The sequence below is a fragment of the Diorhabda carinulata genome, chromosome 3 (genome assembly GCF_026250575.1).
Source record: "Diorhabda carinulata isolate Delta chromosome 3, icDioCari1.1, whole genome shotgun sequence".
NCBI lineage: Eukaryota > Metazoa > Arthropoda > Insecta > Coleoptera > Chrysomelidae > Diorhabda > Diorhabda carinulata.
The window spans coordinates 6,201,269-7,296,549 of record NC_079462.1 but is presented as its reverse complement, the minus strand read 5'-3'; the positions used below and the strand labels follow the sequence as shown (position 1 = coordinate 7,296,549).

Here is a 1,095,281-nt window from a genome sequence, read left to right as displayed (position 1 = left end):
AAGAAACAAGAAACCTTTGAAAAAACTCACAATCCAGGCTTTAAAGTTTGTAAAAACACAGCTAGGAGCATAGACACAATAACCGTCAAAATAGAGAAAGAGTTAATTAGTCTAAAGAGGGTTGAGTTAGGAAAAGTTTCCGCTACCTAATGAATAATTTTTATTTTTCCTCACAGTGTCCCCTTTCATATACTTTTTTCAGCAATCCCATAACTTTTTGATCCCTTCCAAATAAAAGATGCCGACTTTCTGCTCAAAATAGCCATAACGTCCTGCAAATGAAACTTAGGAAACGGCATATTCAATGATTACGGTTTGTGGTTAACCAATTCGAAGTGCAATTCGTGAATGTTAATGATAAGGATTACCGAAACGTGAAAAGGTATGTTGACCTGATGGGAAACACAATCCTTTGATCTGTCGACATCTATTTTTCGGCCAATGAAACCGTCTTTGCATTTTTTGGAACAGGTTTGTCTTTTGCAATCCACTGTTTTCAACATTTTCATTTCAGATGTTTGGTGATGGAATAAAGCTTTGTCTACAATTAGTGATCGAAAAAAAAAAGATCTGAGAAATGTTCTTTTGGTCCAAAGTAATCAAAATAATGGCACCCAATAAGAGAATAGCTTACACATCCATGATACTTCAGTCGGTATATAAAAATATAGAAAAAACATTCTTTTGATAGGTCATTAGTCTTTTCATCTCTTTAACTTTAATCCAACGTTCGACCAGTACAGATTGTTGAGCTAATTCGATGAGTCGATCTCCTTGATACATGGCCGTCCCGAATACTCGTCGTTACTTTTTAATTCAGTTTGAAAATTTCAAATTTTGAAAATTTTAGGTCGTGAATGATGGTGCGGAGTATCCGTACAAAGTGTCTTCTCTTTCATTCACCAAGGCGTTTTGCTTTTAAAACCTAAAAAAATCTTCATAACGCTTCAAGATTGTTAAACAGAAATTAATCATCCAAATTGTTTGTAATGTTAGTGAGAGTCTCAACACCGCAAATATGTATCAACATCAGATTGAGGTAGGAAACTATTCAGAAAACCGTATGTTAGGTTCGTAGGCAGTCATGCAATTGATTTTAGTCTATCAATCATAGTATTTTGTACGCCAATTGTGAGTTCCATTCTTTTTCTTCGTGCTCCTTGCACTACTTTGTAAGGAAACAAATCTCAACTATTTCAAAACAGATGAATTAAAACAACATCAACACAATCAACTTCTGCAAACAATGATACAGCACAGACAAATATATGAGATGATTTATAATCCCTGTCTACAGTTCAACTGGAATACCGCACGAAAACAATTAAATTTTTAATTGTGTTTAATGAAGAGAAATGCCTTAATAAAACTTCCGTCATGCGAACCAGTTTTCTATTTAAACGAAACTATTTAGTTGAAAATTTATAGTGAGGTATTCTTTGGAATGATTATTCCATTATTTTCTAATTTTGGATGGTAGAGAAAAAGGCAGAGCCGAAACTATTTATCTTTTTTTTATACCAGTATCGGATCAATGATTTTGACGTTTAAATTTTGATGTACATTTGGTTTACTCAAGTTTGAACAGAAATAGAATTGCTATCAGAACAGAATATTTTGCTATTGCAACGGAACAAATTTTATTTTAGACATGTTATGTCCAACAGTAGTTATGGATTAGATTAAACTCCATTGCGCATTGGCATAAAGAGACTTTTTGTAACAATAATAATTTACTAAAAATATTTAATAAAAATATGTAATTTGACTTTGTAACGAGAAGGATTAGGATAAAGAGACTCTCCCAAAAAAATCAAAAAACTATGTAATGACTATGTTTCTGAAAATATGATGGGAATATATAGACAAAACGTTAAATACATTTTGGTAAAAAAAGTGATGGCAAGAAAACGGCAAGAGTATTGTAACATGCTTTGAAATAAAAATTGTGGAATAGAAAGAGAGTGGCGAAAAGTAAAACAATTTTGATATCAAAATAAGAAAATGAATTTTTTCTTATCGAACCAAAGATTAGTGAGGTTACTACGCAAATGATTTCCCACTTTTTGCGTACAATTATTCCGTTTCTCACAAAGGATTGAAGCTGGGATTCCTACTCATTTTCCAGTTACTGGATTGCTACAGTATGGGAAAAAAACTTTATTACATTTGACAAGCATCAACGTACATTGTTTTTGTCAAGACCTGCAGTTTATTCTCCGATGACAGTCTTTTGAAAATGCTTTATTGGAACTGGTGTTTTATCAGTTACAAATGAGGAAGAGTAGATATCCGAAGTAGAAGGCCAAAATAATTGGATCTATCTTGCGTCCCATTGATCTTCCGAGGTCACCTTTGGATAGAAGAGAAAAATAGATTCGTGAACTTTCGGAAAATGTCTTTGAAATTTTGTAGCGTCCGGTATAAAGAATATTAAATAGCGCAACACAAACTAATTTTTGAATATGCTAAAGTATTTTGGCATCTCGGAGCTTAGACACAAAGCTTGAAATTGAGACATTTACCATCTATGGAAAAGTATATAGAATATTATTCTCAACTTTAACTGCGGAACTTCTAGAAGTGGTTAGATGTAAGAAAATAATGAGTCGTTAAACTTATTTTTTCCCCGATAAGTGCTTCGCTAAATGTGTTAAATCCCATAAAATGACATAATTGTCATTATATGTTGCCAATATAATAAGAAATCAGTTCTAAGGTGGCGAGTGAAAAAACCTCATTGTAAAATGAACTGGAGGTCTACAGAAGCACAATGTACCTTAAAGATTATATCTACGATGTTTTACAACAATGTTGAGCAATTTTGTTTTCTTGCAGTTACTTGGAAAGTAATGAGACAATCTCACATGGCTTTCAGTTGGGTTTCCCTTGTTTCCGTGGAAGCTCTGATGTAGAAATCAAAATAAAAAGATTTTTTATATTATTCATCATTTTTATATTAAGTTAGGTTGAAAAATCATCTTTCAAACTACAGTTATATATCAGAAAATGATTATATTTATACTCGAAGTAATCACCACCTACATCAATGTACCATTGTAACTGAAGCTTCTAGAAATGAGAAGCTTGAAGCCTTTTTAAAATACACTTGAAAAATTGATGAATTGCTTCAACTATCTTAATTTCTATCACGTGAATATTTGTTTGAGTTGAGAAACAACTAGAAATGAAACATGGCAAAATCAAGCTAATAGTATGGATTTTAAATGACTGTTACATTATTTTCCCAGCAGGTAAACATTAGTGTTTTACCGGCTTGCTGTAACTCTACGCTGATCGATTGCTTTCGATGATACTACGAAAACACACTACTTAAAAAACTTCTTTGAATTTTCGTGAACCGACGTACCGCTCTACTAACGGGTAGGAATATCTTAAAATCTTATATATACATCATAACATTTCACTGTTTGAAAAAATGCGATGTCTACCATTATTCAACATTTCTAACGTGATTATCATTCACTATGTAATTTTTCAAATCGTTAATCGTGTGTAGCACCCAATGAGTAACCACTTTTTTCACGTTGATCATATAAATTTGAACATATTATTGCGGATCCGATATAAAAGCTTGCCTATATCTCACTTAGTTTCATGGCATCTCAACATGTATAGAGTGGATCTCGTAGTCTGAGGTAAATGTTATAGATTTCATAACCTCTCCGTACAAACTGGCAACAGCGCTTCACCCACAAATAATTTTAAAGTCGAGGCATATAGAAGAAGAGAAATAGTTTATAATTAAGAAAGACGAACTAATAGAACAAAGCAAAACTTTTGAATATCTTGAAACAGTAATCATAGAGAACGGCAGTATAGAAGCGGAGGTAACAAGCCGAATAAAAAATGCAATAAATATATACTATACTTCAAAAAGAGATTCACTTACTGGTGTTGTGTAGTGCTTCTATTGTTTTTTAAATTTAATAAATTAAAAGGTATATGAACGACAGAAGATATTCTCCTGGTACACTAAAAATTATATCTCAAGCTTTTAATTGAGGATAATCAGACGATCTGGACTGTAAATTAAACTTTAGTAGCCCCTCTCCTATCGTCACTATTTATTTATAAAATCATACATCATCGCCCTAGAGAGGGAGCCTTAGTGCGATCGCTAGAAATATACATCAATAAACAAAACATAAACTGAATACAGTCCTCATCATTTTAACAAATCGGTCCTTCGAATACAAGCAACAATGTTTGATTGTTACTCAGGACAAAAACCACCAGTAAAGTAGTTGGTCTATTTAGCAGACTTTTAGATGAAAACTTACACAACAGATTTTTTACTCGTTGTTTACGCTATTTTGTAACTTAGCTGGTCTTTTTGACGTACATTATGGCTACCAGGACTATTAGAATTTTGGGAAAAATTCTGGAAAAACGGAAGCGAGTAAATGTTTAAATAAATAGTTCAATTGAATGAATATAGAAGAAAACAATGATTAAATCTCTTCATATATATAAATATATATATATATATATATATATATATATATATATATATATATATATATATGTAAGCCGTTCTACCATCAAATCAAATCTCTTACGAAAACAAAACTTGATCTTGATTATTAGTGACTATTTAAGTTCAATCAATAGTCTACGATCGGTATATTTAGATAATCCTCTCAGTACAATTTTAAAAGAGAAAATACACAGACTAAGAGAGGAGAATCGATTACTGAAACTATTGTGGGTACCTTCACATATCGGAATACCAGGTAATGAGAGCACAGACAAGATAGCTCGAGAGGCACTCAGTGACCAAAATTTAGAAGACGAAAGTTCAACGACACATGGAGACTTGAAAGCTCACGTAAAGAAAGCAGTCCATCAAAAATTGGAAAAATATTTGGCGACGGAGCAGATCCAAATTAGCAGACGTTAAGATGTCAGTCACTCCTTGGAAGAACAACCCTAAGCAACGGAGAGACCAGGTGATCCTGTCACGTTGGCGAATAGGACATACCAAGTATACCTATGAACACTTTTTGACAGGACAGGAAAACAAAGTATGTGATATGTGCCGAGTTGAAGAATCAGTGAAACATGTGCTAGTGGAAACTCCTAAGTTCGGAGAAAAAAGACGGGAAAATGGTCTATGTTAGTCTTTGGAGCGAATGATGGGGAACAAATATAATATTAAAAGTATTATTTTCTATATAACAGAGATTGATATTATCAGCAGAATATAGCAAGAAATGAAATGTAAGTTACATAATTGTACAATCACACCGTTACCTTGCTAATAACCCTGCGTGGTTGATGCAACTATTATCTGAAATAAAAAAAAAGAAAGTGGTAACTTGAAGTAGAAACTTTCAGCAGTTTCACTCCTCACTCATTTTTATACGCTCTTAGTGTTGATTTGATGTAACCGTTATTCTCAGGCGTCTCTTTTTTGAATGGATTTAACAGGTTTACACTCTATGATTAACACACTGTAATACAGGTTAATGAACATAGAGATTTCCATCCCATTCCCTCTGGCGATTTACAAGCAGGCGTTTCGATGTAAAGCATTTAGTACATGCTGACGATAGTGCTGCTTTAGTATCTTATACCGTCTCGAAACTACATTCAAACATCCTACAAATTAATCTGAATAAGTTACAGTGGTGATTGAAAGTAAGACAATGATATGTTTTACTTAGTTCTTTTCTTACTATATAGATTTAGTGTGATTTACTTTAATCCAAATGTGTTCATGAATAGGAGGAAAATAGTTTTTTTCTCTCAAAATATAAATTATATCCATTTCTGTTATTCGTCATCCATTGCATTTGAAATTCTCCAAAGGAAACTGTAAAAAAAATAGTTTACAGAAATAAAATACTCATTTGATAACACTTACGTTTAATGAACAACTTGGTGTGAAATAATTGGTAAAAGGTACAAAAGTGATATGTAATAGTTATTTTGAGTGGAAAGTACCTGAGTCCAATACTGCTAACGATGTGAGTTCTTCACAGAAACGTAATCCCTTTACCACATGCATGAGGTTCACAATTTATGAAATTATATAGCATGGTCGTGTCAGATTGTATTGTTAAACTTTTTTACCTGAGTATATAATAATCAATTATTTTTTGGTTTGAGGGAAAGTGATAGGTTTTTTTGTTCCCAAAATAAATCACTGAGAGTGTTTTTGGTTTATTCAACATGAATTATTAGAATAATTTCTCTATTTCTAATTAAAAATAAAACCAAAGAATTTACCAATCTCAGTACAATATATCTACCTAAAAGGATAACTGAAGACGCTATGTATGTATGTAGATCTTGGTGTCATTTACACTGCGACTTTAAGGATCTATTTTGTCCCTCTTTCTTGCTGCGATACAGTGGAACCCAGTGTTTACAGTTAATCTGTTAATTCCACTCCTTTTAAAAAAAGTCTTTGTCTTTTCATACGCTCCCAGGTGTAGTGCCTTGGAGTTCCGTAGTTTTCCACACTTCGAGAGAATGTGGATAGAGGTTTCGTTCTTTATGCAACCAAAATTGCACGCCGCATTATCTGCTAAGTCTAACGTCTTCAGGTGATTCTTGAGTCTACAGTGTCCCTATAGGACTCCTGTTATTATTCGTAGATTGTTTTCACTTATATTTCATTCAGCAGATCTTCACTAGTAGTTTCCCAAGAGAGTATCAGCCAGCCTGTCTCAGCCCCTGTAGGTTGTCCAAATAATTTGTTTGCTTCTATCTAGCTTTTTTCCAGTACTTTTTCCATTGTTCTTCAGCTGATATTACAGAAGGGTTCATGTCTCATTGAGGGTTTGTCTGTCCCCGCTTCTTGCCTTGCTTCTTAAATTTTTCTAGGCAATACTCAACGAGTTTGAACTTTATGATATTGGAGCTTAAACCTCTAATAGCTGCTTGGCCATCGAACAGGATGATGATCTCCTTGTTGCGATAGTTTCTCTCTAGATTGAACTGGACACATTTTTCAATAGCATATATTTCTGCTTGGAGAATGCTTGTTGTATTACACAGACTATTAGAGTGTTTGGCTCTGGTCCCGTATTCTCCACCTGAAGACGTCAAAATCGGCAGATGATATAACGTGCAGATTATGCTAAGTAGAGGACAAAACCTCTATCCACATTTCCTTTATAGGTAGAACCATTAACATTATTAACATTGAGCATCCCCATTGTCACAATTATAGGAGGAGACAAAGTACGTCGAGTAATAATTAAAGCAGTTCGTGCAGAAAATTTTCTACTACTTCATTGTCAGATTGTAGCAAGATGATTTTTACTCTCTTGAAGAAGTCCCTGCAGTGAGCCCTGGTGTTTAGACCAAGTAAATATCTGAAAGATCTCTTTTGTAGTTTGAAGATTCGCTCAAATTGAGTCGCACCCCACGTACCCCAGAAGGGAAGAGCATGTCGGAGATGCGACTCAATAAAAGCATAATGGACTGTTAAAGTGGTGGATAAGCTCAGTTCTTTGGAAACTGATCTCAGCGCAATACAGGAGGAACTTTTTGGATAAGGTGGCAATATGTAACTCCCATTTCAAGGAATTGTCCACAACAAGCCCTAGAAATTTTACAGATGAAACTTTGGTCTAAGAAACGCAAGACAAAACTAGTGTCGTCTGATGTCTAGATAGGCGATGTCTAGATAGAAGAATAAACATAGGACCTAGTATTGAGCCTTGGAGCACTCCACATTCTATTGGCTTGCAAATTGACACGGTTGTATCAACCCTTACAAGCTGACTTCTATTGATAAGGTATGACATAAATCATGCGAGAGATGTTTCCATGAAACCGTGGTACTGCAATTTGTTGATTAAAATATTATGACTAACACAATCAAGAGCCTCAGAAAAATCACAAAAAGTTGTTGTAGTGGAGTGATGGCTGTTTAAGCTGAAGTGCATATCAAGTTTTTAATTTCAAAACTGAAATACACTATACAAAATCCTATTAAAAATTGATAACGACAAGGATTTGCATCACACTAATCAATCACTCTGTATATGAATCCGCTTCTAATGGATGCTTGGGGCAGTTTCCTAACAAAACTCCAAATATATATTCCTGATAGAATTTTGATCTAATTATATGAGGATCCGAAAAAATCCTCACTCAAAAGTTTGTGAATATTAAATATTGAGTTTCACTAATAAAAATCCAGGCGACTGGCGCTTTAGGAGATAAAGTATGAAACATGATTTGTAACATCAAAAGAAAACTTTCCCAACTTTTAGTCATGTAAAATAAAGTTCACATTGTTTGCAGTGATCCGGAGTCTAATTAATCACGATATAATGAAGCAACTATAACACCATTTATTTAATTAAATAACAGTACAACAATGAAGAGAGTTGGGATTCATACGTGTAAATTTCAACAGCACAGAAAATGTTCTATTTTATAAATTTAATTAAGATGAAACAGTTTCCGGTCCAGTCTGCTTGTCATATATGTTTTGTATTCCATATTAAAACGAGTATTTAATTTTAGGCGGTCTATTTTCCTAATGGGCATGTTACTTTGTCCACGATATGACAATATTATAACTTTTCACTCGGTGAGATATTTTAATTAGCTCAAACACTCCCTTTACATGTGTATAATAAAATATTGAAATAAAACCTTTTTACGTTTGAGCTCTTCCTTATCATCTCGGTTTTGAATGAATAATATACAATGCGTCTTCAAAGTTACGCACCAATTAATTTTTCCCATAATTCCGGACTGTTGATTTTAAAATTCGAATCACTGAAATTAAATGCAAAAATTGATCATGTAGAGGATCTCTTTCTAAGTATTTATCTATTATAAATAGAGAGGAAAGACATTGAGGAAAGTAACTCATGATTTTAAAAACATATGATAATTCTCCAAGAATTGAATTTTCTCTTTTCGTTTCATTTTAAATTAATATATACAGAAACTGATATGAAGCGTGGAAGGTGTTATAGTTCAATAGCTTTATTCCCAATTGATTCTACAGTATCACATGATTCGGTTCTCATTTGTTGCAATTTCTCCTTTTAGTTTTTGATTAAATTTTCATAACCATTTCACGCTATGCATCATCTGATAACATTTCCGATCAAGTTCTAACAATCAATGAATAGTAAAACAAGAAAAGTTGAGACTTGTGGGTGACGAAAAAGATTTTAAAACTATTAGAAACTTGATTTGACTATATTAACTTGCATTTTTTTATCATTGTAGCATAATAGTTTAGTTGAAGACACCAATGGACCACGCCCAAAAATAATCATTTCACGCTATGAAACCGAAAATCTAAATTATCTGATAAGTACCTAGCCTCATACAAACAATTCCTCTATTGAGGCAGGAATAATAATTTTTATACTCTACAAACCTGTACAAATAAGTTTTCAATATAAAATCGATGAGTCTTTTTTCGTGATATATACTTCGATAACTATTTCATGACAGAATGAGATCTCTTGAATCATTTTTTCCTCAATAGATAACATTACTATAGCAGTTAATACATTGTGATGCCTAATTTTCCTAGCTTTCTCTTTTAAAGGTAGGTTAATATTCACTTTTGCATTTAGTTATATTCGTGACTAATACACTAGGTTTTAAACGCCCAATACTTTCAATTTTTATGTTTTAGTATTAAAGGAAGAAATTGAATGTTTTTTCTTTTCAAATATTGTACGCTAAATTACGCCTTCTACCAAATTTTCCACTTCGGCTACTATCATAACTTTCGTGAGCTACAAGTACACTAATTTCATGTAAACGCGGACCAGTATGAATTTCTAGCGTCGTCCTTGAATACAGCTTTGAAGAGGGCCAAGGAGTGACAAATCATATACCATTGTAATATTTTTCTTATTTTCTAGTTTATTTTTTTTGTTCCTCAGTGGTTGGATAAATTTATATACACACTGTCTTTCACTTAATTAATGTATTCAGACAATAGACTTAATTAACTTAGCACACTATGATACTTTCCTTATTTATTTAAATTCACCGGTTACTTTCCTATTTGGTTCCGTTCACTATGAATTTTCATCATAATCTATCTCAAGCTGATAAACAAACTCGTATTTATATCCAAAAAGAATTTCTCAAGAATTCTAGAAAACCTAATTTTTGACGTCCATAATAACTGAAGAGGACTGGCTTCACGGTCCATGTTGAATACGAGTTCGTAGCACCATGTTTTGATGTTTAATTTTATATATATATATATATATATATATATATATATATAAAATCGGCCTCTTGAGATTTTGTAAGATTAATGGTTTATTAAATAATTATTGAATCAAGTCCCTTGAATTGATATTAGTAATAATGAAAACATAGAACATCATATATTTCCACTTATTCTTGAAAGTCGGGTATTTTTTGTTTTTACTATTTTGATTTATAGTATTTATTATATACGAGTCCAGTCCTCAAAAACAGCCCATTCAACTGAGTTTTCAAATCTCCATACGAAGTGAAGGACATCAAGGACTCCAAAAGAGCTTTGATAACTCAAAGTGTGTCCAAATCGAAAACGATCATATTTGTTTTGTTCCATCACGACAATCCGCTTTCACATTTTCATATTTACCTAATCATAGCTTTTCCGATTATATTCTGTTTCCGTACTCAGAAAAATAGCTTGATGGAAAGGGATTTTAGACAAATGAACAAGTGGTAGCAGAGACGTACGAATATTTAAAGGAATTTTCTGAGGATTTCATTTTGGTTTTTTTCTATAAAAATATTGTTTTCATTAAAAAGTCAAACTGCACTAGTGTCTATCAATATATTCATGTATTGTTATTGTGAATTGTTGTAAATTATATATTAATATGCAAACTATCATGAACAATCGAGATTCTGGACGAATTTATAATTGAATTTATGCAGAAAAATGATATGTTTATTATTATTATCAAATATTATGAAAAAACTTCGGCACAAATATGATAAGCCACCCCACAACTATCATCATGAAACTTTATACATAGACTATTGATATCACAAGAAATCGATTTAACATATCCATTTTATGCGGAAACACTCATTTTCGGAGATACCGGAAGTGGCCATTGTCTCAGGAAGGCTAACGGATATCGAACCATGGATAACTTTGTTAGATAGATTCCATCAAGATCTATCTGTGTGTGAAAAGTATTGAAGATGCGCATGTACAGGAGAGTTTCTGTGGAAAAAATATGCGAATGCATTATTTTCACAAAAAATCAATAGATAAAATGAAAATTTAGTAATTTTTGGTTAGGTTAGGTTAGGCTAGGTTAGGTTGGGACAGGTTAAGTTGTGTAAGAGGCTGAAATAAAGGTAAACAAAAATAGCAGTTCACTGCTGCCATCTACTGATTGGATTTAATTGATTTTTGATGAAAATGATGCATTGGCATACTTTTTTCACATAAAATATTCTACGCATGCGTCAATCATCATGACTTTTCACACACAGATAGATCTTGATGAGACCTATCGAACAAAGTTATCCATGGCTCGATATCTGTTAGCCTTCCTGAGATAATGGCCACTTCCGGTATCCCCGTAAGTAAATGTTTCCGCTGAAAATAGATATGTTTAATCGATTTCTCGTGATATCAATAGTTTATGTATAGAGTTTTATTATGATCGTTGTGGGGTGGCTATTTCTCACCAAAAATTCTAATTTTAGTCGAAAGCATTCATTTTGTAGACCTCATCCCGAAATCAATGATATTCAATTATGTAGGAAACTTCGACTTTATTTATAGTTTTGTTTGTCATATCTATTGTGCCTCCTCCTCTTGCTGTGACACTTATAGCTGATCTGTTAATGCCACTTTTCGGAAGTTCATTATGTGGAATCATTCTAGCTGCCAAACACCTTCATACCCGTACATCTCCAATTGAAGAGCTTTGGAGTAGTCTGAAACATTTTTAGAGAATGTATGATTGTATGATGGTATGCTTTCAGCGTCTTTAGGTTTAAATTGAGGTGACCATGTACCGACACAAGACTCAAAGATTCATGTTAATATTCGTAAGTTGCTTTCATTTAAGTTGACAAATTTCATAGATTTTCGTTGGTTACAGATTAGCAAAAGTATCTTATTATCTGCCCCTTCTCTAGTGTTCTCTCTATTGTCCTGTAGCCGATTCCACAGGTAAATTCAAGTACTACAAGGTGCTCATTCTACCTTATTTCAGCAGATCTGTCTGCTTCTTCATTTCCCTTCAGTCTGGTATATCAGGACGCCTATATTTTTTATGTCTAGCTCATTTTACTTATCGAGGCAATATATACGACATAGTTTTCTCTTTCGAATATTTCTTCTTAGAAAATACTTGGTGTATTGCCTAAAATTTTTCAGTTCTAGACGTGTACACTTTCATATGGCTACTGTTTTTAAGCCATTCGTATTATGATCCCATTGCCAATAACAATTCTCATAAGTTTTTCTACGTTAAGAATGGCTACTTTTTAAATCAGATTATTACAACGAGCAAATTTTCCAATTTCAAATCATTCGGGAGAAAATTCAAACTAAATGTACACAAAATGTATTTGAAGAGAGATGGCAGTGACAATTTTATTTGTATACCAAATGTAGTAGTAGCACTACTGGACATTTCCACTTTAATTAAATCTTGTGTAGCAAGTGTATTATTAAAGTGTAATTTATTTACATGATAACTTGTTAAACGTGTTAAAGTTAGCTTGAGCTCTACAGAATATATTACGAACGTATGTATTTTGCATATGCATATCTTTTGAGCGAATATTGGTTAAATTACTCAGCTTTACAAAACTGAGATATTATTCGCGAAATGTGCATTATAATCAATGTTAATTCATTCAAATTTTCTTTGAATAAAATGAGCAAAAATATTCGTAAAATGGTATCCTTTCTATTAATTTACTTTCTCGGTTTTTCTTGCTCTATGGACGGCTTATCTTTGATCAATATCGTGGCTAAATATAATGAATGAAATCATAGTAAAAAGAACGAAACAAGACATGTTATATTTTTCGTTGGACATGATTTAGGAGAAACTTTTGATATTCCTCTTGGAGTGTCTACTAATGAACGCACTTCTTCGTCTTTTGCACGTTGGATCCAGTTATCTTTAAATATCCTAATATCATCTGATCATTTTGTTCGTGCATCCTGTTGGTAGACCCATTTTAGCCTAATTACCAAATTTATATCATCTGTTACATATTTACTTACGCCGACATAAAAGAATATCATTCTCTTTAATTGAGAATGACGGAATATTGTATATCTAAATGATTGGAAAACAAAGAGTAGATTTGAAATCAACCGATTTTGACGGTTGGAACGGTTATACCCAGCAGAAATTCTATTTTTGTGGCATAATGGAAAATATATGGACGAAAAAATTGAAGAACTTTTTGAAAGTACAATTACTAATCAAGGTTTCAATTTTTATACGGAATAAATTACAGGGGCAGTGATCGTGATCTTAATTGATGATGGTTTTGCGGTTTTGTTATTGAAAGTCTTGGTTCCATATAGACAGATCTTGATATTGCAAAAGCCTCACAATTTTTATATTTGTTGATAAATTTTGATAATATGTCACAATAAATCAGCTGTTCTTCTGTGATCGGTAATATATCACAACATTTTGAAACAACGACAATTTTTTTGATTGAATATTATCTTAAAATATTCCAGAACAAACTTTGAGTTAGTAAAAACGTACCGTTAACGACAGCAGATATAGATTGGGAGTTGTGACAGTAGGCGGATAAGGGATTATATTATAATGCAAAAAGTATATTGGGTATATATTTTTTATGTAAAAAAAACCAGGAAACATCTATTCTTGGTTTATTTTGAAGCTGGTACATCTTGATGTATTTTAGATACTGATTCGTGATCATTTTTTAAGTTGACAATTAAGAAAATAAGAGTTTAGGCCACCGGCGGCGCGATGGGGGATAGGGGGAGCCTCCCCCACTAGCAGTGGGCAGTTCAGTGGGCAGTTGGGAAAGTTGGAAATTTTTAGGCGAGTTGGGAAATTTAGGATAAGTAAAAAAAAATTATTCGTGTAATCGTGTAACGATACACATCCACTATGTCCTAGGTTCACTATTTTTTTCAATACTAATAAAAGATGCTAAAAGAAAATCACATTGTGTCATGTCTAGTTTTTGGATAAATTCAATTTTAACTTCCTACTGATTTTTTGTAAATACGGTGTAAGAAATCCATAAGAAGTAAACCATGCCCTTTATATAAATAAGTAAAATCTGCCTATTATATTTTATAAGGTTATTGTGAGATTGCTTTAGGTAGGTACTATCTAAAATACCTTCTCTGAATTGCTTGATGAACGGATGAACCCATTGTCCATTGTGAAACTTACAGGCCAGATTTATGTTTTTATACATATTTTTCGCTCTCTAATGTCTAATGCTAAAGCTAAAGCTAAAAACACCTTATTTGATAATGTGGTATACGGTATCTTTATTCCCCTATTTCAGATAAGCCAGATGATCAATACAATCGTCAATTTTATGTTTACACTCTTTTACAGTTTACTGTACAGCGTACGCCTGCAAATATTACAAATAAAAATGCCAGGCACTGGACCAGGCGAAATGTCGAGTACTAAAGTAAACCAACGGCGGCGGCCTAAAAACCCGAGAATCCAATTTTAATTTTTTATTTTATATATATAAATATATATATTTTAATATTTCAAAAATTAAATTTTATCAGACTCTTTTAATTAAACGTTATGTGAATTAGCCGTTTTGTTTCAATAACTTATATTCATACAAGAATTTAATCATCTTTATGAAAGTAACATGCTAGTTGGGAATTTTTTGAGTACCAGTTGAGAAAATTCACTTCTTCTCCCCCCCCCTCATTAAAATGCCTTCGCAACGCCGGTGGTTTGGGCGTTACATCATCTGGTTTTGGTCTTGATCTTTCACACACGGTTGTTCTCTTTCAGGTCTTTTCTTGATCTTAACCTAATAATTCGTTTTGAGATTTGAATATTACATCAAGAATGTAGTTGATTTGCTAGGAAGCCTTATAAAATTAAAACAACAATCTCAATTATTATGACAACACCTTGGTAATGAATAGAAAATACCCTTGACGCTAGAATCTAGAAAGATTCACAGATTATATGTATTAATTCATTGTTTCAGTTTACTTTACTCAGAATAGGATCAATAGAATGATATGCTCAATTAATTAGATACTGAAAATTGGAGAAAATCTAGAGCATAAAACATATGAAAACACGGACCTATATTATGTATTAAAAATAGCAATAAACCTGTTACATAGACACTGATTATTGGGGAAAGGTAAGATATAGGTAATCGGATATTTGATGTTAAACTTCAAGAGAAATATCATATCACCTGGAAGTAACATAAAACTGAAAATATATAGGAATACCGTTTTCCTCGTTTCAAGTCCACCAATGGATGTAAAATGTTCGGTTTTTATAACCCTTGCAGACTACTGCTGTTTCAGCATATGTGAAAAGTTACTTTTAAGGAAGTAGGGGTTAGTTGAAACTAGTAAATTAACGTACTGAAAAATAATTTTACGTGAAAATAGTTTATCACTTTCCAGATCCGTTGTGAGGTATTTTCGATCTTGTTTAAATTTCACGTTCACATATTTGGCTTCTTTTTGTTGTGGTCGTTCGGGTTATCTCCAGGTTCACACTAGACTTCACAATAAACTGTCCACTGCACCTTGCAAGCTGCAACTGAACTAAATTGTTAGAGGCCGATTGACATGATGCAAAAAAATGTGCAATAAATTACATGCAATTTATTGCAATGTCAATATATTGCATTTTATTTAATATTTGTGTGCGGTTTAAAAATGAAAGTAACGAAACTGGGTAATGTAATCGTAAACCAGAAAACGGTGGTCAGTGTATAACTGGTAATCAAAAAATATATTATATCGGCTGTTATCTTGCTTTTTTCGCAGTCTGATCGACATAAAAGAGCACCAAGGCGATGGTGAGCCAGGCCCTGGATAGATAAATTAAGGGGAAATATCAGTTTAGTTATAGAATTATACAAGAAAACATACGAAAATTAATAGAAAATGGATGAAGAAACATTTGAAAAACACATTTCTCTTCAGAATCGCAACCTACACGCAATAAAAATGGCATCAAACCGATAATGTTGCAAGTACGAGAAAGAATTATTAGGTGCACTTCAACTGCGCATGCTTTTGATCAAGGAATATTGCGTCTTGTATTGGATTGCAAGTTACATGCCTTTTTTACCGGGATTTTAAGCCTTAAGGCCGTTCGACATGATGTAATACAATGAGCAATGAAATGTAAGACGCAATCTTTCTTGATCAAAAGCATGCGCAGATGAAGTTCAGCTTATTGTTCTTTTTCGTACTTGCAACATTATCGGTTTGATGCCATTTTTATTGCGTGTAGGTTGCAATTCTAGGTAGAAGTCTGGTTACTTCTCGCGTAATAAGCAATCTCTCCAACATTCCCCAAAAGCAAAGCAGCATCAAATATCATTATTACCATTTATTCACTGACCACATTTTTCTTGTTCATTTCACTTAGCTTTGTTATTTTCATTTTTAAACCAGTCACTAAATATTGAATTGAATTTGACGTGTGAATTTTTTTAAATTTACTTTGTTTGACGTGCAATATTAATTTATGAAATATTTTGAATTTGAGGAAATTGTCAAGCTGCTTTTAAGAAGATGGAACTTGTTGGAGAGAAATCCTATCCTTGCAATTAGAATAAACCTAAATTTCGAACTCTTATTAGCAAACAGGTAACTATTTATTATTAACTCGAAATTACAACCAACACTTCTCAACATTCATCGCTGACAGACGTACGACCATGACATGACAGTTGTTAATAGTATTTCTAATCTTTGTTGTTGAGCTAAGCACCTTTTTAATTTTCAAATTACAATTTTTTCAACGTAAGCCTTCACGGGTTATTTCTATTTTTAAACAAACTTGTTCATTTTCATCGTTCATTAACAACAAATTACTCAGTTACTGACTTTGCAATCAGAAACGTTAATGTTCATAAATACACTGGCACCAGAACTCATTAACGACATCTATTATTCCATAAAAACTTAAAAGGCAACTCTCCTAAGAAAATATAATAATTAACCAACTACTAGCACCTAGTAAGAAATAATGATGAGTATAAAAAATAAATTTCCAGGCTGCATAACATTCATTAACAGTAAGTAATTTCTGGAGAACAAAGCTACAAATTCCTTTTGGTACAATTAAAGCGTTTAACGTTGAAAATGAGTAGTACATTTGCGACATTATATTCCAATATTGTTTCATTGTTATATTTCCGTCCTCGCAGTTGTTTAATTATAATAAATATGAGTGGAGCTCTGCTTCATCTTCCCATGTCATGTTTTTGTGTCAAATACGACTTTCGTATAGAAATTCTTACAAATTAGATAATCTCTTGAGTGAAATAATTACTAATTAAACTTAATTTTATGTACTTAAACCATTTGTATTCATTAGTATTCAATTCATTGTATTCAATATTCTTATACTGATGTATACATCTGTCATTTTTCATTTATCTTATATATTTATCATATATCTTGTATATCATCTAGGACGGACCTGATCGTGATTTTATGACGTTATAACACTTATTTACCCCTCACATCAAATAACTTTACAATTCAAAGAATTTACTACCGATAATTCTCACTATTCGGTGAAGATAGTGAACTAACAGAATGATGTGTTATAAAAATACTTCTCCATGCTAAATTTCCACAATATTATTTTATGCGTGGTTATTGTGACGCCATCTATTCAGAAATATAAGAAAGCTAGAAGCATTTTTAGAAAAAGTATTTTTAATGCTAAAACCTACAGTCATGCACTTCTGTAATAGAAGCTTCGACAATTTAAAAGCTAAAGTTTAGTCATATTTTCAATTGCATGGAAAAAGATGGATTGCTTGATCTATTCAATCATCCATCGTTGTGGTTGAAGAATGACCAAACATCACACTTAGTGAAATAGTATGGATGTTGAATAACTGCTACATTGATTCAAAAACTCTCTACTATTCATTGAGTGATGATGCACTATTGTGATTCAACATTAATCCGCTGATATTGACTGATTCAAGAACTGCAGGTGAAGATTTTGTGGTGTACCAGTACTTTAACGTTGATTTCTCAATTTCCCTCTCTAATTCTGTAATGCGTAAGTAACTTTTTAAACAGACTTTTGCTCTTTCGCCATTGCTATCATGTACGAGGCATATTTTTTTAAGTAAGTACCGTTTTGTGATTCCGCCGCCGCAACCCCAAGGTCGGCGTTCCGCACATGTACGCTGGTTACATACATCTCTTGTCTACGCACTGACGCCATCACGAGTGTTTAAGATGCCTCCGACAATCGTGAGTCCCGCCGATTGTGAAGGACGTGCTGTTTTACGATTTCTTAGTGCTAAAGGCATAAAACCGATCGATATTCATCGTGAGATCTATGAAGGTTACGGACAAAACATCATGAGTAATGGAATGGTAAGGAAATGGATGAGAGTTGGGCGTCCTTCGGTCGTTAAAGAAGATTTCGTGTAGAAAGTGGACGAAAAGGTGAGAGAAAACAGACGCTTCACAATTTCATCATTCATTCATTCATCAATATTCTCGTAGTGTTTTGTATTGCATTGTGACCGAGAACTTGAAATACCGGAAATTGTGTCTACGTTGGTTCCAAAAATGTTGACAGATTTGCACAAAACTCAACGTTTAAGCAGTGCATTGACTTTCCTTGAGCAGTGCCACAATGAAAGTGAAGATTTTTTAGACCAAAAGACGTGGCAAGTTGAGTAAGGGTATCATTTTGCTGCATGACAATTCTCGTCCACATGTGGCTAATCGGACCAAAGATCGCATCAAATCTTTTCAATGGGAAACTCTAGATCATCCTTCCTACAGCCCTGATCTGGCGCCCAGCCATTACCATTTGTTCCTGCACTTGAAGAAACACCTGGGTCAGCGTCTTCAAGACGATACCGAAGTCAAAACAGTTGTGATAAAGTGGTTAACAAGCTAGGCGGCAGAATTTTATGAGGAGGGTATTCAAATACTGGTGCCACGTTATTACAAGTGCCTCAATAGTCACGGAAATTATGTATAAAAGTAGATTAAGGTACAGGCTTTCATGTAAAAATAAAATTATTGTGATATCTTTGCACTTATTTTTTTAATTCCAAAACGGTACTTACTTAAAAAATATGCCAGTTAGTAATTAACATAATATTTTTTACGTTTCCCGTGCGATTTATTTGGGAAAAGCTCAACGAATGTGACACCTAACCACTAACAAAACCTAGAATTTCCTTCAACTCATAATAGATGCACATTGGATCTTATTCATCACACATCTCACTCTCGTTATGTTTCTAGCAGTAACTTAAGAACAGCGTCGACCAGGACACCACCAAGCGAAATCAAATTCGTTTAGCGAAACACAGTTGTTCGTGGAGGACCTCACATTGCAATCTTTCATTTTGTTGTTTCTTAACCGACTTTGAATTCGTAGATAGAGAAAGAAAGAAAGAGAAAATTGATAGGATATTTTTACTTGCATGCAATAGAAACAATTCGGTGGCGAATATATATTTCTCCTTTCATTCAATGAGATTATAGTGTTCTTTTTCTGATTTGATATCAACTCACTGCATTTGAGTCCGTCCACTAAGATAGTTCAACGAACCAAACAGCTTTCGGGTAGAGGAAGGGGTTGGTGGTTGTAGGGCGGCTAAAGCTGCGGTTGTATTATTCCCTATCGACAATGTGAGGAATATAATTGGGCATCACTTGATGGCGCAGGGGGATTAGTTTAGTAAGTAAAAGTAATTTTCGGAGAGAATTTTCATATGCTTCGATAACAGCTGCAAAGAGATAAGAAGCTTTTTTTTAGGTTTCGAGGAAAAAACTGTCTAGTAGTCATCCAAGTCATCGGGCCTTAGGTTCATTTAGAGGGGTAGAAGATGGGGTTATGTCAATATTGACATTTCGACGGTATTTCTGTAGATGAATCACACTCAAATCGGAAGTACCTGGGAATGGACTGCTCTCAGGACAAGAGACTTTCGAGGAAATGGTTAGGTAGAGAATGATAGGCGTTTGGTTTATATTCGATATAACAGTGTACTTAATTCCAGTCGCAGCTCACTATGTAAGGATTAAAAAATATATTATTCTCATTGAATTATTATTATTAATTATTCAATGAATAATATCCCATATATCTCTTATGTAGCCTTCACTCTATGGCTGATTATTTTTACATTTTTCTTCCTTTATTAGGAGAAAACGGATTTAAATTCTACATTTAAATGCAGCTGTAGGTTTTAGTGATGGAACTCATAGAAGCTTGATTGGGGTAGAGTATTATTAAAAAATAATGTCAAATATATTTTCAGTGAAAAGTGGATTAAAAAATCAGCTTGCTAACATAGTTTTCACAAAGCTATGAATTTGTATTTGGATTGAATGTTCTCACTAAAAATGGAATTGAGTTACTTCAAAGGAGTATTCATTGCAAAAACAAAAAAGTGCTTGAATGAGAAATGGAATTAAAGTAATAACCATTTTTAAACGTTCGTCTCTCAAAGCTACCGAATTCCATCGTGCACTTTGAGCGTTTGTAACTTGAACTGGAACTTAACTAAAGAGCCCTTCAGAGATAGCTCTAAGAATTTCTCAACTTTAAAAATCCTTGATGTGTAATTCGATTTCCGTACAGAAATTGGTGATAAGATCGTCTGAAACGACATGAAATTGCAATCCCTTCAAGACATACATCGTGGAAATGCGATATTTCTCACACATTTAAATACATTTCAAGGCATTGCAATAGCAAATGTACTTACTTAAGTTAAGTTATTTATTAGGTATGTCTAAAGTTAGTTTTCAGTAATTTGAACAAATAATAATTTAGATACGAATCTTCTGATGGACATATATTGTTTCATGAAGGTTTCAAATCAAACTTCAATGGATTAATGTGATGTAACGTTTTTCGTATCAATTCACACTCTTTCTATTCGTGGTGTGAATTGATAAACACTGACTCTAGCCTTCTTAATTCATTTACACACTATACACTATTTATGATAATTCACTTATAAATATCACTTTACCAAGTCGTTCTATTCTCTACGACAATTTATTTAAAAACTAACTACACTTACACAACTCCTTATATATGCTGAATGGAATTCTACAAAACACAACAAATAAATAAATAAACTCACCTAAAATTATTCAAAAGAAATTATAGTACATTATATATACATGCTATAAAAAATTCTAAAAGGAATTGTCAAAGGCGCGTCCACTATTTATAAAAAGTAGATGAAAGGCGCCACACAAATTCTCCGAATTTTTAAAGTACATTGTAGGGCTGGCCTAAGGTCGTATGCTACGAACTTGTTCGTAACAGTAATAATTTTAACAAGGTTTTAACTGAACGAATCGATAAAGTATTATTTTTTTTCTGATGTGTCGGATCATATTATCTTTGTGAGAACAAAGTATTAATAAAAATTCATCCTATGAAAACAATGTGTGTTTAACATTGTATTAATTGATATGTAGGTTAGAGCGGGATTTGTTGAGCCGAGAGTCCCACCAAAGCCTTTCTAAATCTCTTATGTTTTCCTACGTAACATACACAAAATTTAATTTCTAAAAACTGGATTCTTGAATCAAGAAGAAATTGTAAACGAACCACAGTAGCTAAATTTCCAAAACATATAATGAACAACTAAAATTCAAATTTGAAATAATTCCAATGAGGATTTTACTATAATCTTGATGATTGCTGCACAGATATTAATGTTCTAATTTGGTTAGCTTCAGTCTTAAGTCTCTATGTTCTGAAAAATCCAGACGTTTTCTTTTTTTTGTCATAAAATAATTTGCACATCAATATTCAGCTAAATATGAAGATGGAAACGATAAAATTTTTTCAACATTTGGTTATATTTCGGTATTTGATATCTGTTTCCTCACAAAGTCATGCCAACTGACTCATTATTTTGCATTTGTGGGAGTTATTATTGATACTGTATACTTGATACATCAGACAATATAACTATTATTGGCAATAACATCCTTGCGAGTTTACGCTAGCCATCATCGTACTACAGATTCTTTAAGAGTTCTTCGTTTCAGATGCGAAAAACTGCGTTGTTTAGAGAGATTTTCAAGTTTCCAGGTATTCACTCGGAACTTGCCGTCTGCCGCAGGAAAGTTATCTTGACGACGCAAAAAATCCATTTGATATTTTGGCCTCGTCAAACGAGTTCCTAATATTTATTGACCGCAATTATTCGAGAATTAGGGTTACACAAAGTAAGCCTCCAAAAAATACCTGGTGTATCCACCTAACATAATGGTCCAGGACCAGTTCAAACGGTCTAAATCATTGGACTAGTTGAGTTCCTATCAGTATTTTCATTTTAATGGTCCTAAAACGTCTATAATAATTGAGTGCCTACCCTCACAGCAGATGTATGATAAGTATTGTCATCTTCTCATGTTGTCAATGCAAGATATCTCATTCTACATTAAATAATTAAAAATTGGTTATTGGGTAAATTAAAGACAATTTCAGTAGTATTAGTCAACTGATGGTCAAATCATGTTAGTATAAGTGCAAGACTTGACATTTTAGTGAAGAATGTTATACAAAAATGTGATAATAACGCAGAGAGTGAATGAATAATATATAAAAACTGAAAAATACACAATGTGTGTGTTATCTAGTAGACAGTATATAACACTGCTTTCTCCAAAGTTAATTTCTTATTTCAATAATTGTGGAGGATACGAAAATTGTTGGTATATGTTGAACCATTTAAATGGAACAATTATTTTTTTGCGTTACGAGGAACATCGGCCTCACAAACGTAATTTAGGTTTTTCTTCGCGAAATTACTCGATATTTCACGCATTTATTTAACTAATCTCACTTTTTTTGTTAATTAGTACAAAAAACAGTTCATAGGTAATTAATAGATTGATAACAGAAAGTTCTTCTCCTTCTTTTCTGTAAATCATCCACCCGGCCAAGTTAAAATAACAGAAGGTTATTATTCACAGAATTATTTATTCTTTAAATAAAATTTGAAACAGAATTGCTCACTATCAATCAAAGTCAAAAATTATAATACAATGAAATAATGCCAAATATCACTAAGAAACAATTAATGGAAGGAAATATTGAAACAAATATTTAACATATGTAATTATGTAATCACAATGATTTGAATATGAACACAATATTATAATAAATCCAACAAATATGTAAGTCTAAAAAGCAATAAAAAAAGAAAAGTATGGAGTAGATTGATAATCACATTTCGTAACACCTACATTTAGTTCCAAAATTCGGTTCAATTATACGTCAGTTAAAATTTTATGTGAAAAATAAACAATAAGGCGGTTTTGAAATAGAAAATAACAAAAAAAAGTAAGCTGTCAATATCTAATAGCACAATATATTAAAAATAAGTCACAAAATTGAATAAATAGAATTACATATACAAGTTACAGATAAAAAATAAAACAACCGGCAGTAAAAAAACTAGAGATGGGGACAAGTACGTTGGTAGAAACACCCGTCCGATAGAAGGATACAAAATCTGTAGAGAGAATATCCATCTAAGAGACGAGGTACTAGTACGAAATCTGTAAAATATATCCGCCTCACAGACAGATGTCCCTTTTTAAAGATAAGTATGGGCATATCTTTTGCGTCGCTGTGGGAATTTCTATAGATCATCCTCTCGACTTTTTTCATACGCAGGCGTAAAGTTTGAACAGAATTTAACTGCATTAAATACTTGTACACATAATGGTTCAAATATTCAAAACATAGGTTAACAGATAATATTTTTAGTCGTGTTATTCAAATCACAAGGGAATATTTATGCAATAAATAAATAAATGTTCTTTTTATTCATTTAAACAGTTTTGATCATGAGGTGAATTTATGCATTTACATCATTCATTTATACAAGCACTAAATATCCTAAACTATTCACTATTCACTAAACTATTTACTTGCCTTTATTATTTACTAAGCTATGCAATAACTGATTACTAAACACTTATCTAATTCTCAATACACTAATTCATTTATATACATCGTTTAGTTTTTACTATTCCATTACATCGGATTATTTACTACCTGTGGCTGCTAAAATAGTGCCTATTTATATACAACAGATTTCTAGTTAATTTCGGGGTTGCGTCAAACACCCTTAGATACAGGGAGGATTCTGTTTAAGTGAAATAGTTGTAGCGAAGAAAATATGTAATCACTGTTTTTTTATAATTAGAACTCTACTTTTGATAAACAGAATATAAACTAAATACAGTCCTCATTATTTGTCCTTCGAATGGATACTACAAGCAAAAGTAGTAACAACACGATGTAAATATCCTATAAAATACAAACAATACTAAGGATGACGCTTTATAACCCATGCATTCTAAGAATTTTACCAGACGTATCCACCAAACTTAGATTTTATTGACAAGACCGGTTTCATGGTCTATGTAAGTGGACAAGTTTGTAATAGTGTAAAACTTTTGAAAAAAACAGTACGCTAGCTATACGGACCATCTTATTTAAACTGTTGAAGCACTCTGAAGAACATTGTCTTACACATATAATGAATCCGCATAAATATTTTTCCCCTAAAACATTCTGCATGTTTAAGCGAACTCAGCATTCTTATCTAAAACAAAAATTCAATAAATTTCTTTCGCGTCTTAATCAAATCCATGAGGGATAAGAAACGAACACTGAATATTCCGTAAAGAGAAGTATTTCCCTTTTGTTGATATAAAGTTATTAGGTCTTACAACACCGTTGGGGTTTCCCACAAAATTTATCGTAGAGAATAAGTATTCAGCTCGCGTCGTCACTTCGTAGGCCCGTTCAACTAGCGCTTGGTGATGGGGTTATCGTGAATAATTAGGAAACGTGTCTTACGCGAAAAAAACGATGTTATATCAGAATAATTATGAGTGGAAAATTGTGAATTTATAATTATAAATAAAGAAGTAATTTCGCTTCATTTTGTCGTTCAAGACAACTTATTATATTCTTATGACTGGCTAGAATAAATGATTGAACATTAAAGTTTTGTGCAGCAAGATTATGTTTGATTTGTGTCATCAGCTCTAAAAGGTCACAAAAAAGTTCGAGATTAATTATCAGCTAGTGTAAGTTCGTGGATAGTTCCAGAAGCACCTGGCATGTCTCAGACATGGTGGAAATTTCTTGAAAAGATACCACTATATTAGAAAGTACACAATCTATACAGCATATGTTTCAATTTTGAGGACGGCACGTTGTTTAGTATTTGTTTGGCACCCCTAATTGGTGAACGTTTTCAATGAATTTGTAAACATGGAAAGATTTGGTTGTCTTATGTGATACAAAACTTTTAATTGAAAGGCATTATTTCAACAAATGTAAAAGTTGAACTAGATTCTACTATTCTGGGTGAGATTGCTCCTTCGTTATCAACAGTAAAATATTGGTTAGCAGAGTTTATACGAGGCCGCACGACCTGCGAAGACCAGCATTGCGGTAATCGACCAAATGAGATGACGACTACAGAATTGTTGATGACAATCCACAAAGCGGTACTGGATGATTGTCGTCTGAAGTGCGCGAGCTAGTAGACATAGTAAGAATTTCAAAATGTACGATACATCGCATATAAACTGAAAATTTGGAAATAAGGAAGCTGTGTGCAAGATGGGTGCCGCGTTTGCACACATTGTAATAAAACTACCAGCGTGAAGATGTTTCCATCGAGTAATTGACAATGTTTCACAGAAATAATTCAGAGTTTTTGCACCGTTTCATAACCATGGATGTAACGTGAGTCCATCACTTCACACGCTAAACAAAAGAACAGTCAAAACAATGGACTAAAAAGGGAAAACGGTTCTAAGGAACGCAAAGAATATTCCATCTGCAGACAAGGTATGGCGTCGGTTTTTTGAGATGTGCATGTGATAATTTCTATTTACTATCTAAAGAAGGAGAAACTATCAGTATTATTTGATCTTATTGTACCGTTTTATCGAAGGAATCAAGCATAAACGTCCGCATTTAACTAAGAATATAGTGTTGTTCCATCAAAACAATGCACCAGCTCCCACATCCGTTATTGCAAAATTTTGAATTGCAACCTAATGCGCCCTATTTGCCAGATTTAGCACCGTTAGATTATTTTGGATTCCCAGACTTGAAAAATGGTTTGCAGTTGCAGTTTTTCCAACAATGAAGAAGTTTATGGTTATTTTGAGAAGCTTGACGATTTTTATTTTTATTGAAAAAAATTGTTGTATTTTGTTTGCTGAGCCAGGTACTTCTGGAACCATTCTCGTAATTACAAAGAGCTAATAATAGTATATTATTCAACGAACAGTAGCTCCTTACTCACTTCGATGAAGGTCTCAATTGTAATTTAATTTTATCTAGTGAGTTATGATTATTATCGCAATTGAATGATAAATTTCATTGTTTCTATTTGTGTTTGTTGATGTTTTAACTGGTTGTTAAGTATACTCATCAGCTATTGTCGAATAAACGTACTACGAACATATTTGGTACGAAATATTTGAAAAAATGCCCTCTATGGATGGGCTAAGTTGTACAAATTACTGAAAGATTAGATTACTAAAAGAATATACAGGTCATTGTTTTCGAAGGACTTCTGCTTCTTTTCTTGAGCAGTAATAACTAAATAAGAATAGAGGATGGAAATCTTCAACAATGAATATAAATTAGTAAGTGGTTGATTTAAAATATGGATTTGATGTGTGTACTTATAGTTGTATAAAACTTAATTGTAAGAAAATATAGCATTCAAATTCTACACGATTTTTGTTTTTGTTTTGAGAATGAAATGGTTTCAAGGTTATTCTGAATGTTTGACATAAGCAGAAGATACATTTGAGTTGAATATTCCTGATTTTATTAATGGATTTCCATAAATTTTATAAATAGGTATGTCTTAAAATATAGTAATCTGAAAACCCAATTTCATTAAAATTTGATTTTCTTCTTAGAATAACCACTGATGTAAACAAACCTTATGACTATAAAATATATCTTTGTTATTTTCTGATATTGTTTTCCTACCACCATTAGACTCTCGAAAGTAAAACGCCTCTTGCTTTTTCACCAACAATTCGTGAGGGAGGCAAGCAAAATTATTATATGATGTCACATTCAGGCATCCATGTTTTAATTCAAATTTATTTATGTCTTATTACACCTGATAATACAAAAAATTGAAATACATTAGAGATAAATATTAATAAGAATTCAGTAGTCATGAGAGAATTTCACTTTTTCTAAATAAAAAATATTAGAAATGAGCATTGTGAAATGAAAAGGATACGAGGGTTACCACTTAAGTTTTGAGATAGACATAGAAATGAAACAAATGTTGATAATTGAATTTTGCTTAATTTTTTTGAGAAAATTTTTCATTGAGATCAATACACTTTTGCATGCGTTTGAACCAATTGTTGAAGCATTTTATCCATTCCAAAACATGTGATTTAAACTTATCAACCGCTTTTTGGGGTAGAAAATGTCTGATCTCGCAATTTATTTTTGATCTAAGGAAATATCGAGGAATCATTGATTGCCAAACAAGTACTGTAGATACAATGACCCATCAATTCGATGCTTTGAGTGTTCGAAAACGTTTTCGTTTGTATTGTTGTGATATAGTTGGCTTGTCGTGGTAGAAAATGATTTGTCTTCTGCAGTTGGTCTTCCTCCTTTTTTTCAAACAAATTTGGTAAACAAATGCTGGTAGACCATTCAAAATTGACTATTCTACATGGCTCTAATAGAACGATAACGACACATGCAGTTAGTCCGAAAACAGGCGACCCTTTGCTACGTGCACGAAAAACTTCAGGTTCATATGCATAGATCCATGATTCGTCACCTGTGATGATCTATAGACGTCTTTTGAAGCACTGCGATTGACTTTTTTCAGCACTAATCGACACGAGCTTTAACTTCGTCTCGCCAGCAACGCAAAGTCGGGAAATTGTATTTAGAAAATGCCAAAACTAGATGCTTTTTAGGTGTTAATTAGGTACCAAATTCAAAAATTGGGTTCTCTAATTTTCACAGTAACGGAATACTCAAAGTTACGGTGCTAGAAAAACGTGATGCTAGCAACGCAATGAAAATAATTACAATACATTGTTGAGGTGATAAAATAAGGTGCTTATTAGGTTCTGAAGACTCAATATCGTGAATGTGTCCAAATAATTAATAAACGAGTTAAATCTTTTTATTTTTAATATATGTAACATATTCCATATATGTTACACTTCTGACGGCTTCTACTTTCATAACAACTCTTTTCAATCCAATACCTCAATAAATGATGTATATAAATCTTTTCGACAGTCAAATGTTCATGTAATATTGAATCAATGCGAGTAAAACTAATGTCCAAGTATGCTTCAATCTTACGTTATATCACATGATTATTTTGCTATAACAGTTTTCGCACAGCATCGATGTTTTTTGGAACAACAGCGAAGTGCGATCATAATAGAGTTAAAAAATCTACTAAACACAATGATACGAGATGATGTTTCATAACAAAAAGTCGAAGCGAGTTGATCAGCACAGTGATGTTGGTTTAATTCACGTCAAAAGTTACAGAAAATCATCGCATGAGAATTCTATTTAATTCCATTTTTTGACCAAGATGAATGTTTCGAATATCTGTAAGCATCTCAAATATCACTCGTATGGCAGTATAATGGTACTTGTAGTATTCTCCACTGAATGTATCAGAACAAAGATGAGAATATCCATGTGTTTTCTAAAAAAGTATCTATAATAATGTATTTGTTACAAATTTTATGTACCATTTTTTTTAATAATAAGATTTTACACAGCAATCTCTGAAATTTCAAACCATATATATACTCAAATAACATAAAAACCTAGTTACAATAAAATTTCGTGTAGCAAATTTTTGTGTCCAAATTTTTATAAATTATTTGTTTCATCCCATTCGACTTTGATGTGGTCTATGACTTCAAAGTTGGATAGTATACCGCTATAAACTGATTCTCGGAAACATTTGCACAGTTAGTAATAAATAATATTGATTCTAACCAACACGAGAAATAAAAAATGTTTTATGTCCACCCTACGAAACTTATATTATTATATATAGTATGTGCTAGAATATAAGGTTTAAAAGCTGGTACACACGAAAGAGAAAACAGAGGATGGATGAATAAAAACACAGGAAGGCTCAATTTAGAATTTCATACTCAAGCTTGTGAAGAAATAATCGATCAAAGCATTGTGTATTGCATTGTGAAATTTCCCGGTTAGGTGATGGCTACCTTAATAATACAGGCAATAATATAATGTAATAAACACTTAATACACACGTTTATAAGAAAAAATAGTTGAAGATATTGAACATTTCTATCATACCTTAGTTAGAGAAGCAAGCTTCACTCAGGAAATTAATATAAGTTAGTGTGGTACTTTGAATGAAGGGATAAACCTGTTTGTCGTATTTTCGTAAGTGTGTCGGAGGATCAACTTAAAAGCCTTTACAAATTTGCTAATGCCCTCTAGGATGACAGTGCTGCGTATACGTATAATTTACACATAAATGATATTTAACATTGACAGTCCTGCTGTTGTGATGAATATAATACTCACACGAATATCAAAATCCCATATAATTTGAGTTTCATTTATAGATACATCGAAATTTATTAAGTAAGTAAGTATTTTAAATTTCGCTCAAATGTTTAGTGCCAAATTTGTTCATTCCTAACTTTTTCTCATTTAAAATTACTTTTTAAAATTGACGTTTGGACCTATATCGGTTTTCACCATGAATGATTTGACAACATCTACAACATGAATAGCAACATAACATATGTTTCAACCACAATAAATAATTTTTTTTTCATACTGTATTTTAAAGTCGATTTTATCCTTGTGCTTTACAGTACTCTTAAATTCCCTCAATCCCAATATTTCAATATATCTGCCTTTGTTTACAGCCTTAGTCACTTCTGTTAATTTTTATTTTTTTAAATAATGAGAGAGATTTCATATTTTAATATAATTTTGGTTTTATTTAAAACCGAAAACAGTATGAAAAATAGTATATTTCGTAACCAGAGTTGTAAGTAATCCATTACGCAACAAGTGCGTAATGGCTTTACAACTCGTGTAACACACTATACGTGTCCTATTTTTGAAGAAATTGCATAATGTGCTGCCTACACTTAGGGGGATCACTCTTCAATCCTTAATATGAGGCACATTTTTTAAATAAGTACCGTTTTGGAATTAAGAAAAGAAGTGCAAAGATATCGCAATAATTTTATTTTTAGATGAAAGCTTGTACCTTAATCTACTTTTCTACATAATTTCCGTGTATATTGAGGCACTTGTCATAACGTGGCACCAGTTTTTGAATACCCTCCTCATAAAATTCTGCCGCCTAACCACTGTATCACAACTGTTTTGACTTCGTCTTGAAGACGCTGACCGCCCAGGTGTTTCTTCAAGTGCAGGAACAAATGATAGTCGTTGGCGCCAGATCAGGGCTGGGGGAAGGATGATCTAGAGTTTTCTTCTCAAAACGCACGTGTATGTTGTGAGATCTCATTACGTGCATGTTACTGTTAAATATACGTCCGTGAAGTTATTATTATGGTACTCGATTAGATATTCTTGACTCGGCTCCTTCGTCACCTCGTTCATAAACATCTATCTCGTACCGTACTAAATCACTTCCTGGACTTATAACGTAAATAACTATTCCTTAAGGAAACCTTACACTATCAAGCGGCTTGATAAAATGCTTGAGGCTCCAATTAATGGAGGCTTTAATCGTATTTCAATCAACACTTCAATCTTTTAAGCAAACTCTCAGTCGAAGCTGAGAAGTTGAGGAGTGTGGAGCGTATAATGGTGTCAAATGTAGATATGGGCTTCCTGGCCTTAACATTGGTTGCTGTGAAGGGAAGAAACCACAAAAGAAAAAAAGACGGTGGTTTTTATCAATCACCGTCAATGCTTGCTTCAAACTTCAAACGGGTTTCTCAACTATCAATTACGCTTGATACAATCAATTTTCTCAAGCATTTGATAGTCTAAAGCTGTAGGTGATTCGTTCATCAATATAATTATGCAAGTTGTCAATGTCAAGTCATAATTTGATGAAGGCCGAAATAGGTCGAAACTCCAATTTCTTACCGGTTTCAAAAACAAATTTTCAATCAGGAAAGACTTGAAATGAAAACAATGTAGCAACAGAGACATATTTATCTAAAAATCTGAGAATTCAGAATCTAAAGAAACACCTGATGTCTTTCTATCATGATAGGTTTTTTCTCTGTATTTCATTCTGTTTCAATAATTTCTCCATTAATATATTTGAATTATAATTTACTATTTCATGATTTGTTGATGTTATTTCATTAATTTCATCCTATTGATGATTTTTTCATATAAGAACAAATGAGCATAGAAATTAACGGGTCCTACCTAGATTATCTGAGCGTTGCAGATAATATAGTCTTAGGTGTGAAAAAACAAAGATGATGAGTGATACAACAACAGATGTAATTCTACACAACATCTCAGTATTCAAAATGTCAAACTCTACGTTTATCTGGTTAAAACAAACTAGACCGCCGAAATGAATATAAGAATTGGTTTCATTTAGACAACATTTGATATCTTCGTCACATTCTAAAGTACAGAACCATTCCCAGTAACCTAAAGAGAAAAGTGTTTGAATGACGTATACTTTCTAGAGCGATATACGGCCTGGATGTAATGAAAATCACAAACAAAAACGGAAGTCGATTGATAACAGTCCGGAGATTATTAACAGAGTTATCTTAGAAATTTCGCTGAATAGAATCTATCCTGAAGAAATAATAAGATTTACAGGAATTTCGGACTTCATAAAGCGTATCGCTAGGTTGTAATCGCAGAGGGTAGGTTATGTTGGAAAATAAGATAAAGAAAGATGGTCCATAGAGATCACAACATGGCGATCAATAGAAACCAGAAGTAAATAGACCCCAGGAACGCTGGATGGAAATTCTATGTCAAAGAGTGGATGCATAGCAGCTTATGAAGAAGATGACTTTCTCATCAATTAACCCTATGTAAGATGAATCAGAATTATTATGAACAATATATTATTATGTCTTTAATGACTCACTATTATTTCACGTTGTAAAATAATTTCTTACTGTTGAGAAAGTACATAAATTAAGTTTAGATCTTTCACATGTTGACCATCATTTTCGTATATTAATTGATTGTAATATCGGTTTACTATGCATATTCAGCATAATTATTTTTATTTATTTAAGTATATTGATTTTCTATAGTGTAATATTCTGGAAATTAGTCGTGTGAATTAGTTTCTAGTAAGAATTCTACGTGATTGTTCCACAAGTTTTATAAATTCGTCTTAAAACGCTTTATAATTCTTTTCTTTCGCTATGAAATGATTATTTCCACTCAATGAAACTTGAAAAGGAATATGAAAATATAAAACTCGCTTGAACTGAAATTTCATTGAACCAGCAACTGTGGTCAGTGTGTGTAGATTTAAAAACGATGAATTTTTTAGAGGGTCAACAAAATAGATATACTGAAAGAAATAAAACCTTATTCAAGATCCTCAAATAGGTCGAGTAGAAATAATTTTTGCACATCGAAAGGTCTTGATACAAATAACGATAATTTCAAATTTATTTCCAAATTTTTTTCTTTCTCAGAATTAAAAAGTACGAAACAGTTATTAGAACATGGACAATAAATTTGTAGTTGTAAATAACTGAGACTTAAAAAAATTAAAACAGCATATGAATCATTCGTGGTTTCAAGTCTCAGTTGTTAAAATAAGGATTATGTGGATATAAAGAGTAATATGCTTTAAAATTTCCATATATTCATTATTTGTACAACTATTTAGATAAATTATTATTATAAAATAGATAAATAAAATATAATGAGCGTTTCATGAGAAAATATTTCAACATTTTTTTCAAAAAATGTCTCAAAACTTTTTGATTAATTTTGAGACCTTTAAAATTTGAAAATCATTCTATAACCGACTTTTAGACGTTGTTGTTAATTGAGAGGCATATTCTAAAGTTATTGAAACTTATGTGGTGGATTCTCCTCTTTCCAACAGGTTTTATAATAGCTTCACCTCTATGTTCATCGTGGAATTTTATAACACTCCATATAAATATTTCCAATCGGCTAAAGCTCACAAAAACTAATTTTTGTCCAAATCAAGCATAGAAAAGCTAATTTTCGACCATAAAACTTCAAATAGCAAATTTATAATCAAACTAAATCAGAAAGATTTAATTTTTGTCAAAATAAGACCTAAAAAGGGAATGTTGATATAATTTTAACATTAAAATTTCATTTTTTAAGAGAATAAACTTATAAGTTGAATTTTCGATTAAATTCATGATTGAAACGTAGAAATTGGAATTAATTGATTTCAGAAACCTAAGATTTGACCAAATTGAGTCTAAGAAAAGAGTTTCCTCACTGAACTTGATGATTTAGAAAATCAAATTCGGAAGAGTAAGTTTTCTTCTCAGATTAAAATTGAGAAATTCCTGAATATAATGACACAGAATAGCCAGTTTTCTGATAAATTAAAAATACAAAAGCGAGTTTTATACATAACTGATATTAACAAATATAATAAACAAATTTTCCAGCGAATTAATTCAGAAATAACCAGTTTTTGACTAAATAAATTCATAAAAGCAAATATTCCACGCAATTGAGCTACGAAAATGAGGTTCTGAAATTTAGCATTGAAAACCGATTTTTTAGTGAAAATTACTGGGAAAAACGTATTTTAGAACACATCCAACTTAAAAATAGTTATTTATGCAACAAGTGATTGAACTGATCCCTTTTTTCACGAGATGGATGGTTTGACAAAACCTACGAGTGCAAAAAAGTTACTCCACTCACGAGTTTCATTCAAAATATTTTTTTTACGTCTACGACTCTACAAAAAAACTCGATAATACGTTTATCAATTTTTATTTTGTGATAGTAATATTAAAAGTACAACTGTGAACTTTTAATTTGTAGTGAAGAAGTTACATTACTATTGGTACTTGAATTGGCAACATTTAACGAGTTCAAAGAAATAGCATCCTCTATAGTTGTATTATTATTTATTGGATTATTGGTAGGGTCGTGAACATTTACAATGTAGCTTGAAGTCGAACTAGTTATTTTCGTTAAAATTTTCACTGCCGAATCCATTTTGTTTTTGATTGAGTCGTTCACGTGATCATCCGCAACTGTGTTGGATTTCCACCCACCGTGCTTCTTTAGTTGAATTATATCACCACTGGAATCCACTAATAGAGACACCGAAGTCGTCGAAATGTATGCCCAGTGTAGTTTCTGGATAGGTAAATTCAAATAAGTTGCGATGAGCGAGGGAATTTTTGAAAAGGTATTGATACCTACAGCTTGGGTTTTGCATTTTCCATTTCTATACTGCAAAGAGAAATGATCTGTTTCGACATTTGTGGGTCGTTGGTTTGTATATTTCTTATAAATGTTTACCAAGTTTAATTTATTGTCAGATATTTCACCAATAACAATAAATCGACGTTTAACATGAGTTTTTGTATCAGGTACTGTGATAATTGAAACATTTCCGGTATTATTAATATCGTTACACTTTATTTTATATAATTTCTCCCTCCGTAGAGGCCCTGAGATTCCGAATATCAAAGCAACCTGAAATATGTTACAAATAATATATAAGCTTGCAACAAAAACTTTCTTCACTATTATTCTCCATCGCTAATAATAATACTACACTCCTTTTAATTAGACACAAAACAAATAAAAGTGTGACAGTTTATCGTAGAAACGATTCGACATGATAAAGAAAGCGGTAACATCCCACTATTTTGATAAAACAATTTGATAATTGTGTTAAGAAATGACACGTTACGGCACATTTTCTAACACAAAATCGTTAAAAAATGAACCGCAACGGTACTTTTTCCATGCGTTTTGACCGATTCAGAAATTGTATTCTTAATTCATACAAATGAATGAGAAAAGACGTGAATATTATGACGGACGTAGATAAAACTATTTTTAGAGTTCAAAAAAAGCAATTTTCAATATACAAGTTCGACAGCCTTATCATGGATCACAGTTAGGATATCAAATACAACTATTTCCAATAACAAAATACACCAGTTTGTAAATTTGTAAATTTTGGTTATTATATGGACAACAATCCCAGACATAACTGTTCCTTATTTTCGATATTCTTTCAGTAGTTTCAGTTATATTTATATTACAATATATGTAATGGACTCTTATAGCTCGATTCCCTCTATTTCGAAATTTTGGATTAATTACATTACAAATCAACTAGCACACTAAATCAAATATATTTATATCGCATACCATATACGATATGGTGTTATGGATCTTTAAGTAAGATAGATTTGGTGAGTGTACAAAAATATGTTTAAAATCATGTTTTGAGTGATAAAATACCAAAAAGCTCTGAATGTATTAAGAAAGACCGGTTACAAATAGAGCTTCATTTACCTCCGGTCCAAAACATCTTCATAATTTCCTTCTGTGACTTAAAACCGTAACACACCGGCGAAATTCACCACCTGCATGTTTAAATTAGGTTAAGAAACCTACAACTGATTTCTGTATAAAAATACTCCTTGTCGTTCAACAGCCAAAGATAAAGAAAACTCTCGATTGTGCGCGAATATAAAAAAAATGATTGGGGATTTGTTATTCTCAGGAAAATAACTAAATTTTATATATTTAAAGTATATCCCATATAGCTACATTTTAAGCGGAAGCCTATCACTGCGATCGCCTTATATCACATCAAACTAATTCCAAATTATCAAAATGATAAATGTACCAAATAACGAGTTGGCGGCTAGAAGCAAGTATGCTTCTAATACTGAGAGATCCCGAAATTTACACGATGAATTAATATATGACATATCATTTCTACGTACAATAACAACGATGATAACGGTTGTTTAATAAAAACTATGTACATATTCAATTTGTTCATTACGAAACATTGGAGATATCCAAATTTTTTGTACTTATTACATTTTTTTCTAGTAGATGCAGTTTGTTACAAAGAGAGAAAATATTCCTGTTATTAAAATATCACAAATAACCTTGTTAATTCCAAATAGCAGTTATAACTGTACATCACTGTACCAATAATGAATTCATGATCGATAATCAGTTCAATAACAATTTTTCCAGTTATCGCTGTGATATTTACAACATAAATATGCATAACATGTTCATTGCTGAGCACACCTCAATAAATTATTATTCCTCACACTATGTTGGTAGCTAAACTGGAAGTTATACAAAAAAAAAACAAGAGATTATCATTAATTCAATTTAAAAAATGATCTTGTATCAATAACATCGAGAATTTTAATAACAAATTTTTGTTTATTTATGATATTCATAATACTATTAAAGCAGTTCAAAGGAATTGATTCTATCAAATTAGATTATGATTGGTAGGTATCCTAAGCAAACACGATTTTCTGACAGGTAGGCGTGTGGATATTTACTGATTTATTCCGTAATAATACGGTGTAGGGAGATAGCTTCTTTCAGCAAACAATCCATAATAGTAATTTACTAAAATTGATGTTCTTAATTTCGCTCTCCATTCATTTACAATCAAATCGATCATGAGATATTTCATAATTTTGATTAATTTTTAATTCATGTCGCAGACAACATTTGGATATAATATGAAGGAAATTATTATATCTGTAACCTTATAGAATTTAACTGAACTGAGAATTGAAGGAGGTTGATCAGTATAATGACATATTTTGGAATGTTACATAAATTTTACAAATATTACGTGCCAGGTGGCACAAAAATAAAAGAATAATTACTTTTTACCGGGTTTTTTGTGTCCACATATTCCGTATAACTCGAAGAATCATCTATTATGTGCCTTTCTATATTTGTTTATGGTTATAGTTCAGCTACTTCTCTAAACTATCATGCCTCCGGTTTTTCTCGACTATACCAATGGTAAACTATAATTACAGAATAATTTGAGATAATTGGATAAATTTTCGTCATGTATAAATCTACGAAACGCAACAATAATTTATCTTCGCCTCATTTTGTAACTTCTTAGTTAGACTCACGGAAAAACTTGCAAGCACGCATAGAATAAAAGCCTAAATTGAAGAGATTCGCATATCAGAATCAAAACAAAAGTATGGTAAATAAATAATTGTGTTTAGGCTAACGCAAATTCACAAAATCGATGAGATGTCAAAGAGATCAGTGTTATGCAAAGATCGACCATAACCTTTTAAGATTAAAACTGAAAATATCATTTGGAGACAGACGGAAACCACATTAAACAAACTCAAAATAAAAGATAAAACAGTTTCATATGGGTTAAAGGAGAAGGAAGTAGCTGAAAAAATCGAAGAATAAACCGAAAAGTAAATGGAGCTTAGACAAGATAAAATACAAAGAGAATTTCACTATTTATTTATTGAGGCAGAGCGATGAAAGTATGTGACAGAAAAATGAAAAATAGATGAACAACCAAAAATAAGAAACAAAAATTGAGAGGAGATAAACGAGATAAGACGACAAGGACTATAATTATCATAAAAAACACATGACAAAAATTTATGATAAGGTAATCGCAGAGAAAAAAGGAGCAAAGCTAGAATTTGGAAAAAAAAAATGGAAGTCAGTAAAGGAAATCAGAAGCACTTTTTGAAAGCTCTAAAATCACTGGGAAAGGGGAATATAAATGAAATAAATATGATGTTTAACAATCAGTACAGAAGGTTAAAAGAGGTGAAGCAGTGAAGTTACATTAGAAATTTGGGAGAAAGGGGTCAGCAAAAGACGAGAAAGTTGTAGCAGCGAGTAAGTATAGATTATTTCATTAGTTATTTCAAAAATTAACGAAAAGACTGCTATGATTATAATTGCTTATCATAGTAGTGAAAGTTCACTAGAGTGTCTGAGGATAGGAAACATACTGGGGAAAATAGTTAACAACTAATTAGACAAATCACCAAGCGGCCTTAGAAATGAAATAAGTGCACAAGAACATGTATTAACAACAATGGATTATGAGTCAAATCGAGAAACAATGTCAAGTGTATATATGGGGCAACGAGGAACTGGGCGAAGAAAAATTGTAACCAATCCGAGAATTTGACGTGAAAAGTAGGATTAAGACAGGGAGAATACTGATTTAGGTGATTTCTATGATTATAACAGATGATTTATTGGAGCAATTGGAGGAAGTAAAAACAAAAGTGAAACAGATACAAATAAGATACGATAATACTACTTGGCCGTTTTGAGGCGTGAAGCAATTCGCATGGATATTAACCACAATAATGTGCCAATACTAGGGTATTTCATTTTTAATGGTAAAAAATAAAATATAAAATTCTTGCTGACTTTGCTTTTGCCCTGAGTCTAGGTGATGTATAAGCTATCTGTGTGAAATTTGAAGATGATTGGATTATATTTGGAGGTTGCACACTTTGAACATTTTTGGGTAAGTATTTACAAAATACAAATTTTCAACTTAAATTGATTTTATTGCTGAAATTATAAATCACAAGCTTAAGATAATGATGGATATAAACAATAAGATAGTCCTTTAGTAAAAAAATCACATATTGTATCAATTATTCAACTATGTACGATGCAATAGCCTTTTTAGTTCGTTTAGTGACGGCTTTTCTGTGATGTTCGACGATCCTCAATAAGAATTGTTTTTGTTGTTTGTCTCTTGCTGATTCATTGAACTGTTTTATTAATGCAATACCTCTCTCTGCAGTATCATTAACAACCTTACGGGCATCAACATGACTTCGTAGAGGTTCCATACAGGATTCTGTGATATCGGTAATTCCAAACATTTCAAAGAAAAGTTTTTTTTTTTTAGTAACAAAGTCACTGATGTCCTTTCCTTCAAAAACAAAGGTTTTGCTTTCTAATCTTTTTGTTTCTTTTTTCTTTGCAGGTTTTTGGTCTAAATTCAAGAACATTTTTTCCTTTACAGTTTTTAATTTAGGAATCGCTCGTTGTTTTTTTTGTTACCGGAGCCAAAAACTCACTGTCTTTTCCATCTTCGGATGATGACGCAGATGAGAATTCCACTGCTACTGTCTTATTAATCTCAGCTATAGATTGGAAGTGTTGCTTTTGTATAACTCTTGTTTTTCTTTTTTTTAAGTTTTCGTTTTAGCTTTAGCGGCAAAAACCTTATCAACACCACTCATTGATGAACTCATGCGATCTTCTCTTTGAGACATGAGAAAGTCTTTATCTTCTTGTGATACTTCAGTCATATGCATTACATTTTGGCGGCAAATGTCAAATAATTCGACCAGATCACCTTTCCACATCTCGCGTTTTAACTTGGCCTTATCCGTGTTTCTTCATTTTTCTTTGCCGAGATTTTGATATTCTTTGTACAGTTTCTGCATGCTAATACGAATGTTTTCTTCAGTTTTAACAGGTATATTTGCTTTCTTCCAAACTACTTGAAGTTTAGTACTGGTGGATTTAGCTGCTTCAGAAAGTGTTTCGTTCAGTTCCTTATGATGGTGAATGAATACTAAGAGTACTTGTTCCTTTGAAGGAAGCCGAGCTCCTAAAAACTCACTATTAGGCACTTTTTCTAACAGCCAAATTCCTCTTTTAGTTGCCATTTTATATATTAATTACCTGAAACACAAGAAAACAAAGGCCATTAGAACTTAGTGTTTCCCATATAACTCAAAATTAGAAATACGCAAACCAGGTTAAAAACTGTTCATGTTCAAAATGTGCAACCTCTAAATGTTATCCGATCGTCCTGAAACTCGAGACAGTTAACGTTTGCATCACTTGGACGCAGGGCAAGAGCAAAGTCATTTGAAATTCAAACTTTTGGAAATTTGAAACACCCTAGCCAATACAGTCCTATATGATTTTGACTTGCTTCACTTAATGCTAGTATTGTATTCCATAGGAGAATATTTTGAAGGAATCAATAGATATTTGTATAAAAATACGTGAACATTTTATTTTTCCTGTCAAATTTTATCACATGTTATAGAGTGAAATATATGTAAAGTTTGAACCTCAAAAGTCTGATGACGTATATCGACAGACTTCGGTTTGCACGTTAATGAAAGAGCTCCAGCCTTCTTCAAATTATTCACGTTATTACGTAATAAATTTGAATTCAGAATTCTGCTAACACCACTATATGTACTTCATATTTGATGAATTCTACGATGAAATTATCAACATTATCGATTTACTTAATGTTAATACATTATTAGCGGTTAAATAAAGTTTTGGTTAGCTCAAGTTCAATTATATCAACTTTGGTTACGAAGATGTGGACTAAAGGTATTATGTTATCATCAGAGAAGCTGCATGATTATTTTGGTTTTTACACCATACAAGGATTCCTAGTTAAGTTAAGAGATATGGCAACATTGATGTAAAAATGTCAAATCTGTCATTGCTATCATTTTTAATGGTAAACGTACTCAGAACGTGTAGTCATACGAGTGCTAAGAGTTGTTTACAGATACTTGAAAAAAATAATAATCTAGGTTAAAAAATGGAATTAATTCGCGAACATATTAGTGCAATGATTTTCTATGATTTTGGACGTGGATTAAACCAACTACAGTGTGCCGATCAACTCGCTTCGACTTTGGGCGATGAAGCATCATTCGAGCCATCGTATTTCGCTGGTTTTCCGAATTCAATCGTGGTTACACTTTGCTACAAGATGAATTTCGTGAAGCAATTTTCTTAGCTCAGTTATGTTTCAGCGAGAGTGCATTTTTAGTTATTTTTTAACCCAACTTCAATTCTTAGTTTGACCTTTAGTTTAGTTTCCATTTTGGAATTCTAATGAAGGTTGGCAATCATACTTTGAAATTCCTCACGATCTTCAGTCATGCGTATTAGATTTACGTGTTGGCTTACATGGAACCAATCGTGAAGGTTTTTCAACCATGAAAATTTTTTTCTACCCAGGTCGCGCTTGCCTTCTATCTTACCTTCCATGATCAGCTGTAATAAGGCATATTTTTTATTTCTAAAAATGTGACCAAAGTAGGAATCTTTCCTTCTCTTTACAATGGTTAATAGTTCTCGTTCTCTGTTCATTCGTCTTAGCTCCTCGTCGTTGGTCACACGATTCGTCCATGGTATTTCAACTATCCGTCTAAAGAGCCACATTTCAAAAGCTTCCACCTTACGCATGCTGTAGACCTTCAAAGTTCAGTATTCAACACCATAAAGTAGGGTATTCAAAACACAGCATTGTGTTATTCTCCAGCGTTTTCTCAGGTTAAGGTCATCACTTGTCAGCGACTTTAATTTAAAAAACGTGCTCCTGGCTATCTCTATCCTTGTCTTAATTTCTTCATCTGGATCCCACTCGTCATTCAGCCAGCTTCCCAAATACTTAAAATGGTGTACTCTATGGGTTGGTTATTACTTGACAACGACACATTATTATTCGATATTACCATGAATTTACTCTGTTTAATAGCTGTTGAATATCTTGAATAGTGCGGGCTAGTATTACAGTGTCATCTGCATACCTAATATTGTTTTAGATTTTCCCATTAATTTTAATTCCAATTTCAATGTCTTCCAGAGCCTCCTGGAGACACTATAAGAGTACAATTCAACTTAATATGTTATTTATTTCATTTGTGGAATAATTTTTAGAATAGATAGAATACATTATACGGTATTTCTATTGTTGATCCTCGTACATCGCTGATATTAATAAAACATTGAAGACATTGATTTGTAAACTACCATAGATCAAGAGTTACTGACTATTCACCCTTCGCCAACGTACTAACACTCAGTTTTGTTTGTGTATCTTTTATAATTAACAGAATGAGGTATACCTAGTTGGATAAAATGGATTCTATTGATCCAGCCAATTTAAGTGGCAGTGTAAATCAATTGGTTTTCAATACATTGGCACGCTGCATTATCGGAAAATCTAGAACACCTCTGTGGACGCAATTACGCGAGTTTGCTTAAATGTCTTCGACTACACCGCACAAATTGGACATATTTATGGTATCTTACAAAATTTATGGTGTTTTTGTACCTTCGAGCTAATTTCGATTTGTTAGCTACTTTATCCTTTGATGGAATCATATCATGGGTAGCTTGAAGTGTTACTAAAAACGGAACAAATTGAAAATTGGTATTAACCAGTGAATTATACAATATTTATGGTTCAGAGGATAGACGATAAAATCGATTGACCATACTTTTGAATGATTAATCATGGTATTCACAAGTTGAATAATAATTGGTAATTTCGGAGAAACGTGATTTCGGATTAATATTATTAATAATTGGATGAAATAAATTTATTCGATTTAATAAATTACGTCCAGATTAAATCATAATTGTTTATTTTGACGCAAATAAGCAGTACAAGGATGCTTTAGCGATGAAATTTATTTTTACGAAAGTGAATGTGCATGACGATGTTATTCCAAACTCCGTCTCCAATTCTATTTTGCGGCGTCTCTAAAACATCTCAAGATCTGGGGGTTGCTCTATTGGTCCTCATCTATTAATCCATCTCATAGGAAAACACTAGTTGAAGATCCCGCGAACATCAACCATCTTATTGTAACCATATTGTATTATCTGGTTAGTAAGAATAATTGTTGGCAATGACTGGTGAAGAAATTGCATATTAACTGCTCCTTTAAGACTTTCTTCAATAAAGCAATTACGAGTTTTATAGAGAAGTTTATCCTTACTCTAATATTTGCAATTTGGGGATTGACAAGAGAATATGATAAGAAAAAACGAAAAAATAATTTACGGATGATCTGAGGTTGGAAAGAGGAAGGGGTGAGTTTTCAAGGGAAAAACTTTTATCTCGATTTTCTGCAAAACTACAAGTTTTATGATAAAAAGTCTAATAGCAAAGTTGTTGGTAACAAAACGATCTACAGCTTTTGTAATTTTACTTTTTTCACGTAACCTTCAAATTTATGTGTAAAATTCAAAAAACCAAGTTTTTGTATTTTTATTTCAATCTTTCACAAAACACATTTTTTACACGAAATTTTGTGAAAAGTTACCTTCTCATGTCCAATGTACACTGTAACTTATTCGATTTTAAATATTTATATTTTCACGTTATTTTGACATAATATAGAAAAAGTACCCTAATTTTCATTCGCAAATTCTCCCGTCGAAATATTAATTTTTCTCAAAAATCATTGAGAATATTGTTCGTTTGAATCTCTACTTCCTGGTGGTGTGAAAAAATATTACAATAGTCATGGTAAACTTTCTCAAAAAACGTAAAAAACGAGAATTTTTAGATGTTTTAAGACTTCAATTACTCATGTTGAGCAATGTACCATGGAATCTTACGTTTTTCGTGAAATTAGAAAGGAACATTTCGATAAATAACTAAGAATTGTACATAATGATTAAAAAAACTTTTTTTGCCTTTTCTGAGAAAATTTACCACAGTGAAGCTAATATTTTTTTAAACCGTCAGAAAGTAGAGATTTCAATGAATGGAATTATTTCAGACTTTTTGAGAAAAGCTAATATTTTGATAGGAGAATTTTCATTTGAAAATTAAGGTACTCGATATTATGTCAAAATAACGTGGAAACATAAATATTTCAAATCAAATAAAGTACAGTGAATATGGGACATAAAAAGGTGACTTATTGTAAAATTTCACGGAAAAAATTTTGTATTGTAAGAGATAGGAATAAAAAATCAAAAACTTGGTATTTTGAGTTTTTCACAAAAATTTTGAGGTTTTGTGAAAAAAATTAGAATACAAGAGTTGTAGATATTTTTGTTACCTATAACTTTGCTGTTGCTGTCCGACTTTTTACCGTAGACTTGTAGCTTTGCCATAAATCGAGAGAAACTTGTTATCACCTTAAAAACTCACCTACTTCCCCGTCTCGTTCTTAGATAGCCCGTAAATCATTTTTCCTTTCATTTTTATCATATTCTTCTTCTCAAATGGGTGTCGTCCTTCTATCTATTATTTTTTTATCTAACTACGGAACAATTTGTTTAATAAGACGCGGATTGCAGCTCTGCATTTTATAAAACACAGAAATCTATCTGGCGATCTAGGATAACCATTGTTAAGTTCTTGATGTGATTGCATTTTGTACGTATGTACGTTTTCTAATACGTATGGAGACCAGCAATATTTTCAAAATGGCCATTTTTTGTTAATTTTTTACTGTTTTCCAGCTGATAGATCTGTCTTGGTACTTTGCATTAAAAAATCGCATACTTGTTGCTATGTTCTCGTTTTGTATTCCAATTAAAAATTTCTATGGGTTGAGTTTCACCTTAGCTATAATCTGTAGCTTCCTTTTCAAACGTCGTCTGATTGTTTAATAAGTACCAGACAAGTTATCGATTACTAGTTACTTGATTTTTACGTTTCCTGCTGTTGTTATTTTGTGTATTCCTTCAGCTTTCTGTTTTTTCACTATAAGATGGAGTTGTACAACAAGTGACTCAACGAACAATATTGGAGTACCACTTAATAATTTTAAAATGTAGCAGATTGAGATGATAACAATTAAATGAAATCTGCATGGATCAAGTAATGATTTGAAAAAGTTATTTTCGTATACCTTGGGTTACATAATTATAATTTTTCAGATATAAATGGGATATCCATTAATCGATAATTCGGCTTCACATTGTTGGAACATTTCTTAAAATCGGTCAAGTATTCGTGATATTTTTTTCACAATTTACATACTATGCTTGCCAATAAAAAAATATTTCTAATGAATTTTTTCAATGGAAAGCTTGTTTTTAACAATGAATAATACATGTTCGATAAGCGTATCCCTTTTTTTTGACGTTGAATCAGTGTATTTCTGCATGCAGCCGGTTCACTTTTTTCTTTATTCCTGAGTCGTAAAAGTAAAGTAAAAGATAGCTTCTAACCTCTTAGATCGTTTTAGGTTGTGGAATGCGTCCTTCCCAAGTATTTCTTTGATTCAGGAAAAATATGGCTTCCATACGTTGTTATTTGTTGTCATCCGTCAGCATTTTCTGGACGAACCTTGTACCTCCTTTGGCATATTCTGAGCGGTCTCTCAAAATATTGTGAATGCAGCACTTACTGGCATTAAGGATTATGTCTTTGAGGTCCCATGCCGTCACCTTTTGATATTTCGCTATTGCTTCTCCCACTGTGGCATTCACTTCGTCCGAAAACGATGGACAGCCAAAACGTTGTTTCCATGGATGTCTGTACGTTCATTTCTAAATTCTCCATACTATTTGCACTCATACACTTTCCCCCATACACCTCACACAGTTGAGAATGATAGTACACCAGAGAAACGTTTTTTGAATTGAAAAAATTAATCACAGAACGGGAAACTACCACGATAAAAATGAAAGTTGTAGACCTCTTACCGGGATAGAAACTGATAGAAAGGGAGACAAAGTACACGCCAGTCACGCGCTAAAACCCGCCTAACAGCATTCCTAGCGTCGTCAACTTCTTGGGAACGTTATTTTATGGGCAACCCCCGTAAAAACAGAGAATTGAATACTTCCCTCTATAATATTTGTATAGAATCGTTATGTTTCCCCAACCATTTGTAACCATATTAATATGTTATTATGATTGAGGATTGTATGAAATACTATTAAAACTTTTCTTTACATCTTTTGAGTTTCATATTAAACTGTCGAGACATTAAATATGTTTGGAAATACATTTGAAGTAAAATCTTATGATTACCAAAGCATGGATCATTATACTCAGGACTTTTCAATAAACAAAATAGAGAAAATCATCAACCATTCTTGTGAAATAAACTGTATGAACTCTATATTTCACTATATAATTTACTACTCAATATTATATTTATTAATCGAAAGTTGATGATTTTCTTATGAAAATCGACTGATTTATGCATTTTATATAGGTAAAAGTTTGTAATTATGGATTTATAAAGTTCTAAAACTATTATGCTTCCATTAACTTTGTTGAAAGATTAATAAGAAGTAAAGTAGTTGCTTAATCTGCTGATATAATAAAAAGTTATTGATAGTATAACATTATTTCTAGCAGTTATTTTTATTTGAATATTGAGGTACATCTAATGTAAGGGTTTATTGGTAGTAGAGCAATAGAGCAAATAAGATGGTGCAACAAATTTATCTACATTCATATTTTTAGAGATATTGCCTTCTCTCTGTCAAATATAAGCTTTATTGAGCATGAGAAGTAACATACATTTCTGAAAATTATTAAGATATTTGTGAGTTTTCAAGAAAATATTTAAGACGGAAAATGCAGGGAAAAAGATTTCTTGAATGCTAAAATGCTTTTAATGAGATGGCTAGCTAGCGAGAGAATGTTCAACCTGCTCTGGCTTCCTGGACAGAGTAAATTGCCGACGGCCTAGTTCAGTTTGGAGCTTTTTAGTCGTTTATAGTACCCGAACTTTCAATAATAATCTCTTACTCGCGGACATTTGAAATATAGTACAGGGAAAAAAAAACAAAGAGGCATGGCTGTAATTATATGACTGCATCAAGCCCAAACCTTTATATGTGAAACTAATTCATCAAGCGGAACTGTCAAACTCTTATTCGATTCGATTCTTTTTCCCCATTTTTCATCATAGTAGTTGAAGTGAGGTTTTGATCTGCTATTATTTACAATAGTTTTGTGTGGTTATAACGATATATGGCTTGTTAAAATGCATCGCTAGGAACGAGAATTTGTAAGATTGAATTCAATTTCAAAAATAATTAATGATTTGCTGTGGTGCCGTTACTCTTTGAGATAGGAATTATAGCGAAATTGATATACTAATTATTCGATCATGCAGTTGTATTGATAAGAAAATGGGTGAAGTGACGAAGTGCTTCGGCTGATATAGCGATAAGAAGGTGTAGCGATTATGATGAATTTGTATGAGAATAACTTCATATAATGCATATGGAATATCTCTAGCTGCCCGCTCACTGGTGTACAATCTATATAAATATATAAATTCTATAAATTTTGCTTAAACATTAACTCTACTTACTTACTTACACGTGACTTAAATGATGAAAATACACAATATTTTTCCTGGATGTGATTTGTCACATTACTAATCTTAGTTAAAAGATTACTTCAGTCTATGCAGACAAATAAAAAAAGTCTCAACAAGCATTGAAAGATATGGTTAGTGTTCAATTAAAAAAAAACTCTCATAATTTATGGAAAAATTATGTAAGCAAAATAATGTACCTAGTCTAACTCTGTTCAATTCCGGTTAAATTTTATGCTTTCAGAAAAGTTTTATTGCTTCAAGAGAAATATTTTTATTGAATTTTGTAGCTTAGATTCAAAGAAGAAAGAAACAAAAACATGAAGAATCGCATAAAAAAGTGAATAAGTTTAAATTGTTTATACTAATGGTGAAACTACACGTATATGAACACGTATATGAACTCTATGAACATAACGTGTAGAAAACCCCAAAGTTTCGATCTTAAAGTTTCAAAGTTATACTATAGTCCAAATGAAAATATTCACTTGCTTCATAACATTCAAGTGACCAGCCTTTATTCGGATCGATGTATACCTTGGTGTTAAGATTTATAAGGCAAGGAGCATTTTTAAGAGACCTTCTGTCCCTAATATAAATAGTTACTTACAATATACGCGAAAAATTAATGATCAAATAGAAAAAAATTTAAACAAAAAGCACAGTGAAATTTGGTTCTTCTAATAAAGGCAGTGATAAGGTTTTAAAGAGATATTCGACCGTTTTTGCAAGACACTTTTTGTATTGAAAATATATTTAGATCTGTAGAAAAGTACTGAATAGAAGAGAAAGCGAGTACCGGAGATTACTGCTATAAAATTTCTAATGCCACATTTTTATAGTTAGATTTATATTTATTTGTATGTTTGTGCTTTAGAGGAGATGGCGAACAATGAAAGTCACACTATCAGCGTACAACTTATTAATAGCAAATTTTCTTTGGATTTGAATTCGTTCTAATGTTTCCCACAATTCTTATTATCGATGTCTATAACGTTTTATTATTATTTTGTGTTGATTTGATTTTGTAATATCCTTCTATCAATGCTTGAATAGTTTATATTTTGAGAATTATGATCTAGTGACAAATTCCATTAAATTTATGTGAAGTCAAATATTTTTATTACAAAATAATGATTCTTATATTCATATCGTTCATCAAAATACCGATTTTTATTCTGAAATTCATGATTTTTATGGAAATTACTGGCTGAATACTGAAATTTCAACAATCAATTGTATTTTTACAATAATAGTTAATAAATTCCTGGTCTTTGTGCCGGCACCATCCGTCATTTCAGAGAAAATGGAAAAAAGCGCCGGCCTATAAAAGAAACGATCTATGAGTTGATATGCCAACTGTCAAAAGTGGCGTCAGCATTCGAAGTCCATTCCACCCTTGAACCGCAAAATCAATTTGTTATATTTGGTGTGACTTACTATCTCATTTCAGGCCCATCTTGCAATGCCAGCGGCCATCTTTTTATATATATTCTCGATAGACTGTCTTTCAGGAAGTGGCCGATTATTCAGCAGAAAACATACAGAGGAAACGAAACTCGACAAAAACACGTAATGTTTATTTCTAAGGAAAAAGTATATATCTGATAAAAAATAAAGAATCCATCCTATGCATTGTAGTCGAATATACTATTTTGCTATTTGATTTTCATTATTAATAAACATTTGTTATTAAGAAAATTTAACACATTCAATCATTCTCATTTCAGATGAAACTCTATTTAGAAATTCAATTCAATTATAAATATTTCAACTACTCTTCTTGAAACTGCTGTTAGAACGATTTCTTGAGCTTATTATTGTAAAATTAGGAATTTACATGGAAAATTTTTATAATTTAAAAAAAAAGTCAAAATAGAACTCAAACTTATTGTGTTTTTTTATCAAAAATAAAATTCCAAATTAATTTCACATCATTTATTCATTTTCTGTATTTTATTTCGTTAAATGCTTATAGACATAATTTACAATAAGCACATTTGTCTATCTCTTTATGTGCCATACTTATTCTAAGCTTGTTGGCTGCCAGCGTGTTTATCTCCAATCTAAACATCATAATAATAGAATAATAGTTTTTCGAAACTGTTGAATGTCTAATGTAACACAATCAAAATATTTCCTTACTAGCCCTTGTTAATGTGTTAATGAATCCTTACTCTTTATATAGGAATTTGGACAGACGTTCGTTAGAAAGATGTGTTGTCTATGAAAGCTCTGACGTTGGTAGACCTACAAGTTGAAATGCTTGTAATCTGTTCATATACTTAACTTCGAGTGTATAGGTTACGCATACATAAAGTAGTATGGGAAAAAATACGGTTATGTATCTTCAGGGCTTTGTGATCTTCCTGATATGTCTGACTCAAAACCTATCTCAGTCTCTGTTTATCTCGCAATTAGGCACTACTTCTCTGGAGGAAGATCTAACCTTACCTTCCGTTAATTGCTTTCTACCTCTCGATTTTGTTCTCTTTAGAGCGAAGTTTTTTCGACACTTTAGCGGTGAAAGTGCTTATTATTGTCAATGTAGTTGACAGCATAGCCTTCAACATATTTTCAGCTATTACTCCTACTCCAATCACATCTACCCAGGTGTTACGAAGCATACTCAAACGTGTTTTCTTAGGGTAATCCTTATACTTGAACCTCCGTGTCTAGCGGCTGAACCATTTGTCAATGACTCATCTTCTTCCTCCACTCATCCCTTTTCAACTCCTGTACGCTCAGTGCGGTAGATCTCCGTCGGTGAAGGGACCTACTTTCCTCTGCCAACAATCGAATAAGCAACATTCCAGCAATTATACGTACTACGTCGTCGGAAACGAAAAGTTCAAATAGTTTCCAGTTTCCATTGTAATGATTTATCATACAATTTTATATAACCCCTGAATATTCATAAATTTGATTAATTATAATTTAATTATTACTACGGCTAACTCCATTTTATTTAATTCGGTGGTATGAGATTTTGTTACTGTTTGAGTTCCGGCTTTAATATTGGTTATAAACATAAATTAACTATATTTGATAAGATTCTGGACCCATCATACAAAGTAGAAAACAACGAAAATAAAAAGAACCACATGTACACGTATATGAACTCTTTAGATAAAATATCTGATTTGGAAATATAATGTGTATAAAACCTCATAGTTTCGAACTTAGAGTTTGAAAATTACTATAGTCTAAATGAAAACATGCATCTGCTTAAAAATATTGAATTGACCAGCCTTTATTCGGATTGATGTGTTCCTTGGTGTAGAGAATTTTATCAGTTAAAGATCATACTTAAGAGACCTTCTGTCCATAGTATAAATAATAAAGTTCCAGTTTGTAGTATACGCAAAAAATTATTGATCAAATAGAAGCAAATTGAAAAAAAAACTTTTAAGCAACATACTACGTTGTCGGAAACAAAAAGTTCAAATAGTTTCCAGTTTCCATTGTAATGATTTATCGCACAATTTTATATAAGCCCTGAATATTCATTAATTTTATTAATTATTATGATTTAATTATTACTACGGCTAACTCAATTTTATTTTATTCGGTGGTATGAGATTTTGTTGCACTTTGAGTTCCGGCGTTTATAATGGTTATAAATATAAATTAACTATAATTGCTAGATAAATTTGCATTTTATTTATTGAGAAAATAGTTGAGTAATTTTGATAAATGTTGTTTGATTGTTACTAATTATTAGTTATTTACATGTAAATAGTCACATAACATTCCTACTTTTTGTGGTACAACTAAATAATTCACTAACCTTCTTTCTATAATTAAATCCACGAATATTATATCAGGAATCAACCGATAATCTCTTTACTCATCAACACTTCTCGTGTCAGGAGACAAAAAAAAGAGAGGTGGCAAAGAAGGCGACAAAAGAGATGAAAAAATAGAGCTTCCCTCACTTTTCTCTCTATCTTATATGTTCGTGTCTTTTTCCCAGTTGTAACTATATTTTATTGAAACTAAATTTTCCAATTTTTTTAAGGAATACACGTTATTTTGATTCACTGCCTCTCTATAGTTCACATATACAATATATACAATTTAATAATTTTTCCATATTCTATTGTTACATAATTTACAATTTTGATTGATACATAGTTTATAATTCTAGTAAATATTACAATTAAACTTAACTTTCACAACCTAAATTCTAAATTTAACATATGTTACCCTTTTCTATTAATATCCGTTTACATTGACCATTACTTCCTCTTAATAAACTATTCACTTCTTCTGAATAAACTCTTCAAATTATTTTCCTTGAAATTATATACTGATGCCTCATTTTATAAATAAATCTGATTAAAAATAGGAAAAGACCAATACCTGTTAATTTTGATATGGACTTAAAAATATATATTTTATCAATGTTTTTTTTATAATACTCAAAAAGTTCCAAGAGCTTTCTTATAATCATTTTTTGTTGATAATATCATATATTTGGTTCATAACAGTTCATAACAGCAAACTAATAAACTCCCTCGAATTATGTAGAAAATTCAAATTGACAGTCAAGGTTATTTTATCATCACATTATTTGACCTTGATCAAAATCCCCTTTTTTTCTTCCATGAACTTGACCTTCGATAACTCAAATACAAGGTTTCCTCAATGAATCCAATGGACATTAAAAAACTTTTCCTAAATACAAACAAACTCAGTGTATACTAATAGCTTTGTTTTTCTTTATGAGTTAATATAGAAAAATATTGTGAATTCCATGTATAAGGCTGAAGAAAATTTGAATCACTTTCTGTACTAAAAATAATGATTTCAAATTAAACAATTCAGATGAAATGAATGACTGTACCTACAGAGCAGAAAGTCATTTATGTCAAGCTACTTTCAACCAAATTATTCACAGATAAGTGACAGCACAATAACATGTTTTAGTTTATATGAATCTTTCTTGGACGTAGAAGCTAGTTTGCATAGTGAAGCAGTTACGCCAATTAGGTTCGTTTGCAATTGGTCTTTGATATAAAAGCTTTTAAATTTTCAAACTACAACAAGAATTAGCCTCTTTTTACGGGACGGTTGATTATTCAGTTCCTTATTCGTTAAGAAATATTGAAAAAGAGTATATTCATGATGTTATGTCTTGAATGTGTACTACCAATTGAATATATGACATTGGTTGAAATTCTCTATACAGGTTGTTTCTAAATTCGTGCGACAAAATTAAGCAGGTGATTGCTTGTATAAGAACAAGATGAGTTTTTCCATAACAAAATTTGCTTAGACCATCGCTTTCCGATATATCACCCTTAAAAGGCGACGAAAATTGAGGTAGTTATTATTTCCGGCATTATGTCACTCAGAATGTTTAGAGAAGGAATTAACATAAATTTTAGCGAGTTAAGCAAAGAGTACCTTTTTGCATACGGCATCATCCATCAAAAATTCACAAAGTTAAAATATATCATTTAGAAGATAGACTCTAATATAGTAGTATGAGAATTTTTATTCAATATCACAGCATTATTTTACGTCATCTAGTCACTCCCGTATTATTTCCATCAACTCCTGGAACATCCTGTATAAAGGAAACGAATATCGTAAATGAGTAAAGTTAATAATAAGTGATCTTGACCATTCCAAATATGAAAAATCTTAGTGTTCAGATTATTGCGGTCAAAATGAGTTTATTAGAAGAAATTACAAAAGGGTAACTGTGAGTGTTCAATTTGATGTCCATCTTAATCAATGCATTTACAGCAACGTTTCTCAACGGAGAGGCATGTCCAAAACATCCTATGCCGACCTCTGTAAAATAAATAATGTAGAAATAAAATTATACTTATGAGAAAAATGCGAAGTGGATTTGAAGAAATGGAGTGGTAATCTACCGGTACTCTATTTATTTTCTCATTTTTTGGATGTAATGAGTAGATTAAAATATGGAAGCGAATTGTTTTAATTCTGTTTCCTCTATAACGACGGTAGTTATGCCGAAAAAAGACATTTAAATTAAAGTGATTTTACTGTGGAAAGAATCTTTTCGTATCTTTATGGTCAAAGCGAGCTAGAGCGAAAAAATAATTTTAAGTTTTCTGAAAGTATTTGTTTTATCCGATGTTTTGTCTAAATCAATGAATAACAATGAAGTGATAAGGAAAGATGAAAAAGAAAACATCAGCGATGAGGAGTTACTCGAATTTACGGCACCTGATCTCACCGAAGAAAGCAAAAAGAGTACGAGCTCTTTATGAAGTGGTGTCATCAGAAAATGGCGAAACGCCCAACGAAAACCGTAGTGCTCGCTTATTTTTCAGAAAAATCTAAAATCTGGAAAAGTTCTACTTTATGGTCTACATTCTTATGCGTCGTCTGAAAAATGTTGTGTACGCGCGGCTGGAAAAGTACTCGTCTGTTGCTCGCCTCGCTTCGGTCGACCTGCAATATTCAGACTCGTCCAACAAAGTAGTACTTTCAAACCATGGCATACAAATAACTATTTTGATAATCTACATAGAATTTCAATATAAACATTATATATTATAATACACCTCAGTTATTTTAACGATGGGACGCCCGTTGAAAGCAGCATAATCCTCGACAACTTTTTCCTTTTTACCATATGATTGCTATTATAATCAAAAATAGAAGTACAACACTCCATCAATTGTAATTTGCAGGTCTCAATGATTATTGCCTGTTTCCTTTAAACTCTTTTTTCCATATAATTTGATATTTCCTATCAGAAAATTCCTTACTACATACATAGTATTGTACAGTTTATGTTTTGTTATTTTTCTTTGCACATGCTGCAATGGACCTGCGACATAAACGTAGATGTTGTGACAAATTGGTGCAAAGGAAAACGTGCGGAAATACTTTTTCTAGTATAAATAACATGTTATGGATATAGAATTATCTTGTATGCAAATAACGTAATCTCTTCTATAATCGATCAATTACATACAATTATAGATTCAAATTTCCGTAGCGTTCAACTTTATAATTTCAAAACCAAATGATTAGTTAGTTAGCTGCAGAACTTTGTTAACCACCGTCTATTTATTTCAGTTAACAAGGCGCAATGCAGTTTGAAGACACAAATTAATTTAAAAGTAAATGTAACATGTGTTGCCCAACTTTATACCAAGTTTCAAATGTAATTAACCTTATAGTCTATGGTCCGCTGAATATGTACCAGACTAGTTGAGAGGTATTTCAGGCAATTTAGGAAACACTTTCAAGCGTTATTAATTTTGTAGTATAGTCCGTTGACGGTTAAAAAACTTTTCGCAAGTTCAAAGCAAGAATGTACTTTAGTTCTAGTTACGGAACTTTCGGAGAAATAGACTGCAGGCATATTTTTTTATGGTTGAATTCTTTTTCCATACAAACCATACACAAAAGCAATGAAATAAAATTTACTCTGAACTATTTTTAAATATTTACTTATTCAGAGAATTACTATAATTCCAAATATTCTATCCTTGCGTAGATATATCAAAAAAATCTCCCATGATATTGTATCTTGGCAAAGTATGGCAAAGTAACTTAGTGTTTTTTCACAAATTTCTTCGGTTCATGTTTAAATCGGAGTGTTTTGGAATATTTTATAATTTTCTTTTTCTTTTATTCTTTACACAAAAAAAAAAAACTTTAATTAATACGGATAATACGTTGACTGCACAAGTAATCGCGCCGGATAGAATTTTTTCATAACTAGTTTTAAATAGTTAATATATTGTTTAAACTTGGCATTCGAAAAAAAATCAGTGTGGTTGAGTTCAGGTATAGAAATAATGCTTTACAATACATAGATTGTCTCATAAATAATGTCGGTTCCCAATGTTCATAAAAACACGATATAAAAAGATAATCTTAATAATCAAAGTACATTCCAACGTACTCTATGATTTCAACCCAACGTTCCGCAAGCTGTTTGAGACTTTGGCAAAATCATTTTTGAGCTTGGATGTGAAAAATTATAGCTTTGTATATTGAACATATCTTTTGGATTCACAATTTTTCCAAAAAAATTTCGTCATGGATCTGAATAAATGGTAATTTGAAGGTGCAAGGTTATGAAAAAGTTCTGAATGTGGTAGGAGCTCAATACTACCAAACTCTTCGATGCCATTCTTCAGTATGTGGTTGAGCATTGTCTTGCTAATTTGAAATAATTTTTTTTCAAATTAATACATTTTTTTGCAAGTAATAAGGCGTCAAATAGAAGTTCATTTTTTTGACAATGAAATTCATACCTTTGCGTTTCATACTATTTATTATAAAAACGTCATTCAACAATATGATGATGATTAAAAAAATTGATGCAATTGTACTCTTGATAGAATTAGTGATCACTTGTTTGAGTTGAAATAACTACAGTTATCATTCTGTGAGAGAAAGCCGTAATCGAGTTTATCAACTTGAAAAAAAGTGAGAAATAACGATGAAACTAGACATATTACCCAGTTGTTTTTAGGAATCTATTATTTGGTGGACAGTGACAAACAGATACCTGTGAATAATAAGAGCTTGGACGCACATTAAACAGTGAACGGGGGACTGCAAGCAGGCGATACTTAATTAGAAGTTAACGGGATTGTCTGGAGTAGGTTTTTGAGGAAAACATCTCAAAATTAACATATGTTTCTCGCTTGGGGAACACGTTATTGTCTTCCCAGACAAAGTATCACTTAAGTGCAATGGGATACTTAGTGGACGCCATAGAAATGCAACACATTCCAATCTGCTTTGACTCCAGGGGTGCAACAAACGTGGTGTACTATAGATGTGTGCTTGGTTGGAAAATATTGGAACTCTTAATAAATATTTTGTATTTGCCTTTGTTGAAGTTCTAATAATTTTAGAAACATTTCATAAAGTTGATCTTGCGGTGTGATGTTTCTCCAGAGGTGCGATGTAATGTAGATGTCAAAGCTATTCAGTGTGATCAAGGAGTGTTTTTGCTGATTTTTGAAGCTGCTTAATTCTATAACTCATCTTGGTCCATATATTTTATGCTTAGTAGTAATTAAGGTATTGATTATCGATTATTTTTCTGATCAACATTCAATTAAGAAGTCTTTTCTTTTTCGAAGATTTCTCTAAATGTAACAACCAAAAACATAATTTGGTTATATTAATATTTCCTCCCAACCTATCCTTCAGGTTTCTTAAACATCGACAAATAGATGTTAACACACTAAACATCAACTAGACAACGTAACGTATGAATATTATCTCAAAAAGTTTTTTTTGTAGGTAATTAGAATCACATACTTCACAACTACTTCAATCAAGCTGTTGGAATTTAATCATTGCTTTACAATCATAACGACATCAATTTACGTTCTTAATCACAATGAATATTCATATATCAGTACATTCACCATAATTTCGCTTTCGTGTTTAATGGTGACTCCATTTATTACTAATAATATTATACAACTCATTGGAAGGGTTTTCGTTTGGAAGGGAATTGAGTTCAACTTTATTAAATTGAACATTTTGTGAAATTATTATAATTAATTATACGAATTGCAAAAGGGAGTCCTCATGATAGTAGTAGTTGTGTGTAATATTTGTAGATTTGACATATATTTAGTAATGTTTAACAGTGAAATCATGTTGGAATGAATTACCATATAAACTATATTATATACAAATTATATATAGGTAAGATTGTGTTGTTATGGATATCCTCAGCCTATATTGGTCGTAGTGCATAGCTTATTTCACGTTTTCTCAATCCAGAATTAAATTTTCTACTTTTTCTATTTAAATTTCTGCTATTTTATTAATACAATCTATTGTATCGTCTTCCAGCATATGACGTCATTTTTTATCATTCCCATTTCTGGCATCTCTTGCGAACAGTTCAATGTCCAGTTTTATATTCTCCTTATTAGTCCTTGGCGAAATGGCTCGGGATATCGTACTTCTATTTTCTACAAATGTAACTGCTTTTTTCAAATTTTTTACATTATTATACACAAAGTCTCTGTACTTAACCGTTAACCTTGAAATCAAACCCTTTTTGCTTTTGCAATCCACTGTCTTTATTGTTTTTCCATCTACAGATATGAGTCGACCCAAAAAATGCAACACCTTCTCTTATACCGTATTAATAAGGATCTGCAAATGTTGACTCGAATACGAAAAGAGCAAAAACGGCATCCAACGCGGCTGATAACTTGATCATGCATTAAGGCATACGAAAACTGCGTTTTTTTTAAATGTCCATATCCTCTTTCATAAATCTAACTTAGAGTCGACGTTCGTCCAATGCCATTAGATGAACTCGATCGTCGTCAATAAAAATTATTCGCGAAATTTGTTATTTTTTATCTTTAACACTCCCAGAGAGGAATGATCTCGGATCAGAGAGAGATCAATGAGCAATTTAATTCTAAGATAAATTACTAAGATTGGAAAAGTTGAAACTAGAGTCTTAGTCACTAGTAGATCTTAGAGTCTAATATTTTAATAACACTAAAATCAGCGTGTTACACTTATCCGCATTATGCTCTGCTTCCTCACTACATAATGATTGCACTAACTCAAAGGCTCTAATCTTAATAAGTATTCTGGTCGTGTTTGAGTTGTCTAGGAGCTGGATCGCCTCGAAGTTCACACGATGAAGAAGCCCATGTTCGTTGCTACAGGCAAATTTGGTCATGCTTTGGATAATTGTCTCCATCTGAACATCCTGATGAATGTTATTGCTTCAGCAGTACTAAGGTACATATGTGATGCATGTGATTGTTGTACGTAGATAACTTGAAAATTTTTCCAAGTTGCTAATACATCTTTTTATATTCAATATCAAGCTCCCCTCGTCTCTTTTTGATATAGTCGTCCAGCAAAGTCTCGCATTGAGAGTCATATCTAGATATTATGCTGTATTGGCATAAGAAATATCAACATTGTACATTCTGATAGGAAAGTACCTATCTTTTGTATTCCTAAAGTTTATTTAGTTCCATTCAACTTAAAACGCCATCTATCGATCGAGTTGTGTGCGCAAATATATGTTCTATTGACATCTTCATGTTGTGGTCGGAAAAGGATCATAATATTGGCGTAGAAGTTTTCCACTTTATTCTCGAAATATTGACTCGTTCTTGTTTCTTACACTTCTAATGTCACATTATGAGTTATTCAAATTCACTTACCATTCTCTTCTCTATTATTAGTGTCATTATTTGCTGTGTCCCTTTTATTCACAATTGGTCTTGAGTCTTGAAGAAAATTTTTCTACTAAACCAACATTAACACGTTAATTTTAGCTTCTTTCATTTACTAACAATAATTCTACAAGCGGAAAAGGTCCAAGAAATGACTCTTGAGATTATATGAATTTCAAATTCAGTTATAAAATCATGAATCTATTAATTGAATTCATTGGATATAGAGAAAAAAAATCGTATAAACCTCTATTGAGCCTTTCTTTCTTGAGAACATAAAGAGAACACCCTCGACATTTAAAGTGCTGTTGAAAATTAATACGGTATTATATATAATTATAAGCGAATACCAGGGATGTTAATATGAAGTTCTAGGTCATAACTTTAACCATAAAATCATCACTAAGCTCTCAGAAGATAGGTAGAGTAATTATTATATCCCTTCAACTCAAATTTCCTCCTCTCTATATTTGTCTGAACTAATCATACAGAAGTATTTTATCCACATTCTGTTCTATTTGTTTGTTGAGTAGAATGAATAACGTATATTGTATATTTACAAAGCGTATATAATTTACAATACGCTTCTCCGTTTTCACATAGAAAGAGGTTAATAAATATTTCCTTTCTCGACTTCCGGAACTTCAAAAACCCTTTTCCATAATTTCGTCCAACACTTTCCACTTAATATTTTTCGTAGATCAAAGCGAACTCTTTGAAGGAATCCTCTAATTGAGTTCAGCATTTCCATTGTCAACAAGAGATTGAGTTACAAGCAGGCAATTTAAGGAGTGCCGAGAGTTTATTATAGAGATGGTTGGCACTACCAGATAAAATTCACTTATGTTGACTGATCACGTTTTCCGCTTGAAGTTGAGTCCTTACGAGGCAGTGCAGCGACTGAAAAATTCCAACGGGTTACTTAGGTAAATATCACCTGAACTTATATAGACATTATAGACACTTTTATATCAAGAAATATTTGAGACCAGTTGACAACTGGATATTCACTTGAAACATTTAATTTTCAAATAAAGTCAAACGCAGTGCTTTCACAATTGCTTTCATTGGATAAACGAAATCTATTTAGTAATAAAGTTTTTCGATACTTCACCTATTGATTTGAACGTGATTATCCTTGTAATATTTCTATGTTGTATCAATCATATGCTAGCAGTATCGGTATCGCTTCGTGCCGAAGCGTGTTGGCAAAGGTCTGAAATAAAAGTTCTTATTGCTTTTTACGTCGTCATGATTTTCCAATCGGTGATAAAGTTCTCAAAATAATTAAAGGCATTGCGCAGAGCACTGCAGAATTTACACAATCCATTCAAAACTTCAGTACAGTCTTAGCTGCAGGTCATCCATGACAATGCTCGTCCATATGCGGCACGATGGACAGCAGTTGTTTTGATAGAATTCAGCTTGATTATCCACAGCCCTGATATTGTTTTAAGCGATTTTCACGTTTAAGTGTATATGTGGCCTCTTCAATGCAACTCGTTTCAAAAGCATAAAATAAGAATATGAAAAATGCTGAAGATATCAAAATGTTGATAAGCTCTTAACGAGTGTTTGGTAGGCTTGGGAGTTTTTCATCATGATCTTTATCATCTAGCTAATATCTTTCTCACTATCGATTAGCTAAGCCTTATATGCGCGTAGTTCAAATCAAATTATATTGTGACTTGTTTTACATTGGAAATGACGGTGCTCCTTGTCAAGTAAGGAGCTTTTGTGATTTAATCGCAATTAGTGCAGCTTCCCATTGCGAAAATTGAGCAGTTTTTGCAAGGACAACGATATTAATATACTTCTTCTTAATGGAAAAACTTTAGTAGAAATACTAAATAAATGATAGAGTTTTCCTCTAAATCAAAATTCGAATTTCAGTATTTCTCAATTTTATGAAAAAATTGGAATAATAAGACAAATTACGTCATTGGTCCAAGGACGCAGGTTGCGAGTGAATGTGTAATCATTTTGATACGCAGTGACCAAATAGTGCATGAAGACACACGTCACTGACAGAGATTAGGAGACGGTTAAGACTTAGCCTGCATTACTTAATAATAGAGCCACGTGGTACACAGTTCACCAGGATGAAAGGTTTGATGGAAGCAGGCTTCCGCGGAGGGTACTCTAGAATAAGGGGAATTTCCTAGCTTAAAGAACATAGTACCGTCTACCGTATTTGCGATCTGTTCATGCAGCAGAGATGCGATAGACACCAAAACGGTGTGCTCTATTAAGTGGCCAGTTACTCAGGCAACAAGGCTAATGACAAAGCTAATTTAATCATCAGATTTGGTTCCGCAAATTCATCATTATTCTGCGCGCAAAACAAACTCTGTGGAAATGGATTGATACACTTGTTACGAGTCATATTGAAGAAACACATAGATAAGATTTTTGTCTTTTTTTTTCAAATAACTGCTATAATTTAACAGTTGCCAAACTTAACTGGGAATAGTGCTGCTGGTGCATTTAGAAAAAAGAAATTGCATATCACGTTGTTGGTAAGTGCCCAGGCTCCACACTTGCGAGGTTAAACAGTTGGTAAAGTTTACCTACTATGAAATGTTGTGCTTGATTAGCTTTTAAACGGATATTGGCTTTTGATTAGGTTAGGTTAGGTTTTTTTAAGGCTTATATGGGAATGATTCCTGACCGCCCACTACTCAACTATAAGCATTGGTATAAATATTCTCATTCGCAATGATATTTGTCTTCTGCTTCTTCCTACTCCACTTTAGGCAGATTGCCTGTTCATTCTTCGCAGCATGCCTATTGCCTCAATTGATGGTAAGATTATCACTCCATCTTTTTCGTGGCCTTCCCATAGTTCTTCTCCCCAGTGGTGAGTTGTCTCGTGCTATCCTTACTATTCTTTCCTCGCTCATTCTACTTATGTGTTCGTCCCATTCGCGCTTTCTGCTCAGTACCCATTCGTTAATTTTCGATATTTGTATCATTTCAAATATAAGAATATACTTCTGAAACTTAGTGTTGTGGTAGTATGAACAGTATGTTCAATATGAACTCACCAACGGTTCCAGAATTTTGAACGGATATCGAAACATGACGATTTGAAGTTTATAGTGTCCAAATACTGAAAAATTATTCTCTTTGGTTCAGTGATAGTAACGCTACTGTCCCCTGGAAAGGTTAAAGTGTGTTGACAGATAGGATAAACTGAAAGTCGTCTTTTCCGGTGAGAAACGTGCCGAGACCGGAAGCTGATGTACTTACAACTTTATATTGCCTTCATAACATTTGTAACTACCAACTCAACACATCATATCTTTTACTTGAACGCTCCATCGGTCTTTCGAAACTCATGGGACGAAATAGATATTTTGTTTCGATACACAGCTGTTTGTCTTACATTTACATAAAATTTGATCAAAAATATCAGTGGATTGATATGAGGAAATATATCACTGACACATCGAAATGAGTCAATCTGTCGATAGAGACTCAAGTATTTTGAATCGAATTGGTGACAGCTTGAATTTAGTTATTGGAGAATTTCTGGAATCATTGGTGATACTCAAACCGAACACACTCTTCACACTCCAACTGCACCAACAATTACAATTACACTGTCTGACGCGCGTTTCGATAACCAATTTATCGTCATCAGAGACTGAAGGTAAATTGTAAACAGTAAACAAAAACGCGCGTCTAACAGTGTAATTGTGAGTGTTGGTGTAGTGGTAGTATGATCATTTTTCAAATCTCACCATTTGTGTTGGAAGTGAAGATGGCGCCAGCTAGCGTTCGCTTGAGAATGTTTAACTTCATGAGCTAAATAGCGACGCTATTTGACGTTCTCTTCAGTTCAATCATATCCATCGATTATACCACTCTGATTAAACGTGATAACGTCGAAACTAGTCAGTGGGGATGTTAATATACAGTCCCTGGCCAACGTAAACAAGTATAAACCTGTATTGAAACCGCGTCAGATACGGACGTGTTTCTGTGGCTTTATGGACTGTGATTCTTTGTTTGGTAGTGTTATACTGCCCAGTTATTAATTTATTTTGTACTACTTGGACTATGGGTAGAATAGGCGATTATCTAGCTATCTATCTATAAAAAAGCTGAAGTAAAGGTTCTTGTGAATGCGAAAATATTTACAAGCTAAGATTAAAAAATTATTAAACTATTGTACGTCGCATGAAGAGAAAATTGAGTCTGAGGAAGAAATAAGCCCGAAAACAAAGAAAAGATGCGGTAGAAAACCAATTTCCACTCCAATTTGTCTAGAAAATAGATTCGCTACCACAAAGGTGATAAAATCACAACTCTAAGAAGCTACCATAAATTCTTATGAGCACACTTTTCGAAGACTGGAAGCCCAAGGTTACAGATGCAATGAAAACAAAGCGCCTAAAGTGGGCCATACAATGGCACAACAAAGATTTGCAGTGAAGATCGGTAAGATTTTGTAATTTAATGAAAAATTGATATATCATTATCATTTTCAGCAAGATATTTAATGATACTGCATTGGGTATAAGGATATATTTCAATAAATAACTGATCTCAACTCTTAATACAAATTTTCAAAAATCAATTTAATCTCCTCGCTCATCCCAATCGAGAATCATTTGTTACTTGACAAACATATATATCAGGTGACGTCAAAAAAGTTCGAAATATCTATATTTATAAATATACTGGATAACATTCAGCAGTTCATGAGAAGATTATGTCGTGTATCTGAAAAGGACGAGCCGTATACTGAGATAGTATCTTTTTGAGTACGAATATCTATCATGTTAGGAATTCACTTTATACCTCGAATCCTGTCAATTATTCCCTGTCGAAGTAGAACGTTCTCCTACAGACAGATAAATGGAAGATATCTGATGGAATTGGAAAAAGAAACGGAACAGGATGTCTTATAGAAAAGACATTCTTTTACTTTCGCTGATATACGTATAAATAAACGTGACACAGGTCGGCCGGGATGAATGAGAATTTATTATAAAAATTGTTACAACGAAAGATTGAAATTTATTATATATTTTAATTAATGAGCAAACTTTCTCATTTCATACACGATGAGAAAGATGTCTTCGTAGGTATTGATGAAAGCAGCTCTAAGATTACCCACCCAACTGAACAAAAGATGAATCAGATCCCATTCTTCATTTTCTTCATCTCAAGAGTGAAATACAACAATTCTTGTAGCTGCGGAATATAGTTCCAAGAATTCATTCTGAAAAGTCCAATACCATTCCTATTTTCACCAAATTTATATTATTTTAAGTGTGTGTCGATCATGAAATAGATTTATCATTTTACAATCAATTAACTTCTCAACAAAAATCTATGTAGTTTGGAGAGTAGAGGGGGGTGGAGGAGTATCTCAAATGAGAAAAATGTGAAAAAGTGTCTAGGTATATATAACAAATAACAGTTGGGAAAGCTTCCAGAATGGTATTGGTGTAGCCAAAAGGTATGGTCATTTAAATCAGTATTTAAACTCAGTTTCAGGTCAAATTATAACAATATCCAATAAGAAAACAATTTTTAGAAACAATCATACAATCCGTGGGAACAAAATCAGTTAAGTTGTAGTTGAGAAAGAACCCCATCATCACATTAACATATATCGTATATCTTAGGAAGAAGTAATAGAAAGTAAATAATGTTTCTACACTGTCTATAGTTTGTGATGGGCTCGAATTTCTCAGTGGAAGACAAGGTATTACATTTGGTAATGTTGAGAGGAAGTACTTTTTATCACCCCATTCAAAAATTATAGTTATATCAGATTCCAGTCAGTGACGATCACCAATGTTAACTATAAATCAAGACAAGGTCATTTATAGATATCAGAAATATTAACATCCCAAGAACTGAATTTTTTGGGTACTTCAAAAGCTGCGTTAAATTCTATGCAGTTGAAATCATTCTTTCGTAAGGTATAACGTAAAAAATTGAAGTATGAATTAGATAAGACAGTGTTGGACAGATTAATTACAAGAATACCATGATCCAAGCCATTGAAAGCTTTAGAAAAATCTGTATAGATCACATCAACCTAAATAACAATAAATTTGATATTGTTAATCTATGAATGAATGAATGAGAACCATGCTGTACATTAGACATGGATGGTTTCACCATGTTAACCATTACGATTGGATGAAAAGTTTGATTCTAATTTTGAGAGGCTAGCTCAAACTTCAGATTCATTTAAAGATTTAGTAACACATTGAGAGCAATTTGTATCCTAATCAATATTCTATGATAATATGGGTGATTCCGTTCTAACTGTGATTTTTTGTATTCAAAATTTCAAGATTTTAAAATTTAACTTTTCTAACTTTTTTATGCATATTATTCATCTATTTTACTGTAAAAATAAAACTCTAAGAGGAATTTACTACAACTTCAAAGTATCACGAGCAAGACACAAATATCGGATTTTGAGTTCCACGGTACTGACTCATTTATCCACGGTACTGACATGGTAACTTAAGATATTAAACAACAAGTGCATCAATTTTCCTCAGTTTGATCATAAACATTAGAATTTATAAGGTAATTAGTTTAAATCATTTGTTACGACAAAAAAAATTAATAATTTATCGGTAAATTCTAGGAATGGACATGACACGGTACTGACATGGTAACTTAAGATATTAAACAACAAGTGCATCAATTTTCCTCAGTTTGATCATAAACATTAGAATTTATAAGGTAATTAGTTTAAATCATTTGTTACGACAAAAAAAATTAATAATTTATCGGTAAATTCTAGGAATGGACATGACACGGTACTGACATTCAAGTGATGTAGTATAAGTTTTCTTTAAGTGGCAAGTTATATTGTATAAAAATAATGTTTAAATATCTTAAGAATTATTCAATTAACACAAAATTTTTATTAATTGATTATTAATTAATGACTAGTACAAAAAAACAATACAGGACATTGAATATCACAGTTAGAACGGAATCACCCATATATCTGAATAAAAATAAAAGCACTGTGATACCGTTTGGTCAAGAAGTTCAGTCTTACAGAAGATATTGCGGTATGCTATTTTTTTATCAGTATTTTGATAAGAACAAATCCCTCTAGGATCAATTACTTAATGTTGTGATAATTTAGACATTTTCTTTCTTTCTTTCATTTAGAAATTTTTGAAACAGATGATTGTTAAATTATAAAGGGTATTTTTTCATGGATCTAGCAATTGTTTTGGTGACATTAGCAGAGATCGCATCTTGAATTTTAATATAAGAATATTCACATGCCTTGTCAACATTGTTTTTAGTTTATATGCAGCAAATCACTGTATAATTGTACGAATCAAACTTTTAGAAAGTTATACATAGGATTTACTGGTTCTGAAAATGATTTATTGGCACCATATCTAGTGACCTAATCACCCTTAAATCATGATGCGATTCTTATTTTATATGTCTCAACGTTTCTAAAACTATAGTTTTATCATATAAAAATACATTACAGCCTTTTTTATTGAATAACACGTCTTTAAATCTGTAAAATGTTTAGGGCTTGTTGTGGACATTTCCTTGAAATGGGAGTTGAATATTACCGCCTTATCCTCCTCTTTTGCGCTGACATCAGTTGTTTCCAATGAACTAAACTGATACTCCTCCTTATATTATGCCTTTATTGAGTAGCGTCTCCGATATGGCTTTCCTTTCTGGGGTACGTGTGGTACGAGTCAAATTGAGCGAATATTCAAACTACAAAAGAGAGTTGTTAGATATTTACTCTGACTAAACGGCAGGACTCACCGCCGGAACTTTTTTAAAAGATAAAAAATTCTGACTTCTCCGTTCTTATCTTTGAAGTTTGCCTAATTCGTAAGAATGCTTCTCCAATTTCAGAAAGATCGTTGCATGGCTCCACTTAGGAACGCGGAGCATGACCTGTACTTACCTACTTCACGTTCAGAATTAGTTAAGGGCTCAATATTTTATAATGTAAAAAAATTGCACAATCACTTGTCCATTGAAATCAAATCGATATCATCTTTCCTCGAATTTCGCTTTCACTTGAGGGCATATTTACTTGAGAGTACCTTCTATTCTAATACTATTCAATTCCGGGCATGCTGCATACTGGATTAATTTTGCTATTGACTTATATACTAATTGTTACCTATTACCTTTAATTTCGTTATCCATTGTTTCCTTCTGTATATTGAAATTTTATTTGGTTTGTATATTTATTTAGTTATTTTTATGTTTGTTTCTTAGTTTTACAAGTTTTGTCTACTAATTGTAACAATTTTTTTGACAATAAAGCATTTCTCTGTCTCTTTTATTATCACTAGAAAGTTAGCTATGATCAAACTATTACTATAATAACCAATACTGATTCAATAATCGACCTCAATTGTGGTTTTCGTATGTAACAAACTAACATTTTCGTATCACTTACTTTTTATCCACCGTAAATAACTTGGATCGTTTTAATCTAAGCCCCAGCGTGAAAATATAAGCCATAACAGGCTTATAAAACTGTTTGGTTGTTAAATTTGTTTTAATGGCCCACTGACTCGATAAGATTAAATAAGCTCCAGAGAAAGGAATATAAACGGCTGTTGAAGCAATTGATAGCGACAACAAACACACTTTATGTTCATGTTCGGCAATTTTTCTTATTTATGAGAACAATTTTAACATTTTTAACTACTCAACACGAAAGTTTTATTCTCTTATTATTGACATTATTATGTTTCTCAAAACCAAATTAATAAAACCATAACCTTGTCATTTTGTAACATTTAAAAATAGAAAATGGAATAAAATATGAATATTTCTATTTAACACAAGACTAGAAATCAAAAGTTATATAATTTCCTATATTTTGGAGCAATTCCTGAAATGGGATTGATACGAACAATAAATACGCTGGTACAACATCAATTTATCCCAAGGATAATATTTTTATCAATTAAATCTGCTGGACAACGTGTAAATCACCAGTAGTAACACCAATATTAGCGGTAGACTGAATGTGAAGAAGTAGCAAAATTTTTATTTATTCAGTTGTTCTATAATAGTAAGAAGATCCTCACAGCTCAGATGAAGGACATTATAAGCTTCAATGAATCATTATTAGGAATTAGAGTTTACTATTGCCGTCCGTATATTTAGCAAAGATACATCAAATATGGAAATTACACCATTTCGTTTATTTCATTGAAGAAATTTTGATTTTTTATGATTTGCAAAAAATATAGATTGCTCCGAAAGAACCTATCCATTGCAAATTACAGCTAATTTCGATTTCTTCAGAATAAAAAAAAGCAGAAGTACACTATAAATGACCTGAGCAAGGACCTGACTAAGGAACGCTCAGGATCAAAATGGACGAATAAAAAGAAAAAGAGGGATAATTGGACAAACCTTCCAGCTCTTCGATTCATGATCTTAAGCAACGCTTTCAGTTTCTACTTAAATTCAATAAATTCGCATTTCATCCTCCTATAAAGAATAATTTTTTCATCGCCAAAATTAGACTTTGTTTTCAAAAGAGCTTGTTGTTAAAAACCGTCACAAATTAAATTCATGACTGTATGCTTTTTTTTTATTTCACTTTATTTTTCATATAAATCATATATCTCTAATTATATCTTATTCCCTTATTTTTGCATTTATATTATCTTCTTAATTGCATGAATATCCGAAGTCTTCCATTTACTTCAATCATCACAAACGAACCGGATTAAATATTTCACTTTCTCGCAAATATCCTGTTCATTTTTATCGTTTACATTCTCAGTTCTCGAAATTGAGCCGATAAAAATATCTACCTTAGCAGCAAATAAAAAACACCAACGTGCCCGCTGTCACTTCCCTTATCGGAATAGGCCGCTCTGGAATGCTATCTATATGTGTAGCACCTTCTCCGAAAAAAAACCAAGCTAATTCTCCCGAGTCCCGTTTATTCTAGATGAGATCTGTTTATGAGAAATATTTGTCTTATCTATTTTGGTCACGTGTAGTACAATTCAGGATTATAAAATAGAAATGTTAACTCTACTAAGGACTATGAATATTTAGAAGTCGTCTTGGACAGAAAACTCTTTCTGTAAAGTAGACGTACGCGGCGGTCACTATAATCTCTAAGTCATCTTCAAAGATATAACGATTCATTGAGACCGATGAATTGTGCTCCTTTCTTTGTTTAATTATAGGCTACTGACACAGAAACTGGGAGTTCATCTATTCCTGTTCTAATATACATATCAGAACAACCGCCGGCTTCAGTTTGCTTCATCCCGTGTGTTCCGAGGTATCTAGGGCTGAGATTCATTAGTGCCGTGCATTCAGAGAATATGCGAATGAATGTTGTGTCTTCCAACAGAATTACAGGATCTGTAATCATCTCTTTACCAGTTTCAGTTTCTAGATATAGAGAAAAACTCTTGGAGAAACATGGTCTAGCGAATAAATTTTTTCACTACCACACCTCGATGATTTTCATTCATTTATTTTTGCAATAGGTTCATCAGTTCTCTCCATTTTCAATTAATACTCATTCTTCACCCATTTTCATCTTCACTTAACAATTTTTATATTTTATATGTACATAGAAGAGTTTCTTCTATTTTTTTCTACAAGTATAACTCAAAATCACAGTGTAAGATCACGATTTCATCTTTCTACTTTTTCTGTAATATGTAGTGATCTATAATTTATTAAGAAAGAAAGAATATAAATTTTGAAACCGTCATACTTTTTGATCTAGTGTTTTATACCGCATACCTATATCATATAACAAAATATATTTATTTCCTCCTTTCCACTTATTCAAATTGTCCTTCTATCGTCGCACAGTTTCCTCTATATAACCGAAAAATTTATCGCAATAGCCATTTTAATCAGAGATAATAGAACGGAGTTGGAAATATTCTATCTCGAAAATGTCCTACTCTGAATATATTTACCATATTCAATGTTATGTAAGTTTAAGGAAAAATAATAAGATGATTTAAATATATGTAAATTTGCATATTTTTCATAGTTATGTTGACTGTATACATAAGAATACCGAAAGCAGAATTATTCAAATAATATTGTTTTGTCCATTCCCTTCTTCTCGAGTTATACATGGGCAAACTTACAGGGTTAGTGAGGTGATAAAAATAATATACAGTGAAATTATCAAGAAGTATTGAAACGTGGATCAAAACTCTCGCAATATCTGAAATTTTGTCCTCCGCGGTAACTTTCGTAATATTATGAGGTTATACATGCACTTTAGACTGTCGTAACCACTAATGTATAGGTTGTAATCAAAAAGGTGCTTAAAAATTCAATAAAACATATAACCTATAAAGTCAACCCACAAAAAAATTACATCAGACTCTATTTTTACACCAAACCGATAATTAGAGATGCAAAAAATGAAGAATCAGAGCACAATTCTATGCTCAAACCTTGCTGTACTGCACAGAAGTTGCTTATTACTACTGAAACTGGAATTAAATAATAAAAAACTAGAATTTCTGTACACACGGACGGACAGACAGAAATATTATGATAGGAGCTGGTAAACAGTATTTGTTCAACTAATAACTGATCGGGAATTACTAAGACTGGAAAAAATCGAAATAGTACCTAAGTCGAATTAATCTGAACCAAAATTTGAGGTTATTGCCATTATAGTGACCCTCGTAGGAAGGTACCCATACCAAAAAAAGACAGTTCCAAACAAGTACCGTCCAATTGCTTCAGTAAATATAGATCAAGCAGGGATCTTTTGACCTATGTCTCCAACATATTAACAGAAGCTATAGAGAAGTATGGGAATCCAGAGTAACCGCACTGGACATGTCGGATGCTGTTGACAGAATTTGGCATGCCAAACTTCTAAATAAATTAAGATCGTATGGTTTATCGTCCTCATTTATCTACTGTCTTAGTAGCTTCCTCAAACAACGATCCACCCGGTAGCTATCAAAAGACCCACCTCAGAAACGTGTGAGGTCAACGTTGGTGTTCCCCAGGCATGCATTTTGTCACCTACTCTCTTTTTCCTGAACATCAACGATTTACTCAACGAAACGGCAAACCCGATCTATAGCTTCGACGACGATAGCACACTGGTGTCGTCGCACAAAATAATCGCCCAAATAAACTCGGCTAACACCCAAATATGTAGGTAGCAACAAATTATCTCTATCAATACCGATTTGAAAATATTCTGGACTTCGGTGAGAACAATCTGATTGAGTTTGATGCAGCAAAGACTCAGGCTGCTGTTTTATAAAGAAAGCTGGCACTTTAGCCCAGTATTTGGTCCTGCCTGGACATAAAATATCACCAACACTGCAACTTCGCTTGTTGAGTATTGATGTGAGAAGCACGATATCTTGGCATAGTTTCGTGATTGATTTGGCCAAGGCAGCTTCACAAAAACTTGGAGCATTCTTTAAGACCAAAAGCTATATACTTCGGAATAGCTTCTAATGTACATCTTTGGAATATTTGGAGCTCGGCTGCCAAACATATTCTGAAGATGCTCGAAGTTGACCAAGTGAAAGCTTATGGATAAGCTGCCGGGGCACCTCTTCCCTGAACGCTACAACCCACTGGAATTCAAGATCAATACTTACAGGTATCTCTACCCTCTTGTGCTTGCTTTTTTACATAAAAAAATATATTGGAAATCTCCATATATTCAGCAAAATTTGTATAGCGATGTAATTCCGTTACAATACCACTACTATAATTAGTATACTATCAATCAGCAAGAAAGTTTAAATCACTATGTATAAATTTTGAGAAAAGAATATTCAGTCCAAGATAGTTTTAGTGATAAGTTAAAGGCACTATGAGGAAGCTATCATCGGTTAATTAACATTAGAGATTAAACTATATGAAGCAGTCTCTTTAGTTGATTGTGATTTTCTTATGAGTATTGATGGAAAGAGCACAATATAAACGTGATTAAAGTATGTTCAATAATCGCTAGAGCATATTTTTATGGAAGTTTTGATTTAATATATAATTCTACTGTAGCTACGATAATCAGAAACTGCTGTTCATCATATTTTGCAGTAACATATCACACTTGTACAGTAAAAGAGCAATCAAGAATTTTTTTCAATCGCCTGTCACTTCTAGATACATGGATTTTGAGCAACATAGGATGAAATTTTATAATAGCGCTTGCCTAAATAAAGATAAATAGTTTAATTGAACACGTGAGCAATGTTATGAGATAAAATTATTCACTAAACTATTCATTGAAACAGCTGGAAACAACTTTGTATTCATTACTGAACTTAACTCAATTTTGAGAAAACTATTAGCATGCCGGCATTTACAAGCTGCCTGAAAAAGTTGAAGGAGAAATGAAATAACCTAAATAATCACCGCGGATACATTTGCTCAACCTAAATTATTACGTAAAATAAACTTAGTCTCTATTTTTTCTATTAGTCAATTACAAGTTTCCTTTTTTTTCCTATATTTTTATTATATTATGGTACTACTGCCAAATTTCTGAGTTAACGAAAAGTACCCTATAGACGTTCACTCCTTTGAGGGTGACAAAATAATTTTTTGAAGCATGCAAGCATCACAGCTCATAGCTCTTGGAAACGTTATTAAAAGGTTTTAATTCCAAGGAGTTCTATAGATGACGTGTTAAAATACACTTGTAATGTTATGAGTTTGAAGATAACTATTATTAAATTTCTTCAGACGATATTCTTAAGATGACGAATTCACTACATTTCTCCAAATAAATAATACATTTTGTAACTAGAGAAGGAACAGTAATATACGTAATTTTCAGTAGTAAGAGCCCAAACACATTGATAATTGTTCGAAAAAAAAATCATAACAAATTTCGAAAGCTTGTTGCTTGGAAACAGATCGACGCCGTAGGCCTATAAGCAACAAGCTTGATAAAGTTGTTATAAAATTGTTAATTATTCATAAATTTTCAAGAGTTAAAAATAAAATAAAGTGCAAAAAAATTTATTCAAAGAATTTTTTGGTATGTTTGATTCTATACTTCCATCTACATCAGCATTTTGAAAAATTAAATATTTGAGACGTCAAAATCAAAATAAATCAATAAGTTTTCATCCATGTGATGAAGTGAAAACAGCCCGTGGGATCTGTTTTCAGTATAATATTATACTGATTGGTTGTCTTAAGTAAGTTGACTTCAAATTAATTTATTCCATTGAATTTCTACTGAAGCAAAAAATTTCCGTCATTCCATATTTCAAAAATACTTTAACAACGATCACATTCAAGTGAATACATTTGTGATTAATCTAGAGGCACTGTTCAATTGAAAACGGATTATTTTTTCACTTATTCTGTGCTTTTGGGAATCTGTAGATTCTCCTGAAATTCCGTTAGATCTCCATTGAGTCCGTTCATTTTGCAGAAAATATTTGGAAATTAGTACGAAAACAAGATTATGCTTTGTATTCGGGTCAATACCAGGATTCATTCCAATTTCTATTCATTTCATTATAATTCCAAATTACTTCTCCAAATTTTGGCCAATTAAACATTCCCAGGGCATTAATTTCATGATATTTATTCCCAGATGCTCTAATTTTCTTAGTTTTTACTTCAATTGAGTTAAAGTATTTCAAAAATTTGTTTATCTGATGATGAATTCATTCAGAATGAATAGATATGAGTAAATAATTTGGATTGAAATAAAGAGATCAATAGAATTTTCTGTACAATATTCACAGTTCTTCATTAGTATTTCCAAATAATATACATACAATAATATTGCATACAGAATGTCTTAATTCAAATATATAACATCAACGTCGATTTTGTTGTATCGCTATTTAAGCACTATTTTTATGTGGTGTGCTGTACATAATTGCCATTCGTTACCACTCAATCAAGTTGGAAAATGTCATTTCTTAATGCTTGGACTAATTATATTTATTACAATTGAAAAATGAGAAACCAGCAATCTATACATTAAGCAAGATATTGTTTTTGCCGTCGTTTTGTAAGTCAACGAATATTTTTCATCATTAAAATCAATTATAATTGTATATAATTCTCTGTATATAGGCGAAATATTAATGCAAGAAAGTATGGATATTTGAAACACTTTTTCATGTGTTTGAACCAATTGTCCATTACGATTGAGTTTTGGGCTCTTGTGCATAGATCCATGTTCGCGATTCAATTCCATTTTTTGACTGAATGCTTCAAGTATTTGCAAGTAACTCAAAAAGTATACGTATGACAACACGTTCTGAGTACGTTCACCATTAAAAATGTCATACTTGATGATGATAATTTCAGATTTGACATATTCATATCAGTATTGTCATGTCTCAATACTTAAGTAGCAGCCTCCGTCTTCAACTTCAAAGTTTGAGGCCAATCAGTTTTTAGAATACTTTAAATGAATCAATTGTGTCATCTATCTTATCCTCCGTCGTAAAGCCTCGACCAAATGCAAGTTTCATCAGATAAAAGGATAACCAGAAATCACACATATCCAAATCAAGCGAATATGATGGATATTCAATAACCGTTACATTATTTTTGCGTAAAAATTCAACTGTTGCTGAGCAATTTGTGACGATGCACTATCGTGATACATACTAACCCGTGAATATTGACTGGCTCGAGAGTTACGGGTAAATATTCTACGGTGTAATAGTTTTTTAATCTTAAAGCTCAATTACTTGTATCAATTCTGTACTTTGAAAGAAAACTGCGTAAATAATTGACACACACGGACGACTCCACTGGCAAGATGGAATATAATAAAATGGTATGCACGTTTAATCACCTGTTGGTATTATAGAAAGAATACTCGCTCTGCTTTTTGGAAAACTTCAAGAACATGTGGCATCTAACAAGTATTTCACATGAAGATGATTTGTAAAATTGAATTTATTTATCAGTCTTACTCTATCAATGTTTATAACAGTAAATGAACAGAGTCTAAAAGCAAGTGCTCCATCACCAAGAGATATACGTTTCTGCACGTTGCAATGGTACAAAACTTTGTTGTTCAAATAAATGAACGTTTAATACATACCAGATCATAGCATGAATATTTTCTCTTGAATCATGTGTCGTATCTAAAAATATACAGAGTGGCGCTAGTATATAGTGAAAAAATTTTATATTTTACAAAATGAAATTTATAAAGGGTACCATTAGCATTAGAGCCATTTTAATTTAACGAATATTGAGAATATTTTAATATAATTCTCACTTATCTTCAAATTGGCTTTTAGATGAAGTAAAAATAAACCAGAAAGGGAGAATTTACTGGAAATTGATGTTGAAAAAACGTCAGAAAAAAGGAATCATTCCTTAACGCGTGAAGTATGTGTTATAATAGAATATCAGTTCTCATACTGGTATCGATAGAATCGTCTTACTGTTGCTTGTACTAGGACACAAACATTCTGTTGTCTCATGATCATATGTGCGATTAAAGTAAATAGATCATCTACACAAATAAACCGTTTTAGTTGCTAATAGTATAAAATTTGATTCACAATTAGATAACTAAGAATCTTACTAACACACATTTGAGTTATAGGAAACCAATATTTAAAAAAAAACGGGAGAAAATTTCATGGGTACAATTGATTTTATACAATTGAGTGCATTTAGTGCTGCTGGCTGTCTGTCTTCCTGATAAATGTGGCGTCTATGATTAGAATTAACTCAGAAGCTATCTATTGTTTTAACTACTTTTAATACTAGCAGTAGTAGTTAGCTATCCGTTTATCTATTAGCTTCTGCTGTAAAAGTTCCTGCTATGTGATTAACTTTCTATAGGTCCTTATATGATTATGTATTGACCTGTGCATCACACACTCAATATTCTTTTCGTTCCGATTTGCTACTAGATAGAAGACGCTAAGCTGAGAAAGAAACCTACATTAAATTTCTCAAACTTGACACAGGTTATTCATTGATGTTAATTATTATTGGGGTACATTTCCTATTCTTTATAAAATATTCGTCCAGTCACAATTAACTGTTCTGTTTCAGATGATTTCATTGAAATGTATTATTTCTTAGAGCTAGATTCTTTTTTATTGATAGTTGCCAGTCTAGTATACCCGTGAGAAGTATTATGATTTTCTCTAACTCTAACTACCACTCCACTTCTGTAAATCGTGTCAAAAAAGAGAAGCATTAAAATTTTCGGGGTTTCAGGCTCAAACTATGTATTCATTACTTGACAAATTCGTAGTATGATTTCGCTATTCCCTCTGTGAATATGATTTGATCATGAGAAACAGTTATGTGAGAAAATGTGTTTGATACAACAATTATGAAGTATCTCATTGACAGTTCTTATGAGGATAAGAATGAGATTCTGTATTGTGATATTTTTAATAGTGTAGAACTGAAAAATGCTAACAACGCTTTCTTCACATTCCGGTGAACAAAGGATTTGAAAGCAGAAAGGGAAATGCGCCATATTACAACCTTCGTGAAAATATATTAGGAAAGTGAAATGCAAGTTTTCAAGGAGCTGAACAAAACATTTTCATTCCGGAAATGTCATTTGAGAATCATGTTACCAAAGAAATATATTACATAACTAGAAACTATCAAGAAATATATCGGTGTATTTAACAATTTCAACAACATGATTTATCAAATATTTTTTGCGTATTTAAACATTAGATAATTGAAAAACGGTGTTATCAATATTAAGGTTTTTTCATTGCTTTGAATTATAGAATATTACAATTCACAGGCAAAAGTTGACGATCTGTAATGGGAAAAAATTATTCTGATATAGAATCGAATACTCAATATTCACATGAAAATCACTAAATAAGACATTAGAATGAAGGGTGAATGAACAAATAAACAGTTTGAGATAGAATTAATCATTTGCTGAATTTCATTTCAATTGAAATTTATCGGTAGTATTCACACTAATGTGAATCTTGGTCAAAAATGGAATTGAATCACTAAAATTTTCGAGCGATCATTTTTTATGATTTTCGATGTAGATTAATCCAACAGTAAAGTGCCAATCAACACGCTTCGATAATTGGTGATAAACCACCATTTCAAGCTACCATTTTTCACTAGTTTTCGACTTCAGTTTATCGCAAAATCGGCTGTTGTGCCCGAAAATATCAATACGGGTGCGTAAACTGATATTGCAAGATAGCCATGTGACATACCGTGAGTTGAGGCATACCTGAATATTAGTTCAACTTGCATACATTCAATATTGCATTTGGCTGTTAAAAATATTTGTTAGCGTTAGATACCGCTTTAGCTCTTGATAATATTAATAATAGGGATGCCACGTAGAACTCAGTTACCTGGGCAATCTTTAAAGCTCGTTACAGACGAATAATCGTGGATTGAATATTGAGGCGTCGCTAGCTTTCAAGTAAGTTTTTACTTCCACTTCACTTAGCTACATTATTTCTGTAGCTCAGTCAAAGCGGTTTGTCTTATCAGCGGTTTCCTTCTAGCTAAATTACTGGAGCCATGCCATGCTTTTTTCCCTTTCTAAAAGTTAGCGAGTGAGAAATTGCTACTATAGTGATCTTTTCAGCGGCTGATTCGCTGTAACCGTGGCCAGGTCTTGTCAATGTCTATGTCCAGATATCCACCTTTCGTGGGAATCCAAGAAAATATTACTTCCCGTGAAGTCATTTTGAACAAATAAATTTATGTACTCAGTAAAATTCACATCAAGTACTTCATAATTAACAGTATAAAAAATAACGGCATGAATATTAACCAAGTATCGTATCACAAAATAAAAAAAAATATTTTATCTGATTTAAATCTTTTTCAATTCGGAGGTAGTATGCTAATAGAAATGCATTGATAAAATGATAAATCATACCTTAATCTCACCTGGAGATAATGAGATACCATCTCGAATACAAAAATAATAATTTGATTACCGACTTTCCGAGAAGGGAATGTATGTTTCAATAATGAAACAATTGATTTATAACCTAGAAGGCCTGAGATGATATAATGAGATCGGTCTACTCCGAGTGGTTTTAACGGCTTCAATTTACATAGTTTATTATTTATTTAGAGTAGTAAATATTTTCACAAGCTATCAGTAGGAAGAAGTTTGTTAAAAATAAAATTCTCTTGAATTTCTTGAATAGTCAGTTGGAAATTCACCGAGTTATTTAATATTGAACTGTCAAGTTTTTTTCAAAATTTTTCTCATTTGGAAATGGTCGTCAAGGATGTTCATACTAAAGTGGAATTAATTCAAACTTTCCACATTGTAACAAATCCACATTTCAACAATCCAATTAAGATCCAATTGAACTCGGTAATCTGAGAAATTAACTTGGATTAGTTTTAAAGTTGGTCTTAGTTCGAAATTCTAATGATATCTGAATATGTTAAATTTTATTACTAGTAATATTGATCAAGTCTGCGAATTTTTCATTTATGAGGAAACATATGGTTGCTCTTACTAAATATAACACATTTCTATAGTCTTTCCATTCAATTTAAGATTAAGATGGAATTTACTAGGATAGCGGTCTTCTCAATGAGTTACTAGTTAACCGTAAAATAAAGATGTAGCAGATTATTTACCCAACTTCATTTATTTATGTCATTGCGACGTGTATTGAACAATGAATGTAGGCGAGATCTCTTCTTCATATAGCTTAATATCATCTGTCGTTGATATTACCTTTGTCTTAGGCTATTTTCATGAGATCCAATTCACAATTTAGTTCAATCTCAGACATATTCGGTTCTCCACTAAGATTCTGGTTCAAATTTGTATAACAAGCTCTCGTCATTTGACCTTGATAAGACATTTTTATTTATCTAACAGTGCTTAATATTCCCCCATTCTAGCTGATCCTTTCCAGTATGTATTTGTTCGATTGTTGTGAATTGAATGTATTCTAAGTATTCGTCTATGTACCCATCATATATTGTTATCAATTTCTGGTTTGCTTTCACACCATACAACATAACTGGCATAGAGTACCACCCAAAGGTAATATGTCCCAGCTCTAGCTTGAAGTCACGATAGAATAAACATTTCCTTTCGTGATAGGGCGTTAAACTTTTAAGCTGAAATGTTCAAGTTTTGATATATTAACAGCTTCCTCTCGATTATTATGATAGTATAATCACTTCTATCTACCTGGAACGCAGCTTTGAGATACTTATTATCTGCCAATAGAAGATATAAAAAAGAATTGTTGTTTCGTACTTTGGTCAATTCTTTATCCCACGGTTAAAAATAGTTTCCTACCACGCTAATTTCATAATATACTCTTTCTGGAGCATTACATTGAATTTCAATATATCTAGATCAAATCTAGTTTTAAATAATTTCCTCTTAAGTGAATCGATTACAACAGTCTACTGGAATGTCTGGCTGAAGAATGATAAACTGCTCTATCTTTGAATGCACAATTCCTCAAACTTTTCCACCTCTTTCTATCATTCTGTGATTGAATTTATGTTGACCGGAACGCTTTCTGTTCTCAAAGAAATTATATTCCCATTCTTATAGATTTGAATTTACTTTATAGTAATTTTAACCAACGCCATTTTAATTACTTACATGATTGAATATAGCTAATTGATATTTTTTTCAGTTATTTTTATTACTATTATCTACCTTAATAACATTGGAATTTTTCACATCGTTCAACTATCAGTTATGATGAAGTACCAAAATGAAGTTTTTAACAAGTCGACTTTATTTGACTTAAAATTGTTTTCTGAATGAAAGCAGATAGTAGAAAATGTAGCAACGCATTGATTTACATCTTATATGCGATTTTTTACCTTTATCACAGCAAAGCGGAACTCATTGCGAGCAGGCCTGGTTTCAGTTAACCAAAGAATAGTTTCATATCTTTGATATTTTGTGAAAATGTGAAATGTGAAAAACTGGATTATCATGGCAATTCTAACAACATTCTATGGGTCCACTTCAACTAAGTAAGACTTTGAAGATAAAACTTTGGTGATAAAAATACGAATCAATCTATCTAAACTCACCAAAGGTTTTCTTATGTCTTCTGTCTCCATACTCAATTGTGTCAGCTATAATCTGAATTTAACACGAACTATATTTCGAACTAGTATCATAAATATACCACACAAAGACAAAAGTTTCACCTTAAACAACAAAGATTGCATCACTAATACATAAGTTGATGGGAATAAAAACTAAATTAGATAATTTGATAGGAATTATATCAGTAGCATTTCAAACAATCGTATATATAAGTACTAATAAGCTGTTTATGATCTCATGAAATATTGAATATCAGATTTAAGCATTCAGTTCAGGGGTGAACTAGGTTCATGTTTTTGTCAAATTTTTCATAACACACTGAATTCTATAACCTAACTTAACTGACTGAGTACTGTAATGGAACTACTTTAAATGCATCTTGTTACTATTGCTTTTACTACTCTAGATTATACTACTTTCATTTCTATTACTTTGAAATTGCTCGTATAAAATGTAATAACTACTTAATATGTTAACTTCCAATAATTGTTTGATTGATGATAACAAATCTCCAAATCAGCATTATTCAGTTTCAAAATTTCTTATTATTATTAATGACCAATTAATGATAACTCAGTAATAACACCACACCATTAGAATAGAAATTCGTAAGTAAGTCAATAAACAAGGGATCACGAATTACGTTGGATTTCTCCTGAATATATTACTTAATGGCCAATTCGGTAACTGAGAGAAGTGAATGGTATAAAGTTCCAGCTGTTGAAGGCTCTCAAGAGTTAATAGAACAACTTTAAGATAGAGAGATTCCCGAATCTCCTCCTGATAAATCAAACAAAATTGAACTTAATGTTCCACCCAAATAAAATTCCTGAACCTGGGTTGTAATTGAGGTAACTAGATTAACATGCACTGAAAATCAACTTTGTTCAAATATTAATTGTAGCAAAGACCACATAATCCACAGGAATACGATTCTCGAGTGTCGCTCTCTCATCATATTTATTATCTAAACATTTTCACACATAGCCACTATAAATCCTCTAATTATAAAGGACAACACAATTTATATGCAAACGCTTTATGAGCGACCATTTATAAAATAAAAATATGCAAATCTCATAAGTAAATAAATTCGGCTTTTCGCCATGGTCGTGGTCCCATTTTATTACAGTAGGTGGAAATTTAAAAATAAAGTGTCGCCCGTACCAGGACATTTGAAATAATAATAACCCAATTTACTGCCAATAAATTGCTTATCTCTCTCTTATTTATGTTAAAAAATTTATTGGAACTTTTTTTATTACACAAACGGTAACTGTGACCTCGAACGGTCTAATCAATATATCGTTCTTAGTAAAAACACTGTCACTTCATCGAATACAAATAAAACTCGCTCATTTTGTGGTACTCTGCATGTGTATAGCATGTATACACAGATATAGCAACAAGTGAGCAAAATCTATTATTTCAATAATTAGAAGTGCACGTATGAATCTCTTTGTTTTTAGATATGTTTTTATGTGACGAATAAGTTTTGCTCTAGGTAGGCTTCAAAAGTGTTTCTAGGAACTGCCATACTAGTAGATGAATGGTTATTAATTCATTTCTATCTCTGACTGACGGTCAACAACATTAGTAATATTTTGTTGGATTTATACCAACAAATTAGATCTAGTTTATCGTCTATAGTTAGCTCTCTCGCAGAAACTGATATCAATCAAGAAAATTTCTCAACGATTTCCTTTTTTCTATTATCAAATAAAGACTTCTACACATGTTTCAGAAGTGTATTTGATCTAGTAATTCAGAAGACTTCTTCTTCTTCTCCTATTTTTTCCTCTTGCCCTCTCTAGGACGCTCGGAAATGTATTTATTATCCATTTAACTATTACATCCATCTTTACCTGTCATATGTAAGTATCATCATCTGATTTGTAATCTATTGCAATTGTTATCCTATATCTGCTATTTGTTCCTTGAATGTTTTTCTTGTCCTGCCCCTTCTTCTTCTTCTTCCTAAAGCTCTTGTTTTCCATATTCGTTTTGTTGATCTTTTAAACTTTTTCCATCCTTCCATCCTTGTTAAATGACCAAAGCAGTTGATGATTCTCTTGTCCATTTTTTCTTTAATTGTTTATTGTTTTTTCTTATAATTCCATTTCTTATTCCATCCAACAGTTTAATAACGGAGCAGCCATTAGAGATTAAGCTCCAATATAATAAAATACATGTTTGAAATTTCTAAGAAAAATTAAATGAGCTAGGCAAGACAAATAAAGATACCCCACAATCGAGTCCGGGATAAATCGGAAGGAAGGGATGACAAGCTTGCTAAATCGGGAGCAGACAAGCGCTTCATGGAACCTGAACCCTTCTGTGGTATCAGCTATAGAACAATTGAAAAAGCATTGGAAAGAAGGTAGATAGGAGAAAATATTGGGACAACCCACAGAGTCAGAGATAGGCAAAAACTTATCTGGGAAAATATAACCTGAGAATATTTGCTGAATGTATAAACCTAAGTAAAAATATACGAATACTAACAGGAACCATACAGGGAAGTGGAATTAAATAAAAGACTGGGTTTCCCAGTATCACAGCATATAGGGGACAGAATAGATCCTTTGGTTTTTCCAGAAAAAATATAAAGGGCCTATAGTTTGCTGACTCTTAAGCATGTAACGTACATTTGCCTATGCGAAAAAATGGCAATTAAAGGTTTATTACACACTTATCTAACGATTGGCTTCGGGAATGATTAATTGTCATTGCGAATGTAAAGCTCACGTTTGAATTCAAAAGGAAAGTCAGTTCGCAGTAGTGGTATTCTAGGAATAATCACATCTTCGCCTTTGAACTTCCTTATGATTATATCTTGAACTGCAAATTATGTGATGGTAATCCTGGCAAATCCATTGAATTTGAAAATTCTGTTGGATAATTTATTTGTATCGATAAACTTTCGTTTCCATCAATTTTATTCTGAATGTTTATATTGAAATCATCACGACCCAAGTTCTGCACTTACGTTGATACCCCAATATCTACATACATATATACATATATTCTAGTTTGTCTTTCTATTTCTCGTTCTTCATCTTGATTGAGATCTCTTTACTGTCTAATTTATTGTTGGTTTCACTTCCATATCTCAGAGTTGGAACTGCTTTTGTATTGGATACTGTCAGTTTTACTTTCTTTGATATTTTCTTTCAATCGAACACTGCTTCTTTCAATGCATAGTATATATTTGTTTGATTGCTGTATGTTTTTCATCTAGTTTTTTGTCATTTTCTACTCTTAGTTTTTCTTTTATTATCCTAGCTTATATTTTGTTGTTAAACTAGAGTTAGTTATATCGGCCTGTAGTTTTCGCAATTTGTTTGTTCTCCTTATTTTAGATTAGAACTAGCAAATTCTCCTCCAATTCTTGTGGTATTGTTTCTAACAACCATGCATCCTTCATAATTTCCAATATACATGTATTGCTCTCTTCTCCCAGATACCATTTCTGGATCTATATTCTCTGCTCGGCTCGCTTTGTTGATTTTGATTCTCCGTATTGCCTTTTCGACTTTTTTATATCTGATTGATACCAAATCTGGATTTCCTCTTCTGCCATAATATATAAAACGACAAAAAAAATAAATAAAACTATCTTCATCGTGTGAACAAACATAAGAACACCCGGAGAAAAAATTATATCAACGGAAGAGAGATATGCATACTAACTATAGCTCTGGAACCTGACATTTAGAGAAAAAGTACTAAAAAATAAAAAAGGAATAGAAAAAGAGAATATGAACATCAAGGCGAAGCCGTAACAACCGAAAACTATCTGAAAAATTACAAGAAATATCCAGTAAAACCGAGAATTTTGGGAAGATTTGAAAAGTATAGGGATAGATAATTATAAAACTAAATGTTAGAATAGAGTAGTAAGCCGAGGACAACCGGAAAAGATTGATCTCAAAGCCAATCGGCGAGTAAGATTCACATCAATGAATAGTTCATAAGCGTTTGCTATAATCTGTAATGATCGCATTACTTCATGATGATTATTAAATCGCCTACTGTTGAATGACTTTCACACTCTTTGATCACCCTTTAATTACATTAGTTGCTGAATTGTTATTGCAATAATTCATCTACATCTGTTAGTCTAGGATTAACTCTGTGGCTTTAGGCATCAAAAGATCACCAGATGCATTCTTCTATTAATTTTATTTTCAATTATGGACTAAATGCTTAACTTTATAGAGATGATTTGAAAAATTACTTGGAAATATATATTCTTTTCTTCTGGATGGTTCACTGGAGAAACTATAGCCCGGGCTTAAGTAGATCAGCTGATTTTAGATCATAGCTCAGAAAAGGATTTAGATCCAACTTTCCAGACGTCATGTTATTTTTGGTGGAAAGATCACATTTAAAATGTAATCTAAAAGAACTTTTGATTCATATCACTTCTTTGTGTGTTGGTTCCTCAATGATATTTATTTATCTATATAATAATATATTCTAGTTGTTGGATAATTGTCATTGAGCAGCTATCAAGAATTAGCCCTCTCACAGAGTTTAATACCAATAAGCTATTGCAATAAGTTAGGATAGCAAAAAAAGAAACTGCAAACCTCACTAAGATTCACTAATGAACAACCCAAATAGGGGGATAAATGATTTTCAATATTCTAGAAACCGTAGAAAAATGAAATCCATCAGTTGATCGCATTCACCCACAGGTCTATGAACGTGATCTGGGTTAGTTTCCGAATATTTGAGTTAATCAGAAACGTTCTACAAACAGTATATCTATCTTGGAAGTCATGGGAATTCACTTGGAATGTTATATCTTCTAAACTGGTGTTCTACCAACATGTAGTTTTCCCATTTTTTAGATTGCCTGTACATTGCAATTATTGCCAGATATGCTCCGATTTTTTGTTCATGTAGCACTGACTTTATCTCAAATAGCTCGTTTCTTCTATAAAATGAAGAATAGGTATTGAGAATCATATTTTGAAAGATAGTAAACTAACTATGTGACCATGAATTGTTAGTGTTTTTGTGGAAATAGAAATAACTCAATTTATGAACATATTTCTATAGTTACTACATTCCATGTATTGATAAATGCGGTTCTGCTACTTCTTAACCAGAACTTTTATTTGGATTCGATCTTAAATATAGAGAAAAAAGGTCGTTTGATGTAGGGAACAGAAATATTGATGTCGATATTTCAAATGAAAAATCTTCATGAGAAAATACAACTGACATCTTGAATTTACCCTCGTTCTGTTGGACTGGGCATCATAAAATTTCTTGAAGCTATATGTGACACGGCAGATCTGAAAGTTTTTTCCATTATTTGCAACTACTGCTCGAATAACGCCGTTCCTAACCTTAAATGACGTATACTCAAGACGTGATACTATTTTCTCTGAGACTTTGACAAATGAGTGGACATATTTTTAAGTTCTCATGCAAAAATATTCTGTTCATTTATCGCCGGAGCCGAAATGTCGAGAAGAAATTTCACGTCTCTTTACAAAGTTTTCCTATATTTTCCAATTTTATCGAATCCTGTCAAACAACATATTCAACTGTAGAATTATCTTCAACCGACGATGGATCATGCCAGGCACGTTTCACGGCACTGAAATATAGGATAATTTTATTCAATAAATCTAGGACACTGAGAAAGAATCGTATATTTAAATGTTTGATATCGTTGAAAAATTTATGGAAATTTTATGAAGTCGCGAGATGCAGAAATTTTATCACTGGTATATGAAGCAATTGTATTTTTAACTGCTGTGCTTTCGTTAAGTTCCATCCGTAGATATTCCTTGAAATGGGACAGAAACTCGATCCAATAATATAATATGCCAGGAAAACTATTCAGTTAAACAGATAAAAATATTACAAACGTCTGATAAATAAAATATAAATAATATGAGAGATAACGAACAGTTCTTATTGCCATCAGTTTCCCATTATTTTTCTCGTCCATTTTACTCCCTTCTCTCATAGCTTTACCAATTTCGTTACTCCTTGGTTCATTCCATTATTGTTTCTTGTTTTGTTACCTTCTCTAAAGTTCTCGTTTGCTGCTCTGCGCCCATATTCTTTGCAGGTTAAGCTAACAGCTTCTCCAATTTCAGAAAGAACGGCTATCCACATAGGAACGTGGAGCACGACCTTTACCTACCTACTGCACGTTCAGAATTAGTTAAGGCTCAATATTTTACAATGCAAAAAATGCACAATCACTTGCCGATTGAAATCACGTTAATATCATCTTTTCCGGAATAATTTGAGGGCATATTTACTGGAAAGTGCTTTCTACTCAGTAAACGACTTGTATTCTAATAATAATAATATTTAATTCCGGACATGCTCTATACTGGTTCGATTTTTGCTATGGGCTTATATACGACTTATATACTAATTACAACCTATTAATATTACCTATAAATTTGTTACTTATTGTGGTTTTCTTCTATGTATTGAAATTATATTTTATTTGTTTCATCTTCATTCAGTTATTTTTTTGTGTGTTTCGCAGTTTTTACAAGCTTTTGTTTACAAATTGTAACAATTTTTTGTTCACCACTCTCGTAGTGTTTGATAATTAATAGTTCGTGATATTTCTTGAACAGATTTCAGATCTTCTGGTTTGTCCAATAATGATTATAAATCACTGCTCGCAAAATTTTATTTGCAATTTCCATTTATTTCGATAATGATTCATTTGTATCACATTCTGCCACTGTAGTCGACTTCCAACTTCCATGTTTACTTGCATCCCGTATATACAGTGCCCCGTATATAACCCCGGATTTTGTGAATGCAGGTAACTAGCAGTGACTTTCCGTACATTACCACCTATTGATTGTCTCGTACATTCTTCTCTTGGTTAATTAAGAAAAAATCGGAGTTCATATACGGCTTAAGATCACTTTATTGATGAAAATTTTTATTACAGAAAATTAAACTATTTCTTTTGCAAATAACATTATCCTATAATTATCTTCTTCCAAGGGACAAGCTCTTCCTTTAATTCCAAAAGTAAATAATGGTACGCCACTTCACAATAATAAACAGGATCCCCAGGTATAAATTAATATAATTTAATTTAGTTTGAGGCAAATCAGAATCTTCTTAAAACGAACGGTCTAGTGTTGAAATGTATAATTTGTAGGTATCGGCTGTTAAATTTGTAATTCTGCAAACATCAGGTCCGTGCTGATAATAATATAAGGTATATTTTTTTGTCATAAATCATGATACATTGAGTCGTGAGTAATGGTACTTGAGTAACTGTTCACAAAACTTAATTAAATTGATAATACACCATTGAATAGAGAAAATAATAATGATTGGGCCTCAATGAGAGAATGTAATCAATCAATCATTCAAGCCTTAAAATATCTAGCATTATATCATTCCTTAGGGGTAAAAATATTACTCACCCAAGCTCCTGTAATTTTGATATCTATAAAGACAGTTTTTTGTTCAGTAATATTATGTCAACAAGTAACTGTTGTGATTATAATGATACAAATTCTGATCTATTACATTACAATAATATGGGTCTAGTGGTATTCTGCTGTCATTAGCAAAACACACGTTCTTGAGAGAATAAACCAAAAAATAATATACCGCTTTTGGCTAATAAAATATTCTTTCATGCTACCTCGTATTCTACTCAAAAACACTGAAAATGATAATTTTTTTCTGGTTTACACCTTCCAGGTATTATTCGTAGCGTCTACAATAATGTCCTTCTATTCATCACATTTTTTTCTAAATTATAACTTTGGAATAAAAAAAAACAAAAAATCGCATTCTGAGCTATGTGGTTTTATATGTAATTTCAATGAACTTAACTCTAAACTATATAAACCAAAATAATATCACATTGTGACAATCAATATGAATAATTATACAACATTTATTTATTAAAAAGACGCCCTAAAAGTAATAAACGTATGATATAAAACTAAAATATGAAGACTTTACATCCCGAGGAACTTATGAACATTATAAATATGGAAAAAGGTCAATCAATATTATTTTTAAAATGAAACCATAATCGGATTGAGATTGAGAACAAAAGAATATACAACTATCTAACCAAATAAGAAAAAGTATGTTAAAACTGAAGAATTCGAATTATTTCTGTTTATAATTCTTTCTAATAAATAATTTCTTCTCCTTCTTTCTACAAGATTATCTTTCTCAATCTCCAATCTTTTCTCATAATATTTTTTCGCACTTCTTTGAGAATATTAAATTTCAGTATTTTATACTTTATGAGTGTTGCTGTTTCCCATGCTCCACATGGAAGCAATTGGATTGTGAAGGGGGGCAAATCAATAATGACAACGACACGAGTTTAACCATTTTGTTCTTAGTCATTTGAATGCAATGCTAGATGTCGGTGCCAAAATTAAAAGATACAACCACATCCTCAAATAGTTGTGGTCAATCAATATTATTCATATAATTCATTGGACGAAACTAGAATATCAACTGGGTTTTTGGTGTGGTCAAGTTAACTTTCCTGAAACCAAAGTTAGGCTCCTAGCGTACCCTCGGATGCTTTGAAATTTCACTAAACAACGTAGTTGATTGCATCTGAACCAAAGAATTCCAATTAATGAATAAAGTAAGCTGAGTAAACTCGTAGTGGCTGTGGTTCGATAATCCTAGCAAAGAAGCTCACATGACCGATTTGAGGGGGAGGGGGTGAACCAAGTTGGAAATTCCTAAATTCGTGGCTCACACTTCATAGCCTGTATCAAGAGAAGGAGTTCGGTTAGTTATTCTTTCTTCAATATGAAGTGATCAGATTCCGTGGTCTCAATCTGTCTACTTCTCGCACCGAATCATTCCTTTTTGGTTGAATCAAATGCATTAATCTGCTTACTCTTTGGAATTTCACAGAAAATTGATATGATTAGGATTAGGAATAGGAATAAAAGAAAATGTGCTTACCATCACTTTTGTGTCATGTTCTCGTTAAATCTGCATTTCTTCCATGTTCTTATTCTTTTATTCCATCTTGTATCCTTCAGATTCAGAGAATAGATCTTCAACTTTTTTATGTATGTTTAACGTTTTTAGTGGGGTGAATTAATAAGCACTGTCTCTTACGTTCTTAATTTATTCACACAGTATACAATACACTTTCACTAATTCTATCTTTTCAGTACGACTTTCCATTTAAACTAACTATCTCCGCTTCATAAACTTATTTATATCAAAAATATAATTCTACCAAGTTCTAGAAAAAAATAAACCAAAGAAATGAATAAATAGACTTTCCTAGAATTTATTTAGAAGAAATACTGTGAAGAACCCGCCCGCTACAATAAAATGTTCGAATAGGATCAAATGCGCTTCCGCCATTTATAAAAAATTCTAAACACGCCGCGCGAATTCGCCGAATTTTAAAATTCCATTGTAGCTGGACGGGGAGGGCCTAAAGACTCATTCCGCGAGCTTGTTCTTAGCAATATGTTTTTTACTAATATTGACTTATGTCATCATATATTGGTTTTGTTGAGGAAGAGTTATTCAGTGATATTTTATCTGTGTACGGTATGTTTTTTTATCAATCACACCTCTTATGTCCTATCAATTATTTTGCGATCACTAAACTGCATTTCAGACTTTTGAATAATAAAATACGGACCTGTTAGCAACGTAGCAAAGCTAGCTACTACTAACAGCTTTAGTTTTGTATGGCAATGGTCTGCAGTCGAGACAGCAGCAGCCGTTTGTGGCGTAAAAGTGATAATTACACGGGAATTTCAGAGGCCCCGAGCATAGTCCCTGTATTTGGAACCCATGATTACGGACTCTGATACCGCCTCACTTTTGAGATGTAAATTTTTCCCTGGTAGAATTGTTAGCAAGAGGTGATTGATAAGATTTAACCGGTATAACATTACAGTCCGTTTTGTGTCAAACGGAATGATGATTGTTTTGAATAAGCAGACGAATTATCTTGTCTTCGTAAAATAGTGGTTTCATTGTTTTTCGTGTTTCTTGGAAGTTTAAGTATTGAAATAAACTATATCTCAATATGAACTAGAAAATACTAACAATTTTTGATACCGTGACTGATAAAATATTTATTATATATTATCTCAAATTAGAAAAATATCCTTCATATATTTTCCAGGATAATGCACAGAACTATTTTTCTCAAGGTACCGAAAACGATTTTCTAAATTATTATATTCGTATTTTTTGGAATTGGAATATAGATGATAATATAATCAAACAAAACTTCGCAAAAGGGCAATTTTCACGAAAACTCCAAATTCGATCATTCTACACTAACATATGAAATTAAAATAAGTTTATACTAATTTTCTACGGATTCTGTATAAGTTTTATTACTCTATATCAATTATGTAGTGTGTTTGGCAATTAAGTAACATTTTCTCACATGAGTCGGAACCCCTGGACACCACAAGAGTATTACAACGAGACAGCTTTATTCTGAAGACACTTAATTTATATAGCTTTTACCCGCGGCTACGCTCGCATCGAATCAATTAAATAAGTATCAGAAACAATCATAATAGAAAAGAACGAACTCTGTAGCTATATTAGAACCTAAGATATAGATCTTTGAATGTATAAAAATTGCCAAAAACCTACAAAAATCCATAACTCCACATTGAATGTCCGCGCCTAGCTCGTCTCCAAATCAACCGATTTAAGTGTTCATAAACTCAAAAGAAAGAAGGTGTTTCAGCGAGTGTTCTTAAACCAAAACGAAGTCTCTATCTTGATTACAACCTGAGATATTGAGGATAGAACGTGTGTATGTGAAAAACTCCCAAAGTAATGTACAGGGGGGATTCGCATTTGAGTATAACTTGAGAATGGTGAAAATTATATGAATTCCGATGGTTGATGGCTGATCTGTGCATCAATACCTTTCATTGAATAAAACAATTGAGCAAATCGTTTGGGTAGAACGCCTGAACGGACTTGGAATGGAAATCATAATTTTTTTTAATATATATAAGATTATATGGAACTCAATCACAAGCAACACAACTACATAAGAAAAATTTGCTCAACTATCGAAAAAACTTCGCATTTTGAGCTACTTGACAATAGAATGGAAGCCTTTTGGAGAAAGCTGAGCGAAATAATGAGTTATTCAAATCTAAATTCACCGGAAAAATTGGATCTTTGTCGGTCTCAAAGTTAATGAAACCCCCTTGAATAACAGTCGTTCAATTCTTCTGTATAATATCATTCCAAGCTAATATCTTTGATTATCATTGGCCAACTCCATACATTTTACTCATGCGCCGTTTTCAGCAGCTGATAGTATTTTCCACGAAGCTCGAAGAAATATGAGATGCTTCAAACCGTATCGCTAAAAGGGAAAAATGAATATTAGTCTTGGACTACAAGCGCCAAGAAGGAGTAGACTTATTTACACAACATTAGACCATTAGATGTAAAGAATGAGATGAACACACACAATTCATAAAATTCACCTTCATTATCATCATTATCAAGCCTTTCAATCCCATGTGGAGTATGGCTATCGCTTTTGGCGCTTTAAATCTTTTTTTTGGGGTGGATTACTTCCCGTTTTCTTATTTTAAATTTTTTTTCTCTCTATATCGTTTCTCCAAGTTTTTCTTAGCCTGCCTCTTTTCCTTGGTCACAATGGCATCCATTACGTTATTCTTTCGATCATTTCAATTGGTTTTCTTCTCATTTGAGCCCAGTTAAGCCTTTGTGCTTTTATGTATCTCACTATATTCTCCTTCTCAGTTCTCTTCTCCATTTCTTCGTTTTTCTTTGCTCTTCTTTCTGCTTCCTGTGTTATGTTTGAGTCTCTCTTTATTTCTTTCTTTCGGTTCTTTCAAGTTCTTCATCTCTTTTGTTTATTACTATTGATTCCATCGCATATGTTTTTGATCTTATTGTTGTACATTTTCATATTGTTTTATTTAGTTATGTTTTTGTTTTTTAGTAGGTTTTTGTATCTTCCATAGACTTGATAGACCTTTTGTATCCTATCTTTTATACTCTCTCTGGTTGTTTTTTCCAACGTTATTCCTAGATATTTAAAGGTCGATACTGTTTCAAAATTGTATTTGCTAGTTTTCAGTTGGTTTGCTCTTTGTTCTGGTTTTCCTCCTATTTTCATATATTTTGTTTTCTCTGCATTTATTTCTAGTCCGTAATTTCCTGCTTCTTCTCTCATTTGTTAATCGATTTTGTCAATTCCCTCTGTCTATTTGCTACGATCGTTACATCATCTGCGTATGCTACTATCTGCATTGCATCTGTTATAATGTTCTTGTTTTGTAGTTCTGGGTTTCTCACAATACCTTCCAAAAATATATTGAATAGCGTTGGTGCCCTAGCATCTTAGATTTTCTACAATAGATCAACTCACAAAAGTGATATTCAGCATTTTGAATAACACTCCTTGATATTAGTTGAGTATATGAAAAATTTTGGTTTCAGAGCAAGCAATAGATATTCAAAAACAAATATCCACCTCCTTATTTCTCGCTATTAAAAATCCTATCTAACCAAATCGGAATTTTTAGAACCGTTGTTGATATTCATACTGTTTACATTGCCACTACACCAACACTTCCAATTATAAAGTCTGATGTGCGTTTTCAATGTAATTGCGAGTGTTAGTATAGTAATAGTCTGAACAATGTGTTCAGTACCTATCTAACCGATGGAACCTTCCAATCAAAAGTAAACGGAAGGAAGTCTAATTACTTCATAATAACATCCACAGGGTACTACAGCAAGCGTAATTGATGAATTATTTTGTATATTGTACACAAGAGATAAACTAGGAACACAATACATAATATAAGGGACATTTACTGATAACGCAATCATTCCTTCTACTTAGCAAAGCTAATATCAAACAATATGCAAATACTACAAAAATCTATATCATATAACTAGGAATCTACTTGAATTAAAGACTCAACTGGAAACAACATATAATCCAAAAGAGAAAACGATCTCTTTATAATACCAAGTCAAATAATGAACGTATTTGGACCTATGGAGTCGATATATGGGTGATTCCGTTCTAACTGTGATTTTTTGTATTCAAAATTTCAAGATTTTAAAATTTAACTTTTCTAACTTTTTTATGCATATTATTCATGTATTTTACTGTAAAAATAAAACTCTAAGAGGAATTTACTACAACTTCAAAGTATCACGAGCAAGACACAAATGTCGGATTTTGAGTTCCACGGTACTGACTCATTTATCCACGGTACTGACATGGTAACTTAAGATATTAAACAACAAGTGCATCAATTTTCCTCAGTTTGATCATAAACATTAGAATTTATAAGGTAATTAGTTTAAATCATTTGTTACGACAAAAAAATTAATAATTTATCGGTAAATTCTAGGAATGGACATGACACGGTACTGACATTCAAGTGATGTAGTATAAGTTTTCTTTAAGTGGCAAGTTATATTGTATAAAAATAATGTTTAAATATCTTAAGAATTATTCAATTAACACAAAATTTTTATTAATTGATTATTAATTAATGACTAGTACAAAAAAACAATACAGGACATTGAATATCACAGTTATAATGGAATCACCCATATGTGACTATACCTTCAAAATCGAATGTAGAAATCACTGAGAGATATTTATCCATAAAACTCCGACAAATAATAGAAGTACGCGTATCACAGCATACAAATAGATTAACTTATAAAACTAAAACAAGTTAATTGAGTAAGTATAAAAAGCATCCAAACCCGCTAGAAGAACTGTTAATATAAAGGCACCTCAACCATCTAATAAAAGTGTGGCCGATATACCTAATTTCAGATGTTAAAGAGTACATCGCTAGATATATAAGTAGATTCCTATTTGTAATTGAAATATACAGAAAAAAATTATTGAAAAAAAGTTAAGGAAAATATCTAATTATTATCAGAATTTTTACAAAAAAATCGATTTTGTCACATCTCAAGAGTCTGATTCTGACGCTTATGCTACCTAAACGTCAGATATGCTTTGTTTAGAATTCCGAGAAGTTAGAAATTGGAATTTCATTTATATCCCGTCAGGAATGTTGTTCTACAACTTAATTATTTTCCTAAATATGTCTTATACTTGTAATTAAGGTTTGAGCTATAACGAGGAAAAGCAAAACAATCGAAGAGAACAAATTAAGTAGGGATATCGATTTAATAGCAGTTTTCAATTAAACCAATATACTAGTCAAAGCAACCAACGGAAATTATTAATTTACTTTGAAAATGTCGTAGTTGCAATCCTGTCAGCACGTTATTACTTTTAGATAATAGATGGACCAGCTAACTAATTAGAAACATAGTTTTGATAATATTTGGGAAATGTAGTTTCTCACGATGGCATTCTGTAAAGTTATACAAAGTAATATCATCGAAGCTCCCATATTTTAAGACAAACAATTGACTAAATTTTCTCTTCCGAAGTTCTTATAGCCAACTGTTATTGTAAACATATTTATGGTAATAATAAGCTCTCCTAGTAGATTGTAGTCACATTTTTAAACCAAGTGAAGAAATCACATTATTCTAAAATACATATTTGTATGTCTCAAAGCTCTTGTTATAAGTTAAAAACTTGGCCAAAGCGCAGAAATTCTCTTAACAGAATTACCAAAAAAAAAACTTTTGATGTTTACAATGAGTTGGGCGCAATTGGATAAAATTGATAATGCCTCAGTTTCTATTTGTATTACTAGGATAATTTCCTATTCTATTTTCGAAGTAGCCGTGACCGTATCCGCCTATACCCAAGGAAGAGGAAAAATCTGTATCCGTTAATTTTCTTACAGATATTTTATTTATCATTTACATTATTCATTTTTAATTGCCGGGTTGAAATGCTTCACACAAGGTGATCGCATCTCTAGTGTAGATAAAAAACTGAAAAATATTTGGGGTTTGCCATCCGATTTCAAGAGAAAGGGCGTTGAAAAAAATTATTCACATTTTTATAATGTTGTCTCAACTACTAGCAACATAAAATTGAAGTTTTATAAGAATATATTTTGGAAGCTGATACTTCCAATGAATTTGTTTTTATGTCTGACTCTTACAGTGGGCGTTAGTTACACGGTTCGCACCAATTAGTATTGAACGTAACTTTCTCAATATAAGATTCATTAGACAAAATTTCGAGTAAACCAAAACATCATTTAATTTTACATCATAAGGGCACTCTTGATAAAACCCCATCGGTAAAACGGATACATTTAAAACAAATGGGACTGATGGCTTTCGTTTCTTGTAAAGAATCACAACAATCCTGTCCAATCAGTATAATATCTTATTTTTCAAAGTTAAATGAGTTATGGGAGGCCTCAGTATGAAACAAACAACAATTTGATGATCATGTATTGCGGTTTCAAAGACTCAAACTGTTGTTTGTTTCATACCAAGGCCCCCAATAGCTAGATACCCTAAAGTTGAATTTCACACGGCAATAGCTTAACTCCCATTATGCACACTGATGGTGTGATGAGAATCCCCATGTCAAAAGGTTATCACATTACCAACACTCACTTGAAATTGATGTTTGGGCAGTAACTTAGATACCAAATTAATAGGTTATCACATTCTACCTGGAAATTTAAATGGTGATATCTTCCTGGACTTCTTCTCAAGCAATCACTTATTAGAGATACTGGAAGATTTCTATTTTTTATGCACGGTAGAGTTCTACTGTACTTTGTTGTAATTGCGTGAGTAATCATTTTCCAAATCGATATATTAGTATTGACATTAGTATTGCCATCTTTGGTGAAATCTTAAAACTTCTTGGTTACTTGCAGCGCCATTCATTAGGGAAATTTTAAAGCTTGATAAGAAAAGTTGTGAAATTTTGTGATATTTCATCATTTTTTCTATTTATTCCTGTATGTCATCAAGTGTGAGACAATATACAAAAGTCAATAAAATGATTGAAACTCAACAATTTTAGAAATGTTTATAATGAGGGGTTTGTAACCTGTGTTTATAAACTGTAGAAAATAGTATAAATTAATCAGAATAGAAACGATTGGAATGAGCAGTTTCTATGGAAAAATATGAATTTTCATATATTATTTTATAGCAGCTCAATTCTTTGGCATCCATTGGCAAGCTTGCTCTATATTACACTTTAAAAAAGGAGGATGACAACGAGATAGAGTTTTTTGTTTCTTGAAAAATGACTATAAATGATTATAAAGAGCTATTTTAGCGTCAAATATAAAAAAATTTCAATAGGGCATTTTTTTCTCTCTAACGAGCTTTATGTTGTGAAGTCTTCGATTAAAATAGCTGCAAAACTTTGATATACATGAAATTGATCTAAATAAAGTTCTATGTAGAAATAATTGGAATTGGGTTGAATATTTTCTGTTTGAGTTATAGACAAACTTATTTATCACAAATGCTATATCGGTATTTGAAAAATAATATTTGCCAACTTCATTACGGAAACACGTGCTTTTTCTGTTGTGTTGTATCGACAATTTTTGAAGCTGATACCTTTGTAATTAATACTTTTGTTATGTTACATTCATAAAAAACTATGGAAAACATCTGTGTTCTGTTAGAATATAGTTAGAAGGGATCAAAGTAAATGTGCAATAAACGGAATGTTCTCAACGTTTATTTCACTTGGTATATACGTAACTCAATATTTAAAGTTGATTTTCAAGTGTATGTCGAAATATTCGAAATTTAATTATTAATTATATATTGTCATGAATACGTACACAACATGGACCGTGAAGCCTGTCCTGTTTTATTATTTCAATAGGACCAAAATTTGTGGGACGCGCCGGATACAAATTTCGTGGAAATAAAGACTTTTTTTATAACTCGTCCACAGCTGCTTTTTGTCTGTATTGTTTTCATAGCATCAATTCATAGAAAGGCCTTTTTATTAGTCAGTAAATAATTGAATATCCTAGAGAACGGATCGAAATAGTAGAAAGTAGTCGGTTAATTCAAATAAATTATAAAGTGAATAGTAATAAGTCTTAGTGAACAGTTTAGTGAATAGTGAATAGTTTATTATACTTAGTATAGACGTTAGTGAGAGAGTAATAAATAATGTGTATGAATTAACAAAATTTTTGAAACTCGATAATTTAATTCAGTTAACCCAAAGTTACATAGATATCAAAGAAAGCCGACAGAGTAATAATTACACGAATATAATGTAGTGAAATGATACTTGATACAAAACTAAACTAAACACGCTCGTATAGCAAACCAAATTAAAATTAGAAAATAATTTTTTCAACATATCAAATAGGGTCGATGATATTGGTGAAAGATATCATTTTAATGCGAAAGTCCGTAGATGTAAATATTATGTTGGTAGGTACTGCTATAGATAAAATCATTATTTGATATAAGGAGGCACTCACGTTAAATTTTTGTCGATTGTAAACATATCATATCATCTATCACTCTACACTTGTTTAAAGTGACAAATTAATCACTAATTATTAGTTTGGTTTGCTATAGAAGCGTTTTTTTGTTAGTTTTTGAATCATCATCTCAATATTTCATTCTAAAAAGTGTGATTATTGTATCCTAATTTGTTGTTGAATTCTCTTAATTTCAGATTTCCTCTGAATGAAAATTGGAAACACAAAAATATCAATAGGTCTAACAAATAAGAGGGTAAAGACTTAATGCCTCGGAACTATCTCTCTAATATATTCCTATTCTTCTTGTGTCTTCTTCAATGACCCTTTCTGTAAATACATTTTCTAGTCTCGTTCTAGTATATCTAAGTTATGTTACTCTTTGAACTTTCTTTCGAAAGATTTTCTTCTTCATTTTTAATACTTCCAAAAATTTTTCTCAACATTTTTTATTCTCACATACTAGTTTTATTTCTTCTGCATTTGTTCGTCGTACTATCTTTCGATGAGTCTCAATTTATTATTATTATGTTATGTATTTGAAATTCTCGATTTTTATTTTGGTTTCAATAGCTTTTTCTATCTCATAATTTTTGTCCTCTTCCGCTTCCGCTGTATGTATTCCTTTTTAGTAACCACATTTTCTTAAGGCCCCATATACTTTGTTTTCTATTCATCATTCATAATTTTATTTTTATTATAGAAGCTAGTGAAAAGTTCTGAGAGTTCCTATGGCCATACCTATTGCACAGATATGCTCCGGAGCTATCTAGACAAGTTAAAAAACTTTTATTGCAAAGATGATGAGCCTCTTTACTAATTTATGTGAGAATTGTCAGACTAACCTGCTAAATACAGATTTCACAGTTATTAAAAGATGAAACTTATTTTTGATACATAAGAATCCACTCATGCTTTCTTACAACTCCTCTTCAATATAGATCTTCAGTGGACAACAATCTAAAATTTATCTTCAATACGTCAATAGAACATTTTACCAATAAGAGTGAAGCTGTAGATTGTTTATTTAACCTACTTCGAAGAGTATTTTATCTAAAAGCTCATTTATTTTCCTGCGAAACTTTAGACTATGAATAAATGGAATATGCAACAAATTCTTTGCTTCGATCAAAGCAATAGAGAGCATCTATGGCATTGATGCTATATATCATTCTACTCTGTTGGAGCAAATGCATATTGACATTTCTGGCATATTGTGTTGGATAAAAGAAAGATTAAATAGATTAGCAATGATAATTAAGTAATTTGATATGAGAAAAATCCTTCAACTTTAATTAGAAGGAGTTTATATTCACAGACTACGAATCAGTCACCTAATGAGATCAGACCACTCTATATTACGCATTCAGGGTAACAGTCCCTTATCTGTCAAACACCTGCTCAGCAGCACTTATCTAAGAGACAATAGACGTTTCATATCCTTGAATTTTCTAGATATGGCATTTTAGGAAAGAAAAAATAAGTAGGATTTCGTTTATGCGTTTATAAAAAAGAACATATTGTGTCAAATTAAGGAATGAATACTCAATGTGTTAGAATGTTCCGTAAAGCTAAAATTTTAGTTTTAAATGTCGCGAATAGTAGCTATACTTCCATGTTTTCCCATATTTTTCATGATTCTCATACACGGGCCGATTTTATATATTTTCATTATCGTATCAACAAAAATTATTCATTTCTCTTACTTGAAATTTTACATATATTCTTAACCATCCCAGCATAAATTCTCAACTCTTTGCACCAAATAGATAGTTCTTAGATATTCCCAAGATATTTTCTATCGCTATAAAATATATTTTTTTCCATTATCCTTTCAATTAACATTTCTTAATTATATGTAATTTGTAATGTGATTAGTTAGTTGAATTATATAATATTTCAACTGTGTTATGTCATTTGGTATACCCAGACTTATTGATTCCAATAAAAAAATTCATACAGCTTGTTGGACGACATTTTCTGTAGCAAAAAAGTCGAAACACATTTAGCCTTTATGTCTTTCGAAAACAAATTAACAATGTGAACTGACCGATCATGGTCGCATGTATAACAGGCTCTTGTACTAAAAATCGAGATCAAAATAGAGCTAATAAAATAAATTAGATACAATAGGGAGTAATATTGAGAATTTGTGCGGTTTGCACACAAATAAAATAATATGAGACATATTGATTAGCACTGGAATAGTATCCAACTCACGAATGAATCACAGTTTATTGTGATTTTATTATCTACTTTGATTATTCAATATTTTCTTTCGAAATTGCTATCAACTTCAGTTCACAAACAATATCCAATAATGTGAGAAATATTTGTTTTCTTCTTGCTTCTGATACCAAATACAATTCTGAGGATAATAGATAAAAATTAAAAACACAAGAAATTCATTTCTAAATAATCAACCGAACTGTCAAATAAAAAAGGGTTTCCATGATTTCCAATGAATATTATTTCAACAATTCCAATACCTACATTCGATATACTGAGAAGTTTCTTAAAACTGGTCCTGTTCGGTTATGATGGAAAAATCTAAACTTTGCCGAATGCGCCGGTTCGCAGAGACCATTTGATATTGTTTTTCTACATATTCTTATATATATATACAGCGGCATTTTGTTTATATTTCTCTTGAACATATTTTTAAGAGGGCTTTTTGATTTGTTTAATTTCTAGATTTATTCGATGGATTCTTTTTGGTATAAATACGTGCTTGTTTAGCAGCGAGAAGTCAGAAAATAATACAATGTCATTTCTAACGCATCGGGATAAACAAAAGTTGTATTTAAATGAAGTGATGTGAATAAGATTTAGTGTATAGGATAGTGAATAGTGAATAGTTTAGATGTGTGAGCGTACAAATAAATTAAGTGAATAAATGATAAACGTATGATAAATGCACTCTACAATTAGAAATTGCTCAAATAAATTAGAAGAAGAGAAATACATTACTCAAAACATGATTGAAATATGGCCTACACATAGAAACTTGTAATATCTTGTACGAAAATAACTATTATACATGTTTATCTCATAAGAGGTCAAATTTCCTTGGTACCTAGAAGAAATTACTAAATTTACTTATAGAAATCACATATCCATGTGCCAAATTCTGGTCCATCGTAGTCATTGTGCCTATAAATTACACTTAAAAATCTGACCCACAGATCGTTTTCGAAAAAAGTTCCTGACAAAACAATATACGATGCATCGACAGTGTCAGGAGCTTCTCTTCCCATGGAACACTATCTGAATTAAACTGAATATCTTCTTCATTTCCTCCAGTCTGATCTTATTATTCCTTATATTGTTTTATTTTGCTCGCATTTTTTTTCTTTTTATATTCTATTTCACAATTTTTTTCTTTTTTTTGTCAATAATCGGTAAGGTCATTTTTAAACGGTGAAGAAGTTATAACCAAGGCCACAGCAGTTTTACACCTCTATTAGAAATCTTTGTAACTTTTTTGGGCACGGGACTTATGGTATGAGGAAAAATTAGAGCTAGACTGATGCGATCAATTCTGGAAGACAAAGGTTTGCTGTCATATGTTGGTTCATGTCTAGTTCCGGAAGTAAATTCTTCTGTTTGAGTATGAGGTCTCAATGGAGGCGCATTTTTTGCCTCAGATCTAGCCCATGTGTATATATAGTTATAGGTCATATTCTACACCAAAATCAACTTAATCATGTGATTCATAGCAAACTATAAATCACTCGGCAATCATAAAATTAAACTTATTTTTAGCAACAAAACACATAGTTACAGAAAGTCACATATATGATTTTAATCAGTTAAATCGTTACAGAGAGAGTGCGATGTTAAAAGTAATAAAAACGATAAACGTCGTATGTAGCAAATTTCAATTGTAGGATTTCAAAAATTGTTCTAGCCCTTATTAAAGCGCTAGCCTACATTCAGTTACTCTCCTTTATCATTATTAGTAATTCACGTCGACTGCAAGTTGAACCAAAAGTTTATTTTGATAAGAAATTTTTAATATTAATTATATTAATTATATTGATAAAATAATATCAGTATTAATAATAATAATAATATTAATATTGATAAAAAAATATGAATAAATTCAAATGATTCATATTTTAAAAAATATTCTTTATGTCAGAATAGGTTGGAAAATTGATTAGAAGTGATATAAATAATCATCTCATTTGTCAAGTTATCATCCGCATTTCTTTAATTGCCTCAATTAAGATGAATTCACTAAACTTTGCTTTAGCTGTTGTTTATACCAATCCATTTAATCGACAATCATCGATATGGAAGATCGTCCAAAGTTAGTTCTAATGTTCCTGGACTGCTTTTAACAATACATCAATATTAGAGTAATGACAGATAGGAAAACTTTCCCAAGAACGGTTAGAAACTCAATATAACCTCATAAGATTGCACTCAGAAGCTATTATAAGTTCACAACTCACTTAACCGCGACCCTCAACTATCATTTTCGATTTGATCGGTAGTTGGAAATTTGCATCAGTCTCTCAATTAAAAAGTCAACAAGAAGATTCACATCGAGTTTTACGTCTTTTGATGTATTTTCCAAACAACTTTATACTATGCTTGTATGTTATATATAAGTTACAACCGAGTAAGGAGTTTTATAATATAATTTTAACTTTCAAGTCACAGTTAAAACATGTATGAAGATTCTATAAATATAATTTGAGGATATTGTGAATTCTTGGAACAGAATTAATTTAAATTTTCTGTTATCCTCTTACTAATATTATGAAGCAACATACTAATTGATGGATAAGCCAGATGATAACAAATAAAACTTTTTTAAAACAATCCAAACTCTTATGTATATAAGGTGTGGAACGTGAAGGATCAGAAATAACTTGGAAAGAATATCTAGAAGAACTGACATACAAGATTCATGTCGATTATCTATAGGATGAGACGAAAAAGACAAAAGGATGACCGATAGGACTCATCAGAAGACGCAATAACTGGAATTGTGAATTGTGCTCCACCTCTTCAGGGCCACCCTAATACTTCTCATGCTGTATTTACAAGGTTTGTTTTTTTTCTCTACATAATCACCTTGACGATTAAGGCATTTTTCATATTGTGAACAAATTTTGCAATACCCTGAGTGTTAGAAAATGACTCATTGAAATTGCTCAAGGAGTCATTGGGTTACACGAGCGCTATGGAGACAGGCATTGTCATGGATCAGAACAATACTAGAAATCAGCTTGTCACTTTGTTTGTTTTGAAATGATCTTCGTAAGCGCCACAAAGTTTCATATAATGAATCTGCACTAATTGTTGTACCAGGCTGTATAAACTCCATAAGCAACACACGTTTTGGTTCCACAAAACAGTTATCATAATCTTTCGGCTCTTGAAGGTTCATTTTAGTTTTGTGGGTTTCGTTAAAGAAATTGTGTATATCTATTGATATGATTGTCGTCTTGTTACGTTATCAATGTATTTCAAAAAGCCTTTTTCATTAGTATTGTAAAAGTCAACAACCTCCAAAGGTACACCCATTCGGCGAGTTATGTGAATGTGTCAATACCATTGGGACCCAGTGAGCGTAAACTTTTATCTAGCGCAACTATTCAGAACAGGACAGATCTTGAGACTTTTGGAAATTGCATCGATAAATCACATATGGCGAATCTTCGAGTTTTCCTTACCGTTTGGTCAACTCGTTGAAATGTCGCTGTAGCGACAAACTTCATCATGAACATCAGTTCGGCCATCTGCAAATTGCCTCTGCACTATTCCCTTCTGCATGAAAGGAAGGATTAACAGATCACTTGGCGGTAGAATTGATAGCGACAGACATGTTTATGTGACTACAACTCAACGAAAAATGACTAATGGAACCGCCAGTGCTAGACCGCTCGAGAATATAAATCGCGCAGTTGCCTACTACGCATTCTCATCCCCTCCTGCATTCCTGTCTTGCATACTGTACGACTGGAAGTTAATAAAAAAAACAGTCCTCGTATCTATAGCGTGGGAATGCAATACCATATAATGATGCTACAAAATATAAGCATGGTGTAAGCGGTGACGGACGGAGGGTAGATGCATCGTGCTTTCAAGGATGATTGGTCAAGTCACTGAACAATGTCCTTACAACGAAAGATTTCATCATGCACATCAATTCAGTCATCTACCAATTTTCGACCCTCATTCAAGAACTTTACCTGTTGCATTTCTGCCCAGCATACTGTTCGACCGTAGTTTGAAAAGAAAACAACTTTCGTATCTGCAAGTTTTGCAAAATATGAACATGTAGTAACCAGTGACGGACGAGATGGGAGGGTGGATGTCTCGTCATTTGAAGGGTGCGATTAGAAATGGACATGTTTGTACTAGGTGTGTATGTAGCTGGCAAATTTCAAACTCAACCTTCCCCAAATGCTGTTGAAACATTTGTAATTTATACGGATGGAATATAGCTAACCGTATGCTTTTCTTACTGTTCGACGAAACATTTCTACAGGTACGGCCGATTGATAAGTGATATAGGGCATCCTGCAGTAAATGTTGCTGCTAATAAAAATAATTATTATTTACTTTGCTACTTTCCTCATAATATACATCCACTACGTCTCATAGAGAACGTGTTTTTTGTGCCGTTTCTCTGGAATATTTCAAATTACTTAACTCATTTTTATTCCACGCAATAATTGAAAAATAACCAGATCCAATCAAAATTGATACGATTCTCACATTGCACATGTCAAATAGTATTTCTAGTTTCTCATTATTACTGAATTAAAACACTTCTAGTAAATAATTACGGGATAGGCAAATAATTAATTCTTACTTTATTGATTGAAAACAGAAGTCTCTTAACATCTTCGAACAGCAATATTTTGAAAAAACAAATTTCAACAGCAACGTTTACCACTTACATTTATTGTTCATATCAGCTTGTACGTCGTATTTCAGCTCTATATATTATTTTCGACTTCCTCGATATCGATAAAAATAACATGGAATATAAATTTTTTATTATCTCAAATATGAACTAGCAAAAACTACGTATTTTTTAGATGGTTCTAAGATAGAGCGCACTGTCTTAAAAAATATAACTGGAAGGAAATAAAGATCGTCTAAGAGCTATTGTATCCAACTATTCGGCTTATGATAAATTATCATCACATCCAAAGTTGTTTTGTTGTTGTTTTTTTTTTGTTTATTGAGGTTTCTATCGTACACTTTTATTCGTGGATTTATGTATCCCTGAGCTTCATTAGCTTTATTGAACACAGCAATAAATTCTAAGACTTTCCACTACACAATATCGCTTAGGTGGCCAATGACGTTGAATAAAATGCATTAGAGGAAACTGGTAATGGAAAAGTTTAATTCTTTCAATTTGTCTTGTTTGGATGTTCTACTCTAAGAAGTGTTTAAACTAACCTAATTAATTCTTGTCTGTTATCTCAGAAACGTAGTAAAACTATGTTATGGGATTTATTGAGACTTATTCACACAACCGCAGTGAGTTTTGAATCTTTGAATTGAAAAAAGATATCTAAATAGTATAAGTCATTGAATTAGATAGAATTTACTTCGTTGATTCAAATGTAACACTAACCAATGAAAAATTATAGAAGAAAGAGATACATGACTTATCGGAAAGAATCATACAAGTTTATAGGTTGAAATTTCCAAAACTGATTATCATATGCACATGAGGTTACTCTTATATCAAAAGATAACTGATAACTTTATATACACTGCATATGTCTCTCCGATATTCAATTCCATTCCATACTTCAGCTAGTATATAATAATGTTGTTGAAAGGGAGGAATACAAAACCTACAAAAAAATTGAAAACAATAACAATCAAATCTGTGGCTAATTGAAGAACGAGACAGTTTTTACAGATATTATCACTGAATTGCTTATAACATCTTCTTATGCTCTGGGCTATAGAAGGATGAACTTCATATGTGGTACGAAATTAAAGAATAGTATCTAGCAAAGCATATATCACACCTATTGAGTACAACTTCAGAGGTTCATCTTCCTAACAGTATATTATTGGTCACATGGGATTTATCAATAAATATCTAAACTTCTCTAAATCGGATTATTGTTTTTGAAACATCACGTATTTCATAATATGATAGAAAGATTACACCATACTAGTAAATTTGATTTTTACTACTCTATTGGATACTTTATAGTGTTTTTCCTGTGCTGGTATTATTGCGAAAACTCCACATAATTTCCATTTGATAAAATGATATTTTAACATGTCGCCACTAAAACGCATTATGAGATTTTTTTTAACATCTATGCACGCGCCAGTGACAATTCTTATCAAGCTTCACGGAAAGTTTTAATTTGCTACTTCGATCCATTTCAGCATGAACGATTACTCAGTCAAATTGTTTTGAAAAAGGATCAATATCAACAAAATTCAAAAACAGAATGGAGGCTGTTCACATTGACTTGTGTCCACCTTTTTCAATATTCGAAAATTGGTCTTAGTTGTTTAGATAAGGACCAGAATTATAAGAAAATGACCCACGTAGGTCCTGTTATGATGAATACTGAAGAAAACGAGAGATTAGGGGAAGAAACTGTTGCAGGTAATTGAGGCCTAAGAAGAAAAAAATTCAGCACAGACAGGCATTTCTAAAACAAGTGTTTTAAGGATCGTATATAGTAATTAAATTCTCAGCGCAATACCAAAGTAGCATCGAGTAGAATGTTGTGAACGATTTTTAGTGATTTGCTACTATAGTTTTTACTATGATCCTGCATGCCAAAGAGATTCCATGGAGTGGCATAGGAAAGGAGAGCCCGTGCCAAAAAAAGCAAAGGTCTTGAAGAGCACAAAAAAGTGATGTCTACAATATTTTGGAACTACAAAGGTATCCTTTGAATTGATCAAATACAACGACTTACTAAAACAGTTGTCTAAAAAAATTATCTACAAAATGCGTGGCAAAATCAGCCGAGGTGTGCGCTTTTTAAGACTACTACACACGAATGTGGCATCACAGATATTGAATCGGGCCCCGGCCGACTATGTTTTGTTCACAACGCTGAAGAGGTGAAAGAATGAACATCCACTATGAAATTAAACAGGCAGTGTAAACATTTTGACTCTAATGATGCATTACATTTTTATAGTGGTGAAGATTCTTCAGTCTGACATTTCGAAAAGTTTGTGGAAATATTGGAAAAAAATCACAGTTCAATTATTTCTGACCTTTCTTTCTATATTAGGCTAAGAACTTATGGAGCGCACTACATAAAAGTATTAATGATTGATTGAGAAGATATGAGGTGATTGATGATTCTCTCACAAAAAACTAAGCAAAGTGAAGAAGAGAATATAAAAATAGCAATTGGCTATGGAAGTTTCTCTTATTATGTTAGTTAAGCAAAACGTTTGCCGATCGATTTCTAAACCAGGTTTTATGAGGAATGTCCAAGTTACAATATGCCACTTATCAAATTTGAAAGTATTTCTATCTCATCTTTTCAGACTTGTGATCCAAAAATTTATTATGTTAGAGAATCAATTGGCAAATTACTGATTAGGATTAGTATGTCTGTATAATATGATACCTTTCAAATGATTATTGAATTCAGATCCTCAAGTTTCTTAATTCAACAACGTTCTAGAAAAGTTGCAGTTGACAACAGTGACAATGTTGACACAATAATGGAAACTTATTTCTATCAGTCGAGCAAATCACATTATCAATTCCGAACATATGATCATGATTTCATCCTTATATGAAAGAATTCTGAAAGTTCATACAATTTTGTATTATTGAAAGATGTTTTAAAAGAATTCTTATTAATGTTTATATGTGCTCAAACCCTTTGGGAAAGTGGAAAATTCATTATAAGTTAAAACAAGTTGTGCTATCATCCTTGTATGGCTCAAATTTATTAAAGACAATTAACACTGACACTTACTTACACAAGATATATCACTGACTCAGAACGAGCACATTATTTCATAACCCTAATACACTTTTCCGTAACATTTGCGTCAAAACTCGACAAAATGAACAACGAAACTTTTTCACTTTAATTAAAAATGAAGGAATTATTCATGTACAACATTTCTGAGTACGACTTATATTTCTTGAACCTTTTTCTTTCCCCGTTCCCCTATCTACACTCATTTTAATTAATATGATATATAATTTTGGTAGAGTAATAGAACCTTGTTAATTACTACCATTTTGGAAAGGATTTTTCTACATATGGTTGTTTCAACAAGTATTAGTAAACATTGAATCCATATGAAGCATATGATAAGATTTTCATTTCACTTGCAAGATTTCTGGCGGAGATTTCTAAAATTATTTCAATGTGGGGTTGCCATATCCAATTCGAACCGTAGTTGGTCCTCTGGAAGGTCCAATGTCAGTTATCAATATTTCTCCTCGCCATTCAATATAAAGATACACTAGGCATCAAACATTTAGATTCTTATATTGATCGCCTACAAAATCGGAGCTGACGATAAGAATCATCTTCGTTCAATGGAAGCACTAATCTTATTTCATAAGTGTGAAATCATGGATATCACAATTTCTTCAAAACTAAATGCTGAAATCGCAGATCAACGAGATAATTGTTGATATACTGTCGGTTGTTCATTTGAGAATGACTTAATATTTGCACTCTAGTCCATGAAAACAATTAGCTAGTAGATTGTACCATTGTATGGGCATCAGCGAAAGTCGTTAGTTAGTTAGTGAGATTCTATGTTTTTCAATATTTTAATCAACAAATGAATTTGTTTAATCCAAAATATCTCTAAATTTTTCATTAGTAGAAAAAATTGCAATGTTGTGTAGAGATATAAAGAGCTAATAGAATTCGATATGCTTGAAGTTCAATTCTAGTATTTGATATTTTTACCGTGATCACTGGGAATTGAAAAAATTCAATTCAATGCAGGAAAAGCTGTTTTTTCGTACAGTTCTGAGATTCCAAAGGTGTAATTTTCATTGAGTAGTTGGAAAAAGGTGGAAAATGAATAGCTTCAATGTGATTGTGAGTTGTTGACAGGCTTCGATCTCGAGCTTAAGAAATAACGATCGCATTTGTTGAACACACAGTTTTGATACATTACGACCATACGTCTGTCCATTCACCTACTAAAAATTGGCCGAATTGCTCTAAGATTTATTGCCATATTCATTACATTCGCTAGCTTTTTCATTATCTCTGTTTCAAATTTGAAAAAAAGGTTTGGTGTTTAGCAATTTCGTATAAATGAAGAGGTTATGGCACAGACAAACGAGAATTATTTTTTGGACGGTTGGAAAACTTTGGTAACCCTCCAGACTGAGTACGCGGACTAAGAAAGAAATTATGTATTGTAATGTGACTATTTCATTAAAAAGGTCCTCTTCTGTCCATCTTTCCTCGCAATTCTTTCCAGCTTCACGAAAATATCTATCAAAAGTTTTTGCAATAATTTAAAGGGTATATATATATAATTTAAAGGGTATAAATTCATCAATGTCTGGAACGACATCTGTGATTTCTCAACTACTTTGGATAAGTTTTCATTTTCCTTATTCTTTATCTGTTTACCTTCCAATATCCATATTTGGTATGCGTTCATATTGTTTATGTAACCTATTTTCTTTCCAGTTAGTGCTACATCGAATAGTTTCTAATATTATTGGATTGAATTCAAGTCTTTCTCAATGTTTTAATAAACATGGATCAATTTAGTTATATTTAGATTTATTTCGAATCTACTCATATTTGATATGAGTATAATCAAATTTATTCCATCTCGTCACCAATAGTTGTCTAGGAGTATATTCATATCCAAGAGTACTTAAAAGCTATAAATTGCACATATTTCCAAATCAGCAGCTCATTCGAACTTGTTCTAAGCCCATATTTCTTCTCTTTAATGTAATTTATACATAATAAAAAGTTTTTTTCGTTGCGTTTAGCTACGCTTTTCAGCTTTAATTTAACTCAAAGTTTGAACTCTTTCTGAAACAAATTGAAATATTCACTAGACCGTTAATTTACTTGGGAAAGGGGTAGTAGCAGCAAATTAGATAGATAAAACTAATTGTAGGAATCGTCGTGGGATGAAAATGCGATTAACCAAATTCAAAAAGGAAAACGATAATTTCAGCACTAGTTATAAGTGGGGGGCAACTGTTTATATGAATACCTTCAATTTCTCATAAATAAAGTGACATAATGGAATTGTTCATTATACTCTATTTGTATTTCTCCATTCCATGAGTGCCGTATATTTTTGATTGCAATGTTTTCTTCATTTTTCACGAAATAACTTAATAGATGTTTCTTTTGCAATTTCCACAATTAAATTTTACTGCTCTCTAAATTTATTTTGAAAAGAAACTTTACAAGCCTAATATGCTAGATACATGAATTAATATGTGACTTTCTAAATTTTGAACGTCAGCGGTAGCTAAGCGATGTGTGACGTTCTGTTATGAGTTAATCTGATTCTGACGGCAAGACGTGGATTGCGAAAATAAGAAATATGTAGTGGGACGGTAGGCCGTGGATAAGGAAGTGTAATCCACGGGGTGTACAATTCATATCATCCTTCAATTCAACATCTAATAGGAATTATTACGTAGTCGAGTCGTGGAGAAAGATATTTTTTACAAATCTCGTTAAATTCGCCATACACAGTAAAATATCTAGAGGTCCATTTTTTGGTATATTGATTACGTACAAGAGCTTTGTTGTATAATCTACATCATACGATCTTAAGAGCTATTTAACATGTCATTATTTTCTCCATAGATTATATGATAGATGTATATAGAATATACTATTCTGATTTTAACAAATATAACAAGATTTTTATTCAAGCAATAAACATCTGGATAACCATCTGTGAAATTCTGCTTAAAAAGTGAAATACGTGACATATGAAGCTATATTACACGCGAGTCTAGGTACGTAAGCACTTCTCTTTTTCGTTGTATTATTAAACTGAGTCCTGCTATTCCTCTTCTTCTCTTTGGTATATATATTTAAAGAGCTCGATGAAGTTCAAAGAAATTTTTTAACATCGAACAATCCATTACAAAGTTATTGACACCTTTCTCAAACATACCTAAGCAGAATTCATATGTCCACCGCTGTTTTAAGAAAAATATTCATTCATTTATGTTACTTTTCAGTCTTTGTAAACAATTTTTTGTCATAATAGAAGAAATAGAATTAAGACAATATTATCCAAAAACAAGGACATCATTTTTCAACAAAAAAACTCTGTTGCATGAAGAAGCTACGAGTATAAATAATCTAAAAATAAGTTTGTGATGTGATAACTTCATTATTCCGCACCCACTAATAATTGAATCAGTGAAAATATGAAGCGCTACCAGCATATCAATTCCATCCGTCAACAAATTCTTACTGTTAGTTTCGTATTAGCTGATGGTTGATAAAAAAGCGAGGTCTGAACTTCATTTAAAGTTTTAACGTTGAAATGAATATTACTTCTGCAAGTTAAATAAAGAACCAGATGGAATTTTAGTGTTATCTGTCTCCAGCACATTTTCCCCACTGATTTGTCGCCATTGAACTAAAGACATACGCTTTGGAGCAGAATCAATCCGTAAAAGTTTTTAAAAGGGAGTTTCAATTTCTGCTATTTCTAATTCCAATTCTGTAGAAATTCCGATACTAAATTTCGGATGAGGTTAATTAGTTCCACCCTTTTCTTGATGCTTTCGTTGGAGAGATAAAGGATTATCCCAACAGAAAGGGAAATAACGATCAAACATTTGAATTATATTCTAATAAGGAGATAATAAGAAAATTCAATTGGTAGAAAAAATTGATTTTGTTTCCTTTAGAGTTTTTACTTCGTTGCGTTACGGACGAAACTTGGTTCTCATTATCTTTCTGACCACTCATTATTAGTTTATTCCAATAAGTGAGTTGTTGTTTATTTTATTGATTATGTATATTTTCCCCTTGTTATGTAGGTGATTATATCGCTTTGAATGTCGTTAACTAGTTTTTGAGAACCGTTTCAACTTTAAATGAAAGCGTTTTCAAATTCTCTGCTGTCCAAACGTTTCCACAATGGACTATTTATCCTGCTTTGATAAGTCAAATTACAATCCTCTCAAAAACTTCTCTTCATTTCAACTTCGCTATATGTTACTTTCATAACACGAACTTCTCTTTGTTTCACTATATTTATCACATTTGAAACCTCTACCCGCAGTTGGATTTAACTATTCATAATTTCTCATCTACTTCCTGATATTCTGAAAGACAAATCCAAATTGAGTTAACACTTTGACTGACAAATTTTTTTGTTTCTTGGACTTTGTTTTGTTTTGTCCTTTTCGCTAAAACGTGATTCGACCTCTTTAAATCTAATTCATGGAGAATAAGTAACTAAACCGTCAGTTGGAGAATTTAAAGCTGTTTCTTTCTATCATTGTTTCTCTGTTGAATACCAAAAATACCAACAGTGCTATAGAAAAAGTGAAGCTGATATTTGTGCTACCTCAGTGTTTGATTTTTCGTTATTTTTATTGCTTCAATCACTTTTGTTTGGTTTTCCTACGCCTTTTTAATATTCTATATTGAAACGCGATTCCTTCTTCATCCAAGATTTGATCTTTGCACAGCTTCATCCGTAATTTTATAGAAACTATTACTTAATTCCATAATTTTATCATAAACCAATTAAGAAATTAACGATAAACATAGATGATTTGGATAATAAATTGTGACCATTGCTACAAGCCGATAGGTGACGCAGATGAAGCTGTTTTTTCCAATATTCCTCTTACAAATATCGACACTATTGTAGCAAACATTTTTCTTAAACATTAATTCATTTTTTAAGATTTTCACAAATAAATATCGCAAATTATCAAAGTAGTCCGGTCAAATTAGACAAAAAATAAGATTGGAGCTATATAAATTATCAGCTGAAAATCAGTGGATTTGTTTAAAATGTTATGAAAAATGATATTCAAATTTCCCCATCATTTCCGTGTATGTAAAAAAATTTATTCAAGGTTAAACGTCAACAAATGGGTTTTACTTGTGACAAAAAGTGTAGATCATAAAATTATCTACAACAATTGTATCAATACTTTTTTTTCTACGAGTTTCTAAGATATAACGATTGAAAAAATTGTAGAAGCTGGAATCGTCATAATATGCATGAGTAGACCACGTGTATATACATCTCTAGACTAAATTTGAATTTCTGGAACCGATGGTGATATTCATACTGAATACACTGTTCACACCACCACTACACCAACACTGACAAGTACACTGTTTGACGCGCGTTTCGATAACCAAGTTATCATCTTCAGAGACAGAAGGATCATTGTAACTTACACTTGAAGTATAGAATATTAATAAGTTTTAGTTAATAAGCATATCTGATGAAATTAAACCCAATCCCTTGGTTTATACGCTATCTATCTTCGATTAAATTGTCTGCGTGGCTAGGGTCTTATACCTGCTGTAATAAATGAAATACTCTAGTCTTGAGCACCAATGGATATATGAATATTACCAAGTTCAAGTGGTTTTGTTTTCAGCTAGACTCTACAGAGTGGGGCTGGAAGTTGGTCAACAATTCATTAGAACCTTTTCAAGCAACACAATTTTTTGCAACTGCAAAATGCAATGCAGTGCTAAATGAGGTTGCAAAAAAGTCGGACTATTTTGTTTTCTGGCATTTACACCTTGTCAAAACCGGTGGTGATCTAATGTGATCTAATATTGAATCACTAACAGTTGAGAATCCGTTTGATTCCAACGAGTCGATATGCGATACATCGCTGTTGACGCAATTTACATGCACTCAGATTGAGGATGAAGAACAAGAAGAAGAATTTGTAAGTTACGACTCGGACGATAAAATTTCAAAACTTTTTTTAAATTTAAATCGCTTTTATCCTTTCAATCTCCGCTAATTTCCATTATTTCGCAATTGTTTGAAATTTAACATGATCACAATAGACCCGTGTAATAGGCTTACTGGGGAAACCACGTTAAAAAAAACGCTTTGAGTACACTACCTCATAGGTGGCGTGGAAACGTGTACATATTATGATTATGACCTTTGACCTTGAATAAACTCTTATCCATACACGGGAATGATAGAGAACTTGCAAATTTCAGTTTTAATTATGTTTTAAACAATTTAACTGATTTTTAGCTTTGTGGGAGCTTATGTAGCTTGGAAAGTCTTAATTCACCGGACTACTTTATTTATTTTATTTTCACCCTTTCAATTAATTATGGTTTTAAAATAAAAAATTTGTCAGCTCTACTATAAAAACCTCTGTATATGTAGATTATACATAATCATTTGCCGTAACCACTATATTTCATTTATCACATTATCGAATTTAGAATAAAATATTATAGTCCGGGGGCCAGGTGAAAAATTGTTCAATTATTTCCTTTCGAAAGATAATTGGTGATATGCATCAGAGAGTTATGTAATAAAGCCTAGTGAACGTCAGCTGCGGCTAGGTGGGTGGGATAAGGGGCAGTAGCCTCCCACGTACAACAAAAAAAAAAGAAATTCAATAATTTCTTCCCAGCTGACAATTTGTAAGCTGATTGTTAATATACTGCTTTGATATGTTATAAAAATCAGTTAGCAGTGAGTAGAGGAAAACCTGGTCAGCTGATACAATAGATGTTTTTGCTTAACTCCTTCAAAATAACTTCCAAAGTATAAACTGACGGTTTTTCCATCGAAATATAGGCAGCTAACTTTTGTATTTATTCACATCTACATATAAGCTATCATCAATAGAATTTTTATTTGACTGGAAATCACTGAAAAGATGATTTTTTTTTCATGTTTGAGGCACCAACTGACGTATACTACACTAGAGTATAGTCAATTGATTATTTTGTTTCCTCTAGATATTGGGATAGTTACTTTTCCACAAATTTTTAGTTGGGAGGAAATGACCAAATTTAATTTTTCTTTTCTCACCTCATCCCACCCATCGAGTGGCAGCTGACATTCGCTAGGCATTATTATACAACTTTCTGATGCATTATACTAATTATCTCTTAACAGGAACTTGGTCGTGTATTTCTGCTGCTGGCTCTCGGTCTATTACTTTCCCTGTGTGACTATATAACTACCGATCCAAATACATATATACAAACTAATCTGAAAGTTCTATAATCTTAATATTTAACTTCTCACTGGCCTACATCTTGAAACATTTCCAATTTCTTCGATTCAAAATTATTATGGTTGCACAAAGTAAACTTATGGAAATGCATTAGAGAATTTCAAAGTAAACAGATCCGTATGCCGGTATTTCAAATTTAGTTGAAAGCCAGCGGTTTTGTTCGTTTTACTATAACCATCCACATTTCCTTTCTCAATTTATCCGTTATGTGGAGCTTATTAAGGGTGAGCCAATTTTTATAATGGCGAGTCTTTCCAGCAAATAAAGATATAGATCCTCCGTAAATATAGAGTGGTTCAAATTTCAATAAAATACGAATAAATTATGAATAATAGGAATAATTCCACAAAGAGAGTGAATTTCAAATACGGAATTATGATGAAGAATTTATAATAAAGCCGATATCTTGGTGTTATTCAATTTATTGTCAGATGTATATTATTTCAATAGATTTTACTGATTTTGTTTTTGAATTGCTGGACGAGTTTCTAGATAATTACCATATCTTTTGTTTCCATTTTTCATCCGATTCTAATTAAACGGCGTACATGTATTTTGTAATAACAATTCTTATAGTTGACTACAGTTTCTGAATAATGCTATTTATTCGGATAGTGTATATGAAAGAATTTATTTATTCACACCACCAGCAAGAGTTGATTGTCAATTGACAAAAAAAATCTGTATGATATAACAATAAGAATACCGTAAAATAAAGCACAAATAGACGCTAACATGTTTAAAGAGTCAAATAGTAACAAATAATCTCATGGTGAATGAATGAAACCACTACACGAATTAAATGGTATTCCTCTCGGTTATATATCAAAAATCACATATCTGGAATTATCTTCAACTCGCAATTAAATTGACGACCACATTAAGGACCTTGTCGTCAGATGTCAGAATAAACTAAAGCTATTAAAAGTTCTCTCAGACATAGAGTGGGGATCTGACCAAGAGACTTTACTCTCAATCTACGGATCTAGGATCGATTATGGGTCCATCGCCAGTGCCTCCGCTAAAAAACAGATATTAAATGTTCAGCCAATTAAGCATTATACTTATAACTGGAGCTTGCAGAACATTTACCATCGGAAGTTTACAAGTAGAACTAGGAGAATCGTCACTAACAGTGTCATATGTCAGTACTATAATGAGCAACCATGAACATCCAAGGTATAATAGCACAGCTGCAAACAGATATAAAAGCATATTCGGATTCTGGAAAAGAGTCAACTATTCCTTTTATTAGAGAGTTTATAAATATAGTATACCTCCTCCATGGCTGATTAAAACCCCGAGATTTGGCACAAGTTAGAATATCTTTAACAAGGCAGAAACGCAAGCCAAACTCTCCATGTATTCTAGCTTCCATAAAAAATGAACAATGAAGTTACATACAATTATAAATATTTGTTTTCATTTGTGTGTCTCAAAAGTTAATTAGCAGCTCTTGTATTTTTTGGAAATTTATAAGAGCATATGATAGTTACATTACTTTTCTTATTAAGAAACTGCTGTGAATTTCTTACTTTTTTATGTTCCTATTTTCCAGCATTTGACAACAAACGATAACGAACTAAACTGTCTATTTTTATTCAAAAAAAATTGAATAAACTGATATTGTCAATAAAAAAATCCTTCGACAGATACAATGGAAAAGACTAGAGAATCAACGCTTTTTAGGATAGGCTTAATGACCATAAGAAATAGGTTTCTTAACATGATTAAGTTAGTAAGTACTAAGATTCTGTGTTGAATCTGATTGAGATGTTAGTGAAATTTTCGAAAATCGAAACATCGCGAAAACAACGAAAGTAAATCCAAAAACATTGCAGAATACCTTTACCATGAGCCACCACTGCATAACTCCATTGAATTAATTAAGATTATAAAAGATCTTGTTATATTCTGAAAGTTGTAGGAAGTTAAATTCATTTTGTTATTGGTTGTTCTATAGAAGCAACCACAAAGGTCAATCCAGTTAAATCCATATTATTCTCACTAGAACTGATCCTAATTCCTCTGAATGCGTCCAAACTATTTTTACATGCAACAGAATTTCGTGATATCTAGTTAACGGATTATTCTATTACCCAACTTGAACAATAAGCGTATCACACTCATTTTAAGTTAATTTGTTTACCGGAAACTCCTTATAAGAAAACAAATGTATGTTGTGGGAAAATGTAAAACTAACTCGGCAAAAAGTTTCTTAAAATTGGATTACTGTAAATCGTTGGTAAAAACTATGAGGCGGCCATAGAAACTCTTGGAACTGTTTTGCGGTGAAATGAATAATTAGATTGAAGTTCGCATTCTCTACAAACTCTGAGAATTCCTAACCACTAAATAGCTGCCGACTAATTGCGTACCCAACGTAACAAACAAGAAATCACTAGTTCCTCTTGTTTGCCTTTGTTTAAACTCATAGAACAGGTGAAGAACATATAGAATGTTACTTTTAGGAAAACTAAGATAACACAGGGAAGCCCTCCTTATTTTCCAAATGAAGAATTTAAGATTAAATATTAACAATTAGGCAAACAAAACTTGTGATGGATTATCAATTAGAAGTGAACTTCCATTCTAAAATTGGTGCAGTGGCACTCAAATTGGTTGATACCTCTTAGTCGAAATGGATTTCTCAGCAATCGAAGAGATCTAAAAAAATCAATTAACACAAGTGCTTAGTTGAAATATCTCAGATACTTTTGTCAGGAGTACTAACTAACAGACATGTTAGAACTTGCTCTGTATTTGAAGTATATACGAGATTTGACATAAAAGAAATCAGCAAGTTCAACTCTCAGGATGATTCTGATAATTTAATAGCTGTTTGATTTATTATCCTTTCTTAATAGACCACAAACAAATTAATTTATCAAATTGACTTCAATAAAACTCAAATATTAATCTGGGCAGCATATCTTCTCTTCCGAATAATCTCTTTTTAAAATTTGAATAAAATAGCGTGGTGAAACAAAAATAATGAGAAGTGAAAATAGGTCTATTTGTTGAGTCAAATAAAATCCAATTCAATTAAAGATAATCTTGAATCTCTGAGCTGATTCGGTGCAATGATTGTATTTAATTGGAAAATTTGGGCCTTCTCCTAAATTTTGTTGACTTCGACTTCAAATCCTCGGCCAATTGATCGTACTATCTCTTGATTCAATACACTTGAGAGATATTCAGTAACTGCCCACGCAGAGTAACTTTTATATTAATCCTGCTCTAAAATATATCCCCAACATTGGAGAAAAATCACTGGATTGTACAAACTATTCGAAATAATCTGCTAAACTTTCCGTTTACAAATTTTCCACTCCAGGGGACGCATAAATTCAGTTGATTAAAACCAAGTTGGTTTGAGAATGCGATTTTATTATACGACATAATTAAACATTGTTCACACATTGTAATATATATATAATATAATAATATAAAAAGAAATAGCAAATGGTTGTATGAAAATACCTAAAACAAACAGGTAATTTGAAAATTTGTGCCGAGTTCAGAGAACTGCAGCATAGAACATTCGGATTGATATTATTTGCGTGGTGTTATATCGAGCAACTTATCAGGTATTGAGTCTATAAGATGATTAGTACAATGTACGATGAGATTGAGATTTTTTTTTTTCATTCACGACTCATTAAAAAAGGAGTTTGCTGTGATTTTGTACCTAAAGTAGAAAAATGAAGGTTCAAACCCTAAAAGACATCAAAATACTTCTTTGGACTACAAAATTTCATTAATACACCAAATTATGATGCGACTTTTCGAATTGAAACATTCCATTTGTTGCCTTAGAATACATGTTGGAATATTTTATCGAGATAACATGCTGGTTTTTCTGGTTGGTATTATTTGAAAATAACTTATCTCATTTTTCGTTTCATCCATGGAAGTCTTCTTCATCATCGAATATTCAGTCCAAAGGAAGCCCGAGGAAACATTTTTGAATAGATCATTGAAGTAGCACAATTTCGTAAATGTTTTCTTCATATTGTATGAGATTTTACGCAACTTTTTAATTCCTTTTTGTTTCATTCAAAATGATGAAGTATTGTATTATACCACCCGAGCCTTGGCGGCCTTCTTAATCGATACGAATATATCAATACCTATCAAATACGAGTTGTATAAACAATTTTTTCTACGTCCCATCATAATAATGGAAAAAATCAACAAATTTTTGAAATTCATTAAACTTGATGATGAAATTGAAAGTTATAATAGAAGAATTATTATTTATGTCAACTAAGCAAGTTATGAAATAAAAATTTTAGAAAAATTTGAGCATGCCCACTTCATTTGAAAGATATTGTAGATTCTAAAATTGAATAATTGAATTGACTTTTTAAGAATTAAAGTTTTTAGATGATTCATCAAAGTTATCAATTACTATGTTTTCTGAAATTCTGCTTGTCCTTTCAGTTGAATTTATAGTAGTAGTTTTTCGTATACTTTTGTTGATTTTACTGGCTATAAATTATACGCGACTCTTATAACCTGACCTATAATATTAGTAGAGATAAATTCATGATATCATTTTCACTATCGGGCATTTGTACAGATTCTTTTTTCGGAAGCACAAATTGATTTTGAGTTGGTGAACTTTTTCGAGATTGATAAATTTCAGACACGTCAGGTAATAGCAGTATTGTGAACACACGTTTTTCGTATGTAACCATAGGTTTGAGAGAGGAGGTAGAGAAATCTGTCGGCAGCATAAACACTAATAATGTCGTCCAGGTGATGCTGCACAAAGTAGAATGATGGCAACTGAATCCCATCTACATAGAGAAAATTCTGAGGTAGAACATTGTAGATTACTGTTTGTACGACGATATCATAGAAATATACCAAACGGAACAACATACACGTTTCATGCATAAGTTTTCTCTGGAAACCGAACGCCGCGTAGTTGACCTTAGAACTTGTGTTGACCTCCACCGGACTAACGCTGAATGCTTTCCTGGTTGTGCGAGCTCTTATAAAAGCTTTTTACAGAGAATGAAAAGAAAAAACTTATGTAAAAACGTGTTAATGCTGCATGACATCATTTTCAGTTGTGTGAGGAATAGTAAAGTTCGTTAATGTAGTCAACTACTGCATATAAAAACATTGATTTAAAAATCAGATATATAAAAAAGGCGTACCCATCATTCTTCTTCGAAATATAAGTCCACTACTACTTTGTAACGGAACCAGACTCTCAGTCAAGGAAATTATGAACAATGTTAAGGAGGTTCCAATTTTGACATGAAGACGTACTGTTGTCATAACTCATCAGCATGAACTGGCATAGCAATGAAATTCATTGGAATGATTGAGGCGCCACTTTAAAATAAATTTCATTTATTTTCAAACTAATTTCGGTTTATTTCCAAATGATTTTGTTAATCACCCGTAATTTCCCATTTATTATTATAACCTAAATTGTGCGTGCAGATCGTCGAATGAGAATCCGGATATTTTCCGAGGCTGTGAACGCCGATAAAGAAACGGTTGAAAAAATGTTACACAAGGAATTACAAATGAAAAAGTCTGTGCGAAGTTAGTGCCAAAAAATCTTACTTCTGACCAAAAGCTCTTGCGTCAACAAATCTTCTTTGAAAAGGACCCGATTTGAGTCGATGGAAGTGGTAAAGCAAAAAACGGCAGAGCTCCTAAAGGCACCTCACTAAAGAAGATTTCCAGCACAGCTTTGATCCATGAAAAAAGACGTATGGGAAGGTGTATTGCGAGGGGAGGGGGGTATATTGAAGGGGAACATTCGAATGTAGAATAATTTTTATAATAAAAACCTTTTTCGTAGCCATTCTCGTTATTTATTAGCCAGAATGCATATATAAAACACAAAAGAAATAGAATAAAATAAAAAATCAATTATCATGAGATTTACAGAGACAGAAGAAGTAAATCTATAAGTCTTTTATAGTATTGTAAGCTAGTAAAAAGAATGATAAATATGTCAATTTTTGAGAGCCACGGTCAATAGCCGGTTCAATTGGATTGAAAACATTGTGATTCGGATTGCTGATTGGGATCTAATAAATTTAAACGCATTTTTCACATCGTTTCAGTACTATTTTGCCTCCAAAGTTGTTGAACTGTTTAACGGATTTGAATAAAAAACTTAATAAATAATCTAATATTAAATTGAACGGGTACATTTCGCGGGCGAAGCCCCGACGGGAAACGATAGTTCAAAATAAATAGTTTAAACAAGATAATGTTACGAATTATTTCACGACATGGGCCGTGAAGCCAGCCGTGCCAGTTACAATGAAAGTCTATAATTTGGAGAATGTTAAGGTATCTTTGATATTGCATTTATCACATATTTTTGTCACACCGGCGAGTTGTTCATATTATTTTTTAAGAACTAATTTCCAGGAAGGTCGTTTTATTTATTTGTTTATTTTCCAGGGTATTTGAGAAATTCCTTTTGGATATATAAACTAATTTATTTAGCATATAAAAGTACTGAATCGATAATTATATGTTATATAAGTTAGTGTGTGTTTAAATAAATTAAGTAGGTAGAAGACAGTGTGTATAAATTTACCTAACTCCTCAAAAACAGTTTGAATAAATTAGGAAATAAGAAAAATATTACATTATTGATTTTTTCAATTTTGTCCCATATTTTACTGGAATGATGTTTTGAAAGAACGGGATTCAATAAAATTGATGAATAAATTACAAATAATATAATAATAATTCATTTTATATTGCACATGAAGTTTTATTCCAGTATTTTTTAATGTTCATAAAATAGGAAAATGATTGAAATATACATATTAGTAGATACGAATAAATCATCGAATCGTCTTCAAAAATAGTAGAGATTGAGTCATTGATAATAATTATATCTTATTTTAAATTTTTGTTATAGTTTATGATGGGTATATAATTAAGCAAGATCATCATGTATTCATATTCACCTGAAGTAACAAGACGAAAGCCTGCATCTATCCGAGAGGAGCTTCTCAATAATTGGTGATTTTAATATAATTTTCTGTAATATCGCACCCTATTCCAATAGTGCCGTAAATACTCAAAAATGCTAACTTTACAGGAAGGGCAAACCAAACACGATTCTAAATTCAATGTTTGCTAGATCATTCATTCGGTACTTGGGCGTACCAAATTCGGTGCACATACAATACACATACACTTACAAGATATCTTTACCGTTGATGTTCATTTTATTTAGACTTGAGCTACGAAAAGATAAGAGAGAAAATAATAGAAAAATCAGATACTGTGATAATTTACAGAATTCCACAAAAACACACACTCCTGGAAACTTTTGATCATAGAAGATATATTGAATATATGCAAAAATAAACGAAAACTAAAACGAGTCGCTTCTGTGATAATTGAAAAGTACTCAAAAATTTACAACTTATTTCTTAGTATTATTCATTCCGTTTTTATCAATGTGCTTTAGAACTGAGCTTACCATTCAGCTGTTGATGAATATTGTATGAAGTTCTTAAAAGGATTGGTACAGCATTATCTGAAACGGATATGAATGTATTCTCTTATTATATCATTGCTCCGATATATGATCATATGATTCATAGATATCCATGTTTCATTAATTATATTGGATAGAGACATTATATTTTGTATATAGGTAGAATGGTTAGTCTGTGAGCAGAACGAAATATTAGATAAAAAATATGAATAAATAATCTAAACAGTATGAAAATATGAGATAACCCACCCCGTACCAGTTTAGATACCGTAACCCATGCGTCCTTTCTAACACTCGATCTGATTGGCTGTAATTAACTGGACTTGGAGGTATACCTTGTTAATTTTCTACCTCTGTACTTTGCAAACCCTAAGTAATTAAACAAACAAAGGCCAATGCTAATCAAGCTCCCTTATATTTGCGGCCTGGGCATGGAATTACATTTCGTATTAGATGGAGTAGATACACGATACGGCTCTATTTTTTTTTATTATAGAAAATATTCATGAGTTCTACCGCAAATAGAATGAATTTGAGCAAATGTACAGATTGATATGGTTACAATAGTTATGCCGCTGCAATGTTTCTTTCAAGATTGACATTTGTAACGAGTTCATGGGGTTAATTATACAAAAACAAACTTAACCTAGTGGATAAATTCTTTGAATGTAATTTCCTCGTCAATAATGGGATTCACTGCGTAATTGCTTGTTAAATAAATACTTTAGAATGAAAAATAGCTCAATTCATTAGAAGAGTTTTAAATTGAAACAATGATCATTATAATTACATTAGCTTGTTTTTAAGAACCATAGGAAATTACATCGATAGTAGATAAGAAAGTTTGTTATATAGGATCGAAAATATTTCAAAAAGTGTCTTTTGAATCTCGAAGTAAATGTTAAAATGGAAATGCGAAAATGTAATGTGATTACACACTATCATATATTACGAGTATATCACAAGTTTTTTACTTGTAGGCTTGTGAGAACAATGAGATGAAAAAGAAAGACCCAGGAAATGGTGATAGAAATGAGGAATTAAAATGATGGGTCAATGGAGGCAATTAATCAGTAAGGAGCAAAGAGAAAGCCAACAACAACTCATTAAAATTTAAAAAGAGAACAAAGAATAAATTATTTATCAGGGAGACAATAGAAAGAAAAAATTGAGAGGATCGGGTACGCCTTAATAGGACAAATTAAAATTTTTATGTTGAAGGAGCTGAAGAATTGATATAAAATTAAACGAAGTATGAAACGGCCACGTGACTATTAAAGAACATATTGGTTCCAACCTTAGAAACCAGCAAGCGAATTAGCGGTGATGATGATATTTTATCTCCAAATCCTGAGCTTCTGTGACAGACTTCTTTGTAAAAGTAGCAGCCTAGGTCTTTGCTGCATTCAATTCAACCAAATTGCTTTCACACCATTACAGAATGTTTTTAAGATCGATAACGATAACGATAACGACAACAGCGTGCTATCGTTGGAGAAAGAGAGTAGGGGAAGCACCAGAGTTGATCCCAAGCCTTTATGAGGTGTGTCATCTTCATCATGATAACGCGACGTACCACAATGCGCGTTTGCTTTGCGAGTTTTTACTTGCTGAAAGTTTCCCTACCTATTAACCTTCATTTGAATCCACCAACAAGTTCCCTGCTTTATCGAAGATTTAAGAATAAGCTGAAAGGGATATTGAAAAGGCCACAAAAGAGCAGAGAACAATCATTCCCACAGAAGATTTTCAGGCACGGACTCAGTTTCGTGATAAGTAGCTGACTAACCAAGAGCAGAACTTTTTAGCACTTTAGTTCAAATTTATTGCAACTCCTTCCCTTTATTCTCAAAAAATTATTCAAAATATTCGTTTGTTATTATCAAATATGAAAAGTGTTAATGCAATTCATTTATGGGTGTATATTAATACACAAGGTTATATATTTATGAATTTAGTCTTGTCATAAGAGACTGGACTGGAAAATAAAACAAGCTCACTGATTTATATATTTTAATTTTCCTAATACGCAGGACTATAATCCTGAAACCCCTCTAAAACATTCAATAACTATAATTGCTTGTCAGAAACATTTTTACTCATGAAATAAACTCGTAATATTTTAGAATAGAAAATAATAACCGGGAAAGAGAATAATGATCTAACGATGGCTCATAATAAAGTTAGTTGTTTATCCTCGAGGCTCCGTGATATATGTTACCAACACAAATAACAAGTCAGACAATAAATAATAATACGGGAATGGTCTCCATCATATTTTTTGAGTTTTTTCAAGTCTATGAAATATTAAATTTCAGTTTGGAAGACGAGTAATTACAGGAAGCTAGACGGAAGTCAATTACGATCCACTTGAGAGATTCAGATGTAACTTGTTTTTACAACTTACCATCAACTTAGCTCAATAAATTTTTCACCTATCATTCAATTAATCAGAACGACATGAATCAATTTTAAATGTATCTATGAATAATAAGAGAATTCTTTGAATCAGAAACAATTTATTTGCAAGCAATATACTTGACAATAAATTAGGTTTTAGAAAAGGGTGTCACAGACTGTTAACTAAACGCAATTTGTCATTTCCATATGTAATGAAAATTAGTATCAATTAAAGTTGAAAGGGTTTTGTTACATTATAATACCTAGAACAGCTCATTCCAAATATACGGCACTATATTTTATTGCGACATAATGAAAACAGGCAGGTAACGCTAATTTGTAAACTGTTCTCTAAAACAAAGTACGAAATTGTCAATAATGGTTATTCATTATACGTGATATTCTAATAAAAATTATCCTCCTCAAATAAATTAAAAAATACTAAAATTATAGCAGAACAGACTATATAAAAAATTGACTAAATACGATGATGATAAAACAGAACAAACATATATACAGGTAAATAACACCATAAAAGGGGACACATTCGAATATTTGGAAAAAAAAAGAATCGACCAACAAAAACAAAATAAAATTTAATGACATAATCATCGCAACTACAAGGGAGTAGAAGGAACTATATGAGAAGTGGCTGAATACAGAAACACAGGAAAATCAACAAAAGTAAAATGAAAAAAATGACCAGTGGTTAGGTTAGTGCTCAATACATTGAAAACAAAGGGAAGAGGAAAATCTCATTTACCTGATATTAAGGAACCACCATGGAAAACATAAATACTACTAGGAGTCTGTAAAACAGTAAACTACATTAAAACTGGTAAACGGCCAAACACACCAGAAGAATAACAACAAGGATATATGACATCGTTTCTCAAAAAAAGAGATTGCGAACTAGGTAAGAACTCTCATAAGATATCTGTTAAGGATTTAATGGGAAGAATACAGTGAGGAATACCTGGAAATAGGATTAGAGAACAAATATGGAGAGAGCAGACATGATTCACAACAGGAAACAAATTTAATGGCTATAGAAAAAAATAAGGCCAAAAACAAACATGTACATCTAGCAGTTATTGACCTTTTGTGATATAGTATCTAGGAGGAGAAATATGGAGAGTTATGAAAAAAATGGAATCTGACAGAATATAGAACAAGCAGCTAGAAATATACATAACGGAAACTCAATCAGTATAGAAACTGGACACAACACCACAAACAGTTTTGTAACAACTAAAAGATTTCTACAAGGATGTTCTACATCATCTACTCTGCTCATGATTTTCATAGAATACACCCCTAAACATTGGAAAAAGGAATGCGAGGAAATGTGAATTTCAGTTAGAAATGAACATCTATACTCATCAAATTTTGCGGACGATCAAATAGAAACATCACATGATGAGCAAAATCTGTGTTATGAAGGAGGAGTAGAGCTGGACATTGAATTTGATAATACATGAAAGGGTTAATAACCTAAAGTTGAAATTTAAATTGTAAAGAAATTTAAATAACTAGAGTTTATCATCACGAATAATCACAAAATTCTCAAAGTAGGACTAAAAAAACGAACAAAAAAACATCAAGTCACTTACTAGTCAATTACAGAAGCGCGTACGTGACAAGAAATAAACTAGAAGACAGTAAAGAAACGATCCAATTCTCAAATCAATTCAAACAGTAACTATCCTCAACCAATGAGCGCTAGCATAGGGACGATGTAATGTACGGTTAGGTTCAAGTATGTTGGAACAAAGCTAAAGCTGAAGGAGCCTGATTTATAGACAAATCCAAAGGTCTCTAAATAAAACAATCCAATAAAAAGTTCTGTCTGTAGAATTAACAAGGCAACAAGAAAGTGTTTATTGAATGGATGAATCTTTGTTGATATTAAAACAATGGAAAAGATTAAAATCAATCGAAAGTATCTTATGTGTATTCCATATATTCCACAAAATTAGTATTATTATATTCTGCTGATAATCTCATTCCGTATTTTCGAAGTATAATATACATAACTTTAACATAATTATTTGAGAAGACTATTCCGAGATTGATTTTGTAACCACACTATTTATCGTGCCCGTAGCTAGATCACCGCTAAATCCTAGCTTTATTACACTTGATAGAGGGCAGAGAAAAAGGAGAAAAACGAACTTTTAATTAAGATCTCCGGTCTATGCTCGGATTTCTAAGAAACTGGAATCTTTATTTTCCAATCTTTGAATTTAATGAGAAAAGTGAAACATTAGAACACTCCAAATGTGTTTGAAAGATGAAGTATTCTTTATACGAATAAAATCATAATGAAATTTCATTAGAGCACTGTGATAATGTGAATCGGGAAGTACCTGTTATACTGACATAGTATACCATGTTTAGAATGTCTTTTTCTTAAGAGTGTCAAATTGGAAAACATAATATATTAAACTTAATAATGTAATTCATTTGTTTTAAATATCGAAGGAATTCTAAATTTTTCTGTTTCAGTCCCTTGAACTCCATTATAATAAAATATTTCGAACCATTGCAGTAAAATTGAGACTTATAGAATTGTAGATTTGAGAGAGATTAATTGATTATAATGAATTTCAGTCAACTTAGGAAACTTGTTAATGAGTGATGACTTGTTTTCATATTATTTAAGTATGAATTATGATTAGCCGCAAAACATCCATAATCCTAATGTATTCTGATAGCAAAAAAGTATTGTGGTCAGCATCAGAATACAACGACTCGGATTAAGCCAAAAGCCAGTTTCTCATCACCTAAATTTGAACCGAGATAATCTGGGATACAAAACTAATAGCAGCTATTAATTTTTATTCTGGAAAATAGAAGCTGCAATAACAATAAATGAGGGTCTTTTGTTGAAAACAACAACGCAAAAAGTACGAGTAAAAAATGTTGACTATTAAATAGAAAAAGAATGGGACGCAACGAAGTAGTGGCTCTTTATTGAAAGCTATTTTCTTCTCTTGGTGAAAGGATATAACCTGTATCAGTCACTTTCTTGTTATTTTGACCATCCGATAATAATTAATCAAGATAGGGAAACAAGAGTGATCGTTTTTCGTGAAATTGTACTCAATAAGTGTCTAAAGTTACTTGTAATTCACTCCGTGGTTTTTCCAAACATTGGAAGTGGTTGTAGAAATCGAACAATTTCGAAACTTAATACAGCAGTAATACTTCAGCAGGTTGTTGTTGAATATCAGATATAATAATGAGATTGGATTCTTCTTAATTATAGAGTAGGAGCATAGTTTTTATTTTTACAATGTTGACGTCAATCATGATATGTTTTTAACTGCGTTATACTTTTTCTGACATGTGGTGAATTGAAAATGTTATCATTACATAATGACTTGGTATTTCTTAGAACAGGAAAAAAGGAATTGAATACAACCTTTTCTCGCAATAGAGCAAATTTGTAATACTTTCTTCATGTTTTACATAAATGTCTTAAAAAGAGAGAACATTACATTTAACCGGCTAATACCTTTTTAATAATATGATGATACATTTTTTGATAATATGGATTTTTCATTGTTTGTTGTTTGTACCTTAGGCTTATTTAATGTTGATATCGAATATACTGAGGCCTCTTTTAACCTAACCACTTCATTTTCAAATACAGAGTTTATCATCAACTCCTAGCCATATGAACAATAAATCATATCTAAAATGTGAAATGGAAAATATTGCAATACATATTTTAATTTCGTGATAATTCTTAAGTATTTGAGTCAAAAGATTATCATCCAAAAATATTAGTATGTTAGTATTTGTTGTATTAGTGATGATCTACTACATTTTTTGTAAGTTTTAATTAGTTGTACATACATAACAAAATTTCGTAATTTGATAATAATGCCATCCTTATATTATATCAGTTATAATGTTAATTTCTGCTTATATTTTGATTTGATTCAGATGCGTATAGTTGATGAGGTATCAGTCACGTAACAGGAAATATTCAACGTTTGAAATTTAAAAACTACTACCCATAAACCTCAATGTTGGTAAATTGAATCAATTTGATGATGTTTATAATACACCTAGTAAAAGTTCCTATGGATTTATACATGCCTAATCTATGAAAAAAACTAGTTTCTGTAGTTTGTGTTTTCTACACTCTGTGTATTCTCCTTTTATAAACTGTGGAGCTTCAGCACATTCCCATTAATTTGATTTATAACTAATTTTTATATGAAAATCTTGGTTGATATCTAGTAATAGAAAAAGCAAAAACATGTTTATCACATTGGATTAACTGTTTCTATCAGTGGTAGAAGAAAACTTAATTGAATACTATTGATATTGTTTTTGTGGATGAGATTCGAATTGCATGAATTGATTTTCGGAAAAAACTTTATCCATGACTGATTACAGATCTGTTTAAGGTTGAGCGGGAAATATGTTTCATTCCATATGTTATTGAAATCACAATATGAAGTAATTTTTTTAAGTAAGCTTATTGAAATTTACGTTTCTAAAATGAATCAAATAGGTAAGAATCCAGTCATCATATAATAATTTCATTTTTTCAGAAATGCTGCAGTATTGAACTGATGTTAAAAATGTTGGCTGCATGTCAGTGGGACAAGCATTTTTTTAATGGATTGCTGTATCAAAATGATTACAATGAAGCTGTAGACAAAATTAATATATTTATCTGTACTATCTATATTTTTTCGATCATTTACTCTTGAAATATATATGAAAATTGAAGCAAAGTTATTTGAATTTAACAAAATCGGGTAATTGGGAACAATATACAATATTCACGAGAAAGATAATGAATAATTTTGGATCTATCCTGATTAATCAACAATATTACCATGGCTATCCAATGTATTTATTGAAATATTGAAATGGATTGATTGATGTTAATGGAAACAGACACAATACTATCGACAGAGTATGATATTAAATGGAATTTTACTCACTAATTGAATTTCGAATTATTGATCAAGTAAAATGAGTGAATCTTTGAAAAGCGCAACTAAATCTAGGACCTTCTAGATCTGATGTCGGTAACGTAAGGCACTACTGCCAGTTCACAATAGCATGTATTACTCGTACGTTGTAAGGTTTGGTGTTCAAAACACGGTAAAAGGAGATGTACTTTTAGAATTCGTTAAACGTTTTGAGAAACCGGAGCTTACTTACTAATTGATGCTAGATGTGAGCAGTGGCCTTCTCGGCAATTCGCCTCCAAACTGATCTTCTTCACCAAAGCTCACATCCTCTCACATTCATTGTTTGTTGTTTGTTTCTACTATTGTAGTATTCATGATTCTTTTAGGCAATCGTTTCGGTAAGAGTATGATAAGCCACCCCACGACGATCATCACGAAACTCTATACATAGACTATTGATGATACAAGAAAACGATTTATCAAATCTATTTTATGCAGAAACATTTACTTCCGGAGATACCGTAACAGATATCGAACCATGGATAACTTTGTTCGATAGATCTGATCGAGATCTACCTGTGTGTGAAAATTCATGAAGAGTTTTTGTGAAAAATGTATGCAAATGCATCATCTTTAGTCATGAGTAGGTCAAATCACAGATAAATATTTGTTACTGAGAGCGGGGCTCATACTCAAAGAATTGAGGCCACCTGGACATCTCTGAGAGCATTCCTCAACGATAGGCAAGTACCTTCTGAAGATTGAGGGTACAGAATCATAGAATATAGATGGCTACGAGAATGTAGTTAATCTGAACCAAAAATGGACCTATCCATTTCGTTAATAAAAGAAATCAAAAAATAGTTGGAAATATAAAAGTTGGTGATTCAAGTCCAATTAACATATTTGATTGAAGAAAATTATTTTTGTTCACTTCTATTCAGTCTCTAGCATAACCTAACCTAGCCTAACCTAACCTTACCTATCCTAACCTAACCTAACTATTCAAAAATTTTCATTTTATCTATTGATTTTTCGTGAAAATAATGCGTTTGCATACATTGTCCACAGAAACTCTCCTGCGCATGCGTCAATCATCATGAAACACAGAGAGATCTTCCGCATTAAATAGATATGATGAATCGATTTCTTGTTATATCAATAGTCTATGTATAGAGTTTCATGATGATCGTTGTGGGGTGGCTTATTAAACTTTCATCGTTTCACTCAATTTGATTGTGGCTAAATCATCTTAGCCTCTGTGATTTATTGATTCGGACGATGTTTCTATAGTCCATTTTTTCAAAGATTTTTCTATCATTTTGAATTATTTTTCTCCGGAATATTCTAAACCTTCTTGGTCTTGGTAGTGCTTCGTTTCGCTTTGTTGGTTATATTTTCTCCAAGATATTTAAATCTTCCACTCTCCTACAATCTTCTGATGCCGATCTCTTCATAAATACAGTTTTATAGTAATTGATAACTAGACTGAGCTTCACATTTTCTTTCTACATTACGTGATTCTATAAACCTACATCGATAGTCACCGATTTTTTCTTCTGGATTTTTTAATTCTTTCATCGATTACAGTGTTCAGGATTTTGTAGGTGGTTATTCTTCTATAGTTAGTCCAGTCGGCTCCATCTCTTTTCTATTGCATCTTCTCCTGGAGCCCAGTTATTTTAGATCTTTTGACTCGCTTTCAGAATTTCATGTTTTGATGGTATAACGTCATCTCTATCATTCTTCGTCTATATGATGTTTGTTTAGCAGACCGTTGAAATATGGTATTCAATTTGGCAAAAAAAAGGAAATAATCAATATTGCGAAAAAAAAAGAGAGGGCTAGAAAATTAACTTCCCTATTTTAAAAGTTCGAAATGCTCTATGTGACATTTTTTCCTGAAAATTAATCATTTTCCATTTTTACAACTTTATCAACAAAACAATAATTATTTTGAGATATGTCTCATTTCGTTTCATCATTGAAACGAAAGAACATTATTCTTCGAAAAGTATGTATAATATTAAACAACATGTCTTTAGGTATTTTAGACATCTTTTTATTCAAAACATAAAATAAATTTTGGTCAATTTATTTTCTACAGAGCATATACAGAAACTAAGCATTCACAATGGCTAGGAAATGTTATTGTTTTTCCCACGAATTGTCTAGAACTTGCATTATAAGCTAACACATTCATCTGACTGTTCCTTTGAACACATCTAGTTACATAATCATCCGGGAGATCAGAGATATTACATTCACTATGTGGCCTAAAACAAATATCAAATAATTAATTATTGTGTTCAAGGATGTTAGCAAAGAATATCAAACTTCTCCACGCATTTGTTTTCCATAAAATAGGTATTTAGAATAATTTATTCGGTTTTAGGTACATGAGGTGTGAAATTTGGTTCCATTTTTGTACTAAACACGATAACGCCGGAACCATACGACCGATTGACTTGAAATTTGGTAGCAATATTTCTCTAGTCGACTGGATGTCAACTAAAAACGGATCTTACTCATTCCATGCGCAAGGGGAGTTGACTTTATCGCTCTTAGAGATTCAAGACTTGGTTGAGATATTTTTTTGGCATAAAAGAATTCCCCAGAAACGAATTTTACGAAATGACACCCACGTAGAGCAGAACGAGGGCGTTAAGAATGAAATAATTTTTTTCCTTCAAATCTGTTGCTCCTATAAAATTCAAATTTGATACAAATATTATTTTTATGATCCTAAGATTTACTAAAAACGAATTTCATCAATTTCTGCCTACTAGGCAAATTGCGGGGAAGTTAAATTAAAAAAAAAACACGTTATTCGTTCTATCGCTCCAAGAGGTCCGAGACTTGGTGAGGATATTCTTTTTGGTATAATAAAATTTACCAAAAATGAATTTTACAAACTCATACCCACACAGAGCAGCGCGGGGGCGTTAGGAATTGACGAAATTTCCAACTTTAAATTCCATGCTTCTATATTTTATATATTTGGGTTTATAATGACTTATTACTCCTTTATATTCAATTGCTTCCAGAAACCACAGTCTTTGGTAAACCTGATATCAAATACATGTGTCAATAGAGAAAAAACTCCATTTTCTCTAAAAAATACATATTCATACGTTGCTGAACATTTGAAATTCGCAATATCTGAGATGATACGGAGATGATATAATTATAAAATGATATTATTGTAAGTACTGACAGGACTATGGAATTTTGAAAATTCGGGAATTCGCTCGACGCTTTTCGGGCGGCATCCTTCATATTTTTTTATAAATGGCGGAACAGTTCAATAGAGAAAAAAAAACAGTCTCTGTTCAAATAATCAACTGTTAAGAATCATTAAGTTTAAAATGAAATCTTCCTAAAAAAGTGAATAATTACTTTTGAAATTTAACTCGTGTAAAGTTGGAATGACTGTTCATTCTTTTATGGATATAATAAGAGCTTTTATTATAAGTTTCATGTTCTTTGTAAGATTTGTCATTTTGGTAGTAGAATCTCAAAACAAACGCTTTCGGCGCTATTATACGGAAATACGGAACTTATTTTTTAAATAATGCCGTGGTTATGTCATATCGTTGAAATAAATTGAAAAAAACCCTTTGAAATCTGTGTCTAAACTCTTGACATTGGATCACTTTCCCAAAATTTTCGCCAAAATGTCTGCATCCTTAACGAATTTGAATACTTAATAATAATAAGATACAAACACCGCAATTACACAATTAAATATCAAACCAAACTAAGTTACGAAAAACAAATTAAAATTTATTGTTACGATTCATCTACGACCTGGACCGTGAAACCAGTCCTGTTCGATTATGATAAAAGAATCTAGAAGTTTGGAAGATACTAATATTCTAAGAAAGGCTATTTAAATATTTTTAAATACAGCGGCGTGAAATCATCTTTTTGTATAAATAGACGCTTGTTTATCAGAAACGAGTCAGTATATAATCTAATGTCGTGCCGAACATGTCGGTCACGGTGAATTTAAATAAATTATATAAGTTAGAAAATGGTTAAGTTTTAGTGGATAAATCTTGTAAATAGCAAGTAGTTTAGTTTTCACTACATAGTTAAGTGTATCTAGAGTAAATGGGTGATTCCGTTCTAACTGTGATTTTTTGTATTCAAAATTTCAAGATTTTAAAATTTAACTTTTCTAACTTTTTTATGCATATTATTCATCTATTTTACTGTAAAAATAAAACTCTAAGAGGAATTTACTACAACTTCAAAGTATCACGAGCAAGACACAAATGTCGGATTTTGAGTTCCACGGTACTGACTCATTTATCCACGGTACTGACATGGTAACTTAAGATATTAAACAACAAGTGCATCAATTTTCCTCAGTTTGATCATAAACATTAGAATTTATAAGGTAATTAGTTTAAATCATTTGTTACGACAAAAAAAATTAATAATTTATCGGTAAATTCTAGGAATGGACATGACACGGTACTGACATTCAAGTGATGTAGTATAAGTTTTCTTTAAGTGGCAAGTTATATTGTATAAAAATAATGTTTAAATATCTTAAAAATTATTCAATTAACACAAAATTTTTATTAATTGATTATTAATTAATGACTAGTACAAAAAAACAATACAGGACATTGAATATCACAGTTAGAACGGAATCACCCAAATGCATAATGTATCGATAAATTGAGTAAGTGAGAAACACCGTGTGTATAAATTCAGTGCAACCAAAGAAGATATTTCATTTAAAGCATATAATGGGGTAGGTTTTTGGAATAATTGGAGTTTTTTATCTGGACACACGTGTTCTTTGAGGACACATCGATTTCATATGGGGGTTATCCAGAATATTGTTAAAGTCGTTATGATATAACAAATATACCGTCGTAATACTTTCTATAGTCCTTCAAGTGACAATAGATAAATTATAATACCTTACCTGCATATGTGAATTTCAATTTGTGGTCTTGGATATTTTTCTGTACTTATGATATACAACTTCTGATTTCCATCTTCAATTATACTTAGAGGTTGTATCTTCATACTACGGATAGTAGGACATAGTTCACAGGTTTTTGTAGTGGATTTTATCATAGATCCAGACCCTGATTTGGGGTTACCAAAAGCACTAGTCAATGCAGTCTGGCCAAAGTGCCAATATTGTTCTATTTCTTTGAGCGGATAAGAAGGGTCAGAGTAACAAATTTTATCGATACATTTCTCACCTCCGCCACAGTCTACCTATAATTTGATAAAATGAAATATTAAAATCTGTGAAAATTTTCGAAGCAATTGAATGAAATCAAAATAATGTTGATACTTGAAATAATCATCATACGATCTTTAGTAAAAGTATCCGAATTTTCAAAATAAAAACTCATACTTACACATAATTAGAGTACAATGTGAAGGCATGAAATTTGAGTTTTCCAATTTCTATATGCCGTGTGACGATTGAAATAAATCAACGTCACTATAGTCAAAGACATGAAATTAATGAGAGTAACCAGTTTAAATATCAAATTTCTCCTTAAAATTGCCCAAAAAAATAACCCTTGGAATTGTTCCGAAAATACAAAAAAGATGTAACGTTTATTTTAGATAAAAACCACATTTGTTACATGAATAAATAGTACAAACACAAAAAATCTGAAGCTGCATTACCACTAATGGTGACCTATCTGGGAAAAATTAAGAAATGGGAAAAAATTACGCTCAAGCAAAAAAACTAGAAACTAGAATATCAATCAATTATTGTGGGATATAAAAAGAGGTGGAGAAGATATACTCACAAAAATATAATGATAATAATATAATAGAAATATTAAACCGAGAGACGTGGAGACTGAAATTAAAATGGAAAGGCTTGGTTTATATGGAGTTCAGAAGTAAGAGAAACTTAAGCACAGGTAGGTTTAAAGAACGATAGTATAAAAAACTAAATTGTATGGAAACATTTAGATTAACAGGAAAAAGTAACAGCGAACTGATCTTCCATGATATATGAATCAATAAGACATTCTCTTAAGATGTGACTCACAAGAATGCTCAGTCATGGACACAATAAGAATATTTGGTTTCTGCTGATGAATTAAAATATAACCTGAAATCCCCTCAAACACCATATTTAAATCAAAATGTAATATGCTTGAATAATACAAATATTTTCTCCCCTTAAGTGTCTTGCTTATAATTGTAATATGCGAGAAAGAAATATTTTTGAATTATAATTGTATTGAAATTCATGAGACAAGAATCATGAATTTTGCTTAAATTTTATGGGCTCCTTCCAAAATTTTTAAAATTCTTATTTTCAAGTGTATAAACTATTTCTAAAAATTCTTCTTTTCTCCATTTTTGATTCGGTTTCAATACCCTTCAAATTTTTATAATTATGATTCGTATGGTTGTTAGTGGAATTTTATTTTATCGTATGGATAACTTTGTCAACTGCTTTCTCATTGTCAATGTATTTCTCCTATATGAACTGCAACTTTATTATAACCCGAGTCTATCGACTATCGAATCATTCATACTCGTATCACACATGACTACTTACTAACAGGAAAACATAGAAAAACAAAGACAAACTATTTGGCAAACTGCAAATTAACCAATAAAATGTAGAGACATATTTGCCATTTCAACTTAACTTAACCTCAACCACTCGCTAACTATCCTGCATGAATGTTGCGAAAAAAATTGTACTTGAGATGTTTAAGCACCTCAAGATTGCTTGAGGTGCTTAAGGTGCTTGAGGTGCTTGAGGATCAATTCGCAAATTAATAACGGAGCCAAGTGAAGGAAAGAATGTTATAATTATTTTTATTTCCATATTTCACTAAGTACGCCAATGGACTTTGGTAATAACTGCTTTAATAACGATCGTATAAATTTAAAAAATAGTTTTAGTATGAATTATTTATTTCTGCGCATCGAATATGATTTCATAATAACTAAAACGCTTACCGTTAGAGTATTTACAACAACACAAAAAATGATTACAGCTATTTTATGCATCTTGGAAATATTGCCACTACTATGTGTGAGAACGATGTAGTTTTTGATAGAAATCAAGAAATAATGTCACTTATACTACTCATGTAAGAGAACTTATCCACGAAAGTTTATATTTTTTAACGTGACGCAAAATGGTTAACAGATAAGGGAAAAACCACGATACTTCCTCAGAATGAATCTCAGTTTATTCATATACATACACAAAAGTTGTCGTTGAAAATCCAGATGTTACAATATTTATATTCTAATACAGAGTGTGTGAATTTATCATTCGGTGAAGCTTTATTAAACTAATATTATTATTAATATATGTGATATTCATAACATTGAAACGGAAAGTTTCTATATTTTTTGCAAAGGTGCGATTATAATATTATGATAGGTTTTTATTGATGAATCGTCTTGATTTCAGATCTCCATTTTGCTCTTTATCAAAATATGTTGATAGCACGAAACGTCAAAATGTGTAACTTTCACAATAACTAATTTTCAATCAGGTCAAGATAATATACCATTGTCGACACTATATCTATACAAAAAGACTCAAAATATCACTTTAAAAGCGAATCCGGATTCAATAGCAAATCCCAAGTAAGGTGGCAGCCAAACTTGAATACTGCTGATATTTTCTTGAACAGCATATAACACTTAACCGAATAACTTCGTACGCATCTCAATAAAAGATTAGACCGTTGTAAGAAGAGTAAGAAATGGCCACTCAATCCTCACCTACGGTTACCTAAAGTCTTTCACCTTCAGACTAATTGGTACTAACTACAACATAAGCAATGAAGCAATTGTATCCTAGAGATGAAGTTCTTCTAACACGTCTCCCATAGGTATTTATTCTATGCTAAACTTTAACCTAAATGTGATAACTGTAATTGAAAATTCACTCTGAATACATAATCGCAGAGTGTACAACTTTTCAAATCTACCACTCAGAACAATGTCTGAAATTTTAGGACCCAATAATGATTAAACGTCAAAATGTTCATCATTTTCAATAACAAATTTTCATTCCGATCAAGACAATTTGTCAACAAAATTTGTCTGAAATATTCCTCAAGAACATCAGTAGCATCATTATTTCATGTCTCCTGTTCATTTCAGTATTTGGACAGAGCAATTTTTCGATGCTGCGTCTGTTTCAAAACACTGAATCACATAAAGACTAGTCTCTAGTTCTATGAACAGTACAATTGCTTTCTTCTCTACTAATCATCTACTAATCTTTGTTTAGTGACGACGCAGTACATCCACACTGTCCACTTTGTACCTCGGCATCTAAAGCTTGACCATCTGGAATGATTTCAAAGTACGCTAAACTTTCATAATTCCACCAGACACACAAGACTTTCCTCTTTTTGCGACAGGTTCGGTTGATTGTCTTTTGTCTAATCACTGATTTTCCATGTTTGGTTTGTTAAGATAAAGTAACATTGCGTCTAATAAAACGATCATATTTCGGCAGGGCATGGAGCTGGTAACACACCGTCGCCCTGTGTTTCGCTTGAACCATGGCCGACGATAAGAAACAATGCATCAGCTGTTGAAATTGAACCACCCAACTACCCACTAACCGAAATAAATAAATAAAAAAATAGGTCCAGGTTTACCATCGAATAAGTAGCTATGGGGACTAGAACCTAGACGGAGACGCGTTAGAAAAACCTCTTCTTTATGATACAATTCTTTTATTGCTTATGGTGTAGCTTCTTTATCTTGAAGAATTGAAGTAGGAAGGAAATTTGTTTAGAATGTTTTCGAAATTCGGCTTAAACTGAAATTATTGTCTTTTGGCGATATATTTCTTTGGCGGAATCCGTGCTTGGTCGTTAGATTGGAGCTACAGCTGATACCAGTCTATTTGAAGGTAGAAGACTTTAGGTAACCTTAGATGAGGCTTGAGTGGCCAATTTCTACTCTTCTTACAACGGTCTAATCTCGTATTGAGATGCCTACGAAGTTATTTGATTAAGGATGTTATATGCTTTTTAAGAAAATATCAGCGGTATTCAAGTTTGGCTGCCACCTTACTTTGGATTTGCTATTGAATCCGGATTTGCTTTTAAAGTAAGTTATCGAATCTTCATGAGTATAGTGTCGGCAATGGTATAATATGCTGAAGTACTCGTTGGCTGTTGATCTGCTAGTTTGTTACCTACGATTCCAATATGGAAAGGTAACCAAAAGATAATAACAGATATTTTTTTGGTATTTAAGAAGTCGATATGAATCAAGTAAGAAATATACTTTGGATAGATGAAATTAAATCAAGTTAGTGACGTCAAGGATGATTTTATTGGAAATTGTGATACTAAAAGTTTTGAATATTTGTCATACATCGTAAGGAATGTATTAAATTTAGGAAGATTTATAGTCCATAGTGTAGTAGAGGGAATGGGAGAAGGGCTTCTTCGTGGCAAGTCCAAGTTGTCAAAAATATGTGATAAAATGAACGGGATGTATTTTATTACTAAAATGGTTATTGGATGGTACAAAGTGTTGAACGTAGATATAAATAGAGGAGTTGAAAGACTTTCTATGCGGCAAGATGAAAGAGAATATAGACAGAGACGTAGACCACCTAATGATTTGGAATTAGAGATATATACGTGACTACTGTAATCTATTTTTTAACAAATAAGGGCTCTGTATATTTTCAAAAAATAGTTTTCTTCTTTGTCATTCAAAATGGCACAGATGCCACTGTAAATACAGAAACTCCAATGGACAATGCTTTGGAATATCTTTCATTAAAGTCTGCGTTCTATATTTCATGGTAAAAAAAGTCCAAATTGCACAACGAAATACCAATATGACTTGGGTTCTATGGTTAACGATAGTTCAATCACAGAGAGACCTATTTTATATTCAAATTCTGAAAGCGAGTTATTTGTAGTCCAAATTTCAAAATTTGTTTGTTGAGAATTGTTTCCATTATATTCTGCAGTTGAAAATATAATTGTTGGAATAGTTGCATTTGTGAAAACCCATGTAGTTATGGATAATTTTGTAAATTACTTAACTCACTCCGTGACAAATTTACTTGTAAATTTCGCTTCTTATTTATACTAATGAGTTTTGCTTATCGCTCCTATAACTGGAATTTATTATCATACTTGCATTACTGGATAATTACAGCAGAACTCAAATATATTTATACTATTCGAAATGCAAATAGACGCAGTTAAAACTCCAGAACAATAGCTATAATTCAATTTTTGCGTACAATATTCTACAGAGTGGGTCACAAAAACTGATATTGAGCAGTATTGATTATATTTCAAGAGGCTGAAACACATCGATTTTTGTCCTAAGGGGGACACATTTTTACGAGTTTTGCTACTTAAGTTTTGAGATACTCTGATGTGATTATGTCAAATCAGATATTGCCATTAAAAACTGTGACATTGTTAATGGCGAAAGAAGTTAGAACGTGTTATTATACGAGTGCTATTTGAGTTGCTTCCAAACACGTGAAACCAACTGCAGTGTACCGATCAACTCGCTTCGACCTTTGGTGATGGAGCACCATCTCAAACCAGCGTGTTTGGCTGTTGCTCCGAAATCAATCGTGGTGTTTCTTTTCATTTTTTTTGTTGGTACTGTAAATCAACTCAATTTCTACAGGTTGACAACAATCCTTGAATATTACACAAAACATCTTAGATATATACTTTGATATATTGATCTATTGTGTACCCTTCTGATTTCAATAATAGCTGATGTAAGTAACGTTGCCTTTGTTAATGATTAGACTCACTCAGAAGGAGCTCGGATGTTTACTTGGCTTCCTTGCTGAAGTAAGAAGAGATGCCGATATTGTTCAGGTAGTAATTCATTGAATAGCACCCAGTGATTATGCTATTTAGCTCCTCAACTTGTTATTGCTTGAACAAAGAACTTTTTGAGCCCTGTTGTGAAAGTAAGAAAGTGAAAAACCTCAGACTTACACCCCTTGAAGTAACCGCGCAAACAGGAAACTTATTGTTCGTCATTTTTTTCTACAACAAAATTTAAACGGTGAAACGAATCTCTACCTATACAGCATACTATTAATTTCGGTCTCAACAATAATCCAAGATATTTTGTTTGCAACAAGATGTCCTAGGTTCATATTACAGTAGAGGAAATACCTCAATGAATAATTTTCTAGGTGGTGAATTCGAATTTGAGGTTTTATAGTGGGGTCTGCAATTGCTCTTAATTGAAAGCCTCTGAATGGCACCTTATCAGTGCCTTTAGCTTCCCATGAAAACGCTCGACCATCCCGTTCGCTTGTTGATGTTATACTGTTGATTCCAGTAGGAAAGATTTCTTTAGTAATACTCAGTTTGAACTTATTTCGTAATCATAAATCTTACGTGAAACAAGGTCACGCGAAAGTATGTTGAAGTACGACTGCATTAACAAAATTATGGGAAAGGTTACTCACAGTGATTAATGTTTGTGTTGGTATTCCTGTAAATGCTATTGAATCTGTTCCCTTGAATGAACCTTGTTCAGCAATTTTAAGATGCTCTAAGCTATTATTATCTATACGAATCAGAAAAACTGATCTTCATTATTAGTTTCTTGCACTCTGATAGTGGTTGAAGAGATACCTCGATCGGTGGATGGGTAACAGTTTAATGGCCTCATAATCCTACGAACTCAATTATAAAAATCTTGAATCTGTTGATTACGGGAACTATCTATCTATAATTTGTAACGAGTTACACAATAAATTGCTGAAGTTTTGCGAAATAATTGAGAGAGTGTTGAAAATTCATATTATTATAATTTGGAGAGGAAAAAAACAATATTTGGGCTTCAATATATCTAACTTTCAAAATTTTTTCTTGCAAACTATCATTTTTTTGCTCTTTGTTAATTAGTTTGTTGAATGAATATCAAATAATAAACGTAGAATTGTAGATATAATCCTAGGGAAATAATTTGCCATGTAACTTCCTTTCGCTTTAATATTCAATTACTTTAATAGTAATTTTTAGAATAAATATAAAAATATAATGACCTATTGTTCAATTATCAATATTATCCTAAAAATTTTATTCAAGGTCAAGTATTTCCATATCCTTTCTATTTTATTCAGTTCAGAAGCAGTTTTTCCAGTCGATCTCTAACAATGCTGAAAATCTGCTATTTCTAAATTATTTCAATTTTTTTTAAGTGTAAATTGCAAGGAATGATTCTGAAATGAAATCATTCAATTAACCATTATAGTAAACATCACGTATTTATACCATTGTGGGTGAATTACATAATAGTAATACCGTAGCACATTAATCAAAAATTCTTAGTTTGAATTCTTCATACTCAGCTCACTCACAAGGAAATAACGCGAGAAATATATTTCTGAGCTGTCATGAGGATGATACAGTGCAGTTGTAAATCAACTTAGTAGGCCCTGGATCTTTCTCAGCGCCTTTACTTGTTTCCTTGGAACAAGAACAAGCGCAGGAACTGAATTACTTTAATGCCTACTCCGATTAATTTTAAGACCTTTTAAAGCCCTATACAACACATGTTCGTAAATAGATGGCTCGTGTTCTTGTTTCCACTAATAAAAATCAGAGCTGGACTTGTCGCAATAGAAGCATTCAGGTCAATATTTAGTAAGTTAGGAAATGTGAATTGTCAATAAATATTCAGTCTAGTGACCAATGATAAAAATAGGGTATTATTTAGATATAAATTTCTTGGACAACATCGTTATATTAAAATTTAAAGTTTAGCTAGTATTAGGGAATTTATCCAAAAGTTATAATTGCTCGATGGGCAGCACTTCCTGCTCTTTAAGAGTAAAAACTACCCATTTTCATAGAAACAAATAAATAAATATGTATATGGATATGTTTATTGTTTCTTGATAAGTGAGAAGCAAATAAATTCTGAGTATTAATCACGTTTTTGATATTAGTTATTAGTTCCTTCATATATAAATATTTATATGTTTGGTATGTGTTCTTGTCCATATCTGTCTTCATTTTATTTGATTGGAGAGTGATGTACGTGGATGATGAACCGTGTTTGTTCGCTGGGTTGTAAACGACCCCTTAGTCATCTGACAAACTATTTACAGCGCTGATATTTTTGGGAAGAAACTACTTTCAGTTGTTCATTTGCTAAAGAAAGCCGAAAATTTGAACATTTATTGATCTTTAATTCTTTCAGAAGGCATATACATAGTTTCCCACTCAATATGATGGAGAAAATACAAACTGTGAATGATTGAAATGAGGACGAGCAAATCTAGAAAGAATCATAGAAAGTCAAATTCTTGGGCAATGTGTTGTGCTAGAATTTGACGATATACTTCACAAAGGATGATCCTAACTTTATTACCTTGGTAAAATTGATATATAATTGATATGTGAAATGAAATGAAAATTCGGAGCAACGGAAACAAAAAAGTATAACAGAACTATGAAATGTGAATTAATTGGTTTTGAAGTAATGAAAGATAACTTTGTGGTAACCGTATTGTGTTGAACTCATGCAAACATGTGAAATTTTTCTGCATACAATCTCTATTTTGAGCGAGGGATTTCACATTATTAATATGGTGGTGATTCAATCAAAAATTCCTAAAAGGGCTTCTCTGTACTGTACCACGAAAAGATCCTACTTGATAATCTGCAAACAGACAAGAAGAATATGCTCTCTGTGTAAGAATGACAACAATAAAGCTTGCAGGACTTGTCTTGATCTAATACACACTAAATTTTTTTTTAACAAATTTCATAAATTACGTTAACATTTAAATTGTTTTGATAACAAATTTGTTACAATATATAAAAATAATTAATGATAAAGACTCAGGCTAAAAATCATTAACTACAATTTAAATATTTTTTAGATCATATTCATCATTTTTCAACATAAAACATTCACATTTTATCGCGTGCAGTTGAACGAACTCATTAACGACTCTATTCATGAGATGGGCAAATGATTGGGAGTCATTCAAGAAGTATCTTACTTTGAGGAGAGCATCCCTCAATGATCAAGTTTGATTGAGTGTGTATGTAAGAGTCTGAGGGTGCGTTGGTGATTTTTCAAGTCTACTGTAGATATTCATTACATGTGCAATGTTTTCATTAGTGACCTTATTTGTAAACAAATATTCTCAACATCAATTTTATTGCAAGAATTGATAATATTTTGGTTTCATATGCAAAGGAATATATCCTAAAATAGATAATACCACTGTTTGTTTTTCTATTTAAATATCTGCAAACAACTAAACCGACATCTGTATGTTGAATCCCAAAACATCTATGCTGTGAATTTACGATAATAATCAAGGGAACTGTTGAATTCTAAGAAAGGATACTGTAATATAATAATGAAGAAATCAGCTGTCGTAATATCGATTATAAAGAGTTGTTTGTAGTATAGCGCCTAGATGGCCTTGCGATAGAAATTATTCAACGCCTTATTCAATTTGATTCAACATAATGAATAAGCTCTTGTTGACTCAATAATACCTTGTAGAAATGCAAATTTTTGGTAGATAAGGTAATAAAGCTAAATAATTGACCGTTTTGATGATATACAGAAATAAAAGGTCCAAATTTCTTTGGATATGGATGGTTGCAGAATAAAGAAAGTGAACTGTACGCTTTGTGATAAGAGAATCATTTAGAACTAGTTTTTTACCGTAGAAGTATTAAATTGTGCACCTATGTGCGAGAAGGGTCTAAATAATAAATTAAAAGATATTTTTTTTGCATTTAAGCTATAAAAATATTGTGTCGAAAATACAATTTTATTTTAATTTAAAAGCTTTCCTTATCGAGTAAAATCTGGTAAATACATTGTCAACCTTGTAAAAGGTAATATTTCCTAGAAGTAAAATGAGAGCACTCGACTCAACCGAGCCTGTAAAGGTCTATACTAGTTTCATCTGGGTTGACCATTTTCTTATCTACAGGCTAAGGTGTCAAAAATAAGATGATAAAGGACAATCATAGTAATATAGTTCTGAGCAGTTGGTTCTCTCTAGTCATTGATAGTTATCAGATACAATCAAATTCAAATAAGAAACTTCTTTGACTATTAGACGATACACCGTTGGCTAATCTATAAAGGATTTAATAAAAAAAATGTTTTGGAAGCTTATGTTCATTCAAAATAGTGCTTTTTTTGAAAATGAATTCAAAACCCAAATATAGTATTCACAAATGAATTATTACTATAGTTCTATTCAATTTATTGAGCACTTTCTACACAAAAATCATGGTCTTGGCGCTTATGTATGAGCTTAGCACATCAATTGGAACAAACTTCGGGTCAAGTGTCATATTTTGAAACATACTACAAATTATTTGTTTGTATACTGCATCCAATAGTGTAAGATACCATTGTTTAGAGAAGTGTGGTAGTGATTCTATTTCAAAAACAAACAAATGTAAATCTAAATAAATTCCCACATAACCTCAAATTTATATTTTGAAGCTCATGAAGCACAATAATTGTTTTGGTGCTTGATGGACAAGGCGAAAACGCAACTGTGTTTGACGCACAGATCACACAAACGGCAATTTGGAACATGCGTGTGCTAGATAGAGTACTCAAACTGTTTAATTGGAAAGGAATGAATATAGATTGATAATTGTTCTTACGTAATTTGGTATTGAGATACCGACAACATTTTTAACTTATTAAAAAAAGTAAGCATACTATCATGAAATATATCAATGTCACCATAGTTACCAACTTAGATGAGAGATTTACCATACCTAGAGGAATATAGGCACAGCAAATATTAAGTTTGAAAAATTGAGAAATGACAGTGGCACAGAGATCTTCAACATCAGACATCCACTAAATATACACCACACAATGGAAATGATGTTTGATATCAATCAGGATTCCTACTACTTCTTTATCAGGATGATCAGAATCTTCCTGATCACGGTCAGAAATTACGTGAGAATTATTTAATGCTTCAGAGGAAACGATGTTAAGCATAATCACAATTTAAAGAGTTTCAGAAAAAAGGAATGAAAAATCATGAACTTATTGGTAATAAACCCAAACAGTCATTGGAAAAATCAGTGAGTTTAAATGCATATGTGAAAGGAATGGGAGAGTTGATTCTGTTTGCATGATTATCTGCATGTATTCAAAATTTCATAGAAAAAATATAAGGATTAGCGACTTAGGAGCATTGCTGTGGATTTTTGTGTGTTAGGAATTATTTACACACCCTAAAGGTTGAATCTTCACCTCATATCATGGGTTATTTGCCATAACCCAGCCCATTTTGAATGTCTTCCACCATCTTTCAGAGGATGTTTCTATTATATCTAGAAGTTTATATTTCCATTATCTGATGTTATGTTATGTGTTTTATGTTCATTACAATGTGATTACTTTTATATCGAATAAGCTTAACAAATTAACGAAAATATAATTTTTCAGATATTATTGGAGACATCCTGTATTGGATGTACACATATCTCAAAATAAATTCATAGTAAATAAAAATAAGACCAAGAATGTTCAATAATTTCTAATTAAGTTCGGCTATCCGTGAAAAGATGGCGAGAGATCTCATTGCAGTAATTTTTCTAAAATAACTGAAGTTGACAAAACCTCTTACTATCGAGCATAGATGTCGCCAAAAATCTCTATCTCGAATTTTATATATATCTTATGGGAGGTAGTGGTAAGGAGGAGTATTTCTTATGGAAGAAGAAAATAAGTTGAAGATTATAACCTATTAATATATTGTTGTAAATGTATTGACTCCAGTTTTGTTAATTTAGATATAAAAATTTATGATCAATTGGAAAATTGTGCTCAGTGGAAAGTTGTCCAGTTGGACAAAAATTAAAAAGTGAAAGATTTGATATGTCTCAACTTTTGTCTTTTTTTCAACAAACAGTATGTATAACAACAATATTTATGACTTTCCAATACCAGTTTGTTTCACTATCCTATTTGGGAATTCCCAGGCTGCTTTTATAATATTTCTACTTGCTACTAAAGCGCCATCTCAATTTGGTCCTTTTCAACAGACACTTTTTGTTACACTGAGATGGTTCTTCTTACCTCTACTCACCATAGTACATCCTAGTACATCGCTTATGATTTAATCAGAAAGTGGAAATATTTTCAATTTTCAAAATTGACATTGAATCATTTATATATGTATCGTTATTGAGTTTAATTCGGACATTTAAAGATTATTTCTGTCCACAAATCGAGAAAAATATAGATACTAGTGGCTTGTATTTGTAATATTGCCATGAATAACTTTGCCTTTAATTGTCTCTACATATTTCAAGAAATGAAAATTTTCATAGAGTTTGAAAATTTTGGTCTAATAAAAATCGTCAGTAGAGATATTCAGTTACTTATTTACGTATATGTCTTAGGTTATAGCTAGAATAATTTAATTATTCAATATATTTAATTTGAAATACTACCTACACCTACGGCCTGAAAATTATAACAAGGTATATCAAATACTGGAAATAAATTTTCCATTTAAATCTATAGAAAAACGACAAAATTTGGTCAAATACTTTGGACTGAAGATTCAATAGATCAAATATTCCATATTATTGGTTTCATTTAATGATAAAAAAATTTGAGGGTTCTCTGTCTTCAATTGTAACGAAGTATGTAGTAGATAAAGAATTGTGATGTTTTTCCTATTTATTTACGCGACTTCAATTAATGAAGTGAATTAATAAACACTGTCTCTTAGATAAAACAAATCAATAACTAGACTTTCCTAGACATTATCTGAAAGAAACAATGTAAATAAACCTTAAATAATAATAGAAACTCATATAAGACAAAAATGATAATATAAATAATTTTAGAATTCCACTACATCTAGACAGGACCGGCTCTAGTGCGGAGACGCGTTCGTAGCAGTATAGTGAAATAAAAATTGCGGTTTTCTATACATATTTTCAAACACAGAAAGTGGTTAACTCGAGGAAGATGATATGACGGAATAAAAATAATATCTTTGTCAATTTTGTATCGAGTGGTCAGGGACAGAGCAAAAGCAATAGCACTCGTATGTAATAAATAAAACAAACGTTATCAACGTGATACACTATAGAAAAAACCTAGTAGAAACAAATTACGGATATTATAGATTACAGCATATATAAATTGTTCAAATTTCAATTAGTCTACAAAATAATTTTTAGTATATATATATATATATATATATATATATATATATATATATATATATATATATATATATATATATATTATTTTAAAATTATGTTTTTTGGTAGTTTTGTACTTTTAAAAAGAAAGATGAATTTTGACATTTCTACTTTTCTTTGAGTCTTTATCAAAATATGATATTGACAACTGACAATTTGCTAATTTATACTGATCTATAGATCAACTTTATTATGAATATCGAAATAAGGATAAAATCAACTTTGTTCCAATAAGAAAAATTAACTTTTCCTTGGTTTCCACATCTCAAATTCAGATGCTTAACTATTTAAAAAACAAAAACTGCATTGAAAGAATATAATTATCCCGAAAAAGTGAAAAATAACATATTCAAAAAAAGGATAAACAGATACTATAATCAATTTAAAAGCAAAACAGTAACGAAACATCAAAACATAAAACATTTTTCCTTATCATATACACAAGGACTTTTCTAGTCATAGAGGATATAATACATTATCCAAATATTTCACTGAATTAAAGTCTAAAGCACCAAAAAACAAAAGAAGTAATATTATATATCAAGTGGATTGTACTATTAGTATTACTCTCAGTATTTAGAAAATAGAAAGAGGTCATCAATAACATTAACGAACCATGAGATATCAAAAAAACATAAATTCAATTATGAAGATTCAAAAATGCTTGAAACCGAATCTGATACACAAAAAAGGGAATTTCTAGAAATAGTTCACATTCATAAGAACGAAAAAGCTATAAATGATCAGAGAGATCTAAATAATTTAAGTAAAATATATAACTCTATTTTGTAAATTATAATAAATTCAATTGATTACTGCTGTATATTTGAGATGTGGAAACCAAGGAAAAATTAATTTTTCTCATTGGAACAAAGTTCCAAGTTGATTTTATCCTTATTTTGATATTGATGATAAAGGTGATCTGTAGATCAATATAAATAAGCAAATTGTCAGTGTCAATATCATATTTTGATAAAGACTTAAAGGAAAGTCGAAACGTCAAAATTTGTCTTCCTTTTAAAAACTAATCTTGAAACAGAAGGGACCTAAAAGCGCATCAACAAAAAAAAAACGAGAATTTCAATTGGAAAACAGAAAAATTTAACTCAAAATACAATTTCTCAAGAACTAATATTCAAACATAATTTGTTGCTTGATAATTCAAATTCTTCTTTGTACCTCGTATAATATCGTATTAATAAAAGGTCTACTCATTTTCATTGGCGCTTTCATCACCATCATAAATTCAGGCATCTAAATTTGGAAGGCGATTGCACCCTAAAATTTTAGCAAAAATTAACAAAACTCTCGACAACCCTCTATTTCAGAAGGTATCACCTTTAGAAGGTTGTTAGTTAGTTTTTCATAAATTTAGATAGATGTCGAAACTTTTTCTATATTCCTTACAATCGCGTTAGGCCTGAAAATCGGTATTTTTTCCTAACTCCTTTTATATTCATACTTACATCAGAGTGAAAACACTAGACATATAACCCTATATACAAACGATTCTCACAAATATAATTGATGATTCAAAATCGAATACGTATGTATGGAAAACAACAAAATAAGAGTCTCTCCAAACAATAAAGTTCTTTTGAAGTTATTTTTGGTTTTTATCATAATTAAAATCCACTGTTCCATTATTTGTGCGTTCTCCCGTGGGAAATGAAGATCGTTCAAAGAAGATATACATTTTTTCACATTCTGTCCCTACCAAATGATATGGAACACGTTGATAAACTGCAAACAGGCAATAATAATCAATATTTCGGCTATAATAGAAATCAACTTACAGGGTCTTTTTTATGTATTTTCCATTGCGCTATAATTTTGGACCGTTTGAATGATATTTGAAGTAGAAAAAAGATAATTCTATTTCTCTCATACTATCTCACATGATTTCTTTTGTCTATTCAGTCAAATACTGAATCTTTAAATAGGTATGAAATGTGGATCTTTTTTTTTATTTTACTTTCTTTTCAGCTCCTCAAATGTTCTATCATTTATTTTCCTTTTCCATATGCACATTCTTCTTCCTCCATTTTCACATTATCTTTGTATATTTTCATATATTTCCTATACCTATACCCTTGATCAATAATTTCTTGGTCTAATTATTGACTACATTCAAAACGTGGGCTTCTGAACGTCTTTTTCAGCTTATTGCCTTAAATAATTCGATTTTTTGACAATATCTCAATTTTTTTAACTAAGTAGCTACGTGTGTTGTATAAATATTGGTGTCTAACTACAAAATAATAACGTTGAAGCTATAATTTCGTTCGAAAAGTATTATGCTGACTCCCTGGATGAAAAATCTACAATCAATGATTGATATAAAATACTTAAACATGGCGCTATAACTACAGAATATATTTGACAATCATGACTTCCAAAAGAAGCGTCTCTACAAATCTGATGCAAGTTACTTCACAATGTAAAATACCCAACAACGAATTATGATTCTCGGCGCTATTCGGAGCTGATTCAGTAGAATTAGAATAATTTTTTGATGCAATATGTGAACATGTACGAATCCAAGATTCAACACTACACACATATCTAAATAGTTGTAATATGACTGAACTGATATTTATTATTTGGAGAATAGAAAAAGAAATAATAGTAACTATTACTGCATATTATTGTACTAAGTGAGCTAATTAAAGAAACCCTGCCTTCAAAATAAAACTTATGAACTTTACTAACAGTGAGACTAGACAATTTCTATAAAATGGCATAGAAATGAGACGAGTATTACAATAAATACATCACTCTGGTTTTAATTCATCATTTTCATCTAGGTTTACGTCTGTTCCGTTTTTTCAGTGCTAACCATGCAAACATTAAATATTGCAATTTTTTTTTGCCTTAATCTGCTTATTTCAGTCTTGAACTACAAATCATATGAAGTTTAGATTGATTTTAAAACCAATCAATTTCTTTTCACGTTATAATGTTATCGGAGTAAAGTCAATGAAGTTTTGTTTTCCTAAACTCTCTTTACGCTCCAAATGGAATTTTCTAAAATTTTTTCAATGTGAAACTTTTTACGTTCAATATATGAATTTTTCATTTCCTAGCGTAAAAGTTTTTATACATAAAAAGTAGAGGTTTTCAGCACTTTTCAAAGTTTCTACTGCGCTCCTAAAGTTTTAAAATCCATCAAAAATCGATGGATTTTATATTGCTGTTAACTTAACTCAATTTTCTTATAGAACAGTTATTGAAAGAAAAAAATGTGATGTAAAATGTGTGTAAAATGGAAAAGAATGACTATTTAGGGAAAAGAAAACCAAAGGGCAAATGTACGGCCCCGTTAATTCAGCAGTCTTTTATTTAGTTAAACCTGCACCAATTTGGAAATAAAAATACTAATTTTAGTTAGAGTAAATGAAATACGTTTATACAGTTCTGTGAATCATATTAATGGTTTTGAAAAAGCGCTTGGCAAATTTCAGGTTCAGTTAGGAGGAATCGTTTGTGACGCAGGGCTTGGGGTTACTCGCCAAGCGTTCGCTATTTCGTGTTAGTTTAGTTTCTGCCTCTATTATTGTCGTGTGAGTAACTCGCTTTAAATAGGATGGTTCCAGAAATAGCTGGCCTCAAAAAACACACAAAAATACAAAAATTCTGGAAAAAAAAATTTTATTCAGCCATCAACTGCCGAGATCACTTCTTAATTATTAGAAAATCTTTGATGACCGATCCAAGTCTGGGAGCAAAAAATAATCCAAAGGGAGTCAAACTTTTGAATAGGTTGCAGGAAGTACCAATTCAAACTTCAGTTCATTGATTTTGGTAATTGCTATAACGGATGTGTGAGCTGATGCATTGTTTGGATGAAACAATACTTTCTTCTTAGCCTAATGAGCAGGTTCAGCTTAATTTCTTCACTCAAACGTTGCTATAAGTTCACATAATACTCGCCATTGATAGTTTTTTCTCTTTAAGATAGTCAATCAAAATTATTCCACGTGCTTCTCAAAAAACCCACGCCATGACCTTGCCTGCAGATGGAATAGTCTTTGCTCTCTTTGGATCCGGTTCTCCCTCTGTAGTCCATTGTTTTCATTATTCTTTTGTTTCAAGTATGAAGTGATGAATTCACGTTTTTGTGAGACATTGTCAAAAATTCGATGGAAACATCTTCACGACACTGATTTTGTTCCATTGTGAGTAAACGCGGCACCCATCTTGCGCACAACTTTCTCATGTCCAAATTTTCAGTTAATATACGATGTATTGCAAACATCAAAACTCATAAATCTGTTATCAGATAAACACCCTATGATCTACATTCGATGAAAATTGGATTTTCCGGCATTTTCGTATCACGCTCAGAAATTAGGAACTACCAATAATTCGGCACACTTCAATACCCAATCAATGCAACATTTGCTAAAACGTAGTAATTAAGCAAAATAAAAAAACATTTGTTTGGGAATTGAGCTATTTCTATATAACAATTGGATTGAAAGATTGAATATTCCAATCATCCAGAATGACGATCACTATTCAATCAAGTAATTTGACAATGACCATATTATGGAGTTGGTTTCTCATTTATTGGTCAAACTTGCTCTATATGAATTTCCTATATCTTATACTATTTGGAAATTACCAAGTTGTGATTGTCCAGAAATTTTCAGATAATATTATCCTGAAGTACTATCAGTAGCATTACAAATTCAACTGATTTATTCTTGAGCAGAATTGTTCACTGAAACTCGTAAATCAATAAACAGACATAAGCCACTGTTTTTGACCTAGTGACGTGTATTCAAACATTTTACTCGAACAAAGTTTTGGTTAAAAATACGTCATCGAAGAACTTATTTTTTCAATTAAAATTTATAAAGCGTACACAACAAAAAACTCCACAAAAATATGTGGAAATGGAAGTACGAGTAGTTTTTATATTATTTGGAAGAAAAAAACATCGCATTACAATATAGAAATATACAGTGTGGATTGAATTAATGGATTACTTTGATTATATGAATTATAGAATATTTCTTATTTTGATATTAAATTGATACTATGTAGAAAACAGATGAATAAAAATATATATACTTAAGTGTATACCTATTTCTGACCTAATAATAAAAAAAAACTGATGAACAATAAGCTATTACCAAAAATATTTTGATTTAATTAAAAAATATCTCTATCGGTATTTATACACTTTTGAACAACTTTCTTATCATTTTTTCTACTTCGATTATAAATTTCAATGAAAAAGTGACATTGTGCTGTCGAAGACTCTACCGTTTGTGATTGACTGTCGATATCTGCCCTGGTATTTATTGCTCGATACAAGCTCTCGCCAGACGCCTTCTAGAAGTTCTTGACAGTTATTCTATAATTAATTCTCTTATTCTCAGATCCTACGCGTAATTCATTTTTATCCTCACTTCCTTAGAATCGAGCCCGAAAACTGATACAGAGTAGAGCAGCAGAGAGACGAGGTGATTGTTGAATACAATATTCCAATTGCAGGATTTTTATTTTTTCACGTAACCACAACAATCTCTTCGCTCAATGGTTTTTCTCTACCAACTTACAAATATTGAGAAGCTTCAAATTATGTGGTATAGAATTACTCAATAAACTTATTTCCAGTTATCAATCGATTTAGTTATAACATAAATGACGTTACAGAGTTGTTGAACGGTATGTTCCATCAACGAATGGTAGCATGCGATTTTTGTGAGGTTCCTTACTTTGAGGAATCAACATTATATAATAAAAAATATTGTGTGTTACAACGTAGATAATTAGGTATTTGAAAAAAGGCATGTAGATTGATATTGACAGGGAAGGCTAAAAGAAATTCATCAGAACTAATTGATTTTATAGCTACCTCCATTCTCTATTAAGTAACGATTCATAAGGTAGCGTTATGATTTGAAATGTTAAGTTCATTCTATTTACTTGCGAAATGAATCGTCGATTTCTTTAAAATGTCTACATTGTAATTGAATATACTCATAGCGAAAATCATTTAGCAGATCCGGCCCTGGATATTGAGATGTCTAAAGCCTCTCAGGCAATACACAAACTACAAAGAAAAGGAGGGGCAAGGTCGCGGCTTGTCCCCCGGTTCTAGTTTCAATAAGGTCCCATTTTGAATCAACACGTTTGGGGGTTGGAGATCGGATCTCAGAATTCTATATACAACAGAATCAGATTATTGGAGAATGCTACTCTTGACGATTGAATTCACCCCAAGAGAAGTCATCGGTTCGATAAGCATACTAGAGAAACGAGAATTTTCGGTTTTGAAGTCTTTATTATAGGAAGGATTGGGTTATTACAAAAAAAACAGAAACATTTCAATTTGTTGATTGAAGTTATTGTAAATTTCTTATTTCTTAAGAACTAGATAGTTCTTTGGTATCTATATCTTTTCAACTTTAGTGATTAAACTGTTCTGACTTATATTGTACTGCCCTGTATTATATTCCAATAACTTGATTCCGGCTTTCTATATCACACGGAACTGAACACTAATTAAACACCCTAATTCAAATTAATAAGCCAACGACTTCACGAACTCCGTACCAACTAACTTGCATATTTGCGCATACAATTATTGTGGTGTTAAGAGCCGTGTTTAACTCGGTTAACGAAAAATTTGCATTTCAATTCAAGATTTACGCAGAACTGAGAATCAAGCAGATGCTCCTTGATTATTTTCTCGACTTTAGCAAACTGTTCGAGGGGACTGTTAGAAAAGGTCGGAGAGTGATTGTTTGAACTAATGCCAATAACTATACAGTGAATTCATTTCATTAGAACCGTGAGGCAGTAATTGTTTTTAATCACTTTATCGAAAAACTTGCGCAACGCATATAAAATTAAAATATTTTGGAAACATTTGATTATTACATCATATTATCCCCCTACAAAACTGAAAATTTCATGTTAAAACTCCAGTCATGCTTTGTTGAATCAATAAATAAAGAACGAAGAGATACTAACCAAGAAAGAGATCAAATGGTCAATTCGTTTTACACTACCAGTCATAAGTTTTTGCCAACCTCATAATCCATTCATTGAATTTCAAAACAATAAACTTGTAACCTACAAGGTCACATTTTGGGCTCCGTCTTAGCTCATCATGTTAATGTGTGTTGTCGGGGTTCGTTGCAAGATTTTCATGTGTTTAAAGGGTATACAAATTTTGTATGCTTTCAATTTCCAAATTTTTTAACCTAAATTGAGGAAGGTATAAAAATAGGTTGAGGTATCTTTAGGAATAAAGCTACTTGTTGAAAATAGAATAAAATGATTTATATTTGAAATTCAAAATTATATAAAAAAAAATCGGATTAAAATTTACCCGCAAAACTCAAGAATTTTTGGTTTACAGAAAATAATGAAGTAAATTTTACAACAAAAAACTAATGTGAGTGGATCTGACCTTTAACAACACATGAGACTCCCTACTTGTCAGGAGTATACAAACAGGACCGTGGAATGCGGTCAGGATCCGTTAGTTCCAAATTAAGGTCGTCTAGTTAGACAGGTAACTAGATGTTGCTCGAACCTTCTAAGGGGAAGCAACTTTGACCTTACAAGTATCATAATTCTGCAACCAGTTATACCACGTTTGTCAAATTTCGAATAATGCTTGCGTCCAGGAACCTAGTATGTCGCCAACAAGTACATACAAAACTACAAAAGAGGTATGAAAAATAATATGTAAATTTTTCTTCTCAAAGATAATATGATAAAATATCTTATAAAGAGAATTATTTACGAAAAAAAGTCAGTAGGTTTATATCGTATAATGTTTATAACAACAAAAGTAACGCAAGCTGTGAGCAGTGAAAACGTTACAAACTTTCAAACAAATTTCTCTTTGATTTTGAACGAAGATTGAAACGATGCCCACAAACTTGTCCGTTATTAGTTCACTTTATACGAGCGCAAATTTATATTTTGTTGGTGAGTGCGACAAGTTAAAACTCACAAGAATGGCTGATTTGTTAATGTGTTTATGATTGTAGATTAGTCCCAGTTAGCATTGTGAGACGCAATAACGTGCTATACTTTTTCGACCAAGACATCTTTTTGTAAAGTTCGTATAAGAATTGTTTTCAGACTTGTAAGTTTTAAAATGGGTACCACAAGTTTATGAGATAGTGAACGTTCAGGGAAGCCTCTAAAAACCACAACAGTTGAAGAAAAATGTATCGTATTGATCAGTAAATATGATGACAACTCATATGCCCAGAGATAGCAGCTCCGATCAATCAATCTGGGGATCTGTCTTTGAATACTTTTACAGTGAAAAGAAGATTAATGGAACCTGGACTTTTTGGAACGATGAGTGTGAAGAAGTCTCTTTCAAAGACGTCAAAATAAATTTAAGACGTTGCAGTGGGCTAAAGCAGTACTGAAATTGTTAAACAAATTTGAGTAGAATAATTGCCCAGTTTTTGAGATATGATGATAACAGTTTGGAAAAGTTTGTTGTAGAAAAGAACGCGTTATTGTACATGTATCATAACAAAAAATAGTCTCATCATCAATCGGATGTGCTCACAATACACCTTACTCTTCTTTAAAGAAGTCATTCAAGGTCGTTAGTTTCAATTTATATATAAATTGTCACGCTGATGGACGAAGGCTTGGGAGTTTGAACGTTTACTATTATGACTTCTATTACTTTGATAATAGACGCAAAGTCTCAGATGAAAGTTAATATAACTAGTTAATCTCCTTTTCTTTTCTCTCAAACATCGCAGTCTTTAGAGTTAGTTACGACGGCTTCTCCATAACACATAAAAGGAGCTTCTTGTGATCACCCAAACAAATTGGCCTCAAATCTATGACTTTTTCTTAAACAATATTTATCGAATCAACTAGTAACCAGTGGTGAAGTCTCCACGAGGCTTTTAACTTCAAATATTTACATTACGGTTCATGAAGAATTCTTTAGATTTCTTTTTCTTCTTGTCGTCATTCTATTTTTTCCACATTATATTATGGATGCATAGTAGTTCCGCTCAGAAAAGTAAACGCTAACAATGCGTTATTGATCGATAGTCCAATAATTTGGAACTGAAAATATTTTCCTCATTCTCACTTCTACTACGTTTATTGAGATTTTTCGTCAAATAAAAGTAAAGTGGCTGTAAGAATTGACAGTTTTCAAGCTACTCGGAGGAATTTTATTCAGATCAGCATTTGATTAAATTCTATCGTTTCTATCGGCACGTTATTTATTCTCAAACGAGGACGTGATGATTGCGACTTGTGTTCCGATTTAAGACTCATGCAGGCGTGGGGTGTTAAACGGCTCAACTTGAAAAAGCAAATATATCTTTATATCGGGTTTTTTTCATATAAAACGTTTTAAGTATGAAAATTAATCATTCCATGTCTTGATTATTGGAGATTTTTGTGATTCTTCCAACGAATTATAAAGTAAGTCATATACAGAATTCATCATTTCTCTCAAGCAATGATTATCATACATATAATATAAAAAATAAAACGACAGATTTAAAAAATAATAATTCAGACAATAGCAATGGCTTTAAGTTTGCTTCTTAGTCAGATAAAGGATCTTTTAATTGTTGAGGATGAAATTGAATTTTGTTCATAAAACAAATATAAAATAGTTACAGTGAATAACAGATTGGAGTTAACCTGTCGCCGCATAACCTATTTCCAACCAAAAACTCACTTATTCAATCTCAATTGTATCCTCGAGGATTGTAACGTGACCAGTATTTACAATTATGCCGATTTACGTTTTCATTAATACAAAAAGTGGCCTCATCGCAAAACATAACCTTACTTGAAAAAATTGGATCGTTTTGATTGTAACATTTTTCCATTAGGTCTGTAAACTCTTCACGTCTATCAAGATTGTCATCAAGGGATTTTCACAATATGTTACTAGAGATTGTTGGAATCAATTGAAAGTGTGTTGTTGGAAAAATGTATCGAATTTCTTCTCTGCTCGTCACACTATTCATTTCATTTAAATGCTTCTACGTAAGTGAAATTTTCGTTATACATCTGTTACCATTTCTAAATAAATATATTCTCATTCAAGTGAAATTTATTTTTTAAGTATGACAAATACGAAGTTTTGTTGCTTTTAAGATATCATTTAGTATAATATCATTCCAATTTTAATTAAACTGTCCAATTTTCACCTCTCAGCTAAACTGAAAAGTTGAAAAATAACACTGTTATACACTATACTTATGAAGTTGAGCGTTGAGAAATGTCAGAAACATTTCGAAAAGTACCTCTTATTAAATAAGCATGTTAGTATTTGATATGAAATGTATATTTTGAGCGTAAAATCATAGTATCTCGTTTCATAAGTTGCGATAAAATCAAATACAATGAAAAGGAGTTCACTGAAACTGAAACAGAAAAAAAAATATTTGCATGACTAATCAGTGGCAGTTTGAGAAAATAAACTCGCCGGAATCAAGTAATCAGCTGTTACGATATCTTTTATTGTTATACATTTGAGAAATAGTTTTTTTTATGTAAGAAGCAAGCACAAGATAATAAAATCTATTACACTCGAGTAGCTCGAGTGGTGCCTGCTGTGTGGAGGTGCCTCTGGATATTTATATTAAACTTCTGTAAGTTGTAGTGTTCCGGAAAGACGGCCTTGATAGTGGATTCCACAGGCTTGCACTTCAGATAAATTGACATACTGGGCGTCTGCAGGCGAACTAAAAGTTCATGAGTTACATCGGCCTGTCGAGTAGGTCTTGCAAATATTGCTCTAGGTGAGATTATGCTGGACAGCTCAGCAGAGAATCTGTCGTGGTAGCATCGGTAAAACAGAGGCGGCGACCTTTCTCCTATGCTCTAAGCTGTCCAAGTTTCTAATCACCTATAAGTCCAACTGCTCTCTTTTGAAATGAAATGGGGCGAGCATCCTCAGGGTATACTCACTAGCTGATCTCCAAACATGGACAAATCTGATCTTTACATAGGCAAAGCTGTTACGGCAGACATATTTCTCCCAGCCTCAATACTCAAAAAGCGAATTTGCGGTGTTGTTGATATTTTAATTTGAATATGCACAGGGTTCTTTTCGACAATACATCTGGGTACATTGAAAGAGGATTATTTTGAAGTGGATTTCTTTGATACAAGTACATTTTTGTGGTCTTCTCGATACAAGGGTATTGCCATTATCGAATATCAATTTATTTTTCTACTAAAAAGTATATATGATGTTTGAAAAACAAGATTTAATGAAAATATAAAGTTTCTAATTTTGAGTAACAGTTTTTAATCAAGTGAAATTATTTGACAAATCTATGAGGTGAAACTTCAATGAGTGATATGATGCTGATCTACAATTCAAAAAAGGGTATAAGCAGGGGTATGACCATCATTTGTATGACTCCAATCACGTTCCTATGGACTTCCATTTGTGTCAACATCTGAAATCTTTTCTTGAAGATAGTAAGTTACTTCCTGATTCCAATAATCTATTTACAAATCTTGCAAAAAGGAGACATAAAAGGAAGAAGAAGTTTTGTTTAGTTTAAAATGATGGTACGAGGTAAACCTGTTTTCAGCCCAGATGCCAGATTAGAAAAATGTTGCTCCAAACGATGTGAGGAAAACGTACCTTCTAAAACTAATATCACGTTCATTTCCTTGGAGAGATAATTTGAAATAAACAAAAGCTCTCGTAGATCATGTGTAAAAACAGCAACTTGGATCTCTTTCCTCCACTTCAGAATGTTTTCAAGTTCGCTCTATTGATGGTAGAGATCTGTTGTTACCTTCTGGTTTGTTTGTTAGTCGCGTTTATTGGGGCAATTGAATTGAACGACGACTCCAAGTGTGCTATCGACGGCGAAACTATTCATCGGTTTTGCAGATTTGTTTTTGTAAGTTTGTAGATAACAGAGTGTATTTTATTCTCAAGAAATTTTGATAAATACCTAGCTCAAACCATCGAAAGAATATACAAAGTGCTCTATAGTCTGCAGATAAACTTCCAAATCGTGAACAAATATCTGACAAACACACTTATTATTATTTAACTCATATTACAAAAGAACATTGAAAGAGATTATACAGATTTAGGAAATTTAGTCGGAATATCCATTATAATGTAATGAAATTTGATTTTTGTGTCTATTTTATCAAATTTTTATATATAGTATAGACTGATAAATGGTGGCCGAGGTCAGAGTTGGATATAAAGTGTCACCAGCAATACTTGGATATGTTTCAGGCAAAAGTATTATTTGAGAATTTATTTATATTGATTTATCAGTCGGATCAATTTATACATGCATACCAAAACTTGCATAAAGCTACAAAATTGATCTTTGGAACTTTGGAATCTAAAATAAGATAATGTTGATTCCGTACCTGGAAAAAAAATGTGAAAGGACTGGGCTTTTCGCAATTTGCAGCGCAATAGTAAATTTTATTAGAAAATTAGGTTGGACAAAAATTCTAGAACTGATAAGTATCTATAGAATAAATTTTGGTATTTCTTTCCTAGGATCCATGGTTTCTAAAAATAACGCTTCTAAAAATAGATAATAATCGTGGAATAATGGTTTGGAACACTATAATAGAAGAATACTGGAGAGTCTTCATCGATATCGACAAGTTTTATTCATGTTTAAATGTTTCAAAAATGGACAAAAAATCTTCTAATATCAATCTTACTTAGAACTTGAGATAAATAATAACTTTTTGGGATGCTGAAGAAGTGGTTTTGAATAAAAAGGATGAAATATGAAACATTAGCAATCAGTTCTATGTATAGAAATCGTACTAGGAGTTTTCAGATCGAAAGTTGCGTAGATAAATATTAAAGTCTTCATTAATAAGGAATTACCCGATACCTTGTTTCCAGAATTTCTGTGGATGGTTACAAAATGAATACTTACACTGTGTATTTCAGTTTATCACCCAAGCTAAAAAATTTCTTTGGAGAAAACTGCTTCCTCTTGACCAGTACACGTTGTCTAACCCTGAAGACGTGTGGATTTCCCATTGTTAAAGGTTTTTTCGTATCAATGAATACAATTGAAAAGACGGCAATGGACAATTGGACGAAACTTACATCTGTCTTTCTTGCGGTAGGTGCAAGCGCCTAAGTATACTTACAACTAGACCGGACAAGAAATTTTAACCGGTTTCGTTGATTTGAATCTTCCACACACCGATACCCTGTAGTATACAGATCTTTTGTGCACGTAACTTTGTCATGGCAATTAAATAAATGGTTGTAAATAACTCTTCTCTTAATCAGATTTGTAGTCGAAACTTTTATTAAGTAGAAGTGATATCGTTAAAAGGTATCTATCTCGACAGGAATGAACTTCCATTAGCAAATGTGCTTATATAAAACTTTTATTCCGGATACAATTCACACTATCTTTTACTCCAGATCTGACAAGAGCATTGCATGTCTACTTTGAGTTTTCCGCTTCTAGATGCTCTTCTTCATTTAAATATACATGCAATGTTGTTGACTAAATTGCATTTATTCGTAGACTGTGGACTAGCGTTTCATTCATAGAAATATTGTTAGTGACTTACAGGACGTAAGTAATTTTATATGCTTTCTTGGTAGAACACAATTGAATTTCATCGGTGTGAAGCTTGACAAGAATTTGTTTTCAGATATATTCAACGTATCGATTCTGACATATTCAAAAATATATGAATATACTTCGTTGAATTTGAAATGAACATGGAATTGATGTTAACATGTTAAAAAACATTCAGAGTAGAGCAGTTATATTTTTATATGAAATATTTTTTTTCTTTGCCTGGTCTTATACGCGTATCAAAAAACTGTGTCACTTGTTGGTGGCTGGTAGTAGTCAGGCTAGTTCCCTACCTGCGGTAAAACACTCAAATAATAGAACAAGTACAACAACGGTAAGCAAACGGTCTAAGATTGGTAGCAAAATAAACTCAGAATTTCTACAAGGAACATTATGTCCTGGAACTCAGAAGATAAGGAAATTGTGGAGGAACTAAACAACAAAGAAAAAAGGGAAGTGACAATGTGAAGTAGATATATGAATCTTGATATGTGGAGTGTCCTGACATCAAAGATACAAAACTACAAGTAACTATATGTATTAAGAGCGTAATAATTGATTTTATATGCGTCTGTGCTCCAGATATAAGTAAGAGAGAGAAGGAAAGAGATTTTATGGAGATTCTATAAGCTGTAGTGAATAAAATAATATCAACGGATAAAATTGTTATCATGAGGGATCTAAAAGTGTGGATACGTAACGAACCACTAAAAGGCGTAACGCAGCTATTCAACGAAGAAGCTACAAAAAAAATGTAGAATTACTGAAAATATTCTGAACAATAACATGAGATAACTACACATACTTCGATCATGACATGAATTATAAATACACTTGACAAAATACAAGATGGCAACAATCAGTATTAGACTACTTCAAACTGAGAATAGAGATACCTAAGGCATTAAAACTAAAACCGCAAGCAATTAGTGAGTCCAAGGTCTAATCACTAGAAGCAGCATGATAATTCCTATATTAGAAGAGGAAAGAAAACGCATCAAAAACGTAATGGAGAAATATCACTGTTTGACGGCCCTCTTGAAGCATGAAACAAAATCTATACTGGAACAAATCACAGAACAACAAGGCTTCCGAAAAAACAGATCCACCACCGACGCAATATTCTTTATCGAATAAATATCCGAAAAATCTCCAGAATACAATGATCTTGTTTATATGTGCTCTGTCGATGTGACCGTGACTTTTAACAGAATGAGATCAAATTCTGTCTTAGAAATATAAAGAGAAAAGGAACGAGATCATAGACTAATTAATCTAATTCAAGATATTAATACCCAGTGCGAAACAAAAATCACAGTGGGTCATACAAAAACAGAAGATATAAATTCAAACCCAGAATTCAGACAAGGAAACTCACTTAGTTCTTTAATATTTAATAAAATAATAGAAAGCATCGTCTGCTATGCTGACAATGTTGCTATTATTGCCGATACGGAAGATAATATAGAAGGCTATTACATTTCTTTAGCACTAAAGCAAAACAACTGAACACGCTCATCAACACCGAGAAGACCAAATGCCTAGTGACGTCCAAAGAATTCGATGTGAGTTGGAAATCGACTAAAAAATTAGTGAATAACACTTGAAATACCTGAGAGCGCAAATGAAGAATCACGGAAACCTTTTTAACGAAGTAAGAAAATATTTCTGAAATATGTATGTTACATCCAACCGTTATTTACCCTTTTCATAACGATATCGGTCATTATCCGGTGATTGTTATCATAGACCACGACGACTTGGTTAATGTTCATTATGATCCAAATTATGATGCCTGCCTCATTTATATAAAGAAATAATGATGGGTGGAAACAGAAGTTCTGAACCAGTATATGACTAATGAAGTCACAAATTGTTACAATAAATAAAATCATAAATAGATGCAATTTTTTTATTAATCGAAATCATTGAAACAACGTACCTGTAGTAGGTATAGGTAGGTAAGTTAGGTTAGGTTAGGTTAGGTTAGTTTAGGATTAGGTTAGGTTAGGTTGGGTTAGGTTAGGTTAGGTTAGGTTAGGTTAGGTTAGGTTAGGTTAGGTTAAGCAAACATAACCTCTTCGTTATTAACCTGAGTTAAAACAAAATAGCGCAGCGACGCATTTTCTACTATGGTCAGTGAGTGTAGCGGCGGTATATTAAATAGAGAAGGTTCTCGCTTTTCGAACAACACTCGCGTTTGTTAACATTCACACAAATTGTGAATCGCCGATTCTAAGGTTCACAGTATTTCCTTCGTGTATGTTAACATTCACCGGTGTATGTCCGATTCAACTATAAATTGAGGACAGTTTTGGAGTTACACTATCGAAATTGGTGATTGTCAACATCCACTGGTGCATCTTAACATTCTCTAATATTGGATATTCCCAGAACATATACCTACCCATACCTATATGGGTGATTCCGTTCTAACTGTGATTTTTTGTATTCAAAATTTCAAGATTTTAAAATTTAACTTTTCTAACTTTTTTATGCATATTATTCATCTATTTTACTGTAAAAATAAAACTCTAAGAGGAATTTACTACAACTTCAAAGTATCACGAGCAAGACACAAATGTCGGATTTTGAGTTCCACGGTACTGACTCATTTATCCACGGTACTGACATGGTAACTTAAGATATTAAACAACAAGTGCATCAATTTTCCTCAGTTTGATCATAAACATTAGAATTTATAAGGTAATTAGTTTAAATCATTTGTTACGACAAAAAAAATTAATAATTTATCGGTAAATTCTAGGAATGGACATGACACGGTACTGACATTCAAGTGATGTAGTATAAGTTTTCTTTAAGTGGCAAGTTATATTGTATAAAAATAATGTTTAAATATCTTAATACTTATTCAATTAACACAAAATTTTTATTAATTGATTATTAATTAATGACTAGTACAAAAAAACAATACAGGACAATGAATATCACAGTTAGAACGGAATCACCCATATACCTAGAGTAAAATCAAGATATATAAAACGATTGTGAGACATATCATTACATATGCAACAGAAACAAGACCAATTACGAGCAGGACACTACAAACAATCAGAAAAGTCGAAATGAGAATACTCAGAAGTATACAAGGCTCAAATCTACATGACAGAATACAGGATACGGAATGGAAATATTAAGAAGTAAAGTGGAATAAAGGATATAGACAAATGGGTGAGACACAGACGAAAATTGTGGAACAAAAATATGAGAAAAATGGAAGACGGTAGACTTTCTAAGAATGCAAGGGAAGAAGAACACAGGGAAGATCACCTAATCTATGGCGAGAGTGCTGGCCTTCGTATTCAGGGAAAGACTTGCTAGCAATCAACAGGCAGTACCCAATTAATATGGCTATCCATGCTAGAAATAACAAGACGTGTTATAAAATCTAGAATATAGTAATATGTGTATAGATTATATTTTATCACAAGTAACCTATTTAGAGGGATGAGCTGCCCCCTTCTCACATTATCTGTACACCATGTGATTTGAGTGAGCGCTTTCACCTAACTATTTTGCCTTTTACCAAATTTGAAGACTCCAATAAAAATTCTTCGCGTGTATTCGCGAAACTCAATATTTACAACTGTTATATATTACATAATGTATATTCCATCACGGAATAAATCAAACTAAGATGATATCGATTTTTGTTAAATAACTAACACACACATACACCGGTGTACTAATGTTATTTCAATTAATGGATACGGATCAGTTTGTTGACATTATCAATGTTGATATTCAATATTTCTTTTTTGGAAACTCGCGTTACATTGTTTCACTTTTTCTCATTCGATTCAGGTTTTGCTTATTTGATTTCGTCTCAAAATCGCTGGGAAATATTTGGTAGTTGGAAGAATCCACATATTCTTTTCGTCTTCAGTTTTCCTATTTCCTCAATTAATTATGTTGGCGTAGTGGCCTAGAATAAGGTTGTTAGGTAACTAAACTCAACTCATCAATTATTCTCTTTCTTCCACTGCCTTTTAGAAGTGATAATAATAAAAAGTCTCGAAATAATTTTGGAAAATGTTTATTCATACCCCTGGGTAAGTTTTCTCTTTCTCTTTGATTCTATTAAACTATAAAATATTCAGGATCAACTGACTGACTTATGTGTGAATTCTGTGACTCAGCATCCACCAATAGTTGTATACTTTGTGGCTGCTGATTATCTTCAGTTTTAAGTGCTTCATTAATGATAGCCTCAGAGTAGAGGTTGAATAGAAGTGGACATAAGATGCATACTTGTTTGACTCCTCTGCTAATTGCTATACCAACTGTTGTTAATTTATGTGTTGTAGCGTGAGTAGTTTGGTACCAGTACAAATGTTGAATACATCTTATATTCCTTTCATCCCCATCCCCATTCTTGATACTTGTGATGTTGAAGCTTTTCAAAGGCCTCCATAATCAACCAAGCAGAGAAAACATCATTCTGTACGTCTCAGCAGTTCTTTACCAGCACACGGAGAGTGTCTGATATTATCTTCGTATATTTCTTATATTCGATATATACAGGGTATTTCTAAATTGTGTCAAAATTCAGGTGATTTCTCATATGAAATTACGATAGGTCTTTCCTTTAATAAATTTTTCTCAGCTACCCCTTTCCGACATATCACCCTTGAAAGGTGGAATTTACTTTTCTGTTCTAAAATTTCAACAATATATATTAATCTGGACAATCGTGTTCGAGGATAGTTAATTTCACTCGAGTAACATTAATTATTTAAAAGGTGGTTTCAGTTTTTCCACCTTTTCCTTAATTTTTAACGATAAAAAGCTTTGTTGTCAACTTAATATTAATTGTTCACGCTATCTGATTATCAGCTGTATATAGACCGAATACCACGACCCATTTGGGGAATTTCAGCTTATGATTAGAACGAATCAGTATTATCAAGAAAAAACTAAAGGTTCTTGAGTGAGACTTTGTTTATTTTCAAAAAAAAATTGAAGGATAAATCAATGAATTTTCCTAATGATATTATAATAAAACGTTTAAGACTATTTAAAACGCTTCATTATTTCAGGGGAACCCAAGAGAGTTGTTATCAGTGAATTAGTAATATTACTGTATCTGAAATAAATCTGTTTTCATGCTTAGCTGAAAGCTACCATTTAAATGAATTAAGAAGATCTTGAGCGCGTTTTTCCCTGTGAGATCCAACAATTTTCTGCAAAAACAACAACTGCACACTCGGATCATGCAAAATTGATTGATTTTTGGAAGAATTCACTGGTATTTTGATTAATTACGTTATTTTTTACACATTTAACGAAAATAAAATGTGGAAATATTCCGTTTTAGTTGCTGGATGCTCAGAGTCCGCTCATGCAAGAAATAAAGTATATTTGATCAGCGCACATCAAGTGGCGTCATACTGAAACATGTCTTTATACGCAATATATGATAAATAATAATAAACTGTCATAAATAATAGCAAATAATGAGATTTTGTACCCAACATAAGTGAATATTTCGTGGATTCTCAAGTTATAGCCCCATTCTCATTTAATTCAGGATAACTATGGATTGAGGTAAGAAAAAAACAAAATTTCGTAGCATAAACACTTTATTGAGTTGTTTACAATAATTACTTATAGAGACATAATGTAGATTTTACACATTAAAGATGTCCATAATGAATGATAATATTTCTTAAGGATTTTTCAAAAAACCTCTTTATCCGCAGGAATAGTCACATTTATCAAATAAATATATATTCGCAAAAAATGTGTATATACACTCTTTACATAATTGTGCTAACTTTTGTTAAACATACAATATTTTATCAATTTATCTCATTCATTTCCTAGCAAATGTTTTCTTTGTCATTTAGTCTATAAAAATCATCTTATTAAATAACTATTAACAATTATCCTATACAATTAATTATAAAATTTGGTAAACACCTTCGACTAGAAAATAATGTGTATGATTAACGTGATGTACACAGTTTCCAGGAGATATTGATTGGAAGCTTCTGAATCGTTGGAGATATGTTAAGATTTACAATAATTCTGCCACGTTTCTCAAAATATCTCTTGTTTTATTTATAGGATGAACTAAATACTATAAATAACCATTAAATAACGGAATATTATGAAATACTTGTGTTCTAATTACTGTTCATCATTTGTTGGATGGAATCCTTCTCTCCAACAAAGAGTCAAAAACAATCATTTGATAAATTTGTATTGGTCTACTATTAGTTAACAAATAGGACCAATTCTAGAGAATTATTGGTGAAAATATTATTTTAATCCGATATTCATGTATGATACATTTCTTCCAATGAAACACAACTGAACAGTGCTTCACACAAAAGGAAAATTCGCATTCCAATGTTTGTTTTTGACGTCATTTAGTATCCTAAATGTATTACTCACTTGAAGACCGGTTTATCAATTGCATTTTTTATCCTATAGATAGGTATCTGTAGGACAATTAAATTTCATTTGGATTTCCTTGATATATTTTATCCACTAGTTCATCAACTGACAGGTGAGAAATGTTAATAATTATGAATAAATAGAGCTTGACAAGCTTCAGTTCTCTAAAAGACTTGGACCATAATGTTATTTGTCTCCTTTTTTCTTAGCATAATCTTTTTTGGAGGATTGAAATTGTAGTGCCACAATTTTGTTTGTACTTTTTCGGTTTCAGACTTCCAGTTTTTAACCGGGACAGTGATTCCAACATGATGAACGGTTCCATGTTTCCTCAGAACTTCTCATACCCTTCTGGCTTAAGAATAGTGTCCTTTTTTTTTCAAATGAACAAACAGTTGTACTGAATTTTGCATGGAAAATCAATAAGAAACAATATCAAACTCAACTTTGAAAAAATATGGCTTGGCGGTTTTTGATTCAAGGCCTCTCAACTGATCAATAACAACTCTTTATCGCGAATGCTTTTCTTATGGGTAATGTGAGCATGTTTTTTTTCGAATTGAACCCTAAATACACTACCTTGCTGTCATAATCATCAGAATCATTAGAAATAGACTGCGACTTACAGTATCTGACAAAGTAATTTTCAGGCTCACTTAATGTCAAATCAAAGAGAAAAACTTTAATTGATTTCATGTATAGATTAAAATAACAAAAAAATGAAAGTTTGTGTTCAATTTTGTATATTGTTTGATAAATCTGTGTATAGGGCTAAAATCAACTTTTTCTAAAAAGTTCCTGATTCCATTGCTCTAAAGCCAAGTACAATACAGAACATTGGGCCTATTTGTTAGTAGTATGTACAAAGTATAAATTCCACTAGAGTATTTACACAATGTTTGAACAAATCTCCATGGAATAACTAAAATATTGAAATATATTCATCTTAATTCTGACATACTGATTATGTTACCTACAAAGTTCGAAATTTTGTATTCTACAGAATGCTTGGTAATTATATTTAACGTCCAGACCAATTCCTTGAATTATTCATATTCTACGAGTTTCCTAGGTATTCCATAGATTGTCAAACGAGTAACTTACAGAGTATGAAATAAATCCAAGATTCGTTTCGAAGATCACGTGGAGGTATACGTGACTTTCAATACGCGTGTCATTAGGATTTGTAAATTGAACTTTCAGTCTAGTTTGGGAGTATGAAAAAACGCAATTTCACTTGAGTTACTGATGCGATACAAACTTTCAAACATATACAAGGACATCATGATATTTGAATTTATAGATATTCTCTGTATATTTTGACACTTTCCTATATTTATTTATTTTGGACGCTCAAAAAAATTTTTGACAAAAGTTGGAGTGCCAACTACCAACCAGAATTGTAGTAATTGAAATAATTCAATACACACGGATTGAGTGTCCAAGAAAAAACATTTTTAAAATATTCAATGTTCATTTATCAGGTTTCAGTAGTAAGTAGTTTATTTATGATACCTGTGTGAATCCATTTTAAAACAAAGTTCCATATTTCCATAGTGGAAAAACTTAGTACTTATATACAGGTAGTTAGACAAGATTTGATCAAGACTAATAATTTCTTGTAGGGTGTGTCTATAGCTTAAAATTGAGGTTGGCTGAACTTCTTGGATGAATAATCCAGAGGCATATCCCAGGTTTGGTCTTTGTTTAAGAACTATTTCTCTTCTCTTTGGTGGTTCCGTCTCTGAATATTCAAAATGATTTTTTATCTACCACGCTTTCTAGTGCTATTTGGAGAGGTGAGAGATTTAGAATCATTCCTAGTGTAGTTGCACATATGCAAGCCAGTCTTTGTACTTTCGAAAGATCGGTCCTTGTGGTAATCAGACTAGTTCTACCATCTCAAACTACTGCTCCATATGATTGCATCACAATTGCTGTGTACATCTACAGTAGGATCTTTGGGTTACAACCACAATTCCTCTCTGCAATGTTTCTGTATACCATCAGAGCTTTTGGGGCATTAATGATTATCCACTTTTAGTGTTTGTTCCAGAGAAGTTCATTATCTTTTATGAGTTAAAGATATTTCCTTTATTTTTTTCCGTTCAATTATTCACCAGCTTTATGGGCTTGTGGTTGAGTTTACCGTCTACCCTCGCCGATCGGCATCACTTTTTTGTAAAGTTGAGTGCTCTTTGAAATATGTCACAGAGTGTATACTCCGCTTACTAATTTCTTCTATCAATAGAAATCAAACATAACAACATAAGATCAACTAAGTTGTACTTTCTGGAACAGTTAGTGATATTAATTTTCTGTTAACACTACCCCTACACCAACACTCACAATTATAATGTCTGACGCGCGTTTCGATAATCAGGTTATCGTCTTCAGGGACTGAAGGTGATTGGGAGTGTTGGTGTAGTAGTAGTGTAAACCGTGTCTTAACTATAACAAAAGATCAATTGTCTTCTTCACAAGACCAACTACACGATCCTACATAATAGTTGCTTTAAATTGACAGTTGTAATCATAAAAAGGGACAATGATATAATTGACGTAATCTGAATAACTGACCGTACTAAAAGTTGAGTTTAACGTGAGCTTTTATTGCTTTGTTTTTGGTGAATTTTCATATTGAACGGGTACTCATTATCGAAATCAGTTCTTTTAAAACAAATTTGACTTGTTACTCAATTTTTTCGGTGAGTATAAATATATATTACATTATCATCCTGTAATATTTTGATATTTTATAGTACCAAAAATGCCGTGAGACGAGAAACGATCTATCCATTATTGCACTTGTGTACAATTGCTCAGCACGACTCAAAGTTATGAAGAGGTGCGGCAAGCCACCAATGATGCATGTAACGCATTTGATGTTTTCTGATGTGTACTAATATTCACCTCAATTACGAGTAACCTCTATTTCCAAGTAGACCCTACGAAAACGATTTGATCCATTGCTTAATTTGAAATTAAATTACTCTGTATATTGGAAATTTGCGTTATCAATTTGGATGAAGATCGATTGAATAACCATTGGATATTATTGATGAATATTACATGACGCCAGAATCAAGAGAATTTTTGGAAACGTGACTACTGTCACACAAGAAAATACTCATAAACTCGTGAAAATCCAAGTTATTCTTCAAAGTAATGCAAATTTGGATAGTGCTAATGGTTTTTTAAAAACTTCATTATACATTCCATGTTGAAACATGCAAACATATCACGAATGTTAATGAAAGTTTTGAGCTGTTCTCACGAAACTTTCATTATAACAGTTCTGGGAAACCCAACAGAATATACATATTCCGAACATTGATGTTTTTTTTGCTAGGAACTCAAATTTTATCAGCATTTTGTATTATACAGCGTATTGCTGAATTATGCAATGAAATAATTATTTTCGATGCCGAAGGATTTGTTCTAAAATACCCAAGTTCTGATTAAGATTTGCTCAATCAACTGACACTTCATTTGAAAGAAATTCCAATTGTACTTTCTGTTAAAATAATTTCTCAATTAATATTGTGATTGATAATTATAATTCATTCCAAAATCAAACCTAACCAAATCAAAGATCAGCATCAATCGACTTCTTGACTACAGGCAAATATACTGACACCATTTAATGTCTGATTCTACTCTGTTTTGTAGTCTATTCAAATATATCTTTGATTTTATACAACCCAACAGGAAAAAGTCTAGAAATGAGCAGCACAGATTCATTATAGAACATTCTTCAAAACTTCACCATCCAATCCATCTACCGGACATGTTTGCAAGTACTAATAGGTTTATTTATCAAAAATTCAACTTTTTTGTGTTAGATTTCTTTGAAGGAAAAAGGATTCTAACATTGATTGTCTCCGCCTATGTATTTAATTTCTGAGGACTTTGCGTTTATCCGTCTATAGTTAACTCTCTCGAGTTTAATACCTGAAATTCTGACGATTCACTGTGCCGTGTGATCTAATTAATGAATAATCGTGGTTATACAGATCTTTCAATTACTAGCAAAATTACCAGATATTTTTCAATTTTGTATAATATGATGGTATTTATTACTGATTCCAAAATACATTATACCTATGGAAAAAGACTTGTGCCTCACCCAAGTAGGGCCTTTCTTTTGTCTGGATCTTTATTCCTCACAAATGGACATTCAATCTACTTCGGTTTGCGTTTAAACAGCGACAAAAACTGCTCTGAAAATGTTTTATGTTTGCCTTGGTGAGAGGGCACCAATGAAAATCTCATATTCAAGAGGTTTTGTAGTAGATTTACTTGATTCTTAATGTGTACTTGCCAATAATCGTTTGAAACGATATTTTCCAAGGAGTTAAGCACATTTAAGGAGTCTGTTATTATTACAGTATTCTGTAGGTTTGTGGATTGTAAGCTTTAAGATAGCATATATTTCTTCTGTATACTATGTCGTGCCTGGTATGTCATAGGTAGTATATAGGAAATAATAATACAGCTTCAACTCCACTCGAGAATTTGAAAGCATCATTAAAAATTTAGATATATGGAGGGTTTTGAGGGAAAGTTAATATATATTAAGTAATTAATTAATTATATTAATTAATGTCTCGTTAAAAATTTGTTTCGATGCCTTAGAGATGGGTTATCAACCTTTGATTCTAGAATGTGAAGAATCTACTTGGAACTTATATGATTTACTCATCTGGTCAAAGGAACAGTATATCTTTTCCCATACCTTTGCAACTGTTTTATAATAACTTGAAATTGCTTGGTTGCTTCTTTTATTGGTACCTAGTGATGTCACCTCTAGTTCTACATGTAGTCTTCCTATGAAAGATGTTCTGTAAGCTATCAAAATAATGCGCAATGCTTTATTGGCTATAAGAATAACTAAATATTTCCATAAGTGCTTTTTAGTAGAGAAGTAGGACATACATCTATAATCAGTCATCGATTCAATGAATACTGAATAAATAATTTTTGATATATAGCTGAGAAGACTACCTTTAAGTTAGCTTATGTCTCCGCTACAAATAAGCGAGAGCTTGGAACATTTCCAAGTATATCCATGTATTATGTATGTAGAATTGATTCCACTGTTGATAGATGTCCATTTTTTTCAAGCGTTGTCAAATAAAGTAATGCACCAAGCCATAACTACCGAATGCAACTTAGAACATGGGTATTATTGAACAATATTGAAACTGTTCCGTGAAGTGAAGTTCCGTAAAATGATTCCGTTCACAAAATAATCATTTTATACCATAATTTGACTCTTCACTGTATAATGTATTCGTGAAATGTAAATTGACATGTGTTATCAGACTTCCGTGCATTCTGTATGTTATTGATTCAGAAGATCATTATATTTGTATAATACGTTGTAAAACAGATTTATATAAATAAGTAAAATAATCAACTTCATATAACAATTATATCTTAAGTATTCATAAATAATTCATCTAAATTCTCACAAATAATCAGTAGTCATAGATATTTAATCGGAATTGTGGACTATAGAATTATACGATATAAAAAAATATAGTTAATAACTGAAAAGGTTTGCTAAATAAACCATAGATTTTCCCAGAAACTGATAAATTAGTATTTACAATTTTTTAATCAGATTCTCGCAAAATATCGGTTACTGAAATACAAATATTGATATTTCCTTGATATATAAACGCTGTTGATGAATGTTTTCCGCTAATATGATAATTGTAGATTATGAATAAAGATATTGAATCATTGGAAACACAAAACTAATTGCATGTACGAGGACTATAAAAGGACATCTATATGAAGTCAACAACTTCTCATAATTTATCAATAATGACTACACTTTATTCTAATGGTTAACCAACTCATATTGTTAAGAACGCGTCTCCGCCCTGGAGCCGTTCCTGTCTAGATGTAGTGGAATTCTAAAATTCGACGAAGGCGTGCGGCACCTCTGAAATACTTATTATTAACCGCGGAATCCGTTTGATGCTTGTTTGACATAAGTTTTCATTATAGCAGGCTGTTTAGTTATATTGTTCCTTTTGAATAATTTCTTGTTGTAGTGTATAGTGTTTAAATAAATTGAGAATATAAGAGACAGTGTATTAATTCACCTCGTACTGGACACCATTCTAATGTTTTTATGTTTTAATGTTTTTACACTCTTTTTATCAGTGGGTTGATTTAATAAACACTGTCTCTTATGTTCATAATTTAAGCATTATCAACTACACTTACATATAATAATTCACTTATCACCAAGACTCAACAAACTTGAATAATTTATTTGAATTCTTTGAATACTTTCTATTTCGGTCTGTTAACTACGACTATTTCCGTGATTTATTAAAAAATATGTCAAAGTTAAGTTTGATCAGAATTTTAGAATTCCACTAAATATTGGCAGGACCGGCTTCAGGGTGGAGGTGCCTTCTTAACAATATATTGCTGGTGCTTGGATTTTGAGAAGAAAATCGTGTAAGTATTCCGTGTCATAGAAAACTTACGAGAGTTAAGTAACGTCGTTTTGAAAATGAAAGACTCTAGCCATTCAATGTAACTTGTTGACACAATTCGCAATCTATATATAAAAGATAATTTCATAGGAAAACATCTCGTAAAAAGTACTCGTTGATTGTCTCATATATAGAGTCCACAGGATGACTGATGAGCTCTAGAATATCGACATCTGAAACGATTATATGTTGTTGGGAATATTATTACTTGTCTCACCTTGGGAGGTGGATATAGCATGAAATATCAAGTAACATATAATTGAGTATCGGATATACAGAGTTAGACATTGATCGAATTGGTGAACATAATATGGAAATTTGATGCAAGGGAAAGTAGGAGAATACTACTACCGAAGGCTTCAAATTATATTTTTGTTTACTTAAAGAATGCCAAGAGAAATCCACACTTGCCATAAAACGACTTGTTATGAAAATAATAGTATTTTTGAACATTAATAATATTATTCTCACGAACTTGTCCACAACATGGATCGTGAAGCCGGTTCTGTCCGGTTATGACTGAAGGGTCTAAAATTTGGTGAACGCGTTGGATGCAAATGTTTTCGAAAGTCGGAAAATATTTGTGTTTATATATACAACGGCGAGTTATGTATATTGTTTTTAGAATCAATTTTTAGGAATGTCTTTCATTTAAGAGTTCGTTTCTTCACTTTCAAGAATTATTCGAGAGCTATTTTTGGGTATAAATACGTGCTTGTTAAACAGTGAGAAATCAGTATATGATTGAAATTGAAATAAACTATATAAGTAGGGAACAATTATTATTATAAATAGAGAGTAGTTATTCTAAATTGTGTCTGGTGTGAGTGTGTAAATAAATAAAGTAAATAAGAGACAGCGTATGTCAAAATGCCGTGGCAGTTTGTCTGTTTAAACAAATACATTATAGTATCCTTAATTTCAGTTTTATTTGTATACGACCTTCCAAAATGAACATTTTTAAGAACCATACTTGTATTCGTTATATTAAGCGTCAGCCAAGTAAATACGGATGAAATACGTAACAATTAGTTTTATTTTGAAATCAATTTATTAAAGAGAACCTAAATTTAACCGTTGGCTGTGACAAATACCTAAATACTCTCATTTTCTTTGAAGTTCAAGCAATGGAAAATATATTTGATGACAATATAAATACAGTGTAATGGAAAGTTTTTTGTGAATACTTGAATCTTTTTGTTGAACAATCAATACACAAAATAAAGAAACGAAGTTATCAGAGAAATGATTCATGGTAATAAAAGTTTGATATTGAATTTGGAAATGAAAAAATTTTTTCATCAATTTAATATGAAGTTTGAAGTTTACTGGTTCTTATCATATGAGTTTGCTAAACTATATCCAATCTATTCTATTGTTAATTGGCAGCTCATAGAATGAGACGTATGCTGTAATTTCAGTAGCAGATATTTTGCAATCCAGATTTGATCATTCTAATAAAGGATATGTTGATAAAAACGTATAGATATATTGTCATTCGTTAGAGGTTGGGTTATTTATGCAATAGTTATGATATGTACAAGTATTTTACATAATGTATCACATCCAAATGAGTACAAAGTGTATTTATTTGATAACTATAACATTTTAGTGCTTCATATTATATACAAGTATATTTGTTCAGCGTAAAGACAAAGAACCAATAAACAATGTTCTATAAAATATATGAATAGATTCTGATTTTCACAATTTCAATTATTCATCTGAAAATACCTCCTTTTTTGAATCTTTTTTAAAAATAATTTAGTATAAAGAAAAGGAGGATTCATTCAAATAGCAACTTCCACGTGGGTTATCAATTCGTTACTCTTCTCTGGTTTTCATTTGAAATATGATGTTAACAAACGGCCCGAGAAATTCCCAGGTAGTGAAATTTCCTTTTCCATTGGTGTTTTAATCGTTATATGAGGATAGTAGTAACCGCAAACATACAAAATTTGAAACAAAGATGGTATCATTTTCCGTAATGTGGAATGTGGAAAGAGCATTAAACAACCAGAGATAATCCACCCTTATATCATGTGACACTTGAGTGACGATTAGAGGAGACCATATTTTTATTAATATTGAGCAACAAGAGAATATATTAGATAATATAACAAATTGTATTATATTCAACAAATAGCTTAAATATGTTCTTCATACCAGGGTGATATACTACTAATGAAGGTTTCAAATTATATTTTTGTTTATTTAAGGAATGCCAAAGAAAATCGACATCTGCCACAAAAAGGCTTGTTATAAAAATAATATTTTTGAATATGATCATTGGATCTTATTGACGTGTAGTCCTATACAGATGGAGACAAGTTTTCATGATGGATCTATCTAGAAAACTAAAAGTAACAATAGAGAAGAAATTATAGAAACTGTTTATAGAAAAATCTACAATAATATATCTTACACAATCGAACAAAAATATTAGCAGAATGTGGTTGAATTTCGTGCCAAAAATATTCTGTTAATATAAAAGCATAAAGAAACTTGGAAAAGCAAAATAGATGAAATCTCATATAATTTGATAATTTGTTCATGATTGATCTCAGATACAGTTGAAGTAAAAATACCAGACGTTGTTCAAGGGTGAAGCAATTTTATAAATATTTCTATTGAGGAGTGACTAACAAGACTGAAATTATTAATTACAATTTTTACCAGAAAAAAAACTTTATCCGTGTAGTGAATTTGGAAAATTAATTATCAGTACAGAAAAGTTCATAACTTGCAAATAAATACTTCCTTATAGGAAGTCAGTATTATGCTTACGAACTTGTCTACGATATGGACCGTGAAATCAGTTAGGTTCAAAAATAATTGAAGAGACTAAAATTTGGTGAACGCGCCGGTCGCCAAACTTCGGAAAGCATTTGATATAGTTTTTCTACATGTGTTTATATATACAGCGGGGATTTATTTATAATGTCTTCAGAATAAATGCATAGGCAGACCTCTCTATTTGTTTGTTTGTTTACTTATTAGAATTATTCGAGAACTATTTTTGAGTATAAATGCGTGCTTGTCTGGCAGCGAGGAGTCAGTATATAATTGAAATTCGAATAAGTAGTTATATGTAAATAAAATAAGTAAGTAAGAGACAGTGTAAGTCAAAATACATTATAGTATCCTTCATTTCATTGGGGCACAGTTTTATTTGTATCGACGCGACGTTCCAAAATGAAGTACTTATTGTTTCCATTATATTCATCGTTAGCCAAATAACTATGGATGAAATACGGAACAATTAATTCTGTTATATTTTGGTTATATGAGGATAGTAGTAACTGCAAACAAAAGAAATATGAAACAAAGATAATATCACTTTCCTTAATATGGAATGTAGATAGAGCATTAAACAGCGAGAGGTAATATACCCTTATATAATGTGACGCTTTAGTGACAATTAGAGATCATATTTTCATAAATATTTAACAAGAGATTATATTAGATAATATAATTATATCAAACAAATAGTTGTTGTTCTCCATACCAGGGTGATATAATAAGTAGTCAGTTGTTGAGATATAAAGAATATAAAGTGAACCAGAAAAATTATGATGCCAGAATACAATGTATCTGTGAACAGTTTTATCATTTACATTTGTTAGAGAATTAACTAGCTCACTGCCTTCTTACCGGTGTATATGTAAAGATACAGAAGAAATCGAAATGTGTATAAGACTAATTGAAGCAAACGTCAATGTGGACTCAATTGCCCTGTGAAACTTAACCGAAATGGTTATTAGAGTAGCATCTGTGTACCGACTGGACTATTAAATGTTGTTTACTTTTGTCATATATGAATAGAGCAACAAATGCGTAAAAAAGGAATATTCTTACATTTGATAAAGTAATTTTGCTATTTTCCATTTATAGAGTTATCAATGTATAACTATGAATCTAATTAACTTTGACACATGGTAGCAGACTTATTTCACAATCAATTTAAGAAGTAGCTCCCACCCGATATTCCACCATACATTGTAATCGTATCACTGACGGACACTCAGTAATATACCAACTATAAGCGGTAGAGAAGCTGTAATAATTGCATTTATGTGATATCTCTTCATGCAACCAATTATGGAAACCACGGTTCTATCATTGCTAGGAATAGAAATCCTATTATATTGATCAACGATAAAAAGAAATAGACTATATATTGCATTTTTAACTCTTTAGGTTGTGGAATATATAGAAAAGTTATGATAGAAGACCAAGCAATGGAAATATTGAGTAAGAAGTGTATTGAGGAGAAAAATATGAATATGGTTTTACCCTCTCTTTCAGCGTCGGATTTAGGGAGGGTCCAGCGTAGGATGAAGCCTCAGTCCCCGAGCACGTAGGGGCCATGCAAAATTACTAATCTGATCATTTATTTTAGGAGCAATATTGGATATAGAGCAAAATTTGCACTCTAACCTAAAATTGTTTGTAAATTTAAATGAAATGAAAGTGTTATTTAATCTACACAATAATTTTTTACTGTATATAATCATTTTATACTCCAAATGATAATAAATTTTATATATATATATATATATATATATATATATATATATATATATTTCAAAATGTGAATGATGAATTAGAAGTGCATGTAAAATCTCGAGTAGAAATATATTCGAATGATCTACAACTTGAATTATTTTGTGTGTTACAGCGATTCATTCCTCTTATCAAACTTCAACCCGAATTTATTAATAATACAAATAATTCATTACAGCATGGAAAATACTTAATTGGATCGTTGAATCAGATATGATGGAAACTATCAATCGATACTTATAGCGAATTGTGGAGCAGAAAGGTCGTTCTAAGGTTTAAAGAGAATGGAAAATATCATCATTAAAAAGGCTGTGCATCGAAAATTAGTTGTTACAGAATATGAATTTTGATGAGATAATTGAAAATTTTGTCACAATTGAATCGAGAAGAAATAAAAATTTTATATAATTTATGAAATAAGATTTGAAATAATTTTTACTAATACTTTATATTTAATTCCAAGCTAATATATTAGATTTGAAAAAGTACGAGTTGATATTGATTTACTTAAGTGGGCCCCGGGTCGATTTTAGACCTAGGCCCCACTACTTATTACTCCTACACGTTGCTCTCTTCAGGCCCCTAATGAACAAATGATGATTCTAGTTCGAACAAGTTTGGCTGATTGTCATCATGATTGCTCGAAAATAAGCTTGAACCATTGTTTTAATTTTTTTTTAATGATTGTATTTACTTAGATATTTTTATTTTGAAATTTAAACGGGATACAGCATGGGCTCAATTAACTTCCTAGTTTGAATAGAATCTCCTAAATGGAGATAAGTTTTTCTCATTCACTATTCACTTGTATTAAGTAATGAAAAAAATTATATAGTCTCATTATAGATCAATCGGTATCTCATCTACTTATGCATAACGTCGTACAATTACCTAAATGGTCAATAAAAACATATTTTACCGCCTATGGCATATTTATCTGTTTCCAAACTATAGATTATAATAATCATTATCTATCCTATTCACTCGATGCCGGATTTATACTCCTTTATTTGTAAATGAAATAACTGTATACAACCGAATGCAAATACACTTTCTTTGCCACGATGAACTCCTCAATTTTTATTCATGTTTTGGAACACAAATAGGTGAACCTGCCTTCAAACTGACAACAGTTGGATGAAAAGGACAAATACTTTACTTAGGAAAATACGGCACTAGAGCTGTTCTGGATCTCATAACATAGAGAAATTAAAGGGAATATAATCACCGATGGTCTGGACAAGTTTGGAACCACGAAATCTTCGAAGAGCTCAAACTTCCAGTGAGAACTCTTATTTCACGGATTGAGAAATACGTTAAGCTACGGAAAAGAAAGAAATCAAAGAAGCATGAAGCTATATGGTTGTACACAAACCAAAACCTCAATAGATAAAGTGAAATCATTAGATTAGACTGGTGAATACTGCAGATAAATAGGAGAATACTGGCAGGATTGATAACACGGCATGTGGAAGTCGGTAATAACAGGTGATATTCAGATTGGGAAAACGGACACATTTTGATCACATCCTCTGCAGCTATTAAGCTTTTTTTATACACGCCAGAATAAAGTCCTGGCTTTCAAGCTAGTGAAGCCTGCAATATTCTCAAATTTTTCTTTAGCGGGAGCGGGGATGACTAAGCGGACTGAAAAGGTATTTCTCAGGCAACTAGAACCGACATGGCTTCATTAGATGTGATTTTAATAGTAGTATATCCTTGTTTTTTCATGGTAAATTAATGTCCATCACTGTTCTTGTCGTTGTTTATTTCTTAAGACCCTATTAGAATTAGTGTATCGTCATTTTAGTACAAAAGTGTTAGTTGCAATCAGATGAATAATATGAGAAATTGGTGTGGCATATTGAATTTTACAAGATTTAATCAAACCACAGATAATTTTATCAATAATTCGTGTATACTGGTTCTTAATTCGTGTATACTGCTGTTCTCACATAGTGAACTACACTCGATTTCTAGTCATTGTATTTCAACAACTTAATATTTTAATGAGTTTTCAAGAATAAATTTCAAAATTGTAGGAAATATTCAACACGTCTAAGCAATAGAAAATACACTTGAATTATTGAGAAACTTTCTACTTAATTGATTGTTTGATATTTATTCAAGTTGACAGTTTGTACTGCATAATAAATTAGTTCTTTTGTCTAGTTTTCCATATTTTACTTTTTACTATGAGGATTAATTCAAATTTCAACAAAAAAAACAAAATGTTTATTTCATCATTTTTTCCCTTATTTCGATTTGAATATGTATACAACTATGTTATCATTCTTTTGGTACACAACGAGAAAGATTAATTATTGGGTACTATTAATACTTTATCAATACGAAATAAATCCGAGTCATTTTCAATAATTCTAGAAAGGAAGGTTTTTAGTGTCAAGTATTTCCATGATGTTGCAATTATGCTTTAAAATGAAACTTGAAAGGGGGTACTTTAAGATGAACCCGTGTTTTCAGGACCATCGTTTATGGAAATGCCAAATAATAAAGCAAAAACAGTTCTCTCAGGTTTTTTAAAATATTATAACACAGTTTTTCGCAGAAGACTTATTTTTTCCGGAAATTATCAATGTGAGTGAGATTCTCTTATACGTCCAAAGTACGTATGGAGATCCGCGTATTTGCGCGGTAAAAATTATTTATTATTACTATTCAATTTTCCGAAAAAGCCGAAACAAAACCGATACGCAATTTAAAGCTGGATACTTGAGCATGGTATCGATTTTCAAAAATTTTTGAATGGGGTCTTTTAAAGCTGCTCTTCTTATTATTGTGGTTGAAATTTTCTTATGCATTACTCACCTAAAAATAAACAGGATTTTCAGGCACGATTTCACACTTTGGTTTCTAGTTTCAACGTAATAGCGCCCCTCTCACATACATAGTGCGCCTGCATAAACTAGAAATTTATTACAATATTGTTATGAACTCGTCTTCGCCCTAGAGCCGGTCCTGCATAGATGTATTGAAATTCTAGCTTACTTTTTATAAACCACGGAACCCGTTTAATGTTTGTTTCTTATATCCGTTTTTATAGCAAGCAGTTTATTCACATTATTTCTTTAGGATGGTCTATTTAATTATATATTTTGTTTCTTTATGTTCTAGAAAGTTGTAGAATTCTATTTGTGGTATATAAATAAGTTTATGTAGCGCAGTTTATAATAGTCGTAGAGAACAGAACGAATTAGCGAAGTAATTTAAAAATTTAAATAAATAATTTGAGTTCGTTAAGTGATCTTGATAAGTGAATTATTATGAGTTAGTTAAGTGTAGTGAATAGTATTTAAATAAATTAAGAACGTAAGGAACGTAAGAGACAGTATTTATTAATTAAACCCACGAATAGAATTCGTACAAATGAACAAGAGAAAAATTACCATATACAATAGTTTAGCAACCATCTGTCTACGTATGACCTCTATATTTTACATGTTCATAAGAAAAAATTGGAATCTAATAATTTAATCAATTAAAGTTATATTTTTAATTTTTATAGAGAAAATTATTGAAATATTAATATAAACCGACAGGTTGGACATAAAAAATTTGTGGCCATTAAATTAAGCGTTTACAAGTACGTTATGAAAGATAATTTTCAAAAATTTGCAAATTTTTAATGAAGGATGAATTTTTTTTGTTCAACTGTGCTCGACTCTAAAGCATATAACTAAGCGCTAACTTCTTTTTCATTTTCCGTAGAAAATATTTCTCCTACGAAGAAATTAGTTATAACATTTTTTTTTTCGTAACGTTTTCTCAGCCTCATTTTTCTACGAGTAATTTTCTTATATTTTGCACCGTTCACAAGATGTTTTTTCGCTCTAATTATTTGGCTTATCCGTGAACGATGAGGAAGAAAACATTGGCTCATCTTTAAGTACATCTTTCTAAGTTTCATTTTCAACAATAACTGGAATATTGAGTAAGCTCTTAGTCAATATAGATGTGACCTATTCAAGGATATCAGTGAATCAATTTCCATATCAGAGAAAGGAGAAGTAGATCAATCTGTGAGAACTAATTCCCAATTGTATGAGGTAATATCGAAATTCTATCATTATACGTTTAACTGGAGTATTTAACTCCATTACAACTCAAGAAAAAAATGGAAGAAATACCACTTAATATTCTAGCTCGACCAATAAATCAGTTGCAATAAAGATAATTTAACCACAGTAACAAGTGTGTCAATAAATAAATATAATTATAACCTTTAATAGTAATAATTGAGTTTTAGCTCTCAAATAACTCTAATAAATAACACCAGTTTTTTTATACAAGTGGTCCATTCCGTAACTCTTAAAATGGTGTATTACCTTGCAATTTTTGAGCAAAGTCGATTTGTATGAAAATTATGGAATTAAGCTTGTCTCACCTACTTTTCAAATATTTTATATGCACGATGTGGTGATTCTTAGTCATAAAAACAACAACGAATATTGGAATTTGAGTTATTTTCATAATTTTTATTGGCATCATAATCTTAAGAATTAATAATTACAAAGTCTCGTGTATTTATAATCCTTTTATTTGGAAATTACATAGCTGGACATTTACTTTGTATCCCAAATAAATAAATTCGACCGAATACTTTGCTGTTTGATTATTATTGTTATCAAGTTATTAAAAATTGCAGATTTAGTAATACAGATCATAGTTTCCGCAAATTAATTAACGTATTTTACAGTGGACTCTACTTATGTCATGTTAAAGTAATTTGTGGAGGATTTTAGAGAATAAGCCTGCTGTTGATGATTTATGAAAAGTACTTGTATTGTTGTTGAGTTGTTTTCAAAATGAACGATAGCTTCTATAGAGAAAATTCTTACTTGATCGATCAATAACTTCAGACAACGCTTTATTTTTTAAAAAATACAGAGAGAAGATGAAAGATATATATTTCTGGTTCAACAATTTTTTCAAAAGCCAATTATTGATAAAAGCTAGAATTCGAAGTTACTAATGCATAAACTTAGTTCAGGATTGTTAACATCAAACAGACTGGAATACTTCGTCACAAAATCGCGCTGATCCAATTTGACTAAGATATTCTGATTTTAAAAAATGAAGAGAATCATCAATTGAGCAGAACTTCATGAAGATTTAGGAATAATGAAGTTTACAAGAAAAATATAACTTCATACGATTCAGTGTTGGGGTCGAATTCGCAACCGGAAACTTTTATTATTGTTTCAAACTTCTCCTTTGAGTAGTCTTTTATATAATAATCATGAATGTGGAATAGGCGATTTCAAAATATAGTTTTAGTTGTGAAAGTATAATTCTAATAACCTAAAACTATTTTATTCCTGTATATCTCACTGAATCATCAATGGGAATGTTTTCAATGACTTTAAGGGCAACTGATTATTTTCTGTGATCAAATTATCTTTAAAAAGTGTCGATTTTAGTATCTTATATCAAAAAATGGTTGTAAGCTACTAACAGTAGTCCCAAAAATAATTAAGGACATCAAATTTGAAATACCAAACAGATTTTCATCCATAAAAGTTTCGAATAACCCTTACACACTGAATATATGTCCAGAATCACTGTTTTCTCACTACTCTGTACCGAGATAGCACACTAGAGACGTGTGCCACATTTGTCCCTGCGTATTTACAACATTAGTCCCGAACTAACTTTACACACAACTTTCTTGCTGGCATCCCATCAACGGCGTTCTGACGGTAACTACCTCTCTGTGGTAAATTCCCTGCTTATGTGGAAATATGGCAGAGACAGGTGATACGATTACGGGTGTTTTTGAAGGAGGTGGTCGTCGGCTGTGGTCGATTTGAGCATAAATTGTGGTATCGTTTCTATTTGGAAGAGTACCATATTGGTTTCCACCATTTTTAATTGGTTCCAAGGAATTTGGTCGTACATGGTTCAACTCTGCATAAGTTAGTTCTGGATCGATCTGAAAAAATACCATATACAACAATAAAATTGGGAACATACAAATAACATTCATATTACATGGTTAGTATTTATCTTAAGATGATTTTCATGCAATTTTCACCGCCTTCGATAATATATGGAAAAATTTCTAATTTAATCAACTATTCTTAGAAATGAACGATGGAATTTATGAATTTGCTAAGACCTAGGCTAGAAATAATTGATGCAAGTGATATATGGATCACCTTAATGTAATTGTTGACGTGTTACTACAAGTATAAGAAGAAATTTGGATCTGAAGAACGTACCCACCCGAATATATAGAGAAAGAGTAAATGTAATTGTTACTACTTTATATCATGTCATAATATCATAATTTTCCTCTTTAAAATATGGATTTCAATTAATTTGGAATACATATTACTACACTAAATATAACATGTGTCCAAATCGTCTTGATTTTAGGTTTCTTCTGTTCTAAAATTAGTTTTTTCATAAAACATATATGAAAGGTGTAGGAAATACGAAATTAAACAAATTTAAATATAATATAGATATATGAGACCTTTCAATCCTTCTGTTCTATGGTAAACATTGAACGCCCCATTAAGAATCATATTTGAAGTTCGAGTTCATTGTAAATGTGCTCATGAGAAAGAGAACATTCAACACTTTATTAACAAAACTTCATTAAACATTCACAAAAAGGTTTTTGTTTTGAATAACATAATAATTTCTATATTACAGCCAGCTAATATACCCCTTGCAATTAGTACATCCGTGTTGTTGTATGCCCGGCCCATTACTCCACTGATGTTGAAGAATTTTCATTTCTTTATGGATGGATAATACGTTAGGTCATGTTTAACGGATAAATTTGTTTAAATTCTTGAGTTTCAGTTTCTTGACTAATTTCACAGTAAATTTGAAGCCTATTTACAATTTTTCACATCAATGCACGATTGCTAAAATCCTCTAATAAATAATTACTGATTTAAATTTTTTGTATATTTGTTATTAAGTAATCAAAATGATAAACAATTTAGTGTATTACCAACTAATTCATATTGAAATGTACGTGGTGGCATTAAAAAAAACAAGTGTTAACCATATAGTCCTTGGGCTTTGCGACATTTTTTTTAGTTATAACAACACCGTTGAAACTTTTTGTATCTGTTATTAGGGTGGAGTCCAACAAACTTCGGATTTGGCGCATCGTAGTAGTGTAATGTAATTCAATATTCGTCGAGGCATTAGTCAGGAAAGTTGTTGTTTTCTTCGTTTTCTTAATAATTTCAGATGTAAATAGTAGAAATCATTTATTTCGTATTTGTAATGAGATATTCAAAAATATGTCTAATATCACATTTTGTATATAATAATTCCAGTTTTTTCAGACATTATTTGCGAATAGAAAAATTCCAATTTTGTTCGACATTATTTGGTTACTTCTTGTTTTAGTTCGGTTGAAATTAATAGTGTGTATCTACATTGAGATGTAATTAGTGTTTGAAGCGTACATAAAAAAATATCCAATGTGCAAATTCAATGTGCTATTGCAGTGACTATTTTACATGATTTTCTATTACATATACACGTGCGCTGATCAACAACTATCCCAACCAACAAATCTATTTGTGAAGCTAATTAATTTTATGATATATAGGGTAGGGCAGGTCTAATGGAGCATAGGGGCAAGTTGTCGATCGAAATATCTCGGAAGCTATTCACATAGCGCAAATAAGGGATCACGGGATGAGAACTCATCGAAAGATTGTTTTGTAACAAAAAACATAAAATAATTATAAACCGAAACTTTTCGTATGTGTAGTTAAATGTACGACTAATCCGATTTAGATCAGGTATTTGTTAAACCTCTCTAAATTTAAAGTACTTTAATATTTTGGTTATAATTCTAACCGGTTTGTCATAACCTCACTTTTATTTCGGACTAGAATTAGTTGAGCTATAATTAACTTAACTTAACTTACCTCACGACATAGACCTAAAGTAATATTCGCTTTCTATTATGCTGCGAAGCGGTGAATGATGAAGGAAAAAGCGTGAATGTTGCCGAAAAAGAATTCGGTATCAAACGGATGAAACATGTTATGATGTCCAGCACCAAACTCAATTACACTCCCTCTACCTCAATCAGCCGAACTGAACCTGTAGCTAGCCCAAGCAACAAAAAAAACTAGCTGGTTGATCTAACGCAAGTATTTTTTACACAAATTGTTGGATCATACTTAAAGGTAGGCCCTAGAAAAGCAACCAATACTAATAGAAGAAAAAGAGAAGCTGCCCCGAGAAGAACGCATTAGAAGGAAAACAAAATAAAACTACTGGAGACTGGAATACCAAGGAAGAAAATTGATAAGAAAGCAAAGACGAAAGTTCCTAAAAGAGTACATTTGTCAAGTGAGGAAAGCAGCGTTGATCAATATTTCTGTCTGATTTTTTACGAAGCTTATTCTGAAAGTTCATTAGGAGGTACAACGATCCAGTATCAAGTTTGCAATAAATGGACCAATAAAAATGTGCGCTAGATGCTAGTCTTAATTCGATTGTGTCAATTGTAACAGTGACAACGACGATTAATATTTCATTCTTATTTTCTTTTATATATTTATATTCTCTTGTTGAGAAAAGGAAAAGGGAAAATAAAAAGTTGATTATCGAACATTTCATTTCTTTAGATCGATCATTTGGATAAACTTTCCAAAAGCTCATTTTTCTCCATACCTCTGCTCAATTGACCTCACTTGAGGGGTACTTTCTGTATTAAATCAGTTGTAGCTCTCACATTCTAGATGTAAGGAATAAATTACTATTTGCCATTTTGCAAACGAATAAATTCAGAATTCATCAGAACTCGTGATGCAATATAAAAAATCTCATAAATATAGTGATTAACGATATAATTACCTGAAATGAGTGTTTCATACTTCGAATGAGCAAAACATTTTTTTTGGCTTCGGTATTTATTTTACACAAATTACGTTTGTCACAACAGTTGTAATCGTGTTATACACACGATAGAATTGAAAAATGGCCTATACTCCACAAGTGAAACATGTTACCCAGGATTTATAGTTAGATTTTTAATCTAGTTGAAATGTAACAAATAATAGTACTACCAGATTACTATCGGAGTGTTTTTGGAAAGACCGCAAATACCACAACGGGTTGTTCAATTACAACACGAAAATAACGGATTAAAAAAATATTGTAATAAATCCCTGATGTAAATGAGTCTCAACAGAATTTATCAAATAGAGTTAACATTTTTAACGTGCTAGAATACTATGGTCACTTGCACACATGCAATTAATAGTATATTAAAGTATAATAGTCCCATGAACAACAGTAAAAATATGGTATCACCTTAGAATTTCATCGCGGGAAATTTTAGAATTCTGTTCTATTCAACTTTCATGTCAATATGCCAATAGGTACAAATTAGTTTTATATATTCAATTTTTGAGCTGAATGGAGGATTTATGAACACCACTTTATAGAAAAATTCATAATCTATTAAGCTGAAAAAATTTGGAATATATTGGAACCTTTATTTTTGAAACGGAAATATTTAAATGGTTCCAAAAAGTTATCAAATATACGCTACTATGAATTTTGAAAGGTTATATCTCGGTTAATTCTGTTCGGAAAGGAATAAAAAAAAACTTCCTATCGCAAATAAACCTGACTTTTCTGGTAGTTTTAATGTATCTTTCATATTTTTTGAATTAGACAATTTTTTCACAAAAGTGAAAAATGCTTTTTTCATTGCAACGATATTTTTTTTAAGCTGTCTAAACCATTTAAACTTTTTGATCCTATTATTTGTATTCAATCAAAGTGACTTGCAAATTTATAACATTTCATTCCAATTAGGATTGCAATATCAAAAGTAGAAATTACGTTTTTTTCCATGAAATGAAGTGATAATATCTTACTTCAATCATAACTCCTCCATTTTTTTTTACATAGTCCTATAAAATATCATACAGATGGTTTTTCAAAGTTTTTCGAAGAAGACATTTTTTTCGTGAAATTGACCGTTTTCCATTCAATTTTCAATTTCAAATTTTAGGTTCACTTAATAAATTCCACCTTCAATAAATCAGAACTCGGTTTGTCTCTGGTATCCAAATAAAAATATTTTCTTATTCTTTTAGGAGCTACATTTATCCTCCGATTAAAGTTTTTGGGTTATTTGTGAGAATACGATTGTGAATATGCTTTTTTGTGACAAAAATTCAAAATTAGAACCACGAATTAGTCAGAAAGTACTGATTTTTCGAAAAAACTCTATTGAATAATTTGTACTAAGAATGCTTTTTTATATCTATTTCTACGGTTAGCTTCAACAATTGTTACCATATTTTTTTCAAGCTCTCTACACCATTTAAACTTTTTGATCCTATTATTTGTATTCAATTAAAGTGACTTGCAAATTCATAACTTTTCATTCCAATTAGGACGGCAATAACAAGAGTAGCATTTACGTTTTTTTCATGAAATGAAGTGATACTATCTCACTTTCGTCATAACTCCCTTATTTTTTTATTATAAAGTTTTGCAAAGTCTCATTTAAATGTTTGTTCGAAAATTATTGAATACATTTTTTAGTGGAATAGGACGTTTCCCATTCAATTTTCTATTTTTCAAAATATTCGGTTCACTTGATAAATTCCACCTTCAATAAATCAGAACTCGGTTTGTATTTGGTCTTCAACCAAATAAAAATATTTTCTCATTTTTTTAGAAGCTATATTCAACCTCCGTTTTTGAGTTATTCGTGAAGATTAGATTGAGAATATGCTCTTTCAGTAACAAAATCATAACCAAGAATAAGTCAGTCAGTATTGATTTTCCGATTTTTATATCGATTTCTACAGTTAGTCTCAACAAAAAATTATCACTCCTTTTTTAGGGTGGTATTAACTCTATTGATGAAATTTTGAATCATATAAATACTGATTTAAAAATAACATAAAATGCAGAAACCAACTAATAATAGGATGGTTGAGATCGTGACATTATAAATCTGAACCTCCCGTTGTCAAGGCAATGAGAAAAATAATTTGCAATCTGTCACATTAGATAAGTTTTTGTGTGGTTTGTGAACTTATTTGATCAATTTTAGACCATTCCATTATCAGTTTTCTTGCGAATCAGCTTATTAAAAAGCTGCTGCTAAAAGAAGTGCGAAATTTTCACAGGTAAAGTTTTGTTTCCACTATGCAGTATTGTGCTCAGTGTGAGCAAACTTTTGGAATGAGTAGGAAACTAATTAAAGCTCTTTCCATTTCATTAAGAAGGGTTAACTCCACCTAAAGATTAAGTTTGTTGTAATATCTTCTGGGTATCAATTTGATAAACTTGACGCAACAGTGGAAATTAATGTCAAAAAACCGTAATTTAACACAAGTACTGCTTCGCTGACTTCAGAAAATATTAATAATAATTTAAACAGCATATCCGCTAATACGTTCGAAAAATTTAGATCAGATTGTTGAATAATTGAAAAACCTTTAATATTTCACATGATATTCCAAGGTACTTTCGATAGATCAAAAATTAAAAGTTGACGTTAAGATTCCACGTCGTTTGTGATGATAGTAACTTTAAAACACGCATGTTTTAAAGTCAAATGCAGAGACGTAAATTTATTATTATATCCACTAATACAACAGACGAATTTTCGCGCCGTTTGATAACTGTTGGTCCATCACAAACAATCAGACAATGGAGAACCGGCTTCAAAGAAGACCATGACGTGTGAGTATTTTTCTCATTGTAGCCTCCAAGTTAATGAAATAACATATAGAATTGTAAATTATGCTTGTTATTGAATAACCATTTAAAAAATATGACCAAATCGAAATATTAGCTAGTTGTCTTACCTTATAAACACACTGTATAACACAATGTGATAGAGATAATTTATCAATATACATCACTAGTATCAATTTAAGAAAACATATATATGAGTTTTTTTTTCAGATCATTTTAAACCTACTGATAAAAATTTTAAAATTAATATTTTTCATTTTTGATTCATGGAAATCAGAAAGGGCTCTCCCAGTTCGCCGTTGATAATTTGAAATTCAATTTCTTGCAATAAAGACAACTGCGATGAAGAATTAAAGAGGGAAAATTAGTATGCAAAAGCTGGAGAAGACTGATAGAGTGCAATTTTATGTGCTGAAAACAGTGTTCGTAAAATATTTACAAACTTACTAATTAATATACATTCGGAAATGGTGTATAACGTTCCTAAAATAAACAAAAATCAAATTAAAATTGGATTATAAATTATAACAAAAATTTGAAAGGTGAGGAAAATAATAAATCGACATAATTAAGCATATAAAACTGTGCAAAATTTGAATTTGTGGGAGATTTAGAGGAGTTAATAATTGCGTATTTATACGTCGCCTTGAGAAATAGTTGTTGATAGTATGATGACATATAGATGAGAAAATATACACAATTCATATTTTTTGTAAAATTACCCCAGCAAGTCAGGTGAAAATTTAATGCATTATTGAGGCGCAAGTGGTTGGTGTGAGACTATATGTACCTATTATATAGATTTAGGGTCTCGTATACTTTGCGACCCAAACAATCTATTGTGACTCCCTTTCTTGATGCGATACTGGAGAACCCAGTGTTTACAGCTGATCCATCAACCCCACCCCTTTTAAGAAGTCTAGAAAGTGGGATGGCTTTAATTTCAATTCAAGCGCTCCCAGGTGTTGGTGCGAAACTAATATAACGGTGACATTTGTTTTCAAAATTATGAATTGTGCAGTTTGTGTACGACTACTACTATTATGATAAAGTCCTAGCATGTTGGAGATATACGCAAGTCCAACGGAAAATTTGGTTCCTACAAAATGAAAGAAGAAATACAATTTCGCATACAAGAATTTCATGGATTGGAGTATGAACTATCTACCTGAAAAAGTATATGAAACTGTAAGCATCCCTAAAACATTTAGTTCCAAAGATATCGACCGAAAAAATATTTTCATAGCATAAATTTATCGGTTATTAGCCACTATTCACTTATACCTAGATTATATTCTGTAGACTCTACATCACATTGTTTTGCTTCCAAAATACGTAGACTCCTCCTAAAGAACGCTATTTTCCTGTGGTCTTTGTGCCCCACTTGCTAGCATGAGAAAGTCATACCTTTTTAAATGAACAGAGCATAAATTCAGTTCTAGTAGTGTTCATAGTGAACATGAACAATACCTTTACTCGAAAGAACAATAGAGCTCTGGTTAATTTTTGGTTACGTCAAGGTCTCTGAAATCGTCTTGAAATATTCAATCTGCCAATTATACTCATTATCATCAGAGAGACTTGCCTTGATCGTGTAATCAGTTGTATTAGATAATAGAACCGTAGGGTTTATCAAGGAAAGACTGCTTCTGATGTATAAACCTCAAAAGAATTGGTAAAACTAAGTAATCATTGTTCAAATTTTCAACTTGATCAATAAGTCTAATTTCATTATCGAAATAAGACTTGGATATGTGATTTCCATAATAAATGAAACTAATGAAATGCCAATTGGTAATCTCAATCCGGATAGTGGAAATACATATACATATCAATACATTTTGTTTATTTGCTCCTCTTTACCCCATTCCTCTTTTTGCTCTCCTTTTTTTGTGAATATATAGTCGTATAAATGTATTGATACTAATATATATCGTTAAAATTTTTGTTCAATCTCGGCAAGGAAACATGAAAACTGTGGAATTTTGTTAATTAACGTCGATTTTTATGAAAATTTGGATCTAAGCTCTAATTACCCCCTTATTCAAAATCTACCCTGTACCGGAGGGTGCTTTTGATTGTTTAGGCGGTTGTTTAAATGAATTATTCGTAGATCTGTTGATATTCTCAAACAAGTTTATCATCAATCGGACTCATGCAACCCCTTCAAAGATCATCCTTGGAGGGTAGTAATATTAAAAGCTTTTTATAATCTCAATTTCCATGAAAATTTGGAATCAAGCTTTAGTTACTCTCTTCTACGAAATCTTTCCTGTGCCGAACCGGGGTTTTCATATTTTGGGGGTGTAAACTACTCTTATTGCAAAAAATTTAGAATCTCAGATTTTATGCATGTTTCAGGAAAATGAAGTTTAAATGTTTCATTCGTGAATCTGTTGACATTCTCAAATACGTTGATGATCAATCATATTCATGCAACTCCTCCAAATCATCCCCTAAAAATATAATCTCAACAAGTTTTTCATATTTAAAAATTATTCGAATTTTTCAAGAACTAGTACTTTTTTAATATTTCAACTTTATCAAACCCACCTTAATGGACCAAGAATTTCAAAATTGCAGTTGATATTTTTTTACAGAAATAATGAAAACATAAAAATAAAAATATTTTAGAAAACAATGGAATTTTTCATTTAGAAAATAATATAAAGAAAAAAAATTGAATAATTAGATTTCATTTCATCATCACTAAATTCTTCTTCATCTTTTCCTCCTCCAAAATTTGATCTCCGAAATTTTGAAAAAAAAAGCAGTTGATTTTTACAATAACTCGCTCAATTATCTAGGTAGAAAATTTTTCATGAAGTATTTTGTAGAGGATTTCATGTACTTCAATGTTGTATCCATTGAAGAGAAGCTTCTTTAAACTCCCTTTTTCGAAATAGCTGCAGCTTAAAGGGGTTGCATAAGACAAGTTTGGTAAGCGAATGCAAACTTTGAACTAACGTATCTCCAATTTTTACGATACGTAGATTTGAAGAAGCTCAAAATTATTAGCAACAAAAACCCTACGATTAGTATTTGAAACATTTTCTCATAACATGATAGTTTTTATTTAAAAAAAAAACTCATTTTTTTTCAAGATTGCCGAAATGCAGTTATTCAATTATATTTTTCCAAAATAACAATGAAAACTGGTCTAATTACATGGATCATATCAATAATATAATAATATAATTATTAATTTTTTTCAAAAAATAAGAAACTTTATTTTTGTTTTGAATCGGTCTACTTTTATGCAGAAGACTTTTGACAGTACTCACTTTAAAGGTTTTTTCGTGTGCTTTGAAAAAGATCTGTTGAGTTTTTTCCAAAATAAATTCTCGTCTCCAGTGCAAAAGCACCGTTCGGCACAAGGTAGATTTTGAATAACGTTATAAATACTGCCTTCATACCAATTTTCAAGAAAATCGACCTCAATTATCAGAATGCCACAGGAAATCGGCTTGCGCCAGGACTAATAATCATATTTAGAACAACAATAACGATGTAAGCTAATCCAAATAAATTGTATTTTTCAAATCCGCAAATATGAACAAAGGATTTTTATTAGCCTGTTGTTATCAATGTAAATAGAAAGAATCCTTTGATTATTTCAAGCGACACATGGATATAAAATTCATTTAATTATCCTTTTCATGTATACAAAAACAGATAATGTATTAGTTTGAAGAGCTTTCTACGCAAAATAACAGGAATAAACGTCATAATTTTGATTAATCGTGGTATAATTAAGGCTTATACCATAAACTTGTTATCGTAAGAACAAAAGCGTCGTGAACCTAGTTGTTTCTCAACTACAAGCATAACCTCAATTCACCTGTCTGCTTCAATTTGAAATAAGAGATGAAGTTTTTGATAATTGTAATTAATTCACCTTGTTTCGCATAATAAGACATGGAAGACACAGTTTTAAATTCAGAATTTGAACCAATTCATTATTTCTATTCAATTTAGAAAGAAGTTTGTGATTCATAAATACGATAAAGATTATAAGACAATGAGTGTTTGGTTTGTGAATCATAAATTGAGGGAAATTTTTATTCTAGTGGTATAATTACATGTTAGTGAAGTGGTATCAGCAATTTGTAGGTACTTGATAGATAATCAAATAAATTCCAATGATCAATAATCTTCAAAATACTCAAATAATTGTTTCTCTGATTATATAGGATTTTTATGCCAGCAATACAAATTACTTCAATTATGTAATATATACATCAGCGTGAACTAAATATTTCTGTTTGTGTTTAGTGGAAAGTAATGTAAAATGGAGTCCCTTTATAGTGTAGAAACTTACAAGTTGTGGTGGATAATTTCTGTCCCGAGCCAAGTAGGCCTCCTGTAGCGGTCCCAGCGGTTGTTGTTGGGAGGCAGCGGTCGCATTTACCGTTCCTACGACTGCCCCTGTCGCCCCATTTCCAGCTGTCGTCTCGTATTCGGTGGGAGCCGTTTCTGAATTATTCAAACCCGGAGTTTGCAAGGCCGAACCCAACTGGTAGTCGGAATCTGAAAAAAAATTATTAATTCCTACATTATTAATTCTAAATTTTCAGAGTTTTCTGATACAGCTTTAAGAAAAAAGAGAAAGACTCGAGAATGTGTTATCTTGAAAGAGAATTCGATATTTACGTTTGATTAATTAATGAATAATTATCTTTTATAATTTCACTTTGAAAGTTATTAAAGAATGAAATATTCACATTGAATTCTGACAACAGATCTTAAATGAAACAGATAGAAACTGATTTTTTTTGAAATATCTACGAACCTTATAAAACAGTTATCCATGTGATTATTTCTATAATAATATAATGGTGGATATAGAATAAATGCTACTGTAATTTTCTCTGACTTTCTTCTCTTTTCGGAATTTTGAGAACTCTGAATGTTGTGAAGCTCAATTAATAGAATGACAGTCGGTTTATTACTTCAGTGTAACAAATTGAAAACGAAATTATTCAGTTTCATAGTCAGTACATGGAAACATTCGAAATCAAATGTCAGTTGCGGAGAGATTCATTTATCGTTTTCTAATATCATTATAATTCAAAATATTGGTATCTCATAGAAGGAATACGAGTCCGGCGGCTATAACAATAAGCATCACAAAAAAACAAATCAAACTTCTGGTCAACCAATAGACCCAAGCAGATGGTTGAAATTACATGGTGACAGAACTACGCTCTTACAACTGCTGTAAAAATGTTGATACAAAGTTGAAATGTCAATTCATACTGGTTTTGTCATATTTGTGTATAGTATGAGCTCGAAAATTATCAAACACTAGCTTTCGATGCTAAAATTGTTTGTAATGCATGCAGTAAAAAATGGTTACTTGGTCACAATATAGACTTTATGTTTTATTGAACAGGATGTTTCATTGTAGTCTCTTTACGTTAATATTGAGCTTGTTATGAAGTTCATTATCGAGAACAAAATCGAAATCATCGGATCTAACAAGTAAAGTTTACAAATGCTTAACATATCATAGAACAGAAATATGAGCATTGATCCAAATGTTGTTCACAACTATTATGATAACCACAGATGAGTGTGTATCTTGAGATACACACAGAAATTATGTTTGTTTCACATCATGAGTATCAAGATAATGTAGTTCCAAAAATATATACCAGTACCAATAAGAAGTATTGAGATATTACATGAGAAAAATCAGGAGATACTAGATCAGCTTTTTGCTGCAGATATTCACAAAGATATTGTGAAGAGAGTTTGTTTGAGAAATTATTTTGTCGCATCAAATATAATCTACGAATTCAATTTTCACTGATAATCGGCAATTGATTAGTAGTACTTATCTATTTCCCAATAACAAATTAATAATAAAAATATTGATTTGTCTTCTACTACTGATTTTTTGTATTATTTCCTGCTTATAAGAATTTCTTTTCTACGGATATTACTCTGTAACTTAAATACCCCGGTCAAACGACAATAAGTAATTATACGAAAGTCAGTAACTCTGCATTTAAATAGAAATTTAAAGTTAAATTGTTCATTACATTTCACCTCGGAATATTTAAAAAGAACTACGCTGCGGTAGCAGTGAAATGAGTGGTTCAAAGACGAAACTTTTGTCTGGAAAACAATTTTATAATCGGAGCTTTACTCTATCCATTTAGTCTGAGTACGGTTGATGGAATATGATGAAATAAATGGAGGTCTTAAAGAGTACGACATAGCCGTCGTTGAAAGGGATACTATTTTTATAGTAACATGTATTTTAGGTGGCTATATATTTTCTCTGTTTCCCTCAATGATCTTTTCTCATTTCTTAGCCTTTACTCTGATACTTCTAATTTGGATACCATCACATTTCAAAGCTATTTATTAAGACCGCAGCATATAATTCATAAATATAGTTCTTTTTCCTTGTAATTCCTTGTCCATTTTTGTCTCACACAAATAGATGTTTGCTGATGTTATAGCCCCGTCCTGTTTTTAACAATCTCCCTTTCATAGCTTTCTGTTTTGTCCTTTCGAATGCCCACGTGTACTGGAAAAAGACTGTGAATTGAGTAATATCCCATATGCTAACCGATTTGAATTCTTCGATTAGGTCTCCTCGGAAGTGTCTATTTTTGAGTGGTGAACTGTAGGGAATCAAGCATTTACGAGAAAGATGAAGATAAATTATAGTGATGTTCTTCTTATTTATATAAATAGTTTTCAATCACAAAACGGTGTGATCGGTGTATAAACAGCTTACTCATCTTACTCACTCACTTTATCTTTACACTACCTATTTACACTTATACAGTAAACTATTCACTAACACTCAACATTTAATTCATTTGATGACACTGTCTAGTTTACTTATCACTATCCCGATATGATCACTATGACATCAAATTGTTGTTTTGCTGTGGAACACTCATAAAAATAATGTTAATAGACAACAAAACCTCATAATGTAAATAAAAATAGCCCGTCAAACTTACTTCGAAAACATATTAGAACAGGACCCGCTTCACGATCTATATCAGTGAAGCAGTTTGTAAAATATTGAAAGAAGCTCAAAAAAAGTCAGGAGAAAGATCACTCACAAGAAGGATGAATCGTGGGAAAGAAAATGCACAAGGATTCAAACAATAGGCACAGAAATTGGAAATTACTGAGGTCAAGTCGTCAAGATAGAGAGACAGATATAATAATTCCTATTTCATTATATACCAACCAACTGGGACAAATATATAACATAGTAATTCCAGCATCAGCTATTAGAATATCCATAAAAGGATGTTAATCACTCAAAAAGAGAGCCCCGCGCATGTCAAGTTCAGAACGGACAACTAATAATCGCATCTCGGAAATTATGCATGTAAATCATACAACAGTAGAAAGAATAAAGCAACTAAAATGGTACAGTTAACTCCAATAAATGATAAACCTGAGAATACTGAAACAAATTGTTTATTGGAATCCAGCACGAAAAAGAAAAATGGGAAGATCACAAAAAAGATGGCAAGACATGATAAGGCATATATTTCCAGACCATTTTATCACACTTCAGAGAGTATACGATAATATAATAAATGGCATCAATCGATTTCTCCGACACGACCATGGAAAATGTGGAAAGAAACTTCAATACGGAAAATTATATCTACTTTTTGAAAGCTTATGCGGTCTGCAAGTACTACATATGAGACAAAAAACAGAAAACACAATAGAAAAACTCCTAAAAGAAGTATCAGACTTTCATCTGTATTTCGAACTTCTTATTGAAAGCATTAGAAGAAACTGTTACTAACTTATTTAGCGATCAGTTGGTATCAAATAAGAATCAAGAGCCGATGACAAATGTTTGAATGTTAATTCTGGCTATGACGAAATATCAGGAAATATTCTTATTTGAGATTATACTGCAATATATGTTCACGAGAATACTAGCTTACTGCAATATTGGCGTAAAAACATCTAGAGGTTACGTAACTGAAGACATTATTTGAATGACTATCCAAATCCCTACTGATGGCTTTGAATCACAACTTCTAAAAGGTGGTAAGACTTCTGGACAAGACCTATTTGGAAAACATATTACTCCAAAAAGAAGCTGAAGTTCAATGAATTCAAAATATGTAGTATATTCCATGACTCATCCAAATGATAATTCCACTATACTACTTATTGTGAATAAGATTCAGTTTTACTAAACATCCAGATGTATTATGACAGTTGTGAAACATGGATAAGAAATAATTTGTATTACCTTTATTATTGGGAATCACATCTGGATTTTTGTCGTCTTTTTCAAACAAATCTTCAGATTCTGATCGAAGTGGCAACGTTACTTTTTCTTTTGCATTGAAAAAAGCAGGTCGAAGCGCTCTCGATCCCTCTCTTCTAGCTGATCTTATTCTTACTGCTCCCAAAACTACAACCGTCACTAAAAGTAATGCTGTCACTACTCCGACAAGGATTCCCAGTATTGGAGCAAATTCAATGTTATCTCTTGTACCCAAAGACAGAACTGTAAGAAAAAATTTATTATTATAGAAAGTTTTATTGAAATTGTGGACTTGTGAGCCTCAAAAGAGTTTTAATATTGTAAGAAACGCTATGAAGCCTAATTATATTATTATTCCACTTTAGCTTTTCAAATTCTTTATATTCATGGCAAAATACTGGAAATAATAGTCAAAAACACTGATGGCATAATAGGGTCAAATTTTTTTTCGACACATACAAATAATCGTGTTATCATTTAATGAAATACCTCGGTACCTGACTCTAATGGAAACATTTTTTTAAAATCTAATCCAGTGAGCGCCGAATGCAACTTTGTCAAAAATCAAACAAAAAACACGGAAACACAATCAATTTTCAAATTTTGGCGATTATAACTCTAATGGACTAGTTTCTGAAATCCGGTATTCCTAAGTCTTCGCAGACTGGTTTTTGATGTTTATTAATAATCCATGTTTGTTAGCGCTAATGCCGAACGTAACTAAAATGGAAAAAACCGCGAAAAAATTTAGTCAGGTTACCTCATACACGAGACTAGATTTTACTCCTTGCGGACATGCAATCAGGTGAAAATTTGTGTTTACATCAATTACACATCATTTATCATTTTTTATTTTCATGTACAATCTTCTTATAGGACAGGCGTAGTTGGAAGTCAGACTGATTCCTCTCTTCTTGGGGAGGATAGCCACGACACAAAGCATGTAATTATGACTAGAGATGCAGTCCTACAATTCCTCTTGCAGATGATTTCTAGCGGCTGTACGACGGGTTGTGGGAACGTGTGCAGGTACAGGAAGACAGGAATAAAATTCTCACCATTCTGCAGGCACCACAGCGGAGCGTTTCATTACAAAAATAAGAATTAATGAATTTCTTAAGAATTAATGAAATTCTTAAGAATTAATAAATTTTTTAAGAATTAATGAATTTCTTAAGAATTAATGAATTTCTTAAGAATTAATGAATTTCTTAAGAATTAATGAATTTTTCACATTTTCCTCTTTTCACTTTGAGCTGTTCATGTCACTCTCTACCTAGTACGTTCTTCACCCATAAACATCATCGTTCACATCCCATCATAAACATACAGGGCCTCGTTAGCAAAACCTATGTAAAAATTCAATCGGGAAAACAGAATTTCGCCGCTTCTGTCTAGATGTATTGAAATTCTAAAATCAGCTTAGACACGTGCAGCGCATTTGACTTACATTTATAAATCTCGGAATTCGTTTGATATTTTTTTTATATTCGTTTCTATATTTAAATTGTTTAATTAGAAAATCAGGGTCAAAATTCAATCAGACAAGCAGAATTTCAAAAATCTGGAAGTTCGAAAAAAAATGATAAACGTTGACAGGCCTTATCTCGCAATTTATTTGGTCTACAAAGACAGTTCTAGTATCTAGCTTCATATTGTTACGAACGTGTCTCAACCCTAGAGCCGTTCCTGCCTATATGTTCTGAAATTCTAAATTAGGTAACGGTATGCGAGGCTTACTTTCATATCCGTTTTTATAGCAAGCGGCTTATTTACATTGTTTCTTTTGGATAATTATTAGAAAGATCTATTTATCGATTTGTTTTGTTTCTTTATTTTCCTAGAATTCTTAAGAACTTTCTTTGGATATATGAGCGGGTTTGCTTAATGCAGTTTAGTTCAATTTATAATAAATAGTCGAGATAGCGAACGAACGAATTAGCAAAGTAATCGAGGAATTTGAATAAGTTAATTAACTTGTTAAGTGATAGTGATAAGTGAATTATCATAAGTTAGTGTAATGTATAGTGTTTAAATAAATTAGGAGACAATGTCTATAAATTCAGCCTACAAATAGAAAGAGTGTGAATAAATACAAAAACCATTACAATATTCTAGCAAATTTAGTCTACTTTAATAACGAACTGAATTTTTTTTTTCAAAAACTAGTCTTTGAGGTGTAAATAGCCAAAATTTGGAAAATTGTTGTGAGTGACATTTACACACACATTTTGAAGGAGTAAGACAGAAAAGTCCCAAATTGTTTGTTCAGGCAGACGTATATGGCTACCGCATTTTCTCGCTGTTTTCATTGATAATTTGATTACCCAAATGTACTTTCTAGTAGACCTTATTTATAATTTAATAAACGAATCTAGATACTAGATAGGCCAGCTCGGTAGCCCAATTTATTTTTTTTTTCTTTAATAATCTCAGCAGTTTTATATATAAAATATGTTTATAACTACTATGAAAATTAAGTCCCTTTAAGGTCAATATTGAACTGCTCTGGAATTTTCTGCTTTTAAGTATAAACATAATTCGATTTATGCGAAGTAAAAATTTACATTTCCTCGTATACTGACGGTTTAAGAATATTTTTTCTCGATATTGGTGGCATTCTAAATATATCTTGCACCCCCATGTTTCTCATAAATATAAGTTACAATTTCTATTCTTATTAATTCTTCTAAATTATCATGGTATCCGTTATTCGGTTATGAAGAAAATTCTAAATGATGGAACGTCTACTTAATTCACATAAAAGTTTCGTTACGTTTTATTGAAGTCATAACGGTAACTGAAATTCCTCTGGGATTCAAAACCTGTAAATTCCTAGGGTATATTTGAATCATCTTTTCTTAGAAATTATATACAATATCTGCTTCAAAGCATATTCTCTTTGTTTGTATACCAATAAATGATTCAGTTTCTGATATCCATTGTTGTGAAATTCCTACCTGATTTTGATAATATATTCAACAGAACATTACGTAACAAAGAGCTGTTGTGAGTAGCCTATTTAAAACAAAGTGGAAAAAGTCACGAATACATAAAGAGCTCACAAACAGTATTGCGCTAAACAACTTAATTGTCTTCTAAAGTTACATTTTGTAGTTTGAAACTGAGCTTTCTGACAAACAAAATACTGAGCAGCTTTTGTGTCACATTTATATTAAAATGACCCATATAAAAATATATTTCCAATCATTTTTTTTCCAATTCAATGCGTCACATGAATTGAATAAACCCTTCATACAGTTCGAAGATTTGTTGGAAATGATTATCCATATATTTGATTTTTCCACAATATACTTGCCAGATGCAGAACCAATTAGCGATGTGGCATCTGATCAACTCAATTTAGCAAAACACCTAAATTTTAATTGGTTCTGCTTGAGTGCAGTTTGTTAATTGGTGTTTGTATCTTTGATCATAAAAATAGTTTTTTATGCTCTACAACTTCTCAACATTGATGGATATATTACTGGAGGTACAAAACGCAAGATATTTCGTAAATACTGATTACCTTTCAAACGTGATCTTATTAGATGTAAGTCTATAGAAACTTTGTGTTCTATGCCCAGGTTGATTTATTTATCAGTTTAAGTAACTGCATCATACTAAACTCTTATAAATAAAACACCAGGAGCATTTAAGATCGCTAAGAACGGGTATAAAACCCTATTTAGATTTTATGTAATCTATATTGAAATATGATGGAGAGGAATTCTATATTCAGTTGGGTTTAATGTCTGATTTGTTGTTTTAATAATGACAAATTTGATCAAGGTGTCAATTTATATATAACTAGCTACTACCCGCGGAATAAGTATCATAGATCATTATAATAGAAATGAATGAATATGATTAAAAGCAAGAGTCATACTTTCTTGTTTTGCTTGAAATTGCTTTGACTCATCTGTAACGCTTAACAATAAAGTTTCCGAAGACTTTTCTGGTTCACAAATTAACGGAAGTGAAACTCTGCCACACCATTAAATACCGACCAATCCTTACGCATGAAATTTCGACGGCGCGTGGTCTGCCTTTCTACATTATGAATTCTTCTCGCCTGCGATTGTTCTTGCGTTTCTATCGCTCTTTTAGCTGCCTGCAGCGTAGCTTGTTTTTCTGAAGGAACTCGTGGCTGAAGAGGAGTTTCAGCTGCTCTCCAAGCACTTTGCTGCACGGGGCTTTTGCTTTCGAGGCATTTTCAGAGAAAAACAGTATAAGAATTGAAATCAAAGAGTAAGATCTAAAATAATGAATGAAACCTCAAATAGTTCTATACTGCATAGATAGTGACAGAAAAAATATCAGAAATAAAGTTTTCAGGGCTGGAACTTTATTACTGAAATGCTAGATGGCGTTGACGGAGCTATATTTTGGAATTTTGCACAAAAAATTGTTTTATATCTCATAAAAAAGTATCCTATGTTTTATGATGATCGTTTGAGTAGTTTTCGCGTGAAAGCGTAACAAACAAACTTACATTCACATTTATAATATTGGTGAGGATTAGCGAAGTAATGCTCACTAATATTATATGAACTGTACTTAAAAGCAAGCAGGATATACACTGCCGACCAATAGCTCAAGCCCTCATACAGGACAACATAATTATCTATGAATTGTAATGGAACCTGATAAGATTAATACACCTTCATATTCTATTGTTAATATCGAATATCTTGAGAACTCATCCTTCCATTTACTTCCAAGTTATTGAAGAATAAACATATAAACACCGACAAATACTGTGTTACATCTAAGGGGTAGAGTCGTAATAATATTTTTATGATGTGCTAATAACTAATTGCTTTGTTTTAAGAATTACTTAGCTTCTAAAACCGCGTGCCTCCGACCTATTATTACCTTTGGATCGCAAACAATCTCAATTAGTCTAAACTTTTTACATTGAAGAGGTCTTAACCAATCAGCTACTGATGAGAGGTCACCATGTCCCCAGAAAAAATATGTACCAAATGACACTCATCGTATACTTTATACCCTTTAATTCTCAATAGCTTTGAGTTAGTAGATGTTGAACCAGTAACTGCAATATAGTGTCTAAACATTTATTGGTTATAACGTAAATCACAGCTAAACTTTCGAGATGGTCACGTGGACGTCACGTGGGTAAATGTGTGAAGTATTTTGTTATTTATGATAGATTTGCGTCCTTGGCCCCTTTCATCAAGCAAGTCATTACGGCCATCTTTAAACTTTCGACACTATTCACGCACAACGCCATCACTCATGAAGCTTTCTCCATACACATGACTCATTCTCCGATGGATTTCTACAGCAATTTGACTGTAGAAAAAGAATCTCACCTCACAATTCACACTTGGCGAGTGCATCAATAACGGCAGACATATTTACATGGCTGTATCACAACGCCGATTGATGCCTGAATGTCAACAATGGCGGAGTGTGTAGTGCGAGAGCTTCGCAGTCGCCTACATCACTTTCTTCTGCCCACGTAACGTCTGCACGGAGCGATCGGAGGTTGAAAAAGAAACGGCCTTCATAATATCACAGTTGAATTGTATTATATCTATAAACTTTTTTTCTAATTTTAACGCATATATTTTTAACGCAAAATATGTTGGTGGTCATCTGATCTCAGTATTTAAATTCCAAATAAGCTGCAACCGTAATTAAGGATTTAAATGGGAAATTAGCAGTGAAATGCGTCCTGTTATCAGTGTTTCAAATAATGAAGTCGAATTCGGACGTGAGATTACTTTACAATTGAAGTTATCGACGAATAAGTTGATACAGGGATACAGACAGTTTTCAAGTTAGTCCACGCTTGGGAAGGCCGAGAGCTACCACGTCAAGTGAAGATAATTTCATTATTGTTAACGTCATGTGAAATAGATGCTTCACAGTTTCAAACATCCACGTCGAAGTAAACAAAAACTGAGTTAAACCTTTATAATTGACTACAGTAAAACGGCGACTGAGGGATGCTAAGTTGTATGGTCATGTTGCCGTTCGAAAACTTTTGCTAACTCCACAAAAAAAGGAAAAACGGACACAGGGCACTTGGACTATTGAAGATACTGAAAAAGTTATTTGGGCCGATGAATTAAAGTCTTAGCTATTTGTTTGAAAACAAATGCCAGACTGTGTTTCTCCAGCAATGGAGCATGGTTGCGACTCAATTAGGATCTGGGGTTGCTTTTATAGCCATGAAAATGGCGATTTGATCAAAATTGACAGAGTTATGTAACAGAAACAGTATAAAAAAATTTATAACAAAATGAAGAGGATATTTGAGAGGAAAGAGGCACAAGGGGTCCCATTGAACTTTTGTGGGAAGAGCTTGATAGTCTATACTGGCGAAACGAAATGTGGAATGCTTTTTGTTAAGTTAGAATAATATATCACAAGACACTATGAATAAATTGATGTATGCCGAGACTTGTGAAAAAATATATAGAGAGAGGACATGTTAGGGAGGATTTTTTGATAAAAAATCAGGTAAACATTTTCAAATATATTGATTGTCAAAAAGTGTGTTATTGGATGATCTCACAAATTTAATTGAACGGCACAGATTACATTTTTTTCTTCTTCTTGCTTGGATAAAGGTTGTCCTAAAGTTTTAGTTTCATCCCTCATAATGCAGTGTATTGATATTCATGTTTGGAAATTCCAAATGAGTGAGATTTTCAGCGGATTAGCGTTAATGGGTTACTTTCGAGATTCCTCGTCAAATTATTTTCGACAATACTCATTTAGGTATGAAATTTTTCTGTCCGAAAGTTCAAATAACTGCGGCTTTATCAGATTTAAACTCATAACTTCGCTCTAATCCGTTGTATGGCTGCAAATGTGTCTTTGGCTACCTGATACTAAAATAAACATTACGGATACAGCATTGTAATTTTTAATCAAAAATTGTTTGTTGAACAGGAATAAAAATCAGAATGGTCTGGAATTGGCAATATCGCTAAAGTTATTACGATTCTGTTAAACATTAAACAGTACAGTAATACATTTAGCGATAAAGTTTACTAAAGTCGAGCAGAATGGTTTGAAATCCAGCGTATTCTGCTGTATAGGACAATAACAATAAAATTTCAGATTTCGACGTATACTAAAATACATCTACATGCATTTTTTTTACAAACCCATTCGGATAAGTATCGATTGAAATTGAAAAGAAAGAAAAATTGATGAAAACAATTTGTATCATAGCTGTTTAAGCAATTATGGAGTGATCAGTGGCTGTTTAATATGTATGCTATTAATTATTCAAGTCATTAATCATTAGGAGGGAACACATAAACACATTTGGTTCAAAATAATAATAAGAAAGTTCAACAGTGTTATATAAAAATGAAGGGGATATTCTAACAAAAGAACGGAATGTAAAGTCTCTTAGCATCTCTATTTTGATACATCATCATCCACAATTCTAGTACACAAATGGCTATAGTTCTATGATAGTTAATTCATTTTAGATCGAGATATCAAATGTTAAATGGAGTGTTTTGTGTAGAAATTGATCAGCGAGGCTTTATAGTAAGGATGCGGGCAAAGCAATGTAATGATAAATGTTATTGAGACTCCTCGGGATCCGTATGATAATAGGCGGAACAAATAATAAAATCCACAAAATAGTTTTTAATTATAGTGAGTTACTGGAAGCTATCGGTGAAGCTGGGAATATCAGAAGGTGAATGTAAAAAAGTTGTTGTTGAGAATGTTTTGCTTCGAAAGGGTGCTAGCTAGCTTACCTCTAAAATGCGATGCACAGTGGTGCCAGAGCAGTTAGTGGTAGAATACTACATACTGTTACGAAAAAGTTCGCGAAACAGGACCTTAGGCCAGCTCTGTCCAGCTACTATGGAATTTTAAAAATTCAGCGAATTTTTCAGAAATTGCGGAAATATTTTGATGTTTATTTGTTTTTTTAGTAGCGGACGGTTTATTCACAGTATTTCTTCTAAATAATTTCTGGGGAAGTCTATTTATTTATTTCTTTTTATTTAGGTATATAAATGATTTGTGTAAAAGCAGTTAGTTTAATCAAATAAATAGTGGTAGTAGAAAGAAAGAATTAGTGAAAGAATTCACAGAAATTATATAAGGCGTTTATAAATTCATCCCACGAATAGAAATAGTGTAAGTAAATACGAAATACGTTACAATAATTTGTTTGATGATAAAAGCTGGATGCCTAGTATATGTGTCTTTATTAGGGTTTGTATCCTTTTCACTGTCAACTATACGAAGTATATCTATATTTTACAGAATGCATTATTTCGTTCCAATAATGGGAGTACAAAATGGAAACAATATAGAAACATTAAAGCCTTACTTCTTTTTCATAAAAATGGCATCCTTTGTGAAACGTTTCAAAATAATGATTTTAATCATGAGCTTCGTTTCAAGGAATTATAATTAAAAGTTTTGATACTCAATTAATTCAATTCGTCACTTGATAGGTTTAGAGGATGATTATTCCACGAGATGACCTCCAAACATTCTATCCTCTATTGAGTTTCCTTGGCATCACAAAAAATGCACTACGAAGCACACATAATTTCAAAGTAAAAAGTTGAAATTCCGGAAATTTGGAATAATTTCCAGACAGTCATTGTGAAATATTAGTAGAAACTATGCCAATGAGTATTATTGCCGTTTTAAAACTCACAGATGACCTCAAATATTCCAAATATTTGGTCTAATGAACTTTTTTCACTAATTACTTCTCTTATTCTTCATTATATGATTATAGTCAATTAAATTAGTGAACATAAGTATTATATATAGTTAATTAACTACTTAAATCCATTTAGAACTCTACATATTGAAGAAAATTAATATATATATTATATATGATTTGATGAGTTTCAGAGTTTTTTACAGGGTGTTTCGGAACTTTATGCAAAAAATTCGGGAGTGAGTTGACTACGTGAAAATAATGCTGTGGCTAACTGTTCGAATGTATAAATTAGAAAAATATGCTTAAATATAAGTTCTGATCTCGCAGCTTTGAAAGATTATAAATCAGAAACGATTTGTCGTATGAGAAAATTTTTATAACAGCATTATTTTCAAATCATATATTCACTCCCGAATTTTTGCATCACGTCCCGGAACACTCTGTATAATAATTGTAGATTGAATATAAAAAAGATCTATTTCTAGTTTACTGACACTGTATGATTTGTAATGTTTATAATTTGTAAATTATGTTATTAAAATAATATGAAGATAATGTTTCATATAAAAATGTTTTTGTTTTTGTGCAAGACTGTTCCTAACAGTAGACATAAACGTGAATCTTTCTACAAGACAGATTCTAACTCATTTATAGTTATCAAGTCACAATTTTAATTGATTATTCTATGGTTAAATTTTTTTTGATAGTTAGTGGTAGCTGCGCCGTTTGCAATTTAAGCTTGTTGCTAGAACTCTTATTTTCAAATATTTCGATATGAGGTGTGGTAGATTTGTTTCTTCCTTTGATATTTAGAATGAATTATCAATCATAACACACATTCTTTTCGAACTTAAAGTAAGATAGCTTGTCAAAGAAAGATAGTTTGTTGTTGATATTACTGCTCATCTATCTATGAGCATGAGGATAGAAAAAACATAACTCTAATATTAAAATTAGCAAATAATTGCGATATTTTCCACCCTTCCGTAGGACATACATATTTTCATCATTCACAATAAAATGCCCACAACGGTTTTCTAAAAAAGAAACACAAAAGTAAAAGCAAAGTTTTATTGGAGCTACAAACTATACATTGGTTTATATAGATAGAAAATTATTGTGGAGTCTCTCACAAAGTGTCAATGATAATGTGATGACTCTTCCACTTAAACATTAAAAAATAATTATATCTAAATTTCTTTCTAAATTGTTATTTCCGACTCCTTAAATCGTCAACCAGTTTATACCTGAAAAATTAGTTAAAAAACAGTGTAGTTAAAGATTTTCTTAAATTCTCATTTTTCCAGTGATGCATGAGGTTTTTTCATGAATTCCCAATGCGTATGCGATGATTCTTGTTGTTATCATAATGAACCATAGTCATTACAAATTTCTGCCTCGTCCTCGATTAAAAAAACGTTGCATATTATAAACATATAAATAACTGTATTCTTTGAAGAGAAGGTGATATTTTTGAGACAATCACTTGCTTCAATACAATGCAATCACCTAAACAGTAGCTTGATGAGTGACTTAACGAACTGAATTCTAGTTACTTATCTGTGAAATAATTTATGAATAATCTGTATTAATGAGGGTTATATGAAAATCATAATGAGAAAATGGAAAACCCTGGTATTTTTGAATGCACCATGTCAACCTCATAGAAATTATGAAAAAGAATAAAGTTCCAACGATATGAATAAATCAAATCGTCAAATTTTTAGTAATTCTGTTACTATCAATGTAATATGTGAATCAATAATAATAAGTTGCGGTGCTGTATAGGCACCATCCACGGAAATTTCCGTGGCTCTTACAGACGGAAAAATTTCACGGATGGAAATTTCCGTGGCTCTTAGAGAGCTTCTTTTTAGAAACGGATCAGAATGAAGCTTTTTCCGTTTCTCTAAGTCTTACCGCGTGATCAGAAATCGCCACCTTTCACGGAAAAATCCGTGGCTATCATTTTAACATTATAGACCCAGAAATTTTTATAGGACCGCATCAGAATTAAAATTTTTTCCGTGTCTCTAAATCTTACCGTATGATCCAAAATCACCACCCTCCATATAAAAAAAAACGTGGTATAATTCTAATCTTAGAAACACAGAATTTTTAAAACTTTTTTCGTGGAGGGTGCCAACAGACACTTGTGGTAATATTGAGACTTCAGTAATATATGAATCTCGGTGTTTTACGTAGAAATCAGGAAATCCCAATGTGGTCTTGTCATAATTCCCCCAGTTGTATATATTTAAGAATAGACAGAATACTGAAAATCTTCTTCAGGATTTTCTCCGTGAGCTGCTTTCTTTTTCATATCTCTCACTGTTGTTCCTTCTACTATAGATCTAAATTTGTGAGATATAAGGAAATCATATAGCCTAAAATTTGGTTTAACAGACGAATGGACTAATATAGGAATACTCAAATTGGCTAGGACATGACTGATATGTACGGATTCACTACCAATTCCTTCAGTTTCAGAAATCTCTATAACTATCAATTGACAGTCATATTGAATCAAACTATCAATTTTATAAATGTTTTCAGTCATATATAAAGACATCGAGCCACTCGAAGTAGTGATGAATGATTTTCCATGCAAATTTCTTGATATTTTCTCATTTAAATACTTGTACAAGTGATAACATGGAAAAATGGAAAAGCAAATTTAAAATTAGGAACACGTGGTAATTGACTTCTTTCATAAGTGTGTGTTCAGTTAAATATTGACTGATAAAGTAAACATTGAAGATTTTTTAATTTTGTTACATAAATTGTCCAGCCAATCAAGCTCTTAAGAACCATGAATTCATTTTATGACTTCCCATTGTGGAATGATTGTGAATTGTTGGCCATATTGATGTATGACAATGATCATTACTTCCTCTTGATCTTGAATATCGTTAAACTGCATGGATACGTTAATATTATAAAAATGAATCCCAGATGCAGATGAAGTTTTCAATGAATTTTGTTCCCGAAACATATTTCTTTACCTACCTCCTTAGATGTTATAGTTATCGATATTCTCAACAAAGGTTTGATAAGCATTGAATTTCTCTAGTTTTGTAGTAGCATTTTTCATAGCTGCTGATAGATCCTTCACTGCCCTAGTCATTTCCTGAATATTCACCAAAGAGTTAAGCTCTTCAAATATTTTCTTAAGATTTTGGAAATCGGTAATTTGTTGGCTTAGTTGTCCTGTTTGTTCGCTTTGAATGTTGTCATGAATTATTGTTGTTGTTGAAGAATATATATTTTCATCTGTAGTTTAGAGTAAATATTAAAAAATCATATTATTTTCAAATAAATTTTCCACAATTGAACCAGTATCAGTGAGAAATTTTAATCAACATTGAACAATAGGCTTTAAACTATTATACACGTATCAAAAAAATTTTCTAATGAAGTTTTCTCTGTTAGACCATTAGCTTCTCAGAAAATATTGGTTGTTTTAACCAAAACAAAATTATAAGTAGTCGGATGAAGAAATTATGTCCGTCCCTCTTGGGTTGGGAACTGTTATGAAGAGAGTGTAGCGACCAAAAATTGAAAGGTATTTCGAAGCTTACACGGCAATATTGTCTTTTCAATTTACCTTTGGTTGTGTACACTAAAAGTTTGCAGCTGCTTCTAAATTAGCTCTGCACATTTTCCTGTTGTTGATTGGGTGATGTGCAGAGCGCTACAGATAGGATACTAAGTCTTAATAATACAAGGTAACTATTTTTAAGACCTAAATATTAAAATCAACTGAAAACTATTCCAATGTTTCTTAGATTTCTTTATCGAACTCTGTTAACTTCCAGACATCTAGGGCTTTAGATTTTTCTAATAAAGTGGTACAAAGTTATTTTTCTATCCAGCAAAATATTTGGTCCGTTTGGGCTTCGCTATACTTCCAAGAGTCAACACCTGTGCGTATAGTACAGTGAGTTGAGAAGTCTCTATGAAAAACTCAATGTCCATGTAGAAATTCAGAATGGAGACAAAGAGGTAACCAAGCTTTAATTAATTTGGCATATACTGATCTTCTCATCAATAAACATCCCAATGTATCTATCCTAATAAGACAATAGTCACAATTGGTTAAAAACGGAAACCAAATATATACAAGAAGCTCCAGAAATTGCTTATGCATGGGCACAACATCTAAGCTCGCAAAGACGTTCTCGTAGTTCTGGAGATTAAAAAGTCAGGTAAGAAACAACGAATACTGTTAGACTGAATTATGAGAAGCGATAACATTAGGATCTTCTCGTATTCACTTCATTACTGGCATGTACAGGATTGATGGACATATTAGATAGAACTTTGGCCCGTTTCTCTTATTTCATCATCTCAGACCGTTATGCGGAGATAGAAAATACATAAGAAAGTACTCAATCACTTATTATTTCGTAATAGGAATTGGGAATTTCAAAGTGAAGACGAAGAATAAACGTAACGTCACATTAATCAAAAACAAGAAAGTTCATATGATTATAATATTGTCCAACGAAGAGCCTTGAAGTGTTATATTTTTAATTAGATGAAAACTTTGAACTAGTCCTTTTATTTTGAACAATTATTGTCAAAATTCATGAGTGAAATTGTAGGAGACAGCTAATGATTAAGGAAGGTAACAAATGAAGAAAATTTTGAGATCGTCCCTAGCATCCAAATATTATAATCAGAAAATGTTAAAATCAAATATGAGAATAAATGTTGAGAATGTGCGTTTTGTGACAGTATCTTATGTTCACTTAATTTTCAATCAATGGAAGTCTTGGAGAGCTTTGCAAGTGGAAAACCATTGGACTCCATATTACTTGACCATGTTGCCTATGGTATAAAGGTTCATATTGATCTACAACTAAACTTAGCTGACTTAAAGTGACTTTAAGCTCTATTTTTTCTACATATTAGTTTTTTCAGCTTCCATCATTCAAATTGTAATATTGTATATACAAAAATTCTAATAACGAAAAACGTTATCTAAAAGCTGACTCACCTGTTTGTTTTTCGGCTACGTTCAAAGTAAATCCTTCAAGTGGAACTTGTTCACTTTTTCCTTTACTGTTTGCAGCGTATACTATCATTTTCAGAGACTTGCCGGGGTCCAGACCACTCACGATAAAGACGGGAAATTTTGAAGAAACGTTTGCTAATATAAATCCAGTCGATGAATCGTAAACTTCTAGAAGAAAATGTTGCGGTTGTCCGCCTACAACAAAAGAGATTAATGAATAGCGCGAAAGCAGAGAGGATTCAACAGAAAATATTCAGTGACGACTTATTGGTGTGAATCGATTTGTATTTCTATACTTTCGTTTTGTCTTTACTTTATCTTTTATATATCTGATAACGTCATGTATCGAAATATACATCATTTTATATCAAATTATTTGTAAGTTGAGACATTTTTTTTTCGGTATTATTTGGAAGAAGTGACGGAAAGTACATTAGTTTTAGCCCATTCTACTATAGTCTCTAACTAGAAAAATAATGTCTAATTAGAACATATAATATGGTAATATAAATTCTTCAGAGCTTCAGTTGAAATTTCTAATATATCGATCTATAATTGTTCCAATATATCTCAAAAGCTTCTTAATTAACTAGTTCAAGCAATCGATGTGATCTCAAAACATTTCTCTCGTTTTTTTGCGAAAAACAATTATTTATAATGCGAGGGAGAGAGAGAACAGCTAACTGACACATTCCTACAAGAGATTCGAGAAGCATTTCTGCAAACATCCACCCACCAAATAAAAATGCTACGAACAAAAAGTAAATAATTAGAAAATAAAAAACAAGTTGGAAAACTACCGGGTAGTTACTTGATGCCGGAGTGTTGTACGATTCGGAACGAATTGGAAAGCGCCTTGGGAGAGTTTATGAGACAGAACAGAGAGAAAGGTGTTAGATCTTTTCAGGAAACTTTATTATGATTGTGTTCGTTAGAGAGAGTGATAAAGATTGTGATATTTTTGAGTATATACAAAACTTAATCATAAACATCTATGTATTCCAGACATGTCAGCATATCGTCGATGTGTTTATGAAATATGAAATTTTCTCAATTTTCTATGAGGAACATAATTTGTTTGATAGACTAATCCAAATGGATGATAACGAAATCTTGAATATCATTGATTATATCCACTTTAGGGTTTCCCCAAAAAATTCTTCGTTATTCTTCTAAGACTTTTTTCTGAACCTATTCAATGCTCTATGACATTGATTCTCCATAACTAGAAAATAGTGTGTTGGATGTAATGAATCAACTGATTACATACGAAATGTTGGAAGCCATTTGTTTTTTGAATCCCAAACGCCATTTTTCAGATTTTCTCCATTAATACTCCATTTTTTTGTAGTCGTTATACTTAACCTCTTCAATGCTCCATGACTTGGATTTTGTGTAATTCTGTACTGTCATCTTCTCTAGAAGAGCTTAAGAAATATAATTATCTGCATACAAATAGTCAGGAAATTTCTCTTTTACATATATCGTTTGTGTCATTACAGTAAACAATTCCAGACCTATACAATTCAACTCTTTGTTGTAGATGTGACTTACATATGCATCTCTCATCATTATCATCACCTTTTAGTTCTGACAGCTCAAATTCTCATCTTTTAGATCATTTCCTGCCCATCGATTAGAAGTTTTGTGGACTTCTTTGAAATTTGATTTTTAGTTGTGATTTCTACTGTATCCTAAATGATTTAAATTCTTCGTTCCTTTAGCATATTATTCACAAGAGTTTTGCATTACGTTAGCATGGTGACCTACATCCATTTTATGGCGTATATAATCGTCCTCTAGAGGTACTTATTCGATAACAGAGAATATTCAATCCGTTAGAAACCTAATAGTGCCCACAGAAAAAACTGCAACGCTGTATAAGTTGTCGTCGTTTTCAGCAACTAGGGTTATGTACCTCCTGTGTACCTGTGGAAAATTTCACCAAGGTATCTTGTGTTACAAGTTTTTGAAATTCAACTTGTGAGCAAATTAAAGCCCAACAACCATTATCCGCACTGCTAATTCGGCATATAAGTTGATGCACAAATTAATATCGATATTAAATTTCCATCCAACATTTCGTTCTCCAATGAAGCCCATTTTTTAAAGAATATGCAAAATCATTGCATTTGGAGTGGGAATAATCACAATCTCGTGCGATTTATGAATAGACAGATTCATGGGTCTCTATTTCTTTATGAGCTATGATGGTCAAAATATTATTGTTGATGTTATTCTCTTGTATTTCAATAAGCTGACATCAATCTTGCTAACATGTGGTTCTAACATGACGGAGACACGCTGTGATCAGTACAATTGATATTCTTAAAAATACACAAACATTTGATGAAAGAACGATTCCACACAATGATAAACACATCACAACAATACAGAAATACCATAAGCAGATAGTACTAAATACTTAGGAATCCACCTAGATAAAAAACTTTACTGGAAACAATACATAACGAAAAAAAGAAAACAACTCGATATAAAAGCAAGAGAAATACATTGGTTGATAGAGACAAAATCCAAAGACTCACTGAAGTCCTTATCTACAAATCTGTCATCAAGCCTGTATGGATATATGGAATAGAGCTGTGTACAAATATTATTCAGAAATCCCAATCTAAAATGCTCCATGGTGTATAATAAATCACACCATTCACGTGGACCAGGGAGTGTCCATTGTACAAGAAGTTATCCAAGAGAGGATCATCAGATACCACAAAACTATAGAAACCCACCCAAATCTACTACTCGAGCAATTGTTAACGCCACGAAACGCGAAGAGACTGAAAAAAGTTGGCCAATACACCTAATATGAGGTATAAGAGGTTGCATCACTGGATGTAAGCCTCACCAAGACATTATAGATGTTACATTATCAACACACGCAAGCAAATTAACCCATAGAATGTAAAAAATAGTCTGATTGCTAATATAAACTTGTTGTAATAAAGAAAACATAATGATTCAATTAATTATACATCAAGAGTTGAGTTGGTTTTGTACGTCGATAAAAGGGAGGCAATTGAACACGTGTAAATCAATTTCCGAAGACATATGCTGTAAATGTTTTTTAAGGAACTTGGTGTTCCAGTTTGTACTCTATATTCGCCAACTATCTCAATCACATTATCGAATTTAAACATTGATGTCACAAAATTCTGTTTGACAGAGTTTATTCCATTAATATCTGAGATTTATTCCCACAATATTTAACAATTAATTTTTAGAATAAGTGTTAGAATAATTATCTTTGTTCACTTTCAGGTTCATATTTATTAGGCTATATATTTTTTCTTACCGTCAAATCCTTCGGTACATTCTACCTCCAGTGATTCGTTCGTCATATTAACTATAGTACAATTATAGGGCGGATCTGGTTTTCCGGCAGGAATGATATGAAATATACAAGGCTCCTGCTGTCTCCCAGCCAAATTATTCGCCCAACACATCACAGTGCCGTAGTCCATTTCGGTCATCGGTGTGTACGTTAGAGTTGAGCTAAATCTGTGGACTCCGGTTTTGTATCGTGTGATAGGAACTTCGGATGACTCTGCTGAGTTGTTGAACAACCATTTGAATGTGTCTGGTGGAGGATAAGATTCAACTTCGCAAAGTACTTTGACTTTTTCAGCTTTCGCTACGCCGTATATATGTTTTTGCACTGATCGGCATACTGGTTTATCTGAAACATAAAAAAAAATGGTGGTATGACTCCTAATTCTTGGATAAAGAATACAAGATATGTAGAAATCAACAAAGAGCAGCATGACACAAAATTCTATCTTAATATCTAACCTGAACGATAAAGATAATTTCTTAGAGTCTGTACATTTTTTTCATAAACTGCAATTCTAATTCTGGAATTGTTAAGTATAAATTTCATTCAATTTGGTGGTTTTATACTATTATGCCATCTTTTAAAGAAGATTTTGTTCTCTTTTTGTAGAGCAGGAAATTATTTTATCACTAGAGTCGTTGATATTTCCTTAAAAATCTCTAAAACCATTCTTCCATTACAGCACGTTAAAAAGGTAGGCAAAACACAGAAAAATAGAGAAGAAGAGAATGCTGGAAACAACAGTATAAAAAGGAGAGAGTATGAAATGAAAAAACAATCATATAAAAAACAAAAAGATCATGTGAAATGCGAAGAACCAAGAAAACAATACAGAGGTGAAATAACGGGAGATAAAAGTGATAGATAGATTAGAAGATTAAATAAAAAAGAAGGTAATAAACAAAAAAGAAATAATTTCATGATGGGATAAAACTGCGAGGAAATAAAAGTATCAAGCAGATACATAGTAAAGTATAAAAATTAGAACATAACAGGGAATTGAAAACTAGTTGCAGAAGCATAGATCAAAAATTTTAAAACAATATTAACAGAATAAGAAGTAGAGGAAGAAATGTAAGAAAAAGAATACGAACAAGAATGGAAAACACAAGGAAGAGAACCTAAGAATGGAAAAGAAGCAGATATTATGTTAGTTACTGGAAAAAGAAATTTGCAGAGAAGAAAAGATGCCCGTAAACAGCAGGAAAATAAATTTAAATGCAGCATAAAAACTACCAATATAAATAATTAACAACAGACAGTTTGGAGAAAACTTAATGCTTTCCAAAATAGTTGTATGCCCAGCAAAATAATTATTGACGCAATATATACGCTAAAGCAGGCGATAGCAGCAATAAAATTTAGAGAAATTTATTTCATGAACTTCCTTTGAAGGCCTTTGATAAATTTAAGAGGAAATTGCTGAATAAAACTCTGAAGTACATGAGAAACTCATCCAATTGTATAAGACTCATAGAAATGACTCAAGTAATGGTGTGAAAGCGCAAAATGATGTTATTGAATAACGGGAAATATCAATGAAAACAAAAAGGTCCGAACAAAATCAGACGATATAGCTATAGTAACAAATATTATCTTATCTATATTTCTGCGAAGACGAAGTATATGAAAGGTAGCAAGAAGAGAGAATGAAGAATAGACAAGATGAGAAATGCTGAAGAAATTCAAGTGAAAACTATTTAAGAACGTGGAAAAAGTATTTCAATCAGCATTAAGTCCCTGCAAAATGGATTTGGAAACGAGTGTTGATCTGGAAACAAATGGCTATGGAAAGGCAGAAGTGAAAGAAACTGTTGTGAAACAAGTTGAAAGTGTGAAAGGATGGACACCTGAGCCTTCCTTGATAAGTTCTATACCGTAGAGAGATGAGTTCACTTAAATCGGATAATTGTGGAAAAGGTAGTCTTTGTTGTAAATTTCGTCTCAAATATTGTTCTCAATCTCAATTTTGCTTCTCTGGAGCTGCACTTAAAATATTTCCAGTTTCAAGATTCGTTTATCTTGGACCGCTCTATACATTTCAATCGAGTTTCATACACTAGTCGCTAGTCACAATTTCCAGGAAAAAGGTTGTCTTATATCCTGTTGTTTATTTGCGAATTATTTGCGGTTATGTTTCAAATAACAATTTATCTTTGTCCATACTTTGAAACTATTTCATATTTATGAATTTTTAGGTACAGGTTTCAGCGACGTATCCCCTTCCACCAATGGTTTCCATGCCTTACTATCTTTGGTGGGCTCTCGAATTTTTCTCTTATACAATCTGATTATCTCTATATTCACTTTCTTGGAATGTTTTTTGCTTGTTTTGTTGGTCCACTTCTTTTTGTTTATACTTATTGCCTTGTTGACTCATTTTAATTATATATTTATACTAACCTGTACCTTATTGATTATATCAATAAAAGTGATTTTTTCCTCATAATCAATTATACAGAAATATATATATCAATATATAAAAAAATATCAATTGTCTACTAACTACCAATTTAACTAACTAACCAATATAAATATTAAGAAGGTTACACAAATGAAAGCGATCTATGTAATAACCGTAATCATGTAGTTTGATACTATTCAATCTAAACAATGAAAATAACTCTCCCAAATACCCTGTTATTATTTTTATATACTTCGGTACTATATTTTGTGAAAATCTTACAATCAACCAAAACATACACCATAAAACTATCAATCAGTATTTAATTAACTCTGTCCCTATTTTTGCCGCTCCTTCGTTTCACGAAAAACTCGTTATAAACCGTTAGTAAATTGAGACACTGGCGATAAATCTTCCCCACGCCGACCAAAAAATTAATAAATCCCAAAGACGACCTCCTTAATGTCAGATTAAAACCACCTCCTCGGACTTACACATAATTTTGAGATCGACCGTGTTGCTGTCACCATCTCCTTCGACATTTGACGCCACACATGAGTAATTTCCCGCTTGACTGCGAGTCACACCTTGCAGGGCTAACGCCAACGTGCTCATGATCACACCGCCCTTCTGGTTGGCCTGCATCACTTCACCCTGCAAAAAAATAACATTTATCAAATAAATTGTTTTATTCGACCGGACACGGGAATTATAGCGACATCTGAGGCATAATAGCACGGCGCGGTCAGTGGGATTGTCTTGTGTACTGATCTTTATTAATGGCAAAGTGGACAGTTGATATAGAGGATTCTCGGCCGCTAGAATTTTCGGTGTGTGGAAATATTTTATGTTTTTCTCGCTGATTGTTCGAGATTGCGTTTTCCGGTTTCTTTCTTAATTGAAAATGTTGGAATACGATGTAACAACACGTTAGATACTTTATCAAAATATATTCTTGAGTGATTATCTGAAAATCATTTTTTCAAATAACTATTATTCTATTTTTCTTGCTTCATATTTATATGATGTTTTCACTGTAACGAGTTGGTTTGAATGCTTATTTTCAAGAACTGAAATATGGTTTGCTCGAAATCGTATGAAAACACAATGAAAAATTGAACGGTTTTGATTTATGGAAACCCTCAAACTTCAGCAATCAACGACTTTTGTAATAATGGAAAGGGTGTCATAATTCTACACATAATCAAGGGATTTGTTTTCCTAATAGTGATAAATTATTTGAAGGCATTTCAACACCAGTGGGACTTACTCTTCACAATATACACCTCTAGGGTTACTAAAAATTTATCTACTAATTATAAAAATAATTCAAAAACTAAACTTCATTTAGAATGCACTAAAAAATATAAAAAAAAAACATTTTGAGTTCCGAAAAAACCATCCAGCGGGTCCATTGAACTCTAAATGAAATTTCAAAGAAGAAACGAAATATTCCATCGGTGTATTCTTAGATATTCTCGCGTTCGATAAAATCTAGCATCGAGGAATGCTCCATAAACGATTGCCTCGTTTGCTGACGACGCCCACGTAGTGCTACTAGCTGTAAATGAAAATCCTATAGAAGATATGCAACACCATCTTGATATACTTAATAAATGACACGATAACGAACAATCAACTCGAATAACATTCGTCAATCGACACAACTTATGCCCACCGGTAACAGACACAAGATATCTTGGTCCACATTTTGACCAATATCTTACCTGAAAGAAGCATGTCTAGACTAATAGATGACAGCATGACTTGAAATACCAGTGAATATACTTGCTCTTATGATGAAAATTGAAGTTGTATATTCAAAATAGAACCAAGCTAAACCAATATAGAATAAGGAGGAACATCGCCTAAGATTTGTAATAAATTTACTTAATACTCTATAAAGTAGGTTCTGAATAAAATAATACGCCTCAAAAAATTCTGGTTTTTGCTTCTTGAACAGACATTTTATCAATGTACCAGTTTATGTTATTTCATTTAATCGATGCTAGTTATTTTTAATTCTTAATCACAAAAAGTGAAACTTCAAGAATTTTAATTTGCTTCGAAGCGGTAAGTCCATTTAAAAGTCATCGAAAAGTGACAAGTAACTTAATACCAAATCGTCTGACGAAAATTTAATTGAAAATAGTTCCGTGAACTACATTGCATATTTCCACGGAGTTGGATGAGTTATGGAAAATTAAAAATTAAGATACAAAAGTATCTAATAAATATATTGCCAAAAATGCAAATTTGGAAGTATGTAATCTCAATTTTAGATAGATAGAACAAATCTGATTCCGCTATCAAATTTGACACTTTAAGTCACTTCTTGACATTGGAAAACGTCCCATATAACCTAACCTAACTTTCATACATCAGTTACGAAAAGTAGTTATTTGAGGTAAGTCCATTTTCTTGGTGAACATTCTCGTGAACTTCTTGTCTAATGTTAATTTTATTGGAAGCTGTGATATCTTCATGTATGCCAGGGACTTGGCCCAGAATGTTTTCTGAAACTCTTCTCTTGTTTTCTCATGAACTCTCAACATAGCTTTCGGCTCCACTGTTGGATTTCCATCCTTCGTATTGGTTTATGTTCAGAATATCCGCTCAGTCAGTAGAAACGCTGACATGCGTCTGAAACAATGTCCAGGTACTGAGCAAACAACAAGATTGACACTAGCAATATTTCTAGCAGTGATCACAAATTCGCTTGTTGATCAATATCGCTCTTTTCATAAATAGTTACGTGAATAACTATTGAAGTAAAAACACTGCAACTGCAATTTTTTCTATTTTCTAACGACAGCAATTAAAATGCAAAAAAATTTCTATTGAAGAAAATAATTATTGCTAAGAACCACGTTCCTGGTTATTCCAACAATGCATCAGCACAATTAGAAATGTAGTTATTGTAGTCACCTGATAGAAATTGGATTATTCAAAGTGATATAAATGAGTATCACGAGAGAGGTGGAAAATAATATAACTGGCTTATATATAACAAAACCCGATAAATAAATTAATCAAAAACCTTTCTTAGTTTTAAAGTCCTAGGATCTTAATATTCGGAGAGAAAATGGAAAATCTTGTTTAGTTGGCTAAGAACATATTTGATATCAACGATTTGAATAGTCTGGGAGTCAGCTGCATACTTTGGATAGTCATTCCGTTCCACCCAATTCTGCTTGTCCTGATAGAACTCACCTTAGGAGTGCACGTAATGACCTTCAGCTGGCAAGGTAGCGCCTAGTCCGTTTGATCCGGGTCTAATCAACTCCGTAAATTCAACTCATTCCGGGATAGCTTAATCTGAATAATATGGTATATTGTATATTTAGCAAAAAAAAACTTCAGCTGCATGAAGGGTGACGGAGAGTCCAGCTGATACACTGAAGGTCCCCATGAGAGCGCGCGCGTAGATGATATCAAGTTGAATGAAGATGTCAATGAATGTGATGGTAATATTCACATTCTTATAATTTGGATAGAGAACTGATGTACAAAGTTCATTTTTCAACTTATAACTTTTTCATATTGCAGAGGTACATGACTCGGGAAGTGAAGACGATGAAGAGTCTTCGGATGAAATTTACGGCAATGGCCTTGCTAGAGATGAGTTAATAGAAAGCAATAGGTATTAGCTCTGGTAGTTGGTGAGTTCTGTCAGAACGAGCAGAATTAGGTGGAACGGAATGACTAGTTGAAAATACAGCTGGCTCCCGGACTAGAATGATCGAATTCGAAGAGCTTGTGATACTTACGTATTGGATTATTGATGAGATGCACACTACGGTTATGTATTTTGACTACGGATAATAATTTTCAGAATTTATCATGAATCGCATTTTTTTCTTATATTTTTGTCTGAGCTTCACTTTTTAAAAGTAGATGGTTTATTATTTGATACAGTCTAAAACTCATCATATTATAATTATTTTCTGTTCTATCGGTGTCGGTGAACAAATTCAAAATTAAGGGTACTTAAGAAAAAACAAATTCAAGGTTAAGGGAGGTTTAATAAAAAGTGCATTTTCAATAATATTCTCATATTATAACACTAAATCTCAGGAAGGAACAGAAGATATCACAATCAACAACTTTAAGAGTGTTACTCATCATAATGTAACACAATTGTTGAAGTAATACTGGCTATGTACTTGTCTTTTCACGGAATTCACAAAATTTTAAATTTCCATGTTCACTAACTTTTTTCAAGAATTGATATTTTCTTCAAAATGTTTGTTGTTGAGGTCCTTTGAGAGCAACTATTTCAACTCGTTATATTTTAGTGAAGATATATCTTAAGAGGATTAGGAAATGGATTAAGAAGAATTTATCCTAATTTTGGACGAGCCATCATCTGAATTTTCAAGCTTGAAGCTGGAAGAAGAAATCTGTATATACAATTGGAGGTCATGGTTTATTGAAATAATCATCCACTGTGGTTTATGTTTCATTGGGATGTTCCAGTTTGCTTGAGGGAGCATTTGACCTCAAAATTTGACTAAGTCATTAATGTGGCAACATAAAAATTATAACAGTGAAATACATATCTATATATATCATTTAACAAACTAATTTTTCATTCTTATGAATTACAAAAATCCTTTCTCACATTTCAGCTATTATTAATTGATGATTGGTGAAATAGTTGAAACACTTATCTCTCCTATTTTTGTATCCAAAGACAAATTTCAGTTGAGCCACATATATTTCAAGAAAACTGTTTCATATGTTGTATTTGGGTGAGAATAATAATATAATATTCTAAAATTGTGCTTGAATTTCAACATGGAGACAAACCAACGAAAAACCCAACATATCAATTCACTAGTGTTGTAATTGAAACTTCAAATCAAAAACAAAACGTAAAAATGAAACGACTGAATGAAACCTAACTTTGCAAATCCTCATTTGCTTTTTTAGGAAAGCATATTCACACACTGATAAGATATTCTCTGTCTGAGCTTCATTAGAATGCGAAAATATTTACACTCATTGAAATAAACTCGATTGAAAAAGATATGGTATTTTAGATTTTTCTCCTGTACATGGAATGCCCATATTACAAAATCATTGCTGTTCTGTTGATACAAATGACGCACCCTAAACTGGGTTAATATATCAAAATTGAAACAATCAATTTATCTTTATAATGGAAAATCGTTATGGTCCCTCCACCAGATTATCCCCTAAAAATCCCAGGTGTTAGTGATGACGAAGACGCACATAAATACATTCATACATTCATACAAATAATTTAAAATCGTTGTTAGAATTATTGGGAGTACTTGAAGTACTTGTGAGCCAAATAGAAGGTATACATTATGTCTGATAGACTAGTACAATATTTCTTCAGTCTATAACCACTTGTCGTATCCACCTTCCATCTCGAGTCTCAATAGAAAATAGAGAGCAGAAAATGATTAGAACTTTGTTGGCCGTTTATACTCAACATTTTGATTGAATTTGGAAAGATATTTTGGATATTGAGTGAGAACTGACGAATATTGAACTCAAGTACGTTAGTAGGAAAAAATGAAAAATTTATTCCGCTGTATCCAACCTTGTTACTAGGGTTCTAAATCATCTGCTCAAGTTTACTGAGATTTGTTGACTTCAGAAAAAGTATTCGGACTCTAATTCTAAATGCATTTATACAGGACAGTTCTATTTTCCGAAAAATACTTCATTTCACCCAAATTCACTAAAATTCCAGTGAGTTTTCATAATGTTTTCATAAAAACTCTACTATTTATATACAATTTTATTGGACTCAAAATTCAGATACAAGCTGTTGTTTCTAAACCTTCAAAATTAACATTCACTTCGTAATCTAGTTATACAATCATATAAGCAACAATGGAAGGGCCAACGCTGTGGAAATTGATTATTGAAGTAATCTCGAATTGTCATACTGAAATATGGTGAAGCTTCTCGTGCATAAGCCGCCACCACATGTTTTATCACAGGAGTAATGATAAATCATCCAACTTGTGCACGATTCCATTTTGTAGATTAAGCACAGTTTAAAATTACAAAGTGAATATTAACTATCAGTTTTCAAAATAATATTTTTATATAAGTAATGAATTTCAATACATAAGAGATTTTCGGAAACTATGGTTGGATTAACCCTATCACGAACTGAATGGTCGGAAAGTAATCCGGATCACGTTAACTATTGTTCGGAAACTGATCGAAATAATCGCGGCCTTAACTATTTGATCCTTTGTACCTTAGTATACAAAGTAGGTAAATGCGATAAGCTAACGAGCTAATCGTTTCGTTTGTTATTTCCTTTTTTTATTTTTAAAAATTATTTATTCCTTATATACAGCTACCTTTGATTAATTTATATAAGCAGCTAAAGGGGCAGTATACTGAGGCTTCTAAAACTTCAGAGAATTTGTTAAAAATCTCATTCTTAAAATCCTTATTCAGCTGATCTGTCTGATCTTTCTGATCTTTCTGATCTTTCTGATCTTTCTGATCTTTCTGATCTTTCTGATCTTTCTGATCTTTCTGATCTTTCTGATCTTTCTGATCTTTCTGATCTTTCTGATCTTTCTGATCTTTCTGATCTTTCTGATCTTTCTGATCTTTCTGATCTTTCTGATCTTTCTGATCTTTCTGATCTTTCTGATCTTTCTGATCTTTCTGATCTTTCTGATCTTTCTGATCTTTCTGATCTTTCTGATCTTTCTGATCTTTCTGATCTTTCTGATCTTTCTGATCTTTCTGATCTTTCTGATCTTTCTGATCTTTCTGATCTTTCTGATCTTTCTGATCTTTCTGATCTTTCTGATAAAAGTTTTCTCTATAGTAAATCACAAAAAATTAATACAAATCGAAATATACCCAATTTCAGTGATATAGTATCTTTCTAATTAAATAAAGTGTCTATCAAATTTAAATTATTTCTCACATGAATTGGTCATATTGTGTAGAGCTGGGTAAAACTGATTTACAGATTTCACTGCAGTGTTAGACGAGTCATTTCATGTCTAATTCCTTCCATTCAGTCTTCTAAATTATCTGGTCAGTTAACGTAGATTCGACTTCAAATGTTCCCATAGAAAAAAATCAAAGAGGGTAAGATCAGGTGATCTAGGTGGCCACTCCATTGATCCACTACTTCTAGTGTACCTTCTTTCAAACTAGTTTTTCAAAAAGCTCCGAACATAAAGACGATACTGTAGTAGTGCACTATTTTCTTGTAACCAAGTACTGGGATCCAAGTTATTTTTTTCAATTGGATTCGGAAATACTACAACTAAATTCAGAAGCACTACCATATCAATATGTTTCAAATATAGCTTTACTATTAAATTCCCTGAAAGGAAATGAGGAATGTCTTTTTCTGAATCCAAAACGTCTAGACTGAAAATAATTGGTATTTTCATCACAATGCCTCATGAAAACATCATGAAAGTTTGTGAATTGTGAATTGAAATTTCTATGGGTGCACTTTCCCTTCATTACAAAAGACATTTTGTTGTCAGGCAGGTTTAGTTACATTAGAGTTTCGTTTTATTGACAGCAAAATATTTAATTTGTGTTTGCTTACTCTGCTTCTAACAATTGGCGGTATTCCAAAATTTATTTCGCTAAAGTACATACTTATTTGACTTCATGACTATCGCCGTAACCTACAATAAATATAATTTCTGTTTTCCTTTTTTTTTTCGGTTGAAGCAGCACTAATAACAAAAATTGGCCTGACGTTAGTTGTAACATTGATTCTCACATACAGTTGTTTTGTTAAAACAATTTAAAAAAAAAGGCAAAATCAGATGCTCTAACTAGGTAACTTTGATTAACTTTTTTTCGTAGATTCGAGTATTTTGTTTTTGATTAATTCACAAAGTTTTTCTGGAGAGCGGTAGTCAGTGAAATGTTCTTATGCATTAATGCCGTTTCGATCTACTTCAGACAGGAACAAGTTTATTCTGACGCGTCTATCTTTCATTGAAGCAGCGCAATTCTATAGTCAGTAACTGATTAAACAAATGTTGAATCTAGTAAGGCTAGCGACAAATGAAATTATGTAGTTAAGAGATTATACAAAATTTTCTGTACACAATAAGATTATTGTGTAGAAACTTGTGTAGGGCGACTCAAAATAGTTATTTTTATATTGAGTGCATAAAATTAATGTTTTTTAAACGGTACATAAGAGTGTTAATTTCGAAGCTAGAAATTCTCTTGAATCCATGATAACACGAATTTTACACACTAAATACAAACAATTCTCGTAGAACTGTAAATGCACTCTGTCTGGTGTCTGTATTTATTAACAATTGATATTAGATTAAGATATGGTAATATCATTTTGTTAAATCTATTGTTTACACAAAAAAAGGACTTACGAGGAATTGTTCTCTTCCTGAGAAACTTGCGATGTATTGCAGCCAACTGTTGTGGTTTGATCTTTTTTACTTCAGTTATTTTAGGGAATAATAAAACCATTCTTTGAAAGAACGAAATTTTAATGATCTACAACCGTGATATCTAACAGATTATATTATACATATTATAAAACAGTAGGTATGTAAAAATTAATTTGAATTTATGAATTCGCTTGAGGTTCGTTGAGCATTAGGGTTGATTTTATTTCGGGTTTTTTCATGATTTGCGTTTTTATGAAAGGAGTTCAGTAATGGCCATAAGATGTTCATACTTCTCTAAAGATATGGTAGGTTGTCCTGTATATAGGTCACTGTAGGGAATCTCTGACCTAAGAAATTCAAAATTTTTGTTCTTTCGGGCAGGCAGGGGTAGATATTCTAAATCGAAGTCAGTTTTGTAATTTATTGTTCTTTCAGGAGTGTATTTTAATGTTTTTATGTCGTTTACTCTCGATGATCCAGGTCTAATAGTGGAATACCATTGGTATTTAAGGTGGGCGTAGTTTTTATTTAAGAAATCGGGATGGAGATATTTGGCATCTTATGGAAAAAGATGTCGTTTTGCCTATTTGGTGATGCTAATAAATTCACCGGGTAGATATAATTCTCTCTTGTGCAATTTTCGTTCAATCTGGCTGTAAACTGTGTCACATACCATCTGTATATGTCCTTTTGTTAAATATTTTTGTTCAATTATTTCACCTTCTTTCACAGCATACCTTAGTACTGCATTGGAAAGCGTTAAATTTCTATTCTGGATAAGCTTGATCATGTGAGACAATATTCGGCTCGCTATAGGTGTGCCGTCCAAATAAAAGATATTATTTTCAAAATATTCTCTAGGTTCTATTACTAGTAACTGTTTTACGTCAAATATAGAGCTACTTTGCATCAAGAAATTTTATGAAAGGTATTGTTCGCTGTTTGAAATATTTCTATTGGTCAGGCATATATGATTATTTTTCAGAAGATACTGAACTGAACTCTTTGATTTAGTAGCAATAACTCATTTGTGTAAGAGAAGCAGATACGAGGTATTACTTCTAGGCCATCGCGACTGTTGTATTGAATAAAAAGCTCCAAAAAACGTCATGGTGGTTGGAAATCTGCATTATTCGTATCAGAAACCTATATAGGAAGAGAGTATGAATAACAAAATTGAGAATTCCAACACAATATCGAATTGTTCATCTTGTTCCAAACAAATTGAAATATCTGGTGAAATTGTGGAATCAACTTTTCGAAAAATATCTAACGTTCGCGATCCGCAGCAACATCTTGCATAATGAGAGTTATCCAAACAGCCGTGCAGCTCTATAATTAGCAATGAAATATTTCGTTTTTCCAGTTTCTGGTTCCTATTATTTTATCTTTGTTTTATAACTTTCATGTGATGTTTTCGTTTATTCTTATTCACACCTCAACTATTTTACTGCACTATTGTTGGCAACACATTCTACTAATCATTGTTCTCATGTTTATAATTTTCTTTACTACAACTCAGAATTTATAACTTAAAGATTGATAGCATTGCAAATTCATTTATAATATCATAGTAGTTGACCAATTGACCAAATAATACAACCATTGTGAATTTTTTATTATAAAGATACTTGTCAGGAGTTCTTTCAATATTCATTATTCATCGACGATTCGAACCGGTATGAAACGAGATTAGAAAACGCTTTTGTAGGCATAAAGCACTCAAAATTATAGAAATTAAAGACGCCTTAGTTTACAGATAAGAATTATTCGCTAAATAAAAGCTGTTATTACTCTAGGGAAAGAAAATACCCGTTATTGATGTTTTGAAATTTCTTTTCTGTCATAAAACCGTAATAAAGCGAGATTGTTCAGTTTTTATACTGTCGGTAAACTTTGATCTACCAAAATTGTTTACTCTTACAGTTAAAACAAGTGAAGCTACATAATTAAGTACCTTTAAATGAACTAAATTACTACATTTATATTTGGTAATGAATTATTTGAATGATGGAAATATTATTAGAGTTAAATTATGAAAAAACACAATGCAGCAGTTTCAACTTGTGTTTTTATATTGAATTTTGAAATGTTAATTAATATTAAAAGGTCTTGTAAAACGTGTCATCTCTATCCAGAGTTCCCAAGTATAATTAACGTTTGTTAGAAGCAACCAAATTGCAGCCATTGTTTATAGCTCAAACAAAACACTGAACGTAAACGTTTCAATTGGAGAAAGCTCTACGAAGAACGTCGACAATATTTGGACAATATTTTAATGTTAAACATGTTTCATGCACAAACAATTTTGATACACACGAATTCAATTATGAGTATATCGATTGAGATACGACGAAAAATGAGAATTTTCTTTCGGTTATTCGTCTTCTTTGAAACTGAACCATTTTCCTCAAATGTTTCTCTTAATGTCGAATGTAAACTTCTTTTGGAAATATGTCAAGTGTTTTGAATCAATGTGAATTGAAAAGGATTATCGTAAGTTATGCACAAAACTTATAACATGTACTTTTTGAAAATTAGGGAAAAATGCAAATAAGGAAAAAAGATTAGACAATTTATATGAACGAAATAAGCTTGATATTGATTTTGTCATAATAAACTACATAATTTAAATAATTGAAACTTGAAGTTACCTGATCAAAACACTTGTTTTATTAATTAAAAAAATTGAAAGAGAAAGAATACAAATGGTGATGCTTTATTTAACGGAACATATTTTGAAACCGCTAGAAGCATACCATTAGAATTGTTCAATAATTCGATGAAACGGAAAGTGTGAGGGATGTGGTATAATTTGTAGGACAAGAAATAACCAACAATGCAACGTTGGATATTTTGCTGTCATTTGAAGAGAGCCTTCATGCAGCTATAACCGAAATTGCCGTACAACAAAACCTTGATCAGTCGTTTGCAGAAAAGTTTCAAATTAAAGGAAAACCGCATTTATACAACGTTCAATTTCATCACGAGTTTTCTGGAGATGTTCTGGATCTTCATAAGACATTGCGATGTTCCATCAATAGCCTTAATTTTCGAAGATTTGTAGAATACCAATTTGAAGGAACTTAGATTGAAAGACGTGATTCAATGTAAAAGCCACCTAGGTCACTTGAAACAAACTCTATCAAAAAATCCAGCTTCCTGTTAAAGAAATATTGATGATATCAAAACATTCACAAATTGGACTACTTTTCATTTATGTCAAAAGACGCGGAATAAAATGAATTGTTCGACGTGTTTCAATATTGTTCCAAAATGAATATTGTACGTTTTATAAATTTACTTTATGATAACCGTATAAGTGATGATGAATGAAAATTTATTGTAAATATTCGAAGTTAAGGTGAGTTTTCAATTATACACTCAATTTATGAATTCGATTTTCGTTACGGATGCATTTTCTTGTTCACATTCTTTTTGCTTATATTGAAAACTTGTTTTTATGAGGTTCTGATATTTTCTCAGGTACATTTTCATGAGGAAGTTACGTGAGTATTGACAAAAAAGAAAGTAACTACGTATTATTCGTCATTGTCTATCTATATAATGAAGTACAAAATTACATTCTAATCGACAAACTCTTTTTTTTCCTACCGTACTGTAAAGTCGACTAATTTGAGTCAGGAAAAAAGCACTATATGGTATCCTTGTAGTTTACAGTACTCTTAAATCCTCCCAATCCCGTTTGAAATAATTAGAAATAAAAAATACTGTTACCAGAAACATTTATTGTAGGAATTACTGGACGTTTTTCTTTATTTTCAATAATGCTGGAAGATGTGTGGTTTTGGTTTGACACTTGTACGAAAGTTTCACCTCCTTGTATTATTCTTGCTATTTTCTTTTTGTTCTCGACGGATTCTTCCACATACTTCCCAGCCACAGATGAAGTCTTCCATCCACCATTCCGTTTTAGTTCTTCTGAAGCAATATCCGGGGTACTTCTCTAGATGCTCAAGATTGAGGAATTTGGCATTTTTTTAGGTGCCATGCATTTTTCTTGTCTGTAGCCTACCAAAATTGCTTTTAGTGAAAGATGTTTCAGCAAATTTTTATATTTTCTGAACACATTCAAATATTGCACCGGATTGCTGTTGATCACAGTAAAAACCCGTCAAATATCTGTTTTTCTGTAATTAGTACGAACCACTAATTGAGAACCAATATCCTCTACATCGTCTACTTCTAAATTATAAATGTCTTCCCTTCAACAACCTCCGACAATGCCAATTAATGTGATAACTTTCACCAGTAAATAATCTTCGTCGTCCCTCATAAATGTTACAACTTCTTTTGTTAGTACCTTCGACTGGTGTGGATGGTGGTCTACACTTCGTTTTTCAAAAAAAGCTGTTAATTTAGAATTACGGGAAATGTTGACATTCTCATTAACCATAATCATTGATTTGACCATCGAGTATATAGACCATAAAGATGAACTATTTGATGTTTCTGACTGAAAATTTGAGAAGAATGCTTCTAAATAACAACTGTTTCCACCACATGATAAAAATAAGCCAACATCACATTTTCATGAGTACTTTCCACCTCGTATTTCTTACACCAGTCGAAAAAACATCGCATATTCTTTTTCGTACCTTTTCGAAGACTTAATTGGAATAATTTGTTCTACTGCATCCGCTTTCGCACTTTTCTCAGCAATTTTATCTAAATTATCACCCATTCTTTCGGATAATATTTGTATTTCCAAGAATTCAATATGTATAAACTTTAGTTTACAATGTTACCTTAGTAACTTCAGTTAATTTTCATTTTTTTAAATAATAAGAGAAAAATCAAAAGAGCTATTTTTATACAATTTTGCTTTTCATTTAAAACCGAAAACAGTATGAAAAAAAAAACATATTACGATATACGTCCGTGAATTTATTATTACTCGATTAGATATTATTGACTCGGTTCCTCGTCGCCTCGTCCATAAACATCTATCTCGTACCGTAATAAATCAATTGTGTAATTTTACAATACTGCAAAGTCGAGTTATCTGGCAGTGGATAAGTGATTCTTTAACTAGTGCAGTTTAATTTGAGTTCTATAAGGGATCACTTTGTTGATCATATAAAGGTTGGAGAAGGTTGCAAAAAATTGTAAGACTCAGGCTACTATCAAAATGAAAATCATTCTAAAATTAACATTTCCATATCGCACATTGCCATTTTTCGGATGAAATGGAAATAGGAAAGAAACAGAGGAAGAGAGAAAGCGGGGTCAATAAGGAAGCTTGCGCGATGTTTATGAAAAAAATTATTGAGTGGAAGGATTGTGGAAGAAAACGGCTCATGGATATTTTATCTAACTATATTTTATAATGTTTGAAAGACTTGGATAAAAACACAGTGAATTTTGAGGTTAGCTCCTTTCCACTGTTTTAAAAATAGTTCAAATGAGAAAACTCTCAAAACACTTAACACAATTTTAGATACATGTCAGTAAAGCATAAATTGATTTACATTCTTCATGCTGTTTCCATATTAATTGACATGGAATGATTATAGTTCATTGAGATCAAAGTGTGAATGTTAATTATTTTTTCATCTTATGATAAAGAACAGCCAAAACTAGAGTATTTTCCTCATATTAAAAACTCTTTATGAACAGGGTCTTCATAATAAAGGACAAATACTATGCTGAGATATAACAGCTTCGGATTTTTACCTTTTTAATGGAACGTCTGCTGTTTGGAGCAGAGATTTTTTCTTCTTGTTTACACTTATTATGTTTATATATTTATATTAACAATTAAAGATTGATGAAAATTATTAGTAGTTTAGAAATACAGATTTTAACAAAAATATGAAGACGATTCGAAAAACATTCAATACATTAAAAATTGAAAAACTTTTGATTTCTTCATAAATAAGAACTGGGCAAATCCTTTATAAAATAAGTTGTACTAAGTGCAGTTTTCTGAAAACATTTTGACGTTTCTACTTTCCTTTAAGTCTTTATCAAAATATCAAAATATCTGACATGATAACGTGCTATCTAAAAAGGAGGAAAAAACGCTTCAAGATGTAGTAAGGTATTTCCGGCTAGAAGACGTTTTAAAGGTACAAAAACATTGCCATATCAGTTTCTAGAAACGTGTAATAGCAATATCAGTCATTATTCATGGAAAGAAAATGAATAATAATTATACTAAATTCTATTTAAAACACTTTTGCAAAAACTTGCAGCTGCAAGCACAGTTTAGGGCATTTAAAAATAAGTCTTTCACGTTGATATACCTTCCAATTTTTAAATTTATTCATCCATGCGGCAACTATAGAAAAAATAGTAAACTGATATGGATATTATATAGACATATATAGGAGAAAGTGGTATTTTCGTATTTTAAAAATTCCTACTGCCCGCTGTTCAAAGTGAATATATATGCTTCATAAAACGTTATTCAATCCACGAATATCAACAGGGATATGCAGTTTGCTGCAATCAATAGGGTTGAAATTTGATGGACAGTATAAACGAAATTTTCATAATTTCATCCACATATTTTCAACGCTTTTTTTGTGTTTTCCGTGATCAATTGTTGGAAAATGAAATTCCACTACACTTTTCAAATTACAAAAAATCACAGATTTCAATAATCAAATAGTAATACGACCATTACTAGCTCAGATAACGAAAGTCAGAGTTCGCTAGAACACCAAAATAAATTTTGAATGCGTGAATGGTTCGTGGGACTGTTGGATTCAATCTGTTGCGTTAAATCCCCCAATATAACTCTCCTTTTCTACATACCCAGTGGTGCAACGAAAGTTGAACCATTAATTAGATCTGTAGATTGAATTCAACAGCCTCACGAATCAATCACGAACCAGAATTAGCAATACCTAGCGGACGTTGCCTTTCGTTACCTCGGCTTCAATTAGGCGAATTACAAAGTTGTTTTTTTCTTCAAGTGTAATTTTTTCAATTTGAAATGGAAAGTCTTGGAAAATGTGAGGCTATGGTTAAATTCTCTATTTTTATGTCAATATTGTTTATAATTTTCTTCATCCGTCAAATGCCGTAATGCGCGACTCTATATTCAACACATCCAGGGAATGAAAGGTAATTGGGAGAATATATGAATTTCCATTTGCGAGGAAATATTTCCTCTGCATACTATATATTCTATATAATATCAATATCATTTTCTAGTTTTTACGGCATTTCGGTATAAATAAAATAATTATAAAACTTTTTATATATCAAATGGGTCAAACAATTAAGGTTTGGAAGATATTTTTTGTAAATTCAATTTTTTCATGATATAGAACAATATATACAATTTTTATGCCTACAATTCTTTTTATAGCATAACAAAGGAAGAGATATCAGGAAGATTCCAATTTCGAAAGGCATGAGCTGTGCTTGCAACCAATGTCGCGAACTTCAGTTCTTGAACCTTGGAGGTCCATATATTTTCAATAGAAGACATAATATTCTGTCTACTAAAACTTGATTGTACATCTTCCGATATTTTTCCGCATTTATTACTGTTGTTTGTTTGGTTATGTAATATATAACAAAAAAGAGTGTGTACTGCTTTTTGGGTAGATGTCACTTCTTCCGGTGGAAGCTACTCAATCTTGTGATTGTTGTATATGATTTTGATGAAAGGGACCAAAGAAGAGCCAAGACATATCTTACTGCGCTCTATCCAGCATTACATAAAAATTCGGAGTTACAAAGTTAATTACGTCTAAAATAAGTTACAGTGACTGATTATTATCACTCAATGTATTCAAATGTGAATCAACGTTTATGTTAGACTATTTGAAATGTGGAGAGAAATCTTGATTTTTAGTTAACTCGCTTGGAATGTTTTCCAATCTTATTTGAAAGAAAGAATTTAATATTTGACCATTTTTGCACTTATGAACTGAAGAGATAATACGTTTGGAAAATGATATTGAGGAAACTCTTCAATTCATGTTAAAATTGAACTCTGAAAATAAGGATTTTCCCGGGCGCGTGTGACAAATTCTCACAGGAAGTCATGCAAAAATCCATTTCTGGACGTGTAATAAACGATCTTTTTTATTGTACTCATCTAAAAAAGAACGCAAAAAAGGATGAGAATAGAATTTAGAACATTTTATTTTCAAAGTGATTATAATACATTGTAATAGTACCAGTTTATTTTCTGTGAGTTCAATGGATGTTTTAAAACCTGTACTCGAAAGAAAATCCTAATATATTCTTAAAAACATATTGTAGCTAGCGGCATAACCCAGTGCTGATTTGTTACCAGCAAATCTAGGTCGAGGTAACACTATTACTTCTCATGGAATGACGAGATCTCAAGAAAGTTAAAACTGTAAGTGATGATATTCTACTAGTTTATTTTGTCAAAAAAGCCAGTATGAAATCTTCCACGTTATGGAGGCGGTTCTCAATCCTTAAGATTCTTTTAGCTATAAAACCAAATATTCACAAACTATTTTCCTGTCTGTGGGCTAAAATACCAAAAAAGGTCTTCTTTAGATGATTTAATAGGTTTGAATTAAGATGATGTGGAAGATAATGGGCGTTTGATTGTTATGTTACCAGGGAGGGATGTAAATTCCAGCTCCAAGCACTTTACCGTAAAAATGCAGATCTACAGCGTAAAAATATGAACAGCAACAAATTATTTGTAGTAGACCGAAATCGTAGGCTTTACGCCCAATATGTTGGATGCTATATTATCAGCGCTGACCCGATACTTGTTGCAAAATATCTGAAGCTGGAAAATCCCAAAGAATATACCGGATAGCGGCTAAGGCGTTCTTCGGCAACCATGTTGGTGGAAAGCGGTGATGATTTGCTCACTCTGAAAAGACACGGAAGAAAGTAGATGTATTACAAAATTTGTTTAGCTTCTTTGCAAAATGCCAGCTTTGCGAAATTTAATCAGGAGAATCGAAACATCTGCGAACCGTTAGATGCAATATCTTCAGAATTAAAAAATGCAACACCAAAGGTCCTGAACTTCTGTAATATTACAAATTGTACAAGAATGTTACTATTGAAACTAACGATTCCTGAAGATACTAATTATGTTGTTGTTTTCAGAGAAAAAACGGAGATCGGAAAAATTTTTCGGGCGCTATTCTGAAAATGTCACTTTTTACTTATTTGTAAAAGTAAATGGAAACATAATAGATAAGAATTTTTTCTCCCATAAATAGTTGGAGTAGTTGTATACGATATAACAGCTAAAGAATTGATTCTGATTCTTTATCCATAGAATGTATAAAAATTACGGGGGCAAATTATTCCCATTAAAATTCTATATTATGTTAAACATAAATAATTTCCTTTATTTTGAACGTTATTCATCGTATAAGTGTTTTAGACACTATTCTATTCACGCAAGAATGCTTAATTTAATTTAATTAGTTTTCTTAAGTGAATAAAATGTATCCAAAACACGCATGCAATATAATATAAAATTCATAATTCAAATCAAAATCGACGGAAAACAGATACTTCTTGACAGTAGCTAACATTTATTTATATGATATATTAAGTGGAAAAGGTCCATTGGAAGAAATATCTACGGTAAATTTTTTGTTACTAAATAATTGTCCATTGAATGTAGATATTTATCAAAAAATTTGACAGGTACTATGTGTTCTAAGACTGATGATAACTACAAGTTTGTTATCAATAAGATTCAATATTACACTATTGGTATAAGTAAGTTCATTATTTCACTAGTGGATATTTCATACGATTCATAAATGTGAACTCAAGAGTATGGATAAAAAATGTTTGTTTGACACTTTGTAAACCCATGAAGTAAGTTTGGAAGTAAATTAATGTGGTTGGCTCATTAATCGAGTTTGGTTATTTACTCAAATCCTGTTACCGTCAACATCGTCTTATCATTAAGGTTTAATGGAAATTACTAAGCAAGTAATTTGGATTGAGTAATACAATATGTAATATCCAATCCACAGCAGTTAATTAGTGGAAAGCTGTTTGTCACTCTGAATTATGAATCGGATCTCTGCTACTGTGGTAAAATAACTGTTTGAATAGAATTTATTACGATAATATATTTAAAAAGTATATATCGCGGCTAAATTATAGAACCAATTCATTATCCCTCGAACATTTTAATCCAGATAAAAATACTAGACTGGATCTATTTTCAATTTTAGATGCCGGTTTTTTTTAATAGTGTGCGATACCGGTTTCAGATAATAACAAATCGACTAACACCTTCTTCTCGAATACTTTTTAGATTAATTTCATCTGCGTCTACAATTCGGTCTTAAAATTCCTGTATATTTTGCGGTACATCAGCATACTTAACCCTAAGTATGTGAGGATGTGAAGCGTATGTGAAGTAGCTACGATATAGTATCACATCTCTAAAGTATCCAATATTTTTTTATCCATTACTTTCAATGTTATCCTAATCCATTCTTTTCATACTATCTCATTTTCCTCATTACACGTTTCTCTCGGTCTTTCTTTTTGTTCTTTTTTGTTGTAATTGCTTTGTTCACTCCTGTAGCTATTTTGTCTTCTCTTATTCTTGTAACATGTCGAAACCATCTTCTATTATTTTATTATCTATAGTTTCCATATATCTTCGCTAGATATCTTGTTTTCATGGTTTTTATCTTATTTTCTCCGTATTGTGTCATATATATGCCCTAAACTTAAGTATAGTAGTGACTGTCTCGTTACTGTCCTTTCTCATTTTCCCTCTTCTTCATTTCGTTGTCGTTTTTTTCATCTTTCGTTATTTTGGAACCAATGTATTGAAATTTATTCCCATTTTCTAGATGATTAATTTTTATTTAGGTTTATTTTATATGATTTTTAGTCGTTACTCAAAATAATTCACTTTGTTTACTTAAAATCATCATGCCGATATTGTCAAAGCCTGATTTTCATATTATTAGGCTTTGGTTGACAGTTCTCTTGTCTTCAACGATAGGTACGAAGTCATCTCCATATTTCAGATACTTTGACCTCTTCCATAATCCAACTTCCCATCTTGTAGTGTATTGCTTGTTTTTTCGCTTCTTCCATCCTTTCTCAAATTCAACTGGGGAAAACAGTAGGCTTAGTATGCATCTTTGTCGCGATCCTCGCATTGTTATGAATAGTTAAAACATTTGTTATCATGTTTTAATTTGATTTAATGCATATATAGGCTTTTTATTCTGTTTAAGATTGTTTCAACCGTTTCATTCAACAGAATCTTGATATATCTATCTTATCAAATTATCAAATGCCTTCTAGGGATCTATGACTTTTCAACCCCCTTCCTGTCAACTATCCTCAGCCTTTGCTCCATCACCCCAGCGTACTGTTGACGGCTTTCGTCCGTTTCACCATCATTTCATATTTTTTCCTAGTCTTTCTTTGCAATTTGTAACAGAATCTCTCACATTGACTGCTTCCGACTGCCAATAGCGGGTTTTCCCATAACACCCATGATGCTTCCTATTAGGTGGTGCTCCTTTACATGATCCTGGATCGTCATGCGAGTGAGCTTGAGAAACGTCGTTTTGCTTTCACGTGTTCTACTACCTGCAGGTGTGGGTTTTTGTCTATTTATAAGTATTATACGATAGCTAAGAGTCGGAGTGATATTTCGTCCAAGTCGAAGGAGACGCAGAAAAATCAACACTCTCTATATTACTAAGGAATATTTTTTTATTGTTAATATTGACGTCCACTTATCGGTGGTCAATGTGAAAAAGTGTCGTTATTTCCCTGGTATAGCTGCCGTATTCACAAATATTCATTAACTCGCGTGAAATTTTTCGCAATATAGTGAAAATATGTGTTGTTTTGTTTGATATAGCAACGCAGTTTCAACAGACACTTGAAATAAAAGTTTACAATCACTGTTTGATCCAATTCGCTTTTACACAATTACAATAAAATTGGATTTTTTTCGTGCCAATATAAATATTTCAAGAGAAATATTCAATTAATTAGTCTAAAAACTTGATGTTTGTATTTATAAAACGGAGAACACTCCATGTTATAAACAATGAACTGGAGTACATTTCTATGTGAAGCTCATTTGATGATTTTAGAAAAGAATCATTGAAATGATGATACTCCATACAACGAAAAAAACAAACTATAATATTTACCTACAATGCAATGATTATTGTTGATGTTATGAAACTTAGAAATAATGTCCCATAGAGGCAATAGTTTTGTTTCGAATATTTAAAATTCACTTCTAGAAATGTGGAATTGTTAATAGGACGGTTGCTATTCAAGTTCTCAGATAAACAAATATAAATAATTGGATATGACTAAAGCAATTTTTGAAATATTCTCTTTAAGATCAATACACTTTTGTATGTGTTTGAACCAATTACATAAGCATTTTCCACATTCCGATTGAGGTACCTACAAAACATGTGATTTGAACGCATTAACCACATCTTCAAGTGTAGAAAAATGGTTACCTCGTAATTTACTTCTGATCTACGGGAATAAGAAGAAATCATTGGATGCGAAACAAGGATTGTACGATGAATGAATCATCAATTCGATGTTTCGACTGTTCAAAAACGTTTTTGTGGTGTAAAAGCTCGCATTGACGAGATGGAGAATGATTTGTTTTTTGCCAATGGTATTCCTAATTTTTTGGAACATATCTGGTAAACAAATGCTGGTGTATCATCCAGAACCGACCGTTCCACCTTGCTCTGATGGAACGGTGGCGACATGTTTAGTTTTTCCGAAAACAAAGGCGATCATTTGCTTCATTTGACTTGAAAGACCCACATAGCCGATTGTTGTTCCGGGTTCATATGCATAAATCCTTGATTCGTCGTGTGTCACAATCTTATAGACGTTTTTTGAAATACCAACATTATAGTTTTTCAAAATTTGTTTGCACCAATCTACACAAGCTTTTTTTGAGCTATGGTTGAATTATTAGGTATCCAACGCGAACAAATCTTTCCCCCCGCCAAATGTTCATGCAATATTGAATGTATTTAAGTGGAACTAATGCCCAATTATACCTCTATCTCATAGTATGTCACATGAGGATCTTGCAATAAAATTAAATTTATTGTTTGAATAAAAAAAAAATATTTTTTTCCTACTGCTCACATTTCTTGTAGACCAGCTCCTCTTACTTATGTTTCAGAGAGTGGATAAACATAAGAATTGCGATGACTTTCATGAGTATGAAGTCACATAATAACTAGGATTGAACTTCCAGAACCGTTGGTGATAATGATATTTAACACACTATTTATTACTACCACTACACCAATACTCACTCACAATTCCAAGTCTATGACACGTGGTAGGTATACAATATAACTTCTTCTTTGTGGTAATAAAAACTCGCCAATTTTTTTTTATATAGAGTGGACGATGAAATTCCTGTCATATTATCACGGGAATTTAGTGCTTCGGACTAATTTTTTAATAAATATACGAGAATGGTTCCAGAAGTACCTGGCCTGACCAAGAGATGTGAGTAGTTGCTTGGAAAATATCACTGTATTGAAAGTACACAATCTATATAGCATATGTTTAGTATTTGTTTTGCAGCTATCAATAGTGAACGTTTCCAGTGAATTTGTGAGCATGAAAAAAATTTCTTATCAGAAATCTGACAGTAGTAAAAATTGCTTGAACAAAATTCTCGTGTAGCTTACTTTGAATTTCTCCATCCTTTTTTGATATATTTCAAATGAAGAAAGCCGTGCTCTTGTTCACAAGCGATAAACCTAAAGCGATAAACTCCAAGTAAAAGTGTTGGAATCAACAGCAGAAAATCAAGGAGATGTCCGCTGTTTATTGTATACGAGCAAGAGGAAACATACAACAGCATTTCGTAATTACAACCGAATGTCTGGACGTGTCTCGAGTTACTGGAATTCCAGGGATATAGGGAGAGAAAGTAAAGGACCGTGGAATAGAAGAAGTGAGGGGTATGAACTAACTCGTGCATACCAACTTGTATACAGAACACTTGACATAGAGAAATGGATACATTCATCCAGAGATATTAAGGTTTTACTATGAGACATCAGGAATTCCTCAGAATTGTTTCTTAACTGAGCCTACATCAGGAGCGCCGATTATAACGATACCAATAAATCACATAACAAGATGGGAATTTTTCAAAAATATGACAATGAAAAGTTGAAGTTTTTTCTCTATTGTCAATTCAATGGTATTTAATAATTACAGTAAAAATTAAATAGAACAAATAAAATTTCAATTTAGGATGTTTTACTTCATTTCTGTAGAAATTCTTTGGGAATTCTCATAAATGTTAATATCTCATCGTTTTCGAAGGTGCTTTGGAACTTTCGTTTAGTATTCGGGAATGATCAGATGTTCTATACATAAGAATGACTGGATTCGGAGGAATGATTCATACAAACTGATGTTTGAACCATTTTTTTAAATAATGCCGTTATAATTTTGTTATGGCAATAAGCATTATATTGGGAAAAATTCGTACTGGATACAAGTAACGCTTCTGGTACTAAACCATGTTTATTGCCAACAAAAAGATATATTACTCGTTTTTTCAGTACGCAAGAGCCCAGTTAGCCCAAGACCAGTAGTGTTCTCGATAGTAAGCATTGAAATTCCAAGAACTAAGCAGATTGAGGCCTTGGAATCAACCAGGAAAAGGGTTTATTAGTTGTGTGGAGTAGGCACATTAAGATTAGGCAGATTAAGACCACAAAATCGGATCATTTCTTACCAATGAACGATTAACCAACCTATTCCCACCATTCCCTAATGTCTCCAAAGAGGGATCAGAAAATTCCAACGCAGTTCAACACGTTTACCCTATATTCTGTAATGAACAGTTTTTCATGTTTGATAGGAACTTAAAATGTATAATCAGGGTATGTCGAAGTGCTAAAAGTGCGAACAACTTTTGTTTGATTTTTTCTAAGAATTCCTTGGCGCCAATAATCACGAGTTCCTGTTGAGTGATGTTCAAATTTTGCGGTATCCAACGCGAACAAATACATTTGACAGCCAAATGTTAATGCGATATTGGATGTATGCGAGTGGAACTGATGCCCAAATATTCCTAAATCTTATGGTTTGTATGGAACAAGGTGGCTCAAGATGGTGCTTCATCAGCAAAAGTCGAAGCACACTGCTGTTGGTTTAGTCCAACTCATAGAGAATTATCGCACGAAAATGTTCGCGATTTAATTCCATGTTTGTACCAAGATGAATGTTTCAAGAATTTGTAAACCACTCAAATAGTACTCGTATGATAACACGTTCTGATTACGTTCGATATTAAACATGACAAACTCCATGATGGAAATGTCAGAATCGACATTTTTACATCGATGTTGCCATGTTTCAAAACGTGAGTAGCAACCCTCGTAACATGCAATGAATACATCGCTGCGATTCTGTATTGCCAACAGTGTAAACCGAACGGGATATTTTTATTAATGCAAATACTGGGACAACTACATTGCGATTACATAGCGATAGAATACATGAATAAAAGCTCATTGATCATTTGGAAGAGAATGAAACAAATACAATGAACCAAGTTGATCTGGTGGTGGGACAAATCACCTTCTTGAATAAATTACGAATCGTTATTCTTATGTTGTCGACAAAGAAAACTGCGCTTTCCATAATTGATATTTAGCCTACATGTTCTTTTAATTTGAAGGTAAAGTCCGGAATGTTTCACATTAGCACATAAATTCTTCTGTAGCGGCAGACTTCAAATGCGAACATAGGTAAACGTACAAACTGTATCTAATGCTCGGCTTCGGATTCTTAACATTGTAGGTCGTTGGCCAGGTTCCGTTCACAACCAGGCACTATTCAATAACAGTGCTCCGAGAAGACAGTTTAAGAAAGGACATTTTGTATTACATCTTTTAAGGGGTGACAGCGGATATCGCATTCACAGATACCTCATGACAAAGCTGGGAAACGTGAATTCAAACGTCGAAAATTTATACATTAAATCTATTATGAGAACAAGGAACGTCGTAGAAATAAAAGTACAACTTAAAAATCGATTTTGGTGATTTGAAAACACACCTTCACTTACAGGAGCCTTCAATGATTTCAATAACATAATATAGAACAAACAACATATTTATGTTCAACATTCGTTCCGTATCATAATAAAGTAGACATTGTGATCACGGCTTACTTGAGCCACCGATTTCTCTTCCAGCTAGGTGATCCTTTTATTTCCATTCAATGGTTGTCTCTATGTCTCTACTACTTGATACTTATGGTATTATAGGTCAATTTATAAGTTATATCTACGGCGGCATAATCAACAGTTTTAAACAGCAGCACGTGGTGATCTCATTATCTTTCGTTTGAAAGTAATAGCAGGTTTCCGTCATGCATGTCCAGGTTTTCGAATCCATCTGTGGAAATAAGGTTTATTTGTGTTTTGTAATGTTCAAAATTGCAAAAAAGTCATAATCTCTCATTATAAGGAATCTTCCACATCAATACAATCCACATTACCAGATTTCATATGACTTTCAACTATCTCTTTGAAATTGGTTTCAAGGAAATATTAGAATACTTGTAACGAGAAAGATGATTAATTGGTGAAAAACTTAGTATCAAGTTGATATTTTGGTCCTTGTAAAAATAAATTGTGATAGTTCAGCAATTGTATTATTATATATTAATGGTTAACTAACACATTTTCTATCAGATCAATGAATGTGCGCCGCTGTTATTCAATTTTAGTGACAGCATTGTATCTTGAATGGAAGAGCGCGTGTTTTATTGAACTGAGGACATCCTTTCTAGAGATCCTCAACGTTTCCCTATTTTTTCTATAGCATAGCAAATATACGACTGTTTATACAGAGCCACAGAAGAGCTATCGACTATCAGAGGCCATTTATTAAAACAATGTTACATTTAAGCGTCAATTTCTAATTTTATCGGAAATATAAGCGATAAGAACAACACTTTTGTTTTGTTTATTTTCACTAATGATGTTTGCTTTTGGGATTCTGTCTTATTAAATATAATTCAGTTCATATTTATGGAGTAATAATCGTAATAACAGTTATTATGATAGTACGAATGAATAAATTTCATGAAAGTTCAATATACTCACAGTTTGTTGTGGTTAAGTTGCTGATATAACCTAAGTTTTGTTAATAATAAATCCCATCAATCACCACAATTGATGTTCTTTATAATAAACAAACCGAAAACTTTTGATTTGATTATATCGTAATATGTAAAATTTATAAGAGAAGAACCCGCACAAATTTAACCATTTTTACCATTTAATAGCGTTCAAATTTATTTTATGTTTCACTAGAGTAGCAAATCAAATGGGAAAAGTTTTATAGAGGAAACATCAACTCAAGCCATAGAAGCATCAATGGTCAGTGAGTGAGGTTGAGACAAATAATATGTAGAGAAAATGTGATAGTACGCAAGGCAAGATGAGAATTCACAGAACATGCATTTTACAGAAACAAGAGCTAAAGCATCAACAGAAAAAATGAAAACGCTGAGAATAATCATCGTAGTGATCCTCAGAATAGAATGAAAAATCAGGAGAGTGAAGGGGAGCTAGCAATTCAAGATGTGGTGAAATGGTTTTGAGACGTGAACGAGGTTAAAAAGAATGTGTAGGGAGAATACCATAAAATAGATGAGTTGAATTTACCTAAAACCAGAAACTTAGCATAAATAGCCCACTAGAGAGAACACCAAAAAGATGGTATGAGAGATGGAGCTCAGCGTCTCGAAGAGAGCTCAAGAGAAGGCTGAATATCCAGAACGGGATAGATTTCTAATAACATAAAAAGAGAATAAAAAGACTTGAGTAAAACTAACGATGTTTCCGCTAAAGAAAAAATGTGGCAAATAAGTGCAAACATTGCTAGTTGACCTTGACAATCGTCTTGATTTCCATGATTTTTTTTAACACTCCTAGCATAAAAATGATGGTGTATCATTCCTAATTGAACATTCTGTGCTGCTCTGATGGAACGGTGCTCATAAAGACTTCTTTTGTCTTATCTGAAAACTTATTTAGCAACCCTCGTATTATGTCCTTCCCTAATCAATAATACGCGTTCTAGCATTTTTTAGATAATTGGGAGCAAATACCTTCACAATGGAATATGATATACATCAAAAATTTTTATTAATGGACATTTGAAGGCTCATTTGTTTCTCCCCAGTTGGGAAACTAATGACATAGTAGTTAGAGTGAAAATAACCTAAAAGCATTCAAACAAAACATTAACGAATGTAGCTTTTGGAATATTATTCCACAAAATCATCTTGAAAAATTTATAATTGGAAAAAATGTCTACTATCATTCAGTTGATTCTAATAGACATGTGGGAGTATCATACAGTAAACGTACCCTGTTAATGTATATATGTACTATATTTAACGGCTCTAACTCACTGATACAACAGGAAAACAATAAATAAACACTATACATTTTGATAAACCTCCTGTAAATCTATTTACCAAATCATCAGGTATAAAGCGTTTTATTTTGCGCACTTCACCTTTTGTATTGCCAAACAGTTCATTCGCGAGAATATTAGGATGTGCACTTAAACGATCATTATACCTGTTGTTGCAACGTTTGATATCTCCTTTACTGAAGGTACTTAGGGTCTTTCTCTATAGATGCTGATTCAACATATTGGAGCATTTACTGTAGCTCATAACACTTTATTTTGAAACCGCTGCAGTATTTAAAGGTTAGAATTGCAGTCCTCTGCTGGATGCCGTAAATCCAAATTGGTCTAAGTATAGCTTTGTACAATATCAGCTTGTTTTCCGAAGTTAGTTCAGATGTACCTCAAATTATCCAATATATTGTTTCCTTTTCACAAATATATGTTTTATACTAGTTTATACTTTTCTATCTATCCACATAATAATGTTCATATTTTCTCAATAGGCACACACTTGTTTTTTGGGCCAGCACTATCTACTACCATGTAACACAGACTCATTTTTGTAAGGACTAAATAAAATTTCAGTATTAGCTACGTGATTGTTCGGTTTTTCACATGACAGTTTACCTACCTACACCATGTTTAGAATTATTTGAGGGCTCAATATTTTACAATGCAAAAAATGGACAATCACTTGCCAATTGAAATTAAATTGACAGTATTTCTTTCCGCATTCCGCAATAATTTGAGAGCATATTTTTTGGAAAGTACCTTCTACTCTGTAAACGACTAACAATAATATTTGATTCTGGAAATGCTGCATACTGCTTCAATATTTGCTTTTGACTTATTTACTAATTTTTACCGATTACTATTACCTATAATTTTATTCCATTTCTTTTATCTTCAATTATTTTTTTTGTTTGTTCTTCAGATTTTATAAACTTTTGTCTACAAATTATAAGAATTTCTTGACAATAAAGCATTTTTCTCTCTCAGATATATTAGTAATGTGAATTATTGTCATATTAAGCAATATTATCAGTTGTTGGTGTAAATTATTCTTTGAACAGGACAACGCAGTGTATTCTGTTCGCTACAATTGAATGAATTAACTGAACTTTATGAATCAAATCAAATATCGGAAGACAAGTGGATAGACTACCAATAGGAGAAATGAATACTCAGAAAACCACCATACCGCACATAAGGAACAACATTCATGAAGTCGACAAAGTCCTGAAGATCTTGAAATCCATATGGAGTCCATATTGAACTACTCAAATACGGTATCCAATATTTCACACAAGAACTCACAAATTGTGCCCGGAAAATCCCTCTACATTCTAGAATACCAGATAGATGGCGAATCAGTACAATTATACTTATGTTTCAAAAAATTGATATAAACAAGATCAAGCTAACTGCAGGGGGATAAATTTATTAGATACAACATCAAATCTCGTTACAAAAATTATCACCCTTAAAATTAACTCGATCATAACACTAGACGATGAGCAGTAAAGATTCATATCAGGAAGATATGAAGAAACCACAATTATTATGCCTCATTGACATAAAAAAATATTCTTAAGAAATGATTTGATCTCAATCTATCGAAGCCTTGGTCTTATCGACAGATCACATTTATGCAAGTTCATCGTATTATAGATATTTTCCGGATATCTCTTTGATGATGAATATTATGTCGATGGTTGGTGTGTTCTTTCGGAAGCCTTGCTGCTCTTCCCGTATACTTATTTGTTTCAAGCTTTAAGAGTGCTCTCAAGCAGTCTTTCTTTTAGTCATTAGGTTTGATAGTTTATTTATAGCACCCTGTGAATATTAATCTGTTTTGTCAAAAAGTTTTTATAGCAAATAATTTGTTGAAGCTATTAATAGGGACACAAAATACTTACAGGTACTTACTATCTTAGTTTCTATATCCCTGAGAGTCAACATGAATATGGCCGAGAAATTCTACATTAATGTCTTTGTGTATGATTTGTGTGAGGCTGCGCCCGGACGTGTTGTGGATTACAACATTTTCTCGTAGCTCACTACACAACAAAATGACAAATGATTTGTGCTAACAAACACTGAAATTGCTTTGTAGGATAATATTAAATTGGGACGGTGCCAAATGAAATAACGAGATTGAATGACAAATTATAATTGTTATGATTCGGATGAAAATGTAAGATTATGAAAGGTATCGCTGGATAAGATTATACCTTTTGTTACATTTTCCAGGAAACAAAATATAAATAGAAATATTCCACTTTCAAATTTTCTGGGGGTGCAATTTAAACATGAATGGTATGTTTTTTATTGTTTGAACAATATCCATAATATTGAGGTAGAAAAACTTCAGTATCGTCTTTATTTATCAGTCAAGCATTGAAGATAAAATCTTGATTTTGTATGGAAAATCTTTAACAAAATTCCAGCGTTAAAAATAAATCATCATTACTGCTTTACGTTGTATAAAAAATACCTCATCTTATTGAACTAGATGTATAACAGAACTGTTTGATGAAATTTGTGTGGTGTCTTGTATTATGGTCATTAATATCTTCTTCTTCAGAAGATTCGCAAAATTATAACATGCTCTCTGAAGATATTGGTGAAACAGGAATTGTTGGAATTGTATCACCAATGACAAACTCAATTTATTCTGTATAATACCTTCATTGAAAAAAGTTTGTGAAAAATTATGAGTTTCTACTATCTAATTTCTCCTAGCGTTGATTACTGAACAGAAAAATTAGGTTATATATGTTGTTAAACTATTTTTACTTGGTTACTTGTAAATATGTCTTTTGCAAAGTTCAGATAATTGGTATGTCCTATATTTTTATTTCCAAATTTTTGTGATAATATTGACAGAAATATATTCATTCATTTTTCTTCCAAACATAATTTAGATAGAGAATTTTCTGTTTTTGATTGTACTGTACATCAGTAAATGAGAAAGAAGTCGGTTATTTAATTATCGTAATTACGGACATGGGGATATGGGGACAGAAACTTCGTTTTCACAGTTTCTTGGTACAGTAATGTGTTATTTTGACATTCTTTACACCTACTATATCTCTTATGTAAAAGGTTGTTAATACGATTTATAAGCGTGGGCGTGGTAAATATACATAGAAATATGGTTGAAGCAATGAACTCTGCCAAATAATAAAATAGACAGTCATTTTCACATATTCAAAGCTAACACTGACCTTATTAAGAATTTCATATTTGTAAAAGCTTGCTCGTTTCTTTTTCCAAATTCCTTTTTGAATTGTTAGGGCCGCTATATTTTTTTCAGAGTAAACGACAAGTGAACTATTTGATAGATATCCACAATACATTCTGATTCATTCAGATTTTCATCATTTAATTTTGGAACAATATTTGTAATTGGATGTGATAAAAAACACTGAAAGATTCTCCATTAATATATTTATGACATGTCATTTATTTTGATAATTTATAGCAAATTCTATACATAAAAATATGTTCAGCAAATATGAAGAGTTCAAGGTAACGAAAATAGAATTATGACTATAAAAAGTCGTGAATATATCCCTTCACAATCACAATAAACTTTATCTGGCAATAAAAATTTTCTTACCACATATATGAGTAATAAATATAGTTTAACATTAAAAAATAATTTAATGGCTATAGGAAACAAAAATTCCGTTAAAGTATTTTTTGTGGTGTCCTTATTTCTGAAATTTGTTTTCGGTATCTAACCCAGTTTTTCATTAAGTTTTCCCAGTTGATTCAGGATTACGATATTAGGTTCCCCGTTTTTCATTTTCACCAAGAGTAAAGTTTCATATAGATCGATCAATTCATATATGGGTGATTCCGTTCTAACTGTGATTTTTTGTATTCAAAATTTCAAGATTTTAAAATTTAACTTTTCTAACTTTTTCATGCATATTATTCATCTATTTTACTGTAAAAATAAAACTCTAAGAGGAATTTACTACAACTTCAAAGTATCACGAGCAAGACACAAATGTCGGATTTTGAGTTCCACGGTACTGACTCATTTATCCACGGTACTGACATGGTAACTTAAGATATTAAACAACAAGTGCATCAATTTTCCTCAGTTTGATCATAAACATTAGAATTTATAAGGTAATTAGTTTAAATCATTTGTTACGACAAAAAAAATTAATAATTTATCGGTAAATTCTAGGAATGGACATGACACGGTACTGACATGGTAACTTAAGATATTAAACAACAAGTGCATCAATTTTCCTCAGTTTGATCATAAACATTAGAATTTATAAGGTAATTAGTTTAAATCATTTGTTACGACAAAAAAAATTAATAATTTATCGGTAAATTCTAGGAATGGACATGACACGGTACTGACATTCAAGTGATGTAGTATAAGTTTTCTTTAAGTGGCAAGTTATATTGTATAAAAATAATGTTTAAATATCTTAAGAATTATTCAATTAACACAAAATTTTTATTAATTGATTATGAATTAATGACTAGTACAAAAAAACAATACAGGACATTGAATATCACAGTTATAATGGAATCACCCATATATTCCGTCGTTGTCTCAATTTTAGATGGTGAAACGCTAATTCGAAAGTGTTTATACCTGTTTTGAATATCACCGAGAAACAACTCCAAAAAGGAGTGCGCTACAACTCGTGACGATTTTTGAGATGAGGATGCGCCAACTAGAGACGGATAGATTTCAGGTAAATGAAAAGGTAGATCGAGTACATTGTGAAGAATGTGTCCGTTAGGGTAAAAAGGGGGACATGATCTAGCTATTCGCTAGAATAATGGAAGTTCAAAAATCTCTCACACGTATATTGATAACGTTACATGTCTGTACTGGACAACGATCATAGTTATAATAATAATAAGCCGTCGACCCGGATGGATCGAACCAACCAAAAATGCTTACATATTAACTTACATTTCCTATCAATATGCTGACATCTGAAGTAAGGTACCATGCACATTGAAACAGGAAATTATCTTGCAATTATAACAGGCAGTTCAATGTCCATTGCAACATAATACAACTCGTGTCGGATTCATTGATTACCTATAATTTAGTACCTAATCAATTTTGTAAACTTGGATAATAATGAGATAAAAATGAGAACCTAGAATTTATAGATCCTTCAAATTGTATTTTAATATTAGCTAAGTACTAAACAATATACAATAGAGAAATGAATTTTTAAAATCTGTGGAAAGCCTCAATTTGTGAAATTCTTTATCACATAATTATGCATAGTTGGTTGGGTTAGTTTCGGTTAGGTAAAGTTACTCAAATGAAATAAGAGAATATGAATTTATGAAACAGGTCTTTTTATTGTTTTTTCTTGTGTTTTGTTGTGTGTTTGGAATGTAAACTACTTTTTACTGCAATATATTGTGAAAATATATTTTATTTCTTTGTTACATATTATTATTGAAAACCCGAGCTGTGAATAGAAGAAGTTTAACAAATCTAACAAGTTTAACAAAAAATATTAACTAATTATCAAAAATCGAATTGTTGTGCAAGGATATACAAATCAATAGGGATCAAATCAAATTTGTTTTTCTGGAAACAACGGAGGAGAGGCAGCATATTTCATAGAATTCCTGTTTTGTGCATGAGGTTAGAAAGTGTGAAAAAAATTATAACATGAGTATTTATAGAATTTGTCTGTACATGGAAGGGTATTTCCCTTATGTCTTGACTCAGCTATCATAGTTTCAATTTTCTATCTGAACAATTTTATTCATACAAAAACATATTGATTGACCATATTGGAATATCATTTATTCCGTTAATGTTAGATGAATCATCACATAACTATAGTTAAAACGATGGATTGTCGAAGAATTTTTAATGTGAGCACCAGAATCATGCAAGAAAATATAAGCAAAACAATGCATATTTTGAGTTACATAAAATTGTCAGTAAGAATGCATTTTCATATCAAATAATATCTCAGAACTGGACAAAAAATACACCTAAAGGACAACAGTTGATTAATTCTGTCAAAAAGTACTTTCAACATTTGTAATCTTGAAAAATTATCTACCAAGACAAACTATAAATCAGTTATCAATTGATAAGTGGCATTGTTCGATTATTTTAATGGTTATAAAACATTATTATTCGAACATGATGGATTCATCATGAATGAATAATCTGTGAAAAACTGTGCTTTGACATTCAATAGTCAATTCGAATGGATAATGAAGATATAAAATCAGTGGTAACACATGGAATACCTGTTATTTTTAATCCATAGCTTCGAGAGAGTACCTGACCTTTTCAATATTGGAAGTGCTCATTCGGAGAAATTGCAATGGACATATCAACACGAAATTATCAACGATTCTAACAAACAACGAAATTATTATAATGAGATAATAAAAACAATAACAATAGTTACTATAGCAACGAAATAATCTAATGCATTAAAGATTGTGAACAAAAATAAGCATATATATAGCTTATAACTTATAATTGAATCATATCATAGAAATGGAATAATTGAGTTACTCATCCTGCAAAAATAAAAATGATGAAAGGTTGTGAATACATTAGCAAATTTCGTTCATTACAAAATTGGGCAATTTTCATATCATAAAACAAGTTTCCTCCTCTCATTATACTTCTCCAGTTGTTTGAAGAGAATTTCGGTCTCTCTTATTCACAGTATTTCAATTATTTTCTGTCCCCTGCCTATATTTAAATTTAAATTAGAAGTTTCCTTCTCCAACACCCTGGCTGTTATTTAGTGTATTTACTATAAGGGAATAAGACCTTCTCTTCATTTAGATTTTTCTATATAATCTCTTTCATCACAATTTGTATCATTTTCTTTTCCATATTTTTTTAGTAAGCTACGTTTATTTGAGTGTAATTAAAGAAATTAAAGAAAAGTCTTGATCCTGCAAAATTACGCTCGTGGCTCCTGTATTGTAAATAACGGCTTCAAGCCCAGGGATATTGTTCTATATATATATATATATATATATATATATATATATATATATATATATATATATATATATATATATATATATATATATTCATTAGGTGATTCCAGCCCTAGACGAAGAACTTCTAATGGACTACAATGTTTTAAAATACTACACAAATATATGTCAATCTCTAGATGTTCTCAAACATTAAACATTCCAAATTGTTCAAAAGCACGCCCTTTAGATACAAACGGAGTCATTTTTTATAAAAAACATTTCAGAATATTCTGGATTCTATCCATATGTTGAATATTTCGGATTCATATATCAATTTCTAGAGATCAGAACTTCCATTTCTGAATTTCAGAAGAACACATTTTGTACACTTTTCTCCAATCTATGTATATTGATGATGAGATTATGATGTAATGGCTTATCTATTGGGAAAATTATTCATATTTCCAGTTTAAGCATTACTTAAGCGAGAAGAAACTCATTGAAAGAATAGATAAATATAGGGAGAAGATGGAAGATGTGGATATACCTATTTCTCAAATTACGGCTTGTGCAAAATAATGTTGAAAACCTTTCTCTTATCAAAATAAATTGATATCTTAGAATATTCTCACAAATATTTCACAAGTTTGTCATTTGTGGAGTGAAACACGTATTCTTATCCTACCAATTCTTTTATTGTATTCAAAGATTGAGATTTCTAGGTTTGAAATAAGTAAGTAGTCACTCGGTACTAAATACAGAGAATATGGTGATTGCGAAAGTAATGATCAGTCTTATTAATTAATTTTCGCGATGGAAACTGTACATCTCATATAACATTCTTGTTTCATCTATTCAAGATAACATATGTAACCAAAAAAATGTGTAGCTATAGAAACACATTTTGTTTGATGTTAAGGCGCTCATGTAGTGGTCGCTGAATGTCTGAACTGAGCAAAACTCATCCGTATTGCAACAGAACATACACTTTGTGCTCCATTAAGAGCAAGCTTCACACCCAGAAAGGTTCTCAATATTCATTAAAAACTGAAACTATGCCTAGTTCTTGTAGACCCGCAACCAAATTCAGTATTTTAATGGTACCGACTTCCTAATAGCATTGTTCATGGGTACTAATGTTTTTTTAATTAGAATATGCAAGTCAGTTTTTATTTTCCTCTTCAAATTACGAGGTATCAATGGCAGTCATTTCTTTCGTGTAATATACTAGAAATTCAAGACTTATTCACCTGTCCACATAAAAAATTGAACAGAATTTATATTTTTTTAACCACATTCTATTTGTATCCTGTCCGTCATGGCACATTCTTGATTAATTTATTATTCAAAGTAGTAGATCGATAATACATTGCGTGGCTACACTGTTTATTAGTATATTCTCGAAAATATTTATTCCCTCCTATAATTTTGTTACGTAACAGATCCAATCAGTTATACCCTGATCTTCAATAAAAAATTAGTTGTTCATGGAAGTCTTATTAACCCCACGTAATTTGCTTTGAGCATACTTTTGTAGAAATGACAAACTCATAAAATTTCTTAATATAAAAGCAATTCTTTTATCTACTGAAAAGTAAACGTGGATTAATTATTTATATCTTGATTAAACGATCGAAAGTGCTCCTTCTAAATTATTTATACATAGGAGTAAACCACCACTTTACCATTAAAGTATATTATTTGGGTAAAAAGTTTCGGGTTGGTGATGTACATTTAATGAGCACTAGTATATTTATCCTTTGAGAAATTGCTTCTACTGTTTGCTGTAAGCCTATCTCTGAATATGTTGTCAGGATATTTATCTGTAAACTCAAGGTGTATTCACAATATTATGAAGGAAATTAGATAATTGATGATACAACGATATCGTATCATAAAAGAGTCCCTTTCGCCAATTTGGATACTTAAAATAGCAATTCGTCATAAAATTCGCTATTTATAATTGTTGTCTTGTGAATTCGTTATTTTAGAAGGATGATACAACTAGAAAGAGAGGAAAGCTGGAGTGCCATATCTAATCTTATTTTCTTTATATTCACTTGAATCAATTCACATTCTCAATGTAGAAGTTACTCCCTGAGGAGAAATGATAGGAAACTATGATAGAGAATGAACAATAATCAAACTACTTACTGCCTTTTTAACAATTTTAAATAACAAGTTCACTTTTCTCTCCCTTCTTCTCTTCTATATCTATATGTTTCCTCATTTAGTCTGTGAGTGAATTCGCAATCTCGCGATACAATTTTGATATATATTTGATTAATCAATTGGGATCAGAACTATTTTTGTAAATTCCTGATAACCTTCATATTTGACACATATTTTAGTGTGTCTAGCTCGATTAAAATATCCCACATGTTGTTTCTAAGGATTGGATCAAATGCTGCTGTCTATGAAGGTTGAGTACATTGTTTGTCCTTTTTCATATCGTATTTTAATTATATTTTTTAGTATGAAAATATCATCTATCTTCTTTGTCTGAACGATGATTGTTTTTCTTCCAAGTTCTTGTCTACTTCTTCTCTTCGTCTTCCTTCTATTATCCTAGTCGAAATCTTGTGGAAAACTGAAGTTACGCTTATTACTGTATAGTTTTCAAATTTGTTTTTTCTCCTCTCTTGTGGATTGAAACCAGTAGATTCACCTCCCATTCTTGTGGTATTGCTTCTGACCACGCTTCCTTTATAATCTCCCGTATACTTTTCTTGCCGCCTTCTCCCATAAATTTGACGATTTTAGGATCTATCTTATCTACTTTGCTCCCTTTGTTGATTCTGATTTTCCTTATTGCCTTTTAAACTTCTCCAAAGCTAATTTTTTCAAAATTTGTATTTTCTGTTTCTACCTCTTTGCTATGACATATTCATATGTTCAGCTTAGATTCTACTTATATAATTTGATTTAATTTTCCACTATATCCAACAACAAACAATTAATAATCGCACACGGTGAATCTTGCTCATGCTTGACTGTCAAAAATGATGTCAGTTTGCTATCAATTTAAATATTTTCAATTTAACGTCTACTAACCAACATTTGAAATATTTTTTCCTATTGAACTTGCATATACTAAACTGATATTGACCTGTACTTTGTCTAGATAGACTAATAATAAAGTAGAGCGATACTTTTCAAAATTAATGCGCAATTAAATGTTATTGCATTCTCATTGTCTGATATTCAAGTTTGAATAAAAAATAAGTCCTTTAACAGTAATTCAGCTTGTACTATGACCAGAATAATTCTGTTAATTACTACGGAATTATCAATGGATTTTCTATCAAAAAGAAAAGGGAATTCAATTCATTCAACTGACGTGCTGGAAAATAGAATTTTTCGTAATTCATTTCAACCTTCAGCTTTTTCAAAATATTCAGGAGCTGATGATGTTTCAATGGTAGTTTTAATATATTTATTTATCATCTCAAAGAAATATAAATACCGCTTAAGCATCAACTAAAATTTATAAAATGTAGGAACAACTGAAGGAAGCTTCTGTAACGGTTTATCAGCTGAATATTATGAATGCTTGATTACTTCACGTAGACGTAGTCAAATATGTATAGTTAAACATCATCGAGCACCGTTTTCTAGTTTTCTCCATTATGATAATTTTATTGCTATTGTAGTGGATTGGTGTGACACAATTCTAATCTGATTTATCACCAAAAATTATAAGCGAACGCTCATAAATTGTGGGAAATTATGAGCGTTTTTTATTGTAAGCTGGTCCGAACCATCATACTCCTTCTTACGAAAACATTACCTCATTGGATACAGACAAGAAACTACAATTAATAAACGAAGTTTTGGGTCGCAAGAAAGTTTTGCCAACTCTAATTTCGGCAGTCCCGCAATCTGAAACAGTAAGGCGAGAAACTTGTCACATTATTTTCTGTTGTCTGTTTGCAAGAAATACAAGTGTATAACTTGGCCAGGAACTCCACGAGATTACTTTGATTCTTTGAGATGGTCCACTTAGTATTAATCCGAAGTTGGAAATAATTGTTACGATTGGAAAAAGTTGCAAGCTTGTTAATTTGATTATATAATACAAAGTCTCCACTCTCTGACAATCTTTATTAAGATCAATTTTATTGTTTGTAGTACTACTTACTTATTAATAACAATACAACTCAAGTTTTAACTTCAACTATAACCTCCAATAAGGAAAATTTCCTTAGCTAGAAAAAACTATACGGATCTACTTAAACATCCGAAGAAATCACCACTAAATTCAAATGTAATTTCCTATTACTTAAAATTCAGAATCAAATAAAATATAACCAATTATCGGAGAATTCTAAAAAATTTAAACATCTATTATCATGAATGTTTCTCATCTCAAAGAAAACGGGTGTTCCTATTACTGCGAGTGCTCAATCTCAAACCCAATACACCTTTTCTTGAATATTTGTTTTGTAGATCGGCCCTTAACTGTAGCCTCATAATCTAAGTCGATCGGTCCGTTCTACGCTCAGTTTGAACCCAGGTCCGAAATATGGTCTGAGGAATCGACGTCAGCCGCTTTCGACCATCCTAGAAGCAAAGCTACTTCTAAATACCCTTCACAATTTGACCGCAGCTGCATCAATATTGATTCAGTTTCCATATCTCATATATTAGGAACAGTAGTTGAAACTGTTCGTCAGATTATCTAATTTTTTACAGACACAACAGTTCCATTATAGAACATAGACAAATCTACGGACTCACCTTTGACTCTCATTTTTAGGAGAGATTATACCAGTAAATTTAAACCAAATTTTGTTGCTATTTAAGATTTTTCTAACCTCTTCGCTAATCTATTGAACTTATTCAATAGACAAAGAAAACCGTCCAATGTGTCATTGCTCAATTCAACTTAAAATCCAAATTTTTAAAATCCGATTTATAAATTCAAATTCCAATTCTATCCCATTGATTTATAATGAACAAAATATCCTAACTAAACTCCCTAACACACAACATTTTTCCTCATTCAAACCGTTTAGACATTTCAGGATATTATATCTTCCCTTGAATAGGGGCTTGCGTAACAGCTTCAATAATACCTTCACTACCTACAAAGTTCATAACCGAGGAAGTTTAGATTTCATTATATTTGAATAATAATCATCTACTTCTGCAGTTTTCTCAATATTTAAAAACTGACGACCATTTATATGCAGATTTGAAGCAACGGGTTATTTATCAGCTACCCAAAGAAATATAATGTTTCACCTTGGTCCCCGATATTGCGCTCAGATCATTTGTTTTACGAGAGTATTGTGGTTATATTATGAACGGTAAATCTGGATTTCGAATCGAAATATTATAAACTGAACTGAAAAGACCCCTGCAATGGATAATTTGGCTACTACACGCAAATAAACATCCTTTGAGGCACCTATTTCAATATCTTGATGGAGAGACTACAGGGCCTAGGGGATTTTCTGGTACAATAGGCAAACAGCTTCAAAATTGTGAAAAACTTCGAATTCAAAATTATAGAGAAATTGTATTGATTTTGCCAAAAATTGATTGGGAAGACTCAAGTGCTGATCAGAAATACTTAATTGAAATGTGTTAGGCATTATCAACCTTGTTGTTCAAGTATTGTTCAAAGACTTGGCAAAGAGAAAATCAAGAAAAGCTGCTCATTCTCGTAGGTTAACGAGGTTAATAGAATATTACGTTAATATTAAGTTTTTACTGAATCTGTTACTAAAGTTGATTGTCAAATATGCATAATGCATAATAATAGGTACCTCAACAAACAGTACGGAGTCGTCGTTGATCCAGTTGTTCAAGGAATTGCGTCTTTTGCAAAATCAGCAAGTATTATTCTAGCAGTGGTAACTGATTCTAGAATACATATTAGGGAAATTTGGTTAATTTTGACGGCCAGATTAAATGAATTGGAATGTATAGAAATACACTCAATGTCTAATCTAGTCACGATTAACCGATCAAGGAATTGAGAAGATAGTTCAGACAATATATGCTCCAAATTTTCCACGATTTTCCTGTCAGTGGGGGAGATATGTCAAAATTGTCCCAGAAGCCGTAATATATGAGTATCAGGATATGAAGCTAGAGATGGTTGTATTTTGAGAAATATTATGCAAAAGTGTGAAACCAAGCCCGCAAAATTGACAGATATAACAAGTTTCTTAAAGAGTGGGAGGTGGGTGGAAATTGATACGTTGCCATCTCCTCATTGTGACTTCCTGGTAATATTTCGCTCATTAAGAGCAAATATGAGCAAAGAGCTGTTTTGCATTGCATATTTAATGTATTACTTTAAACAACTGAAATGAACATTTATTTCACTTTCAAAAGTTCGATACATCTATTTCTAAGATCGTCAAATTTTCTTCCTCACTTCTAGAGAACAACTAAAGTATTATTTTACCTAATCGAGATTCCAAAAAACTTGTGGTCGTTTATTTATACCCAATATCATATAAACAACTATTTGTTGAAACATAGCAAAACCTCCGAAATCGAACAAATACGTTCGTTTATTCCGCAAACTTCAATACTTATTCCTCCTTTTTGTACTTTGAACTCTACCACTAAAAATGAGTTTGCGTTAACCTCCACAACAAAGCTACGAACGAACAATGACGCGAGGGCATTTGCATCCTAGTTACATAATCGTGGTCTTCCACTTTCTCTATCCTGCTCTATCCTTAAAACAAAACTAATTCTTGCTAGCTCGATATAACTGGGATGATGTCCGATTAACTTATCTACCCACCGCAGACAGTTTGAATTATATTCAGTTGTCTACACACAACTTCAAAAAATTAGAGAGTTTAAGTAAATGCAGTTTGAATTATGCATAAGATATAAAATGATGACAAATATTCTAGAATATTCAATGAAAGGAAACAGATTTTATTCTTATTGAATTTATAATTGAAGTGTGTTAAACGTAAAGTGAATATTTGTTTTTGAAAAAATTTATACCAAAAATAACCGGAATTATTAAGACCTCTTTTATGTTGTGAAATCTATGTCTTTCCCCATGCGCGGAAATAAGAAAAAGTCACATGGGAATAGGTTTGGCAATTAAGCTGCATAATTATCCTAATTTCTAATTGTTGAACGTATATAGATGTCGATGCAGGAGCATTGCTTGGAGAAGAAAAGGTCTTCTGTCTGCCACAAATCGAGTATCAACATTTTTTGGTCAGAGTGAATCGACTATTATTTTTATTCTGTTTTATAACCAGAGCACCATCTGGATCAATTTTCAACTGTTGTTGTTATTACAACTCTTGTAAATTGTTAAAGTTAAATTGTTATTTCTTGACCTCTGTAAGGACAAGGTAAACTTGGTAAACTTTGTCAGCAACTGACCAATCTGTAAGAAATGTTAGAAATCTTGAATTGTGTGTGGTTATAAAAGTAGCAACAATCTTTTTCAATATGTTTGCTATATAATAATATATTAAAAATTAACTGTGAGAGAAATTAAAAATGTAATGTAATGCAATGCAAAATGGGTGAATTATACAAGGTTCGCCACCATGCCATGTTTGTACTTAAAGGGAGCCATGGGTTAAGAAAGTTTGGGAACTTCTGGCTTATGGAATGGATGATATTTGGAATGATGAAGAATTCATAGAAATTTATCTCAAATGAAACGATCCAGTATAAAATGTACTTGAAACGTACGTATGCATGTACAAATGTTTGCATCTTGTCAAATGATAAAACTTCACGTAATAAATAGCAAGTCCAATTTTAATGACCAATATTGTCGATGTACGAGTACGGTAAAAAATGGGACGAATGATTTTTGTAGCAGCAATTACTTGCGTTGTATTAATTCTAACTCTTATGTTTCTTATCCTCACGTTTTGAGACAAATTTCAGAGATTTCCTGCTTAACAAAATGCTACTACAGTCACTTCAGTGGGATTTGGTCTTCCTTTTTCTCAATATCTGTCTTACTCACTAGATCTAGTACCTTGTGTTTCCTGGCTTTCGTGGGAATAATTCTAAAGGAGGCGTTTGGATACCACCCTTCTAGAAATAATTCCAACCATGTATTCAACGTTAGTAAGAGAGCTTTGCTAGCCTAGACTAATACTTTGAAAAAGTATAATTCAAATTTTACGCTAACTTTTTCAGTTTTATTATTTTTATTAAAATAAATAGCTATATTCCATGATGATCGTTCGTAAATACCCCATTTAAATTGATTATTCTCACTATTATTTTGAAAATTTAATCATAATCAAATTGAATAAGTCGTTAACCGTTAGCAATTTGTTCTCAGGTTTGTAACTCAAATGATATGGACGTGAAAGCGGGTTGTATGTTTAAGAAATGCAGTTTGCAATTGAATACTAAATACTCATACGAATGATTCGACTGCTGAATCTGAATTACTTGTTTACTATGAAGTGCAACAGCAAATTTAAGTGAATGCAATGCAATTAACATTGGAATTAAGTCAAGTTTACATTAAACTACTTCATTCGACTTTCTGAAGTTTTGACGAATTTCAATTTAACTATTTTTGATTTCCACGTTTCATAGAAAGAAAAAATTAACAGAAAATTTTTTCATCGCGGTAACGGAATATCTAGTTCGGTAGATTCCAATAGAAATTCACATATAGTTGAGTAAGATTATTAGAAAATTTCGCTTACACGAAAAATACGTTCAAATTTTTCTGTCATTGAGTTGTCATGAATGCTCTCATTTGTGTAGAAGTTTTAGAATAGCTTCATGACTTTTTTCAATATTTCGAAATGTATTCACAAGATTCCTTCAATACGTTCCTATTCGATTATTACTTGTGAAAATTACTGGTAGTAGCTCTTTGTTGTTTCTCTTTTTTCTCAAGCAAAAATCACCACGTTTGTCCATTTCAGAATTTCTTACAATATGTAAGTTCAAATACACAAAATTATGTTCATTTATCAAATCTTCTTTAACATGAAAATGGATGGTACCCACGAAGAGAGAAGGTAGAAAGAAGTTACGACTAACATAACATTCATCAGAAGCTGAGGGAATTGAAAACTAAAAATCAAATGGCCTACGTTCAGGCTTGTTGACCGCCAATGGGAGATTCGGAAGCTCAGAGCCTTTGAAGATGTGGAAGATTTACTCAGAACAAGTTTTTGATGATGAACGTACAAGTAAATACACACACTACGATGATGTCTCTGGTCCTTCAATTCTAATCTCCGAGATACAAGTAGCTATAACGTCCTTAAAGCACGTTAAAAAACGCGTCTTTAAATTTTGACCACCATTTTTAATACCACTTAAGACAGAGTAAAGATTTCTGAAGACTGGCTGCAGTTAAACTTTAAAGCTTCCTCAAAAAACCAGATGCGAAGCACTATGAATAATACCGCCTAATGAGCTTGATAAACTACATAACACGGATTTTTAGCAAAATTATACAAAGTCGAATATACGCAAAATGGGAAACAAATTTCCCTAAAACGCAATATTATTTTCGTAGCGCACTTTGTACAAGGAGAGCCGTCTTTATCCTACAAGTTTTCATCCAGACATCGAGAGATATGAACAAAGACATACACCGTTGCTTTATCAATTTCTCCAGGGCTTTCGTAAACGTCAATTAAGAAAAACGTATTAATGTTCTTAGAAACACTGGCATTGACGGAAAAGATATCCGTATTACTATTATTCACTGGAGTCAAATTGCAAAAATAAAACTAGATAAATCGCTGAACGGAGAAATTGCTATCAAGAGGGGAGTCTACAAGAATTGCATACTATTATTCCTAAAAAACATTTAAAGAAGCACTGGAAAAACTATCAGATAGCTTAAAAATCAACGGAGAAGTAATCAACAAAATTAGATATACCGATGACACAATAATTATAACAAATAAAAATAAACAGCACAATTATACGCAGCAAGTGAAGAAATGGACTCTCCTTGAATATGTCAAAAACTGAACATATGATTATTAGCAAAATTCATCATCATTTCCAGTAAGTGTGACAATAAACGTTCAAGACATAGATCGGGTAGTATACATGTCTCGAAACCACAATAAACGATAAATGGGGCATTAGAAATAACATCAAGGATAGAAAGAGCTCAACTTGCGTTTAACAATATGAAACATGAAGAAACATCATACCAGCAAAGATATACTTCACAACAAAAATTTAGATCAAACGGGTGGTACATATTTTCTGTTTTGTTCTATGGTGAAAAGGCTTGGACCACCTCCAAGGTTACTTCATAAAAACTAGAATCTTTCGAAATGTGGATATATCTGCGTATTTTGAAAATATCCTAGACGGATCACAACACCAACATGGTAGTTATGCAGAGTCATTTTTACAGTAAAAAAACTGAAGCTGAAGTATTTTGGCTACATTTTATGACATGACAAATACCGTCTTTTGCAGTTGATTGTCTAAGACAAAGTAGATAGTAAGAGGGGATCAAGAAGTGATAACTAATTCCTAAGAATCTTCTCCGATTCAACATAGTGAGATATTACCACTGTTGCTTGCTTATAGATATCAATAATGTTCAAACGCAGCTAAATTTTGAATACGTAGATTAATAGAAGTAAACTAATATTAAAAGGTTTCGAAGGTCACAATCTATCGATCCAAAAAATACACGTCTTGTATGAGCTGATTACTAATATATTGGAACAAACATGTACATTCCTTAAATTAATGCTATATGAACATAACCTCTTCATATTTCAACAAAGGTATGATGAAGGCTCCGTAGGTTTTTGCTCATATCTTCACTTGCATAAGATCCGTGATATGAAACAACACAACATTTGATGCAATAAAGACCAGATATATCTTGATCAAAAGTATGCACAGATTCAACAAAAACGATCTAATTGATCGGATTGGTGACAGTTTTATGAAACTTAAGTGTCAATTCCAGGATGGAATCTGATAAAGTTTATTTAACAATCACATAAATGTCAGTCAGATTAGCTCCGTATCAAAAATTGCGACATTTTTGACTTCTTTCGAATATCTAACAATCTGGTTTATTCGAGATTTATTTTCTTGGTATCTATTAAGTGTTTTATTTGTCAGTTTCATTTAGTGGTAGGTATAGTCTCTGCCCGGATGCAGACGGCCCTAAACATAAGCAAAAACTGAGGTGATGAGGAGCACCTCTCGATTAACCCCAGTAAAACATCACAAGTTCCATTTACAAATATGAGCGCATCTATCCTTAATTAAACTAAATTAATACTTTCCAGTGAAGCAAAATATCTAGGAGGTATTCTGGATAAAACACTAAATTGGAACAATCACCTCTACAAGGTAATAGCAAAAGCCACTGCACTTGTCGCAAGACATAGGGACTAAAGCCTAAAATGGTATTCCGAATATATAAAACCGTCATCAAACCCATGATTCCATGAGCAGCGCTTGTTTGGTGGTCGAAAAATAAACAAAAAACAATTTAGAGAAAACTAAACAAGAGTCAGTCAGTCAAACTGATCTGTCTAGATATTACAGAGGCAATGTCAACCTGCGCTACTACAGCTTTAGAGGCACAACTGAATCTGCCTTCTCTTCACCCCATAATGAAGAAAGAGGAATTTAGCCACGTCAGATAATCCAGACAGTGAAACTAAAGCCAGGACATCTGATAGGTCTACTAATGATTCTAGAGCTAATACAGCTAGAAATCCGTGATAAACCAATGGACCTCATTCGAAGTATTAGCGACCGCCAATTATGGGTCAACAAAAATCATCCCTAAGCTCGAAACTTATCTCTCTGAAATAGGTTTGAGTAATTTATTGTAACTAGTAGCTAATCTAAAATTGAAGTAAATTATTCTTTTTTTTTTTCTTTTACATTATTGAACTCCTGATATAGTTCAAGAAGTTTTTAGGGGAATATAAGAAGTTGAAAGTTTTATGTTTGTTGTTCCATGAACTCTCAGAAGTTGGAAACTCTATCAGCTTGAATCGCTGCTGGCAAACATTCTTATCTAAAAAATTACTATTTTAATCATTTCTCCATCTGGGAATACAAGAGGAGTAGGTTGTTAATAGAAACTGTAAAAAGAGTTTATAACATATTCAGACAGTGGGGAGCTACTAACATTGATATAAATGGCATAGAGTTTCAATGGAATGAGGATATTGTTGTGACGAATATATGGAGATATATGGAATGAACTATGGTCTCGATTCGATATCCTTTTTGCAGGTTTATGATTCTTTTTGTGAAGCCAAATTAAGTAGAAACCGGCCACGAGACATAATCTTGGACAAAAAAATAAACGTTATGGTATTTTAGTATGATCTGACATGAGAAAGATCGGAGAGAAAAGCCCGTGTTGAAATAACAAATGTCACGAAACGTACGAATATTGATGGAAAAATATTTTTGGAATGAAGATTCAATTCAAGAAATAAAAACAACTATGAATGCGACATATTACTATAGCTTACTGAGGCAATTGCGTCAAAAGATTATCGGAAAAAGGCGCAGCAAAATCAGCCGAGGTGTGAGCTTGCTTCACGAGAATCCACATTGCTTCTATTTCCAAGGCTACTGGACAGGAATATGTTATATACAGATATTAAACATTCACCATATTTGGCCCTGTCTGATTATTTCTGTTCGTACCATGTACCAAGAAAAAACCGTTGATATCTACCTATTAATATTCAATGTAGAACATTTGTAAACAGCCATATTTTTGTTTATGTATAAATTTAGGTTTCATATTCAAGTTTTAGAGGAAAACCTTAAATTTCCTCGGAAACTAATATTGCAAAATATTCACCCCTAATTTTTGAAAGAGAGATAAAACTTTGACGTTTCATCTACTTTCAGTCTTCATCAAAATATCCAATAGGCGAAGAGTTTAAAACCAAAGATTATCGATTTTGTACCCATGCAACACAACATTCCCGAGTACAATACTTTGGAAAGAGTTTGGAAAGAGTTTGGAAAGAGAAAAAGTTTGTCACGTATTCAAAAGTGCTTCTGCTCTTGAGAAGTTAAAAAAATTGCAGATGATGCAAGAACTGAATTTTAACTTGAAGATGATCAAGTCAGTAATGAACCAATAAATGAAGTTAATAGAGAAGAAGCGAAGGAAAATCAATGTGAGGAATATGAAGCTGACTTAAATGTCAAATTGACTGACTGTTTCATAGATGAAAAACCGCAAAAGGAAAACTTGCCTTCAGCTCATAGTATGTATAAGTATAAGGAGAACAAAAACACATATTAAGCCGCCAAAAAAGAATTATAAGCTAAAATTATCACAAAATTTACTTCTAAAGATATTCCATAAAAGTGAGAGTATTGATATTTTAGTGACAGGAAAATCTACTACATCAACAGAATCCAAATCCGTTGTTAATAATGAAGATGAAAAACCGACAGAAGAGGAAATTAATCAAACAATTGTATAATTTGATGAAAATAGTGGCACGTCAAATTTTTATCTGCCTTTCAAAAATTGTAAAAAAAGAGACCTAAAATCTAGACGATTCTTACATAAATAATATTCACAACCCTTTATAACAATTTCTGCGACATTATTTTTTTTTCTTCGAAACTCTTCAATTGATTACGAATTTATGTCAATTTATTCTCACTCAAATGAAATTAGAACTGTTCTGTATATTATACAGGAAACTTCTATCTCATAATTCAATAAAATTTCAGGAAGTAAACTTTTGTATACAATTATACATAGTAGGCATGCTCTAATCACCAGCAATTCCCAACATTTGGCTCATCCACTGTTCGGTAATTTCGCAATTTGGCTGCAGATTCAAAGACAAACATTTTATCTAATTACTTTTAAGAAATCGAGAGATTCTCTCATAATATAGCCATTTAAGGCAGGCATATCCGAATTCGAGGAAAATGTTCTTCTTTAATTAAGTTAATTAAAAGTGTGAGACGGTGGTTGCAGAACAATAGACTGCCACAGTAACTAAATATGCTTTTTAAATAGTAAACAGGATCGGAGTCGAGACGAAATACTCTCCATTTCAATAAAATGTAGACGATAAATTACTATTAATAACAAAGATATTTTGTATATCAAATACTTTTTTAGTAATGTGATAACGACCTTTTGGACAAAATCAATATACAAATGATAATACATACCAACTTATTCTAATTCTTGTGGACTACCAGATTCCAAAAAGACATTCTCTAAAATTATTGGTTGGAATCAAATTGAGGCTCGACACATTCTGGTTTAGTGAGGACTTACTTGATAAAAAAAATAATTTCTGAACCAAGTTCATTTCATAATTTGTTCCATTGTCGGAATAATGATAAATGAGAAATTCTATCGCTTTTTCAAAGAAAGCTGTTATAGTACAAGATTTTACTTAAAAACATATTAACATCAAAAGATATTAACATTCTGCAAGTCTCCATAACTTAATCTCACGAATATTTGGAGACGTTTGAGCTCCTGGTGTATAGAACCACTTTCCCATAACTTCTCATCCTATCTGTGACGCATACAGAACATTTGTTTAAATTTATTCCACCCAAATGAAACAATGAATAAAATAAGAAAACGTTACAATAATAATAATAAGTAGTAATTGTTTAGTCTAAAAGTTTTTGATATCTTTATCGTTTTCATCTTCTAATGGGCATAGTTAGAAAAATATTAATATTTAAGTAAAAACTTACGTTGTGTTTCCATAGAACTTTGTATGCCCAAGGGTTGGCGTTTACCTTGCATTCAAAGTAAACATCGTCTCCCTCTTCAATATCGTCAGGATTGAGATTCGAACCCAGAGACAGGTGGAGAATGGGCACATCTGAAATCACAATAGTATTCAATTTCTATTCGAAAATAATTTCGAATTTTTCTGCAATCGGCCCGATTAAATCATTTTAATTTATACCAGTATAACGAGACTTTTCAATATGTTTTTCCTCATGATTTTTATGAAAAGATTTACAATAATTAAAGTATCGATTATCACTCTATGTACACTTTGAAGGTGATAGAATACGTACTGTAACTCATTTATTGGTTTGCTAAATAGAGTCACTGAATTATAAATGAATTGTTTTTCTGTTTACGTTCATTATTTTCATCAATATACTACCGAGCTATCAACTTCATGAAAATAGGAACATAGAAATGATAAAAAGTATGGTACACTTTAAAAATAGTATGATGAAGCACGACATTTTGTTATAATTTCTCTTTCTATATTTCTTCCAATTAATTGTTCTAAAAAAAAGTGAAACTGAGCGTATACAATAAAAAGCATTATCATCACTAACATATGGAAGTGGAGTATGTCTAACTAACAATAAAATAGAAACAATTTTGATGAAGTACATACGAGAAATAAAAGGAGGAACTGGGATAAATATATAGGAAATGAAATTATTAAAAACAACTCACATCAAGAAACAATCAAAGAAAATATATAAACTAGTTTGAACATTTAACAAAGATGGAACACTATAGATTAACAGAACGAATATGGAAAGCAAAAACCAAAGATAAAGGAGGAGGAACAAAAGAAAAAGGAGAATATAGATACGTCTAACAATCAAAGTAAAAAATATAATATATTGAATATAATTTGAAGTTACCATGTTATTTATTCTCAGGCGTTATATTGTTGGACGTTTTCAAAACAAAATTGTAATTTCAATTCAAAATTTCTATGCGTAGCTTAATTTATCTGATAATAACTAGTGAAAAATGTTATTTACCAAATAATTGAAATAGAACGACTTGACAACTATAGACAGCTGTAGACAGTTTTCTGATTTTTGCAATCGAAATATGAATTTATAAAAATTGGGCGTAATAATCTAATATCATCTAGTACCATTCAGTATCATTTGGAATTATCTATAATCATCTGGTATCATCCGCAATCATCTAGAATGATCTAATATCATCTGGTATCATCTAGTACCATTAAGTATCATTTGGAATTACCTATAATCATTTGGTATCATCCGCAATCATCTAGAATGATCTAATATCATCTGGTATCATCTAAAACCATGTTGAATCATCTAGTATCATCTAGAATCCTGTTGAATCATTAAGTATCATCTAGTATCATCTAGAATCATGTTAAATCATTTAGTATCATTTATTATCATCTAATATCATCTTTTAACATGTAATATATTCTAGTGTCATCTAGTATCATCTAGAATTATCTAATATCATCTGGTATCATCTAGAATCATCTAGTATCATCTAGAATCCTGTTGAATCATCAAGTATCATCTAGTATCATCTAGAACCATGTTGAATCATCTAGTATCATCTAGAATCATGTTGAATCATCTAGTATCATTTATTATCATCTAATATCATCTCTTATCATTTAATATCTTCTAGTGTCATCTAGTATTATCTAGTAACATCTTGTATCATCTAGTATCATTCAAGTGTTTACTAGTATCATCTAATATCATCTAATTATCTAGTATTATCTAGTATCATCTGCTAGGCTCTGTTCTTCAGTTACTGCTGGAAACATTGAGAAAGTGAGGCGTGAAATCTAAGAATATAGAAGCGATTGAGGCAACTCTTGGTGCTGGTATCGACACAGTTAATTAAATTTTACATGATCATCATATGGAACATAATAATCAGATAATAATGATAACAGATTAATTGAATAACAGAATTTTTTAGAAAAAAGATTAGTTATAAATAGTAAGATTCAACTACATAAGCTGTGTTTTCCTAAATTTATTCAAAACACATCCTTTAGATCGGACACATTTCTTTTATGCCGAAAGAAGATATTGTTGAGTGAAATTTCGTCGTACAATTTTTGGAACTCTACAATGTAAATCATGAATTAATTCCTAAATTATTGACTTTAAAACTTTTCAACTATTCTGTTAACCACTATGGGATTTTCGCTAAGCTGTGCCAAACTCGCCTACGTTATTAAATATATTAGGAGGAGTGTTGTAATAACGCCATTCCATTGTCTAACTTCTACCTTATTTCACTGGACAGACAATGGATATGTGAGGTATATGTTTTAACATGGAAGTTTTAATGTGCATGAAGCTATTTGAATCTCGAATTACGACGTATGCTGAAATGTACTGAAAGTAGTATTTCACGGAATTTGGTTAATTCAAAACTTTGTAGGAATGATTTGAAACTTTTTGAACGAATTTGTTGATCGGAAATAACCATTAAAATGTTATTTTCATATTTTTTCATGAATATAAAACATTCCAAACAGCATGTTTAGTGAACCAAGAATTTCAGCAAATTAATCTGATGTAATTCATTGAAGCCAACCTCGTCTAATAGGTAGGAATAAGATATTTTATTGTACCCAGTCGACACCAAAATAACGAGCAAATTTCCATTTACACCACAACAAACGTTTAACACGCAAGTAATATTTTCAACATTCACAATATCACGTAATGTCAATCAATTGTATTTCTGCCGACACTTAAGGAACGACAACATAAAGACGGATCAGTGGAAGTCTTTCATAACGTGATTCAATCAAAGATTTATCAAGCACTATCACTAGAAAGCAAACGTGATAACCTGAGATTGATTACCTTCTTGACAAGACTAACTACAAGATATACGTAATAGTTTTTTTTAAATTCACAGTTGTAATGGTAAAAAGTAACAACGATATAATTGACCTAACGTGAATTAACTGACCGTACTAAAAATTGAGTTTGACGTGAGCTTTGTTTACAATGTTGTTTTTAAGAAATTATTACATTTAACAGATATTTATCATTAAAGTCAGTTGTTGTAAGAGCTAATGTGACTATTTATTTAATTTTACATCGTACAAGTAGAAATATAAAACATCATCTACTTGTAAGCTTCGTGTTAGTCGTAAATAGTATTTAGAATTCTATAAAATTCATAAATCTCTGTAGAATTTTCAAAGAAGTGTCTGATTATACTTGCATCAGTATATTAATCAACAATTATTCTCAGACAATGGCTTGAAAGCAGATTAGATCACGACCACAGGAGTTTGTTACAAATTTTATTGAATATTATGAGATGGAAAAAATAACTATTGATTATACTAAAGTTAACATTTTTTTAAGGACTTGTCTATTAATATTATATATTTCTGAGAGTGGCAACTGCACTGAAAATCTTAAAAAATACGGTATGCACCGTTAAAAAAAAAGAAGAAAGAGAATAAAAATTTTCCAACGCCACTTAGTCAGACACCTCGATTGAAACTAAAAACAGAGGATGTATGAAGAAATTAAGTAGATAAACATAAAAATAATACAATACCGTCCAATAGTCTTGATCTTTAGATTAGAATTAATTTACACTTTAAATAAATTTAACGAGTACACCATCATAGTGCATACTAAGTATATAAATTAGGTAGATTCGAACTTTTTATTTTAAGAGTAAACATGTTACTCTGAACTCTAAAGCAAGATTTTCTACTATAGTTCTACAGTCTTAATCAAATATGGTATCAACGTTACACGTGTGAGAATCTACTAACGCTCCTGATATAAATCAGTTTATGAAGAGTGATTTTGGCTCAGTTAAGGGAATACCCAGTTATTTTTTAGAATATATAAGTACTTATATACAAGTATATAAGCACACAGAAATTTTGAAGACTTCTACCGATCCGAACTTATGTATAAGCAGCATCACTGATCCTTGTTACGTCGTAGCGTGACCGATGTATTGATATTTGATTGGCAAGTGAACGAAAGAAAAATATTTGTGTTTTTGTGATTGTTGTTAATGATCAATAAGTGTGTAAGGAAGAAATCGTCCAACCACTAGTAGTTGAGATATTATATACTGTGTGAAGAAGAAATTTCATGAAAGATTTTTTATTTTAATGTCGATCGACTTTTTTAGATTTCTGAAGAAATTCCAAAAAAGGAAAATCGTAGGTGTAGATTTAAATTTGCGATGGATAAACGGACACCACTTTTATGGATAGATCAAATTTTCAGTGTAGCTTCTTCGGTTAGCAAAACATTGTAAACCGAAAATTTAAATCACGGCGATTGACATAATTGGTGTTATGGGGGTTTGAATTTTTCATGTATACAAATGATCTGATCAAAATCGATCCGCAATGGTGCGGCAATCGAATCGATAACATGCTTTTACAATTGTTACAACTTTTTCTGATGTTCTTGTAAGTTTGAAAACCATATATAATTGATTGATGTTTGTAAGGTATTTATTCTTGAAATTCTGTATTTCCAATGAAATTACGACTATGTTGTTGAAGTATTTTGAAAGATCCTTTTCATGGAACGTAAATATTTTCATGGCACGAAGCATTCAGTGATCCTGATGTCATCGGAAAGTTTACTCGAGCGAGTCTTCCTCTGTTAAGAGGATAACCTCAAAAAAAATTTTCGTGTCGGCATTTGACAGATAGAGTAGGCCGTTTACATCTCTCTTGGATCTACCAACTACACAATTCTAGACTCGTATTCCAAGAGACCCGAAATTGTGCAGAAAAAACATAAAGTTAATCGAAAATAAATGTGGTCATCATCATTTTGTCCCATTACCAAACGTGTGATCCGCAATGTATTCATTTCAGAGGATCAATTAATCAAGGCTGTTACTTGCCCTTTTCGAGGTGTCTACGTGAAGCGATTCGTTGTAAAATATCCAAATAGATTGAGTGATTTTTTGGACAAACACGCAATAAGACTCTACTCAGCTACATTATTCGCCAGATTTGGTTTACTGTGACTGAAAGCTATCCCAGTCTAGGATAACAAGTGTTTGGAAAATTGGATTAAGGGTTGACATTCTCATATTGACTCGAAAAAAGCCTTTTGGAAGCGAAAATATATATTTGTACTCGAATACGTGTAAACGTTGTTTATTTGTACAATCGAAATCAAATTTGATCACGTGGTACATCTCACAGACCTATTTGCTGAACTAGAAGATATAATCACGGAGCTTTTAATGGAGCTCTTAAAGCTAGTGATGTTATCATCCACTCTAATAATGACAGTACAAATGATTATAGCAACAACAATTAGTTCCATTGATAAGATGCTTACAATAATTAATAAATGTGTTTGAGAAATGAAAAGATGAGACAGATACTAACTGAAAATTTAATATTGAAGATTTCGTGTATTGATAAAAACGTTCCAACAGAAAGCCAGGACAAGGAGATCAGTACTTCAGAAATATTCCAATTGATCTTTTAAGGATGTGATACATGTTTTGACCTAAATCTTCATATTTATTTTTAAAGTTACCTCTTGTCATATAATAAATTCATAATCTGACACCCTCTACCAAGTTATAGTAAAGTGCTAGTAGCACTATCTAGTTTGAAACCATTTCATATAAGATTGTAGGATAATCATATATATTTATTCAAAACGCCGACAATAGTGAACTTGCTTGGTGTTTATATACAACTTTTTTCATAATTTTTTTATTCATTGATCAATATTTATAGAGAAAAAAATTATTGAAAATTGAAAATTTTCTAGGAAGTTTTCAGTTAGGCCGTCATATTGCGTAACGTCATAGGTATAAAATGAACATTGAACAAATTATTATTATGATACAAAATTAAACCAACAGTTATTTTCTCGATTATTCCAATATGAGCGTTATTATAAGACTATAAGTTTTTTTATTATGCCAAGAAATTCGGATATACAACTAAAATTGTTTGAGAGTGTTGGCCGTTTTAACGATCCTGCAAGAAGTAATAATTTTTGTTGCCAGGATCATTTTAATGTAGGAAAGATTCAAATTCAACTTATTTTGATATTCCTTAGTAATTGAGTTTATTATGCTATTAATTTTTATCGTTATAGATTATGTAATAATGTAAGAACTTAACCCATAAAAGATTTATTCACTTTATCATAAGTAATAAATAAAAACTCTACTATAATAGCACACGCTACGTTGCCGGCAACGATAACCTCGTGATCATCAACTGCTCAATGTTTTTATAAAACCTCACAACTGAAAACTAATGAGAATCGTTTTCTTATGTAGTTAAAAATTTTAAATTGCGAATTAAATATTATATATTAAATATTCAGATATTATTTTTTCACTTTTAATTAAATATTTCACTTTGTGACATTGTTTCATAGAACATACAGAGAACTAAACAAAATTAATAATTTTTAAAAAATGCAGCACCCTATTGTATACAAAGTAGTTTCACATAAAAGGACCATTTTATTATGGCTACTGCATAGTTACCTCTATATACTCAAAATTTATGGTTTTAAATTGAATTAAAGATTAAAAATCATATATTTCTTATCTTTTTAGTATACAATTCACCTTGTATAATCACGCAAATATTCTTGTTGATCTGTTCTTTCCTTTATTTTCGTATTTACTTTGACTGATCGATATTCAATTTGTCTTAAGGTCCTATTTTATTTCACGCTATCTGACTGTTAAATGAAATCCGGTTTCTTGCCAGAAATAAGTTTTCAAAAAACAATTTCGAATAAGCCATATCAATAGCGATTAAGTATGTTTGTCCTGACTAATATGTGAACGTATTCAAAACATGAATACAATTCATTTCGCAACTCCACGCAGTCAATGGACAGTATGATATGAAGAAACAGTGATAACACTACAGGAGTATCAATATATTGAAGTAGATTAATATGCTTCAATTTGATTTATTCAAAATTTATGGTAGATGAGAAGTTGCATGAATTATACAAGATTTCGAAGAGTCGTTTTCACTTCTGCAAGATGGCGAGCACTCGTCAATATGCTTTTATCTATCATAATCCGTTTGTAAATCAATTTAAAACGCTACACCAAAATTTTTAGCTTGAAATTAGGTGAAAAATTATATGTAAGAAAATTTATTTCTATGTTTTATTTCATAACACATATCCATTATAATTTACATATATAGGTCTTGCCAATCTAAAGCCCTTTCATCATTAAAATAAGTTGTTAATGCTCCTCTTTTTTTTATTGCGTCTTTTGTATTGCTTCCAATTGTAGATATATCATTAAATTCATTGTATTGGCTGGACTCAGCTCTTCAAGAGCCTGGTGCAACCATTAAACCATATAGTATGTAATTTTCATTTCTGATACCTACCACCAATTATGCAAACACACTGATGCTTGAACAACGGAAATAATATTTTTAACAGACCTATTAATTAGTTTTCTGAGAATTGTCCACTTAGATACCATAATACCAACAGAATTCTCTACCATTTTTCTGGCTCTTCCTAATCTGAAATTAATCACCCGTTTCTGATACAAGAAAAAGCATACTGCATCAACAAATCCACTAGCTTTTCTCCGTCGGAAAATTGAGGCAATAGCATATTTCTTTGTTTAAAATGTGAATATGTATATGTAATTTTTTTGATCTACATAATTCATAATAATCATGAACAATTGTTTTAGCTAATAAACTTTTACGATAAATTTACTGATCATCCATTTTTCCTCACGAAATTAAAACCGCCACATCAAGAATCCCTATTTTCTAACCTGTCAACATGCTCGATGACAGCTGACATTAGCCAGTTATTCGCAGCGAATTATTCGCAGCATTTACGCGGTAGTTTGTAAATAAATGGAGCAGTTTTATTTTACGATTGTTACACTAGATGTCGCCCACAAACATGTGTCAGTTTAATGAAGATACACACCGAAGGTACGACGTTTTCAACAACAAGGTTCTTAGCTCATTTTCCTCGTCTTAAATAAATAGCAAATGAACATTCAAGCAATATAAAGACGTATATATATATATATATATATATATATATATATATATATATATATATATTGCTCTCGAGTCTTAAGATTTCAAAAGATGTGTTTTCAGAACTTCAGGCCACAACGTAATGAATAAATCAGCTGTTACATGACTGACTCTTTCAAAGTCGATTTTTCATTCCATTTCGAACAACTTTCGTTTATTAGTTATTTCAGTTAATAATTTCAGTCCATATTTAATGAAACTGACCTTTTTTTGTCGGATCAAAGAAACCAAACACAGATTCGACAAAAGTGAAAGCTTTTAAAGATGTAATGGCAAAAGGACAAGTACCTTCAGTACCAAGAGCCAAAATGTCACAAGCAAATCATTAGAAGAAAAATTTTCTACTTTCCAGAGCATCTAGTTTTCATATAACGAATGCTTATAATAAAAGTCGAAAAAACATCTGCTATTATAACTGATACTCCTAAAATGCGGGGAAAATGCTTATAAAGCGAAAAATTGAGAATAACCGCCGATACAGACTCGGATACATCAAATGATTTGTTAGATTATGTTAGAAAAGAAGAAATTGATTAAGGATAGGAAACAAATCAGATAAGAATAAAATAATGATTGCATAGAGTGTGAAGGGACATAGAGTAACAGCAATCAAAAATAAGAATATCAACGAAAGTTTGTAGCGGTTGGATACAAGAATTCTGTAGCATGGAATCTTCCATTCCATGCTACTTCCAATGGAAGTTGTATGATTCTTGCCGGAATGATTTTAACCTCTTCAAATTAATCATTGACAACGATACCTTTCTAGTAACTTTACAATGATTGATTAAATCAGAACTTCCAAACTTTCTTCCTTGTGAACCACAAAATTATTAACTTATTTCTAGTTCAAGTTGACACCATATTACGTACACTTCTGTTTTAGAGCTTCTCGAGGACCCCTAGGGGTGTACCTGGACCAATTTGTGAATCACTGTGCTGAATGTAATGATCTTGGAATCAACAATATTTCAAATTTCTTCAACTTTCCATTTCTTTAACTTTTTTACATGCTTTACTACATGAATCGTCTCAATTTCAAATCTCTTTTGATATAAAATTGTTTTCAAAAACTAGGTGAAAATTGACGTTTCGACCTATTCCAGTTTTTATCAAAATATGACTTTAACAAATTGACAATTTTCATAATTAAATTAATCGATAGACCATCTTTTTAGCAAAAAAAATTTTTCCTCACTTGTTGAATTCCAAAAATATGTAGCAGGCAATTAAATTATTCGTATTTGTTGATATAGAAATATAACTAAATTGAATTCTTTAGATCTTCTTCATCTTTAACAGTTGCTCGTTCTTATGTATGTGAGCCATTTCTGAAATTTGATTCAAGTTTTATAACTGAATAAATGTTTTTTTTATATTCCATGGTTTTTGACGCAGTTTTACATTTTTCATCCTATTGTTGACCTTTTAATCTATTTATAAATACGGAATTGTTTGTCCTATTTAAGCAGCTTCACAATTATTATAGGATATTTGATCTTTATTATCATTTATATCTTTTGATTTTCGATGTTTTATATTTTAGTTTAGTGAGATATATATTGAATCATTCGATAGTTGTTGTTCTTGTACACAAAGTGACGAGAAATGTTTTATATTCTGATGTTTTTGTTCAGAATGATCATTATCATTTGATGCAGTTTTTGCTTTTTGGATGGCTGAGCATCTAAATTTTCAGGATCCATTGATTAAATAGATCTATAAGCCAAACTCATAATCCCAAGTCACAAAAAATCAGTGATAATAATACTCCTATATTGATATTACACTTAAAACAAACACGAAGAAAGCTGAAAATCCTATCAAGTTATTGGAAATGTATATCTCTCTATTTGAAATATTTAGCAAATTAATTGGATCCTTTATTCGATAATTGGAACTACTCCTTCCAGTCCATGGAGAAAATATAGTCTCTTATTCGTTGAGAATGAAAAAAAATCATATTATCTCCATTTTATGTTTGATAATTTGAACTGATATTGATTTCTTTTATTCTAACCGTTTTATAGAATGAACTGGGAGAATTTTTTACACAGACACGTATCCTAATTCGCAAATTACATCTTGAAAGTTCCATTTTTACAGTCAATATATTCTTGTTTGATTTGTTTGTCTAGTGAGGCATTTCAAAAACTATCCTTCATAACTATTCCTTAAAGTGAAGTTATCTTGTTTTGATTTGGTTTTTATTTTTGTGTTTATTTTATTTCGCCATCTGTTTGGTGAAGTTTGCTCCATTATGTTAGAAAATGAAAAGATTTCATGAAAATAAGCCCTACCTGGTGAATTATTAATAAACAAATAGTGATTCTCTGTTTGAAACGAGCTTTATACGTATTTATTCACAACACAGTTGAGTGCTTAGTTCTGTAAAAATCTTATAATTTATTCAGCAGTTATTTCCTGAAACATCTTTCGCGATTTTCTGGAAATTTATATTAGTATTCTTGCAAGCCAAGCGGTAATAAAGATAAAGAAATTCGCTTGTTTTATTTTGACAAGGGATACGCATACAACAAAGGAACAGACTCCTTATAATTAACAGCGTAGTGCTTTTTATATTCATTGTACCAACTTACAGAATACATTCAATTTCACGGTGTGCTCTTCGACGCCATTTTGTACCAAATGATTGGATGCTCTACACGTTAGTGATCGGCCGTTGTCAAGTCTGGCAGGTACAAAAGATAGAATAGAAGTTGTTGAATTTCCATCTTCAGTGTCCTGTAAATATATAATAATTATAAATAATCGTCTAAAAGAAGGTGATTTACATAAATAATGAAAACTTTATTCATGAGGAGATTTTTAAAATATATATTACGCGACTAGTTTTGAGCAATAAATTTGATGGATATAAAAGGAATAATGACCACCAAGGTAGTATCAAGGGACATGTCATAACATTCTAAATGTTAATTTTAATAATACTCAATAATATTCGATCTTCTTCCACTTTTCTTCCTCTCATATATGATAAAGATACTGCTATTTTAGTAAAATATATTGAACCAGTTCATACTCCGATGAATAGCGGAACAGTTCTAACACTTGTATTTTTTATTATACTTTAGTCATCCATAACATGTTTCAGTTGTCAGTCAAGTATATAGTCACATCTTAATGGATAAAATTATGAGTTTTTAAGTCACTAATTTAACTTGGTATACATCAACTAAGTTACCCATAAGTTTCAGATGTTTCTTCCAATTTAATCAACGTTATTTTGCATATATTTTCTAATATCATACCGTTAGGTTTGTGAAAGGATCCACTGATTTATTCATGATTAATTGTTTACTTCATCACTTTAAGGACTTGTAAACTCATTTTTTGAAGATGTGTCCTATAAATATCCCTCAGAAACATTTTCACTTCAACATACTAATATTTGTTTCAGCCTCTGTTAAAATTATAGTCGATGTTTGACTTGTAATGTATCTTCGGGCTAACCAATAATGGTTGACCATATTCGTTCTATTAAAACATCAAAACTACTTTGAAATAAATTATTTATTAAATAATAAAATAAGTAGTTGAGCGTAGTTTCAATAATCCAAAGACCATACTCGAACGAACACCAGATTATTAAGACATCTATCTGTTTACAGACCGCTCTTGAATACTGAAAAATTATATTGTATGAAAGATTATAATTATCTATAAGTATGGTCGTTCGAGTCATATCGATACAAATAAAGTGGGTAATTTGATACCTAAATGTAACTGAAGTATCCAAGGGACAGCCGGAATCAATCATCTATGATCTAGGTCCCCATTAAGATCGTGTACCATGAAGCTTGATGACTACAATTAACCTTGAATTTAAGTATCTAAATTTATGATTCTTCACAGTAACATTAAAATAAGGAAGAAATTTGGTCATCGGAGAGATACGTTAATGCTAAAAATATGGAACGTTATTGTATTCTTCAACTGAAACAGATTCCAATATTTCGCACTTTGCGTGAGTTAAATTACACAAAAGAAATTGTATATTTCTCTGAGTTACATCTGTGCAATGTTTTTAAATATAAGAAATTTTAAATGGAAAATTTTTATGTCAAAACTCGACTTAAACCATGAAAAGTTTATTTTCCGGGATTGTTCAAACCCAAATATTGAGGAAGTATTGAAGTATGAGGAATCTGTCATTTTTGCTTTTTGATACCATTACAAAGAAGAATGTTTCTCCATCTTCTAACATATTTAGAAGTTCTTGACACCTATATATAAAATACGACCTTCTTCATTTGTTCTTAAAAATCTTTCTTTGGAATTCCACACTGGATTTTTCTGTTTGGTACTCTTTTGGCATTTGCTTGAAATATGGGTGATTCCATTATAACTGTGATATTCAATGTCCTGTATTGTTTTTTTGTACTAGTCATTAATTAATAATCAATTAATAAAAATTTTGTGTTAATTGAATAATTCTTAAGATATTTAAACATTATTTTTATACAATATAACTTGCCACTTAAAGAAAACTTATACTACATCACTTGAATGTCAGTACCGTGTCATGTCCATTCCTAGAATTTACCGATAAATTATTAATTTTTTTTGTCGTAACAAATGATTTAAACTAATTACCTTATAAATTCTAATGTTTATGATCAAACTGAGGAAAATTGATGCACTTGTTGTTTAATATCTTAAGTTACCATGTCAGTACCGTGGATAAATGAGTCAGTACCGTGGAACTCAAAATCCGACATTTGTGTCTTGCTCGTGATACTTTGAAGTTGTAGTAAATTCCTCTTAGAGTTTTATTTTTACAGTAAAATAGATGAATAATATGCATAAAAAAGTTAGAAAAGTTAAATTTTAAAATCTTGAAATTTTGAATACAAAAAATCACAGTTAGAACGGAATCACCCATATATAGTTTGAGAAAATAACAAATAATACCTGAATACCTGAACAGCAAAGTTTCGTTAGAATTTTCTGAGATCCACTTTAAAAATTGGTCATATTCTTTGTCATATAAGAGTATAAGATTTTATCGGTGACAGGTCTTGATTTTATTTTTCAACCTTTCCAATCTTTTTGACTTCGACATTGAAAATATACTTATTCACATAGCAACCAAAAAGCAGAGCATAATAATATCAAGGTAATGTCGAATGAAATAATAAAAATGAGTAAATGAATTTGATTTTAGAATTATTATTTGTAACAAAAAGGAGGTACTGAGTAGCTGAAAAATATATGAGATTTTTCCTTCTCCCCGTAAAACTTTTTCTTGGATTTTTATCGAATCGTTTCAATACTTTTTAAAATATAAACCGATTTCTATAGCATCATAAGTATTGTCATTTCATCAACAACGTCAACGACAAACTAAAGCCTATATCAAGCTTATGGTGAGAATATTTCACGTCAATGTCCACTCTTTTCGTACAAGAAAAAATAGTATCTTGAACTTAGAGAAAAGAATAAATCATTGTTGCCCATTTTTCACCTTACCCAATGAAACTGTTACAACTTAACGCTCCTTATTCTAATAGCCAACTCTCCCAGCATTAACATCTTGATGCGTTTTGATGTGGGCTTCTTTCATCTTTCATCGTTCAATATTTTCAAGAAAAGCTACTAACAATCAGGTACATTCTGTAAAATAATTGCCAGCAAGGACAGCCTTTTAATTCTATTTGTTGTGTTTTTATTCTATTGAATGTAAAATATTCTTAAACATTTTATTCTTAACAAATTTCCATTTTTGATTTAGAGGAATTGGAAGAGAAAACTTTTATTAATGCAACAGCTCCACGCTCTGTAATTCGCTCGCATCAATATTCCGCTATTTTATTTAGTAGATATAATAGTGAACAAATATCACAGATTTCATCTTCTCGAATTTTATTTTTGTTTAATTAAATCAAGTGAACTGAATTGGGTCACAGTATTTAAAAAACGCTGATTCGGCTTAGAAATAAAACAGCACTCACCGAACTGGTAGCATTATATTTAGGCGGAAGTAGCTCTTTTCCATCCATTATCCAAGAAATTTTAGCGGGTGGTCTTGAACCGAAAGTTTGACAGGGAATATCGTACTTTCTATCCGCAGAAAATGGATTATTGCTGATCAGAATTTCAACAGTAAGAGGTCGAACTGAAACAAGAACAAATACATTAATTCGATTGTAATTTATCACAACTATCACATTTTACATTATTATAGTTAAGTCAGTTGAATTGTAGCATTACTATTTAAGTATAAGCTACCCGTTCTTATCAAAAATTAATAATGTTTGATATTTCACTAAACCACTGTGTATCAAATTTACGCAGACGCTTCATTTGCGTTCGCATATTTGTATTATCATTTGTATTATCACGGTCACTGGCTATAGAATGAAGAAACAAAGGAAAATGAATGAAGTTATCCTCTACGACGAAAATATTTTTGCAATAATATATTTATTAAGAAAACTCGCAGTCACTGCTTATTCTAGAGAGGACAAGGGATAAGAAATAAGAACTGGAATTTTTCTGGACAAAGCCGGAGAAATTGCAGCCCTCAACATCGTTAAAAACGATATAGCTGTTTGTGTTTTAGTTTTATCCTTAGGTACTTCAACCTGGCAGCTGCAGTTATTGCTTCAGGTAAGTGCTGCAGATATATTGAACGTGTTATATTTCATCAATTTTTTCGACAAAAAATTAATTTCTTTAGAAACTTGGCAGTGGCTACAAAGCAGAAGTTACTATTGTCCCACAATAATTGATTAATGGAATAAGAAAAAGTAATGTAACAGATTGATTGGCATGTTACAATCGCAGTCGAAAAAGAGCTTCAAAAGTTAGTAGTCCTCGGGCCCTCGACCCATTTTTTTGATGATGACCAACAGCTGGAAATTGGAAAATCGCTTGTTAAGGTCAAGACCGACAACTTTTTCATTTGCAAAAAACCTCGATTTTGCGCCATTCGCCCCGTAGAGGGCGGTAAACATGTAATTTGTGCGAGTTACCGATAATTAAATACCAAATGGTTAATATTTATTTCAAACGGGAGATTATTCATTAGTATTACCTCAAAGAAATTTGTCCGACAAAAATATTGCGCCATTTTCCCTGTCCGACAGGTTAATTATGTGAGTTTACCATGCTTATATTAATGGATAACCTGCAAGCAGATTTTTTGAGAATTCGAAGGTTCATAAATGTTCATAAAAAGCATGTACTCATGTTGTCCGACGAATACCGCGCGCCATAAAGGGAGTCCGACACTTGGAACCTGCGTTTTTAACAATTTTTTTCCGATAAGTCAATACTAAAATACTCGTTCATTCAGCTTAATCACACACTTTTTAAATTTACCCAGCCAGTACAAAATATTTCTGAAAGCTTTGTGAAAGATTTCAAAAGGAATAGGTGAAAGATCCCAGAAATATTTCATGATCTTTTTCGGAAATTCTTGAGAGATCCATCAATAGTTTTTTATTGTCTAATTTTGGAATCTTTCAGAAATATTTTGTGTTTTCTGGGTAGTAATATGCATGAATAACAGAGAAGTATTGGTATTATTCTTCAATCCGTGTGCGTGAATACAGCTCGCCACGAATTCCATGCGCATGCTCATACTTGAAAGAGTGTATTTCGTGTATTTATATACTATTGAATTAGTGAGCAATTGAGCATGAATATTGTGGGACAACCAGCTTGCTCGTAGAGTTCAGTTGAGTAGTATGAAATTGCAAAATAAATAGATGCAAGCCCTCTACGGGACTAATGGCGCAAAATCGACGTTTTTCGGAAAGGAAAAAGTTGTCGGTCTTGACCGTAACAAGCGATTTACCAATTTCCAGCTTACTGGTCATCATCAAAAAAATGGGTCGATAACTGTAGTCGAAGCACGCGAAATGCTCAATATCTATATGTGAAATGAAGAACATAACCGTAATCTTCAGATCATTCAACACTGAGTTTATAACGTTTATAACTTCCTACATGCCACAAAATTACCAGATTGAATCTAATAAATTTAATTCCGTTTTATTTTCAGTGAATCAAATATTGGTTACATTATCTTGGAATATAAATAGTGCGGTTTTTGTAATGACAATTTCAATGATTATTGAGTATGTACTGAACAGATTCAACTTTTTTCAATGTTGTTCACTGCCCTCGGGAATAACGTTTATTTGATTACGAAATGAAATTTGGATAGAATATATTCATTAATTCGACTCAATTCAATGTTACAAACTATTAATTAATAATAATTTTCGTGTGATCACATTCACATAATCAATTTTTCATACAGATTTGATATGGAAAGAAACATTTTTCATATTCTGTGGAGAATAGAGAAATAAGTTCAAACATTGAAAACAATTTGTAATTTGAGCTCCTACATCGAAATTTAATGGAAAAAATATACGCAAAAGCAATTTTATATTGTTTGTTTTCAATACTTCTTCTCGGAAAATATATGAAAAAAGATATATTCACATCGATATTCAGTTTTTATAGGAATTTTCATTCTCTTACAAATTTTGTAAATGACAACATTACAAGTAAAATATTTGTGATAACAGACTTTTCTATTTTATAAAACTAAAGCTTCATCACCAAAAGTACAATTCCAATTTTCAGACAATTTTCATGCAACAATTAAATGCATAACATTTTAACGAATATATTTAATTGTATAATAAAATAGAACAAAGATAACAATTTATATGAAAACCCAAATTTGTCTATTGATCATTCCCAATATCTCACAATTTCATATACAGGGAAAAAATAATGACTCAAGCTGGATGTTTTTTATTGAAATAGTGAATACATAGGTCGGCACAAGTTAGGTAACGCTCTCGAAAAATCGGCTTAAGTCCTGCAACGGTAATAAGTCTATCAACGCTGACGAAACAGATTTTCGTACCTCATAATGTTTCTGGGCCTGCGTCATAATAACACGTGCTCATCTAATAGATGCGTTTTCAGAATAAATAGCCGTATGTGTGTACGAACATGAAATATGAAGTTATATTCACCAAAATTCAACAACAATTTCCAAACTCGCCGCTACCAAATCATTCAATAGTGTGGGAGATCAACCAGAAATTTATAAAAAGGGCTCTGTTGCGGACGGGCCGCGCTCTGGACGACCAGTGTCCGTAACAACTAACAAAAATATGGAAATAGTGGCACTGGCGTTAGTTGAGCAGTCGAACAAATCTGCAGTGCCAAACATTCGATGGATCATTTCGAAAAATGCAGTATCGAGTTTATCGTTCACGTTTCCTCTACGCATTTTACGATGATGATTTCTATTGCGTATTTGAATTAATAACTGCGTGTACTTAAACGACCAAAATCCCCGCATCTTCATTGAAGAAGAATATAACCAGATGGGGTGTATGTGAGGCAAGTTATCCATGCGGAGGCCTTGTGGATCCGTATTTTTTTGAGAGTCGAGTGACGGGCCAGAGTTATATGCAAATGCTCAAAGATTCACGTGAGCAAATGAACAACGATCCAACACTCGCGAGCATCCTTCATTTCATACAAAATGGGGCTTGACCGCAAAACGCGTTATTTGTGCGGGTGTACCTGAATGTTCATTCTGGAGAAGAGATAGGCAGTCGAGGATTCTTTGAGTAGCTCCCATTATCATGTAACCTGACACCGCGTGATTTTTACCTATGGGAAGTTCTCAAGCACCTTTTCCTACCTCCGATCTGCAATTGAAGAAGAATTTTTGGAGAGTTTGACATGCTTTGTCGGATCTGCCTCTCCATTGATAAATGTTGCCGTGAATGTATTGATCAAGATGGGCATCAATTTGAACACTTACAGTAGTCCTGCTCCGAATCCCTTTTGTTTTCTCCTTAAATGTATGTTATATGACTTATGCCGACCTCTCTATCGTGCATAAAAATTGTATAAACTCGAAATTTGATACGTGAGAACCATTCTTTTCTTTAATTTTTTTTTGTTCTTACGTTTAAACATCATCCGGAATGAATAACGTGTTTTTTTGGACGGGACTATAATAGGACATAGTTATATCAGCAAAAAATGATAAAATTGATGAAGTTGAAGAAACAAACTTTCAGCAAGTCTTGTTTCTAGTAGCCTCTGTCATTACTCTACGATAATCTCGCACGCTAAGAAGTGAAGTTTTTGAATTTCTATCCCAAATTTGGATTTGCAATGTGTGGACTGGTATTATCACTGATATTATTTCCAATGAATGGTATGAATGGCAACGTGTGCTCTTTCAACATATATATGATATGCGAAGCGAGTCACCTTTCTAGGCCCTTATATACTCTATTCAGCCTCAATCAATGAGCTACATCCTTATCTAATCTTCGTCATTCCCACTATATTCAAAAGCAAATTGCAAACTGTGACTTTCATGATCTCTAATCAATTATGGGCTAGTGGGTATTCTTCCAGTCTGCAAGTGATTCAAGGTGAGTATTCTTCTTATCATTCCACATATTTTAAAGGATTGAAATATTCGTTTTGTGAAAGACACTATTCACAAGCCTTCATCTAATAGTACGAAGAGTCAAAAATAGATTCATATTGAGTATCGTAATCTTTATTTTTGTAGTAATTCTAGAAATGGTTTGATGTGGTACATTAAACCTTTTAACAGTTTCAGCTTTCCGCGATTCTAAAATAATGAAATTATGGACATTCCCGATTTTCTTGCTGATAAAATTTTAAAGAGTATTCCTACCAAGCAAAACGTACTCATAATATAATTTGTTTGAGGGAAATAGTGAAACTAGTAGAAAATATAGAGAAAGGCGCTATTGTGCTCGGGTATCTAATACTCAAAATTATTGCAACTATTAAATTAATTATTGAAGTTTCTGTATCCACTACGAAGTTCGCGCGTCTGAAAAGATCGCGCTGGTAATCTGAACCCTGCCACAATGACAGTATTATTTTTTTATTTCTCATTATATATTTCCACAATTTTATCTACCACATATTATGAATATAAATAGAGGAGACCTATAATTTTATTTAAACAAGCTCAAAAAATAGTACTGTAGTTTGGATAATCAAGAACAATTCCAAATTTCACAGAGATAGTGGAGGGAAATTATTGAATGCCAGTTTTTCATGATGATGCACTTCCATTGAGTTTTTTCACAGGCACTGAATTTTCTATACAACACAAACGTTCAATCGCAATTACAACGGAGTGAGTTCAATTTTTCTTGAATGTTTGCCGTTCTTTCCTTACCATTTGACAAGTAGAGTTTCCAATTATATCCAGTTTATATATGATTTTTCTTCAATTCCTTATTTCTTAGAACTTTTATAAATGTTAATGCTTCTAAATCGTTTTGATTTTTTGCATGCGTTTGATAAAATTGTCGAAGCAGTTTTTCCATTCCGATTGAGGTACCTTCTAAACATGTGATTTGAACGCATCAATCGATTCTTCAGCTTCAGAAAAATATTGCATCGCAATTTATTTTTGAAATGTTTGATTAAGAAGAAAGAAATCATTGGGTGCCATACAAAGACTGTACGAAAATATTGACAACAAAGATGGAAAATATCAGTTAGCAAAGAATTGAAGGATGGCTACTTAAGTTTTGAGATAGACAATTAAAATGAGTTTGATTGAATCAATTATCGAAGTACTTTTTCCATTCGGATTGGGGTACTCCCAAAACATGTGATATGAACGCATCTACCGATTGTTATTTTTAATCTGCCAGAATAAGAATAAATCATTGGGTGTCAAATAAGGACTGTACGGCGGATGATCCATCAATTCGATGTTTTGACATACAAAACATTTTTATATGAATTAATGTGTGAGAGCTCGCATTGCTGTGGTGAAGAATTATTTGTCTCCTGTAATTGGTGTTCCTAATTTTGTCGAAAACTTCAGGCAAACTAATCGATGACCTAATACCAATGCTCCGTATCCGATAAATGTCACTTTTACAGTAGAGACGAAAACCTACATAAATTTGAAATTGACAAATTTCTGACAAAATTTGAAAGCTATTGTAGCAAGTGTAATCAAAACAATTGCTGTTTTATAACAAATAATTAGATTTTCCCAATTTTTGTATTTTTTCAGTAGAGACGGGGTATTGCTCCTCCTCCTTATTTTTATTATTGATATAAAAAAATTACAATCAATCATTTGGTATGTTGTCGTAATAATAATGACAATCAGTTGGTAAAAGTGATTTCAATTCCTGCGAGTAAAGAAACTTATCTGAATTAATATTAATTCTTCCATTGTGTAATTGTGGATAATTCACTATTTCCATTCCTTTTGGATTTATACGCGCAGATTATGGCCTGTATTCGTTATGTTTGAATTCATATAAAATTTTTTATTTAGTTTGGATCGTAACTCAATACCCTTATATCTATTACCGAAGGATTATTCATCATTTTTCTATTATACCAAATGCCATTGTTGCTTGATCATACGAGTAATTTTCAAAAACAGCATGTGTCACTAATCGGGCTTTATAGGGAAATGGTTTAAGTCTTGCTTATTCAGTCAATTGTTTGGCTAACTTTTTCAGTTTGGTTTCTATTAAATGATGGACACTGTCGCACTCAATTTGAGTGTTTGAATTGAATTGAATCAAGGGTAAAGTTTTGTCTACACAATTTTCTTCAATGTGACTAATGATTATATATGTAAAAGTTGAAGCCTTGTACCAATAGTTGACGGCATTATGATGCTCAAGTTATAAGTAGTAAAATTGTAGATAGACAAATTTTTCTGATATTAAATTGCACTGCGTTCAATGAAGGACAATTTTTTACTGCTTATTTTTATCATTAAATTTATATATCTCGAGCTTAATTTTTTTTCTCGATATGGTTCAAATAAGTTTGCTGATAGATGTTAGCGACCTCACTGTATCACAGAAATCGTTCTTTGGTCTGTATAATTTTAAATTCGAATCATTCTATACATAGAACTATGCCATCTCCTCACAGTTCTCACGAATTCTCCGTCGGAAGATTGAAACTAATGCTACAATTAAAATGAATTGAAATTTTACAATTGACTGCTTCAGAAAGTGGAAACACTGCAGAAAACCTATAATCAATTCAAGAATACTTTGAATTATGTCACTCATTCATAAAGAAAAACAACCTTGTGAAGATATTGAGTTAGGATAGATTCTTTTGGGAGTAACCTCGTATTCCAAGAATCTTCACTATTAAAACTCTATTGAAATCAGTAGCAGCTGTGTGGCCGGTATATTCTGGAATGAATCGAGTTGATCCTGATTCCTTGATTCAGAGATATAAGAGAAACGGAAGTCTGTTGGGTATTATTTTTCTGAGATTTATTAAAGAAACCATTAGTCCCGAGAAAGCTTACCTAAATTAAGTACGACTGTTCTACTTCATTATTTTAGATGAAATGCTCGAAATGCTAAGGATTTTAACAAAGTGTGAGGAAACAAAAATGATTACAGCTGAAAGTTTTTCACCAATATATCTTTAGTCTAAAGCTTAGCTTTATTAAAAATCTATTGGGATTTGAGGGGGACATTCTATTTTGAAGTATAAAGAATTTGATTCCATTTTACGAAATTTATATATCAGTAATTTTATACTTTTGATATTTAAAGAAGTTTGGGTGGATGTATTTGAAAAATAGTTATATTTGGTAAAAGTAAAAACATACAAAGAGAAATGAGTAATTTGAGCATTCAATTATTCATTTAGTGTTCTGTTCGTTCAAGTTAATTTGTACTGAAAATATGACCAACTACATCCAACCGCTCAATGTACAAACTTTTATATTGCATACTTTTCCTTGTCAGATAAATTCTGATTTTAGTTCGCAAACCTTGAGAAAAATTTTGATCCAAACTGATATAATTTGACACCCATCAATTTTTAGAAGTTCTTATGAACTTCTTCTTTCATATTAATATGATAATATAATATGAAATTATGATAAGGTCCACATTATGTGAAAACAATAAAAATAGTTTATTTTTCTACACAGGTAAGTTTTTCCACGTAATAGATTATTAATAAAACTAAGTTGAAGTTTTTCAAGTATAGATTGATATTGTTTAATATCGCACAATTAAATATTAAATCACATCAACAATCTATAAACATTCTCTCACAATAATATGAGGGCCGCTTTTTTTTTCAACCTCCGATTGCTCCGTGCAGACGCTAGGCGGGCAGAAGAAAGCGGTCATGCACTGTAGGCGACTGTGAAGCTCTCGCACTACACACTTCGCCATTGTTGACATTCCGGCATCATCCGGCGTTGTGATATAGCCACGTAAACATGTCCGCCATTATTGATGCTCCCGTCAAGTGTGAATTGCGAAGTGTGATTCGTTTTCTACGGCTGAAGGCCATAGTGCTGCAGAAATCCATCGAAAAATGAGTCGTGTGTATAGGGAAAACTCCATGTTTCAAGATCTGTTTTGTACTCTACTTAAATTTATTGGCGGCAAATCTTTTTTACTGAAAAGCTTGTCCACAGATATGACAAATATCTCAATATCTTCGGTGATTATGGCGAAAGGTAACCGTAAGTGTACCAATCTTTGGGTAATTATTGTTTTATATGAACTTGTCTTTTATTTATAGCCTATCAGAGGTTGAAAAAGAAAACGAACCTCGTATTATAATAACTCCCATTTTCATCGGTAATTTTGATGGTAATATTGCTTGGAAAAAAACAACCGGTACGAGTGCTTGAAGTTGTCTACAATTTCATTATTTCGTGCTAAAAATAGCAATACATTAAGTTTGAACCCTTGAGGGGTGTTGTTTTTTGTACAGCAGTCTGACAGCTGTTGATTCATCTTTTCCTTATCTTTTTAGGAAAATTGAAATGCCGAAAAGTTTCCATGTTTACTTCCACGTTCCACTTTAGCAATCACGTATAATTTCCAGATATTTTTGTGTGTCCCTATTCTGTGAAATAAAAACGATGTAATCTGTGAAGAATACTTTTATTCAACAATGGAACAAAAGTCAGATATATTCGTTTAGAGTTTATATATTATCAAATCATAGAATTTTTTATATTGTATTTTTTGTGAATTATAGTAAAGTCCAGAAAAAAAGGAGGTGTAGCTATAAAATAACAAAATCGAATTAACAAGTGTTACTGTGAATCATTCTGCAACGAATACACTGCCTCTAACTACTGTAAACAAATCAGTATTGCTGCAATCTTCATTATAATCGCAATTATTATTTTGTTTTGGCAAGAAAATATTGAGTATAGGCATAGATAACCAAGAAATCTCAAATGGAAATAACCATTTTTGTGTATGTATAATATATATATATATATATATATATATATATATATATATATATATATATATATATATATAATATATAAAAAAATATTCTACAGCTTTAGTATTCTCGCCTTGTACAGTCAACAAACAAAATATATAACAATATGAATTCTATTACTATATAGTTAAATTATATGGAGACGCTTTCCAATCATTTCATTGAATTGTTGAAATTGTTTTAATGTGAAAACCAGTTATACTGTCTCAACAAATCAATGAACAATGAAATAATAGAAAGGAAGATATCAACGGCATGATACATACATAATAATCTCATTGCGATTACGATTCCTTCTGATGTATATATACAGTACTGTTTGATATACTATGGTCTACTTTGTTCTATATGATTAAAATTAATTGGTTCAATCAATGGAGATATGGAGTACATTCAATTGAATATCTCTTGACATACAGTTTCACATAGTCCAATATCAATAGGAAATACTGGTACTGGAAAACCCTAAAGCAATCAGTAGATAGACATCTTGAGTGAAATAATTGCAGTAGCGTAACATGATCATACATACTTTCTCTAATTAGTGACTGAGAAATACGGGATATGTTTACTTAAGTAACTAAATTCAAGTCGAACAGATTGTTTGCTAACAGTTTCCAAAGATATTATCTACAGGATGTTTAGATATATGACCGACAACACTGAAATATGAAATAGCACTTAACAATTGATGAGAATCGAGATGGAAGCATAAACTCTCCACTTACTCACTTAGTATATTGGAAAAATCGATTGATGTTGTCTCTATACTTCTTGTGTTATTTCACATTTCGTAATCAATTTTTTTACGTAGCAAGTGAAGAATATAAACTTTCCTTGAATATAGCAGAAACAAAACATATGACTATTAGCAAAAGTACTGGAAAGCGTGGAAGAGAAAACATCACTTAAAGTGTTCAGAGACGGAATCATAAAAAAAATACGTTCGTGAATAATGACCAGCACCCTGGGGCATTCCTCATAACGTTTAGCTTTGAGAAAAACTTCACTTCAATAATAAACTGTGAAATCAAGTAGGATCACAACAACAAACAAAAAATGAGAAAGAAAAAACAGAAATGCCATCAAATGGTAAACGGTTGATCAAAAACAGCAGAAGCAACTGGAATAGAGAGTACGGGCCCCGAACCAAACACCAAACACTGGGCAGCGAGGAACAATTTCAATTAGGAGATCATCTTCCTTTCCAGTAGTTGATTAGAAGTCCAATATCATTAAATCCCGTTTGAGATTATATAGAAAAATTTAACGCTAGTCAAGAAAAATAAAACTACCCTACAATGGATTCCGGGACACACCAGAGCAAAGGGAAATGAAATGCTGATTAGCACGGTAAAACGGAGGCAGACAAGCCCTTCATGGTATACGACCCCTTCTGTGGTATCAGCTTCAGAACAATGGAAAAAGCACAGGAAAAGAACACAGATAGAAACAAAACCAATTATTGGGACAACCTACAGGGGTTAAGACAGTGAAAGACTCTGGGAAACTATGACCAGACTGCTGATTGTATCAATATAAGTAAGAACAGAATCTAAGAATACTAACAGGAGTTCTATCGGGGTACTGTCGCCTCAACAATCACCCGAAGACACTAGACCTAGCAGATAATATGGCAGATTTTGTTGTTGTTGAGGACGAAACCTCTATCCACATTCTCTTGAATTGTGAAACACTAAGGAATTCCAGAGCACTACACAAAGGTGCGTATGAAATATAAGACGAAGACATCCCATATTCTAGACGTATTAAAAAGAATGGGATTGATGGATCAGCTGTGAACACAGGGATCTCCAATATCTCAGCTGGAAAGGGGGTCACAATAGTTCCTACATACATACATACATACTTATGACAATAGTCAACATCCTCCACTGCATTCAACGACTTATCCGCTTACTTAGTGCAGTTTTTTGTGACAAAATATTTCAAAAAGCAAGTATTTTATTGGTTTTATGTTAAGCCTAACTCAAATATTGTTAGCAAAATTCAGTTAATAGGTTATGAACGTGATTGCATAATGGATTATCTGTAGTTTGATGGTTTGTTTTTACTATAACCTCAAAATCGTCAAAATTATTTTAGTTTTAACAGTGCTTTTGTATGTATGACCATCTTATCCTAAAAATATGGTTTACATAACCATACTTTCAAGGCTTATAAGGCCATAATATTTTTATTTGTTAACCAATTTATTGTTTGTTTTCAAATGCTTGAATACATACTAATATCGAACTGTGGTAATTTCACATAAAAGCAGCTATCAAATGCAGTAAATGCCATTAAAAACGAGAACATGTCAGTGTGTAGGGCTGCAATAACTTTTAACATTCCAAGAAAAACTTTTGAACGGCGTTTGAAGAGAAATTACCCTAGAAAAGGACATTTGAACCCAGCTACTGCATTCGGCTTTGAAAATGAAAGAAGACTCTCTCGTCATATACAGAAAATACAGTCTATGCGATATGGGAGTTAAATTGATAAAACAAACTCGTTACAGAGAAGCAATGAGCTGAACATGATGTTGTAATGAGTTTTAGAAAGAAGTCAAGATATTACAATTTTTAAATCAGGACGAATATCTATTGCTCGCTTGAAAGGTAGAATCATATTTCAACCTTTTGGAGACCATTTTGAAGGCTAATCAATTGTTTATTAAGCCTTCCAGCATCTTTGATATGGATGAAACTGGTCTCTAACTAAATCATTATCATGAGCAGTTCTAGCTAAAAAAGTAAGTAAAGTCGTATCCAAAATAAGGTCGACGGAAAAGGGAAAAACTTTAGTAGTGATATCCTTCTGCAGTGCCCAAGGAGTATTTTTGCCTCCCGCTTGCATCATGGAGTGCAAAAATGAAGAAGCAAAATATGGTTTAGCTTAAAGACCATTCTGTTCTTCGAAAATCGATAGGTAAGGTCCTACTGATAATTAATGGACATGCATCGCATTAAGCGGTTGAATTGCTTGATCTAACAAACTCATCATGACCATCCTCGAGGCAGAACTTTTTGCAAGTCAAAATATTATTTTGAGCAAAATAAAGGACCAATACAATCTAACGTTCTAATGGAAGTCAAATCGCAAAACCATTGGGTCATGAGTCGAAATCGCCCCAAACAGGAACATCAAAATCTGTTACAGACACTATCATAACTCCTTCTAAACTTCTTCGTGTATTAAGTCCTAGAAATTAACAAAACTGCAAGAAGAGTTGCAAGAAAGAAACAAAACATGGAGAAGAAGCACAATATTGAAAATATTAAGACTCGTTTGTGTGAAAACAATGCAGAATAAACAGAATATATTTGGATAGGGAAGATTCAGCCGGAGAAGACTGCAAATATGATTGTGTAAAATGGTGGAAACTACTATAAAACTGAAAACTCGAAGATTGGATTCACTGTATTTTCTTAAATAATGCATAAAAATTCTACTTCATTTGGAAATAATTGCGACACATGTGGAAAAAAGCAAGTGAAAATACTGAAGACAAGAAAATTCGAAGCAACGGGAAAGAAAAATGAAAGAAGAACGAAGAAATAATATGGTCATCTTCTAATACTTTCTATGGCTATCTGTCACGGATGGTTTGGATGAGATAGCCACTTAGTTTGTTTCAGAAAGAAGTTAATTACTATCATACCATCAATTTATCAATTGATAAATCATCATTAAAGAACCAAAGTTGACTAATGAAGGATTATTAATAATGAACTACAGATTCCTTTATTCCTTTCTGTAACAGTTACATAAAATTCTACCTTAAAAAAATTCGACCGTATCACTCTGAATTACCTTACTTTTATTCATTCTCTATTTTCTTCCTACACTGTATACTGATTTCTGCACATCGTTTCTTTCACAATAAATTAATTTGTGATTGAAATCGTATTGGAAGTTCATCATTCATGAGATCATCAATCGAAATTTTCAAGATTCTATCTTCTATTTAGTAGAGAAATGAAATTATCGCCAAACCAGTAGCAATTATTATATCCTACATGGAAATGGTAATCAGAATTAAATATCAGAAAATCTCCATTACTCATATAGCATGATAAACATCAATGATATCCTAGCACAACGAATCGCATTGGAAGTGGAGGAACAAAGTTGGTTCATGAATATGCAGATTCCAATCTAGGCGATCACTTCACAAAAGCTGTGCTGCTCGAGGGCTTAACTTGTAATTTCATTTTGCTAAAACAGAATTAACGCCAGAATTACAGCAAACCCATAGTTTTTCGCCACTTTATTTAAATATCTTTTTCAACTCAATCTGTCGTTATTGCCACTGTTTCTTTTTATTCATTTAATAGCTACGTCAGCTACGTAGCTATTCATACGTAATAGCTAGTAGTCAGCTACGTAATTTTTTGATTAAGTCAATCTACAAACAGATTTCACAATAGGAGATGCTATATTGCATATAATCAATTCCAAATTCTTAAGTCCGTTATAATAATATAGGAACATAAAGTTATCGAAGGGCATTATTTAAGATAATTAAAAATCGAAACTTTGAGTTTTGTTTTGAGAATTTAACGTTCCCAGATTACCATCGCATGTCCGATATATGTCTCTAATCTTTTGTTTGTCGTCTTCTTTGTCTTCTCCGTGGAGGCTTCCTTTACAGTTTTACGGTCGTTGCCACCTTGAAATTTTGTTAAAAATATACATTAGGGAAATTACACCGTCGGTTGGTAGCACTGATTCATATTAGACAGTTCACTTTGGAAATATTCTTGAATGTTAAAATTTGCATAAGTCATTAAAAAACATGATAGTTTGCGGAATGCTGGGTGAAAAACTTTAATTTACACAACCAGAATTCCAACACGTGACCTCTAATGCTATGAATAATTTACCTCTTTATATAGTGACATATAATAATGTCAATATATTAAACCATTCATTCATTTTGAAGTTTTGTCTATACAAGAAATTTCTTCGCTGAAGATTTGTATGTTTTCTCCATATTTCACGACTGCATTCACTTTGTTCATAAACGAATTATAATTTAATGTAAATAATATATGTCAATGGAACTGTTATCCAGGGGCACCAACTCACTACAGAAAATTACTAAAAATTGTTTAGGAATGGAGTCCATTCTTATATGAAAATGCGTCCAAGAATAACGTTGTTCTAATATCGAAACAGAGAAAATATTTTTTTCTACGACCATGTGTTCTAACCCACTTTCCTGCACGCATTTTAGTTTTGAAAGTAAAAATTATGCAAATTTTGTTTTTTAGTTCGGAGGTTATAACTATTGTTACTACAGGTAAATAAATATTTACGAAATAGTCCATCAAATAACATTTAAACCTTTTCTAACTTTTTGTAGCATTTTTAATTTTTTGAAAATATGAAATAATAAAGATATTTTTTATATAACCATGTACATTCTTCAAAGGAGTGTCACAAACCACCCGGGTTTGATATCAGTTGCTATGACAAACCAGGCGTGTAATTGTTACTAAAACGTCAAAGTTGTTCAAAACGTCTTGGAAGTGACCGAATAAGTACAATCTTCTTCTAAGTTAAACCACATTAAACCGAATCCGATACAATAATATTAATGGATTCATCCGACGAAGAACTTCCCGAAGCCATTTTGAAGGCTGCAAATGAAGCTAATTCCGAGCTGATACCTGCCAAATCCAGACTAAGGTATGAGAAGCAATACTACCATTTTGTTACATGGTGTAAGGAGAAAGGGGCCAAAACTTATAAGGAAGAGGTATTTTTCAGACCTAAGTAAGGTTCTGAAATCTAATACATTATGGTCCCGCTATTCGTTGGTAAAAAGTTTAGTAAAATAAAACAAAATTTGGATATAGGAAACTTCCATAAGCTAACGTCGTTTCTTAAACAAAAAAATATTGGTTTTCGCACACAGAAAGCGCAAGTTTTTACTAAAGAAGATATATCCTGGATTACGCTAGTTTCCGATGAGGTATACCTGATGATTAAAGTGAGTACCAATTTTACACTGGTTGGCGCTCTCCGCAGATCCGAGCTTAGAAATATCACTGTCGACGACATTCAAGATAAAGGCAACCTAATTGTTGTGAAAATTTCTGATTCCAAAAATCATTCAAGATCATTTGTTTTATCTGAAGAAATAAATGATTGATCCTATTTGACGCTGTATAAAAAGTACGCAGATTTACGACCACCTACCACTCCACATCGCCGATTTTTTATTCATTATAAGAATGGAAAATGCTCAGTTCAATGCGTTGGCATGAACACTTTTGGTAAGATACCAGCAGAGATTGCTGCATATTTACGCCTACCTAATCCGGAACGTTATACAGGACATAGTTTCTTCGGCAACGTTCCTAGCAGACTCCGGCGAAGAAATAACCAACCTGAATGGCTGGAATTCTACTATTGTCGCTAAGGGCTATTTGGAGGACTCCGAGAATCGGAAGAAAAAAATATCAAAGAAAATTCTCTTTACTACAAATAACTTAAAACCGTTGCCGTCACCGTCATCGTCATCTTTATGCGACCTGCAGCCGATGCCATCCTCATCGACGTAATCTACCTTCCAGTTGAAACCAAATAACTCCACTGGACCAGCAATTCTTACCAGTCTACAGAATACAACACATTTTGTTTTCAATATTAATATTTATAATAATTAGTAGTTTTTAGTTAAAGTTTTGTATATTATTATGTTTGTTGGAATAAAATCATTTTTGAAAAATGGGTTGGTATCCTTTTTTGTATATACGGTCGTAGAAAGAATAATGTTCCTAACTCGTGCGTAAAGTGTCGCGTCACTGCAGTCGCGTGCGGGAAAGTATCACTTTCCGCACTTGTTATGAAAATAACTATTTTGTTTCTCTTTCTCATAGTGTTGTTCCATAGCAGTTTATGGAAATTTTTATGACTTGTTTCTATCGTGTTATTTTTGTCTTTATGTCTCTTACTCCCGCACCATCTTAGTGTATTTTCGAACCTAAGTACTAGGAAGTAAAACAGTCATTAATGATTCCTTATCCAAAATCAATTTCACAGGTGTTTTATAATAGAGATTGAGTTTTATTCAATTTCAAGTCCTCATAATTCGTATTTCTTTCACAACTTTCTCATCTCATATTACAATACATGCTTTTTTCTTACATGAAATTAAATAAACAAATGTTGTTTTCCAGTCATATAGGTTCGTGACAATTATTATTGAAACAATTATTTGCCTAATGTGTTAAAATATAAATGCTGAAAGCTGAGAGACACATGGAAGAATAAGAAAAATTCATATCTAACTCACCACGATCGATAAATGTTTTTGTATTAACAGATTATTTTTCATTAAACACGAAGAGACATATCGATCGGCAATCGTTCCGTATGATTGCTTCTATTCTTACTGACAGACCAAAATTTATTTTAAAACCTTAATAAAAATGAAAACCCACTGTTTAGTTATCCTCGTCGGTTCTCCTATTAATCAATCTAAAATTAATCAGGAGATGTCAGCGTTACAACTTGGCTATACCACGAGACGACATATTCTGGCTACGTTATTGAAGGTTTTAGATTTTCGGCCAACGACCTAATATAATATATAATTTCAATCAATAATGGAATGATAAATAAAAATTACTCATATTGTCATATTGACAAATAATGATAGTTGTTACCAATAATTGAATTATATTTACAATTAGATTTAATAATATTCCTTTAGTATGGCATACAATACGAGAAATTTTTTCTAAGAAGTTTCTCTCATCTCCGTCTAACCAGGAATTACAATGATATTACTTCAAGTTCGGAGATCTGTCTCATCTCTTGTATTAAAATTATCTTTGTGTAGGTAACAGCCAGTTGCCACAATTCAATCTTGTTCTGATAACAGTCTTCTCCAGTTTCTCTTTTACAAATCCCTCCAGTGGTCACACAAGAAGAACGTGTTTTCAACATCATCAGACTTCTTTATCTTAAGATGCTGTCGAAAGTAACCGGTTTCCATCAAGAACTCGATAATGTAAAATTTCATCCTCGAACTTCCTTTAGCTCCACGGTACAAGGTCCTTTATTAGTCGTCGCGCTCATTCATTTGATTCTTCGTCTGCCCATCGTTGTTGCCATGTCTGTATTGTTCTAGCTTGTTTGATGGGTGTCGCATCCTGTCGTCCTATATCTGAGCTGCTTCTGTTCACCCTCTTATTCTCTAAAGCCAGGAGATTCACAAAAATGACACCCGAAATCATATGGACAGCCTCTACAGAGACAGTCCGGTTGGAGTACTTCTTTATCGTCATGTCCTCTGAGATCTCCGTACCATACAGAAGAATCTGCCATCAGCAGCCTACGTTTCCTTGGACGCGTTTTGTTAATATTTGCCATTAAGCAACTCAAGAATAATGTCCCATCAACCGTCTTATGAGTCCGAAACACATCTTCGTATCCTACGACACCGCCAGATACTTTGCTTCGCATCTGAACTTGATTTCGTCTGTTTCAATCCTCATGGACAGTCCTGTGACAAAAGTCAGTTAAGTTGTGTGTGTGTGGTGAGTCGTGATCTGTCATCCATTTCGCTACTTGTATCTCGTGCAGTAACCACCACAACTACTTCATCGGCGTTAGCAACGAAAACCACGCCGAAAGAAACTCCAGTCTAAACAAATTATCATAAAGACAATTGCATAGATACAGTTTCAGTATTAATCCTTGAGCGACCCGTACAGTGATTTGTCTTGTGGCTTGTTCTCCAGTCGATTATTAGGTTGTGAATGTAAATACTCATACGACTAGTGTTTTGGATGAAGTCGAAATGCATGGCAGGCTTCTCCTAATATTTGGATGCTAGCAGCACTACTGAAAATCTGTTCATTCCAAAAATCGAAAATTAAGTATAATGTTTGTACGTAGAATTTATACTGTTTTATTGACAATTATCCTTTCGCAAGGGTTGTGACAATAAAAATATTCGGAGCTGTTGCGACGTTTATTCCAGAACGGCAGCAAATTCAACATTGCATTAGGAGTAGTCTGGATTCTCTTGATAGTGTTGAAGTAGAAGCAACCATTTATGGTGTCGTTCAGTTCGGAGCACAGTCAAAGTAAGGATTTAGTCAAATATATGCTTTTATTTTTTTGTTTCTAAATGCTCTATTCAGTATAAATATAAAATTAGTTAGTTTTGCTGTTGTTGAAAGCTTTGTATGATATGGTTGGTAGGCTTTAACAATAATAATTTTATGGATAAGCAGATAACCATTAATTTTACCGCAAATTTGTATTTTGCTAGATTAGGCAAGTGAAAATCGCTTTCATAATGGGATTTGTACTCGATAGTAAAATTACAATGATTATTGACCATTACATTAATCTAAAAAGTATATGAAACTGCAAGTACTCATAAAACGTCATTTTCAAGGTGATCAGCCAAAAAAGCCAATAGTTCTATAGTTGAGGAGGTGAAGTTTCTTAAGGAAGCGTCAAAATTTCTAAATGACCTTAGCCCAAAATTATACAGGAGTCATGCATTTCGTCCTTCATCGGTAACATCACAGTTGTAAACAAACTAGGAGTGTGGAAATCAACCATAGTTACCGAAAGTAACATCGATGACAATATAAATAACAAAACACAAGTTGGAAGTAGGTAACAAGAATAACTGTACCATTTAAAGGGTTAACCATTATAATATTGAAGATAATATTAATCACAGTTATCATATTAACAAAAATTAAGAATATTTGTGTTTTCTTTGTGACTGTTGTAGACAAAATATAGTATTCTATTCACTAGTAATCCAATCAATAATAAATTACATAAATTGAAGTCACTGAGATTACAAGTTTGACTTAGTTTTATGTACATTCAAGCGTTCCACTAACGCTGTCGATATCAGCAAAACGCTATTTTGGATTGATAAACGAGTTTAGAAATGTAATGTCGCACTAATATCAAATAAAAATACTGAATACACTACCACTGCACCAACACTCCCAATTACAATGTCTGATGCGCGTTTCGATAACCAAGTTAAACCCTAAACACTCAGTCTCTGAAGACGATAACTTGGTTGTCGAAAAGCGCGTCAGTCAGTGTAAGTGTTGATTTAGTGGTAGTGGAAACAATGTATTCAGTATGGATATCGCCAACAGTTCCAGAAATTCCAACTTAGATATCACATAAAAATGTCGTTTGAGTAGCTAATAAAAATATACAAAATCAAAAAACCATTATTGTTTTCCAATAAATATTCCCGGTCGCAAGCACTGGAATATTTTAATTGAATATTAATTCGATCATTCCATACAAAATTATTGCAGAATCATCGAAAATCCATTATCTTTCCAGCAAATATGAAATTGCTCTATACTACTTTTAAAAACAATTTCAAATCCCGGTGTATAAAAGATAAACAGTTTGAAACGAATAAAGGGCATAGCATACGTGACACAGATTACGCAGAGCAATAAATATTATTATTAATGTATATAACATGGAGATTGCGGTTTTGGACAATGTAGTAGTACGTTCTGTTATTAAATTTCATTGTACAGGATTGCACAACTTTATTATATTTCGCTATATCGAATATAACAAAAGCAGCAGCACGAATGATGAAGTATCATTCATAATCAATGGAAAAAACATACTTCAAACTGTACACCTTCGAATCATTTAAACTTTTGTCTCATACAATGGAAAGTTTTCACTACATTATTGATCAAATTAATGTTTCAACCTAAAAAACTATATGTGATACATAGATGCATATAAAATATTGTTGTATTTTCAGTAAATCCAAGTAAGTGGAAACTCTCTCTTTGGCTCGTATAAAATATGAACATTGAAACAAATGGAATGATGCGGAACTTTCGTCTGATTCCAATCATACAATACCTAATGCAAATGTTGAATTCGTCTGAAAAATACCTAACGGTAGAGAGATCTGAATATATAAGAAGTGTTTGGAAGAAACCATCCGGCACCGTTCATTTTATCCAAAGTGCATGTGAATCTTTTTCGCAATTTCTAGCTTCAGGAATGAAAAATGAGGTTAGGAATGCAGTATGGATTTAGTTTACCTTCGATTCATCTACATCTTTTTAGAATCTCGTGCTGATTATTGGAGAAGTGTTCATGTAAAAAAAGTTAAGTTACTCAAATTACATTGGATATGCCGTATTTTCATATACACCTGTACTCCTGTACATAACGTGTCGTATAATGATTAATTGTGTTTGAGTAAATAGTGTCTTCACTACGTGATTAAATATTCTTTTACGATTCATTTTATATACAAGTTGAAATCTTGCAGAGATTCATATGCTTAGTTCCACTTGCATACATCCAATATTACTAGTAAATTTGACTGTCAAAAGGTTTTATCGCGTTGGATGCCGCATAATTTGACAATTGATGATAAAAAGATCGTATCGATTAGTGCAAAGAAATGCAAAAAACCCAATCGCAGTGGCTCAAAAGTCGTCTATAAGATCTATGCATAAGAACTCTGAACTGAACAACAATTGACTTTATGGATCTTTCAAGATGAGTCAAATCAAAAAAAGCTGTTCGTACACAAAGCACAAAGTAGAAGGGCCAATTCTGAATAATACACCTGCATGTGTGTGCAAAAAGTGTTGGAAAGATCAGGGATATCAATGGCTGAAGACGAATCATCCTCCACCACGAAAATGCGAGCTCTCACACATCAATTCAAACAAAACTTATTTGGCACCTAGTGATTTCTTCTTATTTCCTCAAACCATAAATAATTTGCGAGGTTACCTTTTTTCTACACCTAAAGAAGGGGTTTATGCGTTCAAATCACATGTTTTGAAGTTATCTCAATCAAACGCTTGCAAAAGTGTATTGTTGTTAATGAGAAATTGAAAATCAATAAAACCATATCCATTGTTCGAAGGCTTCAACCAAACATCATATTGCAAAGAAACTGGATGCTTTCTATGATTACATGTTACGCATAATACAAAGTATATTTTGAGATCTCGCCAAACTAAAGGAGCACGACTTTGCATTTTTAAATACCCTAATTCTCAATTATTAAGCTCTAACCGCAGTTAAATCATTCCAACAGTCCTGAGGCAGCAACGGACTTGGAAAAAAAGGATATCGGTTAGTGATGGGGCTCGTATCAAGCGATGCGGTAACTCTTACTTTTAAATCCGCAACAAAATATCTAATTTTTATACTTAAATAATGTATTTTGATTGTTTGTTGTGAATACACCACATTTATTAGTATATCGACGGAAACATAGGATCCGAAATCATGATGGAACCACCCTGTGGTCATTTCTGAGGCACTAAATCAAACAGTTAATTTTGTAACAAGTGTAGAATTTCATTAGTATGAATATAGTATGCTCTATGCTAAGTTTTCAGGTATTTTACAGGAGTACATTCGGTGAATACGTTATTTCATGTAAATGGAAATGAAAGTATGAAATTTCCATATAATGACCAAATTTAGCATGTATAACGAATTCGGTTTACCTATAAATTAGTTGAGATTACTGATAGAAATTGATAATTTGAAAAGTAGATTGTGAAAATTTTTTGAAATCATCCTGTCATCGACGATCTTAATACTAACGCGATTTTTCCATGTTCCAACTATCTCTGTCAATTTATTACGTCAATTTTCTCAAATTGACAGATATATACAAGAAAATGCGTAGTTTCAATGACAATTGCGCTATTCTGCATAAATTTATTTTGACACGAATGTATCATGTGAGAAGAATCTCTATCTGAAGACAATATAAGGTTCGTTCCCAACCATCAAAAAACCGTCCTAGGTACGGTGACGATGCTGCGCAATAAAGATTACATGTTCGAACCAGGCAGTTACCGTTGTACGAAAGATTCTGTTTTGTGTTCAAACCTACTCAGATATCGATTGTGAACCGTTTCCAGGACGGTCTTATCAATATTCAGTTGATACAAAGTATTGTTACAAGAACTATGCATAGCCGAATGTTGCGCAGAAAATATTTAAACCAGTGCTTCCCAACGTAGGGCTGATACCCCACTGAGGGGCAATTTTGTTGTTGAGGATAGCAAATGGGACTCGACTCAACTCGTTTTCGCTCTGGACCATTTGAATGCAAATTAAATTATCAGGTATTTGGCTTGACGAGATCAACTGGGTATTTGGCGTCGTGAAATAAATTTCTTTAAGGCAGACGGCAGGCGCCGAGGGGATCCTCGAACATTTTACAATCTCGCTAACAACCTGAATGGCCAATCGCAATTTCTGTGGTAAAAAGTGTTGATATAAATTACGAATCGAGCAGAAATTCAACAATCTACACCGATAACCAGGCAGCATTTGAAACAATAGCACCAGAAACAATAACAAAAATTGGCAATGAGATATTGCGAGGCAACCTCTTTGATTTGTGACGATGAAGTAAGCCTCTGATGAGTACCTGGACACTTTGAATTGAAAGAAAACCCTATTACGGATAGGCTTACAAAAGTGAGACGGTAGATAGATGGATAGATAGTTTATTAACCTCATTCATATAAATTGAGTACAGTTACATGATATATTATACTAGTTGACCAGGCAAACGTTGTTCTGCCATATAAATTATATCTGAGAAATATTTTTCTTGTTCAATACAAATAACTAACTTACTATAAGTGTGTAGGGATGTAATTGTAATCGAAAGCGTTGTAGATAGTATAATATATTGAAGTTTATATATTAATTCCTATTAAAGTAACAAATTCATTTTTAATTACAATTCTCGATCGTTATCTAAACATTATAAATAATTATTTATATTTTTACTATCAATTATCTCTCAGCGAAATAGAATGTACAATATTCTTGATTAGTCCGTCTTTAGCCAACACAAACAAACTGGATGGTTTTCCCACGCGAGTATATGCCACATGATTGTCCGTGGGAAAAGCATGGTGTTTCAGAATCTAAGCCACATATAGACAATGTCTGGCCTTGTGCCTTATTGATATTAATAGCGAATGCCAATCTAATTGGGAATTGAGTGCGTTTCAATTCAATTGGCACATCTGTAGGAATCATAGGAATTCGTGAAAGCAAAACATTTACTCCTTTCGTTATTCAAAATTAAAGCTTCAAAAACGTTTTTCATTGATGAGTAATCGCGTGCGTATAAAGCAGAATGATCGGAGATCTAACCTTCAATTATAAATGGTGTGGTGACATGCCGAGCAAATCTGATGAATTTAAATACTCAATTGAATAATTTACACTTTCGTTGTTATCGCAAACTGCATCGATAGTATTACATCAAGTCCCCGGTTAACAACTGTTGTATCTTCAAATTCAACCTATTGACGTCCAAATTTTTTGCTGCCTTAATCGCTCTTTCTGCCAGCCACTTATGATTTTCATATTGGGTGTGTACATCGGAAAATATGTTATCGATGAGACTATTTTGCGAGTCGATGATTGTGCAGATGTGTGTCTGTAATTTTATGCATTGAGTATTTTCATTCACAGCAACTTTCCCATCGCCAATATATAACAGTTGTTTAGAGAAACTTTCGGCGGATGGATGCGGAAGCTCACAACACGTGTTTATTCACATGAGATCACATAATTAACTGAGAGTTAAAACTGTCTAAAATTTTGAATAAATAATTATTGCACTGGAAAATTCTTTCAATGGCGACAGATGTCTATCATAAAGGACACGTTATTTATTTTAAGAGCCTGCCAAAGTTTTGACAACTGAAAAAAACTACAAAAAACATCTATTTTTAGAAACAACATGTATTGCCCAAAATCAACAATGCATCAATAAGAAAACTGATTTAAATAACCTTAGTGTAATTTAAGCATATCTTTTGATTTTGAAAAAACAAATTCTATAAAAATTCAACGCCACTAACAACCAACTAACCTCACCTAACCTATAAATTTCAACTTCACTCATAACGACCTAACCTATAAAATTTATTGTCATTTATATATCTGAACCAATAAATATTCACAGAAATTTACGATGAGAGTAAAATTAACATGAGAATTGCACAGAAAAATGAATACGTATAACAGTCACTACTGCAATCCATACACAAATAAAACGAAAAAAAATTTCCGAAAACTATAGTGAGTAAGACATGAGACCGGCTTTGTTCTCATCCTTACTCCGTGATGTTTTCTGGATGAGAAGTGATAACGGTAGACATCTGGCGGGGATAATTGATCGATTCATAGTTTATCAGTTATCGACCAGCTAAGGCGTAAGATCAAATTGAATTGAGAAAAACATCATAATTAAACGAAATAATTAAAAATGAAAACATCGCGATGGAAAAATAGGGGTTGATCGTAGAGGAGTGAAAAATGCAGAGTAATATAATATTTTTTATTTTAAGCCACGATAAAAAATTGACTTTATAATTAACAAATGAAAAATAGGGGTTGATGTAGTTTTATCTGAGAAATTTAAATATTATATATTGTTGTCCAATAACCACTTTGAAATGAGCCTAATATTCTACATCAGGCTCACACTGCAATGCTAGTCGAAGAAATAAATCTGATGTAAATGCTCGAAGAACTTGTTGGCATTGTTTGTCAATTCCTCTGTTTATTATGAATTTCGTTTATCTTGTGTCTTTTGCGACTGTGATTGACATAACTGCGACGGATTCACACGCATATCTGCATTGTTTTGTTCGCCTGATGTTCCTGTTCTTATATGCATGAGATTTGATTGTTCGATTAATCAAATTGGTCCCTTTAAGTTTTTCTGGCAACACTGAATTTACATATAACCCATAAATAAATAAAGTTGAAATATTTATTTGGGGGAAACAGTGACTTAATATTTATTAACTACGTACACTTTTTTGCTTTAATTTAAAACTATTTGCAAAAAATGTTAATTACAATATGTACAGGTACGGTAATGGCCGTTGTTAGCGGGAGCTCACAACACATGAGAGTGAAAACTACTGTCTTTTCAGTTATTAATAAATAATTATTGCACTGAAACTTAATGATAAATTTATGATGAGAATAAAATCAGCATGAGAGTTGTACAGAAAATTTGGAATGATACGTATAACAGTCACTGCTACGATCTATACAAAAAGTAAATTGAAATTATAAATAAGAATTCATCGTACTATAATTATAATATTCATTGCCGTCTTGCTAAAAATCGCGATGGAAAAGTAAGTTTTGATCGTAGAAGGGTGAAAAATTGAGAGTGATATATTATTTTTTATTCTAAGTCATGACAATATGAAAAAATATTTGATTTAAAAAATAAAAAAATAGGGGTGTACCAATTATTTTGAATGTCCTGATTATAATTTAAAAATTTAAATAGCTGCAAAAATATAACAAACATAATTGAGAAATTAACTTTTAAGCTGTAAAATAAAAAATAGAATGAAGATAATAATGTCGCATATTATTTAGAATGTATTTTTCATTGAACTCAACAATTAAATGTTAAAAATGACCACCATTCAATTTAACCAAGGGGATTTTGGAATTTGGAAATATTTTGTATAACCTCAGGGGTATTTCTTCCGTTATGTAAATTTTAAAATCAACAGTATTATCTTGTCGATTTAAATATACTTCAGATTTTGAATAATCCCATATGAAGTAATCGAGAGAAGTCCAATAGGGAGATATAGTCGGCCAATTTATCGTTCAACGTCTTCCAAACCCCCTTTTGGGAAAAACCTCGCTTAAATAAATTCTAGCTGTACGTGCAAAATGCGGTGGAGCTCCTTCTTGTTGGTTAACCTAAGGAAAAGTCTTTGTAACTAAGTTTATCAAAATATATAGACTAATCTCACCATTAATTGTGCCCTCAAAAAAATAAGGGCTAACAATTTCATTTCAGCCCAAACGTTCACGTTTTTAGGATATCTAGTATAAGCCTCACACATCCAGTGAGGATTTTTTCTGCTGTAATATTTACAGTTCTATTTGTTAACCGTTCCGTTTAATTGAAACGTCGCTTCATCAGAAAAAAATTTTGTTTATGAACTGAAAATCTGCATTCATTCTGTCCATCATGATATCACAGAATTATTGCCTTCTATCAGGATCATCTGCATTTAATTCCTGAATTAAATGAACTTTGCAAGGGTGGTATTTTTCTTTATGCAAAACTCTCAAAATGAATGATTCACTTTCATTATTGTCGGCGGCAAGTTCGTGAGTTGTCTTATGAGGATTTTTCTCCATCTCCAGAAGTACATCTAACTGTTTTTCGTCAGTAAATTGAACATTTCTACCTGGTTTTTGAATATTTCTTACATGTCCACTTTCACGAAACTTTTTTCCAATTTTGCTTACTGTATACTGAAACCTTCTTTTGGGTTCTTGTTCTATTATCACGACTAATCATATTTAAAATGTCTATTCTTATAGTCTCGAACGAAGGAGCCATAATTAAATTTTATACCCGCACAAACTGACGTATTTTAGTTATTTAGTTATTTTAGTTACTTTGAATAGATAAATGACATTCATATCAATTATTAATTGGGCTTTTTGACTAATATTTTAGAATTTTCAAGGATTTTTTCCTGATGTTGAGTAGAACATATACGAAAATTTCTGATTATTTCTAAGGTATATTCCAATAAATCAGACAATATTGTGATTTAAAAGGATAACGCAAGAAATAATCCCTGAGGACACACAATATGTTGTAGGAGAATTCCAAAACCGCCTCGGTTATTGTCAAGAAGTAAATGGTGTTTATTTTGAATAGATAATTTAATTGTGAATTAAATTAAAAAATACAGTTTGAATATTATGCGACATTATTATCTTCATTCTATGTAATTCTATATTTTTGTGATACTGACATAATCAAAGTTTCACATCTTGAAAATTAATTTCCTTAGTTATGATTGCACCAAATTCAAAAAACTTTATATAACTGAACAGAGGACTAAAATCCCTTTCTTATTTAAACCTTTCGCGGGGGTGCTAGAGGGTTATAATATTTTCATACTGTGAATTGTCAATGTAAGAATAAAAATCGACCAGTTCCAGGTTTTTTTCACATACCTATGGACCGCATTCTATAGATATTATATGGCATCTTATAACTAATAGAGAATGTTTACATATATCAAGATAAGCTTGTCAGTTCCCTTAAAACTTCATCTATTGTATGATTTTACATTTAAAATTCGTCATAGCCCACTCACGGTGAGATGCAGGACATATTTCACAAATATGACATTCAATTTGTTGTTTTGTGTCGTTTTCAATCTAGATTTCAACGGTTCAATGTTCTTATTATTTCTAGTGAAATAATCATGGATATCTTCATGTTTCTTATTACTGTTCTTTGTAATACAAATATTTTGTTTACTATTGAGTAGTTACCCCAATGTATAATACCATAAGTCGCTTTACTGTCAAAAAGTGAGTAATATACAGTTTTCAATAACTCAATTGGTATGCAATAACAATTACTGAATTACGAAGATTTGACTCGCTAATTTTGAGCAAAGGTGATCAATTCTACTACTGAAGAAATTGTTGAAAGATGCTGTTGAATCAGCCAAGAATCAGGATATACAGTCAAATATAAGTGATTGCACAAAATCCAGAGCTATTTGGCCAAGGATTAATGAAGAGCACCATTGATGTGATAACTGGACCTTGTACTGCACACGCTTTCAGATATTGGGGTTATAACAGATAATTATTGGAGAAGAAAAAGCGATCGGGTATATAATTAGCCGGTGCCCAGGAAAACAACGACAAGATTGCAATCTAGAATTTCAGGTGTAATTAAAGGTTAAATTATCTCTAAACCACCTGTAATTTCAAAATATGAAAAAAATCGGTATCTGTGGAATAAACTGACGTTTGAGGCTGTAAAATTGCGGATAACAAGAATATATTGCTAAATACACAAAAATTACATGTTCGATAATAAAATAAAATTTTTAAAAGCTTCAATAATTCAGATCCAATAAAGAAAAATTGACATTAGTAACTGATTTTAGATTCATTAGCTCGAAGCGATCTACAATTTTTTTTTTAAATTTTATCCAAGAAATATTGTGAAATGCTCCTAGCGAATCAAAACTTTCAAATATCTTTGAAACTTCAACAAACTCCTTGAGCAAATTTTTGTTCTGAAAATTACCATTTCTGATTTCGGTGCAACTAGTTTAAGCTTTTATAAAGTCAGTGGAAGTTTCAGGATCAATCTAAAAACACTAAAGGGTGAGTTGAAGGGGAACAATAAAATCTAAATTACCATCACTAATTATAAAGTTCAGTTTAAAACTATTATCCAGCGGCTTTGCATTCTGCAAAATGTTTATTAAATTTTGAATTGTTTGCGGTAGAACTCAGACCAGTTAAAACTGTATAATGCTTAGCATAATTAGTTTTTTGCTTATGGTAATGATAACTTGGAAACACACACTTTTTACGATGAATCTTTAACATCACTCAGGCAGTTTGACTCAGAGTGAGGGTTCTCGGCTTTTAACTTCTTTTTTAGTAACTAAATTTTTCCTTCAGGTATCCCTTGATTAATATTATCATCAAACATTGATATAATTAATTCAATTGCGCTAAATTTCTTTCACACACCTTGTCTCTGATAACTTTCCGGAACAAGGAAAATAAGTTTACACTTCGAAGTGGAACTAACGTAGCAAACATCAAATATTCCATTACACTTCCATGAATCCACCCAATAGGAATACAAATAATTATAGGAGTTGAAATTCCCACAAAACTAATTTGACACATTGTAATTCTAGATCAAAATAATGTAAACACTGGGAGGACGTGAAAATCCAACTATGTTCACTCCTTGGAGAGTTTCATCGGTAAACTTTCATTTGTTAACTGCTATAGGAGGAAACATTGATCTCAAAAAATATGGTCAAATATCATTGATATTATAGATTAGCATATTGACCGTTACTATTTTTAATTTTAGTACTTATATGATTTGAAAACCACAGTCATCTTTTTACTATTCCAATTCTGGGTTCGAATCTGGTTTAGAAAAATTCACTTTTCAAAATTTCTATGTGTATAGAACTGAATTAAAAATATTCAGTAGTTGATAATGATAAAATTGATCTTGCTGCTTGACCAGGAAGAGCCTATCCGTCAGATATGACTTTAGGAGGAGAGAAAAGGAATGAGGTAGTTGTTTTTTTATTTTGTAGAGTAGACCTTCGTGCCAAACCTTATCGAATGGTTGAACTAATGTCTAAGAAAGCTCCTGAAAGGAAGTATTTCTTTTCTAGCGCATTTGTGATTTCCTGAACAATTCTATGTACCTACTCTATTATTACACGTTTTGCTCTAAGGCGAAATCGATGATCTGGAATAAATTTTTTGTTCTCTTGAACTGGGGTTAGTCGCGTTAAAAGGAGCTTTTCGACTACCTTCGAAATTATAGTTAGTAAGCTTGATGGCATTTATGATATTAACTATTCTGTTTTTTTTTTCCACTTTTTGGTATCATCTGCGAGACTTTCCATTGAGCGGTATAGTGACCAGTCCTTGAAACTGCATTAAAGATCAGTTGTATCATTTTGAGACCTTTTCTTGTAATATTTCACCAGTCACAAAATCATACCCAGGTGCTTCCTATGGATTTGAGTTGTTCTTAATTGTATTTTTCATTTCCGTGAGACTAATTTGTGTCCAAAAAGTCATTAATCTTTTTATAATCCATAGTGGGGTCTTTTTCGTTTGGTTCAAATACTTTCACCAGGTAATTAGCAAAAGCTGTTGCCTTTTCTTTGTCATTCCTTGCCCATTTTCTGTTGCTCTCTCGTACTGGAAAGTGAAATTGTTGCGGCCTTTTTAGAAGTAGCTCTCCAGAGGGAATAATCTGTGGCTTCAGTGACAGTTAATGAAAATAAGTGGTCTTGGACTGATTTATTTTTGATTTCTAAAAGCAGCTTCTTCAGATTCTTTGTGAATTTGTTAAATTTGGATTTGTCGTTTTCACTTCTACGTCTTTTTTCGGCTATTTTCTGTCTAATTACAATACGAATATTACTTGTGTTTTCTGAGCGACTATTTTGTAGAGTTTTTGCGCATGAGCCTCTTTGTATGGCTCCAATTAATTGGTAAATTATTTGGTCTATTTCATCTGGCGTTTTTAACGAAATTTGTGTTGAAATCTGTGAGTGTACGGTTTTTATAAACTACCCGACTAATAACTTGGCTATTTTCCACTAATCTTTATCAAACTTATGCACTTATTATGTAAGAACTGTATGAAGTTTGTGGAATGGCGCCATGAGACGCCCACACTAAAAATTTATTGTAAAACAAAAAATAAACACAGGAGAGGCATCTATCTGAAAAATATCTTGTTGATCAATGACGCTCATTATGTTCAAAGTCACCCCGATTTACGGTATGCAAAGGAAACTTTTTATACCTTTACGTTCCTCAGAACTGTAAATAAAATATACCGCCATTCTGTCGCTGATTTGGTCTGTTTTATATATTGAAATAACACGTTTCCAAACCTTATTCCAGAGAAAACTATATTTATTGAAGTCAAATCGCTTTTCTTAACATGCAACGTACTCATTAGGGTTATTAGAAATTATAACTGTTAGATTGGTTGTTAATAAACAATGAAAATAATTAACTTTTTGACGTGTTTTGTGGAAAATTTACCATGAAATATGGAATTAAATAATAGGATGTTGACTTTCCTTTCTATCAGACGATCATGAAGAGTTATAAGAAATGCAAAATTTATTCAAATTTATCGTTTTGCATCTGAACTCAGACATTCTCTTTCAGAATCTTTTTCCATTGAAAACTTATTATTTGGTATAGTTCGGAAGAGGCTAGATCATAATATCGTTATTCTTGGAAGTGGATTGTTGTGGTTCTGGAAAGCACAGACATAAATATGTTAACAATGATTGTTTAATAACATATTGCTCAAGATTTACCGAATTGAATCCTAAGTACCAGAATTTTCATTCGTAAATCTTGTAAATCACGAAAGAAATTTATTTATATCTATTTTTACTTTGTCAATGTTGAATTTGGATGTTGCTGGTTGATAGGACAGGACCTATTTCCCACCACATCTTGAACTCTACTTGATGCAATCTATAATTAATACATCTCCATAGATAATCTGATAAATCCATTGAGTTGCTGTTGTTAATTTACAGTAACTAATTTCCAAATAGAATCAAGTTTTACGAACATAGTTTTCTTAATAAATATTTGTGCGACAGGAAAATAGAATAAATTATGTCCAGAATATTAGGATCCTTTCCGCTGCATCTCTTTAGGCAGAATGTTTGAATATATGGAGTTATTTTTAGAAGATAAAGGTATTATTATCTTCTCATGACTCAATATTGAGTTTCTATTACGTATTACCTAGAGTTCCTTGAAAATCAATTACACATAAATATATGAGTGCAGAAACATTGATAAAAATAGAGAAATGGTGCTTCTGAATAAACCAATGAGAATTTATATATACTTACAGTGTATTTCGATAGTGGTGGTTGCGGAAACTGGTTGGCTAATGTTGTTATTGGAAGCTTGGCATGTAAAAGCTGCATGTTGATCGGATCGTTGTAAACCGCGAACGATGAGCTGGTTAGCTCGAACTTTCTCAAAACCGGAACGAGTTTCGGTCGATTCGATGAGTTTACCTTCCCTCCACCATTTTATTATTGGTTCTGGCTTTCCTGAAACGGAAGAAAATAATGATAATTATGGTATTGGATTATTGTTTCAAGAGGTACTATCGATTACTAGGTCGTTGAAAATTCATTCATGTTGGTATTGAATATTAAAATGGACGTGTACAAAATAAGTACGTAACTGTTTGGAAGCTGTACAGGATTTGAAATTCTATTTTCAACGGTAACTGTTAGGAAAATAACGTTTTCCAAAGCACAAAATTTTGATTCATTTCTCTGTTTATAGATGTGTATTCCAAATTAATTCTAATAGCTTTTTGCTTATTTTCGCAAATTTTTATGCACTGAATACGATGCTTAAGTTATGAGTATTCATAAAAGCTTTTTAAGCCTGCGTATTCGCACTACCTTCAACATTTCGGGGATTGAACATAGCAGCATGCGTTCAAAGATTATCACTCGTATTCTGGACACTAAGTATCCGTTTGACAAGCCTGTAAGTGAGTTATGGTGTCACGATCGTGAAATTTTTGGCAACTGAATTCATACGTGGTCGTATCAGATTGACTGACGACAAACAGGCAGGACTACGCCATCCATCGAAAAAGTCCACCAAATTGTATTGTATGACCGTTGAATTAGGGTTAAAGACAGAAGAGGCTATTGGCAAATCAAGATAAGAAATTAATGTGCATATGTAAGATATCTTAGACCTTGGTGACGCTATTCACTAATGAGGATTTCTTAGATCTATTCAAAACTTGAGATGAAAAAACAGTCTGAACAGTGGGATAAAAGAGGCAATTTTCTCTCAGAAAAAAGGAAAACGGTTTCATCGAATGAAAAAGTTTTGTTGGAATGGTCATGGAATCACCTACATCCTACATCCTACATCCATTTTTTAAAAAGGCGAAAGAATATCAGGAGAGCATCACGCATTCCTACTTGATGAGGTAAGGAGAGCAATTGCAAACAAGCGACCACATTTTAAGGAAAAGAAAGTGCTTCTCAACAAATGGCAAACAGAGAAATTGCCGGGATGTAGATTTGCAAAAAGGGTCATTGAAGATTGAAGAAGGAGAGGAAGGTAATAGAAAGAGGGCAAAACTAAAGAAAAAATGGTTCGATGCAGTTTTCAACAATATTAGAGAGGTAGATACGAATTGGAGCGCAAATGTGTATTAAAAACTTATTTTTCAAATGATGTTAATTCCTTTTGGAACAAAACATCGATATCTACCAGCATCCAGTAAATTCTGCCACTCTGTTCTGTGGCCCACTCTTTATATGTAGAATGTTTAATTTTCAGCTGAAAAAATGTATTTTTCGGTCGAAGAACTACCACAAGGCATTATGAACAAATCCATTTTTTGCGGAAACTTCCAATTTCCTCTTTAATGAATTCAACGTATGACTTAGTGTTAAATCATTCATATATCATTAGTGATCAATGTAAGCCAATATGTGAAAAGTGACAGACGTTGCTATCAATTATTCATCATTACAACGAAATGTATTGAATCATCGTTTCCATCTCAATTTCTTGTTAATAAAATGGAACAATAGCTTATTAATTGGGTAAATCCTTTTAATGGCTGGAATTATTCCACCCCTAAACGCGTTCTTATTATAATCATGAGTAACTAGTCTTCACATAAGTTTATATATATATATATTTCTTCAATTTCTTAGACTAATGTTCTTGATTTTAGGTCGCTCCTGCTTTAAAACTAGTTAATAATTGTTAATAATAAATAAAAAATTGACGTTTCGACTCACCTTCAGTCTGTATCATAATCAAAATATATTTTGAAATTATTAAAAAAGAACTAGTTTTAAAGCAGAAGAGATCTAATCAAGAATATTTAGAACCTATGCAAGATCGTATACAGGGCGGTGACGTATTTGTTACAATACTACTCAACATTTATTACTTAGGTTATGAGGGTTATTATTGCAATTTAACTTTAACTTCTAAGATTTTTTGCATGAATGACACTCATGTACTTTATGTTGGTTGTTGATTACATAATCGGAAGCTTTACTGATGAAAAATTCAAAAGTAAATCAGAAGCAAAAGAAGAAAAATAATCAGATAAAAAAATAAAAACCTGACGCAAGTATTTGGATGCATTTTATAGGACATTGTAGGATTCTAAACATAATGCAACCAAAGGAAAAAACTGATGATATAATAGGATGGTTAGAAATAAAATAACTAGGGCAAATGTTAAATGTAGTAATCATTAGCATAAAAATAATGAGTTATTGCTTCCGATTAAAAATATAATATAACTCATAATAAAGTAAGCCAATAGTTCGAAAATACTAAGTGATCGAAGGGATTATACAAATGATGACGTGGTTGCATCACTTCGGTTTTATTTGGGGAATTTAATAATGTGTCCTACTAAAGTAACTACATTTTAAAGTTCTTCTTTTACTATAATTTCTGAAGTATCTTGTATGTTCCAGTACAATTTATACGGAGTTGAAATTTTCGTTTAGAATCAATTCTCATATAATTTAATTTGAATCATCGATATGGCATAAAAAAACTGTCATATAATCATATAATCACTAATTTTTTCATGTGATCAATCTCAACTCAACAAAAGTGTACTTGTAGCATTTTCAAAAGTATTCTAATTTATTTAACTTGAACTTATGTGAAGACTAGTTACTCATGATTATAATAAGAACGCGTGTATGGGTGGAAGAATTCTAAACATTAAAATGATTTACCTAATTAATAAGCTATTGCTCAATTTTATTTACAAGAAATTGAGATGGAAACGATGATTCAATACATTTCGTTGTAATGATGAATAATAACGTTTGCCACTTTTCACATATTGGCTTACATTGATCACTAATGATATATATTATATATTCCATACCATGTCTTAATTGTCTTTAAAATTATATAGAAATTACTACACAATATTTGGAGAACAGAATAAATGGTCAAAATACACCAAAAAGGCATCGACTGGAAAAAATGAACATCATGAATTTGATTAAAAAAAAAACAGAAATCTTAGTTTAAGACACGAACTACCAACATTATCAAAGAAATGATATACATAGAACAAGATAAATGTTCTGTAAATGATAGACAGGATATATAAAATCTCAGCCAAATCTACCCTAACCTTATCATTTAGTTGATTTCAATTTACCTGGTATAATATCGTTTTATTGGAATTTCAAGGTAAATACATTGATTCTAATAATATAAGAAGTTTGTATAACGTCGCAGTTAAATTTGTAATAAATAGTCGTAGTGAACAGACTGAAATAGAGTTTTCCATAAATTTAAATAAATTAGTTAAGTTAGTTAAGTGTTAGTGAAAAGTGTAGCGTATAATGTTTATATAGATTAAGAATTAAGTATTTATCACTTCACCCCACGAATAGAGATCGTATTAATAAATAAGAAAAACATACAGTATATTTGAAGTACAACCTGATCCATTAGATTATTTTCAGTTAGGAATTTTCCACCACCAATTGCATATAAATAAAATTAGCTCAACAAACTCTATTTGAAGGAATGTCCTTCTCCGGTCTCAATATTTTTTTAGTTCTTCTGCTTTCAATAGATATATCTTATTATTGTATTTGATAATAATTCAAAAATACGTTTCCATTTGAGAAAACTGATCACTATTATGTTTTCATGGTACCTATTTCTTTTGATATAAATTTTCATCTGATTTTCCCAAATTGCTATTCAAGATGACCAGAAGACTATTCTCCATCCTATCTCATTCTAACGATGTAAGGTTCAAGCTCTTTTCATATTTTTTTGTTTTCTCTATCTAAAACATATCTACTCACTATGAAATGTTTTTAGCTGCTAAGTACATGATGTATTTTTTGCTTTTGATAAAAGATATTGTGAGTTCCCTATTTAATGAATCGGTGGATCAAATTCATATAAATATGGAGATTTGATTTTGATTAAAGTATGTATTTAGCGGATGGAAACTTGAAGACATACTATGTCTCAAATCTATTGAAATACACGAATATGGAATTATCAAATGTGAAAATGATACAGAAGCTTTCACTATAAAAAGAGCAGAATTAACTGGTAATAATTATTTGTTTAATATAATAATCCATAAACTACTAACTTCTTGGGATAGAAAAATATGTAGAAATGAACCGACTTTGCTGAAAATTTACTTATGTATTTAAATAGTTTCCAATCATTCAATCAACTGAATATTAGACTAAGCTCATCAGTTTATTTTCTCGTGGGTTTACAAAATTGTCACTGCAAGAATTTTATTATTCCATTCAACATATTGAAGTGAGTTAGATACAGAATTTCATAGTGTGATGATGCCAATAACATTTCAAAAATGGACATACTAGTTGATAAAAACTAACGATAAAGAGGAATCCTGTATATCAACGGATATCGATAATGTTCATATTATGTAATGGAGTGGTTATGAATCAAATTTTCAGTCAATGGCAAGAGAATATTTCTATGTATCAAGCCAGCAAACAACCCTATTCTATAGGAATGCAATAATTTCTTATTTCGAAAAAACTGAAAATGTGGTAGGAATTCTTCCTAATAAAAACAAGCGTATGAGGTTGTTTTGAACTAGTCATTTGTTAACAATATCCTTGATATTTTAGGGGCATTGAGGATCATTAGTTAGTTTGATAATGATCGATTTATATGATTAATGTTTTTCTATGAACGACAAAATAACAATTTGTTACGTGTTATTACTTCTGTGACATGAATTGATAATATCAACTAAAGTTATTAATAAGCCACACCTCAAGTTCATACGATTCTTTGTTCCATGCAGATGGTTTTCCAATTGTAGATTCTACATTAGCTTCCTAATTTTTGTACTGTATAAGGTTATGTGAGTGAAAAGTTCAGTAACACGTGATTATTCCAAAATTATGTATAATGTGAGAAATTTTTTTCAGAACTTGTTAAAATAACATATATATATATATATATATATATATATATATATATATATATATATATATATATATATATATCAGAATTAAAAATCTTATCATTGATTCAAAATTCGTGGCGAACAAAACGTATATTTCTTAAACAACTCGACCTTTTCAACTATATTTTCTGAGTGTTCTAATTTGTTAAAAAATTCCAACAACTGTTATATTGAGACATTCGTTTTGAAAATAATTTGGAGTGAAAGTTTCCGAGAGCAATAAGTATTGATCAGAAAGCCAAAAGAGGGGATATTTCAGTGATTTGTAAATGTGATTGGGGTGAATTAATTCCTATAAGAACTAACGTGGTGTAAATGGAATTACTTTCTGTTCAGGATGCAGTTGTAACTTTCCTGGCAGGAGACTCTTCCTCGGACTTAGAGTTATAAATAACTGGTACTCAGATGGGGTGAATAAACAATAGAACGACGTCAACAATTATTAAAAAAGGCGGAAAAGCTGGAAACATGTTATGACAGATCAAAAATAGAAAATAAACAATATGAAACTATCCCTGGACACATATATCCAAATTAATATCTATCGCTATAAACAATAAAAAAAGTCTTAGCAACAAATAAATTTATTGAAAATATAGTAAATTCACATTGATTTCATATCCAAAAGAGCACAACAAATGAAAGCAGTTATAAATTGAAAAACCACTCAGATTTATTTTCATATATTTTCTCATATCCAAGCTGGGATTTATTTATGGATATACGGTTCTCAACTGGGTTCTCAGATGTTAGAGTTGAGGCTGAGTTGTTGGTTCAATTTGTAGTCCGGTGTTCGTGGTCCGGTGTTAGTGGTTGAAACTCCCACCTGGCAATTGTATAACAGCGAATATAATGAATAAAATCACCGCAAATTTACTGAAATTCACTTTCATTTAAAGTGTAAATAGGTAGAGGAAGAATTTGAATACATTCCGAGGTTTTATTGACTCTATCGAATGGAATGGAAGGTCGATAACAAATTAATTTCTGTGAAAACTTGAAAGTTAGAATGAATATATCCAAAGTGACTGAAAATTTTCGAAAAAAAAAAAAACGTAACATGTCAAATGGCATGTTATACACTTTGTCACTGATTATTGTTCCTAAGCAGGTTGTTGTGTTTTTTAAACCAGTAATGTGCACCAATAACCAATATTATATGAAAATTGGATTTTTCACTGCATACAAAGAGAATAACGACTTTTAAATCCAATTGAAATTTGAATGATGAAGTAAGTGTGTGGGTTGAAATCATTGGCATCAACTCAGGATGACCTTTATTATTAAAATAAACCATGAGACCGCTATTATACAATACGTGGCTGTAGCAAGATGGAGCTCCCCCTCAATTTGTCTGAGCTATTTATTCGAATAATTTGTCTCACTGCAGAGCCGTATGAAGACTTGACGCATATTAAGTCTGTCTGAGGTTCCGGTATTTCTAATATAACTTGTGGATTAAATAGACAAATAATAAAGAAACAGTAAGAGAAGTGCATCTAACAATCAAGAAATATTACAAAATGCAATCTGATGATGTTATTATAATTTATCCTATTATAGAATTTCATGTATTACTGATTTACATTTGATCTTTGTTTTGAAGTTATTATGATTTTTTTTATCTCAACAAGATTTCAGGCAAAAAGGAATATTAGTTTAAAACGTACGTCTTATAATAATAATGGAATTCTTCGAAAGCTTGTTAATTCTGGAGAATTTCCAAAGAATTTTCAGAAAATGTGTGAGATGAACTAGATTCTCGTTAAAGCAAATCTTCATTATTAACCAAAAACTTAACATTAATGTTCCAATTGATGATTTTAGAATTTGAATTGAGTTGTATGGATATTTTTTAAACAGTATTTTTGTCAAGAGCTATCTTATAATTCCAGACAATAACTGGATTTACTACTTACACTCAAGAGTAAAATTAATTCTATTCCGAAAATACTATGCGCTACTCCAGATGTTCTATTTAAAGTACTTAACAACAAATTTGAAACTCTCAAGAGCAATTTTCATTAGGATACTTGCAATATCGTGCAACTTCTAGCAGAGGCTCTAATTATTTCATTATAAATGTTTTAATGAGTAGAATCGTAACGTGAAACGGTAAACAACACAACAATCGTTAATTAAATTTGAAGAGCAACCTTTAACACCGTTAGAAATTACAATCCAACCAGATCAGAAAAATGGAATATAGTCTCAGTATAATGCGTTTGATGTACATGAGATTTAAGCGAATTCTCCATTTGTGATATACAGGATGTGAATTTGAGAAGGAACTACACTCTAATATCTTGACTTCTATAGAATATTCAACAATTAACATTTCCGGCACATGTTCTAAAAGGGGTTGTGGGTCGTTTTTTCATCACATTATCAAAGATTTTTTTATTCTCCAAATATAAATTGTCGCTTATAAAACTGCTTTCTTATATCAAGGAAAACTTTTAACAGCTGTCTACATTTCTACAAATCATCATTATTTTCAGGCAATTTCAAATGCGACTATAGGAATGAATATATATATGCTTATTCCAACTAGTTTCTTACTTATCTAAAAGCAATTCATATGCTATCAATTCTATCCAAAGTATATATGTAATAAGATGATATAATGAATCGTAATATTGTTTATAAGGCTCCATCATTTTTTTGATGAAATTGGGATCACGAGATTTTCTTGATTCAACTACCTTCGATGATGGTGTTATTTAATAAAGAAGGTATGTTTGAATGATAAAACTTTGGTTTTAGAAACGTTGAGACAGAGATTAGAATCGTGCCATGATTTAAGGATGCTTTGGTTACTAGATATGGTCCTATGAAATGCCGTGAGATCAGAGTTGCTCCAAGCTAGTGTTGTCTGCAAATGGACACATTTTACAACTGATCTCCAGATAGACAGAAAAATAGCAGCCTGTTAGTTTCTTTAGAATATTGATTCCAGACAATGCTGAACACAATTGGTTAAAACTGACCTATATGTTTAATTTGTTCAAAAATTGACATCCATACCTTCAATGTGATGAAAATTTGGCATCCTTAGATTTCATTTGATCCAGAATACACCCTTTCCTCTATCTAAGATATATCGGATAGATATTGAAGTTCATTTCAATCGAAATATTTGTATATTTTAGTCTAATTGAAAAAAAAAAGATTTTTCTGAGTTCAATTTTGTCAAAAAACGATTTGATCAATACTTTTATTGGAAAATTGTATACTATATCCTTCTGGTGGGATATCCGTCGACAAGCTGCCGAAGAATTCTCATTCAATACTGAAATGTCTTACCTTTTCGTGTTTTTGACATGTCACACCACTCAGTGGTGTCGAGAGTTTTGCAGAAATTTGAAAGTCATATTTTTATGGCACAATCACAATATTGCTACTAGTTTTAGTTATAGTTATTGGCTAGAGTAAATATTTATGATGTTAGTTACTAATAGAACAGCTTCCATCGAAAAATATTTTTTTCTTGCATCTGCGCCATTCACAATAAGTGAAAATATATTCAACTCTCAAAAACAACTACCAATGAGTAGTTTAGAAGACACAAATGATGACGAGATTTTTATATAAAAATTGGATCACTGAGCAGTTGTCTCCATTTAATATTATACTCAGTTAGATTTAGAAAATCCTTATTTGAAATAAATAAAACGTGTTTATGCCACTTATCAGAGCAGAAAAGTAGGTATTGGTTCGTGTTCTAATATACATCCTGTATAGGAATGTTTCAATATGTCATTTATAAATTCTGCAATGAAATTGTGTTTTTAAATTTTAAGTCGGCACAAACACAATTTCATTTTGATGTGAATATCGAAATGAACCTCCTACGATTTCAGCTGCGAAAATATATTTAAAAAGTTGTTATCCATAATGGTCGTTTTATTCTGAGATATTTTACTCGTATGTAACTTCCAAAACTTTTCAAAACAGTTTAGATAAATATTGACAACTTTATGACGCAGTAGAAACTCAATAATAATGATGGAAATGTTTCCTTATTTGTCTTAACAGCTTCAAAATAATTCATTTAATGAATAGTGGAAGTTTGTTTTGTTACAGCAGATCAAAAATTTCGCACAATTATTGTTATCAAAACGTAAATTGTGTAAACAAGCCTTCAAAAATAGGTATAAATCTTCATACATTTTTATACAGTATCATTCCATTAAATAACCATTATAATGTCATTCAATGCAATGGTAGGGGTTTTTTAATAGAAACCGGCCTTTTGTAATGAATGTATAGAAAAACTAGGCTAAAATTTCAAGAACCGTTGGTGATATTTATACTGAACACACTGTTGACATTACCATTTCACCAACACTCACAATCACACTGTCTGACGCGCGTTCCGTTATTTTATATGTACATTCTAATGGATCTTCATACATCAAATTTTATGTAATTTATCATATGGCATGCAGATTTACCGACAGGAACCGGTTCTTTAAAGATAAAAATTTTAATACTGCTCTTCATATTTTACTGAACACACTATTCACATTACCACTACACAAACACAATAACACTGTCTGCTGCACGTTTCGATAACCAAATTATCGTCTTTATAGCGTCAGACAGCATAATTTTGAGTGTTGGTGTAGTAGTAGTGTGAACAGTGTGTTCAGCAAAATATGAAGAGCAGTATCTGCATTTTTATCTTACCAGAACCGGTTTCTGCCTGTTGAATCTGACTGCTATATGACAGATTACATCAAAAATTTGATATAATCTTATCGATATGAAGTTCTATTACAATATACATTCAAAATTTGAAAACGCGGTCGAATACAACTTGATTAAGTCTTGTATTAGTTTCATATTGGCACTAAATAATTTGAAAATTATGTTACCCCATAACAACCTTATATTCAAGAGTATATGTTCTCCTAATAGGAATTGAACACAAACAAAATTCAGTAGTTGTTTTATTCTCCGAAACCGATGCTGACCATTTCAACAAAAAAATCCATTATCGCTCGTTTTTATTTGTTTTTCAATTCAGAGTTCTATAGAAAGCTCGTTATACAACGATTTTAGAAGCACTTATATCTTCTTTTTTCGCAAATCATGTCGTTTTCCTATAAAGAGGACGTCAATTCGTTGCAGCTGATTGGAAAATATGCCTAACTGAAAAACAATGGCATTTTAGAGAAAAGTTATTTCGCCTTTTCGTAGGATATTAAAGTCGTAAATTCTAGAGAAGGACCTTCCATCCCATTCTCAGTTCACCGTACTTTTTTCATACATTTTACGAACGATTACAGTTATTTGAACAATACTTTACAGAATGGCGAAATGGATAACATGTGGATTAGACTGTACTATCTAATTTTGAAGTTTTTAATTATTTTTTTTATATGAATGCAAATGGTCGAAATTGCGTAGATATTTTGTGAATTTTTTAACACACTTTCGTAGTTAAGTATGAATACTATTATTATTTTAGTCGTTAGTATTGATAAGAGCGCTGAAGGAAAATGAAAATTGCAAAAATGACTTACATTGTAAGAGGAGCCACGAACCATAATATATAATTACTAGTTCCATATACGATTCAGGTATCTGGCTTAATCTTTGGACTAGATGTGGAAATATTATTTTCACTAGTGACCGTATTGATAGGAAAATGTTATAAGTCTTCTGATTACATTCAATTCATTACAGTTTCCATGAAATCGAAGTGGAACTTAATGGAGTATTGATTCCAAACTCCTTTTTATCTCAAAATTCCCTCACTTCTGTCCTCTATTAAATTCTTATGTTCACATATTACAACATTCTGTATTTCTTAACTTTATTATTTGAAAATTTCAATAATGAAAATTATCCACAACTATAGGATCGAGACAAGTTGAGCATATTACTTTCCAAGTAAAAAGGAGTAATAAAGTAAATAAATAACACAAAAGCTCAAAACTTTAATCATCAACAGAAAACTTTCGAACGAACGTCGAATTTATGGAATGTTCAAACTTTTATAGACACTGAACAAACAGCTTAAAACAGGCAAACGAAGAATGGATGATTAAAAATGTTTTAATGAGTTATCTATCAGCTATGCAGGAGAGTACATTTTTGAATAGTTATCGAGAATTTTGTTTTTTAATTATAACAGGAGTTTTCGTTTTGTTTCACAAAAATGTGTATAAAAACTTTATCGAATAATATTGAGAAATGTACTGAAATTGTAATTATATTTTTTATACATTATCCGAAAACTTTACTAATAATTCAATTGATTCATAGAAATTCATTAAGATATAATCATTATCGGCATATCCATAATTTCTGCTCATTTAATTTCAAACTAACTCCTAACGTATTTTGCAATATTGCAAAGTTTATTGTAGCTATAGATATAGAATTTCACTGAGTTCCACGACTTCAAGGATCTTGAATTTCAAAAGTTTCATATCCGAAACATTCTTCAATTATGCTTACAATTACTAGGAACTAAATGTTTTTGCCATACTCCCTAGAAACTACACTCATTAATTAAGTTTGTTACGAACTCCTCTCAGCCCTGGAACCGGTCCTGCCTGAATATAGTAGAATTCTAAAATTTGGCGAAGGCGTTCCCTTTGATTAAATATCCGGAATTCGTTTGATCTTTGTTTTCATATCAGTTTTTATAGCAAGCCGTTATTTAAATTGTTTCTTTTGAATAGTTTCTAGGAAGGTTCATGAATATAATTGTTTTGTTCCTTTATTGCTCTAGACTTTTTGGAATTCTTGTGTTAGGTGATAGAGGACATAATACGTAATCAGAATATTTCACTAAATTGGAATCTAAAGCATCAAAAGACAGTAATGTTTTATATCAAGTGCCTTGTACTAATTGTGACTCTGTCTACATAGGGCAGACATCTCAGTATTTAGAAAACAGACTACGAGGTCATCAATACAATAGAAAAATAGAACTGCATAAGGAGCCATGAAATATCAAAAACACATAAATTCAATATATAAAGATTCAAAAATTCCTGGAACGGAATCTAATACACGAAACAGAGAGTTTTTAGATTTGGTTTGCATTCATAAGAACCAAAAAGCGATAAATGATAAAAAGATCCAAATAATTTGAGTGAAATTTATAGCTCTATTTTGTAAATTACAATCAAATTACAAATAATTTGATTTATTGAGTACTGCTACATATTTGAGACAAAGGAAAAATTAACTTTTCTTATTAGAGCATTTTCTTTTTGCTTTTATTCTTATTTTGATGTTCATGGTGTAGGTGATCTATTGATTCATATAAATACGCAAATTGTTAGTGCCAATATCATATTTTTACAAAGACTTAAAGAAAAGTCGAAATGTCAATTTTTATCTTTCTTCCAAAAATTATTGAGAAAACTAATTTTAAAACAGACCTAAAATCAACATTTAGATCCGTAATTGAAGAATTTAAATAAATTATTTAATTTAGTTAAGTGATAGGGATAAGTGATTTCTTCATGCTTAGGAATCCCAATAGAATATATTTTATTATTATCTAATTTGCTTATTTTTACCAGCACTCCATATCCAATTGATAATGAAGGAGGTCAAGTTCTTCATATTTACCAGACTATTGAAGATAGAGCGTATGAGCTAATGAGAATTTGGTGCTAAAAACACATCAATGCTAGCTTTCATGGTTGTTTTCTTTACTTATTGGTATTTTTTTAAGGGTTGTAGCCTGTAAATGTCTCCTTCCATCTTCCTTCTTATGAAGCATCGTATTTAAACTAATTTTCATGCTTGTATTCTAATATACATACAGTTATACACTCGCTGATGACATTATCGTGACTATCAGGTTTCATAATTCTCGATTCTCTCATTGCTTCTACTTTCCTTACATAAAACAGCCTCATTTTGGGGGTAATCTTTTAGGTTTATGATCAGTTATTTCAACATGCTCTTTCCATCAAAGCTCACTCTCTAACGTTAACCATTGATATTGAAAATCAGATCTCCAGTCTATGATATCTCAGTTTAAATATCCAAATTTATTTTCCCGTGTAAATTGATGAAGTATTGTTGGAACCAATGTTCACCCAATCTCTAAATAATTCTGATTCCCTTCTGATATACTCCACAAGATGTTCTCTAAAAATTGCCACCATTTTGTGATCTCCATGTAGTTCATACAATTCAAGTCAAAATTCGTCAGGAGATTAGAAAACTCATTTGGCCGCTTTTCGATTCAGTTATTTTTTCCAACTATCGTTTAGTATTTTCTTTGTAAGTAGTTGTATCTACTTTTTTATATCTGTTTTCCGTCATTGCCACTCTATTATTATCATTCATATTTTCTGATTTATGGATGAAATTTTCCACAAATTTTTTAGTTTGGTATCGATTCTAGTCATAACAAACTGAGGTTTCACCGTCTACTTCATGATAATGTAGGAGAAATCACGGCATAACGTGCCATTTTGTTAACGGCTGGAAACAAAAAATAAATATGGTCTATTTTTATTGAGGCATAAAAAGACATTCAAAATAGTGCTTTCAATGGGATTGTGCATTTCAAATTTTCATGATACAATTATTCGCTGAAAAACGGACTCTTGGATTTTTTCTTATTCGCTGCATTCGAAGCTACTTTCTGTACATTCTGAGGTATAAGAGAATATGGAATATTTCGCTCTAGAAAATTCGCTCAAAAGTGAAAGGAACAATTCAACGATTTTTTGTGAATAATCATATCAGGAGACAAGGACTAGAAAATTCAATTATTTTTGTATATCAAGCACAATTCTATTGTCAATATAACAAAAATAATATAACTATTTTTGAACTATAGGTCGGTGTAGATCCTCACAGTTTTTAATTTGAAATTATTGGCTCCAAAACGAAGAAGTTCATAAAATATTAATGATCTGAGAATAATGTGGATCTCTTGTCTCGGGAATCCTCAACAATGATAAATATTATAAAAACTAAGATGTTCATTATAAAAAGTTAACTCAAGTAAGAAATAAGTATTAATGTGAAATCCACATCATTTATTCAAAAATTTGCTTTTCCGAAATTTTCGTTTCAGCTAAAATAATTTCAGTTTTTTGAAAATGCTATGGTTTTTATAAAATTTTTTAGAAATTCATATAAGGTATCGTATGCCTAAAGTACACCATTTTTCAATTATTTCAAATTTTCGAAAATTTGGGACACATGCAACCCTCCAATGAAAAAATTAAAAATTTCAAAGTTTAATTGAGGGAAGTCTAATATTTTTGGGATTTGCACAAATAACACTGTGAAAACATTGACAAAAATTTATATAGAGTGTTTAGAAAATGGTGCCGAATTTCGCTATATAAAAACTTTGCCAAAAGGCAACCCCCAGTTTTCTCTTTACCATTGGATTCTACGCTTTAAATTAAGATAACTTCGTTATAAATTTATATATCTCAAATTAATGGTTTCTGTGGGAACTTGAGAAAACTAAAATCTTCATAGTTTTCCATTGTCGATTGACTAGAGTGACCAAAAAAAAAACAAAAGTTAACATATCAACAATCAAACAAACATTTAAAACAGTTTGACCTTTAGGCGCTGCAAATTCAATTTTTAATACTTTAACTTTTGTTATTTGTTGTACACTATCGGCAGGTGGAGGGTATAACCGGAAGTTTCAAAAAACTGAAATTGTTTCAGCTGAAACGAGCATTTTGGAAAACTCATGCAAGGAAAACTTCATATCACTAGTCCGAGAACTTTCCCATATGCGAATCGATTCATCTCGTTGTGAAGGACCCTGTACATTCCAACCCCTACTCTTTGAAATCTAATAAAAATATGGGTTTTGATAGAAATTCGTGAATGAATTGAGCATCCATTATATTTATGATACAATATATAATTTCTGAAGCATTTTTGAAAGAATCAAATTTAGCTCCTGTATTTTCATGACTTTCAAATTGATTGTTGAATCACATGTTCTATTGGAAAAGTTTTACATCACGACGGTAATATCATAACATTTTTTTTGTATGAAATTCATCATTCGATTATACTAACTTTCTCGAGATTCAAGCAAAGGAAATCTAATAGATTGTTTGCAAATAATCATATATCATAAGTACATACATACATCATAGAAATAATATTTTTGTTGTTTTTGGTTCTAGGACTCGATAGTACTATGAAAAAACAGTACAAAAATGTGCAACTGGATAATAAGTCTTGCATAAAACGTCGGTTGTCATCAATTTTCGAAGCTGCATGCACAAACTTGATGCTTTTATGTTTACGGGAAAAACTATTGTATAATGGGAAAATTAGGAGAAGCAAATTAAAATCGAAGCTTCCTTAAGGATCGTTTTGAAATTAATTTATCGTTGGATTTTGAAATTACATAAAATTAAGACATATTTATAGAAAAATGAGCAACAAATTCTTTATTTTTGAGGTCAAATTCATAATATACTCTTCTGCTCAACTAATTATAAAAAGTTTTGTATTTTGAACATGCAAGTCACGTACGTTTCAAGAACCCCAGAGAGATGGTCCATAGAATCTGTGGGATTCAAACAAGGAAAAGGAGAATAATTAGGCAATGGAGGATAATATAAATGCTTATCTCAGAGTGCCATCAATATAAAAACTTATTAACTTAACCAACTCAATAGCTTTAAGTCAGTTGATATTGCGAATTCGTTGTAAAGTACCTCTACAAAACACAAGTGGAGAATTGTCAGTAAATTCCGTTAGAATCAGATCATAGCAGCAAGAGCTATAATTCTGATAGATTGTGAGGGTAACATATTAAGTTACTCCAAAGACACAAGCAAATAAGATGATGATACTATCAGATATTTATATCAGAACGATAAGTGGATCAAGAACTGAGACAACACTACCTAGGTTCCTGAGAGTATTCATATTTCAGTTTATTTTCAATGTAGGATGAAAACCTTTTCAAAAGAATACCACGCTTGCTATAAAACTGAACAAAATCAGAAGTTTCTGTAAAAATTTAAGAAAACTGATGAGTTAATCAATTCTAATAATAATGAGCAAAATGTTTCTATCATTGTACATGTAAAAATTCTTATCCTCTGTTGTTTTTCTGCTAATATTAGATAAGTCAAATTGCTACAGATAACATAAATATAATATAAAAACATATCATATTTTCGTAGAGTCATGAGAATTGCTACAGTTGATTGTTGTCTTGAAAATACTGCATTAGGGAAAACGCATTAAAGCGAGATTTGAAGCATCAAATTTCCGTGGTGGTAATTGATCAACCACTCAACCATATATAATGAATTCTAATGAAATTTAATCGTCCCTTATTTGTTACCCGAAATATATATGTACCTAATATACCTTAACTCCAAAACCTGAACGCAGTTACATATGAGTTTGCCAAAAAAGTGTCCTGAAGGTTTCACGAAAGAAGATGAAATATCTGAAAACTATGGATATAGTGGAGTTTTGAATTGAGTGTTTGATTTGTACTACGAGTTTTGGTAAATCTAAGACTGGGACACTTCCAATTAAGTTTCGAGAAGAAACGATTCGATCAAGACCAGTGTTACCAGATTATGAAGAAACCGCAAAATGGACAAGATCATTGTTCTCAAGAGAGGATATCTTAATACACTGAAGGGCATTATATGAGCGAACGTAATAGCTTCTTCTCCAGTTCAGGTGTTCATTGTCCCCAATCTAATACCTGAAATAAATATGTACCTAATATACCTTAGCTCCAAAAGCTACAAGCAGATACAAATGAGTTTGCCAAAAAAGTGACCTGTAGGTTCCACGGAAGAAGATGAAATAAATGAAAAGTATAAATATATTGGACATAATCCCAACAATTACTACGTGGTAGCTTCTTTTCCAGTGTAGGTGTTTCTAAATATAAAATAAACATTAGATCAGTACCTGAATAGTTGAATAGTGCAAATTTTTGCGAGTTTACCTCATATTAGATGACCATTTTTGTTGATTTAGCAACAGGACCTTTTTATGTCTCACAAGAGAGAAACTTTCAGATTGTTTTTGATGCTCTCAATATATTTTTCAATCCAGGGGTAGATGATTGAATACCGTCTTATTTTGGAAAGAGGCTATCGTTCACGAAAGCATGTCAGTTGTTCAGGTCTCTGAAATATTAATTTGGATTCCCTTGCTGTGAAATTCAGTTAAAAAATTTTCTCTGCTCAGTTGACGCGAACAGAAAATTTTTTCACAATCAAAATTTCGTCTAATCATCTGAGAATAGAGCATATAAAGTATTTAAGAAGCACTCAGTAAAACATTTTACCACTCATGATAAGATGGCTTGAAGAGCTCCAGCGTATGTGTAAATGTGAAGAAGTAAGTTTCAACAGAACAGATTTCCATTCTTAGTAGAGCTTATCTCAAATACTTCTTTTAACAAATTATAAAATATACATTACAAAGACACTTCGCGTGTTGCTCTGATAGTTATTAATGTGAATATTCTTCCAACTTTTACATACTAACTTATAACAGAAATACACTCCTTTTTTCAAATGCCTTATAACCTAAAACGGCTCTGCTTCCAATATTTATATTCCATTCTGAATCGAAAATCCATCCAACATAATTTTTAACCGTTTTCTGAGTAAATCCTGTATTTGAAGCGTAGTGAATTCTGACAGTGGAACATTAATTCGTAGCCTTGTAATGGTCCGATTTTCTAGTAGAGTCAGTTCGCTGAAAGAGCCGGAGGTCGAGTCCTTGCTCGGTGAAATATGGTTTACGCCCCATTACGCCTCTCACCGCTGTTTTGCCTTTTAATCCGAAAAGCCTGAGCAGTTCGCTGAGACTTAGGAGACTGCCCTTCTTAGTCCACGATACGCCATTTGGTCAATGATACACAATTTTCGAAATATTCAGTTAATTCACATTAAAAATAATTGGAAAATAACATAGACCGTCATCTATTCTATATATATGTTATTTGCAGTTTTCTGGTTACGAATTTTCGAAATGTATGTTGTTATTATTTTGATATTAATAAACTCAAATATTTCAGTAACAGTCAGTTGAAAGCATACCGAATTTAGTGTTATGCACAAATAATTATTTGTTTCTGCTTCCTCTGATTCATTTTGTCATCTCAATATTTATGTATTGGAATTCTTTAAACTATCATTGTTTTTGTTTTGAGGTCGATTTACCCCCCAGGATACACCATAATTATAATTTTATCCAATCCACACTTTATGTTTGGAACTAAAATATATTCTCATCATTGCTGAAATAACATACCAAACGGCATTCCGTTTCCTTTTAAAAGAGCATCTTGCCTCGCATTTACAACATTTATCTGCAGAAACAAGAAATGGACATGAATAACTTATGTTATTTTAATAGCCCTCGCTACTTCCTTTTTCGGTCCTGACGGTGTATTTTAAGTGGTTAGCAGGTCAAAGGATATTTACGTAATGGAATTGATATTTTTAAAGTGGATTCCAGCATTTTTATGAGTCAGACATGATTCCAAATAAGGGAGCTTAAGCATTTTATTTTGAATGTTATATCAAAACGTTACTTAATTACAAAACTTTAATGGATATATTTCGCTAAATATGGAATAAATTGTATTACATAATCACTAAAAGTCCTTTATCGTAACACACCAATCATGTATTTTATATTTCAATTTATAAATATGCATACAATGCAGATTTGATACTTCTCTAAACAGAACGTTATAGGGACGCTTCTAATGTTGAACTTTTTTTGGTTAAGAGGGTTTCAGCTTCAGGATAACGAAAAATGAGTATTGAGTGCCTTTAACAGAACATATTGAGGCCCGTGCATCTGAGCCTGAGAATATTTTCTTCTAAAATGACACATGTACAGGTCAGATTAGAATTTCTTCCACTCCGTGCACATTCTAGTTCTTAACTATAAAACCAGATTCAAACTTATGATTACAAATGTAGGATTACTCTCATTTACCTAATCTTTTCAACTTTGATTCGATAGAATTTTATGATAAAATCTAACCAATACGTGTGCTAAATGACTGGTACATAGTCAAAACACAATGAAGAAGAAAAAGCATCTCCATGACAAAGATCAAAAGAATAAATTTCTAAACTACATAAAACCTTACTGATACTACTGCTTGCGGTGAAAAATGTAGAGGATCACAAAATTTTACCACCAAAGATCCATTGCATCCGATGCAAATCAAAAGAACCATTTAAAAAAGAAACTATAAATGCGGACATCCGCATATAAGAAATATGATGAGAAAATATTGAACAGAGTACATATACAATGAACCAGGACCTGTAACTGTACTAAAAAACAGGACATTCTACAACTACTGTCATTCCTATCACTAATAAATCATAAAATAATGTTTCTCATGGAACCGTTGAAGATATTGGATCAATATAAGCAGGGAACACCAACGGTAGAAGATATTGGATTAATACTCGTGTAAGCAGGAACACCAAGAGTTGTAACTCTTCACGTTGGTCGGTATTATCCTTTTTTTTCCCGAAAACTAACTATTGTACTTTCATCTTATTAAAAATATAGAAATAGGTGTTGTTATAAACATATACATTACTTTTATCTGAACATTCACGTAATAACCCTTGAAGTGAAATGTAGTGCATTCTTTAGACCCTTGAAAGTCCACATTTAAATATTTTCTTGATTACCGCTATTCAATAGTCACGATATTATTGATACTAAACTGCCACGCACCACTCTCCTTTTCACCGTCTTAATTATTAGTTGTAGCTTTTCTGTTTATGAAGTCCCTTTGTACCATTACTCATTTGGTTCCAATTTTTTCAATCTACTTACATTGTCTTGCTTAAAATATATATACATCAAGATATAGATACATCAACATTCAATTTGTTGTGAGATTTTTCTTCCACTATGACGTCCGTCGTTTCTATTTACTTTACTTCACTTTCTTGCTACAGCTTTTGAATAACGGTACATGGAATACATTTTTGGGATGAGCAATTGATACAGTTCCTCGATTATTCTTTGAAACATTTGAAAGTATTTGTAGAAGCTCTCAATACGAACATTAATATACTTCAAGTTCTCTTTCACGGTTTACTTCATCTACCCATTTTCTACATTTAAGCGTTATGAAGCATATAGAACTAATAGTTCTTCCACGTCCGATTCACTCGACATTCAGTTTCTTAGAGAAAACATCATATTTGTATGATATTTAGTATACAGAGTGAATTATAGTTAGATTTGCATTGTCTTCACCAAAATTGAAATGATACATTTAGGTGGTTACTACAATAACAAATTTGACGTTTCAATAAATTATTATAGTTGTGTATCGAAAGTCATAATAGATCGTTTATCTGAAAAAGAACGAATTGATATTTTAATGATATTAGGATATATGTGATAGTCAACAAGAAACGTGAAATATCTTTAATAATTTATATCCTAACCGAAATCCCATAAGATCTACTGTCAGTAAATTAGTAAAAAAGTTCAACGAAACTGTTTCAGTAAAAGATTTATGCAAATCAGGGCGCAGAGAAACTGCGTCAACTGGAAACAAATCTTTAGATATGTCCTGTTAGAAAACGATCCGCACTTGTGTACTAGACAAATTTTCAGGGAACGTTTGTACAAGAGTTGTCAGATGACGATTTTGATAGACGTGAAGAGTTTGCACACCTAATGATGGAGAAATGTTACAATCAAAACGCTCTAAATTTTTTGAGTAATGTTATGTTTTGCGATACGGCCACTTTTTGTATTAATGAAAACGTAAATCGGCATAATTGTAAACGCTGGTCACGTAACAATCCTCGTTGGATGCGTGAATCTCACACCAAATATCCCCAAAAACTAAATGTATGATCTGGTATAAGATGCGACAAAATAATTGGTTCCTTTTTCATTGAGGGTAAGTTAAATGGTCCGGCGTATATCAACTTATTGGAAAATAGTATTATACCTGAGTTCCCAGAAGATGGATTGGAAGGCATTGTTTTTGATAATTTGATGGAAAATATGTGGGATATTGTAAGAAATATTTTGTGTTATGAACTAATACATCATACTTTGGATAACAATCAGTTTGCTTCCCAAAAGTTCGAATTAAGCGATTGAAAATAAAGTGAATGAATAAGTTATAGAAACCTTCATTCCGATGAGAATAAATATTCCTGTCATAAATTGGAACTTTTTCTCCTAAACTTCTATGAGAAATATATACAAGATTTGTGAACAAATGTAACTAGAAAAAGTCAGAAAACAGAACATTTAATGTTATCTTGGAAAATATACACTTACAATCAAAGGTTGTGGATATTTCAAAATTTGATAACGTTATCAAACTTCAACATTTATGATATAAAAATATGGATATAAGATAGGAGTAAAGTGAAATAAATACAAACCTCCTGAAACGATACATGTTAGTTTTACGTCTCCTCCTTCTTCGTAAGGACCAGCATGTGATGGGACTTCTTTTCCTTTTTCGTCTATTATACTAGGTTTTTGTGGCGGGACTGAAACAAAAATACTGGACTTATAAAAAGCTCTGCTTACTTGTAATCAGAAGTAAATTGTGAAAAAATTAATGATGATGTTCAAATAATAAATTTCTAAATATTTGTAACAAGAAATTACATTCTCACATAATTTTCTACAAATATTCATATTGGATCATCTCTTATGACAATTTAAGATATTGAGGATTATCACGAGATATATTATGTATATACACTAAACATATAAAAATTTTAAAGGTGCAAAATATAATGTAATAATAATGTAATAACTTCCACAACTGAAACGAGTGAAAACCATGGAGAATGTTTTCTTCTACTATTTATTTTTAATATTATTGGTGCTTTCAAAGATCTCATTTTCTAATTGTCAGATCAACGCATTCTCTTTTCATCTCTCAAACTTAAAATCCTAGAAACAGTGATTTCATTCATATTTTCATGAATCTTTCCCTATTAACAGTTAGATCCCATACTAAGGAAATGATAATGTTTCTATCATCGAACAAGATCATGATTTAGTAAAATGAAAGCTGATTTTGTTCGTTGATGTTTAATCTACATAACAGTGTTGTATCGATATCTCCATATTTCGTGTTCTTTCCGAAACCTCTAAGTATGATTGTTAATCAGTGAAATGTTATTAGAACAAAATACAATTCTTCATTCCTTGTCCTGATCTATTAAACAATAGAAATATTTAGGTTCTGACGAATGTATAGAGCATTTCATAAAAATGACTTTATCCTATAGAATGAAGAGTCCAGTTTCTCGTGGTTGCTGAATTGCTTATTTAAGATATAAATTACCAGTTTAGTAGTGTGTACAGGTACAGTTATAAGTTATCAACAGAGAAAATTACAATTTTTTTGATACACTCATAGGACATTTTGTTTATTACCTAGATAATAGTAACCAATGAGCAAGCACTTCATTTCTACTTAACCTAATAATGGTCGAAACATTGGCATTATGTGATCTGATTGTTCCCATCTACTACGATTGGCTTGGGCATAAGAGGTTTCTGACTATTGATTACTTGTGATAGTCTAATTTTCATGTGGAGATGATAGAGGCATTTATTTTTCTCATTTCTTTTCTGTTTCACTTTTATCCACTCTGTCTCTCTAACTAATTCTTTTCTATCAGCATGATATTGTGTTTCACCTCTCAACATCTTTTTCAAATCTGTATACTTTGCTTGTAGAATGGTGAACTGGTTTAGAAGATCATTAGAATTGGCTACCACAACTTACTTACAAATTTAGTTTCTCTCCTTTCTACATACAGGGTAAGTTTATTTTGCAGACGTTGGTATTTCTCTTGAAACAAATCATAATGTCTTTGGATTTATACCGCCTCGCTAGGGGTTATAGTAAATAAGTAATTGAATTAATTCACAGTATGAAGTCGCTGTTTAGCCATATTGTTCTGTCTTATCGGTAATTTATAATAACAAAAACTCGTCTTCGCTTTGCCTTTGTCAAACTTATACTATTTATGTGGAGTAATATCTTAGACCACACCGTTGGATGTACTCCAACTTTGGCCGAGATAATAGCAAACCATATAAGAGGACTAACGTATATTTCATTGGCTGCTTTAAATGACTCCAAACCAATTGAGTAGTTTTTTTTTCATGCTTCTGTGGACCGAAAAAGGTTTTGTATTCAAGAGAATTTATAACAATTTCATTAGTTTAAAACGAATTGAAAATAGGCTTCAAATAAATCGAGATGGATTATTCATTATTGAAGAAAATCAAGAAGACATAAATTGGAATTGATTTTAGAAATCGCTATTTTTTTTTTCTACTACTTTCTCTACTTTTCCTTTGGTAGTGAGAATATTAAGAATAACAGTTGAGATAAATGTGCAGTCTAAGGATAATATAAAATAACCGTTAAAACGCTGACAGAAATAATAAAAAGCAATCGCTGGGACGCACTGTGACGTTTGTTAATAAGTTAAGTTTTCGACTCAAGTCAACTATCTGCGGGTGTACACGAAAAATGCAGCTCTACTCTCTCTATATAACCTTTGATTGATATAATTTAGTGAAATATTAGAGTTAAAATTTTATATTTTATCCCAAATTGTCGAGAATAAGATAGATATTACTAAAAAATATGATTTCTCCAACACCAAAAAAATCATATCAAAAAAGAAGTTTACGACTCCATCCAAAAACACTTGAATCAGCTTCACATGGTGCAAGATAACGAGCATTCAATTTTCTCCAAAGTCGAAATATTATTATTGACGTCTCTAGCCTCTTCACAATGGCTGGCAGTTCCTAATGAAATGAAAATGAATAAGCTGAGTGAAAAAGAACAAGAAAAAGTGTTGCGTGAAAAATTGACAATAATTGTATATGATGCTGCTTCGCTTCGGAGCCTGATTGACAGATTTGTTGCTATGCCAAAAGTAACTAGACTTCTCCCTAGAATTGCGGCTTGTAAGCAATAGAACTGGCACCAAATCAATGAAGAATGCTTCAAATGATGCAATACAAGGTGCAATGGAATGAAAGGTGCAATTTTTATTGATAAAAAGCATGCGCATAATAAGTTCAGCTCATTGTTTCATGCGAGATCTCGCACATCATCATTTTTATTGCATACAAGCTGAATTTTAGGGAGAAATCTATTTACTTTCGATTCACCAACCAACCAGTCCATCAGGCTTAACTTATAAGGAAGCAGCGGATCTAATTATTCACAGAGATTCACTGATCACTTTTTCACTTCGTTACTTCCTTAGACTTACGTTCACTTACATTTACTTACTTAGTTTTATCATTATTTTTAAACCGGTCACAAAATATTGAATCAAATTTTAGGTAAGGTATTTGTTGAATTCACATATGGAATTTTTGTTAGTGGCAGCCATGATGCAATGACAAGAGACTTGCATAATGTCAATACTCATCTATGCAATAAGTTGACCTTGCAAAAAATTGCATGCAATTTCTTGCATTATGTCAAGCGGCCTTTAGAAACTGTAAAAGTTGTTGCTTCAGTACCCATTGAAACTAATCATAAACTTAGAGTGAAAAATGTAGGGTAATTACAATATATTGGAATTGAAATTGATTGTTGTAGTTTTAGGTTCATGGAATAAAAAAGTGGGATATATTCCTTACACCAAATGGCTTCAATAAGTTTCTATCCAATCTTGATCAATAAATATATGAAAAATCATCAAACATTTTATGTCTATATTGTGAAAAAATTAACTAATTACACGTATTTAAATTTACTATGGTATAGATTTATATCCATTCCAGAAATCTGCTATAAGTAGGCCTGCATCACGTTCAGGGTCGCAACTTTCACTGTTGTCCAAGAACATTGTTGAAACATCACGTATCCGAAACATTGGGAAAGGAAAGTGAATTAGTAGAAAGAACGAAAAAAGCGTTACATTAGTGTCAATTGTGGGGTAATATAAACTAATAAGAACGTAAAAGTAACAAAGTGTCCTGAAATTGACAGAACTGAAAGTAGAATTGGGAAACACGAATTCCGAATGTCTTGAAAAAAGAGTAATTTAGTGAGAAAGTGCTATTACATTAGTGTCAAGTGTGAAATAATATACAATGCGTCTTCTAACAGGTTCAACGACTATTTTTTTTTCATGGCAAACAAGAAAAACAGTAATTATGATATTTTTTTATATTATAATGGTTTTCTCAATTATTTATACGGTGTCTATTCGTGAGGCTGATTGATGAACACTGTCTCTCACATTCTTAATTTAGTTAAATATTATACATTACACTAATTTATGATAACTCACTTATCACTATCAATTAACTAACTTAACTAATCCATTTAAATTCTTCAATTACTTTGATAATTCGTTCTGTTCACTACGACTATCCAATATAAACCGAACTAAACTGCGCTAAATCAACCCTCTTATATATCCAATAGAATTTCTTGAGAATTCTAAAAAAATAAAAAAAAAACAAATAAATGAATAGAACTTTTTATAACTTATCCAAAAGATACAATGTAAATAAACCGCTTGCCATTGAAACGAATATAAAATAATAAACATCAAACTGATTTCGTGGTTTATAAAAAGTAAGTCAAACACGCCATGCGGGCCTTTGCCGGATTTTAGAATTTCAATACATGTAGGCAGGACTGGATCTAGGGCGGAGACGTGTTCCGTAAAATATCCACATCAAACCGTTATACCAAATATTAAAATCAAATTTTCCGTATAATGTTCAATATTTATCTAGTTCCGAATATTTTACTATTGTTCTGAATGTGTGCTTGATTAATTATCTATTTCACCTTTTCTCATGAAAAAATCTGTTATTGGAAGGTTCTTCTAAGCCATTTTGTAACAAACTGATTATTGAGGTAATCAGTAATTTTGTCTGTTGAATAAAGAAACACTCATGCTAAAAGAAATGAGTTGGTTGAATATTTAAAGGAAGTTTGTCAATAAATGTTTAGAGAATAATTTGTAAGTTAGCAAGCTCATTAAACCTGGTTTTTCTGTCAAACAAAAATTGTCAATTTATCATAATTTGTTTCTCAGAATTAGCCTTTCTCGAGACAAACAAAACTGCAATCGCCTTGCTTGTTAATCTTTTTCTAGAAGGTAACAAATTCATACAGATAAATTCTATTTGCTTAACGAATTCTCTGTAAATGTGTTTTTCTTATGTTTATAATTATGCTTCGATTTCAGAGTGTTATTTGGGTATCTGAATCTATCTTTTCTTATAATTCTCTCTTCCTGTTAGCAGGTTTTCTTGATAAAACCCCATAGAGGTTCCCTAATACCAATTCCCTTACTTTTTCTTTTAATATTAATATTGTATTTACGAATATTATTTTTTGATTTGTGAAAATAGAATAAGAAAATTGTAGTTGACCGATGATTTTGATGTTTGTTATTCGAAACAACTCATCTCAATAAATTTTATATTTCCCACATGAGAAGCATTTTACTGTAGAGAAAAAGTATGTTACAAATTAGAATTTAGCCAAGAACGGCTGGACTACAGAAAATGGAAATTAAAATCGAGTGTTTTAATCTTCTACTTATCTGGGGACATGTACATAAATAAAGTATGTAACAATGGCTAAGTGTCCTGAAATTGGAAGGAGGATAGTCTCAACTTCGAAAGGTGTGGAAAGAGGAATGAATTTGTAGAGAGACTGAAAGTGGCACATGATTTCGCACAAATATTTATTTTTACTAATAATATCAAGTTTTTCATATCCTCATGGATTTCTTCTATGTAACTAGTAATATTTAGCATTTAAGTGATATTTAATTGTTACCAGAAGACCGTATTCAAAAGACTCCTATTACCCTAAAGTTTGAGAAGTTATATACATATTCAGCCTACTATTATCATGAAAAGCTTAAAAAATAATTGCCACCCGGAATATTACGTAGAATATATAATTCAACCTCTCTGGATACGATTATGCAAATTGTTATTGGGAGTGCAAATTTACATAACTTGTCGTAATATCAATTTGATAGTTTTGTTTGTGTTTCAGTGAAGTTTTTTGGTTTGTTTTTGCTGTAAGTTATGATTAAATTTCTGAAATTTCCATAAATTTAATTGAAATGTATGGAATAATATTTTTCACACATAGCTATACACAAAATTACTAAATAAGTTGAGCAAACTTTGAGGTTACAGAATCAATCATTTCTGGTGTTATTCTCATTATCTTATTTAATAAGAAAGTAATAGACTTTATTCGCGAATAGGATACTGTGCTCCATCTTTACCTATCAGGATAAAAACAAAAATTATGACATTGGCCCACAAGATTTTCATAACACCGGCGTGACCTTCATAAAAAATAACTGAATTGTAAAACTTCTCCTGACAAATTTTGCTATATTTGTGGAGAATTTATGGTGAATTCGCAAGCCAGGCCATTTTTTGAAAATGTGAAAAAAGCCTATTTCAAGTATTTTGGTACTATAATTGAAGACCGAAACAAACAGTGATCCCCCAACGCGTGCTGTGTTAGTTGTAGTATGTCATTGGTGCAGTGGATTATGGGAATAAAAAATTAACTACAACAAGTATAAGTGGTAGATACGAGTATGTAGGGACCCGAAGGTGATTGAAATTTTAATGGGACTTCAGGGAGGGTTTACGAAACATTGCTGTTTTTTTGTCTAGGGGACACAATAAACTTGGATTGATGAAAAACTTTGCAAAGTTGGATAAAGATGTTGATGGATTCAAACACCTCAGAGAAGTCTTTCCCCAGTTGGATGATACCAAATTAAAGGCAGGTATTTTTATTGGGCCACAAATAAGAAAATTGTTCTGCAGACAGGAACCTAGAGCATGAAAGGCATTTGTTAGTGTATTGAGCGGATTTTTTGGCAACAATATGAATTCAAACTACCAACAGTTAGTTGGTGAACTTCTAGTCGCCTTGGTGCTCGAATGTCATGGAAAATTCATTTGCTCCATTACCATCTGTCAATTTGTTTTTTGAGAATTTGGGGCTGTCAGTGATGATCAGGGTGAAAGATTCCGCCAAGATTTTTGAACAATAGAAATTCGATATCAAGGACGATGGGATTCGGTCATGATGGGTGATTACTCTTGAGAAAGGAAAGGAAAAAGTAGAGCTAAATAATATTTAAATTGATTTTTTAAATGTTTTTATCTTTAATAGCTGCGAGGCATGTTTATTAGATGTGAACTATCAATATTCTCAATATATACGATTTAAAAAATGTGAAATTATTTTTTCAATAAATATTAAATATTTTACCCAATGAATACGGTTCTATAAATGTAACTTTAGAACCTTGAGTGTTAACAATTAATTTTTTCATTTTCTCGTATTTGTATAGGTCAATTCTATCACAATATGCTATTTATTTTTGTGTTATGAAAAAAATTTTTTTTCGACCAGTGTTATATATAGGCAAAAAAATCATTGTTAAAAGTTACAGATATATTTTCTTTATCCGTCATATTAGTACTACTTATTGTGATAGTTGTACTTGTAATCTGTGTATACTGCCTTCATTCATGTCAATCATTCCAATAATTTTCTCCCACATTCTCAAATTGGCAAATAGCAAGTTTCCTAATATTTCTATATTTCTCACATCTTTAATGTTACCAGCTCTGCTCACATAAAATGATGCTGATACTCTACGGAATGACCAGTAAATTAATTTGATTAAAGTTAGGAATCAACTTATTCATGTCAAATTTTTGCATGTTGCATTGATCATTTTGGTAAATGAAGAGTTTGATGTGGCAGTGAAAGGTATTGCCTACAAATATAATGAAATACACGAGAAATCTTTGTTTGTGTGACAGATATATTAACCATAGAATATCCGTTATAATTTTCTACATGTACATGTTCAAGTAAATAAAAAAATAAAAATAAAAAAAATTAAATCCATGATTAATGCTGCTTGAGCAAAACATTAATCAAATATGGTTAAAGAAATGGGTGATCTGGTGCTTTGTTCAATTTATTCAGTTCCTCTAATGTGTTGTCTTTTATTGATTATATCAGAAACAAACCATATAATTTTCCAGATGGATACTATGGTGATTATTCAATTCAATTCAATTTGTTGGATACTACTGATTTTCAAATTTTCAGTTCTAAACTATGCATTAATATTGAAAACTATATCTAGAGGTTTAATATTGTTAATACAACGTTCAATGTACGTCATTAGAAAGATTTTGTAACAGCTATAACAAATCAATAACAAGTCTTTGAAACTATATTTGAGACCAAGAACCAATACTAGTCCATTTTTAAATGAGGAAAGTATTTACAATGAAATTTGGGTATTGCACTTCAAATTTTTTGAGTATTTCTTCGTCATCAAATATCTCCCACGTCCTTTTAGTAACATGATGTAAGTCGGGGTGAATCGTTTTATATATTTAACCACATGTTCTAATATCAGTTTCTAATCAGATTGAATGAAGAGTCTTAATTGAACATTACAAATTCCAAGATAATTTCAATTGATTTTTTTTCCTTTCTTTATATCACGAAAAACATCTTGCATATTTTCCTCGATGTTTTTCAACAGTTAAAATCAATTTCAATACTTTTGAGAGACTCAATCATTGAAATCTTCATTTGCTTACAATAAATGTCCCATTTCAAGATACTCCTAAATCTAATTTTATCAGAAATCAATTCATTTCCTTTACAAGGAACAATCGCCGATGTACAAGCGTTTTTCATTTCCTTTCGGACTCGAATAGTAGTGAAGCAATAGACATTATATAAGCTCGAATGAAGTTTGACTGGAATTGCTTTCATGTTTCTCTATATTTACGTTGGAAGCTTTACAGCATAGGGACTGATTTTCTATTCCCTTTCACTTCAGTACAAACTTCCTTTAGAATATTCTTGTAGCTACATCGCATATGAAAATAACAGTTTTACTAAGAAAAAATTTGATAGATAGAAAATATAATTCGAATTGCATTCATGATTTGTGTGTTTAGGGAAAGAAGTGAATTTTTTGCTGTGTTTGAAACAATAAAAAAATACATATGAGAAGATAGAAAAATTCGTTCTCCTGTAGTGTAGGATTTATAGATTAACATGGGAAAAATCGTGTGGCGTACTCAAAAATTACAGAGTTTGATTAAAATTTCATGCTTTTTCAGAAAAATACAAAATTAGAAACCCAACAGAATTGGTTTCTAGAGCTGTTAATATCCCATTTTCAATCACTTTTGACCGGTTATCGTGAGTATTTTGATCAGGTCGTTGGTATTACAAAACCAAGTGAAGAAAACAATGTCACGCTCTTCATTGAATGGATATATTAAAACCAGATATCATTCCACGGAAACCTCTAAATCTTTGTCTCAAAGTGATAGCCAGAAATTCCATGAGAACTGATACGAAATTTCTATTTTGTTCATAAATTGAGACCTCAGAACAAACTCAACTCTTACTAGTTCCCCTTATTATAATATTTGATAAGACATTTTGAGTTTGTAATTAAGTCTCTTTTTGTTCTGTTTATTATGATCCAAAATATCCACTTTTTACATATGTTAATGTGTTTTTGAAATCGGAACACGCCATGTTTGATCGTCAACATTAACTAAATCATTTCCACTCTTAAATCGCTCACAATAGTTTTAAACATCCTTCAAAGTTGCTTCATTATCACAGTACACAGATTTTTATATTTTGAGTGATACTTAACAAATGTTAAATAACTACTACCTAATTAAAATATATACAGTGTAAATTACAATCAAGATTTTCACAGTATTTTTTATCACACCTCGTCAGATGTTAACCACTCAAAGTCAAATATCCACACATACACCCGGTATTTTGCTTTCAATATACAACAGGAATGCCGAAAACAAAGTATAAGGGTAATTCAGATGACATTACATAAAAACTCGATTCAAATCCTCTGGATTCATTCTTTCTAAGAAACGTCAGTGATAATGATTAGGTATTGGAATTTAAGTCATTGGAAATATTACCATGAGATTAGAAATTTTTCTTTCTACTAAGAGCGTAAAGTACGTACTTAAAACACACTTTCGATTACGAAAAATTTCACTCCACGCACTACTTCTTAAAGAAACATACTTTAGGCAGTTGTATGTCAATTATTAAGGTCTTCGAAGTGTAGTGACTGGACTACGAGGCTCACATGCCGGATATTGTAGGTTCAAGTCGCGCTGATGCTATTTTTATTTTTTACTTTTGTTGTTATGATTCTTTTTATGTGGCATTCATATATGCCGAAGGCAAGAGTTCACAAATTCAATAAATCAAATGTTGATTTGTTATTTTTTTCTTATCTTTATAAAAATGTTCAATATATTATATATTTTGTAAGGATAATTACCATTAATAAACGTCTCTATTTTGAAAAAATAGTAATGAAATAGTAGAAGAAATAATGTATGCAATTTGTGTGTGAAGACTACTTTAAACTTTTGTTACATAAATAACTATTTTAGATATATTTGATTTTTATTTCGCTTCTATTTAGATTTTATTTCGAACTATTTCCATTATGTCATCAATATAAGTATGTCAATCACTCGATCTCCACTCTAAACATTTGCTTCTGATATCCCGAGTGAATTTGTTCCTTCTCTATATATGATTATTAGATAGGAAGTAATATATATGAACAAAATCACTTTCGTTCAACTTTTGACCATTGTTGTATCACTTGAAACAACTGCCAATATAACGATAATGGACAAAAGACGAAAACCCTCCCGATTGAAAAAGGAATCTGTCATGGGAGTAGTTCATCCTTTCCCACAATTTGTATGCCGATACATTCGTCGAAAACCCTAAGAGTAGATTACTGGGGTTCACGATTACCGTCCAAGCCAACATAACTTTCAGCACACATAAAAAAGAACATACGTGATTAACATATTTCCAATGAAAAAAAAAATGGACATCGATATATATTGTTGGACAATTGTTATTTTTGTAATTTGAAATCTGAACAGGTAATATTCCAAATAACTGGCTTACCTCTATATTTATTCCCCTTCCTAAGAAATCAAAAGTCAAGAAATGTGATGAATTCAAACTTAAGTGCTTAAGATCCTACTTAAAATTATACAATCTAAAAAGTACCGATCAAAGCGATACCCAATCGGGATTTCGCGAAGTTCTAAGAACAAGGAAAGTATTAGCCAGCTTGTTAATGTCGAGAGATGCCTGTTTCATAGACTACGAAAAAGCCTTGGATCGAGTTAATCATACCATCCTTCTCACATTACTACAGAAAAAAGGGTTAGCAAACAAGACATCGAGTTTATAAGAAATCTTTATTAGAATCGAGAAGCAACGGTTAGATATGGACATCAGAATCGGTGTTTATAGAAAAGGGGGTGCGGCAAGGTTGTGTTTTGTCGCCAATACTATTTAGTATCCACTCTGCGCACATATTTAACCAAAAAATAGGCGATGACGAAGATGGAATAACAATTAACGGCAGACGTTATGCAGACGACACGGTTATCATTGAAGATAATTCAGAAACCCTTCAACGCCTAATCAACAAAGTTGTAGAAGTTGGAGATCAGCTAGGCATGAAAATTAATGTAACAAAAACAGTATAGGCCATAACAAGACTTCCAAAACCACAACTGAACTTAAACATCTATAACACTGCAATAGAGAAAGTTCAGAAATTTAAATATCTTGGCAGCTGCATAACGACACATGAAGGCACTAACGTCGAAGTAAAACGTGGACCTGGTCTCAGAAAACATTCATGGTTAAAAAACATACGCGATTGGACTGGTATGAACACGTCATCTTTAATTTGCGCTACTCAGGACCGAAAGAAGTATGCCGAAATTGTCGCCAATCTTCAATAAATGGACATGGCACCTGAAGAAGAAGAAGCAGTTTATTCAGCATATGGGGCAGGTAGTCCTCATGTGAAGTGTATAAAAACTGACAATTTGTTTGACATATAGAAATATTGGTGAAGTTGTTCATTTCAATTCTCATCATTTACTTAAAAAATTGTGGGGGATGCTACAAACTGTAATAATAGTGACACAAATTATTACAAGTCAAATTGATAGAGTGAGTTATTCATGATGTCAATGCAACGCTGGATCCAATGTGGGTATGTATAAGTACCACAAAGGAATTATTTCTCCAAATAAAGAGGTATGTGTTATATACATTTCATTTCATCCTTCTCATTTGTTCGTCGTGCCAAATAATTGAGTTTCCTCATAGTCGGCTTCCTTTTTCATTCATTAAATAGTTAAAAAAAGCACACAGAGGAAAGATTATGAGCAGCAATATTAATTTTTTGGTATAATCAGGACAATGTGAAACTTTTAATTGGGTGTTTTAATAATGTAGTAGCATAACCGAACAATCTAAAATTAAGCAGTAAATCTGTCATGCGATGCGAGATTCTTGATATTAAGCGCATCGTTATAAAAAATGCGTTTTGCTGACATGTTGAGGTGGTTCGTTTATTATTCCGCCACATTATGAAAGAACCTACATTCTCATTATTAATCATGAGAAATAATAGAGCTCTCATTAGTTTCAGTTGTATCCTAAAAAAAGTTGTGGTTTATAATTTTTGACAATAAATGATTTGCTATACAATTTTTTTTATTTCGGCTCTCGTCTCTCAGTCTGTGATCCCCGTACACGGAAATATCGGGGAAATACACGGGCTGACGAATGAATGAATTTCAATTCATTTGTAGAAAAATGCAATATATTAATGGGGGGTCGGGATAGAATTACATCCTTAATATTTTGGTGGAGCATGTCTCCCAACGGACCAAGGCTCTAAAAATAATGAGTTAGAAACGTTAAATTATGACCTAGACGAACCGTCAAATCTAAAAGAATTACGGGAGTTTATAAAGAAGCTGGAAAATCACAAAGTTCCCAGAAATAATATAATCATAGCAGAACTGTTTATGGCTGGTGGACAGATGCTTGACCAAACCATCCTACAAGTCATGCAAGAAGTATGACGCGGAAAGAAAATGCCGGAGTTGAGTGTGGGCGTTGTATGTCCCTTGCACAAAAGGTAATCAGATAGAGTGTAGTAAATCCATAGCAAAGAAACTACTGAATAATTCATATGAAATTTTGGCATACAATTCAGATTCTCATACTACACAAGATTCTATAGAACATCTACGAGTACAACATCGACACTTTCCCAATTTTTATCGATTTAAGGGCGGTATATAATAGCTTTCTAAGACCGAAACCCTACTAGGGCACTAATGAACTACACATATCTAAAATTTCAATTGACTAAGTTGAATATCACGTGAAAATACAAAATGAAATTTCAGACCTATTTTCGACAACAGTAGGTGGGAGGTAGGGTGACGCGTTGGCGTGTCTCCTGTTCAGCATTAAACTCTAAAAAGTAGTTAGAGGTGCGGAACTCCGCACTAGAAGTACCATATTCAATAGAACATCACCGATACCATATACCTAACCTCTAGAACTCTAAGGAAAGTAAAGAAAACTATTGTAAATTTTGAGACCGATATAAAGAATATGGGAGTACAAATCAATGCGAATAAGATAAAGTTCAAGGATGCGATGTAAGACCGCAGGGCTAGAAATGCAACTCAAAATATTACAATTGGAGAGTATAACATCAAAGCCGTTGATGAGTTCAAGAAAATAATCTCAGTGGAGATTGATATAGCTTTGAGCTCCACAACATGTGAAGAGGATCAGAAAACACAGAAAAAATAACAACAATTAAGATTGGCAGGCTCAGATAAGCAGGACGTGGCCTCTGAAAATGCTACAAAGATTGGGATAGCAAATTAGATGGTCCTTGAAACAGACCGGAATGGATGGCTTTCGAGGCTTGAGAAAGTGAAAGCCCCCTGTAAGGCTGTGATGATGATGCTCGCTATAGATCTGGAACTATATATTCATAGTTAAAGCCAAACAACAATTTACAACAATCAAATTTCTAGTTAAAGTATAAATTTTAGGTTAATAAGAACATTGGATTATTTTGATGATATACACTAAGTATAGCTACACCTAATTTTTTTAATATATATAGTGTACGAGTTTCTGGCTGTGGCCTGAGGATGCTCGAACTTGCAGGCGATTTATCAACTCCACTCCTTTCGAAAAGAACAGAACGTGGAAAGGCTCTAGCTGCTAAAGGATCTCCATTTCATATTCTCACAAGTATGATGCTCTGGAGGTCCGTAGTTTTTTACACATGGATGTGGATGTAGATTTTGTCCTCTACGTAGTAAAATCTGCTCTGTCAAAATAAATTTGGTATACTAAGCAAGCTTTCAGAGCTTTTGGCATTTCGATCAATTCCTTATTATGCGTTTAGTCGTATAGCTTAGTTTTGAGGTGCATTTTCTGTCCAACATAAACATATCCTGTTATCTAGGACAAGCAGTAATCCATAGTAGATATCAGTTTTACTCAATTTTTATTTCTTTGTTAACATTGAAGACTAATCAGTTAATTCTTCGATTGTACATTTGGTTAACTTTAATGTACGTTTGAAGAAAAGCAAATTGTTATTCTTGAATACTTAGTGATACAGTTTATTCTCCCGAATTTTCATATATTCACCATAACTTCAATGATTTTCTGTTTTAATACACTTTTTTCCGATAACAAAAAACGTTCTAATTTGATTGAAATTATTCGCGTTAAAACTACCATGTAATACTTAGGAAAAAATATGTTCCATCTCTTTATCAGTTAAGTAACATTTTGTACACACAATTTACATACTCGTTCGAAAAACATCGAATAAAAAAATACTTAACTTTTTCAAGATGCTAAATGGTGAATTTAAACTAGAAAGTTTACGATTTGCAAAGTCGTTAACAAGCTGAACTGTAGTAGAAGTGCTATAGATTAACTTTGTAGCATCTACATACACACCAATTTAGAACCTTCATAAAATGTGGAAATGTCTCAATTAAAGAGTTTGTAAAATATTGAGATATTTTTATAATAAATACATTTATATAACCGTTCTGATTTGAGGATATGAAATATATATTTTACTATTTCCAGTAATTAGTGTATAGTTGTTTATGATTTTTTAGAATTTTAATCAGTATAAGCACCAAACGCCAATGAGAAAAAAAATCTAGGTATTTACGGGTAATAATAATGGATCTATCCAAAGTAAATAATGGAATTATGATTATTAACAAACAATGATGAGCAATTGAACTTCATGATAATATACTAAATGGTATTCAAATAATTGTTACATGAAAATTCAACATATCGCTCAATATTCAACGAAAGTGCCTTATTTCAGTGTTATATTAAATATTTAGGTTATGTTTCGTATACCCGACTCGGGCTATGTCTATCTGGGGTGATATTTGAGCTCTCCTTTGGGGATTTCCGGCCAAGCAGGTTATAGTATTATTCCAAGCAGCAATATTGACCCTCATATCGAAACGACCATATATTCTGGAACGCTTACAATACCAATTTAGCTAAAAATTGTTTTATTTGAATAGGATTGTGTTGTACAGTAACAGAAGTTTTCGTCACCATCCATAATTAATTGATTTGGTGTATTGGACAATGATCAGATAATTAATTGTCATTTGGAATACATTGTTATTACATTATACACAATTACCAATTTTATTAATTCTGTATAAAGTGTAGTAAAGAATATTCGTAATTATAGTAAAAAATAATTTCTTACTGCTATTATGATAACTTAAGTCAACCAAGAATTGTCACATGTATGTAAATTGATTAGGCACGTTTTCCAAGTTAACGACGATGAAGGCGCAAATCTACTACATACATAGGTATCAATACATGTGCAGGTGTTTCTATAACGAAACGACAAAAACATACACACAACCAAGGCCCGCGGCTAAAATAATGACGGGGCCCCCTTAAGGAACTCGGAAACCCGGAAAAATACACAAAATAATATCAATACGTTAGATTTGTGGTATCAACACATGAAAAAATACAGAGTTATTTCCAAACGAAGAGGCCCTCTTGGACCTGGGGCCCGGGGCTATAGCCCCCAAGCCCCTAGCTTAATCCGGCCCTGCACACAACTGTTCTTGCTGTTAATTTTCCAAAAGTGATAGTTTTATTATTGAGTTATGCTGAAATACTTCACAATGCAATTCAAGGTGAAGTATTTATTTGAAATTACTTTGTTAGTTTATTACCGAATACTGAAACCAGAGTTTCCATAAGTTGACATGTAGACATAAAATGTATCAATTTAACAAAAAATATACATAGTTTGGTATAGCGAAATTTCTACAATTACCGAATATGAAATTATATATAGGTCACTGTTCCACAAGGTAAAATGCGACTATTCTAATTATTGCAAGAGCAGATATTACAATTCCAAAACACAATGATACATTCTATACCAATAAATCTATGGCCAAAAAATGGAAATATCCAAAATTGTACTGTCACTAGAATCTGGATACAATACTGTTGCGAAAGCTCAGTATTATTCCCCCTCAACTTTGACTGAATATATATTCCAATTAGAGAGAATGTGTCGAAAGAATTAGTTTCTGATATTGTTTGAATAACTGTCGATTACAATTCCAAGTGAAATAATAAAGTATGTTAATGTAATACGTTTTATATATTTTTATTCTGAACATCGTTTTGAACATACAAAAATTCATCACTCAATAAGTCTTCTGACTAACGCTGTCATTTTTAAATCCAAATGACGTTCATGAAGTACCAGCTTTCAAAAGAATATGTTTCAAACTATATGATATTTTTATTGATCGGCAAAAAGTGGCAGCCATTTAAATGAAGCTATTTTTGTTATTTTCAAAACAATGTTTTCAAAATAACTTCGTGTGTTAATTTGCGTCATTGCTCTTTGATGAAAAAAAGAATACTGTACAAGCATGGCAATGGCTCCAAAAGTGTTATACGGATTGTTTATACTCATACGAGCACTCTGGTCGTCCAATTGGGATTGTTACTCCAGACAATATCAAAAAAGTCAATGCACCGATGCGCAAGTCGATGAGAACGATGGTTGAATTGAACGAATAGCTATGTTACCCACCGTTTAGTCGAATTTTGACCACCAGTGACTACTGGCTGTTCGCTGATATCAAAAAAATGCCCGTAAGCAGTTGCTGTATGCAAATTTTGTCCATTTGTTTTTTGGTAAATACTTTCTTAGCTTCTTTTCATGTTGTACCTCTTGTCATAAGTATAATACCAATTACTTCACTCTATGCCGCTTCAGGTCTTTCTCTCCTCAATATTTGCTTATATTTGCGTCCTTCCCTCTCAATGGGGCTGAATCTTCTATTCTTTGTTATCGACTTCACCAACTTAAATGTCTTAATCTGTGTCCATGGCCACACATAGGACATTATGAGTCCAGAAATTGCTTTCTAAACATTCGGTTGGGTCTTTTTTGAGACTACTACTTTTATTGATGCAGCAGTGGTTTATTCTATGATAAATATTTGAAGAATTTCTTATTCTCTAAGTAATCCCTTAGTCCTCATTCCCTGTATATTCAATATCTGTTCCAAGATACACGTCGTTTCAATCCTTCATTTTTTAGTTATTTTCAAATTCATTCTCAGACCAAAACACTTCAGTATCTTGCCTTGTCATAGTTTTTTTTTAGATCTCGTAAGTTTTCTGTAATAAGGGCTACATGATAAGCACCTGATCCCTTAGATATTCTAATATTTGCTGGTTCGTATATTCACCAAAATCGTTTTCTTTTTATTTCGTTGTGATTTCTTTAAGGCATATATAAATATGTTAGAAGCTTTGGACTTGGACTACCACTTTTTGTTTCTCACGTGGTTAGAAAAGACTTCTACTTCTACCAATTAGATAGTTAACATTCCGTTTATATAGACACATGATTACATTTCGTGATTTAATTTTGATATTTTGATAATAATTCTCGATATTGTCCAAAATAAAGTTATTTTACTGTGTACCAAAAAACACATACCAAAAACGTTTTGAACCATGCAGATCTTGTTAAAATGAATAACTTTTAAGGAAAGCTAAATAATAAATCGTCAACGAATTTTGACATACTGTATATAATCATGAATAGCACTCAACAATATCGGCGATTGTGTTGGGTATTGTATGTGCTAATGACAATGAAATATTTTCTAAAAAAAGTAAAGTCATCATCTCTGGACATAACGAATTGTTTTAAGATAACTCTCTCATTTAAATTATAGTTCATTACTCACCGATGACATTAAGAGCAACTCTAGCATTTCTGGTAGGCGACCGCAAAAAATCTATCCTGCATCTATATTCTCCTTCGTCCTTTTCAGCAACATTATCGATACTGAGAGTCGAAGGTTCGGTCATCGTCCTGAAAAATGCCCTGGACTCCAAATTGGTGTCCTGCCAATGTTTCGCCAGCGTTGCGTGACCACCTCGGGTGTCGTAACTGAAACAATAATGAAATTTACCAACTTTATCGTTCTAGAAGGCTTGGAAAAAGCGGTTAGAAAACTTTTAGGAATTCTATTTGTGTCTGACGGCTTTGTTCGGCTGTATCTTTTTTCATCCATTTTTATAGTTTTGAGGGTTAACTGAAAAGCACGTTACGTAAGAATGTATATATATATATATATATATATATATATATATATATATATATATATATATATATATATATATATATATATAACGAATGGAAATAGATATAATCTTCTATATCATAACATAACGCAAAATTTATATAAGAATAATTCTACTGCGTTATTTCTTCCTGTAAGCTATATATGTTGTATTATATGTTATACAGTGGAATAGAAACCAAATTATGTGTTGTTGGTATTACATGTCGATTTTTCTATGTGAAAATTCCTCAATCTGAACATGTCGCAACTTGTTAAGATTACTCTCTAATTCTATGAAGAGTACAAATGCTTTACTTTATTTTAATCATTCTCTCTTTGTTTATTGACGACGCATACGTTTTCCTAATGAATAGTATGGAGTGAATATCAAATTTGATATCCTGGAGTAGCTTCTCAAAAATATTTATTATTACAATTTGAAGACAATTAAAATAAAATATGTGTTGTTGGTGCGAAACTGAATTGTTATTTGGCTTCTTTTGGAAGCATCGGATGAGTTTCTAAAAACGATGGTTTAGGGTACTCAACTGTGGAATATGAGCGATCGGTATTTTCTTAATGGAATCTATGCTGGGTGACTACGTTATTGAAAACAAAACTTTATAGCGACCGCGGTAGCAAGGAAGATATACGAAATCGAACGGGAAGACACAATTAAGAGCAACGAAGATCGTTAGCGCATCAACCTGCGTTGGTTATTGAGGTTACAAGGGGAGCAGTGGCAGATAATCATAAGTATCAATCTTCCTTGGACTTTCTGAAGATACCAACATTGCCATTTAAAATCATTAGGTAAGATCTATGAAAGTTGACGAATCAATCGAGATTTGAACAAAACTTTTAATAGAGTTGTGTAAAGAGCTCCTTGCCTTGGCGAAAGAAGATCGTTTTATTAGATGCATCGTAACTTGTGATAAAAAATAGATCCATTCAAACAACCCAAACATGGAAAATCGGTGGTTATACAAAGACAATTACCATAACAAAATCTTGTTGTATATCTGATGAAACTGTTAAAGATTAGTGTTCTTCGAAATCATTCCAGATGGTGGAGCTCTCAATACCAAGGTATATCTTGGACAGCTGAGAATGTGTGAGGTTTTATTGGAGAAATATCCGGATGTATTCAACCGAAAGCGAGTTCTCTTGGAACGAGACGATGCTAAGCCACATACTGAGAAAGATGCGTAAAATAAGATCAAAGAGCTTGGTGGTACTGAGCTCCTACCATTCCCAGCATTTAGTATAGACCTTGCACCATGAGATTACTATTTATTCAAATCCATTTACGTGCGAAAAATGTACGATAATTTTTTGCATTTAAGACTTAACAATGGTTTTACCAATGTACAGAGCTTGGGTTAAGACCATATATACTTCGAATATTTGTTTGTATACTATTCGTCAATAAGAAAAAATTATCTATATGATTATCTTCGAGAATCTTTACACATTATTATCACATCTCAGAATTCCTTTTAAAAATAGTCAGTTCAGTATTAGAAGCGAAATAAAATCATATCAATTTGTTACTTCCAACTTAACAATAAAAATTTCATAAAATATGTAACCCAACGATAAAAATATGGAAGGCGAAGCTGAAATAATAATCAATATTACCATTGGCAAGATATTGTTGAATATCGTCCTAAAAACAATCAATTCTAAAGTTTAAATATCCAACAAACCTTAATCAAGACAATTTTGTGGCTTGATCCCCAAATATCCCAATTATAAGGGTGATAAAAAGTTTGATTGACTAATTAATGTGGAGTTTTGATGTTTCACTTGACCTGTACCGCTAATTGGAGCTTTTTTTTTGCCAGAAACTCTGAATATGACAGCGAAGAAGAAACTTAAAAACTAATAAATTAAGAGTTTCCGAATTTAAATTGAACTAGCCGTTTTTTGTAATGAAAATTATACAATCATTCCTCTTTATTTATTAGAAAAACTTCTCCCAGCATATATTTCTTATATGTACTTAAGGAATCATTTTTTTATTCATACAAAACAAAATGAAAGAGTCGCGGTAGCTAGCTGGTAATTGAAATTTATTTGAAAAATGACTAAATGGAAGGATTTTTAATTTTCACATAAGATGGACAAGAGAATCAATTCATTATCAACAATTTATTGTTCGTATTATCAACCAATTCATTAAAATAATTGGAGATTTTTCGAAAGTTTTAGGATATAAATTCAAATTTTAAAACATTTAAACAAAGTGAGTGCGGTTAATAGCTCCAAAATCTCGGTTCTTTCGCATCATACAGTTTACAGTTCATCTGATTAGCCAACAGTGGGATTCGAGCAAAAACCTCACGCCATCACGAACCAGAATATGTTTCAAATTAAGTGATTTCCCGGTTCAGTAACTGCTGCATCCGAGATTATTAATTTCATTATGTTTTATGGATATAATTTCTCGGCAGTATGCTTTCTCTTCGTTCGTTTACACATTTATTTAGATTGTAGGCCGGTTTTACTTCAGAAAATTGTGACAAGATCAGTAAAATATGAGTGTCATTTTGTGACCATGCAAAGCTACTGAAATGTGAGTTCCAGCTAAAATAGTAATTTTCTAAGATTGGAAACGAGCACCAGTGCAGTTTGTCAAAACACAAGCAACGATTACTCGATTATTTTCAGTTTTCTGTTCTGCACAAAATTACAATTCAAAACTTCTACAGTGAAGAACTATATTTCAAAATATGCTTTGCAAAGATGCATCTGCAAACATTCAGCACTTATTTGAATGGGTTATTTTGTTCGGTTTTGTTTATTATATAAATTGATATTTTTATGAAATTGTATGAGTAATGAAATTTTGGAATACGAGTAACACGCTAAATGTGAAGAATGTTTTGGATTTGAACACAATGCAAAAGTACAGTATTAAACTGCATGATTTTCGAATTGTCAAGCTTACTATAAAAGCTTAGACCCTGAAGATATCAGTGAAACTAAACTCGGAATTTTGCATGGGTAGTTGACAATGGATGCAATCCAGTGGACTCCATATGATGAATCAACTATGGGAAGACGCAAGGTTATGACATCAATATTTCTGGATGCGCATTATAATTCATCTATTCATATTAAAAAAAAAATGAAATCATGAACAGCGAATATTACGTGGCCTTATTGGAGGGTTTGAAAGAAAAAGTCGCAAAAAATAGGTTCAATTTAAAGAAGAAAGTGCTATTTCTTCAAGAGAATGCAATGTATAAAAACTCAATGACAACCAAATCAAAATTGTATAAAATAGGGCTCGAATTTATTCCGTAACCACCGTTTTCTCAATATATGGCCTCTAGCGACATGTATTTGTTATCAGACTTCAAGAAAAAGTTTGCAATGGAATATAATAAGAAATTTTGATTTCCATAATCAAAATGAGTTCTATAGATGGAAACTTTCTATCTTCGTGCTATGAATTTTGAAAAATCATGATCATGAAAGATTTCACGAGCTATTGTTTCATCAAAAAACATAAGCTAGTTTCCTCCTGAAGAGCTAAAAATCATCATTTGAAGGGATAATAATTAAATATCAATAAAAAATATGTCAAGTGGTTCTAGCTTGATTATAAAACATGAAAATAGATAGTTAATCTTGTTTGTTGTCAGTCTTGTTTTTCTATTAATATAACTAATCGAATACTTATCAATATACATTCAAACTGAATAATGAAGATGTCTCATATTCTTTTCAGAAAACTAGTGAATGAGAAAATTATGTAACAGTTTTTGTTTCAATATGAATTTGTGTTTATTAGAAATTGATCAATTCTACATAATCATTCAATTTATTCGCTCCTTTATCTTCGAAAGAAAACTTTTCCAATTAAATTTATAGTTTTATATGTGATATGATACGCTTATAATCTACAGTGATGAAGGGACAGAGAAAATATGGTAATGAATAACGTTCTATATAGGTCTCTTATATAAATCAAAATTGCTTCAAGGTATAATTCATCCTGAACATATGATATATATTGGATATCAAATGTGAAGTGTCGAAACGTATCTGGATGGAATTCTTCAATATCAAGATTGCGGATTCACTTATAAACCAATAAACAATGAGTCAAAGTGAAGAGAAGAAGGTAGTGAATAAATAAGACGAATCAAATACATTGAAAATCCAAATTGTAAATATATGAAAAAGATAATCTAGATGTAATTGAGATGGAAAAATACACGTGTGAAATCCTTATAATGAATCAAACTTAAAAATATGGTTATACGCCCTAAAAGTACTATGGTGGAATAGAATAGAAATGTGTTAGTGAATATGTTCTCTCCAAAATAAACAATCTGGTGAGTTCTCGAACTTGCTACTTCTGTGCGAGAAAATAATTTCATCATATCTCTGGCAGAAATTTATACATACAGATTTCAATCTAAAGTTCTTGAAATGTGCTCTTCGAGTATATAATTACATACTGAATATTCTCAGAAATAAACAAAGCAGAAATATTCCAAATTTTGTATTTTAGAAGCAGAATTTGCAAAGTGTTTTTTCGTAGAAACCAGTCTTCAGAAAGCTGAGATATATTCCCAAAAGTGCTGGTTTTATTCATTTATGTAAATAGCTACAAATTTATATCAAAGTTGCTTAGTTGTGATTTGATATTACATAAAGTTGATATTTCCAGTAGTTTTGACTCAATATTTCGAAAATTGGAAGACTAAGATCGAAGTGATCTAAAAAGGAAGAGAAGGGCCTGAGTAGAATGGGGATCAAGCGATGGAAAAGAATCACCAAGAAAATTGGGATTGATTCGCCCAACAAAAGGATTTGGATATGTATGTCGTCAGTTGAGTAGGTCTAGATCTGTATTCTATCCCTCACCTTCAAATAAATATGTTAGGATTGGTATGGTGAAAGTGTTTATTACTTTGAAGAATTAAATTGATATTTTAGTATTTATTTGATTTGGTACTTATACTCCAATTGAATTTTTCACACGTACTTGACTATTGTGTTCTGGTGGATTTTATTGTTTCATTTTTGTATTGGTTTTAGATTTCAAAATTAGAATATATTTCAAAATATTAACTTTAGCACTCAAACTTCTACCGGCCTATTTGTAGCGTCGCTTTCCGTGTTCAAATCCATTTGGCTTAATCACACTGCATCGGATGAATTAAATTTTAGGGATTGTAGAAATGATTTCAGAAAGCCGAAGATCGACGAACAGAAACCCCTTTTTGTTGTTGAAATTTTGATATTGTTGAAGAGTTACTGAACTATTACATTAAGGGGTGAGAACAATAACAAACAGTGTCAGTTTTTGTTAACGCCGCTTCTCAACAATCGATCGAATTTTTTCACATCTACTGTTGTATAGCTACCACAAAAAATTTGAATGGGAATAGTTGAGAATAGAAGATGACTATAAATTAAGTGAACAAAAAACAGGTTGGAAATAATATTTAAAGCTGGTTTCTTTACAATGATCGATCTATCTAGAAATAAGAATTTGTATCTGCATAAATGTTTTTTGCATTGAAACGAATTTTCCAAGTAGAAATTATTTGTAATATCTGAAATCTACTTTTCTATAACTTCGTTAGAACTAAATCGTTAGGATTTTAGGTGACGAGAGGAAAGTCTGAAATTTATCACGGATATGATATAAACTTTGTGCTAATGGAAAGAAATAACTGTGTGTATTGAAGAAAATTTATCTACATCAACAATGGTGTAATAGCAAAGGTCTGACAAGAGAGCTGTGTAGTCGAAGATTTGTCAATTAAATTTAAAAAGTAAAACACAGTTACAGCAAACTAGTACACTATAAAATGTAACTGAAACTTTTGAGTCAGTCAATATTCGTGACTTAATGTTGCATCAGGTTACTACATCGTCTCAAAAAGCACAGTAGACATTTTTAAGTGAAAATGAAGTAACACACAACAAACATCCACTCTATTCTTCTAATTCAGCTATGTGTGATTTTTGCTTATTGTTACTTTAAAATGAAGAAACATTGTGGTCGAAGTCTGTAGTTTTCTTGTATTTAAAAATATACAGCGTCGTCTAAGTACAAAGAAATGAAATTATTGGAAATGGTGTTTATTTAGGATATAAATGATTCAATAAATACAAGAAGGTCATTAATAATTCATAGAAATGTATATATTTTATGATCGATTCAAATTTATTGGAAATCGCTCCATCCTTAGTTTATTAAAAATTCATTCAATTATTTCAATTACAACATGAAGTTCCGCCCGCTAAACTTTCTTGTTGTAAGTTGATTCAATTAAGTGACTAATGAAATTGTAATGTTCTTCGTATTTAAAAATGTTTATTCACAAAACGACGATGTATACACGGTGTATGTACATACGTAACTCATTTATACACTAACAAACCAATTGTTCACTACTCTCAGGCTGTTAGCGACATGTTTCATATACTATATCACTTTCCAGAATCTTCGATTTCCTGGAAATCTCTGATTTGCCGTTAACTAGCTAAAAGACCTTCTTAGAAATTGTCTATAAAAACTGTTACAGTTTAATGTGAATAGTTCACTGAAAATAGAAAAAAGTAGCTGCCACATAAAAAATATAATGTAAACAGGCAGACTCCTTAGGGAATACCTGGAGCTTCCACCAAACTTAGTTTCGACAACACATTGAAATAGGACAGACTTCATGGTGAAGTCAAATGAGCAAAATAATACTGCCGAATGGTTGAAGAGTTTTTTTCATGGTTGAAATTCAGTGATAAAAATGAAGAATTCAAACCATAGACTACTTATATGCACATTTGACACAATTTGTTCAGTTGGTTTCATAAATTATAATCTCATCATTTTTTACCATTTTATTGATTTCATAACATATTATATTAATCCCCTTCCGACTAGCTACAATATACAATATATCATTTTTATTTTCCAATATAGTCTAAATTAAGTTTAATATATTTCTAGTATCGATCTTTTAGGATTTTTAATACTTTTTAATAATTGTTACGAGCAAGTTCGCGTTCCTGCTATCATGAAATTCTGCAGACGCCTCCCCCCCTTTATTATAGCAGGCGGTTTATTTACATTAATAATTTCTAGGAAGGTTTATTCACTCATTTGTTTTGTTTCTTTATTCTCTAGAAGTTTTCGGAATTCTTTTGAGATATATAAGGAGATGGGGTGGCGCAGTTTAGTTCAGATTATAATAAATAGTCATAGTGAACAGACTGAAATAGAAAGTGATCGACAATTCAAATAAATGATTTGAGTTTGTTAAGTGTTAGTGATAAGTGAATTATTATATCTAAGTGAAGTATAAGGTATTCAAATAAATTAAGAATATATTAAAACAGTGAGAAGGGACATTGTTTATCAATTGACCCCACGAATAGAAATCTTAGAAATAAATAGAAAAAACATATCAAAATAACGATTATTTAATCATCGCGAACCAATAATTACCAATGTTCTTTAAGTTTTTCGAAAAAGTCAGTTAGTTGCTAAATATGAAGATCATTTTGAATAGATACTAAACTGACCCGAAGCATGCCCATGATATTACTCTTTTATGAATGCGCACTTTCTGACTGGATGGGTTATATTGAGAATAATTTTCTGGAACTTCATTTTCATTCCTATGCTTAAAGTGTTTTGAATTAAAATTAATACTATAGGCAACTGTTATCGTGTCTTCTTTAGCAGATAGCCAAATAACGCTTTCGATATTCTAAAATACGATTAGCACCACTCTTCCGATGAAGGTTGCAACTGGAATTTCTCTAGCGTTGTCAACTTGCAAGACATTCTTTTACCTACGTATAATGAGTTTAAGGAGGCTTGTGCATATTTTTCGAATTTGTTTTTGTGCATCTATTGAAGTTTGTATACAATTATCTCACGTTCAATTCAGCAGTAACTATGTGACGGTACGAGAGACCAGTATCTTCAACTACTTGTCTTATAGTAAGATGTCTATCATGCAATATGAGATCAATAACTTTTTCATGTGTGGTGGCGCTTCTGGGTGCTCTACCTCTCTACCTACTTGTTCATCTGTTCACGACTGATAAATAAATATTCTCATTCATAAATTAGTTTAATATTTCTTTAAATTAGAATCTATATATTTATTGAAATAAGCTTGTTTTACCAATGATTCTATTCCACATTTTGCTCAATAATTTGGCCACAGTTTCCAAAAAAATTGTTATTTTCGTTGAGAACATTTTTATTGATTTTATTGATTCAATCTTATATCACTCATTCACATTTTTTTCTTTTGTACCCTCTTGTTTGATCTTTTGTGATTTTCTATGCTAGTGTCGACTCAATTTATTCTCTAAATACAGTTTATTTTCATAGTCTCTCCATATCCTTTTTCTGCCTATTCTGAAGACAAAAATATGATTTTTGATAGCCGTAAATTGTAAATAGTAAATGGTACAGTTAGAGGGGTAATAATGGAAAAAAATCTTCATTTATTAAAATATTTATTAACCTACATTCAGTAATAATTCCAATATAACTATCTTCTTTATTTAGTCACCAAAAATTCGTATAATTGCATTTAATTTTCGTATTGCACACAAGTAGTGTTTGCATTGGATATTTTCAGCTCCTACACTATCAGCTGATAACCCATGTATTCAATTGGGTTGAATATTATGGGGATAGTTACAGCACTTTATGTCATATAGTTTCAGATATTATATCACACACTCTCTATATTAACCGGTGGCATTTCTATAAGACTTGCTCTATTTGGTGTTATATTCACCTGTTAGCTGTTGAACGTATATTGTTGAAGACACAACGTTTTACAGAATCACTCAACAGTTTATCGGTGATATTCCAATGGTAATCCAAGCTAAAATGTTAATTTAATTTGTTAATATCAATAACGCTTTTGAAACCCAAACCTGTCTCTATCTAGCTTGAATTATTGTCATACCTTGTCCTCTATTTGATGGTGTTTCTACACGACACTCTTCGGGCGTATCACATCATTTCAGAAGATCCATTTTCATTCTCATACTTTTTCATGTTTTCAAAATAATTTTGACGCAAGGTAATACATGTATGAACCTTTAGAACCTGTATATGGTTAATACATACTTATTTTGATAACGAATATTGTTCAAAATTATATTTCAATTATCTAAATACTTTTTAGGGCGTCCTGAGTACTTGGTTCTATTTACTATTTATTTCAGATTACCAACTAGCTATTGATATATTATTAACGGTAGAACTGCGTCAGCTATTTTTGTATGATTTTTCCGATGTTAAATATTATTTAATATCCGGTTTGTCTTTTGAATAATAATATTGATGATTATTCTATTTTGATGAATAAATTGCTGCTATTACTGATACCTATTATCCTCTAATAAAAACGTTTAAATACGTGATCTGTTCGACAGAAATGTGGATTTTTCATAGGTTTGCCACGCGGTAATTTATTGTTGTTTTTCTCCATTTCAAGTATCAAAATTTTACATAGAAGTAACTACCATATAGATTAGTTCTGAACGGGAATAATGTGTGGGATCGCCAGGATCATCATTTATCGGTAAGGTGAGTACCGCGATTGCGGGATGAAGGAATTTTTCTTGGAGTCAAAATAATGGTTTTCATCCGAGGAACGTGCTTTAAGGAAAGCAAATCCCTTTTTCGACCATTAAAGTCAAGACAACAGTGTTTTTGAATTCCTACGTTATAATATTTATTCAATATGTAGATACCCTTAAGACAAATTATATTTGTTGAAGAAAATGGTTTTGTTATATAAAAAAATGTTCCTGTTCATATTTCCGTTACTGTTTTACTTATCCACCATAACCACCTGACTTGTGTCTCCCTGAATACTTCATGTTCCAGCTTTAAAAAAATTTTAATTAAAACAAACAGGTATCATCTGAAAGATTTATTGGAAAAGTCAGTTTTTAGTTAAACCATCCTCGTAATTCCACTCATTATTCAAATTATTCAACAAACCGTTTACGTGTTAATTGATTTAATAAATTAGTAAATGTCGAGATCATGACTAAAAAAACATTATTTTTCATTGATCTGCAACTAAAAGCGATTATTTTATAACACGCTAGATACTAAATCAAAAATACTAATTACTTTTTCATGAAACGTGAAATTAATAAATGAAGGTTTTGTTTTTATTCATGCAAAATTTAATGGTATTAAATCGACATCAGTGTGCATTATTCATTGAAAAACGTCATCCAAAAACTAGTTTTATTACAAATTTATATCCATGAATAAAGATGAAATCAAACATATGAGTATTCATTTGTACAAAATTTTTAACCACGTTTTCATTTTGTGGATAATTGCGGTAATTCTAAAAACAATGACTTTTGTTATCATCGAGTTTGGTTTATTATATTATAGTTTCCAAGAAAATTTTTTTCTCCGAATTCCTAGTTGTAATAAAAAGTGTACAACAAAGAAAATTCACACACAGTACAGTACATTTTTGAATTTGGTTTGAATGAATTTGAGATTTATGAATTTCTAATGTATTTATTTACTAATCTCGTGTTTTCAAGCTACTGCAGGTGAATTTTTTGGAAAATTAATAATATCGTATTTATATTCGGTGAAGATCTTGCCTCGATGTATTCTTTATTTATCATAAATTCTTTCATATATATTCAGGTTCACATCAAACAATTTAAATGCTGAATCAAAGTATATCCACGAATTTTTTTATTTAGAGTACTTCACAGTTTTATTATCATCATGTTAATGACAATAAACTAAATAATTTGAATTTAAATTATTCATTCACATAATTCAGTAAAATTTTTTGTATGTAAGAAGTAATGATGAGAAGGTGAACCCTATCACACTCGAGAAGTTCGAGAAGTGCCTGCCGTGTGGAGATGTCTGTGGATATTGATCTTGAACTTCTGTGGGTTACAGTGTTGGGTGAATACGTGCCCTGTTGGCTTATTCCACAGACTTACAATTCTCCAAAGAAATGAGTCCCGATAAATTGACGTTCTGGGCGTCTACAGAAGTTCCTGATCAACTGCCTGTAGAGTAGTTTTTGCACATACTGCTCTAGGTGGGATTATGTTGGACAGCTCAAAAGAAGAATAAAAATGATTATTGACGTGGCTTAAAGTTGGATGGTATGTTCAACCATTGGTCGTGGTATGCTCTAGTTGTGGGTACTTACATAGATTTTTCCATACATAAATCTCACAATAAAAAAACTCACATATAGGAGGAAAATATTTACGTGAATTGAACAGAAACTTCAATAGAACGAGACATAAGACTAGACCAAAGATCAAACGCAAAATGCTTATGAAAAAGCGATAAAATGATTGATTCAATAAAAAGGGTAGTCTGAAAATTTGAAGTTTCACAATTGAGGAATGGGATGAATGCATGTAAAGTCGAACATGTATCCTGAACAAAAAGAGGTTATTTTAGGTATAATACCAAAGACACTGGAATACAATGAGAAATCGGGTGAGGCACTTTCATAAAGAAATAGTTTTATGCTAGCATTACAATTTGAGCAGACTCCAATCAATAGTAACTATCGGGCTAATTATAAGTGAACATTGACACTATAACAAACGAAAAAAGATATTATCCATATAAACCGAATCACAATCGAATTAGACAATCTGACTCACGATTTAGTCTCGAACTGATAATACTCTGAGGTATTTGGCTCAAAATTAATAATAAAATAAACCTTAAAATATTTGATATATTGCAATGTTCGTGAATGTCGTTTCGCGGCCGAAGAAAGTCATTGAACTTTTTAATTGGAGAATCAACAAATGTATCTTTTGTTCTTGATAAAGAAGATAATATTAACAACGTATTGTCGTGACCAATTTCGATCTCGCTCAAACAAAATTTCTTCAAGACTGACTGTGACTGGAATATGATTCGACCGCGGATTTTACGAAACCAAGATCGGACCGCAAACTAATCGTAATCAACTTTATAATGTAAAATCAGCCCCATTTTTTTTGCTTTCACTATTACCGAAAATACAACAATTAATTTTTCTCTTATCTTTCAATTTAATCGTGATCCAATAAAATGCTCATATCCGTCACATATTAGTATCTCAGTTATTCTAGGCCAATAATCGATTTGTAAGACTGAACACACTGTTTCCACTAACAAGACAGTGTGTTCAGGATTAATATCACGAACGTTTCCAAAAATTTCACATTACGTACTATTAGAACTGTGAGGATATGTTGAATGTTTATTTTGTGACTTTTTTCCACAAATGTGTCCAGTTTACTTCAATATTTGTCTGTAATTTTATCACAAAAATAGAGCAAGGTATCAAGGCAGGAACAACGGATTAAATACTTGTAACATTGGAATAGTCAATTCATCATAAACCAATAAGAATAATGAATCGATAGATACGTATGAGACTCGCATGTGTATATTCCAAGATGATAACATTCATCGGAAACTCTGACACGTAATATGATTAATGCGAGAAGTTAAAGTTAAACGTATCACTATGGCCTGATTATGTAATTTAAACCGACACAGCCAGCATAGCAGTCAAGCGTCAGAGATTGGTATACGTATTAGATGTTTAACTAATGACATCGAGCACCCCAAGGGAGACTCGATTTATGCGTGATTTAGATCGCTGTTTCTGTTTTCTCTATACTGATTTGATTATAAAGTGATGAACATTCCTCTTTATTCGAGTCGAAAATCACCCCACACTTTTGACATTAATTCGGAAACTTGATAACAACTCATTGGCTCATAGTTTCATGTCATCAAAAACTACTTGCGTAGTAGACTAAATAAAACAAAATTAAAACCGGCGTTTTTATTACGATATAAAATACATAGAAATACATTCAAGACTTTCAAGGAGTCATAAAAACGTGGTTTTGTTCAAAAAATTATTCATTTTATAGTTTGCAGGAATAAGTTTTGTAAAATCAAATATGATACAATGTGATAGACAAAATCTATACATGAGTTACCGCATTTTCTGATGCTTACTTTCGATACTCCAAATTCATTTTAATTCAATTATAGTTATATACGAGGTGTAGTTATTAAGTAACGATAATAGCGATGCTACAGAGAAGTACGTACGCGCCTACTCTTTCGAATGCAATGTCTGCCGTGTCTGTAGACAAACCATTGTAGCTGTTGTCTTCGTTTGTATAGGGGCTGTTTTTTGTATTGCCGTAAAAATTATCAAAGTGAAAATAGAGCAAGGGATAGTAGTGAAACCTCACATGAAACTTGGAAAAGTTACAACAGAAACTTGTATTATTGTAACAAGTGTATGGTAATGAATGTTTTTCGCGTCCACGAGTGATTTAAGCATTTACAAGATGGATGAGAAGATGTTGATGATGATTCACGTTCGGATCACCCTTCCACGTCAAAAACGGATAGAAATATCGAAAAATTTTAGCATGCCAAAAAGGTATGCAAAACTGTATCCAAATTTTTCACATTCCAATAATAAGAAGCTCGCAGCAGTTGTATTCACACTTTGAATGCGATTGAAAATGAATCATAACGAATCCAATCAGCATTGAACAGACCAAGATTTGAGTCTATAGAAGCTATGACAGAAAATCGGCGTGCGTCCTGAGGGATGTGACAGAAAAATACTTTCTGCACTATTTCGAATAATGAAAAATACGGGTGGAGCAATGTAGGGAGAGAAGAGTGGTATATATTGAAGGTGATAATACATAAATATACATAATATTGAAATGGATTCTTTTATATCACAAGCCTCGTTATTTAATAGCCATACCTCGTATACTATCAGGGATGTAAGTAAGATTTACTAGTAGAAAACAAGTTGGCTCCCATGAGCTGGCAATAAAATTCGAGTCTAATAAATATTCTCACAGTAAGGTATATAAGCATATTTTTCAATTTTATTGGATACTTTCCGAATAAAATTATGGACACTTTTGATCGGTTTTAAGATGATAGTTTATTATTAGAAATTAGAATTATTGATTTTTATAACAACCAAATGAATATAGAACAATCGCAAATACCGATTGTTTGTCGCTATTGCCGGAAAAAATCTAGAAAGGAGTATAAGGCAACGTATCAATATTTCTACAGCAGTTTCGGGCACCGTGTACTTTCACTCTGTAGTTGCTAGAAAATAGAAAAAATGAAATTTTTTCCATTGTGTTCAGTCGAAATTTATCGAATATTATCTATCCTTTCAAGTGAATGAAGTATATTGCATAGATTACCACCGCGCAATTCATCGTCAAGGGCAATCGATTCCTGTTCCTTAATTGGGAGAAGAAAAAATACGAAACAAAAAAGTATGAGAAAACATTCAATACCAAATTACTAGGTAGCAGATGGATGTGTAAAAGATTTCATTTTAATTCAAGCAACGGAAGGGCTTCAAATTACAATTTAAAAAATTGAATCACACAAACAAATATAAACGAAAGTGAGCAGACGATTGATGATTTGATATATTGCTTGAGGCGTCTACAATAATTATTATTTATTTGATCTTCCTCTTGTACCAACTTTGTGACTGGACTTGGGTAATTTTCCACTTTTACCAACAATGTTCTGTATTAGAGATATTAGACAAACATATGAAAGTTCAATTGAACCAATTAACCATCCAAACCTAACAATTTGATAGCTGCGTTCCTGCTCATATATAACGTTTGAATCTACTTCGCTAACACTTTTTCCTTTTGATCTATATTTATATACCCGGATTTGTTGAGCAGTTAGGTAGCAGCAGCTATGCGGCTTACCTCTCCTGGCTTAAGGATCTTGAATATAAGTACCGTAGCCTTTGTCTACAGACAGCCTCGCAGTCACAGTCAGAGTTTTTCGGTGGTTTCCTTTGTTTTCTTCTAGAAACGATAAGTACTGTCGGGAGTTATTCGAATGTTCTTCAGATCGTATATCATCGGACAGAGAACAATCCAATTAATATTCTTAGCTCATGTTGAGTCAATGACAGTGTCCTTAAGACCAGTTGGTAGAATACGAGAGAAACCTCTTCGTTCCATACCTAAGAGTCTTAATTTTTCTAATTTATTCCCGTTTTTCAAATTTTTCACGGCCATAGATTGGTGGCTTTTCGAAAAACCTATCAATGCTTCAGGTTTTATGGAAGAAGTTTTCAATCTTTTTGTTCAAGTCATCAGATGGTTAATTGCTGTGCACTCCATTGTGGTTAAATGTATTTTTATAATGGATTCGACTTGATTTGGCCTATACTTCCATTGAGATCGCAGGCTTGGTTGCTGTGCCATATATTCCTAACTTCCTTGTTTATCACAATTCCTGCATTTGTTTAATGTTTTCGACGTGTTATAATAACCATAGATTTTGGTAAAGCATAGTTTGGGACTAACCTAACGTAGCCTAACCAGTGATCATAGCTATACAGGCAGCATTTTCGGTGCTTTGTTCATTTTTATTGTCCAATTTAATAGTCCACTTTCTACAAATGTCATCAAAGTATGAAATGACTTCTAGAACTACCTACATGTGACGCGCCATTTATTGCGAGGCAAGCCGTCATCTGCAGCTTATCTAAGAAATGAGGGATTGCGATTATTCAAATAGAAAATCTCCTATTTTCACCTACTCGATGAAAATTTTGAGTAACAATCATAGTAGAAATGACAATATGTGAATAGGTAAACATTTTATTTTATTGGAACTTGTGAAACTTGTTAATTGGTCTGAATCTTGAAAAAACAAATAGCGAAATGTCGTATCCGTCCTGTCAAAAACACTCGACATCTAAAATCAATTTGAAACAAGAAAGTGTTATTTTCAATCGTAACTCCATTGAATAAATAAAATTATATAACAAGTTTGAAATACATTGTGTGAGAAAGCTCAATTAAAAAATTAATAATGTATTTGGAAAACAATTATGTTATTAATTGAACGTTGGAAGAGATATGTCTGAATCTTTTTTTCTGAAAGTTCTGTTAATGACGTTCAATTAAAGAGAAATTTTTAAATTGTTTGCCGCTTCATGAGTTTCATGTTCAAAGTTCGACTTAGTAATGAGCTTCTTTTCGGTGAACGAGATATTGGAAGTTACCCCATATCATCTGATATTGCCCGTGGGTACGAAGGCGCGTATCCCCAATAGAACGAGGATAAATTCTATCCACAATAAATATTATTTCCATCACTTTTGATCGCACAAGATCTTTTTCTGTTTCTGTTCAAAGCTCGATTTAGTAATGAGCTTTTTCACAGTGAAAGATATTATATTGAACTTGGATAGTATGGTGCATGTATTCAAGTTGAAAAATCGGAGACAAAATTTATGTATAATGAATATTATGAATAATTTGACAAGTACATTAAATATAAAAAATAAAATAATTTATTTGGTAATATAGATTATAGTGAAACAACTTTTTTATGTAGTTCTTGAAATAATCAAACTACCCAAGCCCCATCGACCCGACTCTTTCAGAAATTTGGAACTTATTAATTATTTTCACAAAACTGAGGCATGATTCTCTGACTTTACCAGTGTACTAAAGTAAAAATGAAGCGAACCACTGTCACTCACTATGTTTCGTTCTAATTTAACATAATTAGAAAAGGATTGATAATGTTTGAAACCGAAAAACAAATCATAGCAGGATGAAACGTTTCGAAAAAGGAATGAAATATAACAAAAATGGAAGGAGAAATGAAGTACGGGCGATCTAAGGTCAAGAAGTAGAAAAACAAACTAAACCGTGGGCAAATATTGAGAAAAGAAAACAGACAGAGAGAGAGAGCTTTATTGTTATTAGGAAATTTCACAATTTCATATTAGTCAATATAAAATAGTCAATAAATAACAAATTATATCTTACTACATACTAAATTGATTATGCCAGTCTATTGATTGCTATATGGTAAATTGTAGAATTCTGCCACAAAATAAAAAAGTCTTCCAAGTAGGAATGCCTTTGGTAATATTGGAAATTTGCTATTTTTAATTCTGAAGGTAGCTAACCGAATAATTTTTTGGCACTGAAAATGATGGAATTATTTACCAGATCAGAATTGGGTATAGTTAAGTAAATGTTCTGCTAGTATAATACCTATCAATAATAATAATAATAATCAACATTAAAAATATTTGGAACTAATTAATGACGATAGCAATACATAGTACAAAAAAATGATAAAGCAGTTGGGCTAGAAATACTTGAACTTTTAGATGAAAGGGAGATAACACTTTATACTAGTGTTAAAGGTCATATATGAGAGAGGCCACTACCCCAAACAGTGTTTGCGTTCAAATTTTATCCCCCAAACTAAGAAAAAGAGAGTGAGACAAATGCTTTATTGTCAAAAAATTGTTAAAATTTGTATACAAAAGTTTGTAGTAGAAACCAAGAATACAAATTCAATAAAATATCAATATAATGAAGGAAAACAGAATGAGTAATAAAATTATAGGTAATAGTTGATAATAGTATAAAGTCCATAGCAAAATTAAACCAGTATGCAGAATGCCCGGACTAAAATATTATTATGAGATTAGAAGTCGTTTACAGAGTAGAAGGCACTTTCCAGTAAATATGCCCTCAAATTATTGCGAAATGCGGGAAAAGATGATATCAATTTGATTTCAATTGGAAAGTGATTGTGCATTTTTTTGCATTTTGAAAAATTGAGCCCTTAACTAATTCTGAGTAGGTAGGTTAAGGTCATGTTCTGCTTTTCCATTTGGATAGCCGTGCAACGACCTTTCTGGAATTGGAGAAGCATGTTTAACAATTAGGTAAACTTAATCAAAGTCAGCCTACTATTTAGTCCGAGTAAATATCTAACAACTCTCTTTTGTAGTTTGAAGATTCGGTTAAATTGAGTCGCACTACACGTACCCCAGAAGGGAAGGGCATTTCGAAGATGCGACTCTATAAGGACATAATAAACAGTTAAGAAGGTGGATAAGTTCAGATCTTTGAAAACTGATCTCAGCGTAAAACAGGAGAATCATTTTTTAGATAAGGCGGCAATACGTAACTATCATTTCAAGGAATTGTCCACAACCACAGACTTAGTAGCCTGATGAGTCATACCTTAAAGATATTCCTAAAATTAATCCGCCAAAAAGTTTACCAAAAATATGACTACGAGAAGACATTTGATAATGTACGACAGCATAAGAAGGACATCGACGCATTGAAAACATATATTGGAGCCAAACAGCAAAAATGAATAATGATATGTCCAATATAATAAAAATAAGAATGGAGCAGGACAAAGATTTGTGCTGTTTACTTTCCTATATAATTTATATTTGGCGATTTTTCAGGAGGCTCTGGAGGACCTGGAAATGGAATTTAAGGTTAATTGAGTGTGGATTAATACTTTCATATATGCTGATAACAAGGTCTCAATCGCTGATAATTTGTCGGACAAAAAACAATTGATTGATAAAGTAGGAGAACAAAGTAAAACAATGGGTTTAAATATGAACACAACAAAAACTAAATTTATGATCTAATCTAGAAAATACCAGCTATCTGAAGACAAAGAAATGAACTGTCTAATCAAAAAGACCCGACAGGCATTCCAAATGTTACGTGTAATTGGTGCTTCTCCATAATGTGGAACAATGGATATTCAAGGAGGATCGATAGAATTTCAAAATGTAGATATATCGTAGAGTCCTTGAAGTTCCATCGATTGATAGACTACCAAATGGAGAGATACTAAGACGTTGAAAAACAACGGGATCATATAATTCTAAATAGAACGAAGACTGGAGAGGGATTGGAGGAAGGAGAATTTTTTGATTGCAAAATATTAAACAATGTAGTCGTTAATACACGCCTCAAGGAATCGAATATTGGAATATGTTATCACAAATATCGATTAACAAATTGTTTTAGAAGAAGGAGAAACTAGAAATTACAAATTTATAGCACCATCAGAATAAAATCTCTCAATCAATGAAATTTAATTTTCTGATAAACAATAGATAAGAACTGTGCTCATCTAGTGACTCTTTTTATTACAACGCAGGCGGGACATTTAGAGTATAAAACCAATGACTGAAACAAAAAAGCTCCTCCCACATATCCCTTGAAATCCTCTTTTTTCTTGATGATTTATAAATAGCTCCTAAGGGATGCCAATTTAATTCCAGCATAATGTAACATTAATGGAAATCTTTATTTACATGAAAAGAAAACTTAATTTTATACTTCTAGCCGTGATGTCTAGATATTATGAATACGAAAACTTATGTATTCTCAAACACTCTGTATGGGAACAGTTATATATAATGGAAAACCATCTAAAACTAACTCATTAATCAATTATCTAGGTGGATGTGTTCCTGACAATAAAAACCCTCGGAACATGGAACAAAAAATTATAATTCCATCAATTCCAAATTGAAAACATTTCCATTGCGACATAAATTATTTCAACAAGAAATAACAAGTAATTTGTTCCGGTCCTCTGAACACATAATCAAAACAGAAAGAACAATGTCATCCGCAGAGCACAATTCATCTCGCTCCTGGTCCTTTCGAATTAGAATTTAACTTCCTTAAAATGCTTCTAAAATATGCAAATGTAGGTTTATTTTGCATAATGGCGATTGAGAAGAGCGATGCAGTTGGTACGACTGTTTGGGCTTGTTCTTACTCTGAATATGGCGCCTAAGAATAATTTAGCCGTTATCGTCACTATCTCAACTGGTCGTGACTCAACTTATGGAGGGATATTTATTTTTTCGACTACTGGTTAACTGGCAATGACTCGATTTAAATTTGAATAATGAAATAGGAGTATTTCAAATGATTTTGATGAATCAGCGAATAAGTTTTATATCAATTTTAATTATGTATTAAACTCAGCTCAATATTTCAAACAAATCTAATTGAAACATCGCAAAAACAATATAGATAATATGTGCAGAATCTAAATATTAATGTTTGCCAAACAAAGTAAATGAATAACTAATTACATTTAATCGAATTTTGTAAAGCTATATATCCAAATTGAATGGATATCTGTTTCATGAGATCGTTCAAATTAAATAAAATCTATTTCTATTAATTTCTATATCAATTATTCAACTGATTTTCAGCCATTAATGATATCTATAAACAAACATGAGTTATAATAACTCACTATGAAAAATGGTGGATGATTCAGGTATTATTTACCAATATTAGGGTGGCTCTGTGTTTTACTACAAGTTGATTGACTGCAAGCTAACACTTTATTATTATTATTGAACGGAGTCCTTCAAATAAAAAATTTTTCAATATTCGTAAAAATCAAGACTTCAGCTTAACTCTAAAAATAAATTGTGACATATTATTTCAAATTTATAAAGTAATTCACTACGTAAGAATGTTTTTCATTGAGGATGCTTTCAAGGTAAATACACGATTTATTTGGATCTACATACATAGTGTTCTTTACAGTGTTTTTTCTAGCAGAAGTTCCATAGGATGGTGGTCATATTTTGCAAATGGTTCCTCAGATACTGGAGCTGAGTTTTGTACAGACTATCCTAGCATAGTTCCAATGTAGTAACGAATCGACAGTGGCAGAGTTGATATATCTTTTATTTTGTTCATGGCTCCATAAGGAGCTCTTAAAGTGGAACATTTAATAATCTTTTAACTTCTTTGCTCTATGATAATTTAAATAACCAACGAGTTAATATACGCAGCATTTGATTTGCAATAAAATAACCATTTGGTCGAAGGTATATACTGCTCCACTTGCATGATAATTTCTGATTTCAGAATTTTAAAAAATACTTCACCCTCTTCCTTTTAGAGTCCCATTTTCTAGGTGATCTTGATATTCACTATTCTCGTTACAACTTTCGTTAGTATAATCAACATTATCGTCATCAATTAAGCTAAAACCAGCAACTAACTAGTATAATACGTAATATAATATGTCAACAAACAGTTAATAGTACAGAATCATCAATATGAGGAAAGGCGAGTTCCATTTGTTTAAGAAAAAAAATATATATTTAAGATTTCAGTGTGATATGGTATTAAATTTTTTATAGCAATAACTTTAATCAATTGAGCTTCGACACACCAACAAATTGATTTTAATTCCAGAGATGCCCACTTTACTACTAATTTCCAATGATATCCGCATAAGATAACTGCGATTGTTGCCATGGAGTTAAACCAATGTTGTTTGATCTGTTTATGTACAATAACACATAGTGGTTGAGTGACAGTAGTGGCTTCATCCGACTAATTAAACGGAAGTTAACGAATTGGACTCTAGTATAAATTTATTGATTGTTGTCTATTACCGACAATAAATGACTGTTGGAAGATATCAAGTTAAATTGGTTATCCGGAAATAACGTCATAAACCAATATTATCATGATTACGAATGTTTCCCGAATTGAAGAACGATTTTCGAAATCACAGGAATTATACTTTCTCTCACTGTGATTTTGATAGAAAATTCACATATTTTTGAAACTATTTACTACAAAATATACTTTTTGAAATTCCATTTGATTCCATTAATCGTACAGAAAGAATGATTTTGAAAAGTCGAGTTGATACAATTTCATCTAATGGATCAATTCGTTATGAAAAGTGACTACGATTGAATAACAAAATTTACAATTAGGAAGTTTCCAAAAATTTTAACCGATCCCATTTGTGCTAAAAAATATCTGTGGTTAAACTAAACAATTTTTCGTATTCTGGATTATTTATGGTAAACAACAAGGTTTATCAGCAGATCATAAAATCATATATAAAACTTATCCCTCTATATTTTTCTCTAAGAATCACCATTTCTGAGATGTCGCCATTAAATCCCAAATGACCTTCAATCTTGAGCGACATTTTTAGCACACGATGGGGATTTAGCTATCTTGATTTTGATATTCTGTTTTGATTAGTCAATTTTTATCAATCAAATATACTCGAAAATAATACGACAAAAAGCTCCAAAATGTATATTTTCAGCAAATGGAGAGTTCGAAAAAATCGTGATATAGGAAAATCATGTGGAAACACATAATATTGACAACACATAAAGAGATCCGTAGAAAGTACAGGACATATATTAGACAACATCAATCACAGTAGATACAGAATACGGTGGAATGAATAAATCTATCATCAGACCATAAGAAAATGTATCCCATTGACAGCTGAGATTCAAATTTTTAAAAATGATGGGAAATCAAGGATGAAATCATTTTATCAAAACTAAGATATGAAGAGAATAAAGGACACAAACCACTAAAAAATACATTGATTCAGAATCAGGAGGCAAAACAAAAAAAGAGACAACTGATACAATATCGCAAAAAACATAGTATCAGCCAGTGAATATGGATCATGAACCAAACGTTCAATGACAGAAGTTTTTCGATAAGTGATACTTTGATCATATTCAATCATAATATCGTGATAAAAATGTGTTCAGTAAAATATTAGCCTACATTTTTCTGTCGAATCAATCAACAAGATAATTTCTGGCTAAAAACTAGGCATTATCGAAAGAGCCCGGTTTTTACTAAAAATAATTTATGATATGTTTCGTGTAGGATCAATACCTATTACCCGCTCATTAAAAAATGGATAAATATCCATTTCCGTCCTAAAAATATCAGAATACTGGAAATCTAATCAGAAACTATGCTAAATAGTTTATAAAAGTCCAATAAAATCAAAAAAAATTGGAACAAACGCTAACGGCAACCACATCTCCGATGTTGTGATACGTATGCTAAATATTAGTAATCACTGAAAAGAGTAGAATGCCTTGAGGGTAACATAATGGAATATAACTTTCTATTTATTCCATTATATTATCGAATCTATGAAGTAATTTCTAGATTCTGAACATATACAAAGCTTCTTTCAGTTTTCGTTGCGCGTTTATCTCGATGTAACTTATCCCTGACCAGATTTGACAATAAAAGAGAAATGGACTCTAGCTTTTCGGCTCAAAGATTGAGGAAAATATAACTTTCACGGAACCGTTTAATACCTATAAAACTCTTTGTGGTTAACTTTTTCCAACTGAGTATTGCTGAGAGAACTGTAATACCCGCGGAGAAACATAATCTAATTTTTGCTAGAAGTTTTATCGCAAAGTTTTGAACTTCCCACGGAAAAGTGTCCGCTGTAACTGACTTAGAGTAGAACAGCATAGGCGTAGATGCTATAAAATATACATGGAAAATTGCGTTACCAAATTTAAAACGGATACATTCAATTCAATAAATTGAATTAACAGTAGTATCACGAGCTCGTCCATGACATGAACCGTTAAGCTGATCCTCTTCGGTTATGATGAAATAATCTATAGTTTGGCGGGTGCTGAGGTTCTCCGGTTGCTCACAGGTTTTCTTATATAAAACGGCGATTTGCTTATATTGTTGTTTTAGAATCGAAGGACTTACTTATTTGTTTTTTAACTCTCTGGAATTTGTTGTCGCTTGTTCATTAGCGAAAAAGGCCATAAACAATCTGATGTTATAGATAAGTTAACGGTTTATATATGAATTAATAATTTATGAATCAGATACGTGTAAGTATAAAGTCTTGGTGTATAGTTTAATCAACAGTGAATAGTTTAGTTTAATTAGAAAATCATTACAATATTCAATATAGGAATATGGAATTGTACTGTCGAGATAAACAATTGAAAGGAATTATCTTAGAGAAATGTGTGAACTAATTACAGAGAAAAAAATGATAGAAAGAAACGGCAATCCTCAAGAAACCCTAATGATGGAACAGTATCTAATAAACTTGTTTAACAGTTCAAAAAGGAGATAGCTTAAAAAAAATCAACAAATTAGTTCATACTTACAAGAGGAAAGCAGCTCTTACTTTTGGTAGGGAGACAGGGAAAGAGTTTACTCCCAAAGAAGAAGTGGAACAAACCTGAATTCAAACAAAGCACCTGGATACGATAAAATCATAGGGACAATATTGAAAAGTGTGAGAAATATCAAGATGAGGCATAACAAATTTAATCAATGCAATCCTCAGAGAGAAGCATGTTCCAAGAGCCTGGAGAATAAATGGAGTGATTAAGATGCAAAAAATAGGAAAATATGCAGGTAAACTCGAATCCGAGAGGCCTATTCTCTTACTAGCTATAATATTAAGGCTTGAAACCATCATATAAGGAAATAAACTCATTGAAGACCATCAAATTAGATTCACTAAAGTCATTAAACAATGGATCAGGCACACTGGATCACAGGTCTAATTGAGAAACTCTATGTTTTGTTTTGTTCTCAGACATCACAAAAATTTAATGAGATCTAGAATGAGAAACTCGTGAACAAAATAGAGCATCCATATGAGATGCTATTAGAATCTTATAAAATGGATCGATTTTGCAAAGTTAAAGAAGATATTGAATAATCTGAGCTAACACTCATAAAAGCAGGAGTGCTTCAAAACGTGAGTTGGCCTAGTTCTATATCTACTTATACATATAATATACCAATAAATATATAACATAAAAATCACCACATTTCCATATGAAACTGCTCTTATTTCCTCGGCAGCAGATGTGGTATTATCTAAATATAACTTATAATCAATTTAACGAATGGAGCAAAAAGTGGAATGTATTAAAATCGATATTCACAAATTTCACAAACAAGACTCACAATGGAATGGTACCAATTCCACTTAACGGATGGAGATACCATATGGAACATAATATATAAGGAACAAACATATGAACATACAGCTTACAGCTATTGGGCATAATCACATCAACCTTTTCAACAATTTCAACTTCATACTATAGCTGAAACGAAAATCTGCATAGGGACCTCAACGTAGCAACAGTCAAGAAACGAATCACTAGATATGTCCAAACACAATGATATTAGCATCGAGATGATCTAGCTACTAGATAAAAACCTGCATACCTTGTGTAAATACGTAGTGAAAGTGTAAAAGCAGAGCACGTATACTAAGTGAAAGTGAAAGTATCAGAGCTAGATAAGTTTTGTATCTATTATTTAGATTAATACAGAAATTATGGTCAAACAGTTCTGAGTAGGTGTTAATTTTCCAATATAATATACAATTAGCTCTTCCACTCATATTAAGAAGAAAAACGGTGGAGTATCTAAAATACTCATTTCATATAGTTGATTTGAGAAAATCATAGTTTTTCCCAGCAAAAACTAGGAACCAACAATTTGTGTCTATCTACTGATCAATTTGGAAGTTTTCATTTATTTAAGTAACGAGCGGCTTCAAGCGAAATAATAAAAACTCCAATTTCAATTGGCAATTATTCATTACAGTGTTTTTTAAACGCAGCACCCATAAAAAATTACTTGTGAAAAATGATGAATACGAGATAAAAAATATTTATGAGTCTGAATCGAGACCGTGGCAAATAAAAATTCATTGCGCTTTTGATTTTTTGCTGTACGAAACTTGAATAAATAATAAAATTCAACTACAAACGTTACATTCAGTAAATTATTAACTCAACTGAATTATTTTCCAATCTATTTCATGCTTACTTTAAATTTTACTTTTTGAAACAGTGTCAGATAACAATGTTACGGCCCTCTAACTGAAGTTTATTGACAGGTTAGTCAAATTTCTTCGTATCAGATCGTTTGATTTCTATAGGAAAGTCATATAACTTCTGACCTAAATCTACATTAAATGTGCATTACATCTGCGAAAGGTACAGGTGTTGAGGATATTAATCTGTTGGAAGAGCGGTTCAAACTATTTTGAATTAGTATAGTTTCTTATCTACTGACAATTCTTGTGCGATCATCAATATAATTTGTCATCAATTCCAACACAAAACAAAGTGATTTTTTTGTTGTCAATGGGTTCATACTACTATGATTCGGCATCAAAATAATTTGACATATAATATGTAATGTTTAGAAGTGATAAAGTTCCATTCTACATTAACAAACAATTACTTATTTTTTTGAAGCCAGTCTATGAGCATGACTAACTCTATTCATCTTTATAATGCTTCTCATGCAATTCCTCCAGTAATTTATCGATTTCTTTCAGCGTATTCATCACTTCTGAAACTCATGTTATCCAGAAAGGAACTTGAATTAAAGCGAAAGAAGTGAATTTCCATTGACATGACACATCCTAGTTTGAGATATACACCCAGCAGCCGAGAAATGTTTTGATGGAAATACGGATATTTGTAATTACGAAAAACACTTGATTATGATTGAAGACATCTTTCAATAGAATTGACGCTCGATAAAAAAGCATGATCTCTGACTATTTTTCTTGTGCCAGTACAGATGAAAATAACTTATGTTCCAAGAAACAAAAATCCAAATCTGTCTTCGGAAAGTGTTTCAAGGAAACCTTTTTCCAAACTCAGCTTGACCTCTAGCGGTAGTGAAATTATTCTTCAGATGGCACCAAGGCTTCGTTTATTACATTTTCCAGCCTGGTACAAAACCACCTTTTAAAGACCAGTAGTTTGATCAGATAAGGACGTTTCCTTTCATCCAACTCACATGAATAACAATAATACTTCGTATAGCCAGTTCACCACCCTAAAATTGAAGCCTCTACCTTCACATCTGTATATAATTGCTACTTGTGTTCTCAATAATTGATAATTTTCTAAATTTCAGGGAAAATATCATAAGATTTTTTTCAAGTGAGCGCCATATACGACAAATAAAGATGGAAGTATGTTATAGTTAATAGTATGTAGTAAAACTGATTCCAAACATCGTGTTGGTCCATCAATATACAATCTTCACACTTTTTATGACCTAATTTTGATATTAATATCGAGTCCATTATCTCTGGAAAAATCTGAATCTTTGACAAGTTTATTCAATTCTTATTGATCAACTAAATGTTGTTCTTAATGTTTTCCCATCTAAAAATTTGTCATATATTTTATATAAAGTTTATTAGAATTATTAGTCTAGGGTTTGCAAAGAAAAGTTACTTTTAATTATCATCAATAGCCCGAGTGGCGATTCTTATTAGGGATACTAATTAAACAAAAAATTTTTTTACTACTACAAGAGTCAGTTTCATCTTCTTCTCCCACAGAACAAGATTAATTTGTTACTTCAGTATACTTCACCAAAGGTTGGAAAAGCTTTCACAGTTGTGAACCGAAGAAACGGTCGTCGCCAAAAGGCATAAGTTTAATATCACCTTTGAACCCACCTAATTGATATTTGTAGCTTTTAAATAAATAACTTTCGGTCTCCAATATTTGTCTTATTCTTTAGTAGCAGTTTCAAACTAAGCTTTATAATACTAACAGAAACGACATTGGCATTTTTTCCAATTTCAGGTTTAAATTGACTACAAACTTGTCAATAGATCCCTTGTTGTTTTATTAGTATCCCTAATAACAATCACCACTCGGGTTATTAATGATAATTAACTTTTCTCTGCAAACCCTAGACTAAAAATTCTAATAATAATTTATCTAAAACAGATGACAAATTTTTAGATAAGACGAAATGTATGCTAGATATTATTGCTGAGTCCGGGTCTGTTTTTAGAAAAAGAACAAACTACCTCAGCATAGTTAGTGACATTGTCGCCCTGTAGGGTGGAATAATTTGAAAATGTGCGAGGTGAAGCAGATAATACGTTCTCGTCTTTTTTGCTTTTTATATGCAAATGAAGTCAGTATATACGCATTATTATTCCAACCACGGACCGCAAAAAATTATTTTAAATGATGACGGACAACATAAATTCGTCCCATTACGCAAATATTTACATCACGTCTGTTACCTGCTTTCTCTATCATTAGAGTTGCACCAAAATGCAACTGCCGAGTGCTTTGATTTCGGCTTTGGTTTGTTGAATGTTAGCGCGAAGATTTGGTAGAACAATTCCACATGGCTGGTCTATTTCAAACATTACTAATATTTGGCTAGCTTTGGATAGATTTTATATCTGTATCTCAATAATATTTTTTAAATAATTATTACTATCATTTGCCTATATGGTTGCTAACTTGAATGATATTGAAATGATAAAACTGAAATATTTAATGTGTTGATGACGTTCAAAGGACCCTAATGTATGCCTGATCCTACGAATAGACAAATATGGTATAACTTATTATCCAAAATTATATCCTACTAAGAAAATGCTCCACAGGATATTCGAATAATTCAGTCAAATTGGGTAAATGGATATTTCCATGTATCGTGAATAGAATTAACCTCCATAAATATCGATTACAGACAAACACTGCTTCACCAAAAATTGAAATTATTTAATGAAGATGAGGATTTCATAGTAGAAGTTGATAAAAAAGTGGACTGCGAGGGAAGTGAAGCTTCTATTAGAAGAAGGGTATTAGTTCAAGATAGATTTGTAAGGAAAGCCGGATAATAAGAAGAGAAGTTTAAAATCAAATTTGAGAAGATAAGAAATAAAAAGAAGAGTTTTTTGATGCTAACATCTTGTTAGTTCACATTTGCAAATATTCAAATTTGTACAAAAACTACGTTAATAATTCGAAATTTGATCACAAAATTTATTATTTTATTTTTTTATCAAAAATCATTCCAACGCTCCTTTAACTTCTCGACGCTGTGCTGGTAGGAGGATTTGTCTTTTGCCTCAAGATAGTATGGAGTTTCAGCAATTGCTCCTTTATTTGAGCTGAATTTTTTATCGGTGAACATTTTTTTGAGATCAGCGAATAGCCAATAATCACTGTTAACCAGATCTGGACTATACGTTGAATGAGGAAGCAATTCGAAGTGTAATTCGTTCAATTTTACCATCGTTGCACATCCACTTGTGTATCGGTGTATTGTCTTGGTGAAACAGTGGTTTTTTCTTCTACATAAGAGGCCTCGATTTTTGCGTTCAAACGATCTAACAAGTCTATGTAGTGTATTGATTTTCTCTCCCTTTTGGAGACAGTCGATGAACAATCGTAAAATACTGAAGCCATAACCTTTTCAGCTGACTGTTGTGCCTTTGGATGCTTCGAACGTGGTGCACCCGTTGCAGTCAACTTAGAAGATGATCGTTATGAAATCTTAATGCCCTAGATATAGTCGTCATTTTCAGGAGTTTTTCTGGAAAATCCGAGGAACGAACAGAAAATCGTATCTGGCAAGTTTTATCGACCCCCACCAGGAAACTAATGCGCTGAACCGTAAGAAACTCAAGTAAATGCCTTGTCTCATTAGAGAATGGGAGACTTGTATTTTTTCCTAACTTCTAATTGGGTTGTTTTCTCAATAAACTTTAAGGTACCTATTCAATTGGAAATAGATACTGAATATCGTTGTGGCTTTGACTAGGTCCCAGTGTTATTAAAGTTGCTCGAAGTTTCGTGTTCATTGTATTAAACATTTTGGAAAGCAAAAGCACATGTATGAATGCCTGGTATTTGTAATTGCCTACGATATACACAAAATATTTCTTGAATTTGGATTCGAAGCGCTACAAATTTTATGACACAATAAGCAACAAAAAACATATGACCTAATGAATATAAACCTTCGAACCGTACATTTTTCATCAAGTTTTTATTCAAATACTCTTGGAAATAAACTAAAATAAAGCCGCAGCAACACAATTAGTTGACAGAAAATACTGAACTTTTTATATTGTTTTCTTGTTAGAGAAATTAATAATGCATGGCATGGCCTAGATTGAAGAAGATTATGTCTACATGAACGTAAGCAAACTTGGAAAACTTCCATTTTAATATGCATGAGTATGGGTTTGAGAAAATTGGTTAGGAACTTCCGGAAAATATAAAAGAATATTGCTGCTGGTACTATCTGTACAATATGTTTAGGATAATGGGCCTTCGAGGATACCAGTAAATGGAACCAGTTTTTATTTAAAGTATATACACAATATGTAGTTGAAAAAGTTTAGTTTCCTGGTTCAACTCACAAAATATCACAAAATATTGATTCAGCCTAGATTTTATTCTCTACAATTTCTCTTATGAAATCATGGCAACAAATATGTGGAATGAAACTCAAAAATTATTTTAAGATCGATGTTAGACTTGTTTGTTTTTCCACTTATTTTCTTTGAAATCTTGAGGCAAAATCAATAAAAGCTTGGACAACCGCAAGATTAATCGAACAGTATTTTTATGAATAAAAGAATTGATTTTGAAGAACTGTTACGAAAGATAAAAGTTTATTTTGTGTTGTAATATATTAGGAAGGAATTAGTTTTCAAAGAGGGAAGAATTAGTATGTAATACAAGTAATATAATCTAAAAATACATACAAACTTTGGAAGAAGAGCAATTGCTTACATACAGTCAAATTTCCACTTTTCCAGTAAATCCAAAACTCCTCTTTTCTATAAGCTATTGTCTTTTTTTACAAATATTTCTTACGATTTGCGATGCAGTAGTGTTGATTTTTATTACAAAAAGTATTTGACTGCAAGAAACATTCCGTTCTTTCATATTTTAATCCCTTTTTTAAAACCATCATATTAATTTTATTCCTAATCTTCATTAGCTGAGTATAAAGGGTATAAACACTTGACAGAATTTGAAAAATGAATTTTGCTGTCATTCTTCTTGGTAAGTTTTCTGTACAATGGAAGTGAATGGGGTTTGGTATGTAATTTGAGTTAGAGGTGCAACCATCAATTGCGGAAATGAACAAATTGAGGCCACATGAATGGTATATATTTTGAAAAGAGATTGTTTGGAATACCTCAGAGAGTTTGAAACGACATCTAGAACGAACCTAACCTAACTTTACCTAAGTTAACCTAACTAAACCTAACCTAAAATTATATTTATTCACATTTTCACAATTTATACAAGTCTACAATTCCATCTAACAAGCTTGAAGCCTATAAATTCCATTTTTCGTGCACGTGTCATCGTTACTGAACTACATGTTCCTTTTCTAACATTACGCCTAAGGAAGTATGAACGAATTGGAATGGAGCTTCAACCCTATGAATGTTACCTCCTTGAGACACAAACTCTCGATTATGATACACTGTCATAAGTGGGATCAATATCTCTCTATCTCGGCAAAACTTCTCATTTGAAATCTTTTGAGCCATCCCCAATCATCTCTATCACTCAGAAGCACTCAATAACTCGGCCTTTATGGAACTTGCGCCTGCCATATTCATCATCTATCTACACCCCCTCTCACTTTGCTGATTCAAGTAACGCTCTGTTATGATTTCTCAGCTACTGATTTAGACCATGCTCTAATATACGGGTCCTCATTGGCGAAACTGTGTATATTTCTTAGGGTTAGTCTATGTCCCTTGAATCAGGAACCTCGGCTGCACCAAGCTCAACTCTTCTGAAAGGTGGACGATGCTTGTGGCAATTAAATATTTCAGTCGGTTCTCCATTTATGTCGAGCCCCATAAGCAGGCAATGATATGAGCATCGAATCTTCTTACGAAGTAACCTATAGAATGGAATTTTTTTGGTTAAAAACATCGTTTCTATCAGTCTGCGATTAATACAACTCATATTTTTCGACTAAGTATGAATTAAGTACTAATCAATGCCGACTGTGAACTGCAATGTGAATATTGACAGAAAAAGAAATATTTTCATCACTAAAAAACAATTTAGAAATCAATTATCCAAGACAGATCTTTCATAGGCATATGACGTATATTTAAATTGGAATGTATTCTGTTTTCTTATGTATCTTGTGTTTTTGACTGTTTCGTATTCATTGACTCATATCATGTCAACTCTCAAATCAGGAAAGTTTAAATTGTTTCTGTTGAAGTCGAATACTTTGCCCTACAAATAAAGTTGTGTCGACGTAAACAATCAAGAGAATATTTGACGAAAAAGATGTGAGTGACATGTAAGTAACTGTATGATATTTCGTCTTGGCAGTCCTAATTCAATTGAACCGAATGTTTTTCTTGAGTTTCACAGCAAATTACGAATTATGACATTATATACAACTAATAAAGTAGATTCCCTGGATAGAATCAACCAATACAACATGAATAATTTCTCTTTATAAGCTTCGGTTGATTTTTCCATTTAAGCAGTAATATGTTAACTTGGCTCTTCGCCTTTTTCAATTGCGACCAATAAATAATTTGCCATGTCACTTAAAGGAGATAATCGACTAGGTTCTTTCAAATAATTTTTTGAATTCATATTTTTGATACCAATGTTTCCATTTTCCATATTGTCTATGTGAATCAAAGATCAATCTTTCTATGTTATAATCTGGTGACTCTGCTTGATCCACCACAGACATTTCACCAGAATTTATATGAAACTCCCCAAAAATATACACTCCTAGCCTCTAATGTTATTTATTTCAAGCTGGATGGGGGCCTTCCACCTGTTGCTTCTCGGCTTATTCGGATTTTTCTATATTTACATCGAGTGTTACACATTTATTTAACAAAAATATCCTCCTCCATTCTCCACGGTCAATTGTGGTCAATTACCAGTGAATTCAATTTATTTGTCAGTAATGTTCATTTGTTTTAAAAGTAATTTTCGCCCAAAATTTGGTTAATGGTTTCACATATGAATACATAATCACCCTCCGTTTCATTCATTTTGTTCATTAGACAATTTTTCTTTTTCGTTTGTCTACAATTCGTTTATGTATATACATATATAATATAAAAAAGCCTATATTCTAATATACATAGTATATTATGTAACTTTATTTCAATTGAGATTCATCCATTTTTTAAAATAAACATGAATATTAAATAGATTGATGAAATATTTATAGAATGAAGAACGATAATCAGAAAATTAGGAATATTGTACTAATTTTCGTAATATAACTGAAGTTAGCTGCGATGTAATATTACGATTTTTACTATATTGATTTCAAATTCACAGCTGTTACGAATAGTTGTCCAGAATAACCCCAAAAGAATCACACATGACTACCTACTAGCGAGAAATCACAAACCAATGTTCGGGATGTGCAGTAGTCAGTTAACTGTGAAACACCTCTTGATTAACAATTTAAAAGATGACAAAAAAAAAGAAAAAAGACTCAACTACCACATTTACTAGAGAAGTTACTTCAAGAAGACTAAAAGAATCTTATGAACTATTTGAAAGACTGTACACTAACTAATAAAATCTAGATAGAGACCAAGAATGTATTAAGTCTCAATTACTCGCTTATAACCCTGCGTGGTTAAGGCAATTAGAGAAAATTTTTGAGCTAGGTAGTCGATTGAAAACCTTTTTGTAGAAAATTTTATTATTTATTAGGCTGAATAGGTTTGGAATCCATTGGACTCTTCATTTTTTAAAGATAAATGTTGAAAGGGCTCCAAAAGGGTACCAGTCTCACGTTACTGTAAACTTTGAGGTTATATTTCAGTTCATTTTGAAGTTAAGAAAAAACTAAAATAATATATAAAATAATTAAAAACTATTCCATTCCTTCTAACCGTAATTGTTTTCAGAATCAAGCTTCTTAAATCATTTAAACTTCTTGATCCTATTTTTTTCATGCAATTGAAGTGACTTGCAAATTTATAAAATTCAATTTCAATTAGGTTGGCAACAAGGGTAAAAATGACTTTTTTTTCTCCATGAAATGAAGGTATTATATGTTATTTTTGTTATAACTCCCTCATTTTATGTATTAGAAAACCTTATAAATATATTTTTTTCGTAAAATTGACAGTTTTCCACTCAATTTTCCATAATCTTCGGTGTACTAAATAAGTTTAAAGATTATTAAATCATAGCTCGGTTTGTATTCGGTCTATACTTGAAAAAAACATTCTCATTATTTTTTTTAAAAGCTGCATTCAACATTCTTACAGTTTTCTTGACAAAATCCAAAGTTTTTGAGTTATTTGTGAGAAATTGATCAAAAATATGCTTTTTTGTAACACAAAATCAAAGCTTCAATCACGAATAAGTCAAGTAGTATTGACTTTTCGTAAAAACTCCTTAGAATAATTTGTGCCTAAAATGTTGTTTTCTATTGATAGTTCCAACAAAAAAGTTGGGGTGGTACATACCGGCACAGGATATACTTTGCTATTCAAGGTATTTACTATCACTGGTAAAATTTCGAGCAGATCGATACATAATGATGTTAATCTGATGCAAAAACAGTTGTTCACTGGACTATCTGGTTATGCTTTTAGATCCACATCAAGAAATTCACTCACAACTAATAATATCGATTTTAATTCGGAAAGATCAATTTCATATTTAACTAAATGTGTACATAAGTTCTATCTTTGAAATCCAACTGTTCGAATGAAAACCAAAATTTGTTTTCAATTAAAGTATGAAATTTTTTGTGAATTGTGAATGTTGTGAATTATATAATGTCAAGTTTTATTCCAAGTCATTTCTGTATACTGATTCTACGAAGTTTATCCAATTTAATGAAGTGAGTCGGTTGTGATTGAACATATTAATCTCTTTTAATCATTCTGTTTTACCGCAAACAGAAACATTAATTTTTCCTGTAAGATTTCTGAACGGCTCCAGTTTCGACAGGATTATTCTACTTCATTTACTAATAAACTCAAGCTAATAGAATTACTCGAGTCGAACCAAAACAAAAACTTTTTTGGCGTTTTTCGACGAAAACGTAGGGAAAGTAAATAATTCATTAGAGGATAATGGATTGATGTAGCTTTGAGTCCTGTCTGTCTTGATAACAGAAAGGACTGAAAAACAAGCAAACCCCTGAGAAATCCCCACGGGAAAGGGCATTACACCGACGATCATGTCACCTCATCTTGCCCTATTACTCTGGAATTTGGCTCATAGAGAATTAACTCGATTAGAACTGATATTGGATAAAGTTAATAGCACCATTTACCATGTTATTATCTGCTTGTCCACGATATACACAATCTTGTGCCGATTAATTGAATAAATAGAACACCCGTTAATCTCATTATATCGAGATTCTGGGAGAAAATTCGCGATTGAATGCCCACACAACATTAACATGGAAACAATATGAAAAGTTTAATTTCGTAATGGAATGTGAAATAATCCAATTTTGTGCAAAATCAAAGTTTGTTCGGAAATGTTCAATTAGCCTGAAAATTATTAACAGTATTAACTAAAAGTGATTTTTTCTTTGTATCAACACTGTTGAAGTTGTTATTTCAATGGAAACTATCTAAAACATGTTTTACGAGTAGTATATAAATATATTAAGTGATATTTTCGAGAACCCCATTCAATATCTAAGAAAAAATGAAACTTCTGTCGTAATTTTTCATGTGATTGGTTTTCAACAATATTTCGAATGAATGCTGATGACAAAAAAGTTCATCACAAAGGAATCGCTTTCTAATAATTAGCCGGAAAACCCACTATTGAGTATAGTTGAAATTCATTGTCGTGGATAATAACGTACAATGTGATGAAGTTAAAATTATCATAACATGGTTGTTATATTGCCAAAATCATTGAAAATTAGATTAACATAGTTGTACGATGAAGTCTCATTGCGCTGAACTCAAATGCTCACACTTCATGATATTACTAATCTATTCACTCTTCAACTTTGTTTTATACAACAACCAATCTTCAATAATTCCAACTTCTCCAAATAAAGTCAATTTCAACATAATATCCACGAAAATGGATTTTAAACTTCACTAAATAGTAGATTTCTTAGCAAATAATTAAAAAGTATATACCTATATACCAACTTACTTTCACAGTTCTGTAGCTACATCGTTAAAGTATACTCCTTCTAACTTCGTCATAATCAGCAACTTTTATTGAATCAGTTCATTAGAATTTACACGAAATATTTTATTTTCAGTTTAGTGGGGCTTCAACTTTTCGAATCACGTCTCTAACGAAATTCGATCTATCAACCAAGTTAGTGTGAGCTGCGCTAACCATTGAGATATCGAAGCTCTTTTACATTTTGTATCACATGTAGATGAAGGATTATATGGAAGATTTATTATAAATTATTACGAAATTTGTAAAATCGAATCAATCTACTTGAAAATATTTTCATGTGATGACGAAAATGAAAAATTGTTCATTTCCTAGCTAGACTTAAAGTTATAATACTTAATGGACAATAATTGCATCCAAGTGATACAATGCTATTATTATAATTAATCCATTCATCGTTATCGTTATATTTTGGTTAAATCATAAATACTCTTCATTACTTGTATCGCCATATTCCAGTGAAATTAGAAAATTTGATACTAAAATTTTGTTTGAAAATAAAATAATTCATGCAGACGATATTACTGAAGAATTGACTCGATGTTTTATTTGTTATATAAAGTTAGTGAACAAACGATTAATATATTCTATGCAAACAAAAAAGTTATCAGAGTTGGTGAATTCAGTTGTGGTAGATATTAATTTGAAAATTTTTTTTGGTACATACTCAATAACTTTGCCAATATCACTAAATTTATTAGTTGAATGAATAACATAAAATAAATAATAATTGTTAAAGTTTCGCTTTGCACTGTTTTTGGAGAATCTGTTAAGCCAGTACCACACGATAGGTCCATTGCTCCCAACGCTGGATGCTAGATAGTACTATTGGATGCATTCGACGAATTCGACGAATGCTTTGTTCCAATTGGAACGTTAGCCATGGAAAATTGGTTATTTTAACCCGCATCAAAGGCGTACCCTATTGGAACAAAGTTAGAAACAACACTTGTGAAATAGCTACACACACTTTTGTCCCCTTGCGTGTGAATGCTACGTGTTTTGTATGGAAACCCACTTTTTTGCCATGTTTACATTTCTTAAGGTAAGTTTAATTATACAATTTCATTGGCGTCCAGCCTTCATCCAATGTTCAGCATTGAAGTGCTTGGGCAAACTCACTCATTGGATCTATATATACACCAACACTGAATACTCTGAACTTTTCATTAAACACTGAACTTTGCACTAAGTTATTCAGTACGACTCAACTTTACTAGTTTATAAAATGGATTCAAATTCGTATTTTAGAATGAAAACGCCATCTTACACCTTTTGATATGTTTATGCTTCTAAATGTTCTTCATTTTAGGTCTCTTTTGTTTCAAAATCAGTTTTTTTGATAGAGATTTGATTGAGACAAAACGTCAATATTTATCTGTCTTTCAAAAAGTATTAAGAACAACTAATTCTAAAATAGAAGAGGCCTAAAATCAAGAACATTTAGATGCTAAAACATATCAAAAGATTCAAGAAATAAGAAATTATGAAAATTCTGCCACGTAGAGGCCAAAAACTATATCCACATTCTCCAAACTATTAGCGACAAAGAAAAGCTCTACATCTGCGAAATTAAAGAGCGTTGGTAGCAACAGCCATCCTCTATCCTCAACTTTTTTCAAAGAAGTTGGACCATTAGATTATCTCTAAGAATTGATTATCTCCCAGGCCACAACAAAAATAGAGGAGACAATAGATACTATGAGTGTAGCGGTGTATGTGACATCATGAACTGTACTTACGAACATCTTCATTGACATTCCATTAGATAAAAGTAAAAAAGCTGTTCAAAAAGAAGCAGGTTTATATTTTTGATTATGGACAACGAATCCCTCAAACTCATGGAACCACGTTTTAAACGATTCTAAGATAAATAAATGTTAACCTGGTCCAGCGATCAGTACGTTAGATGATGAATTTGAAAAGGCTATCATGCAACTGTCGCTTTATGAGAGTGCGCCGACGATCAATAAAGTCACCAAATTTCCAGTATTATTGCTTACTTGTATCATTTCTTATTTCTTGTCGGAAAATTTGTTTTCGTTTATAAAAACTCGATTTATTGATCTCTCAACTAATGTCTCAGCTCCCTGACTATTTTTTCTCACTTCAAGATTCGCTTTATACTGAATTCCTTTGCATCACACACATGAAAACGTGTAATAATTTCCATCGATCCATTCGACTGCACTCCTAATCGAGGTATAATGTTACAGAGACTAAGTATTTCTCTATTGTTTCCACAGTAATCCCATCCTGATAACTATAGTAACACGGAAGCAAATAATGATGACACTAAGTCTCAGCTGGTCTGAAGTGAAACAGGTACAACAATGGGCCCGGACTACAACAGTTGTGGCGTAAATTGCTGAAGGGTAATAATCCAGCCAGATGATGATATCTTTCTAGAGAAGGTATATATTTATTTAGGAGTATGAATTATGCATACTGCCTCTCTCATTGTTAAGCATCCGCGTTTCCAGCGTTCCTTTCATATAGAGTGGGATCTAGTAAATGTCAACCGATAGAGAACTGGTTGAGTGAACTAGCAATATAAGGAGATTTAATCCCGTTCTCTCTCTTCGCATAGTTAATAAGAAACGAGTGACACTGAGAAATATTTTTATACACTTGTTATTATTATCTATTTGAGGGGAAAAGTTTGGTTGAGAGAGCTGTACGAAATGGATAATTTATATAATAATGTTAGAATTTTTTTTATTTTAGGTCTCCTTTCTAAGAAAATCACGTGCGAAAATTTCGGACAATTAAAAATATGATTTAACATCGACAATGTGCGTGATTATGTTATTCAATAGATCACCTACATCATGACTATCAAAATAAGATTAAAGTCAAAATATAAATCTGTTTTAATGAAATAATTGTTAATTTATTCTTAATTTCTGTATGTCAAAAATATTTAGCAGACATCAAATTATTCGCATCAAAAATAAAAGAATTATAGAATTCAGTCTTTCTGATTTTTATGTATTTGAACCATTTCTAAAAATTCCATTTTTCGTGTATTTAATTTTGTTTAAGAAATTTTTTAATCTTTATGATTGAATGTATGTTTTATTGTTATTTCGTGGCTCCTTAATGTAGTTCTAGTTTTTTTGTCGTATTGATAACCTCATAGTCTATTTTCTAAATTTTGAGATGTCTGCCCTACTTAGGTAGCGTCACAATCATTAGAATCTACTTGATATATAATATTACTTCCTTTGATTTTGGGTGATTTATATTATAGGTTAGTGAAATATTTGGAAATACTAATATCATATTTATTCACGTAATTCGATATTTTTTGGAAAAGTTCTTGTACATATGGCAAGGAAAATTTTCTATACTATGATGTTCAGTTTGTTTCGTTTCTCAAAATGAAATATTTATAACAATTCACGATCAATTGAGAAGTCTTCTGGATAATTTTCGAACTATTCAAGAATTGAATAGTAGTATCATATTGGACAAGGTCCAAGATCCATATTTTTGGTCTATTAGTAGTTGCAGAACATCAGCATTATCTGCTTTTGTGCTTTAAAGCAAACGTTTGTATATCTTCTCCAACTATTGGAATACTTACTTTTGTGAAAATCACATATGTACATCATCCACCATCTTGGTGCTTCCTCAATCGCTCAAATCATTTCCATTTCTACACTAGAGTTTAAAATGCTCAAATATTTTCCTATATTCTCCATTGATAGGAATTTGATGAGTTGTTTCCTCACAATTAATTTCATCACCTGGTATCATTATTTTCTCTATTATTAGTTGAAGATGAAGTGGGATAGGTAGTTATATAGGTTTCTCCATAATATTAATTTTATATTTCTTCTGGTCACCTTATTCCTATTCCTATTCTTCGTCTTTCTATTCAAATGTATTAGGTCGTACAAAATTTTTGTTTATATTTGACTTTCAAACTTCATTGCTTGCTCGATATTACAATGCACTTGTGTGTTTATTGCTTGAAGATATATGAAATATTCCAGTGGTTTCAAAAGTTAAAACTTTCTTGCGCATATCAAGGATAGTACTTATGGCCCATTCTGTTATCTCCCTTCACTGTACTTCTCTAAACTTCCGCTGTATAATCAAATTCAAATTTTTTAGAATTCTATAACATTTTATAACAAATCTATAACATTTTTAAAGTGGAAGTAACCTCTAGTAGAATGTCATAGGCTGTGTAATACATTGAATTTTTCTCACAATATTTAAGATATATCATTTAGTACTTTAGTACAGTCTCACTTGAAAGAGCAAAAAATACGACCAAACTAAAAAATAACAAAGCATTCGGCTATCTGTTCTGGTTAAGTAATAGACAATGTTATTGAATATTTTCAAAAAATATCTTACAAATTCGAAAAAGAATGTTTTCACTGCCCACAATTTTCTTTGGTCATAGTGAAATGATATTATTGAGATTTCTTATGGGATAACGTTTTGTTTGAATGATTTTTTCTTCGCCAAGAGACATTCTGAAAAAATTATCATGAATTGTGATTATTTGTTGGAAATACTTACAGGAGGTATCAAAACATAATCAAACATTTCTTGGAGAACTAATGAATAAATAATTAAAAATTTGTACTACACACTATTGAAGATCATAATACTGGCATAAAGAAAAACTTGAGAGATCAATGATCAAAATTTAAAAAATAATATTTTTCCTAATAGGTGGATTGGTCGGGTAGGTGTATTTGCATGGCCGCCACGTTCTCCTGTATTTAATAGACTAGATTTCTGTCAAAAAATCGATTGAGAAACTCATGTAGAAGTTAAGGATTATATCAACAATTAGGCTATCGATATCCTGACAGGACTTAACTATTTGATACCCTGTATAGTTCCTTGAAAACGAAAAGATAAGCATGATGATGGAAAAATATCATTGTCTTCAAAGTTTTCAATAAATTATGATTAGATAAAGATTTACCTCCCTATTTGTTTCATATCGATTTCTTTCTTGTAATGAAAAAACTACAATTATTCGCGTAATTTATAAACTGAATATAGATTTCATTCAGCCAATCGAAATATTTTATGAGTAAAATATTTGTGTGAATAATTGAATGAACTCCTTTCAGCTGAAATTAAATGAAAATTAGTGTTTAATTTTCTTTTTGACCATTCATATATTGCCTAACTGTCGTCTATATCAGCAAGCTTTAATAAGTACTTTATTTAATTTTGCTACAAAATTACGAGCTCGCCAAAAAAGTTTTACCTATAGTTAACGAAGCAACACAACTTCACTAACTAGATTATATGGCGGGCAATAGAAATAAGTGGCAGAGGAAACGAAATAAGCGAGTTATCTTAGAAGTATATTTATTAGTTGGCGTTTCATACAGTAACTGGGATATATAGCTTGAACCAATTACTTTTTATAGCATTCAGCTTAAACAAAGTACGAATTAACACTTGCTCTAGTATATCTGAACAATATTTATATATGACTATTAAATTAATAATTGATAAAATGCTTTCATCATTCAGACAAATATTTCGATTCTTCTATTTCATAACTGTCCACCAAACGTGGAGTGAATCTCTTCCCAAATCTGTCAACGCATGAAATTTCAAAACGATTTTCACGTCGACTTTATGCCCAATCGAGATCTTTGAAGGAACTTATTCAATCAATGTTCTAAAAAACGTTATTCTCAATAATGATAATGATAATTATTGTTATTATCAATATAATATACTGTTTAAAACCGGAGAGAGTCTCCATCTTATTCTAGATTATTGGCACTTCCTTCTTGTGTCTTACGTTAGATAAGACTAGCAGTTGAATATTTGGTCTAGAATCTCCTAATCTGACCTGATACCTCATTGATGATACTTATAATTACATTATGTGATGGAAATACAAGAAAAGTCGCCCCTAGTTCAAGCAAAACGTACAATTTCAGTAAACTGTTATTTTCATTTAAATCATGATAATTTTCCAATACCACACCTGAAGCAATCAATTCATATTAATGAGTGACACCGTGGCTTTATGTGCATGTCGTATTGTACATATAAAAGAACAAATTCTTATTACCAACTTATTGAAGTGCACCTTGAAAAAAAACTTTACGGAAATGTTTAGGAACATACCACCAACTGAACTCAATCTATCCATAATTGTAGTACAGTAGCTACAATAGATAATTCAACCTTAACATAAAAGCTAACATCAGTTTCCGAGACCGTTAGATGAAAATGCTAAAAACTTTTTTTAGCATCTTTTTGCTAGAAATCGCTTGTTTTGACTGTACAATTGTCTTGTAAATCACATATGAGTTAATGAATGCTATATTTAGAACGTCATAAACAATCATCATCGGCATACGTCGCGTAATTCGTGCGGAGTTTATCTACGGTGTCTACGCCACTTTTAATTGAGTTATAATCACTGATATTATCAGGTTTATCAGCTGCTCCATCTATGAGCTTTTCGCTGCATACAACTTTTCTCAATCTTTTTCAACTTCATCTCTTCTGGTATGCTTGGTTTATTTTTTCTCAGGGTACCTATGAGTGTTGAACTGGTACCCCACACTGGATCACACAACCTGGGAACTAAAGATATATTCGATGTGTCAAGACCTGCATGGACCTGCTGGTTGTCTTTCCACATGTATCTCCATTTTGACCGTATATTTATTGAGATTAGATGGTATATACACTCTGAAACCACAACGTCCTCGAAATGCTCACAACATTTCATCAACAGTTGCATATTGGGAAAAAGTGAAATACTTCGGTACTCCTTGTTTGTTTCATCAACCAATGAAAAATTTTGAATCAAGAATATGAATCTTCCTAATGAAATTTTCAGCCTGAATATTTCAAATCCCATGCCATCTGTTGGAAAGAGATCGAGAATGTTTTGATAATTGCTTTTCAATTTACTAGCAATATGAAGCAATCCAAGCAAACTTTTTATTCCATCTTCCACCGTCGGTCTTGTCTTTCTGTTCGTTTTTTAGTATTGCCTCCTTTCAATCTCCATATTTGTATGTGCTACCATCTTTTCTATCATGCCATCTGTGATAAATGAAGACTATATTTTACTGCTACTATCTTCTGTTTTAGATTCTTCTTTAACTACCGGTAGCTGAGTTATAATGTTGTCAGCATGTGTTCTGATGTTTGAATATTTTCCTAAATATTTCTTTCATTTGGTGCCATCATTTGATATGAAGCAAGGCTCACGATATCTTCTCAATTCAAATGCATCTATCTCCCTATTCGATACGTCTTGTTTTTGCATTTCGAAATTATCTTCTTCAAGGCTGCTATCATTGTCATAAGCTTCTACAATTCTATCTGATTCAGATTCATCCCAAAGATGCTGGTATCTTTTCTGTTCGTCATTATAACTTCCTGAAACGATTTTCTTCAAACAATTCTAAATAAATAATAAGATACGTAATTGGACTAGTAAATATATTTCGAAATCCATTTTTAACTTACTTTATTTTCAATATTATTCAACTAAACTGAAGCTAACGTCAGTTTGAAGGACTGAGCACGTGTTAAACGAAAGATAACATCTGTCGCTGAATTCGAATTCACTAAGAACCACTGAAACACACTGAACCCACAATTTTGTACTGAAAAGAGATATTTGGGATAGGAAGGTATTGGTAGCCGTCGGGCTATAGCGTGGCAAAATCGTGAATTTCTGCAAAAATTGTAAACTGTCGGTTTCCGAAACGGGATATTAGGTTCAGAGGGTTGATGAAATATCCGCAAAATTACAAAATCTCGTATCCAAAAAACAACATACGGTTGATATTGACACTAACATCACAAGTAGTCGATAATCTATCCTTGTAAATTTATCGCCTTTTAGCAAGTCATAAAGGAATTAACAGATTTTCTACGGGAAATTAGCGTGATCCATCGTGTAACGATCTAAAAACTAGAATGTTTCAGTAGCTATATGATTGCATAAAATGGCGTGGCTGCACTTTGAATCTATATTCACAAATTTTAGACATAAGCAACGTTGCCTTGATATAGACAAGAAAACAAAAACAATAATACAAATTGAAGTGAAATCAAATGAATAAAACAAATTTAAAGCTCAATTTTGTTTCTATGTTCCGATAATGTACCTGATTCATTTGATTCTTAGTTTATTAGACTATAGTATAATAGGAGCTTGTTCTAGAATTTCCTTCTTATACCTCTTATTTCACACCCATAGTAATAAAACAAGTTCATAAGACATCTTAATAACATTATATAGAAATCCTAAATGCTATTTGCCGGGCGTTTTGTTCGTGAGACTGGCGTCTGACTAATGGCAAATTGTTTATTTGCTAAGTTATATCTGGCGTGAGACATCTCCCAACTCACTCCCATTACTGGTTATAACGATCGTGACCGCGTGTGGATTATTGCTTTCTTTGGTTCCCGCAGTTCACTTTTATGTGTTGTATTAGAGAAGTCGTCTAAATGGAGCTTAGAACAGGCTGTACGAAGTGATGGTATCTAAACGGCCTCGAATTGATTACTATCATCGGGCATCTGTGATCGAGAACGGCGGTTTTGATGGAATTTTTCTAATGGCTCCTTGTATTATTACCGCCATATGGCGACGATAGGACTTTCACCTTCCAGAAACTTTTCGAGAGTCTAAGCGTTCAAAAAAACAACTGGCGTCGTTTTTAATAATTATTTGTCAGCTGTAAAACAATTTCTGATATTCAAATAGTACAATACAATTACATTGACAATTTACACTATGAAAATATCATCCCCCTCTAGCAACTCCTCGAAAATTTCGTGTGGCATCTTATTGAAAATGGATTTCAGTCCCCTGCTCAGCAAAATAATCTTTTTTTAAATGGTGCAATCTGAACTTCAGCAATATTATCAGATCTGTTGAGAAATACTCTAGATTTAAAATAACACCATAACAAGTAATCGAGAGGAGTCAAATCGGGTGATCTAGCCGGCCATTCGATCGTTCCAAGTCTTCCAATCCACATATTGGGAAAAATCTCGATTAAATAATGTCTAACGGTACGTACAAAATGCGGTGGAACTCCGTCTTGTTGGTAGTAAATAGATCGATCTCTCTCAATACCGACTTCGATATTATTAGTCGTAATTTGAATAATTCTGGAAAACAAATCACAGTACAATTTTTGTTATTGCGCTGGGATCTATATCGTCATTGAAAAGTTCTAAATTAAATCCATTTTATACAAAGTTTCAGAATTATATACTCGTACATCAAAGATATGATCTGAAAGGTTCGATATTAAATGGACTCGTATATTTGTATGATGAAATATATTGAGTATAGTCACAACTAACACGAATTCAATCATAACATGTCAACGTTATTCAACATCATATTTCGTCCTAATCACACTTTTAGTGACTAGTTGAATTTCAATACATTAATTGATTGTCCCTCAAAGTCACTCAAAGTCTAATCTTGTATAGCTCTGTATTTAGATAATATTCTATTTCAACAGGTTTCACATTAATCTGCTCTTCAAAGGTATCACAGGATAATTATCAGGACTAACTATATTTACCCTATTAATGAAGTACTTCTGCAACATTCACTGAGCGGAAATCTAATTAATGTATGTAATAGAAGTAGCAATCTGTTTACAGTTACACTAAAACGATGCATATCTTACTATATTATTATTTCAAAAGCAGATTATCAATTTATTATTTGTAGAATTATGTTGGAACACAATAAGATGCGAAAATTCATGAATCCTAGTAAAAGAATGTTCGTTAACAAGTTTCTAATTCGTAATTGTTTATATTAAGATATCTATTAAAGTTTTTTTGGAACATTATAACAGTTTCGTAGTCACCGAGGGAGCTTAATTATCAAACACTAATTGGGACTACTTACAAAAGAATCAAACTCATTGATAACACAAATCAAATTTCCTTGGGAAATTTGTAGTATCCCAATTACTATATATCATCATTCTCTAATTGCAATTACTGAAGCACAAAGTGAATTCACACAAATACATAAGTATCAGAAATATTGAATAATATTTAGAGTTATAAACTTCTATAACTTCAGCAGCAGTCAATTTATAGTTTTTACTTGCAATATGATACAAAACTATATTAAGATGTTCCAGAAACTACCTAAGAAGACTATGTGGTGTCTGGAAACTCAGGTATAGACGGTTTAGCGAGAAGTATTACAGATAAGAGTTGGCTACCAGTTTTCTTAATTTCCATAATCGGTAATCTCATCAAAACTCTATTGAAGACAAGAATGGAAGACAGCTTTTTGAACCAACGGCAGCGGGACACCAAAACTTTTTTCTTTCATCCAATATACTGGAATAGATTCTCGTTCAACTCAAATGATATCAATTTAGTCTAATCACCACAATGAATACTGTGCATAGGTATGAGGCTGAGTACCTATAGAAATAGGCATTACAGAATATGATGAAGATCCAGGAAGCAAAGGTGAGAAAGAAGCTCTGTTCTACGTTTTGCTTATCTTCCCTCTTCTTCAATGTATTCGAGAGGAAATCTTCTCGGCGTACACATCGAAATTAAGTAGACATATATGTAGGCTTCAAACCATGAATGGTCTTTCAGAGGGCAGAGACACAATAGCTGAACTACTGTGCGCCTGGCTGACCTGGAATCCGGAACGAGCATTCTTCATTTTATAGTTTCGGGATGTTCGAAAAGTTCTGTAAAATACTTCTTCTCCGGATATTTTTAAAATATTCACCAATTAAAATATGTGTATCCTTGTATGTTTTGTCATAGATAGTTATAAAATGAAATATATGTAATGAAAATGGATTCATACGATTTCTTTCATTTCTCAAATCATTAGGTAATAGCATCCATCTCATTTGCAGATTCACTAGAAGTTGCTGTTCTTTTCAGTTTACTTTGGTAATTTTTCCGTTGAAATTATTTCATCATTTCTAATAAAAGAGGGTATGATGAAAACGCTTTAAAAGTTCCATTCCATATAATTAATATGAAATATTCACGAGAAGTTTGTGATAATATTTTCCTCGTTTTATATGTGGTTAATTTTAGAATATCACTGTGGCTGTGTACTCAAGTACTGCGTGAAACGATTTTGTTTGGATTACCTGTGATAAGCAGTCAAAAAACTACTAATTTCTACAATGTCACAATAAAAGTTATAAACCGATACAAAAAAGTCAATGTCGTAAGTCAAAATTTCACCAATACTTTTTTATTCAACAATTTGTTTTCAATGATTCATAGGATTCACTATGGAAGAAATTTTTAAAGTTTCTCTTGACACTACTAGAAGAAACAGACCTTGAACGTAATCTAGTAGCTGACTTCATCATGAAATAACTTGCCATGAAAAGATAAGAGTGAGGATTTGAATGGTACGTAGGGCCTTAAGCAAATGGAAACCCACCCTTACTAATAGAAACCTTATAGTTTGAACCCGCTAAAAGACAATAGAATAGGATCTTTAGAGGTATGATGCTATCAAGACAAAAAAGGTTGGTTATTTTGTTCTTATAATACGAGGTACCACATCTCATCCTTCGGCGGATCATTCAGGTAAAAGTTAAGGGCAGAAGATCCCAAAAGGTATCTACGAAATATTAGAAATCGGACCGTATTGGGAGTAGAACAACTTTTCCGAGTTTTAGGTATAAATATTTGCAATAGGAGAAATATTATGCTCATCCAATGTTGAATTCCTGTATATATATATAGTTTATATTTCGAGTAATTTATTGTAAATTAAACTGCGTATCTACATTTATTAATAACGATCCGGTCTTCAAAGTTTAATATGCCTGTGAATTTTCGTGATGTAAAATAGAAGGAGGAAGTAGAAGTTTTATTATAACTGGATGAAATACGAGGCCAAGCGACAGTAATGCTATGATGTCCCGAATTTCGCGCAACAATTTTATGAAAAATTTCATAAGGGATATAATTTTATTATTGGCTTACTCCGAACTGTCGACAGAAAGTTGTTAAATTGAAGAATTCCTCCATTTTTTAATATCGCATTTTTTAACACTCTAGCTACGATTTATAAAGAATTTGAAACAAGGGAAATATATACATATATATATACACACAGTACGTAGTTTATGGTATAATGTTGTGTTATGATGAAAGTATTACAATTATATTACAATTAATGGAAAAGATACTAGTGTTCATGTGAGGTTTCAAAATTAACTATGTCTGCGTCGATCTCACAAGTTTGTAGCATATTCAATATGATACTAATATTCAAGAGGAATATGTTCTTAATATCAATTAAATGATATGAAATTGGATAGAAGATTACACGATCTGGATGGCCAATTAATTGTACTATCAAATAAACTTTTCTTTCACCAAAAGTTTCTTCGAGTTAATTAGTTGTAGTATGCCGTGTGTGGCATGTGGATCGATCCTATTAGAAACTAATGCTGGTATGATTTATAATAGCTAAATCAGGTACGAAAAGTATCATGTCCTATAATAGTTTCCTCATAATGTCCTATAATATTCACCATGGACATTCTGTCCATAATAGTTTTTGAATATATAATATCAATTACTCTGCCAACTCAAGAAGCTCACTAAACAGTAATTTTATGTAGATGCAATGATGTTTTGATTTATGGACTATTCTAAATCAAAAAGTGAAAAAGCTGCTTATTCATGTAGCAATTTTATTAATAGCAAAACAAAAATTTTAAACGGAATCCAGTACCAATCTCAATATTCGCTTCAACTCATTAGGGGCGCATTCTATGGCCGTTTCGCTTCAATTTATACACAAATTGAAGCTTTCGGCCCAAGACCCTTCCATAAAATTTCATATAATATAGAAGGATAGGTCCATAATTGTCGATAGCGGAGTCGATTGTTTTGTGTGCACTCGATGCTATTTATTATATCTATATAGCATGACCTGTGTCTTACAGGGCACAATATTTTTAATGCGCATTGACGGTGTTCAGTATGATTATTTACACGAGTCATTGATAAAATTTTCTTTATTCATCTATTCCTAGCAATATTCAATTAGATTTTGAAATGGCAGATCCACAGGATCTATTTATATTTTCCCAATTTCTTATTTAGTATTAAAGTTTTGATGACAACTTTTTGATCACAAGATAACCTGAAATAAAAAGTTTTCACCCATTGTATATTATTTTTACCGTCACCTGTTTGTTCGACAATCAAGGTTTTCAATTAAAACTATACCATACGGAAGGATATACATATGTGTTGAAATGGATCATAGTTCTGAACTCTGAACAACAATTACATTGAGGTTGATCCTGTAAACATATGAAAATTGTTTAGTTTTTATTGACTCATTCTACAATTATACGATTGTCACCGGAATGAATAATATTGTACTTACCTAAGTGTTATTTTTCCAATTACTATGTTCTTGTTTCTTCCAATAATATTTGTTATCAATTTCAAAATCTTTTATTTTCAAGAGTCTAAATAAACCTGACGAATGGTTTCTGGTCCCCTCCGAATCTGGTTCTTCCAATATATATTGTCGTACCATACTTGTCCCACTCTATTTTCGTGCAAATGACTCAAACTTTATTCAAATTTTTCGACTATTGAGAATACCGATTATCATTTCCCATCTCTGCTACCAAATCTGGTTAGAGAAAACAGTTCAGAGAGTAGTGTAGAAAATTATTCTGGAGAGAAATTAACTAGATTCGTGGAGGATCAGTTTTCTCATATCTTTGAGTTTGGGGATATGCCCCCATTTTAATGCTTTGAAATAAACGTCTTCGTCTCTTATTGCTTACCCTCTGGAGTAAAGAGAGTCCAGCTGGACGGTTTGTTTGAAACTTACCAGAAGGTATTGTTTCACATTTACTGGATTTCCCAGTCCACTTCTTGTTGAATAATCTGTTCCTCACCCTTATCCTTTGCTAAGATCCATAGATTAGTATGTTCTGATTCCCATTTGGATTCGGAGTTTAAGGTCAATCTGAGTATCTGTCCATTGTTGGATAAATACGTCCTAAACTTATTATAATGAATGAATTATTTAAGAAATTCAGATAAATGGATATTGTATATCTAGAACCATATATGAATTTTCTTAAACTGTATATTATCACATATCAATAGATCTTAGTACCTATAAGTGATATTTTATTTGATCAGATTTCGTTCACTTTTTTGCTAATATATCTGGATACTATTTCAGAAAATTACATTTTTCTTTGTCTTCCAATATCTACTGTATATAATTGTACATATTCACTATTATTGCTCACTTTTGAACAATAAACTATGATTGGGATTTTTGACTATTATTTTATAAGACACTGTCTCATAATTCAGATATTTTTGAATTCCACGCCATCAAAAATATAGTGACGCTCAAGATATTGAAGATGTGTAACCAGAAATATTTTTTTATTGAATTACGACCCCCTTGCCTCCAGACGAAGAAATGCCGTTGGCTGTTTTGCCACAATCATTGTTCGAATACGATGTTCGTACGATAAGTTTTAAGTGAATTCCAATAAATGAGTTAAAAATTACTATTAGCTGTTAGCTGTTTATTGGGTCGTCTAATTAAGCAGCTTTGAGATCTGAAAGCTGTGGAGTCTGAAAAACATCCATCACCATAGAAATTTCAGTTATAGCACTATATTTAGAATTATCAGCATTGTTCCATTGAATGATCGACCAAAATTAATTATTTCCAAAGTGTAGCTAATGAGGTTCTATATATTTAATCTCTCGTTAAGCTGAAAAGCTTTTAATATTCACATGAGATTCTGAATATAACTCTGACAATGATTTAATAATTTATGCATTCGATGATAATGTTCATGGAATATAAAAAATTAGAACATCCACCACATTGACAATTCACTACATTGCCATTATTTTCACAAAATTATATCATATCTCAACCGGCAGAAAACAGCCAAACACTTTTAACGGATCGGTGTCAGGTTTAGTAAAAAACGTACCGAGTCATCAACAAATTGTGAATAATGAGAAAGGAGCTCAAAAATTTGGTTGTTGAAAAATGCCGCTAATATTGAAAAAACCACACATTAGCAAGCCAGGATTGATCAAAGAAAATAGTGACAGGAAAATAAGATATTCAATGTGAAAAACCTTCGTGAGATAAACAGACAATGTAATATTTCAAAACAAAATGCCGTATAAGAAAAAGGTGGAAGTTATTATATCAATGAAGAGAAAAAAAGTTGAAAGTAACAGCGACATTGAATTGAAAATAATAAGTGACTGGCGTATTCATATAAAAAATATTGTTAATTTTCGGAATAGATGCATTTTACAAGCATTCTTTCTATGCTTCAGTTAAATGAATTAAATTCACATTTTAAGAAATCTATTCCCAATTATATGATATAAATTGAGTGTCCAATATAAAAGGCTCAATATCACGTCTCAGAAATATGTATTCGGGCATATCCATTTCCATATGAGAATTATATTTAGTGCTTATTCAATTAAATTATTATGAATAAATCAAAATCGAATGTGAGTATACATTCATTTTCAATGAGTGCTTCATTTCTGAAAAGGGTTTGAGGTATTTAAATATTTCAAATAGAGTCGCTGGTTTTCCGAATTCATGACATACCTTGAGAGGTATGGTGCAAAGAAATGCGTTGAATCATGTATCTATGCATATGAACCCTAAAATAAAGAACAGTCGACTGTATGGGTCTTTCAAATCCAACAAAAATTGCTCGAATCTGTTTCGCCGAAATAACCGGACATGTCGCCACCGTTTCATTATAATAACATAGAGCGGTCAAATCTGAATGGTACATAAGCATTTGTTTGCCAGTGTTCAAAAAAATCAGGGAAATCAATAGCAGAAGACGAATCATTCTCTATAATGCGAGTCTTCGAATGCGAAACATTGAACTGATGGGTCCTTTGCCATACAGCCATACATATCTTCTCATTCCCGCAGATCAAAAATAAATTGCGTAGTCAACGTTATTGTATATCTGAAGAAGAGGTTGATGCATTCAAATCATATATTTTGAAGGTGCCCCATTTGGAATTGAAAATCGACAATTGGTTCAAAGAGGCAGGTATCTATTTGCAGTACATATCTGCTGTTCAAGCAGCCAGCGGACGTTTAATCTACCATGTTATAGTCAACTGACTCTTTTTCCTTCAAAATATTATGAAGACTATAATCCCACCAATTTTCGAATAAAAGGGAATGACAAGTAAACTATTTGCAAAACTTGTGGGTGCTCGTTTTGGCAAATATTTCACTCTTTGAAAAAAATCGCACAGGTTATAACTAGTTAGGTGAGTAGCTCTGAATAATGAAAGTGAAAGTTCACTCAGATAGTTTCGTTGGGAGTTGATACTGCTCAAACAGCTGAAGAAGTGTAATTAACGTGGATGGACTGCAGATTGATCTCCCTCACCAACTGATTGATGAGAATGCGGTGAATTCTTCAGGTATATTCACACATATTATATGATAAATTTTTGCGATTTTCTAATCATAGTTGGCAGCGAATTATTTGAAATAAAAACATAGCATTATGGTCATAATTCATAAATAAAATTTGAGAAGGAAAAATTTCAGAGAAATTTTAAGATTGAGCAGAAAACATGATCTTAGTCAAAATGGGCAAGCCAGAATTTTAATTTAAACATCGAGGTTGATAATGGAATAACTACGGCTGAATGCAAAACGAATGTAATCAACTCCCGGTAAATTATATTGTTCCGAGTTGAAGATGCTTATTATGTGTTGAGCGCAGACGTTTGTAATCTGAGCGAAACACATAATGAAGCCATATACTCCTAGTAATATAAACTATTTTATCTAGAAGCTTGTACATAATATATACGTATATGTATTTTTTATATTCTATCACATATTAGAACGAAATAATTATTTGTGTGACTGTGAATGAATATTTTAGTACTGGATCTACCTATTTTTATAAATTCCATATACATAATGAGACATTTTAATTTTTAAGCGATTGATGAAAAATTGACGATTCGACTTTTCTCTAAGTCTTCATCAAAATATGATAATATCATCAAAGAAAAGTCGAATCGTCAATTTTTCATCAATCTCTTGATAATTATTTTAAAAAAGAAGAGACCTAAAATCAAGAACATTTAGAAGCATAAATATATCAAAAGGTCTAAGAAGTAAGAAATTAAAGAAATGAGACATTTTTCGAATGTAATGTTCGAATCGAAAGAGAATGATATGGTCAGTTTGTACCTATCGATTGCTGCCGTTTTTTTATTATTCTAATGGTGAGAAATATTATATTAATTATTATACGTTAGGAAGAAGCATCTTTTATCTTTATACAACACATATTTGTAGACGCATGACTTTTCATTTTTCTTCTTCTGCTAACTATCGACTATTATTGGAAATTGAATTTCTATAAGCTTGTCCGACGCTGCGTAAATCAGATCTCCAATATTTCTCAGGCCTGTCCCTCTTATGTTCCTCAACCAAGAAGTTTGATTTCTCCCAGCTCTCCGTTCAACATCCTACCCCAAGAAGTCGGTACTTTGGGCCTCTGGATATGACCCATATTCGCTGTTTTTCTCCCTTTCATATTCAGAAGAATTTCTTCGTCTTTTCCCATTCTTCTTACGATCATTTGTCATTTTGTTTCTGATTTCTTAAGCGTACATGTTTCCATACCATAAAGTTATACTAACCATAGGTAACATCCAGTGTACCCCATTCTTAGTTTCAAGCTAATATATTTATTGGTGAGGACAGTAGTAAATTTCATGCGGGCCAATTCAATCGTCAGATTTGGGCATGCTTTAATCAGTCGAATATGTGCTGTAAATCCTTAATAGTGTCTGCTATTAGAACTGATTCGTCTGCGTATCTATCATTGTTTACCCCGTTTTCAGTTCCATACCTCTATAATCATTTTCAAGTGTTTCATAGAAGATATTTTTTAGACGAGGTCATCTGAATTTTGTTCGTTCTGTATTCATTTGAATACCGAAAGTTGCGTTTTGAGTGTTCCATGTAGTGAAAGTTACAGTTCCGTACTGCAAAACACTTTCGGGACGCTCTAGAGTAGACAACTTCAACTTCCTTAAATGTGAATCTAGCCACTTCAATGTTGACAGTTGACAGTTTCACTTCGATGATTTTGCATAACCTTAAGTTTCTAATTTTCTGAAATTATTTGTTTTATCCAAAGTTTTTTCTAAATTAATGAATAACAAGGAATTATGATGAAAAAGAAAACATCCGCGATGAGGAGTTACTCGAATCCACGCCACCTGATCTCACCGAAGAAAGTAATGCGGCAGTTCTTAATTCGTTGCCGGATAAATCTCGTGTAAGGTACGAAAAACAGTACGAGCTCTCTATGAAGTGGTGACACCAGAAAAAATCATATATAATTCTCTATTATTTATTTATCCCGAACCGTGCTAAATTGCTCCCACTCATAACGTAAATATCTGTAATGTCATTCTTCAGGGTACATTTTTTTCGTACTGCTGACGTTTTCTCCATTTAATGACCTCTATAGCCACTTATGTTGACTCGAGCTGGAAACTGCTAGAAATTATAGAGATAGTGGTCATAGGTATACAGTATTACCTGTCCTAATTCAGGTAGATTGTTAATCTACCTGAGCTGATGGTTAGGATTTATTAAAGTTCATCCGTTTAATTTGTTTAGTAAGTGAATCCCCTCTTATTTTTTCTAAATAACAGGGTATCTCTCGATTGTTGGATATTAGTCTTAGTTAGTATTAAGTTACCTGGATGCGAATAGACTTTCTCCGATTACAATGAAAAATTTATCTGTAAGGAAATGATAAATTCTCTAGAATTATAGTTGGGGATATTTTATTTCTAATGAATAATGTAAATTGGATGGTTTACAAATTTCTTTTCACTTGTTCACTAGTTGAATGAATTAACTCACACTCCAGAACGTTCACAAATTTCCATAATATTTATCCGGGTCGGTTGGAGGCAAACAATTTGGAAATATTGCGACCAAATTTTATGTTTTCAGATCACGATGCGTCCGGCTGTTATCCCCAAACATAAATCTAGGATGCCATGTCAGACAGGCAGAAGTCGACGTTGACCAAGTGAGATAACAATCCTTGTTTCATATTTTTCTTGTTTACTTTCCAAATCCGTTCGTTTTGGAATCTCAGCGCCTTCCGGATTCCTAGTTGATCCACTTTGCAGGTTTTTGTTATATGTGTTTCTCGGATAGTAATAGCTCAGACATTTTCAAGGTTGTTCTCAAATAATGGTCTTAACGTTACAAAAAGTAAGAGATTTTATCTGTAGAAACAGTATAGAGTTTTTAATACCATATAGTTATAGTTATCAAGAAAACCATTAGACACATAATTGTACAATGAATTTGAATAGAAGTGATTCTAACAAATAATTATCTACTTATGTAAGTAAACGGAAAAAAGTTCGATTATGTGTATGATTATGGAGGGTATTCCAAAAAGTGACCTTGTTTCTAGGAAAGGATAATTATACTTCTATCCTGATAAATAATTATTATTTGCCTAATAAAGAATTTCTGCACAGCCATCGGTATCCAAAGGCGCCGAAGTAAGGTAAAAGACAAAATTTTATATTCATTTTTGATTATTTTACCGAAACAAGTGGCAACAGTGTAATAAAATTTCATAGGAATATGCTTTCAAAGCTTATACCTCATAAATTCATTTTCATATCTGATCATCAAAGATAACGCTAATTACATGATTCCTAAGTAATATTGAATATAGATTTTTAGAGTTTACATTTATATATTAAAATTTCATGTGAGCATAAAGATCAATTTTACATCAAAGAGGTATCGATAATTTGTACCGTTTATGAAATATATGGATCAGAAAATTATGGAGTGAAAACCAATGCTGGCATACAGTAAAGGTAAAGTTTTAGTTTTCAATTAAGAAAAAAATAGCACGAAGAAACAAAGAACATTGAACAAAATCTCATTAGAGTGAATTTTCATAAGAGCACAAGTCTATTCATTTTTCTGGAGATTATTTTGATCTTCTAAACGGTTGGGGGTCAGTTATGAGGTCAGTAGAGTAACGATGGATTCTATCTTGAAATTCTTGACATTAAATCACTTCTACAGCATGTAATTTTCTCATGAGATACAACCTGTACAAAGCCAATAATTCATATAGATGAATCGGAGCTTCTGATTCTTTACCAATCCATTGATTCGCAAAATGGTTATCAATTAGATCGCATCAAATTTTCCGATATCACGAATAAGTAATTGTTCATAAACCCAGGTACATATAACCATACTAATTTACATGTATAATTGATAACCAATTAACTTTTTACCTAAAACTTCTGCTCAAATATTAACTTCAAATGAGTGTTGGGTATGTGGTACCTTTTGATTTCTAGATACCCATAACACCGGTAGTTTGCTGTAAAGTTATATGAAGTTCACGATCTATTGACCTAAAACAACTTGAATTATGGAATATAACCTTGAGAAAGTTATGTTCAATATTACTTGGAATGAACTGTGTAACTAGCATCTCCTATTAGATTCAGATATAAAAACATATTAATGGGATGTATCAGCTCCCAAAGCATATTCGGATCGAATTTCATCACAACGTAACTAGTTGTTTCAACAATATCGTATAACATGTTTATGAATGTTTTCCTTCAATCGCCCTTTATCTCGAATACGGAAATGTTTACTAAGCAAACCCAAATGATTTTTCAGTTTTTAGCTATCCTTTCTTGAAACAACCAATATTTGAAACAGTATCCTTGATTCCATTGGTTCACTAAGGTCTACAAGTTATATTTCGTATTGAATTAAAGACAATCGAATAAATTTTCATGCACACATCGAAGTCATGAAAATATATATTGTTTTTTAATAATTTGTGGTAGGAATAATCATTATATTAAGCTAGTTATATAATTTTTTCGTATAAAGTGATAGAAATAAACGTTGATCATAATAACTTCTTGTATTTAGTTACATCCGAACCAAATTTAAATATATTTACAAATGTTTTTATTATTTCTACTATATTTAAAATTTAATTTCTTTATTAATTCATTTCATAAATTAATATTACGAAATGTATTTGTACTAATAGTGAAGTGGAGCATTTCAATCATCTTCTTAGTTCAATAAATGAGAAAGTAGAAACTACAGTTTTATAGTTTATCTTAAGAGAAAATTGATTCTTAAAACATGGGGTTATCATTAGTTTTTTTGATAAACACGTAGTGAGTTTTAAAATGAAATACTCACAAAATATATAAAACGAGGTGTGTTTTTAACTATGACTATCAGCTGTTTAGCCCGAAGCCTACTCTTTAGCCCAGTCATATTAGGTCACGGCTACATTGCTTTGTCTACAAAGACGGAATATATCGCGTAAAACCACGAATTTTGATCACATTTGACCTTTAATATCTTAAGACGCGGACACGATAGCAATGGTGACTTTTGAGACAATATTTAGAACGATAAAGCAACGGTTTATACCAATTTTCAGCTTATTATCTTTCATTCCGGAGTGAAACCCCTAATATGACTGGACTTTTCGTCTTTCTAGACAAACCAACGTAGCCGTGAGCTATTTTTTGTAGAAATAATCGACGTAAAAATAGAGATTGTTGTGAAATTTTACGTCTAACTTGCGAAAACTGCAACTGAAACTTTTGTTGGAACAAGTGTGTGGAAATGAATCCACGTAAAATAGTAAAAACGTGTGATTAATTAAATCTACGATGCAGGGATAGAGGAGGGGTATATATTAAATATGATAATAGATAAATATACATATTATCAAAATAAATTGTTTCATATCTATTCTTGTTATTCCTAATTCATACAATGAATTAGAATCAAATCATCTTAACAAATCATCATGAAACCCGTATTTGTACATCTATGTGGAGATACTCTTGATTAATCCGAAAATGACATTTTTCTCTACCAATATTCTCTGAAATCATAATATTTGACTACAGATCCACCAAAACTACGAGTACTGGAGTTACAATAAAACCGTAACTCACCGAGCAGACATATTTTCTCTTATTAATTATAGTTGAATATCAATTTTGAGATTGAGATTCTTTCTTTATCAATGCATCACCCTTTATGCATTATTATGCCTCTCAGATACTGACTTTCACTTATGTGTCAGATTATTGAGGGGAATACAGTGAGTTGAGAAAATATCAGTTCGTTTTTCTTGTATGAAAAAACTTGAAAACAAACTGTTTGCCATTCCCTGCACATATTCCTCGTAATCTCTGATCATAAGCGAGACGTAGACCTGCAAGCCCACTATCTTGTGACATACGGCACTGTAACGATTCAAATCTCCACACAGCGCGAGTTGAATGTCGAACGAAAAAATCTACTGTCGTAGAGTAAATGGTTGTTTGAATTGTGAAAACGATATTTTTATAAAAAGAAAATTTATCTTCACCTCCTCTTCTCCGAACAAGAAAGAAACTTGGTTTTCATGATAATCGCAAAATATACCGAGTACCTGTCGATAATACTCGTATATTAGAAATTATTTTTGATTGTTTATATTTCCAATTTTAGAATACCAAAAAAAATTTAGGTAATTGAGTTTTCAAAAGTATAGATTTTATAGATCGAAGTTTCTTGAAAGCAGCATACACGCTTACAAATAATTTAGAGGAAAAATTGAAGAAAAAACCCTATCAGAATGCATTGAATGTTTGGAATGGTTCTTAGTATTCTCGATACATTCGCTCTTTGAAAATGATTCAAGCCATAGCTGTTGATAAAGACAAAGTTGAAAAAGTATATTGTGAAAAAGAAAAGCTGGCCATAAGGAACTATTACCTTTCAATATTTACTTAAAAATCCGCTATTGCGTGAAGTAAATCCATTGTTATGGTTACTAATGCTGTTGTGATTTATGATCGAATAAATGGTTGTAATTGGTGGGAATTAAGCCAGGTGCATTTGCATTTGAAAATATATAATGCAAGTACAATTTGATTCACGGCATTTTTCTCTTTGACCGTTTTTAAGAGCAACTCTCTCAATAAAACAATAATCATTCGATCCCTGTCTGATTCCATGATATATTCTTTTTGGAATTCCAAGTTACCTTTATTTTATAATGTTTTCAATGTTCTAATATCATGAAATTAACTTAATCCTTTCTTATATACCTGGTTGCACGTTTTATAAAAAACCAACATATCAACATACTTCTACCTTTCACTTTGATTAATGACACCTCCTGTTAGTACACACACAGGAAAGACGTGGCATCGAAATGTAAGTAAGTAATAATATTCTTATACAGTGAGTATTTAGCAATTTCTATGGGAACTTTTTTAAAAGGTGAACGTCTAATTTGATTGATTTATATCCAATCAAGTTGAATACTCCGATATGATCATTATAATTGTCCGAAATGAATATAGAAATACTTCTTCTATTTTATCAAACAAATAACTGGAGCAGTCGAAAATATTGGAAATTGGCACCTCTGCTTTATTTCAAAATATACAACCTCTACAAGACTCCTTATATATCTCTTTGTCAGCCTGACTATTGATTACTAAATATCGGCAAGTTTTGTTTTATAAGTATTGTTTTTCAAGTATAAAGAATTTATATCCGGGGATCGCGTAGGCCAGTCTATAAAATCACGCTTCTCAATAAATCCTTATTTATGTTATAGTTTTTCGAAGTAACGTTTTTTTGAACTTTTCTGAAGACACGATTTTCCAATCAACGACACTTATTTCTATATAATTAATTCCCCATACCTGTCAGAACTGGATTTATGAAATTTTAGATTAAATTTATCAAATTGAACAACAACTATATTGAAATAGACTATTTAAAGAGAGCACGAAAATTTTAGCGCGAAGTTACTATCTTTGGGAAGCTGTGCTTGAGATATGAATTGGGAGAATGTATGAAACTTAGTTGCTTTTTAATTCATCAGATGAACAAGTTAAAATTTTTAGGTATTGAGAAAACATATTCAGACAAAAGAATGATTATTTATAACATAGATAGACGGAAATATGGTATATTTATAACAATGAAGAATCCCTACATTAATGAAAATAAGATAAAAACAGTTACATGCCTCTTACAGATAGATGTATAGAAACGAATTGAATTGAATATGATAAGAAAAGTTCAAACTGGTGCTATGTATTTTGGTTATGAACATATCAGTGAATAATTATAGAAAGACAGAAAGTAAAATTTAAAACCAGCTAAACTTAGTAGTTTGTTATTTGCAGATAACCTAGTAGTGGTTCGAAATATGAAAACTCAAATAAATTATATTTGAAAAAAGTAGTAGAAAAAATGGAATTGCACAAAATTGGAAACGAACATAAGGAGAATGATGAAGCTAATCAATTGCAAAAATTTATTGTCAAAAAATTTTTATGATTTGTCGACAAAAGCTTGTAAAAACTAGAGAAAATAATTAAATGAAGATACAAATGAAACAAAATTCCATAAATGGAACCAGTATACAGCATGTCCGGAATTGAATATTATTATTAGAATAGAAGTCCTTTCAAAGGCACTTTCCAGTAAATATGTCATCAAATTCTTGTGGAATGTGGAAAAAGATGATATCGATTTGGTTCCTATTGGCAAGGGATTGTGCATTTTTTTGCATTGTAAAATATTGAGCCCTTAACTAATTCTGAACGTGGAGTACGTAGGTGAAGGTTCTGCTCCGCATTCACGGAAAACAGTGCATCGATCTTTCTGAAATTTGAGAACCGTGCTTACGAATAAGGCAAATGGGTTCAAAGATGAATAAGGAAGGAAAAGTCAGAGTTTATAATCTTTAAAGAAAGTCCCTGCGGTAAGCCCTGCTTTTTGTCCGAGTAAATATCTAACAGCTCTCTTTTGTAGTTTGAAGATTCGCTCAAATTAAGTCGCACCACACATATCCCAGACGGGAAGGGCATATCTGAGATGCGACTCAATAAGTGCATAATAGACTGTTATGGAGGTGTATAAGTTCATTTCTTTGAAAACTGATCTCAGCGCTAAACAGGAACATTTTTTAAATAAGGTGGCAATATATAACTTCCATTTTACGAAATTGTCCACAACGAAGGCAATGGTGGTGTTGTTCAATAAAAAATGCTGCAATGTATTTTCATATGATGAGACTTTGGCTTAAGAAATGTTGAGACAGAGAAGAGTAGAATCGCATTATGATAAAGGCTGATTAGATCACTAGATATGGTCCTATGAAGTGCAGTGTGATAATGATTCAAGAGAAACTAGTGTCGTCTGCAAATAAACATATTCTACCACTAATGTCTAGATAGGCAATGTCGTTTATAAACAGAAGAAATAATCAAAATAGTGATAAAGTATGATTGGATTGACGAGAAAGAAGGAATTCAACAAATTGAAAAAAATCTGGAGGAAATGTAAAATATGGGTGGGAGAACACTCAGAGGAGCATACGGATAAGATACGGCTAAAAGAAAAAAGGTACAAAAGTCAGCAATGCACTGAAATAATAAATTTTGTATTAACTAAATAACAAATAATATTTGTAAAAGCAATAAACTAATAGGTGATCTTGAGTTATTTGATTTGCATTCTTAATAATCGGATATTAATTTAATAAGTGATATGGTTGGGTTCACCCTAGGAAAATGGCACTGATAAAACAATCTCCAGTTTTGAGATGCCTCAATTAACTTCGAAACGTGTTGATCGATTTTTGTAAATATTTTCAATATTGTACAAGTATTGTTGTCAGATCTCCAAGAATATAATGGATTTTAGAAATCAAAATCATGAAGAATGCCTAATATTCGTCATGTAACATAAAATACATAACAATCTCATTAAATGGAGTTATTATGGCTAAATATACAAATATTTTTCTAAGTTGAAATACTACAATAGTGAGGCTAGTTCAATTTGAAAAATTTTCAAGTTTATTTTATAATAAAGTCTACAGTAAGTGATAGTAGAAAAACTGCTGCAGTGAAAAATATTTTCAAAACGTACCAAAGACAAACTGAATTAGAATTCAAATTTCAAATAAATTTATTAATCCTTGTGATTTTAAAATTTTTTCAAAATGATTCGTAGCAACCCTGAGGGATTTTCTCATATCTCTTTGCTAATGATATTTTATAAACCTCCTTTAATGGTAAACTTTGATTTGAAATCAATACTTCGGTACTCAACCTCAAGGAAATGGTTTGAAACCAGGTATTTCGACAATGAATAAAACTACGTCTTCCAATGTATCTTCTGGGTTTTTCATTAGTTAGGTACTTCCTAACGTCACGGGCTTGTTGTATTGCAAATTTTGTTGCTCAAATATAGTTATTATATAAGAGTTACAAATAACGGAATTTTTAACTTGAAAGCCAATTCCTAATAATTTTTTTGTATCATAAAATGCCCATTAATAAAAATGGGTTTTTAGCGGCCTGTATACAATTGTTACAAAGTAGTATTCTATGAAATAGTAAGCAAGAATAGGTATTCCTACTAAATTGTGTTCAAAATAGAAGTGATTTCGAGATAAATTTGGATAGAGTTTGATTCTGAGACATTGTTCCTTGCAGTAAGTTGGATGATGATCTTTATGCATTATGCATTCAACGATACGATTACATGTTACATAGTTCACATTTTTCCATAATGCTGGTATATGGATTAGCATTAAACAATGAGGTTTTGGTTTTGCGAAGTTAAGTCGTGCATATATACCATTTGTTGTTTCACCTTTTCAGTATTTATTATTCCCTTTTTGTTTATACAAACATTTGTACTACATATTATGGAAGATCATCGGCAGAATTATATCCGACTCTAGAACTTTTGTTAGGGTTGATCGCTGTTTACGGCAAACATATAATCATTAAATTAGTTTCTATTATTTTTAATAAAATGATATTTTAGGAAGTGTCCTACCGAGAAACATTGGCTAGGTCAACGAACAACAACTTTAAAGTGAAATGTATTAGATACTGTTGATACTGATCCTACAACTAGCGTACGCAAAATGTTACTACAATTTAACGTATCGACGATTCTCTGGAAGCAAATTCTGTCCCCTTTTCACATCCAGAAAGTGCATGCCATGGAGGTAGAGGATTATCCAGCAACGAGTTGATAATACATTTGTTGGAAAAGTACTGTTTACTGATAAAGCTGGTTTCACACGAGATGGTTTTATCAATTCCCTTAATTTTCATTTATGGGTACATGAAAATCCTGATGGAACAATTCAAACAAAGAATTAAAATCGATTTTGTGTGGATGTGTGGGTAAGAATAGTGGGTGATAATTTATTTGCTCACTTTGAACATTAATTATAGCTTGTTTGTTCTTATTTGATAATTTTTTTAGAATGTTTCTTTATGGAAAACGGTTTCCTTGCCATGTATAACGATCTAAAAATATACATGTATCCTAAACTAATTTAACGAGTTCAACAAGGAGTACCTTTTAGTGAAATACTCGATTGAGAAATAGATTGCTATTATTACTAGCCATTGAGCGTGAGCCTCTACTAGCCTTCAGAGAGTAGTCTAGAGTTACTTATTCCGTCAAACACACTACGTGACCATACGTAATCATTCATTAAAAATTCATAATGTTCGATTGTATAGTTTGGAAAATATAATGAAATATAAGTTCTGATTTCGCAAATTGAAAGGCCTATAACGAGAGTTGATATGAGAAAGTTTTTCTTATGTCACAGCACTATTTTCAAGTCATCTACTCACTTCTGAATTTTTTGTATCAAGTACTAAAAACATTTTGTACAACACCAATGAAAAGCAAAAAACGAGAAACCTGACAACAATGTACAAACAAACATAATAGAAACGTTACAAACCAGAATATAGAAAAATCCTTCAAGCCTTTTCAGAAATAATCAAGGCAACGTATTTATACTGCATAGGAAATTATTTAAGAGCATAACTGTTACCATATTAAGTACTTGGAAATCTTCAAGTTTTAAATTACACTTTTCAATTTGTGAGGGTTGAAAAAATAATAGGTGAATATAATTATTAACAAGGGTGTGTCCGATACAAGTATCGGATGGTGAATAACCGTTAAATTTTAATATTAGTATGCTATATTTGCACCACATTTAACAGTGTGCGTTGTTTTTGAAATCATTAATTGCTAATAATAATTATTGAAAACGTTCAGAAGATAAGACCAATTCTTATCAATTATACAACGTCATAAAATGGAGTGGTTTCCTTTGATAATGTTCGTAAGCTTTAACTACTATATCTGAAAGGCGACGTTCCATTGATTTTTTACGTCTATTGTTGAGGGCTGACTCAAGTGATGTCATTATCCTGGATAAAGGAGAAAACATTTGGAAGACCCATAATTTCGATAAGATTTAGACGAATGTCGATTATTACTAGTGCGCTGCCTACAAAAGGAACTTTTGTTGGATTTGTCACAAGGAAGCCTTTGTTGTATACATATTTGTATATGCAGGATCGATATCAATTCAGCAATTTTAGTTTTCTTAGACAGTTTTTCACTCTTCCTTTTAGATTATTTATGAGTTTTATTCATTAATAACAATATAAAGTTTGACTTGATATTATATATTGTTACGAACTGGCCCACATTCTGATACATAATCGAAGCTGAAGTTTGGCGGGTGCACCAACTTATGTTTTTTGTCATTGTTTCTATGAAGATATTTACTAAGAACGCCTTTTTATTTTCACATTACAGCACCCTAGAGACCCCTAGAGTAGAAGGATCTAGAATGCGCTTTTGGGTATATAAAGCGAGTGTCCAACAGTTGTAAGTATTTAAATAAATTGGATGTTAAGTGTATGGTAACCGTATAAATAAATTTTATAAGTGTGTATAAATTAATCCCACCAGTATTGTGAATAAAAACTGTTTGAATGGATAAGAAGAACATAACAATATTTAAATTTCAGAACATTACATGGTTTATATTGGCTGAGTCGGAATTTACTTGAAATGAATAATCCTATTTCATTAATTGAACGTTTTTTCTTGGAAAATTATATTTTTGGTCATTGTAAAGCTTAAACAGTAATGAGATGCGAGCTTATTTAGTTTTTATTTATGACCTAATCCTCTCAGATCATTCTTTAGAAACTATCTAACTTTTAGAACATTTGTATTTAATCATCTTATCACTTTATCTTTATCGTATAGCAAATGTTTCAGGAGATCGTCACTCGAACCTGTTCTCTTCTCGTACTTCCAATTATTTTCTTCTTTTTCAAGTTCCAATCAAATCATGACAAAGTAATGTTCTAAAGACGTCGCCCATACTTACTATTCCTTCTTCTTTCGCCTATACCGCGACTAGTAGATACTGCCTACCGATTGGATAAATATTACCATTATAACTAAAACTCTGAATAAAATATCTTAATCTTAGTTTATTTCCATGAACATTTATTCTTTCTAATATTCAAATTATTTATACAAACATCTTGGAGATGAATGTCTAAATAACCTTGAAAATTCAGATAGTACCTGCAAACGTTGCGCGTTGTTAGATTTGTTGCGAAAAATATATTTAATTTTCAAAACAAGAATAAATTGAAGAGGGATATATTAAAGAGAAATATTTTGGAGAATGTTTTGCAGAAAATGTTTTTTGTTGAAAATTCAATAGCAATCAAAATGATAACAGTTCTATAAGCTAGTAGGTTGGCTCAGGGGACTGTGGGCTCCTGTTGGCGTGATAAGGATAGGAGGTAATAAGACCTCTTTATTGGTTATTTAGATCATTTGGCCAGTTCCTTTTGAATCTTCTATCAGCTAGGAGTTCTAAGAGGGGATGGAGTGAGGGATTACTGTCTCATTATAGCCTTTCATGGTGTTTTGTGTTGTATTCTGCAATTACGTCCTGTACGAACGGGATTCTTATGATTTCATGGAGAGTCTAGTTTGACACGTATCATGGAGATGAATTTCCGAAAGCAGTTTCGATTTTTAACCAATTAAATAGTGTAGATTTTTTATTCTTAGGTCACTTTGTTTTCGCTCCTTGAAATATGTTGCTTCAAGGTAAGTCTTGAATCAAGGAGTATTCCTAGTTATTTAGTACTAGTGGATTGTGGAGTTTGAAGGTTATCAATCGTAACTGGGAGACATTGGTCTTTTTTTGAGGTAAATGTTACTTAAACGAATTGCTTCAATTGTTTTGATTCTCAACTTGGCAGACGCTGTAACTGGATTGCAAGTTTAGCTGAATCATCTACAAATGTTGCAGTGATGGTTTCTTCATTAGTCGCTAGATCTGTTGTAAATAGCACATATAGTAGTTGTCCCAGAACACTTCCCTGTGGAACTACAGATGTTATTTGAAAATTGGGGATACTTTCATTCACCCTTGTTTCAAATTCTCTATCGCTCAGATAGGATCTTAACAGTTTTAGGTGATAGAGAGATATTTCTTGATATTGAATTGTAAACCTAAGTACTAAACCTTGTCAAAGGCTTTGCAAACATCTAAAAAGACAGTGAATCATATGTTGAAATAAAAATTTAAAATTTCTGGTTGTAGTAGTATGTCCACAAAGTTTGTAATTAGAATCATTGAAACTCAGTTTCTGTACTATCATTCCAAATATAATAAACTATTCAGTAGAAGTATAAATTCAAATAATGATAACACCAACCATTAAAATTTCAACTTTGTAAAAGTTCAAAAATATTGTTGAGAGGTATCTCGTAAATGTGGCATCATAAAAATGGAAATAACATTAGAAAGTTTTTTCTGTTTGCAGTTTTTGTTAACAACAAATATTTACTTCAACAACTTGTAATCTCACAGTAATTCAGGTCCTTTTTGTCAACTACTCTTTTTATGTGATTATTAACTATAAATCTACGAGGATATATTGAAAAATTCTTAGCCTACTATAGAACCAAACAAAATTTCAATGTCAAAATATTTTATTACTCAATATATTCTTCTCTTAATTGGATACATTTATTACCTGCGACCTTTAAAGAAAATGTTTCTTCTTGATCTTCAAACCAAACGTCCCCAGCTTTTAACCCTAACTCACGAATTTTTAGCATTGCAACACCTTTGGATAGTTTTCGCGTCTTTTCTCCCCAATTTTTTCCTGTAGAGTGGTCAGTAATGTCGTATAGTAATCTCCTATTATTGTTCTACCCTTATCCAAAAAATCAATTATGATTACTCCATAGAAATCCCAAAAATCTGAAGGAAGAACTTTTCCAGCAGATTTTTTGACACGAAACTTCTTAGGTCTTGGAGAACCAGAGTGTCGCGATTTCATCGATTTTTGCTTTGTTTCTGGATCTCGGAAATGTACTCAAGTCTCATCCATAGTTACAATTCGGTTTAAAAGTCTACACCGTTCTCAAATCAAGCACAAATCGAACGCGATGCTTCTACCCTTGCACGCTTTTGGTGAACATTCAAACATTTGGGGATCCATTTTGCAGCAATTGTTCTCATGTCCAAATTAACGTGAACTATATGATGAATGCGTTCGTATGAAATATTCAGTGCTTCAGATATTCGTTTTAGCCCAATTCGACGGTCTGATAAAATCATGTCATGAATTGCATCCATATTTTCGGGGACTGACACAGAAAGTGGCCTTCCCAATAGGTCATCATCTTCAATAATGGAAAGTTTACTTCTTTTGAAGCTTGCAGTCTAATTTCACAGTCGCATACGAAGGACATTGATGACCAAGGGTATTAAGCATATCTTCGTAAATCTGCTTACCTCTCAACCCTCTTAAATACAGGTAATTGATGTTGGCTCGATATTCCAATTTTTCGATTCTCACAATTTCAGTGGACATCTTTCTTCTTTTAATTTATTGCGTAACTCTGGTTTACTTTTTTGACGTCAAACTTTACATTGACACTTCTAACAAGTTCGTAGCTATGGTAACGCAATATTTTGTTTAAGCATGGAATTGGTCTAGAACATAATTTGATAATAATGCAACTACAAATTAAAAAAAAATGATTCTCCTAAACTGGTCAATACTCTTCCTGTTACAACCACCACAGCTTATTTCATATATACCATTTTTTCCCAACCTTGGTATTTTAACCTTATGATTGCTCAACAATTTTTCCAATGTATTGTTGGTCTATAAACCATCGATCACCGAAAGGTACAATAATTTAATAGTTAGTCCAAATCACCCTAAGAAACCTATAACGTTTCTCACACAGCAGTTAATGGGGTATTACTATGATTTCTAATGGTGTACAAAATAAACTTATGAATCTATAGTTTCTAGAAGGAATCTCTCAGAAGCACAGCTGATACCACGCAAATACTCCAATAGGATTCCATATTCAGACATTAAAAATTATTGGTTTATAAAAACTGTTATCACTGAATATTTAATAAATATATCGATATCTGTAAAAACTATGCGTCTTTATAGGATTCCTGAGAAGACTCAACTATAAAAACAAACACCTTGTGAGAATGAAGACACCGGTGATAGCACACTTCGCGTAGAAAACGGTGGAACATAGGACAACTAATTTCTGTATACGCTAAGACAGCAAGATAAAGATGTAGACCGACATCGAAAGCAGAGAAGTAATTTTCTCGAAACTGTATCGTACATGCCCAGTTTCAGGAAGGGAGACACAATAGATCTTTTTGGGTCGCAGTGCATATACAAATTCCTTAATTGTAATTTAATCTCAATTTAATCTAGTAGTTGGTGCTTACAAACCCTCCGTTAATTCAAAAGTTGATTAAATAAAACTGTAGTAGGGGTTACGAACTTTTAAAATAATCCTCTAAAATCTGATTGAATGGAACTCTGAAAGAAAAAATGGAGTTATTAATATAATAATTGTTCTTCTGCTTCGCTTTTAATATGAATCATTTCCTTTTTTCACCTTACCGATCGGAATAATCTTGATTTAAACAACAGCATTCACTGAATAATTACATAGTAACAGTATTTTCATAACTGGAATAATAGAAGTTTCGGTTGAAATAATTTAGAATCACTTTCAGTAACGCTGGCACATGAAATTGTATAGAAAATTCTGTTCATAATTGCTCGAAAAAAAAACGCTAATTCTAAGATAGCCTTAGAATTTAAATAATCCAGCAATGAATACTGGAATTCACTTCCATCATTTCCATGAATACATCTAAATAAACACCAAACTCACAATCGACTATTGATTTCTCTCTCAAACTTTTTCAAATCAATTTCTGAAAGTTCCAGAGAGTTTTACTTGGGAATAAGTGAGTTTCCTCTGCAGTTAATATAGTTAAAAGTTTATTGAGAGTGAAAGTTATCGTAATAGATATCGATGTGGCTTAACAAAACACTTATGATTAGTTCATCCTGTTCATTATTATTTGCTGGGCTTATAAAAAGTCTTTATTTTATTATTTCATTATTTTTTTCATATAAATACAACTAAAAATTTTGGATTTTACACTATTTGAAATAAGGATGTAAGAGGCTTCGTCACAATAAGCCGATCCAAAAATGATAAAACTCGTCTTAGCACGATTTTAACCTAACTTCTGTTAATCAACTGATATTTCTCTCTTCATTCCACTCGAATGTATTTGATTGAAGTTTATATGAGTCTGTGAAGTTATAGATGTTATATTATGTACTTAAATTAATATGCAGTCCATGTATTAGTAATAAGTCCTTGACTATTTTATGATCTGAATTGGATATGAACTTCTGAAGTTCAACAAAATATTGGATAAAACTGCTCATTCGTAATCAACGGTAAAATATTAGGTAGCTGAGTTTAAACAAGGCTGTACCAACATCATCGCCGTGGTCAACCAAATGAGGTAACGACGAAATGTTGAAGAAAATTCTCAAAGCGGCACTTGATTATCGTCGACATAGGCATTTTAAAAAGTAAGGTTTACACATATCAACTGAAAGTTTGTACATGAGAAAGCTGTGCGCAAGATGGCTGCCGCTTTTGTTTACAATGGAACACACACAGCGTCGTGAAGACGTTTCAATCGAGTGTAAGATTGTAAAATATAATATCGTCATTTATAGAATTTTTATATGTGTATTTATTCAGTTATTTTTATGTTTGTTTTGAAGTTATCTAGAAGCTTTTGTCCACAAATTAAAAATAATTTTTGACAGTAAAGCATACTCTCCCTCTCTCTCTCTTTTGGAAAAAAGGATTAAAATAAACCGATGATCCCCCAGCTCAACTATCCAGTACTGTATCAAAACTAATAATAGGAGATAGTGGACTGCAAACAATAGCTTAGATTTCTCATCATAAAGCACAGAAAAACCTAGAAAGGTTCAGCAGACAAATGGATGAGAAGAAAACAATATATGGAGATCTAGATACAGAAGATACAGATAAAAGCAGATATACCAAGTTAAAAAATATAATTTCCAAAAAGTTTATGAATTCTATTATCGGGGTCTTTCCAAAAAAATATATTCTAATTTGTAGCACAAGAAAGAACTTCCAAGGGTTTATACTCTAAGCAACTTGGATTGTGGCCTCTTGCAGATTAGCTAATCCAACGAGATTTCCCTGAGGGAGAATTTCTTTCATTCTATGCATCATTTTCGTCTTAAGAATTCCTTTTTTATATATATTAAACTTCCAGTGGCGTTTTGATTTCGAAGGGAAAGATATAAAATTAACTATATCGTACAACAAATTTTGTTCATGCATTGAATTTCAATATTTTGTTCAAAAATATCCATTCAACAATATCATTCTACTGTCTCAATATTCATTTAAATTTTTTTAATTGGCAATCTAAATATTATGTATCATATCATCATCAAAAGTTCAAGCAACATAATCATTTTACAATGCACATAATTTCATTTCATAAATATGTAATTTTCAAACAGTTTATGAATTCTATTATCTGGTAGTAACAAAAACATCTAGAAATCAAGAACAAAATTTGATGATGACATAAGATGATAATAAACTGAAATTATGACATAAGAACAATGATCTAATGATAACATACAACGAAAAAAAAAGCCTCAATAGTTAGAGCACAAATAGAAAAATTGTGAAGACATATTGCAAGAAACTCACAACAGATAATTGTGAGAATGGTACTGGAAGGGATATAGATAGGGTAGAAATAATCGAAGTGTGAATAATAGTGAGGGAAATTGAAATCAAGGGTATAGAAGACTTATAGAAGAATATGGAAAAGCTAGATTTTTGTTGAGTACAGAACACGAAGGTCAGAAAAATACAGAAACAATGGAGACGCGATGTTTACAGTATGTTTACAGTATGATAATGATAAGTTACTCAATATAGTAATGATGGAATAGACAAGTCAAAACTCTGATTCGAAAGCTAAATCCAATATTTCAATGATAGTTTCAAAATAAGTGAAATATACCTTTAATTTTTATATAACAGAATATTTTATAACGCAATTATAAAAACGGTATAATTGTATCTAAAATACAAGATCTCTTGTCAAACAATATATCATTGTATCAAATTGAAAGTTTGGAACTATCTTTGAATATATATATATATATATATATATATATATATATATATATATATATATATATATATATATATATATATATATATATATATCTATTATCCACAAGCAGACAATGTAATTTTGAGTGACGGTGTGTAGTGGCACGTAACAACTAAATATAAGCAATGTAATTGATTAGATGTGGGAAACTACTGAATTATTTTGAGTCAGATATTTCTCTCTTCGTTTATAAAAGTACTAAGTTTTTCTGATTAGAAAAATTTTTCCTATAAACAAAGTATATATTTTTGATTGACGTTCAAAAAGCGCATGTAACTTTAACGCATTATATTGATTTTCTCATTTATTTTGAGTGTTCTTTTAGTATGAATTGGAAATATAGACAATACTTAATATTTAGTGCTATGTTCCCTGAAATATGCCATGAGTAGAATTTATGTGACTCAACGTCCCACTGCTACAGTTGAGAGTTTTTAAGCCCACACTTTGAAAGTCTACATAATAATTATTCCAATATCAAAACTTATTTTTTTTTTCACAAAAAATTCACAATAATCCGCTATGACATAAATTTGAGAATTCCTTCAATTGACTAGTCGCCTCAATAAAAAGGATGGAAAGTTCCGCCAATGAAATCGGCTTGAATATTTATATGATCTCACTTTATATGTATTCTAATATATAAACGTTGTGAATGGCTTCCCATTACATATTCTTGATTCTTTCTCGTGGATTCATATGGCATTTTATATGACCGTTAACAAATATACTTGTAAATAAAACCCTATAACTTATAACTTTTTTCTTGAATTATACTCCTTCACATATTTCTCGATATACATTTCTCGTGTCATGCACCTTCATTGATATTTTACCTCATTTTATTATAACTAAGAATTGTTTTTTCGATGTTTGAAATCGTCTTTTCAAAAAAATATTCTAATTAAGAGGTATAGTTTTTGTAGCACAAGAAAGGATTTCCAAGGGTTTATACTCTATGCAACCTAGATTGTGGCCTCTTGCAGATTAGCTAATCCAACGAGATTTCCCTGAGGGAGAATTTTCTTCATTCTGTGCATCATTTTCGTTTTAAGAATTCCTTTTATATACATATTAAACTGTGGCGTTTTGATTTCGAAGGGAAAATAAAGACATAAACTATATCGAAGAACAAATTCTTAATATTCATTCTAATTTTTTTAATAAGCAATGCAAATATCATGTATTATATCATAATCAAAAGTTTGAGTCACATAATCATTTTACAATGTACATAATTTTATTTATTTTGTGTAACTAGTATTTACCAAATTGGCTATTATTACTTTGTACTCATGTATACTTATTGATGTTAATTGTCCCATTCTTCTCAACAATGATTATTGATTTGTTCGCTCATGTGTTATGTACTGTATTATTGAGTCCATCTAGTTTGATATGACGATCAATTAATTACTGACAACATTTTAGAAGCATCTCATCATCAAAGGTAATAATTCCATGCCAATACATTACAGACCTAATTTGAAACCACGGTTTGTTACCGATGGTCAAACATTAATCTTTCGGTGAATATATACTATATACGTACGTATGATATCTGTGACATATTCCATAACTTTTTGTATGGAACACACCTTTTTGATTTTGAATTCATTCTAATTTTCAACGTAGTTTTCTTCTTCTATATAAATTGTCAGTTATTTCTGGAAATTTTCAAACATTCAAAGAAATCTAATTGTTCGAGTTTTTGGAGAGATATTTTTTGTTTATCAGTAATATTTCTAAAGGTTTGCAAAAATACATTGTCATTTAGAGAGAAATGAACGAACATTTCCCAATTAGAATTACACCATAAAAAAGTCGAGTTACAAAAAATATCTAGAAATATGTTTTTGAGATTCGCAATGTCGAGAAGATATTGAAGACTGCTTTTTATTTTTTAGGATACCTTGATTGACGGAATTATAACGAAACCTTGATTTAAACCAATCGGTTTTCTGTTGTTTTGTTTCGACACCCAACATCTGTAATAAATGATATACCAATAAAGTTTTTGAGTCATTAAAATTTTCATTTTTTCTAAAATACTTGATAACCTTTGCAAATACTCGAGTACATTATTCAGAAAACCTAGACACATAAATGAAAATCAGAAAAGTCTGGCTTGAAAAAAAAGAATAATAACGAAGCAATATTTTTGATACTTTTTCATGAAATTATTCTACTGTTTTAGAAATTTTAATCACCCTATGTCAATGACAGAATTCAAGAGAGTGTAACCGTTTACAATTTTTTCCATTATTTGAAAAAGTGAAAAAAGTTGATGGAAATATTGAACATTTAGACTCAATTGAAAATCCTAATGACTTATAAAATGATAATATATATTAGAGTACTTTGAGCTAACGGATGATAAAAAATTCAATGGACATAACAACTTGAATAAGCTGTTAACCTCATTAGGGAAGAGACACAACAGAACGTCTTGTAAAAACGGAAAGCAGTAGATAATCATTCTGGGATCTTTTCCAATATTTTTTATTAGTCATCACATATTCATTTTATTGAAACAAATAGTTTTCTCGAATTATTTTCTTTTGTTTTATTATTCAACAACTATCAGGTGTTGGTGAATTCTATTATTGTATGTGCGACATAATTGTTACCAAAAACATAATTTTTGAAACACCGCATTATTCAGTCATTAAACGACAACTTATAGTTTTGTTTAACCACATATATATATTGAAGAAGATTATAAAAATCTAATGGCAGTCCGTCCAACCCTTCTACTCGCCCAATTTATTTCATTTTTTTGACTGTACGGTATTCATGCCTCGATTTATCATCAAGCTTATCAAAGTCACTCAACATTACTCTTTTCCCGTTACTTTTCTTATATGTCGAGTTCTAATTGGAGTGAGTGGTTCGTTTTAGTCGAAAGACATTCAATAATTCGAGCCCTTTCATTTGATATATAATGCCAGTGAATTGGTTAAGTTTGAGGACAGTTAAGCGCTGATATACAACTGCAATTTTGAATTTTTTTGAGATCACATTCTCAAATATACTGGGCTTGAACTCAGATTAGCTGGAGTCCTAACCCATATGATGATGCAGAATGAGGCACCTATGGCCAACAAACACTCTTTAATGTGTATTAATCGTCTATTTATATATATAATGGGTAACGGAGTACCATTCGGTGGGAAAACCATCATATTAGGATGGGATTTACGGGAAGTGTTTCCAGTACCTCATGCATCTGGAGCACCTACAGTGTAGAAATAATTATAAACTCTCTGGCTACTTTTCAGTTTTCAAACTCACCAAAAATATGAGGGCGAGCGTGAATGAATACAAGTTTGAAAACTTCCAGCATAAATTTTTAATACCTTATTAATGGACCAGAATTGGTAGACTTACATTCCCCCGGATTTCAGACTTGAATAATGTCAACAAATATATAGTCAACATTCATCATTGCCTGTTAAAAAATCATAATTTTCAAGATGTGCAATTCTGGCGCCTACGTATTAGCACTACGATGAAATCAAGGTGGAGCTTATGATGTCGTCTTAAGGCAGAGTATTATCAAAAACATTAGATCTGGATCTAGATTCTCTGTAATTCGCTTTCCCGTTTCAATGCACATACAGGTCGTTTCGTGAATGTGGGGACGTTATATTCCTATGTCAGGTCGTTTACCCAACGTTGGTACGGCATCCATTTATTATGTGGGTAGTATCCAAAATCATATGTTCCTGTCATAAAATTTGTATAATATATATGTTGATCCTTGCATTATCCTAGCACAAAACAACTCTTCACTTGGTCAAAATCGATCGAAGTTTTTCCAATATCCTCATCAATTCGAACCAGTTTGATATTGTGTGAAACTTTTTGAGTTAGTGATTGTGGATACAAAAACGATCTTCATGATTTTATCAGCTGATAAATCCAGCTTGATATTTTTTGACTCCGATTCACTACAGGAATTTATTTAGTTGGGATTATGGAATTAAACACTCTAGTAGTTGTTGAACGTTTTGTATATTTGAGTCGACTAAATCGTTGAAAAATATACTTCCCAGAACACTATTTAGGAAAAATATCCTGTACGTTACTCTACTCAAAATTTTAAGCATAAATTCATGAAATAATACCCTAGTATAAGAGAGTAAATGATGGGCAATAATTTCAAAATGAATCTTGAAAAGTGTGTCAATCTATTATATAACTTCATTTATCTTATTTATTTGTTTTATGTTCTATTGATATTCCAACAATTCTCTAATGTGTTGGAAGGATTCATCATTTGTCCACGATATCAAATAACAAAGAATCTCGTCCATATAACGATACAAGTAAGCAAAGTTGGAACCAGACATGCGATATGATAATAGTATGTACTCTACACGTAAACCTCTAAAATTTTCAGTGCTTGTGTGACCAAAAACGACCATTTTTCAGTACTTAAAGTCATGGAGCAAACTTCCTATAATATACAACAATCTCAGCCCTGCCTTTAAGATGATATTTTTCGCAAAAAAAAATGATAATTGATGAGCACAAGAAATTTTATTTTTGACGGAAGTGAAATAACAGATGAATGAAAGATGTGATTAGTACTGCTCTTTCAAAGGAAAGACGATATAATTGAATCATGAATTATTTAACGCCCTTTGTACCTTAAATAAACACCAAAACAAAAAATTGATTGTAAAAAAACCATACGATACATCAAACTGAATTATTCACTCTTTTGAATTATTTGCCTGTAGCAAATACTTTAATAAAACGACGAAGATATGTCAACAAATATACGAATACGCGACAGTTTCAATATGAATTTTATTGCCAACAAAATAAAATGTCTTGGAATATACTTCTCTTGAGAAAACTATAACTCTTGTTTCATAACAGTATTGTTCGATCTAGTTTATGAGAGTTCCCGATTCAAATCAATTTTATACCAAATTTATTCTTGAAGTTCGATGATAAAAAATTTAATAAAAACCAGTTGAACCGTTTGTTAGAGGATATCTTCATTATTTAAAATGAAATAAGTTTACAATCCATTTTTAAGGATTCATTCTCTTCCATATTCAATATAAAGGGACGTCCATTGTTAGTATAGTTTATTGAGAGTCTAGGATACATATAATACGAGCTATATTTGGCACAATGAACTAGAATATATCTAATTTTAGTTTTAGCCTATTTCTATTTCCACAAAAGGGTGGAATGGAATGAAACATGATTCTTCTGAATCACAGGCGGCTTACAAATTTACGTCTTTTGTACTTCTATAGTTACGTTCAAGTATTTAACTTTAAATAATCCAAGAAAAGCTATTCTATTCTCATTAATAACAACACACAACTCTGTTTTCTTGTTATTAAAAGACAATATTTCATTAACTGGAGTATATACAAAGTGAGTTTTATGTATGGAACGCCTCAATTATCTCGGAAACGGGTTATACTATTTTTATATTTTTTTTTGTACGCAAAGGACTTCTGATACGGCCGTTCTTGGAGGTGGTATCCATATTGTTACAATAAATATTGTACGTTTAGATTGAATAAACTCGTTTAATTTTAATTTTCTTCAATAATTCATGTGCTGCTACAAATCTCGTAACAAGGTCTCGTGTGAGTAAGTTAGTTAAGAGTTTAACGAAACTGATACAGTCAAATATTTATCCAAATCATGGCGCAGAAACTCTACAACAACTGGTGACAAATCTTTAAATTACGAATTTTAGAAAACATACAGCAGATACACAAAATGTTCTTCAATACAACAAGCCATACGATTATTAAAAGTTTGCAATACATTTTGCACATCCCTGACTGCTAAATTCTTGTAATCTCTGCGATAATCCTATCTTTTAATTCCTGAATATTGGTAGGTTTTGTTTTATAAACGATGTTTTCAAGTGACCTCACAGGAAATAGTCTAAAGGATTCATGTCGGGTGATCTCGGGGGCATTCGGTAAAACCACGCTTTACAATCCATGTTGTATGAAACACATTATTTAGGTATTACCTCACCACACACGTATAGTGAGGTACAATCTTGTAGACAAATATTGTCGTTCGAAATATTATTATTGTCTGGAAATTTTTTCTTAATTTGAATTGAAAATACTCAGATCTAACTCAGGTATAATACTACTTTCCAATAAATCTAAATTTAAGTTACCCTCAATGAAAAAGAAGCCAATTATTTTGTCACTTTTTATTCCAGATCATACATTCAGTTCTTTGAGATATTGGGTGTAGGATTCACCCATCTAACAAGGATTGTAACGTGACCAGTATCTACAATTATACCGATTTACGTTTCCATTGATACAAAAAGTGATATTCTCTAAAAAGTGGCCTATTCGCAAATCATAACATTACTTATAAAATTTCGATTGTTTTGATTGTGACATTTTTTCATAATTAGGTCTGCAAACTCTTCACGTCTATCAAACTCTTGAACCAAAGTTACTTTGTATGGATGGAATCTATTATCACGTAAAATTTTCATTACGGATATTTGCAAAATATGAAGTTCCCTGGATATTTGTCTAGTACTCAAGTGTGGATCGTCTTCTAACAGGACACAAACACCTAAAGATTTGTTTTGAGATGATGTAGTTTTTCTGCGCCCTGATTTGGATAAACTTCTTTACTAATTTACTAACAGTAGATCTTGTTATGGGATTTTGGTTAGGATATAAATTATTAAAGATACTACAAGTTTCTTGTTAACTTCTACGTCTATCTCTATATCCTTATATCAATAAAATATCAATTCGTTTTCTTATCGAAACGTCAGATTTGTTATTGTGTTAACCATAGCCACCTAAATGTGTGGCGGAGATAACGCAAATGTAGCTATAACTCCGAAATTTTGACATTAAGTTATAGGGAGCATAGGATGGAGCATAATAAGTATTTCGAAAAGCGAGAAATATACAGTCACCAAACAATAATCAATGGAAAAATATTAGCACATCAGATTTCTTTGTATCATCAAGACATATAGTTTTAAAAAATGTACAAAAACCTCTTTACTCAACATTAAGATTATACATATAATTTCTCAACAATTCTATCAAGCACTATCTAGACTTTAATATTTGTTCAATTCCTCCCAAGCTCTCAACTATTGCGGGTATTTGGATGTATATTTGGAATAGAATATTAACTTCGAATAGAGTGGCGCGTTAAGTCCCAAAGTTTTTTAAAATGCCAAAGTTTGATCTGGCCCAGAGCCTTCATAAACATCAAATCAAACATCGAAACGTTGGCATTTCAAAAAACTCTTAGATTGTTTCTATTTTTAGTCCTCAACTGGCAATACCATTCAAAATAATAGAATATTAACCTCATCCCTCCATTGTTTTCTTCTGTGGACAAAAGCGGTTTGCTCCCGTGAATATGTTAATTGAAATATCGTGAATTTTGCTTGTAGACATCAAATATTTTATTTTTCGAATTTAGATAATCGTTTCAATGAAAAGAAGTTCAAATTGGATGGTACTAGTGGTTGCATTGCCGCCATTTGAGGAAAGATCTCTAGTATTTCTAAAAGAGAAACTTTGGAGGTGACAAATTAATATAATGTCCTGCCTTTAAAAACTGAGCATTTTTTTCATTAGAGTCAGAACCAATGAATAGTGAAGAATGATGTTCAACAAAGATATTCCAACAGAATAATGTACGGATCTATGTCAGTTTAGAGTAATTGGTTTGGTTCGAAGAGAGAAAAAGTGAGAGAGAGATACGTTTTATTTTCATAAGAAAATTTTACAATTCTATTCACAAAGTGACACAATTTTGTATTGTATAATATAAAATAACAATTGGGCTTATTGATAAAAATTATAACATATAATATTCACACTTCATTCTAAATTGAATTATACCAGTCTATTAAGTCTGTGGTAAATTGTGGAACTCTGCCAAAGAATAATAAAATTTTGCAAGCAGAAATTCTTGTGTCAATTTCCGGAGCTCATCAAATGTATTTGCTATTTTTAATTCTGAAAATAGCTCAAAAAAGAATAAAATTTGAATGTTGAACTATTTTAATGATCTTCATATTCTCTGGAGATTAATCCTATGAAAAATCTATGCGAAATTATGGTTCATCTAATTTATACTGAGCAATATACCGAGATAAACATTTCTCAAAATTATAAACCTACTATTACGACCAATTTTGAACCAAATTCGTTAATTAATTTGGTTGACAACATGTTTTCAGAATTACACCAGATTCTTAGAAAAAAATCAACCAACTATTAATTTGATACTTTATGTATATGTGGAGCATAGTTATGCACTTTGTATAAATTATGTTAATCATTTTTAAGCATTTTACAGTAGGTGTAATTCTCTATTTTAGTTTCAATTCGACTGATCTCAAAAAATGAACATATTGGGGATACAGTTAGCTCTGAATTTAAACCTTTTATAAAAAGTCACCATCAAGCTTACTAGAATCTGTATGGCAATTTAAAAATCACGAAAATAGTCCAAACTTTGGATTTTTTCTATAAAATTTCTTTCATAGAATAGCTATAAATATAAACACGACTATTTGATTCATACGTAAATTACGAGTGAAAGGTCTTATTCTTGCAAAAATTCCGCCAATTTTCGATTACGGCGTCTTGATTAAGTGTGATTTTATGTAATCATGAGTTGAAAGTGGAGTTTGCAGTAATTAATAATCTTATATAAACGTTTCCTATTGGTTAATGTTTAGTTTATATCATAAGAAGTGGACATACTAGTCTTAACACTATCAGATAATCTTAATTAATATATTAGTATAGCTATTTCTTTTAAAATGAAAATACTTTGGCATAGTGAATAAAGAACAAGAATACAAAATTAACGTGTTTGTGTTACTTCAAAATAAAACACCTATAATATGAGTAGTATAATGAGGTTAATTGACGGATGGTGTCACTCACAAGAACATTTAATATAGATTTTGTGAATAGCTTTTAATAAATAGAATTAGAAAAACAGTAATTAACGCACCTCAATTTGTTTCTATGTCATCATAATATTCCAATCAATTTTATTATTCCAAGAAACTGAAATCTGACGCTTCAATATAGAGAACAAACAATTCTGATTCTCGAATTCAGTAATTTAATCAGAGTATAAATGGAATAGAACGCTGTTTATATGTATACTAATAATCGAATCATCACTACCTTGTTTGATTATTTCTCATTACAAAAGATTGTGGAGCAAAGTTACGATGGCATGTTTAATGAAAAAATCAAATATATTTCAAATGCTAAGAAAAATAATGCAATGCATCAAATATGCACTGAACTAAGATCCTACTTCTCAAAAATACATTATTACTGCATTCTGGGTTAAATTTTTAAAGCAGTCTGAAATACAAAGGAGCTTTCTAGTAATTTTCTACTTCCAGAGATTACGAAGTTGTCTAGACTCTGTAATAAAAGTGAAAAACACTAAGTACCTTTGACATAGTCGGTCTGGCCCATTAACAGCCTTATAGTAATTTCTATTTTTTTTTTCTTCTAGTCTTCAACTTTTATAATGTTAGCTTATTACACAAAATGCTAGGATCTGAGTACATTGTGCTGAAATGGGATAAAATCCAATTATATTTTTTTAACGAAGAATAAGCTAAAATAGACGCATTTAATAACATCTCGATGGAGTATAAAATTGAAATTTTTTGATCAAAAATTATAGATAGTGTTTATTATTCCTGCGTTTATGCAGTAACGTAACTAGCTAATAAAGTTTTATCCGTAATTCTTTTACAATAAAAATAAGTTGGGTTGTCTGAGGTTTATCTGTTAGTCGTTCTTCAACAACAGAACAACGTTTTAAAATATCGCTGTCACTTGATTTGAATATGTCGCTGAAAAATCCGAAGATATTATCATACTCATTTAATTGGTAAAATCGGTTATTTAAGGAGCTTGAATTTTGATCTTTAATTTTTAAGAAAAAACCAATTTTCAAATCTCGCAGCATCGGAATCATCAGAAACTAGATGATATACTAATAAAATTTCGTCTGTATTTATACCCAATTATATTCAATCTCTCAACTTTTATTTTGAAATTATTGTTGATTTTTTTGGCGCCTGTGTGCATTGCACACTTTGCACATCTAGTAGCGGGGGCCCTGAGTGCAGGGAAGTGACCGCCAAGCGACTGATTACGTGAAATAGAGCGTCTACTATACTGTCCACTTCACTGTCGTTAAAATTAAGAAGTTTGACAATATAGTTAAAATTTCAAAGACATTTAAAGAGAAATTATGATATTTATCCCTTAAAAATTTCCATCACAAAACACCTCATTAAATAATGTACAATATAATGAAAGTTGACTTAATCAGGAAGCAGTAAAATTAAAAGCTTCGACAATTCATGGCCAATTTCTCCCAGTGGAGTGCGTCAATAAACTATACGCTTACCTATAAATCGGGGTGTGCTCATCTTTGTACCAAACCACTAGAAGCACAGTATCGTTAGGAGCGGTCGGCGTCAAGTCGCATGGCAATAGGGCAGTTCCCTTGAGCAGGGCCTGGACGTGAGCTAGAACGCCACCTGGAACATAAATTAAACTCTTTTGAAAACGTTAAATTTGCAGCCGTTTTGCATTATTCAATATGCGCTTGATAGCCGAGCCGTTTAAGGGTAATTTATAATGGCGTATGTGTGGGAAAATAGGTATATTGGAAATTAATGGAAGGATTTTTGAATTGCACGAATGTATTTCCGTAATTAATAATTCTTATAAGAGAAAGAACGATCGTTCCGTTCCAATGCGGAACTTCAGTACGTGATTTATATCAATACAATTGACAATACAGTGTAGTACTTCATATCTTTTATATTATTATTTTGTTATGTAATTATGATTCAGTTTTGGTATAAATTGGGTGTGCTCTTCATCTTTAATAGAGAATTATCAACTACCAAGTTAATTTCCTATCACTATTCCTTTCTTTCTCAACATATAACATTATAGTGAGTATAGTGAAGCCAGTAGTTCTAAACAAATGTGGAATTCATTAATTAATTAAGACTAAATTCCAATTCAATCAAGTGCAATTGGATGAATATTTTACTGTTCCAGTGTCATTTCATGTAGGAGGAAATTAGCGAGTTCAAATTAAATTTTTTCATAGAACATATTCTTCATCTTAAAAATATTGAGATTCGTTTCATTTAAAAATTGGCTTTTGGAAATTGAGTTTTATTAGAAATAGGCTTTCCCAAAATCTGCTTCTAATTATCTCATAATGTTGAAAAACTCAGACTAGAGGTGTACTTTACATTTACAATTCGATCTCATCTTCAGTAGCCAAAGACGAATGCTGACTTCACCTTCGGTCTCTGAAGACAATACCTTGGTTATCGAAACACGCTTCAGAAGGTAATTGTTAGTGTTGATATTGTAATACAAGTAAATAGTATGAATATCCCCAACATTACCAGAAATTTGAACTTAGTTTGACCTGATCATGCGTTCCTAGATTTAAATAATTAATAGTTAAGTATAAAATACTATTTATAGCACCCACAATAGGAGTATGAAGACAAGTAGTGAAGACAAAGGAGAATTTGATTGTATATGAAATATGGGACGGTTGTAGAACTAACCTTTTCAATGCCAATTCAATGGATCCTTTAAAACGCAATTTGCTCATATATCGGTTGTTTTGATCCTAATTCATTCAAAAACGTTTTTTTTTGTTGCAATTTGATCAAAAATTGTCCGTTTCATTCAAAGTCAGTCAAATATTTGCCATTCCAAGTACAACTGGATCAAAATTAATTTTCTCAATTACAATTCATTCAAACACTCCAATTCAATGTAAATTTGGCTTTTCTTAAACGGATTAGTTGAAAGCACGAATAGGTAAAATTAAACACCGCTTAAAAACGGTCATAGGTTTTACGGCAGTTATGTTCAAAAAAATTATAATATTTTTATAAAAATGAGTCAAGTTTGAATAATAACATTCAACGTTCTCAGATCACTTGAAATTACAATCTTTAGGAGTACTATACTATTCATAGTGTTAAGAGCGTAGTTTCCGCCCTAAAGCCGGTCCTGCCTAAAATTCGGCGAAGGTATAGAAGCCGCGGAATCCATTTGATATTTGTTTTCTATATCCAGTCAGTTTATTTACTTTTTTTCTCTTGGATAATTTCTAAGAAGGTCTATTTATTCATTTGTTTTGTTTTTTATGTTCTAGAAGTTTCGAGAATTCTATTTGTGGTAAAGTTTCTGTAGCGCAGCTCAATTTTAATCACTGGCATATTTATTAATTCATAGAGTTTCCATTTTTTCTATGCATAAGAAAGTTTGAAACGTTTTTGATGGAAGGCGGTAGTCAACACCACTTAAGCATCTTATTTTCAAGCAAACATCAGTAACATATCGAATAGGAGGGGGGGAGACTTTTTTTGAATTAAAACAAATATTAATTTTAACACATAATGATCCTCAAACTCAAAGAATGTCATTTTGTTGGAATGGAATAGTTTGCTATATATGTGTATAGACAGTCTCTATTAATTAACCCCACGAAGCGAAATGGTATAAGTAAATTGAGAAAATATTTCAACAGTGTCATGAATTGGATCATGGGAAAATTCCAATTCAGTCACAGACTAGTCTTTCTAAAAGCAGTTTATTCAAATATCCGCTTCTTCGATTCAGCTCCAGTGGATTGATCTTGCTAAGAGCCATTAGATTAAAATTTGTCATTTTTATTTCTAATAAAGTAGAAAATGGTACTTTGTTGATCGAATTTTTTTAGTTACAGTTTTTTTCAAGTTTAAATTGGTAAGATTCAATAATTGTATTTTCTAATTGAATGTTTCCACAAACAGGTTCTTCCCAAAGTTGTCTAATCATATATTTGATTTCAATACAATTTAATGGAAAATTAGACTTAAGTTTCCATTTGATTTAGTCTATAATTGTTTCTAATTGTTTCTCAGAGATCTATTTGATCAAAAGTTATCTATTCCGAATTTATATATACTGAATAGAGATTTTTTAAAGTTAATTTCCTTAGCAATCCATATTCTAGGATCAATTTATGAAAAATGGATTTTATTATTAATTTGACCCAAAATTAGCATTTTACAGACTAACTTTTCCCAAAGATTTTCTCATATTAATGTTAACTATGGTCAAAAATTTGGTTCCTATAACTCCATCATGTTTAAATATACATTATTCAGATTCATCTTTTGAGATGTAAGTTGAATAATAAGAACTATATTAGAGCAAATTATAACTGTGTAGTCTCTCTCTTTTTCTCTGTAGTTTTCCATTAAATGCTAAAGTTATATGCGAGGAATATGAAGTGTGAATGGAATAATGGATTGATTTGATTGAAACAAGTTTCTTTCACTGATCATATTTGAGAGTGCTTGTCAGCTGCGGAAGCTGGTGGTTACTTATTCACAGCAATTTAATAAAGTTGAAAAATATAATATTAATGTACTCGATTGAAAACTAAGAGTTTGATAAGCATCAATAAATGGAACGTCATATAATATTTCATTGTACACTTCTTGTATACCAATGAACTTACTGTATAAGAGAATAAGATGTTAAAAAAAGCTTCCTCTCTTAATCCAATGTTTCAAAAATATTGTCTAATTCCATAATTGGATCGAGCATAATCAATATCTTTCTTTAAAACCCTACTACAAAGTTAGAATTGATGATTCAATTTTTTAGTTTACTCAAATCAAGCTACAATCTAATCTGGGAAATATATTTTCCAGCTACTTTACGATTCAACTTTCGATCCACGTTTGGAGCATAAAAAGAAATCTTATGTTGAATGTTGGTGGTTATGCAGATTTCTCAGACGAAACAAAATGAACACAAAACGTGGACAGTGGAAATGATGAAGAATATAAGGAGCGTATACTCACTATTGGAGGTTGTGACTGGATTTCAAATTGTATAAAATATATACCCTCCGTTGAAATAATCTTTGTAGGAAAAGTAATTTTATCTTATTTCCTTTGGTTGGCGGGGATTTAGCCGTGGAGTTTCAAGCGTAAATCTCGATTCCAATTAACTTTTTTGCCATTTGTCATTGAATGAAAAATCGGGATCAGGGTTGATGATATCGTATATATATATATATATATATATATATATATATATATATATATATATATATATTTCTTAATTCTTAGAACTTTCTGGAATATCCTTGTGAATAAATGATAGTGATTCAAGATCATAAAACATTAGTTATATCAATGAATACTATAATATCAAGTTGATTCTGTTTTTCTTTATTGGCATATAGGATGGAGTCAATACATAATTTTGTGAATTTCTATACTTGTAAAATCACCAAACTGCTATTGTGATATTGGACACCGTTTTCGTCGCTAGCAGCAATTTTATTAGAGAGCTGCAGTTGATATAATAATACTAAAACATCCTGGCGCTTGATTACAAAAAGTATAAAACGAATACTGAAAATTTACAGTTCTATAATACCTCAACAAGTTGATAAATTTCAGTTTAGAATGAATATCATCAACGGTTTCAAAAATTCCAACTTAGTTGGTTCATTATTATAATAATTATTTCCAGAGGTTTTATAATATTCAATAAAAATGTACTCCTCAATAAGATAATTATGAAAAGATATCAAAGAAACAGAATATACCCTTGAATTTAAGACACCTATGTCCCTAGTGACTGTTTTAATCAAATCAGAATAAAACATAATGGGTATATATCATCAAAAATCAATTATATATGAAATATCTTGTGATGATTTTGATGGTTCCACTTAGAACTAATTGGTTCCGAGTTTTTCTGTTGCTTAGAAAAATGCCTTTCGAATTACTTCAAAACTCCTACACCGCTAGATGTAAATAGTTCAAGTATGCTTGTCTATTACAAACATCACAAACATCACAAGGTTTGATTAAGATCAGATACCAGTGGGAGTGAAGTTAAAGTAACTATATTTGAACTTTCAACAACTGGAAGGAACGCAATTGCTCTATAATTCGCAATATAAATCAACGTTTACATGAGACAAACATCACAACTTTCGAAAAATAGAATAGAATAGCATTCAATAACTATTAAAAGCATTAAATTTTAAATTTTTGATAGAAATTGTTCCCTTCATTGAGAAAATGAGGATTTAAATTCGAATGCTACATTTTTAATCATATAAAAAATTCAAAAGTTTAATTATCAAATGACTCAATACTATTTTGATAATGTTTTAAATTGAACGGGAAAATATATATAAAAGCATAATATGTTATTAATTAGATAATACCAAGAATTATGATTTACCAAGATTGGATTTTTTGTATTATTTTCATTCTGACTTTAAAAGTATCTTTGAGATAGCCGTCTTTATATTTTAAGTCAACTTCTTTTCATTCTTCATAAATATTGATGGGATTAACTGTAACCAATTTAATTTAGATATAAGACAATTAGCGCTAATATGTGCTACAACTGAACAACTTGTTCAGTTTTGAAATCACTGCTTTATAAATTTGTTCATCAATTGTGGATACCAATCTCAAAGTGAGCGATTCCTTCATTCATATTTTTAAAAAAATACACAATTAAAGGTACTACAGACTGAAATTGAACGTTGATATTATTGTTAAGATGATACAGTTTATTTATTGATAAATTAGGAACTTCATATTTAATGAAAGCATTCAGCTGTAAACTAATATTCGTATTGTTGGTATCGTTAACCGTTTCATATGCATATAATACCTCATTTATATATAGACTTTTATTTCTAATACATGATATTGAAATTTTTGTTTCAACAGTTCAAATATTTCTCACAATTCTCTTTTGTAACTAAATAATATAAGAATCGATTTATCGATGTTAAATTCTTTGTTGAAATAAATACCCGATCATTAGTACATTCATCCGCAGTCATCCGTTGAAGATTTTGAAAATTCTGTTTATCTAAATGAGTCCAGATATTGATCAAAGTTTTTATTCAGTCAGATTTTGTAGCTTAGATTAATAATAATAGACAATGTAATGATTGAACCACTTATTAAGAGTATAGTGTAACATAGATCTTACAAATTCAAACCTACACGTCCCTCGTGAAGCATTTACACTAATTCTTCCATCCACTCACGTTTTTTTCATATCATTAATTTTAGCGATATCGCTTTACTGTCGCTCGACATATGAACGCGTCGGACGATGGCGAAAAACAATTGTAAAAAGGATTTGCCAATGTTCATTAATCTTGGCCAGAATGTAGTAAAGTGATTTGTCATTTTGTTTTTGTTCAACGTCAACTTTAATAAATCATGATATGGTTGATTATTCTTCCACAGAACATGACACATGAAATATTCTGCGAATCCCACTGCTAAAATTCAGAGGTAAGAATACTTAATTCAAAGGAAAATATGAAAAATTAGATATGTCTAGATGTAAAAATGATTCGAGATTTATATTTCTGCTAAATTTATAATAATTGTCATCACATATCCTACCAACTTTGAAATATATCATTTCACAATTATGTACCCAAAATCTCTTTTCATCCATTCAACTTTGTTGTTTCAATTCCTCACTGTGTAATAATTCTAAAGACATAGCCATGTGATGTAATTTTGAAATAAACACACTCGTAATATTTAATCTTTGTTTTGGGTTATCATTCATCGTATATTAGTCCAGTTAATTTAGCTGTTTTTTCAATGAAACCTCTCATTATTCCGACCACTAGTCAAGACCATGTGTTTCTTAGTATTTCGAGGTGCTTTTTTCAACGAAATAGAATCTGAGAGCAAAATTGAGCTCGCCAATCGAGGGAGGGGGAAATTTTGCAAAAAAAACGCATATGTTGCCATCAATGAACTTCAAAATTGAGCCATCCAAGTAATTTTCATTCTTCAAGTACACATAAGATTTCAATTATTTCATTATTTTTCTCAACAATAACATATGGTTTATTCTTTTCTCGTGACAAATATCTCTTTAATATTTTCAGAGATGATGAAGGTGTACAATCTTGAAAAAATTTGTTACAGTGTTATAATTCATTATATACATGCAACGTATACTACAGAGGTTACGTGTATGCTGCAGCACAACAAGCAACTGACTTTACCTTGAGGATTTTACCCTCTTAGACTAGTCACCCGTGAATAAAATTTTAGGGTAGTGTTAACAAAACTATTCGTATGTACATCTGTCTGATTGTAAATTCTGTCCATTTATTATTTCGCACGTTCATGTCTTACTCTAACAAATTCGAGAAGAATTGTAAAATGAAAGGTAATTCAAAATATAATATGAAATTTCATATCTGCTTTTTCCCATTATTATCTTGTAAATCCTGTTTTTACTTTATTTGACAATTTCCTAAGCGACGACTGATTTCAAAACGGCTTTCATGCTTCGTCTCACCCAAGGGGACTTCACTTTATATTGATAGGCCTTACTAAACACACAGCTCAATCTTTTCCTTATCATTTGTCGGCACTTTTCTTTGAGGAATAACGTAAAAAATGGCGTAATTTTTCATTTTATACCGGCGAAGAATTATGGATTTTTCCCCATCCACTCTTTTGTCTTAGTGTGGTTTTTATGAAGGTTTCAGAAATTTAGAGAGCAAAGAAAAGAGTCTGTTAACATTTTTTGTTATGTCTAGCGCAGAAATATATGCTCTTTTTTAGTCTTAACAGCGGTATTTTGTAAAGATATTGAATTTCCAAGACGACCTTCATCTAGTACAGTCATTAGAGAGATAATTTTCATTAAAATACAGGGAAAATCTTAGATTTTTGTGTGAACAGACCATTCATCAACATAATATGTTTAATCTCAATACTTGGTAGAGACTCTCGTATGTCCAGCATTTGTACATCCATTATTATGTGCCGCATTCCATGCGCGTGTTCCATGCAATACAATTTCCATTCTAAACTACATGTATATTTTACAGGAAAATGTGAAATACACAACAGTATTTCGTGTTGAAATACGACCCTTAAGACGTGATAAAAGAATGAAAATACGTTTCACCAGTGGCCATAATAATAACAATGATCATATTTTTACTCAGTTGCTTTTCCTGATCTTTACACAAGGTGTGGGAATTTCCTCGGAAACATTTTTATTCCGCCATTTACTCAAGCAATTTTCCTTGAAAGACTGTTTGAAAAGGGTAGTTTTCGATATACTTGATACAAAACATCGAAATAACTGAGAAATTAGTTGGGTGAGGTGAGTTCACTATAAAATGAATAATGTTTCCTACAATTTTAATTACCAGTTCTTTTTAACTATAAGCTGAATAGAACAATATAAAAATTGTATTGATCGAAAATCTGGAGATCGTAAGATCGTAAGCTATGTCGGAGAGTTAGAGAAGGAGATACGATTTCTTCAAAACTATTTAGTTTAGCATTAGATAGTGTTGAATCATAACATTTGATAGTATGGATATTAATACACAGTAATAGAACAGAAATTATGACGAATCAACAAGAATTACTAAAAATTACAGTGGAACAGGCAGTTTAAAAAAAAATTCAATAAAAGACAAATCATAAAACCGAATAGAGAAAACCGAACGTGAGAAATAAAAAATATAAAATTAACAGGAGGTTTCTATTGGAAAGCTATCATATAAATTAGGGAGAGAGAAATACCCCCAATACTTGAAATATTATGAATAATCCCTGTCCTTTGAAAAACAAACTGATCCGAGGAAGACAAATATTCAACAAAAAAATAACGGACAGGGAAATTAACAACTTTATCACTATCGAAACAAATTTAAGATGACATAATTTGAGTGGAAATTCACAGAACATATCTAGAGAAAAAAACGATCGATGGGATGAACGATTATGCATTGGAGATGGTGGAATTTAAATAGAAGAGGAAGACCTTGGTCAGGCGATTTGAAAAAGCTGGACCAAAATAGACAGCATTCTTCCGAGACAGAGAAACATGGAGAATTGAAGGAAAGGCCTACGTTTAAAAATGGGTATATGAGAATGATTATATAGATGTAGTTGAACATTTCAGTGAGCTATTTAAAATAACAAGCAATTGAAATACTTCATTTTACATATAAAAATATGGAGCATCAAGAAACTGACGGACGCAGAAAGTCACATTAAAAGAATTGTCAACTGCTACTAAGTACATAGTTTAAGAATCACTTTAAGTGGTACAAATTTTTAAGCTAGCTCCACACTTTGTTTTTATCAAGATAATCATTAAAGGAGAGTTGTCAGAGATATGAATCATATTTTTCTACGGATTTTGGATATTCACTTCGTTCCCTTACTTTCAAAATGGAAAATTTATTACGCAGTGAGAAATATCCGTCATTAATGTAACGAATAATATATTACTGTTATTTTTATGAACCACAAATTATTGGATGTCAAATTGATACGGTACATTTTTCATGTTGACGATGTAATGCAGATGATTACCACGCAATATTTGCCAGTGTTCTCGTAACATCACGATCAAAACACTACACAATTACTATTGCTGTCAACTTATCAAACGGAAATAGCTTTATTGTTTTCTCTACCTAAACAAATTAGATTTGTTATAGATGGAATATCGAAAAGCGAATACTGTTTGAGTTTGAGAATACACTACTAGATATTGTTTGGAAAGCATTAGATGTATGTAATAATAAAATATATGAATAGATACATATGGAATCACTTACAGTAACATCATAGACTGAAAAACAGAAGAGAAGTTCAATTCTTTTCATAAAAATACGTTCACTTCATTCTAAAGTAATATTAAAAAAAAATTACGCCATTAACACTAAGATCCCAGTGCTTGATACTGAAGATTAACATACTTTTTGAAAAATTGTTGATATATGTTGAATTATGCGCATTTTTTGAACTAAAATCGGAAAATTATAACCAAAAATAGTCTAAAACTTCAACTTCCTAGTAAATTTAACAATTTATAAAATACGTATGCAATAGAAAGGATCAGATGAAAATTGGTATATAATTGGTTTCAATTATAGGCTGCTTTGGCTAAAGGTTCTACAAAAGCATGCGCCATTTTACGAAAACTAAAAATTGTTTTTATTTAAATTATAATTTGTTCCTTCCAATGAAGTCACCAAATATTGAGAATAGTCATAGAATAATTCTACCAAATGTTCAGAGAAATATATAAAGTTTCGACCGAGCACGGAGACACTGTTTTTATATTACCAAAATGGCGAATGTGAATGAGTGAGTTTGGCACTAGGTCAAAATATATAGCAAAATTTTCAGAATAATCGGATCCACAATCATACACATACCACGGTATCTGAAAGTTACCTGCAACTATTTCACTTAATGCTGCAGGTGGTCTAAACTCTAAAATTTCATGGGGGCTGGAAATCCAGCAATGTGATTGGATCTACCTCCATGTGGGTAACAAAATGGAAATATCAAGACTTTTAACATATAGTTGCAGTTTCCAGCGCCACAAGATCATGAATAAAATTATTCTGTGGAGGTTCATTTAGTTTCACAATCAACTTTCGGTTATAGTCAAAAATTGATTAAAAATACATTTGAAACAATTTTAAATAAGATATAAGAATGGGTTGATGTATTGATTGAAAGTCGTTTTGAACAGATATCAATGACGCATCCGTAGAATAATAACGATACGCTTGAAAATGATTTGGATATAATACTATTTTGAACATTTGCAAAGAGCACACAAAACACACTGGACACATAATAACTACCAATATTACAACAAATGAAGATTGTTAGTTACCTTTCGTTATATTTGTATCCAGCAACTGAGAGTGAGGTAAAACAAATTGTTAAAAATGACCTGAAACTCAAAAAACCCCTGAGTATTATAAGATCATTGCTAAAACACTAAAAATTATAGTGGATTTTATAGGTAAAAACTAACAGTTCACTTGAAACAATAAAATTTCCAAGAGCACTCAACAACATTGTTGTAATAATAAATCTGGAGACAGGAACAGTGTTGCAAATTATCACCTAATTTCACTGATAAAAACCCCAGCTAAAGTATAAGAAAAGGTTCTGAAAGCTGGAGTGAACAATTTCTTGGAAAAACATACTTTACTTTCATAGTCTCAATTTGGATTTAGGAATCATAAGTCAACTCAAGATGCGATACATTCATTAACAAACACTATTCACGAATGCATAGATAGAGCTGAACCAGTAGTAGTGATATTTCCTGATTTGGCAAAGGGTTTTCGACACAGTCCATTATATTATTCTACTATAAACTTAAAAAAACGTAGGAATAAGAGATCCGGTATATACATTTTCTGAAAGTTATCTGAAAAACAAAGACAAAATGAGTATAACAAAAGAATGTGGAGTGCCTCAAAGAACTGTCTTGTGTGCTCTGTTATACACTATTTACATAAATAGTATTTTTCAATTGGATAGAATGGGTCAAACCATCATGTTAGCTGATGATACTGTGGTTGTATAAAGAACGCAAACTAGTACAATCTGAAATTGATAAATGAAAGCAATTTGGTAGCAATTAAAATTTGGTTAAGCTATAGTCTGTAGCCTCGAGAAAGCTCTATCAAGATTTGATATCACTATACAGAATTTTTTCGCGGTAAAACCAGCAAATTAAATTAGATATTGAGGAATAATGTTAGATCGTTCTTTCCGATGGAAAATTCATGTGGACTATTTAACAAAAGAATTAAGGAGCGTCCTATGAAGTCTTAAAAGTATTTAACTTACGGAATCATACGTTGGGAAGATCTTCACAAACACACTATAATGCAAAATAAATTTTTGAACGCAGGTATCATAGGTATCCCATCGAACACATGGCTATGAAAATAGGAATAAACAAAATTATGTTGATCCCATTATGAGTAAAAACATGGGATTTAGAAGTTATTTGTAATTAGGTATTATATTATGTAGCAACCTACTAGATGATATAATAGACCAATAAGTTTCCAGACTGAACTAAGAAGTTATATGAGGAATAGAGAAAGAAAAGATGAATTAATTGACACTTCTTGATTCAAAAAGACCTGAAAACGTATATTGATTTTGATTTGTGGGGCAATATTTACACAATAATGATTTTATGTTATATGAAATTACTTTTTCAATTTACTTTTTTGATTTATTTCTTGAATGTAACGTTTAATTTAGATAATGTTTGGAATAAGTACTTTATAGCCCATGATGCGAATGAGTATCGAAAACTATTGTTGCCATCTTGTTTAAACTGGAATTGTTTAAGCAACTACAAAGAATTGTTATTTTTCAACCGGACAAATTACGTCGCTTAACTTTAATCATTAGTTTATAATTGTGATCGCAAAAAATGTAAAAATACAGATGAAAACTGACAAAAAAGTAATTTTAATTATATGTTCCGATTCATACTCAAATAACTTTTGGGAAATTGATTCCAGAAAAAAATTTGTTGGAAACAAATTGTTGACAATTTTATTATTCCTAACATTGCTTTCCTTAACAGTTTTGATGAAGGTGATAGTTTTTAAGATAATGATAAATGATTTTTCGAACCTTTAAAAATTCATATCTCTAGAAATATTAACATTATTGTTGAAAGACCTTTTTTTATTTATAATATGGCACGGGGTTGCTCCATGATAAAATGCATTTATATCATCGGTGGGGCAATTTGAAAAGGATCGCATATGAAAAAATTGGGGTGGAATAGTTTTCGTTACTCCGAATTCTCCTAGACTATAATTGCTTTTATATATATTTTATAAATTGTCCCACCAAGTACAAATTATGGCACAAATGGTTTTTATGGTTATTTAAAATATATATAAAGGGTGGCGCAAAAAGAACGCATTAATTTAAGAAGAGTATCGTGAGTGGAAGGAGCAGGGCGGGGATGGTTGTGTTGTAGGTTAGGGCGTCCAGTTTTAGTAGCAAAATGCGCAGTGGACAGTGGCGCATCGCGTTTTCGCTGTTGATCATTTTTTCAAAAGTAATGAATCTGTTATTACTGTTCAACGGCTTTTCCGCACAGAGTTCAATGTTTCACGAAATGGTTCGATACACAATATTTCGTTGGACTGCCTCTTTTCGCACAACTGAATCAGTTACGGAACATAAGTTATCCAGTCGTCCTCGCACGGCGCGAACTCCACAAAATGTCGACAGAGCTAGAGCGTCGGTTCTCAAGTTCCTGGCCGCTCCAATAGGCGGCGCGCTCTAATTCTGAACTTGTCGAAAGTAATGGAAAACTTTTGATGTGTATCGAAGCGAAAGGACGCCATCTATCTGAAGTAATCTTCTTAAAGTGATCAGTCACTACAAACAGTGCATATCGATATTACAATGAACGAAGTCACAAATTGGATAATCTGAACATTCTATTCACATGAGTCCATTTTGTATGTAATCAAAATGAAGAAAATTATAGCGGATTGAAATTTATGCGATCTTTTTGTGCCAGCTTGTATAATAATATTATGATTCTATATTACCAATGACTTCGTAAACAGTCAGCTAAATGATACATATAATGTACAATTAACAATATAAAGATCTTTAGTTTTTATGTATATACCTATATTAAGTTTGATGAAATTTTTTCGAACATCAATACGAGTTGTGTTTTCCCATCTTTGCTGTCTTTTATAGTCTGCATTTCAGCTACTTATATCCAATTTTACGATATGTCATAAACTTTTGCGTTTATTAAACTTTCAATTAAATCCTTCATTTATGAACGAAGAAGATACATTTAACAATATGGCGTTAATGAACAGAGAACGTTTCTAACGAAATATGCGTCCTTAATTGTTGAGACAGGAGCTATTGAGATAACACCTAAACTAAGAGGATTAATACCGAATACTGAATACTTTGATTTGGAAAATAGAAATATCACGATAAATTTGATAATAGAAATATCCATAAATTCGTGAACGTAGATTGTAAAAAAATAATATGTATATATCGTTATATCTAGTTCAGTATCCATTCAAGATAAATTATATATACCTTGAGTCTGAACGTCTTCTTTTACTCGAATTTATTAAGGCTCAGATAACCCATCCTATTTCTTCAATTTAATGTACTCGAAAGGTAAAGTAAATGCAAGACGGAGTCATCATTCGAAAATAAGGTCTACATTTGAATAAAATCCTTTTAAACAGACCAACAAATGAAAATATTCATTTTTGTTATTTTCTTTGCTTAAAGGAACTTGATTGATTCTCCTCAGTGAATTGGAAAGCTTTCCTTGTTATATTTTCATGAGAAACGCCTCTTGACGGTTTATTGGGCATCTACTCTATGATTTCTACTCTGAGAGAAGTGTACAATGAAAAGAAAACTCTTTTATTACAAGAAACGGAAGTTTTCTATGGAAAATACTTTGTCGGAGTACATCCTGTAAATAGAAATAGGTAATATGGTTAGAATGTATTATGTGGATGCATTTTATTGATAACAACAATTTAACAGCATATTGAAGCAAAGTGCGTTGGAAGTCTAACAGAACTTTTCGAAGGAGCACAAATTTTTATACAGACAAAATTAAAAAGTTTTGACTAGAAAATATGTTTGAAAACTGGATGGATTTCTTTTTCAGATATATTGCTTTTTATTAATTTGATTACATACGACCCCTGAGTTATAGGCCTTTAAATTTTCGAAATCAGAACGTATATTTGAGTAGAAATCAAGCCCAATGGTTAACAATCCGTAACTTATATAGGGACAACCTGCACAATCTAAAGATAGCAGAAATGAAGTTTTCAATCGAGTTTTTAACAAAAAGATACTCTTTGTTTAACCCGATAATAGCATATTACGTAACAAGAGCTGTAAGTAACCCATTACGCACGAAGTGAAAAATTTTATGCATTCGCCACGCAGCGAGTGCATAAATTTCATGAGTCTGTAGTGGGCTTACAACTCATGTAACGTACTATACTTTTTCTACGCCCATCCATTTTTTTCCATTAAATAACTAATCATAATAGTTGTTAATAACAATTGAACAATTATTGTAAATCCATTGTATCTTATTATTTATTACTATTAGATATATTCGTAGATAAAGTTCAGAAAATTTTCGGATACAATCATATTTTGTTCAAGAAATTGACAATATAAATGACATGACATTTATTTTCATAGCATACTACTTAAGAAAACGTGTCCTATTCTTAAAGAAATTGCATAATGTGCTCATTACGTGCATATTATTGTTAAATGTCATTTACAAGAAATATTGACAGTCAGATTTTTGATGTTTACGGACATAGGCGTAGAAAAAATTTATACCTTAGGAGATATGTTGGTTTTAAATCGTTGTACATGTCAAGGAAACAGTTTGCAATAGAAAGACATTTTGAAGAAAAGTTTTTACATTGACCTGGAACAAGTATAGTTTGGGAAGGCAATGCGATCCAAAATATTTATTGTATCCCTCTTTCTTGCTGATGCTTAGAGTTTACATGTAATTCATGACTCTCACTTTCCACAAAGTTCAAGATGTGATGGCTGTAGCTGCCAAATATGTCATACGCTCCAGATATAGTGCTCTGGAGCTCCGTATTCTCTCACACTTTTTATTTGATTTGGGTAGAGGTTTCTTTCCCCACGTAATAGAATCGGCGCGTTATATCTTATACTAAACCTAACTGTTCTTAGATATCTGCTGGTGCGAAAGTGCTGCGAAAAGACTATTATTAATATTCGTAAATTATTGTTACAAGTAATCACACTTGAGATATACATAGATTCCGCTGTTTTTCAATTTTTTTCTTTGTAATTTTTCATGTTTACTCCCACAAGTTTCTAGGAAAAGATTGGCACACTTCTATAGAGCTAAGCATTTCGGTCGAGCTAAAATGAATTAGGATCCGGTTCCCCAAGAAAATCGTTCGATACCACAATCGATACATACATTTTAGTAAAATTCAAAATCCGTTCCTGTCTCAACAAACCCCGTGAAATGCTAAAATTTTGAAAAATGCGCGAAGAATTTTGAAATTATGAAAATAGGGGCTTCATTTTATGGATACTAAAAGAGTTAATAGATTAGTTTCAATAGTTCAATGGGTGCGAAAAAAGAGAAATCACGAGTAGTTAATATAAGTTAGTTGTTAACTGAAATATCCCCTCCACCTTTAATAAAAGCGATTATAAATATTTTTTTCAAATACTCTTCCTAATTAACCGCATACGGTATTTTTAATTCCCTGTTTTCATATCTTAGATTCTCTAATCTGAATTATTGTATAGATAATTGGTGATATTTCACATATAGAAGTAGAATTGTAACATTAGCATGACCTGCAACACTTCGAAATAAAAATTACGATGCAAAGATGGACGTTTCCTTTCCATTGTTCCATTTTTCTGTGTTGTTAGTGGAATATACTATGTAAATATATCAAGAGCCGAACTGACAAGAAAAATAGAACGAGAAAAAGTATACGGGAATATGGATTCTAGAGCGGTAGACTGACAGTATTTGAAGCATAGTCTCACTTCCCTGTTTCGTTGGAACACGATCCGATGAAATAAAATAACGTTTGAGATACACTCGTATTTTTCAAATATTCAACAGAAACGCTTAAATATGTGAATAGTTTTTAAACATAAATCGCTCACAAAATTATAAAATTTGCATTTTTCACTGAATTTTATCATATTGTGAGAGCAAGGAGGAGAACAGATGGAATGTAAATGAATATTTCACTTCTAAAATGTAGTTTACTGAGAATACAGAGGGTCATTTAAGAGTTCTTGTCCAGCCGAAACTAATATAGCTACATTCATGGAATTTTGACCGTAGATTACCTTTACCACGTACCCATACTTTTTAGAATACACCCTCATCGAGTTGCCACTTGGTCCGATTCTTTATTCCAGTTTCCAGTTGCTAGAACTAATTTTTCTTACAACTGCTCTGAAAAGTGACGTATTTATCATAGCTAACTAAATTTCAAAACCATATGTTGCTAACACTGTGAGAAATATTATTTCTCACGGCACTTTGCTTACACCACCTACATTTATAGGGAGAATCAACAAATATCGACGAAAACTTAATTGGCAATTGCAAATTTCAAATAGTTGACACAACTGTCAGATTTTCAAATTCTTAAGGTAGTTTTCATTTGTGGTTTGATGAAAATCGCAATTTCCATTCAATATTATTTTAGTAGGAGATAATTATACCAATTTATAATAAATAATATGGATACTGACACAGAAGTGACGATTTGGATAGTGCTGCTCCAGAGATATCGAAAAATGCAGCAAAAGTTTTCAGAAACTGTACTTTGAAGAGTTGTCGAAAACTTTAAAGGCGTCTACACTTTAGTCACAATATTCAATGTTGCGAAGTACTATCAGTATAAAAAATAACATTGACATATCCACGTATCAGAAATTACGTCCCTATAAAAACAAACATATTGACAGCTGACCCATTGCAGAGATTTTTAAGCGAAGCTCCAGACAAGGAATATCTACTAATAAAAGAAAATTTATTTAGAAGCAACTATTTTTAGGATTCAACTATTTTTTTCCTTGAATTAAGATTGATGTTTCTAATTAGTGGGCTTTTCAGTAGATAAAAAGAATGAAATAATCATTAAAAATTCCATTTCAAATTATGGTACATACAGGGTGCGGCAGCATAACTTCCTTTTTTCAAAAGTTAATAAAACTTATTGTATGAATCAGAAAATTTTTATTCGTTTTTTATAATACAGGCACATACATAAAGTTTTGTTTTACTGAGTTTTGAAGATCAAATCAGTTAGGTGACGTCCCCCATTCTCCATACACTGAGTAAACCGATTTCTGGCGTTTGTCATGACTCTTGCCAGCATAGCAGGCGTTATGTTGGCAATTTCTTCCTGGATGTTCGTCTTCAAATCTTGTAGGGTCCTTGGACGGTTCACATACACACGGGATTTCAAAAAACCCCATAGGAAATAATCACAAGGGGTCAAATCGGGAGAGCGGGCTGGCCACTCCAAATCGCCCCTAATTGAGATAAGGCGCTCTGGGAAGTGTTCCCTCAAAACAGCCATCGATGTTCTTGAAGTGTGTGCCGTTGCTCCGTCTTGTTGGAACCAAGTGTCCCCTAAGTCCAACTCATCTAGCCGTGGGAAAAAAAATTCCTGTAACATGTTTACATACCGGTGCGAATTCACTGTCACTGTGACTTCATTTTCCTCAAAGAACCAGGGACCAATAATTCCACGTGAGTAAATTGCACACCACACTGTGACTTTAGGTGAATGCAAAGGCCGTTGATGCAATTGTCGAGGATTGGTATCAGCCCAGTAGCGCATGTTTTGTTTGTTTACGGATCCACACAAATGAAAATGGGCTTCATCACTAAAAAAAACAATAGCGTCCTCAGGAACGACTTCCAGAAAAACCTCACACGCGTTCCTCCGAGAATTGAAGTCACGTTCAGAAAGTTCCTGCACAATTGCCATCTTGTATGGATGAAAATGAAGATCATCATGAAGTATTCTCCTCACAGAACGATCGGAAAGTCCAAGGGCAGACGCATGTTTGCGCGCAGAACGCCGTGGTGATCGCAACACTGAAGTTCTAACTAACTCAATGTTCTCCGGTGATCTAATGGGCCGAGGGACTCCAGTTCTTCGTCTTGTCACACTTGCAGTTTGTCTGAACGTAGTGACCCACGTAACAATTGATTTCCGGTCCGGGACAGGGGCCAAGGGGGCTAAATTAAAGCGATTCCGAAAGGCGCGCTGGGTTGCGATCACAGAACATCCGCTCGAAAAGTAAACCTCAACGGCAAACGCACGCTCCTCACTGTTCCAACGCATGATGGCGACTGAACTGTGCCGGGACAAAACTTTATAGTCCCCCCTCTCGAACGAGACCACTAGCACTCCGTTACGACATCTACCGACTAAATGGCGAACTTTTTAAAAAAGGAAGTTATGCTGCCGCACCCTGTAGATATTATGTACTTTTAACCAATACATTTGAATCAATGGCCAATGGTGCAGTGGAAAGCATGTGCGCTTGGAACTCAGTAGTCCCGAGTTCATTCTGGTTTTTTATTTCAGATGGCAGTAGCTATAAGCTTAGCAGAGGCATGTCGTAGAGAGGAGTTGTGAAAATTAAGTAATTTTATGAGATATATGAAAAATATACTGTTCTTCGACCGATTGCTTTGCCAGCAAAACGTTTCTTTTTAAATTACCAACACGGAAAATGTACTAAAAAGGTAGTTGGCATTAACAAATTCGGTAGTATGGCTAAGACAATTGCAATTTTTTTAAAATTAGAAAGCCCACATCTATACACTGGTCCTTGCTTCTAGCGTTCTTCGGCAATAATTTCACTAAATGCATGAGGGGACATAATAAACTCAAAGCGCCATAGAGGATGGCATTACAGTACCGTGGCAGAAGGATACATCGAAGAGTCTATTAAAAATAGAATTAACGTTGCTGACAAAATCGTCAACTCCATTGAGAAACCACTCGAACCCTCTACAGAAATGGAGACAAAAAATATACCGTATAACAAAAAATTTTATTAAAAGAAATGACGTTCCGGGTTTAGCTATACAAAATTGAAAAAATTTCACAATCAACTACAATTTTAAATAATATTTTTCAACAGTTAAGAGGATACTTAAGTATTATTTTGGTTTTACTAATCATAAAAATGAACATTAAGTTCTATTAATTTCAATCTTCCAAATTGTGCAGTTGTAGACAAAGTATAGTATGCAACACGTGGGAAAAGTACTTTTCTCATTCGTGTGTTTGCACACAACTTCCACACTCGTGAGAAAAGTTGAATTTTTCCCACTTGTTGTACAATATACTATTCTCCTTTACATCGAATGAATCAATATCACTGTCATATGCAGAATTTTTTGGATATTAACTTTTGTGCTTTGAGTAATTCCTTATTAATATTTTAAATTTGTTTGTTTGTTACGCTTTCAGGTGAAAACTACTTAACCTGTCATCATGAAACTTTCTACTCATATTCTTCGGGGTATTAGAAGTAACATAAGATACTTTTTATGAGAAAATTATTTGTGAAAAAATCTCAGAATCTAGCTTCTTCAACGCCATCTAGAAGTCCAGTAAAGAAGTTCCAACCCTGATTACTGTAATACCGCTCCACTTTATTACCAACGGTCACGTAAATATCCAATCCAGTTAAGTATAACTTCAGCTGTTTGGTATTTTTCTTTATTTATTGTTATTTTTTTCTTTCATTATATATGCAGTATAGAACTATTTGAGGTTAGGAGTCATTTTTGTGGTTACATGCTATTCATTATTTTAGATCTACTCTTTGGTTTAAATTCTTACACTATTCTATCTTCTAAAGATGCCTCGAAAGCAAAATGCCAGTGCAGCAAAAGTTGCCCGAAATAACGATTCTTCGGTCCACGCAGAAATGAGAAGACAACAGCAAGCAGAGCGACAAAGTGTTTTGAGAGCAGCCGAAACTCCTCTTCAGGCACGAGTTCGTTCAGAAAGACAAACTACGCTGCAAGCAGCTAGAAGAGCGATAGAATCGCTAGAACAATCGCTGGCGAGAAGAATTCATAATGTAGAAATGCAGACCATGCGCCGCGCCGCCGTCGTAATTTCATTCGTAGAGATCTGGTCTTTATTCAATGGTATTGGGTTTAAGCATTTCTATTGCTTTTCCACTGAACTTAGGATATTTCAGGTATCGAGAGTGCTTTTAAAAAATCCCCGATTCCCTCATGGTCAACTATATGTTTGTCTAATGTTCGGAATTTACACATTTTTGTGTATTGTGCATTTATATATTTTGAAAACTTAATATTATTTATTTTTCTTACAGAGAAATATGTTTGTTTTTTATTTAAATTAAATTTTTAAGTTTTTGAAACTTCATGGTATGTTATAATTTTTGAAAATTGATAATCCCATCGAAGCAATAAAATATAGTTATCATATTGATTGATTTATCTCTATTGTAATGATCTCTGATATTATAATGTCTTCAATGCGAGCGAAGCCGCGGGTAAAAGCCAGTAAATAAATAAATAAATACACTGGAAAAGGATTTTTGAATTTCCAATCCTCAACGTTCGGAGTTTAGATGGAAGTCCGTCAATTTCAAAGATAGGATCTTCTACTATTGTGCTACAGCTAAAAATAGAGAATTGATGAACACAAAAGATATATTTATCAATTTAAATTTCAAATCACACAGTTCTTACTAATACAATACTCACTTGTAATAGTTAAAATCGTATAACTTCTCCTTTAATGCCATAGAGAGGCATGGAATTAGCACAAACTGAATGACTTAAGTGTGTACGAAGAAAAGATTCGAAAAAATTAACACAAGGGTAGAAAATTGGAGTTTATAATTGGTAACAGTGAATTAAAACTCACAGTCTAGTCGAATTCATAACAATATACTTAATATACTAAATTCCCACCACTACATTTTGAAGGGGGTACAATGAAAAAATATATATTTGATTTAGTATTTAATTTTCAACAAAAAATCATTTTACTCTCTTAAGTTTCTTCCAAATAAAGGCGACAAACAATTTTCTATGCTATATTTATGTTTGCTAGTACGTTAAGGCCGTATTTGACATTGATTTATTGATCTCTAATGTACCCTGGACTGTTTATTGGAACTAGTGGGCTACCTGTCTGAAGACTATGTGGAGTATATTTTCTGCTTTGCTTGATATGCTTGATGGACAGAGGAGGTGCTTGACTGGTTCCTTTTCAGAAACGACAAGAATTGTCTGGAGTTTCTCCCATGTTATTTTGGAAGTTTTAATCCCTCGCATTGTGTCCATATTCAATGGGTATAGTAATAATTCTACTTAGCTCGTCTCGACAAGACAGACTTTTGATTACTCGAGTGTTTCAGAGTGGGAGCTCACGCCGTATATATGATTTTCTCGTATGTTCACACATCTATGGTTATGACATTTTGGGAAACCTATAAAACGTGGTCCTGTGGAACAGTCGTTTATACCTATTTTACAGGTATCTTTCGGGTTCTACGCTATCTTTTATTGCATAATAAATATTTTGGAAATACGATAATTGCGCTTTACAGAGAGGACTGCAAAATTCGTGACTTGATTAATCATTATTTGAGAAAAAATTGAGATGAAGATTTGACTTCAACAAACAATGGAAGATGTTTTAACACCTCTTACATAAAATGCTTAAAAGCGTTGAAATAATTTGATTAGATATATGACTCTCATTTTTCTTGACTAGTCAGGATTTATCACTTCATGTTTTACATTAGGTATTTATTATAATATGTCGTGTACCCATCAGGTGATGTTGCATTAATTCCTATTTCATTATCCAGGTAAAATTGTATTGTAGACATAGTACGGGAAGAGTGTCTATGAAAACTTATTCTTATCAACTTTTATTCCAAGGTTGATGTTCGTAACTATATTAAATTAAAAATAATACATTACAGACTACGTGAATATCTATATGCCCATACTTTTGTCGTTAATGTAAAAATTATGCGGTTCTGTTCTAATAACCGTATTGCGTGCACACACCCGCAAGTCGGATATTATGCTAGGGAAATTGTTTTTCGTTCACTCGCACGGAATTTCAGCTGAATTTCAAATATGCAGATTCCTTGAACAAATTTCCACATATATTTTTTCTAATCACAGAAAAATAATGCAGGGAATACGAGGTGAGAATGGAGAGTTAGGAAAATAATTCTGTTTTTCAAACATGACGAGTAAATGTAGTAAGCAATATGCTTGGCGTTTTTTGAAATTATCTGAATGTTTGTGGTCTATTTGCTAATATTGGTAAAATTGATAAAGAATAGACATTTAACCTAGAACCAAAAATAATGATAATAATAGAATAAGAATTCAATAAATGATATATTGAACAGAAATATATATATTGTTTAAAAATGACTCCATTTGAAGAACTGAATAAACATCTTTTTGATCAAAATAACACACATTCATCAAATAAAACATAGTATAAAACTTTGAAGACTTGCAATCAGCATTAAATAATATCATTAGTGAAAAGTAAATAAATAAAAATAGAGAAAATGAAAAACTTAAGTGAGATAAAATGGCAAGCGTCAGAATAATAATTGCAGATTAACATTGAGGATCAGATCCCAAATTTTTTTCCTATCATCATCAAAACCTAAGCCAACGCTGAAGTTTTAACAGCGAGTTGTAATAATACAACTCAAGTTGGTGAACGTCTGATCTGAATACAAAATTAAGGTTGATTTAAATACAACAACAGTAATAATATTGAGAAGAAATAGAGAAGAGGGAAAATTGTAGTAATAGAAAAGTATGCCAACGTATAAAGTGTATGATAACACGATATCTGGAAGGGAAATAAACGAATCATTAAATATTAGGATACAAAAATGAAGCATTTTAATATCACTTTAACAATAACAAGCAACATAAAATTAGTAGGAGAGAAAAATAAACGTGACAAGAATGAAACAAGTACAAAAGTGCCGAGCAAAAATAAATGGTACGGTATGGAGGACTATTACATTGAAAAAATAATGAATGAGAACAAAAATCGAAACAATTAAATAAAAAAATATTTGCTTGGTGTGAAGACAATAAAAAAAAGGCGCGGGAATGATTGTGATGCTTCAAATTAATGGCAATACAACCAAATTGTAATTGAAGTAAGGTAAAAAGATAGAAAACCTTTGAGTAGTTGACGATAACAGTGTACAGAAAACAGAAAGCAATACAACAAATAGGAGGGTTAGAATCTTCATCTTATATAATAAAACGTTGAAGGAAATTAGTTTAAGTAAAAGAGGAAAAATTTTTGTATTTAATTAACTCACTATAGTGGGTGCTACTACTACACTTTGTTGTAACTTATATAACTGACGTATTGGAAGATAATTATGTTGGAGAAATTCATCATATATGGTATTATTCAATAATCAATGTCAAAATGTTATATGAACCAAAAGTTCGTAAGGAGCTCTATATTTAGTAAGCCTGTTGTCAGGAATTCGGAAAGGGAAATTACTCTCAGAAAATCAGATGCAACTAATTTGAATCGGAACCAAACGGTCAATACTCGTTCATCTAGTTTAATTGAACTGTCACTAATGGTATTATTGATTAGTGAAAGTAACTGGATTTCTACAGAAGGGATGGTAATGAATGACTTCAAGGACTGGTACCGACAATATATAATCTTTCCATTCTTTCATATTAGTAGATTACAGAAATTGCTTAACTTCATAATATCATCCAATCGTAGGGTTGTGCGATGTTCTTATAGACATTTGTTTTTATGAACAATAATTCAGCTATTTGGTACACTTTGCGAATTTATATCATAAGTTGAATCATATCGGAGTTAGCCGCTAGCTCAACAGAAAATTTGCTATAGACAAAATCAAAGGGTGATTATAATGCTTCATACAGAACTTTATGAATTAGGACTCAACGCCAAAAATTACCGTTTTTTGTGAAAATTTGTGAATTTTATGTTTTGCTGAATTAAACAAAAAGTGCCCACAGATGTGAGCGTTTCTTCAACTGTATTCCACTCAAAAACCTAGACTTTTACATTGGAATGAACTGAATGAATGTCTTGCAGAAGCAACAAATCAGTAATTTTTTCTGACCAAGTCATCAAAATGGAATTTTCAAATATTTTTTCAATTTTCAACACAGGTCGAGCAAATCATGAGTTTAATGGGAGCCTACAACTCAAACGAGTTAAATTCCATGGAAATAATAACGAAGCTCTTCCTGTCAATATAACAACCACCAACATAAAATCATCTAAAGTTAACAAAATTAATGGAAAATATCTTCCACGGCAACCAATTTATGCCTTAAAAGTTTATTTTCAAATATCCAGAGTATTAAAATATCCATACAAGAAGTGAACATGAATAAGTTGGCTGCTATGGACGATTAGTATGTTTTCAGAATTGAAAGATTCTGAAATTTTGTGAGCAGGTATTTGAGATCATAGCTGTGGAAAAACTATTAGGTTGGAAACTTCCATTCCAAGGAACCAGCGAAGCGAAAGCATCCCTGAATAGTCGTCATTACTTTTTGATTGAAGACAAATGGTTGAGTACAGTTACATGAAGTAACCAGAGTTAAGAATCGTGACAATTGCTCCAGATTAATGATTCATTTTAATAAGACAATGAAAAATTTCAATTTCATGCAATAAACCTACAATTATTCTTATAGTTAATTCCTTCGATTAGTTCTAACTTCCTGCTTAGTTTCACAATAGAGTTATCTACAATGATATTTAAACACTATTTTAGGGATAAATTGCTCCCTAGATAAATTCAGCAGATTTGGGTCAGTAAATCCCCCGTGTCTTGTCAACGGCTAGACAAATGTGACCAGTATCTCATGAAATACGGATGCACTTCCATTATTTAACATTATTACAATTCGAATGGACTTCCCCGAAACTTAAAACGAACACTAGATGAATAGAAATTGCAGAATTATTTTATGCTTCTCATTCAGCTGCTGTTAGTCACGATACTATATATAGATGTCATTGCAACGGTATATAAAATTATAAGTGGATATTATATCTCTGAAATAGAGCAAATATTTTGAAAACTAGTTATTCACGAATGCCTTACTTTATTTTCTTATTATTACCTATACTTATATACGAGTATAAGACTTGTAGTTAAGCTTCTTTCGTCATCGAGTCTTTTTCACAAAATCCTCTCCAAGTCTTTTAGTTGCTTATTTGTGTTATTACTTCGTATAGTTTTTTCTCTCTGCTCTCCGCCGCTTCGTTACTGTCGTCAATCAAGGTTCCCTTGATATTTCTCTATTTCTCGCTCTTATTTTTCTAGCTTGTAATATTCGTCCTTTCCTCAATCATTCTTTTTACATATCTCAGTTGATGTTCTCCTTTGACTTGTTCTGCAGGTTGTGTATCAAATATTTGTATTTATGTTTCTTTCCTGATGTAGTCTAATAAGGTCTTCTTCTTAATTTTTCGCAAGAATTTTATTTCTGTTCTTATGTCCTTTTTTCATCTAATTTCCGATCTCCTGCTATTGAGCCTTGGTATTTGAAGTGTCCTATTTCTTCTATATGTTCATTTTATATTTTAATGTCGTGTGTTTCCGTTTCTGTGCTCATGATCATCATATTAGCTTCATCTAAAGCTGGTATTACATGATGCGTCCAACGTTTGCGCCATCATTCATCTTCCAACGTAGGCTGAACATTGGACGAATGCTGGAACCTTAACTAAAGAAATAAAAACCTGGCAAAAAAGTGATGAACAACATACAACAGATTTAAATTTCTAAAAAAACTCGTTCATACTGACAACTTTGATTTTTGATACAAAACATTCACAAGAAGTGTGTGTAGTTATTCCATAAGAGTTGTTTCCAACTTCATTCCAATGCTCGGTACTCCTTTGACGCTGGTCAAAAAAACCGACTTTCCATGGCCAATGTTCCAATGCCAACATTGAAAGCAAAACATTCGTTGAATAACAATTGACACAAAAACAAGTAATAAAAAAGTTTCCAAAAACTAGAAAATAAAGTACATTTTGTTCGTTGTTTCTTCGTCATCTATTTTAAAAATTCTGTTTTACTCTGCTGCGAATGAAATTAAATGTACTTAAATTACGAGATATTGAATTATATTGTCATGAAAAGTGAGAAAGTAAGCAAATTATCTTCTACTTAACAGGTTGATTAACAGTATGTGCAACTATGATTAGGAGATTCCATCCAAATAAATAAATCAACCAAATAAGTTGAAGTGTGAAATTTATCTTAATACTGCTTAATCAATACTACATAATTTATTTGGTGGTACCGTTGTTTGTTTGAGAAACTAATTTATTGACTTCAACGATAATAATTTGTTGCTTTAAGCTTATAGAAATCTTTATTGGTCAATATTTCAAGATTATTCGATTCCATAAGGCTATATCCAATATTTCAAAACATTTTTAACAGCACGTATCAGACTCTATAAAACAGTATCGTATTCAAAGTATCCAAATAATTTAATTCTTTGAAAGAACTGAGAGCATGAGAGCACTAGTTCTCAAAATTCAATTTTTGTGCTTATCATGTTTACTTGTATGCGTCAAAAATAGGAGTTTTTTGAACGGCTCAATTTACTTTTATTGTGATTTTTATTATTTCAGCGTATAAATTTTACTGTGTTGAGATCAATTAATATCTAAAGTTTTTGCGTGATAATTTAGTTGGAATTTCTGGAACTATTGGTGATATTCATACTGAACACACTGTTTACACTACACCAACACTCACAATTACACTGTTTGACACGCGTTTCGATAACCAAGTTACCGTTTTCAGAGGTTGATGGTAAGCAGTTCACCTACAGCCTCTGAAAACGATAACTTGGTTATCGAAACGCGCGTCTGACATTGAAATCGTGATTGTTGGTGTCGTGGTGGTGTAAACAGTATGTTCAGTATTTTAGCATGATGAGTAGTTTAAGGAGAGGTAGATAAAGCAATTCATATCTTTGTGGGGAGAGTATGTGTTTAAACATTGTTGAAACGTTTATGAGAGTTGGTGGAGAAAACCTATTTTAAGAGTTTTGGGATATTCGTAGATAAAAAAGTCTTATGTTTCAAATCGGTTTGTACATCATGTATGGGATATTCATGATAAAAGAAAGATAAAAAAACTCATTTTGTATTTAAAACACCCAATTTTTGGCAAGTACTGTTATATTATAGCGCAAGTATATGCAAGTACTAATTGTGTTCATAGTTCAGTGCAGTGCTCATTTGACTCTTAGTCTCAGTCCTTAAAAATATATCTGCATCCTTCTCCCAAAATGAGTTGGAAAATCATGTAAAAGATTTAAATCTGTCAAAGATCCTCTGCTACAATTAAAAAATATGGGGTGCAATTTGAGCGTAAAACTCTACTTCTTCCATAGTCACCAGTTTCCGGAAAATTTCAGAGACAAAATCAATTATTTTTTATTAGAGTTTCATACTTACATGGCTGGGACTCAGAAATATTGCATATATCATAATATATGTTCAACAACAACTAAAAGTTCTTCGGCACTTGACGTGAAGTAAACTAGTAATATTTTTGATACTGTTGTTACGTTCACAAAATAGATTTTTACAAAGTAAGCATTAGAATTATAACTTCAGTGGTATAACGTTGTGAGTAGGAAAGTCATAAGTTCACTACGACTTTTATCTCTATTCTTAGTATATACAAAATACCTATTTAATTTTTCTTCGTTAAAAATCTGTAAGAGATTCATTTATCAGGCATCTTTAAGAGAAAAATAAATAAAGATAGATATTTGTTAAAAGAGATATATAAATATACATCAGCTTAAAGCTATAATTTGAGAATTTGTACGACAGGAACAAAGGATCTTGTGAAATACCCCAAAAAGGACATTATTCTGTAAAAACATCAATATGTCTTTGAGTGCTTTCCACAGAAAATGTTTTGTCAAGAGCCTTTGTCGACTTATCTTGTTAATATAATACAGTTCGTGGAACGAATTACATGTTTTCCTATGTATATATCCCTTAAAATATTGTCAAAAAAGAGGATGAACAATATTGACCATAATAGAATGAGCACTTTCATTATTTCTTCTTTGAACTTACATATTATTTGTTCCCAAGATGGGATTGTAGTTTTCCACTGAGCAAATCCAAGACTTTTATTTTTTAAGTACACAAAAGACGCAATACTTTCGTTCGTAACTTCATATTGCTTTGACTACCGTCTTTAGAAAAATTTTTTAGGAGTAAGATCAATCTACTGAATCAGGTCGAAGCAGTAATAAAATAATGTCAGGATAATAACTCACTAATAAATAAATACGATATGATGCATTTAAAATGGAAACACACTTGTGCAATATGAAAATAAAAACTTTGAAGAAATTTTCCAAGTAATATTTTCTATAAAACTGAAATCAAGAACATTTAAAAGCATAAACATATCAAGATATCTAAGAAATAAGAAATTGGAGGTATTAATACAGTTAACTACGAATAAATGAAATTGACTATTATACAAAACACACTGTGAAAAAATATCTAAATATTACATTTTATTTTATTCGTGATTCTAGTTATCTCAATGAATCCATCAACTAGATCGATAAATTTGTCTCAGCTCTAAGACATGTTATCAGTTGATTTGAAACTCTTAACAATTGATATTTCTCCGAAACATCAATAAGTTTTGAAAAAAATATTTAAATTTATTCTTACTTGTCTTGAGCTCATTATTAGATTATAATTTTTACTTGGAATTAAACATATTGGGTAGGTAATGAAAAATCAACAAAACATTTTTATTCTATATGTTACCAACAACCATATAATCTTCCCAGTATAACTACGCATATACGACGATGGACCTAGGTGTACCTGTCCTGACCTAGAGATGGCAGTAGTTACTGTAAAAATACCACTGTAATAGAAAGTACTCAAAGTACAGCAAATATATTATCTAAGTTTGAATACGCCACGTTGTTTAGTATTCTTTTGACAGCCATCAATAGTGAACATTTCCAGTGAATTTATGAACATGGCAAAAATTGGTAATCGTTGTATGATACAATACTTTTGTTTGACAGGCCTCAGCCCAACCAATATGAAAGCTGCGCTAGATTTTAATCTGTTATTAACAGTAAAAAATTGGGTAGCAGAGTTTAAAAAATGCTATATGACATGCAAAGACCAGCAACGCAATGGTCGACCAAATGTACACTCCAGAAATGTTGGAGAAAATCCTCAAGCGGTACTGGATGATCGTCGTCTGAGAGTGCGCGAGCTAGCAGACATAGTAGGCATTACAAAAAGTGCGGTACATCATATATTAACTGAAAATTTGGACATGAGAAAGCTGTGAACAAGATGGGTGCCGTGTTTGATCACTATGGATGTTTCCATCGAGTGTTTGGTAATGTTTCACAGAAACAAAGCCAAATTTTTACGCCGTTTCGTAACCATGGATGAAACGTGGGTCTATCACTTTATACTCGAATCAAAATAACGAAAAAACAATGGACTGAAAAAGGAGAACCGGCTCCAAAGAAGCAAATACCGTTTCATCTGCAGACCAAAGGTCATGTCGTCAGTTTTTTAGGATTCGCGTGGGATAATTTTCATTGACTGTCTTGAAAAAGGAAAAATATCGACGGAGAGTATTACTCGAACTTATTGCAAAGTTTGAACGCTAAAATCAAGCAAAAAAGGAAGTGTTGTTCCATCAAGACAATGCATCAGCTCACACATCCGTTACTGCAATGGCCAAAATTAATCAATTGCTACCCTTTGCGCCATATTTGCCAGAGTTAGCTGCCTAGAATTATTTTCTTTTCCTAAAACAACATTGAATGACATTTGTGTTCAAAGTGATTTCAATTCGTTCGTGGATTTGTTCGATTTGCTCCACTCTTTTCATGAACTTATTCATTCACTACTTAGTCAAGATAAAAATATATATATGAAACGAAAATACGTCTGGAATTATTTTTGTTAGCGAATAGAGGACTATTGAACCATGAATTTCGAAATATATATTCATAACATCGTAATTCAATTTCACGAAATAATCAAGATTACTGACAATATAAAATTACTCTTTGTCTCTCAACTCACAACCACTCTAATTCCAATTTTCTTATTAGATAGTTTTCGATGAAGCTAGTTGATGATTCTATATGATTGGGTTTCCAGTTTGGCAAATAAGAATAAATATTTATAATTCAATAATCAATACACTTTTCTGTTTGAACCAAGTGTTGAAGTATTTTTCCATTCCGATTGAGATACCTCCAAAACATGTGATTGGAACGCATCAACTGCTTCTTTATGTGTAGAAAAACGTTGACCTCGCAATTGACCATCGATTCGACTATTCAAAAACGTTTTGGAGGGAACTGATCTGTGACCCCTCGCATAAACGTGGTGGAGAATGATTTGTCTTGGTTTTCCTGATTTTTTCGGACACTTTTAGCAAACAATTGTAGCATTCAGAATTGACAGGTCAACGTTTATTTGATGGAACGGTGGCGACAAAAAAACAGACTTTTGTTGCATTTGGCTTGTCTTAAAAGACCCATACAGTCGATTGTTGTTTGGTTTCGGGTTCATATGCATAGATTCATGATTCCCCGCTTGTCTCGATCTTATAGACGACGATAATGCTTTATCACAAAAAGTCGAACCGAGTTGGTCGGCACATTGTTGGTTTAATCCTGGTCGAAACATGAAGAGAAGTCAAATTTGGCATTCACACATCAGTGTTGCCATATCTCAAACCTTAAGTAGCAAACCTCATATTCATTATTTCCACCTATAACAGTTGTTGGCTTTTGCTGTTTCTAAAAACCAGCAATGAAATTATTCTTGCCACTATAATTCCAATTAAAAGAATTGCCTTAAAGAATGCATGTTTAAACAGAATTACTATATGTAGTTGGAACTCACCATTTTTAAATCCTAAAATATTATTGAACATAAACATAAAGTAGATTTAGAAAAATGGTCCACATCCATTGACATATCACTCTACTGCTCTTTTATTATATTATTGATCATTTTAATATCATTGAAACATTCAACCACATCAATCAAATCATTAAGTGGTGATGTGCAATTGGCCAAATTTTTGAGAACTTCTCCCTTTATTCAACAAAATATTTGATTCATGACTTCTATTATGTAGGTACAATATGAGTTCAGGTATTTCAATTATTTAGAGATAATCAGTGGTTAAAGCCAATTGAGTCATTGGAAGCCACTCAATAGTTAGTCTTTTTATGCTGATATTATAGTTCGGGATGCAGTGAGGTAAGAAAATGGATCAGTTTCGTGTATTCTCCAAATTGCGAATTCAATAAAAATTGGCGAGATATATTGTTGATAAAAACCACACAAAATTTTTTAATACTATTACGAAATCACCGACTGATATAGACCGTGAAGCCGGTCCTGTTATATTAGGATTAGCGTTGTTAAAATGCGCCAGTTATATTGCGAAAACTTCTTCGTATTTTTTAATTACCTGCTTACATTATGTATCGATAGTATTTATAGATACAATTTCTAAACGAGTCTCTAGCATCAGGAGTCAGTAAACAATTTGATGTAATAGTGAATATATCTGTCTAATAAAAATATAACAAACAGTGTAATAAAATAAATTGTTTGAACTTTATTTCCTTATAGTAATAATTGAAACTTGAAATATCTTTTTGACTGGATATTGTGTCAATGTAAAATTTCGTCAACTTCCATTTGTTCATATCTTAAAATTTATTTTCAATTCACCCAAATATTCCAAATTGAGATTTAATTATTTAAAAACTGTTTATTTCAACTAACGTAGTAAAAAGTCTTTAATGCTGCTTGTGGAAAAACGTAAATTAGCCTTCCTATTCAATACCGCTCAATAAGAAAGCTAAACGATTACCTCCACTCGAGGTCGAGAGTAATAATCTTCGAGGTGAAAATGTGCTTAACTCTGAGTCAACTACGTCGTAGACACCGTCTACATAGGGCTATGTTAGTATTCAGTGCCGTAGAGATATTTTAATCCATTAAACAGAATTACATGAATAATTTATCCATTCATTCGTGGTACGTCTGACAGTCTCTCTCCCATGAAGTTCCATGAGACAACATATTTTTCTAGATTCATTGCTCGTTTGAAAGATATAACATAAAAATGTATGAACAAGAAAAGTTCATGTGAGTCACGAAGTTTAACAACCTGGTTTATAAATAATAAATTTTGGTAATGTTGTGCTTCATTATAGTTGGGGTGGAAGTTTATACATAAATAATGATCTTATGTTTCCACTGACTCGTTCAAGAGAGGAACACATTTCGGAGAGAAATATACATCGAATTGAATACAATTGAAAAAATCATTTAGATAAGGTTTAACATTATTCAATACATCTAGAGATTTATTCTTGTAACAACTGGAATACAAAAATAAAAATAACTAAATAAAGATAAAACAAATAAAATAAAGAAGAAAACCACAATGAATAACAAAATTATACGTAATAGTAATAGGTTATAATTAGTATAGCTAAATTAAACTAGTATGCAGTCTGACCGAAATTGAATATTATTATTAGAATAGAAGTCGTTTATATAGTAGAAGGCACTTTCCAGTAAATATGCCCTCAAATTATTGCAGAATACGGGAAAGGTATCGATTTGATTTCAATTGGCAAGTGATTGTTCATTTTTTTGCATTGTGAAATACTGAGCCCTCAACTAATTCTGAATGTTGAATAGGTAGGTGAAGTTCGTGCTCCGGGTTCATCAGTAAATAGCCGTGCAATGATCTTTCTAATATTGGATAAGCGTGCGTACGAATTAGGCAAACGGATTCAAATGTGAATAGGGAAGAAAAAATCAGAATTTTTAATCTTTTAATGAAGTCACTGTAAGGAGCCCTGATGTTTAGTCTGAATAAATATATAAAAGTTCTCTTTTCTAGATTGAAGATTCGCTCAAATTTAGCCACACTAAATGTACTCCAAAAGGGAAGGGTATATCGCAGTTGCGACTCAATAAGGGCATAATAAACTGTTAAAGAGGTGGATAAGTTCATTTTTTTGAAAAGTGATCTCAGTGCAAAACAGGAGGAACTTAATTTTTCGGATAAGGCGGCAATATGTAATTCGCATTCCAAGGAATTGTCCACAATAAGACCTAAGAATTTTACAGATTTAAGAACGTCAATGATGGTGTTATATAATAAAGAAATGAACAATGTATTTTTATATGATGAAACTTTACTTTTGGAAACTATTAGACACAGGAGACTAGAATCGCACCATGATTTAAGGGTGATTAGGTCACTAGATATGGTCCTATGAAGTGCCATGAGAAACTAGTGCCGTCTGCGACTGGAGTAGACATACAATATTCTGTGGACAATATTTTTAATAGTTTCTACATGATTCATTTAATTATTTCCGTAACCAAAAATTGACATTTCCTGAGGACGTAAATAGATGAGATGTAAGATTACGTGAGCAGTTTAACAGAAACGTGAATACTCAATGGAATTTAATTCAAACTCTACTCTACATATTTATTTGTTCAAAATTTCCACAGGAGCTTTTTTTGTGAACAGGATGTCATCAAAAGGTGAATATAGTAAATAAGACAATGAATCGTATTATAGTTCTACTAATTTTTCAACATAATAGCCGTTATATTATAATTAGTCGTTTTTCCTGGAGCTCGTTATTATTATAATATTGGCAAGTTTAATTTTTCCTCCTTCTATCTATCTGTGAACATTTCAAAACATTTGATTTCTTTCTTGGAAGTACGTCTTTTGGATGAGGTGCATGATTGCGACGGTACTCGTATTATTGACTCATAACTTCTATCCAGATTTTTACAGTTCATGATGGTCTAGGATGTTTAACATCATCGTTTTCATATTTCTACTTCTATGAGCAATTATTATCAAACTATTCCATAGGAGTGAACATTTCCAGTAATGAGTGAACCAATTCTCTTGAGTCTTTTTACTGATAATAAACACACATAATTTGTATTAATCACACTATTTACTGAACAGCAACACAATTAAATTGTCTGATAACCAACCGCCTCTGAAGATAGTAACAGTGTTGCTGTACAGTAAACTATGAATGTTACCAACTGTTTCACAAATTATAACTTAAAAAGAATATATAATCAATCATTTCTAATTTATGTGAGCGAAATTGATCCAAATCCATTCTTATTTCTGCTTTTATATCCTTAATCGGTTTAGTGTTAGGAACTTCACTTCCTAAGTACCTTCAGATCGCAGTAATCTTTCAATTGGTTCACTATTGAATATATTCCAAATAACAATTGGTTTTGTAAACCTTAATTAGAGGATAAAGTGAAATTATTCAATTCTTTTCAAAAATATCCTCAATCAAAAAATCTTGTTCTATAGTTTCGAGGAGCAGATCTAAAACGAGTTTTCCAATACGTGCGTTTCTTTATAGTTGACGTCCTTTTATTTTAGGGGACTTATTGATCATGTCTCTGATAGAGATCCTTTGTGCTATATAATAAAATACTATTTGAATGGTTCATTCCAGCATCCAGTGAATAACATAATTAATTTTGTTGTTATCGCTTAATTCGAATTATATATTTACCAGTGAGATGATACGATCGCTATTTTCTACGCCCTATGATTGGCATATAGAAACTCAAAATGAACAATATAAGTTTCGGACATATAGCTTAGAGTCTCCTTTCTAACGCCATTCATCTTTTGAGTGCTGGTTGCTTCAGCCTCTCATCCAGTGAGGATTTTTCTTTCATCATTACATGAATTTTAAGGAAATTCAGAGCTTCTACATTTCTGCAGCTGCTTATCTAATTTACCAATCGACTCTGATATAGATGTGGTGAATTAAGAAATTTCCAATGAAATAGGCGAAATACTTTCGCTGATATTTGTGTTAGACTAACTTAATTAGAGAAATTATACAACTAACTGAAGTACAAACTAAAGTTTAACAACTTCTTGTGATATTGGCAGGAGTTATTTATTTTGAATGAGTCCTATAATTTTAATATGTACATTGAATGTATTATTGACATTCATTATCACATGAATTTTGTAGTCAGTTCGATAAATTCGTTCTGAATCAAAAATTGGGGAATATTGATGATTTAACAAAAAGAGCAGGAAGAAAATATCGAAATAGTAGCGCGTATTCGTTGATTGTCAGTCAATTAATATTCATAAACAACGATGATATATGTATAGGATGTATATTTAATACAAAAATTTTAGACTGTGAACAGAAACAAGGTTGCAGAGGAATGATATAGAAAGATCTTACATTAGCAAATAAGTTATTTTATATTCTGCAATAAGTTTGTACGAACTAAGGGGATATCAAGGTATGTGACAAATTGTGATTCGGCCAACAGCTGATTTTGAAAATCATAATTGGATACAAACCGATTTGAATATAATGAAAAATTGAAAACGAAAAATTGCTCAAAAAAGGAAAAGAACCCAAGGAAAGATAAACTTATCAAGAAATAAAAGAGTTTGTGGATCCATAATATGAGTAAATTATTTCTCATGAATGAAGTTTTTGTTGTGAGGGGTTCCATTATCACAATCATTTGTAAAATTGTTATTTCTGTCAAATCAATTTGCTAACCTATCATAATTATATTATTGTAATAGAGAAACAAGAATATGATAAACAATATATTCATAAATCCACGCAATTTGTAAATATTTTAACATGCTCCAATTTCTAGGGGTTTGTTCTGTTGAATAATATTGAAATAACTGAGGCTAGTAACAAAAGTAAACTGTAAGTTAACAGGGGCATCATTACCCTATATTTTCTTAAACAGTAACCTTTGTGTATGTTTCTCTAGAACTTTGTGTAAGTTTCTAGAAGTTTTATAGTAAAGCCTTTTGTACATATCTTCGAAAAAATATAATGTTGAGGTAGGATCTGACTTCAAAGCTATCATAAAGAATATGTTGTATAACGCTGATACAAGAATTATTCAAAAATGATACATTGTTCTCACAAAAATAATTTACAGAAATTATTAACTGGATGTTAAAACTGCCTTCTTCCTCCCCAAATTTTACAGTTTCTATTGAAAGTATATGATATGGAACTAACCTTTATTAGGATTTTATTTCTTAGATTATCTCGATTATCATGTAATATCAACATTTTCATATATCCCATGAAACAACGGGAATGTTATGAATCGGGAGATCTTATTGGCTTCTTTTCTTCAAGACCTGTCCTGAAAAATTCCTTAAAAATAACTCGACGAACTTCTTAATTAGAATGACACGTATTATTCTTGACACAGCTTAAGATCCAGTTCTCCATATTATGCTCCAACCATATTGCTCTTGTTTCTTTCATTCTCTTCACCATATTCTCTTTTTCCAGAATTTTTTTTTCTTTTGTATACGTAATTTTTTTATTTTTGGTTCCATAATAGTATGTACAACTTTTATTTCTATTCTCAGCATCATTCCATCCTGATGTTACTTTATATATTCTAGGTACTGCACCGAGTTTTCTATTTGCTGCTTGTTGCTTCTCCTTCACTTCTTCAGGTCTATTCTACAACTAACATTTTTTTATAACTATAAACTCCAAGTCCTCTTTTTCTTTCTTCTTTCTTTTTATTTCATATACTTCGATTTATTTCATCAATTCTTCTAAGATTAGTTTCTATTTCTTATTGTCTTTTTTTGAATGATATTTCTCTGTTCTGACTCTAGCACTTTTCCATGGCCATTTCTATATTTCTATCAATATTGTTACGAAAAAGTCCGCGATATGGGTCCTAACCGGTTGTAGTGAAATTCCAAAATTTAGCGATGGCGCGGCAAATTTGATAAACTGGAATTCGTTTGATGTTTGTTTCATATAAGTTTCTATCATAGCAAGCTATGCGTTTACATTGTTTCAATTGAACCAATTACTAGGAGGTTCTATTAATACATTTGTTTTGATTCTTTATTTTCTAGAATTTCCGAGAACTTAGTTTGAATATATTAACGAGTTCGTTTAGCACCGTTTAGTTTATTTCATAATAAATAGTCATGGTGGACAGAACGGAATAGAAAGAATTATAATAAATTATATAAATTAGTTACGTGTTAGTGATAAGTTGATCATTATAAGTTAGTTAAGTGTTGTATAGAGTGTTTGAATAAATTAAGTGAGTAAAAGACAGTGTTTATATACTCACCCCACCGATAGTAACAGTGTAAATAAATAAGAAAAATATTAAAATATTAATTTAGATGTTTTCTTCTTCTTAATTTTTTTTTCGAGAACCTGCTGCAATGAATCTTTTATATTAATACTATATTATTAGATATCTTCCTCTTCAGCATGTGTATGATGAAGCTTATTGTTCTTAATATTGATAGAGAAGAATTCCACACTGAAATCCAGTTAAAATGCAGCTCTTCAAATGAATCTCCGAGAAATGCATAATGTTCAAGGATATTTCATCATTAGTTACCGTCTTAGGCAGATCTTTAGTTGAACACAATCCTTCACTATCTTCGCAATACTCAGTGATTTAGGTGCAATTCAGATACGATTCATTGCAAGCCCCCGAATTATATATTTATTCTTATTTCTGAAAACTTAAGTAGCAGCCCTGGAATATATTATATGAAATACCTTCTAGAAATATATATTACAAATACATTATCAGTAATATTTACGTTATGAAGACGCTCTTATCTATAAGATTAAGTTGATTTGACAGCGTATGAAAAAGAGGAACGAAAATGAAAATTTCCTGAGGACTTTCACCGTTAGACCTAATCGTATTAAGCTAGCGAAAAGCCGAACGTATATTGGATTATATTTTTACACACATAAAAGTATATCTTCCTAATATTATATTCTCAGTATCGATTTTACCGTCTTACCTTAGCTTTTCGCACATTTTCCTTTACAATCACTGTAATCCCGAAGTAAACGTCGCCCATCATATTTTCCCGTCTGTGCACCGAGAAAAGCTTCCAACCGAGAAAATAAAGTCGTAGCGAATATCCCTGCAAGTGACCGTAAATTTCAACGTCCTGAATCTTGACAGCAGCATTCACTATATGCAGTCTGACCATTTCCAGCTGCGCTTTTATCCAGACCGCATTACCGAAAAGCGGAGGTGTGCACAAACAGTACGTAATGGTCTGCACGAGGGTCAGAAAAGGATGTGCCTTAACAGGGGACTAAATCTTAACAAAACATGAAGAAGGTTGCGCACTAATTTGACAATCTGGAGGGTTATGATAAAATAATTCACTAAATTTATAGAATCTACAATGCTCATTCTTTTAAATAAAAACATCTTTTGACATAGTTAACATTTTTTTAAATAGGCTTCCTTTGAAACTAACTCTGATACCAATGTAGCACAACTCTAATTTAACAAAATCTGATGAACACTTTTTCATATACAAATATTATTCTTCTTCCATAACAAGAAGCTGGATTATCCGATATTATTAAATAAAAAAAGGAAGAGGAAATTGATAAAAATCGAAATAAACTTAATTTTAGATTTTTTGAATTAACAGAACAGACGACGGTAGACCTGATTTACAGAGTTTTCGGTTATCTGCGGAGTTATAAGAATCATTTTTTGTCCAATTGGTTCCGTCACATCTTCTAAACTGTCTGTCTAACTATTTGTTAGAAAAAAATCGAGGGCACTAAGATTAGGTGACCTAGGAGGCCACTTCATTGATCCACCACTTCCAATCCACCTTCCTCCAAACTGGTCGCACAGAAATACTACGTGAATGGCAAAATGCAAGCACAGCCTTCTATGATACATTAGAAATAGTGGAATATTTGGAAAATGGAGAATTTCATTTGAAAAGTAATACATAGAAATTAATTTTAAAATGGAAAGTAATAGATAGTAATTTTTTATTGTAGTGGATCGCGGGATTTCTCTATTCTTTGGATAAGTAATGTTATATCACATAATTTCTATATGAAAAAAGTAAACGTAAAAAAAGTGAAAATGGAACATTAGAAAGGGAGAAAAATAACAAAATAGTTTCAATTAATGGACATAGGTGAATGTAAAGATCATTTCGAACAACTGCTGATAGAAAAGAGAGCACAATTTCAATAACAGTTTATTGATAACCAAGAAATAGAAGCGCTGACAGTAGATGAAATTCAGAAAGCTTTACAATTGTTGAAAAATTGGAAAGGCGGCAGGACCTTGAACCATTCCCATTGATTAAATATGGACTGGAAAAATTGCACAAATTTATAACGAATCTATTCAATAAGTATCATATCGAAACCGTTTTCGGTTACGAAGCGTTCGATTTAAGGAAGTAGTTTATCACCAACAAGTCATAGTGGAGCCCATTTTACCGCATGGATGTGAGCAATTGAACAGAGAAATCCATAACAGAGCATACACGAATTGGATGTTTGACGAAGAACAAACCGATTAAACACGACTTCATAGAGAATACAGACTAAACAACTACTCTGGTGCAGGTAGTCGAAGAAAACATTGATGTATCAACCCCAGATAGTCTGAAGTCTTTATTGAAATTCAATTCATTTTTTAGTAAACAACAATCAAAATATTCTGGATTTTTTTCCAACAACTTTCGGTTACTTTCAAACGCAAAAGTAAAAACTGATTTGTTATATACTCGTACATAAATTTAGTTTATAGTTGAATTAACAACAGAATTGGATAACAATAAAGATTACAGATAATCAAACGAAATTTGTACAATCTCGATGATACAAAATCATAAATTTTTCACAAATAAATTGAAACGAGAAATTTAATTCATGTAACATAGAAGGCGCTAGTCACATTCCGCGCTTTGATGAAAAATCAAAACGATTAAACGAATTAACTATCAATATTGTGAACAATAAAGTTATAGTTTCACATTGATTACTTCGTATACGTCAAATAGAATATTTGATGGTTGTATTTATGTTGCATACCATTTCTTTGAAGAAATTTTTTTTCCTGATATTACTGATAAAGAAGCTTTCCGTGTGCCTAGAATTGTATACAGAGTGAGTTTTATGTATAGGACCCCTCAATTATCTCGGAAACGGCTGATATTATGGTGGTATCTACATTGTTGTCAGATCTTTCCTTTTTCTGGAACAATGATGAACTTTGTTACTTCAAATAAATCACCCTATACATTTTTAGAAATATTTGAGAAATTGAGTTGGCTACGTTTAGGCTAGATGGCTACAAGTGAATAAAATCGTTCAATTTGAATATTGTTTAATAATTTATGTCTCGTAACAGGGTCTAGTGTCAATAAGTTAGTGAAAACCTACAAGAACTGAAGTCAAATCTTCAAATATGTGTGTTAGAAGTAGATCCACATTTGTGAATTAGAAAAATTACGAATTTTAGAAAACATACAGTAAAGGCGAATAAAGCAAAGGCTCAAAATGTCCATTTATTTCAATACATGAAGCCATGCGATTTTGAAAACTTTGCATTATATTTTGCAACATTCTCGACTGCTCGATTCTTCTTATCTCTGTGGAAATCATATCTATCAATTCCTGAATATCGGCAAGTTTTGTTTAATGAACGATGTTTTTTAAGTGACCCCGGGTGATCGCGGGAGCTATTCGATAAAACCACGCCTTCCAAACACTCTTCTGGGAAACACATTATTTAGGTATTGCCTCACCACACACGCACAGTGAAGTGTATTCAAATATTGTCGTTTGGAATATAGTTAGTGTCTGAAAATTTCTAAAAATGAAGTTTTGTAATTTTGTAAACTCTAAATACGCCGGACCATTTAAGTTACTCTCAATGAAACAGGGACCAATTATTTTGTCGCCTATTATTTCAGCCCATACATTCAGTTTTTCGGGATATTGGGTGTGGGATTCACGCATCCAACGAGGATTGTTACGTGACCAGTATCTACAATTATACCGATTTAAGTTTCCATTAATACGAAAGTGCCTCATCGCCAAACATAACATTAATTAAAATATTTGGATTATTTTAATAGTAACGTTTTCCCATCATTAGGTCTGCAAATCGTCATCTGAAGATTTTGTTTTAAGCTGATGAAATTTTTCTGTGCCCTCATTTGGATGAATATTTCACTGAACCAGTTTCGTTAAACCTTTTTAGTAATTTAGTGACAGTAGATCTTGTTATGGGATTTACGTTAGGATATGAATTATTAATGATATTACACGTGTCTTGTTAACGCTTATCACTAAATTCTAATATCATTAAAATATGAATTACTTCATTTCCAGATAAATAATCCATTGTAATTTATTCAAACGTCAAATTAGTTATTGTAGCAAACAGTCATCTGATGTATTATTTTAACTTCGACGGAGATAACGCAAATGTAGCTATAATTACAAAATTATGGCACTTAGATATAGGGAAAATTAGATGAAAAGTTATAAGTATACAGGGTGAGCCTTTTGAGATAAGAAAATTAATTATTTTGTCGGAAAAAGGAAAGATCTAACATCAATGTTAATACCACGATAATACCGACCTTATCATAAAACTTTTGTATACAAAAATTTATTGAAATCTTACAAACCCTTTTCAAGATAATTGAGGCGTTTCATACATAAAACTCACTGTGTATATTATATAAAAATGGGCATATCTTCTGATTATCAAATATTCGAGTGAGTTGTAGACGTATGAAGAATCATTTATAAACACAAAAATGGAAAATTCACATTCTTATATACGATTGTAAATATTTACAAATTTCATACTCAGAATATACAGAATTTCAATACTACTTCTCCTGCTCTACCTCAGCGCTAAAAGTTAACCACCGATTCAGATATTTCCCTACATTGTGTTCTATCTACTATACTGCTGACTAGAGCATACATGGGAGTTTATTTGTATAACTAGAAAAAGACAAATTTATTTCAAAATAGATCAACTGGATAGAATTGTACCGACAAGCGTAAGGTAAAAATATAAATTGTGTTCTATTTCTTCGGTATACTCATTTAATTTATTGTTAGTTCTGTTAATGATTCAGTGGATATATGAACATTGACATTTTTATACTAATGAAAAAGTAGATATATGATAATGTTTCATATACAACTGGGATTTTACTCTGACGTGCTCAATTTGCGTTACTTTGGCTTTTTAAACCACCAAAATATTTTTTCGTATCAAATTGTTGATACATTTCACATAATTTGGAATATATTATATTCGGTTGTTCAGATAGAAGGCAAGTTGCAGTTTGTAATTAATTGAAAAAATAAGCTCCAATACCTTTTAAAATATTCCACAGCGATATATTCCATGAGACAAGACAAGACTGTTAATTATAATTTGTAAAGTGCAAATAACCTGGAGAGCTAAGATATGATTGATATATTTAATTCAGTATGTTAGTATTACAAATATTTTATCCCTTAGACATTTTAATGTCATTGACATCCTCATCAAACGAAATATGTTTCTTCTCGCAGCTTGTCATTAATCAACTATAAGCTTTCGAATGTGAACATTCACTCTTATTCTTTTAAAGCATATACGAGGGTTGCTAATTGAGTTGTATTTCCTGATAATGATATTAAGAGCACGTTTTTGCTCATAAAATTTTGATTCACATCAAATAATTTTGTCTCATGGTACTCGTACCTAAAGTAAATAAATTTCATTATGGCAATTGGCAAATTGTATTGTTTGCTGTATTTCCAATTCACCAAAATAAGTTTGAGAAATTTCAGTGATTTGAGCTAAGTATTATTAATTATTAATTTGATAAATCAATTTTATACATTTGGAAAGAACAGAAGTACCCCGGCATTTCCAAAATCCTCGTAATTCTTCGATTAGTGTGACTATTGTACAACACGGCATCGTTATGAAGATATCACGTTATTGAGAGGTGTTTCCATATAATCTGGAATTGTAAATCAGCCAAATAGCTTACGGTAGATGCAGCTTCAGCTTCATTCACCCCTCTCTTCAAAAATTCCAATCCATTAACGAACATTATCATATACATTAAACGAAACCCAAACGATATTGAGATTATATATAACGAGTGACTTTTTTGCTCGTATCTGTTTGCCAACACTGTTTTTGACAGATCACGCGTGAATCGTGCTTTGCGTCATTGTCAAACTATGTTTGGTCTATAATTTAATCATGAATCGACTTACGAACCAACAACGCTTGCAAATTATTGAATTTTACTATAAAAATTCATGCTCGGTTAAGAGAGTGAATCACGCACTTCTTCCAATTTATGGGCAGTTTGGTCGTCCTAGTGAGGGAACTATTCGGAAGCTTGGGACTAAATTTCGAACCCAGTTCACACTATGGACATTAAACCACTAATACGCAAACGTAGAAAGTATGCGGCTGTATGCGCTTGTATGTCCGTGAAATGTCGATTCGCCGCCGTTCGCAGCAATTGGGCCTCTGTTACTCCACTTCGTGGAAAATTTAGCGGAAGGATTTGGGTATAAAACCTTATAAAATACGGCTGTTGTAAGAATTCCAGCCACACGACATTTGATGAATGGGGTGGCAAGCTGGAGGAAGCTCTACTTTTTTATCGTAAAATTGTGTTCAGCGACGAAGCTCATTTCTGATTGAATCGATACTTCAAGAAGCCAAATTTCAGCATCTGGAATGAAGACTAGCCACAAGCATTGCAAGAGCTAGCGATACATCCCGAAAAAGTCACTGTTTGGTGTGGATTATGGGCCGGTGGCATCATCGGGCATTACTTCTTTAAAAGCGGCAATGGCCGAAACGTTACTGTGAATTCCGAGCGACACCGTGTGATGATTGACGATTTTTTTTGCCCAAAATGGAAGAATTGGACATGCCTGATATGCGGTTTCAACAAGACGGTGCCACATACCACACGGCACGCGAAACAATGGCCAAATTGAGAGCCGTCTCTCACTTGTTTAATCATATATATTGAATGAATTCAGTAAAACTGCAATTTAAAACATTGTAAGACTTTGTGAAGACAGTAATTCAAGCGAAAATTCTCTCGAGTACGGCGGACCAAAATCATAATTAATGGTGAGAAATCCTTGAGGTTATGTAAAGTGTTGTGTTAAATCCTTCATCTAGAATCAATATCTATAATTAAATGCACTATGCACTCTCAGACTAATTGCAATATACCTAATAGGCAATAAGAATTTGATTGAATTATTCTAACGAGTGATATCTACCTTTCAAACCTCCGTCTTGTTTTTAAACTTTTTCTTTTTCCGTTTTTATATGTGTTGATTAATATCTTCATCGACAGCAAGCGTTTGAACCTTCGCACTTCATTATTGTTGCGTACAATTATCATTAGCACATTGGGATGGCCCTATCAATATATTTGGAACTAGAAAGATTTATGGCTTTTTGAACGAATTCCAGGGGGGTGTCATGGTAAATTACCCCATTGGGGACATAATAGGGAACCTCTCAAGGATAGAGGTATTATAGTTACTGATAGTTCCCTCTTGTTGTGTGCTTATGGACAGTTTGATTTTCGGCCAATGAACCAGTGCATTTGAATAAGTTTTTTGTTTAGTTCCTCGAGCTCGTTTCCTCCAGATTAGTATACAATCCATGTGCATGCCTAGGTACTTTCCGTCCTTTGCTTATGGAAGTACAGCACTCTTAATATTTACCGATGAAGATTTTTGTCTTCATAGGGTGAATGTATTGACACTTCATTGATTTTAATATTGAAGTTTGTTTGGGGTAGCATGTTGGATATTAGAGGTCTTTTTGAATCAGTATAATATGATAGCACGGCAGTGTCATCAGGTATAAGTTAAATCATAAATCATAAAGTCATAAGTTAAATCTGCTGTGTACATCGTGGAGCGAATTGGTCCTTAAATTGTTGACTATATAATGATTTAACAAGTAATATATTTCGAACATGTGATTTTCAAGTATCAGGTTATGGATATGATCAATAATACAGCAAAAAGCGACTAAAGTGAAAACATTTTTTTGTTGTAGGGCAGAAACAACAGATTCAAACAGAAAAAGACTATATTTTATTAAATAATAATAAGGGTTATGAAAACGTAACCCTCGAAACGAGACTAGACGAAACACTTCTGGAGAAAGCAAGAAAGTGCCTACTAAAATAATCTGAAAGACATTGATTAGAAGACATTGTAGAAGTTCCTCGCGTTTGAGTCAGAGGAGTATTTGACCACCAAAATATAAATTTTTGAATAATATGACCAAACATACCAGCAAAGAAGGGAAGGCAAACTTGCATTGATTGGACAATGAAAAGGATACTATAATGATTTTTGCTTTAACGATTTCTGAACTTCATAAATTTCATTAGAAATTCTATCAATCTTATGTTTTTAAGTGATTATTTATCAGAAATAGTGAAATATTGAAAATGTCTTTTTGGCAAATTTCAGGAATTATTTCAATAGTTTTCTGTAGCTCCATGTTGCTAGCAAGATTTGGATTTCTCAAATTCAGTCAATAATTGGGATCAAATTCTGATTTGACCTATTTTGAAGCACGTAAATTCCAACAATTCTTTATCCACTATACAACAAGAAACATTTAAATTTCAAATTTAAGTTTCGCTCATCTCCACATATATCTATCTACCACTCCGAAATGTGCCGTAAACTTTTCACTCTACTTCCAAAACCACTAGTGTTCTATAAAATAGAAGGAACGATTTACATTTTCCTAAGTAACGTCGTGTGTAAGTATCGGAAACAGTATCTTTCTTGGTTTATTTTCTTTTTAGGCCAGTTGCTGGAAAGCAAAAATAAATAAAACCATTTCCCGATTAGCTTAAAATTTTTCTAATATTGTTTTTGAATTAAACTGATAATGAAAAAGGGACATGATATATCCATTATCGGAAAAATGATCTTTGAAAGTATCCTGGATCAATTTTTGTCCTAACCTAACCTAACCTAACCTAACCTGACAACAAATATTTAAAATTGGATATAGCTTTATTGTTATTTGATATATTCTCCAGTGAGATCAATACACGTTTGAACCAATTGTCGAAGTATTTTACCCATTCCGATTCCAAAACATATTATTTGAACGCATTAACTGTTCCTTTGGATGTAGAAACGTTGACCTCGTAATTTATTTTCAGTCTGCGTGAGTACAGAAATATTAGTTGCTGCACAAGAGCTGTGCGGCGGATGATCCATCCATTCGATGTTTTGATGTTTTAACTTCTCAAAAACATTTTTGTTTGAACTGATGTGTCTTGGTGGATCTGATCTGATCTATTTCGAATACTTCTGACAAACCGTTTCTGGTCTACGGAGGCGATATTTCCAGTTATTCGAAAAAAAGATTTGCTTCAAAGTGCTTCGTGCGCCAACATTTTTTATTGGATTTGACTCGCCTTTAAAGACTCATACAGTCAATTTTCAGGTTCATATGCATAGATCTATTTCTCTGCATCAAGGGACACGAGTTTTTTTTGAGCGATTGTCAAATTATGCGGTATCCAACGTGAACAAATCTGTTCGACAGGCAAATGTCCATGCAATATTGAATGTAAGCTAGTGGAAATAATGCCCAAGTACGCCCAAATATCACATGACGATCTTGCAATACTAGTTAACTCACAGCATCGATATTTTCTGCACAACAGCCGATTTTGACCCGACCTCTACGAAATTCATTCAACAGCAAAGTGTGAACACGATTGAATTCGAAAAACCAGCAAACCACGGAGGCTCGAGATGGAGCTTTTTCTCCAATAGACGAAGCGAGTTTATCAGCACACTGCTGTTGGTTTGTGTAAACAAATCAAATAGCACTCGTATGAAAACACGTCCATACGTCCATCCGTACGTTCCATATTAAAATCATGATGGCAATGTCAGACATATTCACACCAGTGTTGCCATAATTCAAAACTTAACGTAACGATCCTCGTATAACTTGTATTTTTCTAAGAGGGATTTGATTTTAATACTTAATCAAAACTCATCATATAAGTTACCAAGAGAGACTATAGAATTCATGATTAACAAGATAATTGATGAAATTTCATCACACAGTCTCATTTATATACTGATAAACTCATTAGACGTTGACTTCCTCAACGTATCAGTTCCACGTTTGAAATCGCAAATTTTGTAGAATATGAAAACTTCAATTATAATATGTAATTTCTAATATCGTTCAGGTTTAGTCTAATTGAGATGATATGTTTGATTTGTATCAAATTGATTGGTTTTCTATGATACTAATAGGATTTACTTTCTCTGCACAGATTAGGCTGGAATGCTTTTAGCTGGGCTCTTTCGCGTGTAGTGTCCCGCAAGTATCGGTTCGTCATAAAGTGAAAGGTTAATGGATTGAAATGATTCAAGAGGGGGGTGAATGAAGCTGAAGCTGCATCTATCGTTAGCCATTTGGCTGATTTACAAGTGAAGCTTATATGAAAACTTCTGTTCCTTCCAAATGCATATTAATTAATAATTTGAATAAATCTTTACACATATGAAGCTCAAATCACTAACTTTTTTGGTGAATTGGATATCCATCAAACAATATCATGCGCCAATTGCCATAATGGAGTTTCATCACCTAAGGTAAGAGTACCATGAGACAAAATTATTTAATGTAAATCCATATTTTTGTGTTCTCAATATCATATGATCCGTAGATACAATCTAAATTAATAAATCAATTTTTAAATGAGTAGACTCTCTTGAGTAACCGGATTGAAGATAAGGAAGTTTATTCACCATGAATATAAGTGAGAATCGAAGTGATCATCTCTAAATGAACAATGAAATGACTCGAATGGAAGGATCAATTAAACTATATTAACTAGTAAATATGACATTTTATTCTCAAGAAATTTATTGGAACTTTTGTCAAAGCTTAAGAATTCAATGGATAGATTCTATAAGAATGAATTTCTTTGTGAATTTTTTTCTTAAATATTATGATTACTCATTTTCAGTACCTCTAGATGTCATATGCTGGGAAAAACTTACGGCGATTTTGTTTTTTTAATATGAAAATGAATATTCTTACAATTTTCAATAAACAATTGACGAGTAGACTTCCACGCTCATGTTAATCAGATTTTCTCTACCCGATATACCAAATTGTGGAGAATATTCAACCAATAATTTGAGAAAACGCTAGAAGACGTAAATGAATCTCACATTGGACAAATTTGTCTCCAATGAAATCCTTTCTTCAACGTTCAATTGCAACTCTACCTTATTTTTTCAAGATATAGGAAAAATCTGTATTCTAAGAATAAAAATTTTATTGATTCACCAATTTTAATCATAAAATATGATCAACCCTGAGGAGTGTATTTCAAATAGGCAAATAGTCGTTTCTGTGTACAATTGAATTGAAACATCTAGATTATATATAAAGCCAAACAATTTCTTTCATAAATTTGAAAAATATGATATACTGAAGGACTTAATATTTTGAGAAAGATCAAATATTGGGTATTACTTCGGCTCTGCATGAAATTTCACATATATCAACCTAACCCAATCTAACCTAACTGAAAAGAGTAGGAAAGAAACATATTGCGATATACGTCCATGAAGTTATTACGGTACTCGATTAAGTACTCTTTACTCGGCTCCTTCTTCGCCTCGTGCATAAACATCTATCTCGTACGGTACTAAATCACTTTCCCGACTTATAACTATTATGCACTATGATAGAAAATGCTTTTTATTGCATTGATAATATATACAAGGACCATTTAACACCATAAAGTTACTTTAATGTTAGAATTTGGTCCAAGAGACGTTCAGTTTCTGAATTCGCCATTATGAGGTAATGAATCAAATAGCACGACTGATAGTTCAAAGTATCTTGAATCCCTGAAATTAACTTTACTTGTTCAAGTGAAATGAATTGATTGAAATCAAACTTGATCGAGTTTTCCATGTAGCATTCATAAATGTGGTAAAATAAAGGGCGTTCCATTCAATAAATCATTTTATTTCTTCAACTAGTTTTGGTACAACCTGTAGGTGTGAAAATGTTGTTGTTCATGTCGTTACGAAAGAAAAATATTCTTAAAAATGTTATTCGAGACTGTAAAAATACAGGTGACTGTATATATTCAAATACAGTTTATTAACGTCATCATCCAAGAAAATTTATCTTGTTTGTGAATCCCATTCAATTTAACTTTTTCGAAAACTCCAATTACAACTTCACAATAAAAATCTCATTTTTACGTCTTGACAGCATCCAGTTAAAAAGTATCATTATTGTCTGGCCTATTTTCAGCTCAGCAGCCAGCACCTGGTAAAGGTGAGAATCCCCTCGGCTAGTGAGAGCGTATATTTGAAATCTTTTGTCATTTTGTAGGTTCTCGAGAGAGTTACTCCATTAACCTAAGCTGTGACTACATAATTCAAGTAATAGTATCTGACTAGTGATTGGAAAATTGAATTCACACTTTATTCACTATCAGTGCAGATCCTGTACTGGATAAAATTAACACTGTAAAGACAAGTTTTATTAGTAATATATGTTTGAAATTTTATTGCATATTAAATTCTTTAAACCACTGATTACGAGTAGTGTGAGAGAAATAAATACATTTACATATTATGAATATAAAACGTTGTTTATCATTATTTAATATTACATCGTTGAAAAGCTTACACTGTTGTCTATTTTTAATCACACTTCTAAAGTCTGTGGTCCAGCTTTTGCATTTTCGCCAATCCGTTGAAAAAGCGTGTGACCTCTGCTAACTAAGTGTTCTTCTAGCTTGAAGAACAACTGATAGTAGCTGGGAGTAAGTCCGGGCGGTATGGGGGATGGGGGCAAAAGCTTCTATGTTTGACGAGCGACTTGGAATTGAATGTTGTTGTGAAGAGTTTGGTGAATTTTCCACAATACCTTTCCTAGTTTCTTGTCATCCCATGCTGGATGACATTCTTCATAACCTTTCCTGCCTACTGTGTTTATTTGATTTCTTTCGTGGCCGTGAACAAGTTACTCCACTGAGGAGATTTTTGTTTTGTTTCAGGGGTGTAATTGAACACATGTGACTATAAAGTTCAATAATTTCTTTATGTTGCTTACCCTCTCAAATTATTGATTGAATTTGCGAGCAAAGTCGTTGCTTTGCTCCTGCATCCGAGATCCCTATAAGCTTTCATCTTGAGATAACCGAACGTTTTTGTTGAAATGCCTCAAATTCTGCGATTGTAAGCTTAGAAATGCGTTCAACATGTTCACGGACGGTGACCCTCCAATATTTGAGCAGCTCACTATTGATCTTCTGCCATCAGTCAGATGTCGATGAATCTCCACGAGCGGAACTTCCCTGTCTACAGAAACCGGATTATTCGAACCTCACACTTGTCGGCAGCGACGATCAACATTTATCTGCCAATTAAGCAGTAAGCAACGTAGCGAATCGCGGTCGGTAGGGCTCCAGATTAGTTTATTTAGGCACGTTCCCTTGAGAGTATAGCCCATTAGAAACATAACTTTTGGTACAACCTTCTTATGATATTTATTTTATCGCATTTAATACATTTTTTTATACGCAACAACCACACAGGATATTAGTGAATAATTGAATTGAATACAATCGGGATTACAATCTAGATTTGGTTAGTTATATTGCAGTCTTTCGAGTAGTTCATAAGTTTCTTTTGGTCTTCTTGAAGTAGCTTCTCAAGTGCATATGTTAGTTGTCGTCAATTGTCATATTTTAAACCGTCAATTAAGAGGTATTTCACAGTTAACTTATTATCACATTTTCCGCACATTGGTTTCTGATATACTTCCAGTCGTCTTGTGTGATACGATTATATCCAATTTTGAGACGGGACAGGATCATTTGTTTAGACCAGATTCTATTAATAATGTATTTATTTATCATACCATTCAATGTACTGGTTCGGTTCTGACCTAGTATTTTTTTTTCGACCGCAATTTGGTACCATTAATGTATTGATCAAGGTCTTAAAATTTGAGACGCTCAGTTTTGGTTATCCGCGCGTAAAAATTTTTAAATATTACCGATTGATTCATAGAAATACATCCTTTTCGATCATCATGTTTTCCCTTCTAAAGATGTCATGCTAAGCTTAATTTTTGGAACAAAGTCTAATATATCTTCTACTATACATCTATGTTTAGTATATTGAATTTTGTAGGATGTATACTGAAGAAATACATTGAATACTTGCTTACACCAATGATATAGGTTTTCAGTCTTAGTTCACTATAATTTTTCAAAATTTTTTGATAGATTTGGATATTAAATAAGTACTCACGAAATAACACAACATCAAATTACAAGCTGTTGGAATGGAGGATATGAATGATAAAAAGGGAGTTAAATGATAGAAATAAGGTAACCAAAAACAGAACTAATACAAAAAATATAATCAAATATGACAATGATAGTAAAGGCTATGGTAGTTTGAATACATAATTAGAATAAACAACTTTGGTCATGTTAAGAAGATCAAAACGTGATAATTCAATAGTAAAAAACATGGAAAAAAAAATGGGACATGTATGAAGGGAATCAAAAAACAAGATTAGATACATGCTGTCGTGTTAAATATTAAAACAATCAATTGAAGAAGGACGCTATATCAACGCAGTCTAAGAATATAAGTTATCCTTGATTTTGTTGGAGCGAAACCAATATTGAAATTGCTTTGGAGTTTCTCCATATGTCGCTTGAAATTCCTGAGCCCCGACGATCAAGATTCAATTAAAAATACGAGTAGATGTATATCGATTTACAGTCGAAAAGAGCTAACCTTACGACTATTAAAAATCATGTCGAGTCTCATTATTATCGTAATATAATCTCTAAGAAATGAATTTTCTAAAGGAGACGAAATACTCTACTCAAATTCTCCACAGATCGTCTATTGTTTCAAACTAAGCGAGAGACTTTTTTAAGTAACAGTATCCACCTTTGGAACGAAGCAGGTGAAATCGATTCTTCTTTCAGCTCCTCGGGGAGTAGGCGATTTTAAAAGAGAGAAGTCTGGATATCGGAGATTACAATTTCTTTTATAAGAAGGTATAAGTATTGGAGAAGCTGTTATTATAATAATCATTTTTCTGTTTAATAGAGAAAAGTAATTTTAGAAGGGATTTATTGAAGACCGATATTGGAAACGGGAAACGAGAAAACGCAAAAACAAATATTTGGTTTGAGAGTATCTAATGTGTATCTATTTAATACAAAGAATATTCATATACGAGTAATTATTCATGTATTACATCATTATTATCAATTTCCATTTAGGTGTCGAATTTCAAAAGTCAAATATGAGGTATGACTATTGAATCAAGAGATTGAGATGCTGCAGAAGAAGTGTGTTACAGCGAAACCTTCTGTTACTAATGTGGCTTCTTCGCTTTTGATAAAAAATCAATATAGCCGTATAGGAATCATTCTCATTAGAATTTTCTTGTTAAAAATGGATGACAACATGAATAAATCGATAATCTGAACCGATCTGACCGTTAGTTAGGTATTCGTACCATTGCTGTCACTATAGTAATTGTAGAAGAATACGTACCACAGGATAGTTGAGGTTTCTCCACCAAGATCAAGACATTATCAAGAGGTTTGTTACCAAATCCAGCATTTCAGTAATAAATTATTACCGTATTTGCCTAAGATGGAATTGAATAAAAAACCATGCATCTCAATGGGAGAAACTCTACATAAAGTTGAAAACCAAGCACAAGAGGGTAAACCCTTTTCCACTCGAGTGGTGCATACCGTGTGGAGATGCCTATAGATATTTATCTTCAACTGTAGGTTGTACTGTTCGGGAAAACTGACTCCACGGGCTTGCAATTGTCCAAAGAAATGAATCCCAATAAATTGAAGCTCTTTTCTAGGCAGGATTATGTTGGACAGCTCAGAAGAGCGTTGTAGTACCGGTAAAACAGTCGGGTTGGCGACCACTCTTCTATGCTCTAAGCAGGCCAAGTTTTTGGTAAACTCTGGATGGCCAATAAGTCGAACTGCTCTCTTCTGCATTGAGTCGAGCATTTTCAGGATATGCTTGGGAGCCGGGCTCCTAATGTGTCTTATAGAGAATTAGAAGCTGCTTCTTTTTGGTTTTAAAAAGGGCTCCGAGTTTTTGTGAAGCTGCCTTGACTAAATCCGTTACGTTACTATGCCAAGACATAGTGCTGCCAACCTCAATACCCAACAAGCAATTTGTGGTGATGGTGATATTTTATGTCCAGACAAGTACAAATCCTGAGCTGCAGTGCCCACCTTCCAGAGTAGAATAGAATACACGCTATAATGAAGGTATAAAACTGAAAAATGAGAGAAGCTCAAGAGACTTCCATTGAACATTTATGGAAATTTGAAACTTGAGAATGCTATTGATTCAGTTATATGTGTTTTTCGTTATTCAAGAAATTGAGAAGTGAGTTTTTTGAGACTACCATAAAGCTTAAAAAACGTGCTGTGGAGAAAGTCAGGAATCAAACAAAAATATCATGCTAGACAAATCCGCGCTGGATGCAATATTGAAAGAAATGATTTCGATTCCAAAGTGGTGGGTTATTAAAGAAGTTATTATCCATAACTTTTCAAGCAACAACTATCATGATAAGCAGTTGATGTAGTCGTAGAAACGAGGGGTCGTATGAGACATTTTTTATGTCAAAGCATTATTTTCACATAATCTACTCAATCCCAAATTTTTTACATCACGTCCCGGAACACTTTGTTTATTAGTATTGAGAAGAAAAATCAATACCTGGTCAGGGATTCCAACAAAACCATTAGTTTTTAACTAAATATATTCGGTTGGTTGAATTCATTTGAGATTCCAGATACTACTTATAAACCTTATGGAAATGGAATTATGGCGACTGTTGAAACAAATAGGAGATTTTTCCCTGTGAGTATTTGTCGGATTACCACGTGGTAACTTCATTCTCAGGATTTGACTCAATCAAAAATGCAAAGCTCTTGTATATTCTGTGTTTAGTACTTACTGCTATATTAATCCTATGAAGCAAATGTAAACAAAGTTGTGTATAATTACATTCACTACGTGATTCAGTATGTATCTGATTAATAACAACTACTGGAAAGTTTTATTATTATTATTGGATGTTGCCTGGTTGTTTACTAGATTTAAATAGTTTAATACTGAATGGAAATTCATTAAAATTTCAATGTAATTATCAACGTACTAAGACTTGTTATTCCAACACTTAGCTTCACTGCACCTGCAATATTTAATGGATATAAATGTTTTATATTACGTTGCATGAATAAATAATGGTGTTAGTTTTATTGTACCGCCATAACCTCTTTCTAGTACTCGTATCTATAAAATATCAATAAATAGGACTGAGTGACAGTAGTAGTGTATAATGTAAGGTATGGAATCAGTATTTCCAGAGAAGCTGATATTTCACTAATATTTATTTTGCTCCAACTGAAAATGTTTCTTGTAATTTGGCAGTTGTCAAAAGTATCAAGTATAAACATTTCGTCTCTGTTAGAAGTTTAGATTCAAGTAAGGAAAATCCAAAAGAAAACAATGTAAAAAAATGAACAAAATCAAGATCTGAAGAAATCGTTCACGGTTAATCAATTTGTAAGAATGAGATTAGTCAGAAAAGCAAAAAAATGCCAAAAGTTAAGCAACATTGTGAACTAACAGGCATCGGCACCCAAAGATTCTGAGAAGCAACATATGGAACAAAAATCTAAACTTAGAAGTCTCAGTCATCAAAGGTTTGGAAATTATTAACGACGACGTATCATATTTTACTTTTGATGACAATGGAACAAACTTTATTATCATTAAAAAGGTGAGGAAGTAAATTCAGACACGAGAAACAAAAACTCCAAAATGTTGGTATGGTTGGCTATATCGTCTTGAGGTTGTTCTTCAGCAAACTTTTGTTCTTCTGGGAATTCTGTAACCAGCATCCTGAAGGAAATTTTGTGTTTTAGCCAGATACGGCAACTGCTCATTATGTAAAGGATGCTGAAGTAGTTTTTGCAGAGTTGAATATTCCGTTTATTGAGAAGTCTAGGGATTCTCCTAATGTGCCTCAAATGTGGCCAATTGAACGGTTTTGGCAGAATTTGTAACGAAACGTGGGAAAAAAAATTATCTCGAACAAATTCAGACAAACTCCAGATTCAGTCCAGTTAAATGCAACATTTAACAACAAAAATTGGGATAGCGAGCCGACTAGGTGCTGATTCAGTTATATAAAATGTTTGTAATTATGGTGTAGTAACCATTGTTTCATACAGTCAAGTGCAAATAATTAAATTGAAACAGTTTGTTCGTATTTTTTGTCTTCACACCCATATTTACACTGGATGCGAGTAAATACATGCTGAATGTGGCATTGAATAGTCAGCTAAAGGATATGTGTACGCCTTTAGATCGAAATGTTTTGACTATAATTACGAAATTGTAAAAGAGATTGAAAATTTGTAAAAAACGTTGAAGATTTGATTTCTTTTACTTGAATGCTTTAATTTTAGCAACATGTGTTTGTTTTCTGTCCTACTACTACTACGAATGAATAAGTCATGTTCATACATCCCTATCCAATTTAATACGACTTAGAAGGGGATTCGTTGGAAGTTGACCAAAGCAAACTGATAAATCTTGTAAAGTTCAACTGACTCAATTGGAACTAATGGTAATAAATGCAGAAGTCGAATGAATATGTATTAATATCTATATTTCTTGTGCTACGCCTGATGTATATTTAGGTCGTTCAAATGCAATTCCATTTCCATATTCAGTGCTGTAAATTACTCCATTCTAATCCAATTTATGGAAGATATCACGAGTTTTCTCCTTTGATAGTAAGAATAATTTCAAATAAATTCTAGAGCATGTTAGTGTAAGTGCATTACAATTGTTTTAATTTGCTTATCTTAATGATAAAACACGGCACATAATAGTTCTTTCGGAAAAAAAGATAACACGCCACAAAACATCAACATGTAAAGATACAATCAGTTGGTACGGAGAACAAAACTAAAATATGATAAAATAGGTTTGATTATGATAACAATATGTTGATTGAGAGTGTAAGAGCGCTTGTAGACGTCCGTTTTCTTCACCGGACGACGGACCGGGTTTTTTGCTGGATTCGCGGCGGTGTATGATTTATAATAGATGTGTGTACATGCACCTGATATATTGTTCGCCGGACCGATGTCCGGTGCATGTATACACATCAATTATAAATCATACACCACTGCGAATCCAGTAAAAACACGTTCCGTTGTCCGGTGGAAAAACGGACGTCTACAAGCGCTCTTAGTGAGTCATTTGGCGATTAAGCCAAGTCGTTTCACATATAGTACTTTAGGTTATATGTTTGTAAAGTCTTTATGTTCGAAAATAAATGATGATTTTTCTTCAAGGAAAAGATTATAAACCATCACAGAAAAATAGAAAAATGTAATCTGTTCACTGCGACGATACTGCAGATAAAGAAGTGAAAATTTGTTCTAATAGTTGTAATGTGATATAGTGTCTGCAAAAACATCAACTACCCACCATATTGCAGGAACATCATGAAACGTTTAACTATGAAGGCTCGCGCATTATGATTCAGATAATCAAACGTCTGAATTTTCTCTCTTTATTGTATCTCTTCGACAAAATATTCTCAATTAATTTAAGGTTAAGTGTTTTTTGAAGTGTATGAAGCCTTTTTACATAGCTCATCATCTTACCACTTGTAAGTTAGAAGTCAGAAATTGCTTAGGAATTCAAGTCTCGGGCGCCCAAAACTGAAAACATAGGTGAGGTCTCTGTTAATTTAAGAGCTATTCCTACTTAACGGTAGGCAGCACTTTTTCTTCCTTTGATACACAGGATTTTACATGAATACATTATCTGGTTGTTTTCTTAGATCTATGTTTCTGGAAATGTTTTCTTCCATTTCTTTTCTACAGAAAGGTTGCACAAATTGATTCCTATTCAATTCCTCACGCCTTTATCGACAACATCCAAGTGGTTGAAACTACTGTACCTCGAAGTTAGCAGCACTTGAATTTTTTCACTCGTTTGGTAGAGTCTCCATTTAATCACTTGACAGAATCGCCATGTACGGATTCACTATATCTTTCTGAGTCTTGAAGAGGAAACTAAATACATCTTGATTAGTCTCTTTTTTCAAGCTATCTAGAAATTATAACGTTCATGATAAAATATACCGGACACCTTCTTCGAAGGAGATTTCACAGAAAAAGCCGATAAAATCAATGTTTCTTTGACGTATTGGAATTTCTTCACTCAAAATGAATTATGGGGTAAATTGTTAGATACTAATGGAACAATACAACAATTTTCTAAAGATACATAACTGGTGATCAAAAATATGAGAACGTTAAATGTGAACGATTATGGACATGGCATGGTACAGTTAAGTAGAAGAGCTCTGTAATGCTTACAATGATGGCCCAATAATTGATCAAATTAGAAAAAAATCTTGGAATATGGTGAATAAAACATGCTCTTCGATGATTTTTGAGACATTAACTGATTTTAAGTGAATTGTTAACGATTATGATATTTGCTACTGAGGTGAGTAGCATTTATTTGGAAATATTTTGAGGCTAGTTTATATTTTTGAGAAATCTTCAGCAGTACCTAGGTTTGACGTTGCTTTCTTCAAAAACTAAGACCATAAGGGTAAGATAAGTCTCTATCATGAAGATTTCTTTACGCTGGCAAGCTACTATATTGTTGATATTATCATATTAAAAGAATAATAACTCAAAAGTGTAGTCAAGTATCATGAATTCGTACTGTATTTTATATAATTTTTTTGACACTTGTATAAATTGAAATTCAATGTCAATCTATCTATCTTTGTGTAAAAAGTAGTTATATTTATGTAACATTAAAATAATTAGATTTTGAGGATTTTTCTTAGTCTCAAATAGGGAATTTATAATAACAAATATTTAACTGTTCATATTTGCTGATAGATGAAAAAATATTTTACTTGATGGAAAAATATTTTACTTGATGATAATAGTGTTGAAACGCAATTTTATCCTGCTCTAAATAACTTCCAATGTGAAAGAGCATCAAATGCGTTCCACGCAAAAATCAAATTTCACACCATTTACTGTGAGCTTTCAAAAAGTACAAGACAGAAATCGTGGTAATTTTGATAAAAAAATATTCAACTTTCATAAAACAACGCAACCCAATACTCTCCATTTGGATTGATACATCTGTAGATATAGCTGATAGTCCCTATCACTCTCTCAGCATGAGCACGTTTTATTTGAAAAACTCAACGTACACTATTGAGCAATTTTTTTAACCCTAGTAGGAGGTTTAATTGACGCTCTGAACGGAAGGAATAAACTATGCATGAACTACGTCCTTAGTATCAAAAAAATCAGTATCGATTCATTGTTAGATTGGACCACTTACTTGGCTGTTTCTTTGATTCTAGGTTATAACCATAGCATGATTCATCCTATAATGATCAACAGAAAATCTGAATCTGTTCATTAAAAGCACAACATGTTTCAACTCGATCTTATTTCTGATAGCACTAGGAAAAATTTTGCATCAGTTCTTGTCATGCTGGACTCTACTGTCAAAATCCAATACTTACAGAATGTTGGTCAATTGTCACTCGTCGATTCATAAAGTTTATGGACATCCGCATCAATCAACTTTTTAAAACTCTGCAAACCATTAATTTTCCATTTTTGTGAGCAATTCGCAACATTAAATCAGTTTAAGCCATATTTTCACAGAAGAAAATTTCCCAACGGTCCTTTTGAAAACCTATTGACCCTCATTTTTTTTATGGTACTATTTAGTACCATATATTAGATGTAATGTTATCTTTACAATTTTTGTATTTTCGCGCGATAATAAATAATAAATGGTTAGGTATAAATGGAGGTTTGAAGCAAATTTTCATCGAGAGTGAATATTTCGATAAACAAGTCCTTGTTACGATACCGGGAGCAAAAGAAAGTTCGTTCCGGGAGACAATAGGCCACTTTTGTCCCGCATACCAGAGAGGAATTGCGAACTTTTCATCCCGGTGAGAGAAGAAATAATTGATGAATCCACATTTGGTAGAATCCCTATATTAATTTCAACAAAACCTCTCTTTGTTTTCAGCATGTTCCAGCAATAAATTTATTCGACTAGTAAAAATGAGTCCGTATAACAAAGAAAACTCACGTATAATTAAGAGAGACCTTTTTTTATCAAAGTAAATGTAGTAATCATGCATTAGGCACACACCTAATAGAACTGTCATGAACATAATGCTAGTAGGTTGGATGTAACTTCGAAAAATGATGGGAAACACCTTCTAAACAAACATTAGCGTTAATTTCATAAAAATAACTTGCACGTAGGAAGCGAATTGTTTTCTCAGAATGTGAATTGATTAACACAGATTCAATTATTTATCTTACTTACACTTTTACGAAAAAAAAGTGTGACATGATAACAATATGCTTTCCAGAGTATCTTTCAATTGAATTCTTCCTGAAATGCGATAGTTGTTTGTGAATTCGGACCAATTTAATGGTTTTCCAATGTCGAATTATCGAAAACAAATTGGTCACCCAAATAACGAAGGTGTAGGAACGGAAAAGACGATTGTATTGCTTACCTATCCGGGTTTTTATCAGTTCCTTTAAGTGGACATATCAACTGATCATTTGTTTGAAAATTTGGGGTATAGTTTGATTTTGTAGATAGTTTTGGTCGCGAAACAACGCGACTCTCAGTGAGATTTTACCATAGAGTATCTTTGAATTGAATTCGTCCTGAAATGCTATAGTTGTTTGTGAATTCGGACCAATTTAATGGTTTTCCAATGTCGAATTATCGAAAACAAATTGGTCACCCAAATAACGAAGGTGTAGGAACGGAAAAGACGATTGTATTGCTTACCTATCCGGGTTTTTATCAGTTCCTTCAAGTGCACATATCAACTGATCATTTGTTTGAAAATTTGAGGTATAGTTTGATTTTGTAGATAGTTTTGGTCCCTTCAGAATTTGTAGAAAGCAATTCTTTATCACAGAAAAAAGAACGCGACTCTCAGTAAGATTTTACCATCTCAAATCATATTCATTAGGAATTAAATTTGAAAAAAACTGATTTATAATATTTAATAAGAATTTTTTCAGATATAAATTTCATATTTTTCATACGAAATATTATATTTAGCTCGATTATATTGATTCCGATACTTGTTTGAACTATTACATATAGTAGTTAGCGAACATATTTTCCAGCTTGTTTATGTAATATTCATGGTCTTGGGATTGCTGCTAATGGCAAAGTCACATAGGAAAGCTTATTAATCTAAGGAATTTGCATAATGTTTTCGGGAAAAACTGTATAATTTTGGTTACCAATGAAAATTTACATCTGAGGTTACTCTATATAGAAGTAGAAATTCTAATTTCTCACATAGACACTTATGGTGAGGTAGTATATACTACAATTTAGAAATGTATACAAGTATCTTCCCATATAATATTTGTGATAATGCATAAGCGGGAAAAATTTCCCAGACAGGGTGGAGGAAATACTGCAACTAAGTGAGGAGAAAAAATACATTTATAAGCTGAATAACAGGACTAGCGGATGTCAGTATTCATAGATACAACATAGACAGAGCGACCTCTGTACTATCAAGCTATTATCCACACATGGTCACATTCGATTGGTTTAGTGAAAAAACTTCGAAACTAGTGACGCTCGAAGGAATCTCCAATTCTATAGAGTCTCTATCGGCCGGAAAGGACAACCAAGGATACTTCAAAAGCAATAAGGAGCTTCTAGATTCTTAGTACTAAGACATAATTCATATACTTATATAGAGATGTCAGTCAATCGATTAATTTGTGATACGTCTACGTGATAAAAATGGAATGAAGTCTAGTTTACCTATCTCATATGCTTTGCAGAATCCTTTGAGCTTCAAATTGAGATAATGAATATTCAACTATCTATTCCAAAAACAAATTTTATTATTGGATAATTGGAAATATTCATCTATTTCCTTTATTATTAGTTCTTCCTAATTGGTTTTCACAACATAAGGCTCCAACAAGAGCCTTGTTGCAACTTCATACTAATGTTGCAAGTTCAGTGTAATCGACGAAGGCCCCGATTTAAGCAACAAAAAACTTGTGAATCCTAAAATATTCTTCAGTATTCTTCCCCAATTCTTCAGGCCCTCTACTACTCCTCTCCACTCGATTATGCCTACTTCACCTATATGATTGGTTCCTTGTAGCTATTCTTTCTTTTTTCAACTTCTCGTCTCTCCAGACCCATTCTCACAATTTTATGAAATGACAATATGTCCTAATTCTCTTGCTATTTCTGTATGAATTTTTTATGTTGTTTTCGACTTCTTATAAGTTCTTTATTTGTACGTTGTCTAAGGATACCTCCTGTCATTTTGACCTGGTCATATATTTTCCTGAGGATTTTTGTTTACCACCTTTCCAGTTTATACTAATCTTCCTTTATCATTGCGCTTGTGTCCGATGTATGTATACGTTCTGGTTTTAACTGCCCTTGGAAAGGGTTTTGCTCTATGTACTCTTGATAAGGACCTTACCGCTCTGTTACCTTTGACGATTCTCTTACCTATATTATTTTCCTTCAAATTTAAAGATGTTACGGAAACTCCTGGATGATCTAATTCATTTAGTAAAATTATAATTTTTTCCACTTGCTACCGATTTAGTAGTTTGCTTTCATCTCTTTCTTCACTGTGCATCTTCGCCCATTCTATTTTCTTTCTATTTATGTATTTCCCCAATTTTATGTTCGATACACAATATCACTAAAAACCTTTTGTATTTTTTCAATTTTGATAGTAACACTATGTGAAAATCCAATGCTTGAAATATAGATATATAGCCGTTGAAGTTCTAACACCACGTAAGTCACTTTTGGCTATTTTGATGCATTTGCTAGAGAAACAGAAGACGCTTTGTTTTAGCCAATCAAAAACATGTATCGGTCAATAGAAACTCGTGAAATTAAGAAAATGCATCTACTCGGGATACACCAAATCGGCATTATCATTTGGAAACAGCCCGTTAGTTCCATAGTGTGGAACGAACTGCCTGGTTGCTCCTAACAATTAATGAAAAAACGGTAAAAAAATATCATTATCTCATAAAAAGTTTCTATTTTTCGATTGATATTCCTATTCTTGGACTTTGAAATTTTTATATTAATATAAGCTTATTTTACTCAGTTAATACTATTTAGAGTTGGTGAAATGACCTAAGTGGTGTTGTCCCATCAGGAATTACGTGGTGTTCAAATGTAACGGTTTTTTGGTTTTTAAATATAATTTCCTATTGTAATCAGTGTAAGTAGGTTATCTACTTATTCGGTAATGAATAATTATTTCGGTTTAATTTTCCAAAATAATCTATGACGAGGATGAAATTATATTGGAGATTTGCAAGCAATTAGAAATAAAGATATCTCCGGAAATCATGAGACAAAATCAATTACCCTTAATTCTATATACCCAATTTCAAACATTGAAAATTTGATCTAAATAATTTCCCTATTCTAATATTATATAATCATGAAAATACATTTGTTTCTGATTTAGTTACATAAACTTCACCACAAATTTCAACAGACGATCATTTGAATATAATTACTGATAACGTAATTATTACATTAGGGGAAGTTGAATAGTCTTCGTTGATATTAACAGAAAAAGTTATAGAAACATCAATGATACAAGAATCAGCAGAATTGCGTGAAAACAAAACAAGACTATTATCGTCAGAATAAGTAAGCACCGAGAAAGTATCTGATTTAATGTCCCAAATTCTAACAAATGAACTAAGTGATGAAGAACAGTACTTTATTCATGATATTTATATAGTACAAGCTAATGAAAACGAAAAAACAATTAACAACGTAAGAAAAAATTAAAGGTCAGGTAAAGTCATATACCAAAAGAGAATGGACCGAAAATAAAAGCAGGAAACTAAGATTCTGTGCGAAGTCCAAGTCCCAAAGAGTTTTTAGGCTCTCTAAGTATTACAGACAATTTTCTGCGTTATTAGATTGATCATTCCGAAAAAAACATGTCAATTTGGATATTAAAGTGACAACACAACGTACGAGTATGTCTTCACGTTTGAAATACTAACTATTTTTTATAAATAGATATTGCATTGAATATGAATAAAATCAAGTGTAAATAAAAAGTAAATTTGTATTATTATCGTATCTATACAAAATTATGCAATTTTTTATCTCTCCTGAAATTTTTTTTTTGACATCCGTGGTATTAAAACTTTAACGACGATTCTACAGCTTCATTGTTCAATTGTTCATGGCGTCTCTCATTAAAATTATGAGATTTGTCTACTACATCCATCCAGTTTCTTGTTTTCCAGAATCTATTACATTTAAGAATAGTTGAAGAATCTGAATTACTTTCGTGATCAATGAAATTTCTCTTTTTCTTAATATTCGTACTGTATATTTGTAGAAGAGGCGCGTACCTGTTTTTATACCCATCTATTCAATAATGACGTTAAACTTGTATATTCGGAGATTCATGAACAATATTGGGAGTTGAATACATGATTACATGTTTATATAGAGACTCAGTCTGTTGATGATGACCAGTATCATTTCTATTTTCTCTATTTCTTTTGCTTATTTCGAAATCGATTGTTGTTTAAAACAATAGTTTAAGTTCAATATAAAGAGATTTTTTATCCTAGAAAAAAAATGATTATTATGTGAATACAATCAGTTGCAAAAACTTTAGTTAATTACATATTTCTCATTTTTCCTTCGAGTTTCACAATTTAGGACTGATTATATGATATTTATGATGATAAATAAATTTAAATAAATTAAACTGGGAGGAATCAATTATTTATCTTACTGATTCCAACAATTAGATAAATATCATTAGACTGATTTGAACAAAGGCTTTAGTGCAAGAAGATCGCAGCCAATTTCATGCGGTAGACTTGCTAGGCGTAAAACGCTATTCGAAGGTTGTTTGGTCGAATCGACATCCACGCCAAAGGGCCATAGAGGGTACCTCGCGTAAAATGAGTGGTAAATATCGATATTCGGTTGACTACTGCATGAAAATAAATTATCATCTAGAACACGAGCCCTATATCTACTGCTGTTTGTAGAACATCTCAGAATTCAATTTGACTTTGCAAGGAATCTCGAAAACTGGAATTGTGCAGCTTGAAATAACAATTTTTTCAAGTTAATCTAGTTAAAAGTCATAATATTACTGCGAAAGAAACAGAGGAAAACAAAAAGAAATGATTATCATCATCATATTAATAAAAGAATACACTGTCGCGGAAGCTCGTTGAGATGAATATAACATAGCTTGATATTAATTATCGTCAATTAATATTAGAAAAGGTCGATATTGTCCTTATGAATTAGTCAGCTTCCTCAATCCATTCGAACATTATATAAGGAACACTAGGAAATTGAGTTAAGTTGGGTTACCCCGTGCAGACAATTTCATTACGTTTAGTGATGCGCTTAACGTAAATTAGGAAGACCTGGAGAACCACAATTCCTTGATCATGGCTGTTTCAAGTGTCTGAGGAGGAAATACTGACTATGAGACTATGAGACTATGAGAATTAATATACCTATTTGAAAATATATCTAAAGATGACTCCGTCTTCTTAATAAAACAAGCGTTGATCCAATCTTCTCAATCTGATTATATTTTAAAACACTTTACCATGGTTGCAAACTGTGAATTATTGTTATACCTCTCGATCGCCAAATATTTTAATTACTTCGTCTAGTTTTACAAAATTGAGTAAGTACACAATATGCAAAATAGAACTCGTCTTTCGGTAGTTCCATGCCGTCCTACAACAGCAAAATTTTAATTGCAAATTTATATAAAACGAAATTCAAGTGAATTTAATAATACAAACATCAATTACCGTATTATAATTTGTGGAACATTAAATAACAACGAACAATGAATACAACAAGTCTCACGTAACCTGTATTGTTTGGTTTAACAAAGTGGAAACTTGGAAATTCTAAATACGTAGTATCTACACTCCTGTTAATCTCTTTATCTGGTCTTACAACTTCGGGATTCTCCCTTTTGTTTGATACAGTTCTGAAGTGTGCGTTTTAGTTTCTTAAGTTCATAATGATTAGGTAAATATAGTCTTCAACGATCTCAACTCAATTATTATATCTTTGAGTACATTCATTATTTGGATCTTATGTGGCGATTGGTAGTAGACGGATACTTATGCGGACATTACATCGGCATATCCTGTCAAAAATACGCCAGTGACATAGTTTTCCATGCAAGGTGGTTTTAAAAATAACTTTTGTGACTATTTCCAATAGGACTTGACTATATAAGATGGTGTCGACCGGTGAAACTGAATGTAAACCCCAAAAAGACTTACCTAGTTATCTTCACTTGTAAGATGAAGTTATTTTTCAAACTCATCAATTGAGACGGGGAGTCATTGAGTATAAATAATATTGAAATATCTGGGGCTCATTCTTTAGAAGTGAAATTCTCAAATAGCTGATAGAAGTCAACGGCGATTGTAGGACACGAAGGTTTCTGTGGAATCCGCTACAAGACAATAAAGAAAACACTGAAAAAGGAAATAGATAGGAAGAATCAACTATTGGAATAATCTACAAGGGTTGAGTTATCCCTGAGAACCTGAGAAAAAAAAAGCTGATTAAAAATAATTTATCAATATTCACTTCCTTTTAGGGACGATGGAAGGCTGAACATGTTAGTTTTAGCAAGGAATGTACCGTACAGATAAAGCTTGGTCAAGAAAGAAAACTCCATCCGCATTCTCTCGAAATGTCAGAGACTACAGACCACCAGAGTATCACATCTAGGTTTTTTGAATTGGAAAACAAAGATTTTTAGCAGCTAGAATTATCCCACATCCTAAATTTCCTGAAATGAGTGGAGTTAATGCATAACGAACAAAGATTGAACAACAACAGAAAGAAAAGAGGATCCTTTGGGTTCCATGGTATATGTCTTCCTAACTTATACATAAATACATACATACTAAATAATGCAAAGAGGTATAAATTTTAATAGTTCACTATTTTGTTCCAAAACGTGAAAATTGATTGATAATTCCGAAAATTTGCCCATCAGTTTCATTTATTTTCCAAATTTACATTAAACTGTCGCGTCATACAAGAAAATATGGAACAATGTAAGTTAATTTGAATGTTATAATCAAACTAACTTCCTTTTAGACTCATACCACGACTTCAGCGAATTTTCCAGGCGTTGTTGCAATTTTGTTTGAGTGGAAACTTCAACACCACCTTCTAAGCAAATGTTTGGATGTCATCAGTAGGTTGAGAATTTTTCTTTTTTATGAAGATTCTCATTCCTCGGGAGAGAAATTAGTCGCTACAAACTACGTCACACCCAACATGCAGTGGGAGGGTACATGATCGTGATCCAACACTCAATTTATTACGATGTCTTGGCGCACTCCTTTTTCAAAGATTATTGAATTCCTATTAACTACCCTACATATGTTCAAAAGATGAAGATGAAGACGCTTTGACGGTTCTCCTCCTGAATGAGTGTCCGAAAATTTATTAATTAGTTTCTTTAATTACCAGCTGACCAGGCAAACATTGTTTTACACTATACTACATTATATCTAGAAAATATTATTTGAGAAAATATTTAGGAAATATTTAAAAAAATAGCTAATATTGTTATTGTATGTGAATATAATTACAGTTGAAAGAAGAATTAACTGATAAGTAAGTAATGGGACAGGTTTTGTTTCCGTTGTATTCCTCCTGATGAGCAACACATCCCGACTGACCCTTTTTCAAAGTTGAGTGCATGATTCCTTGTCTAAAGTACTGATGACCACTTTGGAATAAGCATAATATTCAACATCAGACTCTTACTGGAATGTTGGTAGAAGGAATTTGGTACACATGCTTGAAGAACTCCATATCCATATCTGCATATCCATATCTCCATATCTCCATATTCCGTGATGTTCGCTGGATGAGAGGTGACACCTGGCGGGGATAACTGATCGACTGGTGGTTGATCAGTTATCGTTCTTCAATTATAATATTCGATTACCACCTTACAACCCTATTCCGGATAAAACTGACGATGTTAAAAAAGGGATGTACCGTAAAATGGTGGAAGTAGATGAGAGTAATATAATTTTTTTTATCCTTGGTCATGAAGAAAGTTCATAATCAACAAAGAAAAAATGAGGGTTGATTGTGGTAGGTAAATTCAGGGTTGTATGTATTTTCAATAAGTGTATCATAGAAAAATAAAAAAAATTAAAAAAACTGTTAGGAGTGGACTACTATTACCAATTAGGAGTATGACAAATAGAAAGTAGCCGATTTTGAGACCTACTGAATAATATGCATGTAAAATTTTCTAAATAGCGGTCAAGCCTTGTCGGGAGAGTAGCATTGTGATATGAGAATAATATATAATATATAATATATAATATATAATATAAGAGAGTTATATTTTTCCTCTTGTTTGAGTGGAAGACACACCAATTAACATAAAGTATATTTATCTATTACATAAAGTATATTTATCTAAATATATATATATATATATATATATATATATATATATATATATATGATGGTTAAAGCAGGGGAATAGATAAAAAGTCAACCCTACTGTTCATAAGGCGAGTTTCGAAAGTTCTTTCGCTCTACCGTCTTCACGATCAACGACGGTAAAAAACGCGTCGTTGCCTTGTTAATTTATAAAGGTTAATATTACAACAATACTAATTATCTAAGAACTTTTAATTTAAAATATGATTGCACCTTTTTCTTGATTTTTCAAATTATTTCTAGCCTGTCAACAATATATAATGGGTCTAACTATATAAGGGTGATTCCGTTCTAACTGTGATTTTTTGTATTCAAAATTTCAAGATTTTAAAATTTAACTTTTCTAACTTTTTTATGCATATTATTCATCTATTTTACTGTAAAAATAAAACTCTAAGAGGAATTTACTACAACTTCAAAGTATCACGAGCAAGACACAAATGTCGGATTTTTAGTTCCACGGTACTGACTCATTTATCCACGGTACTGACATGGTAACTTAAGATATTAAACAACAAGTGCATCAATTTTCCTCAGTTTGATCATAAACATTAGAATTTATAAGGTAATTAGTTTAAATCATTTGTTACGACAAAAAAAATTAATAATTTATCGGTAAATTCTAGGAATGGACATGACACGGTACAGACATTCAAGTGATGTAGTATAAGTTTTCTTTAAGTGGCAAGTTATATTGTATAAAAATAATGTTTAAATATCTTAAGAATTATTCAATTAACACAAAATTTTTATTAATTGATTATTAATTAATGACTAGTACAAAAAAACAATACAGGACATTGAATATCACAGTTATAATGGAATCACCCATAAAGCAATAAAGATGACATTGAAATATAAAGAGATATAAAAAAAGCAAATAAAATAACTTTCTCTTCATCTTTAAAAGGGTTTTTCCATCGAATGACATAATGACGTTTTATTGCGAAGAAATAAAATATTTTAGTAATAATCCATAGTAGGTATATCAAAGGGAAAAATAAAATGGGGTGTACAGGGTGAATGTCACTAAGAATTATAACACAAATTCCTTCGCTACTTCAATCTGTTGCTGATCAACACAACGGATTCTCTACTAATACCAGAGTATGCATGAGAAAATTTGAGTTCATCGTTTCCCAATTTAAATCCGTATCTCATTGTTAAAGTCTTTCTTCTGGTTGTTGAAATACCTGAGTTGTATTATAATATAGAATAATACACCATTATAACAGGGAAACTAATAGATCGAATGGGGATCCTTTTGAGGATTGTGTATTTATGGATAATCGATTGAGTTAGTATTGTTATACAGTAAAACTATGGAAGAGATCCTAATAATTCAGTTGTCATTATTTGAACAAAATAATAAGAACATAGATAACTATCAACTATCACTTTGTTTTTTAAATATTCATACAAGGAGTAAGCATTATTCGTATAATAAGTATATTCCATTGTATTCTATGTTGTCAATACAATGCACCAAGCTCTTTGAGACTTTGTTAAAACCATTTGAATTCAAATTGTTTTTCACATAATGATTTCGCTATAGATCTGAATAAACAGTAATCTGACAGCTGAAAGTCCGGACTAAACGTTGGAGAGTCTAATACTACCAAATTTTGGATCTTACTCAATATAAATTTGACAGTAAGTCTTGTTGTAAGAGAGTCCACTTTCGGTTCACTGAACTTGATTTTTTTCCGATGAATCCTCGTACATTCGCAACAGCTATGTTGGTTTTCACTGTTCGGTTTATTTAGATATATCCATTTTTAATCTAAAGGAACAATGCACCTAATAAAACAATCATCTTTCGGCAGGGTAAGGAGCTGTCTACACACCTTCACTCAACGTTTGGCAGTATTCGACAAGTGGATATTAATTATTTTGAATGACGTGGTTGGTCCCAGAAATACCTGGCACAACAAAGAAAACACAAAAATATTGGAAATAACTTTAATCTAGTACTCTGTATTTATGAAAAAATACTTCCTTTTTAGCCAAATGTAGCCGATTCTGCTTGATTTATCCGCTTAAATGTTGTTTGAATTTCGCATAATACTCGCCGTTGATAGTTTTCTTCTTTCAAAACAGTGGATGAAAATTATCCCACACGCATCCCTAAAAAGTGATGGACCCAGTTTATATCCAGGGTTATGAAACGGCTTAAAATTTCGGCTTTATTTCTGTGGAACAACAAACACTTGATGGAAACATTTTCACGACGCTGTTTTTGTTCGATTTTGAGCAAATACGGCACCCATCTTGTACACTGCTCTCTCATATTCAAATTTTCAGTTAATATGCGATGTACCTACCGCATTTTTTGAAATGCTTTCTATGTCTGCTTTGTGGATTTTCTTCAACATTTCTGGAGTCGTCACCTCATTTGGTCGACTACTACGATGCTGGTCTTCGCAGATCCTACGGCCTCCGTCAAACTCAATATTTTACTGTCGATAACGAAGGAGCATTCTCACCCAGAGTAGAATCTAGTTCAACTTTTATATTGGTTGGGCTAATGCCTCTCAAATAAAAGTATTTTTTGACATAATGATCAATGTTTTCCATGTTCATAAATTCACTGAAAACGTTCACTATTTGTGGCTGCCAAACTAAGCAACGTGCCGTCTTCAATATTGGAGCATATGCTGTGAATATTGAGTGCTGTCTAATACAGTATTTTTAAAGCAACTACTACCTTCTCTAGGTCAGACCAGCTACTTCTAGGACCATCTTCGTATCTTTAAAAGGTCCTATGATGTCCGACAATCGACGATTGCTGCAAATAATTTGGTTTTTTGATACTTTGCTTGTAATTTCAATATTCCAAGTAAATGATCGACCTGAGCGCAATTTTCAAACAACAAATATCCACTATTAAAACGATTATCCAAGTCTGTTGTGTCAATTTCACATTTATTTGCTGCCATAGCTGCTTTATACCTCTGTTTTTAATAATGTTAAAGCAATTTAAATTTATCGCACTTCATAATCAAGAGGCGCTAACGAAACTTTGAATAGAAATACAGGAAAGTAGTAGAATTTATGGACAGAGTTTATATTAAGAGAAGGCACTCGAAACAACATAGTGCAGCCAAAAAAAACAATTTTCGGAAAAAGGTGCTTGAACGCGTCAACATATTAACACCAAAGCAGGTATTATTAATATAGGACAAAATTTTTCCATAAAGATAATTGACTAAATAAATAACTCCTAAATTAATATTAAGCATGGAATAAAAGTGGAGCGAAAGTTTTATTATAAATCACTAGGAGCTCTATTACCATAAAACATCGTAAACCAAATATCGGTTATTGCCAAACCTTCTAAAATCTAATGAATACTGTCAATTAAATTAGAAGCCCTGTAAATCGACGCTTCGTATAGTAAATTAATTTTAGTTAACCTCAGTCCATCTCTGCGGAAAGACAGTAATGAGGAACCTCACGAATACCGATCAATTCGCTAATAAATCGAATCAAAACGAATTTACATATCGATGCTATAATTCTCGCGTTAAGAAGCTTCTATAAATTTTCTATTCGACATCAGCCAATTTGTATAATATAATATGGCTTGTGGTGAATACATTCCCTATTTAATAGTATCATCCGGAATCCAGTACAAAGCGGATTTTCTTGTCACGTTCCATTTATTTTCAATGCACGGAGGAATTGTACAGCGGTATTTTTGGTCATCATTCCCAATTTTTCACCAATTTCATTATTATACATGTGAATCAATTTCAATTTTCGTTGATGTGTGTTTATTTACAATTTTAATCCGAGAGTTTGGAGTGTTCATATTGGTTTTACGAGAAATTAACTTTGAATTATATTTGGAAATTATATAAGTGACAAATATTAGGGCGATTTGAAAGACTTATTTAAGACAACAATACTTTGTTACGCTAATTATCTAATTAGTTTTTGTCTTATTTTATGTTTCAAAATCTATATATGTACATATATCTTACAGATAGATTAATTTGATGGAGAAAATTGTTTTCATTGTTGAATAAATATGGAGAAAGCATAATTTGTGATGTTGAGAGAGTTACGTTTTCTTGTATTCTATGTTTTAAAAAGGAGCCATATGAGCACGGATGATGTTAAATTCCCAAACGTCCATACGAGGCCTGGCTATTAAATAACGAAACGCCTAGAGGACGTCCTAGACATGTGGGATGAAAAACGAGTAGTGCGTTGGGTATCTAGATATCTTTTCTATGCACGTTCCAAAACACGTTTCCGTCACTATTATAGTATTCATGCAGTAGCGGTTTGAAACAAACTTGGTTTTTTCTCGTGCCGAAAACCATGTGTGACGAAAAACAGGAGCAGCGTATCAATCCCAAATTTCTCGTTAAATTAAAAAAAGACTCCGTCTGAATGCTACAAATTGTTGCCTATGGGGACAATTCTCTATCTCTTGCGAGTCTTTTTGTGTGGTGTAAGTGCTTTAGTGAGTGCCGAGAGAGCGCTGAAGATGACCAGCGTCCAGGTCGCCCTGTGAGTGTTTCAACTCCAGAAACAGTGACCAAAATCAACCAAATTATTCGTGCAGATCGTCGAAGGAACATCCGGATAATTGACGAGGCTGTAAATGTCGATAAAGAAACGGTTAGAAAAATTCTACACTAGGGATTACACATGACAAAACTATGTGCGAAGTTGGTGCCAAAAAATCTGACTCCTGACCAAAAGCTCTTGAGTCTTCGGGTTTGCTCAGATTTCCTTGAAAGGTTAGAAAAAGATCTGCTTTGAAAGGGAGGGAAGTAGATTGAAAGATAGAATTTGAATGTAAAATAATTTTCATATTAAAACCCTTTTTCGTAATCAGTCTCGTTATTTAATAGCCAGATCTCGTATATTATAACTGCTCCAGAAATAGTTAATAAAATCAATTGCCTTGTACTGAGAGATCGTTAAATAAAAGTAGGTTCGTATCTAATGAAATAAATATCAGTCGAATTTTTGGATATCTTTGGAATGCAAGCCAAGTTTATTTTTCCGTTGATATGGACTGATTTATGAAATTTAGGTACACAGTTGTAACCCAGATCCGATAAACGTAATACCAGGAAAGCAACACTGTCTTTTCCCCAATAAGATCATGAGATTTTGAGATTCTGAAGGTGTGATCACCACCATACGCATGCCCATTTTTTCCACTATTGTTGCATTACAACTTATTTCCTCATTCATCATATTGACCTGAATTTATGCTTTATGGCTTGCTCGAAGAATCTTCAGTAGTTTTGCAAAGTCGTTACCCTTTTTGCTTGCTCGAATAATCTGTATTTAATAGGCTTCAGGGTCTTCAAGGCTCCTTGGATATAGGAGAAAGTATGAGAATACTTCCTAGCCCTATAATTTCTTGAATCTGTAGGTGACCTATCAAATCCTCCCATCTGGCGTCAATTTTTCTATCTGGATTAGCTAGTGGGCATAACTAAATGCCTATTTTCTCACTATAAAATGAAGATAAACCAGATTTATCAGCACATAGAAGGCTATGTTGACATTGCTCCTGTGATACTTAGCCTTAGAATTTTTTCAGTTTTTTCTGAGCTGTATTTTTTTAGTTCTCGATCACCAAACAAGCAATGCGTATGTGATCATAGGTTTGATGACTATTTGATATACTATCTTAGATTGAAGTCCCCGTGTCGCGCTTCTTATAGCTTCAGTGGCTTAGACTTCATTGGAAGGTATCAGTTGCGTTTCATCAAAGACCGCCTCTCGTCTCTTTGTAAATGGATGATTTTCACATTCCAACAAAGAATTGAAATGACTCTTATAAATATTCAACGAAAGATTTATCTAAATCATGAAATTATTTTCATGAAATTGGTTCAAATGTTAGAAAACAAGAAATAATTGTTGTAACTTAGGTGAAGTGCTACAAATAAAGTTAAATACAAAAAAGTACTACAGTTTAATAAATTGCAAATCTATGAGTTGTTAATAGGTTTTTGACAACGATTTAGACGGAAGATTCAAATTTTTCAAACAATGAGGAATTATAAAATTCATCCAAAATATTTGTTTCCATGACGAATATACATTTTCTCTCAATGGTCATGTAACAAGTGGAATAGTCGCTACTAGAGAAATGAAAATACCTGAATTTTTTGGGAATGTCACACATATTATCCATGGATATTATTTGGAATAGTATTGAAGCAATAGAATGGCCACAGTGATTGCATGAATTATAACCTATTATTTTTTTTCCACGGGGACGTTTAAAAGCTATTATTTATAAATTTGGAGGCACATTTTCCGAAATATAATAGAGAAATTTCAGAGTACACTTGTTTAGTGAATAAAAGAAAATGTTTCAAGACTTTGATCAGTTTTATTGGATCTCCTTTTTTTAATATAAAAGCTCACGATACACATACCTAAAATATCTTCGAAAGTTCATATAAAGTATTTGCTATTCTGAAAAGGTGATTAAACGACCTTTAAAATAAGTTATCAATCACCCCCATTTCTCTTTGAGGTTTTAGGAGTTGTGTCTCGCCAAAGGGTTGATCTAATTAAATTGAAAACCAGCCTACAAACTTTCTCATTTGAAAATAAGTGTCACAGGGCTTTGCATATTATAGAATTTTCGGTAGGGAAGGAAATATATAGGGTGGTATTCAAATTTAGCAAAATATACTTGTGATAGTGAGAATCAGACGAATTGAATGTACAAGAAACATTATACAGTATGGAAAAACTATGTGAATGGATCACCGAATGACCTGTTAGATATAATTACTGAAGAGAAACGATTAAATACTAAAAAATACTATGAATCCGAAGCATTACCTGTCTCTAAGTCTATCATTTATTTAATATATTTGTGATCATCAAGACAATATATTTTAGTTATGGATTCGTATGAACTGCATGAAACTAGGAATTTGATATGAAAACACAACATAAAACCATATAAAGTCTTTAGTATCATCGCTCACCTCAAATTTGGAATATTGGAATACTTTTATTCGAATATAGTTGCTATCAACCGATCAACATTTTATCCAAGTATCCGCATGTCTTTTCCATATATCTAAAATAGTTTTTGTTAGATCTGGAATCTTTTCGCCATCTCACGTTTTATAACATTGTCTCATCCTTTTGAGAATGTGAACATTGGCTTTACAGATAAATTTAGGATAATTCAGAATAGAAAATTCTAGATAATGTTACCATCTTTTCTTTGTACAAGTTATTCGAAATATATAAGACACAGTTCTTAAAATCCAGGTTACATTCTACGACTACCTCATTTTATTTTTCTCAATTCTACATCTTAGAGACAGCGGCTTTCACGTCTTTCCTCTCCAGTGGCCACGATCCACATAAGAATTCACGATGAACAACATGAATTTCAAATTCTTATTGCCTATTAACAAACTCACAATAGTTTTGGTCATTTTTCTGCTTTTACTTATCGGTTATTCCTCTGCTTGTAATTTCTAGCTTTTTATTGCACTCATCTCATAATGCTCAGAATTCAATTGGTCCTTTCGTTGACCGAACAATTCGCGTTCTCATATTACCGTGGCACGTGTTTAGAGCGTACATACAAACTTCGAGTTAAAATCTATAGAATCGAATATGTGGAACCCTTTAGATTTATCAATTTGCAGCTCTGTAGCTCTTAGAAATAAATAAATTTCATAATTCTCACTAGATAGCGTGCAGCTGTGTACCCGTCACACCATAGTTTGAACAAAGTTATGCTATAGCTGGCGCAGTCATATAGCGTGCGGCTGTCTACCTGCCGTGATTTATATAAATATAAAATGAGAAGTTTTTTGCAATAATGAAATAAGAAATTCCAATAACTATAGAAAGCATAAATGAAAATATATTGATGAGTTTACATTGTGATATTACAATTAGAGAGAATAAAAGTGACAAATAATTTGTATTTGTAATTTTCCACAGTTTGTGGCAGCTTGTGCTCCAGTACTCCATAGTATTTGTGAATAATATACAAACAACAGCAAAGTTAGCAATAAACTATCTCAACAAGAAATTCTGTTCTTTACTTTGCGCAATTGTGTTGTTTTCTCAATCTAATTTATTCAGATAACTTCGAGAGTGGATCAGGAGATTGAAAGAAGAAAAATTTCTTCTCAATGATACGGCTTCAGTTCTTATTTTTCTCCACCTGAAGTAAGATTACTACTTCATAGCAATGCTTGATAAGAAATTAATTGTGAAAACCAAAATTCATGAGAAACTTTCACCATATATGGAGGAAAATCTGAGAGAAATGAAAAATGGAACATACAGAACATCAAAAAACAAATGTGGGGAATAAAGAGCAATCGTACTGGACATATCGGAGACATTCGACAGAGTTTGACATACAAACTTTCTAAATGAATTAAAATCGTACGGTTTGTCGTCCTGTCACGGTAGCTCTCAAAGAGCGATCCATCCAGGTAACTATCCATTGACAAAACCCAAAAAGGTTTGAGGTCAACGCTGGTGTGCCCTTGTCACCTACTCTCCTTCTATCTCTCTTTCCTGTACATCCGATCTATAGTATCACCGACTATAGCACACTGGAGACAGCCGCCCTAGTAAACCCAACTAACACCCAAAGCCGTAAGCAACAACAGATCACCGCTAATAATAGCGACCTAGAAAACCTTCTAAAGTGGGGTGAATGCAATCTGATTGAGTTTAGTGCTGCAAATACCCAGGCTGCTTCTTTTACAAAAAAGGCTGGCAACTAAGCTCAGGATTTGATCTTGTCTCGACATAAAACATCACCCCAAATTCACTTGTCAGGTGCTGAGGTTGGGAGAAATATCCTGGCATAGGTAGGTGGCTTAATTAGCTAAGGTAGTTTTACAAAAAATTAACAGAAAGGAAGACTGACAAGAAGAATATGTTCAAGGTCATGAGAAGGAAGAGGATTGGAATATAACAATAATGATCAGTAGAAGATGAAACAAAGATTTTATCAGAAACTTTTGAAGATATGGAAGGGGGTAGAAGACATGAGATATTATCGAATATATGGAAAGAAGTCTACTCAAGTAATGTATTGAGAGACATGTTTTCAAAACATGGTATGAAATTATTTTTATAGAGATATATTCAATGGAATAAATATATTATTTTCAAAGGAGTTTATTTTGGTTGGGTTAGGTTTGATTGATGTAGATGAATTAAATATTACACTCGTGGTTTATTTCAATATTTTTGAACATCATGCATTCATTCATTTCAGTTTTCCAATTAAACAGATTTGGAGAAATGTATATTAGAAGACGTGATAATTAAAATGTGTACGTTTTTTGAACTTGAATTAAAATTTTTCGTGATTTTGATCTTATAATAAAGTAATAAACTTATTATTTTGTCATAAACATCATTAAGGAGTATTTTTCTTAAAACAAGTATACAGCAAATTTTAAGCTTCTGTTAATCTCCACCATATACAACAAGATAAAGCAGTATATAAATTTTCTCAATCAATGATGGTGAATAAATTTAGTTCTCCCTCTAACAGGACATTAAAACCGAGTATACTGGCACCGTTAATGTCTTAATTTTATCGATGCTTATTAGGATTGTTATTTGCAGTTACTAATGATTTATTCACAACAATTAAGTATATCAATCACAACATTTAATAGCTCACTTTAGATTTAGAAACTACACGCTCAATATTCTGGCATCAAGCTGATTTGATAGTTGATTGGATTTTAGTCAATCACATTATCATTTTGTAATGTTGTAATCAGATTGAATACACAGAAGTAAATGTGGTCAGCTAAAATAGCAAATAATAATAAATCCAGTATGCATTAAAAATACAGAGTGATCGATAGAGCGTAGTCTACTTCGATAAATGGCAGTTTGTATTAGATAATTAGATTCATGAAATTCCGGAACATTCTGATTTTCGACAGAACGACACAACGTATATTGTAAACGGTTCTGAAAGTCGTTTTGGGTTTCCAGCTGCACTGCGTCTACGCGTAATCTTCGTAAATATTACTCAAATTGTTCAATATTTTACTTGCCACTGACCCACTTCAACCAAATTTCTTCATGATTCAAATTTTTTCAACAATTGGTCTGGGAGAGAAGAAAGGGTTCAAAAATGACGAATGAGTGCATTGAAAATACGTGTTTAATTAAAATAAACGTCTAACTATTGAAGCATTCAACTTAACTTTGGACATGGATGTTTCAGAGCTTATTTGTATCGTTTCCACGTCATTGAGAGTCCTATATGTCTATACTGCAACAAGAACGACGTCGCTAAGCATACTCTCTTTTACTGCCACACAAAAAAAATGCTAGAGGGAAATAAACAACATCCTTTCTGATAAAAATGTTACATCGATCCATCTTGGTTCTGGCAAAAACTACTGTGGCCACGACGACAAATAAATAGTGCTGACTATCAATGAAAATATATACCTCAATAGTAGTATACTAAAGTAATATTTTAGAAAATCTGAACTTTTGAACTTATTGTAACGCGGTCCGAGAGATTTAGAAAGGTGGAAGCAGTGTCCTCAGGAACACATTGTTCGTAAAAAGTATTTCTGAACCTCTCAAAGAAAACTATTGAAGCATCCATGTAAATTCTTTCATTTAAAATTTTTCCCTTTTTTTAGGATGGGTAAATTACAAACATAATTTTGAATATTATTCATGTCTATACTGATCACATCAACATCAACTGAACTGAAAATCACAATAATCAATTATGCAATAGGTACCAACAAAAATTAGAATTCAACTTATTCTAGATAATTGAGAGTTAGAGGTGATTAACTTTTCAAAATAGAATATAAGTTATAACGAAAACTTCCGACATATATGGAATCCTTTTCTGAAGCTTGTGGTAGAGATTAAACGATAATTGCAATCCAATACTGACAGAATATCAAGTTTTTGTTCAATAACACCACAACAACGGTAGACTGTTTAGAGGCAAAATCAGAGTAATTAGTTACCGTGTTCCTTCTTATTCTGTGAATATTAAGAATTTTAAATAACTTTTTTCAATTTTGATCAAACGACAATCCAAGTCTTTGGATTCTTATGTTAGAATGGGAGACTAAAAAATGACAACATATGAGATTCAGCAATCTTTTAGGAATCTAATGGAGATCGTATTTTTGAATTGGTTATAGAATAGTTATATAAAAATACTCAGTTAGGTGCCCTGTAAAAAGTACCTGATCAGGTAATAATAATACTATTCTTCTTCATCTCTTGAACTCTTCGTGACCTTACGAGCGTCGGAATATTGAGGTTTCTGTTTCCACTTTTCTTCTATTAATCTTTTCACTTTTTCCGAGCCTTTGCTGTTTCATTAATTTGTCTCATTTTTCTACATGTGCTACTTGTTCTAGACACTTTTTTCTCGAGCTTTGTGGTGTTCTTGTGACCCTATCAGTTGAAACATCATTCAACTATTTTTTTTTGGTTCCTGTTTAAGCTATTGTAGAATTACCTCATATATTATACTGTCTATAGGTTAAACTTCCATATATGGAGAGATATACTATTTTATACTTTCATTTTTAGTTCATTGACTTCTTCTTCTTCTACATTGTCACCTTCACAAGCTTTTCATATTTAGAGTTTTTACATCCTCTTCCGTGATTTTCAATTTCATTTCCTATCGTCGTTCAACTCCTCCTTATCCTCAAATTCCTCTCCTATTGTGATGTTTTAACCTCTGTAACTCTTTTCTTGACCCCCAATATGTTTTTCATGTTTATTTTCATATTGTCTCCACCATTTCTTTTTCTTCTTATAATTCATAATATCCCGAACCGCGGGGTATTATGAGCAAAATTTATATATGATAATTAATAAATGTTTCAGAAGCATTTCAGATAACTGTCGTTGCAATTTAATATACTTTGTAAAATGGAATCTTCTTAGTTATGCGGAAGTATAATCTAGCCTGCAAATCGTATAATTTCCGCAAACAAAATACGAAGTTCCTAGTAAACAGGAAAATGAACAAAAAGTTCTCCATCTCGAAGTTAGTTTACAATTTACAACGATATAAAGCTACACTTGTTTGTTGCACGAAATACTGAAATTCCTAACTGAATTTGCTCGATTTGTGTCCGGCTCCTCGGTCCTTTATTAGAAGCAAATTAGTACTGAAGTTGCTTGTGCGTATTTCTATCTCAATAACGTAGCCTAGATTTGGATAAAAGGGATGAATCAATTTATAAGTTATGTGACCTGAATTCTCATATCACGAAAATCATAATTTTGTTAATCCATGAAAAGTAAAAAAGTGTAAAATGTAAACTATAGTGAATTATCCTCTATGATCAACGCTCCATACTTGGCATCAAATCAGTTTTAGGAGTAAATTGATAGTTTTTAGATCTATAAATAAATATGCTTATCTATAGCCTAGCCTGTACTGCTGCACATTATTTTTCTTTTGTATTTTCAATTCATTTTTTTTATGAAAACGTACAAAAACTTTAAGGCATTCGTTTCTCAGATGAAACAGCAAGACTACAAAGTCAATACAATTCATTAGTAAAGTACGAGAAAATCAGAAAATCAGAAATATTAGTGCCATCATTCATAACATCTTCATTTTTCTAAATCTAGGTAGAGAATCCACTGACCAAAAAATTGTTCCGTCAAATAGGATTGCGAAAAATATCTCGTTTTTCATCACATTTTTCTCGAATAGTATACTTCACAGTAAATTTTTAAACACACATACAGTCCCAGGACTGAAATTAAATGATAGCCGATTTTCTAAAGATGTATTAAAATATTGTTCAGTTCTTTCTTTCTATCACTACTACATCTCTTTTGGATTGAATAACTTCTGTTGTAAAAATCACTCACTTACCTGTTCGTTATTATTACATCTCTGATATTGTGTATGAATCTTTAAAAAAATGGATTAATCAGTATGAGAATAATCCTCCTAATATGAAAAATAGAGAATTACAACTCACGCACATATCATGTGAATGTGGAAATGCAGAACCGCCCCTACAAAAATTTTATAGCTACGTCTTTGGATTTTCCTGAACGCAAATGAAATTAATTGTCTCTCGTACTAATTTCTTTACAAATAATTAATGGGGCTGCTAATGAGACGCTTGATTTAGGAATGGAATTCAATGGTAAAAAATTTAAGAGGTATTTAGAGGAATGAACGAATGCAAAAAGAGGGATTTGAGATGTGAAAGAAATTCGAATCATTGTAGAAATAAATTAAGGTAATTTGGCAATAAATACATACATGAATATTGTGAAAAAAATCCCTCAGATTGACTCAAGATACCGATAATTTTAAATCAGTAATATTCTACAATTATGACCCTGTCGTTTTCGTAAGTGTAACTTTCGCTACCTCAGCTAAATTCATCTTTATATTCCGCAATTTTCTGGTTATTATATCATAAGAATCTTAATAGTTTTCCTCCTTTATTCCATCAGCTCTGTCGTGGAAATTGAGACATTGGAAATATAATATGATATAATGTGTCTTTTTCTGATGCGTTAGTCGGTTTTGAGGCTCTTCCATTATTCTATTCTGATTGTGGAAAATTCATTGGATATTATCCCAATCTCTCTTTTTTTACTATCACTAACCAGTAACAATTTATACATTCAGTGATTTGAATCAAACGGCCATTATATATGTCATCATCATACTATCAAAATTGATCTCACTAATTTTTTAGCAAATTATGGTTGCAGTCAAGAGATCTTGGAAAGTACATTTTCTTTCATTATAGCAATATGAATAATAGATAATATTTTTTAAAAGTATAAACGATATTCATACTTGCTCAGGAATTTATATTGAATAAATTTCTCACTTTTATAAACAATTTTATGAGATCTCTTTTTGTTTGACGAGATCCTCGAACTTTTAGCGGAGAAAAAATACTGTCAGATAGAAATTCATTATACAGGTCTGCAAAACAAAATATTTTTTTCATCTGCATGAGATATTTTTGTTGAGTTATATATTTTAGGGTAGGCTGATTTCAACAATAACTTTCATTACTCTCCATTACACATAGCTTTTTGCAAAAATGACAAAAATCAACTATATATTACAACAAACACACAGCATAATATTTATTTGAACCCATAAATCATTATATTTCTTATTTAAATATATACACTTCACTCTTTTTTCTTGTGGAACCGTTTCTTCTTTCCTATGATGCTTCTCCGAACTCGTTTTTAGTTTCCTTCTCTGGTTTTTTGCTTGAGCGTCTAGCATACTGACATCTCATCTTTCTTGGTAACGTTTGTCGATATCACCTCGAAATCTTTGTCTTCTGTTCTTCACTATAGGTACCCAAGTTTTCAGGAAAATACTTAAAATGGGATTGTAAGAAGTGAACATTTGAGCTCATTTTACACCCTTTGAATTTCGCACTCTTTCAGTAATGAACAATAGTTATATATTCGTGATCCTTGGTATTGCCCAAAAACTTCTGCTCTATATTTTTGAAAGAATCCCATGCTTCTTTTTCGATTTCTCCCATTAATTCAGGAAAGAAGAAATCATAGTAAAGTTTTCTTTGCTCCAGATAATTTCGGGAACTTGGAACAGATATATGTAAAACAACTCCAATCTTTTCGCAATTATTTCACAAACTGCTTAATTAGCCCCAATTTGATATGAAGAGGTAGCAATAACACCTTTTCTAGCTGAAGCTGAACCAAATGAAAAGGATAAGCGTCATTCTAATGAATCATATTATATTTCAAAGCATTTTGTAAGTCCACGAATATCATTAGGTACAAAAAACCAGATCTCTTACTTTAATGAAGTACTTTCTGTCGATATCTGTGCCAGGAAAATGAGGTACCAGATGATAAAAAGTTTTTCTTTCTTAGCTTTGACCTCGCAAATTAGGCTGCATCTTTTGAACCAAATCTCTGACTAGGTTATTGAGCTAAATCTGAGCAAAAAGTTGAGATTCTTTGAAAACTGAAACATCTAAGCCAGATTCGTTCTGGGAAGCAAACATTCCTAACCAAATAAGAAAAACGGTGTGGAATGTTTTGTTCGGATTTAGGAATAAAAAAAATGTTTAGAAAACCTATGCGATTTTTTACTTGCAGACCTGTCGTGATAAAGAGTTATATTTTGTTTATTGAAAGCTAGTATTACCAGATTGAATCAGTAATTTCGTTTTGAACACATTTGCTGCGACAAACAAAGTTCGCAATGGGTCAGGAACGATGTTATTTCTCGAACAGTTCATTGACTTTTTTTTTCGTGACATGGAAATCTGACTCTTTTTTAATGCTCACCGACAAATACTCGTCAAATTTATCTTTGTATTGATAATGGAATAGATAAAAATGATTGAAAGAACTAATGAGAATGTTTGCTCTCACTACATCGAGAATATAGGAATGCTAATGAAAACGACACAACTTGAACGTGAAGAAGAAAGTTTTGGAAACAATAAAAAATTGAAAATATGGGATTTCCAAGAATATTTGCGAATATAAAGAAACAACAATTGAAATTTATATTATGCAAATAATACTCATGTGTGAGCAATGTTAAAACATTCTTCAAGGCATATCTCATGTTGCAATTTATTACAGCTTGAGCGTATTCTATTTTTTCACCTCTTTCATTTACTATCCCCGTCTTCGCTCTCTGAACGACCTAGTAACTTTCATTTGAAGGAAACATTATCTTATTCAGCACTAACTTCCTTTACAATGTGTTTACAATGTTTTTACAGTTAAAATGTCTTTTATACATTAAAAAATTGGACTCCATTTTTCTCTCGTGTAAATTCTTTTTCATTTTCGTTTCAGATGCTCAAAACCCTCCCTTCAATCACATCCATGCCTTGAGAATAACTATCGTATGCGCTATTCTTTCCACTTTTTCGTGTTAACCTGGTTTGGATTGCTTTTAATTATAGCATTTAGCACCCCAGTGGCATGGGTTACCCATTTTGATGTGTCAAATCATATGAATCACAGATAGTAAGTGGAAAAAATATCCCATCAACATATATACTTGAATTCCATACTTGTGTCTGATACTTGGTACATATTGTTAGATCCCTGAACGTCCTCGCCACATTTTTAACTTGTAAAATACAATCTTTTTCACGGGTTGATAGAATGTATTCATCTCGTGATAAAAAACATGTTAGACAGACTGATTATACACACAAACAAAACTTTTGGTAAATTTCTTCCAAAAGTAAGCAAAGGACTGATCACGAATCATGAGTTGTGAGAAATCTTCCAAATCGTGAACATTACGTTCCAATCGCTTGAGAGTCGATTACGTCTTATTGTACCTATGTATGGAATAAAGGCTGTGGAAGTCAACATTGTATTAGTAATAACAGGTTTCCATTTATTCACCATAGATTTTCCTAAAACAATATTGCACGTGATTTGTTTCAATTTTAATAAGAGTTACGTCATAGAAATTACACGGAAATAATTAATAGGTTTATTATTTACAGGGATGGACTGCAATGGTAATGGAAAATATGTTAAGATTCATTATAATCATATTTGTGGTTCCTAATAGTTTAGGGACCCATCCTACTGTTAAGCAAATCAAACAATTTATAAGGAAAAACCTCAGAACATTTTTGTGTTTAAACACTTCTTAGTTCAGGTACCCTAGCAGTATATACTGTTGCTCCAAATGTAGTCTAACCCATGACATGGATCCGTGTTATACGTATACATGAACCGGTATGTTATTTACCAGTAAACAATAAATTGAGAAAAAGAATTTTCTAAAAATTCACACGTTCAAATCATTTCCATATCCGTTGTATTGTGATAAATAAACGATTGTAGTTAGTTAATGCAATGAATTGGATTTACATGTTAATAGTTGTGTCAGTAAATATGATACGGTACGGAAACCTATTGACTGGAATTGTTTTGTGATATATCATGCTATTAAGATATATACAAGAATCAAAATATCATATACAGAAGTTTTTGTGCAAAGGTTAAAATGCGGTAGAGGCTGATAATAAAATAGAACTTATGTTAGGACATGAAAAAGAGAACGTGTTGAGTCTTACGGTTACTCATATGATCCAGAAAGAAGACAATGATCGGCAGATTCGATGTTTCATTATGAAAAGACAGAACTTTTCAATCTTGAAGCATTGGACTAAGATGTAAGGGATTCTGTACAGGAGATTCCTGATTACGTTATATTTTAGTTCATTTGTAATGGCAAATAAAACACTAAACTTTCTTCTTATTCACCTTTATTACATCATTAAACTATAAACAAATAAGTAGTGGACTGTATTTACTATTTAACTAAATTGTACTTTGAAACTAAAACATTTATCCACTCTTGCTAATTGACATAAACCAAAATACATAATATATAAATATATTATAAGATAGTAGCGCGCTAATAATCACACGCACGCTACCAAGGCCAAAAAGCAAGTGTTACATTTCTTTTTCTATTTATCTTGCGGCCCAGCGTTAGCCGACGGGAGACAAGCAAAAAAAGGTCTAAAAATAGAAACCACAATACAGCTTGTTGCCACGATAACAAAATTCAGTATATGCGGCGAACAGATTAATAACAAGAAAGAAATATACATATATACGAGGTGCGTTCACAACAGATTCGTACATTGTATTGTGACCTAAGACAACTTTTCGTTAATCCCAGAGCGTTTATAAACGCTATTGCTTGAGCGGACGACTACAGTTTTCTATTCTCTTCATTTTTAATGGTAAGTTTTTCTTTCACGGAAAACATTACGATCCTAATCCGATGTCAGGAAGTCCCCTGTGTGCTGGCACCTATATTAGGAGAACACTGTTCTCTTCACTCAGATCATTTAGTGTATCTGGATAACCGATTATCTTGATAGAGGTTGAGTTGATCTCTGACTATTAGGAGAAGTTTGTATTGATTGAGAGGATTTGATTCTTGGGCTCTTATTCCTATTCTTTTTGCGATTCTAGAGGTATTTGTATTCGATCCTGAAGTATTAGGAAGCGATGATAATGAATGTAGAAAAAGTCGATGTATTTGCCTAGTCAATTACAATGAAATGAACAAAAACAAGCGGAGGATTGAAGATATGATACATATGAAGAGTTGATGTGAAATCCATAACACATTCTCAAATATGATTACTTCTTAATTCTTCCAAGTTATTAAAGTTATCAATGAGATACATTTTTTTAAGCATTCCATTACTAAATTGAAGCTATATAACAATCGCCTCGCATCTTTAGAAAACTTATTGGCTCACTTTTCCAATAACAAGTTCAAATTCATATTCCACGAATCTAAGTTATCTGAATAGTTTCTGAATGATGATTACGAGACTGTGTTCTTCTCGGTAAAACGTGTAAGTGTGTCGTTGAATTCTCTTTATTCCAACTTAAAATAAAGGACACTTAAAAACTGTCGGATTTCACAAAAAAAGACGTTTCACTGAAAACGAGAAAGATTTTTATTTCGCTTTGGAACACGCTAAGTCGTTTTCATCGCTACTGACGGATAACATCTAAAGGGTAATTTATAACTGTAGTGTTTTATTTCCAGCCAGGTAATAAAAATGTCACTCGCTTCTCTGAAAAACTCATTCGGAGAAAATTCATTTCACTTTTAACTTTTTACAACTTCAGATTTTGATCATATCGTTATCAGTTCGTTAGAAGATGTCAATATTTTTTCATTATCGTGACTTTCAATCTGATTTGTTTTCACAAATGATATTTTCACTCAAAGGTATACAAGAATATCAGAACGTATATCACCTATTTTATTGACTAAGTGAAATATGTCACACACGACATATGGTATTTAAAAGCATGACATATTCCATTTTATAATCTACAAAATGCATAAGTAACGGAACCTCCACCACTTATATCAAATTAGTATTTATTGGAAATATCGGTCTAAGTTGTCTCCGAATTAATTCAAATGTAAAAAGTTGCAATTCAAAATTCAACTAGTATCAGATTTGGATTCCACCATAAAGCATATGAAAGAATATTATGAAATAAAACAATAATAAAATTTTTTTGCCACAATTAGTCACGATCAGTTTGCCTTGAGTGCTGCATTTAGCGAGCTCCTCTAAAGTATTTTTCACTATTTTTCCGGAATAAAATTTTTTGTGTAGGAATTTCAAAATTATTCAATCGATTTTATGAATCATGTAAATGAATCTCATCAACTCTTTCATGCATTCAAGTTAAATATTTGGCACTCAGCTTTGAGATCATAAACTATGTCTTCCCATTTTTTTGTGCTATGCCTCATTTTGCCAGAACCTCATTTCCACTATTCTCAAATCTCTTTCGGCCTCCTCCAAATATTTTTTCCATGAAATTTCCCTTCATTCCATCTTATCCATCTCCTAGTTTCCGTTTTCTTTATGTATATCAGGTCATTTATATTTAGTTCTGAGCATTCTACTTCTCAATATTTCTAGTAACTAGGTAACCTACCGTCTTATTGTTGTTCACTCTAATCTCATTTCAGCAGTTTGTGATAGTTGAGTTTAACAGTTCTCAAACCGTTTCAACTATTTAACTGTCTCTATTTCTGTCCTTCGTCTCCTTTATTTGTGATAGTGACTCCGAAATATTCGATTTGTTCCATCTCTTCTGCTCTGTATTTCTGCTATTATTTATAAAGTATACGTTAACTCATTCTTTTTTATTATCATCATAATCATGTATTTTGTTTTTTCCCATTGATCGTTACAAGTACTGTCTATCAAAGTTACTTTGCTCTCAAATTTTCGAATCATCATCTCAACTAAGTCTCCTTAATTTATCTCGTTTTCGAGGATTACCACTTAAGTTTTGTGATATGGCAAAACTGATGTCAATATGTCAAATCTGATATCGCCAACATTTCTGATAAAAAACTGATAAAAAGTCGCAAACATTTTCGTGCGATGATTTTCTATGACTTTAGACGGGGATTGAATCAACTCGCTTCGACTTTTGATGATGAAGCATCATCTCGAGCCACCGTGTTACGCTGGTTCTCTGAATTCAATCGTAGTCGCTCTTCGCTACAGGATTAATCCCGTGAATGTCCTGTTGTACCAAAAAACATCGACGCTTTACGTAAACTGATATCGCAAGATCGCCATGTGACGTACCAAGAGATTGAGGCATACTTGAGAATAATTTCCACATTTATTATTGTATGAACATTTGGCTGACAAAAAGAGGTTTTAGCATTGGATACCGCATAATTTGACAATACCACCAAAAGAAGCTCGTATCCTACAAAACGAGTCTAATACAAAACAAGTTCTTCGCGTAGGAAGCATTTAACAGTAAATGGTTGCCTGGTTTTTCGGAATAACTGGAAATGTGGCCAACTATCCATTAGAGGAACGTAGCACAGTTAATTCTTAAGGAAAAACCAGCGTTTGTTTGCCAGAAGTGTTAGAAAACATCAAGAAAACTAATCACAGAAGACGAATAATTCTCATTAGGAAGCGGTTGATGCGTTTAAATCAGATGTTTAGGAAGTACCTTAATCGGAAAGCGAAAAATGCATGTACAATTGGTTCAAACGCGTGCAAATAAGTATTGATCCTAATGGAGATTATTTTGGAAAACAATATTGTCGGTTGTCGAATTTCTTTTTATAGTTTCAGTAGACCTCGTTGAATAGCATAGGTAAACTCAGATTTTTTGCTTAATCATTCTCTTGGAGTTGTTTCTTAATAAAAATTTGGTCTATCTGCTTTAGAACCTTCTTGATACTTCTACTATCTGTTTAATCTGTTTGAAAGTACTCATGCCAAACTTTGTATATTAAATCTAAAAGCGTTATCGCGGTAGTTACGACCTTTTCGTGCATTTTTATGTTTAATGTCATGTTATAATCATCTTTTCTTCTTGCGATGCTATTGTCAACAATAGCCATATTCCTTCAGTTAATTGTTTGCTTTCATATTTTGAAACTTTTATTTAAATGCTGAAGTACTGTCGATCATATGGTTATGGCTAGATCTACTCTCTCACGGATTTCTTCCTCCAATCCATTTTCGTTTGTAGTATTAGTGAAAGATTGAAAAATAATTAATTATCGGTATAAATACCGCTTCCAAAAGAAGAGTAAAAATTAAGGTATAATCAGGATAAATCCTGTTAAGAATTTACGTTAAGTCGATTATAGCGATTATTGTTATTACTGGGGTTAATCCCTAAATTGTTCAATTCATTATTTCTAATCCATATAAATATATCACTGTGGAAACAACACGATATAAATATACGATAAATATAGGCGTGTTTATTGAAGGTATTATGATTTATCAATTAAATAAATAAAAATGACAAATATTCCCTACCTCAGTGTCGAATAGCCGAATTTTTTTCTTTCAAAAAAAGTGTATCCATATAATTCATGCTTCAAATTTTATCCATTTTATCACAATTGCGTGATGATATTTGCGTGCCTAAAATGACTTTTAACTCTATCACAGAGGGTAGAATGTTCACAGTTCACCAGTGGCGCAGTTAATTTATGTACAACAATACGTCCATTATATTCAAGTTATATAGTAATTCTATATCAGTTTAGTGAACAACAGCTCCATATTAAATTGGGAAACGCTTATTTTCATTCCCTAATTATATCGTTTTATCGAATAATATAGACCCTTTGCAACAGTTGCAAAATGTTTGTGTAAAATTGGAATTGATTTCTGTCATAATAGGAGATTGATGTTATACAATATTTGAAAAAAATATATACGTAGTCATTCATCTATTATGCTGTTTCATTCGATAACACAAATGAGGAAATTATGAATTTTATTATGAAACTTCGTGATTATTATTATTATTCTAATTTTCTGTCAAATTTTCACCATTCACTCCTCAATATAAAGCTCTTCCATAGTTTTCAATTTTACTCCTACTATGGTGTATATTTTTAGTTTATTTCACGTATTAACAGTCGTTTTGTTATAAGTATATTATAATATTCATTGTAGAGATCTATCTCTTTGAGATCGGTCTTTCTCTGCGGCTAGCCTAGAAAACTTTTGAGAGCTCACGTGGTATCTCCTTTTGTAGCAATTTCACTTATTACGACCTTTTTAGCTATTGTTCCCATTCACAAACTTGTCCTTAATAGTATTATGATTTAGGATTGCCACTCAATTGGATGGGTACATGAACTTTTGTATTTTGATTACAATTTTTTTGAATATATATCTTAAGAAATGATTTTATTTATGACCATTACTGGAGATACTCTGGATAAAAATGGAAAAAGAATAATTAACGAGTGTAATTTTTTGTTTTCATTTTTCACAAAACCACATCTTATTCAAAATGCACTAAACAATAGGGAATAGAATGTTATTGATGACAATGTACAAAAAGTACGAGGGCCCTTTTTATTTCAACCTCCAATAGGCTATAAAAAAACAAGTTCATATGAAACAATAATTTTATTACCAAAAGATTGGTATCTTACGGTTACTTTTCGACATCACCGATGAGATTGAGACATTTTTCATATCTGTGGACAAGCTTTTCAATACCCTCTTCAAAGATAGTTGCAGCCAATGAATGGAAATAGATTACAAAACAGACCATGAAACTTCTGGAAATTCCGTAGACAAAGCAGTAATTCTGATCTGATCTAAAACGACAGATTTGCGTCCTTGGCCTCTTCCATCATACACATCATTACGACCATTTTTAAACTTTCCACACAATTCACGCACAACACTATGAAGTTTTCCCCATACACACGAATCATTCTCCGATGGATTTCTGAATTACTATAATCTTCAGCCTGTAAAAAACGAATCACGAAAAGCCAATCCTCATGTATATCTTAATGTGTGTTGATTGTAAACGATTCTAATTTCCTAATTTCATATCAGATACCCATTGTCATTACATCCGTTATTTATGTGTATAAAAATGTATATTTCTTCCGTGTATATTTACGTTACTTACTATTGTGTCAACTTTGGTAGAGCTTCTGTTTCGTTGTTCAAAATTACATTTTAATTTTTGTATCACAAAATTTGCCGACATAATTTTTGTTTACGGCTTCTGTGATGGTAAAGGTAGAGCTGCTATTATAAAATATCACAGGAAATCTGTACAAGTATATGTAGCGCACAAAAATTGCATAATCGACATTGTCACTATGAACCCTATAATAAGCAGTAAACAAGTATGTCGAGAACTTAATGTTAAGAAAAAAATCATTTGTACCCACATCATATTCGAATGGTTCAGCGACTACATTGTGTAGAAGAAATCTATGAGTTGAACTTAAGATAGATTAATAATCATCGATTAACGCAGAACACCATTTATAAAAGCGGGAAAAATAGGCAGGCGGGATAAATAATTCCTGTAATTCTCATGTGTGGGCCGAAGAAAATCCCCATGCTATTCGAGAGTGACGCAGTTAAGTTACGTGTGGATTCGTGACATAAGTGAACAATTAATAGGTCTTCACTTTTTTGATGGTCCTATCCGTAGAAAGTTCAATTCTATTTGGACTTTTAACGAAATCTTTTGCCAAATTCATTTACCAACGCGAACATTGTTATCCGAAGAAAATATTTCCAGCATATTGGTACATTCTCCACTTTTTACTGGGAGTGAGACTACATCTAAATAATATTTCAACAGGTGGATAGGACATGAAGGTCTTATTTCATGGCCTCCAGGATTCTCTGACTTCAATCCCGTTGATTACCCTGTTTGGGGATGATTGAAGTAACTAGTTTACACAGAGAATATTAATAAAACTGAGAACAATTATTTGATAAAGTTAAACTTTTTTGTGTTACTATTAGAAACGATCCCCAGAGTATCTGTAATTCAATAAGGCAATTAACAATTCGGCAACAAAAAAGTGTAGAGGCTGCTATGTTCCATTTCGAAAATTTAGTTGAAATTATTTTTATTTTGTGGCAATGATTGTATTTTCTTTGGTTATTATTTATGTCTCAAAAACTTTAACGAATTTTAAATTTTTATTGTTATTAGTTACTGTATTTCATTGTTTGGTGTTTGTTGTTTGTATTATAATTCGATCCGATAAAAGTATTTTAAGTTACTAATGACTCAACCTATATTCTCTATTACCAGGACGAAATAGAAAATGGAGATTCAAATAATTCATTTTCCAATTCGTTTTAGGAAATTGTGTCATACTCTAGGAGCGATATCTGACTTTATTGATCGCAAACTAAGAGGTAATACTACTACTATTCCAGTCATTCAAAAATTTAAATTGAAAATAACTTGACCTAGCTTCAAATAATTAATGCTTCTAAAAACATCTATTCACCTTATACACTTTACTTTCCAATTAAATCACGCACTGCAAGTTTTTTCCACTTTAAAGCCACTTAAACGCTTCATTTGTCTCACCCGACAATTAAAACGCTTGTCATGCATTTTCATTGGATGTTTCCGACTAAGGAAGACGGTGAATTGTATGAATATGGTCAATAGTTTGATTTATAGACGTTCATTACTTTGTTTCTCCATGCACGATTGTTGAGTTAACGCCGTACTTTTTAAATAGATCGAAGTTCCCTAGTTTGTATTGAATGTAGCATCACACCATTATACAGGGTGGCGCAATAGAACGTGCATACATCATCATCTTTTTTCGCTAGTTAAACGGTGCGTGGGCGGGGGGAGTCTAGCGTGGTTGGATAGTTGCATTCATGGAGCTTTCGTAGCCATGAGTTACTTCGGGAAGCGTCGCTCTTTTTGTGTTTAATATGGATTAAGACATTAATGAAGCTCTGAGTGCAAATTTAATTGAAATATGGGTTAAACGTTTTGAAATGACCGATTCCACACTTAAACCACCAGCAAAAAGTTGTCCAAGAACGTCTAGAACCACAGGAAATATTGATAGGGTGAAAGAGTCAGTACGAGAAAATTCATATATGTCTACTCGGAAGCGATCGGCAGCTATAAACTTGCCGCGACAAGTTTAATGCGAATGAAAGAGGTTGGCATTTGCTGAAAAAAATGCTTAGTCGATTTTCCACTTTTGACATCATCCTTTTTTAGAGGAGGCTTTTCATTTGAATGGATTCTTAAACCGAGAGAATTGTCGTTATTGGAACGAAATAAATCCAAAAATTAAACATCAAAAACCACTACATAGTCCGAAAGTAACAGTATGGGCAGCAATCTCAAGCAAAGGAATTATTGGCCCTTTCTTCATTGAAGATTCGCGAGCGCGAAACATCACCGTTAACACCGACTGCTATGTTGCAATGTTAGAGGGATATTTGACTTCAGAACTTGCGAGATCAAGAATAACGAATACGAGAACTTGGTTCCAATAAGACGGAGCGACCTGTCACACATCAAATGACTCTATGGCGGCTGTGAGACAGATGTTTCCTGCAAGACTCATTTCCAAAAGAGATAATATCCCTTGGTCCCCACGTAGTCCTGACTTGACGCCTCTTGATTTTTTTTGTGAAGATACCTGAAATATAAAGTCTTCATGATAATCCGAGGGACATCAGTCAGCTAAAGGAAAATATCCGCCAGGAAATGGCAGCAATCACCCCATATTTATTTATAAGAGCGTTCGCGTTTAGAGTGCCGTTTTCGAGAGGGCCATCATTTAGATGATGTTATTTCCAAAACATAAACTTCATTCAATTACCTAATCATCATATCTTTTATTTCAACAATACCTTATGTATTTATTTTTTAGCCTCTACTTAATAAATGCACGTTCTATTGCACAACCCTGTACTTCTTATTGCTGATGTATATCATTTCCAATATACATTTTTCAATTTCCGATTTGGTGTTGGAATGCAGCGTTTTAAGCGTTCCTGAGTAATATTTTTACTCTTACGATAACAAAATTTTATACCTAAACGTTATATTTCACGATAGAATACTTTGTAATGATTTTTAGTCAGAAGAGAAAAATTCTATTTGGAAAATTATGCGGTCATCAATGAATAATTCTATAAGAATTTCAAGTTATAACTGTTTCTCTTGTTTCATTTGATATCAAGAGAGATGGACAAATTGGAATTTTATGGTGAAGTTGGTTAAGTTTTTCATAAAAATAGGTTGTATAGTTGTCACCTTAATTTCCCTGGCTAGAGATTCTTCTGCATGAAGTGGTATTCGGCCTCAGTAAAAGTATATTTGAAACTAGAATAAAATGGAAAACTGATATTCAAATGGACACAATATCGTTGATTGTGCTAGTACTTGCGAGGGAATCTGTTTGGGGCAAATTGTCTAAAGAACCTCGAAAAAACTCTACTTCCCTTTTATTACGAATCACCTTTCTGTTATCAAAATAGCCACAAAGTCACTTTAGCTAGTAGCATTCTGTCAAACTGCTGTCTGCTCTCCTACATAATATTTGAAATGGAAATCTGGCGGTACCCAAGTTTTTAAACTTGCAAGTTTCTTGATACTAATTCTAACGACCAGAAATAAACACTATTATTCCTGTGAAATTGAGTTGTATTTATTTTAGTTAAAAAAGAATATACGTTTTCAAATTTTCCAAGCCCATTTAGGAAATTGAGCATTGTGCTTTTGATTAGGAACATAATATTCCTTATGGGGAAAAGTTGTGTTAGTTTGATTTTTTGACCCTACTTTCTCATACAAATTTTTCGCAAACCTAGCCGATTCAGCTAGAATTCGATAATTTTTCCTCCTTATTGGAGTGTTTTATTATTTTTTGCACATAGGCGATAATTTTGACACACTCGTTCCGATATAAATGCAGAATGTATTTTCTACCTATCTCAATTTATCGACGCCTCTTCGTCTTCAATCTTTCATGATCAGTTCAACAGAAACTCTTCATTTTTCAAAAGATTGTATGGAGATAAGTATTTAATACGTTCCACGTGTGAATGTATGATAAGCAGTAGCATGGATTACCAAAAGAATAACAATATTACCGTTGAGCTATGACTCATTCAAATAAAACATGATACAAACGTATAGCAATTAAATCCCCTTTCCCGAAGTAGTATGCTGAACCGTCAAATTACAAGTTCTCTGCAACGTTTGCGACTCGAAAGTAAAACAAGAAAGGGAATAGCGAGGTCTCTTCAGGTACAGGAAGCACTTTAATACCGATTACAAATGCAATTTGCACTAAGAACATGTTCATGTTAAATGTAATTCTATTTAAGTTGATAAAATGACACGTTACATATTTTTTTGTTTGTTTTCTAACGGAGAATGTGAGTAATTTCATTTTAGCTAGTAATAATACAACTACTTTCATTTATAATATAAATTGGCAAAAGAACGTTGATTTATAATTCGATTAAAATTTGAGTTGGTGAAACAAAATGCAATAAATATTTGATATGTAGAAAAATACCAAATGGTAATCGCCAAAACTTCAATTGCGAAAACATGAACAGATGTCAAATTATCATTAAATCGTGTACAAAACTTTTTATTTCTATTTCTAGATTTTCCTATCCTCCCTGCATGATACTTTTTTCCTCCTAAAATTACCGCAATTGTGTCTTTCCAAGATTTCCTTGGGCGCCCTGTTTTTGTCTTTCCTATTTCTCTAGTTTGCCAAATCCTTTTTGCCGGTCGTTTGCTCTCCATTCTACAAAGGTGTCTCCAACTAACTCAGCTGTTGTTTATCAATTCTTTTTATCACAGTTTATACATCAATTCTTCTCTCATCGTTTCGTTACTATTTCGATCTTTTCTAGTGACACTTCTGACTCTGTTTTATTTCAGCTGATTGAATTGTGCTTTTAAGTAAGTTTGTAAGTAGTCAGCTTCCGCTACAATGTATGAGAAGAGGCCGAAATGTTTATTCATTCACTTCCATTTTAGTGTTTTTTATTATTTCTTTTCTTTCCAGATAATTTCTGTTCAACGCATAATAAAGTTAGATTGCCTTGTTTCATTTATTTCTTCTTTTTGATTTCCATCACTTTGTAAGTCCACTTTTAAATATATGGAACTCTTTACTTGTTGTTAAACTGTATTTCATCCTATTTCGACTATTCTTGTTGCCCCACCAACATTATTTTTGTCTTCTCTGTACTGATACTCATGTGCCTCAATTTTAATGCTTGTTTCGATATTATTAAATGTATCTCTTTCCTTTTTGTTTTCACTTCTTTAAATAAATCATCCATTGTCATTAATCCTCATTCAGTCTTAAAATCCTCGGATACGTCTTTCATTGCCTTATCCGTTGCAAAAGTTGGCTATCAACAAGGCTATTCTCATCTTATCTCTCTTCTCCTTAGATTGTTTATTGTTTTTCCTCTCCTGGTTCCTTCTTTTTTCATAAATAATTTCAATATTTTTTCTCAATTTGACTTCAGTCCCTCTTTGTTTAGACGCTCTAAAATACTTATTATTTTCTTTAGCTGGTTCTCCAAGATTTTGGATTTCTAGTAACGCATTAAGCAATGTTATTGCCTTAAAATCAATTCAGTTTGTGGTGTCTCCTTCATTAACAAGTGCTAAAACTATACTTATTTCCCATTTTGTCGAAATTTTTACTTCCACACATATTTTTGTTACCCTTTGTATACCCTTTTTGTGGCATTTGTGATGTAATATAGCCCGCTGCTTTACCTCTTTTTAGCTTCTGTACAGCTTTTTCTCTTCTTTGTATCGGTTGTTCGTTTTCATCGTTTTCCAGATCTAGAATCCTATTATCTTGAATTTCTAGTAGTTTGGATTATAATACACACTTATATTTGTTGTTTTCTTTTTGCTGTTCCAGCTTACTAATTTCATATTTAGTTTCGTATTCGATTATCATTCCCTAGAGCTGGGAATATCTTATTAAACTCGTATTTATCACAAGAATATAACCGATTACAACCGGTTTTAAATGACCACCCATTTGCTATTTACGCCTCTGTTAATAAATAGAAATTACTAGTGGAATAGCCTAAGAATTCTTGAGGTTTATATCACGATAATATTCAATATTTTTTTACTGAAAATAAATTCTCGTGATGAAATACAAACTCGTTCGGTATCACATAATGATCATTACAGTCTAGCGAGTCACGTAATTTATTTTAGGGAGTTTTTGCAAGGTTCAAACAGTCTGAAATTGTTGGCAATTTCCTGCAAACTTTATACTTGAGGCCAATTATTTCGACCCGAATTAGATTGAGTTCGATAAAGTCAAAAAAGTATCAATTTTAAGCTGGATTTTGCAAGTTTTGGAACTTATATAGTAAACTTAATAAAGTACTTATTCGTTTACTGTTTATAGTGAAATTCTTAACATTGTAGAAGAAATTTTAATTGAATTAGTAGCTTTTTGCTCCAAAGCAGTTTTGTATCTTCGAAAAAACTTTTTGTCTGTCTATTTTCAATTTCCCATTAACCAATTTTCAAGAAAATTGGGAGAATCGAGTTGATAACTACAAATAAACTGAGGCGTAATCCATGATTATAAAAAGTGAGTTTTATGTATGGAAAGCATCAATTATCTCGGAAACGGCTTGTCCGATTTCTATAAATTTCTGTGTACAAGGATCTTGTGATATGGCCAGTATTGAGGTGGTGTTGACATTGTTGCCAGATTTTTCTTTTTCTGGATACATTTATATTATTTCCGCTGAAATTAAAATAATACAGTTTCAATAAATTGTTATTGTTGAAGTTTATTGAAAGTCACAATGGATCGTTCATCTGAGAAAGAACGAATTGATATTTCATTTATATTAGGATATGGTGATAGGCGTAAAAGTCAAAAAGAAACGTCTAATATCTATAATAATTTATATCCTAACCGAAATCCTATAAAAAGATTTACTGTCAGTAAATTTGTGAAACACGAAACTGGTTCAGTAAGAGATTTATCCAAATCAAGACGCAGAAAAACTGCATTAACTGAAAAAAAAAATCTTTAGATGTTTGTGTCCTGTTAGAAGACGATCCACATTTGAGCACTAGACAAATATGCAGAGATCCAATTTTTAAATGGTAGTTGAACCCTAATCTACCATATATTAATGGGTGGAACAATATTCCAAAGCATTTTTTTAGAAATGATACCTGATACTTCACATAGGAAGTTTTCTTGGACTCTTCAGAAGTCAGATTTAAATGAACGACTTTTCGGATATCAAATATTAATATACATTCTGACTACAATAAAATCTTCAAAAATTAGCTTCACAACCTTCACTTAATTAATCACGAATACTTGCTGAAACAGTGAGAAAAATTAAACAGAAGATAATAAAAAATAACTTCATGGTTAAGATGATAAATAGAAAAAATATAAGGCCAATCTGTATAAGCCACAAAACTAAATTAGTTAAAACTTGAAAAAATGCATTTTTAATATGAGTTCCACCTGCAGTTGAGTGGCTGATGACACAGAGCAAATAGTCATACATATGATTTGTCATCGAAATTTGTATAAATTTGATAGAAAAGTATGTGCGCGTTATGATGTACCATGATTTAGAAGATGGTTTATAAGAACATCAAAGATTTGAGAGTAGTTGCAACGTGCATATGGTTATAGAAGTCCTTCACGTGAAACAGTGTTTCACTGGTATAGCAATTTTGAAAGACAACGGTGAATGTGCTAGTTAATCCTGGTTCTCCATTTACAGTTGTAAATATTGGGAGTGTAAGACCTGTGATCGGAGAAAATCTACAATTCACTTCGAGCGATTGAGGTCGCGTTCGTGTTACATATTCTCAAGATTTTCCAAAACGCAAATGAGCGATTATACATATATAACATTATATTTTTAACCATCACTAGAATCGTGTGTGGATTCACTAACCCCAAATAGAGAGAAGTATCTCAAAAATATAGTGGAAAATTTTTTTTCGTTGTACATGGTCTGCGAGATCAATTGATGGTTGGAAATAACTGGTAAAACAAATAAAGTTAAGATTGTCAATGTTGCATCACGATAATGCATCGTCACACACTGCATAGGAAATAGTTGAATGTTTACCCAATTATAAAGGCGAGATTTTATAAATCGAAAATATAACTAGCATGGAAATTGGATTTGTGGAAGCTTCGGTTACAAAAGTGTAGACACAATCTTGTGAAATTATAAAAAGCAAACAGAAAAATAAGTGAAGATACAAATGGAATAAAATTTCAATATACAGAAGAAAACTACAATTAGTAACAAATTTATGGCTAGAAGAAATAGGTAATAATTAGTATGTGAGTCCTATATAAGTCCAAAGCAAAAACTATGCCAGTATGCAACATGTTCGGAATTAAATATTATTATTAGAATAGAAGTCGTTCTCAGAGTAGAAGGCACTTTCCAGTAAATATGGGAAAATGCGGATTTGATTTCAATTGGCAAGTGATTGTGCATTTTTTACATTGTGAAAAATTGAGCGCTCAACTAATTCAGTGCAATAGGTCGTGTTCCGCGTTCCTATGGGGATAGCCGTGCAACGATCTTCCTGAAATTAGAGAAGTGTGCTTACGAATTAGGCAAACGGATTCAAAGATTAATAAGGAAGGAAGAGTCAGAATTTTTCATCCTTTAAACAAGTCCCTCTAGTCCCTCTAGTGAGCCCTGCTATCTAGTCCGAGTAAATATTTAACAGCTCTCTTTTGTAATTTGAAAATTAGTATCGTCTGCAAAAAGTTATATTTTACCATTGATGTATAGATAGGCGTTGTCATTCATAGACAGACGAAACAAAATAGGACCTAGTACTGAGCCTCGGGGAACTCCACATTCTATTGGCTTGCAAAATGACATCATTTTATCAACCCTCACAATATGACTTCTGTTGGTAAGCTATGACTTAAGCCATGCGAGAGGTGTTCCCCTGAAACCATAGTACTGCAATTTGTTGATTAAAATATTATGATTAACACAAACGAAAATTGCTGCAGTGCTTATTGTACTGCGAAGCTCTGCTAAAACTACGAGTAGAAAGAAAAAACTGTGCAAGTTAGCGTTAGCATCAGGGAGAAAGCGGATCATGAGAAGAAGTTATAGAATTTGAAAAATTTTTGGCTAAATTCACAAAGTAATCATTGAGGTTATCAGGTGAAGTAGAGATTATGCTCGTGGGTGATGATTAATTTGAACATAAATAAAGCCATTTTCTTAAGAAAGCTTTTAGCTTCCGTGTATCTCGAGATTTTCACCGTCACACTCGTCTAATAGTATTTCAGTCTATGACCATTGCAATCCACACTTTTGAGCGTAGATACATAATTTAGCTTGGCTTGAGCTCTTGGGTATTGGATCTGAATGGATGCGCTTGAGTTCTTTCTCTTCCTTTTTAATCAATTACTATTATTGTGTGGGGAAATCGCAATAGGACAGACTAAATACAGAAAGATTGAAAAAGAAAAGTTTTTAATTATTGAATTTATACCGATTGACATTTTCATATTGCATAAGGAACTTCATCAGAAACAACAAGGATTACAATAAATAAGAATGACCGAATAGCATATCTTGAAGCCTGAACTTGTGATAATGAGAAATGAGAAGGAAAATTTTGATAAAACGAAATTCAAAAATCGCAGTTGACGTGAAACGTACAGAACTTTTTTGTTTCACTTGAAATTTTGAATTTCAATAACCATTTACAATTGTACAATTGTACAAAAGAACTTATTCATTTTGTACAATCTTAAAATATATGAGTATGGATACGGTATAGGCAAAACTCAACATACTCGTACATTATGATTGAAATGCTATAAATCATTTCAAAACTCCTCCTTCTCATTGTGTGACTCCAAGACAAAGTCGAAGGAATAAATTTCATATTTGATTTATGCTGACTGCACAATTGAACAGTCACATCAAGAATATTACATTGATATGTTTTTCAAATATATTCGATCCTTTGTTTGGACAATAAAATTTTACGGCATACACATTCACAACCGCTCTATATTCTTGGTTATGCTCAACTCGTAAACGTTTCGTTGTTTGTTTTATTTGAAAGTGGTTCTAGGATATTTTCTATAAATTCCATCAAATTATCTTCAGTCTGTATTATGCTGGATATCACAATTTGTACTATATAAACATTGTTCAATAAAATGTGAATACATCTATCTAATGACTAATTCGATCGTACCCTGTTTTGGATAAATACAAATAAATTAAATTCTGCATAATGGTTTTGAAACGTTGAACATCCAATAAGAAAGTTGAAGTTGGAAAATTTGATTCCATTATCTAATGAGTTTTTTGTTTCATAGATAACAAGTATATATACAAACATAAATATTTCAAAACAACGTTATCATGTCGTAAAATTAATTTTTTATCTATGAAAACAAATATGACTTCTAAAATATATTCTCTATTAGGGTTTAATTCGAAGAAGTCATGTTATAACGACCCATTATTCCAGAATTGTGGTTTATAATGACGGTGACTTTCAAATAACCGCAGAAAAATGGTTTAAATTGGATTCTGATTGAGCTAAGCGTACAGCAATTCATGTATTCTGCACAGGCTCTATGAGAGAGAGTTCATGGGTGAAGTACAGATAACGAAGACCTAATTAGTGTGTCTGGCCAAGAAGACTTTCGCGCTCGGTGTCACGTAGAGTGAAGTTTCTTCCTGACCTTTGCATGTTTGAAGTCGAGCATCATGCGTAATATCGTCTTGAGGTACTTCGTCATATACTAGTGTTCATTAATGAATCTAACCGTATCATGAATTGCCCCCTGAAAAGGGTTTCTATGTATCTCATTTCGATGTTTTTCAGCCACTTGGATCTCAAGCTCTTCTGACTATCATACTTCTGATTAAAATATTATTTGTGGGAATCGAGAAGAATGAAAACACTTCTTGCTAAAAAGGCTGCCTTTCCATTTCCCTGTACACCAGAATCTCCATAAACCCACATAACCTAGCTATTTATGGAGAGCTTCTCAAGTCGCCCAATATAGTTTGAATTACCTTGGAGGTGATAACCATCGCTACGAGTAGTTTAAGAGCTTGTCTGATGTAACAGCAGATGTTTTTGTTCCCTTGATTTGGGTTGAATTTATTTCTAGTACAAGCCAAACTTGCGTAAACCTCTGCTTGAAAAATTGGTGCTAGGTAGAAGAGTCAGAGAGTCTCCTTCTCTTTCAGTTCGTCGCTAAGGAAACCTGGCCCTTCTCCCAGTTATATTTTGCACCTATTTGTAAACCGAATGTGCCCTTCTTGGTTCAGATAATGGAGAAGGTCATCTTAGATTTCCCCCATATTGGGGGCAGCAGAATTACAGTTTGAATTTGGTGTCGTGGGAATATATTTGTACTAATTTTTGACACTTGTAATTAACAAACATTTAATTTTTAAGAATTTAATTCAATAATTGAAAATAAATAACTCATTCATCTCATAACTGGTGAAAGCGTCGATTCTTTGTATCCTGCAGTTTTTTCAATTTTTCAATTGAGATTTTCTCAAAAAAAGGTAAATAAGATGGATAGATAACATTATAGCGTCGAAATTACTTCAAGTTCACATGTGTAAATTACATTAGATTGATCAATATCAAAACACGTTCGTAGAGGTGTATTGAGTTTCACATGAGATGCTTTGAAATGAAATAGAAACCGTTGGTTTTAATTATCAATAGTTATGAAATATTTTTCGGAAACGGAGGAAATTATGGTGTATAATGGAAAAAAATCATTTGTTTCATTCTATCATATTGTTCGTGCTTTTTCCTGCAACATAAGATATAAATAAATAAAGATTTTAAAATCTCCTAGGACTTTTCTATTTTCAGTGAAATTTACGAAAAAATGAGTATTTCGAGCTTATACAAACGCGAATTATTCCTATCATTTACAATAAATACGAAGTTAGAAATTATTCGGCAAGTTATACGGATTGAACCATTTCTTTACATGTTCTGATCTACAGGCTTCTCAAATCAGATTTATCTTCAGTATTTTTTCTTCCAAATGGATTTTGATCTTTATTACAACTCTATTTCCTTTTCTTCACTTTTCAGCCTTACAGTCTTAAACGTAAAACATTGAGAGTGGGTGTATTATCTTTAAGTGAATAAGTCCACTTGGGCATACTAATTAATTGAAAGGAGCCCTGTAAATTCTATGTAAAAATGAATATTTTCGCGCAAATAAATATTTTTAGGCCTGATATTGAGTCTTTCAAATTCGATTTTTTATATGGCTTAACTGACGTATTTAGTGGATAAAAATTCAATTTCGTACAAGTGCCATTGAAAGTGACACTTTCAATGATAGCTAACAGTGTTGAAAGTGATTGTTTAAGTGTAAATTTTTTCACAGTCTTAAAAATATTTATGATATAGATAAAATTATAATAATAACTGTAGAAATTGCAGATTTCTATTATCAATAATTAGCAATCATGTACATTAAGACCATTAATATTGATGAAATTATTATTAAACTAGAGCAATGACATTAGGGAGCTCCGCAATATGTTACTAGAGACCCCAGTACCATCATAGCTAGTAGAAACTACAAGTACAATATTCAATGCCGATTTGTTATAAGTTGGGGGGAATTTTTCCTCAATGGCATTTCTATGAACAATAGAATGATGAATTTGTTAAGTTCCAAAGTTGCTCTTCTTGCAGAATCTTCAATATCCACAGAAATAACCAAATCAACACTTTCATCAAGCATTCCACTATCGACAAATATATTAAGCAGTTCCGAACCAGACACAAACATTGGATAAGAACGAAATTTAAATGACTTTCCAAATTCGCCTATATTATTATAAAAATAGGGCAGTTATACAAAAAAAATTGTATGGCATTTGTGTTAGAGGTAGATTCATTTTATTCGTGAAATTATTCAATTCGCTCTGTTTATTTCATAAACTTTTCCACTTAAGATAGAACACCACAATTAACAATGATATCAGAAATAACAATTTTATATATTATTACTTCAAATTATCATCAAAGATATTTTTTGTAATTCTGTTTTATTTATTTTCAAAAATTTCTTCTTTATAGATATCAGAATTTTTTTCAAGTTCAGTTAATTATTACAAGTAAGATATTTTAATTAAATCAATACTTCGATATCACAAGTCAACTTGAGTAACAAAAGGTGTGAATAATTCGATTTTCACTAATGCTACTTTATGAATTATTCTCATTCACATGATTCTGTGTTCAGCATATACCAATACAAACGTAGTTTCGTCCTGTGCTTTTTTATACTACTGACCTGGTGGCCTTAATGGACACCGAACTTCGCCCTTATATCGGAAGCATTGACGAATGTATTTGGCTTGAATATCCGGCCTCGAGCTATGTACCGATTTGCCTAATTTGATTTACCCCCGAAGCAGGAGATGAAGTTTCATTCGATCCCATCACTGCCGTTGGATTATAAATTATCATTCATAACGTGATGTCCGGTCAATCTTGAAGAAAGTATCGAAAAATCAGTCAAATGGAAAATTCTATCTAAAAAATACCTCTAACGTAATTTTATTCTATCTCAAAAATTCAACGTCAAATAAATTTATTGAGAAATATCCTATATGACACTGTAAATCTGAATGTCGTAGTAAATGATTTAGAGTGCAGTAATAATAATTGATAATAATTCCTCTTCTTCAGAGTTATGAGAATCATTACGAAAAACTCGGAATTATATAAATATATGCTTACAGGGGGGTTGAGACCGCTAAAGGAAGCAAAAGAATACTAATAATTGTAAGGAATAGATAAATAAAACAGAGGATGACATGTGAGAACAATATTTGGATATATAAAATTCAAAATTTGGAAATGGAAAAGAGAAGCTGCTTTCATTACTTACTATCACTTCTACCTACCAATTATTACTTTAATTCAAAGAAACTCTCGCGCGAAATGTGGCGAAGCAGATAGTAGAAAAATACACCTTTATAAAGTAGGTATTTCACAGTCACCATTTTGCAGCTGCGACAACGTATCGATAGGCGATACTAAGCATATTTTTCTGGAATAGAAGAAAAACGAAGTGGTTGTATCTAATCTATACATTTCTTTGATTGATCTTAACTTCCGTCTTCTAATAAATATTAGCTCTCTCCTACTCACAAACACAACAATTACAACAGCCAAAAGAAAAATATTGTACGTAATACGATTCAAAAGTGATTTTTCGTGACTCGCAATTCCCAAATTATCACATAAATTACCATTCCCTAAGTCACGATATACTCTAAGTCATCTTAATAATTATTTTTGCCAAACTTTTGATAAATTTAGCAATTGAACGTTCAGCCTTGTCTAATCGAGGTGCTAATTACTACGGCTGTCAGTAATAGCACTACACTATACGTTATAATTCATGAATTACACCTTGGACTCATAGGTAATGTCGTTACCAAAGAAATAATGGAATTTTCCAGGTTAGTCTGACACGCAATCACGAATATATATGTGGTACCGAAAGGGAATTATTGACCGTTTGCTTTAATACCTTGCTTAGTGTGTATTTTGATCGTTTGTATTGCGTGTTAGTAACCTACTTACATTCATTTTCATATTGACATGCTCTTGTCATATTATAAAATTAAATTATTTTAATTATACAACGTGCGGAACGAATAAAAAGTTTAATGTGCTATATACACGAAAAAAAATTTAATTCATTGAAAGAAGGCAGTTGAGCTGATTTACAGAGATTTCAAGACAAGTAAAAAAAGTTTAGTAAGCCGTAAAACAACAAAAAAAACAGGAGAAGACCAAAAAATTGTTTTTCTAATTGCGGTGATTAAACTCACGTAGAGTAGTAACTTTCGTCGATGCACATACTTTACTTTTAACGCACATATTTGATACAAATGAAACGGTTCAAATGAATAAAAAATTATTCAATAATTTGTAACAATATATTCCATTCTAAGGGTTGTAGACGGAACTGGAATAGGTGTACACTAGCTCAGAATCAAACACTCTGAAAGCGTGGGTAGCAGAAATTTATGCAATTGAGAAATGTTTTTAATTCAATCTAGAGAGGAACTCAATCAGCCATTTGAAATCCAAGATCCAATATCATGAAATCCAAACTCGTTTGGGATTGTCTGGAAAAATCAAATGAGCTAGGCAAGAAAAGTAAAATCACCCTACAATGGACTCCGGGACAGACCGGAGCGAATGGAAATGTAATAGCTGATAAGCTGACTAAAGTGGGATCAGAGAATCCCCTCATGGGACCCGAAACCTTCTGTGGTATCACTGGAGAAGAAGGTAAATAGGAGGCAAACCAATTATTGGGACAACCTATAGGGGCTGAGACGGACAAAGACTCTTCTGGTAAACTTTAACCAGAGTGGATCAGCTGAATGTATTAACCTAAGTAAGAACAATCTACGAATATCGGAGCACTGTTGCCTCAAGAAACACCTAAAGAAACATGACTTTCCGTGATTTTTTGTTTAAATTTAGCACCTTTATTTTAGCTTGATTATCTACCGCATCATCTTTTTTGACTTTGTACAGTAACCTTCAACAGTTTATTTTGCAAATTGGAACAGTGAAATTAGCCTCATCCAAATAAATGGTGTCGACCTCCGGTTAGGTCAGTTTCCAGTTGAATTACTATTATTTCATACTATACTTTAGTATAGTATATAGTATATAGTATATAGAATTTATTCATATGTTAACATCTGTTTTGAACAAAAAACTGAATCAATTCAATTGATATTGACCTAGAAAATTACGTTTTACTAGGTTTTCAGTAGGATACTTTGCCAATTCAACTGATGGTTTGAGAATTACTTATGATTTAGAATAAAAAAGTAATTACTTCAATTACTATAGTAAATTTCAAACAATAGAGTTTAATTGAAAAAATCAAATTTATTCTACTTTAATCCAAAATTTATTAAGTTTTAATATTTTGGTTTAAATTTGATTTGGCAATTTGTCTTCTCAGCCTCATTTAGAAGTTTCTTTTCTTTTCCAGAGCAAAAATTTTACTTCAAGAGCCGCCTATATTCTTTTATTAATTCCTAAGCCAAAGGCGGACTCTGGAGAAGAGGAAAAAAATGAAGAAAATTAGAAGAAAGAAGATTTATTACTTCACACAGCGAGCAAATTTTTTTATGTATACATTGAAGAACCTAACTTAACCTAACGTTTTGATGCAGAGGATGCATCGCAAGCTCCAGAAGTGTCAAAGGATGAGACAATGATGGATCGGTAGATTGCTGACGAACCGGTAACGGTAGATGTACTGTATATTTGTCTCCTAATTAGAGATCTTTGTCCATTTGTGAGCACAATCCAAGGCAAGAAGCCACATCAATCCAAGATACGCTTAGATATGATCAGGTGAGTCATATGCCACATTTTGATTCAAAAGGGAGATGTAGAAACTACCAAGGAGGGCAGATAACTGTCCATTGCCGAGAATGTAGAGTTAGGCTTTCAAGAATAAAAAAATTGATTTGAAGCTTTTCATATAACCAATTTGTAATTATTTGAGAAAAATTGATGTTTTAGATTTTAGTTTGTTTTGATTTTCAAGATTATTTTCTATATAACGCTTTAGTTTTTTACCAATATATATTTTATCATTATTAATTTCAATTAGCTTCAGGTTTTATGTTTAACTGTAATATTTATGTATGAATAAATGGTTTAATTAGCTTATTTAGACCTTGAAAAACAATTTTAACAAAACTAATCAATAAATTGAATCGTTCCCAAATTAAGAGCTGCAGATTTAGTAGTTTCAGAGCACTACACCTGGGAGTGTGTGGAATAGAAGACGAAGATATCTTGAATTGAAACCATCACATATTCTAGACTATTTAAAGGGAGTAGGATTAATTATATTTAAAATTCCAAATAAACATCGCTAAATTGAACTAAAGTGTAGCTTATAAGCTATTTGTAACATGGATAGCTGATCAATTTAGATCATTCATGTAACTCAACTGTCCGATACAATTGTGTAGATCGAGTTTAATATATAGTTCATTTTTCATCGCACTTTTTTCTCAAAAAAACTTTTACAGCATGCAAAATACGTGATAAATTAAAAACCTGAAAACACAATAATTTCAGATTTGGATAGGTCCTGTCCATAGAAAACGAAATACGGACATTTTTTTCGGTAACCGAGTTAATCAATCACAGGACTAATCAATGACGTATCAGAATAATTCCTCTTGTGTCGGGATTAATTATCCTTTGTAGATGAAGAGAAAATGTAATTTGTGTTGTCAGCTTAGTTGTTGAAAAGCTCCCACATTTATAACTTATAAGAAATAGTTTTTCATAGTTATTGTACTGTACTCACTTAAAATACCATTGGAAAAATGTATTGTTTGCAAGCTTACCTGGAACAAGATAAAAATGTAATTAGTGCGAAAGTTAGAGTTTTCAACTATATTAAAACTATAGCTCTTGTTTGGAGGACACTCTGAATTCATTACGTAAAAAGACACTTGTGATGTTATCAAACATATTATATGGACTACTTCAAATATGACATACAACATATTGATACATACGTTAAAATTATTAAGAAATTGAAACTAACATAAAACAACATAATATGTCATCTAAGTCAATACCAAGTGAAGACATTCACAAAGATCCCTCATCAACAAATATCAAAAGACTGGAATAATCTGTAGGAATAAAATGAAAAGTCAACTTCACGTAGAAAAACAGGCAATAGAAAAAAAAATGTGAATAGAGCTCTAACAAACTTTGAATTTTCTTATCAAACAGAATCAAAACGAGATATTCAGAACAATAACAATTATGCTTTCTTGTTCAAAGTTGAAGGTTTATTGGAGAGGTCTGCAAAATTATTTTCAAAAATACGCTTGATATTAACGATAGAACAATCAAAAATTTATAGAAAAACGATTGAGGGTTGGTTGAAGGAACATCAAAGAAAAAAACATGAGAAACATCATACTGTTGCGGAAATTATTGAAAATACTATGGAGCCTCTGAGAGTAAATAAAAAAAACACTATTGGATAAACTATTTTGTCAAGTCTAGGAACACAAAGAGATACGAGGGGGCTAAGTTTGGAGGTTCAATTCAAACTTAAATTTATTAGTTTGATCAATGTAATAACGGATGTGTGAGTTGGTTCATTATCTTCATGAAACAACATTTTCTTCTCAGCCGGCCGTTTTTGCTTGATTTATTCGATCAAATGTTGGGATGAGTTCACATAAAACTCACTGTTGGTATATTTTTTTTTCAAGATAGTCAAGGAAAATTATCTCACGCACGTCCCAAAAAACCTACGCCATGACCTCGCCTACAGAAGGAACGGTTTTTTTGGAGCCGGTTACCCTATTTCAGTTAATTATTTCGATTGTTTTTTGGTTTCGGGTTTGAAGTAATGGATCTACGTTTCATCAAGGATTTAAAAATGGCGCAATAAACAGCGGCGGTGAAACATAGCTAAACATTTAGATAGAAACATCTTCATGGCGCTGTTTTTGTTCTATTGTGAGCAAGTGTGGCACCCGTCTTGCACACAGCACAAATTTTCACACACCGTTGTCCAAATTTTCATTTAATATACGATGTACCGCAGTTCTTGAAACGCCTACTATATCTGCTAGCTCGCTCGCTTAATGGTTTTTCTTCAATATTTCTGGAGTCGTCACATCATTTGGTCGATCACTGCGATGCTGGTCTTCGCAGGTCGTATGGCCACGTTCAAACTTTCACTGTACTGTACTCAGAGTAGAATCTAGTTCAGCTTCACATAACGATGACCAATTATTTCCATGTTCACAAATTCACTGAAAACGTTCACTATTGATTGCTGCCAAACAAATACATTCTAAACAACGTGCCGTCTTTAAACTTGAAACATATGCTGTATAGATTGTGTACTTTCTAATGCATTGGTATTTTTCAAGCAGCTACTGCCATATTTAAGACAGGCCAGGTACTTCTGGGATCATCTCTCTCAAGTATAATGAAGAATATAATTTTCTTTAACTCATATAGAGGAGGAGAACATAGCGTAGGGACATTTTACCCACTGAATATTCGATAGACTTAGTATAGAGGAACTCATACTTCATTACAAAAAAATGACTTAATAATACATATTTGTAAATTTGATTCATATAATTTCGAGAAATAATTTATTAATGATGTCGTTTTTAAAATTAAGGAATTAAGAGTCTCTTCAGTGATAAAATCTCCAGATTGGCCTACAACGAACCGAAAACTAGGCGACTTGTAAATTACGTTGTAATTAAAGCCACCCTCTACTCTCGCCCCCTCTTCAAACTAAGCTGACTCCCTTAACGAACTGCGTTTCCATAATTACGTGCAAACGAGTTGGTGAGTCGGACGTACTGGGTTTCTATAAAGGTCATGTGACCGAAGCACTCGACTCCTATTCTCTCAACTGAAGTGCAGTTTATAACAGATTGATGTTGAAGTTGAAGTATACCATAAAAAGGAGAGCAGTGGCATTTTAAAGATGGGAAAAGTTCGTTTAATGTGGTAAATTTGAAGCATGTCTGATATAACTCATATTCGTTATAGATTAAAGAAATACTGTAATTGTTAATAATTCAAAAACCTCAATTACTAGACAGTTTGCAAACTTCTCATATAATGTCGAACTTGTTTCTATATGAGTGCCAGAAATATCCCTTGAATCTACTTAACAAAAAGCAATGTATCAAGATATTCAGATGCTGTTTGAACTCTGATTTTTTGATCACATCATCGTCACTCACCTTATGTGGTTTTCCGGTCACTACATCAACTATTATACTGGTTTTATACATTTTATTTAATGTACGACCTAGTTTGTGCTATAGCCAAATAGCATGCAACCAAATTTTCTACATTTTTCTATTTTCATAAAAGCAATCGATTCCAATAAATAAATTTGATGAAAAATGATGCTTCGAAAACAAAACTTTAGGTTAGTAATGATTTCTAGGTCCATGTCATCAAACACAGATTTGAATAAGGATACTTATCATAATCTCCAGTCGTTTGTATATACAGTGTATCTCGATTCACTTTTTAAAAATTTCAACATCACATCCTATCTATTTGACAGGAATGGCTGGAAATACATTAGATGCTGGACCCAGTTCTACACTTTCTTCATTGCAAACTGCTACTGGAAGATAGTTCAAAGCAAGCTGATTAAAAATCTCAGTGGGTAGGATAGGAAGCACTCAAAAATGGGAAGCGAGCAAATTCATTTGGTGAGATTATATCGGAAAACGGGAAATTTCCCTATTTAGAAGAAATACTGATAATAGAGGCCCTCTTTTTGTGAACTCAGATACTAGATTGTGTTATAGCTATAACATCTCTATAATGAATGAAATAAGAGCTCAAAATGATCTTCCAGCATTTCGTTTAAATAGATTACGGTAAACATCATATTACGATTGAGTACTTAATGCCGGGTCAATGCTTCTAAAACTACAAGAGCATGTGCTTAACATCTCAATGATTCAGGTCTTCAACTCAATCATCTGTATGACGGTTTCAGTTCCATTAATAAACCTCTTCGTTTTCAAGGAAATGAGCTGAGGCTATTTATTGAACTCACTTACCCCATTGACGATTATTATGCCAAGTTTCAGTAGAGCTGGCCAAAACCCCTTCCTCATATGGTAGTCTTAGATTCTTCAGTGGTAGTTTTGGAAGGTTTTGGGCTTTCGCGCACATTGAGACTCTTCATTATCCCACTTAAAACTATCGTTGTGCCTAGTTTCAGAAAAATAAATGCAATTCTCGTACGGATTCAGCAGAGTTGTTCTATTGGAGTTTCATCATCTAGCAAAGTACTTCAATCTGATTTGTACAGAGTGAGCAATTCTATTTTTATTCTGTAATGAGACCTCTATCGTCTAATATCATGTCATACCCTAAAAGTATGTAACGGACGTAAAGAAATTAGTAAATAGAAAAATAGGATCAGTTAGATTTGGTCTTGGTCGAGATGGCGTTATCAAAATGAGTACGAACCTCATGATTCAGAAGTTTAATAATTTAATTAATTATTGACCTTAAAAGGACACCAAGCAGTTAGGAGAGAGATGTGTGCAAGGATGGATACGGTAGTAGTTTATTGAGGTTTGTGGCTATATGTGAAAGACCCTGTTCCACTTTTAAGGAACAGCCCTTTCAATTAAACTAATGTAGTTGAGGATATTCTAGGACATAGAAAAAAAACTGCGGACTACTGAAACACTTTACGTAGAAACTACGTAGAATGTCTCAAATTAAATAGTACATAAACAGTGGTCGATTACTACTTATATTTGGAAAAATACGAATTGTTTTCTGTATCCACAAACACATTGAGAACTAGAGAGTAAAATCGTTAATACTCATATCGATATTTGATTATGATTTTTCAGATTATTTCGTGAAATCCATCTGTGAAAGATATATTAAGGTATGTTAGCATATAAATAATCGAATATTCTTTTTTCTTAAACTACCCGAAAATACTAACAGTTGCAATCCAAACCATTTGCGGAATTTATTCTAAATGCATCAGACGTTCCTAAATGCAAAGCATGGTTTCCTAAATTTATATCTGAAATTTTTTTCTCTCTTTAACTTCTATCGATGAGGAAAACCATGGATGGACAACGACATACAAAGGGCAACGACAATGGAGAAACTCTCAAAATCCTTGATCTACCTCAGTCCAGAATCTAAGAATATATGCAGTGGATTGGACAGGTGTTTTCGTCGAAATAGATCAAAGCTTCAACAGCACCGCATAGAACTGTTTTCTAATCGCTTGACTACAGAAGACAAAAATGATAGTATCTGGTGATTGTCAACTAAAAATTGTTGTTTTGTTAGTTCTGAAACCTGGACATGCTGTTGATGTGGATTTGTATTCAAATCACCTGGATTGTGTGAACCAATTTCTGGTGTATCTGGTATCTGGTGATTGTCAACAAAAAAGAAGTTGCCAATCAAAGACAAAATTAATTACTACTTGAGCCACAATATTGGCTTGATGTCGTACTCCAGGACTTCTATTTATTCTGATCACTACAATACTTCCTTACTGGCAAAAAGTTTTACTCGAAAACCAATGTATCAGCACTGGTAATGGCAAAATATTGATAATGGAATTGATTGCATTGTTGAATAAGCCATTAATTTCTGAGAAAATTTTCCATCCGAATTCAATTTAGTAGAGGGAATCACTTTCCGGTTTCTCCTTGTATAATGTATTCAAAATATTACTATATCAATGAAATACCAATAATTCTGTTAATAAAATTTGTAATTGGGGTTTTTGGTACGAAATACTTGATGAGTGTTCAGATTATATCGATCTCTTCTAAAGGGAGTATGAATAATTCAGTAGATATTAGTAATTTGCATCATTTACATGAAATGGTTACATACAAGTAGGCAAATACAGAATTTTCAACTAGTTATACCCATTCACAAATAGTCAAAGAACCGCATTTGTTATTACTGTAATCAATCACATACTACTGATTGACTAGTTCATTGATTACTCATTTACTGTGTTTAACACAAAAACTACAGACGGCTTCTTCAACAGATTTCAGGATGATAACATGTTTTATCATCTAGGTAGAATCACGGTTTAGATTTCCAGCCAGTACAATCTATGTACTCGTAGTTCGATACATATAAGCTTAACTCCTTTAAAAGTTACAAATTTCCTTACATGTGCCATTGGCTGACCTTGCAATTTGTGTTGCTAGTACATCAGAATTTATAAGGGAATCCACAAAAATTATATTTCCGTTGAGGGACATGTTATTTCATCTATATTAAAATATAAATTGATTTTTATAGCTCTCCTGGAGAGATATAAAATAAATCTGAATCGTGTTACGAAGAAGTTCGCGAAATGAGTCCTTAAGCCGGCCCAGTGCTGCTATTATAGAATTCAAACCTTTGACGTACGATTGAAATATCAGGAATTCTAGAATTAGACCAACGGCCTTTAATATTTGTTTTTTATATAACTTTTTATTATAGAAGGCGGTTTATTTAAATTGTTTCTTTTCTATAATTTCTAGTAAGGTCTATTGATTCACTTGTTTTGTTTCATTATTTTCTAGAACATTTAGAATTCTTTTGGAAAATAGGAAGTAATCGAAAAATTTAAGTTTATTAAGTGATAGTGATAAGTGAATTATAATATAAGTTAAGTGTAGTGTTTAAATGAATTGAGAACATAAGAGACGGTGTTTATTGATTCACCCCACGAATATAAATCGTATAAATAAATAAGAAAAAAATTAGAATAGTAAATTGAATCCCACATAATGACTAACTTATTTGGTATGTGAACGATTTGTGTTGGAACGCATAGGTTATACCTCAAACGATCACTGAATAAGTTTGGTACCTACTAGATAAGAGCTGCTTGGATGGTTGCGGCCAAAGGAAGTGATTACGTCAAGATATGTGGGACATGTACATACATTTTAATATGCAGCCAAATTGAATTAACGATAGCAGTGGGAAATATAAAGTGTCCACTGAAGTCAATTTTTGAAAAAAATCGAGTACAATGTATATTACTAAATGCCTAATAGTTCAAGCCTTGTTGAGAAACTAAAATTTCAATTGTCCTAGCTTACTTATTTGCAAGCTCAGAAGTTTCAGTGGAATTTATCAGAATTCAGTAAATTATTAGGGGTCAATGTACTCTCGACGACTGCCAATTCTTTCTAATTATGGATATGCCATCTCGTTTCTGAATAAGTTAATGTGGTTTTTATTTCTGGATTGGTTACTTAGATTCAAATAGTAGATTATTATGGATTTGCTAACGATTTAATAATTTTGTTAAAGAACGTTGTTTGTTGGATTGCTAAGTCGTACCTCAAATGCCGGCTGAAGATCAGTTCAAAGATTCTTGGAGTGACGTTGCCAAAATAATTGAATACCTCAAGATTCATCTATCAATTGTATTCAACAGGCGGAATTCAAATTATTGACAGTTTTGAAAATTAGAGGTATGACTACATCAACTGTCAACTGTGTGCAGTCTTCATTTTTGGTCAACCAAAAAAAAAAAAAACGTTACGGTCAATGTAGTTTGATGATCAAAGGGGTGAGGATGTGAGAACCATTTTGGAACTATCACAGCAACATTTTCAAATTATTAATCATATTTTATAACATAAAATTTTGATTTAGAAAATATTGATTTGGGTATTCAAGCTGCAGAAGTTTCAACACAATTTCCAAAAATAATTGATCAATATGTTTTTCAATATCTCGTATCAGGAAAAGTTATTATGACGCTCATTTATTGGGACCATATTTAGTGATAGATAAATAACATTTTTTTCAGAATAAACATATACAAACACATGACTGGAATCTCATTAAAATATGTTTATTCCATTTCCATATAAATTACGACTAACAGATGAATACATATTTTGTTTATAACTTGAATAGTATTTAGAATTAATGAAAAAATTTGAACAATGATCAATTATCGCCTCGTCTACTGAAAATATTTCACTTTCGTTATTTTCCGGTACATCGAAGCTAACACAATTTCCGCTTGTGATTTCACACGATATTCCCGGACTTTTCAGCAGGCCATTCATTTCCATGTAACGCGGTTACTTTACGGAAAAAAATTGTATTTGTTAATTCTTCCAACATTGTAGTTACATTGTAATGGTAATTACTAACTTTGTGAAACAAATCACCACCAAATAGTTTTTTGTCAATTTTTTATTTTCAAATCATATTTGATAAAGTCAAAAAGATACTGAGTTTAAAAATAAATTTCGAATGCATTATGATGGACACACATATTTTTAAAATAATAACTGGGACAAAAATAGAAAAAATCTCAAGGGAAGGATAAATTTGTGACTTGGAAATAATTTTAAATTTATTTTTACAAAAAAGTATCAACGTTCTCAATATTATTTTGAAACTACTCATGCCGATTAAAAAAATAGTTTGACTGCAAAAATTTTCAAATATTTGGTTGACCTAAGAATATTTGAAAACAATAGATTTGGCTTTGAAATTCTCCATTCTCCAAGTAAGCATATTAGTTCTAAAATATCTCCAAGTCGTGATCCTTCTTCTTTCCTTTTTCCTTTTAAAAAAATCACTGACAGTCTTCTTCTCACACCTGTTGATATTTAGATCAAAGCATTCTCAGAATTCAAAATAAGAATTCCTGCGGCAACGTTGGAGTATCAGCTAAGTTATTTTTAAGTATTCTAAGTTATTTCCGTAAGTGGTGACTAATGTTTTATGTTCTCTAATCAACGAATTCTTTGGAAAAGGGCTTTTCACTAGTAGTCTGGAAACAGCTATAATTGTTCCCCTGCACATGGGTTGTGAGAAAAATAACACAGTAACTATCTTTATTATTATCATCAATCCTATCGAAAATAATTGAACGACTAATGAAAAACCGTCTCTCACCCTTTGTTTTCAAACATAAAATCTTGATAGCTCAACTTTTTTTTCCTACCTAATAAATACACTGTTGATGCTATGTTTTTTGTTCTCAATGAAATATATATCTCGTAATAGAATTAAAGTATATAAAAGGTTTAAGAAATAAATAAATAAATAAATAAATAAATAAATAAATATATATATATATATATATATATATATATATATATATATATATATATATATATATATATATATATATATATATACCTCACTTAACAATAAATTCTGAATCTGGATGAAATTGAACCATCAGTGAATGCTTGGCTTGGAGAATATCCCGCTTACGACAAGGTCATAGCAATTAAACCCAAGAAAATCTTATCATACGGACTGAGTTATAAAGATGCAGAAACTGATAAGAATCTTAATGTGGAACATGAACTGTGAGTTACAAGGAGTACGATTTTTTAGTGAATGTAGCTGACACTCTAGGTGAAAACATGAATATATAAAATATAATTGATCATTTGAAAGCGACCAGTTTCATTGTGATTATTTATTTATTTGTAAAATATACTGTAATGTAATGTGTGTCTTCTGTCGCTATTAACCGTAGAAATTGAAGCAACTAGAAAGGAAAATTTTCACTGTAAGAACAAAATGAGAAATTGCAGCCTAAATATTTATTGCTTTGTTTTAGGTAATTATCGGAATTTGTGAAATAGTTTACTATTACGAGGATGATCCCACAAGTACTTGGCCTGACCTAGAGATGACGGTAGTGCTTGAAAAATACCACTGTTTACAATGTACACAATATATACAGCAATGTTGCAGGTTTGAAGGCGCCTCGTTTTTTAGTATTTTTGTGGTAACCATCAATGGCAGAACTTAAACGAGGCTGTATGATTTGCGAAGAGCAGCAACGCAGTGGTCGACTAAATGTAACGACTCCAGAAACGAGAAACGAGAATTCACAAAGTGGTACTAGATAATCGTCATTTTACGGTGCAGCACAACGCATATTATCTAAAAATTTGGACATATATTTGCTCACAATGAAACACAACAGAGTGGTGAAGATGTTTCCATCAAGTGTTCGTCAATATTTTGATTCCAAAGGATGCAAAGACCGTTCAATCTGGAGGTTGCGCGTGGGATAATTTTCACGGACTCTCTTGAAAAAAAGGAAAACTGTTAACTGTGAGTCTATGCGAACTTATTACAACGTTTGAACGAAAAAATCAAGAAAAAACGGCCGCATTTAGTTAAGAAGAGAGTGTTGCAGGATAATGACCCAGCTTACACATCCGCAATGGCCAAGGAATTAATTAATTAAAGTTTGAATTGCTACCTCTTGCACCCTATTTGCCAGATTTAGCTTCCACAGATTATTTTCTGTTTGCAAACTCAAAAAATGGCTCGGTGGTCAAAGATTTTCCAGAAATGAAGAGGTGATGTCGGCATTTGATGGGTATTTTGAGGAGCTTGACGATTTTTTTTATAAAAAGGGTATCGAACTTATTGAACATCGCTGGGAAAAGTGTACAGAGATTAAGTTAAAAAGTTAATATATTTTATTGCGAAATTATTGTTTTTTTTTAGATGGGTACTTCTGGAAACAAAAAAATGAATTCAAGGCAGTTCGTATTCTTGAAATAATACCAAATGTATTAATTGTATCGTCGATATTTTTAAAATTTCTATAAGATGGTAATAGTAAAATTCGCGTATAAGGGCTCAGATTATACATTCTCTTGATCATGTTTCTATTCAGTTACTTCACACAATACCTGAGAATGTCTACCTACACCACTGTTATTTCTTTTTCTCTGAGTGACATGTAAATGATGCTGTTACTCCCAAAGTAATGTGATATCTCTACATTGTGTTGTTAACTGTAACATAAAAAGTACATATACGTAAATTAAACGCACGTAAAAGCCTAAGTGAGTTCGCAATTTAATTCAACATACAAACAGGAAATACACAAACCTAGGGTGTATGTCTTGAAATTTCTAAGCACACATCAGATCCTTACTAATGGAATTAACTATCCCAAGCATACGCTCTCGGAGCGCAACTTCTCTCATTCCTACTGTGTGGGAGTAACCGTTAAGGGTTACTTTACCTGAACAAATATACAGCAAATTTGAATTATGTTTTCCATTGTGAGCGAAGCATTAAAGCTGCATTGTTCGGGTAGTAATAATATTGGATATTAGATAATGATATTGTTGCGAATAAGGTCTCAGTGGTCGACTTGATTACTTTAACTATCTGGATATTACACTAGATGTACAGTTTCGATTCTTTATGATTGTAGTGGTATCGTTGATATTAATATGTTTCTACCGATTCAACTATCAAATATTTTTGTCAATATTTCTGATTCTTTAAACTTGCTAATGCCTTATTCAGAATGATCTTGGTGAACATACAGAGTTCCATAATCTTTGAAAATATTGTTAACGTTTGTCAAAAAAAAAATGGAAAACTCACACTGGTTAACGCAAGTTTCGAAGCAATATTTTTATTATTAGAAATTACAAATTTATGGTAATTTTGTTTACCTAACAACAATTATTTGAACAGCATGGAGAAATGCATGTTGAGCAACATATAGGAGGACACATCGGTGGTATGCAAAAACCTCCCATCAATGGTCCGATTACCGGTTGTGGATAAGGTTGGAAAATAATCTCAGGCATAGGTGGACACGCGCATGCTTGTACAGGAACACAACAAGATGGAGGACAGCAGGACATTTCACTCCACTCTTTTTTGATACTTGGTAATTTTTAAAATTCTTAAATTTCCAGGAATTTCAAGTTTTGAAGTTTGATTTTTTGACAGATTAATTATGGCCTAGCATCTGTTTCTACGGAAACCGTAATTTTACGGTGACTTGCTTGGAATAATAGTTATTCATGATACAAGTGAAAGTAAGATTTTATTTTGTGAGTAGAAATGATTAAAAAACGCGTGTAGCTTTTCAACTCCACGACCAAAATAAAATTAGTTTCAACATTTATATCATACATAATTTTTTTCACAAAGAAAATTCTCTCTTATCAAAATCTACAAAGTTGAGAGGTTTATTAGTTAGGAGTCATTGATGTGCGATTTTAATCATAATTTACCAAAATTTATCGAATGAAAAATGAGGAATTTGAATCAAATATTGCTTCAGGTAGAAGAATTATCAAATAATGGAATTTCTAGATGTCAGTTTTATCTTTTTTTTTCAAATATTGTCCGAGAATCATGAGATATTATCATGATAGTATTTAAACATATAGTTAATTTGTTAGAGTCAAGATTGTAACTATATAAAAATAAGAGAATGTTAGTTATATTATTACGATTGAGTTAATAAAACAAGTAAATGTTGAATATGCAGAATTTATTGATGAATGTTTCACAAACCAACCTTGTTCATACATTGTGAATGATGATAATGATAATTAACTAAAATTTCATTTTTTTTCTACGCCTTTATGTTTAAAGTACTTTGTATTTCACCGGTTTGTAGAGCCTCAGGTGGTTGTTTATGTTTAGAGTGAAAAAAGTTATAAAAGTGACATTTTGTCTCAATTCAGTAGTTGCTTTCTATTATTATTATTGTCAAGTGAAGATTCCGAGTTTGAAATATGTACTCCTAAAGAAATTATAGAAAAGGCAAATTTATTGCCGGAATAATCCAGAGAAAGCTATCTTGGAGAATATAACACTTTTATTAAATGGCGGAATCAGAATAATATCACATATTTACAAAACGCGTACAATTAGGTTATTTTTGGTGAGGTCTGTAAAATTCAAGTATTTACAGTATGATCCAGCTATTCCAAACTAAACTCAACCTTAATTTTGAATTATAACTGAGATCAAAGTGATTATACCAAAGTAATAGCATTTCTAATACGAAAATCGGTTGGCTACAAACCTAGAGAGAAATTGAAAGTTTTTACTGAATGCTACAGACCACAAATATTTAATGTGTGTGGTGAAAGTTTTAAGGTTGTCGAAGACGAAAATTGATGGCATTCAAAATAAATGGAACCACCACGATTCCAAATTCAAAAACGTATAAAAGTCGGCGGCATTTTTCAGTTATTGGCTGATACATTTAAATAAAAAATATGCTAATATGAGACCTAAAAACGCAACTAGCAACCACTTCCTATCATATTGAAATGAAGGATGTACAAAACAAGTTGTTGGTATAAAAATAATCGTTGTTGCTTCCAACCAATTGATATCGTTATCGTCATATTATTTAGTAAACTAATTAAATTTTCCAAATATTTTATTTCATTTATTCAGAGGAAAAACAAATCACTTTTTACAATCCGGTGGCTTGGGTACCATTTGCCAAACAGCTGGAGTTACTACTGGGACATAAACACATGGTACAGGTGGACAGGATTGTGGACAACAGGGGGGTGTAACCTAATAAATAATTGTGGATTATTACAGGTAGTAGAAGGTAATTAGTATGCACAAGTTAATCATTTTCTCACACTTTCTCTTGAAAATGTTTGTACAATTTTTCCACCGATAATCTAATGAGCTGATTAAAATTTCAAACTGCCATAGTATTCACACAAATTTTACATCATAGATACAATACGTATTATGGTCTTGTTATATTGATCCTATTTAGAAGTTAAGCCTCTCCAAGCCTCTATTATTCATCTATATATGTATATAGTTTATATTGTCTGGGATAGTAATAGCATTTAGTGTATGATCAAATAGTTTGAATAGAAATATATTAGTGACAATTGAAAGCATCAATATAATTAATGCGTTCGATAAAATAGAAGCAACATTGTATGATTAGAACCATCTGCTTTTGTGAGTTTAATTCAAAACAAGCGCAGAAATTGATCAGAGAAAATCGAACTGAACAAAATTGATCTCATACAAATTTTAACATGAGAAGAATGAAATAAGAAAGGAGCAGGTATGTGACGGTGGCTTATCTCCAATTCAATTAATTAATTGAATTATATATCTGACTAACCCAAGAAGAGAAAAAACACTACTATAAGGAGAAAATTTGTATGAGATATAATGGTGATTAAAAGTAAGATCCAAATTATCAATTATACATAATAGAGGATGCGGTATTCATGAAATCCATTTCAAACTACTAAATATAAGATAATCAATAGACTTACCATACAAGGGGATGGTGGACAGTATCCACTCAAAATAGGACAACAAGGATCAGAACAAGAAGGGCCGCAACAAGACATTTTTGTATAAGAAAACTTCAAAATTTTATTTAGTTGAATTCACACTTCAAAGTTTAGAATGATTGATGTAAATTTGTTGTCATGGAGACTGTTTTAATTTTTTTCATCAAATCTTCATGTATATATATATATATATATATATATATATATATATATATATATATATATATATATATGAAAACGATGCAGTGTTATTGAGCGTGTTATTTACAAATTATGTGAAGATGCATGTTTATCGAAAATATATAATGTAATGTTTAGTATCTATATTAAGAGTATTAGTATAATTTTCTTGTTGGAATCTCAGCCTTTCTTATAAATTTTGACTCTTCAGTCCGTCGCCGTAGCTTGTCGTTTCCTAAAACTGAATATTTATTTGCCTTTCGGCTGTCTTTTGCAAAGGAATTATTCTTGAAATCATTTCTTGTTTTCAAGGAACCTTGTTACGGATGAAACAACGAGAAAAATCAATAGGTATTTATAATTATATTTTCGAACAAATTCACTAATTTGAAGTCCAGAAATATTTATTCTTTCAAATACATTCTGAAAATTTGCAAACGTCAAAAATCCTCTTGTACGGATAATACAACAAATGTTCCAACAGTATTATTTATAATCATTTGAAGTACCAAGAGTGTACTCTAAAGGATATGGGTCGTTATAAGAATTTCACATAAATGTTCAGAATTGAGCTAATTTTCATTTTGATTTATTTTTCTAATACACATCTATCTTAGGCAATGCAGTTACATAAACTATTACATTGACCGAGATAGTAGCAAAAATTTGTAAGGACTTGTATCAAAGCGATGTTATACATTTCCTAAGCTGTTTTAAATGACTAAAATAATCGATTTCGACGTTACGATGTTTTGAAAGTGGTTATCGAAAAATTTACATAAATCTATACCAATTATAATTTTCCAGAAGAATCAGAAATGAGATGGATCATTAGATTCTACATAAAAAAAATCAGAAAGTAATGGTTATGTTTTCTTCATAAAAATGAAATAAAGAAGAGAATTGGAATTATGAGAAATGTTTCTAAGAAAGCGAATCAATAATTTCCATTGGTTGAAGATAGACCTAGTAGATGCTTTGCCACTTTCCTTATTTTGTGGAGAATCGTAGTAGTGCTCCATGTAACTGTACGGTGTAATATATCAGAGCCTATCAATAATATTCTTCTAAAGTTACCGTTGATTTCATCATCATCTTAGCGTGACAGTAACCAGTATTTATAAATATAATATCATACTGGTGCATTATTTCTTGATACCCACATTGTAACAATGAGTAATTCTATTGGTTTGGTTATTCGTTGTCTACCATGTTATTGAGCATTTTGCTCCTTTGTCTCAGTGTATAATAAAGAAATTTCGTAGAATAAATTCTCCACTAATACCTTCAATTGTGTCGATTGGAAAATTAGTTAAAACGTTCGATTTATCACGCATATGGTATCAGTTGCTGATTTGTTGAGAAGAATAAAACATATTAGGCAAGAAATTTGGAAAAGTTATGAAGGAAATGGGAAGTGAGCTACTATAACGAGACGATTGGTATCGATAAAAAAGGAAAATGTCGACTATGTTGAAAAGAATTGAAGTAAAAATGTGTGACGTTGAGATTCATTCGACGGTCTTGTTAAATTTCATTGGTTAGGAGATTTCTCGCATTTGGGTAATTCACAGTAAAGCTCCCATAGAGTATGTCAACCAAAGGACAAAAAATACCACTATTTCATAAAGGGCTGTACCGTCGACGGTGTGAACAAAGATCTATGAATAGTACCAACTATGATTTTAATTTTTTTAGAGTTATCAGAAGGTTTAAGAAGTACAATAGAAAAAAAGGTTCTGGGAATAATAATGACAGGAGGTTTTCTTCGACACAAACCCTGCAACAACTTGACAAGATTAGTTAAGTTGTCTGGTTGGTTAGATTATTCTTCTCTCCCCTATATCTTGTTATTTATCTATGTTATTGGTTACACTGTTTTGAACTGTCAAATTGTATACAAATTGTGAGTAGTTTTGACAGATAGCATCCAGAGAAACCTCAAAATTTATTTACTGTGAATTTATTGAGGTAACCACTTCCACGAAAATATTTTATATTCACGAAACTGTAAGTTGTTCCAATTATATAGATATCAAAAGGACCGTTATAACTTTACCGATAATCGTAATTGATAATCAAAAATTTTCTATTTGTCAATTGTCATTAAAGTGGAGTCAATCCGGAGCAAATTATATATATTGAGTTTCATATGTGAAAGGCTCCATTCAAGCCTCAAAATAGTGAATAATCTAGTAAATTATTGATTGGATTGGAACTTTGAATCAAAGTTATATCACCAGATCGCAGATTAACTAAAAACAAATAAACAATGACACAAAGTGAAGAAAAGAATGTAAAAATTTATAACGATGAAAAAAACTACCCATGTAACTTTATCAAGATTAGTGGAAAAGAAATGTAAGATCTATGTTTAATCATTGATATTCATTGTGACGGGGGCTGGCAAAATGTTGGATATTCATCAGATACGGTACCTGAACAAAATGAATAACATTGGATATAGAAAGAAAGCTCAGATATTGGATTTTAATAATCATATAGAGTTGAATATGATCCGATTTCCATTTACCTTTTGGCGATATTTGTTACTAGATGCTACCAAATAATGAGAAGATTTTCTAATGGAATCCATAGCAACAGTGTTTCGACAGATCCTTATCAACCGTGAAGAAACATCAGTTTGACGCAAAGTAATTTTGAAAATTCCAGTTCTAATTAAAAATGCCTCTCTACATATTCGATTATTTGCCATTGCTCCAACCAGATGCACCTCTACTGAATTGTGTTCAAGTTATGAATCCACCTTGTGTAATTTGCCCTGGTCCTCCATGTCCACCATGTTGTCCCAGTAATCCGTGTCCCCCCTGTTAGTAATAAATAGCTACTGATATTCACTTTGGATTGCATTGTCAGGTTAGTATCATCCAAACACTTAGTTAATATAAGCGAGTTAATTGGAAATTTAAAGGTGGATGTCAACTAATCACACCTACAAAACCTGATGGTGGTCATTTATACTGTTTTTTTTGCAGCTGTCTTTTGATTATTTTGAGAGAAATAGTGAGGGTTTTGTTGTGGCTTGTTTTCGGTGAGAATGAGGAAACTTTCATGTGGGATATGGTTTATTTAAAGAGTTGTCAGGTTAATGGAAAGTTTTATTCCACAGAACTGGGATTGTGATGTTTTTTTATTTTATATTTGTTTCTTTAGGTGTATAGTTCGAACAGTGTAGGTGTGTTCATTTGAAAACTGGAACAAAATGACTTAATGAACCAAAGAAATTTTGAGATCTGGAATCAAATAGTATATGTAAGGGCTGGTACAGCTGTGGCTGTACCGTTGAAAATGCATAAAACATATAACTCAGACGAGTGGATAGATAGGACGTCGGAATTGCAATTATATAATGACGATAAGGAACTTGTAAGAAGGCTTAAAAATTTTCCGAGAGTTTTCCATACGCCGTCGCTATCACCAAAGGAGGGGCTAGGGAAGTTTTCTCTTGGGTTGCAAGAAAAGGTGTCGTTTATTAGAAATCCAGGTAGTGAGAAGCATGTATGTAGTGAATTTGATATTTTGGAATATTTATTGAATTGGAAATTTTATTTCCATCATATAATTTTAACTAATAATATCAATTCACTGTATTTTTTTGTTGTTTATTCTTGAAATATGATATAAATCAAATATTGAATCGTTTTTTGATCTTCGTGATTAAAATAGCTTGTCAATGTTTGAGGGGAATTATGTTGTTATACATATCTTTTGCTGATGTCATAATAATTGAATCAGTTGATTAATCATTACAATTACTCGAAATTCTATCATGGAAGTTTCAGCTGAGTGCTTTGTAAATTGAAATCGAACCTTCTAAATACCCAATCTTATTTAGGAATAAAAGTGACATGTGTTGTATTTGGAAAATCACCAATATGTGATCAAACTAAGGAATATGTATTCTTATAAAAAATTTTTCGGAAAATGTATTTGCCATGAATTTAAAACGAACAACATAGTTTAATTTTTACATTTTCCCAATATTTGTGCAACAGATCTGGCCAGTTATATCATAAGTTAAGAAGTCAGAAATATAAAACCCCAGCAGATACATTTCATTAAGAATCTATTCATATTATTTTTTAATCTAAAGTAAGAGTTATTTAGATATTGCCATTCAGAAAAGCACAAATACTCAAACGAACAGGAATAAAAGAGAAAACATCGTTTTCATCAAATTGACTATCATGGTAATTCTTAAATTAGATGCGATGCCGATACCTTCTCAGGTTATTGAAAAAACTTTATCCCCACACACATTTTTCGTTGCGTTTCACCATGTGGCATGTAGTATATTTTAAAGTTTGATAATTCCACATGTTCTTACCCTTGCCTAGGTTTTATCTTTATTTTTGGAACAATATCTAAACATTCTTTTTGTTTTTGGTGCAAAAACTTGCATCTGTATAGGAGATTGACTTCTTGAATAATGGTATAGTTCTTCCAATATCAGTTGCAGAGATTTTAAAAACCCTCGCCGACAATTTCTTTTGATCTAGCATAGACGTAGCTTTTTATGAATTCATTATTTTTATAAATATAAATTGGACGGCATTATACGCCGTTATTTAGACAGATGTACTTAATTGTAGTCCTATTTGTAACTACATTAATTCAAAATCATTATTATACCTCGTTAACTTGCTACAACTGAATATTTAATTATAAAATGTAAATAGACGATTAAAATGTACCTGCCTGTAAGGAAGTTTGGCTTAAACAGGTTACCAGACGGGAACTGAGTCCTTTTTGTACCCCATTCGTTTTTTTTTCTGGAAAACGAAATAAATTCTTTGCAAATGAAACAAAATAAAAAGAAACATTTCAATTCCAAAGTATCTTTATTAATGATCATAGTTGTCAGAATAGTCTGAGATAGTCATAATTTGATTGAATTATGAAGGGTAGTAAAGAGGATAAAACCACATACTCAACTTTTTTTAATAACATGTTCAACACAGTTTTTCAAAGCTCTTGGCGATCTGCTGCTAGAACTTTGTTTACGTCTACAACCTCATTACTCAGTTCTGGAGACTGATTACATTTTCGAATTTCTGATTTTACATTTGTCAACATGAGGGTTAAATATGCAACAGTAACGAGGTATTCTGAGAAGAGTATGACCCTGTTCTTTGCACAGCTTGTCTTTATAATAAATTTCCTCTAACTTTAGACCTTTAATAACAGTAAGCAATTCTTTGTTTGCTGGACCTTTTTTACGATTGCTTACAGGAATATTTTTTTCAGACATAAATGCTGAAATTTGAGCTTTGTTAGTACTACAATTTGGTATCTTGAGAAGTTGCCGTGAGTGATAGTATGGTAACGATTACTGATTGTGATGGAGTGTTGGTAAACGCTGTTCATTAAACCGATTTTAAAATAATTCTGCTGTCATATCTTCATGGCAATTAGCTCCACAGTTCTTAATTTTTTTAGCAGATATGTGTTTCCCTTCAAAACATGACGCATTCAAACAGCAATTTTTACTATTGTCAACCCAACCGAAATTTACTACATCGTGACTGTCAAACCAAGTTGCATCTAGATAAATATGTGTATTTTATTTGACAAAAATGATCTTGCCATATACCATGTAAAGAAACGTCAAAAAGTTATTTACATTGAACTTATTGAGCTAACCACTTCCACTCCACAAATAATAGTGAATAATCTAGTAAATTATTTTGACTGAATTGGAAATTTTATCCGGGGAGTAAACATTATTTTTCATTTCTCAATTTGGTGCTCTCACTCAAGAGTGCCATGCGTATATATGAAATATTTATTGTTCCTCGCATAACTGTCTTTTGCAATTGATATTGGAAGAATTGTAATTAATTATATAGAGTAGGACACTTATTATCTGTAGATATAGTTTTTGCTTTTGTATTCTGTATGTAATTACCCATCCCCAATAAGTAAGAGTATTCAGCGAATTTTAGTCTGTTTCGACTTCATTGAGAACTTATTTACTTGGATATACAAATAGAGCAATTGGTGGAAGAATTTGGTTTAACGAATAATATTTAATGAGGACATGAAGAGATTTGAAATTTCATGGAATATACCATAATAATTGATGATTTCAACAAGTTAAATTTGAGTATATTGTAGTTTGATTTTAATACTCTTTATTTATTTTCAGCAGACATTTGAAGTAATGTTAGCCTTTGTATTGTCGAAATAATATGAAAACATTGACGATGTGATACTTTCGCCAAATAAAATGTCAACAATAAATTGTAACTCTCAATTGTTTCCAAACCAATAAAAGCGACATTAAAAATAAATATTTTTATCTAATATTATCGAAACACATACTGAAGGATTCCATTTGAAGTCAAGATCAATAGAAAAATTTTACAAACGTTTAAAGAGAGAGAGTTTGGTATTAAATCGTTTTACTGTGAAATTCATGAAATGAAATCAATCTAAAAGTATTTGATAGAAGATGTGAGCAGAAAATTGAAGGCCAAGCGATCTGTTATGAAATATGAAATCTTTCATGGAGGCAAATGATTGAAAACCATTGAAAATAATAGAAAACTTGTTAGAAGTGATACACCTCTCATTTAATATCGATGTGAAAATATAAAATATCACCAACTTAATGTAATAAAGTAAATTCTCCTTATTTATCTGGAAAAGAATTGAAGCCATTTTAACTTTGATTATCTGATTAGAGTATAGTTTGAAATTAATTATTTCTGATATCATTGATTTTAACACCATGACAAGTTCCACATTAATGAATCACTAATTGTGGAGATAGCTCATTAAGGGATGTTTGTGCATAGGTATATAATGAGGAGCGACAACATCAAACAGCTAGATGTACGAGGTAAAACTATAAGTAAATACGATCGGGGCGGAGTACCTTCGCGGTGGATGGTCCTGCAACTATTCCGGTGATGTTTAATTCATTTTTGGACAAATAGAGAAATGAAAATTGCTTTTGAGGTGCTGCAACGTAAATGGACCAATACATGGAAATAAGATGAAAGTATGAAATAAATAGGTGCGAGAAGTCTTACAAGAAGGGATCACGGGAAGCAACATTACTTCTTCTGTGAAAGTTGGCATCTGAGGATACGATTGAATCCTAAAGTTCATTTATAATGATGCTATATTGCAAACAATCAACTATCACTGTATATGATTAGAAGGTACAATGAATCAAAAATTTGATTCATCACTACAACAGAGAACTTCTTTAATATCAAAGAAGACTTTGACTATGGAAATGATATTGAGACATTGTGGGAACGTTTGACTGAAAAATTTGTTTTTGTTTAAAAAAGCGGGAAAGCGATGTCTATTTGATTATAATCATTGATCATCAAGTGAAAGATAAATTTCCATTCAATGGAAACGATCACAAGCTGAAATAATAGCGATCTGCTGTCCTGGATGTAATGTTATATTATGGATAATTTTGCTATTCTAATGGCTTTAATAAGTATATGAAAATATTTTTCTTGTAGATCAATGCATTCAAATGGACATTTACAAACTTCTAGTGGAATTTTTACTGAAGTGGATTCAGCTCCCATCTGATGGATAGTCTTTATTTCCTTTTTCTCGAGTGATATGTCACTTCTCAACTTGTGAGTCAAAGTTTCGAAAACTGATATTCATGGTTGAGATTTTAGTAATTTGGAAGCGACTTATTTTAATTGGATGTAGCAGCCACAGAAAGTAGATTTATTCATGTTTAATCATATTTCCATAAACGCAGTTACCAAATAGAACGTTGTAAGTAATTTCTAATTATAACATGTTGGAAATCTCTACTTTTGTGAGCTATTTGATATAGTTTTTTATAGTAAACATTCGACACAAATATTTTGTGGAAATAGATAACTGAATCAATTAAAAGGAACTAACAATAAATTTGCACTTCTAATTAGAAAGTTCCTAGCATAGTCCAAGGAAATGGGGCCTCAAATTTGGGTTTGTGTGTTTCCAATATATGTTACTTTGAAGAGATCGAAATAAATTTCGCCACATTTTTTTATAATTATTGCCCAGGCAGGTATGATACAAAATTGAATAGAAAATTTCTGGAAAACGGCAAAACGATCTTGAGGGCTAGAAACTTTTACTGATATTCACAATGTGATAGTGGTTAGAGGTTGAGAACTAGAATATAGTGAATTTTTAAAAAAAAAAGCATTAAACAGGTCATGTCTATCAATTTGGAACTTTTATTTCAATTTATTTCATATCATAATAACAAATCATGTTTTTTTAAATTTTGTTCAATGAAAATGAGAAATTTTGAATAGTTTCATTGCAAAGTGGTTTAAAATGAAACTTTCTTATAACTAAGCAATTGACAATCAAATTTTCAGTAAGTGAAATTTACAAATATATGGATGTATCGAAATTTTTTATTGGAGAATCGCAAGTTTTCAGAGATTTGTGATGTTTATAGAAGCTGTAATTATCATTTGCCAAACTGTAGCCAGTTTAACTAATTATAACCGTTTTCGCAAATTCCAGATTATGCAAATTTAGTACTAGAATACATTTTATGACATTAGAAAATTTCAAGTGAATACAACTGTATTTGGAAAGTTTCTCAGCTCTTGTGAGTATTTATTCAAATTTATAATTTATTTCAGACCGTGTGTTCTAGTTTTCTGTTGTAATTTGATCATGACGAGTTTTGTATATTTTCACATAAACTGATACTCCGCCCATTTCTCAAAATGAGTATTACATATTCATGGAAGAAATTTAAATGGATTTTCTTTGTTATACATAGAGGTTACCAGGATATCCCATCAATACAATATTGAACTACTTATTGTTAAATGGAAAATGAAGGTTGATATTTAATATGGTTTCATTTTCAAAAAATTTCTTCCTCTTATAATATACCTTTTTTTATTACAAAATTCGCATCAACCGTATACTGGTTATTAGCGATTCAGTGGAAATTGAGTGATTTATCTACAGATATTTGTTAAATTAATTTTATGATCGAAATCTGTTTATGGTAATTTTTAAGGTAAGTAATATTGTATTTAGATCGTAAAATTTCACGAATTACTCCGAGTGGTAGATTTGTTGATGATCTTTCTGATTCAAAAAATTGTCATTCTGCGATTATGTGTTTTATAGTCAATTTCTAATTGCAGTTGCTACATTTTGGTTCAAGTAAGTAGCTATGGGTCAGATGGAGACACTTTAGAAGAACTTCATGCCTGTGATTTTTCGGTAGTATTGACCATGGGTCTACTGAGTCTTTCACTTCATGAAGTTTATGTGTGGACGTTAACCATTTGTTCTCATTCATTAAGCACTTCACGTTATAGAATTGATTTAATATACGCAGTAGTTAAGAAGTCCACGCACTCCGCACTATCACTATTTACAGCTTCCTTAGCTTCCAAGTCTGCCTATGGGTTTCCTTTTATTCCAGTGTGTGAGAGGATCCAAAAAATGCTATTTTTTTGTTGTTATCTTGTATATATTGCAGTTGATTCCGATTACTAAGAAATTTTTGGTGTGAATTTTTTGGAGACATTGGATTGAGCTCAGAGAATCTGTGAGTATAAGATATTTAGAGGTTGGGGTAATGATAGCGATACCCGTAGCGTCTTGAGATTTCGATGCGTATGTGTAAATGTGTACAAAGTTTTCTTTATATTGTCCATGGTGAAGTTTGAGAAGATTCGATATGAAGGCATTCAGGAATAAAGAAATTTAATTCGCTTAGATTTGATCTAATTCTAGCATATAAAGGTTTGGGGGTTTTGAAGAAGAAATTTTGGAGGGTGGATTGGAAGGATTGGATTTTACTTTGGCTGCATACGTAAGGCTCCAATATACTCTTCCGTTTTCTATGACTTTCAACTGGTGTTGTTTTGAATGCACCTGTTATCAAGCGTGAGGCTGAATTGTGAGAGCTGTCGAGTTTTGTCAGAAGCGATTCGTTAGCTGTTAAATATACAATTGATCCATAGTCTAGGTTTGATCTTTGTTTTTTAGCATTTTCAGTAAGTTTAAACGTTTATTACACGCTAGGAGAAGATTTCTAATATGACGGTTCTAGCTTAGTTCCAGTAGAATATAGCGTGTCTTTGTATCTGAGAAAGTAAAACCAGTTTTTTGTGACTACAGCTCTAAGTTATGGTAGAATCCTGACTGTTTGATAACGAATTTTCAATATTTTTTATAATATATTTGTTCAACACATTAACTAACTATCAATAACAATAATAAAATGGATATTTATCAATAGATGTGAAACTCTTAAAATTCACCAAAATCAATAATCTCACTCCGGAGTTGTCTGCTGCAACTATTACGTTGATTGGAAAAGGCTTTTTAAAAGCATCTCTTGATGGTTCTATACAACAATAAAAGAAGACTAGGTCAGGAAAGTTGTTACCGAATTCAAAAGCCTAATTGAGTTTATTTTGTTTCACTATAATTATCAGAGATATAACTAGACATAAGCAATAATACAATGGGGAAAATAACTTAGCGAGTTCGAATTTGAATCGAAAGTGCCTTCTATAGAACATTAACAACATCAAATTGAAGAGAACAGTACCATAATGTTTTTCTTATTTCCTATATCAACTGTTTTTCAGCGGCGGTGTAAATTTATACACTCTCTTTTACTCTCTCAATTCATTTGAACAATTAAACTTGATTTAACTTATAATAAGTATCCACTACTTAAATAATTAACTATTTAGTACTTTTAGAACTGCTTTTTAATTTATTTATAATCCCCAGTTACTTCTCTATTTCATTCCGCTGCTGAACAAAGTTGAGATTATATACCCAAAATGAATTTGTCAAAAATTCCAGTTAAAACCAATCCGTCAAAAAAATGAATAGAATTCTGAAAGGAATAATATGAACAACTCACCGCTGTGATAAAAGCATGTGATGAAGACCATATCAAAGACGCCGTCACAGTCAGCGTATTCTTCAAATTTTAGACTACAAATATAACAGAACAGAACCGGCTTTTTGGTCCATATCATGGACTAGTTCGTAAGAGTACAGTTCGCTAGAGTGCATTTGGATAGGAAATAGGACAAATTGTCAAAAATTTGGAGGTCGTCTCAATATATACATAGTTAACTATCAGAGCTATTAGTCGTAGAACAAAATTTTTCCTTGACGCAAGACAATACTTGGCTGCGAATCGTAATAATAGACATAAATTATGAATCTAGATCCGAGCGACGGAATGACTAGCTAACAGTCCTAACATCAATCCAACAAAATTCCTCATTTCAAAACAAAGTTATTTCCCCGACTAGGTTAGTTTGGTTTGGTACGGGCAGCCAGATTGGCAGTGGTTCACTTAAAATCTTTAAGCCCATTATTCTCTATAACTTGGAAATTTAGTTAATAACTTAACTATCCCCTCATATTCTTTTCTTTTATAGCTCATTTTCAAACATCTCAAACCAGAATGAAATTTTTCACATTTTCAATGTCGTTCTTAGTAATGAATATACATCAAAAAATTATCAAAAATCTGTTGAACATTTTGGCAACAAAGTGCTTTCATACAATACCCCATACAAGTTATACACCTCATACAAAATTTTATCTAGCCACAATGATAACATAAAAATAAGGAAATACGTGTAAGGGAGACTTGAATAATACCAACAGTGCTTTGGAGGAGATGCAATGTAGATAATATAACATGAAAATTGGAAAGTATTATGAACATGACGATATAAACAAGGAACATGGGGGTGACAATAGAAATATGAAAAGCGCAAGTATTTACCACAGAATTCATAATATTCTGTATAAATTAGTCAAAGTTCAAGAGAACCTACAAAAAGATTTGATCACCCATATAAATATTAGTGAGCAGACTTTTGCTTAACTCAATGATGGATCACCTATTCAAAATGGAAGACGTATAAATTTTTTTTCTATATTTGAGAAAAAAGCTATATACTTCTAGTTAAACAATTTTGATTCGCAATAGAACAAAGCAATATATTCCAAATATCAATATAACGGAATGTTTGAATATTATTGGACCATGTGCCCGCCACAGCTTGCGCCTACAAGGAGCAGTCTGGAACACCAATGTTCACAATCTTTCCGCAGCATATGCGGCCTTGTTTCGCCAATAACATTTCCATTTTTTTGGTTACTAATCATAATTTAACATAATCCAATAGAGTGAATGAAACGGTCATGTTGGACAATTGATTAAACAATAACATGAAATTTTCTTTTTATACAAAATTGTTTTGAGAGAACCAATTATAGCGAGTACTATAATGCATGTGATCTCATTCTGTTGGAAACTCATGATAGCAATATTAAAGCTGGATACTTAAGGTACGATCATAATCATGCACCTCTACTGCTCACTACTAACGATAGTGATCTTATTGAAACATCAACAAAAGCTCATTGTCACTCCGACTACGACAATTCTGCTTTTTGATGTACCCATTCAACAGAAAATGAACTTGATTGAAAAACAAAATGTTGAATTCAAATTTAAGGTCATATTGTGGCTGAACCTATCGCCGAAGTGGAGCCGCATTTGCACAAATTCAATTCTGGTATCTTCCAAGCTAAGATCTTTAAATGAAATATTTTATAAAAATGAGGTACATAACCTTATTTGCTGAAAATGACGAGGAATTGATTGATCTGGATATTTCCCAATGCTTACCTGTGTAAAGTCGATTTTCATGGAAGGCACGTTATCAATAAGGGTGACTTGGTCCGAAAAATATTCATTGTTAATTAAATAAGCCGCTATAAGAATAATTCTGTATAAAATAAAATGGACGAAGTTCATGATACGTTTGACAAGCCTAAACATTAATGAAAATTCCTAAAATTTACAATCTGTAATGAAATTAAATTGAACAAAACGCAGCTTCCCCTGATAATTGGATTTATTGCCTACTACAACTGTGAAAAGCATCGTATGTAAGAGAATTTGCTGTCAAATTTTATATCAAAATACTATACAAATTTATATTTCCTTGAGTTTGTCCGACAATACGTCAACTTAAGAAATTGTTTCGCAGTAACAAGGGACTGCAGATCTGAGTACATGGTTCTCAATTTAAATGGAAACCTTCACGTATTCCCGATATTGAGGGTCTTGGCAGACAAACGATCAAACGTATAACAGAATGATATATATATATATTTAAAGGTTTCATTTTTTTTATTTTGACGTATGAAACCTGAAGAATATAATAATAACATATTATTGATGCTCTAATTCCACCACCATATGGTGAATTTCAGTTGAAATTTATGGCAAGATTAAAAGATTGGATAGTATGAGTCAATTTTGCTGGAGAGTAGGTTTCACTCGAAATCAAAAAGAAATAAATACACGTAGATTGACAAAAAATTGGTGAATAAATCATTTGTCTTTAAAGTTTCATATAACAAGGCTTGTTGTTCCAACGATATTTATGATTTTGACATTTTAAGCTGAATTAAAAAGAATTGCCATTGCTCGACTACATAAAATATGTAATGTACCCATTCACGTTAAAAGTATATCAATGTTTGATTTAAAAAATATGTTTCTGCATAATATACGAATATTAGACATTATCATGAGTATAAATGTGATTAATACTTACGTGAAAATATGAATATATACTGTAAGAATATAAAGTAACTCATAAATTCGTTATTAGTTGCTAAATATACGTTCAGATCGAAAACATTCCGAAATCAATCAAGTTTTGCTCTAATTTTTTTTCCTCTATGATATATGGCAAACATTCTTTGAGTAGTGACGTGGAAGATCTTTGTTTTGAAATAAATATTTTAATCAAATTGGTACTAGAAGGACAAAAACCAATAAAAATTAATTCAATGGAGTAATTTGTAAAATGTATGTGTGATGTTGGCCTTTGGGCTGTGATAATTACGTAGATCGTCAATAATTCATAAAAATACTGAGATTAGACACTTTAACTTTCTTATATATGATGAATACTACAGCTATGGACGTATATTGTGGAATAATACTATTTAAGTAGACCTTGCACCTTGAGTAACGAATATATCTGATTTTTGTTACTTTTAGTGGAATTATTGTTTTCTCAATTTTTGAAAAATTGTAAATAGTGGACATAAATCTTGCAATCAAATTCAAGCTAGGAGAAAATTTCTATTGACAATACTCTTGACAATAAAAGAGATTTTTTTAATGCAACAGGTAACCAAGAGGATTATTTTACTGTTCTTTTTATATTGATCTATCGATTTGCGAAACTGGCTCACAACTTTTAAGATTAAGGACGTTCCGAAGAAGTTTCTAACTATAATTATAGGGTTGTGATTTACGAAGCGAATAGTATTAGATTGAAAAAATGTTATCGAACTAAAATATTTGGAACAATATAAAAAGATGAATGAAAAAAATTATGGGTAAACACACAAAAGTTTGTAATGAGAATAAAAATTTCGGTCGAAGTCCGAATGGTGATTGATTTTTTTCACAGAATATATTTGACCATTTTCTCTTGTGTTATTATCAATAATAAAATAACAAGTATTATTGTTTCCTTCAACGATTTCCAGTTGTTTTACTTGCACTCAATAATTTTAAGGTTTGAATTCATTTGAATTTAAAACTACTGAAAACTCCAAATGAAAAAAAACTGATGTCCGTCAGAATCAGGTCTACGTGTTAAATATCAAATTGTTATAATTGACTGCAAAAATTATTCATCCGAAAGACACTTTGAGATATATTTCAAATAAATGCTGAAAAATTAAAAGCATTATTATTTTCTTGGGAACGTTCTTAGTGCATGTAGATCTTGTTTCAGTGTATTCCTTACGTCTTCCAGTTCTCTTACTTCTTTTCCTATTTTATGTAGTAATAATTGAGGTAATCGTCAGGTTCATTCTTCTCCTAGTGTCAGACTTCACTCATTCGATCCTCTGCTAATACATTTAGTTAAAGTTATCCTCTTTTTTTCTTCTTTCTATGTTATTTGTTTCTGTCATATTTTCTTGGGTTCTCCTTCCCATATTTTCTCATGCCTTTTCGCTTCTGCTCTCCTCTTATCAAGCTCTGTGGTTCTTTTCTTTCCACCAATTTAAACATCTTCCAACTATTTTTTCCCAATAGTAACTGTTTGAGGTTTTCTTAATTTTTTTCTTCCTCTTTATTCTTGTAGTCTTAAAAATGTCTCTGAATTGTTTGATTTTTGCTGCTATCATTTTACTCTAAATATTTTTGTTTATTACCTACGTTTTACTTTCATATTATATTATAAGTAAGAAAATTCCAATTCTCTTATGATGGAAAGTTTTCGAAGGTTTGTTATTTAGGGTGTATTAGTTTTACATTCATGACGGTTTACAATGTTCAGATGCTCTATAAAAATTGATACTAATGTCAACACGTGAAGATTGTTCAACTTGTAGGATATTTTTCACCCTATACAATTTTATACAAAACAAAAAGTATCTTGTCTTCTGATTATCACTTTTATCTCATTATACCACAAAAGAAAGTAATAGACTCAATATTATTGATAAAAATCTATATTTGTCTTGAGTGAAACTATTGAAAGACATTTTTCATGTATTAGGTTCTGTTTTGGCGGCTTTTTCTCTAAAATATTTCTATATTTTTGTAGATTGTGCCAATCAGAAAATTCAAAAGAATGTATCCCATTTTATTGTAATCAATTTTCAACAAATGCTTAGTTGATATTATTCGTATTAGAAAATATTCAATTTTTTTTTTGACATGGCATTCTAATTAAATATTTTCATCCACAATATTAACACGTTGAGCCTCGGTGCAGTCCGCAACTGAACTTGCCCACAGCCCAGAGCGGTCCTGTGGACCTTGAAACCTTCTCAATGGCTCAAGGGACTATATTTAAATATGTGTAACAGTGTAGCTCGACCGTTCTGGTACTTGAAACATTACCCTACACTTGGTCTATTTGATTTTTTTTTGCTTGATCTTCAGCTCCATTGTAAAACAATTACTCTTCATATTATTTTTATCAACGTAATTCGAATAATATTTGACTAAAATTTTTCATTTGTGTCAGCTTCACGTTACCTTGATCTCATATAATTTTTTTCAAAATACGTCGCACATTAAAGAATAAATTATCGTTCAAAGGATGGAAAAGCAAACAAAATTTTATTTTTTCATACTGCAAGTAGGGTGGAACTTCAAAGAAATATGATGAAAAGATTTGTTTCGAGTAAAAAGTGAAAAATATGATATTTTTGTCCATATGATCGCTCTGGGCCCTGGGGAAAGTTTTAGTAGTAAACTTTCTATTTCCTCAATTTTTTTTCAGGTCTATATTCCATATAAAGTGTCCAAAAAAATTTTGGGTCCAGGGGCAAGTTTATCAAGTTTGGTTGGGGCTGAATGTGTTAGTTTGACATATATTTCGCACAGAAATGGTTGTTTATCACAGCATTCATTTATATATGTTCCTCATATAGCTATCCAAAGAAATTCGTTAATAGAAGATTTCTTATAAACTGTGTTTCAATGCACGACTCATGTAATTATCTACTATACGTATTTGCAATGATTTACATGAAACATTGTAGAAGAAAATTAACAATTCAGCTTCTAAATCAAAATGTAAGCTTCTAAGTGTCTCATCAAATGCGCAACTTCTTTAATGACTCACACTTCAGTTTTATATTATGAACTTTGGAACTGCATCCTTGGGTATGTCAGCTCATCGCGAATGAAATTAAATATGTTTTATTAAAGTTGCTGCTTTCAAAGTTACTCGACCTAGTTTTGCATCTAGCAGTTTTGTTTACTTTGTTTTAATAGGTTTGCAAACTTGAAAGAAATGAACGTTCATAGAACTTCATAATATAAAAATTACGAGAAAATGTAATAAATCTTTTTGAATAGATTCCAAGTTTTTAGTTGATTGACAAGTAATTATATTTTGATGAAGACTGAAAGTAGTCAAAACGCCAATATTATATACTTATGAACGAAATTTCAATGGATAGAGACCAAAATAATTTATCAACAAAACCATAAAAAAGATGTCTGAAAAACAATTTGAGGAATATAATTATCGTATTAACTATTATTATCTTATAGTAAATACAGGTAATTTATTGCCTTCAAGTGATGATTACATTGAACAAGCGACAAGCGATACACCGTTAAAATAATCGATTCGTTCCTAAATGACATTCGGGTTTGTCACCGACTTAATTCATAAATAAATCGAGCTAATGTTAGGCCTGTTTCATACGTATGCGTTTCCTTTCGGTTCGATCCTTTTTCGGTCGCAACCAACAAGGTGTACAATGCTTCGTCTCTGTTCGGTATCTAGTAGAATAGTCGATTGACACGAATAGCTTTCGATAGATTTTTATTAAGTATAAACTCGTATCTGAGGAAACCTATTGAAATATTTACACATGCAAGGTTTGTTTGGGTATTAATCCGATATCCAGTGGTTGTAAAATTTCTGTTTAAGGTATGTACCCATATTGTTATGTTCATAATTTCCATGAAAGCGCATTCGAAAGAACATTTCCCAGTCATTATTGACGACGTTTCGGCTAAATTAGTCGGCTTTCGGTGTTGATTCATAACTATAGAGGAAACCTAAAGACAACAATTTATTGTCTAAATAAACAAAAACAGTCAATACTGTGAATTGCAAACAATGAACCTTCTCCGAAAAAGGTGGAGACGGTTTTATCGGTGAAATTGTGTTTTTTGGAATTGTGATCGTAGGCTTGAAAATGGAGAGACAATAATGGAAGAGTTTCACACATTTTCATTTGATAGGATGATGGGCGAAACTTTGAAAATTTTCATTAGACAAAGGAGGTCTATTATTTAAGAAAGCTGAGAAACTTGGAGTATTACTGGGAAGACTTTATAGATTGAAAGTAGAATATGTTTAAAACTATAACTGATTATGGTAAAAAACTTCTTGTTCCTTTGTTAGGTCTGAAACTTTTTCGACAACCTCGTATTTGTTGCTTTATTAAGATCGAGTTTTGACAAAACTAGTATTTTCTTACACAGAAAGGGAAAACAATCAAAAATATATTGTACTTTAGAATAATATATGATTACAATGCTATTTTTTAGACGACGCCATCTGAAAGTTGCTCATTCTGTATTCATTTACATACCGAAAGTTACGTTTTGAGTGTACCATGTAGTGAAAGTGACAGTTCCGTACTGAAAAACACTTTTGGGACGCTCTAAAGTACACAACTTTAACTTCCTTAAATGTGACTGTAGCCACTTCAATTTTGACAGTTTCACTTGGATGATTTTGCATAACTTTCTTCCACCACAAATACGAATCAATCAATTTGTTCTATCGAAGACACAAACAAATCTAAAAATTGTATCGAAATCACAAACACATCTACAGATATTCCATCAACATCTAGTAGATATATATATATATATATATATATATATATATATATATATATATATATATATATATATATATTCCATCTGCATCCAATCGAATAAATATTAATAAATATTAATAATTTCTTGAGGTACAATCAACATTACTTTTTGCAAATAATTAATAAATTAATATTGACATTGCAAATATCATTATTTGCATTATATTGTTCGATAAATAAAATGTTTATAATTCTCTATTATTCACTTTTTTTCACAGTCGTCTAAAAAATGTTGTGAACGCCGCGGCTGAAATACTACTTTGTTGGACTCGTCTAGCACTTTCAGTCCTTGGCATACAAATAACTATTGTTATATGTATGTTCCACTCTATAATCCCTATTCTCCAAATGTTTTTTACTATAATTAGAATCTTGACAAGATAAAAAATCGATTTTCAAATCAACAATCCAATATCAGCTATTAATGATATAGAAACCAAAAAACAATGCTGTAGGTACTGAATTTGATGGAATTGGAAAACAGTGAAATTAGTAAAATTGAACTCGTCTATAGGATAAAAAAATTAAAAGCTGCGCAGTATATACTGGAAGAGTATAATTCATTCTCATAATACGGAATCACTTTCTGGTGATTTTCTCTACATGATACATGATGAATTACTAGTCAACCAATTATTTCGAATGTTCTGTTTCCAGAACAGACAGAAACCAATCAACTTTGTATTGACGTGTATGAGCTTATTTGTTGTTCCTATAACACTATCCCGCAAATGATTGTTTTCCATTACTGGAATCATACTATTTCAATCTACCATGAAGGGAAACATGAATTATGAGATAAATCCCAATCATATATATTGATCATCATTATTATAAAATTAATTGACAAATCCTCTTGATAGGATTTACTCAATAATTTTGAGTCTCACAAATAATTGAATCGTTATTATGTGAAACCACGATAAATGTCAAAATGAAATTACTTGTATTATCTCCTTGTTATATCTTCATTAACAACTGCTCATTTTAATATGTTCCATAATTTGTTTTAAACGTATTGCTGTGTTCATATGTTTGGTGAAATGACATTACTCCTTTTTAAACATACTGCAAATATTGCAGATGTGACTTTTTACTATAATTCACAATTACAACGCGGAATACTGCAAAAAAGATCGGACTCGAGAATATTGTAGATATCCAATATCAGCTAAATATATTATAGAAGATCTATTAAACAGAATAAACGCAAAGCGAAGAACCTAACCATTTTGTGGAATGCTAAAGTGGGTCCAGGATGGGAATCTCAGAGAGGTTTAGATTAAAGAAGAAGGGTTTTAGTGTGTATTCTCCTCCTCCTCACCTCCTCTTCTGAAAAATAGAACTAACAATATTCCTCAAGAGAAAATTTTAAATCTTACTTGAATCTTTAATGCTCAGAATTATACATTACGTTATGAGTATAATGGTTACATTGTGGAAATATTATTCCCCGTTCTCACTTGTTGGATTTTCTATTGGAAATAATTAAGTTTACATCATCACGGCAAGTAAGTGGCTTTGATATACTCATAAACTTGGCTTCTCTCGCACAAACATAGGAGGGTGAATATGTTTCATACAATGGATGTGCAACAATATTACTAGAAAACATTTTTACAGAATAGATTATTATTATATAATATCACATTCATTTTTATTCAATCGCTATCTGACCCTGCAGTTGTTGTTCTGCCATATAAATATTTTTCTAGTTCGATAAAAATAACTAACATACTATAAAGTTATAGGGATGTTCTTTTAATAGAAAGCGTTGTATAAGCAATAGAAGTATGCTTTATTCAAGTTATAGTAGTATTCTTTTTTAAAGTAACAAATATATTACAAATTAAAAGTCTTGATCTATCTGGACGTAAAAATAATTATTTATATTTTTACTATCAATCGGGCGAGAAAATGCCACACATAGTTGTCCATTAAACACTTTGAAATGAGCCTAAAATTCTACATCAGGCTTATACTGGAATGCTAGTCAAAGAAATAAATCTGATGTTATTGCTCGAGGAATTTGTTGGCATTGTTGGTCAATTCCTCTACGTCTGTTTACTATGAATCTGCGCGTTTCTCTTCGTTCTAATTGTCTATTTTGATTTCGTTCATCTTCCGTCTTTTGCGACTATGATTGACATAACTGCGACGGATTCACACGCACATCTGCATTGTTTTGTTCGCCTGATCTTCGTGCTCTTATATCTTACATGACTCTAGATTTGATTGTTGTTTGACGACTTAAATTTGTCTTTTTAGATCTTGCTGGCATAGCTGTTTGTAGTTGTAACATATAAATTGGAAAACCGTAATTTAATATTGTATTCGTTTAGTCATTATTTGACTTTCTCAATAATAAAACACGTATATTTTTTAAGCACATACACATTTCTGTTTTGATTTTAAACTATTTTCAAAAAATGTTAAATACAATATGTACAAGTACGATATTTGCACCAGCTCACAACATGTGTTTATTTACATGAGAGTAAAAACTAACTTTTCGGTTATTAATAAATAATTATTGCACATGAACATAATGATAAATATACGATGAGAGTTGCAAAGAAAAATTAAAATAATACGTATAACAGTCACTGCTACGATCGATACAAAAAGGCAATTGGAATTGTTAATAAGAATTTATCGTACTATAATGATTTTATACGATTGTCATCTTGCAATTCTATTGTGGATCTGCGGATAAAATGAAAAATAAATAAAAATCGCGATTGAAAAATAGGGTTTGATCGTAGAAGGGTGAAAAATTGAATGTAATATGAATTTTGTCATTCTAAGTCATGACAAAAAACAAATGAAAATCTTGTCAAAAAATTATTTTTAAAATTAACAAATAAAAAATAGGGGTTGATAGTAGAAGATTGAAAATTTAATCAGGAACGCAGATTATAATGTACATACAAAACCGTTAGTGAAAAAATTTTGGATTCGAGGAAGCGACAAAGTGAACCGAAAAATAACATTTGCAGTCTCCAATTTATGAATGATTATAAAATATCAACGATCAAATCACCAATGACTTGCTTAACAACATATTGAGTTATAAGTTTGAAGTAACTACTATGGTACTGCAACTGTCTCTTATTAATAGAAATTAAAATTCTCTGAAAATTTTTATAGGGGCATTGTGACAATGACAATTATTATAAAATTACTGAATTGAACAATTATTGTAACAAAAATGAAATTTTTACCATTCATTGTTCTCTATGAGAAATATAGTAGAAAACTATATAGAACATGACAAAAAAGGATTTGAAAAACTGTGAGAAACTGAAAATTAAATTAAATGAAGAAATGATGGATTAGATATTTATTCTGTAGAATACTATTCTTCTCTCTTCACAATGCTACTCACAAACCTTTTGAAAGAATGCTTGAAATCTTCTCGCAGTTCCTGTATGACTTTTTTTGTTTCACAGATTCCACGGATGGAACTATTTTTTCTTTCAATGCATACTCCACTTTAGGAAATTATCCAATATTGGAGAGCTGAGATTACCTGGAAACTGATAGGCAATGCGAAATGAGCCGGCATTTCGTCTTAATGGAGAATTCATGACTTACTTTTTTACGGTTCAAGACTGTTTTCCCTTACTCCACGACATCGAGAGCATTAAGGTAGTGATGTTGATTGATAGTTTGACCATCAAAAATCTAGTAAAGGTTGACAATATCATGACAATTTATTATTGTTTCGTTTCGCTGATTTTCGTTTTTTATCTGTTGGTGAAAATGAGAATTTGTAAGGATGTGCCCTTTATTTTATGATTATAAATAGAAATTCAAAATAGATGTTATTATACTTTTGGATCATTTACAATGACATTTGAAGAAACATTTCTACGAGTTTATTGTGAGAGTCTTAAGAACATTAAGGCAAATTTTTATAAATAATTTGCCATTCTTATTATTTTAGCGACTAAAAGTCATACTTTCTGATCATGTAGAACATCTTTTGAAGAAAACATATACTCGATGAATATTCTTAGATGAAAAACTTGGATGTATGAAATATTACATAGGAAAATCTAGTTTCCAATTGTAGATTCACAGAAATATCGCACATTAGACCACAAAATCGTCTCGAGCCATTTGACTTCCTGCCATCGACATCTGCAAGCTCTGCGAACGACAGGCATTTTCCCTCAATGGAAAACCGACCACTGATATTGCGGTTATAGTATGAGCGTTAATATTTCAGAAATATATCTTGTTTTATCTCGGGAATTTGATAATATTTTTGCAAATATATCTAAATTGAGGTTGTCAATATAGAAATATCACTAAACAACATTCTAATTTCAATATTTGTTTGAATAGAGAAACTGTGATTATGTTTCAAATTTTAATTCAGTTTTTTTTTTCAATTATCAAAAATGTACACTGTTAAATTCCTTTTCAGAAGCCTCAATCGTCTAGTTACGAACGTGCCATTCGCTTTTCTTTGTTAACTTGATCGTTCCCTTCCCATTTACTGTCTCTCAAGCGATTTCTCTATAATCACTTCGTCTACTATGAATGTTTCTCTTAACGCGAGTTTCTTCTAGTGGAATTTTGGGGTTTGAATCGTTTTTATCTGTAGCAAATGTCTAGATTTATCAATAAAATGAAAACGAGAAAATTATATCAATATTCAGTTTGTCTACTTCTCAGTCTACATGTTTCTCAAATATGAGAAAATGAATAAATGGGGTTATATTATACAGTGGGTATCCGAATTACACTAGCTTGCACGGTTTCCCTACACCTGCTGAAAGTTGTTATTCATTTAGGTAGAATTATCCAGGAAATAGTATTAAAAAAAATTTTGTCAAGTCTGATTTAAGAAATATTCATTATATATTACTGTTTTTGTCAAGTGGCTTGACAGATTTTTTCATGAGCTCCAATTTAATGGATGAAAGGTTTCAAACGAGAAATCGGAGGTCGAAGACCAGAAGACGGGAGTACCGCACGGAGGAGTACTACCTCCGAAGTTGTATAACATATATACACAGCGGACACCATAAGACCGGAGAACACCACGATAGAGTTGTATACCGGAATAGCAAAGGTGAAAAACATCACGAAAAGACTCCAAAACGCTACAAATGAAATATATGAACGGTGCAAAACATGGAAATTATATGTGAACTGCGAGAAAAGTCAAGCTGTTAAATACAAGAAAAGAAAGAGCCACCGACTCGACCGGAACATAGAAATAAACCTGTGAAATACACTGTCGACAAAGTAAGACAAGCGAGATAAAGACTATCGGTAGAAAAAGCAGGCTACAGACAGAAACAAAACTCAGATTTATCAGGAGTATAATAATACTGATTTTGACGTACCCTCGGTTGTATGAAGACACACATCCAAATTGAGCAAGAAAAAAATACAGGCCCAATAAAAAATAATGCTAAGATATGCATTGAATATGCTCTGAACGACAAGAAGCGAGGAACTATACGGAGAAACAGTATTGCACATCATGGATGACCGTACAGAGAAACTATTCGAGGAGTTATTAACGCATCCTAATGAGTAATTAAGGGACCTCATCAGGTACATCAGAGAGGATTACAGGAACGAGGCCAAGAAGACAAATGGACCGATAGGTTGAGTAGGTTAGATTAGGTTTGTTCAAAAAATATCAAAATTACAAAAAAAAACACAGAACCACCAATAAAAAAATAAAAAATATAAAAGAAAAACAAAAAATAATATTTCACACGATCCTAAGTTTTCCGAGTCAACCCATAAGAGGACACGGTAACTACACACTACACACATAAGCAAGTGCCGAGTTATGCATCGGGGACAGCTGTGAAGGAGGCAAAGGACTACTCGGATTGGATCTTTTCTTGTCGAATAAGGCGGTTTACCCGAGCAGCGAAAACAGACACACACACACATTAAAACTTCCAGGCTAACATTTAACAAAAATATTAGAATCTCCCATAAAACTCAGGGGAGAGGAAGGAATATACGCGCGAAACTGTGACGCGAACGAGGATGAGGACCTGCCGAAATGACAGAGGATGGTGGGATGCCCTTCTCTCGCACCATCTGCCGATTTATCCGGGATGGATGCTTAGATTATATGACATTAACTGTTCTAAAAAAAAATATATGGTATTTAGTGGCTTGCCGTATCATGACACACAGCTACAGGTTAACGGACAAGGGATTCAAAGAGTGTCCAGTTTGAAATATCTTGGTTGCTACATTACTGAACAACTGGATTCCGATAAGTGAATAAAATGTAGAATTGAGGTAGCCGATACAACATTCTTAATAATCAGATTACCCTTTTATAATGATAATTTAAAATTTCAACTCCGGAAACGGATGATCAAATGTTAAATGTGGACTTTCAACATATCGACCATTAATAGCTTGGAGGCTTTTTAAATGTGGTTATATAGACGCATGCTCAAGATACCGTGGACAGCTATGCAAACAAACGATGCAGTTTTCAACAGAGCGGTTCGTGAGATAATTATGAAGTTTAAGGTCATAGAGGAAGTGGAAGGAAAGAAGCCTCTTCGTTGAAGAATATTAGAGAATGGACTGGAATAAGTGAAGCAGGACAGTTATTTAGACTAGTTAAAAATAGAGAGAGTTTTGCCAACGTCAAGGGGACTTGATACGGCACGCTAAGAAGAAGAAGTCACGATGTACTTTTGCTACTTTTTATCGACATTTATATTAATATTGTGTGTCATCAATTCAATTATTCTCCTGGTGTTACTATATGAAGAGTATTGAGCTCGCATTAACAGTAAAAAGTTTGTACAATTAATGCGATTGTTTTAAAATGTTATGAGAAAATTACAAAAAGGGCAATAGAGTTTCTAAGACTGAAAATTTCTTCTCTTGCCCATATTGCATACAATTAAGTTTTGTGGGAAATTGAACTGACAAATTATTGGTGATCAGTTTTTCCTTTGTCACTCAATTAGTGTTGTTCACGTTGCATTAAATATATTCTATAGTCTATGATTTTCAACTCACATCTATTATAAAATAGTATTTGAAGTATTTTATTACACAAATTTAATAGTGAAATGATTTTGTACCAAACGCTTTTTATTAAAACGTTGAAATTTTTCTATTGACATTGACTATTGCTGATTTACGACTAGATGATTTCCAATAATATTTCATATCAATAAAATTTTCATTCATAATGTTTATTTCACTGATATTAGAAAAATTGAGCTCCAATTAGTAAAATAACGTATTTGATAAAGTTTAATATGGATATTTCATGAATCCGTCATATGTGTCAGCTGAAACCAATTGGCAATTTTGAAGACTATAATGCTGTCGAAAATAATGAATTTGTTAAAAACATTAATGATGATACTTTACAAGGCTGATTTAATGTTAACTAATCTTGAGTTAAGGTCAAATAATAAACCAATTATTTGCAAATTTACAAGTAAAGTTAAGAATGTAGATATAACTGAGTATTATGTTCAATGAGACTTGATCTTCGTAAGATATGAGATCCAGATTATTAATTCGAGCCGGAATTATAAATAAAAGAAAAGTGACCGAATTTAGAGGTCTGAACAGTTAATATCAGATTGGCCACGTGTTATATTTTTTTTCTAAATAGAGTTGTAGAAAACGAGCTACTATTCCAGATTGCGAAATATGGGTATATAGAAATACCAATTACGTAATCAATATGAAGAAAATGTTAATTTTGTGTTTAACCATTGTCAAAGAAATATAAGTACATAATATTCTGTATTAAACTTGAAACTTTAGCCTGGCATTGAAACGATTTCACTTGGGTATCGACTGTTTTTGGTGAGACACGTATATAGATAGAAAAGTAATTTGATGTCTGTCGAGGCGTATATGAAGCGAATTAGATGTTTCTCTTCCTTGAATTGCATTACAAATCTAATTTAGGAGAATACTCATTTTCAAATATTGAGAAACTATCTATAAACGTGACTGACATCAAATTATTGATAATTGGAATTTGAATTTAGTTTTGCAATGATGAATAATGTTTTTTTATGACGATGCACAGTGGGACAAAAGTTAAAATTCGTACCAAAAATTGAAAAAATAGATTTATTTGAAAATATGGATGAAATTGAAAAATTGTTCTTGCTTAATCGCTTTCATTTGAAATACTTGGCGTCTTATTTGCTTCATGTTTCAAATCAAACAAAGCACTGCAAATTACTTGATTACTCAATCAGTTTTTTTATGAATACAACAAATTGTATGTGATATAGAAATCAAATTCTCTGTTTAGGTTACAAAATGTGGCACCTGATTTTTTGACACCATTGAAACATATTTTACGGTATATTTCCCATTATCAATTCTTAACGATTTACAACACTGTATAAAACTTTCACTTATTTCATTGTGACGATTAAATGTAGATTTGGCACATGACCACATAATTGCTGATAAAAATTTTCATTAACTTCTAGAGAGCACTCATCTTCATGTAATCTGAACATTATCTCACAATAAAAAAATAATCAATGCAAGGAATACAAATTTTTAGAAATAAAAATTAAACAATATGGAAGACTGGATACAGCAATCGAAGAGAGAAATATAGGGACAGAAAAGTAATTTCTGTGATAAAAATATATCAAAAGCCAACAAACAATGAATATATAACATCATACTTGAAAGTATGGTAACAGATAGCAGCAAAAATGCTGATGACTACCGAAATGGACTTCGGGCGAAATGAGAGAATAAGGAAGATTGTGGGAGTGAGAAATTAATGGATGACATCAAAACCAAACAATTTTTCTGGTATGTACAAAGAATGTCAGCAAGTAGAATATCTAAATGGTGGTGGACACTACAAGGGAAAGGAGAAGAGGAAGACCACGAAGAAGCTGGAAAGAGGCATAGATAAGAAAATACAGGGAAAGAGAACTAACAAAAGATCTATGGCAGGATAGAGGCATATGGCGGTTGGAGATCGGAAGACGCCGGAAAACGTAGTAAGCCAAAATCTCAAAATTTTAATCACACCAAACAATTTTACAAAAAAAAAAAACTTTTAGCGCACTGCTTACACCTACCTATTTAATTAGAAAACTGTAATTCCATTCATGAACAAACGTGGCCTAGATCACCTAGATAGTTTATAAAACATGAAATAAATTGCAATGAAAATTTACGTCTAGATTTTTTCATGATTGTTGCACTGTGCGATGGAGTCATATTTCATTATTCATTCCGCATGAAAGCCATAAAATTGTAGTTGTACTCATCCAGTACTTCTTCATTTTTTATAAATATTATTAGTCTTGGTTAGGATGTTTGGATTTTTTTTTCAGTCATGCGCAGAAACTCTACGGGCTGTAAATGATATTATATTTCTCAATTAATACCTATTATTAGGTTTACTGTTGTTTAAAAGTTTACAATCCATTGTCTCCAAGTAATTTCACTGAAGTGTGCCAAAGCTCATCCTGCGGGAATCAAATTCTATTGAAATTATTAACAACTGCATTTATTACTGCAAGAACTACTTACAGAGGAGTAAAGAGTACATCATATAATTGTATATCTCTTATCAACCTCATAAAAGTTTATTTTGAGAATTTTATGGGTAAATTTATCACTTAAATCAACGCATTTTTAGAAAAAATCTGAAGGAGATTACACTATTCCTGCGAACCTCACCAATGTTGAAACAAGAAGAGAGACTGAAGCTTTGTGATATTGTTAACTTTGGCATGATTGTTGGAGTGTATCCAACATGCTGGGGGACCAGATGAAGGCAATTTTCCCTTTATTTTTTTTTTATTTGGAAACATTGTTTATCTAAGTCCAGTAATTTCTAGACCTTTTTTACATCATATATAGTATTCCAATAAGAACATTTATTTATATGAAAAAATGTTTTTCTCTCCTTTTTTTTTTAAATTGCGCTCTTTCAAGAAAATAATGAATTATAATTATTGCATATTTCTGTAATTAAAAATGATTATTTTATTTTCTTTTACTAATTTGAACTGTGGCATGTTTCACACCGAGGAGGTTTTACACGGTAAGTTTTTGTATTTTTCAAAATGAAAGAAAAGTTATAACTAATATTACCGAGGTGTGTATGTATTTACAGTTTGTACAATGGAATGTACGAGTAGAAGAATTCTCATACCTTTTTATACAAAAATTTCACAAGATCACTGTTTTATTCACTATTATCGCTGTTTCACATAAATTCACAGTACAGCAACTTTTGTAACCGATCGTCCCTGTTTGTGTTCTTAGCTCAACCACCCTTACTTTAGCATCTTTGCCAGGAATTACTTTTGTGATTTTGTCCCTTGGCCATTTGAGAGGGGTTGTATTATCTTCCTTTAGAATAACTAGCAGTGAATATTTTCTCAAATTAGGTTCACTCTTGCCCCATTTTGGGCGATTTGTAAGCAGCGTTAAATAGTCGTTTTGCCATATTTTACGAAATAACTGTGTGATTTTGATACATATTTGCCAGAATTTTAGTCTATTGTCGGAGTTTTCGGTATGATTTATTTCTGGATATGAGGCTATAGGTTCTCCTATCAAGAAATGACTTGGTTTGAGGTAACTCAAATCTGTTATGTCATTACTTATTTGTGAAATTGGGCGTGAATTAAATATTCCTTCGATTTCAATTATAACGCCATTAAATTGTTCATAGTTTGAGGTTGAGTTTCCAATTACTCTCTCAAGGTGATGTTTGGTACTTCTAACTGCCGATTCCCAGAAACCCCCAAATATCTGAAAATAGCTGAAAATGAATATCAATTCAATTCCCTCATTGGCTGAATAGTCAATGACAGAATCTTTGTGTTCCTCGTAGTTCATAGAGATTAGTTCTTTCATAATTGGCCCATTTGAATGTCGCAATATATTTTCAAAGGTTTTCCTCTCCTAAAAATGGAACGCTTTAATGCCACAAGAAATATTTTTGTCTTGAAAGAGACAGACACTACTATATATGATAATAGATTTTTTAAAGCGAGATTGCTTAATATTAAAAAAAAAACAGAATAGTCTATGCCTACATATGTAAAGACTCTACATGGGTTAAGTCTGTCTTCAGGAAGAGATCCCATTAATTGAGTAGAAAATTCTGCCTTTAACCTAGAGCAGACAGTACATCAATGGATATTATTTTGTATTTCACGATTGCTTCTTATTAAACAAAATTTCATGTTTAGGATGCTAAGTATTTGTTTTTGGCCAGCGTAATTCAACCTTAAATGTTCTCTTTTAATTATTAAGTTAATTACATGAGAGTTTTTTGGCAGTATTATGGGGTACCTTTGTTCATAAAATATTTCTGAAGAGTTATGAAGTCTACTAGCCACACGGAGAAGGCCTACCTTGTCAAGGAAAGGGTGCAAAAATTTTATATTGCATTGAATTTGAGAATTTGATTCCAATAGCTTTAATCCTTCAGAAAAGAATTTACTTTGTTCTGTTCTGATAATAGCTTTCAAAGCACTGTCTAGTTCTCAAAAGAATAAGTTGACTGATTTATTTTCTTTGTGTTTTATTTAGATTATTTATAAAAAGTTTCTGATTAACCATATCAATATTTTCCATCTCTTGTACTATTTTGCTATCAAAAATTGGAACATTCACTTGTTTTAAACATATTTTGTTGATGTAGATCAATACATAGTCATATAAGAAATTTAATAAGCTTTAGGTGTAGTAACTGAAAAGTCTTTGCGTTACTATTTTTTGCATACTTCCTGATAATTTTGATTAAATTCTCACATAAATCAAGAAACAATTTTCTTTCCTATTATCGTTCTCCTAATTCACTATTTACAAGCAATCTGGAAGAAAATCATAAAAATGTAAATTTAATTGAGATACAGTTCCACAAACCATTCCTCCAAAGGTTATTCACAATTTCCATATATATAATGGAAAATTAGGTTGAAAACCATACGAAATTGAAACTATTCATTCAATTACAAAATGAATTTTACTTAATCAAACTATGAAGTTGAACGACATGGTCACAAAACTTTGATGTTGTTATTCTTAATCTTCTTCTTAGTCTTAATCATATCTTCTCTTGAGCAATACGTTGCAAATAAAAACCACGTTAAGATTATTAGATGTTTGAAGTATGGTACACCATAATATATTTGTAGTCATAGATCACATTATCAATCAAAAACTTAAATCTCCGATGATAATGGTTTAGTAAATTATAACAGAGATAAGAGTGAACTCTATGATAGAGGTGTGCTTTGAAAACAAAAGGAAGGTTCTACAAACCAAACATCAAGTTTTGAAAATATAATATATAGATGCAAAAGTCTGCATATGATGTTGAGTAAGCTCCAAACTTCAAAATACACCACTTTGAATTTGATAGCATTACTACTATTAGTTTATGAGTTACAGCATTATGAGTGAAGCAATTTGTGTTAGTTAAAAAAATAAAATAATAAGAATTTCATTAGTTGATAAAGCATCGCTTCATAGAAAAAAGTAAATAGAATAGAAGTATTGACTTGAAAGACAATATACCGATTTCGCACCAGAAAAATCAAACGTTAAGAAGTAAAATCAGCATCAAGGACTCTAGAGATATCAAAGGAACGTGTGAATATCTCAGTATAAAATGGCTCTGTTCAAATTGGTGCCTATGCGAGCAACAACAGATTGCTGACTCTAAGCAGTAATTGGAGCTGTTCAGTAATAAACTTTAATTTTGGGATCGATATGTGACAATGGGTAGAATATTGTACATCGGAGTGCAATCGACAGTTAGATAAGTGGACTGTTTACAATAAACCGACTTCAAAACGTGAGAAGTTCTCTAGCAAGATATGGTATCATAATTTTGAGATGCAAATCGACTATCTTATAAGTCAAAACCTTAAACAGCTATTACTATGCTGCTTGATATGAGTTTTTGAAGGATACAATCGCAAATAATGAGCACCATTTGAAGAAGAAAGTGTTTTTTCATCAAGTCTATCCACCTTATCACAAATTAATGGAAACGATGGCAAAGTTTCATGAATAGAGCTTAGAATTGTTTCGGCATTTACCGTATTATCCAGATCTGGAACGCGGTGACTCTATCATGTTCCGAGACGTTAAAAAGACGCTCCATAGACAAAAGTTTTGCGCCGATGAATATCTAATCGCCGAAAATGGAGCCTTATTTTAATACTACATCGAATGGTATCGAAAAATTGCATGACCTCTATAATCTTTTTATCGTCCTCGAATGCTACTATACTGAATAATAAAATCTATGGATCTATGGATCTAGTGAGACGTGTTACTTATAAAATGAGAGTTTGCAATTATAGTTCCACAAAAATTCAGAATTAAACTTATTTTTCTTGATAATTTCACATACCTATTATCTAGCTTACACGGTTACCATTGTAGACTATCATAATCCTCTTTAAATGCGTTATTTAAACAATTTTTATACGGTAGTGTGGATTTATACGCACATTTCTTGGTTACTTACTCAATTTATTGATACACTTACACTATTCTACGCACTAAGAATTATCACTAAATACTTATCTAATTCTTAACATATCAATTTATTTAAGCACACCGTTCACTTCCCGGTGTGATGGGGATAATATCAGATTATTTACTGACTTATCACTGCTAAACAAACAGGCATGGAAACATGTAAAAAATATCCAATTTGCCAAATTTCTGTTAATTCAATAAAAACCGAACAGGACCCACTTCACTGTCAATATCGAGGACGAGTTCGTACCAATTAGTATGGTAGGCATACTTCTTCAGTTCGCATTGACTTCATCATTGGGTTGCTGTTGCTATATTTCGTATAACCCTACATTTTCTCACAATTCATTCTATCCTATTTACAGTTGATAATAATAGTGATGTCAGATTTCTTTATAATTCAAATATGCTTATTGTAAGAGTGATAGTAGTTAGTGTTACTCAAAGGATAAACGATCCTATACATTTTTTAACAATCAAACAGAGGAACAGATGAAAATAAAAAATATATCTCCGTATATACATCACTATTTCATCTGAAAAAATATTATATTCTTATTTCTTTAATCCAATGAAACTTTTCTTTCGACTAGTCTAAATTAAGTTACTGTTTATCATTAATAGGCTTGATCCTTAAAATTGGAGCTTCAAAGTCAAACAAGAATCTCCACAAAGTGGCTGACAGATATTTACTCAGGATTATGCAGTAATGGAGGAATGCCAGAAGTTCTTCAAGCTATTTATTTATTTAGATGTTCTCTCCAGAGGAATTATTTGAGTTTTCTTCATCTCGTTTCTTATATTAAATACCGACTTCAGTAATTGGAAGTGAAAGTTGAGTATAATTCGATTCAAAATAATATAATTATCTATAAAGTGATATATGGGGAGTATATAGTCTCTATTGAGATCAAATCTTAGAGGAACTGAATTCTTTTCCTGTTCAATTGCCAGCAATTTTTCAGATACAAATATGCTTCATATCTAGAAAGAATTAATCCGAGATATTTGAGGTCAAATCAGAATTTATTATCAATAATTATTGAAATTTGAAAATTTATCAAATTTATCGAAAAGTTAAGAGAGAGAGGGAGAGATTCGTTAGGAAGAATTTGGTAGGATAAGGAAAATTTTTATAGAAGGAGGGTTTCTTGGAATGGGCCCTGATTCAGGAATTGCTTCTCTGCAGGGCTCAAGGAGTTGATAAGGTTCCAAATATTTCAATTTTCATCTCATTCAAATGTAGTCAAGTATCACACCGCTATTAGCTGAAATATCTATTTTGTTGATATTTGTAATAATTATATAATGATCATTTATGAAATTCCATACTTTCTATAAATAGTAGCGATAGAGCTGCCGCAAAACTATTAAGCTCATTACACCATAATAAACTCGAATAAATAGAATTTTCTTTTGTTGTTATTATCAGTCAAGATGAAAATTGAATCCACACGTCAAACATGTTTCTAAATGAAAAGAAGTGAAATTCGTGGTATAGTTGATATCCTTAATCCAAATAATAATTTACTAAAAGGCTGAGGAAAATGTCGAGTGAAACTTGAGATGCTGATCGAAGTATGGAAAGAATAATATGTGGGGCGGATGGAATATTGAAAACCAAACAAAAATATTAATTGTGAGTACCTCGGCCGTTGATCTTCGTCTATATTTATTCAGTTCTGAGCTTGTTGGTTTATCACAATTAGTCTCCGAAATTATAAGTATATAACTGCTGCAAGGATCAGAATATGTTGCTAATCCATTTGCTATTGAATCTCACAATAGTCTATAAAGTGGATTGATTCATTCTAACCGGAATGATGTCTAGATCGTCGTGCATAAAAAATTTGTATCTTCGGAACTTAAACCCCATTATTTATAACTTTGATGTCACGCAGAATATAGTACAAATGCCCCTTCGGGCACCATACCTCAGAGAATTTATTTCATTTGGAATTTTTTATTCACGTCATTTTTTCAATATATTAGACGGTTGTTGATTTTTTTAAACTTTCTTAATCATTCTAAACTGAAGAAATTTTCAAGCTGAGTAACATTGAGTCATAAGTTCTAGAAATATGAAAACTTTATTCATTGAAATTTCTACAAAGGTGCGTAGAAAGTTGAAAAATAAAATAGCCACAATAAATGCCTTAAATTGATATAAAAACGATAATACAGAGGTGGGCATAAGTCAACAACAAATTCTCATTAAGAGAAACGTGTCTGTCATTGAAAGAAATTGCTGAAGGTATCCTAAAAAGGTAACAGTAAGTGTTCAAATTGATGCCTATCTTGATCAATGCTTTGACGGCAACGTTTCTCAACTTTGAGCCAGGTCTGGCGAAGTATGATATCTGTCCGTGAAGAGTTTCAAATAATTCTTCAATTGCAGTTCGGAAGTCGGAAAGGGTGCGTGGTCCTCTTGCAAAAACGCGGTGCTTGAGAAGGCCCCACACAAACATTTACGAATCCTCGTCTACCTAACCATTCTCCAAAATGAACTTTGAGGTACTACCACACACATAACGCGTAGTGCGGCGTAACTCCTGCATGAAATGACAGATGTTTGTGTGTTGGATCGTTTTCTGTTTGCCCACGTAAATCTTCGAGCATTTTCAGAAAACGGAGCCACGAGAACTCCCGCATGGATACCTGCCTTCATACACACTCTAGGCAGGTTTATTCCTTCTTCAAAGAAGACATGAGGATTCTGGTCGTTTCAGCACACGCATTTATGTCGATTGACCGCACTGTTCAGCTTTAAGTTTGCTTCATCCGACCATAAAATGAAATGCTGGAACTGCGGATCATCCTTACTGCATCTGAGGTATAATACGCAAAATTTCTATATTCGATCAAAATTATCTTCGTGAAGGTCACGGAGGAGACGTGCATGGTAAATCGATAGTGGAGGCGTTTCAGTATTCTCAGAATAGAACGATCGAATGTTTAAAGTTCGCCCGATATCCGCACTGTAAATTAGTTTGGGTGCTCGTCTAACTGTTTCTATATTTTCGTTAGTTGTTAAAGAAACCGGTCGTCCAGCGCATCGGCAACAGAGTTTCTGGTATGTCTTCCACACTATTGAACAATATGGTAGCGACGAATTCGGTAATTGTTGGAATTCGGTAAACATAGTTTCGAAATCCGCGATCGTACGATGATACGAAACAAAAAATAATTTTCTTGAAGCGAATGTATCATGACACAGACACACGGGTCTGAAGCACAAACATGCTTCGTTTTAATCTTTTTCGACAGCGTTGCCAGACTTATAAGTGTTGCCTGACTCATGACGACCTCTGTATAATGACAAAATAAGAGAATTCTTCATAACATTTCTGGATTTTTTCTTTTTGTGTTGTTAACTCATCAATTGTGGAATTATCAATACCTCTTTGTACAGTACTTTCAAAAATATCGTTTAGTCAGTTTACATCAATAATGGGATTGTGTATCTAGAGAAGTTATTCTCAAATGGGCATAAAGATATGATGATTGTGACAAGGTTTTTTTTTAATTTTGTTGAAGCTATTATTACTTTGTTACTTTAAATTCATGTGACAGATTATACATCGAGTTTGAACCCGAAATTTGTGGCTACCTTTGAATTATTATGAATCGTTTTTTTCTAAATCATGAGAAAATAAGTCATTGATGAGATTATTCAAATCGATAATCTTCTCTATGAAGTAGTTATCTAATTCCATTCAATTTTTATTCCGTATCATTAGTGTCGATTACCATCTTTGAGGGTATATCGTTGTTTTGGAATATTAACCGTATTTTTTATTTTGCTATTCCCCCTTCGACAGGCACAAAAAATCTCCATTTGCCACAAATTGAATTTTCTCCTTCGCCCTTGCGAACTTTTTTTGCGTTTTCAGTGGAATCAACCGAAAAATGTTTTCTATCAAAAAAGGGTACAGGAAAATTTGTCATTTGTCTTACTTGTTTGAAATAATCATGTAATTTTTGAAACGATCCTCTATAAATTACCGATAAATATTCGTATAGTATATGTTACAGTATACCCTCAACAAATATGTTCATATGAATCGTTTTACTGAAATGGTTGCTTTATGATGGAAATTTCAAGTTTATGCTGATATGTAATAAACAGTTTATGAATCCAATGATATATGGCACAAATTCCTTTTCATTCTTTTGAAATTTTACTGATTTCAAAAAGAATTGTAGTGGCATTTGTTGCGTTAATTTGAATTATAATGAGTCTTTCATTATAATATTATAATATTTGATTGGAAATATTGTTTGATACAAACGACGTTTGATTCTTATCTTTTCACTTAATATAAAGAGACAAACTTTTAAGGCTTCCTAAAGCCGGTAAAGCCTAAAATGAGTAAGCACTCTTTAGTTCCAAATGAATTCGTTTTGAAACTAAGCGACCCTGGACACCAAATTTCATTGAATAACCATGTTTAGAACTAATGGTAAAACCTAGCAAACGTTGGAATTCATGTTCCCAGAAAATAAAAATTGTTTATAAAAGGGGTTGATTCCTGAGCAATTTTTGATCAGTGTAATTAAAACCTGAAATAAGTTGTATTTTTTGTACATAGTTTTTGCTATAAGAAATAATTTAGCTCAGTTTTGAGCACTGTTAGAAAATAATACAGAATTCAATTAAGCTCCAAAATCTCATCAATTTTTGTGTTTCAATAAACACACCCACAACTTTCTGCGATATAATGACAAAGTTTTCCTATTAAAACATTATTGAAGTTCTCCGGATAAAAACTTCAAATAAAACGGAACGAGTTAAAAGTTTAATTATTTAACAAATTTTTGTCTACTCGCTGTTGGTGCTTGTACACGTTCTTATGAATTTCTACTATGAAAAAAGTTATATGGTGGCAGAGATTTCAAAATTAGTTTTTGAATGGTCCTTCAAAAATGAACTTTCTATTGTAACTCTAGAATCTAAAAAACTCCAGATTCTTGATTCTTATTATTTTCCAAAATATCCATTTTTATTCTTACTAAAATTGGCTAATCACTTCCCCAAAGATAGTATTGTCACATCTATGTAAGATACTGAACTGAGTTATTCACTATATTGCAATGAATGTCAAGATATATAACAACATATAGGAGTTTGATATTGTAGACATTTTTCGATTTTTTCTTCAATTCTGGAGATCATTTTATGGCTCATACATAATGAAATTATTATTCAATTCAATGGTTTCCAAATAGGTCTAAAAAAGGGTAGACTGTACATTATTCGTAACTTTACTCGCCCGGAATCATTTCCTCCTGTTTTTTGAGTCTTTGTTGTTAAATAAATTCTCTTTTCTCTTAATATAAAATGATATAATAGTTGTTATATTATTAAAATGGTAAATAGGTCAGTAGCTATTCACATATCATGATTGTTGGCTCGGAAAACAGCGATAATGTCGACGATATTGGTATATACATTTTGAGAAACAAAAATGATTCCAATTATGTTTGAAGTTCTGTAACTTTATAACTTAAGCCATCAATTTTTAGGAATGTTCTCAAAAAATTGATGATTTGCTTCTTCTATGCCATTCTCCGTCATCGAACGTCAACTACATGAATGTTTCTTCGAGTTGAAAAATAACCAGAAATAACACAAGGCTCAATAAAACAAATAGGACGTATGACTGTTACATTGTTTTCACAAAAAAACTGAACTGTCTACTGTGCAGTGCGTGACAATTCATTATAGTGATGCAGCATTAACTTGTGAATACTAATAAATTCAAGAATTGCAAGGAAACATTTTCTTATGTACCAGTTTGTTGTGATAAGGAAGTAGAAAATATATTTTTTCCAAGAGTTTGTTTACTTTAAGAGTCATAGTAACTTTATACAGATTTCAGGTTATAATATCGATAACAGCCAATAAAGCTCTGAAAAACCGTTTTATAGGTGTTGTATTGCACCAGATGACGAGAACTCTATTAGAAAGACACCCTATAGTGTTTTTTCTAGTACGAAAAAAATGCAATAAAGAAAAGTTATGAAAAGAGATGAAGTATCTTCGAAATCAAGTTTCTATTGCTGTTGCGGGAAATATAGCTTTTGTGTCTTAAAGAAGGCTCCAAGTTTTTGTGTAGCTGCATAATTTATGCCCAGGCAGGACCAAATCTTGATATGCAGTGCCAGCCTTCTTTGTAAAAATAGCAGCATCTTTTTTGCATTAAACTCAATCAGATTGATTTCACCCCATTTCAGAATACTTTCAAAATCGGTATTAATGGTGGTGTTAGTTGCTTGGTTGCTTTGGATAGTGGCCTAGTTCATTAGAATGGTTAATTAGAACGATTTGTCGAGTGGATCGTTGATGTACAGAAGAGAGTAGGTGACAAGTTGCATCTCTGGGGAGAACCAGCGTTGACTTCAAACTTTTCTGAGGTGTGTCCATCGATAGCGAACTGGATGGATCGGTCTTTGAGCTAATAGCTAATACGCCAGTCGATAAGTGAGAACAACAAACCATACGATCTTAATTTATTTAGAAGTTTGTAATGCTAAACCCTTCAATATATCAAGCAACATATATCGATAAATATTTTTGACATCAGTAAAATTGTTTGTATTACGATTGTATTGCTGTATAATTAAATGGGAAAACAGGTAATACTGTTCTCAATCTGTAGTTCGTCGAATGGGTTATTTATACTTGAACAAGTTTTCAAAATGAATTTTGTACATGATGTTATATAATCGAAAGTAGTTTTTTGTTTGTAAAATTTTAATATTATCGTTGAGTTCTTGTATTTTTGTGAGTTATTTAGGAACTAATTGGATAACTATATAGTAATTCAGACATCCTTAACCAGCAATATTCGATAAAATATTTATTGAGCTGGATATTTTGTTACTAGATATTTTTTGAATAAAAAATAATCAGTAATATCTAGGAACCTTTTGTTAGAGTGTCCAGCCATTAACTGCATGTCAATATATAAATCAATTTATAAATTGAAATCTATGTCAACACAATCCACGAATGAGTATTAAGGTAGTAATTTCAAAGAATCTTCCACAACTCTTCAAAAAAGCGACCAGCATCACAAGGTTATGCTGTATATAGTAGTGGAGTGTTTTTACTTCAAACGTTACTATTCCTTTATCAAAAACGGAACAGTTTCCCCTTTGACATATTCTCTACAAAAATAACTTTTCAATATAAAGTATTTCTTCGGCTTATTTCTGAAGTTTTGAGAAAACCTCACGCGACATTGAGAAACGTGTTTGATACCGATACACCAAACATTTCCTAATATTTGATACAATTGTGAAAAACTTCAGAGTATACTTCTCACATCCTTATCCGTTAGAAACTCTGCGATACAAAGAAAGTTCAGATTCCTGTCTTTTCACAGAAACTGGAAAATAAAAGATAGTTCGTGACAGTTTGCTAATACTCCGAATTTAGTCGGATGAAACTTAAAACATCTTGTTTTCTGTAAGCACTAACACAAAGTTTCCCAGATTGCTAACAATACTGGAGCGCAAACTTTAATCATTCGCTCAGAACAACGAAGTTGTATAATATTTGCTGAATACTGCACTATATACCAAAATTATATGATTAAAGTTTTAGTTTCGATGATTTATTGGGAACGAATAAGTTATTTGTAGTGAAGAAGAAAGAGATTCCCTGGTAAAACATTAATTATATGTTGGTGTGAATATATGTATTCTCATTTTATTAAATGAATGTAATCGTCAAAGTAACATAAATTTGTTATGAATTTGAAACGGGTTCGATAAGATACAAAACATAAGCGATTTAACAGATGAAAAATTGAATCATCGACTGTTAACTGTTGTTAAAAGCAAGAGGATGTCGAAACATACGATTGACATGAAACAAGAAGAAACCTATAAATGTTAGTAGTAGTTAGTCAATGGCTAAATTAGAATGCAGCTAGAGGGTTGTTGATCAACAAAAGAGTGAAATATTGAGCAAAATAGTGGACCTCAAGAAATTAACTACCGACTATACTGTCCTACGTATTTTAGAATTTAATAATATAGATAATAAAACATTATTTGCGGGTTTCCTTAATTATGTACAGGAAGAGGATTCATTAGTAATTAGCAGAGATAAACAATTTCGTGATATCAGGCATAAGCTTAATTGTGAAATCGCAAGTCACAGTAATATATCACACTCAAAGGCTTCGCACATCATACATTGGACGAGATTATTTGTTCATTCATCACATAAATCAAATCATTTACAGAGTGACGTAGGAAATATTAGGAGATGGCAGAATGATCATAGATTTATTATAAAAATGAAATTGATTCTCAAAACTCCAATCCCTATGAATTATTTATTTTATTGACTTTGATTTTAACATTTTATAGAACTAGTAATATCACATATTGTGTCATATGTTTAACCAGTTTCTTATTTGAGCAAACAACACATTTCTTGTAAAAACTTTTTGTAAATTCTCACATAAAGAAATCTTGAATTGCCAAATTTTGAAATCAAAACTACAAACGGCCTTAAGGGACTCCAAGACGTACTCTAGTAACTAGTTGTCACATTTTTAATTCATCCCCAACTTCTTTGCACTTCTGAAAATTGAAAATAAAAACGGGATTATTCCATCAAGTCACCTTACTTGAAAGGTTTTTCAATATAATAACTGTTTCTACTTTATAAGTTCCCCTACTGGACTATGTACTTGTATATCCCTCATTATGTCTCATTTTTTTCGTAATTATTATATTCACACGTACATAATACAAATTCAAAAAATTTGGTTGCTTGAACATTAATTTAATATCTACTGCATTTATTTTTGCATCTGTCGCACAGTCTTAAAAAGATTTCATGCGTTTTTGCTATTAATTTTTATGGTAATTCTATCGGTTCCAATATCTTCTTCTTCTCAATGATTTTGATAATTTTAAGAATTGTTTTTCTCAATCTACACTCTAATTTCCAACGTTTTTTTTTTTGAAACAGCTTCTAAATAACTAAGCATACAGTCCCATATAAGCTTTTAGTCCTTTTGAAACACATTCCTACTAATTTCTGAAGTTGTCAATTACCTGATATCTATTCCTATATTCTGTACTGATAACAAAAAACAATCAAAACATATATTTGAAGCACTCGCTTTTTGGATCTAAAGCTTTCAAAATCTATTCAAAATGTAGAGGTGAATAATTTCTTACGGATTTATCAGAGGCTGATAAAGAATCTTTTCTCCGAAAGTCATATTTGTTTCCGACGGCCGACTCTTTTCTGTTCCAGTTTTCGATTTTCGTCTTCATATAAATAAACCAGGAAATTTGATATAGCCATTTCGTTAAACGAAAAGAGAGTCTGTCTTTCTGAATCTATTCACACTGACCATCCATATTAGTTGAATGAAATTTTATCTGCAACGATTCTAATCTTTTTATATTATTCTTTACGTTGTGTTGAGTACCCAGTGACAATCGAAGCCAAATTTTTTTTCATTCGTCCGGTAATAATTGCTAATCTCTTAGATAATATGCAAAAAGATTTATAGTATTAGAAAGCGTTGTAACGTTATTTTGATATTATTTTTATATATGTTAGGGTAAATGTGACTAATCCATTGATTATATATAATAACTGGTAATCATGCATAATCGCCACTTTCTTTGGTAAATATCATAATTATTTTGAAATATACCAAATCAACTTAATATGTTAATTTACGAAAATTCGTTCTATTAGCACATCTACTCGGATTCCATTAACACTTGACAACCACGTAATTTCCAAATAATTTTCAAACCAAAAAATATTGAATAGTGGCTGGTATGCTTGAACGTTTTAATATCAAATTAATTGATAATATTTGGTCACTAGCAATTTTGGCCTGAAAACGTCTTCTTTCCCGAATAACTGTTTCTCAACCATTTTAAAACTGAAGAAGAGCTTCATGCATTAATTGAAAACACCAATCAGGAAACATTTTTTTAATACGGAAATTAACTTTAAACTCAGTAAGACAATAAAGTAGCTGTCGCTCTAGCCCAGACAGATATTGTATCCAGGCATGGGTAAGTGACATTTTCGTCCTTGAAAGTATTCTCGATGAAAACAATTTTTTCCTTTTTCACGGGTCGTGACAGTTATCAATCGTTAACTCCCATTGGCCATGGACGAACATTTTACTTACTTTGTCTTCCATTACGAACTGAAGTAGATCGTTTTGTTCATGCGCTGAAGAATCTTGGAGTTTGTTACTCTATCGACTCAATTTATCTTTAAACCAAATCTTAAACGCTTCCAAATACTAGAGCACTTTCCTCATATGTAGATCAAAGTTAAGATTTTATGGAACTTGCTCTTGCTTCTTATTCGTATTTCCTCGAAAAGTCTTCTTATTTGGCACACCATCGCATTTTCATGCTTTCAGGAGATATCAAATCATTCACAATTAACCAAAATGTACTTTCAGTGATGGTGGTTGAAGCTGAAGTATGGTTCAATGAAAAGTATTTTTAGTGGCCTCGCTCTACTAACTTGTATAAAAACTTAACTATCAATTTTGTCTCAGCGGGCAAATATTAATATACCCAATTAATTATGGCTCGAAATGAACTGACACAGGCAAAGATGCAGGAACCATAGATATAAATATAAGGGAAGAGTCAATTTTATTTCATATCATTTATTAACTGGAATCTTAGATTGTGAAGAATTCTATATGTTATTTCTTCTGCCAATATCCTTATTCGACCTTATCTTATTGTAATCCAAACTTCCTACATATTGGAAAAATGATTTGATTTCATTTATGACTTTCGGATTATGATACTCAAACGATGTCAGTGGTGAATAGCAGATGGCATGATTCTATCATTTTATACGAACCCTATCTGTTGAAAACATACGTCCCTACTCACCTGTATAGTTAACATAACATAAAAAAGAGGTGGAATCACAGAAAGACCCCAGTAACTCGAATAATATTTAAATATACTGTGCGTTCTAGCGACTGCAAATTATTTCTGATATGAAAAGTTCCAGAATTTCTGCAAATGATAAATATTATTCTTATATAAACTATTTATTGCTTGGAAAAAATAGCTCGTCTGCTCCTTTGATTCAAGTCCCTAAGGATACTAGAATCGATCAAGGAAAGTGAACAGAAAGTGATGTCTAGATTTATGAGATTTTTGCTTCTGGAAGTGGAAATGTGACATTGGAATTCGTGATCTGTTAATGGAATTAAGAGGCCCTTGGAAACACTTTTTCTCATTTGTTATTTTGGATATATTCTATTTTTATTCAAAACAACCGATTAAAATTTGTAGACTATCCTATTGATAGGGGTAAGGTTTCATTTAGAACTTAATTTTTAGTTAGTGTGGGCATATAACGTCTCCGATAAATCGCTCCATCCTACAACAAATTAGTAAGACTTTCATATTCTACAGTCTTTTCGTCCTTTGTCAATTTTGCTCCATTCATTATTTGGAAATAGTGAGAACGACGACGATTGAAACAATAATTCCTTGAAATTATTCCGGGGAAAATAACTTATGAATTTATTGAATATGAAAGCAAATCACAGTTACCAGAAAGATTTTATTATCAATAATACCATTATATGAAGAAGTTGCATTTTTATTGTCATTGCAATTGAAATAATGATTGTCTTCCAATCGTTTCCTCATACTTAATATTATTAAAGTCATTCGAAGTTTTATTAAATGAAAAATATTCACATAATTATGTTGATATTAAATTTCCCATCAACACATCAAAATTTCAGTGAATTCAACCCCTCTTGATACTAACATTGGAAAACATATGCTTATACAGCAAAAATTACTGCCAATCCAATTATTATGTATGTCCATAATGATGTTATTCGTTAATTTTGTATTGGTTTATATTCGCATGTTATATGTCATCAGTCGCCTTCTGTTATATACGCTCGTAAAAAATAATCACATAGAAAGTTCTGTTTCACGAACAACAATAAAACAATTAACGAAAAAGTTAACATGCATCAAAATTTAATGAGTCTGTTTACGTGTATAAGTGGGGGAGGGAGCTATGCCCTTTTCCTTAAAAATCAATAAGCTACATACATGAAAAACTATTGTTATATATTGTTGAATGTTTTATTCTGTTCATACTCGAGAAATTAACTCCTATATAAAACATGTCATTTAAATTCGACTGCTTTGTCATTTTGACAGCTATAAAAAAGGTGCGTCGTTTTTTATCACCTACCCCGTGAGTTATTTACGTATTGTTGATAATTGATACTGAAATAATACAATATGAATTCATTTAAATAATTTAATTGTATCAATATACATAATTATTCATTCATATATTCGGTCGTTAATTTAAACACTCGAGCATCTTCTAAGAATTTAACTAAAAATTTTTCTATCAGTAATTTTGCCTTTGTTCTCGTGATTTTGTCATGTCAGTTTTTCTCGTAAAATTACTGATTGGCAAAACTCTTTCGTTTCAAAAATAAATTTTGTTTGTGTTTTTACTGTTGATAAAATTGAATATTGTATTTATATTTGTGATTCTCTAAATTAGGTTTTTATATGTATTCATTAATAAGGATAATACTTATGAGTACAAAGATTACTGACCTTTTATGTAACAAACAAAATAAAATTTATATTTATATTTATTTAACATTCCTAATTAAGTACTAGTGACCAAAGAATCTGAATTATTTTGAAATTTCGGATAATTTGAAATAGTGATTGTATTATATGTTATACCTCACCGATTATTAAATTCGAGGTCATTATTTAAATTATTAAAAAAACTTCAGAACATCGATCTAGCTCACTTCAGTAATTATCGTTGCTAATATTATCGTTCCCAATGTGACTGACTAAATAAATGTTTTTGGAACATAGTTCGCAGCACTTTCCCATGCAAGTATAGTAAATTCATCTACTGCAATACACAGCTTCACATGTACAATATCAAATCTCACATCTATGTATATATTCCCCAATCTTGATGTCTTTGTTGAATTTGAGATTCTCTACTGTTTGAGCCGAAATGCGTTTCTTTACCATAAAGGAGTATTCGCCGTGTCCGAAATGATCTTCATTCACATCATTGTATCAGTCACCATTTTTTAGAGAGTGAGTTATTTAGAGAGTGAGTTACACGTACTAGAATATTACGGGAACAAGGACGTAAATCAATATTTAAAAGTTAATGTCATAATGATTCCTCTCTTTTTGGCAATGGAAAAGTCTATTCAGTGTTAAATTAATAGTTTTCAATTATAAAAATAATACATAGTTTTGAAGCTCGAATTCTTATTACAAATACATTTTGCTTCTACCACAATCGAAAAGCTTACAATACACACATAGCCTATTGAAATTATATAGTTTACTTTTCATGAAATAAGGTTTTCATTAATATTGTGTTCCATAGTTTTCAATTTTTGCACATTTTTAAGGTCAATTCTGATTCTAGATGAATTTTTCATGACTTGTATCGTTCTAATAAAACAAAAAAACTCATCAACCAAATTACAATTCAGAATAGAAATGGGATAGTTTGAGAGAAAATATATTCCAAATATTTTCAAATCTCTTGGGATGCATTCGTTCAAGATACACATCTAAGTACATTCTGTCCTATATATGTCAAAGCAATCTGTTCAATTATTTGAAGAGTTTTTAAGTATTGATATTGATGATTAATTCTCACAAGAATGTTTACCACATTTTCCACACACAGCAGAAAAGTTCATGACTACTTTTCTGTAGGTATTTTAAATGTAATAGATCAATTATATAAGCTGCATCCCCCATATCAAGCTAGTTCTGTTTTTAATGGAAGGTTATTGAATAAAACATAGGAGTCTTAATTGAGAGGTAACTCAACACGGTTTGTCTACGAAGTAGCCTTAGCAAAGAAGACTTTTTATTCAGCTATCGCCGCCGTTAATCGCGGTAAGTATTTGCTCTCCTGCACCGTCTCTTTAGTCAGGTTTGAAATGTCTTTTGGATTCTTTTGAATTACTGAGAGCAGCTCGCATTTACGTTGAACAAAAATTGGATGAAGGCTAGAAGAATCTAAGGTACTGGTAGCATGATAAAAAATGGAATGTTGGCTAGAAGAATTTGACGTAGATGAGTATATATTATTATGTTATCAGATGTTCCACCACTTCCATACTTCTGAAAGTAGATATTACGGTGTATTAAATCCGTGAAGCCATTGCGGATTCTCTATCCATCAATGCCCCCTTTAAAGTGGCAAAGTTACCTATGGGGAATGACATTATCAAAATATCTTTGCGCTACAGTGTCTGGAAAAATATTCTAAACTTCATCACGGATTCTTCACATCCCTTTTTGAGGTAGCCCCATAGAATAAAATTGATTAGGGTTATATTAGGATTTCTGGATGGCCAATTGATATCACATAATACAGAGAAGATCGCTCTTCTATCGAAAGGTTAGAAGGTTCTCATATTCTGGGGTTGAAAATTTATTCAACATGTCCCTTAATCGATCAGCAGTAATATCAAGTGAAGTCTTGTGAGTATTTTGAAAAACATGAGGTACGATTGATACAGATACATTTATCGTTGCCTATTCTTAAGAGTGCGGTGAACTTTTTTGTATATTTTAGTCTTTTGGAGGCGGATTTACTTAATTACGAAGCTGCTTGGATAATTTTTGTTGAAATATATAAATATCACCACTTCCTCACTGACGAAAGTGGACGTAACGGTGTAAGAAATCACAAAGTCTTTGGATATTCGTAGAAACCATTACGAGTTTAGGAGAGCCAAATGAAGATAATTATATAGCCTAGAATAATGTTTTTATATCAAATTATAAGTGATCATATTTCAAGAACCATTTTAGTAACAACAACAACAACAGAAATAGCCTAACAAAAAAAGTACAAAGGTAGAGTGTTGTTTGACGGTAATATGGAAGTTTTGCAACATTTAGTACCCCATCATATGTAAAATATAGTTATAACGAGAATGTTATTATACTAATAATATTAACTTCAATAAAAGCATAAACCATAAATTCGATTAACAAGGTTCAAGGTTTTCAATCAGTCAAATTGCCGACGATGATCCTCTAACTAACACATGAATATTATTTTATCTTCAATAAATATATGCATATACTATGATGATCCCGACAGAAATTTGACAGGAAGCCTATATTCCTTCTATGGATTTGCCGAGAACAATCCTTGGCTTGATAAAAACTGCATTAGAGCAGTCCACAAAAATGCTGCTTATCGCAAATGGTGCTCAAAACCTAGTGCCGTAAAACGTAACTTTGTTGTCTAGAGAAATACTTGCAATCAGACCATAGATGCTTGCAACGAACGATATAATGAGTGAGTGAAAAAAAATCAAAAGTCAAAAATTCCATTATCGACTGGAGAAGATGGGTCAATGGCAATGACCATAAAATACAAGACAGAAACTTCTTGGGTAAAGTGTTTGCTTCAAATTCAACTTTTGATTCGCGGGGAAAACTACCAACCAGTCTGCCTTGAGTTTGTACATACATGCCGAGACCGAGATGTGACAACACTTCTCAAAGGTTTGAACATCAAAAAAGCGATTGGTCCAAATGGGATACCACCAATCATATTAAAGAATTGCGCTGCTGAACTAGCAAGTCCGTTGTGCAAACTCTTTTCTCTATCATATAAAAGAGGTCTCTTCCGTACAAATTGTAAAATTGCTTGGGCTTGACCCAAATAAAAAAAAAATCCCAATAACTACCGTACGATTGCTTCAGTCCCAGCTATTACCAAAGTCATAGAGAACGCAGTTTTGATATTGAATCATAGGAAACTTATTGTACTTCAAGAACCAATTAAGTAATTATATGAAAGTTTGAATTGCAAAATGCAGAGTATCTTCAGTTTCAATAATAATGTTATTATACTAACGATAACTACACCAATAAAAAATGGAATGGTCATAGTTAATATTTCGTTTTTCATAGATTTTAACTAACATTTGAATATTATTTTCTTCTCAATGAATATAGGCAAAGACTGTAACGATCTCGATAGAAATCTTTCCTTCAAATCATCTTTTGCAATATTTTGGTTTACGTTGACAGCAAGGTTAAACTCTTTATTCTTATCCATGGGAAACTTCTCTCTCCACAATAATTCATAAAGTGTCGACGTGCAGGAATCTCACATAACGGAGTAGGTGTGAGTAGAGGAAGTGGATTTATCAGGTTCGTTATCGATTTGATAGGTATGCGAAGGATGATTTTCGTTATATATCATTTGCAGGTAGAATATTTAATGAATTTTTCATCTAGAATATGTAATAATACAATTGAAGGCTGGATGTTGTTTTGTGATGTTATTTGATCTCAATTTTAGTAACTTATATAACCAATTTTTTGTAGTTGTGCAGCTAACTGAAAAATAAACAAAAGCTGCGTGATATTCAGTGTCAAGTCGAGATGTTACAACCGGGCATGCTGCCTGTATTCATTGTGTACATAACTCATAAAGTAGTTCAATTTTGCCAAATGTATATACAATAATGAACAAATTCCCTATTCAACTATATCATAGTCAATTTCAACGTAAAATATTTTAGTTGACAGTTGAAATTGGAATGAATCGACATGTTTTGAATTGAAATGTGGTGATAACAGAAAGAATATCTACGTCTTTTGGAATTATGAGAGAAAATTATTCGATTTTGTTGCATTTTATCCTCATTATAGAAGTGCTTCCAATTGAAGAGAAAATAAAAGATGAATATAAAGAAGTTTTCCTTATTCATTAATTAGTTTGTTTGAAGTTATTTGTCTACTTTGAATTCGAATTGTAGCGAAAAAAATTGTATTATATCATAAAATAATTTCAGCATCTCTCGACGATTCTTTGAGAGAAATTTCTTCCATATGCTTGAAAATACTGCATATTTATTTGCTATCAATTTAATTGTATGTACGCAACGTAAACTGTAGGTTTAATCACTGGAAAGTATCTGCTACTGAACTAGTGAATTTAGTACAGACTACATAAGCTATTTCTACCTCAAGTTCTTGCGATCGCTGAAATTACTCGCATTTATTTCCATAATATCAGATACCAAGGTTTCACAATGAATTCCGATCTTGTTTTCCTTGCAGTTTGTCTAAGCATATTTATAAATGTATACCAACATAGGAGTTTTAATTATTTCTTGGTTGAAGATGAAAGAAAACTTTGCAAAAGGTTTTATTCATGATATTGAAACCACCTTATAGATTTAAGTATATCCATAATCTTCTAGATACTTCTATATTTTGATTTGGCTGCGTCTACTTTTCACTGCGACGCCCTACTATAGTCGCTTTCCCGGCTTTGCCCCATTTAGTAGGTCTAGACGAATGTTCTTTGCTTGCGGACCATCTCTAAAGTCGGCTACAAGATTTTCAACATCTTTTTTCAACAACGCATTCTAATGGATTTCATAAATTATTGATAAAGTAATACTAGCAGTGAAATGCTTAATGTAAAATGATGTCCTGAATCCAAATATAACTATCGTTTTATATCATCACTCACCATCATCAGGGGAGCCCGACTTCAATTCCTACTATTTTTCGATAATAATAATAAACTTATGGACATTGATTTAATTTTAAGAGGTAAACAGAACAGTTTTAGCTGTAGACAATTATAAATTATGAATAATTATTATTATTTGACGCTTGCTTACGTTTTATACCTTAAGGTACAAGTGTCTCATTCCAAAATGTAGGAGAAATACGCAAAAATGCTTGCATTCCACTTTCTTAAAAATCTCTTCCCCATCTTAGCGATTTTTCTATGGAACCGTTTCCCGTGTTCAACGGAGGCTGCTCTTAAAAGGAGATGTTCAGGTGCGAAAATTCATTGTTTGATTCCATATACATAATTTTACCAGGGCTTGGGCGAAACTGTAATTAGGCCAGGGCATTTACGAAATTACGTGACAAAATACTTATACTTATACTGCTACCAAATGCACATTTTCAATAAAAGATTATTGAAACTTTTATTGATAAAAATTTCAAGCTTCCTCTATAAAATGACGCAAAAAACATTCCTCAATATTGAATAACAAAGCCGCAGTAAATTTAAAAAAAAATGTCTAACTTCGCCCCAAATTAAACTGCCAACTTTCCGAATATGACATTGGTATTACGATATTTTTATAAAATGTTTAAAAAACAATAAATAGTTTATTATTTTTTTTTTCTCCTTTTTTGTACACTTTTTTGAGGTCAAAAAAATCCAAAAAACTGATGAGAGATTTTTAGTTTAACTCTTCTTCTTTCCAACGCGACTTTCCAAATTATGATAGGACCATCCGGTGAGTAAGAATGGCCCTTTGAAAAGAAAGGCCTCCTATTTATATATTTAATTGCCATTTTGCAAAAACTATTGGGGCCTCAGTGCCCATCTTCAGAGCATTGATGAAGTACATCGAGATCACGTTCAATATTTTCAGGAGTTCGAATCGTTCTGGCACCTCGCTCCAGTTTCCTCGAGGTTGTTTATCCACATTTGAATCGCTTGGTCTGACGGAACAGGTATATTAAAATGCCGTCTAAAATCCCTCGCCATTTTGATAATAAGCCTTGATTGCGTAACCTCAACTAAATGGCAAGCCACTCGGGTTCCGGTAGGCCTATGACTGTCTTCCCTACCATTTCACTGCGAGCTGCAAGCCCCATCCCGAATCTTCCCGTTTCATTGCCAAACCCTTTATATCAAATTTTTTATATAGAAAATTACCAAAAAACTGTATTTTGATCAGAATTAGGCCAGTAGAAAAAATATTGTATGCAATTCGGGTGTGAATGACTTTTGTCGGCAATTCACATTCGTCGAAAAAAGGCTACTTTACACACTTGTTATTTAAATAACTATTTTCTACGTCCGTTATAATATTCACGTTTTTTTCCATTCATTTGTATTCATGAATGATGTAATTTCCGTATCGGTCAAAAAGCGTGTAAAAAAGTACCGTAGCGGTTCACTTTTTCGCGCTTTCTGGTTAAAAAAAGTTTCTCAACGCAATTATAAAATTGTTTTACCAAAACAGTTGGCTGTAAACTGTCGTTTTGTTTTTAATTAAAAAGAGTGTAGTATTATTATTAGTGATGTAGAGTAATAGCGAATAAAGTTTAAACTGCACACCAAAAGATGTTGTTGAATCGGTAACTGCAGCGACTAAAAATCTTCTCCCTGAGATATCCAGGAAACGGTATTTGAAGGAACATAATTCTTTTATGGAGGGTGTACCAAAAAAGGCATAACCAGCTTCACAGAAAGATTCTTGCTAGCTTACTTTGAAATTAAATCCAGAATGTGGAAGTTTTCAACACTTTGGTCGACTTATTCAAAACTGAAAGGCACCCTAATGGTAAATAACGACGCAGACATCAATAAACACTCAAAACTCATTGCATATTTGAAAAATAAATCAGTTGGCTATAGACCCAAAACATCTAAATCACAATGAATTCCGCAGTAAAAATTTTAATGGAAACAACTAGTTCCACTTCAAGCAACATTGTAAGTGTTCACGATCCTACCGACAATCCAATAAGTACTAATACAACTGTAGACAATGTTAATTCTCTGAAGTCGTTAAATGTTGCCAATTCAAGTACCAATAGTAAGGTAACTTTGTCTCTACTTCGAATTAATAATGCTCATAGTTGTATATATGAAAATTGATAAAAGTTTTGTCGGATTTTTGAAAGTCTACGGACGTAGGAAAAATTTTGTACGAAACTCTTGAGTAAAGTAACTTTTTTTTTTCACGATTAGGACAGTTTAATCAAGAGCTGAAGGCGAGTGCGGCAATTTATACTTGTTACATAAATAACTATTATTGTTGCTTTACTACTCCATACATAGACGTTTGTCATGAAATTATTTAGTCGTGGATAATCAAATAAACTAAATCGATATATCAAACATAAGAATTCTTAATCATCTTGTGACTATAGTAAATTAAAGTATTAATTGAAACCAAATTGAAAACTAATAATTCTCCATTATCCATACGAACCAAGTTTTAATCAAGTTTATACAGGAATTCACTGTTGGAACTCAATCTAATATCGGTAAATGGGAGTAAATTCCGTTGTATACTAAGTGGACAATTTATAACGTTAGTGGATATATGCTTTCATGCTGTATTGTAAGCCTCAATGTTGACATACCAGCTTTTGCATAGGCCTAGTTAATAATGTATTAACCTCTGCCCCAGATACCATTCCAGACCTATCAACTATTGTGTAAAGTGGTCGAGAGAAATTCGTTCATTTAGATCGAGCTCAGATATGATAGAAACTTGCAAGGAAACATACACGAAGACGACACGAGTTTAATATAAACGATGACCATGGCGCTATAGCTTTTGTTGATAGAGTTTCTCCCAATATTCTACACAATGGAATAGGAAAAGTTGCTAGATACAAAATATATCACAATAAGAAGTATTTTGTTAACATTATTTTTAGTTGAAAATCCAATCTATTGAAATAAATGTTTGTATTAATTTTAATAATATGAAATATTTTTGTTATTTGAATCCTTGACATTATTCAGTATATTCAGATAACATCAATTTGCACTTAAAGTCATCATTATTATCTTTATATATTAAATATAATATTTTAATCAATTCTCAACTGTGAATTGAATACTTTAGCACGCCAATTTAATATTTTCTATATCGTTCCACAAGGTCTCTCATAAAAAGGGAAGTAGACAAAGCCTTGTTTGGTATATAAAGCAAAATCGTATTATTTGGGCAGTTTGTATTAGGGCAACTGTTACTGAAAATTTATTAAGAAATCAATATTTATATTCAGAAATTGTCAATAATTCATATTTTAGCAAAAAGGAATTCAGTATTCAAATCTTAACAATGAAAAGTTATTCTTTGTGCGGGGTTTAGGAACCATTCACAACATTAAATTAGTATGTCAATTTAACTGTTCTTTTGTCAAGTTTTTCATGTTTAAGTTTAGACACCATCAAAATATACTGAAATATCTTTTCTAGATTTACAATTATAATCAAAGTACGTACGCAATTTGTTCTGAATCATATCCAATGTTAGCACCACAAGGGCTGTATAAATTCGAAGACTATTCTAATCTCGACGTTAACATTCACTAGTTCTGGTTTAATATATCTAGTTTTAATGTAAGATCTGCAACATCCTCACTTGAACAACACGATGATTGTTTAGACCCTTTCAAAATAGTAATTTCTATTAATTTACACAAGCTTATGTTGGATAATCAAACATATTTAAAATAATTTTATGACAATGGACATATATTTGCACGTATAAATTTACTTTCTTACTTTAATGATTATTCGACACTGTATCGTCCACCTGAAAAGTGACTCCTTGAGCCTCCGGCATCCGTTCGACGTGACAAGCCATCTTATTCTCTTCTACCAAACTGGGCTCTCCTTACAGGGCGTAAAACTCAGCGCCATTTTCCTTGATCTTGTATAGGGTCCTAGAGGCGCCAAAGTACTTTCCTCTTCGACGAGTTAAGTCTCAATTTGTCTCTAGCAGTCATTACCCAGATTTCCAAAGCATACATGACAAGTACTGTACGGTAAATTCTCTCTTTGAGCATGAACATCGTTTTAGCTCCATTGGATTCCTCACTGAATGTCTAGAAGTTCTCTCCAAGTTCTGTTTTTCCTCTACTTAGCATGTCAACATCGTCTGTGTGAGCAACCTTCTGTCTAAATCGGATGAGTAGAGTTTGTCTGCAGCCTCCTAAATATTCAGATTGAACAGAAAACAAAAAGGAGATTCCCCTTGCTTCAGACCCTTTTCTGACCCTTAACGTGGAAATCACTACCATCAACAAATCTAAATAGTTATAATAATAAAAGCAAACAATGAATTGAATATAAGAATCGTAAACTAAATTAAGATCTGAAAAACAACCACGCTTGACATGAGCTAGTTAAATTCACTACTTTTGTCGTGCCAATGAGTTTTATAAGCGCTTCTTTAGAACTCGCCCCGGTATATCAGTTTGACAGTCAACACTCTTCCATAGTTCTTTAGGCAAAACTAGATAATATACACAGTCACAAGATTGACTAGGTATTGATTGACTATCCGACTCAAATTCTTTTTAATTGGATATATAAATCTTTTCTTACTAATTAAAAAAATACTCTCAATAAAAAAATCCATTCGGGTTTTATCTTCCGAAACAGAAATGCTTCACTATTAATTATAATTTTTTGATGAAAGAGTTTAATTAGAATCCTCCATCATTACCAAGTCCCTGTATTTAATTATTCTCATAGATCCGGACCAGCTAACAAGGTAGTATTTCCAAATAGAATTCTCAGTGAAATATATGAAACATTGAAGCAACATACCAAAAAGTATGAAACAGCCGGCAAAAATATTACCAAAATAAGGCACAGACTGGCGAATCGTATCTTCTCCAGGGGCGGAACTCATCACAGTTCTAATCCCAAAACATTAATATTCATACGGCTCGAATGAGAAGGGATAAACATCTAAATTACTTGGAGATATGTCGTCGTTGCCAGTTTCTCCTACCGCACATATATAATTATGAATTTGCTGAGCTTTGTATTGATCAAATTTAAATAAAAAAAATCCACGTTTTCAACTGAAATACCCTCATAATCGTGAATAAGTTCATAAATAAGTTATGTAATTATAAGCAGGTGATTGCATCTAAGACTAACGTAAAAACTCATTGGATAGAATAAGTTATTGTATTAATCCAGGTAATATGGACGCTAGAAATAAGGAATTTTTTTATCAAAGAAATGTGACGCTATAGATTTTGGATATACAAGAAAACTTCTAAGAAAAATGATTCGAGTATTCACCACCCACAAAAATGCCTTTTGTAACTAAAGCTGAAGCTTCCATAGCTTGAGAGCTTCAAGTCGGTCATCTATTGGAATAGTCTTAAAAATTTCAACTGAGTATGTGTGACGATGCATTATCATTATAAACTCGTGAATATTGGACTCAAGAATTTGATATCGATTTAGTAATGGAAAAATGTTGATCTTTTCTTCTTCCAATATCAACTGAAGATTAAAAAAACACTTGCACATTTTTTTTTTGATCTACAATAGGCAGAGATGCCTCAGGTAATGAAATCATTATACCTACCTCTAAGGGAGTTTGACTCAAACAGGGTATCAGACGTGAACTGATACAATTTTGTACCCTATTCCTTTTTTTTCTGGAAAACGAAATTAAAAAGCAAAAACCATAAAGGAAAATAAATTCTTTGCAAATAATACAAAAGAAAAAAAAAGTTGCATATACCACATACTCATCTTCTTTGATAATTTGTTCAACACAGTTTTTCCAAAGCTCTTGGCGGTCTGCAGCTAGAGCTTTCTTAACGAGTCCTACTCAGTTCTGGAGACTGATTAGGGAGATAGTCTGAGAAGAGTATGACTCTGACTTTGCATAGCTTGTCAATATAAAAAAGCTGAAATTTGTTCTTTGTTACTACTACTATTTGGTAGGAGTTGCAGCGAGTGGTAGGATGCGTTGTCCATAACGATTACTGACTGTGGTCGACTGTTCATTAAACCACTTTTCGAATAATTCTGCTGTCATATCTTCAAGATAATCAGCTGCACAGTTTTTAGCAGATATTAATAAAGCATTATAATGCGTTTCCCTTTAGAACATGGCCTTTTCAAACAGCAATTTTTATTATTGTCACTTCAACCGAACTTCATTACATCGTGACTATCAAACCATTTTTCATCTAGATAAAATATGTGTGTATTAGAACTTCGGTAGTCTTTTATCTGACGCAAATAATCTTGTCGCCATCCAACTCTCCTTAGCGATTCGGTTATTGCCATCTGTTTATTCAGTTTTTTATGTTTAAAACCACATGCTGACAAAACTTGATATAATGTTTGTGATTGTATTCTGGATAATTTGCTACTTTTTGCTGTATTACTTCTAATGTCACAATGTTCTCCTTATATAAACTATAAATTGTCCTACGTATAAAATCTTGAGTAGCTTTGTCAACTGATTTCATTTTTTCTTTACACGTTTTTCGGTTTCGGTGAATGATCCTCATCTTTCAATATTCCATAAAAAACTAAAGTGAATGAGAAAACAGACGTTTTATATCTTTGTCTCATTGATAAGAGTCAATTCAAATTGAATTTACGATATTATCTTCGAACAAATTAAGGTGAGTGGTTTTATACTGAGTTAAATGGAATATTATTCCTTTATCTTGTGAAAATGCTCTTTATTGTAACAACTTCCATTCTTCTCATGTTCTTAATATCAGAATTTCATATCAAAGAAATTCTATGAAAACTAAATTTCGTCTACAATGACAATTTCATTATCTATTTTTTCTGATGTTTTGATGAACATTTATTATTCATTATCTTTGTATTGAAATATACAATTCATAGAAACTACTCGCAACAATAAAAAAGTTATCTAAGCACATGAATACCACTGATAATATCTGTTTTAATCACCTACAAATCCTGCATATAGGCAAATAAATGTTAGTGAATTGTTTTATACGTTTAATAACGGCATTAGTGGATAATTTCGGAATATCTAACTATCCACGTTAATTCAAATTTCTATTTATACTGTTCCACTAAATCCTTGAATGAAACTGGAATTTTTCCCTTAATTTCCATTCTGAAAAAATTTTTCACCCTCGTTTTTCTACTGATATAAATATCACAGTTGGACATGAAAGACTGAAAGCAGATTAGGTCTTTTTATTTTTAAAATAATCCATTAACCTAACTCATTATATTATCTTCTTTTAGTCTTTTCGCTTGTTTCTTCTGACAAGGATTTATTGCAACTTCATCACCTTTTTTACTTAAAAATAATGAAACGTTGTTGTGTGTTACTTATTCATTCATAAATTCACCTCTGCAACATTTTGCGCCAATTTAATGAAAACTGAGACAAAGATGATGAAGATGAGAAAATCGATGACACTCGCCTGTATTCAATTCAATTTTCAGTAATAAGTAGCCAAAATATCTGACAATGATTAATTCAATGTGCTTGTTTATATTTCGAACGTGAATATATTAACAAATATGATTTTCACAATGGATAGGATTTCAGTTGGAACGAAATTGTATTTCTCAATTAAATTGATCCAAATATATACTCAAAGAGAGGAAGGATGATTATATAGGAAGGAGTTTGAAATAACATTGAGTTAGATGGTATGATAAGACGACGAAAAAATATGTAATACGTTGTAAATAAGTAGAAATGAAAGATTGACTTCTCACAAAATAGAAAGACAAAAGAGGTCAATCAAAATTCTAAATAAAATGTAAAACATCGTATATACTCTAAAAGATATTACAACTAAATGATAAGTCACTACTTATCAGAACTAAATGTTACGAAAACGTTTGAAATCATAAACAGGAGCTCTAGAAAGATAGTTCATCATATATGATTCCTGGAAACAATCAATGGCTCAAAGCATGGGTACAGTCTATAACTACTGATATTTATATATGTGGTCGTCTTCTGGGCCCGTGAGGGGAAATTGGGGCTATGTGGAATATATTGCTACAGAAAAATAGAGGTTAGGTTCCCTCACACCGATTTCTTACTAGTTCATCCAAATGCTAATTCAGAAGTATCAATAAATGATGCTGATGCTGTACACCTATAACAAGTTAAAAGCCATAAGTAACAATAAAAGGGAACGGCTTCTCCCAACAAGAATTTCAATAACATGAATAATATGTATACAGTCAAGAAGTTGTTTCAACATGTAACATACACAAGCAACAACACAACACTAACGTCTGTGGGGCAAATCCAGTTTGTTAATACCATGGAGGATTAGCCAGTAATCTGAGTACTTTGATTTTAAAAGAATGTATCTACATGATATTCGTGTTGCTTGGTGAATCCCAGTGTTGTATTCTGTATGACCATATAGGCTTTAATATGGATTCCACCTATACACAGACTTACAGTACGAGAAATAAATTGGTTGTCACAAATTCATAAGGTAAGAAAGTCATGTTTCAAAGAGCAATAAAAAATTGAACAATTCGTGAGAATAGGCAGTGCTATTTTATGTATGTGGATTCTGGATCACAAAAGCGGACACAAAATGAAAATAATTTGCCAGTATTTCAAAATATCTGAGGTATTGAAGTCTAGTTCAAAGAAAATGAGCAAAAATATATAGCAAATATAAGCAAAAAACCTCATGAGAATGGATGTAGACAGAAGAATTAGGAATTTGAAATAAATGAAAAAACTGTTATCAACTTTCAAGTTCATTTCTAATGAATATATTCCTTGGGCTTGTAAGCTGGATTTTTGTGTTTTTGAAATAAAATTTGAATCTTCTATTCTGTTCACGCTTGTTGACATTCACTCTATTTATTATATTGTCAATCGCATGTAATAGTATTCACAATTTGAGTTATCTGTAATCTTTCTCCTGTTTTTTTTTTTAATAAAAAAACTGAAAAAAAAGTATCTTATTCATTATAAAAATAAAAAGCTCGATTCTATCAAAATTTTTTGGTAGTTTTCCGGCTCGAGTAAATTATGGAAAATAAGTATGTTCTTGATCTAAGAATCCTCCATCTCAATTTTATTTCATTGTTAATCGTTTTTATAGTACAGTGGAATATCAATAATCCCGTATTTTTTTTACTATCACCACACGCAATAAAATTTTGTATTGATCCTGTGTAAGTTATCTTAAAACAAAAACTTTTATAGATTTCTTGTCAAATATGAATACTACACTACCTATTAGTTACTTTATTTTGACATTTATTACGAGAAAATCACATTAAATAATCTAACTGTGCGAATTCATTGTGCCAAGTTTCAGTGAAGTCGATTCAGGGCCTAACCGATCTATTTTATTCTTCAAATTTTAGCCATTTTTCAAGGTACTTGCGATGTTAATATTAAGTTGACAATTTGTTCAAGGAAGAAAAAATTAATTAACAGGTTTTCGTGAAACTTTATCAGGAAAATACAAACTGAGATGAAATTCTTAATTTCCGATCTCCTTTTGCAATTAAGTTATTAAATTTGTAATTGATATATATTCTACCGTTAGTTACAATTATTAAACGCTGGATATTTTGTTGCGAATTGCTAACGAATTACATTCTACGAGTGTCAGAAAATTTGCACATATTTAGGGAAGAGTTAACCGTCTTTGAGAACATACAAGTCCCAATACACTTCACAGACTATTTTATTATGTATGTCACGCTAGAGGGGGGCCAGTGTTCGAGATAATTTGCATAATGACTTGAAGGCTTTCTAAAATCCACGGAATTTGCAAAACGTTTATTCAAATGATCCGGTAGTCTCACCGGATTCTGCGTTACGGAAGTTTTAACCCAATGACGATCTCGATGAGTATGATCCGAATTCCCAATCCATTTTTATTCCGTTAAAAACATTGCCGCAACTTTTTTGGATCTAATAATGATATGAATTAGGAGAATAAGCAAAACGATTGGATCTAATATGTTTTATTATCTTAAGCTTTGAATTATTTCAAGCTGGTATAAACACTATATACAATACAATTTAATAAAATCAGATTCACTTTCGTTGAAGCCGTATATACAGCATTCCATTGCCAAGAATTGATAATATTGAAATAATTCTTGGTGTGAAGGTAGAAATAATTTTGAGGGACGAACGATGAATCGTACAATTTCAAGAAAATGACGAAAGAAAGGTCAGGGTTTGGTACACATTCCAACTGGATTATTCATAACTGTAATCAATGGAATTATGAATCCTGATAAATATTGGAAATGAATATTCTAATATCATATCATCCTAAAAAAAGCTTAGAGACAAAAAGACATTTACCCAAGCACTGTCAACTGATGGTTAACACAGAATCACGTAATTCATCACTGAAGATAATAATTTGCGCTATCCGCTAAAATAATTGGAGAGGGATAGTAACAAGGGAAATGAGGGTGTATTTCCGTACCGACTCTATTGAAATTGTGGTGAAATGGGATATTGAGACATGTTATGACGGTCTGTTCTCCCGTTTTGATGTGGACTGAAATTTAACTACTCAACCCAATCATGACCACAGGACCAGGGACGCGAAATATTAGTTGGCATATTATATTTCATGATCATACAAATATGCCGATATATTATAATTATATTTTCATTCGAGGAGAGTTTTCATGTAGATATAGACATAGATAAGTGGTGACATACATCACTCCACATGCCTCATAAAGGGTCTTTTACATTGACCTTTGTGCGGTTTTTTCACAGTAGATGGTATTAGGGAGACTATTCCAATTGAGCCAACTTGATGCACGTTGCATAGGTATCATTTGATCTTATATTTTCGTGAAGATAGTGTTTTTGGAAATTATAAAACGTTTGAAAATGAGAAAAACTTTTTCCGTTATAGAAAAGGCTGAAAAATATCACAAAGATGTCGATAAATTTGTGTTTTTCTTTGTGAGGAGAATGCAGCTGTGCGTAATTGCTTTGAAAGTTTCCGAGATAGGAATTTTTTTCTGAAAGAAATGTCTCATTCTTGGTAGCCTATATTTAAAAACCAAAAGGATGAAATTTCCTACTGATCGAGATACATCGGTATATAAGCTGCCAATATATCGCTCATGCACTGAGTATCAATCATTTAATAGTTTTAAATAATTTGAAAATGCTAAATAAACACAGAAAAAACTTATTTGACTTCATTAGTTGCAGTTGATGCTGATCCTACAACTAATGTACGCAAAATATCTCTACAATTCAATCAACGAAAACAAATCAAAATTATTTATAAAATTCTCCAGGGGCAATTTCTTTATCCCTTTGTCATCCAGAAAGTTCAAGCCATAGGAGTAGAGAATTCTCCAGCAAGATTGGCTTACGTTCGTTGGTTTCTAGATAAACGACGAGTTGATAATATATTTGTTGGAAAAATGCTGTTTACTGATGAAGCTGGTTTCACACAAATGGTTTTCTTAATTCGAATAATTTACATTTATGGGCAGATGAAAAACCTCACGGTACAATTCAAACAAAGAATTAATATCAGTTTTGTGTTAATAGGTGAGCAGGAATGGTGGGTGATAATTTAGTATAACCATAATTTTTTTTATGAAACTTTCGGATTTCTCTAAAATGATTCCCTACCTATTTTATGTGATATTTCTCTAAATATTCGCATACACACTTCCTAAATGATGTGAAAAATCGTCTTATTAATATTTTTCCAAGAGGTGAATAGGTCGAAGAGGTCCTTTTCTATGACCACCACGTTAACCTGAATTTAATACAATGGATTGATTTTTTTGGGGATATATTATAAACTTATAAACTTATAAACTATATTTATTATAGTTTTTCTTTTGTTTTCATACGATATGTGTAGGCTCACCAACAAATTTTTTCTACATTTCAATTTTTTTCATTATGTTCGACAGTATGCAGTTCTATTAGAAGTGTTGATTGTGTTTCAATATCTCCTGTAATAATTTTCAATAATTAATTACAATTTATGATGATTTTTTCACAATGTCGAATGCTAATGACTCCTAAACCATTCATTTTATCGAATAAAACATAAAGTACTTTTTTGTTGTAAAATCGATTGTTAACCATTGGGCATGAGCTACCCCTGGCTTTCAGAAAGTAGTGTAGAATTATTTATTCCATCAATCACACTATATATAATCATTTATCAAAAATCCATAATGTTCGAATGTTCAATTCAGAGAATATACCTAAATATAAGTTATGATTTCGAAATGCATATAATTCAGAAACGAGGAGTCGTATGAGAAAATTTTTCTCAACTAACAGCATTATTTTCACCTACTCACTTCCGAAATTTTTTGCATTATATCCTAGAACACTCTATTAATGAAGTATATCAACTAACCTAAAAGAAACAATTATTGGTTTCTCGATGAACATAAAGAAAATTCAATATTTTATAATATTTCGTACTAGCTTTTGCCAGCGGCTTCGCTCGCATCGAAGCCATTAAATGAATCAGAAATGATTATAATAGAAATATATGAATGTGATAACATTATTTTATTGCTTGGTTAGTATTATCATTTCTTAAAAATTACAATGAAGTTTCAAAACATGCTTCATTGAAATACAATAACAAATGTTAAAATATATTTTCCTGTAACAAAAATAAATAGTTTTGAATTCTAGCAAATAAAAAGATAAAATGCTGAGTATTGATCTAGAATATTTTTGTATAGAATATATGTAGATTCCGGGCATTAGATACACGTGAACACGGCACATATACTTGACCATAAGAGAAGCGTGGCTTTTTTAAATGCACTCCTGCTCCTGTAATGTCTGCCCTTGTGCTGGGTTTATAGTTTATATAGCAAAGTTAAGCTTGACCGGAAACTGAACTCTTTTATATTGAAAAGGAAGGTCAGTTGGAATAATTGGAATCCAAGGTATGATAACACTTTCTCCCCTGTTGACACCTGTTAAAATAGTAGCACCAAGTATATTCTGCCCCAATTTTGTTATACGAATCCTTGTTCCATTACATAGCCGAGGAGCATCTAGATTGCGCATCATCATTACTGGTACATTTAGTTTATGTGACAGTCCAAGGGAATTTGAAAAGTCGACAGGATATGAAGTACTTAGTTCCGTATCCATAATTGTATCCATCGATAAATATTTCTATATTTCTACTTGCACATCTTTGAAAACGTCGAAACGTCGGTGTTTATCTTATTAACTACTTCATTTTTTGGTGCTATGACCTGTGACGAATTTTTAGATTTACGCTTTCAGTGATATTCACTGAAGGTACCATTGTACCTAACCTCAAAAATTCCACACAACTGAAACTACAGTCAATTGAATTGGATGTATAAATTAAATAGATATTGACTTGACCGTCGGTAATATCGTACATAATATAGTATTTAGGGTTTGAACTTTATTACTGTATGTTAGATGGTGCTGAAGTAGCAAAATGTTGATATTTGTTAACAAAATGATATTTTTTTTTAATAAAAAGTGTACTATGTTACTTTTAGTACCTTCCAGAATTTGTGTACAAAGTTTCATGATGATTCGTCTAGTACTTTTTGCGGGAAAGCGTAACTAACATCCACGCTTTCACATTTATAATATTAGTAAGGATGTATAATAATAAATCATAATCCGACGAATCCTACCTCCTTCCTATTTTTTATATTCAAATAAAAGTATCTTAAAAACAACTACTCTATTTGAAATTTCTCCACATCGAAATAAATTATCTAGTTATATCTCTATCGTTCAGTACATCCAATATAAAATATCTTTTATTGTATCCATTGCTGAATGCTTCCAGGAAAAGTAAAACGAAACTAGTTATCTATGGAAAAGTCCCTGCAGGGGTTTTGTGAAATCCTCACAGATAACCAGAAAGGCACGACTCCATAACACCCAAGATTTTGCAACATCGGTATTTTTTAATATGATAGCGATACACTTTCTCAATCAAGATTTCATTATAGATAGCTAGAATTTTAATATCGGATTCAATTCCTTTTTGACGGATCTGGATGCTATGAAATGAGAATGCATAAATTTAGAATAATAATTGTTCTTCTTCTTTTTACTCTCCTTCGTTCCGACCAATATTTTAATGAACTTGTAAGAGATGTGAATATAAGTTCATATCAATGTAAGTTGTGTTGATGTGATAGCAAATATTGAGAGAACTGATGACAATTCAAGTTAATAGTTATAAGAAAATAAACTTCGATATAAAAAAATTTGAAAATTCTGCATTAAAAATTCGACTTCATGTGAATTGTAGCATTGGTGAAAAATATCATATTCAGCGAAATAGAAACGCGACTACTACTGTGTGATTACTATTTCATTGACAAAGATCAAATGTATGTTTGAGATAAGTATATGACTAAGGAGTATCAGCCTTTCTTAATAAGTCCTTCACATCCATATTTTCACAGTAGATTAATCTGTATTTCCTTTTAACTTGTATTTCTGTTAAAAAGTAGCATGGTTTTTTTGGTTTGTGTGCCATATTTCTTAGCTCTTCTCTCTCACACGATTTTCGTCTAATATCCGCTACCCAGTACTTCCTCTTGGTCTATATTCGACTGGTTTCCTATCTATAATTCTCTTTAACAAGGACCAGTCGTTTTTCCTTTGTTTATGTCCGATCCCTATTAGTCTCTGAGCTCTCACGTACTTTATTACAAGTTCACCATCCATGACTCCTTACTTCGTAGTTCATAAGTTTCCAATATTCCTTTTCTTGTAGCTTTTTTAGTGCTGGATTTTTCTTCCATTATTCTGAGTTTTTCTCCAAATTCCTTGCTACTTCAGCTACATGAGTTATTATTGTATTTACTTCTAGTTCATTGTTTAACACCTGCTTCAATTTTAATGATACGAAAGTAACAAAATACTTCCTCGATATCTACCTCGACATGAGATTTAATACTCTACTATAGGAAGTTTTGGGAAATTTTTTTGAAAGCAAGTTTAGTAACAATCGTTGAAAAAATATGGAATTGAAATCTCCAATGCTCTTGAACACGTTGAAAACACAGCGATGCACCTAAAAACAGTTCACGACATTTGGTAGTGAGCGAAAACTTGGAATGAACACATAGCGGCTCTTATTGAAAATTAAGCTTTCAATATGAGCTAGCTAATGGCACAGATTATGAAGAAGAATTTGAGTGAACAATTTAAAATATTTCCATGAAGCTTCTACAAAAAAACTAGTTTCAATAGGAAAATAGAACTATTTAAAGACACATATTGTAACGTTACCAGAAACGTAGACCTAAGAAATAGAGCTACAAGCGCTATCAGAGAAAATAAAATCCAGTTCTACATCTTTGACCTCTAAAGTGATCAGCATCACAAGTGAAGTTCTACCAAATATCTGCCATCGAGTTCGCGAACTGAGGCAACGTAGCAATCTTATGCAAGGTAGAATTTATCGAGAACGTTATCGACATTCATGGTGGATTATCAGGCCGTATTAAATACATCATAACCCTCCCGAAATCTGTACAAAGTTTAGAAAATCCTACTGTTGTTAACATCAACAAAGACTATAAAGACACGTGTCCAGTGCGTCTGCTACCAAGGATGTTGAGTCTAAAAAAACTGAATATCAAAATAGAAGAAAACAGGAATTGTGTTCAATAACTAAGTATTGAGCGTACAGAAATTCTCTGTTAGGACCTAGAAGATTGGAACGAGTAGGCTACAGAGTATTGAGCTTAATATTAAATAATGAAAATAACCAGTTATTCGAAGCGCATCTCTACTGTGAGCAATTCGACAAAAAGTTATTCAAATCACTGGTAATTTTTCACCTGAGATCTCAAACTAACGTTACCTAACCAAAGCCAGGCAATTACCATCGTTTAGGAATAAATTGAAAAGAAACGCTACTGAGCACTACCAATACAGCTAGATGTAGTTCATTAGAGCTACGTTCTTGTGATGATTCGTGGAATAATCGATTATTTTTGCTCTTGTAATATAACTGTCTATATCATATCATATACTGGTTAAGGTGCGCTTAAAATTTCGATCCACTCGCTGTAGACAAATTTGGATTTCTAAAATTAATATTGTGAATAAATGGAAATCATATTCAAAATATAGCGAGGAATATATTACAATATATTTTATAACAAACATTGAAAAAAATTATTAATTATAGGAAAACACCAATATACAAAACAATTTCCGTAGATGACTCATATCCATGTACGCTCTAATGCACTATACTAGAATATATTTATTCAATGGAAATATTCAAACATTTACACGCTTTTTCAATTAAAATGTAAATTTCATATACACGTTCCTTTTTACCGAATACTTTTTGAGGCGACAGGGTAGCGCTGTTTCATTATGCAGAGCAGCCTTACAAAAATTATTATATCGGAGTACAGCAACAGTTCCAATGCCAAAATATCTATAGATAGCCCACGGTTACTCAAAAAAAATTGATTCCAGTGCTTTTCATACATAATTCGAATATCTAATTCGAATAATAATTTGAAAATTTAAGCAAAATATTGGTATAATGATTTTCTTTACATGAATAATTCTTTACGAAAGAGATATCACAATACTGTTGTATTCTAATCAATTGATATACAACCTTCTTGATTGTTCGTTTGAGTTTTTAGTCTGCAGGTAAGGGTTGCTGTAATTTTTCGTTGACAAATTCGAGTCCTCTTAACTTGAGTAAGTGATTTTTTGGGTGAGCAATCTGTTAATATTGAATAGTTTTCTTCCTACTTGTTCATTATCCAGTGTTTTTATAAGGTTTGTTTTGATGCTTTGGCGCTTATACTCTGTTCTATCGTTGTGACTGTAGTTCTACTTCTATCGCATCGTCTTTGACTTCTTCACCTCTTTGTGTTAGGTTATTAAGTATATTATTCATTCTTCAAACCTCTCTATAACTCCTGGTGGTTTTCTGTAATTTATAACGAATTATTAATTGGAAGATTGGATTAGACGTGAGTAACGACGACGGATCTCAAATCAACTATTCATGGATGGTAATAATTCATTCCATATAAAACTTATTAGTATCTTATTGAATTAATGAACACCCTATACTCATCAAGTTTTAAATTCTTTATCTCATCAACGTCGTCATATCAACCATGATACATTATTCTTTCCAAAAATGCTCAGGATACTTGGAAACATATATGTTTCCCCTATGGAAACGATGGATATCAGCTTGGAAGATTCACACCATAAGATTGATTGAATACTTATTGCAGTAGATTCTTTGTGGAAGTACGCCAAAAACACGGTTGCTAAAACTGCAGGAGAATTTATTGTTTGGTATAATTTCTTGAAATATTTGCATTTGATAATAATCAATAAGCTTAAAATCTCTTGATTTTACATGAGAATGTGTCAACTTGACGTTGTTAATAAGATAACAAATTTTTCATGCCTCTCCATAAATTTATGAGAAAAATATTAGAAAGAGAAGAAATATATTTATGGCAAAGATTATTGTGTAGTAAATTTTGTTAGAATGATAGTTAGAACATATAATTTTATACAATATTTGGTGGAAAAGTGCCTGTCATAAAAAAGGGAATCGTTTGAATTGTTCTTCTGAAATCAAACAATTACAATTTACCTAAGTTTAAACAGCTACGAAAGACAAAAAAAAAGGATTCATTTGAACGAGTGCATATTCAGAGATTAGCGACGAGTGGTAATCACGTTGAATGTGGGTTTGTTAGTGTGGTCAAATTTGACTAAAAAATAATGGTCCAATAACAAAATAACCCATAGAGCTGAATTTTTGAGGAGACCTTGAATTTATTATTCGAAGTATGTTCCGAGAAGTTTACAATGATTCCATGTGTTATTAACACGTTAATCAGAACCACATTTCAAAATTCTGAGGTTAGTTATTATTACTTTATTGGCTATAAAGCACTTTTTTTTTTATTTTGAAAGATCGCGATTATATACGTAGAAAAGTCACAAATTTTGAAGCTGACTAGTTTCTTCTTATACATGGTTACTAATGTTTCACTGGAACCAAAAATCTATTGCTTCATTGGATGTGAAAATTTTCAACAGCCATATTCCGGATGTGTACACAGGATGCTAATATTTGTGGTTCTAAACGCTACTAGCATCGTAAATTCCACGTGAGTGAGTGAATTCCAATCCAAATTTAGAGATTCCGACGGATCTGAGCCTTAATGTTTTGGGTCAAAGGTATATATGTTGTTTTAACCCTTGTAGGTAACAAAAAATCTCTCCAGAACAGATTTATAGAGAATTAGTAGAATCACCTACAAAACACAGAAAACGAGAAAGTCTAAATTGTTCTGCATAAAAAAGTAGCTCCGTTGCAAGTGCTATGTTATTTCAGAGACATGAAATAATTATTTTACTAACTGATCGAATAATCAGTGTATAGTTACTGATAGAATTTTCTCGAAATTAGCTGTTACTGACAGTAACAGATTCTATTTAGAAACTTTTTTCGTATATTTTAGAATGAATATGGTAAAATAGTTCCACATTCTGTAACAATTCATTATTTTAAACATCAAGATTGTTACGTCCAGTTCAACCATAGATATAAGATGAAAGTAATCTTCGGACGGACCATTCCGTTGGACGTCATCGTCCATTGCATCTACCAAGATATTCATCATCGAAATACCATCTTATTGCTTCGTAATAAGTAAGAGCATAATTTTATTGAAACGTGAGTTACAATCGATAACGAAGTCATCAACAATTTTAAGTGGAATTGTTCGTTTATATGAATGGAATATGTAAACCAAAATTTTAACAAAAATTCACTAGAATCGACTGATTTTTCGATTTCATAGAGCCAATAAAATCGAGGTGACGGCACTAGTCAGGGTTTACAGCATGATATTTTCGATACGCAGGCCTATACTATACACCCTGCTATTATTCTGCTTGAACAACCTAGTAGTATTCAAATAAATGTGAATTAAAATTCAAACGAACTGGACAAATTTATATGAAATAATTTTACCAAGTCCTTCCACTCGTATTTGGAAGGTCCCACCTCTAATCTGCAATTATTCGTCATTTCGCTCTTCAAACCTAGATAGGTTATTAGTTTCTCGCTCTAACAAAATCAGTATATTTATGGTACTCATGTTTTTTAGTTGGTATATAAAAATGATTTGGTTTCTCTTGATAGTAGCCTAAACATTCTCATTTGTGGGTATACGATTTTCAAAAACCATGTGAGAATTCACGTTATATCCACAGTTGCATCACAGTAGAACATAATTCGTCACTAAAAGAAATAGTTCCAATAGTTCTTGGATGTTAGATAAATTTAGAATTTATAGAGAACTTCATTATTCAGTGTCTTGTAAAAATTGAATAATTTACATTGATCAGTTTACCAGTTTTCTCTAAAATTCAATGATTTTTCCACCATTTGATAGATTTCTCTAATGCAATGCCATAATAATTATGCTATTTCAAAACTATGAGGTCCTATAATGAAGTAACATTAGCGGACAGTAGAACTTGCATTCTGACAAGGTTCATTGTCACTTTATAGTGTTGACGACCTACAGGAATGGGCATATACAGCTTTATAATCAATATCGCTATATATAATGTGTTTAAAATCTGCCATTTCTTAACTATTCGTGTGAAGAGATACCTATCATCAGATATGGTAATGCATGCAGTCCCTGAATTCACTGGGAGAATATATACTCTAACCCTCACACATAATTTCCTCAAAAGGCATCAATCATAAAAAAAGGAATGACAAAAAGTAATCAGGAATTTGAAATTGGACACTAGATCTGAAATCAGCGAGAGCATTTCTCTTTTATTCAATTAATTCGATCTAAAGAGAGTTATTAATATGCTCAATGAACACTCTCTGGTAAATTACCACCTAAAGAAGATTGGGAAAACTTTAGATAACTCTTGTTTTTTCTGCAAGAAAACAAAGGAAACTATTCTCAAATCAATGGATCGAAGTATTAGGGAAATCGATCAATACCTTTATACCCTAAATCATTCAATCCAAATATCTTCATTCGTTTGGTAACATTTTATCAATACATAACTCACTTCGAGGATAGTTAAATTCCCCACAGAAGTTCATCAGAATTTGAGAAATATCTCGAAATATTTATCAATAGATATAATAATTACTATTGTTTTGTTTCAAAATTCCAAACTATCAAATTTCTCTTGTCTTCTATTGAAAACATGATGTAAAATTTCACAGACCACGGAAAGAAGGTGCACTGTCTAGAGGACGTTCATTCAAATATTTCATTATTATGCCAGAAAAAGAGAAAGAAGTTTGCAAAAACGCATTTCAATATGTTTGTTGCATTGCACAAAACAGAGTTAGGAGGCTATGTAGCCTACATTTTAAATCAATCACTCCTCATCACAAGCGCAGAAAGCTTATCAAACCCAACTCAAAACTTCCAAAAGTTCTCAAGAAAGCACACGATCATATTATTGTATTCCCAAGAAAACAGACGCATAAAGAATATCTGGATGCTCGGTTGAATGTGATTATGATGTTCATATTATATGAAGATCAATTTCCAGACCCTGAATTAAATAAATTTTATGTGAATTATTTGAAGAAAATTTTCTCTTTGCGATTTGGGAAAACTCAGGTGGATACATGTATAACTTGAGAGGGATTCTGTGTGAAAATCCAAGTCCAAGTTTGAATCAAAATATCACATTACCTGCACAAGCCGAATTAGCAATATATGAAAGACGATGAACATAAAAATTGCAAAACGTGATTATGTGGCATCTATAACTTTTCACTTCATGCAAAATTTGCCATTACTGTGTATACCCGTTCAGAAGATTTTCTATTTGCGTCAACTTTTGATTAATTAGTTCGGTTTAAAAAATCTGAAAAAAGGAAAATTGGTATTTTACACATATCATGAGAGTGTATGGCTAATAAAGGCGAAAATGAAATTTGTTCCATGATACTGCATTACATTGGAAACTGTCTAGACAATGTATAAAAGAACTTCTCATTTTTTCTGACAACTACCATGGTTAGAATAAAAATTAAACGGTAGTAAGATTTTTACTGTGTTTAACAGACACAAAACATTTTCACAAAATAACACACTTCTTTCCTATCAGAGGTTATTTTTTCCCTAATGATCAGAAATTCGTCGTACTAAAACGGCATATGGAAGAATTCGATCAAATATTTGTTCCAGAAGAATACTACTCTATTATTGCGGAAGCAGGCTTCAAATTTTTTGTATTCATGATGTAGATAACTCAGATATGGGAATTCAACAAGTAGTGACCGAAATATTACAAAAAAAAATGTGTAGCGGAAGAATTTTTCGGACGAAATTTGCCAAAAGAGCAAAAAGTATCCCTCGCCGTGTCTACGTACATTGATCTTAAATACGACACAAACATAAAAGGGATAACGTCCTTCGAATATCTCATTGAGGGTTCGTAAAATATACTTTCAGTTTTGCTAGGACATCAGGACTACCAACTAAAAAGGCTTACTATGTTTCTAATAATCCAGAGAAGATGTAGAACACAACCAATACATTGAGTCTTGAAGGATTTTAATCCAAAAGTAATGGTATATCTTTACTGAAACCACAAAAGTCACAAATTTATTTTATTTCTAAAAACACTGTATAAGAGTCAAGATTATACGATTAAGCTAAAATGTGTATAAAGGGATTGTATATTAGTAACTAGAAAGTTGTTTATCAAACTAACATTGTTTTTATTATTATTTATCTTTTTCTCCCTACTGAAAATTTAACTTTTTGACTTTTGTTGTTTTTGAAACGGCGGGGTCTGAATAATATATTCTGGAACACGATAAATTCACGATGAATTTAGTTATTCAGAAGTTTTCTTTGCATAATACGTGCACTTTTTATCATTAGAGATTGTTATTATCTCTTCTAATTTTTGCTATCGGTTTTAAAAACATTATAAAATTTTTAAAACAATTGATGATGCCTAAATATCACTTAATATTAATAAAGTGATGAAATTGTTGCTGGTTTCAATCTTAATATATTGATCGAGATGTTACTCGATAAAAAGCTCGTGGTAACCATAATAAAATATCTCGTGTTGCTAAAACAATAAACCTATCGACAGTTTGTGATTTATTAAACTAAAGTGAATCAATATCTCGTGTTAATATACCAGAGTTAGGGAGCTTATGTAAGAGAACGAGCTAAAGGCGATTAAGCAAACTACGGAGTAAGTGAGAATATTCCAGACAATTACTAAAAACTTTTGATATGCGCTTAGATAATTTTGAAGTTGAGTCTCGCAATATTGTTGAGCTCATTCTAATTCTTCGAGCCAATTAGACACAGATATAATGTGAGTATCCAAGGGAATTATTATTATCCAATTATTCGACTAATATTACAAGATGTCAGTTTAATTTATACGTATATTCATAAGTGAATGGAGGATTCACTACTTTTTGAAATAATTTAGTTTTAATTAGTTTAGTATTATTAATTATACGTGGATTATAAATAAATATTAATTATAACGAATGTTTAACTGTTGTTGTAGTGAATGTGCTTTTAGATGATATAAATAGAGAAGTGATTGATTTAATATTATTGAGTGCGAATATTACGTTTTTCTAATTCATATCAAATTTTAACTAAATGAACGTATCCTTTTCGATAACAGTTTATCTGAAAATTCTGATCTTGAGTTTTAATTCATTTAAATCTAGTCGGGTGGAAATGAAATTATGCTTGACTGTATCTATATTAAGATGTTAATATGGTCAATCAATAGATTTATTATTATTATTATTACAGATAATGCCGGCTACTTTTTATATAGTTAAAGCGTAGATTCTATATTTTACAGGGGATAATGTAATATTGTGTCCCCCTATTAGAATGACTTCAGTTGAAAACCATTTACTCTTTTATGACAAAACAAATATCGAATAACAATTTCCCACAAAACGTGGTAATAATTGACTCCATTGTAGATTTATTATATCGGTTTTGGGGCGTTGGAATATTTCATTGAACATTGTTTGGCTTCAATCTCCTTTAGCTTCGTGATTAAAACAATAAAATTTATTATATTACTATAATTTGTTAGTGAGAGAATATCAAACCATATAAAGGATCTTTGTATCAATAATATTGTTCCTTAACATTGATTTTGAGAAGTTTTCAGGAGACTTTCAATCAACTTAAGTTTGTGAAAGTACATCTTCTTCATAAGTTTAAACAAATCTAGTCGATGACCTTATTCCAAGTTCATATTCTCGGCTTCACAAATTTCTGATCCAGAACATTTTTGTGATGGTTTGTACTGGAAAGGATATAACTAGGACAGGTTTTAATCGTTGATATGAGAGTTTAGTAATTTGATTTTAGATTGATCACTAGAATGCATGACTATGTTACTTATTTCCACAAACATCTCAATAAGAAGTATTTCTGGAAGGCCTATCGGTAGTAAGCATGAGATGGCGGCACCTAATATTTTGACGCCAGCTTCCGTCGTTGCTGTTTTGAACTATCTGTATACTATTGGATCAAATTCGTAGCGGCAGCCTTTTTAAGCTTATTGTTGTTGATACTGATACTTTCACAAATGGTTTTTAATATTTCTTGATTTTGGGAGGGGTAATCAAACACTACTATATGTGAGTGAAACAGAATATTGATGATTATCATTTAGCTTGCTCCCGTTTCAGTAAATGGTGGGAACTGTTATTATGAAAAAATGGAGCTGACACAATATTACTACATAGATGAAAGTGAACATGAACACTCACTAACTATGTTAATAATTTGCACTACTATGAAAATCTTCTGTAAAAATCAAATTCATCAAGATCAAATTAATCTCTATTGTTCACTAGAGCATAAGACTCAGTTTTCATAAGATTTTCTTTAATTTCTTCCAGCCATTCACCTTGTATACAATTGCTGTTGAGGTCATAAAATGTAATAGTTTTTTCCACATATGTTATTGAAAGTGAAAATATGTTATTCAAGTATATTGTGAATACTACTTGTCCTTATACTTTGTGGTAATATTGAATCAAATTTTATTGATGAGTTTATTAACTACTTGTCCTTATACTTTGTGGTAATATTGAATCAAATTTTATTGATGAGTTTATTAACTAATTCGTCCACGCCATCTGTGGCCGTCAGGGAAGGAAGAAGACCGTGACGATCGAATCACATCCACATTCAGATGGAATTGTCGAGAGAATGAACAGGACTATTGACAGATATCTATCCTAAATACCTTCCAGCCACCAGATAGATGGGGATCAGTATCTATTCCTATTTACAATGGCTTATCGATCTGCTTCTATCAATGATCTGTTTGGACGTGAAATGAAGATTACTTGTGAGCTTAAATTTTGCTATTGGCCTGAAGAAGACCTAACGGGAGAAGATTATACGATCCACTTGAGAAGGAGAATGGACGACATACATGAATTGTTTCTCCCATATCTTCAAGTTTCCAGCGACAGAGTGGAAAAATGCTACGTGACGGAAGGCACAAACGGCGGACAAAGTATGCTTGCAAAACACGACGAGAAGGAAGGGATTTTCTCCATAATTATACAAAATTCTAGATCCCCAATGAAAAACCAAAAGAAGTCCACCAAAATTGACTAGCGGCGATTGAAGGAGGCTGTGACTTACAGAAACGGAAGAACCATTTGCGAGAAGAGCCTAGAACATGGTAAAGGTGATATTCTACGATACCATTGTTCAAATATTGATTTGCAGCTATCCACTCCGTCCTCAGTACCTAATGACCTAATGAATACGGTGCCCTGTTATTTTCGTATGAAAATAAAGTGCAGGAATGGGTTCAGATGCCGATTTAAATATTCAGTTTAGGCTATACATGAGTTCCAGGACGAACTTCCCTCTAAGGAGGGGATAATGCTACCAACTCGTCCATGTATACACCGTGAAGCCGATCCTGTTCGGTTACAATGGTCTAAAATTTGACGAGTCCGCCAATTCGTTTGATGTTTGTTTTCGCACATATATTTATAATAGCGGCGTTTTTGATATATTTTTTATGAACTGTGAAAACTTGCTTATTTGAATTAGAGCTTATGTTTAGAAAGGTTTTTGTATATTTTTATTCACTTTCCAGAATTCTAGAAATGTCTTTCTGTTATAAATTCGTGCTTGTTTAGCGGCTAGACTCAGTTTCTAATTAGAAGTCATAATGAATGGAACTAAATAGGAAATTGAACAGTAAATTAAATTAGAGAAGTAGTTATAAAAGTAATGAATAGTTGATTATTTAATTGATAAGTATTATTATGTGAGTAAGTCTAGGGTAAGTAAAAGAGTGTATAAATTCACCCTACCGTGTAGAAACATGTTGAATAAATTAGAAAATGAGAAAAAATGACAATATATTAATATTATATAATATTGAAACATTATTCCTTCTTATTTTGTAATATATTTCAGGAAGAATCTCTAATTCTCAAATCACTCATCCCAACAATGGCTCACCATATCAAATACCTTCTAGATTTTGAAAATGCTCATGTTTTCTATACCTTTTTTTGATTTTGTGTAGATTCCCCCTATTAATGAAGCAATAATATTTTCTGGACTCGAATCATTCTTCAATATGATAAGCATCTTGGATATCAAATTCAATGCAATCAAAAATTTAATTAAATGTACGTTTTAAATATTTTTCTTTTCATTATTTTGCCAATGAATATACTTAACAATTTCGTTGATTCATCCATTTTAATATTATGGTTAATATGTTTTTATGAATTAACATAATTTTTTGAACCATTTTTTCTGATGGAATAATAGACGATATATCTGATGAGAAATGATCAAGTTTGTTGGTGGTATTTCAAATGATTCTACTTACGGTTTGTTTGAGGATCATCAAACTGGTTACTGTAGTGATTGACATATTTTCCTAGAACAGAAACTACGTGTAAGGAAGATGTTGATACAATTCAATATGAGTTGAATACTAAGTATTATTTTGATAAACATTCGCAGTAAATATGAAAAATGTTCAAACATTTCAGCATCTTTGAAATGTTGATATGGCGACGACATATCAAATATCGTTCCAGAATGAGCGAAAAGATCAAACATTGACTTATGAGAAATGCACTCAATGATTGACAACTTATCCATTCTAATCTGACAAAAGGATTCTAATTACAGGTGAACAGGAAAGAAAACTGATTCAATGGTGATTCGTAGCTAAAATATTGACACAATTGAACATATTTTTCTCTGCCCTAATAGTAACAAAGTATGCATCTAATAATGGAAGGTACAATAGCAGAAGAGTCCATGACCAAACTAAAAAATATTATATTGATTTAGAATGTTGAGAGAATCCTTGACCAGTGAAGGAAGAAACTAATTCTTTCAAGATAAAATCGGGAGAAATAGAAAACCATAACTACAATGATTACATAAAATCACGTTGCCGAAAATTTACAATTTATAATAAGAGAGAAAAACCGGTCATTATGATGAAGACAAAAGTTTTGATTGGAGTTAAAGTCAGCATAAAAAAAGGCTGAGAAAAAGCAGTCTCGGCAAAAAGATCGAAGAAAAGGCTATCCTCAGACTTGTAAAACTGATGTAAAAGGCATCCAATTATTTGAGATGACAAAAGATCAAAAGGAATGAACAACCATCACTGGAATCGATACATATCACGTTGCTAGGAATCTACCACCGAATAAAAAGAGAAAGAAACCATTCATTTCTGGGTTTCAAAGGGTTCCGCCTACCTGTTTTAATACAGTTATTTGAACCTTACATTGTCAAAGGTCTTTTCAAAATCTATGGTATATGTGTAGATTTTTACATAAAATATGGTGCTCTTTGTATGAGTATTATCATCCAATATAACGACTTATATGATTGTCATTATCATTACACATACCTGACTTTAATACGAGTCAATGTATATGATAAGTGATGAAGTATTTTATAAATGTGATTATTCCCATTGCTAATTCAATAACCTCCGCATTCTTTAGCGTTACCATATCATACAATTTGAATTATGACGGCAAATTTCAATAAAAACACTACGAAATATGGTAATCAATTTACAAGAATTTAGACATAACTCGGAAACCGACATGAATGTGTAACTTCCTCCCATCTGCTTAGCGTGATAGGTTTCCTTCTGCCATTCCACCTCATGTCTGAAATAGATATTATTTTTGATGTTTATCACATATTTCCCTGAAAAAAACGGCTCTTATGTCGTATGAGTAATTCATATCACAAGGAACGTGAGAGGATTGATTTTTTAGGCAAATCAGACGAAAAATTCTTGGAAATCCTCCGCAAAATGCGGTTGATGTATTGTAAAAAAATTTTTTTAACAAGCAAATCGATTCAAAAAGAGCATGAAGCAGTAGAATACTATCCACGTGATGGATTCACGTTTGTACTGATACAAATGAAACTTTGCCATAGCTAATTATATCCAACCTGTGTCTGATAAGAAGCATTGTCTAATGAGTTCAATATCAGATCAAACACCGTCCGCAAAATGTTACAGGAAGATTTGCGTCAAGATTGTGCCAAAAGTTCTCACCTATGAATTAAAATAAAAGAGACTTGCAGTACTTGTTTTACTACAGTTTTGGAGCGTTAACAAAGGTTGGATGAGTCTAGTAATTACTGAGGAGGTAAAATATGGATATTTGATTACAACTCCGATATCCGCAAGAAAGCTAGCAGTGACCGTGCGTAAAAATAAAGTGAAATCTTCAACGTTTTACGATTTCGTTGTGAATACATACCTATCCAGTAACTTATCATGCAGGACGAACTAAGAAGCAACGAAACTTTTTTATTTTTCAAGAAGAATTCACACCACAACCGTGTTCGTAAACAGATTAACTTTAGACGATTACTTTGAATTGTGGGAGTACTGTGGAATCTCTATGTAGAGGGGAACTACTTATAAAAGTCGATGAAATATTTTTTTCTGAAATTAAACATGCTCGTTTTTTACTTCTAAATTTCTGAAACTCCTTGTATGTATCATCTAGTTTTATGAGGATCCCAGTAGATAGAATTTTAGCTTCTCTAACTCCTCTTAAGGAATTATATTCGCTTTTGTTTTGTTGGTGTTGAATTTCTTTACGATATTAAATATTCAACGTACATTTAAATTGAATTCAGCTTTCCTCATTGCAATAATTTCATTATGAAGTAACAATTTGGGTACAAATAATTCATTTAATTCATGATTCCACAAGTTGAAGGGAGCACCAAAGAAATTGTGTATCATTAAAGTCTTGATTACTTACCAACGTGAATGGCATGAAACTTTGTCAAAGATATTTGTGAGCAGAATATTTTATGAGACTCGTTCTATTTAAATAGATGGGGGTTTGTGAATACATTTTTGAAATTTTGTTCCCTAAATAACTGTTTAGAGAACATGAATATTATTTTCATTGATTGGTAATTTTACTTGTATATCTTATCACAATATTATCATGTTTGTCGGAGAAGAGTTACATATTTGTTTAGACAATGAATTTTGTTAAAAGAAGTCTACGTAGGATTAAATTCAGTAATTCACCAGAAATGATATTATAACGTTATAACGTTTAAGAATACGAAGAAACATACCAATCAGTCGAAACCAGATAAATATGTTTTTAAATCTAGTAGATAGTGATCATAGTAATAGAGTTAACACTGAAACATCGAAGAGTTTTCAGCAAAGGCCAGTATTCAATATCTCAACCATATATTTTACATGTTTTAACTCAGGTTAATTTAGATGGAGCCTTTAATTACTAAATAACCAAATATTCTATTCCTCATGAGAAAAGTTCCTTCAATATTCACCAAATAGCGCCAAAAACAACGATTTTGGGATTCAATTCTGTTGCTAATAACACACAACGCCTTCGCACCAAAAAGACAATACCTACTAGTAGGTTTGACTTCAAGCTAGTAGTTGGAATTATTGTGGCACAGTAATAGTTTTCCGTGAAATGATTCTTCATATTCATCTTATGAATGTTAAGAATTAAGGCCCCAAAATCAACCGACCGACGTACCGTTAATTAGGCAAATTGAGACCGTGGAAGATAAGTTTCAAAATATCCTTTGTTCATTTTCCGGGTCACAAAAATATATATGAAAAATTCTCTTCACCTCCTTTACTAAATAATTAAAATTTAAAAGGATCCGACGTTCACCTTCATCAACCCTCCTCAAATAGTTACAAGTACGTCTGCATAAAAACCTGAAAAAAAAAACGGAGAAACAAAAGAATCCGTTTTATTAGAATGTATTCTTCTGTATATAAAAACGACATTTGCCAATCTTAATCCGCACACAGTTTGTCAGTGAGAGAAGGGACATCTAGCGGTGTATCGCTCCTTCGCATTCCAATTATACTTTTTATCTTCCGCATGGATTGTAAGCTTTGTTCCCGTCATTCCATCAGTGACGACCTGCTACACTTACTATGATACGGCAAATATTCTCCCGGTTGTGGATATTGTACCGACAAACGGGAGTATTCTGACAATCTCTACAAAAGCTAGTCGGTTATTAAACGAGCTACAGAGCTGAAGAATGATTTTTACTTTGATCTATATTTATAAAAGAGAGCTGGGTTTTCAGTAAATTCTAGGTTATAAGTGAAAATCCTAAATATTTCAGTTTGATAGTACAATGTCGAAATATGAAACCGTAAAGAAATACAAAATATGAATTATGCATCCAAATCCATTGTCTATCTTTTAAATTGATGCTACTGCTATCAAAAAACAAATTCAAAAATTACTATGAATTATTGTTTATGCCTTTCATGATTTTGAAATAAGTACTTCTGAGTAGCCTTCTTCTAATTTTCGCAAAATTTTTCGTCTAAATTATATTTTTCGTTACCGTAGTAACCATTGAAAACCATCAACGTCACCTTCGACTAACATGAATTATGTAAAAACGAAATAATTCTCAAATACTCAATTTCAAGGATGTTTCAGCCTATTCCTAATGTTAATTGCTCTCTCAAGATTTTGTATAACCGATACAATAAATTTTTTTATCAAAGCAATACAAGAATTTGGACAAAAATGGATAAAATATTTCTTTAACTTCATGTATAAAACCAAGGTGATTGCTAATCATCAATAATAGGACTAACGAATACTAAAGTTAGGCACGGATTACATTGATTGTACTATTTTTCTATTATGTATTATAGAGGACGTGAACAACACAAAATGTTGTCTGAAATTATATGAATTTGATGTGATACTATGTAACTGTTGATTAAATAAAATGAGATATAATCAAGTTTGAACATACAAAAATATGTTACTTATTTAGGGCTATCCTTTAGACGGAATCCCGAACAAATATTCATATAACATATGGATGAAAATACTTTTGGTTCCGTTATTTCAAAATATATTTGAATAAGTCATTTCATCAAATTTCTGGATATTCGGCTTTAAGACATCCCTTCAAATTGCAAGGGCACCAGAGATAAGAAGAATCCAATCGTGACCCTTACACATAAAACTGTCTCTGAGGAAATGAAAAGTCTTGTTTTATTACATTTATTTTGTAATATCCGCAAGAATGGGTTATTTCCTAAAAAGGAAAAGAATAAAATAAAACTGTACTTTCAACCTAAAAATGGAAAAGTAATTACGTAGACTTGATTCATTATTATCATTTGAATTGAGTTTAAATTGCAGTTTGATCATAAATTGTTTTGAAACTACTTACCAAAAACATGGGAGGATGTATACAAGATATTTGTTATAGTAGAAGTACAAATTCTGCGAGTGTAATAATTGAAAAAGAACTACTTGGGTTACGCAAGATTTTGAAATCATTTATATAAGAAAGTTCGACAAAACGCAACGAAAATAAAATGTAGATAATGAAAAGTAATCAAGTTTCAGACGTGATAGATGTTACGTTTTTAGGAAGCTCTAGCCTATACATATTTACGTACGTTTCTGTTTTGAATTATGTACCAAATCACTGAATAAGTTGTGGCACACAAGCTTCAAAGGATTCTTGTCAATAATCGACATTTGACTCAGTCTTGATCCAGATATTGTAGTTAAAAAAAGGTACAATAACGGCTTCCGTTTACTATTTAATTTGCGAGAGCAAAAATTGGATTGCTGTTTGGAATAAAATGCTGTTAAAAAAAAATAAACAGGATAATAAGCGGTAATGGTTCAATAACTGCATTCCTAAATCAAATAGAAACACTTTGAATCAAATTTATCGACAGCTGATTGGACAATAGCCGGTAAAAGCCACACAAATCGACCAAAAACATTATATGGCAAGTAAATGACTCAGGGTAATCAGTTGGAGATTGTTGAAACATTAACAGTAAATTTCACATAACGTTATTGAATCGAAGGAGTATTGAAATGGCGGAGAAACTTCCTTAAATGCAGAAATAATCTTGCTGCTCCATCAAGATAGAGAACATTGTCCCAAATACATGAATTACGTGATAAAATTTGAAGATTTGTCGTCTCAATTGAGTGACAATCCAGCATGTGCTCGAGAGAACTAGCTATTGTTGCAACTAAAGAGGCTAGTGCAGGTGAGGCCATTTGTCTACAATGAACGAATGATACCGAGGTTGATTGTTTTTTTAAGCTTTCTAAAGAAAAGATGAATTAGAGGAGCGTATATATTTAACTCTTGAATGTTACTACGGTGATGTATAATTTTTTTCCAGTAGTGACGAAATGAAGTGGAGTTGTAGAAAGTGTAGAATTTTTACCGCTTATATCAAAGGATGAAAATTTTTTCTGCAAAATTAGATTTTGAAAATTTGAGAAAAAGGTGTATAGTTGATGTAGAAATATTAATCAGGAGTTCAATGTGTACAAATACATGGCAAATGAATTCAGGAAATCACGAAAAAAATATAGATATAGAGTATGGTGAAAAATAAACAAACTACCACTACCACCATTAACTTTCCTAGAGTCCTAGAGAAATATGAAGACAATAATTTGCTAATCAAAACGATGATTTTTTCAATTGTTAGTAATAGCCCAGGAGTGAATACTGTATTTAATATGAAAATATCAATGAATGCCAAAATTGTAGTTTGCTAAATGAGTTGATGGCCGCTAATTACACTTTCTTATAATGTAAATAGAAATCTGAAAAATTAACTTTGATTGTACCTCCAGCAATAAATGGAAATTACAAAATTTATTGCTTAAATTTGAGCAAAAAACTTGTGAATAAAAGTTAGACTCTCTACATTAGGTACAAGAGGTATTTCGAAAAAAATTTCCTTCAGAAAAGAGCAAATATCATCTTATATCCCTAATAAATTTGGTTAGATCACCTTTTATCACATAAGCTATTTCCAATGAGTTGAAGATTTTCAATCCATAAGATTTCACGATCATGGAGAGAAGATATGGCAAAACAGAAGGAATATTTTATAATATGTTTGAGACCAACAGTTTCCTTTCATATTTTGTAACAATCCATATTTTTGAAATTGACTCCGTATTTTATAGGCAACTTTTGTTTTTAATCACAATTCCAAGCGAAACGGTTGGGCTTTTATGTCACTCAAACAATGAATTTTAACGTTTTATCTTTCATCCATTTTGTTATTCAACCACAAATAACGTTAGTGTTTTCCAACCATTTTCACGCAACAACAAACACCTAGTAGGTGAATAAAATTGTATACCGTCAACGTTTAAATTAAGCCATAAATCCGATTTTGGTTACTACTGAAAAACAACCGTGAATTATGTAAAAAAAAGTTTGGTTTCATCCAATTTAGCGAAGTTTTTCCCTAATATTAACCTTTTAAAAAGCGATTTACCGGTAACGCGTTTTGCGTAAATTTTTCCATGTTATTCAGTTACACAGGCTGTGACATTTACAGCTTTCGCTTGCCCGAATGCATATGGCCTACAGCTATATATGTACATAATATAAGATTTTAACATATGCCTAATTTATATGCTCTTTCTTATAAAAATACTTCAAGATTCAACCTAGCTTTGATTTTGTGAATATGGCCTATATTCTAAGAGAATTAACGAGAAATGTAAAATTAATGAGGCAGAAAAATCTGTTTCCTTTCAGTTATAATAAAAAAAAAACCATTAATACTTGAAAATAGTTATTCATTCTAGGGAAATAAGTGGTAGATTTTAGCTTGAGTTTGTATAGTCTCCGCTGTGCAAAGTAGGGCAGAGTGGGGTCACTTCAAGGTACTTTTGAAGAAATCATTTTGAAAAGTTGACCTCAAATCAGTCGATTGTTTATTAGACAATTGTGATAAAAAACTCAAACAAATCCGTTGTTTACTATACTAAATTTACCTCATAAGAAAAACAGTCATGAGGCTTATGAGACTCCACAGACAGGATTTTTTAAGCTACCCACTAGAGCTACTGGGTTGTTTCACACACTCTCTCATTAAAACAAATGAAACATAGAAAAAAAAACATAACAACATATTTGAGATTCCTCATAGGAACAAAAACAAACATAAATGAATTTCGTATCGATAAAAAAACTTAAGATACACTGACACCAGAAGTGCACTCATAATGATCTCAATATTGGGAACAAGTTTTTAGTTTATGCATTTACAGCATATTACAAACTTGTCAAAAAATCAGATTTAACTATGGAAATTCAAGTACATTCCTGGAACTGTATCAGACTAGAAAAAAATTCTTTAGCTGCTATCATTTCACACTGTTTCATAACTGTTGGAACATAAGTTACGTCGATATTCTATATTCTAGAATCTAGGAATTGATACTTGTCCATAACTGTAACTTGTTATGAAACAAACCTGTTTATTTTATTATCTTTTGCAATTTTCCGAATGATCGAACCTTTAAGGACTTGTACAGCATTTTTTATAAATTCTCCAGTGATATTAGCATGTTCCAGCTTTTTTGTAAGTCCACATCTCAAAATTAAAACAATACTAATACAGGAACGATCAAGCGTAGCTTGACTAAATATTAATATTTATTTGAACGCAGTTCATTTGACCCTAAATGTTTGTCTCCAATAACCCCTTTCCCAAATTTCATAATATGTTGAATAATTTACAATTCTTTGAAAATAATCTACTTATGTAATTTAAATATAACCGTATGATGATATTCGTGGTTTTAAAACCAAATTTCAACTGCAAGAGGCGTGTCTCTAGATCACTAGACTCCGGGGCTCAACAGATCCCGCTCTGCTCTACATATTTGATTGGAATTTTACTTCACATTTTGTGTAATAAGAGTTGGCTGATGTGGTAAGCTGAATGTAATAAGACAGTCCTAAACTATTGAGTTTCCACAATCCACAAGTTTGTTTCTAAAAGTTTCCAAAATCATTTGTCATGGAATCAAATACCGATAAACACTATTATTTGCAATATTGTCTCATATTTTCATGGATTCACAATATCCTTTCGCTAGTTGCAGAACATTGAATATTCAACGTCATACTCGAAATACAAAATTTTACTGTAGCTTTGAAAGTTATCAATTTCCACATCGAATAGTTGGAGTAGTGAAAATTGAAATTATTATACATATACCGACTTGTCCGTGATGAAGTGATAACCACAACCACGGGCGCAGAATTTCAATTGACTTCATTCCGATAAGGCCATTATTTCATGTTAATTGCTTCTCCTGAAGTTCACTTAAACTGAGCTTCACAAGCTTTGATCTTTTGAAATATTTCAAACTGAATTTGAAACCGAAATATAACATTTTAAATCTATGATATACGTGCTTATTTATTTTCAAAGAAATTATAAGATTATAAACAGCTCAACACTTGGAGAATTTAAATAATGACATGTGGCAACGTTGTAACCGCAACAATTGACTGAACACAATTCGGTCAATAAAGTTCAAGCGGTTTCAAAGATAATTCCATTTTCCATATTGTACTGAATACAAAATGCACGACACATACACCCAGATTAATCAGACGTCAATTAATCAAACGAATATTTTTTGTGTTAATCTTTTCGTATTCCAACGATAACAAATTTAATCTCCCTCAATATTAACATTGACAGCGCAATCAATACGATTAAAATTCAATTTTTAGATGGTGACATTTATATCGATATTTTTTGTTTGTTTTGTTTACACGTTTGTGTACATTCTGGATTCGTTGAGCTTAGGGTTGTTTTGGACAACGATGACAGAAGCTCAGGTAGATATTGTTTTCCTCATATTCTTTATCAAACAATTCGTGTTCTTTTCGTTTGTTATTCTATTTATGTTTATGCACGTCTTTCGTTACGGAATTCAAAATGTAATTACCGCTTTATTTGCTTTTTATGCAGTAAATGTTTTATTTGAAGTCCTATTTCTTCATAAGACTTTTGGAAATTATGAATTTCAGTCCATTTATTTGAAATGAAATGGATAAGAAATAGTGGACCACATGGGAGAATGTAGGAATATTTGGGGAATGTGAACATTAAATGAAGAAAGTGATGATTGTGTTTTAAATTCACATATGTTAAGTTAATATAAATGTATAACCCTTCTCTATTCCTACAAATATTCATTCGAAGCTTCCATTGTTCACAACAATACAGTTTGATCCAAATCTCTGTCTTTCCAATGTACATTTCCCAAAATATTCATATTAATACATTAGAAATGCTCCATTAATTCACTTTTCCATATGCTCTCTAGTAGACAAGGAAGTTGTATAAATATCATTTTTAATAACTCCCCATCAAAAAACTGAGTTGGAATTTCCGGAACCGTTGGTCGAATTCTTGTACTACTACTATACCAACATTCAAAAAGGCAGTCTCTGGAGGTGATAACTTGGTTATAGAAACGTGAGTGTAATTGTGAGTGGTGGTGTAGTGGTAGTGTGAACTGTGTGATTACTATTCATAAAAAGAAATCAAGACGGAAGACCGAGCTGGCCATTGAGTTGAGCCCCCTCTTCAGATCCATTAATATTCGAATATCACACTTCTCGCTGGATATAAAACGGAATTTTCCTAATAAAATTGGCAGGTCTTATGAATGAATTCGGTTTTCAATGTTCACTTTATTTATCAAGCGACAAAAAAATCTTCAATATTCATATATATTCATATGATATAGTCTATCATTTTCTATGATTTTATCTCAGCGTTTAGCAAGCATTTTAAGACATCATAAAACCATTCTTTGAGATAAAGGCAAAAAGTTGTAGTAGTGCATTTTCAATCTGATTTGGATTCAAACTTTCCCACACACAAGAATATCGCCATGGATCTGAATAAATAATAATCTGACGGTGTGAGAACCAGACTGAATAGTGAAAGTGGGTAGGAGTTCAATATATACGCGGTATATTGTTCAGCATTGCCTTGTTTTAAGAAAGTACCGCTTTTACTTAACTAAACCTGGATAAGTCTCCAATGAAACCTCACACATTTGCATCAGTTGTTCATTTTATACCATCTGGAATGATTTAGTTACTGATTTCCATGTTCGAGTTGTTGATATGAATCGATTTGTCATTGAAGGTGACAATGCTTTTAACAAAATGATAATCTTTCGTGTAGTGCAAGGAACTCTTTACACACTTAGTGGACGTTTTGTTCAAATCTAGGTAAATTCGTGTGAAAATATTCGACAACTTTCATAGATTTAACCTAATGATTATAAGTGACGATGTATGGTATTTTTAGACGGTCCAAGGTAATCCAATAATCGGCGATTGTTGCTACAAGGTTGGTTTTCCACTGCTTTCCTTGTACCTCCAATATCTCCAATTATTTAAACATATAAAAATGTGCTGTTTTGATATATTTATCACACTTGTATGATATTCATCAATAATTTCATTTACCCCAGTTAAGACTGTTTTTACTTCGTTTTTTTTTCGTATATCACTTCACTAGTGCGATTGAAACATTCCATTAGTTTTTCAAATGCTCTTTTCTTGGAACTATTGTGGTATGGAAATCTTTAAAGACACACTTTAAACAAACAATTTCTGTTACAATCACATAAATCATGTACACCACTTCTTGAATTGAAAAATTCACACTTTTCATCTGAAATGTTTTTTACTTTATTGGAGAATATTGTAAAATCGGTTGACATTTATTACTAGTTTCACGAAAAATATAAATAACTGATGTTCATTCCAAATTTTGTCAATGCTCACTTAGAAAATGTTTTAGATTCATATTATTTATGTTTCACAATAAATATCACGAAATGAATCTGTCAATAAACTTCTGGTAAAGGGAATACTTAACCAAATTTGAAGTAGCATCAACTAAGATTTTATTCATGCTATCACTTGTGACTTGAAATACTGAAAGTTGTCGATTATTCTAATAATGTGCACAAATGGTAACATTACCTGTTTTGACAAGGTTAGGTAAGCCCTAATTTTGTTAAATTATGAGATTTGTTTATTCTATTTCGAAAGGTATGTATTTGATTCTAATTCGCTTTCGAACCTCCTGTAGATTTTTAAATTCATCTTCAAAAATCTGGAAGTTTGAGAACTGGACTTAAGAACTGAAAGTCTACCTATCCACCTCCCAGGAAAACATCCACACATGTTGCTTAATTCTTGTTTCATCTCCAGTTTGTGAAGAAATTTGAATTTCTAAACAAGTTCACTCAAAGAAACCAGACTTTATTTCCAAAATGAATCAACTCTTTATTGTGTTTGCTATTAAACATTGTTACGGTTCGTGGATTATTTGAAATCAAGAGTAAAAAATCCTTTCAACGACACATTTCTCAAATCCCTTCCGTTGTTTTATTCCAGAAAGTCACAAACGAGCCACTGCTACACATGAAATATTTTACATAAATAATACATTTTCATACAGCCGCTTTCAAATTTACGTACAACACGAATATCTGAAGAAAATCTAGTTTGTAACAAAATTTTCTAGAATTAATTGCGGAAAATGTCGGGTACAGAATATATGGTGAATTTTATTTCAAAACATCCTTTAGGCATATGTTTGGAAACTATATATGGAACGGATTTTAGTGGATTGATTTTTCTTTTATAAGTAATTTATTGTCTACTATTAAATTGGAGTGGTATCTTAGAATTAATGATAAAGTTATGAAATGTTAGTATACGTACAGAATAGAATAGAAATAATAGTGAAAGTAAAATAGGAAGGGAATATGTTTCCTCAATGGGATCGAGCGCCATTATTCTCAAATTTGTCAATAATATCATCCAGATGAGTTACTGAGGGAGATTAAAAAAAATATTGATATAACTTGCAATCTCGATATATGGGGGTTACCTGAAATATTTCCGAACTCAGCCTGAAGATGACAGATTTTTCTGGAAATGGAAAGCTGAATTCAAACACGGCCGTATTAACTTGACTGACGAAAAGCGTACAGGAGGACAAAAAATTGCGATATAATCGAAAAAGGTCACCAAATAGTATTGCACGATCTTCAGATTAAAGTTCAAAAAATAAAAAAGACTATCGTTGTATTAGAAAAATGCATTTGCAATATACTGACCGCAGACAGATGCATGAGAAAGCAATCCGCGCCAAAAGCGCATTCGAATGAACATCCGAGCCCTTATTGACGAATTTTAAGCAGATTTTTGCATTGATTGGTGGATCTACAGTTAGATCCACCTCTTCACATCTCAAATGAAAAAAAAGTCAATACAGTGGATATCAAAAGACGGACTTATTCCAAAAAAGATGATGACGGTTTCATTGGCCGGAAAAGTGATGACGACCGTTTTGGAGATTTTGTTTATCAACTATATTCAAGTAGAATGGCAACATGAGATTTGTGTGCAGGGGCGTTGTCCTACAAAAAACTGAAGCAAGAAATTTTCCAGCAGATTTTTAGACACAAAACTTCTAAGGTCTTGGAGAACCAGAGTGTCGCCATTCCATCGATTGTTGCTTTGTTTCTGGATCGTAAAATTGTACCCAAGCCCCATTCATAGTAACAATTTGGTTAAAGATGTCTACATAGTTTTGAAATGCTTCTACCCTTGCACGCCTTTGATAAAGTTCAATCTTCAATAGAAAATTTACCTCTTTTGAAGCTTGCAGTCCAATTTTTCACGGTCACATACGAAGGACATTGCTCACCAAGGGTATCAAGCATATCTTCGTAAATCTGCTCATCTCTTAACCCTCTTAAATACAGGTACTTGATCTTGGTTCGATACCCTAATTTTTCGATTTTCACAATTTTGGTGGACATCTTTTTTCTTTTAATTTATTGCGTAACTCTGGTTTACTTTTTTGACGTCAAACTTTACACTTACACTTCTAATAAGTTATTGTTAGTTGCTATGGTAACACAATAATTTGTTTATGCATGGAACTGGTCTAGGCTAACTAGATATCAATACATTTTCATACAATATATCCGCAATATAACAAAATTTAAGTTTTCACTTGATTGAAATAGAAACCTGCTTACAAGAAATCTTGAAACAGTGTACAAAATTTATTCATGCGCTCATGGAATTTCTTTGCTTTAGGTAAGTATCGGCTTGATCGAGTCCGAACCGGAATGATGAACTTATTTTAGAAGTACTATGAAGCGTCTAACATTTCAGAGTATTCGTAGTATCGTATGGCGATGGCTTTAGAAGTTTCAACATGTTCAAAATACCGCTATATTAGGGATTACCTTCACACTTGTTGATAGAGTGATCAATTAGTGCCAACCATGCTAACCTAGAAGGTGTGAAATTTCAAGATAATAAAATAAAGTTAATACATTAAAAATGAACCAATGATATCGATGAAATTGAGTAATATAATATTTATCATTATAATTTCCTTAATTCTGAGAATATATTAATCAATTCACGTTTACAAATAAAAAATATGGGAAAATTGTCTTCTAAATTAATGGAATGGACTGATATTTCTCACAAATTAATGTAGATGGTCAGATCAACTTATTTTATAGAACAGAACAATGTTTTGGAGTTTTCATTTTTTGCTTCCTGTAATAACATTATTATTTGTTTTTTTTTTCATACATTTAAAAGTTCTTTAGCGTAGAATATATTCTTTTTGCTGCATTTTGTAAGAAATTGGACAATTAGTTTTCGACTTTTATTATTAAAATCATGGAGGCGGATTTTTTATTACTAATATTCAGTTAAATAGATCGTGAACAATTAGTAACCGTCCTAACCTACAATTAGTTAAAAAGCTTTGACAGTTTCATATGATTATCGAAGTCCTTCTTTGTTTCTAGGTACCTGCAAAGTTTTTTTATAGATTATCTCATCACTAATCTATTCCATTATTATATTTGATATAACATTGTGTTGTCACAATTTTTTTGTGTATTCAAGAAATTCAAGAAGATACAATAAAAAAACTAGCATATGTCTTGACGAGCCTTTTCTAATGCGAAGATCTCCTACACAACTCATCTTAAGTCTATTGGCAGTTTCTCTACAGTCTTCTGTCGTCTCTTTGTTGCGTCACGAGACTCCAGCCATTACTTCCAGGTAATGCATTTCGCTTCTCTAATCTATCGTGTTTTGTACTGTTGCAATTGAAATGGCTTCGTATATTATCTGGTTAGAAACATACCAAGAAGCATCGACAATTGCTTACAGAATCTTAGATTATGCTCTTTGTGTGCTCTAACAGCTGGCAATTTACTGGCACAGCCCCACAGCTTTATGCCGTAAGTTCAAATTGAAATGATGACTGTATTGTACAATAAGATTTCATTTCTAACGATATTTTTTATTTTCTGCATAGAAATCAATTCGATTATCTCATTTCAAATATTAGATTATTGTGTTAATTATGGTGTTAATATTTATTGAGGGACATTTTTGGAGTTTACCCATTGTGTTCCGCTAAAGTGAACTGAAAGTATTTTCAAATAACTATAGCAGAAAGAGGTGTAGATGATATTGCCGGAACATCTAACAAACACGTGCTTGCAAGGTACGTTATAATTCATGTATTATATGTATGAGCATGTGCTATTTGTATTCAATAAATATTTTAATAATTATCGATGTAGTTCATATAAATATATATTTGAAAACAACACATAAAATTAGATAATCGACCCAATATGAATTATCGAGCGCATCTACATAAAATAGAAAATTTCTAACCTAACAAAAATTTATTTTTTTGTCGATGTCTATAAATTCTTCCACGTTATTTTATAAATAATTTTTAAATATTAACAACTGTAGTTAATAATTCGATAATATTATCAGAAAAATCGACAATATTTTTTAATTATAATAATGTTTTTATATAATTTTCTTTCGAAAAGTTATTTTTTACCTTATTTAAATAATTTTCATGTACTATTTATTATTGTATGTAAAATATTTAGTGACATAATTATCTTTTTATAACCATTTTTGTTAATTATTAAGATAATATTATATTTTAAATAAAAAATTACTTATAATAATTTAAAAAAAATGTTTATAAAAACCTTTTTTTATTAATTTTCTTAAAGTCGGTTAAAATTTTTATAATTATGCATTTATAAATTTTCTATTTTTTTTTATATTTTTTGACTAGGAAAAAATCCAAACCTCCAAAAACTCCAGCCGAGAGACAGCGAGCTTACAGATTAAAAAACAATTAATGAAGGTAGCCCAAAATATTCTGGCAATCAACCAATCTTTTTTAAGTTAAATAAACTCTTTTTGCGTCTGGTTAGACGATCGAACTTAAGGAGTAAACTCCAGTCGTGCGTCGGAGCTGACACACACAATTTTTTCCTTTTCTTAGTGGAAAACTTATGTGTTGCGATTTGCTCTCGTTAATATTTACTCTCCACTTTTTGAGCCATCTTTTTAGTTCGAATAAAAGTTTTTGTAGATTTACGGATGGTACTATAGGATCTTCGTGGGTCGAGGAAATAACAGTCTCGTTATGATGTAGTTACACACTGGGAGCTCGGCGGTGAATTATAGATTTAATGGGTTTGAATTGTGACATTTTATCTGTTCGAAAAAGTCTGTTTCGTAAATATGTTTCAGTAAGTTGTAGAAGGGACTCCTTTTGATTTTAAATAGCAAGCCGTCGTGCCAAACCTCATCAAATACTTTACTTATATCTAAATAACTCCTGAGCAACCTTTTTTCTAGGGCTTCATTCATTTATCTCATGCTCAATGATAAAAACTAAATTGGTGTTGTTGAATTATATCGACGTTGGGATTAATTCGTTGCAATAACAATTTTTCAAAACGTTTAGATATATTGGGTAACAAGCTCATTGGTTTATACATAGATAAGTATTGTTTGAGATATAATGAATATTTTTGGCCAGTAGTGCAGTATTAAGCTCGTTTTAAGTGTACAGGTTAGTATCACGATCCCTTTTTTGTGCAGTTCTCTCAACATTTTCGCCATTATCATAATATTCTTGGAGATTTCTTGATATTTAGAAGAGAAATTATTGGTTACTCTCATTTTATTTGGACGCATCAGCCTTACGTTTGTCGTTTATCTATATTTATTTATTCAGTCCATTTTCTTTAGTCTAATCATCGATTTTGACCCTGATTGCTGTATGTGTATTTATCCCCTCACAAATTTTTTGGATATTTATTTCATTACTACTTTGGTATTAGTTTTATTATGACATTCAATATTTTTGTATTGATTCGTGATGTTCAATCTTTTTCCAGAAAATTATCAAATTCATTCCTTGTTTAAATATACACTAATATCGTAAACACATGAATATCCATAAACAATCCCTGTTATAATGCTGGGTATGCGGAACTGAAATTTCATATTCATATGTACATAGTCCGAAATGAACTTGTGATCCCACTTTATCTCCCAAACTACGACCTCTTGGAGTTCTGTTCTGTAAAAACATTGCCTGTTTTAACCAAGTAACATATCATATATTCAAAAACGTAAATAAAGCATAAAAGCCTCTCATTTTCCATAAAAATATATGCCCGTCATGACCTCATGCTCTTTTAGTATGTATACTCAGTCCCAAAATCTGAATAAGAATGATGCTTTTCTGTTTGTTAAATTATGTTTTCTTTATACAAAGCTGGAGATTTGGTTTTCATAGGAATAAATGGAACGTCACTAGATTGAAAACTTAAGTACAGCTTTTATATTGTTGAACGTGACTCCACTTTAAACTATATAAAATTCTGGTCATTTCTCTATCCCTATTTGCTGCATTCCTTCCCTGTATCGGAGAACATATTTCAAAATCTAAATGGGAAAAAATGAGTATAGCCATAACTAAAAAATGTCAGTCGAACCATTTTCATGACTATTCATATTCATAGAGGTAATTCCACGTTTGTAGAACAACTGGAATTTTAAAGTGTAGTGAATAAGAGAGGGAATATAAATACAGAATATGTCATTCCTCGGAAACAAAATAGTTCTTTGAAAGTATATAACAGTAAAATTCATTAGAATATCAACTATAAAATCATATTAAAAATTTCACAGACCAATCTTGAGCATCTTGAGTGAATTGGATAATTACACGAACAAAATCCAATCACTTTTAACACAAATGTCATACAATGTTTTTTGTATAACTCCCATTTTTGATACTGAAATAATTTGGAATGGCATTGAACTAAACTAAACGCATTTTGATATTCATATGATCACAAGATTGTTGTAAATGGCAAACGTTCCAAGCTCTGTGGTAGTTAACAAATGCTTTATTCCAATGAATTTAAATTGCGTTCTTGTCTAAAGTTTGATTTGCTGTTCCTGTGGATATTGCAGAGTCTGTAAGAAGAGCAACTTTGGAACTCATACCTAAAAATCAGCTAATCAGTACGATATTGCATTTACGAATTTCCTGGCCCAGTGTAAATAGAGAAATTTTGAATGATCAACAAGCGCCCTTGTGAGAAATGGTGCACAATATTTCAAGATAAAGGCATATTTAAACGGAAAATCGGAGGATATCGTCTCAAAAAATAAAAAATTATTACACATTAACAAGTTGCAAAGTTTATAAACGAGACACCAGATAAGAAATACTTCATGGTTGAGGTTGCAGCTATTTCCGAATTATTTGGATTCATTAGGTGCGAAGAATTACGTAAATATACACAATACTGATAATACTCTATTCTATTCATTCTAAATATTTCCCAACTTTAAACCGTATTTCAAAGTTTCCCAGCTTTAACTATTATTCCTTCCCTCTGGGTTGTACTTCGATAATGTCTTCTGTAGTCTGCAATTATGCTTGCCGTGTATCTGTTTGAGATGTTTAAGATATACGTTGATCTCCTCCTACCTAATCTCTTCATGCTGCTTAACATTGCAAAAGAACTGTCAACTATAATAAATTCATAAAATACAATATTAAAGTCCAAAGAGGAAATTTCAGGTATATATTTACTCTCTGAAGAATATTACTCTGTACTTGAATTCAAAAGAGGTCCCAGAAGTACCTAGCCTGACCTGGAGATGGCGGTGATTGTTTGAAAAATACCACTGTTTTAGAAAGTACACAATCTATACAGCATATGTTCGAAGACGTCACGTTAGGCCGCTATCAATATTGAACGCTTCCAGTGAATTTATATCCATGCAAACAATTCATCATTATGTGATACAATACTTCAATTTAGAAGACATTAGACCAACCAATATAAAAACTGAACTAGATTCTACTCTAAGTGAGACTGCTTCTTCGTTATCAACAGTAAAATATTGGTTAGCAGAGTTTAAACGAGGCTGTTCGACCTACGAAGACCAGCATCGCAGTGGTCGACCAAATGAGGTGACGACTCTGGAAATGTTGAAGAATTCTCACAAAGCGGTATTGGATGATCGTCAAATTTTCAGATCGCGAGCTAGCAGATATTGTAGCCATTTAAAAAAGGGCAGTACATCACATATTAACTAAAAATTTGGACTTGAAGAAGGCTTTGTGCAAGGTGGTGCCACGTTTGCTCACAAAAGAACAAAAACAGCGTCGTCAAGATGTTTTCATCAAGTGTTTAGCAACGTTTCATAACCACAGATGAAATGTGGGTCCAAAACAAAAGAACAATAAAAACCATGGACTGAAAGGAGAAAACCGGCTCCAAAGAAGGCAAAGACCGTTTCATTTGCAGGCAAAGTCATGGCGTTGGTTTTTAGAGATAAGTGTGGGATGATTTTCATTGACTATCTCGAAAAAGGGAGAACTATTTATGGCGAGTATAATGCGAACTTATTGCAACGTTTGACTGAATAAATGAAGCAAAAATAGCATTTGGCTAGAGAAAATGTTGTTTCTTCAAGATAATGCACCAGCTCACACATCCGTTATTGCAATGGCCAAATTGAATGAATTAAAGTTTTAATTGCCACCAAATTCACCATATTCGCCAAATTCGGCCCCTTCAAATTATTTTCCGATCCTAGACTAAAAATAATGGCTATGCGATCAAGGATTTTCCAACAATGAAAATGTGCTGTCGGCAATTGATGATCATTTTGAGGAGCTTCACGATATTTTTCTCAAAGATTTTCTCGTTTCCCTTGTTGGGCAAGGTACTTCTGAGAGCATCCTCGTACCACACAATTTGAGGTCCTTGTAAAGAGGATTGCATACAGCTATATACGTGGAACTTCTTTCGAATAATGTTTATGCCTCACATCCACATTACGTATAAGTTCACGGAAAACAAGTATTTTCTTTAAATAAATAGTTATCCAGTGTTTGGATAATTAGCAACTTTCATCATTTTTTATCAACTCAAATCCTTTTGGCCGAATGATGATTATACTTTCTTAGCTTACTAATATAAAGTCCACTTCTAAAATTAGTCCTAATTTCTTAGCATATTGTTAGAATTCCAACGTGTCACTGCTCAATTCCAATTTTTTATTTTGTTGCAATCAGAGACCCTACGTTCTTCGAAATTTAGTTTAGAACTTTTATCGTTTAATAAGTAGTGATGAAAATTTATTACTTCCAATAGAATACAATTCTTATCTAAACTTGCTGACTAAGATTATTCCAATGACAAACTCAAAGTAATTATTTACTAATATGCTTAATTCAAACGTGGTTGTATGGACATTGATTAAATGCCACGCGCTGATCGACAAAAAAGGTTATCATATCGGGAAACATTCTGAAAATCCATAGAATCGTGTCCACGAGCACTAGCGACAGAAATTTCATCCAGAATTACACGTCAAATTACAATTAGCTGTCGGTTAAATCAACAGCAGTCGATGAACTTCACTCAAAATAGATTAAAACGTAATATAGAGTTGACAACGTGAAGACATCCGTATTTTTAGTTGCGAAAGTCATTTTAGTAATCGGTCACCTTAACAAACGACAATGTTTATAATTAAATTAATTATGTGAATGGATACAAATATTCGGAAATTAAAATATTGAATTGAGAGATATTGAAAAATTATCACTTTTCTTGACCCAACATACATCACATCACACAACTTTCTAATTTACTTTTTCTTTTTATTCATTAGTAAGTTATCAAAACATTATACAGTATGAAAAATTTAGACTATTTCTTTTTTTTGTGCCATTATAAAAGCAATGATTATGTCTCTCGAGAATGTTGTGATTAAGCAAAGGCAGACAGCTGTAGATAACTGTTTCTACGGGAATAAAGAAGTCGCGAACCTGACAGTTACTAACAGTACTTAAAAATAAAGAGAAAACTTTGCTTTGTTTAAAAAAATCTTTCAAATTTAATGTATAGTTATTTTTATGTTGATACTAAAAAAGAATATTGAGAAGGAAAATAATATACGATTTGAATTTGATGCCGTTTTTTATTTATTTCCCCTTCATTCATTGGGGATATTATGTTTTATAGTTAGTATACGGAACTTTCATTACTATGAGATGAACTACTCGAATAAAGTTTTCTTCTTGGTACAAGGATAAATTTCAGAAACTTACAATAATATTGCTATTTTGTGAAGACCAGAAACTTTCTTTCATAGGAGCTAACATTTTGAATTCAATATAAAAAGTTCACTTCCCAAAAGTTCATTAACAGCTTCACAACATATGATATTGTATGAAATAAAAGATCAACTGGAATATCTGAATCAGAAAAGAATAAATTGTGTCGACATATTCAAGAGATAATTTTTAGTGAACGTTAGCAGCTTTATCAACGAGTTCAAAGAGACTCCAGTTTCCAGCAAAATACTAAAGCATAATATGCAGCCAGCATATGCTTCCTAACCTAACCTCTTTCTGTTACTACTAAGGCAAATGCTCCACCGACTTAACAACATAATCCCACCTATATCAGGTTTTGCAACATCCACTCGATGCTCACAACGTCAATTTATCGAATTCCTTACTTTGGAAAAGTGCAAATCTGTGGAATCGAGTACCAAGCTACGTAATTCTCAAACATTACAACTTATAAAATCAATATATACAGATATCTTCACACGAGAGGCACTACACGAATCACTCAAATGTAGAAGGGTTCACCATCTTTTGGTTGCTTCTTACTCAAGAATGCGACAATTTATGATGTTTAGATGAAGTATTCTTTCCTCCTCTTCATTATCCTTACCACTGTCTTCTCCGTTTCTTCCATGATATGTGCGTTCTTCATACTGTTTAAATCAGTAGAACGGCTAATTTTTACACCAATACATTTTTAAATTATCTAAAAGTGAATTTTTGTGTTATCAGTGACACTATAAATTATTTTTGTATATATTTTCAACTATGTTCCTGACATACTTCAAAGCTATTTGTATGTCTCTACTCTTTCTTTTTTTGTAATGATTCATATTCCGTTTCTCATTATATTGATCATTCTGATCAAGTTCATCATCAATTATTTCTTATTAAACATGTATATCTCCATTTTCTTTTTCAAAATAGAAACATTCCAGAAAATTTTACTTCCCACCTAATAAATTTAATGCTGTTGAAAAAAAAACAACAAAAGAGTATTTCCAGTGTTCAAAATTATTTGCGTCCATATAAAACGGTTTTCGGTAGGTACACCGAGGTTAGTTTAGGTTTGAATCCTAGCTGGTATAAAGCTTCGACATATTTCGCGAATACAAGATCCTCTGAATCCAGAGATTGTTACTAATAAAGAAAGCTTCAAGCAAAAAAACTATCCAAATGTTTCTCAATAATAAGTCGAGCACTGTTTTCTTGTTCATTGATAGTGTCTTTCTAAAATAATCTGATCATGGTAAAACCCAAACCACATATTTATACCTCAAACTATCAATAAACAAGTTGAGCTAGGCTAGTTTACATTGTGGTTCGATCAATAATGATGGGCATTGTGAATATTACATCATTGTTGGAAGCAGCTTTCATCTGTCAGAAATATTTGATTTGAAAACGACTGATTACTGGCAATCATAACAATAATTTGATTAATGGAACATCAATTTCTGTGATAAAAAAGATATCCTTTGTTTTTTGAAATAAATATGAATGAATATAAGGTGATATTTGTATATTTGTACGTCTTTATCATTCTCTGTACGATTCCTTCAGCTATCTTGGTTTTCGATTGGAAAAAAAACTGCTACGAAATTTCCGTTCTAATTTAGAAATTTGTGCTTTTTGACGATATTGAGAGGAAGGAGCTTGCTATAAAGAGGACACTAGAACATTTTTTGACGCCCACAATAAACCTGCAGCATTTCTATTCTTCTATACTGAATGTAAACAGAATTTTTGTTACTCACATAAATCATGATTTGAATTAGGGTAGGTGGTGTGGAAAATCTCGATCTAGCTTGGTCGTGATCCATTGGTAGTTTAAGACTCATTATATTATCCTTAATTTCTACAATTTTGAAATGAACTTAACTATCTGAGCCCCCTTCCATATTCGACTCTTTTGTATCTTATTTCTAAGCATTTCTCACCCAGAATGATATTTCCATTTCAAGATAATATACTCTATTGTCTCTGAGCATTTGACATCGTTTTTACGTCAACTTTGGGCACCGGCAGTACAAATACTGTTGTTCGTTTCCACTCTTCACCTATCATTGGATGAATCGCTCTGGATATAATGCAAACACTTCTGTTTGACAATATATTCGCTACCATCATCCCAATTTTTGCAAGCCTGTGTATTTTTTTTCCAGTTCATAGTGTTCAGATAACAAGCGAAGGCTAACTTAAGTCACAAGAATCCATAAGAATGCCTAGTAACAGCTCAGTACTACTGTTAATTTTGCTGTTTCTAATGGCATAATTTTAAAGGATGACTGATTATAGATCTGTTTTTTTCTGCATGATTGATAATATTCCTCTCATCAGTTAGCCACTTCTGTAAATTTTTTCTTGAAAGATTTCATATCCAGTTTTCACTCTATATGATTTCTTTACAGGTATCATTATATATATTCGATCGAATATAATGGAACCAATTCTACATTTTTCTTGGCATCACCAACTCAGAATACATGATAATGGAAACGAAAGATTTGCGGCAAACATAATGTCAATAATTGTGAGAAAATTCTATGAAAATTTCTGGGTCTATAAGATTAAAATGATGGCCACGGTTTTTTCGGTGGAGGGTGGTGATTTTGGATCATATGGTAACACGGACAAAAGTTTCATTCTGATCCGTTTCTATGAAAATTTCTGGGACTATCAGGTTGAAATGATGGCCATGGATTTTTCCGTGGAAGGGGACGATTTCCGCATCCTCTAAGTGCCACGGAAATTTCCGTGGAGGGTGCCAATAGCAGATTGGTATAATACACATCTTGAGATGTGTATTATTAAACAACTTTGAGGATTAATTAATGTAAACTCAATGTACATTAGTGGCATTCCATTGACACGGATTTTCCCATATTCAGTTACAAAACGAAGAGCTGGAATTACAGAAACATATTGTTTATGGTACCTCTACACCAACACTCACAATCACACTGCCTGACGTGTGTTTCGACAACCAAATTACCGCCTTCAGATACTGAAGTTAGACAGTTCACTTCTAGCTGTAGTGATAGCGTTAACAGTGTTTTCAGCATGAGAAACTGTGATATAAATATATTTGATTTCTTCAAGTTAATTTATATGAAACCGTCTTAATCGATTGATTAATTTATTCCCTATTGCAACTCGAACCATATGTTCTTTGTGTTCGTTAAATGTTAATGTCGAAAAATTCTTTTTTATGTTGTATATTTTCATGATTCCCAGAGGATATATATGTATATAACTCATTTTAGAGCTTTGTTACACGAAAAGGTTTTTCTTTGAATCTGTCACACTCAGTTATACCCTATCAAAAACACTATAATACTACCACGTATCCCTTCATTTTATGACACATCTTTTTGCACCATTACTGTATAATCAAATTACGTAGTAACAACTGAGTTGACTTTTTTGAAAGTCCATTATTACAGCACCAGTGAAATACCAAAAATTGCATATAATGGGCCACAATTAGACCATAATTCACAGCCCAACGTCATCACCACCCTCCCTATAATAGATCCCCGGACAGCTATTAAGGACTGGGGCTTAGAAATAATAAATCATTGAAGGGAACTCTAATGGTTGTCAAAAAAGTAAACAAGATTTTTTGATAGCGAGGATGACAATTTTGAAGCAAAATTATAGGGTGTATACTTTCAATATTTAAAATGTTTTGGATAATATTTAACTCAGTATGTAACTAAACAATATTTAATATTAAATAATGAGGGATTACAAGGGATTACAATTGGGATATATTGTATGTAACAGTTTTTAATAGATTAATAATATTTATACTCATGTTAGCGATTTTCAATTTTAACGGCGTATTTGATTTCAGAATTGAACACATGGCTAGTTACATTTTTAGTGCATTTTTTTACAGTATCCATTGTCCTAACTAAATTATATACCCTTCAATATTTCAAGTTTTGTTCATATTATAGAAAAATGTCCGATAGATTTCATGCAATCTAGACGGTCTTAAGTTATATGTCTTCATCTTTTGTTTCTTGAACATCTAGAACAATACCTTTGAAACCAAAATAATATATCATTTTTTGGCTACTTTTATTATTTAATATGCTATATTCGTCAAAGAAAATTGGAGAAAGGTACTGTTCACCAGATAATTAACAAATCGTCAAAAAATCTTAAACAACTCGACAATAATGATTGGTAAGGAGACTTCAAAGGGTTAGGATGAGTCTATTTTTCAAAAAAAATTTGTTAGATGTAATTTAGTGTGAAATTCTTATGTTCAGTAAGAGGTTCTTCTTCATAATTGAAATCGCAATTATTGGGATAATATATCTGCTGTTCCCGCTGCTGGGCTTTTTCACCAGAACCATGTAATACGTCAGTATGTTCAACATTTGAGAAAATTGTGTCTATTCCAATTAAAAACAGTGTTATTAGCAACCTTGCAGATCTGTAGCAGAAGATGATAGCTCCAGTATTGAACGAACATCTATAATTTTGCGTGTATTCATATTCACTTTGAATGCTGGAAACAAAAGATATGATCATCATTATGGGAGTGAAACCATTTCGTACATTCTCAGGTCTCAAAAACGTCTCATAATTTTAAGGAGCAGGAATTCTGGCGACCATATTAACGGACTTTTTTCAATGTATTGGAATTTGTATAGTGGACTTCCTATAATATTCATTTTGTTCATCATTTGATACTGAAAGATGATATAAATCCAAATGGGAACAACTTATTCACATCATAAAACCTCTTTAAAAACGTATTCGAAACTTCGAGACAAGGACGAGGCCTAGCGACCATTCAACTAGGTCTCCTCGATTAACTTCTCTGAGTTTTCTGTAGAATTAATCAAAGTTCAATGGTTGTGCTATAAAACCTAAATGTTTCCAAGACCTCCAACAAATAATTTCAAAAAAATGTCTTTTTAAACAGGCTGTATCATTGCATGTTAGTCGGATACTTCTTTTACATTACTATATGCCAAATTTGAGATGACTTATTGAAAAGTAATTTGTATATAGAATTTTTTGATAAGTTGTTCTAGCATACCATACATAGTACACTCATTTTGTTTGGCCCTCTGTGTGCCTTTGTTAATTTGTTATTTATAAATTCTATTCATTGCATTGGATATCAAAAATGTATCGCTCACTTTATTATATCCAGTATAGTTCAATTGACCTACATGATTTTAGGATAATAGCTTGTTGTTACTCATAATAAACCGATTTAATATACTTTAATTTGTTATACCATTTGACTAGTTCCTTATATAAGATGATATCGTTATGCTTTTGCTTGTGAATCATTTTGTCTTTGGACGTTTTTCAACATTTTTCATAATGAATACCAGTGTATTACAACTATTATACAAAAACAAAAAAAATTGAAAAAGTATCACCTACGCTGCTGATTCCACCTTTAGTGTAATTCAGAGCTGATCATTAATGCAGAGAAGGAAGTTTGTCATACATGCCGAGCGGGGTTATATAATAGGTATTGTTGCCAGGTTTGAATATAGCTATCACCCGTGTTGATTTTGTTAACGGTAGCATATTAATATTCATATCGTCGAAGACTACTCATACCAGTAAGACTAACAAAATTTGAAGTAAAATTCAGAAGCACTTGGTGTTAATCCAATATAATGGAATAAAAAGCATTCTGCTCATATTGTGCCCATTTTTTATGGCTTTTGAAAATATTGATGTGCTCGTAGCTTATACGGTGATTCCATTCAATTATTGGGAAAAAGTACTTCTCTGTTTCTTAAATAAGAAAATTGAGGTGAAGTTATAATCAGTTTTTTCAGTTAAACTGATGAGTTTTACCTAGAAAAGCACACCATTTAGTAACGCGGATGATAGTAGATATACAGAGTGTTCTGGGACTAGTTGCAAAAAATTCTAGAGTGAGTAGATAACCTGAAAATAATATGACATACAAAACATTTTCTCATACGACCCCTCGTTTCTGAGTTATAGGCCTTTAATGCTGCGAAATCAGAACTTATATTTGAGTATATTTTCTAAATTATACATTCGAACATTATGAATTTCCCATGGACGATTATGTATGTCGATGTAGTGTGAATGACGAAATAAATTCTATACTATGCTCTGAAGGCAAGGAGCGGCCTATGACCAATAGTTAACAATCCGTAATTTTCACAGGGACAAGCTGTACAATGATGACAAAAATTGATTTTTCATTAGATTTTTCAATAAAAAGACTCGATGAAATTTTTGGTTTAGAAGATATGTAGATATTAAGATCGTTGTATATGCAAAGGACACCGTACAAAGTAGAAGTTGTGCAGAAAATTGTCATAAATTATGATTATTTTCGCTAAAACCAGTTTTTTTAATCGTAATAAAATATTATTTCAAGTATTTTGAATTTAAAAACAATTTCAAGAGTTTAAATACCTCAAAATTATAATCCAAATTGAGTCGCGATATCCATCGGTTAAATGGAATGCAAAAAAGGGAAAAATTATATACAAAGTTTACAAAAAATGGTGAAACCCATTTAAATCCTATAGTTTAAGATGCAACCGTAAAATGAGGCATATTCAAGGAAATGGGAAGCAATACATTTTTGATAATTTCTAAATTTGAAATTCTCTTTAAAATTCAGAATTTTACATAAAATTCCAATCAACTTTCTACAGTTATATCAATAAAACCGCAAAGATAACAAAACCTGAACCAACCCAACCTAATCTAATTTCTCCTAACTTAACTCAATCTGGTCTATTTTGAATTCGTTCTAAACACCTTTGTATTGTTAAATTGTAATAAAAATGTTTGGTAGAGAATTGACCTATCGATAAAAGGGGATAGAAAGTTTTATATCCTTTTATACCTACTGGGATTAAATCTAGCAATACCCCAAAAACTTGCCAGAGCCTTTAATTTTCTGAAATGGATAAAATGAATGGAGATCACGCATGCAATACATTGTTTTATACACAATTTACTCTGACGTGAATGATGATTCGGCATTTCACATTAACGGAGAGAAAGATTCATTGAATTATGTTTGAGAGGGATCAGGACATTTTTGTGTGAGATATAGTTGATGTAAGAAATGGTTCTGATATAGCAAAACTTTTCCTATGCAGGGCTCTGGTTGTGATAGTTGTTAAGAGAGGTTTCTTTTTGTGTGGTATCATCTAATCGTATGTGTATGCGCCTACAGCCGCTGAGGGATAAAAAATAATATGAGCTAAAAATGTACAGCTTTTGGAGTTATTGAGTAAGCTGATTAGATATGCCTTCCTATGTAGAGAAGGGAGTATAGCTGCGGTCATGGGAGTGAATTTTTGACATAAGCAGTAACTGATTTTGACACTCATGGAACGGTCAGTGAGATATAGAATATATTAGAAGCTTCCTAACATATCCGGCTTACCAGATCTGATCGAAGGCTTTCCGAATATCTTTGAAACTGGCGGTAACCCATTGTCTTCGTTTAATTATTGGATTGTCGGATTTGTTGACAGATTTCTATCATCGCCAGCCAGGCGTTGAAGAAGATACAGATCAAATTAACTAGAATTTTGGACTGTTATGTTGATTAATAAAAACTTAGTTTTGAATGATAGAGAAGGCACTTTTGAGAGCAAAATTTTTCTAAGGAACTCAAGAAGGAGCCTTATTAGGGTGGCAATTTATGTTAGTATTTAAATTGAACACTTTTTTAGTCAAAATTTGTTGATTAATGTCTTTATAATAATTTTTTATGAAATTTATTGAGAAATTTAGAGAAATAAACTACAAATCATCGGATTTATCAAATAATGTGGGTAAAAAGCGCTATGAATTTAATAGATAATATTCTATATTCTAGAATCAATTTTCTAGAATCAACATTGTAATTTCCTCATGATGAACACATATCGCTAGAGAATAAAGGGAATTTCCTTAGAAATCTAATAACGAAGACACATAACAATAATAACGCAGAGACAGACGTCAATGACAGTAGCGTAAACTATAAGTTATTCAGACATCATCTTTCGCTTACCAACAATTGAATAAAGATGTTGCCACCAAGTTGTTTCGTAATTATTTACTTTAGGCGTAATGTTTGACTAATAAAATGTTATTATGTAGGTACAACGTATTTTCAGGCATCTGTTACTTTCCTTAGTCACACCACAATAACCTTGATCTGATAAATAAAGGGGGAAAAGCTTTGTCGGCAGTAAACGGGAGCTGCTTAATCCTTTGGGACAATTTATATATTCAGTGTAACAACTGAATACTTAGCAATACATAAATAAACAGCAATGAATGGGGGTTGTTCGGAAAAAAGTTATTATCGTTGTATGTTTTAGAATTTGGTCTTAAATATTTATCATTTTAAATGGAAATGACTTACGAGATAGAATGGAGGAAAATGAGAAATTCCATTACAATAAGAAAGAGGATTAATGAATCCGCAGAACCAATAAGTTTATTTCGATAGATTTTCATTAAGAGCCTATTCATATATAATAATTTTGCGGAAAGTATTATATTATAATAATAATCATTATATATGAAAAAATAGGAGATACTTTTATTTCATTGAAAAAAATTGAATGAAGATACATCACAAAAATATCCGGAAAAAATTTAGGAAAACAATAGAATGGACAATAAATGAAAATTACAGTTATAATGATAATAATTGGAAGATAGCAGTAAAATATTGATTACTGAAAACTTAAGTTAAGCGTATACCCACATGTGTAAGTTAGAAGATAAAAATATACTTCTTCAAGTTTTACTACAGTCAGGGGCACCTTGTGCATAAGCGCTGCATTAGTTAAGAACTGAAGCTATAAAAATTTAGTCCGTACTTTGCAGTGGCTTTATAGTATCTTAATAAAAAACTGTAAACGAAATACTAGCATTCAGTAGAGTCCTCTAGCTGAATAAACCACCCGACTTCCGATTCACGCTGTTTTTTCCAAGGTCTTTTAAGGACATACTTTATAATATTTATGATCTTAAAAAGTATGACGTGATCAAATTGTACAAAATCACTGTACAACGCGGGTTAGTTCTGAGTTATTTTTTGCTACTTTCTAGAACGATTTAAACTGATCATTATACTATAATACAGTTTGTATGCATTTTGTTCGATTATATGCAGTATGAAAATTGTTTATATCTCAATAAATACCAAGAAATTATCAAAATATGTATATGAAGATAAAATACGATTGAGAATAAAAGATATAGCATCACTGAATATTATTGTATGAAAAACTATATTAAGGAAAACGCTAACAGTAACCTGTGGAGGAAAAACGATTTATCTAATAGAGGCTGATGAAGAGAAACTGAACACCTCGAAAGAAAAATGATGAGAAAAATATATGGGCTAACAATAAAATTAGATAAATCTTGAATGAGAAGACTATCACCAGGTTTGTAAAGTCACAGCGAATACGGTGGTTAGTAGCGGAAAACGCCAAATATACAAAGTACTTTAGTTTAAAGAAGAAAAATGATTGTAACGTGGATTGAATCACCCCCATTGTATTGTTTTCAATGCTTTCTTTTATGTGGCGATAAAGCCAATTTTATAGTAGAGTAAAATATGTGGTATAAGGATCAATTGATAATATGGCTCAAGTGAGCTCCTGAGTATACTTTAGTTTATTGAACAATCCCTTAGCATGGCCAAACTTTGAATGAGACATCTTTGAAAATTGTAAGATTCCGAATTTTCTTCGAAGACAATGAGAATTAAGTAGTAAAATATAGTAGAGACCTCTGTAAAGATGTAAATTAGTTCTTGGTTATTTGAGATTTTCTTGGGTGGCAACCGTTCTAACAATCCTTAATTTCACAATCGAATTCAATATAATAAAGAAAAAGTTGACAAAGAGATGAAGCTTTTGAAAAGTAAGTTTGCGGCACAGCTGAAGGACTAAACTAGTGTTTTTTTCATAATATGGAGATTGTTCAATTCGAATGATTTCCAATTCTTCATATCCTGACAGAAATTTCATGATGAAAAGAAAACTGATGTGATAAAGTTTTTTCACTGACTCCATTTTTAATACACCAACTAAGTAAAATTGCGAGAACCATACAACGCCAGGTTATAATACAAAATCCTCATCTACTCCTGAGATTCTTATTAATCATAAGAATTCCCTTCGAAATTAATGACGAATTCATTTCTATGGATCAGTTGAACTCTTCCAGTTCTCTCCCTATCTCAAAGTTTTCCCACAAATATTAATGTATTTGTGTAGTTACATTTTGAAATGTTGATTCATCTGAAGTTATTCGTGAATTGCTGTTCACTTTGATTCTGTCAATAGTATACACTTTTTTTTCTTTAAGAAAAACCTTCCTAGAATATACTATTCATGTATAGTGAAGAATTATGTAATGTCTACTTTCGTGGCATTCAAATATTGGTATATATTTAATTATGTAATGCAATAACAGCATCATTCTTTTGAAAAGAAGAAGTAGGTACCAAAAACTTATAATGAGAATTGTGAAAAATAGGGAGCCTAACATGTATAAATGCAATGAAAACAATTAAATAAGATGAAACCAACTAGATATAACAACAAAAAAGATTGCTTGGATACATGTGTCGGATTTCGGACCACATAATGCCAGGAAGGAATTTTTGTTGATCCAAAATAGTAGGTGAAAATCATAGAGAAAGACCAAGAAAAACACGAATTGAAAATGTGGAAGAAGCAGTTGAGCCAGAGGGGACATATTGAGAAGAATTTAGAGCTAGAATAATATGAAGATAAAAGTATTTGTCATAACCCATACATCTAACGATAAATGATAGAAACAAATACCAGTTACCTTATCTATTGACACAAAAAAGAATCAGTTAATAGTTATAATAAAACAGACGTTAAACGCGATGGATTATTCCAATTTTGAATGTGAATTGAATGCTACAATTTTTCATTCATTATACTAACCGTGTTAGCGTCAAACATGGACATGCACGCGACAAGCAGATTTCATGGTTTTCACTAATATGTTCAGAGAATTAATGAAATTTTCCTACTTTAAATTTTCTCTGTTATTTCTCATATTTTTCTTAGATCAATATCTAATAACAGCAAAATGACCATACCAATTGTGTAGTTGATCCAAGTTGTTATCGATTCCACAAAACGTACTTTTGATATATCAATTCATTCATACATTGATTAAATTGATCAAGAAAAGACTATTATCAACTATTTCTGTGATACGAGGGTTGGTATTGAAGTTTTGAGATATGGCAACACTGATGTGAATATGTCAAATCTGACATTGCCATTACTTACCATTACCATTACCACTCGCATAACTTTAATATTGAATTTGGTTTTCAAAAATTTTGTTAGGTTTGGATACCGCATAACTTGAAAATAGCTCAAAGAAAAGCTCGCGTCGAATGGTGTGAAGAATTGTTGAAAACATTTGCTCACCAAGCACTTCGAAGCAAATGGTCGCATGTTTTCTTGGATCATGGATTCATGCGTATGAACCCGAAGCTAAACCAAAATCTATATGTCTCTTTCAAGACGAGTCAAATGCAAGAAAATTTGTTTGCTCACGATTTATTCTGAATGGAGATCAATATTTGTTTGCCAGAAATGTTCGAAAAAATCAGGGAAATCAATCGCATAATGATTCGTCATTCTCCACCACGAAGTTTTCGAACAGTCAAAACATCGAATTGATGGGTGATCTGCTGAACAATCTTGGTTTGGCACTCAATTCGTTCTTATCACCGTAGATAAATAATAAATTGCGAGGTGAATGTTTTCTTCACCTGAAGAAGCGGTCGATGCTTTAAAATCAGATGTTTTGCATGCATGCAAAAGATTCTTGATCTCAATAGAGAATATTTTGAAAAACTATGATTATAATCGCGAACGATACTCTCAAATAATTGTTAGTTGTTATTTGATTATTTTGAAAATATTGTGAGTATTATCATTTAATATTCATAACCTAGCTTCCATATTTTCACAGTTAATAGCTTCGGTATGGAATTTCACTACATAATATTTTCCGGTATTTTCCGGTAGTTGTTTATTCACAAAAGATCTTCCGAAAATATACCTTGATCTTCCCATATATCATTTTTTCAAAGGAAAATTCACTGAGGAATTTTTTTAAGAATCTCATTTGTCAATACATCACTCATCTAGCTAAAGAATAGTATCGTTTCACCGCAACAATCTGTATTGTATATGTGGGAAACCCGTCAGAAACTCCGCTTTTTAAATGCATTTGTTCGATATATGTACTAACCTTTTCGCAAAAATATAAAAGCGTGAACAAACAGTAAAAAACACAATAAAAGGGAAAAGGATGATTTTATGTTTGTCGATTTTCGATATCGTTAATTATTGGAAAAAATATAAAATTGTTTTTCACGAATCGAAAAACATGTATCAAAAATTCAACAATCCTACCCGATTTTAGAGCAGAATTTAAACAAATATCCTCACACAAATAAATTCGTCCTAATGGTATTGACGTGTAAATAACACAATGGCAACAGAAAGTTGAATAAATAAGATGAAATGTATTTTTTTGTACATTATTATCTCGAAATTTTCAATACTTTCATCATTCTCAATATGAGAAAGTCACAAAACGATACATTCAATAAAAAGTTGTCTTAATTTGAAAATAGGATCTAGAAAAATACAGAAAGTCAGGAGAGACTTCTCTTACTCCTCTATTTTATTAATTTACAGAATGATTTGTAAAATTGATTATGAATTTTAATCAGCTCATTTGAGTTTTTTAAATTTTTTCATGATGCAATAAATACACTACCATCAAGCGTAGGACTGGTATTAGCTAAATCTAGAAATCACAGAACCGGCTTTGGAAAAATAAATTTGGTAATTCGTATTAAATTTGGCACCCTGTATATGCAATGCAATAAGCGATTTTTAAATTACATAAATAACAAATGAAAACGACATATGCAATCTTTTCACTTATTATATTGAACTGATGTTCTATCAAAAGACGCCTAAGATTCAGATAAATCATCACGAAAAACACATAAAAAAACCTCTGTTGCCTTATGTTTGCTTAATTTACATATTATATTATAATGTTTTGCTACAAAAAAGCGGTTTTCAAAATTTTATCATTTATACCACTAAATATTTCCAAATCAGTTCTGTACACATGAAAAAATGAAAAAGTCAGTGAATTTATTTTCCTATACCAGATTCGAACCCGGGACGCGCAGCTGGAAGGCGTGGAGCATCTACATCAAGCCATCAGCAGCTTGAAGTATGCGATTCGTATATCCGTTTCGTAGTAGACCATGATTTGAAAAAATTTAATAATAGAAGTACTTTTTGAAACAAAATAAATTTGACTCAAAACTGTCAACATGTATGTTTAGATATCACAGTGTTTTGATAATGTGTTAAAATGTGTTGAAAAACAATTTAAAAATAAAATTCGAATCACTGTAAGATGTCCAGGGTGTTTAAAAAAAGGTGATCCTGTCTCCAGGATAGATAGAAAACTGAAAGATATTTGGTAAAAGTAAAAACTTCGAAACGCCTTCCGTATTCAAGATTAAGGGCGTTGAAAAAAAATAAAACACAATTCTTACGATTTTGCCGCATCTACTGGCAACATGTATAATTTTACGAATATGTTTTGGAGTCTAATGTATCCAACAAATTTGTTGTTATATCTGACACTCATAGAGGGCGCTAGTTATGAACATAACTCTATCAATATTAGATTAATTCAGCAAAATTTCTATTGAACCTAAACATCATATAATCTTACACCAAAAAGGTATTCTTGATAAAACTCGATACCGTCTACCGTTTACGGAATATTTAGATTTGAAAATCATGAAGTAATAACTGATGCTGGTATAGAGTATTGTTAAAAAAATATTTTCCAGTTTTCTATCTATCCTAAAGACTGGAGCACCGATTTCTGAAACACGCCGCAGCTTTATATTAGAGAAACAATTTTTTGATATAAACATAATTGTTGCTGAGAACTAGGACGAATTAACAACATAAAATTTGAGGGTCGTTGTATTATTCGAGTCTAAAGAACTACTAGTCGTTGGTCGTTGAACTATCATATCATAATGTCAAGAAAACGTACTAAGATATTAATACAATAATAAATAAAAAAAACTGTAAGCTATCGCTTGTATATTCATAATCAAAATAACATAATATGCATTAACATGTGAACAATGTGTTATTTAAAGGAATGTAATTCCCAAAATTTCATATATCATCATAAATAGAATAGGAATTGAATATATACAGAAGATATTAATTTGCCTAATACAAAAAATCAACGAGTGATTGTAATTCTGTAGATCAAGTTTGAGAACTATTAGATCATTGATGTTTGAAGTTTCAATTTTTCTGTTGTTAATACTTCTTAGTTCTCAGCAATAATTATTTTCATACCAAAAAAACATTTCCATTCTTATGAAGCTATATCTTAGAGTTATGGAGAAAATTGTGTCGAATGAACTATAATGACCAATTTAGAGAACTTGTTGTACAAATTTATTTGGAATAAAATATCGTCGAAATTTACAAAATTGCGATAATATAATCATATTCTCTCCCTTGCTCCCATTCTCATAAACATTTACAAGTTTTGTACATCTATGGAATGAAGATAAATATTTAATAAACACGTTCAAGTTTCTCTACCAACAAATTTTCATTTTTATTATAAAAGTTCGAAACATCTTTTCTAAAAGCGCAATTCGTTTTGAAATACAACTTTCTGGATTTTGGACTTTATTTTCACAGTTGTGTGTAATGTAAATTTGAGAGCATACATCAAACAGTATTATGAAAGGTGTTTTTGTATGAAATAAAACTTTCCAAATTGTACATCAACGAATAAATAATGAAAATAAAAGTCTATATAACCAGGCTAATTATACCAAATACGTTCGTTCAAACATATTTACTTAAAAAATACAAAAGACTTCTATCGACTGAAAATTAGTAAATTGAACAACAGATTTGAGTTTAGGAAAGATATAACTAACCCGTTGTTATAGTTGCTGGTTCTAATTCTGTTATTGTGCTCTGATTCAAGCATTATTTCAAAATAATTGCTTAGCTTGATAATAGATTTTATAAAATGATGCGGTATTATAATTCTATGGATGCGGTCTTCCAAATGGCTCATGATCGTAGCTGATGTTTACTATACTTCAGCTAGGCTTCTGGAAGAATTTGGAGCATAAAACAACAAGTTAGTGGTGTATAACTAACCTTAGTGTCCTTCTGTATCCGTTTAGTACCAATATCAGAGGAGAAATAATTGAGTGTAATCTTTTTTTACTGTATAAGAATATGAGAAAGAAAACATTGAACTTATAATCTAATATAAACGTAAATAAATACAAAACTATGTCAATTTACCAACAGAATTGTGATGGAAGGTTTCATTAAATTTATTAACGTACTCAAAATTCCATTTAATGCTTGTGATGTGATGTGATGTTTTTAGTAGAAGCGAATAAAAGATTTTTGTTTTCATCCTTTCCAAAATTAACAAATTTTAGTTGCCTAGAATATCATAAGTTATAAGTCATTATATATCATTTAAAATCGTAGTTACGATATAGTCAAGTCAATAAGGATAAGAAAAGCCTTTCTCACAATGTTGTGCTATGGGAGAAGATTAGAGAAGGAAATATAGCACCAAAATATTCAAGGAAAGTAAATGGTTCAAAACTACTCCCACTGTGGTCTTTAGACAAACTTCCAGACTGCTCCTTCCAGGCGAATATACTTGCCATAGGAGAACCTATTAAAGCAATAAGTTGCCACGTCATCGATTGAAGTGCTGTTCTGAGAGTTCCTTGGGTAAGAATGATATAATTTTTCATTAGGGTCTTCAGCTCAATCCAAATGCCAATGATTTTATATAAACGGAGCGAGAATGCTTTATACTGGATCGAAATTTTCGTCTCCTATAGAAAATTGAACCTACAGAAAATAGTTTTAGGAATAGGAAAAATTTGGATAGGAATTATTGCTACAACTGTTTTCAGGATCAGACCACTCCAAAATGTCCTTCCAGAATTTTAATATTTAAAGTTCAATATGCTACACGTTTTCACTAGCTTCAGAGGACTTTGCCTCGTCAAACTTGACGTGAAGACTATGACTAAGAAAAAATTGATGAGTGCAGATTCTGTGGGGAAAAGAAATTTCTAAAATTTCTAAAATTTCTAAAAAATGAACTAAAAGAGGTGTAAAAAGTAATAGCACGAATTACCGTTTTTACAAAGAGTTTTAATAATTAAAAATGAAGAAATAAGATAGTGAAAGTTGGAAATTTATTCAGATAAAAATATTCGGTTTTCATTATTACAAATTACCTACTTTAATAGATTCGATTTAAACCATGATTATTCTATTATTACTATAACATTATTGTTGTACGCTGACGCGCTTCCAGAAAAAAATATCATAGTTAATAGAAAACTAAAGAATAAAATTCAATATTAATCATTTTCTTGAATTGGGCTTCTCAAAATGCACTGGATGTATTCAAATAAATAAACACTTTTATGTCGTCTCATATCATAAATTAAAAGTAGTCGAGTCGGCTGAGTTTTGCAATTTTTAAAGATCCGTTTCAAGTGCATATCAACTTTCATATACATACATGAGATACGGTTGCATTTATTGGAAAATAACGAAATGTCTTTCCGTCTACATTAAACAATATTTATGAGTATAGAACGGCAAACGTTTCAGTGTTGTTTTTATTTTTATAATAAAACTGAAATTTATAACTTCATTTGCCGTGTCGATGCAGCTAAAAGTGAGGGAGTTTATGTCAATATATGAGAGACAATAACTGCCGTTATTTCATATCAGAGTCATTATTTTTGATAAAAAAAAACTGGTATTTTTAACGTACATCATTTCATTTGATAATTGATTTATAGATTCCCCATTCATTTACAAGGTTATTCGTTATTCACAGAAATTTTATAAGAATCAATACCATATTTATTTTGATTATTCCAAAGAAAGCACAATTTATATGATTTTTCAACCCACACACTACAATATATACTTTAAGGCAATAAAGGATGGATCATGGCTCTTCAGTGTATTATTCGCTCTGAATAATCTACCAAGAGATATTTTCCAGAAATATTAAGTATATAAGTTGATTCAGAATCAATGTAAGAAATCTCTTCTCCTCCAAATAGTAATGTGGTTATTATCATGATCAATTTGGAAAATCAATTCTACCTGATTTTTCGATTGATTGATTGTTGATTCTTAGGAAAGAGAGCTAAAATCATAAAGGATACATTATAAACTGTCGAAATATTCTACTTAACTTAAATCTATTACACCAAAAAATAAGTGCCTTGTATTAATTGTGACGGTCTCTACATAGGGCAAACACCTCGTGATTTGGAAAATAGAAGAAAAGATCATGAAAGGAATAAAAAAAACTTCATTAACGAACTACGAAATATAAATTCAATTATAAAGATTTAAAAATTCTTAGAACGAAATCCAATACATGAAAAAGATAATTTTTAGGAATGGTTCACATTCATAAGAGCCAAAAAGCTTCAAATGATGAGAAGTAAATTAATTTGTAGTCTGTCTAATGATGAAAATAACAATTCCTGGAAGTTTGGATGTATAGTAAAATAAAGAGTTCTCATTTTTGAAATTTGCTTTAAACCCCAAGTTTTTTGTTCTTACTAGTCGGCAAAGACTACCCGTCTTGGTATACATCTATCAAAATATAGGATTCCTACTTTTCACTTCTGAAACTGATTTTGAAATTCAATCTCTCTAAAATATAGTCGTTCTTTAAGGAAGGAAAAAACTACTCCTGGATAAAGCCTCGACGAATACTGAATTGAATCTCCTCTGAAAAAAGTGATGTTCGTCGACCTTTCTGTCGATATTAACATCCCCAATGGCTTGCAATTGCATGGAGAACTGCTGCACATATATTCTTTATTTCTTTTATTTCCCTAACACGTGCTCCATCGCGATTCTTTATAGTAGTTTCATAAATTTCCAACAGTGCGAAATATCTGAATCAATCGATGAGCTGTTGACTGGTCTGTTTTGATAAATAAACTCCAAACGATCACTTTTTTATGTTTTCGAATTTGTCTACTGAGTTAACGTAACAGGTTTGATTATCGACCAGTTGTTATCGAATGCCAGAAAAATTACCTCATTTTGTAGATATCGAAATGAGAGATTGTGTTGAACATATTCATAATTTTGTATTTGTCCACCAGTTTAGAAGTTCAAATACAATGATTGAATTCGCTAGGCTACGTATCTAAGGACAGAAAACTAACCGTTGCGTTGGTTGACCGATTCGTTTTGTTATCTTTATAGATGATATTTAACAATTTTCAAAGAACCTAATCACCACTTTTCAAATTTTTATTTCTAATATACGATTCATTAAGCTTTTATCACGCTTCAAATTTATAATTGACCATACTAAACTAAATTTTAGCGACGATCTAAATATAGTGATTTCCTAATTTGATAATAGATTATATCCAATTTACAGAGCTAGGTATTTGAATGCACAGTTAGTTAATATCCAATAATATTCAATCGACTAATAATTTTTGTTTGAAATCTCTGACTATTTCGCATATTCCATTTCGTCTTTAGCTGGATTGCAATACATTCTCTATAGTATTTTTTTGATAATTTTATGAGTACAGAAAATAATAACCATAGTTCTATATAAAATACAAACGAAAAATTCAATACGAATACAGGATAAATTGAAACTATTTCTTAATTCGAAAAAGTAACTTAAAATGTGTCGTTTATTCGGAAGATTTTCGAAAACTTTTTTGAGCAAATTTGATAGAGAGTTTTGTTAAAATACATGACCATCAGAGCCACTACCAGTATTTGCCAAGGGAAATACGACAATTTGCGGCTAAACTTTGTGGTAAAAGATAGTTGAGAGTCCGGAAAATCTTGAAACTGTCGAAATAAGATGAACTATGTAAATACTAGAAAACAAGATATACGATACGTAAGAAATATATTTATATCTTAATATTTGTAGTGTATGCATTGCCGCATATCAAGATTTCAAGATGTGTCATAAAGTGAAAAATTGTACTTATTATTTTTCATTGCCACGCGAGAGCTAGATTTTTTTCATCCATTATATTGTTGAGTTTTTGGTGTGAACAATATTTGAAGAGATCTTATCAGATCCATCCTGCCATTTTCTATAGAATTCCGGTTAACTAGAACGCAAATTCCAAAGAAAGATGAGAAATATTCCATCAAGATAAATGAATTAGGATACAATTTGTTAGATTGTGCGAAGAAGAAAAACTATCTAAAGTTGAAAGAAGATTTAATAATTGTTTCATATTAATGTCTCCTTTCGTATTAAACGTCAATATCAGAATTTTTTCAAGGTTTAATATTTTATTGCCAATTGAAACCATAGAAATTACACATATTTGTTCACCAAAGGTTAGATTAGTACGGACAACCTCGACCTAAATTTGTTGTGGTTTACTCGGAGGCCTGAAGTTCATTATCTCACCTCTATTTCCACAATTTAGAAACGTATATAACTATCTAACCGCCATTTTAATAGCATTTCCAACCCAGAATCTAGTTTTTTTGTATCTAATTCTGCTACTTATTTTATAATCTACAGTGTCATCCCCCAGCATTTGACGTCGTTTTTCGGTCAAGGTAAAGCAACGGAAGAACAGGTACGCGAACGTTTTTTCCTCTTCTTTTACATTGTTTGCAATCGTTGTCCGTTATCACTACCCAAAGAGTCTTGCAGCAACGATATAATATCTAATGATCACTGAAATGGTCATCTCAATTAATTGTTACTTAGACGTTTATAATGTTTTATGTATTCTCTTTATTGATCCTTAAAATGGTATGGATTTTGTGCAATCACTTCTGCTTGACCATATCTTGATGATTTGCTCTAAAGCGTTGTAATTTTTGCAAGCCTATCTACTTTAGACATCCCTTTCACTTCTAAGCGTTCAGACCCTCAGCATATTTTAGTTTCAGGAATCTACCTGAGTAAATGGTAGTGTTTATATTTGATTCACCACTTGAATACAATATTTTGGCAGCCATTTTTGTTGCGTGGATTTATTCTTGAAGATCGTAACATCAAATTTTTAGTTTGTACGACTTCTGGATGTTTCTTTGAACAAACGTAGGCTTCTGTTTTATTCATTATTACTAATATAAGTATGATCAAGATTTTGTAGTACCCATTCCTTATCAAACATCTTTCCACATGTGTAGAAAGCATTGAACTTGCTTTCTCATTATTTTCCCCACATATTTTTAATATTGTGGTCTAGTTTGTTTCCCAAGTACTTAGCTTCTTTGATAGGCGAATATCCTACCCCTCAAATTCTCCCTTCAGTGATATCATTTGTGGTGTCTCTCCACTAGTTCCTTCCTTAATCTCAAGTTCTCTTTATTCCAAACTGATTATTCTGTTTTGGAGCATTCTCATAACGGAGTCTATCACTGTAGTTACATTGTTCATTTCAATATTATGTATTTTTTCAACCTTTTTCAGAGGCTTTATCGGTCTAAAAGATTTTGACTTGATTACCGACATTAGGTATACAGGCTTTGTAAGGAAATCACCTCGATATCACATTTTACACTATTCAGGGACGTGAAGCATCAAGCAGGTGATACTCCATTTGATTCAGCTGATTTATATAGTTGAGATGCGTCCATTGCCCAAACGACCCTATTTCCTTTTTCTTTTCCAGCGATACTCACCAGGTAACCTGGAGTTTCTTGCATTTTTCGCTCCTATAGGGTCGTTATATGTATCATGTATCATATAACCATCAGTTCTATCAAACGCAGTTTTCAGGAACTGGCAGTCACGTCACTTTTTAACACCACGACTTAATTTAGGAATTATCACCTTACGTTTTCTATTTCCGATTTCATGTTAGTTCAAGGTAATTCTATAATTAGCTTAATTTATTTCAGGTCTTCCTGATATATTTTTTCTCTGGAAAGCTTTCTCCGTGAAGCTTTCCCCGTCGGTTCTTCTTGGATTCCTTAAGGATTTGAATACCTATCCAAGTAGAAAATTTTTTAATACACATTTCAATTTTATAAAATATATAACCATAGCGTATCCACTTAAAAATTCACTCATTCATACATTTTTTGAACTTTGTTTATTTATCTCACAAATATTGACCATTTCCAAATAAGTTGAAATCTCTCATTATGATTGTAGCAATAAGAGAATGAAATCCCTCTTATATTCCAAGAAATAACACAATAATAACATAGAAAGTTGCAAGTTTCTACACCTGGAATATATCCATAACAAGTTGAAACAATATCAAATTAAATTATCCGAATCATTCCATTTAATTTGTAATTAAAATTTTCATCACTTGGAAGACTAGGATATTCATAATCTTATTCCATTGAACTGTCTGATTAAAATGTTGGAATACTATAAAAAGTTCAATTTTCCACAAAATGAACATAATTGAGTATAACAATGTAACTTTTATCATTTGTAGCAAAAGTTAAGTACTCACATCAAACATCCTTTCGACATTTGTAGTGCCTCCTCGTTTCCTCTTACATTATTCAATAACTTTGTCGCGACTGTCCAAATTAAATTCCATCCAACATTCAATTTCCTTGTCAATAACATTATTTGAGATTGGGTCTCCAACTCTTGTTTGGTTTGTAGCCTTCCTTTTGAATACGTTCGAGTAGAGGAACAGGTAAAATAGCAATCAATGTGATATAATAATACAAGTCACTATTTCAGATCATCAAGTCATGGTTTTATGGATAATATTATTTATTGCTAATAATAAATAGGTAGCTATCAATATTTACAAGTATTTCTATATTATAATATAAAAAGGTCATTGATTCATCTCTAATAACCTAGTTTTTTCGTGTTTTGATTTCACAATTTATTATTTCATCTATACTCTATCTTGCTGAAACTACATTATATTCGCAGGAACTTGAAGGTTTGCTGGATCAGTATACAAGTTTATGAAAGTTGGTACGAAATTGTTTTGGAGCAGTTCTAAATATTCATTTTCATTTAAATGGAATTGCCATCATTAAAAAAGGGAACTACAATATGTTTCCCAGCAACTCCTGTCCAAATATTTCCATTTCTTCAAATAACTGGTTGATATATATATATATATAGGCGTGTCGATGCTCAAATTCTCTATTCTTCATTTTCACATCTTTTGATAGGTTTTATTGATTTTTTACATTTCAATTTGAATGAATGGGTCTCATTGCGAAATTTTGTGTTTATTTTAATTTATTTTCTCCATTTCCACAGTTGTACTAATGACCAAAAAATATAAAATTCAGGGTTAGTGATACATAGGAAACATGCGGTAGAAGGGGTTGGGTCTGTCTCATACTTACATTATTACTTGTCATTTATCACAATTGTGTTCAAGTGTACATATATGTAGATCATAGTTTCACAAACTCGTCTGTCGATATAGACCGTGCAGCTGGTCGTGTTCCATTATGTTAATAGAATCTAAAGTTTGACAGATGTACAGGTACATTTTCCAGAATTTTTTTATACAGAGGCAATTTCTTTGTATTGTTTTTATAACCTGTTCACACTATATTCTAGTATTATTTATGAAAAAAATTTCTAAGAATACATCGTTTATTTGCTGAAGGAGAATTCGAATATTCTTGAAAGTGTGATAGTGTATATAAGCGAGTCTCTAACAACCGTAGTTGTCAATAAATAATTCTACAAGTGAAATTTGAATAAATTTTATAAATGTTTAGTAATACGTTAGTGTAGAGTTTAGTGAATAGTAAAGTGTAGGTGCATAGTAAATTCTGTAAGTGAGATACACTGTGTGTTTGAATTCACCGTTTCAAAAACTGCTTAAACAAGTAAGAGAATAACAATAAGTTGAAAAATTCGACACAACTAGCACGAACATCAATTATGAGCCAACGGAATATCATGGGAAGTCAATATTTAAATTAATTTGTAATCTGTAATCTTTTATTTATGAAGAAGAATTGAAGTGTGATTGCTTACAAGAAAAATAATTCTTTTGGAAGTTTTTTAATGTATTTTGACAGAAAAAATGATAATTAGTGATATATTTGGAAAATTATTGAAAATCTAGTCTATTAAGGAAACAATTAATTTGAATTTTTAACATTTCCATATATTTTCAACACATATTCGTGTTTTTTACAAACATTTACTTCGATAACGCCAAATCAAGCAAAAGATGAATGAAGAAACGAAACCTGTAAATTAACGACAATTGTATAGATATCATTCTGATAGCACAAACTTCAATAATTTTCGGTGTTAAATCATTATGGCTTTGTTGTATAGCTTTTGTTCTCGAGTTAACAAACAAAACTATCTGTATTTACTAAAGAGGATTCGTCCGTAATATTGGTAATGGAATTGGCTCCTAAATGTATTCCGTTTCGAATTTTGTACCTTTCAACAACCGTGGACTCGAATAATTTCCAATAATCCTCATGGCCATAATCGATTTATAGTTAGTATAAAGTAAGAGATTAGACATAAAGCTGGACAATCGGTTTTCAAAATGCCATCAAATTAGAATAAATTATATTCACGTTAAGATTTATTATCTTCTGTTTTTTGTTGCTGAACCATCTAAAGCTCCGGAGTTCGAATGAATTTTTGTGCGAATTTTAGACACCTAGTGTAAAACTTCATCAATTCAAACGTCAATCAATAATATAGTTTTCGCATGTTACTTCAACCGCTCGATTATTTTCTTTAGAATAGTAGTTAACAACATTAAACTACAATATGACATGGTGTTAGAATTATGAAAAAACGTATAGAATAAAAGAAAATACGTCGGAAAATTGTCAAATAGTAACGAACGACGCCCCATATGGATTAAAGCCACTAGCTAACTTACAAATTGATTCGTACAAATCAACGTACTGGAAAAAGTGGTTACAACAGTTAGAGTGATATGGATTCGCTATTCAATTAGAGCTCAAGTCCAGGCAGCAACATTTATGGCAGTGATAGGTTCAGGAGTAATCGAAATATACAACAGTTTTTATCCTTAGCGACACATACAAAAATAACTTGTGGTATTATTGAGGACCAGTTTAAAGGGTACTTTGTACCAAAAAATGAAGACGATCAATTTAATCAATTAAGAAAAATTAATAAAAACTGAGGCAAGCAAATGCGAATTTGACAATTTACTCGAAAGAACACTAATAGACCAGACAATTTTGAAATTAGGGGACACAAGGGGGCAATAGTGGTAGAAGAGTTTACCAATATCTCTGTGATCATTCAAATAAAAATAATCAGTTGTTAGTTTACCTTCAGTGTCTGAAGACCTTAACTTGGTTATCGAAACTAAGTACAAGTCTACATTCACATTCATTGAAATTATTGAATTAGATAGGCGAGGAAACTTAAATTGAAAGCAAAATTCAATTTTGTGCAAATGACTTTGAAACATGAAAAAAGGTATCAAAAATTGTCAATACTTTTTATAATATTGTATCACTATTGATTGTGATGGAAAATAGAAAATTTAAACTTTGTGAACTTACCAACATTTATAATAATAAAGTCTCATGAAACTTCCATGTTTCTTATGAAAAACGTTTTTTTAAAGATTTAAGTTGAATTCTTATGAATACGTTAAATGTCACCTATTCGAGACAATTTTAGAGAAAATTGTTTTTGAAATAAGAAAAGGAAGTGTTGATACTTTCCAATTTTATTCTACTCATCAAATGAAATTTAAGTACGATCATTCAACACTTTTTCAAAGAAGAAAGTTCCGATGATTTGTAGCTTATGCGACATACCAAACAATGGAGATTGTTCTCCTCCAATATCGACAGGTATACATTTGTGGTAAAAGTACTTTTGTCAGAAAACATTAACAATCCATGAAAATTTTTGTTATCTAATATTCTATTTGCTTTATCTATTCCCTGTACGATGATGGTCTCAGAAGTACCTGGTCCAACCAAGAAACCACAAAAATTTTGCAATATAGTCATTTTTCAACGTATTCTCCTTTTAGCTACATACACTTTTCCCAGCGATGTTCAATGAGTTCGATACCCTTTTTATGATAAGAATCGTCATGCTCTTCAAAATAGCCATTAACTGCTGATATCACCTCTTCATTGTTGGAAAATCTTTGACCACCGAGCCATTTTTTCAAAAAATCCCAAATGGGGTAAATCTGGCTAATAGGGTGCTTAAGGTAGCAATTTAAACTTTCATTCATGAATTATGGCCATTGCAATAACAGATGTGTTAGCTGGTACATTGTCTGAATGGAGCAACACTTTCTTATTACCCAAATGCAGCCATTTTTGTTTGATTTCTTCGCCATGACATTGCCTGCAGATGAGACGATCTTTTCCTTCTTTGGAACCAGCTCTCCCTTTTTAGTCCATTGTTTCGATTGTTTTTTTTTTGTTTAGGGTGTGGAATGATGGACATTCAATGGAAACACAACACTGTTTTTGTTCCATTTTGAGTGACCGCGGAACTCATCTAACGCATAGCTTTTCTATGACTGAATTTTCAGTTAGTATGCGCTGTACCGCACTTTTTAAAATGTCTACTATGCCTGCTAGTTCGTGCATTTTAGTACCGCTTTGTAGATTTTCTACATATTGACGGTCCCCTTCAATAGTCTGTACATGTATAGACCTTGGCAAAAAAATTATGCTCTGCTAGTATTGCATTGATTCTGTCTCCAAACAACTAGACTCTCGCACTGCTTTACCAACTACTACTCGTTATTCGAATCGTATTTTCGGTATTGTTTGCTTTTCTGGGGATTTTGAATATCTTCAAATTACAAAAAAGAACTATTTTAATTCTCCCCTCTCTTTTCATTTTAGAATACGTTTGTTCGCACACTTTAACAACTCAACAGAGGGTCTCATTCATAATGACCCCACTAAAAGAGAAAAATTGGACTTTACCTTAACTATACCAAGCTTTTATCTGGTCAAAAATTCCATTATCTTCAATGCCAAACAATTATTCAATCAGCTACCTTCACCTACTGTCTTGCTCTATCGATCTAGAATGTGTCAAAATATTATTTGGTAAAATGAATCGCATGAAGTTGAGTCCAGTGAGTGATGCGGATGTGTACAGAACTCAGAATAACGGTTGTTTACTTTAAAAGGAATGATCGCACTATGCACGAACAAAAAAATTAAACAAAAATCAAATTTTTTTGCTCGTTTTTGATCGACTCGTCATTATTGGTCGATACAATTCATTAATTGCCATAATAATCGTGGATAGATCCGACACTTCTTGACTTTTCCTTTCAAAAACTTGGAATTCAATATTATTGCATCCTTTGAAATGTTACAACCAAGACCTCAAGCACCAAAGCGGGTGTAATAGGAGAATGACGAACCAAATCAGTTGCAGACTTGTCTCAGATCATCATTGTATGAGGGATGTTTTAGATGTTGTCTTAATGGAAATTAAATCGAATTTCAAAGGACACTACAATTAATAAAACTCATTGTTCTACACTGGTTGGAGGTAGAATAGTTTGAACTCCAAAATATATTCACTATATTATGTAAAGCAAAAAAATAATGAAAATATGAATATATATATATATATTCATATAAAATTTATCACATTATAACAGTAAACTGTTCTCAATGAAAATGTGTACATAACACTACTTGATTTATCATTGACGATATAGTTTGAATTATGCGACTAAGTTTGAATTATGATATTTATTAGCATAATGAATTTCAATATAAATGTTGAGTGAACTAGGTATTTATATTTTAATACGGGAGCGATTGATAACTACTAATTTATTAAAACACATAATTTTAACTGCTACTAGAATGAGTCCCTGTGCTCCCAACCCATTTTATGCATTAACATTCATCCCTTGGGTTTTGTTTTATCGATGTAGCTGAAAAGCATACCTGTGTCAATGTTATTTCAATATTTAATTTAGACGGAATAGTACAGAAATTAAAGAATCTTTTCGCTATCCTTTGCATGAAAATTTATTTCTGGAATTTGTTATATTAATAATTCATCCTTAATACACTGGATGTAAGAGTAAGGAGAAAAATTCCACGGAAAGCTATTAACTCACGGCAAAATTCAAAAAGAATTACGAAATAATAAAGAACATAGAAGAAGAGATGAAATTTCCCATCTTCAACTGAACAAAAAGTATTTCAAAGAGTTATTAAAAATTGATAGAGATAGAAGCCTGGAGAAAAAAGGAAATATTGATAATTAGTAATTATTCTAGAAAGAACTGGATAGAAAAGGAAAACCTGTAATCGATTTTTATTTGAAAAATAAATGAAAACACATCATAGTTATGAGAAGTTGAAGGTAACTTGTCTAAGGCACCTGGAAATCAACTTGATCACCAAAAGTAATTCTGGAAATTCTGTAATTCTGAAAATAGGAAGGATGCAGGAAAATACTGAAAGATGAAAAATCTCGGGAATCAACGCTGTACCACAAGGTAGTGTTCTTGGGCCAAGCCTTCACTTTTTAGAAGCTGGTGACATTTGCGGACGACTATCTTGACTGTAGGGGACAGCCACAATGAAAATAATAATTTTACGGAAAAAACGAATAAGCTTAAACAACAAAATAAAAAATTGGTACTATTTGGCAAATAGAAAGAAGCAATATATACCAATAAAAATACGACGTACCATATGCTAATACAGCAAAGCTAACACTATATGCAAAGTTACGCCATATAACTCTCATAAAAAGGAAGCAAGAAGAAGGTATTAGATACAAAATAATGTATTGGTTGCTGAGCAAAAACCACTCAATTCATCATAAATTACTTGTATATAAACAAATCCTGAAACCGGTATGGATTAGCGAAAGCAATACCCAAATAAAAAAAGTGCTAAAGAGCATTGTTCAGTACCCTGATGTTTTCAAAATAACGATCTCGGAAGCTTAAGATAAACCACTGAATTTGCGAATAGCAACTCTCAAAACATGTGAATATCGAGGCGAATTAGCTCCTCGACAAAACCAACCCAGAGAGAAGATTGAGAAAAACGAAACCTTATGAGTTAGTTACCGAAATGCTCACTGTGTAAAAACAGAGTAAAGTGTTAATTGTAATAATCGCAATACAATTCAAGGAGTTTCTATTAAGTAAGACACTCAATTTCATGACATTTATGGCAATTAGTGATAGAATAAAATTGTTCATTGATCGTGAGGATGATCAGATTACAAATTTCAAAAAACCTTTAAGGTTTTTTCAAAAAAATATTATAAATGATCATAGATCAAACAATTAAATCTTAGAAGGAAAATATGTAGAGGTTGCACTCGAGTACAGGTTGTGATTAGGAAAAATAACAAAATAAGGCAAAACTACGCTAATAATATATTCGAAGGAACAAATTAGAAACTCGATAACAATATAACTTTATTTAACAGAATAGAAAGATACGGGTATCACAAAGATTTGGACTTGAAAGGAACATAAACCACAATGTTACAACAAAACAATCAGGAAACAATCAGTGTAAAAACGACAAATACGAAGTAATAACTTTTATCTGGCTTTCAAAGATATAAAAAGAGTAATCGACATAATATCCAGATAAAAAATTTGGAATTTATAGATACACTAGGTGCTATCCAAATGCACTAAACACATGAAATTATTCATATTATGATGTATTTGAAAACCGGAAATAAACACAAGGACAGAAAATTAATAAAAACCAGATATAGATAATATAAAAATTGTGGATAGTAAAAATGAGATATTTGAGATGATCGTTACGTGTAACTGGAAAATAAGGATATAAAAAACCATAAAACAAATTCGAAATTGATCATCAGACAAAATTATCCACATTAGAATTTTAATAAAATTAGTATTACATACAAAAGGGAGTGATCGATTTTCTATAACTCTCATAAACCTAAAATCAAATTTCTCCGAGTTTTTAGATGTGTGAAATGAGTCCCGAGGTAGGATCGAATTGGGAATATACAGATATACAGATCCCATGAGAAAAATACAGTTAAAAATGATAACGTATCAGATTTATCATTTGTAATATACGATCATGTGAAGTTTGCTATACTCTTAACTTTTAACTTTAATTTAGACGTATTGTTTCCCAATTTGATCAAGTATCTAAGAGATATGGATAAGAGGAAATATTGCAATTTTCTGAGAATAACAGATTAATGTGTGAGAAAGGTTTAGTGAGGAAAAAAATTAAAATTTAATAAATTGTATTGTAAAAGTTTAAGGTTCAACTAAAATCAATAATAATTCTTTGTTCCAATCCTTCGTGCTGCGAAATATCTTGAAAATGTTTGTATACACTTGATCTTCTACATCGAATAATTAGTACTAAAAATACGAGTACATTTCGAGCAAAAATCGTTTTGAAGATGTAATATCAAAAAGTGGTATCAATGTCTATACAAATATTATTATAATAATAACGTGTCGTATGAAATTGCTCAGAAATTTTGATAAATAAGAGTGAAATAAACCAACCGGATTTTGCGCTGCTCATGGTGATTAAACATTTCAGTTCTCACATGTTCTTTTACAGTAAAGGGTAACCGTAAAACTCTACCAATTAATAGGATTAAAGTTGGCAAACTGAATTCTGTAAGCTTTTTTCCAGCAGCATTACAAATCGATTTACTGACTGATTACTGTAAGGCTTGAATCCAATAAACGAAAGTCGGTTTTTTGTTTCGAATTTTTTTCAGTTGCAATTTATCAGTATCGTGGGATGAAATATTTAGCCTTTGACGTGGTAACAGAGTTTTAAATAAATAAATTTGTTATTTGATCCAGCCAGTGCTTTTAACCTTCATCACATATTCGTTTGTACTCTCTGGAAGTACTCTTTCGAAAAATTCAAAAGTTGTTGGAGAATTATCGAAACACATTCACACAGTCGCTAGTTTATTTTTCAAAATGTTTCCTCTCCAATAGAGCTGTGTGGACAAAGTGAACTTATTACGGAAATGGATGGATGTTCTGTTCTAATCAATATTGGCTCTTCTTTATTACGCATTGAAATTTCTTCTGAGTCTCTCAACATTGGAGAAAAGCAAATTCGTATCAAATATCTGGACTTCAATAGTAGGTAATGAAATAATAGGTTACAAAATTTATATCCGGCGACACTCAGTAATTTCTAATATTAATATTTTCGAATAAAAAAACTATACTAAAAGAATTTTTCATTTAATTTATGTTCAAGGTTATTATCAAAAACATAATTTTACTTTTGCAACCAAAGCCTCCACAATGTAAAGCCTTTGATCTAGTCACTATTTGGACAGCTCTCAAAAACTTGAGAATTGATTTCTCTCATTCATTTTCCGTCGTGAAATGTTTTGATGTTCTTTCTCTTCCTTCTCCCTTGTAGAAATAATTATCACAAAATCGTACGTAGATTTCCACCCCTTGTTACCATTTCAGGAAAAATACGATGATCTCTATTATTCAACATTTCTAGCACACCTCGCACAATTCTAATTCAACATTAAGAGTTGTCTCAATTACTTGATATTGACACATCGTATCTACTTCGATCATACGCATCACTTCCCCAATGTTTTCAAGAGTAACTAAGGAACGGCTTCATTACAAAACGATATCCGTTCTTTCTTAAATTTACTATACCAGCGATCTATAGTTGCTTGTGAAGAACTTTCATTACCAATGAGTGTTCAAGGGTTTTTTGTTCAATCGTCCTTGAAATCACAGTAGATCATATTGCGCACATGTTGTTAATTCCATACAAGTATTTTGAACTAAGAATGAATTTTTTTATTGTATGGTAATCGACACGGAAAGAAAATCATACTCCATACAAATGTGCTCAATTTCGTTTTTGGAATACTTGTAAGCGATGTCCCATTACCGCGCAATAAGTACGCTCTGTAATATTTGTCATTTCTCAACAGATATTTTCCTTTGTTTAATCAATTGACCGTGGACTCGAGTCTTGATGTAATCCCATTAAAAAAAGTCCATTGGACTGAGATACGAACTTCGTGGTGGTCAATGAATGCTGCTTTTCAAGATTTCTCTTTGGGGAAAAGTATACGTACGGAGGATATTGCGATTTTATGTATGAGCAGTTGCGCTATCATGTTTAAACCAGATTCCGGTATTCAAACTTGGAAAATTCTGCAGCTCTGAAGTAGAAGTAACCACGTGATCACGTTATTTCTCGAATAAGTATGATCCTGGGATGCCAGGTACTGATATAGCTACACAAACTTGGTATTTAAATCTCCCAATGATTAATTTGTACTCTACTACATTTTCCAGCATTTTACAGCAATGATCCTTTTCTTTATTTCATCTCTCTCCTTTGTTGGAAAGCTCCCACCACCCTCAACAGTCTCTGCGCAGATTTCTTAAATATTTTCTAATGAAAATGTCACATATTTTGCAACGAGCAGCATTTTCTCTTGTGATGAATTTGGAAATAAAATAAACAGGCACCTACTGTAGAAGTTAAGCTTACAGTATGTTGCCTCGTTTGTTTTCGGGATAAGAAAGATGCTGGACGAAACGTGTAATGTGCTTATTCGAAAATCCTGATAATCTTGGAATCAAAAATAATGTTTTTTCCAAAGGTTTATCAACATATTCAAGTCTTTCAGTATCTTTTCTTTTCCAGTGGTTACAGCAGAAAAATATCTTGCCACTTTTGGAGCATAGTGATTTGACTTTTCATAAAATACTTAAAAACTCAGTACAACTCATCCTGTGTAGTGTAGTAAAGTTGTTAGGTCATTTTAAACACATTCTAATAAATTCCACATATGTTAAAATAAGAGTCCGTGTAACTACATGCTTAAGTCAATTGGGCGATTCACAGAGGGAAACTAAAAATTGATTGAATAGAATTCAAAAGTTTTGAAAAAAAAAAATAATCGAAGTAAACTTTATGTAACAAACTCAGGCACGAATTGATGAGAGAAATCGTAAGACTAACAATAGTCTTCATTTTTCAATTGGAGAGAAATAATTGATAAAAATTATTGCTTACTTCTTGAATTGAATTAGGTAGAAAACATTCGACTTAACTACATTAGCAATAGAAAGTGATTTGTACTTGCTTCATTTCTCTTACCAGGTTCTCGAAAATAAATTCAAACATGAAATATTAATTATTGCGTATATTATTCTTAGTGGAATCCAAGCAAACTATAAAACAAGTTTCAGTTTTATATAAAATTTGAATTTTCTAATGTCAGCTTATTGACTATCCCAAACCGAGAACTATCACAATGTCAGTCAAATGTGAAATCGTCTTTTATAGTTTATAAATATATTTAGAATTGAACAATATAATTTTATCAAATGGAAGAACAAACATCAATTATATGTTACGTGGTCTCTTTCCTGTTACCTCAATAAACGAGAAATTCCTGAGAATACAATCACTCCTCCTAAATAAAACTTTCAAAGGTGGTACAAATGCAATAAATTAAGAAACCACAGAACGTTAGCAAGTCAACGGAAGGAATGTGTACGTCCCCAAATTCAATTTCCAGCCGCGCAAAGAACAATTCCAAGACATAAACGTCACATTAAACTCCAATATAAACCAAGTTTCTCATCCTTCTCCATCCAACTTTTCTGGTGTCGTTTATGGACCACGTACAGGGGTGACATGAAGGAAAATAGTACTTGACAGCACTTGAAATAAACATTTTTGTTACAAATAGTCACGCTGAATATTTATTCAAAGCAAATGATTAGATATCTGATACAATTATGGTATCGACGCCAAACAGAAAAGATTATTACAAATACAAATACAAAATCTGAAAGTGGCTAACATTGAATAATGGACAGAAGTTATTCTGTTTAGAAAATATTAACTATATGTCATTTTAAATATATAAAGGGTGATTTCTCGGAAAGATTTTTATAGAATTTCGATTTTCTCTTGTGATAATTCAAGATTCAGCTTTTATTGGGTCAACATTTGCAGTTGATCATCTTCAGACATGATTCAAAACTTCCGAATTGAGGAGGAAGTAGGTGGTTGACTGATGGAATATGAAATAGAGTAATTATCATATAGAAGATTAGATTGTTGCTATTCTCCATTCTTTTCTACATATTGCTTCTTCATTGATTTGTTAGTGAATTATTTTTGTTTAATTCAGATAACATGATCAATTACCTAGTTATTTGTTCTAGCTAAGAGCCCAGGTCACCTGTATGTTAAGCAAATACATGATCCACTGCGCCACTTAGCCTTATTCAGAGAGTATTATTCAAAATACATATACTTACCTAGCAGGATTTGAAACAGAATTACTAATGATCATTCATCTGCTCCTTATGCTAACAAAACCAAGTCTTCAACGGACGTCATATAAATTTTTGGCAAAAGGAAAGTTTTATTCTAAGACCAGAACTGAAGCGTAGCATTAATGAGTTCTCTATAATTTTAACTTCATACTACAGAAATGGAATATTATTGTTAAATGAAGTTATTTGTATTTGATGAATTTGGCATAGATAATACAGGAATCTGAGAAAGTTTATTTTACAATAGACAGCCAGACATCTAGGCACAACAATTAATAACGAAATCAATGAAATAGATTACAAAAGATGTAGATCAGTAGGAGTAGGAATAGTTCATCATTAAGTACTTTCCAAAGAACCAAAAATATGAACTACAATAAAAATACCCCATGGTTGTGAAGACTAGTTGAAGTTGAATTATTAGAGAGAAAAGTGATTGGAAATAGAAAACGAACAAATTAGGAAGATCATTGAAGTTGTAGGTAAAGCGGATATGTAAGCAGAATATCAGTAGAAAGAGTAGATTTCTTTAAAAAGAAGAAAGCAAAAAGCAACCAGACAAACCAAACATAAAATAATAAGAATCAATCATAACGGATTTATAGAGGAAAACTAAAGGAATGAACAGATTTAGCTGATCATAGACGAGGGAAATTAAAATGAGTTTCAACTCTTATTTGATTATAATATTGTAATATAAATGATTCTAAGAAAAACGTCACCTTCATCAGTAGATATTTTTTATTTGGAAATTTGTTCAATCATCTATTCTTTTTTATTAAAATTGACGACGTTACCTTTATAGTTTATTTTATAAATTATTATTTTGGCCCAATAGTAACTATTTGATTCGTCAGACATATCGATTGGTATCAAGTAGCAAGATTTAATTTTCGATTTGTTTTTACTTGACAAACATCTAAATGGAATCATTGGAATACAATTTTCCGATATATTTTCCACTCTTCACCTTTTCCTTTTAGTAGTTATTTCGACCATAGTATAAACTGACTTTTATCATTGGGTGTTCTTTATTTCTTACAAGAAATTGATTGTGCAAAGTTTGTGGATTGAAATTAAATTTAGGGAACAGTTTAGAAAAAACAGATTTACGTCAGTTTGAAGCATAAGCTTCTTTTTACTCAAATCTGTTATATCTACTTGTTTATTCTAATTATTCATTATATTTTTCTCCAGGTCAGTTTCTTTATCTAATCTCTAGCAAATGATAGTTTATAGTTGCTTTACCTGTATCAATTTCATGTATTAATCCAATTTAGTAACGTAAATTATTCATAAGATTTTTCCAGCTTTTTCACCTATTTACTGATTTCCAATTTTCGCTTAGAAGTTCATAGCGTCAATATTAATTGTTCAATCAATTTAAGTATTGATTATATACATTTTGAATGAAGGCGAATATCGCTTTGTATGGAAGAGTCTATAGTCTACAATTTCAAGGTTGCAGCTTTTTTAAAAATATATAGGTTTCTCATTAAAATAATGCGCAGTTCTATGAATTGTGTAGGGCTTTCGCAGTTATCCTCCAATATATGTAGAGTTTTTGGACTTTTTGACGGTCTAGGTTAACATAACTACAGAAGCTACTGGTAGATTGCTACGTCGCTAGCAGTCAAACTGATTGTAGCTTCTCTGATATCAATTGCTCTTTTGGCGAAAGTTCAGGAGTAAAAAAGAACATACGACGGCTAAATAGTCCTACAACCATACAAATATAATTTCTATTCTCAAAATTTATCCAAAATTCTAGTAATTTCATCATTATTGATATATTTATTGAAGTTATCTCATCCTCTTACTGCTTAGCTGGAAATTTATTTCTTTCGTTTCTGGAAAATTCAGTAAGAAATTCACTTATCTGGTGTTGTTTTATGCAAAACTTTCAAACAAAATAAAGTTTGAAACAACGATCGACCAAATGTCCAAACTTATTGCTATTTTATATTCTCTATTCGAACTCTTGCTGACTGTTTCATAAATATCGAGTATTTTGATTTTCTTTTTGTAGAGGCTCCTATGTTGAATTATGTTTTCTATACAAAAGAGAAGCTAAATTCTTGGGTAATAACTATATAAAAATCTCGCAACTGTTTATAAAGTTTGAGGAAGTAAATTCTTTCGCTCCACAGAAAAGTACTAAGGAATTGTTATGCTGATATACCTGTTTATTATATTTTTACGTTCACTTATTTTCGGCTTGTATGTTTGATATGAGCTTTGAGGTTTTGGAACCTTCTAAAACCTAATCATTCTTTCAATTTACAAAACAGGAGATCATCTTTCTGTCAGATAGTCATTAGAGCTCTAAGCTACAAATCATAAAATAGAAAGTCGTTTGGAATTGCCTAGAAAAATTAACCCACCGGAGCGAAGGGAAATAAAATAGCTGATAAACTCGCCAAAGCGGGGGTAGATAAGCCCTTCATGGCAACATGAACCCTTCTGTGGTATCAGCAATGGAAAAAGCACTGGAGGAGAAGGTAGATATGGAGCAAAACGAGGTAAATGCGTTTTAATTTTTGCATTGATTCATAATAGAAAATGAAGCCAAAGTCTATAACTACACTTGTGGAATGAAGGTAAATCAATAAAAGAGAAGTGCTGCGCATCATTGTTTGATAAATCCAAAGAAGACGTTGCGAAAAATTGATGGCATTTGAAAAGAAAGTATCTTGTCAACAGGACAACGCATCTCATCAAACTTCGTTGATCACCATAGCTAAAATCTACGAATTGAGCTTGAACTTGGTTGAACTTTCCCGTGTTCACCATTTTCGCCCTCAGCGACATTTTTCTGTTCCTTAAATACAATGTTCTTTTTGGGTCCAGGATAGAGGTTTCCAACAGACGCCCATTTTGAAAAGAAATATGGCAAAACAATCACAAGTTTCGTACTTTGGACTGAATGTATAGACTCAAAATTATAATATATTTGTGTCTATGTTTATTTCTGCTGTTTGTTGTTGTCAATTTAGAGTGTCACCTTCTATCGTTAAATCTTGTTTTTCTGTCAATATAATGTATCAGCAAAGCATATACCTAATCATCTCTTCCTCTTTGTCACCCTCTTTATAATAATTGTCCGTTGTTACTCCTCATTTATGTGCTTATGTCAACAGTACAATATTATGTGATGGATTCAATGGTATTATGGTTCCATTTCTTTATACATCAATTAATCTACGTTTTTATTAATCAAAAATATTCCAATCACAATATCGTGAAATTATTTTCTTGCTACACATATTCTTAATTGCAAATAAATTTCTGAAAATCTCATAAAATCCTACCGTTACTACAAAAAAAATTGATAAACAACATATTCAGCTTGTTAATTATGCAAATAAAACTTTTTCCCTCGAATGTTCTAAAAAACCACAGATTTTCATTATTATTTTTATATTCCATGATTACATGATCGTAATATAAAATACTATTGAAGAGGATTAATTAGAGGAATATATGTTAACGTCCAGTTGTGTATTCATTGGCAGTACTAATTAGTAGCTTTGAATTTAGTAACGGAAATAAAATTATCACATTACAAAGACTGATTATACTTGATAAAACGATCAACTCAACACGAAACTGGATTATTATCAAACATACCTTATTGCAAGGACAAATATTCCTAATTTACTGTAATTAATGTGTATTAGTTAACGTTAACCTACAGATTTCTTGGGTTTATATCGTTAGTCGTTTCAGAAATTGACGACATTCACTCACCGCTTCCACCAGAAAATCGACGAAGTATCAACTACGACAATCAATCAATCAACTATCATTGGAAATTGTTGTTAGTTTCAAGAAATTCTTTTATTTCTGATTTGAGGAAATTGTGAAATAGATGAATATTTAGCGATGATAGCTACTTACAGAACGAGATCTTACCAAATCAAAATGATTGATATTTTTAATAGATCACTCGAATGAATAAAATTCGTTTTCAATTGATGATAATTGAATATAGTAATTCTGGTCATAGCACATACAGAATCACTATCAAAGGACTTATTTCTCTATCCAAACTAAAGTATGTGATATATATAGATATAAAATTACATGCAATATACATCAAATTATAGGTTTACTCCGTTATTGACGCCCGAACAAATTCAGTTTCTTGTGAACTACGAAGTAAAATGAAATTTAATAATAACGTCCCGAAAATATTTGCACTGACAACAAAAACTAATAATAGTTTGACAGTCAAACTTGACTGAGTTTTTGGTATTTACTTACACTCGTGGGGAGAATTTATAAACACTGTCTCTCACGTTCTTAATTTATTTATACACTATACAAAACACTTAACTTATAAATATCTCTTAAACAATTTCTGAGATTACTTCCACTCATTCGTTCTTCTCACTACGACTATTTGTTTAAAACTAACTTATTTATATAACACCAGTAGAATTCTACAAAGTTCTAGAACAAAAAGAAACAAAACAAATCAAAATTATACTTTCCTAGAAATTATTAAAAAGAAATACTGTAATAAATCGCCCTCTATACTGAAAAGTTCGTCCGCGTTTTCATAAAAAAAATCAAAGACACCATGCGAATTCGCCGAATTTTGAAATTGCATTGTAGCTGAACAGGGCCGACCTTTTTAAAGTCTTAAAGTGACATTATTCCTAAACATATCGTATTTATCAATAGTCAAATGTAGAAGCTTCACATCATGCTTTCACGTGGAAATTAAAGTATTCCAAGTTTGAAAGGATTTGAACTATTCAAGTACCTCAAAATTCGAATTAAAATTGTGTCGCATTCACAAGTACTGAGCACGAAATTACACTGTCTGACTCGCGTTTCGATAACTAAGTCATCGTCTTCAGAGACTGGAGAGAAGAGTTTACCCTCGGTCTTTGAATACGATACCTTGGTTATCGAAGCGCGCGCTACACAGTGCGTTAGTGTTAGTTTAATCAGTGTGTTGAGTACTAATATCATCAAGGGTTACAGTAATTTCAAGTCAATTTATTCACAAATAAAAAAATGAATGAGCAAAGTGAAGAAGAATAATGTGATAAAGATCAGTAATTTTATAATTATGAGGACTTCGCTAGTTATTGAATGAAATTTTGAATATGATGCTTGAAGTTTGAGATATAACCAATGTGAACAACTAGGATAATAAGATTAATTTTTCTAGCGAACCATACTATAAAAAAGGTAATTGAAAATGTTGAAATGACAAAGTAAATGATATAACAATTGGATAGTTTTTTTTTCGTCTCACTCACATTCTTTGTTTCCTCTCAGCATTTATAATTGCTTTCAACTTAGCTTGAAGGAGAGTAATATTAGTTATAAGTCTCACTGATATTTTAGTACCAGTTGGTTGAATGAATAATTCATCATCGCGCAGTCAGAACTGAAGTTGCAATCCTGAAATTTGGACTGTGTTCCTTTCACAGCTCAATCTCCTACTAATATAAGAATTTCAGCTTTCTTGATAATTCAACCCCTACTTTGGTGAACGTGAGGCGACAGTTCGCATGAGAATTCTTCAATTTGAAGTAATGATTCTCATATTTTGTATTTAGACTAGAAATTAAAAAATGAAAGTATGTTTATCAGAAATTATCATACCTTCATGCACCAAATGGCGAGAAGGGATAAAGCTTTGTATGAAATATCCTACAATTTTAATTTAGAATTCACCTACTTCATTAACGCCTGTCTCTTTTATGGGATACGTGAAGCCCCAACAGCTATCTAAAAACACTTTCCATTTTTTCAATACTTTCTGATTCTAATACATTCAGCAGCTTAGCCGTGAATGCTAGAATCTTGAGAAAGAAGCATGAAATTTGTACTATGTGCCTTAAATCATGTTAGGGAGGGAACGAAATTGATGGGGCAATATCTATGTATGAGTATGAGTTTGTCCAGATTTTTGGAACATTGAATATGGTGATTGTGATGAAAATCGATAAAAAAGGTAAGCTCTTAATTGTTCAAATACTGAATAGCATATAATTATGTATTAAAATTCAATTTCACTTTATATTAATCGTATATTTTCCATTTTTATTCACTTAGTGCCAATTTTATTCAGAAATATCGTATTCAATGTGAATGACCAACTTTATTCTAAAAAATATTCCATTCTCAATGAATAGTGTTAAATTTAAAGAGAGTTGATTTTCATCGACTTTATGTACTCTTTAATTTTCAAAATAGTTCCTACAATTTTCAGTAAACAATCTTTTCATCTGAAAAATCTTGAAGTAAGATGATTACAGTGGAAAATCTCTTTTGTATCTCCCAGATACAAGTCGTGTGTTGATTTATATTCAAAGGATTCATATAATGAAGTGTTAAGGTCGATTAATTGAAATTATTTGATATATTTCACCAACTATGACTTTAATTGCAATCCATTACAATCGATTTATTTTCTTGATCAAATTAAACATCAAAATAATTACTATGAAATTCATTAGAAATCAAAAACAAGTCAAATTGATCATATGAATATAATGGTCTTGAAATTATTGTGTTTGGTGCATACATATTTTCAATAATTGGGACAAATTCTCGCAATTTTCATTATTATATGTATATAACCGAGTAATGATTCCATTTGAATCAATTCATTCGATATTACTAACATTAACTGCTGTTAATAGTATCATTTTTAGCAATTCGTTGATTGGGAGTAAGAATGTATGAAAATCAAAGATGATTGAAGCATTCTTAATAATCCGATCTGGATCGTTTATAGTGAATGTAGAGAAATTTGTGTGTTCTATGTCTTTGTAATGATTGTAGCAATTTTCATCAATTGCATAATAAAAAATTCACCAATTTTTGGCAATACGAAAATGATTTTTTCATAATTTACTCGGTAGAGATCTACCAGTGCTTTTAATGTCATAACATTTAATGATTATTCGTGAATGACAAGGCGGATTTATATAAAGAAAGATCGACTAGCGATCAAATTTTTGTGAAAATACAGAATTATAGAAAGCAGGGACTAAATTTGAAGCTATTATACATCGACTTTAAACAGACATGATTTAGTATTGAGATAGCTCTATCAAAACTTTGAATACCGAAGAAATAAATAAGATAGGGGAAAATGGCACTAAACAAAACCGGAAACAAAGTAGCCATAGAAGGAAGTTTATCCGAAAATTTAGAAACAAAAAAGGTCTAAAACAGTTTTGTTTAATTTCCTACTAAAGGTGATCCTTAGGGGTGAGATCCCAAGAAATTATTTATAATTGCAAACGGCAAGTTAGGGCAAATGGGCAACGAACTGTTAAGTGACAACTAATTAAAAACCACAACAGAGCGAAACAAGGAGGTCCGGCTCGATAGATAACAAAAGTTTGAATGCCTTTGATTAACGGTAACAAGTAAAGGGAAAGAAATTGAAGAATTCGACTAGAGATTGTCAAAAGGCAATAAAACAGTTGGAGCTCTAAGACACCTATTAAGGTCCGAAGATATCTCAAGGGTAGCGAAGCTGAAAATTGCTGGTATTTGTATAAGAAATAGGAAAACAGGATAAATGCACACAAAGAGAGGTGTGTTGAGAAATTTTTTTGGAGGAATACGAGTAGAAAAAGTTGAAGAAAGAAGAACTAATGCAGCTATATAGTAAGGAAAAAAAGTATGCGTTGGTTAGGGCATATAGCAAGAATGGAAGAAAACAAGTGGATGAAAGGAATTCCAGCTACAACTAGTTACACATAAAAAAGTTTACATACTTCTAATATATGAAACAAATTTGTTCCTAAAGATTCCTTGTTATTTATCTATCCGGTAAATTCATATCAATTATTTAAATTTTGTGTTTTTCTGATTAATCGAATGTAGATTCCAATGTATCCATAATCCACCATAAATAAACATAATGGATAGAAACCTCAAGTTATTAATATCACCCCTTTGCTCGGCATATAATTTGAGCTTAACGTTTCAAAGAAAATTTCATAAATCCAGTTTACTCTACCAGGGAATATATAGAGTCCCTAATAGAAATTCTCGTAGGAATAAATTAATTATATTAATAGTTTATTATCTTGGGTATTGGAATGGGTCATCGTTTAATCATAATGATATCTGAGGGATTTTATTGAGCTGCTGAGCTGCAATGTTCATACTAATTATAATGAGAGACAACATGAGCTTTCAATAAATTCATTCGAAGCTAGGTTTGAGTAACTTGGATCCTACAAATAATTCCAGAGAAATGAATACAATACTGTGATTCATATCTTTCACTATAAGAAAATTTTAGGGTTATAATTTTGATATTAATACACGTAACAATTTAATAGTTGAATTTTGAACATAAGTTTTATGTGCGTTCATAAAAAAGGAATGTGGGATAGATTTTTTATAAGTTATATAATAAATAAAAACCACGACCCCAATTATATATTTTGACAACGGTAAACTCACAAAAATTACAATTTTACAATTCAAGTGAACTAACTCAACCATTGGATTCACTAGTTTAACTCATTGAAGGGATAAATCGAATTCATTTCAAATTATTGAAGGGATAAATCGAATATATCATTTGTTATTTCGCAATATTCTTATTTATATCAAAATAAGTTCTGAAAACATGTTTACAAAATATATTGTTTATTAATATTAAGTATTACTTTTTTGCATTTTGATAATTTTGATTTTTCTGGATGTAACTTTTCTCAAAAATTTCTGAAGAGTTGCGTTTGAACATACAAAAAATTGCTCCTAATCCAAAACATTTGTAAATATATATACAGTGATAGTTTAATTATATCTTTCTATCAAACTGGACATTTTAAAAGTTTGAGCAATCCAGTCCAGCAGTGAATATAGGCGGTAATTGGATACCAATGTCTGGAAGGTAAAAAGACTGGCCTGTATATGTACAACCAATCTATTATTTGTATGTGAAATGACAAAACTCAGCTCAGAATGTTCAAATAACGACCCATCAGGAAAAAACCGAAACCTACCTTCTTATGTGCTCTAATCTAGTATAAACTCCAGCAGAAAATACCGAAAAAGATTATGTTTGAGAGAAAATGTACCTTAAGACCAAACTGTAAAGTTGAATGAGTTATGAAATGATATAGGGATTGCTCCTAAGCATCAGACAGAACTGAAATAAGTCTCAGAACCGAACACTCCGGAAGCTTGCGCAATACACAAATAAAAAAACTTAAGAATAATCAATACCCAGAAAATCAAATTAATAGAATCATCCAACAACATACATATAAATTACATAATAAGAACAATATAAATCCAACTACACAAATAAATTCAAGTAAAGAAAAATATACATTCATAGCACTCCCCTGTACATACCAACTATCACAAAAATTGAAATACATTTAATGGAAACATAACATCAATATAAGTCATAGATCACACAACACATTATCACCACTTGTCACTACACTGAAAAACAAAACTGAAGACACTAAGAAATCAAATATTATATACTCCATACCATGTTTGAATTGTCCTAAAAAGTGTATAGGAATGACTGCGCAATATTCAGAAAACAGAATAAATGGTCACAAATACACCAAAACTGCATCGACTTCTCTACATAAACACGAAAAAAATGAACATCATGAATTTGATTTTGAAAAAACAAAAATCTTAGCTCATGACACTAACTATCAAAAATTATTAATCATAGAAATGGTACACATAAAACAAGATAAATGTTCTGTAAATGATAGACAAGATATAAAAAAACCTCAGCCTAATTTGATCAATTAGTTTATTTCAATCTATCTGGTATAATATCGTTTTATTGAAATTTCGAAGAATAAAACACTGACTCTAATACTATGTTTCTGATAATGTTTTTAAGATATCTATTAATATGTTTTATCTATTCTACAAATATTTTAATCAGCAAATATTAATTATTCTTTTGAAAATGCTCCCAAGGAAGGAGCGAAACAATGAGTTTTACATAAAAATGTGATATTTTATCGAAATTTCATTATTTCATCCGAACAACCTACGAACCCAAGAAGTGAGAAAGAGGAAAAGAATAAATTTATATATATACTATTCATTTCAATTTGATGAAATGATAAGACCGAGATTTTAAAAAAATCCAGGGTTCTGTAAATTTTTCTAACAGAAATGTCTATTTGGACCCAACGGTATATCGTTGTCAGTGTTTACTAAGATAACTGCATCTGGCAAACTGTGTATTCAAGTTAGAAATACTCATATATGTGTTTTTCCCAAAGGTTGAAATTGAACTTCCTGCACAAACTGTCGATCTTTCGTGCTTGTCAGAACAATGTAATAGAATTTCGATGGAAATACCTATTCATTGATTAGTTCGAATGATAAATCCCGCCGGCTATATATTTTCAATGGAAATACTTGTCAATTTACTCCTATTCTACAAGTTTCAGCACATTTAAAGTGAAAAGCAATAATTGGCGTTACTGTTGATATTTCTGCTTGTAACTTTTCATTCGAATAATGAATATACAAATTTAATTGGATATATGTATCGATATAATCAATTATGGGAATATGGTATTGCAATTTGGGTATAGATAGAATTAAATGGAATATTAGTGAGGAAGTGTGGAAAAAGAAACAGGACAATCAATTGGAGCATAATAGAGGAGTAAAACTGACCTCCTGTTGGCTGCAAAATTATCTATCAAGAAAATGGTGGAAAAGATATATGAACATATTTCATATCCAACCAGACACATTTCGCAAAATACGCCTATGGGAAAAGATCTTACGCTGTAATTCACTCTAAAGGTATTGCATTCATATTCGATGTATGCAGAAAATAAAACTAATTCATTATTCCGATGTTTTTTGATGGTTTCTACTACAGGTCTTCATTATGTAACGATGTCTGTATGAGAATTGTGAGAATTGGTAATAACTGAATCAAAAAATGATCTTCTACAGCAATAATGATCATAATCTGGGAATCATAAACATTTTTCTGTTCGTTTTTGTTGAGAAACACTATTCACTTGATTCGTCTCTAAATTCTTTTTAACGTCAATTTTTATGTTCAAAATGATGAAATATTCCTTTGGATTTTCTCAAATTTTACTTCCGTTTTGGCAAAACTATCATTTTACCTCATTTTTCAATACAGCTCCATTCTTCTGTGAGAGGTATTTGTTGTTGCATACATTTCCATAGTAGCATTTACTTGGGCTATATCTATTGAACTAGTATGTCTCATATCCTCAAGTGTTCAAGTAATCAGTTACCAATGTAAACCAGCTCCAGCCGACTGGCAGCTTAAGTAAGAGCGTGTTTGCAGTGTGCACGAATCTTACAATTCCAATTACCGTTAAGTTTCCTCGAAAATAAAAACTGAGTGCAAAAGCATGATATTAACGATTCAGGAGAGAAAAAAGGTCAATTGAAGAGAAAGGGCAAAACGAGGAATTAAAATAGGTTAGAATGTGCAAAATGTGGATAAACATGTTTCTTGAAAGAGGCAATTTAGGATCATAGTTAAGAAATTGGAATATAGTATGGATTCTTGGGAACTACTTCAACATATTTTTGCAAATAAAATGATTGAAATCCATATGCTATTTCTATTTGCATAGATTCGGTCTCAATTTGCACGCCAATGAAATTCCAAAGCCCGTTTTGTTAACAATGCGCACTAGCTTCAAAGTTTTTAAGAGCTCAAATCTGATGTGTGATCTTACCAGAATTTCATGAATTCAAAGCTGGAATTGATACAGAAATGGAAAGGAAAATCTGTCGAGGGGAATTCATTTATTCTGAGGATTTTCCATAATTCCAATAACATAATACACCTCCTTTTTACGCGTGTACTATTTCTTATCACTCTGGCTGTTCTCAGACGTGTAACGATTGAAAAGTATCTTTTTTTAAAAAAACAATCAAACAAATATCAAAAAATTGCGGAAACCAAGAATTTGTAGTACAATTTATATTCAAGAAAAAATGGAAATGTTAGTTGAGTGGTAGTCCTTTAATTTTGAGACAGACGAACAAAAAAAATTTTTTTAATGGGATATGGCTTCATTTGTTTTCAAAATATTCTCCATTCAAATTGATACACTTTTGCATGCGTTTGAACCACTTAGGTGTAGAAGAACGTTAACCTCTCAAATAATTTTTGATCTGATGTGTCCAGTTATTCCGAAAAACAGAAGACTATTTGCTTCGAAGTGCTTCGTGAGTGAACAAATTTTGTCAGATTTAACTTGTCTGGTAAGACCCATACAGTCGATTTTTATTCATTTTTGGGTTTCAATTTAAACGCGATTGAATTTTGTCGGTATTTCTTTACAACAAAAGACATGAGCTTCATTTTGGCGATTGTCAAATTATGCGGTATAGGACGCAATAAATCTTTTTACTGCCAAATGTTCATGTAATATTGAATATATGTGAGTGGAACTAATGCGCAAGTATGCCTCAATATCACAGGATGTTACAGAAACATCTTGCAATATAAGTTCACGCACAGCATCGATGTTTTCTGGCACAAGAGCCGATTTTAGACGACCTACTCGAAATCCAAAAGTACAACGACGATTGATTTCGGAAAACCAGTGGAAGACTTCGGTCGAGAAGGTGATTTATCACCAAAAGTCGAAGCGAGTTGATCGGATCACTGCTACTTGGTTGAATCCACGTCATCCGTTCACAATTTAATTTCATTTTTTGACCATAACGAAAGTTTCAAGTATCTACAAACAACTCCTATGCCACTCGTATAACATGACGTTCTGTGTACGTTCATAATTAAAAGTGTCAAACTTTATGATAGCAATGTCAGATATGACATATTCACATTAGGGATTAACTTAATGAGCAACAATTATAATTTTTTATCATTTGATTCATCCAGCGATTCTACTAATAATGAGAATACTTATTTGTTATAGAAAGGGAGATAATAAATCCAAATAATCTATTGTTTTCACATCAAACTACAATGTATTACATAAGTTTCTCTGAGCAAATTACTGGTATATATTTCGTAATATGGAATGTGTGGAGTTCTATTGAAGAAAAGAAATTCTTTTATCAGTGTAGAAATGACAAAAAAAGTTGTTTTCCTAAATCAGCAACGTTATCGTGACAGGAGACATTATTTTTCAATTTAACAACTTCCAACGTCCCACGTTTACCTCTCTTCACAATTCACAACACTCGATAAGAAAACGAAGAAGTGTTATAAATAATTTACAGAAATTTTATTCGAGAAAGTGCTATTGTGATAAAAACACCATTTATATGCAAAAAACGTCTGTCACATCAAGGGTAATATCTGTATATCATAGCTAAACGTAAATATTGAATTTTGAATTCCAGTGAGCCGGTAAGAACTTGAAAATGGCAAGCGAAAGATCTATCTATATATAATTTATATATTCACCCCTGTTTTGTACAGTACAATAGATATTGGGTATGAATTATGGTTGTATTCCATTGATATTATATGGGCAGGGCAATTCAAAATTTTTGGATATTCGTGTTTTATCTTGAGAATGTGAATTCTAAGGGCACATGAGAAAACTACAAATAATGAGTTGAATGGTCAGTTCCATGAATAAGAGCGGCCAGATAAGAAAACTAAAGTAGGTGTGGGGAGCATGCCCTCGTTAAAATCTCTCCATAGATTACAGAAAAAATCGACTTTTATTTCTGCTTGATGTAAGAAGTAATCTTATTACTTTATAGAATAATTTGAGATAAAATTATAACATGTACATCATTTTTTATTGATCATTTTTTTGTTAATCCTCTCAGCTGGTGGTAATAAGCCCATAGTGTGTAGTTATTTTGCTATATTTTATAACAACAAAAAACAATTCTCCAGACTATAAAACAACTCAAATAAAAAAGAAAAATTAAATAACTCTAAAAACAACAAAGTTCTCGGAAGAGAACTCACATTTTTTGCTTCCTTCAAGAGAACTGTAACCTAATCTTATTACGAACAGCCTAGACAAAAAAACCTTGATTTTATCATTTCCTGCTCATTATTCCTGAATGTAGAAGAAGCAAACTATGCACTTCCTCATATATTTTTGCTCGTCTTTATCTCAAATTTTGCAGTATTATGTTCTTTTTTTATTCTTCCGCGTTTTTTCTATGACTATTCTCTCCAGGTTCTCTATTTTGCTACTTTTTTATTTTTTTTCGTGCTGGGAACATGTTGGAAACCACTAATGCTTTGCTATTGATGATCTTTTTTCAATATCTCTTCTTCACTTACTCCTTGTAAGGCGTTTATAACATATCTTTGTGAAACTTACATCATAAACTTCTTTCTCCACCTTTAATTTGCAGCTTTTTCCTTGTAACTTCTCATTCTCATTTTGTTCTGTAAAATCTTCCTCACTTGTTCTAGGATTCCTAGTTAAACTTCATCTTCTTCGCAAGTTATTTCTTTCTTGTTGTTAATATTTTCTTCCTCGCCTTCAATTTGCCCCTGATGTACAAGTTTCAGATAACGTCACTGTCAATATTGCTAATTAATGAAGTCCAGTTTTCGGTTGTGTTTTTTTAGTGGTTTTGATAGCTTTGAAGGTATATTTTTTTAGAAACCTTGATAGTAGTTCATCACTAACATGATCTTAAGGGCCCTAGTTGTGATAAAATGTCTTTAAAGTTATCAATTATTCTCTCGATGTTTCTTCTTAAGTTTTTTATAGCTGTTCATCTTCGAAAAATTTTTTTTCAATTGGTGATTCTGTTGAAGTAAAGCGAGATCAAAGATTAAATGTATATATCCCAGTAGCAGAAAAACCAGATGTTATATTTTTTAGTGTAACGGCTAAGTCCCTAATAAGCGTAAATATTTCACTAAACATTTGGTTATGCTGCTTTCTTTGTAAGGTGTTCAGTATAAAAACACTTGCTCATCCATTCAAAAGCTTTGAGAACAGTTTCAGCCATAGGTAGGAATTCGTGGATCACGTTACTCGAAAGACAAAACAGTGTAATACCTTATGTGTCAACTGTCTTCAAAATAGATGTATCTTGCTGGCATGAAGCACCATAGATAATAAGGAGACATTTTTCTGGCAGTTCATACTTTTCTAAGTGTAGTAACCATTTATTAAAGGCTTCAACCTTCATGCTTCCTATTTGTGTCATGAGAGTAAGGGTTTCCTCGTGGTAGATGGTCGCAAAGTGGTTCCATTTTCAGGACTTCACACCGTTTAACTTCTAAGTGGCTGCTTTTTATTCATAATTTCACTCATGTAACGACTTAAAGTTCTTCTAGATATGTTAAATCTTTTCGAACAACGCTAAGTGGAGTGAACAAGAAAGAAGTGGTCAGTGATGATATATGCTGCTGTCTCGCTTTTGGACCAGATAGACAGGTTAATTGTTGAAAAGTAACTAGACTTCTCCCTAGAATTGCAATCGGCACGCAATAAAAATGGCAACGAATCGAAAATGTAACAATTGCGAGGTTTTGCATGAAAAAACTCAATCTGCACGTTGTATTGCATCATATCAAGTGACTTTCAAAGTAATCTCAGATCAAACTACCATTAATGGTGTCGGTTAACACTTGCTATGTCATCAGATAGTCTGTCGCAAGAAAGTAGAAATTACGGGGTTTGGACATATAACCAACATGGGCATATTCCATACATGTCATTCGGACTTCTTTCTATAAAGCCCGTTGTTGACGTTAAATTCAGATCAGTCGTTTGATTCTTCAACTAATTAACATGAAATTTTGAGAACGAAACTTCCGATAAACAAAGAATACTTAGTAGAATATTGATTGCTTTGATCATTCACCGCACTTATAGCATGATATACAGGGTGTATAATTTTATTAACATTAAATTTAAATTAACCTACTACAATGTCAATATTGGCCTAAAAATTTTCTCTAAAATCATTCAAGAAACTTTCCAATACATCTTGAATTATCAATTCCCTATTTAAAATAATCTGTTTTCCACATCTTCAACTGTTTCTGGGTTCAAACGACGCGGCGTAAAGACCGTTTATCATTAACATTTCTTTGATTTCGGTATGAATGAGGGTAATCAATTTATATCAACAAACAGTGTACATCATATATAGAAATCTTTTTTACTATCATGAATAACAACAACGATAATCTTGATAGACATGTGTGTGCGTGAAATATGTCAGAATATACGAAAATGACAGAACCGTTTCCACGAGAAATTATACCAAGAGAGGACAATACCCTAATTTAAGGGTCCTCATTCAAAGGATGATGTATATGTGCTTAATTAATTATGTTATCGCTTCGTAGCTTGCCTGCATAGGATAGATGAGAGATGAAATACAAACTTGATGATGTTTTCATCAAAAATAGTGAACAAAAAAATTGTTTATCTACTACCGAACCTAAAGTTCATACTATAAGCACACTTTCGAGTGCATGAAACTTAGTAACGATAGTAGAGAGAATATTGCGTGCAATTCGTATGTAAAGGCGTTTTTACGACTCGATATGATTGTCGAAAAAATGTTACACATACTTCATATTTCATATAAATAACTATTTACATTTCTTCTATTGATAGGTCGATTAATTCATTATCATCAAACATTTGATGGAGGATGTTTATAACATAATTTAGGTTTGCGAAAAATTAGGGTTAAGTCTAATATAATAATTATAACTTATACGTATTTCAAGGTCTCGAGAGCCTTGAAACAATATTTACCGCGTAACCGATGTTGCTCCCCATGAGATGTTTACTTGAAACCATTATGTAAGCTTCAAAACAAAAGTTATTTTGGAACAACAACTTTCGTTATCGTTGATTAGACTTTAAATTCAAACATGCCGAGAATAACATAGAAGAGGAAAATTATTAACTCAAAATTAGGTGTTGAGCTTGTATGTTCCCTGGTGTATTTCACCTCATCCGATTTTGTTATGATTGTTATCTAAAATATTAAGAGAAACATTAGGAATCACATTATTCTAGTTTGTTGGTTAATGAAGAATGATTGAGGTATTCTCACATTAAAATTATTCTGTAAATGTCGTTGTACTTATTGATTGATTATATAAGAGCGTATTGTAATTTATAAAGAAATTCCAATATAATTATGTCAGATGTTTCAGAATGTACGGGGATGGGCCCAGAAATACCTGGCCCAACAAAGAATCTTCGCACTAGGAAACACAACAATCCATATACTTTTCCCAGCGATGTTTATAAGTTCGATACAATTTTTATAATAAGAATTGTCAAGATCCTTAAAATAGCTATGATTACAAACAATTTCGCGAAATGGTTCCTTAAGCCAGCCCTGTCCGGCTATTATCTAATTCTAAACTTCAGCAAACGTGGCAATCTTTGATGTACGATTGAAATACCAGGAATGCCAAAACGCTTAAATGGCCGTACAAACATTCAAGAATAGGACCTTTTCACTTTCCCTTTCACTATACGGTTAGAATTGACATTACACAAACAATATGCAATCACAGCCCTAAAATCTGCAAGTTTCATATACTTTTGAATCCCTTTTTGTGCGAGACATCTTCGGTAGAGTAGCCAAGAATTTAGAACTGTCTTGTCAAGAAGATGGTAGAACAACCTCATATACCACTTTTTAAATTTAATTTTGATTTAGTAACGACCAATGATGCTATCCATAAGATCAACATCCCCCCCATATGGAAGTTATAGTCTTGAACTACACTGGGATAATCAATGTTCAAATGGTACTTTGCTTTTCTATCATATCGATCAATTTTTACTTTTGGTAACTCTCCAGAATAAGGTGATAACAAACAAACACTTTTGTGATCTTTCCAGGAAAAGGATGATGTTTCCACACCTTCAAGATAACAAACATATTCAACAGATGTCCCATGGTACATTTTTTGCAGCCCTATCCGAAGATAATTTACAGTTTGGAAAAGGATTACGTTTAACAGTACCAAGCGAGTATATTCCTTGCCTAGCGACATAGCGTAGTAAAGGCAGAGACGTGTAGAAGTTATCAAAGTAGATAACAAAGTTCTGAGCTTTTGGGACAATTCTGGTCATCCTAATGACCACGTTGGCACTTGCATCTAGATCAGGTTCTTCTAAACGGCGATGCATTTTTCTGTATCAGTATAAATTTCAAAGTTATATGAATATCACTATAGCTATATAAAACAAAAAGTTTGTAGCCTCATTTGTGGGGCTTAGCAGACATATATTGATTCATACAATATCGTTTTAGAAGGGCACTGTTCATCCACTGATTCCAATGGAATGCTTTGGATTTTTTTATTCAGGTGGTCAATGACAGAGCGTAATTTATGTAGGCGATCTCGTTCTGCATTATTTTGATCCAAATTAGCATTGTCATTGAAATGTATGCATTTTCTTGTAAAGTAGAATCGTTTCTCGTCCATGATATTTTTTATTTGAGAATAACCCAAGGAATTAGACCAATAACTTCGACAATTAGGCATATGAAACAAAGACATATATATGCAAATGTACAAGTATCGATTTCAGTCAGGCTTAGATTTTTGTCAGTAGCATAATTGCAATATATTCATACACAATTTTATCAATTAGCTCATCATCAAAAAAATGTTTGAAAAAAGCATAACGTGTAGATAAATCCAGTATGGATGGTGGTTTCTTCCTTGAAGTCATTGACATTTTGTTTTCGAATGAAAAATGAAGTGAAACATGCTTCAAACTCGCTAACATCCAAGTGGTCGTCATTGTTCCAAAAATTTGCTACAATTTTCTGTAGTTTATGTTCAGATGATTGCTTCTTATTTCCCCTCTTAACCCTGCAGCAAACGCTATACTGTAGATCTAATACAAATAAAAATTACGCAATTTATAAAAATTCATCAATCCAGGAATACATTTAATACAACACGTTTATTTTACATACCATCTAGTTAGAATTTAATCAGCAGTAACACAGAAAAGCAGCGCGTGAATAGTATCCTTAGGTGTCGTACATAAGGTTATATCAAACCTGCTACAGAGAGCATCAATGAGTTCATATGGGTCAGACTCAAATTAGGTGATATAAAAGTTCATCAGATTCGCTACAATGCGCACTATATGGTTGATTTTATTACATAATCAGCGCTGTACCCGTCAGTACTTCCTCTAGAATATTATAGTGGAAAAAATAGGAAATTGAACACTTTATTTATTTAATTAGAGGCTAAAACTCATTAATGCGCTACTCACACTTAGTAGCTAGTTTTTTCTTACCATTGGATCACGGACTTACCTGAAACAAAACAAAATATCATCAAATGAAGAATATATTCCTAATCTCAAAGACATATCAATTATTTACACATATAAATCAACATAATTACAAGAAATATTCCTGTTTACAGGTTTTGAACAGATATTTGTCTCAGATCGAAAGTTGAAAATTATATGAAAACAAAGGACAAAGCAATTCGTTTGGAGCATACTGCATTACGTTTTGAGATCCGTCTTATTGGATCATCTAGACATATTGAAAGATCTATCCATGGTCTGCCTCAGGAATTATGTATATAAATATCAAAAACTTCTCTGAAGGAAATGGATGTATAAGTTTGAGAAATTTTTTGTTCATAAAACAATAAAGGAGACACCCTTACATCAAGAATCAAGAATTCTTCAAATGAAATTATTATAATTATTATATGAATCTTATGTTATTATAAATCTAAGAAAAGCAATGGGCTGTTTAAGTGACTTATACACCTGAGATATAATATTACGAAGTTGTTTCCAACGGAAAGAGACAAAAAAGGAAATTTATTCATCATACTAGATAGTTCTCGATTGAAACTTCTTTAGAATCTACTACTGAAGGAAAGGATACAGTAGTAGGAAATAGTAAAAATTGCATCTCCTTTGATGTGAATTAATTATTTCTTAGTGTGCATATCTCGAAATATCCAATAACACTAACAGTTTTAATGTTTACATCACAGAATATTTCCTATATTAAACGAAATGAAAAAGAGCTATTTTTAATAGAAAACTAATTTTACAAAGAAAATGATTTCGATTAATTGCTGTTTAAATATAATCTTTCCTAGAGTTTAGCAGATATGAAACTGCCAATTGTGAAACTACATTATGAGATAGAAATTAATGGTTAGTTACAATTTATAGATGCCTCAGTAATAAGAAATGAAAATATAGTATAATTTATTATATCTTCATCCCAAATACAGTGACGACAAATTTTTCAGTTTCCGATCTATCTAATGCTTCAGGGTTAATGAATATCAAATTCTAATTCACTTTGTAGAAGAGAGAAATAACCCTGTCAAAAGGCGGAATATGCAAACACAAACGCAAAATAATGAATAAAAAATTCGTTATTTCGCATTCGCTATTGTGAAAATTTTTTTTTAGCACAAATAAAGTCATCAATATACCACAATTGTATTTATGTAACAATTTTAATTGTTATATAATCAAATACCGTAGGAAAGTATTAAAAATGTCCTTTTCTTGTTTTCGCTACTATTCATAATATTTATTAAATGTTCTTAAGAAGACTACCGATAGTGATATATTTAATATTCACTAATTTAGAAATTTGTGCATAAGATTTGTTGTCGTAAGCTGAACTCTCAGGTTCAAAGTCATCTATCCACAACTCTAAAGGTCACTGGTTCAAAAGCAACAGCCAGAAAGCACAAGATTTCCCAAATCACTTACAACCTAACCTCGCAGAAAGAGATGAACATGAAACTGGAACAGAATCTTATGCTCAGTGAGAGGAGTAACTTGGTGACTAAATGCAAGTAATGAATTAGGTACAGAATAGTGACATTTGTGCAAGTGAAGATGATAGAAGAACACGACCAAGACGAATTGGTCAATCTAGGGGTACCAACAAAATAAATGCTTTGAAAAGGATTTTAAACTGTCACTAAATGTATACTACATCACCATATCAATTTTTTTATTCTGTTTTCTTTTACTATGGACCACTATCGTCAATGTTTGAGCTGAGAGACAGAATGAGGAATAGCAAAAGGAATTTAAAGCAAAGAACACTGAAGAATCACAATTAATAAGGACGTCAGTAAAGTAGCTCAGTACCTGCATTATTTTCCAACATATGTAACTTGTAAAGAGTAATGTAAATAAAGGGAAATCAAGCGGTAGAGGTCGACGACATATTCCTACTTATGAATGCATAAAATTGGTCATTTCTTCAGGAATATCATGACATTTCAACCTTTCTTCAGAAACTGGTATTTCTCTTAGTATATATCCCATTATTATCAAAATATTGGTATTGCATTGATACAAGACCTCATTTTTCATGTGATGCTATACTATACATTGAAATTAAGTTGTCATTGTCATTTTTATTATTTGGCATTGATAGGGGCTTAGCTTTGAACTTTAATATTACTGATTCAAAGTGATCATAAAAAATCGTATCCAATTATCAAATATTTCAAAAATGTTTTGAGAGTGAAAAAACTATCTTTCTAATTATTCTGGAAACTAAATTCAGTTTCTGTATGTTCAAAGTGAAATATAGAGATGGATTTAATAAGAAATGACGTTATCTCGACAAGCGTTATCTCTAAAACCGCAATTTTCGTTGAGAAAACTACGCCATGATCTCCTCCTACGTACATAATCGACTTTAGGAGGTATTAGATGTATGTTATGCTAGTGCTGCCAATCAAGTTAGATCCTTTTCAGCAATAATATTTGACTACAATACAGAAAAAGAGGATTTCATATAATATATATGGATATGTTCATAAAAATGGAGGTTTGAGGTTTTGATGGGAAATGCGAGGAAAAGAAAACAATAAACTCATATTTTTGGAAAAAAAATTTAATGGAATAATGTACGAATCTGAGAATGAAATTTGTTTGGATCTACCGTCAAGACTACGGACAAATTCCTGACTCGGTCGAAAACAGGAAATACTACCGGGAAAAAACCAATATATTGGGGATTGCAGCAAATTTGGGAAATGAGAAATTTTTATTGAAGTATTAATCCAAACTTTCGGGAAGCCTTATTTACATAATCAAGGAAAGTTTAATTCGAAGATGAACTCCTAGATGTTTTCATAACTGAGTTACCCATGATAAAAGTTTAATTTTATGAATTATGATTCACATTGAATATTTATGCTGTAATTTTTTAATTGTTTGACATTACACATATTTTCACAAAAAAAAAACACTTGGAATGATATTTTAATGAAGAGCTCTTATATCCCCAATTTATACAACAAGACGGGTAGTCTTTGCTTGAGGTTAGGTTGACTTGAGGTTGACTTCCGGAGTGAATAGATGGATCCATGTTTTATCCTTTGTCACACAAGAACGCAAAAAATCTTATTTATCACATATAAACATGGACAAACACTGCTCTAAATCATCAACACGTTGTTATTTTTGATCGACTACGAGTAAAGACGCCATCCACTTTGAAAAAAGATTTCATGATCAAATATTCATACATAATTGTAAATACACTGCCCTCTGATATCTTTACGGCCTCAGTTATCTCACGAAAATTCAAGTTACCATCATATATAACTAATTTATGGACTTTTTTGTTTTCTGGAGTAAACATCTCAATTGGACTGCCAGAACGTTCACCATCATCAGAGTCTGTACGACCACGTTTAAAATGCAGCAAACCAATCACAAATGGTTCTTTCCGATGTAACTAAGTCCGGATAACACTTTTGAAGTAATTGCTGAGCTTGTACAGTATTTTTTTCTCATCAATGAATAGTTACGAAAAGCAATCGAGTGCCTAAACTTTGGTTGCCAGATGCTCCGTATTTCCCGGGACGTCCCTTATTTTGGGCTTAGTTTAAAATATCCCGGCGGGATTAATTCTGTCCCGTATTCCAACTGTGCTTTTTTATTTTTTTAATCGATCGATCTACGCTAGACAAAAGTACTCACGCACGTAACGTTCACAACTTCGCATAAACATCAACTCGAGAGGATTTATGTTTTAATTATTCACTTCAATTGATGATAATTCTAAAAAATATTCGATAACATATTTTGTGAATAATGCAACACAATATTTCTCAAAACTTGATAAGTCTGAATTTAAAGGATTAAAAAATAGCTGCTGGAGAACTTACTTCGGTTTATCATACGGTAAGGCATTCCCTTAGATACAATAGTATAGATTGTTCACAAAAATTGTTATCATATATGTAGTGGTTTAAAAATTCCTCAGAAGTTTGACTGTGGCAGGACAAAAGCAGAATCTATTATATGCGAAATACTGGCCAAGGAATTTGTTGAAAACATTTCAGTCCGCACATGAAAAAAATCTATACTTTTCGATCACAACAGATGAAATTGATGAAAAAACAGAAAAATGTTTCAAATTTGTATATGATACTTTGAATTCGATACAGGAATTCATAATTGTCTTCTCGATTCCGTAGAAAGCAGCCACGAATCAGCCAAGAAGTAACTAAATTATAACACACTGGAGGAAAATGGATCATCTTTGAATAAAATATTAGTTATCTACTGATAATACGAACGTTAGATTCAGCGAAACCTATTTAATTTATACACTTTTGCTATCTTAAAATACAAACATTACTAAAGCTAGTTGCTCCATCCATATTATCCATAATGCTACAAAATATAGTCGCAATAAATTGGAAGTGGCCATTTAAAGTTCGATACTGAAAATTTTCGGTCACTTTAGTAGATCTCCAAAAATCAGAGCGGACTTGGAACTCCAATTTGAAGAGAAATATATGCTGTGGGAAGAAATATTGAAACATGTCACGACGAGATTTCCTCTGTTGGAAGAATAATTTAAATAAAGTGCTGCACTAGAATCTCATTTCCTGGAGGAAAAATAATGATAAATCAAGACCAAGAGAAAAATATTTTGACATATTTGTTGTTTGTCCATAACTTTATGTTTACGGTAGAAGTAACAATGAAGATTGAATCAGATACTCTGTCAGTTATTGAGATGCATACTGAAATGCATGGGATTTGCAAGAGCATCGATCAAAGAATAAACGAAAAATGTTTGGCAGTGAAGCAAGAGACATGATGCGTGGATTAACTGCTGACGCGAACAAATTTTTAAAAAAGGATTTTCCACAGTTCTACATTAATTTTACAGCCTGTTGTCATGATATGATTTTTCAGAAAATGATATTTTCTCTAAGGTATTCTTTTTAAACCTTGAATCTGAAATGAACCACAACAATCTTGAAGAAGCTGCGGAATATTTTAATATAGGAGAAATAAATACGGATTGCTTGTATGAACAATTCCAAATAATCAGAATAAGCCTGAATATTGTTGATACAACTTCTGATTTCGAGAGTATGGGAGAGATTAAATCCTGGAAGAGAGTCACCTAAGGGTTTTCCAGTACCGAAATTCCTCACATTTTCCGAATTTTATCCTTCGTTTTTAGTATAACAACCTCAAACTGTTTCGTGGGAACAGTTTTTCCACCGATGGCTCTTAAGTGAACTGATGTAAGAGATAAATGTACACCTAATATAATGAAAAGCGAGTTGATGACCGTTTTTACGAATATAATTGTATTTTTTACTATATAATTTTTTTTTCTATTCGTGCCGGATGAGAAACTAAATTTCTGAATTTTTGCCTATTTAGGCAACCCTAGTCTAGACATAAATAATCAGATGTAAAGCACAAAAAATAAGATGCAATGGAGCATGTAAGCAGAATGGCAAGAGAAAAATTTTGAATTTTTACAACTTTCTATTATTAAAAAAACACGTTAAATATTAGAAGCTCAAGTCTTTCTCCTCTTCAAACAAAAATTATCCAAATTTCTCTTTTTATTGGACCAAAAAACGATTCATCAGTGTTTTCATAAAAAAAAACTAAAAACATTCTAAATTTTTTGAGCACAGTGACAAAAAATCAACTTTGAAAACTAGATTCGGAGTAAACAATCAACAATAACCATCTTTAACATTTTAATTATAATTATTGTACCTAAATGAATATTTTTGATTATTAGGCGATCCGAACTGAAATAATCTGTAATTCTCTTAATTTAATTCACCTTAATTATTTCTTCAGTTGCATTCCAATTGGCAGAATTATTATTCGACCATAGATTTCAATATTGACTAAAGTTGGGTTGAATGAAGAGGATGAGTAAATATCAAATGACGACAATCAATAAACAAGGTCAAAATGGGGAAGTTGAAATGAAGAGTTTGGAGAAAAACAGAGTAAAGTATGGAGATAATAGATGAATATAGAGCTTGCTAGAAAATATTGAAAAATAAATGTCTTATATTCAATATCCATGAAGTTACCATTAGGCTCCAGTAGGGAAAATCAATAATTGTAAGTTACTCGAATTGTGCAATTATCTTCCTCAACCAAAGCATTAAGTTCATTTTATTTCACAGAAATCTGTTTAATTAATATTCTGTTTCTTGCCACTTTTTTTTCTTTCCAGAAGATGTTTTTAATGATTTGAAATGTATCACTTAATGGAGTTTTTTTTCGTTCACCTACAAAGCATAGTGGTAATGAGTCTTATTAATGAAAGTAACGAGTAATATTACAAAGAAAGATTTGAAATTGTCTCATTAGTGTTGAAATTATGGGAGTGAATGAATACCATGAAGACGAGAAAGGTAAAAGAATATCATATTTTTTCATTCATGTGCCTTGGGAGTTTTCAAGAGTTCTTATTGAAATGATTATTATTTTACATGAAAGAGTCTTTAACACAAGTAATTTTTATATTTTTACATTGCTATAGAGATAGATTTATAGCGAGTAGAGATTTCTAGAATTTAGAATCATTTTCAACGATAAATATTGATCAAAATGCGGTCAATTTAAGCTTTTTGGATTTCCAAAATTTAAAATTCCTCCTCACATATTCAAACTGTTCCATTACATTATATTCAGGGTAACCTGAAATACTATTTTATTCGCCAAATATCAAACCTAAAAATTGAGTTATAACTTTCCCTCAACTGAAGTTGAGATAAATCTCTTAATGCAGTCGTTAATGATTAACTATACTAAATCCACCTAACGAACAGAGCGAATCGTTGCTTGATCAAAACATGATTGCTAAAATTAAAAAATAAACAAGTCTCATTACACTGGTCAATCAAATTGGGCTGCTTAAACTGTGTATTGGGTAGTCAAGCCCACCCAAATATTATCCTTAGATATTCTGGCCTTCATACAATCATTTCTGCTTTTTCCAATAATAGAGTGTCTTCAGGAGAATCCTTTACAGCTTCTTTGGTATAGCGATCGTTTCCAGTGATTTCAATGAGTGATGGAAGCCTGATGAGAGAGACTGTTATATCAATGAGAGTTTGGTAGATGTGAATGTTTTGGACTATTGGATGGTCGGTGAATATGTTTTTTATTTTCTGTATGGACGAAAGAATGTCAATACATATAGCGCTATGTTTATGAGGAGTAGAAATAAATTTGAAACCTTGAAGCATGCTGTACAATTTGCCAGTGTTAACATTGCAGAAGAAACTAGGATAATTGGGATAAAATGATGAATAATTGGATAATATGATAAGCATAAGATTTCCCTAATGATAATCCAACGATTCACATATTTTTTATAATGAATAATATATTGAAATATTGAAAAGAAATATTCCCAAGTAAAGAATGGAGAAAATATTGTGTTCTATGGTTGTCATAGGAGTAAAATTTCGTTTTAAAACAAAACATGCAGTATGGCCAAATACAAAAGTACATGAATTCTCTACATCTTTGTTATACGGCACCTTTTGTCTAAATTATCGGTACACCAATATCGGAATTTTTGTTTATTGAATGCCCGAAGTCTATGGCTACCAAGATTGGATAAGAATCTTCGAACGAGCATGTATTACAGCGGTATTATGAGAGCAATAACATGAGATCTTCTTTCAGAAAAATTACAGTAATATCGAAACATTTCTTGAGGAAATATTTAATTCTGTATTCGTCCCAGTATAAGACATAGAATTATTAGTTTTCCTCTCCAAGAAAAGGCAGACCACTTCTTGGAACTATTAAAACCAAAACAGTATCGGTGGTAAAAGAAGTAATCATCTCGATATAATAGACGACTCTAATATATGGACAAAATTTTGTTTTTGGGCTAAATCTACAAAATAGTTCAAAGATAAACATTTTCTTCCGTATTTTTTGTTAGAAAGAAATTTTTTTGAGCCTGGAGGAATTGTTCTAGAACAAATATGAATTATACATGGAATTGAAAGTAGTTTAATAGACTTTCTAATAAAAGAACGTTTATTGGTATAAAACGCTTCCTGCTATATTGATCTGGATACAAACAGGAGAACGTATATTCATGGAAATTTTCGATTTAGATTCAGTTCGCTCCAACCACTTACTACTTACGGTTATGACAGGCCAATAGGCTCAATAAAAATTCGATGAATATATGCACTTGAATATAATTGCATGTGGGATTTTTCATATATTTTCATGAACCAAAACTTGTGGTGAGGAAAACATTATACGTTGGCGTGTGAGATTATCACGTTTAAATTTTTGAATTTTATACATGGAGAAACTTGCTTCCATATAAAAGTGAACTTTTTCAATTTTTAAGGAGAAATTGATACCAAAGTAAGGGTTTTATAATTTATATAATATATAAACGATCCAACAGAACTTTGATAAAATTAGTTTTCTCTTTACGCGCTTGTCAAGTAGAGAAATAACAAATTATTAAAGGAAACATTTTTATATGCATATTTAACTCATGCTTCGCTTTAGGATGAAAGAAATCACTCAATATTACATCGATATATTTTCCAATTGATAATATACATGTTGCAATGTTTCGAAATGATTGAGGGTCTCGCCATTGTACTATTTTCATATTATGTGAATGACATTATGAGATTCAAATATGTCTGATAGATTATCATTTTTTTTCTTTTGAAATCCGAATCAGAACGAATTTTCCATTTCAAAAGTGGGAACATTATTTATCCAAATAGTAATGATGTCACCAATTTCATAACTATCCCTACGATTTTGGTAAAATGAGATAGATTCCAACTAAACTTCAATACCTGCCTCTCTATTTTAATAGTGAACGATTTTTCTTCACAAATCAATTGAAAAACATCTTCCAATTGCTAATACTAATAATTCAGAAGATGGGAAATGCGTAGAAATACATAGAAAAGTCTTAACGAATATGGGACAAGACACATAAAATAACTTGGTGTTCAATCTCAACATAACAATAAACCAACCAAATATGGAGAAAATTGAAACGGAAGTTTTACTTAGAAGAATCCTGTGAGACCTTTTCCATAATAGAACCACCCGATTACATCGAAAATTAGTTGAAACAACACACTATACTCTTCGTTTTATCCCAAAGAAATAGAGATATTGAAACTGGATAAACAAATACGCCCAATCGTTGGCGAGGTGTTTATGTTATGTTTTTTTTTTCAACTAACTTCTAGGAAGGTCTTGTTATTTATTTGTTCTCTCTCTTCATTTTTTAGAATTTTCAAGAACTTTGTTCTGGATATATAAAGGAGTTTTAGTGTTTATAAACTCACCTAACCGATAGAGATAGTATGAATGAATAGGAAAAACATCACAATACACCCAATAAATCATTCTAGAAAGAGGAAAGTGACCATAGCCAACGATACAAAAGTGAAACAGAAGGAACAAGAAGTTATTTCAAAGTACCTAACATGCAATAGAATTAAAAGAACTGGAGCAAAAAGAAGAAGCTTCAATAATATCAACATTTGCCTAAATTACATCAACACATTAAACATCTAGCTACATGTACCAAAAAATATAGAAAATACAATTATTACTTATTAACCGTATTATTTGTTCTAATATTTCGAAACCAATCAAGCCATCGTGTAAAGAAACACTTTTGAACAATACTGTTATCGTATTAGTAACTTAACGAAGCCCATTTACATAGTAAGTTGATGAAAACCTCAAAGATAATTTTACGAAGGTACTTTCACTATTATAAAATGATGACTGCAAGTACTGTGGACGAGAGCGTAGTTACAAGACAAATATAAGACTGAAAATATAGACGACTGTTAGCAGCAATAAAAGGTTTCATGTTATTTGATTGAAGACAACCAATCACTACAACATTGTACTGAACACAGATTCATTTCAAGGACTGTATTCACTTCACCACATCATAATAGAATCATCACAGCATGCGTATTGGAAATATATCTTCATTATTTATAGAAACTAACACGTCTAGATCTTCACGTAAGTTTTCTAATTATTCATTTGTTAATTACACTTTTGAATCAATTGTTTTCCGTCTGTATTTTTTCTATAATTATCAAGAAATGTTTTATCCCGATAACTCTCGAATATTGATAAATGCTTAAGAATTTTATTACAACTTTCTCAAGATTGTTGCTTATAGACAACAAACCTCCACCCACAGCGTCGGTAGGTTTCTAAGAGACAAGTTTTCGAATTTTTTTTCGAACAATTATCAATGTCTTTGAGTTTCTGATAATGAGAAGCCATTCATCATTTTGTTACGTTACCACCTACATAGAGTCAATACTGAGAGAGACACGGCTGCCTGATTTTACGAATCAGATCAATTAATGCAAGATATAACGGAACGACCAGTCGCAAACGAATATATATAAACCTCAGCTAAAAGTGATACTGAAATAGTTCTTGGTTAGGGAAAATGATGAGAAATTAAAATAAAGTATTCATTACTATCGACAAAACAGTCCATTAAGTGAATGAGTGAATACTTTTTCATTTCATTTTTGTGCATGTTGAAATTCAATAAAGATTTTCTGTGAAAATTGGTATGGAGTAAATTATACTAGAGTTCTATAAAATCCGGATTACGTTGACCAGTAGTGCTGTAAATTTGGTATTTGTTATGGTTTTTAATCCTGGTTCAATTATATTTAGTTGACTTCTGTTTCAGTGAAAATATATGAATATTTTGCCAAAGTAGATGTATAATTTGAGCTTTCCATCAATAATTACAGTATTATAATATTTCCATTTTCGCATGGTGTTGCACTCAAAATGAAACCGTCCAAGGATTTTTCAAAATGCCAACGATTCGATCTTTTATTTGATGCTTATCAAGGTTATTAAAAATATATAGTATTTAGACGTTGATGAAGATGAACAAGTAAACAACACATTGTTGAAATGAGAAGTGGAACAATAATTAGATAGTGTAACAGTATAAATATGCACTTTTAAATGAATCGAATACCCTGTATCTAAGACAAATTATATAACATAAACAAATGAAAACATTGTTCTATAAAACAGAATAACGATGAAAAAGTTATTCAAAGAAAATAATGCATACACATACAAGTAAAAGCCTGTGCAAGCAATATACCTTTTTAAATTATTAGACGTCAGTCAGTTGCATTGAAGCTCGATATTGGTCACATATAACAGTTATTAACTGTATCATTCAGGTTTATGTGTATCATTTCGCTGATGGTTCTTTTTGCATATTTATGTTCCTTATCCAGAATTCTCACATCCTCAAAATTAAAGTTGTGACCATCGGAGAAATGATGATCAGTTCATGCTTTTGTTAATATTGGAAAAGTTTGGAAGTATTCATTCACTGATAGATATATCTTAACAGGAGAATTATCTCTTCGTGGGGAATATGTACTTTATCTTTTGACTGACGTCTAATAATTTGAAAACGTATGTTTGCACAGGTTTTTCTTATATGTAAATGTATTGGTTTCTTTGAATAACTTTCTCATTGTTTTTCTGTTTTATGCAACAATGTTTTTATTTGTTTATGTTATAGTTTTTCTTTGATGTAGTATGTGCTCTCCATTTATATATACATGTATAGATATTTATATTATTAAAGTATCTGATTATTATTTCACTTATAATTTCACAATTTCACGTATTGGTTATAATGTATCATACTTGTTTAGCCTTGATAAAGATCAAATAAGAGATCGAAACGTTGGTATTTTGAACTCTTGAACAGCAACACTTTCTGATTTTCTTAGATCATCGATAAATACTCAACGTCAGTCACTGATTTGGATCGAAAGGATGTTCACATATTTTCAGTTGTAGATACCTTTTTTTAATTGAATTTGTATGTAAAAATCTTCTTTACTGTGGTATATTTTCAAAATTGACCGGTAGACAAGATTTATCTACTGAGGATATGCTTAGAGTTTGAGTGCTAGAAGTCTCTTTCAAGAGCTCATATTCAAAAAGTCCCAAAGGTAGAAAAAGAGATATATTTAGTTCATCGTACAAGGAGAAAAGTACGAATCTAGATTGAGAATGAGACAAAAAAATACACAATTTTTTTCTGTGACAGGAAAAACGATGATTTAATATTGAAAAATTATATTACCAAAATATTCATGTTAGAAATCTATCGATGTCAAATTTTAATTTTGACATTAGTAGGCTGTGTTGTACTTTAGCGGCAATTACATCTGCGTTGCTAAAGAAACTTATAAAGTAATTAAATAGTTGTCAATTTGATTTAGTGATTTGATTCAGAAATTGTGAACTTAGTGAATGTTTAGTTCTTTTCAACGCTATAAAGTAAAATATGTCTGATTCTGAGTTTTCTTTGACTTCCCGGAATTAGTAGCAGTAGCTAAAGTACTGTTACAAAAATTATTGCCACCTAATTCGCGGAAAATTTAAGAAACCGCGTATTCATGTATCATGGAATGGAAAATGAGGGAAACAAGCAGTTCTTCCTAGGAGAGGGAGTTTTTGGCTTAGTTTTTGAAAATGGCACAAAAAAAGCCATTATCAGTGAGGAAAAGTATGCAGGCCCTGCGATTTCTACGAGTAAAAAATTGGTGATTTTTTAAATAATGGTCCTGATGAAGTTTCCTTGTGCTTGTCAAATTTGTGAAATAAGCCAGATCCCATTAGATGATATTTGAAATTCGAGAACGTTATTAATTATGAACCTTGAAGAAATAAAGAAAATTGTACACAGGAGATTTGTAGTTACTGAAAAATATAAGTTACCGAATGTACATAATCATGGAAAATGAATCAATCAGATTGTGGGTAAAAACCAGTTTTATAAGGTTCCCGAAACAGGAGCTAATATTTTCCAACTTGGAAACGCTAACTCATATACAGGTCATTTATTTCCAAGATCGTCTGTTACACTTCTTGAATCTGGAAGAGACTTGATGACACTAAAGAAACATTGCAATGGGAAGCCATCAACGGTCGCTGATGGTTAGGTTGATGAATTGGTAACAGACATAACAGAAATAATAATTTAGAACGTCTGCTAGTGCTAAAATAACACCGAATTTGTTGCCCAATCCTTGTGATGACAGGAAAAAATATAATTTCAACATAAAAAAAATCGAAAGTTGTACCGAATAGTTTGAGGAACGTTTTATTCGTAACACAACAAGATATTCTAAAATTGAATAGTATTGCTTATGTGTTTATACAATATCCGGAAAAATTTCTAAAAACAGTTTTATTCCAATTCGTTCATATTGTTGTATAATTTAACCAGAGATTTACAGACGGGTGATTTTCTGTCATTTCTTTCAATATATCGCAAAATTAATTATTTCATCAACAGATCTCATGAAAAATTTGCTATTTATAAATATTTGTTGAAAAATATCTCCCCTTGAAGAACATCATATTTTTTTAATATATGTCTGGATGAATTCTAGTGATATAAAAATAAGACCTAACTGAACTAACGGAAATACCCAAGAAAATATCTCTGAGATAATAATAATAAGTCACTGAAATTAGTTTAGATATCGTCGTCTGTACAGTCTCGTTCTTCAACGGTTCTGATGATAGTTGTATAAATATTTGATTACGAGTAATGAACTTGATTCAACTGATTATAGAAATAATGATGACAATCCGAACTTGCTGTGGAAAAATTGTTCTCTTTCTTTGGGTTTATATTATTGATTACTACGTAATAATTTTCTATGAGTTTTTCTCAAGAAAATATAGAAATATTGCTTCAATCATACGATAAAACTCTAGCGCATTATACGTTGAATGTTGGAAATTACGATTTCCACATCGACGAATTCAACGTATCGTAAACTGATTCACTAGACCGGGATATAATTATAATTTGACAAAATCAATCAAATCATTTATTTATGTTAAATAAGTCTTGAGTTGCATATATTGAGAATGTTAATATTTTACATATTTATAGGTAGATACGATATAGTTTGACGTTTTTAATAGTGAACGTGTTCTCATACGAGTGGTGTATGAGTTTTTTTATAGATACTTGAAACACATTGGTCAAAATTTTCTTACGATAATTTTCCATGAATCTCGACATGCATTAAACCAACAACAGTGTGCCGATCAACTCGATTCTCTTTTGATAATGAAGAACCATTTCGAGCAACCGTCTTTCGCTGGTTTTCCGAATTCAATCGTGGTCATAGGATCCACCGTGAGATTGAAGGGTACTAAGGCATTAGTTCCCATCGTATACATTTAATATTGCATGAACATTTAGCTGCCAAGAAGATTCGTTCGCATTTGATAGCGGATAATACGACAATCACCCAATAAAAAAAGCTCGTGTCGATTGATGCAAAGAAATGCTTAAAAAAATCAGTTGCGGTACTTCAAATGACGTCTATAAGTGATAGGCGACTAGTTATGGATTTATGAATCCAAAACTAAAGAACAATAGAGTGTATGGGTCTTCCAAGACGAGCCAAATTCAACAGAAGTTGTTTGCACACGAAGTACTTTTCGGAATAACTAGACAAGTCACCACCGTTCTATTAGAGCAACGTAAAATGGATAGTTGTGATTAGTACCCCAGAATTTGTTTGCAAGAAGTCTTCGAAAAAATCAGGAAAATCAACCACAGGAGACTAATCATTCTCCACAACGACGATGCGAGTTCCTAGGTGAACTTTTTTCTACACCGGAAGAAGCGGTTGATGCGTTCAAATGACATGTTTTGGAGGAACATCAATTGGAATGGGACAACTGCTTTGAAATTGGCTCAAAAGCCAACAAAAGTGTATTGATCTCAATGAAAAATATGTGAGAAAATTAAAAATTATCATATTTATATTATATATATATATATATATATATATATATATATATATATATATATATATATATATATATATATATAAATATTTGTTTTCATTTCTCTATCCCAAAACGCACGTGAAGAAATATTTTCAATATTTTTCTACTATCAACGAAAACATACATCCACAATAAGTCAACTTGTTTTTCAAGTAATGACATGCTCCATACAATGACTCATTATGTTTTCATGATCAAAGAGGAATTTTTAGAACCGTTGGGAGATCTATTCTAAAAAGACCATTTATGTCACTACTACATCAACACTCAGAACTGCACTGACTGACACAGATTATGATTAGCAAGTTGTCCTATTCAGAAACTAAAGGTTTCCGTTTACCCTCTGGCAACTGAAATTAATTAACTTGACCTACCTATATTTACTAAATTTTCCTACTATCAAATATATTTCTACGGAAGGCTATTTCAGATGAATTCACATTCATACCTCTACCAATGAACTATAGAGTGGGCTGTGAGGAACCCTTTAACTCTATTTGAAATATTCTTAGTTGGGGAGAATTATGGGAGAATAAGTTATTCACATATTCCTTGTGTGAATTCAGCAATATATCCAAATATTCATTTAGACGTAAACTCATGACATAAAGAGGAACTAATAACAGAGAATTCAGAGAACAGGAAATTTCTGGAAAGAGTTCGGCATATCCAATGTTCCAAAACAAAGTATAACGAACGATCTTTGATATGTTAGGTTAAGAGTGATCTCTACTGGGACCTCAAATGGATATTGTTGGACGGATTATAAAAAATTGATTAGAAAAACCGATTTAGTGAGAAGACTCAAGCGGAAGTATTGTTTTGAATGAGTGTGAGTTTAACTTGGAAAAAAAGAAAAATATACTACTTAATACACGTAAAGGTGAGTAACCTTCAATTATACAAACCTTAAACGTAATATGCTGGAAAGGAATCAATTATTGATCAAATTTTAATATGAGATTGAAATATCAACAAATGCCCTGTAAGAAGAAACCCTTGTGATGATAATCAGAAATTTTCAGCTGAAACTTTCCATTTTCTTGAAATTTTCTCAGTTTAAAAAGGAACATCCTCCTTTCAAACTCTAATAGTTCAAATGTTTTTGTAGTAAAAGACATCATACACAAAAACATTCTCTGCCCTCTATTACAGGTAGGTTAGTAGAGACTAGAACAATGTGCAAGGTAATCAATAAGTAATTATCCGGAATAGCAGCATTCCTAAATCGTTCTGGAAATTCAAAGGAATTTCAAACTGGGAGAACGAGAGATAGAGCAAATTGAAACGAACAAAACCTGTATGATAAACTCACATGATTGGTATAATGAATTATTAATGCATGATATTACAGGGTGTAATTATCGAATTTCCGTCGATGTAAATATATTTAACGACAATTGAATTATTTGTTATTTGAGATAACAATGCCATATGGTAATTGAAGTGAATGTGTTGTGGATATTATAATATGTGTAGTTTAGATAAGTATCCATAGATCAATCAAAATAAATCTCTGTTAAACATTGGTAGATACTTATGAAAAGAAAAATACCTTTTGAATAATTTTCTCAATAAATGCAAGTGCGGAAAATAATCGACGCCCAAGATCTTTAGCAGAAATTGAAAATTATTTGACTTATCAAAATATTTCAGAGATGATCAAAATAATCTATTACTGCCTTTAGACTAGCTTCCATTAGAATTACAACACAATCGTTCCTCTGGTTGAGTTTAACATAACAGAAATATTATTATTGACCAATAAATTTCTAGTTAATAAAACTAAAAAATAAAGAAGGGTCAAGTATATATATATATATATATATATATATATATATATATATATATATATATATACAAAAAATATAAAAAACCTAAATTGGTGCAAATTAGATCATTAAATGATAAAACCTAAATGTTATTCATAGTTGGCATTCAAATATTCCTTCTTTAACCTATTTTTCGATAAAGTTGATAATATTTATCATATCATCAGGATAGGTAACAAACTTTCAATCTATAGCTAGCGACAAAAACTGATCATTCGTCCAACTGAACTCCTTCCACCGAATCGCTAATTAGAACAAGATACAACCTGTGAGAAATTCTACACTTCGTAGAATTTTTTAGTCATTAGGTCCACTTCAACATTTTCATAATTCATTGTTAAGACAGTGGACGGTCAAAAACCGTAATAGAAATAGGCCTTGAAACTATCGAAACCGACGCTGGGAAAAGCTTACTAGGCTTATAATTTGTAGCTTCGCTAGGAAAACTGTAAAGCTCACCCATGTGTGTGAAACTCCCACATGCTACGCGTTCACCGATGACGATATTCCTAGTTTCTTAATTTTCCATGTACCAATAGCAATTGAAGGTTCCGTTGAAGCTTCCGTTAAATCTGTAGCATAGAGATGACGTCCTAGATATTTGTGTTCGATTCAGGCAGGCAGAAAGCCTGTCCCTTTTGCAGATTTTCACAGTTAGCAATTCGTTGGCGATATCAAAATAAACAATAAAATAGCCAAATGGCATAGCATAATGGAATTTCTTGAGTGATTGGAACGAGATTTCAAGCTGTGATATGATCCGCAACCCATTATTTGGTCGTGGAAGATTGAATAAATTCTTTCATATATCAAAGCAGGATGATGACGGATAGCTAAAAGCATCTTGCAAACAATTAACTACCCAAATTGAATTATCACTATTCCTATTATTTCTATAATTAAATAATCCATATTTAAAACATGTATATTTAAGAATGCTTATCAGTTTTCAATCAATTCACAGCACTATGAATGGCTCGTTACATCTACTTCAAGAATCTATGGTTTTCCAATGAATACTCTATCAATTCTTCTAAAAAATTTCCTTTCTCATTGTACCACATATTTCTTAAGACTAAAGGATCTTGAGTAAACATCAACTTTTATTATTCATCCTGCAGTATCCGCAAATGCTATGGATTCACTTTAATATAACTTTCAGTATGATTAATCTCTAGGAGTTGTAAGCTTTCTAACTAAATATGGCGTAAATTGGAAGTGATTTCAGAATAAATTTTGTGTTTAAACAATCCTGTTATGTAAATAATCAAGTGTTGCGGAACAACTCAATACTGTTACGGTTTCGCTTGGGGGTTATTGTTTGGTCCGTTCATCTGGGGTTCGATCTGTGGATGAACGTCAGTCGTAGCTAGTCGATGTTATGGCTCCCACTTGAATTGTCAGGGATTCAAATGAAATCAATGGGATTGCTCTTATAAATAGCGAGGCGGACGTGATACGCATGAAATAACAGATTACCTGCATATATAGGTATAGCTCGAAATGTTAAATAGTAAAACCCCAAAAATTATTACGAAAATATATAACTACGAAATATTTGAATTTGGATACCCATCAGTTTCATGCTTATCGTTGGTCATAGAATGATAATCCAAAAAATTGAAATTTCGAAATTGGGACGAGGAGTCTCATAACTAAACAATATTATCTGGGAAATCAGCAGTCTGGTTATAGGAGAAAACAATCAGGTGAAATATTATGATATGTAATGAAGATATATAAAAAAAATTTAGAGCTTATTATAAAGAATAGAAGGGGGAAAAAGAAGTGAAACCATATTATATAAATAAAATCCATGACGTAGTTCTTAATCGAATAGAATAAGTAGTTCAGTTATATGATATAAGAACCAATTGTATGAATTATCGAACAGAAAATACTTGTGTGAATTTTCAAAATATTAAAATATGTCAATTTCTCCAATTTCATACTTCTTATATTTTCCTATGGTTTTTTGGTGAATTGTGTTGATTTTAAACCTCTCCTGATGGAAAATTAGTGTTTAAAACAGGTAAAAATATTGACGTGTTTACAGCCGATCCATTAATCCAACTCCTCTCAAAAAGTCTACAATGTGGGATGGTTTTAATTAACAAAGATCTTCGTCTTCTATTTCATCCCCACCCAGGTGGTTTGTGGATGGTGGAAATGTGGATAGAGGTTTCGTACTGTGTGCAACAAAATCTGCACGCCGCTTTTTCTGCTAGGTCTTCATGTGTTTGTTGAGGCGACAGTACCCCGATAGAATAGTATTCGTAGATTGTTCTTACTCAAGTTGATACATCTACTCTAGTTTCCCAGATGAGTATTGACTTGTTTATCTATTTTAGACTTTTTCAAAATATGATTCGAGACTGGAAATGTACACAGGAATATTGATTTCGTCAATTGCTTTTTTCTGAAACCTTTTGATATCTTCATGCTTCTAGATGTTCTTGACTTTAAGTTTCTTCTGAATTAAAATTAGTTTCTTTTATAATTTTTCAAAGACAGATAAAAATTTGATGTTTCGACTTCTTCTGGTCTTTATCAAAATATTAATTTATAGATAATTTACGATATGAATATCAAAACACAAATTTGCTTCGACCATAATAACAACAATAATAGTTATTCCTGTATCAAGGTACTAAAGTTATACTTATTATCACGATAGTTTCCTCCGCTAGACGCCGAGGCAACTATCCAAATGAGGGACAAAAATATACTTAAATATCATATAATATTACATATTATATTTTTTCTGAAATCACTCAGAATTTAAAATACTTGCGAGAACATTTGGAAATGAGGCGAAATGAATATGTTATAAGTGTCGCGTTTAGTTACACAGCTGAATAATATGATTATTTTTTAAAAATTGGCTTGCAAATGTTATTTCTTTACATTCGTTATGTTAAAAGGTTGTAAGTTGGTAGACGTGTAAATGACTGCTGTCGAACATGAAGCGGATAACAGTTTCGATTCTACTACAGATTTCCATCGACCAATCGGCATAAATGTTTCATTTTACTGTCGATTTCGAGAAACTATACTAACCATTCTTTCCTTTTATTGAATTCCATTCAAAGATTTTTCGAATTTTCGCGATTGAATGTTTCACGTGAAACTGCTCCAAATATCAAAATCAAAAAACTCAATACTGATCCAATTTTTAGTCACTTTGTCAATATTTTTCCAAATTCCTACTAATTCTTACTTCATAGACCTTATTTTATATGTTTTTAGATCTCTTTTAATTGCAACTTGGTTCTCAGATTAACAAAATTCGATCCATTGGTATTTATCAAAATAGATTTAGTTACATTGAAATTTAAAAAAAATCACACATTTTATTGAAATTTTCGAGTCTTTTCCATTATTGGGTTATATCCATATACTTCTGTCAATGATTTCTCAAAAATTTCTTCTTCTGGTATTCGAATGTATAAAAATTTCATACTCAAATTCATGTAATTCTTATATTCCATGGTTTGTTAATGCAGTTTTATTTTTTATCGTATTTATGACCATTTAGTCTATTTTCGTAATACGAAGATGTCTGTCCTATGTATATAAAGTCACAACTATCACAAAGTACTTGATATATGATATAACTTCTTTTGCTTTGGGGTGATTATTTTTTAAATGAAATATTTCCTCAATAACTGATATTATCTATTAAAATAACTCAATAGTTGTTGCGAAAATCTCTGTACATTAAAATGAGGAGAATTTTAAAAAATATCTGAGCAATCTAAGTGAAATTTTTAAATATGAATGATTCCATTGGATGGTTGCCATTTATTTTTTCGATATCAACACAAAGGATAAATAAATGTGTATATTGTGATAAAAAAAAATTTACTTTGTTATTTTTATTGCACATTATCTATTGATCGATATCATTATGTGATTTGTCAAATCATATTTTGACAGAGACCGAAATATGTCAAAACGCCAACACTTTTATCTGTTTGAAAAACTAATTTTCAATCTCAAGAGATCTAAAATTTTGGAGATGTATCAACAAAAAGATATGTCTACACTCAAAAGTTGATCTATCTGGGAACTGATTAATTAATTCCGTACAATTGAAACATAAAGCTCAGCAAACCTAAATTCGTGGCTTCCTGTGTGAACTTCAGTACAAAGTGGCAAATTTTCCAAACGCTGCGAAATGTCAACAAGAAAATGAAGAATCGTGCGCAACAATTCGCAAACATCCTTAAAAACAAAAGGGCGTCATTTTCGTTCCACACTTTAATCAAGATATTTCTTATATAGTACGGAAGCTTGAAAAACAAACTACCGGTGTGATTCTAAATATAACTATCAACAGTATTATGATTTCTGCAGCTGATTTCTGATTGTGATCAATGAATATATTTATTCTCAACGAATATTCTATAATGAGTTTATTATACTTATACTATAAATAAGTAGTATAGTAAAAGACTTTGCAATATATCATCTTTTAAATCTTTCTATATAAAATTATAATATTGGACTGCAATTATCACTTAACGCTTGTAATTTTCCTATGATACCACGATTTTTATCATGAATAAATCGTGAAAATATCTAATTGGCTGTGATTCGTTGGGCCAGACGTGCCTTTGTGTTACTAAGAGGAATTAAATTCCTACCAATCAGTACTAACGGAAGAAGAGAATATTTGATAAAATTGAGTACGAGATCCTTATATTACAAATCAGAAAAGAAAGGAAGGAAGCGAGCAAAAACTACTACTCTCACTATACTATATGTTTTCTAAGCACAGACTACTGTAAATCGGATAGAATTGGCTCAACATAGTTCAACAAATAATATATTAGAATGGCGCCGTAAAATACTTTATTTTAGAGAATTGTTATTCACTCATCACATTTCAATTTATATCTTTTGAACTATCAGATACCAAATTGAACATTATCGGAAAATATTTTATTTTATCTTATTTGGTTTGTCAATATTCTCAATTTGATGATTTTAATAATTACAAATAGTAACTTTGTCAATACAGAATATAATATTCTATCTTTAAGTTCCCTAATGGAAGCTTTTGGAAACTATTCTCCAGAGTGTTGTATTGGGTATCAGATAACATGGACAAAACTGATAGTTAAATGAGGTCAACAATAAATATTAAATTGGGTGTTGCCAGGTTTCTGACGAATCGAAATTTACAAATAGCATTAAATGTTGAGAGTCAACACCAAATTCGGACTAATTTCGTTTCAATCGATCGTAAAGATCAATTTTGCGATTATTCCAATGTGAACAATGATTTTAGAATTATATACACTAAGAATTATAAAATAACACAGATAGTAGCATACGCAGAACTATCTAGGAATAACGTTGGAACATACAAAAAGGCTAACAAGCCAAACAGAAAACAAAAACAAAACAAGATAATGTATAAGACCCTAATAAGACCAGTAATTACGTATGCGATGGAAACAACAGTAATGAACAAAAGGAAAAAAGAAAAACTCAAAAGAACTGAGAGAAAAATAATGAGAACTGTAATAGGTTTAAACAAAACAACGGACGGAGAAAAAAAGGCAAAGAAAAACGAAGAAATAGAGAAAGAAATGGAGAAGGAAAATATAGTGAGATAAATTAAAGCACAAAGACTCAAATGGGCTGGGCATATAATGAGAAGCGGAATGCCGGAAGCAAAAGGATTGTAAAATAATAACAAAAATAGCCAAGACAAACGATAAACTTGGAAGACAACATAAATAGAAAACGACGAGTAATAGAAATAAAAATTTTAAAGCGCTATAAGCGATAATCATAATCCAAAGGATTGATAGGGTTAATGATGATGATGTAGCTCTCAGATATGAACTTATACGCCGAACAATCCGTGCTTTAGCGTGGAACAATAAGAAAAAATATGGGAACTTGAAGATGAATAAGTGATAATGCTCGATAAAAAAAAGTTTCGATTTCATGATCATTAAATTATTCGCAGTATATGATTAACAGAATTGGAATTTAGAGGAGGTCTAGCAAGGATATTCTTTTGATATCACCTGAATGTTGTCAGTTTTTGATATAACTTAGAGATTATAGACAGTAAACTATTTGTCGCAGTTTCACATACCATGAATATCCAATTATCAGAATGTTTGTTAGGAATTACAATATAGTTTTGCCTTAACTTGACTATTTCTTTGGGTGAATCAATATAATAAATAGAAAAAAATTGACATAGGAAGATTTATATTTATTAGTTTTACTTGTTCAGCTAGAGTTAGTAGGATTTCAGCATCTCAAATAATTCGCTACATCTCGGGAAATATTTATAGCTATTTCTCCAGACTAACAAGCAAACGGCTCAAGTCTCGAATAACAAAGAAATAAAGAATAAGAATCTCTGTAGAGAAAAGGCGAGCACGATGTTGAGTCCCGCCATCTTGATAGAGTCAAATGGTACCAAAGGGACAGATAAATAGTAAATAGAGCTTGAACACTGGCCGCTTCACATCTCGCAAATAGCTACCATAAATATCTAGCGGGATTTGTTAATACAAGATACCGCACTCACTTGTTTCCCTCCTTTTGGTATCGCTTTCATAAGCGCAACCGCAAGGTGTCAAAATAGCGTTTGGAAAGGATCGTGTTATGGAACGGCAAACAAATATCTCATTTCAGAACTTTGATGTATCTTTGCTCGTATATTACAGAATTTCATTTATTATGTTCAATAGCTTTATTATAAAGTTTTTATTAGCTTTTGAAGATTCTACTGCCTTTTCTCGTACTTTCTTGGTTTTGATGATAAAATTATATATTCAATAGAAGAATTGTGGTGTCTGAATCAATTAACTTAATTTTTATATATAGGACAAAGTGCATTATTTTACACTTCCTTTCCATAATAACAATTTCAGTTCAAATAGTTCGATTCTAAAAATTTCATAATGTTTTGTATACGAGGATGGTCAGAGTTGTAACTGGTCCAACAAAAAAAACACAAAAATTGTGGAAAAAAATTTATTTATCAATGCAATCTTCATTTAGTTTCATAGACATTTCCCAGCGATGTTCAATAAATTCGATACCCACTTTTCATAATAAGAAACGTCAAGCTTCTCAAAATAGATATTAACTGTCGAAATCACCTCTTTATTGTTGTAGTGACATTTTTTCAGGTCTGGAAACAAAAAATAATCCGAGGGTTCTAAATCTGGTGAATAGGATGTCATGAGGTAGCACTTCAAACTTTAGTTTAGTTTAGATTTTTCTCTTTTCGAAATATTTATTGGAAATTATCCCATGCGCATCCCAAACAACCGATGCCATGACCTTGCCTGCAGATAGAACGGTCTTTGCATCTTTGGAACAGGTTCCCTCTTTTCAGTCCATTGTTTTGAATGTTTTTTTGGTTTCGGGTGTGAAGTGATGGGCCCACGTTTTATCCGTGGTTATGGGACGAAGCGAAAATTCGACTTTATATCTGTGTAAAATTGTCAAGCACTCGATGGAAACATCTTCACGACACTGTTTATGTTCCATTGTGAGCAATCGCAGAACTTATCTTGTGCACAGTTTTCTCATGTTCCAATTTTCGGTTCATATTGGATCTACAGCACTTTCTGAAATACCTAATGTTTGCTAGCTCGCGCACTTTTAGTTGATGAGCATCCATTATCGATATATGCAGTTATCTTCAACACTTCTGGAGTCGTCACTTCACTTTGTCGACCATTGCATGCAAGGTCGTACGTCCTCCTTTAAACACCGCTACCCAATATTTCACTGTCGATAACGAAGGAGCAGTCTCATTTAGAGTAGAATCTATTTCAGCTTTTATATTGGTCAGGCTAAGGCTTTTTAAATGAAAGTATTTTATAACCAATCTTTTCCATGTTTACAAATTCCATTTCTTAATAATTTTCACTTCATTTCATTGTAATTCATTATCCATACGAATTTAATTTCTACACAATAGCTAAAAATATAAATTTTCTATACATTTTCGTACTGATATTTTCTTAATATATTTATTTAACTTTGTACCTAAGCTAGCTAAGAATAATTCTTCCAATATTGTTCCATATATTTTGAATTATCATAAGGTTTTTCGTTCATTTCATACCTATACACCCTTCATTGTATTACTTTCTATACGACTATTCCTATACGATTTGTGAAATGATTCTGAGGAAACTCATTATTTCTAACTAGTGAATCATGTAGCGATTTTTGGAGAAATGTGTATGAGAAAATAAAAATTTCACATTAAGACTCTCAGTTTATTACTAACATTGATAATAGGTTCTATATCATAAGTGGTACACTCAGATATTCAATTTTATTGAGCAACTTTATGTATCAGCTATAATCGTTTATTTACAGTCATAACTATGCAATCCAATCCCAAAATCGTTACGACGTTTAACGTTAGTTGAAGTAAGAGAGATATTTGTTCTATTTCAAAGCTTTTTCAGCATTTCACGTCTTTCCAATATTTCCCAGTAATATCTGTAACGTCAATATAACTAATATTACCAGATGATATTGGTTTTAGTGTAATGCTATTGATACAAATCTGTGCTTCACTACAGATTTAGAAAAATATTACATTCCAATTATTGATCTACGAAACTAATTATTTCCTGCAGAAATCAATTATTATTCCAGCTTTCTTTCTTGAATAATGGAAAGTATACAGGATGTTTTTATATTCAACCGACAACGCTCCACCACAGAGATATCTCAATAAATAATTTATTTTGATATAAGAATTCGGACCCTTACGGGGCCTTATTTGCTGAGGTATAGGGTTTTCAAAATTTCAAATCAAAATAAAAAAATTTGCCATAAATCAAATTTGATAACCAATATGCTCCTTAATAAATTAATGTTCTGACGAAACAAACTTGGGAAAAATTTAACAAATGGTGCGCTGACAGGGTTAGATTTCACTTTTATCCCCCTATTTTTTACGCCACTGCAGAAAATTATTTTTTTTTACTTTTGTTTTAAATTGCCTGATTATTTTTAGTTAACAAACTAATAACCTTTTATGGAGCTAAAATGAACGGTGTTGTAGAAATTTGCGATTGAATGATTTCTGCCGCAGCTTGAATTCTAGCTATTAGATTTTGTTCAGATTCTATGATTGTTTCGTACACTTAGGACTTCATATAGCTCCATATAAAAATATCGATAGGATTTAAGTTGGAGGCCAATAATTGGGTCCACACCGACCAATCCATTTTTCTCCAAAACGTCTGTTTATATAATTTCTTGCTACTGCTGCAAAATGAACAGATACCCCATCGTGTTGAGACCACATGTGTTGTCTAATATTTAACAGTACATTCCCCAACAATTCATCAAACATTTCTTCCAGAAAGCGAGTACAAATTGCTCCATTCAATTTATTTGGTGAAATGTGAAGCCCGATCAAGCAATATCCAACCATACCCACCCACACATTAACCGAAATCCCATTTCACGAATAAAGTGCGGATTTTCTTCATCCCAAACGTGACTATTTCTAAAGTTGAGAATTCCTTTCCTAGTAAATCTAGCCTCGTCGGTATACAACACATATTTTCGGAAATTTCGATAAATACCAGTTTGCAAATTCCATATGCATCTGAAAATCTCTAGGTTCTAATGATTGAATACTGGCCCATTTGTATGGATGTAACACTTGTTCTTTTAAAACTTTCCATACAGTAGAATGGTCCACTCTTAAAGCCCGACCTGCACTTCGAGTACTTAAAGATGGCCTTTCAAAAGTATTATTTGATATTTCCTCTTTAACACGATGGGGCATCTGTTCATTTTGCTGCAGCGGTAAGCTTAGGAAACAATCATCGCATCTGAACAAGATCTGATAGTTAGAATTCAATCTGTGGCAGAAATCATTCAATTCCATCCAGATTTGCTCTCAATATTTTTCAATGACAAAAAGGTGTAATAAGTATATTGAAGTAAGCGACAGTTTAGAGGCAAATTTCTACAACACTGTTCATTTTAGTTCCATAAAATGTCATTAATTTTTTTACTGAAAAGAAATTTAAAACAAAATTAAAGAAGAATTTGCTCGAATGGCGTGAAAAACAGGTGGATAAAAGGGTAAAAACCCTGGTCACCATATTAGAAAAGAGAATTTGAAGGAGTTCTTGATTTATAGCAAATTTTTTATTTTGATTTAAAATTTTGAATACCTCAGCATCTAGTAGAAGTATCTCTATATCAAAATGAATCATTTATTGAGATTTCTCTGTGGTATTGTTGTCGGTCGTATACACAAACACCCTGTATATGGATTATTTAATGAAAATAACGAATAGTACTCTCCAAAAATATGAGTAACGTTCTAATGTTTTTCTGCGTCTTCCGTATTTGATGTTCGACTTTTCATCATTTAGGGAACTGAATTGCTTTTCTTTTCAATTCAGATCTGGGAACAATTCTTGGTATTTGAGTAGATTTTATTAAGATGGCCTTTCTTATCTACAGTCCGAAAATATACGTACAGAAAGAAATGAGAAATATTGTCCTTTGAAGCCCAACCACTGGAAATGCGATTTAGCTATTGTTGCTTCCTTTGTGTATAATGTAGTGTAGAGATTATGAACCCAGAAATAATTTGTCACTTCAATCTCAAGACAAATATATACGACAGAATAAGTTTTTGTTAGTTGAAACGACTTCTTCACAAAATCATAATTAGAAATTTATAAACTTGCGTGCATAGAAATTGGTCCACTGTCAACTTTCATTTTTTTCTAAACTATTCATCAGATGCAAAAAGGAAAAAAGCTGTTTGAAAGACAATTTGCTGTTCTACCATAGCAAACCTGCAACACAGAGGATACAGGAAAATTGTCCAGAAAGTTAAGGTAGATTTCAAAGAGATCTTCGTACGCTGTTGCTAGCAGTCGTAGGGGCGGATAAGTTTCCTCTTGAACTTTTAGTCGAGGGGCCGTATATTGTTGAGCCAGGGGGTAAGAAGGGTTTTATTTGGCAGCGGAGTTAGTTGATTAGATAGTACGAGTAATATTTTCTTGGAGGTCATTTATACGACTTGGGATGAGAGGTTATGTCTGTATTGACTTAAACGGTGTTACTAGGCTTAATAAATATTTTGCATTCACCCTATACAAGTGCTGAATTTCTATTGGTGTCAAGTTTCGAAATGATACAAATAATAAACAAGGCACTTTTTTATATAAAATAAGTCGACTTTTGATACGTTTAAAGTGCTCATCGAATAAGGCTCTATTAATATAATACATAGGTATCGATATCTCAATTTTCCTAGGAGATGGATAAGGCTAGATTTGAATTGGAGCCCTTCATATTATAATACACAAATGTTTATAATTTTCACGTCGCTGACGCTTAAATGCGAATATTTTAACGCAAGATATCACATTTTTTTTTGTTAAACTTCAGTAAAGTGAGATCAATAGTGATCATAGTTCTTGTACTGAATAATTTATAATTCCATTAATATTCAAGAATATTCGGAAGCACCCTTCGTAAAAATATAATTAACAAGATCGATGAGTACAAATGATTATACCTTTACGTTGTGCCCCTTCCATTGTCAACGTTATCACTAAATAGGCAGAAGTAGAGGGTGAAATAACAAGAATGAGACTTCAGAAATTGCGGAATGAGTTTGAAAAGAATATAATAATACATTTTAGATAAGTGATATCATAATGGCTATAATATCATTTTTTGTTATTCCTATATTATGAAAAATGTATTTTGATATCAATTTGGAGGAGGTAATTAAGAAAAATGTATCAATTGTCCTTGACGAGTGGTTGTGAGTAAACTTATCACTTTCAGGTTCTAATAATTCATGATATATAAAACGTGTATCTCATCAATTTTAAAAACACCCTATTTTTAACAAGATTCGACTAAAAATAGAAATTACATTCAATTTCTCATTCTACCAACAACAATGATTTTTAAGTTCATATACCTATTATAACGTTTTTCGTATTACATTCTTTCTATTCTTGTTGTGAATTAATAAACACTGTTTTGTACGTTCTCAATTTAATTACAAACTATACAATACATTTAAATCATAATAATTCACTCATAAATATCAATCAAATGATTTCAATGATTACTTCTACTAATTCGTTCATTAACTACGACTATTTATTTAAAACAGCGTTTTCACAAATCATTTATATACCTAAAATTCTACAAAGCTCCAGTACAAAATAAACAGGAAATGAATAAATATACTTTCCTAGAAATTATTCACAAGAAATATTGTAAATAAACCACCTGCTACTAAAAAAATTACATACGAATAAACATGTAAACGACGCCGCCCGAAAAATTCCATAGTAGCTGGACAGGGCCGGTCTAAAGGATTATTTTGCGAACTTGTTCGTAACATTATTTTTTTCTCTATGAAAGACTTGGTATATTCACATTAATAGCTTGATTTTGTTGATAAAATGATAGTTTTTATTATGCAATCCGGTTAAATCTGTTCATAATTCCAAGCGAAAATTATCAATAGAATTACAACAGATAATTCTTCGAGATTGAAAGAAAATCCTATATACTTCACGGGATATGAGTATATTTACTAGTTTCGAATTCAATTGTTTCCGTTCTCCACTAGTAAATAATATTTACATACCTTATTGTATGAATATTTATTTCTAGAAACTTCATATCATTGAAACACTTCTTGTTGTGACATTTCCTATATTAATAATAATCGTGCATATTTATTCGTAAATCACTTCGTTACAAGGTAGTTTTTGTTGGCAACTGCCACAGTCAATATATACAAAAATATCATCGTGTATGTTTGTTCCACGGTTAAAAATTTCCATCCTATGGAAGGCTTTTCGGGAACCATGATCTTGGATATTTTTATGGGAGTTTGCGAACGTCACATTCAGGTTTAAATCTACAGAAACTTCCAGTTTTTATTGCTTCAATTAAGGAATAAACAAAAAAAACTTAATTCAGTGTAATATATTTTAGGTGTTTGAATAATTATCAAAGAGCAGTTGTCAGTGATTTACCAATACATACGTACTTAACAATAAATTTCTGAACCAAAATCCATTCTTATGTCGACAAGCCAGAAATATGAGAATTGATTTTTTCCACTTCTGGCTTCTTATAGGAAAATAACTATGTAACGAGAAATAATAATGTTTGTATATTCATACTATTCATACCAAGCAGCACACTGTTTATACTACCACTTCACCAACTCTCGCAATTACACTATCTTGTGTGCTTTTCGATCACCAAGTTATCGTCTTCATGAACTGAAGGTAAATAACATGCGTTGAACAGTCTAATTGTGTATATGGGTGATTCCGTTCTAACTGTGATATTCAATGTCCTGTATTGTTTTTTTGTACTAGTCATTAATTAATAATCAATTAATAAAAATTTTGTGTTAATTGAATAATTCTTAAGATATTTAAACATTATTTTTATACAATATAACTTGCCACTTAAAGAAAACTTATACTACATCACTTGAATGTCAGTACCGTGTCATGTCCATTCCTAGAATTTACCGATAAATTATTAATTTTTTTTGTCGTAACAAATGATTTAAACTAATTACCTTATAAATTCTAATGTTTATGATCAAACTGAGGAAAATTGATGCACTTGTTGTTTAATATCTTAAGTTACCATGTCAGTACCGTGGATAAATGAGTCAGTACCGTGGAACTCAAAATCCGACATTTGTGTCTTGCTCGTGATACTTTGAAGTTGTAGTAAATTCCTCTTAGAGTTTTATTTTTACAGTAAAATAGATGAATAATATGCATAAAAAAGTTAGAAAAGTTAAATTTTAAAATCTTGAAATTTTGAATACAAAAAATCACAGTTAGAACGGAATCACCCATATTGGAGTAGGGTAAACAGTGTGTTCAACTTTTAAAGTTAAGAAAAACAGCGTTATCTTCTACTGGGATAGAAAAGATCCTATTATATGGCAAGACCACATCCCAAACTATAGTTAACGAGATCCAGATTACTTTTCAAATATTCAGATCATGTTCAAAGTGAGCAATTATATCGCATTAAAATGTAAATGAAGATTCTACCACCAGCAAGCTCTGCGAAAACAATGCAGAATTTGATAATTTTGGGTGTTGTGTTATCAAGTTAACATCTTTTTAATACAAGTTGACGTTGTGCGAAAACTTGAAAAATAATGAATGAATGAAAAATAACTATTATTCCCAATTACACACAACCTAACATAATTTAAGTTTTATCCACATTTATGATTAGAATCAAGTACAGATTGATAGCGAAAATCATTTTACTTATCATTATCATTATAAACATTTATATCAATCATAGTTGCGTTTTTAGTTATTATATTCGTTTCTTCACTTTTGTCCTTTATTGTTTTGTTTGTCAGGGAATACACAATCTCGTGACACAATTCGATTTGAAATAAAGTAACTGAACAACAGTTAAATCCTTTTCAAAGTCGAAATACTCAATTCTCAATATCCGACTTTTATTAAAGAAGCTTGATTCAACCACATGAATGAAGGAAAACAAGCATGATAATGCTTAATGAAAATGAGTATTTTTTACAGGAATACATATTTTTAAGGCTCGCTATTGATCCTTTTAGATATAACACTTAATAAATATTATATGTCAAAGTTTTCTTCATTTTCTAGTGAAACTATTGATTTCAATTTGCCAACAAATAGCACACAATGAAGCTTTTTATGTTGCAGTTTTTGCTGTAAGTCCAATATTTTGAGGTCTGCTGAGGTACTGATCATATCGTGAAACTTTGGCTAGGTGTTTCGGCAGGCATCAATAACGATGCATACTGATAACCTTTATATAGAATTCGCAATTATTTTGTATGTAACTGACTACTTATTATCTTATATTTTGATTTTTATAGGAGATAATATCCTTGTAATTCTCAGCAATTTTTGTTCATAATGTAGAAGATGATTCAATTTTCCATCTATATAACTGACATTTTCGAAAAAATTCTTTTTTATATAGTATTATTCTATACTTTACTTCGGTTCCATTTATAAAAATTCTGTAGTTTTAATAAACATTTTTAATAATAATAAATTTGTTGCATCAATGCATGTCTTCTCTCATAAGTAGGTCCAGTAGATTCTTCATTAGATAAATACTCCTTTATATACCTTTCTTCGAAGAATTTACACCAACTTGGTTGGCAAGTTTAAGGAGGCGACACCCAAAAAAAGCAAACATAAGATCATTTTTTTATTATTAATTTGATTGTGAACAAATTCTGGTATTGCATTTATTCACTTATTAAACTCAAGCATAAAATGCAATCTTTCTCTTAACACAAATCAATTATTGTTCACTGGTCTATCGTATTGATTGATCGACTGAAGGCTAATGAAATGTGAAAGACACGGCAAATTTCATCAAATTAACAGACATTTCTACCATCTAACAATGTTTCGAACGCTCGGGAAGAGATACGCGGTGAGACCGCGTCATTTTGAGTTGTAGACTTGACGTTTCGGTTAAATAGCGTCTATCTTGTTTCAAGATTTCGTGTAGATTTCCATTTAACTGCTCGATCTTTCTCCGATATCTACGTTGAAGTTATCAGAATATAAACAATTTTTAATGATTATTCTCATCCAGTTCTACATATGGAGCATACTTTTTTCACATATTCATGGAATCACACGCGTCTTTACCCTCTTTTCACTTGTCTTCAACTAATGTAGAGGTAGATTTTTATTTTCCTTTCTCAAATATAACTATAATTATGAGTTTGGGAATAAGGATTTTCTCGTGAACTTGTATAACGTGTACTTTAAGGGACATTCTGCAGCTCATGAGTTTGAAATTATCGATCATACTAGAAGTGAGCTCTCCAATATGTAGCTTTTTATTCCCAAGGAAGAAATAAATCATATGTGTGAGGTTGCGGCTCTCTTGTTTTTCATGAGCATTCAGTAGCTTCTAGAATTCTCCAATAGCCTTTATTTTTTCTATTTTTGACGATACCAGCTCTCAATGTAGCTTCTGATAATTTAAGGAAAATATTATGTAAAAGCTTCCAAGATTTGACAAAGAGCTTTTGTAAATTGCTTCACGAATCCTATTTTTATGTTCAAAAATATGATCGGTCTCAATAATTATTTCATTATGGTATCTGAAACTTAATCCCATAAGTGAAGATAGTATGAATATTTGGTGTATGAACCTTTCCCACCAAAAATCTGATTCTTCATGCTTTGAAGTTTCAATACGAGGTCTGGCTATTGCATAACGAGACTGGTTACGAAAAAGGGTTTTGTTTAAAAATCATTCTACATTCGAATCCTCCCCTCCATCTTCACACAACTTTCCATAAGTTTTTTCCATTGATAGAATCAGTACTGGAAGTCTTCTTTGGCAATGGCCTTTAGAAGCTCTGCCATTTTTTGTTTTACCGCTTCCATCGATTCAAATCGGGTGCCTTCCAAAGCAGATCTTTTTCTAACCTTTCAAAGAAATCTGAGGAGACCCGTTGACGCAAGAGCTTTTGGTCAGGAATCAGATTTTTTGGCATCAACTTCACACAGATTTTAATCATGTGTAATTGCTCGTAAAATTTTTATAATCGTTTCTTTATCGGCGTTTACAGCCTTGGCAATCATCTGGATGCTCATTCGACGATCGATCTGCAAGCACAATTGGGTTGATTTTGGTCACTGTTTCCGGAGTTGAAACAGACACAGAGCGATCTGGGTACTGGTAGTGTCTTCTTCAGTGTCCCCATAGGCCTCGTGCAACAATTTATAGTCGGAGTTTTTTTCACACGTTCGTTTAAAACCGTTAGTGCACAAATGCTATAATAGTGACGGAAACGTGTTTTGGTACGTGCATAGACAAAATATCTAGATACCCAACGCACTACTCGTTTTCTACGCCATCTAGTATTCAATAATAAGCCAGATGTAGAGATTTAAGTTCTGAACTTCTATGGAACGTTCTGTAGATCTTTCGATAAAAGAATGTTATTGTTTCACATTATTGCAATGACAAAGTCTTCCTTCGTAGAGAATTCAAAAATATATTTCAGCATACTGTTAATGGTTCTTGATTCAATACAGATACTGAAGAGTCACAGTTTAAACCGTAAGGAAGAATTCTACTTTCCAATGAGTCAATTGTTCTGTTCTAAAATTTTTCGTTAGTTTTATTAAAGAAAGAATTCAGCTATTGAAAATGATTGCATGTAACTAAAGTGTGTCATCGCAGTTTTGCATTTTAACATTTGTTCGCGTATGATTTCATCAACTTCACTCTAGTACACAGTTAACTTAACAGTTACAAAATGAACATTACACAATCTCTGACATAAATAATACGTAGTGTACCAACGATGTATTTGTATTAACCACAGCGGTTTTTTGACAGTTACAAGATAATTGAATTTACCACATGCAGTTTGCTGACTGTTTGTTACATACAAATAGATTCTACCACATAACAATAATCATGTTTGTGTGTGGTGTGTATCGATAAGAGTGTATACTACACCAGCTATAACGTTGAAATTTCGCAATAAATTTTTCAAATGCGCGATTCTTTATTATTAATTCTCACAAACAAAAGAAAATATGATCGAGAAAAATGTTTTTTCTTGCAAAGGATTGATTGGATTTGTTTTGAACGAGTTAATGGTCAAATATAATAGAACTATTAATGCTTTCGGGATATTTCCCCTCATTCTTTCTCATAATCTTCTTTCATACTTATCTTCCAAATTGTAAATACCACATGTATGCTGACGACACCAAAATTTATTATTTATTCAAAGTTTCTAGTATATATGAGGCCTCAGACAAAACAAATCAAAAACTCTTTGAAATTACTTTCATCTCTAAAAAACATTCATTAAAAGTCAATCCAACTAAGTCTACTGCATGGATTTTTGACCATGAAGCACAAATAGCAGAGGTACTCAATCGGATTATAATCCAAATTACAATTTGGAAAATATATAACTGAAAAACTAAGTGAAGATTATGCTTAATTAAAATTAATCTATCAGCAAAGAATTTGTTCAAATATTGACATAAAGAAAATGCTGTGTGATTCTTTGGTGCTTACACATTTCAATTACAGTGATGTGGTACATCTTCTATGCTTAAACAAAAGTGATACTCATAGAATTATAAAAACTAGAACTCTTGTTCAAGACTATTCTACGGCATCAGGCGAAATGGAAGAAACTCTTATAAACTAAAAGATGCGGGTTGGCTTAGTAGACAAAATTTCAAGAAACAAATCACCAAGATATTTGTACACAAGACTTACTTATAGAACAGACATCTATAACTTAAATTTGAGAGAGAGAAATGTAATAAATATACCTACATATCATAAACAAATATGAAAACGTTCCTTCTCATATCAAATGTTCTTTTTAGGAAATTTCTATTTATATGTTATCTTGAAATGCAGTTAAAAATGAATATAAACGACTGCTTTTTGAGCAACAGTGAAGGGGAAGTATTCTAATATTTACCGTATTTATTTACACTCTTTCTTTTCGTGGGGTGAATTAATAAACACTGTTTCTAACGTTTTTAATTTATTTAAATACTTAACATTACACTTAACTAACTTGATAATTCGCTTATCACTATCACTTAGCTAACTACATTACACTTAACTTAATTATAAGAATACACTTATCACTATCACTTAGCTAACTTAAATAATTTATCTAAATTACTTTGATAATTCGTCTGTTCATTATGACTATTTATTATAAACTGACCAAAACTGCGCTATGAAAACTTCTTATATATCTCAAAACAATATCGTAAAAGACTTAGAGAACAATGTAGATAAACCGCTATAAAAAGTTATATAAAAACAAAGATCAAACGAATTTCGGGTATTTTGCAATTATACTATATCCAAGCAGGACCGGCTCCAGGACGGAGATGAGTTCGTGACAGTATAACTTAAGTGGTTACTGTGGAAGAATTGGTCAACACAACCCAAACCTTTTATTTACATTTATTTCTATGTTAAATATCAATAAATTGTTCTTAATGGTAAATGATAAATGATTTATCAGATATTTGAAAATTTAATTTTTCAGGGGAGAATCTCTTTTTTCAAACCAGTAATAATCTGCCGTCATCTATGAGATAAAAAGGAAGAGAATTTTCAAAATGAACTATTACTCCTTCTTTCATAGTATTGTAACGTTTTTCGTATTTATTCACATTATTACACATTATACGACACACTCACTTATAATAATTTACTTACAAATATTACTTAAATAATTTCTGCAATTAATTCCACTAATTCGTTCTTTTCACTACGACTATTGAACTAAACAAATCACTTATATACCTAAATAAAATTCTACGAAGTTCTAGAACAACAAAAATCAAAATAAATAAATAATTGTAAATAAACTGCCTTCTATAATCAAATGTTCACAAAATGCGCGTCCGCCATTTATAAAAAACAGATCAAAAGCGCGACACTAGTTCGCCTAATTTTAAAATTCCATTGTACCTGGACAGGTCCGGCATTAGAACCCATTTCGCGACCTTGTTCGCAACAGTATTAATTGGATAAGTTGGTTGTTTGTTCGTTTTTTTAGATGTTTTGTTAGACTTAATTTAGAACTAAATTGAGTTATGTTGTTGATGAACTTACGAAAACAAAATAATTTAGACTAATCACCTCATGTGATTTGGTTGTCAAGAATGATATACAGTGATACAGTTAATTCTTTATCTCAGAAAATCACCGTCGTGAAAGTCGAGATAGAAATAATTTTGTATCAATCTTCGATTCATAAATTGAATGTATTCTATTTGTATTTTAATACGTTGTTTATCAATATTTCAATATCAATAAATACGAAGATGACTGCTAGTCTTTAGTATTGGACATATGTGGAGACAAGTCGTTTTCCAGATATTATTTGCAGTGCACTAAACGGCTCTATATTCATGAACAATGCGGTCACATTGAAAATAAGTTTCCCGGAAATTTATATACATGGCTTTTATAACCGCAAGTACTGCAACGGGGACTTTTCGAAGATATATAGATACCTTGATAACGTTTATAGCTCAAACTTAGATAGTAGAACGGCAAACTTCTCGCTTAAGTGGAAAAGTGTTAAAACATGTTTTAAACGTCTTCGCTCGGGTCATATTTTTACAATAATTTAAAAGGTACAGAAACCAAGACAGTCTGGGTTACGTTTTAGATATAATTTTGGTGATTTTTCTCCAATAAACTCAATTACCTTCGGTTTACCAAAATATAATTTTTACCTACAATACAAATAGTTCAATGATGTATCATGTTATACAGAATCAAAAATCCCAGATAAGCCACCGATAGTGTAGCTTCAAAAAAGTTGATCGAATAACAAATATACCTTGATACTGATGTATAGAGGATGAGAAATTTATTTGATCTCCTGTGAACTAACCGTGATATTAAAAAAAATTCATGACACAGCCATACAGTGAGTTCGAGGAAAGTATATCAGATCAAACATACGACTTTTTAAATCAGGTTTACTATAGATAAGTTTCCAAGGATTCATTGTCTTCGTAGCTGTAATAGTTTTCTTATGTAAGTAATAGTGTAGCAAATTTTGTCGCCGTTTAAAAACTTTATCATGCAGATAGTCTCGTTCAAGAAATTTTGTGCATATAATATTGTCGTCAGTAGAGTGTTTTTAGGGCATTTGCCTTTGTTAAAAATCATGTTGATATTTTCTTAAACAGAATATTGTGCACGCGTAATTTGCAAAATACGCCGGCGCTCGTTTTGGCAAATATAACGCTTGTTAAACAATATCTCTCTTTATACAAGTAATTACATGAATAACTATATACAAATAATATCAAAAATAAGTTTCCAAACAATCAAGAATGCCAAGAAGGGAATAGGATTTCCAAACTAGATAAACTGAGCAAACCGATTTTCAACAAATGTGTGAGAAGCGGCATGTGGCATTGACGAGAGAGGGACTCCTTTCCGTGGTAGTCTTCAAATCAGTCGAAACATTCCAAACAAAACTAACATATACGTCATAAAAGTATATACATGGAATATGAAAATTTATACTAGGGTACCTAAATGTCCGTACCTAAATGTTGTGATGAGTCTGGCGGAACATCTGGGCGAGTTTGGAGTTAGCAGAAAAGCTGCTAGGATACCAAACCAATTCATTTGAGGTATATCTAGAAAATAGAAAAGTTCTACTCAAAAACGTAGTAAAAAAGAAGCTGGAGAAACATTAAATTAGTAGCAAAGGAAACGAAAAAGGAACGTGGCGTGTTGTTGCTTTCCACAAAGCATGCCGATGAAACAGTAAGCATTGACAGATGATCAGGAGTGGTTGTAAAGCCTCAAGCCGTGGTCGACTATAACAAAGGCAAATCTTCTACACTTTTTTGAGTAGATCGTTGAAGTGATATAGGAAGATTGCTATTGAGCTGTTATTTGGTACTGCAAAGGTGAATGCCAATATTCTTTATAAAAGAATAACAGAAAAAAATATAGCAATTACCGATTCTCAAATTAGTGTTGGAAAGAAGTTACTGAAGAAAGAAACTACGGGTTTTGCTAATCAAGAGACGCTTAAACCAAAAAAACAATTGCCTAGTGAAGAAAGAAAGTCCAAGTCACCAGATAAGAAAAGATTGTGAAGGATGCAGTGGAATAAAATAAAAAAAATATTGAAGAATCCAAAGCGAAAAAAGTTATTACTTTTTACAGTATTAGTTTTGGACAAACCACATAATATTATTCCGTGTTGTGCAAATAATGGATAATTGTGATTATAAACAACAATTTTGTTGCATTCATATTGTAATATTTTATAATAAAAGTTCCGATTTTTCAAATATAGGTACAAGCAATGGAAAGGTAGCACAAATTGATTTGAATCAAATATCATTTGGAATGTGTTGATGAAAACAGAAAAAATTTTAAAAGTATAGTTGGAAAATTGAAGATCCTGAGAAAAAATTTAATGAACCATGTGTAGGGTAATGTTTCAAGTACCCGGGACGGTCCAACCAAACTGTAAAACACATTTGAATACGATCCCATGAAGCAAGAAAGTTCGAAATAAAATACGTCCTGAGGTCCATTGAACCTCTATGAGCTGAACGAAAAGTTCAGTTGCGGGTCTTTGGACAGTCTTTATCAGAAGACATAAAATGATCATTTTCATATATTTTTAGCTGACTGAAATAGGATACGGAAAATGATTTCTCACATGTATCAGAAAAAGGTAAATTGAGGGAAATAGTTAATATAAATAATACATAATAACTTATCAAAAACTAATAATTTTTTGACTAGCATGAAAAAATATTTATACCTCATCTAAGATTCAGGCTCACGATAATAGGGTGTTTTATAAAGGTTGAAAAAGTATATACAATGCTAAATATACCGTAAATTTGACATGCAAAAATATTATAATATCTTTTTGAATAATCATCACTATAGAATCAAGTTTATTAATTCACGTGCCTACAAATGAATCAACGAAAAAAGTGGTTCCATCTTGCTTGAAGAGACCTTATCTAGTACATCTACAATTGATAGTTGTAAATATCAGTTCTATTTAAAGATAAATTGTTCTAAGAATTTTTTGATGAATTTTTGAAAGATATCATTGAAACTTTGATAACATTGAAACTAAAATAGTGTGAGAGAAGAAATGTTTTTCTTAGGAAATGTTGAGACGTTTGGAGATAGATAATAATCAAAATAAATAAATTTTCCACCACTATCAAATATCCTATTGATGTTCATATTGCTGTAGGAAAAAAAAATTGGAAAATGTCACAGTTTCCGAACATTTTAAAAAGTTTATATTACAAATGAGTCTGATGTGAGCGAATACCTACTTGTCTGTTTGACAAAGAGAAAGAGAAAAACGACAAATTGAGTATTGAGTCACATTTACTAGAAAATACTGTTAGTAGTGAAGTTGATGAATCTATTTGTAAACTAAATTCAGGAGTGAAGGCATTTGAAAAATATATCTTTGTTCTAAAAGCTCTGAACTGTTTCACATGAAATTTAGTGACGCTAACGTATTGGTTGCCATATTTTTAAACAGATGATAAGGCTTTCAGTGAGCTTTAATTTATTATAGTACGCGTGCTGAGTAAATTGCCAGAAGAAAGAGTAGTCCGTAACTCCAAAGAGGAAATGGGCTTATTCAATTACGGAAGATGGAAACTCCAATTATTTTTTCGAAGAATTTCTAATTAAAACTTACTCCTGAGACGATCTCTATTTTTGATGTTTCATAAAGAGCAATGTAATAGATGTTGTTGAATCAGTTTTCTTGTCCTTCAGTCATTTGCCTCCATCAATGATGAACTGGTAATACAAGAGGAATCATCTTATAGGAACTAGAACGATCGTACGTTTATATAATATTCAAAAAATCTCCTTAACTGGATATATTTATCATAATTTCTATTTAAAATTTCTATGAATGGAGAAAGGAACAATAATTTAATCAGATTAGGACATTGGATGGTTTGAAGTACTTTCCTTCATTGGATAGCATAGTGCGTCAAAGTAGCTCTAAAATAATAGTCAAACTTTAAAAATTCGAGCATAGTTTCTATATTCAGAACATTTTTATAATTCTGGAAAGTACTCATCATTATTATAATGGAAGAATTATTAATTGGGATAATGTGAGTTTCTCACGTTTTTTAGTCAGAAGTATTAGTTCAATTATAAAGTTAGTTCCGACTGAATTGGGGAAGCTACTCAGGTGATATAATTATGAAGCATGATATTTCTGGAAATTTCATAGTTTTTCAATATCATTTGCAGAAGACAGTTATGCAAGGAACAATCAATATTTCATAAATACGCACGGCACTCATCCCAAATTAAGAAATGAAAAATATAAAATTCAGTAAGCATCTAATAAACAGTCCCTTATCTTATGATTTCCACTGCTTGCCAACGAAAACATCGAATCATAAACATAAATGAATTTATATTGGCCGAAGCTGTCGGAAGGCGTATGTACGTAACTTTTTCGAAATATTCTCGCCAGACAGTCCGCGAAAAGCAGTGGGATCGTTGGGTGAGATTCATTCAATTCATAAATTTCTTTAAATAAATAGAAATATCACTTTCTTAAGGGTATGGGCGAATGAGGTGGCTCTAGAATTCGTAAAAAAAGTTTTAGCAGTAGACCACCAAGAGCTTTGGATGAATTGTGTTGAACATGTTATCAAAGAAGAAGATGAGTATGTGGTATCACCCTCATTACAAACCATCATAATTCAATTAAATGATGAACTAGTTCAGACGATTCTGACTACCATGATTATTTATAAAGATACTTTGGAATTGAAATGTTTTTTTTTCTTTTGTTTTATTTGCCATGAATTTATTTTCCTTCTGGTTTTTGCTTTGATATTTCGTTTTCCAGAAAGAAACGAATGGGATACAAAAAGGACTCAGACTGGTATCCTGTTTTAACCAAACGCTCTTATAGGTAGGTCCATTTTACTTGTATATTTACATTTCATAGTTTAATATTCAGTTGTAGTAAGATAACGAGGTATAACAATAATTTTTTACAACTACAAGTGTATCTGTCTAAATAACGGCGAATAATACCGTCCATTTTGAAATGTTTCAATTGCCTTTTGCCGAATACTTTCTCGCTTAAGATATACATATTTTTAAAAGTATTTATAAATATAATAAATTCATAAAATGAGGTATCTACGATTATGGTAATTTTCGGCAATGGTTTCAAATCAGTTTTTATAATCTTCAATTGATATTGGAAGAACTATAACTGTTTACATCCATTTAAATCAGATTCTGAATCACCGTCAACTGCCTTTTCAAGTTTGAATAAGCTGCTAATAGTATCACTATCACAAGAGTCAATGAATAATCGTATACATACATAGTTTGATTGTTGATGTTTTGAGCTCATTGAATCACTTATGTTTCAAAGCTACAGCTTTAAGAGTATTTTTTTTTACTTGATCTTGTTTAGATCATTTATAAGGATACTATAAACATTTGTACACATTTATCATTGGATATTTCAATATTTGTTATTGCTTTGTATCTGCTATCACCTCATCATTCGTTTTAAATTTTTTTGTGTTTGGATCCAGATCAGACGATTGCCAATAAATCTTGACACATTTGCGCTTATTTTCCTACAGTAAAACAGACGACTGGATAGGCGCTTTGTCATGATTTAACAAAATTCTTTTCTTCGCCAAAGCGGATGTTCGAAATCTAAATTTTTCAGCAAATCAACATAATATTAGTCAGTTATTATTGTTACTGAATAATCAATGCTTATTACACATTTTGAACCCTATTTCGTCAACCATTTCTCAAGTGGTCCTCAGAATCATCCGTGTTCATATTTCCACTCTTAAAAGCAAACAACCACGAACAAATGATTCTATATGTCGGAGCACTTTCAGGATAATATTTACTGTTTCTCGGTTCCTTTATTTGTTCTTCCACTTTAAAAACAATGTTTAATTATCACCTAAAAATTTTTTTAAACATGTACGTGAACGAGAAGGAAATACATCTTCTGATATACGAATGTGGTTAATAAATTGGAGACATTGAGAGGCCGATTTGGTAGGAATAGGAGACTAAAAAATTGGATGCAATTTTTGGAATAAGAAAAATAATATGGTGTATCAATTTACTTGTAGTCACTACCAACTTTTCTATTTTCCATTTTAGATTATGCATTTTTGAATATTATAGTAAGTTCAATAATGATAATGAAGATGATGCAGATATTTATTTTAGGAAAAAAATATGTCATTATCATTTCTCATAGGGGAAATGTTCATTCAAACGCGCTTTTGGTCCTCAATTGCCAGCCAACGTGCGGATAGCTTACACAAGCATAATTATAAGTCAATGCCGTTGTCTCTTTCGCAGATATGGCTAGGTTTGAATTAAACTGCCTCAAATTTTATGGTGGTAAATAATGGAACAGAGTATCTGTATACTCTGTTCACCATCTCTATCATTTGTGTATACGAATTGCTGTATAAAGACAAATATTTAGTCAGAGATTCATACTCAGTTTCAGAATCTGAATGTTGCCGAAATTCTAGTGAGATTCATTCAACGTGTGCGCAAATAGTGACCTCAAATGAATCCAAATTCTCAAAAATACTGTTTCTGTCAATGTTTTCATTTGATCTGTCAAAAAATTGCGTCGAAAAAAGAGTTAGACTTCATAATTCTGCTTCTAATACCACTTGATAGAAAAGTATATGTGTCAGTGGGTATGTTTTCTTAAGATTCTGGCTCCTGTCTAGTTTTGTTCACCTGAAGCTATGACAATTCCTTGGAACAGTAGATACATAGAAGAATTTATTGGAAAGATGCCACTGAGGGTATTCAGTGCTTATTTCATCTTATTTTCATGTATTACAATTTATCTGATTTTCATTTTCAAGTATTCTAGTTTTTTATGTGAAATATAGTGGAGTATTTGTGTGTTTTAATGCATTTAAATAATCATGATAATAATAAAATATTGTATTAAATATCGATTGATTCGAATTAAGTTTTCATTATAACTATGCATCAACGTCAAGGTTTTCTTAAACATAAATTGGACAATAATCAACACTGTCTATACGTTGCATATCTCCAAAACAAACCACTAGATATTTTCTGCCGTCATGCGGACATCGCCCATGACAACTTCCACACGTAGTTGGTTAAAGATGTCGGCAGTTAACCCATTTGAAATTTCTCACTAATTGCTTGGAAAACTTGGAACCCGAATTTAATTATAATACGAAGCGACGTCGGATTTCGTAAAAGTGTAGTCGGGATGAGATGATCTCGGTGTTTTGAGTTATCTATGGATGCTATCAATATATTATCCAAATAAACGAATAAGAAGTACATCGTCCATAAGACGTTGGAATGATTGGGCCAAGTTACGAAACCCAATAACGTGTACGGGAATTCGTAAAGACTGTGTTTTGGTCGTTATGTGTCCTCCGAAACGTCTTGCCTGCATTTGTGTGGGTAAGAAAAATAAACAGGTGCTAAGAAAAAATGTAGAAGGATGTGAATGTGTTGGGTAGCTTCTAAAGTATGTACAAGGTAGAGAAAGTTATAAAAGATGGGTAACTTGGAATTCCCAGAGTAGACAACTTGGAATTCCCAGTGTCGAAGGATTATTGTTGTATTGATGAAGTTGTTTGAGAAAACTGTCGAAAAATAAAATATCGCTACCTCAAATAGGACAAACTTTGACTGATCTTGCATTAAGTGTCGGCATCTTAAATGGATCCAAACTTAGGTAGTTGCATCTCCAGTTATTCTCAATTTAAATTCAACGCCTAGTTGTTTAAAACAAGCATCGTGGATTACACTGATCAATTTGAAGTAAATTTTATGTATTACAATTTCATTTCACCTGATATTACTTGCAACAAAAAATATAAAGATTGGATGAATAATTAGTGAGAAGAATTATATAATAATTCTTTATAAATGAATTGACTTCAGGAAAATTTGTTGGGATATCAAAATGTCATATCAAACTTGATAGTAATCTAGAATCGAATCATTTTAAAGAAAAAATCAACATTATATTCCGAACATCCCAAAAAGTTAACAAGAGCTTTCTCCACATGGTTCGATAATCAAATTTCTCCGAATTCCCTCTTTTAATAATTGGAGAATAGTTATCAAGTTTCATATTGATTTTATGTAACCTTTTCGCAAAACAATGAATAATAATCAAAAGAAATATGAAATACTTTCCGCATGTTCCAGTGAGAAATCGGAAACCACGTCAAGGGAATATTTATGAAGTAATTCAAGTGAGAGCTCGATCGGTATTCCCATTGACGTCGACTCTTGCAGATAAAAAAGTGCAGTCCCCCCTAAAAAGTAGGATGACAAGTTATCAGTTTTCAACAGTTTTTTAATTTCAAAATGACAATTTTAGATACTTACTGATACAAATTATTCGATGTCATCTGATTTTGTAGTTAGATATGATGTTGTTAACAGTGAAAATGAGAAAAAAATATATAAATAACAAACAACTGAAAAAAATGAAGTTATGGGAGCAAACATGAGAATATTGAGAAGAAAAAAAATATTGGATACTTTCAATACATCACTCATGAAAAAACATGAAAATATAGACTTGAAATTGATAAAGTAAAACAGAATTTTCCAATTGGAGGCAATAACACATACAATTAATTTTCAAGTCCAATTTGTAATTTTTATCTAATAGAAGTGAAAAAGGTACAAAATTATTACAGATAATAAAATCACTTTATTATTGAAAAAAGTTGGGAGAAACCTTTAGCAGAAATGATCTTATCAACATACCTTACTCCACTTACACTCCACTAGTTTAGCGCACATGTTCTTAACTTCATCGTGGAGCCACAATTATTTTCTCTTGTAGTGAACTCCATGTTAGTTAATCGTTTTTTCACCGCCAAAGTTTTCTATTGGATATAGAGTTGGCGAATTACGAAGCCAATCAACAACACTGATGTGAATATTTCAAATCGGATGGTGGCATAATTAAGTTTGACATTTTTAATGGTGAACGTACTTAGAACGTAATGCCATAAGAGTGCTATTTGAGTTGTTTAAAATACTTGAACCATGCATCTTGTTCAGCTTGGTCAAGAAATGGAATTGAGTGTGCCGATGAACTCGCTTCGAATTTGGTGATGAAGCACCATTTCGAGCGACCGTGTTTCACTGATATTGCAAAATCGTCATGTAATGTACCATAAGACTAATGCATAATTGGAATTAGTTTCACTCGTATATATCCAATATTACATGAACATTGGGCTGCCAAAAAGATTTGTTCGTATTGCATACCGCATATTTAGACAATTGTCTATTTTCTCTGAATTACTTGACACGTTTCACTAGAGCAACGTAAAACGGTCAATTCTGAATAATATAACAGCAATTTTTTGCCAAAAATGATATAATCACAATCACAAAAGACCAATCATTCTCCACTACGACATATCAGCTCAAACAGAAACGTTTTTGACCAGTCAACACATCGAATTGGTGGGTCATCCGTCGTACAGTCCTTGTTTGCCACCCTATGATTTCTTCTAATTTCCGTAGATCAAAACATCTGAAGAAGTGGTTGAAGCGTTCGAATCACATGTTTTGGAGATGCCTTAATCAGAATGTGAGAAACGATAGTTCTAACGCATGCAAAAGTTTATTAATCACAATGGAGAATACTTTGAAAAATAATAACGCCATTTACAAATATGAATATTCGTATGTATTTGTCTCAAAACTCAGCTACCCTCGTATCAAATCCCATCCCCCATTTTCTGTTTCAATTTATTTCACAGAATTCAACATGCCTGCAAAAGGAACTAAGCCTTCAGTTTTATTTGTTCTGAAAAAACCTCATAACATCTGTTTCATGTGTGGATATGATTCGTCACCTTCACTTCATCTAATTATACTTGATTGATATCCCTGAAAAAAAATGTATTTCAATGGATGAAAATCCTGTCGTGAAGAATCCTTGGTCTGTATTTTTTGATATATATTAACAGTCTTTTCATCTGTTCCTAAGTTAGTAAGTGATACCAAATGTGAAATTTTCAAATCATGGAACTTGTAACGGCTTAAATTGAGAATACTTTATATACTTTTGAGAGTCTCTTCTTGGTCCTCAAAATCTCAATCGAACGTGAATAATTTTCATAGAAAAGATCTACGTCTCTGTTGTCAGGGCTGTTGAACTGGAGCTGCGGTTTTCCATATATCATTTTATTCTGTTCTCCCTTTTCTTTGTACCAGAAAAAAGTCTCGTGGTAGCATTTCGTGATTTATATTGTATCTACGGTCGCGTTTCTTTCCTTTCTCATATCTAGTCATTAATGAATTAACTCAGGGCTATGAAACTCGATTACGGATATTTTTTAACTTAAGTAATTAATCTCATTGAATAAACAATAATTGATTGGAAAATGGATTTTCGAGAGAGTATCACGTTTAATGGAATGGGATGAATTGTAAATAACAATTAAATTCATATGTACATGTGATAATTACAAGAATAATTGGATTGAATATAACAAATTGAAAATATGGTTACTCCACGATTACGAAAAATGGAATGGAAATTAGTGGCATCCGAATTTTGGTGATATTTTCACAATGAAAAATCTTTTAGGAGTAATATCATCTGATGTTGATTGTCCTTTGTCATTAAGTATTAGTAGTATTTAGTATTAACACTTTCTTATGATTGATTTCAATCAGTTTACTGTTTACCTTCGGACTCTAGGAAAATTGCTTAGTTACTGAAATGCTCAGAAGAGAGTATCCATTATGGTTGTGTCAATGTTTTGTTATTCCGCCGTATCATTTTCTTAGTTTTAATAATTGAAACCGAGGTTTCGAGATTAGCAAAATCATCGAATCTCTACTTGCTATTAATTTTTAGTCTTTCATGTGTGGGAAGAACATCAATATCTTGAATCAAACGTACTGTGAGTAGCTAGATGTCAAATTGATCTGGTCTTGATTAGTGTGACTGTCAATTAATTCTCCTTCAGGCAGCAGTATCCCGAATCAGTTTTGCTTCGTTTAGCTAGAGCTTGAATTAATCCTAAGTTTGCTGGTAGATCTTGCTCTTTATGGTTAGATCTTGGATAAATATTGTACTTTATCTCATATTATAGAGCTGGATTGGTATTGAATGGTTAATGATATTTCTACTTGATTTCACCGTGATGAATGTATTTCAAATCTATCTTGTCGGCTGAATTCTGTATAGAGATTTCTCTGAATGACGTAATATCTGATTGATTTCGCCTTATGTGGTAAGATATTGCTGGATAATTTCTACATTTTTCTTTATTTTGCTGAATATTAATATTGTATTTGAGAACTTGTTCTTGAATCGAATTTGAAAGAATTAGTGCAGGGATTCGATTGATTTACTTTAGGAAGCTAGCTCTTTGGATAATTATAGCTTATGTAGCTAGATATTGAATCTTGATATCTGATTTCTTCATTTATGTGGCACTAGATTTACAGATAAATCAATTTTATTTATCGGATGGATATTGATACTTATTGCAAGAGATAAATAGTTGGTTGAGGTGATTTTCATTATAATAAAAGAGAATTATTTAAAAAGATAACTTGTATCTAATAATAATGATATTTATCTATCAGAGGATTCAACTACTCAAGATTTCGTAAATTGCACTCAGGTCTTAGCAGAATGGCAGTACGAAGATATTGGATTACAAAGCAACATATGACTTGTGAAAAAGGTATACAGTAAATATTCCATTCAGAACCAAGTGAAAAATTAACACGGATTTTGAATAAATTTTATTAAAATTATACTTGAACTAACCAGGTTTGAATACGTGACAAAAGGATTCAAACCTGAAAGGTTTCTTTTGCAATAGCATCATCAATGGTAGGGAAATAATTCCCTTATAGAAAGTTATTGGTTCTAATTTTGATAATGAATGTGGATATACAAGTAAAAAAACGAATTGGTGGATTATGAGCACCTGAAGACACGATGAGTTTTGGTGAAGACGGAAGCTGTTGATCTTTTTCTTTTCTCAAATTACAGTGGAGCAAACTTTGATCATACTGTACCGTCACAATTGAAGAAAACAATTTGCCACTTATTTCCCATTACGCAAATCCAAATTAACTTCAGAATGTCAGAATGATCAGTCACTTATATTAAAGGACATGTTAGTACTTTTAATTTGCTTTTAAGATTTAATGACGTTCTGGAATAGTTTTTTTCCAATAATAGACTCACTTCCACATTTTCGTTCATACAACTTGGAACTTGGAATTTCATTATCTGATAAATATATTCGAGAGTAACTTGAGATTATTCAGTACTTTATTCAAACTAAAACAAAACTAAAATGGAAATAATAATTTCAAATTTAATGTGTTTTAATAAATATTAGTTTTTGTTTTGTGCATGGTTACTGTATAAGTAGATGGTTTAGTTGGCCTAGACAATTGAGTTGCCATACTCACCAATTAAATTTTCTATCTTAATTAAGTCTATACTTGAAATTCTGCGTATTCTATGCGCGATGGAAGTGCTGGTGAGTAGAAAATCAAGTACAAGTACAGGCCAAGAGAAAGTAGATACCTTAATTGCAGTTAAAATTTTTCTTGTTGTGTTTGTGAATAATCTTAAGGTTTAAATTCAAAACATCCACGAAACTTCTTTGATATGTTGTGATATCGTTTTGCTTTTCGTAAAACATCCAAGATAAGCGTAGATAAACGGGAATCAAATGAATTTAGAAACACTCACTTCGTAAATGTACATCAAATCGTTATTTTACTGAAAAAAGTACTAAAACTTTGTTATATATCATTTTTTTCATTAAATAACGAATTTGTGAATACTTTTATATGGAATGAAAATATAGTCGATAGTTGAAATTATCTCAAATTATTTCCAAATATCTGCAATTTATTTCAAACAAATACATAACCTGAATTAAATTGAATGTTAATATTTTTACGAATATTAATGAAGTGAGGAATATTACATTTACTTAAATTGATTGATACAATTGATATAGTTATACGATTCAACCCATGTTCATGTTTATTGTCGGTATATAAATATTGAATAGGCAACAGTGTTTCTGAACGATATAAATGGATAGGATTATTAATTATTTAAAATCACGCCCATATATTTGCATTTATATTTAATTTGTTATCAATATTACCGGTAGCATGTGTCCCTTTACATCGTTTTATCCAATCCTTTTTGATTGGGTGATACATATGTACATATAAATAAATTGCTTGCTTACTGATTTTCTAAATGTCACGGTTATATAATGGTTTTTTATATTCTAAACGTTTGATCCCAATAACAGGAGGCACAATTAAAAATCTCATGAATATACAGTGTGAGTTATAAGGAACTTTATATACTTCCACCATTTGTACGGGAGTATATCAAGTAGCTGCTAAAAATTGTCTAAAAATGTCTATTCTTTATTAATTTATGGTTAATTGTTCAATTAACCATAAATTTCAATTGGCTGTGGTGTATACAAATATATATTTTTTGTAATTATTGTCGCATCAACTCAAAGGTTATTGGCGACATGTCTGTTGTCCACCATTTATGATAAAGTTGAGTGTCTTCTTCTTCTTTCATTAGGACCAGGTCCTACTCAATCCTGTACGTTTGACCCTCTTCCTGTATCTTCCTGAGAAGCTGAACTTCAGCTCTCGTACCACCTCTTTCGTGATCTGCCTACAGGTCTGCGTGTGTTCACTCTCTAAACTTTAGCCCACTTTACCCATCTGACTTGTGGCATTCGTTCTATGTGATTACTCCAGAATCTTTTTTGTTTCGTTGAGTGTCTTTTGATATTTGATTAAGTTTGTGGTATTACAATTATTGTTATGTAGAGACATTATGATGTTAGGAAAGATGTTAGTTTTTCGTTTTTGTACTTTTGACAGTTCAACAATAAGTTTCACATTTTGGCGAGTTTTCTCGGTTAAATAAATATGTATGTGTCACCTAGCCTTAAACGATCGATTTTATTTGGTCCGTACGATTTTTAAAACTGTTTTTCCATGGTTGGACGGATGGTTTTGAAGATTTTAATATCTACCGCGATCTGTTCCACTCACTGAACTTTTGTTTTGATTGTCCTTTTATAGTCGTTTGCTATCACTTCGCGTACAATTGTTGTTTCGTTGTTATCTGCTGCTTCTTTGGCACATGTGTCTGCTTTTGCTTTTGCCTTAGATTGGTGGATGAGGTGTAATGGGTTTTAATAAGGATACTTATTGGGTGTTTGAGAAAAAGTTGTTGAATGGTTTGTATTGGGCTCCTGTAGTTTGTAATTATGGCTATTCTATTGTATTTTTTTCTTCTAGCGATGATTAGTACCTATAATATGGCATAGAATTCTTCAGTGTGGACGATATTATGTGAAGATGATTTAAATGTGTGTATTTCGTTCTCCACTACTACTGCAGCTCGTAGACCATAAGACATAGAATAGTTTTCTTCAAAGATTGTGAAGTTTATTCTTTCTCGACTAGAATTAGCCTAATCTAGTTTTCTAGCATCTTTTCTTGAACTAGTCAAGTGAAATCCTTATTATTCCTGATTGGTCTTAGAATATATCTATATTCAGGTCATTTTTATGTAGAAGTGGTTCATGCACATGCACTTATAGTAGTCCTACCCGATCTATCATGATAATTATGGAAATAAGGATAAGGAGAGTGAGAACTCATATGCTCTACGATCCATATTACACCAGTTTGTACGTATTCTGCTTCTTTGTCTAGAAGCAAATTGAATTTTCATCTCAAAATGATAACCATTCAATAAATAGCTTATTATCATGTAGACTTATCTCTATAGAACAACGCCTTATATATACGAGTATAATAGTTAATTTGCCTTTGGTCTAGAAGTGTTACTACCAACTCACAATTACGAATCTAATAGTCTTCCCACATTTAACCATTTAATAATGCTGAAGGCGATAGGTTAACACCCCATAAAATCTGTATCATTCATCTTAAATATAAAGTACCCCCGGATGTGTATTATTAGAGAATTTTACGACTATCATAAACCTTTGATAGCACTCAATCGTCGGTTCACGTCGATGCTCTATATCAATTAATTAATTCTAGAATGTCATTACGGTGAAAAGAAGGAATCTACTATCATTTTAATAGAGAGACGAAATGAGAAATCGTTAATGGTTCACGTTAATATAAAAATTCACCCTCCTCAACCAAATAATTGAATTTCTTATCTACATAGAAACATTTCAAATGTATTCTATTCATAGTTTGTCACATGAATATTATAACGGAATGTCAGCTGAGAGAGTGGTAACCACCAATAATGGTTGCTTCTTCGACCAACCTTTTTAAGAGCAACTGTAGTATGAATAAACTAGTTCTTGAGTGGTACAACATGAGTTTTTCTAGAAAAAACAGGTGAGACGCTGAAGAAGTAAAAATTCGTTCAAAATCTGAATGATAACTTTAAGTAGTTGAATATCTCTAATAATAGAGCTCCATCTTCCTAAGGCTTTCTAAGCTATTGATTCATGTACGTCTTGAGCGTCGTAGTTTCAAAAAGAGAATCCTCCTGATAAAGTCAATGGAGAGCGTGGATATAATGACAAGAATAATGGAAAAAATGTATGAAAATATCGGTATAGTCATAAGTTATAAATGAAGGTATAAAATAACAAATTATTCCTATATTTTGAAGTACTCGGAAGTCCAAATATTCCTCTAGATATATTCTGAGTCTTGTTGGAGAAAATGAGATGCGATATTGATATAGATAAATGATGACACAGAATCCGGCGTTAAAAATTGTTCTCCATACTCTTAGTCAATGTTATTTCACACTCATACTGAGTACCAAGTTCTACTCATAAATTTAATATTGACAGGATGTTCAACTGATATTATTTCAATTCAAAAAGTAATTACTTATATAATGTTTCTAATTTTTTTAAGAACATAAGGTTGGAAACATTGATGTCGCTGGTTCCTCCAGAAAGAAAGTACTTCCCCAACTTTCGTCAGTATATTATTCAACGCGTTCCACGCAGTTCCAACTGCTCTGCTTATCTCCATACTTTCAGTAAATCAGTCCAATTTCAAGACGTTTGAGGTAATGTAGTAATGAAGCTGTAACTTGGAAATGAGATTTTCCAGAAAATTAAATCGCGCACTTACCAATGTCTACGACAAATTTGAAAACGCCACGTTGTTAAATATTTGTTTGCAACCATCAATATTGACCGTTATCAGAGAATTTGTAAACATGGGAAAAATTGGTCACCGTTATGTGATACAACACTTTTATTTGAAAAGCCTTAGTCTCACCAATATAACAGCTGAACTAGATTCTACAGACTTCTTGCAAACATGGCTCGGTGGTCGAATAATAATTAAGAGATGATGTGGTTAATGGTTACTTTGAGGAGCTTGACGATTCTTATTACATAGAGGGCGTCAAACTTATTGAACATCACTCGGAAAAGTGTATAGAGTTAAAAGAAAATGTATTTCCTTTGTTGGGCCAGTTACTCTTGGGACCATCCTCGTAGTTACAAGCAAAATTTTTTCACCATCTGGATATGTAATTGGAGCATTACTTAAGAAGAGAAAATACACATAAAGTATTAAGAAGAAAAATGGAGATGAGTAAGTCATACACTACGGAAACCATCTTTGACAATTGTGAACTTTCAATACGGCCTTTATTCGCTAACTATTTTACTTGAATGTTGTTGTATTCAAAATCAATGAAATTAGTGATTTCCCAGGAAAATGCAGATTGTTACACACATTTACCTTCCATAATTTTTAAAGAAATGTGTTTAACTAACGCGGCTGTCAATTTCGAATTCGGAATGCGAGTAGTTGAATAACAAAATTTCATTTATTCATGTAATACACTTCTAGAATGTATGCGAAAATATATTTAATATATGGAAAAACATCTGGCAATTTTCATGAACCATGAAGGCTTTATTTTGAGAACGTTTTGATAGAGTTTGATTGGATGTAAAAATGTTCAAGTAGGTCGAAGGAAATGATGTAAACGTAATACCTATATGAGTGCCGCGAAGCATTACCATTTTTTTAACATATGAAATAGTTCAAAAGATCAGTCTGCACAGAATCAATATAACCCACGTATGAACTTACTTTCAGTGCGAGCATCTAAAATAATTATATCATTTTTTTTCTTATGTCAGGTTCTGGATTAGACGTGGGTGACCTCTTATTCTCCATTTCACACAGATTAGAGGGGACATAGTGTAACAACGAATCAGATCTCCTTGGTTGATAGTGAATCTAGGTCAGTGTTTCCCAACTTTTTTTGAGCCAAGATCCAACCTCGGCATTCCTAGAATTCTCATATGCTTCTTATGTGACACACATATTGTCTTATATCCAGCTGATTTCCAAGTACCAAACCCATATTCCGATGTATATAAAGATGCAAACATTTTCAATAGTATTTTTGCAGCAGTTGGTTTAATTTGGTTATCTTCTTCCTCGAACACCAATGCCATCTCTCCTTATAGATTAAATAAAGTCTCAATTGACTCATCACTTTGCCATTCTGTGAGTTTTCCTTCATTCTGCATATGGGATATATCTGACAAATCCTCCAATATTGGCTGCAAAACTCATGATGGTAAATCAATTTGTTTCAATCAGAAGATCTGAAGCAGCCGATAGAATAGTCATATGATTAAGAATAACTAGTAAAGATTTACTTCAAATTTTTGGAGCCAATGAGGACTTTCAAAATGATTATTATTATATTTTTGATAATTCAATCGGACCAATGAAACTAAAAATACTCGCTTTTGCATGGAATAACAAATAAATTAATCCTTATCATTAAATTTGGCACCGAAATATAGCATTTAAATGACTCAAAGCGAAAGTGTTGTCAAATTACCTCCCTGAACAATCGCATTGCCCCACGTTGGAATACACCAATCTAGGTTTTATACGATTGGTAGTTTGTCATTTTCTACCGACAGGTGAAAATTCGAATTTCATTTTTCAGAAGTTGTCCGTACTCGGATTTTAATTCCAGCTGAAATAGTTAACATGTATAGCACCATCTCACTACGTTGCAGTAACCACACGTCGTTAGATCAGATTATGTCTTCAGCAAATATTAATGATTATTGTAATGTTTTTCTCAATTATTTATACAATTTCTATCTTTGAGGTGAATTTATATATACTGTCTGTTATTTAATTATATACTACTATATATGTATACTACGTAGTTAATTTATTCAAACACTTACAGTAGACTCAATAACTTATAAAATAATCAATTTATCACTAATACTCAACTAACTTATATGATTTTTAAAATGAAACCTTCACTTGTCGTTCTGTCATTATGACAATTATAAGCTAACTAACTCCGCTAAGCAAACTCGTATATATACTCAGAATGAATTTCTCAATAATTCTAGAAAATAGAAACAAAATGAGATCTGAAAAAATAACATAAACAGCTCACCGCTGTTTAAAGAAGCGTTAAAGATGTCGCGAATTCGCCAAATTTTAGCATTCTATTATAATCGGACAGTACCAGACTTCATAATATAATATTTCAGGAGCAAATATATTGAAATCATTCGGTTGATCTTTCATTCATAATTCACGGCAGTTTCAATGGAAGTTGGTCTAAAATGCTCGCAGTTCAAAGTTAAATATGAATTGAAGACACGATTAAAATATCTCACATATCATGATGTGATGAATATGGAATGTGATAATTTTCAATACGAGGAAAGACAAGTGAAATTTTGTTATTTTATGTAATATTAGAATTTATCCCAAGAGTTTTCCTTTATTGTTCATTTTCAGGTATCTTTTTTTTTTTCGGTATCACTAGTGATCTCAGTATCTGTTGATGCGGGGTCATTTGCTCTGGTAGTGTTTGAGACGACTGCATTTTCCATTTATACGTTCATTGTATTGTGAACTCTGTCCCAGCATCAGCAGATCTAACTATATGCTACAATTTAATTTCTAGCTCCAAGATTTTAATGCAACGTTTAAAAATTCAAAATACAAAATGTAGACTCATATTCCATAGTTTTTTGAGAACAAAGCTGCTTCTAATTACATTACTATTCTAATAAATTGATAAGCACAATGATTGAATCAAACTAGGAAAATACTGCCCTCTGTAGAATAATAATAAAACACGATAACTGGACGTTTTCGAGATCATAAAATCCACTATTACCCACAATTGGGGAGGTTGTTTAAATGTAAATCGTAAGCTTCTCTTGATTATAAAAACATATCCCATCAAGATAATTTAACCGACTAGAGTGAAGCTTAGTCAATCGAAATAAAAGTAAATCTTTCCTAACTTAAAAAGAAAATGAATCCGTTCCTCAATCTGCTTAACAAGATCAAGAAAAAGCTTGAAATTGAATAAATAAAGACGTAAGGAGACATCTAAAATAAAACATTATATCTAATTCATAAATCTGGTTTAAAAAGCCTAACCGGAAGAAATATTTAATTCCGACATCTCGGACCTATATAAACAGATCCTACGAGAAAGATACGTGTTTTGATTATGATCGTAAGACAAACCAAGCAGATATAAGCCCAGAAAACTTCGACTATTTAATGGCATTCAATTGAGAACAAGATTTGATGTTGTTTTTATGCTCTTTATGTCACACCACTGGTAGATTTCAGGCTCATGAGAACGAACTAAATTGATTAATCTCATGGCAACCAAACGTGTCTACATCTCGATTAAACTGATTGTACCTATGACAAATTTCATTTTGTCGTCGAATGTCAAGGAAATAATAACAAAGGATATAAAGCAACACAAAGCATAATCTTCAGATTGATTTTGATTGTTTTTACAGTACTTTTTCATACACATTTCTCCTTCAAATCATTTAAATAATGAATATCCTTGAATTTTTACATCAAAGTACAACACGCAATACGGTCATGGCCAATAACTCTCACGCGACGTGAGCAAAACCAGAAAACAAAGCTTTATAGGAAATGAGAATTTCTCTGAGCAAATTAAGATGAGAAATATGGATTATTATTAATTCGCAGAAATCCATTTAAAAGCAAATTGAAAGTTGTGTGTGAATTCATTATTCAAATTATATACAAATATAATAAATTCCATAATCATCTCACCTTTTCAGATCTGAATTATCAGTGTTAATCCCTCTAAAATATTTTCAAAGACTCTATCTATGTACGTGATTCTATTCTACCAATATTTTTGGTATCTTACAGATATTCTGTACCTGACATAATAACAAAGTTGTTTTTATGATTTCCGAAATTTTTTTTTTCAATTTAATTGCCAATTTACAATTTACTCAAAAAATACAGAGTTGACTTAAGAGGGGGACCATCCACTGATGGGACTTCGTAGATCACAAGACCTCCGTATGAGGTCTTGTGGCCAGCGTCTTTTCAATCTTCTTTGTTCCATTGGATCAGTGTAAAGCTTGGATATTAGTGGATTTTGATGGTTTTCGTTGCGGTTTTTGTTTCTTATTGCTGATGTCTGAATAATTTCATTGATGGTTGGAATACCGAGGTCTGTGTGTAATGTGTGTTTGCTTATGGAGCATCAGCTATTATGCGAAGTATTTTAGATTGAAAAGTTTGCAGTATCTTGGTATTCGATAGTTTACTGCAACCATATAGCTCTATGCCATATGTCCATATTTTGGGATTATTTTGTTCATAAGTATCTTATTTCTAATTGTTAACTGCGATCGACTGCCGGTTAGCCAGTTCACATTTTGAGGTTTTAGCTTTAGTTGTGTTTTTTTAGCTTGTATGTGTTTCTTCCAAGTCAATTTTTCATCCAAGTGTAGTGCGAAGTAATTGGCTTCTGTTTTCAATGAAATAGGCATATTGTTAATAGTCACTTGCGGAGAGACACCTCGTTTGGTGGTGAACTTGACTTGTGTGGATTTGTCAGGGTTGACTCCCATTCTCCACTGATGTAGCCATTCTTGTCGAACATTTAGGTGGTATTGTAGTCTGATGCTCTTGTAGAGTCTGTATCTGAAGACATTATTGCAATATCATCTGCGAAGGTAGCGATTAGAATATCGTCGGTAGTTGGAATATCAGTAGTGTACATAAGGTACAGATAAGGACCAAAGATACTTCCTTGAGGAAGGCCTAATTTTATGGGTTGAAAATTGGATAAGGAGGTTTGGACTTTGATTAATATATCTATTACTTAGGTAAGATTTGAGTAAAAGGAAGATATGATGGGGTAATTTTTTTTATATTGAACGGTAGTTCTTGGCGACATACTTTGTCGAAAGCCTGTTGGATGTCTAAAAATGCTGAGACACATGATTCATTTTGTTTTAGTGCTTGTAGGGTTTCCGATTTGGTGTGTTGGGCAAGCTTCCCATGGGCACGATTTTTTGTTCAAATGTCTATCACCAAGTATAACTAGGTAAGTGGCCAAAAACTTTATAGGAGAATCCGACCCCCACCCCTCTCAAGATAGAGTGCTATCTGGAAGTATATTATTTTTGATTCTCTATAAAACGATAATTTTAATATATACCTCTTTCATCTAGAATCTATTGATGCTTTATATACTGATAAATACAATTTTAGTAAATCATAAGAAACTTCTAGAAAGCAAATATTCTTTCCGAGAGGTTCTATCAGCAACACTGTAAGTTCATTCAACCACATTATATACAAGAATTGAATCGAACTCCTATGAAGCATATTGCTGAAATAACATATAACAGTTGTACGAATTCCAACAATGGAAGAACACAAAAATCTTGTCATTTTTTTCACCTACCCCATTGAATGAATAATGTCGGTTGCCCAGGGAGCACCAGAAAATATTTTACTACTTTCCCTACATAACTACACACAGCGGAAGCAATTGATTGCAGAGATAATACAACATGAATATTTTCAGAGTGCGCCGCCATTGTGTTCCTTCCACCTGACCGGTGCGCAAATTATGGAAGTGGATTTGGTCCGGAACAGAAGGAAAGCTGTGAATTTACGATCTGCTAGGCTTACAACTACGAATTCACCCTTCGAAGGAAGGGATTCTCTTGCACCCACACCCGCACTCAACTCCTAATCTTGATTATTACAAAGAGATAGCTACATTTTTCCTTCGGCATACAGATCCGGCACACATTACTTTCAATCATTACTTGTTTGTACGATAATGTATATTGAAACAATTTAGAGAAGGCTTTTACTTTATCAACAAGTATAAATTGGTGAAATAAAATAGAAGGATATCTCCTTATATATGTAATCTGAAAATACTACTAAATGCAACGTTTTATATTTTTTTGTTCCTTCTCGGATTTTCGAAAATCAATATTCAAATTGACGCTTGAATGAATAGAAGATGAAAAAATATGTATTCCAAAGCTCGGAAACATATTAAAGTTAGTACACTCTAGTGTCTAATTTTGCTACAATTTCACTACGAAATCACTCATAATCTATCTAGCAAAGACCATAAAAATATTACTAATTTATAGGAATTGATCAGTTTCAATGTTAAAAGAGCTTCAGAAATGATCGATTATTTCTCTAGTAACAAAATGTGAAAGTGAGTTTTCATTCTACTTTTCTCTACTTTTCCACAACCTTGCTGATTACTTCAATTGTCAGATCTGCACAATTGAATTGTTTTTTCTGGAAGCCTATGTGGTTCTCTCTTTTGGCCCGACATTTGTATCTTGTTTCCTCAAAAACTATGTTTGATAATACCTAATTTGCAGAAGCTTCGTGAAAATATTCCAATTTTGTTGCCATCCATCTTGTTATGTTTGGTGCCATTAGTTCGCTTTATATTTAGATCCCATTTTTCAAGAATACCTCGTTTTCTCAAGGACTTTATTTCGCTTTTCGTAGAATTCTGAAAACTTCAATCAAAAGCTTGGTAATAGTATGATAAGCCACCCATGATGATCATCATGAAACTCTATACATAGACCATTATGATACAAGAAATCGATTCATCATATATATTTTATGCGGAAGCATTCACCTCAGGAGATATCGAAAGTGGCCATTATCTCAGGAAGGCAAACAGGTATCGAACCATGGATAACTTAATTCGATAGATCTCATCAAGATCTATCTGTATGTGAAACGTGATGATGCGCAGATGAGTTTCTTTTAAAAAATTAAGCAAATGCATGAGGGATCATACCCAAAGAATTGAGACCAGCTGGAGACCTCTGAGAGCATTCTTCGCGATAGGCATGTACCTTCAGAATATTGGGAGGACAGAATCATAGAATATAAATGGCGACGAGAATGTCGTAAATTGAAATGAAATATTGATTTCACCCTCAACATAACCTAACCTAACCATAAAAAAATTACTAAATTTTCATTTCATCTATAGAGTTTCATGATGATAGTTGTGGGGTGGCTTATCATACTTGTGCCAAACGCATTTAGTATTGTTTTCCTCCAATTATTTCTACACTAGAAGCTAAGCCAAAGTAATTAATTTTTTAACGCGTTTTCTGATTTTTCTGAAACTTCGACAGTGGTTTCTGTGGCAATGCAGATGCTTAATCTTATTTTTTTATCGGAGCTATGATCAATTAATAACTTTCTTGGCTTATCTAATTAAAGAATTATCATTGATGAATGCGAATCAGTGCACTACTAAAAGTACCAGAGATTTTTCAATTCCACAATCAGCTTATTAAATGATTTTGAAAGTCAATCCCGAAATATACATCTAGACTCCTTTTTTTGATAAATAGAAAAACAATTCTCGACAGGTTGCATTCCATAACTATATACAAAATGGTCTAGAATTTCTAGTAAGTCTTCATTTACAACAAAATAATGAAGGAAGTTCTTTGAGAATCTTATTCTTTTAAAATTTCTATTTATCAAGTTCATATTATATAGATGGTTAAAAGATATTAGAAGTCATTTCCTATGTATATGAAATAGTTTTGAAGTTTTGGAAAGATTGGTTTTTCTTGAACCTTAACGAAGATGCTAATATAACGCTCGTACTTCTCGACTGCAAGTAAAATAAATTTTGAACTAAGATCAAAATAAACCCAAAAAACATCTATTAATTCCGAATGGTCAATTTTTAATATCAATAGAGTATTATTGTTCTGAAACCGTCTCTGTTTCTTAAGATAAACTCGCCTTATATCATCATGCCTTGAATTCGCTGGATTCTAATCTACCCACCGACAAACAAAAGTTTATCATTGTTCGGAGGGTCTAAATTTTTTCTTAAAACCTTTCCTTGCTGGGAGGAAATAAATTTAGGAAAGCATAAAACATTTTTAATATGTCTACAAAGAATTTTACGGTCAGGTCAGCCTCAATGCAGGCCTTCAATAATTTATAAATTATAAAATATATAAGAAATATTTTATTACAGCATAGTACATATTCACTAAATACATAATTAGTAATTTTACGAGCTTATATTTCGTAATTTGATTTTTCTACACTAGTAGAAATAGTGTTATTTAGATAAAATGGACAAATGTTATCTAAAATGTATTCAGTATAATTGAAACCCCAAATATACACTCGCAATCATTTCGCAACGCATCGATGTGAGGTCAGCGGTATATTCACCCAGATTTTATGAGACAAACAGTTATTGCGTGATATCTATAATCGCTTTGAGTCTCGTCGCTCTAGTAGGAGAAGGACCTTAGGGCGTTTGTCCACAGTCCGGTCCGAACTCAGATGACGGACAGTTACGTCCGATGTAGAAGATGTCTGTCCACTACACTCATGTTTTCGGACCATTGTCATGTCTTTCCAAGTGGAAAAGCTGCATTCGCTGGAATTGTTTATATAGATTCGAAAACGTAGAAAAAAAAACAGAGGTGAATACGTTCTCTTATAAGATATCTAACTAGGGAAATTAATTTATGGTATGTTTAATTACCAAAGGACGACACAATCATCTTCAATTACTTTCAATTTTGTGCTCTGATGCTGTGAAGACGTCAAGACACGAACAAAAGGATGTGCATTCCACCAATTGACATGCAGAAAGCAGAAAGGTAAAGATAAACTTAGCCGTCTTAGTCTATGAAGTCAAGAAAATAAATGATGGACATTCAATTAGAGACAAGTCAGGTTCCGATCAACCGACTACCAAATCAGATCTTAGCAGAATACGTATTGTCTGTATAGGAAAACCTTTACAAAATGTAGAAGAATTTAATAAATGTGTTAAAAACTAACGATTTTTGATCCCCAAATATCTATTACAATAATTTGATTATTATTCTATTCTATTTAAGCGTTTCTTTACACTTCTTTTTCACAATTTGCTTACAACTCAAAATAAAGAAAATATCAACTTGAATTTATGTACTTAGTCAATTTTTAATAAACTAAAATGAAATATATACGTTAATAACGAGTAAATTTGTAATTTCACCATCTTATACGTAATAAAATGTGATCAAATTCAACCCGGACTCCCAAAAAAACAAAATTTTCACGTATACATACAAACCTACATGAATCTTTCTAAAATAAGTTCTTCGAGCGAATACAAGCATGCTTGACATCCAATTCTCTAAACAATTGTTGTGTGCCTAGGTTAGAATGTCCTTCAGTACCTTCAACGTATGATTTTTGAGGATTCTATTGATTTAAGAAGTGTTCCTCGATGCAAATTTTTGAGTTTCGAAAAAGGAAAAAAATCTAGCTAATACGGTGGCTGAGCGGTAACTCTCGTTTCATTTTTGGCAAATAGTAGTCAAAATAATAATGTAACGTGACGGTGCATCACCATGGTGTAAAATTCATGAATTTTCTATTCACAAATCCAGTCATTTGCATGAAATTTCTTCACTTAGATGCTTTAAATCAGCCAATTATTATTCCTTATTGACTATCCATACCCGACCGATCTTAACGTGGTTTCTTTGGTTTTTGTTAATTCACGATCTTTAATGGATACCTAATTTCATTCAAATACTTACGTTTGCCATCAAGTGGACTCCTTAAATCACAGAACCTCAAAATTTCTAGCTAATTTTCTTGCAATATCGTCAAACAAATCGCTGGCAGCTGACAAACAGAAACCCGTTTTGAAAAAGACAATGTTGCCGATTTGATTCACGGATGCAGATTGTATGCAGAATACCAAGTCAAATTTGATCACACCATGTATATGATTAGAGCTAATATATAATGATGAGCTAATGTTTAAAATCCTCACAAAAATGGAAGTATTTAGCGTCGAAGTGTTTGTTTGAGTTTATCATGGTTACAAAATGATATAGCAGAATTAGCAATGAAATTTATATTCCGTGAAGTAATTTCTGTAATAAACTCGTGTACTGTTCAATGAAATTTTGTTTTATGCATGGAAAAATGGAAAGATATCAGTAAATTCTAAGTTTTCTTAAAACACTTATCACTTCCTACCTCTTATAATTTGTATTTTTCAGTAGTAATGTGAAACAACGTATTAAAAAAGAAAGAAAAAGAGGTTAGTCGATGGTCCAATTTAACAAACACATTCGTATTGTTTTTGACTGCCTGAAATGATCTAAGACTATCTACATCAATTTCCCTGTCCTTGTGAATATGAACCAGTGCAATCCCGTTCAATCGATCTTCTGTTATGGTTGACCTGATATAAGTTTTGATTTTTTTCGGTGAAAAAAAACTCTGCTCGGTCGAGGCAGTTGTGACCGCTAACGTAGCGAATATCTGTAATGAAATTGCAACGTTGGGTGAAAAATATCTATTACACTTTGACAAAGCAATTTCATAGCTTTGAGGAAGATTCTTGGTGATTGCCAATTTCCAATGTTCCCGCCAGTGCAATTTCAGCGGATAACTCTAATGTTGAAGCGGAAATGTCCTCACAGTAGATATTGGCAGCTTCTAACACTTCATCAACTGTATGATTAGAAAACTTACATGGAATTAGTCCCTCCATTTTATCTAGTGATCTAGTGTAAATTGAATACCTGAAGGGGGACTATAGCCCCCCATCCCTTCTCTGGATCCGCCTCTGATCTCATCATTATTTTAGAAAGTTATTTTTCCAGTTTTTGACTGTAACTATTCAACTTCCGACATTGCTATTGGTATTAATAATGATAATGATATTTGAATCTGTCTTTTCTATATAAAAGTTGATAATATATTTAGTTTTCTCATAGAGAAACTAACTAAAAATAATACAGTATAAAAAGTAGATTAAAATTTGTTGTATTTCTCGCTTTATTTGTAAATAATGATCTCAATTGTAACAAAAAAAAAAACGTGCAAATGGTGGCTTTGATCTCTGTAAGCTTTTATGGCAGTTTTTGTAATACCACAAATATTAACATGTTCTTTGATGCCAGATACAGAATGGAAATTTGCATTTATGTACAGTAAATATCAACTTTTCAACAATTCTTCGATTGTACGAGTACTGATATTGTTGTTTGAAGTCTTTGAAAGGTACAAATTAGGTATGAATTGATAAGAACTCTGATGCGTTCCTTGTATTACAGTTTTTGTCATAAATAATTTTTAAGATTGGAAAATCGAAGCACTCAATGCTGCATATCACAACGTGATAAATAAAGAATAAAGACAAATAATGACAGTTTTCACGGTCAAAAAATTATATCATGAAAACTATTATATTGGAACCTATCAATCAAATGAATCCTATCAACTATGATTTAATATTGGAAATTATTTGTGAATATCTTCAGATACTCTAGGAAAAGTTGCAGTAACGGAACAAAACCTTTTCAATAATAGCCAGAAAAAATGAAATACAGAGTGAGTTTTTTGTATGGAACGCCTAAATTATCTCGGAAACGGCTTGTACGATTTTTATAAACACTTGTGCACAAGGTTCTTGTGATATTGCCTGTATTATGGTGGTATCTACATTGTTCTCAGATCTTTCATTTTTTCAAAAAAATGATAAACCCTGTTATTTCAAATGGATCACCCTGTATATTTTTGTTTTTCGAAATCCTTACAAATACTTATAATTGTACATCTTTGTTTCCTATACCTAAATGCCATAACTTTGGAGTTATACCTACATTTGTGTTATCTCCGCCGAGGTTAAAATAATACACTTAGGAGGCTAAGTCTGCTACAATAACAAATTAGACGTTTCAATAAATTATTATTGTTGAAGTTCATTGAAAGTCGCAATGGATCGTTTATCTGGAAACGAATTGATATTTTAATGATATTAGGATGTGGTGATTGACGTAGAAGTAAACAAGAAACGTGTATTATTTTCAATAATTTATATCCTAACCGAAACTCCATATCAAGATATTCTGTCAATAAATTAATAAAACGAAACTGGTTCAGTAGAAGATTTATCCAAAGCAGGGCGCCAAAAATCTGCATCATCTGAAAACAAATCTTTAGATGTTTGTGTCCTGTTAGAAGACAATCCACACTTGAGAACTAGAAAAATATCCAGGAAACTTGATATTTTGCAAATATCCGTAATGAACATTTTACGTGATAATTAATTCCATAAATACAAAGTAACATTAGTTCATGAGTTGTCAGATGACGATTTTGATAGACGTGAAGAGTTTGCAGACCTAATGATAGAAAAATGATACAACAAAAACGATCCAAATTCTTCAAGTATTAGGAAGCTGCTATTGGAAATTTTCAGACAATAACACTTTCTCAAACGACAATATTTGGCTTCAACAAGATAGTGCCCCACCTCACTATGCATGTGTGGTGATGCAATACCTGAATAATGTGTTTCCCAGAATATGGATTGGAAGGCTTGCTTTTATCAAATGGTCCTCGCGAACACCCGACATGAATCATTCAGACTATTTCCTGTGGAGTCACTTATAAAGCATCGATTATAAATCAAAACCTTCCTGATTTCAGGAATCAAAAGATGGAATTACTATAGATATAAGAAGAACAAATTAAGTAAATGGACAGCTTCTTCTGTAATCGCCATTATTGTATGTTTTCTAAAATTTGTAATTTTCCTATTTCACAAATGCGGATCTACTTCAAAACATGCGACAAACATTTAAAGATTTGTCTTCGGTTGTAGATTTTCTGCGTCATAATTTGGATAAATATTTCACTGCACCAATTTTGTTAAACTTTTTACTAACATAGTACTGACACTAGAACTTACGAGATTTGTATTAGCACATAAAATATTAAAGAAATTCAACGAGTTTAGCCATCTAAATGTGCAATATCTATTGTAACTTTGGTGGAGATACTGTAAATGTAGCTATGGCATTTAGGTATAGAGAAAATCGCATAAAAAATAATCAGTATTTCTTAAGGATGGAAATAATAATTTTTCCGGAAAAAGGAAAGATCTGACAACAATGTAGATACCACTATAATCACCATAATACCGGCCGTTTCACAAAACCCTTGCGCACAATAATTTAAAAAAATCGTACCGAGATAATTAAGGCGTTGCATACATAAAACTCACTCTGTATAATTTATATTATTGGGCTTTTCCTTATCAAGCTGCAAGAATAAATTGGTGAGAAGAAATCGTAAACAAATACTGAAATAACAATTTTAATTATTTATCATTTTTCTTGATGAATTATTTGATTATTAATGTTTCCTGATTTACTCGCACGAACGCTTTTGGACTGAACTAGAAAAAATTCCCTACTATGTCAAAATTGATATATCTTCCAATGATTGATTCACTGCTGAGCAATAAATAAATCGAAGAGCATGCAATGTGGAATTTTAAACGAAAATCACAAGCAATATTCATTTCGTATGCGGATTTACGGCGAAGATAATGTGACAGAATATTGACTAGACGTCTATATAATGTGGATTCTACTGTCAATCCGAATGAAAATATATTTAGCTGGTTTTGTACATTAGGCGAGAGTGATGTCCCGATGGCATATTTTGTATTGCCTCATACAAACTATGGCGAAATCACGATGATTCATCAAACTACTGATTTATAATGTTTTATAGATTTATTCACAACTGAATTTTTTTGATAAACATCCGAAATTAGTTGACACAATGATGACAAGTAGTAAATATGCTTTTGAAAACAACTATCTGGAAATGAATTATCGAAGTGTACAATAATCAGTATAACAGTTATTTTCACTGGATGAATACATTAAAGTTGTTAACTGAAACAAACAATAAATCGTTTTTCTTATTATCCAACAATTAATCTTCAATATATTCAAATATGCCTAATCTAGTTTAGTTCCGAAATATCACCTATACCTATTTGATAATTTAATTGTACTGTAGGATATACAGGTGACAATCTTTATTTTTTATATTATTGTAAAGTTTTTTGTATTGATTTACACTCGTTATATTCGTAGAATGAATTAATAAACACTGTTTCTTACGTTCTTAATATATTCACAAACTATACAATAATAATTTATTTATGAATATAATTTGAATGATTACTTTAACTAATTCGTTCTTTTCACTACGACTATTCATTTAAAACTAACTACATATACTATCATACTTACATATACATATCATATACCACAAACAGAATTCTACGAAGTTCTAGAACAAAAAGAAACAGAAAAAATAAATTAATAGACTTTCCCAAAAGAAATATAGTGAAAAACCGCCTTCTATAATAAAAAGTTCATCAAAGGCGCGTTCGCCATTTATAAAAAAACAACAAGACGCCCCGCGAATTCGCCGAATTTTCAATTTCCATTTTAGCTGGTCGAGGCCAACATAATGATTGTAAAAAATATGAAATCTGGCTATTTGGAACCTATTGTTGTTATGATTTAAATACACATTCTAATATGATTCGTAATTTTGATGTGAATACAAGGATATATTATCAAGTCCACATAAAATGTTTCCTGAGATAGATGACTTTAGACAGACATAAAAAGTTCTCGATTCCAATTTCTCAGTTTTTGAGGCTTAGCGCGGCTTGACAAAAGAATAATTTCAAGTAGAGCTTGGGTTTCGGAAATTTTGTATAAAACCTATTTTCTGAGTTTTCTGAGTGGCGAATATGTAAAAAAAATTATTGTAAAGAGTCTTATGAAAATGTGGATATATTGAGTTCAGAAATTCCTCTACTTATTTATATATAAGGATGGTCCCATTCAAAAAAATTAGATTTATTTTTCTTCTTTCACGAGCCCCGTCCCATTTCAGTTGCCCCACTGGAAAAATTCGAAATTATTAAACTTTATTTTATAATGCCAAAAAGTAGCTGTTAGTAAAATGTTTTAAACTTTTACTTTTACGTCTAAAATAGGTATTGGATGATTGTCAAATATTTTGAATGATATTTAATATAAAGGAAATAGATAGGTCTTGTTGATAATAATGTTTTATGCATACACAAGGGTTCATTGTTTCCAAAATTGTGTTCAAAGTTTCATTAGGTCTAAAATACTCGAATAATAAATTAGCCGGTGTAAGTCATATTTTCACAAAATGTTTTTTCTTAAGTGACAGATAGATTTTTGAAGTGATTAGGTGAGTATAATTTTTAAAATGGGTAGAGGGAAAGTTTTTGATGAAAAAATTCGATTGATCATAACAAACTTATTTAAAAATAGGGGAAAGAAGTCAGAAATCGCGAAATATAATTAGCTTGTATAAAACAAATGGTTCGATTGTCCCTAAACGCCGATACGTAAGAAAATCGAAATTGTCAGACAAAGATAAACAAGCGTTGAAAACAATAATTCAACAAAAAAAACGTGCTAACTATAGACAACTAAGGGTAGTTTGGAGTAATGCAGTGCGTAGGCGGGTTTCAAGATCCACATGTCACAGACAGGCTGAAAAATCAGGATTTCGGACATACAGTGAACTTTGTATCACCTTAGTTTAATGTGTATTTTTCTAAATTCAAATTTTCTTTATTTAGGCCAAGGAAAAGCTATTATAGACTCAAATCTAAAAGATAGACTTAAATGGGTCAAAGAGCATACAAATTGGAATTTTGAACAGTGGAGCTTTATACATTGGAGTGATGAGTCTCGTTTTGAAGTTTGCGTTGGTGAGATCGAAGTAGTGTTATTCGACAAAAAATGAAGCTATTCATCCAGATTGTTTGAAGCGGAAAGTGAAACCACCATCTGTGGTGGTGTGAGGCTCCATATCTGCAAGAGAAGTGGGTAAACTGCATTTCATAAACGGAATTGTCAATACTGAAAAGTACCTGGATATTTTAGAAGAATCATTGTTGCCATCAAGAGAAGTAACTTCAACCGCTGGGAAAGCCTTCATTTTTCAGCAAGATGGAGCAGCATGCCATAAGTCAAAAAAGGCCTTAAAATGGTTCTCAGGCAATAATATTCCACTTTTAGAGTGAGTTTCAAGTAGTCCAGATTTATCACCAATAGAAACACTTTAGCCTGAATTGAAAAAGCAGTTGCGTGCAAATCCAGCTAGAACTGTCATGATATTAAATCAAATACTACAAAAAATTTGGGATGATTTTACTCCCGAATACTGCCAGAATTTAATAAACGCCATGCCTCAAAGAATTACGGACAACGAAACAATTTGCCGGTTTTTAATAGCTGCAAAAGCAATAATTAGTAATTTTTTTCAATTGGGCCAACTGAAATGGGACGGGGCTCGTAGCTCCATACACTATTCCCAGTGATGTTCAATATCTTCAGTATGTTCAATTCTATTTTTATAATAAGAATCGTCAAGCAAAATAACTATTAACTGCCGACATCACCTCTTTATTTTTGGAAAATCCTTGACCACTAGGACATTTTTTTCTCGAATTATCTAATAATCCGAGGAGCTAAATCTGGCAAATAGGATGCATGAAGTAGCAATTCAAACTTGAATTCAATAACTTTTGCCATTATAATCACGGATGCATGTGCTGGTTTATTGTCTTGATGAAACAACAGTTTCTTCTTTGTCAATTGCGGCCTGTTTTGTTTGATTTCTTCGCTCAAACATTGCATAATACTGGCCTTTTCCTTTTTTCAAATTAGTCAATGAAAATTATCCCTCAATTATCCCAAAAAACAGACGCCATGACCTTCACTACAGATGAAACGGACGATTCCCCCTTTTCAGTCTGTTGTTTTGATTAATCAAATCTGGTATCAGTGAATTTAAGAATATCATACTTACCCAAAAAAGCGGAAATCTAAATGTCACCCGATGATATCATATCTCAAAAAATATAACATGAACAGAATATATTTGAATACAATTGCGTTGTATATGAAATATACAGAAAATTTATTGGTGCCAATATTTCATAATAGTCAAAATTAAGCCTATTTTGATCTATCATGTATAAAAAGTTACTAGGAATTCTCCACTTTATGAAATTTATATTTTCGAGTTCTGTTTCGCACAATAACTCTTCAACCTCCACTTGAAAATTTCGCCGAAAATACAAATTGATTAAGTTCAGGCCTTATATTATCATTATAATGAGCTTCAAACTTTCTCCCTTGAATTAGTCGAACATTTTTCAAATGAAGTTGGACAATTTCGGCGAGTAGCGGAAAATGGGAATAGTAAATTTAATAGAGTCTTAAATTTTCTTAGGATGTATTTTCCATTCAATTCTCTTCAGAGGTTTCTATAACAATAAATTCAATTCCATGCCAATCAGAACTTTTCTAATAATTTTCTATTTTGTTAGGAAATACGGCAAATGGAGTGAAAAATCAATAAATCGGATTCGAATGCCTTATTTATCATTATTTCCACGATTAAGTATACCAAATCGATACAATATTATCAAATTTCGTTAGAAAATGAAAATGTTGTTCATCGTTTAATCTGAATTATCAAAAAAAAATGGAAACACAAGCATCATACTGAAAAAGTAAAACTTCAGTAGTATGAAAGTAATTTCAGAATGTTCTGGTGTACTACTGAAATATGTGGATACCGATAGCTTTTGTTGAAGTTTATCAGGATTTAGAGGAGATCATTAATCCAGGATCATAAATATTTGTGGTTTGTAAATAAATCTATAAATGGAAGTCGAAATGGTGGATAACATTCATAAACTGTCTTTTCACTTGGAACTTATGTTATTTTGATACTCAAATGCTCAACTCTGGAATATTCAAACACTATTTCATGAGCTTTTGATAAAGTGTGGTTTATTAGCTATCTATGCTATGTCTTTGATTTCATGTAGCAAAATTTCCCATAATTTCAACAGATATATCAGTTTCAGTACTTATACGAAGAATGGGGTAAATATGGAGAAACAAAACTTCAAGTTCCGAGTTGTCATTATTTTCTACGTTAACAAACAAATGGAATTTACGTAAATATCATTTTGAAGGTTCTCCGTCCCATGGAATTATTTGTGGGTGTCTCTCTTCTCCTAATTTTATCACATGTGTGAAAATGGTGATGAATCTTTCAGCCGTGCACAAGTGTTACATTGGCATAAAATATTAAAAAAACTATTTGAGATCACGAAAGACGAAGAACGACGCTCAGCGTGTACGCACCCTAAATCCTGGAATGAAAAAGCTCTGTGCAAAAGTGGTTCAAAAAACATTACAGAACAGTATCAACATTATTGGATATCTTTGGACAGCATTGGTTTGAGCACCCTACAATTGAATCTATGACAAGTACGACCATGTAACTAAAGTTCAAAAGTAAACGGTGGCTATCGCCAATTATTACAATATTCGAATGACAATCGTCCATAGATCCGTGTTTAAAGCGCCCTTCTCAAGAAGTACTCGACTATATATATATTTTTATTACCACCACCAGTATTTTCGGTGAATTTGTACCTCTGCAACGTATTTTTTTGTCAATCAAAAATCGAAAATGAATGGATTGGGAGCATCCAAACAACTGTAGGTCCTGTCAGAAGAATTGCTGGAAAAATCGCTTGAGTCGGTGAATTTTTGAAACAGACAATTACTTTGAAAGGTCACTGAACAATTTTATAACAAATAATTTTTAAGGCATCAGCCTCGTTACTAAATTGATAGACCTCGTGCGTTGAGAAATTTTGTTACTTTTGATTAGATTTTTATGTGCAATAACCTTAAATATTTATTTTGTCATTACATCATCATGTCAACGATTTGATATCTTCCTTTATCACACATACTATATCTTCAGAAGAACTGTTCCTATATGTGTCTATCTGGTTATCAGTTTCTAGTAAAGACTATAATAATGTAATGAACTCGAGAAAAAATAAAATTGCTCTCGTTTTTTAGTCAAATTTTTGTTTATAAGACGTTCATATTTATATTTTTCCCTGTTATATATATTTACAAGTGAATTTATCGTTACAGGAGCTGTTTTTGATGCCTCATAATAATAAAACAAAGAAAAAGTTGGATAAATTCAATTTTTTTGCCTCTCAACTCTTTGAACTCAATGATTTGTGAAAAATTCATGTTAAAGAGGAACTTAAATCTCTGGAGAGTATGATATGCATATGAATTTCACATATTTGGCTCTCAGATTCATAAACTTCAAAACTCCATAGCAAAATCTCGGAATAGTTGTGTATTGTTATTGAAAACACAAGTATGCTCAACAGAATGTATATGATAATTGTTAAGTCTCTTTCAGACGGACGACTTATTTGTGAAAAGTTGAGCGTTTTTGGTTTGTTGTAGCTGTTATTGAACAGCTTGTAAGAACCGATTCGTTTTCATCTGTACTGCTGCCCGTTGAGCATGCTGCTGACTGACTAACGGAGTTGTCTGAACAGTTTTGGCAATAATAAATAGACAAGACATTTTTTTGCCACAAACTTTTTTATTCTTCTCCTCATTCTTATTTTAAATCTAAACACCTATTCCAGCAAAATTCTAGTCGTTTCAACACTACAAATAATACAAGACTGAAATTTTAGTAAGAATCTCTTAACACAGGCGTAAACATTGTCCCCAACTTATATTAATAAGCGCCGACATCTTTAGGTTGAGGTTGTAAAGTTTTTTGATAACTCCCGTATATCTTGATTATAATTTTTATTACACAGTTGTTAAAAAGAAAATGTTTGATTCGAGTGATTCTTAAGACTGTAAAAATTATTTTTCCTTTCTCAGGAAGTTGCCCCTGTTTAACCCTGCGTTGGTACACCAAGGTGTCACATACCCCAGGCAAGCTACTGACTATTCTAGCTCAATTCAAAGTAACCTTTGGTTTGTGCTACTTTATATACCTTTCAAAAATAACCCTTGGTTGTCCCTGCAGTGTTTTTCAAGCCGACCGGTTTTCCTTAAGACGACCAGTTGGCACCTAAATTGAATCGGGGTGTGCTCTACCCCAGTGTACGGAATTTTTTATCGAAATTTTACTTAAACAAGTTGCAAGTTCTAGATATTAATATGTTCTGTTTCTAGCGACTTCTTCGATAAAATGCTTCCAGTTTTTATGGTTATGAACTAGTTTTTTCAACTCTTATTGATTAAGGTAAGATATTACAAATCAGAAAAAAAAACTCCGCGAATTATGGTGAACACTGACACTCTGAACTTCTTTGTTTTTATTGTAGTCCTCTTTTTACCAATATTAATGCTATTTCTTTATTTCGTTCTTTATTATCTTCTATTCCCATTAGTATATTAGTTTGAGATCAGAAATTAATATACAAAATCACTTTGTGTATTATTATACACTTAGAGGCAATGACAAATGATTGTTTGTTGGGCTCCAGGTTGTGATCATAATAATATGAGGGAGAAATTCAATTATTTTTGCTTTCCTCAAGAAAATAAGATGAAGAATTGATATACAGTTAACAAGGTCTGTAGTGGATATCAATAACCAAAGTATTGCCTCCATATTCGCCTCAAGATTATTAGTTATCAAAGTTGTTTGATGCGTTATAGAAGTACTGCAACTCCTGACCCTAAAGCTTATATCTGCAGTTGTCAGTTTGCTGATTGGAAGAAAGAAAATGGCGTTACTCTAATCGAATGTCACGTATTTTCGTTATCAGATAAAACTACGCCTGAGAAAAATTTGAAAATTGAGGTACACATTCAAAGTCCTAGGAATGGTATGTAATACTATATAATATTGCTAATGTGTTGCTAAATTTCATTTTTATCAATTCTAGTAACACTGTTTGTGCTGTACCAGGATGTACTAGTACGTTTTCTGCAGCAATCCAAAATGATACGATACAAATAGATTCAGTTTTTTGGAGTAGATGCTAAACATCTAGATACAAGGAAAGGTCATTTCATCCTATTACCATAATTCAATCGCAGCTGTGGATTTGGCGTGGTTAGCAAACTGAAACCGGCGAATTATTTCCTTTTGGTTTTAACAGATCTTCTGCTTTTATCGTAACAAACCGTGAGGTCATCTGTATCTGTACAAGTTGATATATGATCATAATTATATTAATCACGGTATCTACTTAAAAACTCACGCTGCTACCACAACATTTTCTCGTCTATATAGCTACAAATAGTAACTGCACCTAACCGCAGCTGATGGTCATGGCCACAAGTTTTTGAATTTTTCTGTCTACTCCCTGTGAAAGTGGTCTTTCCAAAAAACAATATTAACTATAGAAGTGCTTCATTTGTAACACATATTTCCAAGTAAATCATGTAACATCGTTAAATAATGCAAAGAAATTATGTTTTTTTTTTTCGTAAACAATACATCTATTCTTCAATAAATATTCTTTATACTTTCAAATAATAATATTTTAAACTATACTAACATATTCCCAATTCAATTGAAAACTATAATTCCATTCTCACACAAATGGTATTTATGTTTTTAATTTATTAATCCATGTAATCTATAGGATAAAAAGACTCAACTTGCATTCACGCTTCTTTCCCGACTCGACACAGTATTACGAGTAATTTTCGTCATATCATCGGTTTCGCACAAGGGATTAGTTCTCTCAATACCAGACCAATCTATCTTTGCGCTAACAGATTACAACCGGAAATAGATAGTGTACTGTGAAAAGCTGATCGCTGTCTCCCAATCCATAATATACACGCTCTAATACTTCCTTGTTACCAGCCTGTCCGACTTTGGAACCGACAGGATCATCCATAGGAGGATAACACAAAATAACTCGTATGCAGACTAGTTAACACTTATGGACGATATATCTCGGTTGATGGTAGTTATTTATTTATTAAATGAAAAAAGTGATACATTATCAATCAATATGAATTACAGTGATTAATTGGAAGCAATTATGTTACTTTTTACTATTAATACAAATGATATTTTGTATACAATCACTACAATAAAATACAAAATTATAACGCATCTAGAAACAACAAGAATATTTGAAACAAATAGTGGGGAAAGACAACGCTGTATATTAAGTCCATTACTGGACACCGTAATATTGGCCATAAAGGAAATAAAAAACAGTTAAAGAGTTATGGAGTAAGATAATGGAAAATAAAGAAAGTTACGGCACGGAAATATTTTAAGCTGATGATATGGTTACATGTTCATAATCTCGAACAATCTGAACACTTGAAAGAAAGATTTTCAATATATAACCAAGACAATTATCATACGCACAAAAACAAAGACGCACTCGATTAAAATAAAAAAAAGATGAATCGATGATCAAAAATAAGAGAAAGAAATCATACAAAGGACAACAAGCGCAGTAAAATAAATGAACGCGATAAAAACAGCATTTATAAGGAACAATCAAATACCTAAAGAGATAAGAGAACATAAAAAAATCAACAAAATCCTTCGGACATGTGCAAAAAACATTTGTGGGGGAAGAATAATAAAAACACTATTCGAAGCCTGAATAATAAGAATCGGAGGGAGAAAGACCAAGGAAGTCATCGGAGGATGAAATCAACAGACTTCTTAAAAATTGAGAAAACTAAATGAGGTACTACCAAAAACAAAAGTTCTGAAGAAATGGAGAGAGTTCTCGAAAAAAGACCCCAGGAAAAAAATCCGCAACCTCACGTCTTACATCCGTAAGGGTAGGAAAATATAATAACGTGAAACAAAAATGAAGCAGGAAGTCAGTGTGTAATAAGAGTTTCAATTCATGTTAATTCACTTGTATTTTTATTATATGTACGTACCCACTAGTTGACTTATTCTCAAATGTAACTATTCCAATTCAATCTTTGCCTATAAGATAATTAGCTCCAAAATGTGAATTCACTGTGTGCTTTTCGAATTATATACATTCTTTAATTATATTTCCAGACAAACAAAGATTATTCTGAATTGATATATTCTGGTTAATTGTAAGTGGCACAGCCCCTTATTTATACATTCGATAGCGCATATCAAAATTTATTCACCGATTCTAGTTTTTATCAATATTATCTAGCTTTCGAGAACTAAGCTCCCGAGTCGTTTTAATTATGTGTTGTCAACCCCACTGTTTACCAGGAAAGTAGGTAGGTAGGTAGGTAGATAGTATTTTGCAATATTGTTAATTCCCACACTTTCTTTTTCATATTCTGAAAAAATCGTAGACGAGTCTAAAGGTAACGTATTTCCAGCACAATACTCATCTATAAACTTTCATTTTCCTCAAGTTCTTAAAGTATTTGAGTCATTTCATAAAAATCTTGGAAATAGAATTGAAATTGTGGAACGGTATATCATACTACTAGGGTAGAAAGTTTGAGATTTCTGCACTGCGTGCCATGTTGCCCGAAGCGTAGCCAGTCGAAAGTTAGCACGCGTTTTTGCACCTATTTCTTATGGAGCTTTACAAATGCACTGCCTCGAAATATGTGCAAAAATTGCGACTTTTGATCAAGGTAGATAAAAAAGTTTTTGATATCTTGGGTATACATGCAATCCTTTGTTTTAAAAAAACATCCAATTATTTCAAGCTACCAAAAGAAAGCATAGACTGTGTTTGCGACATTGTTATAAATACCAATTTATTCGAGCAGTTTTGTGGAGAGTGGTCACATTTTGATATTTATTGCACATATATATATTTCTGATATACCACGTGATACTTCTTTAAGTTGAGTAATTATAGCTCATAAATATGAGCATTATTTTATTACGATGATTTTGATGTATCACTTTTTGATCTCGGCATCTTTCAAATACATGTTAGTGAATGTGTTTATTTGGAACGTTATAACATCAACGAATATATAATCTGTCAACGAATAGAAAACCCTCTGTCAGAGTGATGAAGATTAATCGTATATTTGGTTTATAGAGTACACAATATCAATGACCGTTCCCAAAACTATTTCAACCTTTTTAATCCTAAAATTGTCGTCAAAGCCTAACGTCAGTGAAAGGTTTTCAAAAGTGTAGAAAAAAAATTTGTAACTTTTTGATAGCATAAAATGAAATCTAGGGTACGGAATATTCTCGATTATCGACATTTTAGAACTTGAATATTTAGGTTAATTGTGTCAGCAGGCATATTAATATAAAATAGGATTGTTGTAAACACTTTTAAATGAATTTTGTTCATTCAATAATTGTTAATTAATTCAATCGCTTGAAATCAATAGAGTTCATCCATTTTTAGCTTGTGTTTTTGTGCTAATAAAATTTTTAAAAATAAATTTTCGGTAGTTAAATATATAATTCCCGTATATGATCTGTGATTCACGTACAAGTAAGTTGATTATTGTTAATCGGATCAAATGATTCATGATGTAATATTTTGTTAGATATTATTCTCTCATATTCTAGAAGACACAAATGGATATCTTTATTCACGTCTTAAGATTCATGAGTAGGCGGCTACAGACGTAACTGTAAGCTTAAAAGCATGCATGATCAAGCTTTTTGTGCCAGCAAGCTTGAGCGCCTGTAGGAAAAATCTGCACAAGCTTTTAATTGATTTAGTGAAATAGAAACTGACGAGATCGAAGCAAATTGTTTCACTGCTTTTTGAAATATTGATCCTCAAGGTCTATATATCTTTCACATACATACGCTTAAGCCAATTTTGCAGATTTTTTTTTTCATTCCGAAACTGATATCGCAGAAACATGGTTTTGGGAGTCCTTAGAGCTTCTCAAGGTGACGAAAATCGCTGTCTGCGCATCATTTGTCCCACAATGGAGAACAAAAAGAGTCGTCAGGAAATACGGGCAATGAGACATGAATTTTTCTTTGTCAAATATTAAAATGTCTTTCTCATATCTGAATGTTCGTAAAAAATCTATTGTATTACAGTCTGTGATAGGTGATGCCTCTATATGTCCGATATTCTCTAATAAATGTTACGCACGGTATCGATATTTCTCGGAATGAGAATCAATTTTGGCTGACCTACTCGACATTCATCATTGATTGACGTACACCTATCACCAATAATAATTGTGAACAGTCTTCTTTGATTGTGTTTCATCACCAAAAGTTGCACCTCATTAACGCCACATCTATTGTTCGAAAGTAAATTCTAAAACGGCAGCCCTCGTTTATATGAAAATATTTCAATATAAAATGTCTTTAAGAATAGTCTCGTTGGCGTGGTAATTTGTTTATGAATATTTTAAGAAACTGAAAATATTTCATCACCAATAAAATTTCAAGTTTCCAGGGAATACATTCACAAATTTCATATTTTGAAAAATTGAGACAGGGGTCGTATATGTGATTCATTACTGTGAAATTTTTGGGGTGAGTTCTTGAGCTTCTTATTCTTTGATTTAAAAGTCAATTCGGGTTTGTTTCCCCTGACAGAAGAATTGATTGATTGAATTGAACAATCTGAAGTGATAAATGAACAAATTAACTTTCACTATAAAATCCAGTTTATATATGATTTTAAAAGTACTATAATATTGGCACACCATGAATATTTTGAGAAATATCCCATATTGATAAAACTCCATTTAAACTGAGTTGGACAAAAAATTATTTGGGAACAAAATCAAATGGAGTTTAGTATTGATAGGGAATTTGTAATTTCCTTCAAGAAATAAGTAAGAGGATAGTTTTTCCCAAATATATTTTCCAACTTTCTAAAACAATTGATGGTAATATTTCAAGAAAAAAGCTTCCTAAGATAACTTATGAGCTTCCATAAAGTGAAGCTCATAACTATAATATATGTCCATAATTTTAACACGACAACCTGCCCATTCTGATCCTGGCTGAGTATCTTACATTTATTTTCCAGTGATAACATAAAATACACATTTAGAATCTTTTAGGACTTTTCAGGATACATCTTTCAAATCAGGAATGGGATATGAATTTCGGTCTATTGTAGGGAATGTTAAATGGACCCAAATCTAGGAACTCACTCCTTATAGTTAAGCCCGTGGTTTTCCCTTTGGAATTTATTTTTGGTTCGTGGTATAAAATATCGGTCGGTGCTACTGAATGAAATTGAACTGAAAATATTCAATTTCCGTCTTACTTTTATGACGTTTCCGATGCCATTCCGGTGAAAAAGAATATATAATCTGGGAAGTTCTGGTAAAAAAAGTGTAGAAACGTGATTCCATTCAAATTGGTCTTTTTGGGTTTGGAAAACGGCTAGTGAATTGATTTTTTAGAATTCTATTTCACACGAACGATGCTACTCGAAATTTAACTGCAGTCGATAGCAAAGATCAGCAGTTATATTGTTCGCTAAAATTGACTGAAATTTACTCATGGGGAAATCATTTATGGTATTAAGGTGCATGGAATAGTCTCAATTGACTCAATACTCACTTGAATGGATGCATTACAACTTCTCTCATGTTTTTCAATATTAATACTAATTTCAAATTAGGACAATCCATTGGAAGAGCCTAGGCTTTAGCAACTGAATATATTGTAAATGCGTATGGTGAATGCACCCAAAAAAATTCAAGCCTCAATATTTTCGGTTTGGAAACATTTTCGGCCTGCCAGTTGCTTAGACTATTGGAATATTATCTTTTTGATTCTTATATGGACTTCTAGTAATCCTTTTTTAAAAAAAATATCACATATAAGACGCTGACAAGAAGAACAATTCCATTTATAATTACTATATTTTTGTCATTTAAAATAAAATAAATATATTTGAAATTTGTGGGTAGTAGGCTTAACTGGCTCACGAGTCTAACAATTACAAATTGTGAGTTTCGTAGTACTGTTACGAACGCGACATGGACCGTGAAGCAGGCCTTGTTCGGTAAAGATGGAAGTATCTAAAGCTGTTTCTTATATACAGCGGCGAGTTGCTTATATTGTTTTGAAGAATTGATTACTAGACCTTTTTATTTTCTTGTTTTATTTCTAGATTCCAAAAATGGGGAACTTCTTTTTGTACAAATACTCTCCTGTTCATCAGCGAAGAAGTCAGTTAATAATCTGATATCATCCCGAACACATCGGGATAGACGACTAAACAGTAATAAGATGTTAAAAAGTGTTTACTAATAAGTCTTAGTTTTTAGTTTAGTGGAAAGTAAATAGTATAGGGTACTTAATGTGAGCGTGTGCATGAACGGTGTACCACACCGTTATAAAACAGTTTGATTGAAAGAAAAGAAAAATATTTACAGTATTTTTACTATATAGAGTAGCTTAATATTAATTAAAAAATTATTACCACAAAGAATGCTATAGCATTCTTGAGATTTTTTGAAATATTACTTATTTATAATTCGCAACACCCCACAAAACCCCTTTTCCTATTCAAGATTTTTGAGGTTGTGTACATCCTCGCTAGGAATTGAAATAATTTAAATGAACTCAGCCGTTAAATTATACTTATCAAATTTAACTTTTTATGGGAGTCGACAAATGGAGGGCTATACATTTCCATCTTGATACCTGATATATTATATATTCCATTGTTTGACCGTAACAAATCATTATATTTATTCAAGAAATACTTTATTATACGAAACCTTGATTTTGAGAGCTTTGGGTCTGTATGTAATCAAAATATATCTCTTAATCATATATTCCGTCGCTGGTGATTATACTCAACTTTGTTTTATTGTTTTTGTTTCTGACTGATAATATTATTCTTGCTGTAGCTGTGTAATTTGATCCAGATATGTACCCCGTTTTCAGTAATGTGATGGTATTCCTAGGACTAAACGTGAATATAATTTGTGTAGATACGTTATTTTTCTTAGTACCTAATATTCCATCGTTTAATAAAATCCATTTAAATTCTATCCATTTTACGACCGATTCATTACCGTAGTTTGAAAAGCTTTCAACGTAGACACACATCAACATCTATGCATCAATAATGACTCCACTATTTCATCAATAATTTACGTCAAACGATATTTCCAAGACACACAAGACGTAATCCGTAAAAGCCTCTCAAAATATTTTCCTTGAGAAGTAACGACATTTTTTAGCTTGACATCTTTTCGTTTTAAAATTCCACATGCTCTCTTACGTAGTATATTCAATTTCTTTTAACGCCAACTGAAAGCCAAAAAGACATTGGCATATACTCGTGATCAATAAACAATTTTTTAACGAAAAGAAAAGCATGTAACGAATTTAATAATACGATTTATTCAATATGAAAATAAGACATGGTTGTTTTGATAACCTAAGAATGTACGCGATGTGATGAAAAAGTAGTATATCATTTTTTAAATAATAAAGTAACATATAAAGAACTGCCTTTGGATATAAATTGTCTCTCTACATATATATTCAACTTAGTCTTTCAACAATGCCGCCAAAAAAACTCGATTAAATCTATTGTTTTCTTATAGTATTACAGCTCAAGTATTTCTATATTACTTCTGAATAAACTATATACAGGGCGTTTCTAAATTGTTTTAATTTAAGTACTGTTACAGGTTTCATACGATAATTTTCGTATCATACTTCTTCTAAATTTAAAAAATGTCGAAGGCATTCAAATTCTATATTCGCCATAAGAGGAAAATTATCCTTATTGATATACGCTCGCAGAAACAAAAACTATGTTATTAAGAGATAAACCAATAAACTTTAGTCTTGAAAAAAAAAAGATGTTATGAGTTACAAATTTCCATGTAAAACCTAGTAAATACACTGTAATATTACCAGATTATCCATATCCATAACTCTACGATAAAACTATTGAATTATAATCAATGCTTTCACTTTTTTAACATCCTTATTGGGGTCCATTTTACTTCTTGTTCGCATAATTGGATATAATATAATTCATAGGTGGATTCTCAAATCAATATAATATTGATTGCAGTGGTAATAATAGATGAACTACTGAGCTACAACTTGTATAAATTACTGAAGTATAATTACTCTATTGTATAATAGAGTATACAACGTTTATAAGGTAAAGTCCATTATTCCAATTATCATTATAGCACATTCCCCCTACAAATGTTTTGTTTTCTTATCATCTTGTTTTCAAAGAAATTCCAGTTTTGTCAATATCGCAGTTTCCAAAAAACGCAGGTGTAATACCCATACCGAACGGTTTTGTAAATAATTCATTTAACTTCAACGAAGTAAATGGGCAGAAAAAGGTATTTGCTATATTTGTCCCGAACAGCTTTTCACAATAGTCCGACGATTCTATCATGATTACTTGGGAGCTTTTCGAGGATTACGCTTGGTTTTAGAAGTAAATCCTAAGCAGGATGTTGACTCACAAATTTCCTTATTGACATGAATGAATAAATCCGCTTCCCGTCTTGTCACCTTAATAATTGTGCTTTTGTATCCTTTCGTAGCGATCGACAAATTTGGAATTTTAAACTTTAAGCTCCTTCGAGGTGTTAGCAATGAAAAGATAAGCCTTCACAACGTTGTTACAGTTGATAAAACTACCACCATGGAATAAATATCAAGTTAGCAACTTGAGCAATAAAAGTACATTTCTGCTCAAAAGTTTTCATCCACACTATAGTTTGTATGATCGATTTTGATATTTATATTTCAAAAACATATATAGATAAGAATATTGTAGCAATGAAACTATAGTCTGTAATTATTACAGATTTAAATTTTTGGTTTATTGATGTAACCTCCTTTTGCTTTTATTATTTCCGTGCACATTTTTGGCATTCTCTGTAACGAGTTAGTATATGAATTGGAAGTAGGACACTGCTTTTTATTTTCCCTCTTCAAATTGTCCCATAACAATTCAATCTTTCACAATCAAAAACCTCAAACTTTGACTCATCACTTCATAAAACTCTTAATGCGTCCAATTTTTATGTTCCTTACAATCTGCAACTTCATAATTTTATTTTGATTTGTTTGAGGAGGTTTTTTCACTACCACCTTTTCAAAGAGGTCAGTTAATCTTAATTCTCTTCTGTAGAAGTTTTCAAAGGCAGATCCCTAGATTCATTGATTTGAGCTGATATCTCTGGGTCCGTGAGTCGTCGATTATGTTTACTGATCAATACAATACAATAAGATTATCTTTTCCTAGACTATAATGACCCTTGCGACTAATTACATCTGGTAGTTAAAAATGTCACCCATTTCTGGTACCGAACTTGCTAGTCTGAATTTGCGAGAATAAAGAATTCGTATACGAACTGCACAAACAGTTGTCTTGGTCTGAAAAGTATGAATCACAACACGTTCTTGCGTCTCACAGGGCTAACTGTGACTAAACTACAATCAAAAACTTCGCAATAAAAAATTCAGTTGTGGTATAAAATCACAAATCTTGACTATTTTTCTCGATTTATCAGACAGCGTTTCGATCATTACTTGACAATATGATAAAGAAATTTGTTAAAGTGTGTTATTTGAAAATTTCATGAATGGATAATGGGGTGGGCAAAAAGTTTTGACCTGTAGTGTACATTAAACAGCAAAAAAATTGATAAATTGTTTTCTGTATAAAACCAGGTTTATTATGAAATTGAATTTGATGATAATGGGGATAAGGGTATCTGCAAATAAGAAAAGAAAGAATTCATGATTTGATCCACATATAACGAGTGGATCAAATTTCAATATTCCTATAAACTTCTGAAATTTGGTAAAAGAGGGAACTTTTTTGCAAAGGAAATATCAGTTTATGTATTCTATACTAATGTTAACAGATCTCATTGAAGAACAATTTGGATTTTTGTTTTGTTTTGTAATTCAAAGTAACGGAAAATAATTATTATACATTGTATTATATCTTTCTCTATTAAGCCTAGAGAGGTGAATAAATGAGGAAGTGGTACCGAACAGATGCTGCAAAAAATTATGAATTCTTCTTTTATTGGAGACCGAAAAATTTATTGTGTACAGAATTGTGGGAAAATCGAGATGAATTGCTAGATAAATAGTTAAGTTTCTTTTCATAACACGGTTGGAGTTTCCTTTTCCGGAAAATTTGTTTTCAAAATGAAAGAAGTTCTCTGTAGATATCTTGAAAAGAAATACCTGAATAACATAATGAAATATGAAAACCTTGATTATTTGTATTTCAAGAGATTTTCTCAGAGTCTACTAGATTTTCATTTAAAACTTTGTTTATTATTAACGTCATTTAGCGGACAACATGAACGTTGGCAGTTATCCTTTGATAGTTCTCCAATTTCATTCTATTTACGCCGTCTTTGTTAGCACCCTTTATTCATTTTATACGGGAGATTCTGTTAACAAAATTAATTCACAACTTCTCATCTTAAAATTAACAATAGATAAGATAAATTATGTAGGTATTGTAGAAGCAATTACTAAGATAAACTCAATTTTCTCTAGATGCCATGAGGTAGGTACTTTCATTCGGAGCTATTGTATTTTTAATTAATTTTTCTGCAGAAAGTCACATTGTTTACATACACTGATGAGTTCATATTTAGCTCCAAAACATGTCCTCCATTAACTTATTTTATATTATCCTGCAGGCCTCACTTTTAATCGAAGTTCGTTAATTATTGAATGTTCTGTATTTATTATGTTCACGCAGATCACATCGAATCGATGTTGTTACTAAGATCCAACAACAAAAAGTATTAGCGTATGTAAAACCTGATTATCAATTCCCTAACCTCTATTTTTTAGTTGTTTTGCGTTCCTGGATTGATAAAAAATGGTTCAGAGTCGGTTCTAGTGTGACCCTTGAACAGAGCTTAAGTTTCATATTCACAACGGTAAACTTGTGATAATGTAGAGTTTCTGAATAATTTTTTTCTAAAAACGATTAACTCTTTACTCCATTAATTTAATTACCTCCATTCTTCACTTTGAGCCATTCGGTCTCTTCGATTGAGATGATCTTTTATACCAATTAAAAATCCTTCTTCCTTTTATCCTCGGTATCTTACTCAATTCTTTTATTCAATTTTGTACTGACCCTTTGAAGCGCCAATTTAAATTAAAAGAATGAGTCCGATCATAATTAGAAATTACATAATATTCAATAAATAACTAGTTCAAACCATTGAACACTATCACTTCTGTGGACATATGAGAGACAAGGTGATATCCACAGAAATGAATGTTGAACCACAAATATTCATTTCATTATTATAGCTACAAAAAGTATAAAAATTATGTTATCAGTATTTTATCTTATTACATGAAAGAAGTGGTTTACATAATTAATTATAAACTACTATAAATAAAACCCAATACGGCGCTACTAATAAAAAAAAGATGCCTTCGTGTAGCAAAGCTGGCATCTGCCATTACAATCCCATGGGCCGGACGCTAGAATAGGTAAAATTTTTATATTAAAATTATTCTAAAATACCTGGAGTATTGACTATAAAAATATTTTTAATGTTAAACAGTTCCTGAAAGCCTGACAGACAGCGAATTCTCGTCACGTTTTCAATTAGAGAACAGAAAAATGATACAGTTGATCTCCAATAATTTACAATTATTTGAACAAACAAGACATTGTAAAAAATATCCTACCATTGATGAGCTGTTCCTCAGTCACATCCTCTACTGTTCCTGGCGATTCTTAACCATCAACCCATTTGAAGATCCATCTACAATTATGAAGCCAGGTTACTAGTTTGTTGTGCGCATGTCTCCATATTGTTGTTATAAAGAATGATGTCAACAGATGTTGTCTCATGATGATGGCACATCAAAATTCTAGAATTGTTTTAATGGTTAATATAGATTATGGAATGTTTACAAAAATAATGGAAGTCGAGCGCTATTAATTGAATCCACAGATTTGAAATTTTCTAGATGAATTTTTGAAGTACAGGAAACGTTGCATTGATGCCGCAGTTGTCATAGCCTGTTCGCCGACTGCTTTTTTCGGAATATTCGCTCTTTCTAAGAACTTTTGAAGATCGTGTCTTCTCTTTCAGAAATAATGCTGGGCTGTAATCACATCCAGTTAATGCGTGAAATCCTTCTATTTATTTACAAAATAATTTTCCTACTCTTCTGACAATTATCCATGCTTGTGTTGTGTCTTGTATCTAGATCCAATTTTTGAGCATTTTGCATGGGTAATCTGTTGTGTGTCAAAGATCACGTACATATGATGCGCAAATTTTTAGATTTTGCGTAATATTTTCTAGAGAGTCACCAATACCGATTAAAGATCAAATTTTGTCCATGGACTTTCTCAGTTGTCACCATCTAACCATTTCGTTTGCTGAACTGACCATTTAAATGAAAATAGTGATTTTGAGTACAAAAATATTGGCATGACATTGAACTTTGTTCATAGATATGCATCAACATAATAAACTAATTTTTGTCTGATATTTTATAAATAACTTCTCACATGATCAAATTGAATATCCAATCAATCTGCAATTAATATTTGTTATGATTTTTTTTCAACATCTTATGCCATTTTTGAGCTATCTACGAAGATTTAAGTCATTAACACATTCTCTCACAGTAATTTTCCACGTTTTGTGATGAAAGCTTTTTTCATAATTGAAACCCTTATATCTTATGATACCTCACTTAAGGCCACGGGATCGCGCTGGCAGACAGCAAGATTTCAACTTTAACACACGAAGGGATACTTTTGAAGTAGGTATCATATATCGATGACACTAAATTTTATTTAGCCAGCTTTCTAATCTGAATTCTGGATTTCATTAAAATAGAAGTCTGATTTTTACGATTTATAAGGTTTTAATACAAATATACTTGAAATATCCTTATTTATCACTCTTCGAAGCTCTTAACTATTAAATTAGTTAAAGCGACATCTATTGGACATTAGCAAAACCTTCCATGTAGTTGCATGTCATGGAATTACTCAAAAGTTTCTAGATCTACATTCTGCATTCGGCGTCATTGTTCAAAATGTGCTTATGATCATGAACCAAATACTGCTTGAAATACGAAGAAATGTTTAAGAAAGTGACGGTTTTCTATCAAAACATATGGTAATGAAGTCATAATTAAGTTTTAAATGTAAACTATCAGAGTTAAGTTGCTAAATTTGATTCCTTTCTTGGAAAACGACTTCTGTGGCTTTGATTCAGACTATTTGATTGCAATCTAATTTGCGGTATGATTTTTTTATTTTAATAGTACACTTTTTTTGTTCTCAAGATGTAGGGTGGCATGAGAACTAATGACTTCATAGTGGATCTAGTTCCAAATTCAAATGAATGGTGGATCATCTTCCTCTAAAATAGTGCCTCAATTTCAGCATTATTGGAAATGAATAAATCAATTACTAATAACGACGCTCTAGAAAAAAATAAAATAATAAATAAAAGAAAAAAATAATTGGGAAGTAGACATAAACAGATGGAATGAGACAACATGCATTGTACAATTGAGGGAAGAATCCGTAGTAGAGAAATTATATATTACTGCTTGTAAATCGGATACCTTAAGTACTTGATCCTATCAAGTTGAATATTCAGATCATAGATATCTCAAAAACTTTTTGCCACTAAAGTATCACATTTGAATTCGTCCAGGATATAAAAAAGGAGATCTGATATTGATTTGTGTACCGTACAGTATAGACTTGATGGAAAACTATACTAGGAACTGAATTTTGATGGTGATTGGGTGGCATTAGAAAAAAGTTTATGCTATAGTTTCTCTTTATCAAAATCTGTTGTCGATTAAAAAAAGTAAATAATACGACCGTTTACAGTAACTGAAGGAAGTAATATCAGTGAACTATTATCTTTTTATGACACCCTACCGTTTAAATAAGATTCATTTTTCAAGGTGTTTTATATTATTTTATATATTTATTGTTTCAATTATGATTATTTTCATTTTATTCTTCCAGTTTTCTTTGTTACTTAATTATGATTAGAATATAGTCAGGTTTCACATCCCTCAAGTAAAATTGGTCAAAACTGACTCAGGAGGTTTTGAAAGTAAGTAGACGGTTTGATATATATTCATCACATATCGAACTTTATCAATTATAAATCGAATATAAATCCTGAGATAGGTCGAAAGTTGATCTAAAAATATAATAAACAGAATTGACTTCAAGTACATAATAGCAAAGATGTTGTGAAAAATTAAAGGTAATATATTCTGGTGAATATATTAAAAGAAAATAGGAAGTTTACTCATTTTTAAAGTGGAATGATACTTTGAAAATTCAATTGTTTGTTTTCAAGTTGAAATATATTCCGAAAAAGTACTGAGATATTACAGTAAAATAATATCTTTATATAAACAAGATATTTTCATCTCTCACAATGCACGAAGACTTGTGAAACAAAGTTTATAATATTTCATCTCATTCAAATATCTGATATAAACGTGAATCGCTCGGAAAAAAAATTATGCCAATATTGTATACGTGATTTTCATTTATATAGATCTCTTAATATTCAAAAAAAGAACGGGTATTTCTTTCTTCGGAGATGAAAAAATTATATTAAGTAAATATTTGATAAAATCATATTAGGTATACATTTCGAAGTGAATTTTACTTCCATTTATACTTAAAAGTACGTTGAAACGATTTCGAAGGAACCGTGGGATTTCAATAAATATTTCAAACGGATACTCAGAAATTTTACCTATGTTCTTTGTCTTACCCTTATGCGGGAAATGAGAATCGGGAAATCTATAATTTCTCTAGCTCGATAATACCTTTCAAAAATAATGTATCCGTTTTTTGGAATTCAGTAGCACTATGATATGATTTTCTGAATATAATTCTGATTTTAGTTAGATATACAGTATATCATATTTAAGATAAACACTAGTCCATATTTTCGATTTTAGGTTTGAAGTTTTATACTTTTATACAGAGTGATATCTTTCATTTTCAAAGATTATTTTAGAATATATTTCCGCCCTACGCTCACTACGAGGTAAAACTTATATATGAGGATGAACTATGTGCAATAATTTTAACAGAAATGTTGAAAAAATGGTAGAATCTATCATATTATTTATTTGAAATAATTCGTTTTGATATCCTTAAAGAAATTCCAGATTCCTTCCTGCATACTAGAAAAAATAAATTTATTGGAAAAATTTGTTCACAATATAGTTTTAGCCCCATATACATGATAAAATTAATATTTTTAGTTGGCTCTATATAGAACATCATATTCAGTGCGCTCAAAAAGTGATGATTTGATACATGGAAGATACTAAGTGTAAGTGTTTTAAAAAAAAAGTATTTCAGGTACTGAAAAACATTGAAAGGTATAATGGTCAACATGTAATTTGTAGAAACTTGTTATTTGCTTTATAAATTGTCATTAATTTATCTCTCTCCCTATTTCCTTATGTTTTTTTTTCGTAATTTCCTTTGTTTTCTTCAATGTTTGTTTATATGTAATAAATAACTAATCACAATTAATTTTAGCAGTTCTCCAGTTCTTGGTTCTCTAGCTAACGCAACATCATCAAGGCTAAAATGTTTCTTACTAACAAGCAAATGCTTGAAATGTGTATAGTTGCGGATCGTTTGCGGATCTACCAACCACTGCTTTGAGAGAGTTTTTACTTCCGGAAACTATTTTTCTGACCTAAACTAGAATTACAAAATACTGCCACTCGACATTTTTTGACTAAATAAACTTTTACATTGATAAGATATATTCAAAATCTGTTTCCACGCGCGAAATATTAATTTTCACAGATATATTCACCAGGACTTCATCGATGATGATGCCAAATGGAGAGCTTAGAGACGATAGCTCTTTTATTCGGAAATTATACGGGTTTATTCAGAAATTAGTAACTTACTAGCATTGTGCTTAATAACAAGTACAGTTTGATATTGATTTAATCCATTATTGATATGAAATGCTGCGTACTTGTCTAGTTAGTGTAAGTAGAGTTATAGCTTTTTCTGTGACTATATTTTCTTGGGAAACCATCACATAATTTGATAGCAATCATGCCTCACTTCTATTTTTTGATGACTGAGCAACGCTAGATTCTCTTTATCTCAGAAAAAAATTTAGAATTCAAATTAATAATTTATCAACCAATAATTCATTTGTTCTATTTATAAATGAGTCTATTAGTATCATATTTCATCCCACTCGGTCCATATTTGTAATTCTACATTATATAAATCGTTAATCATTACTTATAGTCACTTCTTCAATTACTTTATCGAATTGATGATCTTTTCTTAAATTTTTGATTAAAGTTTGATGATTTTACTTATATGTTTGTTCCTAAAGGTCTCTGTGTGAAGGTGTACACTCTGAAAATAAAATATGAGCTCATTTTTTCTCGGTGTCTATTTCATCTTGTACATTTCCTCCAATATCATGAGTGATTAATGGGTATAAATGATAATCACCTCTCACTAGGTGGGGTCTAGCATGTAACTAACTCTACACGTGAAAATTCATTCCTGAATTGATATCGCATAAACGTACTGGATGCTTTATGTAGTTAGTTAGTTCCAATTAACTATTTTTAATTTCTTTCTAATATATGAACTGTGATTAAATTTGTTCCGAAAACTGTGATACGGAGTGTTTCTTAATAAAATAACAGACTCATCATCGATATCTTAAGGTGATATTAGTAGTATGAAATCCATGCCGCAGTCCTGAAGTATTTATATATAAGGAATTTGAAAAAAAGATGCATATTATATACTGAAAAATGTTCAAAAAGGACAAAGATAGACATGCCATTTCGATCCTACTCGGAGACCTAAACAAAACTCATTCAGTCAATGAATTACAAATAAAATGACAGAAATTCTCTCGTGAATTATCATCTACCAAACAACAAGAATATGCATATAATGGAATCTGCAACTTCAGTCAAATAGCTACTGAAAAAGCTGAATTTCTGCTTTACAAAGATGACGCTATTCATAAAAAAACAATTTGGATAGTGTTGAGATTGGAAGAAGTGATAGGCGTATAATGCAGAAAAATCACGGGATGTTAGGGGACCTTGTCGGAAAATTGTGAATTGTGCCAAGTTTCACAATGAATTTTTGAGTCATTAGATAGTCCCCGTGAAATATTTGTATGTATCATCCATTATAAAGAGGCTAACGCATGATAATTTTCTAAACGATTTGAATTGAGAGAATATAAATTCTATTTCATCTCTATAAGTACTTACCAAATTATGTAGCATATATCATTTTTATGCTTAGGACGAATTTCTCGGCGTGAATCCTGCCGACAGTCACCTACCATAAAAACGCTTTTACCCTGTAGCTTTCACATAGCACGAAATTTTGATCCCATTATATGATGTAGTAGGTACAGCCAAAGGCGATAAAGTGGACCCTACGCGACTATTGGAAAATAAATCGAGTTGGTCGCTATTTCGGTGAAACACAATATCACAGGGAGCGGTGAAAATGTCTTTGAACTATGTCACAAAGTGTATATTCTTGTGAACGGTCAAAGGATATTGCGAATCAGATCAGAAGATATGATTTCGATATTACGAAACCATTAACAAAGAAAATGAAAATAACGACTTCAACAAAGATTTTGAGTTGACGCTTATTTTCCGATTGCGACAACTTTATGGGTTTTGTATCAAGAAAAAATGGAAAAATATTACTCAGTTAACGAGTAAATTTCATTTTACTAATATTTCCTTTTATTTGTCAATAAGATTCGCTATATTGCGAATAAAAAATATTTTATATTTTCTAGACTTTCAAGTATATTGCTTAATATTTTATTTATATTTTTGTATAAAGAAAATTTTCATACCATATTTAAATGGATATTATCCAGTTAGCAGTGGGAAAGGTCTACATTCCTTTGAAACACCGCAGCTTCATGGCTTGTCCTATTACCAATGGTTTCAATTTTTCGATCTCTCAATATTAGCCATAAGTGGAAATGTCAAATTTTGTTCACTATGTCTTCCCCCGTAATATTTTTCATCATTGAAAGGCATTTTTTGTCAAGTGAGCTTTTCGGAAAATGGACATTAGTATCCAAAACGCATTGGTCTTAATATCTATCAATTTTATCATTCATAGATCCATAATTTACTTCAAAATTTTTCAAAACACATCTGTGAAATCAAGTTGCCGATCTAGGTCTCCCTCTTTCCTCCATCCCCGCTCATGCAACCCTCTTTAGTTGGAGAACATACAACGACCTCAGTATAGCTCTATGGCATTTATGTTCGGTATCATGCCAATAAAATGTTTTTTGATGTTTTACTCGAAAAATGTTGCCAGCATAAGTACCCATTAGACATACTTTTATGGTGTTAGAGGTTGCATACGACTCCAGCTGCAGAAGACCAGAAAAAAAAAATTGCCCGTTTGGGAAGCAAACTCAAATAGCATAGCATAATTTTCAAAATTTTTCACAGTACTATACACTTACCTGCGGCTTTCTAGGTCAGGAACGCTCCTGCAGTTATTTATTTTGATTCTGCAATGTTAACTACCTGATCTAAAGAGACCTACTGATGATAACGCGTCAAAAGTCATTGTCAAAAGAAATTGAGTAAGAATCAAGTTTTGACAAATCTAGAAAAAAATCCTGTCGTGAGATTTTTCTAATTTTGTAATTTTCTGAATAAGCCTGGAATTCTGAACAAATTATGCAATTTTTTCCACTTTGCAGTGTTTTTTTTTGAGTAAAATTCTTGAGCTGTATTGTAGCATTCATGAAAATAACGAATTATTGACTTTTCAATTCCTAGAAAATCTATTTTATAGCCCTTATTGGACTAGATAAACCTCTCGAACAGTTTATCATAACATATATAAGTAATAAACATGATAAACAATGAATAGCGAATAATTGATAGTAACAGAAACACCTGTTTATGTCCAAATTAATAACAACTGTTCAATTATACACTAAACGTGATATCAAGTGTTATCAAGCGATATGAGTACGCTGGTTTGTAAGCACAGGATCAAAATTAATAGAATAACATCAACATAACCTACGACAATAACACAAGTTCTGAAATCTGCAACGACTGTCTTGCGGGTGTAAATAATGTCCGGCAATAAATGTACTGCACGCAAGAACTGGCACAGTATAAGCATACAGAAGTTCATTTGAGTTAAAGCGCTCCTGGGGCGTAACTTCCGGTTTAGTCCTTACATAACCAGATAAATGTCTTTCCACAAAAGGCGATGATGATTTACGTTCGGTACATGGATATTCCAATGAAGTTATACGGAATTTAACAGCAAATAAATTTCAATTTCGTTTAGGCTTTGGAGTTATTACATTGTGAGGGTTTAATGTATTTGGCACTAAAAATTAGACATTTTTGATGGATGATCGAGAGAAACTAGCAATCGATGTGGTTAATGCAAAGTTTTGACGATTTTTCAGAAAGAATTATAAACATTTGAATTATAGTTTTCGTAGTGGAGTATAATAAGTTCTGCTTATATACCGTCTGCCACCACATCAGTTTTACACTCCTGAATTGCCAATTTGAGATTCAAGTTATAGTGCGTAATAACTACGACTACTGAAATAAAAGGATTTCATTATAATAGCTGAATAATACATAATTGACGCAATATTGCAACTCCAATTTTAATTTATTTAAGTGTTCTTTGAAATCCAAACAAACTGCTGTTAATTTATGGGCTAAGGAAACTAGACATACCAATGAGGAATAAAATAATTTGATATATAGTGAAGTTATGAAATCCTTTTAATATGGAAACATAAATGGTAGGTTGTTGCCTTTTTATTCATAAAGTAAGAAGCTTTTCTTAATCTATGACTATGATTATGACCCAAAACCAGCATTTATCACAGGTCGCGTTCGATTTTCAAATCTACAAATCAACCAATATCTTGGATTTCCATTACATTACAACTTTTTCTTGTGAATATTTTATGATAATTGTAATTTAGCAGTTTTTACAGATTTATCTGCATGGATTTTAGACATCAATACCATTGAGCTATTTTTATCTTGAAAAGCTAAAGACTACAAAAAACATAAGCCTGAGTAACATGCCAATTACGCTGGTCATGAGAACAAATAATAGAAAACCCGGAAGTTGTTCAAAAACCAAAACAAAAATGAAAGAACCCATAAGTTGATCATACTTATCTACTTGTATACTAGGTAAGAAAGGATTCTATAATATAGCTTTGACCCAATAATTTCCATCAATCTCCAAACAACAGTGAACGTAATCCGGATTACTTTCCGAACATTCATGTGAACACTATCATAGTTTCGAGAAAACATTCCAGTATCAGTTTTCGGGATGGGTAATCTGATACCCAATATGATCTAACTAATTTATTGAATATTAGTAGTATTGAGAATACTTTAAGTAAGCAATAAGCCAATCAAAATTCACATATTCTGGGAAAATACGGAATCATAAAAACATTATTTAAAATTAGGTTGATCTAATAACCGGCGTCAAAGACAAATCTACCATGTTAAATATCTAGAGTCATTCTCTCAAATGATCCATTTTCTCTAGAAGATGTATATTTTAATGAATATGAAGAAAAAACTAATTAAAAGTGTTTCTAATTAATAATTGATATTTAGAGAATTCTTGAATTCATTCTCGCAACAAAATTTGGCATATAATTAATTTTATGAACTTTTAATGTTAACCAAAGCATTTTAATTGCTTTAGAATAAAAAGCAGGGCCTATTCTGGTGATGATGCTTATGTCGGAACTCTTTACCGCAGGCTTTAGGAAAGACCGAAGCCATAAACAAGAGTTAATACTGAATAAAGGAGTGTTAGACTGTTAGCTCAATATGTATGTCACATTTGAGGTCAACCGAATTCATGTGGTTTACGTGAACTTTTCCACAAGAGATTTTGAAATAAATATTAAAGAAACAGTGAAACATATACTTTGAAGGGAATAGTTACAAGCGGAATACAAAAAATATTTCCAGGAATATGTATTTCAAAATAAGGAATCGGAATAAACTTCGTACGACTTTCCTTTTAATTATTTCTCTCTATGTCCTATTTTATTAATAAGCTCGGAATGACCGTCTACGTTAAGATGGACTTTTGTGTTTCTATGTGAGTCTCTTATATAGGTAATCTTTATTTTCCTTCATTCTCTATTCCCCCGTTTAAGTACTTAACTTGCTCAAAATTGTGATGGCAAGATTTAGGACTCAATCCCACTCATTATAACTTTTCATTAGTTTCATTTCAAAACACAAAGCTAGTTTGAAAATATCATAGTAAGCATCCGAATCCGAATACACATGAATCAACTCGTAATAAATTCATTTCTGACGCAAATTACTAACCACTTTACAATGAGTAACAACATTTGTATGTAAATGGGGAATTACAGATGGGGCAACTGGTTGCCAACTGGCTGGACATCGATTTGAAAAAACTTGATCTGTTGATTCGCTAGCAATTTGAATCTTCTGCCCTTGAAAGGTTTTAATGAACGAAGGTTATTTAGTCTTCAATATGATCACGACAGCTCAGCATTTTGTTCTAATAAAAATACTTTCCTTTGTTTATTTTTGTTTCTTGGAACTACATGTGTTTATTTTTTATGTAAAAAGCTAGTAGGTGAACCATATTGAGTACTTCAAGTGTAGAGATGCCTGTATATATCGATCTTGAACTTATGTAGGTTGTAGTGTTCTGGACAGACGCGACGTTTCGTGGTATTTGCTTCCATAGGCTTGCATCCTCCAAAAATAATGAGTCCCGATAAATTGACTTTCTGGGCGTCTGCAGGTGAACTCGGTGTTCCTGAGCAACGTCTGCCTGTCGCGTATGTGTTGTCAATACTGCTCTAGGTGGGATTATCTTGGACAGCTCGTAAGAGTAGTATTTGTAAAACAGCGTCAGATCAAAGACCTTTTTTCTATGCTCTGAGCTGTCCAGATTTCTGGTCAACTCTGGATCGCCTATTAGTCGAATTACTCTCTACTGTATTAAGTAAAACACCTTCAGGTTATTCTTGGGGACCGAGCTCCAAATATGCAAGCAATATTCCAAAGATGTACGACGTGAAGTAATTTATTTGTTAAAATGAGGAAATATGATCTAATAAAATTATTTATTAAAACAAAAGTGTTTACTTTTCAGTCAGTCAAGTTCCGAACACGAATGAGTCTACTGGGTTTGCAATATCCTGTCACTAATCAGTTGGCAACCAGTTGGTGACTTAAGTTACTTTTAAGTTTAGTTTCTTCTCAGTTGCTCCATGTGTCTTGGAGGAATTTTTATTTCTTTAAAGCTACGTGACGGAGCTTCTGAATTATATTCTCGCTACTATATACTCGTCTTCAATATGTCTAATTGTGTTCTTGTTTCCAACTCGATTTAGTAAGTTTAGGTCCCTTATGAAGTTCACTATTTTGATAGAACTATCGCATTATATTTGAGTATTTGATAGTTTCCAATTTAATCTGATTGCCCAATGTATATCGAGGTCAAAAAGTCAGAAACATTCAAACATACAAATGGAACTTATAAAAGCATGTTAAAACAACGGAAATTATGAGCCGGAGTAGACTCTTATATAATTTGAGCTCGTTTACTGGTATTTCGTCAATAATCGTGGTTTTGTGTATAAATTGGGAAAGAACAGGACTGAGAAATTCTTCTAGAACTCTTAGCATGTCGATCATAATCGTTGGAATTTCATTATGATATATATTTTTGTACGTAACGAAGCCTTATATTTCCGTCTTCATCTTGTTAGAGGGTAGAACAAAATATTGGTTCTTTTAATAAGTATTTGAATTTAATTTTCAACTGCATGCTCGCGATAATTTTCTTTGGTTTCCTTTAAAAGCCGATTCGTTGTTTTAAGACGGAAATCTTAAGAGGATTCTCTGTTATTATTGCCCTTCTGACACACCGGTTCCCTTCTTATTATTTCGTAGTCATTACGAAGAAAATTTGTCAATTCACTAATTATTTGCTTTGATGTAAATCTTTTATTAAACTAATACGAGAATTTTGTGAGAAATACTGGAATTAGAGAGGTTCTCCCATTTTTGCGGTTGGTAAATTTGCCAGGTGATTAAAAAAATAATTGGAAAGAGCAGTTAGGAGAGAGAAAATCACATTTTCTAAACTAGGTTGTTACAAAACTATGTCAATAAAAGTGAAAACGGAAAGTGATGGCTCTATTTGAACAGACTAAAAATTATGTCAGATTGGAATAAGAGATACACGAGAGAATTGCAACAGCTGGTAGCTTATTCAATGCAATTGAGACACAGTTTCTAGCTAGAAATGCAATACCAAAACAAATAAAAAAGTATCAATTTCCATATTGACATACGGTTCAGAGACATGGACACTCACACGAAACAAAAAAGATTTCCCCGAAAAATAGAGAATGAATGAAGTTACGACAAAAGTAGAATTAACACTATGTAAGAAAATTTGAATTTAGTTTATTTTAGCCATGATATGAATGAAAGAAGAATGATTAATACAAAAAAAGAAAGAAAGACCGAGCAGAAGCTGGACAGAAGATATTAAAATAGCGGGATAAAATCGAGGAATAAGATGTGGAGAAGGAAGCCCACGTAATGACTCAACTCCAGCATGCATTACACCTGAAAAGGTACAAAGGCTTCAGGATTATGAAATAACTATCCAATAATAAAAAAAATCTTCAGATTAATCATGGATAGTCATTACATTATTTTATTCACTTTCCTTCGTTATTTGTGAGTGAATCTGCAAACGTGTGACACGACATTTATTTGGATTTTGAGGTAAATAAACGCCTCAAATCTTTTTGAACTTAAGCTTTCTATTTTCCACGTGAACAGTGATACTTACTTTTGATGCTTAATATTCAGGCATTCACATTTGACACTTTCGGATTAATATGAATCGGATACCTTCTATTTCTACCGATTTCGGTAAATTTGATTTGCAATACGTGATAAATAAAGAGTAGTGAACAATCAAATTTTTTAAAAATCGACTGTCAAAAATATCTGTTAATTCGAATATTTAAATTCAGTTTCTAATAATCAATAATCAAAACCTTCCAGATCTTCTGTACAACCATCATTGAGCTTACATTCTATGTCAGACAGGCATCAGTCAAACAGACTGATAAGTTTTTTCAGTATTTATTCTAATATAAATTGCGGATTTATCTCATTGAACTGACGTTTCGAAAGAGAATGATCAAGAATTTAATTTTCATATTATATTATATTAGACAAAACTTATAGTCAACAATATTGATAACATATTTTTGGAATCATGTTGAAACCACTCACGTTTCAAATAATGATGTTTAAAAACAGTATTTGTGTATAATAACATATTTTTGATAACTAAAATTCACATCTTTCCATATCAAAACTTTTCTTAATAGGGTTATCTATTTTACACAAAGATAACCACTGAAAACAATTAAGTTGGTTAAGTATAAAGTCTTATAATAAACTCTCTATATAAAATCTAAATTTACTTGGTCCGCTTCATTGTTTGTTGTTTGCGAACACCATGGTTGCCGTCAAATTTTCAACAATTAGACAAAACTTCCCCTTACACGTGAAATATTAAACCGCTGGAAGAGCCATTAAGCTATAAGCCGTTCCTCAACTCTTCGATCAAGTTTCTTGGCATACGAACTAAGTTCAGCATACTAACCATATTATACCTGCCAATCCTTGTAAATTCCTTTCAAAACGTCTCTGTTTCAACAAGTTTATCTTTCAAATGAATTTGTATAAGATGAAACAGGACCGAACACATCAAGCAGTTATCCATAATGTTTATAAAAATTCGTAAATTCAAACGTACGTGCTACTTTCAATGTTTCGATTATTTTGAAATAATTTCACTATCATAAAATCCACCGTTCACCAAATTATGAAGTATTTATACTTAGAATATAAGATACTTTAGAATCAGAGCATATTAACTAGCATATTCCTAATTTGTGTACTTGGAAATATAGAAATTTGCGGGGATATCCAGGGTATCAAGGTGATGGAGTTACGTGTGGTTCTGGGTATCATCTACACTGCAACTTAAAGGATATATTGGGATCCTTTTTTTTCTGTGGTACTTAGAATACCCAGTTATAGCTAATCTATTATTCTCACCACTAACAAAAAGTTCAGGAATTGTGATGGCTCTAGATACCAAGATCCTTAGTTTCTATTTCATACACCACCAGATGTAAATCTTTGGAGTTCCGTAGTCTTCTGAGAGAATATGAAGTTTCGTGCTCTACTTACCAGAATTTGCACGTTGTATGCTATGCTGAAACAATCGTCTTCATATATCCCTTGATGGGTAGATTATTGTTATTTAGTTGAAAGATTCAATGGATCTTCTTTGTCTTAACCCCTGTAGATTATTCCAGTAACTGATTTTTGCCCTACCTAATTTTTTTAGTGTGTTCATTCATATGAAGTTTCATCTCATTCAAATGATTTACTCGTCCCTTGCTCAGCAAGTCTGTCTGCTATATCATTTCCTTCCAGTTTAGTGTGTCCTCGAACTCATTGGAGGTTAATCAAAATGATATAACCCCTGGTAGACGCTGGAAGTAAGCTTCGAATCGAAAATTGAATCCATCAAATGAAAATACTATGAGGACATATACGTAGTGGATTTTATAGGTCATCCGGTTTGAACATTAATCAAAATCAGAGATACATACAAAATTACCGGTTATAATAAGAAAATATAATATTATCATTGAGAAAATAACATGAACAGAGTACTGCAAACAAATTTTGTATCTGAATAATATGTGGAACAAAAATTTTTTGGAAAAGTAACATGTGCTCTGAATGATCGCATTTTATACTATGACGATGAAAGAGAATTGCAGTGCTGGAAATCCTGAAAATGAAAATTTAGAGTTCAAATAACTTCCTATATAAACTTTCAAATAGATAGAAATATAAAATGATATTGATATTAAGACTATAACTGAAAAGGAAAACCTTGATAATATATCATTTCGCAGGGAACAGTTATGTATATGATTGACCTAAAAACTCATACGTTTCCTCCTACATCAAGTCTCCAAGGTGCCTCTTATATATACAGACATCAATTACATTCAATTGGAATTGATTTGAGGAAGTGCACAAACAAAACATGAGAAAAAGATTCAGCAACTATTGAACACTCTGTTTACAATCACTCTCAATTACACTGTCGAATGCGTATTTCAATAAGTTATAGTATTCAGAGACTGAAGATAAACTTGACTCATGGTATTGTCCGTACCTGTATATTTAATCTTTTACACCGATAAACTTTGGTAAGAAAGAATTACTTGGGAAATTCCCTTTCGGCAAAGAATGTAACGTTTAATTTCTAACTAAGAAACTGGAATAGAATGGACTGTAAGGAATAGTATTTTTCAATACCTTCGGATACATATCACAATACATAGATTTATGAAGAATTTAATGCTACATCTATTTGATTGAAGTCCACAAAAATTGCCAGAAAGTTTGCAATTTTCCTTTCTATTCCTGTTATTGATATGTTTTATTCAAAATAGTTCCAGTTCCTTTTGTAAATTTAATATTGAAAAGTAGTGAAAGTTCCTTCTGTTTTCCTATGTATGAAACATATATCCGATCCATAATCGAATAAAGAACAACGCTTATTGCCAATCCATATCCAACCACCTTAACCTAAGGCTCTTATTTTATGAGTAGTAAATCCTTAGGTATTGCAAATACAAGTGTAGATTCAGCTCCAACAAAACCATTGTGGTCAATATAGAGTCGAATAAATTCTATACAAGTTTGGTACGTGATTTATTTCATCTGATCAATTATTATCATTGCATTTTTTCTCAAAACCCAAAATAAAACCCTTCTATCTCTTCTTCGTCTACTAGCAACAGCCTATTAGGAACTACCAGAAAGTTTCGCAACCTTCTTCTAGATTTTCCAATTCCTATTAGCTTAATCCTAAACTCAGCCTGTCCTATTGTCAGTGGTGGGTTTTTTGCGATTTTCCTGTAATCTAGTGAACCGCAGCTGTATAAGTTTTTACGAGCTTCCACCTAATTAATATACCCAAAAAGCTGTTTGTTTCGTCGAGCTATTTAATTTTATTGTATTTCTATTGCCTTTTTAGATTTCTTCAATTTCTCACGCATTTCTTTTGATGGAATCTTCTCCTTAGTGCCATTCCAAAAACAATCAATATCCCTCATGAAAATTCCTCTTTGCATACAAAATCAAATAACTTATCTTCCTATTTCCTGTTTTTAATTAGATTTTGGATAAAACTTATCTCTCGAAAAGAACTTATGTCGATCTATAACTATTTCCCTATCAAAATATCAAAAACTTTAGATTAACAAAAATGATAAAGAGAAAATTGGAACGAGTCTGTATCTACAGAGTCGAAAGACTAGGAAATGATGAAATTACAACACATGAGATCAAATTTTCGCAATCTCCAGTTTCTGTATCCTTGACTCTACTTATGGGTACTGAAGAATTTCTAATTGGGAATTTATCTATTTTGATGGTAAATTCTTGATCGACTTGAATGACTATTCCGAAATACTAGACTACTACTAGACGTTCCAAATGGCGATTATAAAGGTCTCAATACCTACCTAGAACTTTGCCAGTGTTGGTTTACTGATAGATGATTTATACTCATCTGGGCTTTCAACTTCATCCATCATACTTGTTAATATTCTATTTGAAGGATTTTCAAGCCTCGACAGAAGTTTATATTTAGATTATCTTATCGACTACCTCTGAACATATACGTTTTTCCATTATACTATCGTCTCTCAAATGAAAAAATGTAAAAATGTTCGGTTTCCTCAAGAATCTCATATACATACATATATTTACTGTTTAAATCAACAAAAAGAAGAAACAGGTCAATACGAATGAGCACGTGATGAACAACAAAAGGCATATGTATTCACGTAGAGAATATTTCCCAAACTCTTGAAATAAAAAAATAATTATGAAACTGATAATGGCAATGATACGAATATTAATGAAGAAGTGAATAGACCAAGAACAAGTACAACGTACTACACATAAAGAGGTAATGAAAATGATTAAAAATAGCGTTAATTCCAAGGGAACAATATTGTAGCAAATTATCCAGAACGGCCATTATGAAACTCATAAATACAGTATTCAGGCTCCAGTATCAATAAGATAGAAAACCGCTGAAATAATTATGAGACCCAAACAAGGAAAACCAAGGCATGAAGTAGAACTGCACGGACCAATATAATAATTACCAATTATTTCAAAATGATTCCGAAAGACACTATCAATAAGAATGAAAACAAAACTGGATTAAAGAGGTTAGGCATTCCACAATAGATATATCGTGTAACAAATATAATAGATAGATTAGAAATAATACATGCTCATCTGTTCTTTTGGACATTTAGAAGCATTTGATAAAGTTTCCCATGGAGGTTTCTTGATAGAAATCAAAAAATATCTACCTGCCTATTATGTTCAGCTAGTACATTCCTACCTGAAGGACAGAGTCAGAGAAGTCAGCAGAAGCTGACAGTAATTTGTATCCATTCTTCACCGAATTTGGAATACTATTTGTTGGAGAAGGTGGGTAATAATCTTCATATTTCAATTAATAAAATAGATATTTGGACTAACGTATGGAGTATTGATAGAAGGGAATTTTACCCGTATCAAGATTACTCATAAGAAGATGGAACAGTTATAAAGAAAACAGCTAAAAAGAAATAGAGAAGATTGCTGAAGGTCACAATAAACTACTCCATAACAGGTGTACCCACTTGTTTATTTCTTAGGTGAACTATTGAGAGAGGACCTAAAAGAATACTATTCTTGTTAGACGATAACTTAGGTAGACAGGGTAATTGTGAATGTTAGTGTAGTTATAGTAAAGTCAATGGTCTCAAAAAGTTCAAGCTCAATTAGTGAGCTATCAGAATGCTTTTACCTAGTATAAATCATGAGGATAATTGTGTCATTTGAGTAAGTCGCATTCTACATAAGAAATACCGTGATATTTTAGTATCAACGCAAATAATAGATTCATAAAAAACATTTGTTGGAGAATCAAAAGCTTTCCTGGGATAAAAAACAGTAAAAAAACTAGACACACATGAAATGATACGGGAAGATGTTTAAAACAGCATCATCACAGTTGTAGGAAATCGTTTATTTAAGTAGGACAGCAAATTGTATGGGTTAAAGTGAATACACGCGAGAAAGCTGAGTCAAAATTTCACGAAAAACATTATTTATATTTCATATTTGCCCTAGTGAGCTAAAAAAACACTCTGTAAATAGAACTTTTGTTAATAAATAATCTAAAAATAGTTTCTTTTTAAGTACTAATTATCACTTTTCGTACTTGGTAGCCTATAAATATTTGAAAATACGAGAAGAACCTGTAGTATTTATAATGTATGAACGTGATTTGTTCCTAACATGTGGTGACTGAACCAATTACATCATGAACTGGTCAAAACTTCAGTGTCCTAGAATTTCACGGTAAATTATTCATAGACTAAATTATTCAACTAAACCGTAATGATGGTTATGGATTATTTATAGACTTGTTATTTTTGTCAATATTTAATTAACACTGTGTTTGTATGCAGATATATTACTTTCCTCGTATTGAACAAATTTATTTGACATTCGTAACAAAATATTTTGGACATGCAAAGTATGGGTATAAATTGCTGAAGGTTTTAAAGAAAGAAGGAAAGCGGCATGCAATAAAAATGACCCACTAGAAATTCAGTCAAATATACAGGAGCATTTAAAATAGAGAAACATTAGGAAATAATATCAACAAACATTTTTCGTGGATTCTGCTTAAGATACTATGAAAAAAATAATTCAAGTAATTGAACTCAATATAGGATGAAAATAGGAGTAATATAGTTCAGAATCTATACCAACAACCTTGATAGAAATATTGTGTAGTATTCATTACGTCTTCAACCTGAAAATGACAACACTTCTTCACACTGATTCGCACTGAAATTTTATATTCAACAATCGTTAGCTCAGATATATCATTAAACGAATTTCAACGAAAGGATGAAATGAAAATTCCTTGCAAGGAGAATAGAAAAAGAAATCCTAAACTCCTCGAAAAACTAAAACAGCAGCGGGTGTGTAGTCAAAGAAACTGAACATCGTACAACCTGTTAACTGGATGTGATATCCCTCAAGCGGACATTTACACAATAGAGAAGGCTGCCAGACTGCAAATAGAAAGTAGTGAATCAAACAGAACCACAAAAAGGTATAAAAATAGCCAATCAGATTTTGAAAAATGGAATCAAAAGCAAGAAAATCGAAAGTGATTACGAGCTGTCGCGAGGCATTGTTTTTCGTATGTAACACTAAAGTTAACTTAGGCTGGGTATCACAACAGAATAGGAGAGACATATATTAGAGAATTGAGTGAATAAATATTTTCATCTTGTATTTTAGATAATTAATTCCAATACATACCATATTGTCACAGAAACTGCAGCTTACCTGCAATGAAAAAATATTTATTTCAATTGAGTAGTGTCATAGTATCAATCAATATGGGCAAACAGCAATAAATATCAATAATGTTAACGAGAATGTTGTCAATAAAATCCAATGATCCATACAAATGATGGTACTTTTTTAACGTTTCGGTCTATTTACTCTGTACTAAACTTTATTCAAGATGCAAGGCTTCTGTTCAAGTTGGATTAATTATTGAGAATTGTGAAATTCTTATAGGGTCTTGAAAATAATTGTACTAAAAATAAATGTGAACAATTTTAATAACGTATTTCCAATCTAACAGTATAAATTTCAATAGAACATCGTGTTAGATTACATTAAACTCAACTGGTTTCCACTTTGGGCATTCTATTTAGATTCGTATATAATCGAATTCGATCAGTATCAGAATGAGAGTGTCTAGATGTAGGACAATTCTGAAAAAAATTGGGGTTTTTCGAAGAAAATTATTGAATTGAGGAGATCGGTTGCGACAATAGATAAGTAATTTATCTTTGTTAAAGTTGGGAATTGAAGTAGATTCTAAAGATTTGAAAAATAAAATCACATTTGGCAGAAAATGGAAACTATCAATGAAAATTTTATCGTGATAATGACTCAAATAAAATCATTAACAAATCAGATCTATGAGGAATCAGCTGTTATTATCACAACCACAACAACATTAATTTACCTTTAACCTAAATTTGTGTAAAAAAAGTATGGACAACTATTTACTAGAACCATATATACAAAACTATAGGATTGATTCAATTCATCAATACAGAAGAAGCCTATGAGTGTGTACAGGGGTAATTAGTTGTTTGGTTTCCCAAGAGCATTATGTTAAATTAAAACAAAAACGAATATTCTCCAGTGAATAAAATGATTTTCAGTTTTATTTCCAATCTTGTATTATGATTTCACAAAATTTCGCCGGAAACTATTTCCTTAGTTGTTTGCTGTTTATTCAAGAAGATTGGAGATAAGTTGTTTGGAACATTTGGATTTCTATTTTTTACAAAATGTTTTCCAATACTCTATGATAAGCAAGAACTGTCATGAAAATAAAATTAGACCCCAATATTCCAAGGTTTTATTTTTTATATCTATTTTGATGATATATTTTAGAAAAACAGTTAAATTATAAATGTCTTATGAATTTTTGTGTATGTTAACGATTTGTTCGAAAACATTTTCACAGAGATACGTATTTGCAAAAAAATCAGTGCACGTATTTTCCAATTTTTTCAAAACATCTAAAATATTATCTCTCAGTAATTGCGCAAACTATGCAATTAACTTCACCATCACCTTTCCGTTTGTTTTGATCCACTGTTCATGATACCATATGGATACCACGTGGATGAGACAATAAATCGTACTCAACAACATTTACCTAGTTTTTGTTCATTTTCTGGATGGAATAAAAAAATTTGGAATCCTAAGATATTGTAGCCGTGACCTTGTCCGAAAGATCTTTTTTTAGTTTTTTAGTATTTATATTCTATTCTATTTATATTTCTATTGATAAATCTTCAGGAAATTTCATATTTTTTTTTAATCTTGACTGCGAACCAGTTTTGATTTTCAGCATCAAGCAACCGCAACATCGAATTACCGATAACAACTTTGAAAACATTCTTACACTAAACATTTTTAGTGCAAACATTCATGTATTTCAAAAATATGTCCTGTTCAATTTGGAAAGGAGTTATCATAAAAAAACATCGTGTTCGATAACCAAGCAGCCATTAGAGTTCTAGGCTCCAATGGCATAAAATCTAAACTGGTTTGTAAATGCTTGTACAAGCTGTTTGAGCTGGGCAAGAAGAATAAGGTTACTGGCTGAAACAGGGGTGGAGAAACCCTTACCTGAACCGTAATATCGGCTACAGAATAATGAAGAAACGCTAAGAGAAGGTATTTAAGTATAAAACCAGTAGCTGGATCCGTAAATTAGAATCAACCTACGCAAGAACAATTCACTTTCTAAGAAGAGTGGAATTAATAGAGCATTTTTACACTCTGAACTACATACATAAAACATACAAACAAAAAATATTATGAAAGTAATATAATATGAAATCCCCATGATATCAGAGATGAGTTTTAATAAAAAATGAATTAAAAGACATATATGTACGGAGAGGGAAAAAATTTTAAAAAACTTTGTATTGGGAAAAACACGTCATGATGTAAGCAACCCACGTAGCTCAACTATAATTTTAGACATTTTTCTGCATTAGATATTTCTCGTTTCACGGAGTTTCCAGCTGGAACTTCATAATAGCACGGCAAACAAATTTCGTAAAGTTAATGTAAACCAGACGTAATTAATAGATATGTAGTTACATTGTCTTTTTATTTCGTCATTCGTGCGGTAACATAGCCGCACAATTTCAATTTCAAATGAGTTTCATTTAATTAGTAAGGAAAGTAGTTATTTTTTGTATACAATTTTTGGTCGAATATTTGATAGAGGGTCGGATATAGAGAAGGGATTCTAGGGAGTCACCTTAACCAATAATTTTTTGAGAATAAAAAAAACTCAAGTCATGTAGATTTGAATCTTGTGAATTCAGTTCATAAATATTAGAATTATATAAATTTAATTCCTGTAGCTTCATGGTATGCTTATGCGCAGGCACGTGTCATCTCCCTCCACAATGTGACGTCACGTTGGAATCAAAGTGAAGCTTAATGTATGATTTATACCTGTTATGAAGTTCCATGTTAATTTAAAAAGTAATGGATGGATAGTCATTTATTTCTTCAAGCCATTCATACACTTATAGGTAAATAGACAATGTTTTAATCCTAGACAATGTAATTGCTTTCTAATTTATTTATACAATTTTTATTCATAATTGAACACTGTCTTACGTTCTTAATGCATTCAAACTCGTGTAGAACTGCCGTTGTCTTGAATGGTGTTTCTTGATTGCAGGATTTTCTTCTGCTGGATTGTCTTCTGTTCTCGAATTCGCGATCTTTTTTATGTATCTAATTGATTTTATCGTTGTCATTTTATTCTCCAGATTGTATCTTCTTATTACTCGTTTTCATATTTTTTCCGATTGTATCTGCTCATTTGAATTTAAGGGATGAAATCTTTATTTTCCATGTCATTGGCAATGTCAGTTTAAAATGACAAAATATCCACAAAAAAATTGTTCTTCAAAGTCGAAATATCGTCTTTGGTGTTGACGGAAATATCGTTTTTTAATGTTGAAATCTTCTCGTCCATAATAGTAAAAAGTGACGAGATCAAGGTGGAAGACTCGTCTTTGAATAGATAAGATTCAATCCGTCACTTACCAGTGCCACTATGAGTCTCTCTACTAATTCGATCTTTTTTCCGGATGTTTCCAGCTCGCGATTCTCCAGTTCTGCCTTCATGTATGTCACTTTCAGTTCAGTTAACGTTTCTATTTCGGTCTGTTCACTAGGACTATTTATAATAAACTGAACTGAACTGCGCTACACAACCTCCTTATATATATATTCTTAGAGATTTCCAAAAGTTCTAGGAAAATAAAGAAACAAAACAAACGAATAAGTAGATTTTTTTAGTAATTATTTAAATGAACCGCTTGCTATGAAAACTCATGTAGAATCAAATTCCTGGTATTTCATCAAAGGCATCGCCTTCACCCAGTTTCAGAATTCCACTATATCCAAGTGGAACCGGCTCCAGAGCAGAGATGAGTTTATAATAATAATTTGCATTATATAGAATTGAATATAGAATGAATTCAAAAAAAAACAACAAAATAAGTTGTAAGAATCTAATAGAACATTATTTAGGTAGTTGAATAATAGAATTTATAGAGTCAAGAAAAAATATTACTCCCAAAAAAATTGTGAGAATCAGAACGTAAACCAAGGAAACTGTTTATTTTTTAACATTTCTAAATTTGTTTGGCAGCTTCCAGCTTTATATATGTCCGTGTTCTGCTCAGAATCACCGCAAATGACACTTATGTGACAAACTATAGTTTTTTGAACCAATTTATTAAAAATTATTTCTCCTGCGCTCAAAGAGGCCTCATGCCTCTCAAAACATTCTTGTTCTGATATCTGAGCTACCTGCCAAAATTCTCAATTCAGATATAGAAGGGAGCCCGTGGAAACTGTTCTCAGCCAGTAACGTGCCTGAAATTTCTCATTTATTTTGTGGGAATACTCAAACACTATTTTTTTTATCTATATGTGACATATCCTACAATATATTTTGAACATTCGAGACATATATTTTCGTGGATTTTAAAATTCTGGCTCCTATCCTATCCACGTCTCCATTTTTTAGAAATCCAAACTATTTAATATGTTTGTAAATGTTTCTTTGGTATTTCCATTAGTATTTTTCCGTGTAGTTACGGCATTATGATTTCATAATAGAAAAGTCAATCTATAAAAAGAAATTAAAAATAGTAAACTCTACAATAGTCTTAAATACTGGCTAAGCCGATGAATAAGAAAAAAAACGTAATCTCAATAACCAAGAAAATATTCTGATTCCAGTGTGACGTCATGCGCCAGGCGTTGAGCCGACAAGTCAACATATCGGTGTTTGTGTATCGTAATTCAAATATACGAGAAATTTATGTAGACTGCATTCATTTATACTAGTTTCTTATAGATCCATTAGGATGCGTGTATTAATTACGTGGGGCTTTTTTAAACATTTTTTTACCCCTCCCTCCGCTGGTGAGATTTCGTGAGATTTGACTCAACGTCCTCCCCCAACTCCCAATCTCACGTGAGATTTTTCAAAATGTGTGTTTCTTTATTTTTAATTATAATTAGTTATAATTTGCTTCATATTTCCATGTAATACTGTTATTTACGATTGCTGAGATTCATCATCCATAGATTCACAAAAGTATATTTATTCCAATTCAGTCTAGGGAGACTCGTGCACGGTCTCAAGAGTGACTATTGGAAACAACATCCATATGATTTTCAGTCAAATCATCTGCTCCTTCAGCTTCGTCCTGATTCAACCACTCTCATGTAATGAATTTATCTCATTCATAACGTAATATAAATTTATTTCGAAATAGAATTTTTCCGTAATGCGAAAAGTAAACATGTACAATCTCGTGAAAGATTTTTGTGTAAGATTTGGTCATCTTTTTGTCAAGAAACATGTTTTACTTGATTCAATACTATTTTCTCGCAATTTCACTCTGTTTTTTACGGAAAAGCAATTACATGATATTTTCTGAAACTTCTCCTAAACACAAAGTAAGATTAGATGAGATTCAGCTTGAACGCCTTGAAATTTATTCTATTTATTACAATTTGATTCATGTAAACTGAGTACATGAAGATTTGATTCATTCAGATTCGGCTTATGTGAATCAGATTTCTATTATATTAGTTTGATACACCAACAATAATATAACTATGATAATATCTGTTTTCTCACAAAGCAAAAGTTTTTGAAAGCTGAACACATTAAGGAAAAGTTTTCTGTGGTCAGAAATTAACTACAACGTCAGAAAATTTACGTATTTCATGGTTTGAATCTAAATAAATCAGCCTGTTAACTAATTATTTCAAGTTCTCTGTTCGTGTTTTATTGTTGTGCGAAGTATAACTCATTTGTGCCTCTACAAAAATTTAGGTACGAGCTCATCTTGATTTATAAAATTCTCAAATTGAGATTTATATTCTTGATGAAGTAGATTCTACCAGATAATTTGTTTATCTTACAGAATATATGTCGGTAGGGATTAGAAGGAAATAAATCAGAGCAGTACGTTCAGATATTTATTCAGAGGATTCGGTTTACTTAAATTTGAAAAATACTTCATAGATAATTTTGGGACTTTTTCTATAAAATCGATTTTTTATTTGAGAATAGTTAAAGTGAAAAGCCGTGAGATTAATAGATATTAGATATAGTATTCTTTGGACTTTGAGGAACTTTGACTAGATTGGATTGGAACGAAAAACTATGTTTATGTTATATAGTTTTTTATACTATATAAGCACCTGTTTGAATATCTCAATACCTTCGATGTACTTCCTTTGTAGTGTAAGACGCTAGTACAGATGTGTCATCAGCATAAGTTGCCATCAAAGTAATTGGTATGTCTTCTGTCAAATTACTACTCATAATAATGGAATACATTAAGAAATAGATTAGAGCTTAAAAAAGCCTACTGAGAAACAAAAATCTATCAAAATCCCCACTCAAAATAAAATGGAACGAATCATGAAGCTGTTGAGCTCAAAAAAGGCACCTTGCCAGAACAAATAACTGACAATGCCAAGATAACAAAAATGGAATTTTGTGAAGGAGTCACGAGCACAATAACCGTTTGAGGAAATGAGATTACAGATGTGAACCTTTTTTTCATGTAAAAATAGAGCACAAGAGGGAAAAACTATTACACTCGAGTAGTTCGTGTGCTGCCTACTGTGTGAATATTGGGTGAATATTGATCTTGAACTTGAAAATGTGGGTGGGAAAAGAATACCTCTCACAGGCTTACACTTTTCCAAAGAAAGGAGTCCCGATAAATTCACGTTCTGGGAGTCTACAGGTGAACTCTAGTAGGTCTCGCAGTTACTGCTCTAGTAGGTCTCGCAATTACTGCTCTAGGTGAGATTATGTTGGACAACTCGCAAGAGCATTTGCTGTGGTTGTATCCGTAAAACAGAGCGAATTCTTTTTTCATGCTCTATCATGTCAAAGTTCCAAACTGGGCCTTGTAGAAAATTAGAAGCTATATAGTTTTTTGGTATTAAAGAAGGCTCCAACTTTTTGTTAAGCTACCTAAGCTAATTCTTATTGATCAATGATAATTCTTTTTTAAATTTCTGAAAAACTCAAAAACGACAAAGAATCAACATTTGAATAGAAGTGTGGGGCAATCAATAACTCAACAGATTAACTTAAGGACATACGAAATTAAGAACGAATATAAAAGATGAATCATTATTCGGTAGACGTCAGTCAAGAATATTGCGATTTCTGACAGAAGATATACTAAATAAAATAAATCTTTATGTTATCTCACTTCCACCTATATAAATAATATATGTGACATAAGAGCGAAAGTTTCACAAGAAGATGTCCTTGTGCCGGTTCCGTACGTCCTCTTCACATCTGACGTGCTTACCTAAAGACATACTTCACTTGGAATATTTGCCAATGACTCAACCATATTATGTGAACAATACCTTAATTAACCTTACTCTACAATCGGATTGACAGAGGTAAAATGAGAATAAACTAAAATAAACCCGATCGAATCATGTTTACATTATGCAAAATTCCAAGACCGTTCTCATAACAAATACTGAGGTTATTTTAATGTTATTTTTTGAAGAAATTGGATTCTAGATCACCCCTATCTGAACCAGAAGTGTAATCTATCTAGAAATGAAACAACTAAGTGTATTACAAGATATCATAACATGTTATCACAAGTGAATTATCGTATAAGAACATCAGATTTTATCATTCCTAACAAAAAACGACTTTTATCGTCAAACAGACTATATAATCAACTAACATTACAATTTTATTATTTCTATCAATTTCTAACCTCAAAAACAGCTTCTTTATAGGGAGCCACTGATTATATAAAGTTATAAATCAAGCCGATGGTTGATTTCACACCCCCAGACATTTGAGGAAGCTGCGGATTGTCTCGGGAACAAACGAAAATTCTCATATATTTACATTTCCTGAATCACTAACTTCGCAACCGTATGATGAATGTATTCCACCGCGAGAAGTTCTGAATTCCCGAAAAAAGTAATTCAGTTGAAGTTTTGATATTTCATTATTCCTGTATACTCTCATTAGCGGATTCATTAGTTCGGAAAGCAACAGTAATTTGAATAAATTTCTGGAAGTTTCCTTAATTATGAATTATTTGCCATCTGTATAAAATGAGATACTTGAAAATATATAACCTGACAAAAACCATTCAGATAACAAAACTCTATTAAGAGGAAATTAAACGTAATAATGCAGAGGTACTGAATTCGTTGGAATTCATTGGAATATTCACCAACACAAACCGAATAATAGTGACTGGCACCGACTACTTGTGTGTAATATTAGGCTCCTTATATATTCATTCCACCTTAGCATTTGCTCTTTTCTCCATGATTCTTAGTTCAGTTCCACTCCTCCAGTATTCATTCACTCCTACTACTACTAATCTTTACTGCTTTGGAAAAGCCTTTTGTTCGCAGAAGTTTATTCAAAAAACATTGCTCTACTACCCGTATTGGTATGAAGAAAGATAATCAAGTCTTTCAGAATGGTATTTCTCGTTTTACATCCTGAAAAGTGTGATTTCCCTTTGCACTTCTATATAATTAGTTCAACCCTGAGACTATACACTTTTTTACCCTCGGGATCTGGCTAGTAATAAAATATCGTCAGCATATGCTAAAATGTTATGCTTCTGGTGGTAGATTGAACCCCGTGGGTATATTTAGGCTTTCCTGATCGCTACTTCCAAGGTTTCTATGGCGAAAATTTAGTCCGCTATGCTTCGCCGACTTCTGGCCAAAACTTTGTAGGCCACAATACTATGCCTATGTAGTTGCAGATCTTGTCACCTTTCTTACAGATAGGACAGCGTTGGTCCACACATCTAGTATTCGCTCTTTTTACCAAATATTTCTCATCAATCTGGAGATTCCTTTCATGCAATTGTCACCTACCTACTTATAATAACTTTACTGGGAAACCACTTCCTTCTCCACTTTGATTTTCATCAGCTTCAAATGTATTGAAATCTTCAGTTTTGAATTAGAGATGTAAAGACCAAACTATATCGTATAAAATTATTCTGAAACTATTTCAGAATAGAGATACCAACCAAATCCTGTGTATCAACTGGATAAAAATGATTCTTAAATTGTTTTAAGAAACGATTTCTCATTCTAAGAAGCGTCGTCTATTTATATTAACATTTAAAGAGTTCTGAGTAGCAGGAATTGAATTCCTATTAATACTACCAATGTGGATTTCTTAGTGAGTGAATCGGTGATGGGTAGATTGAATATAGATTAAAAATTAATTACTGACCTAATGAGCTTTATATGGGATATATTGGACTTTTTATTTATGTTTTTAAGTAAGAATTTAGTGCCTTATGCTCCTTTCAAATTAACAACCTTTTGACATTTTCCATTTAAAGCTATAATAACGTCATAAATTTTGATAATTCTATGCGAAAACGGAAACAAATTATTCTCATAATCCTCTATTGAAATCAGCTTCACTAACTTACTTACTCCCTCGACTATTTAGTTCATGGCCTTGGCCTTCTCTATCACACAGCTCCAGCATTCTTCTGATACCTGGCCTGGTTTATCCAATAAACAAATAGCTTTTATCCCCTTTGGGTTTTTTTCTGATGCATTTCTCTTTTTTCTGCTACTCTTTCTGGATCTTCAAGATCAAGGCTATACGGTGGATGCTCCAAAACATCCCATCTAAGTATATGAACGGTCTGACATTATTTAAGAGGAGACCATAATTAAAGAAGCATATATAATGAACTGTATCGTTTCAGTTTCATCAAATATTGAGTGTTACCTTCCTCTGCGTCAATACGGGCTTCGATACTGTTCGAGTAGCTTCTCCGGAGTTCAAATGTGTTGTATTTGACACATTATTGAAGTAATAAACTTCCTATCGAAAATGGCTCGTTTTTGAGATTCGGAGGCTATTCTCTAAATTCGATTCATTTAATTAAAATGAAACACCGAGATGGAATATTTTGAGCATCCTAGTTTTATTGAATAATTCAATTAAATTTGTATTCGGAATTGTTTCTTTTTTTTTGTTTTATAATGTGAAATACGTTGACAAGTTTTCTTTGTTAAAATTTTGCTTACAAATCTCCTTCTATGATAATTTCTGTTGTATTCCGAAGTTTTTGTGATTACCTTGAGAAGCAGCAGTCAATGCATAGACCAATGCATTGAGAAAAACTCATCTTATCCTCATTAGCCGAATTTTTGCACACAAATTCAATAATAGCAGTAAAGTTGTTCTCTGTAGTTAAAAACTTCTCACCAATGTTAGCAATTGGATCAAAAAGAAAGACTCATCTTGTTAAGAATGTTTTTGAGAACTAATTTCTCCGAACCACTTTCATTATTTTTACTCATTTTTATTTCCAGACATTCTCAGCTCATAATTTTCCAATTAGTTTTATATTTTCTTCACTTTGCTTCGTTGTTTTTGAGTAAGTCGGGAATCTTGCGACACTACAGTGATTTGATTTGTGATGTATTTAAATATCTCATATTCTCTTTGAAAATGAATATTTGTCGTTCAAATATATACTTTTAAGACTTTACATCAACTTTTGATATTTAATACGTATTATTGCTATTATTATCAATTGTACAAACTTTCTATTCTGACTAAGAAAAATAAACGAAGCAGACCGAACATTTTTATATGAAATGCTCAATTAAATTGTATGTAATTGCGTACTTATACCTATTACCTGATATTTTGTTTGGATATAAGATTAGTTCTGTTTTCACTTCAACTAAAATTATTGTGTTATATCATAAAACAATCTAAGATAGATTTTCTAATAATGTCGAATAAAATATTTCAATGGAAACAGTTATGTAAAGTTCCACAAGATGATCCGCCTACCAAAAGCTTTTTATTTCTTGAGATAATATATTTCGTTTTGTCATATACATAACAAACTTTTTCCATAGTTATTTTCAAACAATACACTCCATTAAACTGCAAATCTACTCTATGATTTTTACATTGAGCCCAATATTAACCACATCGAAATTGCTTTCTATAATTTTGTACTTACAATTTTCTTCCATTCATACATTATCTTTATTTTTCATTTGATCTAATTAGTACCATTCTTTTTCTATAAAATACTTTCCTGTGGATCGTGATGAATTTAACTTCCATCCATAGAAATGACGAAAGTCATATGAAAATATAAGGATAAATTGAGCTTTGTTCTAGGTTGCGTATGTTTACCATTCAATTATATCCTCTTTGTACTGTAATTTGTCTTATACATTGAATTTGTAGCTGAGATCTTCCGTCTAAATGATTTTCTGTATTGCGAACGCAGTAACATATTGTATGCAAACGGGTCATATAATAATTGTAGAGGTTTCTACAATCTTAAATCAGGTCTGAATGAAATAGTAGAGGCTCTATTTCATTCAGCCAGCTTCATACAAGTTTTGTGAAAATTCTTTACAGCTTTAACTATCACAAACGACCCTGTAAATGTCATTGGTAAAAAGTAAGAATAGAAAAAACCTTGTAGAATTAATTGTGTAGCTAAATATAAAGGATAATAAATGAAAATATTAGTTAATTGAAAATAATTTCAGTAATAGAAAATAACTCCTCACATCATTGTTATCCTTATTTTCAATAATCAAACTTCTTTGCATATTATTAAACTGTTCCCAAATTATTGTTTGTCGTTTGTGATTTAATTTGCTAAACTAGAGGATGAGTGAAAAAGCCAAATAATTACGTTAGATAGTAAGTATGGCTTATACAAATTTCTCTAAATCCTCTTTTCAAATTAGGTTCTGTATAAATCGACTCTATTTATCTTTTCCTGGATTTCCTCTTGTCATTCTTTTAATAAACATTAGGAAGCAGCAAAATTAATTCTCCTTTTCGTCGCTACGCAATCCCTAACAAATTTCCCCGTCAAATTTGCCTTTATGTTTCAAATGGAGCTCGTATTTCTGGGAGATGTCGCGCTTTTTGAGAAATATATTTTCGCTGGTACACTGAATAAATGATTGAAACTGATGCTCGCTCAACTAATTCTCATAGAAAATAGTATCATTTTATAAGAAACACTCAATATAATTTCTAAATGAAAGGTAATAATCATATCATCATTCTCATCTCAAATTTCTTTACTTTCTATTGTCGATCATTGTTTTGATAAGTTTAAAATCATATACGACTTCATAGGCATTGAGTAAAGCAAAAACAGTGTGTAAAATCTTGTAAAATCTTTTGTGATACATATCAATTTAAAGTGGATCTGAAGTAATCTGTCAAATGCTTTTGCAACCGATGCTAGATTATCGAGTTTCCTTTGATTTATCTGCGTTGTATACTCCAAATTTGAGACTTCCACTGTGAAAATCTCAATTTTCATGTTTGTTTCTCTGAATAGTTATATTAAATGTTTACCGTGATGACTTTGAGACGTTCTTACTATCATTTGCTAGCTAAAATTTAATCTGTTTCCAATGAGTCGACACAATGAAAACAAGCCTATCCACCGAAGAAACTACCTACAAAATTTTGACCACCCCTCAAATGTTTTTTTTTTCTAACCCACGATCAGTAGTTGATACATGGTTTTCAAAGATGGTTAAATTGTAGATCATCATTAGTTCGTAAATGGATTGTTGTTAGTTTGTCGTATCCTATCTGTATTGTTTTTTTTTGTCCTCTCATTGAGCTATTTCATACATAACTGACAGGACAAATGAAGGGCTTATAACTCCTCTCTGTCTCAATATTCTGTCAGTCACCAAACCACTTGTCATCTTCTCGAATTCTCTATGGTCTCTATGGTCATCAGTTGTTAATCAACTTTTCTATTCTTATTAATATTCTTTATCACAAAAGTGGAGCTACGAAACCAAATACAGAAGTGGAATAATATAATAATAATGACAATATCAAACAAAACAGAAGAAACAACTGTGCAAATGCATGAACTGGGAAAGATATGGGAATTAATGAAGGAGTAGTCGACAGTGAAAATGAAACAATATCTACATATTATGTAGTCCAGTACAGAGTAATAAACGAATAAAAACTGTAATCTTCGAATGAGCACTACTGCAGATGCTAATCTATAGTCGCGCATCCTTGTTAACCAACAAATTGAAGCAGAAAATGATAACGTGTGAAATAGAAATACAGAGAAAATAAGCGAGCAAGAAGCGTCAAATTTGAAATTGAATTGAACGTTGTCAGTTGTGCAGTGGAACAGTTGAGATGAATTGGGCAATCTTATATGGGGAATCGTATCCAAAAAGGAGCAAAGACCCAAAGAGGAAATGGAATGTAGACAATAGGAAACAACCTGGACAGAAGAGGACTGAACTAGAGACGGGATAATCAGGGAGAAAACTATAAAACGAAAAACCTCTATTGTAAAAGAGATTGTGGAAAAGTATGTAAGTGAGATATTGTCACTAATTTCCAATGAAATAACTTCGAGTTTCTAAAACTAACATTATATGTGGCGATATACTTTATTTCAATTTCATACGCTACCACAAATTCAAAAAATTCCAGCGAGCTTTATACTATCCGTAATTGAAGGCTACTCTGTAATTCTCTCTTCAAGTTTCCATAATGCTACCTGAGGGATCCGACTACCCCTTGGAAAGCGGAGACATTATCAGTATTCACTATATCGATCTCTCAATAATTTGGAAAACCTGCGAGCATTGACATTAAAACGAAAGGATGGCAGAGAAAGAAAATTAACCACGTAATAATGTCGATCATAATGATTCTTTTGGGAATAGTTTAGTCATGGACAATTTACTTTTTCGATGTCACGTCATACCTGATGAGAATTCAGAAATGGTCCGTCGTTTGTTTTCTAGAAATATTCAACTTTGAATGAATTTCAGTAAATGTTAAAATCGTATTTGATTGGTATTCACGTTATTTAATATGACTATTCATATAATCATGAGTGAAGATATCAATGAAATTATTGTTGGTATTACTTTAGCTAGAGTATTTCCAAAAACGTGTATCACACTTATACACTCCTTAATATCAGTTTTTCATACTTTCCGTATACAAGGTGTGGTGGGAGAGGTTTTGATTAATTTCATTAATTTGATTAATTTGATTATTTGATTAATTTGATTAATTTGATCAATTGATCACGCTGAGTTGTTTTCTTTAAATAGAACATCCTGTATTCATTACATTATCACCTTTATTTCTTCGTTTCTATCGGTTTTCTCTGTACCTATATCCAACCTTCTTTTCATCATGTTACTTGAAACGTATCAATTAATTATTTCAGCATAAATAAATGGTACACAGAAGAACACAAAGTAGTGATCGATAGCGTGGAAGAATAATTGTTTTTGAATATTATTAAAAACGTCGACTAGTTATTTTTATTAATTTAATTATATAACTCACAAACCAAAATTATTATATGTAACATTGAAGAAAAATGTCAAATGATTGTCAAAATTAGCAACATATACTTCTAAAATCCACGGATCCTTTTTATTGAGTTATGTCTTGTAATTATAGGAATATGGTCGGGTGTTGAAGAATTAGAAGAAGGGTTGTAACTGGTTTTACCTGATTTTTAATATAATCTCAAATATCAAATCAAGAGGGCGAGTTGGCCAACGAAATGAACCGTGATGATTGGCAATCCACCTATCAACACACATGTGATGATGCTGAGCAATATACCCAAGGTAATGAGGAGTTGCTAAAACCAACCTGAAGCTCAAAATTTCCATTTATGTTTTTTTTCTTTATTCGAAATGCGGAGAATACTCCTTCGTTAGGGTAAGGTCTCTCTCACAATTTCTATAGGAGACATTTGGAGGGGCCGTATAATAACCCATAACATCAATGTCACATCTAATCTTGAATTGGTTGAACTGACGGTGACTTTTAAGGAATCTTCTTACATTATTACAAGTTGCGGTTGGTCGATTATGATATCTTTATAGTTTCCGGTAAATAATAATTCTATTTCAAAAATCATCATTTATTGAAGCTACATTTACGTTGATTAACCATGAAATATAAACTGAAAAAAACTGCCAAGACAATACTTTGACTATGGCCTACCCTCTATAAATACTGGAATAATTGTTATAATGTGTGGACTAACATAATAAAATAGTGTGATCAAATTTAGGTATATGAAATACTTATACTGAACGAATTGGCTCAAAGGAATTATTGAGTGCAGGGTATTTTTTTAAGTCAGCAACTCACGATTTCAAAACGATTTAAATTGTGCAAGTTTGCGGATAAGGTTGAAACCCTGTATGAAATATCGATGAGTGGGATGTATGGAATTAACAGATAAGCGCTTGTTGTTGGTTGTTGGTGAAAGTTTATATTTATTGGTTATACAATGTGGGCTAGGGTTTTTCCAAAATGTTGAAATAAATCGAAATATCTCGAAATTCTGGAATTAATAAATTTTTTCCGTTTTATTAAAAAAGAAAACAATCTCTGTAAACGGTCACAATCAGAACAAGATTATATCTGTGGCATCGGAAAGCTACAGTTCAGAAACTTGATATTTTAACGTAAATTTATCCGCAATTACTTCTAATCAAAACTTTTCGTACTACAAACTGTAGGTAACATTCAATTGAAATATTTGATTCCAGAAGTGCCTGGCCTGGCTAGAGATGGCAGTAGTTGCCAGAGGATTTCAAAGATTCCACGTTGTTAAGTATTTGTTTAATAGCCATCACTAGTGAACGTTTTCAGTGAATTTGTAAATATGGAAAAAATTGGTCAGCATTTTGTGAATGTGAAATATAAAAGCTGAACTAGATTCTACTCTGCGTGGGACTGCTCCTTCGTTAATAATATTAAAATAATGAGTAGCAGAGTTTAAACGAGACCATACGACCCGTGAAGACCAGCATCGCTGTGATCGACCAACTGAGGTGACAGCTCCAGATATGTTGAGGAAAATCCACAAAGCGGTATTGAATGATCGTCGAATAAAAAAACAGCGTCGTGAAGATGTTTCTATGTGTTTGGCAATGTTTCAACGTGGGTCCATCACTTCACACCCGAAAAAAAAAACACTCAAAAGAAGGAAAAGAACTTTCCATCTGCAGGCAAGGTCATAGCGTCCATTTTTTGGGATCAACTTGGGATAATTTTCTTTGAATATCCTCGAAAACGAGAAACTATTAACGGTAAGTTTGATGCGAATTTATTGCAATGTTTGAGCGAAGAAATCAAGCAAAAACTAGCGCATCGGGCTAAAAAGAAAGCGTTGTTTCATCACGAAAATGCACCATCTCTCACATTATCGAATTATTTTCTGTTTCTTGACTTGAAAAATTGTCTTAGTGGTCAAAGACTTTCCAAAACTAAAAAGGTGATGTCGGCAGTAAATGGCTACTTTGAGGAGCTTGATGATTCATATTATAAAAAGGTATCGTACTTATTGACCATCGCTAGGAAAGGTATATGAAGCTACAAGGAGATTACGTTAAAAATGAATATATTTTTTCCCAAAATTTTCGTGTCTTCTTCTACACAATGTATATATAATTCCAAACAATTGAAAAATTTGAATATATGTTTGAACTGAAAGTGGCAATCAACAAATATGATAAATTATTCACAACAATAATATATCCATTAATTCTAGTTACTCAATATTGAATTTATATATATTATGAACAGTTTTTACTTTATATTTTACTGAATTGAATCAAATTCGGTAAATGGACGTGGATTTGCGAAATGGAGTGATTACTGCACAAATTTCGTTGAAATTATTTGAATATATTATATTGACCGTGGTTATTGGAAAAACCAGAGCTCCACTTTATATTTTTTATATTTGAAATAGACCTTGTATAAAATTATACAGTAGCTGGGAACCTCAAAATTGATATGAAATTGTGGGATCGTCATAATTACAGGATAAGGTGGACTTCTTTTTTCAATGGTAATTAATATTACTAAGGAAGGAAAAAAAAATTGGAACACACTAAAAAGCAAAGCAGAAAAGGGGTAGTCAACGAAGAAGTCAAACAAACATCATTAAACCAGAAAAGTGGGAAGCGTACGTGAAAGATGTGGATCACGAGCAAGTGACAAAGTAGACAATAAATATACAAAGAACTTTCAGAAGAAGATAACACGAAAAGAAGTGCATGAGGAACTAGCAAAATTAGAAAACAAAAAGGCCCCTGGCTCTGATCGAATCGTTAACGAAAGTACGGAGGACCTTAACTTGAAACAGCGATCACATTACTATTTAAAAAATTATCCAAACGCAAAAAGTATCTCCTGATTAGAAAAACAGCATCACTATTCCAATATACAGGAAGGGAAAGCAAAATTATCCAGAATATTATAGAATGATATCCTAGCAGAGCAACGTAATTGAGCTGCTTGCCAAAATTATTACAATAAAAGTAATAAATGAAATAGAAATAAGCGAAGTCGCAATTTGTATACATGAATATTAAAAACCTCTGTTTTGTTTTATCGATCTCAAGAAAGTATCTAATAAAGTTCAAATAGCCGACATCACTGATATACTTTGGGAAGACAGGACACCCGTGAATTACATAAACGTAATAGAAGAGCTCAATTAAAACGACAAAACACAGATCAAAATACAGGGAGTTTACTGAAAAAGCTCCAATACTAACAAAGTGACAATAGTTCAATTTAATTATGGATAAAGTAATTGATAGCTGAAAAGAAGTTCCCGGAAGAATCAAAATGGGACGAATATAAATGAAGATATTATGTTACGCCGATGCCGTATCTTGATAGCCGTTAACGAGGAAGACCTATCGCGTTTGTTTTATCGGTACCAAACAACAGCCGAAAACCTTAAGATGTATACTAGCTGTGAACAACAACCTCATTTACCAGTGTTTTCAATGCACATACTTAGGAATCAAGATAACAAGAGCCAAACACTTACAACAAGATGTACGAACCAAAGTGAATACGGCCTCAAGAATCTATATTTACAACCCACATATGGAGGGGAAACTGTAGCGGACCCAATAAAAACGAAGAATATGATGACGGAGGCAGAGAGGAAGACATCGATAACTTTTAAATGAATTAGTCTAAGAGATCAAATAAGAAGCAAAGCTATAAGACAAGATTGGAAAGTGCAGGATATTGTACGATTCATGAGATCGAGACGACGATATTGGAGAAACCACGTCCAAAGAATAATGGAAGATCGATGGGCTTAATGGGCAAAAAAGAATGAAAAACCAACTTCTCTCCTACTTCCCAACCAACTCTTCACTCATTACCGAATAGATGGCACGAAAGCTGGACATGTACTTCACAAGTGGCTGAATAGTAGAAGAAACAAGACTAAGTATTGAGAAAAAAGAAGAAAAGAGAAGTATATTTGTTTATAATCAATTGGTAGATGTTATCCATTTTCCTGTTAAGACGTAATTGTGTTTGTTATATTTTTTTCGGATAGTAGAAGAATGCCTTATTTTTTAGTCTCTTAATATTCACTATTAACTGTTTTCTTCTCTTTTCATGGAGGGATATTTTTATGGGTGGTTCGCGTTTGCAGTACCTATATTATTATAAAATTTATTCTTCAATTAGCTCAATCCATAATTCTTTTGTTTCTCTAATACTCCGACTTGACAAAAACTTAAATGGAGTTAAATAGTTTTTATAGTCGCCAACAAGAAAACTCTCACAGAAATTCTTTGTTTTAATAATATTAAATTAATAATATGATTCACAATCTAGACTGCCTTGTAATATTCACAACTGAAAGTCATAAAGATGACTTATCTTGACCCTAATAGTTTCTAGTGCAACTTTGCATATTATCCCTGATGCATGGAACTTTTGATAATGATCTTTTGTAATCAAATTATTGGGGTTACTTAATAAATACTAATGAAAAGCCAAAGCCACATTATTACCTTAGTGTCATCGAGCTCCTCCTCAAAGTTAATAATCTTCATTCTATAGAAATGAAATTGATGTCTAAACTATGCAATTGTCATAGCCTACATCATTTCTTCACAAATGCTGGATTTTGTTCTGTTTCAAATCTATTGAAGAATAGTATCAAATTCCTAATAAAATGATCAACTTAACTTCTCGTGGGAAGCCTCCTTACGTATATTCATCCCGTAATATTTTCGCCAAATGTTTTTTTTTTTCGTTATAGGATTATATTCGATTTAATTAGATGTCAAAATTTCATCCCATGATGACAAATGATTAAAATTATTTTTCTATTTCATTGTCCAATACCCTTTTGTGGTCGTTGTAGATGAAAGGAAACATAAGAGTAACCGCATAATATCGAATGACATGGCAGAACTGTGATCAAGTTACCGAATCAATTATAGAAAATTCATTATCAAGGGTTATATGAAGAAATATTAAACACGTAACTCCATCAGGGGAATTAGGGAAAGGAATCATTTTATTTCATCCAAACTCCATTGGCATCGTCATGATTCGATATTTAGCTACTTTTATGGCTATTGTATTGTATTGTATTGTATATATATATATATGATTTTCCGAGAGTGAGTAGATGACGTGAAAATAATGCAGTTGTTTCATACTACTCCTCGTTTCTGAGTTATTAGATTGAAGGAATGAATAATTCTACCCTACTATCTAAACGCCAGGGGCGGCTCATGCCCAATAGTTAACAACCCGTAACTTTTACAGGGACCACTTGTACAATCTAAACCTAGTAAAAATAATTTTTTTAATTGATTTTTTCAACAAAAAGATATTCTTTTTTCAACTTTATGAAATTTATGTTTTGGGAGAGCAAATCATCATAAATTATTCAATTCAATTATATATTAGGAATACTAACAGGACGTATTAAAACAAAACTTCAAGGTGAAATAATGATTAAATAAATAAACATTTGTACTACATACTACGGAAGATCATATACTTAAATATGGGTTCTGATTTCGCAAATTTAAAGGAATTTTGACAAAATTTTTCTCGTGTCACAGTATTATTTTCACGACTACTTGTTCCCGAATATATTGCATCAAGTCACGGAACATTCTTTATAATAAGAATTTATATACAGCACTGATGGATTGAACTACAATATTGAGGTACTGCTCTCCAATATCTATGCTGTGATGTTGAGTACAGATTTTAGCAGCTACAGGTTTCTGGCCCAAAACATCTCTTCCGTACTCTTGCAATAGCAGGGCATGAGGGAGCCAAGTGCACACCCTCCTCCCTACAGAATCTACATTCTCCAGTATCTGTTGGGGAGGTTATCTCGTTCAGGGCTTAGGCGGTAGTCTCCTTAAGAAGACAACTGAGACCATAAAGTTTTGTTTTACTGATTATCGATGACATATTCGAGAGATTTTTGTAGTGACCCTACTCTAGAAGAGGTTTTTCCAATTTATTCCTTCTACTGAAAATTTTCTAATGGAATATGTCAAAAAGTCAATGAAAGGAAATCATTTTCTTTTCTGGGCGAATATGTTAACCTCTTTGATTTTCTTTGGTTGCTTCATGAATAGGTTGTGGCTTAGACATTAGAGCCTCTAGTATTTTTTCCTATTTTGACATATATATCCCCATTGAATAACAATAAGAACAAAAACAAAAAAAAATAGTTATTGACTCAAAGTTGATAAATTTCATTTTCTGATTCCAATTAACAGGATTAGATATTCATAAAAATAACCGAATTTCACCTGCCTTTACAAACATAACCTCAAATACCATTTCCTAAATTATTCGAAAAACCACCTAATCCTCATAGCACCCGTTCTGCAGTTACCGATGTGGATTCAGGAAAATCAATAATTCAAATTATTCCCTTTAATTTGAATCAGAAATGAACCGACCTCTTTCTTGAATAGGAATTGGCTACTTATAAACGGGAAATTATGAAGTAATTATACTGTTTCCCATAACGAAATTGAATTCAAACATTTCTTATTTTCGAATCCAATTATACTTGTTTTTCAACATAAACATGAAACGAATTGTATATGAATTTCATTTTTCCTTTTTTACTTTTATTTCCCAAATAAGAAAAAAAAATCCATCACATCCATGTTTCAATGACATATTATCTCCAGGTGGATATATGTAATTCAGTTGGTACTAAGTGTCGCTGCTATAAAAAAATACTCTCATTATCTTCTATCACACGAACTGACTCATATTTACCTACATGATATGGTCACATGTCATACTTACCTTTCGCAAACTTGTGAATTGCGTTGCCTTCACTGCCGACTTCATCTTGTGAAATAGAAAAGTCATAAGGGATAAGTTCGGGCAAACGCTGTGGATGTTCCAATATGGTAATACATCATTTTACAAGGAACATATGTGACGGTGTATTGTCTTGGTGAAGAACCCAGAATGTGGTCTTCCACAAAGCGAGATTTCGTCTTCTTTCAACATTTCTATGGGATAAATATTTATTTCCATATACCCATTCCAACATTGTGTTAGTTTATGTGTAGTAGTAGTTTCATTTAAAAATACAGATTGCTGAGACTCGACTACTACAATCAAACTAAGCGAAATGCTGGCTAAATGGTCCTTAACCCTTAACCAAAGACATCCGGTCCTTTTGACCGGTGAGGGTCCCCCGCGAATGAGTTTCTCCGCATCCCTACCACTTTTGCGTGCCCGCGTCTGTTTACCTTCCCATTATTTAGTTCTATAGCGACAGCCAAAGTGCCTACTGTGTTGTGTTCAAATTTAGGAAATTATTCACGTGCAAATTTCGCTGCCGGTCAAAAATACCGGTGATCTGTGTTTAGATAATAAATTAAAATTGTTATACTTATTTGTTTTCAATGTTTGCGCTTTTAGATTTGGTATAGATTGCAACCATGGGCCCTCCAAAAAAGTTAAATATGGGGATACGAATTATGAGCAGATTTTGATTGAATGGTCTGATGAAATAGAGTCTGGTGCCAGCGATATTGACTCAGATAGCGACTTCATACCATCTCCGATCATGAAAGTTAGTCAGAAATTGAAGCTGAAAAAAGGAACCAAGAAAACCATGAAGACGTCGGGGAGAAAAGTACTTCCACCGCATTTTATGAGAAAAATAGGTTTAAATGGTCATCGATTCCTGCAGTTCCTAAAAATACGCGTACCTTGCAACACAACATTGTCCTCAAATGCCCAGGTCTTAAAAATATATATGACGCGAAGAACAGTGGCCACATTCTTGAGTTGAATCTTGTTGAACTAAAAGCTTTCTTGGGCCTCATGATTTTTACATTACAATTTTCAAATCCAATCATGAGGATATCAGATCGATTTTCGCTACAGATGACTCTGGGAGGGATATATTTCGTTGCGTAATGAATTCAAATCGGTTTGTAATTATTCATTCTTGTCTGAGGTTTGAAATGCTCGTTTCATTTCGAGGAAGATGTAGATTCGAAATGTTTATGCCAGCGAAACCTTGCAAATATGGCATAAGAGTAATGGCTTTAACGGATGCAAGAACTGGATACCTTCTCAATGCTCACGTGTATTCTGAAAAGGATTCTGATGGTCATTTCTTGAGCAACGATGAAAGGGTATTTTCTGAACCGACTCAGGTGTGTTAAAACTGTCCAAACCAATTTATAAAACTAACAAAAACGTCACCGCCGACAAGTGGTTTTCTTCGTTGGGGTTGTTAATTACCTAAAGATTAAAAAGTTAACTTATGTGGGAACGCTAAAAAAATAAAGGTGAAATCCCTGCTCCATTTTTACTAAATAAGCAGAGATGTGTTGATTCCAGTTTCTATGGGTTCACCAGTGATACAACACTGGTGGTAAACCAGAGATAATAGATTCATATATTCTCCATCAGCGTATCGAGATATTTTAAAAATTGATCGCTACCAATTTGGCAAAGAATTAGTAATGACATTGGTAACTCCCCATATGGAACGCAGTTATGAAAATGTTCATATTGGTCGGGGAATAAAATTGTCTATCAAACGAGTTCTCAAATTGCAGGATCAAGAACAATTCCCATCTGAAGATAAACTACCCACCAGAACAACTTGCAGAAGGTGTCCGTCCAAAAATGAAAGAAAAACATTTCATGTTTAGGTCCACTTTATCGTCCAAAAAGTTGCTACGGTCAAAATGACCGGCTCTCTGTGGCTACGGCCTAAACATGGAGGCTCTGTGGTTAAGAGTTAAACAGGTAGCGGGAAACTCTCAGATTATTTGAAGCATTATTTGGTTCACCCAATAGCCTATTATTGCATTCTCAAGTTCATCTCCAGCAATACAACAAATATTACAAGCATTCACTGTTAAATAATTCATTATTTCAGTCAAGAAAATACAGGAAATTAAAATCAATCCCTTGCTAATATATTCACTCAAAATTAAAATATATATTTAGTTACCGTCACAACAAAACGGAAGAAGAAAAATTTAAAAGAACCGAGAGAAAGATATTGGGAACGATAATAGGTCCAAACATTACATAGGAGGGAGAAGGAAAATATAGTGAGATACATAAAAGCACAAAGACTTAACTAAACTGGGCGTATAATGAAAAGAAAACCAATTGAAATGATCAATAGAATAACGCAATGGACCTCATTGTGTACAAGGAGAAGAGGCAGGCCGAGAATGACTGGGGAAACGAAATAGAGGAGGATATAAGAGCACTTGATATAGAGAACTGGAGGGCAATATGTCGGAACCGAAAGGAATGGAAAATAATAACAAAAGCAGCCAAGACAATCGATAAACTATAAAGAAAACAAAAATAGAAAACGAGGAATAATTCATCTCAAAGAAGGATTTTGAAGCGCTATAAGCGATAACCATAATCCAAAGGATTGAGAAGCTTGATGATGATGAGTTGCCGCTAATTTCTCATATATTTTCTTTAGAGGGTGATATGACTTTATAGATTGATGCAACGTAATGGTTGTTGAAATTTTCTTAGCTTTAACTCAGCAAGAGTATCTATCATATACTGGTTTCTATTTTCTTTTATATCTACGAGGAGAAGAAATTAAAAAAAAGTTACTTCTAGCTATATTCACCGTACCATATAGCACAAAAAAGGGCCATCTTCCAGTTTCTCTGCCGCCCAACAATTAGTCAGATATATCGACCTAAGTGTAATTGTAATTTTGAATGTTTGTTGGTTTACTCATTTCTTTCGAAATTTCTCTATCTATTCAAATATTCTCTTAGGCAAGAAGGCAAATTAGATAAAAAGCCGCAAATAATTTGTATTGGTACTTTTTTCAATATATTGACTAGCATCTATCATATAACTTGTTACTAATAAGATTTTTTTCGTGAAGATTTTTCTTAATTTCAGTTGTATTTTGATAAATAATCAATTCAAATCAAAAAGTAGAAATTTGACCTACTTCAGTTTCTACCAAAATATATATTGACGTCAAATTTCTACTTGTTAATTTGAGTTGATTTTCGATTAAAATAAATCTTAATTGAAGATAAATCATCACGACAAACATGTAAAAAGTTCTAAGAGGTAGAAAATAAAAAAAATTATATTTTCTTTGAATCAAAGATCAAGGTAATCCTTCAATGGTAAGGTAAAATAAGGGTGTACGTGATGATAAGCAAATGTCAATAAAAATATCCCATTTCTCATGAACGTCTTGAGCTAAACCTGACATAAGTCAGTAAAACTTTGGTCTGGCACATAGATGATTGTCTTTCTTGGCAGCGGAAGAGCTAGGATTGTGGTTCTTACTGTGAAATAGTGTTAAATGTAGTGTGAAATACTGTGAAGTGATTTGTGAAATATTGTTGTTACCTCATAATCTTATTTTGTAAGTAGAAGTTTAACATTTTTCGGCAGTAGTATTGTGCCTAAAATAGGATCAAATAGTATCAAAGACGAAATGTCAAGCATTTGTCCATATTTCTTTGTTTCATTGTTCGTGCTCAACATAAAGTTTTCTGATTCAATGCTCTGAATTCTCTGCTGTTTGATATCCATTTGTAACTATTCTCACCTTTCAAACTAACATGGTTCAATTCACTAGAAAGTGCTTTACAAATAAATGTCGTCAAAAGCGGTCCTGATTAAATATAACAGCAATCAGTTTTCGAATGTTAAAAATTATAGCTCTCGTAAATTTCACAAATACCCATTGGTGAAAAGAAACAAAATTATTGGTGTTCAGCTAATGCGCATTGTTGTCACTTGTACGTGTATATCAGATATGAAAAACGGAATTTGAGTGGAGCAACAGATATATAAAAAAATTATATATTAGCTTAGGCATCTTTATAACTTATCTAATAGCAAATCGACAGCAGAAAAATGAAAAGTAAATGCATTTTGAAGTATCATATTCGATAAATAGAAAATAAATATTGTAGCATTACGTTCAAGGTTTGTTCGTTCTAATTTTCAAAGTTGAGTAGTGAATTGATCATTTACATTAATTAAAAAAAAAAAACTAATTTAGAAAATTTACGGGAACAGTGTTGACTTCGTTACGATAACGTACACCGTTCATTGGAAAGTTATTTCTCATCCGCAGAGAATTTTCTACCGAGATCGTTTTATTTCGGCATCGTAAATCAAATTTGAAAGAGTCGCGTTGCCTCTGTATCTCGTAAAATGTTTATTTGGTCAAAAATTTAAATAAAGAATGTGACCGGAGGTTATGAATTTATTAAATGTGACAGGGTTAGGTGTTGTAATGGAATACAGTTGAATTATTGGTTGCGTTTGTTAAAACGAGACAAATTTTCAAGTGGTGTTCTGTCCTCCGCTGGAATCATAAACCAACAAAAGGTGAATGATCGTTCGATAAATAAGTCATAATTTAAAAACAGCTGTTTTCAAGATAACAAATTGTTCTAAAATTTATTACGATGTGAATTTTGTATTTTATCAGCGTTTACCGCGGGCTACTTGTTCATCTTTATGAAATAGTTAACTAATAGAAATAAAACCATCAACGTCTTCAATGAACGCATAGAACGAGTTACGACAAATCTTAACAACTATTCTGTTGGAGCTTTGTTCTATTATTATCGATCTGAATCCCTCTTGCAAGCAATGTGATTATTCATTGTTCAATTCAATCTGAGTTCTGGTTTCTCTACTTGCAGTAAATCGCCCGGTGTTTCAATGAACATGAATAAAATATGACGTATCAATGCGAGTGCTGGTAACTGATGAGAAAATAATAAAGGCTGTGGAAATTAACTACTTCAGATTATCGTACAGGATATCCAGAACAGAACATATACGAAAAGAAAATATGCGACAAAGAACAGGTCAAGTATATACTACTTTAGAGAGAATACAATTACTCTGCCACGGACATGTGATGAAGATGGAGCAGAACCGATAACCAAGTGATGCATTATTGTACCAACCGGAGAATAAAAGAAGAAAAGAAAGACCCTCAAGGACCTGAAAGGAAGGGATTGAACAGACCATGTGAGTCAGATCTGTCCAGGAAAACGAGTGGATAGAGATAGAGATAGATACAGATAGGAATAATAAATACAAAGAAGATTCAAAGAAGAAGAAAATATGGCCAATGACAAAAACAAAGGAGTATGATGTATATGAGAATGTGCTTTTGAAACATAAGACCTGACAAAATAAGCATATCGTCGGTGATGCAGGTTTTTTACGGTATTTCTTTAACCTGGTGACCCGGTTCGCCGGCCAAATTGCCGACGAGAGAGAATAATGTAGCCACAGCTGTACCCACTTTATCAACTAACACTATTCAAACAAAAAAAAAACAAAAAAAAAGACAGAACAGATTAAAAAAAGTAAAGAGAAAATATATATCCCATAAATTTGAGAAGAAACGTTTTCTTTTGTATTGTGCGCTCCTTTCGTTGCTTCTTCACTCTGTTTTAATTTTTTTTTTTTCGTTTCAACCTAAATGTAGTACAAATTACCTACCATTCACCACTGCTGCAGCCCTGCAGAGGAATAAATACCATATCAGGTCAAAATCGAATATAATTCAACCTAAACATGAAAAATTTACTCAGCTCATCTATAAAAAGCCCAACGAATCTCTCTTGAAATTAGCACTGAATAAAAATGGCAACGATTAAGAGTAGATTGCTCAATAATAAGGAAACTAGAAATTGGGCAATGTAATGGTTTGTTGGCGGCTAATAATGCTAAGATACAGGTAGCCCAAACGAATACTAGAATGCGAACCTTCAGGAAGACAACGTATAAGATTACCAACTCTATGATGGGAAATGTATTGGACATGCAATGATGATGGTGATCTCGTGTAGTAAACTGTCGAGAAAGAAGATGATGTTACTATACAAACCATTAATTTGGGATAAAGTTATACGTATAAATTCCCCCTATAACTCAGTATATAACAGTTACACAATAACAACCTTTTAGTCTGGGAAAGTTTTATGAAGATAATTTCTTTGATTTCTCTAATAGCACAGCTTGCTAGCATAGCTTTGAGCCCTCAACGCATTCGGCTGCTAGTGACAAGGAAGAACAGTAGTTCCATGAAAAATGTCAGCAGAATTTTCGAAACTTCATTAACAAGTATTTCAACGCTTAAGCCATATTTTGTGTTTTCTTGGAATTTATTATTGATAAATCAATTTGAAATGCTGTTTCTAATTTTAAAAAAAGAGAAAATCATAAATCACATATTTTAAGAGAAAAACGTTAATGTAATAATGATAAGCTGAGATACTGAGAGAACACTATAGAGAAATTTTATTTCGTTAATTTTTTTTTTAATTTGGTCTTTATTATACCAGTAAATATCTAAGGCATTTGTTTTAAGCTGGGGCAACAAAACTATAGTGCGGCAGCAATTAGGCTTTATGATAGGGGAGAAACGTAGCAGATTCGGTCCAACAACCCCACAAATTATTCAAGAACTGAAAATATTTCATAGTTTTTTGACCATTCTTTATCTCGGTTTCAAATAATTTTTGCTTAAATATGTGGTTTCTGAAGGCCTTTTCTTGAAATTAAAAAGGAAAATGATATTAATTTTCTACCAATAAATTCAAAAACGCTTGAATCAATCATTTATTTTGATCAAGCGCTAAAAAACATATGAATTTATTTCCAAATTTTTGTTGGCATTATTTATCGAACTAAAACTCTTTTTCTGTCGTTTGCAGTGAACCGTATCTCGAAATTGTTAATATTCATGAAATACCTATACAGCGATAAAAAAAATATAAATTTAGCTTACGCCGTCGCAATTTTGAATTTTTTAGAAACATTTCCTCTGCATTTCTCTATAAAATCGATTTTATTTTGTTATTGATCCTATAATTACTACACTAATAAACAAATTTCAAGATTTTTTATCAGTTTAGTCGAAATTTGAGTATTATTCCTGTATATCTAGTTTTATCCCGACAAATAATTTTCTACAATTCTTACGTCTACAATTTCTTGCACGAGCAGAAATGTAAGGCGTGAAAAAATTCAATTGTTGAGTGCTTTAAGTGTTCTTAAGCTGCATTGCTAACTTAAACTAATAAAATAAATAAAAATTATTTAGGGGTGCGATTTTCTCAATTAGGGGTATGTTATCCCGTATCTAGATTTCCTAATCTTCCTGGACTGTATTATAATCAAGCAAATTTTGGTAATTTTTGATATAACTCCCCACATATATGAAGAAGAAATTAATTCCAAAACTATAGACGAATAATTTTCTCAAATGTTTTCAATATTTCGTTTTACTAAATTTTTTCAGTAGAATTTTCACCGGCTAATTATTCAGTGAAGTGTTTTTTTCGAACTGTGCTTCTTTGATTTTTACTGTAAAGATGTAACAGTGAAATAATTCCACGGTAGTAATTCTTCCGCATCAATGGTTTAAGTTGAATCGTGTAAATTGTGTGATATTAAATTTTCAATTGAGTTATTACCCTAAGCGGATAAGAGTACAGAATGCCTCGCATGATCAAATTAAGTAATTAAAGCCTGTTTAGAATGTTTCATAAACGTACGTGATAATTAATTTTAATAGAGAGTTCGCGACTCGAAACCAACACAAAAGTCATTTCTAAGCACCGAATGATTTATTCTCAAACAGTACAAAATTTCACAGCACATTGTGTGAACATGGTAAAACAGTTTTGTTTTAAAAATGTCGTGAAGACGGTGCCTTCCCTAAATACCTCAAATAATATAATAACTATAATAATTAACTATATATAATTATATTAACAGGTTGTCACAAGTTATGGTAAACAGGCTTGATAATATCTTGGAGAGACATCCATACGAGCCGAATTAAAAATGATATAATTTCTTCTTGAAATTCCGTGGAAAAATTTGTTTGCTAGACCTAAGATTTAAGATGGCGTTTTTCTTGATTTCAATAATGATAATAACGTTATAGGCTTGTGGGACGAAGAGACGAAATGTACGTATTGAAGGATTGTTTGAGATAAATCGTCCAAACTTTCCAATGCCTTTGAATCTTTAATCTACCAAAAAACGATGAGAATTAGTTTGGGCGATAACATCATTCAAAAATAATTTATTTTGGAGAAAGTATGAGGGGTGAAAAATATATGATTATGTATTTTTGATACGAAAAGTTTCACGACAGTTAGAAAGTATCTCATTTCTTCATTAGAATGAAGAACTTTCTACAAAGATTTCACGAGTACTGCATTTCATTATTAGACTAAAAATTTAACTCTTCTCTGGTATTTCATTCGATCATTACATATGATGAAAGAATAATTATGATCAACAAAAATATGTTCTGTTGGGTTACTAAAGATGAAAAACTGAATTTGGAAAAGTGTGTTATCTATGAAATTAGCTATATTGATTGTGACAGGGAGTTTGTTGGGCAATCTAAGAGATCCATTTATATCCGATTTGAAGACTACATAGTTCGGACGAACCGAAAATGTTAAATTCTTTAAAAATGTATAAAATTGTATGCATTTGAGAGCATTGAGATATATAAATGTAATAACAGTTTAAATAGGGAGAAGAAGCCTATTCCTTTAAGATAAAAATGTTTTTTGTGGAAGTTTATTGGTGAAGAAATGTAGTATACAATAAGTTGCTGAAGTTTAAGCTCACCTTCTTGAAGTTTCAGAAGATGATAACTTTGTTGTCTGAATGCATACCAATTTAATTCTGGTTGTTGTTGTAACTGTAGTGTAGATAGTGTATTTAATATGGTGGAGCTTCCAATAAAGTCAACACGGATACCTCCTCTTATTATAAATGAGAAGCACCTCACGGTACCCCATCTCATTTTCAATAATATCTCTACCTATAATATGATACAATACTAATTGTCAACTTAATATCTGGGTACAAGTCTATATTACTGCAATGACCAAGAAAGACATCAAATTGAGAAGAAATGTTTGAGAAGAATAAGCAAATACATATGACCATATGACATTTACTGACCTGCAGAATCCGAAAAGAGGCTTATAAAACAGAGAACAGTAACAGAAATGGTGAAGTGAAAAACATTGTCGGGAAAAGCAAAAAATATTGTATCATAAACACAGATATAATGCGGAATACTCCACTTACTAGGAAAATCAGCTAGTGGAGCGCCTGGAGCATCATAGCATATAAGCATATAAAGCATATAAACCTCGGACTTCCGTTACGGTGGAAGAAAAAAAATATGCAGCTGATAACATGGATGAAGATGTTTACCCATTGAAAATTTGAGCTTTTGATTTTAAAATAAAAAATTGGATAATTGTATTAATTTAAATAGTTTAATGCCTATTAGGCTGAAAAATGGTTTCTTATATCAAAGTAAGTAAATGTGAATTTTTAGTTGTAGCTTCAATGAAAAAATTGTAGTCAAGTCTTAATTTTTGCCAGAGCTCCACACGAAGAAATAAAAAATCTTGAGCAGAACTTCAACCGTAAAAAATCGTCTCCAATTAAACTCCCGTTGGCAACATGTATCAAATTTTATTTTAAGTCACATAATTTTCACTTAACAAAACTACTATCCAGAAAATGTCCGTTAAGTTGCACGTTGCAGTTGCCACTGTCGTCCCCTCAACCTCCCTCCTTCTCGTTCACGTTTTACTACCTGTCTAAGGTCCCCACGACCCTTGATAAACCCAGGTATATCCAAAAGATGATTTTCCATACCTATTCCAGTGAAATACGACGTATACATCGAAAATAATGTTATTTGAAATTAAACTATATGCTGGAATATCATTTTTTATCTTCTTTCAATTGAAAGTATAAAAAAGAAAATGTCACCTCAACCAAAAAAATTCATTCACTGTAACTATTTTCCTAGATAAAAATCCCTGGGCCCAGTAACCAGGATATAGATAAGAACATAGACAATAAGAACGCAAATAATTGATTGAATCAACCAAAAAACTTGTTATCACTTTAATTTTTTTACTATTTAATCGGATGTTAACTTCAATCAATTATTTGTGGTGCAGTGTTTACAATGGCATTATTAACAAAATTGTATTTCAATACACACACATATTTTCTATTCAAATATCAACAATTAATATTTACATAAACACGTCGTTAATTTTTCATCTATTTTCCTACGAACGTAATGGCTACATTATTTTTTTTTTGATAAATAATTCACGCTGCAAAAAGTCCCAACGATTTATTCCCAAATACTGGTATGTTAATATAGAAAGCAACGTTTAAAATAAAAAACTTCAGCATAGAGAAAAATAAACGGAATCTTTCTTGATTTTCTTTTCCGCAGTCAACTGGTATAAAAAGTTTTCTGTTTGGTTCAGTCTGTCCCAAGAGGCTAAAATATTTCCTGTACAGAAAAAAGACTAGAAAAATGTGTCGTTCGAGGAAGGAGCAATGTGTATAACGTAAGAAACGCGGAATGATAAATGTAAAAAAGGGCTTGCGGACGTATTGTAATGAACAGAAAGGTGCATGAAGATATATCTTAGCTAGACCTAATAAATGCGTATTTTTCTTTTACCAGGAAAAGATTACATCAAAAATAAACAGTTTACAATAAGAAAACGTTAGAATTGATGAGTGTAAATCAAATATCATTTTTTTTTGTTCCTGTAATTTTTTTATAGTAAAATCGTAGTTCTAATTTAAGGTGTTGTTCAGAAATTATACAATAGTTTCTAGAACTTTGGGAAGTTCATTTTTCACTGGAGTACTTAATAACTGTTGGAAAATTATTTTTAATCACTGAGCTAACGAAACTTGATTGATAAATTATTCAAATAGTTCTAGCTATCTAATTATTAGTCAAACTAATCCAAAGTTTGTCTTCGTGTAATATAAAGTATAAATGGATTTTTCTTGAATGTTTTACGATGGTTAAACGACAAAATTCCAAATTGTCGGTATTAAATTTGAATTTGTCAGTTCCATTATCATCTCCTTAAATTGTTATTTATTACTTCAATCATGAGTGAATAGATCTTTCTCATTATAAATATAATAATTATAAAGTATAATTTCCATAACATAGTTTTAAATCATCCTAATACGTTCATTCTGATCTTGCTATATACCATGAGAAATTACATATAGTTGTTCATAAAGAAGACTTTATTCAGCAACACCCTATATATATCTAATGTGCGCACTCTCCTGTGGAATGCAAATTCTTGATGGAATTATCCAAACACTGATTATTCAGAACGCTGCGATGTCTTCTTGATCTAGTAGCTTCGAATGATTTTTGAATCAGTTTGAATGATTTGTTTGAGTTTGTGTTTATGCAGCTTGAGCTTGTGGTTTGAGAATATAAAAGGGGTTCATTTTCAAACAATGAGACTAATATTTTTAGATCGTTTATATCCATCAAATTTTATAGTCATTTCTTCCTGTAACATTGGTCAATACATACGAATCAACTGAAAAGAAACTAAAGTCGGCAACACGTTGGCAGCTTGAATCACCCGAGGTTTTAATGGACGGAGGATATTTTGTTTTAAATCTGATCACGACAACACGAGTTTTCCACTTAAAAAGTATAATATTATGGAAAAATTACTCTCTACATTTCATTTGTTCATTTATTTTTTATTTCTTGAAACTATATTTGTTATTTTTTCGTGTAAAAAACAAGCACAACCCTGTTACACTTACACGAGTAATTCAAGTGGATATACCTGGCGATATTGATCTCGAGCTTCTGTAGGTTATAGTGTTCGAGAAAGACGAGCTTTGGTGACTGATTACAAAAGCATGCATTTCTCCAAAGATAGTCTCAATAAATTGACGTTCTTGGTGTCTGCAGGTGTTCATGAGCCTTGTCTGTCTGTTGAGTAAGTTTTACAGAAACTGCTTTAGGTGCAACTCGAAGGAGCATTTGTCGTGGTAGTTTAAGTAAAACAGAGTCAGGTCAACGACCTTTCTGCCAAACTCTGGATCGCCTATAAGTGGAATTTCTCTCTTCTGTATTGAGACGAGCATCCTCAGGGTATGCTTGGGGATTGAGCTCCAAATGTGCGAGCAATATTCCAAAGATGAACGAATAGGATAGTTTATACATTTGCAAAAAAAGTTTCGATTGAATTGCTTGGTTGGCTTGTCATAGCTCCTGTCACTCAAATACATTCAGTATGTATTTGAAAAAAGTCTGGAAAGCTCAAAACTCAATTGTTCACTTTTGGGTTGATCATTTGGTGACTTTGAGTTGTTTCGTTTCATTTGCTCCGAGTATATTGAGTCTCAGCTTTGATATAAGATCGATTATGGATATATTAGTGCTCACAATTTATGAAAGTATAAATGGTTTTGTAGGAACTGCTCTCTCTTTTTTAAATCCTTCATTTAATATTATAAGTGTTAAAAGTATGGAAATATTATGACACATGGAAGTAAATAGAGAGAAAATATCTGAAACCTACATTATGTATATAGATAATTGCGGATATATTGTAAATTTAAACTGATATTTAATCCCAGAATATTAAAATCTGTCAGCTTGTTTTGCGAAATTGGTGCTTTGTTGTTTGTTATTTGAGGATTTTCAAATTTTCTACCCTCCAACTTTTCCATACAGAGTTTCGGAAATTTTCTACAATCTCCTTTTTTGTTTATCGTTTTAACGCACTACTTAATCATTCCTACCTTGATATGTAATGCTGGAAATATAACTTTCTACTTACCAACGGATTCCTTTTTATATTGACTTTACCCATAGCTTTCTATTAGACCAAAAATCTTTTCCCCATTAATTTGCTTTGCTCCACTGTCTTACATACAAAGTAACGAATTGAATTTCTCTTTACCAATTGTTAACTAAGTTACAAATCATTTATTTCAAATCCACAGATCGGTTATTGATGCTTTTTGTGAGTAGTTTTTTCTATAACCATTTCAATATTTCCATCTGCTTCTCCAATTTTAATGTAATGATCAATTGGAAGTGATACTAATTTATTTCTATAATGCATTGTAAGGCGTGTGTTAAACTTATTTCATAGCTGTTGAAAACAAACGTTACAGTTGGTTTGTATTCTTTTGAATACAGCATCGCAATATTATCACTAGTTCTTTATGTTCACAGAAAAATTGTTATCCTTTTCTTTCAAGCTTGAGATGAACGGTTTCAATCTTTGTTTCAATAAATTCAGATCAAATGTTAAATCATTGAATTCATTTTAAGAAAATTCCATAAGTAGTTAGGAAGATTTGCAATGTTTAAAACAAATTATTTCGTGAATTGTAAATTTGAATATTCCACGTTTGATATAGGCTAGAATGTTCAGCATCTATTGCGTAATAATAGAAATAATCAAAATTATTCTTAATCTCGATCCAGTCCAATCCGAGACGTTCCTCGTTTTTTCACAGCAGTAAAGAGTTAACACAGTATTTACAATCTTTATAGTCGAAAAACTGAGATTTCAACTGATCTGCAAAGTAAAGGGTCTGTTATGTAGGATCAGATCACGTGATGTTTCTAAGCTCTTAAAAAGGATCTGCAGAGATATCTCATTAATTGTACTTTTCAACAAAACTTTCACTGAAATGAAGGTACGTATCATGTATAAACCAATCAGATTTCGGATTCTGTTTTAAAAAACACTTCAGCATAGCTGTTTTAACATCCTTGTGGTTGTAGTGGTGTTTTCTTGGTTTATCTGGTCAACTTTTCCAATAAAGTGAGTATTGTGGAGGGTAGCCACTACGTTCCTCATTGTTCACCATATCCATTCCAACACTCTTTACACTGCACAGATCTCATGAATATCGATCGCTTTCAAACATTTTTCTCATTTAATGGAGGCATTTTATGACGTCGCAAACAATCATACGCTCCGTAGTCTGGATAACTTTTGGCCCTTTACTACAAAGAAAACTGATTGCATCGCTGTTGCTAATGATCCCGATTAAGCATTTGAAACAATTATACGGACCGATAAAAAATGATGTATCTTATAAAGGTACTTAATTAAAAAAACTTGGCCCAAATTTCACTTGATGTCTTTAATAATTATTTATCATTCGATTAGTATCATTCGTATTAGTATTGATTCCGCAGACATTTCTAAATCAATATTTCTAATTAAAACCAGAAAGAATTTCACATAAATTTGAGGATCTTAGTCTAACGCGGTCATTTTATAGTATAATTTCTATTTTATCTGGAGGCATTCATTTAAAGTATTGAGTGTGCCATATTCTTGATTACCTAGTTATAATTTCTAATATCTCGCTTCTATTTATTGTTAGACACTACTTGTCGTGTGTCTGATACTGGTTCAGACTGGTATTATATATTGGACCCAGCAGTCGACCAACAGCACACATAGTAAAAAATGTGATTTTCCCATTTTTCTTCAGATTCTTCATAATATAAACAAACTAATCTGAAAAAATATTTCGATCAAAAACAACTACAATAATTTATAAATCTATTTTGAATAACTAATTTTGTTTTACTTTATATTCTACCTTTTAGTTTTGGCATTGAGTGACTCTACCAAATTCTCTGTACCAACAAAAAATGTGTATTAATGACTTTAATCATAAGAGTTTCTATTAAAATTGCACATGATCTGAAACGTTCTTACATAAACAATAGACAAAGTGCAAGTTCATTCAAATCGAGAAACAGACGTTTGCTTTCCACCGGTAGTAATTGTTCACGCTTCAGGTATAAAAAAAGAAGTCCTCAGATAATGGAGGGTATGTTAAAGCAGTCTAGTATAACTTGTCATCACTATGGAATATTTGAAGTTTCCTTTCAATTATTATCCATATACTTCATTTTTTATCCCACTTCTCACGGTACTCTTTCACGGCAGTGTAATCAGAAATATACATTGGAATTAAAATGAGCTTTGTAGTATGATTCAATGTTTGAACCTATGAATGAATGAAACACATGTGACACAAGACTGCTCGATGTAAATTTCATCAAAATAATACCAGGTCGTTATTAATGTTTCGTATTCGTTAGTTACATCTGCACATTTGTTCCATTCATCAATATAAAATTATTTGTATGTATATTAATTTTCGTTACATGTAGCATATTGTTCATCTGCCAAATATGTATAACGAGTAAATTTATACAGCTGTTTGTTAACTGTACATTTGAATTATTGAAATTCATACACGGTTGCAATTCACATAGACTAACAGCAATTAATTTTGTTCGATAAAAAAAATTGAAACAATTTAGTAGCTGATCATTTTGGAGTGGAAAAGTAAGAGATAAATTAAGGGACTAGTACCGGTTATGAGGGTGAAAAATGACTAAATAATTAAATATTTTTTCTCATTTTCTCTGTTATAAATCCATATAAAACTTTTTGTTTATCATTTTTTAATTATAATTCATTTTATAGAGGACGCCATAGTTGAGATTGCTAGAATGATAGCTTCCCATTGCGCTTGGATTATCTCGAATTTGGTAAATATGAAACAAAAAATTCAAAAAGCATTTCAAAGAGGAAGGTAGCTTATATCGTGATTTACCACCTTTAAATAAAAAAATTGAATGTTTTTGAAAGTGAAAGAATTAGGATAATTTTTTTTAAATATCCCGAACACAACACTACCAGTCATAGCCTGTTTGGTTATATCATCAAATATTGTGAATTCTCACTTTGTCCACTCATGAATAATTCCATTGTTATCTCGTTATATTCAATCGTAAGATATTATGTTTATATACTGATTGTATTCTTACATGTCTTCACTTCCTAAACCAGCGATTTGATATTCATTCAATACGATTTTCATTGCATGCTTTCATTCAGAGGATAATTATTTTATTAATTTCCATCTATTTTGTATCTGCTTTTGTTCCAGTTCTGTATGCGAAAATATCTGATTTACAGGTTTTACTAATAATTAATTGTTGATTCAAGAGATGGAGTTTGATCTACTCCCTCTTCTTCAACAATACATAACTTTTTATTTCCTATTCGATCACATGAAAAGTAATAATTACATCGATCGGTATATTTTCTATTCTGACTATGCATCGCGGCTGATCCTCTACGAAGATCAAGATTCTTATATTATTTGTTTATTTACAAACTGATTGATTAATATTTCCTGTTAAACTCTTTTCACTTAGACCCAATTATCTATTCTTCGTCTAACCTTTGCAATGGTGTTCAGTAATATCTTTTAATTCGCACTAGATTACTAAGTTTAGCTTAGAAATAGATAAGTAAAAAGGAGTTCTGAGATAGCAGTTAGATATGAGAAAGAAATTAATTTTTCGTAAACATTCTGAAAACAACACTAACAGTCATAGCCTGTTAGGTTATTTCATCAAATATTGTGAATACTCACTTTGTCCTCTTATGTATAAATCCATTATTATTTCGTATTACTCTCCGTGAGACATCCTGTTAATATATTGATTGTATTCTCCTCTCATGTCTTCGCTTCCTAAACCATCCATTTGACATTCATTCAATACGATTTACATTGCATGCTTTCATCCAGAGGGTCATTATTCCATTCATTTTCAGACACTTTGATCAGCTTTTGTTCCAGCTCTGTATGCGAAAATATCTGATATGCAGGTTATTGAATAGTTGATTCAAGAGATGCAGTTTGATCTGCTCCTTTTTCTTCAACAATACATTATATTTTATTTCATATTCGATCAACTAATATAGACTAACCTTTGCGATGGTATATATATTTTCTAATTCGTATAAAATTACTAAGTTTAGCTTGAGAAAATTTTATATATGGTTGAGGAAAAAGTATAAATGAGCGCTGAAAAATTAGAAAATAATATTGAATTAGAAATATTGTTCAAACGAGCTACTTTATAATCCAATATATTTCTTGAAATTTTTCTTTATTCAAACCTCAGGAGTTCAAGTTTCCAGATTATTTAAACGATTTAGCCTCATGCATTTCTGAAAAAACCTATCTCCAATGCATTCTGCATGCTGAAATTTTTTTATACCAGTTATTGCCCGCATTGGAAACTAAATTGTTCTGCAATATGTAAAGTAGTAGCCCAGTAATTCTCGTGGATTCTTTTGCTCTTCAATTTGCACGTCCATCATGAGTTCACAATTCTCATTATTTCTATTCACTTCATTCTGGTTATTATTCCAACAATATTTTTCACTTGGTATTCTTTCGGATATTCTCTCTCAATTCTCTGATCTCTCTCTGAGTTTCCTATTCTAAAAGATCAATTCCAGTTTTGTGTATCATCCACCGAAATCATTGAGTTTCAATGCCCAGCACTTTAATTTTGGAAAGATCCATTTAGTCCAGTTCTTTTTCTATTTCTAAATGTACTTCTAGCTTTCCAACCATGTTGGTAAGTTCATTGAGATTTTAACTTTGAGTTAGTAGTTTATGCCTTTGCCTTTCCTGTTCAGCTTTTCAAAAGCATATCCCAAAATAGCGCTAAAAGCTTTTATTGCACTGCATCTTCTTGATGCAGATCTTAGTTCACCTTCACGTCTCAAAGCTTCTCATGTGACCTAGTTATCTTTGGTTTCACTTACAGGGGGACTTCTCTGTATTTGTTCAAGAGTATTCTGGTAGTCCATGTATGTATTGCAAAGAGGAAATAAATAGAGTAGCCTTTTTTAGATAAGGATTTGTGTCGTGTGAATATTAATCAAGACGTTAAGTCATATAGGTCAAGCTACTTTTCCAATTTCTTCGCGGTGAGATTTGGTGATAAGACTTTATGGTATATCCAATAATCTGATAGGTTTGAACAAACAATATTGTGACAAATACATTTAACTATGCATTATGTATGTTACTTATCAAAGGAGCGATGTTTTTAGAATAATAAGGACAATATTCACTTAATATTGTGTTCATTTGTATATAGCTCCAATCGACTAAAACTGACTACTCTCTCCTATATCTTATGTATTATATCACTTGTTATATAATAAAATGATTATGTTAACATAATTATTGTCAGTTAGAAACGACTAACACCGGTCACTTAATTGGTGACAAGCTCTGGTTATCGCTAACCTCACAATTTCCTGTATTGTACATAAAGAATATTTTTTATTGATACCCAAATGATCATCTAGATGTAGTGCAGAATCGTCTAGATGTAGTTCCCCTAGAGCAAATTATAAAAGGAACCTATCAGAGAAAGAATTTGAATGACTTGCTTAATGGGCTCTGAAGGAGCCAAAATATGTTCCTTCTAAGGAATGCGGCAGTGGGTGTGAGGATGCCATTGAAAAAGAAAGTAACGACGACGACGAGCAAGTAATTAGTCAAGAACATGAAATATTAAAGTCAGAGAGAGCGAGGAAAAAAATGATTAAACAGAAAATCCTCTATGGCGACCATATGGTAAATATAAACAGATAAGCTGCGGTTTACTGGAAATGGAGAGATACAAATTGAGGAGAAATGGAGATATTTTTTGGCATAACAGCGTGAACTGATCCCTTTCCAAGTGAACAAAATGATTGACATGGCTCCATTAACATAATGCCGTGTCAATTAGTATTGACTGATGTGACCTCATTTGCAATTACTAAATGATAAACATGGCAGTATAACTGATAAACAAGATACTGAAAACTGTATTAAAATTGTGTACAAATACCTGCTGATAGATAAAGTGTGAGAAACCGACCTGATATAGCATAAAAATGTAAAAGACAAAGAGGAATTGGGAATAAATTAATTGGGAAAAATTTAAATCAAAATGCAGGAGCTTGATCAAAAATACTACCACAATGTGAAAAAGATTCGAATACCTTCATGGGAAAATGATTTGTAGAACGAAGTTTATATAACTTTGATTGTTGCTTTCACTTTATGGCGGAACTATTCCGCAGAAGAATCGAAACATTCACTATTCATATTTTTATTATGTTTAAGAATAAATAATTTTTTTACTTTCCTAGTTTTTCTGTTAATCATTACTGATAAACGCAAATTTTTGTACGAAAACTGATCGAAATGGAATTCCATAGATTTGTACGAAACTCCATAGTAATCATAAATCATTAGAGGATGATAACTCATTCTCGACTTATGATAAAGGCACTTGTAGAATGTCATAAAACTTCTTCAATTAGAACATTCCCGAAAAAACATTCATTATAGAATTTTTTGGCCAATTCTGGAGGACAATAAACTTATTGAAGTATGGCGTTTCCAAACTGAGTTTCGCTGTCGCTTCAAATTGATAGCGGAAAGGTTACCAGGGAAAATTATGAAGCAATTTTGTGGGTGCCATAGTCATTAGTCTTTCTTTCTCAAACAGGGTCGGTTTGATGCGATTTCACAGTTTTTATTTGATTGAGAATCGCGTTCAAAAGGAGTATATTGGAGAAAAATGATTACTGTGATTCAAGTTTTCGACGACGATATTAATAGACGTTGAATCAGGAATCAGACTATGAAAAAGGATGTGATATATATTTGGGACCTCTAAAATTGATAATCGGTTTTATACAAATGGTTGTAATATGCTTGTTTCAAACTTTAATAACATGAGATCATCACAAAGAAAAAATAACAAGTCTATGATAAGGAGGAAAAAATTATATTAAAAAAGTTGTTGTATAGAGATCAATTATTCAATTGATTGAACTTAGCTCCGAAAAATTTCGAAGGTTTTGTCGGAATTACAGTTATAAAGATCGATTGCAAACGGAAAGTTTTGTATACAGAAAAATACGGAACATTTTCTACCTGTTTTTCAGTCTACAGCCTGAAGGTGAAAACTTTTTCGTTTGAGTAAAGTTTAAGACGTCGAAATATCCCGAATATAAAAACGTTTCCATGAAATTTAATTGAGATAAAGTGGATTGAGATACCTAAAGAAGTACAAAACATTGTGAAATTTTTCATACATTTTTCAATACTATTATATTAATATTTCTATAGCCATTATTATACTACTAGATATCCCAATTTTTTTCTAGAATTGTCTTTATACTTTTTCTAATGACTGCGTTATAGACAAATCTCATATCAATAAATACTAGTTTGATATTACTTTTGTTGACCTCACTGAGTATTAAGTATCGTTAGTTGTTTTCTTCGGTTTCCTACTAGTCCTAAACAAATTTCAAAATTACATAGACTTTTATTTTCCCTCCGTATCTCCGGTTCCATTCATTTTTCACATTCATTCATTCTGAGCTCTTTTTCTATTACTTCGCTCATGTTAATGTATTTGTGCGGTTAATTCCAATTCTTTTCTCATTATTTCTTGCTGTGATTTCTATTGTAAATCTTGTAAATTTTGTGCTTTTGGTTCCAAATTTATCCATTTTCTCAATATTCTCTACAACTTAGCTCTCCATTTTCTTCCAATTCTGATGAGTATTCTTTGACTTCCGTTCCCATTGTTTGGGAGTATGTTTTCATCACCTTTCTCATTCTTTATCTCTCGTTTCTAGTTTTTGAAATTCTTCATTAACAGTTTAATCCGTTACTCTTTATTTTCAGGTTCGAGTGTTGCTATGTGGCTATTTTCTAAGTTATCTCCTGGAGTTTGTTGTTACTTATTTGTTGCCCACTACTTTTCATCTTGTTCATACTTTCCATATCATTTTTGTTCAAAAAAGTGTTATCTCCATTCATGTATACAAGATGGATATGGCATATCAGTTAGAAGTTTAGTTAGAAAAGATTATTTTTGGTAGCAAATACAATACAAGAATTTTGCTGGAATTAATATTGGCTCATGTCATGAATATAAAATTGCAATACCAGTTAACAGGGCATTAACATAAGGCATTAGAAAATAGATTGATTGCAAATGTAAAAACAGTTAATATGAATTCTGGGAGCAAGAAAGTGCTGAGAGTGGATTTATTTATTCACCTAACGGTTTTTATTATATCTTATCTATCACGTTTATCTATTTTAACTCTGTGAATATTTTACTTATAATACTCAAAGTGTTCCCGTGAATTTTGTGGAAAATAGAAAAATTCTATGATATAAGTGATCACTACCTACATCAAAGTACTTCTGTAACCAACTTTTCCTCAACTTAGAAGGTTGAAGCCAGCCATCTTTTTAAAAAGCCCTCAAAAAATTGAAAAGCTTCGTCTATTTCATTCTTCGTTGTGGAACTTTGTCAAAGTAAATCTTTTCTTAGGTTCAAGAATGAATAGAAAACACAAGGACCAAAACTGTATTTATGTTTAATCGCCCAATACTTCAAAAGAACACGATGTTTATCATTATTCAATATTTCTTGCGCTATCTGCCTTTTGGAAATCGGTCAGTCTATGTGGACTCCAATGAGTTACAATTCGCATAAAAATCATAATTAAAAATTATATTTACAGTTGTGAAACCAACATAAAGAGTAATCAGCTCTAGCGTCACCTGTTTCGTGACAGCTCAGAATATATAGAGTGCCCTTCGTTTTACCACCTCGATAAAGTAAAAAGGTTGATAAGAAGTCTTAGTATTAGGTTGAAATAATAATTTTCTTCATATCTATGAAATCAAAAAAATGCATTACTATATCAAGTGAACAATATTTTTCAGCCTATAGTAACCTCATTATTTCCCTGATATCGTAGCTTCAATTACCTTTTTATCTTCTCAAAACTCACGTTGTGACATATACGTGATTTATGGAAGGATAACGAAACCATAATTGTTAAAAGGGACATTCTTCAGAGGAATACAATGTATTTGAACAGATACTATCCAGAGCTACATCATAGTCTCACTTATAATACTTTTCCTTGCTAGGTTGCACATAATGAATTTTTCTTCCAGTTCTACGACAAGTTGTTCCTTTTTTACCAAAATCAGAATCGACAGTGAGTTTATTTTTTTTAACTATTTTTGCTTGTCAGGAAAGTTAATTTATATTATGATAACCAATTTTTAACTATTAGGAAAAGCGATGACGATATAAGCTGAACGGACTCTACCTGAAAACGTAATTTCTTTGTCCTTTGTCGGGTAGCTATTTCTCTTTTCGAGAATAAATGTAGACAGCATCAACGCTGTTCTTGATTTTATAATTTTCCAATAATACCCGCAGTCGCCGAACGCCTTCCAAGATCAAGCAGCTCTTTCGCCTTGTGGACTATGAACTCGGAATCAGGAGCGGAACTCTGGATGTTAGGTTAAAAATGTTTCTAATATAAAATTTCACATTCAATTATGCATATCTACAATACGTAGAAGATGGTTTTCATTAGAATGACAAAATCATTATTTAAACTCTAATTCTAATTCTAATTTGAAAATATGCCTCACGCATATCATACGTGTTTTACTATTTTGCATGCAAATCATATCAAATGTACTCAATATTTTTCCATATATATTGATGTTTTATCCAAATATAGTTTATTCCATGGCAATGGAATGTTCTGTTAACTAGATAACGTTTATTAACCCAGATTTGGTTTATGTTTGAAAGTATAATGCACTATTTTCAACATTCATGTAATACTTTGGTATATGTGTGTGAGGGAATCTTTGGAGTAGATTTCAAGCACTTGGAGAGGTCGATTTAATTTGAAATTTCGCACACACACTGAATATGACAAAAAAAGAAATTTTTAAATTCGTACTAAGATCCTGATCAGGTTCTTCAGGCTAAGGATTCATTTAAACTTCGATTTTATTATCAACGAATAACTTCTTGCATAAGTTATCCACTTTGCGTGAAAACTAAAAAAAACATGAATTAAAAACAAACCAAATTAAGAATTGGAGAATACTTCAAATAAGGGTAAAGTGATTACTAAAGATATCATTTTAATGTGAAAAAGTGTGGGATGATTTCTAATGATATTATTAACCATTCTACCCTTATATACATTGATTATTTTCTAATTTTTCAGTTTGGTTTTTTCAGTTATTAAAATCATTATTTCCATTGTTACTCATTCCACGTTATTTTGATAGCTTTCCATTAGGCTATAGTTACTTTATAGTTAATCATTAATACAGAGGTCGATATAACTCAGGCAACAAGAGAAAAGATGCATAAAAATAAATTTATTAGAAGAAATTATAGAAGGGAATCGATAAAGGGTTCAAATTGATGCCCATCTTGATCAATGTATTAGGGCAACGATCCTCAACGGAGAGGCACGTTCGGCGAAGCATGTCAAGCTGTCCGCGAATATTTTCAAATTCTTCTTCAATTGCAGTTCGGAGGTCGGGAGGGGAACGTGGTCTTCTTGCAAACACACGGTCCTTGATAAGGTATCACTGAAGAAATCACACGTAAATCTTCAAGCATTTCCAGATAACTTTCGACCGTCACGTGACCCACGAGACCTCACGCATAAATACTTGCCTAATTTTTGAGAGCGTTGCCTGACTTAGGCCGACATCTGTATCTTGTTGTTGATAGGAATATGTTTGTGCTAATATAGATGACTAACAAATCAAAAGATTTAGTTTTCATATCTCATTCCATTGTTTTGATTGAAAGACAAGGTATTAACTCAATCACTTCATGCAGATAGTCAAAATAATAATAAAATTTTATTGTAAAATATAGTCTACAAGTAAACGGTGATTTCTAATTTTTGGATAGTATTTGTTCTTGAAATAATTTCAAATATATTATCAAGTATTTTAAAAGTCGGAAACATCCCAAATATGTGATAATTGAATAGAAATACAACAGGTTATACAAAATAATGGTTTTATGGAATTCTCTTTTCATACTTATAACCAAGAATATTGAATGGGAATAGAAGTGAGAAGTTTTTTTTAGTGGCTAAAACAAAAATACAGTTCTAAACTTATTATAGATGTTCTTCAAAGTTTCTTATTTCCTACAACTTTCCGTGGTTATTTCCATGAATAAATGTTGTTGTTTTTCAAAGTATTTCAATAAATACCTTGTTTTCTTTCATACAATTGAAATTCACAGTAATATTTAAATAGTATTGGAAGATGAATATTTCCACTAATTGAAATATTAGCCAATGTCGAAGTTGATAGGGAACGTACTGAACTTTCACAGCATTGTTTAATTTAGTTTTCAGTAGCGCTGGAGGCTGAACTGATTCTTTTACTCTTTTTAGATATTTTCATTCTGTTTGCCATAGAAATATCGATATAGAACTCAGCAACAATACTGGATTCAAACCCTCATGGCGTTTTAGAAATGAAAGAACAGCTCTTGAATTTTAACTTAAATAGAAAACAGATGACATTCGCAATCAATGGACTGCATATAATTGCAAAACTATCACTATATCGTTTATTATGTTCCTAAATTTATTCATTTAAGCATGCTGTTTATACGTTTACCATCTTAATAATTGAAAAATTGTGTTTCTTCTCTGCATAGTTGAAGATTCCCGTATTTCTATAAAATGAGTACGTACCGAAATTTATGAAACATTTATTTTGAATGAATAACTATCAATAAATATATTGAGTAAAATTTGCGGAAAACTGAATTTTCAATTTTATCCTTTTTAATAACTTTAAATTAATCCCCTTTAGCAGCTATACACCAGTGGATGGTTGTTTCCACTTTAAGTAGAAGCGCCGGAAGTCTTTACTGCTATGGATTTTAACTAGTTCACCACAATCTTTTGAAAACGTCGTTTTAAGATATGCTTGAATTTGAGAGAAAGAAAAAACTCAAGGATTTTGCGTGATTGACATTCTACTCAATAAGATCAACGCCTTAGATTGTAATTCTGTTCAGTTGGCACAAATCTGTCGCATTTCTCTCAAAACCTGATGTACGGTGAAATGTGATTGTTCACTTGTTATCCTTATTGTTTAGAGACGACTTTATCTTGAATGATCCCTCACATGTTCAACGGTTTTTTAAGCCGAATGTCCGATCTTGAAAGTGATTTAAGCAAGTAATTTTTGCTGTTTCTACTCCTCGCGTATATATCAAAAACACGAAACTTAATGGCACACACTTCTTCAAATCCCTATGTTTAATCTTCTTAACATACAATAAACACTAGTGATACTGTCAAAAATGATGTGTTGAATGAGAGTCGTTGAAGTTTGAATTGGGAAAGTGATTTTGATAAGCAAACTACTTTATTATAAGCTAGTGGACAGGAGATTGTCAGATTTTCCGTGGTATTACCACTCTCAATACCTCGTCGAATTATAATTTAATTAATAGCGAATAATTTTGATTCACTTTATTCATGATGTCTAATATGAGACAGGTGTAACCACTCTAAATATTGGGTGTGTTCCGTAGATGCCTTGCATTATTCAGTTTAAGTGTCAATAACAGGAAACTACCAGTTGTCAACATCTCATGAGATAACAGCGGTAAGCTATATCGTCCGACCTGAAATGGTTTCTGAACATATATTATTCTATCTGGATGCATTCCATTGACGTTGAAACTTAGTCTAATATATTATTCTTATCATATACACGGTGTTATGTTCAAATGTTTTTGTTTGTTTTCCTTTCAACCATATTGAGGTCACTGTTAATACTGTAGGATGATGTTGTTCTAATGTGTATGTATGAGTAGTAGAACCATCAAAATCTAATCAATCATTTCTAGTGATCCGTAATATACATTATTTACTCTGCTTCAAATCTTCTTGGATTCTATCGAGACTAACATTTTTAGATGCAATAATTGAATTGACTAGGAAAGCTAGAAAACGGCAATCTATTACCACATGCTAGAAGACGTTTCCGTGAAACGAGATTGAGCAACAGAGGATCGTCTTGGAAACCTTCACTTAAGGGAGAACTTAAACTTAAACAGATATTGTTTTTTTGCGAGAATATATCAGAAGTGGACTGTCATTTATTGGAAAATCTTTTCTAAATTCTGATAAAATTAAAATTAGCCTCAAACCTCCAAATGGACGTGAGGATGTCTGGCGAAAACAAAGCGTTTTATGAGATGCCTTTTGGTGGTGGCAATTCACTTGAATATGGATATATAGCATTCAATACCTTAGGTATTTATCAATGAATAAATGCTAAGATAGAGAATGAACGAGGGTCGACACGGCTAGTGTTGATTCAGTGCGGTTTATCTGTTTTAGTTGTGATTTTCATTCTTCAAATTGAAATTTTGTCACAATTTGTCTAATAAAGATCAAGTTCAGCTGATTTCTAAAATGTATCATATTCCAAGTTAGGTACGAAGGTTGCTACTTAAGTGTTGAGACAAACATTTCAAATTTGGTATTGTGTCATTGTTTTTCAAAATATTCTTCAGATCAATACATTTGGAGGTACATTTGGGTACCTCCAAAATATGTGATTTGAACGCAAGCAACCAGGTGTAGAAAACCGTTGATCTCGTAATTCATTTTCAATCTGCGGTAATTACTAGAAATTATTGGGTATCAAATAAGAACTGTACGGCGTATGATCCATCAATTCGTTGTTTAGACAGTTCACAAACGTTTTTGTTTGAACTGATGTGTGAGACCTCCATTGTCGTGGTGAAGACTGATTCTTCTACTGCAATCGATTTCCCTGGTTTTTTCAAACACTTCTGCGCTTCTCTAATGGAGAGGGGGAGACAGTTATTACGTAAAAACAAGGACCATTTACTTCAAAGTACTTCGTGCGCAAATAACTTTTGTTGGATTTGTCTCGTCTTGAAAGGACTATACAGTCGATTGTTGTTTATTCTTTTGCATCAATCAACATGGGCTTTTATGAGTGATTGACAAATGCGGTATCCGGTATCTTTTTGATTACAAAATTTTCATGCAAGATTGTTTCAAGTAAGTCAAATACGTAGCACACGTTCTGAATACGTTTAGAATCAAAAATATCGGACTGTATGATTGCAATTTCAGATATGACGTATTCTTATCAGCGTTGCCATATCTCAAACCTGAAGTACCTACTCTTGTATTGTCATATTGTATACAAAATCATGTTATAGTGTTGGTAAAGTCCAGAACACAAATTACATTATAATTTTTTGTGTTAATGATGTAAATGTTAATTACATATCCGCATTTATCAACCATATGTGTCTTCATTGAAGTACTACCTTATTTAAGAGCACATGGTTTTTGTTATGAATTGTTCTCATTTGATGTGAAACTAATTGACAAAAAAAGTAGAAATTCTTCAAAAGACTAGTTCTTAACGCTTGTCAATAATTTAAATTCATTACTCTTTGCCTCTAACAACCGTGAGTACGCTGAATGTTTAATTGGTTAAATATCTACAACTGTTATATTTCTAATTTCCGCGGTTTCGTCAGTACAACTACGTAGATGATTCCGATATCGACTCAACAGTTCATTATAAATATCCCTGTATTTATCTATGTCGAGGATTAGATGATTTCTTTAAAACTTTATAACAACTTCGTGATGTTCATTGAGTCACAACACTAATGTACGTTATTTTTGGGAAAAAATAAAACAAACACAATGTACGCTTCTGAGTTTCATGTAAAATACGGACTTGGGAGTAATAAATGACGGAACGTTTTTCCAAGACTGAGCTTTTTGTCACCGTGTAGAAGGGGCGCCATATGTCCCAAAGGAGACCCGCTCCCTAACTTATTTAAGCATGGACGGACAGACAACGAAAACTTTAGAATACTTTAGGGAACATGTGTCCACTGGCTGATTCGATATGATACACTGCTGTTTCTCATAACTTCCGTTAAATTTTTTTTGTTCTTTTGTATATAATTTTGCCCGAATTTGCTAGGAATGGAACAAGCTGGTTTCATGCAGTGTCAAATGAAAAATCTGAAGTTATGGCACAAAGAATTTAATATAAATTTCGTCTAAGCCCATTCGCTGTTGAAATGAAACATACAGTAGATATATGATCTTTTCTTCTTGAATAAATGATTTGAAACATTATTTGCGAAAAATAGCTCAGATATTTGAACTAATAAATAATTTACCATATACGAGTTCACACCTTAACACCATTTCATCACAAACATTAATACCAAATAAAAAATTCATTAGATTTAGTAGAACAAATTATGAATATTGTTGTAATTTGAGGGGTTTCAATAACAATATTATAGCACAATTAGTGGAGGAGAATCTAAAGGGCAACTTTTGCTTTGTTATTTATGTGTTTGTACTAATACTATATCAAAAAATCGAATCATGATATGAATTATGAAATCTCATAAAGAAAATAATATATTATCAAATTATTTCAGATGTATCAAATCTATAATTATTATATACTTTTTGCTAATTATGACACAAAATAGATGTTATCAATAAGATAGAAAAGTTAAGTAATAGCAACTTTCAAGTCCAAATTCAAGTGGCAGAATTCCCAGTAAGTAAGCCACCAACAGTTAAACCACTTGATCACGCGTTCTAGATATTATACCACAGTTGAGGCCTGCTCCATTCGGGCTTGCCTCAAATAAGTTTCAGTTCCTATTTTCAGCATACGTAAGCCTGGATACATAATCCAAAAATGTAAGTGAAACTGCAACGTCCCAGTTTTGAAAGTGGCAATAAGAGCAGAGACAATATTGAAAATCTCGGAACTTCATTTACTTAACCACTCCAGAAATAACTGATGATATCCATGCTAGTGGGACATATGAAATAGAAGATTTCAAGAAAGCTAAAACAAATATTCATTTTGCAGAAAAAAGAAAACTCACTTGTTTGACCATATGAAGTTAAAAGATCATGCTGGAAAATGGGATAAGTAACTTTCTCAACTTTCTCAACTAGACTGTTTTGTCGAGCTATCCGCATATATACATACATACATATTACTCACAGATTTATTCCCTTGCGCTCGGATAATGTGGACATGTGCGTGTGTATGAGTAAATGTAAAAATATGAGAATTTCCTTCATATACAAAAAAATAGTAATCCCGTACCAAAAAAATACTTTTTTTGGATGCAATATCCACAGTCTAATCACAGCTGGTTAGTTTATTTCAGAAATGAAAATTGTATTCTGCATTCGTTGTATAATTTTGCAAGCCGTCATAAACGTGTGAAGTGTAATTTGAATTTGAGATATATCCGTTTCCAGCATTCAAACTCGTGTAAGGAACAAAAAGAAAAATTTATATACAAAATCCTCATATTCGATTTATGCTACATTAATTTTGGAAACTTGAGCTTAATCTATAGTCAAAAAAGCGCACGAAATTAGATTTTAATCTTTGAGCTCCTGTTCAGAGAACCATATGATTTAGTGAAGCTGGAAGAAAACTTCAACGACTTATTCCTCTGAGACGAGACTTAAAGTCCCCGAAAACAGTTGGATCATTAAATACGGACTTGAAAAAGTAAGCAAGTAACACGTCCACGATATTCTCATAATATATTCACATTAAAATGGTGTTAGGGGTATTAGGTTAAATTGAATTTTAATATTTTCAGAGACTCAAATCTTGTAACAATACGAAAGTGAATTATAAATAATACTAAAATATACATAATTTAGAAAAAAACACAAACTGAAATAAATGAATTCAATATTTTCTATTGAATTGCATCTTCAAGACAAATTTTGTTCTAATTAATGATATAGATAAGTTGATAATAGATTTCGAAATGTTCTTGTTTGGAAACAGATTGACGCCATATAAGATTTTTGAGCATTTATCAATGTTCGAGGGTTATTCATATAGAATATTTTTTGCAAATTATAGAGAAAATGCAGAGCAAAAACAAAGAAACAAAAGAGCAATTAGAAAAGTTAAGTGAAGATCGAGACATGTTATATTCTATAACTGATGCAGAAGTATTTCTAATACACATGCGGTTAATAATTTATGATTTATGATATGGTTATGATATTCTTAGTCAAAATTTCATGTAGGATTTTATTGAATTGGCGTTGTGTGACCCGTAATTTTCATATGCATCTTATACATTCTTCCTCAAATTTTGAACGTGAGTATGATTCTTGACAAAATAGGCATATTACATCTAAGCATTCGTCAGAAAGATTTGTAATGTTGACCAATTAATAAATTTAAATGACCTTTTTTGACCAATTTATCATCTTTCAATGGTATAATTGGTCAATCGTAATTACACACAAGAGGCGCTAAGATTGCAGCAGGAAATAATCGTGCTGGTAACTACTCGTATTGTATTCAGTAGTAATAACCCAAGGACACTGATAATTGTTCGCAAAAATTTTATAAGAGATTTGCTAGTTGCTTGGAAACAGACTTCCGCCTACAGCCTATAAACAACAAGCTTGAGATAGTTATTATAAATTTTTTGAACATGTATCAATGCAAATCAACAAAATAATAATTAGAAAAGTTAAGTGAGACATCCAGAAGTGTTAGTTTCTATAAGTTCTTCGTCAATGTTTACGTAGAATTTTATTGATTTCTTGCTATTGATCAATCGACAGACCGCGGTCAATCTATTGGAGTGATTAGTAATTTTTTCTCTTGGTAATCAAGCCAATCGTTTAGGAGGATGATTTTGTCCAATTTTGAATCGTATTTCTTCTAATGACCATATTATTATACCATATCATATAATTTTCGGATGTCCAGTGACGATTTTTTTATCTGGTGAATTTAACACTTTTTTCAGTACACATTCTTGAACCATATTGGAAAGTCTTGATTAATTCAGGGTTATATTCAACTCGATTTGTTATTAGATGCAAAAAAAGTCAGTCAAACAACAGATAATTGTCCACTGGTTATATGATAGAGTTTCTGTTGCAGCCCTGTAGTGGTATTTTCATTCCATAAGTTTATTCCAGCTGAGAAATTTAAAATAAATGCTGTGGTAAGGCAGGGTGACGGACTCTCAGCGGTTTTGTTTAACATTGCAATTAAGTATCATTGATAAATCAATACAAATAATAGCATATGCCGATGATTTTACTCTATTAGCAAGAGACTGAGAACTAGTCTAGAGAACATATTAGAAAAAATTGTAAAAGAGGTAGAAAAAAGAGGATTGGAAGTAGATTAGAAAGAAACAGAATATATGGAAATTGAAAGAAAGAAGGAATTTTGCGAACAAGAAACAGTGAGTATAAATGACCTCAATTTCGAAGTAGTCGACACCTTTAAGTACTTAGGAACAATGATAAGCAACAAAAATGACACAGAAAACGAGACAAAACAAAGAATTCATGCGGGGTATAGGGCATGTAATAAGTACAAAAATATAATGCAGAGCAAAAGAATTAGCAGAGCAACCAAATAACCAAATTAAGAATCTACAAGACTGCAATAAAACCAGTAGTTACATACGCCGCTGAAACAATGAGACTAACAAATATAGACAAAGAACAACTAAGGATATATGGGAGGAGAATAACTAGGAAAACTCATGGACCAGTGAAAGTTGTAAATAAAGAATGTAGAGGACTTATGAACTATGAAATTGAAAATATATTACAAAATAACGATATAGTATATACAGCAAGAATAATAAAATGGTACGGGCACATTAAAAGAATAGAAAAACGGCAGGGTACAAGGAAAATCACAGAATGGAGACCGAGCGAGGAAAGATTGCCTGGTGGACCAAAAAATAGATGGGAAGATAAGATTGTGCAAGATATGGAAAATATGGTGTGTGTACGTGACTGGAACCAGCAGATGCAGGACAGAGAAAAATGGAGAAACATAGTCGCAGCTGCAAAAAATATGCGATAAGCTGTAATTAAATAGGGTGAAATAACCATCCACAAAAATACAGGGTCAAAAGAGCTCAATTTGAGCGGCTAAAATTCTCAATAGAATGTTTAGCCTTGTATATATATACATATATATATATATATATATATATATATATATATATATATATATATATATATATATATATATAATACAAACTTTTGTATGAATTAATAATAACTTTATAATATTTTTCTTATTAAAAGATTTTCATCTAATAGATACTTTCTATCATTGCAAAAGGCTCTAAATGCTTTCCATACCAATTTTTTACCGTAAACGGTATTTTTTCGTATGTTTGATTCTATAATTTCATTAATAATCTCGTTAGTATCACAACCAAATTCTGACATTGACATTTTGTAATATTGAAAATTTGAAACGAGAACATCGAAGTAAATCAATTTCTATCCATCGCAACGCGATAAAGTGAGAACAGTCCGTAGGATCTGTACTCAGTATAATGTACTGAGTGGTTGTCTTCGATCAGATGACTCCAAATTAATTGATTTTATTGGATTTCTACTGGAGCAAAAAATTTCCATTGTTATAACCTTCAGTCAACCTCAACTTCAACAAATCACACGAATTTTTGTAACAAAATGCAACATTTTATCAGAAAGAAAAGCTAATTTTTCCAGAAAAAACTAAATACTCTATTTGATAAAGGACGGAGCGTAAAGACAATAATGTCGTTCTTTACTGCGCACATAAAGAAATACTTAAGGTTTTAAACGATAATAGTATGTTCAATCAACAAGTTTTTATTTGGGATTTTTGGAACAGACCTAATATACCTATATATTAACACAAAGACTAGGATATATGATACTTGTATTTTCCAAAGAGATCTATCCATCAATTTGATGTATGAACATGTGTCGAATATATCATAAGAATATAACTTACCGCGCTCCTGAATCTTCTGGTGATAGATGTTGTGTATAGTTTTGAAGGAATAACATTCTACTGAGCTTTACATTATAATTTGATACTATTTCCCATCTATCAGAAATACAAAATAAGTTTTGTACTTTTTCAAAATCAACTATTCTCCTGATAATTTCTAGCAGCATGGAAAATGTAGTTTTACTTTACAAAAACTTCTATATTTTTGGTAGGTATTTTCCTCTTATTTGAATATATGTGGCATTGTTGGTACGTCTGTCTTATTTTGGAAAATACAATGTTTTGAATTCTAAGAACACTGATTATACATCCAATCATCATAATGCATGAAATTGCTAACGTTATTTGATTTGTGTAAGAAGTTATATTGAGATTTATTATTGAAAAACAATGAGTATAGGTCATACAAACTACTACCGAAACGTCTTACGAAAGGCTAAAAATGGAAACCGCTTAGAGTTCTGTCAACATATGATGCATAGACTGGAGGAAGACCCCAATTTATTCAATTTATAATGTGGACGGATGATGAATGATCGTTTTCCACAGTTACAGTTTTCAACAGAAAAAAAAGATATTCTTGGGAGACAATACGTGGTACTCATACTTGAAAACCTGGAAACAAAATGTCTGTTAACTTTTAATGTTATATTGTTGAAAATACTGTGGAGCTAATATTTATTTGACAATATACTCATATGAGAAAAGCAGATAGTGACTTTGGGGTAAATGTTTTCTCATTAAGAATTGTAGAAAATTTGATAACAGGGAGTCAACGTATAGATGTTTGAGTGACCAATGATTACTGGAATTCTTTCAGCATTTCTTTCGGTTGGTATGCATTTCATAGTTACTTATTGTTCATCGTTATTTTTATTGTTTCTTCTTAATTGGTATATAACAAAGAAGTTTTTAAAGCAATTTAATATATTTTTTCTAGTATTGATATTTGAAAAAATTCATATATATTTCAGATTAGGCGAAAAAAAGTTGTAACTGAAGAATCTCTTCTGAAAAAAATGTTGCATTTTTGGACAAAAATTCAGGTAATTTGTTGAGGTTAATTGAAGGTTATAACATTGGAAATTTTTGCCCCAGTAGAAATCTAATGAAATCAATTAATTTGAAGTCACCTGATTGAAGACAACCAATCAGTAAAACATTATACTGAAAACAGATCCAGGGGCTGTCTTCACTTTATCGCGTTGTCCATGGCCATCAGTTTTTTCTTAAAAAATAAGCTTTTCTTTTAAACTCATCCATATATATGCTTGATAGTACGGAAAGTCGCGAAATAAAAGCATCGAATTTCTTCATTTAAATTACGCTACTCTTTTAGACTACCAGGGATCGGGGGTCCAGAGAACGTTCTTGTACCCTACATAAATAATATTACAGAGTCCGTTTATTTTCAAACTCCGATCGCTCCGTGCAGACGCTACGCGGGCAGAATAAAGTGTGGGCATGCGCTGTAGGTGACTGCAAAGCTCTCGCACTACACACTCCGCCATTGTTGACATTCAGGCGTCAGTTGGCGTTGTGCTACAGCCACGTAATCATGTCCGCCATTACTGATGCTCCTACCAAATGTGTATTGCAAAGTGTGGTTCGTTTTCTACAGACTGAAGGTCATAGTGAGTCGTGTGTATGGGGAAAACTTCTTGAGTGAAGATTTTGTGCGTGAATGTTGTCGAAAGTTTAAAGATGGCCGTAATGATGTGCATGATGAAGGGGGGCCAAGGACACGAATCTGTCGTTTCAGATGACATGGTTCAACGAGTTGACAGAATGGTTAAAGAAAACCGCAGATTGGCCATTACTGCTTTGTCTACGGAATTTACAGAAGTTTCATGGGAATTGAAACGCTTGTCCACCGATATGACAAATGTCTCAATCTCTCCGGTGATTATGTCGAAAAGTAACCAATCTTTTGGTAATAAAATTATTGTTATATATGAAATTGTCTTTTATTTATAGAGGTTAAAGAAGAAATATCCCTCTTAAAATAGCGTGAAACGAAAGATAGATGTATTATTTTAATGGATCTATTCTGAGAGTAGAGACTTTGGTTTTTCCTGAGATAACGTCAGCAAGAAAATTGGTTTGCGCGCGCAGATTAGAGGACAGTAATACTAGGAAACCCAGAAAAATTGGTTGTCATCTCCCGGTCATAAGAGATAAAATCGCTTGTACTGTGACCCCCCTTGGAAATACCTCGTCACGCTAAATCATAGGGCGTTTATTGTAACAGCGATACGCGATCAAATTTTTTGTGACACCCGGTAAAGCGGGCAAAGAGATTCACTATATGATTAAGGACACCTACGATGATTTTGCCATAACTAGATCGGGTGTTTTGAGTGGCTCAAATTATTCCGAGAATGCAGGGGAAGAGTGGAAGATGGAGACCGCTCTGGATGCCCCTCGATCAACAAAACCAACGAAAATGTATTGAATAGTCACTCTAATGATTGCTGATGGATTGAGTATACCTCAAACTTGAGTTTTTAAGATCATGACAAAAAACTTGGCCATGAGGAAGATGTGCGCTAGGCTGGTGCCACGAGGCATAGGATCTTCTTGGCCCCACTACACTTTTTTCTATTCCCGAGAATAACATCTACGGTCGAGAGACATCGTAAGACTGGGTAGAGGCGGTCCAACTGGTCGTGACGCAGATCGAAAACTGGAAAACTCGTTTACAACAGTGTGTAGATACGGAGAGGTGCTGTTTTGGAAAATTTTTATCGTTTTCATTATTTTATTGCATAAATAATTGAAAAATTGAGTCCTACTACTTATAGAACATATCCTGTACAAGCCGCCCTAAACTATATGAGAACGGTGAATAATTCATGCAACAAATGGTTCAACTTGACTTTTTACAAAAATATTTCAATTAAACGAAACTGGTCAATTTCAGACGCACGAATCAACCCAATTAAATCCATATTTTATATTAAGAGTTTGTTTTGATAAACAAATTCGAGAAACGAGAAGTTTTAATTAAAAAAGCTAATGAGGCGACAAGACATCTTACGAAACGGATTAAAAATGATGGTAAAAAAGTGTTGAAGAATGTTTTTAGGATGTTAAGTGGTGGAAAAAACTTCAACTAATAAATTAAGATGATCAATGTGGAAATAGTACGAGAGGAAAAACATTTTTAATTAGTTTTATCATTAATTTGAGAGGAGGTAATTTAATAGGTGTAATAATTAAGATCAACATCACATTTATAAATTTCAAATTAAATTCAAAGAATGTGCAGAGCCACACGATAAACATAAAAATATCGGTAATCATATATTTCATATATATCTTGGTGGTGGATTTTGAAGACCTTTTCTATATTGTCTTAATTGGAATAGATAATGGAAATTATCTTTATCATTTATGGTATAATATAAGTTCATTTTCTTCTACTCCGCTGTGTTCAAGTACCTATAATAGGGTAACTAAATTTAGGATTATTATCTTTTGTTTGTCATGTTTCTTGCATAAATATTCGCTGGGAATGTGCTTGAGGTTGTTCACAAGCTTTCGGAGCATTTTTCAGGTCTATACACTCTTATACCAGCTCTTTCTATATTTTTTAACCATTTTTGTAACTTTCAAGGTAACGGTTTGCTGTCTACTCATGATATTCTTATTCCATCAACTTTTGTTGCTGTTTTGAATTTTTTCAAAAAGCTACAAATAAGTTATGAATACCAAACACTGAATAGTATATGAATTTACTCAAATTATTATTATTATCATCAATAGCTTTCTTGTTTTTATGTATGTAAACAATTTCTAAAGAGTCTCTTCACCGTTTTTTTTATTTATTTAGTATTTTTGAATCTTTATAATAGAATGTATGTTTTTTTCTAATATTTCGGGGTTCATAGTTTTATTTTTGTTTACCGTATTGATGACCTTTTAGTTTTTTTTCTATATACTGAGATGTCTGCCCTATGTAGACAACATCTAAATTCAAAATCTGATGCTTCAGATATATCAGACAAACTAATTATCACTGATATTTTTTGTGATAAAATATGACTTAAATTGACGTTCAAATATCTGGAGGTTCAAGTTGTTTTTTCTGTGGTGAGGACTGAATTTTTTATTTATGTTTTTAATTTAATTTCGAACTGTGGTATAACACGTAATATGGAAACTCCCATAGCGCAACCATTAAAAACCCTGGTCTGAGATTACTTGTCGACATTGCCTTGCTTACTTCTTCTGTCCAGGTCATTTTCGATGTTCCTTATTAACGACGTTCCAATGGGTTGTTGTTTTCTCTGTATAATGTCCAGTATGGAGCTCTGAAATTCCTGCTGCTCGCCGCCAAAAATATATTTTTGGGGATAATAGCCTTTTTTATATTCCTCAGATGGTTCGTTTCACATCCATATAAAACAACGCTCTTCAAAATTGATGTTTTTGTTTTCTTTGGAGATTTTACTGAATCATATTACGGAGTTCAGTGTTCCACAGATTATTTATCGTTCTTCTATTTCTGCTTCGGTTCTGCTGCAGCTTATGATTTTGTTCCCAAATACATTTATTCCTTAGTGGCTGCATATTGACCTTTAAAAGCCAATTTTCATATTCTGATATTAGTCTACAAATCGACTTCCTTCGTTCATTTTTTATGTAAACCACAAAATAAGTGTTCTACCTCATTCAATTACAGATAAAATAGAAAGTGTGTCAATTTGTAGATAATTTTGTTTCAATTCCTATTTGTTATAATAACAGAAATTTTCAATTTAGTCAAATTCAATATTTTGCTCATTAGATTGTCTTTATAAATTGAAAAGGAATTGTATATACCAACATGATTCCGCTACTTATTATTGCTTGAAGTACGAAACTGTTGAGAAATTAATTATTTTTAAAATTGTTTGTGAAGTGGTTTCTGTCGATTTCGAGAGTCGCCGCAGAGTTTACGAATTTCAATTCCAATCTACTATACTCTTTAGAAAGCAAGATGATATTTCTGCTTACTCGAATTCATTTCGAGAGTCGTTAGGACAACAGGTTTCTTAGAAAATCAGTTCTGAAATTTCCTAATTATATACAAAAATTCTCTTCAAGCTAACCAATGAAATCCAAGATTTCGGAAATTGCGAAACAATGAGGTACAAACAAGAAATCTCTCAATAATGAAGAACTGAAAAGTTTGTACATTTATAAAATTTTATATTGTAAAAGTTTGCGTATAAAAAACACCCTTTTAAATATGTTTCATATCTCAATGAACTCACAATTTACCAGTAGGTAGTTACATTGTGATAGGGAAAACTCTAAATTTAATATATATCATTTTTTCATTATTTTCTTCACTTACCTCCGTTGTTTGTCAGTTAATCCGCAATCTCAAAGCACCATTTTGGTTTGAATTTTAAGATACTCAATCACTTCAAATCCATTTTTAACTTTAAACTAAACACTTACTCAATATGTTCTCAATACTCTATTTCAATTGAACGCATTGAATTCAGCCACAATAATTAATTAGAATAAGCAGTGTAATGATACTAAATATTAATTGTGAAAAACTTTTTTTGCGGCGTGACCTCAGTTTTTTTACATTTGACACTCAATATACTCCACCTTTTTAGTAATATTTTCACTGTTTATTGCTGCGAAGTGATATTATGATTCTTTTATTTTTGAGGAAAACTGAATCGTATGCTTTAAAATTATATAAAAAAAATTACACATATCTCTCTTTTCACTAAATTCACGCCATTTTCTGTTGACTAAGAAAACGAAACGAAGCAGACTTCCATATATAATGCTTTTTATCCACGACTGTTGTATAATGATGATATTATAATTGGCGAAACGTCGATTTTTGAGCTATTCATGAATCTTCTTTACAAGACTTATAGCCTATCCCAAAAAAACTTTCTGGAATAAATCAGTTTATAAAATAAAGTTTTAATTTAGTTACAAGAACACCTAGTTAGTAGACCAAATATTACGTCACTTTTGTGCCCAACATGAATATGTCATCCTGCAAAAAACAGCTCCCCAGTATAAAGCCTAATATTGATTCTAGATTTTGCGACTCAATCACCCAGTATATCGATATTTATCTCAAAAGAGTTTCGCTAAATTCATCGATGTTAACCATATAAATAAAAAAGAAAAAATTAAATTTCGTTTTTAATTACCAATTCGCCTAAACACTGATCTTTGGAATATTCGTCATAACGATTATTTCTACTGAGTTGTCAGAAATTTTTATTTATTCATATGAATATTGTGCTAACGTATTAGTCACGTGATTCAAGATCTCCATGGTTTCTACACTAGACTCTAGGTCGGTATGGACGTGGATAAACACCAATTTATCCATATTTTCATTCCAGTTGTGTAGCCAATTCATCCATATTTTACATTTAATCATTGTAATTTATGAGTATGGTTACTGGCATCGATTGACGATCACCAAGTCCGTGGTTGTCTAGGCATAGACTATTCAGTCAAAGTTAATCTGCTCTGTGTGATATATACACGGAAATATAAAAATTTAATCAAAGCAAAATAATTTGAAATCATTCAATTTTGAATCGCCTTTAATTATAAAATACTTTGGCATGCAGTGAACAACTGATCCTGCAAATTGGCAAAAGTTTATTATTTTTTAAACCACACTAGATATACTGATCGAATAGCAACAACTCGCCAGTAGTTTAGAATCACTGAGTAAAAAAAAATTTTCAATGAATTGGAGAATTTCCGGAAATTTCAGAGAGTTTGTTTTGCGGTCGCAAGTGAAATCCCTCCGTGAACCCAAACTTAGTTAGTTTGGCAACCTGAAGTAAGAGATTTTAAGGTTGATTCTCGCGACAAGGTCAGCGAAGGTCTCGTGAACAGTGAAAGTTCATCTTCTGATGAAACACGAACATAGTGACTAGTATCCAGTGAAAAGTTTGTGTAAATTGATATCTATATTTTTAGTTAGGCTGATTTAGTTTTTTGTGAGCGTTATCTGCTCTAAATTTTTGACAAGGTGTATCATAATCTCAAACTGTTTATAGATCAATCTTGATACTGCTCTAGATATCTCAATACGTCCAAGTTTATGAGACTAGATAGATTGTCTTATGTTGAGTGTATGAATCGCATTGTAAAAATTGATAAACATAATACTCATGGACGGGAAATCTTAGTATCTACATAAATTCTCTTTTAAATTGTCGATAAATAGTAGTAACCTCATTGTTAAATACAACATTTATTAGCGGAAAATCTTTGATAGGGTCTATAGAGATTCTCTATTGTTGAGTAGATTCATTTCACAGTTGGAAATAAGAATATTCATTAGCGAAAAATGCTGGGTAGTGTCCGTATATACTTTCTTCTGTAATCATTGAGGAGATAATTCCAATTACATGTTTGGAATAGGAATAATTTCTAATTAGTAAACAAAGTAATTACAATCTGTGCTGAATACGAATTTTTTCACCTCGGAGGTAAAAAGCCAAAGCCATTAAAGGTCGTTGCTTAGTGAGAAATTTATTCACACAGTATACAGGTATGACCTTGTACTCAAAGGAAAAATTAAAAAATTCATTCGGCTCAGACGAACGGGACAGTGAATTCTGGATTTATATACAAATATTTTCTTTTTTTTTTGTTTCATATTAATTGGGATCATTTGTTATTTCATCATCATTATCATCATTTTTGTTCTAATATAGCTTTTGCAATCACCTCTACGAATTCTCCTAAACTTTGGAGGCACTAGGTAACAAGGGCCAGAATAAAGTAAATGCGAACAAACAGATAAACCTCATGGGGGAGCATACAGCACCTCGTCCAGGCATTTGTAAGCCCTGTTGAACAACAGTGTTACATTGGGAGCGTAATAAATTCCTTTTCACTTTCTTCAATATTCTTCATTTAACCCTTTCATCCTTGTCATTGTCCTTATTCTAGGGTCAAATCAACAGTTGTTGAATGTGTCAAATGGTTCATAATTATCTATTGATTTATAAAGGTCTTCCCAAATATAAAAATAAAAAAATTGAATATATCAGTATAACTCTAAAAAACTGTTTCTAGCTTGCTATTTTTTCCAGTGTACATAAGGATATCTTAATATATGTTTGGGACGGGCTCTAAACAATGCCTTTTATGTGAATTAGTATCATATAATTGCTGTTCCAGTAAACGATAACTAAAGAAAAGTTAGATCTGAAGTTGCTTGGATATTATTACCTAGGTTTCACTGGAGAACAATCGACTAACAATTCGAGTGGAGTTCTTAACAACTTTTTGATTAGCAATTCCAGCAACAAAGAATATTTCCTTTTGGTCTAAACTCAAGCATCTACTCGTGGATAGCCGATTCGTTTCTTTATAACTTAATAGCGGCTTTTGAAATGAAATTGAATTACTAAAAGTCTTTTTTATACCTTCTAAAGTTTGATATCTTCAATATTGAATTATGCAATGTTTCTTTGTACCTACTCCAATTTTAGAAGTCGGAGTGCCAATTTGGAATTATTATTTTCTGAACGAAATTGATTCCATAATTTCATTTGACAAGTGGATGGAGCTTTACACCTATTATTTTTTGAGAACCATATTATGTGATTGAAAAATCTGAAGAAAAAAGTGAATATCAGAGCTTTGAAAAATTTCGGAAAATTGCATGACAAAAAATAGAACTCTATAAATTCAAACAGTATTATTTGCAAAGGTCCTACGGGTATAATGCATGTTGAGTTATTGGCGGAAAGAAAATGCGTACTATTGATCTAACCATGAGAAACATATTAATGGAATTTGTGGAATGCGATGACGTTTGGAAAAAGAATTTTTCCATATAAGTATATAAGTTTCTCTAGTAGTTTAATATGAAATTGGGCGAAATGTTGCGTTAGTATCAGAATGTGTTCTTAATAAACTACCCTTATTCAAGAAAAATCCATTATTGTAAGGTCTGGGTATCTAGCAACCAACATTGGAAAATCGCGATACTACAATAGCAGTTATCTCTAGATTGTTATGATGAACAAAAAAAGAAATCGACTCTAATTAGATTGATATTGTTTTCCACCACAATAAAACACGTTCACATGAGCGTTTCTGGAAAAATAATAAGCGAATAGAATGTAGCTTATTCAGGCCTAGTTTCTTCACCCTCTAATAAAGTTCCAAATAATTATTAGCTACATAACTTTAGTAGGAACTTTTAATTATCCAATAACAGTTCACAGTTTCTTCATCCAAGTTGTTTTGAAACCAAGTAACTAATAAGTATCTGTCACTTTATTATGTGATTACTGAATAATATCATTGGTAACACTATGAAAGTTAGCTATATAGCAATTATCTATGTATTGAATAGGAAATAAAATAAACGGAAAACATGTTCTTCTATTGACGGTGTCCTTTGATCTCTGCTCAATTCTCTTTGCACGTGTTTTGGTGAGGTTAATGTCAGAGTAGTCGGTTTAGGTTGAAAATCAACATTCAAAATCGCAGACAAATGTGATTTTAGCAATAAAAATGTTATCATAATTGATAATGATGTAATGAAAATTCGAAATTAGGCAATTCTTGAAAGGTGTTGGTGGGCATCCAACTTGCTATTGCTAGAAAGAGACTCCCATTTTTAGAAGAGAAGCAAGTTTTAGGAAAGTAGGCAAAAAAGGAAGAAAATGATTTTATATGGAAAAATATCGAACTTAAAATTAACAATGAGAAACGATGAGTATGATATTAAGTTACTCAAATAACACTTTGAGTTTTTATAATTAATTAATAATTATCATTAAAACATTTTCTAATATTGTGAGTTCCATGATTCTCTTGGATTATTTCATAGTTTTTCTCTTCAATGTCTAGAACATCAATCTCCTTATATCCATTATCTCCAAGGAGTATACTTTCACCTATTATGTCAGTTTCAAACCTCATTTTTATTTTTGAGTTATCAAAAATGTGACTATCGTGCTTAAGCTTAGCATCACAGATAACTTGAATGTTAATATCTATTTTCCGTTTCTAAGCTGGAATTTCTGGAACCGTTGGTGGTATTCATACTGAATACACTTTTTAAACCACCACTACACCAATACTCACAATTCTGTCTGGCGCGCGTTTCGATAATCAAGCTATCGTCTTCAGAGACTGAAAAAGTTTACCTTCAGTCTAATTGTGAGTGGTGGTGTAAACAGTGTATTAAGTAGAAAAAGGACAAGAAATTAGTTTCCCTATATGGACTTAAAATTTTTCTATGAGTACAGTCTAGTGCACCTAATTTCTCTGGAGAACCGATAAATAAAATTAAATTCCTCAATAGTTTTTGTTTTTTTCCGCGTTAGCCAAAGAAAGTTTTATCAATCTTTCTCGTAAAGAGCGAACAAGGTTAATAATTTTTGAAATAGTTGCTTTATAGCCAGAAATCTCAAAGTTATCAAAAATTTATTTATTGACATGACAGTTCTAGATAAAGTTCTAAAAGAATATTAATAAGAGTAAAAAACAAATACATAGAAAAATGTATTAGGATAGCAACTCGCTGATTGGTTTCGTTTTGTAAACTTTGTTTTATTGCTTGAATTTTAAGTAGAACAGTGAACTGTAAGAGGAACCGTTCATAAAATTCATCATCGGACCAAATACTGTAATGATAAATTTTATGTCGAACGGAATAAGCTCTTTCTTCTGGCAATTGCTGCATTTTTTCAATCAATTCCTCAAAAAACAAATCTTCCTTATATTCGAAAGCATCCATTTCAAATATTTAATTATTTTTATGACGATTATTTCGGAAAATTATCAAATCATATATAGGTGTAATAAATACCATAAGCCACTTTTGATGAATAATTTTTTGGTTAAGTTTCAACTAAATTCTTTAGTTGACGCTTATGAATGCCTAATAATTTATTAGGAAAGTAACTCGGATAGTTCGAATATTGTATTCATTAGAAGGTGAATAAACCGAGTTTTTGATGATTTGGTGCATAATAGCAGGGACTTTATTGAAAGGTGAAGAGAACGGAAAGTGGAAGTAATTGAACAAGTATCTCATTGCCTGTTTTTTCATCTAGAAAACTAACATTATTTTTTGCTTCGTAACCGCAAACAAAAATATTGCCAATTTTATTCACAACGAGAGAAAATAGGAACACTCTAAGCTCTAATTGCTGATATGTGGATTTTCAAGTGCTACAGAATAAAATGAAATAAGAATTTATTTCCATTAGACCATACAACTTTGTTAACACTTGAATTAATAGCACAATGTAATTAATGAAAGTAATTGAAATGAATAATCTATTACTTGTTTTACAAACAAGGGTCAGACAGTTAATTCAGCTTAGGATATAACTAAATATCCCAGAAATTGCTACACAGTTAAAATTTGAAAACATCTGTTTGTATGGGAATTATAGGTTGCAACTTGTTGAAAAAACACAAAAATATCATTATGGCTCTAAAGGTTTTGAATGAGTAGAATTAAAATTAGAAAATTTAGTCTCATTGAGTCTCAATTCACATTTCAGTTGAATAATGGAAGTCCCATTCGATTTATATGATAAATAACAAAAAAAATAATGTTCTTAACCAGTTTATTTGGTTCAATCAACGTTCCGATTGGTCAAATAAATCCTACATGATTCTAGGTCTCTTCCTTTCCAAAACTAGTTTTTTTTTTGGATTACCTTTAAAAGATTAATAAAAAATTGACGGAAGAGACCTAGAACTAGGAACATTTACAAGCATGAGTATATCAAGAGGTCTAAGAACTAATAAATTAAAGAAATAAATATTACCTTTCCTCTTATTATATTTTCTCAAAAAATATAGCAAATTTTAAAAGTTAGGTTCATATAATATTTAGAAATACAGTAGTATAAGCAACATGAAACAGATTAATGTAGAATAAACGATTAAATGGAATAAGAACTTAAAGGGAATTCAATGCTCAGTACTATAGATAAATAACAAGGAAAATATAATAAGTAAAAGAATGAAATACAATCCTTCTAAGAAGAAAAAGCATCGATAAAAACCTAATATTCTATACTTATTTATTTAAATAGTCTAGTATTCTATACTTTTATCCAGTTTGTCTTCAGACCACCTGAATTTTAGTTTTTGCTTTTGTATATATCTATGTAACAGAATTTCCCAACTTGATTTTTCGCTACTTTAAAACGTCGGCTTAAATTGAAATTTTGCACAATAATTCGTAACTGATAATAATATAATAACGGAATTTCTGTACATAATATTTCTCCACCCATATTAAATGTTGAATTCTAGTCGTTTCTATTTTTTTGTCTTTTGATGTTATATGCAGCAATTTTCTGCATTTTCTACTGCTTCATTGTTTCTTTTTTGAATATTTATAAATGAGATGCGATACTTTTTCCCAGATTTTGTAAGAGTTAGTGAAAAATACACCAACTACCGATAGATTACATTTGCTGATATTGTCATATCAAATATATACGAGGTGAGATCGAAACAGTGAATTATTATTTTTTAATTCCTTTAACCAGAAATGTACTTTTTTAAGAAAGGCTCTCATTTACCATGTCATGTCTTTTTATTATCTAGGATGATGACAAAACGTTCCAGCTTTTGGTCAATTTAAAAAAAAAACAGATCATTTACATCAAAATGGTGGTAGTGGGGTGAACTATCCGTACTCTCGATGAACCCGTGATAGCTTTTCTTGCTTTTTTCTGGCAGTGAATGTTTTAAAGTTAAGAATACTCATTGAATCTATACTATTGAAACTGATACAGTTTAAATTAAATATTTTTTTTATAGTCAGTCTGCTGTAAGCTTCCAAACAATATACAAAATTCAGTAACCTTATATTTATGTTGCAGGAGATTTTTAGACATAAGTTTTCATTGTTGCATTCTAGTATAGATTCACCATTATCATTATATGAAAAGAGCTTTAGTCAGAATCCTGCTAATTTTGCACAATTTTTCAATATAGATATTGTAGCATACTTGGTATTAACCACTAGTTTCTATACAAAAACCCAAATGGAAGCATTGAAAGCTTAACTGCTTTTAAAACTTTCGTACTGAACTTGTAACAAATTGTTGTATTCTGAAGTTTAAGAGTACCATTGTTGTTACATTTGAGGTAAGTTTATAGTCTTCTTTATAATAAGACTCAACTTATTAAACCCTGAAAAGATTGCAGTTATACAAAATATAAAATGAAATGAGTAATTGAACAAGATCTTTGGTATATATGTTCAATAATAATGTGAAAAAATAACAATTCACTAGAAACATGTAGTTACATTCTGAAATTTTGAAGCTACATTTGTTTTATTCCATATGTATTAAATTTTAAAGTAATAGGAAATTGCCGGGGAGTAATTTCGATAGATACTGGAAGTAGGTGCGACTGTTTTGCGTCTGATCATCCATAAACTCCAAAATGGTGCGTTGGATAATGCTTCTCAGATTCAGGTCACCACTTCACTTACACTACGTACAAAATGACATGGTAGAAAAATAGTAACAAAGCTTAGTTGCTAGGAGGAAATATCGCAATTCTTCAAGTCTGCAAATGCCTTTCTCAATAAAACTGAAAATAATGAGGTCTAAAAACCAACAAATAACTTCACAAAACAAATAAATCTGCATATAGAAACTAACGGCACCCCACGACGGCCATTTTCAAATGGGGATAAGCTGATGTTGAAGATTCGTAAGAGACTCAAACTACTATCATTCCAGTACCCGTCGAGGTTCACAACTGTTCCCTTGGGATTAACAAATATTTGCTATTGGACCTGTGAAGTGTCTCTTTCTCGTTATTTAATGGCCAAGTTTCTTTTTTGAATAACTCAACCACCTGTAAATTCTATTGAAATTTATCATATTATCTATAAACAAATTTCAACATTACTTGAGCTCATTTAGCAATTTACTCCAATTTGAAAAAAATTGGAGTAAATTGCTACGGATACTGCAAGTACCAAGCTCCTCTAATCTGGGTTGAAACTTGGCGATTATTCCGTTTTCATTAGTGGAGGGGTAAATATTAGGACGAATCATATTACTTTTGGAATCAAAATATATTTTCTGATATAACAAAACTAAAAAAACTTTTGCCGTCCAAGGTATATCAGTAAGTAGAGTATAGTTGAAATAAAGTCAACAAAATAAGAGCCAAGATGGAGAATGGTGTAAATATGTTTATCATATGAACAATTTTTTCATCTTCCAGGATAAATAAGATACTTTCTAAAGATGTGGTTAAAATCACAAGAAAATATATGAATATAAATGTACAAATGTACATATTGCTAACATACAGAAATTGATTAGATGATAATATGTCCAACTTAACTTTGAAAAAGGCTTATGGTGTTTCCACAACACACAAAATAAATTTGAAATGAGAATCAGTCGATATTAGCAGAAAGCTGAATTATGTTTGGATGCAAATAATAATTAAAGAGTATCAACGACCATCAACTATATTACAAACCTTCTTAACGAGTACTATCAACAAATTCTTTTCTTCTAATTGGATTGTAAGATTAACATAGAATAGAGTACAATATCTTATTCTTTCCAATTACCTCTCTTATATTTCATTACCCTTGCTTGTTTCCTACCCCAGAGTGTGTATGAATCTCCCTGTGTTATGTTTTTTGCCTTTAGCATTCAATTCCTACTCCCACGTTCAGGGCTCCTTGGTATATATGTGTCTGGCGTTCATTATATTTCTGACTTTGTGTCCTGATTTGTTCAGCTCTTCTTCGGTTTCTTTCGTGTTAAATATTTCATTACAACTTTGTAGAATCGTTCTTCTTTTGGTTGGTATGTGATGTATTTTGTTTTAAGTAATTGGATAGTTTTCTATAATTGTCTGTGGTATTACAAACCACACCATTCACGTGGAGATGGGACTGCACACAGTACAAGAAGTTATCCAAGAGAGGATCATTCAATACCACAAAACTATAGAAACCCATCCACTATTAGAGGAGTTGTTAACGCCATGAAATGCGGATTGACAAAAAGTTGGCCAATAGACCTAATATGAGGTATGAGAGGTTGCATCACTGGATGTAAGCCTTACCAAGACATTATAGATGTTGCATTATCTAACACTCGCGAGAAAATTAGCCAATAGAATGTAAAAAATATTCCGATTGTTACTAAAAACTTGTTATAATAAAGAAAAACCTTCATGGTGATATTTTCTGGTAACCTCATCAGCCCTATGAAATGTCGTTTAGTCCCAAAAAATACATAGTATGAGAGACCGTCAAAATTATTGTACAAAAAATGATTCCAGTTGTTACTACTTTTTAATCTCACTCCTTTTTTTGACATAGTTCCAGCTTGACTGGAAGTATCCTTTTACGTATACGATTTTCTTAGAATTTTGGTTATTAATTCTATTCATATAAGCCATTATATGTAGATGTCCTTTACTGTCTCTTTTACTGCATCGAACATATCTAACATCTTCCAGTTCGAAAAGTGGACTTATATATCAGTCTTATCAATAATGAATATTCATTTGCATTTTGCAGTTTCTGTTGTCTAAATATTTCGCTTCTACCATAAATGTAAGAAATTTTTCTAGTGTCTCTATATTACTTAATCATTCATTTACTTTCACATTAGAAAATTTATTATTTGTGTTAAATCTACTCAATTTCATAGTATATTGTGAGAAATGGCATATTTAGGACCATCTGCTTTGTACAAAGACAACTTCGTCCATTAAAGTTTCAACATAATTTGGTTCAATGAAATTTAATGATGTTAATGTCTGGAATGAGATTTCTATAAACGTTCTATAATGATCCATTCAATATATTAGATTCTTATTCTTTTTTCCAAAAATTTTCTAATGTATTAGTTTCAGCGACAAAATTATTTAAATTAGAATCATTACTTCCAATTCCTCTAATGAACCGTGTCTTTCGAATCCTCTGAATCGAATCAAATGCTGATATAGGAAAATCGTGACAATTCAATCAAATTAAGTTTCTCAATCAAATTTAGTACTTGATATTCTACTCGAGTTGCAGTTTTTCACTGACCGAAATTGTTCGAAATTACGCAATTGTAATGTTATAAACATGTTTTTAGACTTGGTCTTCAAACGAAAATATTTTCTTTTATTCTTAGTGAAAAATGTTTTCTCTATTTAAATAGGATTTTCTCATATTTCACTGTGAATCAAAGTTTGTTTCCAGCTGTGAAACAATTTTGACTGTGTCTACTGGATATCCCCTGACTGGGCAAAATTCCTATACATAACATTAATTTCACTTTCTGTTCATTATCTAGATATTCTGAGCATGAAATTTAATTAAGCTAATGGATACCTACAGTGATAATTTTAGATTATTTTGATACATGCGAGATTAAATATCACTTCAGGCGTTAAAACGGCAAAACATCGCTGTAACGTTTCTACCTCCTGCATGTTTATAGGCGAATCGACGAAGTCAACGCTATTAATTTATGTTTCATATCTTCGTTCATGATATATCCGCGTACCTAAGATAACCCCTTAATAGTTTTAAAACATTGTACAAATGTTTTTCTCTACATAAAGATACAAATAATGATTTCTTTTTTTTTCAAATAAAAAAAAGTTATGTTACATTTTATTCGACAAAACCGATGAACAATTTGAGGGCAGGATTATGAAGTTCAAGCAAATTAAGTTAAATTACTATTTTGAAGAGATCACATACTTCTATAGGAATTATTATAGCCATTCCTAAGCAATAAAATCCGTAATCAAATTTTCAAGTTCAAATTCATATGAGTAGTGCATTGGAAATATTTATCCAATCGATAAACATTAAACCAATGATATGAAGATTCCTTTTTCCATAAATGCTTCAAAGATTGGACATTATTGGAGACTATCAAGCGGTGTTAAGACAAGGCAGAGGTACAGTTGACTAACAGTTCATGATAAACCAGCTGAAATGTGTTAGTCACGAATATATGGTTACATATTTTCCTCATTGATCATAATCAAGCGTACGACACAGTCAGTAGATCGAAGTGAAGCAATGAAATACCTTGAACTACCAATGAAGATGATCAAGCATGACTTTGGAAAAAGCGGTAAGTGGTTTTATATTAGAAGACGTAGCACACTAGGGCGAAACACCAAATTATTGGACCTTGCAGTTTTGACGCCTGACTGTTGGCCGTATGAAAATAGTAAAACGTGAGTCCCTATTATTTTTAACGAGGAATCTATTTCTGTATTAAAACTTCAGTTTGGATATTCAAGATGACCCAGTAAACACTTTTTTTATTAGGATCCTATTATTTGACACCCTATTTCCACCGACTTTTACATTGGTCACATTTTTTTATAGAAGCAATTGTATGAAAACGATACGGCACACCAAAACCCTCCTTTCCCATATAAGAGGAGTAGGTCCAAGATAGTGAATACATTGTTCATATGTCCGGTCACAATCATTGAAATTTATAGGGTTTGTTCTGAACAAATCCAAAATATCGCGATTTTTGTAAATATTGCTATTAATGCACTGCAGATACTGAATTTTATCAACTGGAATTTATAGTGAGAACATTTGAAAAAAGTAATAGTTAAAAAATATTCTGTACCAGAACAGAAAGAAATGGACAACAATACTCGATGCTTCTTAAACATGTGTTAAGCTGTAATTAAGTAGTGGGGGTAGACTACCCACAAAAAATACAGGGTCGAAAGGGCTAAATCTGAGCGGCTACAATTCTAAATAGAATGCGAAAAAAAGCGTAATACAATCACTTTTCGGTTAATCTTCTATAACAAACTTTCCATGGACTTCGATTTGGAATCCAACATGTTAAACAAAATTGGAAAGTCAGTTTTAAGAAACGAATAACGGTTTTTTTCTGTGAAATAGAGTTTCCTAATACATGTGGAGGTTTATTTAAAAAAAAAGGCAAACATACATGCTGGTTCATTTTTTCGAAAGAATAGTTTTCAAAGGCACAGATTTGTTTGTTTTCCAAATAAAGAGATTTTGAAAAAAAAACTAGTTCTTAACGTAATTTAATGGTTTATTTTCGAAAAACACAGTTCCAAACAACATATGATGGTTTTTTTTCAGCAGCTCGAAAGTATCATCGTTTGTTTTTTGTTATTACTTTCTTCGGTGTAGGTAAAGTCGTCTAATTCCATATTCACCTATATTTAGCTTACACATACATTAAATCTCCTCTAGTACTGCCAATTTATCGTTTCCATTAATAAGGGAACGTATTCGATGTGACTGATTGTTACAATGGATTTTAATAATACTATCAGTTTCAAAAAGAGAATTCACCGTAGTGGGATGGAGTAATGAGATCAGGTTCATAATTTTATGCATGTTGATAATACTATCAGTTTCAAAAACAGCTTCTATCGCACGAATAATGTAGTTATAATTCAAGACACCCTCGTCGGTACAAACATGAACTCATTAAATGAGAAAATTTTTGAAAAATAGTATATAGTGTTACAATTTTGTTTAGTCATTTCTTTTTATTAAATTTTTTATTATGTTAATTTTAGATGTTGAAGTTTGATTGTTTATATACGGTGTCCATTTCTGTGAGAAGTTCGAGTAATTTTTCAAAGGAATTGACGATTTTAATAGCAAAGTTAATTTTATTTTTAATAGACTTTTCGACGCATCCCTCTGCCTTGGTATTGTATTGTCCCCTCCTGCATTTACTAAAATTGTTGTCGAAGAACGTCTGAAGCAGTGACCTGTGTGTAGATGTGTATTTAAAGTTGACAATAGCCAACAAGTTTTCGTCGATTTTTGTTGATTCTCCATATAAATGTATGTGGTGTGGGCAAAGTGCCGTGAGAGATAATATTTCTCACAGTGTGAGCAATATGTGGTTTTGAAATTAAGTTAGCTACCAGAAATACGTCACTTTTCATAGCAATTGTGGAAAAAACTTTTTGAAGTACACCCAATATCAATTGAGAATAAAACTTGCAATATTGTGCAGGTCAATATGAGATAGATATATTTCCATGTGAAAAGCGATTTGTGTGATTAACATAATACAATGGAGAACTTTTCCAATCAATTTTACTTTTATAGTAAAGAAGCATATTGACCATTGGCCCTATTGATCAACTGTAAATTGGTGGCAAAGTTTGAATTTCATCCCATTATTTGTTGATAATGAGACCATGTATCAATTCCGACTATATAAGAAAATATTTATGACATCTAGTTGCACACTGTTTACACTTCCACTGCACCAACACTCACAAATGAGTTTAACTGCAGTGTCTGAAAACAATAGTATAGTCGTAAATGTGGTAAAAGTATGACTTAATTTCTTTGATACCTCGTAAAACTGGTAGTGTAAAGTTTAAATTTAAATAAAATTGGAATTCGCGAATGATCTCAATCTGATCAATATCATTACATCAACTTTAGAACTATGTAACTACAGAAGATCACAAACTAATGGTATTGTTTTGATTTGAAAATATATCCTGTAGATATACAAAACTCCATTTCATTTAACAATTAGTCATTATTCTACTCATGACACATTTCCATAACTATCATGTTACAAATTAAATACAAAATGAATATTATATTCATTTATGGTAAATTGAGTACATTTTTTTCATTTTCTTATATTACAAGCGATAACTGATAAGTGAAATAGAGAATTTTATTATGTATCTCTTTCGATTAGTAATCGAATCTAAAAAGAAACCGATAGCGAGTGCTATTAAAAAATGGAATTAAAAACCTTGTTTGCAACGTTCACTTCCATATTTATTGCTAGCAATATTAATAAATTAAGGATGATTCATGGAAAATATTATACATACAATACATTATCTGAATGGGAAATGTATAGTTCCTATTTTTCTCCACTCATCGATCTTGTTTACAGCCGTATTTTGTATGAGCGAAAACCAGGAAAAAACAACACGGTGATACGTGAAACGAAGTCGTGAAAATTGCGCTGTCAGTGACAACTATCTACAATTCTTTTTGATAAGTTACTGACGTTTTATAAAATTGCAAGTAGTTGAAACTGAGCGCTATTGATATTCTTATTCATACTTACATTGGAAACATTCTATTTACGTACATCTGCTTAGTTGTTAGAGATGACATCCATTTAGTCTTTGGGTTTTTAAAATTAAATCAAGAAATAAAGAATTCTAAAAACGGGCTCAGTTGCCGACGCGCGTTCTAGACAACCGATAACTGTAATAGCTAATGCAAATTTGGTGGAGCTGGCGTTAGTTGAGCAGTCGAAGCGCATGCACTATCACGGTCACCGTGCACGTCTCCTCCAAGCACTTCTCGAGGATGATTTCGATGGCATTTTGGAATTTTGCGAGTTGTATCTCAGATGCAGCAACGACCAGAATACTCAGGTCTTCATTGAAAAAGAATTGAATCTGTCTGGTGTGTGTGTGTGTGTGTGTGTGTGTGTGTGTGTGTGTGTGTGTGTGTGTGTGGACACGTATTCACGCGGGAGGTGACGTGTACTTTTTTGAGATTCATGTGACAGGAAGTTATCTGGAAATGCTTCACATTCACGTGGGCAAATGGACAACACTCGCGAAGATCCGTCATTTTTTGCTGGATGAAGCTCCGCCGTACTACGCGTTTTGTATACCTTACTGTTCATTTTGAAGAATGGATAGGTAGACTAGGATTTGTTGAGTGCCCCGTACGGTCCTGCGACCTGATACCCTGTAATTTTTTTTCTGTGGGGTCACGTTTTTGTACCCCTTCCGAATTGTAATTGAAGAAGAATTTGAAACTCTTCTCGCACACCTTGACATGCTCTGTTGTAATTTCATTTGTAAAATTAATTTTGACGCTGCATTTTTTTCTCTTAATGCAAATTTGTTGCCTGTCTTATACTGAACTATGTATTAATAATATTGTATGGATAAATTAACCTCCACTCATGATTGTTATATCATTATATTTATATTCGACTTCAGAAATAATAATATCCACCGTCAAAATCATCTTTTTGTACTCAAATTTCATATTCTGACCATACACAATCCGTTCTACCTTATTAATCAAATATTTCGATGTATTGAATTTGTTTGTTACAAGCTTGATATTTTTTATTGTTTGATATCTCCGATTGGAGGATTCTTCTGTGTTTGATTTAGAGAAAATGCCATCCATATACCAACAACATTTACTATCACAAAACTAATATTCATTTTAAATGCACTGTTAAATATTAACTAACTAGCAATCTCTTCATTTGTCTCCTATGTATAAGGTGGAGTCTTTTTCTCGAAAATTAGATTTCGATAATTTCTAGCGCATTCGTCAAAATCTTTAAATTGCACGGCATTTTAACAGAGAGGTGGTCGAATACTAAACAAATGTGTAGTTTCGTAACTATACAATATGAAGTGACATCGCTGTGTTCGTATTATCAAGATGCAAATCAAATCAAAATTTGTCTGATCAATTTTCTTTTCATTCTTTATTACAAAAGTTTTTTCGAACTTCTAATATTTCTAAGATGTGAGTTGTGAATTTTAATTGAAATTAACTGTCACGAGAGTTGTGGGTTGTGGAGAAAAACATGTTGCTCGTTATTAATTCGTATGCTATTGTCCATTCTTGAACATAGTCTCAATTTTTTTTTTCGACACACTATTGGAGACGGTTTTCCAGCTTTTGTATCCGTTGAAGACGTCTCCTGCCAATCTTTTGAGGAAGCATTGTGCTTACTCTTGAAGTGTTTCTCCGGCTTGGAGAAAAGGTGATTGAGCATAACAGTCTACTTAATTTTATATTTTTACCTTGTTATTAGCTCTTATTATTACCCAGGTCGGAACACTAGTATTCTCAGTATCAATTTTTTGAGATCATGTGAAATACTGATTTTCAATTGATAAATACCATAAAATTCTTTACGATGTATACATAGTTCTCGGTTTGTATTTTCGGTCTAAAAGCTGCATGATCTTCTTCTATTTCTTGCCCTAACAAATCTCAATTTTTTTGCTTAGAAATTGCAAGTTGTTTTTGATAAACTGATATAGAATATACGCCAAATTTGTAATTGCAGCAAATTATTATTCCATTTTCCAAGATTTATTTTTCCCATATCTATGATTTGATAATTTTCTACCCCCTCCCCATCTCGGTTTTCAAATTCTGTTGCACGTTGGTCTTCTCCGATCATATTTTCTTGCAACATCAAAGAAAAGAAATATTTAGAAAAATTTCTATCTCAACAAAAGAGATGGTTGGGAATAGTGTCACAAATCGACCTTTTTATGAAAGGTTCAATAAGTTGAGGTGAAGTATATCAAACTTACCCACCTTTTCGTCGAAATCATCGGACATGATAATATTAAAAAGATTCACAGTGTCATTCGAGATAAATTCTTTAATAATTCAGTGACGCATCCGGAATCGGCCTTAATTCGTTATTTTCAACACCCGTTTCCATTTAAACTTTTAGTTTGTTGAGTCGAGTTCATTTTTTATCGCCTAAAAATCTTTCTGTCCGTAACTTTTCATAAAAGTCAGATAATATGGAGACTTTAGCGAACGATCATTAATTTGAAAAAGAAATTTTCATATTATAATGATTAATGGGAGAAAATATGCTAGGTGTTATATCAAGGATGTTGAAAAGGAACTCACAGACTACTATTTCTAATTTATATATAGAACCTCTTCCAGTTTAATGAAGAAGTTATAAAATCGTCAATTTACTAAATGCTCTGAAACATTCGGGGCGTTAACTCTATTAGTTTTAAGGCTTTCAAAGACAGTAAAACTCCAAATTATGATGTATTATAACATCAAATTATTATGATTCTCGTTATGGAACTAAATGAAAACTAACTTCAAAGTTTCACTTGAGATATTATAACAAATTTCATAAAGAATATAATAATCTGTTAACTGACTATTCAATACAAAATGAAAATGTATTTACTACAGAAGCATAGAGAATTATTCAAAAATCAAAAGAGTTTGAAATTATAGAAAATTTCCATTTCATACAGTTCCAGTATGAAATATTTTTGATTGAGTAACTTAATTATCAATGTTATTAAAATGACTATCAATCTTAGTATTGATAGAATTTTTTCTAGATTATTTCAAAATTATTTCATAATAATTTATCATATGTGACGAACAGCCAACTACAAACAACATGTGAGTATGAAACGAATTCTATAATAAATATTTTCGAAACTACATTTCAATGTATAGTTCGGGAGCTGCCGTGTGCAATTATAGGGCCAAGGATAAAACATTTGTATTTTGAGCAGCCGAACCAAGTATGACCGGTGTTTTTGCGAAAAAATTTTTTTTTATGCAAATATGGCCTATTTTAAAAAGATAAGGCTTCTTATATCTCCGTATATTCCATATTTAAAAATTTATGAATTTTTAAAAGTCGAAGAATCGACGACTTTTACTTACTTTCGATGTTAATAACTTTTGACCAACTGAACATTTTTGAACCTGGAAAAATCGTTTTCTTTGAACCTCACTCCACAAATTGGTATACTTTGATATTAGTGCAGGTCCTGTGCTTGGCACTTCACTATTGACTATTAAGCCCTATCTTAACGTTACAGCGCGTGGCGACAAGCCTCGATCACCGCGAGCCAAACACAGGCGGCTCTGTTCTGGACGCGCATTTTATGTCGATAATTTCACAGTTAAGGTTAGTTTGAAGTTTGAAAAATTTGTGTGCATCCATTAGTATTGTAACTGTCAAAAAACTTCAAAGCAGCACCCATTCGACTAGATTTGTAATTGTCATCATCGTTGCAGCCCAAATTTTTCTGTATCGCAAATGTTAAGTAACGATAGAGTACAAGGTAGATCTTGTAACTTCCGGAAATTGCATCGATAATTCATTTATGGTGAACTTTCGAGTTCCACTACCAGCTTGGTTAACTATAGCGAGAGACTTGAGTCCTTGACCCCCTTCATCAATTCGGTCATCACTAAATTTTTCACACCATCATGAATTTCCTCTGCACTGTTCCCTTCTGGCCGCAAGGAAAGAATAACCGTTCACAATTCACACTTGGTGTTTATGTGTCTGCAACTTAAACGAAAATTGATGAATGAATGATGATTGATGATGATGAATTGATGAATTGATGAATGATAGAGGATTTGAGCCAGGAAGATGCTGCTTCATTCTTGGCCATCATACTGTGTGCTCGGAGTTTGACAAAAAAACCTCGAATTTTATTTCATATTATTATTTGTATCCCAACTAATGAAAAAATTTGAGATTATTCAACTGTACTGTGTCTTTTATCTAGACACTAGATGTTGGCTAATCTCCAAGCTCTTCAAAACCATGAATCATATCGTAATGTATATAACGTGGTCAAACTAGATTTATTTATAAGTAAGAGATATTATTCACGAAAGCCAAAACCGTATAATTAGAAATAAGGTCAGAACTAATATCTTCAGGGAGCATGTTGGGGGCTCAAATTTCGCTTAATACCGAGTCATTAATAAGACCATAACAGTTTAGACGGAAATTGGGTAATTCTTGATATTTATCAGTAGTAAATTTTATTGGAAACACTATCACTTGAATCAAAAAGGTTTGAGAAGTTATGTACTTCCATCATTTAACCTTATGGAGGTCACGCGCGTACTCTCACCATGCAGCTTTATTATTTATGGAATAAATCCAGAGTGCACTTGCATCTGCGTCTGCACATTCGTCGCAATTGGTGCAGTTGTTTTGTGTTTGTAGTGATTGCAGACTGATAGTCCGATTGCGACCTTCCATGTTATTATTTTTATTCTTATAAATATTAACTATGGGCAACACTCTTATTTAATATCAGAATTTTGTGTCAGTTTATTTAATGTAGAGCAATTTATTGTTCTTTACGAATGTTTCTCGTAATAACTGGTTTATTTGGCTTCGTGGGAGAAGCAGCAAAATTGGAAAGATTAATGTCTAAATGTTCAGCTGAAATGGAACAGATAAAGGTGTTGATTTTTTGATTCATATGAGTCAGAAGATGATGTAGAAATCCCAGAAATTGGTAATGGAAGCGAGGAAGCGTTCCTTGGTATTGAAGGCATTAGCCTTTGGTCTAAATATAAAATTCCCAGACGTAGAAGAATACGGAAAGAAAATCTTAGCCAAAATTTTCCAAATGTGAAACAACCACTAAGAAATTTAAGAAAAGAATCAGATATTTGGGCTCACTTTTTCCCAGATACTCTTCTAAACATTATTGTTTCATACACCAATCAACACATACAAGCGAGGCAGGAAAATCATCAGAGAGAAAGGGATGTCAAATTCACGGATTTACTTGAAATTGAAACATGGATTGGTCCTCAGTATTTAGCAGATGCTCCAGGAATTTTTTTATAGTTTCGTCAATAACTGCAAAACTGCATATATTCTCTTTGAATACCTAACCATACAAAAAAAACTAAAACTAGAACTAGAAGCGGGGAGAATATAGTTTTCGCGAATAAATCGATATTCACAATTTTCTTCAATCAAAAAAACGAAATAAATTCAAAATCAATGTCAAGAGAAAAGTGCTTCAAACCGAATTTGTACTAAAAAGAGCTGAATATAACATAGGAAACAGGTAAAATAATGGGAAAAATGTGGAAAAAAAAATAATGTATTTATTGGGAATTCTACAAAACCAATTTAATGCCTCGCGTTAGCACGATACAGCTATAGCTCTAAATGATTTATCATATGTGCTAATAATGCAGACAGATTTGATAAAGTTATGAAAAAATGATTATAATGTGTGGAAAAATAGTTGAAGGATAAATAAAGATGGTAATATCAAGAGCTACAGAAGTTTTGAAGTCATTGTATGCAACAAATAACCACAATTTATGGTCATCTACTCTTCAACTACTTCTGAAATATCAACTTTTTCAAATTATTTCAACTCTACCACATTATATGTTAATATCCACGGTTCTTAACTTTACTCAATTCCTGTCAGACTAATTTTTCTCCATGTTCCTTTACACACAAATGCCGGTCATCAAATGGCGAAAATGTTATTACACATGTTCTTAATAGGTGAAACTATAATTGGGTTACCAACGTAGATAAAGAACCCATGAATTTCTGTAAAATAATATCGCAGAAAAATGTTGTTATTTATCTATCCTTTCAATTGATTTACTGATTCTGCAAATTAAATATTGTAACTTAGACTTAGACAAATTGATAACTATTCAGTTCGGAGTGGGGCGTCTCTTATCTTTTTATGTAAAGATAATATTATCGCTATTTAATTCCCAGCATTATAATCAACAGCTTCCATTATTGAGTCTCCATTAAGACCAATTGTATTAAGACTTGGGCCAAAAATTTTATTAGTTTATTTATCAATTCAGTGTTTTTTAAATTGAGTGTAATTGTTGAAATATTGCCAAAATTAAATTTTTTATTGTCTTTATATTTTAGTTTTATAAGTTTTTCAAGAAAAATTGGCTTTTCTTTAACGTTTTTCATAAGATTTCATCTTCCACGTTTATTATTATGAACTGCGTTGGCAAGCCTTCAAGCTATCGAATGGAGTTGATTCTATTCAAAATAATCTTATAGAATGAGAGATAAATAGAGTATAAACTTCAGTTTTGTGCAATCAATCCACGCGACGTATTTCATCAATATTTTATTGAATCGTCAATTGCCAACAATCGCGTGAATGTATGAAAAATTCAAGTCAATACTTTGATAATCATTTGAAATTAGATTAGAAAATCTATCTTGACAAAAAAACTAGCAAAGTGAGTTGAATAGTGTCGCAAAAAGATGTTTAATGTCAAATATATTTCAAGAAAAAATCGAGAGATTTCCAGTTAAAAATTATCAATTCTTATTTTTCTAACGAAAAATTTCAATACAACAGTATCGAAGCGACGATGTCATTGCAACAAAACATATTTTGCATGAGACGTAGGTGATAATTAACATTCAACTACTGCAATGTTAAAATCCTGTGAAGTCAAACTTCTCTCATATACAAAAAACCTCACAGTCATAATTAATCTTGTCATTGTTCGAAATCTCCAGCACAAAATGTCAACGAATGATTAATTATACTTTGATTAATTGTAGATAAAAAACACGTAGTAGATATTTAGAAACTGGGCGAAACGGTCTCTTTCAAAACATCAAGTCACTAGATGTGAACGTGGACGTGTACAGCTCGATTACAAGATGACATATCATCGATTTGAGAATGTGATCAAATTAGCATTTGATTATGTATTTGAATGCAAATAAGTGATTGGTAATTCTTCCGTTTATAATACCAATCGATTTCCGATTGTATGTGACATATTGCTTTCAAAACATATTTCATTGTATGGCTGTGACTAAAAGACTTGGTAAGCGTTGGTAGAAAGGTTTTTAAATTTATTGCTAATTGAAAATTATGTGAGTTATTGATGGACATCATCAATTACAATTGAATGAATCATCTAAGGCCAATTTTAGCATATGTACAGCGAGTGCACCGCACGAGCGTGGCCAAAACAAAGGACAACCGCTGGCCGTATCTGATTTTATTAGACAAACCAAATGTATGAATGAGAAAATATAAGTGTTCAGAAACGGAGTCTTGATATTAGTCCTGGAGCATTATGGCTACTAAATAAGTAATGGAAACTCTAGAAACATTGGTATTTTTGTGTTCATTTTGAATTTGGTATTACATTGTCAATAATTAATGTCTTGAATAAAATGCTTAAGAATCCTTAATATGCTATTGGTGCATGCATTGAAGGCTAAGATAATCTTGAGAAATATTTGGAGATCTAACTGATACAGGCGCAGTGATAGACCAGTTTCAAATTCCTTCCTGCAGTTCAAATCTGCTGGAAGGAATTGGTAGTTTCATTTTGATCCTGCAAAATGTGTTTATAGGATGCGTGGTGTCTGATTGGAAGTATTTTTCGCTTTTGTTAAAATTAATTACATTTAGATCTAGTTATATTTTTAACTAAAGTTGTTAGAAGGGTCCTTCGACTGGATGAGACGAAGAAATGCTCTATGAGTGTATCTTCTAGGGTTTTGATCATTTATCATTAGAATGGAGCTCTAACACCTGGTTTCTTTCGAAGAAGCTCATTCTACAGAGACCGACTTCGCTTTTATGACATAAACTGCTGTTCGAGTTCGAAGAAATAAAATCTATTCTGGGATTTTTCTTTTTTTCGAAGTATCTTAACGCCCAAATATCTATTTCATATACTTAATACATTGAGACATTGAGAATTTGTTAAGCCTAATTCTATCTATGGATTTGTGCGAATCAATAAATAATAATACAATAAAAGACTCACAGATTTGGTCATCATTTCTATCTAATACGCATCCGAAAAATTTATATTATTGACAAATTATTATAGACAAATTATGATTGACAAATTATCATTGACAAATTATCATTGACAAATTATCTTTCCAACAAGCCATAAAAAGTTAATTTAAAGTTAATAATTGGATTTTCAGAAAGAATGAGTTAGATACTTCTCGTTTCACGAGATTTATTTCCAAGTTCTCATTGGACTGTATTTTCTGAGTGAATCCTGTGAATATTTTAGTATGTTTTCAATGTTTTAACTTGAGTGACGGAAACTTCTAGTTCTCAATTTTTTGCATTTTCATAAACGTTTTATTTTTTGTTCCCAGATGAGTTTATGTCATAATGCATAGTAGTTAAAATATAGAACATTCTCAACAGGGAGGCACATTAGGTCTTTGCACGCGAGCGGTCGACACCCTAAGGTCTGCCTAGGATTCAACAAATCAAAATCTCAACAAGCATAACATAGTATTATAAATTATAAGTTCCTCAATGTACCAGAATATTTCACTACCAAGTTAACTACATTAATTTTCATTTCTGTTGTATGTCTCTACAAAAAATCTTTTCCTGAAAATTTTGTCCATATTATGAATAGAAATGAATTGCGTTCATTAGTTTTCAAATACATAATAATCCTATTAATTATATTTATTCAATTTATTTGCCATCATTTCTATTTAATAGGCATCCGAGAAATTGATATTATTGACAAATTATCTCGCCAACAAGCCATAAAAAGTTAGTTTAAAGTTAATAATTGGAATTGTCTGTGAAGAGTGGAGTATTTGAATTAACATAATCACTCCATAAAAAAATTACAGTAGAATTAGAAGAACGGAAGAGAAAACAATAAGCAGAAATATCGAAATATTACACTTTATTTTGGATTCAAGTTCGCTATATAAATTCATCCTCTATTTCGATATGTTTTTCGCGTGATTTCTGAATATTTTTTCTCTATTTTTAGGCGTGACTTCTTCATATACCTCTCGAAATCTTGCATAGAGCTGTTTTCTCTATCCAAGCCATGTTTTGTGAACTCTTGTGTGATTAATTTCAAAGAAAAACTATAAATATTTACTAATCTAGAGGAATTTATGTCTTAAGTATAAACAGAACACCACGTCCCATCCCGTCCTTTATTACTAGGAAGCCCAGGCGCTTATATTTTCTATAAAACGAAAAGCTGATAATTGACTCGTTCAGTATCCAAAGCAAGCCGTTGGTTTTTTTCGAATACTGACTTGCCAACTGCTAACAGCACATCAATATACCAAAGATAGTAATGATGAAAATATTCAACATATCAGAAGAAGTAACTCAACAATTCAATTCAAAAACAGAAAAAGAAAAGCGTTAACAACCTTTGAGATGTACGGATACTTGTAAGACCAGACAGAATGATTGACTAAGAGATAATCAACTGAATAAATACACATATGTAGTACCATACTCAGTATTTTCCAGCAAAAAAGAGATATAAAACGTGAAAAAACAAATTATTATGCGTCAAAATACCAATATACCAGTATCAATGCTGGTATATGCTTGCGAATCCTGGTTGCTACGTAATGTATTGAAGCAAGCGATAACAACATGTGGAATGAGTGATATGAGGAAACCAAATGAATAATTAGAATAGAAGTGGCACATATAGAATGATGAGGAATGCGGAAATAGGCTGAACAGGAAGCAGAAGATGATAGAACCAAATAGAGAAGAAATATCATCTCTACAAGTATGGTATAAGAGTTTGCAGATAACTTGGCTATTCATATACTTCCTACGCAGTTGCCCTAAACTCTGGTCATGACTTTATTGCGTGAACAAATGATTATTTCTTTCTTATGAAAACGTTTCTCGAAGAAAATCTATTGTTTCGATTGTGCTATAATCGTCTATCCATATTTTATCCATAGAATAGTTAGGATTTTCAATGTAAGCGAGCTCTTGATCAGCATTAAGTACTCACATTACTCAGTTACAGTAAATTACTGTTGCTAGTGTTAAGTATCATCTGTGTTTATATACCCACACAAAAAACATTCCAAAAAGTGTTTTAAAACAAAAATTGACAGAACATTCCCATTATTCTTACTGGCTAACTATTACCTAATATTTTCTATGGATGAAGTATAAAACTTTTCCTATGTAGCACGTAAAATAAAAAAAATATATCTATTCGTTAGCGACATAAAACATTTAGTAGAAAAACAATAAGTTGTTGAGATCGTTATTTTATTAGTTGAAATACTCTATTTCTACCCTCCAACGAAGCGAAAGATTTTAATAATCAAAGTTTGCTTATTATTTTTGCACAGACCTGTTAGTTACGATCAAACATCGTTTATTTTGTCTGCAATACGGAGTTCTTCCATGGATAAGTATTTTTTATCGTACCATTTTCATCTATATCCCTTATATACTATATTTAGTCCTTTTTTTTTTTCTTTACAATTATTAACCTTTATTGCATTTTTACCTGTTACCTGCAAAAAAACGAGATTCCAGACATACAGTGAATTTAATTGCCTGGGAAACTTTATTGGGATTTTGTAGAATTGAAATCGTTATATAAAACAATTTAATTCTTATGAGCTTATGGCAAAGCCAGGTTTTTTTAATGAACGCGAGTAGGATCTCGGATTCTATAGCGGTCATTTTTTTGACACCAAAAAGGGTTGTTGTAGAAATACTCATAACAATAAATAATTTCAAGAGTTAGAAGATATGATAAGAATCTATGAATATTTATGAGCGTATGATTTGTAAATTCGTCACTTGTCGTTATTGTTATTAAAAAAATTTGCGACTCTCCTTATGTACATATTAATTAATTAGGACATGGAAAAAGTTCATCAATAGTTTATGGCCTATTGAAAATTGTAATTGCAAAATTAATGCTAGTTGGTCTAAAATAGAATTTAACGCCATTATTTAGTGAGGTATCTTGTGACGATGGAACATTTTTGGGAAGTACTTAGATTGATTAATAAGAAAATTATTCTATCTGACTGAATAGTCTTCTTTGAGTTCTACAAATTTCGTACAAACCTTTCATTATATTTAAAAAAATTAGATTTGTGCAATTTTCAAACTGGTTTTGGATTGATGGTGGAAAGGTTTCTTTGTGTTGTCAAATCTCATTCCGCCGTACTATTTCTTCAAGCCTGGAGCTAAGAAATAATCACACGAGACTAAATCATGAAAACACAGAAGCTGAGAATTCGATTCACAGCCCAATTAATGGATTTGTGTTACACGTGTGAATGAATTAAAATTTTTTTGTGAATACTTACCTGATAATTTGGTATTAGTGAAGATGGCAACAAATGTTAAGCAAAAATCTTGTATGCTATTTCAATGAACATAAGTGTACATGGTTCTCATATAAAAGAATGTTTTTTTAAATAATGTAGGCAGTCTCAAACAGTGACTTTCTTCATTTTCTTCAAATCACTAGGTGTTCTGTCAAAAAAGAAGTGAAATAATGCTGATTGTTTAAATTTTGAGCAGAGTAAAACCATACATGCCTGTTGACAGAAGCCCAATCTGTTTTGTTATCAATGACTGTCAAAAAAATTAGTGATACTTAGTGTAAAAATTAAGACAGAGTCGAAACCATACATGCTTGTTGAAAGGAGCAGTTTTTCTCAGTTGGAAATGGAAAAAGTAAATTCCTAACCAGATCCAATTCCTTGTAGATTTTGATGTCGACATTTTCCTTATACGTATGTAAAAAAATGAGCATATGGTCCTTGATTTCCCTAACTTTTCAAAATACTTGACGCATAAAGATGACTTTGTAACAATTAGTCTTTTCGACCGATGACGGATTGGATCCTTATCTAGAGCTCGATATATGTTCGTAGGTACTTCAATCACGAATATCAAATAATAATCTGACTAGAGTAGTCGCACAGTTGACAATGAAATGCCGGACGATTGTTCTCGAAATTCGTCTGTCGTTCACTTAAGTAGATCTCACCATTCCTAAAAAAAACCGGAAAGAGAAGTCGTACAATCTTGACGGTTACTTGACATCGAATTCCAAGAGATGATTCGATGTAAAAATCGTTCCCCTGATAAATCGATTGTTTAGGGCGCCATATGTGTGGTAGCATGACCCCTATATCTCTCAGATCCATACAATTCAGTTTAGACCAGAATACCTTTCTATAGTCTTATTCCTTCACCTTCTAGTAGAAACATTATAATATACTATACCATACGAACAATCAAACAATTATTCACATTAGTAAGCTGAGAAATAATATTGTTGAATATTATCTGAAATAGGAAAAATATGGTAGCTTTTATAATAATAGTGATGACTTTGAACGATGTTGGAATTGATTAAATTGCCTGAACTTTTCGAATCTATTTAGCTAGTATATTAATGTACATAAGTAAGTGTTTTCGTAGTGGGATCGGGCAATATAAAACGCTCATAATCTAGCTAGCGAATACTTTGTTCCAAATCACTTACTGTATACATATTCCCATACACGAACTCATGCCACCAAAACGAGTTTTAGATAAGGACAATTTTGAAATTTCAATAACTCCCTCCGCATAATTGCTGGGCCGCTGCTAATTTTGCAATCTATCTTACATTAAATATTATTGTGAATTTCTGAAATTACGTATATTGTACCCAATCGAAATGACTTTAACGTTAACACTCCGTATAAACTCTAACAGATGTCAGAGGTGATAAATTTTCTAATTTCCGAAAATAAATCCAATTTACAATTTAAATTCGGTTAATTCCGTAACATGTCATTTGAATTGATTGATATTATTCGATTTGCTTATATTTAGTAATAATTATAATCATTTTGACCAGTGAGCCTCCAACGAAGTCTACAAAATTTCATAATTTACCTCTTATTTCTACCGCCTTTTTTATGTTATCTTCTATTCATAAAAATTTCCATATGAACGCTTCTTCTCGACACAAATTCAACAATATACTTCAAATTTTTTCATTTCATATTCTTTATCGTGATGTTCAAAATATAAAGTGACTCAAATGACCGATAAAGATATTCGGACTATGGCATAAAGACTGGTTTTTATTGAAAATATGTTTCAACAAAGTATCCACGGTAATAAAAACATCGAGTTTTCTAACAATCGATTAAAAACACTTTTGAGAGAATAGATTCTTACGACCATTTCGAAAGTAAACAGTGGCGTTACTGTATTATTACATTATATTCTCCACTTAGCTCCGTTATTTAATTTTTTCTCATTGATTACACAAAATATATATAAGATCAATTATAAATTATGGATGTACGCTCTATGGCAATGAAATCTAAACCAGTAGAATCATTTCGAAATGAAGCATTAGAACCGTAATTAGAACTGCATAGGAATTTACTAACAGAAAAATTGATCAAATACTACTGAGGACAATCAACAATAATTAAAAACATCTCGTAATTGAATACATATGACCTCACAAATAAATAATAGTTCAAAAAATTTTCGCCCATTACATGCTTCTCATTCAGGGAAAATTACAATGCATGGAAGAATTCAGATATCACAAAGACATATTATGAAGTTTGCGAATTTTTCATAGCACTAAATACCACAAAATATAATTAACAGTAGAGATGTACTGGCAAATTCGATAATTATATTGACGTATATACAGATGCCTTTAAGCAATCAAGTTGTGTTGGTAGCTCAATATATACACCACCAAGTTTCAAATGCGATTAAAACTTGATTATCTGACTTCTATTGTCTCCGCATGAACCGATCGGATCGTCAAAGCTCTTGAATTCATTGAACGAAATGGTTATAAAAAATCCATCATAATCCATCGAACTCCAGTTCTCACAAGCGTTAGTCAACCTTTTGACATAAATGACACTTTTAAAAAGTAAAGTATTCAAAAAATTAAACTGGAAGCCAATGAAATAATATGAAATAAAATTTTTGTGGATAAAAGCAAATATCGGACTCAGTCAAAGAAAGGGATTACCAATAAATATCAAAATAACTGTGGAAGAATGTATAAATCAACAAAAATTAAGTTGAAAGAAGGATTGAAGAACTTTCAACCCTAATATTGCTTCAACAAACCAACAAGATATACACAATGAGGTACTTGCAAGATTTCAGAAAAAGTTAGTTTCGTAAATTTTACGTACAACTTTTATTATAATTTTTACATTTCACATTTTTTGTAATAAAGTTTTACGCTATCGAAAATGTGTCTATAGTTCGTACTTCACGGTAGTAGAAAAAGAATGTATGGGTGATTCCATTATAACTGTGATATTCAATGTCCTGTATTGTTTTTTTTAACTAGTCATTAATTAATAATCAATTAATAAAAATTTTGTGTTAATTGAATAATTCTTAAGATATTTAAACATTATTTTTATACAATATAACTTGCCACTTAAAGAAAACTTATACTACATCACTTGAATGTCAGTACCGTGTCATGTCCATTCCTAGAATTTACCGATAAATTATTAATTTTTTTTGTCGTAACAAATGATTTAAACTAATTACCTTATAAATTCTAATGTTTATGATCAAACTGAGGAAAATTGATGCACTTGTTGTTTAATATCTTAAGTTACCATGTCAGTACCGTGGATAAATGAGTCAGTACCGTGGAACTCAAAATCCGACATTTGTGTCTTGCTCGTGATACTTTGAAGTTGTAGTAAATTCCTCTTAGAGTTTTATTTTTACAGTAAAATAGATGAATAATATGCATAAAAAAGTTAGAAAAGTTAAATTTTAAAATCTTGAAATTTTGAATACAAAAAATCACAGTTAGAACGGAATCACCCGTATATATTACTTGTATTGAAAATAAGTGTAAATGTTGAATCAAATAAATGCGCGTAACAGTATTAATTGCACTATGGGTGCCCAAATTAACTTTACTTAGGATGGCCATTAATGTTACCTTTATATAAATTGAGGCAAGTGACAAATTTGTAGTATTTTGAGCGATTATACTGTGACGCTATTCTAGAAATATGAAAAGATTCTCCATAGAAACTTGAAAAAATCGAGTTGTTGCGTCAAATAATTGATATACGATACTCCTTCTTGGAAATCCGTTCAAAAATATTTGAGAATGAATTCATATTCATCGAAATGAAGAGTTTGAACTAAGAAGTTATTTAACGTCTCTCAAACAGAACCACAATCTCTATTCATATAATTATCGCAGATTTTTGTGCGATTTTATTTTAACTTCAAGTTCTCAAGCTCAACAGCCGACAATAAAATGCGAGATAATCTGAATTCATCCTCATTTAGTTGCTTAAAATTCATGACACTTCATGAATACTCAGAAAAAATCCTACATCAGGTAAACAACCAGAAAACTAGGAGATAAAAAAACATATCTTATTTTAATACGGTTTTCTAAATATTTATAACAGAGTGAGCTCGCATTGAAACATTATAATACAGAAATGTTACAGATACTCTAAATAAGGAGATTCTCCCGTTTGTGGCTTTCTGGAAATATGTCGCTACAAATAACGATAATTAATGGAACATAAGCGACAATTCATCTTAGGAAAACAGTTAAATTTCACTGAGGGATGATGAAATTGTCATTTGATATAACAATTTGATATAATCCGAGATATACCAGTGATTGTATTTTCTTGTTATTGTCTAAATACGACTTCCAATTATCTCCAAAGAAATCTTATAAAATTGATATTTTGAACATTTGTCAAAGAATCTCAATATTTCAACCGTTGTGAAAACAATGATCAAATATCCCAAACAAAAGTTGAGAATCAATATACGATGCGGTACTATATAATCACATGTCATCCTATTGATCTGAATGTCGCCATTATCCTCTGTGAATTATGGAGGAACATTACATTAGGTCGGTTTGAGGGTAATTCAACCTATGAACTTAAGTGAATGTATTCTTCACACGATATATTGTGCTTCGACATAAAAATCCATATATATATATATATATGTATATATATATATATATATATATATATATATATATATATATATATATATATATATATATATATATATATATATATAGAAGAATCGGTTTTTGTGAGTTTCTTTTTCGCATGTCAAGTCAAATATTTAAATCTTCTCGACACGGTTTTCTGTAATCTATTTTTTATTGTGTATATTTTCCTTCTATTTCATATTTATCGATATTAAAAATCCACCTTGATAAACCGTTGAATATGACGAAAAAACTAGTACTATTGTAGCATTCCATTACACTTGAAAGCTGTATGTGGAAAATTTAGAAAATCTATATCAACTTTGTAATTTTCTACTGATATTAGAGAATACTTGTAATACTCGTAGATTGGATAAAACAGATACTTTTGATCCAAAATATCATTTAGAACATTGGAAAATAATATTTTTATAAATGAGAGAGTAATAAAATAATGAAGCATTCGTTTAGAAGCGTATCACTTCCTTCTATAGAAAGTTATACCTCGAAGATTTTAGTATGAAAAACTTCTGTTCAAATTTATAAAATATGCCCGGTGTACACTTATATTTTCACTTAATTAACCTGCGTACAATTTTCAACCAGGAGGCGTCGAAAAAGTGAAAGTTTTTCTGAAATGTTTCGTTTTTCACAAGGTATGAATTCTGTCATACTGGATATATAGCAATAAGAGTTTAAACTTTGATTTTCAAATAACTCTACGGTTATAAAGAAATATTTTAATATAAAACACCACCAGTAAGAGTAGAGAAACTTCTTACAAATTCAAATAAGAATCGGAATCACAACATGAATTATTGCGACTAATATTCACATTTCATCTGTAATATTTTCCAGCTCCCACATTTTTTCTTTTTCTCTTATCTTCTTTGATATAATGTCTTTTCCCGACTTTATATTATCTTCTTATTTACCTGTGCCCATACCAGTTCAATCGAGTTAGGTCTTCTTCATATTTTGTTTCAACAACTCGGTCATGGGCAAATTTTCCAAAAGTCTTGGGTGATTAATTGCATTATCCATATCTATTGTACAGTCCTAAGGAAGACGATTTTTTAGAACGTTACTTCAAAAACATCAGCTTTCATTTCTCCAACGTTGTAACCGGAACTGTGTACTATTATCTTTATTATTCTTTTTATAGTCCTGAGGTAATTTATTCTCCATTTTACAATATCGTTTTTTTCTATTAGTCCGTAGAATTTTCCAATGAAAACCTATTTCTTTTAAAAGTTTCCATAGTGTACTTCGACTCAGTACAGGGTAATCCGGGAATCTCGAACCGTGACAAGTACAAGTGTACTACGGAAATTCTTCTCTAAAGAAGAACGCACCTAGTTTCTTTCGAAGTCTTCCTATCAAATGATTTCTTATGCAAAATTTTGATTTTCTTGGCGCTTCATATTGTATTTGAAACTCGCCATAAGGCGTCATACTATCTAATTTCACTTTGTCATCAACAATTTTACATAAATGTTTTTATATAAATGATTTGAAACAAATAATTATTAATTGTTTTCCAATCTCACAAGATTTCACATTAAATTGCACACTACACCTGCATATTGCAGCAAAACTATAATTGATAGTACATTATTTAGAACTCCTCACTATTTGGAAAAACCTTAAATCGTACTTTCAGTGAAATTTATCGGATACAGATTCTTCGAATTAAAATGAAACTAAATTTTCAACTTTTATGGTAAATAGGTACTTATAGATCTTATGGTACGGCTATGTAATATTGAACATACAAGGCTTTTGGCCAATCCAAACCTTGTTCTATTGTTCTGTGAAGCTTATAGTTGTAGCAAACGAATAAAAACCACAAAACCTGTATTAACTCAAGTACATTTATGAAAAGATATATTCAGATTATTCTGTAGTAATATATGAAAAATTAATGCTAATTACGTTTGTTTGAGAACCATCTTTTGACAAATGAAGGAACAGTTTTATTGCGATATAATCACTCTTGATAAACTGAAAATATTCGTTCAAAGAAAGGGGGACATTTGGATTTGGAAATATCTGAGCACACTCAAGTATAATACTATTTTTCAATAAATCAAAATACGCCGGACCATTTAAATTACCCTCAATGAAAAAGGGACCAATTATTTTGTCGCCTATTATTCCAACCCATATATTCGGGATATTGGATGTGGCATTAACGCACCCAACGAGGATTGTTACGTGACCAGTATCTACAATTATGCCAATTTACGTTTCCATTAATAAAAAAGTCGCCTCATCGCTGAACATAGCATTACTTAAAAAATTTGGATAGTTTTGATTGTAACATTTTTCCAACAATCGGTATGGACACTCTTCAGGTCTATCAAAATAGTTATCTGACAACTTTTGAACCCACATTACTTTGTATGGATGGAATTCATTTTCACGTAAAATTCTCATTACGGATGATTGCGAAATATCAAGAACCCTGTTTACTACTCAAGTGTCTAACAGGACAGAAACATCTAAAGACTTGTATTTAGTTGATGCAGGTTTCCTGCACCCTGATTTGGATAAATCTTTCACTGAACCAGTTTCGTTGAACTAATATATTATTTTAACTTCGGCGAAGATAATGCAAATGTAGATATCAAAAGGACAATTTAGGTATAGGGAACATTACATGAAAAATAATAAGGATGTCGAAAAGTGAATAATATTCAGGGTGATCTATTTGAGATAACAAAGTTCATTATTGTACACAAAAAGGTATAAAAATCGTACAAGCCGTTTCTGAAATAATTGAGGCGTTCCATAAATAAAACTCACTCTACAAAATCAAAAATATATTCGTAAAACAGTTTGTTTATACAGAGTTTGTTTCATGAAATAATGATATATTCTCTTTTGGGATTATTATTTTTCAAATACAAAATGTATAATTAGTAAATTTGGGCTTGTTTATTTATTTTTGTACATATTTCCTAGCAGTACAGCCGACGTAAAAAGCTACTAGATAAAATAGTATCATTAGAATGACAATAAATATAAAACAACTAGATGAATATTATCTTCAATATATAACGATGATTCTTCCAAATCAATAGGTTCAATTCAGGGAAAAATATATGCCGAAAAGGCCATAGAGTACAATAAAATCGCGTTTATGTGGTTCATAGACTTAACAAAAGCATTTGACAGAGTGAGATTACATGACGTCATTGAGCTACTAAAAGAACGAGACGTAAACCAAAGGACAATAGACATCATTCGGGACATGAACAACGGAAATAGCACATAGCACTCTCCAGTAAAATGCCAGTATCAACAGGGATCAGACAAGGAGATAGTCTCAGCCCAATACTCTTCAACATTATAATGGACGAAATCATAAAAGAAGTCAAAACGGCAGGCAGAGGATACAGAATGGGAAAACATGAGTTTAAGTTTAGTTTGCTACGCTGATGACGCGGTTGTGATATCCGAAGATGAGGATAATCTGCAAAAACTGCTACACAAATTTGAAACAGTTGCAGGAAAATTCAATATGATCATATCGACACAAAAGACACAATCCTTGACAATAGCGAGAGAACCAAGAAGATGCAAACTGGCAATTTATAATAAAAGTGTAGAGCAGGTTATGTCTTTCAAATATTTAGGGGTTAACATCACGAGCAATAGGAACTTGAAACAAGAAGTCAAAACGCAAACAACAGCAGCTTCAAGGATATCAGGATTCCTTCGAACCATGATATGGAGGAATAAATTTTTAAGCAAAACACGGATATATAAAACTTGTGTCAGACCAGTAATGACATACGCCATAGAAACGAGGGCGGAGACTGCAACTACTAAGCGGATTCTTAGAACGACCGAGATGAAGACATTACGCTCAATCACAGGGAAAACACTAAGAGATAGAATAAGGAGCAATGAAATTAGAAGAATGTGTGACGTTCCGGATAAAGTGAGATGGGCCAGAACTAGAAGAAGAGCATGGAGAGATCATGTCAATAGAATGGACGACGATCGACTGGCGAAAATCGCAAAGGAAGAGAGACCCAATACAAGTAGACCGCCTGGAAGACCACCAAAGCGCTGGTATGAGAGCTGGTCCTCGGAGTCACAACTTAGGCTGCCTCTTTGAAAACACAAGACATAGTCTTAAAATAAGAAGAAGAAGAAGAAAAGAAGAAGAAAAATATATGGTTGAGATGAAATTTCTACGGATATTTAATGATTCATAACATGAAAATATTTTTCCTTCATAAACTTCTTCAAATTGACATCACGATGTCCAGTGATTTCATGCGTACTCAATTGATATAATTGAACATTGATATATTTAATATATACGCAGTTCTTCAATAAACATGAATTATCATGACCGATACAAAGTAGACCACAAATGACAATTGTACTATAAATAATAAATTCACCTTGTAGTATATTCTCCATAAACAAATTATCAATGCTGAATGGAAACATAAACTGTTTTAGTTTTGATAAACTAAAACCGCATCAGGAAATATCAACAATCCTGTTTATGAATATTTAGCTGGTAATTAATTATTCAAAAAAAAATTTAACTCCAATATTGATTATGATGTTAAGCAATGATTAGTTTATATGTCAAGGCTGTTAGTTAAAGAAATTAGATCGGATTTGATAAATAGTGGAATAATTATAAGAAACAACCATAATATTGTATTGATTTCTTGGAGATTGTTCCAACATTTTGTGACTAATTTCTCTGCACACAGAAAAACAAAATAGTTATAGAAAATATAGTTTAATAAAACTGTAAAACGAGCTTTTAAAATAACTAACACACATAAAACAACAATGAATGAAAAATATTAGTATCATTGTTAGAAAAGCGTTGGGCTCTTTGTTCCATAATTCTCGTACAACGACTGCTCCACGTTTCTTACTAGTATTTTTCATTCATTATTGTTTTAAGCTTATTTAAAACAATATTTTCAACTTTTTCAGTTAGATGTGCTTCAAAAGTGCGTTTTTAAGCTTTTTTAAACCATATATTTCAGTTTTGCTAACATAAAGTTGTAACTATAAAAGCGTGTCGAAAGAAATTTGGATTAATCTTCATTTTGGATTCGAGTTCATTCATTTTTATGTGATAAAATTTTATCGTAAATACCACGAAGTATGTATACAAGGAGTCTGAACTGTATAGCATTTTTCACTTTATTCACTTAAGTCAATTCAAAAAAAATCTACGAATTCTCAAGATTCGGAGCAAAAAAAATCTTGCTCAGAGTGTTCATAAAATTATATAACCAAACGCGAACCGATCAGTGACATCGAAATAAAGTGGATTGCCAAACGATAACAAACAGTCATTAGTCATCAGATGTCGACGAAAACATTCGTTGCAAATGACGTTTGACGTATCATTAGAAAGGTAACTATGACATCTGACAATTGGTGAATGACTTTTTACTATGTCATTGTTTTTTTGTCTTCTATGTAGATACCAAATAATATTTTATGTACCTTGGCCGATATTAGGTAGTGAAAATTTCGATTGGCGTGGGGCGCATTGTTCCATTCGAGCACCCGACGATTTTTTCACAATAATACTACTATTTTTCATTCATTAATGTTTTAAGCTTATTTTACAAATTGTTTCAAACTTTTTAGTTTATGCTACAAAAGCGTGTTTTTCAGTTTTTTTTTGAACTTTATCTATTTTGCACTTTTTAGTCTTCTAATTGATACCACCCTCGTATAATAGCTTCGATGCTTATATACCTACATCACCTCGGAATTTGTATCGAGCTTTAACAGTGTAGTTTGTGAGGTTGTCGAAGTGCTTAATTTCCAACAAGGAGGTTCGGTTCTCTGTCGAACGAAATTTTTATGAAATAAGCAACTTGCTCTTAGTACAAACGACAGACATTCAAACAAACTATATATATGCCTATTAAAAAAGTGTGACGAAACCGAATTCATGAAAATTTTGACGGTTTTCGCCAATTTAATTCATATTATTATAACTATATATACTCAAAAAATACGATCCAAGCAAAAATAAATGATGACCTAACTGAACAGATAGGGGCATTAGTCAAGGGGACTCTTTCAGACCGCTCCTATTTAACATAGTGATGGATGAAATTATAAAACAAGTACGCAAACTAAGAGGATACAAAATGGGAAATAAAGAGGTCAAAATCCTGTGCTATGCAGACGATGCGGTAATGTTGGCGGAGAACGAGGACGATCTGCAAAGGCTACTGTACCAATTTAACAAAACAGTAAAAAAGTTCAATATGATAATATTAGCGGCAAAGACAAAATCAATGGTTACTTCCAAGACACCGATCAGATGTAAGCTTGTGGTGGATAACAAAATAATACACCAGGAAATGAAATTTAAATATTTGGGAATCGAAATATCTGGACACGAGGACGTGGAGACGGAAGTAAGAAACTAAGCTACAAGAGCCTCAAGAGCAGCGGCATACCTAAATGACACAATTTGGCGTAATAAATACATTCGAACTGAAGCAAAAGCCCGCATATACAAGACCGCAATCAGACCTACATTATCCTATGCAACAGAGACCCGACCTGAGACCTCTAAAACGAAACGGATATTGGAGACTACAGAAATGAAAATAGTTCGAAGAATAGCGGGAAGAACACTAATAGATAGAGAAAGAAGTGAAAACTTAAGACGAATATGCGGGATAGATAACATCAATGACTGGGTACTGGATAGATAAAATGGAATGAGCACATTGACCGCATGACGGAAGCACGAATTGTGAAAATAACAAGGGACAAATCACCAGCAGGACAAAGAAGCCTTGGAAGACCTAGGAAAAGATGGAGTGACAACTTCCCAGGTGACTGAGCAGAGGCAATGATGTGAAGAAAAACAGGCAATGATGCCTATACACAGCAGGAAGAAGAAGAAGATAACAATATATCTAAGCTTATGTTACCAGATGTGATGAAAAAATACTGTGAATATGATATTAACAGAACAAATAAAGATGTTGAAATATAATTTAACTTAATCTATTTGACATTACCGGAAGCATTATTGAAATTGTCTTTCACCTGTTGTGTTATGGGCTTTCAGTGTCAGAAATAGTGTTAGAACGTTTCTTTTTTCCCATATATGTATTTTGTAAATAACCGGATGTGTCTCAGCGACTCTATATTGTGCGTTGATAAGTTTAAAACCAGTGTTTTTGGTCCATTTTTAAGCAAACCCTTTCTCAATCGTTTCAATATTTCAATAACGTATTTCAATGAAAGTGTACCTAATTTCTGTATATTTGCATCGATAGACCTCTTATTCGCTCCTCTCCAATTTCCACTTTTGAATCACTCTTACTATTTCTAAATAGTTTACTGAACTCATACGATTGGTTTATTTCGTAAGATACTTCGGCACTATGAGTACATTTTCCATCGAAGACAATGCAAATATAATGCCAGAAAAGTGGCTTCACTTATGGTACATAGTTGGAACAGATGCAGCGTGATTAATTGCGAGTGTATCACAGCTTTTGATTCATATTTCAGTGGTACTTTTTTATTATTATTAACTATGTGCAAAGGACAAATTCAAGGTGCAGACAAGAAAGGAAAGGAAATTAAAACTGTAGTAATACTTATTAGGTATTACCAGCACCACGTAAAATTATAAAAATGGCTAGATCTAATTATTATCAAATATTTACGTGTGTAATTAAAAACCTTTTTCATGACTCACTAACTACATAACCTGCATAACCCTCCGGATGCTATCTCATCCCTTGTGTCATTTTGTATTATGTACAACTTGGAATTTATCATATACATACATGTTCTAAGTTCGCGTGTTACTTTTTTGATCACGTTATTGTCGGTAACTTTCCATGGAACATTCAAAGGGTGAGACATAGGCGTGTCTTTTGGGGCTAATTGGATACCTACTAATGGTTTCAACTTAGATATATTTCGAAATAACATATCCAGCTTTCAATGAACGGATATCAAATGAGTGAAGTTTGAAGACACCCCTTACAATTAATACTTAATTCAGTATTGCATTTTTTCAACTCTTGGAATTGAGATTTTTATTTCTTGAGAGCGGATGACCATTGTCTCGATTTTTGTTTCGAATATATGCATACATATGGAATGGAAAACATGGTTAAACTTCTAGATTGAGGTACATTGCAAAACTGTGTAAATACAAAAAAATTGCTAAAATTTAGAGATAAATAATGAAAATTAGTATATGACATTCACTTGATTTAGATATTCGTAAAGTCCATATAACTATTATGAAATACTTGACCAATTTTTATCCGTCTATCTAATCAACCCTTGTAGCCTTCTCTTTCACTTTGCAACTTCTATGTCTTGGGAAAGTTACGTATATTTTGCTTTTGTGAACTTTTCCAAATCGTCCAGCCAACGTAATTCCGATTTTCTTCTCTTCCACTTGAAGTTCCACGATTTTCATTGTATTAATATCTTATATAATTGGTCGTTCCAAAGTATACTTTGTAAATTGCTACTTTAATTCTACTATCTATCTAGGAATATTCCCATATTTATTTTTCCATAAATTATTATTATTTTTTATTAATTCCCACACTATTGTACAATTTAATTAATTCTAATGCTTGCAACAGTGAAAGAGTACTTTCCATAACACAAACTCTGCTATAAGAAATTATTGCTAGAAGCTATCAGAATGATGAATACCTAATCATCTATTTCTCTTCTTCAGCACAATACTTGTTTTTCTCTAATAAAGTCATCGATTTACAAGGTAGAACAGAACTTCTATTATTGTTCTTGATATTGGATTCCATATTTAATATTTCTTTGAAGAATGTATATTTATCATCTTGCCACCTCGTATTACCTGACTTATTTTCATTATTGCAAAACTGTCGCCAAAATATTGGCGTTTAACGATGAAAATCTTATGTCAAATAGTTATTTCCGTAGTTTTCCCATAATTCATCCTATTCTTATTATTCATCTATTATTTCATTTTCATCTATTTTGTCCTCAGTTATAGTTACAAAGATATGTTCTAAATCACATTTGTTTGGTTTTTTGTGTTTCGGTCTTATTGGATTTGTCTATTGAGAGATTCTTAAGAAAACTGTTGAGCTGTTATATCAAAACAACACGTGTTTATAGTAGTAGTAATCTATACATATAGTTCATGGATTGATACCTTAGCAAAGAAAGTGGAAAAATATCTAGAAGATCTAACATCAAAACGATCTTGCCCTTCAAAAGAATCGAAAATTGTTCCCAAAATATTCATGCTTTAAAATGGTTTTCCATCATTTTACAATAAATGAAAAAGATTATAATTGTTTTAGAAGAATCATTATTCGAAAACAACTCCGTAAACCACACAAGTATACATTTTACATCTAAAAATATAATCTGAAAGTAGATTTTATTGACCTCTTAGATTTTCGTACACTATTATATTTTTATTAATTCAAGCGAAGAAAATTCTATCCATCTATATAGAGTTCAGAGATTGCTGAAATAACATCCAGAATTTCTCCGTCGTCTAATATTAAATTCTTTTCTCCAAAGAAGTGAAATTTACGTTTGCCAGCTAACTGTCTCATAAGTAATCATGTCACTCCATCGCTTCCCATACACGGGATTGCCCCATGATTAGGTTTACGGTGTCGAACGCAAACAGCTCTGTGATGTTTGACATCAATTGTTAAGCATGTACTAATAGACCGTGAAGACTAACATTTATGTTGGAACAATATAATGAAATTATTAAGACTATCATGCAATTCGTAAAGACACGAAATGTTTGATATGAAAACTAGAGCTGAATTGATAAAGGTTTAGCCCTGAGAAAGTATTTACTGCAGAATAGCTTTCATTCAACTGAAATATGCTATATTAATATCGTTGAACTAGCTTTAAGGAAGACTTCTTCATACCAGAAGTACGTCAATCACAATAACTAAGATCACTTATACAAAAAAATTTCCGTTCGTATTTTTCATATTTTTTAAACGTATCAACTCACAAATTGTCATCAAAAGCATGGAATTCCATTTTCTATTTATTTCAAACTAAGTTGCTTTGTCAAGAGAATGTAATTTTCATTTGTTGGGGTTGATTTTAGACTTTTAGACTTCAAACAACTGGATAGTGAAGAAATCTTTCTGATTTTGTTCAATGTCTACCAAACAAAGACTTCTTGCAAAAGCTTCCTATATTCATTTATTGATAAAATGTTGTTAAATTATATATGTATTTCTCTCAAATCTCGATCGCGATTATAAATAATTGATCACCTTCAATATATACTCCTTCTCTACCCCAACATCGCTCCTTGCCAATCTTCCATAATTCAAAACAGTCCAGGAAGTCTGTTCCATCATGACGTACACCGCTGTTTCTTTCACAGCTTCAGAAGACTTGTTCTTTCCAATTTATCACACATTAGCACCTTTTCGAATAAGTTTGAGTCATTTCCCATCGCCTTCAAAGTACCAACATATTTTTGCTAGCTTTATTGTTTTTAAAATGTGAAGCTTTTTCAATAATTTTATCCGTTTCTGATGTGGAAAGGCGACCTGAACGTGTATCATCTTCAATATTCTCTCGGCTATCTTAAGAACGCTCAAACCATTCAAAAATATGTGAAAGCGACAAACTTTCATTACCATACACTTAATTCAAACAAGGAACAGCCTTTATACAAACGAAATATACTGCTACACTGGTTTGTCTACAGACACGATAGACATCGCTTTCGAAAGATTAGGCTACAAGCTTAACAGCTAACCTTTGGCGTATGCATACTTTTTCTACAGCAGCGCTAGTCGCGTTACTTAATGGACACACCTCATAGATATGTAGTTCTCTGGAAACAAACGTAGTTGAGTAGAATAGAGTAGGTGCAGGTATGTCTTATTTCATACATCACTGTAATGATCTATTTGCAATTACAAAAAAATTGCGAAGTTTCAATTTTTATTTTTCAATATATTCTCTAAAAAGATTTTTCTCATCATTCCTCATAAGCACTGAAAGGAGAATTATTCAACATCTGCAAACCACTGATATACCTCTCATATGACACACACAAAGAACACCACGTTCTTTGAGTAAGTTTAGGTAATCGTATCGAAGTGTGTCAGAGCCACTGGTTTGCTCCAATATGGACCTGTGCCTACTCAACTACTCTGTAAACACCTGTAAATTACGTCTTAACCATCGGAACCGCTCAGTATGACCTTCACCTCCGAAGGCTGCGTCATGAATTTCTACAGAGGCTCTGAATTTCGATCTTTTCACTCAAAAATTTGGTATCTACATGATTTAATTGAATTACGATTACAGTTTTTTCATGTTTATTTTTCAGTTAGTCTTATTTACCATTTGTTATGAGACAACACATTCCTCATTTATCTATCCATTCAATAGAATCTCGTGGATCTGCAGCACAATACCATCAACTTAATTCAATATTTTTGTATTTGGTAGCCATTGTGGGTGCTCTATTTTCATAATGGACTAAAAATTACATTTCGACTCACCTTCTCACTATTTCATATGATACTGCTGATTATTTTGATGTATTCACCAAATTTTCGGTAGTTTTCTGTGGGGCGAACTCTTTAAACGCAAATATTAAATCACTACACGTTGATTCATATGCTTCATTTTGATAATTATATTAAATCTGGGTTTCTACTGTACGTACGTTCTTTTTTTGTACATAAATGAGTCAATGAATCAAAAGTATCAAATCAATGAGCTAACTACCTAAAAGTAGAGATGGAGCTCAGCTTAACTTAGTAACAGCCATTCGAATGATACGGATATAATTCCAATATAATATTTTCCAGATTTGTGCATATCTAGGTGGTGTAGAAAATAACAGATCCGATAAATGTTTTTTTTGTAAAAGAAGCCTGAGTTGAAAGGTCTTTTATCAGATAAAGATTTAGATTTTCCGAACTTATTTACCAAAATACTAAATTTACTCACAGAGAAACACATGAACGAATTTGTATTGGTGTTGAAATTTTAGGACGAACAATAATAGCTTCTTGAATGTAGTAATGCTTTTATTTCGATGTTGATGGATTTGCGAAAAACTGGAAGGCCACACTTTCTAATTTGGTTTTTCACTAATTCTAAGCTCGAACGGATTGTGCTGATAAAAATGTGAATTATACATCAGGTCTCCATCGAATCCAAAACTGTATTCCACTATTAAGTTTAGATGATAAAAAAACATTACCAGTTAATAACAATTTTTATTTTCACATTGAGTAGAACAAAATATTATCTTTGACGCATTGTATCAAGGCATTCAGTTTTATGGAGTGTTGCTTGAAACTCAGATGATTTAAGACAAGTTGTTTGTAAAATAAAATAGTTGCTTATACCATAGTAGAAATTATTATGTGGAATTTGCAATTTTTATTCATAAATATGAATGTATATCTCATAATGAAGTTTCCAATTATGGTTGTTTTCATCATACAGATAAATATAATGTGGTATTTGTGGTAGGTGATGGGATGCATACTAGGAGGATGATATCGCAATGGAATGCAGTGATGAATATATTTTAAAGGACATCATGTTCCTGGAGATGAATCTGCTGTTGAATTTCGTGAATATCTTTAGAAGCGTTATTGTATCATCAAGATAGTTTAGGAGAATAATTATTTTAAAGATGGATTGGATTTTATAACATTTCTTCGAATGCAAAATAGGTATTGTATTTTTTTCAATTAGATATTCAATATTTACCCAAGCATTGTTACGTTTTCATATTATTTAGAAAATTGATAAAAAAGGCTTATTGTTTTACGCGACATAATGTTTGTGCGTTTATGTTGAGAAAAATATCTCAAACATAACAGATGAACGTAACAGTAAATTTAATGTTTATAAAAATATATTGAAAACTCGATATTCCAAAGTTCAGCCAAGAGCTATCTGTATGTTTGGAAATGTATCTAAAATATTCAATAGAAATATTTTTTTAGGTAAATGATTTTAGTTATCATGAAATTGAGAGAATCAAAATTATACATATCCGCGGATTTCTTCTATATAAATTTTTGATACGGCTATCTTATACCGATATTTTATATATAGATGATTCCAGCAAAACGAAATTTCAACCTCAACTTGTCCCACATATATAAAGGAATAAATAACAATATTGATACGAGATAAAGCGCTTACATGGAAATAAAAAGAAAAACTAATGTTTTAAAAAATATATCAAGTAGAATATCTAATCGGTGAAGGAATAAACTACATAATTGAAATTACACCAAAACCATTCTTCTTAATAATTACCTGCTTCTGATTTAATCATAGAAATATCAAGATAAGTTTTAATATGTACAGTTTTGTTAAACAAATCATATTATTACCAAATAAATGAATTAGATTTATTTTATAAAATACCTTGTGAATGTAAATAAGATCCAAAAACTCCTCCAAATAATATCAAATAACCACAAAGTTTAAATGTGAACACTTCCATATCCATTAAAATTTAGTCACACATCACTCAAAAAAATAAACAATCACAAAAAATAGCACAGTACACAATTCGCGCTGTCAGATAAATTTTCAAAAAGTTCACCCAATGCGCTTGCTCTCAAGCGCAAACAAAATCGTTCAATTCAAATAATTTGACACTTGCATTATTGAAAGCAGTGCATCTTTGGTGGGCGGGCACCGAGAAAAGTACACACGTAATAAGTTAAATAATGTCACGATCTACCAGCAGTAAGATGCGAGTCCCGCGTGATACTGAACGGTAAAACGGTTCAAAATGCTGAAAGCTTGCGCGCGAAAGGACCCCACTACCTACCTCGTAACACCCTATCCTGGCTTGAATGGTCCTATCAATCCTGAATCCTTCGAAACTAGGATAATTTCAGATAGTAATTATTTTTTTAGTCCGTGGTAAGGATGTCTTCTCGTAATTGAATGAGGAAAGGGATGTTTCCTTAAGAGCTCCTACGTTAACATTTTCAGAAATACTGGAATGAGTCTACTTGTTTACAAAGTTAAATTATTGAATCAAGAATGTTTATCACAGAGAATATGCAATCAAAAATTATGTAGAAACTGGAAGAGTCACATATCTATGGTGTTCTATCCTAGTTATAGTTCTTACACCTCGGAAGGTAGCAATTGTCACTTTCGTAACATCCTTCTGAAGAGGTCCTAAATAGAATATTGGTGAAAATCATGGCGCCATTTAGTACAACATATTTTATTGCAAATAGTGTATGAAATCTCTCAATGTTTGGGATTTAAATTATATACGAACGTTATTTTGATTTTCAAAGAAATCAGAACTACTTTCTAATGATATATTTCTTTTAAATAATTTTATGGATCAGTATATATTATGAACCATTGAAGCAGTATTTGGAAAACTTGCATTCCTTATTTAAATAAATAACTATACGAAGTAAAACAGCAAAACAAAAAGGATAAGAATAAGTTTGGCTCAAAAATGAAGAAACGCTGAACAAAAAATGTTTAATACGATTTTATAAGAGGCCTTAGACTTACCATGTGTTCCGCTTAGGAGAAACGACTTTTGTAACAGATGGAACAGTTCTCGATATAAATTTTTACTTGTTAAACCCTAGCACTGCTTGACATATTTCAACTATAAGTTTCAATTTTTATTGTTTCAAAAATTTACACCTGGTCTATTAGTATCGGCTTACCACTAATGATAATTATATAAAAGTGAACTCCACTTATCTCTTTATATATATGCGCACTGTTCAATACGTTTTTCATAATTGTCCAAAAGCTGTCTGTACTTGTTCATCGAACCGTTGTTCAACTTTTTATTATGTATCATTTGAAATATTTTTCAAAAACTATTTGTTCTAGCCTTCCCCATACAAAAAAAAATCATTATTGTAGAGTCTGATAATCTAGCCGGCCAAAATATCTCACTAATTTTTCCAAATCACCTTTTACCAAACTAAATATCCAGCCGAACAGTGCACATTGTATATTTGTATATTGAGCAGAGCAGTAATTATATTGAAAGAAATGAGTCAGTCGAATATTTGAGGGAAGTTTGTGAATAAATCGTTTCAGTATTAGTAAGTATGTTACTTCAACGTTCCTTCAATGAAAAAAGATCCGATGAATCCCACCTTATATGACACAGCACATCAAATATTCACTTTATCTAATTACTGCTTTCTTGCTTCAATTTCTCAATAGGATTTATTTGCTGTAAAATATCGCTACTCAATAGATTTTGTGTGAATATATAAATAACTAAATAAAAGTGTTGATCTAAAAACGTTGTATGATACCACTCCACAAATCCAGGGTGTGGAGGATGACAAAAAAAAATCTTATTGATTAGTATTAGCAGAAATCTTATTTTTCTTTTGAGAAACTCTTTTCTCGACCAATTAGGCTATCATCGAATTATATTCCAGCCCCAAATAACAGATTAAAATACATTATGACAACTATATAAATGATATCGTATAATATTTCATACTTTAGACAATTAATAGGCTGTTAGTCGTTGGTCTACCCGTAAAATATTTGCTTAGGAAAATTATTTATTTTATCCAAAAATATATAAAGATAAAGTAATGAATGAATTTGATCAAATGATGGAATATATTTTTCTTGTCCGTCAAAATTCACTACACACATTACATTCCAGCTGGTCAGGTATTATAGTTATCAGCTGTGTTCTGCGATGTTAACAGGTCCCCTCCAAATAGAATAAACTTCACTGTGGTTTCACATAACCGTTTGGACATTTTCAAACCGTAAAAACAAGACGATTTGTGAGAAGTAAGAAAAAAAAATTAAATAGTTGATATGATGAATATTTGACTGATAATAGTAGGAAAGTTATGATATAAATTTCATACTCACCAGCATCAAACTGCCCGAGTAGGAAGGCGAGCGGCCAATGACCAAGTGGATGAGTAATAGGGGGTCTTCACTCGTTCGAGACAATGGAACATACCTAGATCTATTTACTGACTAACTGAAAATTTCTCGTTCTTAGCTCAATCATTTACATTGTGGCTCACTGTGTCAAATACAATACGAGTAATTGGGTAATTAGAAATGTCGACCATAACAGACTTTAACGGTGACCAATTTAATGTTAAAAAGTTTTTTGTACGATCTTTTCCGAATAAATCGTTATGTTGCAATACCAGATCTCATTATATTCCAAAATAGTTCGTTCGTAGAAATTATTGAATGCAGATTAAAATTTGGTGGTGGATGAACCAAATAAGCTTGAATATTCGAATAGTGTCAGACGAAGCAATGCGCTGAAACAAAGCTGTGAAAAAGTCCATTTAGAATAATTATATTCGTTATTTCCAATATCTGATGTTGATCTTCCATTCTTTCATCATTTCTATAACGTAACAAAGTTTGAGGGTTTGCCACTTAATTCAGTTACTTGTCCAATCTACATATACTTGTGCAGCTGACGAATATTTTGGTTATATTCGAATGCGATAATTGCTATTGATGTGATAAAATATCAATTCTAATATTTGAATCAACTGCTCCAGTTTGATAGATTATTATATGATGATAGATCAGTTGGGTTCATACCATTCTTTGTTATTCATTTTTCTTTTGAATACAATGAAAAATAATCCAGAAAAAAAAACTAGACTTTCCCTTTAGAATCAAGAAGTTGAACTGTTTTACTGATTTTGAGATGTTTGCAGTTGCTTTTGGTTACGTTAAACCAAACAACTTTTAGAATTCTATCACTATTTAATGCTACTCCTGCAGGTGGATTCCTTCGAAGCTCCCACGTTTGTGAAGCCGTTCTTGCTTCCTCGCAGAATTTCCAGTACATATGTGCTATTTTTCAAATATGGTATAACAGAAGTGTATAGGAGGAGTCCAGAATGTTGCATGTAGTGAATTCTTGTTCTAGATGTTGATTCTCTCAATCAATACCGAATATTTCACTTGTATTAGATCTTAGCAACGAGCTTTATTCTCTGGAAACGAATTTTTGTTCAAATCATTTGCACTACAGTTTTTGAAAAGCTTTAGCCAAATCCAGAAATTCCGCTGAACATATCTTTCAATCTGAAGCTCTTCCTAGTTGGTCATGAATTTGCGAGCCTCTGTTTTCAGATGTACTAGAGGAATAATACCTATCTCTTGAATATTGAATATTCGGTATGATTATTTTAAAAGGTCAAGAAGTATTCATATAATGTGCAATGTTGATTGGTTTACGTAGTGGAACCTCTTATACGGGTTTTTCAAGTTTAAGAATCAATATTGCAATTTTTATTCGTGCGGTGAATTAATAAACACTGACTTTTATCTTCTTAATTTGATTACACACTATACACTATTTATAATAATTCACTTATAAATATCACTTTACTAATTTTTCTATTCACTACGACTATTTATTTAAAATTAACTAACTGCTTTTACACAATCCAATTTTATACTTAAATATAATTCGTATAATTTTACAAAAAAAGACGAAAGAAATAGATAAATAGATTTTCCTAGATATTACATATTTAGAAAAATACTCTAAATGAACCGCCCGCTAGAAAAAAAATTATATACAAATAAACATCATAATATAACATAACATAATTTCATATATGCTGGACAGGGCCTGCCTAGGGAACCATTTTTTGAACTTATTCATAACAATATAGGTATATATAGCATTATTTGTTATTCCTGGCAAATATTCAAGGACTTTTTCCGTTACTATCTCATTATACTTTTCCTAAATTGATATTTCTGTTCAGTTTTAATGGCTTCTCTATTGGCGATAATAAAATTATTCATTTAATGGTTGAATTATATATTTCTACTAATACTGTTTACTACTTTTTACTGTTTACTTTTTACTGTTTACTGTTACTACTTTAAAACATTTTCCATATGTTAGCAAATGACAGTGCTTTTTCTTGTTTACGTTCAGTACATGTTCTATTCAATTTAATCAGTAATGGATTAAAATCTTTTATTCTTTTATCGTTGCTAAAACTTTCCAACTTGGACTTGGAGAATCTCTTAAGTATGATAGGTATATGGATTTTGTATTTCTTTGATCTCGAATTCGTGATTCTATTCCTACGAAAATTTATATACTTCTCAAATTAGCTACGTTAACTTCGGATAAATAGATTCGGATAATCAGAAATTCAATTTAAAACTAAATAGCCATCTAACCAAAAATCTATTCCAAGTATACGTGGAAAAATGAAAAATTGGTAACATTAAGTGGAATGAAACGGAACAGTCCTTCGTTCTTCTGAAAAGTTTCCAATACCGTATCATTCAGTGTTACAACTTGTGTGACGATATAAGAAATAAGATATTATCACAACTTCAATCACAGGTCACTGTTTTTTAAAACGGCAGATGATTGAATAGAATTATGAAGAAAATCGGAGGAATACTCGTTTATTGATATTAAAAGATCAAATTTTTTGATTGGCGTTTCTTATGAGACGACTACAGATGACTCTTTACATAGTTGAATATTACATTACAAAATATAGCTGAATTATAAAAATTTAAATGTATTCTAGACAATTATATTTAACAAAACGTGATGTTCATTATAGAGAATGCAAATGACGATTTTGGTAAATACAATCAAGCAGCCCAATTAGAGCTTTTTTCTTCGCACTAACCAGTGCTTCGAATTTTATATTACTCGTGATCAAAAAAATCGTGTTCGGCAATTTTCTCAGTTAATATTATCACAGTATTAATTTAGCAAAAATGCCTTTTCTTTCCTTTGATACTTTGCGAAAAAGATATATTGCTAAGAAATCCATTTCATTTTTACTTATAGGACTAGCTGGATTAATTTCCTTCTTAATATCAATAATAATTCTGGATAAATTTATCGTTCTAATTTTCTTGAAATAATGAAATACTGGTTACAATAATCGTTGATATAAATCTTCAGCTTATCAGCCAGATTTTATTATTTGAGATAAAGCTGCACACCAATGGCAACTTCGGAAGAAGTTTAGAGCACTGGAAATCATTCATAATACATTTTTATGTACCACTAACAAAAATAAATCCTCACCCCCGTTAGCTGGTTTATGGAATAAAAAAAGAAATATATTTTTTTCAAAATTTTTTTCAATTTTCTTTATTGGGTCAGGTATTTCCTAATAAATTACCTATACAACATCACAGAGTTAATCCTAGTCAATCAATATCCAATCACGAAATCTTTCACGAACCGTAAGCATTTTACTTCACAAATAAACAGTATCTTGAATACTTATAATAACGGAATCAGTTCTGCTATGGAAGGTAGAGAGGTAAGGAGAACCGAGTTTTATGGAGATTAGTTGGAAAAGTGTCCAGCCGTAAACAGCAAAGTTCTCCTTACCTCTACCCTCCATAATTCCTGCACATTCATCTTCGCACAACTATTTGGAAAATTTCGATTATTCCATTCACATACAGTGGAGTCTTCGAATCTTTCGTAATTTACAAGACCCATAACCCTATTTCTCAAAAATGTGTGTCTTCCTTGGTAGAAAGTATAAAGTAGGTGTACATTCTCATATTTTTTTCCGTTTATATGTTTAAAACCACCCCACGACGTGTTATCGTCGTGGGGTCCTCCCCTATTCATTTGATTTTCCAGATTCACGTAGGTACAGTATGGAAGAGAATATTGTCTGGTATTACTTTAAATGAGTCCCGCTTTGTTTTATTCGTCACGGGTATATGGGTACATATTTTTATGACCGTGTCTCCTATAACGTCATCGTGAAATACTCGGAAAATTTCTCTTAATTTACATATTTTATTTTCCGTGATAGAATACCAGGGTATGGAAAGGGTCGTTAAGCTTTTTATGTTGAAGCTGATGTTGTTTAATTCTCTGAAAATAATATTCCTGTTTCAGCTGTGAAAACAACCAGTTATACCTCAAGTTGATAATTTTTTCTTTCCGATAAATCATTTTTTACTGGTAAATAATTTCGTGGATGAGTTTGAGGTGAGAAGCTTTCGAATTAATAGCTTACACTTTCTCGTGTAAAAAATTAATCTATTGAATATCAACATTGGAAAAATAATTAATTAACATTCAATATTTCTAAAATAAATTTAGTTCAATTCCAAGTTATTTTGCCATTCGTTTAATCTGAACTGTGTATTAAAGTGGAGAGGGCGTATTTTACAAATTTCTAATGATTACAATTTTGTGAAAGCTTAATTACGCTTACGTTTAGGTAGACACCATATATTTTTATAGATCTTTCTTTCCAGCCGTTTTCCCAAAGTAACGTATTGCCGCGATACTACTAGAAATATAGTAACGTTTCTCAGCGAAAATGTCTATTACGGAAACGTGTTTCGGGTCAACAATTTGTTTTGAAATGAACTATATAATAAATTTTTATGCCAAGTTATGTATACAACTCGCCTGCATATGGGGCACTATTGATTTTGTATTAGACGTTGGCATTATTTTTACTGTGCGGAAGAAAAATTGAACAATCAAAATTCTATTTTCAATGTGATATGATTTATCAGTTTTTTATCTGAGTACTAAATTGAACAAGTTTAAAAAAATGCTATATAAATGTGTCCTGGCACATTATAACTTCCTTCGGAATAAACCAAGGAACAAAATTAAAATAAAAATAAGAAAAACGAACTTTAAAGTTCATAAGAATCGATTTAAACTAAACATTACGATTTAATTAGAAGTTACATTTATCTATGATTAGGTTAAAGAACAATTAACATTTAGGAGCGATAATTAATGTCTTTCATATGACATAACTTTGTCTATTGGATCCGGCGAATTGAGGATTTTTGTTAGGCTGACAGAAAATCCAAACTCTTTTTTTTGGACCTGCAGTCATTAGGTGACTATCTGTGACATTATCTGTAGATTCTGTTCTCGCTATCACGAGTAGATAATTCACTAAGCGATTCAGATTAATACAGAACTGAATTCTTCAGACTAGTAAGTGTGATGTTGATGTTTATTTTCAACTGTAAGGACTCATTCTCATGGTACCTTACGTCGAGTTTATAGAAAGTAGAGGTAAGGAGAAGTATCTCATATAGGAGAAAAGTTGAAAAACTTTGAAATTGGATACGATAAATATTAGTTCAAAAACCAGAATCACGTTTGTGTGAAGAGAAGGTATGGTATGAATGTAGCAATTGTAGATGAATTTGAGTATGTTGTGTTGAAATATTCACCATCATACTTCATTACTGAGTATTGCATTAACACTTTCTCATATACACAGATGATTTTCCTTACTTACCTTACCTTATACTCCCCACCTTCATCCTCCATAGTCGTATTATATCGACACCTAGAGTTCAAAGACAACTCCACGATGCAAAAATCGACAAAGGATCCGAAGAGAAACAGGTCACGAACAGCGATTCAATAGTTCCCAGGGAGCTCCTTCCTATCAGAAAATAATCATAAATGTTAAGGAGTGATATTCAAATGTTACCCTGAACATATTCAGAGAAGGAATCCTTCCTTTTTATTTCTTTTAAAAATACTGAAAGAAGGTCCAAGATTTTTGAGATGTGTGTACATAAAAAGATTCATTTAAATATCTAATAACATTACGCACGACGTCAGGTTTATGAAAGATACAATTTTCTTTTTACAAACGACAAAGGGAGGTCGGAAAGCCGGAACGTCAAGTTTATTAAATCTACCACGGGTATTTAATTGAATAATGAGAACCAGTGCAATTTTGATATTATCTTCGAATATAATTAACTTTGGTATATATTGTTGATTCTTAAATTATTTTTCTCATATTCTGATTTACATTTCATTTTATTTATATTTAAAACATCCTATATTACACTATTTTATGACTTTCTATTCAACAATAAAGTTTTTTAGTTTCATTTCATATAGAACGAATTGCAAGAAAATATTGTTCGTTCGCGTGAAGCCACAGAACTTGGGGAAAAATAAAATAAATTTCAGGGAACCCTTGCCTGAACAACTAACGTTGGCGAAATAGAACGAGGCCATTCAAAAGATGTTGTAATGAACGCCATACTGTGTGCCCTGTTTATAATTTATCTACCTTGGGGAAATAGAGGAAATGACATATGTCGGAGGGTAGATACCTTTTTCTATGAAATGAGGGTTTGAGGGTGGATTAATACGTCAAATTTTCAAAAATCCTTTTCGTTATAACAAATATGAGAGAGAGAGAGGAATAAAATATTGGCCGATGTTCTGACTTTCAAGTAGTGGAATTATCGAGGCTCATGAAATTATTAGTATTATGACATAGTAAATTGTTCAAACACATGGAAAATATACTGTAATGCTTGAATAAAAAAAATCTGCGATAGCCTCAAACGGCGTAATGCGTGCAACGAAAATGGACAATCACTTCCGTGCCTCAGTGGACTAAAAGGTAAGAAAACTAAGAGAATGCCTGGGCAGTGATATCTCATAAAATTTTATGTGTAATATACAATTATCTTTTATATAAATATTTGAAGGAAAAAAGGTCGATTTTGTAATACTTTTTCCTGACAAATAGAACTGAACAAAACCTATGAAAATAAACGAGTGTACATTGAATTATAATCCACATTGCACCAAAAATAGATGGGAACATGAGAAAGATCCCCTAAAAATCGAAAATCGTCTTGATACGCTATACTACACAATTTTCAGTGCATAGTTAACATTTTTTTAAATTTCAAATATATGTATGCGTTATCCCCTTCCCTTCTGGGGTACGTGTTGTGCGACTCGATGTGAGCGATTCTTTAAACTATAGAAGAGAGTAGATAGATATTCACTCAGATAAATCAGTAGGACTCATTGCAGGGACACTGGATTCAAAATATAGACTCTTCCTTCCTTATTCATATTTGAGTGGGTTTGCCTTATCCTTAAGGTCGCTTTTTTATTTTAGAAAACTCATTGCACACCTATCTACTTAGGAACTCTGAGAACGATATTATTTACGTGCCTCACATCCAGAATTCATGCTCAATACTGAACAATGCGAACAAAATGCACAATCATTTGCCAATTGAAATCAAATCTATAACATCTTTCCCTGTATTCCCCAAGAATTTGAGAGCTTATTTACTGGAAAGTGTAGACTTGTAATTTGATAACAAAATTCAATTCTAAATATAAATTTTCACATATCTTCGAATTGCCGTATGTTTAATCTTGACAATGGAGATTTTAAGAGGTAATATCGTCATTCATCGAATTTTACGAGTGTATATTTAGATTTTATTATTTGTGAATTCAATTCGTTATTTGTGCGTTTCGTAGTTACTATCTTGTTCACAAATTGTGGAGAATTTTTTGACAGAAAAGCATTATTCCCTCTTCTCTTCCGCAATAATATTTTTCCTGGACTTAATGATATAGAATGAGTCGAAGGATCCATATTTTTTCTTCACCTGTAACTCAAATAAACATAATGCTCCTAATGCATTTAACTGTAGCTCTACAAGCATGAAAAATGTTCTGGTAGCCCAATTAAGCTATGTTTCCAAGTGATATGTGCTGTTTTCAATAGCTAACACCTGCATATGTAGATAGTATACCTCACTTTATAGTAGGAAAACGGTTCTGAGAAAAAAATTATATTAAAACAAAAAATTTGGATTCGTTTAATTACCAAATTGCTTGTGTCATATTACATGGAAATATTGAAGAGATGAGAATGTAAATCGATTCGTCACGAGAAAAATGGAAGATTTTAATCCAAATCATAAAACTGAAGGGCTCAATTTATATTGAAAATTATGAATAGAAAATCAGTTGTTTTATTTGCCGTTCAAAATTGGAATCGATTCAAAATCAGTTTTTGATTAGTTCAGTATTCTTTTCACTCTAAATGTTCTCCGTTCTAAGAAAAGTGATTCTATCGATTGCTTCTCACTATAATTATAATATTTTCATCATTCATATTAAATTATAATTAACATTTCATTAAAAATACGAAAACTCGAATGCTTTACTATAACATAACGAACTTCAAACGACAATTTTGAGAATTCTTGGAATCAGACACTGATTATGGTAATTCACACTAGTCTTATAGTTCACTTCAATATCGGATCGGAAGTAGTTTGGTAAATTTAGAATATTGCTTGTCTTCAATATAGTTTACTCTCTAAATATCACACGTTGTTGTTAACAACATCCCGTCAACTTATTATGTTCTGAGACATACCGATGACTAACGTCACTCATCGGGCGCAATTATTAAAGTAATTAATTAACTTAATAAGTCTACTCTGACTCAAAGCGTTGACCTGTTAAATAGCAGTCAACGGCTGTGTAATGAATCGCTCGTTATTAAACCCACTGTAAGGAACACCGTTTTGGATAAATTTATGTTTATTTTTGTCGACAGTCGTTAACTTGGAAAATTGCCTTCGAATTCCGCTATTTAAATTAAATTTCAAGCGTGAAATGTTGGAAAGACAATTATTGGTTATAAGTACACTTCTTGGAAAAGAGTAACTTTGGATAGCAGTATTATTTAAACTACATGAAAGCAGATTAAGAAGTAATCATTATCAGCAATGAAAAGTTTCGTATAATAATCACAAAATGGATTTGAAAATATAGAGTATTGGGCTTAGAACTCGAGAGTATTTTAGAATACCATGGCAGCCTATAATATTCACACATTTTCTTTTTTTCCAACACTGAAAAAAATCTTAAGTTTAAAAGTCATAGGTTGCAAATATAAGTTCCAACCGACGATTCAAATTAAAAAAATCTAAAAAACAATTCCAATTATAATTTTAATTAGTTTGGAAGTCTCGTATTCTGGATTCGTCTTTTGAGGGGCATTAGAAATCTCAACAATTTATAACTGGAAATCGATAGATTAGTTTATAAGTTTTTTTTTAAGACTCAGATGTTAAATATCAAGAAAATAGGCAGAAAAAAAAGGATAAGGAAATATCTACTCAAATTCTTTAGGGACATCTTCTCAAATACTATATTATATGATACGATTTTTTGACTAGTATAAAACTAACCGGCTATCAACATGAGATAATGAGGTAAAAATCATTGAGGCTAAGAATTGAAAGACATATAGTCCCGGAATGCATAAAACAAGTGAAAGTTGGTAGAACCGATTGGCTAATATTTCCCACGTTCTTATTCGTATGCAAATCTAGAAACTTGTTATTCAGCCTAAATATGAGTTGCCGTACATCATACATCCCTATGATAACACAGAAGTATTTCAAAAAAATATGCAAGGCAATGGTAGGATCCCATAATCTGTGAAGAGATTGCTGTGGTTTCCTCGACTTCTAACATGGTGAATAATTCACAAAGCAGTCTTCTGAATGAAGTCTGCTAGAGTTGCTCCATTGAGTCATACCATAAGCCAGAAGACTAGAAGTCTGTGGATCAAAGCAAACATCGCGATTACTGCCAATATAGGAATGCAATGCCATTGCAAAACTCTGTGATGAAATTTTTGGGCATAATGAGTTCCCTCCCAATGGATACCGGAATCTAATATCATTCCCAATAATTTCACTCTCTGGTACCTCGTTTTGCGGAGCTAAATGTTTTTTTTTTAGTTTTTGCTTCGTTGATGATAAGCATGAAAAACTTTGATTCACAATAGAATCAATTTTCTTGATACGAACATAAGAACAGAATGGTATACGAAACCATCTTGGTCCTCAAGATATTTGAACCTCAAGTTGTGTGAACCTATTTCACAAAAAAGATCAGTGATGATAAGTTTGGCTTATAGATCTATCCATCTATCAGAACCTGAATTTATATTCTTAGCAATTTAAAAAGCAAATACTGCATTAAAAGAAAATAATAATCCGTAAAAAATGATAAACAACATATTCATGAAAAGGATAAGCAGATACTACAATCATTCAAAAAACAGAAACGAAACACCAAAACCTAAACATTTTTCCTTTCCATATATACAAGAGCTTCTCCAAAAATTATCGAATTATTTCAATAAATATGATATTAATATAAGTCATAAAAGACATAATACATTATCCAAATATTTCACTGAATTAAAGTCTAAAGAACCAAAAAACAAAAAAAGTAATATTATATATCAAGTGCCTTGTACTAATTGTGACGCTGTCTACATGGGGCAGACATCTCAGTATTCAGAAAATAGACTAAGAGGTCATCAATACGATAAAACTGTGTTGAGGAACCATGAAACATTAAAAAAAGATAAATTCAATAATAAAGATTCAAACATTCTTGAAACGGAAAAATGGTTCACATTCATAAGAACGAAAAAGTTGTAAATGATAAAAAAGACCTAAATAATTTAAGTAAAATTTATAGCTCTAATTTGTAAATTCTAATAAAACTACATATAATTTAATTGATCACTACCATATATATGAGATGTAAGGACCAACGAAAAATTAATTTTTCTTATTAGAACAAAGTTCTAAGTTGATTTTATCCTTATTTTGATATTCATGATGAAGGTGATCTATAGATCAATATAAATACGCAAATTATCAGTGTCAATATCATATTTTGATAAAGACTTGAAGAGAAGACTAAACGTCAATTTTTATCTCTAAAAATATATTTTCTATGGTCGTTCATTTATTTCCAAGCTTTTTAAGCCGTCAAATACTTCTTATTCCATTTCAAGACATAAAGCAACTGTGCAAAGTTATGAAAAGAAATGTTTTAGAGAAATCATATATCACAAAGTCTAAAACAAGGATAGGGCCTATTGTTCACACTTTTTAATATCTATGGAAAAGAGATGATATCGGAATTATAGAGAAGTATGGATATGTACTATCTTCACCTATAATCGCTAATGATAGAGTTCTTTTTGCAGAAGAAAATGAAGACATGTCAAAATGGTATTACATTGGCTGCCTTGAGCACTAGAACCACAAAAGAATGCAATTGATCTGTGAAACCGTAATACAGAATATCTCCTCATAAGAGACAGATGATATCAACAATGAGATATAAATTGGGAACTTCCAATTTTATGAGAGTGTGTCTACAAGTCACAAAACCGGAAGAACTATTTAAATCTGTCAACAAATGGGGATAAAAGGCTCAATAACAAGTAAAATAAAACAACCTAACTCTATAATGTTATGTCACATTCAAAAGATGCCAAAATGTCAGGATATAAGTGCCCAAAAGTTATACTGAAGTGGGATCCTCTGGAAAGAGGACGTAGAAGACGACCAGCTCTAAGATAGAAAACATACATTGGACACGCGATGATAGACCTGAAAGTAGTGGAATATAAGTGAAATATGTACGTCAAGAATGACTGATTCGTATGGAAAAATACAGAGTTTCAGTACCGGGATTTGAAACGAAACTTATATATTCCAAGTATCAGAGTGAATATAATTATCTGCAATGTCTTTATCCAGTTTAGTGATTCTTAGATTGTTCTCTGAAGTCAAGTGGAAAATCTCACTAGCACATGTATTAAAAGACAAATCTTTACCCTACCTTTGCGAATATTTGCCAACACCCTAGACGGTACTCTTTTGCATGGAAAGAATGGTTTTGCACCTACGTACAGAACAGATTCTCCATAGACTTTTCCCATCTCTACAATCCCTATGTATACCTCCATCTCATGACCAATCAACATAATCATACTCTGATATTCGACGAGTGTAGGAAGTGGATTTTATCTGCACCATCTTCACTTACGAAGAACTGGACACTACATGGATCAAAATATGAATTATTAATTTGCTCATAATAATGAATATTACGATGTAATTTCATATGATAAACGATTTTCAAATGCAACAAAATACATCTATCACAATTTTCTTGGGTGATTTCGTATGTTGTCCAACTCAGTGAAATCAGTAATAGAACATAAAAATTCATAATTTTGTATCCATATAGACAAAGAGCTACAGGGAAAAAAATTGTAACCAAATTACCTGAACAAATATGATATCGTAAATAGCAGATTGATTTTACTTTACTGTTGGTGTATCGATTCATATGTATACAAAATTTAGTTTCATTCATAATAATTTCATTCTGTGAATAGAACCATTTGATTATTAGCACAATACGATTGCATATTTGAGATTTAGCTTCGAAATATTTATATTTTCACGAGTAATTGACTGATAGTAAATCAAATTAAAGGATCATCAAATTGATAAGACTGAAAATTAGGCACCAAATTATATTTGATGAATGAAGTCCACTGTCTAGAATTATCCTTCATTTCATAGCAGTTTTCACGTATTTCACGAGCAAATAATCAACATCCCATTAATTATGGAATATATCAAATTATTGCATCTATGTTTTCATGTAATCTAGCAACTCGTATTTTCAACGCACTAATAAAATTCCCAGTCTGCTTTGAACTTGTATTAAAGCAATCTTAATAATCAAAACATGCCATTCAAGCATCAATGATGAAGTTTCTCAATGTTGCAAACACGCAATGTTAAATGAGTCATTAATCAAACTAGATAAACACGTTAGAAATTTCTTCTCATACAATTTGTTAGTTTTATTGATTTAATATAATAGAATTAGGTGTTAATGTCTAAGAAATTTGATTTTTTACCAAGTTCGCAAAACTCTAGGTTTGATAACTCAATGGTGGTAGCCTGGATAACAGTGAATCTCTAATAAATTTTTAATAGTTCTGATGTATCAGTAAAACCTATTGTGAGTGGAAGATCTGCAAACAATTAAAAGTTTATTTGATGTGAAATAAATGGTGATAATATGTGATCGTTCCAACCATTCACTCATTTGAAATCTCTGCGTCGAATATTTCCGTTTAATCCCATAACTCGTCCTTGAGCATAATACCCACGGAAGTACATATAAAATTCTCACACAAAATCTTGTTAAAATTGACGTTCACATTACCACTCAACATCATCGATACTTTGGATTGGAGATCAGAATTATAACACAACGATCTCTAACAATCCTGAATATAATTATCCAAATTTTTGCGAAAGTCTCGATTAGAACTTATGGTCACTTGTGGAAATACTATACTCAAATCTCCTTTAAAACCCAACTCCATAAATTTCTTGCCTTTTACACTTTACGAAGGTAGTTTACATAAATGTTTTCAAACCCTCACAGGAAAACCTTAACTTCAAAAACTGATGAAAACGTTGAATATGTGAGGGTTATTGTCATATCATGCAGTTATTTAACACCAATGATTATGAATGAGGAGGACAATCATAGAAACGTGGGCAATTATTTTTTTGATGGGACGAACTACCACGGATAAAAATATATAAACGAAATGGCAACCAAGTTATTAGTAAAAACTTAATGTCAGAGGCATTTCTAATCACAGAAAGAGTGTGTTGCATATAAAAATCTACAAATAGTGAAAATATCTGATGGAGCATATGCTGATGATATAGTCCTTATTACAGAAAACATTCAACACCTACAGGAAAACTGTGATATCTGGAAAAGTACATTAAAGTAGTGTGGTTTGAGGACAAGTGTGGAAAAGACTGCAGTAATCGCACTCAAACACCAAATAATAAGCATAGAAAAATGAGAATAGAAAATTTAGGCAATAATATTGCCAAGAGAATTAAAAATTCCTTGAATACATATTACAACAACTGCTTGATAAATAAAAATGAAGGTCCAAGAAATGCGAAACCAAATATCTATAAAGTAATTTATACACCAATATTGACTTAAGGATGTGAAAATAGACTATGACCAATGGACAAAAGCTGCAGAGATTACATATCTCAGGTATGCGAAAGGGGCGACAAAAAAGGATAGATTAAAAAATGACCGGATACAACAAGATCTGGAAATTAGTAAACTCAGGGTATTAAATGAGAGAAGACCATCAAGTTGGTGGATTTACGAAGAATGGAAAACTCAAGATTGAAGAAAAGAGTATGGTAAGCAAAATTAGACAAAATCAAAAAAAGAGGAAGACCCAAAGCGACATGGGATAAAGTAATTGGTACTATACTTGAAAAAATCATTGTGTTTCACGATAAACTCTCCAAAATGCGTATGAAAAAAATTTATTTTCAAAAGAACAAGTCTTTCAAAAACTGATTGAAGTGAAAGATTTGTGTAGTGAAGTATAACCTAACCTTTTGATGGGATTGACGGAGAATTTTGATTTGAATCCTTGTGACATGGAAAATATCTTGAATGAACTTCATTTTGGGATATGCTTCTTGGAAGAAAAGTTAGACTTCGAACACTGCGACTAAAAGTGAGAACAACGATTACTCTGATATATAGCTGCCCACGCAGACTACTTTTAATGGGATATCATCATTTCAATCGTTTAGGTTTAGCTAGGATTCTTGTTTTGTCCCTTGTTTCCCTTAAATTACAAACTATAGTCTTTGAAATTATTGTGAATTCCACATAAATTCTACGTGAAACGGAGTAAAATAACAGTATAAACTCATTTCCAACAGCATTATTACATTATTTTCTTCACTCTTTTCCGTTGTGATTTCCGTTGTCCTTTTCCATTCGTGATTTGGCGATAAAATTTTGATATGAACTGAGATCCTGAAATATCCCTTAAACTGAAAGTGAAGAATGTTTAAGAAATTCTTTCCATATGGTTGTATTTCTACCAACGTTGAAAACATTGAAATGTATTTTACCATGAATAGTTTCTCACTATGACAAAGGAAAAAAATTACACAATACCCTTAAAAATGGTCTAATCGTAATAAATCACTTAAAGGCGGTGAGAATACCAGAAAAGAAATCAAATCAGAATCTCGCATATATGTGAACGATGAGCGGTGCCACTTCAGAATAGAGACAATCGATCCATCTTTGCTCTTGCCGCTGTGATAAATGATCCTTGTGCATAGCGTCGACCATAGACCTGATAAGCTATACTATTTCACTCGTCTAGTCACCCCTCCAACTCTACACTTCCTTGGTCATTGTTCATTGTACACGGTATAAAGGATTTAAGAGATTTTAAGATTTTTCCGGATTACTTAGGATAAAGACGAGGACAAATTTCCTTTGGACGACTTCGGACTCTAGAAAAGAAAAAAATAAGTCGTGAGATCAATATTATATTAATTAATTCACACAATATATACGAGTATGACGGTTGTTATTGGTATTTTCATAGGTTATTCTTTCAACGAAATTTTCTATATTTCAACTTATATTTCTGTAATTAGTTTTTGTTGCTAAATAGTGTTCATTATAGGTCTTTTCTCAAATTTGTTTTTAAAACAGGTGAAAATTGACGTTTCGACCTTTTCTCATGTTTATCCTAATATAACTTGACACTGGCAACTTCCTAATTATATTCATGAATGAATCACCTACAGCATGAATGCGAAGATCAAGATCTGTTTCAACTACAGAAAATAATTGAATTATGAAAATTTTTGGTATACAGAAGAGAATTTTCAGAAATGGTTCACAAACAAAGGAACGAGAAAGAAATGATAAAAAAGACCTAAACAATTTGAGTGAAATTTATTGATAGCTGCTACATATTTTTGAAATGTAACAACCGCAGAAAAATTATTTATTTATTTATTTTTTGGTTAAAAGAGATATTTATTTTGATATTTAAATTGCCAGCGCTCTGTTATGCAACGTCTATTTCTGACCTGTTTCAAAAACTAATTTTCAATTCGAGGTCCAAATTCAAGCCAATTTAGCAACTGAAACTTATAAAAGGGTTTAAGAAATAAGAAACTGAAGAAATCTTCTGATTCATGTATATTCTTACATATTTTATAGTATGTTCCAAAAATGCATATTTGGAATGATTTTACGAAAACTATTGAATTCCATTAACTGGCTATTGAGAGTTATTTCCTACTAGTTATAGCAGATGACGTATTCGTTAAAGATGATAGGACCCTTTGCAAAAAAAAACAAATTTTTTCAACCGTAATACTAACTGGAATTTGAGTTTTAATTTTTGATATTATTAGCATCTATTCAAGCTTGTTGGACGCCCATGGAAACCTAATATCCGAAAGCTTAGATCTTTTAAACATATGGAAGACTTACACAGAGAAACTATTTGATTACGAACGAACAAGTGAATACACAGACGACGATGACTTCTATGTATCTAAGATCCAATGTCCTTAATGCATGACAAAAAACCGGGTCCTGATAACAAACCAAGTAAAATATTGGAATTAATGTGCTTAACAGAAAATCATTTTCCTCATATTTTGAGCAACACCATCTACGACTGGAAAGATTCCTGAAGACTGGCTGCAGTCAACCTTAATCGCTGTCCCTAAAAAACTAATGAGAAGCACTGTGAACAATACTAGAACAATACCAGAGATGCAGAGATATGGTCAAAGATGATGACCTGTACTTTATCGATTTCTCCAAGGCTTTCGATAACGTTAAATAAGAAGAAATTACCGAGGTTCCTAGAAACACTAGCATTGACGTATTATCGCTAATATGTACTAGAGCTATAATGAAAAAAAAAGTAGGTGATTCATTCAACGGGAGAAATTCTGTAGCGGGGAGTAATCCAAAAAAATTTTTGGAAAAGCACAGGCTGAACTATCAGATGGAATCAAAATAAATGAAGAAGCAATCAACAACATTAGATATGCCGACGACACAGAAATTATAGCAAATAACAATGAAGAGCTTCAAAATATCATGCAAAAAATATAAGCAGCAAGTCAAGAATGTGGACTCCATTTGAATATATCGAAACAAAAAATATAATTATTAGCAATAGTTAATATCAACGATATCAAGACATAGATCGGGTAGAAGCGTACACAAATAACAGCACCACAATAAACGCGGAATGGAAACAGGCATAAGAAATATGATCACGGATAGAATAAGCTTAAGCTGCGAGGTTACTTTAAAAACACTCGAATCTTTCGCAACGAGGATATATCGGCATATTTTGGAAATATCCTTGACGAAGCAAATCGTCAAATATGGCCAGGTTATTCAGAGGCCAGGGAAATATAAGAGTGAAAAATCAGAAACTCTACTATTTAGCCATATACTAAGACAAATACGGTCTTTTGCAGCTGATTGTCCCAGGCAAAGTAGATAGTAAGAGGGAAGCAGAGAGAAGACGGCATTCATGTTTGCAGTTTCATCTATTTAGAAACCCTGTAAACCAGATAAAAATAGCTTTGTTGATAGCCAACGTTCATAACTGATGAGGCAATGAAAGAAGAAGACTTAACACTCCGATGTATGACGGTGGTCTATCAGAAGAAGGTAATTTCTGAAATGCTGTTTCATATATAAAAAGATAATATGAAAGTTGGGAGTTTTCAGAACCTGTCAAAGACACGAACAAAGTATTTTACGACATATTCTGTGCTAAACATATCTATTCTTGCGTGAAAGTTATAGTGCTTATACACAAGAAAAAATAACAAAGAAACAAAGTTGAGAAAAAACAAACAAACAAGAATTACATGGATCATACTGCTTTGATTATCAATATTAAATAACTTCTTGACTGTAGGAATAAATTGAATTCAGTAACTTGAAAAACAATACAGATAGCATCAATAATCAAGTTAAATTTATTTCATGTCTATCTACAAAAGTGGGCGAGAGGAATCACATTTACAAATATTCAATTATACAGTGAAGTTTGTTGGTAGGAATCTATATACAAACAAAACAATTATACAACGACTGGGTAAAATCTTCACACTTGCAATTATATTTAGTACGCCTGATAATTTCATCATTATGAACAGTGATACGAATCGTGTTATGTTTGATGGAGCTTTGAAAAATTAGATTGAGAAGATTTGTACTGGACGATATCTAGGAATAACATTGTACGTAATTCGCAAGTATTATTGCTAATTTAACAAAAATCCCGTTTTTTTTTTGGAAAAATTAATTTCAAATCTATCGGTGGTAGTTGATGCTTTCTCCTTCGAAAAGGAAATTTGTATTTAATTGGAATTATCTATTCTAATTACGCAAATTATCTGTCTTTGTACGATTACATTGAGTTAATTAAGCAAATTTCAATTATATACTCATCTTAGAATAACATTGTATATAATACGACTAGCGGCTGTAATCAATTCTGTCTGAAAATATTCAAAGATGTCTATAACTATAGATACACTTTTGTTGTTTATACATGACGTTCAAGTTAGTCCCCTATCTTATTATTTGATGTTCCTGCCCATAAACTAAGTTTTAATTTACCAACTTCTGATGCCTATTCTCTCGTAATAAAGTCAAAACAAAAACAAATAATGAACAGTTAGTGATTAAAACTACTTGTAAAACTCTTGGAACGAAGATAGAGTTCGTATAAGATGGTAGTAAATTTTAGGAGGACAAATATTTCCTTTTGGGAAGATAAACTTCAAGAAAAGTTTCGTTTGAGACAAAGATTTCTTTTTTAATCTTCTTATATTTAGGCCGGTTTATATGATATATCGAAAAACATTTTATGTTAAGTTGCTAGTTATATTTTTATGATAGAGACTCTTTATGTTGATGTTGAAGACAGTATCGACTCTACACTCGACTATCAAAAATTTTATCCACTTTATTGAATTTATAACTGAATTGAATTTATAACTTTAACAGCTTATTTCGATTCGACTCTTCAATTTCCAACCGACTCACTTGTATGAATAAGTGAAAGTGCAGTAGCACGGTATAACATTTTTTTCTCATGTTTCTGGTTTTATTTTTAGTATGGCTTGTTTATTTCTGATTTTTCTCATATTACTCCTAATCCATATAACGCAATACTCACTTTCAGTAGAAATTTTATTGTCTTCTCACACTGTCTGATTTGTAATGTTTATAATTTGTGAATTATGTTATTATAAATATTGAGAAAATAAAGTTTACTATAAAAATGTTTTTGTTTTTGAACGAGACAATTCCTTATAATACAATTGGTATAATATATTTTCTTAAGACGTGAAGGTGGTTTCTCTACAACAAAGTTTCCAAGTCATAGATAGTTATTAATTCATAGAGTTTTCAATTTTTCTATGTATAAGAAAGTTTGAAACATTTTTCATAGATTGCGGTAGCTACGCCGATTGCATTAATACTTGAGTCAACACCAATTAAGCCTCTTATTTCCAATCAAACATCAATAACAGTCTTCAATATCACTGACCTCGACCTGGCGGTCACCTTAGAGGAGGCTTAGCCGGTCTGGTCGAAATAAAACTATCGAGAAAAATTAAAATTCGGTGAGCAGATGTGTCTGCTCTCCGTACCAACTAGGACAATCAAAATAGGATGGTCGGCGTGCAGGGTCAGGGAGCGAATAGTCCCTCTCAGGTGCTTTACGTGTCTGGAATACGGACAAAGCCTGACTTCCTGTAAGGGGGGAGGACAGGACAAAGCATATGATGGACACTATGAAGTGTCCAGAATTTAGAAAATTAGTTCTAGAGAAATAGGCGGAAATATTTATCAATGTTGTAGACATAAGGTTTAATTTACCAAAATAGACCTTTAGGTCCTTTTACAACCTTTATGTCCAGGTTTTAAACCGTCTTTCCGGCCATATACACCGGCGGCTTATTTCAGAACGTCGTCGTCGGGTAATCCAGATACAATCACCATGACGACAACAACTGATTTTATTCATTTATTTTAACTATTTTATTATTTTACAGATTTCAATTTATATAGTTTTTATTTATTTTTTATTGCTAATTATAATTTCACTTCCTAAATATATGATAGCCCGGGTCGCGTTCTTGCTGCGCAGAGTGGTGAGAAGTTGGGCATTACGTAAGAACAAATGGCCATAGACAAAAAAACTGGGAAATAACAGATAAGCGTGCTGCAAATGAACCTGGGAAGGTCTAAGATGGAACATGACATTATGATAATATCCGAGCCAAACAAAAACATCGCAACAAATGGATGGATCGTGGACAAGAAAGTAGGTGTGGCGATAGCCATACTGAACAAAAATCTAGAAATCGATAAGACGCTCCGAGGCGATAGTTGTGTGTTATTCGAAACTAAGGGCATCATGACGGCGGCGTATATCTCACCGAACATAAACGCTATGGAATACCAAAAGTCCGTTGATACATCCTTGGAAATGGCTACCAGAAACAATGGACTATCTATCCTAGCCGGAGATATAAACGCGAAATCCGCGACATGGGTATCTCCCATATCTGATATAAAAGGACAAATGGTAGAGGAGTGGCTGGCCCAAACAGGATGGGTAGCGAAAAACAATGGCCAGCACACTTTTGAAAGAGGTAACTCTAAAACGCATATTGATGCTACGCTCTGCCACACCGGTGCGTGGAATATGTTAATCCGTACACACATCACGGACATATTCGATATCAGATAAGAACTAAGGAAGTAATAAAGAGAAGCCCCAACAACAGGAAGAGGATCTACCTGGACAATGACAAGTACGTAAAACTACTTAACATTCAGTACTTGAGTGGAATAGTTGGAAACATTTCTCAGTGATTAAGTTTGAACACTAGATTTCCTATTCATGTAAGCTCATATCTTTATCAACAATCTAATCCAGAATCCAACATTTTAGATCATAAATCGTAGTTGAAAACAATCATCTAATTGTTAATAACTCAATTTGTTCATCGAATGTTCAAATAAAATTAGAACAGGAACTGATATGAAGAATTTTTTATTTTCATATAAAGGAATACTTTTGGACTTTACCTGTATTGTAGGAACAAGCTAAGTGACTGATTCGTTACAATCACTTATAACATGATAACTTAATGAGGTGAAGCCATATATTATTAATACAAAGGGATATTTTTCGTTTATCTAACGAAAATAAAGTTAATCTTGAGTTTATATGCTTCTAGAGAATATTCGATGTATGATTATTATCATTCATTTTGTATATTTCAAAAAGTTACCTCATCCAGTTATGATTATTGAATGTATACTATCCAAAATATTAGACAAGTTTCGGTCCCTAATTTCTCCTAACCATCGCAGCAACTGAATAAATGGAAGACGGTTATTAATCACATATGTGAAAATCGACAAATTATAAGAGATATTTTATCAATTATGTTACTTTTCGATGTTAACTTCATTTATCAAATAATGAAACAAAAAGAAAGCCTTAATATTCGAAGTATAATCCATCGTATTCTATAAATCCAACCAAACCTTCAGCAAGCTCTTTGAAACCTTGACAAAACCATTTTTTGGGCTTGTACGAATTTGCCACATCTTTAACAAGGAATTCCAGTTGGATATAGTACAACAGTTTGAATACCTGGGAACGACAGTAAATAATAAAAGGGACGGAATTAACGAATTCGACAAGAGATTGGCAAGAGATAATAAAACAGTTGGAGCTCTAGGAAACCTACTTATGTCATGAATTATACCGGGCAAAGCTTCAGAAGAAATTTACTTGCAAGTACTGGAAGAGACATTCTTGCTTCAAAGCTAATGAAATTGATTGTAATCAGCCAAGAACGAGTACTTCTGGGTAATACCAGCTGTATAATAATTTTGATAATGAAAATATTACGAAAACTGCATTAGATAGTGATCAAATAACAACTGCGGAAAATTGCACGTTCAATATTAGTATAAATAATGAATCTACTACAAATTAAAAATATGTGAGATGCAAGAATAAGACTGTAAGCTATACTTTACCTAATCATTAGTTTTAGCATTCTAGTACATACATTTTGTTTGTTGGTCTCATAAATAAATTATTTTGAAATGATTTTATTTGAGGGAGGCATTAAAATTATATGTATAACATGGGAGTAGAGTGCCTTTTCCTCCCTTGAACGAGTAAACTCCATCCTCAGGAGAAAAAGTGGCAATTTCTTCTCTTGTTATACAAATATCTATTGCTTACAATCTACAACACTTAATTGCTAGTTTTTGCTGCATCCACAGTCATATCTACGTTTATTGATAATAATAACCTCGTATGACATTTTAGTTATATTCCCAAAAGTGACTTAATGAATATCAAATTAGTAAAAAATATTATATTCTACAAACTACTGATTTTAAAAAATAAAGGGATTGACAAATAGTTTTTATATATATGATTTTCTGTATACACCCTATTACACATTATTGAATATGATTTACTGATTTTCCGGCATATAATTACTGATGATTCGATAGGAATATTTAACAAATAATTTAAAAAAAAATCGTGCATCAACGTTTGAATATGGAAAACACGCCAACGTTGCCATAAACAAGTAAAACTCATCAACAGCCTCTCGTATCTCCACCCTCTGTGACCTTAATAGAGACGGATCGAAGAGTCGACGTGTGTTACTGTATAATTTCTGTTTACCTGTCTATATTCGGGCCCAACAAGGTGCCAGAATGCATATGGTATTGTATACTTGATTAAAGAGGGCGCTATTAACACCATCGATCTTACTGCCATGACTAATACTAAACCAGGCTCTCCTATTAGAAAGCCGCACATGTTACAGCTGCGTCCTTCATTTATAGTTGAGGTATAAAGCGTGCTCGGATGTAATTTTTCGAAAAAATTTTATAGGGTCGATGGAAGTCAATTGATCACTTTTTGATAGCGAAACTCAATTGGGGCCCCTTTTAGTTGGAACGATTGGAAACAATAAAAGGTTAGGGTGTCGATATTTTGTGATACACCTGCAGCTGTCGGGATGATGCGTCCCTATTATATATAGGAAATTTAATAGACTTGTTTTATTTTGATTTGATCTTTATGGGAAATCCACATCACATTTGTTAATTCAACATGTTTATTTTTGATTTAAAAAATTCTTCATTTTTGTTTATATAAACACCCCTCCTATATTCTAGAAATTTACTGTATAATTGATAGTTATAATTCAAATGCATAGAATTAAAACTATTAATAATTTAACAAATTCCCAGAATATACGAGGAGTGTTCAGAAAAAACATTGGAAAAGAGTATATTGTAGGGAAAACTTGTTATTCCATAGTGGAGACGAATGAAGTTACTTATCCCTGATATAAGACTAGATAGTGGAAGTGACAATTATGGGCTGTGCACTGGGATTTGTTTTTCATGAATATGAAACTGAAGGAGTACCAGAATTATGTTTGAAATATATGGCAACCATATTTGATAAATTACCTAAGGAGTGGCTACTTCATCGAAAAATTTTATTATTGTGCCACTTTACCGAATTTTCAAGCCTCATACCATTAAAGCAATGGAGGAGTTGCTTCAAAGGTTCTGGTGATAAATCTGAAATCACCATCATTCACTTTCAATTTAAAACTAGTAACTATATACTGTTGTCCAATTTCCACCAAGATTGTAATATTGTTACAACAAATAAAATCACTAGCAAATATTCAAGGATCTTTATTCGACTATTCAATGTGACCAGAACTACTGTTTTTTTCAAATATGACTACTTCGGCCTCATAAGTCAGAATTAAATCAAATATATCTTCGGAAACCACTGAGATTACTTTCATTTATGACACTTTCCATTATGGCTGGAACATTATTCCATTTGCTAGCATTCTTTTTATATAAAAGTCACCACAGGTGCCAAATAACCTCACCGTTGTGTGTCTCGACCTTAGACGGTGAAGTTGGAGATTGGCAAAAAGTTGTAAAGCTTGAACTGATCCGAATACGATCCGATCATACTTTTAAAATTACCCTCGTATGATCTAGAGAAACTAAGAAACGACATATAAGGGACTGTTAAAGTGATTTCTGTCAATACGTTGTCAAATAATTCATTTTTAAGAGATTTGATCCAAGATATTATCTGTCAGTTTAATGTCAGTAATTTTTTACATTTTTTTGTAAAACCTACCGAAGAAGTATTTTTTTAAAAAGTTGTAATAAAGATATTTATCAGATAATGGATACTAAAGATGACACAGATTTATCGAAAGCTGTTCTAGAACCAGAGCATCCATTATTAGCTCAGTTCCAAGAAGCCCTCAAAGAGTATTTACTTTCTCAAATAGATCGTGCAAAAGAAGACATTTTTGTAATAGAGCAAGATATTACTTACAAAAACAAAGAAATTGAAGCTGTAGGAGAAAGAACGTATGAGATGCAGCAAATGGTATGTAAGCAACACAATCAACTTGAAACGTTGATAAACGATATTAAGCTCAAAGAATCGGAACAACAGAAAGAGGAGAATAATTTGATAGAAAATAAAAAAGTTCTAAAGGAGATCGAGAATAAACTGTTCCAATCTGGGAAAGTTAATAAAGAGCTTCAAGCTGAAACAAAGGCTGTAACGGATTTGAATAATCATCTCTTACGTTATGGAAGTAAATTTGAAACACAACTAAACGTGAATAGAAGAATTTTGGAGAAAGCTAGAAAAGACGACGAGCAACTCAATAAGCAAAAGATACGACAGGACTACATGCTCCATACTCTTGAAAAGGAATTATGGAAGCATGAAGCGGAATTAGAACAAATACATTTACAAGTGAGCACCAAACAGAGTGAATTGGACAAATTAGAAGAATGCGTAATAACAGAGAACACTAACATCGTAGCTAGACAAACTGAATACAAGTGTTTGATGTTATCATGGAAAGCAGCTTATAATGCTGTAGGTGCTAGATCTAAAATCTTAGACGAAGTCTCTGGGAACCTCAATAAACTGAATGAGAAATACCGGGCTATGAAAATGGAAACTATAGGAACTAAAAAATTATGTAAACTGGAATTGGAAGAGAACGAAAAATTAGTACACTTGAAAAATAGAGCAGAACTGGATATTAAGAATATAACTAGTCAATTAGTTGAAGAAAGATCGAAGAGGATCGAAATAGAGAGTAAGCTGTTTGACTTGCAACGCGTTATGCAAGAAACTGAAACAGGACTAGAAGAAGTGAAACAGGAGGTCAAGCCAAAACAAATACAACAAGATAGAATCTGTAAGGAAATTAACGATCATTTTCTGAGAAAACAATCAATTGAAAAAGAAATATTGGAGATTATTCAAAATAAAATCACACATGAAGCGTCACGAAAAAAAGTAGAAACTACATTAGCCGCAATGCAGCATAAAAAAAAGGAGGTATTTTATTAGTATTTTTTTTAAATTAAAATGAATAATTGTTCAATTGATTCTTCAGATAAATACGATATTATTGGAGGTTGAAAACAGACACGCGAGTGTTGTGGCAGATTATGAAGAGCAAAAGATTCATAATGAAAACCTCAATTTCATGTACAATGATTTATGTATGCAACTGGATAAATTGGAAAAGGAAGCAGGTCAAGTGAAATCTCAGAAGGAGAAATACGAGTTCCGTTATAGAAAACTACAGAAGTAAGTAGCATATTTGAAGCACTTTTTATAAAAGCAGCTCGAATTTTGAATTTTTTCACCAAATATGTCAACAAGTGATGGAATTCTCCCATTTCCCGTTTTAAGTTCACAGAGTGAATTCATGAAATTGAACTCAATGCAACAGCATTAAAAGGGCCGTTCAAATGTAAACCGGAATTTTCGAATAAAAGCTCGTGATGGTAGAAGTGGATGGACTGGATGTTAGACTGGTCTGTTACTAAGTCTGGAGCACAGCTAGGCTCATGAGCAAGAAGGATGTACAAGTATTTGTTGCGTAACGCATCATTATTCGTTTGTTGGTTGAAGATAAAGTGAAATCTGCGGGGATGAGGGCCTCTTCAAGACTAAAGTGTATAAATAGTATAAGTAGTTGGAAAATTGCTACATGCGCTGTATAAATAGATATATAAATGATAGACCACATACTATATGCATTATGGCCGAAGAATTTGGTATCAGGGTAGGTAGTATTGAACAATGGAAGTCAGGACTTCTGAATTTTGAGCAGAAATTCTCATTTCTCATGCTGGTGCACGCGTCTCTTGCGGCGGTTTCAAGAGGACTTAATATTCACCGCAGACGATACTTGAGTACAATACAATGTTCCGGAGAGTAAACACGCGTCTATGGGGAGGAGAAAAAAATATGAAGACGCATCAGCTACAGCAAATGTTACATTATCAATGGTAAAGTTGTTGTGTAACGTGTGTTAGGACAAGAGAAGAGTAATTGCGGTTGATTTTCTCTTTCTTAACAACGTAACCTCCTAAGAAATAGATAAAAACGATGCGATATTCTATAGTGCCATATTGCCAGATCGCATACCGCTTGTTATGGAAACGTTCAACGAATTGGAATGGGAAACACTGGAAACACTTTCCTTATAGTCTCGATTTGTCACCATACAACTATTATTTATTTGGTCCATTTAAAGCAATACGAAGATAGACTCCTTCATGCGCGAATATTTCCGTGACAAGCCGGAAGGTTTTTACGAAGAAAGCATCCGAAAGCTTTCCGAGATGTGGCATAAGTGAGTAGAAAGTGACAGAGAGTGAATTTTTTAAAGCAAAATTCCGGTTTATTTTTGAACCACCCTCTTATTAATACCATTTATAACAATGGCTAGCTTGAAAGCAAGGATCTTCCACTAGAATTTTACACTGAGTGTTGAAAATAGCTTGAGCGCGAGAGAGGATGTATGTTAGTTAGCTACAATATTTTCGTCCCCTACCCTGAGGTGTCTGTTTCCCCAAGAAGATTCTATGATCACTAAGTTGAAATTTCTAAAACCTTTGGTGATATTGATACTAAATACACTGTTTGTTAACCTTCAGTCTCTGAAGACAATAACTTAGTTATCGAAACGCGCGTCAGACAGTGTAATTATGAGTGTTGGTGTAGTGGTGGTGTAAACAGTGTATTCAGTAACTATCATAACTGCAGCATCATATCTACCATAGCTTAATGGGCTCCGTAATCCGTGAGTAAGGGATTTCAATTGCAGGTTTTGGTTTTCTAGCATGGCTAGGTTATCAGCAATTGTATTGCCACTGAACCTACATAACAGTGATCTGACATATCACTACTACTATTCCGAAACTCGTTGAGTACCTTGTAGCTTTCCAATATTAGCATTTATTCTGTGGTAATAGAGGTGTCCTTCGCCTCCTCCGCGCTTGTATACTTCCCCTCCAAATAAGTCGATTTTTTTAGGTTCATCTGGGTAGTAGATTTAATACCTAAAGTCATGTTAGTATCACTCTATCATATTTTGGAGATTCATCATACTATCAAAAAGGTTCTTTCGGCTTGGGTTATCCTGTGTTACATTCATTATTTAAATTTTTATATTCCCCAGGACATTTGCGGCAAAAACAATTCAACTAGAGAGGTTGACAGCTTCACGAAATGTTGAATTAGGTTCGAAATCAGATTTGAGGATTGTTGAGCTCAACAAAGCAATAGACGATACACAAGAATCTATTAAGAAACTACAGTTATTTTGGCTTCGTGAACAAAATAATATTCTCATTGTATCTGGTGAACGACAGCAACAAATTCATAACATCAATTTGAGGAAGAAGGAAGTACTGATTTTGGAACAAAAGAATATGAGAATCGATGATGAAATTCAACAGATAAGACAAAATGAGAAAAAAGTGTCGAATGCAATCGATGCTCTCTCTACTAAATCAAAAGTATTATCTGAATACGTCTTCAAAACCCGAAACAAAAAGACAACTTTGGATAAAACTACTACTTTGTTGCAGGTATATTAATTCGTAAATATTAATTTGGTTAAAATTGATTTACTTCAAACGCATTAGTCCATTCAAAAGTTTGGTTATTATGACAGCTTCTTATTGCTATTGGTTGTCATTTTATCAATAGTTTGTGCAACTAATGTGAATCTATTGGTCTTATCACACGAAGACAAAGTTTGAGCAAAACGCTATATACGAATTGCGCAACCAATCTTTAAGTATGGAATATTTATATGTTTGCATTCAAATTTTTCAGAGCCAATACGAATCGAAATTAAAAGACTCAGAACTGCAGTTACTAGAGCTAGAGGCTGAAATAGCACAAGCGGAAGAAGAAAAATTAGTTCTAAGTAAAAATTTGATAGAAACAAATAGAGAAGGATTGGAATGGGAGAAAAAATTCCATGAAGCTAGGAATACGTATTTGGATATCAAGAATGAAAAAGGAGCTGGAGGAGATACAAGTAATTTGAAAATACAAATTCACAGATTGAATGTAAGTATTGAAAAAATCATTATTAAGCAGCGAATCATGATTTCACATAAACGAAACAGCTTTCGCTGCCTGTCTTTGTTTTTTATATATATTTATTATATAATATTAACTATACGAGGAGTTTCTGTCAAATACTGAAAGTGCTACAGAAAATGTGAGCATTGAAGGTCAATTTTAGTGAAACAACACATATATTAGCGCACCTATAAAATGTTGGACCGAAACGAAAATTGAAACCAAGTCAAGTCAAAACAAAACAAACATTCAATACAGACAGAGACAACGCACGAAACGTAAACACACGACCGTCTCTTACGGCTGCCACTATTGTATTCATCTATCCTATCAGCACCAGGAATGAATTGTAAACAAATCAGTATATCCGCATCCAATTTTAAGAAAATTGCGAATATAAATTGATCAGATGGTAAAGTATTCGTGCGATAGCTGAAAATCTAACATTTTTTCACTCATTTCTCAATTCAAACAACAACTTATCTCATAGTGAAAAACCCAATGAAGGAAAAATATAAGTGAGTGTCACACATTCCCAATACTCACTAGAAAAGTGGAGAAAAAATTTATCATGACGTTCAAATGAAACTCACATGACCAGATTGGAAATAAGTACATCGAAGTTTTTTTTTTCCACGTCCATGTCAATAAACGTGAAACATCGTAATATCGATATTCCTTGTAACATATTTACATTAACATGCACATACTGAGATATTACAGCATACTCCTAATTTTTTAAGAAAAAAACTAAGTTTTCTCTGTATAATTGAGCATAGGAATCAAATTCTCATGTATTTATGACTTTCTTTGGTCTATTTACATAAAAATTTCATCAATCAAAAAATATATAACCTTGCTATTAGTGATATATATTTTGGACTATGAAATGCTCCTAAATATTGATAACATATTATACATTTTCTGATAAAATAAGTCGTTTTCTTAGGATGTTATGGAAACAGACCCATGACATTTATGATGTCAATTTTAGTTAGTCAAGACAATAAGACTGATGTATCCAAACATTTCTTTTGTTACAAGCCGCTCGTGAAATTAAGTTCTTCTCTTTTTACGTACTTCTTGGTTATTTTATGTAATGAATGATAGTAAAACAATATAATATCGTGAACATTTAGTTTTAATTATTATGCAAATGAATCAACTCACAATTTTCTGCTTTACAATCAGAGTTGTAGTAAGGAGTCTCTTGACTCATGTTTTCTTTTTATTATCTTCCTGGTTTTCCATATGCAGGTAATATATTCTGAGCTCAAAAAAGTACAGGAAAAGCTACTCTGCAACCTCAAGCATTGTATATCTAGGAGAGAATCAATATTTTTCGTATCAGAAGCAAAAGAATCGAAAGATGCTGCAATGGTAAGTAACGTTTTATTCAACATATTGTTGTAATCAAACATTTTATTATAATTCAATAATTAATAAATTTATCGAATTACAATTAGTGGTCTAGGCCTCATACCTCAGTTATTCACAAAGTATTCTATTTCTTTGTCTTATTCATAGTCATTGTGATTAATATTATCAACATGATCTTCCAGTCCTTTCATTCTCCACTTTTCTTGACTCAATCAAGTAATTGTTGTTTTCTTTGAATAACATATTTATGTCATTCCTTATTTATGAGCTTCTACCATTATATCTTTAACAAAACACACCCTCCTTCTTTTCTCTCTCTCAAACTCAAACTCTTTCATAAGAAAAACATGTCGTAATACATAACACATATTAATTATTGTGATTTCTCCGTCAGTGGCATTTTGAAGTGCGAGTATTTATATGTGCCTATCATGCAACTGACTAATTTCATATTTAGTTGGTTAGATTTATTGAATTGAATGCTTTCCATAAATTTCCTACATATATATGTAGTTTTTCCAGAATACAGTTTGTCATTAATGAATTAAAAAAGATTTTTAATTTTTTCAGAAAAGAATCCCAGGTAGTAAAATGCGGATGAATATTCTTAAAAAAATAGATAACATAAGGAACCAAATTAAACAGTCAAATAATGAAACAGAAACAATTAAAAAATCGATTTTATCAGTACAACAACAAATACTAGAAGCTAAAAGAAATTTGCAAGATACAATTAAGGGTAGGAGTGATAGAGAAAATCGGGTATTACACCTACAAAATCAATTAGAATCAGCAAAAACGAACAGACAATTCAAATTTGAAATACTCCTCCTAAAGCAACGACGAGCAGCTATGTACAAGCAAATAGTCAAACAACAAAAACCTCATTTAAAATATAATGATGAGGATGATCTCATAAATGAATATAAGTATCAAAAAAATCAAAATAAGAAGTTGATGAAAATATTAGAATACATAACAAGGGATTTTCCTTCGAAGATAACTGTTCTGAATAGATTATATAACAGTTTGGGAATAGTTCAAGGATCTATATATACGTAGTTCTCATTATAGAATACAAGTAATACATTTATGCACTAATCAAATTTTGGTTCTCATTATCTACCCTAAACCTAGAGCAATAGCTTTCTGAGTAATTATATATCATATATTACACTAACTGTTGTCTAAAAATCCTTTATTACTGAGAGGTTATGTTTTAAAAGAAATTTAATGTGCAAATTTCATGATTGTACCTTTGTTAGGTTGAACTGAGTGATGATAAATCAGTTAATCAGTCAGAACTTAAATATATTCAGATGAATGAATATAATTGATTCAGAATTATAGGCGTTTCAAAATAGAATGACAAAGTGAAACGATTACTGAAACCCAAGCAGCGTTTCCAAAACGAATATCTGATGCTACAAATGTATAGTTTTCTCTGTTTAACGTATTTGTTTCGTGAATTTTAGCCTATTTTTTTCGCAGTTCTTCTAGAATTAGACTACTTTCTGTTATTCTTCATTACACAATGTCAATGTCAGAGAAAACGCGCGATTAACTCCGTTCCTCTATGTTATCATTATCTGAAACGGTAAATAAGCGATTTTCATTTTATCTCACTTGTGTATTGTGGAAATTCTTTAATGTTAAGGTCTTACTCATTGGTATACATCAGTGTCTCTGTAACGGTATATTTCTACAATACTTTGATTTTAATTAACACCGTCGTTTGAACTAGCTCAGTAACTCAAATGTCTTGATCCTTTTGAGACTTGTCACTAAATTGGCATTGTCGAGTAACTGGATAACTTCAATGTTTTTTTTTTGGAAACTTTATATCATTTGAATGTAATTTCCTAAATCTGTATGCCATATGTCCAGACGCTTCTGAATATTTGTTTGCAGAGAAACAGTTTTTTGAAATTGTGCAGTCTCTTCCTAGGAGCCAGTATATTTCTATTCCAAAGTCAACAGCTAAGTTTAGCGACAAGTAACATTCCCCAAATAAATTGTTAATATTTCTGTTCCGTTTGTTTTTAAAGTGAACAAGAGCAGATCTGTTTCCGATCAATTTGAAATAGCATTTATTAGTCCAAGTGCTAACCTAGTCATCGGATGTTTCCGTAGTTTATTCAAATAGGTAAAATGATAGTATCATCAGGAAACATTACAATTGGAATTGAATTCAAGATTTGCATATCGCTAGTATTCAGTAAGTGGCTATCAAAAGACGAGTATAAAATATTTTATTTTGATATTATGTATATTTATTTATCATCAACTTCAATATATACCTATCCTCTATCCCTACATTGCTCCATGCGAATTCTCCACTGTTCAAAAGACTTTCTGTCAGTTCTGTTAGGAGACGTGCCACTTTTTCTTTCTCAGCTTGAACAGACTCAAATCTTATTCCTTTCAATGCAGCTTTGATGATAGGAAAGAGGTAGGAATCGCACGGTTCAAGATCCTGTTGAAATTTTAATGTACAATTTGCCAAACATTTTTTTTGTTCATTCTTATATGAAACGGCGATTCAAATGTAAATAATCCTCAACAACTTCTCGAAAACACTTAATCCACTCAAAAACACGTGGACGTGACATACATTCATTACAATACACTTGCCTCAATAAATTATGAGCTTCAGGTAAAGTTATTCCAGGATTTAAGTGAAAATGCACAACCATGCTTTGCTTTATTTCCACGTCGATCATTTTTATGACAAAACAAAAAATATACCCTATACAAACGAAGGCAACGGTTACACTGGTTTTTCTACAGATATGATAGACATTGTATTAGAAAGAGTACTGTAATCTAAAAAGTCACATGAGCTCATCAAGTTAATGTGTGTTGTCAGGGTTCGTAGCAAGATTTTGCTGTGTTTAATATGTACAGAAATTTGGTATGCTTTCAAGTTCCAAATAGGGCGCTACTCAGTTTTTTAACCTAAACTGAGAAAAGTATGGAAATAGGTTGAGGTATCTTTAGAAGTAAAGCTACTTAGTGAAAATGAAATACAATGATTTATATTTGAAATTATAAAGAAAACGGGTTAAAAAAAGTTAACCGCAAAACTCATGAGTTTTTTACAGGAAATAATGGAATAAATTTTACAAAAAAACTAATAAGAGTTAATCTGACCTTTAACAACACATGAGACTCTCTACTTGTCAGGAGAATACAAACAGGACCATATTCGTGGAATGCGGTCAGGAATTAAAGAATTTCATTCAGTCACTTGTCCCGGATTAGGTAGTTCCACAAGTCAAAGTTTGACTTTAAATCGCAATTTAAGGTTGTCTAAGTTTTAAACCCCAATAAGGGTCCTATGTCAAAAACTAGGTACCTAATTAAATTAAAAAGAAAAATGTGCAAAATACAATCTGTGAAAAATTTCGCCAATTTATAGACTACTGAAAGAAGTAATTTATAACTCAATTTTTTAATAATACCTGAATGCAATAAAAAAAAGTAGTCTATTATTTAGAGCCTAGCCTAGTTCATAAGACAGTAATTAGAACTATTTCTGCTTTTACAAAAAATCTTATCTTACTCTCCTTTTTAACGAAGGGAACTTATATCTACTTCTTTTTGGATGTCAACAATTTAATATTCCAGAATTTTTGAAATCGGCGGAAGGCTCCTTTAGGCCGGCTAAATCCCGCTTTTCAAAAATTGATCTTAGCGCTACCACGGTCGCTGACCAAAAAGAACAAGGTAACTGTCTCTCCAATCGTCAAATTTTCCTTCGGAAATAGCACGCAAATATAGAATTTGGAGCATAATTTAAAGATTTATAATCAAATTCCTAATGAAAAATCCCACATCGGTTGATAGTCAAAAATAAAATATGAGTGAAGTTAGCAGCAGACTTCTTGAGCAAAATCGGGTCAAACGTCATGACGACAATCCAGCCAGGTGCAACAATAGCTCAATTTCAAAAACACCAGCTAACAAATCACTCATCAAAACAACCTTCCAACGGGCTGAACAACCAAAAATCAATATCCGCAAAATTTACAAAATACTGCACGAATAACTAAATTCGTGAACAGTTACTAGATGTGGCTATAACCTTCTTAGGGGAAACAGCTTGGCATAATTCTGCCACCAGTTATATCACGTCTGGCAATTTTCGAATAATGCTTGCCTCCTTTAGACCAAGACTAAACCTCAAAAGAAAATAAACCAAACATTCTATTTGTTTATAAAAAAAGAGTTCAAGAAAAGGACAAATTAAACAGTGCTAAATAACTTAAATTGTAGGAACCCGGTATTTCATCAACAAATACATACAAAACTACAAAAGAGGTATGAAATATGATGTGTAAATATTTCTACTCAAAGATAATATGACAAAATATCTTATAAAAAAAATTATTTACAAAAAGATGTTGGTAGGTTTTTATTGTATAATGTTTATAACTCCAAAAGTAACGCAAGCTGTAACAGTGAAAACGTTACAGTACACTTTAGGCTGATAATAGATAAATTTTGGTTCATGCGTACTTTTTCTGTAGCAGCTCTAGTTTTGTCTTACCTCGTATTAACATACTAGCACACTAACAAACTGCAATGAGAGTTTGTCGTTAAAATCCAAGTATATTTTTTTCTATTCAGTGCATTTATTTAGCAATTCAATCCAGTCGAAACTTATTATTTGTTTTCTTTTGCTTCTAAGTAGAGTTTATTCTGTAGTTCTCTACTCCAAAATATGAATAACAATTGTGAGTAAAAGGAATTTAATGAACATCTGCAGCTTGAGATATGATTTTGATGTTCAGCTTATGTATTGAGCTTTGGTGTCCTTTTAATAAATATATTATTCAAATATTTTTGTAAAAACAGGGAATTTCTTGAAAAATATGTGATAGTCACTATATCGGTAAATTTCTCCACTACGCCTCATCCCACGATCCTGACATGCACTAAGTATTTCAAGAAATTATTATCAGAGCAAAATTTTCAAATCCAATATAGTATCAATGTGTTTCAATACTACAGTGAAATACTATTCTCAGTACATCCTTCTTAAAAACCTATACACTTAGTGAACCGAAATATAACACAAAAGTTGCCTCAAGCTGCGTTTGTCTTTGCTATCATTTATGCATTTGTCTCAATCCAATGTTTTATGTGAGTAAACAAATAATTAACGGAAGAAAGCTAGATCCACCGAATTTGGCGGATGAGGTTGTACATCGTGACTCAGTCTGAATAATTTTTCTGCAACAATAGTGTACGAATTTTCAGATACTTGGCACTTTGCTATTTCTACAAACAAATACGGTTGTTTTTTTCTGTAGTCTAAAAAACGGTATCATATTTATCGGTCATCGTTGTTTCCTCTTTTACTGAATAATCATCCATTGGAATACCTAACTACTGTGGCCATGAACTCATTGTTCATGTAATTTTGTTCATGTTTCATGTTCATGTTCATTGTAATTTTTGGAGTTTGATGGTGAGCCTTCGTGTGAGATACCGTTGAAAATCAGTCGTTTTGAATTTTTTTAAGTGAGCTTTTCATCAGTATCAAGTATATGTAGCACTAACCTTGTAGATTGTATATTTCCATACCCATTGGATGAGAGTATCTACTTCGTTAGCTGTCTCTGGATTTATACATTGAATGTGTACAGTAAACGTTGGTCTTGGAAGTTTCTATGTTTATATGGCCAATCTAAAAATAGTGAAAAATGATTTATTGAGACAAAGAGTTAAAAAAAATAGTTTCTTGACTTTTCCTTCATTTCTGTGTTTTTTAAAACATAAAATAGCGTTTTATTTCTACTCTTAATATTTTTTCTACATATACTTACCCAATAATGTGAACTATTTTATGTAACTTAAAGAAACTCATCAACTATCCTATTTATCCAAAATGTACAGAGAAAACGTCACAAGGTTATCGGGAACTAACCGTAACGAATGTGTGTCGACCTTTGAAAATTTATTACTCCAGTAATCTATTGAAAAATTTTGTATTTCCGTAGTTGTCCACAGCTCATTTAATCGAAAAATCAAATTATCATTACCAACTATCTTTCCAATTCACAAATAAGTCTTGTATATTTTGTATCCCTTCCACTTTTTCCAGAAAATCTCCAATTGGAATAAACCAAGAAAAATATATGTTATCATCGTACTTGGGAGGAATGTCTTAATGAATTTTAACCAAGTGATCCCTTTTCTAATTGATTTTCCTTCTCAATTTTCTCGAATAAACAAATATTTATTTATTATAATTCTTTTTCCCAGGGATACTGTGAAAAATTCACCTTATTTTTAATCCACCCTTTCCTTGCTTCAAGCAATCGAGAGTTAAATATTTTGATCATATTTTAAGTAATTACCAGCAATTCTTCACGACCTCTTTGCGCTGTTCCCCTTGATAACGGAAAGAATTCCATTTTCGGCTTCCTCCCAAAAAAGAAATTAAAAAGCAAATTTAATTTAAGGGTCGTAGTCAATTAAAGTCTGTAATTTAATTTGAGTTTTTTTTCACAGGTAATCGTTTTAAAGGATTTTTCGCCTTTTTTTTCTTCGGGCTCAACTTTATTAGACTGCTTAGTGAAATGTTGTCTATTAATTTGACAGGTAAGCAGAACTCATTTTAGTTTGAGGGAACTTCAGGAATCTTTATTATCAATTTTTCGTTCCTAAAAAGCTTATTAAATTCAATTAACTTCTGGTTGAAGCTTATTCTCATTTCAGTCCTTTTAATTGATTCCTAATTCGTCCATATACCGAGACCCCTAAAAGATCATCATAATTACCTTCATAGATCAACACTTATCAATCAACTCTTCAATGTTATCTAAACTAACACACAAACTATGGATTACTGATAATTATTGACAAATAATGATAGTTTTTAATCTTCTGCATTGAATGAGAAATACTAATAGATGAAATGATATTATTCAATCGTCATGTCGAATTTAATCAAAAAGCAATTTGGCACAATCTAGATACGTAGGGATGGTGACATCAAAGCTGTAAAGCTTAGCCTAGTAGGCTGGAAATCAACCGCAGTAGTATTACAAGTTCTAACGAGAAGGGAAGATAGTGGAAGCGAACAACTATACCATATAAAGTATTGACGATATTGCAAATACCATTATCACACGATATACAACTTAAATATGTCATTATCCATAATTATCGTGTTAACAGAAATCAATAATAACGTAGAAAGGGTAGAGATCTTCCATCAACAACAAAGATCAATCGCATTTCTCCAAAGACCAACTAGAAGTCGGAGTTGATTCCACAGCGATACAAGTAAAAAGTGAATAGGTAGCGAAAGATAAATAAAACAATTGACGCCAGTATATACTACACAGTGCTGTAAATTTAAGAAGTTTAGAAATTGTTGTGAATATGAGTGAGGCTGCTTTAACTTCCATCCAGTGATCGAACGAAGAAACCCACGTCCAGCACGTACTATTGTGTTTTTTCATAAGTTGTAACGAAGTAAGGAATTCTATTTGCCAAGTGATGTCTATTATTCATTCGAAAGAGTTACTCCATTCGCTACACTTGTAGTGCTGAAATCATTTTCATTATCACTCGCTCTAGAAATAATATTGTAATGTTTTTCTTATTTCCTAGTTTATTTGTACTATTTCCCAACGGTGGGTTTAATTTATACACACTGTTTTTACTTACTCACACCAGACCTAATTAACTTATCAATACTTTTCTCATTTATTCAAATTCATCGGTTACTTTTCTATTTCGATCCTCTCAATATTGCTTATTAATTCTATAAAATAAACAAACAAATAAATGAAAAGACCTTCCTAGGAATTAGTTCTAACAATATAATATAAAAAGCTTGCCGCCTCAATAAAAACATGTAATTCAAAATTTGGAAGATTTATTATAACAGGGCCGGCTTCACTGTCCATGTCGTGGACGAGCTTATCACATTATACTGTAGAGATCATTGAATGATTAAAAAATTATACACATGTTAAAGGATTGGCAGTTTTATAAATAACATCAGAGTGTATTAAGTATCATTAATTATTTTTCTACTATGACTAATAAGTTAAATTGAATCAATTAAGAATCACACAAAACAAGAACAGTACATGAAACTTCAGGAAAAACATATGAATATGTACAAATTACAAATATTTTTCGTTTATTGATAAATCACTTATTGTTAACTTTGTGAACAATCTGAAGGCTGATTCTCTTCAGATTGTTCTTCTTCTTCTTCTTCTATCTCTATCTGTATTTTCAGTTAGATAAAGACTTTTCTCAAATTCACTAATTTTATTAGGGACTCTTGGTTTAATATAACTCAGTGCCACCGTAGAGAATTTCTAGCCACAGTATGGTTTTAAGGTGGTAATATCAATACCGCCATCCACAATTATAGTTGCATATGTTCTGTGAAATCAGTGTTCCGTAAATAAACTGGAATTGGAAAGCACTAAAATATTGGCAATTTGCTTACCGAAGCTCACACATTTGTTACTTTTGAATTATAAATTCTACACTATACTAATTTGAAGAGAAATTTGTACTAGATAGTTTCTTGTCAAATCTGAATTATATTTCCTGTAAATATCTTCATATTCTGTTCCACAGGGTGATTCATTAAGAATGTCCAATCTCTGAACTGTAGATTCTAGACCTCAAAATATGATGATTCTGTTCAACAAGCCTGATCCAAATATTGCTAGTTTCCGACCTACGTTCAAAGTTTAAATTTAAATTTTGATTTTCGCAATAATTTTTTAGATTTTCACAATTTCTCTTTCTAAATTGGCAATTTCACGTTTTTTGGCATGAGGAATCATAATTTGCTCTCTAATTTAACATTTATAATAGAGGGCGCTAGTTACACTTGTTTGTGTTAATTAAATCAAAGTAAACTTTTTTTGGGCTAAACTTACAACTAAAATAATAAAAAAATATTAAAAAGCGTTAAATTCTACAAAAAAAAGTTACTCTTCTTTGATTCATGTAACTCAATCGGTTATCGAGTTGCTTCTAAAAAGTTCAATAAATTTTAATTCGTTCAGAAAAAAATTTTATTATTCCTTAAATATGTAACAAATTTGTAAGCAAAAATAAAAAACTTCAAAGCAAATGCTCAAAATGCCCACCATTTACTTCAATACACTTTATGATCCGCTTTCGTAAAGATCTCTTAATATCAAATAATCCTTGTCTATTATTTTTAATTACATTCGCGGCTACTTCTATTTTCCGTCGCAATTGTGGAAGAGAAGTAATTTTTTCTTTGTAAACTAATGCCTTCATTTACGACCAAATTGAAAAATCCAAAGGATTTAAATCAGGTCCTCTTGGCAAACTCACTTCCACGACCAATCCATCGATTAGGAAACTGTTCGTTTAAGTGATAACGGACTTTTAAAGAATAATGTGTTGGTGCTTCGTCGTGCAAAAACCACATATTTTGTCTTAAAGCGAGAGGTATATCCTCTAGTAATTCGTGTAAATTTTCTTGAAGAAAATCTAAATAAAGAGGTCCATTTAAATTGGTTGGCAGTTCAAAAGGACATATTAAATATCCACATATTACACCACACCAAATGTTAACCTTAAACTCTGCTGAAAATGTGTTTCCCTTATAGCATGTGGATTTTCAGAATCCCACAAATGACTATTTTTATAATTAAATATTCCTCGTCTGGTAAATGTTGCCTCATCAGTAAAAAGAATTGTATTCAGAAAATCTCGGTTAACATTTTGTTTCTCTTGCAAAAAATGGGCAAATTGTAGACGCTTAGGTAAATCTTGGGGTAATAAATTCTGAACAGGAGTGTGATGATATGGATCCAATTTTTCCCTCTTCAGTATTCTAAAAATAGGTATACCTGTTTGCAGACTTAATCGGCGAATACTGACATCTGGATTCTCCGTAACACAAATTAAAATTTTATCTTCTTCATCGGCAGTGATTTTTTTGTAGCACCGTGTTCAGATGTAAAGACCCCGTTTCACCTAAGCGGTTGTAAAGATTTCGGTACAGTTTGTAATTCGGTTCCCTGCGATTTGGGTATAATTGTGAATATCTTCGAGCCGTAGCTGGACCACTATAATTTGACTGAGCACACACAAATCATATCGCGCATCTCATTATTGGAAAAATCGTTATGCCTAGGCATTATTTGATAAATAACTATTACACTTGTTAATTACTAAATTGTTAATAAATAGTGTATACTAATGTATCAATTCTTATTATTATCCAATTTTTGCCTCGCTCTGCCGCACCGATTAGCAGCCGTTTGTACTTCACTTGAAAGTTATTAGATAGTTTACGCTTTTTGTATCGTTGATTTTCGCGACTATTCTTAGTTATTTTGATGTGTCTTCATATACAGGTTATTTTTATTTCTAGCTATTAATGAACAAAAAAGCACTTAACCGTTGTTTTGCTTTCTAGTCCTCCTCCGTAACTAAACAGGTTCGTAAGGAATACCATCGGCGAATACCCAGGTTTCCAATCCAGGAGGGCAAGTAAAATGATTTCAGTTGGCTGTTGACCTCCGCTAAAGTATTATATTTCCTTCACTGACACCTCCCGGAGCACGATGAAAAACTGGATCCCGAAGCTACTCGATGCCTGAACTTTGGCGTCAAACCGACACGTAGTGTTACAACACATGCGGAAATATATTTTTCAACTTATATTGATACGTACTGATATATTCAAATTAAAGTCTTATAACTATAGATAAACCACATCCTATAGATAGCCAACTCGAGTTCCCGTTTCAGCGCCATCTCTTAGTTCATTAGTGGTACTAAACGTACATGAAACATCAGTTTCCTTCCTGCTCATGGCGGCATATTCGAAATTCAAATTTTAGATTCAATTCTTTCGTCCAGTTATTTTAAAAAACGATCTCGATAATGATATGTTTTTTTTTTGGTTTCTCGAATTTGTAAATTGAAAACATTGAGTACCTAGATACCATACAATTATAATCACATCCGATTTTTTGACTTATATTTATTTACTAAATCAGAACTCAACACAAAACCAGTTTTGTGAAATATAAGAAATAATCAAATAATGACGATGGACGTTAATGCAATGTTTACATTATGTTTCATTGAAGTACTATAAACAGCAAAAAATAACTAATGTATCTAAAGCACAAATTTTTCAAGTAATTACGTCTTAATAATTCAGTTCTGGTCTTTACATCTCTCTATTCCGCCCATATATGGTAGGCAGGTGAGTTCAACGCAATTAAAGATTTCTATTGGTAGCTTCGCCTTGGGTACTAGAAATAACTGAAATAACATTTACATTTATTTTAATATTTCAATCAAATCTTTATTCTTACCACATTCCACAGTTTAACATAAAAATCCAATTAAACCGTTTTTGTCTAAATATATACAGGGTTTTACCGTTCTAATCGAATCTAGAGAAGCTAATTCTACTTTTTTTATGATTTCTAGGATCTAATATATCGTTACGAATGATCTAAGATGAATATCTATCTTCATAATGCACCAATTGTTACTTTTAGTTTATCCTGGAAATTGTGATTGAAGACGGTAGTAAAGTGCTTAAAATTGAACATTATTTTTATCATTATCATCAATTCTTTTCATTGTATTCTGTTTCGAACCACTCAAGTCCAACAAGAATACAGTCCACTAAAGAAGAGTGGGAGTAAGCAGAGGAGAAAACGAAGCAAGAAGTTTGGTCATGAAGTGGAAAGCCTAATTCATCATTCACCAATCTGGAATAAGGGTTGAGTAAGATGATAATTACCTCTTATAACGACTTTATAGAACCTTAAGAGAACATAAACTAACCTAACCTAACCATTTAGAGTTTGATTCATTCAAAAAATACATCAATACTTCTCCCTAAATGTAGAATTAGGGTTGAATAAGATAATAAATATCGCTTATAATGACTTTAGAGAACGGTAATTTTGGAATTGCTATCAACAAACTCATAATTAAGGGTGGACATCAATATGGTTTTGACTTCATAGTTAGTTCACAACCCATTGATAAATGGCCACCACACTTCAATTTGAAGAATTTAAATCACGCGGTATGTGTTTGTATACAAAAAATATTATTATATAATAATTTTACCTTTAGACCCGTTTATTGTTTAAGATGCTTTGGTTACACTATTGATTAGGTAGAAGGAAATGAATTTATAGAATTTCAAAATAATAAATACCAAAAGAGGAAACCTAACAAAAAGAGAATATATCGCAATCATAAAAATCGAAACGAAAGCTTTACAGTATACTCTTTGAGTTATTTCTTCAGTTGCACAGTAATTTCAAACATTGCTCTGGCAAAGTTTTTGAAGTAGCTACTCTGTATTCAAGAACTAATAATGATTAATTCTGGTTTCTAATCTGATAAACTCAAACATAGATATGGAGTGAGTTGACATATAGTATCATTCACTCAAAATTAATGCAACTTTTCGCAGAGATACCAGATTCTAGGACACTAAAGCTATTAACTAGTATGACATTCGCTTTTCTTTCTCATGAAGGAGAATAACACACAATCTCATCATCTTCATATTATTACCCTACTTTTTGCAGAATGCTTCAGCAACCTACTTTACTGATCACTAGCAGCTGGAAAGAGGAAACAGTTAGCAGATAGAAAGCAACACCTTAGCATCATATCTAATTTCTATTCGGTGATTCAAAGAATTCTGTCTCTTTTAAATCAGTCACTATAAGATCCGATCCCATAGCTCTTTGCCAAAGAGGTGGTGATAATTAGTAAATTTCATTGGGCTTAAGGTGTTTTTTTGTCAACAATAATAATAACACAGCTAGCGGAATTTGCAATTGTAGTACCCATTTCAAATTCCGACATATCGAAAAACAGGATACGTCAAAATGTTATTCTTGTGATTTATGTACGCAGGCCGAGATTTGTTGATGAAATATGAAATAATCTCATAATGAGAAAAGAAATTCAATTTTGTATATTTTTCATTGAAAAGAATATAATTAATTTACTTTTACGTAGAATATAACTACAAAATAGTAATTTGTTTTTTATTCTAACAAAACTAAAGAAATTATTATAATTTATAAAATGTGTTTTTTCAAGTAATATTTACAGTAATTTTGTCTTCCATATGAGAAAATATTTTTCAATTCGAAAAGCTTTTTTCAACAATTGAGATAAGAGTAGTAAAAGTGACTTGAATTTGAAATATGTATATATTTATACCTATATCAATTTTGAGGTTTCTATTCAAAATTTCGTAAATTTTCTTCAGGGTTTTGAGTCCACTGTATCACTGTTAATGTAAGACACATATTTCTTTTATTCACTTTTATGGGAAACAATTTCCTTAAAATAGTTTCTCGAAATATCTTTGGAAATAGAGTCAATGCCTCGTATAAATCAGCATTAAATTATTTTTTGTTTATCAGAGGCTATGAAACGACGGTTTACCAATTGAGGGTGATTGAAATTTGAAATTTTTGATTCATTTTGTAGTTCTATCCCGACTTCTTATGTCACTAAAAATTTCCGTTGAATTGGTATCTAGAATAGAATAAGAACATGCATTTCTTACACTATCTGAACTTTGAATATCCGAGAACCAACAAATTATTCACCAAAACGGAAGAAATGAAAGAATCTTCGAAAACTCAGCATTTTACTATAGGCATAACAAAATATTTTTCCATTGATGTAAGCAAGATTGTAATAGCTTTCAATCCAAGAATTGAGCAGGATCGAATTGTCCTTTGATATTATGTATTTCTCTGGAACCAAAATACTTCCGCAGTAACTAACTAACATTCACTGATGACGTGGTTAAGTAATTAATTGATGTTTAAACCAAATTGCAGTAAGCTTTAACCCCCACCTTATTTGTTGAGAAGTAGTGAATCCCCAATTTTCTACCTGGAATATTTCAATGAGTCGCACTAGGACAACCTTATTTTTGAAAAAATCAAAATCAAAGTGAAATTTTTGAAATTTTGAAATATCTAAATATGCATGCAATATCCATTCAGCATAGAATCCATTCTCTAGTCATGAAAATAATATATTACGATCATTCAATACTTGTCCAGAATAATTGCTGGACTCTATATGTATACATCCTAATTGTAGGTTTACACTTTATACTGGTATAGAATCAATATAACGATTTCTTAGGTAATTTGTTATGCTTGCGAAGTTCACTTTCCCAATTAATTTTCAATTTTAGTTAATTTCATCGTTTTAAGCAAATAACTAGACGCGAATAAATTTTATTTATGTTAATTTTCAATTCTTATTATTATGGATTGTATCGGTTCATTGTTAGGTGTTAAAACTGAATATTTAAGTGGAATTTCAGCGCATAAATTTAAAATAAAGTTGTCGATAATAAAATTTTTACATTTTTTATAATAATCTTCATTAATTGGTTTCCTCATCAGCATATTGATGATAAATATTAAGAATTGCGTACCCTCTTAATTTTGTAACAGCCAGATGTTACAACGTGTTGATCCTCATTAGAATTATTGAATAGAGTACATATTTCGAATTTAGGAGACAGAAATAGGTATAAGAGATATCTTATTTCAGTTATTTCAGATTATATCGTTATTTCTTCATAATCCCAGAAAATGGAGATTAACGTTCAAATCCGGTTGAAAATATTGTTTCACGAAAACAAAATAATCGGTGGAAAGGATAAACTGGTTGGATAAGCCATTTCAAGAGTATAAAGGGCTCAGATTGAATCAGGGTAAGACTAAAGCATCATTATATTTAAGCAGTATCGAGATAAGAGATTTATGAGTGAAATTAGAAGCATTATACAGAGTTATTTTTGATTGAATTGTAGTATTTTGATGAATATAAATTGTTCAGTTGCATAATCTTCTAAAAAATTCCAATTTGAACAAAGTGCGTACAACAAACACTAGTCAGAATCTAAACCAAAACTGCAAGACTTATGACTTATTTTTTTGGGTAATTAAAGTATTGTGAAATTGAAAAATGGATGTAATCTTTGTTTGATTGTTCAATGCTCAATGCGTCAACTACTGTCGCTGTCACATTATTGTTGATTTCTCTTCTTAGAACTTTGTTTCAATATGACACGAATTTATCGAAGAAAATCTTGAAGAAAACTACAGTAAATAACCAATAGAAGCAATATGCAAGCATAATGAACTATTTTTTGAAAGTGGCTCTAAAATAAAGAGGGCTGATGGCATATATAAATAATGTGTTATAAAATCCAAAAGCATACTACAAAGTGTTCCAGGACTTTACTGCACATTTCTCGGCAAGTTATCTCAGAGCGAAGTCAAATCTGGGACATACTTCAGAAGGAAATATTGAAAAGTTAACTTTTGGAACGAAATTACCTCAAAATTACACTGTAGATGTGAATGATATCAGAACAGGAATAACTTCAAAACGACACACAATTGGAGTATAAACCCAGTACCAGTACAGATAAGCTGTAAATACTGAGTATACCAAGTATCACAGCAACAGAAAGGAAATAGATCTTTATGGTCTCACTGTGAAACGATGAATTATATGAACATACAAAGGTGAAAATATATTAGAGATTAATGAATATGTGCAACATGGTGTGAAGAAGAATTGTTATCATATATGAAACCTGAGTACTTGTCCTGAAGATAATCACTCAGTTATCAATTTTGTCCATTAATTTTGAGGATACGATGCCCAATATAAGCAATTGAATCTTCCTTCAATGGAATATATTCCAACTGATACAAAATCCGGCGATATAATATTTAATGACGTCCAAACCAAAAATCAGATATCACGTTCGTTCCATGGTATGAAAGTCAATATCTACAGTTATCTTGAATTTAGAAAAGCTCAGATATTTTAAGATTTGAGTTTGTTGATTAATGGCAATGATGAGAATCTACGAATACTGAATCATTTTTTGAATTATTTGAAATGAAAATAGGGGAGCATTCAGAAAATCTATGTTTTTATATCTAAGGAATCAAAATTTCTGTTGTCCTTTGAAACTAAATAAGAGTCGAGAGTTTCATATTCATCTCAGATTCTATAGACTGATAATTGTGAAAATAATACACAAAATTATTCATAGGTAACTCAAACTACATGGAAATTCTATAATCAAAATTACCAGATAACAAAATATATTTTCATATGTACCAAAATTATACATAATGATTTGTTTTCACAGGTTTACCATGTTTATTAAATTGCATCTGTGATAGAGATTTAATTTTATCTTCCAAACTATAAGTAGAGCACTCAAAAGGCTTATATACAATACATATAAAAGCGCTCAAGCAAAATTAATATGTAACGTAAGTCTTCTCTGCCATACTAAACATGTTCAAACACTCTAGTTTGACTGATACACTCATGTTACTGTGAACAGTAACGAAGTTATGAGCGGAAAGCTTCTTAATCAGTATTTCGTTTCAACATAATATCTACAAACTCCGCAATTTTCTCAATTTGTTATTATTATTTGATACATTAAGTAGTTACATGCGGGTGCATTTTATTTAGTACATGGTAAACTTGTGATTTTTAACGTGGCTATCATAAATAACCTAGTCAGTGATCAGGAACCAGGAAATCTAGAAATATTGTGTCTGAGGCAACTGGGGATTATGTTTTATTATCATTAAGTTTAGAGATTCTATCTCAAGTAAATACAAAGAATCAGTTGCTACAATGAGAGTTAATAATTTTGATTTGAATGAAAGTAGTCGACCTTATTAAGTATATTGCGCGTGTACACCCAAAATGATTACTCTAACAGAAGACATGTTGGTTTTTATCGTTAAAAATTGGGCGGAAATTTCTAATTTAACTTCCAATACTGATCGGATATGATGGTGAAACCAAAACCTAACTGTCAGTAAAACAAACACGCGAATAATTCACCACTTTTTGATATAAGAGTTATAATAGATAATCCAAAGAAACAGAGGTACATTCAAATAATCTTCTATGTCACAAGCGACTTAACACTAAAGATTTTTCAGGTTAATTTTCAGATGCGGGAGGAGAGGTCCTTCCAATTTCAATTACCACAAAGCGCCACTTCTGATTAATGTCAAGTGAAAAACTTTCTTTATTTGTCATAGAGCCCGTGAAGACTCTATTAATCAAATGTCAACGCCTGGTTATGAATATGTGTGATCTGCTTAACGACTACTTTTTTTGCATTGCCTGAGGCAATTATGGAATCTGTTTTCATTGTCAGTCGCATTTGGAGCTATCTTCAAGACCATTCGTCCATCTTTGGAGTATTTTTCGTACATTTGGAGCTCGGCTCCCAAACGAACAATTCGACTTATAGGCGATCCAGAGTTGACCAGAAACTTGGACAGCCCAGAGCATGTTTGACCTATAATACCTCGGCAGATGCTCTTCCAAACTGTCCATAATCCGACCTGGAGCATTATTTGCACGATATAATCGACAGGCAGACGTGAGTCATGAACATCAAGTTGGAGACGTGAAAGTCTGTGAAATAAGTTACCAAGGCACGTCTTGCGCGAACACTACAACTTACAAAAGTTCGAGATCAATATTCGCAGGCATCTCCACACATTAGGCACCATTCGAACATCTCGAGTGTAATAGGGTTTATCCTCTTGTGCTTGTTTTTTACATCAGCGTTTGGTACCAATTTTTTAAAGAAACTTTCAATGTACTGAGAAATTCCTTGAAAATAAGTGGGTACTCCAAAGTTTTCGCTTCTGTCGAAGCTTCAATCATTTCTGTATCTTGCAAACGTTTCTTTCTTTCCCCAGATTTCGTCATGTCTTTTAGAATTTCACCTAATACTGCGTTTATCATTTGTCTTGGTTTTCCTTTTTTATTTATGTTATGTGTTCATTTATTCTCCCATTTTCTCTACCATCCCTTAATTGGTGATTCTTTCTTTTTGAATCACTACCATTCGTTTTCTTTGTTATTTCAGCTGTGTTGCAAATACTTTGCTCTTCTCTCTTTTTGCATCTATTATTCTCATTTTTTGCAAAACCCAACTCTTAAATAGTATATCACTTAAAATCAGAATGTGTTTTTCTGATTTCTGGATGTATTGGTTTGTAGTTACAATTAGGATAACTACAAATATTGAGATTGGAGAATTGTTGAAATTACTAGTATAAACATACCTTGTAAAATGCACTTCAGATTTCTTTATCTACCTCAAACATTGTTTCACAAATTTATGATTCCATTGCACAACCAATTTTCCAGATGAAAAATCCTAATTAAAGGCGCTATTACTTCGGGCGCATAGTAAAGAAGAAAAAACTTAAATTAAATCACGAGAAAGAATAAACTGAAAAGATGACACAAAAAACCTTCCACGCCATATTTTCTTATTTTTATTAAAGAATGAGTCCTAGCCCAGATAATTGTTTATTTTTCAAATTGATATGCATTCAAGTTATATGCGTATGAGATTACTAAAAAGGTAACATGAGTTGTATTTCTCATAATATTCCAAAAATACGTTTTCCAAACTATAAAATATTTAAGACTGCTAAACTTTTAAATTATTGATTACATTTTCATTTGAGTATGCATTGAATTGGATAGTTAGATCATCAAAACTTTCACTTCCATAAAAGTATGTTAAATTTAGCTTCACAAACTACCACAACAATTTTCCACACGCACGCATAGCGTACACCATTTCAGAATTTTTAGGGAACAATAACATTAAATTTTCATTTACTTTTTTAGGGGAGAATTTAATGTAACGCATATGTGTGTATATTTATGGAACACTACAAACAAAATTACTGCATTTTCTTAACTTATCCGAATTGTAAGTGAACTTATGACACCTATTTTGTGATTCTGTAAGAATTCACAGCGAATTTTATGGTTTTATTATAAATTATTGGTAACAGATGATTAACTACAGCCATAAGTTATATTTCACATTTCGACTGTTATTGTGTGGTTTTCTCAAGAATATCTCCAACAACAATAAATCACCCTTACAGAATATCCCAGGATGAGTTATTATTTTAACAAAATTACATGTATTTTAGCACAGGAACATTAAAAATTGGCTTCGGCAACCATAAGCTTACTACGAAAGAACAACCCAGAGATAAGGTTATAGAGGTTTAAAATACTATAAGAAACAGGTTGAAGGATCATTCGGACAGCTTCGTCAAAATACCAATACTAGACGCATATAAGTTACTGAAGATTTCTTAATGCATGACAACTTAGGATAAAAAATTGTTAAGTATTGTAAGAACAGATTTGATTCTAATATGTCTATAGTTTATTTCAATAGAGACTGAAATACGTTAATATACTAATAGTTCCAAATAAACTATTAGTAATAGACCAAAAATGAAATCAATACGTTTTATCACAAGAATCAGAACTAATCCATTTGATCTGCTTCTCAGGGACTCTCAGTGGAAAATTAGCGAAGATATAATTTTCATTTTTCCATATAGTTTCTATAAAATTTGATACATCAATGTACTAGCATTTCTCAAGCGTCTCGAAAAAAAAAAAAAAAAAAGACTATTCAACCTCTGCAATTTCGGTTGACTTAAGTTTACTAGATTTACTTAGGTTTACTAGGAGAATAGCATGAAATTTGAGCTTTTGCTTGGTAAAAATTGTTCCATCCTAATACTAGCAAATAAATAGGAACCAAAACAGTCATTTTCTAAAATTTTTCAACATATTACATTGTTACCATGACAGGAGAAACCGTTTTTTATTATTAAATTACTATGCATACACATTAATAGAAAATTCTTAGAATTATATTTTGTAACTATCATTGATTCTGTGGATAATTTAGGAATCCGGTTAATTTTTCGATTTATTTGGACAATGAGTGAAAGTACGTAAATTGTTTAGGAGCGTATCATAAAATAGGTGCGAACTAGATGTCTGCCGGGTTAACCTTTGAATAAAAATAGGGGTTTCTCAAAGGACCCCAGTACAATATTTTGCTCAATATTGTTATGCTAAATGGGTCCTTATGCCGGCCCTGTCCGGATATCATGGAATTCTAAAATTTGGTGAAGGCTGTAATCTTTTATATACGATTGAAATACCAGGAATTCTAAAATTCGGGGGATATTAGGTTTTTATATAACTTTTATTAAAGCAGACAATTTATTTACATTGTTTCTATTTAATAATTACTAAGAAGTTCTATTTATTTATTTGTTTTCTTTTTTCAATTTATAGAATTTTTTATTACTCCTTTGGGATATATAAGGAGTGTGTGTGGTGCAGTTTAGTTAAGTTTACCATGAATAGTCGTAGTGAACATACCGAAATAGAAAGTAATCGAAGAATTTGAATGAATTATTTAGTTAAGAAGTTAAGTGATAGTGATAAATGAATTATTTTATGAGTTAGTGTTGTGTTAAGTATTCAAATAAAATAACAACATGGGAGGTAGTAATTATTAATTCACCCTACGAATGGAAATGCTATAAATAAATAAGAAATATACTACAATATTTTTACAAATAAAATACAAATGGCAACTGCGTCTCTAGCTATGTGATTCATGTGAAATTACAAATATTATCATATGTGTGTATTGCGCAGTCGTTGCAAGAGTATCGCGATATTATGCAGTTGGCGATAAGTTAGGTTCCACTGAAACCACCGACGGGCATTGAGCGGTGCCAAATTTGAATCTAGGTGTTTTTGACAGATTTGGGTAAGATTTAATGGTTTTCGAAGACGTTGACCACTGACACAACGCGAGCATGAGTAGGGATTTGAAAACCAAACAAACAAAATCTGGTCTAAAATGGTAAACTCTGCCATTTGCCATTTACCAAACGACAAAGAAGAAATATTGTAAGCGCACGTCTAGGATGCAAGTGCGTCCTTAGAGTTTTTGAATTTGTTTTTCATGACTGGAATGATAGAGTTAATTTTTCTTCACATCAACGAAGAAGTCGTATTTTCTTTGATAAACTATGCAAAAAAATACCTTCTGGTACCTAACACATTACCATCTTATACAACAGTAAACTAATTACACTTTTTAAATGACTATAAAGAATACAAACTTTGTTTAGAACGTGAACTATAACAATATGACGGCCGTGACGTTGTTGATAAACGCAGAAGTCACGCAGACGTGAAATTGTGGTATCTTTGTAATCATCAATAGTACACCAGGAAGTTGTCGACTGGAGATGCAGAAAGAAATCGTGTTGTATCGGATTTGATTGAACCATACCACAGCAGCTGGCACGGTATAGCAACAGAAAATTTTTTTACCAGCTTCCCTCTTACAAATTACTTTTTTTCAATACAATTAACCTTTTTAGGAACGCTATGATCCCAAAATTTCTCCTTAAACTGAAAATGAGTCACAAATAACCAAGAGCGCAGTTGATAATGCTGACAAACTGATAAGAGAATATTCGTGTGCTAGAAAAACTGCTCGTCGGCCACTTAGACTTTTCATGAACATAGTTGATATTGGTGCTCTCAACTCATTCGCGTTATACATCCTGATTTTCAGAAGAAAACAGATCACGTCATCGTTCACTTCTTCTACTACTGGTGGAGAGCCTTACCAAATACCATATGAAAAAACGAGGCAATTCAAGTTTCATAAATAACTTGTAACAAGAGCTTCACAAGGTGTTATTAATATCCATGTTAATTTTTTAGCAGTGTAAAGCTTCTTAAAAGTTTGAGCGTCAATTTTATAAGCACCTGAATTCCAAGGTTAAATGAACCTTCTATTCCAAACCTAGGAAAGAAATATGAACCAGAGCATACACTTTTCCAATCGCACCAATATGTTTAATTGTGTTTTTGAGAGAAAACTCATTTTTATGGGTACCATTACACTCAAATCAGAATTTCTTGTACAAAGTGTGAATGATATTCTATAACTAATATCAACTCTTTGAATAACTGATGAATTCCTTTGTGTTCACTTAATTTGTTATTGGAAGTGAGTAAAATGCTAGGTACGATATCATCAAATCGGCACAAGTCAGGTTTTGCCTGGATTAAGGTCCTTATTTCAAATTTGCAAAAGAAATAAGAACCGGAATAAACTGTTTTCCAGAAAAAATGTTCCATGGTATTTATAACTATTGACAGTTTAATTGACTGATACCGCATAACAAAGACTTGCAATTGATATAATTTCGTGGAATGCGTAGTTAGTTTTACTCACGATTTTTATTACAATCTGCTAAATATTGATGATCATCTCATATTTTATAGTTAAAACATGAATGTTGAAATTTTTATCCAATTTTCTCCAGAACGTGGTTTTGGAAACAAAAAAAAATGAATGTTTCAGCATTCGTGTAGGTTGAGAATTCCAAAGTTGAGGTACAAAAGATAGAATGGAAGCGGAATGTTGTGAAGCAGAGATTGAAGGTTGCATAGTTGTGAATTTACGAGATTGAGGGTACGGTGTTTTAGCAGAACAGGAAATATGTGTAAAATGTTCATTTCAAAATAATATTCCCATATTCTCTGAAATATCCTTAATTGAGTCGTAATAACATTATTTCGGATTAAAATGATGTTTTATTGTGAAATTTGGTATCATTTCTACTCTAATTACGTTTGAATAATTTTCCATATTCAATGAAACCATTGAGGTCGATAAATAATCAATTTGTACGAATCTATCTCTGATTATTTTATTGCTTCCACTCATTATGAAATCAGAAAATCCATGGTACCTTCTTAAAGCGATTATGATTTAATTTTATCCATCAAACTCCCATTTGTCTCTTGAAAACAACTATAATAACTTATAAACAATAATTTTGTTATTCCATTTATGAATAAATTACCATTTCGCGTACAAGAAACAGAAAAGTGATATCAAAGTTCAACGGGATGATATGGAGTGTAGAAGAATGTAGATTTCTTTAAAAGAAAAACAAAACCATAATAAATCCCTAATATTTTACATATCAAATACTACAAGACCATAATAAATTCAACATCATGTTAATTCTTACCTCCAATATATGGAAGAGAAAAATTTCCATTTATCAATAAATATTTTTTCCAGTTCTGCAGGTGTCTGGGAAAATTTCCTGGTACTTGCGAATTTTTTTTCCGACATTAAGTCTTCCTACTACTTTCTTCCTGGTCTACATCTTCTATTATTGATTGTACTTCCGTTCTAACGCTTTTTTATCCGCTTGCTTCCATTCTGTGGATGTATACGGACCAATCTCTTGGTTCTTCTTCTCTTACTACTGGCTCTTGTTCCGTTCTTTCTCTTATCTTTTGTTTTTAATTTCATTTGTGTGCATTGTGATCATTTTGATATTCATTTCAACGTATATTCCGATATATCGATGTCGCTTCATATTATGATTCAGTATATACTACAATCCCGTTTATTTTTTTCTGTTTTTCCTCGCTCTATCTTCTTATCTTCTGTAAATATAATAAAAACATTTGTTTCACAAGTATTCACTTCCTATCTCATATTCCACATTTCTTAGTCGATATTTGCATAAGATTCCACATCTTATAACTGGTATTTTATATCAATATAAATCATCTGCGTATTGTAGAGAGCCCGTTGTTGCCGGTTTCAGATTTTCTACTAATTATCTTACCAAACTGTTCAGTTTTGTATTTCATTCGTTTCTTCATCTTATCCTGTTACTATTCCTTTCCTCTCTATCATAGTCCCTTCTTGAAATCAGTAATTCAGCCCTCACCGTCTAATAACTGTTTCTCATAGTTTAATTCAAATCAACAGTTACTTTTGTAACCTCTTCCAGGTACTTTTATTATATTGTTTACAAAAAAATGAAATATTTCTACTTAAAACTAGAAAATTCCACTGTTAATTATTTGCGTTCCATCGTACGGCTGAACATTGGACGGAAGTCAGGATGCAGTACTGCAATAAAAGATGCGTCCAACCAGTTGCATCAACACTCACCTTACAACTTTGACTAAACATTGGACGAAGGCTGGAACCTTACCTGAACTTACCTAATCAAAAGAAAACGTGGCAAAAAGTGATGAATAGCATTGGACGCATCGTGTAAAACCGGCTTAATTGGGAAAACATTTGATGATTTAGTTCCCTTTTCAATGAAAATATTTTTCCAAACATCAAAATATTCTTCTTTTTTTATTGATAAATTTGGTTTTTATTGTATACTTCAAACTATACTAACAAACTAAATATAAAATGTTACCAAGCTATTTTCAACGAACACCCGCACTGTATAATCACTGAAAAGTTTCTCCCTTTAGTATCAGCTTCTTCATCGCACACTAATGAGCTATGAGCTCTTAATAAAACTCGGTGTATAATTATCTACCTTCAAATTACTCGCAATTCAAACTGGCCGTGTGCATTTATCTTGGCAAAATTGCAACCCAAATTATAAATGGAAGCTTTGAGAGACTTTCATATCATACGTGCATTATTATTTTGTTTTCGTTAATTATTAAGCTTTTCAAATCGTGCACGTTTAGGTTGTTGTTAAATTGTTTACAGCAAACCATAATAAAATTTATGAAAGCAGTTAATTTAGTAAAAACAGCGTAAGAAACGTAGAATGCGATACGCTGAATTTAAATAAAACTATTCCATAAATTACTAAATTATTAGTAACGTTGTCAATAGTCCTCGACCAATAAACTACTTAAGTTTCAACGTAGATTCTTTCCGATTGAAGACCTCCAGAAAATATTATTTGAACACATCAACTGTTTCTTAATATGTAAAAAAACGATGACCTCGCAATTTATAATAAGGAGAAATCAATGGGTGCCATACAAGCACTGTATGGTAGACAACCCATCAATTCGCTGTTTTTGTTTGGACTGACGTGTAAGAGTTCATATTTTGTGGTTCGTCTTCCGCGTATTGTTTCCTTGATTTTTCCGGACACTACTGGCAAACAAATGCTGGTATTTAATTCAAAATTGATGACTCGAGATGGTGCTTCATCACCAAAAGTCGAAGTGACTGATCGGCACACTGCTTTAGGTCGAATTTCATAGAAAATCATCGCACGAAAATGTTCGCTATTTTTTTGAATTTTTTAACAAAGATGAATGTTTCACGCATCTATAAATAACCCAAACAGCACTCGAATAACAATACCTCCTTGTACGTACATCAGATTTGACATCAGTATTGCCATATCTCCTAACTTGACTAGCAACCCTCGTATAATATAATATTTGAGGATTCATAAAATGCATCTCTTCATGCCCTTGAGGTATGCGGATGAGAGACGATTATTTTTTTGTCTAGAATTCTTTATGCTCTGCTGCTGTTTCAGTTTGAATTCTTCTGTTAAGAAATCGTACTATTCAACAGAAACCGTACACATTCTGGCAACATCTTGGGAAAGGGCATCGCCGTTCGAACACAAAAACTATTCTAGATTTTTTATCGACAACCAATGACAGGATTTTTCATTTTTATATTAGTTCAGTTGTAAAGAGATGTTAACAGAATAGTCATTATAATAAGTTAAAACTCATTTCAAGAAAACGCTTAGTTATCAATTCAATAAAATCAAATTGAAATAATCTTTTTTTTTTCCATTTCTACACTCCTTTACTACTTCATTCATTTATCGTATTATTTTGCCTGTCTTCTTTCGTATTGAGCATCTGACTGTAGCTAAATTTACCAGCTTTTTCTTTGCTCCGGGTCAGGTGGTTCTCTTTATGTGGTGAATCTTCTTTCAACTATTCTGTTTCCTTTCGGTTTCTGCTTGAGCTTTTATGTATAACCTCAATTATTATCCTATCCATCTTCGTTTTCCCAGCTATTTCCTATAATTATTTCATCTTTGTTGCTGTTATTTCATTTCGTGTCTATTTCATCATTTCCTCTTAAATATTTAGGTAATTACTGCCTTCGAATTGTCTATCTTCATTTATATATCTATTCCTTTTTTTCGGTATATTGTCTTAGTTCCTCTTACTCTGTCCGCTCTCCCAATATCTATTTCTCCATCTTATGTGAAAATGATTCCATGTAATCACTTCATCTATTCTAAATCTTTTCATTATTGTATCATCCCTGGGTTTCCTTCTTTGGTTTACTATATTCTTCTCGTATGTTTCGTTATTTGCTTTTTACAATTCTAAGGAATTCTACTGTCTATCTTTTCCATGTGTCTACTTTTTCTTCCATTCTCTTAAATATATTGACCAATATTATAATCATCTGCACAAACTAACTCGTTTATTTTTACCGGCTCTTGGTTTCTGGCTAATTATTGTCTGCAGTTTGTGGTTCTCTTATTGCTTTTATCAGTTTCCTTACTTAGAATCCATCTTCATTTCAAACTTTCTCGATCTTTTTTTGTCTATTCAAAGCCTCTCACATTTCCATATACTCCTTTTGTTAGAAAAACAGGGGCAAACCTATGACTTCTATTAAAGTATGCAAACTAGATGTGAAAATGGATATGAAAAAATATAATAGAAAGAGTATAAACAGCTCTTATTGACAATGGAGTTATACAAAAAAGATTATTACGAAACAAACAAAACGGAATTTTTACTTTGTTGCGGTTCCTAGAATATTTGAACTGGAAATAATACCAGACGTGTCGTTGCGAAGTTTATATTCTGAAGTCGAACTACAATTCAATAAACACAAACTTAAGGAGAAAAAAATCGATACATTAAAATGATATTTGCACAATAATGTCCTATCATTACCAAATATTTGAGTGACAACCCGTATTACTTTGTTTATATGTATCTAAATTAAATTTTTCTATACAAATCTATTGTTGTTGTTACCAGTAAAATGTCCTAAGTTGGAAAAAGACAAAATTTTTGTCAAAAATCCAATGTTTTCTAGTAGAATGTTGATTTTTTGGAAGAATATGTCATTGCCGATAAAAAGTTTGTTTTGAAACTGTGAAGGTAATGATTTATCACTTCTTATTCTTATTTTTAGCTAGTAATACAATATTCTTGGAAAAAGAATCCTGTTCATCGTGACTTTCGAACTTTCCATTAACAGGTTGCTGCCCCATAAATTGATTTTTATTAGACATGTGTTTTCATATTTCCGTACTGCCTTCCTTATGTTACTATCTCAATATGTGTCTTCATTTAGGTTAAGGAGCATAGGCGGCACCTAACGAAATATTAAGAAATATAATGAATATACATTCTTCTCTTGCATTAAAAATGGAGGAACTTCACGAAAATTGTGTATTCAACATGTAAATTTTCAGTAGTAATAACTTAAAGACATTGATAATTGTTTGAAATACTTTTATAACAAATTTCGACAACTTGTTACTTGCCTATAAGCAATAAGCTTTGGGAGAGTCGTTACAAAATTTTCAACCAATTATCAATTTTCGAGGGTCATTCGAATAGAAAATTTTATGCTAATTAAAGAAAATTCATGTTAATTATGAAAAAAATACCATTTATTCAATTAACAAAGTAGCAATTAGAAAATTTTTGTAAATATCCAGGCGTGATAGTTTCTGTAACTGATAAAGATGCATTTCCAATACGTATGCTGTTAATAATTTGATGTTCTTCGTCAATATTCAAGTAGGGTTCCATTGAGTTGGCATTGTTATGATCCGTAATTTATATAAGCTTTTTCTCTTGTACACCACTTTTGGCCAATCGATTAACCGCGGTCGATTCATAGGGGTGATAATTATTTTTTCCTTGGTATTCAAGCCAATCGCTTGTCCAATTTTAAATCGTATTTATTGCGATGAGTAAATGATCATACCAGTAATCACTTTCGGATTTCCAGTGACGATTCATTCCTAGAAATTGCTGTCGTCAATTTCTATTAAAAATCTTCTTTCAGTATATATTCTTGAACCAACTCACTGAATTCAACTCTCTCTGTTACAGAACCATCGTGGTTTGTTTCAATACAAAAAAAGTCAGTTAAGCCAGCAGCAGATTCCCCATCCCCCCATAGGTGATACAATTTCCATTGGAGCCCTTCAGGGGTATTTCAAATCTATAAATGTATCATTCTCGTTATTTCTACAGAATTTAATGCTGTGTAGCCTTACTTCCTTTTGTAAGGATCTGATTACGGTTTTCATCGTACAGAATCGCGCTTGTTGAAATACAACACTTACGAATGGATCAAACATAACTTCCATTTCTTCATAATTTTTTTATAACAGCTCACTCGTTGGGCTACACATGATTTTGATAGTAGTTTCTTTAAACTCTATATCATGTTTTCTTCTTATGTTCACAGCCCAATCCTTCAAAATCAACGCCAACTCTTCCGTCGTCCAATTTTTTTACTATAATCAGTGTTTTTTGGTCGGTTGCATTCTATAATTTCTCAATAATCTCATCAATATTACAACCAAATCGTGACATTTTTAAATTTTAAGTACCTACTTAAAACGTCAAATTGAATTAGATCATTATGTACCTCTGATCTCTTTTTGGTATTATGTTGTACTGATTGGTTGTATTTTATTAGATAACAAATTAATTGGTTCCATTGGATTCCACTGGAGCATTCTCAATTTCACAATTATTGAATGATTTAATTTTCAGAAAAAAAGTTTACTGATGTGGAAGCAATTCAAAGTAAACCAGTTTCAGATTGTGACAGAAGACCTACTTTGTATCTGCAGATCCTATTCAAATGAATGGAAAAACTTCAGCTGGACCAATCAGAAAGAAGAAGCGAAGAAAAGTATTCGGTGATAACAATAACAATAAAAATACTAAGACTTAGGTTCTGGGACATGTGAAACTTTTGTATAAAAAATAGTAATGAATTTAATGCTATACGGGAATCCTATTTGTGAAAAATGTGATGATAACCAAGATAGAATGTTAAAAATTGAGTTTTGGTGAACTAAACTGGTACAAATATCATTTCTTCGGAAGAGAAAATAAGAAATAGGAAGCAATTGAGATAATAAGGGTTTAGATTACCAGATTTAAGCTCAATGTGTACAAGTTTTGCATATTTACTTAATTATATCAGTCCGAACTTTTTGCCGTTCAATTCAATCCGACCCCCTTACTCCGCATATGCTTTCAAATCGACTCTCCTACTAACTCTAATACAATCTATGTCTAGGTGAACATTATCATATTTTGTGTACCGCTTTCTGGGACGTCGGCACACTCCCTCATGACGGCAGTAAACATTTGAAATGGGAATTGCGTCACAAATCACACATTAGGCCAAGAAAGGATACTTCAAATTTACGAGTGATTCAATTCTGTTCTCAATTTTTCCCAATCTACATTCTCTTCTTGTTATAACCAACCTTATTGTTGACACAATATGAAAAAAAGTGATGAACTATATTAAACTGGCAATTTATTAACTTTCACCTACCTCGACAAGATTTTCTTATATACAAGGGTTGCTTCGGTAGGAAGAAAAACAAGCCATTTTTTCCGTAATCATTTTTGTTATTGCTCCAAAATTTGTGTTAATTGAGTTCTCATGTATTTTCACAAATTTTTTGTAGCAGCGCTTGTCCTGATTAAATAAAAACTCCTAGAAATCCTGAAACTTCAGAAAAAATTTTTGTTCAAACATATGTTTTCCCTACCAACACGTTCATCCACTCCTTGTAAAGTATACACGTCAGTAGACCCTCTTTACACAAATAATTTATTACTTATGTCACTTTCATAAAATTTTTTCGCTCATATTCTCCTTTGAGACTTTGCAGATTGCTCTGAGGTGAATATCGACCCTACCCGCTCTCTCCTCTCCGAGGATACTGCCATATTGCATAATTCCTGTAATCAATCATTCTTTTATGAAGTATAACGTTAAGTTTGAAACCATGGTCCAATAGGTATATGTTGTGTATTGCGGAAGAAAAATGTGCAGGACCGGTGTATAGTTTCTTTCAATTACTTGTTTATCAATCTCTTATTATACAATAACAATCAAAAGTTTTCAAAAAGAGAATGAATCCGGCTGTGTTGATTCTACCTTATTTAAATAGTTAGAGTTTATGTGCCAAAAAATTATCCATCTTGAAAATAAATAGATGTTAGACTCAAGTATATATGTTGATAAATATTTATCATCTATTCTAATTTCTAGAAAGCGATTCGACTTATAGGCGATCCAGAAATGACCAGAAACTTGGACAGCTTAGAGCATGGCAGGAAGGTCGCTGACCTGACTCTACTTTGATGATACTACCACAGAAGATGCTGTTCTGAGCTGTCCAATATAAGCAGTTTTTGCGAGAGACCTACTCGACAGTTAGACGTGGCTCATGATCACATGCCTATCAATTTATCTGAACTCGTTCCTTTGGAGAGCATGTGAAATCAGCTATTAAGGCACGTCTTTACCGAACACTACAACCGACAGACGTTCGAGATCAATATCCACCGACACACATAGATCGTTTTTCAGGATTTAGGCGGCCAAAATTATTTTATGTGATATTTATATTACAAAATAGTTACATAAAAAGACTTCTGTGTTTGGAATAACTTATCGAAATTATTTGTTGGTGCACGGTGGTTAGGCGCACCTACTTGTGATTTTTTATCAAAAAATATTTTATTCGAGATCGTAATTGATTTCAAAGTGTTTTTTAATATTATATTGAAAATACATACGACATACTCACGGCTTTCCCCAAGGAGGGACAGCTATCTACGTTTTAGTAATACTTTCAGGTATGTATTATTAAATAAAACAAAGTTTATTTTGTTCTAATAAGTAAGTAAATATATTATATTATTAAAAGGATCTTTACATTCGTTATACAATATTAAAGTTACATAAGCTAAATAGATAATCACTAAAAGTAATCAATCATACATTGGAGACTTATTCATCTACATTTAAATTTTCGCCGCTTTCATCAATTTCCATTGGTCGGTTTGGCTCAGCAGGAATTAATAGCTGCATTGTCTCAGGCAAAAATAATTTTGAAGCGGTTTTTTTTGATCTTTCTCATGGAACTAATAAATGGGTCGGATAATAATAGTAACTTATGATAAATATCTAAGTTGCATTCTTCCCTCGAAAACTTGCGAGCAAAGTTCAGGCGATAAGACCTAAAATGATTATTGCGGACCTCAGCAGCTTCTTCCGAAAGTTGCCCTATCGGCAACAACGAATTTTCTATTATTGAAGCTCCATGAATTAAGACCCTATGCATCGTTGGAGTCATAGGATGCCAGCCATATAACTCAACAAATAGTTTCGCAGTTTCCATGGCGAATTTATCATATTTTGCTACGTCAATTTTATGGCCGCTTGATATGGCTTCTAATATCACTTTTAATCTAATAATCAAGTCATAACTTATCCCAGTGATTTCTGCAGACAATTCAGAGTTCTCGAAGAATCTTCAGCTGGTATTTCTATCGTTTGTGTTTCCGAAGTTACTTTTTGACATATCGACTTAGAGACCTGTCTCCTCTCTAAATCTTTGCTGAATATCAAGTTTCTTCTGCTTTTCTAGATTTTTTTCTTCTTCGGTTCGTCTCTCGCGATATTTTTTCACGGGCAATTTATATGCTAAATGCAGCACACTTTCGAATATCCGGATTCTTGCATGTAATACGGAAAGGCCAAATTCAAGAGCTTCAAGGCATACATCATTTTTTTGTTAAATCGTTAAAATCTTTTGATGTAGCTCCACATATATAACATCTGCTGGTCGATTTGGTGTCTGTAGCTGCATTGCAGACCTTTCCGTCAACCATAGTCATTTTAAAACTATGTTGAAAAAAAAATTCTCTACATTGAGGTCAACTTTCGTCAAGTTTAATGAGTTTACACTATTCTTCACATAATTGATTTCTTCTTTTGTGATGTCCGTAGATTCTTTTACGAATCTAAATCTTATTGGACGGCAATGTCTAGGTGAAGATGGAGTTGGATTTTGCCACACGATTCTACTCTTATCCTCACCACAAACAATTCGTAGAGGCACAAATGAGCTTATAAAAATATTAGCATCAGATTCATCTTCGTTTGAGAGTCTTTGTTTAAACTGAGCTTGTTGAGAGCCGTCACAACCCCATCAAGTGTGAGTAAGACTTCTTCTAAGAAGAGGAATAATCTGGTTACAGTGTGATCCAACAAAGATTGTAGGTTTCCTTCTGCGCAGGTATACGTCACTCGTAATGACTCCTTGGGTGGGTAGCAATCTTCTTTGGCCTTCAATAATAATTCATAATGTGGAGAGAATCTTTTGTTCGTTGCTCGAATAATTTCGTACTGTCTTCTGGTCAAATCGGCTTCAACAAACATTGTCAGTGCTTGCAGAGGAGTAAGGGGCTCTTTCACGTGCAGTAAGTGCGACAATCAAGTTTCGACTAGTAATGCAGCGCACTCGCGCAGTCTAGGGATGTGGGTGGGGTTGGCTATTGTTCGTCAGGTAGTCTACTATTCCAGGAAAAAAAATGTTTGTCATTAGTGGATTATTGGAATTTCGACTTATGACCGCCTAATTCCTAGAAATTTACGTATGTGCGACATTTCCACTCCAAGTACTCTTGCTGCTTTTTAAATGAGGAAATTGGACGAACTCAAATATTCAAGACTAACTATACTGTTTCGGAAGAAGTATAAAAGTATCAACTATTCCGCACCTGCATTATGTGATATAGAAGCAATCGCTTTAACTGAATGGTAATAATTTAAATATCAAATATTTGATAAGAGTATTTCTCTGTTATATAGTTAGCTGTTATAATTAATCAAATCAATAATTGAAATTAGAGGTATTTGCACCGTGAATAGTTCCAATATCCAATATAATGGATACATCAAAATAATTATCAAATTTGTAACGGGTATCCGGTGGCGGAATTAGGATTTGAATTTCGAATTTCTCCGTAACCATCGTCAGTCGATCGGGTTTTTTAGTTGCTATGTCGCAGTGGATGAGTGAACAACGTGCGTTTGCATTCGAAGCCTATTTTAATGATTCGTGTGGAGTTGCTTGTCGAAGATTTTGTTCACGCTAGAATATTCGACAGTTACGTGACGCCATAAGTAAAGATTTGATTCGGTCATAGGTGAGAATATCAACAAGTTTAGCAGAAAACAATCCACGACCGGGACCCAGCAAGACGTCGAGAACAAATGACACTATTGAATCCGTCGCGACAAGTTTACGCGGTAATCCGCGTCAGTCCGTTCGCAAGAGAGCGGCTGTCTTGGGGCTTCCAAATACTATAATGCACGAAATATTGCACAAGGATCTTAAATTTCATCCAATTAAAATTCAAATTGTGCAAACGCCTAAGCCTATATGCGCAAAAATTTTTGTGAAACTATTTTGGACGGATTTCGCACAGTGAACACTATCTTTTGGAGTGATGGACCCCATTTTCATTTGAATGGAAGCGTAAAAAAGCAAAAATGTCAATATTTGTTTCCTAAAAGATAAAACTCCCGCTTAAAACATCAACAGTCACTTCACAATTCCAAAGTGACGTTTTGGTGTGCGTTGTCAAGAAGAAGAATAATTGGACTCTATTTTTTTGAAAATTTTTAAGTGCGAGCATTTTACAGAGACGGTGTTGCTTATAGGCAAATATTTAACGATTATTTATTTCCAACATCCTGCCTTCACTTCACAGACATGGTTTCAGCAAGATGGCGCCACGCCTCACACTGCTAGAGAGACCATGGTGCTGCTTCGTGATTTCTTCACTAGCAAATTGATAATTTAGGTGACACCTTTTTGCCACCCAGGTCCTTGGATTTTACCCCCATGGACTTTTTTCTGTGGGGGTATATCAAAAGTAAAGTGTACGAAACAAGTCCGGCGACAATCTCTGAACTTAAATAAAATATCGTTCGCGAATTCAATAGCATCTTGGCGGTACTTTTCCAGCGAGATGCAATAAATACCGAAGCCAGGTTCCATGAATCTGTCCGACGCAACGTCCAGAATTTGGACGATGTAATTTTTAAAAAAGAAAACCCGCATTTGTCAAACTTATATTGATTAAAACTAGAAATGCATATGTTCTGTAAGTTTTTTGTTATATAGATTCTCTTTGGAAATTTCTACTATGGGAAAATTTGCAACTTATTTTCATCAAAAAACTTTTCAAAAAAGCTCAGTTTCTAGAATCGTTTCATTATTTATTACTTTTGCTTAAATTACCTTTATATATAGACGTTTGTTTTAGTATCTTCTGCTTAATGACACTTCTGAAATCATTATATTATTATAAATGAGTTTCGAGAGTTTGATTATGAATAGTATAATAACTGAAATTCAGCAAGAGAAAGATTCCTTATCTATGATTTTGTAGGAGTTTGTTATTGGTCAAGATACATTTTACGACTCGTATTTTCTCGTTTATCGTACCGATAACACCTATTTGTATAACAAGAGAGGAAAATACTACCTTTCCTTCCGAGAATGAGGTGATCTTTCAAGGGAGAAAAAGGCACTTCATTCCCATGTTATTCATATGATTTTCCCGTCTCTCTCAAATGACAAGTCATTTTTAAATAATCAGTTTATGAAACTAACAAACAATATTTATTAGAGAACTAAAACTAAGAAGTGAGTACAGTATAATTTACATATACGTTATTTCCATTCTTGCATCCCACATATTCAAACGTACAAGAATTTTGAGCAGTGGTTATTCGAACGTCACTAGAAGTAAGAGGTTTAGCCAACGCAGATTACGTGATATTTTTATTAACAACAATATTATTCAGCGTGTATCTCCCGGAAGTACTCGTACTTCGTATCCAAGAGATTATTGCACATATCCTTCAGCTATTTTATTAGTTTTCCAGTCTCTATGTTGCTTTAAAACAAGAATTTCTCCAACAACAACAAACTTGCTGAAACTAGTACCGGTATAATTTATGACATTTTAGGAATTTTGGGAAAAGTATATCTCTCAACTATTTCGTTGACATATTTTTCTGCTCTAGAGCAGACAAATAGAAGAGAGTTGAGGTATTCAAGTGCTCATTCCATATCAAATTTATTTATTGAACGACCATTTGGAATTCTCCACTGAATCATCCTCAAGCTCTACAGATAATATAATGCATTATAACTACATGACTGGACAAATATATAGAAATCGAGATGAAATTCCTGCAATTTGCAGACAGTTATTATTTCGAATGTAAGCTATGAGCTCATTTCACTTAACAAACAGAGAAATCGATGAAACATTAGGCAATGAAAACATAATCGGATTCATTGAAGCCCAGAGGTTGAGATGGTTGACCACATTAGAAGAATGAAGTATTAGTGGATACATAAGAGAATCATGAATACCAAAATATACAGCAGTAGAAGAACTCGTATGAGATGTACTGATCAAATTCGAGAAGGTTTACAAAGAATCAAAGTGAGAGGATGGGGACGTTGATGAAGAACAAACCAGTCTGGAGCCCAAACCTCCACAAGCACATATTGGAAATTGCATGTTCTGATGTGTATAAATATTTCAATGTCAAATATGAAGGCAAAATAATGTTTAATAAGGTTCATGCCAGGAATGAAAAGGTATGAAATTATCTTAAAAAGTCGGATAATATTCCATTTCTCCTGATGTTTCATCCATTGCAGCTATTATATAACTTGAGTTTTTTCACTAACAATTTGATTTGATGACATCTTATGCAAGCTGCTTGATAAGAAAAACATTTAGAAAATGAAGAAAGATAATATTTTCAAAATACTCAGGTGGGCTTTATTTTTAATTATTTGAAAAACAAGCTTTATTATTTGGAGTGGTTCAAGTGTGTGAAAATAATATTACGGATATCCTTGGTTAGAAATTCTTCAATCAACAGGTAATATTTATGATATCAAAAAATTTCGAAAACAAGGAAACTCATCTATCATTCCTCACAGCTTTGTAATTTAAATAACAAAAATCCAACATTGTAGGTTTATTATAACTTCAGATTACCCTACGAGTAGTGAGATCAGTACATAATCAAATTCATTTTGTGTTTAAAAATTTAGTCAATAAATAAAATACTAATACCGACTCCGTTGCTACTACCATGCTATGGGTTATGGGGACAAAAAAATCGGGCAAATTATTTGTAGTAATACGATTATTTGCACTTAACTCTATGAAAAAATGGTTACTACACTATAATGTCACACAATTTGTTTATCTGAATCAGCACCTAGTCGACTGGCTTTCCCAATTTTCTTCTTCGATTGATGCATTAAATTATGAGGTATCGAATCTAGCGTTCACCAGAGTTTTCTCAAAATTTTCATTTTCAATTCCTGATGTATAGTTGCTTCCCAACTTTCAAAATATAGTTGAGGTATATTAGGAACATTCCCAGATTTCCAAAATGATTGAACAGTAATTGATGCATGTATTGTCAGCTAGCTTAGTTTGTAGTTTGGATATTTTTTCCTCATTTCCCTTTTCTTCGATACTCATGTTCTCACCCACATTTTCCTAGTCTCTTCGTATTCTTCAAACTGTTTTATTTACAAAATGGCGTCTCTCTGGCTTTTTTTTTAGGTAAACAGAATGATGAGAATAGAGCTTTTTAGTTAAAATCTTTCAGTGAAGCGTTATTTATAGTACATATACCGATTAACCTTGAAAGTAAACGATAAATTTGTATTTATAATGACCAATATTTAATATCAAATTAAGAGCATTTAAGCAACAGCTTCTTTGTAATTCTATAAAGGAGCATCGATATTTTTGCTCTTGACAACTTATGGAAAATGACTTCAACAATTGAAATAACTCTTTCCTACCTAATTAATTATTGAAATAATCGTTACAACAGTAAACATTGTATACATTTTCAGTTTAAAGTTTCATTTATTCTGAGTATACGAAATTGCGAAATTCAACTTCCACGACTTCATTTGCTTTTCCAAAAGGAAAGAAAATTGTGGGTAGTAAAGAGAGAGAAAAGAGCCGGAAGGGGACGAATGTAGATTAAGGACTTTGTAATACGTAGTAGAATTCCTTCTTTTTATTGAAGTAGAGAAATGCTAGATTGTATCGAAATGGAAAAGAATCATTGTTTTTTTGCAATCAAATGAAATAGACATAATTTTTGTACAAAAAGAATCCAGCTTTGAAAAAAAAATTGTAATATGATAGGATAAGATTAACTTAGTTGATATTTCTCATTAAAAAACAACAGGTTTCATCAATTCTAGTTCTTCTATTCTATTATATTGTTAAATTGACCTTGAAAACCAGAATTTTTGATGGACTCGAACCATTTACAAATAATGCCACTCGTAACCAGTGGAACACATGATATTAGAAGTTCACTGCTGATGAATTTCAGTATATTAAATAGTATTTTCTCTGCTGCATATGTTGTAAATGCTTTAAATATTTTGCAACGAAATTCCATTATGTCTGTCACTAATAAACGTACATTATTAAACTATCCAAAATTTAGAATATTCATAAACCTGACGAATATTTTATTAGGGTAAATAGTTTATAGCTGAAAATAAAAGCTATCGACATTTTTTTAATTCCCATTCTTATCATGTGATTAGTTAATTAAGAAGGGTAGCAAATTCAATGATTTTAAATAATAATGAACTAAGCATAAGAGTAAGTTGTGGAAAAAAAACCAAAAAGAGCATATGACAGCGTACCACAAACAAAACTATGGGATGCCTTGACAAGAACAAATATAAATGCGGCTCTAATAAAAGCAGTACAGAAGCTTTATGAAAACAATAGGTCCCAAGTGAAAATAGGAAACAAGGTCTCTCAAGGATTCTCCATTAATAAGGGGTTGAAGCAAGGATACTGTTTGTCGCCCGCACTTTTCAAGATATACGCACTAGCACACTGGAAAAGAAAATTTAAGAATATGGGCATTCCACTAATTGATTCCATACTATATAACCTGTGATTTGCAGATGACCAAATTATTTTGGCACAGGACTACGAAGACTTGGAATATATGACAAGTAAGCTAGTAGAGGAATACAGGAAATGGTGTCTGGAAGTACATTTGAGTAAAACGGAGTATATGTGTATTGGAGGCGAACAACAAAATTTGTTACTTGAAGAAACACAACAAAAAATAAGTCGTTTTACAAAATACAAATATCTAGGTATGATCATCACTAATGATGGAAGATTAGATGAAGCAATGTATTTTGGGACAAACAAATATCCAAGAAAAACAAACATCGAATATACAATAGCATAATAAATAGTTTAACAACATATAGTAGCGAAGTCTGACCTCTAGAAGAAAAAACAGTAAAAATACGTGAAGCCACAGAAATAGATTATTGAATACGCGCGGCAGGAATCTCAAGAAGTGGAAAAATAAGAGAATCAGGGAGATCATGGAAGTACAGCATACGATTACAGAAGACATTAGGGTCAATCAGTTAAGATGGTACGGACATGTCCAAAGAATGCCTGAAGACCGCATACCCAAACAAATTTTAAATTGGACACTACGAGGAAGAAGAAAGAGGAGAAGATCAAGATTAAGTTGAAGGGATGGTATTGAGGAGGATATTCGAGAAAGAGGATTGGAAGAAGATCTTTGGGAAGATCGAGAAAGATGGAAACTGGGAATCGGAAGACGGCGAAGAACGTTTTAACACGATCTATATATATTTATATATCAAGTATCATTACAGTGGAACAAAAGAACAAAAGTAGGTTTAACTTGGAGCTATACTTCTATACAGAGAATATTCAAATTATCAAATTAGACAAAATTTCAACTAAAAACGCTCGTTCCCTGGACTACTGGACGATCTCCTTTATCCAAAACCCAAGAAGAAACTTCCCTATTTCACCATTCGGCCTTCCTTGACGATTCTTCTATTAGCTCTATCCTAATTCCTCCCCTCTACTAGTCGGTATTGTAGGTTTTATGTGGTTTTCCTGTAACTTGTTCATCAGAAAAATGGCCAACGACAGAAAACAATATAGAAGCAGCTATACCCTTAGTTACTAAGGTACAACAGTGAAATTCCATTTTATTCTATTTCGGGAACATCAACTCTACCAGCAATATGAAAATTAATACAAAAAAATCCCAGCCCTGCAAAGAAAAGGTTTTCCTTAATCTGGGCCATCTCTAAAGCATAACAATATTCTACATAAGAAATCACTTGCCATCCGAAAGAAATTTTGACAAGAGATTGATAACAATAAAATCAATTGAGAAAATCGAAATTGTTCTTTCACAACAATTATTCAAAGATAATGTTGCATTCGTATGACTTCTATCATTAGTCATATATGAAAAGATGGATTTTCAAAATTGATTGAAACTATATTATTCTCTTAATGTTCAGTTAATGATAAAGATTTTTATAGCCATCAATCAATATATCAATGATCAACTCCTAAATCATAGTTCTTAATTTATTATTAAATCAACTAATGCTAATTCTATTTTTGAACTATAATAAATCACATTTCATTGAAATCGTCTTCCCCAAAACACCAATGAGTTATTAATATTTGGTCAAATGCATAATCAGACGGGAAAGTAATTTTGATAGAAAATTAAGATTCTGTTAATATTTTTAGTAATAGTTATATCAGAATATTATAAAATAAATCATAACCATACGTAAATGAGACTTGATTGTTTCCATTTACCAATATTACAACTCATTGAAAATTTTGTTATTCAAACTACACTTTATTGCTCACTAATCTTAATAGTTTTGTTATAAATGATGCAAAAGATAACTGAATGAATTGGATAAAAATGCCTTTTTTTCCTGTGTACTCGTCGTTGCCAGTTCTCTATTCACGCTTGATCCCTGCATTCGTTTTTTTCCTTCACTCGTTTCGCTCCTGTGCTCCTCCAAACATCCTTCTTAGTACTTTTCTCTCCCATATGTTTATTTTGTTTACTCTTTTTTGTTCACGATCCCACACTCGCTGCCATACACCATTTTTGGTTGTATAAATGCATCGCAAATCTGTAACTTGGCGGCTCTTGAAATTTCTTTCTCCAAATAGAGTGAGTCATCTGTATTTATGTATTCTCTATTGGCAAACGATGACATTTTTAAATTTTTTTCTCATAGATATTATGGCTACCATCTAAAGTTATTTTATATTACAAGATATCCCAAAATTGGTTAACCATAACAAACATACGATTTTTTGGCGACAACGCTCTATATGCATCATATTTTTGAATCCTAAATAAAAAATAAAGTCGAATTTAAATGAGGTTTTATCTACCTAGGTTTGTCTGCTCTTGACGTATTCAATTCATTGCGAAAATTAAAAGTTGGTGTAGCTCAATCTATCTAATTTAGATGACTTTGAACTAGAAACCGTGATATTTCTTCTCTAACTATTTATTAATATCTCTAGCCGTTCTGAAGTTATCAACCCTTCATTGAAAATACTTCAGTTTTCTCCTTGGTAGTGTTTTATGTAACAATAATCGTTGTTTATATCAGATCCTGTAATTTAAATTACACTATAGGTAAGTTAGATAATTTCAGTTTCTTTGTGTTTATTTTCACGATAATACTTTGTAGAGACATTTTTCAAGTTGAAACAGTATTCAGTATCTTCCTCAAAAAAAAATTAACATGATTCTAGTTATAGGAGAATGTCATGAAAACATTATTTGTTGGCTACAATATATCTCTAATTATTTAAGATACGTATTTTTTTAGCTAAAAATAGACGCATAAGTCATATTTCACGTTGTTTTCAGCTGTAAACTGTGTTTGAGTTTTAACGATGTTTTCAATATTGTTTTTAAGTCGCGTTAATTATAAGTCTGAACTGGAAGTGGAAGAAATAACAGTCATCAGAGGATCACTTTTAAAACCACAAGAGCACCACAAATTAAGTGTCGAAGCTGTGATTAATTGAATCCAATCCGCGACGGGTGAATATTTGAGGATTGCATTTGATTTAAACGTAAACTTGAAGAAATTAAAAATGTGTTCGATTGATTTCTATTAAACTTCTTTATAACAATAATAAATCTTGTTTTTGAAATATTATATCTACTGCTTGTTGCAATGAATGTTATATATAAACTCATTGGAAAAATACTTTTTCAATTGCTTATGTGTAACGCATTAGCTGTCAAATGAAATATTTCGAATTCCTTACGTCTTGAATCTTATATCAAAACATCAAATAATGTCTAAACAATATCAAAAGTTTCTTGATATATTTTAATATATAAATATATAAATTAACTTCCATCGGGCAACGGGAATTATACATAATCTAGATTATTAACACTACTCTGTAACTTCGGATGAAGTATATAGTAACAACTCTCGACGCAAAGCTTCGTTGGAAAGATCATATTAAAAAGAAAAGGGTAAAATGCAATCTCTGTCTGTACAAAAGAAGATTATGCTTTATGAACTTATCCTCAAGCCTATCTGCTCGTATGGTATCCAGCTATGGGGCTGTGCTAGTCAAAGTAGTCTACAAACCATTCAAAGATTTCAAAACAAGGTAGGTACTAAGGAACACCGTGGATGCACCTTGGTACATTCGAAACAGTAGTCTCCAAAAGAATCTGTATATCGACATAGTTAACTAAACTGTAATGAACTACGACTTCATCACCACACCAATGTTGAGGTAATCCAGCTCATTGCCATTGAAGGAATAGAGAGAAGACTCAAGAGGATTGAACCGTTAACAGCAGGGTATTTTATATGTTCAGGTGTGCGTTAATTAGCGTACAAAGTATATCAGAAATCTAATGATGCTATTCAGTGGGACTTTAGCTAGTTACACAGTAGGTTAAGTTGTGAATTAGATAATAGTGTAATGTTAACAAAATGCCGCGCGAGAGTAATTGTTATATATGAGTGAGTCGCTAGGTTGCACATCAATTAAGAACTCAAAATAATCAATACATGATGTCAAGAGATATCTGAATGTCCTAAAGTTCTAAAGATGCCAAAAAAATATGGACTATGCTGCATGCAGACTATTCTCTGCAGCGGATTCAGAAATGGTTAATTAAATCCGTACCCTTATACTTAGTTACTTAGATACTTCGTGAATATATCAATCGTATTAGTTTTGGTTATTTTGCATTTTAAATGTAAAACCTATCGGCAAGGTGGATCAATAGTTCAATAATATTGACAATTGAATTGATTGTTTTAATAACGTATCACTGCGGATGGTATTTGGGTACACATTATGGTAACTAAATGATAAAAATATATGTCGAGTTGAAACATCATGTTTCTCATCCGAGAAACGTGTTCCCCAGGAAGCAGAAACCGATTTTTAAGACAATGACGTTATGCTTTCTTTTTTATTTCATTAGTGGTATCATTATTTAGACAAGAGGAAAACAATTACCGACTAATATTATCCTAGTTTACTCACAAGAGTCTTGTTCCATCACGAATATGCGTCTCTGCATTCATCCGCTATTTTTGAAGAAAATTAATCCAATCATGTTTTTATTGCCTTATCACTTTATATCTTGGTGGGAGGGGGATTTAGTTAAATGTGAAAGTAATGACAAACATAAACGCGTTTTTGTGGAAATTTTGAATAATCATTGTTCAAATGGTTTGAATTGGAAACTTGCTGGACTAAACTCATATATTTTATCACTAAAGACTCACACAACCAACTTTATTGAATTTTCTTCAGAAAGAGAAATTGTTTCTCAATAACCACTCAATCCATTTGACGGATTCCATATATTGCTCCCAAAATAAATACGTTACTCCAATTCTAAACATAAATAGGTGATTTCTTGAATTCGGATAATTTTGGAAAACGCAACCACGAGAATCGCGCATTTCAGGCAGATCGAGCAGCAACAGAGACTATAAACTGACTTCTGTTCTTTACATGTGACACAATTATTTTTGATTTTATCTCAATCTTCTATCCATTTTGTCTTGATTAGGTGGGGAGGTGTCTCCTATGAATAATGTTTGTTTTCAATGCTCACTTTGTATACTAAATCATCATACAAGTATAGCCCGTCGTATTCTATTGTCTTAACAAAATTTTCAGCAAGGTCTTTAGGACCTGAGTAAAATCATTATTTGCGCTCAGATGCAAAAATTGTCGTACAGTGCTTTTACAAATTGGATTGGGTCAAATTTTTTCTTAAAAAGAATTTCTCCTTGGATCGGAATAAATAGTAAGATGTGGATGCAAGGTCCGGACTAAATTGAAACGAAAATTATACTCTATATAAGTTTAACGTTAGCCAAAACTGTGTCTACCTCTTCAATATCATATATTTTTCTTCCAATCACTCCCGCTTTAAACTTTTGTATCCAATAATATCTAAAGAAAACAGTAATTTCATAATCTATTCAATGAAAATATGTACGTAGCAACTGACTCTACATAGAATTGAAGATAAGTATCAACAAGTTACGAAATATTTCAATTCAAGCGTAGAAATGTTCATATAAGAAAACCGAAATGACTCATGAGATATAATAGTGTATTGATGTCTTAAATCCTCCGCTTCTCAGTTTTTAGTGTCTCGATAAAAATAATCCATAACTTGGATCCATAAATACCACTTTTCACAGTGAACTACTCTGTTGAACGACACAATTTTCCACAAAAGACAAAAAGTTAATTTTTCACAAGTGCTCCATTTAATAAACTATCTGATATTTGGTTGGATGTTGAACTACAATAACAAGATTTTTCCCAAGATTACAACTTGCTCAAAATAAAAATGGCACAAAATAAATAAAGTAACAAATGCGAGATCTTTAGTCAGCATCGGAGGATGCCTTTCATCAAAACTTATTGCACATTGCATTGCATTTAACGTTCTTTTGCTGCATACCAAGCGCACTGGGAATAATCATAACAATAAAATGCGAATAACTCTTAAAAAAAAAAGAATACTATAACAAGGTTTTCGAATTCAATTACCAGAACGATATTCTATATCTGAACAACTGTATAGCCGATTGTGAAAATCTTGTTCCATTAAATATAATTATAATGATATGATGAATGACATAATTCATGAATTCAAAACACCAATGAACTCGTTATATTACTTGAAAAAAGACTTTTAATGGAAAGTGATGTGTAACAAAAAAAATTATGTGTTTACCCTTATTAAGAAAAGAGATTCTTATGATTAGTGGATTATAGAAAATTCTGTTAATGTAATTAATCTTTACGCCTGTAGCTGTATAAAATTATAATAAATATTATATCTCCTGGGTAGTTTTGAACTTTGGATGGAAATCGAAATAAAACAAATAAATCTTCTTGAGTAAACTTGGATAATTCAAGATTATTTCAATCATTGACGTGAATCAATTAATGTTGAATTTTAACTGAATTTGTTTATGGGTGTGACGATAATTACATAATAACAACACGCTAAAGTGGCATTTTAACTAATAATTGGAAATTTTTCATATTATTCATATTTCATATTCAACATTTTTTTAAATTAATTTGCAGACGTGAATCCTTTGGTGAATTGTTTTTTACTGAATGAATTCTTTTATTGAAGTCTGATGATATGTAATTTAAGGTTTTTCAAAAAGTGAGATGAAGTGAATGTCAAAAAAAAATTACTTTGTAAATGAGAACGATTGTATTTTTTTTGTCTTTTGATGAAAATCTATGTTCAAAATTAATTATTTCCATCTGAGTGTGAACTATTGAGAAAAAATTCAATTCAACTGTAAATCATAAACTTTCCTTACTCATTTATTCAATAATTTTGTCTTTACTCCTAATATTTTTTTATTTTCTGCAATTACTGAGTGTATTGGAAATTATACTATTACAAAGACGAGGGCTTTCGACATTCTAGAATTTTTAAAAAGAGTAGGATTGATAGATAAGTTGTAAACACAGAGTTCTACAGTATCGCATCAAGAAAGACGGACACAATAGATCCTTTGAGTGTATACGAGACTCCAAATCTATACATACATACAAGACGATGGCTTCCACAAACAACTCACACCAGGTTTCCTCTTGTTTCCTCCACTAAATATTTGTGTTATAACAAAATTTCACGTGAAGTTCCGTGATTTCTCTTTCGCGTTAAAATGTTTGATTACGATAACAATATATTCATTCCTCTGTTTTTTTCATGAAATTTTTCTGTTATATTTCACACCATTCTTGTTCTATAAACCTATAATTCACACAATTTCTTAAGCTTATTGTGAATTATACCATTATAACCACGAGGGGTTCTTATAATGAGCTTCCACCTGGTTTCCCACTGTTTCTTCCTCTAAATACACTGTTCTGCACTAAAATCCTATACGCCGCCAGAGAAATATGATGAACCAAATGATCATGATCCAAAGAAGCCATAGTACGAATTAAGTTTTGAATAAGAAGTCATTTTCATACATAGTAGCAACAAACAGTCATATTTTATTCCTTAAGAAGAGTTCAATGATATATTCATGCTTGCAACAGTAGAAATTCTATAGAAATATGTGAAAATTTTGCTGTTCACTGGAAACGAACGGCAATTAGTTTCAGTTGGTTATGCTATAAATATGGAAGAAAGATACCAGAATATGGACATATTACGTCAACTTATGAGATACAAAGATAATAAATGGAATATCTGTACGGATCTGAAAGTTGTTGCAATGCTCTCAGGACTGCAGACTGCTTCAACAAAATATTGTTTTATAGGAATGGAACAGCAGAGCCAGAAACCAACAATTTCTATTCAAAGGTTGGCTATAACGTCCTCAATTAACTCTTAATAGATCTGCAAAAAGTTTATTCACCTTCACTACACTTTAAATTGATACTTATACGAGGGCCGTTTTATTTGCAACCTCCGAACGCTCCGTGCAGACGCTACGTAGGCAATAGAAAGCAGGCATGCGCCTGTAGCTCTCGCACTACACACTCCGCCATTGTTGACATCCCGGTGTCACTCGGCGTTGTGCTACGGCCACGTAAACATGTACGCCATTATTGATGTTCCTGACAAGTGTGAATTTCGAATTCTATGAATTTTTTTCTAGAAGCTGCAGAAATCCATCGGAGAATGAGTTGTGTGTATGGTGAAAACTTCATGAGTGATGGTGTTGTGCGTGGATGGTGTCCAAAGTTTGAAGATATAAAGATGAAAGGAGCCAAGGACGCAAATCTGTCGTTTTGGATGACTTGGTTCAACGAGCTGAGAGAATGATTAAAAAAAACCGCAGATTCACCATTACAGCTTTGTCAATGGGATTTCCATAAATTTCAAGGTCTGTTTTGTACTCCACTTGAATTCATTTGCGACAACTTTCTTTGAAGAGGGTATTGAAAAGTTTGTTCAGAGATATGATAAATGTCGATAAATCTTTTCGGTGATTTTGTCGAAAAGTAACCATAAGTGTACCAACCTTTTGGTAATAGAGTTATTGTTTTATATGAACTTGTCTTTTATTTATAGCCTATCTGAGGTAGGAAAAAAACGGCCCTTGTAAAAGTTTTACAGAGAAAAAGAACTGCCCTCCTTCATTATAAAAAATCCCGCGTATGGGTTAAATAACGCTTGAAGAAGGATCGTTACGAGGAATTTCCAACAATAAAAAGTTTGGAACCATACTTCCGATTGATGTCACTTAAACTGCATCTTCTTCTCTTCCATTCACAATTTTTTTTCCGCCAATTTGGGTGCAGTTTCAAGTGAACAGGGAGAGAGATTTCCCTAGCAAATTGCTTGGATGGAAAACCATTCAGTGGAAAATTGGTAAAAAATATGCTAGTGGTCTACTGTTGGATCCTTAAACGCAAAACTTCTGGCGAATACAAGCGAAAAAATTACATAATGAATTGCTGCCTGGATCTTTTTGAAATTCACCACTGGATCGTTCATAACTTCGGAACTTCATAACTTATCTAATCTTCAATGCGATTAACTTAATCCTCAAAATCACTTTACGGTTAGAATCTGGTGGCACGGTCTGGTAATCGCCATCATCGTTGAAAGTTGAATGCACTCAAAAGTGATTGATTAAAGTCAAAATAACGTTTAGATCACTCTGATTTCCACTTGAATGTTTTAAAACCGTAAAATAACTTTAGTGAAGTTAGATTCCCATTGTTTATGAATATTCTGAAATGATATAAAATTGGTGGTTTTCACGTAAGAGTCCCTTTGTTTAAGTTATACCACTTCTGATGCCACTTGGGTGAGATTTTCATATTTTATAGTCTACCTTCTTCTAAAATTTGGGTGATGGGAAAAACCATATACGTATCAGAATTCAGTTTAGACGCAATACACGCAAAAAATCTAAAAAAATTAGAAAACGGCAAAATGTTACAAAACTCAGAACAAATATATGTTCATTTCAGCAATATATTGTGAAAAATAATCAATTTAACGGTTAGTTTCCTCAACTTTCGTAATTTATCCTTCTCGCTCAAATATATAATCCTATTATCTTGTATTTTCCAAAATTCCTGGTCTATAAAACAAGAAACTTTGAGTTCAAAATTCAAGCTGTATAGCGTACAATAACTTCCTTATAATGGAAACATCCTCTTCGACTTCCACTTCAGAAAATATTATTCTACCGACCGCGCCACTTAAATTTAAAGAACCAATATACCAATCAAACAATTCATCACCGTAATGGCTTTTCTATAATTTAAATTGTTTTGAGAAGAATCTGAATGTAGAAATTTTACTGGCTGATTGAACAGTTTGTTAGAATAAATAATAGGAGAAAGGTTCGATTAACAAGAGCCCTCATTAATTACTAAACTTCTTAGAAGTTAACCAGGTAGGTTTTGATAATGGTGTAGTATTTTAAGGTTCGATAAATTCAGTGGTCGGTTCCATTACATTGGATAATAGTTTATATCGAAAGGAGGTGGTAGACTTGAGAAGAACTTGTACATCGGTATCTGATGTTTGTCGTTGAAGTTAAATTAGTATCATTAATACCAAATCTAACGAAATGGAGTGGGTTTAATTTAGCTACAACGTGTTTACTATTTGTAACTTGTTTTTACTTTGTGATTCGTCATAATTTGAACAAAGATCCTCTACCTGTGAAGTATAGCATAAACAATTTCATCTATCACGGAAAATGTATGATTTAAATATTTTGAAATGAAATTTCGGGAATTTTCAACATCAATAATTTAAACCGAATGTTCATAATAGAAGGCGAACTCACTTTACGTGGAAATTTATAATTTAAAACAAACTTGGGTTCTGTTGTTTATTCGCTTACTCCCTAGCCATGTAACGGATTTAGATGAGATTTTCACCTCCATTGCTATTGACAGCATACATAGAAGTACATTATTTCCGCTGAGAACGTCAGTTGAAGTAATAATGAGATCTTGTGAAATAAACGTGCTCTATGTTAAGAGAATATATTTATTTAAATTTTTTTTTAAATCTCAGTGGAAGAAATCAAATTTTCTCTAAATGAACTCATCATTTCAACAGTTAATTATATACCAAGAAAGTTGGTAAAATGAAGATTTCGTATGGGAGATAGGAGCAAGGTTCTAGTTATAAAACTGAAGAGTGAAATATCAGGCTGAAGGGCTTTTAGGACACTATGATCTGAGGCTAGATTATCTATCAGCTGATTATGGACCCCAACCCAGAATCGAATTTTGATAAATGTTTCCGATCTTCGCATTCAATTTCTGAATTTACCTTCACTGAATATTCCGACATGATTTTGATGGTTGGTTGGATAGTTGGATGGTTTGGCTTCTGATAACTCGCCAGAAGGTTGTTTACTGAATGCTTTCCGGTCAGAATTATACAGCTTACGGGAAACCGGTTTGTCTACATAAATTGAGTAAACTAGTTTCCATTGTTTCTCATAAAATGATATTTCAGGATTTGTCCTAGTAAAAAAAGGTGGCGAAGGTCAACAACGAAATATATGAACACCAGCTTTAGAGTAAAATGCGTTCGATGCAGTTGATGCTGATACCACAACTAGCTTACACAAAATGTCACTACAATTTAACGTATGCAGGACATCCATTCATAGGATTTTCCAGGAGCAGTTTATTTACTCCTTTCAGATCCAGAAAGTTTTTATAATTGATATTTATGGGCAGATGAGATTTTTTGTTAATGTGTGGGGAAGAATAGTTTGTAACAATTATGTTCTATTAGAAATGTTCGATTGTGTTTCAATACACAAGTATTATCAATAAATAATTACAATTTATGATAATTTTCGTCAGAATGTCTCTTTATGACGAACGGTTTCCTTGGCATGTGCAACGATCTAAAAATCCACATATCTCCTAAACCATAAATTTTATCGAGTTAAACTAAGTGTACCTTATTGTTGAAATATTTATGTTTGCTATCTTTAGATTGTAGAAGTTATCTCTGTAAAAGTCACGGATTGTCAACCATTTGGCATGAGATCATAAATATTATGTCACAGCAATTTTTTCATGTTATCTACTCCCGAATTTTTGCATCCCGGATGCCAATAATCACGAAAATACAGTGATACCATTTTTTTGAATCAAAAAATAATTTTTTTGAATCCTTATATTATTCTTCCAGGAATAATGGATCTTAAAACCAAGTATCCAAATTGTATTTTGAGTTCCGAAAATGGACATACGATTACGATACATTACATACGATACGATTACATTACGATTACTTTAGAGTCTTTATTAGAATCGCCAAGAAAAAGTAGAAACTAAATTCATTCAAATTTGCAGTAAACCACTCTACCTCATTGATTTTTTAAAATTCATTGTAGAATTAAGTGTATAACAATAATTTATTAGCTAATTATTTGTAAGGTTCATATTGAATACCGTCGAAACAATTAATTTCATTCCAGGCAACGGTGTTTTAAAAATGTATTTTTCTTAATAAATTTATGCATCACAGTCGTTGGCTACCATACAATTAGCCATTAAATTATAAACTCACGGAATGCTTTCGAACGCCTGAAAATTTATAGAGGCAATTAATATAATAATTGAAGGTGTTCTTAATTGAATACATTAGTTTGTAACTAACAAATTTGAAAATAGATTTGTACTGAGAATATACAAATTGAAAACGTACCATCCTCATTATTTCGTTTGGTTTAAATAATGTTTAAGTACTTTTCTAGAACTGTATTTTCATCGCTTCAGTTTTTGTTGTTAACATTGATTAAGAAAATAACGTACAGCTATCAGTAAAGCAAACATTGTGCAACTGGTTTTCAACTATAAAAGCCGTTCTTGTCTATTATTTCAATTTGCCTGTCGAAGTAATCTATAAGAATATGTTGATGAATTGGTATTTTATAGGATTAAAGTATTGTTACTTTTATCTACTTTTTAGTAATTGCGGACGGGCCTTTGATATTTGTTTTTAGAACTTTTATTATAAAAGACGGTTTATTTACAGTATTTCTTTTAAATCATATCTAGTAAAATCTATTTATTGATTTGTTCTAATAGTTTGAAGAATTTTATTTAGGATAAATAAGGACTTATGTAAGCGCAGTTAGTTTAGTTTTAAATGAATAGTCGTTGTGAAAAGAACGAATTAGTTAAAGTATGGTGTGTGAATAAATTGAGAATGTAAGAGGTAGTGTTTATCAATTCTCCCCACGAATGAAAATAAATACGAAAAACGTTACAGTATATTTAACTGCAGTTATTTATCTACTGTTTTTAGTTGGCGTAATAGAATGTGAAATAATGTAAAGGATTTTTGTTATCCATACTGAAACTTATATCCTGTCTTGGTAACTGTTGATATGAAGTGATGTAGAAGAGAAGAAATTATAGAGTTTGTACATTCGAGAATTATCAAGAACGCGACAGAGAATTCTGGAGATTAAAATATGAGGTCGCCAAAGAATAATTACATGTGTGAAGTTGTCCCTCGTAAGTTCAATTAGAGTAATGTTTCCAAGCGTATTTTTAGTACAACTTGGTATTAATAACATTACATGATAATTACATCAAATATTTGGTTCCCATATTACTCTGGCATCCCAGAAAACGAAATGAAGGCCAATGTGCCAAAGAAGCAGCAGATAACAACGAAGCAGCAATTGTACGCAACTGACTATAAAGACATAATCAGAAAAAAAGTTCTGTGCAAGTGACAAAGCGAGTGGAACATATCAATCATGGAACAACTGTTTTAAAAATCGTACAAACCAAATAAACATCGATCGCTTGTGGCTAGGGCACACTAAAGTGATACATGTGAAAAGTACAAAACGAAAGACTAGCTAACAACTTCCCAAACAATATAATCTCTCTACTTTACAATAATAATAATAATAATCTTTGTAGTTAGTGCGACAATATAAAAAAATTAAATGTTCGTGTCAAAACTACCTGTAAATCGTAATCAAATCATAAAAGTTCATTTTAATCTTTTATTTATCATTATTTAGCCTCTACTCAACGATTTTCATTAGTTACCATGGAATTTATTTGTTGAATAATTCAATATATTAAAAATTCAAATCAGATGATAATCGTCGAGATTATTATTAAACTATCAATTTGTCCTACTTAAGAATACAAGAAAACAGGGAGCACTTGAAAGATTCAAGATAATACTGTAACTTAACCAATCAAAACACGTGGTTAGGAAAATATTTATTATAATTGAAATTTTGAATTAATGATACCCAGACTGTAATTTGGATGGAGAAAATTGTTAGTATTATGACGAAAACTTGAGCCCATTTAAAGAAGGCCGTTGAAGTAGGAAGATATGAAATATAAGATATAATATATGATTGGAATTTTGAATATTTCAATGTGCTGTATAATCTCACTAATCCGGCGCTTCGATAGATCGGCGCGTCCAATAAACCGGCACCCTCCGCTCACGCTTCCATCGCCTCTCTACACCTCTGCGCTTCGGTCGCTGCGTCGTCGACTAGCAATCTAACCTCAAAACTAATCACGTGCACGTGCTTACGTATTTATTTTTTTTTTCAAGTGAGAATATTTTATAGTAAAAAATGTCAAATGATCGAATCGAATTTTATAACAAAATTACCGGATCAGAAACTATTAAGCGACGAATCTGCAGTACAGCCACTTTTGTTTATTGTCGATCGGGGTTAAAGCATATTTGTATAATATTTCCGAAATTACAAATTTTTGCAATATTAGTTTATACCAGCTTGTTTTTCAACATCCAAATATCAAGACTGGAATGAACATGAAATGAAATATTTCTTTTCCAATACTTTGTAGTCTCTAATTCATACTTTTATTGCGGAAAATATTTGTGCAGAACTATCCGATTTAAGTTTCAGAAATAACTTTCATTGTTGATAGGCGGAATCAGATTAGAGACGCTACAAAAATTGACACCTGAACAAATGCAGGTGAACAAAAATTATATGAATTACGTGATGACCCTGTAATATCAGCACTTTTTGGGAATTATGATTCAGGATCAAGAGGATCATGTGATTGTGGATCCCAACACTAGAAGTTAAAAATTCAAAACCGAACCCACAAAAATTCAATAACGGTAAACGTTTGAAAGTTTTTGGTCAATGAGACGGCAAAATACCGTTAGCTGGGGTAAAATTGGCCCAAATCTAAAACTATGTTATGGTTTTATCAGTTCCATATCTTTTGACATTGATTATATTAATTTTCAATGTATCTTAATGTGTAAGCAAATATTATTTTATTAAATTAAAACCATATTTAGACCCCTCGATCATTTTGCAATATTATAATGAATTTTTTTAATGTTTGGGCTAAAGTTGTCTTGAATTGGGAAAACTTTGTGCCATACTCTCAAACCTATGTTTAGTATTGGTTAGGCCAAAGTTAGATAAGATGAAATTACCACCAGACATATTAGTTTGTGTTTTTATCTGCTTTTACTTCAAAAACATCCATGAAATGATGAGAAATGGGACTTCATATTATTGAAAAAAAAATTGTATTGTGCAAAAAAAGTTAACATCATATTTTTATACATATATTTACATACTAGTTGTCCAGTTCTGGCACACGAAACTGGTTCCTCTTTGAAGCTATTTTTGGAGGATTGATCTTCTGACAAACATCCACCCAATCGTAAGTCAGGCAATCTTGTTTTTGTGGTAGAAAGTCTAACAAACCTCTCTTGGGTCGATTTATCAAGAATTTAAAAAAAAAATTGACCGCACTGTACCAGGACAAGAGTGCACCGTACAATTATTTTTTGTTTTCAAACACTAGGAAATTTTTGATGACCTCGATAAAGAAAATGGAGCAACGTTGAACAAAATGTAGAAATGATCAAAATATCGTTTATATATTATATGAATTATTCGATATATGTGTTAATTGATTGATTGATTGTGGTTAACCTTGAAAACAATATGGCTTTCGATGCAATCCGGGGAGATCTGCTGATTAAATATTTAATTTCGCTTTATTCTTAGTATAAGTAGTAACAAAACGGAGAAACCATCACTTAATTCAGGTTCCGAACGATCGTGAATGGAATACGTACTATTTTCCGAACATTCGGATTAATCCGGAAATACTGCAAATGGCTTCCGGGTGAAAATTTTGTCCTTTTAGGCCAGAATATTTTCACTAAACATTGCCGTATTTTTTGTTGGATAACTAGCTTGTCGAATTATATTTTCGATATTTGAGTTTTTGGAGGGTTATAGAAAAACATACTTACTTACTCTTGATTTCATGGAGAACCTCAGTATCCTTCAAGACAAGGCTTCATTTCACTCGATATCTGGCCGTGCTTTTCCAATTTCTGACTTTCAATATGTTAATGTTTTGTTATACCTTATCAACTACCCTTTTTAGGAGTCCAATCCATCTCTTCCTCTTCACTGTTTTTGTATACATCTTCTTTGTTTCTCTTTCATTATTTTTTTAAACCAGATGTCACTATGAATCACTTATTCTCAAAATATCTCCATCTTATATCGGTCCATATATTTTGCAGGATTTTTCATTCGTCAAGTTTTTAAATCAAGTTCAGTATCAAATTTGTTGCATCTGTGGCCATACTCTTTTCTTTGTACACTACAATTTATTCCTTTGCTCTTGATAACTATAAGTTCCACAATCCGTCCTCATCATCAGTGACTGCAAAAATTTATGAAATTCTGTTTAGAATATTTTCTTTTCAATTAAAATTAATTTTTTTCATTATGTGGCCGATCATTCTGTCTTGATCCCTTTATAACAATAACTCCAACAAATCTTTTCATTTTTTAAGGAACTGAAATCATTTGGAGTATAGTACGACTCATGTCTATTCATATACATAGTTTATTGTTTTGCTGAAAAAAGATATTCCAGATACTGAAAATTTGATCAGTGTTAGACCTACCGGTTCTGAAGCCTGTTATTTGATCAGCATAGGATTGTAATCTATTCTTTTTAATCCTAGTCAGTGCTCAAAAGTAAGATCCCGTAAAAACTTCCAAATTCAAATATTCTTTTTTTTATAATTGGTGTGAATAAGGGTATGTCTATTCATTTGGCAATAACTGCTGAATCGACATAATGACAAACATATTCAAAGCACTTTTTGAGACTTTCTCCACCATATTATACTAGATCTGCTGTAATTCAATACCCTCCAGGCTTCCAGCTTGTTTTAAATCCTTAAAAGATTGTGGTTATCATTTTTCATTACATTCATACCAATTTTCTTATTTTGTACATCGTTCCTGTTCAGTAGCTCTCCAAATTATTCAGTTATTTTTTTAATCAAACGTTTATTTTTCTCTACTATTACGAAAATTTATTTTGGTTAGATGCCCTCTTTTGATTGTGCTGATATTCACTATCTCTGAGAGGTTTTCCATTTCCGCGGAATGAAGTTTAAGTTTATTGTTAATGAGGAATATAATGATGTTGATCTATGTAACTTAAATCTTTTTGACAAACTCAAAGAGTGGATTTGAAATCCACGTTTTATTGGAATATACACTGATATGTTTGATTTTTTATAACACAATTCCTATATTTCGTTCAACTGTTAAAGTAGTCAAGTTTGATTCATAACTTGATTGAAATAAGCCGTTCCTGGAATTATCCCAATGAAGTGAAGAGGAAAGACAACAGAGGCGTTCACAACTTACATAAACTTATGAAATAATATAGTTGTTACGTGTTCCAAATATTAACTTTTCATAAAATAGATGGTTATGTTATTCTCTATTTTCAAAATTTATCGTACCTCTGTGTTCTTTATATGAGAAACGTGACCTAAAAATACAAAATTTCATAACGGATGCCTTTTTATGATAAGTATTAAATAAAACCGTTAAGTCGTGAAACTAAACTGAAAGAATAGGTTGACCAAAAAATGAATTTGCATGAATTTCATGGTATATGAACTGTTTATTGTTCTCTTTATAAGGTTATCAATCAAGGTTTATAGGTTTCTCTGAGGTTACTACCATAGCTTCTTCTTGGATAGATTATGGATTTGTTAAGTAAAATAATGATAAGAATTTTTTTATTGTGATTGAGAATCATATTTTGAACAAAAATAGAATCGTTTTTTCTGTTCTGTTCTGTAATCAGTATTCACTGATTTTGTTGAAAACTGTCATCATCTGCTTCATTATCAATATTATATGATTCCTTCATTTTTAATTATTTTCCTTTATAAATAGGCTCATATGAAGAAATGCGGACGATTTAGGTCCACATCCTTGTAATTTCTCTCCACTTCTTTCGGTCCCTTTTTGTCTCAGGTCTTCTTCCACTACTTCCATTCACCGTTTTTTTTGTCTATCTCTTTTCCTTTTTCCCTCTGGTATCTTCCATTCAACTCGTTCCAAAAGTATGTCTTCATCCGTTCGTTCTAAATGACCTAACCATTGTAACATTCTGATCTTTATAAACGCGCTTATTGGTGACTCATTGAAAAGTGTGTAAATTTCTTGGATTGATCTTCTCTCCTATTCTAACTCTGTCTGCTTTCCTTCAAAGATTCTTAGTATTTTTCTCTTCCAGATTTATTTGATTTTATTCGTCATTATCTAGGTTTCACGGGAATATGTCAGGATGGGTCTCAAAATTGTCTTCTGGATTCTTCTAAGACTGTCTGCACATCTGTTACTAGATGTTTTGTGGCTTCTTCAAGCTTTTTTCTGTTTCTTGCTGTCAATGCAGCATAAACTAAGCATTGATGCTTTTGTCAAATATCATTCCCTTTCTGTTGATACTGGTTCTTCTTATACGGGGTCGCCTTGTCTCAATCCTTGTTATGTTTAGAAAGGTTCACTTTTTCTTTACAAGGTGATTAATTAAGAATGTCCAATCTCTGAACTGTAGATTCTAGACCTCAAAATATGATGATTCTGCTCAACATGCCTCATGCAATTTTTGCTAGTTTCCGAGATACGGTGTGTTCAAAGTTTAGATTTAAATTTTGATTTTCGCAATAATTTTTTATGTTTTCACAATTTTTCCTTGAAAATTGCCAATTTTACGTTTTTAGGCATGAAGAATCATAATTTGCACTCTAATTTAACATTGCTAATAGAGGGCGCTAGTTACACTTGTTTGTGTTAATTAAATCAAAGTAAACATTTTCTGGGCTAAACTTACAACTAAAATAATAAAAAAATATTAAAAAGCGTTAAATTCTACATAAAAAAGTTACTCTTCTTTGATTCGTGTAATTCAATCGGTTATCGAGTTATTTGCTTCTAAAAAGTTCAATAAATAAATAAAATAAAATAAAAAAAAATTATTATTCCTTAAATATGTAACAATAACAAATTTGTGAACAAAAATAAAAAACTTCAAAGCAAATGCTCAAAATTCCCACCATTTACTTCAATACACTTTATGATCCGCTTTCGTAAAGGTCTCTTAATATCACAAAGACATTCGTGAATTAAGCCGAGGTCCAATTTTTCGTTTTCTTTTCAAGTACGTTATATATAAACCATATTCCATTAGAATCCATAATTTAATTCTGAATAGATTTTTATTTCACTAGAGATTCAAGTAAGTGCAAGGAGACGAGCCGTACATTTTTTAAAAAGGTGACTACCTCACTAAAACCATATAGGAAGCAACCCGAGAGTATTGGTAAACTCATTTTCATAACATTTTCAAAAAAAAGTGGAATATTTCCAACAAATATTTGAGATGATTTTATCATTACGATAAATTTTACAAAACAAGCTTTGAGGAAAATTGTTTTATTTTTGCTTTTTGGAATGTAAATTAGGTTGTAAATCAAAACAACCATGAACAAGACTGGTTATTGAGAGACTAGAATTTGCATATTAGTATTATTACTCAAAATTAAACCAATGAAACATGAGTTGATTGGCAAACTGTTATTTGTTTAACTCACATCGAAAGGTATAGAAAAGCGTCACACGAAAATTTTCGTGATTTAATACCATTTTTGACAAAGATGAATATTTCAAGTTTATGTAAACAACTCAAATAGCACTCGAATGACAACACGTTCCACATAATGCAATTTGGATTCCATATTAGCTTCTAATGAACATTTTTGAAAATATCTCACTCTATTACATGCTAAAACTTAGCTTTATTGTTCCCTTATAACTAATTCATTGCAGTTCCAAATATTGTTCACAAAATTTTGGTCCATTGGAAATGCCAGCTTCTTTATACTGAGACCAGAAATTGCGAACATATTTGAAGTGATCGATCTCCATATCCAAAACTTTTACAAATTTCAAATGTAATATGGCTTAATCTAGTTATAGCAGGTTTCAAAATTTGAAATTTTGTCAATTATAGATATTTGTTTAACAGAAATATTATGGAACTTTTTGAACATCTAATCCATAAGACTCTCTCCTACAATGGATATGAACTAAATGAGAAAACTAATATCAGAAGTTTCTGTTGATTCGTGTCATTTCGCAAAAATTGGTTTAAAACATTAATGGGAGATATTTTCATTTAGTTTCCTAGTACTTCAGGAATCAACAGTTTGTCTTCTAAAAATCACCCGCTTCTAACCGAACTAAACACTTTTCTTGTCAAAATTATTATAACTAGAAAATAATGAGAAGAAAAATATTAAATTCATAGCCGCATTTGGTGAGAAACTCGTTTTCTTGGAAAACTTCTCAACTTAGGAAAATTCTCATTCACTTCACCGAGAAAAAATTGCTCTAGGCTGCTTATTTGCATATTAAATTTTGGTGAAAAAGTTTTCGAAAACTTTTACATATCATTTGATTATTGTTTCAACTTTCCTTGTTGAGAAATAAATGCTGTTTTGTTAGAATGTTTGTAAATGAAGAATGTAGAAAAATGAGGTATGATAATTATTAATATTGTTTATAATAAATACAATTTACTTAAAGTGAATTAACTAAATTTACTCTGTGTTCATATGAACATTAAATTTGAATTTGAAATAAATTTTCCTTCTTCCAATTCAATTCCTCGAATAAAGAATTATATGGAAAAATACACTGTTTTTTCAGAACAAAACGTGAATAAATATTCTATATATTCACGAATAAATATCAAGGAAATTTCACATCTAATTTTCTACACTAAATGTTCGAACTACCAAAATTGAAACTATCTTTCAATACAAATTAGCAGCCCATTTGTAAAACATATCCCGAGTCTTTCCAGGGAATTGTTATTTGGGTTTAGAAAGCTGACACATTGTCAGTAAGTCTTGTCGAGCGGTCTCCTCTTCTTCTGTCACCGGATTTCCTGTTTTTCACTAATGGATGTCGAAGCAATTGAGTAAATTGAAATAAAGTGAATTTATAATGTTTCGTCTGTTGATGCATGTAAATAGATGTAATCCAATAATTAACAATTGCATAGATATGTACATATTTTGAATCTTAATATAGGTAAATCTGAATCTATAACTGGAATGTTTTTGGATCAGATTTTTGCGTTTCGTACTGCTAAGAAATGAGACTTGTACACATCGAAAAATGATGCAATTTTAGCAGATGCAGGGAATTTTATGTAAATTACTTTTTCCAGATTTGACAATATGAATACTGAGAGAGCTAGAGTTATAATCAATGTAGAGTTTAGTATTTTAACCAATATAACAAGAACCGGAAAAAAAATTAGTGTATAGTGTAATCTAAATATAAGTCAATGTATAGTGTAATTTGTTGATCAATTAGAGGTTGGGTGATTTGGCGTGCGTTTAAATTCCTCCATTTCAAACTCTAAGGGTATTAAAACATATAAGACGCAATTGTAAAATTGATAGTAGCGACGAGCAGTTATATGTGGGAATGTAGCTGAAGCCTACAGCAATGCCCTGTGGATGGAGATTTCTCAAGATTTATGGAGTGGCGTTATCACTCTGTATATGTTTATTATAGAGTATCTTTTGGAGGATCTGATAATGTTTCCCATTATTTCAACTTTAATATCGAGGTATAAAAGACAACGTTCCTGATAATTTTTACTGGGACCTTGGAGAAATTAAAAAGGTCTTCTCCAGTGTTAATGTAGAGAATTCTAGAGAATATTGTTAATTGCTGGTGTTTTAGGTCGGGATCCACATAAGTTGGTATGAAATATAATTTATTTCCCTTGAATTTTCTCAAATAATTTGCAAATAAACGGCTATAGGGAGATAGATATGTATGACGTCAATTCATTGTGTAATTTTCCGGATCTAGATAGTATAATTACTTCAGCCATCTTTCATATGTCGTTATGTCCTCTCTGGAATTGTGAAGTATTTGATTATGTGATGATATTTGCAAAGTTTACGAAACCAGACTCTTAGTCAAGAAAATAATGCACAATGTTATCGAGGTAACAATTTTGACTGGAAAATTCTAAGCTCGTACAGTTGCCCTCAGCAACAGTCACCGTAATACGTTGAAATGACAGTAGCACCATCTTATAGTAAATTTGTTTTTTATATTTTTGAATTGATTTCAGTCATTTTCAATCATTAAATTATTCCCAAGAGATTTCGAGATTTCCTATTCTAGGAAAAAATTATCTCCTGATGTTATGTCTCTCACCAAGAATTTCTTAGTTATGTTTCATTTTACCTACAAGTTTTTAAAATCTTTTTCCATATTTTCTCAAATATAATTTTCCATCTTTTCTCGTCTAATTCTATAGCTAGTTTTCCCATATTCTATCTAGCAAGGGCTTTGTGCTTAATCACCTGGGTACTATTTTCTGCCTATCAGACTCCAAAAGATAGGCAGCAGCTTACTATATTTTCTTGTTTACTCCACCTAATTTTGTTATTTCCATAAACCCAAACACAAAATATAAAAGGTTAATGAATTCTTCACTGTTTCTCATAGAATTTTGAATAGTGGGAACCATGATGCAACGGCAAGAGACTTGCGTAATGACAAGCATCGTACATTATTAATCTTGCATCATATCAATCAGCCAAGCAAAGTTTTTGTGCAAGAACCCACAAAGATTTCTGAGTGGTGGATAAATGTTTCGAAGAAGAAAAGTGCGCCAATTTTTGATAGATGACACCAATGTCAATAGTAAATTCATCTGATTAGAATACATTTTGAGATTCGAATTGTTAATTAACATCTAATTCAAATGCATTTTCCAAGTCGTTTTCGTACAATTATGCCTCAAAAGATACTTGTTCTTTATTTGAATGGTCTATGTCTTGTATAAACTGTGTAACTGATTTGAATGAAGAATCTAATGATATTAATATATTAATAACAGCTAGTTGTACATATGATTGGATTTATGAAGTGTGTATAGCTTTTTTGTTAGCTTATGAAAATTTGATCCTGGTGATGATTTATTGGAATTGATATTCTATACAATCTCGTTAGATGCTTGTTTATGTATCACTAGACTTATATTTGCTGATTCTTAGATACATCTACTAAGTTTGTATTTCAGACTCATTTCGTTTAAATAAATCTCCTACTATATTCAAGAAATGAAGCAAAAGCGGTGGTTTTGTGCATCACTTCCAGATCTTCTTTCAACGGTTCGTAGTGATAGTTTATAGGTCGTTTAAAATTTTTTGATGCCTTTTAAGAAAAAATATCAGTTATTTTTCACATTTTTGAGTAGATACTAATATTGTGTGGTAACCAATTAAAGAATAATTTACCGTTAAGAGAAATATTTTCCATTATATATGAGAATGGCGTCTCCAGATTTGTTATAGGGTAATTCAGTTTTCATTTTTCTATATTTATGTTCCATCCTAATCTCCCTTTTCTCTTCATGAACTAATAAACAACGGCAACATTGAAACAATCCTTACGAGAAACTCTCTTTTAATTACAGATTCAATTTTCTCATAACTCCCTCTTTATTACTAAATATACCCTTTGCTAGCATTTTCAGCAGAATAGCTTATCATTCATTTTTTATTCGAGAAATTTCTTTTGATTTTATTCACTGTTTATTAATAATTTCTTGATTAAAATTTGCTTTGTTCGTATTTTTGTGAGTAACTTGAATAATATGGACTTGACTGGATGTTAAATCTCGTAATGAACGCATTTGAATTTCCATTCTTTGTTTTCTTTCTTAGAATATTCTAATTATATCTTATTATTATAATACAAATTATAATTCAGTTTCGCTCATTTTAATCCTTGACATCCGTTATTGCAATGACCAAAATTAATGTATTGAAGTTTGAATTGCTACAACATGCACCCTATTCGACAGATTTAGCCCCCTCGGATTATTTTCTAATCCCAGACTTGAAAAAATGGCTCGGTCGTCAAAAGTTTTCCAGCAATGAAGAGGTGATGTCGGCAATTTATGACTATTTTGATTAGCTTGAGATTCTTATTATGAAAAAGGGTATTAGGTTCAATACCCTTGACCAGCGCTGAGAATAGTGTATGGAGCTACAAAAAGAATAATTTTAAAATTAAATATATATATTTTTTTAATTGTTGGGCCAAGTACTTCTTGGACCGTCCTCGTATTATCTAAATATAATGATAAATAACAATATTCATTCGAACAAATATTTTATCTATACATTCTGAAATATCTCTTGCTCGAATCACAAAATAGAACATTCATGTAGTAAAAGTTCGCTTTGTTAAAATAAAATGGATTACCTTGAGAGAATTTGTAGCTATGTAAACGAAGATTTATTCAAGTGTTACTTTATTATACTCATTTGCCAGGAAATAGGATTTCTACAATTTACTTGGAACGCTGTGTCGATCATGTCATTAATCTGTTTCTAGATAATGTAAAATGTGAAGCTCTGGATTCAGTGTCATCTTCGTTTTCAAGATACATTGTTTTGTTTCAAGAAATGTATAAGAGTAAATGATTCAATTACTACGAAAGTGAGAAGGTTTTGCTACGTTTATGTTACTCAATAATGTCCCATTGTAATAGATAGAAAACTACACGATTCGATAGCATATCTAAATACAAATAAATTTCCATGAGGAGAACTTTTGTTTGTTGCAGTCTAAACTAGAATTGAGGTGTATTTACAAATGCCGAAGCTACCTAGACGAATAAAGTAAGGCGCAGAAGGAAGATTGATGTGCTAAATGAAAAAATAGGTTTCCTTGAAACTTAACTGAAGAATAGAATCGAATGGGAAAGATGACGAGTTCATCCAAATTTACCAAACACGATCCATATTTCAATTCAACTAGAAAGGAAACTGAAGGATTTTAGCTATTTGTTGGTCATTAAGCTGCATTATCAAATTTGGTTAACTCTCCACTTCGTAAAATACTCCTCTAAAGTCTAGTTCTACACTCAATAGAAAATTTCTCATTACATCAGCACTTCAATAATTCAACTGGTACCCAGCTTGTCAATGAAGTAACATATGTATCAGTTTAAAAACATTTATAGATGACTGCAAAGATCCTTTCATAGTCTTTTATCTATCTTTTTATCTTTTATTTAAGTATATATTTTGAGCAAAATCTAGCAAGTTTTCAAATGGATTGTGTCTATACTCTAGAGACACTGAGTGATTGTACCGAAGTCACAGTAACTTAGCTACTTCGTCACGAAAATCATTAACAAAAAAACAGAATAAAACCGAAACATGCTTGTTTAATACAGTTTGAACAGGAACCTTCTGAGTAGCACAATCGATAACTAATGCGATTCTAAAAAATGAAATGCAACTAATACTGTTGAAGGAATTCACCACGTGATAGACAAGCGAAACAGTTTATATCGAAACAATCTCTAAAATACAAGGCACACCTAATTATTCAAGACAGTATAACTGTTTGTGAGTATTATATACTTGTTTTGCATCTTAAATTAGGTAACAGATGTTTTATAATGTTGATTTTGTTCAACGAAAGGTTAAATTGTAGAGGATATGATTCTGGATAAAAGTATTGAAGAATGGTTCTTGGGCTGGGGAAAGTCATTGGCAAGGACCTACATGGAAAGATCTTTCTCGGCTGAGGGTCTTCGTAAGAAGAATAAATGTGGATGATGTAATTTAGGATTAATTGCAGTAGAATAAGCCATTTTCCTCTTGAGGAAATCCCTCTTTCACCAGCTAGAATATTCATTTACATTAGTATTCCAAAGTATCCACAATCTTTCAGCTCAGTAGTACTCTACTTAAGACTACAGTACAGATCTTATGATGCATTTTCTATTTATGATGCTGTATACGTATAGATTACGCTTATTTTATCTATTTTATACTAGTTTTTTGTGTTCTTAATTCAATCGCAAAATTGATATGAATGTTACTTAAATTTTAGTAGTTGTACTATTTTAACCCAGAATAATAGATTATTATTTGATTGATTTGACCAGTGAAAAGGTTCTTTTCTCTACTGCATCATAAATTTTCTACTGACATTCCATTCCATTCCGATTGAGGTATTTCCAAATCATGTGATTGGAACGCATCAACCGCTTATTCAGTTGTAGAAAATCGTTCACCTCGCAACTTATTTTCGATCTGCGGGAATAAGAAGAAATCATTGGGTGCCAATGAACCATCAATCCGATGTTTTCACTATTCAAAAACGTGGCGTTTTTGTTCGAACTGATGTGTTAGAGCTCGCATTGTCGTGGTGGAACATGATTTTCCCATTGGTTGCCTTGATTTTTTCAAACACTTTTGGCGAACAAATGCTGGCGTATCATTCAGGATTGACCGTTCTACGTTGCTCTGAGGGAACGTTGGCGAAATATATAGTTATTTCGAAAAAAACAGGCGACTTTTCTTGGATTTGTCTTGTCTTGGAAGACCCATAAAATCGATTGTTGTTTAGCTTCGGGTTACGATTTTATAGACGTTTTTTGAAGTTTTTTTGACAGTACGTTCATTCATTCATTGACTATGTCACACTTTATAATGGCACTGTCAGATTGGAAATATTCACATTAGTGTTGCCATATCTCACTACCCTCGTATTTATAAAATGGGGCGGAGAAAATCCTCTACACAAAATATACTTAGTATTTTTCTTTTCATTCTTTGAAAATAATTATTTCTTAGTGGTACTTATACTTAATTTTATTTCTGAAGTAATATTTTTTTTGTGGAAATGGTACAATTCCGGATGCTGGAACATTTACGGCTATTCTATTATTTCTCTCTCTGAAATATTTCCAGCTTTCACGAACTATTCCGGAAACTATTTACTTTGAGAAAGTCCGTTTTATAACTGTTGAAATAACTGGCGAAACTCTTTTTTTTTGGAAGCCCTTAATATAAGGGCAATTTATCCAGAATCAGTTAGGATAGAAAATAGTTTCCTTGTGAATGATTCATAAATTCGAGATCTTTAAAGAAGAAATAAACCGAAGAATCCATATAACGAAAAATGTTTATAATAACTTGATGTTGATAATAAAACTAAGGATTGGTTAAATTGAAAATAGGGATAAAACTTATATAACTACTACGGTAGATAAAGTATATATAAATATCAATAACCTTTGAACAATTTAACAGATAATTTTTCTTTCTATTCAGTAATAGATTGATTCACCCTGTAGTTCGAAACAAAAAAGGATAAAAATAAGTAATCTAGGAAACGAGAAATAGTCCTGTACCTAAGGACAAACTTCAGATCCTACAGATTTCATTATCGGAAATGGCACTTCCATTTCCGGTCAACGCCGTGGTAGGGTGTAGGTTGAGATAGTGAGATTGCTTGAAAGCTTGAGTGGAAAATAGAAAATGCTGAGAACACTTTAGTTAACAGGTTTATATCGAACAATATGAACCTGTTAGAGATTATAGAAAGATCAGAAACTCATTATACTTTCCAATAATTCATGAAAAAATTTTATTGGTACTAGAATGACCAAAAATAAATAGTGAAACAATTTTACAAAATAAATATATTAGTTTTCAATACGGTACTCAAAATATATGTTAATTATAAGATAAATATCATATTATTATTTTAGTTTCACAGAATTACTTCCATGAAAATATTTTACTTATTGGATTTCAGAAAATTGTTGAGAAGTGATTAGTAATTTTGAAAAAATACAAATAAAATAACAATCACAAAGATATAAAATGAAACAGTAGCAAATGTTGATATAAAAAACAAAATACAATGTCTATGCAAATATATATCATGAGTTTGATAATGAAATAAAAATCTGAGAAAAATTTTTAGATATATACCTAACATGATAATCAACAGAATCAACCGGATATTATTACTAAATTCTGCTGTGCCACTTGGTACCGATACCCTCATGCTATATCATGGGGTACATAACACAAATGCTATAAATAAAAATAAATAAAATGCTTTAAAACATAAATAATGAAAACCAATCACTATCCATGGAATGAAACAAAATTGAGTTTCAATCGAAAAATAGGAAAATTTTTGAATACGAATTAGATACAAATAACACAATTTTCATAAAATACAAAAAAGAATCTAAGAGTAATGGATAAAAGCTAATTAATTTGACAGTGTAAGTGTCTACTTTGAATCGTACCATCCCCTATATTTCGGCTTCTATAGAATATGCAAAACCAAAATTTACGTCAGAGAAAGAAGAAGAAAACAGAGACTAAGGAATGGATTATTCAAAGAAGCAAATGGCGATAAAAACTTTAGGTAGAGTTTGAAAGCAACTCAAAAAAATATGTCATACATAAGTCTTATTGTAAAACACTTCACAATTTTTCTCCATTTTCTTAAAAGTACTGAAAAGAAAGATTAATTATTTACTAAGCTTGAAAATCAACTGTATCCTTATAAAACAAAAGTATAATTTTCAATGTTCTATGGACACGAAAAACTAGAAGAGAAAATTTTACGTCGGAAATTATTTTTCTTGAATTGACAAAATATAGAAAAGAAATATGCAGTGGATGCTTATTGTGCTTTAGTATTTAAGTTGCAAGTATCTTAAATATATATCTGGTTCAAGTATGTTCAAATTCAAGTTCAAGTATGATAGCTCATAAACAACAAGTACAAATATTCATTTTGTATGATAAACTAATAAAAATAATAGCAACTTTACGGGGTATCAGAATAACTGTACTTTTTCCACTCATGTAATATTTGCATAAAAAAGTTACATCTTTTATAAAGATACAAAAGAATATGATGAACTAAATTTTGGGTCTTTATTATCAACAATAAAATTAAACACACGTAGTTTTTTTAGAACACAGGTAATAAAATTATTTCGTCAAACACTTTCTCGTCCAATAATACTTTTTTATATAAAAAAACAAACTATATAAAATTTTGCAACAGTCGAGGGAGGATAATTTTATATAGTTATCGATCATTCCTTATTAATTAATATCTATAATTGCTGTCTCTTGAGACCATTTGAAACGAAAGTTAAGTTTTCTTTTTCTAAGACTCACAAGTTGATCTTGAAAACAAACATCATGGCTGAATCTAGAAGTTAGTTAAGAAAGGTGCAATTTGCATAAAGAAATATCCTCACGTAAGAGTTCTACTTCGAAAACTTTTATGTGCTTCGCAGTTTTTATAGGTACATGTAAAAAGACATTCCTAACTTCCTTTACCGTTATTATGATAATACAAATAATTACTTTTATGTATAAACTCATGAAGTTCGTGCTTGATTTAATTAACATATTAACATGAAGCTTCATAATACAAATAGAAATTAATTATGACCTTAGGAACCGATATATAATTGGGAGAGGAGACAGATAAAAGAACAGCTTAAGAAATAGCGAAAGTGAATGTTAAAACAATACAATTTCATAGAAAAAAAGTAAATACTATATTGATCGATGACATAATCGTTAACGTATGTAGAAAAGGATCATAGATCATAAAACAGATGCTCTTAGCTTGAAAATTGTTTGTATAGGGAATTAGAATCCAATTTCGTCCCGATTGGGTAGAAAATATCTGCAAAAATATACAGTATAAGATGTTAGACCTATGTTTTTCTAAATTGCTTCACCATACCATTAGGCAAAACCGTAATAGATTAATAATAACTAGTTACATGATAATGGATGTTTATTATATTTTTTATTTCAGCCAATTTAACGTGACCGTGATTTAGATAATGGATTTTTCAAAACTGCTTTTATTCTGTACAATCAACTCAATTACCTTGCTAATGTTATGTTCTTTAAAATATCGCACACTTCTGAAGCATATTCGCGAGAGAACGTACAAAATAACAGGTTATTTTCGTAACGTTAAATATAATTTATCTAGACATCATTCCATAGGAGTGAGAAGTGCCCAATAATATTTTTCAGTATCTTCTAATTGATTAACGGGAATAACAAAAAAAAGGGACTTTAAGAAGAGAAAATATTCATTGAAAACCTCATCAAAGTAACTTGCCGTTAAAAAAGATTCATTGAGAAATTTTTAAACAAAGATATTCTTACATGATTGTCGCGTATATCTCTGTTTTCTAGAAACAACTCGAAGAGTTGTTGCGTTTTCCTGTTTTCTTGTGTCATATTATAGTATATATCCAACATATCCTCATAATGCGTGAAACTGTCCTAAAGTGCCGTATAAATTCGGTTCAGATTTCGAGGAATGACGTCACATCTTTAATTGTTTCAGTTTTGAAGTAAAATGTAGGAAAACGTTTTCCGACAAACAATGTTCTATTATTATTTGTACCAATTTTCAAGGTAAATTTTATTTCGAATAACTGAATTGTTTTCAGGAAAAAACGTTACATTCGAAGATAGTACGGTCTTTACTATGAAATATAACTCAAAACAAACTTCTCGTGAGTGACCCTTCCTATTATTTTTGTGTTGTTCTTTCTGGAAATATATCGTCGAATTCTCTTCAAGCAAGTGTCATGTATCTTAGTGAGATTATATTTTCTAAATTCACGTCGTGTGTTTTTCTGATACCACAGAAATTTAGGTATTATCAACATCATGCTAAGTAGATTATAATAGGTTATATCATTGGACTGGTACTGGCTCAAGTGATAAAAGTTGAATGTTTCTATTCAAAAACATACTTTGCTATTGGGAAACTTCAGTGACTCCTAAATGGGTTTCTAAGAGCACTAGCCCCAACCGCAATCAGAATAAGGTTTACTATCACACGTCCGTAAAGAGTTCTTCATGTCTACATTAGGTAAAACATTCAAAACTATAAGAACAGTAGCTAAAACACAAAGAAAAAAACAAAATGAAGGCATTATCGAAAGTGAGTCAAGGACAAAGCACAAAAATCCTTAAGACCAGTAGCTCCGATGTGCTACAAGAATTTATAGAAGGAACAAAGACTATAACTGATCTACATAGAGATTATGTGCAATTTAGCAAATCTAACCACGTGGAATATGGTTCTTATCCCACATACTTTGACAAATATACTACAGAATTTAAAACTGACTTCTATTTTCCCAGAAAAGGATTGATCTTTACGTGAAATCTGGGAATTGTTCTGGAAAAGAAAGAGGGAAAGATATGAGAACCTTTTGCAAGAACAAGATCTTACAAAGATCGAGCGAGGAACTGACAAAAATTCTGAAAAGTACATAGTAACATACGATTCACAAACAGCAATGCCATGTACCATTGTTCAAAAAAATAAATTATATTCTACTATGTGTGTAGTGCTCTGGATAAAACAAAAATCGATTTCTGTTCGCATTGCTAATTAGCTGCCACGAGGCAATCTTCTGAATTCATGACAATAAAGTGAGCCTCTACTAGATACCAGGACGCTATGAAGCTAAAACTTAAGCTCTAAAGACTGGAATGCTGGGACAGGATGCAGAAGAGACAGTAACAGTGCTAGTAGCGATGAAACTGACACTGTAATCTGAATCATTAAGGATATATGATCAAATAGAAGCTATTGCAAAATATTCGAAGGGATTTGGTCAAAGAAAAATATTAGGATATTGGGGCCAGGAGAGGGCAGTAAAATCGTTGACGGCATTCTACCACACTTCCAATGAAATTAGTTTGCTATTTATGTTCGGTTTATATCCTCTACGTTGGAAATTTATATCACGAAATAGAGCAGGAAATTTAGGGATAACGATGTGTAAAATTGTTGAGAGCATATAAACTACCATTGGATAGTTATATCGTCAATACAATTCCGGCTGCTATTTAGTGTTTCTTCGTTCCAGGAAATCATGAAAATTGTATAATTGCCCATTTCCCGTAGATTGCAGATAGGGTAGAAATTGCTTTGATATGTATATCGCAAATATATAGAATATATAATGAAATTATAACTACCATCATACTAAAGTGTAAAATAAAACTGTACACACATTTTCTTTTAATCTTGGTGTAGATTTTGACAATGTTCATCAACTAAACAATTTGTTATTCCTAGAAATTCAATTTGTTTACTTCTCTTTTGAATTATCTTTTGAATTTTGTGTATTCGTAGCACCAGTATGATTAAAATTACATAACAGATAATCTCATTATCACGAATAGAATTTGGTCAAATTATTTTGTTGAATAATCTACATTCCACTGATTGGGAAACAATTTATTATTCCTAGAAATTCAATTTGATTACTTCTCTTTTGAATTATGTCTAGAATTTTGAGTGTTCTTAGTACCATCATGATCAATATTACATAATATATAATCCCATTAACATAAAAAGAATTTGGTCAAATTATTTTGTTGGATAATCTACATTTCAGTGATTGGGAATAATAAAGTTTCCAGAATAAATCTGAGTTGTACATTTAATGAATCCAGGAAGGTAGAACATAACAATTAAATTATGGCAAAAACACATTTTATGAGGCTGATCAATATTTTACAGGTTCAATGAGACTTTTCTCTAACTCTATCATATATTTCACATCATTTTGATTTTACTTTTTCAATAACTATAAAAGACAATATGGAATCAAGAATTCCTAATACGTGTTCGAGGACTACTTGGAAAACAAGAAGTTTATTTAGTGACTCAATATTTTGGTAACTGTTGACATTTGTATAGATGCGTATAAATTAATCGCTAATGGATGAATTTGAGTGATTACAATATTTATTGTAGCATATCTACGAGAGGCAAAAATATATCACTTCTGAAACTTAGCAGCTAATATTAATATACTCTTACATAAATAATCGTGCACCGCTTATCCCTACAATATCTTTCGCCTACACTCTCGATAATTCACTAAATAAAAATCTTTCAGAGGAAAATAGAAGGATGAGCGTGTAAATAACAGGTTGCTTAATTAAATGCTCACCTTAAATATAAAATCGATTTTCTAAGTCCCAGCCCACCACCTAAAATATATATTTCGTTTAAAGCGGCTTCAAATAATCAATATAGGTTTTGTTTTTTCACTTGATTATAGGTGTGAAATCAATTTTCATCACGTTGAAAATTATAAAAAATCTCGGAGGTCTTTTAATATATTTATACAATCGTTTAAGGTATGAATTTATTCAACATTTTTTAGATAAATATAGGCTTGGTACACAAAGTAGCATGGTTGAAAAAAAGTTGCACTGGGTATGCTACTATTCCGTGAAGAGCTTATTCCTTTAATCCAAGTCGATTTTTTTTATCTTCTTCCAAAGGATGCAGCTAGTGGACGCCCTAGTGAAGTAGCTGTTTAGAACAGCGTTCGCAGATGCTATAATACTGCCGTCGATGCATATCAAAAACCATTTTTTTTGTAGCTGTTTGGTTTACTCATGTTCGGGAGAATTCTTATTAGTTTTCACATATTCTCTTCTGCCTTTTGTGGCAAATACTCAATATGTTTTCGGAAGCTTAGTGGCTTGTCCACTAGGTTTAATAATATTGGTTGGATCTCTGGTAATTTCTTCCAGCGTGAAGCTAATATTGACTCTATTTTGGTTTCCTCTTACCAGGGTTACCTCAGTTTTGTGAATAGTCAGTTTGAGTCCATTCTCCTCCATCCATGTATTGATCCGCTCCAAGCTCTCGTTGACTTTTACTACAAAGTCTTCCAATTTTTGCCGTTCATGTTAGGCCTAAATTGTAGGTGTATGCAATGGTTACAAAATTTCTTGTCATTTCCAGGCTAAGGCCATCGTCGTAGAAAGTGTTCCACAAAGCTGGGCCTAGTACCGAAACCTGAGAAAGTCCTTGTTTTCTAGGACTATCTTTTTATTTGGGACTAAGTAACTAGATAATAAGTTGACCAGGTATTTAGAGATGTTTTTTGTTAAAGCTCTGTTTTTATCAATTTATGACTAGCAAAATTAACAGCGTTTTCCACGTCTATTTTCACTATTGTACAATATTTCATTTTTAATTTTCTAACCGCTTGAAACATCGACAGTACTACGTCAACAGTGGATTTACCTCCAACTCGATTTGAAGTTGTTTTTGTGATAAAAGCGAGCTTACTTTTAATCTAATCACTCAGGTATTTATTTCAATTCATTGACATTTTTATGGTTGAGTTTTCAAAACTGATAAATAACAAATTAAGTATCAAAATGGTAGTTCCTAACATCTGGCGGCGGGTGTAATTTGGGCACTTACCATCCTTCTTTACCTGTCTGACCAAGAAGGGTAGATAATCCGACATGTATTTTCGGCGCTGAGAAGTGTAGGTAGGTCGAGGTAACCCAATAGAGAGAAAGTTGATAGATTTTTAAGTAGGTTAGGTTAGGTTAGGTTAGATTAGGTTAGGTTAGGTTAGGTTGGGTTAGGTTAGGTTAGGTTAGGTTATGGAAATCTCTTATTTTATATGTAATATGTACTTAAGTACTAAATAAAAATATAAAGAAATATAAAATTTACTTTATTCTGTAGAGTGTTACAAAAATGTTGTGAGGAAACTTTATTAAGGGCAGATTTTTCATTTAAAAAAGTGCAAAGTAGCCCCCTCTAACGGTAAATTTTTTCAGACCTTAAGTGATAATAGGTCATTTCTTTTATAGGAAAATCTAAAAATACAAAAATATATCTTATTATGAATGTCGGTGATCTAATCAATAACTGTATTTCATAAATCAGTCGGTTAGCGCCCAAAATACACATAGGATTAAAATGACCCTTCGGTCTTGGCGCCTAGTTTACATGTTGTAAAAAGTACATTAATCCTTTAGCGCCCAAATTACATCCGACCACATCTGGACTACCATCCTCATAAAAAGGCGATGATTTCTAAAGTAATGTTAATGTCATATGCTTTGAGAAAAAATTATTTGAGCTACTTCACTTATTCATTTGGAGATTGATAGTGTATAATATATTTCAGTATAATCCCTATTCCGGTCCTGTTTTTGAAATAACAATTACGGTGTATACCTAGCTCATTCCACATTTGCGCTATTGCAATTATTGTTATTGGAAATAGCGCTACCCTTATAAATATTGATAATGTTTAATAAATTATGTGCTACGGTATCGTAACAGTCGAACCCACGTATTAATTACATTTTCAATTAGTCTAGAACGGGAACGCAAATTCAATCAACGTTTATTTTATATTCGGTAGTTTAATCCAAAAAAGCACCGTTCTATTTACCTCAGGTTACACAACACCACCACAAATTCGTAATATTTGACTATTTTTTTGTACGTACCCTGCTATGTGCAAACTTAGAGGAAAACCAAGGAAGGTGATTAGTATTATCAATTTAACCTTATATTGAAACGATTTTATGTAATTGTTAAATACAAAAAGAGAACACAAAGTTGAGGTAGTGTAAATCAAACAAAAAAACAAAGTAATAAGGATATGAAAGAACCAGTGAATCCCCTAATTTTCAAATCGTTACCCAGTGAACTTATAGCAGTTCTGCCAATTAGCACGAACGGGATTTGTCACACATAGATAACAATTTGTTGAATAATTATTGTCATAAAGTATAAAAACTAAAATTTCCATCAGAGAATCGGCACTACTAGCAAAGCTGATCTATGATTACGAATATTTTTTATAACCAACAGATCAAAGCAGAAAATATCAACGGATGAAATGATACTGAGAGAAGAGATTAAATTAAGAGAATAGAACGACCCAAGTAGATGTAGAGTAAGCGTAGTGAGTGCGGTGCAAAAAAAACTAACCACAACAGTTGAGTGGGTTTGGAAACATATTGAAAATGAAGGAAGATGTGCCGGAACTAGAAAATACCTTGAAATCTGGATTTAACTGGGGATAAGCCAAACAAGAAGTTGAGAATTAGACTAAATGAGAAAGATATATAACTTGTATAGATATTGTAGAAGAGCTTGACTTAAAAGACACTGTCGTATCATATACTAAGAAGGAAAATCAATATACTCGACTACTGCTTAGCTGAATACACAATTGTGCATGTTTGGGCATCGACGATAGAAGGTAGTCGACTTCTGCTAATGGAACCTTGTTTCAAGCAGCTTTAACTCATAATTGATATGATTTAATTGTAGTGCTCCTCCACTATTATTCACAATCAATAGTATCCCTCTTTTTCGCTATGCCCTCAATAGCAAATCAGATATCATGTAGCTCTCCATTGAATCCTTCATATACACCGAAACATCGTAAACGGTAGAAGAAAATATTGAAGGATCGAATGCTCCAATATAATTTCCATATAGTAACCTAACCTTCATCTACATATTATTCATCGTTATACCACAATGGTTATTTGCCTGAAGCGTCTATGTTGATGTTCGATAGTATGATTTGGTTGACAAGTTGGCCTTTTCGTGTTTATCAACCTACTTTTTCTTGAATGAAATAAGTTTATTTGGAACAAATAAAAGGAAAAATTTGTTCCTGTGCTTGGGCTCATATCCAGATCAAACATCAATCTGTTTTCTCTATCTAAATATGAGCTACATTTTTCTGTAATTACCTAAAAGAAAAATTCTCAGAAACAACGGTCAGGTATTTGATAATGACACGGACTGATTATAGTTTTCATATAATTTTTGTTTTGATAGTTATAAACTAAACTTCAATTTTTATGCAAGAAAACACCACAACTGGTATTGGATAGATACAGAACCCATACCACAACCAGGTTAGTCTTCATCTTGCACTGTAGTAAGTGGTCTTACAATTTCTAATTTTGGTCTTGGAGGGTCAAATATTGTTCTTGGTCTTGTCATTATACATTGACAGATTTTTAAAGAAGATAATTTTTTGGAAAATATTTGAATTTATTTTTTAACAAAAAGGTCTAATTGCATGGCCACCACATTCCTCTGAATTAGAAACAATGGACTCATTTTTTTGGGGATATCTTAAAAGCTTGGTATATTGAACACAGGAACAAAATGATCAATAAAAAAGATTTCCATTGTGACGCTATAAGGCAGAATCTTGAAATTCTATTCCAATTTCAAAGAAATATTTACCGTAGACTACGGAAGTGTGTAGAAGTACAAGATAGCCACTCCAAACATTTATTATAGTTTTTTTTGTTTTTATTAGATAACTCGCGAACTAACCAACTTTATATTTCTACAATTCAATTTTTCCCTTTTGTAAGTAAAGGGATGTTCGACAGTACTCATTTCAATTAGAAATGTTTAATTGTGTTTTGATACCTCCTGTACGTATTTTCAATAAATAATTACACTTCATGATAATTTTTTTCAGAATGTCTCTTTATGTCGAACGGTTTCCTTGGCATGTACAACGATCTGAAAAGCTACATATCTTCTAAACCATAAATTGAAAAATTCATTTCTGCTATCTTTAAATTGAGCAGATTTTTCATGTAATCTACTCACCCTCAACTTTTTTGTATCAAGTCCCGGAAGACTCTGTATACTATCATATTGCAACGAAAAAAATTATTATTGGCTCTTCAGAAACAGAATTTTTTTCAGATTTGAACCTTCGGCTTTTCCGTTTTAAAAGGTTGCCATATCTAGTACTGCTGAAAAAAGTTTTCTTTAATTCATTGAAAATATTCTAATACAATGGCGGTCATATTTGTATCAGAATAACTTTTTTTAATGGACTAATCTCATTTTAATATATGGTCAAATTCAACATCACGCTAAAATTTAACATGTGGCTGATAATCACCTGAAATTATAGTTTATCATGTTCAAACTTCAAATCACATGAAAAGTTTTATTATCGGCAACGATTTACGACTATCAATAAATATACAAGCTCTGCCGTCATTTGTGGAGCTGAAAAGATATTTTAGAGACCACGTAGGTGTTTGTAACGAGCAATTACGTTACAATATGATAATTATTCTGTCATGATCTCAATCATACGACCATTCAAAAGAACATCTTATTCGCAAAATAATTGATTCGTCGATACCAGCCTTACGTCGGTTAGCGACAACAAATTAATTCAACAGGCATAATAAAAATCAACCAAAAGTTTTATCTTCGAGCAATTCACTTAATGTGGGTATCAGTCGAGCTTAAATTTATAGCTATGATGAGGGCTATACTATTAAGGCAGTACCTAAAATATAAATGACAGGGCCAAAAAATATTTAGTTGTAAGTATGTCTGTTGATTAACGATCTGATAATTTCGAGTGGTTTAATTAGAAAACAGTAATTTTATTGGTATTATCTTCTGGCTATAATTCCTCACATAAAATAATAATTTGGGTAATAATACTCCATCTATAAAAACTATAAATCAAATAAGGAATATAAGGAGTAAAAATATAGATAATTGATAATAAATCTTTGTTACGGATTGTTGACAAGGAGAATTTTCTTTTCAAATTGAATATATGGATGTGGTATTATAAAAGGGCATTCTTCTTCTTCTTTTCATGCCATCTTCCCACTGAAGGTTGGCGACAACGTTTTTAAATGCGTCTCTGTCTCTCGCAACATGAAACAATTCTCCGATGCTGAGATACGTCCATTCTCTTATGTTACGAAACCAGGATTTCTTCTTCTTGTGCAATGCCTTTCTTTCCCTCTAATCTGCCCTGCATTATGTTCTGTAGCAGTAGGTATTTGTCTTTGCGTAAGATGTGTCCTATGTAAGATGTTCTTCTTATCTTAATAATTGTCAACAGCTTTCTTTTGCTACCAACGCGTCCTAATACTTCGTCGTTGGTCATTCTGTCAGTCCAGGGTATCTTCAGGATAGATAGTTTGATACTTCCATTTATTGTATATAAATTGTAACTTCAACACAAATGAGAGGAAATACAAACATGATAATTTATAAATCACGAACCAGTTCGTCTAACTAGATACGTAGGTAGGTATATAACTAGATCATCGCTTTTTCCATTCCAATATTATGTTTGTATCTTATCATTTGTCTTTATTCCATTCTTTCTGCTATATATTTGTCTCAATTTTCCCTTTTGCAATACTTCACAATCTTTAAGGTCGCTTGACATTATGCAAAATAACGTGATGCAAGACACAATACTTCTTGATCAAAGGAGATGAAGTTCAGCTATTTGTGTTAAGCAACATCTCGCATTTGCGACATTATCGTTTTGGTGCCAAGGATTCCTTTGTTATCGTTTGTTTTATTCTACTTAAAACTTTTTCAAATGATTCTTCATCCATTCCCTTTTCTCGCCTAATTCTATAGCTATACTTATGCTTCCCTTTGTTTTATCTAGCCAGGGCTTGGCCCACCATCGCTCTTTTCTGCCCATAAGACTTCAAAAGCAAGGCAGCTGCTGACCTTTTCTTGTTTACCTTACCTATCTTTGTTTTTTTAATTTTTAAACCACCCACAAAATATAAAATAAAATTTGAGCTTAGGATTGTTCAGTTTTTCTTCCGAAATTTTGATTAGTGGTAACCTTAATATAATGGCAAGAGACTTGCGTAATGTTAAGGGACGTGCAATATTCGTCTCTGCAATATTTTGATCTTGCACGTTATCTTGTCAAGCGGCGTTTTGACTCAATTATATATTTAGGAAAAGTTTATTGTAACTTTCAGTATTTTTCCATTACCACCATTGTTATCATCAGCTCCAGACGAGTTAATAGGTATGAAAATTGTACTCTCTATTAAATTTAATATAGAGGTTATTGTTAAAGAGGAAACCTCAGCTGAGAACAGAAGGAATTTGTAATTAAATCCTCCAATACCCATTCTAGAACTTTCGGGTATTGTCTAAAAGAATTTCGCAGTATTCCTAAGTGATGGAAAATATTGGTAAGAAGACATTTGATTAAATGCTGGTTATAGTATATCTGAAGATCGTTCATAAAATAAGGGCAAGTTCTTCTTATCTGGGTATCAGTATACCGGGGATCAAGACAGAAGCCAATTATTTCGTGAAATACCAATCGGACTATAGACTTGTTTTTTACCAGTATTAATTACCAGAGAGCAAAACAGGAAAAAAATCCTTAATCAAGCATCCAAATGGAAATCTATATCTATTCATAGATATTCGATATTGTTTCTCAGAGAATATAAGTCTATTAATGTATTGATCTAAGTAGAAACAGCCTACGCGTTCTCGTGGCTACTTCAACGAATACCTCGTGAGAACTAGCGTGAAGAATAGGGTGAAACTGAGTGTATCGAGGCAGTAGTCGGCTATATAACCGAAGTATTTGAAATGAAAGCGAATAATCAACCTTTTTTAAGCCTTATCAAATTTTGAAGTTTATCATTGCACTAAGATTATTGGAAACTATAGTGAATTTTTACAGAACTATCAAGAGAAACAGATAATTCAGGTGCATATTCAAGCTGCAGAGATTTAGAATTAAAACAAAAAATTAAAATTAATACTATTGTACAACCTAGGTATACAAGTGGAAACTGATGAATATTTGAATTATCTGTATATCTAAGAACTTAATTAACTGAATGCAAGATTAAGTTAAGGAATTTTTCAAAGGAAACTGATATTTTTTGAAACGCGTACCAACATGGTAGAATTTTTTTTCTTTTAATACAAATAAGCGATAAAAAGTGAAGAAATGAAGTTTGGAGAAGTTTGAATTTACTAAAAGTAGAACAAGATTTATAGGTCCTGTGCAATGACTGATAGACAACCGTATTTGGTTCTTTTTGCTGGATATTTGATATGAGGATCGGCAGGATTCTCATATCAAGTAATCATTGGTTAACAATAAAACCAAGAGTATAAGGAGCGCATTCACGTTCCCTACTTGATAAATTATCCAGAATTATCTAACAGTTTGTACATACATACTGGAGTGACTCACTCACATGTGTAAGTCTTCACACCTGCATACCCAAAATAAATTGAGCTCAGATAATCAGGCACACTCAGATCCGAAGCCGCCAACATCGACGTTCCAGTTCATATATACAGGTAAACTGTCTTCTGTACACTGGGCTTGAAGAGATCATCGTGTGAATATCAGTAATATCCCCAATCCAATACCTCAAAGAACTGTAATTGCATTTCCTCATAGTACCTACGTCTGAAATAATCACTTTTTACAAAAATCAATTCTGTGTTTAATGAGTTGATTCACAAAAAACACAAAGACCAGAAAAATGAAGTCCAAGCAATTTTTTATAACCAGATATTTTCTGAAGTTGGTACGCTGAAAGTAGCATAAGATTTACAAGTCCAGTAGGAATTTTGAAATAGTTTGACACAAGAAGAAGCTCTTATATGACCATTTTTTATTCTCTCTCACCAATTTCGATATACTGTTTTGTTGTTTCTGCGCCTTTTCTAGAGGCAATAATGAAATAGTCTATATCCATAGCATATAATCATTTTAAATCATCACAATCGATTTATTTGTACATGCCAGAAACTGAATCATTGAAAGTTGAGGTAAATAAACGGAGCTTCTTTAGAAAATAGTTGTAAAGTAATTTATCTACTTTTAATTGCAATTAAAGTTCTATTCTTCTCTTAGTTAATGAAACTTGCCTCATACTGTATTAGAGTTTCAATTAGTTCACAGCGAGTATTCAACCGACTATAATTCAGTTATTCGTGTAATTTCATGGTCGACTAAGAGAAGGTTATCCAACCATGCATCTTGAAATTACTATTTCTCGCAAGTATGTTTGCATTTCTACTGGACACGTAGAACTTAAAACTTCCAAGCATACGTATAATAAGCATTGAATTATGTGTTTAGTATAGGTACATAAAGCTGCAACTTCTTGTTTATTTATTTTAGTTTGGCTAGTTTGGTATCCCAAAGCGTGATATATGTGTTATTAGTATGTTTATTATGTTACTCTGTTCAACTAACTTGGAAAGAAATTTTGGAGACCGAGGAAATTGGAAAAATCACATGCTCAAGTTATAAATTATTCATCTCTGTTTTCTAGATCACCTGTTGATTCAATTTTTGTTGTAGAATGATTTTTTCTCATAAATGGAAGTTATTACAGGGTATAATATTTTTTGGAATGATTAAAATAAACATGGCATTTTGAATGACTGTCAAAAAAGTTTGAAAAAAACGTTTTCATAGAAATGTGATTCTTGAAACATCTCCAAACTTTTATTGTGAACAGTATACAATAGGGCATTTGACAATATATGGAAAAAGATTTAACCTCCAATTGGATCTTTTGAACAGTTAGAAGCATTTTAGCCCAGTAGCGTCCATCTTCTTCTTTTGAGGACAGTTTCTAAGAATTTCTTTTGACCACTTGGTGGTAATATAACCAGCTTTTCCCCTCTCTACCATAAAATGCAAATAACAAGGTATCTCCACTAATTGTACCTGATTCAGTCATTCCAAATTTTGTCTAGTTCACATCTGTACAAAATTCTTTCAAATCTTGAATGTATTTTTGTGATGACGATATACCTTTGGCACTGTTAACACGGTGTACATTTACGCAAACTTCCTCAGAAAGTGTACAGAAAAGTGAAGACATTTCGTCTGGAAACAAGTTCCTCCACATTATAGTTTCATCCACAAAGAAATAAATTGGAAAAAAATTTTGAAAATATGAAAACGAAACTTTTCTCCTGTTCAACATAATGTGTTCGACATAATCATTGGAGAAACAACCGCTGAGAAAAATAAGCACGATTTTTCCGTTATAAACATTTATTGGATTTCTGATATTCACCGAATATCATACAGTAGCAAGTGAAAGAGACTACTGGTCCGACTTAGGTGTACAGAACTCTTTCAGTAGGAATGTTTATCTTCAAATGAAATATGATCTTCATTTCCAAATTAATGCAAAATTTGCCCAACGCAGAAAATTCAAAATTCTTCCACTCATAGGAAATGTAAATATAAAAATTTACGAAACTGAGGAATCTTCCATCATTATTTAGCAATATGTTAAATGATTGCTAGATATTATGGACACAATGCGTTGAAGCAATTTATCATAGCGAAACCCATAGGATTTGGCTACAAATTTTGGACAATAAGCGCACTCGATGGATACTGCTACAATTTCTCCTCGTATTGTGTAAAAGAAAGCGGTGGAGCTGCAAGTAAACCTTTAGGAACTAAGATAAGTAGTTTCTAAAAGGCTATCCGTTGTAGAAATCCCGAAATCTACACTATCTATTCCAACAATTTTTCATTATTTTTCAATAGCCAATAGTTATCTTTAAAACTAACCGAAAAGGATTTTCGATCAATGGAAACTATTATTGAGAACAGAAACCAAAAATGTCCTATTAGAACTTTAAAAGATATGCAAAAACTCAAAAGTTTTGACTATCATTTTGATTAGAAAAATGAGACACTAGTTTTTGAAGTGTAATGACAATAAATGCGCGTCACTTGTTGCCAGCTTTGAGACAACAATACACCGATGGAGTCTATAAAAAAGGAGCGGATACCAATTCTACAACGAAATTGTGAAAATTACAATCAACATATGGGAGGTGTTCATCACGATTGATTGCTAGAAGAGCAATCAATACCAATCACAGGAATAAAGTGATGTCCGTGTTTGATTACGCGTATTATAGAAATGGCAGTGGTCAATGCTTTATTGTTGTATCGTGCAGTAAACGGTAAAAAGACAATATCAATAAAATATTTCCTGAAGCAAATTACAATGACTTACCTGGAAATTGGACATAAGCGACGATTGATGAAGGGTTGACTAGGTTAACATACTGTCGACATTAAAATCAAATGTCAGGTATGATGAAATTGGACATTTTCTCAAAACAATGAGAAAAACAACGTCGGTGTCAATTTAGTGACTGCAAAGGCAACAACATCATGTTCTTAGTGTCTTATGAAATTTCACAAAAAATTAAATTTTTATTCTTTTTATTATGCATGTATGTATGTATGAGTTTGGGGTTTTGTCTGCCCAAAGGATCTATTGTGTCTTCCTTTCTTGCTACGATATTGGTGAACCCAGTGTTTACAGCTGATCCCTCAATCCCACTCCTTTTAAAAAGTCTAGAATGTGGGATGGCTTCAATTTCACACTAAGGAACACTAGAATTTGTATAGAGGTTTCGTTCTCTGTCCAACAATATCTGCAGGTCACATTATCTGCTAGGCTTCAGATGTGTGTCGAGAAGACAGTGCCCCGATGAACTCCTGTTAGTATTCGCATATTGCTCTTACTTGGTTGTTACATTCTGAAGAGTCTTTACCTGTCTCAGCCCTTCTGGGTTGTCCCAATAGTTTATTTTGCTCCTATTTACCTTATTTTCTAGTGCTTTTTCAATTGCTCTGTAACTGATACCATGGAAGGGTTCAGATACCATGAAGGGCTTGTCTACCCATGCTTTAGCTATTTCATTTCCCTTCCCTCCGGTGTGTCCAGAATCCATCGTAGGGTAATTCTATTCTTCTTGTCTAGCTCGATTAATTTTTCTAGGTAATCCCAAACAAGTTTGGATTTTATAATATTAGAGCTTAGAGGTTGCTTGACTATTGAACAGAATGATGATTTCCTGTTTGCGATAGTTCCTCTCTAGATTGAACCGAGCACATTTTTCAATTGCCTGGATTTCTGCTTGAAAAATGCTTGGAGCGCTGCCCGGTCTTCCATTGTGTTTGGTTCTGCGCCCGTACACTGCTATTCCTGTTCCATCTTCTGTTTTTGATCCATCCGTATACCATTTAATGGTATTTTTGTTCATTTTTTTGTATGGTGTTTGGTCCAATTTGTTACTTTTTATCATAAAATGATGTTTTAGTCCTATAATCCTATTTCTTCAAATACATCAAATTTATAGTCCCATGCTCCCATACTCCTCACTTGAGAACGGCCCTTTTTGAATGAATTTAGACGTAATATTATTTTTTTGTCTACGCATATGAGTTTCTAATGAAAAATGAACGATATTCTGTAATTTCCTTTGAAATTGGTTGAAAAAAAGTAAATTGAGCGTTAATGGATTAATGATGAATTGTTTGAGTGTTATAAAATGTCGTTAAAAACTTATTAGTGTTGTAAAGTGCTTAACATAGGATAATGCTTATTTGAAAATACTTGAAAAACTATTTATTTACGTGCTACAGCAATAAAATAACGAAAAAAGTGGTTGCAATTTACTCGAAGACATCCAGTAAACTTACATGCTACAACTTTAGATCAATAATAATAATTATACGGATAAACTTTATTCTACGTATTTTTGTATTCATTTATCCAGCTTCATGATAAATATTTTGTGCTCTAATTACTAGAAAAAGAACCTATTTCTTCATTATCTAATGCAAATCAATAATAATGATTTATTGATGCAAACATGAATAGTAACCACACAAAAAAATGACACAGATACAGAAACTAGGGCACTCCAACTTCTTCTATATAATTTAGGTATACGAAACATTTTCCATATTTTCCAGCTGAGCCGTCAAACTTAAGTGAGAAGTTATGTAACAATGATTCATTACGTTAAAAACTCTTTAAATAACTATAATATTGGAATTCTTATATTCTAATCATGATATAATTATAGTGATGTCATATTTTTCAACTAATGTCCCGACTATAAATACTGTTAAATCAAATTCACGATTCTATTCTAACAAGACCGCAATCCTCAATTACGTAACGATAAATCTTATCAATACATGTTTCAATGCAACTGGCGACGTCCTTTTGAAACCTTATTAAATAGTTGAGAAGCATCCTATCTAAGATCTTATCTTCGCCCATACCGCCTTGGCCATGTCGAGGGATCCAATAGTTTCCTCGCCCAATTGTAAATGCAAATGGGTCACTAACGACCCTGCACCATTGGTATGTTTATACGAAAATGTGATGACACAAACTACAGCAATACGTTACGCCGCCCTACTTTCTAATTACCCCAAGAACATTTCCACTGGAACTTGGAGAAGGAGGAAATCTATCATGGCTTCTGTGCTAATCGCTTAGATCAAGTGGATACTATATTTGACTTCTGGTTAAGATATTACTCTCATTATAATATTGAAATCCATTTGTTCATAGCTGTTATTATGAATGGGTTCAACGTATTTGAAATATTGGTTTGTTTGGTAATCACCACTGAGTTGTTATTTATAAATCAAATACAAACTTTGACTATAGAATGGAGGAGAAATGAGAAACAACGATAATAACAATAATATATAAAGTGAATATGTGGAGAATTTCGGTTGTATGTGCATAAATAATTTCCACGGAGATACAAAAAAAATAACCCAGTAGAAGCAGTGAGGAGTATGAAAAAAAAAATGTAGGAAAATGCAAAAAAACAATGGTTCATGATATTTTGGGATAAATCAAAAAGAAAAAGAGAAATTCAATGAATTATTTCGATACTAACAGCAGAACATATAGAATCTAAAAAAGGTGAAGAACAACGAGTAAACTGCAATACAACAAGAACAAGCGCAATACTAAAAGCAACTGGAGCAGAAATAAAAAGAAGCGAAGTGGTAAAGGTGATAGACAAATTGAAAATAGACGAAATATCAGAAATGGAAGAAATACATACGAAATTGTTAAGTACTAAGCATGTAAGGGTATGAAATTATTACAAAGAATAGGACAAGTAGCTTGGAACCACAATTCAATAGAAATGAAGCAAAAATTATGAAGGAATATCGCTAATCTTTATTACTTTACAAGACTGAGACAACACGTTAATCGATACACGAGTAAAATTCATATCAATCATATCAACTCAGGATTGTATATTCGCTTTTAGACAAAAATCAGAAATAGATAATGGAATTAACATTGCAGTAGCTGATTTAATTAAAAATATTTCACAAGTTAGTGGAAATGTGATAAATAGCTTCGAAACTAACAAAAGAGTGGGACAAGGAGGCTGAGATTGAGACCAATTTACTTAATCGAACCAACCTATAAATGCTAGTAGGGAAAGAACTTTAAAACAGAATATAGAAATTGGGACTAGAAGGAATAATTGTGGTATAAGAACAAGAAATGTTGACAACTAAAGTATCTAAAAATAATTGGCAAAATTTTTTAATGAAAAGATTTGATAAAACCTACAGGAACAAAATACTGATACTGAATACTGAATACTGAATACTACTACTAATACTGATGTGTGATTGCAAATTCTGAAAGTTTGAAGACACGTTCAAAGTAATTGTTTTTTTTTTGGTCGGGAACCTTGAACCCAATCTGACAGAACTTTCCCTGCTACCCGTATATAATGCTAAGGTGTCGTTTTTAAGGTATGTATAGGTTTATGAAGTAACTTAACTTAAGTCTTTAATGAAACTTCGATTCTTCAATAGAGAATTTCAATGGATAATAGCTGAAGTTTCGCGGTTTTCCTCTTGTAGAAACCTGTTTTCAAGATATGATATTCTAAAACTTTGTTCTTTGTACGTATACGGAGCATGAATTTATATTTCCAATTACTAAACTAAATACATGCTAGCAGAATCATTATGAAATATTTCACGAGTCACTCAGGTATTGAGATTTAGAAATTTTTATTATTCACATCTGAATATAAGCGCTATAAATTGATATAGAAAACTCAATGGAAAATTACATCAATATGCGATTTATATATGATAATTTTCTTTCAATATTCTCCTTCTCATTTTTCATTTCGCTCAGTTAAGGGCATCGGAAATATATTTATTATCCATTTACCTACTTTCACCATCTTTTTCTGTCCTGTCGTTTAGTATTATCATTCGATTTATCATTGGTTTCCTATGTTTTTGAAAATTGATTATTTGTCAGTTTCACCTCCATATGTTAGTTCTAGAACTGTATTATGATCATTTTTTTCCCTTTTCAGTTTGTAACCTCAGCTTATTTTGCCCTCATTTGTGATTACTGTTCCAAAATATTCAAAAGTGGTTTCCATTTGTCTCGATTATTATTATCATTGTTTCGCATTTTTCTATGTTAATTTTCATTTGCAATTTTTCTATCACTTCCATCCAATTATTCATTAGTGCTTCCATCTTTCTATGATGCTCTACCATTATTACGATTTCAAATGCATATATTAAATTTATTGAAATCATGTTGAGGTATCTCGAAGTGTCTCGTCCGTTTCTTACAATAATTGTATAATTTTCAATGTCCGCTCTTCCTTGTACTAATTTCAATACGAGTCTCTGAGATGGAAATTGATTATAATTCACAATATCACAAAATAATTTGACACAACTTAAAGAATAAGATTATTATTTTTGTAATAACAAAAGGAGAAACAGCAGAAATCCATTTAAAATACGTCATAGTTGTTTTAGTTACAAATTTAAAAGACGGTTCATACACCAACACAAATTTATTAACACGTAAACTGCCACTAGCAATTTTAAGAAATCTACCACAAAAAGAGAATTTGAAGGTTTCACAAATTATCTTGTAGTTGGCTTCTGTAATAGAAATTTCTTAGCGAAAGCCAACTAGCGAAGTTAATTCGCGCGCATTTGCACGCAGATATCCGACTTATCGCTTCTTTGAAGCTGAATCATAAATATTCGTTAGAAATTGTGAGCGAATTTATCACATTTCAGTCTTTCTTGAGCGTTTTGTTTTCCAATTATTCTTATAACTGAGTTGTCAAGAGCCTAATATGAAAAAAACCACTGACTTAAAATGAATTTGAGTACTACGCAAATCTAAGTGTAGCTATTATGAAGTTTGTGATAATTCAAGTGATGGTGAAGATGAAGTCTTCTCTGAACTTCAAGTTGATGCTAAATTAGAGAATAATGACGGTAATTTCAGGCAACAACATCAAATACGAATTTTCCAAGAGAATATTTGTGTGAAATTTTATACGGCAAATTTTACGTTACTAACGCTGGTGAACTCACCTTTTCGGATGACTTTCCAGCATTATTGGTGAAACAAACAAATTTATATGTTGCGCAAGAAATTGAGGAACGCAAAGCAATAAACAAGTCTAATATGGAAAGTGGCAAAACGTCAGTAATGGAGAGATGAAAATTTTTTTTGGATTATTGTTACGAGTGGGAATTTGTATTTTCAACTATTGTGGTTTAGGCGCTAATATTTTACTATAAATCGATTCCAGTTTTTACTTGTTGATACTTGTTGTTTAGTTGATAGCTCAATACCATCTCCCAAAAGATTATACAAGGAAAAACCCATACTAAATGATTTTAATAATATTATGTGTGAAACCTATGTACCAGATAAAAATATTTTTATTGACGAATCCATGATGCTATGGTGGGGAAGGTTGCTTTTAAGCCAATACATAAAAAAATCAAAAAGTTGGTATCAAAATGTATGAACTATCTGAATCCGACGGTCTTTTGATGAAAACAAAGATTTACAGCGGAAAATCTGAGGGAACTGAGAGTAATGTTAATCACACTATTGACGTTGTTTTACATTCACCATTTTGTAAATGTTACACGGTTCAAATGGATGATTCTTATAATTCTGATACTATTGCCCAACTCCTAAAAGCAGGGAGAGCTTATGTCTGAGGAAATGAGAAATAACAAAAAAGGAAATTGTGGTAAATTGTAAACTGAAAAACGAGGAGTGAAATTGGCAGCAAAATTATCCTGTTGATGTATGCAAATGGAAATACAAAGGAGTTGTCCTTAGTATTTCAACCATGCATGCTGTTGAAATGATGCCGTTTTGCAATGGAAATATTCCTATGAAATCAAACAGAATTCGATATTACAATAAAGATATATCGATTAAATGTTTTCGTAGTACTCATGTCTGAGAAAAACTATCAGACGGACCCAAAAGTTTTCTTCACATATTATAGATATATGATCATAATGGCCACAATTTTCAAAAAGTACCTTCTTCTAAAATAGAACTGATAAAGTTCAGAGAATTTGTCGCAGAGTTAATAGGAAAAGAAATATCATCCCTTCCGAAAAAAATCAAATTGCATCAGCTCCAAATAAATAGAGTCCGATAAAGACAAATCGTATATTTACTCAGCTAACTAAGCTAAAAACTCCGAAAAACGCTTCATTTCTGTCCAGCCTGTGAAGACAAGACAGTTCTTTGTGTGGGAGATTTTTTGAAGGAGTTCCACAAACAATAAAACATTATTTTGTATCTTCCATTCGAAGGAATTTTCTTAATTATACGGTTTTTTAAAGGTTTTTATCAAGTTTTCTGTTCATACAAGGCAGTATTCGATTTTTGTTCTATTCCCAGAAGCCAACTATCGATATTAGCATTATATACGCTACTTAAGTTTATTCGTAGCTGCACAAAAATGGTAACACAATGCGAGTTATCTCATAGATGGCAGTCAACGTGTTCAGCTAAGAGAATTTTTCTTTCTTAATGAGTATTCGATAATCGTTCACTCATGTTGTGCTTGAAGCAAGGCTATCAATAAAATATATGGTGATGTTTAAGTTATGGTGTATGCACAGGTTTTTCTCAGAAAATAAATATTTGATGATTGTAAAGTACAGTGATAGAATTAAAATGGACCACCTATTAAAAGGATTAAAAATCCTTGAGCATTGGCAAGATATACAGATGGAAGATCTACTCTTTAAGGACGTGTTTAGTCATAATAAGAATTGACATCTTCTAGAAGCTGCGAAAAACACACATGAAACGGAAGACAAAACGAATAATAGAAATAGAAAGGAGATGGGGTACCAGAGAGTTCTTTCTAGAAAACATCGTTCTTTGACGAGTATATTTTGGTTGAAAGGGTTTCGGCGTCGTGTGTGACAAGTAGTTAGTTATAGAGACAAACGTTAACGCAAAACGTGAGTATTGATTATAAATTAATGACATATAGTGAATGGTGTCTTCAAAATATATATGAGTGTCTTCATTTAAGTGAGTGATTTGTTAGTGATACGAAAATCTACCATTTTTTTATTATTATACTACCGATAAAGTAAGACTGTATTAATCAGATGAGAAGCAATAAATCATTATTTATTATACATATAAAAATTCATATTTCCGAAATTTATTTATATTCCATTAGCACAAAAACTTGAAATACAAATAAATATTTGTTTGGAGTTTTATCTTACAAATTATATTTGTTCTAACAAAGTACGAAGCTGCTTATATTCTCCAAGTTTGAAAAATATAATATAATTAAAGGAATAATATCACTACCAACATTCACATTCACATTATATCAAAACAACGTGCTTATGTTCAGTAACTTTGGAAGTGAAAACTTTGTTCGTTGTAGGTATTCAGTTGTCCAAATTAATTAGTCCCAACACAATATGAAATTTTTTCCATTTCTGGAATATTTGAAATTATTTTCGGGTATAATTAATTAGAAACAGCATTTGCAGAGTCAAATTCAAATATACATACACATAATTCAACTTAAAAAAAGTATGTTTTATATTCACATATTTCTCCATTTTTCAACCAGTTCTGTTTTCAATAGGCTCTAAACTCAGTCTATTCAGTAAATTTTTTACATATGGTAACTCAAAAATGTTATCTTTATATTACTATTCGGATTTCAACCTTTAGTCTCTTGATATCTGAGAAAGTAAAGGGAAGAAAATTTCAACAATTACGGGTGTTCTATGTATTATTCAACGTCTGGAAGAAACGCTGACATTTACAATATTATTTCATATTGAAAATTTTGATATAAAGATCAAACTAAACTAAACACTTTCCCTTTTTACTGATAGAGAGCCTCACTACATTTTTGAATAACTTTTGTCAGTGCTGTACGTGCCGTTTGTCACGTGATACCTGTCACATTGACGTAACTTTAGAAGCCAGAAGTGCATGATTTCTATTGGAGCTATTAGTTGTGGATGGAGTGGAGAAACGAAAATTTTAGGCATGTTTTACTTTTTTATTTCTGTAAAGGAAACGAAGTTGCTGCGGATCACAAAGAAATATGTGACGTTTATGGTGTTGATTGCTCAACAGAGCGCACGTGTCAAAATTGGTATAAAACATTTCGTTCTGGAGATTTTTCCCTCAAAGATGAGCAACGTTCTGGTTGGCCTACTGAAGTTAACGATGACCAAATCAAAGTCATAATTGAAGAGGGTCGTCATATAATTGTTCCAGAGGTTGCGAAGAGGCTACTTGTATCGCATTCAACAAAATAATCATCACTGGTGATGAAAAATGAGTCCTGTACATTAAGATATTTAGAAACCGATCATACAGCAAACACAATGAACCAGCACAAACCACATCGATAGTTGAAAAACAACAAAAAAAGCTCATGATGTCAGTTTGGAAGGATTACAAAGGTGTTGCGTTTTTTGAGCTGCTTCCAAGGATAAATTCTGATATTTTCTGTGAATAATTAATGAAACTGGATAAAGCAATCAAAGAAAAACGGCCAGAATTGTCAAATCGGATAGATTTGGTGTTCCATCATGATAATGCAAGGCCTCACAAATCGTTGGCTATTCGTGAAAAACTATTGGTGCTTGGCTGGAAAGTGATGCCACATCCCCCATATAGCTTTGATCTGGTACCATCTGACAAGAAATATGGTATAGAAGCTTAAACTAGCTCATACATAAGATGGCAGTAGGACATTAATGCTAATTGAGAAAAGTTGAAATTCGATGATTGAATATGTCATGTAGAGAAGTACTAGTTTCATTGCTAAAAAAGTTGGGTGGGGGGAGCTGGAATACAAAAATGCTCTGAAATTGATAAAACTGTTATTATAAAATTATTACCACTCTAGAAAAATTAGGTCCAGAAAATTCGTCGCAAGAAAGCCGATGCCTTGAAGGATCTTTATTGAAGCTAAAAAAATCAACAGAGGATGATAAAAATAGGAAATATCAAAAGTCTGTATGGGGGGAAAGGAAGGAGTAAGTGAACATTTCACTTTAAAATGGTTAGATGAAATGTAAAGTTTTATGCGCTACTGAGCTAATAATTTATTTAAAAAACATATTTATTGCATTTTAAGTTTGGTCACAAACTGAATCTTGAGATTTCAATTGTTCTTCTTAGTTGAAACATTACATTGAATGAATGCCCTCTTGTATTTTGGTCCCAAAACTATGCTCATTCGATTGACGTGAGAAAGTTATACGCAAGATGGGCGCCGCATTTTCTCACAATGGAACAAAAACAGCAACGTGAGGATGTTTCCATCGACTGTTTGACAATGTTTCAAACAAATTGAATCAAATTTCTACACAGTTTCATAATAATGGACGAAACATGGGTCCATCACATCACACGAAACAAAAGAACAATCAAAACAATGAATGAAAAGGACGAACCGCCCCCAAAGAAGGCAAAGACGGTTCCAAATGTAGAAAAGGTTATGGAGTCGGTTTTTGGGATACGCATGACATAATTTCCTTGATTATGGCATAATTGATTGCAACGTTTGAGCAAGAAATCAAGCAAAAATGGCCACATTTGGCTAAGAACAAAGTGTTATTTCATCAAGACAATGCACCAGTCCACACATCCGTTATGCAATAGCCAAAACTAATGAATTAAAGTTTGAGTTAATACTTCACGCACCCTATTCGCCAGATTAAGCCCCCTGGGATCATTTCCTGGTCCTAGACTTCAAAAAACGGCTTGGTGGTCAAATATTTTCCAACAATGAAGAGGTGATGTCGGCAATTGATGGCTATTTTGAGGAACTTGACGATTCTTATTATGAAAAACGTATCGAACTTAGAACTTATTGAACATCGCTGGGGAAAGAGTATAGAGATAATAGGAGATTACTTTTAAAAATAAATATATTTTCTTCCAAAATTTTTGTTTTTCACTTGTTGGGCCAGGTACTTCTATGACCATCCACGCAGTACCGGACTGAATTGTTTGAATAAACAATTATGAAACAAGGAAGTTTTATTTTAAACCAAATGCTATAAGTATTTCAAATTTCATACCAAATAATTACGCAGACAATGAATTGGAATTATATGGAATAATTGCGGAATGAGCATAGTTTTCAACGTTATCATAACAGGGTTATGTCCAAACCTCACATTTATTTGAATATTAATTTGAAAGAGGTGCAAAAAAACGTCGTTTTCATTTTAAAATAAATTTCCCTTTGTGATGCTATTCAAAGAATTTTAGTAATTATGGGTGAGGAATGAAGCGATAGAAAATCCGTTTAAGACGGAAGTATAATTTTATTTCAACAATCGAGAGATTGAATATCGATCTTTGTGGATGAACCTCTATTGATTCGTTCCTTCTAAAGCACATTGAGCTACATTCGTTAACGAACATCAATATATACAATTATGCAAATAAATGCAAAACTCCGTTTTCGCGACCCGCCTTCCGGATTTGAATTCATTAAGAGAACAATAGGAAGAGAGATAAGGAGAACTTGTTCCTGGACATTACCGATGGTAGCGACGCCATCGGGGAGAGGAAAATTAAGAAAAAGAAGGACGACCAATCATTACAGTATATCATATCAGAATAATTATGGAGTATCGATTCATTACTTCATATTATTTAAATAATTCTCATTTTATATACGTATAATATGAACAACTTCGATAACGAATATTTTAGAGTTTATTTGAATGTTTAAAATCAATTTTTTTTTCAAATCTGCACTAACTTGAGCTCTTGAAGCCTATTAATTTTATCAGGTACCCATATTCCTTATCCTTTACTCTGAGCAAGCAAAAGTGCTTCTGGCAATAATAATAATAAAAAATCCCATTCTTTCTTCGATATCTTTCGTCATCGGGACCCTAAGTGTCCACTCCAACTATTTTTTGGTCGATCCTATTGTTTGTTCCAACTGGATATTCATGCCTTGCAATTTTTACCAGTCCATCGTCTGTTATTCAACTCATATGTTGTTTATATCGTTTCTTATGCTGTAAAAACCATTCAATTATGTTATTTACTTCAAATGATCGTCTTATATTTTCTCTTCTTCCTCAATCTATGAGTGTGTTTCCCGAGATCTACCGGGAAAATGTCATTTCTCTGGTCTTCAAGAATTTTTTTGTTTTTGATGTTTCTAGCATTGTTTCTGATGTATAGATCATTATAGGTCCGACTCTTGCTTTATAAATTCGTGGATTCTCTTCTTGTCTTAGGTGTTTGCTTCGCCAAATTACGTTCTGAAGACATCTCACGACTTCAATTGGTATAGCTACTTGTCTTCGAATCTCGTTTTCTATGTCTCATAACTGGTTATGTCAATTCCAAGGTACTTGAATTTCATTCTGTCGTATTACTTGACCTTTTAGTTCTAATTTGCATCTAATGAACTATTTTGATGTCATGCATAAGGCTCTTTTCAGTCAAAATAGTCATATTATACTGTTTCCTTGGGAGATTGAACAATTCAATAATTTTTGGTACCCCATTGCGTCATCGGTGTAGCACAGGATGAGTATATTTCCTTTGTACAAAAAGTGAATAACATCTTTCTATTTGATACGGTCAAAAGCTTTTGTGAGGTTGATGAAACGTAGTTGTATTTTATGGATCTCTGAACCAATTGTCCTAGGATAAATATAAAGAAATATCAACTACAAACTATGTAATTTGTTCCAGGAACTGAAAGACTGGTAAGTGTTTATTTCTTCCTCAATAGAAACAAAGGGGTAGTTTTATCATAATGAATATCTTCATTCCAGTCGAATCCGATTGATATATTCAAGACACTCAATTTTCCACTGAAGCATAAAGATAATTTTCTACCAAGTCTTACGTTATTATTACTGTTGTTTCTCAGATTGGGAAGTAAGAACTGTTTTTGTGATGTAGAAAGCGTTTTTTCTATATTGGCAAGTAACAAAATGTCACTTGTCTGAGGTTTATTGCTAATATTCATATTAAAAATATTCAGTAGAATTTAGAACATTCCATTCAATCAAAATTACATTTTCTTCATATGAATATCGATATCTATATCAAATTTTAACTATAACTTAAATATAATTTCATCCATGATATCAGGAAAGAGAGTTTGTCCGTTTCAACAGATTAAAAAGGAAAACTTTGAAAATATGTAATTTTTGAAAATTCTAACATCTCAAAAGTTAATGGGTATGAAGCAGAAGAACTCATTTACATACTGAAAATTTACTAGCATTGTTTATAATGAAGTTATATTTCTAAAAAGAATTTGAAATATGTTAAAGAGACACACAGTCTTCTAGGAATATGTGAGAATAAGAGTTCAGAAATTCATTGCATAACTCATAGTAATTATACATGGAGCTTGAGCTAAAAAGGTAAAATAATCATATGCCAAACTCATTATTAAAGCTACCAAATCATAGTATTTTTTCATTTTCATTCTCGCTTGATATAGGTCTAGTAAGATTTCCATTTATTTTCCCAATTTGTGTCTTAATGGTTCAACTTGTATTTAAGTCCATCAAATTTATATTTTGATAAAGACTTAAAGAAAAGTCGAAGCATCAAATTTTATCTTTCCTCCAAAAATTATTAAAAAGACTAAGATTTAAAACAGAACAGACCTAAAATCAAAAACATATAGATGCATTAAGATATCAAAAGGTCTAAGGAATAAAAAAACTAAAGAAATTTATTTAATTCCTTGTAGATCATTCACGGATGGATCCTCTGCTATATACCGCAAATTGGAAAAGTACTTAGAAAATGTATGATGAAGATATCAAACTCTATGAAACAAGGGTGTTGGCATCGGATTATATAGTCAGATGGGACGATTATATATTTAATTTAGAAGCGTTTTTTAATCGATGAATTTGTATGATCTCCATTTTAGCATTCTCTTCTCCTAATCATTTTTGATCGATTGCTAGATCATGAATTTTAGATACGAGCACTAATGAATTAGATGAACATGAATATTTTTTGGTTTTGTCGTAGCATTTATCACTCCAGAAAATTATTTTTAAACATTTTTAATGCAGCTTCCTTATAAAATAAAAAACACTTATGCGATTCAGTGTTCAATATGACAGCATATCTAAAGTATTCTGTTTTTTTATTAGAATTTTTAGCATCGTTAATTTAATGATGAAATAATTTTTAGAGAGCACCTCGTCAAATTTTTCATTTATGTATAGTATTGATTTTTTCAGGGCGAAATAATGGAAATATCCATTTGTAAAATTATAAATCGAACGCGGTTCTTGAAACTTGTATTTCCATGAGATCGGTAAAATTATTACTTGATCTGAACTGTTAGCTATAGTTACAGCGTTTGTGTTGACACACAACAATGATAAGAATAAAATTCATCCAAAAAATTATTTGATGATTTTCTATAATTTAGCTGTTATAAATGCGATAACTAACCGTCTCTCTAAGAAACATTCTTCTCAACCCCAAGCAAAACTTTCATTTCAATCCAAAATTGCTGTTAAACATGTTCATTTCTTCTTTAGCGCCATCAAGTTGTTCCCCTATCCAACTTTAAATACAACAAATAATCTTAGAAATTAAAGTAATGATATCAGACTTTTCTGCTGCCACATAGTATTTTTTTCAAGATGAACAAAATGAAAAGGTTATTTACATATGTAATGATTTAGGACTTAAGGTAATTAAAATGTAATTTCTTCAAGTAACTAATTGATACATACCGTCATTGAATAGACTTGACAACTCTGTTACTATTTGTAGTTTAATTATATCTATCTAATATTTCTCAATTTCCTTCCTGTATTTCCTGGGCTATCGATTTGAAATTCTGCGTCCTGTTTACATATTACCAACAATATTGCCTGGCCAAGATAATTAAACATCGGAATTAACACTACGGTTAGCGAAATAGTCGTACTTAGTTGTTGAGGTCACATTGTCTATGGTTTATTGGTAAACATGAAACACTATTTATTATGCTTAACGCTATCTACGTCTTTCGAAATGGGAAAAAGCATTGATGTTCCATTGTGTGGTAGGTACGTGACTGAAAAATTCTTACTTGAAATTATTTTTTTTTTGAACTATCTATCAAGAAAAAGGACAGAATGAAAAGTTTGATACCATAATAATATATTGAATTAATTCTAATAGAGAAATATTTGATGGTTCACGTAAAGGATTAACAACTGGTTTCGTAGGTTTTGAGATTAGATGCGGAATATACTGTAGGATAAATCAAACGACTCTTTCAAGAGATAAAAATGAAAATTTCAAGCTTCCAGAAGAATTAAAATTTAGAATTGATGTCGACTACTGATTTCGAAATTTTATACGTAGGCCTACATGTTGATTCTAATCAACTTTCCTCATATTTGCCATATAAAAGATATTTTATGAATTGATTTCTGAAAAACTTCTGATTGCACTTTCAAAACCTAAATTATGTTAGATTTTAGTGTTTTGTGAAGAGACACTAATCAAGATTCTTTTCACACAATGCATAGAAATTGTTTACCTATTGTAATTTACAATTTGCACTAAGGGTACATTTTCACAAATATCTGAAAACTCAAATTATTCTTGATAGAGTATCATTTCATAAAAAAACATAAACAAATGATACCATTATTCTTAAAAAATTTTAATAACGTAGATTAACCAAAAAACAACTTATATCTGATCATAATGCTGATACACTTTAGACTCAGTTATTTCAATATGATACTTCAAAACGACAAATATGGAATATTATCTTTATTGATTTGACTACAACGAATGAGTTCTAACATTAAATGAAGATTATCAAGATTTGTCCTTGATCAAAAGTTTCAAAATTTTGCATCTTTCATATTGGCTAAAAATAAAGCTCAATAGTAACATTATCTGGATAGTATATTGACAGTAAGTAATGTTGATGATGGTATATTGGAAACAACTAGTAATTTGAACCAAGTTAATGCTTGTGTCATAAAAGCGACCAAGATTTCTGCACAAATATGCTTAGTAATTGATAATCAAGATGTAGCTTTTCGTAGCGTACATTATTGGTGTGAAAGTTTCCGTGCGGAAACTTTAAGATAGAAAAATATAAAAATGAGTTGAAAAGTCCATATTTTCAACAGTTTATCTATGAAACTATCTATGAAAATACGTCGAAAGAAACTTGGTCTGTCATCAATGATTTGAAAAACAAATAGCGTTCAACAAACATTAACGATCTCGACCCAGTCGAAATTTACAATTATTTCGTGACGTTAGTAAGAATATTAGCTCTAAAATATCCACATGTCGAGATGCTCTCTCTTTTCTCGTTCCTTCTAAAAGAAGGATCTGAGCTAGAGTAAACCATACTCAGCATCCAAAACAAGATATCCTGCGGTATCGATGAATTATTATATAAGTTATTTTTGGTTTTTCCAGAAGTAATGATTGACATTTTATGGTCGCTAATAAACGAATCCTTTGAAAAGGGGCTTTTCCCGACCTGTTTAAAAACACTATAATAGTTCCTCTGCACAAGGGCGCATTGTTACCAATCCTATCGAAGATAATTGCACGACTAATGAAAAGCTGTGTATTACCCTTTTTTTTAAACATAAAATCCTGACAGCTCAACAATTTGGTTCCCCCCTACCTAATAAATGAACTAATGACGCTATGTTTTATATTCTCAATTAAATATATGTCTCACTTAACAATAAATTTTATACGGTTTCGGTTTTTTGTGATTTCGCTAGCGCTTTTGATTGTGTTGATCATAAAATTCTGATTAATATAATAATAATTAGAATATTATGGCATCCGAGGTATTCCATTAAAATGGTTTGTTGCTTCAATTGGTAAGCGCTAATGGTAAAGTTTCAAGTAAATTGCCAGTTGGCAGTGGTGTATCTCCAATTATATCACAGATCTACGAATCAATGGTCAATTCACTTTATTCGCGGATGACACCATTGTAACCTGGATTGGTCCAAATTCGACCATTGGCAATGATCTCATAACTATTAATTCCTGGTCTGACGCAAACGGTGTCTGTTTAAACACTGACAAAATTTTAGTTTTATCCTATAAAGGAGCTTTAAAACCTCTAAAACTAAACGATGCCTTGATACAATCCTCTAATTTGATCAAATTTCTTGGTCTACATATTGATGGTGCCCTTCAATGGTCTGTATATGTAGAAAAATTAACCTCTGCTTGCTTTGCTGTGTCTCAACAGCTCGATTCTCGTACTGCTTTAAAAACTTACTACTCGTTACTCGAATCGCATCTTCGGTATGGTTTGTCTTTCTGGAGGTATTGTAGTTTGCACCTCTTCGATTCTATCTTCAAATTACCAAAAATAGCTCTTCGTTATATTTATTGTTTGAGTAGTGGAACGCATTCCGAATTCTATTTTAAAAAACACAAAATTGTAACTCTCCCCGCTCTCTTAATTTTAGAAGATCTGTTTCTTTGGTTCGCAAACACTTCCACAACTGAACTGAGAGACCCATGCATACCTATCCTACTAGAAGAAAGAAGTTGGACATTTACTAAACCATACCTACTTATGATCTGGCAAAAAATTTCATTATCTTCAGTGCGAAAAAATTATTCAATCAGCTACCTTCTGAACATCGCTCCAAGCAACTTAAACTTAATGTATTAACACTACGCCTTATCATATCCAACACATATTCGTTGGGATACAAATTTTGTGAGCAGTTCAGCCATAGCAAAACATTTCAGTCGAAATGGGTTGTGCTAATGAGTTCAGCTTAGAATACGGACTTGTCCGAAATGATTTGTTTGTTTGAAAAACTTTTCTCTAAATGTATAGAATGAATTCATAAAGCTGGAATATACCCATACATTCTGTATTCAATCCTCATCAGTAGCCAAATTATCCATACTAAATAATAACAACGGACGTGATTTACGATGAGAAAAATCTCAAATATAAGATATTGAAACAATTATATGATATCAGATTCTACATAAAATTTGAAAAAATAAAAATTTAATATTCTCTATACATCCACTGTCGAGAAAATGAAATCTCATTAATGCGAATTCTGAATACACAATTTCTTTTACGATATTTTTGCAGTTCGCTACACAACTTCACAAAACAATGTACGGTAAGCGACCGATCGATCGCAAACGTCCCTTTGCCGATCTTGATGTTATTTGTTGTTCAATATTATTATTTGAAAAAAGAGATCTCGGAATTTTATATGATGATATAATTGCTAGAAAAACAGCTTATGCGAAAATGGATATTGAATCACATTTAATAATGAAACTATAATTATTTTAACTATATCAATCAATGTACAAAAAATATGTGCCTAGCTGATTCCACAGATTTGCACTTCTCCAGAAAAAGAAGTCTTTATAAATTGGCATTCTAAGCATCTGTAGAGGAGCTCGGTAGCATGAGCCTCGTCTGCCTATCGAGTGTATCTTAAAAATACTGCTCTTAGTGGAATTGTGCTGGAAAAGATCGAATACGCATGTACTGTTGTAATCTCTGAAAAAAGCAGATCTAAACTGTCCAAGTTTCTAGTCAACTGTGTATTATCAATAATTCAAATCACCTTGTAAAGTGTGAAGTCGAATCTCTGAGGTGATCAGATAATTGATTATAGTATCTAATTAGAAAAAAGTTTGCTTCAGTTGTATGTGAAACCTTAAATTTCTCGAGAACAAATAGTTTTTTTTGAACTATTGAGAAATATCCTAATAATCATAAGAATTTTTGTAGTATATACAGTACCGAGTTGACAATTTCAAATATGCGTTAAAAAGACAATTATTGATTTAAAATTATGCCAAAGAGTGTACAAGATTGTAGATCAATACTAGCATGACAATTTAGGCCCATAGCTTTAAAGTTTTCCATTGCTGAATACCTTTCTATCTACCTCTGTCTTCTAATACCTCTACGCACCATATGTTTCTTGATCTTACTTTTTTTTATCTTCCTTGTTCTATGTACGATTTTTTTTGTTTGCTCTAAAACATGGCATTTATTCTTTGTGATCTAGCCATTTTATTCTTTCTAAACTTATTATTTTGCTTAGTTCTGTTTCTCCAAATAAATTCCGTATTCCGTCATTTGTCTTTGTCAGCTTCGCTTCTCACACTTCTCTTGACTTCCTAGTATCCTCATGAGTATTTCCCTTTCCCATATATCTAACTTTGTCTTCGTCAACTTTGTTAAGAATCCATGTTTCGTCTCCGTAGCTCTTTGTTGGTCTTATTATTGTTTTGTACAGATGTAGCTCCACCTTTCCAAAGATTTGTTTGGAAAATATTGTCACATTCATTGCTCTCAACTGTTTATTTATCTCCGTAATCCTTGCATCTAGATTTCCTCTATCGTTACCGTCGTCCTTGATAACCACCCCAAGATGTACAATACTTATTAGTTTGTCTTCATTCAGTTCTATTGGAAAACTCATATCTGCTTATTTTCTTTGTGGTGGTGTCATTATCATAAACTTCGTTGAGTTGTAGATTCACTGTCTATGCCGTTTCTGTGAAAGCATCGCAAAGTTCTTTAGGATCATTCTCCGCTATTGAAACGATTACTACATCATCTGCGTATGCCAATAGTTGTGTTGTCCCTGTTTTTAGTGTTCCTGTTGTGTTCAAACCAATTTTACACATTATCCATTGTAATACTATATCAAATGATGTAGTGGAAACGGATCTCCCTATTTTTATCTTGTGTTTTTTCTGTATTCTAGTGTCATTTTGGAAAGACTTATTTGGAATGTTCGAATCTAATATAGAGGCGGGTTTGATAAATTTCTAATATTATATCTATAGCATTATTGTCAACTCTGTTTGCTTTCCTTCAAGTTTTTTTTCTGACCCACAGTTCTCGTTAGAACGTATACTTACAATATTTATATATGATCAAATATTAAAAATGTCGTAATACAAATCGAATATCTAATATTCTATATATTCTCAATACTCGAATAACATCCTTTTTATTCCACAAGTGACTCCAAGTTCCGAAGTTGGTGAATATTTTTCATCACATAAATAGTTCAGAGAAACGAGAAATACAGTTAACGAATTTCATATTTCACTTAAATTATCGTGACGTGTACTTCTAACACCAACTTTAGAAATTTTTAGTTCATATATCGAGTATTAAGCGCTAGTTTGTTGAATTGGGTATTGCGAAACGATTGAATCGCTTGATTGTTCTGGTTCCGACAGGTACAACTTCAAAATCATTTTCAGAGGCGTAGAATCAAGAGACCATGATACTACAATCATAAGGAGTCAACGAAATACCGAGGATTTGCGTGTACTGCCGGGTTTAATTAGTAACACAATTATCTACATTTGTACTGAACCAATAATTTTATGTGATTTACATCCAAATCGATTTGGAATATTATGGCAAATTCGATCGTCGGCACCATGATATCACCACTGTTTAATTCTGTTGAAATTTTCCAATCAAATTTTTACGTACATTCACTCAATCTATTAGCTTGAAATTCTCGTTTTTGATTACAATATATGATTCAATAAGAAATAAAGTGAAATATTCCATAATACCCCTTGAATTGATTTCTGTACGTAACGGAGGAATGTTACAACATTCAGGATCAATCTTTGAAATTTAATTTATAGATGACAGTACTAGCAATAAATATTTTCACCAAAAGATGACGCGATTAATTTCAGGGTGACATTTATCGAGAACAATGAGATAATGAAAAATATTTCAAATTATTTCAAATTGTCCGCTGTTAAATATTATTAGTCAATTAAATCATCATTTCATATATGAATTTGACGCTTGAAGTTATAACAAAAATGGTTAGATAGTCGTCTTGCAATCAAATTGTGGCTGATGCAAGTCTGACTAGGAAATATGCAATTTAAATTCGTAATAATTCATATAACACCAACTTTTTTCATTTATATGTACAAAATGGACTCTTCCAAATTTATCCAAGTCATGATATATTATTGGAAGACTAATTATGCTAAGAAATAATTTTTCCGTTGCATTTCTAATAAAGTGTGTTTTTCTATGTTACCGAAATTATTTAATGTTGTAATTATGAATCTGGATATTTTTATACGTATTTCTTACCCTTTAGCTGTTTTTTGATCTACATAGGAATAATACAATTAAATGTAAAAAATGTACTATAAAATGTGCTCCTTTGTAAGTCAGTACCACTGGACCATATAGCGAGGAATGCAGTTTTGCAGATAGAACATTTAGGAAAAAAATCCTCTTTTGTCCTCCCTATATTTTTTTGAATAACGAATTCTGACACTTTTTTCCATTCCATACAAAAAATGTATCAACTCAAGAAACACGCTTCAATCAGTAAGTTTAAACTGAAGACTTGGCAAATGTTTTTACTTCTTTATTTCATGAACAAAGTTAGAATAACAGCAATTCATTCTTCTTTCAAGAAATGTTCGGAATTTAAGATACTGGGAAATATTTATGCTTTCCTTACTTTATCGAATATTCACACAATAAGTTTGATGTAGATTTCAATACATCAGATTTTCCGTGAAAGTACGCCAAAACAACGGTTTCTGAAACCGCTACGCAGTCTTAGCTGGACACCATTTCTCAAAGTATTTTTGTATATCCATTTGGCTGTTATACAAATCGAAAATTTCAATTACCCTCAATTTTGATGATATTCAATTAACCTCGGAAAGCTGACCATAAGTATCGAATTAACACATTCGCGACAAACCTATTTTAAGATACTTTTCAATCAAACTGATTGTGGTTTTACAAGCAAAAACCACCATTTTTGAAGACGAGTAGTATAATTGCACAGGATTATAAAAAAAAGTTTTTGGATAGTTTCAAAGATGTGTGAAATTGGTAGATAGGCGGTGAAAAAACATTTGAGATAATTCCGTTTTTTGCGGCTGCGATTTTCATTCTTTATAATCTCTGATCCATCTTTGAATTAAATCATCAATATATTTAGCTGGTCTTTACCACACAATATCTCCTTCTTTTTTGCAATAACAGTCTTTGGAATATTTTTTCTGTTTTTTCTTAAAGTTACACAAACGTAGATCTTTTTTTCATGTAAGAATTTCGTGAGCTCGTTACTATTATAATGGTTTTGCATATTTTTAGTATGCTCCTTTGCTATTCTATTCAATTATACTTACCTCATTAATATTGTCGAAATATTGAAGGCCCGGTCGATTATAAGAGGGCTTCATCGATACTACATTCTCTTCTGGTTAATATACCTTTGAAATATCTCCTTCTAGACATGGTTTTTGCAAATATTGTCATCTGATACAGGAGATCTGTGTTCAAGTAAAAGCTTGGGGTTGGAAGTTTTATGTTACCCTTTTAATTTAAGAATAAATTTTGCATTAAGACGAAAAACTTGTATATACTTCACAGATTGTGAGTATAGTTGATAGTCCCGAACTTCCATATGCTTTAAAATATTGTTACTTGTACTATCTCAATTAATCAAGTTACAAAAGATGTCGCAAAATTATTTTTATCTATGATTGCTATAAAGTTGTGGCCATTATACGTCTTCTTGCTCGACCTTAATAATACCCATTAATCACGGCAGTGATTAATGAATCATAAATCACTGCTGTCAGATGCTTTCTTGATTTAGCTATATATAAAAAATCGGTTCTTACAATGTTATCATGTGAAACAATACTGAATATTTTCAATTTAGTTCTGTTAAGATGAAAAGTAAATTTTCCTAGACCAGATTCAAAGCAGGGACCTCCATTTTGAAGGCATGGAACATTAACTCTAAGCTGTCAACGACATGGATGTTCTTGACGTATATATCTGCTTCTCAGCGTACCATGGTGAAACAAAATAAAAATGGATATAGAAAATGGAAGTGACTTTTTTTAACACCATCAGAAAATAGAGAAGCTGCTGGAGTTACCTAATCAAATTTATTGCCAGAGAAGTCAAGGAAAGTATAACATATGGAATATGAATTTTGAACTGGTAACTAGGATTATTGGTAACTTCTAATAAATATTAGATACTCATTATTTGTGAAACTAATACATAGATTTTTGTGTTGATTTTCGTGGAGCATGAACAATAATATATTGTTTGAAAAATTTGTTATAATAAAATAGAAGAGTTTCTAATAAGGTAACAAAATTTTCCAATGAAAACTTCAGCAAAAATATTCAGTAGTCGTGGATAAAGTATAGAAAATTCTACTTGCGTATAATGAGTTATTATTCACTCGGTGAGGTAAACTTCACTTCTTGAATAATAACCTCCATTATTCACCCGTGAATAATATACTATTATTTTACTCCTTATCAAAATTTATTAAATCATTCAAAAAATAAATGGTAGAATTTCGAAAGAATTAAACAGGTCTTTTTTGATTCATATTGTTCAGTAGTTCAGAATGAGGTAGATATTACGGAAAATTCTGAGAATAAAGACGTCGTTTAGATAATTATTACACTTTTACAAGTATTTCCACTCTCTTGTTTTTTATCACACGTTCATCGGCGACATATTGAGCATGTCGACACCCTGTACAAGCGTATCACGTACACGATCTAGGTTAGCTTGACGCGACGGCAACGTCTTAGGCTCCCTAGAGGGTATTATCTTCATACATGATAAGTGTAGAAGACGAGAGCTCCTTCCAAAGTGGAATACATACTTCATATTGAACAAACACATTTTTCTGTCATCCATTGGTGAAAATCAATGCCAGACATAAATATATTCTACTTTAGGTTGAATTGAATATTCATTAAGTTCATCTTGAAAGTTATTTAATTATAGTGAGTAGAACATGAATATGATAAATGCTATATGGAGGAAAATAGGAAACAGAACAAAAGTTTCTCGGAACTAAAGAGGAGAAAATATCAGGATCTTCTACGAATCTGCATATACAGTTTATAGGTAGATCATAAATCATGAGATATGAGGAAATTTGAAAATCATAGAAATACTCGAAAACTTCACAGAATACAATTTGAATGTTTTTCCTTATAATTTGGATAATGTAGCAAGGAGGAATAAAGAAAATTAACAGGTATGGAAATTTATAAAAACTCATGTTTGATGTTGATGAGCGGCTTGGATGTTCTATTCATATTTTTTTTTGTTTATTGAACGGAATGTGTCAGTGAAAATCTATTATCTATTATATATAGAGGATTATAAAGATAAATGTATAAATATACCGAGGGTTTTTTAGAATATTGGATAAAAAGACATCATTTCTTTTTCAATTTCACACATGATTATGATGCTGTTAGTGGCGTTATTACTGGGAAGCAAAATGTTGACCTAATCTTTATAGATGTCTTACACCTAAACTTGGAGGGGTTTTGGCGCAATGAGGAATATTCATAATCACAGGTTTCATAAATTAAGTATTTGAAATTAAAAATTTTTCACAAAACTAAAAATCAAACCTTTGAAAAACCAAAAATTCCAGAAGATTTTCTGCTTCGTATGTTAGGACTTGTCCTGTGTTTGCATCAATGATTGCCTAGCCGCAGCTGAGATGATGGAGACCAGCTTTTCTTCCTATGCAATATTTGCCAACCTATCATCAGACATTCTGTCCACGTGGTCTCTCTATTCCCTTCGCCGATTTCTCGCCTGTCTCACTACATCCTGGATGTCACATATCTCCCTTATTTCATCATTTCTCTTGGGGTCAATTTATGTCCCGCTATTGATCTCAGCGTTCGCATTTCAGAAATTCTTGAAAGCCGCTTAGTTATGGTGTTCTCTGCTCTGACCTCTATCGCGTACGTCATTACTTATCTCACACGGATCTTGTATTTTAAATATTAAATCTCTCCCTTTTATTGATGACGCTTTTGTTGTTTGAGCTTCCACTTCATTCTTTAAATTTCTACTACTTGTTATGTTCGCTCCTAGATATTTGAATGACATCACTTTTTTACTATTTATATTTCTTTATGTCCCATCTGGTATCCTCTTCCAGCTTGCTATTGGTAATAATCAGATTATAGTGAGGACCCAAAGAGGCGTACTCAGAGAAATTACGATAAACAAGTATCGAAAAAAATAGATAAAAAACGTAATAAAAAAATTGATTTCCTGGAAATTCTAAGCTACAGAAAAATATCCAATCAAAATTATGAGAAATGCTGAATCGTTTCTGGTATGAAGCGATGATATGAGATGTGTAATTTTTGAAATTGATGGTGCAAAAGCTTCATACCAACTGAAAGAGGTATATGTATTTTAGTGGTTAGGGACGCAACAAGACTAATTATAGAATTTGCTGAAGTACTGAGTGCAAATGTTGCAAACAAAATTAAATAAGTGAGTGTAGAATTTCAAGAAGGAATAATTGAGAGAGTGTAAAAAAATAAATGTGGAATATCAACAAAATTCGATAAATATAGGGCCACGAGAGAGCTACAATAAACCTCAGAGAAATTGTTGATATAGCAGCAGATATGCAAGCAAACAAAAATGAACGTGATTGAGTGTTAATTGATATAGTGGGATAACTACATATGAATACGAAAATAAAATGAATGATACAAATACGGAATCAGTACAGGGAGAACTTGGAAAAAGGAAAATCTTGAGCAAGATGAAACTGAGTATCTTGAGAAACAGAATATAATCAATCTTGCGCAACCTTCTTTGAGAATAATAAGAGGTCTGCTCGAAATTCTCAACCCCGTACAGCTACCCATCTCTGCCTTCCACTTTTATCTTTTATGATAAATCAAATGAGTCGATTCTGTTTTCATATGCTGCTTCTATATCATATATGTTTCCAAGCTTGTTTGCCACCCATCCCAATGACTCCTAACACCGAATGCCTCATTCGTAGACAAGTGTAAATTCTGTGAATTTTTGTAGAAAAATAACTAAATAAAATGTTCATAACAATCGTTAAATAAGACTACACATATTATTGTTTTACATAAAATGAATAATGCACTTAGTAAACCAGTATCATTTAAGCTAACTGTGGATATGAGTTTTGTCTACATAAAATTCCTTAGAAGTATATCATTCCAATTTTAATAGGTTTGAAAAAATGACGGGCTAAAATTTTTAAATGATTGGGCACACGCCGTAACATACATTTTGCGATTTACCGCACGTCTCTAGCACTCATGATACGTGCTATTCGGTTGCTTAGGTCACTAGCGCCGACTAGCAACGGTCTTTGTTAGGATGTCAAAGCCTGAATCTACAAAGGCTCGTTATAAATATTGTATTGTACCAAAATGTACCAATACCACTATTACTACAACAAATAAATTATTTTTAAATATCCCCAAGGGAGAAAATCGATAAGATGCAACTGTTTTATCTAGTTCAAGTAATCGGTTTTGTTGTGAAAATAATTTCGAGGTGAAAAGATACAGAGTAGCCTAACGTGTTATTGTAACATGTAGTGGTTTCAAAGTATTACTTGTGATTTGATTTTTTTCTTATTTTGTATCAGCGTATATACATCATCTAATCTGATTAATCTTGAAGAAAAAAGAGGACACTACCGGTTTTTCACAAGTAATAATCTACAAAATTCTCGTTTAGCTTTTTTTTCAGTGAAAAATTAAGTTGTTCCGATTTTCATGACGAAATCGTCAAAATGTGATTCGAGCATATTTTTTCATGAAAACTTTTATCAAACTACATTTTTTATATAAACTGATTGACACCTTTTGCTAGTTATCAGGCAGTAACTAAATTAAAATACCAAAGTTCACATTTAGAAAACAATAGTATTTTCTTATCACGTTTCATTCATTTTTTAATAAAAATCTGACAATTTCTTACTTAAGCACAAAATCGCAGTTGAATTTGAACCGACTTAAAGTAATATATTTGTTTAAGCTCCAACACTTGGTATCTCAACATTGAGAGGTTCTGTGCACATAAATTCTTCTTGTATTCTATTCATCTGGTTCCTCCCGCGGATTTTATTAGTTATAAAATCGTTAGTAGCCATTGCGACAAAATCTATACGGGACAAGTTGTCTGGAGAACCACGAAAAAACCCTTCCTTTATATTTATTAACACATCAACTTTTTGTCGTTATAATAACACTTTAGCCAGTAGAATTTTGCCCAAAAGCTGCTTTCCTACACAATTGGCGCTGATGTCGTGATACCTATTCGGAACGAATCTCGGGCGGTATAAAATATATCCAGACTTATTAGTTTTCTACTAACCCCATCGACTTGAAATAAACACCATCAAGTTGTATTTTTATTCGTTGAAAATTTTCTAAGTTCATTGTATGATTTTTTGCCAATAGATTCCTATAAAAACATCTTGGTACACCACTGATATTTAGCATAATACATTTCTTGTGGCTATATTACGATTTGTTTATCTTTTACAAACAAATAGTCTATTTCGTTCTTCGTTTCTTCTTGAATTTTGCTTCACGTTTATGCTTGACGATACGTTTGAATCTGGAAATTATAATTTACATGAAAAACACTGATGTAAACGCATTTACGTTCAGCGGCATACAAAAACAACTTATTTGTGAAAGAATAATAAACGAGACAGTTGCTGTCTACAATATGAATACTTTTTGTTGATGACAAAAAAATAAAATACAGAAGGAGCGACCTATTTAATTTTCCTACCAATAAAATTATTTTGACTTGAAACCTAGTTACCGAATATTATTCTAGAATTCGATTTAGTTTTCTCGTTTTAATTAAAACATAAACAATAGCTGCTTTCCAATTACAGCAAAACAAAACTCAGATTATTCTCACCTGTGACGTCGTAGCTCAGTTCAATACTGACTCCTTATCAGTCTCACAAGTAAGATCTAACTGGGTTTCTACTCGCAATCTGGACAAGCTTGAAACCTTGTGTTTCAGTAAGTTTTGTGAGCTCAAATTGAAAGTGAAGTTGAGGACATCAGATTTGTTGTTGTCAGATTTTACAATCAAAATAAGCAAATAAGTACACAATACTGAATTATTTAAAACAGTCATCGATGTAAATAATCTTATTGAGAGTATTAATTTCTATTTACGGTGCGACGACGTCATTATTTGAGTATAAGATACAAAACTGAGTGTCTTAGTTCACTTGAATATAAATGGAAAACAGCTAATAGTCTTAACAACCTAAAAATTGATGCGCAGATAAGAGCAAACAATGCGAGAGAAAAGTGGGAAAATTGTTTTGAATAACAAGTAAAATAAGTTTAAACTAGTCCAGATGATTTTAATTTGTTACAAAACCGTTTCAATAACCCATCTCCTTGTCTTTTATCCACTTTTGTATCTGCGGCGCTAGAAAATAAAGCTTTAACTGAATAAATTCAATTATACAGTGTCATGAAAAACGTGAAATATTCCTATAGTTGAAAATGAGAAAAGAAATACCAGGAATTCAGGAGGTTGAAATAATGTATGATAAAATAATGTAAGGCTACAGGGACGACATTTAGATAAATTATTTGAAAGTAATACAAAAAGCAGAGTGGAAAAATACGAATACGGAAAAAATATATAAAATAGTAAATGAAGAAAACTGATAATATCAATAATGTGACAAGAAGGTACTTGCCAATTTAATCATTCAATGTCTAGAAGGCTACTCAATACAAAATCTAGAAGATAACTAAAAGGGTATCGAGTGAGGAAGGCAAAAAATCATACAACACACAGAATAAATATTGCAAATATCTTGGAAAGCTGTTGTAAACTCATTGTATACAGGGTGTTCGAAGACTAGATGCAAAAACTTGGGAATTGAGTAGTTGACTTGAAAATAATGCTGTGAAACTTTTCTTACGACCCCTTGTTTTTCAGTTATAGGCTTTCAAAGCGTCAAAATCAGAAATTATACTTAAGGATATTTTTTAAAGTATACTTTCGAACATTATCAGTTTTTAATGGAAAGATAAAATCTATGGTTTAGGAGATATGTAGATTTTTAGATCGTTGTATATGTTAAGGAAAGCCTTCGCCATGAAGAGACATTCTAAAAAAACTATCATGATTGTTATCATTTTTTGAAATTACTTATATAAGGAGAAAATTGAGATGTAGGAAAATTGAGTTGTTTAGCGTACAACTTATCAAATAATAATAAAAAACGCGATAGCTATGTTAATAGATTTCTCCGACTAAACCATCTATTAAGAAAAATGGGTAATTATACACTTTCGCGGTCACCTGGTTTTTTGGCTCTAGAAAATCGAAAAATTGATGGATTTTAATGATCTTGGTCTCAAAATGTTTCATTTTACGGCGGATTTATAAAAATAATTAGTAGAAATAGCTGGAATGAAAATTTCTCATAGTTTTACTGTTTTAAATCGTAAAAAAAAACGGTTTTGCAAAATAACCCTTTACAAAAAATTATGGTAATTATACACTTTCGCGGTCACCTGGTTTTTTGGTTAGGTTAGGTTAGGTTGGGTTAGGTTAGGTTAGGTTAGGTTAGGTTAGGTTAGGATAGGTTAGGTTAGGTTAGGTTAGGTTAGGTTAGGTTGGCTCTAGAAAATCGAAAAATGGATGGATTTTAATGATCTTGGTCTCAAAATGTTCCATTTCACGGCGGATTTATAAAAAAAAATACGAAAATTAAAAAAAAATAAATATTTTTCAGTTTCATGACTTTAAATGCAAAAAAACTGACTTATGACATATAATCCTTCGTAACTGTTTCTGACGTAGTGGAATCAAGTTCGTATATTTTTTTTCGCAATTTACATAAAAAAATGAATATTTTAAAAAAAAAAAGTTTTTCTACTATTTAAGGTTTAAAACTATTAAAAAGCGCAAATTCAGCCACTACCCCCGTGTTTTTCATAAATTCGTCGTAAAATGGAATTTTTCGATTTTTAATGGTCCACAAACTATTAACATTCAAGAATATAGTTGATTGTTTTTCATCGATTTCATTTTAAGCTATAAAAACTGAAAAATCATTCTTTTTGGATTTTTTTTTAAATTGTTCATTAATTTATGTAGAATACAAAAAAAATATAAGAACTTTATCTGATAATGAGATAATTTTTTGTAAAGGATTATTTTGCAAAACCGTTTTTTTTTCCATTTTAAAACAGTAAAACTATGAAAAATTTTCATTCCAGCTATTTCTACTAATTTTTTTTATAAATCCGCCGTAAAATGGAACATTTTGAGACCAAGATCATTAAGATCTATCCATTTTTCGATTTTCGAGAGCCAAAAAACCAGGTGACCGTGAAAGTGTATAATTGTTATTAACATGACTTTTTTTTCATTCGGGGATTGGGAAGGGGCTCCACTATCCAATTAGAAATATTTGCTTGTGTTATTGAATTTTCAATAAATAATTACAATTTATGATAATTTCATTCAGAATGTCTCTTTATGGCGAACAGTTTCCATGGCATACACAACGATCTAAAAATCTACATATCTCCTAAACTTTAATTGCGTATAACTCAGAAATGAGGGGTCGTAAGATAAAATTTTTTCCATGTCAACTACTCACTCCCGAATTTCTCGGATCAAGTCTCGAAACACCTTGAATAATGGAGATTCCATAAAAATAATAACAATTGACAAGTCAAATTTCGCGACAAGCAAACACATGCACGAGAAATAAATAGAAAAGTAATGATCGAATTAGTGATAAAAAACATACTGAGAAAAAACATATATTCCTGAATTAGTGAAATGGTACGAAGGATAAAGCTAAATATAAAAGGACAATTGGTGAAGGATGGACCTATACTCGAAAGAGAAGTAGGAAAATTTATTCTTTGTGTAAGTGGAGGCAAGAAAAATACCTGAAAATAAGTAAATGACGCAATGACCAGTCAATCTAGCTCTGTTAAAGACTTGTAAAGTGTATATTATCCTGTATAAAAAAGCACAGAGCCGCCGATATTAATATTAAATAATAAATAAAAAAATAATTCGGGAAAAACAAGTAGCATTTTTAAGTAAGTTGCAAGTTCATATAACACCCATTAGTTTTCAGATATCGCGAAAAGAATATGGATTATATATACATGGTTATTTGAACTATTAGTTTGATAATCGTTTAGGTGATTACCTTTTTTTAAACGAAATTTCCAAAAAATATTCTAAATTAGAAATGGCTTGCAATAGAAACAGCATTTGATTAAGAACATAATTTTTGTAAATCAAAAATTAGGTTTGAATTACGTTACAATTTGATTGATATTGATTGATTGATATATTCCGAATACTGGAGAGACAAACTGAAGAATTATTCACGTTCCATACAATCGCGTTGGTTTTAGCTTTTAGTTTACACAAAAATATGAAAAAGTCTTGGTAAGCATGACATTTAGCCCAAAGCGGAGTGCCTAATTCACAAGATTGCTGATAAGAAAATGTGAGGGTTTTAGGGCTTTTAAGTATAATAAACACTGTGATAAATTGTGCGACATCATCTGATTAAATTATTCAAGGAGTACGAAATGTAAATAATGTGAACCATTTCTTTGTTATCATATTAAATATCAATGAAAACCCTAACTCAATTTCCCTGATATGAACGTAACGTATCTTACCTTTACTAAGGTATAATTAAGGTCTGTACGGTTACGCAATTAATCTTGTTATATAGTATCTCCAATTAACAACGGATAACTAATGAAATAAGTCCTAATTAAGATATCCATCAATCCCGAATGTCTGCAATCGAATTATTTCCAGGTAGATATGGCTAGAAATAGGAAGTCACTTATATCTACAAACGGATTGTGATCCATTTGCACTTTTCACGGATGTTGTATAAAAAATTCCTCTCCAACGAAAGCTCAAGGACATAAATTCCTATACATGTGGAATTAGAAATGCATGGAAACAAATTTCCATATCAGTATCTTAGTAATCTGAATAATGAAATGGAAAATACGCTCATGTTGGTTTCGAAGTTTGTTATTTGAGAGGACACCACTGTTAGTACAAAACCGAACTATTCTACCTTCAATCTAAGTAGTTCCTGAAAACTTTCTCACGCAATAGAACTTTTTGTCGAATTTCGACATATTTACTTGATACTTCTTCAACTTACTAGACAAAATACAACTAAACGTGTAACGAGAACTTCAAATCTTTTTTGTAAAAGCAATTCCATGATTCTCAAGCAATTATTCAATCATCATGGTCCTCTAAAAAAATCAAGCTACTTCTAGTTTCACTTGACATGAAAGCAAAATTGAAAAAAGTACGGTCGTTTTTGTCCTTTGGAAGCTCTATAGTTAAATTGATACATCTGATTGGACTACGAGGGTTACTACTTATATTTATAATTGGATATGGATTTATTGTTTGCTTTTGCATGTGTTTGAACCAATTTTTTAAAAAAGTTTGCCATTCCGATTGAGCTTAGGTTACCTAACCTAACCAAAACATGTGATTTTATTGCATCAACAGCTCCTTCAGGAGTAGAAAAACGTTGACATAGCAATTTGTTACTGATCTGCGGGAATAAGAAGTAATCATTGGGTGCCAAACGGTGGATGACACATCAGTTCGACGTTTTTACTGTTCAAATGATTTTTCTCCTGCAATTGGTGTGGCTTGTCTTAAAAGACCCGTACAGTCGATTAAATTTTTCAGCAATTCTTTGCACGAGCTTTTTTTTAATTGATGGTCAAGTCATGCGGTATACAATGCGAAAAAATCTTTTTGAAAGCTAAATGTTCGTGCAATATTGAATGTGTGAGAGTGATCTCACGGTATGTCACATGACGTTTTCTGGCACAACAGAATTCATCCCGTAGCGAAGAGCAACAACGACTGAATTCGGAAAACCAGCGAAACACGATGGCTCGATAAGGTGCTTCATCACCAAAAGAAATTAATAGAAAACCATTGAACGAAAATTTGATTGATTCCATTTTTTAAACAAGATGTTTCAAGTATCTGTAATGTCAGATTTGACATATTCACATCAGTGTTGCCATATCTCAAAACTTAAGTATCAACCCTCGTTAAACTCCTCCTATAAACGTTTCTTTAGATGATAGATTGATGCTTAGCTAAGTTTGATAGATACAATTCATTAGAATGTCAATTAATATCAGGATATTGAGCTTCGATCTCATGATTTAAAATTATATTTGGGAACCAATGATGATATCATATAAATAATAATGACTTTGTAGTAATTATATGACGTAATATAATTTTTATTATCAAAACTGTGAATATTCCTACGATTTGAGTGTGTCTGTACTCCCTACTGGTTAGATTGAAGATATAATCGTAATAGACGCAATGAATCCAACAATTGAACGAGAAGAACAGCGCTAGAATATACACAGCGTAGGTGTGTGTAACATAGTTACGGAATGCATGAGGGGGTTGTAAACAATGTAGATAAGCTGAATTAATTGGAAATATATGGATAATTGAACAATTATCGCTACTGTTATATAATAGCAACGAATATATACCCAACGAGTTGTTTCATTGAGAAGAAAATTGATTGAACTCGATTGGAGTTTAGGCCGAGCTTTATCATAAACTAAGTCTCTATACAGGATGTGTCACGACGAGTTAAAACTATCTGTATATGGCAAAATACTTATAGTAAATAAAATCATGAAAATTTTCACGTTGGGGTTGGGGTAAATGACTGTAACTTTGTTATTTTGATAGAACACTCTATATATTAATACATTTTAGAGATCTACCTGAAATTTTAGTAAACTTTTGTCTAAAAACTCAAAAAATACTTTTTGAGCAATTAATTTTTTTGTAAAAAATTGACCGTTGCAGACCCTTATAAATTAGTTTTTACGAGGAATAAATGACACTTATTTAACTGTCATTAGTCATTCGAAAATCGTTAGAGTTTAATAACGAAGATTATGTAGATAGCAGCAAATAAAGTCCATGTTCTTGTAACAACTTTGTCCAATTCACTATGTATTGAAAGCAAATTTACATAATCTTCGTTATTAAATTGAGAACGAGCCATTTTAATGATTTTCGAAAGTATCAACAATTGACTAATAACAGTTAAATAAGTGTCATTTATTACAAAAGTATACATACAAAATTAATACTGAAAACTTAAAATACAATAATAATTTAAAACCTCAAATATCTCGGAAACGACCAAATTTTTTTTACAGACCTTGAAAAGATAAAGAAAAATACTTTTTTATTTCTTAGTGCTTGTATCAATGGGTCAAAATAAATTTTAGACCACACCTGCATCTCTAAAAATTTACAGAAAACATTTAATATCTGGATAATGGTAAGGTTTAAGTATAGAAAACTATGAAACTATGAATTTGCCTTATTTTTCACCCCTGAATGCATTGAAATAGTAAAAACCGAGTGGTTCTATTTAAAAAAAAGATAAAGAAATATGATATTTATGAAGTTAAAATTTTAACACTTTTTATACACACCCTGTGAAAATGAAAAATTTTTCGACATAGATTCTAATACGTCTGTCCTTGCTAAAAGCAACTGAATAGAAATCATTTTCATATCCTCGTAAAAACATAATTTATAAGGGTCTGCAACGGTCAAATTTTTTACAAAAAAAAGTATGCATTTTTCGAAAAAAGTTTTCAGAAAAAAGTATACTATAATTTTACGCAGTTTTAAAAAATGTTTTAATATACAGAGTGTTCTATTTGAAATATCAAAGTTACAGTCGACTTCTGGTAGAACCGGAACCGGAAAATATTTTAGTTAAAAAGATCATATCCGGAAACCAAAACATAGAAATTGTCATGATTCTACTATAAGAATTTTGCCATATACAGATGGTTTTAACTCGTCGAGGGACGTGCCATTTGTCCCATCAAAGAAATGGGAAGAACCACATTCGATACAAAAATATATTCAAATTACCATGTTTCAGTGTATCTATATTTATTTCAAAGCAAAATATCTTGTTTTTTCCGCAATCCACGTGTTTCTTTGGAATAAATTAACATTTTGGATTTATATATAGCAGCGACGTATTTTTATCTTTGTTAATTATAATTTATATGGAGAAAAAGATTGGCATTTATACGGGTATTATTGTTCGATTCCTTTTACTTCATCAATATTGTAGGTTTTTACTTTCGGAATTTCAAAACATGTTGCATTCATAAATAATTCCTCCTCAGTCTTCTTTCGCTGTTTATCGGTTTCGGTAAGTCGAAATTTGATTTTTTTTTGTTGATAAATTGAGTTGATTTCATATGTCTTTTCATTGAAAATTTGTATCAAAAATTTAGTGACCAAGAATATGAGCTGCTTTCTTCAGATGTCAAACTATCCAACAATGAGAATTTGCAAAATCAACATGAAAGTGTAGCAAATGTAGAATGCTATATTTGGGTTACAAGCCCAAAAAACTTGGTTGTAATGGAACTAGAATCAAGAATTGAACCTGGCAGATTCGACTAGTCAACCAACGAGATATTTTATTGTGTGACTGCGAAACCGGGTATACACAGGTGCTACATCTAATGTTAAAACTTTCACAGACATTGGATAAAAGAAATGTATTGGCATATCACTTGAGCCCTAAGTAGAGAAGGGTCACATCTTCTATGCAGTTATTGCTTCATACAAAATGAAAACCAGTTGTGAATAATACCAAAAATCACTACATCTTGCTGGTCATACGAAGACAAACGCAGAAAGAATATGTTAATCTCTAGCCAAATGCCTCTGAAAGCCATATGTATAGTCTCTTGGAAGTTTAATGCATTTTATTCATGGCAAAACACATATCGCATTGAGCTGTACTGCTCTGGACGAATATACGAGGATATATTCTTAGCATACTATAGAACCAAACAAAATTTCAATGTCAAAAATATTTTATTACTCAACATATTCTCCTCTTAATTGGATACATTTATTACAGCGAACCTGCAACGTCTCTAGACCTTTCAAAATGTTTCTTCTTGCTCTGCAAATCTGACCTCCACAGCTCTAATTACTTTCTAGTTGGAAGAAAATTTACGATCTTTTAAACTTTTTCTCAGTTGAGGAAAGAGATGATAGTCGGACAGAGCCAAATCTGGTGAATAAGGGGGATTCTAATAATTCAAACTCTAGATCAAGAATTTTGTTCATGGCAACATGAGATTTGTGTGCGGAGGCATTGTCCTGCAAAAACAATATACCTTTGGATAGTTTTCCGCGTCTTTTCTCTCTAATTTTTTCCCGTAGATTGGTCAGTAATGTCGAATAGTTATTGTTCTACCCTTATCCAAAAAATCAATTATGATAACATGGCAATTCTAAAAAACTGAAGCAAGAACTTTTCCAGCAGATTTTTGGAACACCAAACTTCTTAGGTCTTGGAGAACCAGAGTGTCCCCATTCCATCGATTATAGCTTTGTTTCTGGATCGTAGAAATGTACCCAAGTCTCATCCATAGTAACAATTAGGTTTAAGACGTCTACATCGTTTTCAAATCGAGCACAGATCGAACACGATGCTTGCACGCTTTTGGTCAACATTCAAACATTTGGGAATCCATTTTGCAGCAATTTTTCTCATGTCCAAATTGACGTGAACTAAATGATGAACGCGTTCGTATGAAATATTCAGTGCTTCAGATATCTTTTTAAACCAATTCGACGGTCTGATAAAATCATGTCATGAACTTCATCGATTCATTTGCAAAAACGTATAAAAAGATTCAAGAAGTGCGAAAACTTAGAGAAGTTTGATTATTTTGATACCGATCGTTTGGTGCAGATGTATTTTTAAGAAAATGTACGGTGGAGTGTGGCAAGAGTCGAGTTGACAATCCTTACCAACACAGACAGCATTAGCTTATGATACACAAAACATGTACCTGCAATTTCTACCTCTTTTCATTATTATTGTTTTGTTATAATCACACCCAAAGATCGTAAAGAATTAATAAATCACTTAGGATCATTCAAATTAGACTACTTCTCCAAGTCAAAGCCATCTAATGTTAACTTAAAGCTATAACTCTGAAAATTTCACAAAAAGTCGATTCCGAAATAATTTGGAGAATCTCTACTCAAAATCCATAATGTACAACTGAATATGATTTCATATTGTTTTGTTATTCCAATAAAGTTAATCGAAGAGAATCAAGTTTTTATTTAATAAAAACAATGAAGTCTCGCACTTTATTACAAAAGTATTGTCACTTAATTTTACGAGATATTTTTTGACCTATTTTTCCACGTTCTACATATTCATTTCTGCACTCGTCATTCTGACGTATATAATTACGTACATAAATAATTTATAGCCGAAATAATTCCATATTTAGGATTATATATAGACCTTCTTCTAAACGTTCGTTAAGATCATTTAGCTCGCACTTAAATTAAATCTATTGGGGGTATTTGGTTTCCCTGTAATTATTTCAGGACAAAAATTTATGTGATAATGTATACCAGGAGCGGATTGAGTCAATGTTTGTCAACAATGTGAAAATTTCATCTCGATTACTTTATGGTGGTACAAGTTTAAACATATTATTATATACAATCTAAATTTCCAGATAGAATCGAGATTTATAGTAATAATAATTATTCAAACTGTTTGTTTTTGGTCACATAAATCAGTTTGAAGATTATCCATATTGATATAGTTCAAGATTCAAGTTGATTTGTCGTTAAATACTTTGAATTTGATGTAGCAAATATGACAATTGATCAAGATACTAGTTTGAAGTGAGTAACACTAGTATCAGTGAGAATGAATAAATACTACCAAGAGGTTGTTATTGGTCTCAAAGTGATTTTTTCACTTGTAAGAGGAAGGAAAATTGATGCATGGGTAATGTCCAAACACAGAGAACTTCAAAAAAAATTTTTTCCGTGGAACAAATCAATAGTATTTTCATAATAAAGACTACCCAAATCCATATACACCCCTCAGAATTTCAATAAGACAAACAATTCAATGGTTTCTATAAATATGTGGGTATTGAGAGAAACCTTGTGAATTATCAAACAGACTTCAGATTCGTCCTAAGGTCGTCAAGCATTAGCACAAGTATATGAAAATCAAATTTGTGTTGATTGCGATAAAATCCACAAAGAATGTTTTAGAAAAATCATACAACTGGTGAACTAGGTGCATTTTTGTAAAATTAGATCATTTATAGCAATAAATAACACAACAGTGAAGTGAATAAGAATTTGGTCATAAGAAGTCACGGCAGAAAATAATGCAATCAGATTCTCAGGAAAAAGTTCGATTTTTGTTCCCAGAGCGACAAATTATTCTCTATTTTCAGTTGATGATTTCAAATTATTCAAAATGTTGTATTCTATTGCAAAATGTGTTGAGATTATTTCCACAGTTTTTTTGAAAGCGAGAAAGTTAAGCACCTTCTTCACTCCTAAATATAAGAACGAATCCTTGGGCTTTTTTATTGTTAAGTTAAGTTCTCTTCGAACCCTTTTTCAGATTTTTAAAAATATTTTCCAAAAGCTTGTACGATGTTAGTCAACTAAAATTATGTTTAGCTTTCAATAGCACCATTCACTAGATCGTCTCCTAGTATTAAAATTTCAAATGCTCTCCCTCACAAGTTTGTGAAAATTTAAAAAAGTATCTTCATTTGAAGATTGACAAACATCATATATTCTCTACATACAGCTTTCTTATATTTATTGTTCTTCACAAGAAGTGGGGACTTTTAGCTTGTGTAATACATGTTTGTAATTATAGATTACATTACAAAAGTTGTAAATAACTTATCGTGAGTGCGTATTAGGCTTTTAACTGGCTTACCGCCTAAAACTTTTTCTACGTCTACCCATTCGTGAATAAACTTAAGAGAATATTCGCATACAATAATATTATGTTGCATAAACTGACAGCATTAATGATTTCATGAAAATTTGTATAATCTACTCTGACAAGCTTTTATTATTTTATTCAATTTATGGAAATAAACCAAATACAGTCTTCAATAGATGAAAACTTTATTGTCATTTGAATAAACCAAATAGCAAAATCATGTTACGAGATCTAATAACGTGAAAGTTATTGTTAAAATATGAAGTAACTACAAATAATTTCGAAACGCCACTTTTAAGTTTATTGTGTGACCTTTCATATGTTTTATTTGGAGGAATCAATTGAAAAACAAATCAATTGATTTGTTGCAACCACTATGAAACGCATCTTTGTATCTCTATCTAGAAAAACTTGTTCTACTGACCGTCTCCTAATAATGTTACAACATTTGATGTTTACATTAGTGAATCTAGGATACAACTTGATGATCACGGCTCGTCGTTTCTGAACATTTTGCTTGTTTGGAATCAAAAACATATTTTCATTGCAGTAGTTTATTGGCCGGTCCCGTCCTGTTCGAATATGAGAAGGAGCTGAAATAACTGGCCAAGGTACGTTGCTACTTTTTAAATTGATGCATTATGCATTAGCTATCGACCCGCGGAGGTGTTAAAACCAATGAATTATAAAAAGGGGATATAAGATCCGTTTCGCTTATACTCATACCTGTAATTTGAAGTCATCTATCTTCTTTCTAATGTATTACCGATAGGAAGAAAATTGACTCCAATGAAAAATGGAGTTTTCCTCTAGGGATAAGATACTCCAATGAATTTTACGGTTGGGACAGTTATGGAAATCATCAAAAAAAGGTCTAGAAATAACTGTGAGGATTTACTAAAAAGGATTAAGAATCCAGGAAATGCTCAAAATTTCCATTACAGTTTTATCTTTGTTTCAAAATACCAGAATTCTAGTTATGTTAAGTACAAAAAGGGAATTAGGATTTGCTAGTGTTGAATGAATATCTCAGAAATAGTCCAGGAATTAATAAACAAGCTTTAGGAATTTGTCGTTTATATTCACAGAGAATTTAGTTTGTCCCAAAAATCTATTATAACAATTTATTTCAAATGTCTCCAATGAAGGTAAACAGAGCGATATCAAACTTTTAATGTAAAATAACGAATTTTGTACATGTCTACTCTTCGAGAAACATTGCAGATGCAAAGTGTATACAATTTTGTATTAGAGTTTGAGAGATATGAACCGTAGGTATTATTACAAATTCAAAGCAAGCAGCTACTTTGTCACGTTACATTTCGGGTAACGTGGTACCATATAAATAAAAGTTGATGAGACACCCTATATATTAATTCTCTTCTTTGAGGATTTTTCTTATACGAGAGTGGTCTCAGAACAAAGAAAACACAAAAATTTTGGAAAAAAAATATTTATTTATCGTCAAGCTTATCAAAATAGCCATTAACTGCCATTAACTCTTAGGTAAATGCGGCCGATTTTGCTTTATTTCTTCACTGAAACGTTGCAATAAGTTCGCATAAAATTCGCCGATGATAGTTTTTCTTTTTTCAAGGTAGTCAATGAAAATTATCCCACGCGCATCCCAAAAAAACCGACGTCATGACCTTGTCTGTAGATGGAACTGTTTTTGCCTTCTTTACAGCCGGTTCTTTCTTTTCAGTCCTTTGTTCTGATTGTTCTTTTGTTTCGGGTGTGAAGTAATGGACCCACGTTTTATCCATGTTTATGTAACGGCACAAAAATTCGGCTTTATTTCTGTGAAACATTGTCAAACCCTCGATGAAAGCATCGTCACAACGCTGTTTTTATTTGTTCTTTTCAACATTTGTAGAGTCGTTACCTCATTTGTTCGACCACTGAAATGCTGGTCTTCGCATGTTGGACGGCCTCCTTTAAACTCTGTTACCTATTGTTTGAAAATTACAGAGCAGTCTCACCAAGAACAAAATCTAGTTCAGCCTGTATATGGGTTAGAAATAAGGCCTTTCACATAAAAGTACCACATAACGTTTAACAATTTTTTTCATGTTTACAAATTCACTGAAAACGTTTACTACCGATAGCTGCCAAACAAATGAGGTTCAAGATGATTTGTCGTTAATTACTTTGAATTTGATGTAGCGAATAAGAGAATTGATCAAGATATTAGCTTGAAGTAAGTAACATTGGTATCATTGGGAATGAATAAATACTACCAAGAGATTTTTTTTGATCCCAAAGTGATTTTTTCACTTGTAACAATAAGGAAATTTGATGCATGGGTAATGTATCAACACGGAGAATGACAAGATGTAATAATCCAACCGAGAACTTCAAGAAAAATTTTTTCCATGGAACAAATCAATAGTATTTTTATAATAAACACTACCCAAATCCATATTCACCCTACAGAATTTCAATAAGACTAATTCAATGGTTTCTATAAATATGTGGGTATTGATAGAAACCGTGTGAAGAATCAAACAGACTTCAGATTCGTCTTAAGGTCGTCAAGCATTAGCGTTGAAAATCAAATTTGTGTTGATGGCGATCCAATCCACAGAGAATGCTGTAGAAAAATCATACAACTGGATAATTAGGAGCATTTTTGTAAAATTAGATGATCTATAACATTAAAGAACACAACATTGAAGTGAATAAGAAAATAGTACACACAGTAGAAAATAATGCAATCAGATTTTGAGGAAAAAATTCGATTTTTGTTTTCAGAGAGACAATTTTGTAATAAAATAACAATTTGCTACTAAGTCCATCACTATTTTTATGGTTATGTAACGCCGCAAAAATTCGGCTTTATTTCTGTGAAACATTGTCAAACACTCGATGAAAGCATCTTCACAACGCTGTTTTTGTTTGTTCTTTTCAACATTTGTAGAGTCGTCACCTCATTTTTTCGATCACTGCAATGCTGGTCTTCGCATGTTGTATTGTATGATTTTAACAAACACTTTTCTATTTAAAAAACCAAGACGTTACTCGCTAAAGAAAATGATAAGTTGCTCTACTCTGTTGCTTCCACGTAATCGCTCTCTCATTCAGTGGAATGTTCTCAAGCGGAGGGAGAACATATTCTGGAGAAAATCTAACACGTGTACTCTTTATGAGAGCATGATAAAGTTCAGAACAAAACTACCCATGTTTTGTAACTGCAAAATTTTAATGCCGTAGTTCAAATAGTTTTTGAAGAATATAATGGTCAAAACCACGTGGGATACCCTGTATAATAAATCGAGATATGGTAGAAGAAAAGCTTTTTGGATGAATTGGCAACACGGTAACTGAAAATGGTTTGTAAAGAACTTAATATTTTGTTGTTTCCGATTGAAATCCTTGGATTAGTCTCTTGTATCATAATTTGGTGTTGTTTCTTTTTTGTTCTATAAAAATAAGATGAATATGTTTTTATATCTCAACAAAAAATTGAATAGTCAAGTAAGCGTTCACAAATCTGGGCTACTGGTAATAATTTCTAATTTAATGATTATCAAGAAATAATTAGGCATATCATGAAAATTTTGTAAATAGAAATAAGTACAAAATCTTACAAATAATTCATTAAATTACCACTCTTTGCAGTGGTTCACATAAACTTCCATTTTTAAGCATATAATTCAATAATTTATTGAAGTTTTCATTTTGATTTCATAGTATGCATCATAAAAATGGATAATACAAATAGTATTTTTCTGGCCATGGATTTCAAGTATATCATCAGGTATTTAATGCAAATCATAATTGGAAAACATTATTAACAATCCAGCATGAAAATTATAAGCTGCGATTACCCAAACAATACATTTTTTATGTAGGTACCTATTGTACACCTATTCAAAAGTTTAGGATATTTCTCTATTCGAAACTAAGTCGACCTTTTCGAAATGATTTTAATTTTTGTAACAATATTGATCGGTTCAACAGAATTCATAAGCGTTTGGTTAATTTTAATAAGGCTATAAAGAAAACTAATTGAACGGGAGTCTTCTACGGCTATTGGATGATTGAATCTCGAGGCAGATGAATATTGAAAATCGCTAAATGAGTCCCAAAAATTCCATTCCTAGCATACTTAATCGGATCCAAAAAACTATAACTGATTTTATAACGCTATAATTAAGATTTGAACAATAAAGAGAAGAATACGTTTTGATACATAATGAATGGAGAAACGCCATCTTTAAAAATAAGTCCTATTGTGATTTGATTCTAGACAGTAGACTAGAACGCGAGACCATATCGAGCTACGGTGGTTTCATAAGAAGTGAAATCTAGGTTGGGTTGAGATCTTCTTCCACAACTTTAGACAGCAAAATGTATTGATCCGAAGCGTACCAAGAAGATTTGCTTCTCTCATACGTGTAAATAGAGGTCACAAAGAATCTTCGCTGTTTTTTGAATAATCTATTATACTAGATGCTCTTCTATTGTGAGTTTATTGAATTCTCGGTATATTAAGACTAATAAAAATTCATTTTTGGCATTCAACAATTGAGAAATACCCTTTTTTAAGAATAGTAATAAAAATTTCATAATTTCACTCTAGAAAATCGAAAAATCATCCGATTTCGATGAATTTTTTTTAAATATTCGTTCGGCGGATGTATGAAAAAAATATGGGAAATATCTCACCTGGAGTTTCATATAGTTTCATGACTTTAAATGTTATCATAAACGCACTTCTTTGCATATAATTTTTATAACTTTTTTACAAAGCTTCAAACGCAGTTCGTATATTGTTCTTTGTTAATCTACACAAAAAACGGAATACTTTGGAAAAAAAATGAAAAATGTTTTAATTTTTCATTTCTAACAGTCAATCTTAGTTACCACTTTTTTAATTCAAAGTCAACTTTTAATATTGTGGGAACATGATAAATCAACATTTTTATATAACTTCTTTTTTCAATATGTTCGTTTTTTTGTACGAATTATGAAAAAATATATATAATTACTTCATTTGATTATTTGGAAAAAGTTATTAACAATTATACGTATATTTTCAAGAACATGTAAAGCCCTGAAACCAATTTTTCTCATAAATCTGCCGTAAAAATGAAGATTTAAAAAAAATTATCGAAATCCGATGATTTTTCGATTTTTTATAGGGGACCGCGAAAGTAAAAAACTACCTAAACATTTTTTGTTCTAAGTTTTAAAATCAAAATTTAAATTTTTAATTACATGAAATTTACGCCTTATATCTAGAACACAACACATGTATTCGATTTGTTTTTCGTATTAAATATATCAAAAAATTAAAAAATATAGGACGATTTCAAAATATTCTTCTATCCAAATTACAAATTTCGAATGCAGATAACTCCTAAATTTCTTGTTGCTTGAAAATCATTGCAATTTCTTCTGCTCGCGGTAAAGTTATTAGTTATAATCAAGACCATAATACTACACTAAATATATAGGATATAAAATACTTGTGTAATATTTTTAGACTGCTTATTTGGAGGTTACAGAGATACATCATTTTCATATTTACTCAATGTGAATGTGATGTTCAGGTAAAGTTTAATATTGTTAATTATCTTCCAATTGACATCGGCCTGCCATCTCTTGGAAAATAGCGTAACTTTAACATAATATTGAGAGATTTCTGTTTTAGAATCAATGAAAATGAAATTATTTCTCCTGGCTACTGTTTTAAAATATTTTCGTTAACCCAACACTAGATGGAAAGAGTATAACTAATGCCCAATAAATTTCGGATTACATGAATAGCATATTGGAATCATTGAGAAAATTGTTATTCATACAAAATCGAATGGAATTGGAGAATTGAAAGTTGATTATTGTTATATAAAATATTACTAAGCATAATGTGTCTGTAACTGTAAGTGGATTACGTAACAAACAACTTATTTAAATATTAATATATTTCTTAATAGATTTCAAATTTATAAAGTAGTGAATAAGACAAGTAATTTTGGCGACTATACCATTACTTTGATACGATACGATACGAACCCTTCAAACCTTGGATACTTTGTAGCATATACAGGGTGCTACTATATACATACGATGATATTCAAACTTCTCCCTTATAAAGTTGTGAAGGATCTTTTTAATAACAAAATTCCCCAGCCCGAAATATAACCCTTAAAAGGTTAAATTTGAATAAAAATAAAACCTTGAGATTTAATCCTTTTTGTTATGTTTTCTAAACAGATTCTGAGGTAAAAGAATAAAGTAGCTTCAAACTACCAACAATAAACAACGTTTCAAGAGTAGAGAACAGACACTTCAACTGATGTTCTTGTTTTATATAAATCAATCTCGAATAACAGATTTGACAATAATTACGGTAATGTTTGCTAATGTCATCCCCTCAAAATATACTAGGTAAATTAAGGAAAATTTGTAGTAGGACTCATCATAATTTTATACGATTAACCACATCCTAAATTTCTTCGCACGGATTTGAAAACACACATATGTACACATCTCAATGTGGAAAGCAACTATGGACCAGGTGTATCCACAATATACATATTTTGATAAAGACTTAAAGAAAAGTCGAAACGTCCATTTAAACATAATACGTACATATATTTAGATATCATGAATCTGTACTTGTTCTTTAGTTTATGCTGAAGTTAAATATCTTTGAAGAATTATAGTAGGGAAAAATATTTGTTCAATGTCATTCAGGATGTAATTCGGCTAAATCTGAAGCTGCTAACCATATTTCTGACATTCAGTAGAAATGTACTTTATCTTCAAATCAAAAATGCAGCTGGTACAAATGAGTGAAGAGGTAGATGTTAAATATTCATGAGTAGGTCTTGAGTAGCAAATTATTACTCTTTCTATAACATTAAAATCTTGTCTTGGGACGCCTGCAAAGTTACTTGATTGAAGGTGACATATCAAGTACTGTATCCAGTATGAGGAAGTATCACAGCTATTCAAATTGCCTATAAGTCTGCTACGATACGATAAATAATAGTAACTATTATTTTCTAAGATGTGAGAAGTTGGGAGGAATCACGTATAGATTGGAAGTACACTTCTGCTCACTAAAAAAGCATATTTTTAAATTTTGGCTGCGTAAATCAGAGTTCCTTTCTAATCTCACTGTCATCGTCAACGACGGATAATTCAATGATTGATTTGATTTCATTTGAAGTGAAAGTGTACTTGATACCTCCTCAAATAACTGAAATTTTGATAGTTACCATTATTTCCAAATTGGATGATGGCTGGTCTATCAGAAGACTGGCAACTCATCTAGGTCTTAATGCGAATACCGTAGCCAGAGTAAAGAAGCGATGGGAACAAGATGAGGGGGCCGGAATGTTCGATCTGGAGAAAGAAAAATTTCAAATCTCGTACAAGATATTGCATTAAATAATGTCGCCTTGAATCGGTTGCTAGTTCTGAATAAGAAAAAGATTATTGATGAATGATACTTGTAACGAACAAATGAAAATTTTCGTGAAGTTCTATAATTCAATTCACTTTGGAAATCTTTATGACCGATCACTACAACTTTTGAACTGATTAAACTCTTTCTATTGACAAAATTACTAATTCTCTATATATAAACCATTGGTTCCCTTGATTGAAAGAGTATAGAGACTGAAAAATCTCGAATTGTTGAACTTATAATTTTTATGATGTCGACTCGATGAACTTAATAGTGTTGGCGCAAATGTTGAAAGATATTGGTATTCATATCGGGAGTAAACCATCCGTTGTCGGTTGTTTCAAGATCAAAGATTTGTGTCGTCGTTCGTCTTGCCGACCATACATTGGTTAGAAATTCAGTCTTATTAGAGTTTAAGACATTTGAAGAACATGTGAAGAGAATCATTATTAATAATGCCTTCCTGTTGAGTGAATGAATTAGTTTTTGAATTTCTAGAACTGTATCAAGCGGAACCGATTGTATGAAACCCCCGAAATTCTCAACACAGAAACAGGAATGTCGTGATAGATACAAGGAGTCCGAATCTAGTCGATCTTGCGCCATCGACTAGATTAGTTTGCATATATACCGATAGATAATTTTCTGCAGAATTAAAGTCGTAACATAGTAGTTAACAGATATCTTAATGATGGCTCGATGCAGAAAGAAATTAATTTGGATCGGATTTGTGGAGACGGCGTAATTATATAGAACTTTTCATATAAATAATGATTGATTAGTACAGTAAAGTTAGTGAGTATAACTAAAGGTCAAAATACTTGTTTTTTTATTGTAGGTTTTCGTATATATCGACAAGGTTCGATTTTCCTATCGTAAATAGCGTATAATTCATTTTCCACCAGAGTACATGAGATATTTATTAAGGTGTGGGAGTTAACATAACCTGTTATATCCAAGAGGGATTTATTTCCTCCTATTTCAAAATTCATCATGGCAAAAAATGTGATACTATTAAATCTTATCAAACGATTGTTGAGTTTCTACTACTACACCTACCTAGTATTAGTCAAATAAGACTTTTTTGATATTGGTTCTTCCCGAGTAGATAAAGTTGATTCTACCTACTCAATCTCGGAAAAAACACCCACTATTTAGGGAACTATGCGGACTAGACTATGAAATATTACTATGAACATATACCCAGAAACAGAAGTGGAAATTGAGGAAAAGATCAGATCGAATAGAATGAAAAAGGAAATGAAAGATAGATTTTGGTCCTTCACGAGTAGATATAGTTGTCTCCACCTACTCATATCTGGAAAAAATCCACCACTTAGTTGACTATGAGAACTACACTATAACATTTTATCCAAAATATATACCTAGAAGCAGAAATAGAAAATTAATAAATCAGATCAGATCAGATACAATGAAAAAGAAAGTAGAAGGAAGACACAATTTGTTTCGAAGTTTAACTTGAACTTACTGGTCATAGCTTAATGCGAGTATGAGGATGAAACTGATTTGAAATACTATGCACTTCATTTTATAAATAATGCAGCGTGTAATTCACTTTCCACCAGAATACATGAGATATTTATCAAGGTGTGGGAGTTAACATAAGCTGTTATATCCAAGAGGGATTTCTTTCCTCCTATTTCAAATATCATCATGGCAAAAAATGGAATATTATTAAATCTTATCGAACGATTGTTGTGTTTCTACTACCGATCGTACCTAGTATTATTCAAATAAGATTTTGTTGGTTTTGGTCCTTCACGAGTAGATATAGTTGTCTCCACCTACTCATATCTGGAAAAAATCCACCACTTAGTTGACTATGAGAACTGCACTATGACATCTTATTAAAGACACAATTTGTTTCGAAGGCTTGAGCTCACTGGTTATAGGTAAATACGAGAGTGAAGATGAAATGGATTTGAAATATTATGAACTTATTTTATGAATAATACAGATTATTGAAATAGGTTATTAAATGAAGGAAATTATTTTGATATTGATATGTATGGATAGTTGTTTACCACGAATAACTTCAAGGCAATTTCTAATTAGAAATGAGATAATACTAAGATTTTAATAATTAATATCGTCCTGTATGCGCATAATATTATTCTTACTCCAATTCATTTTAATTAGGTAATGACAAGATACACATCAAGAAGTGATTATTTCTCATCAAAGAATCGCGTTTTTCATTCTATGTCTAATGTCAATATTTTAATTAATAACACCAACATCCTATGCACTTCAAACATGATGTCAGGGTCCACATCTAAAAATACTGCTTTGAAAAGCTGAAGTAAATTATATAGAAGCTCAACGGGTGGAACATGTGTGTATGAATGTTTATATAATTAATGTTCCTGGAAGCCAGATTTTTTAAGCTTTTGTAGAGATATGAGGTGTTGATATTTTGACAATAAGTATCATCATGGGTCGAAAAATGATAAATTTTGAAATACCTTTCAACCCCATTCACATGAAATTTTTATATAGAATGTCGCTGTAACTAACTAGAATTCTTTATATGTGTGATATTAGCTTAAAGTATATTGGAACACTTTTTCAGTATATCTAGAGAAAGATTGGACTTTTAACAAATACTTGAGTTGTTAGTGCTTCTTAGAAAATTATTAATTCATTATTTAATCTTATCTTTTCGTTGCTTATTGAATCTCTGGTATTTATTATATCTTTCATAAGTAATATATTTACTGATTTACCCGGTTGATATACATCAGATAAAAATTATTAATTATTGTTCATCAATTTTAAAACTTAACTTAACTTAGTATGACCAATGAAAAATTTTGGCCTTCTTTTTGAAGTTTGATTTTTCTTACACATATTCCTTCAATAACATATAGACTATCCGTTGAGTTTTTAATAAATCAGCTACGACGTCTTCATAATTCTCACCCTTATGAATGACTTCCAAAAAGGTTTTTCAATGATAGATAAGATACTTCCAAACTGAGGATCACACAGATCTGCGGATTTGCTGAAATACTTCTTATGTTAGTCTTCTTTCACTTGTATTTGGAAATATTGGGATCTCTGGCTGACCATTTTAGTAGAAAAATTATGTAGCTTTCACAAAACATATTTGGTACCCAATTTCTATCTTGGAGATATGCACTTTACAGTCGATCTATGATGGGACTCCTATTTATTAGAAATTTCAACGCCCTTTTTGCTGAAAAAGTTTTTTGGTTAATAATTTAGATGTATTTGCGGTTTTAAAAAAATCTACCTAGACCCTTGCAGCAAGACCTAGTTTTGAGATACCAAAACCAAAATCGAACGAGTGTTCATCTTGGTCTTGCTTTGTTCATCACCATGACTAATTATCGTTAGTCAAAAATTTAGTTCTGGGTTTATCACCTTACTCAAACTTTCACTTAACATAGTTTCTATGGAACAATACGTTCGATTATACTTTTTACGCGTTGATCTTCGTTGAAAGTCAAAAACCTAACCTCAACTTTCTAGTTAAGTTTGTAGTTGAAGATGCCCTGAAAAATGACTTCTCTGAGTGAGAAGCTGATAGAATTTGTACTTGCTCATAGTGTTTATATAACAGTCGGCTGGATAAAAGAAAACTAAAATTTGGCTGAATATAGAGAATCATTTCCTCTTTTGAAAATTCCATGACAAAAATGGTGATTAACTTTTTTATCTAATCGACAATCAGGTTTTCTTATTGAATGTTTTGTTGAGTCTATGCTTAATAAGTTCAAAAGTAGATCATATGAATCCGGATACATTCTCCATGTTTTTAAAAATTCGTCGTGATCTATTTAATACATTTTGAGTAGTAAAGTGACTGTAGATATTTTTATTTAAATTGAGGGATCTCACCCACCAATGCCGTATCAAATGACGCTTTGTATATAGTTCTCAGTTCAAATTTCTTCATATACATGCACTTTTAAGGTTGACTTTACTAGCGAACCAGTCTCATGTTCGCGTTCATTCTGTGCAGCACTTTAAAATTAACAAAAGTTTTGATGAAAAATGAAACAAGGAAAGTATCGATAATTTCATTTATTTAATAATTTTGTCCCAATTATTTCTCAACAATAACTGGTTTTCATAATGAAAAATGACCTCAAGTGACATTAAAGCCAATTGACGTCTAATGTCATTTCATGTTGATCGATGTCTTATGCTGTCTTTTAACAAAGAGTGCTGTTGATTCACGTCAATTTCTGTCACTTGAGGTCATTTGGCAATTGGGATCGCTTCTTGGTCAATTTTATAATTTTTTTCCTAATAATACTTGAATTTTCTTGAACTTCGGCATATCAGCAGCTATACAGGAATTGAATGCAAAAAACCCAAGGTCGCCACATGCTTCCTGTATCGCTGCTATAGACAGACAGACAAAAGGACGAAAAAAACTCTTGTTTTTGTAAAATATGCGCCAGAAATTTCTGCGATAACGATTTTAAAGGAATGTCATTGGCTACGTTCCACTCAAAGTCTACAATACCCCCGTCTGCGATCGCTAAAATTGCCATAATATTAGAAGCTGTCAGCAAAATGCCTATTTTGATCTCTGTAGTCGAAAAATATACGAGTGAATTGGAATAAATATTCCACATGCACTGGGATAGAATGATGAGATTCAATCCATTTCCACATTTTTGCTGAAATTCTATATTAATAGTTGCTTTCCAATCCGGTGAGCAAAATTTCAAACGCATGTTCCAAATTGCCGTTTTTGTGATCTGTGTATCAAACACAGTCGTATGTTGTTCCTCAAGCACCAGATAAATAATTTGGCTTTTTGAGCTTCACAATTGCGCTTTCATCATAAACTGTGAGATATGCGGACATTTATTTAGATTTATATCGGTGTTTTTCAAACGGAACCACAACCAGGCGCTCTAAGCAATAATTTCATTAGTTATTTTCATCTATCTTTAAAAAATTATAGAAGAACAAACTTCAAATCACCAAAGACCTAAAATTAACAATATTTAAAAGCGTAATGATATTTTCTAGCATTATTAGATGCAGAAACAAATTCAAAGCCTAAGAAGGTAATCTATAGTAAAAACTATAGTTATAAAGAAGTACTTATGTAGTATTCGAATTTTGTATTCAGTTAATTCAGTATTTTGTATTCTGTATATGACAACAAATAATTTGTGGTGTGTTTTAAAATTTGAGACTTGACACGAAGCTTACCGAATTTTATACCAATTGAGTTTAGTGCACAAAGTGGAAAGCATCTATTGTAGAAATTTCAAGACATTACTCATTTCGGATATATTGTTCGAACTGTTGCTACGTTTTAATTAAAGTTCTTTCTATCCCATCAAAATTTTATGGACGAAGTGACCGTAATGCGGTCGAAATACAATCACAATACTAAGATGGAGCTAAACAAAGAGTATTTATTATATCTGGTGAGCATTAAATGGAAGTTGTAACTATTTTCATTATCATAAAACTATTATAACTTCAGCAAATTACTCCTACATTTGATTATTTTTGTAATTTTTGCTCTAATTAAAGTATAATAATAATTCATCTCAACATTTAAGAACAGTTTTCGTTATCTTCTTGTTGTTTTAGAGCAAGCAATATTATCGCGAGCTTCAGCTCAAATTTGTTACATAAATTATTATCTATAGCCTTATTAAATCCAGACAGTAATTAAATTCAGTACATAAATATTTTTTTAAGATTGCAGGTTCTTTTCGTGACAAAGCGACGTTTCACCTTAAAAGTGTGTAGAATAATTTATCAGCTGCTATTATTTTCACGAGAAGAATTACGCTGGGGCAAAGTCTAATTCATTATAAAATAATTGGAGCGCCTGAGAAGTCTTTTGTTGTCCTTTGATGGCAGAGAACGATACAACACGATTTGCAAGTCTCAATAGAATACCGCCTAAGAGGACCAATACTGTCAAGCCATAAGTAGCTTTGTTCATATTTTTACTCAATATAATAAAATTGAAGATAACATTACCTTTTGAATATTTAATAGCTAAGTTTTTGAGACAGGAGCATTTATTCTTTCAAATAGAATACGTCACTAACGCCTGAAGCAGTTTTAATTCGTTATAAACTGTAACAACTTTATCTTTACAGTGTGGGGTTATAGTAAAGTCGATAATTGTTTGAGAAACTTTATTAAAAAACATCAAAAGATTCTATATCGTGATTTATCTTGAAAACGTTTTGTTATAGAAGCAGGGCAACATAACATACAATATTCGATACAAGCCGCATGTTGACCATTGTTGCCAAGGTGCATGCATTAGCTCTAGACAAGATTTAATCGAAACGATGCGACTTCTAACCTGCGACATGGAGTGGAATATTAATTCCATAATTCTCTTGAATTATGAAGTGCTAAAAACGCTGGTTATGAAGAGAGCAGACTCCAGAATGGTAATTTGAACATTATTAGATATAAATACATTGCGCTTGAAGTGGAAAAATATCAGTGATTTGCCATTTATAATCTAATACTAGCCGGATGTCACGAAAGTGGTATAAGATTTTTTTCAATTTAATTCCTTAGAAGTTGTCGTCGATTAGCATGTAGGCTGCGAAGGCGTAATATCGGAAAAAACATGCATAGAGAACTACGAAATGGTAAAGGCCGAAGAAATATTTGCTGTACGGATGCTATCCTTTCACTAGGAAGGTATTGCTCTGCAGATAAAGCTGGTATACTGATTCATACCTTGCTGCCCAAGACAAGATTAGACCACATTAGAACTACACATTTGCACAAGCAGTATGATCGAATCCAATGTTTCTGAAATAGTAATTTCGATAACCCTATTGAGTATAAGTAATGAACACATTATGCAGTGAAAAATTAATGTTTGATTCCATTGAAACGACTGCAGACAAAGGAAAGCCTTTAATGGCAAGACAAACTTCATCGTCGGCTAGTTCAATTCGTTTTTGTTTTAAATCGCTTCGAGATTATTGGACACAAAGTTGTAATGTTCCGAGGACCATACAGCTATGATATAAGCTGAATAAAGTATGACCACGAGATTTATTAGGGTTCTTAAATAGGAAATTCGACAACCTGGTTAAGCTTGAGGTCACTCAACAACTAACAGGGATTGAACCTGTAGTAGAAATCACGTGCTCAAAATTAACGGATGCCTTCAGCAGTGAAGCTTGCATGTATGGCTCCAATGGGATGATTTCCACAAAGTGATAAGATCCGAAGGAAGATGTGCTACACGAATAGATTTAAAACAAACTATCTCTAGCTGGAGTAAATATACGCAAACAAAGTGTAGAGCCTATCTTCTCCATACGAATTTACAATTATGCAAACCGAGATGATGGTTATATTTACTGATGCCCATTGTGCAGCTCAATAACTATATTGGTAGTACACATCTGTATAAGCTATGCAACAGCGATTTAAACCACCGAATCAAAGTTGTATCTGAAATAAGTATATCACCAACCGGGCTAAGCAAAAGTAACGAACATCTTAAGCAATGGAAAATGTAGGTATAATTCCATTGAAATGGTTAGAAACAAATGATAAAATGTTTAATGACGATACAAACTCCATCGTCGGCTAGTTCATAGTTTTTTTAAATGCTTCGAGCTTCTTTGCCACAATTTGTGAGGTTCGAACGAACATGTGCTGCACTAAGGGATTTAAAACAAGGAAACTAGCTCAAACAGGTGTACACATACACAAATAAGGTGGAAACCATATCCCATAGATACGAATATACCGTTATGCAAAACAAGTTAGTGGTTATACTAACTGTCTATATTGCTGCCCGAGACAACAACCAAATTGTTATACATTAGCACAAGAGATATAGAAAGAGTAAATAATGAACACCAAATCAAACTTCTTCTTGAAATAGGAATATCCTCGACTTAAGCTGTACTTGTAGTCAGAATTCAGACATGCAGTGGAAATCACATACTCGAAATTAACAGCTTGAGCACTCAAAAATAGGTATGACTGCAGATACGCCAAAATATTTATAATTTATTCATTTTTTTTTAATGAGTTCTAGCGTCTTGAGAACGAATATATACATATATCCCTGTTCTCCATCACTTTAAACATATCTTTCATTTTTCAGTCTAAATTTATTAGAAATAATATTACTTGAGCTAGATTATTTCACTCGAATATGATTATGATTTTATTACTTCTAGTTAACTACGTGGAATTCACGCAGATTCAAAATAAGTTTGCGTGTCGTGGAGCTTATTGAGCATTGAATTATATATACAAATAACTTTTCGTTGATTCATACCGTTCCCGTTTGTATCTATAAAGACATGGAAGTTTTATAGCCTGATAAAACCTTTGGAAGCCATCAGTACTTTTTACACTTGTCGAAACGAAATGTAAGTTTTTTGGTAATAATCAAAAATAATTAAGGAAGGCGACGGTGGGTTACGAGATTTGAAAGGAAAATCTGTAGAGTTTCCTACATAAAAGGATTGACATTGTCTGAAAAACAATAATAAATGCTGAAATTAGCATAGAATAATTTTCGTTTTGTTTGATTTCAATCACAAATGTTAGAAGAATAAGTGAAAGGATTAGAAAAAATGATCAAATAAGATAATGTGTTATCCCGTTAGATATTTCACTATAGTCAATATGGTGTATCGATTTTCATAAATTAAGCTTCCTTCTAATAAACTTTTTTCTTTTATACCTGTATATTGAAGAATATTTCATGATAATTTTCCTATATTTTTTCCCACTAATATTTTCGTTTCATTACAACTATGTAACTCATTTTCTTAAATACTGATATATATTTTAAATTATTACGTTGACTCAATTTTCTGTAGCTTTATGAATTCTATACAATTATTATTATTTCCTTCTGTTACTCTTGGTATAAGTGATATATATTCAAGTAGTTTTTTTAGATGTGTTTGAAACTGATGTGAAGACTTCTGTATTTGTTCTTATTGTTATAAAGTCTATAATTAATTCCAGATATTAGCACGACGGACCTATATGAAAGTTCATGTTCCCAACGTCCCTTGATCGCCCACAATGCTACTATTCCAGATATTGTGGATTGTATACTCTCATTTCTATTTCATCTATACCATATTAATTAAGAAGAAAATATATTACAAAAGAAAATTTTTTTCTAAGCTTTTCACTTCGCAACGAAATTTGTTTTCAATTTGAAGGAACTTCTTAGTTATTTCCGTGACCTTTTTTTTGTTGCAGATCGCAGTAATATAAGATCTATGACATCTTTAACTGATGGAAGAAAACATTGAGTAAAATTGAGTAAAAAACGTTTATATACGTTTTCATCGAATCCTAGTTCTAGTTTAGAATAAATTGTTATTAATTCTCATAACCTCACATATTTTTGAAGGTAATTTATGATAAATGATCAACTGATAATCACACATTATTGAATGAAAAAAACCAATTCTGAATATTGCGAAATATATTTCTTTTCATTTGGCATGTTCCTGGCGGCTTTGTTGCTATCAATCTACTTTAATCAAAGTCGTTTATCTGAAGTATTACGTTACATTAAATGGGGTGGATTTAATTGTGGATGATAAGTGCTCATTAGTGCCCCTAACGTAGTAAATGAACGCAATTTAATTGCGATATATCGCACTCAGATGCTTTGCGTCATTAACCTTCAGAACATGAGTCAACATTTCTACTTATTAAGCTTACCGAAATTTTTGTATTAATAAACGACTTTGGGTGGTCCTTTGTAATTTTTAAGAGCAATGAAAAATTACGAGTGTGGTAGGCGGATCAACTCAAATTCTTCACTAGAATTTAATTATGTACATATTTCCTATTTGATACATAAATATGAATTCCATTAATAAACATTTCCTGAGGAAGTTGCTATGTCGTTAGGAATAATTCTTCATACAAAATATGCTTTCAGATACGAGGTAGTTTTGATGCAATAGGAATTTATCAGAGTGTGACAACACATTTGCTACGTTAATTATATTGTTAGTTCATGTCATGTTCCTGATATCATCTATGAAAGAACTAATTTCGAGTAGTAACTAAACATTATTTTTAACGTGGATGAACAAGGAACAAGAAAAAGTTACAAGAAAGTGCACGATAGTGTTGAAAATTTGTATGAATATTTTCAAACGTAATTTAAATGAAATTTTCTGTTGATATATCACAAACAATCCAACAGTGATGTTTATAATTTATGTAAGATTAATTAATATACTTTTATATGGTTTCTGCTGATTTATTGCTTGATATATAACAAATTAGTTCTCATTATTGAGAAACCCTCTATTAGCCCACAAAATATGAGTACTTTTTGAAAACTATAACTCGGATTCAGGTAGAAATGGTATATATATCATAAGACTCGATCAGGTTCCGAACAACTAGACTCTCGAAGTGCCACTAGTACAAGTGAATTTGGTTAAGATTGAATATCACTTAATAATTTTCTTAGACTGAATTCTCACGTGCTATTCTTCATCTTCATAAATATAAATAAATTCATCTAAGCCTGTGACACTTGCAAACTTTGTATAGTTTGCAATGAATTACCGTTGATAAAGCTCAATATTAGTTCAATCTTGAATACTTGCGTTTGATGCAATGAAGGAAAAAAATGGAAACTTCAACAAAATCTCACATTGATGCTTTCTATTAGAATTTCTTTTCTGGGAAATAAAATAAATTGGATATGAAGCATATCAAATATTTTCTTGGAAGTTTGAATCACACTTCTCAATTTTCATTTCACTACTATTGAGACTACTATTTATTTCCTGGTACTAATTATTAGTACAATATGAAAATTGACACTCCGAATGCGTGTTAGATATTAAACCGGCGCCGCGGCTTTACTGTTTTCTGTTAAACGATGATCATGTTACATTCTCATCATGGTATAAGTTGACTGAACTAGAAAAAAAATAATGATGAATCATATCATGTCAGATTGAGAGAAAGATATAAATAAATATCACATCATGAATATATATAGACATTGAACACCTTCAATTCAAACTGGAGTAATTGATATTAGAAAAATATTTTGATTATTTGTTTGTGCAATTGCTGTTATTAATCAAGGCAGTGATTGAATTAATAAAAATCAGTTTATAGACTATAATTGACATATTTTTCGCAGGTTCATCATACTTTAATATTGGTATGAGAGAGATGATGTGCTTTATTGCTATGGAAAATTTCAGAATTTTATACCAAAGCGTATAACAAAGATCTATACAAATACAGTTTCTTACCATATAGCGTCACTGAGATTAATACTACAGCAAACAAAAGAGCGAAGTAAAGTTATCATGTTAAATTTTATAGACTTCTAAAAAGGTTTTGATGGAAAAAAGTAAGTATTTGTAATAATTCCACAGCATGGACCGGATACAGTACGAAGTAAAATCATCCCAACAAATCAAAATTCAAAACGGGGTGAATATGCATTAGTAAGTTTGGATAGTAATTAAAACATATAATAAAAAGTCAGAAATCAACTTGAACCTACTTGAAAACATGGACCTGGAATTTGGTGATGACATTGTGTATTAACAACAAATAGAAATCACATGTGAGAGAAAACTTATAACTAAACATCAGTTGGACTTCATCGTAGAAAAACAAATACCTTACGAAGCAAAACCTAAACAGAAAGCGCCACCATTTACAGAGCAAGGAAATAGAGCCAGTAGAGCAATTTTGCTATTTAAGTAGCATAGTAAGTACGAAAGGATGTACTGGAAATGACATCGAAAGAAGAATAGGCATGGCTTAAAACGCTGTGACTGCATAAAATATGGTCTTCAATAAGTATTACAAGAATAACAAAACTAAGTCTGTTTCAGAAAAATGTTTGATATGTTGTGTTATATAGAGTCAAAAGTTTAAAATATAATTAAAAGATTTTCCAGAAAAGTTCACGTTAATGAACAGAAGTCTGATAAATAAATAATGGAAAATAACTGAAAGAGAGAAAATAAAACACAAAAAAAAGACAAACCAATCAGAGAATCAAATCTGTACGAACATGGAGAAGAACTATCGACAAAGAACTGATAAACAGATAAAATTAAAGAGGTCATAGAAATAGTCAAAAATAGAAGGAAATGGAGAGCACTCTTCAAAACTACTGATTATTAAAATATCAATGACAATAATATAACTAGTTTTTGACATTTTTATGATACCATCCAATCTGATAATTAAAAAAAAGCTAAAAAATTGAAATAATTTTATTTAAATAAGCTTAAAAGATTAGTGAATGAATGAAACAAACTTGTATTATTCTGAAAAAAGCGTTGGGTACTCACAATAACACTAGAATTTTTATTTCATTCATTTAAACAGGAAATTTTCAGTGATAATTTCAATGAAACAAATTTGCCAAAAAAAAGTTTTTTTATAGCGTGAAAAAGATTTGAATCTACGACCGGCGAATCCGGCTATCGAAAACATTTAAAGTGATGGGGTACACTAACAGCCACAAAGGAGAGTTACCAACAAAGCTTCGCTTTTCTCACATCTTGTTCATGATATCCGATAACACTTCTCAAATTATGAGCATCTTTCGGTTTAAAATACCATGTATGAAATATATATGGATATACACATCAAGCAAAATTAATTCTTGTCTTCCAATTATACACTCTCCTATTATTTATCTCTTTCCATCTTTAAAAGACAAATGATGGAAATAATCACTAATTGAAATGTCGTTAGTATGCATCTAATTAATAGGACATGAAGCCAACATATTCTAATCAAAACAAACACAATCAATCAATTCTAATTCGAAACATCAAATATTTCAATGGTTATCAACGTAATTAGATATTGACAATAAACATTCAATTACAATTTAAAAGATAGATTGAATAATAAATTACGGTGGAAAAAAACTAAAAACATGCTTTTTTTAATCAAACAAAAAATCGAAAATAATTTTTAAAATAAGAATAAAATGACTATCGAGAAAATTAATGTCACTGTCTTAAAAGCTAGAGGTACTCACAATAAATCGTTACAATTTTTTACTCGACGGAAATGCAGAGCTGGTTTGAAAAAAATGTTGAAAGCAATCCACGCTTAGAGAACAGTGTCATGAATGTTTTCGATTGTAACTTTATTCTTGTGTTAAGAATTATTTTATATTTCCATTTCATTGAATTGTGGTAGCCCTGTTTGATAGTTTTTTGAGATTTTAATTTATTTCATATTTCCAACTTAACTTTAAAAGTGCATTTCCAGGTATTTTCAAAAAGGAAAGTGTTTCAGTGATTCAGAAACAGGACAAGCAATATTGGAATCATTTAGTACTTTGCCTATCCAAAAATTCAATTTGACACTTTGAAAACGAAAGTATCGAAGTATCTTCTTTATATCTCTATATTCACTCAGTTCGTCAATATAGAAAAATAATTGAAGTGCTCAAGAGAAATTTTCATATTTTTTTGAGACAAATTCAACTTTAACGAACCCTTTTTATCTCAAACTTAGTTTCTTCCTGAAAAGAAGATTATGTGTAAAATTTCATGACTTTTTGATTAGTCAGAAAAAGTGACAGCTATTTAAGTAAAGTTACTTATGTTTCTATCAAAAAATTAATTCAAAATTTTCGTGTATTAATTTATCATTGCTTCTTGATAAAAAGCACTGTACAAGCTCAGCAATGGCTTCAAAAATGTTATCCGGACTCTACATCCATCAAAGAGAAGCATTTGTTATTGGTTTGATGAATTTAAACATGGTTGTACAGAAACCGATGACGTTCTTGTTGTTCAATTGGTTAGATAGATCGTAAATTGATATTGAGGCCGTAAAGATATCAGAAAGCAGTGTGCTTACAATTATGCATGAACATTTGATCATGAGAAAGCTTTTCTCAAAGTGGGTGCCGCGTTTACTCACAGACAATCAACAACGTATTCATGATTCATCGCAGTGTTTAGCTAATTTAGCACGTAATAAATAAGATTTGTTGCATTGCTATATGGCAATGGATAAAACATGGATCTATATCCTCACTACGGAATCAAAACAATTATCATCTGAGTGGACTGCAGCTGGTGAACTAGGTCCGAAGCGAGTATTGTTCATAGACTATTTCCAAAACGAAGAGACAATCAAAAGCGAACACTAGACAATAAAAAGACAAATCCTCCTACAAGCACGACATTGAGAAATTAGAGAAGCGTTGGAGTGATGGTATTGCTCTGATGTGTAAAATCGATTTTTGGTAAAAGAATGTATTTTTCTTAGTTATTCACAAGACTTATTGATTGATGCTAAATACTGAAAGTTTTATTGGGAATGTGCGGTTCTATGATTGCGACAGATAATAAAAAGAAAAAAACTCACTACGAACCTTGTAAAGGAGGATTGCTTTATACATTTCTAACACCTGAATTTAAGAACGAGTATTTATGAACACAGATAGTTTCTTTTAAATAAAATATACTTTTTGTGCATTTGAGTTAATTGTCGAAGCACTTTTTCCATTTCTATAGAGGTAGCTCCATAATTTAAGTTTTATACTGAACATGGTTTTTTCTGATGAAGAAAATCATTGGATACCAAATTAGAGCTGTATGGTGGATATTTTAACAACTCCACCTCCTGACTGGTCAAAAATTCAATTCTTTGGGCAACGACGTGAATGATGAAATGTGATTGACCTCTTCCATCAACATTCTCCCAGTTGACCAGTATACCCTGCTCTAACATTACTGTTTCCACATAACCTGCACTGCCAAAGGAACAATCAGTCTTGTGCATTGGTGTGTGAAGATAATTTGGATGGTGTATATCCTCAACTCGTCACTTGTGCATATGTTACCTATGAATAAAACTCATAATCAATCACACTCAAATGGCAATATGTTTGATATATCCAAAAATTTTTGGAATATAACACTTACGAGTAAAGGATGATATTTGGAATTTACAAAGAATATCATCTGGTGAAAATGAATTGTTTAACATATTTTAAAACTATTTTAGTGCTTGTTCACTAAAAAGAGAATTTAAATATACATCTTCTTTTTGAGTTCTTTAGTTGATTTTTATTTGAATCAATCAAACAGCTCAAGAAGTTTCAATGAAAAAATATATAATTATTTACATAAAAGTTTGGAGAGAGCAAATCAATCTAGTCTATGGCAGCTAGATTATGAGAGGTTCTGTAGTGGGATTGTAGAAACATTAAACACCAAAGTGTACTAAAATATTAATAAAAGTATAAAAATTTGATAAAGAGTTGTGGCGTTTTAAATTTTGTGAATAATATAACAACCATAATCAATAACTTTACAGTCCCAAACGATGAATACGTAAGTATTCGAAAGCTGGAAAATGTATTAGAGTTGGTACACTTTGGTATTAAATTTTGTCATAATCTCACTTCTACAACTCTTGGATCAATAGCCGTAATAACTCCATGGGACAGAAAACGCAGTTCCGACATTAGATAGATCTGCAACCAGATAACAGATGTAGGCAGATGAGTACGAAGGAGAAGACGAGGGTGGAAAGCATACGTCGACGGAAAGGACGAGGATCAGCTTGCGAAACAAGCATTCAAGAGAAGCCAACCACAAGAAGATCAGCAGATAGACTTCCAAAGGGTCGAATCATTGATATCGATGACCCAAGATCTAGACTGCGTAATTGGAGAATAAAGGGCAACCTTTGAAATAAATGGAAGAAGAAGAAGAAGGATTTTAGCAATAACTTGAAATTGTACCGAATTTACCTTCTTCTTATTGCCTTTTATTAGGTAAAATGCTTCAAGTCATAAACGGAGGGACTGTAATGAAGTATGAAGGCTCTTAATATTAATATATTTTATTGTTTAAACTAGACGATTTATGTTATTTTCAGATGATGACGATAATAAATTGGTCTTACTTTTAATGTAAAAAACCTTTCAGCCTTTTAATGTGCACTAAGCCTATTGATTTCGATCCTATTTTTTTTATAGTTGATCCTCATGCATTTTTTGAGGAAATACCGTATTTTAAGAATTATTTTGCAAAACTTTGTCGATTCGATATGACCCTTTACACTTTAGTGGAAAAGAAAATGGTCATGTTTGAAAATTTACGATTTCCTACAAGCATAAATTTCGAAGCTGTTGGTCTGGAACGCAGAAGTTTTTAACAGATAAGCTCATTTGTCATTGATATCTATACGCATTCGGCCGGCAACGATCAAATACCGATGAGTAATTTCAGCAATTTTACTTTCGATGAGAATTTATATGGTTTTTCAATACCCTGCTTACGGTATGAATCCCTAGTAAAATATAACTCAACTGAAGTTTCCAATCAGAAATAATTTGACAAAAAGACGCGGAATGAATTTAGCAACGTCAATTCATTGGAAAAAACATCATTGGATATAGTTTGACATATATCAATTTTTTTTATTGGTATATTTTCAATGCAAATTCATAATAACAAAAAAGCACGTACAAAAAAATGTTAATTTAGAACTAGGTTATTTGGAAAACTCCATCAAAGCAACTGAAATTAGAAATTTACATATATAGTGCATCTTTTCTCAATTTATAAGAAATAAAAGCTTAAATCAACGTCGGTTTTTGTTCTGATTGACATGAGAATTGAAAATAATCCTTCTCGTTACACATTTTTCATCATGATTTGGAACAATTGATGTTATAGCACTGACTTCACAGGGTTTTTTCATTCCATGTGTCGAATTCCCAAAGTTTCCCTTTATAAACTTTATTTTATTTTTTAATCATTATTAAGCTTCTTCTGCTAATACCAGTTGCAGTTTCAAGATATTCGAGCACCTAAAAATTATATGAAATTATTCACCGGTTATTAGGTAATTTTTGTATTTCCTTCATAATTATGAACAAATGAATGAAATACATAAAGCCTACGTGTCATTGATTGCCGTACACCACCTTTTAAGGGTGATATCATATGAGCAATCACCTCCTGAACTTTGTCGCATCAATTTAGATACACCCCGTATGTCTAAATTTATATATCTCGTTTTGAACTTCACTTTCGCAATTCATTTAAACAATTTGTTGCTAACGAATTCAAATTATTTCGGTTTTCCACTTTGATTGGCATAAATGATTTTTAAAATAATTTTTCTAGGTATGTCAACTATTAATTCAAATGAACAGTTTTTTTCCCTCGACTGTTAGGTCAATAGACTACATTTCCAAAAATAACATCAAAACATTCAGCCAGTTCCGAATAACGCTTAGATGAGTCATTCATATCGTCAACTTAATATGACACCAAGTTCATTCTGAGAAAAAATTTCAGAGGTTCAGTAAGATCATTTTATTGAGTGTAGATTCATATTTCTTGTACGTATATGATAAAAATGTGTATGGAATGAACAGTATGAATTTTTTACATAGAAAAATGTTATTTGAAGTATCTAAAGGATACAAAAAAATTATTATATGGCAAATAAATGAAAGAAGCTTATTGCGGTTATGTAAGGCAATTTTGATTATGGATAAGTTGATTTGGATTATCCTGGTATATGATCGTTTCTTCTGCTTGGTTATAATTGACATGATTATTGAAGGAGTTTGTTTTGTATATGGGGTCCCGTGGATTGAATTGATAGTTGAAAATATTTTTCTGGATCAAATTATATTAATATGTATAAAGTGCTTCTGAATTATTCTATGTCGTCATCCATTTGACTGATTAAAAAGTTTATCAGGCTACAGGGAAACCTCAGAAAAGGCACCTCGTAGCACCGACGAGATCAGATAAAGTAGCAATTACTTACATTACTACAAATATTGTATTTATTTCATAAAACATATATTTTTCCTAAATGTGTTTTTCTGATTTCTATATTTTTCTGTCGACACCTCAAGCTAGTGTTAATGGAAATTTTTGCAAATAAGAATGAGTATGTGAGAATATACAAAAATACAATTTAAGTAGGTTGAGTGAGGGCTGGGCATCCAGTTCGAACTACTTCCGAAAATTCGGAAAGGATATCTTCTAGATTTCTACCAAGCGATTCAATAAATTTATAGTGGATGACAAAATTTTTCTTTTCTAAAATCTACATCTCTGCTTAGCTCGTTTTCTACGGTTGCTGCTTTAAAGAGAGAGAGCAAGTTTCTCCCGAGCATGGGTATTTTGCTAGATGATACTGTCATAGAGGATGTGTTGCATTTGATTATACAATTTAATTTTTAAAACTACTTTCTATTTGATATTAATGACCTCATTATTAGTTTCGTTAAGCATTCCACAGTACATACTGTTGCAATAATAATGAAATCATATATTCAGTATGAAGAGTATTGTGTTCACTTTCTTTCAGCTAATTGCAGAATGTTTTTCCACTTGCCAATAAGATTTTTCCAATAGTATTTATCAGTTTTTCATGTGCTGGTGCTACAACGCAGATGTGTAGGAGCTCCATATGATGCTAATACAAAACTACAATGTATTACAACATTTATATTATTTGTAATTTATCATTTAAGAGTGGACATATGTTTCGCCCTTTCCCGCTGGTAGCCCCATACCGCAGTATTTACCGGTTAGCTCTGCTTTTTATTATTATGTCAATTATACGACAAGGCATAAACGGCTGTTTTATGCAAAAGGCTCAGTGAACTTGATAATAGCGTGGTCCTTATCCGGGAACCCTGAATTTTCCGAGGCACGGTCAAAGGACTGGGTCTAGTGGGGAACATGCTACATCACTGTATACCTCATAACAACCCGCGTGCTTGCGTTTCAACCAAGAACATAATGTGTTTTCATGCAGGCTCAATTGAAGTCGTATAAAACTGTGAATACATGCGACTGTGAATCTAATTCGCATCATGGTTTATGGGGATGTGAACTCCAAGGTGCGCTTCCTAACCGACTTCCTATTTCTTTTGCTCAATGAGCCTAGTAGTCAACAATTGAAGACACACTGTGATTCGTAATAGATAAAGTGAACCTATTTGGCTCGTGGTATATGCCATTCGAGGTTCCGATGTGTTGGACCATCAACTAACCTTTTTCAAGCTAATAAAGTTACTCTCATTTTCACAAACCCAAAGCTTACTAATTGAGAATCCTTTCGTGAGAAGCTCACTGGTTGCTTTTGAATATACCGGATAGACAACCTCGCCGTTGACATTGATATGAGTGTACAAAACTGATAAATGTGATTACCGATGCATTTGATTGACCAATCAAACGAAAACCTATTGATGCTCAGAGTTCCTAGCAGAGGAACACCGAAAAACCCCTTATGTGAGGCCAACTGCTAGGAATTAGATGCTGACCAAAGGCGTTTCATAACGCCCAAAGGCAGTGTAAAAAATATCTCAGCAAACTAATTGACAGTTCTGGATGAGGGTATCATAAATATATTGGTCTTGCTCCTATGCAAGACTTTGGCTAAGGATCTCAGCAACAAAGTAAGCTCAATATCTCTTCCGGATGGCGGATGTCATGCTTAAAACACAATTGCTGGATACTAAATTTGGTAAGTGTTCGAAATCCGATTTGTACGAACAACGACACAAGCTAAAATTTAATAAACTATGGAGAATAAGGAACCCGTGATAATTACGATTGGACAATCTCAGTCAGTTGATTCAATGGACAGCAGATTTAATTTTTCAGAAAATTAATTTTTTATATTAGCTGATTCGGCTAATATGTTGTTGATATGTTAAATATGATGAGTCATTAACAAAGTAGTCACTCTACGTTAGGTTTATCTAGAAAACCTAAATATATAGTAAACAGTAGATGAACAAAACCTAATAATAAATAAACGTTCCACTATTATATCCCCAGATTTTTTTATTTACTCGGGAAGGATCTTCTAATTATTCCAGAGTCAGATTGAGGTTATATTTTCCAATCTATTCTTAGAAACGGAGACAGAAATTCACATCGGTCTAAAAATATTCATCTGGGAAATAGAAGAAAACAGCTGACTATATAAATGAATCCCACGAGTATTCAACCAAATAGTTTTCCTTTCTACGAAATATTATTGACGGTAATAATAGAAAACATCAAAAATGATACTTCACGGAACAAATATTTACAGAATGTGCGTAAAGGTATTTACTACAAAATAATTAAATGATTTTATGATTATTTCTGTAACTTATCCCTCGTGTTACCCTTCTGTTTATTTTTATTTTAACGATATAGCATTTCAAACGCCGACATCTGCCGTTGAGGTGACACTTTAAGTGGAAAAAGTTGCGTTCGATAATAAATAAATTTGATGCTCATACAGAGTGCAGTCGAAATATTAGGTTAGTGATTCATGAGAAGAAAAAATGACTTTTGTGACAGGAAAAATGTGATCACTAGTAATTAATAATGTGATTGATGTGATTCAATCGTAGTACATTGGCTCACCAAATGCATTTTTGAGGATTATGATCTTGTGTTTAAAAGTATTTGTTGGCTGTTTCCCTCTGTAAAGCCCTGATATAGGCTAGTTCTATCTGCAGAATTGGGATATTTTTTGGTAGTAGCTTTCGAAAGAAGGTCGTTTGTATTAAAAATAGAGAGAGCGAGAGAGCTTGTTCAAAGTGCCTGAACTGCCCAAAGTAACAGACAGAATATCCGTATATCATTCTCTTCCTATTCTAGTCTGATTGAATCGTAATGACGTCGATGTTTCAAGTGATGGAAACGGCAAAGAAATCAGATGCGAGTGGAGAGAGATAAAGAGTGGTAAACCGATAATCTTTCTTTCTTTTGCAATAGTAACAATGCCACTTTCATTCTTTATCTTTGATCTTAGCTGTACGATATAGAAATATATTCATCAATAAATGTTCGACGTATGTATATATGCAAGAGTATTTTGCAATTATAGTTTTGTTTATATGGTGAGGAAAACGAATGAAAAAAAGGAGAGTCACAATTACCCAAAAAGTGAGAATTTGTGTATTAGAATTGACGAAAAATATATCTTCAAAAGAGATTATGTCAACTTCATATTAGCAGATATTATCAGAGGCAGATGAAATATAAAATAAAACTTTGTATATTTTCACTCGTCTTAGCGATTTTTGGTTGTTTGCTGGTCCTGATGTGAGTAGTAGAGAAAGGAGGGTTCCAGCACACTCTCGGGGGTTCTAAAATAGTTCTGAAAACATATGTGAGAGTTCTGGCACATTCTAGGTATTAGTAGAGATAGGAGAGCTCTAACCATTTGTTTGTACTTTCAATTTTATCAAAATGCTCTTCGTCGTGACGTTCGGGGGAACGACGAGTTTTATGTGTCATTAGCGTAATCAGAAGTTGGTTATATTCGAATGTATGAACGAATTTTTCTATTTTAACCACAAATTGGAGACTATGGATGGAATCATATGTATTCAGAACTGCTCTATATTTGCCGAAACTGTGCTAGATCTCTCTTATCACTATTACTCTAGAATCTACCAGAACTCTCACGTATGTTTTTAGATGTTTAAGAACCTCCGAGACTGTGATAGAACCTTCCTATCTCTACTACTGATGTTTCCTTAACAGTCCGAGAGGGTTTTCTTTGAGTGGGTTTCTAGCTGGAACATAATTTTTCGTGTGGATTCCTGTTGGGATTTTAAATTTCATTTTTAAAAGTTATCAGTTCAATAAAACTAATGATATCAGGCATTTTGAATCATGCAGGTGAGAAAAACAAGTGTAGAAGGGCTATTGGCAATAAATACAATATATAATGTATTGCATATACATTCTGCTTTTTTTCAAGCTGAAGTTCATGATGCCGACACAAATTTGAAGACCACCTACATGTGATGTGAGGAATTTAGTAGTCAAATTAAAGTTGTTTCGTTACGCATGGAATTGAAAGTTCGTGACATACTATTGACACACCGTTTCATGTGAGTAGAGAGCTTTGAATAATGATTTTTTCTCATCATGTGAATGTGGTTTTCAAATTGCGGGATTCGGGTTTCTAAAATTATCATCCTGTATGTTCAGATGTGTTTTCACTCATCAGATTCAATGCCATGCTCACTATTCCTAGAAATACAAAAAACTTATTAGAAGAAAAAAAATTCCAGATATTTAGAAGGCTGAAGATATATTTTAGAAAGTTATTATTTCAAATTGGTAATTAGTGCATAGCTTTCTTAGGGCAATACTTTGCAGGAAATGACAGAAATTTCATATTATCAATTAACTTTATTTTAAATAAAAAGAATAAACGTATTTTTCCATCATACCTTGAAGAGATAACACCAATTATCACTTACAAAAGTACAGTGTACTGATATGAGTTTTAAATTATAAGCTGATGTAACAGATTTTTCTGCAGCATTTATCTTTATTTCTCTTTCCTTCCATATTTCCTTAATATGTCTATGGTTTCTCGTTTTCAATTACTATTTCTTCCGAATGTTTTTTATCACCACTTTTCGAAAAATAGTTGTCTCTCGCTTTTTTTGATGAAGATAGAAATATTTATTCAATTATAAATGAAAATTTAGAAGTTTCCAGCTGACATTGTTCATTTGGTTTTCGTCATCATTAAAATTTTTTGAATTGAATAGCGAATACGATATTCAGAAATACATGAATTGGTTGGGTCAAAATTTGAAATATTGATATACCAACTGGAAATTCTATTGATGAGTCCTATGTGGATAACAGATTTTAGGTCTGATCGTGCTACTGGAATAATACTATTAGCAATTTAATCGAATTTATATTGCGATATTCGAAATAATATAAATAATTTGATTAGAATTGTACATGACAATTTAAAACGACAATATTTAAAATATCAGGTTCCTGATTTACAAACAACATCGTAAAACTGGTGTTGTATAGATTTATCTGGAAATTGGGAATGTTGTTTTTGCGCGCTGGTATTTATTTGTTTCGATGATAAAATTTTATATATCAATTGATTTGTGCTCGTACGTTTATACTAAATGAATCTAGTCGATGAAATGACAATCAAAATTCCTATTATTTCAAATTGAAAATTCTATAGCTCAATCTTACTACAGAAGTGTCCTCGTCCACAAACTATCAATAAATAGTCATCTTCAGTTTCTACCAACAATAAGCATAAAGATTTTCTGGAAATTATTACTCGGTTAATTGTGGATCCTAACTGGATTTAGATCTCAGTTTTTCGAACGTCACTTTCAGTTTTCGGTGGAAATTCCAAATTCCCCACCTTACACGGATTTTGCACTGACCAATAAGTTATTTTTATGCTAAAATAACGAAAAGTATAGAAACTGCATATCTCAGTAAACTATTAATGACGCTGTTCACAAGAATTAATAGAACACGGTCATTTAAGAGAAATAAATAACTTTTTAGCCATAATCAAATAAAACAACCCGTCAGTTTATCGTATTTACCCACCGCTCTAGCAGGATAGAAAGGATCATACCATAACTACGACCCGATACGATTAACTCG

General features: G+C 31.8%; 3 protein-coding genes and 2 long non-coding RNA genes across 8 annotated transcripts; 2 read left to right on the top strand and 3 right to left on the bottom strand.

Moving 5' to 3' along the window:
• Positions 1–131,137: 131,137 nt before the first annotated feature.
• Positions 131,138–136,287, bottom strand: LOC130891322 (protein spaetzle 5-like). The gene is made up of 3 exons (XM_057795963.1): positions 136,073–136,287; positions 134,043–134,344; positions 131,138–131,373 (listed from the first exon to the last, which is right to left on the bottom strand). The coding sequence occupies exons 1-3, from the start codon at positions 136,121–136,123 to the stop codon at positions 131,199–131,201; spliced, it is 528 nt and encodes a 175-aa protein (XP_057651946.1). The 5' UTR covers positions 136,124–136,287; the 3' UTR covers positions 131,138–131,198.
• A 44,332-nt stretch (positions 136,288–180,619) lies between these two features.
• On the bottom strand, positions 180,620–913,407 carry LOC130891204 (nephrin-like). Of its 3 annotated transcripts, XM_057795809.1 has the most exons (15): positions 913,051–913,403; positions 631,464–631,514; positions 434,100–434,232; positions 351,875–352,080; positions 333,985–334,095; positions 312,402–312,608; positions 280,509–280,672; positions 277,134–277,278; positions 266,423–266,553; positions 218,403–218,562; positions 215,466–215,849; positions 212,135–212,347; positions 198,426–198,686; positions 194,490–194,698; positions 180,620–184,385 (listed from the first exon to the last, which is right to left on the bottom strand). In XM_057795809.1, exons 1-15 carry the CDS (start codon positions 913,133–913,135, stop codon positions 184,107–184,109), a joined length of 2,739 nt encoding a protein of 912 aa, XP_057651792.1. In that variant the 5' UTR covers positions 913,136–913,403; the 3' UTR covers positions 180,620–184,106. The 3 variants fall into 3 exon arrangements, with proteins under 3 accessions (XP_057651792.1, XP_057651793.1, XP_057651794.1); XM_057795810.1 differs by lacking the exons at positions 180,620–184,385; positions 194,490–194,698; positions 198,426–198,686 and adding exons at positions 208,190–208,379; positions 210,142–210,405 and having other exon boundaries at positions 913,051–913,407; XM_057795811.1 differs by lacking the exons at positions 180,620–184,385; positions 194,490–194,698; positions 198,426–198,686 and adding exons at positions 208,190–208,379; positions 210,142–210,384.
• Positions 554,783–555,855, bottom strand: LOC130891206 (uncharacterized). The gene is made up of 2 exons (XR_009058866.1): positions 555,673–555,855; positions 554,783–554,938 (listed from the first exon to the last, which is right to left on the bottom strand). It is a non-coding gene; the product is annotated as an uncharacterized LOC130891206 (long non-coding RNA).
• On the top strand, positions 557,794–563,673 carry LOC130891205 (uncharacterized). 2 transcript variants are annotated; one of them, XR_009058864.1, is made up of 2 exons: positions 557,794–558,750; positions 562,046–563,673. It is a non-coding gene; the product is annotated as an uncharacterized LOC130891205 (long non-coding RNA). The 2 variants fall into 2 exon arrangements; XR_009058865.1 differs by having other exon boundaries at positions 562,043–563,673.
• A 26,037-nt stretch (positions 913,408–939,444) lies between the features above and the next one.
• On the top strand, positions 939,445–946,258 carry LOC130891202 (coiled-coil domain-containing protein 40-like). The gene is made up of 6 exons (XM_057795806.1): positions 939,445–940,718; positions 940,777–940,973; positions 942,856–943,267; positions 943,518–943,757; positions 945,030–945,152; positions 945,723–946,258. The coding sequence occupies exons 1-6, from the start codon at positions 939,534–939,536 to the stop codon at positions 946,212–946,214; spliced, it is 2,649 nt and encodes an 882-aa protein (XP_057651789.1). The 5' UTR covers positions 939,445–939,533; the 3' UTR covers positions 946,215–946,258.
• Positions 946,259–1,095,281: the final 149,023 nt, after the last annotated feature.

What these genes read in the sequence shown, in the direction of transcription:
- LOC130891322 (XM_057795963.1), bottom strand. Translation starts at nt 136,123, where the DNA reads ATGCATAAAATAGCTGTAATCATTTTTTGTGTTGTTGTAAATACTCTA. An exon ending in TTGTTGTAAATACTCTAACG is followed by an intron (nt 134,345 to 136,072) that starts GTAAGCGTTTTA and finishes ATCAAATTATAG; the next exon opens with GTAGACTGTGGCGGAGGTGA. An exon ending in ATTGAAATTCACATATGCAG is followed by an intron (nt 131,374 to 134,042) that starts GTAAGGTATTAT and finishes TATTTGTTTTAG; the next exon opens with GCCACATAGTGAATGTAATA.
- LOC130891204 (XM_057795809.1), bottom strand. Translation starts at nt 913,135, where the DNA reads ATGGATATGGAAGTGTTCACATTTAAACTTTGTGGTTATTTGATATTA. An exon ending in ATGTACCGAAGGATTTGACG is followed by an intron (nt 212,348 to 215,465) that starts GTAAGAAAAAAT and finishes CTTTTGTTGTAG; the next exon opens with GCGGACAACCGCAACATTTT. An exon ending in TGTGATTCCCAATAATAAAG is followed by an intron (nt 194,699 to 198,425) that starts GTAATACAAATT and finishes ATTTTTTTTCAG; the next exon opens with ATTCCGACTACCAGTTGGGT.
- LOC130891202 (XM_057795806.1), top strand. Translation starts at nt 939,534, where the DNA reads ATGGATACTAAAGATGACACAGATTTATCGAAAGCTGTTCTAGAACCA. An exon ending in TGCAGCATAAAAAAAAGGAG is followed by an intron (nt 940,719 to 940,776) that starts GTATTTTATTAG and finishes TTGATTCTTCAG; the next exon opens with ATAAATACGATATTATTGGA. An exon ending in AAACTACTACTTTGTTGCAG is followed by an intron (nt 943,268 to 943,517) that starts GTATATTAATTC and finishes CAAATTTTTCAG; the next exon opens with AGCCAATACGAATCGAAATT.